At 32.3% G+C, this 1,153,433-nt stretch overlaps 27 protein-coding genes and 2 long non-coding RNA genes across 41 annotated transcripts in view; 15 read left to right on the top strand and 14 right to left on the bottom strand.

Annotated features, from left to right (window-relative positions):
• Nucleotides 1-25,618, top strand: part of LOC115875909 (DNA topoisomerase 2-binding protein 1-A) — a 33,552-nt gene extending 7,934 nt beyond the window's left edge. For all 3 annotated transcript variants that reach the window (XM_030891481.1, XM_030891479.1, XM_030891480.1), the window contains exons 5-24: nt 6,510-6,717; nt 6,780-6,961; nt 7,800-7,962; nt 8,013-8,086; nt 8,151-8,447; nt 8,507-8,627; nt 8,688-8,854; nt 10,978-11,119; nt 11,753-11,879; nt 13,223-13,389; nt 13,442-13,594; nt 15,089-15,268; nt 17,375-17,551; nt 17,668-17,855; nt 21,052-21,277; nt 21,334-21,404; nt 22,303-22,551; nt 22,652-22,754; nt 25,220-25,322; nt 25,379-25,618. In XM_030891481.1, the coding sequence (XP_030747341.1) occupies nt 6,510-6,717; nt 6,780-6,961; nt 7,800-7,962; nt 8,013-8,086; nt 8,151-8,447; nt 8,507-8,627; nt 8,688-8,854; nt 10,978-11,119; nt 11,753-11,879; nt 13,223-13,389; nt 13,442-13,594; nt 15,089-15,268; nt 17,375-17,551; nt 17,668-17,855; nt 21,052-21,277; nt 21,334-21,404; nt 22,303-22,551; nt 22,652-22,754; nt 25,220-25,322; nt 25,379-25,589 (3,309 nt within the window). In that variant the 3' untranslated portion in view covers nt 25,590-25,618. The remainder of the gene's footprint in view (nt 1-6,509; nt 6,718-6,779; nt 6,962-7,799; nt 7,963-8,012; nt 8,087-8,150; nt 8,448-8,506; nt 8,628-8,687; nt 8,855-10,977; nt 11,120-11,752; nt 11,880-13,222; nt 13,390-13,441; nt 13,595-15,088; nt 15,269-17,374; nt 17,552-17,667; nt 17,856-21,051; nt 21,278-21,333; nt 21,405-22,302; nt 22,552-22,651; nt 22,755-25,219; nt 25,323-25,378) is intronic.
• Nucleotides 25,619-27,209: 1,591 nt separating this feature from the next.
• Nucleotides 27,210-28,612, top strand: LOC115875908 (splicing factor 3A subunit 2). Its single transcript, XM_030891477.1, has 4 exons — nt 27,210-27,707; nt 27,762-27,942; nt 27,994-28,121; nt 28,176-28,612. Exons 1-4 carry the CDS (start codon nt 27,471-27,473, stop codon nt 28,437-28,439), a joined length of 810 nt encoding a protein of 269 aa, XP_030747337.1. The 5' UTR covers nt 27,210-27,470; the 3' UTR covers nt 28,440-28,612.
• A 278-nt stretch (nt 28,613-28,890) lies between these two features.
• On the top strand, nt 28,891-33,389 carry LOC115875907 (TBC1 domain family member 23). Its single transcript, XM_030891476.1, has 8 exons — nt 28,891-29,002; nt 29,064-29,172; nt 29,342-30,077; nt 30,130-30,238; nt 30,292-30,461; nt 30,518-30,781; nt 31,040-31,233; nt 32,957-33,389. Exons 1-8 carry the CDS (start codon nt 28,971-28,973, stop codon nt 33,350-33,352), a joined length of 2,010 nt encoding a protein of 669 aa, XP_030747336.1. The 5' UTR covers nt 28,891-28,970; the 3' UTR covers nt 33,353-33,389.
• Nucleotides 33,390-36,435: 3,046 nt separating this feature from the next.
• LOC115875906 (60S ribosomal protein L27a) lies at nt 36,436-37,453 on the bottom strand. Its single transcript, XM_030891475.1, has 5 exons — nt 37,385-37,453; nt 37,139-37,202; nt 36,862-36,959; nt 36,647-36,799; nt 36,436-36,588 (listed from the first exon to the last, which is right to left on the bottom strand). Exons 1-5 carry the CDS (start codon nt 37,385-37,387, stop codon nt 36,460-36,462), a joined length of 447 nt encoding a protein of 148 aa, XP_030747335.1. The 5' UTR covers nt 37,388-37,453; the 3' UTR covers nt 36,436-36,459.
• Nucleotides 37,454-39,787: 2,334 nt separating this feature from the next.
• Nucleotides 39,788-43,787, top strand: LOC115875904 (T-complex protein 1 subunit delta). The gene is made up of 10 exons (XM_030891472.1): nt 39,788-40,210; nt 40,273-40,325; nt 40,387-40,476; nt 40,526-40,693; nt 40,753-40,906; nt 40,965-41,272; nt 41,326-41,557; nt 42,996-43,288; nt 43,347-43,526; nt 43,581-43,787. The coding sequence occupies exons 1-10, from the start codon at nt 40,099-40,101 to the stop codon at nt 43,596-43,598; spliced, it is 1,608 nt and encodes a 535-aa protein (XP_030747332.1). The 5' UTR covers nt 39,788-40,098; the 3' UTR covers nt 43,599-43,787.
• On the bottom strand, nt 43,780-45,281 carry LOC115875905 (V-type proton ATPase subunit D). Its single transcript, XM_030891473.1, has 5 exons — nt 45,132-45,281; nt 44,894-45,011; nt 44,690-44,837; nt 44,413-44,628; nt 43,780-44,359 (listed from the first exon to the last, which is right to left on the bottom strand). Exons 1-5 carry the CDS (start codon nt 45,170-45,172, stop codon nt 44,136-44,138), a joined length of 747 nt encoding a protein of 248 aa, XP_030747333.1. The 5' UTR covers nt 45,173-45,281; the 3' UTR covers nt 43,780-44,135.
• A 6,189-nt stretch (nt 45,282-51,470) lies between these two features.
• Nucleotides 51,471-54,117, bottom strand: LOC115876093. 2 transcript variants are annotated; one of them, XM_030891792.1, is made up of 2 exons: nt 53,877-54,117; nt 51,471-51,746 (listed from the first exon to the last, which is right to left on the bottom strand). In XM_030891792.1, the coding sequence occupies exons 1-2, from the start codon at nt 54,026-54,028 to the stop codon at nt 51,473-51,475; spliced, it is 426 nt and encodes a 141-aa protein (XP_030747652.1). In that variant the 5' UTR covers nt 54,029-54,117; the 3' UTR covers nt 51,471-51,472. The 2 variants fall into 2 exon arrangements, with proteins under 2 accessions (XP_030747652.1, XP_030747653.1); XM_030891793.1 differs by having other exon boundaries at nt 51,471-51,743.
• A 3,602-nt stretch (nt 54,118-57,719) lies between these two features.
• On the top strand, nt 57,720-68,458 carry LOC115875771 (transient receptor potential channel pyrexia-like). The gene is made up of 6 exons (XM_030891275.1): nt 57,720-57,856; nt 61,761-62,050; nt 62,105-62,342; nt 63,192-63,253; nt 64,555-64,744; nt 66,777-68,458. The coding sequence occupies exons 1-6, from the start codon at nt 57,720-57,722 to the stop codon at nt 68,362-68,364; spliced, it is 2,505 nt and encodes an 834-aa protein (XP_030747135.1). The 3' UTR covers nt 68,365-68,458.
• Nucleotides 68,459-69,202: 744 nt separating this feature from the next.
• On the top strand, nt 69,203-71,637 carry LOC115875770 (transient receptor potential channel pyrexia-like). The gene is made up of 2 exons (XM_030891274.1): nt 69,203-69,291; nt 69,438-71,637. Exons 1-2 carry the CDS (start codon nt 69,203-69,205, stop codon nt 70,945-70,947), a joined length of 1,599 nt encoding a protein of 532 aa, XP_030747134.1. The 3' UTR covers nt 70,948-71,637.
• Nucleotides 71,638-73,007: 1,370 nt separating this feature from the next.
• LOC115875902 lies at nt 73,008-96,823 on the bottom strand. Of its 4 annotated transcripts, none has more exons than XM_030891468.1 (6): nt 96,697-96,823; nt 87,950-88,265; nt 85,398-85,612; nt 79,076-79,159; nt 77,432-77,682; nt 73,008-73,641 (listed from the first exon to the last, which is right to left on the bottom strand). In XM_030891468.1, the coding sequence occupies exons 2-6, from the start codon at nt 88,260-88,262 to the stop codon at nt 73,512-73,514; spliced, it is 993 nt and encodes a 330-aa protein (XP_030747328.1). In that variant the 5' UTR covers nt 88,263-88,265; nt 96,697-96,823; the 3' UTR covers nt 73,008-73,511. The 4 variants fall into 4 exon arrangements, with proteins under 4 accessions (XP_030747328.1, XP_030747329.1, XP_030747330.1 ...); XM_030891469.1 differs by having other exon boundaries at nt 87,971-88,265; XM_030891470.1 differs by lacking the exon at nt 79,076-79,159 and having other exon boundaries at nt 96,697-96,822.
• Nucleotides 96,824-107,146: 10,323 nt separating this feature from the next.
• Nucleotides 107,147-137,429, bottom strand: LOC115875901 (H2.0-like homeobox protein). Its single transcript, XM_030891467.1, has 5 exons — nt 137,008-137,429; nt 134,872-135,093; nt 130,888-131,024; nt 109,348-109,542; nt 107,147-107,365 (listed from the first exon to the last, which is right to left on the bottom strand). The coding sequence occupies exons 2-5, from the start codon at nt 135,081-135,083 to the stop codon at nt 107,211-107,213; spliced, it is 699 nt and encodes a 232-aa protein (XP_030747327.1). The 5' UTR covers nt 135,084-135,093; nt 137,008-137,429; the 3' UTR covers nt 107,147-107,210.
• A 7,628-nt stretch (nt 137,430-145,057) lies between these two features.
• LOC115875768 lies at nt 145,058-146,215 on the bottom strand. Its single transcript, XM_030891273.1, has one exon. It carries the CDS (start codon nt 146,213-146,215, stop codon nt 145,058-145,060), a length of 1,158 nt encoding a protein of 385 aa, XP_030747133.1.
• A 15,908-nt stretch (nt 146,216-162,123) lies between these two features.
• Nucleotides 162,124-164,257, bottom strand: LOC115875767. Its single transcript, XM_030891272.1, has 2 exons — nt 163,916-164,257; nt 162,124-162,582 (listed from the first exon to the last, which is right to left on the bottom strand). The coding sequence occupies exons 1-2, from the start codon at nt 164,240-164,242 to the stop codon at nt 162,163-162,165; spliced, it is 747 nt and encodes a 248-aa protein (XP_030747132.1). The 5' UTR covers nt 164,243-164,257; the 3' UTR covers nt 162,124-162,162.
• A 1,941-nt stretch (nt 164,258-166,198) lies between these two features.
• On the top strand, nt 166,199-168,376 carry LOC115876092. Its single transcript, XM_030891791.1, has 2 exons — nt 166,199-166,552; nt 167,901-168,376. Exons 1-2 carry the CDS (start codon nt 166,225-166,227, stop codon nt 168,374-168,376), a joined length of 804 nt encoding a protein of 267 aa, XP_030747651.1. The 5' UTR covers nt 166,199-166,224.
• An 11,632-nt stretch (nt 168,377-180,008) lies between these two features.
• Nucleotides 180,009-200,036, top strand: LOC115875900. 2 transcript variants are annotated; one of them, XM_030891465.1, is made up of 7 exons: nt 180,009-180,255; nt 180,323-180,489; nt 182,568-182,739; nt 189,916-190,053; nt 192,520-194,844; nt 199,620-199,794; nt 199,994-200,036. In XM_030891465.1, exons 1-7 carry the CDS (start codon nt 180,143-180,145, stop codon nt 200,009-200,011), a joined length of 3,108 nt encoding a protein of 1,035 aa, XP_030747325.1. In that variant the 5' UTR covers nt 180,009-180,142; the 3' UTR covers nt 200,012-200,036. The 2 variants fall into 2 exon arrangements, with proteins under 2 accessions (XP_030747325.1, XP_030747326.1); XM_030891466.1 differs by having other exon boundaries at nt 180,075-180,200.
• Nucleotides 200,037-202,075: 2,039 nt separating this feature from the next.
• On the bottom strand, nt 202,076-240,074 carry LOC115875899 (sphingomyelin phosphodiesterase-like). The gene is made up of 14 exons (XM_030891464.1): nt 239,796-240,074; nt 233,068-233,201; nt 229,908-230,043; nt 227,289-227,450; nt 225,939-226,063; nt 218,400-218,551; nt 218,033-218,111; nt 215,183-215,355; nt 214,907-215,101; nt 211,007-211,107; nt 210,796-210,948; nt 204,502-204,611; nt 202,849-203,036; nt 202,076-202,234 (listed from the first exon to the last, which is right to left on the bottom strand). The coding sequence occupies exons 1-14, from the start codon at nt 239,842-239,844 to the stop codon at nt 202,108-202,110; spliced, it is 1,884 nt and encodes a 627-aa protein (XP_030747324.1). The 5' UTR covers nt 239,845-240,074; the 3' UTR covers nt 202,076-202,107.
• Nucleotides 240,075-250,549: 10,475 nt separating this feature from the next.
• LOC115875898 (cathepsin L1-like) lies at nt 250,550-259,951 on the top strand. The gene is made up of 6 exons (XM_030891463.1): nt 250,550-250,705; nt 251,560-251,792; nt 253,515-253,617; nt 256,178-256,295; nt 256,511-256,634; nt 259,531-259,951. Exons 1-6 carry the CDS (start codon nt 250,619-250,621, stop codon nt 259,841-259,843), a joined length of 978 nt encoding a protein of 325 aa, XP_030747323.1. The 5' UTR covers nt 250,550-250,618; the 3' UTR covers nt 259,844-259,951.
• A 406-nt stretch (nt 259,952-260,357) lies between these two features.
• On the top strand, nt 260,358-261,002 carry LOC115875766 (craniofacial development protein 2-like). Its single transcript, XM_030891271.1, has one exon. It carries the CDS (start codon nt 260,358-260,360, stop codon nt 261,000-261,002), a length of 645 nt encoding a protein of 214 aa, XP_030747131.1.
• Nucleotides 260,999-261,541, top strand: LOC115875765. Its single transcript, XM_030891270.1, has one exon. The coding sequence runs from the start codon at nt 260,999-261,001 to the stop codon at nt 261,539-261,541; it is 543 nt and encodes a 180-aa protein (XP_030747130.1).
• A 2,300-nt stretch (nt 261,542-263,841) lies between these two features.
• Nucleotides 263,842-265,873, bottom strand: LOC115875764. Its single transcript, XM_030891269.1, has 2 exons — nt 265,726-265,873; nt 263,842-264,569 (listed from the first exon to the last, which is right to left on the bottom strand). Exons 1-2 carry the CDS (start codon nt 265,862-265,864, stop codon nt 263,842-263,844), a joined length of 867 nt encoding a protein of 288 aa, XP_030747129.1. The 5' UTR covers nt 265,865-265,873.
• Nucleotides 265,874-270,543: 4,670 nt separating this feature from the next.
• On the bottom strand, nt 270,544-284,749 carry LOC115875897 (heat shock 70 kDa protein 4). Of its 2 annotated transcripts, none has more exons than XM_030891460.1 (11): nt 284,469-284,749; nt 283,965-284,163; nt 283,720-283,903; nt 283,355-283,646; nt 283,098-283,300; nt 282,828-283,036; nt 282,574-282,754; nt 280,349-280,680; nt 276,354-276,674; nt 273,390-273,532; nt 270,544-271,442 (listed from the first exon to the last, which is right to left on the bottom strand). In XM_030891460.1, the coding sequence occupies exons 1-11, from the start codon at nt 284,582-284,584 to the stop codon at nt 271,100-271,102; spliced, it is 2,523 nt and encodes an 840-aa protein (XP_030747320.1). In that variant the 5' UTR covers nt 284,585-284,749; the 3' UTR covers nt 270,544-271,099. The 2 variants fall into 2 exon arrangements, with proteins under 2 accessions (XP_030747320.1, XP_030747321.1); XM_030891461.1 differs by having other exon boundaries at nt 280,412-280,680.
• A 376-nt stretch (nt 284,750-285,125) lies between these two features.
• Nucleotides 285,126-289,133, top strand: LOC115875893 (nucleic acid dioxygenase ALKBH1). 2 transcript variants are annotated; one of them, XR_004049069.1, is made up of 7 exons: nt 285,127-285,312; nt 285,371-285,464; nt 285,531-285,757; nt 285,809-286,002; nt 286,056-286,208; nt 286,625-286,976; nt 287,411-289,133. XR_004049069.1 is itself a non-coding variant. In XM_030891457.1 (6 exons), exons 1-6 carry the CDS (start codon nt 285,223-285,225, stop codon nt 286,794-286,796), a joined length of 924 nt encoding a protein of 307 aa, XP_030747317.1. In that variant the 5' UTR covers nt 285,126-285,222; the 3' UTR covers nt 286,797-286,800. The 2 variants fall into 2 exon arrangements, 1 of the variants encoding a protein (XP_030747317.1); XM_030891457.1 differs by lacking the exon at nt 287,411-289,133 and having other exon boundaries at nt 285,126-285,312; nt 285,371-285,458; nt 286,625-286,800.
• Nucleotides 289,134-296,178: 7,045 nt separating this feature from the next.
• On the bottom strand, nt 296,179-296,489 carry LOC115875896. The gene is made up of 2 exons (XR_004049070.1): nt 296,339-296,489; nt 296,179-296,277 (listed from the first exon to the last, which is right to left on the bottom strand). It is a non-coding gene; the product is annotated as an uncharacterized LOC115875896 (long non-coding RNA).
• Nucleotides 296,490-303,090: 6,601 nt separating this feature from the next.
• On the top strand, nt 303,091-311,013 carry LOC115875894. 2 transcript variants are annotated; one of them, XM_030891458.1, is made up of 3 exons: nt 303,091-303,734; nt 306,295-306,413; nt 310,510-311,013. In XM_030891458.1, the coding sequence occupies exons 1-3, from the start codon at nt 303,707-303,709 to the stop codon at nt 310,753-310,755; spliced, it is 393 nt and encodes a 130-aa protein (XP_030747318.1). In that variant the 5' UTR covers nt 303,091-303,706; the 3' UTR covers nt 310,756-311,013. The 2 variants fall into 2 exon arrangements, with proteins under 2 accessions (XP_030747318.1, XP_030747319.1); XM_030891459.1 differs by lacking the exon at nt 303,091-303,734 and adding an exon at nt 305,978-306,233.
• A 3,825-nt stretch (nt 311,014-314,838) lies between these two features.
• On the bottom strand, nt 314,839-642,517 carry LOC115875891 (leucine-rich repeat-containing G-protein coupled receptor 5A-like). The gene is made up of 21 exons (XM_030891455.1): nt 642,314-642,517; nt 623,518-623,722; nt 394,555-394,626; nt 381,226-381,297; nt 363,206-363,277; nt 360,022-360,165; nt 347,359-347,430; nt 341,774-341,845; nt 341,496-341,564; nt 338,709-338,852; nt 333,520-333,660; nt 331,256-331,321; nt 331,053-331,196; nt 329,723-329,794; nt 328,330-328,613; nt 325,516-325,671; nt 324,631-324,861; nt 322,177-322,957; nt 321,475-321,753; nt 317,944-318,235; nt 314,839-315,798 (listed from the first exon to the last, which is right to left on the bottom strand). The coding sequence occupies exons 1-21, from the start codon at nt 642,438-642,440 to the stop codon at nt 315,439-315,441; spliced, it is 3,855 nt and encodes a 1,284-aa protein (XP_030747315.1). The 5' UTR covers nt 642,441-642,517; the 3' UTR covers nt 314,839-315,438.
• On the top strand, nt 517,211-518,384 carry LOC115875892. Its single transcript, XR_004049068.1, has 2 exons — nt 517,211-517,574; nt 517,690-518,384. It is a non-coding gene; the product is annotated as an uncharacterized LOC115875892 (long non-coding RNA).
• Nucleotides 642,518-656,345: 13,828 nt separating the features above from the next.
• Nucleotides 656,346-1,125,944, bottom strand: LOC115875890 (fasciclin-2). 2 transcript variants are annotated; one of them, XM_030891453.1, is made up of 13 exons: nt 1,125,708-1,125,944; nt 763,019-763,215; nt 751,196-751,328; nt 749,717-749,979; nt 745,027-745,207; nt 743,932-744,234; nt 740,561-740,918; nt 736,388-736,641; nt 710,029-710,318; nt 703,606-703,789; nt 663,745-663,943; nt 662,223-662,300; nt 656,346-657,429 (listed from the first exon to the last, which is right to left on the bottom strand). In XM_030891453.1, the coding sequence occupies exons 1-13, from the start codon at nt 1,125,772-1,125,774 to the stop codon at nt 657,315-657,317; spliced, it is 2,622 nt and encodes an 873-aa protein (XP_030747313.1). In that variant the 5' UTR covers nt 1,125,775-1,125,944; the 3' UTR covers nt 656,346-657,314. The 2 variants fall into 2 exon arrangements, with proteins under 2 accessions (XP_030747313.1, XP_030747314.1); XM_030891454.1 differs by lacking the exon at nt 662,223-662,300.
• An 8,565-nt stretch (nt 1,125,945-1,134,509) lies between these two features.
• On the bottom strand, nt 1,134,510-1,151,837 carry LOC115875888 (protein angel homolog 2). The gene is made up of 10 exons (XM_030891450.1): nt 1,151,780-1,151,837; nt 1,151,659-1,151,696; nt 1,148,059-1,148,267; nt 1,147,754-1,147,939; nt 1,147,289-1,147,500; nt 1,145,459-1,145,525; nt 1,145,080-1,145,389; nt 1,142,148-1,142,326; nt 1,140,215-1,140,485; nt 1,134,510-1,134,955 (listed from the first exon to the last, which is right to left on the bottom strand). Exons 3-10 carry the CDS (start codon nt 1,148,264-1,148,266, stop codon nt 1,134,796-1,134,798), a joined length of 1,593 nt encoding a protein of 530 aa, XP_030747310.1. The 5' UTR covers nt 1,148,267; nt 1,151,659-1,151,696; nt 1,151,780-1,151,837; the 3' UTR covers nt 1,134,510-1,134,795.
• LOC115875889 (calcineurin subunit B type 2) lies at nt 1,148,738-1,151,665 on the top strand. Of its 2 annotated transcripts, none has more exons than XM_030891451.1 (5): nt 1,148,738-1,148,887; nt 1,149,067-1,149,106; nt 1,149,304-1,149,480; nt 1,149,552-1,149,673; nt 1,149,951-1,151,665. In XM_030891451.1, the coding sequence occupies exons 1-5, from the start codon at nt 1,148,885-1,148,887 to the stop codon at nt 1,150,119-1,150,121; spliced, it is 513 nt and encodes a 170-aa protein (XP_030747311.1). In that variant the 5' UTR covers nt 1,148,738-1,148,884; the 3' UTR covers nt 1,150,122-1,151,665. The 2 variants fall into 2 exon arrangements, with proteins under 2 accessions (XP_030747311.1, XP_030747312.1); XM_030891452.1 differs by having other exon boundaries at nt 1,148,755-1,148,887; nt 1,148,989-1,149,106.
• Nucleotides 1,151,838-1,153,433: the final 1,596 nt, after the last annotated feature.

The following is a 1,153,433-nucleotide window of genomic DNA, read 5'->3' as shown; positions in this document are numbered from 1 at the left end:
GCCGATTTTTTTCGATGATACGGTATAATTCTTACGTAAAATGTAAATAACATTAGACCAATTAAAACAAAGAAATATGAATTTCTTAGTATTTTTAGAACACATTTATTCTTAAAACTTAATTTTGTATTATGCAAATATACCAATTTTATTGTTATTTTATTCATATTGTATTCAGCCATCACTTAAATATTTGATATTAATTTGGTATTATAAATAATCAATACTATTCATTAAAAATTATTGAACAAATATATGTTATGCTTAACATACATTATATATTATCAAACAAAAACACATTCTTCTTTTAAACTGTATCAGTCTTGTCTTTACAAAAATCTTTTTTAAAATTTGAACTCAAAATAATAATCTTTTTCATGATCTCTAATACACATATTCTTTATTTTTCCTAGATCATAATACCTACTTTACGTGTTTGAATCTATCAAGCTGAACCAGCAACACTTGGAGTGGAGATTCCACAATATGAATAAAATAAACATAATTGTCCAGTTTTCATTAATACCATCATGGGAGAATATTATTTTTAAATTTATTAAAGATATTTTCAATAAAATTCTCTTGATTTATAACTCGTACCCACTTTTTCTTGCTCTTCCAGGACACTTTAGGCTGCCTAGTATAATAACTATCCTTAGTAACTATCCTTTCCACCAGGAACACAACAAAGATGAGGCATAGCACCAAAAACACACTCCACTTAAGCTTTATTGATGAATTGTTAGAGTCTTAAAAAACACACACAAAAATCACGATAAGTAAAAAAATGTATGGGCACTTTTAGGTTAAATCACTTACACAACCTGTAATTTTAAAATTTCTATTTTTTTTATGCGAAACCGAGAGTGACCATATATCTGGTAGTAGTTTATGTCACTTCAACACCAAAATAATTAGTTTTTTGCACTACAATAATAAATAATACCAAAAATCAAAGAGTTAAAACCAAAAATCAACCGACAAAATATGAAACGGAATCTAACCCAATATCTAAGTATGTACAGCTGATGAAGTAAACAAAAGTCCGCCCGTAGGCTGATCTTTTAATAGAAGGCACTGATTGAATTATTCAAATTATTTAAATAAGAATAAAGGTATTTTACCGCAGATCTCAAGAGATTTTATTTAAAGGTATTTTATAAACTTTCCCAGTGAGAATATTAATGGTGGGTTCATACAGCCAAATAAAATAAAATAAGAATAAAATAAAATAAAATAAGAAAGTTGGTTATATGGGATACCGTACATGCGTTCATACAGCCAAATAAAATAACAAATAAAATAAGAAGTCTTTATCTTTTAACTTCTTGTTTTATTTTATGTGAAAACGGCTTTGCGCACGCTTAATTCTAACCTACAAATATTTTCAGTTTGGATTTAATTTATTTTATAATTTCACGTAAGTAAAATGTATAATATAGTAGGCAACAAATAAATAAATATACTATAAATAGTAAAATTACTATAAACAATCGTAAAAGTTAACTTTTATCCAGCCTCATCGTACTGCGCATGAGCAAATATATATTTCTTATTTTATTTTATTTGACTGTATGAACGCACACAAATAAGAATTCCTTATTTCTTATTTTATTTTATTCTTATTTTATTTTATTTGGCTGTATGAACCCACCATAACTCCATTTTTTCTTATATATCAGTTAAAGGGACGTAAGAACTATAGAAAGTGAATTTTTGTTTTCATGTTTTAACGAGAGGATGATGGGTTTCATTGTTATAGAATTGTTAGATCGCCTAATTTCTCTTAATTTGTTTATATTTCATTACAGTTAATCAGAAACTGAATCAATTCAAAAGTGTACAAAAACAGCTACATATTTTATTAAAACTCTTATTTAAATAGTTCTTTTATATACTGTTAAACTGTACAAGTCTTTAGCAAAAAAGTTATATATATATATATATAAGGTAATACATTATGTATAACTTATGAAAGTTTCTATATAAACTTTGATTCTTAGACTTACGATTGTTTAACTCTACGGTACAGATGTATAGACTCTACAGATCTAATATACAATATGAAACTTCTATTACTTGTTTTTAATCTAACTTATATTCCAAAATTATTTATATATTTTATATAATAAACTATATTTATAATACAGTTTAATATTATTTATATTAAACTATATTAATTTTATTTCTTAAGCTAAATATCTCATAGCTACTCATTTCACTCATAATAAGGAAAAAAAGAAATGCTTAAAAACTCATTAAATATGCTTTATTTAAAATATCAACATACAAAAATAGTCATCCATAATCCATGCAAACTGCAAGAATGAATATAAAGTAATATTTACAACTGTAAGTTAGAGTGCAGCCCAACTAATACAGATTTATTGTCATGCCATTCATGTTTATTATCATAATTTAATTTTTATTAATAATATACCTATTTTGGTGTCACTAAGTTATTTATAAACCCAATACTTATAAAATAAAAATTAATACTTACCACTAACTGACCAGATTAAGCCCAATGTCACTCTTATCAGAAAAGCCAAAAAATGTTTTTAATATTCACTTATTTTAAATTGCCAGAAAAACATTAGAAAGTAACTTAAAACTAGGTTTGGAATCAGAAATGACTTGTACACCTAATAAAAATGCATATGCATCAACTAGAGAAGTATAAAGAATTTGGTTAAGTATAGAGCGTACTATAATACGTAATTTTGCTTATAAAATAATTTTCCTTTCAAACGAGCAGTACCTGTAAAACAAATAAATAATAATTTTTGAATCAATAGGTTACTTCAACACATTCAAGACAATTTAGATAAATAATTAGTATATGCATGTATATATTTTATTTACAATGTGAAGTACTGCTTTAAGATAATGTGTTAGAACATCAACTCTTTCAGAAGACAATTCATTAGCAAAGAACTACAGGGGTAATAGATGATCTGGCAACATCAACCACTCCATTCAAAAATTCTAAGTGAATTAATAAATCAAATGTTACATATAAAAACTAACACTGCTCTACAAGCTTGGCAATAAATAACGTTTTTTAATTATGGGAACTACCAGACACTATCCAAATACTTGTTATTTGTTGGTATTTTGAGAGATAGACGTAATATATATATATATATATATATATATATATATATATATATATATATATATATATATATATATATATATATATATGTATATATGCTTCCGTGAATAGTCTTATAAAAGTTTTTGACCTCGGTTTGATTAAAATATTGGGTCAAATCTTTTTGATTTTCTTTTTTTCACTGAGGAATATCTAAACGTTTATTATAGAAAGAATTAAATTCAAATTCTTTGGGCATAGGTACCACGTTTATCTCTTATAAGGCATTTTTTCCGGTTACCTATATAAGTCTGTCTTACCAAAACAACCCCAGGTTCACCGCTGGATGAGCAGACTTGAGGAAAAATTCCGATAATTTCAATAATAAGAGCAGATAGTTTTCCGTAGAAACAACATAAGTCATTGACATCTGTGTTTTTTCGCGAAAACGTACCTTGATATATGGGATTTATGCATAATCAGCGATATTTTTGTCGCTTAAATCTTGGACTACTATCTTGGACTCGTTTTTGCGGAATTATTTCACGCAAGGGATGTAGATAAACACTCCATCAATTTATACATGACGTAAGTACAGGGTGGTCGAAATTGGTCTGTTTTAACAGAGAAAACCTATTTCCTGACTAGATAGAGCAAAATCGACATAGATGTCATGGGCTCGATTTCTGAGACACGTTTAATGGCGTATACCGCCTGTTGATATTTTCACTGCGAACTGAGATACGGGGTCTTTTTGAATTTTTTACCATTTGGAAAATTGCCCATAATTTTTGCAGCTGTTTGAATTTTGTACAAATCTCATTGGTCCTCTTGACGTGTCGCTGGCGACAGTCGCTGTTCTGAGAACGGGGCTTAAGAACGGAGCTTCATTTTTTTAACCACAATCCAGTGGCGTAGTCAATTTTTTTCTATATATGCTCTTTTTGTCAGAAATAATAAAAAATATAATTTTTTAGATGGAAATCATAGTTGGCTATGAACTTAAAAAAATGCTGGCGTTTAACCCTTTCCAACCATATAAACGTATGTGTATTTATTTCTAAGAATGAGAGAAATATTAGATTTTTTAACTTTGTATCGAAGCGGGCCTTGATTTTGTGTTGACCTAGTTGCCTAATTATTTTTTATCACAATTTAATATTCTATATAATTATTTATCTGCATAACTAAAAACTTTTGAAAAGGTAAATCAACATTCTATGTTAATATTACCAACTACAATTAAAACGCTAGGGTTACAACTGAACTATTAAATGGAGAATTTAGAGAGAATTGGGTTGGAACAGGGGGCCCATATCTTGGCCTCCTAGGTCCTGTGATTTAACTTCTTTCGACTTTTTTATGGGGGAAATTAAAAGACCTTATATATGTATAAGCGAAGAACTATTTGGACAAGAGAAAGAATTGCAGAAGGCTACTAGGTAAGCTTTTGGACTTATTAAACCAGTTCGCCTAATAAATCGTTGTAACTCTATGCGCAAAAGATGTTTATTGTGTCTTCAACAAGGAGGTGCTCAATTTGAACATATTTGATTTTTTTAGAAAACTATATTCGTCACCCAAAAAAACGTTTTTTAGTTTTGTTCTTTGTTTATTATATCGATTTCAGTTGTAATTAGTAATACTAATAATTACTATTACTAATAATAATAGAATGTTCATTTATCTTTTCAAAAGTCTTTAATTATGCAGATAAATAATAATATAGAATATTAAATTGTGATAAAAAAAATAATTAAGCAAATAGGTCAACTCAAAATCAAAGCCCGCTTCGATATAAAGATAAAAACCCTCATATTTCTCTCATTCTTAGAAATAGATACCCATAACTTTATATCGTTGGAAAGGGTTAAACGCCAGCATTTTTTTAAGTTCACAGCCAACTACGATTTCCATTTAAAAAATTATATTATTTCTGACAAAAAGAGCATATATAGAAAAAAATTGACTACGCCACTGGATTGTGCTTAAAAAAGTGCCTTAAGAACGTTTTTACAGAATTTTATTATTCCGCGAATAAAAAAGTTATGGGCAATTTTCAAAATGGTAAAAAATTCAAAAAGACCCCGTATCTCTGTTGGCAGTGAAAATATCAACAAGCGGTTTACGCCATTAAACGTATCTCAGAAATCGAGCCCATGACATCTATGTCGGTTTTGCTCTGTCTAGTGAGGAGATAGGTTTTCTGTGTTAAAACAGACTAATTTCGACCACCCTGTACATTTTTGAAAAAAATTGACAAATGGGGTTTTTGCAAAAAACGCCTCAATTTTATTAGTCCTTTAATTTTTTAAGTAATATAGACGTTGAATTTAAAATAACAAAGATTTTAGCAGTTTTATAACAAACGGAAATAAATAATATTTTTGCTCTCCCTGTGTAATATCCAATCGGTTTATTTAGACATTACAGTTGGGGGTTGAAACCTTTGGTGTTACACAGCAAAATAAAACACTAAATCACCACAACACACCTAAACACTTTTACATTTACACTGGACGCGCGTTTCGCGTCCAGACCATGTTAACATCATCAGCAGATGATTAAAACTAGTTTTAATGATTAAAAATTTTTAATGATTAAAACTAGTTTTAATCATCTGCTGATGATGTTAACATGGTCTGGACGCGAAACGCGCGTCCAGTGTAAATGTAAAAGTGTTTTGGTGTATTGTGGTGATTTAGTGTTTTATTTTGTTGTTTAGACAGATCGAATGTATCGACTTTCGTTAACTTATAACTCAAATTTCAACTTAAAAATTTTTAATTCATGATTTTGCCAATTTTTATTCATGATCATGTTTTTGTCCATTTTACTCTTTGATTTTACTCATGTTTTATTTTTTAACTCAAAAACTATTAGATATAAATCTAGGTTAGTTTAATGCAAAAATTATGAAACATGAAAGTAGTTTCCAAAAATGTAATAATATGCTGGGTGTTCCATTTAAAATAAGAAAGATGCTACCACTTTTCAAATGATGTGGCAACACTGTAAGGCTGAAAATTGCTATTTAGAAATACAGAGATTGGTATAATAAGTCAGGCAACGCTCTCGAAAAATCGGCATATGTCCGGCAACGCTCATAAGTTTGGCAGCGCTATCGAAAAAGATTGCCACTAAGCATGTTCGTGCGTCAGACAGTTGTGTCTGTGTCATAATATGTAAGATAACACTTGCTCGTCGAATAGACGCGTTTTCAGAATGAATAACCTGATGAATGGTTGCCTGACTTATGCCGACCCCTGTATGAAGCAGGTGCTGTTATGTAAAAATCAAAATTTTCAAAAAAATTCTATGACCGCTTCTCCATAAACGTCTAACGTGCCATCGCCGTGAATCACCCTATATATGATGAGGGTAGTAACATATAACATATGATATATTTTAGATAGCAACTGAAAGAAATGTAAAAATAATGTTACCTGGATGGATTAACTACTTATGGACAGAAAGCCAAAGAAAAAATATTGATGCGAATAACTCCGACATATTAAATAAATATAAATGTCCTCCTTTTCATAAACTTATCATTTGCACCACAGGAATATCGAGCAGCAAGGAAAAGTTAAAATTGCAGACACTTATTTCTACAAATGGTATTTAAAGATTGACTTTTATTTATCTTTATTTCTAATTTGCTATTTATTGCTATTTTTAGGGGGAGAAATGGTGGGTAAATTAAATTTAAATCAGACTGATGTCCTAATTTGTCATGGTGCAGAAGGAACGAGTAGTGAGAAGTTTAAAGCTGCCAAAGGAAAATGTTTGCCTTGCGTTACCATTGATTGGGTCTATGATAGTATAAATAAAGGATTTTCGCTGTCATACAAATTATATGAAGTATGTTATTTTGGTTTTATTATATATTTTGGATGTAGTGGTTATAAAAATACAAATTAAATTCGTTTTTGAAGTGAAACTTCTTCATGCGCGATGGGAGTAAAAATTGAAGGCCGTGACACACGAGACGCTAGAGGAAAAGTTGTAACGATCTTGGAGCGTCGTAACTCGGACTCTATAGGTCTGTTCTCAGAAGAATCCCTGACTAGTCAGCGTGTTTCTTATTGGTTGAAATGTGTAGAAACCAGACCAACAATCAGGTTTCTACTCATTTTAACCAATGAGAAACGTGCTGACTAGTCAGGGATTCTTCAGAGAACAGACCTTATGTGAGTCATGGGGCTGAAACTCGGAATGTAGATGGGGCTGATATCAAATATATCAAATAAAACAATCATCCGATTTAAATGAAATTTGGTATGTCGATAGAATGGACCAAGGCCAACTTGACCGTGTACGACACCTGTCACTGTGACAGTTTTGACGTAAGAAACGTCAAAAGTTGATGTCCGATCGCGAGCAAATTTGGTTGGTAGGCTATGTGAGCGACGGAGTACACAGTTGCACCCTGGAAAGTTGGATGCTACACAAAAATATTTCGACATAATTGGGGACGGGCTGCAGGATGACGCCCTCGATGTTTCAAGCCGATGCCTCTAAATGGACGAAATCATGACGATTTTTCTTAATTATGGGTCGATTAGAACCAAACTCGGCACGTGGATAGAGGTACCCGAATGGAGTCCTCAGACGGACAGACAGAAGTAAGAAGAAGTTTCACTTCAAATATGCGCATAGTGCACACACACTTTTTTATTACAATCTTACATAACATTAGGTAAAAGCTACTACTACCTCTACACCAACAAAAGACAGTGAAGACATTAATCCAAACTTTTCGTGTATTAGTTCCATTGGAATTCCTTCGAATATTCAAAGATCACAGATTAATGAAACTATGAATTCTACTGGAATAATGACTGATAGTAAAAAAAGAAAAGGTTTGTTGATTACTTTTTGTTAATGAGTTTAAAGTATATTATTTTTTTAGCTTCAGATGATTTGGTAGAAAAATTAGATCTGAAGAAAGTTAAGAGTGCTGGTACATTTTTGGATGGTTGCTCAGTATGTTTTAGAACTTTATATATGCTAATGAACATAATCTTATTAACATGATTTACTAATTTAGATTTTTCTTGCTGGTTTCTCTTTGGATCAGCGCGATAAGCTTATTAAAGCCATAAATTTAAGTGGAGCCACTAGATATGACAGCCTGTCTGAAAGAGTCACTCATGTGATTATCGGTAATCCGTGCTGCCCTGAAGTGGAGGAAGTGAGAACCAAGAAGCTGTCCTGCACTGTAATTCCAATTCAATGGTTTTTGGATTCTATTAAACAGAAACAGCCAGCTAAGGAAGATGATTATGTTCTAGGCAAAGAGGACGAGACGTTGAAATCCAGACTGGGTTCGCCAGTCAGCAAAAAAGTAAGTATATAAAGACTTTTTTAGTTGTGGTCTGAACTTTGTGATTTAATTGATTTAAGGCCATTAATATTTTAAAACAAAATAAATTGAATCTGGAAGAAAATGAATCTGTTCCTGTAGCAATTAGAGATGAAAGTGATGATACATTAACTCAGCAATATCTCAGCAAAGATAATATTGGTATGAGAGTATTATTTTTAATGAATAATGGAATCTTAATCTTAATATTATTTTTTACAGGGACCCGTAAAGATGATACTTTAAGCATGCTTTTAAGAAATGCTAATCTACCAGATGTTGCGTCACGAACGGAAAGCGAATTAAATACAAAAACAAAAGTTTCGTTAGAAAAATCCGTGGTTCCGCCCATTGAAAATGAAGTTACTGCAGATTGTGTTTCTTCACAGGTTGGTAGAATTTGTATCTTTACCTGCTGATATAATCCATACCTTATAACAGTGACGTGCAGTGCTTTTTAAGTATATAATTACTATCATCATCATCATCATTTTCAGCTTATTCAACCATTTCCAATTATGAGCTACACCACCCCTCACATACTCTCTTTGTAGCAGTGCCCATTGTTGTGTATTGTTGCCTATGCGTGCCCAAGTTATCCCTGCTAATTTCCTAGTATAATGGTCCCATCTCAGGTTCGATCTTCTAAGTCTGGTAATTCCTCATGGGTACCTGCCATGCTGTAATTTTTGTGGTCCACCTGTTGCCCGTTCTTCTTGCCAGGTGTTCTGCCCATTGCCATTTGAGGGATTTGACTCTGTGGATGACATCTAATACCTGGGTTTTTTGTCATATCCACTCTATTCTTTTACGGTCTCTCTTGGTTATTCACAGCATATTTCATTGAAGATTGTGCGATCTGCAGTTTTCTTATCATGCCCGTTTTAAGGTTGATTCTCACTATACCTTCCATATCAGCTCCCTTCCGTTTCCCTTCCGTTAACGTAAAATATATCATGTATATGAATAGGACAATGCACACTATCCGTTCCGTTTCCCTTCCGTTCCATATCCTTTTCTTCCATACATTTCTTGGCGGACGGACTGAAGCGTATCGGAAACAGCGTTGTCAAGTTCTTACATTTGTACCAGCTCTGTTAAAATTTTGCTGATATTTTATTTATTCTTTCGCCTCTTAATTAAATCTATTACATTTTTCAAAAGATAGAAATTTTTAAAATAAAACTTTCGTAATGATATAAATTGTACAATAAAAAGTATGGAACTGATACGGAACTCAAGCTTACGTATAGCGTCAATACAATAAAAATACGGAACGAATATGGAATGGATATTGAATGGAAACGGAAGGTATAGTGAGAATCAACCTTTAAGTGTCCTTTTCAATACTCTTATAGGGCAATGACAACAACATGCAGAATGTTATAAACAAAAATAAATAGAGGCATACAACAGAGATAAATATATATGTTCATTTGACAGACAAAATAAAGTCATACAGCGTTGCCGGTTTGTCAATGTCTAGGCATTGTTCCTAATGGTGTAGCTTCCCTCACATACTTTCTATACACACATAATCTCTATATCACATACTCCCTGACGTACTCTCTATACATACAGACTCTCTATATCACATACTCCCTATTCAGCGTTGCCGGTTCGTAAGTGTCTAGGCATTGTTCCTAAACGTTTACTTGGTCGGTTTGAAATTTTGTTATTGTATTTCAATATAATGTTATTGTTTAAAAAATAAAAATTTAGTAACATGATACGCTATTAATGACCGCATATCGATTTATGGCAAATATCATGTTTTAATACATCTATAAAAACCCCTAACACTAGTTTAATGCGATATACATCGGCTACGATCGACGGTTCGGAGATTGTCATTATACCTCCCCATTTATATTTCTTGCTTTCCTACGTGAATACGGTTTTCTGTTTCAGAGTTAGCAGAGAAATTTTATTGTGTTATTATGTATTATAAAAATAGAAAACAAATTTCTTGCAGTAGAGGTATATAATAAAATTATATAGGGATTCTTGCCACTTAACTGCTAATATAGAAATTTAATTCTACGCTGTGTTTGTCATAATGCGGATCAACCAACAAGTTAAGTGGCAAGAATCCTTATATAATTTTATTATGTATTATTATACCATCCTGGACACTTCATCTGCGTGGTCTGTATTGTAACGCACGCGACCGAGATATATGACCAGTTGACGGACAGAGAGACAAAATAAAAAGCGGCACACAGTGTTGCCGGTTTTTACCTGTGTAGGAAAATGTGTATAGAAAAAAAATAAACTATTTTAAAAACTACTTGTGCGGTTTGAAATTTTGATGCAAAATACGACAATACCGCATAGAAGAAATGTATCAAATCAATTTTTGTCTCTTTAATACATTTGATTTTCCATTAAGCTGTTTACATCACTATAGTGACAGTCACATATAGTCATGTTACTTATATGGAGATACCTATGTCAGGGCATTTGAATAATTTAGTATTTAACTCGTTTTTATTTTTATAATTTATTATAGGGTACCACTGAAAACTCCATAAATGGTTCGGTATTTTGTTCCTATACTTTTCTGCTAGTTGGCTTTGATGCAGAAACTACTGACGTTTTAGAAGGATATGTAAAAGGGTTAGGTGGAGTTATTGTTGACACAGAATATAAAGGTAAACCAATGATATAAAAAAAGCAAATAAATAGATAGTAAAAAATATGTAGTCTGTATAAATACACTACTCAAAACAATTATCGCTTATTTGAATAAAAGTAATTTTTGCATATTTCTAAATGAAGCATGTTTTTTTCTGCCTTTCTCTTGTGAGTTTTTTTAGAATAATTAGGGTACGCACTGACATGTAATTTTTAGTCGGCCGGCTATTTAGTTGCAAAAGTGAAAACAATACATTCTTATGGAGCCGATCTTCCCAATATTTGATTACATTGCGTAGCCTTAGGCTATGCGCTGACAGGCAAATTTTAAACGGCCGACTATTTAGTTGCATTATTTGTAACCGATATATCCTTATGGAGCCGCGCTCACATGCAGTCAAATAGTCGGCCCATCGACTTCATCAGTAGGTATGTATTGTTTTGACTTTTGCAACTAAATAGTCGGCCGACTAAAAATGCAGGTCAGCGCATAGGCTTATTGTATAGAATTGCCCTTCACAGTATCCATACTATTTAATATCGAATTCAAAGTGTCTTGTTTTTCAAATTAATATTTTTTTTGAAAATATGCGATAATTGTTTTGAGTAGTTTATTATTATACATGGGATATTATTATACTTGTTTGTAGATCCAATTGATTTTCTCGTGGCACCCATTTTGAAAAAACCAGCGAGCACCCCGTTTAACTCTAAAGAAATCGTCAACGAGCTTTTCGTCGTTGAAAGCGTAGAGGAAGAAAAACTGGTAGATATACAGTAAGTAGTGTTGTAATACAGAGAATGTTCCCATTCATGACGAGGGACATTCTTTTATAAAAGCATTATGAGTACAAAGGAGCATGTACAGGCACAAACTAGAATGTTTTCCAAGAACTTTTTTTAAAGTGATGAAATAGCATAAGGTTACACTTAATGTTGCATTTAAATTTTTTGAAAAGTGCGCAATGTTTAGGTTTATTAAATTGTAATATTGCGCCCCCTAGCGTTTACGGTCAAAATTAAAATGATTGTTTACATGGTATAATATATTTTTGTCATAGAGTAAGGAACGCTCTTTTAAACGAACTCTACTTCATTGGGTTCCGATTACCTAGCCGGGGTTATTAACATTTAAATAGAAATCACGTTCCCCACCACGACAATATGATAACCCCGCAGAAATAACTACTTCCGCCACTTTTTCGTCGCCGTAATTATGAGTTCGGGGATTACCCGATATACTATTATACCTCTATTAAACCACCCTGGACACTTTAATGCATGCGACAGAGATAAATATAAATGACCGGTTGACAGACAGAGAGACAAAAAAAGGGCATACAGTGTTGCCGGTTTTTACGTGTGTAGGAAAATTTGGATAGAAAAAAATTAAAAACACGTTAAAATCCAACCCAGGCTTTTACGATGACCCGATCGGTATAGATTTAGCTTCCGAATTGCCGTTTTAATTTGCAAATGGCAGTATGTAGTGTTGATAGTTTTTCTGCAATATAAATATCTCCAGAAAGAAGGGCAACGTGTTCTGAATACTTATTGTACTCAATTTTTTTCGTCTTTTTGTTCTAAATGTTCTCAAAATTCTCATTTTTCTAGAGAATAAAAAAGTAAAGTAAAGATTCAGCTAACGTCTCCTTTATGCTGCCAGAGCTAATCTGGACGGGGCCTACTTTGTTTACGCGGAATCCAAACCGCGGTCCTCAGCCATATCATGGTCATTGGCCTACCGACTTGGCAAGTGTCTAAATCGACTCTTACTCACGAGATATCCGATCTCATCCGGCCTCGAACCGGCGCGAATGAGCTATGTGTGTCAGTAGATTTTACACTTGTGTCTTTTTTTTTGGACAACAGCACGATACAGAGTTTCGAACCGGTCACCCGTCCATCCACTAGCATCGCATGATTGATTATTCAATCTATTTTCTTTGATTTTATGTATTATATATTTATATATTCTCGACATCTGCTCGCTTTTGCTCGTTAATTCTCGTTCGTTCTCGGGAAACGTTCTCCAATAATGAATTCTCGAGCATTTTTCAACTATAACTGTAAGGAACAGAGCTATTACTTTTTAATCTCTTAAACCTGTTTTATTTCAGATACTATCATAGACCACTTAAACTTCCAACCACCAGACCATTACAGGATTGTGTTATTACAATAAGTGTATATACGAGTCAGGAGAGACACTTCCTCAAAACATTAATCGAGGGACTAGGCGGTGTTTTTCAGGAGCAGTTTTGTAGAAAAAACATCCCTTCCAAAAGTAAGTCTGGAATAGTCTCGAAATAAACTTTTCCACTTTATTAGTTTTATAGGTGTGTTGGCATCCACGCATTTGGTTACGCCCGAGGCCAGCGGCAAGAAATACGAGGCTGCTGTCAAATGGCAACTGCCGGCCGTCACTAGAGATTGGCTTCGAAAATGTGTTGAGATCGGCGATAAAGCAGATTTGAATCCGTTTCTAGTAGGTGAGTTCTCTGATCTTTTTTTAAGTATTAGACTAGAACTAAAAAACTGGCCCTTTTTATCTTTATTTTCTATTAACAAATGACATATAGTTCATACCAATTAAACTTTTAGTCACGTAATTAAGCTTGACCGGCATAGCTTTGCCCACTTTTACATATTTTCTTTTAATCAAAATATGTTAGGAAACAAAAATAAATTAATTATAAATATATAAACAGTTATTACGTCCACAAAACTCACCTCCTTAACAGCACTTAAGGGCCATTCCCGTTTAAAATATTCTAATAAGGTTGCGATGAGTTTTTGCATTGGCTATTGAGCTAATCTTGTACCACTTCGCACTAAAAGAGGTTCTAAGAAGTACAATGTTTGACTGCAAGATCTGCTAGTAAAACTTTTTAAGCTTAAAGTATCACAACCATAGATAAAGGAAATAAATTTAGATTGGAAGGCCCGTCAAAATATTTAATTGTTTTGGGTCGCGACCGTTGTACGCGATCTGGTGCTGCTATAGCGGTTGCTAAGAACAACCGCCAAACAATAACAGAAATAATTTTCTCTTGTCAAAGTCAGAATCTTCAAAAATTATAAAATCTTTTAAAATTTAAACCGCCCTCATTGAAAAAAATACCGAAAAGTGTTTAAGCGTCCATTCTCAAAGTAATTATTTCTATCTTGTTAGTTTAACTTAAATTTTACTTACTCAGACCCGTGATAATTGTGAAAAAGTGGCATTAAAAGCTAAAAAACTGTGTTGTGGACTTGTGAACTGCAAAAACCATCGTGGATCGTGGCATAATGTCGGTTTCAAATGATTCATAGGTATTTCACATACATGTCTTTATATAAAATAAAGTTTCTTGTATGCAATTGTATTTTATTTATAAAATTAAAAGAAAATAATAAATTTGATTTAAATAATATTTGGCGACATAATTCCGGAAAAAGCCGAACCGATCCGAAATTATCAAAAACTTTGGGTCGCGACCGTTGCAAGAATAGCATCAAATAGTGTTTACATTGTCCTTATAGGCACTTTCCAATCTAAACTTGTTTAATTTATCTATGATCACAGCACAAATTATTTAAAACAAAAACTCGTAAAACAAAACTAAAATGTCAAAACGAATGACGTTGTCAGGAAATAAATATATAAATGTGGCAACTTGACATTTTTTACAGCAGAGCTGCCACCTGAATCGCCAGCGGGAATTTAAATTTCAGTCAGTCAGCCCGGCGCCGAATATGTCCATCGTTGGCAACAATGAATTTAAAAATTGCGCCCCCGATTACGTAACTAAAAATTTAATTGGTATCGCTTGTAGATATTTTAAAATCATCCTTGATAGTCATCACTGCAGTCACTCTCAGAATCTCATATTTTAGACGGTCTTTTTCGAGACCACGTTTTGAATGTGCAGTCACGACTATAAGTACATATTAATTCTATTTTCCTGAAAAATTTAGAAATGTTCTTGTTTAAAAATTTATAGGAGTAGCTGAAACGTTTTCAGAATCGTCAGTTACAAACGCCAACAGCAGCAGTTCGGTTTCAGAAAGCAGCAGCAAGCCAAGCTTACTAGAAACACCTGCCAAACCTGAAGAATCGGTAGTTCCTATACATCGTCAGCTAGCAAACGTTAACACGCCTCCTGTAGCACGAAAAAGTTCTGGTATGTAGTGATCTTAAGCACCGCTGTAGCGATAAATAAAAATGAGCTTATTTTTTGTAAAAACCGAGAATATACTGGATTCAGAGTTCCGTAGCCGTAAGACGTAAGCCGTATCGATAATCGTAAGACTTAAGACGCAAGGAAAGGGATTCATAGTTGCCGTAAAAGACGTCACGATAAGATCGTAAGCATGCGCATTACCGTTTTCAGCAGGTTATGTCGTTGTTTTGAAAGTATAATATTCCTTATAACTTATAACAACTATAATATTTCTTATTTATTTTGTTACTTAATTAAGATAACACAAACGATAAAAAAAACGAGATTTCGTATTTTAGTATATGACATAAATTAGGATTGATTGACGTGTTCAATTGTTTTTGGTCACTTCTTGTTTCACTGGAAATTACTACAACTTTTGATTTTTAAATGGCATCCTCGGAATTGTTTTACTTTATTCGATAGAAAATGACACTCCGAATAGAATGTCATATGATTTGTCAACTTTTGACATTCTCGCTTAATAAAAAATCGTATTTTAAAATTCAATCTAGAGTGTCATGGCTATGTTAAAAACCTTAATTCTTAATCAAGGAGCCTTGGAAAAATAAATTTGATCGTCTAATGTTTTTAGTGTCTTCTCCTGGGGCGCTATTCTGTACAATCGTCGGTATCGGCAAGTTACCGACAGCTATCGGTACGTACGGCCAATGAGCGTCGTGTTGATTGTTGTTGTCATAGTTACCGATCGGCCCTATGACAGATATCTCAAATTTGTACCGACGACTCTCGGTATCTCTACCGTGAGGTTGACAAGGGCACGGTAGAGATACCGATTTTCGTCGGTACAAATTTGCGATATCTGCCATAGGACCGATCGGTAACTATGGCAACAACAATTAACACATTTTTACTATATACAAATACGTATCGAGAGCTGTCGTAACTTACCGATACCGACGATTTTACAGAATAGCGCCCCTGGCCAGTTAGAAAATGCTTGAATCGTATTTTTAATCATACCTCATTTTTTTCAAATGGAACGAGGGTGGCTCATTAGCATATTTGGAAAAAGCATTTTTTTAAGAATAATTTGAAACCACACACTTGGTATTTCGAGTCATATTTTCGTTACGAACCGCAAGTTATAATTTCAAATAAACCATATGCAAAAATGTCAAAAGTTGACATATGATATGTCATTCTATTCAGAGTGTTATTTTCTATCGAATAAAGTAAAAAAATACCGAGGGTGCCATTTAAAAATCAAAAGTTGTAGTCATTTCCGGTGAAACAGGAAGTGACCGAAAACAATTGAATATGTAAATCAATCCTAATTTATGTCATATACTAACATACCAAATCTCGTTTTTTTAACTAAAAAAATATAAAAGTTATAGGGGTGAGCCACTTTTGAGACGCACCCGGTATAATAGAATTTTAGAAAGCTCATAACCCCAAGACAAATAAAATAAAATAAATAATATATAGGGTGTGCCATTTAAAAAAAACATAAGTTTGATTGATATATCGAAAATGACAGCTTCCAGCGAAAAATGAGTTACGTCACGGGATTCTACGTGAAAAACTCTATGGGACTCAGTTTTTACCTTCTCTATAAGTTTTAGGATAACCGAGATACGAGGGTAGTCGAAAAATGTATAATTTTTAAATTTGTCCTGCATTTGATGAACTAAGAGGGCTAGGACATTTCTGTGTATAGAATCTTTAGTTTCATAAAAAAGTAGCAGTGATGTGAAAACCGCATCTTTGTATCTTTACTAAACCCGGTAAAACACACGAAAATGGGACAATAGTGCAATTTATATATACCCTGTACATAGTTCAATTTATTATTTAAGATTTAATATGTTCTTATTGGAAAAATATGAATACAGTTGTTCTTCTGATATACTTAATTTAAATAATACTGGAGGGAATCCAGAATTAATGCTTTAAAATCATGAAAATAGAAAATACAGAAAAAAAAAGTGACACAAAGCTGGAGTTTACCCATTGTTGGACTTAGATCAATGAAAAAAAATCTAAATTAGACAAACTTATATGTCAAAATCGCATCTAACGCCGTTTTTTTTTTAATTTTAGTTAACACACCGCTAAACCAAATATACAACAACATCGCAATAAAAACACCTGATACGTGCAGTCAAGTGACTCCTATCAACAAAATACTGCAGGATGCAAGAGACAAGAAGATTCTACCTACGCCGAGTCCCAAAACTTATTATCCTTGGGCCCCCAAAACACCTGATACGCCATTGGGTAAACCCTTTTAAACATTTTAATACATTTGTAACTTTCTTTGAACTTTTTAAACCATTAATATTTGATTGACTTACAATTTAATAAAACTTCAGTTATATAAAAAGTGTTTTTAGGAGCGTTTATCCGGGACAATCCCTCTCCAGCCTTAAGAAAGGAAATGCAAGCTTATGTAAATGAATTTCCCGACTTTGTGCCTCCTCCCAAAAGGCGATTAAGTACTCCCCTTTCAGAACTCAGGAGGAGATTGCGCAATAAAGTACTCTATGGAGAAGAATATCCTACCCATACCCAGGAAAGCCAGGTAGGATACTCAAATTTAAATATTTTAGATTTAATCAGAAATAAAGATCAACCACAAAAGACAAATAAAATCGCCTCAACCCTATAAATTAATTTAACAAGAAAGTATTAGTTACAATAAATGAGTTTTAGTTACTTAAATTACAATTTCAGTGTTTGGTAGTGAATGTGCTGATGATAGATAATTTTAAAAATTTATATTAGGTCTATCTTTTACTTTGTCAACAACTTAATAAAATAATAATTACTTTAGTAATTAATAACTGTTTTAGTAATGACCTTTAGTAGAATGTAGAATGTTTAGGAGGGGAGTTAATCACCGCGACCTTATAGATCTATTGTGTGTTCCCCTTTCTTGAGTTATAACGAGTTATAACTCATCATACAGTCTCAGGGCTTTAAGAAAAGCCAGTATCTGAGACGGCTCCACAGAGGCCAGCTCTCCATCCTCGACATCAGACGTACCAAGGTTCATGGCACGAATGGTCGTCGTCTCGGCGCACTCAGTGATAAGGTGTTCTGGTGTTTCCCCATTTTCCCCACAAAATCTGCATTCGCCGTTGTTTCTCAGTTTCAGCCTACTGACGTGTTCGTTGAGGAGGCAGTGTCCTGTTAGAAACCCCGTGACAATCCGAAGATTGTTTTTACTTAAATCAAGGAAAACCTTTGATTTTTCTCGGTCATAAGTTCTAAGGAACTTTTTCGAGTATTTTAGACCGTTCGAGGACACCCATTCCAAGTTACGGATGGAGTCTTCCAGATTCTTCAGTTCCGCTTTCAGTTGGTTCCCGTTTGGAAAACAGAACGGTTCTGGTCCAGTTAGTGGAGTGTTCGCTCCTTTTCTAGCTAGATCATTTGCTTTTTCATTGCCTTCTATCCCTTGGTGAACAGGCACCCAGAGTAGGAGGACTTTATTTTCTTTGCCTAATTTGTTGAGCTTCTCTAGGCATTCTTTGACCAACTTCGAATTGATGGTTACTGAGTTGATCGCGTTAAGTGCTGCTTGACTATCGGATAGGATGGCAATTTCCTGTTTTCGATAGTTCCTATCTAAGATAAATTGTGCGCATCTTTCGATAGCGCAAATTTCTGCCTGAAGGATACTGGGGTAGGTGCCCATTGGTTCGGAGTATTCAGTTTTCGGCCCAAATACTTCTATCCCTGTCCCTGCTTTGGTTTTGGAAGCATCCGTATACCACATGATGGTATGGTCTTTTATATGCTGAGTAAGCGTCTCTTTCTTCCAATCCTTTTTATTACTCAAAACTACAGTGGTAGTATTGATGGTATGTCATCCACTGGGAGTTGGAGAGGTGGAATTTTCTTTTTGAGGGTGTTCCAAGCCCCTGACCTGAAACTTCTCCCAGTACTGTTTCCGTCAGTAACCATTCTAATCATTGTCGCATTGGCATAACTACCGACGACAATGTGCACTGGTGTTAGGTCTAGAATGACCTCCATTGCTGCTGTTGGACATGTTCTCATGGCACCTGTGATGCAGATACATGCCAGTCTCTGTACTTTGCACAGGTTTTGCCTTGCTGTACGTTGCTCTAGTTTTGTATACCAAGCAACTGCTCCATAAGTAATCATGGGTCTTACTATCATGGTATACATCCAGCGCAAAATGTTAGGGGCGCAGCCCCATCTATTTCCCGCCAGTCTTCTGCATATCATGAGAGCCTTTGTGGCTTTGCTGGTAATGTTCTTAATATGCCTGTTCCAGAGAAGTTTACTATCCAGGGTTATTCCCAGATATTTCACTTCCTGTATGACCTTTAGTACCATATGATCGAAAAAAACGGCGTCAAAGATTGCCGGGAAATGACAATCGATGATAATTTTGGCTATATTTTTTTGCGGTTCCTGCCAATTGGCCTGAACAAGGTTGTAATTTATTTTTATATTTAGTAAAAATGATTTTTAAATGTAATTTAAAGTTCGGAGGAAAAAATTCTGGAAATGAATTTGTGCGTCTGGAAACCTTCTATCCTTTTTTAATCTTTTTTTTTGTTTGTCCCCGGACAAGATGGAGCACTTTTTTATCATTGACATTTTGAGGAAAATGCGTTCTTTGTAAAAAAATTTGCTTGTTTAAAATGGTTAATCCTGTTTATACTTCTCGAAATTTTCATACCGTTTTAGAGAAAATTAAAAAAAAACAAGGGGTGGCGCACCTCATTCGCCTCGGTTGATTATGACTGGAGCCAGATAGGTATGGGAAACCCTAATATAGTTTGAAAGAACATTTAAATCTGCTTCGACTTATTTAAAAAATACATAGTGTTGTATTTGAAAAAAACCAAGTTTTTATGTAAAATAAGTATTTAAAATAGCCCAGCAATTTTTGATACCCCTGCATACATTTAAGGAAGCAATATTTTTTTAGTAAAGTTTATTTCTCTAGCTTGAAGTCAGCACAAGAATTAACTTTGAAAAGTAATGTACAGGGCGTTGACAAACTTTTTTTAATAGCATGCATATTTAAATATCTTTAAATATCTCAAAAACCAAAACATTTAAACGTATTAAACCCTTATAATAAATGCCTTATTTTATGCCCAAGAATCCAAAAATGAAATAAAATACCGGGTGTTCCATAAGAAAAAATATAACTTTGATATGGTTTGTCTTAGTTCTGACACATTGTGTACATTTGAAAATGATTTTAAATTATGCACATTGCCTCTCTACATATACCCATAAAAATTTTGTTTCTATATCTTTTAGTTTTTGTATAATCAAACGAGGCGAATGAGGTGCGCCATCCTGTATATAGTTGAATGTCCTAAAAATCAAAACACGTATGGTAATATAATTTAATTTTCATTCCTTGATAGAATTTTAATTAACTTTATATTTTTTGCTGTTTTAAAATGTTAAAGGAGCACAACATTTATTTAATTCAATGCTACAGAAAGGGTGATAATAGTTAAAGAATGAAATCTAAATTATGTTACCACTGAATTAATTTTAAAACAAGCAAAAATTTTTTGAAGCTTTTTTCAACATCTCTCTAATAAAAAAAGTTGCCCTCTTGTAAAGACAATCCGATGACATGTCAATTTGCAGTAAATGACGTTTAGTTATTATTTGTCATTCCCAGCGATCTTTGACACCTTTGTTTTTTTTTAACAACCTTAACCATTGCTGTCAGAATATTTATACATATATTTAAATAAATTAACGTTTTTTAGAGACCTACTCATGGAGTAGAGCAAGAACTCGAAAAAGAGGAACAGAACGATGTTACCGATATACCTGATAATACGGAAGAGTCCGAGATGACCCCGGAAAAAGAAGAGGCGAATCAAAAATTTCAACAGCTTAAAGAGATGGTGATGGCGAGCGGCAGTGGAACGGCCAATAGAAAACCTAGGCGCTTATTTGAAGCAGTGAAGAGTCGCGAAGGATCACTTGACGGTATTCTAAGTGATTATTAAAGAGAATCGACGATGTAACACGAATGTATTTTGCAGCTCCGTCCCGACGAAACAACGAGCCCCAATCGCAAGTGTGCACCATTGATTGGGACTATGGATGTGAAACGGTATATTTTTTATATCATCTTAGTATCATAAAGTTTTATTAATAATAATCAAAGATGCGACTTACTTTAAATACAAGAATTGGAAATACAGATAGAAGACTCGAAATACGTATATATTTTTTTAATTTCATCTTATTTTTTTAGTATTTCATAGATGCTTAGTTTGCTAAAATACTTTTACTAATTATTACCTGTGCATATTCTTCACGACATTCAGTCAAAATATGGACCAAAATATCAATATTAGGTGTGATGAAATAACCATAGATGAATAAAAAAAATATTTATTATTTAACATTTTTTATTAACATTAAACCTAAAATAGAACAAAATAGACATTGTGTCTTATGAATAAAAGTTAAGCAAATGCTTTTACTTAAATTTCTTGAAATAGACTTATACAATTTGTAAACAACCAACAAAGATAGTTCTATAGAAAAAGCAATTGGTTCTCTTTATTCATCAGGCCCATTCTAAAAATGACAACATTTTTATTCTTCAATATCTATCTAGTATTAAAGAATGGATTAAAGAAAAGCACCCATTTCATTCTTTAAAATGAAATGGATGCCAAAATAACTTGAACATATCAAAGATCTTGTCCTTGCTGAAACACATAAAATTAATCGTTATGAAATACAAAAATTGGACACATTAAACAACAACGAAAATAAAATATGTAAAAAAGAAAAACAAAAGACAAATCTAATTACATGTTTTTGGTGGACTCTAATTCCTCTGTTGCAAGTAGCAACAATATGGTTTACTGACAGCACCGCGGCGTTAAGGCTTCAACTTAGCCATTACATTCTAAACAAAGCTCTCAATAGCTAAAAGCTGAATATGGATAACGATAACGTGTTTTGATATTCTTTAATTAATAATTTTCCGTTTGCAGGAAAGTCAAGCTCAGAAAATGTTTCTTCTTTCTGGAATCGAGCTCTCCCAAAGGCAGCGGCTGTCTGACAGCATAAAAGCATTGGGCGGCATTGTGTCGGAAATGGCGACATATGACGAATCCTGCACTCACCTGATTTGTCCCAAACCGCTGAGAAACGAGAAAACGTTGGCTTGCATGGCGGCTGGCAAATGGATCCTGCATACATCCTATATAGAGAAAAGCTCAGCGGCAGGTTCATTTCTTAATGTAAGTAGAATGTTCTGTGGGTCCTGTGATATAATTTACATATATTCGTTTGTTCTTTATTATTCTTTTATAATTTAATTTATCCTTATCGTTTTACTAGGAACATTTATTTGAGTTCGGTAACATGCAGTCCAAAGAAAATATTCCTTACGACGAGAAAGACGCGTGTATAAATTACTGGAGAAAGGAAATAAAAAGAAGGGGTAAGTTAGGAATATACACCAAAAAATACGATTATATAAGCGATACCAATTAAACTTTTAGTTACATAATCGAGAGCGCGATTTTTAAATTCATATTGTTGCCAACCATGGACATATTCGGCGCCGGGCTGACTAACTGGAATTTAAATTTTCCGCTGGGGATAATAATAATTTCGAATTGTCAAAATACCGCATGGCGTCTTTTCTACAGCTGCTTTTGCGAATTTCAAGTTCCAGAGCTTTATGCCCTGGGCTACTCGAGAACGGTTGTTGGTCGAGAACTATTGATTTTTTGGAAAAATATCAAGAGACATAATTAAAAAAAAAAAGAAAATTTCCTATCGATTGGTGTATACAAAGTTCATAATCACTTGATTAATAATCGGAAAAAAACGGTAATAAAATTAGGATAAAAATAAAAAATGTGAAGAGCTAGACTAATATTGCCCATATTAATAAAAATAGAAGAATATTTTGAACGTTTCCAGTTATTTTTAAAACTAATTTCGTCCTTTCTATGACTTTGCAACGCTGCTATAAATTTTCAGCCGCACCGCAGTGCAGTACTCAATCATTACCGAACGCAATAAGTTGAATGACCGGAGTAGACGGTGACCAAAATCCGACATTTTAAGCTGTATATTGAGTCACACAGAAAACTCAGATATAGCTGAAACAGCAGAAATCGGTATCCCTCAATACTTGTGGTGGTTTGATACATCTTTTAAATCCCACTTCCGACACGATCTCTTTCGAAGACTATGTCAACAGATGTTTCTTGACATACATATTATCAAAATTCAAAAACACGCCTCAGTTGCACATAACGTGGGATAGCCAAAATTATCCTACATATAATGCATGCTCTAAAGACAGGATCAAAAACAGTTCTCGTGAAAAGCGTAGACTCCGATATAATTGTTATCCTAATATACCATTTCGAATGTTTCCAACAGCTTAGTCCCGATTGTTCAATATATTTATATTATATGGAACGGGAAAAAACAGAAGAAAATTAGATATCGGAAACCTATACCACGCTTTGGGATCGAAACTTAGCCGCGCTTTGGACAGGATGTGAAAACAGGATGTGATTCCACATCATGTATAAGAGGAAGATCAAAAAAGACCGCATTCCTTGCAATGCAAAGAAGAGGAGAGTTTTTAATACCTGCAATGTGTGAGCATTTGACTAAACCATTTACAAGTATTGAAAGACTCTCCCTTGTTCAGTGAACAAGAATCATTTTTTGTTTAAATTTACGGTGGGGAAACAAAAAGTCTGAACCAGCTCAGAAAGGAGATATTTTGCCACCGGAACCACAACCCAGAGACCATACCTCCAACGCAGGATGTTCTACTGCTACATTGCAAAAGGGCTGTGTATCAAGCAAGCCTATGAGTTTCTGCGAAAAATCCTCTAATTCATGCTCCAGACCCTTCTGATTTTGGCTGGGTGAAATCTCCTGAGGCCAAACTTAGCCCGAAATGGATATCAATCCCACAAGTTAGTAAAGCCTGCGAGGAGCTTATCAAATGTAACTGTAAGAAGGGCTGTCTTAAAACATGCAGTTGTAAAAAAAAGAATCTTCCTTGTACTTTATTATGCAAATGCGTATGCTCAAAATCTTGATTTCATTATTATATCTATACGGTATATTTTTGTTTATTTTGTGTTGTTTTTTGTATATTTTGTGTTTTAAGGTTGCCTTTTCTGATATTTCTTATATTCAAAATATGTACCTGTTCAAAATTGAATAAAGTGGAGAAAATTATGCAAGCAAAGTATTTTTGCAATATTTTTAGGGTTAGTTTAGAATTTATTTTTTGTTGAAAATAGACATGTTATATACCAATCGATAGGAAATTTTATTTTATTTAAATTAGGTCTCTTGACATTTTCCCGAAAAAATAATAGTTTCTGAGAAAATTGAGAACAACTAAAAAAATGTACCTTTGGGGCTGGTTTTGGGGTAGTTTTTCAAAAGGGATCCGCGGGCCTTCATCCTATTTTTATTTCTAGTCCCCCAATAAAGACTTTTTGGGTAAAGGCCAAACTTTAACACGCACAGTAACTCACACTATAGGATTCATACCTACTACCTGATTTGTAGCTAGTTTTTTTTTATTTTAAACAAATTTAATTCTATACTAATCTGGTCCAGGGGAAAACTTGATAAGCTCTAATTTCTTAATTTTGGGGAGTTTACAATATTATAATAGGTCTAACTGGTCCCTACTAAATGTATAAACTCTGTAGAGCAATATGTTGTTAAATCCTATGATATATGCCTAGTAAAAATATATAATACATGGAAAGAACCTGATAACCGTCAGCCGTTCAGTGCTCTCCTGTAAAATTAGTAAAATGGCGTTAATTATCATGTTTTTTTCCCTGGACCCTTCAATCAATTTTTAATAACGTTGTATTTTACACTTTAAGTAAACCAGTGTATAATTTGCAGGCTATGGGGCGTTTAAGGATATGCGTGCCCTAGTCATAGCCGAAAGGCGGGATCCATTGGTTAAAGTTATTGAGGCCGGTCAAGGAGTCGTCTTAAATATTTCGTAAGTTTGTTTTTATTATCGAAGCAAATCCTCGGTAACAAATGATTTTATTGCAGACCGCCTTTTGACGAGCCTATACATGCCACCCATTGTTTACTTGAAGCCAAAGTGGTTAAGGATTTCTCACAATATACTCCTTTAGCATTGCAAGGCATTAAATGCGTTAATACAATTTATATTCACGAATTCCTAAGGAAATGTGGAAAAGAAGATACAAATTATATATTGCCTTATTTTACATCTTACTATAATTTAAAAGATAATTAGAATAATTAGCTGTTCCATTTTATATTTATATTTTTTTTGTAATAAATCTATTTTAATATATGTCTTTGTCATCACTGGAAAGAAAACTTTCAAAACAAATATTAGATTAAGTCGTAGATTAATTAAATTAATTTAATTAGGAATTAAATTAATTTATGTCAAAGCACACAGGCAAAATCATAGAAAGCGAATATTCGTCATCAGTTATCAGTATTCTGTCAGTATGGAACTATTATGGAACATTATTATTATCTTTGTACCATGGTATGGAACCATTATGGAACAAACTGACGCAAAGCGGAACAAGAAATTTAGTGAAATTTCGCTTTTTTAGCTGAGTAAGGAATAAATTAGTAAATTATATACCGGGTAGTGCATCGTCGTTGGAAACAAGAAATCCCATGCAGATTTTTAACTGTTTAAATATTGGTTCCCCAGTTGATTTTACAGCGAACAGATGTAAATATATTTTTTAAAGGTTTATGTATGGTAAATACACATGCCAAATTTAAACAATTTTGGACCAGCCGATTTTGAGTAATTTAAAAAAGATTGCATCTATTTTTATCTTTGATTTTTATCATAAAACCGAACAGGTAACAATCAAACACTGGTCAAAAACTGATATACCTTAGGTTTACAAATTATGATTTTGTCATTGTCAACAGTAATTTAATTTTAATAAAATTTTAATATTGGGGAAATTCACCGAAACATGTCAGGTACACTGTGTAAGCAATTTAGCTTAGTACCATGTACCATTTTATCATGCTTACTTTTTTTTTACGTGTATAACAATAAATTATTACTACCTAGTAGTGAATATTCATATTGTATTAAAATTAAGTTGTTTGAACAACTTAATTTTAAATGTTGACAACTTAAGGCATGTCGGTTTTTGACTGGTTTGATTGTTACTATCATCAGTTTTAATATAAAAATAGATGCAGTTTTTCTCAATTTACTCAAAATCGGTTTGTCCAAAATGGTTCAAATTTAGCATGTTTGTTTACCAAATGTAGACTTTTAAAATGTCTATTTAAGACTTCGCTTTAAAATCAATATGAGAGCCAATATTTGAACAGTTCAAAATTTGCATCGGATTTCCTATGTTTCCAACGACGATGCACCACCCGGTATAGGAATAAGTTAGTAATATTTTAAATATAGGTAATAGGAATATTCTAACTCTTGCTTTAAATATTTTCAAGTTTAGAGCGTTACAGTTTTTTTGGCTCTCCTGGAATTTAGCTAATACCACAATCTGGCAACATTGCTTTGCCTGAAACGGAATCAGGTCGGAATGAAAATAGGTTTCCTATCTGCGGGCCGTAGAGCGCTGGCAATTTTAAGGCCGTAAACGAAATAGAAGAAGATAAGTGGAAAGTCTGTCGGTGACGTAAGCGTTTGTACTAGAACCAGAAGAACAGTAACCAGGAAAACGGTCTCTAACCCAACCCTGCTGGAGGTATCCTCTGTGGTTCAAAGACTACTTTGAATAAAAATATATATAAAATCATATATAAAAAAGATCATATATACGGATTCAAATCAAAAAAGGTTTCTGTGGTTATGGTATGGCATCTTTAATCTTTAGCCTTGTCCTCTGACAAGTAATCTATGGTCATTGGCGTTATATGTTTATATGTGGTATTTGTGGCTTGGATTTGTGGATCGTGGAATGATCGTGGAATCCGTGAAAGTTTAGGATATTTTTAGTGTGTTCTGTGATTTAATTTACTGAATGTGTACGGGATGTTTATTATGTAAGCTGGAGCTAGAAGTTTTTGCAGTTTAGTTTGCTGTTGGTATTTTGGAGTTTGTCCTTCGCTTACATTTGGGCATATGTAGTAGAAAATCGTTACCAAATTACTACAAGCCATGGATTTTCAAAATAGACCTGGTGGAAAGACTGGCGGAGGAGGTGTCGCATCATGGTCGGAATCCAATCGAGACAGACGCGAAAGATTGAGGCAATTGGCTTTAGAAACAATAGATTTACAAAAAGATCCTTATTTTATGAAAAACCATTTAGGCTCTTATGAATGTAAACTATGTTTAACTTTACATAATAATGAAGGAAGTTATTTAGCCCACACTCAGGGTAAAAAGCATCAGGTAATCTAATTGTGCTATTAAATATAAATGTATAATCTTTGTTTAAATTATTAGGCCAATTTGGCAAGGAGGGCAGCGAAGGAAGCTAAGGATGCTCCCTCATTACTTCAGCCAGAGAAGCCTAGAGTAGAACCTAAGAAATTTGTAAAAATTGGTCGTCCAGGTTACAGGGTGACTAAACAAAGAGATCCAGAAACAGGACAACAAAGTTTACTATTTCAAATTGATTATCCAGGTTGGTTGTGTATGTAATAGAGAATATTTTTTTCTATTTTTAACTTTTTAGAGATTAGTGACCATGTTTTACCAAGGCATAGGTTTATGTCTGCGTACGAGCAGAAAATTGAACCACCAGATCGTAAATGGCAGTATCTGCTTTTTGCTGCAGAACCCTATGAAACTATTGCATTTAAGGTAATCTGTTAATATCTAATTTTAGCAGTAACATGACATGCTCTGTTTTACTAGGTGCCTAGCAGAGAAGTGGAGAAAACTGATAATAAATTCTGGACTCATTGGAACAGGGATACAAAACAGTTCTTTTTGCAGTTTGCTTTCAAAACTGAAAATAAGAAGCAGCCAACTATTATTAATAGACAAACAATGATCACTGGAGTACCACCGCCTCCAATGCTACCAGTACCACCACCACCAAGACCTCCTATGTTCAATCCCATGCCACCACCACCTCCTATGATGAGAGCAGTGATGCCTGTTCCTCCACCGCATTAAACTTTAAATAAACATTAACTGCACCATTCAATTAAAAATAACCAGTTGCTGTATTTTTATGGTTTTGATTACTGTAATCAATTTGTTTTATGTATGAAATAAAAATTAACTGATATTATGTTCTATTCCATTCTATATTCTTCTATACAATAAACTGATATTCAACTCAAACTGTTTTTTTTTAAATAAGGAATAAAATAGAATTGTACTATTTTGTGTATTATAGTCCTATGTCCCATAGATAGGTATACATAGATTATAAGCCGCTGAGGGTTCCATTGCGTTTTTTATAAAAGAAGAAATTTTATATCTTTATATTTAATGAAAATTAACAATCTAATAAAAATTAAAAATAAATTGCGAAAGTCTACGACAAGCAAATTTAAAAACATGAAAACATTATGTTTATCACATTCATCAATAGATGGTGCCAAAACCCACATCCTTGCTGTCAAAAACATATGTAAATTGTTATCAATTTTATAATATTTGACAATTAGGTCAATTAATTTAAAAGAAAAATATGCAATAATGGCTAGTAGCTTAGACGAAGACAATCATTGGTAACGTAACAAAATTTTATGTAATTATGTGCTAACGTTAGTAAGTACTAAATCATTTTAGGGTCACAGATTTGGAAAATGCTTTGTTGGAAGAGTGTTCAGCTACAGATATTTATTGCATTTGTAAAGGCAAACCTTTACCTGATCATTTAAGGGCAGAAGTTTGGCAGGTATGATATATAGAATAAATTAAGTAGCTAGTAAAATACTCCCCATTATATTTTTATTAATTAGATTATTACAATTATTACACCATCACAGAATTTGTCAAGGATTACTCACCATATTTATTACAGTTAATCAAGTGTAAACACAGTTAATTAATGTTATTTGTTTTAGATATGTTTAGATGTGCGAGATAAAGGTAATCAATTAGATCATTTCAATGAAGTTTTTGATTTGCCAAATCAAACAGCCTTAAGGGAGGATTGTACAAATTTCGTTTCCAAACTAGGAAATGAGGACGAAGATAAAATACAAGTTACTTCCGACCTCGAATCAATTATTACCTTTTACTGTAAAAGCAGAAATGTACCGTATTCAAAAAACAATGGATGGATAGAAATGCTGTTACCCATTTTAACATTAAAAGTACCAAAGTCTACAATTTACAACCTTTTTGAGGCCATACATGATACTTTTATTCCTCAAAGTAGCTCGAAGGATGGAAATGCATTTCACATTTTAAGGCTGTTGCTACTCTACCATGATCCAGAATTATGTTCATTTTTGGACACACGCAAAATAACACCCAGTTCTTATTGCTTAAAATGGTTTCATTCACTGTTTGCGTCCACTTGTACTTTAGAAGTTGTAATAAATATGTGGGATTATTATTTTCAACAGTCTGACCCATTTTTTATTTTCTTTTTATCTCTTATTATGATTATAAATGCTAGAGATCAGATAGTTTCTATGAAGAATGAAAATGTAGATAAAATAATAAACAGTCTTTCAAATATGCCGTTTGGACTAGAAGCTGATGATGTTTCTGACTTTTGTTCCTTGGCACAGTATTATGCCCTGAAGACACCCACATCTTTTAAGAATGAACTCATGCAGACAATTTACAATGGTCCGTATAAATATATTTGTTTTTAACTAATTCATTTATTTTTCTTATTTAGGTCGCAGTGAATCTTTAATTTCTGTATCTCAAGCTTTATGCTTGCCAGTCTCTGTTCACGAACTAGTTGAAAATATAGCAAGAGATTCTACTAATATTGATGCAGTAAGGTAATGCTCATTTTTATTATGAAAAACAGCACTTTTTTAATTCTTCTTTGTAGATTTTTTTTGGTGGATTGTCGCCCAGTAGACCATTACAATGCTGGACACTTACCCACGGCTTTTCACTTGGACTGCAACTTGATGTTGCAAGAACCCACTGCATTTGCTACAGCGGTTCAAGGATTACTCAGTGCCCAAAAACAAGCTCTAGCACATAATTCGAAAGCAGGTGATTATTGTTAGCTACTGGTATTTATTAATTCTCTTATTCTGAAATACTTTTAGGCGGAGAACATTTATGTTTTCTGGGATCTGGTCGCAATGAAGAAGACCAATACACTCACATGGTTGTGGCGTCTTTTTTACAAAAACACACGCAATACGTTTCATTGTTAACTGGAGGATATATTGCGTTGCATGATTATTTTTCAGATAATTTGAATTATTTCCAAGAACACAACCCAAAGAACTGCATTGTGTGCGCTCCAAATTATGAAAAAGGTCAAGATCAAACCAGCGCGAAGTCGGGACATTCTACTGATTTATTAGGTACCAAATAGAACAATTTGTTTTTCTTAAGCCTTATCTACACCTAACGTTTTACCTGTTCAGTTAAAATGGACTGTTTTACTTGAACTAAATTAAGATTGTCGAGAGAACTGATCGAATCATTCAAAAAATTGATGACCTATAATATTTATTATAATGCTGGTTCTTTTATGTATGCTTCTGTCTTAACTGATAGGTAAAACGTGAAACGTAGAGGGGGCGTTAAGGTAAGTAATTCACTAATTTGAATATTTTCAGGAAAAATATCGGCCGCCATGAAACTGAAATCGGCCGAAGTGACTGGCAAATTAATCGATTATATCGTCAATCCTAATAATAGTCCTGTGCAAGAAAGGCATGTTTCCAGCAGTGATAGATTAGGGAAGCGTTATAGAGATGTCGCCCCCGTTTTTAGCATAGATGACGATAACGAGAATATCGCAGCAATAAAGGTACTTATTTATCGTCAGTTATAAATCATTTAAATCTTTGTGCACGTTCATATTGGCACCTTTTGAGCGGCGAGCTTTACATGTCGAGTAGCGCATTCAAGCTGAGGGCGTACTGAATTGACTCTAGCCAGTTCACACAGTAAATAGCTAACGGCAGTTTTCACTTCACATAGAAAAATAAGTTTAATAGTTTTTTTTCAAACGTCACAAAAGTATTAATTTTTGCGACGTGACTGACAATCTAAAAAAGCAATTTTAACGCCTAGGTATAAAAGTAAAGCACTTTTACGCCTAAGTATTAAAGTACGAAAATATATTATGTATTATGAAAGTGACATAAAGAGTCAAATTCAACGAGCGCAACCATAGTTTCTCGATATATAATTACTTACAAGTTTACCGATTGAAAGAATTGGGAAGATACGCAACCTAATGGGCGAATTAGTGACAAAGTGACAAGGATTTAATTTCACCTACATCTCAAGTGCTGTACGGTGGAGACACCAATCGTTCTGCGCATAAAACACCTATTTTCTCTAATTCGGCCAGCGAAGGCATATCGAAGACGGTGTGGAACTGAAAGCGACAGTGTTGCCATATTAAAATGTGTAATATCTGTAATACGTTTGACGAACATATTTTTGGATGAAAAATCCGCGTTTATGTATGGAAAATGTATTCGTGTCAAACATAAAATAAACAACAACAATATTTTTTTTAGCTACTGAATATGTCGTATGATCGAAAAAAGTCGTTTAGTCGGCTTGGAAATGACGATTATTGACATTTACCATATAATTTTACATATTCTTTGTTTAATCATATTATATTAAATTAATGATAGATACATATGTCACTGTAAATGTCCGAAATGCGGTAAAACCTAGGTTTTACCTCATTTCGAGTTGGTTAGCGTGGTTATTTGGAGGGTGTTAATTCATTGGTAAATCCTAGGTTTAGCGCGCTTATCCTAGGTTTTACTGCATTTCGGACATTTACAGTAACACATACATAGTTTAATGATAGAAAATCCGTATTATTAACGTACTGTACCGAAAATCCGTAAATCCAACCAAACCAAACCAAAATCCGTAAATCTACGGATTAATCAGAAGTTCTAGCAACACTGTCTCTGGCAACCACTCACTCTGTCGATTGAAAGCTGAACTACGGTACAGTATTCTTTATCCGCTGCGCTGTAAACTTTGGCTGTAAAAAAGGCTTAAACGACTATCAGTGCGCAGCGGCGTAGAGCTAAACGAGATATTGTACAGGCTGACGGTAACGCCAGCTACATCTCGGACAGGTTTTGTGCTACGAAATCGCCCATAAGATTGCGCATCTTCTTATTTTTTCAGTCAACGATATTACTTTTAAATCTTTTTATATTATTTGTCACGTTTGAAAAAAAAACATGATCTGTTCAGAGTCAAACTTCCAAAAAAATCCTTTATGGGTATTTCGCCACTGCACTGCAAGAAAATCTACAAAATAAAAAAAAAACAAAAAAAAACAAACGTACAGCCTCGCCACAAAAAGTATAATTTTTACTTGTACTCCTATAAAATAATATACTATTTTCCTCTTGTAAAGGCAATCCGGGGACATACTGTATGTGTATTGTCGAGTGTATTTTGCAACTATGTATTGCTGTAGTCATTTCATAGGGGGGCTGAAGGTTGAATTTACTTCCATTTCTTTAACAGTTTACATATTTTTGCAGCAAATCGAAGACGAAGATCAGCACGAGGTTGTCCAATTAAACGCCTACTTGAACAGTCCCGAAGTAATCCAACACTTTGCCTGTCAAGAAGTGAATCTTAACGGATTTATGTACAAAAGTCATCTGTTAGTAACCGATTCGCAACTGATAGTGTTGCGAGAGATGTCAAATAAGAAAGGTTCAGCGGAATTGATAGTCAAACGTCCACTATCGGCCATCGTTAAGATTACGGCAAGGAAAAGGCATCCGGAACTGATTACGTTCAAATACGGACTTCTAGACGGGGAACATTTGAAAATTTCGGATATGGACAGATTCCTAATACCGAACGCGGAACTAGCAACCAAAGTTATATCGGATCAGATTTTAAAGCAGTTGAAACCTAGTGATGGTTAACTTTTATTCCTTAACCAGTCATTTCTGTAAACGACAGTACAATACCGTGTGTTTCATCGGCGACCTGAACATAGGAAATCCCATGTAAATTTTAAAAATGAATAAGTTTTCCCCAGTTTATTTTACAGAAAATGTATTTGAAACTTTTTAAAGAACTCCTTAAAATGAAGCAAATTCTATATGTTGCATAATTTATACGAATTTAAAGTTATGCGAGATACAAAAAAACTAAATTCGGGAAAAATTTAAAATAATCCAGTCCTGATCAAACAAACATGACAATTAAAAGTTATGTCACAATATGACAAATAATGGACAAATCTATTATTATTTTCTTCTACAAATCTGTCAAAAATATCCTTGTTTTCCATCTACACAATTTTCATTTATTACATACTACACACTTTCATTTATTATTTTTCGATGATCCTTATCAATATTATTCTTTTTTTTTACAGTCTTTAATAACTCTTCCTGTTAGAATTATTATAACATTTATAGTCTTGAATAACTGTTCTGGCCTATTGGGAAAATATACAGAAAATAAATTCTTTACAGCCTGGAATTAGTAAAAGCAATAGGTCTGTTCACTAAAAAAAAATTTGCACTAAAAGTGGTAAAAAATTAATGTTTTAGTATTATAATACCAATTAAATAACTTTTTTTTTCAAAAAAATAAATTCCTTTGACAAGAGAGGCATGCTGCTCCGCGTGCAACGGCAGGACCGTGATTCAGTTTGACTGTGACACTCCCTATACAAGGAAGTGAAGTATCGTCGACATTTTCAGCAGTTACATTATTATTTTTGTTGTTGAATACCGTAAAAGAAGTTGTTTTTGTTGCTAAATATGGAGGAGGGTTTCCAGAAAGGAGATTCACATAATTTACCGCAAGTAGATGTCAATATGGTATTCGACTTTCTCGCGATAAATTCTGATTGTAACCAAGTTGAATCCAGTGGTGTTAAAGCTAAAACTACAGCCTCACCGCAAAAAGTATCATTTTTACTCCTAGCAAAACAATATACTATTTTATGCCGCAACACAAGTCTACACAAACTTCAAACGTCTTTAATATCTCGTCCGACTGCCGCGCCGCGAACCATTTTTTTCTTTTTGTTATTTCCTTTGGAACGCTTACAAATACTTTAGTTGGAGTCTTAATCTTTGTGCTTACGCATCCAGGCAAAAAACACCATTTTCTAGCCACCATCTTAAGATTTACATTTTTAAGCCACCATCTTAAGATTTACAGTTTTAAACTTAAGTTTAAAACTCAGTACGCACTCACAACTGACCTAATAAAAATTGCTAAACACACTAAACAGATCAAATATTAACATATCAGGAAGTATCAGTATTACCGTCCGACAAGCTCTAGTAGACCTCTAATGTCAATGTTGAGGATCAAAATTGTCGCTTTGCTTATGTTGATTGTTTTTTCACACACTTTATTGTTCTTAATTAAATACTTTATTTAATATATAAGGAAAACTTAAACAATTAGTTTTAAAAGTAAAATTTGATATAAAAATTGCCGACTCTGAACTGTCTGGAACTTAGAGAGGTAAAAAGTAAGTGCGTGTTGAAAAGTAGAGTAAAAATCGACATCTTGGAACTGGATTGAATTAAAAAGTGTGATTAAGTGTTAAAACTGTACCTATGCTATAAACACTTTTCGGAATTTCTTTAATGAGAGCGGTTTAGATTTTGAAAGATTATTATGATTTTTGAAGATTCTGACTTTGACAAGAGAAAATTATTTCAGTTTTTGTTTGCTGTTGTTCTTAGCGACCGCTATAGCAGCGCCAGATCGCGTATAACGGTCGCGACCCAAAATAATTTCGCGACCTAAAATTTTTACGGGCTTTCCAATCTAAACTTGTTGCATTTATCTATGACTACATCTATGTAACTAATCTAATTAAATCTAGACAGGGATATACAAGAAAACGACGCAACGGATCCGTCTGTTATGTCTCTGGTAAAGCGCTACGCGCGATTAGCGAGCATGTGACGTCACACCCATGATAGCTCTCCTGGCAGCGTTTTCCCGCCTCGACGCAATGATCCAAATTGAATTACGAATAACTCGAAAAGTATATGAGTATTTGTTTTCAAACTTTGTACGGTCTTTCAATATGCACAAATTTATAATTTGCAGTAGAAAACTAAATTTTGTTGACCTACCTGTTCAATGTGAACAAAATGCTTCATTTTAAGGAGTTCTTTAAAAAGTTTCAAATACATTTTTTTATAAAATATAAAATGGGAAAAACTTTTACTCATCATTTTTAAAATTCACTATAAGATTTCCTATGTTCAGATCGGCGATGCAAGACTACTTAATCACGGTTTTATAACTAAATAAGGTTTGGATGAAATAAAATTAATATATTAAACCTTTTTAATTGCAAAGCATTGATTATATGGTTGATGTACTATACAAATTTAAGATTTTATTGCAATGAAGTTTAGAATAAGAGTGAATTAGTGTATGTAATATAAATAGAAACTTGATTATTTTTTGTTTATTTATTTATAATAAAATGTGTTAAAACTTAACCTTGGTTTTTTTAAACAAAAATCTCTTATTTTACTGATCCAGTGGTCTATAAATTTTGCCAGTTAAAATTAAGAGCACACGGGAAAAATGATGAAAGTCAATTTTTTGCTAATTTGATTTTAATGCATACTTTTCGTTTTGCAACAACTTTTGATACCTAAATAAAGGGGAATATCAATAACGGTCACATAAAAACAGGCATTTAAAAATAAGAAAAACAAAAGTTTGTGTAATTTGAATTAAGAAAGACTTATCTTCCGTGTGCTCTTCAATTGTAATGTAACTTCACATAAACAGAGCAGAATTGAATCATACTTATTATTAAAGGGATTTTTCTTCCAAAAAATACAGTATGATTGAGGAAAAAAAAAACCGCGTCATCAACAGCTATGAAATGAAGATTGTTATTTTAAATGTAAAATTACATGGGGAATGTCTGTCATCAATCATTTCCCAGCTAACTGGACACTGGTTTTTAGATCATACAGTATATGAACATGTAATAAAAATATTGTAATTACTTTAAAAAATTTATTTAAACCTATGCAGACAAAACACAAGCACCTCCTACAGCTTTAATTTTATCTTCTGCAGATTTGGAGAAGAATTTAGCTTTAACAATAACTGGTTGTTGAGGAAGTCGCCCTTTGCCCAAAAGTTTATAATATCCCTAAAAATATTATATAAATTTACATTTGTCAATAAATTTTACAGCTAAAGACACTTACAGCTTTGACAATGTCTATTACTGGAGCTTTTCCGTCAGGGTGGTTCTTATACCTCTCTCTTGTCTGTTCACTGACAAGTGTCCATAGTTTATCTAGATTTATAGCTGGTGACCATTTGCTATTTCTTCGGACATGATAATTTCTCATACCCAACTAAAATGGAAAAATATTTGTAAATGCTATATTTTCCGAGAACAACAGATTGTCGTAATTACCTTACCAAAATAACCTGGATGGTATTTGTCAAAGTTTATTCGGTGATGGTGCATGCCACCAGCATTTCCTCTACCACCAGGATGCTTGCGATGTTTTCCTAAAATATACATCACCGTGTTAATTCTCGTTGGTATAACTGGGCATGATAAGTAAATGTGAACTTGAAGATAATCAGTGTAAGAACATTAATCAGTTTAATCATACCGCCCGTTCTAATAATCATCATTTAAAAACTTTCTAACTTTTAACATAATATTAACTAATAAATATACTTACCAATACGACCATGTCCGTGGGATACGTGCCCTCTCAGCTTCCTAGTCTTCTTCCTGTGAGTGGACTAAATGACAACAAAACATCGTTATTAAATTTGCGGAAATACTTAATTATCTGAGAAAAATTAATATTTGAGGCTTTAAAGGTGAGTTAAGATTATATAAAACAAATTTCTAAAAGTGACTACACTTAAAGATGTTCTAGATATTTTAAAAAATGTTTGAGAGACGTCGAAAACCAACCTACCATCTTTGCAAATTGACGTGAAGAGAAATGTCACTGGTCACTGTTGACTGTTAATGTCAAATGTCAACTGAATAATACGCAGGGTTGTTCCTTGAAAATTTTTCATTGTGCATTTGGCAACCACAAAATTGTGCATATTCTGTTAAAAATATGCATCTGTGGTAATTTCACTTGTCGTATACGAACAAAACCCCATGGCTTAATGATTATATATGGAAAGCTATATGATTATGATACCACCCGAAGCCAGGTTGAGAAAGCCAAACAAATAGAAATATTTTATAATTTTAAAAAAATATTTAAATTGTGCATATATTGGTAAAGGTGTGGATCCGGTGGCTGACCTTGAAGCCCATATTTGCTGCTTTTGATCATCGATACTACGCAAGCGCACATCGTCGATGTTGCTAAATTGCAGTTTATTTTCGAATTATTTCCAGTTGAAATTTTTTTTTGCGTGTTAATCAATAATAATACAAATTCTATAATTTCAGATTTATCTTGATATCCAAAATTAAGGTAAGAAGGATAATGAAGATTGTGAAATGAAAGTATTATAATATATAAAATTGTAATAATAATAACATTTATTTATATGTTTACATTAGAATAAAATTTATCATTTACGGATTTTTCTTAATGGTTTTAAACTTATTAGAATTATTTTATTTCTTTCAAGTTATTTAATTTCTAGTTATTTACAGGCAACAATATTTTTGATTATATGCATGTATTGATGTTTTGAAGTACTACCATGACGGGTCTTATTATAGAACAATAAACGTCAATCGGAGATAGAGGTAACATTTTACCTATTATATAATGTTACTAATATAATATACCGTATGATCGAAAAAAAACGGCGTCCAGTTGACTGGGAAATGACGATCGCTGACATTTCCCATATAATTTTACATATAAAATGACAGCGATCTTCATTTCATAGCCATCGCTGACGCCGTTTTTATTCGATCATACGGTACATTGATTATAATTAATGTTTGTATCATGTTTGTATCATAATTTCTTAAAAATATCAAGCATAGATATCAAGTTAGTGGATTTTATCGAAGAGTGTGTTGATAAGACTAAAATAAGCTTTATGTTTTATCTTTTTCTCTTTAGAAGGGAGATGGTTTGTATCGTAAAATACATTACAGTATTTAATATCGTGTACTTTGTTATTCTTTTCTTAATTTACTGTAATTTCTTGTTTCCTATAATGCCAAATCTTGACAATATGGTGAAGGTTGAGTTTTGATCTTATTAGTTTTTTAAGAATAATAATAATAATAGAAATACAAGACTAAATTAAGACTTAGTTTGTGATTTATATTAAGATCTTTCTTATAATATTTGTTATGTCTTCATCTTAATACTATATTATGCTTGGTCTGGAAAATAAATGTTAAAATATCTTAATTTTGCATATCCTATTCATCCTTCCATTAGGAAAAATATGGTTTATAAATCATATATGCTAAGAAAATCACATAAATTAGGTGTAAGAATAGAGAAATCTTAATGTAGCAGAAAAATTAATGCAATATATGTATAGACAGAATTAAACAAGGTAACTGTTAATGTTGCTGAAGCTGATTCTACAATTTTAATTACGGAGGCTAAAAGGCCTTTTAAGGCCTCCGTAGTTTTGATGGAATGTTAAAAAAAATCTATTATGAACATAACATGGAGCTACAGCATTTAAAAATTAAAAAAAAAAAAAATTTGGACACATCCCTTTTAATTTCCCGAATTTTTAATAAAGCACTTTTTAAACGTAGCATAATAATCTAGATAGGAATCTAGAGTTTTATTTCTATATAATTTTATTGACTGAAAATACATAATAAGCGTTCACGTGTTGTGCGAAATATTAAAATAATATACCGCGTACTATGATTGAAAAAAAAATAGCGTCAGCAATGACTATGAAATGAAGATCGCTGTCATTTTATGGAAATGTCCTCAATCGTCATTTCCCAGACAACTGGACGCCGTTTTTTCGACCATACGGTATATATTGACAAAAAAACACTGAAAAGCACATATTTGTTTTCTACTGAAAATAATTCCAAAATAATTCACAATCTGGCAACATCGAAGATGTGCGCATGCGTAGTGTCTGTGACTATATGCAGCAAAAACTCGTTTCAAGGTCAGCCACCGGATCCACACCATTACCCATATATTTCCTATGTGTATGATATTTCGTGGATATTTCTAATGTAGAGGCCATAGTCTATAGTAGAGGCACGGTACAACCCTGAATATATGTCATTTGAAAAAAGTGATTGCCAATGCTACCAACAGCAAGAATGCAAGAATTTAAAATTGAAAATACTAAATACTAAATACTAGATACTAAATACTAAAAATACTAAATACCCTACATTGTTTATTGATGGTTTATTGGTGGCAATATTGGTGGTGTTAAAAAATAAAGTTTTATCAATAATAAATGAACAGTGGGGCTGCTTTCTACATTTTGTTACGTATTTTTCAAAATATTTTTATGTAAAATTTGATATCCAAACAAACTGTTACTGTTTATTCTCTAAAAAAAGGTTTTATTAGTCAGCTGTTCAAACGTCATTTCCCGAGATTTTGGGGCGGTCGCAGTTTTGAAGTTTGCTAAATTTTGAGAAAAGTTCATCCACGTTCATCTGAAATATTCCGCAAAGATTTTTAAAATAAACCACAAAAACTCCACCATGACAGCCCCCAAGGCGTCAGGAGATGCAAATCGTAATAATAGAAATGCCGCATACAAGGATAAAAGCAAACCTACCGATGTAAGAACTAGCAATATAAATGCTGCAAAAGGTAATAAATATTCATAACACTTATAACAGAGAACTTAAAACCTAAAATTTCAATATTTATAGCCGTTTGTGATGCGATTCGAACAAGTTTGGGACCCAGGGGAATGGATAAAATGGTATAATATGCAGATTAGATACTGATTTTTTGAATTATATTTTACCAAAGTATTTTTACAGATCCAAGCCAGTAATGGGGAAGTAACAATTACAAATGATGGAGCTACCATTTTAAAGCAAATGAATGTAATTCATCCGGCTGCAAAAATGGTAAGATTTAAGAATGCTTTGGCCATATCTATAAGAGATAATATTCTAGCTGGTAGAATTGTCAAGGGCTCAAGATGTTGAAGCCGGCGATGGTACTACTTCAGTTGTTGTTATTGCTGGAGCATTATTAGATACTGCTGAAAAACTATTGAACAGAGGCATTCATCCAACGGCAATATCAGAGTCTTTTCAAAAGGCTGCTTCTCATGCTGTAGAGGTTAGTTTCTTTTGTATTAAAATTAGCTGGTATCATTGTTTATATACTGATATTTTTAGATCTTAAACAACATTGCTACTCCAGTTGAATTAAATAATAGAGAACAGTTAATTAAGAGTGCATCTACTTCGCTTAATTCAAAAGTTGTCTCACAGCAATCAACTCAGTTGGCACCTTTAGCTGTTGATGCAGTATTAAAAGTACTTGAACCAGGTTAAAAAACAGGACACATTGTTAAACTTTTATATTAATATATTTTTTTAAATTTCAGGTCGAGAAAGCGCATGTAATTTGACAGATATTAAAGTTTTAAAGCAATTAGGCGGTACAGTGGAGGACACTGAACTAATTAATGGTCTTGTGTTTCCAAGAACTCTGGCAAATGTTGTTGGCCCTAAACGATTAGAAAAAGTGAAAATTGGTCTTATCCAGTTCTGCATTTCTCCACCAAAAACTGACATGGATCATAATGTTATCGTTTCTGACTATGCCGCTATGGATAGAGTTTTGAAAGAAGAACGAGCATATATTTTAAACATTGTTAAGCAAGTGAAGAAAGCTGGCTGTAATGTGTTACTTGTAAGTACAGATTTTGTTGTGTTAATTTCATAAACATTTATCAATGTTTATAGGTACAAAAATCTATCTTAAGAGATGCCATCTCTGACTTGGCTTTACACTTTTTGGATAAAATTAAATGTATGGTGGTTAAGGATATTGAGAGGGAAGATATAGAGTTTGTTTGCAAAACTTTAGGCTGCAGGCCTATTGCATCTTTGGATCATTTTGTAGCTGAGAATTTAGTGTCGGCAGATTTAGCCGAAGAAGTTGGATTTGGAGCAAACAGAATGGTCAAAATATCAGGTAAGTTTTTTTTATTGAAATGAAACTTATTCACGCGCGATGCGAGTCAAAATTCATTCTTGACACATGAGGTAGCTAGAAAAAGAGTGGTAATGATCGCGCAATCACCAAAAAACATTTGATTTAAAGCTCAGAAAATCACAATAAACTTGATACTGTATGTGTATCAATATCCTCTGGTTGTGTGTTAGGAAGTAAATTTTACAGTTGAGGGTTGGAACCTTTGGTGTTACACAGCAAAATAAAAACACTAAATCACCACAATACACCAAAACACTTTTACTTTTACACTGGACGCGCGTTTCGCTAACCATGTTAGCATCATCAGCAGATGATTATAAACTGAAAAACTGAGTAAATTTTCACACGTATTTTCATTGATAAGTTTGTAGCTTCTGTATAACGGTCTAGGTACAGCATCTAGCTCATTTGCTAGGTCAGAATTAGAATTATTTGAGTAAAGCAACTCGCATTTTCATTGGAGCACATTGTCATATTTATTTCAAACCAATAATCAAAGAGAATATTCGTATAATTTAATAAAATTACTGTAAACCCCTATAAATTATAACGATGTACTTAAACAGCCGTTAAACGGTAGCCTACTAAAATGCCGTTAATAGATATTGTGACGTCGTTCATGTCGGCGGAAAGTAATGCCTAGCTATAAGCATTTTGCACGAGCATCTGTGGCTCCGTGGCTGAGGCTGTCGCTTCGTGAGCGAATGGTCTGTGGTTCAAATCTCACGCCGACCAAGACTTTTTTATATATTTTTTGCTTATAGCGTGATCTTATTACATTGGTTTCACTCTTTTTGGTTGAATTGGTTTAGTTATTTGGCGGGTTGGTTAGCGTGGTTATTTGGAGGGTGTTAATTCATTGGTTAGTTGGTTATTTGGTGGGGTTGGTTGGTTTTTACTAATTTATATTTGTTTTTTATATTTTTTTATCAGTGTCGAGGTTAGTTGCGTTGGTTCAGTTGGTTATTTGGTGGGGTGGATAGCGTTGGTTAGTCCTTATAAAATTCCTATTCATAAAGCCGTCAAGTGCGTCACATCAACGACGTCCAACGACGTCAGATCTATTAACGGCATTTTAGTAAGCTACCGTTTAACGGCAGTTTAAGTAGGTTCAAAATTTTTTCTCTTAAATAAATTTAAGCGTTAACATTACAAGGCATCTGCATAAAAGTTTGTATTTTGGGTGGTATTCCACAAAATTTGAAGACTATTGAGGAAACAGAAAATGTACAGATTGCAGAAATAATATTTATATTAAAATAGCATTATATGTCACTTTTTCAAACACGTCCTTCAAATCCTTCAATTTAATAGCTGTTTAGTAAGAAGTATCACTTATGGAATTACTTGAAATATGCTTCACAAGTGTACACACTGTTTTTTATTAGTGGTAATTTTTAAAAATGCTGTTTTTTAGGGATTCAGAATCCTGGACGTACCATCACCCTCTTGGTGCGGGGTTCAAACAAGCTGGTCCTTGAAGAAGCAGAGCGATCTTTGCATGACGCCTTATGTGTAGTTAGATGTCTTGTTCGTAAAAGAGCGGTAATAGCAGGGGGCGGGGCCCCCGAAACTGAACTGGCTCTGCGATTGGCTGCTCTTGCAGATAAAATGGAAGGAGTCGACGCTATCTGCCTTAGGGCATATGCTGGAGCCCTGGAGATTATTCCATTTACTTTGGCAGAAAATGCTGGTTTGAACCCAATTCAGGTTAGCGATAGTGTATGGAATGTTTTTAAATTGAAGTTTATTTTTCGTTATATTTTAGACTGTAACTGAATTAAGAAATAGGCACGCAAAGGGAGAGATTTCTGCAGGAATCAACGTACGCAAAGGTTGTATTTCTGATATATTAGAAGAGAATGTAATTCAACCATTGCTGGTGACCACATCTGCTTTGTCTTTTGCTACAGAAACAGTGAGATCAATCTTAAAAATTGATGATATTGTATGTTATCCATTTTTTCTTCTAAACAAATTTTATAGATTTGTTATTTTGCAGGTGAACACAATGACATGATTTGGTGAATTATTCTGCGCCAAGTTTTCAACTGTTGTTTTAATGGCTATTAACAAGAGAATTTGTAAACCAGCTTATAAATCTCCCTTAATTAGTATTAAAAAGGTGTTTAATCCTTTACTGAACTTAAAATCATTAATATTTATACATTTGTAACAGAAAATTAGTAATACAAACTTTTAACAAACACATTAGTTTTTTATTACGCCTTTTAAAATTTACAGCAATTTATATAAACAATTACAATAAGCCAAAACAAAAAAAAATATTCCTTAAATGGAATGTATACATATATTTTTAATATAATAATAATAGTATTTACACTGCCACAGGTTTTCTAAAATGTTCTAAAGTTACATCTTAAAATTACAATATTAAAAACAAGTGTTTTTGAGAAAAATAAAATACTCAATTGAATTTAAAATTAAATATTTCCATAAAATACTGTATTTTTATTGAAAAAAAACGTTTTAGTTAATTTACATATAGGCTGCAAAAAGAGCAGATTTAAATACATTTTTTTTAGAACAGGAGAAACTAAAACAGAATATCTTCATCTCCCTCATCTAGAATGTTTGCCGGCTGATTTGATTCCTTCAATAAACCAGCAGCTTTAAGTTCAGCTTTGGCCTTTTCCACCTTAGCCTTGTTAATCTTCTTTTTATCTTGAATTTTCTTTAAGCGGTAAAATTCTTCTCTTTCTATTTCATCCAGTTCAGAAATAATATAGGCCAAAGTATTCTCAATTTTTGGAATAATGACTGAAATAAAATCAAATTAACAATTTAAAATGTGTAAATGCACATATAATTACCGTGCTCAATAGCATTTACTCTCCTGTTTGTAATTTTGATTACTTCATCGAGAGTTACAAAAGATGTCTGTAGTGAGGCCAACTCTACCAATAGTTTTATAGCACTCTGATAATTTTTCTTCAACTTGGCCAATTGTTGACCACCTCGAGCTAAACCGGCTAATTCATAATTGTCTGTCCCATCTTGATACCATTCAAACACTGGCAATGTAACACCTACCAGAAAAACACAGTTTTATAGTCAAATCTATATTATTTTCCAATTATTTTCACTTACCTGCTACATTATCTTTCTTGGTTCGTATTTTCAACTGAGCCTTAGTAACATTTTGTAAAACGACCTGGTTGAAATCTCCAGTAGTAAACTTAGCTTCGGCCAACGAAAAAGCTGCTTCCTTCATTACATCCCCCATTAAAGTTTTGGTCTACAATATAAGAATTAATTGATGTTAAACTAGTTATCATTCGGTCATTTACGAACCTCAATAATTTTGCTCAAAATCATACGGAATCGCATTTGTAAAGCATCTGCCTTCTTTTTCAATAAACTGTGTCCCTTCTGAGCACCCTTTAGACGAGCCTTCATTAACATTTGAGCCCTACAATTCAATAAGAAAATTTAATTGGTCACTCCCTTTTTATGTTATGGTTTTAACTATATTTTAATAGAAATTAATAAAACAAACATTGTCATTGAAAGACAATTGAAAATTACTCACCCTCTGGAAGGGAAAATTGGAAGCCTATCTTTTGAAGACATTTTTCGCACTTGTAAAAATTAGGGAAAAATATTCTCAAATAAATTTTCACGGGACAAGTCAGCTGACCCGTGTGGATAAACGTCAATACGTCATAATACGTTCTTAGGAATGAAATGACAGATCGATAATTTATATCGATATAATTTTTTAAAAATATGGATAAATGATAAGCTTTCAGATTGATCTTACCCTTTTTACCCTTGATTTTACTGTTTTTTTAAACATCATATTGTTACGGATTCCGTGGGTCCACTAATTTAAACTCACGATAAAATACTTAACGAATTTATTTTCTCACTTTATACACAATTACTAACTTATAACACACAACAAACTAACTATTCCTTCACCAAATTGTCCGATTTTCAATTTTCACGCAGTATATTCAAATTTCAAAAACTGTCTCAGTTGTCGATGGCTCCGGCTTATATACTCTATTGACTGCTTCTCGAAACTTCTCCAATTCTCGGAAAGCGTACTTCTTCATACCAGACAATTCTATTGTCTGATTCCCTTACTTCTCGACTTGACTAAAAGATGGCGCCTGAAAAAGTCTTTTAATTTCTGGCGGATACGTTGCGGTTGTGCAGGCAACCAGTAATACATTTTTATTTCTGGCGGATGCGCCATTTTTCTTGACATTGCCCCTTTCTCAAATTTGATCGTCCCGATCAAGGTTTCCTGTCTGGTATCTCTCAATCGATCCAGATGAACTACTTTCATCTTACTTCTAGGGCTGCGTTGAATCCGGTACACAACATCATTTATCCTCTTGATGACTGTATAAGGACCTTCCCATGCTGGAGTTAACTTTGGGGACCTCCCTTTCTTGCGCTGTGGGTTATATAACCATACCATATCGTCCTGTTGAAATCCCGTAGAATTAGCTCTGAGGTCGTAACGAGCTTTCATCCGGTCACTGGCTAGCGTAATCTTACTTCTCACGGCCTTATGAATTCCCAATAACCTTTCCTTCAGTTCATCCGCGTAGTCCTCTACGTTCGTGGTGCTGTCGTCTGGTGATCCGAACACCAAGTCACAAGGCAACCGTAATTCTCGACCAAATAAAATCTTCGATGGTGAAAGTCCGGTGGTGTTGTGAACTGCACTTCTATATGCCATTAGGAATAGTGGTATATGCTGATCCCAATCTCTTTGATGTTCATCCACCATTTTCGAGAGATGTTCTTCAATGGTCTTATTGAATCTCTCGACCATCCCATCAGACTGCGGATGTAAAGCTGTTGTCCTAGTCTTGTGAATACCAAGCAGATCACACATCTTCTGGAACAGTCTTGACTCGAAGTTCCTTCCTTGGTCAGTGTGAAGCTCTAAAGGAATTCCAAATCTACTGAAGACATTATTGACTAATACTTCAGCTACAGTCGATGCTTCTTGGTTTGGAATGGCAAAAACTTCTGGCCATTTACTGAAATAATCCATCGCCACTAAAACGTACTTGTTGCCCTTGTGCGTTTCAGGGAATGGGCCTGCAATGTCAACAGCGATTCTTTCGAATGGCAGTCCAACGTTATATTGTTTCATTTTTCCCCTAGATCGAGTGCTTGGTCCTTGGCTGGCTGCACAAATTTACATTGTCGACACCATTTCTTGACATCTTCGCAATAATCCACCCAGTAAAAACGATCTCTCAGCTTGCTCAAGGTCTTGTTTACCCCAAGATGGGCTCCAGTTTTACCACCGTGAATTTCTTCCAATACCTGGGTAACTTTCTTCCTTGGTACCAGTAACTGAGTTGTTACTGTCCTGCCATCCGCACTTTCCCACATGCGCTTTAACAATCCATTCTCAATAACCAGTGAATTCCACTGAGCCCAGAGAGCTTTGAAAACTAGCCCTCTGTCCGAATATCCTGCCACGGTGGTCTCTCGCCGTTACCTTCCTTGAGCCGTAGTATTGCTCCGATGTCTGGATCTTCCATTTGATCTTTCCTCAATTGTGTCGTCGTCCACTGTTCATCGGTTCCAAGTTTAAAACTCCTTATCATGACAGTGCCTTCACGTTGTTCCGTTTTACAGCAGTGCTTACAATCGGTTTGACAGGGTCTTCTGGATAAACCGTCTGCGTTACCATGCATTTTTCCAGCACGATGTTGGATGGTAAAGTGATACTGTTGGAGCTTCTCGAGCCATCGTGCTATTTGACCTTCAGGTTGTTTCATCTCCATAAGCCACTTGAGAGCCGCATGATCTGTCCTAATTAAAAATTCTTGGCCGTACAGATATTTATGAAAATGATCAACTGCCTTCACAATTGCTAGCAGCTCCTTCCGGGTAACGCAGTAATTCCTTTCTGGTTTGGATAGAACTCGACTGTAATATTCTATCACTCGTTCTTCGCCATCTTGCACTTGTGATAGCACTGCACCTATGCCGATATTGCTGGCGTCGGTATCCAGGATATACCTCCCTTGTTGTTGCGGGTAGGCTAGAATAGGACTTGAACATAAAGCCGCCTTAAGTCTTCCAAAGGCTACATCACAATCGGTGTTCCATTCGTAGCCGACTTCATCACCTGTAAGTCTATGTAAGGGTGCAGCTATATTGGCAAATCCCTTGACAAATCTTCTGTAATAGGTGCATAAACCCAGAAAACTTCTAAGTTCATGTTTGTCGCGAGGTTTAGGCCAATCCTTGATTGCAGCGATTTTCTTCTGGTCGGTGTAAATTCCGTCTGCTGAGACTACATGGCCCAAAAATTCCACTTGTCGCTGGAATAAGCTACACTTCTTCGGGTTCAAGTACAGGTGAGCATTCCGTATGCGGCCGAAGACTTCTTCTAAATTTCGCAAATGCTCCTCAAAAGTTCTTCCCATAACCAATACATCGTCGAGGTAAACCAAGCACGTTTTCCAAGTTAATCCTCTTAACACCACCTCCATGAGACGTTCGAAAGTGGCTGGAGCATTGCATAATCCAAACGGCATGACCTTGAATTGGTATAGTCCGTTTCCTGTAGAAAAAGCCGTCTTTTCTTTATCGTCCTCGTCCAGACCAACTTGCCAGTATCCACTCTTTAAGTCGAGAGTGGAGAACCAGCACGAACCTGCCAGAGTTGTTAATGTATCATCTATACGTGGCAGTGGGTAGCTATCTTTCTTAGTGACGTCATTGAGCTTCCTATAGTCCACGCAGAATCGTGTACTACCATCTTTCTTCGTCACCAAAACAACGGGAGATGACCATGGACTTGATGATTCTTCGATTACTCCATCTTCTAACATCTTATCTACCATTGTCTCCATTTCTTGTTGTTTGGAAAGGAGCACCCTTCTAGGACGTTGTCGAATCGGCTGAGCATGACCAGTATTAATCCGGTGCTTCACAAAATCCGTTCTTCCACTGTTGTTCTTCTCAAAAATACTGCCATGCTTTAGCAGGAACTGCTTGGCCTTCTGTTTCTCCTCAGGTGTTAGGTGATCCCATGGCTGTTCTAGATGTTTTAGTGTTTCTTGGGATGCCTTTTGTGTAACAGCTGACGACACTTCATCACATCGGGTGACACTTCTTACAGGTTCGCAGATGGCTATCTTGTCACCTTTTTCGATCTTGACACAATTCGGGAAAACATTCGCAATTCTGATCGGTATATTCTTGTCGGTGTTCACCAATGATTTTCCTACTAAGTACCTATCTTCTTTGTTGTCGTTACTTTGTACCAGTCCAACACAGCACCCAGCGATTTTCTCCACTTTACCGAATACGATCTTCTCGGTATTACCAGGTATCACCACAGTTTCCGCTGATCTTACATCCATTCTTCCTGGTCCCTCGTCTGGAGATAACATAAACTCTTCATTTCCGATATTCAGGATATTTCTCTGGTGATCGAACGAAAATCCATGTTGACGAATCACATCCATGCCCAAGATGAAGTCATCTTCAATATCTGCCACTAAGACGCTATGCTGAAACTTCAAATTTCCTAACTTCAGTTCGACGATAGCCTCTCCCCGTACAACGGCCATTTCCCCCGTAACTGTACGTAAACACACTCTTCTTCCCAGAGGCATCAGCTTCAATCCTTGCACTGAGTTAGCCCGCACCAACGATACCATAGCGCCAGTGTCCACTGTCATTCGGATTCTCCTACCATTGACCTTCCCGTCGATCACTAAACTGTCAGCGGTTCTTCCTAGACTTCTAATGGAAAAAATCCTGGGGGCTCTGTTCTCCCCAGTCAATACTCGCCCCTTAGTATTGACTGATTTTAGTTTTCCTGGTGCCTACGTTCTCTGGATGGTGAACGGATCGCATTTGAACGCGGCAATCCCGTTTAATGTGGCCATTCCTGCCACATCTAAAGCACCTTATGTCCTGGGATCTTCTATGGTTCTCTGTCTGGGTGTTGTTGCTACTCTTGTTCACTAGTAACTCACATAGTTTACTAAACATCTCCTCCAAACGTATGTGAGAACTTCCGGGCTGTTCCTCGACCGTTACCGATCTTATCTTTGGTCTAGGGATGGCGCTAAAGGCAGCTTCAATTTCCAGCGCCCTGACCAGTGCTTCGCTGCTGGTAGAAAATCGGGATATTTGCAGCGCCCTCTGCAATTCGTTGTCCTTCAGTCCGCTGATAAAGCACTGAGCAGCGAGTTCCTCCCTAAATCCTTCCGGTGCTTCTGGATATGCCAGGTGTACCAGCCGACGTAAGTCTGCTTCAAATTCCTGCAGACTCTCTCCGGACCTCTGCAGGCGTGTCTTGATCTGGGCCTGGTAAAGTTGGCGTCGATGTTGGTCGCCATATCTTCTGTCCAGTGCAGCGACCAAAGTTTGGTATTCCTGCTGTTGGGCTGCAGGAATAGTTTGCAACAGTTCCAGGGCAGGGCCACGCAGCGCGATGACAAGTGCCGCTGCTTTCTCCTGGTCGGTCCATCCGTTGGCAGCGGCGGCTGCTTCAAACTGGCGGTGGTACATAGTCCAGGTGGTTTGTCCATCGTAGGTTGGGGCCTTGAGGTTCGCAGTTCCATGAACGCCAGGTGTCCTTACTTGTACCTTGGTCTTCTGTAGGTCCATCTCCAATTTTTCCATTTTCTGCTGAAGGCGTTCCTCCAGATCTTCTACAACTTCTTGGAAATGGTTCTCCTGTCGTTTTTCCAGGTCTTCAAAATTCTTCTGTAGTCGAAATTCCTGATTTTCCAAAGTTTTCTTAAGACGGTCCTGATCTTCAAATTTTTCTTTCTGGCGACGCACTTCTAAATCTTCAACAATTTTCTCCAACCGTTCTTGTCTAATTCCTTGATTTTCTAAAATTTTCTGAATACGGTCCTGTTCTTCTTGTCTTTCTTTTTGACGTCGCTCCTCCAAACGAATTTCCAAATTACCCAGTATTTTCTCAAGCCGGTCCTGTTCTTCTTGTTTCTCTTGTTGTCGTTGAACTTTCAAATCTTCGAAAATTTTCTCAAGCCGGTCCTGTTCTTGTTGACGTCGTAGTTTTTCCTCTTCCTTTTCTCTTTCTAATCGGGCTCGCTCTTCTTCTCGTTCTTTACGGAGTCTTTCTTGTTCTTCTGCTTTCTCTTTTTAGTCGGGCTCGCTCTTCTTCTCGTTCTTTACGGAGTCTTTCTTGATCTTCTGCTTTTTTCTTTTCGCAGCCTCTCTTGTTCTTCTGCCTTTTCTCTTCTCATATTCTCCATAAAATCGCCTAATAGTTTGCTTACTTCCTCCATTTTCTTCGCTTGTTCCCTTGTAGCAACCATAAAAATACTCTAATCCGGTCTAAAAAATCCTCCAATCCACTTAATTTCTTCTTAAAATCCTCTTGAATCGCACTTCCGACACCAATTGTTACGGATTCCGTGGGTCCACTAATTTAAACTCACGATAAAATACTTAACGAATTTATTTTCTCACTTTATACACAATTACTAACTTATAACACACAACAAACTAACTATTCCTTCACCAAATTGTCCGATTTTCAATTTTCACGCAGTATATTCAAATTTCAAAAACTGTCTCAGTTGTCGATGGCTCCGGCTTATATACTCTATTGACTGCTTCTCGAAACTTCTCCAATTCTCGGAAAGCGTACTTCTTCATACCAGACAATTCTATTGTCTGATTCCCTTACTTCTCGACTTGACTAAAAGATGGCGCCTGAAAAAGTCTTTTAATTTCTGGCGGATACGTTGCGGTTGTGCAGGCAACCAGTAATACATTTTTAATTTCTGGCGGATGCGCCATTTTTCTTGACAATATTGTTATATTAAAACAAATAAAACAAAATTGTCTGTTAAATATATATATTTTATTAATTAAATATTATTTATTGGCCAGATTTTATTTTTTTCTTATATGTAAATGCTTCATATTTTCAACAAAATTCTGATTTTCTTGTAGAACCTTCTTTTGAGGATTCTCCTTTGTCTTAACTTCCGATACTTTTGCTTCATCTGCTAGCCGCGACTGCATAATAACTACTTGCGGATTCATCATTTCAGTATGTTCTTGAATACAACTTTGTAACATGTGGAGGAAGAAAAGAAATGACAGCAGTGTTAAAGCCGTTAAGGCCATATTTTTCTTTCCGCTACCTTTACGATGAGTAGAGCTGCTAAAAAAAATCCAGTCAGAAAAGTAAAGGCGGAGATTTAGACGGAGAGCTGGCTACATAAAAAACCTTATCATCGTTACATGGCCAATTTTTCTTGTGAAATATCTTTTTGTGTAGCCGTAGTGGCCGTAGCCATTATGAAATAGTCATGTTTGCCAGCGCGATCCCGGGGCTTAAGCAGGCTTAAGGCGGGGGCGGCCAATATGCGGCCAATCGAAAGGGTGAAATTTTGACATTAAAAATATTATAAAGTACACGAGTTATAATATGGTTATAATTGCCAAATAGCTTTTATTTATTATCCTTGTATTATTAAGAAACGTGTATGCCGGCACACAACGCGAAAGCTGTGGCGAAAGAGGCATGGAATTTTGACAAAAAAAATCATCGCATACATGCATGTCGATTGGTGGAATTTGGGTGGAATGTCATGTCTCTGGTCATGTTTATTGTTTATTTATTTAAAAAGCCGTATGCAAAAGGACAGACAAAAAAATCGTGGCTCAATCAGCGGTAGACAGTTATCAAAAGCGCGATATTATTCTACAGGGTGAATCTCGAATAAGAGCAAATATTTTCAGAGCTAGTAGTAGATCTCAATAAAAGAAACATATTTTCTTTTTACCGTTTTTAAAAAGAAATTGATTTATTTTTAGCCACCTATTTTTTTCTGTATTTGTATCAATTCTTTTAGTGTGTAGCCATAGACTAAAGCCGTGCATGGTAGCTTAAGAAATAATAATTATACCTTCGGTAAATTTGAGGTAAATAAACATTTCTAAAAAGTTTTATAAATTATGGAAGAAAATTTAAACAAAAATGCACGATTTTTTACATCTTTTTTTGCGAAAAAAAATCATAGACGTATTCCTGGGGTCGAAACATATCACCCTTAAAAGTATTTGCACCTATTTAAGACTTACACTGTATAAGCGTTTTTGGAAACGCTCGCCGCGTTATTAATTGAAACATAATACATGTAAGTCTACAAAAATTTTACGGTGCAGATATCGACTAAGAGGAAGACTCGTTTACGAGAGCGAGGATCTGCAGTACGATGAGTCAGATACAAATAGTGAGACAGAATAGTAAATATATGATATCTGTTATTGAAATAATAAAAAAATATATTTATAATATAATCGTATACATGATTTACCTTTTTATCTATACTTAAACGGATGAGGCGGCGAGCGTTCCCTGAAAGCGCTAGAGTAATATCGCGCTGTTGATAACTGTCTGCAGGTGATAGGTATAACCACGATCTTTTTGTCTGCCCTTTTGCATACGGCTTTTACAATAAATAAATATGACATTCCACCAATCGGCATGCATGTATGTCAGTTTTTTTTTCATTCTTCAAATTTCATTTTTTAATAATTTTTAAAATTTCATGCTTCTTTCGCGTTGTCTGTCGGCATTTTAGCGACTAGAAAAATGTCTGCCAATAATTTTCCATGTTTCTTAATAATAAATAAAAGCTATTTTCCCAATTATAACTCTTGTAACATATAATATTTTTAGTGTCAAAATTTCACCCTTTCGATTGGCCGCCCCCGCTTTAAGCCCCGGGATCGCGGTGGCAGACATGACTATTTCATAATGGCTACACAAAAAGATACTTTACACAAAAAATTAGCCATGTAACGATAATAAGTTTTTTTATGTAGCCAGCTCTTAGACTAATAATTGGACTCGAGCCGAGCGCTGTAATTCTGTAATGTAGGTATCTTTTGTAATGTAAAATGTTTTAACCGAAAAAAATGGCGATTTGTAAAGTAGAAAAGATATGAAGGTAATTAAATTAGAGAAAAGTTGCGCCTTGCTGATCCTTTGATTTAATTTTTTTGATTTTTTTACTCTATTTGAAGATTTTAGAGAAAGATTAGATTTAAGACAAATTTACCATTACCTATTATTTTTCTAGCTCTAGCTCTACAAAGTGAATATTATTAGATTTTCACAAACTTTTAATCTAACTTTTCACATCCATAATAAACTTTATTTTTTAAAATACGGTAGCTTAATCATTCGTTGCATTATTTCTGATTTACAAGATCCCTGTAGTGTGCATTCTTATATGGGATATCCTGTATCTGTGTCCTGTATAGAAAGCAAAAATTAGCTTACCTGTAATTATTAATGGTCTCTGAAGGATGATAATAATGTAGGCGTTGATTAAAAGTAGGAATTTTCGGTGTAAAAATTTCTTCATGAAGTTGCACGTTGTTTGCATCAGCAAGACCATTTACTTCCATTGCGATGGATGAAGATGGTTTCATTTAAAAAACTATTGCTTTTTCTTTATTGTCGGACCTTTTAAGACATAAGACTCTTTTGCATAAGCCTATAAAAGATACTAGAACGATGCATTTTTTTATTGTTATAAATTTACGACCCGAGCGGAATAGATAACTGTTTCTATAGGTAATTTAGTTATAGCGGAAATGATCGCATGTTAAATTACTTCAGTTTTTAATTATATCGCTCGTGAAACAATTAAAAGAATATACTGTTATATTTGTAAACACATCAAGAATAAAAAATATATTTTATTCTAATATACAGTACGAGTCTGCGTCAATACAAGAGGATGTAACAAGTAATTGCAATTAACATTTTACTAACACAATAACGTTTTTTTCTTTTTTTTTAATAAAGCCTTTAATTATTTTGAAATTACAAAAATAAAAAAAATATACAAAAAATGTGACAGGTATTATTTATTAACCAAACCAAACCAAACCAATTTAAAAAAAGGAATTAAATTAGGGAAAAAAAAATCAAAGCTGTAAACGTATCCGCAGATAAAATGGTAGACAAGACCCAAGGACAAGACCAACAAAAAGTTTGTTGTGTGCTTTACAACCAATGTGCGTGCCATAACAAATGTTCACTTTTATAAACATTTTCACTAAAATGACGAATACGCGATTTTAATTTCGTATTAATATTCAAAATATGCGTTGGATTATTTATATTTTTCTAAATACGTCATAGAACATAGAACTGAAGGATGATTGCAAAATTATTTCTATTTTACAGCCGCACTTAGACAGGTCATCGTGACGCGCGACGATATTTGGGATATTTGATAAAAAATATTGGGATACTATTGGGATATTTGATAAGAACCTGGTATAATAATTAATGTTGGTAATTGCTGTCCTCCATTCGCGAACTCCAAGTTCCAATGCTTTACGCCCTGGGCTACTCGAGAATGGTTCTGGAAGGAGCTGTGCCTTCATATGGCGCGGAAGAGTTCTGAACTTTATGACTCAATTTACTGTCTTCCATTTACGCAGTTGTGCAGCTCTGAACTGTTCAAGAACGCGATACTCTCACTCCATTCAATTGGGTCATAAAGTTCAGAACTGTTCCGCGCCATATGGAGGCACCAGGCTGTCCACAGTCTATCACGCACAGCTCCTTTCAGAACCGTTCTGAGTAGTCCAGGGCGTAAAGCTCTGGAATTTGAAATTCGCGAATGGAGGACACAATCGAATGGAGTGAGAGTATCGCGTTCTTGAACAGTTCAGAGCTGCACAACTGCGTGAATGGAGGACAGCAATTGATAGGCACTGATAAACTGATGGAATTTAAGTCGGCCATTTTTGGTTTGCATTACTGAGACTCCAGAGACTTTGGTCTCCATTGCTCCCCCCAAAAGACCTTAGCCCCCCTTAAAGTCCCCGTTGTCTAGTTGCGCCAGTGACTGACATATTATATAATTTGATAACAGTCAAAAACCCATCTCTCTACAGCACATTGGCTTTTATGGGAATATTCTTTATTATACATTTTGGGGGGTAAGTGCGTACTACATCATTGTCTAGTATGTATAACGAGGGGATACTTATCAGCGAGAGTTGTTTTCTGTCGTTTTTATTCACAGACAAATTGCATTTTCTGTCATATTTAGAATGTCATCTGTCAAAATCTTCCTTGATTCGCTGGACAGACTACATACTTTATTTGATGGATCATAAACTTTTGAAAACGAAATGGAAATTCCTAGACTTAAAAGATTAGATTATAAGTTATTCTATTTATTGCTTTTGGTTGAGCTTTTGCGAGCTAAGATATTCACCTATGCACGGTAGAAAAATGTTAGTACACTCAACAAGGTCCTTATTCTCACAGTGAACCACAAACATTAGCATGAATAACATCGGACAGTAAACGGTTGTATTTAGATTACTTTTAAACTGAAATTATTCACAACATAATCGGTTCCATTAAATACATACACAATACATATATGTTATATCATATAATTCTCAGATGAAATAAATAAGTAAAATATTTACCTATTACTAATTAGCACTAGTTAAATAATGAAAAGATTTACTTTACCTTTAATAACATTCTTTGTCTCACAACTTTAGAACCAAAAATCACATCAATGCGTCTCGAATGGTAGTCTAAAAGTTATTATTTAACAACTATCCATAACGCTATGTTTTCCCTCCTTAATAAAGTTTACTCCAGCCTAAATAACCATCATTCTACAGCAACAATTTTCTGTGATTTTTCTAAGACGTTCGACTGTGTAAATCATAAGATTCTAATTAATAAACTGCAACACTATGGGTTCAGGGGAACTTCTCTCGAATGGTTTAAGTCGTATCTGAGCAACAGAAGTCAACTTGTGAGGGTGGATACCACGTTGTCTTCTAGCAAGCCAATAGAATGTGGAGTACCACAAGGCTTAGAGAAAATAAAATTGAATCTGGTATCTCGAAAATGAAACGCCAGATGCTATAACTTACTTCTAATTTAATAATCTTTGTATCTCTTCTGGTTTACGCTACAGGGCGTTCATTCTTATATTGAGCACTATACCGGGTGTTTCCTCCCCAAAAGTGACTCACCTCTATAATATATCACCTCTATATCTTTTTTAATTTTTGAGATAAAAATAAATAAAATTTGCTATGTTAGTACATGACATGAATCGGGAGTGATTGACGTATTCAATTAGTTTCGTACACTTAATAATACCGAATAAATACGAATAAAAACGGCGTCAGCGATGGCTATGAAATGAAGATCGCTGTCATTTTATATGTAAAATGATATGGGAAATGTCATAGATCGTCATTTCATGGCCATCGCTGACGCCGTTTTTATTCGATCATACGGTACTACAGTACCGTAAGTACTCTATATACTATATTATTATACCGTATAACCGAAAAAAAAACGGCGTTCAGTTGGCTGGGAAATGACGATCGATCACTTTTCCCATATAAAATGACAACGATCTTCATTTCATAGCATAATACAGTACTAAAAGTAGTTTAGGAACTTTTAACATATTGTTAATTATATTTGAGATTTCTGGTATAATACGCTTGAAAACTTTTGAAAAACCATACATTTTTTTAAGTGTCAAAATATGCCAATATAAAAGAAAGTAAATAAATACTTAAATTGGCACCTACTTAAGATTTTTTTATTAAAAAACTGAGATGAAAGCTTGGCTGTCGTTAAATAAATATCACAGTTATTTCAATCTATATTTGTGGGACTTTGAATGCGAACCACATGCTGTATTTTTATGTTTTTGCATTATTTGAACGTCAAATAAATTTAGTTAAAGTGAAGCGCTAAACTAGAGAATAGTTGAGCTGATAAAAGCAAAAGAAAATGACAGGAGTTTTTCAAAAAACAAATAAAAAATCGAAAAATAGAAGAAATACGTTCGGTACCATTTTCTCGTGTATAATAAAGTTTTTTCTAACCTTATGTCGATCGTTATCAAGTTTGAAAAATACAGTATCTACAGAAGACCTAGAGTCGGTAGAATACGATCTTTCTGGTCACACTTTCGAAAACAAATGTTTCAAAAACAGTTCAACGACAGAAAATATCAATCCTTTAACTGTTACGTTTATCAAAAATAGTATTTTGAAAAATGCAAGAAAATACAACGACAGAGAGTATTTGTTGCGCGAACTGAGCGAAAACATGATATCCAGAGAAAACCTAGTTTTCAAATTGGGCGGCTCAACAAAGAGTGAATTGAATCACGCGTTGTTATGGAGTGCTGTGGAAGGAAAATGGGATTTGTTTGAAGGTCTGTTAATTTTGGGAGCAGATATCGAGTAAGTGACAAAATTTAAGTATGCTTATAAGAGAGTTCCTCGTTTTACGCGGAAGTTCCTTTAACACAACGTAAATCGAAACCGCGTACCGTAAACTGGGGTAACTTAGGCCTGCGTAGGTGACTATGGCCAATTTGGGAAAGATGTTTAAAAATTCTGGAACATCAAAAGTATGATTCCTAAAATTATTGTATAAGCCGTTTTTGGAAGAAAACATCATAGAAAATATATTAGTAATAGTTAGAATTAGGTGTTATTATTTAAAATTTCGTTTTTTTTTGGGTCTGAAAACTTTGACTCTAACATTTTTGCTGTTGCACTTACTACGGCTTACTGTTGCCGGACCATACTCAAGGTTAAATAAGGGTCGTTAATGGTCTGTATAGAGTGCCTAAGGCTGTTTTTTATTTAAAAATAAGAGTTTTTGAGATAGGGGGAAGCCATAGTCACCTCTTACTTTTCGGGCCTTAGAGGGGTCAGTATGGCCACCGGATATCCTTGAAAAAGATCGTTAATATTGACAGCGACATTACGCGTATAGGCCGGAATTCAACTGATTTGTTGTTTGTCGGCATTAATGAAGTTATTAGCGTCAAAAAAATGAAACTCAAGTCTCTACTATGACTGAGTCTGGACCAAAAGCTTGGAAATGGCCTAAGCGAGAAGATATCCTATGGTATAAAAATATCGAGATAATGGAAAAGATCCAAAAACCAGAGCGCAATACATCTAGAGCTAGTTTTGTGGTGCCGGAGATGCTCAAATACAAAAATTTTGTTTATTAGTTTAAGTAGATATCTAACCTTACCTACTTTATTGGTTTGTTTGTTCTTATATTACCTACCTACTTTTCAGAGATACTTTGTTGATTTTTATACAGTTAAGTTTATAACAGTTTATACTAAGTTCCAAAAAAATGTTTTTTTTTAACTTTATTTACCTATATAATATATAGCTATATACATAGGTCTTTTTAAAACATTTATAGGGACCAGAGTCATCTATTTTCCGTCTTTAAATTGGCCTATCACGATATTTTTACAAGAGGCATCTACACCCCAAAGTTCGGGGTGAAAGAGGCCACCATGCTTTTTTTAAAATATATATTCGAAATTAAAAATACAATTTTATGAATAAAAATTGACCGTAAAAGTAGAGACCCCCTTCAAGTTTTTACTACGATTACGAAGGCAAAAACGCGTAATTTGCGCAAGTTATGACTATTTAAAGTTGAAAAGTGGATCAAAGTCACACCAGTTTACGGTATCTTAAAAGAAATTTTTATTTCATAAAATATAGAGAATAAGTCTATGAAATCATATCATAATTTTCAGATTATTTGACCATCTCCAATTATGGTGTAGCCTTCCTTACGTATTTAGATACTCTATAGTTGGGCCCATTGGTTTTCTATTGTTGGCTATGCGAGGCCAATTTATCCCTGCCGGTTTTCTAATATCATGGTCCTATCTCAGGTTTGGTCTTCTTCAAGGTCTCTTAATTGGTACCATGCTGTAAGGTTCGTGGCCATCTGTTGTCCGTTCTTCTTGCCAGTGGTCCTGCTCATTGCCACTTGAGGGATTTGATTCTGTAGATGACATCTATTTCCTGTTTTTTTGTCGTATCCACTCTATTTTTTACGCTCTTTCTTGGTTATTCCCAGCATATGTCGGGCCAATGAGCGTTGTGCTACTTGCAGTTTCCTCATAATGTCCGTTTTAAGTGTTTAGGTTTCGCAAGCATTAGTCATGACTGGTTGGTAGCGCTTCGCAACTGGTAGTACACTTTGGTCGAATGTTTTCTTCTTTAGATAGAGTGGCATTCTAGATTTGAATATGATTGAGTTTATTCCATCAGTACTCCATGCTAGTTTAATTCTTCTGTTGATTTCTGGTAGTAGAGAGTCTATGAAGTATGTGCAAATATTTTCAGGGAGCTATATAGGTATTTCGACCTCAGAAATGCGTGTATGAGTTTTTTCGCGAGAAAAGATTTGTAAAATTTTGTATTTTGGGAAACATTTTAAATTTTCAATTTCAAAAAGCATAACGTCTTGATAAAATGGCAATACCGGGTGTTATTCAAATCAAGCGAGTTTCAAAATCTTTATAACTCTTTTATTTTTTAAGATAAAAAACCATATTTCTTATATACGGTCTCTGTTATGTATGGAAACGGTCCATTATTAGGTAAAATATACAAGGTTTCGCAAAAAGTTAAATACAAAAACTATAGAGTTTTTTAAATAAATTTATATATCGTGGCACATCAAAGTTTAATTTTTTTAAATCGAACCCCCTGTATATTATTGCATATTTCAATTCTTCCTTCAATTCTAAGCAAAAATCGAAATACACACAATGTACCTCAAACCAACCGTTTCCGAGTTATTGACTTTTGAACATATCACTTAAACAATTTGATTTAATTTATTTCGCTATGTTCAGTTTCATTTAATGATGATATTCTGCCGAAACTGTGATACTGTTGTAATGTTTTTTAAATGCCTATTAGCTACCTTTTAGCTACTAGTAAATTTAAGTATACAGGGTCGGTCATAAAGTTGTGGCACATCAAAATTTATATTTTTTAAATGAAACCCCCTGTATATTATTGCATATTTCAATTCTTCCTTCAATTTTAAGCAATAATCGTAATACACAATGTACATAAATTGAAGAATTGAAATGTTAAACGAAAATTTTGTAATTTCCAGACTTGATATAATCTCATTTTATACATCTACGGGTGCTTCTCAAAAGTGGCTCACCCCTATAACTTCTTTATTTTTTCAGATACAAAAACAAGATTTGGTATGTTAGTACAGTTCGTCTGCTGGATCTGTGTCTATGAAAGGAATGCGGACAAAAAACATTTAAATAAACAGCAATATATTTTATACGTCGACTTGACGAGTACGTCACCGCAAATCGCTCCGCCCACTCAGTTTATTGGCTACTTGCAAATTTGTCGAATTTTTATTGATGGGACGCGTCGTCTAATTTTTTACGAAAAACATCGAGAGAATATCGTTTCCCCTCTCACGGATACCCCGTAGCTACAAAACGGACTGACGTACTGTATATGACATAAATTAGGATTGATTGACGTATTCAATTGTTTTTGGTCACTTCTTGTTTCACCGGAAATGACTACAACTTTTCATTTTTAAATGGCACCCTCGGCATTTTTTTTTACTTTATTCGATAGAAAATGACATTCTGAATAGAATGAAATACCATATGTCAACTTTTGACATTCTCGCTTAATAAAAAATCGTAATTTAAAATTCAATCTAGAGTGCCATGGCTATGTGAAAAACACTAATTCTTAATCAAGGAGCCTTGAAAAAATAGATTTGATCGTCTAATGTTTTTAGTGTCTTGTCCCGACCAGTCAGAAAATGCACAAATCGCATTTTTAATCATATCTCTATTTTTTCAAATGGAACGAGGATGGCTCGTTAGGGTATTTCGAAAAAGCATCTTTTTACGAATAATTTGATACCACACACTTGGTATCTCGAGTCAAATTTTCGTTATGAACACGGCCATGACAATGTATGTTGAAGATTAAAATAAAACTTTTTAAGCGAATATTTCAAAAGTTGACATATGAGATGTCATTCTATCCAGAACGTCATTTTGTAGCAAATAAACTAAAAACATATCAAGGGTACCATTTAAAAATCAAAAGTTGTAGTAATTTCCAGTGAAACAGGAAGTGGCGCAAAAGAATTGAATACGCCAATCAATCCTAATTTATGTCATACACTAACATACCAAATTTCATTTTTTATCAAAAAAAAATAAAAAAACATATAGGGGTGAATTTTGAGATGCACCCGTTATTGTTTGTATTAATTATTGTGTAAAGTTGTAGTGGATTTTGTAATCTTTTTTAGTTATTTTGACCCAAACTACGGATTGTCTGCTTTACATCTGTCTGCCTTCATTGGTTCCGTTGAAGCTACACATTTCTTGATAAAACGTGTGAACAACATTAACGTAGTAAACAAATGGTACAACCCGTTACATTGTGCTACCACCGCAGGACAAGTAGAAACCGCTAAACTTTTGCTAGATAATGGAGCTAAATTGAACTCATTAGCTAACGGACCCAGCTATGAAACTCCTCTATACATTGCTGTCGAAAAGAACGCTATAAACTGCGTAGAACTTTTTGTTGATAGAGGTTCGTAAGTTTAAGATTTTTTGAAGTATTATAATAAATTGGGAGTGGTTTTAGGTGCTGAAATTTATCAGGAGGGCAAGCTAGCAGACATGTCTCCATTTTTTCGAGCTGCTCAATTAGGGCATTGGGAATGTCTGGAAATTATGCTAAAATCTAAGACGGTTAATTGTCGAGAAATTCGAAAAATCGAAAACGGAAATTTTGCCTTGCATATATCAGCCGAATGCGGACATCCAGAATGTGTAGAAGTGTTGTTAAATGCCGGGGTAAACCCAAATTTAACCAATCTCAGGTAGATTATATTATTATGTATACAGGGTGTTTCAAAACAAATGCGAAAAACTTCAGGGGGTGATTCCTTGTTCAAAATAAAGGGTAGTTTGCTTCATAAACGTTGGGTCAAAAGTCAACCACTAGGGAGATATCGCGATACAAAGATGGCGGAAAAATAATGTTTTTATATTTTATCTTGAAAACGAAAAGAAATAGACTAATGAAATTTTATGGAAGCATTACTGTTATGAAAACACACTTTCTGGTAATTTTTTCACTTTTTTAAAATGAGTGGAAAAAAAAACAGGCTAACAGATTCTTTATCTAAAAATGTTTTTTCTCCTGACATGTAATGCTTTACATTTTATTTTTTAATTTCAAATCCGTGAGTTTTATCAAAAAAACACAAGAGATAAAAAAGTTTCTAAACAAACTAAATTAGTATCCAAATTAATTTTTTTGCATGTGTTTGATAAGATTTTTCTTTAAATTTCGTTAACAAGAATGATAGGGGTAGTTTATTTCAACCCCTTCCACTTATTTTAAAAAAGTGGGAAAATTACCAGAAAGTGTGTTTTTATAACAGTAATGCTTTAACATAAAATTTCATTAGTCTATCGCTTTTCGTTTTCAAGATAAAAAATAAAAACATTATCTTTTTCGCCATCTTTGCACCGCCTATCTCCCTAATGGTTGACTTTTGAACCAACGTTTATAAAGCAAACTACCCTCTATTTTGAACAAGGATTCATCCCCTGAAGTTTTTCGCATGTGTTTTGAAACACCCTGTATAACAACTATATTTTATTTGTATTTTTTAAAATTAATTATTGATCACGGGGAAAATAAACCTATTGAAATGTTATAGCCACAAAGACTTTTTTTGTGTAGACTGTGTTATTTGCGTGCAAACAGTAGTTTTAACTAACAGTAAGTTGTCATTTTAATAGCGATGTTATCGATGTGATACCTAACTAACCGGAAAGTAGACTTGAGTTTATCCTTTACAAGTGCTTATAAGTACAGAGATGCAAGCTCACAGAGAACTTTAGTAGTTAGTCTTTTTTTGATTTAAATCATTTTCATGACTTAAGTTATTTAATTTTAAATCATTTTTCGAATGGTGAAAATTGAAATAATTTTCAAAACGACTTGTGATTTAAATCTTTCCGAAATAGAAAAAGAATTAAGTCTTAAAAAATGGAAATTAATAATAATAATGTCATTTTATCAGAACGCCAACGATTTTTATAGACGTAACTGTTGAAAAAAACTAAATACATATAAAGTACTGCAAAATCCGTTAAACTTTATAAAAAAAACATATTTTTGTGTTTGTAGTTGCTCTGAAAATTAACTGTTTTATTTTACGTGGTTTTAGTCTCATCTGTATCTACAATAAATTCATAATATGATACTTAGTAAGTAAATCGCCTAATTGGTAATACAAGAAAATTAATATTAACATTAAAAAAAGGTACTTCAATTGAATTCTGGTTGTCTTGACTTGAAGGTAATTATATTGATTTATCATTTTGCCGACTTAACTCGCAGAACAACATGATTTAAATAAAATATATACGAGTAGACTTAAGTTATAAAATCGACTTAAATTACCTTATATTGCTTGAGATTTTACGAAAATTATTTGACTTGAAAGAAAATGACTTAAGTCACAGACAAGCCTCATTCAGAACCTCGCAATTAGTGGAATAAATTAGTGGTTTAAATTAGCGTAGAAGTTTGTTCCTCTTATTTCAATGTAAGCATTCAGAACGTTATAATTAGTAGTACCCATTTTCAATTAGTAGCAAAAGTTAACAAACATTTGACTTTTCCACTAATTATACTTCACAATTTGCGAAAAGAACGTCATTTTGGTCTTTATCATCCGTCAAGAAAAATTGTGGTTAGAAATCAAAAGTTGATCGTTTTATAAGCTAAATATTAGGCTTTTTCTATGGATTCAACTAACTAACGCAAGCTGTTGTTCGGATATTCTATTAATTTTAATTGTGTTTTTTAGACATTGTGATTGATCGAAAACTAAAAAGTATAAAGTGTAATTGAAACCACTAATTGCGAAGTTCTGAACGAGGCTTTAATATTTAAATCATTTAATTTTAATGTTGAAATTTACTTAAGATTTATATCATTTTGATTTTGGAAATTACCTACTTAAGACTTTAGATTTAAGTCTTTTTGAAACTGACTTTGTAGCTCTGTATAAGTAATATATTTTAGATTTCAAACGGCTTTGCATTTGGCTGTGAAAACAAATTCGTATTCGTGCGTAGAACTACTGCTTAATAAGGGAAATGTTGATCCAAATTTGAAGGATATCAATGAGAAAACACCGTTGCATAGTGCTGTTGAATTAGTGGCTGATAGCAGAAGAGATATCGTCAATATTTTGTTAAGGTAAATATAGGATAACTTCTTGTTCCAAGAGAGCTATATATTAGGTTTTCTTTTAATTTTTAATTTTTTTTATTTTCTATTTTTGCAAAAATATCCACAGAAACCACAAGTTGAAATTTATTTTGTATGATGACCTACCTGTAACAGTAGTGATTATTTCATAATTTATCTAAATTAGTTAGGTAATAATTAGGGACGCAATATTTCATCAAATATATAAAGAAAAATCTTCATATTATAAATGTAAACGCTATTTTATTTACTGACTATATAGGGTGTTTCAAAAAACATATACCATTTCTGGTGGGGACATTCCTCACGTAAAAATACGATTTATTTTTATATCAACATAGGTCCGATTCTGCTTTGTTTTGTAGCTACAAGAGGTTAAAGGTTTAGTTTTTCTTTATTTATTATAATTTTCTTTCAAATGCTTTTAGCGATTCGAATGAAATTTTGAAGATAAAAGTTGCTAGTTTTCTTGTAACTAATACTGTTGTAAGAAATTGTCGATACATTCACATTTAAAAAACAGGTTCTTTGTAATTATCTTAAATATATTTTTTTTAATTTTGTGAAGGTAAGAAGGTAAGCACGGAACGCCAGTGAAAGAAATGTAAGGGTCAAAAAGTTTTTTGGTGAAGCGGTCAACTCAAAATTAAAAATAAAAATCATAAAACAAATTTAAAAGGCGTAAATGTTGTATAATAAAATACAACTAATAATATAAAATAAAAACAATACTAATAGATGGTACGTTACTAATGGTAGTAGCCAACTTTGTTGTATAACAACAAAAGTCTTGTATGACCTGGCTACCGAGGTAACCTACCTGCAATTAAAGAGAAAAATGGCTTGAGCAACAATGTTACCAGTTATTATTAAAATGAGGTGAATTTAAAATTAAACAGGTACTTGAATAGTTTCTTAATATTCCAACATAAAAGATACATGTTTAAAAATAATAATAATATGCCACAAAGGCATGTAGTCACACAAACTTCTCACACAGAGAATACGCCCAAAAGACAGGTAGTCACACAGACTGTTCTCACACAGAGAATATGCCACACAGGCTAGTCACAAAGACTGTTCTCACACAGAGAATATGCCACACAGGCTAGTCACAAAGACTGTTCTCACACAGAGAATATGCCACACAGGCTAGTCGCAAAGACTGTTTTCACACAGAGAATATGCCACACAGGCTAGTCACAAAGACTGTTCTCGCACAGAGAATACGCCACACAGGCAAAATACGCCACACAGGCTAAATATAATGCAAAAGTTAATAGGCCAAACTACTCTTCAAGGCTAACTACGCTACGGGACTAACTACTTCTCAAGACTAACTACGCTACACAGGGTAACTGCGCCACACAGGCTAACTTTGTCACACAGGCAAATGCACCACAAAGGCTAACTGCAGAAAGTAATATAGCTAAACATAATACATACAGAAATTTCAATAAAATTTAATAATAAATTAGATTAAATAAATCATTCATTAATTTTATTCTTATTTTAATTAATTGTTAATTGCGATTACCAAAAATTGTGTTTATCTCATCAGGGTGATCGAAATCGACAAAATATTAAGATACAACTTCTAATCGGCATTAAATTGCTTATACAATTTTCCTAGTAGTAAGAGAAAAAGTCAGTGGCGCACATGTTTTTTTTTCTGCGCCACATTAAAATGTGTAGCACTTATAATAACTTTTACCCTCAAAATTTCATTCAAATCACTACAAGCACTTGGAAGAAAATTATAATAAATCGGAAAAAAAGAAGAATATAACCTTCTGTAGCTACAAAACAAAGCGAAACCGGACCTATGTTTATATGAAAAATAAACCTAATTTTTACGTGGAGAATCCCTCACGAGAGCTGACACATGTTTTTTGAAACACCCCGTATTTGTAATTCTGTTATGAATTCTGTTATGATTCTGTTTGTTATGTAGTCCTTAAATAGTTTGCATAAAAATATGAATTATGTTATATATTTATTTTTATTTATCGAATTTCAGATACGGTGCAGATGTCAATGCCACCGATCAGCACGGTTTTACACCTCTACATACAGCCGCACTTAACGAACTTTCCCAAACTGTTTCAATCCTGATCAGTCACGGTGCCGACATCTCACTCAAGTCCAAATCGGGCATCAGCGCATTCGGTTTAGTAGCCAGAAAGACACCTTCTGCATTCTCAGCTCTCAGAGACAAGTTAGCTCAACACGTCACATTGTCTCACGATCCTGAGTCCCTTAACGACGTTGAGATTCAGTTCGATTTCAAGTCTGGACTTCTGCATCCCAGGGAATACGCTTTATTAAACACTTTCATCGATGAAGGACATAAGGAAATGCTACTACACCCATTCTGTTCAGCGTTTTTGTATGTCACCTGGTGCAGAATCGGCAGATGTTATTACGGCATGATCTACGTCTCGTTGATCTTTAGTTTATGCTTGCTCTTCTACCTGTTAACAGCGCTTGCTTACGATTGCGTCGAAAAAGAGTCAGAATCTTGCAGAAATGACTCGTTTTTAAACAGGTTTCTTGTAGAAAGTCCTTACACGCTTGAAATTCAGTGGTATGTTCTCTTATTCTCGTCACTCGGATTGGCTTACAGGAAAATCTATGGGTTTCGAGGATATCCTTCGGTAAAAGACTACCTAAACAACATAGGAAATGTTTTCGAATGGATCGGCATTATCAGTGTATTTCCTCTTAGTTTTCTTTATACCGGAAAAGTGGAACAATGGCAAATACATTTAGGTCCGTTTGCTTTGATGTTTGCCTGGACGAATGTAATGTTTTTAATAGGTCAATTACCGATATTTGGACCATATGTCGAAATGTTTCATAAAGTTCTTAACGAGTTTTTTAAATTACTGTTGGTCTTTACATCACTCCTCGTAGGTTATACTGTTAGTTTCTGTATATATTTTCCTAATTCTGCAGCTTTCTCTAATCCAATCACCGGTTTCATCACAGTCCTCGTTATGATGACGGGCGATATGAATATAAGTCTTTTGCTGGACTACGACAAAGAACAAAATTCTTCATTTTTTTCTCAATTGGGCGCTAGAGTTATGTACACATTTTTCTTAGTATTCGTAACGATAGTCTTGATGAATCTTTTGGTGGGTATTGCAGTCCATGACATCCAGGGCTTACAAAAGAACGCTGATCTTTCCAGATTAGTAAGACAAGCCCAACTGTCCTCTTATATTGAGATGTCGCATTACGAACGAAGTGAAATAGCAAAATGTGTGATGACGATGCTAAGGGTCGTTCCCAAGCCCTATATCGGTATTTTGAAAGTAAAACCTCTCGATCCTACTGAAAATAGATTGCCCAAAGTGATATTGCAAGGTGCTTATGAACTGATAAAAAAGAGACAAAAGATGGAGGTTTTCAGTCGAAGTTTGAGTGATGGAGCCGCGTGGAAAAAAGCCTTTAGGAAAACTGATCAGAATTTGAAATCGCGATCATCGTTGAATAAAATATGTAGTAAATTGGAAAATCATTTCGGTCGTGTGGATAAGTTGCAAAAAGACATGGACGATCTTAGGAATCTACTTAAATCTATATATTTAGATAAGAAATGAAACTAAAGGTTTGTCAAACAACTCAGTGATGATTTCGACTGTATCAAAAATGACAGAAAATACAATTTATCTGCGAATTAAAATAACTGACGGAACTGTGACTGTCATGGATGCTCTCGCTGGGGGGCAGACAGTTTATTTTTGATATTATCTTTTACCATCTGTTATTTCAAGTGTTTGTTTTGTATTTTTAGTCTAGCATAACAAAAATAAATAGACGTCAATTAGTCTTAAAGTAGTTTATGTGTAAAAAGACTAACCTAGGTTTAACATTAGAGATTAAGAAATGAAATCAGCTAATGTTTCATGGGGTTTATTTTCTACTGTGCGTTTTCAAAATTAAATGAATATAAATTAAAAAAATCTGTATAAACATTTAATAAGGTGCCCAGTGGCGTAGAGGTAGAGGCTCTCGTCTACCAATCTCTAGGTAGTGGGTTCGAATCCCACACCCGGCATTTCATCAGCCGACTATTTTTATTAAAATAAAAATAGTTTGGGTACCTAGGTTGACTCAGACTTAAATGAGTACTTGGGATTCATAATCCTGAGGTAATAATAGGCGGTTGAAGAGTAGTGCTAGCCACCCACATTACCTTCCTTGTATACCGAACGGCTCTAGTATGGCAAGCTGTACCTTGCTACTCCCAAGGCGTTAAACGCTATATACGAGAGCTATTATTATATTATATTATAAACATTTAATTACTCTTTAGACAGTCCCTTTTACAAAATAAACACGTTTATTTGTAGAAACGAAACATCTTTACATTTAGCTGTCCGATCAAACTCATGTCTATGCGTAAAATACCTGTTGAATCATAAGGCGGATTCGAACATGAGTGATTGCCAGAAAAGAACTCCTTTACATGAAGCTGTTCAATCAATATCAAGCGCCAGGAAGCATATAGTCAAAATGTTACTAGAGTAAGAAAATTTGTTTTGATATAATCAATTCCTTCTATAGAAGAATACATACCGTTTAGTAAATGTTTAACCTTTCTTTTTTACGATAAAATGAATAAATTCTATTATCATAAGCAGGGAGTAAAAGCTCTTTAATTTATCTCTAGCAATGGAACTGATGTAAATGCTTTGGACGAAGATGGATTCAGCCCTCTTCATTTAGCTGCCTTAAACGAAATTCCCCAATACGCCAATCTATTGGTAGATCAAGGCGCCAACCTGACAGCAAGTGGTAACTCCAAAATCAGTCCTTTTGGTTTGTTGGCTAAGAAAACCCCCGCAGTTCTGGATGCTGTGAAAAATCGACTGGACCAATCCATTACTCTAATACCTGATCCAGATGAACTTTTTCGAACTGAGATCGAGTTTAACTTCGATAAAGGCCTACCCCATCCGGATGAGTATAAAATACTGAAAACTTTTATCGAAGAAGGGCAACCGGAAATGTTACTGCACCCTATATGCAGGGCATTTCTTTTTATGACTTGGAAAAGATTGAAGATTTGTTACTATGGAATGATTTACTCATGGTTTCGCTTGTGTTTTTGCCTTTTATTCTTTGTTCTAACTGGCATGTCCTATCGCTGTAACCTTGTCGAAGAAGAAGTACTTTATTGTAAAAATAGTTACGCTATGAACAAAACACTGTTCGAGAGTAGATTTAACCTGAAAATGCAATGGTATTTGATGATCTACATCACTGTTTCAATCTTGTACTCTAAAGCGTACGATTTTCATAGACACCCTTCGATTAAAAATTATTTTTTGAATATAAGTAATCAACTAGAGTGGGTCAGTCTTTTTGGTGTGGTGGCTATTTGTCCACTCTACTCTGGAACTATGGAAAAATGGCAATTGGAAGTTGGCGCATGGATTCTGTTAACTTCTTGGACGAACTTAATGTTTCTGGTAGGTCAGTTGCCGTGTTTTGGTCCTTACGTCGATATGTACCAAAAAATCCAACGAGAATTCTACAAGCTATTTTTTGTATTCTCCTTTTTCCTGGTCGGATACGTCGGTTCTTTCTACATATTTATCCCACAATCAAGCGCTTTCAAAGATCTTTTCATCGGAGCCATCACTGTTTTGATTTTAATGACAGGAGATTTAAATTACGATTATTTGGTTAAGTATGAATACGCCAATACTGTTTCTAGAATAGGAACGCACGCTGTCTGTGTGATATTTGTGTTATACGTCACTATTATTCTGATGAATCTTTTTGTGGGAATTGCAGTAGACGATATTGAGACCTTAGAAAAAAACGCAGGCTTATCTAAATTGGTGAGACAAGTTAAATTATGTTCGTATATAGAAAAATCGTACTGCAATCGCATTTTTCTCAATTTTTTTCTTAAGATAATCGGGAAAATTCCAAAAAAGTATACAAGTCGTTTGAAAGTAAAACCCCTTGATCCAACTGAAAATAAGATGCCTAAAAATATTATGCACCAAGCGTACAACATTGTTAAAAATCGAAATATTGATAAAGAACCTATTTTTGAACAGGATGAAGTACTGAGTGATATAGAACACGGAATAGAAGACCGTAACAAACAAATCAATATGTTACATCGTTATGTTATAAAATGCAAAGAATCCTTAACAAAATATTGAGGATAGTACCTATTTGAAAGACATAAACAGGTACATTTAAGATAGACCTTTTGTAATGTAGAAAAACTTTTTAGGCCTTACTTTGTAATTTACGCATATACTTTTTGAATATAAGTAATCAACTAGAGTTGGTCAGTCTTTCTGGTGATGTAGCTATTTGTCCAGTCTACTCTGGAACTATCCAAAAATGGCAATTGGAGTTGGCGCATGGATTCTGTTAATTTCTTAGACGAACTTAATGTTCCTGGTAGGTGGTAGGTCAGTTGCCGTGTTTTGGCCCTTATGTCGACATGTACCAAAAATACAACGAGAATTCTACAAGCTATTTTTTGTATTCTCTTTTTTCCTGGTTGGATACGTCGGTTCTTTTTACATATTTGTCCCACAATCAAGCACTTTCAAAGATCTTTTCATCGGAGCCATCACTGTCCTGATTCTAATGACAGGAGATTTAAATTACGATTATTTTGTTAAGTATGAATACGCCAATACTGTTTCTAGAATAGGAACGCACGCTGTATGTGTGATATTTGTGTTATACGTTACTATTATTCTGATGAATCTTTTTGTGGGAATTGCAGTGGACGATATTGACCTTAGAAAAAAACGCAGGCTTATCTAAATTGGTGAGACAAGTTAAATTATGTTCGTATATAGAAAAATCGTACTGCAATCACATTTTTCTCAAATATTTTCTTAAGTTAATCGGGAAAATTCCAAAAAAGTATACAAGTCGTTTGAAAGTAAAACCCCTTGATCCAACTGAAAATAAGCTGCCTAAACATATTATGCACCAAGCGTACAACAATGCCAAAAAACGAAATATTTATAAAGAACCTAGTTTTGAACAGGATGAAGTACTGAGTGATATAGAACACGGAATAGAAGACCGTAACAAACAGATCAATATGTTACATCGTTATGTTATAAAATGCAAAGAATCTTTAGAAAATAGGAACGTTTTAAATAGACCTTTTGTAATGTAAATACTTTTTAGGTCTCATTTTTAATGGTATCTTTAAAAATTTATTTTCAAGATTTTTTATATTTTTGGAGAATAACAAACTTGTAATTTTTTAACTAATAAACTATTAATTGATTTAATTTGTCCTTTCATTTATAAGTTTAAAGTTAACGTCTTCTTTTAGCTGTTAAGGCTAATTTGGACGGGACCTACTTTGTTTACGCGGAATCCGGCCCGTGGACCTCGGCTTGTCAATGGCCTTTTGACTTGGCCAGAGTCTATAAATCGATTCTTACTCACGAGATATATACGATCTCAGGTCTCATCCGGCATGCAATCGGTGCAGAGCGGCGTTAATAGCTCCTCATGCATCAGAAATTTGGCCTGCGAATTTGGTGTGCGGACTTAGCCTGCGGGTTTAGTCCGTTTACTTGGCTTGTCACGCACCACAACTCTGGTATTTGTGGTCTGAGGACTTGGCCCGCCGGCTTAGATCTTTGCCCGATTAAATATGGAAAATTTGAAGGGGATAAGCGTGCAGAATCAGTAGGAGAATGCAGCTCACAATAGAGCGCAATGGAGAAGAATTGTAAACTCAGTTAACCACAACCAAAAAGTAGAGGCAACAGAGTAATGAGATTTTTGAATATTCGGAGCGCGGAAACACAGATAAGGTCATGAAAGGAATCGCCCTGTGTAACCATTTTCTGATGCGTGTCAAATACTCGTCAGCAAGTAATGGCAATGGAGTAGTAGTGGTAGTAGTCAATAATTTTACACTCCTGCCATGGAACAACAGCACGACAGAGTTTCCAGATCTATTCTTTTATAAGGATTTCTAAATCAAAAAAGACTATTTTAAATATATTTATTAAACAATATTCAACTAAGTACTAAGTACATTAAATAAAGATATCTAGGTTTTTGGGCAATCGAAAACACCTTGCATAGTATTATTTAATATTGAAATGAATTTTGGTGTAAGAGTTTCTATTTAAACATCTCCTGTTCCTCTCAATATTAAATAATCTTAAAGGTAACATAAACTCAGTAGTTTTTTTGAAAAACTATCACATTCCACATTCAGTCTCCTACATTCGTGCAAAATACTTTATTACAAATAAATAAATAAATTACATTTCGTTAAAAACACTTAACTATATAGCAATTACAGTCGTTTTTTTTATTTAAGAATGCATGAAATACTTTTATATCGGTCAAACTTTAAATAATTTATTTAAATTACAATGAATAATATTTTAATTATGGTGTTTTTTGTATCATCACGAACATTATGTATTTAAACTAATGAATCACAGATCCGTTAAAATTAAATTTTAACGCTTTTAATTTTGAATAATATTCAAAAATTGCATGTTCAATTTTAGAGTTTTATTTTAAATGCCCTTTTTTCAGTTGTGTGAGTGTTAATAATGACTCTAAATCAATTAATTAAGGTCTAACGGATAGGTGATTCGCCTCATGAAATTGAAGAACGTACATAATGGATGTGAGGTCGATCCTATCGATTCCGTTCTTCGATCATTTGAAATTCTAAAACGTGTATTAAATTATTAAGTCTGTAAATATCGGAATCGCGTTAAACTTCGTTGCACTCCAGATACGCTTGTTGGCAATTATCTCCTGATCTGCCTCGCCTGCTTGCTTCGTACAGTATGTCGAAGGCTTTCGATGACGACGATCTATCTAGAATGAAGCTGGCGGTGTAGCTGAAATAAAGAATAAAGCACCGTTAGTAATAATGAAAAAAAAAAACCACCGGCACGAAAAAACACCTTAAAATTTTGATGTATTTTAAGGTTTTTATATATTTTTTTTAGTCTTTTAGCGGAATTTGAAGCTAAATTATTTTAATTTTTAGTATCTCTTTCTAAATTAAAAATAAAAGTTTCCATCTGTCAATAATACAAGAGAGAACAAAATGTTGATATTTATGTAATATTTATGTTGATGTAAGTTCTGAAACACCTGTGGAACACGTTAACAAAGCAAGAAATTTAAAAATCGTTTTGTCATCTAGGTGCATTTTTTCTCGATAGCTTGTTTTTTGGTTTATCTCAATGGCTTTATTTCTTGAAGAAGACAATAACATTGCTTTTGAAGAAGACAATAACATTTTCCGTAATTTTTACATTAAAACAATGTTTTTGCTTTTGGTACTAGTCAACAAACCTATAAAATAGTGTTTATGGTTTATGTAACGTCACTGTGATTGCAAAATCATATAATTTTTTTCTGTTGTGCAGTTACTCTAGCAGAGATGGTTTTAAGTCCAGAGGTTAATCTCTACAATGATCAATTAAAGTAGCAATAGCCCCTACTTCTGAACTTAAAACCATTTCTATTAGAGTAAAGCTCAATAAATAATAACAAAATGATTTTCCAATGACAGTGACATTGCAAAAACATTAAACACTAAATTGCTGAAAGTGAATATTTCTAATAAAAATCAAGCTGTTGAGATGAATCAAAAAACAAAGTATCGAGAAAAGATATACCTAGACGGTAAAATTATTTTTAAAATCTTTGCTTTTTTAACATATTCCATTTAACATATTCCACAGGGTATTTCAAACTTTCACCAAAATATCATCATTTTGTTTTCCCTTGTTTTCCCATAAAAGGAGGTATCTCATAAAATTTTGGTACGGGTCCTATGCCCAGCTTTATACCGGGAGCGTCTCAAAAGTGGCTAACCCCTATAACCTTTTTATTTTTCCAGATAAAAAACGAGATTTGGTATGTTAGTATATGACATAAATTAGGATTGATTGTTTTCGGTCACTTCCTATTTCACCGGAAATGACTACAACTTTTTATTTTTAAATAACACCCTCGGTATTTTATTACTTTATTTGATAGAAAATGACACTTTGAATCGAATGACATATCATATGTCAACTTTTGACATATTCGCTTAAAAACAAATTGTATTTGAAATTTTAATCTAGAGTGCCATGGCTATGTTAAAAACACTATTTTTTAAGCAAGGAGCCTTGCAGTGGCGGATCTAGTGTAAAATACGTCGTGGGTAAAGACAAAATTTGGCGCCCCCACAATTCAAAAATGTGTAGACACCCCCCCCCCCGCTGAAAAAAACAAAAGTGCGATTTTCCCTTGAACACTACACAACAGGTACTCTATTAGTTTTTTTTTAAATTAAATCAGAACCGTAAAAATTAAACAACCCTTTTCGGCGCATAATAACATCAATATTATTGTTTTAATATTATTGATGCACTCTACGTACGGAGCGACATCTTTCCGGTATCGCTGCAAGCAATGGTAAATACATCGGATAATCGGAAAATTATTGGCACATCATAGATGTTTCCAGCGCATTCACCGAAAATTCGCTGATGAGCGAAGTGCCTGCCGCACGCTCTAGGTAGCGTCTTCTATCTAAATTTTACTATTTTATTGTATAATGTTTGTATGGTGATTAGAGTTTTTACTACTGGTTTCGGACATACTTATTTTGCCGCCCCTGTGCCGAAATTTTACTTGTAGGCATGATGTTTGCAGAAACTACTAACATACATTATGTGTGCATGCGTGATTAGAGCTTTTACCTATTGATTCTGGACACATTTTGGCGCCTCTGCGGCGCGCCTGGCGCCTGGCGTCGTGGGCAGGTGCCCACCTTGCCCACGCCTAGATCCGCCACTGAGCCTTAGAAAAATAAATTTGATCGTCTAATATTTTAGCATCTTTGGAAAAAGCATTTTTTTACGAATAATTTCATACCACACCGTTGGTATTTCGAGTCAAATTGTCGTTATGAAACGCATGTTACAATTTCAAATAAACCTTATGTGAAAATGTCAAAAGTTGACATATATATGATATGTCATTCTATTCGGAGTGTCATTTTCTACCGAATAAAGTAAAAAAAAAATCCGAGGGTGCCATTTAAAAACCAAAAGTGGTAGTCAAGGGGGTGACAGTGAAATAGGAAAATTGGAAACAGTCATTAGTGTCATTCCTGTCATTCTCCTCACGACAAGCATGGCCGCCTAGACAAGGACAGCATTGTTTTTGTCTAACTATTGTCTAACTTCACAGTTTAGAATTGACAGATTTCAGTTTCAGAGACAACTTCAGATTTGTTCTAGAACAAATTAGAAAATATTCGACGCCATTTTAATTCATTCCGTTTCAGGGGCGGATACAGAAATTTATTTTAGGGGGGGCCCAAAATAAAAAGCAATGTAGAATATGCTTTTTAGGGCGCCATTTTTAACCCATAAGCATAATATTTTACACAATTTACAGATTTTATGCTGGGGCCCGGGCCCCATGGGCCCCCCCTCCGTATCCGCCACTGTTGCGTTTAGTTTCGTTTTGGAAGTTCAATTAATATTTCGGCTGAAATTTATAAATATAAAGGTAATAAAGTATATAAAAGATATATTACATGAAGAATCCTGGAGAAAATGACGTTTCTGCAGTAGTAGGTATGTCCCATGTATATGAAAAATAGATAGTAAATAAACACTGTTTTTACATTTTTTAGATGCAAGAAAATGGTGTTATAATCTCTTTGATCGGCGATTTTTTTGAAAATGGAAACAATTTACAGCAAGGTAAGATCATTTTTAACTATAGCCAACATTAGTTATCTCCAGTATGTGCGATTTATTGCCAATAATGCAATAAATCGGACTGATAATCTGATTATGTTATCCGACTAAAAGTCTCTTTTTGCTTCTTTTTGATTTATAAGCCAGGTCTCTTTGGGAATAATGGACGCTTTTTTTAAACAGTATATTTATATTTTATACCTATTGATATTTTTCCATTGTTAATTTTAGTATAAAAAAATTGTTTTTCTGTTTTCAGGTTTTTGTATAAGACTCCCGTTTTCATGTTCCTGTGTCCGTTTTCTGCCCTTGAATAACTAATTGGTATGCTTAACTGACTAATAACTAACTGCCATTAACTAATTGGTATTGAAACAATACATTCCTCTATATTTTTATATTTATTTAGTCACCTTGTTTCATATTTCAAATAAATATATGTGAATAAATTATTTTTGGTTTTATTTATGAAAAGAAAAAATTCATAATACATTTGACCTGAAAGAGGGCCCGCCATTGAATAAGCGGAAACGGAAATGAAAATTAAGCCATCATGTCCTTATCATGTCAACCTGTCAATTGGAAAATTAGTTCTCCAGACGACAACGAAGGCTTTCGGTGGCGTATCGTGTTTCCACGATTTAACACAGATTTGACACTTCTTTCCAGTTAATTATTTTATGGTAGTAGTCATTTTCGGTGAAACCTTGGTGAAAAAAAATCTTTGCTTTGTTAACATATCCCACGAGGTATTTCAAACTTTCACCAAAATATCATCAATTTGTTTTCCCTTGTTTTCCCATAACACGTAAATGTTGGTGCGGGTCCTATGCTCAGAACCACAAATATATTTACATCAATTTTCAACCAGCCCCCGCAGTTTTTGTTGTAAATTGTAAGGCATTTTGTCACTTACCTTCCGATATGACAGAACAGTGACGTCGGTCCGACATCTGAAGAACATTCCTGGTTAGCTTGGCACATGTACTTGGCCATACAACTGCTCTGGCCAGTGCTCAAGGACCTTACGTAGCCCTTCATCATGGAAATACCGGCAATGGCGGCTTCACTGACTGAATCTTTGCGTCCTGTGCTGTGAGCCGAGAAGGAACGGTGGGAAAAGGATGTCTTTAGAGCGTCCAGAAGGTTCACGACGATGTTAATAAACTGGAAGTGCAATAAAATGGACGAGTTAACATAGATAATATTTCCTTATAGTCTTCTTTTTTTTTAATATCTATTATTAATATTAATATAAGCATTGTTTTGGGTATTGCCCGATTATGATAATAATTCCACTATTAAAAGAAACTACTACACCTTTCAAATGTTAAAAGCCATGCTGTGATTTCATATATTTTTGTGACTTTTTTTGTGCTATTATTTTTCTTATTAAATAACTATGAATATACCGAGTGTTTCTCAAAATGTGGCTCACCCAATAAAAAAATGAGATTTGGCATTTTAGTATGTGACATAAATTAAGATTGATTGACGTATTCAATTGTTTTTCAGTTACTTCCGGTTTCAACGGAAATGACTACAACTTTTGATTTTTAAATGGCACTCTCAGTATTTTTTTACATTATTCGATAGAAAATGACTCTCTGAATCGAATGACATCATATGTCCACTCTTGTTATATTCGCTCAAAAACAAATTGTCTTTTAAACTTCAATCAAGAGTACCATGGTTGTGTTAAAAACACTAATTTTTAATCAAGGAGTCTTCGAAAAATAGATTTGATCGTCTAATGTTTTCAGTGTCTTGTCCTGGCCGGTTAAAAGATGCCCAAATCGCATTTTTAATCATATCTCAATTTTTTCAAATGGAATGAGGGTGGCTCATTAGCATATATTTGAAAAAAGTATTTTTTACGAATAATTTGATACCACACATTTGGTATTTCGAGTCAAATTGTCGTTATAACCGCAGGTTACAATTTCAAACAAACCATATGCGAAAATGTCAAAAGTTGATACATGATATCTTATTCTGTTCAGAGTGTCATTTTCTATCGAATAAAGTAAAAAAATACTGAAGGTGCCATTTAAAAATCAAAAATTCTAGTCATTTCCGGTGAAACCGGAAGCGACCGAAAACAATTAAATATGTCAATCAATCGTAATTTATGTCATATACTAATATACCAAATCTAGTTATTTTATCTAAAAAATAAAAAAGTTATAGAGGTGAGCCACTTTTGAGACGCACCCGGTATTAGACTTTGATTATTGAAGCTCGCTTGTTCAATATAATCGAAAAAAAAACGGCGATGAAATGAAAATCGCTGTCATTTTATGTATGAAAAATGTCACTATAAGTCGTCATTTCTAAGCCAACTGGACAACGTTTTTTTTCGATCATACGGTATATCAAACAATATACTTGAATTTTAACTTTTAAATTGCAATATTTGCCAAAGGTGTTAATGTTACCATGGTGTTAATATTTCAGGTAGTTTTAAAGCATAAAATTATAGAATAATCGGTGATAATAATCGTCATATAAAATTTAATAAGTAAAAAAGCTTTCTGCAAATTTGGCATTATTTACATACCTCCCCGGCCTGTTTTGCCAACATATTCACTTGCTGCGGATCTCTGCTCCCCACCACTGTAGATAAGACCGCCGCCAGCACACCCTGTATAATTTACAAGCAACTAACTACTGGTTCAAGAACTAAATATATATACAATGTATCTATTTTTCGTATTAGTAAAGCACTCGGTATTTTTTTAGCTATTACAAAGAAGAGTAATTTACAGAGAAAAGATAAGTATAAAGAATATAAGAAAAAAACTTTAAAAAAAATATTGATATCATTTTACTAGAGCAAAATAAAACACTAAATCACCACAATAAATTAAAATTTTGTATTTAATCATTTGCTGATGATGCTAACAAGTAAAAGAGAAAAAGAAGTTTTTTATGTCAGTAAATATTTTATACCGGGTGTTTTTAAAAAGTGACTCACCTCCTATAAGTTGGTTATGTTATTTATTCAAATAATAAAACTAGATTTGGTATGTTAGTATTTGTATTATGACATAAATTAGGATTGATTGACGTATTCAATTGTTTTTGGTCACTTCCTGTTTCACAGGAAATGACTACAACTTTTGATTTTTAATTGATACCCTCTCCATATTTTTTTACTTTAAATGATAGAAAATTACATTCTGAATGGAATGACGTATCATATGTTAACTTTTGACTTTTTCAATCTAAAAAATAGCATTTTAAATGTTAACCTAAAATGGTATGGCCGAGGGTTGTCTCACTTGGGTAAAATGTACATATGCTACCAAAATATCATTTTACTGCCAATGACTGTGAAAAAGGCTGCCTATGTCTGCCATTTAATTATAGTGGACTGATTCCAATGACTGCCAGCGATTGTCAAGAAAATGTACATGTAATTCCAACAGTGAGACACTCCTCGGGTATGGCATACAATCTATGGCCGTTAGACAGTTAATTTTTAATGAAAGAGCTTTGGAAAACGTCATATTTTTTGTTGTTTTAAAATGTTAAAGACGCAAAAAAATTATTTAGTTCAGGGCTACGGGAAGGGTGATACTTTAACAGCAGCAAAGAATATGACGTTAATCAAAATTAATAATAACCATCTATCAAAGAATGAAATCGAATTGATATTACCGTAGAAATGCCTTTTGATTTTTAGGAGTTAGAAAAAATTCAACCATATTTTCAAGTTTTTCTTAATTTTCTCTAAAACAGTATGGAAATTTGGAAAGGTATAAACGGGATTAACGATTTTAGAACAAGCAACATTTTTTATGAAGAATGTATTTTTCTCAAATATAGAAATAGATAGAAAATAATAATAGAAAAGTTTTTCCTCTTGTAAAGACAGTTCGGGGACATACTGTAGATTGAAATTTAAAATGGTTTAAAGAAATTATTTGAGAATGTCCAAAAATTGATATATGATATGTCATTCCATTCAGAATGTCATTTTCTATCATGAGGTAGGTACCGAGTGTAGTACCGAAAGCACCATTAAAAAAAAACAATAGTTGTGGTCATTTCCGGTGAACTGGTTTATGTCTTAATTTTACATAGAAATAATCTCTATACTTTTTTTGCTCAGATCAAAATTAACCTGAAGAAACATTTAAAAAAGTTTCTGAAAAATTCATATATTTAACATTTTTATTTAATTTGTTTGGAAAATTATAAATTTCAATTAAGATTTTTTTAAATTCATTGTGGAAAATATAAATAAAATGTTTTTTCCAAATTTCGGAGAAACGGTAAGGACTTTGAAACAAAAATGTTTCAATAAAAGCTGTTCCCTAGCTTCTAGCCACCCTATTTAAGTTAATCTTGATTTGAGCAAAAAAGTACAGATACCATTTTTATGTAAAATTGGACGCTCCCCAACTTTATTTGAACTTTTTTTTCGTAGTCCTTACCGTTTATCCGAAATTTCGAAAAATTAATTTTATTTATTTATTTCACCCCTTCTCCGGGGGTGAATTTAAAAAAAAAGATCTTTCAAAGTAACTTATATCAAAAATTTTACCACAACTTCATATTTGAAGGCCTATTTTCTTGGACTGTTTTAGGCTTTCTCTATACCGGGTGCGTCTCAAAAGTGGCTCACCCCTATAACTCTTTTAGTTTTTCAGATCAACTTCTGACATTTCTGCTTAAAACAAAATTGCATTTTAAATTTCAATCTAGAGTGTCATGGCTGTGCTAAAAACGCTCATTTTTAATGAAGAAGCCTTGGAAAAATAGATTTGATCGTCTAATGTTTTAAGTGTCTTGTCCTAAAGATGCCTAAGTCGTATTTTTAATTATATCTCAATTTTTTCCAATGGGACGAGGGTGGCTCATTAGCATATTTGGAAAAAGCATTTTTTACGAATAATTTGGTACCACACACTTGGTATTTTGAGTCAAATTGTCGTGATGAATCGCATGTTGCAATTTCAAATAAACCATATTCGAAATATATATGTCATTCTATTCAGAGTGTCATTTTCCATCAAATAAAGTAACAAAATACCGAAGGTGCCATTTAGAAATCAAAAGTTGTAGTCATTTCCGGTAAAACAGGAAGTGGCCAAAAACAATAATTGAATACATCAATTAATCCTAATTTATGTCATATACTAACATACCAAATCTCGTTTTTTATCTGAAAAAATAAAAAAGTTATAGGGGTGAGCCACTTTTGAGACGCACCCGGTAGATCTAACTGACTACTAAACTAAGACTACCTCAACCTGTTGCTAGGATATTCTATTAATTTTAATTGTATTTTTTTGACATTGTGAATGATCTTAAATTTTTAAGTATAAAGAGTAATTTAATGCTCTAATTACGAGGGGTTCTGAATGAGGCTAGATAGTATATACAATAAGGATAAGAAACGTTAGTAGGTAGTTACATACATATTTCCAAAAACAATGTCCGTAATTATAATTGAGTGCCCCTCATTGTTTTCATGCAGAATTGTTTATACAAAAATGGCAACATTTCAAAAGATATAGGAGACGTACACATATCCTATCTAGGTTAATCGTTTTAGATTTCGAACTTAACTAGCCGTACGTAATTTTCTTTGTCTGTAGAAGGAAATAAAAGTGAAAAGAAGGCTTTTTTTAAACGCCTCTCGATTTTACAGCGAAGAGATATCGCGGAATGAAAGGGAGGTGCAATTATTAAATTATAGAAAACATCTGGATGTCAAACGAGAAATCACACTTAAGTCAGTAGGTATAAACGATTTGGGATTATATGTTATTGTATTTTTGAAAATTACACTAGAGAATTTTAAATTGTTGAAGCTCTCCTGTACATACAGAGCCAATGATAGAGCAAAGTCCATTATATCATTTGTTTGGAGGTTTATAAAAAATGATAAACATTAAACTTAAAGGGAACACTTTAAGATATAGTAAACGCTACGAATGTTTGGGAGTGATTCATCCCTTGACGAAGTTAGAATCGACACGCGCGCTATGATTTTTACATTAAAAACGTAAATTTTTACCGCAGACGTAGGTTTTTAAAAGCCCGGTCTAATCATCTGTCTGCGCTCCTCCTACTTATTCTAAAATGTTAGCGTGATTGACAAAGACGATACTATATCGCGTTTCTTTGATTGGTTTGTTTTTGTGCGTCAGTCCATTGGTGTGCCGGCAGTGCGACCAATGGGGCATTCCAGTTTATATTTATAACCAAATATATTATGTTTTGACAAGACTTTGACAGTTAAAACAACAAATTAAAACAGATTATATATTGATTATTATATGACTTGAAACACCACGGCACTGGAATTAAGTTTTATGTGACCTTGAACAGATTAGGTCACATGGTAGCGACCGATGAATCACTCCCATTCGTGGCGTTTACTATACATATTTTAAAACGATTGGAGAGTATACAAGATGTTTCAAAAAAGTGTGGTGGATAAATATAGCATATGATTTTTTAAATGCCAACGCCCTATTTTTTATTTTATTTTTGGATTCTACACAAAATTGTATAACTTTTTATATATAATTTTATATAACTAAAATTATAAATTTTTGTAATATTTCAATTTGTTTAAACAAATGTTAGATTTCAGTGTTGTAAAAAATTGTCAGTGATGCCATTGTTTCTGGAGTTGGACTACTAAAATTTGGTAGAAGAATTTTATAGAGAGAAAAAAAGAGTAAAAATTAAAAAATTCAGATTAAGTCGCGAACTATTAAAAATAGGTATATGATATACCAGTTAAAGTGGGCCAGTTAAACAATTTGACATTTTTTAATTTTAAGCAGTTACAATTCATAAATATATAACATAAAGTATGTAGCATCTAACTAAAATATCTTGACATATATCTTTTTCTTCATCTCCATAACATTCTCTAATAAAAAGGGAGAAAAAGTCCCGCAAGACTAAGATCAAGACAGGACCCTGCAAGATCAAGACCAAGACCAAGACCAAAAGGGTCTTAGTCTTAGTAGTCTTAGTCACTAATTCTCATTCCAAACATAAATGCATCATAAAAGGAAGCCTTCGAGGGGAGGATTTTGTACATTTTGTATATACAACGTTCAATTATCTACACAACGAAAATCACCGTCAATTTTTGATGGACAAATTCCTTTTGATGTTTAGTAGTTAATAAATAGAACATATTTTATTAATCTGACTTTAAATCAACATAACTTATTTTTTCTAGAATATATGTAGAATTTAATTCAGTAGGCAAATAAATAAAAAATTAAAAACGCTAATTTAAAGTAACATAACATCAGAAATATAACGTAATCCAAACTCGTTAATTATTATTACTATAGTCTGTCAAATCATAAAGATCCGTGATAGTGACAGTTGTGACAGTGACAATTTAATTGACAGTTAAGTTGTATTTTCAGTAATTTTTTGGATGTCGTCTCTCGTCTGTTGAAATCTTCCCTGAGTTTTTGGACAGACTATAGCTACTTATTTTATAAAATCGAAAATTAACTAGTCTGTCCAAACGAGAGGATATATGACAGAAATAAACTCACCGGCAAAAAAAACAGGCCACTAAAAACTAGTCCAAATTTCAAAGTTGGATTTCTCGCGAACCACTCATTAGATTTTGATTGATGATTTTTTTTTAAATTGTAAATTAATTTCTTTTTAACGGATGCTACGTCAGAAATTTTTATTTCGAATTTATTTTAAGTATATACAGGGCATAACAATAAGACGAAGTTTTTTGCCCGAACTTTGTAACACCCTGTAGGGTGCAGCAGCTGTAGTAGCTATTGCTAAATCAAATCACATGGTAGCCTCATCTTTTGTGAGCATTTTGTTTTTTTATCACGACATTATCTCTGTTTGCATTGGAGATACGCTGCTTTAAAACGAACGTCTCGGAAAAATGCTTCGCAGGCAGAAGGTTTTGTGTATAAATAATCAAGGCGACATCATTGTCAAATTAAAAAATGCCATTATCTGTGATGGATGTTGCTCGTATTGTGGCTGGAATTGAGGATGGCCGAAGTCAACGTTATGTGTCCGATATCCTGGGTATACCACGAACAACAGTCCAGGATGACTGGAATCGATATATGGAAACGGGAAATTTCACCAGACGAGTGGGTTCCGGAAGAAAACGGAAGACAAATGCAATTTTCGACCGCTCAGTGAGAGAACAATCCGACGAAGATTAAAAGAAAACAGCTTGTCTGTAAGGAGGCCTGCCACAGGACCCCAGCTACTTCCAAGACATCGCCGAGCACGTCTTCAGTTTGCGAGTTTACATGTGAATTGGGAATGAACTAAAGTCCTTTTCACGGATGAATTGCCTTCGCGGTTTTGCCTGCGAAGCATTTTTCCGAGACGTTCGTTTTAAAGCAGCCTATCTCCAATACAAACAAACAGAGATAATGTCGTGATTAAAAAAAAAAACAAAATGCTCACAAAAGATGAGGCTACAATGTGATTTGATTTAGCAATAGCTACTATAGCTGCTGCACCCTACAGGGTGTTACAAAGTTCGGGCAAAAAACTTCGTCTTATTGTTGTGCCCTGTATATGCTCAAAATAAATTCGGAATAAAAATTTCTGACGTAGCATCCGTTAAGAAGGAATTTATTTACAATTAAAAAAAAATCATCAAAATCTAATGAGTGGTTCGCGAGAAATCCAACTTTGAAAGTGGGACTAGTTTTTAGTGGCCGGTTTTTTTTGTCGGTGAGTGTAGTTCTGTTGTAGTCTGTCATTGTAATCGACAGATAAATTGTATTTTGTGTCTTTGTAGTAAATTTTCTCATTTTTTTTAACAAATCCATCAATGAGTCGACAAGTTTTACCATAAACTATTTATAAGGCTTATGAAATTAATTTCTACCAACCTGTAAAGGCGATCCTCCGTTATCTACTTTATCAATACCGTCACCTTGGGGTTGGCCAGCACCCCCTAAGAAAGCTGAGAGGATTTTCAATCCTACAGCCAATAACTGGGTCCAAGGAGAAGCTGGCACAACTGGACCCTCATCTAAGCCCTCGGATTTGCTGGGATTGGTGGCCGCTGCTCCACCAGGATTGAAGATCATCTGCATTACCATGCCTAAAATTCAAGGAACACATCTAACAAAGTGGATTTAACATTTGTTGCATCATCGATCTGAACATAGGAAATCTCCTATGAATTTTAAAAATGATGAATAAGTTTTTCCCATTTTATTTTACAGATAAATAAATGTATTTGAAACTTTTTAAAGACCTCCTTAAAATTAAGCAAATTACTCATTTTGAATAATTTATCGAACCGAACTCGTTTTTGAGTTATGGGAGATACAACCATAAACAAAGAAGGATACAACAATACTAAATTAGATTTAACATTAAAAAATTAAATTTGAAGGTGGCAAGTTTCTAATTCCAATCAGGACAGGATATATTTTTCAATTAATTTGGTAATTTTTATCATTCATAACTTTAACTTTAATTAATAAAGTTTTAAATAGGTACATTTTTTTCTGTAAAATAACTTGGGGAAAACTTATTTTTCCTTTTTAAAATTTACATGGAATTTCCTGTGTTCGGATTGATGATGCAACAGACTGAAGTTTAGTAACTTTTGTACTTTGATGATTTTTTTCCTACAGTTCATGCCAAGTCTGTTAGTACAATGATGGTATTCAGTCACTTGCTATTAGATTTAATATTCGTAAAAATTAAAGAAAATAAATAAAAAAAATCAATAATAGTTAACTTTCGTAAATTCTTTATGTTTACCATCAATAACTAATGAACAATTTTCCGTTATTTGGAAACAATAAATATTAAAGAGATGAATAGTCCAGACGGAGGAAATTTCTAAAAACGACGTCTCGGATACGACTCAGGTGAAAGCGAGGTCATATAAATTATTTCGTTTGTTTACGATGACAATAATGACAATAACTGTTCTGAAAGCTTTTTTTTTAAATTATTGTCTAATTTTTGGAAATCAGGTTTGTACAGGGTGGCGCCTCTCAGACGCCGCGGAAGCTCCAAGGAGGACGGTAGTTTATATCGAAATGAAATTTTGGCAGCATATGTAGGTTAACTGAAAGCATTTTATAACAATATATAGAATTATACAGGGTGTCCCTAAAAAAAGTTACACATCAAAGTTGTATTTTCTCTAATGGAACACCCTATATATTAATTGATTTTCGGATTCTAGGATAAAATTGAGGCCAGTTTTATTAAAGAAGCATATACGTAAAATCTGAGGATTTTGACATATATTTCACATTTCGTAAAAATGAAGAGTAAATTTTAAATTTCGATAACAGCTACCTAAATTTTAGTTGACCTTGTATAGCCTGATATTTAATTACAGTAACCATTGTATGTTAAACGAAAAGTTACTCCTTTATTTTAAATGGAACACCCAGCATATTATTCCGGTGTTCAATGGGGAATTTATATATCTTCAAAATATTACTATTGTTGTCTACCCCTCAGACAAAGATTTTCCTAGATATTTTAATTTTTATGATTTTGCGTCAGTAGATATTTATTATTTGAAAAAATCTAGGGTGGCTATGATATACCTTTTGTTAATTTCCTGTTAACTGCATAAAATGATTGTCTTTTCAAAAGGATCCTTTCATTTTAAAAGGCATGTGGAGTTCTATCTCGAAAAGCAGCTACAATAATTTATCTCATGTTGTCGACAATAGTTGGTCGAGTTTTGTAAACACTGTCTTTAACATATCCCCATAAAAAATCCAGACTAGATAAAATCAGGAGCATTTATGTATTCTACTAATTGGTGAATGCACACTGCATTCACTAACTAATAGAATTATGTCAATTCTGTCTGATGTAGGATAAGTTTGCATTTTCGGCAAATTTCTGAGAAATTTTGGGACTGCGTGAAATATTTTATCACCGGTATTTCTAATTTCTGCCGTTCGAACGCTACGGTCGGAATTTTTAAAATCAACTGAAATGCTCAACTGCACCAAGCATATAGGTATAGAATTTAATTTAATCAGATTCGAATGTGAATATAAATAATTTTCTTACGGATAATTTTGAAATGTCTAGTTTACGTAGCATTTCTTGGAACATAAAGTTATTTATTAAAAAAAAACAATGAAGATTAATCATCGATATCAGCGGATATTGTTGAAATGTAGCCCAAAATATTGTACACGCCACTGTGTTGCATGGAATTTATGGGTGACCCTCAACCCTTGTCTTCTAAGGGAAAGTTGGACCATATGTTTTTTACTGTTTCTTTTATGGTCTTTTAGTTATAAGATGTTTTTTGAAAGTAAAGTTAGTCTGTGTTGAGAATCCAACGAATTAGTTTTATTTCGGGACGGCTCCTTTTTTAACAGATATCCTATTTTGCAGAACTAAGAGCTGGTGACTGGCTACCATTTGCGACTTTCTCTACACTTACCGGTAATCGAAGGTATCGTACCTAGTAAATTCGACCAGGAGAATCCCCCACCTTCCGCCACTGATGTCGATTCGGATATTTCGTTTGTTTGAACGTCGTCCAAGTCGTCCAGGGCGACCTTTTTGATGGCATTGGGCTTGGCAGCCAGTTTTCGTTCGATTCTTGGTTGGCTTGCGACTTGTTGCTGTTGGCTCACTTCCCTGTTTTGTCTGTAGACTGGGTGAGGGTGGGCGTTAGGGTACGCCACTGTCGTCATCACCAAATTGCTGAAAAGCAGGGCCAATAGGCCCCAGCCTATTGATTTTCTATACATTCTCTGTAAAAAAGAAAAGATAGTAATAGTTATTAAGTCATATTACTAATGATAACAATAAAAGAAATGAATTTAATTTTTATCAGATTCTTTGAGTAACCTATATTATATAGGGTGGTTAAAAAAAAGTCATATCAACATAGAGTCAAAAATGGTTGCATGGTTTTAAAATTAAAGGGTTTTGAAATTTTCAAAAAAGATTTATTATTTATACAGTATGCGAACTTCTGGAGTATATTTAATCCAGTTTTGTTATACATGGTGTTTCAAAAAACATGTGCTATCTCTCGTGGGGAGATTTCTCACTTAAAAATAAGATTACTATTACTTTTAATATCAACATACGTCCGAATCTGCTTTATTTCCCAGCTACTGGAGGTTGCACTTTATTTTGTAGGCATAGATCAAATTCTTCTGTTTTTTTCTCGATTGTAAATTGTAAGCGAGGACAATAAAATAGAACTTCAAAAAATATCATCACCTCTTCCTATCCTATTTCACACTTGCGGGAAAGAAGTGTGAAAACCAAATTAAAACAAACCATAGCCAAAACTTGTTTACTGACACAAGTACAAACATAATCAAAAGTATAACTACCTATATAATTACCAAAATAACAACAATGAAGGTCAATAAATTAGATATAAACAAATGAAGATAAATTGAAAAATGTGATAGAATAATATTAAGCACAAGTATGTATTTCTTACTTTGTAAACTATATAACATTTTTCCGGAACAACTTGGCGGATTTTCCTGGAAATCCTGGACCTCTGGCCACTCTGGATTAATCCCAGAATCAACATTAATATTAAAAAAAAAACGAATAGCCTCCAAAAATTTGATATTTTCCCTATGTATATTTTTTAAAAAATCAATAAACTAATAAAATTGCTTTTCTCCAACGATATACCATATTCTATACCTAAACCTTCCGGTTTGGTAATTAGAGCTATTTAAAAAATTAATAATTCCATTACTATAGTTTCATTACAAGAATTTCGTTACCACGGTAATTTTAGAAATTTACCAGGTAAAATTTAACTGATCCATATAAAGTTTGAATATTTGTCATGGTAACCATTCTCTTTAAATGAAACAACTACATATAGAATTAGAATTATTATCTTTTAAATAATTTTAATGAACTAACCAGAAGTTTTAGGTATGGGAATATTTATATATCATTGAAAAGGAATTACTTATGTTTCAATTTTTTAAATAATATACAGGGTGTCCGGAAAGTCAACGATAATACTGAAAGGGGGCGATGGACCAACTCATAAGCATCCAGAAAAAACATAATATGACCTTAGTAAAAAATCGATGGTTTTCGAGATATTGTCACTTTAATAAAATTTGTTAAAATCGTCACCTTGGAACAGATTTTCGGGTGTTGAAAAAAAATAAATAAAAAAATGAAAAATTGTAAATGGGGGTGTAAAATTTTAACAAATGTTATTAAATTGGCAAAAAAAAAAATAAATATTTTTTAATATTGTTTTATATTCAATGGGTTGATTTAGACAGATTGAATATGTCGATTTTCCTTAACTTAAAAACAAAATTTTAGCTTTCAATATGGAAATTTTAGCTTTCAATAGAGGAAATTTATGATTCAACCAAAGCTTATCCAAGACCATGTTTTCCTGGCAAGGCTTGCGTTTGGGTCTCGATTTCCGTATATAAGAAGAGTACAATGCATTTAGAATGTATTGAACAAAGAGAGAAAAGCAAAAACGTTGCCAAACGTATTAAATAAACCGAGGACCTGTGCACATTGTTAAGAAACGTGGAACTGTGACCGCGACAAAGCTGCCATATCCCCGGCAGCTTTGTCGCGGTCGACACGGAAAAATCATTAGATTTTAATCCAGTATCTACTAGAATTATAGGGAAGGTGCTATTAGATCCTGTACATCATGCATTCAGATTCACTATGTAGGTAATTACGTCTCATTATACTTTATTTGTTTATTTATTAACGAATCGTGGTTGTAATTTTTCTTATAGCTTGTAAATTATTAAATACAAGTTAGAAATTAAACAACGACTCTAAAATGTACTTTTGGTAAAAATAAGTGGAATTGAGTTGGTGCTAGATAGTGGTCGCGCTATTAGAATTCAAAAATCGATATCTTGAAATTTATTAGAAATACTTTTTTGCGTTTTTTTTTTAATTTCTTAATGTTTCTGCTATTATTTCTTCGCAAACAGTATGTGAAAATTATATAAACAAAAAAGTTACAGAAATTCAGGAATTAAGAAATAAGCGTCTTTCGACCGCGATTTTACTTCAATAGATAGGGAAACGCACACCTGTATTTTTCTTTAAATGTGGCAACTCTGCAACAGCACACCGTCGCATTTTTCTCTTATGCCCAAGCCTATTCCTATTTTATAGCGGAATCCTATACCTATTTTGTGGCTTGTTGATTCCTATTTTGTGCCGAAGCCACACATGTAATTACCGACCCAAAAGCAAGACTTGCCAGCGCGGTATGTTTTGTTAATAGTTTTGCTAATAAAAAGTGGACCAACGTGTACGGAACTCGATAATTTAGAAACTGGATTTTATTTTCATTTTTCATTCGATACCACAAAAATATTACTAATCGTATCATTCTATCGGTATGTCAGATATGGTACATTAACACATCTTAAAATCTGTTCGTCTAAAGTCTAGATCTGCTCGAAGATGTAAATAAGGCGAGAAAGCGCTACTTTCTATGCAGCAACGTTCTTTCTTTTTTCTCTAATCGTTTCCTTTCCGTCTCATTTTATTTCTTTCGCGTTATCTCTCCGTTGACATTTCCAATACTATCATTATTCGCTGCTAAACGAAACGGCGCTAACAAATCGTAAATTTGTGTACCGGGGATCCGGCTTAAAGACACCGTTAGCGGCGACCAAATCGGAAAAGAATGCCGAGAACTTGCCGTTTCTTCTTCGCTGGTTCGGTACTGCCGTGACCCACAACCGACCACGAACTCCGCTGAGTACCAACGCAGTGACCTACATTTTAAACGCTGTTATTATGATGTATTTATGGGAGAAACATAATTTTTCCATAATAAATAATCGTCATAATAAAATGTCTTGCTGCGAAGTCAAAATTTTGACTTTACTAGATAGTTACTATAAAAAAAATTATCTAAAAAAAAATTAGTAAAATTAAACTACAAAAAATTGATATTTTATATTCATTTTAATTGTTATTTTAATACCGGGTGCGTCTCAAAAGTACCTCACCCCTATAACTTTTTATTTTTTCAAATAAAAAATTGAGATTTGGTATTTGATTGACGTATTCGATTATTTTCTGTCACTTCCTGTTTGGCCGGAAATGACTACAACTTTTGATTTTTAAATGTTACCCTCGGTTTTTTGTTGCTTTATTCGATGGAAAATGATACTCTGAATAGAATGACATATCATATGTCAACTTTGACATTTTCGAATATGGTTTATTAGAAATTGCAAAATGCGATTCATAACGACAATTTGACTCGAAATACCAAGTGTGTGGTACCAAATTATTCGTAAAAAAATGCTTTTTCCAAATATGATAATGAGCCACCCTCGTTCCATTTGAGAAAAAAATGAGATATGATTAAAAATACGATTTGGGCATTTTTTAACCAGCCAGGACAAGACACGAATAACATTAGACGATCAAATCTATTTTTCTAAGGCTCCTTGATTAAAAATTAGTGTTTTTAACACAGCCTTGGCACTCTAGATTGAAATTAAAATTCAATTTTGTTTTAAGCAAAAATGTCAAAAGTTGACATATGATGTGTCATTCTATTCAGAATGTCATTTTCTATTGAATGAAGTAAAAAAATATCGAGGGAGCCATTTAAAAATCAAAAGTTGTAGTCATTTCTGGTTAAACCGGAAGTGACAGAAAGCAATTGAAAACGTCAATCAATCCTAATTCATGTCATATACTAACATACCAAATCTCGTTTTTTTATCTGAAAAAAAAGTTATAGGGGTGAGCCACTTTTGAGACGCACCCGGTATATTAAAAATGTTACTGAATCTACTGGAGTAACCTGTAATGTAGGTACTGAAGTACTGATAATATTCAGTTTCTTACTACCGTATAATCTAAAAAAACGGCGTCAGAGAGTCAGAGACGACTGAGGAACGACAATCGATAATAATTTTGGCGAGGTCAATCCCTAGACGTCATTTACTAAGAATTGACATCAAACTTGTCAAAAATTAACACTTATTATAGAAAGATTAAAAATGCATAGAACGTTTCCAGACACACAATCTATATCCAAAAAATGATCTTATTAACATTTAAAATTTATTTTTATTCAATAAAATATAAGTTACAACCTTTTTAAGGGCAATAATTGGTAGTAAGCGCCATTAAAAAAAAAGAAGAGTACAGGCTAGGTAAATTATGCCTAGAGCTTGACCTCGCTAAAATTAATATCGATTGTCCTCCACCGGCGGTCTTTGACACCGTTTTTTTTTCGATCGTATGGTAATATATCGCACCCTCAGAACGAAAGTGGCAACTCCAAATTTCCTGATTTTTGCTTTTTGTGATAAAACGACGTATGTGTAATTTAACGTCCTCAATCTATTGCAACTTAAAACAATATGATAATATAATCATAATAAAGTAATAATTTAATTATATTATTATATCGGGTGGTGCATCGACCTTGGAAACATATGAAATCCCATCACAGATAACATACAGGCTGTTAATTTTACTCGCGGCAAGAGCTTTATGGTTAAAATATGGCAACCTCGGCCCGCTCGTCGCTTTGGAATGTAGGCAGAGTTGCCATTCTGTTCCCCAATAAGTAACCGTCCAGGTAACAATCTGTATAATCATCCCATGCAAATTTTGAATTGTTCAGCTCCCTTCTTAATTTTACAGCGAAGTCCTACATAGATTTTTTAAATGTCTACTAAAGCCAGGCAAATGCAAGTTACCTTAAGTTGCCAACCTTTGACCGAATGCAATTTGTTGTGCTGTCTACATTACTATGCCATAGTACCTACGGTTAGTGCGCCCGATATGCATTTTTATAATTCAAAACTTGTTTAAACTAAACAAAAGCCTAAGGTTTAGGAAATACAACTTGACATTGACAAAATTATAAATTGACAACTTAAGGCATGTTTCCTGATATAATTAGGGGTGTATTATACCAGGTGCGTCTCAAAAGTAACTCACCCCTATAACTTTTTTATTTTTTCAGTTAAAAAAACGAGTTTTGGTATGTTAGATTTGGTTTGGAAAATACGATTTGAGCATCATTCATGGCCAGGACAAGACGCTAAAAACATTAGACGATCAAATCTATTTTTCCAAGGCTCCTTAATTAAGAATTAGTGTTTTTAACATAGCCATGGCATTCTAGATTGAATTTTAAAATACGATTTGTTCTTAAGTGAAAATGTCAAAAGTTGACATAATATGATATGTCATTCTATTCAGAATGTCATTTTCTATCGAATAAAGTAAAAAAATGCCGAGGGTGCCATTTAAAAATCAAAAGTTGTAGCCGTTTCCGGTGAAACAGGAAGTGACCAAAAACAATTGAATACGTCAATCAATCCTAATTTATGTCATATACTAACATACCAAATCTCGTTTTTTATCTGAAAAAATAAAAAAGTTATAGGGGTGAGCCTCTTTTGAGACGCACCCGGTATTATTATATATATACCTTAAGTTGTCAATTTATAATTTTGTCAATGTCAAATTATATTTCCTAAACCTTAGGCTTTTGTTTAGTTTAAACAACTTTTAAATTATAAAAATGCATATCGGACACACTAACCGTAGGTAGGTACATACTATGGCATAGTAATGTAGACAGCACAACAAATTGCATCATAGGTTGACAACTTAAGGTATGTTGACATTTGCCTGGTTTTGCATTGGTACCTGTTCAGTTTTAATTTAAATATAAATGCAGATTTTCTTAAATTAGTTAAAAACGACTTATACAAAATTGTTCAAATTTGATATGCGTAATTAGCATACGCAGACTTTTAAAGTACCTATTTACGCCTGCGCTGTAAACTTAACAGAGGACAGAGGAGCCAATATTTGGACAGTTCAAAATTTGCATGGGATTTCTATGTTTCCAACACCGCGCCGATGCACCACCCGGTATATTATGTCATACTTCTACAATTATATATTTCTGAATGCTATAGTCTAAGTAACATAAATAATAGTAACACATCATTATAGGAACTTTAGATGACTATTGTATTTCTCTCCAATGTCTCATAGCGATTTTAGAAACACTAGATTCTTCAATGTTTTATCTCATTCCAATAACAAATATCACTAAAAACTTAGAATAGATATATTTCTTTTGAAAATAGTTCTCATTTTAACAATAAATATCATTTGCACTGATTGATTACCTACAACGACTAAAACAAGGGATAGAAATGTTTTTGCTTCACCGTTGTAAAGCAATAATCTAATTCCAAAACACTAAAGCACTTCATATAGTGTTGTTCACTACCGCTTTTTGCGATGTTAATAGACATGTCTAACATAAAAGCTTTGTTAGCTATTTACCGTTAAAACCGCAGAAATTAGGTGTTAAACCCGAAACCCGCAGATCATCAGGGCGAAACCTCTCTAGTAAAGTTTACAGAATAAAATATTATTCTGTGACTTTGCTCTCAAGGATAAATAATTTTTTCATAGATTGTGCACAATGACAGTTAGGTACATTTCAAACGCTACATTGTCACAAATTACCTGGTGATTTGTGACATTGTTAAATGCATGGGACCTAAAAGCTAATTTTAATGGTAATTGTAACTACGTACTTATAACCAACGCAAACGCAAACAGAGAACAAATAAAGTCACCGACTTCCACTAATCAAATCTGGTCGTACCGTTACTCACCTACTTACCTACATGTAAGCTTTTGCAGAATGAAAAATTAATAACGCTTTACAGTAAGCATCTTCGTAATAAAATATAAATATGATGTTTAATAAATCGATAAAAAAATCGTTTTAAACCTACGATGATAACATAAACGTATTAATTATAAGATAAGTAATATTTATATTGATGGCATGGTGAAATTAATATCAAAAAATATCTACACTTTTTTTAAGAAGTCTGTCAATTTTAACTATTCCCAATTCAATATTTTTGATATATAGATTTCAACTTCAAGAAGCATTAAAAATTGATTCAAAGATGTTTTAACATTTTTTTGGAAACTATTTTTGTTCAACACTAAAAATTAAATATTTTTACATTTGTTTAAGAAATCTGGCGTTACCTATTTTAAATTCAATATTTTTGATGCCTACTCGTGTTTAAAATTATTCGTAACAAAGATTTTTCACAAAACTCAATAATATTTATCTAAATATTTTGTCATTATTAAAATTTAGAGTTTTTTTATGAAGTACAAATCAAAATTCAATTGTTCAATTATTGTGAATTTTTGAGAAGTTATTAAATGTTTAAAAAAATAACTCAACCAGATATAATATTTCAACTTCGAGAAGCATGAAAACATGTTTTGACAACTACTGACTGAAAGTTTACTACTAATTAAGTATTGTTAAATGTGGTTCTATTTAGCTATTTTTGGCAAATTAAGTATACATGACATTCGAAAGGAACAGTCTACTAAATGACTAATCAATTTTAGTGGCATTATAGTTGGAGATATCAATCATAAAATGGATTAGAAATATCTTTTTTTTTTGAACAGGGTGAGTTTAAAATAAGTAGAAATATTTTCAGGGTTGGTAGATTTCGATAAAAGAAACATATTTTCTCTTTACCGTTTTTCAAATTAATCCAAAATAACCAAGTTATTTTACTACAAAAATTTAAAAAAAAAATACATTTTTTGCTTAAATTTTGTAAGTCGCTGATGGATTTTAACTGGTTTTTCTTTTTTGTAAATTTAATCTACCACCTATGTTGCCATATTATCGAGATATTATGTTTTTAACTTAAAATTAAAAAAAAACAAAAAAATTTTCAAAAAATATCAAATATTGCAAAAAAATGTTCGCGAAAAAATGTGTTTTTGGGGTTGAAATATACTACCCCTAAAAATATTTGTGCTTATTTTAATACCTTGCGCCCTGTTTAACACTACAAAATGTAAATGAATATTAAATGCCGCGTTTAAAAAAAAAAGTTAATTGAAAAATACTGTTTTATATTTTTCGCCAATAATGATTTTGGAAGTAAACTTGAAAATAATTTATTTTTAATTCGGCCCAACTTAGATAAAAATGTTTTACCGAAAATAGAGAACATGGAATTATTTGTAAAAAAACGATTTTCGTGCATTTATTATTTGCAATCTCGGTACTTAAAAAATAAACTATTTTTTTGATGAATTTAGGAGTGATGAAAGACGTTTCTATTTTTCCGCGTTACTCACCAAAACTCTAACGACTGCTTTTGTCACTACAAAGTAAATCACTAGTCATATGGGTGTAAGGCGTCGCGGAACTGACTTGCGGCGTCAAAGATAAGAAGCGCAAATGGTTCTTCGGGTACCTTGAACTTGGGTTTATATAGCGTGACCCAGTTAAGACCATCCGATCGGACGGTTCCACGGCTCCACCAACGGAGAATAATCTAGTCCGATGGCGTTGCCGTTTACGTTTGCGGCCTCTTTTTCGAAAGGTGTAAATCAAAAATATTTAGTTGCATGTTTTCAGTTTGGTTTGGATGGCACTAATGCTACAATTGTAAATAAATATGTACAGCAAAGTTCTTAAAACTTTTTTCATATTCTTCATCGTTTAAATTACAAACTGCATTGATTTTGGGTGGTACTTCCTTGTGAACTGATCTGGCTATTGCAGTTTGAGGGATTTCAATCTGTACACCACGTTCGTTACTCTTGTTGATCTTTCTCTAGGAGATGCAAGACCTTGTTGTTCGCGGGGAAGCTCCTAGTGAGGTGGTAAGGGGAACTCCATCTGGAACTTTGGCTGGGTCTAAGGAGCATCTTACTTTTTCATACGTCTTCTCCTTGGCTGTAGTGTCGTGGTCATGGAATGACCAAGACGTATAACGATTCCGGATGGGACTATCATGTCCGTCATACCAGGCACCCTCTACTGTCTGTGGTGATGTGTTACGGGTAGAGGGTGTGGGGGTATTAGTTTATTAACCAAGAGGAGACAATTTCACCAAAAACCTAATTTTTACGATGATGGCGGGGTTAGGTCAAAGGGACGCGTGGATCTACTGGTCTAAAACTTGGGACACCCCGTTGTTTTTACTCCTTACTTCTACATGCGGAGCTCTGTAGAAGTAGACTGACTAACCCTAGCGACTCGTGTCAACACTATGAGATCAAGTAAAAAAAAACCACCGGTGAAGCTGTGGGGAAACACCCTGGCAACACTGGGAACCTTTATAACTGCAAGTTCCAAGGGACCAATTCCAAAGGGAACCACAACACAGGCGGCTGACACTTATGCGAGATCAGCCTCTAACAAGCTACCACTTTCTTTAGTAAAGGTCAGGAGCCTATATCTCTAGACCCAATAAGCGACACAAGTTAACGTTTCGTCTACCCGGCCTGGGTCAATCAGGCGAGTAGACGATCCACTGCCTGAGAGTAGCCTGAGACTGCTCCACGAGGGACTACGAGAATAAAAGAAGTAAAAGCGAAAACACTCTTAAAAAAGGGAAGAGTAAAGGAACCAAGCCTGGCGCATCTCTACCAAAGGGTACGAGAACCTCTCATCTCTACAAAAGCAGTTGCAAGAATGACCATAAACCAAAACCATAAACTAAAGTGGGCGACCAATAAATCTTTAGAATGGTGAGAGACAAATGTTACTAATAAATCTTTAGAATGGTTTATGGCAAACCTGAAAATCAAAGGAAAGAAGACTGTTAAAGATGTAGTGGGCCTTCTAACCCAAAGAAAGCTGTGTGCTTTCTAACCCAAAGATCGCTTTCATTTTATTATCATGATCATCTTCATCATTTTCAGCTTATTCAACCATTTTCAATTATGGTGTAGCCTCTCTTACATACTCTCTTTGTAGTTGGGCCCATTGTTGTCTATTGTTGGCTATGCGGACTCAAGTTATCTTTGCTAATTTTCTAATATCGCATGGTCCCATCTCAAGTTCGGTCTTCTTCTAGGTCTCGTGGGTATCATGCTGTAATTTTTGTGGTCCGTCTGTTGTCCAGGTGTCCTGCCCATTGCCATTTGAGGGATTTGACTCTGTGGATGACATTTATTACCTGTTTTTTTGTCGTATCCACTCTATTCTTTTACGGTGTCTGTTGGTTATTCCCAGCATATTTCTTGAATATTATTAAGCGTTGTGCAACCTGCAATTTCCTTATGATGCCCGTTTGTATGCCCTTATGATGTCCAGGTTGTAGTCGCATGCATAGGTCATGACTGGTAGTACACATTGGTCGAATGTTTTCTTCTTTAGATAGAGTGGCATTCTAGATTTGAATATGAATGATTTTCTTTCGTAAGTACTCCATGCTAACTTAATACTTCTGTTGATTTCTGGTAGTAGAGATCCTGAGCTGGGTGTATTAGTTGTCCCAAATATATATTCTTCTTCTACTATTTCCAGTGTTATGTTATTTATTAGATGTCGTTTCTTTCCACTAGTTCGTTATACATTATCTACTTTAGTTTTTGCTAAATTCATTTTAAGACCCGTTGTAATTTTAAATTGTAAGTTTTTATGAGAAATGTCATTGATCGTAATTTCCCAGGCAACTGGACGTCGTTTTTTACTCGATTATATGGTAGTATATGAATTTAGAAATTATTTACTAGGTATTATTAACTCTTAGTAATTAAGAACTCAAAGTACCAAATAAAAAATGCACAAACGTGCTTAAAAACGATATTCGTAATACTAGAAAATGCAATTAAACCGACTCAATGACCTTTCTTACATTTTACGAATGTTGATTTTGTTTTTCTTATAATTTGTTGATCCCGGACATTGCACTACGTATGTAGAACCATTTTATTTTGTGTGAATCAACTTAGGTCGCTTTCTAAATAATAATACCACACATTTTTAAACATTGACGTCTTGTACAATGAATATAGTAAACTTTCGTTTTCAAAATCGAATATATTGAGTAATTTTTGACGTAATACAAATTGTAATAATTTATATTTGTGTGGGATTGCATTACTGCGTGATTTTTGAAAAAGACTTCCCAAAAATCACATAGACGATAATATATTATATAGTGTGATTCAAGCAAACGTCATTTTGACTGGCTTTCTACACATCTCAAATAAACATAATACGTTTTAAAATCAATCTTGTAGAATGTAGAATGAGTAAGAGGGGGGGGGGGTTATCACTGCGACCTTAAAGACCTACTGTGCTCCCCTTCCTTGAGTCATCACACAGTCTATATGTTGTAGAGGGGACAGGGTATATCCCATCCTCCTCTGACAACAGTTCTTCCTCGGAGGGTACACACCCTTCCACGATTGGAGTTTGGCCCTCCGTGCCGCCCTTCACAGTCGAGGAGCTTGCCTCCGGCTAAGGAACCCGTAAGGTGGAGGCTGGAGGATCTGTCTCCATTTTCTCCACCTCTTTAACTTGGTCTCTCCTTAGACCTGATACAGGTGTTGTCCCGTATCTATAATAGTCCTCCGAGGATATGTCCCTCTTTCTCTATTGCCTGCTTGGATTTGAGGTTAATTCCTATTGTGAGGACCTGACCATGACCCTCCTCCCTCGAGTTGATGACTCGCCAACTCGATGTCCTTACATTGAAGTTCTGACCCTGGATAAGGCTCAGCAGGTAGGTGCTGTCTTTCCTCTTGCTCCTCGGCAGAAAGACCGTGATGGCCGCCCCTTTAGAGATGTTTTCGCCCACCCTTTGAGATACACAATCTATGAGGATCATGCCCACCCGAAAGAGTATCCCCGCAAAATGCAGCTGACCCACATTTTGTAGATCGTTGTGTTGCGATTCGATCGCGACTACTTCGTACAGTATAGCCTCTTCTAGAGACGTTTGCAGGTCGGTGGTCAAAGCAACCTCTGGGAAATCCTTTGGCAGCACCGCCATTTTCATTTGTCCAGCAATAGCGGCAAAGCTGGTGATACGTCCCTGCTTGCCTCCCGGTGTTGGACAGTTTTCCATCCTGGCTTTTTTCTCTTCCTGCCGGAGAAGAGGTGAGAGGTTCTCGCTCCCTCTCCTGCCCTTTGATGGAGATGAGTCAGGTTGTTTCTTGGTTTCTTTACTCTCCCCTTTTCGGAGGCGTGTTTTCGCTTTTGCTTCCTCTGAAGCAAGTCCTTAGTGGAGCAGTCGGAGGTATCTCCGTGCCTCTGCTCCGCTAAGACCTACTCTCAGAGGATCGTCTAGCCCGCCTGGTTGACCCAGGTCGGGTAGACGAAACGGTAGCTTGTGTCGCTTATTGGATCTAGAGGTAGGCTCCCGACCCTTGCTGGAGAAGGTGGTAGCTTGTGTGCCACTTGTGGAGGATGATCCCAAGCAAGTGTCAGCCGCCCCTCTTGTAGTTTCCTTTGGATTTGGTCCCTTGGAACTTCCATTTGTAATGTTTCCAGTGTCGCTAGGGGGCTTCCCCACAGCTTCACCGTTGGTGTTTTTAATGCTAGATCTCATAGTGTTCCCACGAGTCGCTAGGGTTAGTCGGTCTACTTCTACAGAGCCCCGCATGTAGAAGTAAGGGGTAAATACAATGGGATGCCTCCTGATGTCCGAAGGTTGAGGCCAGTAATGGCTAGTCCACGCTATCTAGCCACGCATCCATTTGACCTGGTCCCGCCGTCGTAGCATTTAGGTTTTTGGTGAGGTTGTCTCATCTTGGTCCAGGCGGTTAAGCCAAGACCACCCATACCCTCTACCCGCGAGATATGACCACAGTCAGTAGACGGTGCCTGGTATGACGGACAGGGGTAGCCTCGTCCGGCATTGTTATATGTCTTGGTGCAATTCCCTGGCCACGACACTACAGTCAGGGACAAGACGATGAGTGAGATGCTTGTTAGACCCGCGCTAGGGGGATTCCCCCCAGCACCTGACCAGGAACTTCCCCACCAACGACAAGGTCTTGCATCTCCTAGAGGAAGAAAGAAAATCAGTCTTTCTGGAAGTACGATATTATAATATCACCTATTTTGAGTCTCGCTTTTGAATCCCCTGTATAGTTCTCCAAATTGACTGAGGGTTAACCTCAGATCACGTTTAAGATTGGATATTTATCGTTTATGTTAGCGTATTGACGAGATTCGAAAGAATTACGTTATATCAATACAGTTAGAGAGAAGAGAATCTTCAGCAACCGTTAGGTCTAAATGTAAATTGGAAAGCGGTGTTTGTATGTGTTTGTCGATTTTATCTTTCCTTCTATTTGGCATACGCATATATTACTTTCAGCTAAACAACACAAATTACTTAATTAAACTGCTATCGATTGATACGAGGGTCGATGTAATGTAAATTTAATACCGGGCTTTTCTCACAATTTGCTTATTTATTTATAGTTAATAATATTTGTATAGTTTACATCAAATAAACTTTTAGTCACGTGATTAAGCTTGCCTGGCACATCGTTGCCCACTTTCACATATTCTCTTTTAATTAAAATATTTTAGGAAACAAAAATAAATTAATTATAAATATATAAACAGTTATTATTTACATCAACAAAACTCACCTTCTTATCAGCACTTAGGGGCATAAAGGGCCATTATTACCGCTTTCCCGTTCAAAATATTCTAATAAAGCTGCAATGGGTTTTTACGGCTATTAAGCTTCTTGTACAGGGTGTCCCATTTTCGTGTGTTTTACAGGGTATCTCGCGCTTACGGGAAGAGATACAAAGATGCGGTTCTCACATCACTATGGTACTTTTTTATGAAACTAAAAATGCTACACACAGATTTGTCCTAGCTCTCTTATTTCCTGAAATACAGGTCGAAATTGAAAATGTTGCATTTTTTGACCCCCTTCATTATCTCGGTTATCTTATAACTAATCGAAAAGGTGAAAACTGAGCCTAGTGGATATTCTCACGTAGAATCCAGTGGCGTAACTAGTTTTTCGTTGGGAGCTGTCATTCTCGAAATATAACCTAAACTTTTTTTTTGAAATGGGACACCCTGTATATTATTTTTTTATTTAATTTGCTTTGTCTTGGGCTTTCTAAAAATATAAATACCATAGACTTATTTTCATAAATAAGATAAAAAATATTTTTTTTTAACTTTTTAATATAGGTAGCCGGTTTATAATAATAGATAGTCATAACAATTGAATGATTTATTCAATGTCAAATTTTTTGGCTATTGTCTTTTCCATGTTTTGGCTTCAGTTGACACCACACCATAGACGTCTTGTAGATACATAGTGGAAGATGTGGGTGTATCTAAAACCAAATTGCAAAAAATTTTAAAACAATTTAATTTCAAACCTTATAAATATAAACTTGTACGTCATCTTTACCATGGGCATCCTGCGCGTAGAGTCGAGTTTTGCAACTATTACATCGACATGTGTGGTAATTTTACCTGTACGGATATCCAAAATAGGCAGATTTTTATTTATTCTCTATTTTTATTTTGGAAGTTGGCAATCAAATCTAAAAGCTGCATAAGCTCATTTTCAGTGCAGTTTATGAAAAAAATGACGGAAAGCAAAATTACCTGGTTAAATAAAATAAAATAAAGAATGCCCTTGTTTATATATTAAGGGTAATACCACAGAACAGATACGATTTGTATCTGTTCTGTGGTAATACTCTTTTAAACTAGATTGGTTTATGTTAAAAAGTTAAAAAATGTATTTTTTTACCTCATTTAAGAAAATAAGTCTAGGGTATATTATATTTATTGAAAGCTCATGAAAATGCAAATTTAATACAAAATAATATACAGGGTGTCCCATTAAAAAAAAACATGTTTAGGTTATATTTTGAGAATGACAGCTCCCAATGAAAAACTAGTTATTCTCTGTTATTCTCTGTTATTCTCTGTATAAATCTCTACTGGGCTCAGTTTTCACCTTTTCGATAAGTTATAAGACAACCGAGATATGAAGGGGGTCGAAAAATGCAACATTTTCAATTTCGCCCTGTATTTCAAGAACTAAGAGGGCTAGGACAAATCCGTGTGTACCATCTTCAGTTTCATAAAAACGTAGCAGTGATGGGAAAACCGCATCTTTGTATCTCTGTACCCAATTCGCACTAAAAGAGGTTCTAAAAAGAACAATGTTCGATTGCAAGGTCTGTTAGTAAACGTTTTTAAGCTAAAGTATCACAACGCTATTTATTTAAACCAAAAACCCGTAATACAAAACTAAAGTGTTAAAACGAATGACAATGTCAGGAAATAGATAAATAAATGTAAATAAATAAACCAAATCACGTGACTAAAAATTTATTTGACACGAACTATATAATATAGAGCTTTTTTGGTTTGATACTATTATACAGGATGAGTCTTAAATAAGTGCAAATATTTTCGAGGTTTGTTAGATCTCGATAAAAGAAACATATTCTCTCTTTCCGGTTTTTCAAATAAGTTCAAAATATTCGAGATATTTTAATTTGAAAATTTAAAAAAAATGTTTTTTTTTCGCTTAAATTTTGAGAACCACGCGATCTTTTCTAGTTTTTTTTCGTGTAATTTTAATCCTATGTTGACTATGTTATCCTAACCTATGTTGCCATATTATGAAGACCTTATGTTTTTTAACTAAAAATAAAAAAAAATCCAAATTATTTTTTTTTGCGAAAAAAAGCTCATAGACGTGTTTCTGGGGTCGAAATATACTACCCCTAAAATATTTGCATTTATTTAAGACTCTGGTTAGGTTAAAATTAACTCTTTAGACTTTTTATGATATTATTTTATCATATTCAATTACGAACTAATCAACGAAAATAAAGTAGCCATCGATAATTTTAAGCATAAATTAAAAATTAATTGCATCTAGAAACTTCACGAATGTTGTTGAAAATTGAAAGTAATTCAAATTTCACTCGCCATTAATTCGATTAGAATCTATATTTAGCGTCTTCAGAATTAATGATTTTGTCAATTATTAACCAAAAAAATAATCGATTAAATTTCTGAAAGTGATAGAAGATATCTACATAGGTATATAAAATGCTAATGTTTATCTGTGTCGTCTCTACTGAAGTAACGACTTGCTCTAGAAAGTTGCTTTTTTTACTAAAAGATAGCTAATTGACTCTAAAAACTGTAGTCGCCGGATTTTTTTGTTTTTCATTTAATTAAAAAAAATCAAAAGTATTTTTTTTCCTGATGTCGTGGCGGATGCGCCAGGCTTCAACTAGTATGAAAATAAAAATGGTTATAATCAGAGGTGGGTAACTATTCCAAATGAAATTATTTAAAATAGCTATATAAAATACAAAATGGCCATTTTCTATTTTAAATACATTTGAAAAAGTATATTAAAATATTTTATTTTTTTAAATAATTTATAAAAGAGTAAAAATTGAAAAATCTAAATATATAAAATGCTAATATTTATCTGTGTCGTCTCTACTGAAGTAACGACTTGCTCTAGAAAGTTGCTTTTTTAGTAAAAGATAGCTAATTGGATATCTAAAAACTGTCGTCGCCGGATTTTTTGTTTTTCATCTAATTAAACAAAAAACAAAAAGTATTTTTTTTCCTGATGTCGTGGCGCATGCACCAGGCTTCAACTAGTTCAGAATATGTCGCAAACTATTAAAAATAGGTATATGACATACTTAATAAAAGTTGAAGAGCAAAAAAAGTTGTTTGTAAAATCTATTATAAAAAATGAAAATATATAGGGTGTGCCATTTAAAAAAATCGAGATTTTTTAGTCTTAAATAGTTGAAATTCATAAATATATTTTGAATAAACATCCTTTAGCATCTAACTAAAATAGCTTACATATATCTAATTCTTCATCTTTATAAAACTCTCCTACCAAATTTTAGTATTCCAACTTCAGAAACAATGGCATTACTGAAAATTTTTTACCACACAGAAATCTAACAATTGTTTAAACAAATTGGAATATTACAGAAACTACTAATTTTAGGTATATAATACTATACATAAAAAATTTATAGAATTTTGCGCAGAATCTAAAAATAAAATAAAAAGTAGGGTGTTGCATTAAAAAAACATATTTTATAAGCGCCACACTTTTTTGAAGCATGCTATATACTGTATATCCTATAATAATTTTAAAATGTGTATGTTAACCTGTCATATAACTTTTATATTTAACATTTTTTTGTAAACCTCGAAATAAATGAGATAATGGACTTTATCGTTGACTCACGCTGTACTATACATATAATCGAAAAAAAAACGGCGTCAACGATGGCTATAAAACGAAGATTGCTGTTATTTTATATGTAAAATGATATGGTGAATGTCAAATGTCATTGGATGCATTGGAACGTTATTAACAAGCCATCTGGACGCCGTTTTTTTCAATCACACGGTATTTAATGTATAGGTACCAATATGTCATTAAAATGAAAGAAAGTATTTTCATTTTGTATAAATCCCTTATTTTGTATTTTCATTTTAAATACATTTCAAAAAAAAATCATTTTACCCACCTCTGGTTATAATACTTTTAGTTTTTTAGCTTTTTACATTTTACTTTCCGAGATACAGCCGAGAGCTATTCTTAGTGGGACACCCGGTACAACATTAGTCGGTATCTTCGCTAATTATCAACATCAATATGCAGTTCATCCTGCGTAGAATCTGCGGCATTTTCTCCGTTTTTTGTGGTTTCTTTCGAATGTCTCCACTTCATCCGACGATTCTGAAACCACACTTTAACTTGAGCATCTGTTAATCCTAGAAAAAATCAAAAACTTTTTATTATTGTAACTGAAATTTTATTGAGTTTTTCATAAAAGTATCTCTTTAAATTTCCATGGTTAATTGAAATTTAATTCTCTATAAAAACCGTCTCTTTAGTTTCTTCGAAAAAACTTCCTAAAAACGGAGATATTTGAAAACAACGCAAAAATCCAAGATGGCGGCCGTTTTCTTTCAAACTTCCCCCACTGGGACCGAATGGGACTTTTGAGGGGTTAAATAGGAGATACTTTTTTATACATTCCCGCTGAGATTGGCTGGTTACTAATTTTTTCCACCTCAACTTTCAAATTGACTGGGCTAAATCTTATTTAAGCAAGATCTACAACGATACATCAAAAACCCGGCTCATTCGCCATTTTATCAAATATTATTTCGGATTAAAAATAAAACTTAAGCTTGTTTGCTAAAAAAAACGATGTTTTTATAATTTCATTTCATAAAAAGGTGAAATTAGGTGTGAGTTTGTATTAAACCCTAATCGCTTGGTTTAGAACCATAAAAGTTAGCACAACCTTTATTTTAACTGTCATTAGTTAGCAAACAATTAGATTTTAGAAACTTCAGCCTTTTAGGGAGGAAAAAGAGGATAAGGAAATTTGTATGAAAGTTGATTAGGTCCAGAAATATAAAATTTTGCGAGTTCCTGGAGTGACATCAGTAAGAAGCACCAAATAATATTTAAAAAAATCATCCCTTAGAGGGATAAAAAATAAAGACAAATTGTATGAAAATAAGTTACATTTTGCTAAAACTCTTCGTTTCGGAGATACAGAGGGTGTAGAAATTTAATTTGTATTTCGGTTTTTCCAAATAAATTCTGTACTATGTCGATATTTGGATTAAAATTGGTTTCTGGGAGTTTTTTGACATGAGAAATTTGATTTCGATAAAACACAATAGAGAAGGTTTTACAATAATACATTCACAGTCAGTGAATCCCGAGTTAAAAGTCTCTAGGCACTCCACTAATAAGTATAAACAGAAAACTAGTGTGTTTTATTGTTTTATTCTAAAAATAAATTATACTATTACAACAAAATGCACAACAACATTAATCGGTATCTTCGCTAATAGTATCAACATCAATATGCAGTTCATCCTGAGTAGAATCTGCGGCATTTTCTCCGTTTTTTGTGGTTTCTTTCGAATGTCTCCACTTCATTCGACGATTTTGAAACCACACTTTGACTTGAGCATCTGTTAATCCTAGAAAAAAATCAAAAACTGTTTATTATTGTAACTGAAATTTTATGTTATTCATAAAATTTCAATTCATAAAAGTATCTCTTTAAATGTCCATGGTTAATTGAAATTTAATTATCTATGTTAAACCGTCTCTTTAGTTTCTTCGAAAAAACTTACAAAAACGGAGATATTTGAAAACAACGCAAAAATCCAAGATGGTGGCCGTTTTTTTTCAAACTTCCCCCACTGGGACCGAATGGGACTTTTGAGGGTTTAAATAGGAGATCATTTTTTACACTTTCCCGCTGAGATTGGCTGGTTACTAATTTTTTCCACCTCAACTTTCAAATTAACTGGGCCAAATCTTATTTAAGCAAGATCTACAAAGATACATCAAAGACCCGGCTCATTCGCCATTTTATCAAATATTATTTCGGATTAAAAATAAAACTTAAAGCTTGTTTGGTAAAAAAAGCGATGTTTTTATAATTTTATTTCATAAAAAGGTGAAATTAGGTGTGAGTTTGTATTAAACCCTAATCGCTTGGTTTAGAACCTTAAAAGTTAGCACAACCTTTATTTTAAATGTCATTAGTTAGCAAACAATTTGATTTTAGAAACTTCAGCCTTTTAGGGAAGGAAAAAGGGGATGAGAAAATTTTTGTGAAAATTGATTAGGTCCAGAAATATAAAATTTTGCGAGTTCTTGAAGTGATATCAGTAAGAAGCACCAAATAATATTTTAAAAAATCATCCCTCAGAGGGAAAAGTAAAGACAAATTATATGAAAATAAGTTACATTTTGCTAAAACGCTTCGTTTCGGAGATACAGAGGCTGTAGAAATTTCATTTTTATTTCGGGTTTTCCAAATAAATTCTATATTATGTCGATATTTGGATTAAAATTGGTGTCTGGTAGGTTTTTTGACATGAGAAATTTGATTTCGTTGTCAATGTGACTCCTACTCAGTGGCGCATCTAGAGAGTTTAGTCTGGGGACCCTGGGAGAGGAAGTGGCAATATTTAAGTCAAATACTAGATTTAAACTAATTACGCTGGAAGGTATTGCGACTGTGGAACAAAATAAGATTAGATTGGTCTGGATTTTCTATATTGATTAGTTGTATAAATTTCTTTTATGACAATTTTATTTTAAGCCACACATTTTATCTTATTTTTAAAATATTTTCTGGGAGGGGTAATTACCCTTATTACCCTTCCCTGCTACTTGTAGGGGGCACAACCTACACATTTTTTAACTGGTTTTAAGACTTTTCTTCCGTACCTGTATACAACTACTGTGATAAAAATATTCCGCCACTTTTTACTTAAAAAGGCTTTTGAATCTAAAAATCGAATATTTGGAATGTAAATTATGAATACAGGTCAGAAAATCATTGACAAAAAAGCATATCGACTAGATAGTTGCTTTACTGAAATGAAAAATATTTCATATTTTTTTTCTAAAAAATGAAACAATTTCTGTTGAACCTGGACAGGTATTGAAATGACATGTATTTTTTATACCAAATATCTCGGAGAACATTACTTCTAGCAATTTTTACCAAAAGACCTTTTTTTACGTAAAAAACGGCGGAAATGCATATTTTTTCACTCAGTAGTTGTATATAGGTACGGCCCTTGTATATATATTTTAAACAAGAGTAAGGCCGAAGTTCTTATTCTTCAAATTAGTAAAAAATGTGTAGAGCGCGCCCCCCAAGAACAGTTTTGGCCGCCCCCTACGAGTAGGAGACATATTGACATCAAAATCAAATTTCTCATGTCAAAAAACATCCCAGACACGAATTTCCATCCAAATATCGACGTTATTTCAGTAATTATTAGGAAAAAATCGAAATAAAAATGAAACTTCTACATCCTATATCTTCGAAACGAAGCATTTTAGGGAATACATTTATACGAACTTGTTTACTAACTAAAGTCATGGTTTGTGTCATGGTGAAGAGCTAGTTAAATATAATAAATATATTTAAATCTACCTAATGTAGCTGCCAGTTGTCTTCTGTCTGGTTTGGTAATGTATTTTTGTAATTGGAATCTCCTTTCCAGACCTTTCCTCTGTAGATTGCTGAAAACTGCTCTGGACCAAGATCTTTTTCTTTTGCTGTTCCCAGTACTATTCTGCATAGAAGATGTGGGTGATGGTGGGCCATGAGGTATAGCTATTCTTACAGCTAAAACAAATAAAAAATAAAAATAACTTAAAGTCAGTGAGATATAGCTATTTTTACAGATAAAATAAAAAAAAAATGTTTTACACGGTTATTTCACATACACTTGGTTTTTAGCTAAAAAAAATCAAACAGTCTTGATAATATGGCAACATAGGTAGATCCAGTAGTTCTCAAAATTTAGTCGAAAAAGTTATTTTTTGTAAATTTTCAAAGTAAAATATCTTGGTTACTTTGGACTTAATTGAAAAACGGTAAAGAGAAAATATGTTTCTTTTATCGAGATCTGCCATCCCTTAAGATCTGTACTTATTTCTGGGACACTCTGTATATTATAGTACCTACAGTTAGTGTCCCCGAAATAAATTTTGTAATTAAAAACTTGTTCGAATTAGGCAAGAGCCTAATTTATAGAAAATAGAAAGTATAATTTGACATTTAAAAATCATAGATTGGCAACTTAAGGTATGCTAACATTTGCCTGGTTTTGCATTGTTACCTGTTCAGTTTCAATTTTTAAAACAGATGCAGTTTTTTTTAAACTACGGAAAATCTTTTTGACACAGACCTTTGAAAAACCTATTTATGATTTTGCTGTAAAATCAACACGGGAGCCAATATTTGGACAGTTCAAAATTTGCATGAGATTTCCTATATTTCCAACCACGGTGCACCTCCTTATAATAGATTAACAGAAATAGGGAACGATAGTAACCAATAAGAGCAATAAAAATGTTTACACTGTGCCGTATTGTACGATGGTTCGGGCCAGCCACCACACTTCAGCGGAAGTGTCTATCCAGATTGTGTCAGTATTCGAATACTTTAATTAGCCCGAGGCTCATAAAACTTAAAACAGACTATAATGGTTTATAAATATACACGTTAAAAACCGTTGATGGGTACCAAATTTCCAAGCGAAACGTATAAACAGATCCCGCTCTATTACCATTATCGAGTAAACACTTCTTACGTTTACGATTCCTGCTTTAACAATCCCGCTTGTGTATACACATGGGCGAGGAGTGTTTAGATGAATCGACTTGTAAAAGCGAGGTTTAATCGGGCTCGGGCTCGAAAGACGGTGTGTTTTTGGTGTAATAACATCGACTTTTATAGGCGGTAATTGGGCTAACGGTCCGCAACATTTCCAATGAGAAATTGTGGCTTTGAATGATTGTTTATTTAGAGAATTTTCGAGATTTATCCAATAATGAGATTGTGAAATAAAACAAGATATATGCTAATGTTTTATACAGGGTGAGTTTCCTACGATGTTCTCTAAGGGTATCTCGAAAACTACTGGAGATAGAGAGTCGGTTAAATGGGGAAAGAATTGCAGTTTTGTGGGGTCATAAATATGCGCCTTTCAGATTTTTGAAAAAGTTCATGGCTTACAAGATATTTAAAAAAAACAAATTTTGGCTATTTTAAAAATTGTTCCTAATTCCATTATAATCCATTTTAGACAAAAAGTTTTCAGATAAAAGTTGTAGGTAACCAGATCCGTAATGATCGAGGTTGCGTTCTTCGATTTTTTCTAAAGCCTGACATTTTTGACATATGACACAAACATATGTTTTTTTAAATGGAAACCATAGTTGGCCATCACTTCATAAAAAACGCCATTTTTTAAGCTTTTCAGTGATATAAGCTATGATATGGTTTTCAAAAAATTACTGAGTTGTAGCCAATTTTTATCTTTCTTGACTAATTTCACTTAGTTGGCATGGTGTTCTTATTTTGTTATGATTTATAACTTATAAAAAGACAAGATATATTATTAAACGACTTTTTACAATTTACAGTACACAAACTAAAACTTAAAAAAATAATATCACTACATACACTTTTTAAGTTATTTTAGAAAATGTTAAAAAAATTCGCCATTGTTTGGAGTACATAAATGCATCTTTTTAAAACTGAATTTCTAGATTTCTAGCTATTCTCACACAACGACCGGTCGGCTTAATCAAACTTCTCCTGTACCGCTTCTTCGACTGCCTCTGTTAATTCATAAGTTCTTTTGTAAACCTTGTTGTTAACCATACCGCATAAAAAAATCTAAAATGGATAAGTCAGGTGATCGAGGAGGCACATGCAATTGGTTCACCTCTTTCTATCCCTCAGTCTACATAATTATGGTATAAATAAGTTTTAACATATCCTTCATTGTGGGGGTGGGGGTGGTGTGTCATAATGAAAGTCATGTTGGAACCACTCTATTAATGCGCGAATATCTGAATTTAACTTTTCTAACATGTCTTGAAAACCGTTCTCTAAAAAACGTAAGTAACGTTCACCGGTCAGCCTATCCTCGAAACTGTATGGCCAAGAAAAGTTGAACTAATAATCCTACACGCTTTTCTTCATTTGAAAAATTCATATTTACAATTTTTGTGATGTGATTATCTACAACTTTTATCTGAAAACTTTTTGTCTAAAATAGATTATAATGGAATTAGGGACAATTTTTAAAATAGCCAAAATTTGTTTTTTTTTTAAATATTAGTAAGCCATGAACCTTTTCTAAAATCTGAAAGGCGCATGTTTATGACTCCACAAAACTGCAATTCTTTCCCCATTTAACTGACTCTTTATCTCCAGTAGTTTTTGAGATATGTTGTCTCTGTACCCATAGAGAACATCGTAGGAAACTCACCCTGTAGATAGGTAAATTTTTTTTTTCGTTAGGATAATTAGATATACCTACTAAAGATTCATTCAGAATCTTGAAATTAGTGGAATAAGTTAGTAAGTTGGTTCCAATTAGCGTAGAGAAGTGTGTTTCTCTAATTTTAATGTAAGCGTTCAGAACGTTTTTTTTCTCACCCTGTATGTACTGAAAAAAATAAAGGTGTAAACAAAAATAAGATGTTTCTTCTCGGAAACGGTAAGTGGCTAAACGACGGATAGAGCTAGGGTTGCCACCTGTCCTTTTTTGAAAAGGACGGTCCTGTTTTCCAGCAAATTTTCCTTGTGATTTTTTTTAACCTAAAAAGTCCTATTACTCAGACTTCGCTGTCCGTTCGTCCGTCCGTCTGTCACAAAGGTCTATCTTATGAACCGTTAGAGCTAGACAGTTGAACTTTTCACAGATAATGTATCTATGTTGCCGCTGTAAGAACAAATACTAAAAACAGAATTAAATTAATGTTTATAAATAAAAAAGTACTTTCACTAAACATTATCTTTTAAGTAAGAATTTTACATAGAATCGTTCAAGTCCTCGGTGGCAGCGTGATTTAAAGCGTTAGGACTTTACGCTGCTATGACGTTGGAGCCGTAGTAAGGCAGGTTCGAATCCTAGTCAAGGCGACTTTTTTTAATCGTTATTTTTTTAATTTTTACATATTTTTACATATTTATTTTTACTTTTTACATATTTATTATTGATTAATACAATTTTTAGTAGATCAAGGATGTGCACGGCAACATAGTAACACACAAACAGGAAATCCTACACTCTATTAAACTTTTCTATCAAGAACTTTACACATCAAAACAGCAGGGGATCAGAACCGACATCTGAAAGGTAATAAATCAGGGGTCGGAAGAAATTCCAGAAATAACCGAGGAAGAAATTATCAGTGCCTCTAGAGATATGAAACACAATAGAGCTGCCGGCGACGATGGACTGGTAATAGAGTCAATCCAAGAAGGAGGACCAGAAATCATCAAAGCTTTAAATGTCCTATTTAATAAATGCATTGAAGAAGAAATAACCCCATCACAGTGGAACAACGCAACCATCATTATTGTACACAAGAAAGGTGACGTTACAGACCTTAAAAACTATAGGCCCATCAGCCTTCTTAGCCACGTATACAAATTATTTACTAAAATACTCACCAAGCGTTTGACAAATAAAATAGACTTTTTCTTTTCGAGCGAACAAGCAGGTTTCCGATCAGGTTACGGAACAAATGACCATCTTCTAACAGTCAAGGTCCTTATCGAGAAATGCATTGAGTATAATAGACCACTAATGCTTGTCTTCGTGGATTTCGAGAAGGCCTTCGATTCGGTAGACCAGCGGAAGCTTCTAGAGACACTAAGTGAGAGTCGCATCGATCATCGATACTCCTCAATCATAAGACATATATATGATAATGCCACGGCAAACGTCAGAATATCGACAAATCAATGCACAGATAAATTCAATATCGATCGAGGGGTAAGATAAGGCGACACACTGTCCCCTAAACTATTCGTTGCTGTGCTAGAAAGTATGTTAAAAATGATAAACTGGGATTCAACAGGAATTAACATCGATGGCAAATTGATAAATCATCTCTGTTTTGCAGATGACATTATTTTAATAACAGACAACATACAGGAGGCACAGAATATGCTGGATATGCTAAATGATGCTTCGGAAAAAGTCGGTTTGAAAATTAACTTGTCAAAGACACAATACATGACAAACCTAGTACTAAGTGGAAATTTAAACATTAATAACATACCTTTGGAACAAGTGCATATATATATATATATAAATACTTAGGGCATGAGATCGGTATTAGAAGGGATAATCAGACCCACGAAATTCTACGAAGAATAGGTTTGTCGTGGGCGGCATTTGGCAAACTAAGGCATATACTGAGATCTGATATTCCCATATGTTTAAGAAGAAAGATCTTTAACAAGGGTGTCTGTCCTCACGTATGGATCTGAAACGCTTACTTTGACAAAAAAGAACATACATAGAATACAGGTCATGCAACGGAAAATGGAAAGGTCTATGTTGGGAGTTACACTCAGAGATAAAATACCCAATCATACAATACGAAATCGAACAGGAGTAAGAGATGCGGTGATATCTGTCTTACATCTTAAATGGAATTGGGCAGGACATGTGGCTAGGATGACAGATGGACGGTGGACAAAGAGACTTGTGGAATGGAGACCGAGACACGAGGCCTATAGAAGCAGAGGACGACCTCCTAGTCGATGGACAGATGACATTAAGAGGGTGGCTGGAAACTGGATTCAAGTGGCACAAAATAGAAGGAAATGGCTAGAGTTAAGGGAGGCTTTTGTTCAGCAGTGGACGGTATAAGCTAAATGATGATGATGATGGTGACTAAAAAGTCAAATAAATTAGCTACAAATTACTTAAAAAATCAAAATTTAAAGGTCCCGTTTTTCGTGCCGGTCGGTGAGTGTATTATAGAAAAAAATATATTTTTACATTTTTATTTATTATGACTAGAACAAAATTTAAAACAACCGTTGATGTTGATATCACAAGGTGTTTTAAAACGATATACATACCTATTAATTAACTAATCTAACTAAACATTATTTTACAAATTTTCTTAGTAACTCGCTGACGTTCCAGAATGACTCACAAATAAAAGAAATGTTGATTTTCGTCAGTTTACACACTGTATATACATCGAAAAACCTTGCTTTTTTTCTCACCAACTCATTTATTACCGCTATCAACTAAATTTAAAACTGCCGTTAATTTCAAAAAGTGTTTAAAAACACCAATTAACAAATTAATTAATTAATCGATCGAAATAAAACGTATAACAGCTTGAAACTAAAAAATGGCGCAAAGTAAATCGACCGGAGATATGTTTATATTTCTACCATTTCTCTCTGTAATCCTCTGGCTATTAGCTCTCATCACACTTCACTATTTCAAAATATTAGATTTTTATTGGAAAATTAATTAGGAAAATTGGGCAACGGAACGGTTCGTTTATTTGGAATAGAATGTTTACTTTCGATTGTGATTTGTTGAAATCTGTGGAAAACGAAATGTTCGAGGGGGGTATAGATATATTAAATGAACAACTATGCAGTGTGCAGTGTTGTAGAACTACTATAAAATGTACTACCACAACCAGCACAGGTATTATATTCTGTGTAGTATCACTTATACAGTATTATACAGGTTGTTAATTTGTTTATTACTTGCGGCAAGAACTTTATGGTTGAAATATGGCAACTTCGGCTCAGCGACAGGACGAGTCGGCGAAAAACCCATGGAAAACCCTATAAGCAGAGAAGAACAATCGTAGAGAAGCGACAAAAACCGTCGGCACTATTGAAGTAGGGGGATCAGGTTTTGTGACCTTCAAATTGACGTACGTGACAGATAGCATGTTTATAGTAGTTTATGTTTATAGCTACACTGAGAGAAATTCAATGAAGGCAAAAGAAATAAGAAAGGCTGTATACTGAAAAAACATGTGCTCAGTAAAAAGTATATTAGAAATATTTAGGAATCATATTGAATAGTAACTATCTTTTAAGATTTAACGGGTTTCCGCGATTTGTGACCGCGATTTCTAACCTATTCCTTTTAGAGAGACATTTTCAAATCATATCTGATAATATTGTTTGCTTCGAAATTAATATTTGAAAGTGTGTTTTAAAACAATTTTAAGAAAAATTCTAATATTTATCAGCTGTTTATAATTATAATATTAAAGCTGTTTCATTAATATTTATCACTGGGGTGTTACAACAGCAAAATAAAACACTAATTCACCACAATACACCAAAACACTTTACTTCTACAGTGCATCAGCAGATTATTAAAAAACATAATATTATCTTATAATATGAGAACATAGGCGGTAGATTAAATTTACAAGAAAGAAAACCCAGAAAAGATTCAGCGGTTCTAAAAATGTAAGCAAAAATTTTTTTATTTTCAAAGTATCTCGGTTATTCTGGACTTGTTTGAAAAACGATAAAGACAAAATATGCTTCATTTATCGAGGTTTACCAGCCCTGAAAATATTTGCACTTATTTAAGACTCACCCTATATATTAAAAAATCATATTTTACATAAAAAACCATATTACATTTAAAGATAACAAATTAGCGCCGCTATTAAATTATATATGCGATAAAATATTTAATTTTCTAATAGTTTTCTTATCTTAAATATAGTTTAATTAATTCAAAAAAGATTATTTACACAAATAAAAATAATAGTAAGATTTCAGGACTTTATCATTAACAATGGCAACGCTGGCCGTATTCCGAAAACACGTTGAGATGACAGTTAGCATGTTTACCTCCCACTCCAAATTTTTAGGCGGTATTCGTTTTGTCGCTTCTCAATCACAGAATATACTAACGAAAAAGAAGCCCAAGTTCCTTGTAATAAATCGGTTCCATTTTCGTAACGCCATCTCTCGACAAAGCTGACATTTACAGGTTAGCCAAAAGGGTGCGGGGCTGGGGGGAATTGTAAAATACACTTTTTTATTTTAATTCGCTATTTGCAATTTTATTTTTAAAACATATTATGTGAAACAATCACATAATATGTCTTAACAATAAAATTACAAACGGAAACAAAAGGAATTAAATAATCTGAAAATCTACAAAGTTTATTGATAAAAATGTTAGGCTATGCAAATCTGTGATGCAAATTGATATATTAAGTATAACCTCTTTGGTATAACATTGTTAAACAAACATTAACAAATCATAACATATCAGATCATAGAACTAAAAAAAGTACTATTACATAAAAACAGGTGATACAATACTTCAAAATTAATTTTAACATAATTTCAAAACCGAAAAATCAAACTGCAAACACAACCACACTTATCACAACAGAAATTAACACAACACTTCCGCGGCAAATGTCCAAGAAAGACTGATCATTCTGATTGGTCCTGGTCCGGTCGTAGCTCACGTCGTATTGTCGGTAAGCAAAATCCCTGTACAAAAATTTTGACGATCAGCGCCATCACCCGTCATAATTGGGAAATTTTTGCTGGAACCATTTTTAATATTTCACTTACATGGCCCTGTTCTCAACGATGTATGTATAAGCTACTATGCTCTGCTATAAGTGCATGCGTTCTCAATAGGCAGTGTTGCCATTCTGTTCCCCTATAAGTAACTGTCCAGTTAACAACCTGTATACACTCACCTGCACGAAAAACGGGCACCTTAAAATTTTGATGTAATTTAAGTTTAATAGATTTTGTTCTAGTGGGCCAACTTTGATGATTTTTTAAGTAATATGTAGATAAATTATTTAACTTTTTAGTATATCTTTCTAAATTAAAAATAAAAGTTTCCATCTGTTAATTATACGAGGGTACACAAAATGTTGTTATCTTGGTAAAAGTTTGAAACACCCTGTGGAATATGTTAAGACAGTAAGGAGTTTAAAAATTATTTTATCATCTAGATACATCTTTTCTCGATAGATTGTTTTTTGGTTCATTTCAATAGCTTTATTTTTGTGTCAGATATTCGCTTTTGAAGAAGACACTAACATTTTTTCGTAATTTTTACATTAAAACCATGCCTTTGCCTTGAGTCCCAGTCAACAGTCCTATAAAATAATGTTTATGATTTATGTAATTTATGTACTGTTATTGAAAAATCATATTATTATTGTCTGATAGCTGTTGGGTAGTTACTCTAGTAGAGATGGTTTCTAAGTCCAGAAGTTGTATCCGATTTAGATGCTTCAAATTGAAGATGATAGAGATTAAAATTATGTCGCCAACAGATTTAGATGTGCACGAAGACAGTGCAGTCGCTTCCTCGAGGCAAGTTCATATGCTAGACGTCCAGGAACCTCCGTATGAAAATTTTGAATCGAGACGATCGACTTATTGTAAGTTTATCGCTAAGAAACCGCCATTTGCTAGTTTTTCAAATTTTTTAATGAATTGTACCTAAGGAACGTACATGTAAGTGAAAAGACTGTAAGAAGAAGATTAAACAAAGCATATAATATATCAAGAAGGCCTACTTCGGGAACACAATTTACTGTATAGGTTTGTTGACAGATCCAAAAGCAAAGGCATAGTTTAATGTAAAATTACGTAAAAAGGTTAGTTCTTCAAAACCGAATATCTTCAACAAAAATACAGCTATTGAGATAAACCAAAAAACAAACTATCGAGAAAGAATGTATCTAAATGATAAAATAAGTTTTAAATTCCTCGCTGTCTTAACATATTCCACAGGGTGTTTCAAACTTTCACCAATATGATGGCAACTTTCATTTTTAATTTAGAAAGAGATAATAAGTCAAATAATTTACCTACGTATTACTTAAAACATCATCAAAATCGGCCTACTAAAACAAAATATATTCAACTTTAAAATACATCAAAATTTTAAGGTGCCCGTTTTTCGTGGTGGTGAGAACAGCCAAATGGTTACCAAGTGCTACCATAATGCCTCCATTAAGTTTTTGTTACTTTATATTTTTATTTTTTTTAGTTACGGGGTAGTCGCGGCCACGACACCTAGTTACTTCTAATTTATAGTAGCATTGAAAGTAGCAAAATGGTTAGTGCTACCTTCCTAGGTCACTATAAAGTAGCCGTCGCTCATCCATTGCCACTAAAAAGTCACGGTGGTTAAAAACGGCTACTTTATAGTGACGGTAACTTAATATACCCTAATAAATGTAATTGTCTCAGATTGCATCGTGTGCTGCTCTGTTTTAGTGTTTTCTTTTACTTGCTTTTAAGCTTTATTAAAATTTTGTAAAATCCCTAAGGTGAATAAAAAGAAATTTAGATATTCTAGTACTTTCTACCGAAGAATTAAACAAAAGGAATCACTGCGAGCCGATGCATCAACATCAAAACAAAAACTACATCATAAATCAGGTAGTGACTGAGACATTTTTGAAGCTGTTTCTGTAGATGCGTGTAGTGTTAGTTCATCTGAAACCGTCCTAATTTGAGAACCAACAACAATATAAAACAAGAGCTAAAAGAGTGGGCGTTAAAATACTCGATAGCTCATGTATCTCTGAATAATATAGAAACACTAATAATAGAAAATGCACAATAAGTAAAAAATAACTTCAAAGGACAAGGCGGAACGTTATAGTGGCACCAATGGAATGTATAGTCGCCACCGCCGTGATCGGTGTAGCATAACGCTCCAATTAAGTTGCAATTTAGTGGCGCAGGGAACTTTCTTCGAAAATTCACTTTATGGTTCCAAAGAATCGTTGACCATGTAGTTCCAAAAAAGTTATTGTTTCTATAAAGTCGCCTTTGGATAGCTACAATTGTCACTTTATCAATCCGAAGATTTTAAAGGTCCAAACGGGTAGGGTTGGCCTAATATGTTATTGTTCCCCGTACTTTGTGGAAGCATATGGAACTATAAAGTATTTTTCGGATTAAACGGCCATATTTTTTTCATGAATTTTTAGACGAACAGCCAAATGGCTCAAACATTATGCGTTTTTAAGCTCAATATACCTAGATTAAAGCTTTTTTCCTTAGTTATTTTGTTATTTCTGACGGTGGACTAATATCTTAAAGTTTGACCCCGGTTTCAAGCAAATTATTACTATTTTTTAATTACAAACATGAGTTTCTACTGCACATAATATAATAACTTGAAATATTTTGAGAGGCGCTCGAAAATTTTGTTATATAACCACTATTTTATTCAGTAAAGTTGATGAGTGAGTTTTATTCAGTTGCGTTCTGGAATTTGCCTAAAAAAGGCGTTAAAATCGCACGGTAAATAACAAATAACGAAAAAATAATAATGGCTTCCATAATTATTTTCCATCATGACATTTATCTTTATGAAATGTGAAATTGCATGAAGAGGTCGCTGCGAATAAAGTTCAACCGTTTAACGAAAGTTCCACATGTCGGTGGCTTAAACTTGGCTGCCACGAACCCGCGACTAGCAGCTTCGTAACGGATAAGTCGCATTCACCAGTAGGCTACTTTATAGTAACACATCATATTAACTCTTTTAGTGGCAAAAACTACCCAAGACACTACCCGGCTACTTAAAATATTTCCCCATTTTGGTCGCAGTTACTTAGCAGCTACGAATATACGACGTAGCCGCCGATGGTCATCGCCCACTTTGTAGTGGCTTTGATAGTAGCAGTTACGTATCTGCCAATATAAATACTAGTTGGGCCGCCAACTACAAAGAGAGTATTTGAGGGAAACTACACTACAATTGAAATCATCGCTAGTTTTATTTCTACGATAGTATCATTCTACGATAGTATGACTCTACATGAATCTGGATCCCAACGAGTCGCCTCTGACTCAACGGAATGCAAAAAACGCCTCAAATAGCCGTTTCAATCGGAAAAGCTCTAATAATGTTTTCAGCGCGATATTCTTCTCCGAGCGCTAAATTCGATAAACAAACGATAAAAATCGGTGCGAAGAGGTTGAAGATGTTTGTATATGCCGTTGGTTTGCGACTGACATTTAGCAGAGGGCCCGACCGAGGCCCCTATAAACATACCAATTCCCGCGCACTCGAGGCGCTACTGTTTATTGCTCTTGCTCGATGGGAGAGACGATGAAAATACGGGCTCTAGTGGGATTCAGTTTACGAGGGAAAGTCGAAAAAAACTACGATTTAATCAAACAGTGTCACAGATAAATCCGCATCATATTGGACCTTTTTATTTATTACCTTAAATAAAATTTTATATTTATTGTTTTGAATTGGATTAAAAATGATAAGTAAATTTAATATGTTGTTTTCGAGCAGGTTCGGATTGGGTCAGAGAGGCCCGGGTGGTATTGCCACTTTAAGGAATTTCCTCAAGCCTATGGTAATGGTAAATGGGAAACTATGGCTTAATAATAATATAAATTAATAATTAACAATTATTTATATTAGAAGATAAACACAGGGTGTCAAAAAAATAATGTATGTAACTTTGGTCGGCGATTCTACAAATAAAAATAAAACAAAACGTCCCTATGAACATATGCCTTAAAATGCTTCCCGAAGAAGTTACAGCCCTCGAAAGGTTAAATAAAAATAATATATTTTGTTTATCTTTAAGAACATTGGTAAAAAAAATCGTTAAATGCCGTAACAGGCCTGAAAGGGTACTTTCCATTAGGGTAGAGAGTACTACTGGTGGTACTCCTTTTATCTTTAAAGGTACTTCTTATAGTAGAGATACAGTAATTTTTACAAATAGTATAACAAGTAAAAAGCTAGAACTTTTTTACGTAAAACGAAGGAAATATATATATAATATTTCAGAAATCTGCCTAAGGCTAAGCCCTATCCTGTCGTGTTAAGTCACATCCAAAAATTGCAAACACACGTGTTTTGATTAAGGCTTGATTAAGGTTTGCAGAGCGTAATCACTGAGATCACTGTAATCACAAGACTTCAATCTATTTCCGTATTGTAACGGAATTTTAAATTGTCTTTATTTTCGAGAAAATTTAGTTCAAACATAAGGAATATTTTGTTGATGTTTGACCATCAAAATCTTAAAAATAAAGTTGTCTAAAAATGTGCTACAATACGGATATAGTATAATTAGAGTTTCACGAGATTCTCGAAATTCGAAATTTCTTCGAGACGAGACTGAGAATGTTTTTTCGAGACGAGATCGAGAAAATGACTTCGATATTTTTCGAGATCGAGATGCTGCAATAACTCAACAGCTCATAAAAGGCTATTAGGAAAATGGAAATAAAAAAACTATGTTGGGAAATATTTTCTCGTACAATGCTAATTTACATTTCTTTATTTACAATTATTACAAACTAGCGTGTACCAGCGACTTTGTTTGCGTCGAATTAATCATTTGTAATGGTGATGATAAAGCAAAGCAATAATTTCCATTAACATGCAAACTGGATAAAATTTTCTCACATTTATGTCAGCATGAGAAAAAACAATATGGCGATATCATTATATAACTTGATAATATTTGAGGGGTAGTTTCATCTCGTTGGAATTTGACTTTCGAAAAATCCGTTTGCCAAAAATAAGTTTTTTACGTCAAGCAGTTTAAGAGAAATCGCGGTTAAGAAATTACCCAACATTTTGGAACACCCTGTATGATTTTTTAAAAAATTTCAAAATATGTAAAAAAACCAAATAAATTATGCTTGTCCAAGCGTTTTCCCGAAAGACTAACCGTTTTTAAATAACAAATATTGTAATATTTGAGGGGCGTTTTCACCCTCTTGGAACTTGAGATTCGAGAAACCCCTCCTTATCGAACCTCTACACCCCACAGTCAATCCGTTTACCAAAAATCAGCTTTAAACGTCAAGCAGTTTAAGCAGAATCGTGATTACTCAATGGTCATATTATATGAAACACCCTGTATAAATTTATAAAAAATCTTAAAATATGTAAAACAACAAAATAAAATACACGTGTTTAAGAGTTTTTCCGAAAAACTCACCGGTTTTTAAATAAAAATATTTTAATATTTGAGGGATAGTTTCACCCCTTAGAATTCGAGTTTCGAAAATCCCTTCTTATCGAACCTCTACACCCTAAAGTCAATCTGTTTTTCAAAAATCAGCTTTTTACGTCAAGCACTTCAGGATCGTGATTAATCAATGATCAGATTTTTCGAAACACCCTGTATACATTTTTAAAAAATCTTAAAATATGTAAAAAACAAAATAAAATATACGTGTTTAAGCGTTTTTTCGGAAACTTGACCGTTTTTTAAATAAAAAATATTGTAATATTTGAGGGGTGGTTTCACCCTCTTGGGACTGGAATTTCGAAAAATCCCTTCTTATCGAACCTCTACACGCTAGAATCAACCTGTATGCCAAAATTGAGCTTCTTACGTTGAGTGGTTTGAGCAGGATCGTGATTAATCAGTATGTCAGTCACTTAAGGATTTTATATATTAGTATAGATAATCAAAAGATAACTTCCCCAAAACTGTTCGATCAGTCGGTCTTTTCAGAATAAAGAAATGCCGTAAATATAATATATTCTTGTTCTTATGGCACCATTTTTGTATAAATTTCACTATTAACTCCTATTGAGTTAAACGAATTTAAGTAATGTCGAAAAAAAAAGTTTTTCAATAAAAGACTGTTTCCAGTAAACAAAAATCAGTTTGTTGCACAACGAAGTAAAAATTTTAAACTTTCGTAGGCAGCTAGGTAAATTTTAAACCCAAATAGATAAAAGACTAAATTAAAAAATAAAGGAATTGTTTTGATTTTCGCTTTTTAAAACAATATATATTTATTTTTGGGATTTTGGGCCAAAGTCTGAGTTTTTTTTTGTTACACATGGCTTTAGTTCATACCATACCTATAATAGCTCTGTATTTTATAACGTAATTTTTTAACAGAAAAAAATTACCCTATCTTTTGGTGCAGACTTTAAACATGATATTTTTTAATAATAATAAATCAGTTATTTATTGTCGAGACTCTAGAATTTTCGAGAATCTCGAATCGAAATCGAGAAATTGACTTCGAGAAAAACATCGAGACGAGAGTTTGTTAATATCTCGTCTCGATGATCGACGATCGAGACGAGAAATTGCCTTCGAGACGAGATTTCTCGTCTCGATGAAACCCTAAGTATAATCCTTTATCTTTAATTTCCTTCTTCATTTGTGTAAAAAACCTAGCCAGTTTGACATAAAACGTTAAATGCCGAACTCTTATTTTGCTACTTTTTCGGACTAGTGAAATGGACTCTTAAGGCAAATTAATGAAATTGCGATTATATCATCTAGGAAACCGAAATCTACAAAATATCATAAGACAACTATTAATCGGCATTAAACGGTCCATACAATTTTGCTAAGAAAAGAACAAAAGTTAGCCAAGCACAGGTTTTTTATATAAAACAATAATATTCCAGTTAAAACCTATATACCCTAGTGAATGAATATGTCGACACTATTTTAGCATTAAAATATGTAACACTTTATCTTCAAAATGTCATTCGAATCACTAAAAGCACTTGGAAGAAAATTATAATAAATCGAAAAAGAAGTAGACCAGCGGCGTGCGGTGACAGTTATAGGCGGGGAAGCGAATCGGTAAAAAAAACCATTTCGAGACATTACTTTTACATTTTCTTAAAAAACTTACCTTGTTTTTTTGGCCCGTTCATTATGCAGTTTGCTACTAATTTTTAATTGATTATCTAATTGTTCCAAAAGTTTTTTCTTTTATAGTAGCAGTTAATTGTCCTTTACTATTGACATCCATTTTTACACTTTTGTGAAAATTATTTAAATCTGTAATCCCGGCTACGTTCCATATAGTTTTCTCATTTATATTAAAAAGTAAACAGGGCCAACAAAATAATTTGGATAATTTTTGCAGCTGGTTAACCACTTATATTTGTCGTAAAACCCAACATGAAAATGTCTAGTGATTTTTTTACCGACTTCTCCACTCTGGTCTCTAAATTGATAGGAACCGTTGGCCTACCAGACTTAATAATGTCACTTTTTTCTTGGAAGTTCCGACTAGAAAATCCCTTTTTTAATAACACACATAGAACACAAACACAGTCTAAATTATTGTCCACACTAGCAGAAGCAGAAGATTGTCCTTCTTGACCCTCCATTTCAAACGAAACAGTAAACACTAAGTTAAATCCGAAAAAAATACAATATCACCTATAAAATCGCAAGCAAACCCGTCCCGATAAATTAAAAGTCGCGGAAGGCGGCCGAAAGATCGCTGCCGTGGCTAGCAACTGTGCGCGATTTTCCGGCTTAAATTTGCCGTTTGCGTTCGAAGTCAATAAATAACACCTACATGAAGGAGGGCTAGGCGACCGGCGGCGTTTTCCAGACGCGCATCGATGCTGTAAAAGGCTAATTAAATTTACTAGGTTTATGTAAGGTTTCAAATAAATAATTTTAACAAATTAAATTAATCTTTTGTTATAAAATAACAGTATTATTAACGTTTAACTATTTATTTTTTTATCTTTAAAAAGTTTAGGGAAGCGGTGCTTCCCCCGCTACCATGGACCGCACGCCGCTGAAGTAGACTTTAGCCCCCGTATGTTGTTATAAAAAAATATTTATTTCACATTATTTCAAAAGCAAGGTATTTTACTAGGTTTTTCTTTGAAACAACCCTCGTATCTAATATCATCCAACCGATCCCTCCCTAATTTTACAGCCTGTCTTGTTTAATATACCCGTTTCCTGGAGATTTTTGGTAACGTAAACACGGCCCCTCGCTTCTATTGAAAATATACATAACATACTTTATTTAAGGATAAATCACCACAAACAAATGATTAAGGAAACAGATGCACTTATTACATATTGTATATAATTTTAACAATTATTAGACTCCTTAGTTTATGTTGACGATGATACATAAGAATTTTATGGTTTTCCTTATGTATACAAATATACCTAATGACTTTAAGTATGTATTTTGTTAGTTTATGAAACCGTGTATAAGCTTAATAATGTAAATTTACAAGAACATAAGAATTTGATTATTTAATTTTACTTTTTTTAAATATTTCACGCTATGCAAATAAGTTTATTATAAACCTTAGAAAATAGTAAATATAGAGACGCTCTAACATATATTTGATATCATTTAAACTTTTAGTTATGCAATCAAGAACGATTTTTAAATTCATTGTTGCCAACCGTAGATATTCGGCGCCGGGCTGACTAACTGAAATTTTAATTTTCCACTGGGGATTCAGGTGGTAGCTCTGCTACAAAAATTGTCAAGTTGCCACATTTATTTATTTATTTCCTCACATTGTCATTTGTTTAGACATTTTAGTTTCGTATTACGAGTTTTTGGTTTAAATGAATTATGTTGTGATACTTTAAGCTTAAACATTTTTACTAGCTTGCAGTTGACCTTACAGTCGAACCAGGGCCTATTTTTCATCTGGTCGGGCCCTAAAGCCCAAGCAAAAATTCGGGCCCTCTTTCGATAAAATTCAAAAATTATGAATATTTTACAACCTTTAACGGGCCCCGCAGACAACCGGGCCCAAGGCCCGGGCCTGATGGGCCTTATGGTAAAATAGGCCCTGCATGTAATGATTTCTTTCGAAAATCGACAACTATGAAACTATGAACTCTTCCTGGACACAAACGGTACATTGTGAGACCGAAAATTGTAGAGAGAAACAAGCCCTATAACATAGGATACAACATTTTAATAAACAGTGCTTTCCATAAAATCAATAAAATGAAAAATATACGAAATAATATGCCTGTACTGATTTCTTTCGAAAATCGACAACTATGAAACTATGATCTTATCCTGGACACAAAGGGTACATTGTGAGACAGAAAATTGTAGAGAGACACAAGCCCTATAACATAGGATACAACATTTTAATGAACAGTGCTTTCCATAAAATCAATAAAATGAAAAATATACGAAATAATATATGCATGTACTGATTTCTTTCGAAAATCGACAACTATGAAACTATGAACTCATCCTGGACACAAACGGTACATTGTGAGATAGAAAATTGTAGAGAGAAACAAGCCCTATAACATAGGATACAACATTTTAATGAACAGTGCTTTCCATAAAATCAATAAAATGAAAAATATACGAAATAATATGCATGTACTGATTTCTTTCGAAAATCGACAACTATGAAACTATGAACTCATCCTGGACACAAACGGTACATTGTGAGACAAAAAATTGTAGAGAGAAACAAGCCCTATAACATAGGATACAACATTTTAATGAACAGTGCTTTCCATAAAATCAATAAAATGAAAAATATACGAAATAATATGCATGTACTGATTTCTTTCGAAAATCGACAACTATGAAACTATGAACTCTTCCTGGACACAAATGGTACATTGTGAGACCGGAAATTGTAGAGAGAAACAAGCCCTATAACATAGGATACAACATTTTAATGAACAGTGCTTTCTATAAAATCAATAAAATGAAAAATATACGAAATAATATGCATGTACTGATTTCTTTCGAAAATCGACAACTATGAAACTATGAACTCTTCCTGGACACAAACGGTACATTGTGAGACAGAAAATTGTAGAGAGAAACAAGCCCTATAACATAGGATACAACATTTTAATGAACAGTGCTTTCCATAAAATCAATAAAATGAAAAATATACGAAATAATATGTATGTACTGATTTCTTTCGAAAATCGACAACTATGAAACTATGAACTCTTCCTGGACACAAACAGTACATTGTGAGACAGAAAATTGTAGAGAGAAACAAGCCCTATAACATAGGATACAACATTTTAATGAACAGTGCTTTCCATAAAATCAATAAAATGAAAAATATACGAAATAATATGAACATTTTAATGAACTCTTCCTGGACACAAACGGTACATTGTGAGACAGAAAATTGTAGAGAGAAACAAGCCCTATAACATAGGATACAACATTTTAATGAACAGTGCATTCCATAAAATCAATAAAATGAAAAATATACGAAATAATATGCATGTACTGTCGAACATTGTTCTTTTTAGAACCTCTTTTAGTGTGAAGTGTATAAGATAGCTCAATAACCGTAAAAACTCCTAATCGCAACTTTATTAGAATATTTTGAACGGAATTATAATTAATTCATTTTTGATTCCTAAAATATTTTGATTAAAAGAAAATATGTAAAATTTGGCAACGCTGTGCCGGTCAAGCTTAAACACGTGAATAAAAGTTTATTTGATATGAACTATAGGTACCGTATGATCGAGAAAAAATGGCGTCCAGTTGGCTGGGAACTGACGATCGATGACATTTTCCATATAAATTTACATATAAAATGACAGCGATCTTCATTTCCCAGCCAACTGGATGCCGTTTTTTCTCGATCATACGGTATAAATAACATTGCTTTTTATTCATTTGCAATATGATTAAATTAAAGCAAAATAATTAATTTAGATATAATGTTTTAATATCTTAACCATAAATAGTTTTTATTTTTTATATAGTGTTTAAATCAAAATAATTTAAAAATGTTATTACATTAATTAATTTGCATAAAAAATATTTATAGAAAAATGGTATCAATGTTACAAAGACATGACAATCAGGTTGAGAAAAATTATGATTTTTAGGTAATACGGGACACTTCGGGCAGCATATCCTGCATATAAAAATATGTAAAAAAGTTCGTATATTATATCTTAAAATGCTTAGTTTCGGAGATACAGGATGTAGAAATTTCATTTTTATTTTGATTTTACCCAAATAATTTCTGAACTAACGTCGATATTTAGATGAAAATTGGTGTCTGGGAGTTTTTAGACATGAGAAATTTAATTTTGATATCAATATGACCCCTACTAGTAGGGCAATATGACCCCTAATATTAGAAGGCGCTACCTACATATTTTCAACTAGATTGATGCGAAACAACTTTCAGGCCGTACTTGTATAAAACTACTGAGTAAAAAAATATATATTTCCGCCATTATTTACGTCATTCGCTTTCCGCCGTATTTCGTTATTATTTACGTAAAAAGGGTTTATGGGTAAATATCGCTAGGTTGCTCGTATAGCGTTTCTTGAAACATCTACCGTATGATCGAAAAAAAAACGGCGTCCAGTTGGCTTGGAAATGACGAAAGCTGACATTTCCCATATAATTTTACATATAAAATGACAGCGATCTTCATTTCATAGCCATCGTTGACGCCTTTTTTATTCGATCATATACGGTAATATCACTGTAATAAAATATAATATCGATGTCATAGTACGAGCATAGTAGAAGGAAAAGAGTAGTTGCACTCTTGCAAATATTTTCTGCCCTGTTTTTACAATCTGTCGAATATCAGCAGATTGCAGAGCGTTTCAGTTGAGTGCCATCCGTCGACCTGCGAGTTTCGAGCGTTGCGTTCCCAGCACAGAGACGGATTGGCAAAAAATGATAACAAAAATATTTTTTGTTACATGCGAAAGTCCACTGATACTTTCTAGCGATCAAAATCAAACTCTTCTAAATAAGAAGCGATCTCTTATTGATCTTGCTTCTGAAGTTCCTATAATGTTTATTAGCAATTACTAAAGTTTAAAAATGGTAATTATAATCACCAAACGTACTTGATGTTTAGAAGAAGCTTATTTCAGATCTGGAAATTTTATTCCCACATCCTGTATGAAAACAATTCTGTAGAAATATCTGCTTTCTATAGTAATGTTTTTTTATGTAAAAATATGAGCAACTTAATAATTCACGTGTCCAACCGGAATAATTTAATCGTTTAATTTTTGTATTTAATATATACCAACATTGCAAGATGTATAAAGAAATAAATCGTTCCAAGTTTTTATGCCCAGCGAAGTGGCCATTTTTATCATGTAGTTTAGTATAATGTTGCTCAATGTATTAGTTATATTTTATGTTATGTTTTTATAGGCATTTGCATTTTTAATTCAAAATGTAAGGCTTGTTTTCAAATTTAGTTAAGTTGGTTCATGTTTGGTGTAAATTTTAAGTTACCTATGTTTTTTTCATTTCTTTTCTTCATTTGTGATCATGTTTGTGTTCAGGTTAATGTTCTCATGACTGATTACTACTTAATAATTTGATATTATTTTCATTTAAACCTCAATTTTTTATCGATTTTACTTTTGACAACCATCCTTTGCTTGCTGTATTACGAACTGCACCATATCATTAAACAAAAATTTGCTATTACCGAAAAAAAACTGGAAATCCCGGGTCCTTAGAGGCATGGTACCGAAATTACCGGTTTCGCAAAACAGCTCCGGTTGCGGAAACGCTATAACGTACCATACCCGTGAATCACCCTACACAGGGTGAGTCTTAAATAAGTGCAAATATTTTTAGGGGTAGTCTATTTTGGCCCTAGAAATATGAGGATTTTTCTGCGCAATTTTTTTTTGAAAACAATCTGGAATTTTTTTTAGTTTTTAGTTAAAAAACATAATTGCTTAAAAATATGGTAAGTAGGGTTCAGAATCGGACTCGAAATTGTTAATTCCCAGTTCTTTCGGTACCTTCGGGACTCGGTAACAACAGAGATCAAGTTGTAGAAAATCTCGGAAATAGATAATAATAAAAAAATATGTCATTATATATTTTTTCAGCATTTCTTACCATCAGAAGATTTTCAGATACAATAGAATGTTACTTACACGAAATGTCAAAATATTCTGTTTTCAAGCAAATTTTTACTCGATGATCAATTTTTTTTATTTTATTTTATTGTGAACTAATTAAATATTTTCCTAAATACATCTGTGTGAAACTATGGCGAGTGCCACGACTATAGTTTGCCTAGTTATAGACCACGACTATACAACTACGACAGTGATCATGGGAGGCGAGAACAAGGTCATATAAAGTGGCAGAAAAAGAACAAAGGATTTGACAAAGAGTAAAGCTACTAGTTTCCTTATACTATGGTACGAGTACGTAACAATATCTAAATTTAAAAAAATAATCTTAAAATTATTAATTTTTACAATTTCGTTTAATTCGGTGATTAAATTGCGACAATTTTTATAAGATCAATTAATTGATACACATTACCATTGTGTATGCATTAATTTAGTCTCAATTGAGTAGAAATTTATTAATTACATGTATGTTTTACTCACTTGGTCTTGTAGCAAACGGTCGTATAGGTTGTCCTGAATAAATTCCATCATTAGTTGCACTAGTATAAATATGGCCAGTTAGAATTTTGGACATCCCAGGTAACATATCGTTTTGGCACCCTCCAGATGGACTTAACCTTATATCAGATTCAAAAATAGATTATTTTAATAAATGTAACGCGTATGTAAGTTTAATGTAATATTCCTCAAAGAGATAAGTAAATATAGAGAAACTATTAAAATATTACCCTTATATTAACAAATATTTTAGAATCTCTATCTTAGTTTACTTATTTTCCTGAGTTTGATTTACAAATATGTAAATTGCTGACTTTAATTAGAATTTAAATTCAGATAAAAGATATACAGGGTCGCTGAAATGTATGGGAACGGTCGATTATTAGGTAAATTATACGAGGTACCGCAAAAAAGTTATAGGGTTTTTAAATGTCTATTAGGGAGTAATAAATTTAAGTATACAGGGTCGGATATATACAAGTCGTTGCACATCAAAGTTTATTTTTTTAATGGAATTTTTTAATATGTATATTATTGCATATTTCAATTCTTCCTTCAATTCTAAGCAAAAATCGATATCACAAAATGTACCTCAAACCAACCGTTTCCGAGTTATTGACTTTTGAAAATATCACTTAAACAATATGCAATTTAATTAATTTCGATGTGTTCGGTTTCATTTAACGATGCCATTCTGCGGAAACTTTAATACTTATATATAATAATATTTAATATTATTATTTATAATACTTATATATAATAATATTTGATATTCGTTTTCAAGTTAGTATTTATAAATGTATAAAATGAGATTATATTATAATATATACAGTGTGAGTTTTAAATAAGTGCAAATATTTTCAGGGCTGTTAGATCTCGACAAAAGAAACATATTTTCTCTTTACTATTTTTCAGATAAGTCCAAAATAACCGAGTTATTTAAGTTTGAAAATTTAAAAAAAAATGATTTTTTTTGATAAAATTTTGAGAGCCACCGGATTTTTTCTGTATTTGCATCCTAACTATGGTAATATCTGAGATTAAGAAATTATACCGTGGGAAAATTTGCGGTGAACATGCAGTTCTAAAAAGTTTTCGAAAAATATACAGGGAAATTTTAAAAAAATGCACGATTTTCAACATCTTTTTTTAGCGAAAAAAAACTCATAGACGTGTTCCTGGGGTCGAAATATAACACCCCTGAAAATATTTACACTTATTTAAGACTGTATATTAAGTATGAAAATTACAAAAATTTCGTTTAACATATTTCATAATGAAAACTTTATAATTCGGAAATGGTTGAATTTAGATACATTGTGTGTATTACGATTATTGCTTAAAAATGAAGGAAGAATTGAAATATGCAATAATATACAGGGGGTTGCATTAAAAAAAGTTTGATGTGCCACAACTTATGACCGACCTTGTATACTTAAATTTACTACTAGCTACTCGACATTTAAAAACCTTATAACTTTTGTATTTAACTTTTTGCGGTACCTTGTATATTTTACTTAATATCTTATGGAACTGTTCCCATATACAGGGTGCTACAAATTTGAGGTACGAGCATTGGTATCTCGGAAACCATAATAGATACGAAGATGGTTAAATTGGGACAAAGTTGCCACCTTGAGATGTTTACCAAGATGCCATCAAAAAAGTTTTAACAATTTCAAGGACTGCTGAGTTTTTTGGAAAAAACGGATTTTTTGGTAAATTAATTTTATTTTTTCCTGACGTTACTTTTTAAAAAATCAAAAAACTAATTACATACTCTCATAGCCACTTTATTAGGGCTATCTGATAGTACTATTAGATTTTCAAATTAGCTGATCATTTGTGAGATACAGAGGCCAACTTATTTTTTTTAAATACGGACCTGCATTTTTTATTTCAGGTTTTGAAAGAACTTGGTCTTCTGAGTATAATGATATTGCCACACTTGATACTTATTTTTTTGTTTCGAGTACCTTAACAACAACAAAACTATTTAAATATTATTTAAAATAATTTCAAGTACGACTCTGGTTTTTTAAAATTATATAATGTGATTATATTCATGGCAACAATATTGATCAGCGCTAATTAACGTTGAATAAAGAAAATTGAGCCAATTCAAAGATTCAAATAAATAATATCCAGGTCAGCAATTTAAAGATATTATTTTTAACTTTTTTTTTATTGTGAATTTGGAATCTCAGTGTACGATCTATAAATATTCATAATATTAATCGTAGTTATTATAAATAAATCAACTTCTATAAACTAGTTTCTAATGCTCTACATGTTCGAAAGGGTTACCACCCTCCCTCTAATGCACACATTTATTTTTGTTCAATCTTATTTATAGCTCTTTGAACATAACTTCTTGTTATAGTTCCGAATGCATTTTGTACTCTTTATTGTAAATGACGCCAAGTAATGCCCGTTTAGTTATTGCATTTGATTTTCCGTATTCAATGTTCTACCCCACGTCATTGTTAAGTTTGAAAGCTTATCAATATTGTAACCATGAATAGTTTAAATCTTAAAAAAAACAGAGCCGGACTTCAAATTAGTTTAAATAAATTATGTTCAGATGCCCGGAACAAACAAAAATATTAAACGTGGCATATCATTGTACTCAGGAGACCGAGTTCTTTCAAAATCCGAAATAAAAAATGCAGGTTCGTATTTAAAAAAAATTAAGTTGGCAACTGTATCTCAAAAACTATCAGCTAATTTGAAAATCTAAAAGTACTGTCAGATAATAAAGTGGCAATGAGAATGTGCAATTAGTTTTTTGATTTCCTAAAAAGTAACGCCAGGAAAAAATAAAAATGATTTTCAAAAAAATCCGTTTTTTCCAAAAAACTCAGCAATCCTTGAAATTTTTAAAACTTTTTTGATGGCATCTTGGTGAACATCCCAAAGCGCAACTTTGCCCCAATTTAACCATGTTCGTATCTATTACGGTTACCGAGATACCAATGCTCGTACCTCGAATTTGTAGCACCCTGTATATTAGTGACACTGTATGTCTAAGGTTAAGGCTTTAATATGAACCTTTGAATAAGAAGACTAAGGAAGGAGCATATTAAAAATCTTAGGTATACCGCGATGGGCCTCAAATATGGCCGACTTAAATTCCGGTTTATCAGTGTCGTTCTAATTTTATTTAAAAAATGTAAAATTATGATGTAGGGTAGACATGGGGTAGACTCAATAATTTGTTGTTTTATTTTACGTTGTGAATAAATGTTGGTAGTTATTAAAATTGTTATAAAAATATATAATTCTAATAAAAATAGATAAGTTATAATAAGTATTTATTAACACAAACATCCGATACGCTACTGAAGCAGCTAAGTCAAATTAACGTATCTAAATTCTTTGACATCTAATCTTTGACAAGTAATAAATAAAAGCTAAAATGCAAGAAAAATATATAATTTAGTTAATTTAAGTGAATTTCATAAATGATCGGTTTACTACACGTATGTATATTATATAGTCACTTACTAGCCAAAAGTTGTTCCATTATTTCACTCAATTTTTGCCGAGATCTACCGCACGCTACACAACCAATTATTTTAGAGTCTTTTTCGATAAATCGCGATAGTGTCACTGTTAATTTAAGTTCTGCCACAATTTCCATCTAGATTTACTACCTTTATACAACTATCAGTAGTAGAATAAGTAATAAATAACATAAAATAAGCTCCGTAAAGACTGACAAATCCACAAAATTTCAAATCAAATTCTAATGTGTCAAATGAATCGTCAAACAGAACTGTCAAGGATCCCCACCCTAGAGTGCTTTTATGGTGCTTTTTCCGCCCACCATGCATGAATACATGGATAGCATTATGCTCCTTCCTTCGTCTTCTTATTCAAAGATATGAACTATATATATATGTATATATGAAGATTTAACTATAATCGAAGCCTTTAAAGTTTAGATAAAAGAAAAACAATTACCTGCAACATCGAAATATAGATGTTACACAATCGGAACATGGGACCGCTATGTGGGGCATAGGTTTTGTCACTGATGGTGTCTTTTGAACATGGTTGTTGGCCTCTGGTGAATGTCTTTCTTTATCCTCCGAAAGAAGCCTGTCAATTCCAAACTTAAGTTTCTCTTGTTTCTTTTCTGAAACTATCATGTTTTGGACAGTTCTGGTCTCCATTGCTTTCGATCTGGAATGAAAAATCCAAATTACACTATTAATTAATTATACTTTTTGTGCCTCGCCTGTAGCAATTTTAAATAAAAATGACATTCCGCGCAAATTTTGAAGTATAATTAGTGGAAAAGTTAAAATTTTGATAACTTTTTCCACTAATTGAAAATGACCACCACTAATTTTGACGTTCTGAGTGCTTACATTGAAATTAAAGGAACAAATTTCTACGTTAATTGAAGTCACTAATTTATTACACTAATTGGAATCGCAAAACACACACAAACAAGGAAACAAACTTTTATTCCACACGTGGAATAAATTAGTTGCTTAAATTACATTTTATACTTTTCAGTTAACGATCATTCACTATGTTTAAAAAACACAACTAAAATTAATATAATATCCTAGCAACAGCTTGCGGTAGTCAGTTGTATCCATAGGGAGAGCCTAATATTTAGCTTATAAAACAATAAACTTTTGATTTCTAACCACAATTTCTCATGATGGATGATTTGGATTCCTCGTAAATTTTGCAGTATAATTAGTGGAAAAGTCAAAAATTCGTTAACTTTTTCTACTAATTCAAAAAAACTACGATTAATTTTGGCGTTCTGCATGCTTACTTTCCATACTAAATATCTTATAGATAATGTCGATATTTGCAAGAAAATATGATGATATTTCATAGCTCTTTGGATAACGAATAAAATGGTATATAGAATTCAATTTTCAAAAATGTGTGACTTGTCGGGTTTTGCATTTAGACGCCTGATTTGTTAGATACTATAATTCTCCCAGCGTCTCAAAATTTGTTATTAGGCAAGTAGATGATGAATAACAAATTATAGAGATGAATAGAGATCCAGATGGATACGAATCCACGGACCTCTCTCCGGTGCCGGTACTGATGGATGTAGATCCTACTGAATATCGACCCCTATCCGCGGATGCAGCGAAATAAATCAGTATTGGAGAGATGGACAGTACTGGAATAAAGAGGGAATTGCATTTGCTGTTTTTTAGTTTACTTTCGCGCAACCGTAACTGTATTCGAAATAATTTTGTATTATTTGAAATTTGTGTCTATTGTTACTTTATTAGGAAATCAAGAAATTATGGAATATGTTAATAATAGCACTACGTTTACATAAATTGTAATTTTAGATTTCTTTTGTAAAAAAAGATGCCATCTTATTTCTTAAATATATTTTCTGTTAAATGCCGATCCTCTTGCTTCTAGCGTGAAGCAATACTTCTGGAGCAATTTTGATGGAAGGCTGTAATTGAAGGGGTGGTTGCAATAACCAGGCAGCTCCATTTTAATAAATTTGTGGGAAATCGAAAAAGAGCTGCTCGGTTCTTGCTGCAAACCCAGAGCAAGGCAGCTCCAACTAACGTCGCCATTTATGTGCTGTTATATTGAGAAAACTGATTGTTGCAGGAAACGATCGGCAAATTTTTTTAAATGGTAATTCATTAAAAATCTCATTTTCGAAAAAAAGTTGAGCTGCCTTGTTATTGCAGCCACCCCTTCAATTGTGTCTCGACTATCTTTTATTAGTTAGAGTTAAAGTATTACGAAATTCTTTGCCTCGTAGCCATACATTTGAATCTTAAAGTACCTCTACCAAATAAATAGAACAGCTATAAGCTCAGGTGATAAGGATTTGGCAAAACTCAAACATCAGATTTCCTTCACGGACTACAAAACTTTTGAACGCGGATTGCTCCGTGCAAAACAAAATTTAGTTAATTTAAAATTAAAGGTTAGAATGATATAGATCGGCAGAACTGGAACATGAATGTAGGTCCATAAAGCTTTAAGACTCATTTAAAATACCGGATCTACCCATCTCTAATATATAATGATATGGAACATATTACAGGTACTACAAAAATTAAATTCTGATACTTTGAAGGCTCTTACCTTTCTGTACACTCTATTTACAAACAACAACTAGTTAATCAAACACCTAACATTCTCTATAGTTCACATCCAAGCACACGTTCCAAAAAGAAAACCACTCCGAGGTGCCCCTCACACGCGCTCAAAGATATCCCGGTAGTACCTCCGTTCTCGCACCGAAAGGTACTAATTGGCGACTAATCGATCCCTAATAGGTGGTCCAGAGGAGGATGCTGGGTACGCTCGAATCTGGGAGGAGCCCGCATCGCCGATTGGTCGAAATCTCAGTTGCGGTCGAGGCGTTAACTTAAGTACCGGTGTCGAGTGACGCGATGGGGGATAATGCCACAGAGGAGCTGTTAAAAAGATCGTTTTTTTAAGCGTTAATCGGATGGGAATTTATTTTTTTCGCGTGCGCTAGTACTCGGATACTACGGCACGCCATAATTAGCATCGTCGGGATGAATAATGCGCTGAGTTTCGAGATTGTACGCACTCGCTAAGAGGTGGTACTTCAACAAGTTACCGTTTTTTTTTCGATTTGTTTGTGTGCGTAAATGGGAGATTTAAAGAATTATAAATTTAATTAACACAGTATTTTTAATTTTGAATTTTATACAGGGTTGTTCACCACATACGACACGGAGTAAAAACGATTAGAAAAAGCATAGCTAAATGATGAGATTTTTACAAATTGCAAGTTTCGGGTTCGTTGAAGGACTATTAGAGCTACCATTTAAAAACAATTTTACAAGATACAGAGTGTCCCAAATGAATAAAAAAATATCAAAGTTGTATTTTTTAAAATGGAACACCCTGTATATTATTACATTTTTAGTTTCTACGATTAAAATAAAGGTAAATTTGATTAGGTTTATCATACTTACACCTTACCGTTTTATTATCTGATAGTCAAGCAGCATTAAAGGCGATCAACTCAGTATCAATCAATTCGAAATTGGTCAAAGAATGCATAGAGAAGCTGAATAAATTAGGCAAAGAAAACAAAGTCCTCCTACACTGGGTGCCTGCTCAACAAGGGATAGAAGGCAAGTGGTAACCAACTCAAGGCGGAACTCAAGAACTTGGAAGATTCCATCTGCAACCTGGAATGGAAATCTTGCAATGGTCTAGGACACTCGAAGAAGTTTCTGAGGGCTTATGATCAAGAAAAATCACAGATCTTCCTGGGTCTGAGTAAGAACAATCTTCGGATTGTCACGGGTTTTTAACAGGACACTGTCTCCTCAATGAACACCTCAGTAGATTGAAACTAAGAAGAAACGGCGAATGCAGATTCTTCTGGGGAAGATGGTGAAACACCAGTACACCTCAACACTGAGTGCGCCGAGACGACAACCATTCGTGCCATGAATTTTGGTACGACTGATATTGGAGATGGAGAACTACCCTCTATAAAACCGTCCCAGATACTGGCTTTTGTCAAAGCCCTGGGACTGTATGATGAGTTATGATTCAAGAAAGGGGGACACAATGGATCTGTAAGGTCGAAGTGATTAACTCCCCTCCCACTCATTCTAATTCTCTAATTCTAACCTTACCGTTTTTGAAATATTTTCAATTTTGTGAAACTGCAGTAAAAATTTTAAACCTTCATTTCTCCAAGGGTATCAAAGTTTTTAATACTAAATATTTACCGAAGTTTGTTTATTGATCAGTTTTTATGTTGCAATAATAAAAATAATACTATCTCACACAGAGTGTCTAAAAATTTATTTAAAATAATTTCTAGCTGTAAACGGCAATAACTTGTTTAATTTAAATGGAACACCTTATTTAGAAGAATCAGATGCACAATTTGATTGTATATCAAATTGTATTATACCATTCTTTACCTATCCCTTCAAGTTTTCGTAGAAAATGCATTTTCTTATAATTTAGACCTCATTTATCAATATACCTATGGAATATTGACATCTTAGATTGTTATTTTGTTTTGTGATGTATATAAATTACCTTTTTTAAGCTGTTTATCAAGTAAAATATATACAGGGTGGCGCCTCTCATACGACGCGGAGGCTCCAAGGAAAACGGTAGTTTACTAGGGTTGCCTTTTATATTTTGCGTATAGAAACATAGTAGGCGCCTGCCAACATATATCAAATGTCAAAATTTACTGTCATTTTTAGTTAACTGAATACCAAAGTTTTAGACCGCTTTGTTTAAAGCTGTACCTTAACTCAATTTTTGAATTTGACAAGTCAGTGGGAAAATGGAATTATTCCAAGAAAATTTTCGCGCAATTTTTTACAATTTTCGAAGAAAATGCTTTGCCGAGTTGGTTTCTGTTTTCGGCAATGAAGCACTACTATAGTCGACAATTTCTCGTTGGTATGGAGAATTTAATAACGTGGACGGATTAGTCTTAACGACGATCCAAGAACAGGTCCACCAACAACGGTAGTCACCCAGGAAAACGTCGATGCGATATGTAAGTTGATCCAAGAAGATCGACATAATATATCAGATATCGTGAAATTGAATCATTGGGCATTTCAAAAAACCTAATTAAAAAATTGTTTCGTTGGATACCGCATCTGTTGATGAAAGAACAGAAAGCAATTAGAATCGATGGTGTCAAAAAACTCTACATCGGTTTAACGCAGGAAACTCAAAAAAATATACAGTATTATCAGTGGTGGTGAATCCTGGATTTACTGCTATGAATCCAAAAATAAACGTCAATCGGCTGTTTGGGTGTTCCGAGATAAACCAAAACCAATAAAAGTTATCAGTTTTTGAAGTGTTCCTACAAAGATGGTGGCGACATTTGTTCCAAAAGCGGGCCACGTAGCAATAAGTACTCTGCAAAATAAAAAAAATGTTACTGCTGATTGGTACAGATTTATTTGCCGAAAGTACCGAATTGCTAATTTTCGAAAAACCAAACGTCAATGACGAATGATATTCCACTAAGATAAAGCAAGTTATCACATACTTCGAATCGTTGGACCATCCTCCATACAGTCCCAACCTAAGTCCTAACGACTTTTTACTTTTTCTAAAATTAAGAATGAACTGCGTGGTCAAAAGGTTTCAGTTTCCAGAGGTTACTGTCAGCGCCTTCAGAAACGCAATTTTGAAGGTACCAGCAAGCGAGTGGAATAGCTGGTTTCAGAATTGGTTCCAACGGATACAAAAATGCATTTCTCTTCGTGTAGAATATTTCGAAATACAATAGTGTTTAAATGTTATACTGTTTTTTTTTCTACCTTTATATGCAAAATATAAAAGACAAGCCTCATATAACAACAGGACTCAAATAACAGAAATCGCAAACACGAACATCCTATATATTAATAGATTTTCGGATTCTAGGAAAAAAAAAACAAAGTTGAGTTTTATTAAAAAGGTATATGACTGAAATCTAAGGCTTTTGACATTTTTCATATTTTGTGAAAATGAAGAATAAATTTAAAAAACAGCTATTACTAAATTCTAATTTACCCTATATAGTCTGATGTTTAGTTAAAATATCCATTCTATGTTACACCAAATTAAAATTTGACCCAAAATGGTATACAGAGTGAGACAAATTAATATTGGTCGCTTTCAAAAGCAAGTTACTCTTTTATTTTAAATAGAAATATTCTATATTATTCCGATATTCAATGGAGAATTCATATCTCCTCAATATAGAATATATTAAGATTGCCTAATGATAAAGATTTTCCTTTTTATGATTTAGCATCATCAGTAGATCTTTATTATTTGATAAAATCTAGGTGGCTGTGAATCCCATCGAGGAATCAGCGCATAGTGAGTTAGGATTTTAGTCTTCGGCTTGAGTATGTCTTCCATTTGTTGGTATAAGCCTTGGTTATGAAGACCTAACGATAGTCTTGGTATTGGTCTTGGTCTTGCAGATAATGTTTATTTGTTTTGATGTTTATTGCTGTTTATTTGTTTGGAACAGGCATTGTTTTATTTTTCGTCTCGTATTAGTTTTAGAGTTTTACTGATTATTATTTTACTACTAAAGTCAAATCCCTCAAATGACAATGGACAGGACACCTGGTAAGAAGAACGGACAACAGATGAACCACAAAAATTACAGCATGGTATCCACAAGAAATTAAGAGACCTATAGAAGAACACCGAAGATCTGAGATGGGACCATCATATTAGGAAATTAGGAGGGATAACTTGTGCCCGCATAGCCAGGGGCGGATACAGAAATTTATTTTAGGGGGGGTCCAAAATAAAAAGTAATGTGGAATATGCTTTTTAAGGCGCCATTTTTAACCCAAAAGCCTAATATTTAACACAATTTACAGGTTTTATGGGGGGCCCGGGCCCCATGCCCTCCCCCCTCTGTGTCCGCCACTGCGCATAGCGAACAATGGGCCCAACTACAAAGAGAGTATGTGAGCGAGACTACACTATAATTGGAAATGGTTGAATAAGCTGAAAATGATGATGATGATTAGTCTTAGAGTACCTATCTTTTATTTCAAATAAAAAAAATGGTTTACTAACAAACACGTGAAGAAATTGAATTTCAAACTATTCATTATTTATGTATAATAAGAGCCACGGCTGAGCGTTTTGTTTTGTGTGTGTGGTCGTTCTGAGCGCTAATAACCATCCATCAACCCAACCACACGGCTCGGACCTTCTCCTCCGAGGGCATGTTTATACCTTAAGCCCCTGCTAACTTATTTAATGCCTTTTTAACTCGTGTCAAATCAGCACGATATCGACGTGCACACCAAATACGAGAACTGGCGGAGACGATGCGCATCTCATTTGCATTTTTATGGGAGTAACAGCTAATAAATCGCGCGCCCGGCATTAATATAATACCCGAAAAATATTCGATCCCTACCGATAGAGGACCCGTCATAAATTAACAGGAGATATGGCATAGAAGAGGCGGGTTTGCGGACAGGCTGATCACCGGATTTTGTAATAAAATCCCTGGTAGGCAATGTGAAACGATGTTATAATTATTTCTTATACTTACCTATAGGCTTGGTTCATTTCAGTTGATTTTAAAAATTCCGAGGGCAGCGCTCGGTACGGCAGAAATTAGAAGTGCCCGACTAAGTATTTTACGCAGTCCCGTTACCATTCATGTCGATCGGATTGACATAATATTAAAATGGTGATATTGTCATTAGGGTTCAGGACCGGGAAATCCCGGTAACCGGGAATTCCCAATTCTTTTAAGGCATCAACGAATCGGGACTTGAAATTATTAATTCCCGGTGCTTTCGATACTTTCGAGACTCGGTAATAATAACTAAAAACATATTTTTTGTTAGGTGTGAGAGACTTTTGATACTTTCTAGCGGTCGAAATCAAACTCTTCTTAATAAGTAGTGATGCTATCTCTTACCAGTGGCGGACTAAGGGGGGGGGGGGCGGTAGGGGCGGCCCTCCCCAGGCCCCGTCTTTTAGGGGGCCTCCGAATCTTAATAAGTAATTTTTTATTCAACTGGCAAACAAGGCCAATATGTGTTCAGTAGTTATAAAGCAGTTTGTAGGTGGAGTATGCAAACCACACGTATACGCCAACTATAAACAGTATAAATGGAAGCAGATATTTACTTAATTATCAATTATCAGGCCCCAGTAATTGTCAATGTCATTTTTTATTTAGGAAATTAAATCAAGGGGTAATTTTCTTTGTTTAAAATATCGAATAATTATTATTTTTTATATTATTTTCAGACTGAATTTATTTATTTTAATATTTAAGTTATTTTTCAATAGTTTCAATATATATTTTTACTGAATAAACATTTTAAATTACAACCAATGCATAGCATAACTTGTATTCTATCTTCATTGCTGATGAGCAGTGAAAGAAGTATTTAGTATAACGGGGGCCACGGGTCTGAGACAGCGAAGGGGCCCCTCCAGGGGCTCCTCGGATCTTGGAGGACTTACAAAATGGCAATATTTTGTCGCGGTATTTCCCTGGAAGCATTTTTAAGCAAAAATTATTTAAAATTTTTGGACGAAAAAAACTATCTGTCAAAAAAATTTGTACAGCTTAAAAGTCAAATTTAGTGATTATCACAGCCCCTGTGACATAAAGAAAAGACATGTGGCTATCTATTTCAAAAATTAAATTGTTCAAATGTCATATAATAATGGCGGTAGCTGTCATGGAATTGAGCGATTAAAAAATTATCATAAATATTTTTTTTTCAAATGGAAACCCACTTTTTTTAATTCACTAGTGAAAGGGTTTTCCAATTCGTTACGTTTTAACTAGACATATTCCTATACCTAAAATAAATCGTTTTTAAGTTATTTAAGATTTAGTTTGAAAACGTATATTTTTCTTGATTTTATCTAGCTTCCTTTGACATTAAGTGTCAAACAGTCAGACAATTTATTTCCATCTGTCAGAAAATGAATTATTTGAATTTCCTATATTATAACTATACATCTGCTTAAAACTTTTTTGAAGAGATGAATCCGCCAAACACGTATAGACATTTTTTAAAAACTTACTTATTAAATATATCGTTACATTTTAAAGATCGTTGCAGTGTAAAAAAGAAACCACTTATTGCTTTTGTAAAAAGATGTTTTAAAACCTAATTAGATAATGAACGGCGTGTTTGTTTGTCTGAATTTTATTGAATATGGTTGTTGTGACCCCTTTTGGCAGTTAACTGCTCGTAAAACATATATTGTCGTAAACATTGCCGTCGATATATAGACACACGACGGACGGTTATTTTGTCGATGATGATTTAGAATTGCTCCTTTTGAAGCTTTTATTACAGTTATAAATTATTTAGAATATATGTATATATAAATGATATATGTATGTGTTATTACAAATTTCCTATAAATAATTAAACAGTTTTATGTTCTGAAGGATGTATACAATTACTAAGAATTCAGAGATAATACAATCTTTCACTATTGAGAATTAATGAATGTATTAAGATTTTTTCCTTTTTAATGAATATTTCCTTATTAGAGGAGAATTGCTGCTTAAAAGAATAAAATAAATTTATTTTTGCTTGTAGTGTTAAACGTAAAAGTATTATAATAAATACTTATAACAAGAGCTAATAGAACAAGAAGCTTATAACAAATTTATATTCTTTCCAAATTTGATTAACGTAAGTACAATAAAGGTAATCTATTATTTAAAATAACTAATAAAAAAAACTAAAGAGACCTAAAGTAGGGAAGAATTTAGACATAACCTCAAGAGTTATGTCCAATGACTAAAGAATACAAGGACATATTATAACACCCCAGACGAAATTGTTACCATAGCTCCAAACAGTGCCGTGGCCACATGACTATTTAATACATCTTTCTACTATTAAACACTACTTTATTAAAATACAGTTTTAATATCTCAATATATGTGTATAACAACAAAAAAAATATTAATAATATTTTAGACGTGACAACATAGGCTGGAGGCGAAAGACTCAGACGGCCGAGGTCAGCTGCACCCAGGAGTAAACATGTTTAAAAAATTAATATTGGACCGCGCTTAAATGTAAATAGTGTAGTCTATATTTTATTCTAAGTCTATGATACTACCCAAATAGCAAAAGCAATCAACCTCCTCAAGCTTTTTGCCCGACACGAGCAACTCGGTTTGCGGTAGCTTGCCAGAAAGTGTTGATATTATTTTGGTTTTCTTAATGTTTATTTTTAGGCCCATTGCCTCATACGCCCATATATACATGTCCAGTATTTGTTGTAGAGTTTCAGGGTCATTAGCTATTAGTGCACAATCGTCTGCATACATTAATTCTGTGACATACCTGACTCGGGTTTTGGTTTTCGCCTTTAGACGTGATAAATTGAATAGTCCTCCATCTGTTCGATATCGGACAGCCAGGCCTCTTTCCTGTAACCTTCTGTCTACTATCATCATTAGGGCTGTTATAAAGATATTGAAAAGTACAGGTGCCAGGACACATCCCTCTCTTACACCGCTGATTGTTTCAAATTGGTCTGTTAGGTTACTATTGAATGATACCTCGGCTCTGTTGTTCATATGCAGATTTTTACAAAGGTTAACCAACTTTTGCGGTATGCCAAATTTTGACATAATTGATCAGAGTGCATCCCTATTGACCGTATCCAATGCCTTAGTTATGTCGATAAAAGCAAAATGTACGTTTTGCTGTTGTTCGATAGTTTTCTCTTGAATCTGACGAAGGCAGAAGACCATATTTACAGTAGATCTTCTCGGTCGAAAGCCACTCTGAAAGTCAGGTATCAGTTTGTCTACATAGGGCATCATTCTATTTATTATTATTTTTTCTAAGATTTTTCCTGCAACAGCCAATAGAGAGATTCCTCTGTAATTTCCGCATTCGGTTTTATCTCCCTTATTTTTATAGAGGCTAATGATTATTGAGTCCCTAAAATCCTGGGGTACTGATTCTCGCTCCCAGATAACGGTAAATAGATTTTCAAGATGGGGCATTAATTCCGGTGTCAGCGCCTTGTAAATTTCAGCAGGTATTGAGTCCTTTCCGGTTGCTTTGTTGTTTTTTAAAGATGCGATTGCATCAGCGATTTCTTTTCGTGTGAGTGGGACGGATAAGAAGTTTGCAGCGTCGTATTGAGGCAATAAGTAATAAATTTCCTGGTCAATATTTGAGTTTTGATTCAGGACTAGCCAAAAATGTTCCTTCCACCTGTGACGAATTTCAGTGTCATCTTTCAGTAGTTGGCCGTTTACGTCCCTTATTAAAGAAAAGCTATTTACGGGGCCGTATACTTCCCTCAGAGCTTGGAAAAAACGTCTACTATCATTGTTGTCAGCGTAAGCCTGAATTTCATTAACTTTACTTTTCCACCAAGAATTTTTGGCTGCCCTGATTGTTTTTTGAGCTTCGTGTTTAGCAGTTGCAAAATGCTTCTGGGCTTGTCTGCACTCTGGGTTATTCACGAGGCCGGCGTGTGCTTTTCTTTTGAGCTGAAGGGCGGATTCTATTTCCTCATCTTTATCCCTGAACCAGTCCTTATTGCATCTTACTGTTTCTCCTAGACTCTTTTCACATTCAGATTGTATGGCGTCCCGAATGTTTATCCAAATATGTTCAGGGTCATCGCTTTCTGTGTCTGTAGCCCTTGTAAGAGTTTCGGAGATCCTAAGGCCTAGCTCTGATCTTATGTTTGGATCTGCCAATTTGGCAGTGTTTATAACTTTTCTTTTAGAGGGCTTTTTTATGCATGAGTATTTTGGTCGGACAGTTATCGCCATTTTCGACATAAGTATTCTGTGGTCTGTCCAGCACTCTACGTCCACCCGGGCCTTAGTATCGAGGACTTCTTTAAGGTCTCTTTGCCTCACGATGATGTGGTCAAGTTGATGTCAGTGCTTAGATCTTGGATGTTGCCTTTAAATTTGTCATTGTGCATAAATAAGGTGTTTGTTATCGTAAGGCCATGCTCGGAACACTTGGTTAGTAAAAGCTCTCCATTAGCGTTTATATTGCCTATTCCATGTTTCCCGATTACTTTCTCCCAGATGTTATGTTCACGGCCTACTCGGGCGTTAAAATAGCCCATCAGGACCAATCGATCTTGTCCAGGTGTTACCGTAACAAATTTATTGTGCCCTATTGGATATCGTAGACTCACTCATAAGCCTCTCAGAGATTGCTTGCGGTGCCTGTTGCAATTTGGTAACTAAATTATTTTTTATTGCAAAGCCAACTCCGTGCAGTTTTTTATTCTGATCTTCTGGGTACCCTTTCCAATAGAATGTATATTCGTTCTCAACAAGACATCCTTCCCCAGGCAGTCTTGTTTCCGAAATGGCCGCAATATCCACATTGAGTCGATACAGCTCTTTGGAGACAATGACAGTTCTTCTTTCAGGATGTTTCGATTGGCGGGAGTCACAAAGACTCCTAACGTTCCACGCTGCAAAGGTAAACAGTTTGCGTCTCTTTGTAGTTCCTAATTGATAATTCTCCCGCGTAAGCACCTTCCCCCGGAGATCCGATCGGGAAGGTATTTTACCTCCGGAATATTTTGTCTCGCGCAGAGGATTCATCTTGAGTTTGATTGGAGATGTTCGGCTGTGTAATATAATTAGAAAACCAAGACGGTTACACCGCCGCTTGGTTGCGGCAGAGGACAGAAAGTTGACTCCAATGGCACAGACTAGCCGCGACGACTGGCCTTTCGGTCCTCTTGACAAAGCTGCTTGAGATGCCATTTCCTGCGACTCACTACGTGGCTCTGTTGGACGGTACCACGGCATATTAGGGTTATACCGCCCCGACACGGTCGTCAGAGCCTCGTCTGTTAAAACAGGGTATACCGCGAGAAGGTGAGGTTGACAATTGTGTAGAGTAAGCTTTAAGTTATACCGTATACCCCAATAGTATAATAGTATCAGATAGTATCAATTATTTCGACTCCGCGTCGACCTCCAGACGACCCATTCGTGGACCTACTAGTCTCTGGACCTACTATTATTTACGTAGAAAGTAGAGAGAAGGGAGATTCTCTCCAAGTGCGAGACACTTTCGCTTCGAGTTTGAGACGACCCGTGTTTGTGTTAAAATTTAACAGCTGTTTGAATTTTGTATAAATCTCTGACACAACGTAGTTCTAAGATCGAGACTGCTTCATGCAGAATCTCGCAATTAGTGGAATAAATTAGTAGTTTTAATTAGCGTAGAAGTTTATTCCTTTAATTTCAATGTAAGCATTTAGAATGTCAAAATTAGTGGTAGACATTTTCAATTAGTAGAAAAAGTTATCAAACTTTTAACTTTTCCACTAATTAAACTTTAAAATTTGCGTAAAATGTCATTTTGGCCTTTGATTATCTCCCGTCAAGGGAAATTGTGGTTAGAAATCATAAGTTGATTATACTCTGGTTTTATAAGCTAAATATTAGGCTTTCTCTCTGGATACAACTGACAAGCTGTTGCTGAGATACCCTATTAATTTTAATTGTGTTTTTTAAATTTGTGAATGATCGTAAACTAGAAAGTATAAAATCATAGATAAAAGAAATAAATTTAGATTGGAAAGCCCGTCTCTAAAATATATAATTGTTTTGGGCAGGGGCGGGTACAGGAATTTATTTTAGGGGGGGGGCCAAAATAAAAAGTAATATAGAATATGCTTTTAGGACGCCATTTTTAACATAAAAGCCTAATATTTAACATAACTTACAGATTTTAGGGGGGGGGGGCCGGGCCCCATGGGCCCCCCCTCTGTATCCGCCACTGGTTTTGGGTCCCGACCGTTGTACGCGATCTGGCGCTGCTATGGAGGTTGCTAAGAACAACCGAAAACAATAACAAAAATAGTCAAAGTCAGAGTCTTCAAAAATTATAAAATCTTTCAAAATTTAAACGTGATTTAAACCGCCCTCATTGGAAAAATACCGAAAAGTGTTTAAAGCGTTCATTTTCAAAGTAATTATTGCTATCTTGTGAGTTTAATTTAAATTTTACTTACTCAAACTCGTGATAATTGTGAAAAAGTGGCATTAAAAACTAAAAAACTGTGTTATAAACTGTGAACTGCAAAAACTATCGTGGATCGTGGCATAACATGTTTCATATGTATTTCACATACATGTTCTTATATAAAATAAAGTTTTTTCTATGCAACACACTGTATTTTATTTATAAAATTAAAAGAAAATAATAATAAATTTGAATAAATAATATTTGGCGACATAATTCCGGAAAAAGCCGAACCGATCCGAAATTATCAAAAGCTTTGGGTCGCGACCGTTGCAAGAATAGCGCCAAATATATATATTGTTTCATTTATCTATGTATAAAGTGTAATTAAAACCACTAATTTATTACACTAATTGTGAGGTTCTGAATGAAACTTTAAAACAGATTAACTTTCAGATGTGACGCTTACAGATGTAACATTTCATTTTGCTGATAAACGCCGCCGTGATCTCAGACCTTTAATAGGGCTATGGCGTTGTCAGACTTCGTTTTTTTTTCTCGAATGCATTGTTGCCTTTTGCAAAAAATGTATTCCCAATTAAAATAATACTTAATCTGTGGCACATTTTTGTTTGTAGCGATTCATCATACGCATGCGCTTTGTATTCGGTCCCTTTAAATAGGATATTAAAAGAGCCCAAATGCTTCTTTGGTGGCTTAATACACTAAAGAAGCATTATTATTACTTTTCTTTGTGCGAATGTTGATTTCAATAATTATATTTTACAAATTCTATAACTTATTAGAGGTAATTTGCAGTACAGTACCGATCGGTGGTACAGTGAAAGGTAGCAGCGACGGCGTGCTCATCTGCCGCCGCCCCCCGCCTGATTAATGGCCGCCCCACGGTCGCACGCTAATGCCTCTATGTTATTAGTATGTAATAAAGTATATAGTTATTCATTCGGGCAGTAATTCTCGCTGCGGGCGACCGGGGGCCGCCCGCTGCTTAACCTCACCTTTAATGGAAATATTTATGCCGCGTCCGCCGGGCTCCACGACCATATTTCGTTGTCTCCACTCGTTGGTACCGAAGAGAGAGTACTCCGGAGACCACTCGCCACGATGAAAACATTCGTTGCAGTTTTCTTTTTAGCGCGAAAATGACGACGACGCAAACCGTTTGCCGATTTATGGTCTTTATTCGTATTCAGTACCGGTGGAAATAGAAAAAGAGTTGAAGTACTCAGAGTACTCTACTATAAGAACAAATTTTGGATTTTTTTAACATTAAATTTGTAAAAAAAAATAAAATTATAAAGTACATCCAGATGCAAAATAAACGCAAGAGAAAATTTTTTGGTCTAGTTTATTTCTTTTTATTTTTAGTCCTATTTTCTTGACCGTTTTGGCAAACTGTACAGGGTGTCCCACTAAAAATTGCTGGAAATTATTTTCAAGTTTGTAGAACGGTCGCTAAAGAGAATAAAGAAAAGACGCCTCAGAAGAAGTGAATTCACGGCAGGCTCTACGCAAAGAGGTTGTTGTCTAGGTGGTATTGGTTGTAGCTATTATTTATAGTACCCCTTTTCTAGGCAAAATTTCGTAAAACCTTAAAAAAAATTTCGTCATCTTCTTAAATATTAGCACGTCATTAAGGAACACCCTGTATATCAACTTTTATTCGTAAACTCTGTTTATTATAAACTTTTGTATTTGACTTACTATACAGGGTTATTTTTACCTTACCTTTAACACCTTGTGCAATAATTTTGTCAGCAAATTTTTTTACCTTACCTATAACACCCTGTGAAATAATTTCGTGAGCAAATTTTCATAAAACATTATTTTTTGGTCAGAACCATATCACATGAATATTTTATTTTGTGACTCATGTCCACATATACCTTGGTTAATTTTTAAGAGCAAAATGAACTTGTCACAAACATTTTGCAATTTTTTCAATTATCGTTACTTTTTGATGATATTCTTCATATTGACAATAGGTGGCTTTCATTGGTGATTATTGCTGTGTACGATTGAATATAGTTCTTAGTGTCGAAGATTGTGCAAAAGTCATTGATCTTGTTGAAGACTGTCGAAATTATGAATATTTTCTTGATTTCTTGGTCCTTGAAGAAGAATGGGAAACCAATGAAACCATAACACAATATATTTGCAGCTTCATTATCAGATAAACCGACGTCTACAGACAGTTATAACAGCCGGGGGAGGCAATACAAAGTATTAGAGTATTTTTTACAAGCCTTTTGTTTGTTTGTACCGTTGATTGAAGGAAATAATCAATCAACGTTTGTACTCTTAGTTATTACAGTTATTTTTTTTTTAATATCCTTAGTTCTGTAAATGTTACTAATATTTATTAAAACCAGGCCTGTTTTGATATTTTTAACGTTTTTTTAAAGGCTCTACTTAAACTGCCGTTAAACGGTAGCTTACTAAAATGCCGTTAATAGGTATGACGTCGTTGATGTGACCCACTTGACCGCTTTATGAAATATAGGAATTTTATAAGGACTAACCAACGGTATCCATCCCACCAAATAACCAACTTAACCAACGCAACTAACCTCGACATTGATAAAAAATATAAAAAACAAATATAAATTAGTAAAAATCAACCAACCCCACCAAATAATCAACTAACCAATGAATTAACACCCTCCAAATAACCACGCTAACCAACCCGTCAAATAACTAAACCAATCCAACCAAAAAGTGTGAAACCAATGCAATAAGATCACGCTATAAGCAAAAAAGATATAAACAAGTCCTCCCTGGTCGGCGTGAGATTTGAACCACAGACCATCCGCTTACGAAGCGATAGCCTCAGCCACTGACCCACAGGTGCTCTTGCAAAAAGCTTATAGCTAGGCATTACTTTCCGCCGACATGAACGACGTCACAATATCTATTAACGGCATTTTAGTAGGCTACCGTTTAACGGCTGTTTAAGTACATTGTTTTTTTAAATTTGAATATAAAATCCTAATCAGTGGCGGTATGAGACAATAATCACCAAAGCCACCGGGTCATATTAAAAAATATCATCATAATGATAGTTGAAAAAATTGCAAATTGTTGGTGGCAAGTTAATTTGGCTCTTAAAAATTAACCAAGGTACGTTTTGACATGAGTCGAAAAAGAAAATTCTCATGAGACATGGTTTTGAACGCTGTGAAAAATAATGTTTTAGGAAAAGTTACTCACAAAATTATTGCACAGGGTGTTTTAAAGTTAAGGTAGAAAACAACCTTTCAATTAATCCTGTATCATAAGCCAAATACTAAAGTTTATAAAAAACTGAGTTTATGAATTAAAGTTGATAAATTTATATACAGTTTGCTAAAAAATTCATGAAAGTAGGGCTAAAAGTATAAAAAAATATACATTATACATATACTTCATATACAGGGTGGTCCGAACTGTATTCCGGAAATTTCAGCAGCATATTCTGCAGATAAAAATAAGTTCTTATAAATGTATGTCCTAAAATGCTTAGTTTCGGAGATACAGGGTGTAGAAGTTTTATTTTTATTTCGATTTTTTCCAAATAATTTCTGAAGTAACATCAGTATTTGGATGGAATTTGGTGTCTGGGAGTTTTTTGATATGAGAAATTCGATTTTGATGTCAATATGGCTCCTACTTGTAGAGGGCGCCACCTATATATTTTTAACTGGTTTGAAGAGTAATAACTTTTCGTCCGTACCTGTATAAAACTACTAAGTCAAAAAATATACATTTAGGACGTTTTTAACGTAAAAAAGATCTCTTAATAAAAATCGCTACGAGTAATAGTTCTCGAGATATTTGAAATCGAAATTATCAATACCTGTCATCATTGACATAAATTAAACAGGTTGACTAAATAGTTAATAGACGGAAATCATCAATTTGAAATGTTTTTGTGCCAAATCATTATCAATCATCATTTTTTCGAAGAAAATTTTATGATTAATTTAACAAAATAACAATTTTCCAAATTTATCTTTTTAGTCAAATAACTATCTACTCAACATGTTTATTTTTTCTAAATAATGACATGTATTGACTATTCCTATTCTAAATATCTCGAGAACGGTTGCTTGTAACGATTTTTACTAAGAGACATTTTTTACGTAAAAAAATACGAAAATGTATATTTTTTCAATCAGCAGTTCTATACAAGTACGGACAAAAAGTTATTACTCTTCAAAACAGTTAAAACACATGTAGGTGGCGCCCTCTACAAATAGGAGTCATAATGACATCAAAATCAAATTTCTCATGTCAAAAATCAGACACCAATTTTCATCCAAATATTGACGTTACTTCAGAAATTATTTGGAACAATTCGAAATAAAAATGAAACTTGTACACCCTGTATCTCCGAAACTAAGCATTTTAGGACATACATTTATAAGAAGTTTTTTACTTCCTTTCATCTGCAGAATATGCTCCCGAAGTTTCCGGAATACAGTTCGGACCACCCTGTATAACACTTTAAACTTCTCCGTTGCGTTTTTTTGCATCTGAGTGTATATAAAGGCCAATGATTTATCTCCATTAGCTTTTGAAGAATTAACTGTGGGTCTTAGTTATTTTAAGCTTTAAAAGTTCATTAAGGCTGGAACCCACTAAATTAGATTACAAATTTCAGGTGTCGCCATATTGAAAATATTTTGAGTCGATAGATCTCGTTGCGCACAAGATGTGCAAAACATTTCCTATCAAGATGTTGCGTTGTTCTCTAGAAACTTCTAATGCACTCTCAATCTGGGACACCCTGTATAGATAGACAATTTTTAAAGAAACTGCATTGAAATATAGTGTTGGTAAATACATATGAGGGTAGGTATCTTGTATTAAGTGTGTGAACAGCCAAATTTCTGGCGACGAAAAAATATCTCCCGATGATTTATTTCGTTTTGCGAAACGTGGTTACTTGGATGATTTACGGCGCACGCCTGGTGTGCGGACGGTCCTGCATTAAGCCTCTTTTTGACCGCTCCGGAAAATTATTGCTTTTATATTTATTCGAAAAATTTCGCTAATCGACGACGTGCAGTTGCGACCGAAAAATACCTGGAGACGAAGAAAACATTCTTTAATTTCTCAACTACTATGCTTATACAGGGTCGGCAAGGTCTATGTTTGGGTGAAGATTTTCGTGTGTACAAAGAGTGTACCAACACCATCAATACGCTTCAGTCCAGGGTATCCCATTTTCGAGTTTTATGGGGTTTCTCGTTTATGAGTAGAGATATAAAGATACCGTTTTCACATCACTCTGCTACTCTTTTATAGGGGTCGTCATTTTCTTGACAACTTCTTGATCTTGTCTTGATTTCAAGCCAAGATCAAGACAAGAAATGATTTTTGATTTTCAAGACAAGACAAGAAATTACTTCTCAAGATCAAGATTTCTGGACAAGAAATCAAGAAAATCTTGAAATTTCTTGAAAATATAAAATAAAAAAGAAATACTCACTTACTTAGGTATTTGTATATTATATGAATATCCATTAAATTGATGGATAAAAAAATTATTAAGCAAAAAATTGTCCAATGTCCAAAGTTGACATAAGTACGTCCAAAGTCGGATGTCCAAAGTTGGAATACTGTGGGCTAAACTAAATTGGAATCTTATTAATGCCTAATAAATTTTTAAATTTTAAATGTTTTTTTTTATAATTTTTTGGATATGCAATGCCTACGATATTAGAATAAAAAAAACTTTGCAAAGCGGGTCTACTTCAGTGGCATACAGACTTTTTGAATTAATGTAAAAATTTTAAAATAAAAAAAATAATACATTTTAATATACGCCACTGAAGTAGAGTAGCTTTTATCATTGTTGTTTTGACTGTTTTTATCTGTAGTAGTATTATCACCGTCACTACTGTCAAAGTCCCTAATTAAACTTCTACGTCCAGGTGTCTGAGGTGGTAGGTATTCTGAACCAGATTCAATTACGAATGGCTCAGATTTGCTGCTCAACGAACCATCACAGTCACTCATTTTAATGTTAGATAATAATAATAATAATTAACAAAATTATGTAAATCTGATGATTTTGACTATTGTAGTATAATGGGCCTAAAGTTTTTGAATTTTTTGAAAATTAGATGCCTGACCCTCGATTTTACGCATAAAGCATAAACATCACATTAACCAATCTCACCGCGACTTTTAAACAGGGGGTTCCCCTTTAATAAACGAATTTTAAACGGGAGTTCCCTTTTTGTCAAGATATCAAGAAATTTCAAGATTTCTTGAATCAAGACAAGAAATCAACTCTCAAGGAATGGTCAAGACAAGATTTTTTTTAATTCTTGAAAGTATTTCAAGACAAGACAAGAAATTGCCTGTCAAGACAAGATTTCTTGTTTTGCCGATCCCTACTTTTTTAAGAAACTAAAGATGCTATACACAGATTTGTCCTAGCCCCCTTGGTTTCTGATATACAGGACGAATTTAAAAATGTTGCATTTTTTTACTGTCTTCGTATCTTGGATATCTTATAACTAAAGACATTATAAAGATAGACCGAACATCTCATTCATAAATACTCGTTGGAAGTATATCAAACATTCCAATGTGTCAAACAAGGACAGAAGAGACAGAGAAGTCTAAAATTTCCGACCCCGGCAACTAGGCGCATTTGGATTGTTCTAATGGCCAGTAGCGTATCGTTTTTTGGAAGGAATTTAATTAGTAAAGTAAAAGTAAAGTAATTAGTAAAATTTTTACTCCATATTAATATACTACATTAACACTTTTTCGTCAGATGAGTTTTGTTATAAGGTCTAATATAATAATATAATTAATATCCCATATATACTTATGTTGAAACGTTAGTAGGTAGTTTTCGAAAATCGCTCCAACGTCAATTTTCAATTTAAACTTTCTCAGTTACTTCTATATAAACTTTCAGTTACTTTTGAATATTTACAGGGTGACTCAAGTTTCTGAAACAGTTCTATATTAGGTTTGTGGTTGGTGACTTTTCTTTCAATTTTTTTTTCAGAATATGGAGGCAATGGTAAAGCACATTTTGGACATTTTTGTAAACATAGGTGGCCGGAACATATTTTCAAACTAAAGTTGTAGATTTGCCATTAAATTTCCACTCCAGAAATACCTAGGGTTGCCACCTGTCCTTTTTTGAAAAGGACAGTCCTTTTTTGGAATAACTTGTCCTTTTGACTTTTTTTGACTTAAAAAGTCATTTTTATTCACGTATTTTCCCTGAGAAAATTACCTACAGCAAACGGAAATATTCTTTTCGTCCAAATTTAATTAGAGATGTTATAAAACTTATAAATAATCGTTTATGTATATTGAAAATATCAGTGGTGCCAAACAGCTACCCTGCTGTGCACCGCTAGTTGCTATAAAGGGACACGATCTGTGACCATTATATTCAACATATTGCTTGCGTTGATGTACATATGAGGAAAAGAACTTTATTAATTTATTATCAAATCCCATTTGTGACAATTTCTCTGCCATAATCCCATGGTTCATCTTATCAAAGGCCTTCGAGAAGTCTGTGTAAACAGCATCAACCTGATAACCTTCATCGATAGAGTTATATGTATATTCAAGAAAGCATGTTAACTTTGTCACAGTTGATCGCCCTGGAAAAAAGCCATGTTGAGATGGTGTTATCAAATTTTTAATTTTGAAAAATAGTTTATTATGTATACACATCTCGAAGGCCTTTGCAATGTTGGATAGAATTGAGACCGGACGATAATTCTCAATGATATCTCTGTTGCCCGTTTTAAAAATTGGACAAATCTTGGCTTGCTTCCAAACACTAGGAAATGTTTGTGTTGAGATAGAAAGGTTAAAAAGTCTAGTTAATGGTTCAGCCAGAACAAAAGCGCAATCCCTTATAAGAAAGGAAGGTATTTTATCTGGGCCAGCCGTTTTTCTATTTTTAGTGAACTTTAAGGCCTTCAGCACATCTTCGGTGTCAAATGTCTCCAAAGAAATACTATTACCACATTCATACGAGACATTGCTAGGGCTTGAAACAATATAAACACCTTGGAAAAAATTGGCAAAAGAATTTACAATGTCAGTGGGATTGTCAAGAGGAGTATTATCACTGTTTCTAAGAGTGCCAGGAATACGAGTGCCAGGAATCGATATTCTGTTTCTGCTGAATATATTTCCAGAATTCTCTGGGTTCAGCTCGTAGTGAGTCCTGAGCAGCGATTATATACGTTTTATAAGCACTATCAAGTTGTTGCTTAATCACTGCTCTAAGAGTTTTAAAAGCCCCATGGGATTCCGGAGATCGATTGATTTTCCATCTCTTAAAGATTCTAGATTTCTCCTTAATGTTACTGATGATTTTGGATGTATACCATGATGGGTAGGAACACTTTTTGTTATTTTTATACTGTTTGTAGAGTGGGATGGATTGGTCAAAGAGTTCATACAGTTTATTATAGAAAGCCTCGACTGCTGCGTTAACGTCTTCCATGCCTTCTAAAAAGTCCCAGTTAGTGGTAAGGATAAGATTATAAAGATGCAGGTAGTTGGCTTTACTGAAGTTATAGTTTTTTGCCTGAACAGTAGAGGGAAAGTTTGAATGGGGTTTCCTCGGCAAATCAGGAATTATTAGTAGTGTTGGATGATAACCATCTTCCTTGACAAATGGAAAAGTGGTGACTTCTGAAGGCAAGTTAGTAATAACTAGGTCAAGAATATTTTTGTTTTGATTTTGAATTCTATTACATTGCTTAAAATCAAAAAAAGCGAGAAAATCGTTTAAAAGCTGAAGTTTTGGACAAGTCTCAGCAGGTGAATCTGAAAAATGAATATTGAAATCGCCTAATAAGATTATGTCGCGTCCTTAGAGAAATGTTAAGGACTCAAAAACATCAAAAAATACATGAAAATGCTCAACTGAAGTGTTAGGCTGAAAGTAAACTGCAAACACATACAGAACACCCCCATCACCCGCAACACTCACCCCAACAATGTCGAAAGCCGGCAGCGCATCTTCAAAAATGTACAGGTCCAATACGGTCGAATTGAGATAACTTCGGACTGCCTATTGTGAAAGACAAAGATTACCATACCAGAAAAAAAACATACCATAACGTGGTATACTGATGCTTCCAAAACCAAAGCAGGGACAGGGATAGGAGTGTTTGGGCCGAAAACTAAATACTCCGAATCGATGGGCACCTACCCCAGTATCCTTCAGGCAGAAATTTACGCTATCGAAAGATGCGTACAATTTATCTTAGATAGGAACTATCGAAAACAGGAGATTGTCATCCTATCCTATAGTCAAGCAGCACTTAACGCGATCAACTCAGTAACAAAAAATCAAAGGTTTTCCTTGATTTAAGTAAAAACAATCTTTGGATTGTCCACGGGGTTTCTAACAGGACACTGTCTCCTCAACGAACACCTCAGTAGGCTGAAGCTGGGAAACAACGGCGAATGCAGATTCTGTGGGGAAAATGGGGAAACACCAGAACTGTAGTGTATCACCATATCACTGAGTGCGCCGAGACGACGACCATTCGTGCCATGAACTTTGGTACGGCTGATGTCAAGTCACTCTGTGGAGCCGTCTCAGATACTGGCTGCTACTGTATGATGAGTTATAACTCGTTATAACTCAAGAAAGGGGAGAACACAATAGATCTATAAGGGCGCGGTGATTAGCTCCCCTCCTAAACATTCTACATTCTACATGGAACGCTTCCGTGGCGTTTATATCACAAATACTACGACAGAAAGAGCTTGATCAACGAAGGGCTGAAGAATGACCGATGTCTATTAATATAGCATCTGCGCCGAAGTAATGCGTGAGCAGTTCCAGTGCAGTTTGTCAAGGGACCAGGCGTCTATGAAGATTTTTTTTACCATCCTCACAAAAAAAGAGACTTAGCTAAAGTACTAGAGGGGATTCCCCTTAGCACCTGGCTCGGACCTAGGACTTTCCCCACCAACGACAAGGTCTCGCGTCTCCTAGAGGAAGGAGAAACGAATTCTTTGTATGCTTATTGTAATAAAGAAATAAATTATCACGCCTATTAAAATAATAATAGACCCTGTCGTGGAAAATGCGAACAAAACAAACTAAAGAAAAAAGCGATTGCAGTTGCACCAAGACCAGAAGTCCACACCATCGTAAAAATTAATCTCGATACTATAAAACATGCACACACTCGCGCACGGCCACGTTTCTAATAAAGTGTAATCATAATATTATTAATAACGTCCATAAAAGCCGTAATAAAGTGTAAAATGATATTTTCAAGTATTTACGATGCATCTGGCTGCTGGTACGAACGACTCGACTACTTGGTACGACCGTGGAGAAGGAAGCAGAAACACGAAGGAATATTATAGGGAGTGCGATTAACGACATTTGTAATTAATACGATCGAATCGCGCTCTTTGTTCGAGGAATCCAAGAAAGTGGTTTTAATTTTATTCGTTTTGCATACATTTTTGGTCTCAAAATATATTTTCCATATATAAATAAATTTAAAAAAAAGTATCGTTTTCAAGATGAAATGACCAAAAAAGGCTTGGATGAACTTTTTTTAAGCTGAAATCACTTATAAAACAAACAACAAAACATACAGTATACGGTCTGGCAATAGTGCGTCGGGCATCTGTAAAAAACTCATAAGATAAAAAACTTTCTGGAATTTTGTTTAAGTGCAAATCTAAAGTATGTAATAGGATGCATTTAAGGAAAATATTTTAACTTCTATAGGGTGGTTCAAAAAAGTCGTGAGAAAAAAGAGTGGATCGGGATTATTTTTTTTAATGGAACACCCTGTATATTATTACTTTTTTGAGATCACCTTACATAATCTTAAGATATGACGTTTCAGAGATATTAATAAATAAATAAAAAATATATACATATTTTTCAGCCTTTCTTATAAAAATTATTAAAAATACAAGAATTGTCCTGAAGTCGAAACTATATTAGGTATTTTCTTTAGATAGTCTGTACTTAATGCTATATACTAAGGGCTGGCAAAGGTTAGTCTTGGGTCGAGATTTCCGTATGTAAGAAGAGTACAATGCGTTTATAATGTACTGAACAAAGAGAGGACAGTAAACACGTTGCCAAACGTATGAAATAAACCGAGAAACTGTGCACATCGCCAAGAGACGTAGAAGGGGGTTATAGCAGATTTGTCGCAGTTGACCGGTCGACCCAATCAATGCCTCTGTCAGTAGTCAGTACTTAAAGTTCTAGGGAAAGGTGTACGTCATGCGTTCAGCTTCACGATTTAATTACGTCTCGTGATACTTAATTTGTTTATTTATTAACGAGTCGTTGTAATTTTCCCTATAGCTTGAATTTTTTTAAGTGCAAGCTAGAAACACTTGCATTTTTGGTAAAAATAAGTGGAATTGAGTGGGTGTTCGATAGTGGTCGCCCTATTAGAACTCTGAATTCAAAACTCGATATCTCGAAATCTATTAGAAATAATAGATTGTAGTTTTTTCAGGAACTTTGTTAATATTTCTGCTGTATTTTCTTTGTAGACAGTATGTGAAAATCTTTATCAATAAAAAAATTACACGATTGCTGAAAATTGCTATGCTCTAAAAATAAATGGATGGATTGTTTACAAATTTTGAATGGAAAAAACAACCTTATCGAATTTTTCTTATGTAAATATATGGTAAAATATCCGACATTGAAAATAAAAAAATGTTTTAATATCTAAAGTGGTTCTTGAGTTATGGCCTGTTATGTGTTAAAAAGTTCAGTTTTTAAATTATTGCGATTACTGACGTTTTCTCGTTATAAAAAAATGACACCTTAACGATATCCTTATAATTCCATTTCAGATGTTCAGAAACATGTCTAATGATTTTATCTAGTTATCTCTTGAAAAAAAAGTCTTTTAAATATAAGCGGTTTGCGATCGTGATTTTACTTTACTTGATAGGGAAAGGCGTATCGGCAACGCCGCGCGCACCAACAGGTGGCAACAGCACACCATCGCGCGGCGCGTCGGTCGGTCGCATTTCTCTCACTCCGACTTAATAAGATCCCTATGCGATTTACTTCCACACATGTAAATGCCGACCCAAAAGTAACAGTTGCTAGCACGGTATATGCTATGCTTATATACTAACTTTGCTATAAATATGGTAGTTGTAAATCATACAGAATGATCAAAATTCTACGCCAAACTGACCAAAATATAAAATAATGTTTCTTTGTTTTTTTTATGGAACACCGTATATACTATTAATTCAATAGTTGGAACATTGAAAAATAAACATTTTTTGTATTTAGAGTATTTAATTTTTTTTAACGGTTTCGCAAATATTCGCTGTTTTATATTTCATAGGTATACCATTCTCCACAGTAAATTTTTATCAAAGCCACCCAATAATTTTTCTCTCGTATTTTACCGTTGAAAGAGCCATATGAAATAATACTGCGTGTATATGCAAAATCATTAAAAATTTTGAAATACTTTAAATACAAAAAATGTTTATTTTCTGGCTAACCATTTAATAAAAAAATAATATACAGGGTGTTCTATTAAAAAAATATATATTGTATATTTTAGAAAATTTGGCGTAGAATTCAAATGCCTTGTATGATTTTAGATTACGATATTTATAGCAAAAGTATAAAAGTAAATACCTAACATATAGTTTTGATATCAGGACAGTTCTTGTATTTGTAATATTTTTTTAAGGAAGCTTGAAAAATATATATTTTTTATTTATTTATTAATATCTCTGAAATTATCAAAATATATTTACTTATATCTTAGAATTATGTAAAGTGATCTGAAAGGAAGCCAAAAATGCAATAATATATTGGGGGTTTCATTTAAAAAAAATCATCCCGATCCATTCACACTTTTTTGAGCCACCCTAAAAAGTTAAAATATTTTCCTGAAATAAAGCCTAAAATATATTCTCGTACATACTTTTTTCTACGACTAGCCTAGAAATGCAGTTTGACACAAGGAAAAGTCGATCTGAAATTGGCGTTTTGCAAACTGTCGTGTGCTAAGGATTTAGCGCACGACACAGTGGCGGATACAGAGGGGGGGCCCATGAGGCCCGCCCCCCCCTAAAATCTGGAAATTGTGTAAAATATTAGGTTTTTGGGTAAAAATGGTACCCTAAAAAGCATATTCTACATTGCTTTTTATTTTGGCCCCCCCTAAAAAAAATTTCTGTATCCGACCCTGGCACGACATGTGTCTTAGTGCACACGACATGTGTCAATTTTAACATTTTTAACCTTCAATGTTTAGCTGAAACGCCAAACGCAACGCAGCCGTCAGAAAAGTGTCATCATACATCGCAAATTATTTCATAAAACTGACAAAAACTGAGTGAGTCTGCTGCATAGTAGATTATTTTCTTTTATCTATGGTCTGCTGCTAATTTGTAGTCATGGAAAAAATAGCGTAAAAAACTCGTTCGAAAACTTCTTTGTACACTCGTTCGATTTGTGGTAAAAAACTCGTTCGAAAACTTCTTTGTACACTCGTTCGATTTGTGGCTCTTGCCTGCGGCTCGAGCCAACAAACTGTCGAACTCGTGTGCAAAACGTCGTTTTCAAAACTCGTTGTTTAATATCTTTGTTTAATATACTATTAAAAGTCGGTAGTTGTCTTTAAATTATTTGCAAATTTTAAACCTGTCAACTTCGGTATGATAAAAAAAATTAAAATTGAAATTAAAAATATCATTTTTTTTAATATTTAATTCGCTTTACTTTAAATTATCACAAATCATCATAAAAACAAAAATGATATTTATCTTCACATTCCCAGCTATGCTTTAACATTTCATCCACTTTCGGAAAATATTCGGAAAAAACAAATTTCTGGACAGTTGCATTTTGGTCTTTATGTAGATAGTTCTCCGTAAAATTCAGAGCTTTTTGCATTCCGCGAATAATGGGTGATACTTTGCATATTAACATTTGGACACAGCCAGTTTCTTCATCCATTGATCGTTCTTTAATATATTTGATAATTTCTTCTGGCAATTTAGGATTGAGGGCTTCATTTATTATATTACGAACTTCGGGTTTCTCCATGATCCAAGAAAATGGATCTCCATTTTTTGCATTTCTTAATTCTTCCTGGTTGGGAGATGTTGATTTCGATACTGATGCTTTGTTCAGTAGTGTTTTGGAAAGCTAGAAAAACGAATATAAATATACCAGATCAATAAAAACCGTGATATTAAAGAAGAAGAAAAAAATCAAAATGAATATAAACAGAAATGTGATAAGATTCAGTTTGGAAATGGAAATGATTTTGTGAACATTATCAGAACTGTCTGATTGACGTTACATTTTGTCATCGAATAACAGTGTTTTGGAAAAGAAAATGTTTAGGTTAATGAAATATTAGGTGTGACCAGTGGCGCATCTAGAAATTGAGTCTGGGAGGGGTAGTGGCAATATTTAAATAAAGTACTCAATTCAAATTATACCGTGCTAGCAACTGTTATTTTTGGGTCGGTATTTCCATGTGTGGAAGTAAATCGCATAGGGATCTTATTAAGTCGGAGTGAGAGAAATGCGGCGGTGTGCTCTTGCGTTGTTGCCGGTACGCCTTTCCCTATATCAAGTAAAGTAAAACCATGATCGCAAACCGCTTATTTTTAACACTTTTTTTCGAAAAAGTAACTAGATAAAATCATTAGATATATTTCTGAGCATCTGAAATGGAATTATAAGGATATCGTTAGAGTGTCTATTTTTTATAATGATAAAACGTCAGTAATCGCGATAATTTAAAAACTCAACTTTTTAACACATAACATGCCATAACTTAAGAACCACTTTAGATATGGAAACTTTTTTTATTTTGAAGATCGGATCTTTGACAATGTGTTTAAATAAGAAAAACTCGATAAGGTTGTTTTTTTCCATTCAAAAATTTTAAACTTTTTACTTTTAGTGCATAGCAATTTTCAGCAATCGTGTAACTTTTTTATTAATAAATATTTTCACATACTGTCTGCGAAGAAAATATAGCAGAAATGTTAAGAAAGTTTTGAAAAAACTACAATCAATTGTTTTTAATAGATTTTGAGATATCGATTCATACTGAATTCAGAGTTCTAATAGCGCGACTACTGACGTGAACACCAACTCAATTCCACTTATTTTTACCAAAAATGCAAGTGTTTCTAACTTGCACTTAAACATTTTCAAGCTATAGGGAAAATTACAGTGACTCATTTTTAAAGACTTGTCAAAATTTGGACACGCGCTAAATGGATTTGATTTTCTTATGTCTCAAAGTCTGTGGACTTTTCTGTATGTCACTTTTTCAAACATGTCCTTCAAATCCTCCAATTTAATAGTTGTAAGTATAGTTTCACTTCAAATATTTTTATTTTGAATTTAAAACATATTATTCCTTAAACTGTTATATATACGAGTATTAAAAATAATCGTGGTGTACTCAAAATTTCTCTGGCCATATTTAAGTTTATGAATCAAAAACCTCTCCACTTACCAGCTGTGCAATAAATATTATTACGTTCACTGTAATAACTCCGATTTTCTTGCTATTGATTCCCAGAACTTTTAAAAACCTAACTAAAATATTAGGCTCTTTCAAACCATCTTCAGACTCTTCTTCTTGTCGTACTGAATCAGTTTTAACACCGCTTCCAAACGCTTGACTCACCAAGTCAGCAACTCGAGCAGCTTTATCGATATTTTGAAACTTGCCAAATCCGAGCCTGATTCTATCGAACAAACTATCAAAGAAAGTGTTTTGATTTTTGCTGTCTATCGTGCTCAGGCACGAAACAATCAATATAAAAATGAATTTGTTCATTGTCGTTCACTCTGAGGTAGAGAAAAATGCAGTTTTACATTTGTTTAAGTGGAAATGCATTTCATTGCGGTATAGGACATTATAGCGGTCCCGTGGTGTTTTTTCGGTCGGGTAAGTGTAGAGTTTACGGTATTTAGCTCTGTAAGTATTGTAATAGCTTGATTATAAGATGAAAAGGATTGCACCAACAGAAAAAAATCACACAAGAGTCTTTAAGTTTATAATCAAAGGCGACTTCCCGACTATTTTATTTTGTAGATTTTAAATAATCGAATTTATTTTAACATTAACTGGACTTAATTAAATAAATTCGTGGATATAAAAAATGGCGTCTATATACAAGGTGTCAAAAAATAGTGTATCTAACTTCGGTGGGTGACTGATTTTACAGATAAAAATAAAACAAAAAGTTTCTATGAACTTTGGGGCATATCAAAATGCTCCCCAAAGAAGTTACAGCCTCTAGAAAAGGTAAATAAAAATAATATATACTCACCGGCAAAAAATAAACAGCCACTAAAAACTAGTCCCAATTTCAAAGCTGGATTCCTCGCGAACCACTAATTAGATTTTGATGATTTTTTTAATTGTATATTAATTCATTTTTAACGGATGCTACGGCAGACATTTTTATTTCGAATTTATTTTGAGCATATGCAGGGCACAACAATAAGGCGAAGTTTTTTGCCCGAACTTTGTAACACCCTGTAGAGTGCAGCAGCTGTAGTAGCTATTGCTAAATCAAATCACATTGTAGCCTCATCTTAAATTGAAGACCGCGTTTCGCTAGCTACTGTAATTTTGGAGTTACGATTTTTTTACGAAAAAAAAATAGTCTGTCTGTCTGTCTGTCTGTTTTTTTTTTCGTAAAAAAATCGTTTTCCTCCAAAAAACTCCAAAATTACAGTAGCTAGCGAAACGCGGTCTTCAATTTAAGATTAGGAATAATATTTGCAACATAATTTGTAATACCTAACATCAAAATCACTCAAAGTTGCAGTTTTTGAGATATTCCGTGTTTCCGTAGTCCGTTTTTGAGAAAATCCGTGTGGAGAACTCCAAACTCCCATCGGACGCGACCCCAGGTGGCGGAGAGGGAAAATAACCGAACTAAAAGAACTGCCTACCAACTTTTTATTAACAACTGAACTATTTACAAGGTACATTGACGCCTCCCGGCGCCAATTTTTACTATTAAAACTACTAAAAATTTATATACAAGGATATTCAAGTTCAGCAATTGCACTCTTCTGTCTATAATAGTGTAGTTCATCTTCTGAGAAGCTTTGAAAAATTAATTTTATCAGTCAGATCTGTTTCACTTTTTAGTAGCATAGGATGATTAATTTATCATTACTAAATCTATATATAGATAAATAATTTTAGAACTTCTATATTAGGGTGGGTCAAAAAAATCGACTATTTCTTTTTCACTATATACATATACTCTGAACTCTGAAAAAAAAGGTTGGTAGACACCTCAAAAATAGCAGAAACCGAGATATGCATTTTTCTTTCTAATAATAAGGGAAAATAGAAAACATAAAGGCGGAAGACCTTCCTATTAGAATTAAGAGCTCATATTTAGAGAGCATTTTTTGAGGTGCCTACTAACATTTTTTTCAGAGTACAAGGTGAAAAAATAGTCGTTTCATTTGTATTGTTACGTTTTTCGTCGGTTCCGTGTGGATAGAAAGTCACAATTTATTTAAACACTATTTATTTAACACTAATTAATAAAACTAATAACGATAAACGACTTATAGAACTATTTACAAACGATTTATAACTAAGAATTTATTTTGAATTTTAGCGCGCCAACTGTATATTTATAACTGCCCCCTGTAGGCCACGGCCGCCGGCTTTTATACCGGCAGGTAAAGTTATCTTATTGTTAAATATTATTTAAGTCTTTATAATAAATATCAAGTAAAATAATATTAAAAGAATATTTTTTAGAAAAAAAAATAACGCCAAAAACTATGGGTGCTGTTAACGTAAACCCATCTAATGTTATTTTTTACATATCAGTTCACCATATAATTAATATAATCTTATACTTTGATACTGATGACCATTTTTTTTCTTATTTATTGTACGACATGTTGAGCATACTTGTTTATAACTATATATTTGTTCTTGTAATTTACGAAACGAATTGTCAAGATTTCTCTTCGCTAGTTGATGTCGAATCTTTGAGTGAATTGCCATTGGATTCTTTGTTAAGTTTAAAGAAAAATTTGAGAGTTTTTGAAGATAATGATAAACCAAAAAACAGTAGCAATGATCGAACAGATTCAGCACTAGAAGGTATGCACATACAGGTTGACCCTAGCTGAACTTGAATAAGAAGATACTATTTTTTTTTATTGAAGTAATTATAAGTTGTATTAATTTTTAAGAAATCTTAAACAGCCAATTTTAATCGTAAGGGATCAGTAGCTCCTATAATAAAAAAGTTAGTAAATTAACTTTAAGCACAGACCTAAAGTTTGTATTTGGTTGTATTTCAGGAAAATCTTTTAACTTCTACCATGTTGCTCAAAAAAGTGTGAGTGGATTTTTCGCTTCCTTTCTGACCACTTTACATAATCCCAAAGTATTATTAAATATGTTTTAATAGTTTCAGAGATATTAATAAAATAAGTAAATAAAAAATATATTTTTAAGCCTTTTTCAAAACATTTATTAAAATTACAAGAAATGTCCTGAAATCAAAGCTATACTAGGTATTTACTATAGTTGGTCTATACTTACTTTCCTATAAATTTCGTAATCTTAAACCATACAGGGTATTCAAAATTCTATGCCAAACTTTCTAAAATATAAAAGTTTTTCTTCATTTTTTTTTAAATGGAACACACTCTATATCATTTCTATGTTAGATTGAGAATTAAAAAATGTACATTTTTGGTATTTAAAGTATTTCAACATTTTTAACGGTTTTGCGGATATTCGTAATATTACATTACATATGGGGTTTTCAACAGTAATTTTTTATCAAAGCCACCTAATGATTTTGGTCTCGTATTTTACCGTTGAAAGAGCCATATGTAATAAAAACGCAAATATTTGCAAAACCGCTAAAAATTTAAAATAGTTTAAATACAAAAAATGTTCTCCATCTAACCAAAGTCTATATCTAACCCTATCTAACAAAGATATAATAAAAAAACAAGAAACATTGTTTTATATTTTAGAATGTTTGGCTAGAGTTTTGAACACCCTGTGTGGTTTAAGATTCCGATATTTATAGCAAAGTAAATACAGATCAACTATATTAAATATACCAAGTTTTGATTTCAGGACATTTCTGGTTTTTCAATAATTTAAAAAAAAACTGATTTTTTTTAAATTTATTTATTAATATTTCTGAAACTGTGGAAACATATTTAATAATATGTTAGGATTATGTAAAGTGATCAGAAAGGAAGCCAAAAATACAATAACATACAGGGTGTTCCATTCCACACTTCTTTGAGCCGCCCTGTTAAAAAGATGTTAAATATTTTTCTGAAATACATCCTAATAAATACACTACAAAAATCTTAACAAATCAATACATCCTAATAAATATACTACAAAATCCTCAAGTTTTTTTGTAGGAGCTACAGACGCCCGACGCATTATTGACGGACGTTGTATATCAATTTTGTAGGGGTTCCTGAGCCTTTAGCCCTTCACTACTCTCCAAATACTCGTAGAACAGGACTATACCATTCATACGACTACGAAGATGGCAAGAAAGACTACCACAAAAAAGACATATCGACGATATTTCAATTCTCTGTAACCACATTAGCCTTTTTAGCATTTGGCGGTTATTTGCTCTATTTGGTAGTCATGGCAATCAAAGCCAAAAACTACAACTATCCTTATGACCCCAATACAACTCAAATAATGTCGGCTATGATTAACGCGCAGCTTCACAAGAAGAAAAAGAAGAAAAAACGTCCTATAAGGGTGAATAGTAATATAGGAAGTTTTGGTTATAGACAACCCTTTGATAGTATCAGTAGAAGCAGAAGAAATGCGGAATACGATACAGAAGATTTGTATTATACTTTGTTGAATTTGTGTAAGGGATACAGCATGTTTTTCTCGAAAGATCAGTCAAATACAACAATTTATTAATAAAAGGTTTATTATAATAAAATAGTTTCTTTTTTTGTATAATAGTTTTAGACTAACTTTAAAAAAATATTTCGAATTCTACTTAAACAAAATTTAAAAAAAAGCTTGCAAGATTCAATTTTTCCTGATATACAACAAAGAGATTAAAAAAAATTACATTAGTTTTTTAAGAATGGTTTAAACTTTAGATTATATTACCTTCAAACCATTAATAAAGGGATCTCTTTTGTTTAATATACACTCGGATGAAAAAAAAACGCAAGGGAGAATTTTTTCGTCAAGTTTAAAGTGTTTTATTTTTTTACTTTTAGCCCCATTTTCATTAATTTTTTATCAAACTGTGTATAAATCTATCAACTTTAATTCATAAACTCAGCTTTTTGTAAACTTTAGCAGTTATTATTATTATTTATTATAGTTAATTGAAAGATTGTTTTTTACCTTAACTTTAAAACCACCTGGCGATAATTTCGTGAGTAACTTTTCTTAAAACATTATTTTTCGTTCAGAACCATGATGTCTCTTGAGCATTTTCTTTTTTGACACATGTCAACACATGCCTAGGTTAATTTTTAAAAGTGAGATTAATTGGAAATGAACTTGCCACTAACAATTTCCAAATTTCATCATTTTTTCATCAAATCATTACTTTATGATATATTTTTTTAATATCTCTAGGTGACTTTGGTGACTTCGTAATGTCATATAGACACTGATTAGAACTCTATATTAAAACTTAAAAAACGTTAGAAAGTAACGATACAGGCTTTAGTCTAAGAGCTAGCAACGTTTTCGAGAAAGTATTTTAAGACATCTGGCCCTCTTTGATATATCTTTTACTGTGCTCTCTGGAACAGCATGCGGCCCGTCTGTCTGCCGATACCCATTGCGTTCACTACTGCGAATCGGAAGAAGATCCTATATTTTTTATTAATTTAGACGTCTGGCTCTTTGATATATCTTTTATATCAAAGAGCCAGACGTCTTAAAATACTTGTTTTTTCGACGTTGCTAGCTCTCGTACTACTTTGTTTTAATAAATATTAGTACAATTCAACAAGATCAGTGACATTTGCGTAATATTCGAAGAACCATATTCAATCATACACAACAATCACCAAAGCCACCTCGTCACTATGAAGAATAACATCCAAAAGTAACAATAATTGAAAAAATTGCAAAATGTTTGTGGCACAGGGTGTTTTAAAGATAGGTTATTAAAAAACAACTCTTCGATTAACCCTTATAATAAGTCAAATACTAAAGTTTATAATAAACTGAGGTCATGTATTAAAGTTGATATATTTATATACAGTTAGCTAAGAAAATCAAGAAAATAGGGCTAAAAATAAAAAAATATAACATTTTAAACTTAACCAAAAATTTTTCCGTTGTGTTTTTTGCACTTGAGTGTATATTAATTAAAAAAAAAAGTTAACTCTTTAGATTAGTGTTTACAACATTAATTACTTTATAACATTTATCAAAATTAATACAAATTAGTGTGATAAGTGAAACTAATATAACCCAATAATTATTAATTAAGAAGCAATAATATTATTCTTAGTCAATGATTAAGTCCAATCTTTTTTGTTTGCATTGCCCTGGTACTTATCTATATCCAGAACAAACTATAAATAGTGAGTGAGTATATTTATTCTTTGATAAAACACTAAAAAAGGGGAAAACTTATCGATATATTTCTTTGTAAGTTAAATATTAAGAAATTCCAATTTAATAATAATATTGCATTTCCAATAATTACTGAAAGACTAGAAATGACTTATTTTACATACTTTTAGGAAAGCTAATAATATATTATTAGGAAATGGTCTTTTAAAATGTTACTTGGATAAATTTTGAAAAAAGGATATAATATCTTTCTTAAAAATTATACAAAAAATACTCGAGATAATCATTCGAAAGTCTTCGATTCTCACTTCACAGCCATATCAATATCATTTTCTTTTGAGCTATATTTCCTTTTTATAACTTGGAGTCCTCAAATTCGTCCCCGGAAAAGAATCTAAACTCCCCCACGGGACTGTAGACGACCGTGTCATCATTTTCACTGATTATTCTGGCTTCGGAGGTGTCTTTTTTGTAACAAAGGTAGATGCTCAGAGCCGAGATCACCAAAAAGGAAGCTGTGATGATAAACCAACTTGGGTGAGTCTTGACTTCGTCGAAAATTTGTTGAAACATTTCCATATCTGAAAAATAAATCATAAGAAACATTTCAAATTTCAATTCTGGGAATTTCCATTATACTGCATCAGAAAAGATACAGTTTAATGAAGGAATACAGGTTGATTCTCACTATACCTTCCGTTTCCATTCCATATCCGTTCCGTATTTTTGATTGTGTTGACTTTTTGATTTTTGATTTATTTTAAAAATTTGTATCTTTTGAAAAAGGTAATAGATTTAATTAAGAGGTGAAAGAATAAATAAATATCAGCAAAATGTTAGCAGAGCTGGTACAAATGTAAGAACTTGACAACGCTGTTTCCGACACGCTTCAGACCGTCCGCCAAAAAAAATGTATGAAAGGAAAGGATATGGAACATGGAACGTAAGGGAAACGGAACGGATAGCGTGTGTTGTCCTTTTCATTTACTTGATATAATATTTTATATTAGCGTGTACCAGCGACTTCGTTCGCGTCGTCGAATTAATCATTTCTAATGGTCAAAGTAATGGTGATGATAAAGCAAAGCAAGAATTTCCATTAACATACAAACTGGATAAAACTTTCTCACATTTATGTCAGCATGAGAAAAAACAATATGGCGATATTATTATATAACTTGGTAATATTTGAGAGGTAGTTTCATCTCGTTGGAATTTGACTTTCGAAAAATCCGTTTGCCAAAAATAAGCTTTTTACGTCAAGCAGTTTAAGCAGAATCGTGGTTAAGAAATTACCCAACTTTTTGGAACAACTTGTATGATTTTTTAAAAAAATTCAAAATATGTAAAAAAACCAAATAAATTATGCTTGTCCAAGCGTTTTTCCGAAAGACTAACCGTTTTTTAAATAACAAATATTGTAATACTTGAGGGGCGTTTTCACCCTATTGGAATTTGAGATTCGAGAAGCCCCTCCTTATCGAACCTCTACACCCCACAGTCAATCCGTTTGCTAAAAATCAGCTTTAAACGTCAAGCAGTTTAATCAGAATCGTATAAATATATAAAAAAATCTTAAAATATGTAAAACAACAAAATAAAATATACGTGCTTAAGAGTTTTTCCGAAAAACTCACCGGTTTTTAAATAAAAAATATTTTAATATTTGAGGGATAGTTTCACCCCCTTAGAATTCGAGTTTCAAAAAATCCCTTCTTATCGAACCTCTACACCCTAAAGTGAATCTGTTTTCCAAAAATCAGCTTTTTACGTCAAACGCTTTAAGCAGGATCGTGATTAATCAATGACTAGATTTTTCGAAACACCTTGTATACATTTTTAAAAAATCGTAAAATATGTAAAAAAAACAAAATAAAATATACGTGTTTAAGCGTATTTTAATTTAAACTTGACCGTTTTTTAAATAAAATATATTGTAATATTTGAGGGGTGGTTTCACCCTCTTGGAACTGGAATTTCGAAAAATCCCTTCTTATCGAACCTCTACACCCTAGAATCAACCGTATAACTGTATGCCAAAATTGAGCTTCTTTGAGTGGTTTGAGTAGGATCGTGATTAAGCAGTATGTCAGTCACTTAGGATTTTATATATTAGTATAGATAAACGGAAGGGAAACGGAAGGAAGCTGATATGGAAGGTATAGTGAGAATCAACCTTAAAGAATAAAATCTTTTCCTTCAGTGAAGGCCTATGCCTATTGTAAAATTTACTTAGATTATTTCAGATATTTGTTTAATGTGCTGGTAATACTACTGTACTTTTTAAAAATATTTTTATTTTGTTCAAGAAGACGCAAAAATATTTTTACAATAAATTGTAGTTTTATAAATATTTATAGAATAATTAGAACGTTTCCAGACACACTTTTGCAAATAATTATTTTTACTCAATATAAAAATAATTTATAACCTTATTAAGCGTCATTAAAAGTAAAGAATAATACGGACCAAGTAAATGCCGTGTCTAGGGCTTGACCTCCCCAAAAATTATGATCGATTCTCATTCCCCAGCCGTCTTTGACGTTATTTTTCTTCAATTCGTATGGTACATAAACATATTAAGTACTACTTACTTTTTATAAGTAAGTATTTCATATTTAATTTTAATATTAAATATTCATTTTTGTTTATACAGTTTAATTTTTTTCTTTTGGAATATGCAGTTATTTTTTTAATGATATTATTTCAATATATTTTGTTGTTTTTTTGTATTGTACAATAAGGAAATAAATAAAGCATTATCTATCTATCTATCAAAGATCTATCTATACCAGGTGCGTCACAAAAGTGGCTCACCCCTAGTTAGGACTGATTGACATATTCCATTTTTTTCTGTCATTTCCTGTTTCACCGGAAATGACTACAATTTTTGATTTTTAAATAGCGCGCTCGGTATTTTTTTACTTTATTCGATAGAAAATGACTCTAAATAGAATGACATATCATATGTGAACTTTTGACATCTTTGCTTACAAAATAATCGTACTTTAAATTTCAATCCAGAGTGTTAAAAACACTAGTTTTTAATCTAGGCGCCTTGGAAAAATAGATTAATTAATTTTCTAATGTTTTTAGTGTCTTGTCCTGGCCAGTTAAAAGATGCCCAAATCGTATTTTTAGTCATAACTTATTTTTTTCAAATGGAACGAGGGTGGCTTATTAGCATATTTGGAAAAAGCACTTTTTACGAATAATTTGGTACCACACACTTGGTGTTTCGAGTCAAATTATCGTTATGAACCGCATGTTACAATTTCAAATAAACCATATGCAAAAATGTCAAAAGTTGATATATGATATATCATTTTATTCAGAGTGTTATTTTCTATCGAATAAAGTGAAAAAGTACGGAGGGTGCCATTTAAAAATCAAAAGTTGTAGTCATTTCCGGTTAAACAAGAAGTGATTAAAAACAATTGAATACGTCAATCAATCCCAATTTATGTCATATACCAAATCTCGTTTTTTATCAGAAAAAATAAATAAGTCATAGGGGCGAGCCACTTTTGAGACGCACCCGGTATAGATACTTGAAATTTATACTTGAAGGAATATTTCATAGAAGAAAATTCCGTAAAAAACGGCATCTAGTCTTAGCTAGTTGCCTTGAAAATGATACGATCGATGACATCCCCTATATAGTTTTAAAAACAAAGGACAGCGATCTTCATTTCCAAGCCATCTCTGACGACGTTTTTTTACGATCGTTTATTACTTACATAGGTGTCTATTTTAAAATTATAGATTTATTATGTCTAGTTGTTATTTAATATAGGTATTTTTAAAACAAATTGCATGTTCATTTTGTATGTTAAATAGATAGAATACGAGTAAATTAAAGAATAATAAAAATTAGAAAATAATTTATTTGTATACCATTAAGATAATACAACCATTTATGAGCAATAAAATTATCATCTTACAGTATGAAATATTAGAAATATAATCAAAATATTACTTGCCTGTTTAACAACAATAACAAATAATTCCATTCAACTATCAACAAACCAAAACCAATCCAAAATCACAGCACGTGTGTATGTATGTATCAGTACTCCCAAGTACTACTTGTTAAAAATAAATCGTATTATCAGAAACTCCTCTTAAACAGGCAACTGAATAGATAAAAATATTGTATCGGTGTGCGCCTTAACGTAGATCATGGATGTACGATTTTAATCAAATAAAATTTAGTTATTCAAAACAAAGTTTTGCGAACAAATACGAATAGTACTGTGCCCGGAAATAAGGCATATGATAAGTGTATTGATAAGTGAACATGATTTCCAATAAGTAATTATGTGCGTCATTATTTAGTCTGAATTTAAATTGCATTTTTGGTTCAAAGAATTGAATTAATTGAATTAATAATCTCCACCTCCAAAGACTTAATTTTGTATCGATATTAGACAACCAGTAATACAGCCCCCTCTTTTACTTCTTCGTGGTATGGAGTAAAGAGGAAGAAGCTTAGACAAGGAAAGAGAGGGGACAGGTAACATGGCAGCTGAAAGTGAGGCAAGTTGTCACCAGTCGAAATTCTCCAATGGCGTAGCATCAGAAATTAGCTTGTACCTAGACGGTACAAAATATTTATTAAAACGTAAACTAATATATCGTTCATTTTTGAGTAATGCATATACAATTTTGTATTTTATAGTCTCACCTTTATAATATTAGAATATCTAAGTCGATAATGCAAAATTTATTTAACAGTCAGAGTGGACTGATTATCAAGACAATTATTTATTTATTAACGTGTGTATAATGTATAATTAAATAAAAAATAATGTAATAACATATATTTTAAACGTGTATACTGTATGATCGAAAAAACGGCGCCTTGTTTGTTTGGAAATGACAATTTCACAAATGAATATTAAAAATTACATTATTCATTGAATCCGTAAGCAAGTGTGAAGGGAATTGGCTAGATTCATTATTATACCGTATAATCGAAAAAAAACGACGCCCAGTTGGCTTGTAAATTACGATCGATGACATTCCCCATATAATTCTACATATAAAATGACATAAAGACTATACAAAATGACATCGAAAAAAGACGGCGTCAGCGATGGCTATGAAATGAAGATCGCTGTCATTTATATGTAAAATTATATGGGGAATATCGTCGATCGTCATTTCCAAGCCAACTGGACGTCGTTTTTTTTCTCGACCATACGGTATAATAATGAATCTAGCCATTATCCTTCACACTTGCGTACGGATTCAATGAATAATGTAATTTTTAATATTTGTTACCTTCAATCACAAGAATATCCTATTTTTAAGAATATCCGAAAATTCGAATTTATCCACCAAAAAAATTAAAACAATTCTAGAAGCTTTGTGTTATTTTATTTATTTTTAAATTTTTATTAATTGCTCACTGAAACTATTATTATACACTTAAATTAGCAAATTTTTTGAAAGAATATTTAAAAAAATATATGTATGTAGTAACAAGAAGTAAGAAGTAGCCCACCACAAGTTTGTCCACCCCCAATAAATCTTGGAAGGTAAATTTAAGTTTTTTTATAACAACTACACATATAGATTTTTTATCACAAGAATTTTTCATTTTTTTACATGTAAAATATATAAAAATATGTTTATTGAAGAAATTGTATTTCTCTGATTATAATTCCCTACATCACTGGTGAAATCCGGTCTGAGTAGCAATATTTATAGTTTCAAACATTAACTATAATACAGGATATTGAAAATACTACTTGGAATTATTAAAAATAGTTTGGTTTGGATGTGGTACAAGACATATTAAAAGCATTTTACATATTTTTACTGCTATAATGAAAAAAATGTACATTTTATGACCACATAACAAAAGTTGTGTATCGATTTTTATCTGTGAAATGTAATTCCAGCCACTTTTTTCCCGCTTCGGCCTTTGCAGCCATACGTTGAACATCTCACCATACTAAACAACATAGTTTATAAATTTAAAACAAAACAGTTGTCACAAAAAACATAAAAATTCGCTCGGTGTCACGGTGTCACCTCGAAATCTTGTCACCAAAGTATGGCCGCCGATCGAATTTTGGCCTCACTAATCCATCACGGGAGAATATGCGTGTTAAGCGTCGATTACACGGAGCGAGTTTACACGCCGCTAGTGCGCTATTTTACTATCCGCTAATAAACTAGCTCTGTGTAATCGAGGCAGCGTGTAAACTAGCCGGATAGTTTACTCGCTAAAATGCGGGCTAGTAAAGTTGAAGACCGGTCAACTTTACTAGCTACTGGCTGGCTTATTTACTATCCGGATAGTAAAAAAGTAGCGTGTAATTATATCAGAGAGTAAACTATCCATAAAAAAATCAGAAAGTTGGTGACCAGTATTAAATTTGTGATGAAGCGTATTCATTTTCGATTTCGAAAATGCCTAAAATGTCTAAAGAAATACTTCGTGGATGTGCTTCGCGGATATGTAAAAAAAATGTTTATTGCAGAAATTGTATTTCTCTAATTATAATTGCCTACGCCACTGGAGAAATCCATGGTGAGTAGCATTATTTATAGTTTCAAACATTAATTATAATACAGGATATTGAAAATATTAATTGGAATTATTAAAAATAGTTTTGTTAGGATGTGGTACAAGACATATTAAAAGCATTTTACATATTTTTACTGCTATAATGAAAAAAATGTACATTTTATGACCACATAACAAAAGTTGTGTATCGATTTTTACCTGTGAAATGTAATTCCAGCCACTTTTTTCTCACTTCGACCTTTGCAGCCATACGCTGAACATTTCACCATACGAAACAACACAGTTTATAAATTTAAAACCAAACAGTATTCACAAAAAGCATAAAAATTCGCTTGGCGTCACCTCGAAATCTTGTCACCAAAGTATGGCCGCCGATCAAATTTTGGCATCAAAAATTTTTCACTGAAGAATATGCGTGTTAGCTGTCCCCTCTCTTTCCTTGTCTAAGCATTGGACCAAAATTTTGAATAAGAAGACTAAGGAAGGAGCATAATGCTATCCATGTATTCATGCATGGTGGGCGGAAAAGCCACCATAAAAGCTCTCTAGGGTGGGGATCCTTGACAGTTCTGTTTGACGATTCATTTGACACATTTGAATTTGATTTGAAATTTTGTGAATTTGTCAGTCTTTACGGAGCTTATTTTATGTTATTTATTATTTATTCTACTACTGATAGTTGTATAAAGGTAGTAAATCTAGATGGAAATTGTGGCAGAACTTAAATTAACAGTGACACTATCGCGATTTATCGAAAAAGACTCTAAAATAGTTGGTTGTGTAGCGTGCGGTAGATCTCGGCAAAAATCGAGTGAAATAATGGAACAACTTTTCGCTAGTAAGTGACTATATTGCATTTTTAGCTTTTATTTATTACTTGTCAAAGATTAGATGTCAAAGAATTTAGATACGTTAATTTGACTTACCTGCTTCAGTAGCGTATCGGATGTTTGTGTTAATAAATACTTATTATAACTTACCTATTTTTATTAGAATTATATATTTTTATAACAATTTTAATAACTACCAACATTTATTCACAACGTAAAATAAAAAAACAAATTATTGAGTCTACCCCGCGTCTACCCTACATCATAGTTTTACATTTTTTAAATAAAATTAGAACGACACTGATAGACCGGAATTTAAGTCAGCCATATTTGAGGCCCATCGCGGTGTACCTAAGATTTTTGATATGCTCCTTCCTTAGGGTGCAGCCACACTATCCTAAAAACGGCGTATCGGCGTAACGGCGTAATGACCTTGAATAGATTTCCAGTAATTCTATTGGCTGAAACATTCATCTGTCAGAAATTTTATCTGTCAAATTCATCTGTCAAAAATTTCAGCAAATAGAATTACTGGAAATCGATTCAAGATCGAAATTTTAATTGTCAAAGCTGATAAAGTAAATAATCGCCCTCATAGACAAATCGCCCTTTATCGGTCTTCAACAAATGAAAATAGGCGGCAAATCTTCTAAAATATAACCTCCATTATAACCTCCTCCAATATAACTAATGACAGTAATGACAATTGACGCAGATTGACATGTAATATTGCAATATGGCAACATCGATGGAATCTCTTCTGTTTTGAGATGCTTGTTTTCCACCCACCATGCATGAATACATGGATAGCATTATGCTCCTTCCTTAGTCTTCTTATTCAAAGTTTTGGTCCAATGCTTAGACAAGGAAAGAGAGGGGACAGCTAACACGCATATTCTTCAGTGAAAAATTTTTGAAGCCAAAATTTGATCGGCGGCCATACTTTGGTGACAAGATTTCGAGGTGACGCCAAGCGAATTTTTATGCTTTTTGTGAATACTGTTTGGTTTTAAATTTATAAACTGTGTTGTTTCGTATGGTGAAATGTTCAGCGTATGGCTGCAAAGGTCGAAGTGAGAAAAAAGTGGCTGGAATTACATTTCACAGGTAAAAATCGATACACAACTTTTGTTATGTGGTCATAAAATGTACATTTTTTTCATTATAGCAGTAAAAATATGTAAAATGCTTTTAATATGTCTTGTACCACATCCTAACAAAACTATTTTTAATAATTCCAAGTAGTATTTTCAATATCCTGTATCATAATTTATGTTTGAAACTATAAATAATGCTACTCAGCATGGATTTCTCCAGTGGCGTAGGGAATTATAATTAGAGAAATACAATTTCTGCAATAAACATTTTTTTACATATTTTACATGTAAAAAAATGTATAAAGTATTGTTATCAAATAGTAAAATAATTGTAAACTATAAAAAAAATTAAAAATTCTGGTGATAAAAAATCTATATGTATAGTTGTTATATAAAACTTAAATTTACCTGCCAAGATTTGCTGGGGGTGGACAAACTTGTGGTGGGCTACTTGTTACTATATTTTTTTAAATATTCTTTCAAAAAAATTTGCTAATTTAGGTGTATAATAACAGTTTCAGTAAGTAATTAATAAAAATAAATAAAATAACACAAAGCTTCTAGAATTGTTTATTTTTTTGTGGAAAATTAGAATATGCTTATGATTGAAGGTAACAAATATTAAAAATTACATTATTCATTGAATCCGTACGCAAGTGTGATGGGGATTGGCTAGATTCATTATTATACCGTATGATCGAAAAAAAACCGACGTCCAGTTGGCTTGTAAATGACGATCGACGACATTCCCCATATAATTTTACATATAAAATGACAGCGATCTTCATTTCATAGCCATCGCTGACGCCGTCTTTTTTCGATGTCGTTTTGTATAGTTTTTATGTCATTTTATATGTAGAATTATATGGGGAATGTTATTGATCGTAATTTACAAGCCAACTGGCCGTCGTTTTTTTTTCGATCATACGGTATAATAATGAATTTAGCCAATTCCCTTCACACTTGCTTACGGATTCAATGAATAATGTAATTTTTAATATTAATTTGTAAAATTGTCATTTCCAAACAAACAAGACGCCGGTTTTTTTCGATCATACGATAATATGTATATACACATTTAAAACATATATATTTACATTATTTTTTATTTAATAATGCATTATACACTCGTTAATAAATAAATAATTGTCTTGATAATCAGTCCACTGTGACTGTTAAATAAATTTTGCATTATCGACTTAGATATTCTAATATTATGAAGGTGAGACTATAAAATACAAAATTGTATATGAATTACTCAAAAATGAACGATATATTAGTTTACGTTTTAATAAATATTTTGTATCGTCTGGGTACAAGCTAATTTCTGATGCTACGCCATTGTAGAATTTCGATTGGTGACAAGTGGCCTCACTTTCAGCTGCCGTGTTACCTGTCCCCTCTCTTTCCCTGTCTAAGATCCAATGTTTTTTGACACCATTTTTTTGGATGAGCGGATGTCTTGCTCTATCTTTAATCTATATCTCTGGGTTGGACGCATTAACACAAATCTCACAAATCTGTAGCTTTTGATGGCTTTTGCCAATGGCTTTGGCATTATTTCGCTTCTAACCTATCTTTTTAGGAGTTTCTAAAGTTTGTTTACTTTGTTTAACAACAAAACATTCATAAAACATTTACTGAAATAATATAAACAATTTATAAGATGCCCCCAGTCCCTACAGTCCCAGTTCCAACACAGTGTTGCGTTCACCGTTGTCTCAGTACGTCAGATATAAAGGGCAAACAATTTTTTTATCTTCCTCAACCAGCTAAAAAGTACTATATAAATAATTTCTCATATAATTATGTTATTATAACACTTTAGAAATTTCTTTTATTTTAGAAGGAAGCAATGGTTAGAACTCATAGGGAGACCGGATCTTATACCTCTCTCAGCTTCTTTTGTAAGGCTGCATTATACAATATGTGAAGACCATTTTCCCGATTATATGTATTCTTGTCCTGGCAAGCTTTTTTTGAAGGACACAGCCCTTCCAATATTGTTGCCCGGTAATTTGATGAAATTTTTTAAAATAACTGTGCATTAGATTTTGAATATAAAAATTAAGATAAAATATTCTGGCCAACAATAAGTTGTTGGTTTTGTTATGTGGCTATGAAATGAAGATAGCTGTCATTTTATGTAAAATTATATGGGGACTGTATTATATTTTATATTAAATTATTTATATTTTATGTAAAATTGTATGGGGACTGTCATTGGTCCTCATTTCCAAGCCAGCATTTTCAGGCGTTAGTTAGTAGATATCCTCACAACTCGCACATTATCAAAGTCTATAACTTTGTCATTAACTCGACACTGTTTTTTCAGTCATACTGTATAACATTAGATAAGTTCAGAAATGCCCATTAAATCTGCAAAATTTTTAAATCAAACTCAAATTTGTTATTTGAAATGTCAACAGAACTCAGAAAAATGAGACTTCTTCCTTCTTAGTTTTTTTATTTAAATGAAAATTGCATTTGAATTTTTTAACTGTGAATGTCTTGATCATAAAATTTTTGCTTACATGTCATTCATAACTAATTGTACTAAAATAAAATGGATATGTCAGTGTTAAAGAGTGAAACTTGTCATTCCCTGAAATGCCTAGGAAATTGACGTATTGCTGGCAAATAGTGCAACTGTTCAATTGGTGCTTCATTTGACTGTGGATCTTCGTCGTTCCCTGTAATGATAGAATATTTCAGTGAAACACCTAATTAAACAAATTATTTTAAGTTACCCTGTTTTCCGGTTTTAGTCGATTATTATTAAACTTAAGACAGCATTGCCTTTAACATATCAAAGTAAGGTATTTTTTGCAACTACGATATTGAAAATAAAAAATACATTGAAAAATTTTAAGTTATCAGCATTTTGTTATGGAAAATTGGGTATTTTGCAATTACAAGCAATACTTTTTAATGTATATTTTTTTGTTTGCAATACGGGAAACGACTAGGCATTTCAGGGAATGACGGATTTCAGTATATGACACCGACATATACATGTTGTGTTAAAACCAGATTTGACCTCTTTGCTATTTTAAACGGAACTTATTGTATTTTATATTAAAAAATACCTATGGCCTTTAATTTAAAAAACAAGATTAGTGTAAAAATATATTTGACTTGTTAATCTATGAAAAATATTTTTTAAAAGTAAGTTGCTGTGGCTATTGCCTGAATATACCGGGTGCGTCTTAAAAGTGGCTCACCCCTATAACTTTTTAATTTTTTTTCAGAGAAAAAAACGAGATTTGGTATGTTATTATGTGACTAAATTAGGATTGATAGACGTACTCAATTGTTTTCGGTCACTTTCTGTTTCACCGGAAATGACAACAATTTTTAATATTAAATGGCAACCTCGGTATGTTTTTACTTTGTTCAATAGAAAATGACACTCTCTGAATAGAATGACATATCATGTGTCAGCTTTTGATATTTTCTCATATGGTTTATTTCGAAATTGTAACATGCGGATCATAACGACAATTTTACTCGAAATACCAAGTGTGTGGTATCAAATTATTTTTGGGCATTTTTTAACTGGCCAGGATAAGACTCAAAAAACATTAGACGATCAAATCTATTTTTCTAAGGCTCCATGATTAAAAATTAGTGTTTTTAATACAGCCATGGCATTCTAGACTGAAATTTAAAATACGATTTTTTTAGAGCGAAAATGTCAAAAGTTGAAATATGACTTGCCATTCTATTTAAAGTGTCATTTTCTATAGAATAAAGTAGAAAAATACCGAGGGTGCCATTTAAAAATATATATCGTCTACAACAAACGTTGTAGTCATTTCCGGTGAAACAGGAAGTAACCAAAAACAATTGAATACGTCAATCAATCCTAATTTATACCATATACTAACAAACCAAATCTCGTTTTTTAATAAAAAATAAAAAAGTTATGGGGGTGAACGACTTTTGAGACGCACCCGGTATATTTTAATAGAAATCTGAATGAGAGAGCCTATTATAGGGCTTTTAGAGAAAAAGCCTGGATTACCCTGTACAGATCTGAGACATATCTGATATCTAAAACATATTATTTGTTACATGGGAAAAATTAGAAGCGCCACCTGGCGAACCTTCAACTCCGCCTGATGAACCTTCAACTCCACCTGATGAACCTTCAACTCCACCTGATGAACCTTCAACTCCTGCAATAGTAGAAGTGTTTTCGGCATATAATGATAATTCTGCTAGAAGTACCAAACGCAAATCTCCAGTTATTCTCGAATAGTAAGTAAAGTAAATTAGTTAGTAGAATTAACTACACAAATAATATAAAATTATTATTAAATTTGGTTTGACAAAAGAGATTAATAAGATACTGGAAACTTCTATACTCGTATCAATACATCTCTTGAGTTTTTAGGGCTATCTGAGAAATGAGTAAACATAGAGTCCAAGCAGGACTTTCAAAAATATTAATATATTGAAATATCGATAGTTAATCCCTATCCCTATATTTTTATTTCTGATATATGTATCCATATTAAAATTTAATATTGGAAGTTGGAAGTAATCTTTTGATCATTTAAAAAAAACACTTTTTCACGTGCATTTGATTTTTTGGAATATTTGGATTTTTATACAAAGGCACCTGCTCTATCTATCTAGAATATTATCAGCGTTACAGTGTTGCGGGATCATTTGAAAAATGGTGGCATTTTTGTTATTTTAAATGGAACATCCAGTATATTATTTCAATTTTGGAAATTACTTTTATATCTCATAATTTTTCTATTATACTAACCTATGCCTGTCTCTTATAGTTTTCCAGATAAAAAATGAAATAGTACCTTTCAAATTGGCAAAAACATGATCTTGATTAAGCATTGATAAAATTATGAAGTGAATATTTTTAAAGTTGAAATTTGGGTTATAAGTTAACGGAAAGTCGATATGTATATTTGATCTGTCTAAATCAACAACATTTTACAATATTCCACAGGAAGAGCAAAATAAATATTTTTTTTTAAATTGGCCAAATCTTTATTATTTTAAATTCAACCCTATGTATATTTTTTTAAATATCAAAAGTTTACTAAAATTGCTTTTCAACATATCAGTGGCGGCGCGTGACTCGTGTGACTGGGAAGGCGACAAAATTTTAGTTGCGTCTATTTGCCCCCCCCCCCCCTCCTAAATTTACATAATACCCTAACCTAGTTCGTAAATATATGTTATCTCTGGGTTAAAAACATAGCTGAAGAATACTTAGGACAAAACTAAAGCAAAAGTGACAGCATTCAACGTAATGACATAATGATTGACATAATGTACAAGTATATGTTTGTTTATCTATTACTATGGAGTTACTATGGAGTACATCATAGAATTTTATTTTATTTATTTACGAAAACTTAAAAAATTGGTAGTATTGAGCAGTGGCGGACTAAGCCTGTCGGGGGCCCGGGGCGGCAAAGCTAAATGTGGCCCCCGGTCTGCACGTTTTGTAAAGATTGAATGACGTATGAATAATGGTTGACAAATTTCAAGTATTTATATACTGTAATAATTGTAATAAAAAAAAATATATATATATATATATATATATATATATATATATATATATATATATATATATATATATATATATATATATATATATATATATATATATATATATATATATATATATATATATATATATATATATATATATATATATATATATATATATATATATATATACAGGGGTCACAGAAATAAGTGCAAGTATTTTAAGGGATGGTAGATGAAAGAAACATATTTTTTCTTTATCGTTTTTCAAATAAGTACAAAATAACGAAGTTATTTTACTGCCAAAATTTGCTAAAATTTTGAGAACCACTGGATCTTTTCTAGATTTTCTTTCTTGTAAATTTAATCTAATACCTATGTTGTCATATTAACAAGAAATTATGTTTTTTAACTAAAAACTAAAAAAATTCCCAAAAAATTTTTCAAAAATTTTTTTGCCAAGTTTTCATTTTTTTTTCGCGAAAAAAACCTCATATGCGTGTTTCTGGGGTTGAATTATACTACCAGTGAAAATACTAGCACTTATTTCTGTGACACCCAGAGGAAAAGACAGATACAGATTACAAGAGGAAAAACTTTTTAATTATTGACTTTAAAAAAAAAATTCGTTCTTCATAAGAATTTTTGCTTGTTGTAAAATGGCGTTTATAATTTTCTAAATATCCATACCGTTTGAGAGAGAAAAAAACCCATAAAAATGTAGTTTTTTAATGTAATTTTTCCCCCAAAAAAAATCCTAAAAAAACTAAAAGTCCCAAAAACTAAAAGGCTATGGTAATATAATTTCGATTTCATTTTTTGATAAATCGTTATAATTAATTTTGATTAACGTCATATTTTTTGATGTTAAAGTGTCACATTTTTTCCGATAGCTATTATCACCCTTTCCGTAGCATTGAACTAAATAAATTTTGTGCTTCTTTAACATTTTAAAACAGCAAAAAATATAACTTTAATTAAAATTCTGTCAATAATAATCTATCAAAAAATGAGAACGATATTATATTACCATAGAAAGGCGTTTTATTTTTACTAGTTCAACAATTCAACTATATTTTCATGTTTTTTTTTTATTTTTCTCTTAAACTCAAAGTCTAAAACGGTATGGAAATTTGAAAAAGTATAAACAGGAATTACCATTTTAGAACAAGCAAAAATGTTTATGAAGACAATCCGCGAACATACTGTAGATATTGTTACGTTTTAAACAATATAAATATATGTTATTCATCGGCAGTGCCATTTTTATGTAGGGACCCGACGAGCCCCGACCAGAGGATTAAGGGCCCCAGCTCCAAAAAGGCCTCAAAACGATAACATCAATTTTTTTAAAGCTTATAATAATACATTTAAATTGAAAAACGAATGCAATTTGACGTAATAAAACAATCCCCGAGCGAATGTTTGCATATATTTAATGGCAATTTATGATGACAAAGTGATGGGAATACCGGTTCCACATATAAGCCGCGTTAGTTTCGCGACCATTCCAGGTAAATACCGCGGTCCCTTGCAAAATCGCGGTATACTCCTATATAGGTCCAAGAATAAATAATAATTATTCGAATATAAAAAATAATAATTATTCGATATTCTAAACAAAGAAAATTACCCCTTGATTTAATTTCGTAAATAGAAAAATGCCATTGACAATTACTGGGGCCTAATAATTGATAATTAAGTAAATATCTGCTTCCATTTATACTGTGTTTAGTTTGCGTATACTTATGGTTTGCATACTCTAACTACAAATTTCTATTACAATTGAGGGTTGGAACCTTTGGTGTTACACAGGAAAATAAAAACACTAAATCACCACAATACACCAAAACACTTTTACTTTTACACTGGACGCGCGTTTCGCTAACCATGTTAGCATCATCAGCAGATGATTATAAACTAAAGTACAATCTACAAGTTGAGCGTTTATATACTCGCTCAGTGGGTACCGAGTGGGCGTGGTAAAATCTAGCCAAACTAGATTTAAAGAACATTTAGCTCAGATAAGACCACAAATATTAAAATAATATTGATTATTATAACACACTTAAATTCTGCCAAAATTTTAGGGTAGGCGCCGCCTACCTTGCCTACCCTGACGAGCCGCCCCTGAACGATATATAATGTTCCTATACCTAAACCTTCCAGTTTATTAAGTAGAGTTATTTAAAAATTAATAATTCTATTATCATAGTCTCATTTCAAGAATTTTGTTTTCAACAATTGGTTGGTTTAGATAGATCGAATATCTCGACTTTCCTTAACCTATAAACCAAATTTTAGCTTTCAGTATACCGAATTTATGATTTAACCATTGCTTTCGTTTTTTTGTCAATTTTACACGTTTTATTTTTTATCTCAAAAACTGTTACTGTTAGTAAGGAGTAAAAATTAAACTTTTTTTGACGAGGTTGTATGTTTGACAGACTAGCGTAAAGCTAGTCCGACGTTACAGGGAGGCATACAAAGTACATTTTTACTCCGGGTAGAACATACTATTTTTTTTCAAATATTACAATAACTTTTTAATCAATTTCAAACGTTGCAAATCATGTAAAAAGTAGTATCTTGTAAGAAATCGAGCAACAATTTGTACACTTGTTAAAATTGGCACTTAATATCAGGTAAATCATATATTTTTGTGCTTAGGCGGAAAAGTGCTTTACTTTTATGCCTAGGCGTTGAAATGACAAAAATTAATACTCTTGTGACATTTGAAAAAAAATCCTTTTGATCGGAAGCGAGCGACTTTTTTGCGGAATATATTATATTTGGTGACCGACGTGGAAAAATGACACGCGCCGTAGAATTGTTAATATTATCAGTATGGAGCAGAGTTATGAAGATTTAGCCATTTAGGATAGGACTTTAATTGGAATTAAGTCATAATTATTTGGAAATCCGATTTAAATAATGTTTTCTATTAAAATCAAAAAAATCTGATTTAAATAAAAAAATCAGATTTTTCTAAAAAAATCATGATTTTCAAAATCACTGAAAAACTGCGTCCCAACTGCGTACTTGGGATTGAACCTCTCATTGGCAGGACGTCTCACCCACCTAATACCATCCCAACCAAATAGATTGTACTTGGTTTCGTCCGACTAGAGTATATTTTTCCACTGCTTGTAGGTCCAATTTGCATGTTCCAATGCAAATTGTAGTCGGGTCTGCCTATTTTTCTTAGAAATAAACGGCTTTCGGGCAGGTCTTCTGGCATTTAGTTGTGCCTGTTTCAGATGCCGTCTAATGGACTTAACAGATATTGAAATAAAGGGATATTCGTGCCTTATATCCTCGGCAGTGCAAAATGGATTTCTAAGCGAACAGCTTATTATTTTATCTGTCGCCAAAGTTGTTTTTTTGGGTCTTCCGTGCTGGGGTATTCTGGCAGTTGTCCCATGACTTCTATACAAATTAATCTGTTTGCACAAAAAACTTTTATGTAAATTTAAGTGTCTAGCAATATCAATTTGTTTAATTCCCGAATGATACTTCTCAATTATGATTTTTTTTATTTGATCTGACAAATTTATCCCGCGCGGCATATTTTTAACGCTCTGTGAACCCAATACCACGATCTAGACGCTTTAACAAGAGAATATCTCACAGAATGTTAAGAAGAAGATAAGGTTTCTCCACCTATGTCCGCTGGAATTTGTAAATAATTTTTTGCCTGCAAATTTATTCACGAAGTAAACATTAGGCATGCACTACGAGGTAATAATAATATTAAAAAGCGTGAGCCCGCAGAAGGCGGATTTTTTTCGGTACTGGGTCCAATTTTCGCCTAGAAATCGTTTAAAATCGTTAAAAATAGCCCTGTCTATGAAAATATGATTTATTTAAAACTAGCGTGTACTCGCGACTTTGTTCGCGTCGAATTAATCATTTGTAATGGTGATGATAAAGCAATGCAAGAATTTCCATTAACATACAAACTGGATAAAGTTTTCTTACATTTATGTCAGCATGAGAAAAAACAATATGGCGATATTATTATATTTTGGCAGTTACTAAATTACCCAACTTTTTGGAACACCCTGTATGATTTTTTAAAAAATTTCAAAATATGTAAAAAACAAAATAAATTATGCTTGTCCAAGCGTTTTCCCGAAAGACTAACCGTTTTTTAAATAACAAATATTGTAATATTTGAGGGACGTTTTCACCCTCTTGGAATTTGAGATTCGAGAAACTCCTCCTTATCGAACCTTTACACCCCACAGTCAATCCGTTTGCTAAAAATCACCTTTAAACGTCAAGCAGTTTAAGCAGAATCGTGATTACTCAATAGTCATATTTTATGAAACACCCTGTATAAATTTTTAAAAAATATTAAAATATAGAAAACAACAAAATAAAATATACGTGTTTAAGAGTTTCTCCGAAAAACTCACCGGTTTTAAAAACATATTCTAATATTTGAGGGGTAGTTTCACCCCCTTAGAATTAGAGTTTCGAAAAATCCCTTCTTATCGAACTTCTACACCCTAAAGTCAATCCGTTTTCCAAAAATCAGCTTTTTACGTCAAGCGCTTTAAGCAGGATGATTAATCAATAACCAGATTTTTCGAAACACCCTGTATACATTTTTAAAAAATCTTAAAATATGTAAAAAAACAAAATAAAATATACGTGTTTAAGCGTTTTTTTCGGAAACTTTACCGTTTTTTAAATAAAAAATATTGTAATATTTGAGGGGTGGTTTCACCCCCTTGGAATTGGAATTTCGAAAAATCCCTTCTTATCGAACCTCTACACCCTAGAATCAACCTGTATGCCAAAATTGAGCTTCTTACGTTGAGTAGTTTGAACAGGATCGTGATTAATCAGTGAGTCAGTCACAAGGATTTTATATATTAGTATAGATTAAACTCCATTCTTCTAGTTTTTTCACAAAAAATCCATAAAACTATTCAGAAGTCCAAAACTCGAAACTCGAAATAAAATCAACACTATTCGTCAGCGAAACAGAGACGCCAAAAACTTTCCCGATCTGCAAACTGCGACTAAGGGTGCGTTTATGTTGGAGCGGCGATAAACGATAAGAGCAGCGATAGTAGCGAAGCAAAGAATATTATTATATTAATTTATATGTAGGTGTTTATATTGGAGCAACGTGTCGAGACACGGTTGGCAGTTGAGCAACGACCGTTACGACAGAGATCTATTACAGAGATCCTATCTATTGCTCGTGTCGCACTCGTTATAACCTAAAACAATAACACAACAATAACAAGACAGTGTCTGACCGCATGTTTCAGCTATTTATGAATGAGATGCTCAGTCTATATTTTATTTTAAGTCTATGTGCCGAATCGATGTGTGGGTCAGGGACCTCGACGCGCTTAGTATACGCGTATCTGTTGTGATTGAATGCACATAATAATCATGCATGCAGTAATTTAAAATTAAGTATTTCCGTATTTTGATACCGATTATGGGATTATGTGACACAGTATATTATTTACCTATATGAATAGAAAATATTGATAATAAATAGTAGATTTTTAAAGTATTCTTAGGCATTCAAGGTGGATTCTTAGTATTACTTAGGCATTCAAGGAGGATTCTTAGATATTCTTAGCATTCAAGGAGGATTCGCGCCTGGTTTTTATATGGCTATAAAAAGCAGATTAAATGTGAAACAAAGAGTGTGAAACTTGATATCCTATTCTGCGGAGAGTAAACTGTATTTTGACATAGTAAAAATATTAAAAGTTTCTCCACTTTTGGCCGGTACTGTATATCTATGTTTACTTATTTCCGTAAGATTTCGAATATTTAAGATTTCTCGTTAATTCAATATTTCAATAACAAATAATATATTTATTTGTTATTGAAATGTATTTGTTTATATTGAATTAATATTTCTATTTCATGTAGTGGTTCTTCTAAGAAAGTAGTGTTAGAAAGTGCTTATGCAGAGGATGAAACTTTAATGCACTTATCTTCCAATGAATATTTGCCCGAGGTTCAGTCCACGGATTTAGCTAATAAAATAAAACTTTCATCAAAAAACAGGTAAATATTCGTGATTCTATTCTAAGTGTTATAATTATCATGACTTTAAATAATTACAATTACAATTAATTCCACAACTATTTTTTTTGTTTTGTTGTTTAGATATTTTATTAATAGATTAGTAACATTAAGTTAACAGAGTTAGAACTAATAGTATAGTCTGTGAAATGAATAACTTTGAATTTGACAGTTCCCGCGGGCTTTTTTAGTGTTTATTTTATTAGGTTAGCAACTTGCGGCCATACTGACGCAATGCTGTCTCTAATAGAACAGCCTCGGAGCGAGATTTATGGCGTCACGTAGTTAGATACTACGGATTAATAAATATGTTGTAGAATACATGGAAAACATAACTATTCCTCGTATTTTTGGTTTGTATTTTAAAATCAAAGTTTGTTTTTCAAATACAAACCAAAAATACGAGGAATAACTATGTTTTCCATGTATTCTACAACATATTTATTAATCCGTAGTATCTAACTAGCGTGACGTCATAAATCTCGCTCAGAGACTGTTCTATTAGAGACGGCATTGGTCTGATATTTAGAAATGTCAAAAGCTGATGACATTTTACTTTTGACAATTATGACATTTCGAGTTGATTTTTAGAAGAAGAGGAAGAACTGCCACTTGTTTTATTATTTTCCTTTTCTATTTCACGAAAGTAAAAAGAGTTACCTATCTGATTCGTTCAGGCACTCAATTTAAAGAATATCAGTAACTTTTTTGATAGAGGGATTTTATATTTGCCGGGTTGGTAAGAAATAACGGTCAACATTCAAAGTTATTCATTTTATAGACTATACAACACATAACAAATTCTACACTCAGATGCAAATAAAACGCAACGGAGAAAATTTTGGTCAAATTTAAAGTGTTATATTTTTGTTATTTTTAGTCCTATTTCCATGCATTTTTTAGCAAGCTGTTTATAATTATATCACCTTTTATTTGTAAACTCAGATTTTTATAAACTTTAGTATTTGGCATATTATACAGGGTTAATCGAGAGGTTGTTTTTTTGCCCTAACTTAAAAACACCCTTGGAATAATTTCGTGTATAAATTTTCCTAAAATATAATTTTACGGTCAGAACCATGTATTCTGAACTTTTTGTTTTTTGGATCATGTCAATACATCCCTTGTTTAAGAGCGAAATGAGCTTGCCACCAACAATTTTCAATTTTTTCAATTATCATTTCTTTTTTGAAGTTTTTTTCAATGTCGCACTGCGGCTTTAGTGATTATTGTGAACTATATACTACTATGAAGTGCCCATCATGTTCGACGTGTTACGTTTTTCGTCGGTTCCGTGTGGATAGAAAGTCACAATTTATTTAAACACAATTTATTTAACACTAATTAACAAAAACAATAAAGATTAAAAGACTTAAAGAACTATTTATAACTTATTTACAATTTATCTAATTATTTATCTAACAGAAATTTATTTTGAATTACCGCGGCGATTGTAACTGTACGCGTCGATCGGTTATTTATCTCTGTCTCCTTCAGGTTTCGGGCATCGGCTTATATATGAGAGAAACAGACAGTCCAGACATATCTCGAAAATTCTTAGCGGCGTTCTTCGAACGTCGGTGGGCGTATGAGTCATAGCCGAGTGACCAAGCCTAAGGCCGAGTTCACACGGTATGGGTCCGCAACAGACGTTTGACAAATGCTGGGCAGGAGGGTTAGAGGTCGCGACGTAGTACCAGCTTCATTAAATGAGCTTCGCTTGGTCCTTAAAGAAGAATGGGAAAGCATAACGCAGTATGCTTTCCCATTCATATATGTATGCAGCTTCAATGACAGTATGGACGGACGTATACGGGCAATTATAGCAGCCAATGGCGGCAATACAAAGTATTAGGTTATTTTTTACAAATTTTTTTCTGTTTGTATACTTTAGTATTACAGATATTTTCTTTAATATCGTTAGTTCTGTTATCGTTTTAATGTCAATAGTCACCAAAACCACCTCGTCATATTAAAAAATTACATCAAAAAGAAATGATAATTAAAAAAGTTGCAAATTGTTCGTTATCAGCTCATTTCGCTCTTAAAAATTAACCAAAGCATGTATTGACATGAATCAAAAAACAAAATGCTCAGGAGTCATGGTTATGATCGTAAAATTATATTTTAGGAAAATTTACAAATGAAATTATTGCACAGGGTGTTTTAAAGTTAGTGTAAAATGTTAGGGAAAAAACAACCCCTCGATTAACCCTGTATAATATGCCAAATACTAAAGTTTATAAAAAGCTGAGTTTACAAATTATAGTTGATATAATTATATACATCTTGCTAAAAATTCATGAAAACTGGGCTAAAAGTAACAAAAATATAACACTTTAAATTTGACCAAAAAATTAACTGTTGCGTTTTTTTTTTTCATGAGTGTAGTTAGAATAGGTTAATTCATGTAAATATCATTTATTTTAAATTCAAATTATATTTTAGCGACTATTTAACAGAATTTGAGGCTTTTGTCATAAAAAATACTAATTCTTTTGGTGCACAAATAAAACCAAAAGGTCCCAAGGTGAATCAGGCACCTCAAGATGTGGGAAACAATGCAGATGTTGACCCATTATCATCCAATAGTTCGACCAGCTCTACAAATACGAATCTACCTAAAATTAATATTATTTATACCAAGCCAGTATTGGAAAATGCAGAAACTATACCTCAGAATATTATCAGAAAAATGAATAATAAAAGAGGTTCTTATACATCATATCCTCCCCCACACACCAAAAATTCTCCCCCAGTTGTTACAACGGAATCCAGTGGCCCGGTCAACAAAATCCAAGTTGTTGATGTTCGATCGCTCTCGGATCCTGAGCCTACGCCTCTCAATTTATTTGCGCCACAGACTGGGATGACTCTTCCGTTTAACACTGTACCAGAGTCAAGTTATATTAATATGGCTACCGGTAGCATTTATAACTATCCAAACGTTCAACCATTTGCGTATAATTACGGACTAATGCAACCATACGAGACTACTTTGAATCAGAATATTGCATTGTCACAACAAGGAAATTTTAGTGTGGGTCTACTGAATAGCGTGGGACTACAGAACTGCGCGTTAGCACCAGATGGCGTAGTACAACCAAATGCCGTGGGGTTACAGACTAACGTTCCCTTTGTGTCGATTGTGTCGATTAAAGATCATAGTTCAATCTCTGACACAGTATTACCTGAACAAGGAAATTGTAGTGTGGGAATGCCATATAACGAGGGACAATCACAGGGCGCAGGAGTCCAAACGAATGTTTCTTTACCCAGTATTCTGTCGGTTGTAAGCGTGAACGATCAAATTTCAACATCGAAATCTGTAAATATGAATTCTATTCCATATTTACCTGTACCAAGAAATTTTACCGTGGGGCTACCAAATGACGCGGGATTACCAAAAGGTGTAGAACATCAAACGAACGATTCTCTAGCTAGTATTGTGTCGGTAAATCAAGAAGATTGTAATTCAATATCGAAGTCCGTAGAAGAGATTGCTGACCTATATTTCCCTGTACTAAGAAATTATGACGTGAAACAGCCACGTGGACCGGGACGACCGCGCGGTTCCGGACGAGCACGTGGACCGGGACGTGCACGTGGCCCGGGACGAACACGTGGTGCCGGACGAGGACGTGTTGCGAGACTACTAGAAGACGTGGAACTCCAATTAAACGAGCCTCTAGCTAGTATTGTGCCAGTTGTAAATACGAAAGACAGTAATTCAGCGTTGAATTCTGTAAAAAAGATTCCTGAGACATTATTGTCTAAACAAGGATATTTTAGCGCGGAATTACCAAATAGTTTAGGCCACCAACCGAACGCTCCTTTACCAAGTATTGTGTCGGTTGGAAGCGTTTTTGCGGATGATACGACATTACCAGAACAAACTGATTATACTGTGGGACTACCGAAAGGCGTAGGACTACCAGACGGTGTACAGCTACCAAAAGTGGCGGGACTCCAAGTAAACGCTACTTACCCTGATATTGTGTCAGTTGTAAGCGTTAAAGATCACAATGCGAAGACGAAGTCGGTGACAATATCTGCTTCCCCGTTACAAACGTACAGTAAACGGCAGAATTCAAATATGAAAATCATTAATTCTGAACTAAGTCCAAATTCGAACACTTTTGATGTCGATCCATTGGAGTTTACTTCAGATATGGTTGACTTAACATCACTCACAGAAGACCAGAATTCTACAAGTGTTTCTTCTGATTCTCTCCCAGAGCATTCAGCTAACGTAGCACAAGAAGCTGATCCATTAGAGTCAAATTCGAATGAATTTTTAGTTTTGGAACTTTCATCAGTTATTGATTTGACGTCAAAGGATGATGAACAGGACAGTAGTGATGTTCCTGCACCAACTCTTTTGAGTTCAAACCAAAAAGAACCTTGGAATTTACAGAATTCCAATGTGCAAATTGTTGATTTGACTTCAAGGGATGAAGAAATCCCTGAAAGTGTGGGTTCTGTGCCAAATGCCGATCCTCTGCGATTGGATATTATTGAAAACCAATCTTTGGATTCAAATAGCGGTAGCAGTAGCGAAACGAACGTTGTAGACTCGACAGTAAACGAAACAGAATTGACCAATCAACTAAGGCTGGCGATTGCAACTACACCTAATACTGAAATGAGAGTAACTTCGAGTTCTGAGAAGCGTCGAAAAAGCGACGAATATCACAGTACTTCTTGTAGCACACCTATAGAAATAATAGAAGATTCTGATCCCGAAGGCGATACAGGAGAGGACTCTAACAGGTGAGGGACTTCTGTCTTGTATATAGGATATACGGCAATAGTGCGTTGGGCATCTGTAGCTCTTAGAATAAAAAAAAACTTGGAAATTTTGTTTAAGTACTAACCTAAAGTATGTACTATGATGTATTTCAGGAAAATATTTTAACTTATTATACTTCTATAGGGTGGCTCAAAAAGTATGTCCCCTCAGGCTCACCCTGTATATTATTACATTTTTGGCTTCTTTTCAGATCACTTCACATAATCCTAAGATATGAGTAGATATATTTCGATAATTTCAGAGATATTAATAAATAAATAAAAAAAATATATTTTCTAGCCTTTATTAAAAAAAAATATTAAAAATACAAGAACTGTTCTGAAATCAAAACTATATTATGTATTTACGTTAGATGGTCTGTACTTTTTGTCTTTGCTATGAATATCGTAATCTTAAATAATACAGGATGTTCAAAATTCAACGCCACTTGCTAAAATATAAAGTAAATTTTCTTTGTTTTTTTAAATGGAACACCCTATATATTATTTTTTTAGTAAATGGAGAATTAGAAAATGAACATTTTGTGTATTTCCAAATTTTTAACGGTTTCGCAGATATTCTCGATTTTATATTTCATATGACATTTTCCATAGTAAACTTTTATCAAAGCCACCCAATCCACCCATTGATTTTTCTTTCGTATTTTACCGTTGAAAGAGCCATCTGAAATAATACCGCAAGTAATCTGCGAAGCCCTTAAACATTTTGAAATACCCTAAATACAAAAAATGTTCATTACTTAATTTTCCATCTATTAAAAGAATAATATACAGGGTGTTCCCTTTAAAATAGCTATGAAAAATTATTTTATATTTTAGAAAGTTTGGCGTAGAATTTTGATCACTCTGTATTATTTAAGATTACGATATTTATAACAAAGTAAGTACCGACTATCTAAAGTATACCCTAGTTATAACCTGATATAGTCTTGATTTCAGGACAGTTCTTTTATTTTTAATAATTTTTCTAAAAAAGGCTGAAAAAAATATATTTTTTTATTTATTTATTGATATCTCTGAAACTATCAAAACTTATTAAAAAATATTTTAAAATGATGTAAAGTGATCAGAAAGGAAGCCAAAAATGAAATAATATACAGGGTGTTCCATTTAAAAAAATTATCCTGATTATCCTGATCCACTCACACTTTTTTGAGTCACCCTGTAGACGTTAAATTATTTTCCTGAAATACATCCTAATACATACCTTAGGTTTGCACTTAAGCAAAATTGCTAAGTTTTTTATTTTAGGAGCTACAGATGCCCGACATATTACTGTCGGACCCTGTCTAAATATTTATCATTATACACTATAAAAATGTTTATTTTTAAAGCCTCATTCAAAACCTCCAAATTAGTGGAATAAATATTACTGGTATGGGCCATTCACAATGTTTAAAAAAATACAATTAAAACTAAAGCTTCATTCAGAACCTCGAAATCAGTGGAAATCAGTGGTAAATTAGTAGTTTTAATTAGCTGTAGAAGTTTGTTCACCTAATTTTAATGTAAGCATTCATAACGTCAATTAGTGGAAAAAGTTAACAAACTTTTAACTTTTCCACTATAATTACACTTCAAATTTCCGAGTAATGTCATTTTGGCCTTTGATTATCACCCGCCAAGAAAAATTTTGGTTAGAAATCAAAAGTTTATTGTTTTATAAGCTTGTGAATGATTGTAAACTAAAAAGTATAAAGTGTAATTGAAACCACTAATTTATTCCACTAATTGCGAGGTTCTGAATGAAGCTCAATTGAATATCCTGCAACAGCTTGCGGTAGTCAGTTGTATCCACAGAGGAAGCCTAAAAGGAGCTATTTGATCTGCATGCCAAATCGCACAGTTCTGATCTTAAGACCAAATCGATAGTATTCTTTTTACACTACACGTTCAGATTTTATGAAAGATAATTTCGTCAGTCTAGAACAGTTACCGCCAAGTCTGTGGTCTGTGTAGTTAAACATATTCAGCATGTTGAAAGATTGCGGATCTCTTCGATGACATCTTTATCGAAGCCTTCCCTACACGTTAAGATTTGGACTGAATGGAAGGATTCAGGTATTAATCTAAACTAATCTCTCAGATGTTGCGTGTAGGGCCCTTTTTATAATTAGCTTATAAAACAATACACTTTTCATTTCTTAATAAAAATTCTCTTCACGGATGATAAATCAAAGGTCAAAATGACATTAATTTCAAATTGTGAAGTATAATTAGTGGTAAAAGTGCAAAGTTTGTTAACTTTTTCCACTAACTGAAAAATACTACCACTAATTTTTGACATTCTCAATGCTTAAGGTTCATTCAGAACCTAGTAATTTGAAGAATAAATTAGTGGTAGACATTTTCAATTAGTAGAAAATGTTATCATATTTTTAACGTTTCTACTAATTATTAGCGATGGGAACTATCGAATGAATTAGACTATCGAATGGTTACTGAATGAATGATTTCAACTATCGAATGGTTTTATTCGAATAAAATCATTCATTCATTTGTATACTAAAGCATATGTGACAACCTCGCCGTGCGACTAAATGGTTATCGTTGAGCCACGACTATCGAATGCTTTTGATAAATGAAATTTAGTATTCGTTTGATTTTTGTGTGCGTGAGTGCATTATTAGTTCTTCCAAATTTTTATAACTTCGCCTTATAAATACTGTGCTATTTTTGCGTTTATTAAAATATTTAAAATACTAAAATAGTAGTTTTTTTTTAATTGACGATTGTGTGCGTGTGCAGGTGGTCAAAATTTTTCCGAAAATTTATGTGATTTTTCGTAGCCCGATGTTTGAATTATTTTATTTTATATGGTATATGGTCTATTTTTTAATGGGAAATTTTGAGAAGAAGCAATTTTTAAGAGAGATGAGATGAACTTAGAATTAATTTTAAAAATACATATTTGTATTTTAGATGTTTTAATAATATGAATTAGTTGAACTTAATAATCATATTTAAGTAATGTGGTTAAGGAAATGTTATCGAACTCAAAATATGGGATGAGAAAATTAAATTGAAAGTTTTACACGTGCCAATTTAAAAAAAAGTTAACGATGTTGGTATTTTGTTTATGCTAATTCTCTTACATGTAGTTTTTTGCGAAGAAATATTTCATTTATTTTTTAAAGTAAATGCCAGTAAAAGTAAATATTATTTTTAAATAGTAATATAAAGTACCTAATGTAAATAATTTTGATTTCTAATTTTTATTATATTTTTCCTTCCATTACACTGCATGCTTAGAAAATTAATAAATGTTTATATTTCATGATTTTAAAGTTTGTTGTTAATATAACAAATTAGTTCTGTAATTATTATTATTTAATAAACCAACGTTGCCAAAAAATTTAAAGACTATATATATTATTTTTAAATAGGATCTAATATAAATAATTTTGACATCTAATTTGTTGTTTATATTTTGCTACTACGTAAAAAAAATATATTAAATTATTTTAAATTTTGTTGTTAATAGGTATAACAAATCATTACTGTAATTATTTTTTATTAAACCAGTCTATGCTTAAAAACATTAAAAATCATTTTCCTACATCCAAAATAACAAGTATTATTGCAGTGTAACAACACAATATTAATAAAAAAAATGCAAAATATATAGACATACTATCCCTAACTAACTAAAGCCAAACTAATATTCTTTGCTAATATCAACTAATACCAATATATGGCAACAGCGCCCTTCATAATGTATTTTCTGTGTAAATACTAGCACCTAAATAAAAAAAATAATGTGTCCTTATCTTTACTCCGCAAAAAATCAAAGATGCCGGCTTCTTTCATAGCATTGCCACCGATCGCTGTCCGATTTCTCGGAAAGAAACCTACGTCGCCGGGCGACAACTAAAATCCAGTTAATATTTTATTATAATCGATCCTGACGAATAAATGAATTTCATAAATGAATGAATTTTATAAATGAATGGTTTTTGGTGCCGAATTACTAGAATACAATATTTCAAGGCAGATGACGCATCTATTCGATAATTTTTATTCGAACAGTTTTCAACGAATGTTTTCTTACTAGCTATCGAATTATTCGAATGAATTGCAACTATCGAATGTTTCGATAGTATTCATTCGATAGTTCCCACTACTACTAATTATACTTAAATTTGCGAGAAATGTCATTTTGGCCTTTGATTATCTTCCGTCAAGAGAAATTGTGGTTAGAAATCAAAAGTTTTATAAGTTAAATCAGGCTTTCTCTATGGATACAACTGACTAACGCAAGCTGTTGCTAGGATATTCTGTTAATTTTAACTGTTTTTTAATTATTGTGAATGATCGTAAACTAAAAAGTATCAAGTGTAATTGAAACCACTAATTAATTCCACTAATTGCGAGGTTCCTAATGAAGCTTTACCATGAAATTAAAGGAACAAAGTTTTACGCTAATTGAAACCACTAATTTATTCCACTAATTTCGAGGTTCTGTATGAAGTTTTAGGTGCCTTAACTTCATGTTTTGATAATAACGTGACATCATAAAGAGATTAACAAAACCTAATTCTTAGTTATTACTATTAAGCAAAAATTTATTGCAGAAGTCGTCACCTTTATAAGAAAAACTCGCTAAATTTATTCATGCTTTATCTAAGCTGACAGGATCCATATTTTCGATCATACTGTTTGTCGAAATTATATTTGCTATCAAACGGTTACTAAAAAAATGTTATAATCTAAATGAGATTAATATTGTCTTTTAGTGTATCAGGTGCAGAGAATATGGAGTACAAAGAGGCCCAAGAAGTAATTCTGAATAATAAAAAGAAGATACGAAGTATGCAATTGAAAGTGAGAAGATTTCGTAAGGATATAAGGCAGTTAGAAATCAGTATTCAAAGTCTGCGTAAAGAGTATGATATTTCAGACGACGAAAGTGTGAGTAGTTTGTTTGCTTAATTTTTTGTTCTCTTGGAATCTTGTATTCCGTTTTGTTTGAGTAAAATACTTAATTCAATGTAATTATTTTGACAGTGGTGGTGACAGTAAAGTTTTATTAATATCATTGATCTGAATAAAGAATTAAAATTATTTATATATTTTTCTATTAATACTGACTATTATTTTTTAATTTTAGATTGAACTAAAAACTTAACAGCCTTAACAGATAGAGGAGGAGGAAATTGGTACAACATTCGAGTTATGATTTGAAAAAAAAATGTGCAATGACAAAAGAGTGTTTACAGTGAAGTGCGCTAAAATTTATACAAATGAAAAGAAATAATATTGTATTGGTGATTGTTAAATCAGTTTTTAATATGATGTTCAAACAGGTCCTAGTTTGATCCAAATATGTAAATATTTAAGAATTGTCAAAATTGGAAGTGTTAATGTATTAAAATGTATATGTAAATTTTGTATATGAGTATTTTTTGCCACAGCAAATGTATAAAACGTGATTTAATAAAAAAGAAAAGTATATACATATCTTCTTTTTTTATTGTTCTATATTTTATATTTTCCCATATTTTTTGACTATACAGGGTGGTCCGAACTGTATTCCGGAAACTTCGGTAGTATATTCTGCAGATAAAAATATATAAAAAGTTCGTATAAATGTATGTCCTAAAATGATTAGTTTCGGAGATACAGGGTATAGAAGTTTCATTTTTTATTTCGATTTTTTCTAAATAATCTAAATACTCTAACTAACGTCAATATTTGGATGACAATTGGTGACTGGGAATTTTTTGACATTAGAAATTTGATTTTGATGTCAATATGACTCCTATTTGTATGGGGCGCCATCTACATGTGTTTTAACTGTTTGGAAGATTAAGAACTTTTCGTCCATACCTGTATAAAATTACTGAGTAAAAAAATATAATTTCCGTAACTTTTTACTTAAAAAATGTCTCTTGATAAAAATCGCTACGAGCAACCGTTTTCAAGATATTTAGAATGGAAATAGTCAACACCAGAAGAGATCAATATAATATATTGATATATTATGTCATTATTGACAAAAAATAAACAGGTTGAGTGGATAGTTATTTGACTGAAATGGTAAATTTGGGAAATTTTTATTTTTTTAAACGAATCATAAATTTTTCTGCGCAAAATGATGCTATAACAGTTGCTGTTAAACTTTTGACAAAAAAACATTTCAAATTTATGATTTCAGTCTAATAACTATTCAGTCAACATGTTTAATTTATGTCAATGATATATGTATTGATAATTTCGGTTTCAAATATACTCGTAGCGATTTTCACCAAGAGACCTTTTTTACGCAAAAAACGTAAATGTATATTTTTTACTCTGTAGTTGTATACAGGTACGGACGAAAAGTTATTATTCTTCAAACCAGTTAAAAATATGTAGGTGGCGCCCTCTACAAGTAGGAGTTATATTGACATTAAAATCAAATTTCTCATGTCAAAAAGCTCCTAGATACCAATTTTTATCCAAATATTGACGTTAATTCATAAATTATTTGGATAAAATAGAAATAAAAAAATTAAATTTTTACACCCTATATTTCCGAAACTAAGCATTATAGGACATAGATTTATACGAACTTTTTTGCTTATTTTTATCTGCAGAATATGCCGCTGAAGTTTCCGGAATACAGTTTGGACCACCCTGTATACATAACTATTTATTATATAAAAAAATTAAGAGTAGAATAGGTACTATTCTCAAAAAATTCAAATTAAAATAAAATTTCAGGGTATACAATTATTTAGTTTTCCAAGCCAATACTTTTTGTTCTTATTAAACTATTTTAGATTGGAATGGAAATTGTTGTTAATATCTTAGTGGATGAACAAAATCAGGCAATCATAACATTAAAGGAATTTATTATACAGAACTGAACAAACTTGGGATAAACAATTAAACCATCTATAAAGTGAAGACGGCCATTATTTCTACAACTTCGTCTCATGCATTCTTAACCACTGGATCTGGATAATATGTTACCTAATTATATTTTTGATATAGAAAATAGTGTTGCCACAGATTAGACAGGTTTGTAGATGTGTATTGGGCTAACCTCTGTAAAACCATCTAAGATACAGGCTTTGGTCAAAGCTCTGATACTGTTTGGTGAGTTATAACTCAAGAAAGGGGGACACAATAGACCTATAAGGTCGCGGTGATTAACTTCCCCTCCCAAATCTACAATTTTATATTGGAGCATTAATAAAACTAAAAGTTATTTTTTAAAACTAAATTTATTAACTATTGTTATCGGCTGATTTGTTCACAAAGTTCATGTCTACTTTGAGACTTGGCACATTTTAAATCACAAATTATCTTGTGTTTGCATTCAGCATCACACCATGGCGTTGTTGGCGACTGCCTATAATAATTCCTGGAAAGAAATTAAAATATATTTATAAAGTGTGTATCAAAATATACATAATAATTTTGCATTTTTTTTGGAAAATTAAACAATTGACGTTTAAAAGGGGGTTAAATACAAAATGGTACCAGACAGCAACAATACAATGAAAAATACATAAAACAACAATACAAATGAAGGAATACGAGGATGAATAACCGTAAACGATACGAGGATGAATAACCGTAATATCGGTACAATATATAAATAACCAAATATATAGAATGTTCAGTCATCGTTCAACGTCACGTCATATATTTTGTCGAACTCTCTCAGTCACTTGATAACCAGGTGAAAGAGATTGGTGACGTCATTACGGCATTTTGTAAATTACTGCATATATTTGTTTTAGTAATTGTCATTGTCATTTGATCTGGGGTTATAATTTTATTGAAGGACATCGATTAATGTCAAAATTAAAAATTGAGTATTGCTGTCAAAGAAAATTCAATTTTTTTATTGCAAAAATGTCTCAAAGATTTAACCAAATTGAACAAGAGCTTATTGGCAAGCTTATCAATTATTTTTGACGTAACGTTGAACGATGGTTGAACAGTCTTTAGTAAAAATTTGACTATACAGACCTGTAGAACTGCTGAAACAGATTCGAATTCTGTTCCATATCTTTGATCAGTTTGTCCCAATATTTAGGTCGTAGATTGGGCATCTCGTAGGCCTCTTTGGCAGAGTACAATCTGAACCAATTCGGAGGATTTTCGTTTTCATTAGCATCGGCCAAATCCATAGTCCATGTTTCGTGATCCAAAATTTCCTATTTTTTGGGGGAAAATAGAAAAAGGTCCTTTTAAAATTTTATGTCAATATTCATGTAAAGTCATAAGTTTGTCAATAGTTTTAATTTACAAAGATAACTTTTAAACGAAAAAGAAACGGTGTCAGAGTATCCTCTGAAACTACATACTGAAGTTTGTCGAGCCGAACCTCTTTTTAATTGATATAAAGATTTATCAAATATTCATACTAAAGCTTGATTTTCATGCGTCCGTTATCCGTTGATACGATGGTCCGACGGCGCTCTGATTGGTCATAGCGTTTTTGCGCCACTTTTCATCCGTAAATTTTTTACTGCAGTCCGTCAACGGAGAGAGATCGTATGATAACGGACGTTTTGACACTTTTTTGACAAATTTGATCTAACCTTAATAAAAATATAATAGTAGGTACAAGCGCTAGCACAGTCGGGAAAACGAGAATTTTCGTTTTAATCTCGTTAATTTCTTTAATATATCTTTTGCTATGCTCTCCTGAAGAGAGTTCGGACCGTTTGGCTGCCGGTAGACTACTACGCATCACATCTGTACAGGGTATCCCATTTTTGTGCGTTTTATTCGTTTATGAGTTTATGAGATACAATGATACGATTTTCACAGTACTTTGCTACTTCTTTATGAAACTAAATATGTTACACATAGATTTGTCCTAGTGTCCTTAGTTCTTGAAATACAGGGCGAATTTATGATGCGCAGTAGTGAACAGATGTTTAATACAGATATGATGCGCAGTAGTGAACGCAGCTTCTGCCGGTAGCCAGACGGTCCGCACTCTATTCAGGAGAGCATAGCAAAAGATATATTAAAGAACTTTCTTAAAATTCTCTCTCGAAAACGTTGCTAGCTCTCAGACTATATGTAAAACAGCAAAATCGTTATGGAAATGAAAATATAAAATGATACCAGTCACAAACAAATCGTATATCCGATGAACGGAGGCATAAAAATGCAATAAATTTTAAACCTGCGTAATTTTCTAACCAACCGAAGTCTTTAAATTCAACCAATAAAATTAATAACGTATCATCGTGTCGTCGGACAACGGATGCATGAAATTCAAGCTTTAACCGGACAGTTTTAATCATCCGCTGATGATGCTAACAGGTTTAGCGAAAGGCTCGCCCTGTGCAAAATTAAGTGTTTTGGTGTAGTGTGGTGAATTAGTGTTTTATTCCTCGAAAAAAGGTAAAATGTTTTTAGACGACAGACCAATCATCCACAGACAAAAAAATATTTTTTGTTATTTTATTTACAGGAATTATTAATTTTTGACAAGTTCTTATATTAAGAAGTTAATTATTTTAAACAATTATAATTTAGATGGCTATTATGATGCTGTATTTTCCGATCTTTTATTAAAAAGTAAGTAATTTTTAAAATTTAAAAACAAATTCTTTTTATTAAAAATGAAGTTTTTGTAACATATATTTTTTATTCTTAATTTACCCTGGTTGTTTCGTTATGATCGCCATCAACGTAATAGATTCGATAAGCTGGATTGTAGTTAGTGAAACTTGTTACAGAGGGGCCCAAATACGCCACTGCAGTAGGCCTACCTAATTAGAAAATAAATCAAATTAGATGATAACAACAAAGTTTGAAACAAAATAATTTAAGACGATCCACGCTTATATACAGGGTGGCCCATTAGTGCAAGGAAGTCCAATATCGTCGTTGTTGTCGAAGATATGAAGAAAAGTTGTATATAGATGTTGCATGGTTAATAATGGTGTATATACAGGGTGCTACAAATTCCAGATACGAGCATTGGTATCTCGGTAACTGTAATAGATACGAACATGGTTAAATCGGGGCAAAGTTGCGCTTTGGGATGTTCCTGTCCTTACTTTTAAGAGAATCAAAAAACTAATTGCACATTATCATAGCCGCTTTAATAGGGCTATCAGAGAGTATTTTTAGATTTTCAAATTAGCTAATAATTTGTAAGATACAGAGGCCAACTTATTTTTTTTAAATACGGACCTGTATTTTTTATTTCCCGTTTTGAAAGAACTCGGTCTCCTGAGTACAATGATATGCCACACTTTATACATTTTTTTTGTTTTGGGTACCTTAACAACAAAAAACCTATTTAATTATTATTTAAACTAATTTCAAGTCCGACTCTGGTTTTTTAATTATTTAATCTGATCATATTCATCGCAACAATATTGATCAGCGTTAATTAACATTGAATAAGGAAAATCGAGCCAATTGGAAGATTCAAATAAATTATATCCAGGTCAGCAATTTTTTTTAAGTTTCACCAATTAGCAATTAATTTATTTAAATTAATTTTAGGTCAGATATTATTTTTAACTTTTTTTATTGTGAATTTTAAATCTCAATGTGCGATCTAATAATATGCGTAATATTCATCGTAGTTATTATAAATAAATCAACTTCTACAAACTAGTTTCTAATGCTTTACATGTAGAAAGTGTGAAATGTGCTCAACATGTTCGAAATGGTTACCACCCTCCCTATTGCACAATTTATTTTTCGTTCAATTTTATTTATAGCTCTTTGAACTTTCTTCTTATACTTCCGAAAGCATTTTGTACTCTTTGTAAATGTTGAGATGTATTGATTTCACTTTTACAAATGACGTGAAGTACAAGTATAGCTAGAGACGTGAGAAATATAAAATAACACGTGACCGGTGCCAGTGGTGGACTAAGCTTGTCGGGGACCCGGGGCGGCGAAGCTAAATGTGGCCCCCGGTCTGTTCAGATAATGATATACTTCTAATGCACATTTTGTAAAAATTGAGTGACGTATGTATAATGGTTGACAAAATTCAAGTATTTATACAGGGTGTCCCAGGCTGAGCCTGCATTAGAAGTTTCTAGAGAATTACAATATCTAAATCCGAGATTTTGTGCATATCATTGTTTCACAACGAGACCTATCGATTAAAAATATTTTCAATATGGCGGCACTTTCGGAAGTACCAGAAGTTGACAGCAACTTTCTTATTTTAAATGGGTGACCTCATTTTTTATTACATACTTAAATTCTCTGTAAAATTTTACGAATAAATTTACCGTTTTTGAAGAAAAAAAAATATTTATAATTTTTCGAGGAAAAAAACTGCCTGTCAAAAATATTGTTGCGAGCCGGTGTGGACTCGACCTAACCTCACAATATGGCCCGCCCTCGGATGACCTTAACATCGCATAGACACCGCAATGATTCATTCGTTCGAGAAGAATCGAGACCCACTAGAATGGACTAGTACATACGAGAACATTCGAAAACCTTTTCTATGCGCCTAACGATCTATGGACTATTCTAGATTTCTTTTGCTGTAGGTATAAAAGCTGGCGGCAGTGGCCTAGAGAGGGCAGTTATAAATATACAGTTGACGCGCTAAAATTCAAAATAAATTCTTAGTTATAAATCGTTTGTAAATAGTTCTATAAGTCGTTTATCGTTATTAGTTTTGTTAATTAGTGTTAAATAAATAGTGTTTAAATAAATTGTGACTTTCTATCCACACGGAACCGACGAAAAACGTAACAATTGGTGTCAAGTGTGGCGTGTGTGATAGACTAGAAGAATAAAAGACTGACCATGGCTCTGAAAAAATTGTTGAAAGACTTGAAAGTGTCCGAACTGAAATGCATATTGGAAGAGAGAGAGTGCGAGATAGATGGAAAGAAAAGTATTTTGCAAGCTAGACTGAGAGACGTTTTGGTGGAGGAAGGTGAGGATCCTGACACATTTTACTTCGAGCTGGAAGGTGACCTTGACTCGTCATTGAAAAATTTACAAGACAATTTAAACGACAATTTGAATAGTAAAATAGCGTTAGAGTTTGAAGCCGACGTAGCCCGCCTCGTTCGCCTTGCGTACCCTGCTATGCCCGAAAATGTTATGGAGCGCTTAACAGTACAGGCTTTTATTGATGGTTTACGTGACAACGAGACAAGGCAAACACTTCTTTTAGCTCATCCAACGCATTTGGGAGATGCCCTAGCACGTGCCCTGGAATTTGAGGCCGCGAAAGAATGCTCTAGGTCTCTAGGATTTGTACGGGCTGTTGAGGAGAGTTCCGACAATTCCAAAGTGGAAAGGATTGTGCGGAAAGTACTGGATCAGTATATGAGCAAGAAGGGGGGACCGATTCGCTGTTGGAATTGTGGACAGATGGGAAATCGTTGCAAAGGAGAGAAAGAAGTGAAAGTCTTAAGGACGACTGTGGTTGGTGATAGTTGGCAAACCGAAGATCTTGCAAATGACCAAATCAGTAATCCAGAGTTGGGCTTGGTGATTAACTGGAAAAACGCGGACCAGAGACCAACGTGGGAGGAAGTTTGCAGATATTCGCCGAACGTGAAGTCGTACTGGTCCCAGTGGAATTCATTGGTAATAGATAACGGATTACTTCGCCGTGTGATTGAGAGACCAGAGGGACAAGAAGAGAGAAGGCAGATCGTCATTCCAAAGGAGAGGGTCCCGGAAGTCTTGGCGGAAGTTCACAATGGAACCAGCGGTGGACATCTTGGTGTTACCAAGACACTTGGCAAGCTGCGTGAACGGTTCTACTGGGTGAACTGCAAAGAAGATGTGAGGGCCTGGTGTAAGAAATGTGACATTTGCGCAGCCATTAATGGGCCACAAAAGCGTGGTAAAGCCCCTATGCGCCAGTACAATGTTGGTAGTCCCTTCGAACGAATAGCGATCGACGTGGCTGGTCCTTTCCCGGAGACGAACGATGGCAACAAATACATTGTGGTAGTAATGGATTACTTCAGCAAATGGGTCGAGGCCTACGCGTTGCCAAATCAAGAAGCGTCCACGATTGCTGATGCCCTTGTTAAAGAATGGATCTGCAGGTTTGGTGTTCCCATGGAGCTTCATTCAGATCAGGGAAGAAACTTTGAGTCCAATCTGTTCCAAGGCGTCTGTGAAGTCCTGAACATCCGCAAGACCAGGACGACTGCTCTACATCCACAATCCGATGGGATGGTTGAACGCATGAACAGAACTATCAACCGTTATCTGGCCAAAGTAGTCTCTGACCACCAAAGAGACTGGGACAAATTTCTTCACCTGTTCCTGTTGGCCTACCGTTCATCCGTCCAAGAATCTACAGGGCAAACTCCAGCCAGCATCGTTATGGGACGGGAAGTGCGCCTACCCTGTGATCTGAAATTTGGTTGCCGACCGGGAGAAGAAGTCGCCGGAGAAGATTATGTCCACACACTACGTCAAAGGATGGACGACATTCATCAGAGAGTCCGCCTAAATATTCAAAGTGCTAGTGACCGAATGAAGGAACACTACGACATTCAAGCTGAGCATGGAGGATACCAACCAGGGAAGTTGGTGTGGCTATATAACCCGCAGAGACGTCGTGGGTTATCTCCGAAGCTACAATCCTCGTGGGAAGGGCCATACGAAGTCATGGATAGAATTAATGACGTCGTATACCGTATCAGAAAATTGCCAAAAGGAAAACCGAGGGTAGTCCATTTCAACCGTTTGAGCCCCTACCAAGGCGAAATAGAAGATCGTGCTGGGACCGTGAGAACCTGCAGCTTTGATCCCCCTGATTCGGAGATGTCCTTTGACGATTTCATGGCCCGATACAACAGCAGTGAGAAGGCTCGCTATGGTGTAACCAAAGAAGATCAACGAGACCTCTTTTCCGTGCCTCCTGATTATTCGCTCGCTCATTGTGTGGCTCGAGATTTGCGGATGTCCAGAGGAATCGCTGCGACGTTCAATGAGAAGTTTGGGCGTGTCGGAGAACTACGCCGACAGGATCCAGAGGTTGGAAGCGTCTTGAGGCTAACCGACAATGCACATGGTCAAGCAAGGCACATCTTCTACCTGGTCACCAAGGAATGGTCCCCGAGTAAGCCGACTTATCTCAATCTATGGAAGACCCTGATTGAACTGAGAGAAGCCCTGCTAAACAACAACATTGCACGATTAGCCATTCCGAAGCTGGCGTGTGGACTCGATGGTTTGAGTTGGCGTACAATCCGGAACATGATTGAAGTCTTGTTCAGATTTACGGGAATCGAGATCCTCGTTTGCTGCTACAACCCAAAGCTGAGATCGGGAGAGAAAACTGTAGACTGCTATTTCTACCAGACTTCGCAATGTACCAGGGGCCAGCTTTGTAAATACCTTCATTCCGTGTACATCTCGGGACGAGCATGTGCCTAAGAAGGGGGCAGTGTTGCGAGCCGGTGTGGACTCGACCTAACCTCACAATATGGCCCGCCCTCGGATGACCTTAACATCGCATAGACACCGCAATGATTCATTCGTTCGAGAAGAATCGAGACCCACTAGAATGGACTAGTACATACGAGAACATTCGAAAACCTTCTCTATGCGCCTAACGATCTACGGACTATTCTAGATTTCTTTTGCTGTAGGTAAAAAAGCCGGCGGCAGTGGCCTAGAGAGGGCAGTTATAAATATACAGTTGACGCGCTAAAATTCAAAATAAATTCTTAGTTATAAATCGTTTGTAAATAGTTCTATAAGTCGTTTATCGTTATTAGTTTTGTTAATTAGTGTTAAATAAATAGTGTTTAAATAAATTGTGACTTTCTATCCACACGGAACCGACGAAAAACGTAACAATATGTATATAGCCTAAACGTCAAACTTAGTGATTGTGGCTGTGGACTGTGCCATAAAGAGAAGACATGTGGCTAATAGCCACTGGCTATCTATGTCAAAAATTAAATTGTCCGAATGTCATATAATAATGGCCGCAGCTGTCATGGAAGTCTCTTCCTATATTTGTACAACTGTAATGTATTCATTTGTATATAATTTTTTTTATTATTTTATTGCATTTGATTTTTAATATTCAATGTTTTACCCCACGTCATTGTTAAGTTTGAAAGCTTACCAATATTGTAACGATGAATAGATTAAATATTTAAAAAAACAGAGCCGGACTTGAAATTAGTTTAAATAAATTGTGTTCAAATGTCCGAAACAAAAAAAATATTAAATGTGGCAAGTAAGCAATTAAGCATACTCAGGAGACCGAGTTCTTTCAAAATTTGAAATAAAAAATGCAGGTCCGTATTTAAAAAAATTAAGTTGGGCTCTGTATCTCACAAATTATCAGCTAATTTGAAAATCTCAAAATACAGCCAGATAGCCCTTATAAAGTGGCTATGAGAATGTGCAATTAGTTGTTTGATTTTCTTAAAAGTAACGACAGGAAAAAATAAAATTCATTTTCAAAAAAATCCGTTTTTCCCAAAAAACTCAGCAATCCTTGAATTTTTTAAAACTTTTTTGGTTTGGTTTGGTTTGGCTTGGACATCTTGGTGAACATCCCAAAGCGCAACTTTGTCCCAATTTAACCATGTCCGTATTTATTACGGTTACCGAGATACCAATGCTCGTACCTCGAATTTGTAGCACCCTGTATATCAATAATAGCCAACAAATATTTAATATTATGATAAAGTTTTAAGTTTATTTTAAATTTGGGGTACAAAGAAAAATGTGGGGTCCAATTTAAAAAAAAACTTAAAAAACTTTATCATAACTTTTTTTGGTACACCGTATACAAGAAAATATTTATAGGATATGCACCTTTTTAAATCATGCTGTATAACACTTTATTTTATTTTTGACAACAACGACGATATTGGCTTCCTCGCACTAAATAGGCCACCTTGTATACTTATCTTTCAATGATTCTTAAGAAAATGAAGAATCATTGGAATATAATAATAATAATTTCCTTACTGCGATTTTTTTTGTCGTAAAACACTTCGAACTCGTCTGCATGACTGTGACCATAGAACAGTCCGGTGATAGTACTCTCGTACCGATTAACGATATCGTGGAAGTTTCTGGACCAAGCCTTCAAACAATCTTCACTTCCAGGTGCAACATGCCCTAGAAATCGTCTTATTTTTACGAACTAACCACTTACAAAATATCATAATTTAAGTACCTATGATGTGCACTTTCTCATTGTTATTTTCGGCTAGTTGAAGTTCGTTTACCAACCATTTTAGTTCACTGGCTGGATCAGTACCATTGACAAATAACCACCTACAAGAATAATAAAAAAAATATTTAAAAATACTTGTGGGTCCGGCGGTGAACTCCCCAGGACTCCAGGCACACGATTTTTGCATTTTTCTTATTTGATCAAAATGTAACTTTTTTTGAATAAAAAAATATGTGTGCACTATGTGCGCATACTTATTTAAAGTGAAACTTCTACAGTTATTAAACAGCTATTAAATTGAAGGATTTGAAGGACATGTTTGAATAAGTGTAGTTTGAGGTGTTGAAAAAGTAACAAACTAAAAAATATTTTTTTATGTGTAACAAATAGTTTTTTACGTGTAACAGATAATTTTTTACGCGTAAAAATAGTTTTTTTTTTCTTGTAACAAACCATTTAATACGTGTAACAAATAGTTTTAGATGCGAGAAAAAAATAAACAATTAAAATATGAATATTTTTGACGTGGACTGCTCACAATAATTACACGGCGCGCGTCGCGTCACTACGTATATCTTAGCCGTAGACTGCCCTTACCACTTTTCATCTCGCGCTTGTGTGTCATGCCCGTCTCGTTAGCTTATATATCACGGCCTTGAATTTTTACTCCCAGCGCGCGTAATGAAGTTTCTCTTAAATAATGCATAATTATCAGGGCCGGCGGAAGGGAAATATTGAGACCGGGCGAATACCCTACCTGCCCCCCCCCCCATAGTTACCATAACAACTAAGCATATTTTTTGGCTTTTTGTACAGTAAAGCGTTGTTTGTTATGTTACTTTAACAATAAAATTTCACTTAAAGGTACTTCAAAATTCTTCTCTTCGTTCAATCTTAGTCCGCGGTTGTTTTTTCTATACCGGGTGCATCTTGGAAGTTTTATTTTTTTAAATAAAAATCGAAATTTGGTATGTTAGTATGTGACATAAATTAGGATTGATTGACGTATTAATTTTTTGGTCACTTCCTGTTTGAACGAAAAACTATTGATTTTTAAATGGCACCGTCGGCATATTTCTGGTTTATTCGATAGAAAATGACACTCTAAGTAGAATGACATATCATATGTCAACTTTTGACATTTTTGCTCAAAAAATCATATTTTAAATGGAACAAGTGGCTCATTTGCATATTTGGAAAAATAATTTTTTTCGAATAATTTTGTCCACACACTTGATATTTCGAGTCAAATTGTCGTTATGAACCGTATGTTACAATTTCAAATAATCCATATGCGAAAATGTCAAAAGTTGACACATTATGATATGTCATTCTATTCAGATTATCATTTTCTATCGCCTAAAGTAGAAATATACCGAGGTTGCCGTTTAAAAATCAAAAGTTTTATTAATTTCCGGTGAAAGAGGAAGTGATCAAAAACAATTGAATACGTCAATTAATCCTAATTTATGTCGTATACTAACATACCAAATCTCGTTTTTTCATCTGAAAAAATAGGAGGGAGCCAGTTTTGAGACGCACCCTGTATATAAATGATAAGTATAAGTGATCTTTGAAAACATTACTATTTAGTTGCAAGCAATTGCATTATTTTTCTATAAGAATTTAAGAAAAAATTCTTATCTTTTTCACAATCAATTATTTCGTGCAGAATCAGTATAGGTATGGTCAGATACAGTTTTGTCGGCTTCAAAATGAGGATCAGCCAGTGTTTGAGATTTGAGATGCATTCATTTGCCTTGCTTTAATGAAAAATTTCTACGATTCTGCTACCATTTATCATGTATTACTACATATTCAATCCAGAACAATCAAAATCACCAAAAGATTGATATTTTTCCCACTACTGTTAATAAATTAATGAGGCAAACTTACAAGCTCTTTTTTGATAATAAGGATATCGGGATCCTATTTAGCTTCTTGCGAATGAATATTTGTCTCATATAATTTTAGGGCAGATCAGCCATTAACAAATAAAGGGTGTGGGTAGTAGACAAAGTGCAATTTTGAGCAACAAGCAGTCTAAAACTGTCAATTTTTCTGGCTCTTGACCCAAAACAGTTTGTTTAGAGAAAATTTATTAAAACAAGAATTATAGAAAGAGAAGGGTTATTTACAAAAAGTTGATAGCTTTTCAGTTATAAGTAAAATACCACGAACAATTTTTATAAAATATTTTAGTTGCTGGCGTGGCGCCCCTCACATTAGGCGCCCCGGGCGACCGCCGGCCCTGATAATTATGCACCGAATTTCACAATATTTTAATTTAATTTTGGTACTATTTGGGGGAGGGGGCTCATATTTGACGTTACGTTAAACATAACACCATAGATAAATGAAACAAGTTTAGATTGGAAAGTGCCCATAAGGACAATGTAAACACTATTTGGCGCTATTCTTGCAACGGTCGCGACCCAAAACTTTTAAAAATTTCGGAGCGGTTCGGCTTTTTCCGGAATTATATCGCCAAATATTGTTTATTCAAATTTATTATTATTTTCGTTTAATTTTATAAATAAAATACAGTGTATTGCATACAAGAAACTTTATTTTATACATATAAGGACGCATGTATGAAATACCTATGAAACATTGGAAACCGACGTTATGCCACGATCCACGTTGGTTTTTGCAGTTCACAGTTCACAGCACAGCTTTTTAAGTTTTTAATGCCACTTTTTCACAATTATCACCGGTTGGAGTAAATAAAACTTGAATTAAACTCACAAGATAGCAATAATTACTTTGAAAATGGACGTTATAAACACTTTTCGGAATTTCTTTAATGAGAGCGGTTTAGATTTTGAAAGATTATTATGATTTTTGAAGATTCTGACTTTGACAAGAGAAAATTATTTCTGTTTTTGTTTGCCGTTGTTCTTAGCGACCGCTATAGCAGCGCCAGATCGCGTATAACGGTCGCGACCCAAAATAATTTCGCGATCCAAAATTTTTACGGGCTTTCCAATCTAAACTTGTTGCATTTATCTATGCATAACACATAGATAAATGAAACAAGTTTAGATTGGAAAGTGCCCATAAGAACGATGTAAACACTATTTGGCGCTATTCTTGCAACGGTCGGGAGCCAAAGCTTTTGAAAATTTCGGAGCGGTTCGGCTTTTTCCGGAATTATATCGCCAAATATTATTTATTCAACTTTATTATTATTTTCTTTTAATTTTATAAGTAAAATACAGTGTGTTGCATACAAGAAACTTTATTTTATATAAGGACATGTATGAAATACCTATGAAACATTGGAAACCGACCGACGTTATGCCACGATCCACGATGGTTTTTGCAGTTCACAGTTCACAGTACAGCTTTTTTAGTTTTTAATGTCACTTTTTCACAATTATTACGGGTTTGAGTAAATAAAACTTAAATTAAACTCACAAGATAGAAATAATTACTTTAAAAATGTACGCTTTAAACACATTTCGGATTTTTTTAATGAGAGCGGTTTAGATTTTGAAAGATTTTATAATTTTTGAAGATTCTGACTTTGACAAGAGATATGGACAAGAGAATATTGTATATGCATTATTTCTGTTTTTGTTTGCGGTTGTTCTTAGCAACCGCTATAGCAGCGCCAGATCGCGTACCACGTTCGCGACCCAAAATTTTGACGGGCATTCCAATCTAAATTTATTTCCTTTATCTATGCGTTAACACATAATTTGACATAACATAGGCAGAAGAAAAGACAATTACACTATTGCCATTTATACTAAATTTTCTGTGATGCACATTAATCAAACAGACAAAAACGAAAAAAAAGAGTGAAACCAAAGCAATCAAAACTTGTGTGTAACTGGTGCAGTAAAAAATAACTTGTGTATTAAATAATTAATTAAACTATAAAACTCAACTCACCAACTAAGTGAATAACAATAGTTTGTGTTCAGAGAAATCAGTCTAAAACCTGGTCTTAAAAGAACTGAATAAAATGCCCCGTGTTGCAGGGTATTTCCAGTACTGGATGGCAGCCATTTTAGCCAGTGATTGGCCAGTTCTTCATACAACCAGGATATAGAATGGGACTCGTCTTGCATCCAAGGTGGTGGAAAACTAAAAAGAAAAACATACAATAATTAAATGAGAGATAAAATTGTCATTAATAATTTTTTGAATGACAAAACTTATGCTTACTTGCCAGCTGGAGCTGATTCGTGATTACCAATTGCAGGGAAGACAGGTTTGTCCGGAAACATTTTAAAAATCATCTCCACGCTGTCTTTTATGACGTCCAGATTGGACTGTTTGGTTTGTTTCCAAACATCGTGCGGTGGTAGATCGCCAGTCCAAATAATATAGTCCACATCCTAGCAAATAAGAGAAAGAATCAGAAATTTCGTAAAAAACGTAAAACAGTGGTTAGTGTTTAATAAAAAATAAAAATAAATTATAAAATAAAACACTACGTTTAAGTTTTAGAGTTACTTCCTGGAATGTATTATTGATTATTGGGTTCATTATTGATTTTTTTATTTGGACACAAACATAATTAAAATATTGACCACAAATAAAAGTGAAGTGAAACTTCTTTGCGCGCGATGGTAGTAGAAACTCAAGGCCGTGACACAAGAGCTAGGATCACGAAAAGTGGTAATGATCGAAAAAGTGCTAAGCCAATGAAGTTGAGATGGGTCTTAAGAAGGAGCGTCGTAACTCGGGCCCTATGTGAGCTAGGGGGTTGAAATTCGGAATGTAGATCAGTTTTTCATATTTTGATGACGTTTCGTGCACTGCAAAGTTAGATACTACGACGTTCCGTTTACATCTTTATCAGGGTGGGACTAAGGGTTTGATATTGAAGAAAAATGTGGGTCGATTTCGGCATAATTGGGGACGGGCTACAGGATGACGTCTTCGACGTTTCGAACCGATGCACAGTGTGAAATTTTGACGTTCTAGGTGGAATTAATTCGATTTACCAACTTTATTCCAGGTCCTAAGTTATTATAAAATTTATTCAAGGAATGCCCATTCATCAATAAAAAAAATATGTTTATTTTTAAAATCAAGCTTATCATAATGCTCATTACTTTATCTTTCGGACAAATCGATAAAATCATCTAAAATATCTAGCCCATTTAAGCTTGATTTTCATGCAACCGTTATCCGACGATACGATGACACGATATTAATTTTATTGGTTGAATTTAAAGACTTCGATTGGTTAGAAACGGTTAACCAACCGAAGCCTTTAATTTCAACCAATAAAATTAATATCGTATCAACGTATCGTCGGACAACGGATGCATGAAAATCAAACTTTAGTCAAATTTTGCAGGCGTTTTAGTGAGAAGTGTTTCCTTTCACGGAATAACTACATCGATATTATTTTTATATTAGGCCTATACATATACATGGTAAGCTATCATTTGTTAAAAATATTTCTGCTACATATAGTTTGACTGAAAAGAAATGTTAAAGTACCTGCAGTTAACTATGAAAAATTGTAATTTAGCTACTTTAAATATGTTTCTGTTACATAATACCACAACTTTGTCATTTCTTGAAAGCCCACTTATTATAGCATACGACATAAAAACATTAGCTGCGTTTAGGTGCGCTTTAGCTATACATATATATTTTTTAAGATGGCTGCGCGCTTCACTTGTACAGTACGTCTGCTGGATCTGTGTCTATGAAAGGAATGCGGACAAAAAACATTTAAATAAACAGCAATATATTTTATACGTCGACTTGACGAGTACGTCACCGCAAATCGCTCCGCCCACTCATTTTATTGGCTACTTGCAAATTTGTCAAATTTTTATTGATGGGACGCGTCGTCTATTTTTTTACGAAAAACATCGAGAGAATATCGTTTCCTTTCTCACGGATACCCCATAGCTACAGAACGGACAGACGTACTGTATATGAGGTTTGGATTTCTAACACTCCAAAGAAGCTGCGAAGCGCTGTGGTGAATTTTATATTGGAACGCTTTGATTCTAGTAATCTTTCAAGAGCTGTCAAAGAAAATATAAGAGTTTCGGCCAGGATGTTTTGTCAGAAAATCGAGAACAAATGGAAAAAGGCAAATAGGCATAAACATATCTTCTTATCTAAAAATTCTGATTGGTTAAGGGGAGATTTTCGATTATCTGTATTAGCAAGAGTACCAAAATGAAAGAAAAACCTCAAATACAGTCTCTTTGTGCGGTGCGGTTTGTCGAGAAATCAACAATTGATTATTTTATTTTCTTTGATTGTATGATTTTCTCATAGTTTGTTTTTCCAAATCGGTTTGACCCACAAAAATTTATAGTGTATTTTGCTTGTATATAGTTCTTTCTTATTTGCCTTTCTTATAGATTATGTATTTTGGTTCAGCAACGCCACATTTTGTAGAATTTTAGACACTCCGTATATTAAACTCCGTAGTTACTCACCTCAAAACTATTTTTTAATCAACAAAATTTTTTATTAAAAATAACATTTTATGAATCACTGATAATATAGTAAAAAAGTTTCCCATATGTACCAAACATTATGAGAGATCCTGTATATGCACTACTACGATTATTTGGGTGTATGATCTACCTTGCCTCGATAAAATTTGTATAAAAACTTATATAAAAACGAAAAAGACTAATATTTCATTAAAAGAGTCGCTGAAATATTTTTTTCCAGATACACCCCGTAAATTTCACACTGTGCGATGCCTCTAAATGGACGAAATCATCAGGATTTTTCTTAATTATGTGTCGATTGGAACCGAACTCGGCACGTGGATAGAGATACTGAATGTAGTTCTCAGACGGACAGATAGAAGTAAGATGAATTTTCACTTCAAATATGCGAAATAGTGCATTTTATGTTAAAAAAACTATGTCGATATGATCGAAAAAAAAACGGTTTCCATATGGGCATTAAAATAACTCATAAAAATAATCTTTTGTTACTAAAGCTTTACATACTGTTCTAATTGATGTATAGTTGTAAAAATATAAAACTATAGAAATAAGTTTCAAAAAATAAATTATTTACCGGATGTTCTAAGGCTATGTGGTTAAGCATATTCTCCAAAAGGCTTCTGGGAGCATCGCATTTTTGATATGAACCCCATCTGAAAGAGAAATAGATCAAACTTGGATGTAGTCTTTGCTTGGATCAAACTTATATTTTACTTTATACCACAGAATAGTTTATACCATGTTTATACATATTTTAATCTTTATAGACAATAGTCGACGTAGAAAATAGTAAATGGAAATGATATCGATGACAGTCCCCATATAATTTTACATATAAAATGACAGCGATCTTTATTTCAAAGCCATCACTGGCAACTGGGTTTAGTTAGAAAATATGTGATTTGTGATATGTTAAATATTAAGGTATGTTGCGTACCTACCTCCCTGCAGAAATTCTTTCTTCGTCCTCCTTAGGGGTACTGTGTGACCGACAGCAGAGTGGTTCTTGGCAATTCACCACGGATCCAACAACATAATCTGGATCGTAATGAGTGTCCGATAATTGTAAAACTTTGAACACTGGCTTTCCAGCCTAAAAATAGAATAGGTATTCATTCAAATAAAAATTCAATTTTCTGGAAACAAAATATTAATTTTTGATTTTATAAAAGTTGCGTTGGGGGTACGTATATGCATAAAAATAGAAAATATTATTATTGTTTTGCTTTATATATCTTTTGTTTTTTATACAAAACGTTTCTGGTAAGCTCTAAGGGCCCTAAGTTAATTCACTAAGATTTGGTGTGGGTCGTATGCCTAGAACTAGAGATATAGTACAGGGTGTCCCATTTTCATGTGTTTATGGGGTTTCTCGTTTATGAGTAGAAAGACAAAGATGCGGTTTTTACATTATTATGCTACTTTTTCATGCAACTACACATATTTGTTCTAGCTTCCTTGGTTCCTGAAATACAGGGCGAATTTAAAAATGTTGATTTTTTCGATTATTATGCCGCGGAATTCTACGTGAAAAAATCTATGAGACTCAGTTTTCACCTTTTCGATAAGTTATAAGATAACAGAGATACGAAGGGGGTCGGAAAATGCAACATTTTCAATTTCGCCCTGTGTTTCACGAACTAAGTTGGCTAGGATGTGAAAACCGCATCTTTGTATTCAGTGTCGATTACTGGTATTATATTTGCATTTTGCATCCTATTCATAAACGAGATCCCCATAAAACGCAACCCGTACAGTTTGTCCCATTTTGGTTGAAATCATAGGGTATCTATGTTATTAGTGAAGATAGAAGGGTGCGGTTTGCACAACTTGTGTCCCACTTTTTTTGATGGAAAGATGCTGCAAACGGAAGATGCTGCAAACAAAATTTTCATAGCCCTCTTCGTTTCTGAGCTACACTGTCTTTTCGAAAGTTTTGCAATTTGGGACACCCCCTGTATCTCTGGTATAAAGGTATCGAGAAGGCGAAAACTGCTTATTATAGAACTTTTTACGTAGAATACAGTGGCGTAGTCTGTTTGGTTTGGTTTGGTTTAAACTTTTAGAAATGTTCTTACTCTTAATAATTTAGCATTGCAGTAAATAGTGAAAATAAATATAGAGTGATATATATATATATATATATATATATATATATATATATATATATATATATATATATATATATATATATATATATATATATATATATATATATATATATATATTTCTGAGAAGCTTATGGCAAGACAGATCATATGATTTATAAATATATAGGGTGTTCCATTTAAAAAAAACATAACTTTAGTTCATATTTTCAAAAATATTTTCTGGTAAAAAACAGACTACGCGAAGGTATTCTACGTAAAAAGTTCTAGTTTTAATCTTCTCGATAGCTTTAACAATAACAGAGATACAGGGGGTGTTCCTAATTGCAAAATTTTCAAAAAGACCCTGTAGCTCGGAAACGAAGAGGGCTATGAAAATTTTGTTTACGGCATCTTCCGTTTGACAAAAAAGTGGGACAGGTTTGTGCAATTAGAATTTTTAGAATTTAGAATGAGTGGTAGGGGGGTTAATCACTTCGACCTTACAGATCCATTGTGTCCCCCTTTCTTGAATCATAACTCATCATACAGTCCCAGGGCTTTGACAAAACCCAGTATCTGGGACGGTTTTATAGAGGGTAGTTCTCCATCTCCAATATCAGTCGTACCAAAATTCATGGCACGAATGGTTGTCGTCTCGGCGCACTCAGTGATGAGGTGTACTGGTGTTTCACCATCTTCCCCACAGAATCTGCATTCGCCGTTTCTTCTTAGTTTCAATCTACTGAGGTGTTCATTGATGAGACAGTGTCCTGTTAAAACCCCGTGACAATCCGAAGATTGTTCTTACTCAGACCCAGGAAGATCTGTGATTTTTCTTGATCATAAGCCCTCAGAAACTTCTTCGAGTGTCTTAGACCATTGCAAGATTTCCATTCCAGGTTGCGGATGGAATCTTCCAAGTTCTTGAGTTCCGCCTTGAGTTGGTTACCACTTGGAAAGCAGAACGGTTCTGGTCCAGTTAGTGGAGTGTTGGCTCCTTTCCTACCTAGATTATTTGCTTTCCTTTTTGAGGGTGTTCCAAGCCCCTGATCTGACAATTCTCCCAGTACTAATTCCGTTAGTGAACATTCTAATCATTGTCACATTGGCATATCTACCAATGACAATGTGCAGTGGTGTTAGATCTAGAATGACCTCCATTGCTGCTGTTGGACAGGTTCTCATGGCTCCTGTGATGCAAACACATGCTAGTCTCTGGACTTTGCATAGGTTTAGCCTTGCCGTCCGTTGCTCTAGTTTTAGGTTTGTGCAAACCGCACCCTTCTATCTTCACTAATAATGGAGATACCGTATGATTTCAACCAAAATGGGACACCCTGTACATAGAAATCTTATTACCAGCCGGTGCGGTAGCGCAAATGAATTTCTCCCGGTAGGAAATCGAAGAAGACACCAATAAAGGTACTTTTGAATTACTGCCTAATAAGTCAAACCAATAGCACGAGTTTTTAAACGATGTTTTTATCAATGTTAAAAAAACTTACTACTAAAAGAAAACCAACAAATTATTGAGTATTGAGTTGGGTTGGTTATGTTACATAAAAACATGTATTAAGGTAAGTGTACCAGTAATCGGCACTGTATCAGTGTTCGCCACTTTCTTTGTCACATCACAGTTTTAGTTCATCACAGTTAGGAATTTTTATATATTTATAAATTAATTAAATATTTAATTTTTATATATTTCACAGATTAGAAATTATTTAGTCGATTTCGCAACATGTGCATTTTATAATAATGACAGCTATTACAAAATGCACATGTTGTAATTCGCTTCTGCATTACTTTTTGGTACGTGATTGGGAGTATGTTGGTTCTATGCAAGATGCAAGTTATAATAGATTAGATGCAATATAATAGATTAGAAGTATACAAAATAAAGTTTAATTATGCACGTTTTATATTAAATAACTTGTATTGATATTAAAATTGCTGTCTTTAGGCGATTATAGAAGATTTAAAGAATATTTTTAGTTTATTTTCGTGTGCCTATTACTAGGCCTAATAAAAGCACATATGTATGAAGGTTACTGGTGCATGGAAGTAAAAATTCTAATTGCGTATAGATTAATTAGTTTTGATAGTATGTCTTAGACCTTATCTTTAATGGTGCTATTTTAAGCAGTAAGAATATACGTACCAGTCTCCGCCATACCAATTTGTTTCGGGATTTTAAAGAAAATATATGTTAGAGATAACGAATACCGGGACATGGTGGTGAAGATTTCTGGTATTATTAGATAATATGGTAAGAAAACTTAAATATTCCGCAGATAACACGCGTAAAACGATTGAAGCTGTTAATAATGGTTGATCCATTAAGAACAACTTTGTGAAATAAGGTTATTGTACAGACCCTATCGCGATAAAAATGGGACCACAATCCGTTTTAAGCCTACAACAGGAAAACATCTTAATTGATAATATATGGATAATAGATAAATTTCATGCCTCTCATTATATCTTTCAGGAACTTAAATATTATCGAAACCTTCGAAAAAGGAGATTCAGAAGAAAAACTAATATTTAACTTAAAACAAAACTGCAAAGCAAAATAAAATTTCGATAGAACAAACAACTTTAACAATCAGAAAGAAAACAAGTATTAAAAAACAAAACAAACCTTCAAGAATATTCTCAAGTGGGCATGATCCAGTGCATGAAATGTAAGAGCTGGGTGCACGAAAAATGTACTGGAATAAAAAAGTCTTGAAAACAACAATTGTTCATATTAAGTAAATATTAATTCCATATTTACTATAAATACAGTATGTCATTTAAATATGACGATTACTCGGACACGATAATGACAATAACTGGGACAATTGCATTTAAGGGGTAACGAATACTGAGACAATGTGTACTTAAGAAAAAAAAAGATATATAGCGATAATTGGGGCTACAGAAACTTAAAAATATGACCTAGAATAATGACTGCTCACAAATTAAATTATTACCATAAGCAATACCATATAATTTGGATATATCACCATACGTATTATAGGGTATTATGAACTTTTCTTAATGTGACGAGCACTGGTACATTTACCTTAAGTCGTTTTAAGTAAAATAAGAACGGCATTAATAAACCGGAATTAATCCTTCCTTAATATTTTTATTCAAAGCTTGAAAATGATCCTTTTACTGACGTTTGTAGAAAAAAAAGTATTTTACCGTCATCATTTCAGATTCTATTAAATAACCTTTGTAACATTTTCCGCTGTGATTCAGAATATGTAATTAACTTTGTCGATTGTTGCTCTCTCTGACTGCAAATTACCCGTTTGATGAATTAATCTCATATTATTTCGATTGTTGTAAACAAATTATTAAATTATAATATTGGTAATTTACAAACGGGTAGCCTCTACGCATATTTAAATTGTTACAATCGTCTATTCTGTTCTTTATTGTATTGTTCTCGCATTTCCCACCGTTTACCAGTTATCCATCATCTTTTGTTGGCTATAGGTCGTTTAAAAATGTTTGATCACAAAAGTTCTGTTTTAGGATTCTAAAATTCTAAAAAGTAGGGTTAATATTTTATGTAAGAAGTAATCATCTATAAGTAATACAGGCGTTTTGAATAAGCATTCAAATAATAAAACATTAATAAATCGCAATACTATGGATTCAGGGGAGCGCCGCTCAAATGGCTTAAGTCATATCTTGACAACAGAAGGCAGCTTGTGAGGATTGATATGTCTATGCCTTCTTGTAAGCCTATAGAATGTGGTGTCCTTCAGAGTTCAGTACTTGGCCCTATTTTGTTTCTGATGTTTATCAACGACATTGCAAATCTAGACATCAGCGGTAAAATTTGCCTCTTTGCGGACGATACTAGTTTCACTTGGAGCGGCCCAGATGTTACGGCACTATATAATACTATATCCAGTGACTTACGCACCATTAAATCTTGGTGCGATTCTAATATCTTATGCCTCAACCTATCAAAAACTAAAGTTTTGTCATATAAAAGTACTATACAACCTTTTGTACTTAATAACACCACTATTGACGTCGTGGACTCTGTGAAATTCTTAGGACTTGTTGTAGACAACTCGTTAAAATGGGACTTGCACATCGAAGCTTTATCAAAGAAACTAAGCGCTGCCTGTTTTGCGATAAGATCAGTTTCTAAGGAACTTAACTTATCAACCTCTAGAATAGTCTATTATGCCCTTTTTGAGTCGCATCTGCGTTATGCTCTTCCATTCTGGCTGGAGTACTTGCTGCACGACAAAATTTGATCGTATTTTCAAACTTCAAAAGAGAGCAGTTCGATATTTATTGGGACTGAACAGTAGAACTCACTGCCAGAATTTCTTTAAAAATTTCAAAATACTGACTCTTCCTTCTTTATTCATTTTTGAATCCGTTTGCTTAATCCGCACGCACATATATGCTATTCCCGAAGGCAACTTCACAACTATCCACTTAGGAATGCCTGAGCACGATCTTTATCTGCCAACCCCCAGCTCAGAACTAGTTAAAGGCTCAATACGGGGTCTTATGTCATATATATATATATATATATATATATATATATATATATATATATATATATATATATATATATATATATATATATATATATATATATATATATATATATATATATATATATATATATATAAATGTAGGGCTATTCTATAAATATTTTTTAAAGCAGGTTCTATACGGCTAGTGGACCACTCTGTACAGGGTGGGTCAAATTCGACGTTTTTAAATGGAAACACCCTTTTCTATAGGAGATAGACGAAAACTAATATCGGTGTCTGGAGCTCAATTTTCATCAAAAACATGTTGGTGAAAACCGCACATCAATATCTGTTACCGTTTCGGAGTTACGGGGTGTTTTTCAAAAATGTGCATTTTTAACAAATCGCTGTAACTTTTTTGCGATGGAAAATTTTGTATTTCTATGAAAACATTACCAAAGCACCTTTTTACATAGAATTTAATGGTTTAAGTATAATTTTTTTAAAATTAATGTTTTAAGAGTTATCAACAGAAAAATTAATTTTTTATTTGGGACACCCTCTATATTTTTAATTAACTGAAAAGAATTTAAAATTACCTTCCCAAAAATATAGCACACTTGATATTTTATTATAATCCCCTTCGAAATACAGAATTTTTAAAAGTTCGCCACTTTTAACTAGTAGGCTTCGTACCCCATATTGATGATATGCCCTTAATGGAACTCGAAAACATATTTTTCCAGCAACGCTGAAGTTATCAGCAAATTTTTGCAGCCAATTTCAAGAATAATAATTGTATAGCTAACCAAGATCCCAGCCGTTGGCCGTTGAAGCCGCCTGACTTAGTGTCCATGGATCTAATCCTATGGATATATTTGCGGAAGAATAAAGATTCCTTATTCTTACGTATAATCTAGACAATAATTATAAATACTTAGCAGTTATGAAAGGGTATCTTTCACCCCCACTGTGTTAATGAATTCCGCGATGAATGTTCAAAAACGGTCCCGTCTGTCCATAACAGAAGACAGTCGATATGTCGAACACCTGTAGCAAAATCTCATGTCTTGGTATGCTATTTATTTTTATTGTTATTAGATATAGTTTAAATGTGTTGATGTTGGTTAAATATATTTTGTTTATAATTGTTATAAAATTCTGCATCTCTCATAGCCAATATTATTTTCGTTTTAATTGATGCTCACAGCTAGAATTTTTTGCATTACAGCCGGTGCCGTTCAAAGCCTACTTATTTAAAGCGGGCGAATTTTTATATATTCCATATCTCGAAGAGGAATCGAGCAACATATCAAGTGTGTTATATTTTTGGAAAGGTAATTTTAAATTATTTTCAATAAATTCAAAATATACAGGGTGTTCCATATAAAAAATCAAATTTTCTGTTGATAATTCTTAAATTATCAATTTTTAAAAAATTATACTTAAACCATTAAATTGTACGTAAAAAGATGATTTGGAAATGTTTTCATAAAAATAAAAAATTTTCCATAGCAAAAAAGTTACAGCGATTTGTTAAAAATGCATATTTTTGAAAAACACCCCGTAACTCCGAAACGGTAACAGATATCGATATGCGGTTTTCACCATCATGTTTTTGACAAAAATTGAGCTGCAGACACCGATATTAGTTTTTGTCTATTTTCTATAGAAAAGGGTCCTATATTTAAAAGCGTCGAATTTGACCCACCCTGTACATTTTACCTGTTCTTATGTAGTTTCAAGAATTTCAGCATCGACTATAGAAAAATTTACGTTCAAAAAAAAGCGCAAAATTCGTATAGTTTTTGACTAAAATTATCAGTTAAGTTTTTGATTACAAACATCAATGATTATTTTGTAGTATATTATGTACTTATTAGGTTACCTTTGGTAATTGAGGCTCTTTGATTTCTGGTTTATTATCTGGAAGTTCTACAGTCCATTCGTGATTGGGAGTTTCAGAGTTTTCACAACTTTCTCCTAGTAAAAGCTTACAAGCATCCCTTGCATCTGAAAGAATATATAAGATGAGCGTTAAATAAGTGCAAATATTTTCAGGGCTGGTAGATCTCGATAAAAGAAACATATTTTCTCTTTGCCGATTTTCAAATAAGTCTAAAATAACCGAGAGATATTTTACTTTGAAAATTAAAAAAAGATGATTTTTCGCTTAAATTTTGAGAGCCACTGTATCTTTTCTGGGTTTTCTTTCTTGTAAATTTAATATATTACCTACCGGGTGTTGCATTGACGGACGGGACATAGGAAATCCTATGTAAATTTTAATGGGGTCAATTATTGGCTTCCCTAATTATTTTAGAGAATAATTCTATTTAGGTTTATTGAAGAGCACTAAAACCCACATTCAAAAGAATAACTTTAGATATTTTTGATTAGCTCGTTTACGAGTTAACGCCGATTTCTTTTTAAATATTTTATCTTATTATGGCCCTGTATTTACTTATGAGCACCAGTCAAGGTAAAAGATAACTGTCAAATGAAGTTGTCATTTCAGAAATTTACCTATTTAGTGCTTTATTATTATTGAAAACTCATTGGAATTGGAAACTACATCGGAAATCTTAAAAATGTATTTATAAATACAAATTAATATGAATTAAAGTAAAATAAAGTAATCAATTATAAGGTTAATTATAGTATTATTACAATATTCAATAACTTATTAATTTAGGTACTATTAAATGACAACTTCATTTGACAGTTATCTTTTACCTTGACTGGTGCTCATAAGTAAATACAGGGCCATAAGAAAGGAGAAATATTTAAAAAGAAATCGGCGATAACTCGTAAACGGGCTAATCAAAAATATCTAAAGTTATTCTTTTGAATGTGGGTTTTAGTGCTCTTCAATAAACCTAAATAGAATTATTCTCTAAAATAATTAGGGAAGCCAATATAATTGACCCCATTAAAATTTACATGGGATTTCCTATGTCCCGCTCAACGATGTAACACCCGGTATATGTTGCCGTATTATGAAGATATTATGTTTTAACTAAAAATTTCAAAAATATCCAAAATTTTTTTCAAAAAATTCCAAAAAAAGTTATAGGGGTGAGCCACTTCTGAACGACACCTGGTATTAACTTTATGTATTGTTACGAACATTAAACCATCAAATGGGACAATAAATAAGCAGAAAACCTAATCGGTTACACTAAATTAACTCCGTGATGAGAAATTATTCGTAATGATTGAAAATTCGATGAAATACCTGAGATAATCGCCAGTACTGGCAACAATTCCGGTCCATAGGAGTCGAACAGCCCGGAACAAACCTCCATGTCGGTGAATCCGGCACAAATCAAGACAAAGTACTGCTTGATCATGTCGAATGGTACGCCAGCCGTCAGTTGGTTCTTCAAAAATTGAGCAGCTGGAAGAAGAGTTCTTTTTTTATAACGTATATCTTATTAGTACCCCCTTTTTTTTTAAATGTAGAATGTCTAGATTTAATCAGGGGGGTTAATCATTAGGGGTTAATCATGGGGTTATGCGACTTTACAGATCTATTGTGTGTTCCCCTTTCTTGAGTTATAACGAGTTGTAACTATAACTGTTTATATATTAATATTATATAAAAGGATCTGGCGCAGGAATTTACTGCAGCAGTCCAAAGACTGAAATCTACCACAGTCTTGGAAAACACACCACAGTTTTCCAAGTTGAGCTATATGCTATTGAAACATGTGCGCAACTGCTTGTAGAACAGCAATACACCGGGAAAACAATATGCATATTTTCGTATAGCCAAGCTGCGTTGAATGCACTTGAGGCAACGAAAAGTACGTCTATGACGATTCTTCATTGTAAGAAAATACTCAATACATTAGGAGACAGGAACAAAGCGTCGCTAATATGGATACCGGGACATGTCGGTCTAGAGGGAAATGAACGTGCTGATTCTCTCGCCAAAATTGGAGCAGGCTCGCCATTCGTGGGCCCACGAACCAACACTTAGCATTCCAAAAAATCTTGCAAGAGACAGGCTCTGTGAATGGGTTAGGGGTGCGACGTTCCGGGACTAGAATTACATAACGGAATGACATAACGGCCTATGTTAAAAGGCTGGGTCTTGAGGGTGAACTTTAACGCTCTTTTTAAATTATAGAGCTTGTAGAAACTGAGCCACAATAGGCCCTCGCGGCCGCAGTGGAGGGTCCCATGAGACCCACTCTTAGTCAATACAATACAATATAATATAAACAGTTATAATTTACATCAACAAAACTCACCTTCTTAACAGCACTTAAGAGCCCTTACTACCGCTTTTTCGTTTAAAATATTCTAATAAAGTTGCGATGACTTTTTTACGGCTATTAAGCTATCTTGTACCACTTCGCACTAAAAGAAGTTCTAGAAAGAACAATGTTCGACTGCAAAGTCTGCTAGTAAAACTAAAGTGTCAACGCGAATGACAATGTCAGGAAATTAAATAAATGTGGCAACTTGACATTTTTTTACAGCAGAGCTACTACCTGAATTCCCCAGCGAGTAATTTGAATTCCAGTTAGTCAGGCCGACACCGAATATGTCCATGCTTGGCAAGAATGAATTTAAAAATTGCGCTCTCGATTACGTAACTAAAAGTAATTGGTCTGGAATATACAGGGTGGTCCGAACTGTATTCCGGAAACTTCAGCAGCATATTCTGCAGATAAAAACAAGTAAAAAAGTTCTTATAAATGTATGTCCTAAAATGCTTAGTTTCGGAGATACAGGGTGTAGAAGTTTTATTTTTATTTCGATTTTTCCAAATAATTTCTGAAGTAAAATCAGTATTAGAATGAAATTTGGTGTCTGGGAGTTTTTTGATATGAGAAATTCGAATTTGATGTTAATATGGCCCCTACTTATAAAGGGCGCCACCTACATATTTTTAACTGGTTTGAAGAGTAATAACTTTTTGTCCGCACCTGTATAAAACTACTAAGTCAAAAAATATACATTTACGACGTTTTTAACGTAAAAAGATCTCTTACTAAAAATCGCTACGAGTAATAGTTCTCGAGATATTTGAAATCGAAATTATCAATACCTGTCATCATTGACATAAATTATAAACATGTTGACTAAATAGTTAATAGACGGAAATCATAAATATGAAATGTTTTTGTGCCAAATCATCATCAATCATCTGTTTTTCGAAGAAAATTTTATGATTAATTTAACAAAATAAAAATTTTCCAAATTTATCTTTTTAGTCAGATAACTATCTACTCAACATGTTTATTTTTTGTCAATAATGACATGTATTGACTATTCCCATTCTAAATACCTCGAGAACGGTTGCTCGTAACGATTTTTACTAAGGGACATTTTTCACATAAAAAAATACGAAAATGTATATTTTTTCACTTAGTAGTTTTATACAGGTACGGACAAAAAGTTATTACTCTTCAAAACAGTTAAAACACATGTAGGTGGCGCCCTCTACAAATAGGAGTCATAATGACATAATCAAAATCAAATTTCTCATGTCAAAAAACTAGCAGACACCAATTTTCATCCAAATATTGACGTTATTTCAGGAATTATTTTGAAAAAATCGAAATAAAAATGAAACTTCTATACACCCTGTATCTCCGAAACTAAGCATTTTAGGACATACATTTATAAGAAGTTTTTTACTTCTTTTTATCTGCAGAATATGCTCCCAAAGTTTCCGGAATACAGTTCGGGCCACCCTGTATACAATTTGTATAGGTAAACTCAGTTTTTTACACAACCTGTGTACCCAGTTTTTCTTAAAAAACGGTTAACATAATAAAAAATAACTTCTGCGTTTTTCTTTATCTCAATTAAAAATAGTTTATGGGAATTACTACCTTACCTGTTTCACATACAGGACAAGTGACATTCAAGCCAATAATGTCCCTACTATCCGATCCAAATGCTATGATTTTTCTGAATTCAGTAGCCTTAGAATTACGATCATCATTGTCGTTGAGGCCTTCAACCTTAAGGTCCTATATAAATATAAAACTTTTTTATTTATATAGCTACTACAATTGACTACAATAAGTATGTTTTAATTTTAAAAATGATTAATCTATTTATACAGTGTGTCCCAATACTCCGAGTACATAGAACTATTACGTATTTTTGGAATAAAAATAAGTTCATTGGACACAATTCACCTCTATACAAAAGTAGAAGTAAGAAAAAGTATGGGAAGGGTAAAAACTACCCCCACCCCTACATAAATTTTAGTATAAATATCTTCCAACTCAACCGACGGACGACCGATTTTTCTTTTCGTAAAATGGTCATTCTAGTATTTACTACATTTTTTGTCTCTTGTAAAAAAAACGCCACATCGCATAATTTTTGAGAAAAAAATTTTTTGCAGCATTTATTTTACCAAAACAGACCTTCAAAATATAGAGGGAGTTGCAAAATTCCGCGGACATAGAACAACTACGTATTTTTTTAATCAAAATAAGTTAATTCCACATAATTTACTACTAAACAAAAGTGCTTCGTTTGTCCGTTAGAGGGCATCAATCAAAAATAAACCTGAATGTTAATTCATTTAAAAATTATTATTTTTTAAGCTTTTTATGAAGTTTATTGTCAAATATTATTTGTGATAATAACATAAAATGCCATATTTTTGCCAACTAGATTATTAGAGCATAATAGATTTATGCGCCTTCATAGCTTGATGTGACAAAAAACATTTTTTGGAAGTCAGCTTTGGAAAAATATCTTTTTTCCTCACAATATTTACGCGGTGGCATTTTTTTAACAAGAGGCAAAAAATGTAGTAAATGGTAGGGACCATTTTACGAAAAAAAATCGATCGTCGCGTCGGTTGAGTTGGAAAATATTTATACTAAAGTTTATATAGGGGTGGGGGTAGGGTTCGGAAAACTACATGTCACTTTTAAAAACTACATAAACTACATTACATGTAGTTAATGTAGTTTATGTAGAGGGTGTAGTTTATGTAACCTATGTATGTAACTATCAAATGTCAAAGGTTTGAGGTGAGGTTATAATAAGTTGAAGCTTTAAAAACAAATAATGTATTTAAGAAAACAGAAGAAATATCATATTATCTCTATTACACCTCATACAAAGGAAATTTATTCATAATATCAATACATAGTTTATTAACGCAGTTTTCATGTAGTTAATGAACGAGAAAAGACGTAGTTTTTGAAGAAAAACTACACGTAGTTGATCAGGTAAATTACGTCTTAATTAACTACTTCCGAACCCTGGGTGGGGGTAGTTTTCACCCTTCCCGTACTTTTTCTTGATTTTTGTGAAAGCCAAAAACACTTAGCAAAATATATACAGCCAAAATCTCATTCAAATCGGAATAACGTTTCTTAAAATATCTGAAAAAATCTGTTTATTTTTTTAATGTTTGATGCCCTCTAGCGGACAAACGAAGCACTTTTGTATAGAAGTAAATTGTGTCCAATAAATATATTTTGATTCCATAAATACGTAGTAATTTTATGTTCACGGAATATTGGGACACCGTGTATATTTCTTTTAAATTTAAGGTAATTTAAAATACGTTGATAAGGTTGTTATTATTACAATAAAATTGTTAATATTTTAAACAAACATTTATTTGTTGTTTTGCATAGTGCATAACGATTGTTGCACAATTTTTGATAATTATCACATTCTCGCTCAGATTTGAATTGCTTTAAATGCCAACAAAATCTTTTAGATAGCTTGACTGTAATAAAATGCAAAAAGACATTAAATTTATAAATTAAAAAAGCCATAAAATATTGGACAGGTACTTACGGCGTGGCATCTAGATACTATGTAGTAAAAGATATGAGGATAAAAGAGTCACAAAATCCGTCGTATGATTTAAAAAAAGTCATAGTCAGAGTAGTCTTTGAAATAACAATGGATGATAATTTCTGTAGGACTGACCCCTACCCCGCTGGCAAGCTAACCTTTAGGTCGGCGTTTACATGTATAGAAGTGAGTCGTTATGGCAATCTAGTAAGTCGGAGTGAGCAAAAATATGAAGTATTTATTACATAACTACTTAATCTGACGCTAGATTCCATGCGCTTGGGAAAATACTCGCCTTCTGTCTTTATTCAGTACATCTTATTTTACTAAGCGTATTGACCGTACTCTTCGTACACATGGAAACCAAGTGGAAACCAGAACCCAAGACCAGAAAAGCCGACCCTTAGTATACTGCCTTGTTCTTAAAAAAAATAAAATATCTATTTTTCAACTAAAGGCGAACCAAAAACACGGTAAAACACAGCTTATCTTGCTTTATTTGTTTTATAATGATAGACAATAGATAGCTCTCAAGTGTAAATCTGATTCTTAAATAAAGTTCAAAATTCCCTATATACAGGGTGAGTCTTAAGTGCAGTAATTTTCAGGGCTTGTAGATCTCGATAAAAGAAACATATTTTCTCTCTACCGTTTTTCAAATAAGTCCGAAATAACCCAGTTATTTAAGTCTGAAAATTAAAAAAAAAATATTAATTTAAAAAAAAAATGAGAGCTACCGGATTCTTTCGGATTGTAATATTATCACTATTATCAGAGGTTAAGAAATTATACGGTGGGAAAATTTGCGGTAAACCAGACAGTTCTAAAAAGTTTTCTAAATGTAGATAAATATTTAAAAGAAAATGCACGATTTTCAACATCTTTTTTGGGAAGAATTCCTGTTCCTGTGTGTGTTCCTGGGGTTGAAATAAACATATTCGCTAAATATTAAAACGAGTATTAAAATGTTTTGTTTAAGACTTACCCTGTATAAATATTAACAATTTTTTTTAACTTATTTTTATTTTTTTTAACTTCATCGACAACTTTAAATATTAACATTTTTTTTTTAACTTATCAAGACAACTTCCATCAAACATTACTTTAACGTTCATAGCATCAGATAAGGATTTTTCATTAACGGGGCAGTATAATATGTCAATTAGTATTTTTTCTTTTAGTTTGTGAGTTGTATCAATGTTAATATAAGGGCCTCTTACCTTTCCATACGTATAATGGGGTTTCAAAAAATGTTTTTCAGACCCCTTCAGTAAAGGCGATGTATGTGGTGGTAATTTATAGTTCCAACCATCATCGAATTCAAAGGGAGGTGTTTCTTGCAAAGGAGCTTGTTCTGAAAACAATAGAATGATAGCCTTTGAAATGTATACCAGGTGTTTTTCAAAAGTAAATATCCATAACTATTTAATTCTTTCAAAAAAAATCATATCAAAAATTAGGTCTGATTCACGTATTCAATTGAAGGAATGGCTGCAATAACCAGAAGGCAGAAATTTTGCTAGCCAAAGTAGGCAGCTTCAAGCTGCACGGTTCTTGCTACAACCGAAAGCAAGGCAGCTTCAACTAACGTTGCCATTTATGTACTGTTAAATGCAGATATGTGATTGTTGAAGGCAACGATCGGACTATTTTTTAAAGGGCAAAATGAAGCTACCTGGCTATTGCAGCCACCTCTTCAATTATTCACTTCCTGCTTCACCGGAAATTACTACAAATTTTGATTTTAAAATTGTATCCTCATCCTCGATATTTTTTACTATATTCGATAGAAAATGGTATTCTGAACAACTTAAATTTCAATGTTCTTGCGCTCATAACGAAAATTTGACTGCAAATAGCAAGTATATGGTACCAAATTATTCGTAAAAAAAAAGCTTTTTCCAAGTATGTTAATGAGTGACCATTCACTTCATTTGAAAAAATTGGGTTATGATTAAAAATGCGATTTAGGTAGCTTTTAACCGGCTATCAGAAAAAATAACGAAAAACACTAGACAGTCAAGTCTATTTTTCTATGCCTCCTTGATTAAAAATTAATAGTACATACACATGACACTATTTTCAAGCGCAATTGTCAAAAGTTGACATATGAGATGTAAATTTATTCAGAATGTCAAAAGTTGTAGTAATTTCCGGTGAAACAGGAAGTGATCGAAACTAGTTGAATACGTTATTCAGCTCTGATTTATATCAAATACATACAAGACTGGAGAAACAGACAGCGGTACCATAGGCCTTTATCCGAGAACCTAATTCTAAAACCACAAAGGAACTGCTAATGCTTAGCAGGAATAAAGTGCGGATTACAACAGGTTTCTTAACAGGACAAATGGCTTTCAAGGGTTACCTGAACAAGCTCAACCCGTATCAAGCAAGTTTTTGCTGCAGACTGGAATAAAGATCCTGAAACAGCAGAGCACATAATACTCGTATGCCACTGCGAGGCTCTGGATCGCAAACTACACTTTTTATTTGGGAAGCAAAGGCTAGAACCGGAGGAACTATGCTCCCATCCTATCAAAGACCTACACAAATTGGTGCACAATACAGGGATAGGAGAATAGGTATAGACACATAGAAAGGGAAACTAGGGAAAGGCTTCACAGGTCACAGTGTTTCCGGCATAGGACGGCCCCTTATTAAAAAAACATACAAAATCACGTATTGTTATCTGAAAAAATGATAAAGTTATAGGGGTGGGATGAGTAGCTTTTGAAGAAGACCCTATATATAAAACAATAATGTATAGTAAATTTTCAAAAAAGTCACCCAGTCTGGAGATTTATGGGAATAAACCATAGAGTTTAGAGACATCTATAATAGCAAGTCAATAATAGCACATCATTTTTGCAAAGATATTTAAATTTGAGTTTAAATATCTTTGAATTTTTGTCATGTGTTCAAATGTAAATAGCTCTTATTTGATTTAAATAGTATGTATAGGTAAGTATATAAGTAAATTAAACAAGAATTCAACTTTTGCAATATCGACATTTCTATGCTATGTTTAAAATAAACAGCATTACGAAATCCACTAATTTAAGGTGAATGCATTTTGCCTACTTGCTTCTTGTATGATTTAATAAATAAATTATTGTAGAGAAGGTTCACGAAAATGTAAAATTAAGATACGATCATAGTTAATTGTTTCTTTTTATACAAATTGTAGGATTAAATAACTAAATAAAATTACACTTCCAAGGTGTTAAATGTAATAAGAAAAAAAAATAACACGAAAAGTCTTTTTTTATTGCAATTGCTGTGTTTATGACACGCAAATATGCAAATTTCAAAGTACATACATAATAAGTGTGTGTTTCGGAAATTTGACCAACGTTGATGTCATCCTTGAGTTGTTTTATAACGAACTTTATACCATCAATTACTAAAGACAGGTTTGTTGTCGCTAATAATCGTAAAAATAAATAAATTATGGATATTTGCAAAGTATTATTTGAAAAAAAAATGTTTAGTAGTGATGAGTGTCTCTAAAATACAAAAAAATCTACGGTTCCTTTTTTTAATTCTTTGTTGAATTTACTAAAATAAATAAATTAAAACTGAGATTAATTAATAGGTACCTATCTTAATTATGTCCTTTATTATGCAGTATGGCCCCGGCTCGTCATTACAAGAAGAAACACTTTTTTATTATTAACATTTTGAGAAAAATGCATTATTTATAAAAAAAAAAACTTTGCTTGTTATGAAATGGTTAATGCCATTAATAATTTTTCAAACTTCAAAGTACATACGTACGTACAAACTTCCATACTGTTTTAGAAAAAATAAAAATAGAATTGGTTGTAACAAAATTAAAGAGGCCCACATTTTATCTAGTTCAATGTTACGGATAGGGTGATACTAGTTATCGGAAGGGGTGATGTTAACAACAGCAAAAATATGACGTTAATTAAAATTAATAATAACCAACTATCAAAAAATGAAAACGAAATGATATTACCATAAAAATACGTTTTGATTTTTAGGACTTCTAATGAAACATAATATTTTCATTTTTTTATCTTTTTCTAAAAGAGTATGTATGTAAATTTGGTAAAGTGTAAACAAAATTAACCATTCTACAGGGTCCGGCAATAGTGCGTCGGGCATCTGTAGCTCCTAAAATATAAAACTTCAGAATTTTGTTTAAGTGCAGACCTAAAGTATGTACCAGGATGTATTTCAGGAAAATATTTTAACTTCTATAGGGTGGCTCAAAAAAGTGTGAGTGGACCTGGATGATTTTTTTAAATGGAACACCCTGTATATTATTGCATTTTTGGCTTCCTTTCAGATCACTTTACATAACCCTAAGATATGAATAAATATATTTCGATAGTTTCAGAGATAATTAAAAAATAAATCAATAATATATATTTTTTAGCCCTTTTTAAAAAAATTATTAAAAATACAAGAACTGTTCTGAAATCAAAACTATGTTAGGTATTTACTTTAGATGGTCCGTCCTTACTTTACTATAAATTTGGTAATCGTAAATCATACAGGATGTTCAATATTCTACGCCAAACTTTCTAAAATATAAAATATTTTTCTTTGTTTTTTTAAATGGAACACCCTGTATATTATTTTTTCATTAGATGGAGGGTTAAAAAATGAACATTTTTTGTATTTAGAGTATTTCAAAATTTTTTACGGTTTCGCAGATACACGCAGTATTATTTCATATGGCGCTTTCAGTGGTAAAATTCTAGAGAAAAATCATTGGGTATCTTTGATAAAAATTTACTGTGGAAAATGCCATATGAAATATAAAACCGCAAATATCTGCGAAACCGTTACAAATTTTGAAATACTCTAAATACAAAAAATGTTCATTTTTTAATTCTCGGTCTATTGAAAAAATAATATACAGGGTGTTCCATTTAAAAAAACGAAGAAAAATTATTTTATATTTTAGAAACTTTGGCGTAGAATTTTGAACATCCTGTATGATTTACGATTTTCATAATTATAGCAAAGTAAGTACAGGCCATCTAAAGTAAATACCTAATATAGTTTTGATTTCAGAACAGTTCTTGTATTTTTAATTTTTTTTTAAATAGGACTGAAAAATATATATTTTTGATTTATTTTTTAGTATCTCTGAAACTATCGAAGTATATTTATTCATATCTTAGGGTTATGTAAAGTGATCTGAAAGGAAACCAAAAATGCAATAATATACAGAGTGTTCCATTTAAAAATATAATCCAGGTCCACTCACACTTTTTTGAGCCACCCTATAGAAGTTAAAATATTTTCCTGAAATAAATCCTGGTACATACTTTAGATTTGCACTTAAATAAAATTCTCAAGTTTTTTAATCTAGGAGCTACAGATGCCCGATGTACTATTGCCGGACCCTGTAGAACAAGATTTGTTTTTTAAAATAATGCACTATACCTATTTCCTCTTGGACAGATGATGCGGGCTCAGATAGGTCCTGTAAACTTTACTTGCGACGTAACAAATTTTCACTAATAATAAATTTTATACTCAATTTCAGCTTTAAAGGGATGAAAGTTTTTAGTGCTCCAGAAAGTCGTAATATAATATATTATGACTTAATTATTATTTTTCAATAATAGATGTTTATTATTAATTTTGATTAACGTCATACAGACATACATTCTGCTTTAATAATTACCTTTTTCGTCGAATTGAACTAAATAAATTTTGTGCTTCTTTAAGATATATTAAAAGAGCAAAAAATATGACATTAACTAAAATTAATAATGACCATTTACCAAAGAAATGAATGATTATTAAAATGATGTTATCTACTGTAGAAACGCGTTTCGATCTATGGGAGTTAATACTAGGTATATTTTTTTATTTTTCTCTAAAACGGTGTAAAATTTGGAAAATAATAAACGGGATAAATTATAGAAAAGCAAATATTTTTATAAAGGATGCATTCTTCTCAAAATGTTAAAATAATAAAAAAGTTTTTCTTCTTGTAAAGACAATCCGGTGACATTTTGTAGAATTTTTGTAAAAGATAGTGTTAATAGACAACAAATGTAATAAAATACATCACATGGTTCAAATATCGTATGATCGAATAAAAACGGCGTCAGCAATGGCTATGAAATGAGGATCGATGACATTTCCCATATAATTTTACATATAAAATCATTTTACATATATATAATCATACGGTATAAGGACTTTAAAAATACCAACAAGTTTATAGTTATTAGTAATGTTTCAGAGGCTTCATTAGTAAAATAGTGTGACAATAACAACTAACTGCAGCATTCTCTTTTAGGACGATCTTAAAGCCTTAATTAAATCAAGAGATTATTTTATATTCTATAATATGTCCCAGGTTGTCTTTACACGAGGTTTTTTATATTAATGACATTTTGAGAAAAATGCATTCTTCATAATAAAATCTGCTTGTTTTAAAATGGTTAATAACGTTTAAACTTTTCTAATTATTCATACCATTTTCGGGAAAATTATAGAAAACATGAAAATATAATTGAATTTTATGAAGTCCTATAAATCAAAAGGCGTTTCTATGGTAACATAATCTCGTTTGATTATAGACTTTGAATAAGAAGACTAAGGAAGGAGCATATCAAAAATCTTAGGTACACCGCGATGGGCCTCAAATATGGCTGACTTAAATTCCGGTCTATCAGTGTCGTTCTAATTTTATTTAAAAAATGTAAAACTATGATGTAGGGTAGACGCGGGGTAGACTCAATAATTTGTTGTTTTATTTTACGTTGTGAATAAATGTTGGTAGTTATTAAAATTGTTATAAAAATATATAATTCTAATAAAAATAGATAAGTTATAATAAGTATTTATTAACACAAACATCCGATACGCTACTGAAGCAGGTAAGTCAAATTAACGTATCTAAATTCTTTGACATCTCATCTTTGACAAGTAATAAATAAAAACTAAAATGCAAGAAAAATATATGATTTAGTTAATTTAAGTGAATTTCATAAATGATCGGTTTACTACACGTATGTATATTATATAGTCACTTACTAGCGAAAACTTGTTCCATTATTTCACTCAATTTTTGCCGAGATCTACCGCACGCTCCACAACCAACTATTTTAGAGTCTTTTTCGATAAATCGCGATAGTGTCACTGTTAATTTAAGTGCTGCCACAATTTCCATCTAGATTTACTACCTTTATACAACTATCAGTAGTAGAATAAATAATAAATAACATAAAATAATCTCCGTAAAGACTGACAAATCCACAAAATTTCAAATCAAATTCAAATGTGTCAAATGAATCGTCAAACAGAACTGTCAAGGATACCCACCCTAGAGAGCTTTTTCCGCCCACCATGCATGAATACATGGATAGCATTATGCTCCTTCCTTAGTCTTCTTATTCAAAGATTATAGAAGCACAAATTTTATTTAGTTCAATAATATGGAAAAGGTGATAATAGTTATCAGAACATATGATACTTTAAAAACAGCAAAAAATTTGACTTTAGTCAAAATTAATAATAACCATCTATCAAAGGATGAAATCAAAGACTATACCAAGGATGAAAATGAAATTATATTACCATAGAAACGTTTTCTGATTTTTAGGATTTCAAAAAAATTCAATCATATTTTCATGTTTATTTTTTAATTTTCTCTCAAACGCCATAGAAATTTGGAAAATTATAAACGGGATTAACCATTTTAAACAAGCAAAAAAAATTATAAAGAAGGCATTTTCTCAAGATGTTTTTTATATTACATTAATATTAAAAGTTTTTCCTCTTGTAAAGACAATCCGGGGACATACTGTATAGGAGGCTTTTCCAGGAGGACAGAGAGATGATGATTCCCCCAAACTAGTTAACTTTCTTTTACACAAGAAGTCTAATTTTTTTCTTATGTGATTAGAAATTATCGAAGAGAGTGTATAAAATTAATGAAAAATCTTACCGGCATTTTTAAAAACACAAAAAGCAATCAAAACAAAAATAATATCCATCACTCGGTTTTGCGACACTATAAACTAAAAAAAATACGCAGAATTTTTTTAGAAATCGCTCATTTTAAATTTTGTGATTCCTTGTTTTGCGAATTTTCAGAGATGCTACCGACTATTAATTCGATTTTTTTTTCTCTTGTAGTAGTAACTCAAGGTTGTCCACGACCGCACCACAACGCAAAATGCAACAGAATGGTTCTGAGGTAAACAATTTTGCACTGTTTGTCGGTAGTTTCTTCCCCTCTTCAATATTTATATGTGTACGATCTTTGGAGAAGTACTGTTGATTTTTTTTTGTTCGATAAATACATCTAAAAAGAGAATAAAACCATATGCATAATATATTCAACTGGTTGATCTTGAATGTTGATGGTCAATAAATTTGGAACATACAGAGTGTTTCAGATAGGTTTGCCTTGACTTGAGATGGTCAAATGTGAGAGAAAACAAATATCGGGTTAGTAAAATTAAACTTGTGTTGTACCTATACTATTAATATTAGAAAAGAAGTACATAAATCTAAGAGGATTTCTAAAACATTTGATTTACCGGGTGTTTTTAAGTAAACTAAAAAAATTTAGGGCATTATTCCTCGTATGTTTTAAATTAAATAAAAATCAAATTTCTTGCAATATGTCGGAAAGTACATTAGATATTTTCTTCAATTTTGGTATGCAGTGTACAGGTATAAAAGGAGATTTTTGTAGAAGAATGCAGAACGAGCGGGAGCAGGGGGGTTAATCACCGTCGGGGCCGGCGGAAGGGAAATATTGAGACGGGGCCACTACACTATCTGGCGCCCCCCCATCCCTAATAGTTATTATAATTCTCTCTTTCCTTCAATACTATACTTTAGCTACACCTAAGCATATTTATGCTATTTTAACAATAAAGTTTCACTTAAAGATCTTTCAAAATTCTTCTCTTCGTTCAATCTTAGTCTAAGGTTGTTGTTTTTTGTTTTTTTCTATACCGGGTATGTCTCGAAAGCGACACTCACCCCTATAAGTTTTTTTATTTTTTTTTAAATAAAAAACGAAATTTGGTATAAACGTAATAATAAACGTAATATTTGGTATGTTAGTATATGACACAAATTAGGATTGATTGACGTATTCAATTGTTTTTGGTCACTTCCTGTTTTACCGGAAATTACTACAACTTTTGATTTTTAAATGGCTTCCTCGATATATTTCTACTACGATAGAAAATGACACTCTGAGTAGAATGACATATCATAGGTCAAATCGTATTTTAAATTTCAATCTCGAGTGCCATGGCTGTGTTAAAACCACTAATTTTTAAACAAGGAGCCTTGGAAAAATAGATTTGATCGTCTAATGTTTTTCGTGTCTTGTCCTGACCGGTTAATAGATGTCCAAATCGTATTTTTAATCAAATGTCAATTTTTTCAAATGGAAGAAGGGTGGCTCAGTAGCATATTTGGAAAAAAAACATTTTTTACGAATAATTCTGTACCACACACTTGGTATTTCGAGACAAATTGTTGTTATAATATCCAATATAAACCCTTAATAAACCATATGCGAAAATGTCAAAAGTTGACATATATGTCATTCTATTCAGAGTGTTATTTTCTGTCGTAGTAGAAATATACCGAGGATGCCATTAAAAAATCAAAAGTTGTAGTAAAATTCTGATAAAACAGGAAGTGACCAAAAACAATTGAATACGTCAATTAATCCTAATTTATATCGTATACTAACATACCAAATATCGTTTTTTCATATGAAAAAATAACCAAGTTACAGGGGTGAGCTACTTTTGATCAATTATTTCTTGCAGAATCAGTATACTCTGTTTTTTTTCTCAGGTAAGATTTCGACAGACGATGACAGAAGAAAAGCAGATGACGTCCCATACCAATCTATTTATTTTACTAAAAAAAGTTTCTAATAATTTTTAAGTTATCTATGGATGGGTTTAAATATAAATCCGTCATGCGTCGTGTCTTGTTGTTTTTAACCAGTTTTATTGGTTTATTTAAGAAATAACAGATCGTATTTCAATTTTATTGGTTCGACGGAACGATGAACCACAAACGGACGCCGATGCGTATGAACTCGCCTTTAGATTTTTGTCATTTTTGATGCTTGTCAAAGTCTTGCCAAATTATAGGTTATAATTTTGTGTCAACTTTTGTTAAATACCCTGCGTTTTGGAAGATGATGCATTTTGATTCGTATTATTACGTGTGTTTTGTGTCTTTTGAAGTCAATTGGAGGAAAAATCGAGTGAAAATTAACTGTAGACCCAGAGCACAGTTTATGGTTAATACTCGCTGCCCAGGCAGAAAGTCTTATACACCAATGAAGTTGCCATCGATAAAGTTTGTACACCATTTCGTCGTAGATAAGTGCATCTCGTATATGGTAGAAGGATCAAACTAAACACATACTAAAAACTGGAGTAGCTGTAAAATATCGACATCACACGATAGGTAAATAATGGATTTTAGTACTGCAGAAAAATAATGTCAAAAGGTACTGGTTTAAAAAAATTATGATTAAAGTTAATTAATCAACCTTTAAGGTATAAAATTTGGTAGGTGTTATTATTAATAAAATAGTTTGTTTTATTTACCTATGTTGTTTTATTTATTCCTGTGAAATATTACAAATTTGTATTTGTACATAAGTTATATTGATAAATATAATCATAAATGCGGGTAGTTTCATAAAGCTTGAAAGTAAATAATAGTTCTTTTTTATATTTTTTTGGTATGTAGTGTCTTGTTCTTGTTTGTTTTGTATTAACATATACCGTTTTTATTAAATAAAATAACTCGATTACATTTTTTCAGTTTTTACAGTTTTTTTCACAATATTTTGAAGTAATCACTTGTCATCTTGTCAATCAAATTTTAAATATATCCTGCTATGCGTTCCAGTTATACCAACTTATTTCTTTGTAAAATAAAATAAACTACTTTGAAATTAAAATGACAGACACATCTATCACTGTCAAGGATCTTCTCGTTGGACAGACTATATATGATCAGATACAGTTTTGTCGGCTTCAAAATGAGGATCAGCCAATATTTGAGATGTATATCCCTTTGTCTTGTTCTAATGAGAAAATTCTACGATTCTGCTACCATTTTTCATGTATTACTACATATTTAATCTGGAATAATCAAAATCACCAAAAGATTGATATATTTTCCCACTCCTGTTAATAAATTAATTAAATGAATGAAATGAATAGTCCATAAGCTTTTCTTTGATGATAAGAATATCGGGATCCTCTTCAGCTTCTTGCGAATGTATATTTGCCTCATATAATTTTGAGGGTATATCAGCCATTAATAACAAATAAAGGGTGTGAATAGTAGACAAAGTGCGATTTTGAACGGTCAGTCTAAAACTGCCAACTCAAAACAGTTTGTTTAGAGAAAATTTGTAAAAACAAGAATTATAGAAAGAAGGGTTGTTTACAAAAAGTTGATATCTTTTGAGTTATAAGTAAAACACCACGAACAAATATTTTTTTAAATATTTTAGATGCTGTCGTGGCGCCCCATGATACGGCGCCCCGGGTAGCCGCCCGGGTCGCCCGGCCCTTCCGCTGGCCCTCATCACCGTGACTTTAAAGATTTATTGTGTCCACCTTTCTTGAGTTATAACTCATCGTACAGTCAATAGCTCATCATACATAGTGATTTTCCTATTGTAGGGAGGACAGGGTATTTATCATCCTCCTTTGACAACAGATGTTCTTTCTCCAAGAAGTGGACATCTATCTTCTCCGAGGGTATAAACACGGTTGGGGTTTGGCCTTCCATGTCTTTCACAGTCGAGGAATTTGTCTCCGGTTGAGGTATCTGTGAGGTGTTGACTGGAGGATCTATCCTCATTTTCTCCATCTCTCTAACTTGGGCTCTCCTTAGATCTGATACTGATGTTGTCCAGAATTTATCCAGATATCTTTCTCTATTGCCTCCTTGGATTTGAGATCAATTTCTATTGTGTTGATGACCAATCCTTGTCAACTCGATGTCCTTACATTGGAGTTCTGGTAAAGCTGGTGATACGTTCCTGCTGGCCTCTCGGCGTGGGATGGCTTTCCATCCTGGCATTTTTTTCTCCTTGTCAGAGCAGAGGTGGGGTTCTCGTTTCCTCTCTTGCCTTTTAGCGGAGACGCACCAGTCTGTTTCTTGGTTCCTTTAGACTCCCCTATTTTGAGGAGTGTTTTCGCTTTCTTTCATCTGGCCCGTACTAGAGGAGATGGTAGCTTGTGTGCAGCTTGTGAAGGCTGGCCTCGCGCAAGTGTCAGCTGCCTCTCCTGTAGTTTCCTTTGGGATTGGTCTCTTGTAACTTGCACCCCGTTAAAGTTTCCATTGTTGCTAAGAGGGTTCTCTCCAGCTTCACTGCAAAGGTTAGTCGGTCCATTTCTACAGAATCCCCCGCATGTAGAAGTAAGGGGTAAATACAATGAGGTGTCCCTTGGTGTCCCAAGGTTGAGACCAGAAAAGGCTAGTCTTCTAACATCCCTTTGAGCTGTACCGTCATCCTAGGATTTAGGTTTTTGGTGAGGTTGTCTCTTCTTGGTCCGGGCGGTTACCCTAAGAAATTATGACTTTATTGTGCCACTAAAAACTTTTATCCTTACTTACTTTTTATTTTTCAAGACAGAATAAAAAATTAGAAAGATTTAAATATAAAAATCAATAACAGCTTAATAGCTGTTATTGATATCTTAATAGCTTAATAGCTGTTATTGGATATCTTAATAGAAGCTTTAGAACCACATAACTCTTCTTCTCTACGGTTTTTATTAAAACACCCTGTAAATGTGCACATGCTCCGATAAGAAATATACCTTAAATGAAATATAAAGGTTTTTCTTTATTTTTGTTAATGAAATATTCATTTCGGTATGTGCTAAAGGTTTTATTTACATAAACGTGAACGTTTTTTGTAAGTTTTTATCATTTTAATTCGACTATTGTTGAAAATTCATAGGTTCGAAAAAAAAAACGCTACACGCTGATCTTTGAAATGAGAATTGTCTATAATTTCTGTGAGGATAACCTTTATAATCTGTCATTTATTAAAAAAATAGATTAAAAATGTATCATAAATCTCTCTAAAAAAATCTTTGATATTTAAATGAATAAAAATATACATTTTCTATCATTGTCATTTATTCACCCACAATTTTAATCAGTAAAAAATATTTAAAAAAAAGTTGATTTTCCTGATTTTTTTTTCTAAATTAAATAACAATTTTTTCTAATACGATCGAAATTACCATCAACCGTCGTTTGCAAGGTTACTACGATGCCATTTTTTTCATTATTCGGTATTGGATGCCTTGTTCTTAAAGAAATGAGGAAATGGTAAAACATTTCGTGAGAAGAATTGAAATGTATCTAATTACGTTAAGCTATTAATTTTTTATACCGTATGATCGAAAAAAACTGCGACAAGCTGGCTTGGAAATGACGATCGATGAAATTCCCCATATAATTTTACATATAAAATGACAGCGATCTTCATTTCATAGCTATCGCTGACGCCGTTTTTTTTTCTCGATCATATTGTATTTTTGTGTTTGTTATAATTGATATTTTAGGTTTTATATACAAACTAGCTGACCCAGTAAACCTTGTTTTGCCATATAATTTTTTTATGGGACAACAGTCAATTTTATTCACGGGTTTGAAAATTCTTGAATTACTAATATCGCTATTAAAAACTAGGTGTTGATGGTAGAAGGGTGAAAATTTAAGGTTGTATGTATTTTTTAATGCCACATGAAAAACGAAAATAAAAATTTTATTTAAAAAATAAAAAAAAAATTGGGGTGGACCAACCTTATAACTTGTAAAAAATACATAACAACCTATTTTCAGACCTACTGAATATATACCGGGCGCGTCTCAAAAGTGGCTCACCCCTATAACTTTTTTATTTTTTTTTCAGATAAAAAACGAGATATGGTATGTTAGTATAATATGACATAAATTAGGATTGATTGACGTATTCAATATTGTTTTCGGTCACTTTCTGTTTTACCGGAAATGACTACAACTTTTTATTTTTAAATGGCACCCTTGGTACTTTAATCGATAGAAAATGACACACTGAGGCTGTATTCCTTTGCAAAACCAGGCGAACCAGACCGGTAAACTACGGTAAAGAGCGGTTCCTGAAAAACATCGGTTTGATACGGAACGGTTTAGTAAAATATTGGAAACGTCAAAAATGTTGACGTTTTCTAAATTTCAATACATCTATTATAAAATTTATCTTTTATGCATTTTTAATGTACCTATTCTCTGCTTTTTCGTTTGCTTCTTCTTTTCAATGGAGTTTAATATTGAAAAGTGCTTTATTAATAAACTGTTAAACTCGTTAGACAGCTCAACTGAAGACTTGCAGGTCCAATATTAAAACAGATCAATAATAAATAAACAAATCTAATCAATATTTATATTTTTATAGCTATAGAACATTCACGATTACTTGTTGTCTTGTTTTTCATGTTCTCTTTAATGTTTCTGACTTTAAGAAACAATGGCTGCATGATAAGTTTAAATGGTCCTAAAAAGTAATTCTAGTTAGTTAATGAAATTTATTTACCTTTACTGCCTACCTCCATCGCTTTTGGATGTAAATACAAGATATTACTACAAATTTTAGAAATTAAATGAGAATTTCACTCGAACTTCCAATATTTGCTTGATTTATGTCACATAAATGACATTGATTGACAAATAAAACCAGCCTTATCGCGCTGGTGAGTTTGGTGACAGCAGCATATGTCAACTTTTAACTTTTGACATAATCAATTAACAAAAAGGGCATTTTAAATTTCAATTTAGAGTGCCCCGGACATAAATGTAACGACAATTTGACTAGAAATATCAAATGTGTGGTACCAAATTATTCGTAAAAAAATGCTTTTTCCAAATAATGAGCCATCCTCGTTCCATTTGAAAAAATGAGATATATAAAAAATACGATTTGGGCATCTTTTAACCGCCCAAGACGAGACACGAAAAAAATTAGAAAATCAAATCTATTTTTCCAAGGCCCATTGATTAAAAATTAGTGTTTTTAACACAGCCATGTCACTTTAGATTGCCATTTAAAATACGATTTTTTTAAGCGAGAATGTCAAAAGTTGTAGTCCTAATTTATGTCTATATACTAACATACCAAATCTCGATTTTTTTATTTAAGAAATTAAAAAAGTTATAGTGGTGAGCCGCTTTTGAGATGCACCCGGTCAAGCTGTTTCGGAGGAGTTTGGTAACTAAAACTCTGACACGAGAATTTTATATAGGTATTAGATATTTCTATACTTTATATACAGATACAACATAAAAAAATACTTTGATCTATATTTCTCATGGGCGTCGCCATAAAGGGGCAGTTGCCCTACCCTCCGTGGCTATCTGAGGCTATCTGATGCATAATTAATTTAATAGTTCAAGTATATACTGAAATGAACCAAAAATTTTAATACTAAAAGATAATAATTTTTATATATTATATCAATAGCAATCAAAAACGTTAATCTTGAGTGGAATTTAGCACATTGTCATTGATATTAAAAATAATACTTGACATGCTAAGAATGATAGACATAAAAAATGAAATTAAATGCATATTGTACTCAGGAACTTTTTTTAACCCATTGGTAGCAGCAAAAAACAACTATAAAAAAATAAGGTGAAAAGACAGATTTTGGTACCTACTTTGACATTTTTTACCTAACCCTAAACCAAAACCTAGCTACGCTTATGGTATTTCCAGTGATGTACAAGATACCTCCATAAAAAGTATCTGAAATACATACCTTGAATACATGTTACAAAATACTTCTAAAAGTATTTGAGATATCAGTTACAAAATAACTGAGCAAAATACTTTTGAAAAAGGTATTTGAAATACTATCTACATATATAAAATGCTAATATTTATCTGTGTCGTCTCTACTGAAGTAACGACTTGCTCTAGAAAGTTGCTTTTTTTACTAAAAGATAGCTAATTGGCTCTTCTAAAAACTGTCGTCGCCGGATTGCTTGTTTTTCATTTAATTTAAAAAAATATAGAAAGTATTTTTTTTCCTGATGTCGTGGCGCATGCGCCCGCAGATGCGCCAGGCTCTGGCCAGGCTTCAACTAGTAATATATAAAATACGTATTTTCTAAATACTATTAAAATGAAATACTTTTTGAAAGAAAACATTTTTAAGGCAACTATTTTTTAATTTTTAAAGTTATTTAGCTTTTTACATTAATAATAATTATGAACAAGAATCATGTAAATCTGAGAATATGTCTTCATTACTTAAATATCCCAGTGTTTCTAAAGCTGCCAGTAGACCCCATGTTGTCGCTACTGGTAACAGAGGAATCAGTCTTCTTAAAACATGCACCTAATAAGATTGGTCTTTTGTCTTTCATTTTACGTATTCTCCATTGTTGTTTAAAGTGTCTAATTTTTCTTTTTCATACCGATTAATAATACGCGTTTCAGTCAAAACAAGATCTTTGACATGTTCTTTAAATGACTTTGGCACTTTTTGGCATTTTTTGCTTTTCTTTAATCCATTCATTAATACCAGATAGATACAGAAGAACAAAAATGTGTTATGTTATTTATAAATATTATAATTTGTTCTATTTTAGGTTGAAATGTTAATAATAAATGATAATAAATACGGATATTTCATCACACCTAATAAGGATAGTATATTTGGTCCATATTATGACTGAATATCGAAAAGTAAAAAAAAATGTACAGGGTATCCCATTTTAGTTCAAATCATATCTCCGTTATTAGTAAAGATAGGAGGATGCGGTTTGCACAGACCTGTGCAACTTTTTTGTCAAACGGAAGATGCTGCCAACAAAATTTTCATAGCCCTCTTCGTTTCTGAGCTACAGGGTCATTTCGAAAATTTTGCAATTTGGGACAGCCCCCGTATCTCCGTTATTATGGATGATATTGAGAAGGTGAAAACGGATCTTGTAGAACTTTTTACGTAGAATACAGTGGCGTAGTCTGTTTATCTACGAAATAAATATTTTTGAAAATATATGTTTTTTCAAATGGAACACCCTGTATATTTATAAATTATATGATCCGCCTTGCTATGAGCAAATCAAATATATATATATATATATATATATATATATATATATATATATATATATATATATATATATATATATATATATATATATATATATATATATATATATCAATCATTCTATATTTATTTTTACTATTTACTGCAATATTTGAAATATATCATTTTCTTATTATAGGTAGGCCGTGAAAAATAACAAAAAATCAAAATGGTTTTTACTAAAATAGTCATATATTACATTACACATATTAAAATTTTATTTGGAATTGATATATTTTACTTTTCCACTGTTGCCACTGAATCTCTTAATATATTTTTCTTTTTTTTTATAACGGAATTTATTATAACGGGATGGATTTGCAAATATCTAAAAGCTTGCATTATTAAAGCATTTTTCAGGTGTTTGACATTGTGTTAGTTGCCACGATATATTTCATATTTCAAAAATCCCCAAAATCAGAAATCAAGAACGGACAAATCCGGGAATCAGGGAGGCCATCATATGGTTCCAATTCATTGATTTGAGAAATAATAATTTAACAAAATTCTAATATTTTCGTTGTAAGTTAAGTTGTGAGGGGAAGCCTTATCTTGCTGAAAGTTTATTTCACGTAAATTAGCTAAATGAATATTTAAAAGTTCCGATACGATAGCTTCGAAGATTTACAAATACCGGTAGAGAGTTAAGTCTCCCTAATATAAAAGAATTTATTAGTGGCTCTCAAAATAAAACAAGCGACAGATAGCAGTATACTTTTAATAATTCTTTAGTTTCTTTTATTATTAATCATAGCCTACTAATAAATATGATCTTTTAATATTTTTTTTTAAATATTGCAGTAAATAGTGAAAATAAATATAGATGAGTGATATATATTTTTGAGAAGCGTATGGCAAACCAGATCAGATAATTTATAAATATACAGGGTGTTCCATTTAAGAAAACACAACTTTATTTTATAATACTTTAGTTCATATCTTTAAAAATATTCTTTTCGTAGAATAACACACTACGCCACTGTATTCTACGTAAAAAGTTCTACAATAAACAGTTTTCGCCTTCTCGATACATTTAACAATAACATAGATACAGGGGGTGTCCCAAATTGCAAAATTTTTAAAAAGGCCCTGTCGATCAGAAACGAAGAGGGCTATGAACATTTTGTTTACGGCATCTTCCGTTTGACAAAAATGTGGCATAAGTATGTGCAAAGCGCACCCTTCTATCTTCACGAATAACGGAGATACCGTATGATTTTAACTAAAATGGGACACCCTGTATAGGTAATTATAATCATTAGTAGTAAAAGTATTTTAGGAAACTAAGTATTTATAAAATGCTAAGATACTAAAAAAATGTATTTAAAAACAAGATACCAGATGAAATTAAAAAAATATTTCAAATGTAAGATGAAAATACGTATTTTGTATCGTAATATCTGTATTTCCAATACTTATATCTGAATTAAGTCACATCTCTGGGTATTTCTGGTCTTATCAACATTTATAATTTTTTTAAATCGTACTAAAAAGTACTCAAGACACACATTTTTGATTGATATCTTTGTTTTAAAGGATATAAATATGATGGGAAAACACATTTCTAGATGATTCAGGTGAAATAATTCGTGTTCTAGTTTTGAAAATGAAGTTAACTGCTTTCGTTTTGTTGGCTCTGGCAGTGTCTGCTTTTGCAGAGATTCAGAGTGATGCAGTTTGGAGCAGTTTTAAGGTAAATAACTTGTTATTTCGTTTTATCTTTTTAACTAGTTTACGTTTGAGAATTTTAAGAAATTATAGGTAATTAGTTTCTACGTACTACACTGCAATTTTTTGATAAATAAAAATAAACATTGATTTAATTTTTATGTAGATATATTACTCAGTTTGGCCCAGTACTCTATAGTGAAGAGATTATTAAAATACAAATACGAGTAGGTAATCAAAGTACCGTATGATCGAAAAAAAAAAACGACTTCCAGTTGGCTGGCAAATGACGATCAATGACATTTCCCATATAAATTTACATTTAAAATGACAGCGATTTTTATTTCATAGCCATCGCCGACGCCGTTTTTTTCGATCATACGGGATTTGGCTCTAGCGTGCAATCCGCAAGTTTGAATTGCATGTCGTAGAGAGAGAAACTAATATACAGGGCGATTCAAAATAAGTGCAAATATTTTTAGAAGTAGTATATTTCGAACCCAGGATGGAAAGGATGAAAAATACTTTTTCAGGGCTGTTACGGAATTTTACATTATCGCCATTATAAGATTACCAACTACCAAATTTTAAGAAAAACGGATTACCACTGTTCTTAAAAATACAGAATGTATTATTTTTATTTACCTTTTTAGGGCTGTAACTCCATCGGAAAGCATTTTAGGGCGTATATTTATAATTACTTTTTGTTTTGTTTTTATCGAAATCAGATAAACTATTTTTTTGAGACCCTGTGTTGAGAAGAAACCATGTTGATTATTCTAAGAAAAAATAAACTGTTCGTTTAGCATATTTTATAAAATAAATTAAATGATTCTGTATAGAATCAATTTCTCACTCACGTTATTTTCTTGTATTTAGAGTCTTCATGGCAAAACCTATCAAAACCAAGTTGAAGAAACCAAACGTTATGCGATTTTCAAAGACAATCTTCGTCAGATTGAGGAACATAACGCCAAATTCGAACAAGGTTTGACAACTTACAAGCAAGGGATTAACAAATTCACTGACATGACAAAAGATGAGTTTGTTGCAATGCTTAATAGCCAACTTAGTTCTAAACCGATTAAGAGTGGTAACAGGACTCTATTTAAGTAAGTCACTCATTTAACTGTCTCTACTTTCTGTGTTTTATAAATCGCCAGTTATTGCCTGCAGTTTATCATCATAAAACAATGTTCCAAGTGCTGAATAATGTAATAAATTAATATTTCATCTTTCTAGGCTCAGATGTATCAAATTTTTATACAGTTTTTTATTCACAATTTTACTTTTTTTTATTATTATAATTAAGTCAGTTAACTGAATATATGTAAGGACTGCTCAGCAATCGTTCATCGGTACGTCATCACTATTTGTCAAATATGAGTTTTAGGGTGTGTCTGAGATCAGTTCATATTGTTTAGAAAATTTTAAGTACGTTTCTATATTATTGATTGAGAATTAAGGGTTCTGATTTTTTCGGCATTTATTCATTTTTTCTTTATTTCTTCATCAGTTCCGATCCCATTAATTCCAATCCTTTAGACTATTGAAATTCTTAATTCTATATTAATTCTATCAGCAACTCGCTATATTATTTAAAAATGCTATCAATTTCTATTTTACATAAGAATATTAGACCTTTGCATTGTACTTACTTCATATACGGTGTCCACGGGCAAGAGTGTTCTAGCAGCGTCTCTTTGTCGAGAAAAATAATTTATAAGCTTAGCAATGAGCTCTTGTTCATTTTGATTAAATCTTTGAGGCATTTTTGCAATAAAAAAATTTGAATTTTGTTTTGCAGCAACAATCAAATTTTAATTTTGACATTGATCGTTGTCCATCACATTAGCGTACCTAGCAATTCATTCTGGGGGGGCTGGGGCTGAGCCCAAGGGGGACCTTGGTCTTTTGTTTTTTAAACAATGAAGAATAATTTAAGAAACACATTTTTTGAATAAAACTTTTATTTGAATTTCTCTATCAATAAATTTCATAGGCTTGTTTATCAAACCGTGTTCCCGTAGATTACTTAAATACTTACACCTACCTAAATTTTCTAAAAAAAATAAAAATTAACACATTTTTTGAACACAACAAAATAATATTAACTAAACAAAACTAGAAAACGTCATTTTTACTACATCACAAGCAAATAAAAATTAATACGTAGCCAAGAGTCATAATTCAAGATTTCTCTGGGGGGTGCCAGTAATAGTCCTTGGGGGGGCGGCACCACGGGCACCCCTGTAGTTACGCCAATGGCCCGTCAATAAATTTATAATCCCAAATCAAATGACAATGATAATTACAAAAAGAACGTTTTGACATTGGTCGATGTCCGTCAATAAAATTATAACCCCAAATCAAATAACCATGACAATTACTAAAAAGAATATGCAGTAATTTACAAAATGTCGTAATGACATCACCAATCTCCTTCAAGTGGTTGGCAAGTGATTGAGAAAGTTTGACAATATACGACGTAACGTTGAACGATGTCTGAACATTCTATAGAATGGGCGATTGGCTTCTGAGAATATACCACAACAAAACTATCATACCTAGTTAAATTATGCACATATTTTATAAATCTGCAGGAAGACAGGAAGACATTTTCAAATGTGAATGATATACCGTATGATCAAAAAAATGGTGCCAAGTTGGCTTGGACATGAACATTGATGACATTCCCCATATAATTTTACATAATATAAAATGACAGCGATCTTCATTTGATAGCCATCGCTGACGCTGTTCTTTTGCGATAATATTGTATAAATCAGTTTACTTACTCTTATTTTATGGTAAAAAAATAATATTTATTTAAGGTCATCCGTTAAGGCACCGGAATCCATTGATTGGAGGGATAGCAACGTGGTTACACCTGTTAAGGATCAAGGTACTTGCGGATCATGCTGGGCTTTTTCTGCTGTAAGTAGACTAAATAAGAATATATACTGAGCCCAATCAAATTCAGCAAATCGGTGAAAAAAAATTTTTAAACGCTTTGTCTACACTTGGGTAGACATATATCAAAAGTCTCCGAGGGTAGGGGGTGAGCTCGAGGAGGGGGTGGGGTTAAAGGTACAATATTTCAGTTTTTCGCTTAAATCTCGAAAACGATATTCATAATTTATCAGAATTAAAGGTAACAAAATTTTCTACAAAAATGATCGTATTCACTTTTGTCGTAGGACTAATTGTAAGCGAGTTACAGGGTGGACAAAATAAACATGATTTAAAATAAATCTGCTTTATTTGCATTTAAAACCGTAGGACAATACATTACAAAAAAATATACTAGAAGCGGATGTATTTTAGGTGATAAGTTGGAGAGAGACGTAAGTTGAAGATGTTAGACCACCGGTAGTATAGTCAAACTTTTGTGTAGTCCTTAATATTAAACTTAAAAATCGGTAGTAGTTGTAGAATTTAAGTGAGCTCCCTCAATATAGTTTAATACTCTATATGCCAATTTTGTAAAAGTAAATCAATATAATAGTTAATGTATTTTCGGTGTTTCATTAACTTAGAATGAGTGTGGTGCCAGCCCATCACCGTAGGCAGTTGGTAGCTAAAGTTTAAAGAAATTTACGTGATAAGTCCCAGATATAAAAAACTAAAAGATGATTAAATATAGATTAATTAAATAAAACTTACAATAAATGAAGTATTTGTCCAACAGTTTATTAAAGGGTGTCAAGGGGATCTATCGAGTCATCCTGATCATCCTCATATGCTGAATTGTCATCTTCAACTCGAAAGCCGTTAGTGCACGCGCCCTCACAGTTACCATATATTGACGAGCATAGGATACCTGTTAAAGATTCAAGTTTTAAGTTAAATTATTTTCCTGTTGAATTTTACTTATACCATCAGTTAACATCAGAAAAAAAACTGATTTGCGGCACCCACAACGAGCCCCACAGCCTTTGGTGTAGCTGCAGAATATTGTTGAAAGAATGGCAGGTGGGGGTAGGTGGATTTAAAGTTGTCAAGGGTTGTAGATTTCCATCTGCTCCTTTTATCCAACCCCAATCAGTATAGGTTCCAGTTTGTTACCCAGCCATTCCTGAACTTATAATTAACCTAAATTATAAACTCAGTGTGAATGTTGCAGTGCAGAGCTTTTAGTTGGTGGTAGAGAGGGGAGGTCTGGCTTTACCCTTGTGGTGGATTTTAGGAATGCTGTATACCGCTGTTTGTCCAAGTCTGTAACTCTGCCTTTGTACATTTTTAGGAACATTTGTTCCCCGGCATTTGCCACTTCCTCAGGTGTTGAAGTCTTTACGTAAAATACGTTGGCGATTGAATGACATACACTGCAGAAACTCGACCTGATACAGCGAAAACTAAACAACTACTACGCAGAATAGCTGGAAAACCCTTCTGGACAGAGAGAGAAATGAAAGCATAAGAAGAGCGTGCAAGGTGGAAAAAATAAATGAGTGTGTACTTAGCAGAAAGGAAGAATGGAACGACCATATCAGCAGAATGGACAACAGAAGGATAGTGAGAGTTGCACGCGACAAATCACCACTAGGTCGCAGAAGCTTAGGACGTCCACGAAAACGATGGAGCGACAACTTGTCAGTCTAACCGGTAGAGGCGACGAAATCAAACAGGCGATTCGCCTAGTATGAAGAAGGAAGAAGAAGAAGAACGCGTTGGCGATTAATTGTAGTGTAATCCCTCATAAATAATTTAGCAATTGTTGACTTGTCCTTTCTTTGCAAAGTCAAGTTCCTGCAATTTCTTGGAGGAATAAGTTTTACTTTCCTCATTTCCCTTCCCAGCTTTAAAAAACTTTATCTCTCGTTCCTTTGGAGCTAAAGCGATCAGCAACACCAAAAGATCCACATCCTCGCCGATGACAACCGTTGAACAGCTACATTTTGCTTTTTCCATTACGACCCGTATAATTGTTGTATCTGCATCAGCATTAGCTTGTCTAACTTCTATCCCGTCTGCAGTCATTTTCAGAGATAACATTTATTTTTCAATTTTTATTACAAAAGCCCGTAGCTTGCTTACGGTTAGTTCTACGACAAAAGTGCATAGGATCATTTTTGTAGAAAATTTTGTTAGCTTTAATAGTTATAAATCATGAATATCGATAGGAGTGATCGTTTTCGCGATTTAAGCGGAAAACTGAAAAATTGTACCTTTAACCCCCACCCCCTCCTCGAGCTCACCCCCTACCCTCGGGGAGTTTTGATATATGTCTACCGAAGTGTAGAGAAAGCGTTTAAAAAAATCCAACTCTCTAGGAATTTTTTCCACCAATTGCCCTAATTTTGCATTATTTGACTGGGGTACTGCTCAGCCAACGAATATATGACAGTGACATTTGTTGTCTCTTGTTTTCATAAGAATTGCGTTGTCGAAATCATATATTCTCTCGTGGGAAAGGCTATATGCGAGGCTATATGTATAAGTATATCTTTTAGTTTTTTATACTAACATTCTGCAAAATAACTTTGTTTGTTAGACTGGAGCAACTGAAGCAGCGTATGCTTTGAAAAATGGAACCTTGGTATCTTTCTCAGAACAACAAATCGTCGACTGTACTAAAGTGAAACCCTATAAACAATTAGGTTGTTATGGAGGTGAGTTAACAACTCAAGATATTTACTATTCCTTTATGAATTTAAACACAGGATTCCCATAAATTTTCTATAACTTCATTATTCATTCCTTGTATTATTAGGTAATTGATGTTACTATTATATAAAATACTTCTAAAAATAAAAAGTTATATAATTTCATTGTAAGATAATAATGAATTATTTATTGCAGCAAACTAATATATTTATTTTTGAAGGATTAATGGAGGCAGCCTTTGATTACATAAAAGATTCTGGTATCCAGAGTGAAGAATCCTATCCATATGAAGGGGTTGATAATGATTGTCGCGCCACTGGAGAATACGTCACTAAAGTTACTGGGTATGTATAAAATGTGACGGTCGTATCAGCGGCAAATATGTCTGCTTGTTACCCAGTGAGCGTTTTATTACTTTAAGGGGAATGTGTTCTAGGTGACGTCGTTGTTACGTTACCAAATCCTTTTTGTGCCTTATAAATATCCTTTTCCTTATAAAATCCTTTTGTGCCATAAAACGCAGATACGTAACTGTTCCCTAATGTTCCCTAAATGTGACACAAATTTGCTCACTTTTGGTTGCCCTGGTACTTGTTAAGAACTCATGATACATAATCACAAGAATGGTCTATACAGGGTGTCCCATTTTCGTGTGTTTAACAGCTCTTCCGCTTATCTATGAGTAGAGATACAAAGATGCAGTTTTTACATTCCTGTATTACTTTTTTATTTATAAAATTAAAGATGGTACCCCTATAGCCCAATTTTATATTGGTACTAGTAGTACTTAGCTTTTGCGACTCTTCTCGTATCTCGGTTATGTAATAAAGCTTGATTTTCATGCATCCGTTATACGTTGATACGTTGGTCCGATGGTGCTCTGATTGGTCATTTTGCGCCACTTTTCACCCGTAAATATTTTACTTGAGCCCGTCAACGGACCCGTTCATACGACAACGGACGTTTTGACATTTTTTTAACAAATTTAATCTAATATTAATAAAAATATAAGTAAAATAGCAAAATCGTTATGGAAACGAAAATATAAAATGACACCAATGTATATCCGATAAACTTGACATGAAAATGCAATAAATTTAAAAACTGCGTTATTTTCTAACCAATCAAAGTCTTTAAATTCTACCAATAAAATTAATATCATATCAACGTATCGTCGGACAACGGATGCATGAAAATCAAGCTTTACACAAGTTTACAAATTTGGGTCAACTTTTGGACCCGAGCATATGAGAACGATTCTTAACGTTATTTGATGGGGGCGCTGAACTCAGATTATTCAGATCTTCAATCCGTTTGTCAAGATTGGCTCTAGTTTTCGAGTTCGCGCATGGCAGTAGCACTGCGCTCTAATAACGGCCCGGGTAGTTGACGCACGGTCAGTTGACGACGTTGATACCACTTGTAAACTCACAGGAAGTTTTACTGCCATCTCTTCACATTAAACTTGGCCTTATTAAGAACTTTGTCAAAGCGCTAAATCGCGAAGGATCGGCTTTCCAGTACTTAATCAAGTTGTTTCCAAACTGCCATACGCAAAAATCAAAGAAGGAATATTTGTCGGACGCTTGATGAGGCAGCAGCATGGGCATCGTTTCAAAGTGTTGTTCACAACTTTCGCGGTAATCATAAATCACCGGATTACAAGCAAGTAATCGAAAATTTGTTGCAAAATCACCACAAGATTGGAGCTCGAATGTCTCTCAAGATACATTTTCTGCATTCACATCTTGATTTTTTTCCACAAAACTTGGGCGACATGAGCGACGAGTAAGGAGAGCGGCTACACCAAGATATAGCGAAAATCGAAAGGCGATACCAAGGATTTTGGGAGGAAGGCATGATAGCGATTACTGTTGGGCCCTAATCCGTGAAAAAGATCCCAAGCAGTATAAAAGACTCAGTTCAACCTATGTTCATTTCTGATTTATATTGTTTAATTCAATAAATGACCGTTAACGGTCAAAAATAGTAAAATAATGAATTTATTAAATATTTTGAAAACTAGAACCAATCTTAAAAAATGGACTGCTGATTTGGACTCTGATTAAAAAATGGACTGCTGATTGGAAATTATCTTAGAAATTGCTTTTAGTTGCTCAGGTCCAAAACCGTGTATACTTGTGTAACTTATCGAAACGGTAAAAACAGAATTTTCACGCCGAGTTCGGTGTAACTAGCTAACTATACATATAGTTATTAACTAACTGCAGATAAAAATAAGTAAAAATCTTTGTATAAATGTATGTCCTAAAATGCTTACTTTCGGAAATACAGGGTTAAATTACAGTTTTATATTTATTGAAATTTTTTCCAAATAATTTCTGAAGTAATGTCAATAATTGGCTGAAAATGGGTGTTTGGGAGTTGTTTGACATGAGAAATTTGATTTTGTTGTCAATATGACTCCTATTTGTAGGGGGCGCCACCTACATGTGTTTTAACCTTTGTTTTAACTGTTTTGATGAGTAATAATTTTTTTTTTTCGTCCATACCTATATAAAACTACCGAAAGAAAAAATATACATTTCCGTGATTTTTTACGTAAAAAAATGTCTCTTGTTAAGAATTGCTACCATCAACCGTTCTCAAGATAATTAGAATGGAAATAGTTATCACATATTGACAAAAAATAAACATGTTGAGTAGATAGTTACTTCACTGAAATTATACATTTGGGTACTTTTTGCTTTTTTTTAAATTAAAACAATGACAAACAAGTTTCTGTTGAACTTTTGGCACGCAAACATTTCAAATTTATTATGATTTCAGTCTAATAACTATATTATGATCGGAAAAAAACGGCGTCATCGGCAGTAGTTTTATACAGATATGGATGAAAAGTTATTATTCTCCAAAACAGTTAAAACTCATGTAGGTGCCGCCCCCTACAAATAGGAGTCATATTGACATCAAATTCAAATTTCTCATTTCAAAAAACTCCCAAACACCAATTTTCATCCATATATTGAGGTTACTTCATAAATTATTTGGACAAAATCGAAATAAAAATGAAATTTCTACACCCTGTATCTCCGAAACTAAGCATTTTAGGACATACATTATTTATACGAACTTTTTTACTTATTTTTATCTGCAAAATATGCTGCCGAAGTTTTCGGAATACAGTTCGGACCACCCTGTATACTGGATGTTTTGTTGTTGTTTTATAAGTGATTTCGAGTAAAAACAACTTCACCCCATATTTTTACTCTTTTTTAGATACGTAGATGTTGCAGAATTCGAAGAAGGCGATCTCGTCACCGCTGTAGGCACAATTGGACCTATTTCTGTAGCAATCGATGCCTCGAACCTTTCCCCTTACGCTAGTGGCATCTACGATGGATCTTGCTCACCGTACACACTAGACCATGGCGTTTTAGCTGTGGGTTACGCCACAACTGAAGATGGACAAGACTATTGGTTGGTGAAGAATTCGTGGGGTTCTTCTTGGGGCGAAGAAGGATATTTCAAGTTGAAGAGGGGCGAAAATCACTGTGGCATCGCTGTTGAACCAAGCTATCCCACACTTTGATTCATTTTTCTAGATAATTATATTTAGATAGCAATAATATTATTCATTAGTTGTTTTATTTTAATTATTATCTAGATCCCAGAGAAATATATGTGACTACATTTTCTAGTTTTAACCATTATTTAGTATTACCAATAAGGTATTACCCTTGTTTATAATCAAGGGTAATTACTAATTTCTATACAAGGTGTTTTTATAAAAGTGCATACAGGGGGTCTCCTAAGAAGAGTCTAATAAAATTAGTGTAATTCTTCGTTTTTAACATGGGGTCTAAAGTAATTCCTTTCCGACTGCAGGGTGTTAAAAATTTAAAAAAACTGAACTGGTGAAAATAAATGGCACGCAACTGAATTTTTTTCGAAAAAAACACGATTTCCGATACTTTTTTAACCAAATTGATGTTTTTAGTTTTTCTTGTACATCAAATGGTTTTCAGTGGCAGTCGGTGCTGCCACCATCGGAGAATATTGTAAACAATCGTCATATAACAAATACACGGGATTAAATACAGGGTATGCGGAAAATCTGCCTCGAGGATTCTGGGGGAGGCAAAAATTCGCTTGCACCAACAACAAAAATAACGAGAAGCTGCCAAAGACCACACTCACTATATATTGCAACATACAATGCCAGAACACTGTCATCGGACGAAAAACTTCTAGAACTGGAGGAAGAACTTAAGAATATAAAATGGGACATACTGGGTATAAGTGAAGCCCGCAGAATAGGAGAGGGACAGGTTATTTTGAAGTCCGGAAATACATTATGCTACTCAGGTGAAGAAACTGCCATAAGAGGCGTTGGAATCCTAGTCCACAAAAAATACAAAGATATGATTGTAGATGTCAAAAACATAAGCCCACGAGTCATATGTTTAACAATCAAATTAAATAAAAAATACTCTGTAAAGGTTATTCAGGCATATGCACCAACTACCGAAAGTACAGATGACGAATTGGAGAACTTTTACGAAGATGTATCCACTGCTCTACAAAATGGAAAAACACACTATACAATGTTAATTGGAGATTTTAATGCCAAAGTTGGTAGCAAACAAGATGAAGCGGAAACTTCAGTCAGCTATCATGGATTGGGAAGCCGAAACGAAAGAGGTGATACACTGATAGATTTCGCACACCACAACAAATTATATACATGAACACCTTCTTCAAGAAAAGAAACAGCAAAAAGTGGACATGGACCAGTCCAGATAGCAAAACCAAAAATGCAATAGATTTCATAATCAGCGATAGAAAAGATGTAATCAAAGACGTAAGTGTATTAAACAGATTTTCGATAGGAAGCGATCACCGCATTGTAAGAGCCGAGATAAAAATGAATATAAAGAAGGAAAGAACTAACATGATACTCAAGAAAAACCACAAGAAATGGGTAGCCCCTGAAAGTAAAGATTCTTATAAGGAATGTATAGCCTCAAATCTAAATTATGAAAATACTACTACGATAGACGAAATATACGAAAACATCAAAGGGGCCACTCAAACGGCTATCGAAAAATGTTGTCCCAAAAAAGTAAAAGAACAAAAACTGAATCAAAGCACAAAACTTTTAATGAAACAGAGAAGAGATATGGAGGACAAGAGTACACAAGAATATAGAACTTTAAACAGAGATATATCCAAAGAAATCAGAAGCATAGGAGGCAACAGAATACGGAAAAAATTAGGAAAGTCATAGAGAAGAATCAAAGTTTGAAGATATTGAGAAATAGTACAATGGGAAGAAAAGAAATACAAAAGATCAAGGATATGCACGGCAACATAGTAACACACAAACAGGAAATCCTACACTCTATTAAACTTTTCTATCAAGAACTTTACACATCAAAACAGCAGGGGATCAGAACCGACATCCGAAAGGTAATAAATCAGGGGTCGGAAGAAATTCCAGAAATAACCGAGGAAGAAATTATCAGTGCCCTTAGAGATATGAAAAACAATAGAGCTGCCGGCGACGATGGACTGGTAATAGAGTCAATCCAAGAAGGAGGACCAGAAATCATCAAAGCTTTAAATGTCCTATTTAATAAATGCATTGAAGAAGAAATAACCCCATCACAGTGGAACAACGCAACCATCATTATTGTACACAAGAAAGGTGACGTTACAGACCTTAAAAACTATAGGCCCATCAGCCTTCTTAGCCACGTATACAAATTATTTACTAAAATACTCACCAAGCGTTTGACAAATAAAATAGACTTTTTTCTTTCGAGCGAACAAGCAGGTTTCCGATCAGGTTACGGAACAAATGACCATCTTCTAACAGTCAAGGTCCTTATCGAGAAATGCATTGAGTATAATAGACCACTAATGCTTGTCTTCGTGGATTTCGAGAAGGCCTTCGATTCGGTAGACCAGCGGAAGCTTCTAGAGACACTAAGTGAGAGTCGCATCGATCATCGATACTCCTCAATCATAAGACATATATATGATAATGCCACGGCAAACGTCAGAATATCGACAAATCAATGCACAGATAAATTCAATATCGATCGAGGGGTAAGACAAGGCGACACACTGTCCCCTAAACTATTCGTTGCTGTGCTAGAAAGTATGCTAAAAATGATAAACTGGGATTCAACAGGAATTAACATCGATGGCAAATTGATAAATCATCTCTGTTTTGCAGATGACATTATTTTAATAACAGACAACATACAGGAGGCACAGAATATGCTGGATATGCTGAATGATGCTTCGGAAAAAGTCGGTTTGAAAATTAACTTGTCAAAGACACAATACATGACAAACCTAGTACTAAGTGGAAATTTAAACATTAATAACATACCTTTGGAACAAGTGCATATATATAAATACTTAGGGCATGAGATCGGTATTAGAAGGGATAATCAGACCCACGAAATTCTACGAAGAATAGGTTTGTCGTGGGCGGCATTTGGCAAACTAAGGCATATACTGAGATCTGATATTCCCATATGTTTAAGAAGAAAGATCTTTAACCAGTGTGTCTTGCTTGTCCTCATAGAATACAGGTCATGCAACGGAAAATGGAAAGGTCTATGTTGGGAGTTACACTCAGAGATAAAATACCCAATCATACAATACGAAATCGAACAGGAGTAAGAGATGCGGTGATATTTGTCTTACATCTTAAATGGAATTGGGCAGGACATGTGGCTAGGATGACAGATGGACGGTGGACAAAGAGACTTGTGGAATGGAGACCGAGACACGAGGCCTATAGAAGCAGAGGACGACCTCCTAGTCGATGGACAGATGACATTAAGAGGGTGGCTGGAAACTGGATTCAAGTGGCACAAAATAGAAGGAAATGGCTAGAGGGCTTTGGCACACAGAACGCGATCTGTCGCGGCGGGCAACTTTCGCGCGATCTTCGCTGCGGTAAAGCGATCTATAACGCCACACAGGATGCGATATTTTTCTGCAGTCGGACGTGCCTGTCATAGAAAATAACCTAACGTGCCTGTGTTTGCAATGTCTAGCTCTGACGAGGAAGAAATTCTTCTTCTCTTTGCTCTACTAAAAAAGAAAAAGAAAAAACGTTACTGGGTACATCCCATCAATAAAAAGAGGGCCCAATTTGGCGAATACCACCGCCTCTGTATTGAACTACAGTCTCATGAAGACAAGTTTTTTCAATATTTCCGCATGTCGAGATTGTGTTTTGAAGAATTGCATGACCTTTTAAAGGCAAATATTGCTAAGTGCACCACGAACTGGAGAAAACCAATTCATACAAGAGAAAGATTAGCTATTTGTTTGAGGTAATTAAAAGTCATAGACACTTTATGTGAAATTTACAAATAAACTATAATTAATATATTAATATACAAACATTTATAGTGTTTAAACTTGACCAAAATGGCGTAGAAACGTCAAAATCAACATTGAAATTCAAATGTTTAAAATAATAACATTTAGAGTAAATTTATTTATATCTAGGTTACATTAAGGTAAATATCTCTGGAATTTTCAATCATGTCGCTTGCTTCTTCATAAACATCTTTTGTTGAAAAAAAGATTTGATTGGCATGACGATCTTTCGCTATATATTTGTGTTTGAGTATTGGGGTCCAAATGTTGCGATGTCCCGCAATAGTTGTGGTCCAAATAATGTAAAGAATTGACCGAAGAAGCTCGAGAATGTGATGCTGATGCCTCTATCGCTGGTGGTGATTGGGCTTCTAGCTCTTTAATTTCAGTTTCTGCAAATAATTTGGCAAGCTCTACCTTCAACTTGGCCTGAGTCAATGGACTGAATTTTTTGAAGGTCGCAGCATAACTCAAAAATAAATGATCAACATCATCGATGCCCTGTTTGCTTCTTTTGTTTGACAAGAAGTCAATGACTTTATCGACGTCATCTGAGCCGTTTTCTATTGATGGGTGACTACGGGACTTATTTTTTTTTTCTTTTGGTCGGGCTGGTGTTCGTAAAGGTGTTGAAGATCGTTCGCGAGATGCATTTGTTTCTTGGGTATCATCAGACATCAACAAATTCTCTGCTTCAGAGAACTGACTATCTTCAGTTTCTGATAAGATTTCTGTTGGTACATTGCTACTATGCAAACGTGGTTTAAGAGTATAATCCAAAAATTTCATATGGATACTCCAAGGCCACTTATGGTATTTCTTGGCCTGACCAGTTTTACCCGTTGTAAACTTCTTGTATCTCACGTAGGAATCACGTAAATTCTTCCATTTTTGTTTTGCTGATTCAGCTGAAACAGAAATAAATCAATTAGATAAAGTACTTAGACCTCTTTAAAATATTCTAAATCACTTTAAATTATTGTATTTTATTTAAATTTTGCATTTGAAACAGTAGAAGTTAATTAACATCAATGTTTAAAAAAAAACATTCACTTCATACATTAACATCAATGAAATAATTACATCATGATGTTAAAGATATGTATTTTTCTTTTTCAGATATTTGGCGACCGGCGACAGCCATCAGACTATAGCTTTTTCTTATCGGGTAGGACGATCAACTGTTTCCAAAATTGTGAGAAATGTCTGTCAAGAAATTTGGAAAACTCTACAGCCAAAGTATTTGCCATCACCCAACAGAAAAATGTGGTTACAATCTGTTGAGGATTTCTTGGTACTTTGGGGCTTCCCGAACTGTCTTGGAAGTATAGACGGAAAACATATTAAGCTAAAATGTCCTCGTCGTAGTGGCTCAGCTTATTTTTGTTACAAAAATTATTTCTCCATAGTACTCCTTGCTATCGTAGACCCACATTACAAGTTTATGGTAGTGGACATTGGCAATTATGGGCGTCATAGCGATAGCGCTATCTTTGAAAATTCAGCTTTCTATCAACAATATATTGATAATAAAACTATTTTACCTCCAAGACCACTTCCAGGAAGAGACGACCCAGTACCACATGTATTTGTAGGTGACGAAGGATTTGCCCTGCAAACTTATTTGATGAGACCATACCCAAAAACTGGAATCATTAATGACACAAGAAGAAAAAAATTTAATTCACAGCTCAGCCGAGCACGTCGTGTAGTCGAAAATGCATTCGGCATATTGGCTATGAAGTGGCGAGTTTTCTTAAGAGCCATAGAAACAGATGCTGCAACGGCTGACTGGATTGTAAAAGCAGCATGCTGCCTACACAACTATATTATTACAAAAAACAATACTAAAGAATATGTAGATATGGAAACAGAGGAACAAGATGAACCAATACGAGCGCTACTAAACACAAGACCGACCAACAGAAGATCGAATACTGCTGCGTTTGAAGTACGAGAAAAATTCGCCGATTACTTCAGCAGTTTATAAACCATGTATCTTTATTTATTTTATTTTAATATTATCATATTGTATTTTTTAATTTATAAATAAAATGTACTCACCAGTCATGTTGAGAGTTTTTGCTATTTCGTTCCATGCTTCACTTTTCTTCAACATATTCTTATAATGTTCATGTGTAGTGTCATACAAAAACACATAGCTTCTCACAGTTTCTATAAATATTTCATTATTTTCCGACATTTTTAATTTCATTGATGGATGTAAACATAGAAAATAACCAAGATGTAAATATAATATATATCGCGCGATAATTTGTAAATTTGTACAAGTGTATCGCTTGTCGTCGCGATCTAACCTTGCCCGCCGCGGTAGACCGCTTTCAGTGTGCCCATCCTCGTACATTTTTGTGTAATACAAAATTGCTGCGGTCAAATATCGCTGCCCGCCGCGACAGATCGCGTTCTGTGTGCCAAAGCCTTAAGAGGCTTTTGTTCAGCAGTGGACGGTATAAGCTAAATGATGATGATGATGATGATACGGAAAGAAGTTGATATAATTATTCCAAGTGTTAGGAAGTATATTTTGTGAAAATTCTAAAAAAAATAAAAAGAAATATTTTAGTATATCTTCAGAAAGTCTAACTTGTATTATAGTCAATAAAACTTTTTAGACGAGTTCAGCTACGGTAGGTAGCATAGTTTTAGGCATCGGTTTTGCTAGTAGGGACATAATTTGGGCTATAACATTTTTTGAAGGTAGGTACATAATTAGAATTTTAGAAGATATGTATTCATAAAAAATTTAAGCGCTAGTTGAATGTCTATTTATTTTTTTGATTCTGTAATGGGAACTTTGTTTCCTCAGTGTGAGAACCTATAAAATGTTTCGGGAGAGTTGAATATCCGGAAAATTGAGTTATTGAATATTATAGCACCCAAAAACCATGTGATTACCCCCTCCTGTACGCGTTAACATTTTTTCGGCAATTTGATTACCATTTGAAATTGTCGAAGATGTCACAAGTTTTCAATGAATTAATATCTTGTGATATCACTTTTGTTTTACTAATTTTAAATTAGATAAAAATCAATAAAACATCAGCAAAAACTTTTAAGTATTTTTCGAGGGGAAAACCGCTGACCTAAATTTTGTACACCAACTTCCCTTTTATGCAAAAACTTCCTCATACATCCCTGATACTTCCTTTACATCCTTGTTACTTCCTCCTACCCCTTTTAATACTTTCTACATCGTCAATACTTCTTCATATTTCCTCATACATCCTCAATATATATCCCCGTACATCCTTAATACTTCCCCGTACTTCCTTAATACTTCCCCGTTAAACCAAGGTATGTAATTCAAAATATATCTCTATTAATCCACTTTAGAATCGGCTACCAAAAACAGCCAGAGTTATAAAAAAGCCGTAATAAATGATAGCGGAAATTTAATTGTTTACAGGCGTTGAAATAATATAACGAATAATATACAGGGTGGTCCAAATTGTATTCCGGAAACTTTGACAGCATATTCCGCAGAAAAAAATTAGTAAAAAAGTTCGTATAAATGTATGCCCCAAAATGTTTAGTTAGTGTTTAATAATAATAAAACGAATATATTGAATCAAATTCAAAAACATAAAACAAAAATAAACTCGAATAAAAATATGTAATCCAATATGCCCCCAAATCGTTGTTTGCATATTTCTGTAAAAACTGTAATTTGTACTTTTTATTTCACTAGATTATCAGTTATCCTACCTATACAGGGTCCGGCAATAGTGCGTCGAGCATCTGTAGCTCCAATAATAAAAAAAGTTAGGAATTTTGTTTAAGGACAAACTTAAACTAGGTATTAGGATGTATTACAGGAATATTTTAACTTCTACAGGGTGGCTCAAAAAAGTGATGAGTAAGTCAAGATGACTCTTTTTAAGAGGAACACCCTGTATATTATTGCATTTTTTGGCTTCCTTTTTAATCACTTTATATGCAGTCTAGTAAAATGATCAGAAAGGGAGTTAAAATTCAATAATATACAGGGTGTTGCATTAAAAAAAACACCCCAATCCCGATTAATATTTAAAATTTGATCCACCCACATCAGCTCGAAATTTATTACAGAAGTCGTTTCGACATCATTTTCGTCAACTGACTCGTCGAAAATAAGGTTTCAAAAGTCGCGTATCGCCATCTGAAGAGATACCTAATATTTTTATTCCATATCAATTAGCTCCCTGCTCTAAATATTTCCATCTTTGTAAAACGTCTCTGTATGTAAAAGTATTATCCATACAATATACTGGCAAACAATAAGCTGGCGCTTTGTGAGATTCCTAAAATACTCACTTTCAAAACAAAAATATCGAAGACAAACGCGAGAGAATTGCTGCCTAGTATAGCGTAGACAAAAAAATGTATTATTTAAATACCAACTTAAAGCAGTTCTAAGCTCAAGTAGGCATCAGATTCTATGATCAACTATATTCTATATAAGGAAATCCTTCTGTTTTTCTTTTTAATTTCTAATAATTCTCTTGAACTTTACCGGACTTCCTTCATACTTCCTCAATACTTCCCCGATATTTCCTCGTACTTCCTAACCTTCCTCTATACTTCCCCTACTTCTTCCATACTTCCTCGCATACTTCCCCCTTTTTGTACACCAACTTCCTCAGCGGTTTCCCCCTCGGTATTTTTATTAAACACAATTACAAAATATAAGTAGAATAACCGGAAGTGTTATTACTTCTATTTTCTGCATATTGGATATAGTCCATATTCTTGCTCAATTTCAATAAGTTCATCCTCGACGCCCAACAGTTAAAATACAAAAGAATTACTTCGTTTTTTTTTGCATTATTTTATTAAGGTGTGAGTGAAGCCAAACTCATTAATAAAAACTAGGTAACTCAATTATATTAAACTTTTGTATATATATCATGGGCGCCGGAAGAATGAAATTTAGGGGGGGGGCAAGGTAAAAATGAATAAAAAATTGACATTTTTGGTAATTATTGGGAAAACTGGAAATCGTCCGATTTTCACCAAAATTGGTATACACCCTATTTTGAAGTCGTAGATTACGTATCTGAACTTTTTTCTTGGCGGTCTCTTACCGTTTTTCAGAAAAACGGAAAATAATTTCAATATCGAATTTTTCTTAATTTCTCATATTTTTAAGGTTTTCTAGCACATATTTTATTAGGTATTCAATAATCAATAATGTTTTTGCTATTTTCTGTTACTTTTTTAACCAATTCTATGCATAATAGAGGAAAATTTGCTAAAATAAATTTGTAAACAATCTGAAAATGTTAGATTATAGCTTTTTTCGGGTTCTTGTTATTACCGATTCTGAACCGTCCAAGAACTCTGCAGCGCATGCGCAAATGAAATAATGTCTTCGTATTTCCTTCTGGGCGTACGCATCACAGTTCTAGGACGGTTCAGAATCGGTAAAAAGAAACCCCGGAAGTAAGTTTATGTTTCTGGCATTTAAAGCAACGTTGTCAATGCTAAACCTAAATTTAGCGTGTTTTTCGCTCATTCTGGAATTACGAAGGCGGTCGCCAGAAGAACGGCTCCTTCCCATAACTGCTATTTTACCAACGAGATCTGACTATTTATACCCACGAAGTTGCACGAAAGAGTTTTGATTGCATTGGTTACAACTTCCATGCAGAGGGTGTTAATCTTTTGTTGTTATATTATTAGATTAACTAAAAAAGATTAACCCCCTCCGCAAAGAAGTTAAAACCAATGCAATCAAAACTCTTCCGCGTAATTTTGTGGATATAAGTGTATATTTAATTATTGTCGATCTCATAATAGGTAATTTATTTAAAATCCCTAATCACCCGAAAAAATAGAAGATATGGCAACGTTGTAAATTTTCAAATTTCTAGATTTGGTCTAGAATATATTTGTCTCTCTTATTACATAGGAGAGAGAAAGAAGGATATATCAAATGTCAAACTTCCATCTGGTCTCAATTTTCTTTGCTATTTTGTTAAGAAAAGTGTTTTTCAGTAAAATGTTGGACACTTTTCTATCCCCAATCAGGTGTGGCTTTTAGATAAACTATAATATAATGAAAATATAGTGAAATTATTACTTTATAGGGCCGAAATAAAGAAAAATTCAATGTTGAAATAATTTTCCGTTTTTCTGAAAAACGATAAGAGACCGACAAGAAAACAATAGATTCGTAATCTACGACCTCAAAATAGTGTGTATACCAATTTTGGTGAAAATCGGACGATTTCCAGTTTTTCCAAAAATTACCACATTTTTTATTATTTGACAGGAAACACCTAACAATTTCATAATAATGATTATTTTTTTTACAGATGGATGTAAGAAGATAGCTTTTATTTTTATTGTTTCAATGATCCAGGGGGGGGGCAAATGCCCCCTCTTGCCCCCCCTGTCCGGCGCCCATGATATATATGTATAAACTGAAGCTTTTAAAACTTCAAGACATGTAGATTAATTTTTTGTTGAATTTCACACTACACCGTTTTTTCGTAGGCACAGACCCAGGGAAAGATAAAACAAAATACCGTATGATCGAATAAAAACGGCGTCAGCGTTGGCTATGGAATGAAGATCGCTGTCATTTTATATGTAAAATTATATGGGCAATGTCATCGATCGTCATTTCCAAGCCAACTGGACGCCGTTTTTTTTCGATCATACGGTACTTGACTGACTGACTGAGAAACTAATTATTAAAATCGTGGGTTTTTTGTCATTTAACGATCATTTTTTTAAGCGGAGTTTGTTGTAAATATACATATAAATTAATACCTTGTGCTATCCCTTTTGTTTCCTATTTTCAAGCATTTTTGGACGTACTATTCACCTATTTTACTACTTTTAAATTGGAGAAAAAATCAATAAAACTTCAGGAAAAACTTTTAAGTATTTTTATTAAACACAATTACAAAATATAAGTAGAATAACCGGAAGTGTTATTACTTCTATTTTCTGCATAAACATGTTTTCTGTCTTTCTTTCAAAATAATAATGAGCGAAAACTAGTGCTAATAAATTACAAAAAAGCGAAAAAAAAATTAGAAAAAAATGGTCCATATTCTTGCTCAATTCCAATAAGTCCATCCTCTACGCCCAACAGTTAAAATGCAAAAGAATTACTTCGTTTTTTTTGTATTATTTTATTAAGGTGTGAGTGAAGCCAAACTCATTAATAATAAAAACTAACTCAATTATATTAAACTTTTGTATATATAAACTGAAGCTTTTAAAACTTCAAGACATGTAGATTAATTTTTTGTTGAATTTCACATTACACCTTTTTTTCCTACGCACAGACCCAGAAAAAGATAAAACAAAATACTTGACTGACTGACTGAGAAACTAACTATTAAAATCGTGGGTTTTGTGTCATTTAAAGATCAGTTTTTTAAAGTGGTTTTAAATATACATATAAATTAATTTAAAGTTTAGTTTAAAAATGGTCGTCTGACCATTCCATGTTCTCCTGCGAATTCTGTTTGTTCTGTTGCTGTTCCTTCTGTTCTGAACTGTTCTCATCGCCGGCCTGTTTCTTATCGTCTTTAGGGGGCGACGGGGCCTTCGGCGGAGGCCTGCTCAAGATGGAATTCGCCGCGTTTTCGAAGTTGGACTTTTCCTGTCGTATTTGGGCTACAGTAATTGGGACAGGGAGGTGTTTGGGCGTGTTGTGCAGGTTGGCTCTCGCCTGTTCCAGCCATTTGAAAGCGTCCTGATACGCGTGGTTCACTTTGTTTACGTCTTCGTCGGTGAGGTGGGCGTATTTGGGATCATTATTTCTAGAAAAAAAGTTAATTTTTACAAGATTTGGCAAATTTTTACTGTAAGACTCCAGGGACGCCAGACATTACTTATTTTCTCACAAATAAAATATATGAGATAAAGTAGTATTTGTACAGGGTGGCGCCTCTTATACGCCGAACTCCAAGGAGAACGGTAGTTTATATCGAAATGAAATTTTGGCAGCATATGTAAGTTAACTGAAAGCATTTTATAAAAATACATAGAATTATAGAGGGCGTCCCCAAAAAAAGTTACACATCAAAGTTGTGTTTTTTCTAATGGAACACCCTATATATTAATTGATTTTCGGATTCTAGGAAAAAAAATAAGGTGAGTTTTATTAAAGAAGCATATACCTAAAATCAGGATTTTGGCAAATTTCACATTTTGTGAAAATGAAGAGTAATTTTAAATTTCGATAACAGCTACCGAAATTTTAGTTGACCTTGTATAGCTTGATATTTAATTACAGTAACCATTGTAGGTTTAACTAAATTGAAATTGGACCAGAAAAGTTATATAGGGTGAGACAAAATTAATATGGAACATTAGTCACTTTTAAAAACAAGTTACTCCTTTATTTTAAATGGAACACCCAGTATATTTTTCGGTGTTCAATGGAGAATGTATATATCTTCAAAATATTATTAAGGTTGCCTACCCCTCAGACAAAGATTTTCCTAGATATTTTAAATTTTATGATTTTGCGTCAGTAGATCTTTATTATTTGAAAAAATACCTATTATTATTGTAAAATACTCAACGGTAATAAAAAGATACACGTTTAAAACATATTTTAATTATTACAGAATTAAAACTCGATATAAACCTATAATTATGCGACAAAAATTAGCAAGATGAAATCAAATGTTCAAAGTGCTTCCTTTTCTGTTAACTGCATAAAATGATTGTCTTTTTAAAAGGATCTTTTCATTTTAAAAGGCATATGTGGAGTTCTACCTCAAAAAGCAGCTACAATAATTTCTGTCATGTTGTCGACAATAGTTGGTAATTCTCCCTGTGAGTTCAACTATGGTAGCGAGCATAGTTCGGTCACCGGTTTTGCTAGTGGGGCATAACAAAACTCACTTTTATTTTTTTCCGAGAATCCAAAAATCAATTAATATATAGGGCGTTTCATTACAAAAAACACAACTTTGATATGTAACTTTTTTTGGGGACACCCTGTAGAACTCCTATTTTTTTAAAAAAGTGCTCTGAATTAACCTGAGCATATGTGCTCACAAAATTTCATTTCAATACAAAATGTCATTCTCCTCGGAGCCTCCGCGGCGTATGAGAGGCGTCACCCTGTATATGCATTGAGTGTAAGCATATCTATAAAAAAGCGATACCAATTAAACTTTAAGTGACGTAATCAGGACGCGATTTTTAAATTCATTGTTGCCAACCATCCAAAAACATTCAGCGCCGGGCTGACTAACTGGAATTTAAATTTCCCGCTGCGGATTCAGGTGGTAGCGTTCACCGCTTCGGATTCAAGTTGCCACATTTATTTATTTACTTCCTGACATTGTCATTCATTTTGACACTTTAGTTTTGTATTACAAGTTTTTGGTTGAAATAAATTGTGTTGTGATACAAATTTTTACTAGCAGACCTGGCAGTCGAACGCCGTTCTTTTTAGAACCTCTTTTAGTGCAAAGTGTACAAGTTCGCTTAATAGCCGTTGCAAAAAACTCATCGCAACTTTATTAGAATATTTTGAACGGGAAAGCGGTAGTAATGGACCTTTATGCCCCTTAAATGCTGTTACAGAGGTGAGTTTTGTTGATATACATTTCCTAAAATATTTTGATTAAAAGAAAATATGTAAAAGTGGACAACTCTGTGCCGGTCAAGCTTAATCGTTGACTAAAGTTTATTTGGTATGAACTATATAAGATTTTGTGATTACTCGGGATAATCTTTGAAGTACTTACTTAATAAGTTCTAAAGCTTTGGAGCACAGCTGCAAAGACCTTGAAAAGTTTTCTAGTACGCTCGGCCTAACTTCGAATTCGATTTTTCGTTGTTGGACAGGTTCGCCTCTTGATTTTAATTCAGATAATTTATCAATGTAAACCTGTAAGAAAAAAATGTCATGCCTAATAAAATAAGTCACAAATAAATAGTATATAATAGTTTTATTAGAAGTAAAAATGATACTTTTTGTGACGAGGCTGTACGTTTGACACAACAGGCGAGGAACATAGAGGTAAACTCTGCGCAATTAACTTATTTTGATTAAAAAAACACGCATAGAATGTTCAGCCATCGTTCAACGTCACGTCATATATTGTCTAACTCTCTCAGTCACTTGCCAACCAGATGAAAAAGATTGGTGACGGCATTACGGCATTTCGTAAATTTTTATACTCTTTTTTTTTCTCAGGTAAAATTTCGACAGACGGTGACAGAAGAAAAGCAGATGACGTCCCATACAAATCTATTTATTTTAGTAAAAAATGTTTCTAATATTTTTTAAGTTAACTATGGATGGGTTTGACTATGGACGTTGTTTTTAAGTTTTATTGGTTTATTCCAAAAATGACAGATCATGTTTCAATTTTATTGGTTTGACGGAACGATAAACGACAAACGGACACCGATGCGTATGAACACGGCTTTAGATTTATGATGCTTGTCAAAGTCTTGCCAAATTATAGGTTATAATTTTGTGTCAACTTATGTCAAATATCTGCGTTTTGGAAGATGATGCATTTTGATTCGTGTTATTATGTGTGTTTTGTGTCTTTTGAAGTCAAGTGGAGGAAAAATCGAGGGAAAATTAACTGTAGACCCAGAGCACAGTTTATAGTTAATACTTGCTGCCCAGGCAGAAAGTCTTATACACCAATAAAGTTACCATCAATAAAGTGTGTATACCATCTAGTCATAGACAAGTGCATTTCGTATATGGTACAAGGATCGTACTAAACATATATTACTGGAGTAGCTGTAAAATATCGACATCACACGATAGGTAACTAATGGATTTTAGTACTGCAGAAAAATAACGTCAAAAGGACTCGTTTGTTTATTCCTGTGGAATATTACAAATTTTTATTTGTACATAAGTTATATTGATAACTATAATAATAAATGCGGAAAGTCTCTTGAAGCTTGACAGTAAGAAATAGTTCTTTTTTGTGTTTTTTTTTGGTATGTGGTGTTTTGTTCTTGTTTGTTTTGTATTAACACATACCGTTTTTTTTAATAAAATAACTCCATTACATTTTTTCAGTTTTATACAGTTTTTTTCACAATATTTTGAAGTAATCACTTATCAGTCAAATTTTAAATATTAATTTCCATGCGTTCCAGTTATACCAACTTATTTCTTTGTAAAATAAAATAAACTACTTTGAAATTAAAATGACAGACACATCTATCACTGTCAAGGATCTTGTCGTTGGACAGACTATACTGCATATTGTTTTTAGTAATTGTCATTGTCATTTGGTTTGGGGTTATAGTTTTACTGACGGACATTCATAAACGTCAAAATTAAAAATCGATTCTTGCTGTCAAACAAAATTCAATTTTTTTATTGCAAAATACCTCAAAGATTTAACCAAAATGAACAAGAGCTTATTGCTAAGCTTATCAATTATTTTTGTCGAGAAAGAGACGCTGGTAAAACACTCTTGCCCGTGGACGCCGTATATGAAGTAAGTACAATGCAGAGGTGTAATATTCCTATGTAAAATACAAATTGATGGCGTTTTAAAATAATATAGCGATTTGCTGATGCTTTAGAAATAGGAATTTCAACAGTCTAAAGGATTGGAATTAAAGGGATCGTAACAAATGAAGAGTTCAATAAAAAAACGAATAAATGCAGAAGAAAACAGAACTTGCTCAATCAATAATATAGGCTTGGTGCATTTCAGTTGATTTCAACAAATTCCGACTGCAGCGCACTCTACGGCAAAAATCAGAAATTACCAATTAATAGTTCACGCCGCCGCGTCATGTCGATCGCATTAAAATAATATTGAAATCGGGCTTTTGTCGTAATATTTAAGTATTTTAGTTTTTTGCTAGTGCAGTTATTGAGACTAACTAATTAACACTCAGGTACGAGGTTTGTGTGATGTAATGCTGTTTCGGGTAGTAAAAATAAGTGAAAAAGAATTCGAACTAGGCTTCTTATTGTGTTGTGACAATTTCAAATGTTAATAAAATTGACCAAAAAATGTTAACGCGTAAAGGAAAGCGTAATTAAGGTGTTGTTGGGTGCAATAACATTCAATAACTCAACTTTCCAGGATGTTCAACTCTCCCGAAACAACATTTTATAGCTTCATAGTTTCTCACACCGATTTGATCAAAAGCAAAAACGGATTCAAGCAGTTCAACGAAACAAGTGAGTAAACAAAGTGCTCGTTACATAATCAAAAAATTAAATAGATAGATAGAATTTCCACAAATTATACTTTCTAATACTTTTAGAATAATTATACACTAATTTTTTCGTTTACTCGCCATTTAAACCCGTTTATTTGTATGTGTTCGTTATTTACGATATTGTCGGAGGGTGGCAGCACCGGCGGAGAATGCACCAAGCCTATAGGAACGTACTTTAAATTTGCTAAATATGAACTGACCTCAGAGACACCAAGAAACTTATATTTCATAAATAATGATGACATATCGGTAAACAATGGCTGAACAGTCTTTAGTTGTTCTATGTTCACGGAATATTGAAACTCCCTGTATATTATGTAGGCCCGCGCTTGAAAAAAAAAAATATCAAAAGGTATTTTTCTCAAAAACTATGCGACGTAATGTTTTTTTTACAAGATACAAAAAATTGTAGTAAATATTAGAAGAATTATTTTACAAAAAAAATTGATAAAAAAATTGAATGGTTATATATTAAAAAAATATAAAAATCATACCTGTTTGTTACAATCCTCTCCGTCTTCGTACAACCAATTCTCCATATCGTCCAACAACCTAACAAGTTGCTCCCTGTCAGCCTCCAACAAATACTGACCCAATTCCTCTTCCGAGGAGACTTTGTTCCTTAAATCGTAGACATACTCCTCCAAAGCGTTCCTTGAATCCGCACGTTCCTTTTCCTGCTTGTCCGAGGCGATCATTTTAAATTCCTGCTCGGTGAATTTGTTGATTTCTACGTTGGAGAAACCGGAAGTGAGAGCTTCGATCGGTAAATCCACGCTCTTGACTAGTTTTTTCTTTTTCTCTTTGTCTCCCTCCTGTCAATGAAGGATAATAATGCAATAATTTACTTAAAATATTACAAACAGAAACTTTTACCGAGTATGAACATTAAAATATTTTGTTTATCACTCTGAAGAGATGTTTAACTTAATAAGATAGATAACCTTAGCAGCTGGTAAATTACAAAAAAAAATATATATTTCATATCAATTAAACTTCTAGTTACGTAATCTAGGGCGCGATTTTTAAATTCATTGTTGCCAACCATGGATATATTCGGCGCCGTACTGACTAACTGGAATTTAAATTTCGCGATGGAGATTCAGGTGGTAGCTCTGCTGTAAAAAATGTCAAGTTGCCACATTTTTTTGTCAAGTTGCCACAGTTTTGACACTTTAGTTTTGTATACCGAGTTTTTGGTTTAAATAAATAGTGTTGTGGTACTTTAAGCTTAAAAATGTTTGCTAGCAGACCTTGCATACATTGTTCTTTTTAGAACCTCTTTTAGCGCGAAGTGTACAAGATAGCTTATAATAGCCGTAAAAAACTCATCACAACTTTATTAGAATATTTTGAACGGGAAAGCGGTAGTAGGTAGATGGCCCTTTATGTCCCTTAAGTGTTGTTAAGAAGGCGAGTTTTGTTACTGTAAATTATAACTGTTTATATATTTATATTAATTTATTTTTGTTTCCTAAAATATTTTGGTTAAAAGAAAATATGTAAAAATAGGCAACGCTGTTTCGGTCAAGCTTAATCACGTGACTAAAAGTTTATTTGATAATATGAAGTATAGATTTTTAATGTTAAATTTTTTCTGTAATTCTTGTTCAGAGTGACAAAGTAATTTTGGGATAGAGTGGTAACACTATCTTTATATACCGGGTGTTTTTTAACGAAAAACGAAATTTGGTATGTTAGGATATGATATAAATCGGTATTGATTAATGGTATCCAATGACTTTGGGTTACTTCCTGTTTCACCGGAAATGACTACAACTTTTGAATTTTATATAATACCCTCAGCATCTTTCTTTACTTTATATGATAGAAAGTAACATTATGAGTAGAATAACTTATTATATCAACTTTTGACATTTTCAATTAAAAAAAAATAGCATACTAAATTTCAATCCAGAGTGACAGGGTTCTGTTAAAACCATAAATTTTTAATCAAGGAGTTTTGGATTTTTTCGCGTCTTTTCGTGGTCAGTTAAAGATGCCCAAATTGTATTTTTAATCTTAACTATAACTTAACTCAATTTTAACTTAATGTTAACTGTAATCTTAACTCAATTTTTTGAAATGTATCGAGCGAGGGTGACTCATTAGCATATTTGGAAAAAGCATTTTTTATGAATAATTGTCGTTGCATTAATGGCCATGGCCCTCTAGATTGAAATTTAACCCTAATATCCTAATATTAGAAACGCGAAAGTTTGTATGTACGGATGTTTGTTACTCTTTCACGCAAAAATTAATGAATGGATTTTAATGAAAGGAAACACATAGGCTATAATTTATAAAAATATTGTGTTAATTGTCCAAAATATAACGATAAGTGTCTAGTAAGTAGGAAAAATTCTGCCATTTGCAAGCTATTCTGCCGTGCGCTGCAAAAACCAATGGACAAAAACCATCATTTGTAAAAAGTAAATATTTTAAAAGTTATGACGATGACAAACCGAATACTATGGTGGAGGAAGAAGTCGGTCATAAACTGGGTTTATCTAGTATGCATTTTCAAGTTCAAAATACGGGAGGTACCATTTAAAAATCAAAAGTTAAAGTCATTTCCAGTGAAACAGAAAGTGAACGACTAATTGAATACGCCAAATAATTCTCATTTATGTCATACTAACATACAAAATTTCTTTTTATTATTTAAAAAAATAAAAAAGTTATAGAGATGACCTACTTTTGAAAAACATCCGGTATTGTGTCTGTAGTAAATTTTAATCATCCCATTATATACGGGGTGTAAATGAATAAGTATGGACTAATTCACAAAGTTAATACTTAATTAAATTTAGGTTGATGTTATACATCAGAAAAATATTCAATTTTTTTTTATTTTATACTCTGGACGCACATTTCGCTAGCAATATTAACATCGCACTTTATTCTTTACACCCTGTATATTCTTGGAAAAAAGTCTCTCTAAGTATTTAAAATATTGGTGGATGAAAATCATAAAATAAAATATTTTTAAAAGTATACTATTTTTTAAAACAGAGTATCTGTACAAAATATTAATCTTAATGGGTGATATAACGGTGATATGATGATAATTATAATAATTTTTAATATTTAGTAATATATTTTTCAATAAACACATTTCTATATTTTTCAGAATGTCTTTAACAAAGAATAAGTTTTGATATCAGTCTTCGCAATTTTTCAAATGATTTAGGTAAATATATTTAAAGACTATATGCCTAGTCATGAACAGAAATTGAAGCTACATTTTTTGAGATAGAGCTATACAAAATCCACAAAAGTCGGTCCTTTTCATTCAACAATTTTGAACTACGCAAGCGTGAAATGTGTTTCGCGATTAGTTGATTTATTTTCATACTAACCAATACCAGTAGTTTTCAGAGTGTCTTTCTACTACGTAAATTAATTTAGCGTCTTACTGTTCGCGCCTTTACTTATAGATTTAAATTTAATCTCTGAAATATTTAAACAAAAACAAGCAATGGATAGATATAGCTATATTTCAAGAATATCTAAAAAAAAACCGGTTGAAATAATATCGTTACGAAATAAAATTCTATATTAGAGTTTAAAACAGTGCACGGTCAGGTGACAACGTTCAGCGAGACGAATCGCTGTACGTAGTAAAAATTGTGTTGAACCAAAAGGATAGACTTATGCAAGATTGATATTTCCATTTCATTTGTTTTGCTTCACTTTCTACTCATTGTGTAAATGGGCTATTAACCATATATTCTTATAAATATATGGATTTAGGTATCAGATTTTTACATAGTTTTGTTTAATTGTATAAAAAATATTTTATTTAAGTTATGAAATCTATATAACTCCATTTTCTAAAAATAATTTCGTCGAACTAATGCTATATAACAATTAATATATTTAATATGAAAATAATCTGAAATGGAAATAAGATCAGGAAAACTAATTTTGTATTAGTTTTGTTGATAATAACAAATTAGAAGAATAATCAATTGAAAAAGACTGGCCAGGATATTACGACCGTTTGCACAAATTTAACTTAAAATATTAAAAAACGCACGTCCCATTTAACATTTGCCAAATGGTTTAAAAAATGTATCAAATTCTACAGGGTCCAGCAATAGTGCGTTGGGCATCTGTAGTTCTTATAATAAAAAACTTAGGAATTTTGTGAGTGCAAAGCTAAAGAATGTACATATTAGAATTATTTGAGGAAAATATCTTCTGAATAACTTCTACAGGATGGCTCAAAAAAGTGTGAGTGGAAACAACGATCAAAAAGAAAACAAATGAGAACTAACCACATTTAAACAAAAATAGATGATATGGGACTGATGAACAAAAACAACACAAAATGAACAACAGGACAAAACAAAACAAAACGATGAAGAAAACGAAAAACAAAATGAAAATTAGAGCCGGGCCAGCGAGTATTTCTTATATATTCTCTTTAACTGGCTTTGTATGATGGTCTTTTTTTCACATCGATGCGAAAGAGAATGCGTACCCCGCTGAACCAGGCCGATATTTTCTTCGCCCAACCTTTGCCGGTGGATTGTGGGTGGCCTACCTCTGCGGTCTGCGCCGGCGCAGACGACGTTTCGGACTCGTCCTGCTGTTGTTGGTCGCCGTTGCTCTGCTGCTGTTGTTGTTGATCGGCGGGCGTTTCTTGGGCTTCTTGCGTGTCCTGTGGGGTCTCCGGTTCGGTGGATTCTTTGGCCTCGATCAGGGAGGCGCTGGACACGGTCATGATGCCGTGGAGATTGATCCTCACCTTGACCTTCACTTTTTGGGGTTTACCGTCGGAGGCGGGTCTGATATCTTTGACGACCCAAGTGCCTGCAATAAGAAAACATGTTAGATTGTAACAAGTTTTACTAAAATTGTACCAATCACTGTGAATTCTCTGTATTTATAGTTTTTCTCTTAGATTAATTCAGAGTTTAACAAAAAGTTAGAAATAAAGCGCAAATGTATTTACTATGGAATTAAAACATTGTGTAAAACATTAAAAATTACATTTTTAAAGATACCACAAAGGAACGACTTGTTCCAATGGTTCCAGAAAAGATTTTGTCACCTAAACCCATACAGCTGTTAAACCCAAATGACACAATCACTTTTTTTTGTTATTAATCACATTAAAGAAACTGCTTATAAACTTTTTTGACTATTCCAACAATAAAAATTTTCACATTTGTTGCGAATTCTTGCCACATTCTGTATACCGGGTGCGTCTGAAAAGTGGCTCACCCCTATAACTTTTTTATTTATTCAGATAAAAAAAAATTGACTTGGTATGTTAGTATATGACATAAATTAATTGTTTTCGGTCACTTCCTGTTTCCGGTATTTTTTTATTTTATTCGATAGAAAATGACATTGTGAATAGAATGACATATCGTATGACAGCTTTTGACATTTTCGCATATGGTTTATTTAAAATAATTGTAATAGGCGGTTCATAAATTATAACATGCGTTTGACTCGAAATACGGTAGTAATGGCCCTTTATGACCCAAATGTGTGGTACCAAATTATTCGTAATAAAATTATTTTTCCAAATATGAGCCACCCTCTTTCTATTTGGAAAAATTGAGATATGATTAAAAATACGATTTAGGCATCTTTTAACCGGCCAGGACAAGACACAATGATCAACAATCATATGAGGATTATTAAAATCAAAACATTAGACGAACAAATCTATTTTTTCAAGGATCCTTGATTAAAAATTAATGTTTTTAACACAGCCATGGCACTCTACATTGAAATTTAAAATACGATCTTTTTTAAGCAAAAATGTCAAAAGTTAACATATGATATATCATTCTATTCAAATTGTCATTTTCTCTGAAATAAAGTAAAAAAATACCAATAGTGCCATTTAAAAATCAAAAGTTGGAGTAATTTCCGGTGAAACATGAAGTGATCAAAAACAATTGAGTACGTTAATCAATCCTAATTTATGTTATATAATAACATACATAATCTCGTTTTTTTATCTGAAAAAATAAAAGTTTTAGGGGTGAGTCACTTTTCAGACGCACCCTGTATAAGGATCCAATAATAACCTAATATTACAAATTTCGAATTGTTGCGAACTTTTGTCATACCCAATGTATTAGATTCAAATAACAACCCAATAACAAAAATTTCACATTTAATGCAAACTTCTGTCATACCCTGTATATAAAGTTCCAATAATTGAAATAAAATTTTACATTAAATAATTTAAATTTAGTCTCGCTTTGTTTTTTACCTACTTGAATTTTATTATAAATTTGGAAAAGTACTAATTTTGATTGTTTTAGTCTGAGCGTGATCTGTCATATTAAGACCTAATATTAATAACAATTAATTTTTTTATTCAGGGATCACAAAGTCATTTTTATTCAATTGGACATGATAAAAGTTAAAAAAAAAATATTAGTTCTTATCACTTATATAAGTATATAGACTAAGCCGATACTGCCTTATCTGTTATTTAAATTAAAAATTGTTAGAAAATATTTCCTAACCATTCAAACAACTGATTATACAAAACCTCAGATGTTTTACCACACTATGAGATTACAGTAAATAAATCCTATTCGCCATAATAAAAATCATGAATTAACCAAATAATTTTCAGCAGATTATGTATATATTTGATATTAAGAATTTTTAATTATTTCATTATTTCAAATATCAATAAGATAACCAAAAATTAATTATTTTAAATAGAATTACCTATATTTGAGTCTGGATATGGAATGTTACCAATGTAAAACGCTTTTACTGAGAATGGTTCAGTTCTATAAAACGTCAACATCCTGGAAAATGGAGTGGCATGATTCAGAGGAAACACCTCCAGTTCTCCCGCCGATTCACCTCCTGGACTGGCCTCCCAAGATAAATGTACAGGATAGTTCTAATAACACGTATAATAATATAATGTTTGCTAAAAATATATTTTTGTAAAAAAAAATAAACATCAAACTGACCTGAACATCTGTAACACTAAATTCTCTAACCCTGACTGCAGGCGATAACATGGCGCATTGAAGGGCGCAGCCCCTCGATACAGCCTCGTCTTGGTTCAAAGTAGTACTAGGTTGCTTCTGGAACACTTTCTCAATCAGCTGTTTGATGGCCGGAACCCTGGAGGAACCACCAACAATCTCCACAGCATATATATCACCAAGTTGCAATCCTAAAATATTTAAATAAAATATAATTTGAAAATTTCGATTTAAAAACTCCTAATTTCATACCTGACTGGTTCAAACATTGTCTTAGGGTGTCTTCGACCCTTTGAAACAGTGAGGCACAAATAACTTCCATATCGGCTCTCTTCATTTCACTTTTAACATCTTTGTCATTCATAAAACACTCTATACCTAAAGGCAGAGTGGTTGAGTTAGCTGACATTTGTTTTTTTAATTTCTCTACTTCAGCCAACAACCTCACATAAGCCCTACAAAAAAAAAATATAACCTTAAAACAGAATTAAAAAATCTAATTAATGTACCTAGCATTAGATTTAGCATCTACATGGTATTTTTTCTGAAATTCAGCAGCAAAATGATCTGCCAGAAGCCTATCAATATCTCTGCCACCCAAATAGGGATCTGCTGCCGTAGTTATCATTTTCAATTTCCCTTTGTTAAATGCGCAGGCGAACACTTGAAGTGAAGCATAACCACAATCAACAAAAACAACATTTCGGGGCTTCTCTTCAGGGGCAGGCAAGTCCTGCTTGTAGATGCCGTAAGATAGAGCTGTGGCAGTGGTCTCATTGAATAATCGGAGTACATTAAGACCTAGAAAAATTTATAACAACTCAGAAAAATGGTACTTTTGTATTTTAAGAAATTGTATTGTTTAGAAACTTACCTGAGATTGCAGCAGAATCAAGTAATGCTTTTCTTTCATTATTTGTAAAATACGATGGTACAGAAATAACACAATCATTAATGGGTGTTTGCAAAGCAGTACTTGCTGTGTCTTTCAGTTTGGTTAGTAACATAGCCAGACATTGCTCAGGAGAAAAGGTATGTTCTTCATTTAAATAATTTACCTAGAATTATGTAATTTTTATAAACCAACATATAATAAACTTGTTTATAGGAAGCCCTCACTTTAATTCCTATAGTGCCATTCCTCTCTTCAACTACATTAAATGGTAACCACTGCAGTTCTCTTTGAACGTGTGGATCCCTAAATTTTCTACCTATAAGCCTTTTCAAGCCGTAAACAGTATTTTTCATATTAGTTACTTGCTGATTTTTGGCAGCAACACCTAGGATACGGTTCTTTCCAGAAAATGCAATGTAAGAACTGAAAGATATTGATACATATCAAAGGTGAACATAAAAAAGTAGTTGTGTACAAAAAATAAGGTGGAACTTCAAATGACAATACATATTTGCATAATACTGGTCAACAGTTCGTTAAAATAAGCGATCAATTTATAAATAATATGTGAAATTATACACATTTTTAATTACAGGTGTGATTTAGAATCAGTCACCTTGGAACGTGAATTAAATGTAAATCGAGCGTGACTCGAAGTGTTAAAGAACGAGACATGTAAAGCCAGATATCATGAGTCTTCTGTGATTATTTTTAAATCGAATACTCACGGTGTCGATCGTAAACTATAGTCGTTTGCTATAGTTTCAATCCCTCCTGCCTTCGCAACAGCGATATAGCAAGACTCGTTTCCTAAATCTATTCCAATGACTGACATCGCCGCCATCCTGTCTTATTTTCTGTTGCCTCGCGAATTACCACCAACCAATATCACAGAAATCGTCCTGGAATGAACTAAAATGCTTTTAAAATCGCTCTTCTAGAACGCACCGGTCGAACGAACGATGAACGATCAAAAATGGAGGCTCGAATGACAGATCGCAGATCCCGGTTTGTCTTTTTCCATTCAACGGTACCACCTTTCTAGAAAATTCCAGTATATCTTGCTCTCTGTTTTGTACGACTAAAATCAAACTGGTAGAGAGAGACAAACAATACAGCTAAGTTCTGGAAAGATCTGAAAAACCCTAGATTTTAAAAATCGATTTTTTAGATTAATTCTATCCGGTTTGAAAAAAGTATTAAAATCAATATTATAAAAAATGTCTCCTTAATTTTAACTTTTATTTACATTTCCACAAGTTAAAAACCTGAACATAACATATTTCTATGTTGATATTTACATGTGTAAAAAAAATATTCTTTGTTGGTACTCATGTATCCATAGCTACCAATAGCTACCATGATGAAAAAAATTAAATCTGACGTTTGACGTTTTCTTCTAACCCAAGCAAGATTTTTAAAATAATGTTTGTTGATTTTTGTCTGTGATTTTAAGTTTATTGTTGTTCTTTTTGTTTAAAGATGTTTAAAGATAGTTTTAAATATTACAAGTCCAGAAGTCAAATAGTAGATTTCTCACAAGTTTTGGATCTAAATAAAGATACTCCTAATGTGAGATTTTCTATTAGAATTAGGAAGAAAAATACTTTAGATCTATGTTCTTTTTCAGTTGAAGAAGATTGATATTAAATCTGAAACATATTTTGGCTTTCATCCAACACATACGTGGGAAGTTTTTGAGGTAGTTGCAAGACCAGGCATGTGTAAAATATTTGAATTAATTTTGACTGGATAGTAATAGGTACTTTCTTGCTTATATATCTTATCAGGTCTTATCATTATAAAAAACCCTTTCACAAATGTTGGACAAAGGTATTGGGCCGTAAGATGTTTACAGGATTACTCCAAAAGGCCATATAAACGTAATATTGACTCAGTTAAATCAACTGCTGATATTGACGATTGGTGGCAAGTATGTAATGTTACTGGTGATGTAGAGTTGTTAAAGAAATTGAGGTGGAGTACCTTAGGATATCATCATAATTGGGATACAAAAGTATGATTTATTTAAATTAATATTTTTAGAGTTTACTTAATGCTTTTTTAGTATTATTCTGAAGAACATAAAACTGAGTTTCCAGAAGACCTTCAAAATGTAACAAAATTTCTATCAAGTGTGTTAAATTTTGGAAATTACTCAGCTGAAGCTGCTATTATTAATTATTATCATATGGATTCAACTTTATCTGGTCATACAGATCATTCTGAACCAAATTTAAATGCTCCATTATTTTCATTTAGGTAAATTTACCTGTAATTTTTTTTAAAAGTTACATTTTGTCTTTAACTATTAGTTTTGGTCAAACCGCAGTATTTTTGATTGGCGGTAAACTTAAAGAAGATTCTGCCATATCTATGTTCTTGAGAAGTGGCGATATTCTAGTGATGTCTGGAGATTCAAGATTATGCTATCATGGAGTGCCAAGAATAATAAATGCCGATTCAAGGTATGCATAATGTCAATTTTAAATTAATTCAAAGATGCAGAAGTTAATAGATAGATAGATAAATCTTTATTATTTCCAAGTAATACAATTACATAAATTGACCAAGATGGGTGTGGAACATGTTAATAAAAAACACAAGATACTAAAACACTCATAAATTTATTCTAATATAAACATGATTCCTAAAATACTTTTCTGAAGAGTCTATGTACTGTATTACATAAGCTAACCTAACCAAACCAAAACAATATTAAATGCTATATTAACAGCTTACCCTTATCTGCATAGAATTTAACTAGCTGTTTAATAAATAATTTTTTAGGGTTATCAGTAATCTTGGTCTAGGTAAATCAGCGTAATACAATACATCTTTCAATTGTAGTGAAACATAATTAATAGTTTTGTTATTTTTTTAGACCATGGGAGTCAATTATGCATATAAAAGATGACATGCCAAAAGGATATGAACATATTCTAAAAATATGTAAAGATGAAAAATTATGGACTTGTTTTGGAGATTATTTAACTCATTCTAGAATTAATATGAATGTTAGACAAGTTTTAAATAAAGATCAGGAGAGTTTATGAAATATTTTTTGTGTTTTTTATAGAATAATTTAAAGTTGGTTATTATTTCAGGTTCAGAATAATAAACAAGCCTAGAAAGATAGTAAATTACTTTATACAACTTTATCAATTCGTATTTGTTTACAATCTGCAGAAATTTAAATTTTTTATATGAAAATATGCAAAACTTGGAGAGAAAAGGTACATTAACTGTTAAGTTAGGCAACTAGTTAATATTTTGGATGGCTTGTTATAAATGAATATGTTCCAATAAGGAGGAGGCGAATCGAACGCAAAAATTATGGGCCCAGTTTTTGAGATCTAAATGAAGTTCGAAAATCGCCGTTAGGGGCGCTTGTGATGATTGGGATACTAGAAATACACAGCTTCTTATGGCAAGAATAACTATTTTGTTATAAATTATAGAGCCAAGTTAATATTTGGGCATATTTTTACCAGAGTTAGCTTTTAGAAACGTGGTTTTTCTAATTGAGCAATGTGCGTGGCTAAAATTGTGAATACAAAACCTTAAATTTGAGTTTGAAAAGTTAGTTAGGTTATATTAGATGCCGGTTTAATATATCCTTTTCCTAAGTTGATATTATAAAAATGTTTTATTATGTGGTTCTTTTTAGTGCATACACGACCGAAGAAACATATAAGCTGCTAAAATAAATCTTCCCTAGAACTGTTGTACAAAAAAGATAGAAGTTCCAGCAACAAATTTATCACCAGTTCAACCTTTGATTTGATGTAAACAGTAATTGTTTCTTGATGAGAAATGCGAATGAAATAGTTTATGGTGTGATTGTGTTAGTGTTTTATTAATAGTTTTGTTGATGCAGTTTAAAGGTTCATAGTTTTTCATTAAAACATTTGAAATTGACATGTTTACATGCAGTTTAGTGTGATACCATTTTAATAAACATTAAAATCTTTCGAACTAGTAGTGGTTTTATGGCGATTGACAGATTGAATAACGAAAATTAAGAGTATTTTATCAGGAATAACTTAATCATAAATGGAAACTGAAGACGAACGTTACCATTGCACCCTTTGATCGGTGTTATCTATTCCATAACTTTTTATAGCTGAAACTAGAGAGTAGGTATATTGAGCTGAAACGTTTCCTGTGTTCAATAGCGTTTTTTCTAGCGTTGAATTGTAAGTTTTAATGTCATTAGCAAAGTTTTGCAAATTGTCACTGTTTCGTAGACAATTAAATTCAAGATATATTATATTCAATGTCACCTAATAATTGTAAAGGTTTTTCTATTGATATTCACTTTATTAATATAAGGTAGGTTTGTAAATAAAATATTAATGAATAAATAATGTACTCAGTTTATTTCAAAAGCACAAAAATACAGAGTTGTGAATATGTATATACGCTGACTTATTTCATCATATAAATATTTATTTAGCAATATTAATACATTACAACTTTTGTTTCTATTAACTAATTCCACTAAATTTAATAAATAAAATATACAATATATAAATTTAATATACAATTTAGCACTTAGATATTAAATATCTATATGTACTATGCCAAAAAATAAAACAGGAACATCATATTATATCAAGAACACAAAAAATTACAATTTAAAAAAAATGCATTCTAAAAAAATACCTAGCTACAATATACCTACATATTAATTTAAAGAGCTTATTCATATTCATAAAAACTATTCTAAATGGTTTATATACACAATCAAAAGTATCAACCACAATACAATAATTTTCAAATTATTTCTTATTATTCCTCAATGAAAAAGCGTCTTGCGACGGCTAGTCAAAAATCTAAATAATTTTTATAATAAATTTACAATCTGACATATGCAAATATGTCAGTAGTAATACGTAATTTTACTTTATGAAATTACTACATCTAGAACCGATTTTAAAAAATTGTACAAATTTTCACCCCTAATATAACCCTTTTAAGAGATAAATTTTCAAAAATCGACGTTCTTAGTAGATTCCTAGGACAGATTTTAAAAAGCTTTTACAGAAAATTTCGCCCCCTCAAGCGATAAATTTCTGCTCGTTCACCCCTCATTTCGCCCCCTTTTGGTGCGAATTTCCAGAAAACGTTACATAATATTCAATTAAGTCACCAAAGAAACCTCTGTGCAAAATTTCATACTTTTAAAAGAGCGATTATAACAAGTTTTTCCAAGTTTTACCCTCTTAGGGTAAACATTTCCAAAAATTGCTTATGTATCTCATTATGAATATTCACTTTCATCCCTTAAGGGATATCTGTGCAAAATTTCATACACCTAGGACAGATTAAATTTTTTTCTTATACAAAATTTACTCCTCAATGCATCCCCTTAGGGGACAAATTTCATCTCCTAAAACATATTTTAACAAATTTTTATGCAACCTTTCAGAATTTCAAAAATCCCTTCTTGGCATCCCTAACATCGGATAACGAACGCATGAAAATCAAGCTTTACACTGTAAGACAATGCAACACTCAAGGGAGTAATATCGAGGAGTAATAATAACGTTCAATACAACACTGCAAGGTTTAGATACACCGTAGGAGAAATTTCAAGGTGCGATCACATCGGGCGGCTGTGCCGCTCCGCGCCGCGGCGTACAAAACATTTTTTTAACATGTACTTTTGAAGTGTATTTTTTTTAGCGCGCACAAAAGTATATGCTAAAAAAATGATTTGCGCGGCGCGGAGCGGCGCAATCGGTGTCAACGCACCTTCAGGTGAATAAACAAATGGCACCAAAAAGTTTTTTAAAATTTCCCTGAAAATGTCAAAAAGAATTTTAAATTTTCAACAATTCTTTTTTGTCAAAAAACCTCGTAGGCGTGTTTCTAGGGTCGAACTATACTACCAGTTAAAATACTTGCACTTATTTCTGGGACACCCTGTATATATATAGATATAGCTAACAAATTGGTTTTTGTTCTATCAACGTCGTGGTGTTTACAAAAAATAACTATTTTATTTTGTAGATTTTCTTACAGCGCTTTCAGATGGAGCGGACCGTCCACGACTTCGAGCAAGTACCATGAGTTTATATGAACAACATCCGGACGGAGCATAACGCGACCCATGTGAAATTGTTCATATAAACTCATGGTACTTGCTCGAAGTCGCGGACGGTCCGTTCCATCTGAAAGCGCTGTTACAGTGCAAATGGCGAATTACCCAGAAGTTTTTTCAAGAAAGTAATATTTGTTACACGTTATGTAATAAATGAGAGTCGTCATTTATTACATAACATGTTTATAGTTGGTTTTGATAATATTCTCCCATCTATAGTGTATCTGGGATAGAGAGGTACAGTTTGCTATACTATAACTATAATGCTATGAGAAAATTCTCGTATTGTTAGTTTTTACTAGTTGTAGTCCTCTGTATTATTAGTCTTTACTACTTGTGTATCCTCTCATAGTATATGTCTATTTAATTTTTTGATTATGTAACGAGCACTTTGTTTACTCATTTGTCGAACTGCTTGAATCCATTTTTGCTTTTGATCAAATCGGTGTGAGAAACTATGAAGCTATAAAATGTTGTTTGGGGAGATTTGAACATCCGGGAAAGTTAAATTATTGAATGTTATTGCACCCAACAACGCCCAAATTACGCGTTAACATTTTTTCGGCAATTTTATTAACATTTGAAATTGTCACAAGACAGTGCCTAGTTCGAATTCTTTTTCACTTATTTTTTACTACCCGAAACAGTGTTACATCACACAAACCTCGTACCTGAGTGTTTTAGTCTCAATAACTGCACTAGCAAAAAACTAAAACACTTAAATATTATGAGAAAACCACGATTTCAATATTATTTTAATGCGATCAACATGAAGGCGGCGCGAAATATGTAGGTACTTATAATTTCTGATTTTTGCCTTTCGGCGCTGCGGTCGGAATTTGTTGAAATCAACTGAAATGCACCAAGCCTATACAAAACCCTAGATCATATATACTTACGTGGATAAGTAAATCACTATAGAAACTGTCACAAACATATCAATGACTTCCATTTATCTTCTTTTTTTGTTGCACACGCGGTGCTTCTACTCTATCTATCTTTGTCGAGGACTTATCGTCCGCGCCCCAAGTTTGAACATTAATTTTAAAAATTTAATTTGTAAAATGCTTATATTTCAACAATAAATTGAATTATATAAACTGTCACGAAAATTAAATTATATAAAAAATACATTTAGCCACTCTGTACGAATATCAATATTCTTAGGAAATCTAACCAGAAAGTATGCAAGTGGCTTAATATAAATAAAAAAACAACTAAATACTTTACTTGCCTATGAAAAGATAATTTGGACACCTTTATATTAGAACTTTTACACACTAAACACAGTATATATGATCTAGGTACAAAACAAACTAGCGGAGAATGTTGTGCCAAGCCTATACCTCTACCACTACAATTTAGATTGTTTTCTTAACCACCTTGTTTTTTCTTTTTTATTTTGGTCAGTTCTATTCGCCTGTTTGCAAATGAAGTGCATTCTACTGATAATGTAGAATCTGATTATTGAGGTGGTAAACTGTTCTTTGTGTTCATCACACCCAACAAAAGATATACATTTATCTTCCAATTTTGATAATATATCAAACAATGTCTCTTGATGTACCTGATTGGTTGATAACACTTCAAGGACTGTTGATTCTATTGTTAATATTAGAGACCGGAGAGCAACTGATGGAAATATTAAAAATCCTCTACTTAATATTTCTATCAGTTGATCTCCGTTCTGAGGTTCTACACTTTGTATATGTTGCAGGCACTTCTCACATTTCGAAAATCTACTTGCTTTTCGGGCAACATAACCAGAAACATACGACAAAACAAAATTTGAGGTTCTCATAGCATTATAGTTATGTTCCTCTACATTATCATTATCACTATTATTAAACCAAATTCCACTTTCCATCAAACTGTCAAGACTATTTCGAAGCCTTATTGCGTTTTCTTCTGACTTAACGATCTCCTCAACATTCAATAGGCTTCTCAATAAGTCCGAACCCTCGATATTACTACCTTTAGGTGGTTTGACCAGTGAATAGGTGCTTATTAAGCGAAACATTTGGATGAAAAGCCTTGAGTCTGGGTGATCGTTAGAACCACAAGCGCTTCTCATCATTCCAAAAAAACGCTGAAAAGAATAAACATACTCTTAGTAACAATCAGGTATTACAAACTGTATTTAACTTACTTCAAGAGCATCTTGGTTCAATTTTGCAGTCATTAAATATTCATATCCATAATTGTCACACAGAAAATTCATGACACCAAGTGTGGCTTTTAATGTGACAATTAGACCATGATAAGTATTTTCAGATAAAAAAAAATAATTATTGGCCTTAGCCTCATTCCCCCAGTCATGTAAATACGCCAAAAATTCTTTAATAAACTATAAAGAAAGTAAATTTAAAAATAATACTAAACACAAAATTTATCAACTGTAACAACCTGTTCCTCCCTAGATCCTGGTCTCAAAGTTTTATCACATGGTGTTCTTGAGCTCATAATTTTGATGAGTGTTGACATATGGTTAATCAATTTTATGCTTGGCTCACAGGTTGCCAAGTTGGAATTTTTGTCTTTATATATTTCCATAGCAGCTGCAGTCTTCTCACTAAAAAACTGTCACATACATTAATCAATTTAACTTAATGTAATTTATTAAGAACATACTCGATAAGCTCTACCAACATTCATCTTCTGATAAAGTTTTGGATGGATGTCATCTTTAGACAGTTTTGGACAAATCTTCAACGCAAAACTGTTGGGCTGCTCCATTTCTACAACTGTATCCCAGTGTATTAATTTTACAACTCCATCAGGTGTCTGTAACATTAACATAAATCAATTTTTTGTATTAAATAAGTAATATGTTCCTAAAATTGCTCACCCATGTCTCGGATCTTTTAATAATAAAATTTCTAAAGTTTTTTATTAAGTGCGGAAAGTCCGAAGAAAACCACAGGCGTCGGGTGGAATCACAGATATGTTGACAAGAGACATGTTCCTCTGAGATGTTGAACCTTTTCCACATGGCTCTGTTCCATGATGCACCATCAGTTGTTACAATATCAATGGAAAGACCTGTTTTCTCCAGAAGGAGAATACATTCAACTATGAGGTGATGTAAAACTGTCGAAGAAGCACATCCCTTGCTTAAAAAGCATGCTAAAGCCTGTACCCATGCACCTCGAAAGGGCTGGAACATCATAACTAATGCGTGGTCTCCCTTTTCATTTCGTTGGTGTAAAGGGGTATATTTCCCCAAGTCCGTGAAACCGCAAATTTCTAATGACTTGCTATTAAAGGCGAGCGTTTCACTCAACTTCATCTCATCTATAAGAAGAGTGCCTTAAAAAAATAGATTACTTAAATTAATTTTTGTTTTACATTATACATGCAACCACAACAGTTAATTTAAAAATAAAGGTGATGTTATATACATCCGTAATGCGTCTCCGTCGTTCTGTTATTCCAATCTTATTCAAGTATGAGATGTCATTTTTGAAATATACCAATAAAATTGCATAAAAAGAACGGACGACGCATTACGGATGCTTGTAAATCCACATTAAACTATACTTTTTACCTCTTCGTTCCTCTGGTTTCATAAATGCAGTTTTTTTCTTCAGCAGTTCAAAGGTTGACTTTTGAAAACCATAGCAACCATTCATCTTATTAATATATTTGTTTAGGGTTTCTGTGAAATTAAAAAGGTTATATTATGGTTATATTAGTTCCATAAGTTCAATGTCAAAGGTATCTTCTTTATATGTATATTATAAATAAGAATGAAATAGTGAGGGAAATATATAAAAAAGAAGGAAAAGATTAAACAGCCTAGCCCTCAACAACTCGTTTTGTATATGGTTGCGAGTTGTTGAGGGCTAGGCCGTTTAATCTTTTCCTTCTTATGTATATTATACATATCTATGTATATAAAAATTACCTATACAAGGGAGTGGGAGTAATTTGTGTTTCCGTAAATGCTCATAAACTGCTCTTCCTTTAATTCTAATTAACAAACATTCATATATCCATGCAAGGGTGTAACGTCTATTTTTAGCATTGGATACTCGAGCCGCAGCAAAACACATTCTTACTGCTTCTTGCTGGGTACTTGGTAAAGTGGCTATAATTTCTTCGAGAGCTTCACTCGAAATAGCAGCACATTTTTTCTTGGAGTCCTCAACATCCTTTATAAGTTTAGTAATCTGTAGAAGATAAAATTGAAAAAAAATATATGCAAGCAAATATGTGACATTACCTTTAATTTTAATCTCATGTTCTTGCGAGAAACACAACGCACCACTCCTTTTAATTTTTTATGGCGCCTTACTAACAATGACTTAACCATTTTCTTTTTTTTATTTTTATTATCCAATTGACAAGAGGTGCAATTCTTTGAAATTGCCCCCTTCTGTCCAGGCCTTCTGAGGGGAATCACACCAGTGCATGAATCAGAAGCGCTACAATACAAATAAGAATTAAAAACTTAATATTAATTATAATTTTATAACTTTTCCCAAAATGTTAAAACCACAAACAACACCATAATTAACAGAAAATAATTTGTAATGAACGATTGATTAGACACAACTGATGTAGATTGACCATGCAAAATGAAACATGCAGAATCATGAAATATTATAATCCATGACCACAAACACCATAAAATTAATCACATAACACATAGATAATGCAACAAATCGAAAAATACTCAAGATTGTAAATAAGCAAAGCCATTTCCCTTTGATGATATTTTTGTTGTTGACAGATTAGACTGATAGTCAAAAACAAAAAATCAATAATATTATGATAGTTGAAACCATTTTTTTTTCAATTTGTTGCAATTAGATTTATTAGTAGAGGTAAAAATCAAGTGTAACTTTTCATACACAGCTGCTGTGTGCATCTGCCATTTGTTTAATTCCATTCCAGTCAATGGTCTTCCATTTAAATCGCTTCAATCTGCAAACCTAAAAATTTATTTGTTTTTGAATGCGTAATTTGAGACAGTGGATAAATAATTAAGACGTAAATAGTTTGAGCCACATGGTTGCTTTATTTTCAGCAAGTCTTTACCTACAGCATACTTCAACTCCTTCGTATGCTAACCATAAGAAAATAAAAAATGTATATATTACTAGTCTAAATATTGAGAATTAGGTATACTGAGAATTATTATATCTAATAAGTAAATAAAAACAACTAATAATATTACCATAGCTTAATTTCAGAACAGACTCCCATTCTATTGACAGATATTAATATGTTTTCAAGTTCTTCAAAACTAGATATTTCTGAACTTTTCTCTTCAAAAGTAATTTCTGTTTTCCCAAATAAAACCTTAAATAAGTAAATTAAAAACACAACTTTATACCAACAAAAATAAATACTTAATATCTACCTTATAAGACATATCCTTGCAAATTATAATTTTTTTTTTTGGCAAGTAAGTATCATCCCACTCAGCAAAGACTATTTCATTTGAACCTGAAATAAATGTACCTGCCCATCGCTTGTTTGGTGTGCCAACTGCAGCCAAACTATTTTTCAAATTTGTGAACATAGTAACTCTACTGTCTGTAACATCAACTGGCACATTAGTAATATCACGAAGAATTTCATTCTCATTCTCAAAGTTAGGTTCTGAAGTTTGATTTTCAACATGATTAATAGGCAGACCTTTTACTTTTTTTGAATTAGAAACTTTTTCAGTTGCTTCACTCCTTACACATGGTGGTTTCCTCTTCTTTTATTACTAGAGAAATATGAAGGCAGGTTAGGAAAAATTCTTGGAATTGAACCCTCCTTTAATAATGGTCTACCCCGCTCAATTCTACTGATAGTTCCGTCAGTTAATTTGATCTCATAATGAGTCAAAATATCTTCATCTAGAAAATGTAGTTCACAAACAGCATCTTTGCTGCTAAGTGTCTTGTCTGATCTGGGTATCGCCTTTGCCACTGCTGTAGCAAGCTAGGATCCTAATAAAAGATATATAATTGTTAAATAAAATAAAAAAACATTTTTCACTATTAAAGCTGTTATTTTGAGAATACGATCTTGAAGTATAAATATTTAATATTCACTTTCAATAGCACTGTTCAAACTGTGGTTAATATAGGTACATGTCAACAGGTAATTTTAGCACCTAGTAAGTATTAAATTATTTTAATTTTATAACAAGGCCTCCTAGGTTATGTTATACACATGTTGATTTTAGGCTATATTTCCTATTAATTTGGTTTATAATTTAATCTGTACACTGACAGTATATAATTTTAATGTTTTTTCTTAACATCTATCCATAATTTTTATAAATAAATAGTCATACTACTTACATTAGGAGCTTTGAAAGGCTTGGGTTTCTTTCACCCCGTTCTTTATTTGCCTTGTTTTTATTGGGATTCCCACTTGTACAGCCAGGTACAAAGCAATTTCTACCACGACTCATTGTTGTACTGCTAAAAATTCAGTAAATTAACTATAAATTTTATTAAAAACACAATTAAATCGTATACTAACAATGAAAATGTAGTATCCCAGTCGATCGCAGTGCCTCTGCTGTCAAACCGAGGAAGCTGCTTAAAAGTGGGGACAGAAATTTCAAATTTGCCCATTGCCGATAAATCTCCTTTTTTAAGCCCTCCATAGTTCCAATGAAAAGGCTCAAAAATGACAGGCTTTAGGGAGAAGACATCATTAAGGATGTGATTATCTACAACTTTTATCTGAAATTTTTTTTGTCTAAAATGGACTATAATGGAATTAGGGAACATTTTTAAAATAGCCGAAATTTGTTTTTTTTTCGAAATATCTAAAATATTAGATAAACTTAATGTACTATCAAGATGAGCGATTTAAAGCCCCATCTTCGCCACCTCACTTCGTTCCTTCGCTTCATCCATTCCATTTGATGCGACTATTTGTTCCTTCGTCCCTCGCTCCTTCGCTGTTCGTCCGTTTACTTCGTCAAAATGGTCCTTCGCCGTACTGTCGGTTTTTGGGCGAAGTAGCAAAGGAATTATCACGGACACAAAAAGTATAAAAATATATAAATCGATCTTGGAGCTCATTCGTAGTTGATTTCAGTTGATTTCTTGATTTGGCAGTACGTCTGTACAGGATGTCCCATTTTCGTGTTTTGCAGGGTTTCTCGCTTATGGGTCGAGGTACGGAGATGCGGTTTTCATATTACGACGTTACTTTTTTATGAAACTAAAGATGCTACATACAGATACCTATGTCCTAGCTCTCTTACTTCCTAAAATAGAGGGCGAATCTAAAATTATTGCATTTTTCGATCCATTTCCATAAACTTTTTCAAAAATTCAAAAGGCGCATATTTATGACTCTACAAAACTGTAATTCTTTCCCCATTAAATCGACTCTCTATCTTCAGCAGTTTGTGAGATACCCATAGAGAACGTTGTAGAAAACTCACACTGTATAGTCTAGTTCAGTTGCCGCCAAATCTGTGGTCTGCACCACAGATCTGCACTAAAATATATTCGGCATGTTGAAAGTTGAAAGATCGCAGATCTTATCTCTTCGATGAGATTCTTTATCGAAACCGCCACTATCTCGTACACGTCAAGTTTAGAACTGAATGGAAGGACTGTACAGGGTGGGTCAAATTCGACGCTGTTAAAGGGAAACACCCTTTTCTATATGAAATAGATGAACAATAATATCGGTGTCTGGGAGCTCAATTTTTATCAAAAACATGATAGTGAAAACCGCACATCTATATCTGTTACCGTTTATGAGTTATTATGAGGGGTGTTTTTCAAAAATATACATTTTTAACAAACCGCTGTAACTTTTGTTCTATGGAAAATTATGTATTTTTATGAAAACTATTCCAAAGTCCCTTTTTACGTAGAATTTAATGGTTTAAGTATACTTTTTTTAAAATTAATAATTTAAGAATTATCAACAGAAAATTTGATTTTTTATATGGAACCCTGAATATTTTATTCATTGAAAAGAATTTAAAACTATCTTTCCAAAAATATAGCATACTTGATGTTTTGCTTGATTGTTCTTCTAGATATTTAGTTTTTTTTGCCCACTTTGAATAAGTAGGCCTTGAACAGCGCCGGCTGTAATGCAAAAAAAATACTAGCCTGTGAGCAGCAATTAAAACGAAAATAATATGCAATGAGAGATGCAGAATTTTATAGCAATTTAAACTATATTTAACAACTTCAACACGTTTAAACTATATCATAACCTAACAATCACATGAGATTTTGCTACAGATGTTCGACATGTCGACCGTCTTCTGTTTTGGACAGACGGGACCGTTTTTGAACATTTCTCGCGGAATTCATTAACTCAGTGTAACCGCTAAGTACAAGTACTTCTAATTCGTGTCTAGATTATACGGGAAATTTAAAAATAAGGACCTTTATTCTTCCGCAAAGATAAAAATCCATAGGCACTCGAAAAGTCCGGCGGCCTCGGCGTCCTCGATGGCCAACGGCTGGGATTTTGGTTAGCTATTCAATTATTCTCGAAATTGGCTGCAAAAATTTGCTGATAACTTCAGCGTTCTGAGGCGGTGCTTTGTCTTGCTGGAAAAATATGTTTTCGAGTTCTATTAGGGGCATTGTGTACCAAAAACGAACAATTTAAGCGCAACAATCATTGTAACTATGATTTTATAGGATAGTTGTATTAAAAATATGGATAAAAATAGAAAAAATTGGAATAAATCGCAAACTATTAAAAATAGGTATATGACATACTTAATAAAAGTTGAAGGGTTTTGTAAAATCTATCAGAAAAATAATAATATATAGGGTGTCCCATTTGAAAAATTTGAGATTTTTTAATTTTAAGTAGTTGAAATTCATATATATATATTTTGAACACCCTGTATCATCAAAAATATGGATAAAAATAGAAAAAATTGGAATAAATCGCAAACGATTAAAAATAGGTATATGACATACTTAATAAAAGTTGAAGGGTTTTGTAAAATCTATCAGAAAAATAATAATATATAGGGTGTCCCATTTGAAAAATTTGAGATTTTTTAATTTTAAGTAGTTGAAATTCATATATATATATATATATTTTGAACACCCTGTATCATTTAACTAAAATATCTTTATATATATCTTTTTTTTTCATCTCTATAAAACTCCCCTACCAAATTTTAGTACTCCAACTTCAGAAACAATGGCACCACTGACAATTTTTTACCACACTGCAATTTAACATTTGTTTAAACAAATTTAAATATTACAAAAACTTTTAATTTTAGGTATATAACATTATATACAAAAAAGTTATGGAATTTTACGCAGAATCTAAAAATAAAATAAAAAATAGGGTGTTGCATTTAAAAAAACATATGTTATATCCGTCATACTTTTTTGAAGCACCTTGTATACTCTATAATAATTTTAAAATGTGTATCTTAACCTTCCCTACAACTTTTATATTTAAACTTTTTTTGTAAGCCTCGAAACAAATGAGATAATGGACTTTACTCTATCGTTGATTCACCCTGTACAAGGCAAATATACTTAAGGTGGTTTGCCATTGCCTTCCTTGAGGTGGCGGCTCGTTGGTCGCTCTATTTAGATAAATATTTTTTTTTTATTTAAATAAATAAAACGACCGTACTGGCTGGGGATCGAACCCAGTACCTTCCGCTCCGCAGATCGATACACTAACGCTGGAGCTACGGCCGGCCAACAAGAGCCAACAAAAGCCAATTAAAAAGATAAAAGCGTTTCTGGGTGAAAGATTGATTGTTACAATGTGATGCAATTATTATCTCATATGAAGTGCGAAAATTAAGAACTAGTGCAACAGATGACCTTAAAAACTACCTCAAAATGGATGACACATGTTTTAATAAGCTTTTAAAGATGGTTAAGCCGTTAATATCAAAGAAAAATACAAAAAATGTTCACTTGACCTCTGATTTTCGCGCTTTTTAAGTTCCTTTCTGAGAGAAATTGTTTATTTTTTCTTTACACAATCAATAGTAGCATTTATATCAACAGAACAGTTGATCAGTTTTATAAAATTCTAGCAATTTTGTATAAGCTTTAATTTTCTCCTCTCTGTTTGAATATGGTTTGAATAATCTTTACTTTTAATTTTCCAAAGACAGGCGAGCAACTGCCTATACAAATTAATAAAATCGGTTAAAAAAGTCGTGTTATTACTTAAATCGCTCATCTTGATAGTACAAAACTTTCAACTTGTCAAAAGATGGGAACGTACGTTTAGAACTTGATTTTTCGAGAAGTGTCTAGCCCTACTAGCAGTCGACTATTAAGTTTGACCAATCAGGTTGGTTAGCGTGGTTATTTGAAGGGTGTTAATTCATTTGTGTTTGTCAAAAACTCTAACGTGATTCGTCGGGCTTTATAGTTGCCTGCTAGGGCTAGACACAAGTGATTTTTTGCCACACACTTCAGTCGGCCGTGAGATTTAAGTAATCTGCAGATTCAGACCAACCTGTCGACGGCCTGTACAGAGTGGCGCACCTCATTCGCCTCGGTTGATTATACGAAAACGGAAATATGTAGAAACAAATTTTTTTATGGGTATATGTAGAGAGGTAATGTGCATAATTAAAAAATACTTTCAAATGTACAGGGTGTGTCAGAACTAAGATCCATACCAAAGTTATATTTTTTCTTATGGAACACACACCTGGTATTTTATTTCATTTTTGGATTCTTGGGCATCAAATAGGGCATTTATTATAAGGGTTTAATATGTTTAAATGGTTTGGTTTTTGAGATATTTAAAGATATTAAAATATGCATGCTATAATAAAAAAGATTGCCAACACCCTGTTCATTCCTTTTCAGAATGAATGCTTGTACTGACTTTGAAGCCAGAGAAATAAACTTTATTAAAAAATTTGATTGCTTCTTAAATGTATAGAGGGGTATCAAAAATTGCTGGTCCATTTTAAATATTTATTTTACATAAAAACTTCGTTATTTCAAATACAACACTATGTATTTTTTAAAATAAGTCGAAGCAGATTTAAATGCTCTTTCAAACTATATTAGGGTTTCCTATACCTATCTGGCTCAGATTTTGAATAAAAAGCAATTTTTCAATAAAATGGTAATCAAGACAGCTGGTATCGCCATGGCAATTTGCTAGTGACTGTTAGTAACTATTTTTAAAATCGATATTAGTTTATGGACTTTATTTAGATTTTATAACAGTTTAGTTTTATTTAATTTACTACAATAGTTTAATAAGTATTTATTATTTTCTCAAGAAAACTAAAGAAGTAGTTCTTTTATTTATATTACAGTACGTCTGTCCATTCTGTAGCTACGGGGTATCCGTGAGAGGGGAAACGATATTCTCTCGATGTTTTTCCAAAAAAAAATAGACGACGCGTCCCATCAATAAAAAATCAACAAATTTGCAAGTAGCCAATAAAATGAGTGGGCGGAGCGATTTGCGGTGACGCACTCGTCAAATCGACGTATAAAATATATTGCTGTTTATTTAAATGTTTTTGTCCGCATTTCTTTCATAGACACAGATCCAGCAGATGTACTGTACGATGACTTGTAGACTTATTAGATTTTTGGACATTAGTTTATGGACTTTATTTAAATTTTATAACAGTTTACTTTTATTTAATTTACCTTCAATAGTTTAATAAGTATTTATTATTTTCTCAAGAAAACTAAAGAAGTAGTTCTTTTATTTATATTACGATGACTTGTAGACTTATTAGATTTTCTATAAAAGAACGAAAAATTAAGGAAAAATCCCATTTTCTTCACTTCCAACAACAGTTTTCTGCCTAATAGGTTTTTCTGCGAAATAGGAAAAGTTGTTTTTTAAACGAACACTTGTCAAGGAATTTCCTGACGTAAAAATATCTTCGAGCATAAACCCTTCAGGCCAGCAAGCAATTGTCCTCACAAAATAAAATCACTAGTAACATATCCATTCCTTCCGTCAGCAGATACTGCTTCATTTTGCTTGATAAAATAATAAATACTTACTTATTAACCTTATTGTAGGTAAATTAAATAAAAATAACCTGTTATAAATTTAAATAAAGTCCGTAAATTAATGTCGATTTTGAAAATAGCTACTAATTGTCAGTAGAAAATTTCCATATTTACACCAGCCATCTTGATTACAATTTTTTTGAAAAATCGCTTTTTATTCAAAATCTGAGTCAGATAGGTAGGAAACCTATAGGAAACCTCAATATAGTTTTAAAGAGCATTTAAATATTCTTCGACTTATTTAAAAAATTACGTAGTGTTGCATTTGAAATAACCAAGTTTTTATGTAAAATAAATATTTAAAATATGTTATATAAAATAGACTAACAATTTTTGATACCCCTGTATACATTCAAGGAAGCAATCAATTTTTTTAGTAAAGTTTATTTCTCTAGCTTGAAAGTCAGTACAAGAATTAATTCTGAAAAGTAATCTACAAGGTGTTGACAGACTCTTTTATTATAGCATGCATATTTAAATATCTTTAAATATCTCAAAAACCAAAGCTTTTAAACATATTATACCTTTATAATAAATGCCTTATTTTATGTTCAAGAATCCAAAAATGAAATAAAATACTGGGTGTGTGTTCCATAAGAAAAAATATAACTTTGGTATGGATCTTAGTTCTGACACACCCTGTACATTTGAAAATAATTTTAAATTATGCACATTGCAACTCTACATATACCCATAAACAATTTTGTTTCTACATCTTTTCGTTTTCGTATAATCCAACCGAGGCGAATGAGGTGCGCCACCCTGTATATTACCTACAGGCAATATACAGGGTGGCGCACCTCATTCGCGTATGGAGAAATTTTCGGCGTCACAACCTTAAGGCAGGGTTCGGAAAACTACATGTTACTTTTAAAAACTACATAAACTACATTACATGTAGTTAATGTAGTTTATATAGAGGGTGTAGTTTATGTAACCTATGTATGTAACTTTCAAATATCGAAGGTTTGAGGTGAGTTTATAATAAGTTGAAGCTTTAAAAACACAATGTATTTAAGAAAACAGAAGAAATATGGCTTTAAATATAATATTTACATCATATTATCTCTATTACACCTCATACAAAGGAAAATTATTCATAATATCAATACATAGTTTATTAACGTAGTTTTCATGTAGTTAATGAACGGAAAAAGACGTAGTTTTTGAGGAAAAACTACGCGTAGTTAATCAGGTAAATTACGTCTTAATTAACTACTTCCGAACCCTGCCTTAAGGTCCTTTTTAGTCAAAAACATAATTTTTTTTCCAACTGTTTACTTTTTATTCTAGACCAGCCGGGTATAGTTGGTTTCATTTATTATTTGTTGTTTTGATAATTAAGCGCAATCTAGTAACTAACAATTAACCATTTCATTTAATTTATCTGATCTATCAGTCAATTTGTAATAAAGCAAATTTAACAATCACATCGTGTTTTATTAAACATTTTCCAGATACTTGCGAAATTCTGATCGAGAATTCTCGTGGCTCGAGAAATAAAATTGGCTAAGAAATCAAAAACCCTAGCGTTGTTGAAAGGATAATTCACAGGGCTTTCAGCTTTCGAAAACGTAATTTTTCGCCGAAATCTCTGGATAGCGATCTGGACCTGGTCACTCTGCCTGAACTCTCTCAACTATTTCCACATCATCCAGAGCGTGTTTCGTGTATCCAGTCGAACGGACCCGATCTTAAAATTAGAAATGGTTTTGACGGTATTTCGGCAAATCTGTTTATTAGAAAAAATCCAGCCCGACAAACAATATTCGCTACGTTCCGCGGCTACGCAGCGTGTGTGTCAAAAAATCTATTCTTTTTTTTATTTCAGCCTAGTGAAAGCAGAAAAAAATATATCCAGAAAAGAAAAATGCCTGCATCAGGATCGCCAATGTCCAGTAAGTTGATTGTATATTTCTCTTTTTTTTTGTTGTATTAGAGTGTTGCTTGGAAAACAACTGTATCCAGTTCGTTTTTAAGGTTAAATTTAAAAATAAAGTGGGACAGCTGCGAAAATCCTGTGTCACGTTTATACAGGTTGTTTCATAAGTGTTAATTTTTTGATTGACCACGTTTTGGATAGTTTTATCCCTTATCAGGTAGACACAAAAACTAACTAACTGACATAAATTAGGATTGATTGACGTATTCAATTCTTTTCGGCCACTTCCTGTTTCACCGGAAATGACTACAACTTTTGATTTTTAAATGGTACCCTCGGTATTTTTTTACTTTATTGGATAGAAAATATCATTCTGAATAGAATGATATGTTATATGTCACCTTTTGACATTTTTCCTTAAAACAAAATTTTATTTTAAATTTCAATCTGTGTTAAAAACACTAATTTTTAATCAAGGAGCCGTGGAAAAATATATTTGATCGTCTAATGTTTTTAGTGTCTTGTCCTGGCCGGTTAAAAGATGTCCAAATCGTATTTTTAATCATATCTCAATTTTTTCAAATGGAACGAGGGTGGATCATTAGCAAATTTGGAAAAGGCATTTTTTTACGAATAATTTGATACCATGCACATACTTGTTACTTCGAGTCAACTTATCCTTATGAACCGCATGTTACAATTTCAAATAAACCATATGCAAAAATGTCAAAAGTTGACATATCATATGTCATTCTATTCAGAGTGTCATTTTCTATCAAATAAAGTAAAAATATATCGAGGCTGTCATTTATAAATCAAAAGTTGTAGTCATTTCCGGTGAAACAGTTACCAAAAAGTTATTGAATACGTCAATCAATCCTAATTTATGTCATATACTAACATACCAAATCTCGTTTTTTTTATCTGAATAAATAAAAAAGTTATAGGGGTGAGCCACTTTTGAGACGCACCCGTTATATTCAGATGAATACAACAAATGTCATATGAATGTGGAAAATTTTAAATTGGAGAAAAAGAAAACACTAAATATTATATTTAAAGAACATTATTCCAACACAATAAATGTTGAAAATCAGGAATTGCATATCTGCATGTTTGGTTCAATCAATAGCCCCCCATACTCCAGAAGATTTCAACTCTGTGTGGCCTTGGCCCGCGGATTTAGTCCGCGGACTTGGCTTTTCGCGTACTAAAACTGTCGAATTTTGGCCTGCGGATTTGGCCTACCTATTATATCTTTGTCCGATTAAATATTCTCGCTTGGGACAGCACAGCAGTTCTTAAAAACTACCGCGTAGGAAGAAGGAGAGTTACAGGTCATTAAAGTTTATTATCTTCCACACATTCAAACAAATTCTATTAATATACATATGTAATTAACATACTCTTACAACAATATCGAAATAATATGAACAAGAAGATGCATTTAATGATTTTTTACAGGATATACCGGGTGCGTCCTAAAGGGACTCACCTTTATAATATTTTATTCTTTCAGATAGACGAGACAGAAAAAACGAGATTTGGTATGTTAGTATATATGAAATAAATTAGGATTGATAGACGTATATTCAATTGTTTTCGGTCACTTCCTGCTTCACCGGAAATGACTTGATTTTTAAATGGCACCTCCTTTATTTTTTACTTTATTCAATAGAAAATGACACTCTGAATAGAATGACATATCATATGTCAACTCTTGAAATTTTCGCTTAAAAAAACGTATTTAAAATTTTAATCTAGAGTGCCATGGCTGTGTTAAAAACACTAATTTTTAATCAAGGAGCCTTAGAAAAATAGATTTGATCGTCTAATGTTTTTGGTGTCTTTTCCTGGCCGGTTGAAAGATGCCCAAATCGTATTTTTAATCCTATTTCAATTTTTTAAAATGGAACGAGGGAGGCTCATTAGCATATTTGGAAAAATATTTTTTTTACGATTAATTTGGTACCACACACATGGTATTTCGAGTGAAATTGTCGTTATGAACCGCATGTTACAATTTTAAATAAACCATACGCGAAAATGTCAAAAGTTGACATATGTCATTCTTTATTCTATTCAGAGTGTCATTTTCTATGAAATAAAGTAAAAAATACCGAGGGTGCCATTTAAACATCATTCTGATCATTTCCGGCGAAACAAGAAAACAAATGAATACGTAAATCAATACTAATTTATGTCAAATACTAAAATACCAAATCTCGTTTTCTTATTTCAAACATTTTATTAATGATTATATTAACTACTTTTGATAAAATAATTTCAAGAAATTCATGGAAATGAGATTTCTTTATTAAACTTAGGGAACACCTTGTATAAAATCGAAAATAAATTATTAAACGGGCTTCTGGAAAAACAAGCAGCGTAAATATTTTTACCGTATAATTCTGGGAAATGAGTTTAATGTACTAACTTTAAACGATTTTTTTCTTTGTGCGTGTTAAAAATCTTAGAAGCAAGCTCATTTTGGTCGGTAGGATAATGCTGCTGTGTACGTTTTCATCTTTTTTTTGTGAAATGGAAAAATAATAAGGAAATTGTTGCTTTTTTAGGTACGGATACTGTTTACCCTGAACCTTTGTCGAGGTTGCATCGAAGAGTGGTACCTAAGAAGAGAAAGGGTGGTTCATTTCGGTACAGGACTCAACCTGTGACATTTTCAGAAATTCAGGCAAGTTATACGAGGAAAGCTTGATTTCGAACAATTCTAACCAAGTTTTTGTTTATTTTTGGAGTGTTCTATTTAAAGGAAATTGTTATGTTAAACTTACATTGTCTCTATTCTCTGATTTACACAACTACAACGTTTCGGATAGTTATCAAGTAGAAATGAAACTTAAACATCTTAAGATACACAATTTATAAACAAGTTGGAGTTATTTCAGCGTGAAAAAAATTATTGACCCGGGCGTTCGTACCAAGACTCTTGCCTGCTTTCTTTAGAAAACTTTTCGAATACTTATTGTTACTTGAATGCTGGTTCTGAATAAAATCACTTAAATTTAAATTTTTTAATTCTGGAATTTCTATAAGTTATAGTACATATTATTAGCTCCCTACACACTAGATTATTTGGCCTGCAGTTTAATTCTGCTATTTAGTCCGCGGACCAGTGGTGGCTTGTGACCCGTGTGACTGTTAAATAGTTGCGTCTATTTGCCCCCCCCCCCTAAATTTTCATAATACCTTAACACAGTTCGTAAATATATGTTATATCTGGGTTAAAAACATAGCTCAAGAATATTTAGGACAAAACTAAAGCAAAAATGACAGCATTCAACGTAATGACATAATGATTGACATAATGTACAAGTATATCTGAAGTATATGTTTTGTTTTATCTATTACTATGGAGTACATCATAGAATTTTATTTTATTTTTATTTATTTACGAACTTAATAAATTGGTAGTATTGAGAGAAAGAATAATTATGTTTTAAATATTAAATTAATGAGCCAGTCACTTAATAAAGAAAAGTTATTTATTATTTTATCAGTAAAATCATCAGATTGTTGGAGGGCTGTGAAAAGATCTTTTTAAATTGAAAGTAAGGCAAGTGGCAATAAACGTTTATTTTTCATGGAACGTCTACTATAAGTTTTAATTCATTTTAAACATGAAAAATGTCTCTCAACCCAAGTACTTGTAAATGGTGTAGTAACAATCAAAACAAATAATTTGAAAACCTTTGGAAATATATTTCCAGAATAATTATTCTCCTTAAATTATTTTATAATCGAAATTATCATATCTATTATTAATATCTGCAATTTATTCATTAATTTATGTTGGTCAATAACATTTTTTGTTTGTTAAATCAATATTAAATGCGTTGGAAATGTATCAATATAACAAGTTTGTTAAATCAGACATTAAATGTAATAATTCTTTAAATTTGGGATCCACAAAAGATAAATAAAAATAATTGAAACATACGAGTACCTATCTGCAAACCCTATTTCTAAATGTATAACAATGTTATCTAATATTTCATAAAATAAAATTTGCAAAGAAGATATTTGACTTAGCCGCTTTAATTAACTTATCGAATTGTCATTAGCACACTGAGACTTTCCTGTAATATCTGTTGTACCGTCTTGCACCAAATAAAATAACGCGCTCTTTTATTTCGGATTCATTTCTGTGGTGCGTTCTGAAATACAACCGATTATAACATTTTGAATAGGCTCGGACAAGCCCGAAAAATGTTTCTAATTTGCTTTAAACATTTTTTGAATTTTAATATAAAAGTTTTAAATGCTACGTATAATGAATCATATGAAATATCCCCTTATGAAATATCGGGAATATCCCCTTAACTTCTAAGTCTACCGAGCCTCCACAACTTCATGCGAAGGCGACCGGCGATTTCGCCTAAGCCCCGCCTTGATACAACTACATACAACTCCGACTTACGTCACGTCGTTTCCGCACGATAAGTTAGACAGAGACACAAGACTGCCGTATGTCGTGCATCGACTCTGATAGTAGGCGATGTAGAAATCGCCGAGCAAAGGCGTTTGCAGTACTCCAACGGTCAAAATTATTTTGTTTTCTAACGCAGCGGCACAGTCGGCGTACGCCAGGGGTAATGAATATTTTCATATACAAGACCACAAATATTAAAATAATATTGATTATTACAACACACTTCCGTATATTAACAGTATTTTTATATATTTGCAATATTAATAGTAAATAATGTAATGTAATAGACCGCTTAAATTCTTGTGTGTAACAAAAGTACAGTGTAACGAAAACTAAAATAGTGGGACATTGGCATTTTTCTTCAGTTATCACTATTCTTGCTGAAATTTTTTGACAGAAATTAAATAATACGACTAGGAATTTTTGCTACAGGGCGAAAAGAGTAAAAAAAGGCGTAATGGAAGGTTAAAAAAAGTTTTATAAAATGACTTTACAGGAATATTTTTTTATTTACGAAGAGTTTATAGCTCTTATGGGCCAAAAGCGTTATCAAATTACTGTCGAACAATCATTTATCTCCCGCTAATATGTCAAAACTCAATCAACATTCCTAAATATTCAAATAATCGGGGATAAATTAGATAAGACTGCAAAACTCAAAGAGAACGACAACAAGTGGCAAATATATTTTAACAGTATTAAATAATATGATAATATGCGAAAAAAACGTAGTCAACTTCAACAAAGGAAACCATAATACACACCTCACAAAAAATTTCGCTACGCTTATATTTTTCGTAGTATTTATTCTTGAAACGCTTCAAACATTTTTATGTGAAAAACTTAAATCTAAGGTCTGCCTGAGTTATAATATACTTTCCATTCCTTAACAAGTTGCTATTAATGCAAATAACTTTTGAGATTATTGTTAACCAAGAGAATTTAAGAATACTCTACAGTTTTCCAAATTAATAAGTGATGCGATAATTTATGTGGGGTGTATATTATCCCAAAATAACATAATATGTAAGGCACTTACATAAAACATGCTTAAAAATCATTCTCAATTTCTTCTCCATCTATATACAAGAGCCCTTTCGCTTCCGGAAACAAGTCTACTTTTTTTTTTTAGAGTAGTTTGGTCGCAGATTTGAAAGTAGAGGATCTGAATATATTAATAAGTTGTGCAATATATCTTCAATAGTTTCCTTACGACCACTCTTCCTGGAAAAATTTTGGCGGGACGATTAAAATTCTTTGTTTCTTGATTCAGATGCTTCTTCGGACATTTTGCCGATGGGTATAAATTGAAAACGTTCACAGATATTTGCACCATGAATCAAAAGCATATGAATGCTTGAAGGCATATAATACCAACCGTAAAGGGAAACAAATAATTCTGCTGTTTCTTTCATGTCACCAAACTACGGTCGAATCAATGAAAAACGTAATTATTTCCGAAGAAATTTATTTTTTTCTTCCAGGTTCGGATCTAGGTGGATGAAATTTATATGTAACAGTATACTAGAAGGTTTACTCTATGTATATATAACCTTGCACGAATATAAGCGTTTTTTTGAAAGCCATAATAAACATGTAGAAACTAGAAAAAAATTGGGACATTTTGTTGGTAAAAGACTTCTCTTTACGGAAAAAATTGTTGGAATTGAACAACACAAGGAAACTTCTGAAAATATTAAATTTCATTGTATGAAATTTTTGTACAGATTTGGTAAATTAAGGAAACCATAACTTTAACCCGCCATAACTCCCCGACTAAGAGGTCAACTCAAGAAATATCTTACACGGTGGAGCTCTGGGATATCCTTTATCCATCTATATAAAAAAAACTTGATGAATCAATTTTTTTGTTTTTTGGGCTAATGTCCCGCATTTCCCGATTTCGTTACACTGTGCGTCGCCTACCTTGCCTACCCTAACGAGTCGCCACTGTTTCATTCTAGGATCGCTTGCGTTCGTCGCTCGTTCATAATCAAGCGATGTCGGTTATTTCAATAATCCAGTACTCGAGCGAATTTTCGCTCGAGTTATCCCATCACTACAAAAGATGCGCGGACAGAAGACTTTTAAAACCATGTGGATTTTTTTTTCAGAATTGGTTTGAGCGTATGCAAAAATGTATAGACCTTAAGAGCGAATATTTCGAAAAGCAATAAAACACTTTGTTCGTTTCTGTTTCACTTTTTGTAAAAACTTAAAATAAATACTGAAATAATGCATTCAAAACAATACTTTTATTGACGATTACAGAAAAACATGCTTAAAACTCAATATTTTCTTCATGCACAATATTTTTCAACTCATTTTTTTTCTGTAGGAAGTAGACGAGGATAATGTCACTGAAGAATCATTAGCAGCCACAAACCTGGCTACGTCTTCTCAAGAACTTCACATTTTGAATCAGCGCTTCGAAAGGTTTCGAAGATCCAGCGATTTGTTCTTCGATAAAACCGAAGAGAACAACAACAGTGACTCTTCATTGTCCAACAGCAGTATTATTACACCCTGTATATCAGTCTCAAAGTCTTTGGGAAAAATTTCACCATCGCGGACATCCTTATAAAAGAATAACACTTTTTTATTAGATAATAGAAATAAATACTGTCTATTGTATGAATGTATAAAATTTTTATTTTATTTTTATATATTATTTTTTGTCTTTTAGTATTTTTTTTTTGATTAAAATATAACTTTTTCATTGGGTAATGTTTATTATGTGTTCTTGATAATAGTTAATGTCTAATATGTGCCTCTTAGATGAAAAAAATAACTAAATTTTTTGTACATATATAAATTTCTTAAATAAATAGCGACTAAAGTATTTCTTTTATTAAATTTCTAGAGAACCCACAGACGCTGAGTTCTTTAGTACAGACTTATTGTACAGGCTAGTTTGCGTAGGATATACTGATGTATTACTGCCTGTCGCGCACACTCGTAGATTTATGGCACAGTTTTGTCTACAGTGTCAGAGTGATGTACCCTTTAATATTTTCAGAACCACATTTTTACAGTAAAAATATCTTCCCTAGATATTTTTATATATTTATCCCTTGCATTCTGCTCTCTTATACAACGAAGAAAAACTTTTTACTTGTGTCACTGTAATTATTACTTTTTATTTTCAATAAATATGATAAGACTTTTTATAATTCGTTAATTAACATAAAAACTGTTCTAAGGACTATGGAATCAACAAAAAAGACCTGAAGCTGCACACACACGCTCAGTCTTCGAGGTTTACACAGGTTAAGCAAGGTCTGATTTCGCTCAGGTCAGGCTAACAGCCTGCACAGTCGGCAGTTCCCCCACACACGTGCCTACATTCCTGTACAGGGTGTCCCATTTTAGTTGAAATCATACGGTATCTCTGTTATTAGTAAAGATATGAAAATGCGGTTTGCACAAACCTGTGCCACTTTTTTGTCAAACGGAAGATACTATAAACAAAATTTTCATAGCCTTCTTCGTTAGTCATACACATATTAAAATTTTATTTGGGATTCATACATTTTACTTTTGAACTGTTAAATATTCCAGTAAATAGATATAGAGTAATATGTATTTTTGAGAAGCTTATGGCAAGCCAGATCATATAATTTATAAATATACAGGGTGTTCTATTTAAAAAAAATAACTTTAGTTCATATGTTTAAAAATATTCTTTTCGTAGAATAACAGACTACGCCACTGTCTTCTACGCAAAAAGTTCTACAATAAATAGTTCTTACCTTCTAGATACCTTTAACAATAACAGAGATACAGGGGGTGTCCCAAATTGCAAAATTTTGAAAAAGACCCTGTAGCTCAGGAACGAAAAGGGCTATGAAAATTTTGTTCACTGCATCTTCCGTTTGACAAAAAAGTGGGTACAGGTTTGTGCAGACCGCACGTTTCTATCTTCAAGAATAACGGAGATACTGTATGATTTCAATTAAAATTGGACACCCTGTACAAACTTGGTTTATATATATCCTATAAACAAATCAGGTTTGTACAGGTGGCCTGTACGAAAAAACTGAGCATCTGTGTGGATCTTTAGAATATTTTTTTTAGAATAGCAAAGAAATATTATTGATTTTTGAAATAGAAATTAACATTGGAATAGCAAATCTTAATAGATTATCTTCAAAAATTACTTGCTGTATTTAGATGTAAGACAATGCAAAAAAGTAAACAAAAATAGACATTTTTTGTCTTTGTCAGTGGGACAAAAGTTTCTAACTGGGAGTAAAAAAAAGTCAATATAAACTTTCGAAAATTATATATTTTAAGTCTTTCAAAATGGACTAAGAGGTAGTTTATATAATAAATAAAGAATAACCTAGAGATTTTTTCATACTGTGTCACAAACTAAGTTATTTTATTTCATTTAATGATGATCAACAAAAAAAATTACTGTGATGACATTGTGTTTTAGAGATACATTGGAATATAAAAGTAGAAAAAGGAAAAAAAAGTTACAGTGTGATTGAAAAAAACAAAAATATGAGATCTTGTTTGTGACGCAATATATACAGGGTGATGACAACTTTTAAGCAAACACACAAGAACCTCCCAAACTTTTAAAATGAAATGTTTAAAGAATTTGTATTTTTTTTTATAAAAAAGCTCATATATTACTCTTTATTTTTGACCTCACACCCTGTATATCGTGAACAAATAACTTCCAAATTAACTATGAAATTCGATATATTTCTTATTTATTGAATGAACTTTCAAAACTTTTTTGAAGTTATGTTTTTTAATATTTCCTTTTAATAATACTAATATATATTTTCATCATTTTATCTACCTATTTATTTTCTGTAAATAACGCTTGTACATATATATTATTCAAGTACATATACATATATAAACATGTTTAATTATTTATAAATATATTATCACCGTAAGTCTTATTACTTTATTTTATTTTTAGAACATCTTGACTGTATAAGAATAGTACTCTAAACAGTGGCGTATCTAGGGGAGAAAAACTCTTTAGGGACCCAAATATAATTAATTATTTTATTATTATCCCCTGAAATCGCACCTACATAAGTATAAATTAATTAAATATCAGAATTTATTTATGTACAGACTGAATCAAAGATAAAGCAAATCTCATTGTCTCAAATAGGAAACTTTAAAAGTAAAATTATGATAAAAACATTTTTTGAGTATACATATAGGGTGCCTGGAAAAGGATGAACTTTTTATCTCCTTAAAACAATTAAAATATTATTTTATTAAATTTGCTTTACAATTGATTCACTCTATAACTAATAAAAAATAATTTATTACAATTAAAATAAAATTTAAATAAAAAATTCTTTAATAAAAATATATTTAATATAGAATTATTATATTGTCTATTAGGAAAATATGAAATAAATACGAAAAGTAAAATGGACTTTAGGGAACTATAATTTATTTTATAAAACAGTTCAAAAATACCAAACTTACTTTTATTATGAATATAGTGTAGCAATGCACCGTCTATAAGTTTTTAGTTAACTCTTCTTCAAATTGTCATTTTTGACTATAAAGTCTCGTTGAAACTAAGTTTTACACATTATTTTGAACATATTTTGTATATATCGTTTAAACGCAAACGAAAATCTTTGAAGACATTTTGGAACAATTTTTTGACCAACATTTTTTGCCTTATAAATATCTAAAGCGACTGTTTTAGTATTTTTTGCTGAAGAGTTAACTATAGTCTAGTGGCTATAAACTGAGATATAGTATAAAAATCATAACATCTATGGCAGCATATCACGTTATTGTATTTATTTTTTTACTCTCTCTTATAACTAGCTATATACTTAATCACATAAGGTATTGTAGTAGACCAAAATATGCATTTTTATAATTAAAAACAATATTATTAAAACTTATATTGGGAATTTAAAAGTAAATAGTCTCCCTAGTAGTAAATGGTTCCTCTAGTTAGTAGTAAATACTAGAGGAACTATTTTACGAGAAGAAAATCTGTCGTTGGTGGAGTTGTAGTAAATATTTACACTAAAATTTATGTAGGGGTGGGGGTGGTTTTCACGACACTTCCCGTACTTTTTCTTGATTTTTATGAGAGTCAAATGTTAAAGCACTTAGCAAAACATAAACACCCAAAATCTCATTCAAATCGGAATAACGGTTCTTAAAATATCTGAAAAAATGTGTTTATTATTTTGTTAAAGTTTGATTCCCTCTAACGGACAAACGAAGCATTCAACTTGCATAGGGGTAGATTGTGTCAAACTTATTTTGATTCCAAAAATACGCAGTTGTTCTATTTTCACGGAATATTGGGACACCCTGTATAACTAGAAACTATGGTTAAACTCATGGTACAAAGAAAACAAGGTATGATCGATAACGTCTCCAATTTCGTTAAGTTTGCGCATACCACCTGTGACGTCATACGCCATACAAAAAAAATATACATATTGTTCAATTGCCACTAATAAAAAAAGACCTAAAATAGGGAAGAATTAGGACATAACCCCAAAAGTTCAAATAATTTTTCAAATGTCAAGCTCCATGATTTGACATAACTTTTGGGGTTATGTCCAATTCTTCCCAATTTTATCTCTTTTTTTTTATTAGTGGCAATTGAACAATATGGATATTTTTTTGTTTGGCATATGACGTCACAGGTGGTATGCGCAAACTTAACGAAATTGGAGCCGCTCTCGATCATACCTTGTTTTCTTTGTACCATGGGTTAACTAGTTGAATTTGACATTTTATGCCAGTTTAATAGGCAATATATTTTCGTACTTTTGTGCTTAGGCGTAAAAGTGCTTTATGCCTAGGCGCTAAAATTACTTTTTTATATTGTTAATCACGTCACAAAAATAATTAATACTTTTGTTACGTTTGAAAAAACATATTTTTTATCACTTTTATGATTTCCAGTGGATGAATTTAGACATGAAGATATATCGTTTGTATATTCAATATCATGTTTTGCGAATATCGTACATATTTTAGTTTTGATCTCTAAAACTACTAGAGAGATATGGAAAAAGATAATATGAGGAAATAAAATAGTATATCGAAAATGTTATAATATTCTGGTTGTCACATTAGTTACATTTAAAATCCCAAAGGTGCCGGTAAATTTGAAATGAAGCGACACTAGAGATATTTGGTCTCCTACAATTCCCTTAATAAATAAATAAAATAAAAAATATACATATTCTACATCCCCACTCTTCTTTTTTTCATTCATCAGCCTTCAAAAATTCCTCTACTGTCATCTGGATGGACCTGCTTCACATTTGACTTGAACCTCCTCCACATTCTGACTAGTATATGAACACCCTGCAGCCAAACTACTATTAATACTACTACTAAGCCCGTTGCTATTACTACTAATATTGACGTTATTAACATCAGTGTTGTTATTGTTATTACTGATGACGTCAGATGTTGGATGGAGTGTGATGATGGACTGACGTCTCACAGGCGTGCCCGGAGGAAGCGTGGTGTGTAAGATGGCGAACACCGGACCTTCCGGTTCTTTGACTGGGCTGACAGCATTGTTGGAGGGTTGTTCCTCTTCTAGCTGCATGCTGTTTTCTGCTGCGGACGGGATGGTTGTCAGGAACCTTACCTGAACATATTAAAATTGTTAATAGGTGATTTTAAATACAATACAGGGTCCGGCAATAGTGCGTCGGGCATCTGTAGCTCCTTAAATAAAAAACTTGGGAATTTTGTTTAAGTGCAAACCTAAAGTATGTACTAGGATGTATTTCAGGAAAATATTTTAACTTCTATAGGGTGGCTCGTGTCAGTGGATCGATCAAGAACAGTTAATCTAATAGGACTGCTCATTCAGCCAAAAGTGTCTGCTAGGTACATGCGAAAACTCCTCACTTTGTGACGTCATTGGCATGGTTATTAGTTCGTATCCGGCAACCAATAATACACACACGTGCATTATCGGTTGCCGGATACAAAACGTTCATTATTTAGTTTATTTATTTAAACACCTTATATGTATGCAGTATAGAAAATTAACTGTATAAATCGTATTAAATACTCGGATAATGCATTTTTAAGAACAGCAATTCTCAGCATCACCTTTTGCAGGCCTTCTTTTTAGAGTACTTCGATATTTTGCTTTAAAATAATTAATAAACAATATCTTAGGCACTTAGTAAGCACTTTGTCACAATCCACAACACAAAATGAACGTATTTATACACTCTATAGCTCTAAAAACTTTAAAAACACCTTTTTCACATTTAAAATTGACAAAATAATTAATTCAAGTTTCTCAGCTGTTATTTTTATAAGTTTACCATAGGCAACTAATAATACACACTATCATGACAAGGACTACAATGACGTCACAACTGTCAGCTGAAGCGCGGGAAGAGGCGAACGTACGTCTTATGAGGATGAGCAATCCTATTAGTATACCGTCCTTGGATCGGGATAATCCTTTTTAAATGGAACACCGTGTATATTATTCCATTTTTGGCTTCCTTTTAGATCACTTTACATAATCCTAAGACATGAGTAAATATATTTCGATAATTTCACAGATATTAATAAACAAATAAAAATTATATATTTTCAGCCTTTTTTAAAAAATTATTAATTATATCAATAAATAAAAAATAAATTGCATTTTGGGCTTTCTTTCAGATAACTTTACATAATTCTAAGATATGAGTAAATATATTTCGATAGTGTCAGAGATATTAATAAATATTTAAAAAAAAATATATTTTTCAGTCTTTAAAAAAAAATATTAAAAATACAAGAACTGTCCTGAAATCAAAACTATATTAGATATTTACTTTAGATGGTCTGCACTTACTTTGCTATAAATATGGTAATCGTAAATCATACAGGATGCTCAAAATTCTACGCCAAACTTTCTAAAATATAAAATAATTTTTCTTCGTTTTTTCAAACGGAACACCCTGTATATTATTTTTTCAATAGATGGAGAATTAAAAAATGAACATTTTTTGTATTTAGAGTATTTCAAAATTTTTAACGGTTTTGTAGATATTCAAGGTTTTATATTTCATATGGCATTTTCTAGAGTAAATTTTTATCAAAGCCACCCAATGATTTTTATCTCGTATTTTACCATTGAGAGAGCTATATGAAATAATACTGCGTGTATCTGCGAAACCATTAAAAATTTTGAAATACTTTCAATACAAAAAATGTTCATTTTTTAATTCTACATCTAATAAAAAATAATATACAGGGTTCATTGTTCCATTTGAAAAAACAAAGAAAACTTATTTCATATTTTAGAAAGTTTGGCGTAGAATTTTGAACATCCTGTATGATTTAAGATTACTATATTTATAGCAAAGTGAGTATGTATAGACTATATAAAGTAAATATCTAATATAGTTTTGATTTCACAATTTCACAAAAGTTTTTGTATTTTTATTATTTTTTTTTAAAAAAGACGTTAAGAATATTTTTCTTATTTATTTATTATTATCTCTGAAACTATGAAAACTTATTTAAAAATATTTTAGGATTATGTAAAATAATCTGATAGAAAGCCAAAAATGTAATAATATACAGGGTGTTCCATTTAAAAAAAATCATCCCGATCCACTTACACTTTCTTGAGCCACCCTATAGAAGTTAAAATATTTTCCTGAAATACATCCTCATACATACTTTAGGTTTACACTTAAATGCATTTCCCAATTGTTTTATTCTACGAGCTACAGATGCCCGACGCACTATTTTGAATGAATTGAATTCATATTACCGTCAGTCTTCCAGGAGACCCAGGCGGATCGATATCATCCTGGAACGCGTACTGCCTGATCAGCCTCGGCTTGACTCTGATCCTGGGCGGCTCGCTGGACCCGCTCGACCTGGACATCCTCCACGTGCTGGTGCTGGCCGTGGTGGCCGAGCCGGAGGAGTCGTTCCTCGAATTGGATAGGTTAGAGTCCTGCGAGGTCTTCCTGGTCACGATCCAGGAGGAGGCTCGGCGTTTCGGGTCGAGCAGACGCAGGGGGATGCCGCAGTGGTGGTTGTGACGCCAGGAATCAGATCTGATGGTAAACGATTTATTCGTAAAGTTTATAATCGTATATAGTGTAATAAGAGCGCTTGCACAAATTCCAGCAAAACTGATGATCGATTTGAGCTCCGGTACCGGCACCGATTTTGCCGGCGTGTGTGAAAGCTCGCTAAGAGCTAGTAACGTTTTCGAGGAAGTATTTTAAGACATCTGGCTCTTTGATATATCTTTTACTATTCTCTCTGGAACAGCATGCGGCCCATCTGGCTGCCGATACCCGTTGCGTTCACTACTGCGCATCGGAAGAAGATCCTATATATATTTTTTAATTTAGTCCTATAAATTCTAGTATTGAATATAAATCAAACATGTCTCCATAGCGCAGTGCGTAGAGTTTCCGACTACGAACCGATGATTCAGAGTTCGAATTCGGGTCAGGGCGAAGACTTTTTTTATTTTATTTTCGTTTATATTCTGATAGTAAAGTATTAAAAAATTCTGGTGATTAAAAAAAAAACAAATGTTTAATACTTTACTATCAGAATATAAACGAAAATAAAATAAAAAAGTTTTGCCTTGACCCGGATTCGAACTCTGATCCTCGGTTCATAGTCGGAAACTCTACGCACTGCGCTATGGAGATATGCACATGTTCGATTTATATTCAATACTAGAATTTATAGGATTAAATTAAAAAAAATATATAGGATCTTCTTCCGATGCGCAGTAGTGAACGCAACGGGTATCGGCAGCCAGACTGCATGCTGATCCAGAGAGCATAAGTAAAAGATATATCAAAGGGCCAGACGTCTTAAAGACTTGTTTTTCCGACGTTGCTAGCTCTCGTACTAATAGAAGGTTTATAAAGATATCAAGGCGATGGCAGGTTAGACTTTAATAGCTTTTAATACCATACTTGTTGGTATGGTCGGCTAAAAACATATATAGGATGTCCCAGAAATAAGTGCAAGTATTTTAAGGGGTGGTAGATCTCGATAAAAGAAACATATTTTCTCTGTATCGTTTTTCAAGTAAGTCCAAAACAACGGAGTTATTATTCTTTGAAAATTAAAAAAAAAATGTTTTTTGCTAAACTTTTGAGAACCACTGGATCTTATCTGGATTTTCTTTCTTGTAAATTTAATCTAATACCTATGTTGCTATATTATCAAGACATTATGTTTTTTAATAAAAAACTAAAAAATAAAATCCAAATTTTTTTTGTAAAAATTTCGAATTTTCCAAAAAAATAGGCGTGTTTCTGGGGTTGAACTATACTATCAGTTAAAATCCTTGCACTCATTTCTGGGACACCCTGTATAAACCGTTCTCCATGATCGTCTAACCTACCATCTCCTGTTAATCAACCTGTATAAATGTTAAAACAAACACTAACCAACGAAACTGTCAAAAAAACCGAAAAAATTCTGATAAAATAAAAATTATCATTTTTAAAAGAAAAACATTTAAAGAAGTGGCTCTCACACCAACAAGAATTATGAAAATGCTATTAATAGCTGTGTTAATAGTTAACTTTTAAATAAAATAAATAATGACCACAGTAAGATTTGTTTTTAATTAATAGTATATTCCTTAAAATATACTTCGAAGAAAAAAAATCACAAAACAAGAAAATTTATTAATTCTTAAAAGTAATAAATTAAATAAGTGTGCCTCACACCAGCAAGAATTATGAAAACGTTTTTTTTAAACGTCACAAACGCATTCTTTTTCGTGACGCGATTGACAATATAAAAAGGTCATTTTAACGCCTCGGCATAACAGTACAGCACTTACTACGCACGCCTAAGCACCAAAATGCGTTATTAAAATAATAATAAATGTTAAATAGTTTCTCGATATATAATTACATACAAGGTATTACTTTTAAATATTTTTATATTATTTGAAACGCTTGAAATTGTTTAAAAAATTATTTCTGGCGTTTGAAAAAAATAGCATTTTCTATTCGGAGTAAAACGACTATTTGTGCCTCGCCTGTATGTCTTCAAACATACAGCCTCGGCACAAAAAAGTATCATTTTTACTCCTAATAAAACAATATGCTGTTAATAAATAATATATTTTTCAGATAAATTAAAACTAAGCCGATAAGAACTGTGAAATGACTTGTTTCTTTATTTTACCATTAGTATTTTTAGTTATAAAATAAGATGATTCTGAAAGTTTAAAATTAAGGTAGATTGATGTAGATTGTTTTTTTATATAAATTACACATTTTTTATATAAAAATATGTAAAATACTGGAAAATGTTTTTCTTTGATTTATTAATATTTTTAGATTCATAAACAAGATGTATATTATTATTATTATTAAAATAAAAGAGGATTCGTGTAAAAAATAATTATTGTTAAAATAAGTTTAGTAAAAAGTTGATTAATTGTAATACCAAACCATTACAATAAGTCTATGTTAACTAAAATTGTATGCAAGTCGTTTCCATTTCTTTGTTCTTTGCCCGATGTAATTTACATTTTATATATTTTTTCGACGTTGATATTGCAAAATATTCGAATAAATTTTGCGAATATGAATGTAAAAACTCATACTATTTGTTTTCAACTTGATTTTGAAATTAAACCTCCGATATATTTATTGTAATTTTTATACAGGATGTGTTTTAAAAATGCATAAATATTGGTATTGATGAAGTGATATTCTGTTTAAAATTACAGGTATTAATTTTTATGTTTAAAGCTTCATTCAGAACCTCCTAATTAGTGGAATAAATTAGTGGTTTCAATTACAAAAAAAATAAAACACTAAATCACCACAATACACCAAAACACTTTTACTTTTACATTGATGCTGCAGTTTCAATTACACTGAATACTTTTTAGTTTACGATTATTCACAATGTCTAGAAAACACAATTAAAATTAATAAAATATCCTAGCAAGAACTTGCGGTAGTCTGTTGTATCCATAGAGAAATTCTAATATTTAGCTTATAAAACAATAAACTTTTGATTTCTAACCTAAATTTTTCTTGACGAGTGATAATCAAAGGTCAAAATGAAAATCTTCGCAAATTTTGAAGTATAATTAGTAGAAAAGTCAAAATGTTGTTAACTTTTTCCAATAATTGAAAAGTACTACCACTAATTATGACGTTCTGAATGCTTATATTAAAATTAGGTGAACAAACTTCTACGGCTAATTGAAACTACTAAATTATTCCGCTGATTTCGAGGTTCGGAATGAAGCTTTAGTTTCATAAAATGCTTAATTATTGACCTTTAAATTTACCTAGAAGAACTGAAGTTCTCGCTGGATGACACTGAAGAAGCCCTCTTGTGCTGCTTCTGTTGAATCTCCGCTATCTGATACGTATAAGTATCATTTGGTGCTCTCCTATGCCTTTGCGGCCTTCTAACACACAACCACCTTGCCTTACTGGCGATCCATTCTTTTACTCTGTTGTTCCTTTCTGGTCTTGGCTGAGACTTGCTCGCCAATGGATCGCTGAGCAATTTGACATTGCACGTGCATGTGGGTACGTGGTGGTTCTGATTTTCTCTTGAAGATCTTAAAAAATACAGAGATTTAGCGATTATGATTTGATGATAATATTATAGGATGAACTAATTGAATAAAAAGGTTAAAGAAGGAGTATATCAACAAAACTGGCAAGACCATGAAAGTGTTTCAATATGATTTACTTGATTTCTAGTCGATTAGTGGTTTGCTAATTTTTTTAACGTGAAAAAATGTAGTACGAGTAGTATTAGTGCGTAGTGTACAGTACAGGTTGTCCCATTTTAGTTGAAAAATAAAAGCATTTCGGACTTTCATTGTTTTTATTTATTTTGATTAACACAACGTTTAGATTTCAACAGTCAAGCATTCACTCTTGAAAATGATTTCAGCTAAAATGGGACACCCTGTACATTCACTTATTTTACTTCCTTCATAGTCTTTTAATTAAATGGCCTCCTTTAATTATCTTACCTGTCTGCTAGACTATTTGTATTTGCTGGAGTCTGCCTGTTGCTGAAATTCGAACTATGTCTGCATCTCCCAATACCTCTAGTCACTCTACTCTCCTCAATAGCCTTACATATCATTACACAATCTTTTTTAAACTGCTTAGTAAGGATGGCATACAAAAACGGATTACAACATGAATTCAGAGGCAATACGAACACAGTAAAAACTTTTGCTTGTTCTAAACTGATTAACTGCAGCCCGAAAGCTGCGGTCAGCGCAAAGAAGGCTATTGGAGACCAACAAAGGAAATCTGTGAAGACTAACAGCGCCATTCTCTTAGCTATGCGCGAGTCATTTGAGTTCCAAGCCTGAGATCCGCGGATAGCGCAGTACATTTTTAAGTAGCATCCCATCAAAATTAGAAACGCTACTCCATTGATAAGCATGAGAAAAACAACGTAAGTCAGGCTTATCGCATCTTTTACTTCAAATGGAAGACAAACGGCAAATTTTCTATAGTCAGAGACGCTAAATAAAGGCAGTAGGGCCATGAGTATGGCAAAGCTCCAGCCACAAATCATGATGTAACCGGCGTGTTTTAAAGAAAGTCGTTTGTTGAGGTGCATGGCGTGAGTTATGGCGTAATTTCGCTCCAGGGTGATGACAGCTAGGGTGTAGACTGACAGTTCTGAACTGAGCACGCCTAGGAAGCCCGCTAGTTGACAGCCGGGTGACATTTGCCATGGTATGGCGTACATGCGGAATTCGCCGAGGGTTGAGGCATCTACCACAGCTAGGAAACCTGAAATTTAGATAGGGAGAGATATACAGGGTGACCTAGTGTTTCAAAAAGTTCAGTATCAGATTTTCTTTTTGTGATTTTCACAAGTTTTCGTTAATATGATGGCAATCGTAACAAAATTTTAGAAATTTTTTTATAGGTACAGATAATCATTTAAATAATATACTTATACGATATTTACACTTAATTTGGAGTTATACTGGGTGCGTTGGCTCACCGCTATAACTTTTTTATTTTTTCAAATAAAAAAAAACGAGATTTGGTATGTTAGTATATGTTGTAAATAAGGATTTATTGACGTATTCAATTGTTTTCGGTTACTTCCTGTTTCAACGGAAATGACTACACTTTTGATTTATAAACGACGCCCTCGGGATTTTTTACGTTATTTGATAGAAAATGACATTCAGAATAGAATGACATATTATATGTCAACTTTTGACATTTTCGCATATGCTTTATTTGAAATAATTGTAACATGCAGTGCATAACGACAATTTGACTCAAAATACCAAGTGTGTGGTACCAAATTATTCGTAAAAAAATGCTTTTTCGAAATGTTCTAATGAGCCACCCTTGTTCCATTTGAAAAAATTGAGATATGATTAAAAATAAGATTTGGGCATCTTTTAACGAGCCAGGACAAGACACTAAAAACATTAGACGATCAAATATATTTTTCCAAAGCTGTTTTTAAAAGCTGTCTTTCCAAGCAAATTTTTCTTGATTAAAAATTAGTGTTTTTAATACAGCCATGGCATTCTAGATTAACATGTAAAATATGATGTTTTTTTAAGCGAATACATATATCAAATGTTGACATATGATATGTCACTCACACATTTTCTGTCGAATAAAGTAAAAAAATATGTGTGCCATTTAAAAATCAAAAGTTGTAGTAATTTCCGGTGAAACAGATGAAGTGACCCAAAAGAATTGAATACGTTAATCAATCCTAATTTATGTCGTATACTAACATACCAAATCTCGTTTTTTTTATCTGAAAAAATAAAAAAGTTATAGGAGTGAGCCACTTTTGAGGCGCATCCGGTATACCGGGTAAATCAACAAAACTTAATTTTGTATTTTTTTCCTCTAATCAAATGAAACATCCTGTATTTTACGACATAACTGAACGTAGCTTTTATCCAATATTAAGCTTTGATAAACTATGTTTATATTCAATATTGATGTTTGTGTACGTCAATCTGTTCTTTAGCTACGGGGACATCCGTAAGGGGTGAAACAAAATTTTCTGTTAGCAAGCAATGCATGGCGTGTTATAATATTTTAAATAATATTACTTAGGTAAAAATTTCGAACATACCAAATCAGTTTTATTTTTTTCAACGTTTTCCACGTAAATGAAACATAAAATTTATATAAATTAGGAAATTAAGAAAAAAAAACAATAAAAAATTAATATAATCACGCAACTATTTTACTGATAACGACTGCATTGTTCCCCAAGCTCGGTTTACTAACGTTTTAATCAATCTTTCTCGTAAAAAAATTGTAAAAATGTATTTTTTAAATATTGTTTGTAACATTTTAATTAAAATATAAAATAATGGCATTCAAATCTCAAATAAAATACCTGATATATTTTTTTTGAAACAGTTGGTTACTATTATACAAAAATAATGCATTAATCGATCATTTTTATTACTTACCTAAATAGATACCCATAAAAAAGTCCGCAGCTGCCAGATTACAAACCAGAAACCTGGGCACGTCCATTTTACCTCTGGAGAAGATTAGAACAAACACTACAGTGCCATTGCCAAGTAATGCACATAAGAACACTATCCAAACACCGCATCTCAATGTCCACCAATCGAATAGATCCTGACATGGCAGGAAAGGGCCTGGCAGTGGCAGGCATTGGATCTTTCCAGGAGATCCTTAAAGAGTATAATATTGAAATATATTGAACTGTTAAAAATAGTAGATATAAGTAGTATTTCAAAATTATTTTAACTGTTTAGATTGTCAAAACTCTGTAAATCCAAAATTTTCTAATAAGATATTTTCGAAGTTATTTCAAAGCATTTTTTAATATACAGGGACTTCTAGGCTGAGCGCGCATTAATAATTTCTAGAGAACTACAATATCTAGATCGGAAATGCACATCATTGTTTCACAACGAGGTCTATCAATTAAAAATATTTTCAATATGGCGGTACTTCCGGAAATACTGGAAGTTGACAGCAACTTTGTTATTTTATACCCATTTAAAATAACAAAGTTCCATTCATCACACCCCCATTTTTTATTATATACTTAAATTCTATGTAACTGGACCACCTCAGCCTCAGCCTGGACCACTCTGTATATTTTTATTTGTTTTTGTGTTTCTTACATTTCGTAAGGTAAGACTTTTTTTAGATAACCATTTTTTATTCTGCAAATAAATATAAAAAAGGTACTCTAATTTTTTTAGAGTGTATTTTTATTAGAATCGCAATTTTCTTCTGGAGAAAACCAAGACAAGAGAAAAAGGTCGTCTCTATGTAAATGCGAGCATCCTCTACGTAGCAGTTATTTAGTTATTTACCAGTGAGGACACTGTCGCCTGGATACCGTACTGGAATATCCTCCTCGGACAAATACTCCTCCATGTAAGACGGGAAATTTCCAGGATAAGTAAAATCGGACCTGATGTTCTCCCAGATAGCCTCGAATTTACTGCCGAAGCTCTTGGTTATGTTCTCTGAAATGAACGGATTTGTTTTAAGAATATACATATATTATACGTATCTATAACCAAATAAAGAAAATTTGTTTATCTACATACTGTATTAAATTTTACCTTATATTGTATAAAGATTCAAAAAAAAGGATGATAAAAATACGCCTACATTCTTGTATTGAATGAGTTATGAATGAAATTATTTACTATTTCTACATACAGGGTGACGCACCTCATTCGCCTCGGTTAATTATACAAAAACGGGAAGTCGGGAAGAGAAGGTAATGTGCATAATTGAAAATTCTTTTGACATGTACAGGGTGGGTCAAATTGGACGCTTTTAAAGGAAAACATCCTTTTCTATGAGAGATAGACGAAAACTTTTTGGGAGGTCTGTTACCTTTGAGATACATTACAGAATCGAAAAACTAATATCGGTGTCTGAAGCTCAATTTACATCAAAAACATGATGGTGAAAACCGCACATCGATATCTGTTAAAAACTAATAAAAAACGTAACTCCGAAACGGGGTGTTTTTCAAAAATGCATTTTTAACAAATCGCTGTAACTTTTTTGCTATGAAAAATTTTATAATTCTATGAAAACATTTCCAAAGCACCTTTTTACGTAGAATTTAATGGTTTAAATAACCTTTTAAAATTATTAATTTAAGAGTTATCGGTAGAAAAATTGATTTTTTATTTGGGACACCCTGTTTATTTTTAATTAACTAAAAAGAACTTAAAATTACCTTCCCAAAAATATAGCACACTTGATATTTTGTTATAATCCCCTTCGAACTATAGAATTTTTAAAAGTTCGCCACTTTTAACTAGCAGGCTTTGAACCCATTATTGACGATATACTCCTAATGGAACTCAAAAATATATTTTTCCAGCAAGACGATGCATCGTCTCAGAACGCTGAACAAATTTTTGCAGCCAATTTCAAGAATAATTGAATAGCTAACCAACATCCCAGCCGTTGGCCGTCGAGGCCGTGGAACTTAGTGCCTATGGATCTAATCCTATGGATATCTTTGCGGAAGAATAAAGGTTCTTTTTTTAAATTGTCCCTATAATCTAGGCAAGAATTAGAAATACTTAGCGGTTATGAGAGGATATCTTTCACTCATCACTCACGGATTCATATCTGTAATGTTCAAAAACTCGAACACCTGTAGCAAAATCTCATGTGTTGGTTTGCTATTTATTTTTATTGTTATTAGATATAGTTTATATATGTTGATGTTAGTTAAATATAGTTTAAATTGTTATAAAATTCCGTATCTCATCTCAAATATTATTTTCGTTTTAATTGAAGCTCACAGCTAGAATCTTCTTGCCATTACAGCATTACAGCCGGCGCCGCGCCGCGCCGGCGCAGTTCAAAGCCTATTTATTTAAAGTGGGCGAATTTTTATAAACTCTATATCTCGAAGATGTATCGAGCAAAATATCAAGTGTGCCATATTTCTGGAAATGTAATTTTAAATTATTTTCATTACATTAAAAATATACAGGGTGTCCCGTATAAAAAATCAAATTTTCTGTTGATAATTCTTAAATTATTAATTAAAAAAAAATATATACTTAAACCATAAAATTCTACGTAAAAAGGTGATTTGGAAATGTTTTCATAAAAATACAAAACTTCCCATAGCAAAAAAGTTACAGTGATTTGTGAAAAATGCACATTTTTGAAAAACAACCAGTAAATCCGAAACGGTAACAAATATCGATATGCGGTTTTCACCATCATGTTTTTGACAAAAATTGAGCTCCAGACATTAATATCAGTTTTCGTTTATCTCCTATAGAAAAGGTTGTTTCCCTTTAAAAGCGTCCACCCTGTACAAGATGTTTCAGAATTAAGATCCATACCAAAGTTATATTTTTTATTATGGAACACCCGGTATTTTAGTCCATTTTTGGATCCTTCAAAATAAAATAAGGCATTTATTATAATGGTGCGTTTAGACTTGAGCACGCACGAGCTGGGCGTGCGCGCACGGCATTCGTTCGCGTTCTCGGCTCCGTTCAAATTAAAAACTTATTTTTCGACCAATGAAGTGATCCATTTGTGCGCGCATAAACAATTTCCATAAACAAGCTCTGTGAAATAGGACAATCAGTTTTTCAAAGGAAAGCTTATCAAGAGGATTCCTATTTGGATATCTTTGAGCATAAACCTATCAAGTAATTTTTCTCACAAAATAAAATTACTAGTAACATATCCAATCCTAGGTGCCCGGTTGCGTAGAGGTACAGCTCTCGCTACCAATTTAAAGGTGTGGGTTCGAATCCCGCAGCCGCCATTTCATCAGCCGACTATTTTTATTAAAATAAAAATAGTTTGGGTACCTAGGTCCACTCAGCCTTAAATGAGTACTTGGGATTCACAATCCTGAGGTAATAATAGGCGGTTGAAGCGTAGTGGTAGCCACATTACCTTCCTTGCATACCGAACGGCTCTAGCATGGCAAGTTGTACCTTCCTACTCCCAAGGCGTTAAATGACGGGATTAATACGGGAGCTATTATTACTTCCGCCAGCAGATGCTGTTCAAAAGAACTGCTTCGTTTTTCTTGATAAAATAATAAATACTTATTTATTATTTTATCAACAGACACCACAGAAAAACTGAACCATCCTGTAAACATTTAAATTAAAACTTACGTTGCGAAGGCCACAAATCAACCGAATTATTCCATATGTTCAGATCGATGTCCTCAATATCTGGAAACACAATCAGATCCTTTGCCTTTGGTGGAGGATTTGAGGGAACCAAAGGTAAAAATGCGCAACAGTGATAGGCGTAGGCCAAAACTAGACTCTGGATGCGAGGGAAGTCTTCTGGAGGTGGAAACTCTCTTAGATTGGGGTTGTTGAAGGTTTTCAAGTGGAGCAGGCGTTCCAGGCCTGCTGATGGCAGATGTGGGAATACGTTGTTTCCAAGATTACTGAAAATAATACTGCATGTGAATATGTATTAGTAGTAGTATAAAAGGTGGTCCAAATTCTATTCGGAAAACTTTCGCAGCATATTCTGCAGATCCAAATAAGTCAAACAGTTTGTATAAATGTATGTGCTAAAATGCGTCGCTTTGGAGATACAAAAACGAACTAAGGAAAGCAATGAATCAATTCTCACGATTCTTTTAACGAACTAGCCGTAGAAGCCGTAGATACAATTCTTATGGATCCTTGCTGCCCACAATTCAACTGAACGAACTGTATTGTAAGTAATAAATCAATTCTCACGATTCTTTGAACAAACAAGTCGTATTCTGATCCGATTCAATTCCTACGACTCTTTTTTACGACTTGTTCGTCAAATTTTATGGATCCGTGCTGACCACGATTTAATTGAACGAACCGTATTGTAAGCAATAAATAAATTTTCACGATTCTTTGAACAAACGAGTCGTATTGTGATCCGATTCAATTTCTACGACTCGTTTATTCAAAATTTATGGATCCGTGCTGGCCACGATTCAATTGAACGAACCGTACAGTAAGCAATAAATCAATTCTCACGATTCTTTTAATGAACGAGTCGTATTGTAATCCGATTCAATTTCTACGACTCTTTTTTACGACTCGTTCGTTCAAATTTTATAAATCCGTGCTGGTCACAATTCAATTGAACGAACTGTATTGTAAACAATGAATCGAATATCTCGACTCATTTTTAATACTCGTTCAGATGAACGAATCGTTCAATCTTTGCCCACCTCTAATTTGAAACGTTTTCCATTTGTTACAAATCTTTTGGCGATCATTCTAGTTTTAAAAGTGTCTAAAAATTTTTCAAAACTAAATGTTTTCCGAGGGGTGTCTCACTTGGGTAAAAAATGTACATGTACTGCCAACATATCGTTTTACTGCCAAGCGACTGCCAGTAACTGCAAAGAAGACTGCCTATGACTGCCATGTAATTATTATAGGCGACTGCCGTAAGACTGCCAATGACTGCCAGCGACTGCCAAGAAAATGTACAGGTAATTTCAGTGGTGAGACACCCCTCGATGTTTTCTATAAAAATATTATTATTTTAAAGAACACTTACAGATCTTCTATTCTTGAGATGGATAGAAATGCATCCGGGTGTATGAATGATATCTCATTACTTTCTAAGTCCCTGTAAAAGATAATATAATTTAATTTAATATACTTACTCAAAAATAGGACTACGTATACAGAGTGGTCCGAATTGTATTTCGAAAACTTCGGCAGAATATTCTGCAGATAAAAATAAGTAAAAAAGTTCGTATAAATGTATGTCCTAAAATGCTTACTGTCAGAGATACAAGGTGTAGAAGTTTCATTTTTATTTCGATTTTTTCTAAATAATTTCTGAAGTAACATCAATATTTGGATGAAAATTGGTGTGGGAGTTTTTTGACATGAGAAAGTTGGGATTTTGGTATCAATATGACTCCTACTAGTAGAGGGCGCCACCTTACACATTATTTTAACTGTTTTGAAGCATACTAACTTTTTGTTCGTACCTGTATAACACTACCAAGCGAAAAAATATACATCTATGTGACTTTTTACGTAAAAATATCTCTTTGTAAGAATCGTTACGAGCAACCGTTTTTAAGATATTTAGAATGGAAATAGACAATACATGTCATTATTGACGAAAAATAAACACGTTGGGTAGATAGTTATTTCACTGAAATAATAAATTTGGGAAATTTTTATTTTTTTAAACTAATCATATATTTTTCTACAAAAAATGACGATAAAACAGTTTCTGTTGAACTTTTGGCACAAAAAACTTTTCAAATTTATGATTTCAGTCTAATAACTATTTAGCCAACATATTTAATTTATGTCAATGATGACAGGTATTGATAATTTCGATTCCAAATATCTCGAAAACCATTACTCGTAGCTATTTTTATCAAGAGACCTTCTTCACGTAAAAAACGTCGTAAATGTATATTTTTTTACTCAGTAGTTTTATACAGGTACGGACGAAAAGTTATTACTCTTCAAACCAGTTAAAAATATGTAGGTGGCGCTCTCTACTAGTAGGTGTCATATTGACATCAAAATCAAATTTCTCATGTCAAAAAACTCTCAGACACCAATTTTCATCCAAATATTGATGATACTTACGAAAAAATTGAAATAAAAATGAAACTTCTACACCCTGTATCTCCGACACTAAGCATTTTAGGACATACATTTTTATACGAACTTTTTTACTTATTTTTATCTGCAGAATATGCTGCCAAAGTTTCCGGAATACACTTCGGACCACCCTGTATATAAAAATAGTAGAAATGTAGCATGCATTTAAAAAAAACTTTTTAAATATCTTTAGTATTGTCAATAGCTTTCATTCCAGTATGAAATTAAAAAAACTAATTGAAATAAAAACTTACAAGACTTGTAGTTTCGACAAGTTATAAAAAGCATCGTAGGGAATGTACTGAATCCTGTTGTGAGCCAGAAGAAGATCATGCATCTGATACATACCCCGAAAGGGCTTGTTCTCTATGGATCCGATCGAATTGCTTGCTAAATCTCTAGAGACAATAAAGTTTTTAGTTATTTTAGCAATTTTTTATGGACAAAAAGTACTTACAATACCCTCATTTCACGGCAGTTGTTGATATCAGGTACAGCCGTCAGTTTATTCGATTTCACGTCTCTGAAAATTTAAAACAAGATTTATAAACATTAAAAAGCTTATTTTTTTAAAGAACTGTAAATATAGTAAATATAATTAGTGCAAATATATTCAGGGCTTGTAGATCTCGATAAAAGAAACATATTTTCTCTTTACCGTTTTTCAAATAAAAAAAATCCAAAATAACGGAATTATAAAAGTTTAAAAATTAAAAAGAAAATTGAGGGCCACCGATTTTTTTCTCTATTCGTATCCTTTTTAGTGCCGTACCCATTTTAATATAACAGATTAATAAATTATAACGGGGGGAAATTTGCGGTGAACAGGCAGCTCTAAAAAGTTTTTTAAAATATACAGAAACATTTTAAAAAATGCACGTTTTTCAACATTTTTGAATATTAGCTTTAAAGCGTATATTTTTCTTAATCTTTTTTCTAGCTTCCTTTGACATTAAGTATCAAACCATCAGACAATTTATTTCTTTCTGTCAAAAAACTAATTATTTGAATTCACAATTTGAATTTTGTATAAGGTACATATTATAAATACTGCCACTAAAACATTATAAAGTTTTCTTATAAAAATATATCTCGTATTTTAGTGATATCAATTGGCAATATAACATGGCCACCAGATTGGGCAGATATAGTTTTTCACATGGCTTGACGTTTAAAGTTGTAAGCTTGGTTAAAAACCAGTCACATATACGCTTTAAAACTAAATCTTAAATAACTTAAAAACGATTTATTTAGGTATAGGAAGATGCATAATCAAAAAGTAACGAATTAAAAAACCTTTTCACTAGTGAAATAAAAAAAGTAGGTTTCCATTTGGAAAAAATGATTTACGATAATTTTTTAATCTCTCAATTCTATGACAGCTACGACCAATATTATATGACATGCAAACAATATAATTTTTGAACTAGATAGCCACATGTCTTCTCTTTATGCCACAGTGGCTGTGGTAATCACGAAATTTGATGTTTAGGCCAAACAATTTTTTTTGACAGGTAGTTTTTTCCTTCAAAAATTTTAAATATTTTTTTTCTCGAAAAACGCTCAATGTTGGTTAGGTTAGGTATAATGAGTGTTTGATATAAAAATTCATAAAATTTTATAGAGAATTTAAATATATTATACAAAAAGAAGGTACCTATTTAAAATATGAAAGTAAAAAATTTAAAATAATAAAAGCTGTAAACTTTGGGTATTTCCGAAACTGCCGCCATACTGATAATATTTTGATAGATATAATTATTGATAGATCTCATTGTGAAACAATGATGTGCAAAAATATCCGATCTAGATATCGTCGTTCTCTAGAAATTTCTAATGCACGTTCAGCCTGGGACACCCTGTATATCGATACTTCCAAAACAAATTACCCGTTGCATATACAGCATGAGGTGGAATCTGTCCAATGAGTCAGAGAATAATTCGACAAATTACATTCAAAAAATGAAAAAAAAATACTATTTACTTGGGAATTAAAACGATAGGAAGAATTGTCAATTTTAACGATTAAAATATTCAACAAAGTTGTTTTTACGGTTATATTTTCCCGGAATTTTTTCAAATTTATCCGAACACCTAACACCTTAACATCCCACAAATGTCCGGGCAAATTAGGGTTACCAACTTTCAAATTAAAAAATAGAGGACGAGAGGGTAAAAAAGAGGCACAGGTGAAACATTTTTTGAAACCTCTAGAATTTACCAAAAAGTTATGTCAATGGTATGCGATTGATGGTCTATTTCCTTAACAATATTTATACTCAAAACTTGTTAAAATAAAACAAACCATTTTCAACAAAACTTTTTTTCAAAACATGAGTACATGATAAGTAAACAGATAAGTAAACATAAAATAGTTAAATTTCTTTATAGCTTCCACAAATACTTCTTCGACTTCTTTTCTGTACAAACGAGTGGGAGTAGCGAACGACACAGATTAACAATTTTTTAAAGCATTGTGGCGATACCATAGGGCGATACACAAACGTTTTTTAGATTTTGAGTTTGATATGTAAAAAAGAGGACTTTTTTAATACGCGAGAGAAAAGAGGACAACGAGATCAAAAAGAGGACTGTCCCCTGGAATAGAGGACGGTTGGCAACCCTAGTGTAAATCCGGATGTATGGAAACCCTACTTTAGAATCATTCTTGGCTGCGCCTGCATACAAATAAACTTACTTATCTTGTTCTTTGATACTTACAAGCTCTTCAATTTGGGGCAGAACGTACATAGGGAGGACGGAACAGCCCTGAGTCCCGCCCTGTCTAGTCTGAGCACTTCCAACGCCCCGGTGCCGTTGAGGTTAGGAAACGTGGACAGTTCCCTGGCGTCCGACAATATCCTGTGATAGAGCAACAAACGGAATAAAGATGCAAATTTGTGCAGAGAGAAGGGAATTCGAGGCAAAAGTTCCTCAGTTACAGAAAGGAGCATCTTAAAATCGCATCCCCTTGTGTTTTAAAACGTTAGACCATCAATATAACTAGAAACGCTCTTACTCGTGTTTCTTGTAAATTTTATGAGTGTCATGTTAGACACAGTGTTTTAAAAACAGTAAACGTTTCTTGACATATTATTAACAGAAAAAAAAACAGAACCATGTCTCCTGAGCATTTTCTTTTTTGACTCATGTCAACACATGCCTTGGTTAATTTTTACGAGCGAAATGAACCACCAACAATTTGCAATTTTTTCAACTATTATTACTTTATTTTTATGTTATTTTTTAATATCACGAAGTGGCTTTGGTGACTATTGTCGTAATGTCATATCGACACTGGTTAGAACTCAATATTAAAATTTAAAAAACGTTAAAAATTAACGATACAGGCTTGGTGTTAATAAATATTAGTAACACTAATACAAGGATACAAAACAGAAAAGAACTAAGGATATTAAAATAACAGTAATAACTAAGAGTACAAACAAGCAAAAAATTTGTCAAAAATATTCTAATGCTTTGTATTGCCTCCCCCGGCTGCTATAACTGTCTGTAGACGTTCGATCATACTGTTAATCAGGCTGTAAATATATTGTGTTTTCCCATCCTTCTTCAAGGGCTAAGCAAATATTCATAATTTTGGCCATCTTCAACAATATCAATTACTTTTGCACAATCTTCGACACTAAGAACATATTCAATTGTACAAAACAATAATCACTAAAGCCACCTCGCCATTATGAAGAATAATATCAAATATAACGATAAATGAAACAATTTCAAAATATTTGTGGCAAATTCATTTTGCTCTTAAAAATTAACCAAGGCATGTTTTGACATGAGTCAAAAAACAAAATATTTAGAAAACATGATTCTGACCGAAAAATAATGTTTTAGGAAAATTTGTTTACGAAATTATTGCACAGAGTGTTTTAAAGATAGGGTAAAAAAACAACTCTTCGATTAACCCTGTATAATCAGTCAAATACTAAAGTTTATAACAAACTAAGTTTACGAATTAAAGTTGATATATTTATATACAGTTTGCTAAAAAAATCCAAGAAATAAAGCTAAAAATAAAAAAAATATAACATTTTAAACTTAACCAAAAATTTTTCCGTTGTTTTTTTGCATCTCAGTGTATTTTCTTTCTTTTTAGTTTTCTTTAAATTAAATTACTAAAAATACTAATCATTAAAATATTTTCTAAGTAAAATGTACATGTAGTAAAAAATTATTAAGAAAAAGCAAGGGATCTTATTATATGAAAGACCAACATCAAGGGAGTCTTGGCCTTGGTTTTGCATTTGCTCATCACTAGTTAATGGTTAAATGTTTATAAATATCTATTATAAAATTATATAAGAATTCTTGCCATTTAACTGCTGATATAGAAATTTAAATCCATGCTGTGGAATTATATAATAATAATTGATTCCGCAATATTTTGTGGAATCGACCCAAGCTCACCTGATGATGGAGTGATGGCTCCGAAACCGGTAGTGAGAGCAGGTTGATATACATTATGAATTAAAACAAAGCGTGGAATTAAATTTCCATATTAGCAGTTAAATGGCAAGAATTTTTTGTATAATTTTATTATATACCTATACTGCAAGAAATTTGTTTTTCATTTTATAATATCTATTATTTGATATAGAAATGACTAATGTCAATTTCCAACCAAACAAGTGACCGTTTTTTGTTTCTATTCGAAAGAATATCACAGGTATATTTTAGTTTCAAATGCCAAAACCACAAAAACTTCTGTATTTTTTTAAATATGTAGTATCTTATTAATGATGGTATATTATTATTAATTCAGGCTACAGAATCCAATAAAAAAATATGTATCTAGGTATTCGATAGTTCAAAATTCTGTAAAGTCTAAAAAAATAAATTGATATTTTTTACTTTTAGTGGCGCAACACATTAACATGATAAAAAATTCTACACAATGTAAATAAGTCTATCTCGTATGTATTTCTGAATGGCTTTAAGTCAGTATTTATGTTAGCTACAGAAAATCCGATCAAAATTGATGTCTAGGTAGTCGATGATCTAAGTTTTCGTCTCTTTTCCAAGCACCAACGGTGGCAAATGTAATCGAAAGAAAGAAAATGCTTAATTAAAATTTGATTTGTTGCTGTGAGAGTTCAAGTTGTAGATGATTTATCTTATTTTTTAATAAGCAAAACAAGTTAATTTCGCTATTTTTATTTCGTTTTAAAGTAGAGGAAAACGTCTAACTTAATTTTAGCGGAAATATGTTTGAAAGTTTCCTTGAAAATTGTCTACAAGAATCTACAAAATTTGTAAAAAACTCATCGTAACCTTATTAGAATATTTTCTCTAATCTAATATGCCCCTTAAGTGCTTTTAAGAAGGTGAGATTTGTTGATGTAAATAATAACTGTTTATATATTTATAATTTATTTATTTTTGTTTCCTAAAATGTTTCAATTAAATGAAAATATGTAAAAGTGGGCAACGCTGTGCCGACCAAGCTTAATCACGCAACTAAAAGTTTATTTTGTATCAAACTTTAAAATTAATATTCAATTTTTTTAGCATAATATATTTTTTTCATAATATAATGTGTTATGACTTACATATATTTCCATTTCATGAATCATCTTGAAAAATTATGAATCATCAAAAAAACCGCGTCCAGTTGGTTTGAAAATGACGATCGATAATTCCCATATAATTTTATATATGAAATGACAGCGATCTTCATTTCATAGCCATTGCTGACGCTGCTTTTTTCGATCATATTGTACTTACAGTCGATGATAAAAGCAATTTAACATAGACTTGTATTATATTTTGCACTCTAATCTGTTAATGTTGTTGTAGGTTTCTACTAATGGATCACCCGGTATGTTGTCAATTCAAGGGGTGTTATGACAATGTATTTTTTCCAGGGTTGGAAAAAATCATGAAAATCAGATTTTTTTTTATTTAAATCCAATTTTTTTTATTTTAATTCAAAACAATATTTAAATCGGATTTCCAAATATCTAGGAGTTATTTCCAATTAAAGACCTTTCCTAAAGGGCTAAATCTTTATAACTTTGCCCGATACCGATAACATTAACAAATCTATGGCGCGTTGTCATTTTTCCACATCGGTCACCAATATATTCCGCAATAAAATTCGTTCGCTTCAGGTCAAAAAGGATTTTTTTTAAACGTCTTAAAAGTATTAATTTTTGTCATTTGAACGTCTAGGCATAAGAGAAAAGCACTGTTACGCCTAAGTACAAAAATATATTATTATACTGATATTAAGTGTCAAATTCAACTTTTTTAGAGCAATTTACAGAGCGTCTAATTTATTTCTGTATTGTTTCTTACTCAGGGTAATAGGTAATCATATTACAGCACTAACATAAATATAAATGAAATGGATTTGTAATCGATTGCGATATAATTATTATATTCAAGTGAGATGATAAAACCAAGATTGTCAGAGAGAAGATGTATGATTAGATTGATTTTTTCCTTTTATTTATTTACATAATATTATAAAGCAAAAAAAAATCATCTAGGGTTACTTATTTTTCTGAGGAAGTCAGAAAAGATAACATAATAAAATGATTAAAAACTATATCGATGTATTAAGCTTGATTTTCATGTGTCCGTTACCCATTGATACGATGGTCTGACCCCGCGGCGCGGCATCGGCACTCTGATTTGATATATTTATCTGATATATTTGGTTTTTCTAGTTTTATTTTCGTTTCTTATGTAATATAGTTGCCAATAGGTGCCCGGTGGCGTAGAGGTACAGGCTCTCGTCTACCAATCTCAAGGTAGGGTTCGAATCCCACACCCGGCATTTCATCAGCCGACAATTTTTATTAAAATAAAAATGGTTTGGGTACCTAGGTCGACTCAGCCTTAAATGAGTACTTGGGATTCACAATCCTGAGGTAATAATAGGCGGTTGAAGCGTAGTGCTAGCCACATTACCTTCCTTTGTATACCGAACGGCTCTAGTATGGCAAGCTGTACCTTGCTACTCCCAAGGCGTCAAACGCTATATACGGGAGCTATTATTATTATTATGTAATATAATCTGTTTTAGTAGTTTTATTTTTGTTGTTCAATAAAAGTTTCTTTCTGTTTCCTAGAGATCCTATTAGGTATGTATATATGTGATTAATTATTTTAACATATTTTAGTTGTGAAAAAAAAAAACAGTAGTATACATATTAGGACATTCAGCTAAATAGTCTAAATAATCTAATTAAAAATCTTAACAAACTTTAATATTAGTAAGATTTAATGTTAAATATTTAGTAAAATAAAATTTAATGTTGTATCTAGAATCTAGACATTAAAAATTAAATTTGATGAAGATATAGTCTCTATATTAGAAGAACCTAGTTCTGCACTAGAGTTTGCACTAGAGAATGGTATGTTAGAAATAGTTCTGTACTAGAGAATGCTATGTATTGGAACAGCAAAATTTTGTCACTTATACATACATTTTAAAATAAATCCGCTTATAGCGGTCTAATGGATTCACAGGAAATTACTTCAAAAATCGGTCCAACATTCAAATTGATGAATACATATATTTTTATATATAGTTTTATAACATTTACAATTATTTTTCGATTTATTAACTGTCATATCTATTATAGAAATATTTTTGTTTTCTAGGACACATTCTTATAACTTTCACAGTTATTTTTTGATTTATTATAATGTTTCAATAAATATTTTTTTTTTGATTTAAATCACATGAATAAAATTAAAAAAATCACTTGATTTAAATCACGATTTAAATCATTTCATGATTCATTTTTTCGAATAATATTAATGTTATTAATACCGTATATTATATCCTACAATGAACTTAAATGATGTTAGCTAGGGGTTAAGTGTATAGAAGCCTGGCGTGTAAAATAAAAATAAAAACGGAATATAATACTTGCAGCTTTCGTAGACGGGGCAGATGAGAGAAAGCATGCGAATCCACGGCTACTAGAGGGTTTCCCTTCAGTTCCAGAAGAGCTAGGGCGGGGGTTTGTTGCAGCAGCCCTCCTGTGATGTACTTAATGCGGTTCCCTGATATAGACCTACAAAGAAAATATTGAATAATAAATAGTTAAAAAAGTCAAATAAAAACTAAACCAACTAAGAAATTTTTAACTTATTTATTTTGATTAATAAATAATTATTATAAATTACATTTATAAAAATATAACATAAATATAATTTTATATACAGGGTGGTACGAACTGTAGTATGAAAACTTCGCCAGAATATTCTGCAGATAAAAATAAGTAAAAATGTTCGTATAAATAAGTAAATATGTCCTAAATAAGTAATATAAGTAAAAATGTCCTAAAATGCTTAGCTTCGTAGATACAGGGTGTAGAAATTTCATTTTTATTTCGATTGTTTTCAAATAACGTCCGAAAAAAGGTCGATATTTAAATGAAAATTTGTGTATGGGAGTTTTTTGACATGAGAAATTTTATTTTGATGTCAATATGACTCCTATTTGTAGGGGGCGCCACCTACATTTGTTTAAATGTTTTGAAAAGTGATACTTTTCGTCCGTACCTCTATAAAACTACCTACTGAGTGAAAAATCTACATTTCCGTGATTTTCTACGTAAAAAATGTCTCTTGGTAAAAATTGCTATAGTCTGTCCAACGACAAGATCCTTGACAGTGATAGATGTGTCTGTCATTTTAATTTCAAAGTAATTTATTTTATTTTACAAAGAAATAAGTTGGTATCACTGGAACGCATAGCAGGAAATTAATATATTTAAAATTTGACTGAAAAGTAATTACTTCAAAATATTGTGAAAAAAAACTGCATAAAATTGAAAATATGTAATCGAGTTATTTTATTTAAAAAAACGGTATTTGTTAATACAAAACAAACAAGAACAAAACACCACATACCAAAAAAAAATATAAAAAAGAACTATTTCTTGCTTTCAAGCTTCAAGAAACTTTCCGCATTTATTATTACATTTATCAATATAACTTATATACAAATACAAATTTATAATATTCCACAGGAATAAATACAACAACATAAATAAAACAAACTATTTTATTAATAATAACACTTACCAAATTGTATACCTTAAAGTTTGATTAATTAACTTTAATCTTAATTTTTTTAAACCAGTACCTTTTGACATTATTTTCTGCAGTACTAACATTCATTATTTACCTATCGTGTGATGTCGATATTTTACAGCTACTCCAGTAGTATATGTTTAGTACGATCCTTGTACCATATACGAGATGCACTTATCTACGACGAGATGGTATATAAACTTTATTGATGATAACTTTACTGGTGTATAAGACTTTCTGCCTGGGCAACGAGTATTAACTATAAACTGTGCTCTGGGTCTACAGTTAATTTTTTCTCGATTTTTCCTCCAGTTGACTTCAAAAGACACAAAACACACGTAATAACACGAATCAAAATGCATCATCTTTCAAAAACGCAGATATTTGATATAAGTTGACGCAAAATTATAACCTATAATTTGACAAGACTTTGACAAGCCTCAAAAATCTAAAGGCCAGTTCATACGCATCGGTGTCCGATGGGTGTCCGTTTGTCGTTCATCGTTCCGTCAAACCAATTAAATTGAAATCTGATCTGTCATTTTTTGAAATAAACCAACAAACAGCATGACGGATTTACATTTAAACCCATCTATAGTTAACTTAAAAAATATTAGAAACTTTGTTTAGTAAAATTAATAGATTGGTATGGGACGTCATCTGCTTTTCTTCTGTCATCGTCTGTCGTAATCTTACCTGAGAAAAAAACAGAGTATACGAGCAACCGTTTTTATATTTAGAATGGAAATAGTCAATACATGTCATTATTGACAAAAAATAAACATGTTAAAGTAGATAGTTATTTGACTGAAATGATAAATTTGGGAACTTTTTATTTTTTTTAATTAATAATAAATTGAAATAATAGAAATAACAATAAAACAGTTTCTGTTAAACTTTTGGTACAATAACAGTTCAAATTTATGATTTCAGTCTAATAATTATTTAGTCAACATGTTTAATTTATGCCAATGATGACAGGTACTGATAATTTAGATTCCAAATATCTCGAGAACCAATACTCGTAGCGATTTTTTATCAAGAGACTTTTTTGCTTAAAAAACCTCGTAAATGTATATTTTTTTAACTCAATAGTTTTATATAGATACGGATAAAAAGTTATTACTTTTCAAAACAGTTAAAAAATACGTAGGTTGTTATATTGACATCAAAATCAAATTTCTCATGTCATAAAATTCCCAGACACCAATTTTCATCCAAATATTGACGCTACTTCATAAATTATTTGAAAAAAATAGAAATAAAAATGAAACTTCAACACCCTGTATCTCCGAAACTAAGAATTTGAGGACATACATTTATACGAACTTTTTTACTTATTTTAATCTGCAGAATATGATTTCCGGTTAACGAAGTTTACAGTTCGGACCACCCTGTATAAATAAAGTTTTTATCAAAATCGCAAATATACATATTACCATAACAAACTTTTTAATATCGAAAGTTAATAATTACTATAGATCCAAACATCCAAACCAACTTTGTGATCTACTGAACTTAGACAAAAAATAACTATTTTGTTTGTTCGCTCTAGTTTTTAATTATCTCTAACTAGAGAAGCTATAAAGGAAATGACTGAAGATATCATAAAAACTTACAATTCTTGTAGATCTGGAAGTTTGGTAATGGCCAAAGGAATTTGTGTCAGGAAGTTGTTATCTAACTCTCTGAAAACAACGAAGAATTATGTAAGCATCAATTCTGGAAATCTACAAATCTTCGAATAGAAAATATTCGTAAACTTATTTATATTTTCTTAAATGATCATAAAAGACCTAAATAATAAAACATCCAAATAAGATTGAGAGAAACATATTTTTCTATTCTGTTCAAGTGATGCTATTTCTATTTATTGGTTATTTATCTACCTACTTACAAAATTCTCAATGACGTCAGATTGACGAAAGCCAGATCATCTATATCCACAATCTTGTTTCTCTTCAATAATCTGCAAAATAGTACCGTATGAAACAAATAAAATTAAAGTTGCGAGTAAAGTATGAAAAATTGTGTTTTATATATTTTTTTCCTAACATGGCAGATGTTTGATTTTCTACACAAAAAATGTTTTTTATCTTTAATAAAAATTGTCTTACTACGTGAAGACGTTTTATCACAGTTTTCTTATATTTATGATCTGAGGTTTTTATAGCCCTTAAATGTAGTTACTTTGATGAACCACAGTTTATCTTGTCTTCTTTTTTCTATGAATTTAATTGAAATGAAATACGCACAAGAAAATCAACAGTAAATGAACATCATCTACAGGGTGTCCTAGTGTTCTGATAAAAGTTCATTTCATGTTTTTATCTGAAATTTCTACTTCAATATTTCTGTTGATATACAGCATTCCATTTTAAATACTACAAATTTATGGTAAAATACAGGGCGGCGCACAGTGGGGTATTAGCATGAAAAAGGTGATCGAAATTCGAAAAAGCAAATGTGTTTAAGAATTCCCAAAAAAAGATAAATGATAAGTTAAATCATGTCTGCAATGAATGGCTTTGCTATGGGTCTGTTTAGTTGCATTCATTTGTTTCAACGAAACGTCAAAGTTGTTACTTCTCACAGATAAGAGGTAAATGGCTAAATTTTATGTCTAAAATTATAAATGTTTTTTGTTCTTGTGCTCTTTTTACATTTATATTATTGTTTTGATTGAAAATGGCTCAGCAAGCTGCAGGTATGTATTCTACAAAAACGTATTATTTATTTTGATATTCTCTATACTAACTATTTTTTTTGCAACTAAAAGTTAGGCGTTCAGAAAATTTGATTAAATTTGTGACATTTTTATTATACTTAGAGATTTAGTTGCGCATTTCGAAGAATTCAGCATATTGTCTATATACGTTTTACTTAGTAAACATTGGGCTTTCATACAGTAAAATAAAATACTGCGACTTTTTGCGACTTTGCTGATAAAATGAGAAAAATATTCTTGGTTTCCTCTAATTTGCCAATCAGTGATATACTAATGCGAGGTGTAAACTGCGATGAAATTGTTGTGTACAAAGCGATCGCATTAGTGCCATTAGCAGTATAACACAATTTGGCATTAGTAGCGACTTTAGTGGTATGGGCATTGCTCGCGGATCAGTCGCAGCATTAGTAGTATTAGTTGCGATATTACTACTGGAATTAGTGGCATTGTCCATGGAAACACTGGAACAGTGATTTTTCTTTTTCTTTTTAGAATCGACGAATTATCCTTTATTTTGTTCATATTATTTCCTCTTTAATTGAAATTAGCAATAATTTATATAAGGTCTACATAAAAAAATTTCGATCAACTATCTGTGTCAAATACCCCACTGTGCGGCGCCTCTCATACACCGCGGAGGCTCCAAGGAGAACGACAGTTTGTATATTGAAATAAAATTATGTGAGCATGTAGGTTAATTCCAAAGATATTTAAACTAACCTAACCTAATCGAGTTTAAATATCTTTGGTTAATTCAGAGCACTTTTTGTCACAGAGTGTCCCCAAAAAAATTTACATATCAAAGTTGTGTTTTTTGTAATGGAACACCCTATATCTTAATTGATTTTTGGATTCTGGGAGAAAAATAAAGGTGAGTTTTATAAGAGAAGTAAAAGACTAAAATGTAAGGTTTTTGACATATTTAACATTTTCTAGAAATAAAGAACAATTTTTTAAATTACAATAAAAGCTACCTAAATTGGAATTTACCTGTTATAACCTAATATGTAGTTAAACTAACTATTGCACTTTAAATTAAATTAAAACTTGATCCAAAAAGTTATACAGGGTGACACAAAATTAATATTGAACATTGGTTACCTTCAAAAGTATATTACTCTTTTATTTCAAATGCAACACCCAGTATATTATTCCGATATTCAATGTAGAATCCATGTCTCTTCAAAATACTGTTAAGGTTGTCTACCCCTCAAACAAAGATTTTCCTAGATATTTTTATTTATATGATTTGATCTAAGTAGATTTTTATTATTTGATAAACTCTAGGTGGCTGTGATATGTCTGACGTTACTTCAACATAGCTGTCTAATTACTCTAACTTTAACAACTAGTTATCATTTTGTGTCAGTTAGAACAAAAAAATATCTCTCTAGAGTTAGTATAGAGTACCCGATGCAGCGTAATATGACGTTACGACAATAGTCATCAAAACGATCTCGTCTTATTAAAAAATTACATCAAAAGTAATGATAACAGAAAAAATTGCAAATTGATCGTGATCAATAATTCATTTCGCTCTTAAAAATTAACCAAAGCATCTATTGACATGATCCAAAAAACAAAATGCTCAGGAGACATGGTTCTTACCGTAAAATTATATTTTAGGAAAATTTACACACGAAATTATTGGACTATTGAATTTATTGTAAAAAACGAAGTTTTGATTTGGTATAAACCCACCGAACCGAAATATACAGGGTCCGGCAATAGTGCGTCGGGCATCTGTAGCTCCTAGAATAAAAAACTTAAGAATTTTTTTGAAGTGCAAACCTAAAGTATGTACCAGGATGTATTTCTGGAAAATATTTTAACTTGTATAGGGTGGCCCAAAAAAGTGTTAGTGGATCTGGATAATTTTTTTTAAATGGAACACCCTGTATATTATTGCATTTTTGGCTTACTTTCAGATCCCTTTACACAATCCTAAGATATGAGTAAATATATTTCGATAGTTTCAGAGATATTAAAAAATAAATAAAAAATATATATTTTTCATCCCTTTTTAAAAAAAAATATTAAAAATACAGGAACTGTTCTGAAATCAAAACTATATTAGATATTTACTTTAGATGGTCTGTTCTTACTTTGCTATAAATATGGTAATCGTAAATCATACAGGATGTTTAATATTTTAAGCCAAACTTTCAAAAATATAAAATAATTTTTCTTCGTTTTTTTTAAATGGAACACTTTGTATATTATTTTTTTATTAGATGGAGAATTAAAAAATGAACATTTTTTGTACTTAAAGTATTTCAAAATTTTTAATAGTTTTCCGGATACACGCAGTATTATTTCATATGGCGCTTTCAATGGTAAAATACGAGAGAATAATCATTGGGTGGCTTTGATGAAAATTTACTGTGGAAAATGCCGTATTAAATACAAAACCGAGAAAATCTGCGAAATACTCTAAATACAAAAAATGTTCATTTTTTAATTCTCCATTTAATGAAAAAATAATATACAGGGTGTTCCATTTAAAAAAAACAAAGAAAAAATATTTTATATTTTAGAAAGTTTGGCGTAGAATTTTGAACATCCTGTATGATTTACGATTACCATATTTATAGCAAAGTAAGAACAGACCATCTAAAGTAAATATCAAATATAGTTTTGATTTCAGGACAGTTCTTGTATTATTAATATTTTTTTAAGAAATTCTGAAAAATATATAATTTTATTTATTTATTAATATCTCTGAAATTATCGAAATATATTTACTTATATCTTAGGATTATGTAAAGCGATCTGAAAAGGAGCTAAAAATGCAATAATATACAGAGTGTTCCATTTAAAAAAAAATCCCGATCCACTCACACTTTTTTGAGCCACCCTATAGAAGTTAAAATATTTTCCTGGAATACATCCTAGAACATACTTTAGATTTGCACTTAAACAAAATTCTTATGTTTTTAGTTCTAGGAGCTACAGATGCCTGACGCACTATTGCCGGACCCTGTATAAGCCACTAAAATAATAAAAAATAATGCCAACAAATTTATCTACAAACTAATACCATAATCATAAAAATCGGATTACAAATTCAAAAGTTATGAAACATCAAAATTTTAGAGTGGCGGAATGTTGTGCCGGGGAGTTATATATTATATATATAGGTATATTTGATTCATCTTGTATGATTTTAATAATATTTTAAAAACTATTTTAAATGATCTTTTATGGAATATTTGACCCCCTGTAAATCTTCAAACTTTTAATGTGTGTTTTTTATTATATACAGGAAAATATAGTATATACTAAAGGAAAAATCTTTATTTATTCTAAAAGAAATGAAATAATTCCTAGTATTCGATAAACACATAATATATTGCTTTTCCATGTTTGTCGAATTTCTTTTTAGGGGAAATTTTTGGAGAATATCACGTTTCCCATTTAACGCTGAGTGTTAGAAAGCAAGTCCTGCCCTTTTTGAAGTAGACCGAACAAACACTTAACAGGAGAACCAACAAGTATGTATATACAAGATGTTAGGGTTTTCTTCAGATGTATTTCTGTGTTTATAAACTAAAAATATTATATGTAGTAATACAAAAAAAAAAGAAAATAATTCTGGATAAAAATAAGCTCTCATAATAATATAATCAGAAAAATATTATCTAATTTAGAAATTCGAAAAAATAAAGATATTATAGTTATTATTAGGGAATGCAATCCCGCAAATGCTGGATCCCGCAAATGCGGGATCCCTCTGAGATTCCGCGGGATCGAAGTTGCGGGATTTATCGTGCGGGATCCGCGGGATTGACACATTACTACTGGGTAACAGAATCGATCTCGATCAAGGTCAAACCCCTTCATTCCGGGCCGATGAGTCGACACTTGGAACCCCGGGGGACCCGTTTAACTAGAACTTGTGGACAATTTCGTCAAATAAAGTGCCGGACATAATTTTAGGGTAAATTTAAAGTTGAATATCTCTTGAACTAAAAAAGATTTTGGGATGCGGTTTGAACCAGGTTTTAGATGCATCTATTGTGATTAAGATGCTATGTGGTTTTCGAAAATATATTTAGCGAATTCTCGTATACAGGGTGTTTTATAAGAGAGTGAAAATTTGGTCAAGAATCTTTTTTACCGCAAATTTACGAGTTTTAAAAAATCGAAATTTTGACCAAGTACGACAAATCTGTATTGAAATTAGAAAAAACAATTTGATCGGTTTTTTAATTTTTTTTTGTTTTAAGGAAAATTGACTTTTTTTCGAAAAATATGCATTTTTAGTCATATGTATGAAGTGGTACAAAAAGCTTTGTACATTCTGCATATGCCAAAAAATTATTGATATAGACTGTATCTAAAAGCAGATAACTAACACAAGTTAAAAAAAACTTCAACATAAGAATAATATTTTTATTTATAAAATAAGTTTTTTTATAAAATTATTTATAAATTATAATAAAATTTAAGTTTATTTAATATTAAATATATTTTTTGAACACCCTGTATAAATCGGTCCAAATTTATGTACAGCTAGTTTAAGATACACGCTATATCAATATATTGTGTGCCTATGCAAAATGTACAATGCCTTTTGTACCATTTAGGATCAAATGTATGACTATTGTTAGAGTCCCGCAATTTTGCGGATCCGCGGGATTGATTGCTTTAATCCCGCGGGTTTGCGGGATTGAGATTTTGGTGCGGGATTGCATTCCCTAGTTATTATTAAATACATTTCTTATTAGAAGTTTTAAACGATATATACTTACAAAACTAGTAGGCTGTTCAATGAAGGAAATGCTCCAATGGTTATCCTAGGTATTTGGTTATTACCTAAATTTCTGTAACATAATAAAAATGTGTAACTAAAGTGTCAAAAAATAAGTTTTTTTATCAACCCAGAAATATTATAATAAAATAATTATGATTTTTCCACTTGTTGTAGCTTTCATTACCAAATCCTGTATTTTTAAACCACTTATACAATATATCTACCTATATACAGGGTACACCACAAAACTGCATTAAAAAATAATATAAGCAAACATGCTATCATTTTTCCAACGACATCTACTTAAAAATAAATAGCTGTCAAATACTATAAAACTAAATCATGCCCATATCATGTCTAAAAAAGAAAATGTTTATAATCTGTAAGAGAATTTTGGGAGTTAAACAAGATAAGTTATAAGATTAATGCTATCCTTATTTCACTGATAAAAAAGGTAGACTTGAACTAACGTCGTCATCGTTCTTGAAAAAAAAAAATTAGTGGCAAGAGAATTTATTTTAACGTAAAAAAAAATATTTTGCCTGAAGAAAAACTCTCTTAACTCAAGAAAACTTGTTCTCTTGAAAAATTCGAAAATTTCTCTTGAATCTATTTTCATTCAACCAAATGCAAGTTGCTTTGTTTTAAGATAATAACAAAAATACGCTAGGAAGTACTTCATTCAAGAAACATGGCCATTTTTCCAATAGCTAAATACTCTTTTGATGAAAAATAATAACGACACGGTGAACAAGACGATGACGAAGGACGGTATATACTATATACAATCAGTCGGCAGTCCGATCAGTCGCAAGTCACATTTCATAGGTCGCACGTCGCAATCGTCGCACATCATAGTACGGATTTTTTTGCTTGGAATTTTCCACTTGGAATTTTGCATAATTTGCTTTTTAAACGCATATCGTATAACAAATTAGTAATCGTTATTAACATGCATTTGTCATTTTTTATGGACACATTTTAGGATATATGGATTCTTTAAAGGAGTTTCTGAAAAAATGGAAGTTGAAGCATTTATTTGCTATATTTGAAGGTAAGAGACACTTACTTAATGCACCTGTTTAGATAATACATGCGTGACTATAGATAGAATAAGAATATAGGTATCGATTGTTTTTATGCAAATAATTACAAAAATTTTAGAATTTCAAGTCGTCGTATTAAAAAATTTAAAATATGACCAAAGCTTATAATTTTAATAATGTCTTTGCTTTACTTTGATTTATCGTGATGTAACATTTTTTTGTAATTTGTAGAGTGATGAACCACCCCAAAAAATACCAAGGAGTGAAGAAGCAGAAATAACTACTACCGAGGAAAATAATATGACTTTACTTACTACAGACCAGGAAAACCTAAATTTATCAGAAAATAATATACCTAGTAATATGCCTGTATATGCCTGTATATGATGTATAGACTTCTCTTAGATCAAAATAAATTTTAGTTGAGTCAATGGTATTCGCTATTGGTTTAAGAAAATTGTCTCTTTAATCAAGAAATGTCCCTTTTCAATCAAGAATTTTTGCATGAATCAAAGAGACTATTGTTCTTGTAGCAAGAACTTCTTTGCATATTAATTTTGGGTCAAGAGTGAAATACTTTGGACAGATAGATTCTTCTATTCTCTAAAGTAATTTTTTAAAGCTTATGAATAGATAGTTAATACTTTGGGTAAAGAAACGTCGTTCTTGTCCCTATTGAAAAGCGCCAATCTTTTGGGTCAAAGTCATATTCATTTCGACTGAAAGATCCTTTTTTTCAGTGTTCTTACCTAATAATAAGAAATAAAAACTACATTTATTTAAAACGAAACTGAAAAATAAGTATTTATAGCAGATTGAAGACTAGCTGGTAAACTATACAATAATGCGAAAATTTTGGTATGAATTCAAAACTATCTTCATTATCCTGTTCAGGGATATTGGAACAAACTTATTAAATTATTGTACTGTCGTCGTCGCTCCCTGATAGGTGTGCAGAGTGTTATTTTAAAATAATGGCTAAAAGTGGGTGAATATACAGGGTGTCCCAGGAATAAGTGCAAGTATTTTAAGTGATAGCATAGTTCAACTCCAGAAACACGCCAAGGTTTTTCTTGCGAAAAAAAATGTTAAACATTTTATATTTTTCTTCACATTTTCAGCAAAATATTGAAAAACTTTTGAGTGCCGCTTGTTAAGTTTCCGGAAATTTGTTTATAGTGCTTCGAGAGAATGCAATGTTGCCACTTCCTACTTTATCCACATTTTGTATCTTTATAAATTATAAGTTCGCATTTTTAAATTTTTACAAAAAAAATATTGTTCTGGTAATTGCTTGGTATTTGCGGCTGTTTCGCGATTGCTGCCAGCGGCTCTCAAAATCTTGCCATTATTTTGTTTATCAAAAAACCAAAATGATTCAAACTGAGATTTAAGCATCTGCTTTAACTTTCTCAAATTTGGCTAGTACACCCATTTGTAATGAATCTTTTGTTTGAGTTTATATGCATCCGTAACATATTTAAAAGCAAAAACTAACGCCAAAATTAAATTTTACCTAAACCGGTCAAAAAAAAATCCACATGATGCGCATATTACTTGTGATAATATAGACACATATCGGTAAAGCTTTTTATTTTTTCGATACTAAACAAAGACGAAACCATCTTTAGTGGAATCTTGGCATTTAAAAGGGGCGAGTTAAGACGCCATTTTTATTCCTTAACTAACAATTTCTCTTAAACGAGGCAGAAAATGCAGCGTCATCATCTCGGCTCCGCTACATTTCTTTTAATGAACCGGAAGATCCACAGACCAAGCAAAAGTAAAAAGAAAAAGTCTTTTTTATCTTTGTCGTTATTTTATTCGACTTATTAAAGGTTAAATTTAAATTAAAACCTGCAGTTTAAATAAAAGTAGATTGCTTCGTTAATTAAATAAAATGGTAATAAATTAGTAATGTCATTATAATGCTTGAGAACTTGAAGGTATTTTTATATATTATCCATTTATTTATTAGTATATTCTATATCAGCCATTAATAAATAAATTGAAGTATGTTTGAACAAACGGTTGGACGCATTGATTTTTATTTTTAGTTGCAATTTTGGCAATTTTATTTCAACTTAAATTAACATTTCATACAGAGTGTGTCATCTAATAAGGCCCAGTATCAATTTTATTATTATAATTGTAACACAGCCAAAATTTGTTTTATTTGGAAATATCTAGTAAGCCATGAACTTTTTCAAAAATTTGAAACGCGCATATTTATGACCCCACTTTGTGCCTTCTTGGACATTGCAGGGGCGTTTGACAATATACCTCACAAGGTGGTCAAGCGATCTCTTGAAACAAGAGGGGTGAACAGTACGATAATTCTCTGGTTTTGGGAAATGCTCTCAACACGAACAGCAGAGGCTGAGATAGGTACCAAAACTGTAGTTGTTAAAACAACGCAAGGAACTCTACAAGGTGGAGTGACCTCCCCCCTACTGTGGAGCTTGGTAGTGGATGAACTACTGGAAGAATTAACTCTACCGGGAATACACTGCATAGGGTACGCAGATGACATAGTCATCATTGCACGGGGGAAACATAAAGGCACCCTGTGTGATATTATCCAAAGAGGATTCCGCATCGCTGAGAAATGGTGCAGGACTGTCGGGCTGAGTATTAACTCAGATAAAACCGCAGTAGTGCCATTCACCAGAAAGCGAAGTTTGAAAAACTTGAAAAGAATCCATCTAGATGGAAAGGAAATACTGCCATCACAGGAAGTGAAATATCTGGGAATAACCCTGGATAGTAAACTTCTCTGGAACAGGCATATTAAAAACATTACCAGCAAACCACAAAGGCTCTCATGATATGCAGAAGACTGGCGGGAAATAGGTGGGGCTGCGCCCCTAACATTTTGCGCTGGATGTATACTATGATAGTAAGACCCATGATTACTTATGGAGCAGTTGCTTGGTATACAAAACTAGAGCAACGTACAGCAAGGCAAAACCTGTGCAAAGTAAAGAGACTGGCATGTGTCTGCATCACAGGTGCCATGAGAACATGTCCAACAGCAGCAATGGAGGTCATTCTAGACCTAACACCACTGCACATTGTCGTCGGTAGTTATGCCAATGCGACAATGATTAGAATGGTTACTGACGGAAACAGTACTGGGAGAATTTTCAGGTCAGGGGATTGGAACACCCTCAAAAAGAAAATTCCACTTCTCCAACTCCCAGTGGATGACATACCAAGAATTTACAACTTTGAGAAACACCTCACTGTAGTATTGAGTAATAAAAAGGATTGGAAGAAAGAGACGCTTACTCAGCATATAAAAGACCATACCATCATGTGGTATACGGATGCTTCCAAAACCAAAGCAGGGACAGGGATAGGAGTATTTTGACCGAAAACTGAATACTCCGAAACAATGGGGTTTCTAACAGGACACTGTCTCCTCAACGAACACCTCAGTAGGCTGAAACTGAGAAACAACGGCGAATGCAGATTTTGTGAGGAAAATGGGGAAACACCAGAACACCTTATCACTGAGTGCGCCGAGACGACGACCATTCGTGCCATGAACCTTGGTACGTCTGATGTCGAGGATGGAGAGCTGACCTCTGTGGAGCCGTCTCAGATACTGGCTTTTCTTAAAGCCCTGAGACTAAATGTATGTATGATGAGCTATAACTCGTTATAACTCAAGAAAGGGGAACACAGAATAGATCTATAAGGTCGCGGTGATTAACTCCCCTCCTAAACATTCTACATTCTACATGATCCCACAAAACTGCAATTCTTTTCTCATTTAACCGACCCTCTATCTCCAGTAGCTTCCGAGATACCCATAGAGAACATCGTAGGAAACTCACCTTGTATACCGGGTGCCTCTCAAAAGTGGCTCACCACTATAACGTTTTTATTTTTTCAGATAAGAAAACGGGATTTGGGTTGTATACGACATAAATTGGGATTGATTTATTCAATTGGTCACTTCCTGTTTCACCGGAAATGACTACAACTTTTGATTTTTATATGGCACCCTCGGTATATTTTTACTTCATTGGATATAAAATGACACTCTGAATAGAATAACATATCATACGTCAACTTTTGACATTTTCGGTTAAAAACAAATTAAAAATATTATCTGAGAAAATAAAAAAGTTATAGGGGTAAGCTTTTGGGACGCACTCGGTATACAACCGGTAGAGAGTCTACGTGCCCTTGACGAGTATGTCACCGCAAAACAGTGGCTACAGCAGTTAGCAGTATATAAGGTAGGATTATTATCGCATACAGCAGTATATAAGAGGGATAATGGAGGTGATTAACGGGATTACCCCCCCCCCTCCTGAAAGAAATTTATAAATAAGATACAATAGGCTTAAAATATCTTGCATACGTAAAACAAAATTGCTTTCAAAAGAAAGAATCTTTACGAAAAATTGTTTTTCTTCAACATTATATTTTCGAGGAACCGAAAAAAAATGTGACACAATAACTGGGCTGTAGTCTGCAAAAAAAACTCGAAGCAATATAACGGTTAGGCTGGTGAGTGGATGCGCGCATTTGGCAAATTTACGAATATTAGCGGAAATTTGTGCGCGTTCTTGCCTGCTTTTTCCGCTCGTAGATCATATCCGCCGAATAAATCGCCCATATATCATCCGAGTGTCGTATATCTTTGCCGAGTTATTATCGGGGGATTCCCCGTACCCCCCGCGCTCCTGGGCGGTTCCTTTGCCTCATTTTTATCGGGGTTAATACCGGAATGCGATCGGGAACGAGACCAAAAAAAAAAAAACGAAAAGACGAGACCAAAAAACAAGCTTGTGGATTTTTTGACGATTTATGTGGTTTTATTAATACGATTGGTTAAGATAATATAGTTAGGTTTTAAATATACTATAAAATTATAGAACGTATCAAGAAGAAATCAAATAAGTTTTTCAGATTTTTATTCCCTTAAACCATTTTTAAAACTTGTCAATATTTAGAAAATAAAGAAGGACAACAATGTTTGTTGTTTTTATTTATTACAGTCCCCACGATACCATTTTTAGTTTATGTGGAAAATACACAGAAAAAAAAGTATTTTCGACAATAGTCATATTATTGAGAGCATATAAATTACTTATTCATACAAAACGAAGTGTAGTTTGCAGAACTATTATTATCATTTTAGTTACAATATAGGGTTGGTGCATTTTAAAGAATTTTTAAAATTCCGACAGCAGCGCTCGATACGGCACAAATCAGAACTGTCCGACTGTGTTAATTTGTTACAGTCCTGTTTGAAACAGCATACCGAGTGGTGCATCGTCGTTTGAAACATTGGAAATCCCATGCATAATTTGAATTGTCCAGATATTGGCTCCCCTGTTAATTTTACAGCAAAGTTGTAAATAGTTTTTTTAAAGGTCTGCGTATGCTGAATACACATGTCAAATTTAAACAATTTTGGACAAGCCGATTTTAAGTAATCTAAGAGAAACTTTTTAAATTAACACCGAACAAGTAAATTGTTACCTAATACATTGGCAAAACCAGGCAAACGCCAACGTACCTTAAGTTGTCATCCTATAATTTTAACAACGTCAAATTGTATTTTCTAAACGTTAGGCTTTGCGTTAGGCTTTTGCCTCATTCGAACCAGTTTTAAATTACAAAAATACACTTTGGGGACACTAAGCGTAGGTACTATAATGTAGAGCACAACAAATTGCATCTGACAATAATAAAATCATTTGACAACTTATTAAGGTATATTAACATTTGATTGGTTTTGCACTGTTACATGTTTTTTTTTCACAATAAGGGGCCGTCCCGTGTCGGAAACACTGCGAGATTTATTTTAATATCTCTGTATCTATCCAAATATATGTATTTAATCATATCTTAGGATTATGTAAAGTGACCTGAAAGGAAAATCATCCCAATCCATTTACTCTTTTTTGAGCGACCCTATAGAACTTAAAATATTTTTCTGAAATATATCCTCCTACATACTTTAGATTTACACTTAAACAAAATTCCCAAGTTTTTTTATTCTAGGAGCTACAGATGCCCGACGCACTATTGCCGGACCTTGTATATTCTGAAAAATTTCAATTACATCGAATCTTGAAAGGTTTAGAATGATACCAAAAAAGGTAAAATAAAGAAAAGAGCAAAACATATAGGTTGTCGTACTTAATTAACAGAATTCATTAGACAAACAAGAAAAAATGTTTTTAATTAAATAAACTTGTTTATAACAACCTAATACATTTATTAATTCCACGTATATATCAAATCAAATTAAATTCACAAATATTTTTAGATATATATACAGGGTGGTCCGAATTGTATTTCACAAACTTCGACAATAAATTTTGAACTAAACGTCAGTATTTGGATGCAAATTGATGTATGGGTGTTTTTTACATTAGAAATTGGATTTAGTTGTTAGTATGACTTCTACCTGCACGGGGCGCCACCTATATGCTATACGATTTTCAATTGTTTTGAAGAGTGATAACTTTTCGTCTCGACCTGTATTACACTCCCCCCATTGAAAGAAAAAATGCACATTTCCGCCGTAAGAAATGTTTTCTCAAGATATATGGAATCGAAATAATCAATACATGTCATCATTGACAAACATCAACATGTTGATTAGTGTTAAGGATATGACATATATAAGAAGTGGCAACTGCGCGAGGAAGTGGCAACGCGGGTGACCTTGTGTCGGTTGACAGAAGAAAAAGACAGACTGAAATAAGACATTGCAATGGGCTCTTTCACAAAAAATAAAATACCCAATTCAAGGACAAAATATGAAATAGAAGACTATTTTCAGTATATTTATCCAAAAAAAAAATAGTTCCATAACATTGAATAATTTTTCGAAATTAAATTAAAAATTCACTTTAATTCGAAATAATTTTAAAATGCCAATTGATGACGTATGAAAAATACGCCCAATCACATTGCAGAACCGTGCTTGTGCGCCAGCCAACAACTGGCAACATTGCGATTTGATTTGAGCAGCACCACCTCAACTCAAGGCCAATCAACATGATATGGGCAAGGCAAATATGGCGGCGAAGGCAGCGCATTATTAAATTGTTTACCTTTAACCTGAAAAGCCGGTAGTGGTTTCTCGTTCCGATTGCATACCAGAAATAATTAATTATCTCTAGTTTGTTGTGCTTCTGCAACATGTTTGTTTAATTCTTAGTGTTCAGTGCATGGTGTGATCAGAAAATTGTGATAAAATAACAGTGTAATAAAAATCCAAACCAAACATTCTACATAGGGAACTCAAACTTTTGTGCTTGTCGTACTCTTCTATTATTAATTATTTTAAGGTAAGAACTAGAAGTATTTATCAATATATTACACCTAAATGAGTAAAAAGCCTTCGCCGCCAGTCTGCATAGTACTTTATAATAGTTACTTACAATAATCAAAAGATAGGTATTAAAGGGTAGGTATTAACATTTTATTGTAGCATGCCTTTTACATGCTCTGTTCCAAATTGTCACGGGAATAGAGGGGGTGCCAAGGTTTCTGCTTTTATATTCCCCAAAAATGACGAGCTGCGTAAAAAATGGTTGACAGCTATTAAAATAGATAATTTCACTCCTACTAGTAGTTCTCGGGTAAGAAATGCATTAAATATGCCTCAAAAAGGCCAAAGGCCAAAGCCTCTGTTACCCTAGTGAGGATGTAGTTATGGCTACTGCTTACACTTACCTCACTATAAGTAAAATATTGGAAGAAGAATCAAGCTTTTTACATCAAAAAGATCACAGAAAGATATTGACAACATTGACATATGAAAATATAAATGGCCTGGATGTAAGTCTTTTTTTAGGTCACAATTGCCCCTCACATACGTCAGAATTTATTATTAAATCCATCTTGTTCAGAATATCCAATATTTTATTGAAGAACTATGCAAAAAAAAGGAGTTACGTCTTTACCACAAAGACAATGCTTTATGTAAATAGAAAGAGTAAAGAAAACTAAGCTAAGCGTAAGTACTTACGAACCCCCAAAAAGGTATTTAGTTTTTTTTTCTATACATATAAAATCTTGAAACACATATTATATTTTTTATTTATCCTCACCTATTACTTACACCTATTGTAAAACAGAAAAAATATTCCATATTTTTTGACCCAAGCCAGTGTAGTTTATAATTCCAAGAGCATTTACCAAGGCTTTTACTAAGACAAGTAACTTCCTATACTGTCCATAATAGTATATATTTATTAAACGTTTAGTAAATTCTAAACTATGGTAGGTAAGTGTTTGCAATTGAATATTTAGTTTATATTGCTATTTTCTGTTATATATTTCTGGTTATTTCTTTTTCCGATGATTTTGAACACCCTATATATGCTACCCCAAGTTTGAATATTTTAACACTACCTATTTACTACTACTATATACCTAAGAAAGCAGACTTTTTTATAAAAAGTAACTAACTGATGTTTTCATAAAAGTAATAATACAAAAAATTCCATACTTATGTGGAGAACTTTAGACTCCCTGTATATTAAAAAATTAGTGAAATATTACGTAATCTAACCCGACAGTTGTGTGAAAAATGTCTATATGGAAATAAAACAGGTTTTAAAATACGCGTCAAATAAAGCACTTCTATCTCCGCCATATTGGAAAAGGTTAAATGGCTTTGTGTGGAGGTGGTGGTGGGTCAGCATGGTGGCCCGGCCGCGGCCGTGTTGCCGTTTTTCAACATGCCAGGTGTGAGGTATTGAAAATAAAGTGCGGATTTTTATTCTGGGCTTTTTTGTTTTTATTTATTTTCTTAAGAACGACTTCAAATTTTTTGAAAGTGAGATAACAGAAAATTCTAGAATTAATTGCTTTATTCAATTATGCTAATTCCAAAATATAGTGAAAGAGCCCATTATTATAATTACATAATCACGTTTCCATTTTTATAATTTTGTGTCAATACAGTAATTGAAAATTTAATGTGTCAATGTTATTCAACCTAGCCGCCGCTAGTAAGGGCAAGTAACACTCGGAACCAGAGCTATCGAAGGCGCTAACAATTAGATAGATATTTGACTGAAATTATAAATTCGGAAACAGTCTAATAACTATCTAGTTAACCTGTTTATTTTGTCAATGATATGATGACATGTATTTTTTGGATTCTAATTATCTTGGGAACGGTTGCTTGTAGCGATTTTGCCTAGAGATATTTTTTCTCTCAGTAGTGTAATACAGGTACGTACGAAAAGTTATTACTCTCAAAAATAGTTAAAAACATGTGGCGCGCAAATTTATTTAAAAAAAACTAAATAAAAATGAAACTTCTACACCCTGTATCTCCGAAATAAAGCATTTTGAACATTTTTTTATTCAATTTATACAAACTTTTTTACTTATTTTTATTTGCAGAATCATTGCTGAAGTTTCCCGAATACAATTTGGACCATCCTGTATATTCCAATTTGTAATTTTCATTGCTTTCAAACCAAATAATATATTACTAATTTACAATAAGTTTGTTAGCAATGGACAATATAAAATATAAGATAAAGTTTGTGCTTGCAGAAGTTTAGTTAGAATTTGTTCTTAATTAAATTATAAAGCCAATTTTGAATTACAAACAGACACATTTTGTCGGACCCTGTATATCAACAATCATTTTTTTTTGCTAGGTACAAGATTTATCTGAGTCGGCGGCTTTTGTTATTGGTATACAGGGTATACAGTGTGCGTCGGACGTCTATACAGTATTTCTAAGTTATTTATGATAGGAACTACGCCGCACTATGGTCGGACTCTGTATGTCCATAAAAATATTTGCCAAGTACACGAATCGTCGGAGTCCGCATTTATATAATTTTAGCACATTTTAAATTAAAAAAAATAGAAACACAAAAAATAACAATAAAAATTATAATAAAAATAAAACCATTTATTTCTGAATATTTGGCGGTCACTGCATAATAAAAATATATTATGTTAATAAATTTTGACCCAGTCTTTTTAGTTTAATATCTTTTCTGAAACCTTTTATATGCGTTTATCTAAATAAAATTCATTCTCATAAATTTTTATGGTTCATTATAAGAAACCCGTCATATTTCTTTGTTGAAATTAAATGCAAGATGGGGATCTCTTTACGTTCACCAGGCATTATTTTGAAAAATAATATTTAATCGTCTAATAAAACGAAAGATTTCCTCCCGTTAAAACTAAAAATAAAATTCGAAAATATATATGAATTAGGTCATTGTCATATTTTTATTTCTTTCTCATCATATTCAATAATAAAATTTGATATAAATAAAATTCAGGTAAAATAAGGCATTAACGGTGAAACCATTTATTCAGAGTGATTTAGTTTTATAAAAGAAATATTACATATCAAAGATTCTTTGTATCTGTGCTCTGATATTTCGATGATTTATGGTAAGTGATTTTGAGGGAATGTAATCGGAGAATGATGTGTATATTAAATATATACCTATCATATACATATAATAATAAACTATAAATTGATTAAAAAACGATCATTTTGTGTATTTAAAATATTTCAAAATTATGAATGAATTTTGAAATAATCTATAAAGTCGTTCCATGGTTGTTCCTATTTGCTGTCCTCCATTCGCGAATTTCAAGTTCCAGAGCTTTACGCCCTGGGCTACTCAGAACGGTTCTGAAAGGAGCTGTGCGCGATAGCCTGGTGCCTCCATATGGTGCGGAACAGTTCTGAACTTTATGACTCAATTGAATGGAGTGAGAGTATCGCGTTCTTGAATAGTTCAGAGCTACACAACTGTGTGAATGGAGGACAGTAATTACTGTTAGAACCGTGGCAACCTCCTATTGGCGGCAACTTTTTGATTGGCACCCTGTTAGATGTGTATTCCTCCATTCATAAATATATGTAAAAATTAGATTTTGATTGACTACATGATGAAAGTATTAATCCTACAGCCGGATTGGGTACTATAAATTCTTTTGATTTCCTTTTCAGTGGCTGAATAACCTGCAATCCTTTTTTTCAGAAATAAATACGTCACAAAAATATAGTCATTTAAAAAATAGTAACTCACAATTTACTTCCTAAATATCCACACAAATACTAATAAAAAATTCTACCTTCAAGTTATTAAAATTTTATAAAAAGGCACAGAAAAAACTACAATTAAAATACCAGCAAAAATATGATTTTGTCTTGACATTGTCAAATTCGATGTCACATTTTGTTTACATGAATTTGTGTAGTTTGAATAGGTTGGTTGTTTTAATATATCTAAGTAATCATGCAGATCAAATCAACTCATCAAAAGGCAAATACAAAACCCTCATGCTCCAGATGAAGTAACTAGATAAAACAAATACTAAACTACAATACTAGTAATCAAGCGATTTCTGCAAAAAAAAAACACTTGAAACTTGTATCTCGTATTACCCAAATAAGGAAATAAATAACATGCCTGAAATAAAAAACGACAACCTAATCTAGCATGCAACGCATTTGGCTATTTGTTGTCTGTCAGCTAACCAAAATACTTCTCATTACGTAGCAAACTGTAAAAAAACGCCAAGCAATCATGCCAGCCATCTAGTTATGTCCCTCCCAAGCCGGAGAAACGGGTACTCACAGGACTTCCAAGTGCGGCAACGTCGCTAAAGCCTTAGTAGGCACTCTGCGCAGTTCGTTGCCGTCCAATCTCAGGCTGCGCAGATTGGGCGTAGCCAAGAACGTGTCCTCCGCCACGTCTGTGATAGCGTTGTTGCCAACTTGTCTGCGATATCATGGAAATGAAGGTGAAATCATGAAGAAAATGTACAGAAACGTGTTAGTAGTGAATAAAGAGTGGAATGAACATGTGAATGTGGTGCATATAATGTTATTTGAATTTATAAACTAATATATAAATGAAATCAAACACGTAAAGAGTCATAATTGTTGTAGATTAATATACCGTATGATCGAAAAAAAAACGGCGTCAGCGATGGCTATGAAATGAAGGTTGCTGTCATTTTATATGTAAATTTATATGGGAAATGTCACCGATCGTCATTTCCCAGCCAACTGGACGCCGTTTTTTTTCGATCATACGGTATTTTTCTTAAATTATAAATTAAGTTTAAAACTAACTATAAATATACAGAATGCACACAAAATATTTCATTTAGTATTAGTAAGTATGGCTTAAATTCTTTTTAATTGTTATTTTATAATTTTGTATCTAACTTTAATGATATTTATGTTAGGACGCTACTAAGTTTATTTATTTCTCTGAGGAAAACAGGGTAAATAAAACATTCAAAGTTGAAATTGTTTTTTAAAGAAGAGAGAATTGAGTCTGGGATGACTTTGAATATTTAATAAAGTCAAAATTTCATAAACATGTTCTTTTTTTTTCGATATAAAATGATGATTGAAACTCAACATCACAAAATCCCATAAATATTTTTATATCTCTAAAATACGCCGCCTTTTTTGCCCAAACTTTTATGATATCCAGGATATAAAATTTACGGGAATAATAATAAAAAATGCTATTATCAGTTGGTTAAATTTTATTAGATAGAATGATTAATTTTCATTTTTAACGGTCCATTAATTTGTGATAGAATAGAGATTTTCGCTTGACTTTGCTCTAGTAAATTTTAGTTGTCAAAATGGATATATGTTAGCCGAAATTCGACCAATTTTACCAATTATTCTTCATATATTACAGTCTAAAATGGAGAATTAAACGTTTTAAATGATTTAGGTCATTTTATCCATTAAAGACGTTAAAAAAGATAATCGCTTATAATAGTAAAAATTAACAATTGCTAACATATGTAATTTAGTTTGAGTGTTTTTTTAATTTTACAAGGGACATTGCTGTCGAAAATTGTTCTTTTAGCCTATAGTGCGAAGTGTACAAGATGTCAAAGCAGCTTAACAGCCGTTGTAAAAAACGCATCCTAACCTTATTAGAATATTTTGAACGGAAAATCAGTAATAATGGCCCTTTATGTCCCTCAAGTGCTGTTAAGGAGGTGAGTTTTGCTGAGTAAATTATAACTATTTATACAGGGTAGTTTGAATTGTATTCTGGAAACTTCGGCAGCATATTCCGCAAATAAAAGTAAGTAAAAAAGTTCGTATAAATGTATGTCCTAAAATGCTTAGTTTCGGAGATACAGGGTGTAGAAGTTTCATTTTTATTTCGATTTTTTCCTAATAATTTCTGAAGTAACGGCAATATTTGGATGAAAATTGGGTATGGGAGTTTTTTGACATGAGAAATTTGGAATTTGATGTCAATATGACTCCTACTTGTAGAGGTCGCCACCTATATATTTTCTAACTGGTTCGAAAAGTAATTACTGTTCATCCCTATCTGTATAAAACTACTGAGTAAAAAAATATAAGACTTTTTCTACGTAAAAAATGTAAGTAATGGTTCCCGAGATATTTGTAGTCGAAATTATCAATACCTATTATCATTGATATAAATTAAACATTTTGACTAAAAAGTTATTAGACTGAAATCATAAATTTGAAATGTTTTTGTGTCAAAAGTTCAACAGAAATTGTTTTATCATAATTTTTTCAAAAAAAAATTATGATTAATTTAAAAATATAAAAAGTTCCCAATTTTATCATTGCAATCAACTAATTATCTACTCAACATGTTTATTTTTTGTCAAAAGTGACATGTATTGACTATTTCCGTTCTAAATATCTTGAGAACGGTTGCTCGGAGCGATTTTTGCCAAGAGATACTTTTTACGTAAATAGTCACGGAAATGTATATTTTTTCACTCAGTAGTTTTATACAGGTACGGACGAAAAGTTATTACGCTTCAGATGAGTTAAATCATATGTAGATGACGCCCTCTACAAATGGGAGTCATATTGACATCAAATTCAAATTTCTCATGTCAAAAATCTCTCAGACACCAATTTTCATCCAAATATTGCCGTTACTTCAGAAATTATTAGAAAAAAATCGAAATAAAAATGAAACTTCTACACCCTGTATCTCCGAAACCAACAAGTTTAGGACATACATTTATACGAACTTTTTTATTTATTTTTTCCTGCAGATTATGCTGCCGAAGTTTCCGGAATACAGTTCGGACCACCTTGTATATTTATAATCAATTCATTTTTGTCTTCTAAAATATTTTGAATAAAAGAAAATATGTAAAAGTTGACAACGCTGCGCCTGTCAAACTTAATCATGTGACTAGAAGTTGATTTGGTATGATCATAAGTATATTTATATGGTAGCATCCGGTTGACTTGGTCCAAGTACATTAGGACCGTGTCATCAGGCTTGATATTTTAAAATTACTCCATATTTTAGACATTTTTTCCCTAGAATTGGCAATATTTCCTTCTTTTTTTTTTTAAATTAAATTAGTCGAGATTTTCCGAGATATTTTACGCAGAGTAGCGTTCCCAAATCAAACGAAAATCCGACCAAAAGATAGATAGAGTGGTCTAGCTCTGGTCTTTGTGTGTGGTAAAGGACAAAAGGGCAGTAAATTTATCATTCCTACGGTCCGGTCGGTCTTTGTTAAGAAAGATCTATGTTTGGGGTGCGTCTTACTACAAATTCGCTGATTTACTACCACTATTAGTCAATTTGTCCTAATTCTTGTCGTTTTTTCAGAATATGTAACTGTTTGATTAGAAATTTCTTCTAACCAGCATTTCTTCTATTAAATATTTAACTTGGGAATCTTTTGTTTATTAATTTTTATTTATTTTTGTAGTAATACCATAGTATAACAAATAAATATTAGAAATACTTAACTGTTTTTTCTTATACTTACAGAGTTTGTAATTTGACTAGAGGTTTGAGGGCTTCAGACGGAATTTGTTTCAAACCACAATTCTGCAAAATCCTGAAAGAAAAAAATATGCTTAAATAAAAATATGATATGGCGAAATAAAAAAGTTTTTGATAAAAATTATATATTTTTATGGTCATTCAGGCATTTATAATATACACTTTTGTAGATAATGAATTGCTCACTAAGACAAAAAGTTAGGAGTTTAACAGGGCCATATTATTGTTTTTTATTCAATACTAGTTGAAGCCTGGCGCATCCGCCACGACATCAAGAAAAAAATATTTTTTATTTTTTTTAATTAAATGAAAAAAAAAAAAAATCCGGCGACGACAGTTTTTAGAAGAGCTAATTAGCTATCTTTTAGTAAAAAAAGCAACTTTCTAGAGCAAGTCGTTACTTCAGTAGAGACGACACAGATAAACATTAGCATTTTATATATACAGGGTGGCGCACCTCATTCGCCTCGGTTGATTATACGAAAACGGAAAGATGTAGAAACAAAATATTTTATGGGTATATGTGGGGAGTCAATGTGCACAATTTAAAATTATTTTGAAATATACAGGGCGTCTCAGAACTAAGATCTATACGAAAGTTATATTTTTTCTTATGGAACCCCCAGTATTTTATTTCATTTATGGATTCTTGGGCACAAAAAAAAGACATTTATTATAAGGGTTAAATATGTTTAAAATAATTGGTTTTTGAGATATTTACAGATATTTAAATATGCATGCTACAAGAAAATTGATTATCAATACCGTGTACATTACTTTTCAGAATTAATTCTTGTGCTGAGTTTAAAGGCAAAGAAATAAACTTTACTGAAAAATGTTATTGCTTCCTTAAATTTATACAGGGGTACCAAAAATTAGTTATTTATTTTAAGGATTTATTTTACATAAAAACTTTGTTATTTCAAATGCAACATGCTGTATTTTTTTAAATAAATCGAAGAAGATTCAAATGCTCTTTCAAACTATATTAGGGTTTCCTATACCTATCTATCTCAGATTTTGAATAAAAAGCGATTTTTAAATAAAATGGAAATCAAGATGGCTGGTATCGCCATGGCAATTTTCTAGTGACAGTAACTATTTTCAAAATCGACATTAGTTTATAGACTTTATTTAAATCTATACCAGTTTACTTTTATTTAATTAACCTACAATAGTTTAATAAATAATATTTACTAGTATATATTTATTATTCTACAAAGAAAAAGTAGGAAGTAGTTCTTTGTTTTATTTTACGATAACTTGTAGATATATGAATTTTTTACAAAAGAGCCAATTACGGCAAATTCAATTTCTTCACTTCCAACGACAGGTTTCTGCCTAATAGGTTTTTTATAAACTACACTACTAATTCTGCGAAATAGGAAATAGGACAAGTGGTTTTTCAAAGGAACGCTTATCAGGAAGATTCCTATCTTTGAGCATTAGCTCTTGAGGCCAAAAAATAATTTTCCTCACAAAACAAAATCACTAGTAACATATCCATTCGTTTCACTAGCAGATATGGCTTTATTTTTCTTCATAAAATAAAGAATACTTACTTATTAAACTATTGTGGGTAAATTTTAGTAAACTGTTTAAATAATAATGTCCATACGCTAATGTCGATTTTGAAAATAGTTAATAACTGTCACTAGACAATTGCCATGGCGATACCAGCCATCTTGATTGCCATTTTATTTAAAAATCGCTTTTTATTCAAAATCTGAGATATATAGGTATAGGAAACCCTAATATAGTTTGAAAGAGCATTTGAATGTGCGTATAAATGATCATTGAACGTTATGAACATAATGTCGTTTCTAAAATCAATTATTATTATTATTAATTAAACATATTGGCACCAACTTTTTGATTGGTACCCTGTTAAAGTGTATTCTCCTATTCACAAAAGTTATAATAAATGAAAATCGACTTCCAGTTGGAATTAATTAACTTTATTAACTTTAACAAAACTAACAAGGCGAAAAACAATAAGAGTTACAAAAAGCTGTGTACATTACGGCCGACGGTGAAGATGAATCTACCTATATTAGGGTTTAGATGGGACCTCGCAGGATCGCTCTTAAGAAAAATACTTAAAGCTGTCATTCATATATAGTCCAGGCCTATAACGGACCGTATTCCGGGAACCACTCATCGATGCATCAGCACTCGACACTGAATCAGATGGGGACACATACATAACATAAATATACGTAAAAATTGGGTTTTGATTAACAACATGATGACCATAATAATCCTGCAGCGGATCCTGTACTAGTACTGTTCCTCATATACTCGTAGATGTTTTCACTTTTCACCCTGTATACTTTTCTTAGGCATTTCTTGGTTAGCTTTCATCGCCTTATAAGCCATTTATTAAACAAGGTACGCGACAAATGACAGCAATAAATTCTAATAAAAATGCTAAAGCTACCTAGCACCATATTTATTACCCTGGTTAGTACCGTGTTATTACTTTGAATGTAACATTATTAAATTTAATAGCTGCTATTTATTAAACAAGAGTACGAACGGAGTTAATACGGTTTAAAAGCATTAGAGATATCATTCATCAATTTAAATTATTATTATTTAGTTGATAATATATTTTCACATGGTTTTATTTATATTGTAATATTTCTATATAGCTTGTGCGTTTCAAAATTTACAACTCCTTCTATTAAACCGATTTTTATAAAGCATTCATATATGATAATTTTTATAAAACAATATTATGATAATTTCAACCATGCACTACCCCTTTTCTCTCGCCTTTTCTGGTATAAAATTATAATTTATTTTGTAACTACAATTAACAAGCGAGGAGTATATATATATATAATAATCACGGCTTGTGAGATCTTAAGGAAGGTGGTCACAGCGGCCATAAATTTCTAATACTTATCTACATATTTTACTTACATAAAATATCTCTTTCTATAGATCATACCAAATAAACTTTTAGTCACGTCATTAAGCTTGGCCGGCACAACGTTGCCCACTTTTACATCATATTTTCTTTTAATCAAAATATTTTAGGAAACAAAAAGAAATTAATTATAAATATATAAACAGTTATTATTTACATCAACAAAACTCACCTCCTTAACAGCACTTAAGGGGCATAAAGGGCCATTACTACCGCTTTTCCGTTCAAAATATTCTAATAAAGTTGCGATTAGTTCTTGCAGCTATTAAGCTATCTTGTACAGGGTGTCCCATTTTGGTTGAAATCATACAGTATCTCCGTTATTAATGAAGATAGACGGATGCGGTTTGCACAAACCTGTCCCACTTTTTTGTCAAACGAAAGACGCTGTAAACAAAATTTTCATAGCCCTCTTTGTTTCTGAGCTACAGGGTCTTTTTAAAAAATCTCTGTTATTGCGAAAGGTATCGAGAAGGTGAAAACTGTTTATTGTAGAACTTTTTATGGAGAATAAAGTGGCGTAGTCTGTTATTCTACGAAAATAATATTTTCGAAGATATGAACTAAAGTTATGTTTTTTTAAATGGAACACCCTGTATATGTATATTTATAAATGATCACTCTATATTTGTTTTCACTATTACTGCAATATTTAAAAGTTTTTATTAAAAGATCATATTTATTAGTAGGCCATGATTGATAATAAAAGAAAATAAAGAATTATTAAAAGTATACTGCTATCTGTCTTTTGTTTTATTTTAAGGACCAGTAATAATTTTTTTATACATTAGGAAAACTTAACTCTCTACCGCTATTTGTAAATCTTACAAGTTATCGTACCGGAGCTTTTAGATATTCCTTTAGCTAATTTACGTGAAATATACTTTCAGCAAGATGGGGTTTCCCTAACAACTTTGAAAATATTAGAATTTTGTTAAATTATTATTTCTCAAATTAATGAATTGGAACCAATGGACCCATATGATGGCTTCCCTGATGATTCCCGGTTCTCGATTTCTGATTTTGGGGATTTTTAAAATATGAAATTATTGTGGCAACTACAACAATGTCGAACACCAGGAAAATTCTTTAATAATGCAAGCTTTTAGATATTTGTAAACCCATTCCTTTATAATAAATTCCGTTATAAAGAAAGAAAAATATATTCAGAGATTCCGTGATAACAGTTCAAAGTAAAATATGTCAATCCCAAATAAAATTTTAATGTGTGTATGACTATTTTTAGTAAATACCATTTTGATTTTTATGTTATTTATCATGGCCTACTAATAAAAAAATGATATATTTTAAATATTGAAGTAAAAATTGAAAATAAATATAAAGTGATATATATTTTTAAGAAGCTCATGGCAAGACGGATCATATGATTTATAAATATACAGGGTGTTCCATTTAAAAAAAAACATAACTTTAGTTCATATTTTCAAAAATATTTTTTCCGTAGAGAAACAGACTACGCCACTGTATTCTACATAAAAAGCTCTTCAGAGAAGGTGAAAACTGATTCTTGTAGAAATCTTTTTTTAACAATTTGTCTAAGTATACAGGGTGTTTCAAAAAACATGTGCCATATCTCGTGGGGAGATTCCTCAACTAAAAATAAGACTTATTTTTCATATCAACATAAGTCCGATTCCGCTTTGTTTCGTAGCTACAGCGTGTTAAAGTCTTAAGATTTTTTCGATTTATTATAATTTTCTTCCAAGTACTTTCAGTGATTTGAATGAAATTTTGGGGGTAAAAGTTACTATAAGTGTTACATAATTTAATGCTAAAAAAGGGCCAATAAATTCATCAGGGACGTGCATATGGGTTATTACTGGAATACTTTTCAAGAAAAAAACATGAGCGTCACTGACTTTTTTCTTTTGATATCAAAATTGTGTAGGCCGTTTATTGCCAATTAAAAGTTATCTCTTGAACCCAATTCCAGTTCGGCCCCCTTGATGAGATAAAAGCAATTTTATTAATCACAATTAATAAAATTAAAATAAAAATAAAATAATAAATTGTATATTTTACCTAATTTATTATTAAATATTATTAGTATTAGTTATTTTTACTATTAGTCCAACATACAGCAATTTCAAATAAAAAATAATGGTATTTAAGATAATTACAAAAAACTTAATTTTAAAAAGTTTTAACATCCTGTAACTATAAAACTATGCATTTCCATACCCATGTTTATAGGAACTTTTTTTCATATATTTTGATGAGGAATCAATGAGTACCTATTTAAAACTTTCGCAAAGTTAATGATTTTAAAATTATTTAAAGGTTGCTATGAGACTTACATCAAGGCAAATTAATAAAATTGCGTTTATCTCAGCGGCGTGCGGTGACAATTATAGGCGGGGAAGCGAATCGTAAAAAAAACTATTTCGAGACATTACTTTTACATTTTCTTAAAAAACTTACCTTTGAAAATTCCGAGGCCAATTCCATAGTTCGATTAAAATTCTCTTGAAAATTGTTAAACAAACAAAAACACATAAAGTTATAATAGTTAAAATACGATATTTTAAATTAATTTTCCGAAGCACTTGACGCGCGATAGGCACCTATTTGTATTTGAGGTCTATTCGTCTATCAGTCATTGCAAATTCGTCTATAACATCATCATAAAATTTTGGATTTTCCTGTTTCTCTATTGATAATTGGATTTTCCTGTTTCTCTATTGATAATACGGCTAAATTTGAAAGTCTGTCTTTGCTTGTTGAATTTCTCATGAAATTTTTATACGTTTTAGTACTGCAGAAGATTGTCCTTCTTGACCGTCCATTACAAACGAAACAGTAAACACTAAGTTAAATCCGAAAAAAATACAATATTACCTATAAAATCGCAAGCGAACCCGTCCCGATAAATTAAAAGTCTCGGAAGGCGGCCGAAAGATCGCTGTCGTAGCTAGCAACTGTGCGCGATTTTCCGGTTTAAATTTGTCGTTTGCGTTCGAGGTCAATAACACCTACATGAAGGAGGGATAGGCGACCGGCGGCGATTTCCAGGCGTGCATCCATGCATTCAGTAAAAGGCTAATTAAATTTACTACGTTTATTTAAGGCTTCAAATAAATAATTTTAACAAATTAAATTAATCTTTTGTTATAAAATAACAGTATTATTAACGTTTAACTATTTATTTATTTTTATCTTTAAAAAGTTTAGGGAAGCTGTGCTTCCCCCGCTTCCCGCACGCCGCTGGTTTATCTCATCAAGGAGGCCGAAATCGACAAAATATCAAGAAACAACTTTTAATCAGCATTAAACTGATTATACTATTTTGCTAACAAGAGAAAAAGAAGTCAGTGGCGTACATGCTTTTTTTAGAAAATATTCCAGTGATAACCCATATGCACGTCCCTGGTAAATATGTCGACACTTTTTTAGCTTTAAGATATGACGCATTTATAGCCCGATTTATAGTTACCTTTACCATCAAAATTTCATTCAAAATGCTAAAGTAAAAATTAAGACTTTAACACCCTGTAGCTACGAAACAAAGCAGAATCGAACCTATATTGATAATAAATCTTATTTTTACGTGAGGATTCTCCCCACGAGAGATGGCACATGTTTTTTGAAACAACCAGTATATAATAACAGTTTTCCCTCTATAATATAACCAGCAAATTTCTTGTTCTTCTATTTTGTTATTTTGGCTTATTGAAAGTGAGCTCTTGTGTTTGTTTTGAGTCAAAATATTTCTAGAAATATTAATAAAACATCGCTTATCCATTTGAGTTTGGCATTGTTTTCATTAAATATTTTGTCATATTTTATTTTTAGGACGATTTATTATTTCTTTAATATTTGAGTAGGTGTATCGGAAAACATTTACTATTGAAAAAACTGTGTATATTGCCACTGAAATAGATGAAAATAAATGTTAAAAATTCACAGATTTTGCAACATGCGCAACCATCATAGGCGTATTGAAAATACCAGACACAAAAGTCGGCGGTGGTCAGCTGTTTTTTACATTTTATATTAACTTGTGGCGTCATTTGGAAGAGCTCAATAGAAATAAAAAAGAACTAAAGATTGTTTGGAAAGCAATTTGACATTTGTGACGTCAGCACTCCGGCAGTCTAACGTATCGCTAATTGCCATTCGCAAATATATTCCAGATATATATATATATATATATATATATATATATATATATATATATATATATATATATATATATATATATATATATATATATATATATAATCCATAATAAAACTGTGGGGAATATCCATAATGAAACTGTGGGTTCGAGGTGCTACTGCAAATTAATGCCATATAAAAAATATATAATATATATAATATATATAATATATATAATATATATAAGACCCCATAAAAAAATATATAATATATATAATATATATATATATATATATATTATATATATTGGGGAATATCCATAATGAAACTGTGGGTTCGAGGTGCTACTGCAAATTAATGCCATATAAAAAATATATAATATATATAATATATATAATATATATAATATATATAAGGCCATATAAAAAATATATAATATATATAATATATATATATATATATATATTATATATATTATATATATAATGAAACTAAAAAAAATATATTATATAATGAAACTGTGGGTTCGAGGTGCTACTGCAAATTAATGCCATATAAAAAATATCTATCTATCTATAATATATATAAATTTATATATATATATATATATAGCCATATATATATATATATATATATATATATATATATATATATATATATATATATATATATATATATATATATATATATATATATATATATATATATATATATATATATATATATATTATATATATTATATATTTTTATATGGCATTAATATATGCAGTAGCACTCGAACCCATATTCATATATATAATATATATTTTTTAGTTTCATTATATATATAATATATATATATATATATATATATATATATATATATATATATATATATATATATATATATATATATATATATATATATATATATATATATATTATATATATTATATATTTTTTATATGGCATTAATTTGCAGTAGCACCTCGAACCCACAGTTTCATTATGGAGCCAAATTAAACCAATCAGAATGAGTATTATGTTACCGTAAAAGCCCGAATATTGGTTAAACGTAGGGTTACCCACATAGGTGCCCGAAATATGCAAAAAGGTCACTTTAGGTTAAGTTTAGATTAGGCCTATATTTTTATTAATGCAAAACCAACTAAAACCTAATTCTAATCTAACCTAAACTCACTCCCTCTTTTGCATATTTCGGGCTATTACCAGGTTTAACCAATATTCGAACTTACGGTGTAAATTTATGGACGGTCCATTATCGATTGCAGCAACTATACCTAGTTTACATTCAGTATGTCCAATTAATATAGAACATTATACCTATGCATGATTTTAAAAATTTGCTACCATTATATTTTGATAGTTGAGTTTTTGAAATTATTTGTTAGCTTCTTAAACAAAACAGACCCATAATAATTCAAATCTTTATCATCCAAGACTTCCAAGAATTATAAAGTAATCTCACGTCAAAATTTTAAAAAATTATTGCATGCCTTAAATGTTTGCAAAGTTAACAAAAATATGTCTTTGATTACCTTCAATTAATATATTTGGTCCAATTTATCAGTTCTGCATCATATCCGAAATTCAGATTGTGTGTGACACAACGAAGAGTCAACATGCAACGTGAACGACAAGAAAATGGCAAGTAAAAAAAATTGTAAAGTCTTAATTACTAATTACACAGTCGTTCTCTTCAGTTCTCCTGCCTAAAATCTATATTGGGTCTTGTGAATAAAAGTTAAGCAAATGCTTTTACTTAAATTTCTTGAAATAGCCGTCTTGTCTCTATTATATTATTTTAATTTGTAAACAACAAACAAAGATAGTTCTATAGAAAAAGCAATTGCTTCTCTTTATTCGTCAGGCCCATTGCCTTCCCTAAGATTTTAAATATAAATGATTGAAACTCATACAAGTTTACCACAATTTAAACTTAAGATAATTATTTAATTATTAAATCCATAATTATATTAAAATATAACACTTACGAAGTTACTAAATATTAACTATTTCTACTTAATCATTTAATAATTCTGATAAAAACACGCTTGATTATTTATTTTAGAAATCATACGGGCTATAATCATTAATATGACTATATTAACAATACTTAAATCAAAATTTATTTGAAGGAATGCTACTGTATTACAATAATTGTAAAACAAGTATGTAATAATAACTCGGAATAATTATTAAAAACTGCTCATCTTGTTATAGATGTCGGCGTCTTGTCTCTATTATTTTATTAGCCGTTAATCTATAGTTTGATTTCAGATAATGCAGATTTTAATGTGCCATTTTTTTTATTGGAATTATTATTTTTAGCATATTTGGTATACTCTATGAAGTTATTTTCCATTCCATCCAAAAATAAGTCCATTTTTCAATTATTAAAGTGCCTTTAGATACAATTAAAATTAATTAATTGGTGTATAGTATTTGTATTATGGGTTTGTTTATTTTTTATGAAATGATTTTTTTTCCTGTTAAAATAAACATAGCTTACTAAATCACTAGCTAGCCATTTTTAAATACAGGATGTTAATTAAGTATCTGGCCAAACTTCAAGAGGTGATTCTTTGAGTGTTTTTAAGGTTAAAAATTCATATAAACATGTGTCCGGAAATGTATAATTTTAAAGATACAGGGGTGTCAAGGTGTTTTCTAATAGACCTTTTTTATTAATATCTCAAAGATCCGTTAGCCGAAATTTCGCCGTGTTGTGAAATTTAATAAGTTAGCACTAATTAAATGATAATTATTATTTACAACAATATTTAAACGATAAAAACTTATCCCAATAAATATTTAGCACCGCCTTGAATTCATTTGTTTTACGTTGGCGGTGGAAACCATGCAAGCTTTTTCTTTGTCCTAAGTTGTTAATTAAAAAAATAATTATCATATAAAAAAAATATAGGTCCTAATAGCCTAAATTTTATCAAAATATATCAGCAGATCCGATGAGACCCCAATTATTATATGTTTTGGAACTTAATGATTTAATTAATTATTCCCTTTAATGCATCGATTGTGCGCATTATCCTAGGCGCCAAGAAAAAATATTGCATTAGTCTAAATTTATTATTTATGTTATTCCGCTCTTTCACGTATAATTTGCCCCCTGCTTCTCATACGGAAAGAGATAGATTAAAATAGCCCAACTGTACCTAACAACCCATGCCTTGACGCATACTCTTTTTTATAATAATATCGGCTTTCCCAGACTAAACATCCATATCCATAAAATAGTTGGCCCACACTAATAAGACCTCATTTCGGCCCTCTGACGACCTTGCTCTATTCAGCTATCGACTTACGTGTTGACAAGTTGATTAGGCAGGTTAGTGAACTCCATGTCGCCTCTAGCATGTTGTTTTTTCAAAGATGGGTCCCATATAAACGCGGCCAGAAGTATTTTCAATACTAAAAAATATAGTTTATTTTATAAAATGACAGTGGGCGAAGAGAACACTTTTGTTCTTTTTACAGGCACGTCTGAAGTTCTCTGGCTTTTGTATTTTGCTTCAACAGTTTATTGTTTTTTGTCTATTTTTAAATTAGGGAAATAAAAATACAGCAAAATAAAACCATTAATTTAGCACAATACACCAAAACACTTTACTTTTGCTAACACCAAAGCTAACACTTATAGTATAATGATTATTAAGGTTAATTTTTCTGTAGTGGTATTTTTATTTTATTATTCCAGTTAGGGGTTGGAACCTTTGATGTTGCAACAGCAAAATAAAACACTAATTCACCACAATACACCAAAACACTTTACTTCGGCTGATGATGCTAACATGGTTCCAAATTTTTGCAAAATTTAAGCAAAAATATTTTTTTTTTAAATTTTTAAAGTTTGAAAAACAGCAAAGAGAAAATATGTTTATTTTATTGAGATCTACCAGTCCTGAAAATATTTGTACTTATTTAAGACTCACTCTGTGTAAGTAATTGATGACAGATGACAGACAGTGATATAAGTATTTAAAACCTCGTAAGCAAATAAAGGCTATGGAAGTTCAACATTACATTTTTTTATTCAAATGAAACATTGTCAATGAATTTCAAGCAAATCTTAAAAATTCTATGGAACGAAAATAATATTCAATGAAATTGTAAACCAAACTGCTTCCACCATGTATAATAGTAAACTGTTTGGTTTCTTTTGTATTTATATATTTGTGTTTATATACAGGGTGATTCCTCTAAGTTGGTCATGCTTTCGGGGAATGATGGGAAACGTCGAAATATTAATTTTGATATAGCACACTATGGGTCGGAAATGCCTCTTACGCAAGATACAGGGTGTTAAAAGTTAGTTTTTGAAAAATTAAAGATATTCTTTAATAGTTTTTTAACAGTTAACAGAAGGTATCGTTATAAAATTTTATTATAGAAGTCTACCTAACACTTTAAATGTAAAAAGAAGAGGTTTTAGTTTCAACCAGTGGCGTAGATGTGATACGCATCGAGTAATTTTTTTATAAAAATAAAAATTTTAGAGTTTTTTTTATATACTTGGTTTATTTCCAGGAAAAAATGTCTCTTGCAACTTTCTCCTATCTAACACCATTTTTTCACAATTTAAAAATAAATAATTTTTTTAATGAAAACCATAAATATGCGAATTATTATAACTACCTTAAAACTAAGAATTTTATTATTAACAATAAAAAAAATTCTAGTGTAAATTTATAATTTTTTAAAAAATTATTTAAGGAGCTAAACCTTGCCCATTCACATGTAAGTGATGAAGGAAGCTTACGATGAACATCTGTTTCTGCCCTCTATATAGTTATAATAATTCGCTCGTATTTAAGATTCTCATTAAAAAATGTATTTATTTTTAAAATGTGACAAAATGGTGTTAGGAGAAAGTTGCAAGAGACATTTTTGCTTGGAAATAAACCGAGTAAATAAAAAAAATATTTTTTATCAGTGGCGTACTATTTTTTTGCAAAAATTACCCGATGCGTATTACATCTACGCCACTGGTTGAAACTAAAACCTCTTCTTTTTACATTTAAAGTGTCTCTGTCAAGTAGACTTCTATAATAAAATGTTATAACGATACCTTCTGTTAACTGTTAAAAAACTATTAAAGAATATCTTTAATTTTTCAAAAACTTTAGCCCCCTGTATCTTGCGTAAGTGTACGAACACAGTGCAAGCAGGTTTGCCGCTTACTGGTAGTCAGCGCCAATCTGGGCACCTATTCTTGACATCGTTCGCAACTTTGCGTATACGCATCACGTGTATTGTTATAAACAGGGTATCCCAGAAATAAGTGCAAGTATTTTAAAGGGTGGTAGATCTCGATAAAAGAAACATATTTTCTCTTTATCGTTTTTCAAATAAGTCCAAAATAATGGAGTTATTTTACTTTGAAAATTTCCAAAAAAAAATATTTTTTGCTAAAATTTTGAGAACCTTCTTCTTCATGTGCCTTCTCCTCATCGGAGGTTGACGACCATTTGGCGACCATCAATTGGAATTCCTCCCTGTCTTGAGCTAAACGTATAATTGCACTGGCCTCTCCTATATTAAACCACTGGCGCAAATTCCGCAACCAGGAAAACAGTTTACGCCCGATGCCTCGTCGTCCTTCAATCTTTCCCTCAAGGATCAGCTGTAGGAAACTATATTTGTTATTTCGAAAAATATGTTTTATTGTAGTCAATAGTTCTTAGTCCTTACACATTCTTTCCAATACTTCGAGATTTGTTTGAGAACCACTGGATCTTTTCTGGATTTTCTTTCTTGTAAATTTAATCTACTACCTATGTTGCCATATTATCAAGAAACTATTTTTTTTAAATAAAAACTAAAAAAAATTGCAAAAAAATTCCAAAAATATTTTCAAAAAATTCCGAATTTTCAAAAAAAATTATTTAGAAAAAAACCTCATAGGCATGTTTCTGGGGTTGAACTATACTACCAGTTAAGTTAAAATACTTGCACTTATTTCTGGGACACCCTGTATATGGTTACATAGTAGCGCCGCGCCGCGCCGCCTCGCGTTTATAACCTTGAAAAATTAAAGCGTGTTATCAAATCGGCTAGTTCACAGTGAGAGCAGGCAGGCACCGTCAACCAGCGTTCATCGGCGTTCTCGCTTTTACCGGAACGAAAATTTATTTATTTCTGCTTTTGCACGCGCCGACGGCGCACAGGGGGTATTAAGAACTAAAAGTTGGCCAAAATTATGTTTTATGATTTTTTTGCTTTTTTGCTAGTAATATTTATTATTAATTAGAGGAGAGGTTGCTAATATGGTACCCCATTTTGTTTTTCCTACACAATATTTTTTCCTCTACTCTAAAACCCTTTCCACCGATCAAATAGGGCCATTCTGTGCAAAACCAAGCAATTGGATGAGGATGCTAGAACAAGAAAGTAATTTGTATATTATAGACGATATTTGAGCGAGGATGGGTGTTAATAGGGTAAAGACTATTTCCCTTTAAGAATCTATTTAAATCAATGTTTTTTGGCAGTGGCAAATATTGGCAAGATTTTTGTGCATATTCCAATGCTGGAGACTTTAAGCATTGAACGGATATTAATTTCCATGCGGAATATTGCCGAATAGTCTTACACCTTATAAAATGCCACTGATTTTTTAAATATAAAACATTATAAAAAATAGAATAGAAGGACACGTTTCAAAAAAAAAAAATATGGCATAAAACAGGACTTGCCAGCTGGCTCTGTATCCATCATGACAGTTATTATAAACAATTTGCAAAAAGCACTACAAACAATTCCACTATTTTATAATCTTAGAAATATTCAGAATACACTCAAGATAATTCATACTTATAATTGAAATATATTACTTATTTGATAGTCAACTTACGACTTAAAAAAGCTAATAAACGTGCTTACATTTAGTATTTATGGATTTGGATTCAGTTAAGATAAAAAATGAAAATAAAAAATATCACTTTTGGCTAGGTTTATAGACCAAATACCCCTATGTGCGGCCCCGGCGCGGCGGGCGCGGCGTTTCAATATGGTTAGGTTAGGTTAGGTTAGTTAATCAGGTAAATTTCCTCTTAATTAGCTACTTCCGAACCCTGCTCGCATCTCCGAAAAAGCCATATAACAATACACGTGATGCATATACGCAAAGTTACTGGCTGCCGGAAAGCAGAAACCTGCCTCCACTATGTTCGTACCCTAAGAGGCATTTCCGACCCATAGTGTGCTATATCAAAATTAATATTTCGACGTCCTCTATCATTCCCAGAAAGCATGACCGACTTACAGGAATCACCCTGTATAATAGTAAACAATTAAATATTGAAAATTCTAAGGAAAATTCTATGAAACGAAAATAATATTCAATGAAATTGTAAACCAAACTGCTTCCACCATGTATAAATAGTAAACTGTTTGTGTTTTGTTCGATCTACAAAACTACTGTTACATTGCTATTTACGACGGCTATTCTCCTATTCCTGTCGTAACATAAACCACGTACTTTTCTCCTTATACGTTTGATTTCCCTTCGGTTTTTCTCTTCTATCGTTTTCCAAGAGATAAAAAGAATTTATTTAAAGAGAGGCCGACTGAGACCAATGAAATGTCAATAAACTGTTAAGCAAACTGCTTTTTTGAGCTACATTTATCACAATAGGTTAGGTTTTTAAAGAAATTCGTTATTTTTCTATACAGAGTGTAGGTAAAAAGTATATCCAATAATAGCAGAACGTCGCGTTGACTGTGACTCATAATGTTCAAAACCAATCAACCTAAAATGAAATATCAGGATACTGGATACCTTACGCCATTTTGTAGATGGAAAAAACAAAAATAGCAAAGTTATTATTGTCTTCTATTGTTCCAATCCAAACATTTTAGAGAGACGTCTCTTAGCAAACAAGTGAGCAATCAAAACCAAAGAATGGTATAACTCATAGTCTAAAGAGATTGGCACCAAACATATCAACTATTGCCTCAGTAGCCTCCCGAATCCAGGGGCCTCAGTACTTGCAAGTGGGGCCCTGATAACTAACAAAACCTCTTCAGTTATGACTGTTGTAACTGAATGTTGACCAAAAACAATTGAATACATCAATTAATCCTAATTTATGTCCTATATACTAACATACGAAATCTCGTTTTTTTATCTGAAAAAATAAAATAGTTATTATAGGGGTGAGCCACTTTTGAGACGCACCCGGTATTTTTGTATTTTTCTCTTGAGAGCGTTATGAGAAATTGGAAAATTATAAACGGAATTAACCATTTTAAAACAAGCGAAAACTTTTATAAAAATTGAATTTTTATCAAAAAATAAATAATTAATAATAAAAAAGCGTTTCCTCTTGTGAAGACATACCGGGGACATACTGTAGATGTTTTGCTTTGCTCTTTTGCTTTTTTTCCAACGACTTCGATCTCGATGGTTAGTTGTGACCAAAAAAGGAGGATAGATATCTTTTTCGACGTATCTGTAAAACGGATCGTAAACTCCGAGACATATTTATGTCGCGTAGCAGGATACCAAGCAGAACCGATAGACAAAAATAGAGAAAAGTCTAGGAAACTGCACAATAAGACAACATTTTTACTAGAACAACATTTTGGCTACATAATTCCTCATTATCAATACATTCGATTTGAAAAAAACTCAAAACACGAGCCACCAGATTTTTTTCTGTATTTGCATCCTTTTTAGTGCCGTAACCTTTGTCGTAACCATTGTAATATCGAAGAATAACAAATATACCGTGGGAAAATTTACGGTGAACAGGCAGTTCTAAAAAGTTTTCTAAAATATACAGGAACATTTTCAGTCGGTATTTATTACCACTTGTCAAAATTAATTAGGTTAAATTAATGAATCTTTTTTAGTTGCCAATTTTTTTTTCTACATTTCGTAATTTAAAGAAAACACAGAACTATTAATGCAAAAAAAAACCATGGGATTACTAAAGCTCTGATATAAATTACGATCCAAATAAAAGAAATGTGAGAAGTTAAGTGGTTAGTCGTCTTCTATTTGCAATATATCACGAAAGTAGACTTTTTTGTAATAATCTGATGCCAAATTACTTTTTGAGACAATAAAAGAAACAGCACTTAAACTTATCTGTTTCAGAAATTACTAGTAGTATCTAGAATTGCCTCGTAGAAATCTATGTTTTCTATAATTTCTTATCCTTATCTGACGATCCTTAATTCTTATACTATTTTGTATATACAGACCAGGCTACTAGTAACATAGCAAGTTGCCGGACGACTTTACGTTTACCCGTTTTGCGTTCGTATTCGAGATTCACTGCCGGCTAGTCGGCTGGTCAGGCAGTACGCAGTTGCAGTTTTGCTTGGACGGGTCGGTCGTGACAGACTAGGAATATGACGCGAGGAGTGCCGAGTATTTATTATTTTCATTTTAAGTGTTTACCTTCACTTAAGGTTTGGTTTTTAAAATGAAAATACTTAAATATTTATTATTTGAGAGTGTTTACAAGCCAAAACTAAAAATAAATAAATTCTCTAAACCCAAAAAAGACTAAAATATTACTCTAAATAAAAAAAAGTTATAACAAGTGTTCAAAAAGACCATCTTCTTGTGCTAGACAGAAGCCTAGGCGGTCGTAAAATCCCCGTCTGACATTGGCTAACATATTAGGGCTAATAGTTTGGAAAGCCTCTCGTATTTTTACTTGAAGCTCATCCAGATTATTAGCCCTATTATGACCATACACTTTGGATTTTACATAACCTCGCAAAAAATAAATCACTGGGAGAAAGAGCTGGTGATCTAGCGGGCCACAAAATAGTTCCATATCCACTAATTAAACGGTTGGGAAAAGTATTGTTCAAATATTCTTGAACAATACGGGCATTGTGGGCAGGACAACCACCTCAGCAATTTGATTACTTGAAAATGTGGGATTTTGATCCGCGGTAGCACAAATGAACCCTTGCTTTGACTCCTGTTCTTCATTAATCAACACATCAGGCTTTTTGTGTTTTTGTGGGAACACGCACCCATGTGTTTCAAAATTATTAATAACTCTTAATACAGTAGGTAAAGATGGAATTGGCCTGTTTACAAAAGTTTGTAGAAAAATTGTTTGTATATCCCGATAAGACCTATTTTGGAAATACCATTTTACAATTTGAATTTTCTCACGAACTTCGTAAACATCCATTATTTTACTTAAAAAATAAACTTTACACGAGAACTGTCGCGAGAATCTATGTATTCGTTTTGGCTATTAAAACACGAATAAATACAAATTCTGAAACATTCTTATCAGATATCTACAGTACTGTCTGTCCATTCTGTAGCTACGTGGTATCCGTGGGAGGGGAAACGATATTCTCTCGATGTTTTTCGTAAAAAATTAGACAACGCGTCCCATAAATAAAAATTCGACAAATTTGCCAATAAAATGAGTGGGCGGAGTATAAAATATATTGCTGTTTATTTAAATGTTTTTTGTTCGCATTCCTTTCATAGACACAGATCCAGCAGACGTACATTACCTATTTTTATTTTATCGCATTTTTTCGCCTGCTTTTTATCCGGCGGACGGGTATACGCTAATTCGTCCGGTTCTGCCTATGTTACTACTACGGTGGTCCGGTCTGTATAGGGTTTTCCCACACAAGTTTTTCAAAATCTAAAATTTTGATACAAATTTGGTATGATATAACCTATGTCAATCTGAATCCGTTTCTGACAGATTAAAATTTTTAAAATTTTTCCTCATTGACATAAAAATAAAAGCAAAATTAAACACTAATTCACCACAATTTACTTTTATACAGTGGGCGCGTATTTCGCTAACCATTATCAGCAGATGATTAAAAATGGCCAAAGTGAATAAGGGTTGAATAAGCCAAGCCAAACTACAAAAAGTGTAAAATAATTAATTACCTACTTATTTTCTTATTTTGAGTAAAATACTTACAGTCTTTTCAGTTGAATATTTTTGGCAAAAGATTTGGAATGAATTTTCTCCAGCTTGTTATCTGTTAAAGTCCTGAAATAAATGAAAAATCATATTTAGTATATTCCGAAAAATCGTCATGTTGATTTATGTTTGATTGTTAAAATTCAGCAATTAAGGCTAATTTGTTTAGGTTAGGTTAGGTTCCGTGTTATGAACGGAAATTATGTCTATAATTTTTGCTAGAAAGTGCCAGAGTGGTGCGACCCCTAAAACAAAATAAAATAAATTAAATTATAAAAATAAACAGAGATTAGATTAAAAAAAGTGAAAATATATTTTTATCAGGGATGAGCGGAGATCAGCAGAGAGGCATAACGAAACAGTGTAAAATCCGGAATAGCAACCAATGACGGGCATATGAGAAGAACAAGAACCTCACAAATTAGTCAAAGAAATTATAATTTTTATGAATTTAGTAAATGATTTTTGATTTGTTTTTTATAATTTGTAAAGAATTGAAATTTAAAATTATTAGAAATATTATTTCACAAATGTGGCGCTATGAAACTGAAAGATTTTTGGAAGTTAGCTGTTCGTTGTTGAGGAATTTTAAAATAATGCACTTGCCTAGTCGAATGAGCATGGTCAACGCAACGTAGTGAAATAATGAGAACAATTAGGGAGGCTGCTCTGTAGTTAAAATTCGATAAATAAATGTCATTAAATGAAATTGTCGTCTGTTAGTCATGGATAAAATAGATAAATTTTTAAGATGTGGCGTTATATGATCTCTAAAAAGAATGTTAAAAGAAAATCGTAGATTCAGATTCAGAATCCGCGTAAACAAAATAGGCTCTATCCTGAGGTTCTATCCAGATTATCTCTGACAGCAAAATACCGGGAGTTTCTCAAAAGTGTCTCACGCCTCTAACTTTTTCATTTTTTCAGATAAAAAAAAAACGAGATTTGGTATGTTAGTATCTGAAATATATTAGGATTGATTGACGTTTTCAAATGTTTTCGGTTACTTTCGGTGAAACAGAAAGTGACTACAACTTTCAATATCTAAATGACACTCTCGGTATTTTTTTAATTTATTCGATAGAAAATGACACTCTGAATAGAATGATATATTATATTATGTTGTAACTTTTGACATTTTCAATTAAAAAAAATAGCATTTTAAATTTCAATCTAGAGTTCAACAACAGTTTCACTCGAAATACCAAGTATGTGGTAAAAAATGGTTCGTAAAATATGCTTATATTGAAAAAATTGAGATATGATTAAAAATACGATTTGGGCATCTTTTAACCGGCCAGGAAAAGACAATAAAAACAATAGACGATCAAACCTATTTTTTTAAGGCTCTTTGATTAAAAATTAGTGTTGTTAATCAAATTAGTGTTTTGGCACTCTAGACTGAAATTTAATATACGAATTTTTTCAAGCGAGAATGTCAAAAGTTTATATATGATATGTCATTCTATTCAGATTGTCATTTTCTATCGAATGAAGTGAAAAAATACTGATGGTGCCATTTAAAAATCAAAAGTTGTAGTAATTTCCGCTGAAACAGGGAGTGACCGAAAACAATAATTATTGAATACGTCAAATAATCCTTGTACAGGGTGTCCCAGAAATAAGTGCAAATATTTTAACTGGTAGCATAGTTCAACCCCAGAAACACGCCTATGAGATCTTCTTCGCGAAAATAAATCTTTGAAAAGTTTTTTGGAAATTTTTTAGTTTTTAGTTAAAAACACAATTTCTTGATAATATGGCAACATAGGCATTAGTTTAAATTTACAAGAAAGAAAATCCAGAAGAGATCCAGTGGTTCTCAAAATTTTAGCAAAAAATAATTTTTTTTTGAAAATTTTCAAAGTAAATTAACTCCGTTATTTTGGACTTATTCGAAAGACGATAAAGAGGAAATATGTTTCTTTTATCGAGATCTACCACACCTTAAAATACTTGCACTTATTTCTGGGACACCCTGTATATGTCATAACGTACCAAATCTTGTTTTTTTTATCTGGAAAAATAAGAAAGGTATAGGAATGGGCCATTTTTGAGAAACACCCGGTATAGAAATAACCCAAAATGTATCAAAATTTAAATTAAGTTTTATTGAATGTAATTAATTTGAAAATATTTATTTAATAATTTAATTAGTTAGACTCTTAACTGATTTACGAGGTCGACGGTAGTAAACAGGACAAAAACAGGAGCGGAAATAAAAAACAGGATAAATAAGTTAATTTGAGTGTCTGGATGCGCTGGTTTATTGGGATTATTTCAGAAATGACCGGCTAAACGGGATCATTCCAGGAAAGTGCATTCGTCCATTTAGTATTGGGTTTGAACAGGGCCAAAATAAACACACTTCGAAAGATACACAAAGTTTTAGTTTTAATTATGTTTGTTTTGAACTTTAGTTAAGCTATAGGTATATCGAATTTTAGTAAAATTAAAGTAAAGATGGTGATCAGTATACAGGGTGATTCACGGTCATGGCACGTTAGATACTTATGGAGAACCGGTGATAGGATATTTTTGAAAATTTGGATATTTGCATAAAGGCACCTGCTTCATCCTGTCTAAATTATTTTCAGCATTACAGTGTTGCCGCTTAATACTAAAAGTAGTAGCATCTTTGTTATTTTAAATGGAACATCTGGTTAATTATTATATTTTTTGAAACTACTGCCATATCTCAAAACTTTTCTATTATACTAACCTACATCAATCTTTAATAGTTCTCGAGATAAAAAATAAAATATGTGTAAAATTTATAAGCATTGGTTCAACTATAAATTTGGCATTTTGAAAGCTAAAATTTGGTTTATAGGTTACGGAAAGTCGACATATTCGATCTATCTATAGTTTACGTACAAAGTCTTGTACCTTTCTGAGGTAGGAAACTTTTAAAGCTACCATCGTATATCTGTAAATCTTTTACAAAAATTTATTCTACTTCTGTAATTAGTTTCTAGCTTAAAGCTAGTTTTAAAAATACTTTGTTATCGGCCATCTAGTAAATTATTGCGCACGATTTTCTTATCTCAACTTCTGTCAGTGTAATTATTTACGTTTAAATAGAATTATCTAGACTCTTAAAAGGTTCTTTGCGTGATTTCAGCTAGCTAGTAGTCGTGTTAATTGAATTAGCATTTTTAATTTCGCTATAAAAATTCACAATAAAATTTATTTTCTCTCTAAATCAGTATATCTTATTTTATTTCTCTCTGGAACAAGAAAGCAAGAAATAAGTATCCGTTTCTCAGGGTAAGAAGAAAGTTGGGTTCGTGGGTAAGAGTTCTAGCATTCTCTGATTCTATAATGATATTTCCGCGAAATTGCCGAGAATGATAGTGGAAGCAGGTGACTTTCGGTTGTCTTGTTCAATTTGGTCTCATCTTGAGCAACTTCCATTCGTGTCGGTTTTTGAGCCCGAGTCAAAAGACTTTTTTTCGTTAAGCTTAGAGAAATAAGTGAACTTAGACGTTTCTAAAGGTGCGTCCACATTGTTCGCGAGCAGGCCGAACGAACACATGAAACACGAAAAACAGTCGGAGCGAGATTTGCGGAACTTGCGACGCTCGCGGTGCTCTCGCAGCTAGCTTTTTCGAGGACTGATACGCTTGAGACATTGTGGTACCATTTTATTCTTAACAGTTGTCTAAGGTGGCTCTGTTGCAATGTGTTTAATGCGTTCATGTGCCGGCGGTACAGCACCCATGTTTCGCTTCCATATAATATGGTGGGGATTATTATTAGCTCGGTACACTGCATGTTTCGGTTTTGTGCTTAAGTCATGATTGTAGAAAACCCTGCTTTTAATCTCCAGAATGCTCTTGAGGCGCTGCTAATTCTGTGCTGAATTTCAGACACGATGTTGGCCTTTTCCGAAATCAAACTTCCGACATAATTTCTATAACACGCATTTAAAATAAGTATAACAGACATTTAAAAATGAGACTTTTCAATTGCTATGTGTGGGAACATAATTAATACAATATTTATTATTATTATATTTTAACTATAAAGGTCGATTTATAAACTGAAAACGTTGTGGTTCGGCGCCCGACGTTACGGTCGGTAAATAGTTTCTTCATACGCAGAATGTTTTGTTGATTATAAATTTTTCGGTTGTTGTTGCGGTTGACGTTTTACGTCAAAAATTAACCAATTTTTAACTTCGACAGGAACGTTGACCTTGAAACGTTAGTAATAGCCAATAGAAATAATCGCAACCGCAACGTCGAACCGCACCGTTTTCAGTTTATAAATCCACCTTAATGGAAAATTTATATTTACTCAGATGCAAAAAACGTAACGGAGAAAATTATGGTCAAATTTAAAGTGTTATATTTTTGTTATTTTTAGCCCTATTTTAATGAGTTTTTTAGCAAACTATATATATTATTATATCAACTTTAATTTGTAAACTAAGTTTTTTTTAAAAACTTTAGTATTTGGCATATTATACAGGGTTAATCGGGGATTGTTTTTTTTACCTTAACTTTAAAACACCCTGTGCAATATTTTTGTGTGTAAATTTTCCTAAAATATAATTTTGCGGCCAGAACCATGACTCTTGAGTATTTTGTTTTTTGATTCATGTCAATACATGCTTTGGTTAATTTTTAAGAGCGAAATGAACTGATCACGATCAATTTGCAATTTTTTCAATTATCATTATGTTTTTATGTAATTTTTTAATATGACGAGATGGCTTTGGTGACTATTGTCGTAATGTCGTATTACGCTGCATTGGATACTCTATACTAAATTAAAAAAAAATGTTAAAGACCAACGATACTGTCCTGGTTTTAATAAACATTAATAACGATAACAGAACTAACGATATTAAAGAAAACATCTGTAATACACAAGTAAGTATACAAACAGAAAAAAAAATTGTAAAAAATACCCTAATATTTTGAATTGCCTCTCTTGGTTGATATAATTGCCTGTATACGTCCGATCATACTGTCATTCAGGCTGTATATACCATATTGCGTTATGCTTTGTCATTCTTCTTTAAGAACCTAGCGAAGTTCATTTAATGAAGCTGGTACCGCTTTGCGACCCCTAATCCTCCTGCCAAACATTTCCCAAATGTCGAACATGATGGGCAGTTCATAGTAGATAGTAGTATAAAGTTCACAATAATCACCAAAGCGGCCTTGTCATATTGTAAAATTACTTCAAAAAGAAATGATCATTGAAAAATTTGGAAATTGTTGGTGGCAAGTTCATTCCGCTCTTAAAAATTAACCAAGGCATGTATTGACATGATCCAAAAAACAAAATGCTCAGGAGACATGATTCTGACCGTAAAATTATATTTTAGAAAAATTTACACACGAAATTATTGCATAGGGTGTTTTAAAGTTAGGGTAAAAAAGCAACCCCTCAGTTAACCCTGTATAATATGCCAAATACTAGAGTTTATAAAAAAACTTAGTTTACGAATTAAAGTTGAAATAATTATATACAGTTTGCTAAAAAGAATCATAAAAATAGGGCTAAGAATAACAAAAATATATCACTTTAAAATTGACGAAAAATATCTCCGTTGCGTTTTTTTTGCATCTGAGTGTACATATAAAATTGTTTAGCCAGATGGATCAAATTAGAATGCATTACATTATTTTCAGATTATTTCTTCTAAATTTGTCTTGTTATAAATTAAGACAAACAAAGAAGACATTCTTACTACACTTGTTGTATCCTTTTGGTTTTATTAACATTGTCAAATACTGGCTAAAGAAAGGGATGTAAAATAGATCGTAAGTCAATGTAGCCTTTTGTTACGACAGTGTTTAACAGGGTTGTGAACTATTATACTTTTGTACTATTTCAAGATTCAAACAAAATATTGTCGTATGTAGTGTCGCCTTAACGTCATATTTGGGCATGGGTAATTCAATTTTAACTGTAGTTATGATTTCTGTACGATTTGTTCTCATTGGTCGTTTATTATAAATCCATTAAATTGTATCAACACAATTTTCAAAAACATCTTTCATCACTTCTTCTGTATAATATGAATTGGATTTTAAAGAAAATTCGCAATATCTCACTTAAATTCCGGTATATACCATTTTAAGTTCATTTTTAAGGCTTGCACTTATATTTTAGTTATTTTTGTTATGAGTAGAAGTACAAATTTATTATTTTATTTATTGATATCAATAACTCTGATTGACAACGTGTTAACTGTTGCCCTGTTAGCTGCGCAAGTTCATTTTACGCCACATACCGTGCTGGCAACTGTTACTTTTGGGTCGACATTTACATGTGTGGAAGTAAATCGCATAGGGATCTTATTAAGTCGGAGTGGGAGAAATGCGACCGACCGACCGACGCGACGCGTGACGGTGTGCTGTTGCGGCGTTGCCGGTACGCCTTTCCCTATCAAGTAAAGTAAAATCACGATCGCAAACCGCTTATTTTTAAAAGACTTGTTTTTCAAGAGATAACTAGATAAAATCATTAGACATGTTTCTGAGCATCTGAAATGGAATTATAAGGATATTGTTAAGGTGTCATTTTTTATAGATAGATACGAGAAAACGTCAGTAATCGCGATAATTTAAAAACTTAACTTTTTAACACATAACAGGCCATAACTCAAGAACCATGCACTTTAGATATTGAAACTTTTTTTTTATTTTCATGATCGGATATTTTACAATATGCTTACATAAGAAAAATTCGATAAGGTTGTTTTTTCTATTCAAAAATTGTAAACAATCCATCCATTTACTTTTAGAGCATAGCAATTTTCAGCAATCGTGTAATTTTTTTATTGATAAAGATTTTCACATACTGTCTACAAAGAAAATACAGCAGAAATATTAACAAAGTTCTTGAAAAAAACTACAATCTATTATTTCTAATAGATTTCGAGATATCGATTTTTGAATTCAGAGTTCTAATAGCGCGACCACTATCGCGAACCCACTCAATTCCACTTATTTTTACCAAAAATGCAAGTGTTTCTAGCTTGCATTTAAAAAAATTCAAGCTATAGGGAAAATTACAACGATTCGTTAATAAATGAACAAATTAAGTATCACGAGACTTAATTAAATCGTGAAGCTGAACGCATGACGTACACCTTTCCCTGGAACTTTAAGTACTGACAGAGGTATTGATTGGGTCGACCGGTCAATTGCGACAAATCTGCTATATCCCCTTCAGAAGTGTCTAGCCCTAGCAGTCAACTATTAAGCTTGACCAATCAGGTTGGTTAGCGTGGTTATTTGAAGGGTGTTAATTCATTTGTGTTTGTCAAAAACTCTAACGTGATTGGTCGGGCTTAATAGTTGCCTGCTAGGGCTAGACACAAGTATCCCCTTCCACGTCTCTTAGCGATGTGCACAGTTTCTCGGTTTATTTCATATGTTTGGCAACGCGTCTACTGTCCTCTCTTTGTTCAGTACATTATAAACGCATTGTACTCTTCTTACATACGGAAATCTCGACCTTATACTAACCTTTACGCCAGTGTATTCTACCTGAAAAACTCTACGATGAGATGATCCGCCTATTTTAAAATATTTCTTTAAATTTAAAACATTCACAATTTAAGACACTATGTATACGTAAATCATTATTGATTTTTAAAATATTTATATGTAAACTAGAGAGAGGGAAATCGGACAATGAACAGGAGATGATAGATGATAGGTGTTAGGTAATAATTGGCTTACTACCAGTCGAGACGCATCAATGTTATTTTGATTTTTATGTTTTGGTTATTGTGAAAAATGTTATTAAAGGTAAAGTAAATGTTTTCTTATTATTTATTTAGTGTTTTCCTATTACAATATTCTGTGTTAAAGCTTTTCCTGATTTATTTGATATGACAAAGGTACCTATTATAGAGATTCGACGTATACTGTGAATAATTTCAGTTTAAAATTGATCTAAATGCAAACTATCTATCGTGACGATGATTTTAGTTTAGTATAACTAACAAAAAACACTTCACTTTTGAATGTAATAAATGTTTTGAATAAACTAAAAACCATAGTAAGTGAGGATAGTATTTATTTATATTATTATTAAGTTCAGAACAGCATAGCTCGATTCTTTCGAATAATAGTAATCAAGGTTTTCTCTGCTGCTTGTCGGCAATAGTGCGTCGGGCATCTGTAGCTTCTAGAATAAAAAAAACTTGGTAATATTGTTTAAGTGTTGTTCAAGTGGAATATTGTTAAACCTAGAGTATGTAGTGGGGATATTTTTTAGGAAAATATTTTAACTTCTATATGGTGGCTCAAAAAAGTGTCAGTGGATCGGGATTATTTTTTTTTAATGGAACGGCCTGTATATCACTGCATTTTTGACTTTTGAAGATCACTTTACATAATCCTAAGATATGAGTAAATATACTTTGATAGTTTCAGAGATATTAATAAATCAATAAAAATATACATTTTTCAGCCTTTCTTTAAAAAAATTATTAAAAATGAACTGAGCTGAAACTAAAAATGACCTGGAATCAAAACTATATTAGGTATTTACTTTAGATGGTCTGTACTTATTTTGCTATAAATATGGTAATCGTAAATCATACAGAATGTTCAAAATTCTACGCCAAACTTACTAAAATATAAAATAATTTTTCTTGATTTTTATAAATAGAAACCTGTATACACCCTGTGTATTATTTTTTCAATAGATAGATTTTTTTGTATTTAGAGTATTTCAACATTTTTAACGGTTTTGGAGATATTCGCGATTTTATATTTCATATTTTTTATTTATTTATTAGTATCTCTGAAATTATCGAAATATATTTACTCATATCTTAGGATTGTGTAAAGTGATCTGAAAGGAAGCCAAAAACGCAATAATATACAGGGTCGTCCATTTAAAAAAAATCATCCATATCCACTCACACTTTTTGAACCACTCTATAGAAGTTTAAATATTTTCCTGAAATACATCCTCGTACATACTTTAGGCACGGCATATAAATCACACGGCAGGCCGATTCGCTTTGGCGGGAACGCTACGCGCATATCCTCGCGCACCCCGCAATTTGCGTTTCCATCAACAGAAAGTAACCAGTGTCGTAGTTTTTTTCAGCGACAACACACAGTTACGGCAGATTCGGGTCAGTAGCGTGCGACTTAATTTATTTTGATTTTTTCTTGAGTGATATATTTTGTTTTTGTTGTTTTATTTTTGTTTATTATGTGATATATTTGGGTTTTCTAGTTTTATTTTCGTTTCTTATGTATTATAATTGCTAAAAGGTGCCCGGTGGCGTAGAGGTACAGGCTCTCGTCTACCAATCTCAAGGTAGTGGGTTCGAATCCCACATCCGGCATTTCATCAGCCGACAATTTTTATTAAAATAAAAATAGTTTGGGTACCTAGGTCGACTCAGCCTTAAATGAGTACTTGGGATTCACAATCCTGAGGTAACGCGAAATTTCGAGAAATAATAGGCGGTTGAAGCGTAGTACTAGCCACATTACCTTCCTTTGTATACCGAATGGCTCTAGTATGGCAAGCTGTACCTTGCTACTCCCAAGGCGTCAAACGCTATATACGGGAGCTATTATTATTATAATGTAATATAATTTGTTTTAGTAGTTTTATTTTTGTTGGTCAATAAAAGTTTCTTTCTGTTTCCTAGAGATCCTATTAGGTATGTATATATGTAATTAATTATTTTAACATATTTTAGTTGTGAAAAAAAAACAGTAGTATACATATTAGGTCATTCAGCTAAATAGGAAGATCTAATTAAAAATCTTAACAAACTTTAATATTAGTAAGATTTAATGTTAAATATTTAGTAAAATTTAATGTTGTATCTAGACATTAAAAATTAAATTTAAAAATCATTATACTATTAATTTAAATATAATTATAAAAGTAAATAAAATGAGTATATCTAAAATAAGTTAACAATATATTTTGAAGATATAAATAAGGCCCACAAAAGGTACAAGTTGCGTTCTGTTCATTTTGAATTTAAAATGTTTACCAATTCACTTTGTAACTGTATAAAATACAATGTACCTACTTTGTTTCCTGCCATGAAAAAATAGAAGTTTCTCAAAAATTTGTGGATTTATTAATTTGTGAAATTTGAATATTAATAAAATTTGCTACGCCCATTGATGGGCATAATTTGTACGTAGCCTCTTTATATTGTTCAATAAATATTTTATTGGTATTTCTTTAATTCTTGTTTGTAACTCCTGGCATGTTTTTGTTAGTTGCATGTTTTTTAATTTTAATTGTCTATTCTCTACAGTGAAATATTTAATTGATTTTTTCATTTTTACTTGTCGAGAAGTATGCGCGGTTAAGGATTCATTTGTTTGGACAAAAGTATTGTGTAAATAAAATTCAGTTTCAGTCAATTACAGTATTTTTTTAATACGACCCTGTCGTATTTTCTGAGAAATTTTTTGATACGTTTTAATCCGGCCCTGACTAGGAAACGATAATGTCTCCGTCAAGGTCAAATTTTATAGAAATTTTAAACAAAGGAATCTGAGCAGAGTTGGCGTGCCGATTGTTTTGTGTGCCGTGCTTTAGGTTTGCACTTAAGAGTCTATTACCACAGATTAGGTATCCTATAAATATACAGATAAAAATCTTGTCCCTAATTCGTGGTACGAAAATTGTTTTTTATGACGATGTGCAAACGAGTCAAATTTCCTGAGCGCAAAAATAAACTCGCGTAAAATAACAATAAACAGCGTAATAGAGAGATATCGCTAAACCGAATAGCGTGCATGGACGTTAATAAGGCCAGGTGTTATTTCCTTTACGTGAGGTGGTATTAACTCTCTTCATTTATAGTTATCGGATCGGAAAGAATTCTGTTCGCGTCGCGTCCGCTATTTAAACTTAACCTAACTTTGAATTTAAAACTTTGACATTGTTTTGTTTACTAGGTATTTTAAAACTAAAGGGCTAAAGTGCTTATTTCCAGTGCTTTATTGTTCAATGTCTGCCAGTGGGTTTAGGGCAACAAGCAACAAACAACAAATTCTCTTAGAAGGGCTAAGTCGTCATCTGCTGTAAAACTAAGACTCTTTAGTATTGGAAGAGGTGGAATCCATATTTTGGGCCATATTTATTTAATTAAAACTAATCCCAGCTACTTAAATATCAAATTACCTAATAAAACTAAAGCAATAATTCAAAACAATTCAAACATAACCTAAAATAAAAGATCTCGCCGGCCGGCTCCGGTTGTCAAATACCCGCACATGCCCATTTAAGCAATTTTTAAACGTTATCAGAGGTTATTTAGAAAGAGCGCTTGGTGTAATTGATCCGCAAATTACGTCAGGCGGTAACGTTATTAGCGGGTGTTGCGTTAAAAATTGACTCGCGCATATCGTAACCATGATAAGGTACGCGTAAATACTGGATGACGCTATTCGGTTTTGCGATATCTCTCTAATAACTGTGCCGGTCAGGCGCTGTGCACAATTTTAGAGGCCATAAGTGGGCGTGCTATGTGCGCAAACTAGTCACCTAACTAGTGCCCGATTCCGAAAATTGGAACCACAAAAAACAATAAAGAAAAAACAAAGATTATAATCTGTATAATCTGTGCTATTACGCTGTACTTTCTGGTCGCCCTCTGGGGTCGGGTAAAGGGGGGGGGGTGGTCGAAGGAAATATACATTATATTTCAGAAATCTACCTAAGGCTTAGCCCGATCCTGTCGTGTTAAGCCACATCCATAATACAATTATATACAATAACAATTCCAAACATACGTGCTTTGATTAAGGCTTGATTAAGGGTTGCAGAGCTTCAGCATTTGCGATAAAATAGTGAGCAATTTGTTACAAAACCATATCAATTATATATCACTGTAATCACAAAACTTCAATCTACTTCTGTATTGTAAGGGAGTTTTAAATTATTTCTTTATTTTCGAGAAAATTTAGTCCAAACAAAGAATATTTTGTTGATGTTTGACCATCAAAATTCTAGAAATAAGGAAGTTGTCTAAAAATGTGCTACAATACGGATATAGTATAATCCTTTATCTTTAATTTCCTTCTTTATTTATGTAAAAATATCAGCCAGTTTTATATAAAATTTATGTTGTTAAATGCCGAATGCTTATTTTGCTACTTTTTGGACTAAAATATGGACTCTTAAACAAAATTCTCAAGTTTTTTAATCTAGGAGCTACAGATGCCCGACGCACTATTGCCGAACCGTGTCTATCTTATAGTTAACAAAATATTGTATTAAATTATAAAAAAATAAAGGACCAAAAAGAAAAAAAGAAAAGGAGGTCCAAAGTATATTTTTTATTATGTACGATTTTAGGTACAAACAGAATCTCATATGGTAACAGAACCCTGCATGCTTACCCATCCCAGAACGCTGTTATTTTTTACGATGTATCCTAGGCGAGTCATTTGACGACATGTCTCCCGCAGGATCGTAAACCGATCGGGATAGGGAAAGGAGGAACCGAAAAGGGATATGAAGTACGTAATGGGTCTGTGTCTTGTCGATGTCATTGCAGCATAAATCTCTCTGTTGGGAAAGGTGAGTAGCCTTTTTGGTCGTCGTTGAATACAGATAGGATTAACTCTACTCCATGGAGTTAGAAGTAATACGGAAAGTTTGATATGTTTACAAAAACCAATGCAACGAGGTGAATTTAAGCTTTAATTCTAATTCTTAATTCAACAAACATAAACAGAAAAATATATTTGATACCAATTAAACTTTTAGTTACGTAATCGAAGGCGCAATTTTTAAATTCATTGTTGCCAACTATGGAATATTCGGCGCCGGGCTGACTAAATGGAATTTAAATTTACCGCTGAGGATTCTCTGCTGTAAAAAATGTGAAGTTGTCATATTTATTTATTTATTTCCTGACATTGTCATTCGTTTTGACACTTTAATTTTGTATTACGTGTTTCTGGTTTAAATAAATAATGTTGTGATACTTTAAGGTAAAAAATGTTTACTAGCATACCTGGCAGTCAAACATTGTTCTTTTTAGAACCCCTTTTAATGCGAAGTGTACAAGATAGCTTAATAGCCGTAAAAACTCATTGCAACGTTATTAGAATACTTTGACAGGGAAAGCGGTAGTAATGGTTCTTTATGCCCTTTAAGTGCTGTTAAGGAGGTGAATTTTGTTCATGAAAATAATAACTGTTTATACATATATTTATAATTAATTTATTTTTGTTTTCTAAAATATTTTGATGAAAAGAAAATATGTAAAATTGGGCAATGCTGTGCCGGTCAAGCGTAATCACGTGACTAAAAGTTTATTTGATATGAACTATTATGTACTATACTTACAATTCATCAAGACTAAGGAAATGGAACAAAGATGTTTCATTTAACGAAGTGATGTTGTTGCTGGTTAAATCCCTGAAACAAACAGAAACACATCATTAATCAAAAAGCAAAAATATAAATATAAAAAGATTTATATTCCTAAGCTTTATTCAGAACCTCGCAATTAGTGGAACCGCTAATTTACGGTTTCAGATACACTTTATACTATTTAGTTTACGATCACATTCACAATGTTTAAAAAACACAATTAAAATAAATAGAATATCCTAGTAACAGCTTCCGTAGTCAGTTGTATCCATAGAGAAAGCCTAATATTTAGTATTTAGCTTATAAAACAATCAACTTTTGATTTCTAACGCCAATTTCTCTAAACGGAAGATAATCAAAGGCCAAAATGACATTGCAAATTTTGAAGTATAATTAATTGAAAAGTTAAACGTTTGATAACTTTTTCTACTAATTGAAACTGTCTAGCACTAATTTTGACGTTCTGAATACTTATATTGAAATTAAACAAACAAAATTCAAGTTCTACGCTAATTGAAACCACTAATTTTAGTGGCGTGCGGTGAAATTTATACAAGGGGAAGCGACTTGATAAATTTAATAAAAAAAAGTTGAAAAATATGTTTAACAGATCACATATAAACCACTACCTAGATTCATATTATAAAATATAAACTTTTTTTCCGATTTAGCTGAAATTTTGAATGCGCGTATAAGTAATTTAATAAAAAATGGAGAAAAACATTACTAAAAATTGTATTAATGAATAATAAATATGTAATAAATAAAAATAAATATGTAAAAATTAAAAAAAAAACGATTAAAAAAAAGTCGCCTTGACTAGGATTCGAACCTGCCTAGCTACGGCTCCAACGTCATAGCAGCGTAAAGTTCTAACGCTTTAACCACGCGGCCACCGAGGACTTGAAAGATTCTATGTAAAATTCTCACTTAAACGATAATGTTTAGTGAAAGTACTTTTTTATTTATAAACATTTATTTAATTCTGTTTTTAGTATTTGTTCTTATAGCGGCAACATAGATACATTATCTGTGAAAATTTCAACTGTCTAGCTCTAACGGTTCATAAGATAGACCTTAGTACAGACGGACGGACGAACGGATAGCGAAGTCTTAGTAATAGGGTTCCCGTTTTTACTCTTTGGGTACAGAACCCTAAAAATGGAAAAAAATCAAGTCTGCAAGACCAACATCAATCTTGCTCATCACCACGGGGGTGTCACTTGTATGGGAAAACAGGCAACAGTCAAATTTAAACGTGCCAGGACCAACGACAAAGAAAGCAACATCTGCCAGGCATTGGCTTTCTTTGTCACTCACATTGCTTAAATCATGATACCGCGGCCATTTTGCCAACAAAGAAGCTGACCGGGCTGTCCTGGCAAGTGATTTAAAACAATTTTGCTTTTACAATATTAAATTACCATTTGGATGTATTTAATGCGATTATTCAATTAACTGGTAAGTCAGAAATTACACACAAATACTTTATTCGTAAATACAACTAAGATGTAAACGTAGTTTTGTATTTTTAGATTTCAACTTTTGCAAAGACCCGCCGATAGAACTTGCCTGGCAGCGTACCTGTTTAACTAAACGTATTATTTCCTGATAATAATATCAAAACACGTAAGTACCTCTATAATTTATGATGACAAATGATTTTGATTATGTTTTATGTTATTTAAATACTTTCTAACCTCAAATAATAGTAAGATCCTTGTTTATATCGCACAGCCCGTTCAAAACTGTATTGTCTTCAAAAAATGTTTACAAAACAAACAATTATTACAAAAACAATGTCCTTTTAATCTGATTTATACCTCAGAAGGATGCCAGTAAAATTTTATTAAATCAACATTATATTATTTGGCCATTAATATGCAAAAAGGAGCATATTGCCTTAACTTAAATTTTCTTTTACTTCTCCTGACAATGTTCTCTATATTCTCTATTTTGAGTTAGTAAACTTTTGAACGGGATGTGCGATATATAAAATACATAATATATCCAAGGGTATGATCTGATAAAAGTATTTTTTGATGCATTTTTTGGTTGTTTATGCACATTGGCACAGAATATCTAGCTACGCAACAGAAGCCTCGTTACATGTATAAAACTGTAGGTAGCAAAAGGAGACAGGCTTTAAAAGTCTGTCTCCAAATCAGATATTTTGATTTGGTAGTTTCGCTACTACATAATAGAGGGCAATAAATTTAAAAGAAAACAGTTTTCTACAAACAAAATTAAAAAAGAATTTTGTGCAGTGTTGCCATTGTGTAATTCATATCGTAATACTTCCTGATAAAGCCTACCTTCAAATTTGCTACATCATTTAAACATATTAAAATAGATCTTATGAGCTAAATTACAATCACTTCCTGACGTTTGATTGTATAATTGAATCCTGAATTTTCATTGTAATTCGGCGACAATATAATAAGTATTGTTAATTGTTGTATAATAAGTATATAATAAGTATTGTTCTACCACTTCCTGACGTTCGATTGTATTCATACCAAGTTCATATTGTATAATCGGGAAAAAACGGCGTTAGCGATAGCTATGAAATGAATATCACTGTCATTTTATATGTAAATTTATATGGGAAATGTCAGCGATCGTTCTTTTCCAGCCAACTGGGCGCCGTTTTTTTCAGAAGCATATCAAGTGATACCATAATATAGTACTATATTACGATACATGGCGTTCGATTGGGCTTAAACTTGGGATACTACGTATCTTCGGTTACATTGTAATATGATGGTACTATGATGCATATAAAGTGGTACCTTAATATAGTACCATATTTCAATACCATTTCCTGGCGTTCGATTGAGCTCATATTTGATATATACTTGCGTATTTTTGATGACATTGCATTATTATGGTACCATGAAGCATATCAACTGGTACCATAATATAGTACTATATTACGTACATGGCGTTCGATTGGGCTTAAACTTGGGATACTACGTATTTTCGGTGACATTGTAATATGATGGTACTATGATGCATATAAAGTGGTACCTTAATATAGTACCATATTACGATACCATTTCCTGGCGTTCGATTGGGCTCAAACTTGGTATACTACGTATCTTCGGTTACATTGTAATATGATTGAACTATGATGTATATAAAGTGGTACCTTAATATAGTACCATATTACGATACCATTTCATGGCGTTCGATTGTTCTTAAATTCGGTATTCTACGGATCTCCGGTGACATTGCAATATTATGGTACCTTAAAGTATATCGAGTGGTACCATAATATAGTACACTATTATGATATCATTTCCTGGAGTTCGATTCGGCCCAAATTTGGTAAACTTGCGTTTCTTTATAAAGATTTGTTTAATTAATAATTTTAATTTATTTTACGGATTTTAATTTATTGTTCGATGTCGTGACAGCAACTTTTATGCCGAACTAATATATTATTAATTGCACCTGTGTCACTTTTTAAAATCTACCTAGGTCTATATAAATAACGTGGCAAACGGAAGAAATTTGTTATTATAGTATTTTTTAGTCAGTAAACATTTTTTGTACTGCATTTTAATAAATTATTTCCATTATTATTAAACTTATATTTCATTACTAACGTTCCAGCATTAATAAATATCACTATCAATCGCCCTGTATATTATTAATTTTAAAGGTAATTAAAGGTATTTTCTTAGTTAACATTATAAGGTATAGTGTATATTAAAAATGTATATGTTTTGTCATAATATACTTAAAACTATTTTAATAGCCAAAGGAATAATTAATATAAGTGTATTTGACAAGAAAAGAAGAATAGAAAGAAACACATACTGCATTATACACAATAAATGAATGGGATGCCAATTCACGTCTTTTTGAATCTGGCAACTGTGCATATTTAGCCGAGCTATAAGGCCGTCGACGAGCCGTCGATCCAAAACCGAAAGTTCAAAATTTCTAATTATATTCTGATTATGATATTGTCGCGCCATCTAGTATTCTATTTGTGCAATTTTAGCTCTTTCATTTCGAGTATTTTTCTGTTGCGTAGCTAGATATTCTGTGACATTGGCTTGGTTTATGTTTTATTCAGCTTATATTTATTTGGTATAACAGTTTTTTTGCCTTTGGAATGGCATGCATTGAGGCTAGATAGTGTTTCATTAGATCATTAAAGGAATTTAAATTAGCATATATTTTTTGTGATTGTGTGTTATCATGATACAGGTAGTTGTATCATAGTGCCTTATGCATGTTATTTACCTATTATATACTTATGTATTATCAGTAAATAGATGATAACGTAGTACTAAAATGTCTTTTTAATAGTATGTTTATCTTTCCAATTCACTAGTTATTTGCAAAATGTATTTTGAACTAATTTAAGTCATTAATTGATCATCTCTTTCTTTTCAGGTTCCGGGATATTCTTTTTTCATTGTTAAAAAAATATATATATTTCAATATTATTGTAATATAAATCGCAGCTCTAAAAAATAAATGATATTGTTTACTAATGTGTAATTTATTTACTATGAATTTTCTCTGAAAATAATAAGTCTTTAATAATATCATTGATTTGCTGTGTAAAGTTAATAGACATATTTTTAATACATTAAATTATATTAAAGTAATAAAAAATATGTTTATTAACTTTAAACAGTAAGTCAGTGAGACTTATAAAAATATTTTTTTTTAAATTTCCCCTCTTTTAAGCCCCGCCCCTCCAATTCCGCTCAATTTAGCTAGTACTGCCAGGCGACACCAGGTGGCGTCTGTTTCCATTTTTTAACATGAAGTTAGCATTTCTTTAATGTACCTATTCCCTGCTCATCACTATAACTGACAAGCTGGTTTTTGTTTGAATTCTAATGGTGTGAATTTTATAAGTTTTTATTTTTAGATCTGTATGTTCTAGTGGTAAAATACTCGTATTCTAGAAATAATAATAAAAGAGTTCTGCTAAACAACACAATTATTTTAACGATAGACGGTTAGAGACAAGAACAATAAAATAAAACTATTTAGAAAAGAAATTGGGTTTTATGTAGAAAGAGAAACTGGAGCTTTTTAATTATTTCCTCTTTTATAACTTAAACATAGGGATAAAAGACTAAAAGACGCGAAGAGGCAGCAGCAAAGTTAACTAATTATGTCTCATAAAACACTGGGGCGAATCAATGTTAACATCTTAATAGGTTTACTCTATCTCGACATCCGAACTTGTCAAGTTAAATAGGCCTCGGTCCATGGTTATTTACGAGTTTCGCCAGACCAGAGGAAAATCTAGAGAGAGAGCAAGACAAAGGGGATGGGGGTAGGGTCTTCAACCCTTTTTGAAGCTCTCGGGAAAAGTTGTAAAACGTATAGAAATAACTTAAAGGAAAAAGGAGGTTTAATTTCATTAGTGGATGGATAGTTTGTTACTTAAAATAATTTAATTAACCTTTGGTTCGTGTGTTTATATTTAGAGTACTGATTAAAAAATAAAAATTAATAGTAAATGGTCATAAAGCTCTTTAACAATCATTCATGAAACTCTTTATGTTACATTAGGCAAAGATAATAAAGTCCTCCTATTCTGGGTGGTGAAACTAAACCCCTCATTTTAATATTTGTCGACTACGAAAAGGCATTCGACTCTATCGATCAACACAAATTATTCAAGGCCCTAGCCGAATGTCGTATAGACACCCGTTATACTAACCTTTTAAAATATATATACGACCATGCAACAGCATCTGTATCGCTACATGAAAACACAAATAAATTTCGTTTTAAAAGAGGAGTACGGCAAGGCGATACAATTTCCCCCAAATTGTTCATAGCACTATTAGAATATATGTTCAAAAGACTAAACTGGGAGGAAATGGGCATTAATGTTAACGGGGAAATTCTCAATAACCTGCGTTTTGCTGATGTCTTGGTGCTGAATACAGACAAAATACACGGAGCACAAAATATGCTAGAAACACTTAAACGGGCATCAGATCAAATTGGACTACGCATAAATTATTCAAAAACAAAACTAATGACCAATCTTGTTATTAGTGGAAATGTCTCGGTGGACGGAGCAAATATAGAACAAGTATATTCATATAAATATCTGGGGCACGAAATAACACAATTGGTCACGATAACCAGACACACGAGATACACAGAAGAATAGGACTAACATGGGCGGCATTCGGCAAACTAAGATATGTGTTAAAATCAGATCTACCAATGTGCTTAAAGAGGAAGGTGTTCCATCAGTGTGTTATGCCAGTACTTATATATGGCGCAGAGACAGTTACACTGACGAAAAAGCCCATAGAAAAAATCCGTGTAGCCCAACGAACTATGGAAAGAGCAATGCTTGGTGTATCTCTAAGAGACAATATACCCAATACAGTTATAAAACAGCGTACACGAATAACAGATGCTATACATCTGCTTAAAAAACTCAAATGGAACTGGGCTGGGCATATTGCTAGAAGAACGGACGATAGATGAACCAAGCTAATACTAGAATGGCGGCCAAGACAGGATACTCTCAGAAACAGAGGCAGACCTCCGACAAGATGGTCAGATGACTTAAAGAGACTTAGGAGAAACTGGATCCAAGTGACACAGAACCGAGAAGAGTGAAAATATTTAAGGGAGGCCTATGTCCAGCAGTGGACACTGGGTACAAGCTCATCACTAACTGGACCAGAGCCGTTCTGCTTCCCAAGTAGAAAGAAACTTAAAAAGGAACTCAAGAACCTCTAAGACACCATCCGTAACTTAGAATGGAAATCCCCCAACCTGTCTTAGACACTCAAATAAATTTCTCAGAACACGGAAAATATTTTCCTTGATTTAACTATGAATAATCTTCGGATTATCACGGTTTTTTTACAGGACACTGTATCTTCAACGAACACCTCAGTAGAATGAAGCTAAGAAACAACGACGGATGCAGATTCTGTGGGGAAAATGGAGAAGCACCAGAATACCTTATCAGTGAGTGCGCCGAGACGACAACCATTCGTGCCATGAACTTTGGTACGAGTGGTAGCGGTGGGAAACTAACCTCTGTAAAACCGTCTCAAATACTGGATTTTGTAAAAATCCTGAGATTATATGATGAGTTATAACTTAAGAAAGGGGGACACTGATTAGATAGATCTGTAATGTCGCGGTGATTAACCCCCCTCCGATACATTTTACTTATTTTTTCTTCTACAACTCTATGTTATAAAGCCAAACTAAAGTTTTTATTTTTTTTGTGGTGTATATGTTGGAGGCAGATGCCAAGTTTAATATGGACAAATCGCCATATGTCTAATTATTTCGGACATAGGCCGAATTCGGCATCTGCCTCCAACATATACGCTGTTATTGAAATATGACCTAATGTGTTAACTATAATATTCTTTGCCTAAACTAACGATTTTTTAAATGAGAGACCCTGCATATTATTTGACTATTTTATTTGCTTTGTTACCAGCTTTCTAAAAAGTGTAATATTATCGATACTTACTATTATAAACAAAGATAAAAAATGAATTTAGTAGTTTATTTTAATATTAGTTATACTTTGTTACTATATTTGATACCAATTAAACTTTTAGTTACGTAATCGGGGGCGCGATTTTTAAATTTATTGTTGCCAATCATATTCGGCGCCGGGCTGACTAAGTGGAATTTAAATTTCCCGCTGGCGATTTAGGTGGTAGCTCTGCTTTAAAAAAAGTCAAGTTGCCACATCTATTTATTTATTTCCTGACATATGTATGCCATTCATTTTGACACTTTTTTAGTCTATATACTAGCACAGTTTTGTATTACGTGTTTTTGGTTTAAATGAATTGTGTTGAGATGTTTTAAGCTTAAAAATTCTTAGTAGCAGACCTTGCTGTCGAACATTGTTCTTTTTAGAACTTCTTTTAGTGCGAAGTGTACAGGGTGAGTCATCCTGATAGAGTAAAGTCCATTATCTCATTTGTTTTGAGATTTACAAAAAAAAATTAAATATAAAAGTTGTATGGTAGATTAAGATACACATTTTAAAATTATTATAGAGTATACAAGGTGCTTCAAGAAAGTATGGCGGATATAACAATGTTTTTTTTAAATGCAACACCCTATCTTTCATTTTATTTTTAAATTCTGCGTAAAATTTTTATATAATTTTTTTATAATCTTTTTTATATATAATGTTATATACCTCAAATTAATAGTTTTTGTAATATTTCAATTTCTTTAAACAATTGTTAAATAGCAGTGTGGTAAAAAATTGTCAGTGGTGCCATTGTTTCTGAAGTTGGAGTAGCAAAATTTGGTAGGAAAGTTTTATAGAGATGAAAAGAAAGATATATATGTATAAAGATATTTTAGTTAAATGATACAGGGTGTTCAAAATATATTTATGAATTTCAACTATTTAAAATTAAAAAATCTCAAATTTTTTAAACGGGACACTCTATATATTATCATTTTTTCTGATAGATTTTACAAAACTCTTCAACTTTTATTAAGTATGTCATATACCTATTTTTAATAGTTTGCGATTTATTCCAATTTTTTCTATTTTTATCCATATTTTTAATACAATTACCCTATAAAATCATAGTTACCATGACAAAACAAACTATTTATTACTTATCTTTAACAAGTAGCTTAATAATTAGTTACAATTGCTAGTATTAGTTAAAATTAATTAATTTTACTCGAATAAACTAAAATCGCAGTCGTGAATTTCTTGGTGTATTTCTATATTATAAAAGAGGACACTTCGAAAGAGGATTTACCGTCGCGCGTCGGCGCGAATAGCCACAGATTAAGGTAATACTAGATTACCTAATTGTTGAAGACTACTGATATATGAATTTTCTTCGATACACAGTAAAGTTTTTTTCTCGTAGTAATTCTGGTTTATAATTCATTTGGTTTACCAAATCCAATGGTTTGCCAATATTACTACTGCCTCGAAACCGTCCCATCACACACTGAAGAGGTTTTCTAGATAATCTACATATATTCTTATATTACTTATCAAAGTACTCTATAATATATAGTACTGAACCAAAAAATATATTTTTCTTGGCTTGTTCGTGTATATCAGTCACATTGACTAATTCATTTCACAAAAATCTGTAAATATTATCTCTACAATTTATACTTATTACAACAAATTAAACTAAAATTCAAATTTTGTTCTTAACTTGCTTAACATACAAGAAATTTTGATAATTAGTACATTTTGTCATAGCAACTATGAATTGTATTAAAAATATGGGTAAAAATAGAAAAAAAAATGGAATAAATCGCAAACTAGTAAAGATAGGTATATGACATACTCAATAAAAGTTGAAGAGTTTTATAAAATCTATCAGAAAAAATTAAACCTAATATATAGAGTGTACCATTTAAAAAAATTGAATTTTTTTTAATTTTAAGTAGTTGAAAATCATAAATATATTTTAAACACCCTGTAGCATCTAACTAAAATATCTTTACATAGATCTCTTTCTATATCTCAATAAAATTCTCCTACCGAATTTTAGTTCCGCAATTTCAGAAACAATGCCATCACTCACAATTTTTTATCATACTGCAATCTAACATTTGTTTGAACAAATTTAAATATTACAAAAACTATTAATTTTAGGTATATAACATTATATATAAAAAAGTTATAGAATTTTACGCAGAATCTAAAAATAGAATAAAAAATAGGGTGTTGCATTTAAAAAAATATATGTTATATCCACCACACTTTATTGATGCACCTTGTATACTCTATGATAATTTTAAAATGTGTATCTTAACCGTCCCTATAACTTTTATATTTAATATATTTTTGTAAACCTCGAAACAAATGAGATAATGGACTTTACTCTATCGTTGACTCACCCTGTACAAGATTACTTAATAGCCGTAAAAACTCATCGCATTAGAATATTTTGAACGGGAAAGCGGTAGTAATGGCCCGGTATGTCCCTTAAGGGATGTTAAGAAGGTGAGTTTTGTTGATGTAAATAATAACTGTTTATATATTTATAATTAATTTATTTTTGTTTCCTGAAATATTTTGATTAAAAGAAAATATGTAAAATTAGTCGACGGTGTGATATGAACTATAATTAATGAATTTCTACGATATTTTCTATGAATTTGTAAGAAAATTCAAAAATATAAATGATTTACAAAAGCATATTCAATAAGGAATAAATAATTATTTATTAGTAAAAGTTTTCTTAATGAGTCACCCTTGTTCCATTTGAAAAAATTGACATATGTATGATTAAAAATACGATTTGTACATCTTTTAACTGGCCTAGACAAGACACGAAACCCATTAGACGATCAAAACTATTTTTCCAAGGCTCCTTGATTAAAACTTAGTGTTTTTAACAACACCATGGCACCCTGGATTGAAATTTAAAATAGGATTTGTTTATAAGCGACAATGTCAAAAGTTTACATATGATATGTCATTCTATTCAGAGTGTCATTTTTTATCGAATAAAGTAGCAATATACCGAGGGTGCCTTTAAAAATCAAAAGATGTAATCATTTCGGTGAAACAAGAAGAGACCAAAAACAATTGAATACGTCAATAAATCCTAATTTATGTCATATACCTACTAACATACAAATCTGTTTTTTTTTATCTGAAAAAATAAAGAAGTAATAGGGGTGAGCCACTTTTGATACGACCCGGTATATTAAAAAATATTGTTTCATAATGTAATATCATTTTAAAATTCTTGTATGTTATTTTATATTCTGAAGATAATTTTAGAATAAACCGGAATATATTTTTAATAAAAACATTATTAATTATTAACAGGGTTATAATTATGATTTTGTTACAAGATTTTACATTTTACTAAACTATTATCTAAATAAGCGCCTTTCTACAACAACGCCACTTCGACCATATATCACTTAATGTAACAACAGAAAGAAACTTTAGCCGACTTTAACTTTTTGCCAGTAGCTTTGTATTGTTCTATTAACATGTGTACACTAAAAATTTTAAACGTTGATGATTATAATTAAATATCATATACAGGGTGTCCCAATATTCCGTGGACATAGATCTACTACGTATTTATGGAATCAAAATACGTTCATTGGACACAATTTACCTCTATAAAAAAGTGCTTCGGTTGTCCGCTAAAGGGTATCAAACTTTAAAAAAATAAACATATTTCTTCAGATCATAGAAAAACCGTTAATCCGATTTGAATGAGATTTTGGGTGTCTATGTTTTGCTAAGTGCTTTAACATTTTTTGGCTCTCACAAAAATCAAAAAAATGTACGGAAAGGTAAAAACTACCCCCACCTCTACATAAATTTTAGTGTAAATATTTTCCAACTGCATCGACGACAGGTTTTCTGTTCGTAAAATGGCCCCACTAGTATTTACTACATTTTTGTCTCTTGTAAAAAAACGCCATATTAAAATAAGTTAATTGCAATTGCACATAATTTATCTTTATTAAAAAGTGACAAAAAACGTTTTTTGTAAGTCAGCTTAGGAAAAATATTTTTTTCCTCAAAAAGTATGCGCGGTGGCGTTTTTCTACAAAATACAAAAAATGTAGTAAAATACCAGAAGGACCATTATGCAAAAAAAATTGGTCGTCGGTTGAGTTGGAAAATATCTATACTAAAATTTATGTAGGGGTGGGGGTAGTTTTCATCCTTCCCGTACGTTTTTCTGATTTTTGTAAAAGTCAAATGTTAGAACACTTAGCAAAACATAGACACCCAAAATTTCATTCAAATCGGAATAACGGTTCTTAAAATATCTGAAAAAATGTGTTTATTTTGGTTGCTTAGTTAAGTTTGAAGCCCTCTAACGGACAAACGAATCACTTTTGTATAGAAGTAAATTGCGTCCATGGTAAATGTATCCATGGAATATTGGGACACCCTGTATGAAAACCGCAATTTTAATGTTATATTAAATATACTAAATATAATAAAACTAAGAACAATTCAAAGTATGGAAGGTCCAGTTTTATGTGCCTGTTTCATGGCCTGATATCGCCCGAATTTTATTGTCATGTGAGTATCCGTAGATCGCCATTTTACGGAGCATGTTGGTCGTAAAATGGAATAAACGTTTGAGATTTTTGCGATCCTCACATAAAATCCTTCTATAAATAAGGCGATAATATTACTGCACTTGCACTAAACTGCAACAAGACGGTTCACAAAAGAAAATTCATAAAATATCGGATTAGGCTATACCGGGCGACGACTAAATTGTTGCACAGACCTCACTTTATTTAATTCTATCGAATGAATTTTAATCTTGCGTCCAAAATTTATAAGGTTTATCAAAACTCACATTTTCTAAAAAATCATTCTTATATTTCTGAGACGAGTCTAGACAGTAGCAGGAAATTTCTTAATATCCACCCTGTATATATTTTGCATATTTAGATTTAGACCTCAAACTTTTTATTGTAATGATGTTTTAATAACCAAGTCAAACCACTCACTAAAATACGGCTCAAATTTGCCAGGTATTTCAGGAAGTAAGAGGGCTAGGACAAATCTGTGTGTAGAATTTTTAGTTTCATAAATGTTCTTCTATGCAAGCTATAAATTATCGAAAAGGTGAAATCTAAGTTCCGTGCAGCTTTTCACGTCGCTGAGATCTATCATTTTCGAAATATGACTCATACTTATGTATTTTTAAGTGGGACATTTCACACACAATGGGACAAATTTCAAATATTCAAACTCTTATAACTTTTGTCATGAGAGTGTGCAAAATTCGAAAATAGCTGTGCAAAATTAGCCGATTCGTTTGATATACACAAAATTCAATTTCGTGACAGAAGGGGGGGAAATTGCAAATTTTCAAACCTTCATAACTTTAATCAGGATGGTGTGCAAAATTCAAAAAGAGGTGTGCAAAATTGTGCAAAATTAGCGGATTCGTCTGATATACACAAAATTCAATTTCATGACAGATGGGGGGAAATTGCAAATTTTCAAACCTTCATAACTTTAATCAGGATGGTGTGCAAAATTCAAAAACAGGTGTGCAAAATTGTGCAAAATTAGCCGATTCGTCTGATATACACAAAATTCAATTTCGTGATAGATGGGGGGGGGGGAAATTGCAAATTTTCAAACCTTCATAACTTTAATCAGGATGGTGTGCAAAATTCAAAAACAGGTGTGCAAAATTGTGCAAAATTAGCCGATTCGTCTGATATACACAAAATTCAATTTCATGACAGATGGGGGGAAATTGCAAATTTTCAAACCCTCATAACTTTATTCAGGATGGTGTGCAAAATTCAAAAACAGGTGTGCAAAATTGTGCAAAATTAGCCGATTCGTCTGATATACACAAAATTCAATTTCGTGATAGATGGGGGGGGGGGAAATTGCAAATTTTCAAACCTTCATAACTTTAATCAGGATGGTGTGCAAAATTCAAAAACAGGTATGCAAAATTGTGCAAAATTAGCCGATTCGTTTGATATAAACAAAATTCAATTTAGTCACAGATGGGGGGGGGGGAATTTCAAATTTTTAACCGCTTATAACTTTCGTCAGAAGGGTGTGCAAAATTCAAAAACAGATGTGCAAAATTGTGCAAATTTAGCCGATTCGTTTGATATACACAAAATTCAATTTCGTGACAGATGGGGGGGAAATTGCAAATTTTCAAACCTTCATAACTTTAATCAGGATGGTGTCCAAAATTCAAAAACAGGTGTGCAAAATTGTGCAAAATTAGCCGATTCGTTTGATATAAACAAAATTCAATTTAGTCACAGATGGGGGGGAAATTTTAAATTTTCAACCGCTTATAACTTTCGTCAGAAGGGTGTGCAAAATTCAAAAACAGGTGTGCAAAATTAGCCGAATCGATGTACATAGAAATAAATCAATTTCTTAACAAATGGGGAGGAACGGTCAAGTTTGCCCCCCGTTTAAAAAACGGCCCTGGTTTCTCTTAGGTAAGTGTGCAAAATATCATTTATGGTGTGCAAAATTGTGCAAAAGTGTGCAAAATAGTGGTATATTAATTTTTGAACTTCCTCTAATACGGGGGGGGCAAACTTGACTGACCTCTAAAATACGGCTCAAATAAGTGTAAATATTTTCAGAGCTAGTAGATCTTGATAAAAGAAACATATTTTCTCTATACCGTCCAAATAAATAATAGGGGAAAACCGCTATGAAGTGGACATATTATTAAAAGGAGTTATATTAATTATTAATCGATAATGAAATGAATTAAAAACTACATAGGTTGAAAGCTTCATCAATATGCTTTTAAAATATATTACTAAATTTATTTTGGAAATATTGCAATTGGGAGTAATATCTAAGTTTGAAGAAAGTTGCTTTTGTCCATTTCAAAACATCGATGTATTGGATTGGACAGTAGTGGTTATGAAAAGGACATTTATGTTAAAAGACATTAATTGCTTCAAAAATAACTTTAATTTAAACAAACTATATCTTAAGAGCAGTTATTACAATAAAAATTTCGAATACCCTGAATACCACATGTTTCATGTGCCCAAGAAGAACATAAGAAACACTTTAACTAGTCTGCTTTGGTACATTGATACGCTTTCTTGCAACAGACACAATTATCTTTATTTATTACGTTATTGTTTTCGTGAGGTTGAGTGTTGGGTTCTCTGTTTTCTCTTGGTATAAATTGGCATAGAGGAACTTTTTTACTTGACTGTTCACTATCATTAAGTTTCTACCGGTGGAAGTAATTCACATCCAAAAATCCTTCTTCCGTCATTCAACCACTTGGATTGGAAATTCCTTTTGCGACACTAGGCCCTTCTTTCAGCATAATTTCCTTAAAATGCACTCTGGGAAATATAAAACGGGAGGAATTGTTCCTCCAGAGGCATTAATAAATCCAAGCATCGTAACTAAATTACCTCTTTCGACTGAAGTCACTTGCCCGACCTGTTTTGAACCTCTAGTTGCTAAAACTTTTGGAGGATTTGTAACCGTGAGACAGCCGGTTTCGTCTAAATTATTCCAAATCATATGGGGCTTAAATTTATGTTTTTCCAGAGCTCGCTCCAAATTGCTATAAAAATTACTGACATTCGTTGGATTGAATGAAGTCGCTCTAGAGAGAGAAGTGTTTTCTGGGTTTTCTTAAATTTAATGTTAAATTTCTTTTCATAAAACCAAGTAGCCAGTCTTTTGATGTCATCTTCTTTTCTTTCCAAGGTTTCGGTAAAATTCCCTGAGCCTTTGCATACTGGTAGGCAAGTTCCTTGACTTGCACGGTTGTGAGACCGTAACACATCTTTTGATGATGTTTTCAGATAATCAACCAATAATTTTTCCTGTTCAAGGAGAAAATACGTTTATTAACTATGTTAGGTCGATGACGATAATCTTCCTTCTGAGTTCTAGCTCTTTTTTACAAATTGAAGCTACCGACCGGATAGATTGATTTTTATCAAAAACTTCTCTTACGGCGGTTTCGATTACATCACTGGCTGGTCGTAACCTTTTCTTTCGTGTAGAAATATTGATCTGAAAAATAAACAACTAATTTTAATGAAAAGTTTAAAATTATCTACTATTCCTTAACAAACTTGTCACAAAGCCTTGAAAGGACATGTAGTATTGAAACGGACACGTCCATTTCAATACGGCGTCTTGTGTCCATTTCAAGACAACACCCACTTAACCACTAAATGACAATATAAAGTGTAAATAGAGAAATATTTTATACGGTCTAAACCTTCATTTGTGTACTATAATAACTTAGTTTTAAACTTATTAATCTGAATTTGACAAAATTTCAATAGCTTACCTGTGACATAGTTCGATATTTTCACAAAGAAAATTAGTTTTTTAACACCTAATATTAAAATTCTTGCCGCCGAGAAACGATCAGCCAGTTCAGCCCGCAATTTTGGTGGTAATGGAAGCGGCGCGCGGGGTTGCCAAATGTAATCGTAAAAGTTTCGGCTATTCAATCAAATAGGACTTAAGACAAATGTCCGTTTCAACACCCGTCCGTTTCATAGCGGTTTTCCCCTAATATAAAGGAAATAATCTGTTACAATCGAGTTATTTCACTTTGAAATTTAAAAAAAGAATATTTTTTGCTTAAATTTTGAAAACTACTGGATATTTTTCTTGTTAATTTAATCTAGTTACCTAGTAGATATTAGGAAGATATTATTATGTAAGAAAACTCGTTTTTGAAGACGTACTACTCCTAAAAATATTTGCACTTATTTCAGACTCATCCTGTATATGACATTATTGTATTAATATCATAAGATGTTTTATATTTTTATTTATACTTTTATATCTCCAGATTTAGATTAACAAATACCAATAAATATAATATACAGTATGTCCCCGGATTGTGTTTACAAGAGGAAAAACTTTTATTATTGATATTTTGAGAAAAATACATTCTTCATAAAAATTTTTGCTTGTTCTAAAATGGTTAATCCTGTTTAAACATTTCTAAATTTCCATACAGTTTTAGAGAAAATTAAAAAAAGCATGAAAAAATGGTTGATTTTTTTCCTATATAGTAAGTTCTTACCTTCCTTAGTCCTAAAAATCAAAACGCGTTTCTATGGTAATATAGTTTTGATTTCATTCTTTGATAGATTGTTAATGATAGAATTTTAATTAACGTCATATTTTTTGCTGTTTTAAAATGTTAAGGACGACATTTCTCGCAAACTTTGAAGTATAATTAGTGGAAAAGTTAAAAGTTTGATAACTTTTTCCACTAATTGAAAATGTCTACCACTAATTTTGACGTTCTGAATACTTACTTTGAAATTAAAGGAACAAACTTTTACGCTAATTGAAACTAATTTATTCCACTAATTGCGAGGTTCTGAATGAAGCTTTAGGACTTGAACCATATTTTCATGCAAAAAATTCAATTTTCATCCAAAAAATCAACCATATTTTCATGCTTTTTTTAATTTTCTCCAAAACGGTATAGAAATTTGGAAAAGTATAAACGGGATCAACCCTTTTAGAACAAGCTTAGAAAAACTTTAATGAAGAATTAATTTTCCTCAAAACGTCAATAATAAAAAAGTTTTTCCTCTTGTAAAGAGAATCCGGGGACATACTGTAGGTAAATATTAAAAAGTTATTTTTTATATTTTGTATTAATTAAATACAAATTACAATTATTGGTTTAGCATAATTTTACTTGAATAATTTTTTAATGCTAAAACAACGTTCTAAAAGTTTATAGGTGTATTATAAAAGTTATCTACATAAAAAAGCCGAAATTTCTTGAGTGATGTAATTTTAATAATCGCTAGCCACGCAAGTTCGTGAATAAAATCAATAAAATATAACGAACTTCGAAAAAATACTGTATAATCGCCAAAAAACTCGTCATAAAATTATAAGAGGTGTAATACAGAACAGTTAATCAAAATGCAAAGTGCTCAAAATTGGCGAACCATTATTTTTGATAACTACCGAAGACCAGGTTTTAAATTAAAGCAAAAAATTCAATTTGGTATATGATAGTGCCTACATGCTTATTAAAAAAATGAGCATTAATTGTTTACATAAGGAGCTTTAAAAAATACAAGAATTTTAAGTGAAAATGTGTTATCGACGCCTATGATCCTTATGATAGGCAGTCATTTTCACGCCGTGCCTGCACCCCGTGTCTGCTGATGTTGGCGAGTAGCGGAGTAGTAGGCTTTGGAAACAGTTGAATATCGGAGATTGTTGATTTTCGGTCCAGAGAAGACATTGTTTGTCAAGCTAGTTAGAATTATATTTTAAAATATCAATTTCTGTTAAATATATTAATCTCCCGATTACATCAGAAGTGGCGATGAGTTTAATCCAGCGTTCTTAGGCCGTAACGGCGTATTTCTGACTTACTGACGACTATTGACTTGACATTGACCTTCGACACTATCGTTTCATAAATGCGTCGGTTTCGAGGATCGATTCGGTCATCGGTTGTCTCAGATACGGGTACCCGTCGGCGTCGAATTTCGGATACCGTCGTCGGATCGGCGAAGCGCGAAAAGAAAACCGGAGGGATCATTCTGCTAGCTCTAGTGCTCGAAAATATTAGCGGAAAAAAATGCAGTGCTGGAAAGAAGCGTCATATCACCCCTGCAAATTACAGACTCCGGAAAATAACAGGAAAAGGTTGTGAGCCAACACATTATCTGAACAAATCTCTTCTGAAAGGTATTTTAAAAATGACTAGAAAAAAAATCGAGATAAATTCTAAGGTAATTAAAATTCTAAGGTAGTATTTTTATACATTAAAAATTGTTGCCATGGAGACAGATTTGAGTTTAAAGTAATTGTTCGGATTTTTTGATTTCGGATTTCGGTGATATGAATCGCCTCGTGGTTCAAGAGGTCTCGAAGAGAGGGCGCTACCGTAGTCGGTTGATAAGGGTCGATTTCGCTTGCGAAAGAAGATGGCTGCGAACCTCAGCGAAAACAGACAGTTTTTCACGTAAAAAATAAAATTTTATTGTTAAAATTAAAAGTTAAATAAATATCTATCTATGGTCCTCTTGAGGAATAAAATTTCTAGAGTTATGCGTTATTTAGTATATTAGTTATGTTGAGTATGTGTTATTTTATTCTCATTAAACTTCTTGATCAAGCCGAAACGTGGAACAGTGGTTTTCAAACATGATTTTTATTTTTGTGCGTTGAAATATTTTGTTGAGCTTTTTAATTAAAAATATTAAACAAAAGTCGAACAGTAATTTAATAACTTCATTGTTTATTATGTAATAAAAAATATATCAGGTGTATACAGGTATATTCAAGACATTTTATGTGGAAAGGTAAAAAAAGACTTCAAAAGTTTTTCAGTTTTTCAGAAGTACCTACTATCGATTGTTTCATAAATATATAATTTATATTTTTCATATATACATTTTTTTAATTACACCCCATTTTACTTATTACTTATTTTATTACTTTAAGTTTAGTTATAGATATTATTAATATTTCAGCTATATTTTTAATTTTTTCTTACATTTTACTGAAACTTTCAACTTTAGGTAGTCTAGTATTGCTATATCAGAAATATACTAGGTGTTACATGAATGTACTTGGTAATTATCTTTAGTGATTAGAAATACAAGAGAGAAATAGTAGATATGTAAAATTTAAAGTTGAACATTTATGAAATCAAACGTTTATTAAGGAATATTAATTTATTATTAGACACCTCATAATCCTCCTAGTATACACGCATTTTCGATCTAATATTTGAAAATTCATTTTAAGATGCTGTTTTTAACGTAGTCTTTAAGAAAGTTATTTTGTTTTCTTCATATTTATGTAGTTGAATAAATACATGGTTGTAGAAAAGTTAAATAGGTTCCGAACTTCAGGCTTTAAAAATTCACTTGAGAATTATATCAAAATTTCACATAATTTATAAGTACCTATTACATTAGTTTTTCAATTATTATAATATAATTTTAACCACCTCATTATATTTCAGAGTTTTTCAGTTTAATTCAGGTATTTCGCCAGTATTTCAAGAACTTTATCTTTGTATACGCCATATCCTTGTTTATATGCCATATTTAATAGCAAATAACCCTTCGAATAGTGTTGTAATAAATTGACACATTGTGAGTGTTAAAATAGTTGTGTAAAATTTTGTAGAAGATGAGAACGAAGCGTTTATTAAAGTACACAGGGCTACTTTTTAATAAAAGCGTAATTTCTTTTAATTAGAAATAAAAGTAAATGTCCAGATGGGTCAAATTCTAGGCGCCAGAGTACTATTATATAGTAGATTTCACAACACGCTGTAGATATCTCGAAAACAAACTACTAAAGCACGACATAAAATAAATATTCTCGGAAATAAAATATTGTTTCGGTAAGAACATGTTTAAATAGTTTTTAACAAAAATGTCTAATAGTTGATATACAACTAGCAAATCCGATTATCTTTATCTTATATAAAATGCATACACTTTTCATATTATGCGTAAACAAACATAAATAAAGTGGTACTATATTATTTTAATTTAAAATACATAAACTAAGCTACCTAGGTATGTACTTAAATCTTTATGCGACGATTAATATATGAGTTTTACAACCCTGAATAAAGTAATCATTTAGGAATACCCTTTTACCTAAAAAAAAAACGAATACTTTCACTATAAACTAGCCATATATCTCACTACCTGAATACTGTCTGACATCCACGTGGAATGGGACAAGTAGAGAGGCATAATCTCTGTAATGTGTAACGACTTGCATGACGATATCTAGGTTGAAAATGTTTCAAACATTCAGTTTGGATTGTGTGAAATCTAAGCACTAGGAGCAAAATGAGCGTATCTGGACAAGTTGAGTTTATCCCTCCGGGCGTAAATGATAAAGTCGGCGTTAGCGATTTTCGGCGTAAATTAGTAGCGAATTATGCGAAATATCAAGCGGAATAAAAGAAAAATTGGATGCGTAGCGAACTATATTCAGCGTTAGATCTACTAAGGATCTGCTAAGGATCACTTCGACACAGCTAATAGGATCCAATCAATCTCCAAGGTAGACAGGTTCATTTAAACTTCTAAGCAGCTGAGGATTGGTTGATATGAAATTAGAAACATCCTAGGATGGTATGCACGGTCAAAGAACAAGTACCGTGGAATAGCTAGATCTGGCAAGCTATGGATTTGGTTATGGTAGATTCAAACGTGTATTAGGATAGGAAAAAGGAGTAGGGTTAGTTCTACCCGGTACTCTCTTTTTCAAGGTATACGTTAGTATGATAGCTGGAAAAGGCGTGTGGTGGTTGCTAAGGTATGAGTTTACCACCTGGGCGCTTTGTGAGTAGGGCGGACATGACTTGCGAATAGGGATGAGTCCCGGTATTCGGTCTGGTTAGTTCGACCCGGATTGCTCTCTCTTCCAGTGGCTGGAATAGGCGTGGGCCCATAGTTAGATTTAGAATTTAGGTTTAAGATTTTAGAGTTGAAATTTAACTTTATTTTGTTGCACGCAAGCTGCAGATTGCGTGTAACACCAATATATAATAAGTAATTCGTTTATTTTACCTTTTGAAATTGTTTTTTGTCCCTGAATAATTTATTTGTCCATCATGAGTTTTTGAGTATTGTTTCTGAGTGAGTTACGATATTTTATTTTTATTTCAGCTTTTAAAAATGTCCTTTAAACGATTCTGATTATGTTTCTCCTTTTAGAGTGATGTAACAATGGTAACAATTGGCTGATAAGATTTTGTCAATTGGTTTTGTATCAATTGTCTAGTATCAGCAGCAAACAATCTAACATAATATATTTTTATTTCAGCATTTAAAAATGTCCTTTAAACGATTCTGATAATGTTTCTCCTTTTAGTGTGTTGAGATAATGGTAACAATTAGCTGATAAGGTTTAGTCAATTGGTTTTGTATCAATTGTCTAGTATCAGCAGCAAACAATCTAACATATATTTTTATTTCAGCATTTTAAAATGTCCTTTAAACGATTCTGATTATTTTTGTCCTTTTAGTGTGATGTAAGAATGGTAGCAATTAGCTGATAAGGTTTTGTCAATTGGTTTTGTATCAATTGTCCAGTATCAGCAGGAAACAAGCTAATAAATATTTTTATTTCAGCTTTTAAAAATGCAATTTAAAAGGTTCTGATTATTTTTGCCCTTTTTAGTGTGATTCAGAGGAGTGAGGACACTCATAAGTCAGGAATGGCCGAATGTTATCGACGCCTATGATCCTTATGATAGGCAGTCATTTTCACGCCGTGCCTGCACCCCGTGTCCGCTGATGTTGGCGAGTAGCGGAGTAGTAGGCTTTGGAAACAGTTGAATATCGGAGATTGTTGATTTTCGGTCCAGAGAAGACATTGTTTGTCAAGCTAGTTAGAATTATATTTTAAAATATCAATTTCTGTTAAATATATTAATCTCCCGATTACAAATGTTTATTTAAATTTTGATTTTGGTAATATTAAAATCTTGTATATACAAAGTAACTCTTAGTAAGTATTTTAAATTTAAAGACATTTTTTATACGAATTTCTGTATTTTTTTATGACATCACTTTTATAAACGGTACTATATATCTTCAATACTACGATTACAGTTGAGGGTTGGAACCTTTGGTGTTACACAGCAAAATAAAAACACCAGATCACCACAATACACCAAAACACTTTTACTTTTACACTGGACGCGCGTTTCGCTAACCATGTTAGCATCATCAGCAGATGATTATAAACTGAGTGTGATGATTATAAACTGAATTGTGGTGATTTAGTGTTTTTATTTTGTTCAATACTACGGATACTTTATTAGAGTTTTATTATTTAATTATCAATTTTATATAGATCAGTAAATGTTTGTTTTGATATTTTAATGTATTACAACGAGTCTATGCCAGTGACAAACTAAATGGATATTTGAGGTTAATTTAATATTTAATAATTTGTGAGACCTGGTTGGGTAAGCTCCAAAAATATTTAACACCAACATTTACCATTGATTGAAGATGCGCAACCTTATGGGCGATTTCGTGACACAAAATATGTCCGAGACGTAGCTGGCGTTACCGTTACATGTCCGAGATTTAGTTTAGCTCTGCGCCGCTGCGCGCTGATAGTCGTTTACATCGCAGCGGATAAAGAATACTGTACACTGTACCGTAGTTCTGCTTTCAGTCGACAGAGTGGGTGATTGCCGGAGACAGTGTTGCCAGAACTACGGATTAATCCGTAGATTTACGGATTTTGAGGACACTGCGTTAATAATACGGATTTTCTGTCATTAAACAATTTAATATAATGTTATATGATTAAACTAAGAACGGCGCCAGATTTGGTTCGGAAATGAATATCGAAATTGAAATCGCTGTTATTTCATAATACACTGATAAGAAAGATAGACTTGAACTAGTCGTCATCGTTCACGAAAAAAAAATTAGTGGCAAGAGAATTTATTTTAGCGTAAAAGAAATATTTTGCCTGAAGAAAAACTCTCTTAACTCAAGAAAACTGGTTCTCTTGAAAAATTCGAAAATTTCTCTTGAATCTATTTTCATTCAGCCAAGTACAAGTTACTTTGTTTTAAGATAATAAGAAAAATACGCTAGGAAGTACTTCATTCAAGAAACATGGCCGTTTTTCCAATAGCTAAATACTCTTTTGATGAAAAATAATAACGACACGCAATACGCAAAGACGATGACGAAGGACGGTATAAATACATGGTATATACAATCAGTCGACAGTCCGATCAGTCGTACGTCGCATTTCCTAGGCCGCACATCATAGTACGCACGGATTTTGTTGCTTGGACTTGTGCATAATTTGCTTTTTAAACGCATATCGTATAACAAATTAGTGATCGTTACTAATATAACATTGCCATTTTTTATGGACAAATTTTAGGATATATGAATTCTTTAAAGGAGTTTCTGAAAAAATGGAAATTAGAGCATTTATTTGCTATATTTGAAAGTAAGAGACATTTACCTAATGCACCTGTTTAGATAATGCATGCATAACTATAGATAGAATAAAAATATAGGTATCGATTTTTTTATGCAAATAATTACAAAAATTTTAGAATTTCAAGTCGTCGTATTCAAAATGAGACCAAAGCTTATAATTTTAATAATTTATTTGTTTTCCCTTTATTAATCGTGATGTAACATTTTTTTTTTAATTTGTAGAGTGATGAACCACCCCAAAAAATACCAAGCAGTGAAGAAGCAGAAATAACTACTATCGAGGAAAATAACATCACTTTACTTACTACAGACCAGGAACACCTAAAGTTATCAGAAAATAATATACCTCGTAATATGCCTGTATATGATGTATAGACTTCTCTTAGATCAAAATAAATTTTAGTTGAGTCAATAGTATTCGCTATTGGTTTAAGAAAAGTGTCTCTTTAATCAAGAAATGTCCCTTTTCAATCAAGAATTTTTGCATAAATCAAAGAGACTATTGTTCTTGTAGCAAGAACTTCTTTGCATATTCATTTTGGGTCAAGAGTGAAATACTTTGGACAGATAGATTCTTCTATTCTCTAAAGTAATTTTTTAAAGCTTATGAATAGATAGTTAATGCTTTGGGCAAAGAAACGTCGTTCTTGGCCCTATTGAAAAGCGCCAATCTTTTGGGTCAAAGTCATATTCATTTCGACTGAGAGATCCTTTTTTTCAGTGTATGTAAAATATTATAGTAAATGTCAATAGTCGTAATTTCCAAGCCAACTAAACGACTTTTTTCGATCATACGAAATATTTAGTACCTATAAAAGAAAAGATATTTTCGTCAAATGTATTGCAGATATTACACATTTTAATATGGCAACATTGTCGCTTTCAGTTCCACACCGTTTTCGATGTGCCTTTCCTAGCCGAAATACAGAAAATGAGTAATTTATGCGTTGACTGCAGAACTAGTAGAGGCCTCACCGTACAGCACGTGAGACGTAAGGGGAAAACAAATCAGCCTTGTCACGAATTCGCCCATTAGATTGCGATTCGTTTCCAATTCTTTCAATCAACGCTTTTACACAAGCATGGTAATTCTGACCGAAACATTCATAACTTTTTTTACTGCGAAGACACCCTCTATCTAATTTTAAACGTTGCAGTGACCTAAATTTATTAAGTCAATAACCATAGTACGTTAAAATTAAAAGAACAAAATTAACGAACAATATAAGAGAATGAAAGTGACAACAAAGCATGGGGACCTAAAAAGATTATTAATAGCGGCACTATGCTAACTAAAACACCCAAATCGACCGCTAACGATACAAAAACACTGAAAGAAGTCCGATTATCCATCTGGAACGGACAAAAAGAGACCAACAAACATCCATCACTAACAAAACATCGTCAGCCTCAGCCTATTCCACTTCGTCTCATTCTTCGGCGATATTACTGCTAGTGCGTCTCCTCAGAGTACTCTGCCTAAGGTTAACGAACTTCGACAGCTAAGGGACCGTCCTTGACAGGGCCGGGCTTACGCACAAAGGGCCCCCAACGCGTGGGGCCCCGCAACCACTTCCGTCGGGTGACAGAGGGCTTGAGCTTCTGGATGATGGATTGCCAGCTGTCAACCCCGGAGCTGCTGTTTCGGGAGGGCGAAGGGATGCTCCTTTCTTGGGGGTGTTTTGAGTGAAAAAAGTGGGAGTTTTTTAAAGGAATTTTTTTAGGATTATTAAATTAAACCTTAAGGATTGCATGAAGAGTACGTTAAATCAAATAATGGTATATTGTTTTATTAGGAGTAAAAATGACACAAAAGTAATTTTTACTCCGAATAGAACATGCTATATTTTTTCAAACGCCACAAATAATTTTTAAAAAATTTCAAACCTTCCCAAATAATATAAAAATATTTAAACGTAATACTTCTTTGAATTATATATCGAGAAACTGTGGTTACGCTCGTTAAATTTGACAGTTTATGTAAGTTTATAATAATATATTTTCGTATTTTTATGCTTAGGCGTAAAAGTGCTTTACTTTTATGCCAATAGGCGTTACAATAACTTTTTTATATTCAAATTTTGTGTTTTATATGTGCGTTTTTTTATATTTTTATAAGTGGCGTCCCCTACAAATAGCAGTCATATTGACAACAAACTCAAATTTATCATGTCAAAAAACTCCCAGGCACCAATTTTCATCCAAATATTGACGTTACTTTAGAAATTATTTGGAAAAAATTGAAATAAAAATGAATATCTGCATCCTGTTTCTCCGAAACTAAGTATTTTAGGACATACATTTATACGAACTTTTTACTTATTTTTATCTGCATAATATGCTGCCGAAATTTGCGGAATACAGTTCAGACCACCCTGTGAAGCAGATCGTAAAATGAAACATCCCAAGATATAAGCGATACCAAATAAACTATTAGTTACGTCATCAAGAGCATGATTATTAAATTCATTGTTGCCAACTATGGACATATTCGGTGCCAGGCTGACTAACTGAAATTTAAATTTCCCGTTGGCGATTCAGGTGGTAGCTCTACTGTAAAAAATGTCAAGCTGCTACATTTATTTATTTATTTTCATTTTGATTCGTTTGACACATTAGTATTGTATTACGGGTTTTTCGTATAAGTGAATTTTGTTTTGATAGCTTAAAAAATTGTTTACTAGCATTTTTTTTCTTTTTGGGACCGCTTGTAGTGCAAAGTGTACAAGATGACGAAGCAGCTTAACAGCCGTTGCAAAAAGCTTGCTGTTAAGAAGGTGAGTTTTGGTGATGATGTAAATAATAACAGTTCAGGTATATATTTATAATTAAAACATTTTTGTTAGAATACCTCGCCTGTAACTGCAAACCTACAGCCTCACCAGAAAAGTATCTTATTACTCCTAACGAAGCAATAAACTATTAATTTCTTGCAAATAGTGTATTCACGACTTTTGCATTTTTTTTAAACCAATGCTAATTCAATAAAAAAGTCGAGGGGTGTCTCACTGTTGGCATTACATGTACTTTGTCTTGGCAGCCGTTGGCATCCAAAAAATCCTCTTCGCAGTCGCTTGGCAGTCGCACATGATATTTTGTGAGACACACACAAGTGAAAGATTGAAGTGAGACATTCCTCGAAAAAAAATTATTGAAAAATAGAAACTTTCAACAAATATTGTTTCTTTCTTCAAAAAGATTCATTTGCTTAAATTAACACACTTTTGACTAAAAAACTAAACTGTTTTCATGTGATGCCTTAATGCAGATTAAATGGTGTAATGCACACTGATCAGTCGCGAAGTTTAAAACAGGTTAAGGCTTATTTAGTCACAGTCAAACTGATCGACGCGACGTCGATCGTTTTTCTATGTTAAAACTTTTTAGTCGAGAGCTATTGTGCATCTGCTGCTGTGCATTTTTAATTGCAAATAAAACAGTTTGCTTCAATTCAAAACATAATGTTTTATATGAGACAAAAACGTTTTAACCAGAGGCAAAAATGTTTTGACTAAAACAGTTTTGCTTTTTCTATGTGCGTCCAGCGTTATTATTACACAATACTGATTGAAGCAACGCAGAACAGTAAATAAAACAAGATAAAATATTCTGATTATACTGAAAAATTTATCGAGCAGCAAAAAGTTGGTGGCTCTACTATGTCAGGAGAAAGAAAAGATATATTATTGCATCTAACAAAAAAAGAAAAACAGCATCCAATTTTACGTACAGAAACTGTATCTATTCTTCCTGGGGTTCCGCCTAGCCTAGGAAAAATAGATGATCTTTATAGACTCGGAAAGTTATCCCGCCGAATCTTAAAGTAGATTTATTAGTTGAGTCGTTCTTCGCTTTATACTAACCCCATTAATAGCAGTACAGATACCATCTTTCTTATGTATCTGCCATATTCTTAGATGTTTATATAATTTACTATACTAGGTATTTTTCAAAATCAGCTCACCCCTATAATAACTTATTTATTTTTTCAGATGAACAAACGAGATTTGGTATTTTAGTATATGAGATAAATCAGGATTGATTGACGCATTCAATTAGTTTCGTTCACTTTCTGTTTCATAGAAAGTGATTACAACTTTTGATTTTTAAATATGGTAAGTACTCTCGCTATTTTTTTAAATATATTTGATAAAAAATGACATTCTGCTTCTAGAGTGCTGCGGCCATAAATGTAATGGCAATTTGACTCGAAATACCAAGTGTGTGGTAGTAAATCTTTTTCCAATATGCTAATGAGCCACCCTCTGTATTTGAAAAATTTGAGTTATGATTAAAAATACGATTTGGGCTTCTTTTAACCGGCCAGGAAAAGACACGAAAAACATTAGACGATCAAACCTATTTTTCCAAAACACCTTGATTAAAAATTAATAGTTTTAACCTTGTTTTAATACAGCTGTGGCACTCTAGATTGAAATTTAAAATGTTATTTCATTTTAATTGTAAATGTCAAAAATTTACATATGATATATAACTGTATTCAGAAACCACTTTTGAAAAACACCTGGTATAAACAAAATAATATATTAATTTTGTCTTTTTTGACTTTTCTAGAAGCTAAAAAGATATAGAGAGACTTAAACACTATAAACATTTCTTTACCTTAAAAACGATTTTATTGGAGCAAATGCTTTATGATAAAAAATGGCGTCTAGTAGTTGGTTTGGAAATGATCATTGATACATTTTATTACATATAAAACTAGCGTGTACCAGCGACTTCGTTCGCGTCGAATTAATCATTTGTAATGGTGATGATAAAGCAAAGCAAGAATTTCCATTAACATACAAACTGGATAAAATTTTCTCACATTTATGTCAGCATGAGAAAAAACAATATGGCGATATTATTATATATCTTGGTAATATTTGAGGGGTAGTTTCATCTCGTTGGAATTTGACTTTCGAAAAATCCGTTTGCCAAAAATAAGCTTTTTACGTTAAGCAGTTTAAGCAGAATTGTGGTTAAGAAATTACCCAACATTTTGGAACACTCTGTATGATTTTTTAAAAAATTTCAAAATATGTAAAAAAACCAAATAAATTATGCTTGTCCAAGCTTTTTCCCGAAACACTAACTGTTTTTTAAATAACAAATATTGTAATATTTGAGGGGCGTTTTCACCCTCTTGGAATTTGAGATTTCAGAAACCCCTCCTTATCGAACCTCTTCACCCCACAGTCAATCCGTTTGCCAAAAATCAGCTTTAAACATCAAGTAAATGTATCTTAAACATCATATAAAAATCTTAAAATATGTAAAACAACAAAATAAAATATACGTGTTTAAGAGTTTTTCCAAAAACTCACCGGTTTTTAAATAAAAAATATTTTAATATTTGAGGGATAGTTTCACCACCTTAGAATTCGAGTTTCGAAAAATCCCTTTTTATCGAACCTCTACACCCTAAAGTCAATTTGTTTTCCAAAAATCAGCTTTTTACGTCAAGCGCTTTAAGCAGGATCGTGATTAATCAATGACCAGATTTTTCGAAACACCCTGTATACATTTTTAAAAAATCTTAAAATATGTAAAAAAACAAAATAAAATATACGTGTTTAAGCGTTTTTTCGGAAACTTGACCGTTTTTTAAATAAAAAATGCAAACTTATCCTACATCAAAAAGAATTGATATGATTCTATTAGTTGGTGAATGCAGCATGCATTAACCAATTAATAGAATACTTAAGATCGTGTGACATTAATAATATACAAACTTTATTTGTATATTGCAAACGTTAAATCAATATTCATTAAACCAAACATTCTTCCTATACACTGTCAATCTTATATCGATTGGATCATTAAAGCTACAAGATCTCTCAAAGAAAACATCATAGTGAAACAGAAAAACCGACTCATTCCAAATACGTTCCCAATTATCTATGATTTATCGACTGTCCAACGTATATGTCATAATACCTATAACATTCGATATTTTTATAAGGCAAAACTCAGAGCGGCAGCAGCAGCAGATGTTTCCATCTCGATATAATAGTGGTTTGTTTGAGCTGTTGTCGAAGTACGAACATGGTACCTTGCGACATCCTAGCTAATTTAGTACCTTATTGAATCAAACAAACAAGATCTATGATGTTGTTACCGCTGCGGCCGAATATGGCCGTTGTTTTTTAATATTGCATTTTATCGTTTGGAAAAATTTATCAAAGGAACATTAGGTTTAAGAATGTCGGAAAAAATAAAGCTCCTTTTGATGTGTGTATTTGTTTCAAACGAGATAGGTACTTTAAAGATATTAAAAATATTTCATTGAAAGGTATAGAACTAACGAGGTCTTGCATAAAATAGGGAGAAATCAACAATGGGATTGATGTAGTTCACCATTCTGATTTTGCTCGTTAGGTTGGAAAAACATTCAAGAAATTCAAATATTTGTCGGTTTTTATCACTAACGTCAAAACTAGGGTTTCCGTAAACGGAACTGTTCTCGGTACTAGCTAATTTTTATTCAGCTATGGTGCAGTTGTTCGTCAATCAGCAAGCAAGGCATGGTTACCAAAAGTAAAAGATAAAAAATTGAGCTTATTAATGAAAATAACATCAAATTTTATTAAGTAATCAGTCATGAGAAAATTAACATGAACACTAACGGGCAAGCGAAGAAAAAATATAGGTATCTTAAAGTTAAGGTCAAACAACATAAACCAACTTAACTAAATCTCAAAAAAGCCTTACATTTTTCAATCAAAAATGCAAATGCCTATAAAGAAAATGGCAAAATGTACTTTTATATCAGCTTGTAAGAGACCACCTAGCGCCCGTAGAACAAAAAGAAAATACGAGAATATCGATAATAAATTTTCAAGAAAATAAAGAAAAGTCAACAAAATTGACATAATTTGACCTAGTTTTTCGATAGCTAATTGGTTTTAGTATCGGTATCAATTTTTGATCCTTCTTGACAGTGATAGATGTGTCTGTCATTTTAATTTCAAAATATTTTATTTTATTTTACAAATAAATAAGATGGTACAATTGGAAATAGAGATATTGTATTTCAAAATAGACATTTACGATGTGTCTTAATACAAAACAAACAGGGGTGTATTTTAATTAAAACACTACATACAAAAATATATAAAAACAAATTTTTTCTTACTTTCAAACATCAAGAATCTTCCTGCGTTTATTATTATACCCATTAGCGTAACTAGCAATTTATCCTGGGGTGGGCCTGGGGGGTAGGGCTGGGGTTGCGCCCAGGGGGGCCTAGGGCTTTTATTTTTTTAAAAATGAAAAATAATTTTAAAAAACACATTTTTTTAATAAAACGTTTACATGAATTTTTCTATCAATAAATTTCATAGACTTGGTTATCAAACCGTGTTCCCGTAGATTACTTAAATACCTACAAAGTTTCTAAAAAAATAAAAATTAACACATTTTTTGAATACAACAAAATAATATTAACTAAACAAAAGTTGAAAACGTCATCTTTACTGCATCACAAGCAAATAAAAATTAATACGTAGCCAAGAGTCATAATTCAGGATTTCTCTGGGGGTGCCCAGCAGTACCTGGGGGGGGGGCGGGACCCCGGGCACCCCTGTAGTTACGCCAATGATTATACCGTATGATCGAAAAAGACGGTGTCCTGTAGGCTTGCAAAATTCAAAGCAAATGACGATAGATGACACTTCATATAATTTTACATATAAATTGACAGCGATCTTTATTTCACAGTCATCACTGACGCCGTTTTTTTCGATCATATTGTACTTACAGCCGTCGATAAAAGCAATTTAACATAAACAATATCATTTAACATAGATCATATTGTATTTATCAATATATAACTTATGTACATACAAATAAAAAAGTTTTAATATTGTAAAGGAATAAAGAAAACACAACATAAATAAAACAAAATATTTTATTAATAATAATGTCAATAATTTACAAACACGTACTGAATTGAACCTTAAAAGTTAGTTAATTAACTTTAATCTTTAATATTTTTAAACCAGTATCTTTTTTTCAAACCTTATCTCTCGACAGTAGTAAAATTTATTACTATCATAGTATAAGCAAGTATAAGGAAACTAGTAGCTTTACTCCTTGTCAAATCCTTTGTTCTTTTTCTGCCACTTTATATGACCTTGTTCTCGCCTCCCGTGACCACTGACGTAGCTGTATAGTCGTGGTCTATTAACTAGGTAAAGTATATTCGTGGCACTCGCCATAGTTTCACAGATATGTATTTAGGAAAATATGAGTTCACAATAAAATAAAATAAAAAAATTATCATCGAGTAAAAACTGGCTTGAAAACAGAATATTTTCACATTTCGTGTAGGTAACAATTCTTCTGTATCTGAAAATCTTCTGATGGGAAGAAATGTGAAAAAAATATATAATGACGTATTTTTATTTTATTATCTATTTCAGAGATTTTCTTTTAAAATCTATTTCAGAGATTTTTGATTTAAAACAAGTTTAATTTTCTGTAGATAACTGGATTCGGCATAAAAAATTTTCAACCTGTATATCTAAAAAACTATTTTTAAAATCTGCCCACATGCTAAAAAAAATAATAACATTTAATTAATTACATAATATCTCAGCTTCTAAAATAAACAAATATAATTATATGATTATTGATAATTACTATCAGCTTGACGATTTACATCCGATGGAAATCTAAAAAAACTCAAAGAACAATTTTTTGAATTATTACTACAATTAATAGCAGCACACAGTAAGGCACTCATTTTTTGTCAATCCGTCTCTGTGCGGGGACGCAACGCTCGAACCTCGCAGCTCGACGGACGGAATTCAACTGAAACCCTTTGCAATCTGCCGATATTCGACAGATTGCAAAAACTGGCAGAAAATATTTGCGAGAGTGCAACTACTCTTTTCCTTAAACTATGTTACTATTTACCTATCGTGTGACGTCTTTACTTTACAGCTACTTACAGCTTTTACTCCAGTTTTTAGTACCATATACGAGATGGTATACAAACTTTATTCGTGGCTAATACCAGCTCACAATTCTCTTTGCACCGAATATAAACTGTGCTCTGGGTCTACTCTTAATTTTCCCTCGCTTAACTTTGAAAACACAAAACACATAACTTATAATTTAATAAGAGCTTGACAAGTATCAAAATTATTAAATTGAGTTCATACGCATCTGATTCCGTGCGTTGTTCATCGTTCCGTCACTCCAATCATGTTGAAATATGATCTGCCATTTTTTAATAAATTGTATAAACCAATAAATAAGAAATTAAACCAATAAAATAATAAGAGAATACGAAGTTAACTTAAAAAGTATTAGAATCTTTTTTTAATGAATTTAAATGATTGGTATGGATGTCATCTGCCTTTTCGAGGCGTAACACAGAGTATACAGAGTGCTACAAATTCGTCGGTAACCATAATAGATACGAACATGGTTAAATTGGGGCAAAGTTGCGCTTTAGGATGTTCACCAAGATGCCATCAAAAAAGTTTTGAAAATTTCAACGATTGCTGAGTTTTTTGGAAAAAAACGGATTTTTTTGAAAATAAATTTTATTTTTTCCTGCCGTTATTTTTTAGAAAATCAAAAAACTAATTGCACGTTCTCTTAGCCACTCTATTAGGGCTATCTGATGGTATTTTTAGATTTTCAAATTAGCTTATAATTTGTGAGATACAGAGGCCAACTTAATTTTTTTAAATACGGACCTGTATTTTTTATATCAGGTTTTGAAAGACCTCGGTCTCCTGAGTACAATGATATGCCACACTTGATACTTTTTTTTTGTTTTGGGTAAAACAATTAAAAAAAATAATTGTAATTTAAAATAATTTTAAATCCGACTCTGGTTTTTTAATTTATTTAATCTAATTATATTCAGCACAACAATATTGATCTGCGCTAATTAACATTGAATACAGAAAATCAATAAAAATTGTTTTGGATATTTTAAATCAATACATTTCAACATTAAGAGTACAAAAACAATTAACGAGTAATAAAAAACAATTAAAAGAGTACAAAATGCATTCGGAAGCATAAGTCTGCATGTTCGAATGCAGAGCATTAGAAACTAGTTTGTAGAAGTTGATTTATTTATAATAACTACGATTATTATTATGCATATTATTAGATCGTCCACTGGGATTTCAAATTCACAATAAAAAAAGTTAAAATTAATAAATATCTTTAAATTGCTGACCTGGATATTAATTATTTGAATCTTTCAATTGACGTGATTTTCCTTATTCAATGTTAATTAGAGCTGATCAATATTGTTGTGCTGAATATAATCAGATTAAATAAATTAAAAAAACAGAGTCGGGCTTGAAATTATTTTAAATAACAATTAAATAGTTTTTTATTGTTAAGGTATCCAAAACAAAAAAAAAAGTATTAAGTGTGGCATATCATTGTACTCAGGAGACCGAAGTCTTTCAAAACTTCTAATAAAAAATACAGGTTCGTATTTAAAAAAATTAAGTTGGCCTCCGTATCTCGCAAATTATCAGCTAATTTCAAAATCTAAAAATACTCTCAGATAGCCCTAATAAAGTTGTTATGAGAATATGCAATTAGTTTTTTAATTTTCTAAAAAGAAACGACAGGAAAAATAAAATTGATTTTCAAAAAAATCCGTTTTTCCCTAAAAACTCAGCAATCCTTGAAATTTTTAAAACTTTTTTCATGGCATATTGGTGAACATGCCAAGGAACAAGTTTGCCCCAATTTAACCATCTTCGTATCTATTACGGTTTCCGAGATACCAATGCTCGTACCTCGAATTTGTAGCACTCTGTATTGCCAACTATTTCACTGATAGTTGAGACAAAGACCAAAGGTTGAGAGCTTTGTACTAAATGTGCGAGGTGTAGTCTTTGGTGCGAGTCTGAACTTTTTTCATCGTTTATTCAGGAATTTTAATAATGATCCTGTGAACGAACATACGCGTTCGTTTGTATGTGTTTAATATAATGTATACACCCACGTAACAGTTCGTACTGATTTGGTTATTAATTGAGTTCGCCCACCACAGATTAACAGCTCAAAGTTTAATTTAACAAAGATAAACGATTTGATTTATGCTAGAAAAATACAAAAAGTGAAAGGATGGAGAGGTTCCATTATATCAAACAATTACATCTACAATATTTATGTAGCGTACACACATTTTATTTGGTCTCATTCTTTATAGGCTTTATTATTTTTTAAGCCTAGTATTATCAATAAGGAAATAAATTATAATATGTAATACTTAATAAATAAATTATAATCTGTTAATACTATTTTTGTAATACTTATTAAAATTTGAGTATTTAATGAATGTTGTAGCTCCAAGTTAGAACTTTAGACATTATAGACATATAAATTCTTATTAAAATATTGACTCTTTCAGTTTCCCTAGAGGATTTATATTCTTTACATTACTCTACAATGGTATTATTTCAATCAAAACTGTAAAAAACGTTAAGATACTAGGAAATAAGTAATTTACATATACCAGTCTCTCGCTTTAATTGTATTAGGTGATGTAAATTGTGAATTGTGACGCAAATTTAAACTTAACATCCATAAAGCAAAAAGAATCTAGAACAGGTACAAGGCGTAAGGCCTATTTTGCAATAAAAACAACTGTCGGGCTAGTTTAGAACTGCTAAAATAACTTTTTCAGACAACGGTCAAGTATAAGCGCTATTTAACAAGAATTCTTGTGTACAAAAATTGTGCCATTTATATGGTTTTTGCATAGAAATATTGAAATTTTGGCATTTATTAAGGCTAATGTTCTATTTCATCAGTTCACATTTTTCTTGCAAAATTCCTGGGCATTTCCCCACAGAAACAAAAATTTAAAAAAACGTTTCTAAACACCACTGTGATAAAACAAAGAGAAACCAAGTTGTCAATCATTTGTTCTTCTTCTTCTTCTGATGCAAATTCACTAATGGATGTTTGCGATCACCTTAGTCCACTCTTCTTTATTTCGGATTGTATGGAGTCTATCTTCCATTGTCCTCAGTCCCGTCCACTGTCTGATGTTGTAAAGCCATGAAATCCTCTTCCTGCCGAGTCCTTTCTTTCCCTCAATCTTTCCTTCAATGATCAACTGAAGGAATTGGTATCTATGGTTATGTATTACGTAACCCAGATATGCTGCTTTTCGGCGTTTAGGTGAGTATTCACTTGCAACAAAACACTCCGAACGAACCAAACGCGCCGCGCGCGCTGTAACGAGTTTGGGTAGTCAGTACGTTGTGCCGAACCGAACCGAACGCGCCAAACATTTTCCGAAGCTTGTCGGTAAATGGGATTTGCTCAAAAGAATTTATTCGTTGGCCGGTCTTCAGTGGATACGGCAGTTTTGAACGTTCGTTGTGTTTGGGGTGTTTTTAAACTGTACCTAGCTATGGAGTGGAACAGAGAAAAGTGTTTAGAGTTAATTGATGAGTTTGAAAGGCGGCCTATTTTATTAAATTAGTAATTAATTATTAAATTAATTAAATTCTTCTTATGCATATAATCTAGGTCACTAAGTAAGGCCATATTATATTGACGGCGCAAAAACAGGCGTCTTGCCCACATTTTTCGTCCTTTCCTTTTTTTCTCTTTTTTGTTACCCACTAATGCCTCTATAATTAAAAAAGCACCAGCGGCTATGGTAATATCAGATGCATCCTTATCGACAAACACACTAACACTGATTCACACACTGATTACTGGTGGGAACGCAGCGAACACCGCAAACAGGCGGAACGCTCCGCGCAAAATGTTTTGTTGCAGGTCGTTCAGAGCGCTCCCGGAAAATGTGTGCTAGAGGACGCAAATGCTATAAAAATAATAAAAAGTAGTTTTTACACAATTTTGCCTAGATAACGGGTGTAGTATAAATAATAGCTTCATAATCTTCAGTAAATTTTGAATATTTTTTGTTAAAACCATTTTCCCCTATTTATCACAATAAAGTGGTGGGGGAAGGTTAGATCTGTTTTTATTTAAATGTTAATAACTCCGGACTGGATGATCAGAATTCAACAAGCGAGGACTCGTTTCAAAGAGCGTTCCTTACTCTATATTATACCATATAAACAATAATAATAAGCTTTTAAACGTAGACGATAGGGGGCGCTGTCTTACAATTTAACAAGCATTGTCCGTTTTTTCAAAAAAATTAAATGCGATGGTATATATGTAATTTTAGCTGATAGTAAAGAGTAATAAAAGCTTAAAAAGTCACTGAAAACCGCATCCAGTCCGGAGTTATTAATATTTAAATAAAAACAGATCTAACCTTCCCCCACCACTTTATTTTAGCAGATAGGGGAAAATGGTTCTAACAAAATATATTCGGAATTTATAGTTTATAGTACCCTTATCTAGACAAAATTGTGTAAAAACTCCATTTTCTTATTTTTTATAGCAGTTGCGCCCTCTAGCGGCCATTCTACAAACTTCAAAATAATTTACAGCAATTTTTCATGGCCTCTTTAGTTATGAATATTTTTTTCCGCAGGCCCAGCGGCTAATACCACAGTTTAAAGAATATAAATATATTTATATTCTTTAAACTGTGCTAATACTTTCCGAGATATAGCCGAGAGCTATTCTTAGTGGGGTCCTTCTATTAACTTCTATAGCGTAACTCAAAAAAGTGTGTATGGATCGGGATGCTTTTTTTAAATGGGACACCCTGTATATTATTGCATTTTTGGCTTCTTCTCAGATAAGTTTACATAATTCTAAGATATGAGTAAATATATTTCAATAATTTCAGAGATATTAATAAATAAATAAAAAAATATATTTTTTATCCTTTTAAAATTATTTAAATTTATTAATTATTAAATTATTAAGTACAAGAACTCTCCTGAAATCAAAACAATATTAGATATTTACTTTAGATGGTCTATACTTACTTTGCTATAAATATCGTCATCTTAAAAAAATATACGCCAATCTTTCTAAAATATAAAATATATTTTATAAATACACTATTTTTTAGTCGATGGAGGGGGGAATTAAGAAATGATAATTTTTTTTGTATTTAATGTATTTCAAAATTTTTAATGGTTTTGCAGATACACGCAGTATTATTTCATATGGCTCTTTCAATGGTAAAAATACAAGAGAAAAATCATTGCGTGGCTTTGTTAAAAATTTACTGTGGAAAATGCCATATGAAATATAAAACCGCGAATATCTGCGAAACCGTTACACATTTGGAATACTCTAAATACAAAAAATGTTTTTTTTTAATTCTCCATCTATTGAAAAAATAATATACAAGGTGTTCCATCTAAAAAAAAAACGAAAAAAGAAATATATTTCAGAAAGTTTGGCGTAGAATTTTGAAAGTCCTGTATGATTTACGATTACCATATTTATAGCAAAATAAGTACTGACCATCTAAAGTAAATATCTAATATAGTTTTGAATTCAACACAGTTCTTATATTTTTAATATTTTTTTTTAGAAAGGCTGAAAAATATATATTTTTTATTTATTTATTAATATCTCTGAAACTATCGAAATATATTTACTCATGTTAGGATTATGTATAGTGATCTAAAAGGAAGCCAAATATGCAATAATACCGTGCTGGCAACTGTTACTTTTGGGTCGGCATTTACATGTGTGAAAGTAAATCGCATAGGGTTCTTATTAAGTCGGAGTGAGAGAAATGCAACCGACCGACGCGACGCGCGACTGTGTGCTGTTGCGGCGTTGCCGATACGCCTTTCCCTATCAAGTAAAGTAAAATCACGATCGCAAACCGCTTATTTTTAAAAGATTTTTTTTTCAAGAGATAACTAGATAAAATCATTAGACATGTTTCTGAGCATCTGAAATTATAAGGATATCGTTAGGGTGTCATTTTTTTATAACGAGAAAACGTCAGTAATCGCGATAATTTAAAAACTCAACTTCTTAACACATAACAGGCCATAACTCAAGAACCACTTTAGATATTGAAACTTTTATTTGTTTTCAAGATCGGATATTTTACAATATGTTTACATAAGAAAAATTCGATAAGGTTGTTTTATTTACACCATTTACTTTTAGAGCATAGCAATTTTCAGCAATCGTGTAATTTTTTTATTGATAAAGATTTTCACATACTGTATACAAAGAAAATACAGCAGAAATATTAACAAAGTTCTTGAAAAAACTACAATCTATTATTTCTAATAGATTTCGAGATATCGATTTTTGAATTCAGAGTTCTAATAGCGCGACCACTATCGAATACCCACTCAATTCCACTTATTTTTACCAAAAATGCAAGTGTTTCTAGCTTGCAGTTAAAAAAATTCAAGCTATAGGGAAAAATACAACGACTCGTTAATGAATAAACAAATTAAGTATCACGAGACGTAATTAAATCATGAAGCTGAACGCATGACGTACACCTTTCCCTAGAACTTTAAGTACTGACATAGGTATTGATTGGGTCAACCGGTCAACTGCGACAAATCTGCTATATCCCCTTCCATGTCTCTTAGCGATGTGCACAGTTTCTCGGTTTATTTCATACGTTTGGCAACGTGTTTACTGTCCTCTCTTTGTTCAGTACATCATAAACGCATTGTACTCTTCTTACATACGAAAATCTCGACCCAAGACTAACCTTTGCCAGCCCTTAGTATACAGGGTGTTCCATTACAAAAAAGCATCCTGATTCATTCACTTTTCTTTTAATCATCCTTTTTGCACTTAAACATTCCCAAGTGTTTTATTCTAGAAGCCACAGATCCCCGACGCGCTATTGCTGGACCCTGTATTTATTTGTGTCAAAAATTACCAGTAATTATTGAAATAAATCATTATAAATAAGCGAAAATTTGAAGGACACCACCCTAATTTCGTTTAGAGCGTTTTTTTTTCATAAAAGGATCGAAGGGAGTGAGATATTGCAAAAAAGAGCGCGATATACTGATGGCGGTTTGAAATTGATTCGCGAGGCAATTGTTAGCGAAAGTACAGAGCACTTGATTTATCGACATCGTTCTTCAACGTTGGCCTTTTTTAAAATTACAACCTCGCTTTTTCAAACTCCGGAAAATTATTATTAAACTGCGTGTGCTTTGTCGCCGTGACAAACGCGAATTACGTTGAAATGTGTCGACGCAAAATAAGAAAATACATAATATAATATATTGGTCTTGACTCTTGACAAAAAGCAAGAGAAACAAATTTAATACAAATCTAACACTTAAAATTCGTGTTATACTGTGTTCATGTTATACTGTGTTGTATATTCAACGAATTAACCAGTATAACGTGAATTCAACATAACATAATAAAAATTTTATGGGTGTAATAATACTATACAGGGTGCTACAAATTCGAGGTACGAACATTAGTATCTCGGAAACCGTAATAGATACGAAGATGGTTAAATTGGGGCAAAGTTGCGCCTTGGGATGTTCACCCAAGACGCTATCAAAAATTCTTTTAAAATTTCAATGATTACTGAGTTTTTTTGGAAAAAAACGGAGTATTTTTTTTATTTTTAGTAATTTTAGATTTTCAAATTAGCTGATCATTTGTGAGATACGAGGTCCAACTTAATTTTTTTAAATACAGACCTACATTTTTTATTTCAAGTTTTGAAACAACTCCGTCCCCCGAGTACAATGATATGCCACACTTGATACTTTTTTTTGTTTTGGGTACTTTAATAATAACAAATCTTTTTAATTATTATTTAAAATAATTTCAAGTCCGACTCTGTTTTTTTAAATTATTTAATCTGATTATATGCATCGCAACAATATTGATAAGCGCTAATTAACATTGAATAAGAAAAATCGAACCAATTGAAAGATTCAAATAAATAATATACAGGTCAGCAATTTAAAGATATTATTTTTAACTTTTTTTATTGTGAATTTGAAATTCTCAGTGTATGATCGAATAATATTCATAATATTAATCGTAGTTATTATAAATAAATCAACTTCTACAAACTAGTTTCTAATCCTCTACATGTTCGAAAGGGTTACCACCATCCCTAATGCACAAATTTATTTTTTGTTTAATCTTATTTATAGCTCTTTGAACATAAGTTATTCTATACTACCGAATGCATTTTGTACTCGTTATTGTAAATGTTGAAATATATTGATTTCACTTTTACAAATGACGCCAAGTAATGCCCCCTTAGTTATTGCATTTGATTTTCCGTATTCAATGTTTTACCCCACGTCATTGTTGAGTTTGAAAGCTCATCAATATTGTAACGATGAATAGATTAAAGATTTAAATAAACAGAGCCGGACTGGAAATTAGTTTATTAAATTATATTCAAATGTCCGAAACAAAAAAAATATTAAGTGTGGCATATCATTTTACCCAAGCCAAGTTCTTTCAAAACCTGAAATAAAAAGTGCAGGTCTGTATTTAAAAAAATTAAGTTGTCCTCTGTATCTTACCATTACATTTCCTAATATCATGGTCCCATCTCAGGTTCGGTCTTCCTCTAGGTCTCTTAATTCCCCGTGGTTTTCTCCATTCTTTTACGGTCTCTCTTGCTTATTCCCAGCATATTTCGTTCAATTGAGCGTTGTGCGACCTGCAGTTTCCTTATGATATCCGTTTTAAGTGTCCAGGTTTCGAATGCATAGGTTATGACTGGTAGTACACATTGGTCGAATGTTTTCTACTTTGGAGATCCCGAGCTGTGTATTAGTAGTCCCAGCATATTCTTCTACTATTTCCAGTGTTGTGCTATTTATTAGAATGTCTTTTCTTTCCACTAGTTCATTGTACATTACTTTAGTTTTTGCTAAATTCATTTTGAGACCGATTTTATTGCTGTATTTAGTTCATTAATTTATGCTTGTATATCAGTAACAAGTACCCTAAGTCGATTATACGGACGATTAATTAGGAGATTTAATAGAACAGGAATACCAACAACAAGAAGAGGAGGAACAATCTGGTTTTCGGACTGGGAGAACCTGTACCGATAATATTTTCTGTCTGAAACAACTAATAGGGAAAAAAAGTAGTATTGATCAGGAGACACACCATGTTTATTGACCTTCACAAAGCATATGATACCGTTCCAGTTAACAGAGTATTCAAGGTACTACAGGACACCAACATTAACTACACCTTAATTAGAGCTCTGAAAAACCTGTGCGAAGAATCGACATCACAAATCAAAATAGGCAACACATTATCTGAAAAATTCTTTGTCAATAAAGGTCTACGACAAGGATGCTGTGTTTCTCCCACATTATTTAAAATATATGTAGCAAAGACGACCTTGAGGCAATGGAAGGGGAAATGTAATGGAATGAGCATTAATCTGGGAGATGCCAGTCTATATACCCTGCAGTTCGCAGATGATCAAGTTCTTATGGCCAGCGATAAAGATGATTTAGAGTACATGATAAGAAAACTACAAGAGGAATATCAACAATGGGGTTTGGAAATAAACACAGGGAAAACTAAATATCTACCTATTGGTGCAGAATTATCTAGCGTCCATCTAGACAATGAAGAGATAGAAGCCTGCAATGACTACACCTATCTATAGGAGTGATATCTGATACAACAGCTAAAGATGACAAAGAAATTAAGAAACGAATATCACAAGCTAGGAGAACAATTGGCTGTCTGAATGGAATATTTTGGAGTAACGAAATAGGAAAAAACGGAAGATCAATATATACGAGACCCTGATAAAGAGCAGTCTACACTATGGTGCAGAGACTTGGCGAATAACGGAAGCCAATCGAAAAAAACTGAAAGCGGTAGAAATGGATGCCTATAGAAGAGCCTTAGGAATTTCCCGAAGAGATAGAGTTCGAAACGAGGAAATCCGACAGAGGATAGGAATAGAGGGATCTTTGGCAACCGACATCGAACGCCAACAACTTATGCGTGGTACGGACATGTCCAGAGGATGGATGACACCCGACTTCCAAAACAAATTATTCAATGGATACCCCAACATCGAAGAAAACGTGGAAGACCTAAGAAGACTTGGAAGGAGGGTGTCACAAGAGCAATGAGTACCAGAAATCTAAGCGAGGGACAATGGAACGATCGGAAGACGTGGAAGTTAGGCATCGAACAACGTCGCAAGATGTTCTAAACCGATATGTATACGTAGTCCTTCAGGACTATTGGCAGTTGGGGTTATGTCATCAGCATGGTTAAGATATTCTTCATCTATTTTTAATCCTTTGTTGATCCAGTCCAGTTGACGGAAAATTTTTTCTGTTGTTCAAAATGTTGCTGTAAACATTTTTGGGGATATCGCGTCTCCCTGTCGTACTCATTTGCCAGTTGGGACACGATAATAACAAACTTTCTATATTTTTTTACTTTTTAAAATGGAAGGGGGTTGAAATTCTTTAAAAAATCATTACAAATATTTACTACTACTATAAAAATTAATCTTTAGATGAAAAACTACGAAAATCTATTTATTTTAGACTAGTAATAATTTCCCAGAAAGCAGCACTATTTTTCTAAAACAATTCATTATCCCAATTTCAGAAACTTCAGCTCTAGCTAACCCATTCATCATTTTCGAAAAAGCAAAAAGAAAACATCTTCACTTTCTATCTTTTCTAAGTTCTCCGTTCCTTGCCAACAGCCAACAGCTGTTTTACTTTAAAAACTATATAAATTCGAGTCAAACAGTCTTGTTAGAACAAGACAGATATTAACATATCAGTATTTAGTGGTTGACGATTTTTTATTTTGTTGTTTCCGCTCACTATTTTCTATATAAATGCGATAAATTATCGGCTGGTTGGCATAGAGCCACGAAATTCGTGTAATATTTGATGCTAGACGAATCTTTATGGGGCTAGACGCATATATCATCAGGTATAGAATTAAGGTTAATAATCTTATTGTCAAGTGACTCAGCAATATACAGGGTGATCCAACTCAGTAGAAATTGATTTATAAAGTGTATATAGAATACTTAACAAATTAAAAATATACAGAAACTTTCTGATGCAGGACTATACTTTAAACAGTAAACGAAATTATTGACATATTTGAACTTTTTCTCGCAGAGACGCATACTTCCAAACTTTGAATACAAAAAAGGAAGGAGCATGTCAAGATACTTCCGCTGAGCGCGATGGGAGATTATATGGCTGACTTAGATTTTATTTAAAACGTGTAAAAATATAATGTAGTTTAGACTCAATAGTTTCTTGGATTTTTTTATGTTGTCAATAAATGTTATTAGCTATTAAACTTGTTTAAAAATATATTTATTTCTTATAAAAGATAGTTATAGAATGTTCAGCAATCGTTCAATGCCATGTCATATATTGCCGAACTCTCTCAGTCATTTGCCAACCAAATGAAAGAGGTTGGTGACGTCATTATGGCATTTCGTAAATTACTGCATATTATTTTTAGTATCTAATTGTCATTGTCATTTGATATGGGGTTATCATTTTATTGACGGACGTCGATCAATGTCAAAATTAAAAATCGATTGTTGCTGTCCAACAAAATACCATTTTTTTTATTGCAAGAAAGCCTCAAAGATTTAACCAAATTAAACAAGAGTTCATTGCTAAGCTTATAAATTATTTTTCTCGAGAAAGAGACGCTGGTAGAACACTCTCGCCCGTAGACGCCGTATATGAAGTACATACAAATCAGTTTATAATCTTCTTCGCCGTCTTCTGATTTCCAGTCTTCATTGGTCGCTGTCTGTTCAGAGGTTTTCGTCTATTCCTTTTATTCTCATGTCCCCGTCTATTCCTTCTCTCCAAGTCCATCTAGGTCTCCCTCTCTTTCTTTTACCTTGCGGTGTCCAATTGAATATTTTCTTTGGGATTCTGCTCTCTTCCATTCTTTGTACGTGCCCGTACCACCTGAGTTGGTTAATTTTGATGTCTTCTGTTATTCTGTGCTTAACTCCCATGATGTTCTGAATTCTTTCATTTCTTACTCATCCAGATTCGATTTCCCGGCCGCGTGCAGTCCATTCCTGTAGTTTCGAGTCAGTTAAAGGTTTTTTTCTTTCAAAGGCCATACTTCATTACCATAACTAATGATGCTTTTAACTATGCTGTTATAAATGTTGTGTTTGTTTTGTTTTGATACTGCCTTATCCCATAAAATACTGTTGAGTGGTCTAATTGCTTGTCTTACGTGGTTGTTTCTTCACTTAATTTTCTCATCAAGGCTACCATCGTTGATAGTGTGCATGCCAAGATATTTATATTTTTGGCAGTGTTTTATCTATCGCTGTTGCTGTTTTAGGATTAAGTTCTGTTGTTCGCCACCGATACACATATATTCCGTCTTCTTAAGGTTTACCTCCAGCCCCCACTTCTTATACTCTTCAATTAGTTTGCGGGTCATATATTCCAGGTCCTCGTAGTTTTGAGCCAGTATTATTTGATCATCAGAGAAACGAAGAGTGTAAAGTATCGAGTCGTTTAACATATCGTCCCAACCAAAGGTGTCATATTCCTATGTAAAATACAAATTGATAGCGGTTTTAAATAATATAGCGAGTTGCTGATGCTTTAGAAATAGTAATTTAAACAGTCTAAAGCATTGAAATGAAAAGGATCGTAACTGATGAAGAGTTCAAGAAAAAATGAATAAATGTCAAAAAAAAAACAATCAATAATATAGAAACGTACAGACACACCCTGAAATACATATTTGACAAATAATGATGACATAACGATGAACTATGGCTGAACTAACGGCTGAACAATCTTTACTTATTTACCATTGAGAAGTTATTTCCTTATTTGACATATCTTTCAATTCGCAACAATCATAGATAAATGAAACAAGTTTAGATTGGAAAGTGCCCATAAGGAAAATGTACACACTATTTGGCGCTATTCTTGCAATGGTCGCGACCTAAAGCTTTTGATAATTTCGGATCGGTTCGGCTTTTTCCGGAATTATGTCGCGAAATATTATTAATTCAAATTTATTATTATTTTCTTATAGTTTTATAAATAAAATACAGTGTGTTGCATACAAAATCAATTATTTTATATAAGGACATTTATGTGAAATATCTATGAAACATTGGAAACCGATGTTATGCCACGGTCCACGATGGTTTTTGCAGTTCACAGTTCACAACACAGTTTTTTAGTTTTTAATGCCACTTTTTAACAATCACGGGTAAAATATAAATTAAACTCACAAGATAGCAATAATTACTTTGAGAATGGACTCTTTAAACACGTTTCGGTATTTTTTCAATGAGGGCAGTTTAAATTTTGAAGAATTTGATGTTTTGAAGATTCTGACTTTGACAAGAGAAAATGATTTCTGTTATTGTTTGCGGTTGTTCTTAGCAACCTCTATAGCAGCGCTAGATGCCCAACCTCTATACCAGCGGCTCAGATACTCAAATGAGGAGATAATTTCTCCAGAAGAAGAAGGTCTCGGTTGCGACCAAGCTGCAACCGCTTGGTCGTGGACGGTTGTGCGCGTTGTATCATTTGGTTTAATGGTATTACTTTTCCTTAAACTATGGTATTACTGGTCGCAACGACCTGTCAGTTGGCTGGTCACTGCGACCTGGTGGTCAGTGCATTTCAACTCTTACTTTCACACAAAAGATAAATTGGATGGTCGATATAAATAGTTTACTCTTTCATAAACATTCTTTATCTGTACTAACAAGGGTTTAAACAATTTATGTGTAAAGTCCAAGGTTTAAAATGGATCGATTGTCGTGTACAATCGTGCAATGTCGTTACGATAAATCGGAGATTAATGAGGAGGGATGGGGGTGACGAAGTGAGGAGGGCAAACAACGTCACTGCGATCGCGTTTCAATTAATTAACGGCTTGGCTCATTACCAGATGACCCCATTATTATTAATCGCCCAGCAGTAGCGTTATTGTCCAGCGAACGCGTGTCACTTTTGATGTATGAACATAGAAATGCGGGAGATGTGTGAAAATTACTAATCTATTGATATTTTACACCATATCTTTGTATTTATTTTCTAATTTGTAATGAAGGAAATTTTATAAAATATATTCACCTGTGAATTCCCTATGTAGCTTTTTTTAAAAAAGCATATAAAGCTAAAGTTGAATGAAAATAGCTCCTTAAATCTTTTGTATATTGATTCTAAAGTTGAATTTCTTCTTGATAGTTGCTTCAATTAAATCTGTGAGATACCCACAGTATCTTAAATACTATAACTAACCATTAGGGTTCAGAATCAGGATACTACCTATACTTAATTTATTATCTACTTAATTAGCATCTTACGAATTGCTTAATTAGCTGCCATCGCAACATTGAAAAATATTTTTAGCAAAATTTACACTTTTTCTGTAAATTTACAGATTTTCTGTAAATTTACACTTTTCCTGTAAATTTACAGATTTTCTGTAAATTTACACTTTTTCTGTTAATTTATGCGTTAGTGGCAACAGTGGTGCGTTATTCTACGAGTAGTTCCCATCGAATCTGTTCTACGCCAGTTTATTCACAAAAGTCTTTACTAGTAAAGACAGAATTAGGGAACCACTGCGGCAATTAATTGAAGGATTGAAGACATGCGGACTATATGAAAAGATTAAGCAATATCCCAGTATATTCAAAGATATATTTTGTTCTGAAACCACACTCTCTTCAAAAATACTTGAAGAATTATTCCTCATCGTCTATACTGAACCTGGGTCTAACATAGTACAGAAAATCGGGTGATCTCTTATTTTAGGGATTATGTATTAAATTTCGAATGTGTGTGATATAATAGTATGGCATTTTTTTGTTTAATATGTTTTCTAATATGCTTTTAATCGACCCGGAAAGTATTTTCACCCTTTCCGATGCATTACTGTTTGCAAGAGGATCTGATGGCCTCCACCTCTGGGATGACGTAAACTGTCGTCTGCAAATGATGTAAACTTAGGGCATAACCATCCTCTAGCAGACATGTCAAAATTTCTTTGGGACTTAATCCGATATGAAAGTAGGTTTTAATGTATTCGTCCATAATCTCTGATGAATATCTGTACTACTTAGGCACAATAGCAACTTAATCAGCGGAGAACAATGCTCACTTGTAACGTGAGTAACGAGCAGGTCGCTGCCGAGACGTCATTCTGCTGGGTAGTAAATTTCGCATGCAATTTACAGAAAAAGTGTAAATTTACAGAAAAAGTGTAAATTTACAGAAAATCTGTAAATTTACAGAAAAAGTGTAAATTTACAGAAAAAGTGTAAATTTACAGAAAATCTGTAAATTTACAGAAAATGTGTAAATTTACAGAAAAAGTTTAAATTTAACACATACAGAAAAAGTGTAAATTTACAGAAAATCTGTAAATTTACAGAAAAAGTGTAAATTTTGCTAAAATTATATTTCATTGTTGGGATGGCAGCTCTACGCTTTCGTAGCATCTAATTTTCTTATTAATAATATTTTTAGAGAATGCTTCTTATACAGTTATATATATACATGCGGGTGTTATTACGACTAGTGTCGTTTCCCGCTCCTTGACTTCCATAAATTCCGGTTCCACAAGTCGTCATTTCTCAGTTGTCTTTCAAGCATTGCTTCCTGTACATCATTCTGCCATGTTCTTGCTGGTCTTCCACGTTTTCTTTTCTCTACTGGGATCCAGTCCCATACTCTCTTGGGTATTCTTAAATCATCCATTCTTTGGAGGTGACCAAACCATAGCAATCGCTTGGATTCTATGGTATCCAAGATAGTGCCATTTACTTGCATTTCCTCTCTTATACAAACATTTCTACAAGATCTAGGCGAGATGTTCTGTTACTACGCCTCCAATAGTCCATTTCAAGTGCAAGTAATCTATCCTTGTTTCTCCTTGTGAGTTCCCACGTCTCCGATCCGTAGGTACAAACAGATTCAAAGATAGAGTTGTACATCTGTTTCGTTCTACTTGAAATTCTATCGCTCCAAAGAAGAGAGTTCAGTTCCCTAATTATATTTCTTCCCTGTCCAATTTTATTAGATATATCCTCATTGCTTTTGCCATCTGAGGAAAGAGTTACTCCAAGGTATTTAAATTTGGAGAAGTGTTTTGTTGTTTAGTCCATATCAATATCCAAATCACTATGATCGTCGTTTCCTACAGACATGTATTCGGTCTTTTTCATATTTACAATCAATCCATATTGTTCCAACTCTTTTTCAAGCTCTCCCTCAGCATCATCTCGATCTCCTGTTATCAAAACTTGGTCATCGGCGAAGAGAAGAACATAGAGCATAGAGTCCCCGATTGGTAGACCCATTCCACCACATCTTCTTTTCCATTTTTTCAGAGCCTCTTCGACATATATCTTAAAGAGTAGAGTAGAGTGTATAAAATCTCTTAGATCCAATAATGCTGATAAAGGTGGTATAAGTATAATCAGCATGCCCCAATGGGTACAGCACTATAAGAACCTCCTCACTGAAGACAGACCACAATATGCCAAAACTAATACAGAATGCACCATAGACAATTCCAGTGATGTATCAAATATAACGATAAAAGAAGTGTTAGATGCGGTAGAACAAGTCAAAAATGGCAAAGCACCCGGACCTGGAGGTATCAATATTGAACTTATTAAGGCAAGTCCTTCAATTCTCATTGAATTGATGCTAACAATGATATTTGATAAATGCCTCCAGGGTGCTGACCCTCCGTCAGAATGGAAAAAGGCGGCAATTTTATCCATTTCCAATAAAGGGGACCGTAGAGACTGCAATAACTACAGGGGCATTAGTGTTTTGAGCACAGTAGCTAGAGTATATGGGCGAATATTGAAACTTCGAATGGAAAGAGAATTTGACGAGTCGGAGGAGCAGAATGGGTTTAGAGTCGGCAGATCCTGCACAGATGGAATTTTTACACTAAAAATTTGATCCAAAAAAGAGTCTAGCGAGAGCGAGAAGTACATTTAATATTTATTGACTTGCAAAAGGCCTATGATGCCGTGTCATTGCACAAGCTATGGCCCAGCAATGGAAAAAATCGTATCAATGAAGTTTATATTAACGCAGTCAAAAAACTTTATTGTGGAAGTAAAAGCTACATTAAAATGGGCGGAAACTCTTCTGAGGAATTTATTGTTTCCAAGGGACTCAGACAAGGATGTTCCTTAGCCCCTCTATACCTCTTCTTATCCAGTTCATATCAAATAAACTTATAGTCACGTTATTAAGCTTGACCGGCACAGCGTTGCCCACTTTTACATATTTTCTTTTAATCAAAATATTTTAGGAAACAAAAATAAATTAATTATAAATATATAAACAGTTATTATTTACATCAACAAAACTCACCTCATTAACAGCACTTAAGGGATATAAAGGGCCATTACTACCGCTTTCCCGTGGAAAATATTCTAATAAAGTTGCAATGAATGTTTACGGCTATTAAGCTATCTTGTACATTTTGCACTAAAAGAGGTTCTAAAAAGAACAATGTTCGATTGCAAGGTCTGCTAGTAAACCTTTTCAAACTTAAAGTATCACAATACTGTTTATTTAAACCAAAAACTCGTAATACAAAACTAAAGTATCCAAACGAATGGCAATGTCAGGAAATAAATAGATAAATGCGGCAACTTGACATTTTCTACAGCAGAGCTACCACTTGAATTCCTAGCGCGAAATTTAAATTCCCGTTAGTCAGCACGGCGCCGAATATGTCCATGGTTGGCAACAATGAATTTAAAAATCGCGCCCTCGATTACGTAATTAAAAGTTTAATTGATATAAAATATACTTAATTGTTCTTAAGCTTCATTCAGAACCTCCCAATTAGTGGTTTCAATTACACTTCATACTTATTAGTTTACGATCATTCACAATGTCTAAAAAATACAATTAAAATGAATAAAATATTCTAGCAACAGCTTGCGGTAGTCTGTTGTATCCATAGAGAAAGCATATTTAGCTTCTAAAACTTTGAATAAGAAGACTAAGGAAGGAGCATAATGCTATCCATGTATTCATGCATGGTGGGCGGAAAAAGGATTCTAGGGTGGGGATCCTTGACAGTTCTGTTTGACAATTCATTTGACACATTTGAATTTGATTTGAAATTTTGTGGATTTGTCAGTCTTTACGGAGCTTATTTTATGTTATTTATTATTTATTCTACTACTGATAGTTACTACTGTAGTTGTATAAGGTAGTAAATCTAGATGGAAATTGTGGTAGAACTTAAATTAACAGTGACACTATCGCCATTAATCGAAAAAGACTCTAAAATAGTTGGTTGTCTAGCGTGCGGTAGATCTCGGCAAAAATCGAGTGAAATAATGGAACAACTTTTCGCTAGTAAGTGACTATATAATATACATACGTGTAGTAAACCATCATTTATGAAATTCACTTAAATTAACTAATTATATATTTTTTTTTGCATTTTTGCTTTTATTTACTACTTGTCAAAGATTAGATGTCAAAGAATTTACATACGTCAATTTGACTTACCTGCTTCAGTAGCGTATCGGATGTTTGTGTTAATAAATAATTATTAAAACTTATCTATTTTTATTATAATAATATGTTTTTATAACAATTTTAATAACTACCAACATTTATTCACAACGTAAAATAAAAAAAAAATTATTGAGTCCCCACGTCTACCCTACATTACATCATAGTTTTACATTTTTTAAATAAAATTAGAACGGCACTGATAAACCGGAATTTAAGTCGGCCATATTTGAGTCCCATCGCGGTGGACCTAAGATTTTTGATATGCTCCTTCCTTAGTCTTCTTATTTAAAGTTATAAAACAATAAACTTTTGATTTCTAACCAAAATTTTTCTTGACGGGTGATAGTCAAAGGTCAAAAAGACATTCCTCGCAAATTTTGAAGTACCTATAATTAGTGGAAAAGTCAAAAGTTTGTTAACTTTTTCCACTAATTGAAAATCACTACCTACCCCTAATTATGACGTTCTGAATGCTTACATTAAAATTAGGTGAACAAACTTCTACGACTAATTGAAACTACTAATTTATTCCATTGATTTCGAGGTTCTGAATGAAGCTTTACTATCTTGTAATTTACTTATTAATAATATTTTTAAAAACGCTTTTTTATATTTATTTTACTTTATTTGAACTATACAGATATTTATTATTAAATTTTTTTAAAAAATAAGATATTAAAAAAGTAAATTTTTAGTATTCAGGAAGGAGGATAGAATATTTATGCCCCTATTTCAGCTAAATTTACTTATCCTCTTTCTGAAGTATATCGATCGGTCAAGTTTAGAAAGAAAGTTTGAACATGGGACATGTTGTGCATAATTGAGTAGGTTTTATGTATTTTCTGTGTGTTTAGGAAAAACGTTATATGGTATAAAGAAAACAGAAGAAAATGTCAAACAGTTCTATAGTATACGAGTATATTGTTATAAATAAAATACGCTATTACACTATAAAATTGTTCTGCTCTTTGTCAAAGATCTTTTATAAAAGATATTAATTTGATGAAAAGTTAGACATTGTAATATACAATATTTTATAACATATTGCATATTACACTGTTAAATTCTTCATAAAATATCTTATAGATCTGACAAATAAATTTTATATTCTATAAGACCAAAGACCACTATACAGGGTGGTCCGAACTGTATTAAGGAGACTTTGGCAGCATATTCTGCAGATAAAAATAAGCAAAAAAGTTTGTATAAATGTATGTTCTATTAAATGTATTATATATTCTATGTAAATGCTTACTTTCGGAGATACAGGGTGTAGAAGTTTCATTTTTATTTCGATTTTTTCCAAATAATTTACGACAATATTCGCACTAAAAGAGGTTCTAAAAAGAACAATGTTCGATTGCAAGGTCTGCTAGTAAACATTTTCAAACTTAAAGTCAATACACAATAAAATAATAAATAAATCACAATACTGTTTATTTAAACCAAAAACTCGTAATACAAAACTACAAATATATAACACAAATAATTTACGACAATATTTGTATGGAAATTGGTATCTGGGAGTTTTTTGCCATGAGAAATTCGAGTTTAATGTCTATATGACTCTTACTTAAAACACTAAATCACCACAATACACCAAAACACTTTTACTTTTACACTGGACGCGCGTTTCGCTAACCATGTTAGCATCATCAGCAGATGATTATAAACTAAAGTACAATCTACAAGTTGAGCGTTTATATACTCGCTCAGTGGGCAACGAGTGAGCTTGGCAAAATCTAGCCAACCGAGTCAGAGCCCACGGAGCGTAACAGTTAGATTTCCGCCACTAGAGTAGTAGGAACAAAGAACTTGAAGGAATTGGACCGTTGTCTCTGTTCACACTATCTTTACATTTATTAATTCAGATGCTTTCATATGCATCTAATTGCCTGTAATTTGAGACTTGTTTAATTAATTTTAAATTATTAAGATCTATGCAATGTTCTTTATCAACAATATGTTCGGTATAGATCTTAATAATGGATCTTAATAGTGGCGCCTTACAAGTAGGGAGTCATATTGACACATTAAAATCGAATATCTCATGTCAAAAAACTCTCAGATACCTACTAATGTTCATCCAAATATTGACGTTACTTTAATTATTTGGAAAAAATCAAAATAAAAATGAAACGTCTACACCCTATCTCTGAAATTAAGCATTTTAGGACGTACATTTAGACTCGTACGAATTTTTTACTTATTTTTATGTGCACAATATGCGGCCGAAGTTTCCAGAATACAGTTCGGACCACCCTGTATATTACAGTTTGAAACTTCTTTATCAAAGATCTTTTACTGGCCTACGCTACTCTGTTATAGTACCTACGATTAGGATGCCCTATATGTATTTTTGTAATTGAAAACTTGTCCAAATTAGACAAAAATTATAAGTGGACAAATTAAGGTATATGTTACTTAGGTATGTAAATACCAGGTTTTGCATTGTTACGTGTTCACTTTTAATTTAAAAATAGATGCAGTTCTTCTTAAATTAGTTGAAAACGGCTTGCCCAAAATTGGTCAAATTTGGCACGTGTTTTTAGTATACCCAGACCTTTAAAAAACCTATTTACGACACTGCTAAATCAATAATGGAACCAATATTTGGACAGTTCAAAATTTGCATGGGATTTCCTATGTTTCCAACGCCGGTTATGCACCACCCGGTATACATTATTTAGAAATACCTTTGTATAAATTTCCGTTAGCAACTAAATGGTATCAATTAAAATCCAATCTACGCAGGTGGTTTCTAATTCGTCAACTCTATTTATTCAATTTTCTCTTTTAAATTATCTGATTCGTATGTAAAGGCAATTTTGCCACGCCCACCTGCTAAACCAAACAATTTTAATAGGTTTCGCTGTGGTAAAAGGTTTATTGACCAGTGGCGCTCATATTCATGATGGAGGTGTTATATGCATGTTTTAAGTTTTTGTATCATTAATGGATATTGACGACATAAAAGGAAATTACATTTGAAGCTAATAAAACTTTTTAGATGAGTTTGACACCGGTAGCGAGCATAGTTTTACGCACCGGTTTTTCTAGTGGGGACATAACTTGGGCTATTTCCGCTATAACGAAACTTTTTGAAGGAACATAATTATAATTTTAATAAGAATAAGATGTTCATAAAAAGTTGCACTAGTTGATTAAAACAAGTATACCATTAATATGGCAAATTATAGTTTAGTCTATCATAGCATATGCCTATTTAATTTTTTGAATATTTAGTGAGCACTTTGTTTACACACTTGTTTCGTCGAGCTGCTTGAATCCATTTTTGCTTTTAATCATATCGGTGTGAAAAGTTGTGAAGCCATAAAATGTTGTTTCGGGATAGTTGAATATCCGGGAAAATTGAGTTTTTGAATGCTATTTCACCCAACAACCACGTAATGACGCTCTCCTTTATGTGTTTTTTTTTCGAGCACAGCGATGCCGACGCCCAGTTCGGATTCTTTTTTACTTAATTTTTACTACCCGAAACAGCGTTACATCACACAAATTTCATAACTGAGTGTTTTATAGTTTCAATAACTGCACTGTTAAAAACTAGAATACTTAAATATTATGACAAAGCCGCGAACGATGGGACGCGTCGTCTAATTTTTTACGAAAAACATGGAGAGAATATCGTTTCCCCTCTCACGGATACCACGTAGCTACAGAACGGTCAGACGTACTGTAAATACCGGGTTTTGCGCGATTTTAATATTATTTCAATGCGATCAACATCGGAACTGCGTGAAATACAAAGGCGAGAAGTTCTGATTTCTGCCGTATCGAGCCCTGAGGTCGGAATTTTTAAAATCAACTGAAATGCACCAAGCTTATAAATAGTAACATTATTTACATGTGATCTCCCAACTTTACCATTCATCTATATCAGACTTGGGTAGTATTCGAATACTCGGTATTCTGAATCCTATTCAGAATACTTTTGACTGGTATTCGCATACTATTCGAATACATTTGTGTATTTGGTATTTGATATTCGACTGAATACTTTTTTGGTCAGTAATCAGTATTCTGGATTCTGAATACCGTTTTTGAATCCCAGTATTCAAATCCTGTATTTGAATCCCGGTATTCGAATGCTGTTTGATTTTGTTTATGAATATTGCGTTACGCTTTACGCAACTTAAGCTTGTTAAAACACGGTCGCGGGGGTTGCGGACGGTTCTCAATTCGCGATGCCGACAATCGGGTTAAATTTAATCATCGCCAAATCGTGAGACGAGACAGGTCGCTTAAGGATCACGATTAGATATTACGTGTGCACTTGTGCAGTATCGCCATTCTAGGTATTTTATTATAAATTTTAATACCTGTTATAATTTGTGTGTGATACCAGACAAAGTACCGTGTGGCCAACTAAGAATGGACGCCGGCTGTATCTCAGAAACTACTTATCGTATAACTTTGGGAAAAAAATTCTAATAAGTAAATCGACCAAGAGAAATCGCTGGAAATTATCTTCAAGTTCGAAAAATATCCGCTAGGGGGCGTTTCTCTGATAGCCAATCAGAAAACAGTGTTTTTCTCAAAAATATGCAGGTGAACAGGTATTTTAAATATTACTACTGTAATCATCAAGAAATTTGTAATTTTTATGATATTTATCATATAACTCATCATATATTTTATATGATGAGTGTTTTGCTCTATCTCATAAAATAAAGTGGTGGGGGAAGGTTAAACTAGCTTTTATTAAAATAAGGATAACTCTGGTTTAGGTTAACCGATTTAAATAAACTAGAGTTCGTTTAAAAGAGCTTTTCTTCCTTAATGATATTCAGTATAAATTTTGTTTCCATAATTTTTTTCGTGGTAGCTAGAGGGCGCTGTTTGACATCGTAACAGTTTTTGCGCTTTTCCATAAGAAATTTAAATAGGAGACTATATTTCTCTTTACATAGTTAAATAGAGCACAAAATTTTCAAAATATCAGCGCAAACCGCAACTTTCTATCTTGTCTCTAATCGGAGATATTAAGAGAAAAAATATCATGTTAGGCTGCCGCTTAGGATTATATGGTCTAAAAATTCGAGTAGTAGGCTAGGAAACAAAAAGAGGTAAATTGTTTATGTCAAAATATCAATTTTTTTTCCAATTGTTACCTTATTGTGTTCCATATTTTTATAACTTAAGCACATAAATAAAAATCAAGTTTAAAGTAAGGATATGTTTTTTTTTGTTGGAATATTCAAAAAATATTCATATTTAAATGAATCCAGGTATTCAAATACAGCGGTATTCGAATTTTTTTTTCTTTATATTCGAATCTTGAGTATTCGAATACAATTTAGAATACAGTATTCAGGATTCATATTCGAATACCGGATTTCAATATTCGACCCAAGTCTGAATCTATATTTATTTCTACATAGAATGTGTAGTCTCAGGGTGCAGCCACACTATCCTAAAAACGGCGTATCGGCGTAGCGGCGTAATGACCTTGAATATATTTCCAGTAATTCTATTGGCTGAAACATTCATCTGTCAGAAATTTTATCTGTCAAATTCATCTGTCAAAAATTTCAGCCAAGAGCATTACTGGAAATCGATTCAAGGACCTTACGCCGATACGCCGTTTTTAGGATAGTGTGGCTGCACCCTTACATGGATTATATAGGACGGAGATATCGTTTTAGTAAGTTGAGTGGTAATATAATAGAATTCCTACATAATTTGGATTCAACTAAGGAGAAATAGCCGCCACTGGTACTGAATTATAGCAATTCAAAGAGTGTCCTATGTTTATGTTTACATCGTGAGTTGTTTTACGTGACGAATCACTTCAAACAACTGTATCGAACGATTGGGTAAGACGCAACCTGATTAAATAATTACTTTGACATAGTGACGACTGCGGTTGTTCTAAAAATGGCAATAACATCTTTTTTAACAGTTGTTTAATTACGCTGTGGTTACAGTCAGATAATAATGTTACTTTCGGTATTGTTTAATATCGTTTTGAATTTGTCCGTTTACCTTCTTCAATCCTGTTATAACGTATGTTTTAAAATATACAGAGTCAGGACCGCTTTCTACGAGTACGACTAGACTTTAACCAAAATCACAATATTATCGACTTTCGATAGACACGATAGACAGAATTTCTTATTTGAGTATGGTCATAAATAGGGGGGAGGGTGTAATTACTCCTATTATCACTCCCGTATATGTGTACCGGGTGTCCCACTAAGAATAGCTCTCGGCTGTATCTCGGAAAGTATTAGCCGTAGGGTTTACGGAAAAAAATATTTATAACTAAAGAGGCTATGGGAAATCGCTGGAAATTATTTTCAAGTTTGTAGAATGACCGCTAGGGGGCGCAACTGCAACAAAAAATAAGAAAATGGAGTTTTTACACAATTTTGCCTAGATAAGATGTACTATAAGTACTAGCTTCATAATTTTCAGTAAATTTTGAATCTTTTTTGTTAAAGCCATTTTCCCCTATCTACAAAAATAAAGTGGTGGGGGAAGGTTAGATTTAAATATTAAGGGGGAAGGTTTTATTTAAATATTAATAACTCTGGACTGGATGATCGGAATCCAACAAGCGAGGGCTCGTTTAAATGAGCGTTTCTTACTCTATATTGTACCATATAAACAATAATAATAAGCTTTTGAACATAGACGCTAGGGGGCGTTGTCTTACAACTTAACAAACATTGCGCGTTTTTTCAAAAAAATTAAATGCAATATATAATGCCTTTATTATTTGAAATAGTTGAAGTTGTTGGCATTTTGAAAAAGCAATCAAAAGATAAAGAAACGCTGATAAGACTATCAAAATGTTTATCTAATAACAATTTGACGTTTATACTATTACGTTAAAAGCAACTTTCTTCCAAAGCCTACCATGACTTCACTGAATCATCGTTTCTTGTTCACTCTTATTAATATGTTAATTATTAGATATTAATACCTCTGGTATTATGGTATTCTGGTATTTTGTCGATTTTAAAATAAACTAACTGTTTCTATCTTATTTTTTTGTTAGAATGGGCATAATTAAGAGGGCTACTGATACCGTGTTGGAAAAATAAGGTAATTAAGGGCTTATTTTTTGATATTTATTATAATTTTGCTAATATCTTCGGTTTGAAAGAATATATCAAAATGCGGTTTTCGCTTTTGCGACTCTTTACTATCAGCTAAAATTACATATACTATTGCATTTAATTTTTTTGAAAAAACGGGCAATGTTTGTTAAGTTGTAAGACAACGCCCACTAGCGTCTATGTTCAAAAGCTTATTATTATTGTTTATACGGTACAATATAGAGTAAGAAACGCTCTTTTAAACGAGCCCTCGCTTGTTGGATTCCGATCATCCAGTCCAGAGTTATTAATATTTAAATAAAAACAGATCTAACCTTCCCCCACCACTTTATTTTGGTAGATAGAGGAAAATGGTTTTAACAAAAAATATTGAAAATTTACTGAAGATTATGAAGATATTACTTATAGTACACCTTATCGAGACAAAATTGTGTAAAAACTCCATTTTCTTATTTTTTATTGCAGTTGCGCCCCCTAGCGGTCATTCTACAAACTTGAAAATAATTTCCAGCAATTTCCCATAGCCTCTTTAGTTATAAATATTTTTTCCGCAGCCCCTATGGCTAATAATTTCCGAGATACAGCCGAGAGCTATTCTTAGTGGGACACTCTGTATTCAGGGTGTCCCAATATTCCGTGGACATAGAACTACTCCGTATTTTTGGAATTAAAAAAAGGTCAATGAGCACAATTTACCTCTATACAAAAGTGCTCCGTTTGTCCTCTGGAGGGCAACAAACTTAAAAAAATAAACATATTTCTTCAGATGAGAATGAGATTCTGGGTGTCTATGTTTTGCTAAATGCTTTAATATTTGACTTTCTCAAAAATGAAGAAAAAGTATGGAAAGGGTAAAAACTACACCCACCCCTACATAAATTTTAGTATAAGTATTTTCCAATTCCACCGACGACATATTTTCTTTTCGTATAATGATTCCTTTAGTATTTACTACATTTTTTGTCTGTTGTAAAAAAAACTCCACATGGTATAGTTTTTTGAGAGAAAAAAAAACACTTTTTTAACAGAGAACCCCAACCAATAATAAATAAATTAAGTTATTAAAAATTAATCTTACTACAGCCATTTTTTTCAAATATCTCAAAAGCTTAGGTATATACGTCAACATGATGTGCTTCGTCTCTCTGCGCCTAAAATGGTTGTAAATACCAAATCAAAACGTGCCTAACATTAGAAATATCGATAAAATCCAAACATTAACAGCTGTTAAATGTCCTTAATGAGACTTATTAAATATAAATGTCTTGTTTAATGAAAACCTGTATGGAGCAGCTACATAAAATGAGCAATCGTTAACGTTTGATTCAATTACGCAGCGGTATCTATATAACATTTTAAATATTCGTATTGCTTCATCGATATTTCACTCATATGAAGGTAAAATCTAATTTTATTTTATTTAATACAGGGTGAGTTTCCTACGATGTTCTTTATGGGTATCTCGGAAACTACTGGAGATAGAGAGTCGGTTAAATGGGAAAAGAATTGCAATTTTTGTGGGGTCAGAAATATTCGCCTTTCGGATTTTTGAAAAAGTTCATGGCTTATTAGATATTTCGAAAAAAAAAAACAAATTTCGGCTATTTTAAAAATTATCTCTAATTCCATTATAAGCTATTTAAGACAAAAAGTTTTCAGATAAAAGTTGTAGATAATCACATCCTTAATGAGACCGTGTCCTCCGTTTCTTTCTAAAGCCTGTCATTTTTGATATATGACACAAACGTATGTTTTTTTAAATAGAAACCATAGTTGGCCATGACTTCATAAAAAGCGCCATTTTTTAAGCTTTTTCGCGATATAAGCTATAATATGTTTTCTTCGAAAAATTACTGAGTTATAGCCAATTCTTATCATTTTTAAACAATTTTACTTAGTTAGCCATGGAAACAAGTTTAATCGTCTTTGCTCTCATAAATGTGAAGCTGTCACATCCAATCTTTGTAAATTAAAATTAATAAAGCCTTTTTAAATATGAATTTTTCAAATGAAGAAAAGCGTGTAGGATTATCGGTTCAACCTTTCTTGGCCATACATTTTCGAGGATACGTTGACCGGTGAATGTTACGTTTTTTAGAGAACGGTTTTCAAGACATGTTAGAAAAGTTAAATTTAGTTATAGCCAATTCTTATCTTTCTTGACTAATTTCACTTAGATTGCATGGTATTCTTATTCTGTTATGATTTATAACATAAAAAGTCAGAAAATATTACTAAACGGTTCTTTACAATTTACATTACACAAACTAAAACTTAAAAAAATAATATCACTACATACACTTTAAGTTATTTTAGAAAATGTTCAAAAAATCCGCCATTGTTTTGAGTTGCATCTTTTTAAAACTGAATTACTACTTATTCTCACAGAAGAACCGGTCGACTTAATTAAACTTTTCTCGTACCGCCACTTCGAGTGCCTCTCTTAATTCATAAGTTCTTTTGTAAACCCTTATTGTTAACTATACCGCATAAAAAAAAATCTAAAATGGATAGGTCTGGTGATCGATGAGGCCCATGGAATTAGTCCACCTCTTCCTATCCCTGCGTTTGTATAATTATGATATAAATAATTTTTAAGGGTGGGGGGTGGTGTGTCATACTGAAAGTCGTGTTGGAACCACTCTATTGATGCGCGAGTATCTACACGCTTTTCTTCATTTGAAAAATTCATATTTACAATTTTTGTTTATTATAATTTACAAAGTCTGGATGTGACAGCTTAACATTTCTGAGAGCAACGGCGATTGAACTTGTTTCCATGGCTAACTAAGTGAAATTGTTTAAAAATGATAAGAATTGGCTATAACTCAGTATTTTTTCGAAGAAAATATATTATAGCTTATATCACTAAAAAGCTTAAAAAATGGCGCTTTTTATGAAATCATGGCCAACTATGGTTTCCACTTAAAAAAAAACATATGTTTGTGTCATATATCAAAAATGACAGGCTTTAGAAAAAACAAACGGAGGACACGGTCTCATTAAGAATGTGATTATCTACAACTTTTATCTGAAAACTTTTTGTCTAAAATAGCTTATAATGGAATTAGAGACAATTTTTAAAATAGCCGAAATTTGTTTTTTTCGAAAATCTAGTAAGCTATGAACTTTTTCAAAAATCTGAAAGGCGAATATTTATGACCCCATAAAACTGCAATTCTTTCCCCATTTAACCGACTCTCTATCTCCAGTAGTTTCCGAAATACTCATAGAGAACATCGTAGTAAACTCACCCTGTGTATATAATAATGTATAAATAAAAAATGCATTAACATTTTAAAATTGTATAACAGAACAAATAATTGACTGAGTGAATTAGCAAAAACAACATCCTGTGCACAAAAGACATGCCCAATTCATCTTGATGCTAGTTTTTAGGCCTTTTTGTGTAGAGGATGTTGTTTTTGCTAATTGACTCAGTCGTAAGTTGTTTTTTCTGTTATACAATTTTAAAATAATAATGCCTTTTTTATTTATACATTTTAGAAATTGTCCTGATGATGGGAATAAAATTCTCGAAAGCTTGACAAATTTGAAAAGGTAGTTTTATTAGCCTGTGTGGTGATTGTTGACTGCAGCCTCACTTAAATTTTCAGTTTTCTTTTTATAAACTTAATTGTATTATTTATTTAGAATTTAAAAAGATATTTAATAAAACAAACGACGAATATAAAAAGACAAAAATTAAAAGAGCAAAGTTCTTCAAGAATTGTTGCCACGCCATCAAGCATGTAACGCGTCAGCAAAAAACTTTTCCCACAAACAAAGCTCGACAAAACTCAAAAGGCCAACAATAATTCCCAGATAATACTAGTAGTTTCTCTCACCAGATGGCGTCTTCCGAAATGTCTATTTCCTCGTTCTTTTGTTTTTCTTTTATCGAAGTGGGGCGAGGGGGAGAAGTTGCAGACTGAAAGACAATCAAAACTGAATCAAGGAAAGGCGATATATTTCGACTTTTGTCGGTGTTGCTTTTTATTGGCAGCACACAGAAACGAAGTATTTAATGGTTCGAGGAAGTGGCAGACGAGAGAAAAAGTAAATTAAATAGTTCGCGTAGTAAGAGGATTTTTTTTACAAATCATTTTAACATACATTCATGTCGCTGGTTGGTACTTACATGAAGAGAAACTCTTTTATTATTAACTTTTTGAGAAAAATAATCATCAGCTTTCGTTTAGCTACAATCAGTTTTGTAAAAGATATTTGTTTATTTAGTATATTTGGAAGCCTTTTTGAGTAGTAGATATGTCACAACATTTTTTCTGCCGAAATGCATATTTTCAGTTTTTCAACTTTATAGGCGGAGAGTAGACTACATAATAGTCATGTCTGCCAGCGCCAGCGCGATCCCGGGGTGAAATTTTGACACTAAAAATATTATAAGGTACACGAGTTATAATTGTCAAATAGCTTTTATTTATTATTAAGAAACGTGTAAAATTGTTGACAGACATTTTTCTCGTGGTTAAAATGCCGGCAGACAACGCGAAAGAGCATGGAATTTTGACAAAAAAAAATAATCGCATAGGTACATGCATGTTGATTGGTGGAATATCATGTTTATTTATTTAAAAAGCCGTATGCAAAAGGGCAGACAAAATAATCGTGGCTCAATCAGTAGTAGACAGTTATAAAAAGCGCGATATTAATCTACAGGGTAAATATTGAATAATTGCAAAGATTTTCAGAGCTGGTAGATCTCGATAAAAGAAACATATTTTCTTTTTACCGTTTTCCAAATAAGTTCAAAATAACCGAGTTATTCAAGTTTGAAAATTTAAAAAGAAATTGATTTATTTTTAAATAATTTTTTGAGCCACCTGTTTTTTTTCTGAATTTGCATCCATTCTCTTAGTGTCGTAGCCATAGAGTAAAGCCGTAAGCATGGTATGTTAAGAAATAATTATACCGTGGGTAAATTTGCGGTGAACAGGCAGTTCTAAAAAGTTTTCTAAAATATACAGGAAAATTTAAAAAAAGTCCGATTTTCTATATCTTTTTTTGTGAAAAAATAACTCATAGACGTGTTCCGGGGGTCGAATTATATCACCCTCAAAAGTATTTTCACTTATTTGACACTCACCCTGTATAAGCTTTTCAGGAAACGCTTGCCGCGTTATCAATACATAATACATGTAAGTCTACAAAAATTTTACGGTAAAATCGACTCAGAGGAAGACTCATTTGTGAGAGCGGGGATCTCCAGTACGATGAGTCAGTTTCAAATAGTGAGACAGAATAGTAAATATATGATATCTGTTTTGAAATAATAAAGAAATATATTTATAATATAATCGTATGCATGATTTATCTATACTTAAATGGATGAGGCAACGAGCGTTCCCTGAAAGCGCTAGAGTAATATCGCGCTTTTGATAACTATCTGCAGCTGATTTAGCCACGATCTTTATCTCTGCCCTTTTGCATACGGCTTTTAAAATAAATAAATATGACATTCCACCAATCGGCATGCCATATTTTTTTTCTTTCTTCAAATTTCATTTTTTAATAATTTTTAAAATTTCATGCCTCTTTCGCGTTGTCTGTCGGCATTTTAGCGACTAGAAAAATGTCTGCCAACAATTTTCCACGTTTCTTAATAATAAATAAAAGCTATTTTCGGAATTATAACTCAAGTACCTTATAACTTATAATATTTTTAGTATCAAAATTTCACCCTTTCGATTGCTTGAATCAAGACTACTTTTGTTTAACCGAAATCAATTTTGTAAGAAATATTTGTTTATTTAGTATTTCGAATTTAGAAGCCTTTTTGAATTGAAAGTCACGAAAATTTTTCTGCGGAAATGCATAATTTTTAGTTGTTCAAATTTTAGAATTGCTGAAAATTACATGAAAAATTTCTCTAAACATAGACAAGTAAAAAACTTCTTGCGGAACTAAAAGCTCTTGCCTAACCTAATGAGACCCCGTCATAGGCGGACGTTATATTTAATAATACAATAAAAATAAATTAAATAGTATGCATTTTTTTTCATTTTAGGGTATTATCTAAAAATATTTTTATAAAGAACATCTACTGTTTAGGTAGATTCTATTAAATTCAAAAATTTGAAGGAAATGTTTGAAAAAGTGTAGTTTGAAATGTTGAAAAAGTAATAAATTAAAGAAATATTTTCTTACGCGTAAAATATTGTTTTTTTATGCGTAAAAAGTGTTTTTTTCTGCGTGAAAAAGTTTTTTAACAGAAACAAATAGTTTTTGACGCGTAAAAAATAGTTTTTTACGTGTAACAAATAGTTTTTTTACACGTAAAAAATATTTTTTTTAGGCAAAGTTTTTTTACCAGAAACAATAAGTTTTTGACGCTTAAAAATTAGTTTTTTACGCGTAACAAATAGTTTTTTACACGTAAAAAATATTTTTTTTGTGTAAGAAAGGTTTTTTTTCTACCAGAAACAATAAGTTTTTGACGCGTAAAAGAATAGATTTTTAAGTGTAACAAATATATTTTTACACGTAACAAATATTTTTTTTACTAGAAACAATAAGTTTTTGACGCGTAAAAAAATAATTTTTTACGTATAACAAATAGTTTTTTACAGGTAAAAAATATATTTTTTTTTGGGTAAAAAAGTTTTTTACCAGAATCAATAAGTTTTTGACGCGTAAAAATTAGTTTTTTACCTGTAACAAATAGTTCTTTACACGTAAAAAAATTTTTTTTTGCCTAACAAAAGGTTTTTTACTAGAAACAATAAGTTTTTGACGCGTAAAAAAATAGTTTTTTACGTGTAACAAATATATTTTTACACGTAACAAATAGTTTTATACACGTAAAAAATAGGTTTCTACCAGTAACAAATAGTTTTCTACCAGTAACAAATAGTTTTATACGCGTAAAAATAGTTTTTTACGTGTAACAGTTTCATTCGCGTAAAATAATAAAAATAGTTTTTTACGTGTAACAAATATTTTTTTTACACGTAGGTAATAATTTGATTCACTTTTACAAAATTTGTATTAAAATATAAATATTTTTGACAAACACGTGGACTGCTCACAAATACACGTCGCCTCACTACGTATTTCTAAGCCGTTAACACGTTTCGTTACAACGAGCTCGTGTGTCAGGGCCGTCTCACTAGGTCGCCTATCACGGCCTTCAATTTTTACTCCCAGCGCGCGTAAAGAAGTTTCATTCCAAAATGTTTCATAAATCATGTCCTAAAATTGCATTAGCAACTAGAAATATTTACTATTCTATTATATAATTATAACTATTTATTATATTATATTATATTATAATTATAACAAGTACTAATCACAACACTACAACATAAAAAACTATACACATACATATAAACTAAAATTCGTAAAATAAGTGGTAAATATGTAATAATTATTATTTTTACACACACCACTGGCACTAGCAGTAGATTGGTGTTTGTCTCCGAATATATGCCCCGGCCCGTCCACAATTCAATCCCCGATCTTTTATCTTTGTCTCTTCAATGCTAACGGCGCCGATCTCGCCTATCTCTTTCTCACAGGATTGATTGTTGGACGGGCCGGGAATCCACGAGCTTGTGACGTTACTAATTGACATCTTGATAGAAACTGCAGACCTGCCGCGTCTTTTGCGTGTTTTTAATGGACACAAATCGAAAAAAGCGCTTAAAACGGTAAAATCGCAAAAAGCGCTTGACACGCAAAAAACGCAAAACGCTAAAAACGCTTTCTGTGTGGCCGTGGGCTAAATCCCTAATATAGTTTTGATTTAAGGACAGTTCGGGTATTTTTAATAACCTTTTAAAAAAGGCTGAAAAATATATATTTTTAGCCGACCATACCGACAGGTATGGTAGGTTATTAAGATCGGCAAAAAAAAAAGTTTTTTTAATTTCACTCAAAATGAGTTATTTGGGTCATAACTGACCTAAATACAAAATATTTTCATAGTGTCTGTCTGTCTGTCTGTCCGTCTGTCTGTCCGTCTGTAACACGATAACTCAAAAACCGCTAAACCGATTTTAACAAAATTTGGCACAAAGATACTGTGGCACCCGAGAATCTGGCCATTAGTTTTTGGTGGGGGTGGGGGGTTGATAAGGGAGTATGGGAGGGGGTTAAAAATTTTAAAAAATCGTAACTCCAAAATTACCTACAGTAGCTAGCGAAACGCGGCTTTTTAATTTAAGATTAGGGATCATATTTGCAACAAAATTTGTAATAAAAAAATCATCTCCATCCAGTCACACTTTTTTGAGCCATTCTATAGAAGTTAAAATATTTTCCTGAAATACATTTTCCTACATACTTTAAGTTTACACGTAAACAAAATTCGCAAGTTTTTTTTTATTCTAGGAGCTACAGATGCTTGATGCACTATATGCCGGACCCTGTATACTATGAGAGGGTAAAATATAATTTGATCAGTATTAATGGTATATTTTTTTCTTAATAAGTGGTTTGTGCTGTTTGCACAAGGTGGTACTAAATTGCCACAATATGGCAACAGTTTATAGAACCGAGCAAGGCTGCCGTCCTTAGTGGACAATCTAACTAAAGCTTATATTAAACATTTTCTTCATTATGGCTAGTTTAATAGTTAGGTACTCTATAATTAAAAAAAATCATTTTAAAGTAATATTGTTAACATTATATTCAAAATAATATAATCAAAACCGATAAAATCTTCAAATCCATAAAAATAAACATTTTCCAAAATGAAAGAGGAAAACGAGCAATCGAATAATTTTAGTTATTTGTTATTAGTGAATGTGATTAAAACTGTGCCAATTTATTATAAACATACATTTTTAATTTCTATTTCCGATGATTTTCTTCATAGAAAAAATGGGTTATTTACTTTATTTAAGTCTTCAGTAAATAAGCTTTGATCTTGGGAAAATCAATTATATAAATACTTAGATACTTATAAATTTTATAGATATTTATCTCTCAAGTTTGTGTAAAAATCTTTTCTTATAGACTGATAAAAAATTGTGGAAAGTTTCATTTTCCTTGGTTAAACTGAATAAATATTAAGCTTCAGAAAAATAAGTAAACTTTCTTCTTCTTAGAGTGCTTTCCGATTATCCTGGCGAATAATTATTTTGCTGGTGTCAATTCGGAAAAGCTGAGTGGACGTCTTTCCGAACAAGGATCTAAGGTTCGCGAGCCAGGAGATTCTCCTGCGTCCTGGACGTCGTTTTTCCTGTATCTTGCCTTGGAGGATGCGCTGGAGCAGCTCATATCTCCGAGGTTGTTTCCATTCGCCTTAGGACTTCGATGTTGACATGACCTTGTCCGTCCACGGTGTAAGTAAACCTAGGGGAGTTTAAAACCAAAAAATACTGTATAACCTGTATAGTTTCAAAAACTTTACGTCTTTTTATAGTGTGTAAAAACAATATCAACAGTTTCCAATTATTCTCACAACTGAAACATGATAAAGCACACTTTATTCAGATTACTATTAACAAACTAGAAAATATTTTCCTCTGCCTGGGATTATTTTGCTTTGTTGGAATAACTTGTCTTTGCTAGACGGAGTGACAGATTTGGGTCAAACTAACGTTGCAATCAAATGTATGCAGAGGCTGCATTTGATAGGATTGGGGCAACTACCCTTAGCCAGTCCGGTCATTTTAAAATGCGATTAATTTTAAGCCGTTTCTGGGAAAAGTTCGTTAAAAGGTTATATTTCTATAACTCTATTTAAAACAAATGATTATAAAATTGTTTAGGGCATATAACACCAAGTATACAGGGTGTTTCCAAAAATATATGCCATCTCTCGTCGGGAGATTCCTCATGTAACAATAAGATTTATATATTATATCATCATAGGTTCTATTCTGGTTTGTTTCGTATCACCAGGGGGTTAAAGTGGGGCTGCCATTTTTCATAATAAAAAATATTGGACGAGAGGAAAAAATAGAGGGACAGGCGAAATATTTTTTGAAACCTTGCCCAAATGTCTAGAATTTACCAAAAAGATATGTAAACGTTATGCCATTGATGGTCTTTCTTACTTTTTTAAAAATAGTTATACTTAAAACTTCTTAGAATAAAACAAACCAAACCAAACAAAACTTTTTTTTCAAAACATAAGCTAACAGTAAGTAAACATAAAATAGTTAAATATGTTTATCGCTTCCACAAATATTTCTTGTACATAAATATTTCTTCATTTTCTTTTCTGTACAAGCGAGTAGGAGTAGCCAAAGATACATATTAAATAATTTTTTAAAGCATTGTGGCGATAGACGAATATTTTTTAGATTTTGATTTTGGTATGTAAAAAAGAGGACTTTTTCAATACGTGAGAGAAAAGAAGACAGTGAGATCAAAAAGAGGACTGGCCTCTGGAATAGAGGACGGTTGGCAACCCTAGGTTAAAATCTTATAATTTGTTTTTCCATTTATTATGATTTTCTTCCAAGTGCTTTTAGCGATTCAAATGAAACCCCGTGAGGGTAAAAGTTACCATGAGTGCGACATATTTTAATGCCAAAAAAGTATCAACAGAATTACCAGGGACGTGCATATGGGATATCACTATAATATTTTTCTAAAGAAAAACATGTATGCCACTGACTTTTTTTCTCCCAATAACAAGAACCAACCTTAAGTAGAATCAACCTTTAATTGGAAAATCCAGTCTATCCTACTCTATAAGTGTCATTTAGGTTCACCATTACAGTTTGTTGTTGGTTTTTCATTTCATTTTAATATGTGTTGTTTCAACTGACTACAAACATATCCTTTTTATTTTTAGGGGTAACCATAAGTTATCCAAGAGTCATCCAAGAAGTTCCAAAAGATATACCTTGTATTTACTCAAGAACTTGGTTTATTAGAAGCTTTTTTTAGATTTATACAAATTTTATTTGGACAAGCTTAATGTTTATTTGATCTCTACAGGGTCCGGCAATAGTGCGTCGGGCATCTGTAGCTCCTAGAATAAAAAACTTGGGAATTTTGTCTAGGATGTATTTCAGGAAACTATTTTAACTTCTATAGGGTGGCTCAAAAAAGTGTGAGTGGATCGGGATGATTTTTTTTAAATGGAACACCCTGTATATTATTGCATTTTTGGCTTCCTTTCGGATCACTTTACATAATCCTAAGATATGAATAAATATATTTAGATAGTTTCAGAGATATTAATAAATAAATAAAAAATATATATTTTTCAAGCTTCATTAAAAAAATCTATTACAAATACAAGAACTGCCTTGAAATCAAAACTATATTAGGTATTTACTTTAGATGGTCTATACTTAACTTTGGTATAAATATCGTAATCTTAAATCAGACAGGGTGTTTAAAATTCTACGCCAAACTTTCTAAAATATAAATATATTTTTTCTTTGTTTTTTTTTAAATGGAACACCCTGTATATTATTTTTTATTAGATGGAGAATTAAAAAATGAACATTTTTTGTATTTAAAGTATTTCAAAATTTTTAATGGTTTCGCAGATACACGCAGTATTATTTTCATATGGCTCTCTCAACGGTAAAATCATTGGGTGGCTGATAAAAATTTACTATGGAAAATGCCATATGAAATATAAAACCGCGAATATCTGCAAAACCGTTAAAAATTTTGAAATGCTCTAAATACAAAAAATGTTCATTTTTTAATTCTCCATCTACTAAAAAAATAATATACAGGGTGTTCCATTTAAAAAAACGAAGAAAAATTATTTTATATTTTAGAAAGTTTGGCGTAAAATTTTGAACATCCTGTATGATATTTCGATTACCATATTTATAGCAAAGTAAGTACAGACCACCTAAAGTAAATATCTAATATAGTTTTGATTTCAGGACAGTTCTTGTATTTTTAATAACTTTTTTTAAGAAAGGCTGAAAAATATATATTTTTTATTTATTTATTAATATCTCTGAAACTATAGAAATATATTTACTCATATCTTAGGATTATATAAAGTCATCTGAGAAAAGCCAAAAATGCAATAATATACAGGGTGTTCCATTTAAAAAAAATAATCCCGATCCACTCACACTTTTTTGAGTCACCCTATAGAAGTTAAAATATTTTCCTGGAATACATCCTAGAACATACTTTAGATTTGCACTTAAACAAAATTCTAAAGTTTTTTTATTCTAGGAGCTACAGATGCCCGACGCACTACTGCCGGACCCTGTATAACCAACCAAAAATATAGCTTTCCACAATTTTTTCTCGATCTATATATTAAACGATTTTTACACAAACTTCACTTATATAAACACTTGTTCGAAGTATTTTATATATTTTTCAAACATCAAAATTGATTTAAGGACGACTTGAATAAAGTAAGTAAACCATTTTTTCTATCAAGAAAAACTATCGGAAATAGAATCTAAAAATGTATGTTTATAATAAATTGGCACAGCTTTAATCACTTTTATTAATAACAAATAATAAAAATCAGTCGATGGATTCGTTTTTCTTTCAGTGGAAAATGTTTAGTTTTATCGAAAATTTCACACCTCTACTTTTCAACCAATAACATGCTTTAATGTTGACTAGTTACCATGGCAACTGAAAAAATTTCCGGAAATTTTTTCGAGGCGCCACGAAACTTTAGTGGAAATTTTTTGACAGTTGAAAAGGTAAACATAAGATCTACAATCATAATGTGAATGAACTACAATGTCTATATATTGAAATATTACCCATTTGAGTTTTAGCATTTGATGTAACTAAGGTTGGTAATATTTTTTATTTAAGGAAATATGTTAGATATACCTACATATGAATTTCTTCGAAATTGCCATGTTCTAAAAAAATATAGTTCTGCCGCCTTTATTTAACTAAAGCTGGTATTTTTCGGGTGTTATCTGGTTTTATATTTTCAATTTCTTCTTTAATGACTTGTTGGTTTACTTTTCCAAATCGCGACATTTCGCTATACACTTCTTACTCTACGTACAGACGTTTTAAAACTAGTAATAGCTTAATGACAGAATCGCAAACAAAAATGACAAAACACAATATGTCAAAAACATCAATACCTTGGCCAATTTAACAAATTGAAATTATTTTAAAATGTCATGTTGGATTAATATTTTTTTTTTCAAATTTAGGTGTGAAATTTTCTTACCGAATACCACGCAAGCTTAAATTATTCCTGGAAATTTTCTTTCGGGCACGAATATTTTAGGAAAATTATCCCTCGTCTTCGACACGGGATAATTTTCAAAATATTCGTGCCCTCAAAAAAATTTCCGAAAATAATTTAAGCTCTTGTGATATTATAAGTGAAAATTTTCTCGGTTCTGATTATAATGTTAACAACATTTATTTAAACTTGTACAAGTTTAAATAAAGAAGACATTTCTAACATCCAACCTTGCTGCTACTTATTATAATGAGTCTTAAAATATACTCTTGAAAAGTTTGCAAATTCTGTTACAGTAAAATAACTATTATATACCGGGTGCGCCTCAAAAGTGGTTCACCCCTTTGGTGTGTTAGTATATGACATAAATTAGGATTGACTGACGTATTCAATTGTTTTTGGTTACTTCCTGTTTTACCGAAAATGGCTACAACTTTTCATTTTTAAATTACACCCTCGGTATATTTTTACTTTATTCCATAGAAAATGACACTCTGAATAGAATGGCATATCATATGTCTACTTATGACATTTTCGCATATAGTTTATTTGAAATTGTAACATGCGACAATTTGACTCGAAATACCAAGTGTATGGTACCAAATTATTCTTAAAAAAATGCTTTTTATAAATATGCTAATGAGCCACCCTGGTCCCATTTGAAAAAATTGAGATATGATTAAAAATACGATTTGAGCATCTTTTAACTGTAAAAAATGTCTATACCTATGTGGTGTGGCGGATTCATCTTTCCAAAAAAATCCTTTATGGGTATTTCGCCACTGCACTGCAAGAAAATCTACAAAATAAAATAATTATTTTTCACACTTCTGCGCTAAACCTAAACGGACGCTGCTTGTCAGAAGTTATGTTTACAGTAATACAAATTTGCCTAACAAAGAAAAAAAATGCTTAACGTTTCGGAAAGTTATCTCTTTCCGTCGTCGGAAGCAAAAAAATTCAAAGAATAAAGAAAAAAAAATATTTAAAATATTTAAATTCAACTATTCGAGAACACTTTACTTTTTTAAAACAGATACGTCCAAAGATACGTCTACAAGAAACCGTTGACGTTCTGTTAAAATGACATTTTTAACTTGATATTTAAACTTCAAAATTAACAATTACTACCTGATAACAATTACTTAATAAGGTAAAACCAAAAAGCCACAAACTTTCTGTATGATTATTTTTAAATTTTACGTATGTTATGTTTATTTATCTTGTTGTATCTATTGTTCTTTAAAATCAAAGAAGCGATTGCCATACATTACTAATATCTACAGATGCGTGAGCAATACATTTATTTTTATTAGATTGAATTAAAAAAGCCTCTTCTTTTAGAGGCTATCGCTTCTTTCATTATGATTTTGGCGTTATTAAAATTTATTCTGTGCCGTGTCCCAAGAATGCTGACAAATCTTAGATTTGTGGAAATCTCCCTTTCTTAAATAATCTTTATGTTCTTTAATTCTAACATTTAAGGGTCTAGATGTTTCACCAATGTAAAATTTATCGCATTCACAGGGTATTTGGTATATTACATTTTTTGTTTGTTATTCTGTATTCATTGGTTTAGTATATGATAAAATGGATCTAAATGTATTTTGTGTTTTGAAAGATGTTCGTATGTTATATTGTTTTCCTACCCTTCTTATTTTTTCCGAAACGCCTCGTATGTACGGAATTGTAAGTTGTATATATTGTGTATTGTTATTAGTTATCATTGTGTCTATGATTTGGGGTTTGTTTTTCGTTTAATGTTTTGTCAATAAAATATGGTGGATAGTCATTTTTTATTAATGTATTTTTTATATGGTTCATATCTCTATTTAGTGAAATGTCTTCTGAACATATTGTTTTTGCCCTATCATATAAACTTTTTATAATACCTTTTTTTACACTTATACTGTGATTAGATGTGAAATTTAAGTATCTATCTGTGTTTGTGGGTTTTCTGTAAAAATCTAAAATTAGTTTATTTTGAAATTCTGACACTAAAACATCAAGGAATGGCAAACGATTACCTCTCTTTACTTCTAAAGGAAATTTTATGGTAGGTTCTCGAGAATTTATATAATCCAAAAAAAATGTCTATTTCAGAACCGTTATGTTGCCATATTGCAAAAATATCATCAACGTAACGCAGCCATAGTACAGGCTTTTTTGAAAAACTATTTATTGTATTATTTTCAAAATTTTTCATAAAAATATTACTTAACAAAGGAGAGAGAGGTGATCCCATTGCCATACCGAAATCTTGTTGAAAAAATTCATTATTTAATTGGAAATAAGTAGTTTTAACACAAAGTGTCAACAATTCCAAAATACTATCTATGTTTAATTTTGTTCTATCTATTAAATGTGTTCTATCTTTTAACTGGCCAGGACAAGACACGAAAAACATTAGACGATCGAATTTATTTTTCCAAGGCTCCTTGAATAAAAATTAATGTTTTTAACACAGTCATGGCACTCTAGATTGTAATTTAAAATACAATTTTTTTTAAGTGAAAATATCAAAAGTTGTTATATAATATGTCATTTCTTCCTTCAATTTTATTCAATAATCGTAATACACATAATGTAGCAAAGTAAAACACTAAATCACCACAATACACCAAAACACTTTTACTTTTTTACACTGGACGCACGTTTCGCTGACCATGTTAGCAGTTAGCATCATCAGCAGGTGATTAAAACTGACAGTTGTTTACAACAGTATGATTAAAACTGTCAGTTTTAATCATCTGCTGATGATGCTAACATGGTTAGCGAAACGCGCGCCCAGTGTAAAAAAGTAAAAGTGTTTTGGTGTATTGTGGTGATTTCGTGATTTATTTTGCTGTTTAACACCAAAGGTGCCCATTCCCAACTGTAATCACACATAATTTACCTAAATTCAACAATCTCCGAATTATGAAGTTTTGATTTTGAAATGTTAAACGAAAATTTTGTAATTTCCAGACTGGATATGTCAAATATTATTAAGTAACAGTTTCCGCAGAATGGCATCGTCAAATGAAACCAAACACGTCGAAATTAATTAAGGGTGGCTGCAACGACGTCCCGTTATCCTGCTGTTAAAACAAAACAATTGGTTTTATATATAAAAATCAGCTGTTATGTTTTAACAGCAGGATTACGGGACGTCGTTACAGCCACCCTTAATCGAATTGGTTAAGTTACATTTTCAAAAGTCAACAACTCGGAAACGGTTAGTTTGAGGTAGTTTGCCCCGATCGTCACCTTACCCCACCTTACCCTACATTGTGTATATCTCGATTTTTGCTTAGAATTGACGTAAGAACCGAAATATGCAATAATATACAGGAAGTTCCATTTAAAAAAATAAAAATTTGGTGTGCGACGACTTTATGACCGATCCTGTATACTTAAATTTATTACCCGCTAATAGATATTTAAAAACACTATACCTTTTATATTTAACCTTTTCTGGTACCTTTTATATTTTACCGAATAATGAACCGTTCCCATAAATATCAGCGACTCTGTATAAACCCATCCATAGTTAGTTCCAAAATATTAGAAACTTTTTTTAATAAAATAAATAGATTGGTATAGATATCATCTGCCTTTTTTCTGTCATCGTCTGTCGAAGTCTTCCCAGAGTCGTGAAACAGAGTAATTATTGCATTTTTGGCATTTTTTTTCATTGAACAATCTTTGAATGATACAAAACCAACCTATCTTTTCCCCACAATTTGACACAAAACCGAGACAAAAATAATACCCGTATATACTTTCAAATTTAAAGCCTGAAAAAGAACTTTATACGATAATTTCCCTCATACGACCATTTGCTTGGCTGGAATTGCCAGTTTCGACTCTTTTTTCGCACTTTTTCCTTCAACTTCAGCCACGAGTGTCGTTTTAACTGAACTAACGAGTCTAAAGAGACGCATATAGCGTTTCTCCACCCTGATTTCTCGGCTAAAGTCATTCAGGGAGTGTTTTAAGGTCCTGCCATAACTATAGAGCTGAATGTTAAGTTTTCTTTTCGGAAAAAATGAAGGAAAAAAGGAACCAGAAAAGCGACTTTTGAAGTAATTCCGAACTTTTGAATTTTGAAATAAGTTTTTTACTTTGATAAATGGCGTGCTTCCATTAGGTTTATATTTCAGGTAGTGTCGTTCAGGTGGCGGATACCTTAAAAATAATTTAAGTTTTTAAACTTGTGTCAATGTATTTTGTTTATATTTTTTGGTAATTTTCACTAGTAATACCACTAGAAAATGTCCGGATTTAATTTGACCTCGTGTGGTATTCGGTAAGAAAATTCCACATCAAATTCTGTTTGAAAATCAAATAATTAAAATGTATTTTTCGATTTTTGGTCGAATTGATTATTTAGTTACTATGACAACTAAGTGACACCCATGGGCGCCGGACAGGGGGGGCAAGAGGGGGCATTTGCCCCCCCCCCCTGGATCACTAAAACAATAAAAATAAAAGCTATCTTCTTACATCCATCTGTAAAAAAACAATCATTATTATGAAATTTTTAGGTGTTACCTGTGAAATAATAAAAAATGTGGTAATTATTGGAAAAACTGGAAATCGTCCGATTGTCATCAAAATTGGTATACACACTATTTTGAGGTCGTAGATTACGAATCTACTTTTTTCTTGGCGGTCTCTTACCGTTTTTTTTACCGAAAAACGGAAAATTATTTCAACATTGAATTTTTCTTTATTTCGGCCCTATAAAGTAATAATTTCACTATATTTTTATTATATTATAGTTTATCTAAAAGACACACTTGATTGGGGATACAAAAATGTCCAACATTTTACTGAAAAACAATTTTCTTAACAAAATAACAAATAAAATTGAGACCAGATGGAAGTTTGACATTTGATATATCCTTCTTTCTCTCACCTATGCATTGAGAGAGAGACAAATATATTCTAGAGCTAATCTAGAAATTTGAAAATTTACAATGTTGCCATATCTTCTATTTTTCGGGTGATTAGGGATTTTAAATAAATTACCTATTATAAGATCGACAATAATTAAATATACACCTATATCCACAAAGTTACGCGAAAGAGTTTTGATTGCATTGGTTTTAACTTCTTTGCGGAGGAGGTTAATCTTTTTTTTTGATATAATATAACAACAAAGATTAACACCCTCCACATGGAGATGTAACCAATGCAATCAAACTCTTTCGTGCAACTCATGGTTATAAATAGTCAGATCTCGTTGGTAAAATAACAGTTATAGTAAGAAGCCGTTCTTCTGGCGACCGCCTTTCGTAATTCCAGAATGAGCGAACAAAACACGCTAAATTTAGGTTTAGCATTGGCAACGTTGCTTTAAATGCTAGAAACACATAAGCTTATTACCGATTCTGAACCGTCCTAGAACTGTGATGCGTATGCGCAGTAGGAAATATGAAGACATTAGTTCATTTGCGCATGCGCTGCAGAGTTCTAGGACGGTTTAGAATCGGTAATAACAAGAACCCGAACAAAGCTATAACCTAACATTTTCAGATTGTTTACAAATTTATTTTAGCAAATTTTCCTCTATTATGCATAGAATTGGTTAAAAAAGTAACAGAAAATAGCAAAAACATCATTGATTATTGAATACCTAACAAAATATGTGCCAGAAAACCTTAAAAATGTGAGAAATTAAGAAAAATTCGATATAGAAATTATTTTCCGTTTTTCTGAAAAACGGTAAGAGACCACCAAGAAAAAAGTTCAGATTCGTAATCTACGACTTCAAAATAGGGTGTATACCAATTTTGGTGAAAATCGGACGATTTCCAGTTTCCCCAATAATTACCAAAAATGTGTTTCAATTTTTTATTCATTTTTACCTTGCCCCCACCTAAATTTTATTCTTCCGGCGCCCATGGTGACAGAAAAAAACTTGAAAACTATTTCAGTTTTGAAGCTGTCAAGCGGCACGGCTTAAAAAAAATGTTTCGTTTCGGTCATGAAAGCAAAGAAAATATTACATAATAACATAAACGCACCCTGATAATTTATTAATTCAATGAAAGTAGAACTGGTAGATCCCTTTAAATCAATTATTCTTTAGAGATTGGACATGAAACAGTTATGTTTTGATAAAACAGAACTACAAAACTAAAATTATAAAACAGAACTGGCGTGTTATAGTGTTATAATATATAACTTGAGAAAATTAGCCCAATAATATGTAAGATAACACACTATGGTACCATATAAATAACTATTATGCGCCTCCATAGTTTGATGTGACAAAAACATTTTTTGGAAGTAAGCTACGATTACAGTTTAGGGTTGGAACCTTTAGTGTTACACAGCAAAATAAAAACACTAAATCACCACAATACACCAAAACACTTTTACTTTTACACTGGACGCGCGTTTCGCTAACCAGGTTAGCATCATCAGCAGATGATTATAAACTAAAGTACAATCTACAAGTTGAGCGTTTATATACTCGTTCAGTGGGCACCGAGTGGGCGTGGCAAAATCTAGCCAACCGAGTCAGAGCCCACTGAGCGTAACAGTTAGATTTCCGCCACTAGAGTAGTACGAACAAAAAACTTGAAGGAATTGGACCGTTGTCTCTGTTCATACTATCTTTACATTTATTAATTCTGATGTTTTCATATGCATCTAATTGCCTGTAATTTGAGACTTGTTAAATTAATTTTAAATTATTAAGATCTATACAATGTTCATTATCAACAATATGTTCGGCAACGCAAGATTTATCCGGTCTACCATATCTTATCTGAGCTAAATGTTCTTTAAATCTAGTTAATATTGTTCTTCTAGTTTGTCCAGCATATTTCTGATTACAATCTTTACAAGAAATTTCATAAATACCCGACCTTTCCAGTGGAGGCGTTTTATCCTTTGGATTACCTAATAATTGTTACAACAATTCAACGGGCTCTGACTCGGTTGGCTAGATTTTGCCACGCCCACTCGGTGCCCACTGAGCGAGTATATAAACGCTCAACTTGTAGATTGCACTTTAGTTTATAATCATCTGCTGATGATGCTAACATGGTTAGCGAAACGCGCGTCCAGTGTAAAAGTAAAAGTGTTTTGGTGTATTGTGGTGATTTAGTGTTTTTATTAAGTAAGCTACGGAATATTTTTTTTCCTCAAAAAGTATGCGCGGTGACGTTTTTTACAAGGGTCAGAAAATGTAATAAATACTAGAGGGACCATTTTACGAAAAGAAAATTAGTCGTCGGTGGAGTTGGAAAATATATATACTAAAATTTATTTAGGGGTGGAGGCAGTTTTCACCCTTTCCGTACTTTTTCTTGAATTTTGTGAAAGTAAAATGTTAGAGCACTTATCAAAACATAGACACCCAAAATCTTATTTAAATCGGAATAACGGTTCTTAAAATAATCTGAAAAAATTTGGTATGTATAAATATTGGTATGGTCGGCTAAAAATGTGTTGTATAGAGGTAAATTGTGTCTAATCAACTTATTAATATTAGATGGAATATTGGGACACCCTGTATAAAAATCTACTAAGTTTTTTACGAATTATTAGAAAGTTTGGTTTTCCTTAGAATTCCCCAAATTTCTATGCAAATAAGGTATCAATTTTAATAGAAGTTTTGACAGGCCTATTTAAATTTAGTTATTTTTTAAATAAAACTTTCGTAACAAACTTAATAATAATAAACTTAAACCTAAACACTCGCCACCCGTTTATTTGCATTTATATTTATTCTGAATTTTCCTACGGTCCGCTTATTTATTTAATTGGGCGCGACGACCTCAAAGATAACTTCAGATAAGTTTAGATTAATATTTGTAATGCGCCCTCAAAAAGCACAGATTGACTTGGAAATGTCGGTTGGATGGAATGAGAGGGTAAACGAAGAGTTTCCGATACGAATTACAAATTTAACATCCAGTAAAACTGTTGTTTGAATAATATTTCTTTTTGTATATTCAATAAATGAGTTCTTCGACTTACAAGACAGTGAAACGTATACCGTTCATAGCACCTATTTTCCTCCCAACAAAACATTCCTAATATCCCTTTATCCACTTTTTCCGACACACTGCCCCCTCCATTTCAGTTAATATGGAACTTTGTAAATTAAAAAAATCTGAAACATCCAGATATCTTGACAAATAGTCTGATACAAATTTTAGACGAAAAATATCGTGACTATATTTGTTTTTACACAGATGGCTCGAAATCTGACTAAGGTGTTGGGTGTGCTTTTTACAGCCCGGTTGCTAATAAAAAAATCAGATTACCTAATTTCTCTGGCATTTTAACAGCCGAACTCACAGCTATTTATCAGGCTCTTATCCAAATTCGGAGCATGCCACCAATTGAAGCATTAATACTATCTGATTCACTTAGTTCCCTCAACAGTATTCCTTCTTTAAACCCCAAAAACTCTCTAACCTGCAGCATTCGAGATCTAGTATATAAACTTACTGAAAGAAACTACAATGTTAACTTTATGTGGATTCCTGGACACTCTGACATTGCTGGTAACGACCGAGCAGACAAACTGGCTAACGAGGCAACGCTCTTACAGCATATTGAAGGAACTCCATCCGTTGTCGATTTCAGAAATTTCCACAAAAAAGTGTTCTTCAGTATCCTTCAAAATGAATGGGACATCTTCGAGGGAACTAATAAACTTAGATCACATATGCCACTTCTTCATATGTATTAAAATATATATTCTCTTGAACGCGGATCTTTCTGTAAAGTTGTTAGAACCACATTTCGAAGATTAATAAAGTTATGGAATTCTTAGACAACATCAACATAACGAATAAAACTTCAATTTCTTCTTATTCCGAGGTGATTAAAGTTTCCAGGGTGGTCCGAACTGTATTCCGGATACTTCGGCAGCATATTCTGAAGATAAAAATAAGTATAAAAGTTACTTTCGGAGATACAGGGTGTAGAAGTTTTGTTTATATTTCAATTTTTTACAAATAATGTGTAGCATTTTATTTAAATTACACATAATTTATATAAATGTACAGAATTATTTTATTTAAATAAATCAAGGTTAAGTCCTCGCACCGAGATGGCATTCTAAGTACTGCTATTGTCTTTTATTTTTTTTTTCCAAGTTTATTTCTGGCGAAATATTTCAATCCGGTCGAAGTTTGTTGGTCACTTTATATCTGACGGCTGACGGTGTATATTCGCACTTCGTGCCTACCTTCCCTCGCCATATTGGTGATAAAGGCTCAAATCCCATAGAGCTATCGGCGGTTGTTGGCATTTTGCCAGTTTGTTTGAGAAAACCCTCTGAGCAGAGGTAAGACTTTTATTTTTAACGTAACGTTTCCTAATACTTCTTTTTTTGACAGGGTTTTATTTTATGGTACGCATTTGGTTTAATGGTAGCATTTTCTGGTGCTATTTTGTTTTTTGTACCTGACATTTTGGCCACGTTTTGTCCCTACAATTCACACCGGGAATAACGGAGGAATCTCCTGATTCCACAGCAGTTTAGGATCCTGTCTGTGTAGAGACGTTTTTATCACAATCCAGTTCCAGTAGCAGTTCACCACAACCAGCTTGTGACCAGAACGGATAAAAAAGGCCAGATCATTTCTTTTTATACAATTTAAACTCACTTGAATGCATTAAGCCCTTCAGGCATATTATATATTTGATTACTTTAGATTTTTTTTATTCATGTTATGCATCTTTCTGATATCTACATAGTACGGTTTTTTTAATATAAAGAGTCCCTATATTTTGGTACCAAGATCGCCAGACTTTATGCGGAATAATTAATAAAATATTAATATTCAGAAGCGTGCAGATTTAACTACCATTTTGAGTGATCTATTTTGATACATACAATTTACCAACAAATATTTTCAAACATCAAATTTCTCATAGTATTATTTTATTCTACTTAACCTTTAATTATTAATTATACTTAATTATTAGTTTATCTCAGCGTTTCATTTGTGTAATTCCTAAAATAAGTAATACCTATATTCTGAGTTGATTTCTCAGTTCTCAACTTAGAAGTTTTCGAAAGTAAATGGAAAACTGAGTGGCGCCCAGTATATTATAAAGACGTAAGTATCACAATTTAATTTTCACTAGCTTACGACCCATTGCTCACCGGCGAACAGCTCCGTCGCATAGTATTAGTTGTTTTAATATTTTTTCCAAAAGAAAATTCTTATAAAAAACATTCCATCTTTTTTTATAACTTCTAATACTACAAATGTCTTAAGTAACGTCAATATTTGGATGAAAATTGGTGTCTGGGAGTTTCTTGACATGAGAAATTTGATTTTGATGTCAATATGACTTCTGTTTGTAGGGGGTATGTAGACACTTACAATGTGCTTTAATTGTTTTGAAGAGTAATAACTTTTCGTCCATACCTGTATAAAACTACTGACTGAAAATATTACATTTCCGTGATTTTTTACGTAAAAAATATTCCTTGGTAAAAATCGTTCAGCAAACCGTTCTCCAGATATATAGAATGGAAATAATCAATACACGTCATTATTGACAAAAATAAACACGTTGAGTAGATAGTTTTATTTGACTGAAATGATAAATTTGGGAACTTTTTATTTTTCTTTAAATTAATCATAAAGTTTTCTTCTAAAAACTGATGATAAAATAGTTTCTGTATATATATATATATATATATATATATATATATATATATATATATATATATATATATATATATATATATATATATATATATATATATATATATATATATATATATATATATATATATATATATATATATTGTTTACGCAGTAGTTTTATACAGGTACGGACGGAAAGTTATTACTCTTCAAACCAGTTAAAAAATATGTAGGTGGCGCCCTCTACAAGTACAAGTCATATTGATATCCAAATTAAATTTCTCATGTCAAAAAACTCCCAGATACCAATTTTCACACAAATACTAACATTACTTCAGAAATTATTTGGAAAAATCTCTTCGCGATTAGTTGACTTATTTTCATACTAACCAATACAAGAAGTACTTTCAAATTTTAAGGGTGGTATTTTGATCAGCATCAAATTGCGAAACTTTGCATCCATTTAAACCATAATGTATCCTAATAATGGGGTCAAATTTGGGACACCCTGTGCATCTAATTACTATTTTCGCTTCTTAATCGACCCTCGCAAACTTGGCAAATGCAAGTTCAAGTTTATTCAGTTAAAACCACCGAGACGCTTCTGGACTCCTCCTGTATCCTTAAAGGGCGCTTCTAAAGAGCTCTATTTTTAGAGAAGAGGGTTAATCCTACCAGCCTGGTGCCCTTTGATTCAGGGGATAAGGGCTCTTTAATTTTGGGCAAGTTAAGGATTAAGGAGTGAGCTTCATCCTTGACAAAGATTAAACACTCTATTATAAGGAAAGGGATGAGTAAGCGTTTGGAATAGGATAATGCGTAAATGTTTATAAAGGTTTTAGAACATACACTAATAAATAATAACAACACGAGATTTTTGTAATATAGTAGTACCGTATGATCGAAAAAAAGGCACCAGCGATGGCTATGAAATGAAGATCGCTGTCATTTTATTTGCAAAATTATATGAGAAATGCCATCGATATTCATTTCCAAGCCAACTGGATGCTGTTTTTACTTCATATTACTTTTCATGTGACTGTGTTTGATGTATCTTGGCGTTAAATAATACATAGTAAATTGTTATAATTTAACAAGCGTTTCTAACAGTGCTTTATTTGACATTTTGAGTGAATTTGAAACAACATAACGATTATTAATTTACAGTTATTGGTTGAAATCTTGTTGGTGAACAACAAAATAAATCACTAATTATCCAACACACCAAAGCACTTTACTTTTGAATTGGACGCGAACTGATTTAGTTTTGAATAGCATCCTTGGTATTTTTACTTTATTATTCGATAGAAAATGACTCTCTGAATACAAGGACATATCACTTGTCAACTTTTAACAAGTTCGCTTAAAAAAATCTTATCTTAAATTTCAATCTAGAGTATTAATTAATAAATAATACTAATACTAAATTTCAATCTAGAGAAAAACACTAACACTAATTTTTAATCAAAGATCCTTGGAAAATTAGATTTGATCCTCTAATGTTTTTCGCGTCTTGTCCAGGCCGGTTAAAAGTGTCCTCAAGTCGTATTTTTAATCATATCTCAATTTTTTCAAATGGAACGAGGGTGGCTGAACGAGGATATGCGAAACTGTCAAAAGTTGACACCTAGTGTTTCATTTTATTCAGAGTATCATTTTCTATCGAATAACGTAAAAAAATATCGAGGGTGTCATTTCAAAATCAAAAGCTGTAGTCATTTTCGGTTAAACAGGAAATGACCGAAAGCTATTCATTCAAAATTATTAGTACGTCAGTTAATCTCCTCCCCCCCCTAATATATGTTAAATACTAAAGTACCAAATCTGTTTTTTTATCTAAAAAAAAATAAAAAGTTATAGAGGTGAGCCTCTTTTGAGAAACGCCCGGTATATACATTTTTAATATATTTATGTCATTCCATAATATTAGATAGTTCAGTTTAGGCACTTACACCCTGTATTTAAATACAATTTTCTAGATTTTTTCGCCCTAGTTTTGGCGTTTGTATTTTAAAGAAAAGCAAAAAGGATGAAAACAGCAACGAGTTTAGCGGATATCGTAAATCATTCAGAAATATATTTTGGGGGACCCAAGCTACTTAAATAAATTTTCTGGACTTTGGACTTTTCGAGTTAAGTAGCGTGTTCGTGCTAAAGAGGATTTCACTTTGGACAAATTAGTTTTTCCGCATGTCCTTACGTCATTGAATGCAAAAAACTTCAATTCAATTCGAAGGCATCTGTGTGATGAGACGTATAAAAGATATCGGGTTTCCGATATCCCGATAGATTACCGAAGTTAAACGACAATGTCAATAATAGATGGACGGGTAAAAGTTTAGAAACTGTCATGCTGTTGTTCCAAGGCAAGAGTGTAAAATCTATTACACACTGTTCATTTGTACCTATTCGAGGCCGTATTAGATCGGATATCTCGTGAGTAAGAGTCGATTTGGACACTCGCTAAGTCGGTAGGCCATTGACAATGATATGGCCGTGGACTGCGGTTCGGATTCCGCGTAAACAAAGTAGACCACTATTACAGTTGAGGTTTGGAACCTTTGGTGTTACACAGCAAAATAAAACACTAAATCACCACAATACACCAAAACACTTTTACTTTTACACTGGACGCGCGTTTCGCTAACCATGTTAGCATCATCAGCAGATGATTATAAACTAACTTGAATTTATATTAGTATTTTAATAAAGCACGCTTTTAGATGTTTCAAAAAACTTTTAATAAGAGTAACTTTAACTCTACATATATGTTTCGGCTTGTTAGGCCTTTTTCAAGAGTTTTTTTAAGAACTAATCGTCTAACTACACTGTAACTATATATATATTTGCTATGGGGGTGGGTTCAGAGAGTTTACAATAGGGGTAATAAAAAATGTGTTTAGAAATCCTTGTTGGTCGTTAACATTATTTTCGTTTTTAACAGATTTTAGTATTTCTAACTGTTCAATGTAATTTAAGCGTCTACCTTTTGTTTCTCTGTGTAGTAACTTAATTGAGTTTTCATTAATTTTGTGATTATTTACTATACAATGAGTTGCAAGACCAGAACTTTGCTGGAGATTATTAATAGACTTTACATGTTCTTTAATCCTTATATCTAAATTTCTACCTGTTTGGCCTATGTACACGGCATCACAATCATTGCAATCCACTCTATATACACCCGACTTATTTTTGACATTAGTTTTGTCTTTATTATTTAATAAAATTTGACCTAAATTTCTTTTATTTACGTTAATAATTTTACATCCTATTTTATTGAGATTATTTAATATTTTGTTAGTTAAATTAGGAATGTAGTTTAAAAGTCGATAATTGTTATTGTCTTTAGAATTAGCGGAATAAAATTTTTTCATTAATATTTTCTTTTGTTTTTTCTTTAGCATATTATCAATAAGGGAACACTTATATCCTTTGTTGATGGCGATTTGTTTAATAATATTTAACTCTTTTTTAAAATTCTCTGGGCTCAGTGGAAACATTACCAATCTATGAATTAAACTATGAAAGGGTGACATTTTGATTTGCCAGGATTGGTGTGATTGACTATGTATTACAGTGTCTGTGGTAGTGGGTTTTTCTGTAAATATCAAATTGTAATCTATTAGACTGTTTTATAATTGTAACATCAAGAAAATTGATGGTATTAATACCTTTTCAATAGTAAATTGTATTCTCAGGTTAATTGAATTTAATAATGTTAAAAAACTGTTTAAATTTCTCTCTCGGTGCCTGACCAAATACAAAAATGTCATCTACATATCTTGCCCAATAATTTATTTTTGATATTAAACTACTCTTGTTTTTAAATAGCTTCTTTTCAAAATCTGCCATAAATATTTGTGCGAATAACGGTGAAATTGGGGAACCCATCGGTAACCCATCTTTCTGTTTAAATATTTCATTGTTATACTGAAAATAGTTTTGTTCTAAACAAGTTTCAATTATTGTTATTAAATCTGATTTTACTATTATATTAAGATTAGATTTATCAATTAGCTCATAAATAATAGAGGACAATTCATGGGTTGGGATAGAAGTGAACAGGCTGTTGACATCGAAAGAAACGAGTGTTGCATTATGTGGAACTTCAATATTTTTCAAATTATCTAGCAACTCAAAAGAATTTTTTATGGCAAATTTTGATTGAAAATTGATCATGGAAGGAAGTGTTTTAGCTAGTATTTGACATAATTTATAAGAGGGAGCATTTATGTACGAGACGACTGGTCTAACTGGATTATTGTCTTTATGTAATTTTAGTAAACCATAGAGTAATGGGGGTGAAGGATTCATTATTTTGGCATAGTATTCATTGTTATTAGGTAATATAGATTTGTTATTTTTTTAAATAGAAAGAATTTGTTTTTGAAAATTACATGTTGGATCAGTTGAATTTATAATCATCTGCTGATGATGCTAATATGCTTAGCAAAACGCGCATCCAGTGTAAAAGTAAAAGTGTTTTGGTGTATTGTGGTGATTTAGTGTTTTATTTTGCAAAGTAGACCACGTCCAGATTTATCTTAAGATTAAAAAAGAGACGTTAAACCCTACTTTTGACTAAACATAATAGTGCTTTATTTTGACCAACCTAACTTAATTCAAGCAGAGAGTTTAATTAGCACACTGCTTTAAAAAATAAACAGAGACTCAATACAATTAGGCAGCTGTTTGCCTCTCATAACATAAAACTTGTTAACACTCAAGAGAGACACAGGTCATAAAATAGACTTAATAATGCCAAAATAATGAAAATGAAACTGATAACCGTTAGATGAAAATAAAACTGCTAACCGTTTTTTGTAACCTTGTAAGTTTGTTTTTGATAATCGAAAAGAACATATAGATATTTTTAAACACTTTTTAATAAAAAGTAAGCTTGTAAAGGATAAATATCTCCATTTTATAATGACAAACACATACCGACTTTAATTTTAAAACACCGCGAAATATTGTCGACTCTGACAAAAATACGACATTCAGAAACGGTTTATGAACTTTTAACTCATCTCTGAAATCCATAAAGACTAACGATTTTATGCTGAATATTACTTCGGCTGTCGTATAAATCATCTAGCGACTTCTTACACGCTCGTTATCTATGTTAAATAATAATAAATTTACCGGCAGACTGGAAGTTTATTTTGATTTAGCACGTTGCTGCGCCAACCTTTGAGAACATAATATTTCGCAGGATCTTCATAAATTTTGAAAAAGCTTAAGAGATTAAGACGTTTTGGTATTTAATAATTTGTTGATGACATTACAGGCGTTTCATATTTGATAACTGTAATAATTTTAGTAGGCACCAAAAATATGGAAATGCATATAATAAGTAAAAACACTGAGAGCTTATGGCAATTTCTAATTTAAATTTTATTATACGCTTGTTCCAATGTGGGTCTTTTTTATGTAACTTTATTTTATGTTGTTTGGATGATATATGGTTTGCAATAACTGACTTCATTTTTTCACCTCCTTGCATATGATTTTTTATTCTCGTTAACTCTAACTGTATTTATTTTTTTTATTGTCAAAGAGTAGATAAGACAAGAGACGACAGTGAACAAAGAAGTCGAATTTCGCGAGAGAGACGCAGATATATTAAATTTAAAGGTCCCAACAAGTCCCATTTTGTCTGTTGCCAAGTATATTTCTTTGAAAAATAAACAAGATTTTCTGAAAATAAATTAATAATTATTAATATATTATAATATAAGAAGGATATAAGTAACGTATGTTAATACGGAAATGTAAATTTTTAGTTTAGGTTGGTTTAGGTTCTTTGTTCGCAATGTACTGATAATATCAAAGAAACAGAATGACTAAGTTGATCGATTTCAAAGATAAACAGATAAAATCTGAAAATCTGACAACGGCGTATTTTATTAATTCTAACATATGATTTTAGGACGCTAACCAGCTGTGCTAATCAGGCTTAAACATAAACAAATCTGATTAGTTGTTTTCTTGCATTTTTGCCTTTTTAAAGTGTGTTTTCAGAGTTTTTCGATATATTATCGTTTTGAGAGTTTTTAAGGTTTAATTTTAGTATCGTTTTTGTTGCATACTAATTTGTAATTATTGTTAAATATGAATACTGAACAGGACACGAGTAGCAGGAAAAGACGAGATGGTGGATGGTGGCAATGTGTGTGCTTATAAAGACTGCAAAAAATAGGTCTTATTCTTCGACAAACATAATATTTCACTCTTTTCCAAAGGATCCTGAAAAGTATTTTTATAGAAATATACTATATAATTATGTTATTAAACTAAATGTAATCCATAGATCTAAGACATGGTTAGGAGCTTTTAATATATTTTTACAAAAAAAATTGAGCAACTATTTTTTTGTACATAAACTCCACATTGTGATATTACACTTGTTCAAGTCCATATGTAAAAAAATACACGTAAATAAAACATTTCTTACAAATCGACTTGGTCACTTTATCTTGTTTACCAACGATATACAAAATATTGCTTTTATTATCTTTATTCCCCGAAAAATATGTTTCTAATTATAATTTATTTTATATAATATTTAGAAAACTCTTTTTTTTTCGTTTCTATTTATTTCTTTACCCATACGGCCATACAGTAACTATTTATAAGCTATACAGGCAAGTTGTAATAATAGGCTATTTCAAATTTCCCGCGAAAAAATTACGAAAATTTAAAGAGACAAGCGAGACGAGGTCACTCTCCCCACCACTCAAACATGAAAGGTACCGCGCGAACTGTCGTCTCTTTTGGTAAAGTTAAAAATAGTAATAAGCAGGGGCGGATACAGAAATTTATTTTCGGGGGGCCCAAATAAAAAATAATGCCAAATATGCCTTTTAGGGCGCCATTTTTAACCCAAAAGCCTAATATTTAACCTAATTTACAGATTTTAGGGGGGGCCCGGGCCTCATGCCCCCCCCCCTGTATCCGCCACTGGTAATAAGTTAAAGTATCTAAAAAACAAAAAAAAGCGGTGTGTGCATATTTGAGTGAAACTTCTTACTAACAGCTATTAAATTGAAGGATTTGAAGGACTTGTTTGAAAAAACGACATATAAATATTATTTTCAATTTATTTCTGCAACCTGTACATTTTCTGTTTCCTCAGTAGCCTGCAAATTTTGTTGAATACCACCCAAAATACACACTTTTATGCACATGCCAAATAATGTTAACGCCCCTTAAAATGAATTTAAGAGGAGAAATTTTGAACCTAACCAACAATTCGTTTGGTTTGTTTTTGTTAAAAATAGTTTGTTCATTATTTATAGTGGTTTATAATAATCTTGTTAAATTATACGAATATTCTCGTTGATTATTGGTTTGAAATAAATATGAAAATGTCTTCCATAAAAAATACGAGTTGCTTGACTCTAATAATTCTAATGAGCTAGCAAGTGAGCTAGATGTTTTACCTAGGCAGTTATTCAGAAGCTACAAACCTATCAAAGAAAATATGCATGAAAATTTACTTCCTATCACACAACCAGAGGGTATTCGTACACAAGTTTATAATGATTATTTTCTTAGTTTTAAATCAAATGTTTTTTGGTGTTTGCGTGATCCTTACCACTTTTTTTTTCGCTAGCTCGTGAGTCAAGGCATGGTCAAGGTCATGTCGTGTCAAGGCCGTGGTATGTCACGGCCTTGAATTTTTACTCCCATCGCGTAACGAAGTTTCACTTCAAAAATATATTTTTTTTCTAATAATTTTAAATAATCGCCCAAGACATGTTTTGTTTTCTTTATTTTAGCTGTAAAAACAGCTATATCTCGCTGACATTAATTTATTTTTATTTGTTTTAGCATAGCAATACTGCATGGGCTATTAAAGATCTTGGTCCCGAGTTCCGAACAGTTTTCACCAACCTGCAAAAGAAAGGTCTCGAAAGGAGATTCCAATTGCAAAAATACATTACCAAACTTGACAGAAAACACCTGGCAGTTACATTAGGTACAATTAATAGCTATTTATGTAACTAGTACCTAAAATGATGTTTTTTAGGACGAATCATTACTGTTTGCGGACGAGGCGTTAGCCGAGTCCGAAATAGTAGATGAGTCCTAAAAAACATAATTTAGGTACGTGTTACATACACTATTTTTTGTCATACGCTTTTTACAGTTTTTTAGAACGCATATTTGCAAATTTTCCATATTTGAAATTATAATGTTTGAAAAAGTTGGCTTATAAATTCATATCTTAGTAACGAGTTTGTTTATTTCATCGCATTTTGACATGTCATTCGAAATTTGTCACAAAATCACACAAATTCATCAACAATTTTAAAATGTTCCAAAATCCCGAACATATTGCTAATAAGGCCAAAGAAATCGTGTTGGATTTACTTCCTGTGAAGTCTCGTGCCATTTACCAGAAAGAATATGATGTTTTTAATGAATGGAAAGACAAAAATGGCGTATTCGTTGTAAATGAAGATGTATTGCTAAATTATTTCCACGAAAAAGTAAGTACCTAGGTACCTATTTAAAAGAGGCTTTTAAATTAAAATATTCTTAAATTACAGTCACAAACATTCAAACCATCGTCAATTTGGTCGAAATATTCCATGCTGAGAGCAGTGTTAAGTGTTAAAGAAGATATTTATATTGACAAATTTCCAAAACTTATTGCTTTTGAAGAGGAATTCGGTTGGTTACGAGCCTAAAAAGTCTAAGGTTTTGTCCATAAAAGAGATCGGTGATTTTTGGCCACGGCTAGTGATGAAACTTATTTACTTACTAAGGTAAGTTTGCGATAATGATTTTTAAAATATATAGATGGTTTCTTATTCCATTGTATTTGATTTTTAGGTAGCTCTTGTCATTGGCCTTTGTGGAGCATGTAGAAGAGAAGAATTGTACTCTCTACGAGTGCAAGACATCATAGAAAAAGACAACAGCTGCCTTTTAGTTACCCTTGCGGATACAAAAACTAATATCAAAAGAGTGTTTCCGGTGGTGAACGAAGGGAACGTTGTCAATCCAGTTGAGTTGTATAGAAAATATGCTTGTCTTAGGCCAAAAAATGTACCACATGATTATGTCTTCATCTCTTATCGTAAAGGAAAATGCACCGTGCAACGAGTCGGCATTCATTCATTTGGGAAGATGCCATCGATTGTAGCAGCATTTTTAAAGTTGTCGAACCCAAACGAATATACAGGTCATTGTTTCCGACGTAGTTCTGCTACTCTTGCTGCAGATGCAGATGTGGATTTTACATCGCTGAAACGCCTAGGAGGTTGGAGGTAAAAATTTTAATATTTTCCGATCTTGTTCTAAACAACAATAATTATTTAGGTCGTCCACAGTGGCCGAAGGTTACATAGAAGAATCTATTGAGAAAAAGAAGAAAGTTTGCAAACTGCTAATGGGGGAAAAGAAAATCGCGACCACTTCCACGGATGTATTACCAAGTACATCATCGTTCGCATTTACTCCACCTCATCAGAAAGTAAATTTACCTGCCAATGGAGGAGTCGTTTCGATTGCAGATGCAAGTTTTCAAAATGCACAAAATTGTTCATTTCATTTTTATTTTTCCAAATAACTTAGCTTTTGATATTGTTAGTATTTAATAATTTAAAAATCAAATACAATGGAATAAGAAACCATCTATATATTTTAAAAATCATTATCGCAAACTTACCTTAGTAAGTAAATAAGTTTCATCACTAGCCGTGGCCAAAAAATCACCGATCTCTTTTATGGACAAAACCTTAGACTTTTTAGGCTCGTAACCAACCGAATTCCTCTTCAAAAAAAAGCAATAAGTTTTGGAAATTTGTCAATATAAATATCTTCTTTAACACTTAACACTGCTCTCAGCATGGAATATTTCGACCAAATTGACGATGGTTTGAATGTTTGTGACTGTAATTTAAGAATATTTTAATTTAAAAGCCTCTTTTAAATAGGTACCTAGGTACTTACTTTAAACAAATAACTTAGCTTTTGATATTGTTAGTATTTAATAATTTAATTATAAATATATGTATAATTTTATGTGATTTTGTGACAAATTTCGAATGACAAAATAAAACAACCAAATAACGAATTTAGACATTTTAGTCCATAAAGGTTGCCATGACGACCTTTACGGCCTAGGCCGAAAAAGAAACATTTTACGGACTGAAATGAGTCCGTAAAATAGCTGTTTTTGGGAGCGTATGACAAAAATATATTTATTACATTTAACTAACTTTTATCCTGAACTTTGTATTCGTAAAACTAAGTTTAAGAAAGCACATTTGACTCAACATGTTGGTGAATGGGGTTGTCAAAAAGTTTCCTAGTGTATGTGTTAGTTGGTCAACAAGTTAATCTGAAAAAATGCTTGGACATTGCTTATAATATTTGTTCGATGACATAATGTTTTAAGTATTCTTATTTTCGTTGCTTAAGAATGGTTCGACTGGGAACTTAAATATTGTTCAGTGTGTGTTTTTCAGTTTTCTATATACAGAGGATTACTACTGGATCTTACGTTTTTATGAAATGAGGTTCTATTGCAGATTATGAAGGCATCATGAACATATTGATTTAATAAACATAAAAAGCACAGAGAGGTGAAACAATGAATCCAAGCATCCGACCACGTGTGGTCTAAACAGCACAACATAAATTCGTCGGAAGCTCCGGTGGCCCATAAAGAACCCACTTGGAAAAAGCGTAAATTTAAACAAGCCCTTTTTTTATCAGACAACAATAACTTCTTCGAGTGTCTAAGACCGTTGCAGGATTCCCATTCCATTGTTACGGAAGGAGTCTTCCAGGTTCTTGAGTTCCGTTTTGCCTTGGTTTCCACTTGGGAAGCAGACCGGTTCTGGTCCACTTAGTGGAGTGTTCGCTTCTTTTCTATCTAGATCGTTTGCTTTTTCATTACCTTCTATCCCTGGTGGGGTGGTACACATAGTAGGAGAACTTTATTTTCTTTGCCTAATTTGTACAGTTTTTCTAGGCGTTCTTTGAACAACTTCAAATTGATTGATACTGAGTTGATTCCTTTTAACGCTGCTGAACTATCAGATTCTTATTTGATACTATATATATTTCTTATTTCCGATAGTTCTTATCTAAGATAAGTTGTACGCATCTTTCAATAACGTAGATTTCTGCCTGTAGGATGCTGCACGATAGGTGCCCATTCGTTCCGAGTATTTAGTTTTTGGGCCCAAATACTAGGAATTCTGTTGAAATTGTTTGTCTCTTTACACAAAGACGTGGCAGTTTCGATGCGCAATAGTGCTTTCCAGAGTATTTCATAGTACAGGTATTATATTTCAAGGGTATCATGACTTCCTAAGACTTTTATGTTAAAATAAACAAGGTGGCTAGTTAGGTTAGGTTTGTATTCCAACCAAACTGTATTCCGGAAACTTCAGCAGCGTATTCTGCAGATAAAAATAAGTAAAAAAGTTTGTATAAGTATAAATGTATGTCCTAAAATGTTTAGTTTTAGGGTGTAGAAGTTTCATTTCTATTTCAATTTTTTCCAAATAATTTCTGAAGTAACGTCAATATTTAGATGAAAATTGGTATCTGGAAGTTTTTTCGCATGAACAATTTGATTTTGATGTCAATATCACTCCTATTTGTAGGGGGCGTCACATTAAGATATTCTTTGGTCACATACATGTGTTTTAACTGTTTTGAAGAATTATAACTTTTCGTCCGTACCTGTATAAAACTAATGGGTGAAAAAATATACATTTCTGTGATTTTTTACGTAAAAAATGTCTCTTGGTAAAGATCACTACGAGCAATCGTTCTCAAGATATTTAGAATGGAAATACTCAATTCATGTAATTATTGACAAAAAATAAACATGTCGACTACATAGTTATTTGACTGAAATGATAAATTTTGCAACTTTAAAAATTAATCATAAATTTTTCTTCGAAAAAAAAGTTTCTGTTGAACTTTTGACACAAAAACATTTCAAATTTATGATTTCAGACTAATAACTATTTAGTCAACATGTTTAATTTATTTCAAAGACGACAGGTATTGACAATTTCGATTCCAAATATCTTGAGAACCATTACTCGTAGCGATTTTTAACAGGAGACTTTTTCTATGTAAAAAACGTCGTAAATGTATATTTTTTTTCAGTCATTTAATACAGGTACGGACGAAAAGTTATCAAAAAAAGTTCTTCAACCCAGTTAAGAAATGTGTAGGTGGCGCCCTCTACAAGTAAGGGTCATATTGAAATCAAAATCAAATTTTTAATGTCAAGAAACTCTCAGACACCAATTTTCATCCAAATATTGATGTTACTTCAGAAATTATTTGGAAAAAAATCGAAATAAAAATGGATCTTCTACACCCTGTATCTTAGAAACTAAGCATTTTAGGACATACATTTATACGAACTTTTTTGCTTACTTTTATCTGCAGAATATGCTGCCGAAGTTTCCGGAATACAGTTCGGACCATCCTGTATATAAAAGCATAATAATATCTATGTTTGAAACTGATAGAAAATGATGAATCCCGAAATAATATATCTTCTTTGACTAACATTGTCTTGTCACTAACCTTTATTGAGTGTGATCCAGTGATGGGTATTACGATTCTTTTTAGTGAATCGAATCACGCTATTCAATTTGTCATAGTAAATCGACTCTTACAATTCGTTCATTTGAATAAACTACAAACATATTTTGCGTGTCACATAGATATAAATAGATAGTAGTAGTGTAAATAGATAACAATATTTTTTACATTACAACAGGAATCTTTTCACTGAATATCAATTTTCTTAAAAAAAAACTTTTTTAATCTTTTAACCAAAGAATACCAATAGTTCGAAATTTTGCAGACGTTATTTTAAATATCCAGTAGTTTCCTAAACATGGAATCCGAAAACAGAATTTATTGAACGAAAACTAAAGCCAAATTATCACAATACCGTAAAGGAAAACTATCTACTTGACGTTGTATCGCCCATAAACAACATCAAAACAAAACAGCGAAGGATCGCAAGCTTAAAATAATAATATCTCCCCAAAACATAACCAAAATATCATATATTTCACCTTGAGGTTAAGCTTCTGGATAATTACTAAGCTTTGTTTAGATTCATTTATACCGCCCAGAACCCTTGAGAGTTTAATTAAATGAAGATGAAGTTATATTCATTTCCTCGGCATATATTTCCGCTCGTTGTTTGAGTATCGTTTTGGGGTTAAATGGATTTATGATTAGGAGAAGTAGTAGAGTCTAAGCATCATCCAGTCTGTATTATCTGTGGAAAAATAACACACTTTAATTATACTACACCAAAAGCATGTTTGAAAAATAGAAACCGATTTGCTTTTTGTGAATTACTTCGTATAAATATCATATATACCTATGTAGATATTATAAAGAAAAAATTCAGCAAATGTAAGTATAAAGAAATAAGGAAAAAACAAATAATTATTTACAAAACTGAAAAAACGTTAGGTTATTCAAAGTTCTTTGATCTTTTTGTTGTTTTTCGATCGTATACGTCATAAAATTCTTCCTTCTCCCCCTGATTCTCCTATACGTCAAACTTTTTATTAGGACAGACTTTTCCGATTTTTTTCCATTAAATAGTCAATTTTCCCCTTTTCAGACGCCTTTATTCTTTTATTTCGCTTTCAATATGTTTAAAATTCTTTCATTCAATTAAGATTTTATAAGACTTTATATAAAAAAAATGAAACTTAAAATTAAAAAAGAATCAGTCAAGAAAATCGTTTCAATACTAAATAATGTCTATACCGTTATACTTATAATAATGATTAAAAAGTTAGTGTTGAAATTTCCCAAAAAAGATAGATAGTATGTATCCATACTATAGTATATAATATGGCTTATTCGCAATTTATAGGCACTTTAATTTCTTTTTGTTCCGCAGATAAGTACAGCTGGATTTATAGATATTAAGAGATTTGAATGAGCTCAATACAAAGCCCTTGAGGAAAATAATGAAAATTATAACGCGGTTCTTTGTGCCAACAAGTTTTATTTTCTGAAGTTTACGACTACATTTCCTGTTACTTATTTACGACTACATTTCACTTACGAAGTTACGACTACATTTTCTGAAGAAACATAGAATGTGCAGGTCAAAACTTCATGCTTCCTAAATGTACTTCAATAACATAGTATTGATGCATCAAAATCGGGCTAGGGTACTTATTGTAAATATTTAAACGCTAGAGCATTTTGAGACCAAGAATATCATATACTGATAGAATGGGAAGTGTAAAACCTTCATTTTTTTGCACCTTAATTTTATCACTACTAAAATATTGGGAATGGTTTTCCAGGAAAGAGACCTAGGCCCAACTGCAACCTAAACAAACCATTGCCAGATTTCTCTGGGCACAATCAAACAGTATAATATAACATATAAAAAATGGTGGGTCTTTTGTCAGTTAAGCATGATTTTCCAACTCAAGACACTTTAAAATGTTTAAGTCAAGATATCAAAATAATTTAAAATATAACACCCTTAACGCTCACCAACCTTGCACTGGAACAAAAATCGAATGAATAAAAAAGTTATTTCAGGTAAAATGCAATTTTGCTAAAATCCAAATGGAAACTAGCGAGTGGCTTTTTACTTCACACGTCGTGAAAGAAACAAACGAGGAAAAAAAAAAGAAAAAAAAAAAAAAAAAAAAAAAAAAAAAAAAAAAAAAGAAAAAAAAAGAGGAAAAAAAGAATAAATAGAAAATGATGTAAAAAACTCTGTGTATCTTAACTGACGGAAATACTACACTAAATAGAAACCAAATCTTGTAACAAAAAGTATTTTTATAACTGACAATTTCAGACACACACTTTAACACTATTTTATACTGGTGTTTCTTTAATAGACCAATAAACTACTGCAACACACTTAGAGTTCTATACTATACCTTTGATCTCTTCCTTCTATTAACAAAACTATGCAATTAACTAAAATCCACCTAATCTCTTCTTTAAATTTAAACGCCTAAACGTACTTATGCAGTCTCTTTGAACTATTTATACCTGTCCGTTTCAACACAGAAATAACTTGGTAAATCAAGGCAGTAAATAGAGTAAGCTTATTTGTGTTTTGATTATTTATTTTTCTCGAAGTAGGTGTGAGAAATATATTGGAGTGAAGATAGTTTGCCATATCTATGTTTTTGCTTATTGCAGATGTTCTATATATGACCCAATAAAAAATATTGTTTGACAGTAGTAGACCATGTTGAATTTTGAAAACCTAACCATTCTATAATTTTGAAACTTTACACAAACGTTTCAATCAAATTGAGGAAGTCTGTTAGCGTTGTGAATTAATCTAATAACTCCTAAAACTACTGAGCTTATACATTAGAGCAATGAAATCACTTATAACAGATTTGGATGCAGTCAAGCCTCAGGCTGTCCACTAAGAGCCCTACCATTGGTATCTTTTGTAAGTGCCAGATTGTAGGAATGTTCACACTTAACTTGCTAAAGATTTTCCTTGATTTAGGTAAGAACAGTCTTTGGATTGTCACGGGGTTTTTAACAGGACACTGTCTCCTCAATGAACACTTCAGTAGCCTGAAGCTAAGAAACAATGGCGAATGCAGTAATTCTATAAGGAAAATGGGGAAATATCAGAACACCCCATCACTGAGTGCGCCGAGACAACCACTCCTGCCATAAACTTTGGTACGACTGTTATCGGAGATGGAGAACTACCCTCTGTAAAAGCTACTCAGATACTGACTTTTGTCAAAGCACTGGGACTGTATCATGAGTTATAATACAGAAAAAAATAACTTGGCGTAATTAGATAAGATTTATTATCTGATGAGTAATTTATTGAATTACATGTGTATTTTTTTGGATTCAGATAAAGCAGTAGTCAAATTTACAAGATACATTATGCACAAGAATAATTTTTTTAAAATTTTAAACACAATATTTTCTCGTTCAAATTAAATTTTATTTGAATTAGATAATACAACTTACTAATTATTAAAAACACATAAATCGTTTGTTTATGTTTATTAATTTTAATAGTGTAGTTTAACGAAATAGGACCTATTTACTTTTAAAACAAGTGCTGTTTAGTACTTTTAAAACAAGTGCTGTGTATTGTCTTTTTTATGTAGACCTAACAGAAAACTTTTTTTTTATTTGACTCAAATTTATTTTATACCGTTTGTGTTTCAACACAATGTTTTATTAAAGTAAGACATTATTTTGTTTAAAACAATCAAAAAACTTGTAGACGAGCGTTTGTGAAATTATTTAACTTAAATAAGTTTTAAAGTACGCTAGCAATCTAAAAAACATAACTTATGTGTCCGAAAAAATAATTTGTTATATTAACAAATTATTAATGTTTAAATTAGACAAGGTTCTTAGCTACCCCAGATAGTGATAAGGAATAATGAAGACTATTTATTTTTTCGCTTAACAAAAAATATAATTAAAACAGATCGTAACTTCTTTCAGCCCTTTCGTCAAGATTTTAGGCACTGCGTCATTTATTTCCATCTAACCATCGCCACAAACCATCGCATCGCAGCGTTTGCATCGTCTTAAACGTTTAGTTAATATTGAAAGAAAATCGCGCGATTGTTTTACCAAAGTCTATATATTACAATATATAGAAACAACCAGTCAAGTATATAGACTTTGATTTTACTGTGTCAAATCTGTAATTAGGTAATAATGGAAGAAAAGCAAGAGTATTGATTGAGTGAGACCTCGAAGAAATCATGAAAGATTTTGTGGGTAAGTAATTTCCAATTTTATTCAGATAATTATTATAATTTTAAGACTAATGCAACATAAAACGATAAATGCAAAATTCATGAATTATATCTTTTGGTAAATTTAAAGGCAGGTTTATACAACATATCAATGGTTCTAATCATAAGAACATTTATAAACATAAGAGTTAAATCAATCATTTATTTATTTATACACCAATCATAATATTATCAATAGCAGAAATTTTCATGTTTTTTAGATAAAATCATCCCTGAAATTACTCAAATAAAATTTTCAGATAACTTTGTATAATAATATATGTATAATAGTAAATTATTTCCAGGTGGAAAATTATTTATTTTATCGGAATTTATTCAAATAGAATATGCAAGTCTTTTTGTCTTTTTGCAAGTGTTTAACTTTTCTAAAAAAAACATCATAAAATAAATAACATCACGTATTGGGCTTTTCAGTCACAGAAAAGCTCATGAAAGAAAACGTCTTGCGTGACCATCTTCTGATGCGTGTCAAATACTCGTCAGCGAGTAATGGCGGTATGTATGTATGTAACTTTTCTAAAGACAACGCAATAAGGAAACTAAACGCTAAAAACTAAACGAGTTGACAGATGATATTTCTTCAGGTAATATTATCTATAAAGTAACAAAAGTATCCGAGATTTAATAATTTTGTATTTAATTTTTTAGGCGCTAGAGTTAACATTGTAATGCAATTACTGGCTTATATTTTGCCAACAATAAGTATACGAAAGGAAAAACCAGCAGGACGGTGGAAGCTCCCTTGCTTAGAAGTTGCTGAAGGATAACCATAAACCCTGAATCTACATAAGAATTTTCTCTAAGTACGCATGTGTGCTTATCTACCCTAGCAAATTCCCTTTGTTGGTTTAGTAAAATAACTTTTCTAATGTAGGTGCATGGTACATTAGTTCCCTCACGCCAAGGTATTATATACACCAGCACGTCTATTTTGTATTTGATAAAATAAAAGTATTTACTACAACATGCGATTTTTCTAAATTAGTACTTCTTCCTATGTACCTTAGTGAATTACCTCCTCATTTTTTGATAAAACGTTTGTTTATCTTATACAACTATATTTTTCATCTGTTTTCAACTACTAAATTTTCTTTTGTAGAGTACATAATATTTTATTTGAAAAAACTAACTACTTTATTTCAAACACAAAAATGGTTATTAATTCTTAATAATTAATATTTTATAAATTACATAATAGTGTTATTTATATTAGGAGAGAAATTCTAGTCAAAATATTGAGATACGGAAAATGAGGTTTTGTCTGTCCCTATAGTGCTTAAGTATTTTATCTAATCTAGATAAGTTTTTTTTTTCTGTGAACGGTTATAACTAAAAAAAAAGGGGACACTATAGATTTGTAAGATCGTGGTGAATAACACCCCCTCTCATTCTACATTCTATCCCTGAAATGTAATACTTGCATTATGAAATACTCTGAAACCCACTATTGTATATCGGAAACTGTCACCTCTCTGTGTAAACCCCGCAGGGACAAACAAAAATAAAGGAGAGGGGTTCAAATAGCTCCAGTAAAAGGTTTAAAAGGTTTTCGGCGGCGATTCCGGCCTCCAGTTAAAAGATTTAACCTAATGCCCGTGGAACAACAGAAGGCTGGAAAACGGAACCTCAGGATGAGATAATGGGCGAGATGGGAGAGAGAGATATTTCGGAGAAGGACAAAATTGGAGTAAGGGGAGATGTAGAGGGGACGATAAGAGGAGGCTTATTGTGCTGTTGGGGATTTTTCAGATTTGCACATTTTAGAGAATTGTTTCTTATAATCTTACCATAACAATTCGAAATCAAAAATGGGGTGATATTAGGTACAACATCCAAAATAAGATAATAGTTTTAAATCTATTATCTAATTTTAGATCGCGCATTAAAATAATATTAAAATTTTTTTTTGGGCTTTATCATAATATTTAAGTATTTTAATTTTTTTAAAACTCAGGTACGAGGTTTGTGCGAATTAACGTTGTTTCGGGTAGTAAAAATTAAGTTTAAAAGAACCCGAACTGCACGGAAAAAAAGCTAAACTGGCTTAAAGATCTTAACCAACGATATGCTAGTTTCCCCATTCCGCAAATCTAGTTATACTTCTTTTCAAGAAAATCTTATCCTTAGAAGCTAAGAAAATTTATCTTTTATTTAAGACTTACCTAGTATTGAAATTAAGATTATAACTACACTCCAGACAAAAGATAAAATCTTGTTTCGAGTACTACTTATACTTATTTGTAAATCAGCAAATTATAGCGGGTTTTGTATAAAAAATATTAGCGGTTAGTATAAAAATAAAAGCGGGTTTTGTATCATAAATAAAAACAGATAAACAATTTTTATGTAAAACGACCTTTAAAATTAACATTATAAACATTATGTAACTGTTAAGTGGCATCGTTTTTATGATTCTAATTGTGCAACACTTTAAGGGGTGTGAAATAAATTACTTATCTATAATAATACTGAATTTATGCGGGGTGGTATAACTAGTGTTATAACGGTTGTAGCTATAGTATTACGGGCAACCAACGGTCCAGCTACGTCGAAACACCGGTTCCCATTAGAACACCGAAGTTAAGCGACGTAAGGCGATACTAGTGGATAGACGGGTGACCAGTTCGAAACTCTGTATCGTGCTGTTGTCCAATAAAGGCAAAAGTGTAAAATATTTTGACACACACTGCTCATTCACGCCGGTTCAAGGCCGGATGTTCGGATTCCGCGTAAACAAAGTAGGCCCCGTCCAAATTAGCCCTGGCAGCAAAAAGGAGATGTTAACTTCAAATCTTTTACTTTACTTTATAGTATTTCATTATAACATTATCATGTCATAATATTATGAAATAATATTTCCTACTACCAATTTTTTTAATATTGGTACAGCAAACTTATCAGTATAAAGTTTTACTTATCTTTATCCTTTTTATTGCTATTTATAATTCTGAATACGAGGTTAAGAAATTTTAGTTTTCAGTACGCCTATGACCGAAAGCGAACGTCTACCTCCCGCTTCATCAGCGGTCATAATTGGATGGAATCAGGGATGAGTAAATATAAAGGACCATAAAATTAATAAATTTTGCTGGTCTGCTGCAACACGTAAGAAATATTTATTGATGGATCAGTATGACAGAGAAGTAATAAAAAGGCCGTTTTTATGAATAACAAAATGGTATTTGAACATCATAATATAATCATATTGAATTGACAATAGATTAATTTATCAGCTATCCGCAGAAAATTGACAATAATAATAAAAACATGACACATGGCAATTAATATAATTCCAAATTAAAAATGGATAAGAGTTTTCATTCATAATAGTAATACAGATATATTTCAAAGAACTTTGCTTAAAATTAAGTTTTTTAATTTTGTACTAGTTTATAGCACTTGGTGGTATAACTTGACAAAATAATATCAATCATTAAATAAAGCATTAACGAACCAATAAATAAACAAAAAGGTTAATTTATTTAATAAAACGTACAACGTACGGCTTTGTATGCCGATTGTCGTGTGTATGAAGAATAAAGTCAACGTTTGTTCAGTACAATACGATATACTGAAAGAGAAAAGACCATAAAATACGGGAGAAAAATGAGAAGTTTATTACCTATCCACTTAATCCGGATCGGTCGACAATAGAATTTGTGATATTTACAACATTATGTAATTAATTGATTATCGGTCCTATTATGTAACTGACGATGTACGTAACTAAGTAATAGAGCATATTTTTTGATTAGTTTATTTAATGAAGCGTACACACGGCTTTGGTTGCTGATTCTCGTGTGTCAACGTGTTCAGTACAATACGATATATTGAGAGAGATGCTGATGCACTATTACGTAGACACGTACATCCTTAGTTGCATAATAAGACAGATAATCTATTAATTCCAAAACGTACTAAAAGCGCAAATTCTGTTGTTGAACAATGTAATCAGTATGATTACAGATTAAATAATTATGGAGGTGCATATGAAACATTAAACGATTCATCATTGTGTTAAGTTATACCACGTAATTTAACAAAAGATCAATCATTTAATGTCTCACTTCACACTGGCTCACTCCATTATTATTTAATACTGATTAGAAGGTCGACAATAGAATTTGCACTATTTACTACGTAATACAGTATATTTTTTGGTTAGTTTATTTAATGATATAACCGATAATGTACACACGGCTTTGGGTGCCGATTGTCGTGCACAGAGTCTATAGACTCTGTGTTTGTATAAATGAACAAAGAGAAAAGAGCAAGAATTTTCCCCAGCGTATGAAGTTGAGCTCCGGATTAAGTGGATAGGTAATAATTTTCTCTCCCCGACTTACAAGATTGTCATAGCGATTCACTTCTAGATATGTAGGTAAATGATGACTAAAATAAACGACCCAAGATTTTCTCTTGCCGACCAGTATATTATCGTAGTCTTAAAGAAATTAGAATAAAATAAACTATGTTAAAAATGTTCATGTATACTACTGAAATGAAGATAATATATTTAAGCTAAATGTAATCTATTACAGTTGTAGTAAAATGAGTAACTAATTGTTGAAAATCCAGATCCAACCCTAGATGCCACATTTTTTTTGAAACGTCTACTTATGCGGTTTGAAATTTTGATGCAAAATCTGGCAATACCGCTCAGAAGAAATGTTCCCACCCATACCCACCCAACTTTTTTCTCTTTTTAATACATTTGATTTGCCATTAAGCTGCCTACATCACTGTCTTACACGTTAAAATCCTATACACAGAGTTGACCTGTCCCGATGTGTACCTATAGTATAGAAATTCTTTGTGTACATGTAATAATTACTTTATTCTGAAATAAAGCCTCTTCTTACTCTTAGGTTAGTTACTATCGTTACAAGAGTTAATGTCTAATGATTAGTTTATAAAGTTTTTTTGTTATTGTTTGTGCTTGTGATATGTGAAAATGGAGGACCTTCTTCAGGCATGGTAGATGACGGATTTGATCCCAAAATTTCAAGGTAAGTTTAGCAATAATCCTACATTATTTGATAAGATTTGTTGGAGGTTAGGGGGACCATTTTAATATGCACTATTTCGGAACCGAACAAACCCGATTTTAGAATAAACTAGTTTTTCCTAGGCCGAATATTAAGCGGGTTCGAAAAACTATATAGTTTTCATAAAATTCGGTAACGTGTTCCCTATGCTTTCGGTGGTTTGGGTTCGATCATGTTAGAAACTCTTGTTTTGGTAAAATATTTTCCTTATCTAAAGTCTTTAAGCGCGGCATAATAGTTTTTCAATCCCGCGTCTCTTTGGATACCCTGATTTGGCCTAGGAAAAATTAGTTTATCCTAAAATCGGGTTTGTCCGGTAACATACATGAATATAATAGAGTTGGTACATGCTAAAAATTTTAATTTCCATTTACAGTACGTATGGAATATTGAAATATCACCAGAATAACCCCGAATATGGTTAATACTTTTTAAATTAGATTAGCCAAACATCATCTACCAAATTAAATGCTTTTCGTAATAATAAAATACAATAAAACTGTGTAATTTCCCAATATAGGTAGATATTGAACAGCGGCATCGCTAATTAAAAACGAGAAACGAGAGTAAAAATTGTTAAAACATAATTGAATCATTCCAAACGCGTATATACCTAGTTTACCACTGGTGTATAAGAAATAATGCATATTAAATTGGAGTCCCCCTAACCTCCAACCAATGTCATCAAATAATGTAGGATTATTGCTAAACTTACCGTGAAATTTTGGGATCAAACCCGTCATGTTCCATGCCTGAATAAGGTACTCCATGAAACAGAAATCCAATGAAATGAAGGTAGGAATCAGGAATACACGTTGCGTTGTTGCTGTTGGGGATGGTCACTTAATATAAGAATAGTAACTTTTGGAAATGGGGTGTTATTCTCGCGCCGAGAATAATATGCTTATTTAAAGTATATACCGATTTCAAGTAAAAGTTTTTAAAAAGTTAAGAATACTTATTATATAAAAGTATTTATACTTCATTTAATAATAGTTTCTTCTTTGCTAAATGATTTTTATTCACTTGATTTTAATATAAGTTTTTCTTAAATATGTCATTTTATTCTTTTTTTTAGATTCAAAATTACTTAAAGTGATTATAACTATATTTAAAAAGCAAGTGTAAAAGTAAAATAGATCCAAATATTTGTTGTACTCATGGAAAGAATACTATCCTTAAAGAAAGTGTAAAATTTTAAGTGTATATGATTGTTCTTGAATATAGAAATGATTTTTTTTCGTGTGGGCGTCGCGCGTCGCTTTGTGTTGTAGCAATTTTAAATATGAATAAAATTGTCGAAAAAATATTAACACGTAAAGGAGGGTGTAATTATGTGGTTGTTGGGGACAGTAACACTGATTTGATCAAAAGCAAAAAGGATTCAAGTAAATCGACGAAACGAGTGAGTAAATAAAGTGCCGATTACATAATCAAAAAATTAGATGAGAGGATAAATTATAATTTGCATTACTAATGGTATACTTGTTTTAATCAACTAGTGCTTGAATTTTTTATGAACATCTAAAATTATAATTAAGTACCTTTAAAAATTTCGTTGTAACCGAAATAGGTAGCTCCAGTATGTCTCCGCTAGCAAAATCGGTGTTTAAAAAACCGGTAAACCTATGTTAGCTACAACGTCCTGTTTCCGAACAGGGACGAGTGGGATAAGCCGGGAAACGGCTTATTACATGCGGAAATGTGTTGGTACACGGACGGATCCAAAAACGAAAAAGGATCTGGGGCAGGAATTTACTGCAGCAGTCCAAAGACTGAGATCTACCACAGTCTTGGAAAACACACCACGATCTTCCAAGCTGAGCTATATGCTATTGAAACCTGTGTGCAACTGCTGGTAGAACAGCAATACACCGGGAAAACAATATGCATATTTTCGGATAGTCAAGCTGCGCTGAAAGCACTTGAGGCAACGAAAAGCACGTCTATGACGATTCTTCATTGTAAGAAACTACTCAATATACTGGGAGATAGGAACAAAGTGTCGCTAATATAGATACCGGGACATGTCGGCCTAGAGGGAAATGAACGTGCTGATTCCCTCGCCAAAATTGGTGCTCGCCATTCGTGGGCCCAGAACCAACACTTAGCGTTCCTAAAAATCTCGCAAGAGACAGGCTCTGTGAATGGGTTAGGGGTGAGACGTTCCGAGACTGGAATGACAGTCCCGGAATAGAACATGCCAAGAAAATCCTAGCAGGGCCATCCAAACATAGAACAGGAGAACTCCTAAAGGCCGGTAGGAATGGAACGCGTGTGCTCACTGCAGTGTACACGGGCCACTGCCGACTGGTGGAAGACGCCGAATGCCGACTCTGTATGGAAGATGATGAAACAATGAAGCACGTTATGTGTACCTGCCCCGCTGGGAGCAGGACCAGGTTTGAGATGTTTGGCAAACCCATGCTAGACCTAGGAGACATATCGCCTTCAGACATAACGGCCTATATTAAGAGGCTGGGTCTTGAGGATGAACTTTGACGCTCTTGTAAATTAGAGCTTGTAGAAACTGAGCCACAATAGGCCCTCGCGGCCTCAGTGGAGGATCCCCTATGGGACCCACTCTTAGTCAAATACAAATGTTAGCTACTGTAGTTGATCTGTACTGTAGTTCATCTAAAAAGTTTTATTAGCTTGAATAATAAATTATAATACAAGTTAGACCATAGACCTAAAATAAAATATAGACTGAGCATCTCATTCATAAATAGCTGGAACATGCGGTCAGACACTGTCTTGTTATTGTTTTAGGTTATAACGAGTGCGACACGAGCGATAGATAGGTTGTCTCTGTCGTAACGGTCGTTCCCTGACGACTCTGCCGAGAAACACAACACTGTCTTTCGTTTCTCAAGTACACCTGAACTCTCCGTATCATAGCCGGGTAATTTTTTATTTTAATGAAGCTATAATTAAATCAAAAATATATCGTATTTAAACTTTTTATATTTTATTAAGATTTAGGACAGGTTTTTAAATAAAAGTTTAGAAAAAACAATTTAGAGTCAAAAAGGATAAAAATAATAAAATACACGTTATAGAAGAAATTTTATAATCGAAATTAGGTAATTTTTGAAATTAATAATAAATTATTAATTTTAGTCAAACATTTACAACCCCTAATATTAATCAAAACAGGATCTATTCCACAGATATAATAGAATCGGCGACAGGGAGAGAAAAAAAAAATATGATTGTTGTAATTTTTTTTCTGGTTAAGTGATGTCTTATTATGTAAATTAGAAAAAACATAAATCTGTTCCATTAAAGCAAGGAAGGTGATAGGAAGTGGATAAAATAAAAACTACATTTATTTAACTCGGTACTGTCTTTATTATACCGTGTGCGTCTCAAAAGTGGCTCATCCCCCATAATTTTTTTATATTTTCAAATAAAAAAACAAGATTTAGTATGTTAGTATATGAAATAAATTTGGATTGATTGACGCATTCAATTGTTTTTGGTCACTTCCTGTTTCACCGGAAATGACTATAACTTTTAATTTTTAAACGGCACCCTCGGTATATTTCTACTTTATTCGATAGAAAATGACACTCTGAATAGAATGACATATCATATGTCAACTTTTGACATTTTCGCATATGGTTTAATTGTAATTGTAACACGCGGTTCATAACGACAATTTGACTCGAAATACCAAGTGTGTGGTATCAATATATTCATAAAAAATGCTTTTTCCAAATATGCTAATGAGTCACCCTTGTTCAATTTGAAAAAATTGACATATGTATGATTAAAAATACGATTTGTACATCTTTTAACCGGCCTAGACAAGACACGAAACCTATTAGACGATCAAAACTATATTTCCAAGGCTCCTTGATTAAAACTTAGTGGATTGAAAAAAACTGGATTGAAATTTAAAATAGGATATGTTTTTAAGCCACAATGTCAAAAGTTGACATATGATATGTCATTCTATTCAGAGTGTCATTTTTTATCGAATAAAGTAGCAATATACCGAGGGTGCCTTTAAAAATCAAAAGATGTAATCATTTCGGTAAAACAGGAAGAGACCAAAAACAATTGCATATGTCAATAAATCCTAATTTATGTCATATACCTACTAACATACAAATCTGTTTTTTTATCTGAAAAAATAAAAAAAGTTATAGGGTTGAGCCACTTTTGAGACGACCCGGTATATTAAAAAATATTGTTTCATAATGTAATATCATTTTAAAATTCTTGTATGTTATTTTAGATTCTGAAGATAATTTTAGAATAAACCGGAATATATTTTTAATAAAAACATTATTTATTATTAACAGGGTTATAATTATGATTTTGTTACAATGTAAGTAAGTAAATAATGTAATGTAAGAGAAAAAAATCAGATTTTACATTTTACTAAAATATTATCTAAATAAGCGCCTTTCTACAACAACGCCACTGACTCCCAATGGGTAAATTGAGAGTTGCCTACCGGTCAAAAGTCGTTTCAAGACTTAAATGGATTATTAAAGTCAAATTTCTTGCAAATTTGGCACTGGCGAACCATATTTTATAGTTTTTGAACAGAAAAAGTCAATAAAATAAACAATTAAGGACTACAAGCTAAGAAAATGCGTTAATACAGCCGCGGAGATAGCGGCAACAAAGCTTTACCGCACACGTGCGACACGTACTACAAGGTAATAAATGAATGAATAGGCTCCCTCGCCTCTAATCGGTGTTGTCATATTGTAAAGAACTTATCCTTATTAAACAGTATCCGACTTATAATTTAGTAGAATAAGGACTATTTAATACATCTATGGAATATTAAAACCTACTTATTAAACTGTAGTATTAATATCTCAATATATGTGTATAACAAGAAAAAAAATATTGATAATATTAAAGACGTGACAACATAGGCTGGATGAGGAAGGCTCGGTCGACTGTACCCAGAAGTAAATATGTGTACAAAAAAGGTTGTTTGTCCGCGTTGAGATGTAAATAGTGTAGTCTATATTTTATTTTAAGTCTATGAGTTAGACCTTCTGAAGATATAAATATTTACCTTCTTATTATTTTTTTCGAGTTTTGACAAATAATACTTCTTACCATTACAATAATTGAGGAGTAGACTTACTAAATGCATTTATTCCATTTTTTTAAAGATTTTCAATTAAAGGTGGCATTGCAAACTACATATACATATAGAGTTACAATACTATGTCAGAAACGTTCAATTCTTTTATCCCATTCGAATTTCACGTGGTAGTAGAAAAATAAAGAGAACTTTTACATCTAAAGAACAGTCAACAGTTTTTTCAATTTTTTCTGATATCATGAAAACTAGATTTTTCACATGTAGGTGTACTATTTTTATGATTTTTTTATCCATTTTTTAAGTATACTGATTTTTCGGAAAGTTTCTTGCAAAAAGCGTAGCAGTTTTTCTTTGTTTGCCAAAATTCGAAAAAATGGACAAAATGCGTATAGAAAGTCTTCTCCTCAATTATATTAATAATTTTTTCGTATATCTACTCGTTATTTAAACCCGTATATTTGTATATGCCGGTTGCTTACGATATTGTCCGATGGTGGCAGCAAGGTGAAGAATGCATTAAGCCTACAAAACAGCGATAGAAAGTATAAAAACCATAGTAAAGTGAGACCTATACAGGGTGAGTCTTAAATCAATGCAAATATTTTTATGGGTAAGTAGTGTATTTCGTATATTTAGTTTAATATTTTTATGGGTGGAATATATCGTCGGGTTTATGACGAAAAGGCTGATCTCGATTTTTGCAACTTTTGAGGGGAGTAATTTAAAAAATTTAAATATTTACTTATTCTAGTTTTTAGCATGGAGCAATTTTTTAAGTGAATATAAAATGAATAAGGTATAATATTGAGATAAGCCAATTTTCCATGCTAAAAAATGACCAATTGGGAATGTCATGAAGTTGATATCTCGAAATTACCAAAAAATATTTATAGCCTTTTCGCTGTAAATATGTATATTAAAAAAATTTCGAAAATTTGGAATTTTTTGAAAAAAATTTTGTAGTTTTTTTAGTTCTTAGTTAAAAAACATAATTTTTTGATAATATGACAACATAAATAGCAGATTAAATTTATAAGAAAGAAAATCCAGAAAAGATCAGTGGTTCTCAAAATTTAAGCAGAAAATCATTTTTTTTTTCAAATTTTCAAAGTAAAATATTTCGGTTATTTTAGATTTATTTGAAAAATGGTAAAGAGAAAATATGTTTCGTTTATCGAGACCTAGCAGCTCTGAAAATATTTGCACTTATTTAAGACTCACCCTGTATAAGAAAATATAAACAGTGGCAGCTCGATATAAATTGTTATAAATTTATGTCATTAGTAGCTGCTTCTAAAACACGCTAAAGTTTAAGCCTAATTTTAGGCTAAAATGACGAGAACAAAATCAAATAAATATACCCAAAAATAAAGAAATAATTGATACAGATATGCTTTTAACTGTAAAACTGTATACTACATCCGTCCCAAATACATCTTCGACACAGCCGTTAAAACGAAAATCAGATTTCGATATAAATTTAAAATAAATTAAGGCATTCGGTCGATATAAATCAAAGAATATTCATTTCCTGTTTTCTATTTTTTTCTCACTGTTTTTATTACTAATGAACCAGCGCAGATATTTATATCTCCGATGCCTTTTTTCTAATGGCGGTCGTGATTGAAAATGTCGTTCGATTCGAATTGACAGGTCATATTTTAATTCAGCTGTGGCTAAACGGCGGGACATTTAACATATTTAATGTCGTAGAAAATTGCTGTTGCGAGAGATGAATTGAATGTAATCCACGAGCATTACTTCGGCATAGAATATGTCGTTTTATATAGATAGGATAATCTTTAAAAGCGCGTATTAAATGCAGTATATCGTGTGTTTCAAATATTTGGACAGTAGAAAATAGTAGTAATTGTTATTACAGTATTTTTTAACCACTGTATTTAATTTCTCTCTGTGTTATAACTCGGGGAAGATTTCGACAGAAGATGACAGAAAAAAACAGATGACATCCATACCAATCCATTTATTTCATTAAAAAAGTTTCTAATATTTTTTAAGTTAACTATGGATGGATGAACCAGATTTATATATTAATAAATCTGGCATGCGTTGTCTCTTGTTTCTAATCAATCTTATTGGTTTATTTCAAAAATTACAGACCAAATTTCAATATGATTGGAGTAACGGAACGATAAAAGACACATGGACGCAGATACGTAAACATTCCACTTAAGTTTTTTGAAACTTGTCAAACTCTTCAAATTAAAGGTTATTATTTGTGTCAAATTATGTACATTAACCAGCTTTTTTATTACCAGCCACCCACAGCTGTGATACGATATGGCCTTGACCATGTCTTGACGCACGAGCTAGCGAGAAAAAAAGTGGTGAGGATCGCGCAAACACAAAAAAACATATGATTTAAAGCTAAGAAAAGCATTATAATAAACTTGATATTGTATCTGGGTACCAATATCCCCTGGTTGTGTGCTAGGAAGTAAATTTTCATGTATATTTTCATTGATAGGTTTGTAGCTTCTGAATAACGGTCTAGGTAAAGCATTTAGCTCATTTATTAGCTCAGATTTAGATAATTATTAGACTTAGGCAACTTGTATTTTCATTGGAGGACATCGTCATATTTATTTCAAACCGAGTTTCAAACCAATAATCAACGAGAATATTCGAATAATTTAACAAAATTACTGTAAACCACTATAAATACGAATTGTTGGTTAGGTTCAAAATTTTTTCTCTTCTTGGATAAATTTAAGCGTTAACATTATTAGGCATTTGCATAAAAGTGTGTATTTTGGGTGGTATTCCACAAAATTTGCAGGCTGTTGAGGAAACATAAAATGTACAAATTACAGAAATAAATTGAAAATAACATTTATATTAAAGCAGCATTATATGTCACTCTGTTTCAAACAAGTCCTTCAAAACTTCCAATTCATACATACATACATACTGCCATTACTCGCTGACGAGTATTCGACACGCATCAAAAGATGGTCACGCGAGGTGTTTTCTTTCATAAGCTTTTCTGTGATTGAAAAGCCCGATACGAGATGTTACCTGCCTACCGCACTCCGGACATTCAAAAATCTCATTGCTTTGTTGCCTCTTTACTTTTTGGTTGTCGCTGTTAACTGAGTTTACAATTCTTCTCCATTGAGTTCTATTGTGAACTGCTTCTTCCCAATGATTCTGCATGTTAATCCCCTTTAAGTTTTCGTGGAAAATGTCCTTGTACCTTTTGAGTTGTCCACCCGGCCTCCTCTTACCGTCTATAAGCTCACCGTAAAGCAGAGATTTTGGTATGCGGTTTTCTTGCATTCTGCATACGTGACCAGCCCATCTTAAGAGGGATGTTGTAACCATGACTTCAAGACTCTCGCAGTTAGCTTTTTCAAGGACCGAAACGTTTGAGACATGATGGAACCACCGGATTCTTAAGAGTTGTCTAATGTGTCTCTGTTGCAACTTGTTTAATGCGTTCATATGTCGGCGGTACGGCACCCAGGTTTCGCTCCCATATAACATGGTGGGGATTATAATTGCTCGGTACACTGCAAGTTTCGTTTTTGTACTCAAGCCATCATTGTAGCCCTGTTTTTTAATTTCCAGAATGCTCTTGAGGCGCTGCTAATCCTGTGCTGAATTTCAGAGTCGATATTGGCCTTTTCCGAAATCAAACTGCCGAGGTAATTAAATTCCGCTACATATTCCAATAGTTCTTCTCTGATTTTTATAGCATTGTTATGATCTTCCGGTGGAGTGCACATGATTTTAGTTTTGTCGATGTTGAGCTTAAGACCCAAAGGCTCGTGTGCCCAGGTGTATGTGTTCAACATTTCTTGTAATTGTTGTAACGTGTTTGCAACTAGAGCGCAGTCATCAGCGTATTGAAGTTCTGTGATGAATTTTGTACGTGTTTTTGCCCTCAGTCTTTTTATGTTGAACAGACCGCCGTCATATCTGTATCTAATGTCCAATCCTCTCTCCTGCAGTTTGCTGTCCACTATAATGGATAGCGCTGCTATGAATATGTTGAATAGGAGAGGTGCTAAGACACATCCCTGCCTAACTTCTGTATTTGTCAGTGGTCCATGATGTGACACTCTTGACTGGTTGTTGTTATGGAGGCTTTTATACACACTGTAAGAAATTTGTTGGGTACTCCGAACTTTTTCATAATTGCCCAAAGTGCATCTCTGTTCACAGAGTCGAAGGCTTTTGTTAGATCGATGAATGCAACATAAAGTTTAGACTGCTGCTCTTTTACTTTTTCCTGTAGTTGGCGGATGGAAAATATGGAATCGACGGTGCCACGGTTGGTGCAAAAACTCGTTTGCGATTCTGGAAGGATTTTTTCTATATGTAGGTGAAGGCGATTTGACATAATTTTTGCAAGAATTTTTCCTCCGATAGCCAATAGTGAAATTCCCCGGTAATTTCCGCAGTCTGATGCACTTCCTTTGTTCTTAAATATATTCACTATATTCGCGTTGCAAAAGTCCTGAGGTACCTCTCCGCTTTCCCATATAACATCGAAGAGAGCCTTAAGATGACCAATAAGTTCTTTACTTGCACACTTATAGATTTCCGCCGGGATCGCGTCACAGCCAGCTGATTTGTTGTTTTTAAGCTGTTTTATGGATGCCATTATTTCCTGTTCTGTTATTGGGGTATCTAATACATCGAGGCTGTTATACTGTGGTATTGTGTTTAGTGCTTCAATATTGGGGTTGTTTTTTTGGTTAAGGATATGGCTGTAATGCTCTTTCCAGCGGTTTCTAATTTCCTCTAATCCAATAGCTGTTAGTAAGAAGTTTCACTTCGAATTAACTCTCTGGGTCTAGAATAGTCTATTATGTCCTTTTTGAGTCGCATCTTCGTTATGCCCTTCCATTCTGGGGTATTTGCTGTGCAACAAAATTTGATCGTATTTTCAGACTTCATAAGAGAGCAGTTCAATATTTATTGGGACTGTACAGTAGAACTCACTGCCAGAATTTCTTTAAAAATTTCAAAATACTGACTCTTCCTTTTTTATTCATTTTTGAATCCGTTTGCTTAATCCGCAAGCACATATCTGCTATTCCCGAAAGGCCATCTTATAACTATCCACTTAGGAATGCGGGTCACGATCTTTACCTGCCAACTCCGAGCCCAGAACCATTAGCGTAACTAGCAATTTATCCTGGGATGGGCCTGGGGTTGAGCCCAGGGGGGGCCTAGGGCTTTTGTTTTTGAAAAATGAAAAATAATTTAAAAAAACACATTTTTTGAATAAAAGTTTACATGAATTTCTCTTCAATAAAAAAAAAAAAATTTCATAGACTTGGTTATCAAACCGTGTTCCCGTAGATTACTTAAATACCTACAAATTCTCTAAAAAAATAAAAATTAACTCATTTTTTGGACAGGACAAAATAATATTAACTAAACACAACTAGAAAACGTTATTTTTACTGCATCACAAGCAAATAAAAATTAATACGTAGCCAAGAGTCATAATTCAGGATTTCTCTGGGGAGTGCCCAGCAGTACCTGGGGGGGGGGGCGGCACCACCGGGGCCCCCTGTAGTTACGCCAATGCCCAGAACTAGTTAAAGGTTCAATACTGTACAATGCCAAAAAATGTACAATCATCTGCCTTTGAATATCAAGTCGCTTTCATTCTTTCCCGCATTTCGCAAAGCTCTGAAATCATACTTACTGGAGAGAGCCCTATATGCGGTAAACGACTTTTTTGTTGATGTTTAATCATGAACAATTTTGAATTTTAAAATTCTGACCATCTCACACACTGGCCGAAGGTCAAGTATTTAGGATTTTATAACTCTTAAAATTATATCTATTTACTGCTTACTGTTTCTGCATTTTAATGACTTAAATTTTTTTGAATTGTATGATTTGTATTGTGTATTTTTTGTTGTTTATATATTTTTTTTGTGCCGTTGTTTGTTTTGTGAGTGCTTTGTCGATGAAGCTGTTTTTGCTTTTTGCACAATAAAGCGTTATTTATTATTTATTATTATTAAATATAGGCACATATAGTGCCTACACAATTTTTTTTTATATTACTCTAATATACTATACAGGATGAGTCTTAAATAAGTGCAAATATTTTGAGGGCTGGTAGATTTCCATAAAAGAAACATATTTTTTCTTTACTGTTTTTCAAATAAATCCAAAATAACCGAGAGTTTTAGTTTTTTTCGGTTACATTTATATACCGAATATTTTTGAGAAATACTGGGTCTTTTCTGGGTTTTCTTTCTTATAAATTTAATCTACTATCTATGTTGTCATTTTATGAATATATTATGTTTTTTAACTAAAATTTTTAAAAAAGCCTAAGTTTTCTTTCAAAAAATTCCGAATTTTAATTTTTTTTAAGAAAACCTTATAGTCGTGTTTCTGGAGCCGAAATATACTACTCCTGAAATATTATAATTAGAGTTATTTATAATATAATTCACCCTGTATGTTCTATAATATATATTGAAAACAATACAGAAACTAATAAAATGTTGTACACAAACAAGATTTTAGACAAATATACACATCGTCCCATTTCCACCAACTTTCCTATGTGAATCTGCCGCTTGTTACTGCTGTATCTGCAACACAATAACCTGAAAAAGTCTTTACTCTGTTATTCGAAACGTATTTTACATACTCCCCACTGATTCCAGTTCAGCTCGAATATATCTAGGATGAAATCCTAGCAAATCTACTTTAAATCCATTTTTATTTGAACAAAACATACGGACTAGTTGTGTATCTTCCTGGTTTAGTGCATATTCACGTCAAATGATTTGATATATGCCCGAAAGATAAAAGACGTTATTTGCGTTTAAGTCGGGTTATGTTTTTATTATGGACTTTTAAAACAATATCTGGTTCCCTGTAACAATAAAAGTTTGTTTTATGAGGGCTATTAAACGGAAGAATATATGGGATTGATATAAGGAAGCGATATTATTTTTATATTCACTATTTATGATGAATAAAATATTATTTTTATTAAAAATCAGCAGAATAATGGGTTGGTTTATTTTGGTTATATTGACCTGTAAAAGAAGCATTGTAAATATTAAAATCATCAATCAAAAAGGCTTTTACATTTGTCACTTTGGATGTACAACTTGGATGAATCATCCAAAGTGATAAGTATAAATTGCCTTTCATCACTGTTTCATCCAAAGTGTATGTACACTAAAATTGAACGATGAAACAAGTTGACGGTCTATTACTTTTGTTGAAAGAAGCGCTCAACGAACCGTTGATTCATCCAGATTGAACGGCAAGTGAAAAATGTGAACAAGTGACGCGACGCCGACCCGTGCGGCCAACCTCGATATAGAAAACACTGGCAGAGGTGGCAGCCTGCGGAAGATGAAACAGTGAACTGCTGCAAACTGGATGAAAATATGTAAACAAGGATGTTCAATTTGGATGAACTCAATCTGAGTGATTCATTTTGGCTGTACATCCAAAGTGACACAGTGTATACTCTGATTCAACCAATCATGGTTCCATCTCAGGTTTGGTTTTCCTCTAGGTCGCTTAATTTCTCGTGGGTACCATGCTGTAATTTTTGTGGTCCATCTGTTGCCCGTCCTTATTGTCAGGGGTCCTGCCCATTGCCACTTGGGGGATTTGATTCTATTGATTTAATTGATATCTATTACCTGGGTATTTTGTATTTTGTCGTATCCAGTCTATTCTTTTATTTTTTTTCTTGGTTATTCTTGGGGATATCATGCAATACAAAATAAATGAATTTCTATAATGATCTATATATCTTAAACTTCCATACTGACACTTTTGATTTTTCACAATTAATTACACCAACAATTAATTATAACACAAATAAGAAAATAAATGCAAGCGCCAGGAATAAATAAATGTGGTTTAAACAATGCCTGGCTTTCCACGGCCTCTACGAAAAATTTCGATAAGCTGGGTGGCATAGATAACTCTGGTTTGATGGATAATTAAATAAACTAAATTTGATGGATTAATAATTCAATAATATGGCACCAGAACATATTTACAACATTTGATAAATTCCTTTTTTGATAAAAGATCTTGGCCCCGCACAGTTTTCACCAATTTAAAAAGGAGAGCTCTGAAAGGAGATTCCAATTGCAAAAATACATTACCGAACCTGACAGAAGACAGCTGGAAGTTACATTAGGTAGAATTGTGGTAGAATTATAGTTATTAATGATACAAGTTCGATACGAACATCATAATGAAACGCGTGTAACGTTAAGCCACTCGGCTAACGTCTCGTGGCTTAGTTACACAAGTTTCATTAAAAAGTTCGTATTGAACGTGTATCATTCAAAATTTAATCTACGACGCGACACGAGGGACGATCCAAAGAGATTTGATATAATTTAAAATATCAGAGATATCCACATAAAAATTAAAATTCAAAATTATCAGGTGCCCATATTAGTCGTGGTAACCGTGCTTGTTATTTGTTTCTATTTTGACTTTGACAACTCAATTATTGATGTTCAATTTTGTGTTAAACGTTCAGTTTTAGCAAAAAGCAAAAAATAATATTAATATGGGCGATTCTGATTCTGAAAGTGTCCCTTCGGATATTGAAGGCATTGCGCAAAACGTTGTCTTCGATTCCCTACTTCCCGAAAAATCAAGACAAACGGACGAGCATGCCTATGTAAAACTTGAAGATTGGTGTAAAGGGAAAGGAATCAAAAATAGTAGTAACGAAAAGGTTCTCCTGGCATATTTTGAACATCTTTCAAAACATAGGAAGGCTTCATCACTTTGGGTATATTATTCCATGCTACTTTTAGTTATATCAGCGAAGAAAAATACAGATATTAGTAAGTACGTCCATTTAATTGCATTTCTAAAAAGAAAATCGGAAGGATTTCGGTCAAAAAAATCGAGAATTTTAAGAAAAGAAGACATAACTCGTTTTTTGTTGGCCGATGATAAAACTTATTTCCTGACAAAAGTTTCATTGATAGTGGGACTTGCGGGAGCCTGCCGGCGTATCGAGTTGACAAATCTGCAGCTGCAAAATGTTAAAGATGAAGGACAATACATTCATGTCATTACTCCACTTCCGAAAACAAAGATATCACGAGATTTTTTTATAACGAAAGAGAATGTTGAAGGAATAAATATGGTGGAAATGGTTCGAAGATATATAGCTATGCGGCCAAGCAACACAGAGCATACTCGATTTTTTGTGGGGTACACAAATGGAAAATGTATTAAGCAACCCGTTGACATTAATACTTTAGGGAAAATGCCGTATAAAATAGCATTGTTCCTAAGTCTTCCATATCCACAACAATACACTGGACATTGTTTCCGTAGATCGTCTGCGTCGTTGCTTGCAGATTCAGGAGTGGATTTATTAACTGTTAAAAGACATGGTGGTTGGCGCTCTAACACAGTGGCAGAGACACAGCTTACAGAATAATATAGCTTGGACACTCGCCAATTTTTTCCACGCTCGAATTTAAAACGCCCCACTCCGGCGATGCTTAACTGAATTAAGCGAGCGACAGTCAGCCTTATTCAGTCGATGCATAACCTCCACCGGTGATGAGTAGGGCCGTATTACGGAAGATTTTAATTCGATTTTTTCTTATATTTAACCATAGGTATTTGTGCTTTTATTTCAATTTTATTTTTATTGTTGGAATGGGAAAAGGTTTTCCGGGATGTCCGGCTGCTGGTGACACAAATAATTATGGAAATAATTAGTCTGTTTAATTTTCAATTCAATTCAAAATTAATGTTCAATTCAAAAGTATTCACACTTTAGAGCTTTTCAAAACGATAAAGACCACTTATTTGGAGGCTTGCTAGTGCCAAGTGACCATTTTTTTATTTAGTGTCCTCATTAGAGGCTATTTTTATAAGCTTTGTATGTACCTATCTATGTATGTATGTATGTTTTTGCGGGGCAAATCTTGTAAGCTAAATTAGAACCACTTCCTTTTATTGTAGGAGATTGAAATTTTGCATGAAGGTTCAGACCCGATGACAATACATTTTTTGCAAGGCATAACCCGAATTTTTGACAGCTGTTAAAATGGCGGCATTTTTGAGGTTTTTGATTTTGTAAAATTCTATTTATGAATGGATCGGGCTAAAATTATATATATAGGTATATTATGGGTATATACATATGAAAAAAATATATGGACGGCCATCTTGAAAAAATGACAGTTTAATGACATGTCAAAATTTCAAAGTCAACCGATTTTCATAAAAATTGATATATAGGATGGCCATGGGCTAAAATGAAAGAAAAAAATGTTGAGCTGTCAAATTTGACAGCTGTCAAAAAAATTTCGAAGTTGTCCGATTTTGATAAAAATTGATATATAGGACGGCCATGGGCGAAAATGAAAGAAAAAAATGTTGAGCTGTCAAATTTGACAGCTGTCAAAAAAATTTCAAAGTTGTCCGATTTGAAAGTTGTCGATATACATATTATTAGGATGCCCATAGAAAGATATTTAAGAAAAAAATTGAGTTTAAATGTGTGGCACTGAGAAACCAGCATAACTAAAAAGTAGAAAATAAATTTTACAAAAAAAACTTTTCTTAAAAACAAGCTTTTATTTAAATTTAAATACACTAAAAAGAATAAAATAAACTTTTTCTTTAAAACTTTTATTATGAACTTATAACGCCATTACACAATTTTAATATTATATAAAAGCTTGTCGAGAGATTTCTCTACATCGATAAACAAGTATATTAACTAAAACCTGTGTCTACCCTGTCTCATTTTCAAAGTTTGTGTTATGATAGACCACTAGACCAGGAATTACAAGATAAAGTTGTCGTACCAGATTTTTATGAGTGCAACTGTACACTCAAATCTCGCGGCAAGCTTTTATATATTAATATTAAAATTGTGTAATGACGTTATAAGTTCATAATAAAAGTTTCAAAGAAAAAGTTTATTTTATTCTTTTTAGTGTATTTAAATAAAAACTTGTTTTTAAAAAAGTTTTTTTATAAAATTTATCAGAATAATTTTTAAGAACTTTCCTTAAATGAAAATATATTATGTAAATTCGTTAAATTATTTCAGACAACTAAATTCAACCATCCTTGTCAAAATTTTCCTATAATGTATTTTTTGTTAAAATTATATGCAAAAGTTAATTTATTAATACCTTAAAGAATATTAATAAGAACTTAAATGTAGCAAACAAAAACCGAAAGCTCCTAATTTGGAAATATTCGTAAATAACTATAAGTAATCAATGTACCTATTTCATTTTGCTGTTATTTCTAGAAGTAAATTAATTAATTTGTTTTTTAAATGTTTTTCTTTGAGAATGCATATTTATTTAAAGTCAACAATTTAAAAAACGTGTATCTAAATTATGTTCTAGCACCAGTCGAATAATTTTTTACGTCACGTGTAAAATTTTTTTTAATACATCTCTGGGCTGACTGCCGCTTACGGGGCTATTGGGTGTGGCGAGAGAGCTCGCCGCTCTAGTGTTCTCCCTCTTTCGAATCGCAAATCCGAGCGTAAAAAGATCAAAGCGGCACGCTACACGGTCCGAGCTGTTTTTTACTTAAGCTGTGGCAGAGAGCTATATAGAAAATTCCAAAGAAAATAAGAAAAAAGTGTCATGTAATATTTTGGGTAACATTTCTGGCAATGATGGGTCTTCAACAAGTTCAAGCACTCATGAAATAAATTTACTTTCTAAAAATTCAACTCACTTGTCATCGTCTGGAATTAATTTAACCAATTGTACTGATATTATCATTAATGTTTACAATAAATAAACGTATTTAGGTACCTTTTTTTGCTTGTTTTTTATTTTAAAATTTGCGTGTTATTATAAATTTATAATAGCACATAATGACATCCAAATGACAATGTTAAATGTGTCATAATAACAACGTTGTAGATTAAATATATTTACTACATTTAAGATGCATTTAAGTCTAAGACCGTTGCAGGATTCCTATTCCATGTTACGGGTGGAGTCTTCCAGGTTCTTGAGTTCATCTTTGAGTTGGTTTCCACTTGGATTGCAGAACGATTCTGGTCCAGTTAGTGGAGTGTTCGCTCCTTTTCTAGCTAGATCATTTGCTTTCTCATTATTCCTCACACCTTCCTCATTATCTTGTCACAGAGAAGTGACAGTTTCCGATGCGCAATAGTAGTTTCCAAAGTATTTCATAGTACAGGTATTACATTTCAAGGGTATCATGAGTTTCTAAGATATGCTTTATATTAAAAAAAAACATTGATTGATTGATTGATTATTGAAGCTGAAGAAGAGGAAGATGTAGAATATAGATTGTTCTGGTGTTTCCCCATTTTTCCCACAAAATCTGAACTCACCGTTGTTTCTTAGCTTCAACCTATTAAGTTGTTCATTGAGAAGCTAGTATTCTAAAAACCCCGTAACCTAAATCCGAAGATTGTTCTAACTTAAATCAAGAAAAATCTTTGATTTTTGTCTGTCCTTGGTCGTGATAATTTTTTTCGAGTGTCTTAGACTGTTGAAGGAAATAAAAAATAAATGCCATTATTGTCAAAAAAATTGTCAATTTGTGTAGACAAAGGTAAACTAAACAGACAAAGTAAACAAACAAGGTACACAAACAAACAAACAAAAGATAATACAAAATATTATACAAATAATATTGTCAGTCTTATTGTTTAAAATAAACATTTATAATTGTTTACAATGTCAAAGAATAAAAAAAAAATAAAATAATATTCAAAAATATTTAGTTAGTATATAGTAAATATCAATGACCTCTAAATAAATTTATTTCGATGTCATTAGTAAATATAGCAATAGCCAACATTAGACCAGTGTTTACAAGATCAAATTCGATTATCAAAATATAAGTCATTTACGGCGTAGAAAGTCTTGTCTAGTAAATAAGAGTTCAATGCTTTGCGAAATGAAGAAAATGATGTTATGGATTTGATTTCAAATGGCAGGTGATTGTGCATTTTTTTCGAGTTGTATAATATTGAACTTTTAACTAACTCTGAGCGTGGGGTAGGTAGATAAAGATCTTGCTCCGCGTTCCTGAGTGGATAAGTGTGAGATGGCCTTTCTTGAGAAACTGATACATGCCTACGTATTAGGCAAACGGATTCAAACATAAATAAGGAAGGAAGAGTTAATATTTTTAATTTTTTAAAAAAGTCCTGGCAGTGGGTTCTGCTGTTTACTCCCAGTGAATATCGAACAGCTCTCTTCTGGAGCTTGAAAATGCGGTCAAATTGAGTCGCACAACACGTACCCCAGAATGGAAGGGCATACCTGAGGTTCGACTCAAAAAGTGAAAAATAAACAGTTCTAGCCACTGACAAGTTAAGCTCCTTAGAAACAGATCTTAATGCAAAACAGGCAGAGCTTAATTTTTTCGAGAAAGCTTTGATATGCATGTCCCATTTCAGAGAATTCTTCTTGTCTACAACAAGCCCTAAGAATTTTACAGATTTTACGACGTCAGTGGTGGTATTGTTAAGTACAAAAGGCTGCAGCGAGTTTTTATACTAACAAGCTTTAGTTTTAGAAATGTTGAGACTCAGGAGGTTCGAATCGCACCAAGATTTAATGGTGATTAAGTCATTTGATATAATCCTATGAAGTGCCGTGACGTCCTTGTTGCTCCAACTGAAGCTAGTGAAAGGGGGATTCCCATTCTAGGTTACGATGGACATAGTATAACCCTTGATTATAGATGATATAGATAGACAATGATCGGATGCTTTGGGGCTCTGTTCACCAGGTGGCGAGGGCTCCTGAGAAGTTTTCGTATTCCCCTACGCTACAATCTCGAATTTTTAGGAAAAGTGGGATTTCTCACTCTTAATTGGTCGATTACTAGAGTTTCCTTATTAGGAATGATTTTACTTGCCGTTAGTTAGGGTCGTTAGGGTCATGTTAGAGTCTTTCTTAAAAACAATGAGTATCTAAAAAAAAATCTGGGCTGAATATTTAAATCAGATTAATGACAAAATTCCCAACATTCCATTTATTACCAAAAAGAATAATTCGACTGCATAATTAAGAAAATAGAGACGATAAACAATCGAACAAATTTTGAACGAAAAAGGAGCGCGCGCAAACTGTTGTTGATGAAAGATGAAACCTAACCTCACGCGATACTTCAAAACAATCAAAATCTGAAAATAAAAGGGAAATTCAGAAATTCCTAGGCCAATATTGATTTTCCAGGCATATATTGCTTTCAGAACTATTGTGGAACTACTGAAAATAATAGGACTGGTAAGTACTGTAATCTACTGTAGCAAAAATTATAACATTTCTTCGATATAAATCTATGTAGGTATGTTTTTAATCGTATTTATCGTCTTTTAATATCAATTACGTTCTGTTTTAGGGTTAACACGATTGCCATTGTCATAGAATAAGTGACCTAACAGTTAAATTAGTGCATATAATATCAAAATATATTGCTAGAAGCAGCAAACTAGAAAATATACCAATCAGTCAACTATGAATGATTTCAAGCTGGACATGCTGATTGAATCCACTAGATGCCCCAAAAATTAGGACCACAAACCCGGATGTTTCTAAAAAGTTGCTAGTATTATGCATACAAGTGTATTAAAAGAGGATGGGGTTACGTGATACGTAACAATAGATACCAATTCCTTCAGTTGATCATCGAAGGAAAGATTAAGGGATAGAGAGGATGTCATGGCTTGGTAACATCAGAGAGTGGATGGGACTCAAGACAATGGAAGATCTACTCCATGCAATATTAAATAAAAAAGTGGACTAATGTGCTCATGCACATCCATTAGTGGATTTGCAGCCGAAGTCTTAAGAGACTGACAGCTAACATTAAATAGTGATTTGACAGTGGTTATCAGTGCAAAAAATGTGATATGTAATTGTTTTCTAGTGATAAATTAATGATTAACTAGAAACTTGGTTTGTGTTGGAACAAAGGAAGCCTTATTTTTTATTATGATAAGTTAAAGAAGCGGGTTTTTGTTCTACAAAGATATAAGGTATGCTTGATATACACAATTGGTTAGGAAAAAAAAATAAAATTAAATAATAAAACTACATACCTAGTCTTATTGAAAATGTTTTCTTTGTAAGTTTAAACTCATTCTAAATCCAAGAGAAGATACCGATATCTAAATTCGACTAAATTTTACTTGATTTAAACACATAAATATAATACCTACGTACGTACTAATACTTACTACAACAAGTTTATGAACCAAATTGATGGAGTGATTTTAGTATTTCAATTTGTTCAATTTTTTCTGTTTGTCTTAGTCTCTTGAAAAAATATTTTTAATGAAAAATAATTTCACAATGAACATCACAAAGAAAAAATATACATACATACATATATCGCAACCCTAGTGAATAAAAAGAATTTTAAACCTCCTAAAGTTTTATAAAAAAAAAATACAGTGTATCTACACAAGAAATTACCATTTTTTATAAGAGTATTAAGAACAGAAGATAAATATTAGCAATTTTGGCGGCTTATTCTTAATTGTAAACTTCAGAATAAATCTTTATTAATTAATAAATGTGTTTAAAATATATTATAAATTCTTACAAACAAACAACTTACGGGTTCATACACTAACACTAACATTATGATCTTTAGTTCATACAAAATCCCATAGAAAAAAGTACTTGCAGTTTATCCCCAATTTTCCAGTCATTCTTCCTTTCCCTATAAACCTTATTGAATAACATATATAAACATTATCGAAGTATCTAATATACAGTATATCCCTGGATTGTCTTTACAGAAGCAGTTTTTTATTAACATTTAAAAAAATGCATTTTTCATAAAAAGATTTTGCTTGTCTAAATGGTTAATCCTGTTTATTCTTTGTCAAATTTCCACACTGTTTTAGAGAAAACTTGGGGACATACTGTAGGCAAATTTTCCAAATTGTTTTCTTTTGTTTATATAGATAAATATGGTCTTTTGTTCATATTTACAATAAAAATACCATTCAAAATTAAGAAAAAATATTTTTTCCTTGATTACACTTATTAAAATATGTAGAAAAAATTCTTCAGGAAAACTAAAACTATTTTCAATGCGTATAATTAAATAATTCTTATATTTTATATTTCTAATACAGATCTAATTCAATTAATACCTTGTATCCTTGTCTTGTATTCATATACAGGGATTAATAGATATAAAATAATCTTCAATATTGAAAAAAAAAAATTCTGTACAATTTAATTTCATTTTATTGAAAACATTCTTTCTTGTGCATCTGTTTGGAAGTTAGCTCAAAATTTTATTTAAAGATATAATAATATTAAAATAAAAATTTATCTGTCAAAAATTGCTTCTTTATATATTTTTTGCATGGAAATAAAATTTGTGCCCGACCAAGGTTAAATCAAGGTTAAAAACTCGGAACTCGGATTCAGAAAAGAAAGTTAAAAATATACTGAAATATACTATTAAACCTAGATCCGCCCATCTCCCACCATTTTAATTGAGGGGTAAAATTCTTGGCGATTTTCATTCATGTTTAAGGTTCAAAAAAAGGCCGCATGGTGGCAGCATCTCACAATACCCCTCATTGTCAGACTATATTATATATAGACAAGGGTATAACCCAGAAATAATGTTTAAATAAGATTTCGTACTTCCAATTATTTCTGTTGTTATAGGTCTAATAACAGTAGAATCATTCTGGGGGATTTGATCTGATCTGATGTTAAATTGCGATTTTTTCCACGAAAGAAAATACTAAAAATGCAAAGTATAGTCGACTTTATTATAAAAAGAGCGCAGGAAGGTTATAAACCAAGTCCCAGTTTGAATTATTTTTACTGTTATTTATGCCGCACGGGCATCGGTCCCACTACCAACTGTTTGGCCACGATTTATTTTCGCCAGTAAAAATGTCCGAAAAAAAAACGAATAAAAAAAGGAAACGTATAAATTTCAGATATATCTCGGTGTGTTTTTCCTTGTGACATTTTTTATGCCGAGTATTATAAAATCTCCGCTTTATAGTAGGTGCATACAGGGTGTAACAGCGAAATGAGTAAATTCGTGTTCCCCTTTCTTGAGTTATAACGAGTTAGAGTCTCAGGGCTTTGACAAAACCCAGTATCTGAGACGACTCCACAGAGGCCAGCCCTCCATCTCCGACATCAGCCATACAAAAATAAAGTCAAAAGTAATTTTACAAAAAAAAATTGAGACATTAGAGTGTTTTTAATAAGAAACTTTTAAAAATAAGATATTTTTGCATAGTGTCACAAAAAATGTAATTTTGCAAATCAGTTTATTAATATTATATGATTATTACTACTAAACGATATTATTTTCACAATGAATTTTGTGAGTTTAAAAATTAAATTTAAATCAGAAATACACTCTTCTAGTAGAATTGCATGTCTTTAGACATATTCACAAAACCTTGTGTGAATTTACCATAATATATTTAGCAAAAAATGACGCCACATCACGTGACTTCTTGTGAGGCTGATAGCGCCTTCAGATGGAGCGGACCGTCCGCGCGGATGTTCTTTCAAGATAGCTCATCCGGACGGAGTATACGCGACTCAAGTGAAATTGTTCAGATAAACTCATGGTACTTGCCCGCAGTCGCGGACGCTCCGCTCTATCTGAAAGCGCAGTGAGGCGTATTAAGTATTCGACGTAGAGGAAACAACGAACAAGCAGTTTTTTGAACAGGCGGGAGTCTCAGTGCGTTGGTGATTAGTGCTTTTATAATTTAAGGGTAAGTATATTATATTAATTATGGTTTATATGTAGTTTTTGTAAATATAAAGGCAGCTCTTTTAGAAAACACAATCTCCATTTATTATAATTATAAAATATAATTGTGCCATGTGTGATTTCTCTATATCAATATATCTCTAAGTACTATTATTTATTCTCTCAGACTGTGTTTCGGAGGATAAATTTAAAAGAGGACTGGAGTAGAGCACTCTATATATCCATAGCCTTTCCATAGTCTTTAAGTTGGTAAGTTGACTGTTTGATTAGATATATTTTTCTTGCAAGTTCTTTTTAATTTTGTATCTAATGGCAATTTTGTTCTATTTTGGTTAGGCGCAGAATTCCAATAAGGTTCTTCAAGACAAGAAGATATGCAATGAGATTATTTTGTTAAATTTATTAATATTTACTAACGCTTTGTGAATTTACAAAAGTAATTATAAATTTACTATAATAAAATGTTTTAATTTGTTGATACTCTATAGTAAATTTTAAAAGATAAATTTACACGGAATAAATAAATTTACTATGAAATACACAATTTTTAAATAAATTCACTAACAATATTGGTGAATATAAAATTATATTATAACATATTTACATACATGCCACAAATTAGTCATACCGCGATTTTACAAACGAGTTTTAAAACTAAAGAACGGATGGTAAATTTACTATAATAATCAGTGGCAAGAACAACCTTCAATATTGCTATTAAATTCACAAATTAATTTTTTCAGTGTTTCTGCGCACTCAGTGATGAGGTGTTCTGGTGTTTTCCCATTTTCCCCACAGAATCTGCATTCGCCGTTGTTTCTCAGCTTCAATCTACTGAGGTGTTCGTTGAGGAGACAGTGTCCTTTTAGAAACCCCATAACAATCCGAAGATTGTTCTTACTCAAATCAAGGAAAATTTGTGATTTTTCTTGGTCGTAAGTTCTGAGAATTTTTTTCGAGTGTTTTAGACCGTTGGAGGATTCCCATTCCAGGAGCTTGAGTTCCACTTTAAGTAGATCCACTTGGAAAGCAGAACGGTTCTGGTCCAGTTAGTGGAGTGTTCCCTCCATAGATTTAGGAAGAACAGATATCACATTATGCATTTTAACCCGATCAAACATTCGGAGGTTGACTACGTACTGTAAAAAGCAACTGAGATAGAGAAGGCGACATTGCCACATATCAAATTTGCGCCTATCTACTTAGTCTGATTTGCAGAAAAGGTGACTTTAAAACCTTCACCGGATATCAGTAAATCTCAATTTCTTAATTAAATGAATAGTTTATTTTTAAAGAAGCATGCGTAATAATATGTTATTAAACAGAGGATATATGCGTTACTATTAAAGGACATGTTTACTGTTTAATGTGCTGAAACGTCTAGAACTATTGGCAACGTCGCTGCTAGTCTTCCAGAATGAAATGAGCCGTCCGTCCCACCACCCCTCGCGACGGCCCATGGTCCGTTATAGCGTACTACGTTTACCTTACGGTGTGTTTGAAGTCGGAATCAAGTCCGAAGTGAACTTTTCAGTGTTTTTCAGTAGTTCTTGTTTTTGCTTAATGTACTTTTGAATCTGCGAATTTTCAATATGGTACGACAGTGTCAAATGTGTGGACAAATAAGCTCAAATTTCCCGAATTTGTCTATTCACAGGTAGGTATTGTTTCCGCCGCGCCGTAATCGTACATAGGCGTCCCACAAGGGAGCCTCTCACAATTAAAATAATTTCTAATTATATTTGTTGAATTTTGATCTATTAAAACAAGAACGTAGTAGCCGGTAATTGAATTATAATTCGTCTCAATTACTACCTAACTGTTGTAGATCATAACAAATTTGAATATAAACGGTACATTTGAAACTTTATTATAAGCCAGACATTTTTTTCTTAAAATTGCATCCTATTTTGGTCATTAATACGATATTCTAAAGGAATTTTGCTCAATAAATAAACAAAGATGTTTACCCGACCTTTTTTACATTTTATTGCTTTATTATATTTGCCCCTTCGGCCTTGTTTAGACAATGTTTTACCACCGTACAAATACATCTTCCTAGAGTTATTTGTACGGTGTGTTTAACTTTTTTTAGAATGGGACGAACTGTAGATAATTCTTAGGCTACTAGTTTTATACATACCTATATAGAGAGTGACCCAGGCCTCCAAAAAAGCTTTTTACCTATTACGTTTTTGGTTTGTGATTTTTATTTCAATTTTTTACATAAGATGGGGACTATTGTAACGCACATTTTCAAAATATTTTTGTCAACATACAGGGTGATTCAAACCGCAATACATATGCTTAATACAGTTCATGAAGATTAGGACATTTAACTAAAATTTGATTATCTGATGAAGCTACCTTTAAAAGTAATGGATTTGTAAATAAACGTAATAGGTATTCATTATTATGCGACAGAAATCCCATACTGTAGCACACAGATTTTATACTTTTAATGATAAATGCCTTCTATTGCGAGACTAAAAGGCAATTGTCTCGTATCAGAGCCATCATAATACAAGAAGAAGACCGAAAGTCATATCTTGTCTTATATTTAAAAAAAAAACACAATTTTCTCATTAAATATTGATTTAGATTGATGTCGAAGTTATTAATAATACAAGATTAAACAACTATTACACAGTACTTCACAGGAAGCTATCGATTGCGAACTAACTAAATCGTTACTAATTAAGTACTAATTTTGAAAAGTTTTTTTTTAAGATAAAAAAAGGTAAAACTAAAACCTAAACTATCATTTGAGATTAAACGGGAAGTTCTAAATAATGTTGCCTATTTTAATCAAGAAAAATGTATTTATAAGTTAAGTTTTATAACATTCCTAATTAAATTTGGGCGAAAAGAATATTTCTGTTTGCTGTAGGTAATTTTCTCAGGGAAAATACGTAAATAAAAATGATTTTTTAAGCCAAAAAAAGTCAAAAGGACAAGCTATTCCAAAAAAGGACTGTCCTTTTCAAAAAAGGACAAGTGGCAACCCTAGGTATTTCTGGAATGGAAATTTAATGGCAAATCTACAACTTTGGTTTGAAAATATGTTCCGGCCTACCTATGTTTACAAAAATGTCTAAAATGTGCCTAAATGCCTCCATATTCTGAAAAAAAAATTGAAAGAAAAGTCACCAACCACAAACCTAATATAGAACAGTTTCGGAAGCCTGAGTCACCCTGTAAATATTCAAAAGTAACTGAAAGTTTATATAGAAGTAACTGAAAGTTTAAATTGAAAATCGACGTTGGAGTGATTTTCGAAAACTACTAACGTTTCAACATAAGTATATGTGGGATATTAATTGTATTATTATATTAGACCTTACAACAAAACTCATCTGACCAAAAAAATGTTAATGTAGTTATTAATATGGAGTAAAAATTTTACTAATTACTTTACTTTTACTTTACTAATTAAATTCGTTCCAAAAAACGATACGCCACTGGCCATTAGAACAATCCAAATGCGCCTAGTTGCCGGGGTCGGAAATTTTAGACTTCTCTGTCTCTTCTGTCCTTGTTTGACACATTGGAATGTTTGATACACTACCAACGAGTATTTATGAATGAGATGTTCGGTCTATCTTTATAATGTCTTTGGTTCCCTCCTTTACTAGCTAAATCATTTGCTTTATCATTGCCTTCTATTTCTTGGTGAGCGGGCTCCTAGAGTAAGAGGACTTTATTTTCTTTGCCTAATTTGTTAGGCTTGTGTCTAATTTGAAAAAGTTTTAAATTACAAAAATACACATCGGGACACTAACCGTAGGTACTCAACATAGTAGCGTAGACAACACATTGCATTCTATCATAGGTTGACAACTTAAGGTATGTTGACATTTGCCTGCTTTTGCATTGTTATACCTGTTCAGATGCACTTTTTCTTAAATTCAAAACGACTTCTCGAAAATTCTTCAAATTTCACATGTATATTCAGTACACGCAAACCTTTAATAAACCTATTTACGACTTGGGGGTAAAATTACCAAGCGAGCCAATATTTGGACAGTTTAAAATTTGCATGGGATTTCCTGTGTTTCTAACGTCGAAGCACCACCCCGTATAACGTAATAGAAATAATAAGTAATATAGGTTTTGTAAAGAGTCAACATTTAGAAAACATATCCCTTATTAATTATTCAGTTTTTAAAAGTCTTAATTAATTGTAAAACAACCAATATACATTTTTTAGTAATTTAGTAATTAAATTAGTAGTAAATTGAAAATACCACCAGCGCGCAGCGTTGTTAGAATCTGTTATAATAATTAATTACGTACATATTTCTGGAATAAAATCACTTTTATAATGAATTTACAATCATTTAACGTACGGCCAAAATTAATAAAAAGGAATTATAGAACGTTTTTACACCACCATTAATATTCGTTATTGCTATAGTCTTTTTCAAATTAAAGTAAAATTTATTAACCAGCTTTAATTATGACTCGGAATGAAATTAGTATTTTTTAGGGAAATAAAGTTTCGTTTTTTAAATAAATATATTTTTTATCATTTATTAACAATCTTTAATTTTAATGCTTTGATGAAACCAGGGACGGGTCGTATGATAGTGGAGATAGTGGATAACACTACCTTAGTTTTCCACAAAAACTCACGATGTCTTTTTTTTTATAAATATTTGAACTGACGGGTTCAAATTGGTACAGTATTAAACAGTTACTGTCTGATCGAGCTTAAAACTACAATGAAGCAATTTTCTTTTTTGAATAATTTGTTAAAAAAAGATTAGTTAGATGTACAGGGTGTCCCATTTTGGTTGAAATCATGTGGTATCTCCGTTATTAGTAAAGATACGAGGATGAGGCTTGCACAAACCTGTACCACGGGCAAATCCGGGGATCAGGAGGCCATGGTATGGGTCCATTGGTCTCAATTTATTGATTTGGGAGGTAGCCAAATAACAAAATTCTAATATTTTCAAAGTTGTGAGGGGAAACCTCATTCTTGCTGAAAGTATACTTCATAGAAATTATTATATAAAGGAATATCTAAAGGTTCCGGTACGATAGCTTCCAAGATTTACAAATAGTGGTAGAGAGTTAAGTTTCTCTGATATACCTATAAAGAATGTATTGGTGGCTCCCAAAAGAAAACAAAAGACAGATAGCAGTATACTTTTAATAATTCTTCACTTTCTTATTCATTATCTTCTTTTATCATTATCTATCATGGCCTACTAATAAAAATGATCTTTTAATGAAAACTTTAATGAAAACTTTTAAATATAGTAAATTGGTGTAATTCATATCTTTAAAAATATTCGTAGAATAATAGACTACGCCACTGTATTCTACGTAATTTTTTTTACAATAAACAGTTTTCACTTTCTCGATATCATTCACAATAACAGAGATACGGGGATGTATTAAATTGTAAAATTTTCAAAAAGACCCTGTAGCTCAGACACGAAGAGGGCTTCAAAAATTTTGTCTACAGCATCTTTCGTTTGACAAAAAAAGGGACAGGTTGGTGCAAACCGCATCCTTCTATCTTCACTAATAACAGTCCCATTTTGGGACACCCTGTACATATTAATAAAGTTAAATTCTACTTTCAATCACTTTTCGGATCTACATACTGTTTTCAACCAAAGTTTCAGGAAATATGAAATAGAATGGTGCTGGTGTGGAAATAAACAGAGCATACTATATGCTGAATCCAAATCTGTACATCAAATTGGGGGGGGGGGGGTGCAATTGAAAAATAAAACATCATAACGTTTTTTGGGGACACCCTGTATACACAAAATATTATGTAACACCTGTATGCAACATTGTTTGATATTTTCGACAACGGCGACGATATTGGACTTCGTCGCACTAATGGATCCCTGTATATTAATACAATTCAGGTTAAGGTTAAACATTTGATGTTTTGATCCATGTCGAACAGCCTGACTGTGACTAAATGAGCTTCAACCTGTTTTAAATATCGCGACTGATCAGTGTGCTTTATGCTTTAGCCCATTTAATTTGCTTTGGGGCATCGAAAACAGTTTTAGTTAAAATGGTTTTTGACTAAAACAGTTTTGGTCTTTCTGTGTGCGCCCAGACTAATGTTTTTTATTACGATAAGAACAACTAAAATGCTTCTTAAAACGTGTAAAATATTCATAATTCCTACTAAAAGGATTTTTAACGAAAGGCTGTAAATGTGGACCATTCCAAGCTAATTAAAACGATCTGGAATTTTTAATGGAATGCAGCTGAAAAAATGTGTGTAATTAACATGTCAAATTGAGCGCCGGTATCGCTTACTTTTTGGCAATGCCGCCAGACAGGCTCGTGTTTTTCGAAAAATATAAATGGGCTTCAGCTTGGGACACAATAAATAATCAGATGCATCGAAGATATCTCCTTAGGAATTTTTGCTTAAATTATACATATAAAAACGGGAATATATTAATATCGTTTATTTTTCTTTAAAATACGTTCTCTATATCAAGAAGTGGTCAATTTGCAACCAAAATCATTTCTTCAGTTTTATACAATGGGGGCTCGTCTCAGTTTAGAGAGGTAGTGCCAGTATGAGAGTCAACATTTTAAATCGATAAAATGTTGGCTCAATAAAAATGGCAACACCGCATAGAACTTCAAATAAAAATAGTTCTCTATATGCAGAATTTTATACTGAATCCAATTATCTACAGAAAAATGGGTGTGCAATTAAAAAAAACTTTATCATAACTTTTTTGGAACACTCTGTATTCATCAAAATATTATTAGGATATCAACCATATTTTAAACCATGCAACATCTGTATAATTTTTTTTCATATCTTAGTGATCAACTATGAAATATTAGTGGAGTGCTTTAAGCCCTTATGGGATACAAACCTCGGAATTCATTTATTGCGAACGAATTTTTATAAAACTTTTAGCATTGTATTGTTAATAAAATATATATTACAAAGTTTACCTATTTAAATTTGTTCCTTTCACTTTAGTATTTAAATAAACATACATACACAAATGAATACATACTATGGCTCCCGGGATTCCTATATGAGATTTCCACTCCAAACCTTTTAAAAAATATGCATTTAATGGTAGTTCACATTTCAAAAATATTTTTATAGATATACAGGGCGAGTCAAATATATTTTTACACTTAAGTTTTGGTATTTCAAATGAAATGCTCTATATTTGTTTAGTTAAGTGAATTTGCTATAAAATTCCGTTTCCAAAAATACTTAATGCCATAGAGTATACTGAGTGGTTTTTGAATTATGGCCACGTCCATGAGGACATCAATCTAGATATCCAGGAACCTTCGTATCAGAGCTTCTAATCGAGACGATCGACTTATTCTAAGTTTATTGCTAAGAAACCGCCGCGCCGCACGGTGGGGTATTAGCATGAAAAAGGTAATCGAAATTCGAGAAAGCAAATGTGTTTAAGATTTCCCAAATAAAGATAAATGATAAGTTAAATCATCTCTGCCGCATGAATGGCGTTGCTATGGGTGTGTTTAGTTGCATTCATTTGTTTCAACGAAACGTCAAAGTTGTTACTTCTCACAGATAAGAGGTAAATGGCTAAATTTTATGTTTAAAATTATAAATTGTTGTTGTTCTTGTGCTCTTTTTACGTTGATATTATTGTTTTGATTGAAAATGGCTCAGCAAGCTGCAGGTATGTATTCTACAAAAACGGATTATTTATTTTGATATTCTTTATACTAACGATTTTTTTTGCAACTAAAAGTTAGGCGTTCAGAAAATTTGATTAAATTTGTGACATTTTTATTATACTTAGAGATTTAGTTGCGCATTTCGAAGAATTCAGCATATTGTCTATATGCGTTTTACTTAGTAAACATTGGGCTTTCATACAGTAAAATAAAATACTGTGACTTTTTGCGATTTTGCTGATAAAATGAGAAAAACATTCTTGGTTTCCTCTAATTTGCCAATCAGTGATATACTAATGCGAGGTGTAAACCGCGATGGCATTGTTGTGTACAAAGCGATCGCATTAGTGCCATTAGCAGTATAGCACAATTTGGCATTAGTAGCGACTTTAGTGGTATGGGCATTGTTCGCGGATCAGTCGTAGCATTAGTAGTAGTAGTTGCGATATTACTACTGGCACTGACCGTGGAAACACTGGAACAGTGATTTTTCTTTCTTTTTTTAGAATCGACGAATTATTCTTTATTTTGTTCATATTATGTCCTCTTTAATTGAAAATAGCAATAATTTATATAAGGTCTAAATAAAAAAAATTCGATCAACTATCAGTGTCAAATACCCCACTGTGCGCCGTTTGCCAGTTTTTCAAATTTATAATGATATACACCTAAGGAACGTACATATATTAACTAACAGACTATAAGAAGAAGACTAAATGAAGCAAATCTTATGTCAAGAAGGCCTGCTTCCGGACCAGAAGTTACTAGATCTGTTGGCTAGGACCAAAAGCAAAGGCATAGTCTTAATGTAAAAATTACGAAAACATGTTAGTCTTCCTATTCTTAAAGCGAATATCTAAAAAAAAAATAAAGCTAATGAGGTGAACGAAAAAACAAACTATCGAGAAAGGATGTATCTAGATGATAAAATGCTTTTTAACTGTAGTTTATAGTGTATTTAGAAAAAATATTGGGGGAAATATAGCTTCATTTTTCTATCATCGATATATTTATTTAAACAAAAGATGTTATCGTGGGGACTATAATAAAAAAGAAGAATGAGAGAAATTATTGGGCAAACCTACAGTAAGATTAGCCATGAACTATGGCTAAAATACGACTACCCGTAGATACTTAGTGTTTCTGCGTTCCGGCTTCATCAATGCGGGAGGAATCAGCAACGATGAACTAGCGATCTTTTGTTTATTGTTTTCTCTGGGCCAAGGTGATAGCGGCGAGGTATGTTGAAGTACCTCCGCAGCGGTTTTTTGGTAGTAACGCTTGCGAATTGTGAGCTACTGCTTAACCAGGCTGCAAATGGTGCCTAGTGCCTCGTTTGCTTCCCCTTTTCTTTTTGCAGGATCGCTAGTTCATCGTTGCTGATTCCTCCCGTATTGATGAAGCCGGAAGGCAGAAACACTAAGTGTCTACGGGTAGTCGTATTTTAGCCATGTTTCATGGCTAATCTTACTGTAGGTTTGCCCAATAATTTCATTCTTCTATATTTATTTATATATTCTTTTGTAAGAAGTGGTAATTTTGGGATATTACAAAATGGCACGTTGTGTAGGTATATAAAATACAATTATTTTGAGACATATATAAATATGTATATTTAAAAAAAAAATATGATTCCTTTCTTAGCTTATTACTTACCAACAGGTTTAATAAGTAAGTAGTATGAGTTGTACTCACCTGAAACAAAAAGAATAAATTACATATAATAACTATAATACAGAGTCCGCCAAATATAAAATGACCAGATTTTAAGTCATCCTAGGAGTAAGTTTTATAAAATACCATTATTTTTCTCTGTAGATTCCTTTGTATACTGTCTAAATTTGCGGAAAAACACTTTTTTTCAAGTTAGGACTTTTTCTTTCTTTGGACTTCCGCCCTAACTTTGACAAGGGTCCGAGAATAAAATTTAAAGAAAAAGGCAACAAACTTTGTGGTCCTTTTTATGTATATGTAATATAATAGTTAAGATACTGGCTTAAGTTTACGGAGAAATAGGAAATAAATTTTATATAGTTATAGCTCAAAAATAAGATTAAACAACGGCTGTATAGTTTATATTAACCAAGAAGTAATTGTTATAAAGAGTTTTAACCTGGTAACAATATTTTTTGTTTTTAATTTGTTATTCAAAATACTTTCTAACTCACTTCACACCATTTGGATTGTAAAAAAATTTACAAAATAAAATAGTTGTTATTTTTTGTAAACATTGATGCGTTAATTCAACGGAGACCAACTTGTCAGCAATAATTTAGTAATAAACAAATTTGCCTAACGGACAAAAAAATCCTTAACGTTTCGGTAACTATAGGTATCTCTTCCCGTCGCCGGAAGCAAAAAAAAACACAGAGAATAAAGAAAAAACTATTTAAAATATCTAAATACAACTAGTCAAGAACACTTTAGTTCTTTTTTTTTCAACAGATACGTCTATAAAAACCGTTGACGTTCCGTTAAAAACGACATTTTATATCAAGCTAAAATTCAAAATTAACAATTACCTACTACCGTATGATAAAAAAACGGCGTCCAATAGGCTTGGAAATGCGACGAAATTCCCCATATAATTTTACATATAAAATTACAGCGATCTTCATTTCATAGCCACCGCTGACGCCATTTTTTTCGATCATACGGTACCTGATAACAATTACTTAATGAGGTAAGACCAAAAAGCCTCACACTTTCTGTATGATTGGGAGGAAGTGTGTGTATCCTCATATGAAGAACATCTGTGGTCAGAGGAGGATGGGAAATACCCTGCCCCCCCCCCCTGCAACAGGAAAATGTATGATGGGTTATAGGATTATGTTATAACTCAAGTAAGGGGACATAATAGATCTTTAAGGTCGCAGTGATTAACGCCCCCCCCCTCTCATTCATTCTACATTCTGTATGATTATTTTTTAATTTGTTTTTAATTTTCACTTATGTTTATTTATGTTATGTTCATGAAAAATGAACGAAAGAAGCGATAGTCATACATTAGGTATTAACCTCATTTTAACAGAACGTAATAACGTAATAAATTAATTTTTTTTAGAATTTTTAGAATTTAGAATGAGTGGGAGGGGGGTTAATCACTTCGACCTTACAGATCCATTGTGTCCCCCTTTCTTGAATCATAACTCATCATACAGTCTCAGGGCTTTGACAAAAGCCAGTATCTGGGACGGTTTTATAGAGGGTAGTTCTCCATCTCCAATATCAGTCGTACCAAAATTCATGGCACGAATGGTTGTCGTCTCGGCGCACTCAGTGATGAGGTGTACTGGTGTTTCACCATCTTCCCCACAGAATCTGCATTCGCCGTTTCTTCTTAGTTTCAATCTACTGAGGTGTTCATTGAGGAGACAGTGTCCTGTTAAAAACCCCGTGACAATCCGAAGATTGTTCTTACTCAGACCCAGGAAGATCTGTGATTTTTCTTCATCATAAGCCCTCAGAAACTTCTTCGAGTGTCTTAGACCATTGGAAAATTTCCATTCCAGGTTGCGGATGGAATCTTCCAAGTTCTTGAGTTCCGCCTTGAGTTGGTTACCACTTGGAAAGCAGAACGGTTCTGGTTCAGTTAGTGGAGTGTTCGCTGCTTTCCTAGCTAGATTATTTGCTTTTTCATTGCCTTCTATCCCTTGGTGAGCAGGCACCCAGTGTAGGAGGACTTTGTTTTCTTTGCCTAATTTATTCAGCTTCTCTATGCATTCTTTGACCAATTTCGAATTGATTGATACTGAGTTGATCGCCTTTAACGCTGCTTGACTATCGATAAGATGGCTATTTCTCGTTTCCGATAGTTCCTATCTAAGATAAGTTGTACGCATCTCTCGATAGCGTAGATTTCTGCCTGTAGGATACTAGGGTAAGTGCCCATTGGTTCGGAGTAATTAGCTCTCGGCCCAAACACTCCGATCCCTGTTCCCGTATTGGTTTTGGAAGCATCAGTATACCAAGTTATGGTATGGTCTTTTAACTGCTGGGCAAGCGTTTCGCTCTTCCAATCCTTCTTATTGAATAAATTAATAATAAAGAACATAAAATAAGCTCAGTAAAGAAAAACAAATCCACAAAATTTCAATTCAAAATCAAATGAAATGTCAAACAGATCTGTCAAGAATCCCAAGCTTAGGTGCCTACCCCCTGTTCTAGCGGGAACCCGAGCATTTTCCACTCTAAATTTTATTTCTGTAATTTGATCCTTGTATTTTAATATCAACTTGATTATCTTTGAAGTTTGATAGTTAATTAGGAAACAGAATAATATGAGTAGTTTAATTTTAAATGTATATATTTAATATTTCTGTTATTAATTTATCCAAAGGTTATGTATGGCAATAAACGGTTTTAGATTGTTTAAAACAACAATTTTGTCCTGCATTCGCTTAAACTCAATAATTACAAACAACTTGCAAAATGTTTATTATTCTTGCAGTTCGCATTGATAATTTCAACGATAATTATCTCGCTTAACAATTAAATAAAAATTCTTCTTTATGAATTGTTATTATATCCATAAACAATATTAATAAATAATTGGAAGATTGTTCGCTTTGATAACGACCAAAGTGGGATAATAAATTGAATTATTGTTGTAAAGTGAACAGGACTGGGTTTTGTGGTGGATTAGTATTAATCTTTAATACTAATTATACTAAATAAATATTTTTATCCGAAGTTAAAAAGTCTAGTTTGAATTTTGTATCGTGTTGCAGTAAATTGTACCGGGTGTCCCACTAAAAATAGCTCTCGGCTGTATCTCGGAAAGTATTAGTCGTAGAGCTTGCGGGAAAAAATGCTTTTGACGTAATAGTATAAACGTCAAGGAGTTATTAAATCAACATTTTGATAGTCTTAGCAGTGTTTTTTTTTCTTTTGAAGAAAGGCATTTTTAGGAAAGCAATCAAAAGATAAAAAACGCTGCTGAGACTATCAAATTGTTGATATAAGAATATTTTGAGTTTAAACTATCTCTTTAAAAGCAAATTTTTTTCAAAGCCTACCATGAATTCACTGAGGCGTCGCGTCGTTTCTTAGTCATTTTCGTTGATATCTTTATTATTAGATATTAATACACCTAGTATTATGGTATTCTGATACATTGTCGATTTCTTGAATGAAATAATCTTTTACCGTGTTAGAAAGATAAGGTAACTAAAGGCTTATTTTTTCGTATTTATTATAATTTTGCTAATAACTTTGATTTGAAAAAAGATATTAAGATGCGGTTTTCGCTGAATTTTTAAACTTTTATTACTCTTTAGTATCAGCTAAAATTGCATATACTATCGCATTTAACTTTTTCGAAAAAACGCGTAATGTTTGTTAAATTGTAAGACAGGGCCCCCTAGTGTATACGGTCAAAAGCTTATGTTTGTTTATATGGTATAATATCAAGTAAGAAACGCTCTTTTAAACGAGCCCTTATTTGTTGAATTCCGATCGATCAGTCCGGAGCTATTAACATTTAAATAAAAAAAGATCTAACCTTCCCCCACTACTTTATTTTAGCAGACATGGGAAAATGGTTCTATCAAAAAATATGCAAAAATTACTGAAGATTATGAATCTATTATTTATAGTATCTGTTATCTAGGCAAAATTGTGTAAAAACTCCTTTTTCTTATTTTTAATAGCAGTTGCGCCCTCTAGCGGCCGCTCTACAAACTTGAAAATAATTTCCAGCAATTTCTCATGCTCTCTTTAGTTATAAATATTTTTTCCGCAAACTCTACGACTAATACTTTCCGAGATACAGCCGAGAGCTATTCTTAGTGGGACACCCTGTACAGTATCGATAAAACTACGTCGCGCTGGTCTTTGAAATGGCAGTCGATGATCATTTTCATCGCCACCATGTGATTTTAGTATATTTTGTGCTTTTGAAACTGAAATAATTGTATTTACGTTTTTATTAGATTGTTCCAGATTTTGAATAAGTCTATTTTGTTATTCAATTTCGCATTGAGCAACGCTCAAATCAGTGGATTTATAGATAAAGGATATATTTCGGCATACCTTTTGCCCCGCAGATACCGAATCGTGGAAAACATCTTCATCTTGATTATTCTCTTCCAAAAACTTTAAATTGTCGGAAACAAGAAATACCCATCTTATCCGATAGTCAAGCAGCCTTAAGAGCGATCAACTCAAACCATCAATTCGTTCGAAGTTGATTAAAAAATGCCTAGAGAAACTGAACAAATTAGAAAAAAAAGTCCTTCTACTCTGGCTTCCAGTCCACCAAGGGATAGAAGTTGATGAAACAGCAAACGATCTAGCTAGAAACGAAGCGAACAGTCCACTAACTTTATCAGAACCGTTCTGCTTCCCAGCGCTTTAAGTGAAAACCAACTTAAAGCGGAACTCAAGGACCTGGAAAACCCCACCCCTAAGGGTACCTACCCATTCACATACAGTTCGCCGGCAGTCCAGCTTCCGGCTGTCGATTTGCATATCGTCAGTTAAAATTTCTCCATACACAATAATACCCATACAGGCCGTCGACAGGTCTGAATCTGCAGATTACTTAAGTCTTACTTCCTACTGATATTTTCCCTTGCACTTTGCCCTCTATTATGAAGTGCAGTATTTCGTATCTATCACCTCTTATCACATGACCCAGATATTGCATTTTTCTTTCCTTGATGGCGTTCAGTATCTCTTTTTGTTTCTGCATGCGCTGGAGTACTTCATCGTTGGTCATCCTTTGTACGCATGAGATTCGCAGCATCCGTCTGTAACATACATCTCGAACGCTTCTATTCTCTTTTCGGTCTGTGAATTTAGTGTTCAGCTCTCAAATCCATAAAGTAACACAGAGAAGACGTAGCATCTGGCCATTCGAGTTCTGAGTTCTGCACTGAGGTTGAGGTTCCCATCTTTTGAAAAGTTGGAAAGTTTGTACTATCAAGATGATCGATGTAAGTAATAATACGACCATTTTAACCGATTTTATTGATTTGTCTAGGCAATTGCCCTGTGTGTAGAAAATTAAAAGTATAGTTTATTCAAACAGAAAACAGACAGAAGAGAACTAAAGCTTATGAAAAATTGCTGGAGTTTTATAGAATTGGTAAAATCAAAGCGTAAAGGTGAACATTTTTTGTATTTTTCTTTGATATTAAGGGCTTAACAATCTTTAAAAGTTCATTAAAATATGTGTCATCCATTCTGAAGTAGTTTTTAAGGTCATCTGTTGCATTAGTTCTTAATTTTCGCACTTCATATGAGATAATAAAATTGTATCACGTTGTAATAACCAATCTTTTACCCAGAAACGCTTTTTTGTCTTTGTAATTGGCTCTTGCAATAACAAAAGCACAAAAAGTGTATTTTTTGTATTTAAAAACATTTTTCACTTCAAGATCATTTGATTAAAATTGATGATATGTTTGTGTGTGTGTGGTGAAAGCACAGTTTTCCTTCAGTTCAAAAACTGACAATCCCAAAACTGAAGATCGCATCGTTCGACGTAACTGCATTGTGTGTGGCCTGACAAAATTTAGATCTTCAGTTCAAATCATACAGTTCTATATAAAACTTCCGGCGAACTGTATGTGAATGGGCACCTTAACCTGAAATGGGAACCCTTCAACGGTCTAAGACTCTAGGAGAAATTTATCAGGACTTACGACTGAGAAAAATCAAATATTTCCTTGATTTAAGTAAGAACTCTCGTTGGATTGTCACGGGATTTTTAACAGAACACTCAATGAAACCTCATTGAAACTAAGAAACAACGGCGAATGCAGATTCTGTGTGGAAAATGGGGAAATACAAGAATACTTCATCACTGAGTGCGCTGAGACGGCAACCATTCGTGCCATGAACTTTGGTACGACTGATACCGGAGCTGGAGAACTAACATCTGTAAAACCGTCTCAGATGCTGGGTTTTGCCAAAGCGCTGAGACTGCGTGCCATGAACTTTGGTACGACTGATACCGAAGCTGGAGAACTAACATCTGTAAAACCGTCTCAGATGCTGGGTTTTGCCAAAGCGCTGAGACTTCGTGCCATGAACTTTGGTACGACTGATACCGGAGCTGGAAAACTAACATCTGTAAAACCGTCTCAGATGCTGGGTTTTGCCAAAGCGCTGAGACTGTATGATGAGTTATAACTCCAGAAAACAGGACACATTAGATCAATAACGGTGATTAACTGGCAACACCGCAGACACGATTTTTGAGTACTCGATGATTATACTCGTCCAAAGTTTCAAAAATATCACATTACCGATGTCTGAGATATTTTAGCCGGGTCCAAACTTTTTCCTAACCCGGTATATAAACTTGAAGCGTTAAATAATATTCCTAAAACCTACTTGTCATAATCCACGTCATTTTCTAATGACGTCACATCGTGGTATTTTACCGTTATGCGTCTAGACTTTTCCAGTTTTCCATTTCGTTCTTACCTCGCTTCTCTCGCCATTTTCACACTTTTCCCACATTTAGTTTCTAGTTCGAAAGATGACGATGCCACAAAGTGGATGTTAAAATAGATGTCCACTATGCTCGCCAAGATTTTGCAATTTGTACGAAGTGTTTGAGACACTCGTTTTAAATATTAAAGAACTCTGTAAACAATTTTAGGAAAGCGGAAAGATATTGTACCGGAACAAAACAAAGTATAATATACAGGGTGAGTCTTAAACAAGTGCAAATATTTTTAGGGGTTGTATATTTCGGCCCCCCTCGAAAAAAGAATTTTTAAAATTGGGAATTTTTTGAAAAATTTTTTGGATTTTTTTAAAATTAAAAAATATAATTTCTTTACAATATAGTAACATTAGGTAGTAGATTAAATTTACAAGAAAGAGAATCCAGAAAAGATCTAGTGGTTATCAAAATTTTAGCAAAAAATATTTTTTTTGGAAATTATTACGTTTATTTTGGATTTATTTGAAAAAAGATAAACAGAAAATATGTTTCTTTTATCGAGATCCAGCAGCCCTGAAAATATTTGCACTTATTTAACTTATCCTGTATAATGAAATGAAGTGGCGTTATATAATATACATATATACCAGATAAACTTTTAGTTGCGTCATCGAGGGCGCAAATATTAAATTAATTGTTGCCAACCGTGGACATATTCGGCGCCGGGCTGCCTAACTGGAATTTAAATTTCCTGCTGGAGATTCAGGTGATAGCTCTGCCGTAAAAAATGACGTTTTGACATTTTTTTATTAGAATCGCTTGCAGAGCAAAGTGTACAAGATACCGAAGCACTTTAACAGCCGTTCCAAAAAAATCATCGCAACATTTTAAGAATGGGAAAGCGGTAATAGTTTGAATGGGAAAGCGGTAATAATTGCCCTTTATGTAGCTAAAGTGCTGTTAAGGAGGTAAGTTTTGATTTATAAATAATAACTGTTTATATTTATTGGGTAAAATAATTATTAACCTATTTTTGTTTCCGAAATTATTTTGATAAGATTATATTTCGACACAGGAACTGTTTTTCGGAACCCGGAATTTGGATAACACGCCTTTAAGGAACTGGTTCCCGGGTTTCTGGGTACTTTGGTACTAGCTAATTTTTGTTCAATAATGGTGCAGTTTGTCAATCAGCAAGAAAGAGATGGTTTTCAAAAGTAAAAACGATAAAAACTGAGTTTTTTAATGAAAATAATATCAAATTATTAAATAATCAGTCATGATAAAATTGAAAAAAAAACATAAATATAACAGCGAAGAAAAAAAAGCATGTAACATTATTATAATTCGCATCAAACCACATTAACAACAACCACATCAAACCACAACTTAACGAAATTTGGAAAAAAACCTTACATTTTTGAATTGAAAATGCAAATGCCTATAAAAACAAAACATAAAATATAACTAATACATTGAATAACATTATACTAAATAAAAAATAGATGTCAACGTAATAGATGTCATCTACAGAATCAAATCCCCCAAGTGGCAATGGACAGGACACTTGACAAGAAGGACGGACAACAGATAGACAACAAAAATTACAGCATGATACCCACGAGGAATTAAGAAACATAGAACAAGACAAAACCTGAGATGGGACCATGATATTAGGAAATTAGCAGGAATAACTGGGGCTTGCATAGTCAACAATAGACAACAATGCGCCCAACTACAAAGAGAGTATCTAAACATATGAGGGAGGAGGGAGGCTACACCATGATTGGAAATGGTTGAATAAGTTGAAAATGATGATGATGATGAAATAAAAAAAAATAACATATTTGAACTTCAATAATTGGTAATAATCATTATACAAAAATTTAAAAAAATCGAATTTTTCATGTCGACTTACAAATGAAAAGTTATGTAGTTTTATCATAAAAACTAAACATCATGAAATTTTAAATTGTGTCACTTCATTCTGAGGGTTCGACCTGTAAAATATTAACTTTATCGCGCAGCAATAATAATCAATTGATCACTGATAATCTCAAAACCCTGTCATTGAAAGATTTTGCCATAGGTCGCAATAACGATACTTAGTAGAAGTTAAACTGTCAAAGAGCATTTATTAAAGAGCTGTTGAATTATAAATTAACCTTCGAACACCAAACTAGTCGATACTTCCAAGATCTTAACTGCAAGTTTAACAAAGAAAATTAGTTCTGAAACTTTGCTCGACGCCAAGAGTAGTGAATCATATCCTGTATCCATAGTTCTGGATGGCGGATATCGGAAAGTTTTACTTCCAAATTAGATTTAGTGTGGGTGGTTGTTATACGCTAGCGTTTCCAAGGAAAACTTATGGCGAGTTTGATGAAAAGTTTACTAAAATGGACGAGATAACGTAACTTATTGTTAGGGGCTGCCTTTGCGAAATGTATCATAAATGATACAGGGAGGGATAAACTAAACTAAAGTTTATAAAAAAATTGTGGCTGCACTATGTGCGCATATTTGATATGAAACTTCTTATTAACATCTATTAAATTGAACGATGTGAAGTACATGTTTGAAAAAGTAATAAATTAAAAATTAATAAATAATTTGATACACTTTCAAAAAAATTTGTATTAAAATGAACATCTGTTCGTCTGGGGACCCCATTCGGGTACCTCTATCAACGTGTCGAGTGTGGTTCCAATCGACCAATAATTAACAAAAATCCTGATGATTACGTCCATTTAGAGGCATCGCCAGCGGTTCGAAACCTAACCCGTCCATAATTATGCCAAAATCGACCCACATTTTTCTTCAATATCAAATCCTTAGTCTCACCCTGATGACGATGTAAAAGAAACGTCGTATCCAACTTTGCAGGGTGGGACCGTATGCACCGTCGCCGGTCATATAGCCTAGCCACCAAATTTGGCCGCGATTGGACGGCATTAAATTTTGACGTTTTTTATGTCAAAATTAACTGTCACAGTGACACGTGTCGTACATTATCAAGTTGGCTTTGATCCAATTTATCGACTTACCAAATTTCATTTAAATCGGACGATTTGTTCTCCATTGATGATGGAATTTTATAGTGCACGTCTTCAAAACGTCGTCAAAATATCATGAAAAATGGGGCTCGAAGAGCTCCATCTACTTTACGAGTTTCAGCCCCCCTGAAAAAAAAAGCCAGGATGGAAAGCTGTCCAACACCGCGAGGCAAGCAAGGACGTATCACCAGCTTTGCCGCTATAGCTGGACAAGTGAAAATGGCGGTGCTGCCAAAGGATTTCCCAGAGTTCTGCCCACCGACCAGCAAACATCTCTAGAAGAGGCTATACTGGACGAAGTAGTGGCGATCGGATCGCAATACAGCGATCTACAAAATGTGAGTCAGCTGCGTCTTGGGGTGTCAGTCACTTTCGGGCGGGCATGATCCTCATAGATTGTGTATCTCAAGAATTGGTTGGTGGAAATAGCACCTAAGCTTAAAAATTAGCAAGAGCCGGAACTGGTTGCAGTGAAGGGAGAAAACACCCCTAAAGGGGTGTCACAGTCTTTCTGCTGAAGAGCAAGGGAAAAGACACCACCTACCTGTTGAGCCTTATCCAGGGTCAGAACTTCAATGTAAGGACATCGAGTTGGTGAGTCATCAACTCGAGTGAGGAGGGTCATGGTCAGGTCCTCACAATAGGAATTAACCTCAGATCCAAGGAGACAATAGAGAAAGAGGGACATATCTTCTATTTTAGATACGGGACAACACCGGTATCAGATCTAAGGAGAGACCAAGTTAAAGAGGTGGAGAAAATGGAGACAGATCCTCCAGCCTACACCTCACGGGTACCTAAGTCGAGGCAAGCTCCTCGACTGTGAAGGGCACGGAGGGCCAAACTCCAACTGTGGAAGGGTGTGTACCCTCGGAGAAAGAACATCTGTTGTCAGAGGTGGATGGGAAATACCCTGTCCCCTCTACAACAGAGGTATGATTGGTTATAGACTGTGTGATGACTCAAGGAAGGGGGCAGAATAGATCTTTAAGGTCGCAGTGATTAACCCCCCCCCCCTCTCACTCATTCTACATTCTACATTCAGCCTCCTTGCTCATATAAGGCCCGAGTTACGACGCATATAAGACACATCTCAACTTCCTCATTGGCTTACCACTTTTTCGATCGTTACAGTTTTCCGTCTCGCGTGTCATCACGCTGGCTCTTGTGTCACGACTGTCACGACCTTGAATTTTTACTCCCAGCGTACGTAAAAATGTTTAACTTAAAAAATTTGATTGAAAAGATCTATCATGAAGCAACCACTTTTTTCTTTACTTATCAATTTCTTCCTCATTTATTCATTCCCACTCTGTATAAAGCTTATCTGTTGATTACTTTCTCAAAAACATCAGATAAACCCAATTAAGAACTATAAATTTATTCTCGGACTAATGTAAACAGTTTTTCCTTATATTTTATTAGTTTCATATTTCCAATATCCATTTGTCAGAATTCTGGTTCTCTATAACAACCAGTCAGCAATGATTAAGTGTTATTCGAGTCTGATTCCTTTTTTCCAACATCCGATAAAATCATTGATATATGTAAGACGGTTTATATCCTAATCTGCCCGGAGAAACAATCTCTAAGCATAGAGCGATATCTATTCCTCTTTGGTAAATAATTTTGGCAATTTGGAGACGAGAAAGAGATATTTTTGTACGCTTGCCAAAATCATTAATCATATCTATCGGTTGAAGAACTTCTAGAATAACCTAAAATTACTAAAACAAATATACAGAATGTTGCTATTTTACTGGTTTTGTTAAATTTATTTGTTGCTCTTATAATTTAACAAACATAGATGCGCTTGGATATATAATGAATATTGGTTTCATAACTACTATTTTTTTTGAATTTTATTGCGGCCTAACAAATCAGCGTGTTGTATACATCAAAACATATTCTTGTAGGAAATTGAACGATCTTCAAAAAAGGTCTAATATGATTCTTCATTTAATCGACTCGTTTGAAAGTTATTGAAGGTTGTAGATTTAGTTAATGAAGTATCATTAAAAAGCTATAAGTACATAGTACATATTGTGTCCAGAGATGCAAACTCACAGAAAAGTCTTTCTTTGATTTAAATCATTTTAATGACTTAAGTCATTTCATTTTTCGAAAGCTGACTCAAAAAGACTTAAAATTTAAATATTTTTCAAACTGACTTGTGATTTAAATCTTTATTCCGAAATAAAAAAAGATTTTAGACTTTTTAGAAAAGACTTATTAAGTCACTAAGAAGATTTAAGTCTTTTGATTTGGTACTATCAGCCCTCTATAAGTAGGAGTCATATTGACGTCAAAATCGAATTTCTCATGTCAAAAACTCCCAGACACCAATTTTCATCCAAATATTGACGTTACTTCAGAAATTATTTGGAAAAAAATCGAAATAAAAATAAAAAACTTCAACACCCGGTATCTCCAAAACTAAGCATTTTATAACATACATTTATACGAACTTGTTTATTCATTATTATCTGCAGAACTTGATGCCGAAATTTCCGGAACACAGTTCGGACCACCCTGTATACAGTTCATACCAAATAAACTTTTACTCATGTGATTAAGCTTGACCGGCACAGCAATTAATCAGCACGGCGCCGAATATGTCCATGGTTGGCAACAATGAATTTAAATATCGCGCCCTCGATTAGGTAACTAACAGCATAGTAGAAGGAAAAGAGTAGTTGCAGTCTTCCAAATATTTTCAGCCAGTTTTGACAATCTATCGAATATCGGCAGATTGCAGAGATTGTAGTAATGATTCAAAAAAGTGTACTTTGAGTTTTTTTTGAGAGTCATTTGTGATCATGTTTGTGTTCAGGTTAATTTTCTCATTGACTAGGTACTTATTAATTTAATATTATTTTCATTTAAACCTCAATTTTTTATGGATTTTACTTTTGACAACCATCCCTTGCTTGCTGTTTAACGAACTTTTTAATTCCCGGTTCTTTCGGTATCTTCGGGACTCGGTAACAATAACTAAAAAGTTATTCTTTTATTACGTGAGAAAGTAGTGATGCTACCGTATGATCGAAAAAAAACGGCGTCTAGTTGGCTTGGAAATGAACATCAATGACATTTCCCATTTAATTTTACATATAAAATGACAGCGATCTTCATTTCATAGCCATCGCTGACGCCGTTTTTATTCGATCATACGGTATTTCTCATTGTTCTTGCTTCTTTTCTCTTTTGACATTTCTGTAATGTTTATGAGCAATTATTGAAGTTTAAATATGTTATTTTATTATTTAGTACAATCTGTTGTTCTATGAATTAGTTATCCAATGAAAATCACCTAACCAATATATTACTACAAAACAAACACATTAATGTTAAAATTAAACTTGTTTTAAATTAAAAAAAAGGGTGTAGAAAATCTGTGCAATAGATAATAATATAAAAATATGTCATATGAAAAATTGTTACTTACACGAAATGTGAAAATATTCTGTTTTCAAGCAAATGTTTACTCGATGATCATTTTTTTATTTTATTTTATTGTGAACTAATTAAATATTTTCCTAAATACATCTCTGTGAAACTATGGCGAGTGACACGACTATCCTTTGTCTAGTTATAGACCACGACTATACAGCTAAGTCAGTGGTCACGAGAACAAGGTCACATAAAGTGGCAGAAAAAGAACGAAGGAGTAAAGCTACTAGTTTCCTTATACTATGCTAACAGTTTAATCGATATCAAATATATTTATAATTTCTCAAATAATGTGTAAGTCTACCTTTGTGGCGAATTCATCTCATTTTCTTTTATTAGTAAAAACCTACACTGGTTTCCGTTGTTTTACAAAAAATTAAGGATTTCTAAATAAAACTGAAGCTGCAACAAGAAACAAATTTAATATATACCGATATTGTGGTGTAAAAGTTATGAAAAAGGCTTCTTTTATAAATACAACATACGTTTTTTTGGAAAAGACATCCCCTTCGAGGCTGATCCGAGACAGCCATTAAAAATAGTGAACCCTTGGCCCTTTATTGTTACAGAAACTGTCCGTCCTCCCTCAAAGAATTGATCCCCGGAAAGGAAACTTATCCAGGCGTGATGTTCCTTAGGCCCAGCCATTTCTTATCGATGATAAGAGACGAAAAACATTTATAAGGGAATAATTAAATTTTTCAGCTTTAAAATGGTTTCAAAGAAGTTTTTTTTTCTTCTGATTAATTAAAATAATTGTAAAGATGTGAAGAAGAAGAAGATATTTCGAAGAAGTTTCTCAGGACTTCAGAGAAAAATCAGATTTTGCTTGATTTAAGTAAGAACAATCTTCGAATTGCCACGTTGCTGCTTTTTAAGAGGACACTGTATGTGACGTCTCCTCAATGAACACAACAGTAGTTTAAAGTTAAGAAACAACGCTGACTGTAGATTATCTCTTATCAATTAATTGCCAACTTGCCTACCTAGTTATTTTGTTCAAGCCACTCTTCCTGAAAGAACACTTACCGCAAGAAACCTACAAAATCTTCTTACGATCGCCAGAGGAACTCGAATTTCAACTCAGACTATAAAAAATAAGCTGCATGAAGTTAACATTCGGTCAAGGCGAGCAGTTGTTGTGCCGCATTTAACTGCTAATCATTGTAGGGCACGAAGAATATTTGCTCAAGAACATTTTCGCTAGGGCGTGGATCAGTGGAGGCACAGTTTTCGAGTAAGTCATAATGATACCCGGCGGAGAGTTTACAGAAGTTTCGCTATCACTAATCAACGACAACTAATCACAACAGTCAGAGAAGCGATTCATTTTGGTGGAGATTCCGTCATGGTATGGAGAGGTATAAGTTTAAATGGGCGTATGGGCTTAAATGGACTTGCATGTGCTTCTAGACGGTACAATTAATCCTGAACGATACAGAGATGAGATTCTTGAAACATATGTTATTCCATTTGCTGCCCAGCATGGTCCAGAATTCATCTTACAACAGGATAATGCCAGGTCTCATACTGCAAGATGGACTGGCTTGCTAATAGCCCTGATCTCAATCCTATTTGGGATCTACTAAAGAGAAGACTACAAGGTCATCTACAAGCATCAGATCTTCAAACTTTGGGAGAAAATCTTCGAGAGGAGTCTTGTCATTCAGTCTATGACAAATCGGTGTGCAGAAGTGCGTAGAAACCGCGGCGGACACACACATTAATAGGAAAAAAATATTTCCGTTGACAATTAAGATAAAAATTGTTTAGCATTGTTTTCGATACATATTGTAGTCATTCATAACGTAATAAAAATACAATTTCAGCAGTTTGACAACCTTTTTTGTCCTGAACACCAAGGTGCATACACTACATTCAAACTTAATTAATAATGAACATATTGCTAACTTTATATGTTTAAATAAATATATTTTCTTTGTTTAAACGCAATTTATCGAAGTGGCAGTCATTGGCGTCAGTCGACTATAATTATGTGGCAGACATATAGGCAGCAACATTTTTAAGGATTTTTAAAATCTTAAAATCAATTCCAATTCGTCCAAAGTACAAATTATTCCCTTTTTAATACAAGCGAATCTTTAAAGTATTAGGTAAATAAAAATTCCCAAATTGCAAATTGCAAGCGATCCCTCCGTCTAAAATCACGCACGTTGTCGCCGAAATTAAATTTAAAACGCCCGAAACGTGGGCGGCTCCATCGTCAAGCCGTAATTTACAGCTCGATAAAGTGGACCCGTTCGCCACGAGGGAAAAAAGCGATCGCGTGGATATTTTTATTATTACTATTTTCGATTTATTCGGGTTTTAAAGCTGTGGTTGAGGAGGGGGTCGACTGAGGTCAAGAAACATCGTTGAGTAATAACGGATGAGGTAGATGAACAGGAATGAAAAAAAAATACAATTGGGGGTTGGAACCTTTGGTGTTACTGCAAAATAAAATACTAATTCACCATAATATAGTGTATGGGTGCGTCTCAAAAGTGGCTCACCCCCTATAACTTTTTTATTTTTTCAGATAAAAAAAACGAAATTTATATGTACAGGGTGTCCCACAAAGAATAGCTCTCGGCTGTATCTCGGAAAGTATTAGCCGTAGGGGCTGCGGAAAAAAAATATTTATAACTAAAGAGGCTATGGGAAATTGCTGGAAATTGTTTTCAAGTTTGTAGAACGACCGCTAGGGGGCGCAACTGCAATAAAAAATAAGAAAATGGAGTTTTTACACAATTTTGCCTAGATAAGGTGTACTATAAGTAATAGCTTCATAATCTTCAGTAAATTTTGAATATTTTTAAATGCCAACAACTTCAACTATTTCAAATAATAAAGGCATTTTGAAAAAGCAATTAAAAGATAAAAACGCTAATAAAATGTTGATCTAATAACAATTTGACGTTTATACTATTACGTCAAAAGCAACTTTTTTCCAAAGCCTACCATGACTTCAATGAATAATCGTTTCTTGTTCACTGTTATTAATATCTTAATTATTAGATATTAATACCTCTGGTATTATGGTATTCTGGTATTTCGTCGATTTTAAAATAAACTAACTGTTTCTATCGTATTTTTTTGTTAGAATGGGCTATTTTCTATCGAATAAAGTAAAAAAATACCGAGGGTGCCATTTGAAAATCAAAAGTTGTATTAATTTCCGGTGAAACAGAAAGTGACCGAAAACAATTGAATACGTCAATCAATCCTAATTTATGTCATATACTAACATACCAAATCACGTTTATTTGTCTGAAAAATTTAAAAAGTTACAGGGGTGAGCCACTTTTGAGACGCACCCGGTGAGCCACTTGACGACAGGCACACCTGTATAATTTCCGATTGTCATATTTATAGCAAAGTTAAGTACAGACCATCTAAAGTAAATACCTAATATAGTTTTGATTTCAGGACAGTTCTTGTATTTTTAATAAATATTGAAAAATATATATTTTTTATTTTTTTTTATTAATCTATCTTAAAATATCGAAATATATTTACATATATCTTAGGAATATGTAAAGTGATCTAAAAGGAAGACAAAAATGCAATAATATACAAGGTGTCCCTTTTAAAAAATAATTCCGATCCACTCACACTTTTTTGAGCCACCCTCTAGGATTTAAAATATTTTCCTGAAATACATCCTTGTACATACTTTAGACTTGCAGTTAAACAAAATTCCCAAGTCTTTTATTCTAGGAGCTACAGATGCCCGACGCACTTTTGCTGGACCCTGTATAGAGTGTTCCATTATAAAAATGTATATTCTTTGGGGATACCCTGTAGAACTCTATACAAAAAATGCTCTTAAACTCCTAACTAACTCCTAACCTAACAGCCAACAAGAAAATTAATATTTTTAACGTATTTTTTTAAATATCCTTAAAAAGTGTCTTACAACGGACGTCATATTTTAGTCCCGCATTTTAAAAACACACTTTCCAGCAAAGCTCAACAACATTTTCCGTGTTTTCCCTCTGGTTACGTATCTAATCCTGCGGATTTGGTTCAAACATCAACGACATTAGCATTAAAGTAATGAGCCGATTAAGATAGAAAACTCCAACATTTAGGTCAACGAGTTCGTAGATTACCTCCCTCCCTCCAGTCGTAATTTCTCGTTTTTTTTTTATTTCCACTAAAAGTTTTAAGTGGAAAAGATCCCGGAAAATGACGATGACGTAAGAACTCCGGAAGTTTTTGTCCTGTCTTTATATGGCTCTTTGAATGAGTAGTTTTACAAGTTATAGTTTAAATAATTCATTTTTTAACATGCTTTTGTTAGCCTCACCTATGTATGTAACTAAATCAGCGAACGCCATTTTCACCTACTTTAAAAAGTCAGATTAAATTTAAACTTTGAATATTTATCAAAAACCGATGATAATACAGTAATACCGGGTGTCTCAAAAGTTTCTCACCCTTATAACTTTTTTTTATTTTTTCAGATAAATAAACGAGATTTGGTACGTTAGTGTATGACATAAATCTGAATTGATTGATGTATTCAATTGTTTTCATTTTTTTTTTTTATTTTTAAATGGCACCCTGGGTGTTTTTTACATTACTGATTCAATAGAAAATGACACACTGAATAGAATGAAGTCAACTTTTAACATTCTTGCTTAAAAAATTGTATTTTAAATTTCAATCTACAATATGTCTCCAGACTGTCGTTACGAGAAGAAAAACTTTTTTTAAAAATTCACATTTTGAGAAAAATGCACATTTCTTAAAAAAATTCCTTGTTCTAAAATTGTTAATCCCATTTATACTTTTCTAAATGTCCATACCATTTTAGAGAAAATTAAAGAAACACGAAAATGTAGTTGAATTTTTTGAAGTCCTAAAAATTAAAAGGCGTTTCGATTTTTTGATGTTGTTAAAGTATCATATTTTCCAATAACTATTATCACCCTTTCCGTAACATTGTATTAATAAATTTCGTGCTTATTTAACATTTTAAAAGAGCAAAAAATATGACATTAATTAAAATTTATGTTAAAATTCTGTCAATAATAATATATCAAAGAATGAAAACGAAATAATATTGGTTTTTAGAATTTTTAAGAAAATTTAACTACATTTTGATTTTTTTTTACTTTTCTCAAAAACGGTATGGATATTTGGAAAAGTATAAACGGGGTTAATAATTTTAGAACAAGCAAAAATTTTTATGAAGAACGCATTTTTCTCAAAATGTCAATAATAAAAAAGTTTTCCCCTTGTAAAGACAGTTCGGGAACATACTGTAGTGCCGTGGCTGTGTTAAAGATACTAATTTTTAATCAAGGAGCCTTGGGAAAATAGATTTGATCGTCTAATGATTTTACTGTCTGGTCCTGGAAAGAACTGATTCTTTTTAATCATTAAATATGGATGTTAATTATGTTTTGTCTATTTTAATAAAGCTCTTTTCTCATTTTCTTTTTGATATTTGTAACTGCATATTTATTAAGTATTTATATAAGTATTACATTTCTCATCCTAATTATCCCGGGATCGCGGGATTATAGGATCTAATCCCGGGATTTCAAAACGATTTCATCCCGATCCCGAAAATTGGAAACCCCGCTAATAAATAAGATAATCCTTATTATACTAACTTAACTTTTCTTAATAGCTACTAACAAAATGTCTATATCAGTTTGTATTGAGCAATCTATCAAAGTTGTTAGGTTTTTCTTCTGTTAGTAAGCACAACGTCTTATAGTAGAAACAACGGTTCGAAATTCCATAATACCAACCTGTCAAAGTGATAAATTAATCTAGAAATTTTATTGATATTTGACATTAGCTTTGTGCCCTGTCTTGTTATTTCGAGGCTAATAACTTTTTGCCCCTGTTTTTGGCCAAAACAAGGCAAACAGTCATTAAAGGCTGTTTTGTCTTCATTCTCGAAATTATTGTTGAGATCTTTTTTGCTAATATCTAGACACGATTTATTATTATACTGAAGTAAATTTCTTAAATTTATTTAGCATGTCTTTTTATTTTTATTTTGTTTCTAGTTATTGACACCTCATTGGACTAAACTACAGTTAAGGTTGAAATTTTTGGCTTGACAACAACAAAATAAATCATTAACACTCCACAATAAAGTGTTTGGTTTGGTTTGGCTTAATATACATTATTTTATTAAATTATTTAAGACGTTGACATATTTTTCTTTCATATTTAGCCAAAAATAACTTGTCACAAATAATATATTTTCTCTAACGTCCATATTTCTTCTTCAAATAAGAAAAAACTCTATTTGCGATGTCTGTGTACGTAGCCCGTTGGCTGTTTATACCAAAACCCCATTAAATCCAGCGTTGAGTAGCGTTGTGGAGCTCGAAAAATATTTCGTCAATAGATTTATCGATTGTCTGCCACTGTTTTGGTTCGAAATTGGTCCTCGAGGGCATCTTGGGATTAGTTTCAGAGGTCAGAAGCCTCATGATCTCAATGTTAATGGCTACTTATTACTTTAACCTAACTTTTTTGTAAAATAATAAAATGCGGCGTAAATATCTGTTAAATCTTAAAATTTAACAGATATGGCGCTTTTTTTCAAAAAAAATTAAATGCGATAGTATATGTAATTTTAGCTGATAGTAAAGAGTGATAAAAGCTTAAAAAGTGAACGAAAACCGCATCTTGATACCTTCCCTCAAACCGAAGATATTAGGAAAATTATAATAAATACGAAAAAATAAGCCCTTAATTACCTTAATTTTATAACACGGTATCAGTAGCCCTCTTGATTATACCCATTCTAATAAAAAAATAAGATAGAAACGATTAGTTTATTTTAAAATCTACATTATACCATAATACTACTTATATTAATATCTAAAAATTAAGATGTTAATAACAGTGAACAAGAAACGATGCCTCAGTGGTGTCATGGTAGTCACGTTAGTTAGAGCTTTCTTGCTCTGGGTTTGCAGCAAGAACCGAGCAGCTTTTCTTCGATTTCCCTCAAAACTTAAAATGGAGCTGCCTGGTTATTGCAACCACCGCTTCAATTGTCAGGGACTTGGGTATTGTATTTATAATAATATATTGTTATAAATTACTTGTTTTGCGCGGCGGTGGCAGTGATAGGCATTTTGAAAAATTAACCAAAAGATAAAAAACGCTGCTGAGACTATTAAAATTTTGATCTAATAACAATTTGACGTTTATATTATTACGTCAAAAGCAACTTTCTTCCAAAGCCTACCATCACTTCACTGAGGCATCGTTTCTTATTCATTAACTTATGCTATTAACATCTTAATTATTAGATATTACTACATCTGGTATTATGGTGTTCTGGTATATTGTCGAGTTAAACTAAACTACTCGTTTCTATCTTATTTTTTTACTAGATGGGCATCAAGAGGGCTGCTGATATCGCGTTATACAAATATATGGTAATTAAGGGCTTATTTTTTCGCATTTATTTTAATTTTGCTAATATCATCGGTTTAAAAGAAGATACAGTTTTCGCTGACTTTTTAAGCTTTTATTACTCTATACTATCGCCTAAAATTACATATACTATCGCAATTAATTTTTTCTTGAAAAAACGCGCAATATTTGTTCAATTGTAAGACAGGACCCCCTAGCGTCTACGTTCGAAAGCTTATTATTATTATTTTTTTGTATAATATATAATAAGGAACGCTCTTTTAAACAAGCCCTGGTTTGTTGGATTCTGATCATCCATTCCGGAGTTATTAACATTTAAATAAAGGACAACTTAAATCTAACCTTTGCCCACCACTTTATCTTAGCAGATAGTGGAAAATGGTTCTAACAAAAAAAAAATCAAAATTTACTGAAAATTATGAAACTATTATTTATAGGACCCTTTATCTAGGCAAAATTTCGTAAAAATTCCATTTTCTTATCTTCCATAGTAGTTGTGTCCACAAGCGGCCGTTATACAAACTTGAAAACAATTTCCAGCAATTTCTCATAGTCTCTTTAGTTATATTTTTTTTTCGTAGGCTCTACGATTTAATACTTTCGGAGATACAGATTAACAAATGCGTCAAATCCTCATCAGTGAGGTCCATATCCTCAGTATCACTGTCCTCTTCGTCACTCATTAGATATATTGAGTACAAAAATAGTTCTGCTTTTAGGCTGTTATTGAAATCACTGTTTCGAATATGGTTCACAAACGAATTGATTTTTTTTTTGCTAAACGTTGCAAAAACGTTTTGCTCTCGTTGATAGACGCATTTTCTCCATTACGCATACCACCAGTAGAACAGTTCTCAGTCTCTGCTATGTTGGAACAAACCTATAGTGTTTTCCTATCCCTCTTATCTTTTGTGGAACGTTCCTTTCAGTGGCGAAATAACTCAGCTTTTTTCAAGAGACCTTTTGTTTGTGTCATCAAAAGTATTTCAAAACCATCTTGATTTACTTATTTTACCGAGGTTAAGTGTTATTGAAAAGGACGTATGATTCACGCTTAAAAAGATTGTACTTCGGTTTTAAAGTAAATAAACCCAACAATTTTAATTAATAATGGAGTGTGTTTCTTCCTTGAACGATCAAAATAAAATGAATGAAAACCAGACAATTATTCCAATTATTCTTCCTTCAACCTTTATGAACAATTCAATGCGATCATTGTACTGGTCTGCTCTTGACAATGAGTTAAAAATACGTTTAAATAAACACGTAGAATAAATAGTGATTGGAATGTTAAGAGTAAAACAATTATTTGACAATGAAAAAAATTAAAAAGTAATAGAGGAACAAAAAATAATTAACGAATATTCAACGTTTTATAAATACAGGGTGTTTAAGAAATAAGCGGAAGTTTTTAGCTGGTAGTATATTTGACCTCAGAAACACGCACATGATTTTTTTTTTGTGAAAAAAATTTGCTGAAAATTTTATATTTTTCTTTTGACATTTTCCGGGAAATTTTAAAAAACTTTTTTAGTGCCACTTGTTTATTCGTCTGAGATTTATCTATGGTGTATCTAAACCTTGCAGTGTTGCCACCCTCTATATTATCCATATTTAACATATTTGCATTGACTGGAATTTTAAATTTCTACACAAAAAATTACGACTATTAATAATTTTAATCATGTCAGAGTGTTGTCTATTACCAATAATTCTATAAACAAGTCGTGTGCGTTTTTCGATGTGTTTCGAGCTTCATAAGGATAATTTGTTTTAAATGGAGACTGTTACCATAGTAGAAGGAAAAGAGTAGTTGGCATTCTCCCAAATATTTTCTGCTAGTTTTTACAATCTGTCGAACATTGACAGATTGCAGAGCGTTTCAGTTGAGTTCCGTCCGTCGACCTGTGAGGTTTGATTTGAGACGGATTGACAAAAAATGAGTGCCTTACTGTGTGCTGTTTTTGGTTGTAGTAATAATTCAAAAAATTATGCTTTGAGTTTTTTTTTGAGAGTCATTTGTGATCATGTTTGTGTTGAGGTTAATTTTCTCATGAATAATTCACTTAATAATTTGATATTATTTTCAATTAAACCACAATTTTTTATCGATTTTACTTTTGACAACCATCCCTTGATTGCTGTTTAACGAACTGCACCATCATTAAACAAAATTTTACTAGTACCGGAAGTACCGAAAAAAACCCGGAAATCCCGGTATGAGAGGCGCCACCCTGTACAGGGCGAGTCTTAAATAAGTGCAAATATTTTTAGGGGTAGTATATTTGGCCCTAGAAATATGAGGATTTTTCTGCGCATTTTTTTTTTAAAAAACATCTGGAAATTTTCTAGGGTTCAGAACCGGAAATTCCCGGTTCTTTTGAGATATCAAAGAACCGGAACTCGAAATTATTTATTCCCAGTGTTTCGGTGCCTTTGGGACTCGGTAACAATGACTAAAAAATTATTCTTTTTTTACGTAAGAAAGTAATGATGCTATTTCTCATTGTTCTTGCTTCTTTTCTCTTTTAAAGTTTCTGTAATGTTTATTAGCAATTATTGAAGTTTAAATATGTTATTTTATTATTTAGTACAATGTGTTGTTCAATTTATTAGTTATCCAATGAAAATCACCTAACCAATATATTACTACAAAACAAACTAATGTTAAAAATAAACTTGTTTAAATAAAAAAAAAAAGTTGCAGAAAATCTTTAAAATAGATAATAATATAAAAATGTCATTATATATTTTTTCCGCATTTCTTCCCATTCAGATACAGAGGAATTGTTACTTACATGAAATGTGAAAAATATTCTGTTTTCAAGCAAATTTTTACTCGATGATCAATTTTTTTATTTTATTTTATTGTGAACTCATATTTTCCTAAATACATCTCTTTAAAACTATGGCGAGTACCGCTACTATACTGTGCCTAGTTATCGACCACCACTATACAGCTACGTCAGTGGTCACGCGGCGCGAGGACAAGGTCATATAAAATGGCAGAAAAAATGGCAAAAAACAACAAAGAATTTGACAAGGAGTAAAGCTACTAGTTTTCTTTACTTTAGCAATTATTATAACATGCAGTCAAGCACTGTAATGAAATGAAGTGTATGTGTTTAATTTGGTGTAATATTGCGATAAAACGAAAAAACAATTATTGTCATCCTTATTATCTTTTTTATGTTGTGTGTAAGTTATGTGATAATTAACACAACTTTAAAAAAAGTAACGTATCTCAGCAAAGACCTTGGGACGCGGTTATGTTAGGTGTGAAGTTTTGCGATTTGGTTTTGCATATACTCCTTTGACCATCTGGGAAGACTGGGACGCCTAAAAAGCTGAAAAGTGCTTAAATAGGTGGTTATCGCCGACGGTTCTCAAAATGTAGCATTCTTTTTTTACTTCTGAGACACGCCTTGACGCAGCCAGGACAGTGCTTCAAGGCATTCCATCACAGTTTTAGTTCTCACTGATTGCATGGTGATACTGGGATGCTTCTTAAAGCGCCCAAGCTGTCAGAGTATATCACGATATCCCCTATTATTGGTCTATCAGCAATTTATTCAGCAAGCTATTTCTCTCGTATATACAACTAGCCGCTTCCTTTATGGCGTAAACCTCTGCTTGTAGAATATTACAGTCATCAGATAGCCTTAAAGATCGTCGGATGTCTAGTTCCTCTGAGAAGATGCCTATACCTGTGCATCTGTGTAGACTGCTATCTCTTGAGTGTTCATTACTCGGTTGCTTTCCCATTCTTCTCTTGTCGGGATGCGAATCCTTATCTTTTCTCCAAAATCATGTTTGGTGAGCATCCGTTTACCTAGCAGATCCATGGTCTAGCAGATGTGGACTCGTGTTCACCTTGATTTTCCCTATCACTGGCAATATCCTCGAGTGACCGTAGTTGACACCCTTAGCGGCCAGATCCAAGCTAGTCGATTGATTGCAAGTCTAGAATTGCTTCTAGCGCAGCTTGCGCTGTGTTATTTCTTGCTCCAGTTGTACCTACAGCTGCTAATCGCTGTATTTTTGTGAGGCTTTTTCTATTAGTCTCTTTAAGTACCGCTTCCCACCATACTAGTGCTCCATAAGTGATGACTGGTCTAACTATAGCGGTGTACATCCAGTGTATATTGTACGGTTGCAGACCCCATCTCCTTCCAAATAGTTTTTTACATGCATAGAATGCATCATTTATTCCCTTTATCATCCTTTCCTCCGTGCTTCTTTTCCAGGAAAGCTTCGAGTCCAGAATGACATACATACTCGTATATTAAAAATTACAATAAAAAATTGTGAAATGTAATATATATGTAATGTAATAAGATGGTAATAACATATAATTTAATATTGATATACCTATTTTGTCACGATAAAAAATGTTTATATTTATACCCGATCGAAAGTTTATAAAAATAAAACAATTATTAATGTTTACATGCCTATAAATTGAAAAAAAAACGTACAAAACAATTCGAATTTCTCTGAGGATTTGGAAAGAAAAAAACTGCCATTTTTGTTTTAATTAGGAACGCTACAGTTCTTCTTCGCATGTTTGCGTTTTCGGTCGAAAAAAGTCAGTGCAATTAAATAAGATAAATGTACTTGGTGAAATAAGCACAAATACACCAGTAATTAATGAGGAAATTGCCAAAATCACACACCGAATATTCTCAAAATACAACGAAATCAAAATATTGACATATTTAAAAAACAAATTAATATTTGTTAATTTTTAATGACTAGCAGCGCCGCTAGTGTTTGTTCGCACAGTATAGCTTTTACTGCCAGTCATTGCCATTACAAAAAAATGTTCTAAAGGAGGATGTTTTGTGAGGGGGACACAATAGATATTTAAGGTGGCGGTAATTACCCCCTCTTTCAATCATTCTACATATCTACCACTTTGAAACAAAATAAATATTATTTTATGCACATATCAGTTAAAAAATCCCTATTGTGTCTAGTATTCAGCACGTTTTATACAATTTTCCTTCCAAGTTCACAACTTTTTGGTGCGCTTAGATTATATCAATCAATTTTAATCCTCAACTAAATCAATTTAGACCGTTTTATTTACAACCCAATAAAATAATAACGACCAAACTCCACAAAGTTGTGAATATCTCTCAAAATAATAGTTTCCTTGATGTTTCATTCATTTTATTATAATGCTCGACGTACACAGCGTACCAAACAAACAACAATAAACTTTAAAATCGAAAACTTTCCTTCGATACTATAAAACTCTTAAGTTGGAGAAAATGGAAATGAGTGCGTTCCTTTATATCAAATCGCCGAAGCATTGCAACTGGGAATGGTATGGTTCTTAGCTTCTTTTTATACCGGTATTATTGGAATAGTAATATAAGGGAATTGAGGGGAAATTCCTGACATTGTTGTGCATTCGAAACGCTTGGCGATGGAATTAGAAAGGATTGTAGTGGAGTCGATGAGGATTTTTACTTTCCTTCGTAGTCGTAAAATGGCAATTTCAAACGTTAATGTTTGTTTTTCTAGAATTTATATGATCGTCTATATGATTATTGTCGAGTGTCATTTATTGGTACGGAGAGAAATACTTTTGATTTTCATGTTAGTTTAACCGCAGTCTACATTTGACTTTTCTTTTATTAATATTTGTGACTGCTACTTTTTTATTTGAAAATACTTACTACTGTTTTATATTATAACTAGCGTGTACCAGCGACTTGGTTCGCGTCGAATTAATCATTTGTAATGGTGATGATAAAGCAAAGCAAGAATTTCCATTAACATACAAACTGGATAAAATTTTCTCACATTTATGTCAGCATGAGGAAATACAATATGGCGATATTATTATATAACTTGGTAATATTTGAGGTGTAGTTTCATCTCGTTGGAATTTGACTTTCGAAAAATCCGTTTGCCAAAAATTACGTCAAGCAATTTAAGCAGAATCGTGGTTAAGAAATTACCCAACTTTTTGGAACACCCTGTATGATTTTTTAAAAAATTTCAAAGTATGTAAAAAACCAAATAAATTATGCTTGTCCAAGCGTTTTCCCAAAAGACTAACCGTTTTTTAAATAACATATATTGTAATATTTGAGGGGCGTTTTCACTCTCTTGGAATTTGAGATTCGAGAAACCCCTCCTTATCGAACCTCTATACCCCACAGTCAATCCGTTTGCCAAAAATCAGCTTAAAACGTCAAGCAGTTTAAGCAGAATCGTGATTACTCAATGGTCATATTTTATGAAACACCCTGTGTAAATTTATAAAAAATCTTAAAATATGTAAAACAACAAAATAAAATATACGTGTTTAAGAGTTTTTCCGAAAAACTCACCGGTTTTTAAATAAAAAATATTTTAATATTTGAGTTTCACCCCCTTAGAATTCGAGTTTCGAAAAATCCCTTCTTATCGAACCTCTACATCCTAAAGTCAATCTGTTTTCCAAAAATCAGCTCTTTAAGCAGGATCGTGATTAATCAATGACCAGATTTTTCGAAACACCCTGTATACATTTTTAAAAAATCTTAAAATATGTAGGAAAACAAAATAAAATATACGTGTTTAAGCGTTTTTTCGGAAACTTGACCGTTTTTTAAATAAAAAATATTGTAATATTTGAGGGGTGGTTTCACCCTCTTGGAACTGGAATTTCGAAAAATCCCTTCTTATCGAACCTCTACACCCTAGAATCAACCTGTATGCCAAAATTGAGCTTCTTACATTGAGTGGTTTGAGCAGGATCGTGATTAATCAGTATGTCAGTCACTTAAGGATTTTATATATTAGTATATAGATACTAATAATATATAATTCGAGGGGTGTCTCACTTGGGTGAAAAATGTACATGTACTGCCAAAATATCATGTTACTGCCAAGCGACTGCCAATGGTTGCGCAGAAGACTGCCTATGACTGCCATGTAATACAGGGTTGTTCACCACATACGACACGGAGTATTGTGGCTAAACGATGATATTTTTACAAATTGTAAGTTTGGGGTTCGTTGAAGGACTATTATAGCTACAATTTAAAAATATTTTCTAAAGGTACAGAGTGTCCCAAATAATGGCAACAAATAATTTATTAAAGCAACAAATGTACAAAATGTACAGACTAGTAATATTATCGTTTTTAGCAAAACGATAATATTACTAGCCCATTTGTATGCAAAAAGAAAACTATTTAAATCTTTATAAAAAAATATACCATTAATTAAATATAACACCATTATTTCCGCCCATATACTAATTAATTACATACTTAATTGTGTTCGTTAATAAATTATTATAAATAAATGTGGATTTGAGTCAGAAATCAATATAATAATAAGTTATCAAATTAAAGTCTCTGTTGTTATAAATAAGCATTAATTAAAAAATTAAATATCATTTTTAAGGTGTTACTTTTTATCACACTGTCTAATGCCCATACAAAATTCATTTTTTAGTATTTGGAGCAATTATTATTAATCAACGCAAACAGTCAGTTAATGTAGTTTGAATACTGGAATCATATTAATTGATCCTCTTTAACAAATATTTAAACAGTTTTTTTATTTTTTAATGAAATAAACGAATTATCGACAATATTAGTATCTGTACTCTTTAAAAATTTGGTACATCTTTAAAAATAATGTAAAATGTTAATAGTCCATGGGTATATTGATAAATAAGTTCTAAATTACAAGAAAATACATTTTCTACGGAAACTTAAAGAGATAGGTAAAAAATGGTATAATATAATTTGATAGACAATTAAATTGTGCATCTGATTCTCGTAAAATATAGAGGGTGTTCCATTTAAATTAAACAAGTTATTGCCGTTTGAAGCTAGTAATTATTTAAAATAAATTTTTAGACACTCTGTATAAGGTAGTATTATTTTTATTATTGCAACACAATAACTGATCAGTAAATAAACTTCAGTAAATATTTACTATTAAAAACTTTGATACCCTTGGAGAAATGAAGCCTTAAAATTTTTACTGCAATTTCACAAAATTGAAAATATTTCAAAAACGGTAAGGTTTAAGTATAATAAACCTTAATCAAATTTACCTTTATTTTAATCGTAGAAACTAAAAATGTAATAATATACAGGGTGTTCCATTTAAAAAAATACAACTTTGATATTTTTTACTTATTTGGGACACTCTGTATCTTGTAAAATTATTTTTAAATTGTACCTCTAATAGTCCTTCATCGAACCCAAAACTTACAATTTGTAAAAATCTCATCGTTTAGCTACAATACTCCGTGTCGTATGTGGTGAACAACCCTGTATAGGTGACTGCCGTAAGACTGCCAATGACTGCCAGCGACTGCCAAGAAAATGTACATGTAATTCCAATAGTGAGACACCCCTCGATATAATTGGACCATTTATTTTAAAAGTGGTGCACGTCCATTTTCTTTTGTTTCGAGAAAATTAAATGTTAGCAGATCTGACAACTGAAAAATAGAGGTTAATTATGTGAAGTTTGAATACGTTTGTATTGATTTATCAATATGTAATTTCATTATACCGGGTGATGCATCGTCTTTGGAAACAGGAAATTCCAAAAGAAATCCTATGGAAATTTTGAACTGTCTAAATATTGGTTCTCCTATTGATTTTACAGCAAAGTCGTAAATATGTTTTTTAAAGGTCTACGCGTATGTTACACATGCCAAATTTGAACAATCTTGGACAAACCAATTTTAACTAATTTAAGAAAAACTGCATCTATTTTTAAATTAAAAATGGACAGATAACAATGCAAAACCAGGCAAATGCCAACATATCTTAAGTTGTCAAGCTATAATTTGGTGAATGTCAAATTTTATTTTCCATAATATAGACTTTTGCCTACTTCGAACAAGTTTTAAATTACAAAATTCATGTCGGAGACACTAACCGTAGGTACTAAAATACAGGGTGTCCCAGAAATAAGTGCAAGTATTTTAAATGGTAGTATAGTTCAACCACAGACGAACGCCTATGAGTTATTTTTCGCGAAAAAAAAAATTTGAAAATTCGAAATTTTATGAAAATTTTTTTGGATTTTTTTTAGTTTTTAGTTAAAAAACATAATTTCTTGATAATATGGCAACATAGGTACCTATTAGATTAAATTTACAAGAAAGAAAATCCAGAAAAGATCCAGTGGTTCTCAAAATTTTAGCAAAAAATTATTTTTTTGGTAATTTTCAAAGTAAAATAACTCCGCAAAATAAAAACACTAAATCACCACAATACACCAAAACACTTTTACTTTTACACTGGACGCGCGTTTCGCTAACCATGTTAGCATCATCAGCAGATGATTATAAACTGAGTTTATCTGCCGATGATGCTAACATGGTTAGCGAAACGCGCGTCCAGTGTAAAAGTAAAAGCGTTTTGGTGTATTGTGGTGATTTAGTGTTTTTATTTTGCTGTGTAACACCAAAGATTCCAACCCTCAACTGTAATATAATAACTCCGTTATTTTGGACTTATTTGTAAAACGATAAAGAGAAAATAAGTTTCTTTTATCGAGATCTACCACCCCTTAAAATACTTGCACTTATTTCTCTGACACCCTGTATAGTAGTGTAGACAGCACAACAAATTACATTTGACAATGATGAAATCATAGGTTCACAACTTCAGGTATGAAGTATGACATTTGTCTAGTTTTGCATTACTACCCGCTCAGTTTTAATTTTTCTTAAATTAGTTAAAAATCGGATAGGCTTCTCACAAATTGTTCAAATTTGGTTTGGGTCTTCAGTATACGCAGACCTTTAAAAAGCTATTTGCAACTTCACTGTAAAGCCAATATGGCAGCCAATATTTGGACAGTCCAAGATTTGCCTGTGATTTTCTGTTTCCAACCACACTGTATATATTTAGTGTAAGCGAATTTAACTAAAATAAGATATGTTTCCAGACTGCAAAGGGACTTACACCACTTTCATAATTAGTCAACTGTAAATATATCATTTAAGTTCAATTTTGAAATAACAAATATTAGTTCAGTCATTAGGGATTTTTGCTTGGAAAAATTTTGGGGTCCCTAACTAAAATCCATAAAATGCACACTTTCAGACTTGTCGCCGGCGCTGCCATCTTGCCAAGATGACGTCCAAAATCGGTATTTTGTGAATATCTTGAAAACTATGCGTTTTTCGCGAAACTTTGAGGACAGCAGAATTATAGAGAATAAAATTTTCTATAAAAAAGGTTTTATAAAAATTTTCGCTAAAGTCAACCGTTTAGGCACAAAATCCCTGGAAATTTTACAATTTTGCGTAAAATATGATATATTATGCAAGAGGTAAAGTATATGGCGCGTTTATTTTAACGTGGTTTCCCCGAAGTCCTACTCCACTAGATAAATTAAAAACTTTAACTGAAATGCACAAGACCGACGAATCTGGCTCATTGATGTCAAAGTCGATCGTGTCTGCTGTGCTGGGCTCATCGGGGTGGTCTCTCAATACGTCCAACTCTTCATCTTCAGCCGCCAGAGGGATATCTACAGGCAAGTCCAACTCCTTTTCATCGGATTTGTCGAGTGACACTTCAGTGACGTCGTCACAGTATTTCCCATTGCAGTATGCACAAATCATTGAACATTTTAATCCTGCTTTTCTGCATCCGCAGGCTTTACCATATTTGTTGGTTTTGCATTTACAGGATAAAAATGCCAATAGAGATTTTGGAGCTGGATCTTTCAACGTTCTGACTGGAGTAATGCTTGTTTTTGTTTTCTTCCAACCCCATTCTTCGGTATCTATGGTACCTACAAACAGACCAATGCTGAACTTGGTGGTAAGTTGGTAATGAATGCTGTCCAGCACGGCAATTAATTATTCATAAATTAATGAGCGAATTAATGATACGTCACTGTTTCATGACAAAATTGAAGAAACTGAACTAAAACTAGTTTTAGTGAACACTAATCGACATTTGCTTTCGGAAAATCGACTATATGTATATCATACTTTACGCAAAATTGTAAAATTTCCAGGGATTTTGTGCCTAAACTGTTGACTTTAGCGAAAATTTTTATATAACCTTTTTTATAGAAAATTTTATTATCTTTAATTTTTCTCTCTTCAAATTTTTGCGAAAAACGCAGAGTTTTCGAGATATTTACAAAATACCGATTTTGAGCGCCATCTTGGCAAGATGGCGGCGCCGACGACAAGTCTGGAAATGTGCATTTTATGGATTTTAGTTAGGAACCCCAAAACCTATAAACCTGCAAAGTTTCAAAACTTCCGGACTTTTTTCCAAGCAGGCCCCTTTTTTGATCCCCAATGACTGAACTATATCACTTAAAATATATTTCATATTAATCCACACACACAATCTTGTTTATAAATATTAATAACAAATAAAATGAAATTGTTATTTTTTATTTTGAACGTCAATTATATTTATACAGGGTAATTCAAATCCAAACCCTACGATTGGGATCTCAAAAACTGTAGGAGATACGAGGACAGTTAAATTAGGACAAACTTGTCTTCCAAGTGGAATTATCTTCATCCTCCGATTCTAAGAATATTTTTTTGTTTATATTTACGGGTCTTATTTCTGTGTAAACAAGGTATCCATCACCGATCCACCACGATCATCATTTTAGGTCCATCGTATAAAAAGAAATATTTGTTTCTAGGAATAGAATGAAAAAAGCTGCTTTAATGGATAAATCAGCGATGGCAGAAAGAAAATAATATAAACAGCAAATAAGGGTAGATCTAAAGGTCAATCTTATTGTGTTTGATTTTAATAAAATTTATTGATAAAATAAAATTGATATTCTTCTAACCTTCTCTTATTTACATAATGAATAAACCCCCCACGTATACTGTAGATTCCGTCTACCATGCTGATGACATATGAACATATGGATAGCATTTATACTCATTGCTAATATTTTATGTAAAGCTACTGACATTTGAGTGAGATATTGCAAGTTTTCGTTCGAATACATCTAATTTTACACATAAAATGTGATTAATTATGTTCGTGAGGTTTGCATAAGTATAACAATTCAAATTGCCTAGACTAATTGATAAGGTACGACTAGAGAGAGCAAACAGTAGTAGAGTGGACATAAAAAATTTCAGTTACTATGGAATCACCCGTTTAGACATTGACTGATTGAACTAATAAAAACAAAATAAATTGGATAAATGTTTGGCCATGTTTTATCGGGAAGTTTTGTCGTATTTTAATATCGAACCTCGTGTACATATTCCCGTCTGTAAAGGCCAATTTTGCTGAAAACTTTTACACGGGCGACGTACAGACACATTGTCTGTTGTTTCAACTTTTTGCGAATATTGAGGTCGCTAGTGTTGTAGCAATTTTTAAAAGGTGGAATTTCTATTTAGGGAATAAGGGCAGTAAGCCCTTTAGAAAATAAAGCATAAATTTGAGAAAAAATTATGTATACAGGGCGAGTCAACGATAGAGTAAAGTCCATTATCTCATTTGCTTCGAGGTTTACAATAAAATTTTAAATATAAAAGTTGTAGGGAAGGTTAAGATGCACATTTTAAAATTGTTATAGAGTATACAAGGTGCTTCAAAAAAGTGTGGCGGATATAACATATGTTTTTTTAAATGCAACACCCTATTTTTTATTTTATTTTTAGATTCTGCGTAAAATTCCATACCTTTTTTATATATAATGTTATATACGTAAAATTAATAGTTTTTGTAATATTTCAATTTGTTTAAACAAATGTTAAATTGCAGTGTGCTAAAAAATTGTCAGTGGTGCCATTGTTTCTCAAGTTGGAGTACCAAAATTTGGTAGGAGAGTTTTATAGAGATGAAAAAAAAAAGATATATATATATATATATATATATATATATATATATATATATATATATATATATATATATATATATATATATATATATATATATATATATATATATATATATATATATATATATATATATATATATATATATATATATATATATATATATATATATATATATATATATATATATATATATATATATAATCATATATATATATAATCAATATAATATATATATATATATATATATATATATATATATATATATATATATATATATATATATATATATATATATATAGATTTATTCAACCGCTTATACGAGCCCAAAAACTACGTTGCTTCATTGGGCTCGATTTCGACATTCAGGCCCGGGGCCGGGTCTGAGTACGATTTCAGTGGTTATCATCTAGAACGGTTTCCCCACTTCCCCTGACCAAATTTCAGCTGGGCCTGAAAAAATGGTTTTACGTTTTTTATATACGATTGGGGTACACCGGTATTGTCACGGGCGGCGCCACCTTCGACATTAGTATAAGTGTATAAGCCGATTTACGTTGAATCGATGTATTCAGACCCAAGAACCGGCAACACGGTAAAGCAAACTATTAAAGGGGAAACGAAGATATAGCCGTGTTATATTTGGTAGAAAACAAAATGCTCATACTTTAATTAGAATATTAAGAAATTCAGACAAAAAATCCGGTCGTTCGGCTAATAAATATTAGAAACAAAATTATTTCGATCGGCGGGTCAAAAATTGTACGAGTACCTAAAAATTTATTTCGATGCTATGATTTCGTTGTAGAAGTAACTAATTTTTTTTTCATGTAAATCGATCAGCGCGTCGTGTCAAAGAATTGTAGGAGTAACTACAAATTTATTTCGATGCTGTGATTTCGCTGTAGAAGTACCTAAAATTTTTTCGTCTAATTCGATCGTCGTTTTAAAAAAATTGTACGATTACCTAGAAATTTTTGGTATGTTTTTGTTATTAAAATGATAACATAAATTAGGATTGATTGACGTATTCAATTGTTTTTGGTCACTTCCTGTTTCACCGGAAATGACTGCAACTTTTGATTTTTAAATGACACCCCCGGTATGTTTTTACATTATTCGATAGAAAATCACACTCTGAATAGAATGGCATATCATAATATGTCAATTTTTGACATTTTCACATATGACTTATTTGTAACATGCGGTTCATAATTACAATATGACTCGAGTACCAAATTGTGGTACCAAATTATTCGTAGAAAAAATGCTTTTTCCAAATATGCTAACGAGCCACCTTTGTTCCGTTTGAAAAAATTGAGATATGATTAAAAATTCGATTTTGATATCTTATAACGGGCCCGGACAAGACACGAAAATCATTAGACTATCAAATCTATTTTTCCAAGGCTCCTTGATTAAAAATTAGTGTTTTAACACATCCATGGCACTCTATAATAGATAGAAATTAAAAATAAGATTTTTTAAGCAAAAATGTCAAAAGTTGACATATTATGATATATTATTCTATTCAGAGTGTCATTTTCTATCGAATAATGTAAAAACATACCGGGGGTGTCATTTAATAATCAAAAGTTGTAGTCGTTTCCGGTGAAACTGGAAGTGACCAAAAACAATTGAATACGTCAATCAGTTCCAATTTATGTCATATACTAACATACCAAATCTCGTTTTTTTTATCCAAAAAAAATAAATAAAAAAGTTATAGCGGTGGACCACTTTTGAGACGCACCCTGTATAAAATGACAGCAACCTTCATTTCATAGCCATCGCTGACGCTGATTTTTTTTTTTCGATTATACGGTAGCTAATCAGTACAATAATTAATTTTATTAGATTACTACGTTCACTAAGATCTAAAATAGTAATTTTAGTGTTACAAAAATGTTGATTGCTACAAGTAATAACGTTGTATATTCAGTTTACAGCTGGATGCTATCTACCAACACCATATAAATATGACAAACACGTTCTATGGTTGCATCTCTATAATATGAAAGTTATTATTACTCTAATTTCCAGTAATTCTATGGGCTGAAATTTTTGACAGATGAATTTGACAGATAAAATTTCTGATAGATGAATTTTTCAGCCAATAGAATTACTGGAAATCTATTCAAGGTCGTTACGCCGTTACGCCTATACGCCGTTTGTAGGATAGTGTGGATACCTAAATCTATCGAGGCGACGCGACGCGACGCGAAGGGCCAAAAATTGTACGAGTAAAAAACTTTAGGTACTTCTCTATATGTATAACCATATGCGAAAATGTCAAAAAATTGACATATTATATGTCATTCTATTGAGGGTGCATCCACACTATCCTAAAAACGGCGTATCGGCGAACGGTGTAACGACGGATCGATTTCCAGTAATTCTATTGGCTGAAATTTTGACAGATCAATTTGATAGATAAAATTTCTGACAGATGAATTTTTCAGCCAATAGAATTACTGGAAATCTATTCAAAGGTCGTTACGTCGGATACGCCGTTTTTAGGATAGTGTGGATGCACTCAATAGAATGACATCATAATATGTCAATATTTTGACATTTTCTCGGCTACGGTTTATTTGAAATTGTAACATGCGGTTCATAATGACAATTTGACTCGAAATACCATGTGTGTGGTACCAAATTATTAGTAAAAATGCTTTTTCCAAATATGCTAACGAGCCTCCCTTGTTCCGTTTGGAAAAATTGAGATATGATTAAAAAATACGATTTGGGCATCTTATAACAACGGGCCCGGACAAGACACGAAAATCATTAGATTATCAAATCTATTTTTCCAAGGCTTCTTGATTAAAAATTAGTGTTTTTAATACAGCCATGGCACTCTAGATTGAAATTTAAAAAACAATTTGTTTAAAGCGAGAATGTCAAAAGTTGACATATGATATGCCATTCGATTCAGAGTGTCATTTTCTATCAAATAATGTAAAAATATACCGGGGGTGTCATTTAAAATCAAAAGTTGTAGTCATTTTCGGTGAAACAGGAAGTGACCAAAAACAATTGAATACGTCAATAATTCCTAATTTATGTCATATACTTACATACCAAATCTCGTTTTTTTATCTAAAAAAAAATTAAAAAGTTATAGCGGTGAGCCACTTTTGAGACGCACCCGGTATAAAATGACAGCAATCTTCGTTTCATGCCACCGCTGACGCCGTTTTTTTTTCGATTATATGGTAGTTAATCAGTACAATAATTAATTTTGTTACATTACTACGTTCACTAAGATCTAAAATAGTAATTTTAGTGTAACAAAAATGTTGATTGCTACAGTAATACGTTGTATATTCAGTTTACGGTTGGATGCTATCTACCAACACCATATAAATATAACAAACACGTTCTATGGTTGCAGGTTGCATCTCTATAATATGTTCTATCTTCTATCTATGTTTACTTACTATGTATTCGAAAACTTAATTTGAGTAATATATGGTAGTATAATATTATTAATATTAATATTCATTAATCGCAATATGAATGAGAATAGTGCTTTCCTTTAATCACAATTCTAATAAATTGAACTTGAAAGTATGTTTCCCAGAAAAGTAGGTGGTTCCCAGACTATATACAAATAGGGAATTCCCAAAAGATCATGCTTTTAAACCTACACTTTTTTTACTACTTTACTGCTATATGAATTTTATTTAAATTTAAATGATACATTACACTTTTAAACATTTTGTTTACAGTTTCATCCAAACTCAACTCGCCAGATTAGACTTTAAATTATTTATATTTTGTGACGGGGATTCGTTACAATTATTTTGTTGGATGTCGAACCATAAACTTTATGATAAAACTCGAAGAATTTCAACAAAACACTTTTATTAAACTTTAAGTTTCCGTGACAAATCAAATCATATGTTTTTTCTACCTACTGTCCCTCGATCTTTTTTATATGGACTCGTCCAAGCGGTCCGAGAGGGGCCCTATAATAATAATAGTTCTCTGTTACAATTTTTAAATAAAACTTGTAGAAACAATCTTAAAGAATACTTTCTACCTATTTTGATTTTTTTCGTCTGAATTAATCTCTTAATATTCTAAATGAATACACTTTACTTATTAGATAAGTATACACATGGCATACATATGATTCCAAAAAACGGCGTCAAATTACCTTTGAAATGACAATCGTCAGAATCGATCGTCGTTGTACGAGTAAAAAAATTGTACGAGTATCTAAAGTGTTTTTTATCTAAATCGATCACCGTGTCAAAAAATTGTACGAGTTCCTAAAAATTTATTTTGATGCTATGACTTTGTTGTAAAAGTACCTAAAGATGTTTTTCATCTAAATCGATCGAGGCGACGCGAAGGGTCAAAAATTGTACGAGTAAAAAACTTTAGGTACTTCTCTATATGTATAACCATATGCGAAAATGTCAAAAAATTGACATATTATATGTCATTCTATTGAGGGTGCATCCACACTATCCTAAAAACGGCGTATCGGCGTAACGGCGTAACGACCTTGAATCGATTTCCAGTAATTCTATTGGCTGAAATTTTTGACAGCTCAATTTGATAGATAAAATTTGTGACAGATGAATTTTTCAGCCAATAGAATTACTGGAAATCTATTCAAGGTCGTTAGCTGTTACGCCGATACGCCTTCAAGGATAGTGTGGATGCCCACCAATAGAATGTATATTAATATAATATGTCAATTTTTTTGACGACCCTCATATGGTTATACATATAGAGAAGTACCTAAAGTTTTTTTCATCTAAATCGATCATCGTGTCGAAAAATTGTACGAGTACCTAAAAATTTATTTCGGTACTATGATTTCATTGTAGTAGTACCTAAATTTTTTTTTCGTCTAAATCTATCGTCGTTTCAAAGAATTGTACGAGTACCTAAAAATTTATTTCGTGCTATGATTACGTTATAGAAGTGCCTAAAGATTTTTTTCATCTAAATCGATCGACGGGTCAAAGAATTGTACGAGTACCTAAAGATTTATTTCGGTGGTATGATTTCATTGTCGAAGTAATTACATCAAAGTAATTACGATCATCGTATATATGATAGTGACTGTACGATAAGGCCGTTTTGTATGATATTTCTCCCCACAGGAAAAAGTTTACACAAAAAGGTACCGTATGATCGAAAAAAAGCGGCGTCCAGTTGGCTTGGAAATGACGATCGATGACATTCCCCATATAATTTTACATATAAAATGACAGCAATTTTCATTTCATTGCCATCGCTGACGCCGTTTTTTTTTCGATCATAAATATGATAGTATTCAGTTATTTCACAATAATTAATTTTATTGCATTATTTCGTTCAGTGAGATCTAAAATAGTAATTTCAGTGAAACAAAAATTTTGACGGCTACACGTATTCTTTAAACTGTGGCTACACACTACAGTAATACGTATATTCAGTTTACTTTTAACTTTTTTTCTTTTAAAGTATAAAGATAATAAACGGGGTTCCATCATCACTTAGTAAACACTTACAAAATCTACTAAATGAAATTGATAATGCATTGTAACTTGATTATGCTTATTACAAAGAAATTTCAGATAAAAACACTTTCGTACAGATGCATTTATTAGACAGAATATATCTAATACTAACAATAAGTACAATAATATTCACTATAGCAGAAATGCACCGTTTTTACTTCTGTACTGTGATCAATTACCGCGTCAAAAGGTCCGTTCGTCTAATTCTAATATAAATATTTGAGAATTAAAAGCGGCAACGTCGTGGGTCTGGCGAAAACGAATAAACCTCTATTTTTTATATAAATGGGACAAATTAAACGGTCCAGCATCAGGGCCTGAAGGCATCGCTTGAACATTTTTCGTCCGATATACCCCGGGTCTGACGGCCTATCTTCAACGTACCGGGTCTGACTCCGTCGATTAATAAATATATATATATATATATATATATATATATATATATATATATATATATATATATATATATATATATATATATATATATATATATATATATATATATATATATATATATATATATATATATATATAATATTTTCTTGCCTTTAGCTGTGTATTTTTTCTAATTTAGAAAAATCGAAAGTAAAGAAAAAATTTAAAAAAAATAAAAAGTAAAAAGAAAATTGTTTTGCTTGTCGTAAAGGGGGGAACCAAGCTCCACTCCCACAACCGGTTTCTGGGCCTACCCTTCATCAGGTGGGCTGTCCAGGGGCTGGTTCTCACCGATACGGCAAGCAAAACTTCTTCTATATCAACAGACGATGTCGTAAACTGTCGGTGAGATATTAATGCATCTCCCGTCAAAAGATGGCAAAGAGCGTTTTTCGGCCCGCTTAAATATATGAAATGAACAAAATTCTTACAGCTTTAGTGTATATTAATAAATAATATTTTCTTGCCTTTAGCTGTGTATTTTTTCTAATTTCGAAAAATCGAAAGTAGAGAAAAAATTTAAAAAAAATAAAAAGTAAAAAGAAAATTGTTTTGCTTGTCGTAAAGGGGGGAACCAAGCTCCACTCCCACAACCGGTTTCTGGGCCTACCCTTCATCAGGTGGGCTGTCCAGGGGCTGGTTCTCACCGATACGGCAAGCAAAACTTCTTCTATATCAACAGACGATGTCGTAAACTGTCGGTGAGATATTAATGCATCTCCCGTCAAAAGATGGCAAAGAGCGTTTTTCGGCCCGCTTAAATATATGAAATGAACAAAATTCTTACAGCTTTAGTGTATATTAATAAATAATATTTTCTTGCCTTTAGCTGTGTATTTTTTCTAATTTCGAAAAATCGAAAGTAGAGAAAAAATTTAAAAAAAATAAAAAGTAAAAAGAAAATTGTTTTGCTTGTCGTAAAGGGGGGAACCAAGCTCCACTCCCACAACCGGTTTCTGGGCCTACCCTTCATCAGGTGGGCTGTCCAGGGGCTGGTTCTCACCGATACGGCAAGCAAAACTTCTTCTATATCAACAGACGATGTCGTAAAGTGTCGGTGAGATATTAGTGCATCTCCCGTCAAAAGATGGTAAAGAGCGTTTTTCGGCCCGCTCAAATATATGAAATGAACAAAATTCTTACAGCTTTAGTGTATATTAATAAATAATATTTTGCTTGCCGTATCGGTGAGAACCAGCCCCTGGACAGCCCACCTGATGAAGGGTAGGCCCAGAAACCGGTTGTGGGAGTGGAGCTTGGTTCCCCCCTTTACGACAAGAAAAACAATTTTCTTTTTTTACTTTTTTTTTTAATTTTTTCTCTACTTTCGATTTTTCGAAATTAGAAAAATATACAGCTAAAGGCAAGAAAATATTATTTATTAATATACACTAAAGCTGTTCATTTGTTCATATATATATATATATATATATATATATATATATATATATATATATATATATATATATATATATATATATATATATATATATATATATATATATATATATATATATATATGTATGTATATATATATATATATATATATATATATATATATATATATATATATATATATATATATATATATATATATACATATATATATATATATATATATATATATATATATATATGTGCTATATATATATATATATATATATATATATATATATATATATATATATATATATATATATATATATATATATATTTAAAGATATTTAGTTAAATATATATGTTAGATCACAAATAATGCGATTCACTTTTTAAAAAAAACATTTATTTGCTTATTATTATACATCGATAACAGTAAATAAATCTTTGTAAAAGAGTATTCCCTAATTATGAATGTGCATTCGTCAAAAAATGAAATAAAAGCTGTCTAATACAAATACAAAATTTAGTTTTTTAGTATTTCAAGCAATTATTAATCAACGCAAACAGTCAATTAATGTAGTTCGAATATTGGAATCATATTAATTGGTCCCCTTTTATAAATATTTAAATATTTTTCATATTTTAATAAAATAGGCCAACTATATCGACAATAGTACCTGTACTACACACAACCAAAGTTATATGGAATCATCTATTATTTTTCATAATTTTTGGGATGTATGAAAATTTTGTGTTTATGAATAAAACTCGGTTTCGGGTCGAAGTTCCCAAAATAAACAAAATGGTATTTTTTTGGTTTCTGAAACGAAATTAAGATTTAAATTTTTAATGGCCAAAAAGCATAAACAAAAAGAAAATTGACAATTTTAATACTCCTTGTTGCCACGTCTAGCCCTTACGCAAGCTTCTATCCGGCCTGGCATGCTTCTTATTAAATTATCCACGTTGTTTTGGGGCATGTTTTCCCATTCTGCTAATGCTGCATTAATAAGCTGTGCGAGATTTCCTGGATTGTTTCGACGAGCTCTAACCCTTCTTTTGAGCTAGTCCCACAAGTGTTTGATAGGGTTTAGATCTGGTAAATAGGCAGGCCAGTCCAAAACTATGACACCTTCCGTGTCAAGACATTCTCTAGTCACTCTGCTGGTATGGGGAGGTGTACTCTCGTGCATGAAGTTAAAATTATCCCCAATTGCAGCTTTCCAAAGACTAACGATTGATTCTAGCACCAAATCAACATATCTCCGACCCGTTAAAATTTGTTGAAGTGGTAACAGTGGAGCTTTTGCTCCCAGTATAATACCTCCCCAGAACATTACAGTTCCTCGTTTATATCTTGGTACAGATTTGACAGCCTGAAGTTTCGCTCGTCTTCCTGGAGCTTTGAGAACCCGAATTCGATGGTTATCTGATCTTACATTTATCTGATTTTTAACATTTTGCCAATTCTCAGTTGTCCAGTTTTGATGTTGAAGTTCTGACTCTTTGACGACTTTGTCTGGGCCTATCCTTGTGTGTTCCTAATTCCAAGTATCTTCCATATGTTTTAGATATAACACCCTGGGTAACGCCTACTATCTCTGCTACGTCTTTCTGGAGCATTCCTTGTTCGGTGAGAGGAATAATTCATCTCCTCTGAACATCTGTTAATCCAACATTAGGCATTTTTTAATTTTTTTGGATTGAATGAAAATTACCGGACAATCGTGATTTTACTACTGAACACAAAATTCAAAAGAAAATAAATTGCAGCAGCCGTTTATTCTTTATTATCATGTCTATTTACAACAAAAAGCCTTATCTTACAGTTGTATACCAATTTTTACCCTTGCAAGAAATTTAGTCAGAAATAAAGAATGAATCCATATAAGTTTGGTTGTGTGTATTTGCATATGGCGTGGCGCATATAGATATTAAGTTTGGCAGGGGTAGTGGTTAATATTAAAATAAAGTACTTTAACTTACTGAACATTAAATTTTTGTTGAAAGATATTGTGATTGCGGAAATAGATAAACTTGGATTGAGCTGGCTTTTCTATTTTGATTAATCTCTTTTGTGATAATTTTATTATATACCACCTTTTGTCTTATTTATAAATTTCTCTCTGGCAAGGGTAATTACCCCCATTACCTCTCCCGAATATGCGCCCTGACTATTTAAAAATTTGTTATATCTTTAAAAATAATCTAAAATGTCAATATCCCATGAGTTAATATAAATGAGATATAAATGATAAGAAAATGCATTTTCTATGAAAACTTGAAGAGCTAGGTGGGTAAAAAACAGGGTGATATAAGGGGATGGGGGATTACGCTACATTCCATATAAGAGCACAGAAGTATAGCACTAGACCATATACGCTACAATTAATTCCAATTATCACCTGCATAACATTAAAAAAAAGAATTTTTAATTTTTACAAAGTAATTTCTCGTTTAATTATTTACCAATGGGGTCCTTGCACATGTCGGGTATAATTAAAATATTTATGATTTCTAATACATTTCTACCTAAAACATATATATGTATATGCAAAATCAGTTTGTACAAATTCCATCTGGAAAGTACTTAAGTTAATGATTGAAATTTGCTTGGCGCGAAAACGAGGCACGACGTCATAAATGTTAAAATTGTCTGCTCACAGCGGACGCATTCCATTCAAATAAGGTGTTTCAGTTTGTTAGAATTATGACAGAACCAGTGTTGCCAGAATTGCAGGATTTCCTTCAATACGAACAATACATTTATCCAAAAAGAAGACAACATGAAGTTCTCTGGCAGCTTTGCACAATGAAAATTGTTAAAATATGTAGTAGTAGTATTTATTGTTTTTCCTACATCTATTTTTTACTTTAAGGGTGTTTAATTAAGGATGAAGTTAAAAGTCCTTTTAAAGTTGAAAGGCAATTCAAAAAGTCCACAATTCGAAAGATTCTAACATTTAACAAAAAATTAATAGATACATTTTTATCTTTCAACACGTCTTATTACACACATAACATAACTAAACCAAAGTTCTTGACATTGAAAAGAAATAAATAGGTAAACGGAAAACATAAATATCTAATAAGTCAGCTGATCATGGCGTCTTGACGATTAATTATTTTCGAATGAAACAGTTATTGTAAGAAATGTACTTTCCGTAGATTGTCTGGGCTTTATTATAATCCGGTTCTGTCATAATTCTTAACAAACTGAAACACCCAGTGATATCTAAATAAATTAGGAAAACATCTAAATAAATTAGAAATTATTTAGATGTCAAATGTCGTTGGGAAAAACACCTTATTTAAAATTTAAATGGAATGCGTTCGCTGTGAGCCGAAAATTTTAACATTTTTGACGTCAGGCCGCGTTTTCACGCCAAGCGAATTTCAATGAATTTCAATCATTAATTATATTTCAGCGTCCATTCCTCTATATCACTTTACCACGTAGTACGCCCCTGTCGTGCTTATGTTCACTATATTGAAAGTTTTTATCTCGTATCCCGGTTCCCTGGACTTGTTGCTGTAACTATTTCTCATTCGCCTTTTAGTGCTTTCCGCTTAAACACCGGATCAAATTTCATCGAAATTATCGATACGGCGCGGGAATCAAACCGCTGATTCAAGACTTTTATCCAAGTAAACGGTGTGTGTGTATGTGATTATAAGGTGTGTATTTTCTTATTTGGATTAATATTTGGATTCAAGAAATGTAAGTACAAAACCTACAATTATATTTTTTTTTTGGCTTTTTTAGCACATTTCAGTAAAAATGGTCTCCGAATCTAGTGATTCGGGTAATGAAATCTCTAATAAGGAGCTACTCAAAAAAATTAAGAAACTAGAACGGAAAATACACAAAAAGAAACGCAGGCACAGACAGCGTTCATGGTCAGATGATCGCAGATCATGGAACAGTGGTCGTAGATCAAGAACCAGATCAAGGTCCAGATCAAACAGCTTAAGGATACGACAATCCCAAAACCTTCAAAGAGATAATCGCAGCCCGAGAGGCTCGATATCTCGACAAAACAGTGAAGATCGAATCTCTCAAGGTTCGGCGAATCACGTACTCGAATTGGATGATCACAATCTGCGAGATGTGGCTTCCATTGAACACCCTATAAATGAGGAACCTAATACAGCAGCGTCGCCAGTATTCCAAATTCATAACGATGTGGACATATCAGAGGACCTTATAAAGATTCTAGGGAAGGATCCAGAGCAAAACCCTGGGGAAAATGCTGTCCTCCATCCAGCCTTAACTTCTAGATGGAACCATCTCTTAATAAACGGTCTAGAAAGGGAGGAAAAACTTTCATTGTTAAATAAATATGTGCTTCCCTCTAACTGTCAAGCCATGGCTCCACCAGAAGTAAACCCAGAAATCTTAAGCATTTTGTCTCCTCCTAACTCAAACAGAGATAAAAATTTGCAAGGCCAACAAACCCAATTAGCCAAAGGTCTAGTTGCTCTTTCAAAGGGAATGGAGGTTTTATTAACTAATAAAAGGATTCCAAAGGAAATAAAAGAAAACCTACTAGAATACTTAAGTGACTCGGGGCGCATTCTGACAGATTTGCAATACAATATAACAATGGTTAGACGAAATCTGATATCCCCAAGCTTGAGTAAATCGGTGAAAGAGGCTGTGGAAAAAACTAAACCAATAAATTTCCTGTTTGGCACAGACCTAACTGAAAAAGTTAAAGAGGCAAAAACCCTAGAAAGGACAAGTAAAGACCTAAGATCCGCACCCTCAACATCCCAAACCAAAGTGCAATATACACCTATGGCCTATAATAAATACCCCAAGAAAAGGGGGGGGGTCAACACCAGCCGTAATACTAACAATCCTTTAAACAGGGCTCGCCCGTCCTATCGACGACGAGAGCCGATGGGATCACAGAAGGGCCACTTCTCGAACCCAGATCACCGACAATACAGGAAGAGGAAATAAACGTAAGTACCACAGTTTTGGCAGGCCGTTTGAGATATTACAGACAAGAGTGGCAAAGCATTACATCAAGCAAATTATTATTAGCTTGGCTAAATGGTTATTCCATTCCTCTTAGGCAAATGCCTTATCAAAGAAAAGTCCCTATGCAAAAATTTGGTCAACAAGACCAGCATTTTATAAAGCTAGCCATAGGAAAATTACTAGACATAGGGGCCATTAAAAAATGCATTAATACAAGAAATCAATTTATCTCTCCAATTTTTCTCAGAGACAAGCCAAATGGAGAAAAAAGGTTTATTTTAAATCTTCGCGAATTCAATTCATTTGTACAGGCATCACATTTTAAAATGGAGGATTTTAGAACAGCCATGAAATTACTGCAAAACGGTTGCTTTATGACAACTATAGATTTAAAAGATGCCTATTTTTTGCTTCCCGTTAACAAAAATCATAGAAAATATTTAAGGTTTTCATATAAAAATCAACTATATGAATTTACTTGCCTACCATTTGGCCTGTCTTCTGCACCCTATTGCTTTACAAAATTACTTAAACCTGTTGTAAGGACTATTAGGAAACAACATATATGTTGTGTAATTTATCTCGATGATTTTTTAATTTATGGAAATACATATGAGGAATGCCAAAGCAATACCATGTACACAATAAAGATTCTAGAAAAATTAGGATTTCTCATAAATTACAAGAAAAGTAGAATAACACCAAAAACTAAACAAACTTTTCTTGGATTTATTTATAATAGTGAAAAAATGTTGCTTGAATTACCAGAAGAAAAACGACTCAAAATTAGAAATTACATCCAACAATTTCAAAAAATCAATAAGGTTCATAAAATACGCGATGTCGCAAGGCTTTGTGGTATTTTAATATCTGTTTGCCCAGCCATAAAATATGGCTGGTTATATACTAAGGCACTTGAAAGGGACAAATACATCGCTCTCGAGGTACATAACAAAAATTATAATGCCACTATGAAATTGGGTGCAGAGGCACTTAAAGATCTTCTTTGGTGGTTTAATAGCATCTTAGGGGCCAAAAATAATGTAAAATTTGATTTCTTTGATATGGTTATTTTTACGGACTCGTCTTTAACAGGCTGGGGCGCATGTTCAAGTAACCACACAGCCAAAGGCTGGTGGGATGAAACACATAGAAATAAACACATAAACGAATTAGAGTTATTAGCAATTTTTTATGGCATAAAATGTTTTGCTAAAAATACGAATAACATATCAATTTTAATACGAACTGACAATACAACGGCTTTATCGTATATAAACAAAATGGGTGGCATTAAATATAAAAATCTGGCACATCTTGCAAAAGAAATCTGGCAATGGTGCGAAAAGCGCAATATCTGGCTGTTCGCATCATACATTGCATCATCAGAAAACTACGAGGCTGACAAAGCGTCTAGAACACAAGCGTCATTAGATACCGAATGGTCCTTATCTCAATCATTTTTTAAACAAATAATATCAGAATTCGGACACCCAGACATTGACCTTTTCGCTTCAAGTTTTAACCACAAATGTAAAAAATACGTGTCTTGGAAACCAGACCCTGATTCTTTAGCAGTAGATGCATTTACGCTACAGTGGAATAAATTTACGTGTTTTTATGCATTTCCACCTTTTTCTCTAATTCTTAGAACACTCAACAAAGTTATAGCAGATAAAGCCGAAGGAATACTAGTAGTGCCATGGTGGCCTAGCCAACCTTGGTACCCTCTTTTTGAGAAACTCAAACAAAAAGAAATTTACTTGGGGCCAAATGATAATCTTCTTTTTTCTCCTTTCAGAGACCAACATCCTCTTGCAAAAAGCCTTATCCTGGTGGCTGCAAAATTATCGCCGAGGGCTTTAAGCAAAAACAAATACCCGAATGTGCGATCAATACAATGTTAAAATCAATAACCCCGTCGACAATCAAACAATACGAGTCAACGTATAAACTTTGGTGGGAATTCTGCCATGTAAACGGAATATCGTTATATAATCCTACCATCTCACACGTTATACAATTTCTCCAAAACATTTTAGAAACAAAAAACTACAGATACGGTACAATGAACTCACATAAATCTGCTTTAAGCTTGATCCTGCAAAATCATATTGAAACCGACTCAAGAGTATCGCGTTTCATGAAGGCAATTTCAAAAATAAACCCGTCGGCACCTAAATACAATAACACTTGGGACCCTGCACAGGTCATAAACTATTTTAAAGATTTGGGCCCAAACGAAAATCTAACACTCAAACAGTTAACGTTTAAATTAGTCACACTTTTATCACTCGTAACAGGTCACAGAGTGCAAACAATATCTTTAATCCGAATATCAAATATTTTAGAGAATTCAGCAGGTTTGCAAATTTTTATAACAGACACAATTAAAACTTCCGGCTTAAATAAAATTCAACCTTGTTTAAAAATACCGTTTTTCCCGGATAACCCTGTTCTTTGTGTGGCATCTACATTAATAATCTATAAAGAAAAAACTATGAGCTATCGAAAATCAGATCAGGACTTTTTGTTTTTAACATACAAAAGTCCACATGGGGTTGCCACAAAACAATCTCTTAGCCGCTGGATCAAGGGTTCTCTAAAAGAAGCGGGAATAGATATTAATAAATTTAAACCGCACTCGGTTAGACACGCTTCTACATCGAGTGCACATAGGCAGGGACTTTCTGTTCAGTGCATCATGCAAACAGCAGGATGGACTGAACAAACCACATTTACGCAATTTTATAACAAGCCGATATGCGATAACACCCAGTTTGCAAAAATAATTATAGCATCGGCACAGACATAAGAATTAGTGTTTTCGTTCATTACTTTATTTTTGTTAAACAATTAGGTTACTTTATTTTTTGTTAAACAAACAAAATAGGTTTAGGCTATAAGTTTAATAACATATAGTTAATTGTATTAGTTATAAGAATTTTTGTTTCTATGGTTAATGTTCTACTTATACATGAATAGTTTAATAAAAAATTTGGCTAAATAAGCTTTTATTGGATAAAATATTCACACACCCTAACACATAATATCGAATATCGATAATCGCAACCAACACTCTAAACAACTACGTGGTAAAGTGATATAGAGGAATGGACGCTGAAATATAATTAATAATCAAACGAACTTACCTGAAGTGAAGTTCGATGTTAATTATATGAAGCGTCCATTCCGAATGTATCACTTCCCGCCCGCCCTTTTCTTTTTCCCCAATTTGGTTTTTGCGATTATCATTAAAATCTAAATAAATGAGAAATAGTTACAGCAACAAGTCCAGGGAACCGGGATACGAGATAAAAACTTTCAATATAGTGAACATAAGCACGACAGGGGCGTACTACGTGGTAAAGTGATACATTCGGAATGGACGCTTCATATAATTAACATCGAACTTCACTTCAGGTAAGTTCGTTTGATTATTAATTTAAGTACTATCCAGATGAAATTTGTACAAACTGACTTTACATATATATGTTTTAGGTAAAAATGTGTTAGAAATCATAAATATTTAAATTATACTCGACACGTGCAAGGACCCCATTATAACAGTTACTTCTGTTCTTCTCTGTATGAGACATATAAAGTAATTTAAGAAATTATTGCCAGTTCGGGTATTAGAAGGAAAATTAACAATAATTTTATACCTAAAAAGTAATCCCAAAACAAAAACCCTTTTATAAATCATAATGAAAATATCAGAGGTGGTGTAATATAACACGGGTCGGGATTTCAAAAGGTTTCATTTATCTTTGGAGAGCAATCGCTATATAGGGCTCTAAATAATATTTAGACACTTCCGTGGCTTTTAGAGAGACTTTAGAGGAACAATAGAGGCAATTCGTGTTGATTTTGCTCTTATTTGAGTTGTAACCTCTACCCTGTTTAATATTTCGTAATTTATTTGCTTTGGTTTTTAAGTTTAGTCCCAGTTTTAGTGTTTTATTTATTTTATTAATTTGTTTTACTTATATGTATATCTTAGATACGAAGAGAAAATATTGATTGTTAACGTTTTTGGAAAACTCATTAAAATTTTTTCTTGTTCTAAAATGATTAATCCCGTTTATACTTTTCTAAATATCCATACCGAGTTAGAGAAAAATAAAAAATATACGAGAGTCTTAAATAAGTGCAAATATTCTCAGGTCTGGCAGATCTCGATAAAAGAAACATATTTCCTCATCGTCGTTTTTAAAATAAGTCCAAAAAAGTCGAGTTATTTTACTTTGAAAATTTAAAAAAATTCCACCGTTATCAAAAACACGTGGACGTATGGCGTATGCACTATTAATATCTGAAATACCCAAGTATTACTTTGTGACTCTTTCTTGCATTTTTACAAACCCCTCCCCCTTTTAAAAGGACATATATTTTTTTCTCTTTAGTAAAAGTAAAGATTTCAGTTAACGTCTCCTTTTTGCTGCCAGGGCTAATCTGGACGGGGTCTACTTTGTTTAGGCGGAATCCGAACCGCGGTCCTCGGTCATATCATGGTCACTGGCCTACCGACTTGGCAAGTGTCTAAATCAACTCTTACTCACGAGATATCCGATCTCATCCGGCCTCGAACCGGCGTGAATGAGTCAATAGATTCTAACTTCATTGATTCCAATTCAATCCAACTTTTGCTTTTATTGGACAACAGCACGATTCAGAGTTTCGAACCGGTCACCCGTCTATCCACTAGTGTCGCCTTACGTCGCTTAACTTCGGTGTTCTAATGGGAATCGGTGTTTCGACGTAGCTGGGCCGTATGTAATTTTCACAATCCAATACTCCCTACGACGAGTAAATCCCCACAGGGCCTTCTTCTTATCACGCCCTCTCCTACCGAAGGTTGGCGATCCAAATGGCTATTGTGGTTCTGGAAACTGCAGCCCGGAAGATTTCCGCAGACGAGTGTTCAAACCCTCCACTTAAATCTTTTAGCCATAAGTTCTGGCGTCTTCCTACTGGTCTTTTCTCTTGAACTTTGCCCTCTATTATGAGGCGGAGTATTTCGTATTTATCACCTCTTATCACATGAATCAGGTATTGCATTTTTCTTTGCTTGATGGTGTTCAGTATCTCTTTTTATTTCTGCATGCACTGGAGTACTTCATCGTTGGTGATCCTTTGTACCCTTGAGATTCGCAGCATCCGTCTGTACACATCTATTTCGAAGGCTTCTATTCTCTTTTCGGTCTGTGAATCCAGTGTCCAGCTCTCACATCCATAGATTAATACAGAGACATCCGGATATCAGGCTCTAGACACTAAGTAATAATTTTTTAGAAAAAAACAAATTTTAATTTCTTCCACATCGCCAGACGGCACAAAAGACATTACAATTACACGTTTCTAATTTATGGATAAAACCAATGACTAAAGAATATAAGGACATGTAACGCCCATATACGGGTCGCAGCAAAATTTGTGACATTAGACGCCATTTTTTTGATGGCGACGAATGAGTCATCAGCGACAATTTTAGCGATTTTTAATAGTTTGTGTATAGTGAACTTCGTAGAAACGTTATTACAATGGCGATTAATTGCTCAGCTTTCAAGTGTAAAAGCTGCAGCGACAAGAAATATCCAGGAGTTACGTTTAATAGGTAAATAAACAGTCCGCTCCACCCGAGGGGTAATTCGCTATGGAATTTGGTGTACACGGAGTTGGAATTTTTCCGAATTTTTTGGATTTTTTTGGAATTTTTGAAATTTTTTGAAATTTTTTGAATTTTTTTTAATTTTTTGGAATTATTTGGAATTTTTTGGTATTTTTTGGTATTTTTTGGTATTTTTTGGAATTATTTGGAATTTTTTGTGAAAAAGTTCCATTTGGTGTACACGATTCGCAGCGGTTTACCACTCGGCCCCACCTTTTTAGCGTTTTCTTAGTTTTCTTATTGAATTCGATAATTATTTTTCTGATATTATATGTACTTGATGTGTGCTATACGTCGATACTAGTTTTGTACCTTTTGTTAACATTTTAATACGTTTTTTTTCCTAATTAATTAGTATAATACCACCGTATACACCATAGGAGTAGTCAAAACAATTATCAAAAAATATAAATATCTCTTCAAACAGCTAAGTTAAGAAAAATATTTGTTGTATATACAGGGTGCTACAAATTCGAGGTACGAGCATTGGTATCTCGGTAACCGTAATAGATACGAACATGGTTAAATTGGGGCAAAGTTGCGTATTGGGGTGTTCACCAAGATGCCATCAAAAAAGATTTAAAAATTTCAAGGATTGCTGAGTTTTTTGGACAAAATTGATTTTTTTGAAAATCAATTTTATTTTTTCCTGTCGTTAGTTTATAGAAAATCAAAAAACTGTAGCGTTTTTTAAACAACTACCACTGCGAACGGCAGCTTTTCATCGGAGAGCAGTCGTGGATAAGGTATTTCACTAGAGAGAAAATTAATCAATAGTAATAAACAAAAGATATATAGATATTGGGCGTCAGGCATGTACAGAGAAAGAAAACACAGTTGTATAATACTTAAAACTAATGACTATATTTATTCGTGATGAATTCTGATGGTAAATAGCATTGTACAATTAATATAATTATTATAGTGGTTACTTGTTGAGTAAAACTATATATGTAAATAATATTAAATACGTTCTATGAAAAGACTATAAAGAAAATACAATGCGTGTAACGTTATAGAAAATATAGGAAAAGTAGCATTACTTTATTTAAATTGTTAAATTTATACGGTGTTAAATCAGATGTGTTGCAACCTGTAGATTCTAGAATCTATCTCGTTATTCATCTGTTAGTATAGCGTAATAATAATGTCTATAGAAAGTAATACTATTACAATGCGTGATATTATGAAATCTAAAATCTAAATCACACTTTTACTACTGCATCGACATAAATATCCTTAATAATCTAACCACTAAATATAGTCTGTACGCTATTGTTTAAAATGTACGTTACTGTTTAAGACTGAAAACATTTTAGATGTTAAATGCAAAACTAGAACTTAAATATACACTTAGCTGTTCTTTTATGTAACCCTGCTTCAAACAGTAGCAGCGCGAGGAGGTCTAGCATCTCTGTACTGTCTGTCGGCGATCCAGGCTTAGAAATGGGGGTGAAGCAGCACGGGGCTCAAGCCACATCCACGCTGGGGCACTCTATGTGTAAGACAAATCAATCCTACTGGGGACACTTGTCCATGGGACATCCGTCCATAAGATAGTGGCACAAGAGAACACTACTAGGACCTTGAAAAATAGTCCATACCTTGGACACTTGTCCGTAAGACAATGTCCGTCCGTAAGACCCTAAGAACACGAAACTCTTGTTTAAAATCAAACACCGTCTAATAAACAAAATGAACCTACCTCGAAATACTTCCGAGGGCTCAATAAATAATAAACAATCTGTCCTTTCTTCCAAATGACATTCTGGAGGACAAAAGCAAAGGGAAGCCAACGTGCCAGCCAAATACAAATACAAGTTGGGACATCCGTAACCCTACCCTAAAAATATTCACTAATAATATCGAATCTAAAAGGAAAATAACTCAGCTTTACCTGTAGCTTCGAAATGGCAGCTGATTCAGATAATACAGCCAGATTTAAATGACCACCATTTCTCAACACTGGGACTAATGGCGTCTAAGAGGCCAAACGGTCCAACCAAAAGTGAAGTTAGATCACAGAGAATTGACAGAAGCGATGTTGACAGCGCGCGCTCCCACAGAGCGATACCAGGGTTGTGTCAAACAATAACAGGGTTGTGCCAAACAATAACAGTGTTGTGCCAAACAATAACAGGGTTGTGCCCAGACATCATATGTCATAATCAAAGACATGTAACGAACTAAAAACGTTACACTGCCCTCCTCCGAAAAGAAAAGAAATGGACCTGTAAGGTACACTTTCTTTTTCACAAATCTGGGAATAGTAAAAAAGTCAAAAGAAGAGAACTACTTCGTAAATTTCAGAATACACGAAACCCATTTGAAAATTGATCAGGTTCTCAAAAAGGAAGCGGTAAACCAAAATAAAAACGAAAAGTACCAGTAAAGAATATATGATGCAGGAGATAAAAAAACTAAAGGTTTAAAATTACTAAAGTCAGTTTATGACAGTCACTGGATATGCCGTAAAGTACAGAGATACTCGACCACTGTTCACTAAAATAAAATAATATGGAGGTACATCAGCTAGTAAGGTACGCAAGATTAATAAATACTGCTATAGTTAGGTGTTTTATAATGATATAGGTGTAAATTATCGATAACTCAGGCTAGAAAAGTGCAGACTCAAAATTACGCAATGTTCTAAAACAACGCGACTCAAAAATAATTAAAGAGAACTTCGATCGATTCATGGTATCGATACGTCTCGGTTTATAACCTTGGTGATAGTTTCTGAAACCAACATTCTAGTTCATGTCAGATCAACTACGCCAGAGAAGGAACACTACAATACTAGAGCAGATAGAGGTATATAACGGCCGGTAACCTAAAACCAAAACAACCAAACAAATTTACTGTGCAAGTACAAACCTTCTCTCGGACGGAATGAACAATACTAACAACGCCAGACAAGGAATTATATGGAACTAGAGCAGTTAAAGGTTGACGACGGTCGGTACTACAAGACCAAGACAACCAGACAAATATACTGTTCCAGCTCAAACGTTCTCTCAAACGGAATGTATCATACTAACAACGTCAGACAAGGAATTACAGACTAGAGCAACAGAGGCTGAAGAAGGCTAACAGAGCCTAAACACCTCAACAAAATTTGCACTAGCTCAACCCTTCTCTCCAACGCAGGGACTGGAACCAACAACAACAAGAACCAGAGATAATCACCAAGAGACAGAACTGCAAAGAAAGATCAAAATGAAATGAATATGGAAAAATAATACCCTACATCTGTCAGCATGAGGGGATGCACTGTAGTGTACATCAACTAAAATGGGATAAATAGAGCATACCTATAACGATACCCCAAAATGACTCTATAAAAAAAATACAACTAAAAACCTTCTGAGCCTTAGCTCAGAAAGAAAGAAAAAACAAAATACGCATCGCCTAGGGTAGTTGACGGAAGGTCAACGCCCTGTCAAGCAAATGGCGACGGAACCCTAACCAGGTATGTCGATCGAATCAATTTAAAAAATGAATAAATATAGGTTTTACTTACTAAAGTAAAACCTATTAAATAGGTATTACGATGAAGTAATGTTGTACAGGTAATACCACATATGTAGTACTATTCACGTAGTACCACATACGCAACATCACCCACACAACACCACACACGCAATACCATATACGTAGTATGTGGATAAGGGTATGGAACGAATTTCCAACATTCTCGATGTTCTGAGACTCACATACTACGGTGGCATATGACGGACTCTTACCGTCACGAGGAACCCGTACATGGCTATTCTTTACTGTTGAGTATGCAACTAACCAGTAGCACACTCAACTCGCCCACCATGTAGAGCGGTAATTGCACATTCTCATCCCATGTAATTGCACATTCTCATACCCCCTTTATTAGGGCTATCTGATAGTATTTTTAGATTTTCAAATTAGCTGACAATTTGTGAGATACAGAGGCCAACTTAATTTTTTTAAATACGGACCTGCATTTTTTATTTCAGGTTTTGAAAGAACTCGGTCTCCTGAATACAATGATATGCCACACTTTATACTTTTTTTGTTTTGGATACCTTAACAGCAACAAAACTATTTAATTATTATTTAAAATAATTTCAAGTCCGACTTTGATTTCTTAAATTATTTAATCTGATTATATTCATCGCAACAATATTGATCAGCGCTAATTAACGTTGAATAAGGAAAATTGAGCCAATTGGAAGATTCAAATAAATAATATCCAGCAGGTCAGAAATTTAAAGATATTATTTTTAATTTTTTTTATTGTGAATTTCTAATAATATGCATAATATTAATCGTAGTTATTATAAATAAATCAACTTCTACAAACTTGTTTCTAATGTTCTACATATTCGAAAGCTCCCTATTGCACAAATTTATTTTTCGCTCAATTATGTTTATAGCTCTTTGAACTTTTTTCTTATACTTCCAAATGCATTTTGTACTCTTTATTGTAAATGTTGAGATGAATTGATTTCACTTTTACAAATGACGTCAAATTAATAATTTAGCCCCTTGGCGATAGGTCCAGGAACCTCGTTGGACATTTTACTGCTCTACCATTTCCAATACAACTTCCGGGAAAATGATTTGATTGTTTATATTACATTATTATATTTATATTAATTATTTTATATTATTTTATTGCATTTGATTTTCCGCATTCAATGTTTTATCCCACGTCATTGTTAAGTTTGAAAGCTTATCAATATTGTAACGATGAATAAATTAAATATTAAAAAAAACAGAGCCGGACTTGAAATTAGTTTAAATAAATTGTGTTCAAGTGTTAAAACAAAAAAAATTAAGTGTGGCATATCATTGTACTCAGGAGACCGAGTTCTTTCAAAATCTGAAATAAAAAAAGCAGGTCCGTATTTAAAAAAATCTAAAAAAATCAGATAGCCCTAATAATGTGGCTATGAGAATAATGTGCAATTAGTTTTTTGATTTTCTAAAAAGTAACGAGAGGAAAAAATAAATTTGTTTTTCAAAAAAATCAGTTTTTCCCAAAAAACTCAGCAATTCTTGAAATTTTTAAAACTTTTTTGATGGCATCTTAGTGAACATCCCAAATTTGCCCCGATTTAACCATGTTCGTATCTATTATGGTTATCGAGATACCAATGCTCGTACCTCGAATTTGTAGCACCCTGTATAGGTACCTACTTGTATTATTTGTCCTTGAATTCTTTAGTCATTGTATAAAACTGACATGAAATGGAGTTTAATAATTTTAAATCATAATTTAAATATTTATTAACTCAGATTTTTCTGTTTTTTTTTATATTATACATGGTGGTCCGAATTATATTCCGGAAACTTCAGCAGCATATTCTGCAGATAAAAATAAGTAGAAAAATTCGTATAAATGTATGTCCAAAAATGCTCAGTTTCGGAGATACAGGGTGTAGAAATTTCATTTTTATTTCGATTTTTTCCAAATAATTTCTGAAGTAAGGTCATTATTGGGATGAAAATTGGTGTCTGGGAGTGTTTTGACATGACAAATTTGATTTTGATATCGATGTGACTCCTACTTGCAGGGGGCGCTACCCGAGGGGTAAACACATAGGGCAAAAAGTGTACACCTACATCCTCTATCCTTAGTACATCCCCTACATCCTCCAGTACATCCTCGGTACATCCCCTACATCCTCGGTACATCCCCTACATCCTCGTACATCCCCTAGTACATCCCCTACATCCTCGGTACATCCACTACATCCTCGGTACATCCCCTACATCCTCTAGTACATCCTCGGTACATCTCCTGGAAATCCTCTCATGTGTACGCCATACATTTAGAATAATTTTCGTGATGAACCGTTTTACGTATCTAAAATACTTTTCGAGATACACTTATCTTGGACACACTGTATATATTTTTTTAAAATTTTATTTGAATGGTAAAAAGAAAGTTAAAATTTTGAACGCTATTATCTCCGAAACTATTAAATATATAAAAAAAAGATGAAGCACCATTTCGACTTACATTTACTAGAGGGATTTAAAAATTTACAGGGTTTTTTTTATTTAAAATAACAAAATTAAGGTTACTGTACTTACGACGAAACCGGAATTGTTATTTATGTTAGAGCGATCTCCCACTTTATTACGAGCTTTATTATATGTATAACTACACAAAATTTCTCAAACCTCTACAATTTATTGGCTAGTAATATAGTTGACACCTAATATTTTTGTTGAATTCAAAAGGATAAAAAAAATCAAAACCATTTAAAAAAATTATATGGAATTGATTTTTTTTAATTTTGATAGCCACCTGATTTTTTTCTGTATTTGCATCCCTTTTAGTGCCGTAACCATAGAGTAAAGCTGTAACTATGGTAATATCAGAGATTAAGAATTTATAACGTGGGAAAATTAGCGGTGAACAGGCAGTTCTAAAAAGTTTTCGAAAAATATACAGGGAAATTTAAAAGAAAATGCACGATTTTTAACATATTTTATTTGCAAAAAAACATCATAGACGTGTTCCTGGGGTCAAAATATACCACCCCTGAAAATATTTGCACTTATTTAAGACTTACCCTGTATAACAGCAGTTTATGCCTCGGTTTATGCAGTTTATGTCGGCGGAAAAAATAACTTAGTCATGCGTAAAGCCCTATATTATGTGCAAAGTTATCAATCTCGTGTTTTGAACCCCAAATAAAAATGAGATCTAGTAGCTACCGAGGATCTACTTTATAAAACAGACCTAAAAATAGGCAACGCTAAAGGCATTCGCATTTATGAACTTCGTTTTTGACGTATAGAGGGTACAATAATAATTATTTACACACACTTCCCTTTAATTCATAACGCTTACGGCACTATGCAATAAGATATGAACACACATGCCAAACACATTTTTGCATAAACTTATACCAGAGATATGGATTAAAGTCTATATATCTGACTTATACATACATTTTGCGAGATATTTTGAGGTTATGAGTAGGGCCACAAAACCTTGAGTATCGATATTTTTATCGATATATCAAATAAAGGTCCATTTTCACTCCCATGAAATTTGTGCAAATCGGCTTGTGCAAACTTTATTTAATAAATTCATTAAGAAAAACGGATGTGCACAAGCTAATTCACATACGTGAAAACCAAGTAACGATATATTCGTCCACAAATATCGATATACATAGCTATCGATATAACAGATACCGCTATATCTCTTTATGAATACTTCATATCGGAAATATCTATATCTATCTATATTCTCAATATCGATATTCGATCCTATTTGATTTCGTACAGGGTGGTTGTAAAATACTGAATAAATATCAACATCTCGAGAACCACAATTTTTTTGGAAATCGCTCGGCCACATCAATTATTTTAATTTTTCCGGGGCAGATTATGCAAAAAATGAATATTATACAGGGTGTCTCAAAAATGCTTTGTCCAAAACAATTTCTTTTAATGGCAACCCTCGTGGCAACATAATTATTATTTTTCTGCATTTTTGAATTGCCCCTAAAATTCTGAGTATTTTCCATGTTAGTGCTATACCCAAATCCAAGCTTTTTGGAGTTATTCTCATTTAAAAATTAAAAAGTGAAAAAAAATATTAGAAAAAAATCTTTTTTAAGGGGATACCGAAGAGGATACCTTATGGAAAATGTATTCTAAAGACAACCCACAAATTTGGATGACTTGAAACATCGCATTCGGCAAATTACGCCCCAAATAATTCGAAATACATCCCCGGTAAATCCTCGGTATATCCCCTACATCCTCTAGTACATCCTCGGTACATCCCCTACATCCTCTAGTACATCCTCGGTACATCCACTACATCCTCGGTACATCCACTACATCCTCGGTACATCCACTACATCCTCGGTACATCCCCTGGAAATCCTCTCATGTGTACACCATAAATCCCCTAAGTGTTCACCCCTCGGCGCTACCTACATGTGTTTTAACTGCTTTAAAGAGTAATAATTTTTCGTCCGTACCTGTCTAAAACTACTGAGTAAAAAAATATACATTTGCGACTTTTTTTACTTATAAAAGGTATCTTGGTAAAAATCGCTACGAGTAATGGTTCTCGAGATATTTGGAATCGAAATTATCAATACTTTTCGCCATTGACATAAATTAAACAGGTTGACTAAATAGTTATTAGACAGAAATCATAAATTCGAAATGTTTTATTGCTAAAAGTTCAACAGAAACTGTTTTATCATCAATTTTTCCAAGAAAATTTTATGATTAATTTAAAAAAATAAAAAGTTCCCAAATTTATCATTTTAGTCAAATGTCAATAATGGTCAATAATGACACGTATTGACTATTTCCATTCTAAATATCTTGAGAACGGTTGCTCGTAGCGATTTTTACCAAGAGACAGTTTTTACGTAAAAAATCACTGAAATGTATATTTTTTCACCCGGTAGTTTGCAGTTAAAACACGTGTAGGTGGCGCCACCTACAAATAGGAGTCATATTGATGTCAAAATAAAATTTATCATGTCAAAAAACTCCAAGACACCAATTTTAATGCAAATAGTGACGTTACTTCAGAAATTATTTGGAAAAAATCGAAATAAAAATGAAATTTCTACACCCTGTATTTCCGAAACTAAGCATTTTAGGAAATACATTTATACGAACTTTTTTACTTATTTTTATCTGCAGAATATGCTGCCGAAGTTTCCGGAATACAGTTCGGATCACCCTGTGTAGTTCGTATTTTATTAGTGAAAATTGAAAAAAAATTCAAATTGTTGGTGAGAAGTTCATTTCGCTCTTAAAACATGACATGTACTGATATGAGCCAAAAAACAAAATGGTCAGGAGTCCTAGTTCGAACCGAAAAATAATGTTTTAGAAAAATTTACTAACGAAATTAATGCACAGGCTGTTTTAAAGGTAAGGTAAAAATTAATCCTGTATAATAAGCCAAATATTTTTAAAAAATCTGAGTTTACCAATTAAAATAGACATATTTTTATACAGTGTACTAAAAATTTCATAAAAATAGCAATAAAAATTAAAAAAAAATATATTATTTTAAATTTTACGTAACTTGGCGTTTTTTTCGCAGCTGAGTGTATAAAGAAAGGCGATAGAAAAGCTGTTAGCAACTATCGTAACATTATTTTGCTAATTCTACGGTTAGAGAACACACATACACTCCTTGAAAAATCCAATGACCCGCCAAGATCGTTAAGGCGATTCTTCGAAATGGCTGTACCGGTACCTTTTTTGGACATGCAGGCCGAATAATTAAGATTCCGTCTATTATACACAGGTGAATCGTTTAATTTAAAACATCCTCTCCAAGCCATTTATCAATCCGGCAAGGTTTTAGTAAACATGTCGAACTCATTTTCGATGTTGAGCAATAATTCATTCGCGCAATCGTTTGCATAGATGAAAGAATAACGGTGTTAACCTTACATCTTAATAATTACTTTTATTAAAATTTACAATATGCTACATAAAAACCATAACACCCACTAATATTTATTTTTTCTACAAGACGATAAAATACCATTGTCGACCGAAAAGATTAATTCACCAGGGGGTGAATTAATTTCGGGAGACGATAATGCAATTTTATCGTCGTGTATAAAACAATATTTTTTCCATAGCGAGTTATGTTTTAAAAAATATTCAGAAATTACTATTTCAAGGAATTTATTTAGTAGAAAAAATATTGTGTTGGGTTGGCGTTGGTTTCTATGTAATTTGACAAATAAATAAAGCTGTCTCTGAAGAGACAGCTTTATTTAAGAAGTTGTCAGTTTTGAGTCAATATCACAAAACATCCTCCTTTAGAATTTCGTCTATCATGTTAAGAAATGAAAGTAAATAATAAAGCGCCTCTCGTGTTTGTTGGCACTCAAAAAATTTCCATTAATGCCCGTATATATTTTTAATATATTATTTAAATTTACATTTTTTTAATTGTAAAGTAATATATTACATTTAAATGGAATATATTACATAACAATTATGTCAATTACAGGATTACAAGCTTGTTTTCTAACATTTTTTAAATAAAACGAATTATAAAATTTCAATATATGTATATTTGTCGTAGGTATGAAAAAAGTAAAATATAAAACGGACAAACGCTTACTTACATTACAATAAAACTTCCACTTTAAGTTTTGCAATCCAAACGCAATATTTCTATTTCACAAATAAAAATATCCGACATCACTGAAACTTCCGCGGTTGACAACGAAAACTGAAAAATATAACGGCACTTTTTGTTTTGGACCTGCATATCAACATTACGCTGTACTATTATGTGTTTGTTGTTGAAATAATATAAAATATCTAATTATATCTTGTAAATTTTAATATTTTAACATGATTTTCACTACTTTTGACAATAACTAACTTTTTGTTATCAAGATGACATTTTAGACGGCAACTGACATATATGTCATAATATTTGAATCTTAAATATGTATGTAATATAATATGAATATAATATAAATTACTATAATCACAGAATATCTAGCTACGCAACAGAAAAATACTCGAAATGAAAGAGCTAAAATTGCACAAATAAAATACTAGATAGCGCGACAATATCATAATCAGAATATAATTGGAAATTTCCAATTTTCGGTTTTGGATCGACGGCACGTCGACGGCCTTGAAGCTCGGCTAAATATGCACAGTTGCCAGATTCAAAAAGACTTGAATTGGCATCCCATTCTTTTTATTATGTATAATGCAGTATGTGTTTCTTTCTATTCTTCTTTTCTTGTCAGATACACTTATATTAATTATTCCTTTGGCTATTAAAATAGTTTTAAGTATATTATTACAAAACATATACATTTTTTATATACACTATCTTATAATGTTAACTAAGAAAATACCTTTAATTACCTTTAAAATTAATAATATACAGGGCGATTGATAGTGATATTTATTAATGCTGGAACGTTAGTAATGAAATATAAGTTTAATAATAATGGAAATAATTTATTAAAATGCAGTACAAAAAATGTTAACTGACTAAAAAATACTATAATAACAAATTTCTTCCGTTTGCTACGTTATTTATATAGACCTAGGTAAATTTTAAAAAGTGACACAGGTACAATTAATAATATATTAGTTCGGCATAAAAGTTGCTGTCACGACATCGAACAATAAATTAAAATTCGTAAAATAAACTAAAATTATTAATTAAACAAATCTTTATAAAGAAACGCAAGTATACCAAATTTGGGCCCAATCGAACTCCTAACTAACTCCTAAGGAAATAATATCATAATAGTGTACTATATTATGGTACCACTCGATATGCTTTAAGGTACCATAATATTGCAATGTCACCGAAGATCCGTAGTATACCAAATTTAAGAACAATCGAACGGCCATGAAATGGTATCGTAATATGGTACTATATTAAGGTACCACTTTATATACATCATAGTTCAATCCTATTACAATGTAACCGAAGATACGTAGTATACCAAGTTTGAGCCCAATCGAACGCCAGGAAATGGTATCGTAATATGGTACTATATTAAGGTACCACTTTATATGCATCATAGTACCATCATATTACAATGTCACCGAAAATACGTAGTATTCCAAGTTTAAGCCCAATCGAACGCCATGTACGTAATATAGTACTATATTATGGTACCAGTTGATAAGCTTCATGGTACCATAATAATGCAATGTCATCAAAAATACGCAAGTATATATCAAATATGAGCTCAATCGAACGCCAGGAAATGGTATTGAAATATGGTACTATATTAAGGTACCACTTTATATGCATCATAGTACCATCATATTACAATGTAATCGAAGATACGTAGTTTAACAAGTTAAAGCCCAATCGAACGCCAGGCAATGGTATCGTAATATGGTACTATATTATGGTACCTCTTATTATGCTCCATGGTACCATAATATTACAATATCACCGAAGATACGTAGTATCCCAAATTTAAGCCCAATCGAACGCCATGTACATAATACGGTACTATATTATGGTACCAGATGATATGCATCATAGTACCATCATATTACAATGTCACCGAAAATACGTAGTATACCAAGTTTAAGCCCTATTGCCGCCATGTACCTAATATTGCTATGTCATCAAATATGGTACTATAGAAGGTACCACTTTATATGCTCCATGGTACCATGATATTACAATGTCACTGAAGATATAGTATACCAAGTTTAAGCCCAATCGAACGCCATGTATCGTAATATAGTACTATATTATGGTATCACTTGATATGCTTCTGAAAAAAACGGCGTCCAGTGGCTGGAAAAGAACGATCGATGACATTTCCCATATAAATTTACATATAAAATGACAGCGATATTCATTTCATAGCTATCGCTAACGCCGTTTTTTCCCGATTATACGATATGAACTTAGTATGAACACAATCGAACGTCAAGAAGTGGTATCATAATAGTAGAACAATACTTATTATATTGTCGCCGAATTACAATGAAAATTCAGGATTCAATTATACAATCAAACGTCAAGAAGTGATTGTAATTTAGCTCATAAGATTTAATTCCAACTAACATGGCAAACTGAAAAAAACAGCTCTGATCTATTTTAATATGTTTAAATGATGTAGCAAATTTGAAGGTAGGCTTTATCAGGAAGTATTACGATATGAATTACACAATGGCAACACTGCACAAAATTCTTTTAAATTTTGTTTGTAGAAAACTGTTTTCTTTTAAATTTATTTCCCTCTATTATGTAGTAGCGAAACTACCACATCAAAATATTTGATTTGGAGACAGGCTTTTAAAGCCTGTCTCCTTTTGCTACCTACAATTTTATACATGTAACGAGGCTTCTGTTGCGTAGCTAGATATTCTGTGCTATAATGCAACTTTATACTAAGAAAACATTTATACATTAACAAAATACAACAAAGTCTAATAATATAGTTTGAAAACAATGAATATTGAATTAAAATTGAAAAAGTTAAGCGCGACCCCTTGTGTCAAAATTAGATTATTAAATTTTCGCAATTTTTACACCATTTGATGACCGGTGGCGCCTCTAGTGTTTGTTCGGGCGGTTGGGCTTTTACTCCCGTTTATATGGCCATTAAAGAAAAAGTTCTAAAGGGGGATGTTTTGTGGTCAATATTTTTTAATTCTCTTTCGTGTCGATTGCTGATTGAATTGAAGCCAGAAATGGCTCAAAACGAAATAAGTAAATTACCAACAGATACTCAGGCTGAGGCGACAAACGCCATATCCAAACTACTTCCATTTATCTCGAATAACATGAAAATGAATACAAACATTTTCAAAAATGGAAGCAATTAAAAAACTTGCGAGAAGAAATAAAGTTATTAACCTTTCCTCGCTGTTAAAGTATCGTTTAATCTACCCTTGCGGTTAAAGTACTATTTTATCTACTATTTTTGATAGATATAGGCAATTTTAACAGTTGCTATGGAAAAAAAGATTTTTATTTGTAATTATTGTTATATGAATGTCTATAATTTTATGAATGAGAAATGTTTAAAACAGCTATATTTTACATTACTCGCGAAATGCTTCCAGAAGTTTTCTTTCAAAAAGACTCAGTGCTTTTCTTATATGTTAGGGAGACTAAATATTACAATTAATATGTATAGGGTGTCCCAATATTCCATGAACTGATTTTTACTCCAAAAATACCCAGTAGATTTTTGGAGTAAAAATCAGTTCATTGGATACAATTTACCTCTATACAATATCTATATCGCGAATTAGATTATAAGCTTATACAGGGTGTTTCAAAAAACATGTGCCATCTCTCGTGTGGAGATTCCTCACGTAAAAATAAGATTTATTTTTCCTATCAACATAGGCCCGATTTTGCATATGCACGTTCCTGATGAATTTATCGACACTTTTTTAGCATTAAAATATGTAGTAACTCTTACCTTCAAAATTTCATTCGAATCGCTAAAAGTACTTGAAAGAAAATTGTAATACATCGAAATATGATTAAGACTTTAACACCCTGTAGCTACGAAACTAAGCAGAATCGGACCTATGTTGATATGAAAAAGAAATCTTATTTTTACGTGAGGAATCTCCCCACGAGAGATGGCACATGTTTTTTGACACACCATGTAGATTTTATACGCCTACGTACCTGGAAGAAACATTTTTCAATAGGAAGTCACAGTCAGAATTTTTTTTTTCTGAAAAATTATGCGCTGTGGCCTACGTGGAAGAAACATTTTTCAATAGGAAGTCACAGTCAGAATTTTTTTTTTCTGAAAAACTATGCGCTGTGGCATTTCTAAAAGAGACAAAATATCTAGTAAATATTAGAAGAACCGTGTTACGAAAAAAAATTGGTAAAGTTGAAAAATATTTATACTACAATTTATGTAGGGGTGGAGGTAGTTTTTACCCTTCTCGTATGTCTTCTTGATATTTGTGAAAGTCAAATGTTAAAGCAATAACCAAAAAAAAGGTACCCCATCTCAAAATATAATTCAAATTGGAATAACGGTTCTTAAAATATCTTAAAGAATGTGTTTATATTTTTAAGTTTGATGCCCTCTAACGGACAAACGAAGCACTTTTGTAAAGAGGTAAGTCCAGTGAATCTATTTCGATTCCAAAAATACTACTACGTATTTTTATGTCTACAGAATTTTGGGATACTCTGTATATAACTTGAAAATTATCTCACGACTAGCGTGTACCCGCGACTTCCTTCGCGTTGAATTAATCATTTGTAATGGTGATGATAAAGCAAGGCCAGAATTTCCATTAACATACAAACTGGATAAAATTTTCTCACATTTATGTCAGCATGAGAAAAAAACAATATGACTATATTATTATATAACTTGGTAATATTTGAGGGGTAGTTTTATCTCGTTGGAATTTGACTTTCGAAAAATCCGTTTGCCAAAAATAAGCTTTTTACGTCAAGCAGTTTAAGCAGAATCGTGGTTAATCAACTTTTTGGAACCAACCAAGTTTTTTGCAACCCAACTTTTTGGAACACCCTGTATGATTTTAAAAAAAAAATCAAAATATGTAAAAAACAAAATAAATTATGGGTGTCCAAGCGTTTTCACGAAAGACTAACCGTTTTTTAAATAACAAATACTGTAATATTTGAGGGGCGTTTTCACCCTCTTGGAATTTGAAATTCGAGAAACCCCTCCTTATCGAACCTCTACACCCCACAGTCAATTCGTTTGCCAAAAATCAGCTTTAAACGTAAAGCAGTTTAAGCAGAATCGTGATTACTCAATGGTCATATTTTATGAAACATCCTGTATAAATTTTTAAAAAATCTTAAAATATGTAAAACAACAAAATAAAATATACATGTTTGAGAGTTTTTCCGAAAAACTCAACTGTATTTATTATTGAGGGGTGGTTTCACCCCCTGAGAATTCGAGTTTCGAAAAATCCATTCTTATCGAACCTCTACACCCTAAAGTCAATCCGTCTTCCAAAAATCAGCTTTTTACGTCAAGCGCTTTAAGCAGGATCGTGATTAATCAATGATCAGATTTTTCGAAACACCACGTGCTTAAGTGTTTTTTTGGAAATTTGACCGTTTTTTAAATAAAAAATATTCTGATATTTGAGTGGTGGTTTCACCTCCTTGGAACTGGAATTTCGAAAAATCTCTTCTTATCGAACCTCTACACCCTAGAATCAACCTGTATGCCAAAATTGAGCTTCTTACGTTGAGTGGTTTGAGCAGGATCGTGATTAATCAGTGTGTCAGTCACTTAAGGATTTTATATATTAGTATAGATGATAATTTAAGACTAATTTTATCAAATATTTAAACCTTTTCCATTTTTTTCTAAATTTCTTATAATTGAAATTATACCAAATAAACAGTTCGATTATAGGCAATTGAAACTTACTATTATTTTTATTGGTCCACTTACGAGCATAATATAGTAGAAAATTCAGCGAATATTATCCGTAAATTTCAGAAAGAACCGCTTTGGGTTGAGAAGGATAAACCTTCGATCAGTCCTTTCATTCTTAACAGATTTCTTTAATGCCGTTCCACCCTAACGCCCTTTGAAAGATGGCTTTACCAAAGTGAAAATTGATGGTTTTGAATATAGCCAATCGATTAAAATTTGCTTCTTTGGCTTTATTTGTTACGGCTTTAGAAATTTCTAATTTCCATACACACCGGCAAAATAAGAAGAGCAGGCAAAATTATCGCTAATTTTAAAATCAATTTCCTGAATTGAATCCAATAATCAATTTTGAACTTTTTTCAAAGCTTTATTTTTCACGTAACACACAGGGTAGCGCCTCTCATACGCTGCGGAGGCTCCAAGGAGAACGAGAGTTTGTATTGAAATGAAATTTTGTGAGCATATCTAGGTTAATTCAGAGCACTTTTTAAAAATATAGAGAGTTCTACAGGGTGCCCCCAAAAAAAGTTACATATCAAAGTTGTGTTTTTTGTAATGGAACACTCTATATATTAATTGATTTTTGGATTCTGGGAGAAACATAAAGGTGAGTTTTATAAGAGAAGTATATGACTAAAATGTAAGGTTTTTGACATATTTAACATTTTCTAGAAATAAAGAACAATTTTTGAATTACAATAAAAGCCACCTAAATTGGAATTTACCCGGTATAGCCTGATATGTAGTTAGATTAACTATTGTTTTTTAAATCAAAATATTAAAAATTGATCCAAAAAGTTATACAGGGTGAGACAAAATTAATTTGACCAAACATGATTGAATGACCAAACATTGGTCACCTTTAAAAGCATGTTAATCTTTTATTTTAAATGGGACACCCAGTATATTATTCCGATATTCAATGGAGAATTCATGTCTCTTCAAAATATTATTAAGGTTGCTTACCCCTCAAACAAAGATTTCCCTAGATATTTTCATTTACATGAGTAGATCTTTATTATTTGTTAAAATCTAGGTGGCTGTGATATGCCTGACGCACAGTGCTTCGTCCCATGGACAAAAATCGAAAAAAAAGTTAAAATTTACTAATATCTGAATATGTCATTTTATACTTATAGCAATGTTCAACCATCCTGTATATTATTTTTCATAAACAGCGTTTTTTGTTAGCAAATATTTTCACTAAAAATAAATTTTGCGATCATTATCTTATATCAGTGAAAAGAATAACATTCATAGTAGTTCTGTATATGAAACGGTACGTACTTAATTGAAAGCCACTATGGATATGATTGATATGATTCTATTAGTTGGTTGGTTTGGTTAATTAATAGAATACTTAAATGCTCCTGATTTTATCTAGTCTGGATTTTTTATGGGGATATGTTAAAGACAGTGTTTAAAAAACTCCACCAACTATTGTCGACAATATGAGAGAAATTATTGTAGCTGCTTTTCGAGGTAGGTGTAAAATAAGCCTTTTAAAATAAAAAAAAACCTGTACAGGGTGGCATGGCGCCTCTTATACGCCACGGAAGCTCCAAAGAGAACGGTAGTTTATATCGAAATGAAATTTTGGCAGCATAATATGTAGGTTAACTGAAAGCATTTTATAAAAATATACAGAATTATACAGGGTGTCTCCCAAAAAAGTTACACATAAAAGTTGTGTTTTTTCTAATGGAAAACCCTATATATTAATTGATTTTCGGATTCTAGGAAAAAAATAAAGGTGAGTTTTATTAAAGAAGCATATACCTAAAATCTAAGGATTTTGACATATATTTCACATTTTGTGCGAACGAAGAGTCAATTTTAATAACAGCTACCTAAATTTTAGTTGACCTTATATAGTATAGCCTGATATTAAATTACAGTATCCATTGTATGGTAAAACCAAATTGAAATTTGACCCGAAAAGTTATACAGGGTGAGACAAAATTAATATGGAACAAAAGTCACATTTAAAAGCAAGTTACTCCTTTATTTTAAATAGAACACCCAGTATATTTTTCCGGTATTCAATGGGGAATTTATATATGTTCAAAATATTATTAAGGTTGCCTAACCCTCAGACAAAGATTTTCTCAGGTATTTTAATTTTTATGATTTTTCGTCAGTAAATCTTTATTATTTGAAAAAATCTAGATGGCTGTGTGATATACCTTTTTGAATTTGAAGTGTTGAAGTAACTTCAGACATATCACAACCACCTAGATTTTATCAAATAATAAAGATCTACTCAAATCAAATCATGTAAATGAAAATATCTAGGAAAATCTTTGTTTGAGAGGTAGGCAATCTTAATAGTATTTTGAAGAGACATGAATTCTCCATTGACTATCGGAATAATATGCTGGGTGTTCCATTTAAAATAAGAGAGTAACATGCTTTTAACTGTGACCAATGTTCAATGTTAATTTTGTCTCACCCTGTATAACTTTTTGGATTAAGTTTTTATTTGGTTTAAAGTACAAAGTTAATTAAACTACATATTAGGCTATACCGGGTAAATTCCAATTTAGGTAGCTTTTATTGTAATTTAAAAATTGTTCCTTATTTCTAGAAAATGTTAAATATGTCAAAAACCTTACGTTTTAATCATATACTTCTCTGATAAAACTCACCTTTATTTTTCTCCCAGAATCCGAAAAACAATTAATATATAGGGTGTTCCATTACAAAAAACACAACTTTGATATGTAACTTTTTTTGGGCACACCCTGTAGAACTTTCTATATTTTTAAAAAGTGCTCTGAATACATATGCTCACAGAATATCATTTCAATACAAACTAAAAAACAATTAATATATAGGGTGTTCCATTACAAAAAACACAACTTTGATATGTAACTTTTTTTGGGTACACCCTGTAGAACTTTCTATATTTTTAAAAAGTGCTCTGAATACATATGCTCACAGAATATCATTTCAATACAAACTGTCGTTCTCCTTAGAGCCTCCGAGGCGTATGAGAGGCGCCACTCTGTATAATATGACTATATTATATTCATATACAGAGATGGAAAAGAAGTAAGGAATTTGCAGTGTTTTTGAGAGATTCTATCAAATAAACCGAGAATTGAAAACATTTTGTGATATCAAGTTTTATTTTTTATCCCCTATTATTTACGTTATTACGGCAAGAACGACCGTGGTTTATTTATACAGGGTGAGTCTGAAACAAGTGCCAATATTTTCATGGCTGGTAGGTCTCGATAAAAGATACATATTTTCTCTTTACAGTGGTTTAAATAAGTCGGGGATTAACCATTTTAGAACAAGCAAAATTTTTTATGAAATATGAATGCCTTCTTCTCAAAATGTCAATAATAAAAAAGTGTTTCCTCTCGTACAGACAATCCGGGGACATACTAGTATGTATACAGAATAAATGGATTTATTTTGTGTATTTGTTCCTATTTTTTCTTAATTTGTTATTTTAAGTAATTTACATTTATAAGCACTGTATTTTTTTTCGATAGCTTTCCTCATTAGTATTCTACACTCATTTCCGTACGCCGCCGCCACTATCTTCATTTTTGCGATAACGAATACGTTTAAAAAATGACTCGTGACGCCTTGTCTACGACATGCATAATGCATAACTCGTGCACTATTTCAAGGCCCTTTTTGACCTTGCATAGGTCGAATGTGTGTCAGATATTACGCTTCGAGTGAGAATGTTCGTGGAAAATGGCCTATATGACATACTGCGATACTAGGAAGCGAGTGGTTTATGGGAAATTCAATGTTGTAGAAAGTTATAATTTGGGGACAAAAGAACTATCACTGCGTCACCTTCCACACAAAGTGTCGTAACTAAGATTTTGAAAATTTTACAGTACAGGGTGGCGCCTCTCATACGCCGCGGAGGCTCCAAGAAGAACGTTTGTATTGAAATGAAATTTTGTGAGCATAATATGTAGGTTAATTCAGAGCACTCTTTAAAAATATAGAGAGTTCTACAGGGTGTCCCCCAAAAAAGTTACATATTAAAGTTGTGTTTTTTTGTATGGAACACACTATATATTAATTGATTTTCGGATTCTGGGAGAACAACAAAGGTGAGTTTTATAAGAAAAGTATATGACTAAAATGTTTTTGACATATTTAACATTTTCTAGAAATAAAAAACAATTTTTAAATTACAAACTATCTAAACTGGAATTTACTCGGTATAGCCTAATATGTAGTTAAATTAACGATTGTACTTTAAATCAAATTAAAATTTGATCCAAAAAGTTATACAGGGTGAGGCAAAATTAATATTGAACATTGGTCACCTTTAAAAGCACGTTACTCTTTTATTTTTAATGGAACGCCCAGTATATTATTCCGATATTCAATAGAAAATTCATGTCTCTTCAAAATACTATTAAGGTTGCCCAGCCCTCAAACAAAGATTTTTCTAGATATTTTCATTTACATGATTTGATCTGAGTCGATCTTTATTATTTTGATAAAATCTAGGTGGCTGTGATATGTCTGACGTTACTTCAACATAGCTGTCTAATTAGTCCAACTTTAACAACTATGTAGTTATCATTTTGTGTCAGTTAAAACAAAAAAAAAAATTCTCAGAAATTTGCAGAAAATGCAAACTTATCCTACATCAGAGAGAATTGATATGATTTTTTCAAATAATAAAGATTAACTGACGAGAAATCATAAAAATTATACCTGAGAAAATCTTTGTCTGAGGGGTAGGCAATTGAATACCGGAAAAAATATACTGGGTGTTCCATTTAAAATAAAGGAGTAACTTGCTTTTAAAAGTGACTTTTGTTCCATATTAATTTTGTCTCACCCTGTATAACTTTTCGGGTCAAATTTCAATATGGTTTTACCATACAATGGATACTGTAATTAAATATCAGGCTATACAAGGTCAAGTAAAATTTAGGTAGCTGTTATCGAAATTTAAAATTGACTCTTTATTTTCACAAAATGTGAAATATGTCAAAATCCTTAGTTTTTAGGTATATGTATGCTTCTTTAATAAAAGTCACTTATTTTTTTCCTAGAATCCGAAAATCGATTAATATATAGGGTTTTCCATTAGAAAAAACACAACTTTGATGTGTAACTTTTTTGGGGGACACCCTGTATAATTCTATATATTTTTATAAAATGCTTTCAGTTAACCTACATATGCAGCCAAAATTTCATTTCGATATAAACTACCGTTCTTCTTGGAGCTTCCGCCGCGTATGAGAGGCGCCACCCTGTACAGGGTGAGTCAACGATAGAGTAAAGTCCATTATCTCATTTGTTTCGAGGTTTACAAAAAAAGTTTAAATATAAAGGTTGTAGAGAAGGTACACATTTTAAAATTATTATAAGGTACACATTTTAAAATTATTATAGAGTATTCAAGGTGCTTCAAAAAAGTGTGGCGTATATAACATATGTTTTTTTAAATGTAACACCCTATTTTTTATTTTATTTTTAGATTCTGCGTAAAATTCCATAACTTTTTTATATATAATGTTATATACCTAAAATTAATAGTTTTTGTAATATTTTAATTTGTTTAAACAAATGTTAAATTGCAGTGTAGTAAAAAATTGTCAGTGGTGCCGTTGTTTCTGAAGTTGGAGTACCAAAATTTGGTAGGAGAGTTTTATAGAGATGAAAAAAAAGATATATATAAAGATATTTTAGTTAAATGATACAGGGTGTTCAAAATATATTTATGAATTTCAACTATTTAAAATTAAAAAATCTCAAATTTTTTAAATGGGACACCCTATATATTATCATTTTTTCTGATAGATTTTACAAAACTCTTCAACTTTTATTAAGTATGCCATATACCTATTTTTAATAGTTTGCGATTTATTCCCATTTTTTCTATTTTTACCCAAATTTTTAATACAATTACCCTATAAAATAATAGTTACCATGACAAAACAAACTATTTATTACTTAACAAGTTTATTTATTTTTTAACAAGTAGCTTAATAATTAGTTACAATTGCCGGTATTAGTTAAAATTAATTATCTTTACTCCAATAAACTAAAATCGCAGTCGTGAATTTCTTGGTGTATTTCTATATTATGAAAGATGACACTTGGATTGTCCGTCAGGGCGAATATCCCCAGATTAGGGTAATACTAGATTACCTAATTGTTGAAGACTACTGTTATAGAAATTTTCTTCGGCATACAGTAAAGTTTTTTTTCTCGTAGTAATTCTGGTTTATATTTCATTTGGTAAAGCCAATATTACTCCTGCCGCGAAACCGCCCCATTACACACTGAAGATGTTTTCTAGATAATCTACATCTATTCTTATATTACTTTGCAAAGTACTATATAATATATAGTACTGAACCAAAAAATATATTTTTTTGACTTGTTCGTGTGTATATCAGTCACATTGACTAATTAATTTCAGGGAAATCTGTAACTATTATCTCTACAAATTTATACTTATTACAACAAATTAAACTAAAATTCAAATTTTGTTCTTAACTTGCTTAATAGACACGAACTTTTGATAATTATTACTTTTTGTCATGGTAACTATGATGTTATAGTTAGTGATGTTAGTGATGTTACCCGGGCGGCCGCCCGGGGCGCCGGAAACGAGGGGCGCCACGACAGCAACTAAAATACTTAAAAACACTAATCTAAACAAATAGTAACGAATATCCAGTTCAATAATTAATCGGTACTGTCAATTTCCACATGAACACATTAGCTATTACCACACCACATAGGGAAGAATATCTGACAAAACATTATAAACACTATACTATATCTTAGATGTATCCTATTATAGTTTACTGAAATTATGCTCAAAAAAATCCTTAGCACGAAAGCTTTGGGAGAGTTTTGATTTCTTCAATTCTAAAAGTTTTTTGAGTGCTCTATCCGAAACTGGGATTTGCGAATTCATTTTCATGGAGGAATATTAAACAAAATTAAATAAAAAAATATAAATCGGATTTGTTCGTGGCATTTTTATAACTCAAAAGCTAACAACTTTTTGTAAATAATCCTTCTTTCTATAATTTTCGTTTTTATAAATTTCTAAACAAACTGTTTTGGGTCAAGAGTCAGCAAAATTAACAGTTTTAGACTGACCGCTTAAAATTGCACTTTTTCTACTATCCACACCCTTTATTTGTTATCAATGGCTGATATGCCCTAAAGTTATATGCGGCAAATATTCATTCGGAAGAAGCTGAAGAGGATCCTGATTATTATCAGTTTTATTATCAAAAAAAAAACTTTTGTTGCGGTTGCTAAAAATGTTTGCCTCATTAATTAAATTAATTTATTAATAGTAGTGGGAAAGATATCAATCTCTTGGTGGTTTTGATTGTTCCGGATTGAATATGTAGTAATACACTGAAAATGATAGCAAAATCGTAGAATTTTCTCATTAGAGCCATCACACAAAAAACAATTTATCACAAATAAATGTATCTCAAACATTGACTGAACCTCATTTTGCGGCCGACAAAACCGTCTGATCATAATACTGATTCTGCACTAAATATGTAATTGTTTGTGAAAAAGAAAGGAAAATTTTCTTAAATTCTTAATAATAAAATATAATAAAAAAATAATGCAACTGCTTGCAATTAAATACTGTTTTCGAAGATCACTTATATCAGAACGAGATTGCCGAAGTTGGAATTCTATTTCTTATGCTCTATATACCGAGTGCGTCTCAGAAGTTTCTCCCCCTCTAATTTGTTTAATTTTAACACAGCCCTGGCACTATAGATTAAAATTTAAAATACGATTTTTTAAGCGAAAATGTCAAAAGTTGACATATGATATGCTATTCTACTCAGAATGGTTTGGTTTGGTTGAAGAATGTCATTTTATTTTGGAATAAAGTAGAAATATACCGAGGGTGCATTTAAAAATCAAAAGTTTTAGTCATTTCCGGTCAAACAGGAAGTGACTAAAAACCATTGAATACGTCAATCAAACCTAATATATGTCATATACTAACATACAAAACTCGTTTTTTTTATCTAAAAAAATATAAAAATTATAGGAGTGAGTCACTTTCGAGACCGGTGTAGAAGAAACAACAATCGCAGACTAAGATTGAACGAAGAGAAGAATTTTGAAGTAAGTGAAAATTTATTGTTAAAGTAGCATAAATATGCTTAGTTTGTAGTTAAAGTATAGGACTGAAGGAAAAAGAGAGTATAATAACTGTTAAGGAGGGGGGGCGCGCCAGATAGGGTACTCGTCCGGTTTCAATATTTTCTTTCCGCCGTCCCTGGAAACGTAGCTGCGACTAGTAATAACATTGAATCAGATGCTGGTCGCTGCGACCTGTTCGTGAGTGCGTTTGAGCCCTTAACTACCACTCATTTTTATTATAAATGATCAAAAAGTTGAAAAAACCACATTTATATAATAATTTTTAACATTTTATGTTAATTAATAGCAATAAATATATTGAATAAGTATTTTTTTTACAAAATTAAATTAGGTTATTCAATAGTTAGAATTTAAAAGTTTCTAGAAAATTGTTCACAACCTTTTTCTTCGAATAATATAATTCCGAAAAAACATAAAATCCAAGACACTTCCATATCAAATATATGGGCACATATGGGCTTAACTTAAAGATACAAGAAAATTGAATTTAACAAAAAAAAAACTGTCCCCCTTTGATGTGATCTTATGTAAGACAAACCGCACTATCACTCTCAGACGTTTTTTCGTCTACTACCACAAATCCTAGGCCCAAAAATAAACCTACGCCTTCAATATTCCAATCTATCGAAAAAGAAGTGAGGAAAAAACTGGGATCTTTTTAGATATATCTTGTTTAATTTATGTACCCAATATGTCAAGCTCGACTGGAAACGAGATAGATAGGAAGCAAGTGTGTCTCTGACGATTTCATTAAGAAACTGAGGATTTTTCGATTTTTTATTCCTTTTCTTGCTTTTTAGTATAGTATTATGGAAAAAAAGTGGAATTAAAATACCAATTATGTAGAAGATTGATGACAAATGTAAAGAATAAAAATTTCAGATAATTTCAAAAATTGAGATACCAATTAAATGTAAAACTGTACAGGGTGGTCGAAATTGGTCTGTTTTAACAGAGAAAACCTATTTCCTGACTAGATAGAGCAAAACCGATTCAGATGTCATGGGCTCGATTTCTGAGACACGATTAATGGCGTAAACTGCCTGTTGATATTTTCACGGCCAACTCAGATACGGGGTATTTTTAATTTTTTTACCGTTTTGAAAATTGCTCATAACTTTTTTATTTTGAGGAATAATAAAATTCTGTAAAAACATAATTAAGGCACTTTTTTAAGCACAATCCAGTGGCGTAGTCAGTTTTTTTCTATGCTTGCTCCTTTTGTCACAAATAATAAAAAATATAATTTTTTAAATGGAAATCATAGTTGGCTATGAACTTAAAACAATGCTGTCGTTTAACCCTTTTCAACGATATAAAGTTAGGGGTATCTATTTCTAAGAATGAGAGAAATATTAGATTTTTTAGCTTTATATCGAAGCGGGCCTTGATTTTGTGTTGACCTATGTGTCTAATTATTTTTTATCACAATTTAATATTCAATATTATTATTTAACTGCATAATTAAAGACTTTTGGAAAGGTAAATTAATATACTATATTAGTATTCGTAATTACAATTGAACTCAATACAATAAACAAAGAACAAGACTAAAAAAACGTATTTTTTGTGTGGCGAATATAGTTTTCTAAAGAAAATCATCAAAGATGTTCAAACTGAGCACCTCCTTGTTGAATACACAATAAACAACTTTTTTGCTCAAAGAGTTACAACAATTTATTAGGCGAACTAGAGTAATAAGTCCAAAAGCTTTCCTAGTTGCCTTCTGCAATTCTTCTCTCGTCCCAATGGTTCTTCCCATATAGATAAGGTCTTTTAATTTCCCCCATAAAAAAGTTGAAAGGAGTTAAATTACAGGACCTAGCAGGCCTAGATATGGGGGCCAAGATATGAGGCTGTTTGTTCCAATCCAATTCTCTCTAAATTCTCCATTTAATAGTGCAGTTGTAACCCTGGCCTTTTAATTGTAAATGATAATATACTAATATAGAATGTTGATTTACCTTTTCAAAAGTCTTTAATTATGCAGATAAATAATAATATACAATATTAAATTGTGATAAAAATAATTAGATTCATTAGATCAACACAAAATCAAGGCCCGCTTCGACACAAAGATATAAAACGTAATATTTCTCTCATTTTTAGAAATAAATACACATAACTTTATATCGTTAAAAAGGGTTAAACGCCAGCATTTTTTTAAGTTTATAGCCAACTATGATTTCCATTTAAAAAAATATATTTTTTATTATTTCTGACAAAAAAAGCAAGTATAGCAAAAACTGACAACGCCACTGGATTGTGCTTAAAAAGTGCCTTGGGAACGTTTTTACAGAATTTTATTATTCCGCGAAATACAAAAGTTATGGGTAAATTTCCAAATGGTAAAAAATTAAAAAAGATCCCGTATCTCAGTTGGCAGTGAAAATATCAACAGACGCCATTAAACGTTTCTCAGAAATCGGGCCCTTGACTATGTCGGTTTTGTTCTATCTAGTCAGGAAATAGGTTTTCTCTGTTAAAACAGACCAATTTCGACCACCCTGTACAGTAGATTTTTTTTTCAAGATTGGAAAGATATAACAATTTTTAAAATGATTGTTTGAACTCGTTTTGAAAACGATTTACTTAAAAATTGATAAGATAAATAATGTCGATAGAAAATGGTAAAATCACAACAACGAAGTGTATATGAAATGATTTCATCCCAACTGTATAGTTTATTTATTGCTTTGTCTTTTATATCTAACAAGTTCTGTTGTTTAAAAAACAGAAAACTAGACAACCAAATAAAATCAACCAGGCAAGAGAACTAACAAGAGACTAGGTACTCTGAGGTGAAGCTGTGTAACTAAACAGCGATCAGTAGCGATGAACCTAACCTAACCATTTAGTTTCTACGAACAAATCTACAAAATTTAAACAGTTGCTATGGCTTTACCAGCTTTAAGGAGTGCATTAAGCAAATCAAATTTTGAAAATATATACCTTTTTTTCTTCTATAAACCTTTTTTTGTAAATTTCCACCAACATTGTTAATGGATCCACCGTTTCTAATCCAGGAACAACAGCAGTCCGAAGTTTTTCAGTTCAACTGCTTATTGGCTGCATTCCTTGATATTGTCCAACAATTCGTTCAAAGGGACGTTAGTATATAGATTTTCTATGTCATCATCATCATTCATCATTTTCAGCTTATTCAACGATTTGCAGTTATGGTGTATTGTATGCTGTTATAACTCAAGAAAGGGGAATACACAATAAAAATCTGTAAGGTTGCAGTGATTAACCCACCTCCTAAACATTCTACGTTCGGTAGTAAAATATAATCTTAATTTTACAAAGTTAAATGAATTATTGATATTTACATTTACCGCTTGCCTCTCATCACCTCAACAACGCTCCACCCCGTATATAATTAATTAAAATCGCCCGAGGAATCGAATTGTTCGACGATCAACTATAAATAGCTTGTGCAAGACGAAATAAATCAAGTCCATGTTACACATAAGTCAACTTTCGAGATTTTTTCGTTTGCGCAATGCCATCCTTCGTAATAAATTAAACTAGGTTTCAGCGAGAGCTGATGAAAATTGAAGCATGTGTGAGTGTGTGTGTATATTATATCTTTTATTTTGATGGTAACGGTATCAAGCCAAATTATGATTTTTAACTTGAATATTTATAATTTATTTTAATGTGGTAAACACACAAAAATTGGTGATACTATGCTAACTGTGATTTTCTGTCTTGTACTATTTGCTATCACTGTTCGAACCATATCAATATACGGTATGTCCCCGGATTCTATTTACAAGCGACAATTGAAAATTTGAGCATTTTTGGAATATTTTGATTTGAAAAAAAAATGTTTTACAATTTTTTTATAAATTCATGTAAGAAATTAAAATGTAAATAGCTTGAAAAGGCCACATATTATCTCTCCAGATGATTTTATGCAAAAATTGTGTTAGACTTTTTTGAAGAGGCTTTAAAGTTGTACCATATAGTATAAGGAAACTAGTAGCTCTACTCCTTGTCAAATCCTTTGTTCTTTTTCTGCCACTTTATATGACCTTGTTATCGCGTCCCGTGACCACTGACGTAGCTGTATAGTCGTGGTCTATAACTAGGCAAAGTATAGCAGTGGCACTCGCCATAGTTTCACAGAGGTGTATTTAGGAAAATATTAGTTCACAATAAAATAAAATAAAAAAATTGATCATCGAGTAAACATTCGCTTGAAAACAGAATGTTTTCACATTTCGTGTAAGTAACAATTTGACAACTGTATCTGAATATCTTCTGATAGGAAAAAATGCGGAAAAAATATATAATGACATATTTTTATATTATTATCTCTTTCACAAATTTTCTACAATCTTTTTTTTTGAATTTTGACAATAACACGATCACATTTTTGCTGGTATTTTAGTTGTAACTTTCTCTGGGCCGTATTATAAATTTTACTAATTTGAAGGTAGATTTTTGCAAATAAAAAAGTTACTTTTGCAATTTGCATTTTTAGTCATTTAAAAGAAATGATTATTCCAAATGAAACGAAATTCTAGACAAAAGTACAACTTTAACGCCTCTTCAAAAAAGTTGAATACAACTTTTGTATAAAATTATCTTTGGAGATAATATTTGACCTTTTCAAAATTTACATGGGATTTCCTATGTCTCGTGTTCTGATGCACCACACGGTATATTAGATTATGTTATCATTCCGGCGGTAATTTATGTTTAAATTAGAATATGCTTTTGGACGCCTTTTTTTTCTGCCAGCCTAAGTGCATGCCGCCGTCAGCGACAAACTAATTCAATTTCCTACCGGCGCAGCGCGGCATATAGAAATATCATGCCGCCGGATGGGACGCATTTTTTTGTATACGCCTTAGATCATATATATACTTACGTGGATAAATCAACGCCATAAGTTTAGCATTCAAAAATATGTCTCCAACATCACGACATGCTATTTTCAAACCTTCTTTATTGTTCTTATGAAACGTTCAGTGGGTTTGCCTTTCTCGAGGACCTTACTTTGCGCATGCGCATTAAAAGTTGCACGTATTTCATATTTTTTTTTAACTTTTTATTGTCATCATATTGTCATAATTATATGTCATAATCTTATTATGATTTCTATTGTGAAACGACGGTTAGGTGGTTCGGACGACGGTTTTTTGCATTTTTTATTTTAAAAATTGTATTAATTACTCTTTTATCGACCGCTTTTATATAGTCAAGGATGCATGTGTTCCGCAAATACGTTTAAATTTCCTATAACGCGGCCTCCCCATAAGAGCAATGAGAGAATTTATGTCCCAGTATTGAAGGAGGACAGAAAATCGAGTCGAATGGTTTCAAGACATAGGTTCATCCTTGTTTAGTCAAACCTCCTACAACACAAGGATAGACTTATGTAGGAAATGCATTGAAATTCTATAGCCATCCTTTAACATCGGGACAGGAATTTAAGCGGTACCCTCCGTATAGGTAATTTAAACGTATTTGGTGTTCCGTGAGAAGTTAATTTTAAGTTTGTGCAACTATATTTCTATTATTTTCTCATTGGACTTTCTAAATACTCGTAAAAATGACTAGAAAGTGTTTAGTGTATGAAAGTTCTAATATAAAGGTTCCCGAATTATCTTTTCATAGGCAAGTAAAGTATTAGGCAGCTTGTGAGGATTGATACGTCTATGTCTTCTTGTAAGCCTATAGAATGTGGTGTCCCTCAGGGTTCAGTACTTGACCCTATTTTGTTCTAAAGTGTTTATTAACGACATTGCAAATCTAGACATTAGCGGTAAAATCTGCCTCTTTGCGGACGATAATAGTTTCACTTGGAGCGGTCCAGATGTTACGGCACTATATAATACTATATCTAGTGACTTACGCACCATTAAATCTTGGTGCGATTCTAATCTCCTATGCCTCAACCTATCAAAAACTAAAGTTTTGTCATATAAAAGTACTATACAACCTTTTGTACTTAATAACACCACTATTGACGTCGTGGACTATGTGAAATTCTTGGAACTTGTTGTAGACAACTCGTTAAAATGGGACTTTGACATCGAAGCTCTATCAAAGAAACTAAGCGCTGCCGGTTTTGCGCTAAGATCAGTTTCTAAGGAACTTAACTTAACAACCTCTAGAATAGCCTATTATGCCCTTTTTTAGTCATACCTTCGTTATACCCTTCCATTCTGGGGTACTTGCTGCGCAACAAAATTTGATCGTATTTTCAAACTTCAAAAGAGAGTGTTCGATATTTATTGGGACTGAACAGCAGAACTCACTACCAGAATTTCTTTAAAAATTTTAAAATACTGACTCTTCCCTCTTTATTTATTTTTGAATCCATTTGCTTAATCCGCAAGCACATATCTGCTATTCCCTAAAGGCCATCTCATAACTATTAGTAGTGGGAACTATCGAATGAATACTATCGAAACATTCGATAGTTGCAATTCATTCGAATAATTCGATAGCTAGTAAGAAAACATTCGTTGAAAACTATTCGAATAAAAATTATCGAATAGATGCGTCATCTGCCTTGAAATATTGTATTCTAGTAATTCGGCAGCAAAAACCATTCATTTATAAAATTCATTCATTTATGAAATTCATTTATTCGTCAGGATCGATTATAATAAAATATTAACTGGATTTTAGTTGTCGCCCGGCGATTTCTTTCCGAGAAACCCGACAGCGGTCGGTGACAATGCTATGAAAGAAGCCGGCATCTTTGATTTTTTGCGGAGTCATAGAAAGATAAGGACACATCATTTTTTTTATTGGGGTGCTAGTATTTACACAGAAAATACATTATGAAGGGCGCTGTTGCCATATATTGGTATTAGTTGATATTAGCAAAGAATATTATTGTTTGGCTTTAGTTAGTTAGGGATAGTATGTCTATATATTTTGCATTTTTTTTATTAATATTCTGTTGTTACACTGCAATAATACTTGTTATTTTGGATGTAGGAAAATTATTTTTAATGTTTTTAAGCAAAGACTGGTTTAATAAAAATAATAATAACAGTAATAATTTGCTATACCCATTAACAACAAAATTTAAAATAATTTAATATAAACATTTTTTTTACGTAGTAGCAAAATATAAACAACAAATTAGATGTTAAAATTATTTATATTAGATCCCATTTTAAAAATAATATAGTCTTTAAATTTTTTGGCAACGTTGGTTTATTAAATAATAATAATTACAGAACTAATTTGTTATATTAACAACAAACTTTAAAATCATGAAATATAAACATTTATTAATTTTCTAATGTAAATGCAGTGCAACGTAAGGAAACTTTATATTACTATTTAAAAATAATATTTACTTTTACTGGCATTTACTTTAAAAAATAAATGAAATATTTCTTCGCAAAAAACTACATGTAAGAGAATTAGCATAAACAAAATACAAACATCGTTAACTTTTTTTTTAAATTGGCACGTGTAAAACTTTCAATTTAATTTTCTCACCCCATAGTTTGAGTTCGATAACCCCGTTTACTTAACCACATTACTTAAATATGATTATTAAGTTCAACCAATTCATATTATTAAAACATCTAAAATACAAATATGTATTTTTAAAATTTGTTTACTAAGTTCATCTCATCTCTCTTAAAAATTGCTACTTCTCAAAATTTCCCATTAAAAAATAGACCATATACCATATAAAATAAAATAATTGAAAGATCGGGCTACGGAAAATCACACAAATTTTCGGAAAAATTTTGACACCTGCACACGCACACAATCGTCAATTAAAAAAAACTACTATTTTAGTATTTTAAATATTTTAATAAACGCAAAAATAGCACAGTATTTATAAGGTGAAGTTATAAAAATTTGGAAGAACTAATAATGCACTGACGCACACAAAAATCAAACGAATACTAAATTTCATTTATCAAAAGCATTCGATAGTCGCGGCTCAACGATAACCATTTAGTCACACGGCGAGGTTGTCACATATGCTTTAGTATACAAATGAATGAATGATTTTATTCGAATAAAACCATTCGATAGTTGAAATCATTCATTCATTAACCATTCGATAGTCTAATTCATTCGATAGTTCCCATCGCTAATAACTATCCACTTAGGAATGCGAGCGCGATCACGATCTTTATCTGCCAACCCCGAGCTCAGAACTAGTTAAAGGTTCAATACTGTACAGTACCAAAAAAATATACAATCCAGCGTTGTTTGTTGTTGTTAGGTTAGGTTAGGTTAGGTTTACTATACTTTCATTTAGATATACTTTCTGGTTAGGTGTACTTTCTGGTTAGATATACTTTCTGGTTAGATTTCCTAAGAATATTGATCTTCGTACGGAGTGGCTAAATATATTTTTTATATAATTTAATTTTTGTTACAGTAAACATTCAATTTATTGTTCAAATATAACCATTTTACAAATTAAATTTTTAAAATTAATGTTCAAACTTGGCGGACGATAGGTTCTCGACAGGGATAGATAAAGTAGAAGCACTGCGTGTGCAACAAAAAAAGAAGTTAAACGGAACTCGATATGTTTGCGACAGTTTCCATAGTGATATACTTATCCACGTAAGTATATGATCTAGGGTATACGCTAACATACTGCAGGCACCGGCGCGGCGGGTATTTAGCCAGTGCTTTTAGAATATATTTGGCAATCAATTTCATGAAACGTACATTTTGGAAACAAAACGCACAGAAGCAATTTTGACTGACAGACACAAAAGTGGTCTTGTAATGACTTCTCTCTACCTATAAGGCACATAACCCTAAAAATACTGTAAAATACATTTCGTTTGACCTTAATTCACTCTAGTAACCACCATTGTATTCCAATCATTCCTTTTTTCGAAGCCCGATATATAATATCGCATTGTTATTATCGCAATAAGCATTAACAAGCCGCTAATTGTAAGGAAATGAGGTTGTTTCGAATACGACCGTCATCAGAGCAAAAAGGAAAGACTGAGGACTTGAGACTTGATTGTTTTTGCCAAAAATCGCTCTCGAGGCAGATTATAACCAGTGTAAATGGTGAACTGGTTCCGAACAGGTTTGGTATTCGGCTGGGTCGAAGAAAGTGAAGTGACGTAATCTAGATAGGGTCATTGTAATCAAATAAGAGAGGCGCTTTTAAGATATATTTTTTAAAGTACGTGGAAGTGTGTTGACCCTGATTCTCATTCGTTCCAGAGCACAGACGTTGTTGTTTATATTTTGCGATATTGTTTAATCATACGTACAGACTGATTCTATTAATATCTTTATTCCATAAAAATATAGTTTTCTGTAAATATATTTATCAAAAATGTATTTTAATAGGGAAATATTAATCATGTATATTTGATACCAATTAAACTTTTAGTTAGGTAATCGAGGGCGCGATTTTTAAATTCAATGTTGCCAACCATGGACATATTCGGAGCCGGGCTGACTAACGGGATTTTAAATTTCCCAAGGATTCAGGTGGTAGCTTTGCTGTAAAAAATGTCAAGCTGTCACACTTACTTATTTATTTTCTGACATTGTCATTCGTTTTGACACTTTAGTTTTGTATTACGAGTTTTTGGTTTAAATAAAGTGTTCTGATACTTTACGCTTAAAAATGTTTACTAACAGATCTGGCAGTCGAACATTGTTCTTTTTAGAACCTCTTTCCGTGCGAAGTGTACAACATAGCTTAATAGCCGTACAAAAACTCATGGCAATCTTATTAGAATATTTTGAAATGGAGAACGGAAAGCTGTAATAATGTTCCTTAAGTGCTGTTAAGGAAGTGAGTTTTGTTGATGTAAATAATAACTGTTTATGGAATTAATTTATTTTTATTTACTATAATATTTTGATTAGAAGAAAATATGTAAAAATGGACAACGCTGTGCCGCTCAAGCTTATTAATCATGTGATTAAAAGTTTATTTGATATGAACTATACTATACATTCAAAATGGAGAATCTATTAATCTACTGCACCAACAGGCACGAAACACGGGCACTTTAAAATTTTATCCACCCTATAACTTTTTTAGTTGCTAGAATGTAAAATGTTTAGGACGGGAGTAAATCACCGCGACCTTATAGATCTATTGTGTGTTCCCCTTTCTTGAGTTATAACGAGTTATAACTCATCATACAGTCTCAGGGCTTTAACAAAAGCCAGTATCTGAGACGGCTCCACAGAGGCCAGATCTCCATCCTCGACATCAGACGTACCAAGGTTCATGGCACGAATGGTCGTCGTCTCGGTGCACTCAGTGATAAGGTGTTCTGGTGTTTCCCCATTTTCCCCACAAAATCTGCATTCGCCGTTGTTTCTCAGTTTCAGCCTACTGAGGTGTTCGTTGAGGAGACAGTGTCCTGTTAGAAACCTCGTAACAATCCGAAGATTGTTTTTACTTAAATCAAGGAAAACCTTTGATTTTTCTCGGTCGTAAGTTCTGAGGAACTTTTTCGAGTGTCTTAGACCGTTGGAGGAGTGTTCCAGATACTTCAGTTCTGCTTTCAGTTGGTTCACGTTTGGAAAACAGAACGGTTCTGGTCCAGTTAGTGGAGTGTTCGCTCCTTTTCTAGCTAGATCATTTGCTTTTTCATTGCCTTCTATCCCTTGGTGAGCAGGCACCCAGAGTAGGAGGACTTTATTTTCTTTGCCTTATTTGTTGAGCTTCTCTAGGCATTCTTTGACCAACTTCGAATTGATGGTTACTGAGTTGATCGCGTTAAGTGCTGCTTGACTATCGGAAACTTTTTTAGTTTTTCAAATATAAAACGAGATCTGGTATGTTAGTATTTATACACGGTCCGGCAATAGTGCGTCAAGCATTTGTAGCTCCTAGAAAGAGACTTGGGAATTTTGTTTAAGTGCAAACCTAAAGTATGTACCTAGTAGGATGTATTTCAGGAACTTCTACAGGGTGGCTCAAAAAAATGTGGCTGGATGGGGGTGATTTTTTTTTAAATGGGACAACCCGTATATTAGTGCATTTTTGGCTTTCTTTCAGATCACTTTACATAATCCTAAGATATGAGTAAATATATTTCGATAGTTTCAGAAATATTAATTAGTAAATAAAACATATATTTTTTCGGCCTTTCTTAAAATAATTATTAAAAATACAAGAACTGTCCTGAAGTCAAAACTATATTAGGTATGTACTTTTTTATAAATATCGTAATCTTAAATTATACAGAATGTTCAAAATTATACGCCAATCTTTCTAAAATAGAAAATAATTTCTCTTCGTTTTTTTAATTTGGAACACCCTGTATATTATTTTTTTAATAGATGGAGAACTAAAAATTGAACATTTTTTGCATTTAGAGTATTTCGAAATTTTTAACGGTTTTGCTGATATTCGCGGTTTTAGAGGAGAGAACTTGGATGAAAAAATGGCTCAAATGATCAAAAAATCAGTTTTCGCAAATATCTGCCAAAATATGGAATAGGTATACAATTTTTTTCTTGGAAAAGAAACTAAACTTAGGTAATTACCTACAAAAATGGTCCTTATCATTTTTTACGTTTTTACGTTTTTAAATTTCCCGTTGTGGATTCAGGTGCTAGCTCTGCGGTAAAAAATGTCAAGTTGCCACAATTATATATTTAATTCCTGACATTGTCATTAGTTTTGACACTTTAGTTTTGTATTACGAGTTTTTGGTTAAAAAAAATTGTGTTGTGATAATTTAAACTTAAAAATGTTTATTAGCAGACCTTGCAGTCCAACATTGTTCTTCACTTTTAGTGCGAAGTGTACAAGATAGCTTAATAGCCGTAAAAAAACTCATCGCGACTTTATTAGAATATTTTGAACGGGAATCCGGTATACATTACTATAGTAATGGTCCTTTATGTCCCATAAGTGATGTTAAGAAGGTGAGTTTTGTTGTTATAAAAAATAACTGCATATAATATGTATATATTTTTTATAATTAATTTATTTTTGTTTTTTAAAATTTTTGATTAAAAGAAAATATGTACAAGTGGGTCACGTGGTGTCGGTCAAGCTTAATCACGTGACTAGAAGTTTATTTGATATAAACTTTATATATGTTATTAGCTCCAAGAAAAAAATTCAATTCTTGATTGAAATCGGCCCCAAATACATAAAACCCAAATTCGTCCTCCTGCAACAAACGACTTAGTCCATCGCCAGCTGCATAAAGCAAAGAAGAAGCTTCTGCGAGGAGTGACAGCCCGGCATTATGTTTGAAATTCCTAGGGGATCCTTCAAAACGAGTGGGAGGATGACCCAGATTTCCCGTTTTTTATTTTTCCACTTAAAACGAACGTCCACACACACAGAGACTCTTTATCGAAATTGATCGGGAAAGGATAAATCTATTCGGGAAAGTTTCAGAAGAAGAACATGGCCGGAACAAAGGAAACAGTTTGTTGGAAGTCGTTTCCTTGTTTGCCGAGTTGATTTATGTATTTCAGTCAAATTAGGTTTAAGATGGAAGTTGTAATTAACTTGGAAATTAAAAGAATAATTTTTGCCATATAGTGAAGTGCCCAGAGACTTTTACCCCGGAATTGAATTACTGTGAATGTATTAATATGAAACCTTCTGTATTGTGTTTTATAGATAAAATACTAAAATGTTTACCCATTTTTTTTTCGTTGCTTTTAATTTTTTATTTTAGTAATTTTAGTAAATTTTTAATTATTTCTTTCTTAATTTTTTGATTTTTTGAATTATTTTTCTAAGTAAATTTATTAAAGTAAATAAATCTAATGCATAAGCTATAGCTATTCTGCTTATATTCTAATCATTGAAATTTTGATTAAAATCGAATTATACAGGGTGGCGCGACATATACGACGCGGTTTTTGCAAGGAGAACAAAAGTTTTTATTGAAGTGAAATTTTGTGAACTTATGTAAGTCAATTTAAAGCATTTTCTAAAATTATGTAGGGTTCTACAGGATGTCCCCAAAATAAATTACCCATCAAAGTTATGTTTTTTGTAATGGCACACCCTATATATTAATTAATTGTTGGATTCTAGTAAAAAATAAAGGTTTGTTTCATTAGAAAAGTATATGACTAAAATGTAGAATTTTTGAAATACATTCACCGGCACGAAAAATGGACACCTTAAAACTTTGATGTATTTTAAAGGTTAATATATTTTGTTTTAATGGGCCGATTTTGATGATTTTTTAAGCAGTTTGTAGGCAAATTATTTGACTTTTTAGTATCTTTTTTAAATTAAAAATGAAACTCCCCATCTGTTAATTATACGAGGGAAAACAAAATGTTGATATTTTGACAATTAAATTAAGTAAAATTTTGAACCTAAAATGCAAACGGTGGGACATTTTTTGTACCTCTTCTTAAATTTATGATGTTTATCAAAATAATTACTTTTTAGACACATTTACCAAAACCTATATTTTTCGAACTTGTAGCCACCTTAAATAATAATTTATTTAAGATCTACATTTCTGAAGTCCCAAAATCCATTATAAAGTGTTTTCAACAATACCATTATAAAATAACAACACACCGATTTTTTAGTAAGAGTTCAATCACAATTTTCCCATATAGCACGTCCAAATGAAATTACGTTTCTACAAGGGAGACACATGAGAAACAAAATATGTTAAAGTGAACCTAAGTGTCCATCTAGTTCTAACATATACATATGAGATACACGCAGGATTATATTGATAGAATTGTGTGATATAGTGTTTACTAGTTGTATACCGTATGCACTCAAGATTCTAAAAAGTTTTTTGTAACGTAACAAATAATTATTAAAATGATGAAATCTGACGTCGGTATATGAGTACTTCGTATCATAGTTGTGCCTATAGTACACACCTTGTCAAAACGTGACGTATACACATAATATAAATATCTATATAGACACTTTGTAATAGTGTACTGTTGTGTCTACATTCTAGCATGAAATGAAGGTGTGCGCACGCGCGGATAGCCTCTGCGTAGATACACCGACCAAGTGTATCTTATGTGTCCTCTCTCCTTTCTCCTTTCTAGGAGTGGTATGTGTTAGCAGCCATTATTGTTTTATCATTCGGAAGCTCTATATAAATGTTCTGTTTGTGTGTAGTTTAAAAGAGATTTTAAGGTAAGTACAAGTTTTTAATTATCTTGTTACACCTTCCTAAGAGTATTATTAATATTATAGCAGCGACTCTTCCTTTACTCGATACCCAATTTACCAAATTTTGACTCCAGTGAATGAAAACTCTAAATATTCTCGTATAATGATAAAGAGGTTAGCTGAGTTAGCTCTGCAATATAATTTTTTTTAATTTGGAAATAATACAAATCTAAATGGACCAGAGAAAGAAAGATTTAAACACTTCAAAGAACTTCTTACACTGATATTCGGTAAGTTATTGATGGATCAATATACAGATATGTTTAATATTCAATAATCAGTTCATATAAAATTTAAGGGTGAGATTGTTAATGTGAAAATAAAATACAACTAAGTCCAACAGAGTGCTCGATGAATGAGTATGCTAATAAACCAACTGCTTGGAGGGAAAAGAGGAGAAAAAATGACTAAACGAGGTCCACCAAATCGTGGCGATATACCAGTGTTTACTATTTTAGTATGTTGTTATTCTAGGTACTTATATTTTTAATACATTTTGATACAAATTCTGTTCTTTTACAGTGTTTTCTTTCTTCTGGTGTCTGCAGTGTAAATAATTATTATTATTGTGTTATTTGCGCTATTGCGTTCCATGATATAAAGAAATATAAGAATTTTATTTTTTAAATACTTAATCCATTTTATGGAAGAAAAATGGTACATTTAATACAAAACAAAAATGGAACAATTTTAAGGCTACTTCTCTTGAACTTACGATCGAGATACTTTTGGAAAGTACAAAGTTTTGCCTTCCTAATTTTCGTTCTAAAAAGATATAATTGGTACCATTGAATAAATATTTCTTAAAAAGAACGAAAACTTAGGCATCAAAACTTGTATTATTTCCTAAATTCGTTCATAAGAAGTAGTTTTATCTAGCACAAGATGTATATACGAAGCAAAATACATACGTATACACGCGGTAGTCACAACTGCAATGTGTAAACATAGTTTAAACGTAATACACAAGCACTGTGTATCCTAGGGCACACTGTGTATCCCTTACTTTGTGTATACGTAAATGCTATACTGTGGCTACATTGTGAGGCGGACGTTTAACCTTTGTGCATACGTGTTGAACTACAATGTGTAAACGTAGCGTATTTACATCGGGGGAATTGTGTCACCCTGTGTCTACATCTAATAATGTAAACACATCGTAAATGTGATTTGATGTGCTGTATGGGTTCATATGTTTGAAATAATATGGAGAAAAGTCCATCTTTTCAAACAGCACTATAACTTGCACTATCATAAATAAAATTATTCCTTTTTCAAATTCGGATATACTGGCTAATGAAAAATACTTTTGGGATCAGCAGAAATTTGTTTTTGTCGTCCTACGGGATATAAATAACCGTATGCCGAGATCGACCCACATTTTTCTTCAAGTTCTTTTGTTGAGGGCTTGCTGATTAATTTTTTCCTTCTGTTTTTATATATTCCCCTAACTATTTCAATTTTTATTTTGATTTAAGCTAAATATAATTCCACTAACATTTACCCAACATCAGCCGTTTCATAAATTTATGTCACACAACCAAAAATTAATCAAAAAGTCTGTATTAACCAATTTATTGATAAAAATAAACTCTGTGAAGACATACTTCAAAAGAAACGAGTCTTGCAATTGGAAATAAAAAATAAAAATAAATTAATTGATTTAAGTCCGCACGTGCCAAGCATTGGCGAAAATTCTACCAAATTTCGGTTCAAATGAGTTCGTCTCAATTTATACTTCTATGGTGGAATCTCAAAATAAATTCGTATTAGATTCTGCAAAATTTATGACCGGTTTTTAATTGGAATTTCAGAAAATGCGCGTTAAAAAAGTTAATTAAATGGTAAATAAATTACCTTTTAAAAAGTTATTTCGTTTTTTTACGTAATTTTGTTTGTATGCTCTATACTCTGATTTTGGAGGAAACTGTTCAATTATACCGGGGTAGTTCAGATAGTTTCCAGGTATGTGACAGGACTTGTGTGATATGTGCTAATGTTAATAATGATTTTGATGGTGGTAATTTTAAAACAATGTCATTTTTTAAAACATTATTTTTATCGCATTAACTATAGTTTCTTTATAATATATAGAGCGTATTGATTTATCAATATGAAAAGCTTTGGTTGCATAATATATTAAAGTTACATCTCCGTCACTGACTAAATTTGTATCATTTAAAAAAAATGTGTATACCGGGTGCGTCTCAAAACTGACTCACCCCTATAACTTTTTTATTTCTTCAGTTAAAAAAACGAGATTTGGTATGTTAGTATATGTTTTCGGTCACTTCCTGTTTCACCGGAAATGACTCCAACATTTGATTTTTAAATGACACCCTCGGTATTTTTTTACTTTATTCGATAAAAATAACAGAATAGAATGACATAATATCATATGTCAACTTTTGACATTTTTGCATATGGTTTATTTAAAATTATAACTTGGTCCGTAAGGAAAATTTGACTCGAAATAAAAAGTATGTGGTATCAAATTATTCGTAAAAAAATGATTTTTCAAAATATGCTAATGAGTCACCTTCGTTCCGTTTGAAAAAATTGAGATATGATTAAAAATACGATTTAGGCATTTTTATCGGCCAGGACAAGACATTAGACGATCAAATCTATTTTCCAAAGCTCCTTGATTAAAAATTAATGTTTTTAACACAGGGGCCATGGCACTCTAGATTGAAATTTAAAATACGATTTTTTATTAAGCAAGAATGTCGAAAGTTGACATACGATATGTCATTCTATTCAGAATGTCATTTTCTATCGAATAAAGTAAAAAAAATACCAAGGGTGCTATTTAAAAATCAAAAGTTGTAGTCATTTCCGGTGAAACAGGAAGTTACCAAAAACCATCGAATACGTCAATCAATCCTAATTTATGTCACATACTAACATACCAAAAATCTATTTTTTATCTGAAAAAATAAAACAGTTTATAATAATAAAAAAAGAGCCACTTTTGAGACGCACCCGGTATTTGTTTGGTTTATTTACATTTTTGAAGTGAAACTTCTTTACGCGCGATCGGAGTAAAAATTCAAGGCCGCGACACACGAGTTAGCGTCACGCGACGATAGGAGCCGAACGCTTTCTGGCAGTCAGTTTAAAAAAATTTAAACCTCAAAACGAGACCACGGATTTGTCATTTCTATTTTTCCATGATTCATCACACAAAAATTAAACAAATTATGAAGATGATCTATTAACAATTGTTAAATGTTTCGAAGAAGAAAACTGACTGAATATAAGTTTTTAGTAGTTTAATTTAAATGTCTCATTTTTTACCTATATAGGGCGTGTCTCATTTTTACACCACTTGACCCAATTTGTCTAAAATTTTACATCCTAATTTTTTTATACATACAGTTTATACTTAAAAGCTTGTCAAATTACTTACAGTTTAGTAATGGAGTATGGCAAATCTGGAATGGTAGTGAACCCGGCTCCTCTGCATTGAAACTCGTGCAAATCTGGAGTGCAACGACATCTATCTTCTCCAAACACCGGACAAGGAGACAGAGATTCCTGAGCGCCTGCTATGGCACCACCGCATTCGCCGGTAAGCAGAAAAAACACGAACAGTGGCAACGCTGCCTTTATATCTGGAAAACAAACAATTACTTTTTTTTACTAAAGCCTGGTTGCCAGAAAGGGTTATTCAATATAATACTATATTGAGAAATAATAATTTTCATCAGATAAATATGCAAATATCTAATTCTCTATAAGTTTTATTTGCATTAAATTACTAGAAATACTATTTATTTAAAGATTTTCTAGTAGAAAGTGTCTCTAGTAAAGATGTATTAAAAATTCAAAACTTGCAGGAGTGTTGGTCTTGGTCTTCCTGCAGACCAAGACCAAGGAAGTCAAGGTCTTGCATTTGCCCATCATTAGTATGTAATAAACTATTATCACTTAACATACACACATGGCCAAAATTATTGCATATAACGTTATTTTTATTTTATTTTGACTTAATATGATTGACTTTTGACCTAATATGATTCTTTTTATATTTTTGGACATATTGGCTTACTACACGACTAACTAACATAAAATTAAAAATCTAAGTGCAACTAGGCTGTTATTATATTTTTATTTCATAATGATTGAAAATCAACAAAAACAAATTTCATTTTAAACAGAACATATTGAAAACAATTTTAATTATTTCTCACAACTAATAGTCTGTATTGCCTCCTCGATCCTCAATGCAAGCTGTGAGACGACGCGACGTGGCATGCTCTCAATTAAGTTGTCCAGAAGATGTTGAGGAATGGCTTCCCATGTTTGGCGCGCAGCAATTTTCAATTTTCAGTTTAGTCTTAACAGTCGTTCGGTACAGTCGTTCTCTCGAGCATTTTTTTTAACGTTTTTATTATTTTCTGATCGCCTGGAAGTTTTTACTCGTCCACATATCGAAGTCTTTTTTTCGAGTGCCGCACGTTGGAATTTCATGTGCGCTTTTTTTTCTCACAGCAAAAACTTCGTCTAAACCGCACGCAGATATTTGCTTGGTATTACCAGGGAGATTTAAAAGGTATCTATGGCTCCAGTTGATCGATGTAATGTTTGTGAGGAAATTATCAGAACGAATTCGCCAGCAATTAAATGCAGTCACTGTCAAAAGTGGACCCACAGGAAGTGTACCGATTTATCTTCTGAAGAATTTTCAAAGTTAGCAAGCAGTACAAAAAACGGAACCATAGTGGGTCTGTTCTATTTGCCTTAAAAATGATGTCAGTATTATACTAGATGAACAGGAAGTCAGTGCAAATGGAACGGAAATCAAGGATCCGGAAGTAAATCGAATGGAATTGCTCTTTCAAAAATACTTTTTGCCCTTTAAAAACGAGATGGAGAGGAAACTTGAGGTTATAGTGAATAGCTTAGAGTTGATAAAACATGAGAATAGCCAACTTAGAGCAGAAAATAAATCACTTAATGATAAAATTTCTGAATTGAACAAGCAGTACCTTGAGAACCCACCACTCACCGAAGAAATAATCCAGGAACTACATGAGAGACAGCGAAGAGAACACAACGTAATAGCCTTTAAATTACCCGAGTCTAACAAAGCAAGTAAAGAGGATAAAGACCGAGAAGATCGTGATAGAATTATTACAGCTATATCTCAACACGTAGAGCTTAATACAGATGATATCAAAACTTTTCGCTTAGGAAGATTCAATAAAGAAAAGATAAGACCAGTAAAAGTTATAATGAACTCTTCCATGGATGCACTGAGACTTGTTCGTAGCAAACCATTATTAGAAAATTATTCTGGTCCAAGTTTCAAGTCTGATTTGACGAGGATGCAGCAGGAACATTTGAGAAAGGTGAGAGAGGATTTAAGAAAATTGCAAGAAGAAGGATGTTCAACCAAAACAATCAAATATGTGAATGGCAGTCCTAGGATAGTTGAGAAGACAAATTTTTGAATGGCGGAGGTGGCAATAAAGAATCAATTTCAGTTTGTTATCAAAACGTTCGCGGCCTTCGCACCAAGTGCAGGGACTTTTTGTTATCAGTTGCAATTTCGGATTATGATATTATTTGTGTGAGTGAAAGTGGTTTGAACGAAAATTTTAACGATGGTGAATTGGTGGACTCTTCATATTCCGTATTCAGGAAAGATAGGAGCAGCACTACAAGCTCTAAAAATCGCGGAGGGGGAGTCCTAATAGCATGTAAGAACACTTTTAATGCTGTGGAAACATCTTCCACAAACAATAATGTTGAACAAGTTTTTATTCATTTTACATATAACCGTTGTCAATACATAGTTGGTTGTACTTATATACCACCAAACTCTCCTTTAGAAAGTTACACAAATCATATGTCAGACGTCAGTCATATTATGAGTAAATATACTAACTGTAAAACTTGTATCTTCGGAGATTATAATCTACCGAATTTACAGTGGGATCCTCTTGACGAATGTGCAAAAAATGCCACTTCTTTAAAAGAAATTGCCTTTTGTGATGAGTTGTCAATTTTAGGATTATTTCAATTAAATTATATTAGAAACACTTTTGGTGTCATACTTGATCTCTGTCTAACTAACATTCAAACAACAGTTAATAAATGTACTCCCCTCGTAAATGAAGATTTTTATCACCCGGCAATAGGACTAACTATAGAAACAACATCAAGAGTGTGTCCTGATAAAGAACAATATTTCTATAATTTTAAAAAAGCGAATTATGGACAATTGAATAATATGTTATTAGATATAAATTGGACAGTGATTTATAATTTAAAAAATATTGACGAAATTATGTCGGTTTTCTACGAAATTGTATATGATGTAATTGAGAAGTGTATCCCTAAATACTGTTTAAAAAAAAGTACCTTTCCATCATGGTTTAATAAAGACTTAATTAATACCATCAAAAAGAAAAAGACCATGCATAAGCTATATAAGGAAACATTAGATGAACATTATTACTATGAATTCTCATCTTTGCGCGAAATTTGTAAATTTAAAAGTAAGACTTGTTATAACAATTTCGTAAAAGGAGCTGAACAGAGTATTAAGTCTGACTCATCGCAATTCTGGAATTTCATTAAAAATAAAAACAACTATTGTCAGGAGCTACCTTACAAAATGACCTGGGACGATAAAGTTGCATATGATAAGTTGGAAATTAGCAATCTGTTTGCGGATTACTTTGGAAATGTCTATAAGTCAAGTCAAAATTCAAATATGCAAAATACATTTACCTCTGAAATCGATGTTAACCTATCTAATATTGAAATTAAATATGATGATCTGCTCAGTACTATGTTAAGTTTAAAAATCAACAAAGGACCTGGACCTGATGGTCTTCCCAATCTGTTTTTAAGAGAATGTGCAGTAAGCCTTTGTGAACCTCTATGTTTTATTTTTAATCGCTGTGTGTCTACTGGGGCATTTCCAATTGACTGGAAACATTCCTTTGTCACTCCAGTTTTCAAATCCGGCAACAAATCATCCATCAGTAACTATCGTCCAATATGCATTCAGTCTGCCATTCCAAAATTACTTGAAAAAATGTTAATTCCAACATTAACTAATTGTTTTAAAAATATTATTGTAACTAATCAGCATGGTTTCTTTGGAGGCAGATCTACGGCTTCGAACATGTTTCCATACGTAAATTTTGTTCTGCAATCTATGAACGATAAAACCGAAGTCCATTCAATATACACTGATTTTTGTAAAGCCTTTGATTTAGTGGATCACGAAATTCTAATAGTAAAATTACATGCCTATGGTATTCGTAGTCCCTTATGTGATTTTTTAAATCGTACATTACAGGCAGAACCCAGCAAGTGAAAGTAAAGGGGAGTTTGTCCAATCATTATGCAGTTTTCTCTGAGTACCGCAAGGTTCCCATCTTGCACCAATTTTATTTAGTATCTTTATAAACGATATAGGAAATAATTTTACTAGCGATACTTATTATTTGCAGACGACTTAAAGATTTACCGGGACATAAAAACTATTTCAGACTCTATGGAACTGCAGAGTGATATTGATCTACTCAATGACTGGTGTGTGGACAATAAACTCAAACTAAACATTAATAAGTGCTCTTTTATTATTTTTATTAGGGGCGAAAGTAAGTTTGATGTAACGTATACTATTAATAACACCAACTTAATCAGAGTGTACACTGTTAAGGATCTTGGAATATCGCTTGACTACAAATTAAATTTTAACAACCATTATGACAATTTAATATCGAAGGCAAACAGGAATTTGGGGTTTATTTTTAGAAATACCAAAGATTTTTTAGACCCGTCCTCAGTAATAACATTATATAACAGCCTAGTAAGATCATCACTAGAGTACTCTTCCATAATCTGGATGCCACATTATGAAACACATAAAAGTAGATTTTTCCAAATTGAGAAAAAGTTTTTAAAATATATGAATTTCTTCCTTAGTAAGAATAACATTCTGTTGAATATGATTGAGACTTCAGAGTATCTAAACTTCCAAAAGTTGGAGCTTAGATGGGATTATCTGGCTGTATGTTTTTTCTACAAACTAATATCGAATCGTATCGATTCACCAGATTGTTTGGCAAATTTCGACTTTCACATTGCTCCAAGACATCTGAGGTCACAATCGTTGCTGCACTTAAGAACATATTCAACTTTTTATGCACAAAATTGCCCTGCAAATAGAATTTCCAGAAGTGTGAATGGGTACGACTTGGATTATTTTAGTAATTCCTTAAGTATATTTAAAAACCGTGCTAGAAATGTAATTGTTTTCAAGAATGAATTGTAGACTAGGCTTGGCCTTTGTTATTTTTTTCTCATTATTATTTTGTTAGTATATGGAATCTATTATTTCTGTATTTTGTATAATTTTTGTATTATCTATTATCTATTCAAATTGTATTTTTTGTTGAATGCCTCTGGCGTTTATGAAATAAATAAATAAATAAATTCATTTAAGGTACGGGGGGACTTTAAGGTACGGGGTATTCCTTTTGGCAATATGGCGTTTTAGCATGTGCCAAGCATGCTCGATCACATTCATATTTGGAGACATCGGTGGCCACCACAGTTTTCTTATACCCTCTTCCTCACAAAATTCGCGAACCGCTAAAGTGCGATGGGGAGGAGCATTTTCGTCCATGTAAACTGGCTCACATAATAGGCTCTAAAACGTCTCTAAGACATGAGGCATCTGTCATTGTGCCATCAATAAAAACAAGAGGAGTTCGAGCTTCGTGCATTATACCTGCCTATACCATAATGCTTCCCCCTTGAAACGGGACACAGGGTTGAGCTGCATTTAAGCGTGCTCATCTTCCAGATGCTTTCCAGACCGAAGTTCGTCGCGAGTCTGACACTAGGCCCATTCTTGTTTCATCACTAAACATGACCAAATTTCAATTAAGTCCATTTGCTCTCATCTCCTCAGCCCATTGTAGTCGCGTAATTTTGTGCTGTAAATTAAGCTTCAGAACACGTGGAAACCTCCTTAAATGTAATCCTCTCTCATGGAGTCTTCTTGCGATGGTCTTTCTTGAAACATTTACTCCTTCAAGGCGAGCTAACTCATTTTTAATAGCAGTACTAGCTAGCAGGGGCTTGCCTCGTGCAATTAAGGATATTTGACGGTCTTGCACAGCAGTAGTAACTCTCTTTCTACCTCTTCCAGGCCGGTCTGTAACCTCGTTTGTCTCCCTGAATTTTTATAATATTCCCGAAACATCGCTTTGGTTAACTCCTACAAATTCAGCTAGTGCAACTTGCCGGTAGCCCTATTGAGACAGTGTTACTATTCTGACTCTATTAAATTGTGAAATAATGTTTCTAGGCATTTTAAGGCCAAAACAATGGTCAAATTTCTTTTAAAACCCCAGAGACCACAAATCGAAATGTGCAAGAATTTGTAATAATATTGGGTCTGAACGATAAACATTGTTTACCATATCCATTTTAACAAAAAATGTTTATTACAGGTTATCAAAGCAATGTATAAAAAAAGATTCTTTAACTTCCTTTCTGTATATTTTTAAACGATATATGCAATAATTTTGGTCATGTGTGTAAATATATTTTTTTCAGAAATTCACTTCAATAATACATAAGGACAAACCGATTGTATGTTATCTTGATATTTTTTTGCAATGTGATTAAATTCAATTGTTTCATTCTACAAAACAATTGTTAAACCGAAGTTCTGTTTTAAATCCGACATGGAGAAAGTTATCTTGTTATCTTAAAGATCCTTTTCAGATACGATTAAAACCCTGAGCTGATCCGCTGGTTCTTATTGACCAATGGAATTCTGCGAAGAAGGTATTTGATAATTTAACTTGATAAAAGATATTATTTTGCAAAATCGAAATTATAATTTTCTGTAACAGGAAAAGGGTATAATTACTTTCTATATTAATTATTCTCCACGTCGTATTTCCCTTTATTTTAATCAGGTTTAAATCTAAATATCTATCTGAAAATAATTCAAAAGAAAGGATACAGTTATTAAATTATATGTGTGAAAAATTTATGTTTAATGTTCAACCTTTTTTCGAAAAAAAAAAACACTTCTAGAAAATATTTTACTACATTACTAATTTCCTAACTTACTCTTAAAATATAATATACAAGGTGTCCCAATATTCCGCGGACATATTGGACTATTTCTTGGATAGTGGACTACTACGTATTTTTTGAATCAAAATACGTTCATTGGATACCTAACCTCTATACGAAAGTGCTTCGTTTATCCGCTAGAGGGCATCAAACTTTAACAATTAAGAACCATTATTCCGATTTGAACGAGATTTTTAGTGTCTTTGTTTTGCTAAGTGCTTTAACATTTGGCTTTCACAAAAATTAAGATAAAGTACGGGAAGAGTGAACAACAACCTAACCTAACCTAACTATCCCCACCCCTACATAAATTTTAGCATAAATATTTTCTAACTCAACCGTAGACAGATTTTCTTTTCGTAAAATGGTCCCCCTAGCATTTACTACATTTAATGTCTCTTTAAAAAAAAACCTCTACGTCGCATAGGTGCTTAGTAGTAGTTTTTGTTAAAAAAAAATTCCAGAATTAATTTTTCCGAAGTAGGTCTACAAAATATACAGGGAGTTTCAATATTTCGTGCATAGTAGAAGAACTACATATTTTTTGGATGAAAATAAGTTAATTGAACATAATTTACCTTTATACAAAAGTGCATCGTTTGTCCGTTAGAGGGCATCAGACAAAAATAAACTCGAACGATAATTAATTTAAAAATTATTATTTTTTTAAGCTTTTTATGAAGTTATTGTCGAATATAATTTCTGATACTAACAGAAAATTTCATGTTTTCGCTAACTCGATTATTAGAACATAATAGATTTTATGCGCCAGTTATATGTATAAATAAGTGTTATTTCATTGTAATTAAATACTGAATGCCTATTTTACATTATGTCACATATAAAAGTGAACTGCACGGTTCGAAGCAGACTTTTCACTCTCTGTACTCTGTCGAGAACGTTTGTAACAATAAAATCGTTTTTTAAAAACAACTCTGTTAATTCAGAACCCAAAACTGGCGCAGTCGGTAGGATTTCGTGTATTCCCTTTCGAGTGTCACATGCAGTGGTAAATCGGGAAGTGCGGTTTCAACCCTTTAACGCGAAATTCGAACAAAAACTTTGTGAAGTGACGGACAGGATAGTGCAATCGATCCGGATTAGCTGTCTAAACCTGAACGAGCAAAGAAAGTTGTCGCAAACCACCCCGACGAAGACAGCAGAGAGCGGAGTCCAGGAAAAGGACAGGAAAGACTTCAAAAAGAAGTAAGTGCCTTCCTTTTTGCCCCTTTTGGTATACCTCTGTTTAAGGAAATCAGTAGGGATAGTTATAGGAGCAGTCTATCGAAGACATTAGATTAAGAAAAACAAAAACCAAAAAGTAAAAAATTCTTAGAAGTAAAGTAACAAAGAAAAAGTTACCTAGTATTACATTTTTATTAAGTAAAAATAATAAAAAATAAATATAAAAATAAAATAAAATTTACGCTCATAGATCGTAAATGAAAAACTAGCACGTTAATGAGTGTAGACGAGTTAGCGGACAGACTATCAAATTTAACAGTAAAACTTAATACAGAAATAAATAAAATGAATGCGAGAACAAGTGCTTCAGAAAATGAAAATATGCGAACTGTAAATTGGAATATTTTTAAGTCAAAAGTACAAAATATTAAGCCCTTTGACGGAAACAGTAATACATTAAATACTTTTATATTTAAATGCGAATCACTTTTACTAAAATATGCGACCGTACCAGACGAGGATTTTAAACAGCATGTTTTTGAGTGTGTACAGTCTAAATTAGTAGGAAAAGCCGAGATAATGGTGGGAAACAGATTAGAATTAGATAATTGGTCGAAATTAAAAGCCGCTTTAATACAATGTTTCTCAGATAGACGTGATTTAGATTGCCAATCCAAGAATTGACGAGAACGCGACCGTTTAAAAACGAACATCTCTTAAGTTTTGGCAGCAGATTACAACTCTTAAAAAGTAACGTAATTCAAAGAATCAGTAACGATACGTGCCTAGCGCCTCTAGAGAAAACGTGTCAGATAAACCACTATGATAAGACCGCGTTAAATACATTTATTGCGGGTTGCAGCGGAGCTTTAAGAAACAATCTTTACATAAAAAAACCGACATCCTTAGAAGATGCAATGGCGTGCGTAAATGAATTTGAAAATTTTGAAATGCTCTATGGCAGTTCTAACGAACAAAACAAGGTGTACAAAACACAAAATTTCCATCAAAAGTCAGCACAACAAAATTTCCAAAATCAAAATAATTTTTCTAACGCAACAAATTTTCCACACAACAATTCTAACTATCAAAATAATAATAGACAACAATTTAATAATCAAAATCAATTTAATCACCCAAATCAATACATCAATGTTAAGAAACCAACTTAATAAACATTCCATCCGAATGCCAAGTGACCATCGATTCAAGAACATATAGAAACGATGTTCAACTAAGAAAAGGAAAACCTTTAATCCTGCCTGAGGTACAACTAGAAAATCTTGAAAAACCAGAATCCAAATTCGAATATATTGCTCCGAAGCTATCGAAAATCAACTTCGACGATATATACGAGATAAAAGAAAAATTCAACGAACTATCACCGATCAAAGAAGACGAAGAAAGAACCTATCAACCAGTCATCTTCGATATTGCGATTATTTTCATTTGTCTAATAATTGCAATATACCTAGTGTTCAGAAAATACCCACAACTCAAGAAGTACTTTCCATGTTTAAAGAAGAAAGAAGAACAGCATGTTCCAGTCCCACAGAAGAGGACCCCCGAAAATAACTCCGTTATTTTCTTGTCTTAACAGGGGAGGAGTTATATGATAAATAAGTGTTATTTCATTGTAATTAAATACTGAATGCCTATTTTACATTATGTCACATATAAAAGCGAACTGCACGGTTCGAAGCAGACTTTTCACTCTCTGTACTCTGTCGAGAACGTTTGTAACAATAAAATCGTTTTTTAAAAACAACTCTGTTAATTCAGAACCCAAAACTCGCCTCCATAGCTTGATGTGACACATAACATTTTTTGGTCAACATTTTTTAAGTCAGCTTGGCGTTTTTTTACAATAGACAAAAAATGTGGCAAATATTATAAGAACCATTTTACAAAAAAAAATGGCGCCGGGGGGCACGTATAGCGCCTATACCTCGGCCCATACTAAAATATGTTAATAAAAAGTTGGTAGGCAGTTCTTTTAGTTTCGTAGTAAAGGAATTTTTCGAACTTTTTTTATTTCAAAAACTGCGACTTTGACTGATTTTGATGTTATTACAAATTTTGTTGCAAATATTATTCCTAATCTTAAATTGAAAACCGCGTTTCGCTAGCTACTGTAATTTTGGAGTTACGATTTTTTTAAAAATTTAACCCTCTCCCATACCCCCTTACCAACCCCCCACCCCTACCAAAAACTAATGGCCAGATTCTCGGGTGCCACAGTATTTTTGTGCTAAATTTGGTTAAAATCGGTTTAGCGGTTTTTGAGTTATCGTGTTACAGACAGACGGACAGACAGACAGACAGACACCATGAAAATATTTTGTATTTAGGTCATTTATGATCCCGATCTTAATAGCCTAACATACCTGTTGGTATGGTCGGCTAAAAAATCGGTCGTTGGTTTGAGTTGGAAAATATTTATACTAAAATTTATGTAGGAGTGGGCTTAGTTTTCACCCTCCCCGTACTATTTTTTGATTTCTGTAAAAGTGGAATGTTAGAGCACTTGGAAAAACATAGACAGTCAAAATCTTTCAAATCGGAATAACAGTTCTTAAAATATCTTTTTTTATAATTTTTTTTTATAAAGTTTGATGCCGTCTAGCGGAAAAACGAAGCACTTTTGTATAGAGGTAAATTATGTCCAATGAATTTATTTTGATTTCAAAAATACGTAGTAATTCTATGTCCATGGAATATTGGGACACCTTGTATACAGCCATTATTTGGACAGTTCAAAATTTGCATGGGATTTTCTAAGTTTCCATCGACTATACACCTTCGGTATATTAATTTTGTTAATACAAATTAGTTAAATATAATCGGTCCAATTTCTGTTCAACATAATATATTATGCTTGACACAGCACTTTTTTGAAGAAGATTTTGTTAGAAAAATTGCCTGGGAACCTTCATTTCGGTATTTAAATTAAAAATTAAATTCGCCATTACTCTCAGCCACGTAAATCCGTCCCTGGAAAGGTTATAAACATATAATTTATTGAATTAATTTGCTGTAGTCTTTATATTCGCAACTGAGGCAATTTGCAGACCCTGTGGAAGGTTTTGAGTAAATTACGTTTGGTTTTATTTTACTTTGCACTCCTTACGAAAGAAAATCTTTCAAAAAAACTTTTTGTTTCTTCACGAAAACCATTTAGATGAACACTTGAAAAAAAGGAATAGCAATCTGGATACGTCTGGTAAAAAACTAAAGAACGTGTATAACTCTGTTTTTTTTTATTCAGGTAAGATTTCGACAGATTAGAGATAAAGAAAACGATAGTATAAAAGTCTTTGGTACAGATTGGAATGCTCGGCTTGCCGCGAAAACTTATATAATTGTTTTGGGGTGCATGCGTTGTACAGGGTGGGTCAAATTCGACGCTTTTAAATGGAAACACCCTTTTCTATAGGAGATAGACGAAAACTAATATCGGTGTCTGGAACTTAATTTGTATCAAAAATATGATGGTGAAAACCGAATATCTGTTACCGTTTCGGAGTTACGGGGTGTTTTTCAAAAATGTGCATTTTTAACAAATCGCTGTAACTTTTTTGCTATGGAAAATTTTGTATTTCCATGAAAACATTTCTAAAGCACCTTTTTACGTAGAATTTAATGATTTAGGTATAATTTTTTTAAAATTAATAATTTAAGAGTTATCAACAGAAAAATTTATTTTTTATTCGGGACACCCTCTATATTTTTAATTAACTGAAAAGAATTTAAAATTACCTTTCCAAAAATATAGCACACTTGATATTTTGTTATAATCCCGTTCGAAATACAGAATTTTGAAAAGTTCGCCACTTTTAACTAGTAGGCTTTGGACCCCTTATTGATGATATGCCCTTAATGGAACTCGAAAACATATTTTCCAGCAAAACGACGCGCCGCCTCTGAACGCTGAAGTCATCAGCAAATTTCAAAAATAATTGAATAGCTAACCAAGATTCCAACTGTTGGCCGTCGAGGCCGCCTGACTTAGTGCCCAAGGATCTAATCCTATGGATATATTTGCGGAAGAATAAAGGTTCCTTATTCTTCCGTATAATCTAGACAAGAATTAGAAATACTTAGCAGTTATGAGAGAGTATCTTTCACCCCTACTGAGTTAATGAATTCCGCGAGAAATGTTCAAAAACTGCACCGTCTGTCCATAACAGAATACGGTTGATATGTCGAACACCTGTAGCAAAATCTCATGTCTTGGTTTGCTATTTATTTTTATTGTTATTAGATATAAGTAGTTTAAATGTGTTGATGTTGGTTAAATATATTTTAAATTGTTATAAAATTCTGCATCTCTCATAGCAAATATTATTTTCGTTTTAATTGATGCTAACAGCTAGAATTTTTCTGCATTACAGCCGGTACCGTTAAAAGCCTACTATATAAAGCGAGTGAATTTTTATATACTCTATATCTCGAACAGGAATCGAACAAAATATCAAGTGTGTTACATTTTTGGAAAGGTAATTTTAAATTCTTTTCAATAAATTGAAAATATACAGGGTGTCCCCTATAAAAAATCAAATTTTCTGTTGATAATTCTTAAATTATTAATTTTAAAAAAATTATACCTAAACCATTAAATTCTACGTAAAAAGATGCTTTGAAAATGTTTTCATAAAAATACAAAATTTTCCATAGCAAAAAAGTTACAGCGATTTGTTAAAAATGCATATTTTTGAAAAACACTCCGTAATTCCGAAACGGTAAAAGATATCGATATGCGGTTTTCACCATTATGATTTTGACAAAAATTGAGCTCCAGACACCGATATTAGTTTTTGTCTATCTCCTATAGAAAAGGGTGTTTCCATTTAAAAGCGCCGAATTTGACCCACCCTGTACAGTACAGGATCTGGCGCTGTTATCTAGGCGGTTGATCTAGGCGCAGGATCTAGGCGCAGGATCTAGGCGCAGGATCTAAGCGCAGGATCTAGGCGCAGGATCTAAGCGCAGGATCTAGGCGCAGGATCTAGACGCAGGATCTAGGCGGTTGCTAAGAACAACCGTAAACAAGAACAGAAATAATTTTCTCTTGTCAAAGTCAAATTATAAAATATTTCAAAGACAGATCATGACAGATCATGACTAAAAAAGCATATGACATCCACATCGATCCATTTATTTCATTAAAAAAAAGTTTCTAATATTTTTAAGTTAACTATGGATGAATTTATATGGTATATAAATCCGTCATAGCGTCGTCTCTTTTTGTTTTTTGAAGCAGTTTTATTGGTTTATTTCAAAAATGACAGACCATATTTCAGTATTATTGGAGTGACGGAACTATGAACGATGCACGCAGGCAGATGCGTATGAACTCGACTTAAGATTTTTGAGGCTTGCCAAACTCTTGCCGAATTATTATAGGTTATAATTCGTGTCAAATAATTTCAAATACCTATTTGCGAATTGATTTTGCCTTTTAGTTCGTGTTATTAGTTGTGTTTTGTGTTTTTTGAAGTTAAGCGGAGGAAAAATCGAGAGAAAATTAACTGTAAAGCCAGTGTACGGTTTATAGTACACCAAACCAAACCAATAACGTTTGTATACCATCTCGTATATGGTACCTAAAAACTGGTGTAGCTGTAAAATAACGACGACGATAGGTAAATAATGGATTTTACTACTGCAGAGGGATAATGTCAAAGGGTAATGGTTTAAAAAAATTAAGATTAAAGTTAATTAATCAACTTTTAAGGTATAAAATTCAGTATTCAGGGTTTTATTTATTCCTGTTCAATATTAAAAAATATATATTTGTACATAAGTTATATTGATAAATATAATAATAATTGCAGGAAGTGTCTTGAAGTTTGAAAGTAAGAAATAATTCTTTTTAATATTCGTTTTTTGGTATGTGGTGTTTTGTTTAAAATACAGGTCTTATTTGTTTTGTATTAACACAGACCCCAATTAAAAAAAATTACTCGATTATATCTTTTCAGTTTTATACAGTTTTTTTTACAATATTTTGAAGAAATCACTTGTCACTCAAATTTAAAATATATTGTACCAACTTAATTCTTGGTAAAATGAAATAAACTTCTTTGAAATTAAAATGAGACACATTTATCACTGTCAATAACTTTGCCGTGGGATAGACCAAATAGACTGTGTATATTATTATTGTGTATATGTTACGGTTAAACTCCGATGTCCGGTTAATGTCGACATTAACATGTTAATGTTTGGGTTAGGTTATGTTTTTAGTTGTTTTGTTGTTTGTTATTCTCGAGATTAACCGGGTAATGTCGACATTAACCGGACATCGGACCTTAACCGTAACATATATATTACTATTCTCAGAAAAATAAATATACCTAGAGGAGTTTAATAATAAAATATTTGTAGATGACTGTATTATTGCCGTAAATGTTTGAGAGCTTTATTTATACGTTTATATTATTTGTAAGCCTGGAAATATTGGAAAATGCTTAAATTCTGCTTTCCTAGACTTCATTTTGAATTGGTTTTCTAAATGCCTACTTGAGAAAACTATTAAAACGCCATCTATTATACTTTACGACCTTTTAAGTTACTGTCGCAAGCAGAATTGTCAAGTGTTATCGATGGATCATCTTTTATTGAAGATCTCGATATCTAAAATTCAATTTCAAAGATTTTATACTATAGCTCGCAAAATTAGAGAGATACACTGTGCTTTTGCCAAGAATGTTTTATTTAGAGATGCCAGGTTATATTATTTTAATAGCAATTTACTGAAAAAGATACTAAATCATTCTTATTATTGATTGATCCATTATTGTCAATAAATTTTAATGTAATGTCAATCAATCGATGCACTATGGTATGTTTTGATAATTTTTCTGATTATATTTTGTTAAATTGAATATTTGCTAAATTAATATAATATGTTTTATAAATTCTTATACAGGGGTCTTACAAAAAGTACAAATATTTTCAGGGTTGGTAGATTTCGAGAAAAGAATATGTTTCTTTTCTCTCTATCGTTTTTTAAATAAGTTCAAGATAACCGAGTTATTTTACTTTGAAAATTTGAAAAAATAATATTTTTTATTGTTTTATATATTTTTTATTACCATATCGAAAAAATATATTTTTTAACTAAAAGAAATCCAAATTTTCAATCTTTTTTTCACGAAAAAAACTCGTACGCGGGTTCTTGAGATCGAAATATCCACTCTTAAAAATATTTGCAGTTACTTAAGACTCGCCCTGTACAGTTGTTGTACAGATACATATTTTAGATACCAATTATTAAACTTTTAATTCAAACTTCACAAATATTTTTTTTTTCAAAAATTAAACGTTCCAAATAATATAAAAAGATTAAAAAGTAATACCTTGTAAGTAATTATATATCAAGAAACTATGGTTACGCTCGTGGAATTTGACACTTTTCGTCAGCTAAATAATATATTTTCGTACTTTTATGCTTAAATGTAAAAGTGCTTTACTTTAATGCCTAGGCTTTAAAATGATTTTTTTATATTGACAATTCAACATGTCGTAAAAATTTATATTTTCCTGGCGTTTGACAATTTTTTTGTAAAACTGTCAAAAACAGTGACTTTTCGTATGAGACATCATTTAATGGCGAACGTATATTACTTTTAATGTCTACACTAATTAAATTATTATCACAAAAACACAATGATAATAAAAGTGTCTCTTTGTATAAATGGGAATTTTTTCCCGAATTAGAACACTAGAACAATGCGTCAGACACAAAATATGAATGAGGGTGTGTGTAATTTTAACTACTGCCGTATATTATATCTTGACGTTATTACGGTTGCCTATTTATATTGCTTTAATCGTCGACTATCTTGTTGCGAACATTAGCAACAATTTATTGGGCCATTTATTTAATTGGTCGCCTCGTAAAATCATTAGATGTTGCCAAAAAGACTAAGTGTTCTGAAACGAGAGCCGTTTTTTATCTATGCTAGACCAACTTAATTCTCGTTCTGGTTGTCGTTGGGTTAATAATGATGCCTTTAAGATTATTTAGGCAGTAAAGTATTCTTCGGAAATAGAGAAACTACATTAAACGATAAAGCTTCTAATGCGAAACTAAAAACTATACTCACCGGCATGAGAAATAGGCACACATTAAAATTTTCATGTATTTGAAAGTTTTATACCGGGTGCGTCTCAAAAGTGGCTCACCCTATAACTTTTTATTTTTTCAGATAAAACAACGAAATTTGGTATGTTAGTATATGACATAAATTAGGATTGATTGACGTATTCAATTGTTTTCGGTCACTTCCGGTGTCACCGGAAATGACTACAACTTTTGATTTTTACATGGCACCTTCGGTATTTTTCCACTTTATTCCATAGAAAATGATATTCTGAATAGAATGAATGACATATTATATGTCAACTTTTGACATATTCGCTCAAAAACAAGTATAGTATTTTAAATTTTAATCTAGAGTGCCATGGCTGTGTTAAAAACACTAATTTTTAATCATGGAGCCTTGGAAAAATAGATTTGATCGTGTAATGTTTTTAATCAAGAACGATAAACTAATAGGATTGCTCATCCTCATAAGACGTACGTTCGCCTCTTCCCGCGCTTTAGCTGACAATTGTGACGTCATTGTAGTCCTTGTCATGATAGTGTGTTTTATTGGTTGCCTATGGTAAACTCATAAAAATAACAGCTGAGAAATTTTGAGTTAGTTATTTTGACGATTTTAAATGTAAAACAGGTGTTTTTGAAGTTTTTAGAGCTATAGAATTTATAAATACGTTCATTTTAAATGTAAAACAGATGTTTTTGAAGTTTTTAGAGCTATAGAATTTATAAATACGTTTATTTTGTTTTGTGGATTGTGACTAATTGGTTACTAAGTGCCTACGATATTGTTTATTAATTATTTTACAGCAAAATATGGAAGTACTCTAAAAAGAATGCCTGCAAAAGGTGATGCTGGGTACTGGTGTTCTAAAAATTGCATTATGCGAATATTTAATACGATTTATGCAGTTAATTTTCTATACTGCATACATATGAGGTGTTTAAATAAATAAACTAAATAATGAATGTTTTTAAATACACACACTAAGGACAAGGACTACACTGACGTCACAAAGCAAAGGGTTTTCGCATGCACCTGGCAGACACTTTCGGCTGAATGGGCAGTCCTATTAGGTTAGGTTAGGTTAGGTTAGGTTAGGTTAGGTTAGGTTAAAAAAATACCGAGGGTGCCTTGTAAAAATCAAAAGTTGTAGTCATTTCCGGTGAAACCGGAAGTGACCGAAAACAATTGAATACGTCAATCAATCCTAATTTATGTCATATACTAACATACCAAATTTCGTTGTTTTATCTGAAAAAATAAAAAGTTATAGGGGCGAGCCAGTATATTGTGTTCTAGTGGACCGATTTAGATGATTTTTTAAGCAGTTTATAGCTAATTTATGTGACTTTTTAGCATATTATCTTTCTAAATTAAAAATGAAAGTTGCCATCTGTTAATTATACAAGGAAAAAAAATGTTGATATTTTTGTGAAAGTTTGGAACACCCTGTGGAGTACGCTAACGAAGCAAGGAATTTAAAAATAACGTTATCATCTAGATGTATATTTTCTGGATAGTTTGCTTTTTGATTCATCTTAATAGCTTTTTTTTTGGATATATTCTTTTTGAAGAAGACAACAATATTTTTTCGATGAATCTCAATAGCTTTATTCTCAATTTTATCATCGTACCTAGATGATAAAATGATTTTTAAAACCCTTGCTTTGTTAACATTTTATACAGGGTGTGTCAAACTTTCACCAAAAATCAACATTTTGTTTTCCTCCGTATAATAGACAGATGAAAACTATCACTTTTAATTTACATAGCCGTAAAATAGAGACACGAAAAAGTAAAATAATTTTGCTATAAATTGCTTAAAAATCATGAAAATCGGCCCACTGGAACAAAATATATTAACCTTTAAAATACATCAAAATTCTAAGGTGCCCGTTTTTCTTGCCGGTGAATATAAAAATATGGTGTAAATATAATTGTAGTTTTTTAGTAATTAAGAATTGTTTTGTTAACAAAATGATTGTTGTCTCAGAAAGTAGATAATTCTAATAAATTAAGGCCCTATACTACTTGAAAAAATAAACTATTCAAATTATTATAACAAACTAGAGAAAAACAACAGCTTACAGCTTACTTTTGGAGCGATTTCATATGCTCCTTATAGTAGGTTTCACCTATTTTTTTCCTTTAATCAAGAAAAAATATGTGTAGAATTAAAAGAAAAATTAATATGTGTCCAAATATCTAAATAAGGCGCTGTGTAATAAACAAACAACGGTCAGAAAAAGTGGAAGAATAAAAATTTATTCAGACTCTCGCAATTAGTGGAATAAATTAGTGGTTTCAATTAGCGTAGAAGTTTGTTCCTTTAATTTCAATGTAAGCATTCAGAACGTCAACATTAATGGTTCACATAATATTCAATTAGTTGAAAAAGTTATCAAACTTTTAACTTTTCCACTAATTATACTTCAAAATTTGCGGGAAATGTCATTTTGGCCTTTGATTATCTTCTCTCAAGAGAAATTGTGGTTGGGAAAAAAGCAAAAGTTGATTATTTTATAAGCTAAATATTAGGCTTTCTCTATGGATGCAACTGACTACCGCAATTTGTTCTACCGCAAGATATTCTATTAATTTTAACTGTATTTTTTAAACATTGTGAATGATCGTAAACTAAAAAGTATAAAGTGTAATTGAAACCACTAATTTATTTCACGTATTGGGAGGTTGTGAATGAAGCTTAAAAAAAACTTTTATTCCACTTCGAAGTTTTTTTAAGCATATAAACTTATTTTTTTCTAACAAGATGCATCTACATACATTTTTTGAAATCCAATTTAAATCTCCGGTATTTCCCACACCTTATCTCTACGTTTTCGAGTCCAAAACACTGATGATGCGAGCGATGAAAAGCTCGAAACCGGTAAATTGCCGCACGACGCCGCATATTTCGCGGCGTCGTTTTTCAGAGCGCGACACGCGACGACGGTTACACGGCAGGCGTCCCGACGCGTCTCTTCAGCGTCGCTGCCGTCGAACGACTGAGCCAAAGAGCTCTTTTCGCTTTTTACGCGCTGAGGAGGCGAGTCAATTCGCGGCGGTCACTTATTTCTTTCTTCTTAGCCATCGGTCATCGTGCAGTTCATTTCTTTTCGGAATATTTATTTTGAATCGATAAAGAATCTATAATTAACTGCCCTTATTGCAACTAGAAAATACAGGTATTACAAGTAAGAATTTCACGTTTGATTGAAACTTGTAGCCAAATAATGTGAATTATGAAATAACACTTTTTTTAAATAAAGTCTTACAGGGTGTCCCAATATTTCGTAGACATAAAACTACTACGTGTTTTTGGAATCAAAATAAGTTCATTGGGCACAATAGTGATGGGCATCACGATTCTTTTTAGTGAATCGAATCACAATTTCTCATAGTGAATCGACTCTTACGATTCGTTCATTTGAATGAACCACATGCGCAATTTACGTTTCATAAAAACAAGATCGTAACTGGCACTACCGGCGATAATTTGGTATAGGTCAATTACTTAAGGGACTTGAAAAAGAAATATTCAGTTCTTTCATTTGTTTTTCAACACTTTTTGACACTGGCGTAATTGGATTGATTATTTTACCAATAATATTACATTATCGATCCAATTCATATATAAAGACTTCTCAATATCAATTTAATATTTTTAGAGCCAATTCCGATTTAATAATCATAATAAATAGTATATAATATCCCATGATCGAAAAAAAATGGCGTCCAGTTGGTTTGGAAATGAACATCGATGATATTCCCCATATAATTTTACATATAAAATGACAGCGAATTTTAGAACCATCGCTGACGCCGTTTTTTTATCACATTAAGCAGAGACCAACAATATTTATTTGGAATTTCATAAAAACACGATTTCGTCTTTTAGTCCGACATTTAATAGTCGGTACCTAATATTATTTTAACTAAAATATTAACGTGAAAATTAAATACCTTACAAATGCTCCCGTACTAAGCAAAGTATAAATAAGTTTTTATCTTGTAAATAACTTTCATTTTATGCCCATGATGTTTGTTTGGGGCTTTTGTTCAAGTGTAAATGTGCACAAGTGTAAATGTGTGGCTGCGTTTATGCCTATATCACCGTCGGTGCCTCGCCGTAGAAACCAACGATCGCATTGTGATCCGATTCAATTCCCACGATTCATTTTTACGGCTCATCGTTCAAATCTTATGGATCCGTGCTGGCAACGATTCATTGTGATTTGATTCAATTCTCACGATTCTTTTTTACGGCTCATCGTTCAAATCTTATGGATCCGTGCTCGCCACGATTCAATTGAACGCACCGTATTGTAAGCAATGAATCAATTTTCACAACTCTTTGAACGCACGATCGCATTGTCATCCGATTCAATTCTCACTATTCTTTTTTACGGCTCATCGTTCAAATCTTATGGATCGGTGCTGGCAACGATTCATTGTGATTTGATTCAATTCTCACGATTCTTTTTTACGGCTTATCGTTCAAATCTTATGGATCCGTGCTCGCCACGATTCAATTGAACGCACCGTATTGTAAGCAATGAATCAATTTTCACAACTCTTTGAATGCACGATCGCATTGTGATCCGATTCAATTCTCACTATTCTTTTTTACGGCTCATCGTTCAAATTTTATGGATCGGTGCTGGCAACGATTCATTGTGATTTGATTCAATTTTCAAGATTCTTTTTTACGGCTCATCGTTCAAATCTTATGGATCCGTGCTGGCAACGATTCATTGTGATTTGAGTCAATTCTCACGATTCTTTTTTACGGCTCATGGTTCAAATCTTATGGATCCGTGCTCGCCACGATTCAATTGAACGCACCGTATTGTAAGCAATGGATCAATTTTCACAACTCTTTGAACGCACGATCGCATTGTGATCCGATTCAATTCTATTCTTTTTTACGGCTCATCGTTCAAATCTTATGGATCGGTGCTGGCAACGATTCATTGTGATTTGATTCAATTCTCACGATTCTTTTTTACGGCTCATGGTTCAAATCTTATGGATCCGTGCTCGCCACGATTCAATTGAACGCACCGTATTGTAAGCAATGGATCAATTTTCACAACTCTTTGAACGCACGATCGCATTGTGATCCGATTCAATTCTATTCTTTTTTACGGCTCATCGTTCAAATCTTATGGATCGGTGCTGGCAACGATTCATTGTGATTTGATTCAATTCTCACGATTCTTTTTTACGGCTCATCGCTCAAATCTTATGGATCCGTGCTCGCCACGATTCAATTGATCGCACCGTATTGTAAGCAATGAATCAATTCTCACAACTCTTTGAACGCACGATCGCATTGTGATCCGATTCATTTCTCACGATTCTTTTTTACGGCTGTTAAAATGTTATGGATCCGTGCTGGCCACGATTCAATTGAACGAACTGGATTGCAAGCAATGAATCGAATGTCACGATTCATTTTTATTACGTTTATCGTTCAATCTTTCCACCTCTAAAGCACAATTTACCTCTATATAAAATTGTTTCGTTTCTCCGCTAGAGGGCATCAAACTTTAAAAAAATAAACACATTTTTTCAGATATTTTAAGAACCGTTATTCCGATTTCAATAAGATTTTGGATGTCTATGTTTTGCTAAGTGTAAAAAGTACGGGAAGGGTGAAAACTACCCCCACCCCTACATAAGTTTTAGTATAAATATTTTCCAACTCCACCGACGACAGATTTTCTTTTAGTAAAATGGTCCCTCTAGTATTTACTACATTTTTTGTATCTAACAATGTAAAAAAACGCCACATCGCATAGTTTTTGAAAAAAAACATTTGGAAGACATGAAAAAATAATATGATCATAATTTTTAAACGAAAAGCCGATTTTTAGTGGAGGAAAGAAAATTTAAATCTTTATTTTTTTAACCTTTGTGAAATATGTCACTCACTAAAAATCGTCAGAAAATGTCTTTTATACTTCTTTACACTCAGGAATTTTTTAGAATTTTTTGAAGTGGTGGAACAATATGAAAAAATTAAAAACTCATTTTTTTTAAATCTTCTGTTTTAACCTCGGTTTTAACTAACTTATATTTGTGTTTAGTTTAAAAAAGTGAGTAGAAAATATTTTTTTATTAAAAATACATCCTTGCCAGAAATAAACATTATTATAAAAAAATGAGTCCGAGAAGATTTTAGAAAAAAAATGAGTTTTTAATTTTTTTCATATTGCTCCACCACTTCAAAAAATGCTAAAAAATTCGGAGTAGTATAAAAGACATTTTCTGACGATTTTTAGTGAGTGACATATTTCACAAAGGTTAAAAAAATTAAGATCTTAATTTTCTTTCCTCGCCTAAAAATCGGCTTTTCGTTTAAAAATCATGATCATATTATTTTTTCATGTCTTCCAAATATTTTTTGTCAAAAACTATGCGATGTGGCGTTTTTTTACATTGTTAGATACAAAAAATGTAGTAAATACTAGAGGGACCATTTTACTAAAAGAAAATCTGTCGTCGGTGGAGTTGGAAAATATTTATACTAAAACTTATGTAGGGGTGGGGGTAGTTTTCACCCTTTCCGTGCTTTTTAACTTAGCAAAACATAGACATCCAAAATCTTATTGAAATCGGAATAACGATTCTTAAAATATCTGAAAAAATGTGTTTATTTTTTTAAAGTTTGATGCCCTCTAGCGGAGAAACAAAGCAATTTTATAGTGAGATAAATTGTGCCCTAGAGGTGGGCAAAGATTGAACGATAAACGTAATAAAAATGAATCGTGACATTCGATTCATTGCTTGCAATCCAGTTCGTTCAATTGAATCGTGGCCAGCACGGATCAATAACATTTTAACAGCCGTAAAAAAGAATCGTGAGAATTGAATCGGATCACAATGCGATCGTGCGTTCAAAGAATTGTGAGAATTGATTCATTGCTTACAATACGGTGCGATCAATTGAATCGTGGCGAGCACGGATCCATAAGATTTGAACGATGAGCCGTAAAAAAGAATCGTGAGAATTGAATCATGATCATATTATTTTTTCATGTCTTAGACTTCTACTAAGAATTAGAAAAAAATCATCATTACTTAATTTTTAATTTACTATAAAAATAAAAATAAAATTGAAAAAACAGGTTTTTTGAAAATCTCAGAAACCGTTTGAGTTAAAGAGCTAAAAATTTAGGTGAATTATTTTGATTCGATACCAAATCGATCCCCTCGGGGAGATCGGCAAAAAAGCCGGCAGATTTCCTATATTATCAGGCTATTACCCTTTATTTTTCCAAAGCAGACCTACAACAAAGCAGTCCTACAAAATATACAGGGAGTTGCAATATTTCGCGGCCATAAAACAAAATGCGTATTTTTTGAATCAGACTAAGTCAATTGCCCCATAATTTACCTTTATACAAAAGTGCTTCGTTTTTCCGTTAGAGGGCCTGAATCAAAAACAAATCCGAACGTTGATTAATTTAAAATTTATTAATTTTTTAAGCTTCCATATTATTTTCGCCAACTAGATTATAACAGCATAATAGATTTTATGCGCCTCCATAGGCTTAATGTGACAAAAACATTTTTTGGAAGTCAGCTATATATGCGCAAGGGCAAATAAAAAGTGTAGTAAATACTAGAAGGAACATTTTACAAAAAAAAATCAGTCGTCGGTTGAGCTGGAAAATATTTATAGTAAAATGTGTGTTTGGGTGGAGGTAGTTTTCACCCTTCCTGTACTTTATTTTTGTGACAGTCAAATGTTACAGCGCTTAGCAAAATAGAGATACGCAAAATCCCATTCAAATCGGAATAACTGTTCTTAAAATATCTTAAAAAATGTCTCTTTTTTAAAGTTTGATGCCCTCTAACGGACAAATGAAGCACTTTTGTACAGAGGTAAATTCAGTAAATTGTGTCCAATGAACTTATTTTTACACCAAAAATACGCAGTAGTCAATGTCTACGGAATATTGGGACACCCTGTGGTATATATATTCCAAGGTTTTTTCGACCCATCCACTACGTGTCTGCTGCTTCACAAATTTTGAAGATTCTTCTTTTAATAAAAAAAGTATATATTTGCACATTGTTTATGGGGCATTTTTATATTAAAATATACTTGAGAAACACCTACAATATACAACACAATAATACCTTCAGAAATCAATTATTTGCAAAATTATTTGTCATTATCATTGCAGTGTCATAATGTTCTAATCTCTCAATTCTATGACAGCTATGGCCAATATGCTGCCAATATTATATGACATTAAACAATTTAATTTCTGAAATAGATAGCCACATGTCTTTTCTTTATGTCACAGTGGTTGTGATAATTACAAAATTTAACGTTTAGGCTATACTATTTTTTTGGCAGGCAGATTTTTTCTTCCAAGAATTTTAAATATTTTTTTTCCAAAAAAGAATTTAAATATGTAATAAAAAATGGGGTTACCCATTTAAAATATGAAAGTTGTCGTCAACTTCCGGTATTTCCGGAAGTGCCGCCATATGCAAAATACTTTTAATCGATAGATCTCGTTGAAACAATGATATGCAAATAATCTCCGATCTAGATTTTGCAGTTCTCTAAAAATTTCTAATGCATGCTCAGCCTGGGACACCCTGTATATACACCACCACAAAGTACATTAACATTTAACAAAAAAATGAAATAACCTTTTTACTTACTGTTTCTTCTGACTTTCAAAACAACGCTCTTTATCAAGGCATTTCCATTTTTATTTTGGTTTCATCCTTTCAGCTTTTACTTTTCAAATCTCATAAGACCCGCCGATGAAGGAAAATTCAGGGAAATTCGGAAATGTTTATCGGGGAAAACTCAGGGGTATTTTTTCTCCGATAAATGTTTTCGTTTAATATTTTAAGAGGTTTTTATGAAATTCCATATTTTGTGACCAGAATTTAACTTAAAAGGTTACTTTTGTAGGATGGATATTATAATATACAAGGTGTTTTTTATATATATTAAATAATATTTATAGTCCAAATTGTATTATATTTTTTATATAATTTGTTGAAGAATGGAGAATGTTGAGTAGGAGATAGGTTTATACATATTCTCTTGTATTTACCGAAAAGACTTCCTTTTTTAGAAGTCTTAAATAGAATATAATATTTTTTCGACACACTGACAGTGCAGATTCTTGGAGTCAGCCCGTGTCGGTACTTAGTTTTCAGTTAGTATTGTATTTTGAAAATATATACCGGGTGCGTCTCAATAGTGGGGCGCACCCCCTATAACTTTTTTATTTTTTCAGATAAAAAAAACGAGATTTGGTAGGTTAGTACATGACATAAATTAGGATTGATTAACATACCCAATTTTTTTTAGCAGGGTTGGAAAAAATCATGATTTTTTTTTAAAAATCAAAAAAATCTGATTTTTTTTATTTAAATCAGGTTTTTTTGATTTTTTCGATTTTAATAGAAAACATTATTTAAATCGGATTTCCAAATAATTAGGACTTAATTCCAATTAAATACCCATCCTAAATGGCTAAATTTTCATAACTTTGTCCAATACTGACAACATTAACAATTCTACGGCGCGTGTCATTTTTCCAGACATCGGTGACCAATATATCATACAAAGAAAGTCGCTCGCTTCAGATCAAAAGGTTTTTTTTTTTGAAATGCCACAAGTCTATTAATTTTTGTAATTTCAACGCCTAGGCATACAAGTAAAGCACTTTTACGCCTAAGCACAAAAGTACAAAAATATATTATTAAACTGATATTAAGCGTCAATTTCAACGAGTGTACAAATTGTTACTCGATTACTTACAAGGCATTACTTTTATATAATTTGCAACGTTTGGAATTGATTAAAAAATTATTTGTAATGTTTAATTTGTAAAAATATAATATATTCTACTCGGAGTAAAAATGTACTTTTGTGTCTCCCTGTTTACGCTAATCCGTCAAACGTACAATCTCGTCAAAATAAGTATAATTTTTACTCCTTACACAATACACTATTGTTCGGAAATAGTCTTAAGTCGAGAATGAAATTAGTATATTATCTATTCTGTCAAAGTGTAAAATAAAAAGATATAAAACAGCATATTTTCTGACAACGATTTGAAGATATAGTCTATCATCAAAAGAACCTTTTTCTGCACTAGAGGTTGCGAATGAAATGTATTCAAACAGCATTTTTTGTCAGTTGTACATAAATTTCAAAATAAATCCCTGCCCTTTAGAAGTCTAATGGATTCTCACGAAATTACTTCAAAAATCGGTCCAACATTTTATTTGATGAATAGATATGTAGTAGGTATATGTGTTATATAGAAATCATTTTTTATATAGTTTTATAACATTTACAATTTTTCGATTTATTGAACGTATTTAAATATACGTTACAATAGCAAGTGTAACATTTTATTTAACGAATAGATATAGGGTATACTAAGGGCTGGCAAAGGTTAGTCTTGGGTCGAGATTTCCGTATGTAAGAAGAGTGCAATGCGTTTATAATGTACTGAACAAAGAGAGGACAGAAAACACGTTGCCAAACGTATGAAATAAACCGAGAAACTGAACATTGCTAGGAGACGTGGAAGGGGATATAGCAAATTTGTCGCAGTTGTCCGGTCGACCCAATCAATACCTCTGTCAGTACTTAAAGTTCTAGGGAAAGGTGTACGTCATGCGTTCAGTTTCACGATTTAATTACGTCTCGTGATACTTGATTTGTTTATTTATTAACGAGTCGTTGTAATTTTCCCTATAGCTTGAATTTTTTTAAGTGCAAGCTAGAAACACTTGCATTTTTGGTAAAAATAAGTAGAATTGAGTGGGTGTTCGATAGTGGTCGCGCTATTAGAACTCTGAATTCAAAAATCGATATCTCGAAATCTATCAGAAATAATAGATTATAGTTTTTTCAAGAACTTTGTTAATATTTCTGTTGTATTTTCTTTGTAGACAGTATGTGAAAATCTTGCTGAAAATTTTTATGCTCTAAAAGTAAATGGATGGATTGTTTACAATTTTTGAATGGAAAAAACAACCTTATCGAATTTTTCTTATGTAAGCATGTTGTAAAATATCCGATCTTGAAAATAAAAAAGAGTTTCAATATCTAAAGTGGTTCTTGAGTTATGGCCTGTTATGTGTTAAAAAGTTGAGTTTTTAAATTATCGCGATTACTGACGTTTTCTCGTTATAAAAAAATGACACCCTAACGATATCCTTATAATTCCATTTCAGATGCTCAGAAACATGTCTAATTTTTTTATCTAGTTATCTCTTGAAAAAAAAAGTCTTTTAAAAATAAGCGGTTTGTGATCGTTATTTTACTTTACTTGATAGGGAAAGGCGCAACGGCAACGCCGCGCGCCGCAACAGCACACCGTCGCATTTCTCTCACTCCGACTTAATAAGATCACTATGCGATTTACTTCCACACATGTAAATGCCGACCCAAAAGTAACAGTTGCCAGCACGGTATATGTTATAGAAATATTTTTTATAGTTTTCTAGGTCACATTTTTATAACTTTTATAGATATTTTTCTATTTATTGTAAAGTTTTAAAAAAGTTGATTTTTTGATTTAAATCACATGATTAAAATTTAAAAAATCACATGCTTTAAATCACGATTTAAATCATGATTTAAATCATGCCAACCCTGGTTTTTAGTCACTTCCTGTTTCACCGGAAATAACTACAACTTTTGATTTTTAAACGGCACCCTCGGTTTTTTACTTGGTTCGTTACAAAATGATGCTCTGAATAGAGTGACATATTTTTTTTCCATAACAAGGGGCCGTCCTCTGCCGGAAACACTGCGACCTGTGAGGCCTATTGTGTTTGTCCCCCTTCTATATCTGCACCCATTCTCCTATGCCCTGCACTAGCTTATGCAGGTCCTTGATAGGATGGGAGCATAGTTCCTCCGGTTCTAGCCTAGCTTTCTCAAATAAAGAGTGTCGCTTGCGATCCAGAGCTTCGCAATGACATATTATGTGCTCCGCTGTTTCAGGATCTTTATCGCAGAGTCTGCAGCAAAGACTTCCTTGATACAGGTTGAGCTTGTTCAGATAACACTTGACAGCCATGTGTCCTGTCAAGAGGCCTGTTGTAATCCGCACTTTATTCCTGCTAAGCATTAGCAGTTCTTTTGCGGTTTTAGAGCTAGGTCCTTGGATAAAAGCCTTGCTGTGCCTGTGCCCCTGTCTGTTTCTCCAGTGGACAGTGTGCTTGATCCAGAGTTTTAGTGCACTACGGGCCATACATTTGGGTATTCCCAGTACTGGCTCTGGACCAAGATAGGATGCCGATGATCCCTGCCTAGCTAGCTCATCGGCTTTTTCGTTGCCTTGGATGCCGCTGTAGCTCGGCACCCGAATGACATATCATATGTAAACTTTTGACACTTTCTCTTATGGTTTGTTTGAAATTGTAACATGCGGTTTATAGTGACAATTTGACTCGAAATACCAAGTGTGTGGTACGAAATTCAGTCGATTCAGAGTGTCATTTTCTATCGAATGATATAAAAAAATACCGAGAGTGCCATTTAAAAAATCAAAAGTTGTAATCACTTCTGGTGAAACAAGAAGTGACCAAAAACAATTGTATACGTCAATCAATCCTAATTTATGTCATATACTAACATACCATATCTCGTTTTTTTATCTGAAAAAATAAAAAAGTTATAGGAGTGAACCACCTTTGAGATCCGCACCCGGCATACTGTATAATCAACTATCTAATAAGGTTTCCAATACAATGCTTTTTTTTCATAAATGAGTCTATGTAATTTTAATTAAAATTAAAACTTCCACACAATAAGACTCATAATATATTTTACTTTACTTGTTTATACAGGGTCCGGCAATAGCACGTCGGGCATATGTAGCTCCTAGAATAAAAAAAATTTAGAATTTTGTTTAAGTGCACACCTAAAGTATGTACGAGGATGCATTTCAGGAAAATATTTTAACTTCTATAGGGTGGCTCAAAAAATTAAGTGGATCGGGATGATATTTTTATGGAACACCCTGTATAATATTGCATTTTTGGATTCTGTTCAGATCGCTTTACATAATCCTTTAATTTGCTTTGTTTTTTTTTTTAATTGGAACACCTTATATACATATTATTTTTTTTATTAGATGAAGAGTTAGAAAATGAAGATTTTTTGTATTTAAAGTATTCCAAAAACTTGGAACTTTAATGGTTTCGCAGATACACGCGCAGTATTATTTCATATGGCTCTTTGAATGGTAAAATTCGAGAGAAAAATCATTGGGTGGCTTTGATAAAAATTTAATGTGTAAAATGCAGGGTTGGCATGATTTAAATCAAATGATTTATCATGATTTAAATCGTGATTTAAATCAAGTGATTTTTTTTATTTTAACAATGTGATTTAAATAAAAAAAAAATTATTGAAACTTTATTATAAATCAAAAGATAACTGTAAAAGTTACAAAAATGTGTCCTAGACAACTATAAAACATATTTCTATAACCAGGTATAACAGATAATAAATCGAAAAATAATTGTAAATGTTATTAAACTATAGAAAAATATCTATTCGACAATTTAATTCTTTGACCGATTTTTTAAGTAATTTCGTGTGAATCCATTAGACCGCTAAACGCAGGGATTTATTTTCAAATTTATGTATAAGTGACAAAATTCGCTGTTCGAATACATATCATTCGCAAAGTCTAGTGCAGAACTAGTTCCTCTAATATAGAGACTATATCTTCATTCCCGAGAATCTATAATCGTTGTCAGAAAATATGTTGTTTTATGCTTTAGTAATAAAAAGTATTATATTAAGTATGCTTCCAAATTCATACCGACATTTTGATCTGCAGTAAGTACTTTACACTTTGACATTAGATATAATACATACTAATTTCATTCTCTACTTAAGAATATTTCGGAACAATAGTGTATTAACCTAACCTTTGAAGGACCATCGTAAAGCTATTCCGACGTTACAGTGAGGCACAAAAAGTAAATTTTTACTCCGAATAGAACATAACATTTTTTGTAAACATTACAAATAATTTTTTAATCAATTTCAAACATTACAAATAATATAAACAGTAATCGAGCAACAATTTGTACACTCCTTGAATTTTACACTTAATATCAGTTTAATAATATATTTTTGTACTTTTATGCCTAGGCGTTAAAATGACAAAAATTAATACTTTTCAGACGTTTGAAAAAAAAAATTCTTTTGATCTGAAGCGAACGACTTTTTTTGCGGAATATCTTGGTTAGATTAGGACCGATGTGGAAAAATCACAACTCCCCGTAGAATTGTTAATGTTATCGGTACGGGGTATCCATTTAAGTAACGGATTTATCCATTTAAGATAGGACTTTAATTGGAAATAAGTCCTAGTCATTCGGAAATCCGTTCGGAAAAAATATTGTTTTGAATTAAAATCAAAAAAATCTGATTTAAATCAAAAAAATCTGATTTAAATAAAAAAAATCAGATTTTTTTGATTTTTTTTTAAAAATCATCATTTTTTTCAACCCTGGTAAAATGCCATATGAAATAGGTATTTTACCAACAATCCGCGAATATCTGCGATACCATTAAAAATTTTGAAATACTCTAAATACAAAAAAAAAATATTTTTTAATTCTCCATCTATTGAAAATATAATGTACAGGGTGTATTTTTGTGTTTACCGTTGAGAGAGCCCTATGAAATAATACTGCGTGTATCTGCGAAACCATTAAAATTTTTGAAATACTTTAAATACAAAAAATTTTCATTTTTTAATTCTCCATCTAATAAAAAAATAGTATACAGGGTATTCCATTTAAATAAAACGGAGAAAAATTATTTTGTTTTAGAAAGTTTGGCATAGAATTTTGAACATCCTGTATGATTTACGATTACCATATTTATAGCAAAGTAAGTACAGACTATCTAAAATAAACACCTAATAAAGTTTTGATTTCAGGACTGTTTTTGTATTTTTAATATTTTTTTAAGGAAGACTAAAACATATTTACGAGGGGTGTCTCACTATTGGAATTACCTGTACATTTTCTTGGCAGTCGCTGGCAGTCATTGGCAGTCTTATGGCAGTCGCCTATAATAATTACATGGCAGTCATAGGCAGTCTTCTTCATAGTCATTGGTAGTAGCTTAGTAGTGGAAGTGTATTTTGGCAGTACGTGTACATTTTTTACCCGAGTGAGACACCCCTCGCATATTTATTTCTTATTTAAATATTAATATATCTGAAACTATCGAAAAATATTTACTCATATCCATTTAAAACAATCATCCCAATCCACTCACAGTTTTTTGAGCCACCCTATAGAAGTTAATGACCACCCTGAGGCACTATTGCCGAACCCTGTAAAACAAATTACCTCAAAGCCTACATTTTGGTTTATCAAGTCAGATAAGAAAAATGTATTATTAAAAGAACAAATAACATATGCTAAATACTTAGGTGTGGTTAAAAGTATAGTATCGAATGAGAGAGATTATTAGGGGCGCCAAAATATGAATTCGCCCGGTCTCAATATTTTCCTTCCGCTGGCCCTGAGCAGCTACAGAATAGCTATTATAATAGCTATTCTACCGATTGATAAAAAAAACGGCGTCAGCGATGGCTATGAAATAAAAATCGCTGTTATTTTGTATGTAAAAGTACATGGGGAATGTCATCGACGTTCATTTCTAAGCCAACTAGACGCCAGTTGTTTTCGATCGTATGGTATACAGGGTGTCGCAGAAATAAGTGCAAGTATTTTAACTGGTAGTATAGTTCAACCCTAGAAACACGTCTATGAGGTTATTTTCGCGAAAAAAAATTTTTGAAAATTCGAAATTTTTTGAAAACATTTTTGGATTTTTTTTAGTTTTTAGTTAAAAAAACATAATTTCTTGATAATATGGCAACATAGGTATTAGATTAAATTTACAAAAAAGAAAATCCAGAAAAGATCCAGTGGTTCTCAAAATTTTAGCAAAAAATCATTTTTTTGAAAATTTTCAAAGTAAAATAACTCCGTTATTTTGGACTTATTTAAAAAACGATGAAGAGAAAATATGTTTCTTTTGTCGAGATCTACCACCCCTTAAAATACTTGCACTTCTTTCTGGGACATCCTGTATTACTCATTTTTTTTATGTCTGGTAGTGACATCTTTATTTGATACAGTGCAAATAGTTCTAAATTTCTGTATAGTTCTCTTTAATGTTTTCAATGTGCGTCGCAAGAGGTCTCCAAATCTTGTAATTGGGTATGCAACTAGAGAATCAAATGCCATATTATTAGGTGAATCTCTGGTTGCATAACAATTTTTATTTTAAGTTTTGGAAATATAAAAGAGTTATATTTTATTCAACAAAATGTATCAATAACTAATTATGTGATTTCTTGTTTGCCGTTCATAAAAAAATCCTATTATTTTAGGACTGGAAGAAATAAAACAACCTTCTGATTTTTTTTTTATTTTTGATGAAATATCAAAAGCTACATCGACCGTTTCCAAACGATTTCAAGCTTAAATAATTAAAAAACAAAATAATATCTTTGAATTATTAAATACTAACACTTTGGTACAATAAATAGCTATAATATAAACATACAAAGAGTCTAACTACTTATATTTTAACTAAATTTATATAAAAGTAAAAATACGAATTCTCGGGTACTATATCCGAAAGTTTAATAAAATAATCCATAAAATTGCATTTTTCATAGGTTTGTCATGATTTTTTGGCAAATCAGAGATGAATCAGAAATATAGTCCAAATTGGCATAGAAAAATATTTCGTCTAGTATACTTTAAGCCTCATTTTTCTACTGAGCGATCAAATATTTATTTGTTTTTCTTTTAATACAAGCTAGGCACAGTTATTATTACTCAGGTGACTATACAGAGTGTGCCATATTTAATTTTAGTTTCAGTCTGCTATACTATTATATATGGTTCACCCTCTGTATTAATCTAAACAGGAATGTGTATGGGGGTTTACAACAATATGATTATACAAAGTCTATGAGAATTCAAATAAATACAATTCAGTCAATATGTTTCTTTGTTTTTAAGTACTAAATAGAGTTTTGAGAACTGTGTTTTAAATAAAATACATTTTTATAATATATACATAATAAAAAAAAAATTAAGTAGTAAAATCCAGTAAAATTAGATTCACAAATTTAATAAAGTAAATCAACCTTTATAATACTATATGTTACATTTAAGACACTAACATGTATTGAGAGAGTTTTTTCTAAACAAAATAAAAACACTTTGGTTAGGTGTATTTTAGATTCAGAACTTGAGTACCAACAATATACAGTGTGATCTAATAAAAACACATTACAATATGTCGGAAGTGGGTATGAGTTTACTTAAATTTGTAAAAAAATAAGTACAAAGTATTATAATTAGATGATGTTTTTTTACTTAAGTACAACTTTTTTAATTAAATAATAGAACATTTATAATACTGATTAAAGACATTTAAGTATTTTAATACAGCTTTTCAAACATTTAAGCTCTTACACTTAAATACATTGATTTTTGGCAATAATACTTAGTTTAGTAACCTCTATTTAAAACATACAAATAGATTGTGTTTTTGTACACCAAGATACAATATTTTTTGAAAAAGCAACAATATTTTCATTAATCTTTTGTCATTAAATAGGCGTATGCATTTTTTTGGCACATAATAATAGTAATAGCATAACACTGGTACGCATAAAGTCTTATAATAGTTTTTTTTTTAATTTATACAATTATTACACTAAACTGCTGAGTGTTTCCCTATGATTTCTCCTCTTTTAGTGTGCACCTGTCTTCCATCAAACTCAACACTTGAGGGTTTCTCATCATGTTGCCTCAGCGGTTCCTTTTCTTCACTGGAAAAAAAATTGTATGTTAATATTTTGTAAAAATAAAATAATGTGGCATTGCAAAAAAAGTACACAACTAAAGTTTTTTCAATGTCATGCTAAGAAAAATTTTACTTGTAATGGGAAGCCGAAATTAAAATGAATATAGGTAAAAAAGTTTTTGATACTTTCTGTTAAATAGTAAAACCGATTTTTTTGGGAAAAATCTGGGTTTGGACGTTGGAAGAATATTTTTTTATCAAAATAAGACGAAAATTATGTGCGATAAAATGTATAAAGTGCATGATTTGTGGAATTTGCAACAAAAATGAAAACATAACTTTTCATAAGTTAGAATTTTGCACAGTAGTGTCCAATATAGCTCCAGTCCTTGGATATATTATGTTTGGATTATAAACAGATAAATGTGATTTCACAGGGTCAGTCTTAAATAAGTGCAAATATTTACCTACGCTTTAAAATACTTGCACTTATTTCTGGGACATTCTGTATAGACTAAGATTTATGTTAACATCGGAAGCATGAACCAGTCATAACAAGGTTTTCTACTTTTATGATATATCCTGAAACTACACAAATAACGTCAAATCTTTAAAAATGTATTATATTTTTTTAACTCTGTGGTCAAATCAAATTAAAAACAAACACACGGTTTGTTTAATTTTTGTTTGTATTTGTTGGGATCAAATCACTGTATACTGTGATTCTGTTTTTCATGTAAATATAATCCTGCGAGTTATATATTTTCGTATACAGGGTAGCCCGAACTATATTACGGAAACTTCAGCAGCATATTCTGCAGAGAAAAATAAGTAAAAAATTTCGTATATAAACGTATGTAACGTCAATATTTGGATGAAAATTGGTGTCTAGGAGTTTTTTTGACATGAAAAATTTGATTTTTATGTCAATATGACTCCTATTGTCACTCCTATGCCACCTACATGTGTTTTAACTGTTTTTAAGAGTAATAACTTTTCGTCCGTACCTGTATAAAACTCATGAGTGAAAAAATATACATTTCCGTGATCTTTCACGTGAAAAATTGATCTTGGTAAAAATCGCTACAAGTAACCGTTCTCAAGATATTTGGAATGGAAATAGTCATACATTATTAACAAATAATAATCATGTTGAACTTTTTATTTTTTAAATTAATCATAAATTTTTCTTCGAAAAAATGATGAGGAAACAGTTTCTGTTGAACTTTTGGCACAAAAACATTTAAAATTTATAATTTCAGTCTAATAACTATTTAGTCAATATGTTTAATTTATGTCAATAATGACATGTATTGATTCTTTCCATTCCAAATATCTCGAGACCCATTACTCTTAGTGACTTTTACCGAGAGACCCTTTTTACGTAAAAAAACGCCGTAAATATATATTTTTTACTCGGTAGTTTTACACAGGTACATTATTATTATTTATTTTTTTTGTACGGCCGAAAAGTTATTACTTTTCACACCAGTTTAAAAATATGTAGGTAGCGCCCTCTACAAGTTGGAGTCATATTGACATAAAAATAAAATTTCTCATGTCAAAAAACTCCCAGACACCAATTTCCATCCAAATAATGATGTTACTTCAGAAATTATTAGGAAAAAATCGAAATAAAATAAAATTTCTACACCCTGTATCACCCAAAACTAAGCATTTTAGGACATACATTTATAGGAACTTTTTAACTTATTTTTATCTGCAAAATATGCTGCCGAAGTTTCCGGAATACAGTTCGGACTACCCTGTATTTCTGAAGTTTCGGCTTTAAGAAAATTAAATAAAAGAAATACTAATAAGCAGTAAAAGATACTACATTGTACCATGCTCTTCATATTATATTTCATATATGTACTATAAATACCAAGCATGCAAACTTATGAAAAGGATGGTAAAGCAGGTAAAGCATTCTAAATTTCAGCAAATAAAATACAAAATACTTGTCTTAAGATACTATTATAAGCTGCAATTATCAAATATTATACTATCAGACTTGCAACGGATAAGTGAAATATTTAACGTTGTTTTTTTTGCAACAAAATGTATCCTTCAGTAAAGAAAGTTTAACAAAAATGTCCCAAAATCGAATTGATGTTATACAGATTGTTAATTGGACGGTTACTTATTGGGGAACAGAATGGCAACACTGCCTACATTCCAAATAAATACTAAGCTAAGCTGCCGACTCGTCCCGTCGCGTCGTCTCTCGACGAGAGGGCCGAGGTTGTCATATTTCAACCATAAAGCTCTTGCCGCGAGTAATAAACAAATGAACAACCTGTATATTTAAGCGAAAAGGCAGAGATTGAAATGAACCAAGCGTTGTAATGTAACGGTTTGTAACACAAGCATTCGCTAGTAGTGATGGGAATACCGGTTCCACATTAGTCGCGTTACACTAGCGACCGTTCCAGACAAATATCGCGATTTTTTAACCGAGGCTCCGGCTTCCAAAGTGTCGCTGTTCCCACCTATGCGGTATTTCTGGGCACTGTATCTACCTACTCATCTCCCTGCCGTTATCTCTGTGTCCGCGCGAATTCATAAACAAGAACAATTCATAAACACCCCAAATTTGTAAACAATAAGCAACATGGTTAAAAAAATTTTGTTATGTTAGCTTTTAATTTTGAAAATAAAACTATTAAATAAAATAATATAACTTATTAGTATTCAATACTTTTTATTCGCCATCTTTTCTTCAGACTGAAGAAGAGCTTTTTATATTAAGTTTTATATTTTTGCCAATATTATTTAGATTTATATTCTTCTGATACACGTTACAACTGTTAGAATTTAAATTATAATACATACATTTGTAAGATAATTATATTTTTCTATCTTTTTTCTTAAAATCTGTTTACTTTTTTTAGATTAGCTTAAACAATAAAAAGTAACATAATTTGAACCATTATTCGAGATACCTACGCCATATGTTAAGTTTCTTTATCAACGTGTATGTTTTCATCTACTATATATACAGTTCGTGTGCTGGATAAAAAACATTTAAATAAACAGCAATATATTTTATACGTCGACTTGACGAGTACGTCACCGCAAATCGCTCCGCCCACTCATTTTATTGGCTACTTGCAAATTTGTCCAATTTTTATTGATGGGACGCGTCGTCTAATTTTTTACGAAAAACATCGAGAGAATATCGTTTCCCCTCTCACGGATACCCCGTAGCCACAGAACGGACAGACGTACTGTACTTATTGGTGAAAAGTTAGAAGTAAAATGGTCAAATATTCAAAATAAAATCAGTCTTACTTTATTCCCGTATGTTAGTAAAATGTAATTCCCTTTCTTTGCAGACTATATACTATATAACGCAAATTGGGATTATATTTTTATTATTATATTATTTAAAAGTAAGGTGCCCGATGGCGTAGAGGTACAGGCTCTCGTCTACCAATCTCAAGGTAGTGGGTTCTACAGTGTGCTTACACCCGGCGTTTCATCAGCCGACTATTTTTATCAAAATAAAAATAGTTTGAGTACCTAGGTCGACTCAGCCTTAAATGAGTACTTGGGATTCACAATCCTGAGGTAATAATAGGCGGTTGAAGCGTAGTGTTAGCCACATTACCTTCCTTGTATACCGAACGGCTCTAGCATGGCAAGCTGTACCTTGCTACTCCCAAGACGTTAAACGATATTATTTGAAAGTAGCTTTACAAATTTCCTTTTTTTTCGGCCATATTTCTTCTTTGTTTTTTTTATTTTTGAAAAAGTGTTTATTTGTAACTATCTAATGTACCTAACATGTATTTATTATCAATCAAAAATGCCTAGCACCTAGACCTACTCAAAAAATCACGATCTCGAAAGTAACGGGAGCATTAACGCCAATAGCGACCGATCAAAGCACGACACTACGTGCTTACCAGTTCCAGTTGCTACTGTTCGCAACCGAAGAAAACTCGACCCTACGAGCGCTCCAACAGTCGCGCGACCACTAGTACTGGAGCGAAATACATCGCGGTATAGATCGTTACTAGTTACATCCCTTCGCGACAGACGAAGCGGTCGAGATCGCGCGATGCTACGTACTTAACAGTTCCAGTTATTACTGTTCGGGACCGACGAAATCGCGACCCTAGGAGCGTGACGGCTGGAGCGAAACACGGCGCTATGCGGTTACTGCGGCTCGACCTTCCTCCAAGAGCGATTATAAATAATTTATTTGCAAATAAATTATTTATATACAAAAAATAGTTTTGTCGTTATAGATCGCCGTTCTTCAGTAACAGGTTCCTGATTCGTTGTGGAGCGCGTATGACGTTTCGCTAGTCGATTGCCGCGAAATAATTGGCGAACCAAGCGATTCGCGAACAACAACGGGGCTCCACACGACTGTCGGCTTTTTTTCAGCGAATTTCTTTCATTGTTACATTACAAGTCAGTACAGGTTCGGCGAATGTCCATATTCTAATCAGATATCTAGTAGATATAGTGTCTTCTTTAATTGTGTTTGCGTTAATTGGCAGGGTAAAAAAAATAAATAGCTAAAAAGTTTGAACAAACGTAGCACTCCCAATTTTTAGATCCGATATTTTAAAGGCTAGAAAAATATTGGAGCACAGCGAGCCGAGCATTCTGGCAAAACGACATTTTATTTCCAACGAAACGCTCGTCGCGAGCAGCGAATAAACGTTACATTACAGCGCTCGGCTCAAGTCAATTTACGTATTAAAAAAGAAGTCTGATAGTGTAATATTCAAATTATATGGGCGGGGCAAAGGATATGTGTTTTATAAAGTGGGAGGAGCGTGGGGGCGTGCTCTATCTTACGTAGTGGTGGGCGTTCCGGCGAGTTTGATCGGCTGCGGCAGGTTGAGGCTGTTGGGGTGCGCAGGCGCTGCCTTGTAACTGCAATAAGGCAGCGGAAAACGCCAACTGTATAGACTAGAATTGGGCAACGGTGATGGTTTTTGTAGTTGTTTTTGGCGGCGAGAGTTTCTTGTAGGCGTGGTTGGGGGCGTGTGTGGGTGATAGGGGGAGGAGTTTAGGCGCTAGGGCGTGTGTTAGTAGCCGGTGAAGTGTTATGTGACGTATAATAAGGTGGTAAATTACTAGAGAGGCATCGCTTTACAAAAACAGCACTATTTCCTCTCAAATTAAGTAGATATATTATTACTAATATAAATTTAGATTTATTAGATATATTATTTTACAGGGTGAGTCCTAAATAAGAATATATATTTTCAGGGTTGATAGATCTCAATAAAAGAAACAGATTTACTCTTTACTGTTTTTCAAAATAACCAAGTTATTCAAGTTATAAAAATAAAAAAAATATTTATTTCTAAAAAATTTTGAGAGCCACTGATTTTTTTTTGTATTTACATCCTGTGTCATAACCATGATAATATTAGGGATTAAGAATTTATACCGTGGAAAAAAACAGGCAGTTCCAAAAATTTTTCTAAAACTTACAGGAAAATTTAAAAGAGAATGCACGATTTTCAACATCTTTTTTTGTAAAATAACCTCAGAGACGTGTTCCTGAGACCGAAATATACCACCCCTAAAAATATTGCATTTATTTAAAACTTACCCTGTATAAATTAGATATTTTTATACATATACATTATTAATACCTAATGATCGAAAAAAAACGCCATGAAAGACGGCTGGGGAATGACAATCGATAATAATTTTAGCGAGGTCAATCTCTAGACGTCACTGCTAAAAATTGACACAAAAAATTGTCAAAAATTAGCACGTACAAATTATTGAAATATTAAAAAAGGATAGAATGTTTCCACAAAATTATTTCCAAAAAATATTTTTTTCCCGAATTTTAAACTCTTATTAAAAAAAATAAATAAAATATTAATTAAAACCTTCTTAAGGCCAACTGGCAGTAAGCTCCATTAAAAAATAAAGAAGAGTACGAGCCAAGTAAATAATGTGTAGAGTTTGACCTTTCCAAAATAATCATTGTTGTCATTCCCAGCCCTCTTTGACGCTGTTTTTTTTATCGAATGGTATAAGATTATAACTGAGAGATGGTACTGTTATTGTTAAGATATGCTAATTTTTTAAACTCATTTAAAATAAAAACACTAATTCGGATAATTTAGTCTCTTGTTATATAAATAAAATTTAACTAAATAATATATATCATATTTTGGCATTTATTTAATTTTTGGCAAAATAAAAAAACTGTTCTTTCAATTTTTAAAAAAAATTCTTAGTGTTTCTATTGAATTTATTGATGTTATCCAAAAAAAAAATACTAAAATTGATCCACTAACTGAAGTATACTTAGATTAACAAATAATTTTACCAAAACTGTATGTTTTGTTACCTTCCAAGTTTCGTGTCTTCCTCATCTGCCTTCTTTCTTCTAGCCTTTTCGAAGCACAGAGCTATGAGCCCGGTTCTGTTCACCAAACAGCACGTCACATCAACAATGAGCAAAATTATGATCACCGCCAACACCACGAGACCAATGATCATTGCACTCGACATTCTGGTGCCTCCAGCTGGCAACACTGGACCCACACCTAGAAAAATACACATGTAAAACACATAAACGTCTTATTGTGTCATATTAGTAATGGTAACCAAAGCCATCGAGCTAAAAAAAGTACATAGTAAGATAGAAGTGCACGTCTGAGAGAAATAAGTAAAAATAGAGTTGTGATACGAACAATTTTAGAACTTCTCTATGAGTACTTATTTTTCTGAAATATGTTTAGTTGTATAAAATAACTTTTAATAATTTTTATTACCGATATTAAAGCATGGAGTTTCATGTTATTTTATTCGACTATGTCGTGCCTGTAATTAGTGTGTAGGTATTAATAGAGAAAATAAAAACAAATCAAGGCTGAGAACTATGAAATTAAAGAAAAAAACAACGGTAAAGTGCGGTACAATAATGATATTCTCATGCCTACGCGAATTATTGTAAAACGGTATGTGAAAATGCGTCATTTGTTAATTTTAAATATGTATTGATATTTTATTTTTGTTGGTAAACAGATATAATACACGGTCGATGGTAGGTTGAAAGTTTATGGAGAACCGGTGATATTTTTGGATATTTGAGATCTTGAGATAAATATTAGGAGTATGTATCTTAAAAAAAAAATAATAATCATAAATAATCTTAATTAAATATTTTGAACGGGAAAGCGGTAATAATGGTCCTTTATGTTCCTTGAGTGTTTGTAATGTAATAACTGTTTATATATTTATAATTAATTCATTTTTATTTCCTAAAATATTTTTATTAAAAGAAAGTATGTAAAAGTGGGCAACGCTGTGCTAGTCAAGCTTAATCATGTGACTAAAAGTTTAATTGGTATGAACTATAGGTATTCGACCTGTGCAAAGTACCTGATTGAATGTTATAGAGGGAGGTTAAAAATAATATTAATTTCAGTTTCTTCAAAAATTGGTTGTCAACAATATAATGTCAATATACCGGGTGCGTCTCAAAAGTGGCTCACCCCTATAACTTTTTTATTTTTACAGTTAAAAAAACGAGATTTGGGATGTTGGTATATGACATAAATTAGGATTGATTGATGTATGCAATTGTTTTCGGTCACTTCCTGTTTCACCGGAAATGACTACAACTTTTGATTTTTAAATGGCACCTCGGTACTTTTTTACTTTATTTGGCAGAAAATAACACTCTGAATAGAATGACATATCATATGTCAACTTTTGACATTTTCTCATATAGTTTATTTGAAATTATAACTTGCAGTTCGTAACGAAAATTTGCCTCGAAATACCAAGTGTGTAGTACCAAATTATTCGTAAAAAAAAGCTTTTTCAAAATATGCTAATGAGCCACCCTCGTTCTATTTGAAAAAACTGAGATATGATTAAAAATACGATTTGAGCATTTTCTAACCGGCCAGGACAAGACACTAAAAACGTTAGACAATCAAATCTATTTTTCCAAGGCTCCTTGATTAAGGATTAGTGTTTTTAACATAACCAGGGCACTCTAGATTGAATTTTAAAATTTAATTTTGTTTTAAGCGAGAATGTCAGAAGTTGGCATATGATATGTCATTCTATTCAGAATGTCATTTTCTATCGAATAAAGTAAAAAAATATCGAGGGTGCCATTTAAAAATCAAAAGTCGTAGTTATTTCCGGTGAAACAGGAAGTGACCAAAAATAATTGAATACGTCAATCAATCCTAATTTATGTCATATACTAACATACCAAATCTCGTTTTTTTATCTGAAAAAATAAAAAAGTTATAGGGGTGAGCCACTTTTGAGGCGCACCCGGTATAATCTCTCGAATTTTTAATAGTGTTCACGCTATTCTACACGAATTATTGTAACCAAATGATTAGATTTTTGGAAATTGTGAGTGACGGTATCGTTGGAGGACTACTAAAACTACAATTTAAATAGAGTGTGTTCGATTTAAATTAAAAGAGTTATAACTGTTTAAAGCTAGTAATTCACACTCTGTATAAGGTAGTATTATTTTTATTATTGCAACACTAAATTTACTAAATAGAAAAACTTCAGTACAATATTTGGTTTTGAAAATTTAAATACATACGCCTGCGCCTAGAGACATAAAAGCATTAAAATTTTTCTGCATTTTCACACAATCGTAAATATTTCAGAAACGGTAAGATTAAAGTATGGTAAGCCTTAATCAAATTTACCTTTATTTTAACCGTGGAAACTAAAAATGTAATAATAAACAGCGTGTTCTATTTAAAAAAAATATAACTTTGACATTTTTTTATTTATTTGGGTCAGTTTCAAAAGGTACAAAAGGTACCTTTTGAGAATAATTTTAAATTGTGACTTTAGTAGTCTCATCACATATAATTTGGCTCCAATACTCCGTGTCGAATAGCGACAACAACTATATTATAGCCTAACCAAAGAAATAATAATGTGACAATGACATTTATTGTCTGTCATATTTTCGATGTAGTCTGTGGAAATCTTCCATGCCTCGTTGGACAGACTAGTTTCATTTTAAGAAAATCGTTACAGTGAAAATTATCAAACTTTATATTATAAAGTATAAACAAAAAGCATCTACATATCTATCAGTTAGAATTGTCAAATCTCTAAAACCGATCATTGTAATAAAAATATTAAAAGAAATCTCTCATATACCTACAATACATAATTATAATTTTATTATTAAAAGATCAATCTATTCATATAATATTAAAAAAAAAATGTTTTTATAACCTTCCAAAACAACCAATTATTAGTATTATATTTGAAAATATTCAATGAATTATTACCTGAATGATAATAATAATCATAATCCATATTGTTTTAATTATGTTAAATCAACAAATGACCAGATGACAATATCATTACTGCACTCATCACGATAAAGACGTTAATACTAATATTTTTTGTTAATATTTTTTAACAACATATACATAGCACCAATGCGGTATTTCATACAAACAGTAGCAAACCAGTTGAACATGTAGTAATATAATCGGTAAATAGTGTATGTATGAGTCATATTGAAGGTGATCGCCGCTAGTTACCAGGACTGCTTAATTATATACACACAAAAAATTGCTTTTACTAGGGATGTTCATAATTAAAAAAATATCGATATAACTAGTATTGATATTTTAAAGAAATATCAATATCGATATCAAATTTAGTAAATAGGCCTTTTTAAGGTTGATTCTCACTATACCTTCTGTTTTCGTTCCATATCCGTTTCGTATACCTTCCATATAATTTGACTGTATTGACACTACAGTATGTCCCCGGATTGTCTTAACAAGAGGAAAAACTTTTTTATTATTGACATTTTGAGAAAAATGCATTCTTCGTAAAAATGTTTGCTTGTTCTAAAATGGTTAATTCCGTTTAAACTTTTCGAAATTTCCATACCGTTTTAGAGAAAATTAAAGAAGATTTGTGAAGTGAAGTCCTAAAAATTAAAAGGCGTTTCTATGTTAATATAATTTTGATTTTATTCTCTGATAGATCGTTATAATTAATTTTCATTAACGTCATTTTTTTGATGTTCTTAAAGTATCATATTTTCTGATAACTATTATTACCCTTTCCGTAGCACTGAACTAAATAAATTTTGTGCTTCTTTAACATTTTAAAATAGCAAAAAATATGACGTTAATTAAAATTCTGTTAATAATATTCTATCAAAGAATGAAAAAGAAATTATATTACCATCGAAAAGAAACGCGTTTTGATTTATAGGACTTCAACTAGATTTTCAGACAGCGATGAGCTAAACTAAATCTCGGACAGGTTGGCTAGCGGCGACGGTATCGCCAGGTACATCTCGGACAGTTGGTTTGGTTTTGTGTCACGAAATCACCCATAAGGTTGCGCATCTTCTTATTTCTTCAATCAACAACTGTTAAATGTTTCAGAGCTTGAAATAGTAATTGAAATTATTCCAATCTTTATTTACCGCTGAGGTTAAAACGTCTCAAACTAAATACTTTAAAATTCCCAGTTTTTATAACATAATAATCAATCAGCCCTGGTAAAAGTTGCATAGAAATTACTACCGTTGCATTTAATTACTTTGGATTGATATTTGTGACGACAAAATGATTAAAGTCCTAGTAATTTGTTTTAATCTACATAATTCTACCTGCTATCAGCAATGTCAGCTGTCAGCGATTTGACTAAAATTATTATTTTCAACGAATAAATTCTATTAGTTTCTGACGAGTATTTTGATAAATAAATCATAATAATCATATTAAAAATTTATTCATCAAAATGTTTTATGTAAAAATACGTTTAACTGTAGTGAAAAAAATTGTCTGAAAAATCAATAATTTCAAATTACATACTTTCTTGAAAATTATTATTAGAAAAAGACATTTTGTATGTATTTCAATATAATTATTTTACTAAATAAGTAAAAAAAGAACATTGAAAAATAACAAAAATGTTAAGTCCTTATTTCAACATTCTACATAAGATTTGAACAAAAAAAATAAAATCTAGTACAACCTCAACTAATAATACCTATATACCGGGTGCGTCTCAAAAGTGGATCGCCCCTATAACTTTTTTATTTTTTCAGATAAAAACGAGATTTGGTATGTTAGTATATGACATAAATTAGAATTGATTGACGTATTCAATTCTTTTTCCTGTTTCACCGGAAATGACTACAAATTTTGATTTTTAAATGACACCCTCAATATTTTTTTAATTTATTCGATAGAAAATAACACTCTGATTAGAATGACATATCATATGTCAACTTTTGACATTTTTGGATATGGTTTATTTGAAATTGCAACATGGGGTTCATAAAAACAATTTGATTCGAAATACCAAGTGTGTGGTACCAAATTATTCGTAAACAAATGTTTTTTGCAAATTTGCTAATAAGCCACCCTCGTTCTATTTGAAAAAATTGAGATATGATTAAAAATACGATTTGGGCATCTTTTAACCGGCCAGGACAAGACACTAAAAATATTAGACGATCAATTTCTCCAAGGCTCCTTGATTAAAAATTTGGGTTTTTAACACAGCCATGGTCACCCTAGATTGAAATTTAAAATACGATTTTTAAGCAAAAATGATATGGAAGTCATTTAAAAGTCAAAATTTGTATCATTTCTTGTAAAATAAAGAAAGTGGCGGAAAAGAACTGAATACGTCATCAATCCTAATTTATTTCATATACTAACATCTAACATACCAAACCTCTTTTTTTATTTGAAAAATTAAAAAGTTATAGGAGTGAGTCACTTTTCAGACGTACCCAGTATATAAAAAAATGTAATTTAAATTTGTACTAAAGGTTACGAACTTAACATGGTATACATTATTTTTTTTATTTGAAAAATGTGTCATGGTCAAAATTCATTAATTATTTTAAAATTAACTAAAGGAGATTTAAATTTCTAATTTCTATGCAACATCCTTCGGCTAAATATATATGTGTATGGTTTTGAAGTGTTTTAAAGTTGACAGAATGACATTTTTGGCAGATGTATCAAAATGCTTATCGTAATCTTTTGTAATAGCTGTAAGACATATTTTTTCCACCAAAACTGTCATTTTTCTATAATATTTATATACACCTAAAGCTCATACTATAAAAATAAATATCGTATGGTCAAAAAACGGAGTAGGTTCCAAAATGGGGTAGAAATCAACCAATCTATTGTAATTTACTGTTCCTATCTAACGCCAAATAACACTATTATTGTGATATTATTGCATAGTGTATTGTTCTGTTCTTATAATGTATTTATTAACAAGTGTTTCATTACTCAAAGATTTAATATAAATCTCGAGACAGTAATGAAAAATGTCTTCCGTGTTTTGCATACATTTTATATAAGTACAACCACAAAAACTAGGTACAATATTTTATTCTGAAAATTATAAAATTAAGTTTTCAAAACTTGTCAATCATTATTTTTATTTTCAAACTATGGAGGTTAGAGGTAAGGATAAACATCTCTTATGGGACTTTATTTGAAAAAGTGTCATCAAAATGGCAATAATAAGGCCCAGTGAGCAAATTTTGTCACATTTATCGATAATTTAGTGATAACAACTTAGCTGTTATAAATAAAGTGAAATTAGTCAAAAAGAAATGCAACACCCGCCTTCAGAGATTCGTGCTTCTTTTAAACGCAGACTTTTTGCTGCAGCAGCGCCATACTAAGTCTTCCCTCTTTGATGACCCCCCAGTTTTCAATACACGAAGATATTTCTCCTCTACCTCTACCCTCCATATTTCAAACCTTCAAAAAAAGCAAAACATAACGCTCAGACTCGAATTAGAGTTTTTTTGATCATACGGTATTATAAAAAGGTTTATAAATAATTAAAAGAAAATATAAAATTTATAAATCGTCTGTGCTAAATCCGTTTTTATTGTTCTATCCAGAATAGGGTGTATTCAGGATAATAGGCTTTACAGATAATCCCTACAAGGATAAACGTTTGGATAGGGCCCAAAATAATTATCGTATCGTTATACAGAGTGGTCAAAATCAAGCTGAAGTAGTTAATATTGTTTGTTTAAATTAACCAACATCTTATACAAGTTGGTTAAATAAAATTGATCGCATTGAATTCCTGAAAGAATGCAGGTCAGGCAATTATACAATGTGGTCAATAATTTTGGACGCACATAAAGAAAAATTAGTTTCTTATTCATTTTTACATCTGATAAAAGTTTCGAAATTATTAAACTATATTATAGCCAATTAAACTAGTTCTATAAGATGTTTTTATCCTGAAATTATTAAGAACCACCCTGTATATTTTAGGTGATAACGTAATCCGTAACCCTATAATGGACTGTGAAGAATGGAGATTATGTGGGAGTGATTTAATTTTAGGTTCAGTGTGTTCTGTTTAGGTATAATAATGGCTACACAGAAATTATATTAGTGTACTCTAAAGATAAATAAAAAAATAAACATAGAGCAAGCCAGAAAAGGAAACTACTACAGATATAAATTAAACTAAGGTCTAACAGAGAAAACTAACTAACATATACAAAGGAAAGAGGTTATTTTTCAAAAACATCTTTTGATACGATATTAAATTTCGATTTTTTCTAACATTCTTCGGCTAAGTATTTGTATGTATGTATGTATGTATGGTAAATGTTTTAAAGTTAACAGAATGACATTTTTGGCAGATGTATCAAAGTACTTATCGAAATACTCTTTTGTAATAGTTATAAAGCCTAGTTGACACGGTCAAAGTTTACTTGGACCAAGTCAACCAGATGCTGTCATATAAATATACCTGTATAGATGTTGCGGGCGTCTCACTTTTACCGTTAATTGAAAGAATTGGGAAGATATGCAACCCAATGGGCAAATTCGTGACAAGGCTTATTTGATTTCCCCTTACGTCTTAATTACGGTGGAGCCCCAACTTGTTCTGCGGCCAACGCATAAAACTCATTTTCTCTAATTCGGCCAGCGAAGACGGTGTGCAACTGAAAGCGACAGTGTTGCCGTATTTAAATGTGTAATATCTGTAATACGTTTGACGAAAATATCTTTGGATGAAAAATCGGCGTTTGTGTATTAAAAATGTATTCGTGTTAAATATAGAATAAACAACAAAAATAAATATTCTTTTATAGGGACTGAATATTTCGTATGATCGAAAAAAGTCATTTCCAAGCCAACCCTGGCGCCGTTCTCTGTTTAATCATATAATAATATATTAAATTGTTTGTACCCAAAATCTGTAATTCTTAGTTCTGGCAACACTGTCTCTGACAATCACCTAGTCTGTCGACTGAAAGCAGAACTGCAGTACCGTATTTTTTATCTGCTGCGTTGTAAACGACGGATCAGCGCGCAACGGCACAGAGCTAAAAAAATCTCGGACAGGTTGATTAGCGGCGACGGTATCGCCAACTACATCTCGGACAGGTTTTGTCTCACAAAATCGCCCCTAAGGTTGCGCATCTTCTTATTTCCCCAATCAACGCTAATACTAAATTCATTTGCTTATACTCAAAACTAGGGTTTTTAAGAATTTTCGAAATAATATTTGACATGTTGTATTTTTTTAGAAATAATTGATATTTAATCGCATAGAGATGAATGTTATCATTGTGAAAAAATTTACTAGTCACTGTATAGTTTTCGAAATTCTAATATTAAGTTAGGTTAGATCAAAAATTATATTTAAAATTTTTGAAAAATAACCTTTTTTCACCTTTTTAAAGAAACACAAAGCTACGTACATTTTTTTCTTTGCCTCATTTTTCCAAGTCTCGTTGTTTTATAAACAACGTGTCCGATCGCGCACATCACATGATTACAGATGAACAAAAGCACAATAAAAAAAAGCAAAAAACGCCAAAAAAAGTAAATACAAAACACAACATCAGCTTTTGTTTTTTTTATTATTTTCAGTTAAGTAAAATTGACAAACTTCAACGGAAATATATAGTTTTTAAATTTATTGTCAATAATAATAATGGTAATAATAGAAATACTTTTATATAGAAACGAATCTCTTAAAACTAGGTATAGTTATGATGAATGAAATGAGGATTTTTTGGTTTTTATTATTTTGCGAACCCTATCCCAAATTTAATATTTTCTTTGTTAAAATATATAAAAAATTCCATATTTTGTTTTTTTGTTTGGAACACCTCTGTATGAAACATCCTGTATGTATATACGTTCCGTATGTATATTTCCTGTCCCGTTAATTTGACTAAACAGCGAGTTATATGATGCTAGAGAACATGTTAAACTTTTTTTATAGATAAATAGATAATTCAAATATATTTTTGTACTTGAGTTGTAGTATACTGTTTGTATTAAAAAGAATATGGTATATATTTTAACTCAAACGCAGTGGCCGTGTCATATAAGTTTAATGCCTTGTATAGCATAATGTCATAATATACAGTATGTCCCCGGATTGTCTTTACAAGAGGAAAAACTTTTTTATTATTCACTTTTAGAGGAAAATGCATTCTTCATAAAAATTTTTGCTTATTCCAAAATGATTTATCCCGTTTATACTTTTCCAAATCTTCATATCGTTTTATATATTTATGAGGATATTAAAAAAAGGCGAAAATATGGTAGAATTTTTATAAATTCAAAAGGCATTTCTATGGTAATATCATCCTATTACATTTTCCGATAACTATTAACACCCTTTCCATAGCATTGAACTAAATAAATTTTGAAACAGCTAAAAATATGACGTTAATTAAAATTCTATCAATAACAATCTATCAATGAATGAAATCGGAATGATATTAGCATAGAAACAACAAACTTTTGGTTTTTAGGACTTACACTAAAATTCAACTATATTTTCATGTTTTTTTTTAATTATCACGAAAACAGTATGGAAATTTGGAAAAGCATAAAGGAGATTAACCATTTTAGAACAAAATGGCAATAAAAAAGTGTTTCCTCTTGTTAAGACAATCCGGGGACATCCTGTATAATGATTTCCGAAATATAACAACTATATATTTTGGTACTTGGTCACCTAGCATTAAGAATAAAATAATGAAATGAAAATCATATACAACCAAGTTATGATATTATATATAAAAAAATACTATAAAATAAAAAAAAAAACGGTGTCAAAGACGGCTGATGAATGACAATCGATGATAATTTCGGAGAGGTCAATCCCTAGATGTTATTTATTTGGTCCATACTCTTCTTTATTTTTAGTGATGCCTACTGCCAGTTGGCCTTAAAAGGGTTGTAATTATTTTTATATTGGGTAATTTTTTAAAAATTTATAATGGGTAATAAATTATTTTTAAATGGTGTTTAAAAATCGAGAAAAAATATTAATTGTAAATTTAATTTTTAAGATTTGTTTTTCTGGGAACGCTATCATTTTTTAATCTTTAGAATTAGTGAGTTTTATGTCAATTTTAAGTAAATGACGTCTGGACAATTGCCCTTGCCAAAATTATCATCGATTGTCATTTCCCGGCCATCTTTGACGCTTTTCTTTTCGATCGTATGGAATAAACTCTTAAAAAGAGTTAATTCATCATCACATTGCGGCATTTGTAAAAAAATATAGTATATAGTATCCCACTTAATATAACTAAAACTTTCGTTTGAAAATATAGTTGAGCTACCCTGTTTATTTTATAAAATATTCGCCACCATTACTAGTATGTAAGTATTAAATAAAACTGAAACATAAAACTCTATATGGAGCTTTTTCAGAATGTTGATAGAGAGAGTCACCCTGTATATAGGAGATTAGAGACAATGCATTCGTGGTGACATATGGCAAATTTCATCCATATCTAACATCGAGAACGCGATCGAACTAAATTAGAATGGAATTAATATTACGTTAAGTGGTTGTTTTCGATTATCGTCTAATGTCGTACAGGAAACCAGAATTCTGTGCCTAATGTGTAAACGCATTATATGACATCTAGATAATCTAAATGCTAGTGTAATCAGTAGATATGGTGTTAGCATTTCTCGTGGACATGTATAAAAGATGGACTAAACCACATATATCTAAGAACTAAACGAAGAGCACTTTCTTACGTAGAAAAGTATTTTATATCACTTGTTAAAATTACTGTATCTATAAGAATAAAACAACTACCACCAGTAGTAAGTACTCTCTACGGTAATAAAAAGTACCATTTCAAGGCTGTTACGGAATTTTACACTATCGCCGTTCGCTATGGCACTAAAATGTGTGTCAATCTTAGAGTAAAGGTGTTAATCAATCCTAATTTATGTTTCTCGGATGCGTCTCAAAAGTGGCTCACCCCTATAACTTTTTATATTTTCAAATAAAAAAAACAGATTTGGTATGTTCATACATGACATAAATTAGGATTAATTGACGTATCCAATTGTTTTTGGGCACTTCCTGTTTCATCGGAAATGATCACAACTTTAGATTTTGAAATAGCATCCTCCGTATATTTCTACTTTATTCGATAGAAAATGACAATCTTAATAAAATGACATATCATGTCAACTTTTGACATTTTCGCATATGGTTTATTTGAAGTTGTAACATGCTGTTCATAAGGAAAATTTGTGTATGGTTCGTATAATAAGTGTATGGTTCGTAAAAAAATACTTTTTCTAAATATGCTACTGACCAACCCTTGTTCCATATGAAAAAATGAGATATTATTAAAATATGATTTGGGAAACTTTTACCCGGTCAGGACAAGACACTAAAACCATTAGACGATTAAATATATTTTTCCAAGACTCCTTGATTAAAAATTAGTGTTTTTAACACAGCCATGGCACTCTAGATTGAAATTTAAAATACAATTTTTTAAGCTAAAATGTCAAAAGTTGACATATGATATATCATTCAGAGTGTAATTTTCTATCAAATAAAGTAAAAATATAGCGGCGGTGTCATTTAAAAATCAATTTCCGGTGAAACAGGAAGTGATTAAAAATAATAGAATACGCCAATCAAACCTAATTTATGTCATATACTAACATACCAAATTTCATTTTTTTATCTGAAAAAATAAAAAAGTTATGGGGGTGAGCCATTTTTCAAAAACACCCGGTATTTGTACGGTAAGGTTTGTCTATTTATATTAATTATCTGTGGTTCGATTTCATTTGTATACCGCGTGTATCTCAAAAGTGCCACACCCCTATAACTTTTTTATTTTTTCGGATAAAAAATCGAGATTTGGTATGTGGTATGTATTTGACATAAATTATAATTAAATTGACGTATTCAATTGTTTTTGGTCATTTCCTGTTTCACCGGAAATGGCTACAAATTTTGATTTTTAAATGGCACCCTCGGTATATTTCTACTTTATTCGATAAAAAATTACACTCAGAATAGAATGACATAGTATTTTTTTGTATTTTGACATTTTCGCATATGGTTTATTTGAAACTGTAACATGCGGTTCATAATGACAATTTGACTCGAAATACCAAGTGTATGGTACCAAATTATCCGTAAAAAAGTGCTTTTTCTAAATATTCTAATGAGCCACCCTTGTTCCCTTTGAAACAATTGAGATATGATTAAAAATACGATTTGAGCATCTTTTAACCGGCCAAGACAAAACATGAAAAACATTAGACGATCAAATCTATTTTTCCAAAGCTCCTTGATTAAAAATTAGTGTTTTTAATACAGCCATGGCACACTAGATTGAAATTTAAAATACGATTTTTTTATAAATAGAAATGTCAAAAGTTGACATATTATCGAATAAAGTAGAAATATACAAGTGCCATTTAAAAATCAAAAGTTGTAGTCATTTCCGGTGCAACCGAAAGTGACCAAAAACAATTGAATACGTCGATCAATCCTAATTTACATATATGTCATATACTAACATACCAAATATCATTTTTTTATCTGAAAAAATAAAAAAGTTATAGGGGGTGAGCCACTTTCGAGACGCATCCGGTATAAATTAATTCTTATGATTCATTTAACACCTCAAAGTTAGTAGAATAAATTAGTAAAAATGTGAAAAAATCCTAGGAGCAGCTGTATCATTAGAAATTAGCTTATAAAACAATAAACTTTTTTATTTCTAATCGCAACGACAAAATAACTCATTACAGTCGCACACGCGCAATAGCGTAAAATATAAGTTAAAAGTTTGTTAATTTTTTTTACTAATTGAAAAGTATACCACTAATTTTGACGTTCTTAATGCTTACATTGGAATTAGAGGATCAAATAATTACGTTATTTAAAACCACTATAAATTCCTTTCAAATTTTTTCAAAGTTCTCGATGAGTGGCAAAAATTTATTTATAAATTATGTTCTCCATATTTATTCGGTCCATGCTTTCGCAGTTTTGGTTAAAACTTTAAATATTATCAATTTATAATTAAAAATTGTATTATTTAGTGTTTACACCCCTTAAAATTATGAGATATTGTTCGCAAAATAATATCTGACCACATGCATTAACTATATTTCATGCTGTTATATACATACTTCCCCAAATAATTTAAATTAAATTTATGTTTATAAAGTATCGAATGATACCAAATGTACTTTATCCATAATATTGGCAGCACATGAATTAAATATATTCAGTCTTACTTTATATCGTTCTGTATTATAATTAAATATTTATTAAATATTATTTTCTTTTTTGGAAACTTTGGTGGTAATGTTAAAAGTAATGATGCTGCGAATATTGGATTTAACCAATCTATAAAATATGTGACTTACATAACATTGAAATAATGATATAACATTAGTGCACATCAATATTTTCACTTTAACCTTGGAATCACTTATATATTAGTACGATTGGCAGGGGGGGGGGTTGATTTGCTAGTGTTAAACACGCTTTAAAACACAACATTGTTAAACACGATTTCATGCTTACTATCATATCATTCGTTCAAGTTTTGATTCATACATGTTGGACTTACTAGATGGACAAAGAGAAGAGATTTTTTTATAATTTCTGGTTTTGGATGTATTTTTTAATATAATATAATTTTTTAATTGTATATGGTACAGTAAAAGTTGGAAATCAGTGATTGTTAACAATTACTAGTAAAAGCTCACATTCACTGATTTGCCTAATACTACGCCAGTAAAAGATCAACAGCTATCTTTGAAACCAACTTTTACTAGTGAATGCTAGCATTCCTTGGACGATAGCAGTGAGTTTGAAAGATTCAGCAACCTAACCGCACTTGCCTTGTATAATAGAATAACTTCGAGAATAACTTTTACTGTCAACCTTTAGTAAATGTTACTTTCACTAGTGAATGTTAGGAGTTACCAGGAAAAGTCGACAAATCTCTTTAAAATACCACATTCACTGGTCCAATGCGTAATTGCTAGCATTTCCTAGTGAATGTTAACAATCAGTGAATTTCCGACTTTCACTGTAACATATACAGGGTGGGCCATTGAAAACTTACAATGGCTATAATTTTTAAACCAAAAAAGATATCAAAAAAATGAAAAATACCGTTTCTATAATGTCGAGGGGGAATACATATGACGTATTTTTTGAACCACCCCAACCTACCCCTTAGGAGGCACCCCTACTCACTTGAAAATCTTAAATGGCAACATCCCACTTGTGGCGTCTTTTTGGAAAGCTCATGAAAAATGCTAAATGATGATCATAAAGTTTTTAAAGTGAAATTGAAAAATTACCCTTACACGAACAATTAGGTGGACATTAATGAAAAAGGTGATTTTTTCAGCATAAGTTACAAATTGGGACCCAGCTAAATGACGCAAATGAAGTATTTTTCAAACCACCCCAACCCACCCCTAGGTGGCACCCCCTCACTTCTAATCTCAAGATAGCGATAGCCCACTTCTGACACTTTTTTGAAAAGCTAATTGAAATTGCTAAAGGATGGTCATACAGACTTCAACTTAATTACTGGTTAGTGACAAGAAATGTAGGTGTGACAATTTGAAAAAAATTTAAAATGTATAAAAAATAATATTTCGACATGCTTCAGTTCTCCTCTGCCGCAATTCTTGCAACGAACCTGGTTTTGTCTTGTAGACTATGGATTTAGTGTAACCCCACAAGGAAAAGTCTAAAGGAGTGAGATCAGGTGACCTTGGCGGCCACTCGATTAGACCCCATCTGCCAATCCATTGCCTTGGATAATATTTATCCAACCACCGCTTTGTAACAGTAGAATAATGCGAAGGGGTTCTATCTTGCTGGAAGTGTATGAGGTCTTCATTAAGAGTTATAATAAATTTCTTTGTACCAGCTTTTTTTTCTCGCAATCGTTCATGGATACAAATATAATTAATTCTATTGATTTTGACACGTTTTGAGATTTTTGTTTTATTTTTAGGCTCTATTTTTTTCGTTCTTTTTTATGACAGTCGTTCAGCATTTTTTATACGCTTTCCAAAGAGGTGTCACAAGTGAGGTATCGCTATCTTAAGGTTAGAAGTGAGGGGTGGCACCTAGGGGTGGGTCGGGGTAGTTTGAAAAAAACATCATTTAGCTGGGTCCCAATTTGTAACTTGTGCTGAAAAAATCACTTTTCTCATTAATGTCCACCTAATTTTTCGTGTAAGGGGTAGTTTTTCAATTTCACCCTAAAAACTTTATGATCATCGTTTAGCATTTTTCATGGGCTTTCCAAAAAGGCGCCACGAGTGGGGTGTTGCCATTTAAGATTTTCAAGTGAGTAGTGGTGCCGCCTTAGGGGTAGGTCGGTGTGGTTCAAAAAATACGTCATATGTATTCCCCCTCGATATTATAGAAACGGTATTTTTATTTTTTTGATATCTTTTTTGGTTTAAAAATTATAGCCATTGTAAGTTTTCAGTGGCCCACTGTATACCATTTAAACGCCTTGGGAGTAATAAGGTACCGCACTGGAACCTTGGATTTTCCAAACCGGAATACTGAAAATCTCGAAAAATTTAAATGCCTAATCTAAACTGATACGACTTTATACACTTTAATATTTCAAAGACCACATTTTATTTATACTAAGCAGAACGTCAATATCTAAAGGTTAAATTTCCCTGTTTCCTATGTATTATTTTATTTTTCAACAAGAATTGATGTTACTTCGTTTTGTCAGTTTTAATAAATCTCTTTTCTCATTTACTTTTTCATACAGTGTGAGTTTCCTACGATGTTCTCTATGGGTATCTCGGAAACTACTGGAGATAGAGAGTCGGTTAAATAGGGAAAGAATTGCAGTTTTGTGGGGTCATAAATATGCGCCTTTCAGATTTTTGAAAAAGTTTATGGCTTACTAGATATTTCAAAAAAAAGAAATTTCGGCTATTTTAAAAATTGTCCCTAATTCCCTTATAAGCTATTTTAGACAAAAAGTTTTCAGATAAAAGTGGTAGATAATCACAATCTTAATGATGTTCTGTCCTCCGTTTTTTTAAACCTGTCATTTTTGAGATATGACACAAACATATGTTATCATCGCCATTATGAAATAGTCATGTCTGCCAGCGCGATCCCGAGGCTTAAAGAGGGGGCGGTCAATCGAAAGAGTGAAATTTTCACACTAAAAATATTATAAGGTACACGAGTTATAATTGCCAAATAGCTTTTATTTATTATTAAGAAACGTGTAAAATTGTTGACAGACATTTTTCTCGTGGCTAAAATGCCGGCAGACAACGCAAAACAGGCATGTAATTTTGACAAAAAAAATTCTTTTCATCCATTCTTTTAGTGTGTAGCAATAGATTAAAGCCATAGACTAACTTTGCGGGCAACAGGCAGTTATAAAAAGTTTTCTAAAATAAACAGAAAAATTTAAACAAAAATGCACGATTTTCTAAAAATTCTACGGTGCAGATATCGACTCAGAGGAAGACTCTGAGGTTTGCGAGAGCGAGGATCTGCAGTGCGATTGTTTATTGAAATAATAAAAAAAATATTTATAATATATATCATATACATGATTTATCTATACTTAAATGGATGAGGCGGTGAGCGTTCCCTGAAAGCGCTAGAGTAATATGGCGCTTTTGATAACTGTGTGCAGCTGATTTAGCCACGATCTTTTTGTCTGCCCTTTTTATATACGGCTTTTACAATAAATAAATATGACATTCTACCAATCAGCATGCATGTAGGCCAGAATTTTTTTCATTCTTCAAATTTCATTTTTTAATAATTTCATGCCTCTTTCGCGTTGTGTGTCGGCATTTTACTGACTAGAAAAATGTCTGCCAACAATTTTCCACGTTTCTTAATAACAAATAAAAGCTATTTTCGCAATTATAACTCGTGTACCTTAAGATATTTCTAGTGTCAAAATTCTATCTAATTTTTAAGCAATTTCACTTAGCCATGGAAACAAGTTTAATCGTCTTTGCTCTCAGAAATGTGAAGTTGTCACATCCAAACTTTGTAAATTAAAATAAACAAAAATTGTAAATATGAATTTTTCAAATGCTACACAACTCATAATAATTGCAATAAATCATTATAAGTGTTAAATATTAAAATTATATTTAAAATGATACAATCGTTAACAACTTAAGGTAAGTTGACATTCGTCTGCATTCGTTTTGTATTTTTAGCTGCTCAGTTTTAATTTAAAAATAGATGCAGTTTTCAAAAGTTATATCTTCAATTGTTAAAATCTGTTTGGCCAGAATCGTTCAAATTTAGACATGTGTATTCAGCATATGCAGACCTTAAAAAGAACAATTTATGACTTTGCTGTAACATCACCAGGGGAGTCAGTGTCTGAACAGTTCAAAATTTGCATGGGATTTCCTGTGTTTCCAACGACCCGGTAGGTGTGCTCCACCCAAAATTGTACAAACTTTTCACTAGGGTAAAGTCATACACTACTGAGAAATAGGGTATGATATATTGTAAGTATTCCAACTAATGTTTTATTAAAAAATCTACATTTTGAAACCTAACAGACGAGATTAAAAAGCACTCTGTATAAAGAGTTTAAAAATATAAAATCCCTTCTCTTCGTCCATTATCACTAAAATTACGGGACGCGTTAATAAAGAAAACGTCAAACTGTGACATGAAAACAAAAAGAAAAAAAAAATAGAAATTCTGGTGAAAGCCCAATAAAAACGGATTTGCTGTTGCTCTTGCTCCCTTCGTTGCAAAAGAACAAAAAAAGGACAAAGACAGGATGAAAAGCAGGAAAAACTTATAGCATGCTACTGTAACTGCTGCAAGAGAAACATATTTTTTCCTCTCCGATGCTACTGCTGCTGGTGAGACATGCATTTTTAATTAAGCCGTAGTATAAAGTAAGAAGAAAAAATTGTCGCTTTTTTTTGGGAAAGGACTAAAATCCGTTTTGAAACACGTTTGGGTCTCTAAAATTTATAATTGGAAGGGATATAGAATTTCAACGCTGGTTTTAAAAAGTTTTAATGAGACTATGTCTATTTTTTGAAAGTTTTCGATGTATAGTAAACAATTCGTCTGGCCCTGATTTAATTTAACTAGTTTTTAATGTCTATCCAACAGTTAGATATGTCGTAATACCTTGTTACCTGTACCTTGCTACTCCCACCTTTACATGATCTAAAAATTTCATTTCTTCAATATATTTAAGGGTCTTAAAACTAAAATATGTTTTTGAATACAGTATACAGGGTGGTCCGAACTGTATTCCGGAAACTTCGACAGCGTATTCTGCAGATAAAAATAGGTAAAAAGTTCCTATAAATATATGTCCTAGAATGCTTAGTTTCGGAGAGACAGGGTGTACAAGTTTCATACATATTTCGATTTATTTCTAAATAATTTATGAAGTAACGTCAATATATGGATGAAAATTGGTTTCTGGGAGTTTTTTAACATGAGAAATTTGATTTTGATGTCAATATGACTCCTACTTGTAGAGGGCGCCACCTACATATTTTTTAACTGGGTTGAAGGGTGATAACTTTTTGTCCGTACCTGTATAAAATTAGTGAGTAAAAAAATATAAATTTACGACGTTTTTTACCTATAAAATGACTTGGTAAAAATCGCTACAATTAATGGTTCTCGAGATATTTAGAATCGAAATTATCAAGATCTATCATCATTGACATAAATTAAACATGTTGACTAACACTAAATTCGACTGAAATCATAACTTTGTGCCAAAAGTTCAACAGAAACTGTATCTATCATCATTTTTTCGCAGAAAAAATTATGATTAATTTAAAAAAATAAAAAATTTCCAAATTTATTATTTCAGTCAAATAACTATCTACTCAACGTTTTTTTTTGTCAATAATGACATGTATTGACTATTTCCATTTTAAATATCTTGAGAATGGTTGCTCGTAGCGATCTTTACCAAGAGACATTTTTTAGGTAAAAAGTTACGGAAATGTATATTTTTCCACTCAGTAGTTTTATACAGGTACGGACGGAAAGTTATTATTCTTCAAATGAGTTAAAACACATGTACCCAAGTAGCATTTGGGCGTTATCTAACGTCGGGTATACGTCGCGTTCAATAAACCCGACGTCGAGTACCAACGTCGGTTCGACCGCCTGACGACCCTTATTTGCACCTAAATGGGGAATACAGATTCGGGTCGCGTCAACGTCGGTATCTGACCTAATAGGGAATGTAATTCTACCAATTACCAACGTCATATTACGTTGAATTTTAGTCACTTAAAATTCGTCGCTAAGCACTAGCACAATACTTTTAGTTTCATATGCGCTACCAAGAATACATAAAAACCTAACCAAACTACCTAATTACAAATGGATTCATAATCACTCCTCGAATATAAGTACCTACCTAATTTCATATTATAATAATTCTGAATCATTAATCCAGACATCAGTTTTGTCAATGGAAGTCACTTTTTTGAGATATCTGATTAAAATACTCCGGAAAACAACGAGCGCCTTCAAAATTAGGTCGATTTATAAAATAAAAATATTTATAAAAAAGTAACTCACAAAATATTTTTTTTTATTTTCTAGCTGGTTTAATCATAAAACTGTACTGTGGTTCCCCCAAACTCAACCTTATCAATCTTATTCTACTAGAAATCGGAATGTGAATATAAATTTTAAAAACAAAAAACGATTTTAAAATGGCTGACAATCGGATACTTGTTAAGAATGGCGGATTTCTGTGTCCGACTTAATATGAACTACCAATATACAAATTCCAACTGGGTCTCCAACATTAGTCGTCTCACACGACCGAAGTCATCAAACCGGACGACCGGCAATCGTATTATGACGTATATAATTCCAACGTACGCCACGTAACCTCACTTTGCGTATCAGTGATTTGTGGATTTGTGCAACTATATTTTAGTTTTTGTTTTCTCCTTAAAAAAAATGGGCAGCCACTTTTTTAAGATAGTATATATACAAAATTTAAAAGAATTGGAACCAGTACCTCACATGTGGGAGGAGGATGGGGTCTGCTGGTTTCCTAAGCTAAAAAAAGAAATTAAGATGCACCAGTGTAATGCAGCATCTCTTCCGGATAAAAAGCATTCGTGGGTGGAGGCAAGACATCACTACTACTATTATTATTTTGCAAAAGCCTCGACCTCTATCTTTAAAATGTAGATGAATGTCTAAATGCCTTTTTAGTGTTTTTTTAGGCATAATAAAAAAAATTAAGTTTGTTTACAAAAACTTTTTATTAGGTTATGTTCATGATGTTCATTAGGCCGCAAATGCTACTTAATGGGTTGTATTTACGAACGTAAATAGAGATACGTAAATTAGGTTATAAATATGAACATAAAATAGAACAAAATATAATTGGACGTTACTTTAGGGATTATCAGTGAGACGTATCCTATTCGGACAACAGGTAGACGTCGGGCTAGTTCAAGTATATGTACGTCGTGCAAGCCAACGTGGGAACGACGTTGGGAAATTAATAAAAATGGAACGTTGTTATTTTGTACGTTGACAGATCGTTGGATTTACCGACTCGGATCCAACGACGTCGCTTTTAATAGGAAAGCGACGTCACCGGTCGCATCACCAGCACCCGACCTTAATTTGCACAAAGTCTGACGTCGCTTCAGGTCAGATTTAGTTCGAAGTCACATAGATGCTACTTGGGTAGGTGGCGCCCCCTACAAATAGAAGTCATATTGATATCAAAATCAAATTTCTCGTGTCAAAAAACTCCCAGACACCAATTTTCATCCCAATGTTGACGTAACTTCAGAAATTATTAGGAAAAAATCTCTAAATAAAAATGAAATATATCTCCTGTATCACCCTGTATCTCCGAAACTAAGCATTTTAGGACATACATTTATACGAACTTTTTTACTTATTTTTATCTGCAGAATATGCTGCCGAAGTTTCCGGAATATAATTCGGACCACCCAGTTGTCCTAATGTTTCGTAGACATAGAACTATTACGTATTTTTGTAATCAAAATAACTTCATTGAATACAATTTACCTCTATACAAAAGTGCTTCGTTTGCCCCTTAGACGACATCACATTTTAAAAAAATTAAAACATTTTTTCAGATATTTTAAGAACCGTTATTCCGATTTGAGTGAGATTTTGAGTGTCTATGTTTTGCTAAGTTTTAACATTTGACTTTCACCAAAATCAGGAAAAAGTACGGGAGGGGTGAAAATTACCCCACCCCTACTTACCTAAATTTTAGTATAAATATTTTCCAACTCAACCGATGACAGATTTTTTTTTCGTAAATGGTCCTTCTAGTAATTAATACATTTTTTGTCTCTTGTAAAAAAACGCAACCGTGCATGCTTTTTGAGAAACAAAAATATTTTTCCAAAGCTGACTGCCAAAAAATGTTTTTTGTCACATCAAGCTATAGAGACGCATAAAATATATTATACTTTAATAATGTAGTTGGCGAAGATATGGCATTTTATGTTAGTATCATAAATAATACTTGGCAATAAGCTTCATAAAAAGCTGAAAAAATTAATACATTTTAAGTTAATTAACGTCGTGGTTTATTTTTTATAAATCGTCGTGGAATATTGAAAGTCATATATTTTGTAGGTCAGCTTTCGAAAAATAAATTTTCAAAAAAATTCTCAAAAACTATGCGATGTGACGTTTTTGGCAAGAGAGGAAATATAGAGGGACCATTTTACGAAAAGAAAATCTATCGTCGGTAGAGTTGGAAAATATTTGTACGAAAATTTATGTAGTGTTGGGGATAATTTTCACCCTTCCTGTACATTTTCTTGATTTTTGTGAAAGTCAAATGTAAAAGCACTTAGCAAAACAGGACAGCCAAAATCTCATTCAAATTGGAATAACGTTTCTTAAAATATCTGAAAAAATGTGTTTATTTTTTAAAATTTGATGCAAATATTTTCAGGGCTGGTATATATCAATAAGAAGCATATTTTATCTTTAGTGTCTCTCAAATAAGTCCAAAATAACCAAGTTATGTTTGAAAATAATTTTAAAAAATATTTTAAAAATTAAAAAAAATGATTTTTTGCTCAAATTTTGAGAACCAATGGATATTTTCTGGGTTTTCTTGTAAATTTAATATACTACCTATATTGCCAGAATATCATATATGTTTTTTTAACTAAAAATTTAAAAATTCCCAATATTTTTTTTGGCCAAAAAATCTTCATAGACGTGTTTCTGGGGTCGAAATATACTACCCCTAAAAATATTTGCACTTATTTAAAACACCCTGTAAAAAATATGGTAGAGTGAAATCAGAGATTCTGATTACGCTTATTGAAATTTATTTTGAGGTCTTTAGAAAAAAATTATAATTTATCAAAATATAATTCTCAATTTCTTATTTAATACTAATGCGGTTCTGTGTCTTCAGTTTGTAGATTTATTAACTCTTTTCTCTAGATTTTGTAGTTATTAGTTACAAAATTAAATAAAACAAGCATCTCTTGTATCAATCAAATTCAAAAAATGTACTTAAAATAAAAATGATACATTTTTCTACCGTGAACAATAGCTTATTAAATTTCCTTTTCCTGCACAGAACTATTTAATTATAAGAAACAACCGCTCTCTTGCATCTGTATTACTCTGCTAAATTCCTGAACATTAACTCTTCGAAATACAATTCCGAAAGCACTTGTGCATTCTGCATAATCGCTTCAAAGCTTCGTAAATCTACCTCTAATTGCTCTGCGGCTCTAAATTATAAATAAATAAAATTATCACAACGCAACAACTGTGTGCATTTGACGCTAACTCGCCAAGAAAATAATCGAGGCTTGATGCGAATTTAAACGGTCAAATTGGCCTAAATTTGGCAACTACGCAATGGAAATGGTGGTTAAAGCGGTGCCATGTCCAGGCAGATTGTCGCCGCGGCGCATTTTGAATTGTTTTGGAGTAATGTAAATTCATAATTTAATAAAGTACGATAGTAATTTCTTGTTTTACTGTGGTAGAGATATATTTTGTGCGAATGAAGCCGGTAGACAATACGAAAATTAAAATACAATGACTTTTAGTGTAATGAATAGTTTACATACTTGAGAGAATTTAGTTTGAGTTACTAGAAGCCAGTTAGAATAGAATTTCATAACTTAACGAAATATGATGCACGATTTTTTACTTCCGATATATTCAGTGTGTCTGTAGCTAGTAGATGCTGTAAAATAACTAATAAAGTTTAAATTGGACGGTTAAATAATAAGAGTATAGTCCACTAAAATATGTTCACTTTCAGTTGAATTGTGATTTATGTAACTAGACATGACCGATTCACAATTTATCTTGTATACAGAATTCTGGTAGTGTTTATGATTGAATAAAAGATACGGGTTGTTTGTGTGATTCTGGTTTGATTCGTAGCTACAGGGGGTTAAAGTCTTTTTTTTTTCGATTTATTATAATTTTTTTCTAAGTGGTTTAAGCGAATGACATTTTGAGGGTAAACGTTACTATAAGTATTATATATTATAATGCTAAAAAAGTGTTAAGAGATTCACCAGGGACGTGCATATTGGTACAGATAACATAGTATTGAAATATCTGTTATTATTTGAATATTTTTCTAAAACAAGCTGTGCGCCACTGACCTCTTTCCCTTGTCAGCATAGTTGTGTATGATGTTTAATGCCGTTTAAAAGTTATCTCTTGATATTTTGTCTATTTCGGTCTCCGTGACATGAAGGTAATTTTATTAATATGCCCTATCCAAGTCTAATAGCAATCTTTAAAAAAAATATTGTCATAACTGGCTGAAGTGTTTGTTATGTTTCATTGAGTTCTCATAAATAGATATGCTCACTGATTCCTCATAAAATACACTCAGATGCAAAAAAAACGCAACGTAGAAATTTTTGGTTAAATTTAAAGTGTTATATTTATTTTTAGCCCTATTTTCATTAATTTTTTAGCAAGTTGGGAATAATTATATAAACTTTAATTTGAAAACTCAGCGGTGCATTTTGAATTGTTCCGGAGTAATGTAAATTCATAATTTAAGAAAGTACGATGGTTATTTCTTTTAATAAAGTACGGTGGTATTTTGCATATTATACAGGTTTAATCGAGGTGTCGTTTTTTACCCTAACTTTAAAACACCCTGTGCAATAATTTCATCTGTAAATTTTCTTAAAGTATAATTTTACGGTCAGAACCTCCGGGGCATTTTGTTTTTTTATTCATATCAATACATGCTTTGGTTAATTTTTAAGAGCGAAATTAACTGATAACGATCAATTTGCAATTTTTTTAATTATCATTACTTTTTGATGTAATAATAATAATAGCTCCCGTATATAGCGTTTAACGCGTTGGGAGTAGCAAGGCACAGCTTGCCATACTAGAGCCGTTCGGTATACCAGGAAGGTAATGTGGCTAGCACTACGCTTCAACCGCCTATTATTACCTCAGGATTGTGAATCCCAAGTACTCATTTAAGGCTGAGTCGACCTAGGTACCCAAACTATTTTTTATTTTAATGAAAATAGTCGGCTGATGCAATGCCGGTTGTGGGATTATCAAATACTTTTTGATGTAATTTTTTAACATGACGAGATGGTTTTGGTGACTACTGTCGTAACGTCATATTACACTGCATTGGATACTCTATTCTAAATAAAAAAACGTTAACGACTAGAGATACAGTCCGGGTTTTAATAAACATTAGTAAAGGTAACAGAACTAACGATATTAAAGAAAACATCTACAATACTCATGTATACAAACAAAAAAAAATTGCAAAAAATTCTCTAATACTTTGCATTGCCGCCCTTCGCTGCTATAACTGCCTGTATACGTCCGTTTACACTGTCATTGAGACTGCGTATATCATGTTGCGTTATGTTTTTCCATTCTTCTTTAAGGGCCAAGCGAAGTTCATTTAATTAAGCTGGTACTGCCAAGCATTTGCCAAACGTCGAACATGATGGGTAGTTCATAGCAGTATATAGTTCACAGTAATTACCAAAGCCGCCTTGTCACTTTGAAAAATAACTTGAGAAATGATAATTGAAAAAATTGCAAATTGTTGGTGGCTCATTTCGCTCTTAAAAATTAACAAAGGCATGTATTGGCATGATTCAAAAAACAAAATACTGAGAAGACATAGTTCTGACCGTAGAATTATATTTTAGGAAAATGTACACACAAAATTATTTCTCAGGGTGTTTTAAAGTTAAGGTAAAAAACAACCCCTCGATTAACCTTGTATAATATGCCAAATACTAAAGTTTATAAAAAAATGAGTTTACGAATAAAAGGTGATATAATTATATACAGCTTGCTAAAAAATTCATGAAAATAGGGCTAAAAATAACAAAAGTATAACACTTTAAATTTGATAAAAATGTTCTCCGTTGCGTTTTTTTTTGCATTTTTTTGAGTGTATATTATGAAAAGTCCCTGTAAACATGAGTGACTATTGATAGTTCTAAAGATACAGGATGTTAAAAGTTTTAAGAAATACAGGTCGGTTGTAGTTATTTTAAATACATTTTTTTCAACTTGTAGTTTGCACTAAACATCAGTGTTATAAATTTTAATAAACCTCAATAATAAATTAGATTAAATAAGTAATTTAATATTTTTTTTGAAGTGAAACTTCTTTATGCGCGCTGGAAGTAAAAATTCAAGGCTGTGACACACGAGTTAGCGAGATGAAAATAAGGATCGCATGATTGCGCAAACACCAAAAAACATCTGATTTAAAGCTAAGAAAATCCTTATAATAAACTTGATGGTGATATTGGTACACAGGTGTGTACCAATATCTTCTGGTTGTGTGCTAGGAAGTAAATTTCATGCTTGTTTGTAACTTCTGAATAACGGTCTAGGTAAAGCATCTACGAGTAGCTCATTTGCTGCCTCAGAATTAGAATTATAGAGTTAAGAAACTCTGCATTTTCATTGGAGGACATTGTCATATTAATTTCAAACCAATAATCAACGAGAACATTCGTATAATTTAACAAAGTTACTGTAAATTACTATAAATAATGAAAAAAACATGTAAACAAAAACAGACCACACAAATTGTTGGTTAGGTTCAACATTTCTTCCTTTTTTTAAAATTATTTTAAAGGCCTAACTTAAAAATAGGACGATCCGGCCTAATAATAGGGTACTACTCTCGGCGGAGTGTAAATCAATGCTGAAATACGATCTGCCTTAAGCAGGTCCAAGTATAACTCATACCCTGTCTTTTAAGGAGCGTTAACAATATTAGGCTATTGAGGAAACAGAAAATGTCCAGATTACAAAAATGAATTGAAAATAATATTTATATTAAAACAGTCTGTGATATTATGTCACTTTTTCAAACATGTCCTTCAAATAGGCACTTCAATTTAATAGCTGTTAGTAAGAAGTTTCACTTCAAATATGTGCACATAGTGCACACACTGGTTTTTTTTAATTTAAATTTTATTAATTAAGACTAATAAAATTGTGCTAATTTCATCAAGGAGATCGATGAAATCGACAAAATATCGAGATATCTACAACTTTTAATCGGCATTAAACGGCCTATACAATTTTAAAAAATGTCTATACCTATGTGGCGGATTCATCTCTCCAAAAAAAAAAAAATCCTTAATGGGTAGTTAGCCAATGCACTGCAAGAAAATTTACAAAATAAAATAGTTATTTTTTGTAAACACTTCTGCGTTAAACCTAACTGCTTGTCAGAAGTTATGTTTACAGTTATACAAATTTGCCTAACAAAGAAAAAAATGCTTAACATTTCGGAAAGTTTATATCTTTCCGTCGTCGGAAGCAAAAAAATACAAAGAATAAAGAAAAAAACTATTTAAAATATTTAAATTCAACTATTCGAGAACACTTTACTTTTTTTAAAACAGATACGTCTACAAGAAACCGTTGACGTTCTGTTAAAATGACATTATATCAAGTTAAACTTCAAAATTAACAATTACTATCTGATAAAAATTACTTAATAAGGTAAAACCAAAAAGCCCCAAACTTTCTGTACGATTATTTTTAAATTTTAGGTATGTTATGCTTATTTATGTTATGTTCTTTAAAATTAAAGAAGCGATTGCCATACATTACTAACAACTACAGATGCATGAGCAATACATTTATTTTTATTAGATTGAATTTAAAAAAACCTCTTTTATTTTTCTTTTAGAGTCTATCGCTTCTTTAATTATAATTTTTGGTTTCTTGTAGACGTATTTGTTTTAAAAAAGTTAAGTGTTCTCGAATAGTTGAATTTAAATATTTTAAATAGTATTTTTCTTTATTCTTTTTACTTTTTTTTGCTTCCGACGACGGAACGAGATAAGTTTATCTCTTAAAAAAAAGTTTTCCGAAACGTTAAGAATTTTTTTCTTTGTTAGGCAAATTTGTATAACTGTAAACATAACTTCTGACAAGCAGTGTCCGTTTAGGTTTAACACAGAAGTGTTTACAAGAAATAACTATTTTATTTTGTAGATTTTCTTGCAGTGCAGTGGCGAAATACCCATAAAGGATTTCTATACAATTTTTTAACAAGAAAAAAAATGAGTGGCGTACATGTTTTTTTATAAAATTATTCCATTGAAATAGATAATGATAATAAATATATATTATATCCCATATGCACGTCACATGAATCTGTCGACATTTTTGTAGCATTAAATTATGTAATAACTAAAGTAACTTTCACCTTCAAAATGGCATTCGATTCGGTACACGCGATTGGAAGGAAATTATAATAAACCGAAAAAAAGAAGAACATTTTACACCCCTGTCTAGGAAACAAAGCAGAATCGGACATTTCTTGATATAAAAAATAAATCTTACTTTTAAGTGAGGAGTCTCCCTACCAGAGATGGCACTTGTTTTTTGAAACATCCTGTATACAACTAAATAACGTTAAATTGTAATTTGTCTTGGTTAGAGGACCCTTAAAGAAATATATGTGTCTATTTATTATATGATCTAAGAAATATACTTAAGGCTTTACCCAGACTGATTGCCTCTATAATCTAAAGCTTTCCTTAATCATTTTCATACATCTAAGTGAAATAGGGGGTGATTTTTTTTTGTTTTCTTGCTAAAATCCCTTCTATATATCATAGAAATTCTGGAGATTGCGGTAACAAATGGGCAAACGTGCTTCAAAACGAAATACAACCAGTTTCCGTATGTCTTAGCATAAATAAATGGATTTGACTAAGAGATTTGCGAAATTTACATCGTACATCGACACATTTATCAAATATTAATAATATACATCACATTTCGGTTGTTTTTTTACCTTTTTTTTATTTCGTTCAAACTTCTGGGATCGACATAGACTGATTTTTATTTGAATACATTTGTTTTTTCAATTTTCTTAACAAAATTTTGAAAATAAACAGTTTAAAATGAGAATGAAACCAATATCGAAAAGCTCTAAATTAGGTGTACTATTTATGAATGTAAAAAAATATCTTCATGGATATAAGTATGGACTGATTCAAATATACAGGGTGGTTAATGAGGAAATATCAATGCAAAAATAAACATAAATGTCTATATAAATATGTGCCCAGAAGGCCTTCGTTTTCAAAATATAGGGTGCTAAGATTTAAATGAATCTTTCTATTTGTTTAATAAAATCTATGATAATACAAATGTTGGAGTGAAAATAGGCATGGTTCTTACTTGTAGGGGGCGCCACCTACAAGCCAATCTACTCCTTTAAACAAACAATGTTTTTGGTATGGCCATGTGTTAAATTTTTAAAGTTTTTTAAAGCATTAGATTTTATTAAAAAAATTGAAACAATGACAAAAAATTAAAGCTTTAACATCCTCTATCTCAAAAACAAAGGCCTTGCGGACACATTTATATAAACATATATGTTTATTTTGTATCCAGAATACGTATCTGAAGTATTGACATCTGGTCATAAGTCACTCTGTATTTTTTCACTAGTAGTTATACAGGGTGAGTTTTAAATAAGTGCAAATATTTTTAAGGGTGGTATATCTCGATAAAAGAAACATATTTTCTTTTTACCGTTTTTTCAAATAGGTCCAAAATAACCGAGAGATTTTATTACAGTTGAGGGTTGGAACCTTTGGTGTTACACAGCAAAATAAAACACTAAATCACCACAATACACCAAAACACTTTTACTTTTTTACTTTAGGTGCATATGAAAGTATCAGAATTAATAAATGTAAAGATAGTATAAACAGAGACAACGGTCGAATTCCTTCAAGTTCTTTTTTTCTACTACTCTAGTGACGGAAATCTAACTGTTACGCTCGGTGGGTTCTGGCTCGGTTGGCTAGATTTTGCCACGCCCACTCAGTGCCCACTGAGCGAGTATATAAACGCTCCAATTGTAGATTGTATTTTAGTTTATAATCATCTGCTGATGATGCTAACATGGTTAAAAAAAGTGTTTTGGTGTATTGTGGTGATTTATTTTGCCAAGAGATTTTACTTTGAAAATTTAAAAATGATTTTTCGCTTAAATTTTGAGAACCACTGGATATTTTCTACTGGATAAGCTATAGTATAAAAAAAAACAGCTGTAATTTTCCTCCGTTGATTTACCATTAAATCTCTCTTCATGTCTATAGTGGAGTTTCGATTTCAAAAATAGCATAATGACATAATATTATTACCTAGTAGCTTGTAAAATATGACTATTGTTATATTAATATATGTACAGGGTGGACCATTTTGGTTGTTTCTATAGGGTATCTAGGAAACTGTAAGAAATATTCAAATTTTGATACTGCAGTCTCGTGTTTTTTTTTTGAAAAAGTTACAATGGCGCAAACGGATCGTGGCTATCTTGATTAGTATAAAAAAAATAAAAACACAAAGACTACATTAAATGTTCAAATTGCTGCCTATTATTATTTAGACAGAGTTGGCACCGTCTCCGCACGCCGCCGCTAACAGCATTTCGAATATGTATGTTGGTTACACTTTGCAAAGCCACAACAAAACTATCTTGTAACTCTTCTAATGTTCTATTTGCATTTCGATAAATTTCGTTTTTCTGAAAGCCAGGTCAGGTTCAAGGGTGTGATATCAGGTGACCTAGATGGCTAGGATTAAACTATTTTTTAACCTTTCAAATGAAATGTCACGCATCCATCAAAGGTATGTATGTTCCGATCACCATGACAACCGTTTACTTTGTTACTCGGCGTGACCTACTAGTAACTGGATATTTTAAGAAAAATTTGAAATTTTGAGGTTAATAATGAAAATAAATATGGAGTGTTATATATTTTCGAAAAGCCCATGCCAAGCTGAATCAGGAAATTTAAAAATATACATGGGGTTCTATTTAAAAAAACATAAGTATAGAGTAAATTTTGAAATATTTCTTACAAACAAAATTTTCTAGCCACGATCCGTTTGAGCCATTGTATTTTTTTCAAAAAAAGAACCCGAGACTGCAGTATCAAAATTTGAATATTTCTTATGGTTTCCTCGATACCCTATAGAAACAACCAAAATGGTCCACCCTCTACATGCATTTAAAGCTCTCCCAAAATAATTATAAAATATCATATTATTTATATTTTTTAGTTGAAGATATACAGGATGAGTCTTAAATAAGAGCAAATATTTTTAGGGGTAGTATATTTCGACCCCAGAAACACGATTATAAGAGTTTTTTCGCAAAAAAAGTTTAAAAATTTGGAATTTGTTGAAAAAATTTTTGGAAATTTTTTTAGTTTTTAGTTAAAAAATATAATGTGTTTGTGATATGGCAACATAGGTAGAAGATTAAATTTACAAGAAAGACAATCCGGAATAGATCCAATAGTTCTCAAAACTTCAGCAAAAAATCATTTTGAAAGAAAAATATCTTGGTTATTTTAGATTTATTTGAAAAACGGTAAGATCTCGAAAAAAGAAAATATGTTTCTTTTATCCAGATCTACAAGCCCTGAAAATATTTGCACTTCTTTAAGACTCACATGTGTAATCAATGTTCTTTTCAGAACTAGATATGTGAAACTCTACTAAAAACTATATCTAAAATTATACTAATCCATTGCATAATATATAAATACAGGGTGAGATAAAATTTGTATGTGTTTTTCTCCACAGTTTCAAGTGGAACATCTGTTATGACATATGAACGAACTTAGTATGTTTTAACTAAGAACTTTGTCTGTCGATATATTATTTTTATATTCAATATCGATCTAGATACACTAATTTCTTATGCGAAAAACAAATTTTGTGATATACAGGGTGAGCCTTAAATAGGTGCAAATATTTTCAGTGCTGGTAGATCTCGATAAAAGAAATGTTACCGTCTTTTCAAATAAGTCCAAAATAACCGAGTCATTCAAGTTTAAAAATTTTAAAAAATTTTGAGAGCCGCCGGATTTTTGTTCTATGTGCATTCCTTTTAATGCCGTAAACATGGTAATATCCATAGACTTAAAATAAAATATAGACTGAGCATCTCATTCACAAATAGCTGGAACATGCGGTCAGACAATGTCTTGTTATTGTTTTAGGTTATAACGAGTGCGACACGAGCGATAGATAGGTTGTCTCTGTCGTAACGGTCGTTCCCTGACGACTCTGACGAGAAACACAACACTGTCTTTCGTTTCTCAAGTACACCTGAACTCTCCGTATCATAGCCGGGTAATTTTTTATTTTAATGAAGCTATAATTAAATTAAAAATATATCGTATTTAAACTTTTTATATTTTATTAAGATTTAGGACAGGTTTTTTAAAGAAAAGTTTAGAAAAAACGTCTTAGAGTCCAAAAGGATAAAATAATAAAATACACGTTATAGAAGAAATTTTATAATCGAAATTACGTAATTTTGAAATTAATATAATAAATTATTAATTTTAATCAAACATTTACAACCCCTAATATTAATCAAAACAGGATCTATTCCACAGATATAATAGAATCGGCGACAGGGGAGAAAAAAAATATGATTGTTGTAAATTTTTTTCTGATTAAGTGATGTCTTATTATGTAAATTAGAGAAAACATAAATCTGTTCCATTAAAGCAAGGAAGGTGATAGGAAGTGGATAAAATGAAAACTACATTTATTTAACTCGGTACTGTCTTTATTATACCGGGTGCGTCCCAAAAGTGGCTCATCCCCCATATTTTTTTTATATTTTCAAATAAAAAAAACAAGATTTAGTATGTTAGTATATGACATAAATCAGGATAGATTGACGCATTCAATTGTTTTTGGTTACTTCCTGTTTCACCGGAAATGACTATAACTTTTAATTTTTAAACGGCACCCTCGGTATATTTCTACTTTATTCGATAGAAAATGACACTCTGAATAGAATGACATATCATATGTCAACTTTTGACATTTTCGCATATGGTTTAATTGTAATTATGTAATTATAACACGCGGTTCATAACGACAATTTGACTCGAAATACCAAGTGTGTGGTATCAATATATTCATAAAAAAATGCTTTTTCCAAATATGCTAATGAGTCACCCTTGTTCCATGGCCATTTGAAAAAATTGACATATGCATGATTAAAAATACGATTTGTACATCTTTTAACCGGCCTAGACAAGACACGAAACCTATTAGACGATCAAAACTATTTTTCCAAGGCTCCTTGATTAAAACTTAGTTTTTAACAACACCATGGCACCCTGGATTGAAATTTAAAATACGATTTGTTGTTAAGCGACAATGTCAAAAGTTGACATATGATATGTCATTCTATTCAGAGTGTCATTTTTTATCGAATAAAGTAGCAATATACCGAGGGTGCCTTTAAAAATCAAAAGATGTAATCATTTCGGTGAAACAGGAAGGAACCAAAAACAATTGAATACGTCCAATAAATCCTAATTTATGTTATATACCTACTAACATACAAAAGAAAAAAAAAGTAAAAAGTTATAGGGTTGAGCCACTTTTGAGACGACCCGGTATATTAAAAAATATTGTTTCATAATGTAATATCATTTTAAAATTCTTGTATGTTATTTTAGATTCTGAAGATAATTTTAGAATAAACCGGAATATATTTTTAATAAAAACATTATTAATTATTAACAGGGTTATAATTATGATTTTCTTACAATGTAAGTAAGTAAATAATGTAATGTAAGAGAAAAAATTCAGATTTTACATTTTACTAAAATATTATCTAAATAAACGCCTTTCTACAATAACGCCACTGACTCCCAATGGGTAAATTGAGAGTTGCCTACCGGTCGAAAGTCGTTTCAAGACTTAAATGGATTATTTAAGTCAAATTTCTTGCAAATTTGGCACCAACCATATTTTATAGTTCTTGAACAGAAAAAGTCAATAAAATAAACACTTAAGGACTACAAGCTAAGAAAATGCGTTAATACAGCCGGGGACATAGCGGCAACAAAGCTTTACCGCACACGTGCGACGCGTACTACAAGGTAATAAATGAATGAATAGGCTCCCTCGCCTCTAATCGGTGTTGTCATATTGTACAGAACTTATCCTTTTTAAACAGTATCCGACTTATAATTTAGTAGTATAAGGACTATTTAATACATCTATGGAATATTAAAACCTACTTTATTAAAATGTAGTATTAATATCTCAATATATGTGTATAACAAGAAAAAAAATATTGATAATATTAAAGACGTGACAACATAGGCTGGATGAGGAAGGCTCGGTCGACTGTACCCAGAAGTAAACATGTGTACAAAAAAGATTGTTTGACCGCGTTGAGATGTAAATAGTGTAGTCTATATTTTATTTTAAGTCTATGGTAATATCAGAGATCAAGAAATTATAAAGTGGGAAAATTTGCGGTGAACAGGCAGTTCTAAAAAGTTTTCTAAAATATACAGGAAAATTATAAAAACGTAAGATTTTTTTGCGAAAAAACCTCATAGACGTGTTTCTCGGGTCGAAATATACCACAGCAAATAATATTTACACTTATTTAAGACACACCCTGTATATTAGCTAAAAAAAATCAGTAAGTTTAGTAGTTAAAAACTTTGGGTATAGTGAGTTTAATAAAAAATTAGTAATAAAAAACTCTGTTGGTTTATGATACAAAATTCAAATATATTATTGGAAGTGGTGGAGGACATAAATTTAATTTTCTGAATATCGAATCTAGACTGTCGATATCAATAAATCAATCATACTTAAGATATTTTGGCTACATATCCAGGAACACCAATGGCCTAGAAAAACTAATTGTGTGGAGGGAAAAGTGAACGGGAAACGTTCTAGGGGGAGGTCTCCAAACTGTTGGGTGGACCAAATGAAGACGATAATAGGTCATAGTCTGCACGAGGCCAGTACTGCTGCGCAAGACAGAACAACATGGAGAGATACAATAAATGCGATATCATAATGTCACCGCATACTCTTATAGAGTAATAGGAAGGAGGAGGAAGAGGATTATATTGTACTTCCAGTTAAAAAAAATATCAAAACATTTTGGTTATGGAATTTTGAGAGAAATGTAAAGAAGTGACAAATTTAGTTTAGAAATAATAATATTTCAAAAACCTCTCTATATAGAACATGACATTAGAGTATTTTTGAAACGGAAATTTAATGGTAAAAATATAGCATTCTATTTCAAACTATTTAGATTTTAGTTTAAAATAGATGCTTTTAATTAATTCAAAAATTTACAAGTACCCTGTATCTTACAATACAAAAATATATAATAAAAAGAGTAAAAATCTCATATCTACCAAGAACCTGATATAGAGCTTTTTCAGACAATTTGGTCACCTTGTATATTATTTTTATTTTTAATAGTTTGTTTAAATTTCAATCTAATAAACAATGTATTTTAAGATCCCAAAAGTTTTATCAATTATTTAAATTATGCTAAATTCTTATCACCTACGATTAAACACAGGTTAATAGTAATAGTAACGTCGCAAGTGATTTAATAACAAAGCTAGACACAACGCCGTTTGCAGTTCTTTTACAGAAGACGGCTTGGATGACGAGTTCCATGGATGACCCTCTAAACCAACATAAAGCTTTTGTTTTAAAACGACACCATCAAAACCATTCAAAAATACAGGCATTCAATTGACTCAATTAGTGTAATGTCACCGAGAATATTGCAACCATAAATACTATAATGTTAATGAAATAAATTCAATGACAGGTCATTGAATAAATTAAATATTACCTGTAATTATAAAATACCGACAAATTCACAGTGTTTCACAAATGTTAGATTTTGATTAGGTTAGGTTAGGTACACGATATAACCCCATAGTACAAAGAAAACAAGGTACGATGACTAAAGAATATAAGGACATGTAACGTTCATATACGGGCTGCAGCAGAATTTGTGACCTTAGACGCCATTCTTTTGATGGCAAACAATGAGTCATCATCTGGTCACCATCGACAATTTTAGCGATTTTTAATAGTTTGTGTGTAGTGAACTTTGTATAAACTTACAAATGGTGATTAGTTGTTCGGCTTTCAAGTGTAAAAGCAGCAGCGATAAGAAAGAGCCAGGAGTTACGTTCCATAGGTAAATAAACAGTCCGCTCCACCTTTTTAGCGTTTTTTTAGTTTTCTTATTGAATTCGATAATTATTTTTCTGATATTATATGTATTTGACGTGTACTATACGTCGATACTAGTTTTGTACCCTTTGTTAACATTTTAATACGTTTTTTTCGTAATTATTAGTATGATACCACCATAGGCGTAGTATACACCATAGACGTAGTTAAAACATTTATCAAAAAATATAAATATCTCTTCAAACAGCTAGGTTAAGAAAAAGATGTACCACGGCACTGTTTGGTGACATCGTCACAATTTGCTCTCGGGTGTTATTTGTCCTTGGATTCTTTAGTCATTGGTATGATTGATAGCGGCCCCAATTTCGTTCAGTTTGCACATATTACCTATGACGTCATATGCCATAAAAAAAATATCCATATTGTTCAATTGCCACTAATAAACCTGAAAAGACCAAAAATAGGAAAGAATTAGGACATAACCCCAAAAGTTATGTCAAATCATCGAGCTCGACATTTGAAAAATTATTTTCACATTAATTTATTATGTATCATCTGTTTGACAATTTGAAATTGGCCTGCGGAGCTTGCCGACCAATGGTGCCGTTTATCACCTGTGACGTAGTGACCTACCTGCGCAATATCATACCTTGTTTTCTTTGTATCATGATATAACCCTCTTCAGTATTCGACCTTTGCCTACTTTGGCTTACTTCGCGAATATTGTGTAAAGACCGTTTGAGTGAAATTATATTTACAACAAGCAATAAATAGAGAAGAAAGAGTGTCATGAGGATTGAGTTTAATGTCAGTTGCATATCTTGTGACATATTATCACTAATTGGTCTACTTTAATATTATCCTACCAAAAATATAATCTTAGATATTAATTCAAATCACTAATGAATTTGGAAAAAAATACATGACCATGCAAAAGTTTTTGACACTGGTATTAGATACTTTCAAATCTTTTTATATTAAAATCAAATAAAGTTAAAGATGTCAATCTTAGTAATTATTTGATTAAACTTGATTGTTTTGAAGGAGTATTTTTTTAAATAATTAATTTTTGGTAGGACGCAACTATTCACAATCACGAGCAATGAAAAAAAAACAGAAAAAAGCAAACAATGTAACTATTGAAATAACAAAATGAGAAGAAAATTGCATACTTTAGGTAAATATATATTCTTTAAAATCAAAAACAACTTGCAGTTTTATGTTAAAAAGTTTTATTAAAAAAATTATTTATATTATTTCATCATATAAAATGTATATATTTACATTTTTTCTTGTCTTTTTATCTATAAATAAACTTAATTCTAAATGAGAACATAATACTGTATTATGTTGTACTCAAAATTCGTTGATGATATTTTTATTGTCCTTTGTGAGTTTTGAAGCATACTTATCATAATACATTCTTTCGAAAAATATTTTAAAATTTAAAATTCGAGAAATTGTTTACCGAGTGTCACAATACCCTTGTTCCAATGGAATAATTGATTTGTAGATTTAAAGGTTAAAGACATAAAATTCAGAAAGATGACATAATGTTATCTGAAACATGTTAACTTTTAGAGCTCAGCAAAATGTTATCTTTCCGATAACTTTTTGCCGATATCATTTCAAAGCGATCTCAATGATAATTAAATGATGACTTTTCGAGAACTTGTGTAGGTATCTTTATGACATCCAAAAGATAACTTTCAAATATGTTTACCATAACCTTAACTTAACATCAGCTGATTTTTATAACCAATAATCAGATCAAAAAATGAAGCTTCGGTCATTATCTACAAAAGGGTTCTGACACTTTTTTTCGTAGTCCCAGGAAAACGGTTAAAAACGGCCCTAAAGGACCAAACAACGGTTTTTTCGCCAATATTGCCGAAATATGGCATGTAGATGATTTCATGATCGCCAAATGAAACATTGGGTTCTTAGCTAAAAATACGATCATGACACTTTTTTTCGAAAAGTTGTTGGTAAAAAGAAACCAATTCGACTATTCGTCATTATGCAATTTTCTTTTGTTTACGACATTTTCGGAAAATTGGGAGATCTTCGAGGCGGAATATCTCGAAAACTTTTAATACTACTTAAAAAATGATAAGAATCATTATTGTAGGTAATTAGCTAGGCTTTATTTTTTATTTCAAGAAAATTATTGTAAATTGCACATTTTGGCAAATATTTGCGAAAAACTAATTTTTCGGCCACTGGGGGCCATTTTTTCGGCCAAAGCCGACCGAGCACGATGTCACAATTTCCCCCCTAAAAGTACCCCTCAAAAGGTACAAGGTGGTCGAAATTGGTCTGTTTTAACAGAGAAAACCTACTTCCTGACTAAATAGAGCTAAACCGATATAGATGTCATAGGCTCGATTGATATTTTCACTGCCGACTGAGATACGGGGTCTTTATGAATTTTTTATCATTTGGAAAATTGCCCATAACTTTTGTATTTCGCGGAATAATAAAATTCTGTAAAAACGTTCTTAAGGCACTCTTTTAAGCACAATCCAGTGGCGTAGTCAGTTTTTTTCTATGCCTGCCCTTTTTGGTCACAAATAATGAAAAATATAATTTTTTAAAGAGAATCAGAGTTGGCTATGAACTTAAAAAAATGCTGGCGTTTAGCCCTTTTCAACGGCATAAAGTTAGGGGTATCTATTTCTAAGAAGGAGAGAAATATTAGGTTTTTTATCTTTATATCGAAGAGGGCCTCGATTTTGTGTTGACCTATGTGCCTAACTATTTTTTATCACAATTTAATATTCAATATTATTATTCATCTGCATAATTATAGACTTTTGGAAAGGAAAATGAACATTCTATATTAGTATTAGTAATTGCAATTGAAATCGATACAATAAACAAACAACAAGACTAAAAAACGTATTTTTTTGTGGCGAATATAGTTTTCTAAAAAAATCATCAAAGATGTTCAAACTGAGCACCTCTTTGTTGTATTCAACATATAAGATATTTATTGTGTATTCACAATAAACATCTTTTGCGCACAGAGTTACAACGATTTATTGGGCGAACTAGTGTAATAAGTTCAAAAGCTTGCCTAGTAATCTTCTGCAATTCTTCTCTCGTCTCAATGGTTTTTCCCTTATAGATAAAAGGTCTTTTAATTTCCCCCATAAAAAAGTGGAAAGGAGTTAAATTACAGGACCTAGCAGGCCTAGATATGGGGGCTAAGATATGGGGCCCTTCGTTCCAATCCAATTCTCCATTTAATAGTGCAGTTGTAACCCTGGCGTTTTAATTGTAAATAGTAGGTATATTAATATAGAATGTCGATTTACTTTTTGAAAAGTCTTTAATTATGGAGATAAATAATAATATAGAATATTAATTTGTGATAAAAAATAATTAGGCAACTATAGGTCAACACAAAATCAAGGCCCGCTTCGATAGAAAGATAAAAAACGTAATATTTCTCTCATTTTTAGAAATAAATACACATAACTTTATATCATTGGAAAGGGTTAAACGCCAGCATTTTTTTAAGTTCATAGCCAGCTATGATTTCCATTTAAAAAATTATATTTTTTATTATTTTTGACAAAAAAGAAAGTATAGAAAAAACTGACTACGCCACTGGATTGTGCTTAAAAAACTGCCTTTTTTACAACGTTTTTACAGAATTTTATTATTCAGCGAAATACAAAAGTTATTGGCAATTTTCCAAATGGTAAAAAATTAAAAAAGAACCCGTATCTCAGTTGGCAGTGAAAATATCAACAGGCGGTTTACGCCATTAAACGTGTCTCAGAAATCGAGCCCATGACATCTATGTCGGTTTTGCTCTATCTAGTTAGGAAATAGGGTTTCTCTGTTAAAACAGACCAATCTCGAGCACCCTGTACACAATCTGCCTGAAAAGTCCCGGTCGACGAATTCAACCTTTATTTACTGGACTACTACTATTATCGTTTCTCAAGAACGTTTAACCTAGCATCACACGTGAATCCACCTGGGTAAATGAAACATTTCATTGGAACATGGGTACGTACTTAAGATTTATCTCGTATTAAAACTTTTCTTAAGTAGATTTTTATTCTTAAACGAACACTATCAAAGTACGCAATATATCTTGGAAACAAAAATGAATGCACAAAAAAAAACTAAACAGAAACAAAGCATTTGGACGAAAAAACAAAACCAATCGTGATCAAACATAAACAGCGACTAAGAACAATGAGACTTTCACTCATGGTACTCATGGTACTAGCTCTACTCTTCGCATAGTCCGTGTTGTAATTATAATAGTGTGGTCGCTCACCTCGGGCAGTACGGACGTGTAGCTGAGCAGGAGTACTGTAACCCATCGCGTTGTGGGCACGCAACTCTACGCGGTAGAGGGTGTCCGGACTTAGGTATTCTAGTTGGTAAGTGGTGTACTGAACAGACTGGGGCTGGTGTTCGGTGCAGTCTCTTTCGCGGTACTGGCCTTCAGATCTATCCACCTGGAATAAAGATAAAACAAGTTGTAAAAGGTCTTTCAGTAAGTGGCCGCAACTAATATACAGGGTGGTCCGAACTGTATTCCGGAAATTTCAGCAGCATATTCTTATTGGCCAAAACATGGTTAGTTTCGGAGGTACAGGGTGTAAAAATTTTATTTTTATTTCGATTTTTTTTCAAATAATTTCTGAAATAACGGTGTCTGGGAGTTTTTTGACATGAGAAATTTAATTTTGATGTCAATCTGAGTCCTATTTGTAGAGGGTGCCACCTACATGTGTTTTAGCTGTTTTGAAGAGTAATAACTTTTCGTCCGTACCCGTATAACACTACTGGGAGAAAAAATATATATTTCCGTGATTTTTTAGATTATTTAAAATGAAAATAGTCAATATATGTCATTATTGACGAAAAATAAACATGTTGGTAAGTTATTTTATTGAAATGATAAATTTGTTAATGATATATACAAGGACAATCGATAATATTTTTGGCGAGGTTGAGCCCTAGACGTCATTACTTGGTCCGTACTCTTCTTTAGTTATTAATGACGCATATTAATTTTTATATTGATTAAAAATAATTTTTAAATGGTGTAGTTTCAAATTCGAAAAAATATATTTTTTTGGAAATATATTTGTGAGTCTGAAAATATCCTATCCTTTTTTAATCCTTCTATAATTAATTTTGACAAGTTTTACGTCAATGTTTAGTAAATTACGTCTAGAGATGGACCTCGGCAAAATGATTATCGATTGTCATTCCCCAACCGTTTTTGATGCTTTTTTTCGATCATACGGTATTTATCTTTCCAAAAAATCCTATATGAGTTTTTCGCCACTGGAAGAAAATCTACAAAATAAAATAGTTATTTTATGTAAACACTTCTGCGTTAATCTCAAACGGAAACTACTTGTCAGAAGTTAGGTTTATAGATATACAAATTTGCCTAACGAACAAAAAAATGCTTAACGTTTCGGAAAGTTTATCTCTTTCCGTCGTCGGAAGCAAAAAAATACAAAGAATAAAGAAAAAAAACTATTTAAGCTAGAATGGAAATAGTCAATACATGTCATTATTGACGAAAAATAAACATGTAGGTAAGTTATTTTACTGAAATGATAAATTTGGGAATGATATATATATATATATATATATATATATATATATATATATATATATATATATATATATATATATATATATATATATATATATACAAGGACAATCGATAATATTTTTGGCGAGGTTGAGCCCTAGACGTCATTACTTGGTCCGTACTCTTCTTTAGTTATTAATGACGCATATTAATTTTTATATTGATTAAAAATAATTTGTAAATGGTGTAGTTTCAAATTCGAAAAAATATATTTTTTTGGAAAAATATTTGTGCGTCTGAAAATGTCCTATCTTTTTTTTAATCCTTCTATAATTAAGTTTGACAAGTTTTACGTCAATTTTTAGTAAATTACGTCTAGAGATAGACCTCGGCAAAATTATTATCGATTGTCATTCCCCAACCGTTTTTGATGCTTTTTTTCGATCATACGGTATTTATCTCTCGAAAAAATCCTATATGGGTATTTCGCCACTGAAAGAAAATCTACAAAATAAAATAGTTATTTTATGTAAATACTTCTGCGTTAATCTCAAACGGAAACTACTTGTCAGAAGTTAGGTTTATAGATATACAAATTTGCCTAACGAACAAAAAAATGCTTAACGTTTCGGAAAGTTTATCTCTTTCCGTCGTCGGAAGCAAAAAAATACAAAGAATAAAGAAAAAAAACTATTTAAAATATTTAAATTCAACTATTCGAGAACACTTTAGTTTTTTAAAACAGATACGTCTACAAAAACCGTTGACGTTCTGTTAAAATGACATTATATCAAGGTAAACTTCAAAATTAACAATTACTATCTGATAACAATTCGTCACCCTAGAATAAGATTGTTCTATTTCCATTGTACCATTTCGATGAAACTGAGAAAACAAGGTTTAAAGTTTAAACTGGATATCCGTGAACACTATATACCAAAATGATCAAACATATAAATTAAAGGTATCAAACATATGTATTTATTTTACTTTTAGAAGCTTTATTTAAAAGATATTAGTGATTTTAGATTTGGATATAGAACAAATGTGTCTATTAGCTGTGCATTGAGCCGATTTTAGGGATATAGACCAAAATAAGGAGATATAGAATAATATAATACTCATTTTAAGCTGATTTATTTGTATTTCAAAATATTATTTCAACACAAAATAACTGAAGTGGAGACATTAAGACATTAACTAAAAACAACATACAAAAATATAAACCTAAAATACAATAGTAGTAATTATTCGTCTGCATTGTTTATTAAAAACGATCATTTTTTTCCGCCTATTTGTTTGGTATGTATAGTGTTAGAATAACTTAATCAGATTTTAAATCTGATTTTTAACTTTCATTGGATTATTTAAATATTTTTTTAGCTATATCTACTATTGATAGTACCGTATGATCGAATAAAAACTGCGTCAGCGATGGCTATGAAATGACTGTCGATGACATTTCCCATATAATTTTACATATAAAATGACAGCGATCTTCATTTCATAGCCATCGCTGTCGGCGTTTTTATTCGATCATACGGTATTAGAGAACGATTGAGCAGTCAATTGAGTTGAAGCAATTGGTTTCACGAAATTCCAAAGTGTGAAACATTCGAATTTGCTAACAAATCAGACAATCAGTGGTTTTCAAACGAACGATTGAGCAGTCAACTGAGTTGAAGCAGATGGTTTCACGAAATTCCAAAGTGTGAAACATTGGAATTTGCTAACAAATCAGGCAATCAGTGCTTTTCAAACGAACGATTGAGTAGTCAATTGAGTTGAAGCAGCTGGTTTCACGAAATTCCAAAGTGTGAAACATTCGAATTTGCTAACAAATCAGGCAATCAGTGCTTTTCAAACGAACGATTGAGTAGTCAATTGAGTTGAAGCAGCTGGTTTCACGAAATTCCAAAGTGTGAAACATTCGAATTTGCTAACAAATCAGGCAATCAGTGGTTTTCAAACGAACGATTGAGCAGTCAACTGAGTTGAAGCAGATGGTTTCACGAAATTCCAAAGTGTGAAACATTGGAATTTGCTAACAAATCAGGCAATCAGTGCTTTTCAAACGAACGATTGAGCAGTCAATTGAGTTGAAGCAGCTGGTTTCACGAAATTCCAAAGTGTGAAACATTCGAATTTGCTAACAAATCAGGCAATCAGTGGTTTTCAAACGAACGATTGAGCAGTCAACTGAGTTGAAGCAGATGGTTTCACGAAATTCCAAAGTGTGAAACATTCGAATTTGCTAACAAATCAGGCAATCAGTGCTTTTCAAACGAACCGATTTGCCGCCTATTTGACAAACGAACGTTTAGTGGTGCAATTTCAAACCAAACCAAACCAAACCAAAAACAGATACATACATTGTATGTTAGAGAGATACGGTATTTAATATGTAATATTAAAAATTGCAACTTAAATTTGTATTATTAGTATCTTTAAAAAAAATTGATAATTGCCTAAAACTAAGAAAATTTCGTATTTGCTTCAGAGGCAACTAGTTGCAAACTATTTTCAAACATTATCTAAAAAAACATTATTAAGAACTTGTAGAGTAGACCAAGAACATCTTATCAACTAAACTGTACAAAGTTTGTTCCCTTTGATGTTCCTCTTTACTTTAAAATGTAGTAAACTATTTTGCGGAGCGTTTGCGATAAAGTTTGCGTTAAATAACTCGAGCCGGTAATAAATTTCACCACTACAGGAAGTTTGTGTTCGCTTAAGGGAGAGTAGAATATGAAAACATGCGACCTAAACAAGATCTCCCAAGTTTGAGAAAGCAGTTGTTGTTTTTTGTAGACCTTAAGTCGAGTTTTGTCATGGAAAAATAATAGAATTTCATTTTTGTCGTTCAATTTTGATGTCATATTTTATAAGTAATACTGTAAACACAATATGGGCACCTGATTAACCTATCAACTATTATATTGGCTCACGTGGTATATTTTTCTTATATACAGGGTGGCGCCTTTCATACGCCGTGGAAGCTCCAAGGAGAACGGTAATTTATATCGAAATGAAATTTTGGCAGCATATGTAGGTTAACTGAAAGCATTTTATAAAAATATATAGTATTATACAGGGTGTACCCAAAAAAAGTTACACATCAAAGTTGTGTTTTTTCTAATGGAACACCCTATATATTAATTGATTTTCGGATTTTAGTAAAAAAACAAAGGTGAATTTTATTAAAGAAGCATATACCTAAAATCTAAGGATCTTGACATATTTCACATTTTGTGAAAATGAAGAGTAAATTTTAAATTTGGATGACAGGTACCTAAATTTTAATTGACCTTTTATAGCCTGATATTTAATTACAGTATCCACTGTTTGTTAAAACAAATTGACATTTGTCCCGAAAAGTTATACAGGGTGAGACAAAATTAATATGGAACATTAGTCACTTTTAAAAGCAAGTTACTCCTTTATTTTAAATGGAACACCCAGTATATTTTTCCGGTGTTCGATGGGGAATTTATATATCTTCAAAATATTATTAAGGTTGCCCACCCCTCAGACAAAGATTTTCCCACATATTTTAATTTATATGATTTTGCGTCAGTCAATCTTTATTACTTGAAACAATCTAGGTGGCTGTGTGATATTACCTTTTGGTAATTTAACAAAAATTAAAGATTGTAGAGTAAAATACTCAAGGATAATAAAAAGATACACGTTTAAAACATATTTTAATTATTACAGAATTAAAACTAGATATAAACCTATAATTATGTGACAGAAATTAGCTAGATGAAATCAAATGCTCCAAATGCTTCCTTTCCTGGTTACTGCTTAAAACGATTGCCTTTTCAAAAGGATCTTTTCATTTTAAAAGGCATATATGGAGTTCTACCTTGAAAAGCATCTACAATCATTTCTCTCATGTTGTCGACAATATAGTTGGTCGAGTTTTGTATACACTGTCTTTAACATATCCCCATAAAAAAAACAGACTAGATAAAATCAGGAGCATTTAAGTATTCTATTAATTGGTGAATGCACACTGCATTTTGCACTGCATCCACCAACTAATAGGATCATTTGTCAAGTTTGCATTTTCGAGAAATTCAGTTCTGAGAAATTTGTTTGTTTTAACTGACATAAAATGAAACTGCAACTAGTGGTTAAAGTTGGACTAATTAGGCAGCTATATTGAAGTAACGTAAGACATATCACAGCCACCTAGATTTTATGAAATAATAAAGATCTACTCAGATCAAACCATGTAAATGAAAATATCTAAGAAAATCTTTGTTTGAGGGGTAGACAACCTTAATAGTATTTTAAAGAGACATGAATTCTCCATTGAATATCGGAATAATATACTGGGTGTTCCATTTAAAATAAGAGAGTAACATGCTTTTAAGGTGACCAATTTTCAATATTAATTTTGTCTCAGTATTTATTATTATTTTTTTCAATATTGTTTTGTCTCACCTATAACTTTTTGGATCAAGTTTTAATTTGATTTAAAGTACAAAAGTTAATTTAACTACATATTAGGCTATACCGGGTAAATTCCAATTTAGGTAGCTTTTATTGTAATTTACAAATTGTTCTTCATTTTTAGAAAATGTTAAATATGTCAAAAACCTTACATTTTAGTTATATACTTCTCACCTTTATTTTTCTCCCAGAATCTGAAAATCAGTTAATATATAAAGTGTTCCATTACAAAATATACAACTTTGATATGTAACTTTTTTTAGGGACACCCTATAGAACTCTCTATATTTTTAAAAAATGCTCTGAATTAACCTACATAAACTCACAAAATTTCATTTCAATTCAAACTGTTGTTCTCCTTGGAGCCTCCGCGGCGTATGAGAGGCGCCACCCTGTACTGTACAGTATCATAGGCGTAGTGAGTTTTAATTTAGAGTGGGGCTAAAAATATTAAAATAGGTACGAAAATATGTCTTATAACCTTATACGTTGTAGAATGTAGAATGTATGTGAGGGGGTTATTATTAACCACATTTATATGGATATTTGTGGTGTTGGTTGCTGGTTGAATCGATTTTATCTATACTTTATGAGGTTAATTTTACCGCATGGCAGATAATTCTCGTTTATACCTTGTTAAAAATGAAAAAAACATGGTATCTATAATATTATAATACTCACCACACAGTGTCGAATGTCGTAATAGTCTATCGGTTCACCATTATCAGCTGGAACATTCCATCTCAGCTCGAAATGATTCGAATAAGGACTGACTACTTCTTCGTCTATCGGTAACTCGTCACTGACCACTAATGATGGCAGCAAAATTCGCGGTTCCGCCGGTGTAGACCTTCTGGGCATTGTGATGGTCTCTCCGTTAATCCATGGACCTATTCCTACTTCGTTCCTGGCCGCAAATCGGAAATGGTACGTCACTTCCGGTATAAGGTTCTCCAGAATATATGGAGCACCTGGAAGAGATTAAATCAGTATTGGGGGAAATATATGACTGGGCGTAACCAAAGACATCTAAATAAAGGGAGACAAAACAATTTACATTTTATCGCGATCACGAACCGTGTTCCGCAAAAATCGATGATGACAGATTCACACGGTATGTGATAGAATACGGTTCGAGTTCCAAATGTTGTTATTGTTATTAATGGTTTTGGGTACCTATAGAAATGTTAAACTAAATATTTGTATAGGTATATAACTTTAATTAATATACATAGATTGTACCAGGATTATACCTTTAAAATTATTTTTAGTTTTCTGATTAAATTATATTAGGAAAATTACAATGACAACTAGCGGCATCGCTGTGGATTCATCTTTACTACGAAATTGTCGAAATCTGTAGGAATTACGCTGACATTTGACGTTTTCATTTGTTTTCATTCAACTTATATTTGACAGCGCGCCGTTGTGAGTTTTCTTCGGTAGTTTGTATATGTTCTTCGGTAGTTGAAAGTTTTTGTAGCTTTTGAACAACTTTCTAATAATTATTAGTGTTTATTGCAAAGAAAACTATTAATTTAAATTAGTTTTTAACTATCTCCGATGGTTCGCCAGTGCATTGTTTCTTGGATAGATTCTAACCCGGAATTGATATTTCGACGGTAAGTTTCATTACGTTTTTTTTACCTTTAGCCATGCTTACAGTAGCGTATTTAGATAATTTTAACTATAAGATTATTATAAAAATACGTATATTTTCTTATTTGTTGGCGCTTTCGATTGTGAAATTAGAGTTACCCTCAGTTACACCTCAGGCAAAACTAGTTATAATGGAAATTGGTATGAGGCAATCCCAATTAATTTTTGATAAAAAAAAACATCACGCCACCGTCACGCCACTGATAAAGCCAAATGACAGAAAGATAGACGAAACTCAACCGTGTTGTCATATTTATGTACCCATCTCTTTTTAACTCTCATAAAAGTGTCAAACCATGTATGATTCTAAAAAATTGAGTTTCATGAATTGAGTGTTCTGTCTACCCATGGTGCGTATTCATTATCCGCACGAACGAACGAACGAACGAACGAATGTTCACTAGTGGTATGGACGGGGACCGTACTATAGAACCGCACGAGAAGACCGGAGGCATTTGTTGGCGAACGCCTTTGATGTACCGACTCGAAACGGATGGTCGAGCGAACGAACGAACGAACGGCCGCATGCGTTCGGTCCCCGTCTAAATAAACCGCACTTTCATTCGTTCGTTCGTTCGTTCGGATAATGAATACGCACCTTATTAGATATCTTTGGGAGTAACGATACTATATCATTTTAACAAAGTAAGACATACATTTTGTGCGATGAAACATATACCTTATATGATATGAAATTTACAGTAAAAATTAAAAAATATCCTTCTATAACTCCAGACAGTAGCGTTTTGTAGTGCCAGTTCTGTCTACCGGTATAAGTCTGTCCAACGACAAAATCCTTGACAGTGATAGATGTGTCTGTCATTTTAATTTCAAAGTAGTTTATTTTATTTTAGAAAGAAATAAGTTGGTACAATTGGAACGCATAATTAATATATTTAAATTTTGAGTAACAGGTGATTACTTCAAAATATTGTGAAAAAAATCTGTATAAAACTGAAAAATCTAATCTTGGTTAATTAACTTTAATCTTAATTTTTTCTGCTAGTACTAAAATGTATTATTTACCTATCGTGTGATGTTATTTTACAGATACTCCAGTTTTTGGTACCATATAGATACGAGATGATATACAACTTTATTTGTGGCTAATACAACACTCTGGCCATAGTCTCTGACAAACTTTGTTTTTGGCGGTCTCTGGGCACCGAATATTAACTGTAAACTATGGTCTGGGTCAACACTTAATTTTCCCTCGAGTTTTCCTCCACTTAATTTTAAAAAACACGAAACACAAGTAACAACACAGTCCAAAATGCAAAATGCAAAATATTTATCATTTCTATTTGACACAAAATTATAACCTTAATTTGGCAAAAGTTTGACAACTCTCAAAAATCTTAAGTCGAGTTCATACGCATCGGAGTCCGTTTGTCGTTCATCGTTGCGTCAAACCAATGATATTGAAATATGATCTGTCGTTTTTGAAATAAACCATAAAACTGTTTAAAAACAACAAGAGACGACGCATGGCGTATTTACTTATAAACCCATCCATAGTTACCTTAAAAAATATTAGAAACTTTTTTTAGTGAAATAAATGGATTGGTGTGGAAGTCATCTGCTTTTTTTCTGTCATCGTCTGTCGAAATCTTACCTGAGAAAAAAAACAGAGTATATGTTGTATCTGGATCAGATAGTACTCAGTAGGGTGGGCCGAAAAAAGCCCAAAATGTTTTTTTGGAAATCTGAGTTGGCATAGTAAAAAAGTGGTAGGATAGGTAAACGATTAAGGCAAATTTTTTTTGAGAATTTTCAAAAAAAATTTAGCCGCGCCCCAGGAGCACTAAAAAATTTTTTTTTTCAACTTCAATATTTTGACCTGGAATAGTGTAAAAGTGAAACATACTACCTTAGTTATATTGAGGAAAAAAATTGGAAATAATATTTTAATATTACCAGGGGTGCGACTAAATAATAAAATATTTTGACCAACTTTTTTTCCTGTAATGAGGGAGCCTTTATTCATTAGATTTTTGCTATTCAAGAAAGAAAAAAGGCAAAAGTGTAAAATCTATTCACACACACCTCATTCACGCCGCTTCGAGGCCAGACGAGATCGGATATCTCGTGAGTAAGAGTCGATTTAGACACTTGTCAAGTCGGTAGGCCATTGACCATGATATGGCCGAGGACCGCGGTTCGGATTCCGCGTAAACAAAGTAGGCCCAGTCCAGATTAGCTCTGGCAGCAAAAAGGAGACGTTAACTGAAATCTTTACTTTAATCTTTTTCAAACCTAAAAAAAATTCATTTACACCCCCGGGGCGCGGTTAATTTTTTTTTAAAATTCCAAAAAAATTTCACTTCATGTTCTAACCATATTACAACATTCTTTTACTATGCCAGGTTAGATTTCGAAAAATGATTTTTTCTGCCCACCCTAGTACTCAGATACCCTATGTATCCACTGCATTGTTATTTTTTATTTTGGTAAATATGTGAATATTGGCCAAAACTTTTTAGATTTTTCAAAAATGTCTTTATACAGGATGTTTCAAAAAACATGTCCCATCTCCTCGTGAGGAGATTTACTACGTAAAAGTATATAAGATTTATTTTTTTATAGACACAAGTCTGATTCTATTTTGCTTCGTAGCTTCAGGGGTCTCAGTTCTTTATTATAACTTTCTTCTAAGTGCTTTTAGCTATTTGAATGAAATTTTGAGGGTAAAAATTACTGTAAGTGCGATATATTTTAATGCTTTATTTATGACAGATTTACCAGTGACAAACAAACACAAAAAAACTATTTTTAGAAGTTTTAATTAACATCCTGTAACCTTACGCATTTTTTATGTTTATAAGAGCATTTTCTCGTATTTTTTGAAGAGGAATCAATTACTTATTTAACACTTTAACCGGTTAATGACTTTAAAAAAATAAATGTTGCTATTAGACTTGGATTAAGGTAAATTAATAAAATTGCGTTTGTCTCTCTTATTACGGAGACTAAATTCGACAAAATATTAAGAGACAACTTTTAATCGGCATTAAACGGACTACATTCACGTCCCTGTTGCCGACACTTTTTAGCATTATATCTGCCGACACTTTTTAGCATTATATGTAGCAAAACAAATTTGGAAGAAAATTATAATAAATCGAAAAAAAACTTAACCCTCTGTAGCTACGAAACAAAGCAGAATCGGATCTATGTTGATAAAAAAATCTTATTTTCACATGAGGAATCTCCCCACGAGAGATGGTACATGTTTTTTGAAACACCCTATATTGTGATGGACAAGTTATTTATTAAACAGTTATAGAGAAAATTATTATTGTGATTATATTCCTTTGAAACACAATCTTTAATATACAATTAATCAGAAAATCACATAACATATTTTAGTTAAACATTTTCTTTAGAAATTAATTGAAAATATAATATACTGTTCTGGTAGTGCCTGTATAATAATTTAATTATGTTCACAAGACTATGATAAAGCACAAACTTGTTGAATATATCAGTGTACTTGCCCTGAGGTGAACTTCAAAGTTTAGTAAAACTTACCCTTTCATGTTGCTCAACTCTGTAACTATAATCGTTACGTCATAAACAGAAATTCATCTTAAAAAATGTCGAATTTTGTGTATAAAAATAAGATATGTAAATAATGAAACAATTAAGTAATAATATAGTCAATAACATTCAAAAAGTATAGATCATATGAGGAAAAATATGACTGAATCATTGAAAATGAATTACAAACTAAAAACAGTAGTATATTGTTTTATTAGGAGTAAAAATGATACTTTTTGTGGCGAGACTGTACGTGACATTACAGGTGAGGCAAAAAAGTCATTTTTATTCGGAATAGAATATTATGCTATTTTTTTAACATTGAAAATGTTTCTGTTATCCTATGTAAGGGAGCCCAAATCGAATTAAAATGCTACATTTGCCACACCATGACGTCATATATACAAGGGTATAGGAAATCATTACATCGCTAATTGTTTATTGATATATCTTTATTAGTTTAAAAGCAAAAATATGGGGTTTGCTTTGATACCTTGTCAAGACATAAGCGAAACTTTTAAATTGTTTTTTTTTTCATTTAGGCCTTCGTTTTTCGTTAAATGAAAGTTATATTAAAAAAAGTCTATTTTTAAACCAAATTTTCGCATGATTGAAATGAGTTATTCATGTTTAAAGTTTTTTTTGGTCATAAGCGCTAATGGAAATGTTTTTTATTGTAAATAATTATAAAAAATTACTCCCTACAAAGACTTTATTGTGTACTGGATCAAAAAATAAGTATTTGTTTTCTATATACGGTGGAATTAATATATCGATTTTTGATGATAGTGCCCTTTTACCCGGTCTAATTTTGTACTACTTTCGGAATAAGGGTCCCCATATCATGTACTGTACTTCCATTCCTGAAAAATTCAGCTTGTGACACCTAAGTGAGAGGTAAAGTCAAAATAAGCTTTAATCTACCTACATCATAGGTAGGTGTAGGTACTCTAGGTATATTCTACCTAGACAGTAGCTGACAGTAGTAATTAATTTGTTATCCGATAAGTAGTTGTCATTATATGTATAAGTTTAATCATCTTATACCTCCTATAACGGTAGGTTTTGGATTTTTTCCTGATTGGTTTGTTAAACAAAAATATACTGGGCATATAAATGTCTAACACATACATATGTATTGAATGTACTTATTTTAACCAATGCATTGTTTTTTTTAATCTCACAAATAAGAAATGTTTTATAGTTTTTATTATCAAAAACAGTGATTATACAATTTATTTACACCCCTTACACTGTTTTCTGTAACGGGTGTAACCAGGAGTATATTTCGTAAAACTCTTACGATATAAGAGGGCATAAAGTGTTTTATTCCTTAATGCTTAGATTAAAATTTAATAATATATTTGTACATAAAATAAAATAGACTAGAAAGCCAATTAATTAATATTGACGTAATTACTAAATAATTACAAGATTTTTTTTCTAATTATTTTAGTGTATTTTTAGTCACCTAATTATAAAGGAGAGATATCCAACCATTGCATTATTTTACTCACAAATAAATATTTTATGGTTTTTATTATAAAACAAGGATTAAATTATTATACACCCCTTAACCCAAACACTCTAAGGAGATTATTTCGTGACCCTTATTTAAAGTGGACAAGCTTTATTAGTCAATGTTTTAATTACCCAGCGTCTTTAATAAAAATCTAATGTAATTTTTCATAGAAATGATCTGACATAAAAAGCAACTTTTATCAAAAAACTTTTTGATTATCTACAAGGAGTAAACAGCTGGCAAATGTCTGTATACTAATGCCAAAGTAATGCCATAAATACAAATTAAATACCAAAATTTCTCATATAATGCCCCACTAATACCAAGCTGATTCCAATATAATACCACTAATACCACGAATAATATGTAACACATTTGTTTAACGAATTAACCTGTAACAATAGTGGAAGGTACGTGCACAGATTTTTTCCTAGGTATCTTAAAAGTCGTTAAAAAGTCTAATTATATTTAAAGAAGATATAATTCCAACTAATTGCATTATAAGGCCAATAATGCACAAGTAATACCATTAAAATTTTAGCGTTTTTAATTTGTGTAACATATTTCTTTAACGAATTAACCTGTAACAATAGTGGTAGGTTCGCGCACAGATTTTTTCGCCAGGTAACTTATAAGTCGTTAAACAGGCCTATAAAAGCTATAACAACATAGGTAACTAATATTTATAATTTAATTCGAGTTTTAATCTCAAATAATGAATGTTTTTACTGGTGTATTTCTGAAGTGTTCATTATTAAAAGTAGATATTCTTCAAGTTATGCGAAGTAATAAGTATAAAGACTTTTTCTATAGAAAGAGTTTTTTCTATATTTTCCTTTCAAAATAAGACTAATTTCTTCTTATTCTTTTAAATATTACAGTGTTTCTTTTTCCTAAAATGTTATACTTAATTTTCGCTTAAAATTAAAAAATCACAAATGGAGGAAAATATACGTTATTGAATAAAGTTTATACAAATCACTTTACCATAACAAAAAAGAAAAAACATGTCATGGCGGAAGATATTCAGGTGGCATTTCACACATTTTTCTATTAAAATCGAGATTAAAATAATAAACTTGCGTAACATGTTATACACGACAAAGAAAGTTTCAGAATCGATTAATACGCAATACGCTACGCAGTCAACTTATTCCTATGCGCGGATGAGCGTCTTCAAGACTCTTCCTTCAGCCAGGGTCACGACGCCGCCGAAGAGGAATCGGCCTACGTTTGGCTAAACAGGCTGAACACGGTGGAGTACGATATTGGCGAGTCTGAATATTTATAAAAATTTGCAAAGTAAAATATGTTGGAAAAATAATTAATCCATACATATATAAAAACTCAAAGGGTTTTTTTGTTGCATCCATCCCCGGCGAAACCGCTTTACCAATCTTGATGATTCTTTTTTTAAATGAAAGGTATATATGTGTAGATTTGTTATGAAATATTTTTATAGTGCTTAATGGCTATTTCTTTGTGTAAAACGACTAAATACTAAAACATACCTGAAAAACACCTACACACAATACCTCCAGAAATAAATTATTTGTCATTGTCAGTGGTGTGTCAGTTAGATTATATTGTCAAGGTGTATTACTGGTTGCATAACTGCATACTGCTAAAAAAATCGCAACGTGCATTGAGGAACCTGGCGCATTCGCCAGAAAGTAAAGAAAATTATAGAATTCTTTAGAAAAATCTAGAAACAACCGCCAGGGGGTATATAAGGCCCGCGCTTTGACAGTTTGACAAGTTTGAAGTCTGAAGTCTGAAGATAGTCTGAAGTCTGTTTTGGTCAGAAGTACGTTTTAGTGGCGATGGATTATTTCAGTAAATGGCCAAAACTTTTCGCCATTCCAAACCAAGAAGCATCGACTGTAGCTGAAGTATTGGTCAATAATGTCTTCAGTAGATTTGGAATTCCTTTAGAGCTTCACACTGATCAAGGAAGGAACTTCGATCAAGACTGTTCCAGAAGATGTGTGATCTGCTTGGTATTCACAAGACTAGGACAACAGCTTTAAATCCGCAGTCTGATGGGATGGTCGAGAGATTCAATAAGACCATTGAAGAACATCTCTCGAAAATGGTGGATGAACATCAAAGAGATTGGGATCAGCATATACCACTATTCTTAATGGCATATAGAAGTGCAGTTCACAACACCACCGGACTTTCACCATCGAAGATTTTATTTGGTCGAGAATTACGGTTGCCTTGTGACTTGGTGTTCGGATCACCAGACGACAGCACCACGAACGTAGAGGACTACGCGGATGAACTGAAGGAAAGGTTATTGGGAATTCATAAGGCCGTGAGAAGTAAGATTACGCTAGCCAGTGACCGGATGAAAGCTCGTTACGACCTCAGAGCTAATTCTACGGGATTTCAACAGGACGATATGGTATGGTTATATAACCCACAGCGCAAGAAAGGGAGGTCCCCAAAGTTAACTCCAGCATGGGAAGGTCCTTATACAGTCATCAAGAGGATAAATGATGTTGTGTACCGGATTCAACGCAGCCCTAGAAGTAAGATGAAAGTAGTTCATCTGGATCGATTGAAGAGATACCAGACAGGAAACCTTGATCGGGACGATCAAATTTGAGAAGGGGGCAATGCCAAGGTGTATTATTGGTTGCATAACTGCATACTGCTAAAAAATCGCAACGTGCATTGAGGAACCTGGCGCGTCCGCCAGAAAGTAAAGAAAATTATAGAATTCTTTAGAAAAATCTAGAAACAACCGCCAGGGGGTATATAAGGCCCGCGCTTTGACAGTTGGACAAGTTTGAAGTCTGAAGTCTGAAGATAGTCTGAAGTCTGAAGTTTGATAATACCGCGAAATACCGTTAGAGTAATAGTAGTTGCATAACTTGTGTTGAAAATAGTATAAGTTGTGTGTACAGAGTGAGACAAATAAATTCGTTAAGTATTTTATCGTGAGTTTAAATAGTGGACCCACGGAATCCGTAACAATATATTAAGTCTTTAGATATTTTAGGAGTGAGTTCATACCGCCAGCTTTAGCTACATAAATATTAGCACAAAGGTTCGTTTAAACGACATTAGTGAATTAGCTACACAAAGCGATTTTAAGAAATTCATCCTCTTAGAGAGTAAAATTATGTCTGAACAGTGTGTTGTATGAAAATTCCTTACTATTTGGTCTAGAAGAATGAAATCCTACAAAAAGAATTAGAAGAAATTTTTGAAATTCATCAACCAAATGGGTAAAGTTAGTAAAAATTTATATAAAACTTGGTGACCTCTGGATTATACACATAAAAATTGGCACAAAGGTAAAGCGAATTTATGAAATGTATACTCTTAGTGCGATTGCACGCACACCGGCAAAATCGGTACCGGAGCCGACGCTGGCTTTGCACACGTTCCGACAGTTGTATTTAATTCTATTGTATTTGCCGGTCCACGACTATTTAGCCGGATCGGAGATATGTGAAGGAGCTAATTTATTTATATACAATCGATTTCAGTTCCGGCACCGGCACCGATTTTGCCGGTGTATGTGCAAGCGCTCTTAGGGAGTAGAATAGGGAATGAAAGTTTGCTGTACGAAAATGTAATACCATAACATTATAAACCAGACAGTATAAAATTTTATACAAGGGTTTATTTAGTGACATCATAACGAAATATATCTTCCTCAATTATCCTTCAAAGAATAAAAAATAACCTATAAAGAGAGTATTAGTGCTCTTAATAAATAAAAAAAGATGAAAAATAAAAAAACATCTATGCTCACTAGCTCTCTATAAAGAAGTAGAAAATCATTTAAATCAATGCATGAACGATTCGAGGTGTAACGCGAACGTAGAACGTAGTCGCGGGAAAAAGCTAGTAATTTATTAAATTATTTTATGTAACTGATTAATTTTCATTGAAAAGGAATTTTTGTAATTCGCCACTATATTAGTTAAAAACTAAGAAACTCATCAATTTTAAGTTTTGCGATTTTGACTTATACTTTTTACAAAATCTGAACACATTTTATAAGAAAAAAAGCTTTTGATAATATTTGTGTAGATTGACTACAAGTTGTATAACATAAATTTCTCTACCTAGTGGTCTGCAGCATCGCCTTGTGGTGCAAACGTGGGTCTGTTAATCTGTGACGTGACGCACAACAGCCAAGAAAAACAGAAGCGTGGCTAAGAATTTAGTAATTTAAAAAAAAATGTCTTTTAGATATAGTAGTAGGTATTAAAAAGTTTTGTGTTTAAATGGGGTTTGCCTTTAACAGTTAAAAAATTATATCGTAAAGTGAAACTTTCCGTAAGAATTCTTTATCTGTCATCGATCATGATCTGTCATCATGTTAACCAGATGTTTTGTATGTTATTTTGTTTTTTTGCTTATTTGTTTTACGGATAGGTGGCGATCGCATAATTATTATTGATAATGTTTTATTTAATGTTAACATTACTACTTTTTCAGTGAATCTTTAAATCTGTTGTTTTTTGTTAAGTTTGTTATTTAAACATATGTATATAATACACTCATATTAACACTAATCATATTTTTACGTTTTTATTCATCATTTTCAATGCCCCCCGGTTGCATCTTTGTAAAGGACTGTGAATTTTTTTCAAACGTGACAAATCATTTTTTAAACAATTTTAAACGTTCAAAATAATATAAGCAGATTTAAAAGTAATAGCTTGTAAGTAATTATACAGGGTGCTACAAATTCGAGGTACGAGCATTGGTATCTCCGGAAACCGTAATAGATACGAAGATAGTTAAATTGGGGCAAAGTTGCGCCTAGGGCTGTTCACCAAGATGCCATCAAAAAAGTTTTAAAAATTTCAAGGATTGCCGAGTTTTTTGGAAAAAACGGATTTTTTGAAAACTAACTTTATTTTTTCCTGTCTTTACTTTTTAGAAAATCAAAAAACTAATTGCACATTCTCATAACTTTATTAGGGCTATCTGAAAGTATTTTTAGATTTTGAAATTAGCTGATGATTTGTGAGATACAGAGGTAAACTTAATTTTTTTAAATACGGACCTGCATTTTTTATTTCAGATTTTGAAAGAACTTGGTATCCTGAGTACAATGATATTCCACACTTTATACTTTTTTTGTTGTTTTGGGTACAACAAAGCTATTTAATTATTATTTAAAAAAATTTCAAGTCCAACCCTGTTTTTTAAATTATTTAATCTGATTATATTCATCGCAAAAATATTGATCAGTGCTAATCAACATTGAATAAGGAAAATTGAGTCAATTGAAAGATCCAAATAAATAATATCCAGATCAGCAATTTAAAGCTATTATTTTTAACTTTTCTTATTGTGAATTTGAAATTCTTAGTGTATGATCTAATAATTTGCATAATATTAATCGTAGTTATTATGACTAAATTAACTTCTACAAACTAATTTCTAATGCTCTACATAGTCTACATGTTCAAAAGGGTTACCACCCTCCATATTGCACAAATTTATTTTTCGTTCAATTTTATTTATATTTATTATTAACTTTTGAATAGATCTTCTTCTTATACTTTCGAATGCATTTTGTACTCTTTATTGTAACTGCCTAGATGTGTTGATTTCACTTTTTTGTAAAAGTTGGACCTGTCGAATTACTTGACGTCATCAGACGGTCCAGGAACCTCGCTGGCCATTATACTGCTCCAAGAACAGTTAACCTAATAGGACTGCTCATTCAGCCAAAAGTGTCCGCCAAGTGCATGCGAAAACTACTCGCTTTGTGACCTCATTGTAGCCCTTGTCATGGTTATTAGTCCTCATCCGGCAACCAATAATACATACACGTGCATTATTGGTTACCGAATGCAAAACGTTAATTATTTAGTTTATTTATTTAAACACCTTATATGTATGCAGTATAGAAAATTAACTGTATAAATCGTATTAAATACTCGGATAATGTATTTTTAAGAACAGCAGTTCCCAGCATCACCTTTTGCAAGCATTCTTTTTAGAGTACTTCCATATTTTGCTTTAAAATAATTAATAAACAAAATCGTGGGCACTTAGTATACACTTTGTCACAATCCACAACACAAAATGAACGTAATAAAAATAAAAAAATTAATTAGAAAACATATGCTCTCAAAATACATTTTTAATATACACTACTTTATTATGTTAACTAAGAAAATAACTTTAATTACCTTTAAAATTAATAATATACAGGGCGATTGATAGTGATATTTATTAATGCTGAAACGTTAGTAATGAAATATACGTTTAATAATAATGGAAATTATTTATTAAAATGCACTACAAAAAATGTTAATTGATCAAAAAAATACTATAATAACAAATTTTTTCTGTTTGCCATGTTATTTATATAGACCTAGGTAGATTTTAAAAAGTGACACAGGTACAATTAATAATATATTAGTTCGGCATAAAAGTTGCTGTCACGACATCGTACAATAAATTAAAATTCGTAAAATAAATTAAAATTATTAATTAAACAAATCTTTATAAAGAAACACAAGTATATCAAATTTGGGCCCAATCGAACGCCAGGAAATGGTATCGTAATATGGTACTACATTATGGTACCCCTTGATATGCTTCATGGTATCATAATATTGCAATGTCATCAAAAATACGCAAGTATATCAAATATGAGCTCAATCGAAAAGACAGGAAATGGTATCGTAATATGGTACTACATTATGGTACCCCTTGATATGCTTCATGGTATCATAATATTGTAATGTCATCAAAATATACGCAAGTATAGTCAAATATGAGCCCAATCGAACGTCAGGAAGTGGTATCGTAATATGGTACTATATTAAGGTACCACTTTATATGCATCATAGTACCATCATATTAAAATGTCACTGAAGATACTTACTATACCAAGTATAAGTCCAATCGCACGCCAGGAAATGGTATCGTATATGGTACTATTATGGTACCTCTTGATATGCTTCATGGTACCATAATATTACAATGTCACTGAAGATACGTAATATAAATATACCAAGTTTAAGCCCAATCGAACGCCATGTATCGTAATATGGTACTATATTACGGTATCACTTGATATGCTTCATGATACCATAATATTGCAATGTCATGAAAAATACGCAAGTATATATCAAATACAGTATGATACCGAAAAAAACGGCGTCCAGTTGGCTGGGAAAAGACGATCGATGACATTTCCCATATAAATTTACACATAAAATGACAGCGATTTTCATTTCATAGCCATCGCTAACGCCGTTTTTTCCCGATCATACGGTATGAACACAATCGAACGTCAGGAAGTGGTGTCATAATAGTAGTAAGATGTAGCAAATTTGAACGTAGATTTTATCAGGAAGTATTACAATATAAATTACACAATGGCAACACTGCATAAAATTCTTTTAAATTTCGTTTGTAGAAAACTGTTTTCTTTTAAATTTATCGCCCTCTGTTATGTAGTAGTGAAACTACCGCATCAAAATATCTGATTTGGAGACAGGCTTTAAAAGCCTGTCTCCTTTTGAGACCTACGATTTTTTACATGTAACGAGGCTTCTGTTGCGTAGCTAGATATTCTGTGCTATTAGTTTACCGTTCTTGATACTGTGCTCTACCATTTCCAATCCATCTTCCGGGGAAATGATTTGATTGTTTATATTATATTTTATTTAAATTGTTTTTTATTTATTTATTGCATTTGATTTTCCGTATTCAACCCACGTCACTGTTAACTTTGAAAGCTTATCAATACTGTAACGATGAATATATTAAATATTAAAAAAACAGAGCCGGACTTGAAATTAGTTTAAACAAATTGTGTGCAAATTTCCAAAACAAAAAAAAAATATTAAGTGTGGCATATCATTGTACTCAGGAGAGCGAGTTCTTTCAAAATCTGAAATAAAAAATGCAGGTCCGTATTTAAAAGATTTAAGTTGGCCTCTGTATCTCACAAATTATTAGCTAATTTGAAAATCTAAAAATACTATCATATAGCCCTACTAAAGTGGCTATGAGAATGTGCAATTAGTTTTTTGATTTTCTAAAAAGTAACGACAGGAAAAAATAAAATTGATTTTCAAAAATATCCGTTTTTTCCAAAAAACCCAAAAATACTTGAAATTTTTAAAACTTTTTTGATCGCATCTTGGTGGCAACCAAAACATCCCAAAGCGCAACTTTGCCCCAATTTAACCATGTTCGTATCTGTTACGGTTACCGAGTTACCAATGCTCGTACCTCGAATTTGTAGCACCCTGTATATCGAGAAAATATGGTTAATATATAAAAACCAGTTTAATAATATATTTTCGTACTTTTATGCCTAAATGTTAAAATTACTTTTTATATTAAAAAATGTCTATACCTATGTGACGGATTCATCTCTCCAAAAAAATCCTATATGGGTATTTTGGCACTGCAAGAAAATCTACAAAATAAAATAGTTATTTTTTGTAAACACTGCTGCGTTAATCCAATGGAAACTATTTGTCGGCAGTTAGGTTTACAGATAAAAATAAATTTGCCTAACGAACAAAAAAATGCTTAACGTTTCGAAAAGTTTATCTCTTTCCGTCGTCGGAAGCAAATAAATACGAAGAATAATGAAAAAAAAACTATTTATAATATTTAAATGCAACTCTTCGAGAACACTTTAGTTTTTTTTTAAACAGATACGTCTATACAAATCGGTGACGTTCTCTTTTTAAACTGCTGACAAGTAGTTTCCGTTGGATTAACGAAGCAGTGTTTACAAAAAATAACTATTTTATTCTGTAGATTTTCTTGCAGTGGCGAAATACCCATATTAGCTCAGTCATTGGGGATCAAAAAAGGAGCCTGCTTGGAAAAAAGTCGGGAAGTTTTGAAACTTTGCAGGTTTATAGGTTTTGGGGTCCATAATCCATCCATAAAATGCACATTCCCAGACTAGCCGCCGGCGTCGCCATCTTGCCAAGATGGCGCCCAAAATCGGTATTTTGTGAATATCTCGAAAACTATGCGTTTTTAGCAAAAATTTGAGGAGAGGAAAATTAAAGAGAATAAAATTTCCTATAAAATAGGTTTTATGAAAATTTTCGCTAAAGTCAACCGTTTAGGCACAAAATCCCTGGAAATTTTACAATTTTGCGTAAAATATGATATATTATGTATAGTAGATTTTCCGAAATCAAATGTCGATTAGGGTGCACTAAAACTAGTTTTAGTTTAGTTTCTTCAATTTTGTCATGAAACAGTGGCGTATCACTAATTCGCTCATTAATTTATGAATAATTAATTGTCGTGCTGGACAGCATTCATTGCGAACTTACCACCAGGTTCAGCATTGGTCTGGTTCAGTGGCGGATACAGAGGGGGGCCATGGGGCCCGGGCCCCCCTAAAGTCTCTAAATTGTGTCAAATATTAGGCTTTTGGATTAAAAATTGCGCCCTAAAAATCATATTCTACATTACTTTTTATTTGGCCCTCCCCTAAAAAAAATTTCTGTATCCGCCCCTGGTCTGGTTGTACCAAAGATGCCGAAGAATGGGGTTGGAAGAAAACAAAAGCAGGCATTACTCCAATCACAACGTTGAAACATCCAGCTCCAAAATCCCAATTGGCATTTTTATCCTGTAAATGCAAAACCAACAAATATGGTAAAGCCTGCGGATGCAGAAAAGCAGGATTAAAATGTTCAATGATCTGTGCATACTGCAATGGGAAATCCTGTGACAACGTCACTGAAGTGTCACTCGACGAATCCGATGAAGAGGAGTTGGACTTGCCTGTAGATATTTCTTTGACGGCTGAAGATGAAGAGTTGGACGTATTGAGAGACCACCCTGATCGACTTTGACATCAATGAGTCAGGTCCGTCGGGCTTGTGCAGATAAGTTAAAGTTTTTAATTTACCTAGTGGAGTAGGCCTCCGGGGAGACCACGTTAAAATAAACGCGCCATGTACTTTACCTCTTGGGTGGTGTGGAAACAAGTACACATTTTCAGTAATTAAAATTAATTATTCATAAATTAATTAGCGAATTAATGGTACGCCACTGTCTCATGACAAAATTGAAGAAACTAAACTAAAACTAGTTTTAGTGAACACTAACCGACATTTCATTTCGAAAAATCGACTATACATATTATGTATATCATATTTTACCCAAAATTGTAAAATTTCCAGAGATTTTGTGCCTAAACGGTTGACTTTAGCGGAAATTTTCAAAGAACCTTTTTTATAGGAAATTTTATTCTCTTTAATTTTGTTCTCCTCAAATTTTTGCAAAAAACGCATAGTTTTTGAGATATTTACAAAATACCGATTTTGGGCGCCATCTTAGCAAGATGGCGGCGCCGCGCCGGCGGCAAGCGGCAAGTCTGGAAATGTGCATTTTATGGATTTTAGTTAGGGACCCCAAAACCTATAAACCTGCAAAGTTTCAAAACTTCCGGACTTTTTTCCAAGCAAAAATCCCCAATGACTGAACTATATAAGATTTTTTGGAGAAACTTTATATATTTTCATTGTCGCGTACACAAAAATGAATACTTTTGTGACGTTTGAAAAAAAAATGACATCTTACTACTGTCATGGCTGATTTAAATAAAAAAATTAAGAAATAAGTAGTTTTATTTATACAGGGTGAGTCTTAAGTAAGTGCAAATATTTTTTAGGGGTGGTATATTTCAACCCCAGGAACACGTCTATGAGGTTTTTTTTCGCAAAAAAATGTTGAAAACCGTGCATTTTCTTTTAAATTTCACTGTATATTTTTCGAAAACTTTTAGGATTGTCTGTTCACCGCAAATTTTCCCACGGTATAACTTAATCTCTGATATTACCATACTTACAACTTTAATCTATGGTTACGGCAGTAAAAGGGATGCAAATACAGAAAAAATCCGGTGGCACTCAAATTTTTTCCAAAAAAAAAATAACTCGATTATTTTGGACTTATTTGAAAAATGGTAAAGAGAAAATATGTTTCTTTTATCGAGATATACCAGTCCTGAAAATATTTGCACTTATTTAAGACTCACCCTGTATATTCATGCGTTAGATGCGACATCGGCATCACTATATATCATCCTTGACATTTTTGTTTAGTTTTAATTTTGAGCGTTTCAACATATTTGAATTTGATTTGAAAATTCGTGGATTTGTTGGGTTTATTTTATGTCATTTCTTATTTATTCTACAATTGGTTTCGTGCAGAGTTAGTAATTCTAGAAGGATGTTTTATGTCAGAATTTATATTAACAGTGACATTATTGCGAATTCCAGAAAAAGACTGCAAAATGCTAGTTGTGCAGCGTGTGGTAGATTTCTGTCAAAAATCGAGAGAAATAAGAAAATAACTTCACCGGTAAGTAACTATACGTTACGTGTATTAACATTCGGTTCAGTAACGTAGCTCGTATTTTTATTAAATATTTGTTATAATTTTTATTAGAAATATATTTTTTTAACAATTTTAATAACCAATATCATTTATTGACAATGTAAGTTATAAAAATGGTATTTAAACATGTTAAAAGTGGGATTAAATGACAAGATAAAAGTAACTTCGAAAGAAAAAAGTTTTTCGGAGAGGAAAGTCTTTCCAAAAAAAGCAGGAAATCAAAACTCAAAAATTAATCTTTTAACTATTTCTATCAAAATTCCAAACACAGTTTAAACAATAACAAGAAAAAAGTGTAGAATCTATACTAATATATAAAATTCTTAAGTGACTGACATACTGATTAATCACGATCCTGCTCAAACCACTCAACGTAAGAAGCTCAATTTTGGCATACAGGATGATTCTAGGGTGTAGAGGTTCGATAAGAAGGGATTTTTCGAAATTCCAGTTCCAAGAGGGTGAAACTACCCCTCAAATATTACAATATTTTTTATTTAAAAAACAGTCAAGTTTCCAAAAAAACGCTTAAACACGTATATTTTATTTTGTTTTTTTTACATATTTTAAGATTTTTTAAAAATGTATACAGGGTGTTTCGGAAAATCTGGTCATTGATTAATCACGATCCTGCTTAAAGCGCTTGACGTAAAAAGCTGATTTTTGGAAAACAGATTGACTTTAGGGTGTAGAGGTTCGATAAGAAGGAATTTTTTGAAACTCGAATTCTAAGGGGGTGAAATTATCCCTCAAATATTTTATCGGAAAAACTCCTAAACACGTATATTTTATTTTGTTGTTTTACATATTTTAAGATTTTTCATAAATTTATACAGGGTGTTTCATAAAATTTGACCATTAAGTAATCACGATTCTGCTTAAACTGCTTGACGTTTAAAGCTGATTTTTGGCAAACGGGTTGACTGTGGGGTGTAGAGGTTCGATAGGAGGGGTTTCTCGAATCTAAAATTCCAAGAGGGTGAAAACGCCCCTCAAGTATTACAATATTTGTTATTTAAAAAACGGTTAGTCTTTCGGGAAAACGCTTGGACAAGCATAATTTATTTGTTTTTTTACATATTTTGAAATTTTTTAAAAAATCATACAGGGTGTTCCAAAAAGTTGGGTAATTTCTTAACCACGATTCGGCTTAAATTGCTTGACGTAAAAAGCTTATTTTTGGCAAACGGATTTTTCGAAAGTCAAATTCCAACGAGATGAAACTACCCCTCAAATATTACCAAGTTATATAATAATATCGCCATATTGTTTTTTCTCATGCTGAGATAAATGTGAGAAAATTTTATCCAGTTTGTATGTTAATGGAAATTTTTGCTTTGCTTTATCATCACCATTACAAATGATTAATTCGACGCGAACGAAGTCGCTAGTACACGCTAGTATTTTAATAAAATAATAATTAAATAATTCAAACTTTAAAAGACAATTACGGCTGCATTGCAGAGTTTGCTGTATTATCTACATACTATGTAGAATCGATATGGGAAAATAACTACGTAATCGTAAAGCTATCCCCGCTGGCCTGTAATAAAGTTCAGATTTATAGGCGAATCTTCTTACAATTCCTCGACTTTCTGAGATGAAAATAGATGATAAAGACTCCCTTGTTTATATAGGCTGATTGATAGCGGCGTTTCCGATAAAATAGAAATATTTATACCGATATATAAGTGATTTATATATTTATATATTTATCAATAAAACCAGTAATATTTACTTTTTCATATAATCTCGCTGAATTGCACACTAAAACATCTCTGTTCAAATTTATGTTTAAAATATTTTCCATAAACTAACTAATGCAACATTTTTTTGAAAAATGGAAAATTTTTGAAGTATTATATGCGTTTAACTTATAATAATTGCATTCTTTGAATAAAAAAATAAAGAATGGGTATAATACCGTTGATTGAAAGAACTGGAAAGATAGACAACCTAATAAGCGAATTCGTAACAAGGTTGATTTGATTTCCCCTTACGGCTCAAGTGCTGTACGGTGGAGGCACCAATCCTTCTGTAGCCAACGCATAAAACACTTATTTTCTCTATTTCTGCCAGTGAGGGCATATCGAAGACGGTGTGGAACTGAAAACGACAGTGTTGCCATATTAAAATGTTTGACGAAAATATATTTCGATGAAAAATCCGCGTTTATGTATTGAAAATTTATTCGTGTTAAGCATAAAATAAACAAAATAAAAACACTAAATCACCACAATACATCAAAACTAATTGCCTGTAATTTGAGACTTGTTTAATTCATTTTAAATTATTAAGATCTATACAATGTTCATTATCAACAATATGTTCGGCAACGCAAGATTTATCCGGTCTACCATATCTTATCTGAGCTAAATGTTCTTTAAATCTAGTTAATATTGATCTTCTAGTTTGCCCAACATATTTCTGATTACAATCTTTACAAGAAATTTCATAAATACCCGACCTTTCCAGTGGAGGTGTTTTATCTTTGGATTACCTAATAATTGTTGTAATTTATTATTAGCACTATACACAAGTTTATAATGACATTCTTAAAAATTCCTTTTAGACCACGGGATAACTCTCTATCAAACGGTATCGAAAAATATTTAGACGTATCTTTCTCCACTTGAAAAGTCGAATTTTCAGAAATCATTAACCTATACCTACGTTTTCTAATTAATTTATCAACTAGTAAAGGAGAATATCCATTACACTCAGCTACATTCCTAATGTAATCTCTTTCTATTTCATATCTTTCGTTGGAAAGTGGGAAACTAAGTAACCTATGAACTAAGAAATTTAAACTAGCCATTTTATGTTCAACACTATGATGTGATTCATTAGGAATATATCTGCGTGTGGTCGTATTTTTCCTATAGATATCAAATGCCAGGCAATTATTAGTATTTCTAATAACTAATACATCTAGAAATGGTAATCTGTCGTTGTTCTCAATTTCATGCGTAAATTTAATGGAAGGAAAACGATTATTTAACTTAGAAATAAAATTATCTATAGTGTCTGAATGTGTGTCAAAAACAGCAAAAATATCATCCACATACCTAAACCATACTCTTGGAAAATACCCAAACTGATTCTTAGCCTCCACTTCAAACCTGCTCATGAATAAATTAGCCAAAAATGGAGACAATGGATTACCCATTTCTGTACCTTCCCGCTGTTCAAAAAAGTTGTTATTAAATTGAAAACAATTTTGTTTCATACATAACGATGTAAGCTCAATATATTCACTCACAGTTTTGTTGTCGAGACCATTTGCGTTCAGTAATTCCTTTAAGTAGCCTAAAATATGTGGAATTGGAACACTTGGGAACAACGAAGATACATCAAAGTAGACCAAAATTTCACCTTCATGCAATGTTATATCTTTAATTTTGTTAATGAATTCAATATTATTTTTAACTGAGAAAGAAGGTTCATGATCAGGTAAATTTTCGAACTCCCTTGATAATCATTTTGCCAAATTATAAGTCGGAGAACCTACAGCCGAAACAATTGGGCGCATAGACTTGTCCGGTTTATGAATTTTGGCAAAGCATACAATTTTGGTAATGAGGATTGGATACTTGCAATTTCCTCTTTAAAGAAAGATCAATAAGGGTGTTACATTCTTTTAGAGTTTTTTTAACGGCTGCTACCATCTTAGACAAAGGATTCTTTTTCAAATTTATGTAGGGGCCATTATCGATTAAGTTGTTAACCTTATCGTAATAGTCTTTTTTATCTAATATAACAACCTTATTTCCCTTATGAGCTTTTAGATAGAAACAATCTTTGTTACGCAAACTCTTGACAATATTGTGCTCTTTGTTAGATTTTAATGAATTACTTGAAAGGATATTTTTTGATAACTGATTTCTACAAGCCTCTCTTGTAAATACTTTAGAAGCCTCGGGCAAGTGCTGAATAGCAGTTTCAACACTAGTTGATAAATTAATTAGAAAACGTAGGTATAGGTTAATGATTTCTGAAAATTCGACTTTTCAAGTGGAGAAAGATACGTCTAAATATTTTTCGATACCGTTTGATAGAGAGTTATCCCGTGGTCTAAAAGGAATTTTTAAGAATGTCAATTATAAACTTGTGTATAGTGCTCATAATAAATTACAATAATTATTAGGTAATCCAAAAGTTAAAACACCTCCACTGGAAAGGTCGGGTATTTATGAAATTTCTTGTAAAGATTGTAATCAGAAATATGTTGGGCAAACTAGAAGATCAATATTAACTAGATTTAAAGAACATTTAGCTCAGATAAGATATGGTAGAGCGGATAAATCTTGCGTTGCCGAACATATTGTTGATAATGAACATTGTATAGATCTTAATAATTTAAAATTCTCAAATTACAGGCAATTAGATGCATATGAAAGCATCAGAGTTAATAAATGTAAAGATAGTATGAACAGAGTCAACGGTCCAATTCCTTCAAGTTCTTTGTTCCTACTACTCTAGTGGCGGAAATCTAACTGTTACGCTCAGTTGGCTCTGACTCGGTTGGCTAGATTTTGCCACGCCCACTCGGTGCCCACTGAGCGAGTATATAAACGCTCAACTTGTAGATTATACTTTAGTTTATAATCATCTGCTGATGATGCATGGTTAGCGAAACGCGCGTCCAGTGTAAAAGTAAAAGTGTTTTGGTGTATTGTGGTGATTTAGTGTTTTTATTTTGCTGTGTAACACCAAAGGTTCCAACCCTCAACTGTAATAAAATAAACAACAAAAATAAAAAAAACTTAATAAAAATATGTCAAAATGATATGTCAGTATGATCAAAAAAAGTAGTTTAGTTGGCTTGGAAATGACGATTATTTAGAATTTACCATAATATTTTACATATTAGATAACAGCAATCTTCATTTCCAAGCCAACTCTGACGTTGTTCTTTGTTTAATCATATATTATATTAAATTGCTTAATGATAGAAACTATCCATACTATTAACATATTGTACTCAAAATCCGTAAATCTACGGATTTATCAGTAGTTCTGGCAACACCGTATCAGACAACCACTCACTCTGTCGACTAAAAGCCGAACTACGGTACAGTATTCTTTATCCGCTGCGCTGTAAACGATCAGCGCGCAGCGGCGCAGGGCTAATCAAAATATCGGACAGGTTGACAGTAACGCCAGCTGCATCTCGGACAGGTTTTGTGCCACGAAATCGCCCGTAAGGTTGCGCATCTTTTATTACCTCAATCAACAAGAATACTGAACATGAATACAATCCATGTATTCATGAATGGTGGATAGAATTTATATTGTAGGTCCCCATCCTTGGTTGTTGTGTTGGATTTTAAAATTTCTAGATTTGTTTGTCATTACTAAGCTTATTTTATGTTATTTAGTATTTATTCTACAGTTGTTGTTTAGAAGTTTAGAAGTAGTAAATGTAGAAGGAAATTGTGTTAGAACATAATAAAGTGTTGGTCACTGTTAATTTTAACAGTGATACTATTGCGATATATCAAAAAGGCTGTAAAATAGTTGGTTGTGTTGTGCAGCAGACCTACAAAATGATTAAAACGCGAGGGAAATAAGGGTCGCTGATATGTAGGGGAACGGTCGATTATTAGGTAAAATATAAGAGGTACCGCAAAAAGTTAAATATAGGGGTTTTTAAATATTTATTAGCGGGTAATACATTTAAGTATATAGGGTCGGTCATAAAGTCGTGACACATCAAAGTTTTATTTTTTTAAAGGGAACTCCCTGTATAATATTGTATATTTCGGTTTTTCCGTCAATTCTAAGAAAAAATCGAGATACACACAATGTACCTCAAACCAACCGTTTCCGAGTTATTGACTTTTGAAAATATCTCTTAAAACAATTCGATTTAATTAATGTCTTACTTTATTTCTTTCTTCTCTACTTTATACGATAGAAAATCACATTCTGAACAGAATGAAATATCATATGTCAACTTTTGACATTCTCGCTTAATAAAAAATCGTATTTTAAAATTCACACTAGAGTGCCATGGCTATGTTAAAAACATTAATTCTTAATCAACATTGATTTGATCGTCTAATATTTTTAGTGTCATGTCCTGGCCAGTTAGAAAATGCTTAAATCGTATTTTTAATCATATCTCAATTTTTTCAAACGGAACGAGGGTGGCTCATTATCATATTTGTAAAAAGCATTTTTTTACGAATAATTTGATACCACACATTTGGTATTTCGAGTCAAATTTTCGTTACGAACCGCAAGTTATAATTTCAAATAAACCATATGCGAAAATGTCAAAAGTTGACATATCATATGTCATTCAATTCAGAGTGTTATTTTCTATCGATTAAAGTAAAAACTATCGAATGTGCCATTTAAAAATCAAAAGTTGTAGTTATTTCCGGTGAAATAGGAAGTGACCGAAAACAATTGAATACGTCAATCAATCCTAATTTATTTCATATACTAACATACCAAATCTCGTTTTTTTAACTAAAAAAATAAAAAAGTTATAGAGGTGAGCCACTTTTGAGACACACCCAGTATACGTCAGTTTTACTGACGTGCTTTAGTAACGTATCTAACAGTTGTGTTATTAAATAATTATTATAATCTATTTTTATTAGAAATATATTTTTATAATAATAATTTTAATAACCACTAACTTTTACTGACAACGTAAAATAAAACAAAATTATTGAGTCTGCCCTACATTACATTTTTAGATGTTTAGAATAAAATTGGAAAGGCACTGATAAACTAGAATCTAAGTCGACCATTTTGGATCCCCATCGCGCTCAAACTATGTTTTTCATATGCGCCTTTCTTATTTTTTTTATTCAAAGATTGCATTGCTTCCTGAATTCTACATGGAAATATTACTACTTAAATAACGTGTTCTATATTATAAATAAATAAATAAATAAATAAATAAATAAATAAATAGTCGTTTATTTCCTACAGGCCGAAGTCCACTAACAGGAAATTCGAAACAATAGGTAAACAAATAAGATTAAAAAATAATAAATAATTACAATATGTTTTAAAAATACTACACTAAAATACAAAAACACAAAAATAAAATATAAAAATTAATTAACTAAACACAGACTAAACAGGATGGCCAGCAATATCACAGAATGTTTCGAGAATAGTGGGGAGACTGTCATGAAATGCATCTACTGCAGTGGAAATTCTATTAAGATTCTGACACATTCTGTAAATCGGACTCTGCAGCAATATGAAGCACTGTACGTATTTTTGGCCCAACTCATTGGTCCAACTAGTTGGCCAAACGTGTACTGGGGCCTTTAGATCTTGTAAAAGCAAGAAAAAAAAAACAGGTTGCTCTCTAGCGCCTAAACGAGGTACAAGAAATGGCAGTCGCTCGAGCAGAGATGGAGAATCAATTTAAAAATTTGCCAGCTTGTACAGAAAATACATCTGCAAGTCACGACGTGTACTTAACGGCAATTCACCAAATATATCCAAAATATGCGCATGATCTATACCCCGTTGAGGATAGATTCCGTCTTCTCTAAACATGGCGTATTTTAGAAATCGCCGTTGAACAGACTCAACAGATTGTACATGACAATTATAAATAGGGGACCAGATAATCGAGCCATAATCAAGCTTCGACCTCACATAAGAGAAATACAGTATTTTGATGGTTGATAAATTGGAAAAATGCTTACTGTTACGTAATACAAAGCCGAGTGTTCTAGAGGCGTGAACTACCACTTGATCGATGTGAGGAATAAAGGAGAATCTTTCGTCGAAAATAACTCCTAGATCCTTTATGACCGATAGTCTGTTGAATGTTGCATCATTTATAGAATAATTGAATTTAACTGGGCTTTTAGTTCGAGAGTATGTAAAACTTGTGAAAATAAGTTTGTTATAATAATGCTTTTATTTATTCACTATTCTAATAAAAAATATGCTTTCCTTCAGAAACTCTCTATTTATTTATCTAGTAATCCTAAAACACTCTATATGAAAGTCGATTAGAGCAAACAGTATGATTCATTGGCAAGCGATGTAAATATTTGTGATCAGGTAAAATTGTGATGTAAGAGGAGGCTTAGCTTGCACGGGCGAGAAGTGTCTAGTCCTAGCAGTCAACTTTTAAGCTTGACCAATCAGGTTGGTTAGCGTGGTTATTTGAAGGGTGTTAATTCATTTGTGTTTGTCAAAAACTCTAACGTGATTGGTCGGGCTTAATAGTTGCCTGCTAGGGCTAGACACAAGTGCACGGGCGCGCGGCAGGTCAGTCAGTTGTTGATAGGCCGGCCGGCTGTGTAGTGTTGTGTTTTGTCACAGTGCTGACAAATGGAGGTTGCGAGTCTTTTGACTAATATAGTTGCAAGTCATTTGACTGTAAGCCAACGTGGTCGTTTGACCACGATAAGAAAACCTCTTGTGACGTCCAGCCTTCGAGTTGGTCTTGAGAGTTTGAGGTCTCCATAATGTCTTCTCGATTGACGATGCGGCGTTGGGATAGTGAGCTACCCAATAGCCTATTCGATTGGGATGCGAATCTGTTTAGCGGCAGAGTTGCGTCCAGGGGAAGCCCCTATACTATTTCAGGTGACACTAGCTAGTTGTTGAAGATTATTAACCAATAGATCCGAATAATATTTGAATTAGATGGAAGGTATGGAATGTGATATATTGAATAGAATATCAGTGATGTCAGTGGCTAGGGGGCGGAGTACCCCCGGGTGAGTCTTGAGTCGTGAGTACAATGAGAGAGTGCTTGCCAATGACCAACTAAATGGATATTTGAGGTGAATTTGCATTGTGAGACCCGGTTGAGTAAGCCCCTAAAATAGCGATTTTACACAAGTAAGATATTATACCTACTATAAAAGAAACAATACCTAGTAAAAAATCGATACCGTTCGAACAAATATCGATACAATATTCCTACTATTCACTTACCATTACTCCAGGTATGCATCGATGCCCCATCCCAATAAATCTGTCTCTCCGGTTTGTACTGCACAGTATATGACCGTATTGGGAGTCCGTCGTAGTTGCTGGGCGGCATTATCGAGAATTTCACTGTCGTCGCCGTGATACTGTGCGCCCTAACCTGATTTATTGGACCTGGTACGAAAGCTTGCTTCAACTCGACTTTGACCGAGGCCTCGCCCAATTGATTCCTGGCTATACACTCATATTTGGTGTAGAGACTGCAAAATACAGATATATTTTCATTCAATTCTTTCTATTTACAGTGAATTATGTTTATATTAGTCATGTGTAAAAATATCGATATTTTTAAATATCGATATACAGGGGTGGTCCGAACTGTATTCCGGAAACTTCGGCAGCATATTCTGCAGATAAAAATGAGTAAAAAAGTTCGTATAAATGTATGTCCTAAAATGCTTAGTTTCGGATATACAGGGTGTAGAAGTTTCATTTTTATTTCGATTTTTTCCAAATAATTTCTAAAGTAACGTCAATATTTGGATGAAAATTGGTGGATGGGTGTTTTTTGACATGAGAAATTTGATTATGATGTCAATATGACTCCCATTTCTAGGTGGCGCCACCTACATGTGTTTTAACTGTTTTGAAGAGTAATAACTTTTCGTCGGTACCTGTAGTAGGAGTCATATTCTAATTTTTCATCTCAAAAAACTTCCATACACCAATTTTTATCGAAATATTGACGTTACTTCATAAATTATTTGGAAAAAATCAAAATAAAAATGAAACTTCTACACCCTGTATCTCCGAAACTAAAGATTTTAGGACATACATTCATTTATACGAATTTTATACAAAGTTTCCGGAATACAGTTCGGACCACCCTGTATATTGCAAAATTTTGCATAGCGCCGAGTACAGAATTATTAAAGACTTGACCAACAAATAAAGAAAATATAAGTTCAACATAATGATTTATTTTCAATCGAAGTATTGTCTACCGCCTTTAAACAAATAATCGATATTTTATTCCGCTATATCAAAATTAAAATTTATCGATAGATAGTTCCCATCCCTAAGCTTATAGAGAATAGCCTACAGAGAATTTTCGATTAGTGGATGCTGTTTATAAGAGATGTATTTAAGCGTAGTGTGAATTCCTGGCTATGTATAGTATGCACCGGTATTTGCTGTAGAGGTTCCAGAACAGAGACATATATTCATTCACTCCTCTTTACCGTTGCGTGTACCCCTATCCCAGAGAGAATATTCCATTGGTGTTTATGTATAAGAGATGCAATATGCATAGGTAGGCGGCTCGGATATGGAGTTATGGTAATTATGAAATAGGAATGTACCAGTTGGATTATATGCATGCAATGCAGGGAATGTAGAAACAATAGGACTGGACTAAATACTAGTTTTATGGTTTTATCGATATAACATTTAGTTAAAAGCGAATTATCAAAAAATAAATAATTCTAGAAAAAAAATTAATGCAGAGTTTTTAACATTTTCTTCACTAAACATAATAGAATGAGTAAAAGTATGATTTATATTTGTTAAATAATATACTTTATTTCATTACAGCTGATTTAAAACTCATGATAGTCTTCATATCAATCATAATCAACTAGAAAGGTTAATAAATATTATTTGTATGTAGACTTATAGATATGTATACGGTGGCTCGAATTCGACGCTCATCATTGGGATTTCGGAAACCGTAAGAGATACAGGACCGGTAAAATGGAGGCAAAGTTGCGCAATTTGATGCTCAATAAAATGCCGTATTGCGTTTTTATTCTTTATTTTTTTTGCATAAAATATTCTGGTGCTGGAATTTTCTGTACGAAACGTCGGCAAATATCAAAGTGATTATATATACAGGGTGCGTCTCTATATACCGGGTGCGTCTCAAAAGTGGCTCACCCCTATAACTTTTTTATTTTTTCAGATAATAAAACGAGATTTGATATGTTAGTATATGACATTAATTAGGTTTGATTGACGTATTCAACTGTTTTTGGTCACTTCCTGTTTCACCGGAAATGACTACAACTTTTGAATTTTAAATGACACCATGTATTTTCTTACTTTGTTCGATAGAAAATGACATTCTGAATCGAATGACATGAATCAATTTTTGACATATTCGCACAAAAACAAATTGTGTTTTAAGTTGTAATCTAGAGCGCCATAGCTGTGTTAAAACACAAATTTTTAAGCAAGGAGCCTTGGAAAAATAGATTTGATCGTCTAATGTTTTTATTATCTTGTCCTGGAGGGTTAAAAGATGCCCAAGTCGTATTTTCAATCATATCTCAATTTTTTCAAATAGAACGGGGGTGGCCCATTCGCGTATTTGGGAAAAGCATTCTTTTACGAATGATTTGATACCAAACGCTTGGTATTTCGAGTCAAATTGTCGTTATGAACAGCATGTTACAATTCCAAATAAACCATATGCGAAAATGTCAAAAGTTGACATATGATGTCATTCTATTCAGAGTGTCATTTTCTATGGAATAAAGTAAAAAATACCGAGGGTGCCATTTAAAAACCAAAAGTTGTAGTCATTTCCGGTGAAACCTGAAGTGACCGAAAACAATAATTGAATACGTCAATTAATCGTAATTTATCTTATATACTAGTATACCAAATCTCGTTGTTTTATCTAAAAAATAAAAAAGTTATATGGGTGAGCCACTTTTGAGAAGCACCCGTATAGTGTTTTAAGAGTGATGAAAGGATTTAATTAATTTGAAAAAAAATCAGGTCCGAATTCAAAAAAAATTAAGTTGATGTTGACCGCCAGAAGCCGAAACGTCAGAGTCAATATTTAATCACACAGAGTTAAAGAGCAGAAAAAGTGGCCATGAAAATGTGTTTTTCATTTTAAGTTATCTTAACAAATAAAGCCAGGAAACGATAGAAAACAAAATTGAAATTCCGTTTTTTTTCGAATATATTCGGAAGTATTCGGAATTTTTCAAAATGCAATACGGCATTTTATTGAGCATCAAACTGCGCAACTTTGCCTCCATTTAACCGATCCTGTATTTCTTACGGTTTCCGAATTTCCAATGATGAGCGTCGAATTCGAGCCACCCTGTACAATATAATTTTACCAATATAGTATTGTATACATATCTCCATATCCATAGAAATAGAAAAAAAGTGCTGGATGGGTATAGATCTGGTACATAAGAAAGTCTGCTCATTAAATAAGGAATTGTACAACTTTAACCTTGGAGTTTGATATAATAATTACAATTTCTACAAATGGAATCATACAAAATAACAATGTTTTGAGGTACTCTACATCACAACTATTTAATAAACAAATAATGATAAATTTATTAATGAAATGCTTTATACTAAGGGCTTGCAAAGATTAGTCTTGGGTCGAGATTTCCGTATGTAAGAAGAGTACAATGCGTTTATAATGTACCGAACAAAGAGAGGACAGTAAACACGTTGCCAAACATATGAAATAAACCGAGAAACTGTGCACATCGCTAAGAGACGTGGAAGGGGATATAGCAGATTTGTCGCAGTCGACCGGTCGACCCAATCAATAGCTTACTTCGGGTTTCTCTTATTACCGATTCTGAACCGTCCTAGAACTGTGATGCGTATGCGCAGAAGGAAATATGAAGACATTATTTCATTTGCGCATGCGCTGCAGAGTTCTAGGACGGTTCAGAATCGGTGATAACAAGAACCCGAACAAAGCTAATACCTCTGTCAGTACTTAAAGTTCTAGGGAAAGGTGTAAGTCATGCGTTCAGCTTCACGATTTAATTACGTCTCGTGATACTTAATTTGTTCATTTATTAACGAATCGTTGTAATTTTCCCTATAGCTTGAATTTTTTTAAGTGCAAGCTAGAAACACTTGTATTTTTGGTAAAAATAAGTGGAATTGAGTGGGTGTTCGATAGTGGTCGCGCTATTAGAACTCTGAATTCAAAAATCCATATCTCGAAATCTATTAGAAATAATAGATTGTAGTTTTTTCAAGAACTTTGTTAATATTTCTGCATCTCGTCGGTCGGTCGCATTTCTCTCACTCCGACTTAATAAGATCCCTATGCAATTTACTTCCACACATGTAAATGCCGACCCAAAAGTAACCGTTGCCAGCTCGGTATACTTTACATCTATAACTCACCTAGGTTGATTATGTGGTTTGACTATGAGAAAAGATCGCGGGCTGCTACCGATAACTTCAAATATGTTCCTTTGCAGCCTCCCATTGTTAAAATTCTCTTCAGAAATCTCAATTTGGTTCCACCTCCACACCACGGTAGCATTTGGTATGGCTTCTGGTAAACACGATAGGTTTCCAGGTCTATTTTCCCAGCTCCAAACTGGGGGCAAATCTCTGGTCCGATTGAATGTGGGTTTGAACAAAACTGTTATGTGTCCATTTCTGTATGCGGTGCCTGGTGTATTTTCAGCTATGCATTGGTATAAACCATCGTCTGAACGTGTGAGATTAGATATGACCAGAGTACCAAAAGCTTCACCTAGAAACACAAAGAGAGGCTATTCATTTTAAAGATTTAAACATAATATACATATAAAAATTAACATTTTAATGCTTTATTAAGGTAATTTCTGCCTGTCTGTCTTCCAAAATTTTTTTCAGCTGTTGTTTATTATTTTAATAATCATTTTAATAATCCTTTTTTTAACAGTTCAGTTTGTTAAGATAACGATGGAAAACAAAATTATCTGGTTGAATTAAATTAAATAAAATAATAATAATTTTTAAACAAGATTGATTAATGTTAATGTGTAGAAAATGCGCAAATCTAGGGGTAGAATATTTAGTTACATAAAAAACTAGCAAAGTAATGTGAAAAAAAAACGCATCATTGTATCTCCCGAGAAATCCCAGATATCCCAAATCTCAAAAAACGCACGAAAATGAGACAACCTGTACCCATGTGATGCGCAGTAGTGAACGCAACCTACCGGCGCGGCAGCCAGACCATCCTAAACCTATCTAATAATTAATTACCACAATAATCCTTCAAAACAAATGAAAGTATCAAATTCTACTTATATACACTACGGATCATAAACCCATAAACGCTATCCGTTCTAGTGATAAAAAGCAAATATTTAATACTTTACTATCAGAATATAAACGAAAAAAAAAAATAAAAAAGTTGCACCCCCAGCCGGTATCCAACCACTGACCTGCGCTTCATAGGCGAAAGCTCTACGCGCCGAGCTAATGGAGATTTGCTCGATTTTAATTCAATACTAGAATTTAAAGCGCTAAGTAAAAAATAGAGGATCTTCTTTGGATGCGCAGTAGTGAACCCAACGTGTATGGGCAGCCAGACGGCCTGCACGCTGTTCCAGAGAGGATAATAAAAGATATATCAAAGAGCCAGACGTCTTAAAATACTTTCTCGAAAACGTTGCTAGCTCTTAGACTATAAGGAATCTCTAGTTTTTATTGTGAAACTGAGTACCTATCAAATATTTGTCAGGTGACATCAGTATGAAGTAGTAAGGGTTCGACTCCTGTCGTCGCGTGCGTAGATAGGTTACGGTATAGAGTCTAGAAAGGCATGTCCTGTTTGTATGAGAAGCTAGTTTGTTGGAGGGGTAAATTTAAGACACACACAAGGGTAATAATGAGACATAGGTAAGGGTAAATATGAGACAACTTAATACACTCAGATGCAAAAAAAAACGCAACGGAAAAATCCAAATTTAAAGTGTTATATTTTTGTTATTGTTGGCCCTATTTTCATGATTTTTTTTAGCAAGCTGTATATAATTATATCAACTTTAATTCGTAAACTCAGTTTTTTATAAACTTTAGTATCAGGCACATTATACAGGGTTAATTGAGGGGTTGTTTTTTACCCTAACTTTAAAACACCCTGTGCAATAATTTCGTGTGTAAATTTTCCTAAAATAGAATTTTACAGTCAGAACCATGTCTCCTGAGCATTTTGTTTTTTTGGATCATGTCAATACATGCTTTGGTTAATTTTTTGATAAATGAACTTGCCACCAACAATTTGCAATTTTTTCAATTATCATTTCTTTTTGAAGTTATTTTTCAATATGATAAGCCGGCTCTTGGTGATTATTGTGAACTATATACTACTATGAACTGACCATCATGTTTGACGTTTGTGAAATGCTTGGCAGGAGGGTTAGAAGTCATGGAGCTGTATCAGCTTCGGCAGCTTCATTAAAAAATGAACTTTGCTTGGTTCTTAAAGAAGAATGGGAAAGCATAACGCAATATGGTATATGCAGCCTCAACGACCAGTATGTACGTACGTATTCAGGCAGTTATAGCAGCTAAGGGAGGCATCAACAAAGTATTAAGGTATATTTTACATTTTTTTTCTGTTTGTATACTTAAGTATTACAGATGTTTTCTTTAATATCGTTAGCTCTGTTATCGTTAATAATGTTTATTAAAACTAGTATGTGTATCGTTAGTCTTTAATGTTTTTTTTTTAAAATTTAGTACCTATAGTGTATCTAATGCAGCGTAATATGACGTTACGACAATAGTCACGAAAACCATCTCATCATATTAAAAAATGACATCAAAAAATAATGATAATTGAAAAAATTGCAAATTAATCGCGATCAGTTCATTTCGGTATTAAAAATTAACCAAAGCATGTATTGACATGAATCAAAAAACAAAATGCTCAGGAGTTATGGTTCTGACCGTACCATTGTATTTTAGGAAAATTTACAAACGAAATTATTGCACAGGGTGTTTTAAAGTTAGGGTAATAAACCAATCCATGGATTAACCCTGTATAATAAGCCAAATACTAAAGTTTATTAAAAACTTAGTAAAAAAGTTGATAAAATTATATACAGTTTGCTAAATAAACCATGAAATAAGGGCTAAAAATAACAAAAATAACACTTAAAATTTGACCAAACATTTCTCCGTTGCGTTTTTTTTTGCGTCTGAGTGTAGAATGTATATTTTTAAATTTTAGTGAGAACTCAAAAAATAAGAAAAAAGATGTAAAAAACCAAACAAGTATACATATAGAAAAAAGATCTTAAAAAGGCAGCAAAGTTAGCCAGCAGCGGAGATGTAACTGTTGTGACTGTCTCATATCTTACCTTACCTATCTCATGTGTCATCTTGTGGGCTATTTTTTAGGGGTATTTTTGGTGTATTGCAGTAGTTTCGTTACCCCGAATTCGAAGATATAGAGCTGGCCTCTGTGGAGCCGTCTCAGATACTGGCTTCTGTCAAAGCCCTGAGACTGTATGATGAGTTATAACCCGTTATAACTCAAAAAAGGAGAACACACAATAGATCTGTAAGGTCGCGGTGATTAACCCCCCCTCCTAAATATTCTACATTCATTCTACCCCTTCTGTAAAAGGCATTAAAGAAAGAAATACTTTTGTATTTAAATGGCTGTGAGTAAGAAAAAAACTAAATGTTTTGAAAAATGTCTCATTTTTACACCACTTCATGCCCTAGCACTGCTGTGCCCCCAGATATTAAAATCATAGTGATCATACCTTCGGCTTCAAAAAACTGCCTTTCCAATACAATCCTTGGGTCATTATCTTGTGCACCCAGTCTGAAAGGTTGTGGATTACTCAGCTTTCTGAAGGTAATTCTCGGTGGTGGCCTGCCCTTGACTTTGCACACCAATCTGGTTTGGTTACTCACTGCATCTGTTGCGTTGAGCAGTTCGTAGATTCTTGGTTTAACCAAGACGTTGATTTTGACGGTTGTTTCGTCTCTGCCTCCCATGTTTTCTGCTTTGCATTTGTAGTAACCGTCGTCGCCGAATTCAACTCTGTTCATTATCAATTCACCTGTAATAAATGATTATTACTAGAATGTTTAATAAATCAAAGGCTCTGAAGACTTATTATGTTCTTGGCTGAAAACACTAAATTTTCTTAAACTACTGTCATGGATAACCTCATAGAAAAAGGTCTTGCTTTTGAAAGGTTTTAATTTTATCTTTCTTTCGATACAACTTATATCGAGTAATTAGTGCAAAAATTAAATCCCGTATCGCAGCCTGAAGCATTTGAGATTACAGTGATTTCGTTATGGCTCATTTATTTTGAGTTTGAGTCGTAGACATGAGTAGTCGTGATGTTAGTTTAGTTTTTCCTTGTTAACGATTAGTGATATAAGTAAATTTAAAAATTCAAAACCATGTCAGTTCCAGAGGATGTTTGATTTCATTGTTCACCATTGTCTACCTTTACTTAAGTAGTAGCGCTGATTGAAAGAATTGGGAAGATACACAACTTAAAGAGCAAATTCGTGACAGGGCTGATTTACGGATTAATCCGTAGTTCTGGCAACACTGTCTCCGACAACCACCCACTGTGTCGGCTGAAAGCAGAATTACGGTACAATATTCTTTATCCGCTGCGCTCTAAACGACTATCAGTGCGCAGCGGCGCAGAACTAAACTAACGTCAGCCACATCTCGGACATGTTTTGTGCCACGAAATCGCTCATAAGATTGCGCATCTTCTTATTTCTTCAATCAACAGTAGTAGCTATCTACGAATTTAGTAATGCAATTTGAACCCGTTTGTTTCAAAACACACTATATACGGGATAATGATATTATAATCTCGTCTTACCTGTTGTATTCTTAACAAAAAATCTATCGGTCTTGGAAAGATCGTTCCTCAAATCCGATTTAATCCAGGTATAGATAGGCGGTGGTTTTCCAGTTGCTGAGCACATGACAGACGCTGTTTCACCCTCTACAACAGACACCGGCTCCATCGGTTTCACTTTAGGTGCTACAAGAACTTCAACCTGCAAAATCAAATTTTAATTTGTTTACACATTTTTAATTTGAGTTTTTTTTTTCAAAAACATGTATCTGTCCGAGAGTTGCTAAAACTAGTTCTAATGGAGTTTGATGGGTAGAAACCCGTATTTATGATTCTAATCTCTAATTGAGTAAACGCACAACTTAGCATTAAATTGGTAAATTTCAGTATATTATGTAGTAAATTTTCATATTCAGAGTTAAGCTAGCAAATTAGACCATCAAATTATATTCAGATTGTTTCGGAACAACTGCATTATCGTATCGAAAGTCGGAGAGTTTCTGCGTTCGCATAGGCAGCTTAATGAAACCAAATGAAATGTGTCATTGGCAGCTAGGAGAGGGAACCTAGCCAGTCAGACTGGCTCGATTCTCATGGAAATGTGGTTAAAGTTACGAATCGATAATTAGGCTTCGGAAGTACGGGTTTACAACTCGATATAAACATCATTTTGTCTGGCTGCCAATATGGCATAATCAGGATATATAACATCGTTGAAACTAAGAGCAGCGAAAATACTGGATATAAAATGATTTTGCCATATTTGATTGATACAGACTGGTCCCAATAGAAATACGTAGGTAATTTGAAAATATTTTGACCTTACACAGCTACATTCCTGAATAGAATTCGCACAAATTGTTTTCGGTTATCTTGGAAGATATCCACAAAAATTTCAGCCACTCCGAACCTTAGTTGTGGTCTGCCTGTGGATGATCTTAGTTTGTAATGTGTTTATCAAGTCCATCTTCATCTATCAAGTCCGTCATGATTTTACCAATTCTATAATCTTCATTGCCTTAAAAATGAACTCTTCCAATACCTGGGTCTCTTCCGCGTTTGCTTTTTTACACTCAGTTACTTTGGATTATAAAAATCCACATAGAATATTAAATAATATATCAAGGGTAGAAGATATTTTCAAATATTTTCAAAACAAAAACCGCGGTTTCAGTCCATTTGGTGAAATCGAGTTTCGAGCTTATTTAATTTTGTTTTAAAAACATTTTGTGTTTTCGTAAACAAAACTAGTTCTAATTGAGTCTGTCTAACTTTAAGCCTTAATGATTTTAATTTCAATTCAGTAAACGTAGAACTTAGCATTAAATTGTTTAATTTCAGTATATTCTGTAGTAAATTTTCATCAAAATTTCATATTTAGAGCTAAACGAGCAAATTAGACCATCAAATTAATATCAGATTGTTTCGGAATAACTGCATTATCGTATCGAAAGTCGGAGAGTATTTTGCGTCCGAATAGGCAGCATAATGAAGCCAAATGAAATATGTCATTGGCAACTAGGAGAGGGAACCGAGCCAGTCAGCCTGGCTCGATTCTCATGGAAATGTGGTTAAAGTTACGAATCGGTAATTAGGCTTCGGAAGTACGGGCTTACAACTCGATATTAACATCATTTTGTCTGGCTGCCAATGGCTAATCAGGATATATAACATCGTTGAAGGCTAAAAGCAGTGGAAATACTGCATATATAATTATTTTGCCATATTTGATTGATACGGACTGATCTCAATAGAAATACGTAGGTAATTTGAAAATGTTCCGACTTTTACACAGCTACATTTCTGCAACAGAATTCGCACAAATTTTTTGCGGTTCTCTTGAAAGATATCCACGAAAATGTCAGCCGCTCCGATGCTTAGTTGCGGTCTGCTTGTGGATGATCTTAGTTTGTAATTTATTTCTCAAGTCCGACTTCATCTATCAAGTCCATCATGATTTTACCAATTCTATAATCTAATCGTTGCCTTAAAAATGAACTCTTCCAATACCTGGGTCTCTACACTCAGTTACTTTGGATTTTAAAAATCCACATAGAATATTAAATAATATATCAAGAGTAGAATATATTTTCAAACATTTTCAACACAAAAGTCGCGGTTTCAGTCCATTTGGTGAATTCGAGTTTCGAGCTTATTTAATTTTGTTTCAAAAACTTTTTGGGTTTTCGTAAACAAAACTAGTTCTAATTGAGTCTATGTTTAACTTTAAGCCTTAATGATTTTAATTTCTAATTCAGTAAACGTACAGCTTAGCATTAAATTGTTTAATTTCAGTATATTCTGTAGTAAATTTTCATCAAAATTTCATATTTAGAGCTAAACGAGCAAATTAGACCATAGAATTAATATCACATTGTTTCGGAACAATTGCATTATCGTCTCGAAAGTCAGAGAATTTCTGCGTCCGAATAGACAGCCTAACGAAACCAAATGAAATGTGGCAGCATTGGCAGCTAGGAGAGGAAAGCCAGCCAGTCAACCTGGCTCGATTCTCATGGAAATGTGGTTCAATATACGAATCGGTAATTAGGCTACGGAAGTACGGGCTTACAACTGGATATAAACATCATTTTGTCTGGCTACCAATGGCCTAATCAGGATATATAACATCGTTGAAGGCTAAGAGCAGCGAAAATATTGCATATATAATTATTTTGCCATATTTGATTGATAGGGACTGATCCAAATAGAAATACGTAAGTAATTAGTAACATATAGACGTTGATCCACACAGCCAGAGATAGGGAGAAGCCGCTCCAGAGATAGGAAAGACATCCATTAATGGATAAGCAGAGAAAGAAGAAGAAGCAATTTGACAATGTTCCGACTTTACACAGCTACATTCCTGCCAGAGAATTCGCACAAATTGTTTGCGGTTCTCTTGGAAGATACCCACGAAAATTTCAGTCACTCCGATGCTTAGTTGTGGTCTGCCTGTGGATGATCTTAGTTTGTAATGTATTTATCAAGTCCGTCATGATTTTACTAGTTCTATAATCTAATCGTTGCCTTAAAAATGAACTCTTCCAATACCTGGGTCTCTTCCAAGTTTGCTTTTTTACACTCAGTTACTTTGTATTATAAAAATCCACATAAAATATTAAATAATATATCAAGAGTAGAAGATATTTTCATTCGTATTTTCAAACATTTTCAAAACAAAAGCCGCGCTTTCAGTCCATTTGGTGAAATTCGAGTTTCGAGCATATTTACTTTTGTTTCAAAAACATTTTGTGTTTTCGTAAACAAAACTAGTTCTAACTGAGTCTGTTTAACTTTAAGCCTTAATGATTTTAATTTCTAATTCAGTAAAGGTACAACTTTAGCATTAAATCGTTTAATTTCAGTATATTCAGTAGTAAATTTTCATCAAAATTTCTTAATTTTACGAGTAAATTAGACCAACGAGTAAATTAGACCATCAAATTAATATCAGATTGTTTCGAAATAACTGCATTATCGTATCGAAAGTCGGAGAGTTTCTGCGTCCAAATAGGCAGTTTAATGAATCCAAATGAAATGTGCCATCGGCAGCTAGGAGAGGGAACCTCATGGAAATGTGGTTAAATTTACGAATCGGTAATTAGGCTTCGGAAGTACGGGCTTACAACCCTGGATCTCTTCTGCGTTTGCTTTTTTACACTCAATTACTTTGGACTTATAGTTTTAGACATTTACGGTGTCATACACGTCGCTAGGAAATTGTACCTTAAAAGTCTACATAGAATGATGAATAAATTGTCAAATAAAGAAGGCATGATAAAAACTCGTCTAGTTGAAACTACAGGAAACATTTCCAAAACAAAATCCGCGGTTTCAGTCTGTTTGGTGGAATTCGAATTTCGAGTTTGTTTACTTGATTTCAAAAATATGTTTCTATTTTTATAAACAAAACTAGTTCTAATTGAGTCTGAATTATATTGGAAGCAATACACCAATAGAAATTAAGAATCAATGGAATGGGCGTGTGGGGACTCTTTTTAGAAATTTCTGCTGCATAATTGTGAAGAATTCGTTTAGAAACAATGGCTGGGTGTATGTCAGCTAAAATAAATCTAAAAAATAAAAGTTTTCTTTTTTGTAAACACAACTACGTTCAATCCAAATGAAAATCAACTTGTCAGCGTTTTTTTTATTAGTAAAAGATTTGCTTGACCGAGAAAAAATGCTTAACGTTTCAGGAGGTATATTTCTTGTCGCTAGAAACAAAAAAAAATACAAAGAAAAAAGATAAAACTATTTAAAAAATCTAAATACAACTATTTAAGAACATTTTAGTTTTGAGTAGTTACGTCTGTTATAAACCGTTTACGTTCAATCCTTGTTCAATATAATTATTTATATATTATATTTATACATTTTTTTTAATATATTTATTTATTTTAAATGTATGCTAAAAACGAAAATGTTCTTGAATGGTTTCATATAGATATTTTAAATAGTTTTTTCTTTTATCTTTGTGCCTTTCCAAGCCATTTTATTATATTCATTTTCTTTGTGTCTTTCTGCACCTGACTACCTCTTAAAACGTTAAGTATTTTTTGTCGGTTAGTTTGGATTAAACATTTTTATATTTTGTAGATTTCTTTTCCAGTGGAAAAAACCTAGATTTTCTCCAGAAACCTAACTATGTTTAAAAGATAGTGTTCCAAAACCTAATAATATATTTTACTTAAAATTGTTTCTTTACCTTGATATTTCGTTCTTTATATTCCCCAGTCTGAGGCACTGTGGCTGTGCACCTGTACAGTCCATCGTCTTCTTCTGTGACGTTGGTAATATAGAGACCGTCATTCTTCGGCAGGTATCTCGGCGTATTCTCATCTATTATGGTATCACTTTTGTACCACTCGATGATAGGGTACGGGTTACCTTTTACCTTGCATTTGATGATGGAATGGCTCCCTGCTATTGGGTACTGATTTTCAGGGGCTTCTAAAAAACTTATGTCCACTGAAAAAGAAAAAAAAACATACATTGCAACAGCCAACATACGGACAGAGTTACGAAGATGTAACCATTTGGGATAGACTTGGAAGTAAATCGTTAATTATAATGGAAATCTATTTTAAATAACAAAAAATATTGATTATAATCAAGAAAGTCTGATCAAAACCACAAAAATCTGATTTTAAAAAATCTATAATTTTTTGGAAAAAATCTTGATATTTTTGGCACCCTGTCCACCATAATCAAACAGAAGAAACACATATAAATTTGTCTATTAAATCTTTCCCAAAATCAGTTTGTTTAGGGAGTTGATAAAGTTTTCTTGTGGTTATTAAAATTAATGAGAGTCGTGTAACGCCAGGCTCCAGGCAAACTTCCGAAGCAACAACTTCACTAAGAGTCTCTTAAGAAATTTCTAAGCCTTAGGGGAGGTCTTAGAATATCATTATTTAATTCTAAATCGTATTTTCTATAATACAGTTAACACAGTTTTAAGGAAAAGTTTTTAAACTTTCAGCCTAGACTTGATACAAATTCAAAAGTTAAGTTTCTATAAAAGTTATTGAATGAGAATAGATCTTTTTTTGCACGTTAAGTTTTTAATATTCCAAGATAAATCGACTGAGCGTGTTAACCATCTGCCAGAATTGTTCCCTAAATTTAGGGAAATAGTTTAAAATTGGCAACGCTGCAAACTTTTTAAGGCGTCAATCGAAAAACTTTTTCGATATTCCAAGATTAATTGAATTACTTAACGTTTTACCTTCATCGACATATTTCCTCAAATTTAAGGAAAAATCATAAAATTTAGAATATCCATTATTTTATTCTAAATCGTATTTTATATTTTACATAATACAGTTAACACGATTTTGAGCATATTTTTTAAAATTTCCGGTTAGACTCGATACAATTTCTAAAATAAGTTTGTATAAAAGTTATTAATAATTTTTGAATATTACAAGATAAAATCGACTGAATATTTCAACCAACTACTACAACAACTCTTTCCTAAATTTCAGGAAACAGTTTAAAATTGGCAACGCTTCAAACTTTTTATAGGCGTCAATCCCAAAACTTTTTCGATATTCCAAGATAAATCGAATTACTTAACGTTTTACCATCACTAACATATTTCTCCAAATTTAGGGAAAAATCATAAAATTGGCAACTCTGTGCAATCAAAACTTTTTCGATATTCCAAGATAAATCGACTTACCGAACGTGCTGACTTCCACAGATGCGGATAAATGTTCGGTATTGGAGTAAGTGGCGTGACAGCTGTAGGTTCCTGCTTGGTTATCGGTGAGGCTGGTGAAGTGGAGCATCGATCCTGAATCGCTAGCCATCTTCTGGAATATTAAAAAGGTGGCTTAGTTATCGCGATCCATAGATTTAACATTCTTACATGGCTAGACTACAAAATATATTCATTTTCTTGTCAAATAACCTTTTCCATCAAAAAAATCGTATGTTAGGTACTTATATGTATTAAACTTAATAATAATAGCTCCCGTATATAGCGTTTAACGCCTTGGGAATAGCAAGGTACAGCTTGCCATGCTAGAGCCGTTCGGTATACAAGGAAGGTAATGTGGATTATTAACACCCCATTACAGTAAACTACCTCATTTATACGGTTTACCGAAAATACATAAACAGGGTATACCTTTTAGACCTATAGTCAGTAGTATAAATTCTCCATGCCATCCGTTACCAAAATTTTTACTAGACATATAAAATCCGATTGCAAATAACACCGATTCATACATTAAAAACACACCACACTTTATAGAAAAAAAATTCAAAAATTAATATTGTTATATTGTTATTACACAACCTAACAGTTTAATGGTTAGTTTTGACGTTGTTAGTCTTTTCACTAATGTGCCGGTAGATAAATCACTTAAAATAGTTAGGGATAGATTAGAACATGATACACATTTAATAGATAGAACAAAATTAAACATAGATAGTATTTTGGAATTGTTGACACTTTGTGTTAAAAGTACTTATTTTCAATTAAATAATGACATTTTTCAACAAGATTTCGGTATGGAAATGGGATCACCTCTCTCTCCTATGTTAAGTAATATTTTTATGGAAGATTTTGAAAATAATACAATAAATAGTTTTTCAAAAAAGCCTGTAATATGGCTGCGTTATGTTGATGATATTTTTGTAATATGGCAACATAACGTTTCTGAAATAGACATTTTTTTGGATTATATAAATTCTCGCGAACCTACCATAAAATTTACTTTAGAAGTAGAGAGAGGTACCTAATAGCGTTTGCCATTTCTTGATGTTTTTGTGTCAAAGTTTCAAAATAAACTAATTTTAGATGTTTACAGAAAACCCACAAACACAGATAGATACTTAAATATCACATCTAATCACAGTATAAGTGTAAAAAAAGGTGTTATAAAAAGTTTATATGATAGGGCAAAAATAATATGTACAGACGACATTTCACTAAACAGAGATATAAACCACATAAAATACATTAAAAAAAAACGATTATCCACCATATTTTATTGACAAAACATTAAACGAAATACAAACCCCAAATCATAGACACAATGATAACAATACACAATATATACAACTTAGAATTCCATACATACGAGGCGTTTCGGAAAAAATAAGAAGGATAGGAAAACAATATAACATACGAACATCTTTCAAAACACAAAATACACTTAGATCGATTTTATCACATACTAAACCAATGAATACAGAACAACAAACAAAAAATGTAATATACCAAATACCATGAGAATTCGATAAATTTTCCATTGGTGAAACATCTAGACCCTTAAATGTTAGAATTAAAAAACATAAAGATTAATTAAGAAACACAGAATGAATTTTAATAAGAAGAATAAAAGAAGCGATAGCCTCTAAAAGAAAAATAAAAGAGGCTTTTTTAATTCAATCTAATAAAAATAAATGTCTTGCTCATGCATCTGTAGATGTTAGTAACGTATGGCAATCGCTTCTTTGATTTTAAAGAACATAACATAAATAAACATAACATACGTAAAATTTAAAAATAATTATACAGAAAGCTTGGGGCTTTTTGGTTTTACCTTATTAAGTAATTGTTATCAGGTAGTAATTGTTAATTTTGAAGTTTAACTTGATATAATGTCATTTTAACAGAACGTCAACAGTTTCTTGTAGACGTATCTGTTTTAAAAAAGTAAAGTGTTCTCGAATAGTTGAATTTAAATATTTTAAATAGTTTTTTTCTTTATTCTTTGTATTTTTTTTTGCTTCCGATGCGCGACGACAGAAAAAGATAAACTTTCCGAAACGTTAAGCATTTTTTTCTTTGTTAGGCAAATTTGTATAACTGTAAACATAACTTCTGATAAGCAGTGTCCGTTTAGGTTTAACGGAGAAGTGTTTACAAAAAATAACTATTTTATTTTGTAGATTTTCTTGCAGTGCAGTGGCGAAATACCCATAAAGGATTTTTTGGAGAGATGAATCCGCCACATAGGTATAGACATTTTTTTCAAAAAATAATCTTTAATACAAAACTAAAGTGTCAAAACGAATGACAATATCAAGAAATAAATAAATAAATAAATATGGCAACTTCACATTTTTTACAGCAGCGCTATAGTCTATAAAATGAATAACTTTGAATTTTGACCGTTATTTTTTACCAACATGGCAAATATAAAACCCCTTTGTCAAAAAAGTTACTGATATTCTTTAAGTATTCTTTAAATTGAGTGCCTGAACGAATCAGATAGGTAACTCTTTTTACTTACGTGAAATAGAAAAGGAAAATAATAAAACAAGTGACAGTTCTTCCTCTTCTTGCAAAAATCAACACGAAATGGCATAATTGTCAAAAGTAAAATGTCATCAGCTTTTGACATTTCTAAATATCAGACCAATTCCGTCTGTAATAGAACAGCCTCGGAGCGAGATTTATGACGTCACGCTAATTAGATACGGATTAATAAATATGTTGTAGAATACATGGAAAACATAATTATTCCTCGTATTTTTGGTTTGTATTTTAAAAATGATATAGTTTACATGAAATATACATAATATACAGTTAATAAATATAATATATACCTATTTATAGTAATAAATACTTTGGCAAATAAACTATGAACCATACAAATGCAGCAAATGTTTTACAATATACATATAATGAATAGGTACATAAGATAATGTGTAAAATGTAAAATATATTTTAAATTTTGGGGCTTGAAAATCGATCTAATTTAACAAAAAACATTCAATATATACTAATAGTGATGTATTATTATTTGCATTCACAAAATTTATATGTACATATATTTTGCAAGTATCATTAAAAATTATATTTGCAAATAATACAATATCATAGAAAAAATGCGTCAGCGATGGCTATGAAATAAAGATCGCTGTCATTTTATAATGTAAAATTATTCTAAAATTCTTGATTTTCTTGGGATTTAGGTTCGGGAAAAACGCTGATTAAGTTTTCATTTGGTTTTCATTATTTTTTTGGTTTAAAAAAACGTTTCGGCTAACATTATAGCCTTCATCAGTGTTGTGTCATATAAAAAAATAGTGTCGAATATAATCCAAAAATTGCATATAAAATTGTTGCAACTTGCAACTGCGTTAATACGCCTGGCGGTGACCGCCTCATACTCTTTCAGATATTTAGCAGTAAAATAAAGAAACCTGTTATTTTTAAGCTGTTATTTTAAGCTGTTTTTTATAAATAACTATAACAGTTTCAACTGTTATCTAAAAATAACAGTTTTGCCCATCACTAAAATATAAGGAATAATTATGTTAGCGTGACGTCATAAATCTCGCTCCGAGGCTGTTCTATTAGAGACGGCATTGCGTCAGCATGGCCGCAAGTTGCTAACCCCTAATAAAATTAACACTAGAAAAGCCCGCGGGAAGTGTCAAATTCAAAGTTATTCGTTTCACAGACTATACCACCTATTTCGAGCGGGAAATGTAAATTCCCGTGAGTGAGCCCAGCGCCGAATATGACTATAGTTTGCAATGAATTTAAAAATCGCGTCCTGGATTACGTAACTAAAAGTTTAATTGGGTATCAAATATATACGAATATTATGCTACATACTAATTAATGGGAACTCTTAAATTTAAGGAAATTTATAACAATTATGTTCAGTGCAACCTATAGCAAATTAAAAGAAAATAGTGGCATATAAGGTAATTACAAAATACCTATTTTTAAAGTTTTAACATCTTGTATTTTTAGAACTATGCTCCGCGCCCATGTTTATAAAAATATTTTTTCAAACTTTTTTTCATGAGGAATCAATGAATAGGTACCTATTTATTTAATACTTTCGCCAGTTACCAGTTAATCTTAAAAGTGTGGTTTTTAAATGTTGAACTATGGATAATGTTAAGCTCACGAAGCGTTTTCTGTTAATAATTGTTGATTTTCCCGTTTCTAGCGCTTTTCGCAAATGCGCGCAACTCGTTATAATTCCATTTTCTATTTTTTTCCCATTTTCCACCCATAAAACCATGTTAGGAGCGTTATTACGCTTTTTTGAGCGTTTTTAATGCTCTGCACTTTCGCCTGAACAAATAATTAAATATAAAACCTAAAAGCGAACAAAGATTATATTTTTTATGTAAATTCTGTAATAAAGTACAACTCAACCCATAAAAATAAAGAAGTAAAATATATTTTTCTAAAATGATTTTCTCCAAATAAGGGCTTTCTTTTAGAGGTCTATCAGAAACAGAAACAGCCTAAAATATTCTATTTAAAGTTACATACATACATACATACTGCCATTACTCGCTGACGAGTATTTGACACGCATCAGAAGATGGTCACGCAAGGCGTTTTCTTTTATGAGCTTTTCTGTGACTGAAAAGCCCAATACGTGATGTTATTTTTCTACCGCACTCCGGACATTCAAAAATCTCATTGCTTTGTTGCCTCTTAACTTTTTGGTTCTCGCTGTTAACTGAGTTTATAATTCTTCTCCATTGCGTTCTATTGTGAGCTGCTACTTCCCACTCATTCTGCACATTAATCCCCTTTAAGTTTTCGTGGAAAATGTCCTTGTACCTTTTGAGTTGTCCACCTGGCATCCTCTTACCGTCTACAAGCTCACCGTAAAGCAGTGATTTTGGTATGCGGTTTTCTTGCATTCTGCATACGTGACCAACCCATCTTAGTCGGGATTTTGTAACCATGACTTCAATACTCTCGCAGTTAGCATTTTCAAGAACCGATACGTTTGAGACGTGATGGAACCATTTGATTCTTAAGAGTTGTCTAAGGTGTCTCTGTTGCAACTTGTTTAATGCGTTCATGTGTCGGCGGTACGGCACCCAGGTTTCGCTCCCATATATCATGGTGGGGATTGTTATTGCTCGGTACACTGCAAGTTTCGTTTTTGTGCTCAGGTCATGGTTGTAGAAAACCTTGTCTTTTAATTTCCAGAATGCTCTTGAAGCGCTGCTAATCCTGTGCTGAATTTCAGAGTCGATATTGGCCTTTTCCGAAATCAAACTGCCGAGATAATTGAATTCCGCTACATATTCCAGTAGTTCTTCTCCGATTTTTATAGCATTGTTGTGATCTTTCGCGGGATCAGCTAAAACTACATATACTATCGCATTTATTTTTTTAAAAAAACGCGCAATGTTTGTTAAATTGTAAGACAACGCCCCCTAGCGTCTACGTTCAAAAGCTTATTATTATTGTTTATATGGTACAATATAGAGTAAGAAACGCTATTTTAAACGAGCCCTCGCTTGTTGGATTCCGATGATCCAGTCCGGAGTTATTAATATTTAAATAAAAACAGATCTAACCTCCCCCCACCACTTTATTTTAGCAGATAGGGGAAAATGGTTCTAACAAAAAAGATCCAAAATTTACTGAAGATTATGAAGCAATTATTTATAGTACATCGTATCTAGGCAAAATTTTTAAAAAATTCCATTTCGTTATTTTCCATAAACTAAATAATTTCCAGCAATTTCTCATAGTCTCATTAGTTATAAATATTTTTTTCCGCAAGCTCTACGGCTAATACTTTACGATATACAGCCGAGAGCTATTCTTAGTGGGACACCCTGTACATAACATATTCGGCGCGGGGCTGACTAACTGGAATTTAAATTTCCCGCTGGGGATTCAGGTGGTATTATAAAGTATTGCAAAAAATGGTCAAATTGTCAAGATGCCACATCTATTTATTTAATTCCTGACTTTATCGTTCGTTTTGACATTTTAGTTTTGTATTACGAGTTTTTGGTTTAAATGAATTATGTTGTGATCGAGGTTGTGATACTTTAGCTTAATTTTTTTTACTAGCAGACCATTTTTTACCTGCAGTCGAACATTGTTCTTTTTAGAAGCTCTTTTAGTGCAAAAGTGTACAAGATAGCTTAGTAGCCATAAAAATTCATCGCAATTTTATGAGACTATTTGGAACGGGAAAGTACTAGTAATGACCCTTCATGTCCCCTAAGTGCTGTTAAGAAGGTGAGTTTTGTTGATGTAAATAATAACTGTTTATATATTTATAATTAATTTATTTCTGTTAATATATTTTGATTAAAAGAAAATATGTAAAAGTTGCTAACGCTGTGCCGGTCAAGCTTAATCACGCGACTAAAAGTTTAATTGATATGAACTATATTTGTTTTTTTTTTTCGTGATTTCCAAATAAACGCTACCCCTATTTATATTCATTATACGACATGGAGCGGAACAATAAAAAAGGAGCAGACAAAAAACAATTCCCAAAACACTCTATTCTATTTTCCGTAATTGAATTAAATCGGAAAATGCCCTGCAGTCAACGGCAATGTCACTCGTATTTCATTGCGTAACAAAATAGTGCGTTGTACAGGGTGAAACACTTTTCAGAAAAATAAACAGATCAGGTTTCACATTGATTTTCTGGCTTGTCTAAAGCGAGATATAATATGACAATACCAGAGTTGTTTTCTGTCATTTTAATTCGAAAGCAGATTGTAATTTCTGTCATATTTTTGAAGTTGTTCGTTAGTCAAAATCAACATATTTATTGAGTTTGTATTTTTTTAGTTTTTTGAGAAAAATGCATTCTTCATAAAAATTTTTGCTTGTTCTAAAACGGTTAATCCCATTTATACATTTTCAAATTTCCATACCGTTTTGGAGAAAATTAAAAAAAAAACATAAAAATATAGTTTTTTCCATAGCAACAGTTAAAATTGCCTTATATCTATCAAAAATAGTAGATAAAATAGCACTTTAACAGCAAAGGTAGTTTAAATGATACTTTAATAACGAGGATAGGTTACAAACTTTTCTTCTCGCACGTTTTTTAATTGCTTCCATTTTTGAAAATTTTTGTATTCCTTTTCATTATTATTCGGGTTATTTAAATGGAAGTAGTCTGGATATGGCGTTTGTTGCCTCAGCCTGAATATCTGTTGGTAATTTACTTACTTCGTTTTGAGCCATTTCAGGCTCCAATTCAATCAGCGATCGACACAAAAGAGAATTAAAAAAATATTGACTCAAAACTGACAACTAAAGATATAGCTTTATTTATTTGCCAATTTATATAGAAACCAACGCCAACCCAGTCCAATATTTTTTCTAGTCGTAATAAATTCCTTGAAATAATAGTTTCTGAATATTTTTTAAAACGTAACTCGCTATGGAAAAAGATATTGTTTTATACACGACGATAAAATACCATTTTATCGTCTTGAGCCGGGTCCACATATGTAGCACTCTATTGTATCAGGATCATGTATCACGTATCAAGAGCTTGTATCGTAAATATGGACGTTTATTTGGGCTGTGTCGACTGAATATGCATATCGTGCCAAAGTAAGCGTCCATACTTATAAAATTCATACGTACCAGCGTACAAGCGTGCGTATCATTGTATATGGACGGTACAACAAATCACCTTGTATCGTCGTATCATGTTCATCAATTCTTCTCATCGGAGATCGGAGAAAAACCGCCTCAAGACGGGTCACGGCGTATCAAGTCAATTGTATCGTTATACTGTATCAAAACACGTCCAAATGACAGATCGTGATACGTGTATCCGATACGCAGTGTTAAGATACGCGCCAAAATTCGGATTGGCATGTATCAGATACGGTATCATAAAGGTGTACCATATGATCGCGTTAATTCGGCGTCCAAACTAGCGATCATGAAACATGTTGGTGCAACGCGACGGAGATATGATACACGAAGATGCTACATATGTGGACCCAGCTTTGTATGAAAAATAGCTCTTTTTTTCCAAGATTAAAACCTAATAGAAAGAAGTCCTAAAGTTAAAAGGCGTTTCTATGGTAACATAATTTCGATTTCATTATTTGACTATTTGACAGATTGGTAGTGATAGAATTTAAAATAAAATTATATTTTTTGCTATTTTAAAATGTTAAAGATGCACAAAATTTATTTAGTTCAATGCCACGGAAACGGTGATGTGAAAATAGTATTGGATTTGAAGGATATATTATTTTATACATAAATTATATTTATTTATATAATTATACTTTATAATTTTATAATGTTTTTTTTTTAAATTTTTATTAAAAAACAATAATTATATTACCCGGTCGGATAGCCTATTAAACCAAAATACTACTACATCTATATCTCCGACTACTAACTGCTACTAACCAACACTTTTTTTGTGTAGTCTGTGGTCTGTTTTTGTTTAAATGTTTTGTTCATAATTCAGAGTTGAGGATTTATTTTTAAATTAATGTTAATCGTTACGTTAGGCAACCAGTAATTGTCAGTCTAAATTTGACATAACCAAATCGTCACTCTAAATTTTTTTAGACAGATGTCACTTGTCACTTGTCTTGTCATTATTCAATTCATTATTCGAATTTTCAGAATGTTGTTTCAGAAAAGTTTCATCTTAACATAAAATTTTAATCAATTACAATTGTTGATCTCCATCATTTACCGGATTAATAATACAGAAATTATACAGCTCAATTGCAAACAAAAAAGACTAAATTAATTAATTTAAATGTACACAAAATTTATTTAGTTCAATGCCCCGGAAATGGTGGTGATAGTTACAGAAAAATAAGATACTTTAACAACAGCAAAAAATATGACGTTAATCAAAATTAATAATAATCATCTATCAAAGCATGTAAACGAAATTATATTACCATAGAAACGCCTTTTGATTTTGGCGACTTTTAGGAAAATTTAACAATATTTTCAATATAATCGAAAAAAAAAACGGCCTTAGCTTTGGCTATGAAATGAATTTGTACAGAGTGCGTCATGAAACAGTGGTTAATACCAACTCTTTTATTTTAATACAACGCCCTATATATTGCTCAAATTGTCGTCAGAAAATATTCTAGATATATTTCATATAGGTTGCCTTAATACCTATCTTCAACTGTTTCGGAAATATTATGTGGCTTTAGCAAAATGTTGTCTCACTTTAGTACTTCCCAGTATTACAGTCGTTTGAATGTTTTAACTGAATATCAGAAAAATTAAGGATTTAACAGAAATTTACAAGAAACAATTTTTTAAATGCATTAAAATTAATATATTTAATTTACTACCAATTTTATTATTTTAAATATTACAGTACCTATAATTTAAAATAAAAAAGTAGGCATTGACCACTTTTACACCCTGTATAAAAAGTATTTGTCGAAAAAATAATACCGTAACTTAAAATATCAAGGTACGTATCAGTGATAAGCTTTCATTTTTTTATAACCGAATTTTTTCCATTTATCTGATACATACTGTATAATTCATCTTCTTGTCATATATAAATTAATAGGTATGTGATAAATAAACGGAAATCACAAAAAGAAAACTTTTGGTAGCATATTTTACTGAATAGAGTGTCACCCTATATATGTACCCGCCCATATGAATTTCGCTGAAAAAATATCGTACTGACCCTCATATTCAGGCTTTCTGAAAGACCCCATTCTCTAAAAGGCCGTAAATGGAGCTCCGATAGTGCTAAATTTTAATCTGCGAGATGGAAATTAATTATTCCCTAGGATTTTTCAATTTGCAGAAGTGATTTTGTTGCACAACGAAATAGGGAAGTACACAAAGTGAGATTAATAATATGTCAAGCAAGATTATGTTGATGGTGGCAGAATTTTTTTTTTGTATCAATGAGCTATAGGAAAAATAGTTGTTTATAATGTTAATGCTTAATATGAGATGAGAAGGGCAGTTTTATCCAATAAAACAACAAAAAAAATGCTTAGAAGTATACTTTTTTATTTTTTGGTCAAAGATCAAAATTCCCGAAAAAAAAAAATTTTCGCAAATTTCAGCAAAACGGTAAGTTTTATCATAAAATTATCTCAGACAAAAATTATAGATCATAAAATTCTCTACAAAATCTATGTAATACCTGTATAACCTGTTACATTTTGTGTAGGTATATTTTATTTTTGTAACGTAGACTAATGAAAAAAATTGCAGTTACTTATTACATCCCCTTGTATATAAATCCACGATACGCCGCTGGACTCATTGTCTATTAGATTCAAAATTTTATATTCAGCGGATATATTCGATACATTTTTTCTACTATTGCCAGTAAAAATGATATCTTTTTGAAAGTATTTAATTGGTATGAAAAAATACACACAACCAAACTTATATGGAAAATCGTCAATTATCTTTCATAATTTTTAAGATGTATGAAAATTTTGTGTTTATGAATAAAAATCAGTCCTTACCAATGACTTTTAATGAAAAATAAACCATATAGCAATAAAAAAATTAATCTGTTCCCGAAATAAACAAAATGGTATTTTTTTGGTTTCTGAAACGAACTTAAGATTTAAATTTTTAATGGCCAAAAAGCATAAACAAAAAGAAAATTGACAATTTTAATATTCCTTGTTGCCAACTCTAGCCCTTGTGCAAGCTTCTATCCGCGCTGGCATGCTTCTTATTAAATTATCCACGTTGTCTTGGGGTATGTTTTCCCATTCTGCTAATGCTACATCAATAAGCTGTGCGAGATTTCCTGGATTGTTTCAACGAGCTCTAACCCTTCTTTTGAGCTAGTCTCACAAGTGTTCGATAGGGTTTAGATCTGGTAAATAAGCAGGCCAGTCCAAAACTATGAAATCTTCCGTTTCAAAACATTCTCTAGTCACTCTGGTGATATGGGGAGGTGCACTATCGTACATGAAGTTAAAATTATCCCCAATTGCAACTCTCTAAAGACTAAAGATTGGTTCTAGCACCAAATCAACATATCTCCGACCCGTTAAAATTTGTTGAAGTGGTAACAATGGTGTTTTTACTCCCAGTATAATAGCTCCCCAGAACATTACAGTTCCTCCTTTTTATCTTGGTACAGATTTGGCAATCTGAAGTCTCACTCGTCTTCCTGGAGCTCTGGGAACCCGAATTCGATGGTTATCTGATATTAACTCTTGTGCACTAAACCTTTTCCTTATGGTTTCAACTGAAACGTTCACACTTGTAGCTGCCAGAAGTTATCTTTGTAGCTCTGGATAAGAAACATTGGGATTTATTCTAGCAATTTAGTACACAAGGCGGTCTTGTTGTTCAGTTGTGACTCTTTGACGACTTTGTCTGGGTCTGGGCCTATCCTTTGTTTTTCTAATTCCAAGTACCTTGGATATGTTTTCGATACAAAACACCCTGGGTAACGCCTACTATCTCTGAAACATCTCTCTGGAACATCCCTTGTTCAGTGAGAGCAATAATTCTTCCCTTCTATACATCTGTTAAGCCAACATAAGGCAATTTTTAATTTTTTTGGATTGAATGAAAATTACCGGACAATCGTGATTTTACTACTGAACACAAAATTCAAAAAAAAAAAATCGCAGCAGTCATTTATTCTTTATTATCATGTTTATTTACAACAAAAAGCCTTATCTTAAAGTTGTATACCAATTTTTATCCTTGCAAGAAATTTAGCCAAAAATAAAGAGGGATTCCATATAAGTTTAGTTGTGTGTATATGGGGAAATGCAATAATCTTACCTGAACAAAAATAGGGCTAGCCCTGTTAATAACATCGATCCTTCTCCCATTTTTGTCCCTCCATTCAAGATTGGTGACTAATTTGATATCTGGTGCACTGCTAGGTCTACAGGTCAACACAAAGCTACTTCCAATCTCTTTGCGAATTGGTCTCTCTTTTGGTAGAATTTGTAACGATATTCCTGATTCAGCCCCTCCTGTAAAAAAATCATAAAATTAATTATTTTTAATAAAAAATTAGGAAACATTTATTATAATATCTAGAACTATTCTTCGTTCAATAGTTTTATCTTTAAAGAAAAAATATAACTTTAAAATATTTGTTTATGCAACCCTCACGTTATTCATACGCAACATATAGCTGAAATTTAATGGAAAATCTTAAATTTAATTTAAAAATATTAACTGACTGAGTACCATTTTAAATTCATGTATGATAGGCTTCTATACCATTTTGATTGTCTTTCAATATATTATTTTAGAGACATATATCGGATATTTCCAGATAAGTAGTACCTATTTTAAAAAGAATCTTTTCATTGAAAAAACTTGAGATACTATATACATATTTTTATTCTGACTTACCTCGGATGCGCTCGACAGAAGCAATATTAGGGAAATTTCAGGAGAATATGTTATGTAAATCAAACGCTAAATTTGTAAATAGTGCTATTTAATTTATTAAATCAAATCAAAGGAGTGCCGTACTCTGCCTGGAATTCATAAGTAAAAGAGCACTGCAGAGAAAATCTTGATCAAAATTCCAAACAATTCAACTATGTTGTTCTGAACTTTAATAAAAGAGAATAATATTACAAAAACTGTCCTCATACCGAGGTTTGTAGGTTAATACATTCCACATTTATTACATTGAAAGCATAATATTTTTTATTGTTAGTTTAGCAGGTCCACACCCGCAGGCTCGAAGCTAAAGTTGATAGGTTTGCTACAAATATCTTTAGTCTATGAGTTATGCCGGGACCCCATTAGGTCAAACTCCACGTCACACCACGCTATCCCATGTGTGTCCACGTGTTGCGACGTGGGAAAGAGTGTACACATGAAATCTGGGACAAACGAATCTCCCATCAGATGTGTGATAGCGTGGGATGGCGCGGCGTGGGGTGGCGTGAGCCCTAGTGTGTACACAACACTTGTAATTAAACGTAAAAACATATGCACAGACCGTCAAGACGTGGGGTGGAATTGCGCGGCGTGGCGTGTGGCCTAATGGGGTCCCGGCTTTATTCTATTTATTGTTCTTTTTGTTCTTTATTTTAAGATATTGCCCAGTCACGGTCGAAAAATGTTACATTCAATACAAGGCCATTATAGTCACACTGAACCAAAATCACTGGCACGCATGGACAGTAAACGATTGTATTTAGATTACTTTTAAATTGAAATTATTCACAGCATAAATTGATGCCATTAAATACATACACATGTTATAATTTAAGAGCTAGCAAAGTTTTTGAGAAAGTATTTTAAGATGTCTGGCTCTTTGGTATATCTTTTACTATGCTCTCTGGAACAGCATGCGGCCCGTCTGGCTGCCGATACCCGTTGCGTTCACTACTGCGCATCGGAAGAAGATCCTATATTTTTTTATTAATTTAGTCCTATAAATTCTAGTATTGAATATAAATCGAACATGTCTCCATAGCGCAGTGCGTAGAGTTTCCGACCACGAACCGATGATTCAGAGTTCGAAACCCGGTCAGGGCAAAGACTTTTTTATTTTATTTTGGTTTATATTCTGATAGTAAAGTATTAAATAAATCTGGTGATTAAAAAAAAACAAATATTTAATACTTTACTATCAGAATATAAACCAAAATAAAATAAAAAAGTCTTTGGCCTGACCCAGATTCGAACTCTGAATCATCGGTTCGTGGTCGGAAACTCTACGCACTGCGCTATGGAGACATGTTCGATTTATATTCAATACTAGAATTTAAAGGACTAATAAAAATATAGGATCTTCTTTCAACGCGCAGTAGGGAACACAACGTTTACCGGGAGCCAGACGGGCCGCATCACAGTAGTTCCCCTTAATTAGCTGCGCGGTCATAACTGTTAGATATCTAGATATAGCTTGACTGCCCCTTTTTTGATAGAAATTGATAAAAAATGCTAAATAAATGTGTATAAAGAACTTAATGTAATATGTATTAAAAAAATTGGGCCCAGTTCGTGTGATTTGCATTTTAAGTTCTAACTATTCGGAAAGGTATACAGATTATGTTTGCACATATTATGTACATGTTTTTTCCTACTGAAGAGGTCAAATTTATTTTAAATGTTGAAAAAATAAAAGAGACAGTTGTTTCATTTTATAAATACAATTTTATTGTCAATTGATATACAGTGTGTCCACGAAATAAGTTAACACGAAGAGGAAAAAATAAGTTATTTTTATTTTAAGACAAAAAGTCAATCTTTAACCACCCGGTATAAGATCCGGCGGCAATTCGCGGCAGCCAGTGGCAATTAATTTATATGCAATATACTTTAAGCAACAAGTATTTTCATGCGGTTTAAGAGGATTTGAAAGGGAAAGTAGTAAAAAGAAAGAACAGAGAAAAAGAGAAAGAAAGAGAAGAAAGTTTTAAAGGTTGACAAGCAAAAATGTAAAAATACTATTTTTGTTGCCTTCAAATAAATTGCCATAAATTAATATTACTTAGGTTTAATTAAGTGCAAAAAAGAAAAAAAAAACAGTTCTTTATACCTTCTTTTCGAATGTCCATAACAGAAAAGCCAACAGCTTTTATCAATTTTAATAAAATAAGTAATTAATTGGTGTTATCTGAAAACTGTTTATGTCAGCTTGATACCAGTAGCAAAAATGTGACATTTCTAATAAAAAAAGCGCTACACTAGGCTTACTTGATTTTGTTATTTATTATGTATCGTTTACAGGGGAATATAAGAAAAGTATTAGCAACAGTTTCATGCAAACATTTTGAAATTAATATTTCTAAGTAATGACCTATATGGGAACCACTGTGCGCATGCTGTTCTGGAGAGCATAGTAAAAGATATATCAAAGAGCCAGACGTCTTAGAATACTTGTTTTTCCGACGTTGCTAGCTCTCGTGCTATTATATAATCTAATTCTCAGATGAAATAAATAACGAAAAGCTATAACACAGAATATTAGAACAAGAAATGAAAATAATAGGATTTAGTTAACATTAGTTAAATAATGAGGAAACATTTACCTTTAATAATATTCTTTGTCACAATAACTAAGACCTACAAACCAAAGTAACATCAATGCGTCTCGAACGGTAATCTAAAAACTATTACCTAACACCTATCATCTCTGTTCGTTATATGCTTTCTCTCTCCCTAGTTTGCGAATAATATTTTAAAAATCAATAATTATTTATGTATACAGATGTATATTTTTAAATATAAATTTTTTGAACTCAATTTTACCCTATACACATCCGTTTTAAACAATTAACTGTATTCTACACACCCATTTACATAATTTCATTTAAAACTGCATCCCCTCGAGATGTCCGCAATGTGCTCACAACGGCACTCCTGCCCTCTATCGAGCACCCATTCAATTATACGCCTGTCTAGATCCATTCGAGCGGGCTCTCATGTAATTAGAAAATTTCGCTCTGATTTTCCATTTACCGTATCGAGAAGTTTTTGGATTCTATCACGTTTTCAGTCGAAGTTCTTGTCTTTGTTCCACTTTGGTCGAGCGAGAATTTGAAGTTAATTGAACTTAATTGTTCAGTTTGATAAATAAGACTTTTTTTAAACACTAGAACTTTATTAACTTCCTTTATTATTTATTGAAAGAAGCGATAGCTTCTAAACGAAAAATAAGAGGGACTTTTTTAATACAGTCTAATAAAAATAAATGTATTGCTCACAGGCACCTGTATAAGTTAGTAATGTATGGTTAACGCTTCTTTGATTTTAATGAACATAACATAAACAAAACGGTAAAATACCAGACAAAAATCATTCGGTTTTTTGAATGGATTACCCTGTGTAATACACTTTTGTTAGATTTTGTTGGAGAATTAAAAAATTAACATTTTTTGTATTTAAAGCATGTTAAATTTTTAGCGGTTACGCAAATATTCGCGCTTTAATAATTAGATGGCTTTGATAAAAAATTACTGCTGAAATACCAATATGTAATATAATATTACACAACTGTTAAAAATTTTGAAATACTTTAAATATAAAAATGTTTATTTTTTAATTCTCCATATTAAAAATGAATAATATACCGGGTGCGTCTCAAAAGTGGCTCACTCCTATAACTTTTTTATTTTTTCAGATAAAACAACGAGATTTGTTATGTTAAATTGGGATTGATTGACATATTCGATTGTTTTCTGTCACTTCCGGTTTCACCGGAAATGACTACAATTTTTGATTTTTAAATGGCACCCTCGGTATTTTTTTACTTTATTTGATAGAAAATGACACTCTGAATAGAATGACATAAAAAAGTTGACATATGATGTCAACTTTTGACATGTTCGCATATGGTTTATTTGAAATTGTAACATGCGGTTCATAACGACATTTTGACTCGAAATACCAAGTGTGTGGTATCAAATTATTCGTAAAAAATGCTTTTTCAAAATATGCTATTGAGCCACCCTCGTTCCATTTGAAAAAATTGAGATATGTTTAACGATACGATTTGGGCATCTTTTAACCGGCCAGAACAAGATGCTAAAAACATTAGACGATCAAATATATTTTTCCAAGGCTCCTTGATTAAAAGTTAGTGTTTTTAACACAGTCATGGCACTCTAGATTGAAATTTAAAATACAATTTGTTTTTGAGCGAATATGTCAAAAGTTGACGTTGTATAGTTGTATAGTTGGTGATAGTGATATGTCATTCGATTCAGAGTGTCATTTTCAATCGAATATAGTAAAAAAATACCGAGGGTGCCATTTATAAATCAAAAGTTGTAGTCATTTCCGGTGAAACAGGAAGTGACCAAAAACAATTGAATACGTCAATCAATGCCAATTTATGTCATATACTAACATACCAAATCTCGTGCTTTTAACTGAAAAAATAAAAAAGTTATAGGGGTTGAACACTTTTGAGACGCACCCGGTATAGTGTGTCGCATAAAAAAAAACAAGAAAAACTAATTTATATTTTAGAAAGTTTGGAATAGAAGTTTGAACACCCTGTATGATTTAAGATTTCGATATTTGTAGGAAAGTAAGTACAGACCAACTGTAGTAAATAACGTAGGACCGTTTTAATTTCAGGAGATTTCTTGTATTTTTAATAATTTTTAATAAGGCGAAAAAATATTTTTTTATTTATTTATTAATATTTCTCAAACTATCAAAACATATTTAATAATATTTTAGGATTATGTAAAGTGAGCAGAAAGGAAGCAAAAAATTCAATAATATAATACGGGGTGTTCCATTTAAAAAAAAATCATCGTAATCCACTCACACTTTTTGAGCCACCATGTAGAAGTTAAAATATTTTCCTGAAATACATCCTAATACATACTTTGTACCTTTTGTGCAACGAACTAGTGAAAAAAAAAAGAAATTCTAATAAATAACACAATACTGGAAATAGTAGAAGGATATAATATACAGGGTGGTCCGAATTGTATTCCGGAAACTTCGGGAGCATATTCTGCAGATAAAAAGAAGTAAAAAACTTCTTATTTATGATAATAAAACTTCTTATGTATGTCCTAAAATGCTTAATTTCGGAGATACGGGGTGTAGAAGTTTCATTTTTATTTCGATTTTTTCCGTCGTGAAGTAACGTCAATATTTGGATGAAAATTCGTGTCTGTTAGTTTTTTGACATTGAAATTGATTGAAAAACATTGAAATTTGATTTTGATGTCATTATGACCTACATGTGTTTTAACTGTTTTGAAGACTAATAACTTCTTGCCCGTACCTGTATAGAACTGCTGAGTAAACTGCTTGGTAAAAATCGTTACGAGCAACCATTCTCGAGATATTTAGAATGGGAATAGTCAATACATGTCATTATTGAAAAAGGTAAATTTGGAAAAAAATTATTTTTTTAAATTAATAATAAAATTTTCTTCGAAAAAATGATGATTGATGATGGTTTGGCACAAAAACATTTCAGATTTATGATTTCCGTCTATTAACTATTTATTCAACATGTTTATGTCAATGATGCTAGGTATTGATAATTTCGATTTCAAATATCTCGAGAACTATTACTCGTAGCGGTTTTTATTAAGAGATCTTTTTTGCGTTAAAAACGTCGTAAATGTATATTTTTTTACTTAGTAGTTTTATACAGGTACGGACGAAAAGTTATTACTCTTCAAACCAGTTAAAAATATGTAGGTGGCGCCCTCTACAAGTAGGAGTCATTTTGATATCAAAATCGAATTTCTCATATCAAAAAACTCCCAGACACCAAATTTCATACAAATATTGATGTTACTTCAGAAATTATTTGGAAAAAATCGAAATAAAAATCAAACTTCTACATCCTGTATCTCCGAAACTAAGCATTTTAGGACATACATTTATAAGAACTTTTTTACTTATTTTTATCTGCAGAATATGCTGCTGAAGTTTCCGGAATACAGTTCGGATCACCCTGTATATATTTGGGACAACTAACACAGCTCGGGATCTCTATTACCAGTAATCAACAGAAGATTAAAATTAGCATAGAGTACTTATGGAAGAAACTCAATCATATTCAAATCTAGAATGCGACTCTATCTAAAGAAGAAAATATTCGACCAATGTGTACTACCAGTTATGACCTATGCATGCGAAATCTGGACACTTAAAACAGACATCATAAGGAAACTGTAGGTCGCACAACGTTCAATGGAACTGGGAATTCACTGGAGCTGGGACTGAGTCCTGGAACAGGGAACTGGGGGTTCAATATGCTGGGAATGACCAAGAGAAACAGTAAAAGAATAGAGTGGATACGACAAACGTCCCAGGTAATAGATGAAATCCTAGATCATGATCTAGTGATGTCATCCATAGAATCAAATCCCTCAAGTAATAATGGACAGGACACCTGGCAAGAAGGACAAAAGATGAACCCCAAAAATTACAGCATGGTACCCACGAGAAATTAAGAGACCTAGAAGAAGACCGAGCCTGAGATAGGACCATGATATTAGGAAATTATTCAGGGATAACTGGGGCCCGCATAGCTAACAATAGACAACAATGGGCCCAACTACAAAAATACTATATAAGAGAAGTTACATCATAATTGGAAAGGGTTGAATAAGCTGAAAATGATGATGATTATGACATACTTACTGTTTTAAGTGTTTTATTATAGGAACTACTGACGCCCGACGCACTATTGCCGACCGCTGTATATTCATTGTTGAATCATCTAATACAAGGACACCGAAAAGATCGTTTATCTTATTTGATGGATTGTCCAGTCTATTCCTCCATACTTTGTCAAACAATGGCGAACTGTTTGCCTATATAATTTGTTTCTGTGCCATGCACCCTCGTTTTAAAAAAAAGGAACAAAAAAAACGACCCCGTTGTAAAAGATGACACTCGAGTTGTAAAGTGGGGTGAATGAATTCTGAAGTTCCATGTCCCCAGCCGAAAAATTGCACGCAAAGATAACATTTTGTTTCGCTCTTGAATAGAGTTAGTACAAAAGGGTAGGAATATTGCCTCTCCGTGTGAGTATTTATGGAGTTTTGAAGAGATAATAGAGTCATCAATATTAATAGTGTATTGACGGGAACAAATAATAATACAAATCCCGAGTAATGGTGAAGTTTCAGGGAATTGTTACGTAAGCTAATTTCGTATGTCTGAGCAAGTCATTGTTATTTAATATCTTCATGGTATTATCAAGTGTTGCAAAGTTTGAATTAGCCTATATCAGGCCCTAGACATTCAAAGGTAATTTTATAGATCTACAAATTTAGTTTCTTCCACATCGCCAGGCGGCGCAAAAAGCATTAAAATATAGGTTTCTAATTTATATATGAAGATGACATGACAGCCTCTATGTTGACTAACGTCTATATGGTCTAGTTGATAAAATGTTGGTGATCCGTCAAGTTATTTTTTGTAATCATTATTTAAATAATTATTAATTCAGATATTTCTAATTTGTCGGAAAGTTCGGTGAGTTGTGTTTATAGTTTGTGTTTTTATTAGTTTGTGCATTGTGATATTTCAAGTCGATCATCATTTTCGTGTTAGATACTAAACTGTTTTATTAAAGTCATTTTGACATTTTAGAAATGATAAATTTATGAACCGAATAAAAAAAATAATTTAATCATAAATAAGTAAGTACATAGTTGGTAATATATAGTATTTTTAGTAACAGTTAATTAGTAGGTACTCTATAATATTTTTACTATATTATAATTTATTTGTCAAATCAAATAAACAGGCGATATGTGCTCTACCGTTGGTGCTTAAAATGTATGTATTCATAATTTTAATTTTTCTTTGACTATGTTACACTTTTAATGATCTAATAAAACATAAAATGGTAGTAAAAAGTCTATATTTGTTATTTTATATTTTAGAAGGAATACTTTTGCGCTTGAATAACGTTACCGTTTTAGTTATCGTTAATAAGTAACCAAACGCTAAAAATATGTTATGCCAAAACTCTCCATTATATTCTTCCAGATCACCAGGTAGCTCTAAATGACGGACCTATTTGTTTTATATCAATGTCCAATCTATCTCTAGGACATGACATTAGCACAGATTATACAGATTATAAACTTTGTTTTTTCTTTATTGTTTTTCGTGGTTCCAATTTTCGGAATCGGGCACTAGTTAGGTTACTAGTTTGCGCACATAGCACGACCACTTATGGCCTCTAAAATTTTGCAGAGCGCCTGACCGGCACAGTTATTAGAGAGATATCGGAAAACCGAATAGCATCATGCATTATTTACGCGTACCTTATCATGGTTACGATATGCGCGAGTCAATTTTTAACGCAACACCCGCTAATAACGTTACCGCCTGACGTAATTTGCGGATCAATTACACCAAATGCTATTTCTAAATAATGTTTAAAAATTGCTTAAATGGGCATGTGCGGGTTTTTGACAACCGGGGCCGGCCGGCGAGATCTTTTATTTTAGGTTATGTTTCAATTGTTTTAAATTATTACTTTAGTTTTATTAGGTAATTTGATATTTAAATAGCTGGGATTAGTTTTAATTAAATAAATATGGCCCGAAATATCGAATCCTTCAAGTCAATAGCTGTTTTTAAATTGAATCCTTAAGTCAATCGCTGTTAGTAAGAAGTTTCACTAATCTAATCAAATATGCGCACATAGTGCACACACAATTTTTATATACGTAATACCTAATCATTAAATAATAAAATATCCATAATTATCCATAAAAATGACTTTTTTCTGTATTTTTTAGTCAATTCAACTTTGTAGCCTCGTTTGTAGCTAAATCATTTGACATTTTAGTATCTCTTTCTAAATCAAAAATGAAGTTCCCATCTGTCAATTATAGGGGGGAAAACAAAATTTTAATGTTTTTGTGAATGTTTGAAACACCCTGTGGAATATGTTAACAAAGCAAGGAATTTAAAAATCGTTTTATCATCTAGGTGCACCTTTTATTTCTTTGTTCTTTTAGTTTTTGGTTCATCTCAATAGCTTTATTTTTTTTGTTTAAGATTTTGAAGAAGACACTAACATTTTTTCGTAATTTTCACATTAAAATCATGCCTTTGCTTTTGGTCCTAGTCAACAGACCAATGAAATAGTGTTTAAGATTTATGTAATGTCACTGTCGTCGAATAATCATATTATTATTGTTGCGGAGTTACTTAATCAGAGATGGTTTTATGGCAAGAAGTTGAGCTCTACCATGTTCAATCAATGCAAGAATATAGTGGATACACTTCTGGACTTAAAACCACCTCTGCTTGAGCAGATCCCAACAAACAACAATAATGTGACGGTGACATTAGAAAAACAATAAACTCTATTTCATAGGTACGTTGATGAGGACCAAAAGCAAAGGCATGCTTTTAATGCTAATAATGCTGTAAATCGTTACTGTCCTCTTCGAAAGCGAATATCTTTAATAAAAATAAAGCTTTGAGATGAACCAAAAAACAAATTATCGAGGAAAGATGTACATACAGGGTGAGTTTTCTACGATGTTCTCTCTGGGGATCTCGGAAACTGCTGTAAATAGAGAGTCGGTTAAATGGGAAAAGAATTGTAGTTTTGTGGGGTCATAAATATGCACCTTTCAGATTTTTGAAAAAGTTTATGGCTTACTAGATATTTCGAAAAAAACAAATTTTTGCTATTTTAAAAATTGTTCCTAATTCCGTTATAATCTATTTTAGACAAAAAGTTTTCAGATAAAAGTTGTAGATAATCTGATCCCTAATGAGTTTGTGTCCTCCGATTTTTTCTAAAGTCTGCCATTTTTGACATATGACACAAACATATGTTTTTTTAAATGGAAACCATAGTTGGTCATGACTTGAGAAAAATTACTTATACCCAATTCTTATCTTTGTTGGCTAATTTCACTTAACTTATAAAAAGACAAAATATATTTTTAAACGGTTCTTTCCAATTTACATTACACAAACTAAAACTTAAAAAATAATATCACTATTACTACATACACTTTAAGTTATTTTGATAGAGAGATATTTAAAAAAAAACAAATTTCGTCTATTTTAAAAATTGTCCCTAATACCATTATAATCCATTTTAGACAAAGAAGTTTTAGATAATCACATGATCCTCAGTGGGATGGTGTCCTCCGTTTTTTTCTAAAGCCTGTCATTTTTGACGTATGACACAAACAAATGTTTTTTTAAATGGAAACCATAGTTGGCCATGACATTATAAAGAGCACCATTTTTTAAGCTTTTCAGCTATATAAGCTATAATATTTTGTTTAGAAAAATTACCAAGTTATAGCCAATTCTTATAATTTTTAAAAAATTTCACTTAGTTAGCCATGGAAACAAGTACAATCGTCGTTGGTCTCAGAAATATGAAACTGTCACATCCAAACTTTATAAATTAAAATAAACAAAAATTGTAAATATGTATTTTTCAAATGAAGAAAAGCGTGTAGGATTATTGGTTCCACTTTTCTTGGTTGTACATTTTCGAGGATACGTTGACCGGTGAACGTTACTTACGTTTTTTAGAGAACGGTTTTCAAGATATGTTAGAAAAGTTAAGTTTAGGTACTTGCGCATTAATAGAGTGGTTCCAACATGACTTTCATTATGACACTAATGAGAAGACACATCCCTAATGAAAGAAATGTTAAAAATTATTTATATCATAATTATGCAAACTCAAGGATAAAAAGAGGTGGACCAGTGGCATGGGCCTCGATGACCTGACTTATCCAATTTAGATTTTTTATGCGGTATGGTACAAGAACTTACGAATTAAGAGAGGCACTCGAAGAGGCGGTACGGGAGAAGTTTAATCAAGGTCGACCTGGTTGTCAATATTTCGACCGGTTGTTCTGTGAGAATAACTAGTGATTCAGGTTTAAAAACATGCATTTATGTACTCAAAACAATTGCGGATTTTTTGAACTACATACACTTTAAGTTATTTTCCAAAATAACTTAAAGTGTATGTAGTAATAGTGATATTATTTTTTAAGTTTTAGTTTGTGTAATGTAAATTGGAAAGAACCGTTTAATAATATATTTTGTCTTTTTATAAGTTAACTGAAATTAGCCAACAAAGATAAGAATTGGGTATAAGTAATTTTTCTAAAAAAAAACATATAGCTTATATCGCCGAAAACCTTAAAAATGGCGCTTTTTATGAAATCATGGCCAACTATGGTTTCCATTTAAAAAAACATATGTTTGTTTCATATGTCAAAAATGGCAGACTTTAGAAAAAATCGGAGGACACAAACTCATTAGGGATCAGATTATCTACAACTTTTATCTGAAAACTTTTTGTCTAAAATAGATTATAACGGAATTAGGAACAATTTTTAAAATAGCAAAAATTTGTTTTTTTTTCGAAATATCTAGTAAGCCATGAAATTTTTCAAAAATCTGAAAGGCGCATATTTATGACCCTACAAAACTGTAATTCTTTCCCTATTTAACCGACTCTCTATCTCCAGTAGTTTCCGAGATACCTATAGAGAATATCGTAAGAAACTCAACCTGTATATGATAAAATGATCTTTAAATTCTTTGTTTGCTTCGTTAATATATTTCACAGGGTGTTATCAACATTTTGTTTTTCCCTCGTGTAAATGATAGATGGAAATTTTAGTTTCTAATTTAGAAAGAGATACTGAAAAGTCAAATAATCTATGGGGAAATTAAAATATATTTCGTTGCACATCATAACACGACCACCAGCAAACTCCATAAGACGACGCATGGTGTCATTGATGACATGCAACGAAAGTTGTTTTAATTTCCCAAAAAATTTTCAAAATTTAAAGGTGCCCGATTTTCGTACCGTATCAGTTTTGTACGGTAATGTTTAACATCCTGTTTAACTAATTATATCATTTGACTAAGTGTATCAGGAACAATGTTGCGAAGACGGTAATAACACGTTCGTAAAACAATTCAGTTCAGTTCACAAACTAACTCCAGCCACCTGTTTTCTCCGTATCACCCAATAAATAATCTAAATCGTGCATCTTAATGCCTTTGTGGCTGCGCGATATCGTAAACTTGACGTTTCCAATCACGATAAATCACACAGGAAGGAAGCGGTAGACGCACAACGACAAAGAGAAACGACACACACATACCCGAATCGGAAAAATCGTTTTCCAAACGCGAGGGGGTCGAAGATAACTGCCGGAAAATTCTTCTTCTTGCCGCGGCGATTTATTTATATGCGGAGGAAGATAGTAATTGCTTCACGCACCATAAAATGCAGTGGGGAGCGTGAGTTCCCATACTGTTTCTTAGTTGGGCTCGTTGTTTCGTTCCGCGTGGATGTTACTAAACGCGTTATCTCTTTGGCAAATCCATTTTTCGAATTTATACGGCTAATTCGCTTTTACGAGGAGCGGTAGGGGGCGCTACAGGCGTGTGTTACGCTACGTTTTCATCTTTCCTTGAACTCACGCTAGATGCTGTCTACTGTTTTTGTATCTATATCGATATATAGAAAATGTCGTCTATATCGATATATAGAGATATATAAAGAGAATGATTGTCGTCGCGATGCATTCAGTGATGAATACAGGTGTTCTGGTGTCGAGTGTCTGTGAAAAATCAAAGATTTTCCTTGAATTAGTAAGAACAATCTTCGAATTGTCATAGGGCTTTAAACAGGACACTGTTCGATGAACACCTCTGTATATTGAAGCTTAAAACAACGGTAATTGCAGATTATGTGCGGACATGGGGAAAATAGGGAAACACCAGAACACCTGTATTCATCACTGAGTGCATCGCGACGACAATCATTCTCTTTCAAGGGTTGTGGTACTCGGCACAACATCGTTAGTACGAAAGGTTATGTCTTCATAATGAACAGCACGCTTTGTATCTTTGTATAGGACCCGATACAAGGATTACTCCAGAGAAACCTGTAATTGACTATTATGCCTATTATGAGTTTATGCCTATTACATACATACATACTGCCATTACTCGCTGACGAGTATTTGACACGCATCAAAAGATGGTCACGCAAGGTGTTTTCTTTCATGAGCTTTTCTGTGACTGAAAAGCCCGATCGGTACGTGATGTTATATGTCTACCGCACTCCGGACATTCAAAAATCTCATTGATTTGTTGCCTCTTTACTTTTTGGTTGTCGCTGTTAACTGAGTTTACAATTCTTCTCAATTCCGTTCTATTGTGAACTGCTTTTTTCCACTCATTCTGCATGTTAATCGCCTTTAAGTTTTCGTGGAAAATATCCTTGTACCTTTTGAGTTGTCCACCCGGCCTCCTCTTACCGTCTAGAAGCTCACCGTAAAGGAGAGATTTTGATGTGACCAGCCCATCTTAAACGGGATTTTGTAATCATGACTTCAATACTCTCGAAGTTAGCTTCTTCAAGGACCGATGCGTTTGAGATATGATGGAACCATTTGATTCTTAAGAGTTGTCTAAGATGTCTCTGTTGCAACTTGTTTAATGCGTTCATATGTCGGCGGTACGGTACCCAGGTTTCGCTTCCATATCTGAATTATACCTATTATGACTATTATTATGAGTTTCAGGAAGACCCACATACTTCTATATAGTTATCAAGCGACCCTATTGTTAGATTTTAGTCATAGATAATTTTTGAACTATAATTGAAAATATAATACTCTCTACAAAACGATACAAACTAAAGACTAACTACACTACACTACATGAACTTCACTTCAGAGCAAATTTTATATTAACAATTGTTACAGGACACACTCTGTGTACTCTCACAAATTTTATGAGGATTACAGAAAGCCCGGGTTGTGCATAAGGATTTAAAAGGCATAATCTTAGAGAAGACGTTTTCATATTTGACAACAATAACATCTTTAGCTATTGAAGTATGCAATTTCAGAACAAAACGCACCAATGCGGGTATTCTCCGTGGCCATCCTCATGCTTGACTGTTCTCAACTATTTCACGGGTTAATGCTCTGTCATAGGATACCATATCAGTAAGAGACAGTCTTGGCAAAATTTACAGAACCAAAGCAAACCGTTTTTTGATCAGAAGAAATAATGCACCAAAGGAAGAAACAACTACAAAAAATAGTCTTAAAGAACGTTATACCAAAAGAATAAAAGGGAATATTTTAATACCAAAGATCGCAAACCATGCTTGGTGAAATCAATACCAGACTTGCAAAAGAACTGTATTACAAGAAGCGAGAATATAAAGAAGCTTTTTTCAGAATACTGATAATATTTTTAGCCGATTAAGGATTGAATAAAAAGTGAAGGAGAGCTCATAAGCATCCATTGTAAGCTTCTAAGGGGAGTTATTTATCTTTTATTCAAAAAGAAACGGTGAATCCGAACCAAATAAATTATGGAGGCATTACATTTAACCTATTGTTAAAATATCTATAAAAAAGGTTTTGATTGTTCCCCAATTTATTAGATTTCTAATTGCAAAAATATCTATGTATTTTCTGGTAAAATCAACAGAAAAAAAACAGAAGAAATAAAGATATTTCGTATAAAACAAATTGGAGGAACGGGAGTATATAATGTGAATTTCTCTTATATAAGTAATCTCTCTTCTAAAAAATGTGCAACACAGAGTTTTCCTATCGACACGTCTGGGTATTTTTTCTTTAACATTTCGAAACTAATTCAGTTTTGTTAATAGACACGTATATAAACAAACACAAAATTGTAATTTATATATCGCAGAAATAATAAGTAAGATACAATAAAGGGTTGAACCACTATTAAATCTATACAACTGCTAAAATGTCTGATTGATAAATTGAAACCAGGGCAAAAAAGAAAATGACTATACATTTGAGCTGATAATGAAAATACAAAGGCATTCTTTGGCCTCTGGAACCCTTTGTCCAGTTCCTACAGCCGAAAGTTCCTCGTTTTATTTAAATTAATGGTGAAATGGTAGCTTTGTTCTTAGTTTTGACCACGGTCACGAACGACTTTGATGTAGCTCTAAGCCTTTCTGTGCGCAGAAAGCTTCGTCGTCGTGTACTGGATATAAATTAGATATAATTTGTGCGTGTGGGATTTAACTCCAACGCTATGTAAATTCTTATTTAGTAAAATGCCACATGAGGTAATTACATAAGGATTAAAGGGAGGAGGTTGTAGCCTAATGAAAGCGAGAGAACAAAAAAATATAATAAAAGAGAGAATATAGCTAAAATAAAAGAATATATCAAAAATATACCAATGGTTATTCTACAGGCTTCTAATATAGATTATTCTTTATCCTCAATTCTGACTCTAAAAAACTCAACTAAAGTTGAGCAAGTACCATGAGTTTATATGAACAAAAGGTGAATAAGAACCAAATAAATTATGGAGCCATTTAACCTAAAGTTAAAATATCGATAAAAATTATTTTGATTATTTCCTAATTCATTAGACTTTTAAGTGTAAAAATATCTACGTATTTTCTGATAAAATCTTTTTTGCTGATTAAATTATCCGCACTTAACTCGAAAAACACTACGATCCGGAAATAAACGGGACATACTACAACAGTACAATTATTTGAGTAGTCGTTTGAGCGCCTCGACAAGTATAGGCAAGGCTGACCAAGGCTGGCTAAGGCTACACTCTTGGCAAGTGTACGAATAATTGTGGTCCTTTGACTTGGCCTGTTTACCGACAGAGAATGGAAGCGCGACGAGTGACCAAGGAAACTGTTCTCACGACGTGGTGAGTATATTACAATAACAAATGTTTGGCAAGTACACGAGTGGTCAGAATACGCCTTAACGTAATGATAAAATACCTATTAAATAGTTCTTGACTCTTTCTCTATTAAATTTTTAATTATAAAGATATTTTACATATTTCCCAGTTCAGATCGATATAAAAAGGTAAGAGAAATGAGATATAAGTAAGATATTTCGTATAAGACAAGTTGAAGGGATATGAAAAACTAATGTGAGTCCCTAAGGAAACATCTCTATAGAATACCTCATATAAAATATGGTACATCACAGTCAGATAAATTATGCAAAAAATCTGTAAAAATAGTTCTGTTTCTATTTATAAAATTTTTAATCGCAAATAAAGTATTTCCTGGCTATTAATTTTATTATTTCCAATCCTATTTTTAGTAAAGTGGCAGCTTTCTTTCAAACGAGGAAGTTGCCAGATCAAATTTCCCCCGAATTATTGTAGGTTCAAAAGGTACAGACCACACAATAACAACAACAACGAAAAAACCCTTCTTAAAAGCGAACAATGGACCGGCAAGCTTTACAAGCGTTCGATTCTACGACTGGAATATTATTGTGTGCATTCTGTTGAGAAGGCTGCGGTTATTGTATGTCAGAAGTAACGTAAGAGAGATGCACTTTTTCTCTGTAATAAACTGCCTGCGTCCGGCATTGTGAACGAAAATACGGAAATTATTACGGGGAAATAGTTGAAATAATCTGCAGCAAATAGGAGATTGTAAAGAATAATATGGCCTAACGAACATAATATGTTTTTAATGTAGGGTTTTTAAGTTATTACCCAAATAATTATATTTTTAAATATTGTATGGAATACCTACTCAATGAAAGTAGGAAGCTAAAATTTCACTTTACTAAGCAAATAGTAAATAAGCATCTATCCGTAATCTCATACACCCTCTACACTATGCGGAAAACAGTGCGAAGCATGTCAAGGTTGTGCTTTCTCGTCTAACTTTGTTTCTTCTCGGTTTGTCTCCGGTTGTCTCGACTTGTTTCCGTTTGTCTTGATCTACTTCATTTCTTAAAAGCGCCTCGAAACTAACAGTAAAATTTCAGAGAAAAACGTGGGGAATTTTTTGGCGACTTTCGGTTGTGTCCTGTTGTCTCGTTCAATTTCGTTTTGTCTCGAGCCACTTTCACGACGTGTCGGTTTCTACACCCGAGGCAAAGAACTTTTTTTTCATAAATCTCAGTGAAATAAGTAAACCTAGATGTTTTTTTTGTTTACTGTCTTAATTGATTAATATAACAGTAGAATTGCTTGATGAGCTATACTGGTAACATCATTAAAATATTTCGAATTGATTGGGAAAATTATTGATTGACCCGATTTCGAGTATGGTCCCCGGGCATTTGTAAGAACGAATATTCTCTTATTGTTTTTAAGAGAAAACTGTAAACGATACTTTTTTAGCACACAGTTTGATACAAAGTCATTAAAAAATAAAAAATAGACTAAAAAATAGTTAGTTACTTATAAGCCTTCGTCTCTTTGGGCTTTCTATTCAATGATGCGTACTATGACATCTATTAAAATGAACATATATGCTTCATCAGGCATTTACTTGAAAGATTGTTCAAACTGTGTCATTAACATTTATAATAAATAAGTTTTCATGTTTTTATAATTATTATCAATAGAACAGTTTATTTGTATTTAGTAGGTATTTGGTGCAAGATAAATGTTTCACAAAGTGTTTTTTCTCTTTGGTAGTCATCTAAAACAAGGAGTGCGGTAATGAAAATGCGTGAAGTAAGAAGATCTTAACTCACTCAAAATGCGTGAGTTAAGAAATTCTTAACTCACTGGCGTAGATAATAGATATTTACGATACAAGTGAGTTAACAGCATCATTAAGATACGCGTGTGAAAGTTGCACAACGAGTGCGTAGCACGAGTTGTGTAACCACACAAGTATCTTAATGGAGTTACGTCGCGTGTTTGTACAATATTTTATCTACGTCTAACTATAAAAACACACAATGAATTTTAAAAATATTTTTAACTAAAATAAAAAAATAAAAATACATTGTAGGTAATTATATATCGTGTCAAATTCAACAAGCCTAATCGTTTCTCGATATATAATTATATACAATGCATTACTTTTAAATATTTTTATATTATTTGGAACGTTTGAAATTGTTTAAGAAGTTATTTCTGGCGTTTGCAAAAAAATATCATGTTCTATTCGGAGTAAAAATGAATTTTTGTGGCGCGCCTGTATATTTTTTGTAAACACCAATAACGTCTTGATACTTATAACATTGCACCAAGAAAACATATTCTTTATTGTATCCCCTCTTCCTTAGTCCCTTTGTTCGAATTTCGAGGCTGTAACTTTCTCCGATGTCACAGACCCTTTCCCTAAGGAACCGAAGGACCGCAAAGATGATGGATATTCCCCTGTCATCCGGAAAACATCCCTTGAACACATGTCAAGTCGAACAACGACAGAGCCACTTTTGGTGTGCGGGCAACCCCCAAAATGTAAAATCACAATGGATAGTTCTGTTAAAGACATTGCTATCGAAAATTCTTGGGTGAGGCTAGAGATGTAGTAGCTACGATTTTATAACAAAATTTACGTCCATTTTAAGTTTCACTATAAAATATATTAATAATCTACATAAAAAATATAAACAATGGCCATATAGTTAAAAATAACACATATGGCCAAAATTATTGCATATAACGATATTTTTATTTTATTTTAGACCTCATATGATTCTTTTTATATTTTTGGACATATTGGCTTACTACACGACTAAGTAATATAAAATTAAAAATCTAAGTACAACTAGGCTGTTATTATAATTTTATTTCATAATGAGTGAAAATCAACAAAAACAAATTTCATTTTAAACAGAAAATATTGAAAACAATTTTAATTATTTCTTACAACTAATAGTCTGTATTGCCTCCTCGAGCCTCAATGCAAGCTGTGAGACGACGTGGCATGCTCTCAATTAAGTTGTCCAGAAGATGTTGAGGAATGGCTTCTCATGTTTCGCGCGCAGCCATTTTCAATTCATTTAAGATACGGGGAGGGGGTCATTCCTTTTGGCAATATGGCGTTTTAGCATTTCCCAAGCATGCTCGATGACATTCATATCTGGAGACATCGGTGGCCACCACAGTTTTCCTAAACCCTCTTCCTCACAAAATTTGCGAACCGCTAAAGTGCGATGGGCAGGAGCATTATCGTCCATGTAAACAAATTCATCCTCCACTGCCCCTCGAAATGGACGCACAATAGGCTCTAAAACGTCTCTAAGATTTGAGGCACCTGTCATTGTGCCATCGATAAAAACAAGAGGAGTTCGAGCTCCGCGCATTATATCTGCCTATACCTTAATGCTTCCCCCTTGAAACGGGACACAGGGTTGAGTTGCATTCAAGCGTGCTCGTCTTCCGGATGCTCTCCAGATCAAAGTTCGTCGCGAGTATGACACCAGGCTTATTTTGTTTCATCACTAAACATGACGAAATTCCAATTAGATCCATTCGCTCTCATCTCCTCAGCCCATTTTAGTTGCGTAATTTTGTGCTGTATATTAAGCTTCGGAACACCAGGCTTCCTTAAATGCAATCCTCTCTCATGGAGTCTTATAGCAATGGTCTTTCTTGAAACATTTACTCCTTCAAGGCGAGCTAACTCATTTTTTATAGCAGTACTAGAAAGCAGGGGATTGTATCGTGCAATTAGGGATATTTGACGGTCTTGCACAGCAGTAGTAACCTTTCTACCTCTTCCAGGCCGGTCTCTAACCTCGTTAATCTCACTGATTTTTTTTTAATATTCGCGAAACATCCTTTGGTTAGCTCCTACAATTTCAGCTATTGCAACTTGCCGGTGGCCCTGTTGAGACAGTGTTACTATTCTGACTCTACTAAACTGTGAAATAATGTTTCTAGGTATTTTAAGGCCAAAACAATGGTGAAATTTCTTCTGAAACCCAAGAGACCACAAATCGAAATGTGCAAGAATTTGTAATAATATTGGGTCTGAACGATAAACATTGTTTACCATATCCATTTTAACAAAAAAATGTTTCTTACAGATTATCAAAGGTATGTATAAAAAAAAATCTTTAAATTCCTTTCCGTATATTTTTAAACGATATATGCAATAATTTTGGCCATGTGCTTTAAATTCAATACATTCAGTTTTAAGACACTTCGTATACATAAATAAAATTATTGATTTTTCAAATTCGCAAAATCAGAGAGAGAGAAATCAGGCTACAGAGATAAGATGTGTTAAGTAATAGCTAGACCACCGTCCGAGGTGCATTGATGTTTTTTAATGTGTAGGTTTTGTGACAAAGAATGTTATTAAAGGTAAAGTAAGTTTTTTGTTTCCTCTTTATTTAATTACTGTAAGCTAAAGCCTATATTTTATTTTTCTGTTGTAATATTCTGCGCTAAAGGTTTTCCTGATTTATTTCATCTGAGAATTATATTGTATAACATGTGTATGCATTTAATGACGACTTATACTGTGAATAATTTCAGTTTAAAAATAATCTAAGTACAATAATTGTTTAATGTCCATTGGTGCCGATGTTTTTGGTTTAGTGTAACAATAAGGGCCTTGTTGAGTGTATTAATATTTTTCGACCGCTACTGGGCGAATAACTTAACCAATAAATGTGCAATCAAAGTCAAATAATAGAATAACCCATAGTCTAAAGATACTTGCACCAAACCTTAATTTTAGCACAGGTTTTAGGTTCCTTTCCTTGATTCAAACTGCTTTTTATACAGTCAGTCAAAATATTACCTCTTCAACTTTGTTGAACGACATCGGTACTTTCATAGGTCGATATACAACCACATTCCTGCAGGAAAATATTCTTATTCAAATTTGTTTGGAAGGAAACAGAGAGAGTTTTATGCATTTCATTCTTGGAAAAAGTAATTAAATTGAAATTAATCAAAGTAAATGGGTTGGTGGAAGTGATTGCTATTCGGAATTCCTCCCTGGGACTGTTCTTACTTTAATTTTGTTCAGAAGAAGGAAGACAAGAATATATCTAGAGAAAAGTTAAAGAATTATATTAATTTGATTCTCGGAGAAAAGTGATTAAATTAAAATAAAAATAATGGACATAGCAAAATTAAAATAATGTACGAGCGATCAACAATAATTGAAAAAATTAAACAATTGTATGAAATTATATTAGAATTATTGAAATAGTTGGCAACAGTGTATTAGGTTGATCAACAATTTTGGGATTAATGGTTGGTGCTCAGGCTAAAATAAATTTATCGATTGACAAATTTAAGCACATTATGGCATTTTATTATTATTTTTGCGGTATTAAAGTCAACGGCGAAGTCATTAATAACATTAGATTTGCCGATGACACAGTTCTTATTGCCGACTCTGATACTGGTCTCCAGAGTTTAGTGGAACGACTTGAAGGCTCCTGTAAGAAATACGGGATGAAGATCAATTCCTCTAAAATTAAAGTCATGGTATTTGGAAAGAACCAAAATGTACCAATTGCTATTAAAATAGAGGGCAATACCTTAGAACAGCTTCAAATATTTGGGGTCCTGGATAGTTAACATATTGAACAAAGACGTGGAAATAAAAACCAGAACAGAACAAGTGAGAAATGCATTTTTAAAAATGAAGAACGTCTTCCAGAGCCCCAGATTGGACCTTAAGTTGAGAACTAGGCTCGTTAAGTGTTATTTGGCAATCCTATTATACGGAGCAGAAACATGGACACTGAAAGTTCAAGAGATGAATCGCATCGAATCGTTCGAAACATGGATATATCGAAGAATGCTTAAAATTCCATGGACAGCCCATATCACAAATGCCAAAGTCTACAACAGAATAGGCAGAGAAAGAGAATTGCTCCATATAATAAAAATAAGAAAAACATCATACTTAGGGCATATATTGAGAAGAAAAATACCACGTATTACAATTAATAGTTAAGGGTAAAATTGAAGGAAAAAGAGGTCTCGGCAGGAAGAAATTATCTTGGTTGAGAAATATCAGAAACTGGACTCACCTAACTTTTGACGAACTCATAAGGAAAGCCTACAACCGTGAAGATTTTGCCAATGTGTTCACCAACCTCCACGAAAGATAAGGAAAATGAAAAAATTGAAAATTTGCAATTTTATACTTTGTTCAATAGACATATTTTACAAATATAAAAATGCACAAAATTACTATTTTTTAGCACAACTATAGTGGTCAACATGGAAGAGGAATAACATAATCAAGGCATTTTTCCTTCCATGCATTCAAGTAACAAAGACAAAGTAACTTTTAATCAATAAAGAATCGCAATTTTGAGCACCAATTCAATTATTTATTAAATGCCGAAAACGTATAGTTGGACGATTTCAAAATAATGTAAACCAGGAAGTAACAAAGGAAGATGGAACAATATATCAAGCAAAGACATTATAAAGATAGACCGAACATCTCATTCATAAATACTCGTTGGTAGTGTATCAAACATTCCAATGTATCAAACAAGGACAGAAGAGACAGAGAAGTCTAAAATTTCCGACCCCGGCAACTAGGAGCATTTCGATTGTTCTAATGGCCAGTGGCGTATCGTTTTTTGGAAAGCATTTAATTAGTAAAGTAAAAGTAAATTAATTAGTAAAATTTATACTCCATATTGATATACTACATTAACACTTTTTCATCAGATGAGTTTTTTATAAGGTCTAATATAATAATATAATTAATATCCCACATATACCTATGTTGAAACGTTAGTAGGTGGTTTTGGAAAATCGCTCCAACGTCGATTTTCAATTTAAACTTTCAGTTACTTCTATATAAACTTTCAGTTACTTTTGAATATTCACAGGGTGACTCAGGCTTCCGAAACAGTTCTATATGAGGTTTGTGGTTGGTGACATTTCTTTCAATTTTTTTTCAGAATATGGAGGCAATGGTAAAACACATTTTAGACATTTTTGTAAACATAGGTGGCCGGAACATATTTTCAAACTAAAGTTGTAGATTTGCCATTAAATTTTCATTCCAGAAATACCTAGAGTTGCCACTTGTCCTTTTTTGAAAAGTACAGTCCTTTTTTGGAATAACTTGTCCTTTTGACTTTTTTTGGCTTAAAAAGTCATTTTTATTTTCGTATTTTCCCTGAGAAAATTACCTACAGCAAACAGAAATATTCTTTTCGTCCAAATTTAATTAGAGATGTTATAAAACTTTAATAAATTTTTCTTGTTTAGAATAGACAACATTATTTAGAACTTCCCGTTTAATCTGAGATGATAGTTTAGGTTTTAGTTTTACCATTTTTGATCTTAAAAAGAACTTCAAAATTAGTAATTAGTAACGATTTAGTTAGTTCGCAATCGATAGCTTCCTGCCAAGTACTGTGTAATAGTTGTTTAATCTTGTATTATTAATAACTTCCTATACATAAAATCAATATTTAATGAGAAAATGAAAATTGATTCATTAAAAGTATCAAACATGTGTGCTACAGTATGGGATTTCTGTCGCATAATAATGAATTACGTTTGCTTCATCTACGTTACCGTAGATGGAGCTCAAGGCTTGGTAGGGTATGTATAAATAAACAAAATACAAGAAGCAAAAAATTATTAAGGCCTAACCCCTACATATATGCTTATTCTCTGCATTAAGTTCAACAGACTTGTCTAAACAAGGCCGAAGGGGCAGATATAATAAAGCAATAAAATGTAAAAAAGGTCGGGTAACACCTTTGTTTATTTGTTGAGCAAAATTCCTTTAGAATATCGTATATAATGACCAGAAATGACGCAATTTTAAGAAAAAAATGTCACTTTCTGGCTTATAATAAAATTTCAAATGCAACGTTTATATTCAAATTTGTTATGATCTACAACAGTCATTGGGACGAATTATAATTCAATTACTGGCTACTACGTTCTTGTTTTAATAGATTAATTACAAATATAATTAGAAATTATTTTGATTGTAAGAGGCTCCCTTGTGGGACGCCTATGTACAATGACGAAAACAATACCCACCTGTGAAAAGACAAATTCGGGTAATTTGAGCTTATTTTTCCACACACTTGACACTGTCGTACCATACTGATTCAAAAGTACGTTAAACAAAAATAAAAACCACCGAAAAACACTGAAAGTTCACTTTTGTCTTGATTCCGACTTCAAACACACCGCAAGCTAAACGTAGTACGCTATAACGGACCAAGGGCCGTCGCGAGGGGTGGTGGGACGGACGGCTCATTTCATTCTGGACGACTAGCAGCGACGTTGCCAATAGTTTTAGACGTTTCAGCACATTAAACAGTAAACATGTCCTTTAATAGTAACGCATATATCTTCTGGTTAATAACATATTATTACGCATGCTTCTTTAAAAATAAACTATTAATTTAATTAAGGAATTGAGATTTATTGATATCCGGTGAAGGTTTTAAAGTCACCTTTTCTGCAAATCAAACTGAGGAGATTTTGCAAATTTGAGATGCGGCAATGTCGCCTTCTCTATCTCAGTTGATTTTTACAGTACGTAGTCAACCTCCGATTGTTTGATTGGGTTAAAATGTCTAATGTGATATCTGTTCTTACTAAATCTATGATATCAAGCCATATTAGAATGGTACATTTTGCTTGTTAAATTTATAAAAATATGTAGAACTTCTTAGTACTTTTTTTATATATTGTATATACACACACATTTTCAATAAGCTTTTTAATATCAAATTTTATTACGAACACATAACCTTAAAAAACATAGTTTCACGATATTATAGGAAATGAGTGTCATTCCCTAGCTGTCTTTGACGCTGATTTTTTTATAGTGTAGGATTTTTGCCGCATAATGTTTATAGAAACCCAATACGAAATGCAAATTTTCTGAAATGCATTACATTACAAATTCAAATATTTTTTCAAAAGTCTATATGGAAAACCCATGTCTTCGTCACACGTCTCGCTTGACTGGACAGAGTATCTATCCTATTTATCATTCTCTACGATATCTAAAAATAAGAGTTCAAATACTGTCTGACGTATCCGAGTCTCCAGAGGATATTTTTCATTTTTTTATATTCTTATTGACTGGTTGAAAAGTAGTATTTTCTGGAGTGGATTTCTGTTACGGTTTTATATTTCATATGGCATTTTCCATAGTAAACTTTTATCAAAGCCACCCAATGATTTTTCTCTCGTATTTTACCGTTCAAATAGTCATATGAAATAATACCGCGAGTATCTGAGAAGCCGTTAAAATATTATAAAAACTCTAAATAGAAAAAAAATACTTTCGGTCACTTCCTGTTTCACCGGAAATGACTACAACATATTTTAATTTTAAATGGTACCCTGTGTAACCTTTTTTTTTGTGTAACCTTTCATCTATTAAAAGAATAATATACAGGGTATTCTATTTAAAATAACAAAAAAATATTTATTTTTAGTTTTACATTTTAGAAAGTTTGGCGTAGAATTTTGACCACCCTGTATGATTAAGATTACGATATTTATAGCAAAGTAACTACAGACCATCTAAAGTAAACACCTAATATGGTTTTGATTTCAGCACAGTTCTTGTATTTTTAATATTTTTTTTAAAAAAGGCTGAAAAAAATTATTTTTGTATTTATTTATTTATTATCTCTGAAACTATCAAAGCTTATTTAAAAATAACTTAAGATTATGTAAAGCGATTAGAAAGGAAGCCAAAAATGTAATAATATACAGGGTGTTCCATTTAAAAAAATCATCCTGATCCACTCACCCTGTAGAGGTTAAATTATTTTCTGGAAATACATCCAAATACATACTTTAGGTTTGCACTTAAACAAAATTGCTGAGTTTTTTTTATTTTAGGAGCTACAGACGCCCGATGCACTATTGCTGGACCCTGTTTAAATGTATTATATGGTTTATAAAGGGACATATCCTAAAAATATTTTGGTGTATACAGGGTGTTACAAAAAAATTATAAAGTTTTAAGTTTTTTTAAATTACAACCCCCATTTTTCTCTAGATAATTGGATTCACCATAAAATTCTGCATATAGTACACTATTTTTATTTGAAGCACTATGCGGTGTTGCCATTCTATTTCTTATTTTACTACAACTTTGGTTAGAAACGCTATATCTGAAAAGTGGTTAAAAACTGGAGTGAATTTAACTTTATTAACACTTATATTATTATTATATACACTTATACAGGGTGGTCCGAACTGTATTCCAGAAATTTCGGTAGCATATTCTGCAGATAAAAATAAATAAAAAAGTTCGTATAAACGTATAATAATAATAATAATCGTCTTTATTGAATAAAAAGATGTGTAACATTACATATATTACACATCATGCAACAAGGGTGGCAAAATTTAACAAAAAAAGGAATTCTTACATTTACCCACTGGTGTGTAGTATAACCATTAGTATGTAGCTTAGTTTCGGAGATGATGTGGAAGTTTCATTTTTATTTCGATTTTTTCCAAATAATTTTTGAAGTAATGTCAATATTTGAGTGAAAATTGGTATTTGGGAGTTTTTTGACATAAGAAATTTGACTTTGATGTCAATATAACTCTTACTTGTAGAGGACGCCACCTACCTATTTTTTAACTGGTTCTCCAGATATTTAGAATGAAAATAGTCAATACTTGTCATTATTGACAAAAAATATACATATTGAGTAGATAGTTATTTGAGTGAAATTATAAATTTGGGAATATTTTAATTAATCATAGATTTTTCTTCAAATAAATGATGATAAAACATTTCTTGTTGAATTTTAATAAAAAAAAATCAAATTTATGATTTCAGTTTAATAGCTATTTAGTCAACATGTTTAATTTATGTCAATGATGACAGGTAGGTATTGATAATTTTAATTCCAAATATCTCGAGAACCATTACACATAACGATTTTTACCAAGATATCTTTTTAACGTAAAAAAACGTCGTAAATGTATATTTTTTTACTTAGTACAGGTAGGGACAAAAAGTTATTACTCTTCAAACCAGTTAAAAATATGTAGGTGGCGCCCTCTACAAGTAGGAGTCATATTGACATAAAAATCAAATTACTCATGTCAAAAAACTGCTAGATACCAATTTTCATCCAAATATTGACGTTACTTCAGAAATTAATTAGAACAAATCGAAATAAAAATGAAACTTCTACACCCTGTATCTCTAAAACTAAGCATTTTAGGACATACATTTATACGAATTTGTTTACTTATTTTTATCTGTAGAATATTGTGTCGAAGTTTCCGGAATACAGTTCGGACCACCCTGTATATTACTCTATATTTTCTTGAACACAAATTATTACAGAATAAAATCGCCAAGAAAAATTTACATTATCTTATACAGGGTAATTTTTATGATGTCGCCAACATTGCCATATTTAAAATGGTCTATTTCAATTTTTTTAAATAAAACACCCTGTATATTATTTTTTTTCAGATGCAGTATTAAAAAGTAAACATTTCTTATACAGTCTTACAGTGTTACAAATTTTTAACGGTTTCGCAGATATTTGCGGTACTATGTTACATATGGCTCTTCTAACAGTAAATTTTTATCACCGCTAAAAATTTAGGAAAACTTTAAATACAAAAAATCTCCTTGGTATATTCCAGAAATTGTAATTCAAATATTTTTAGAGCTTTTTAAGAAATAGTAGATGCATAATTACCCAAGCTATTTTTTAACCGCCACAATGAAATTTTTCTAAATAAATACAGAGCAAAGTTTATATTTATTTTTTGTATGTTTTCAATAACTTTTTTAATTAAACTCGATATAATAGATTTGGTCTCTTGTTCGATGTTTACAAAAGCTTTATACAAAAAACCGCACATTTTTTCAAATTATTTCAAATAAAATGCTCGATTGATTGTTGAATATTTGATATTTGGCCGATCTAGAATTTAATGTTTAATATTACAATAGAAAATGCGTAAAAATATATGGATAAAATCAATTTTTCATGACGGTTGGTGGCGTTATGTTTGTATTTTTATGTTATAACGGGGAAAATTTTTATGAAACTAGATTATTCAGATTCGAAACATAAAACTGCATTTTATTTCTCATATTTTGTATTATTTTATCTCCCAGCTATCTCTGGATTTGTTCGAACATAACACAGAACCAGACTTGGTACGGTTTAGTGATGGGCAAAACTGTTATTTTTAGATAACACTTGAAACTGTTATAGTTTATTATAAAAAACAGCTTAAAATAACAGCTTAAAAATAACAGGTTTCTTTATTTTATTGCTAAATATCTGAAAGAGTATGAGGCGGTCACCGCCAGGCGTATTAATGCAGTTGCATGATAATACACGTGCTCGGTGACGTATTTACAACAATGACGTAGTAGTATTTCCAGGGTGTCAAAAAATTTCTAAATATTGATTGTAATCTAAAATACTTCTCTAAAAACGGTGATTGTTTACAAATAAGCGCTGTTTATAAATTGTGATTGCGATAAAAAAAGCCAAAATGCCGCCACTCGTCTATACCTACCTATATTCCGATCTACCTACGCCCTGCCCCTCAATCCGTCTGAATTGCGTAGCAGTGTACAGGGTGCATCTCACTCGACAGACGAGAAGGTCTTAGTTATGATTTTACCATTTGCGGTCAAAAAATAGCAATATCAGAAAATGTGTAGTATATTCTTTATAAGTAAACAAACTACACACTAGAGTTCGAATTAATTTTACACTTAAATTTGCAAAGGAGAATTTCTACTTAGGTATTTATTCTGAAAAATTTTCAGAATAAATAAATACCTAAATATTTTTTGAAAATTGGTTCTTGGGGTTATGGTCCGTATATAAATTTGTTTATTTTCTTATTTTGTAGTGAAACACTTTATCAAAGTTTACGTTTCGATCTATATTAGATCTTTATCAAAACATGTTATTATAAACTTAGACGTCATAAAAACAACTTATATATTTACATTTTAACACAGCACCTAATTTTAACACAGCACCCTTCTAGATAATCTAATATAATATTATTGTATTAGTAGGTGCTGTGTTAAAATGTAAATATATAAGTTGTTTTTATGACGTCCAAGTTTATAATAACATGTTTTGATAAAGATCTAATATAGATCGAAACGTAAACTTTGATAATGTGTTTCGAACCTCCATCCACAATGGACCGATGCAGCAGCGTTACTTTCCCACTCCGATTATCTCGACCGCCGCCTGTTATGCTCGTAACAGGTTAAAAAACAACGTATCTAAAATGACTGCTTATTTTCTATACGTTATTCTCCAACCCGTTGCCAGCCTCCATCAACAATCGACTGATGCAGCAGCGTTCCTTTCCCACTCCTGTTATCTCGACCGCCAGGCGTTATGCCCGCAACTGTTTCAAAAGAAGCTGCTTCTTTTATATCCTATTATTTTTAAGCTGTTGCAAGCCCAACACGACCATCGAGCGATGCAGCTACGTTCGCCGCGTCGCGTAGCGCATTCCCCACTCCCTTGTCCGTTGTATCTCGCCGCCTGTATCGATGGTTGTCGAAATAATATGTTTTCCATCCATACTAGTTGTTTTTTAAATTGCTTCGAGCAGCATCGAATTTCGTGGCGGTGCAGAGCGCCGACTTCGTTTCACGAACGGTCGATATCTACGTGTCGTTATTTTATATCTGTTATTTTTTAGAAATAGTAAATGTAATGTTATTTCTAAATAATTGTTATAAAATAACAGATAGTTAAATAACAACCCATCACTAGTACGGTTACGCTTATGCGCAGTAGAGAAAATGCGTTCTATCAGCGAGAGAATAGTTTTTTGGAACGGTGGTTTCGATACCAGCGTTGAATGAAGAAATAAGAAGACGCGCAACCTTATGGGCAATTGCGTGACACAAAACATGTCCGAGATTTGGCTGGCGTTACCGTCAGCGTGTCCGAGTATTAGGAGATTTAGTTTAGCTCTGCGCCGCTGCGCGCTGATCGTTTACAGAGCAGCGGATAAAAAATACTGGACCGTAGTCCTGCTTTCAGTCGACAGAGTGATGGTTGCCGGAGACAGTGTTGCCAGAACTATTAATTTATCCGTAGATTTGCGGATTTTGGGTACAATAAGTTAATAATACGGATTTTCTATCATTAAACAATTTAATATATTATTATATGATTAAACAAAGAACGGCGTCAGAGGTGGCATGGAAATGAAGATCGCTGTTATCTCATATGTAAAATATTATCGTAAATGTTAATAATCGTCATTTCCAAGTCAACTAAACGACTTTTTTCGATCATCGAACATATTCAGTACCTTTTTGTTGTTTATTCTATGTTTAACACGAATAAATTTTCAATACATAAACGCGGATTTTTCATCCAAATATATTTTCGTCAAACGTATTACAGATATTACACATTTTAATATGGCAAGACTGTCGCTTTCAGATTCACATCGTCTTCGATATACCTTCGCTGGCCGAATTAGAGAAAATAAGTGTTTTATGCGTTGGCCGCAGAACGATTGGTGTCTCCACCGTACAGCAATTGAGACGTAAGGGGAAACTGAATCAGCCTTGTCACGAATTTCGCTCATTAGGTGGCGTGTCTTCTCAATTCGTTCAATCAACGATAGCAGCCTAAAAGCAACAATCAAAAGACCTGACCTACGTGTTCAGCTGATCATTATTTTTCTTCTATTTCTTTGGCCATTTTCTGTTTCTTATTTGCTGATTCCTCAAGTTTTATTTAGTATTTATTGTTTGTATACATATTCTAAATAAATATTTTTATATTTTTGTACTAAATGTAATGAGTAACAAAAACAATAGTGATATTGAGTATTATCTACACATTGAAGATGATTTGAAACTTTTTCTAAATAAAAAGGGTGATTTCGTATTAACTAAACAGTAAATAATTTCAATAATTCCGTTTTTTTTCGGCATTTATTCATTATTTTTGAACTTTTCATCAGTTATGATCCCTTTAATTCCAATCCTTAGGACTGTTGAAATTTCTATTTCTAATACATTAGAAATTCGCTATATTATTTAAAAATGCGCTATCAGTTTATATTTACGAACATTACACACCATTGTATTGTACTTACTTCATATACGGTGGCCTCTCTTTCTCGAGAAAATAATTTATAAGCTTAACAATGAGCTCTTGTTTATTTTGATTAAATATTTGAGACATTTTCGCAAAAAAAATGAGTTTCGTTTTACAGCAATAATCAAATTTTAATTTTAACATTGATCAATGTCCGTCAATAAAATTATAAGTTTATATTTACGAACATTACAGACCTTTGTATTGTACTTACGTCATATACGGTGGCCTCTCTTTCTCGAGAAAATAATTTATAAGCTTAACAATGAGCTCTTGTTTATTTTGATTAAATATTTGAGACATTTTCGCAAAAAAAATGAGTTTCGTTTTACAGCAATAATCAAATTTTAATTTTAACATTGATCAATGTCCGTCAATAAAATTATAACCCCAAATTCTCTTTCATCTGGTTGGCAAGCGATTGAAAGAATTTGACAATATATGACGTGACGTTGAACGATGGCTGAACATTCTATACTTTTAATTTATTCATATATAGGGTGGTCCGAACTGTATGCCGGATACTTCGGCAGCATATTTTGCAGATAAAAATAAGTAAAAGAGTTCATTATGGTTCTTACTTGTAGAGGGCGCCACCTACATGTCTTTAACTGGTTTGAAAAGTTATAATTTTTCGTCCGTACCTGTATAAAACTACAGAGTAAAAAAATATACATTTAAGATGTTTTTTTACGTAAAAAAAGTCCCTTGATAAAAATCGCTACAAGTAATAGTTCTCGAGATATTTGGAATCGAAATTATCAATACCTGTCATCATGTTGACTAAGTAGTTATTAGACTGAAATCGTAAATTTGAAATGTTTTTCTGCCAAAAGTTCAACAGATACTATTTTATCATCATTTTTTCGAAAAAAAAATTATAATTAATTTTAAAAAAATAAAAAGTTTTCAAATTTATAATTTTAGTCAAATAACTATCTACTCAACATATGTTTATTTTTCGTCAATAATGACATGTATTGACTGTTCCTATTCTACATATCTTGAGAACGATTGCTCGTACTGATTTTTACCAAGAGACATTTTTTACGTAAAAAATCACCGAAATGTATATTTTTTTACTCAGTGATTTTATACAGATACGGACGAAAAGCTATGATTCTTCAATACAGTTAAAATACATGCAGGTAGCGCCCCCTACAAGCAGGAGTCATATTGACATCAAAATCAAATTCCTCATGTGAAAAATCACCCCGACACAAATTTTCGTCCAAATATTAATGTTACTTTAGAAATTACTTGGAAAAAATCAAAATAAAAATGAAACTTCTACATCCTGTATCTCTGAAACTAAGCATTTTAGGACATACATTTATACGAACTTTTTTACATAATTTTATCTGCAGAATATGCTGTCGAAGTTTCCGGAATACAGTTCGAACCACCCTGTATTATAGGAAAAAATAATATAAATAATATTTTGTTTTAAAAACCAGACTCAATTTAGCTGATTTTCACCTTTTTTCAACAGGAATATAGAAAATGTAGACATATTGCAAAAAAACTTAATTTAGTTGATTTTATCGTTTTATTCTCGACAGAATAGCAGAAAATGACCTGTTCAAGTCATTTCCACAAATTCTCTCTTAAATCTCTGAAATTTTTCGCTGTTTTGCACGAAAAATCGCGGAAAAACTCTAACGAGACCTCTTTATTTCCGAATAAGTGAGAAATAAATTGATTTTTAGGTTGTGCGGTGTATCGTTCCAGGCTGACTATATGCTTTGTGAGCGACAATTTTCCAGAAATTGAATTTAGCTCTCGACGTTGGAAATTTTCCGGAGTAAAATTCAACCGTTTGGATTATTTTTCTGAAAGATTTATATTATCAATCGTACGATTATTTAAAGGAGTTTGATTTAGATAACTATACAAGGTATTTCTTAACAAGTGTCCGATGTTTAAAACGATGATTTTTGCTACTAAGTAGTGTTTTTAAGGTCAATTGTTCATATACAGGGTGGTCCAAACTGTAGTCCGGAAACTTCGACAGCATGTTCTGCTGATAAAAATAAGTTAAAAAGTTCGTATAAATGTATGTCCTAAAATGCTTAGTTTCAGAGATACAGGGTGTACAAATTTCATTTTTATTTTTATTTTTTCTAATTAGTTTCTGAAGTAACGTCAATATTTGGATAAAAATTGGTGTCTGGGACTTTTTTGACATGAGAAAATTGATTTTGATGTCAATATGACTCCTATTTTGTAGGAGGCGCACCTACATGTGTTTTAACGGTTTTGAAGGGTAATAACTTTTCGTCCGTGCCTGTATAAAACTACTAAGTAAAAAAATATACATTTCTGTGATTTTTTACGTAAAAAATGTCTCTTGTAAAAATATTCAATACATGCCATTATTGCCAAAAATTAAACATGTTAAGTAGATATATTGTAGTTATTTGACTGAAATGATAAATTTGGGATTTTTTTATTTTTTTAAATTAATCATAAATTTTTCTTCGAAAAAATGATGATCAATAGAAACTGTTTTTTTTATTGAACTTTTGGTACAAAATCATTTCAAATTTCTGACTTTTTCTAAAAAGTTCTAAGTCAGTCTAATAACTATTTAGTCAACAAGTTTAATTTATGTCAATGATAGCATGTATTGATAATTTCGATTCCAAATATCTCGAGAACCATTACTCGTAACGATTTTTACCAAGAGACTTTTTTTATGTAAAAAACCTCGTAAATGTATATTTTTTTACACACTAGTTTTATACAGGTACAGACGAAAAGTTATTACTCCATAAACTATTTAAAAAATGTGTAGGTGGCGCCCTCTACAAGTAGGAGTTATATTGACATTAAAATCAAATTGCTCATGTTAAAAAACTTCCAGATACCAATTTTCATCCAAATATTGACGTTACTTCAGAAAGTATTTGGAAAAAATCGAAATAAAAACTAAACTTCTATACCCAGTATCTCCGAAACTAACCATTTTAGGACATACATTTATACGAACTTTTTTACTTATTTTTATCTGCAGAATATGTTTCCGGAATACAGGTCGGACCACCCTATATATAAGCATGTGTTATAAAATACTTCGTTTGGTTAACAAAACGCGCGTCCAGTGCAAAAGTAAAGTGTTTTGTGGTGAATTAAGTGTTTTATTTTGCTCTTTTGGTTTATTTTCAAAAATCAGATAAAATTACTAACTAGACATAATTTTTGAGTATGACCTATATCTGCTATCTATGAATATATTGGATCATGTTTAAAAAAAGGCTAAAACATTACTGTTTTTTTTACTTGGAAATATATACGTATGAATCCGGACAGAAGGTAAACTCCAGTGACAACAAACAGTCGCGAAAAACAGCGAAAATTTACGGACTAGGGCATAAATTTTCTAGAAAAAGCCTGCCAAAAGTCGTAAAACATGCACAGGTAGTTTTAAAAATCCTGAAATTTGTCTGGTAGGTATAAAAATATGGTGATGAAGGTTTATACGGGTGTTTGACCCTGGAAAAAAGTTATTTGAGGTAGTTGGTCGAAAATATTCCAGAAACGGTATAGCCGGATTAATATGGGAAATCTACCCCGCAGCTTTTTTGACTCGCACTCAAGAGATCGATTTGGTGTCGAATCAAAATAATTCACCTAAATTTTTAGCTCTTTAACTCAAACCGGTTTTCGAGATTTTCAAAAAACCTGTTTTTCGAGTAGATTATAGGTATGCGAGGCTTATAGAATACATATATAGTAATGCCACCACAACTGTAAAACTTCACGAAACAACAGATAAAACTGAGGTAGGCAGGGGAGTTCGACAAGGGGATACTATTTCGCCTAAACTTTTTACAGCTGTCTTTGAATACGCAATGAAATCACTCTCTTGGGAGAATAGGGACATAAATATCGATGGTGAAAGGTTGACTCATCTCAGATTCGCAGATGACATCGTCCTTGTCTCGGATAACATCGGAGATTCAAAGCAGATGCTCGAAGAATTAGTGCAGGCCTCATTAAAAGTCGGTCTCCGGATAAATACGAGTAAAACGCAAATAATGACAAACTTAGTGCTGACACAGGACATTAGAATAGGTGATGCCGACATAAAAGAAACACATATATACAAATATCTCGGGTACGAAATACAAATCGGAAAGAACAACCAAACACACGAGATACAGCGCCGAATAGGTTTGGGTTGGGCTGCTTTTGGCAAACTGCGAGACCTGACTGAGACCTTTAAAAGTAATATACCCATATGCTTGAAGAGGAAAGTTTATGAACAATGCGTCTTGCCGGTAATTACATATGGAGCGGAAACTCTAACATTAACGAAAAGTCAGCAGAAAATTTAAGAGTAGCCCAGAGAGCCATGGAGAGAGCCATGCTTGGAATAACTAAAAGAGACAAAATTCCTAATAACACTATCAGACAAAAAAAATTAAAATTAAATGACATAACTGGAATGAACGTAACTCGAATGAAATGGAGATGGGCAGGTCATGTGGCGAGAACATCTAAAGACAGGTGGACTAGAAGATTGTTAGAATGGCGACCTCGAGCAGATAAACGTAGCAGAGGCAGACCACCGACACGCTGGACCGATGATGTAAAGAGGATTGCTGGAAATTGGATGATGACGGCCCAAAATCGAGAGACATGGAGAAATATGGAGGAGGCCTACGTTCAGCAGTGGACAACGATGGCTACATGATGATGATGATGATGATGATCTAATGTCAAAGTATAAAGTACTTACTGCTGACCATTTTGGTCCTTGTCCTTTACTACCGACATTTTGTCGGTAGGAATTTGGAAACATACAATAACCGTTTAAAAAAAATAAAACAACATATTTTCTGACGATTATTCTCGGGAATGAAGATATAGTCTCCATATTAGAAGAACCTAGTTCTGCACTAGACTTTGCGAATGATTTTTCATTCGTCAGGACACGTTTTTATAACTTTTATAGTTATTTTTTTATTTATTATAAAGTTCCAATAAAATTATTTTTTTGATTTGAATCACCTGATTAAAATTAAAAAAATCATTTGATTTAAATCATGATTTAAATCCTGGTTTTAACTAACTTATATTTTTATTTACTTCAAAAAAGTGCTTAGAAAATATCTTTTCATTAAAAATACATCCTTGTCAGAAATAAACATAAAGATTATTATAAAAATATGAGTCCTAAGATATTAAAAAAAAAGATTTTGGAAAAAAATTTGTTTTTATTTTTTTCATATTATTCCACCGCAAAAAATTCTAAAAAAATTCTGAGTGTATTTTTAGTCTGTGACATATTTCACAAAGGTTAAAAATGAAGATTTTAATTTTCTTTCCTCCGCTAAAAATCGGCTTTTCGTTTAAGAATCATGATCATGTTATTTTTGCATGTAGACTTCTAAGAATTAGAAAAAAACATCATTAATTAATTTTGAATTTTACTATAAAAATAAAAATAAAATTGGAAAAACAGGTTTTTTGAAAATCTCGAAAACCGTTTGAGTTAAAGAGTTAAAAATTTAGGTGAATTATTATTCGACACCAAATCGATCCCTTGAGTGCGAGTCAAAAAAGCCGCGGGGGCAGATTAACCCGACTATACCCTTTACAAAATAAACATTCGAAAGACAGAATTTTTATAAAAAAGACTACAAAAACAATATTGGTACTTCACAGAACAAAAGGGGTTTTAACAATTATCCTTATACCGAAATACTTCAATACATTTCCTAGTTATTTGTAGAATTCATCTGATTGTTCTGAAAGAACTTAGAGTGGAAAAGCAATTAAACTTTCGCTGATTGTTTCGATACAAAACAGATCGTTTTAGCCGCGTTCGACACTTAGAACTATCCAAACAGATCGGGAATTAACGCGATTTCTCTGTAATTTATCTTTCCTCCGGTGCTAGATCTCGACTTGCTGTCAAAACAAACAGTAAAACTAGAAGCGTTTACTCTAATGTCAATTGCTTCATCGAGAATCAATCAAAAAAAGTATATAACAGAATGTTACCATTCTTTTTTATCACTCTTTTATATATTTATTTCGGTTTCTCATAAAAGGGCAGTAAATATAAATGTAACGTTGTGACACATTAATTTTGTGTTTTTCGTTAACCATAAAACACTATGGTTAATGATGGAATTTAAAACAAACTCTATGTTTTAATTTATTTTGAATAGTTGAAATAGATAAGAATTACGTTCTTTCTAGATTCAAATTCCATAACTAAAAAGAATAAATCAGTTGGTTTAAATCGCGTTTTAAGTTGCAGGTTCCAAGAGAAAAACATGATACCTAAGCGCCATTTTACTAATTTTACAGGAGAGCACTGGACGGCGGGTAGTTATCAGGTTCTATATTTATACTAGGCATATATCATAGGATTTAACAACGTATTCCCTGCAGAGTTTATACAGTTTGTAGGGACCAGTTAGACCTACTATAATATTGTAAAATGCTAAAATTAAGGAATTGGCGCTTATCTCGTTTTTCCCCTGAATCCTTCAATTTGTTTGATGTTGAGATAACCTTCCTACAAATAAACATATTTCTTTAAATTCAATACAGTCAGTTTTAAGACACTCTGTATAGATAAACAAAACTATTGATTTTTAAAATATTATTCGGAAACTAGAGAGAGGGAAATTAGACGACCAACAGAGATTACAGCTGTTAGGTAATAATTTTCAGACTACCGTTCGAGACGCGTTGATGTTTTTTGGTCTATAAGTGTTGTGACAAAGAATGTTATTAAAGGTAAAGTAAATGTTTCCTCATTATTTAACTAATGTTAAATAAAGCATATTATATTTTATTTTCTTGTTGTAATATTCTGAGCTAAAGATTTTCCTCATTTATTTGATCTGACATAGGTAATAAAATACAGGGTGGCGCACTTCATTCGCCTCGGTTGATTATACGAAAACAAAAAGATGTAGAAACGAAATATTTTATGGGTATAGGCAATGTGCACAATGTGGGGAGGCAATGTGCACAATTTAAAATTATTTTGAAATATACAGGGTGTTTCAGAACTAAGATACATATCAAAGTTATATTTTTTCTTATGGAACATCCGGTATTTTATTTCATTTTTGGAATCTTGAGTCCAAAAAAAAGGTATTTATTATAAGGGTTAAATATGTTTAAAATCTTTGGTTTTTGAGATATTTAAAGATATTTAAATTTGCATGCTACAACAGAATAGATTATTAACACCCTGTACATTATTTTTTAGAATTAATTCTTGTGCTGAATTTAAAGGTAGAGAAATAAACTTTACTGAAAAATGGCGTTGCTTCCTTAAATTTATACAGGGGTATCAAAAATTGCTGATCTATTTTAAGGATTTATTTTACATAGAAACTTTGTTATTTCAAATACAGCACCCTGTATTTTTTATAATAAATTGAAGCAGATTCAAATGCTCTTTCAAACTATATTAGGGTTTCCTATACCTATCTAGCTCAGATTTTGAATAAAAAGCTATTTTTAAATAAAATTGCAATCAAGATGGTTGGTGTCGCCATGGCAATTTTCTAGTGATAGTAACTGTTTTCAAAGTCGACAATACTTTATGGACATTATTATTTATGATTTATAACAGTTTACTTAGATTTACCTTCAATAGATTAATAAGTAAGTATTCATTATTTTATCAAGAAAAATATAGCAGTATTATAGGCAGAACGATATGTTTCTAGTGATTTTATTTTGTGGGAAAAATTGCTTCTAAGCCTCAAGAGCTTATGCTTAAAGGTATCCAAAAATAGTAATCGTCCTGATAAGCGTTCCTTTAAAAAACTACTTGTCCTATTTCGCAGAGCTGGTAGTATGGTTTATAAAAAACCTGTTAGGCAGAAACCTGTCGTTGGAAGTGAAGAAAATGAATTTGCCGTAATTGTCCCTTTTATAGAAAGTCCATATATCTACAAGTCATCATAAAATAAATCAAAGAACTACTTCTTCGTTTTTCTTGATAGAATAAAATAAGAATAGAATAATCTATAAGAATAGAATAAATACATATTTACTAAATATTATTTATTAAACTATGGTAGGTAAATTAAATAAAAGTAAACAGGTATAAATTTAAATAAGTCCATAAACTAATTTCTATTTTGAAAATAGCTACTAACTGTCCCTAGGAACTTGCCATGACGACACTACCCGGTTTTTTTGCCATTTTATTGAAAAATTGCTCTTTATTTAAAATCTGAGCTAGATAGGTATAGGAAACCCTATTATAGTTTGAAAGAGGATTTGAACCTGGTTCAATTTATTATAAATTGAACCAGGTTCAAATCCTCAAATTTAAACAGAAAAGTAATGTACAGGGTGTTAATAATCTATTCTTTAGAAGCATGCAAATTTAAATATCTTTAAATATCTCAAAAACCAAAGATTTTAAACATATTTAACCCTTATAATAATTGCCTTTTTTTGGGCCCAGGAATCCAAAACTGAAATAAAATACAGGGTGTTTCATAAGAAAAAATGTAACTTTGGTATGGATCTTAGTTCTGAAACACCCTGTATATTTCAAAATAATTTTAAATTGTGCACATTGCCTCCCCACATATACCCATAAAATATTTTGTTTCTACATGTTTCGGTTTTCGTATAATCAACCGAGGCGAATGAGGTGCGCTACCATATATATTTATATGTATGTATGTGTGTAAACAAATAAGAAATCAAAACAAAAGAATAGAATACTCATAAAATCTAAAGATATTTGCACCAAACCAATAGAAGTCTCGTCTCGCATCAAAATCTGACCTGTCGAAGGGGCCTCGCTTTGGCGAGCGAGGCCCCAACTTCGTGGGGCCTCGCTATTTTGCTCGGAATTGAACGAACAGACGCGCGGCGTTGCCTTGTTTTGTGTGTACTTTCTTGAATAGTTTTAAATTATAGTTGTAAATTTCATCTATTGCTATAATCAGTCTTTCCGCTCTCTCCGCTCTCCGCACTCCTCAGTTTTCATATAATATTATCTATACAGTGCCTTCTATTAAAAGATCAGCCTACGGGCGAGATTTATGACGTCACGCTAGTTAGATATAACGGATTAATAAATATGTTGTAGAATACATGGAAAACATAATTATTCCTCAGATTTTTGGTTTGTATTTTAAAAATGATATAGTTTAAATGAAATACACATAATATACAGTTAATAACTACAACATATATACCTATTTATAGTAATAAATACTTTGGCAAATAAACTATGAACCATACAAATGCAGCAAATGTTTTACAATGTACAAATAATGTATAGGTACATAAGATAATGGGTAAAATGTAAATATATTTTAAATTTTGGGGTTTGAAAATCGATCTAATTTAACAAAAAAACATTTAATATCTACTAATAGTGATGTATTATTATTTGCATTCACTGAAAATTTATATGTATATTTTGCAAGTATCAATGTTCGAAAATTATATTTACAAATAATACAATATTATCTAAAAAAGGCGTCAGCGATGGCTATGAAATGAAGAGCGCTGGCATTTTATATGTTAAATTATTTAAATTTTTGATTTTCTTTAGATTTTAGGTTCGGGAAAACGTTGATTAAGTTTTTCATTTGTTTTTCATTATTTTTATTTCGTTAAAAAAACGTTTCGGCTAACTATTAGCTCTTCTCAGTGTTGTGTCATATGAGAAAAATCAAAATATAATCCAAAAAAATTACATACAATATAATTCACACCTCATAATGTTTACTGCAATTAATAAACTAATATAAACTTATCAAAAGATGACCACATATTTTTTAAAATTATTATTCTTAACACTCAAAATTATCTACATTGACAATGGAGTACGCAGTAAACATTATGTGCGTGGTGTGAATATTTTATATGCAATTTTTTGGATTATATTCGACACTATTTTTTTCATATGACACAACACTGATGGAGGCTATAATGTTAGCCGAACCGTTTTTTTTTAAACCAAATAAAAAATAATGAAAAACCAAATGAAAAATCAATCAGCGTTTTTCCCGAACCTAAATTCCAAGAAAATCAAAAAATTTAGAATATTTAGAATCAAGGTTCAAGAATATCAAATTTTCCAAGATTGTAAAATTTAGTTAATTATTTTATGTGTACAGTTATTTAGGGAATGTCATCGATGTTCATTTCCAAGCCAACTAGACGCCGATTTTTTTCGATGATACGGTATAATTCTTACGTACAATGTAAATAACATTAGACCACTTAAAACAAAGAAATATGAATTTCTTAGTATTTTTAGTAACACCTTTATTCTTAAAACTTAATTTTGTATTGTGCAAATATACCAATTTTATTGTTATTTTATTCATATTATATTCAGCCATCACTTAAATATTTGATATTAGTTTGGTATTATAAATAATCAATACTATTCATTAAAAATTACTGAACAAATATATGTTATGCTTAACATACATTATATATTATCAAACAAAAACACATTCTTCTTTTAAACTGTATCAGTCTTGTCTTTACAAAAAATCTTTTTAAAATTTGAACTCAAAATAATAATCTTTTTTCATGATCTCTAATACATATATTCCTTATTTTTCCCTAGATCATAATACCTACTTACGTGTTTGAATCTATCGAAGCTGAACCAGCAACACTTGGAGTGGAGATTCCACAATATGAATAAAATAAACATAATTGTCCAGTTTTCATTAATACCATCATGGGAGAATATTATTTTTAAATTTATTAAAGATATTTTCAATAAAATTCTTCTTGATTTATAACTCGTACCCACTTTTCTTGCTCTTCCGGACACTTTAGGCTGCCTAGTATAATAACTATCCTTAGTAACTATCCTTTCCACCAGGAACACAACAAAGATGAGGCATAGCACCAATAACACACTCCACTTAAGCTTTATTGATGAATTGTTAGAGTCTTAAAAAACACACACAAAAATCACGATAAGTAAAAATGTATGGGCACTTTTAGGTTAAATCACTTGCACAACGTGTAATTTTTAAAATTTCTATTTTTTATGTGAAACCGAGAGTGACCATATATCTGGTAGTAGTTTATGTCACTTCAACACCAAAATAATTAGTTTTTTGCACTACAATAATAAATAATACCAAAAATCAAAGAGTTAAAACCAAAAATCAACCCACAAAATATGAAACGGAATCTAACCCAATATCTAAGTATGTACAGCTGATGAAGTAAACAAAAGTCCGCCCGTAGGCTGATCTTTTAATAGAAGGCACTGATCTATATAATTCCCGTGTTACAGTTTTGGGTGGTTTTGGTTACCGTACTCCTCCGAAACGGCTTAACCGATTTTGATGAAATTTTATATGTATATTCAGTAGGTCTGAGAATAGGTAGTTATATATTTTTTATACCCTTAAGTGATAAGGGTAGTCCACCCCCATTTTTTTATTTTGTGAAAAAAAAATTATTTTTTTTATTTGGCATTAAAAAATACAAACCACTAAATTTTCACCGTTCTACCTTCATCCCCTATTTTTTAATAGGGGTTGTTTTTTTAATTTTTTGTTACCATCTCCGAAACGGCTTAACCGATTTTGATAAAATTTTATATGTATATTCAGTACGTCTAAGAATAGGTTGTTATCTATTTTTATACCCTTAACTGATAAGGGTAGCCGAGAGGGTTGCCCACCCTCATTTTTTTTAGTTTTTGAAAAGAAAAACATGTTTTTATTTTTTTATTTGGCATTAAGAAATACAAACAACCCTAAATTTACACCGTTCTGCTATCATCCCCTATTTTTAATAGGGGTTGTTTTTATTTTATTTTTTGTTGCCATCTCCGAAACGGCTTAGCCGATTTTGATGAAATTTTATATGTATATTGAGTAGGTCTGAAAATAGGTTGTTATATATTTTTTATACCCTTAAGTGATAAGGGTAGCCCACCCCCATTTTTTTTATTTTTTGGAAAAAAAATATTTTAATTTTTTTTATTTTGGCATTAAAAAATACAAACAATCCTAAATTTTCACCGTTCTACCATCATCCCCTATTTTGTAATAGGGGATGTTTTTTTTTAATTTTTTGTTACCATCTCCGAAACGGCTTGATCGATTTTGATAAAATTTTATATGTATATTCAGTAGGTCTGAGAATACGTTGTTATCTATTTTTATACCCTTAAGTGATAAGGGTAGTCCACCCCCATTTTTTTTATTTTTTGAAAAAAAAATATTTTAATATTTTTTATTTGGCATTAAAAAATACAAACAACCCTAAATTTTCATCGTTCTACCGTCATCCCCTATTTTTTAATAGGGGTTGTTTTTTTAAGTGTTTTGTTACCATCTCCGAAACGGCTTGACCGATTTTGATAAAATTTTATATGTATATTCAGTACGTCTAAGAATAGGTTGTTATATATTCTTATACCCTTAAGTGATAAGGGTAGCCGAGAGGGTAGCCCACTCCCTTTTTTATTTTTGAAAAAAAATATTTTTTTTATTTGGCCTTAAAAATACAAACAACTCTAAATTTTCACCGTTCTACCATCATCCCCTATTTTCTAATAGGGGTTGTTTTTTTGTTACCATCTCCGAAACGGCTTAGCCGATTTTGATGACGTTTTATTATGTATGTTGAGTAGGTCTGAAAATAGTTTGTTATCTATTTTTTATACCCTTAAGTGATAAGGGTAGCCCACCCCCATTTTTTTTATTTTGGCATTAAAAAATACAAACAACCCTAAATTTTCACCGTTCTACCATCATCCCCTATTTTTTAATAGGGGTTGTTTTTTAAGTTTTTTGTTACCATCCCCGAAACGGCTTGAGCGATTTTGATAAAATTATATGTATATTCAGTACGTCTAAGAATAGGTTGTTATCTATTTTTTATACCCTTATGTGGTAAGGGTAGCCGAGAGGGTAGCCCACCCACATTTTTTATTTTTTGAAAAGAAAAAAATGTTTTTATTTTTTAGTTGGCATTAAAAAATACAAATAACCCTAAATTTTCACCGTTCCATCATCATCCCCTATTTTTTAATAGGGGTTGTTTTTTTTTATTTTTTTGTTACCATCTCCGAAACGGCTAGACCGATTTTGATAAAATTTTATATGTATATTCAGTAGGTCTGGTTTGGTTTGGTTTGGTCACAACCTATTCCCAGGTTATCTATTTTTTATACCCCTAAGTGATAAGAGTGGCCCACCCCAACTTTTTTTTTATTTTTTAGACAAATTTTTTTTATTTTAATTGTTTTATAGGGAGTGCTTATTTTTTAGGGGGTGCATGTCCAAAATTTTCTTCTGGGTACTCACTTTCATCACTTAAGGGACCTCTCTACAAAATTGCATATTCCTAGTCCTAGAACGGATTTTACATACAAATTATACAAATGTTTACCCTTAGTTTTATCCCCTTAAGGAATGAATTCCAAAAATCGCTCTAATTATTCAATTACGCTACATAATAAACCTCTGTGCAAATTCTCACATTCCTTAAAAAGAATTTATTGTTCCAGAACGTTCAACCCCTCATTTCACACCCTTAGAGGGCGAATTTCCAAAAATTGCTTCTTAGTGCTAAATTACGTTACATAAGGAACGTCTGCAAAATTCGTACTTCTAAAACCGATTTTAACAAACTTTTGTACAAATTTTCATCCCCTATTTTTTAGGGGATGCATGCCTAAAATTCGCTTCTAGGTACTCACTTTCATCATTTAAGGGACCTCTGAATAGAATTTCATACTCCTAGCCCTAGAACGGATTTTACATAAAAAATTATACAAATTTTCACCCCTAGTTGTACCCCCTTAAGGAATGAATTCCAAAAATCACTCTAATTATTCAATTACGCTACATAAGGAACCTCTGTGCAAATTTTCATATTTCTTCAACAGAATTGTTTCAGAACGTTCACCCCTCATTTCACACCCTTAGAGGGCGAATTTCCAAAAAGTGCTACTTAGTGCTAAATTGCGTTACATAAGGAACGTCTGTGCAGAATTTCATACTTCTAAAACCGATTGTAACAAACTTTTGTACAATTTTTCATCCCTTATTTCTAGGGGATGAATGTCAAAAATTAGCTTCTGGGTACTCACTTTCGTCACTTAAGGAAACTCTGTACAAAATTTCATACTCCTAGAACTAACATTTTTTGTACAAAATTTCATCCCCCAGTTTCACTACCCTTAGGCTATACATTTCCAAATATCGCTTATCAATGTTCAAATGCGCCACATCTGTGCAAAAGTTCATACTCGTAGGTACTAGTAGGTACAGATTTTTTTTGTATAATTACACCCCTTTATCTAATTACACCCCCTTATGGGTTGAATTTTAAAAAATTACTTAGTAGTGCTCATCTTAGAGAACGAATTAATATTCTCCGTATTTACTCCAGTTTCCTAATACTAGCACAGATAACACATAATCATACTAGTTAATTTTTTATTGGAATAGAAGTAATTTTTATTAGAAGGTACAAAAAAATTAAAATCTAAAATTTTATTTTCATAGCTACGTTTTTATAGCCTTAGGATGCCTCATGTACTAACGAATACGAAATATATAATCAATACATATTTCTTTAAATATCGAGAAATAAAATATGTTTTGGCAACACCGTACGAAATATCGCCGCGCGTAGTCCTCAAAATTTAAAATATTAGCATTTTCAGGCTTCGATTATGTTCAAAAGCGCCACCGTGTGACAAATCACTAAAGCTTCCACACGAGAGTTCTTAAAACTATAATATTCTTTGACCAAACCTTCAACACTTTAGCTTCGAGACTCGTAACAAGAGACCATAGTACCTGCGGGTGGGGACCTGCTAAACTTAAAAAACCTCTTCACTTTTGAATGTAATAAATGTGACTTGATGTTTTGAATATACTGAACTACAAACCTTGGTATAAGGACATATAAGTTTTTGTATTATTATTTTTTCTCTTTTATTAAAGTTCAGAACAGTCTAGTTGGATTCATTGGAATAGTGATCAAGGTTTTCTCTGCCGCGCTCTTTTACTTGTGAATTCAAGGCACAGAATACGGCACTTTTTTCATTTCATTTAATAAAATAAGTAGGGCTATTTACAAATTTAACGTTTGATTTGCATAACTTGTTTTCCTCAAACTTTTTCCTCCTTGGTTTCCTAAATTTAATAATATTGCTTCTGTCGAGCGCAACCGAGGTAAGTCACAATAAAAAAAAACATTTTTAACACCATCTAGGTTCCTTTATTTCATTTAAAATGTTTGTTATACAGCTGGCCAAAATATTACCTCTTCAACTTTGTCGCTACACCTCGATGTAGTGAGGTATCTCCATCTTACGCGCTCTTACTCACCGTTTTAAAACAGTGCTTAAAACGTGCGCGTAGGATGCATCGCAATGCGATGCCCCACTATGTTTGTACGCTAACATAGAATACTATTTAATCTAAAAATTTACACAAAAAACATGAAAATAAAATCACCACATTAAATAGGTATACTACAACGACAATTATTTTAAAATACAAAACAAAATTATAAATGTGTAAACACAAAAAAATAAAATCCATTTTAAACTATGTATTATTACATAAATATAAGATAGAAGTTCCCATTTTCCCCATTTCTTGCAGAAGGAATTTTCATCAAATGACATTAGTAAGTGGATAGTTTCAGTATTTATTTATTTATATTTAATAAAAACTCAAAATTTAAGTGAGAATGTAGTCAATAATCACCACACAGGCTAATAAAACTACTTTTTCAAATTTGTCAAGCTTTCGAGAATTTTATTCCCATCATCAGGATAGTTTGACTGAGTCAATTAACAAATTCCTTTACAAAATATTAAAATACATATCCAACGACATTACTTTTTAAAACATTTTTTTTTTTAATTTACTAAGACTAATTTCTACATTGTTGTTTCGATCTCGATCAAACAGTGACTCCTTTTATTCCCATCATCAGGACAGTTTGACTGAGTCAATTAGCAAAAACAACATCCTTTGCACAAAAAAGCCTTAAAACTAGCATCACATGACATTGGAATACAAGGAAATTTCCTTTATAAAATATTAAAATACATATCCAAAGACATTACTTTTTAAAACATTTTTTTTAAAAATTTACTAAGACTAATTTCTACATTGTTGTTTCGAGCTCGATCAAACAGTGACTTCTTTATTTATTGACTGAATCATCACTTAAATTTTAAGTTTTTTTTAACTTAGTCAGTCACGACTAAACTTGCTGTTTTTATATTTAATCAATGTATTTTTTTTTCTTTCACAGTGGACATAAGCTTTGTAGAAGCCCCCTTTGTAGTGCCGAAAAATGACGGACTCGATATTACCAAAGACACAAAAGAAGACGACGGATTGTACAGATGCACAGCTACAGTTCCGCAGACTGAGGAATAAAAAGAGCAAAATATTAAGGTAAAGAAACGATTTTAATTAAAAAATATTATTAGGTTTGGTAACACTATACTTCGTTAAAACAAAAAAAATATACCGGGTGCGTCTCAAAAATGGCTCACACCTTTATTTTTTTAGATAAAAAAAACGATATTTGGTATGTTAGTATATGGCATAAATTAGAATTGATTGACGTATTCAATTGTTTTTGGTCACTTCCTGTTCCACCGGAAATGACCATAACTTTGGATTTTAAAATGGCACTACTTGATTCGACCGAAAATGACACTCTGAATAGAATGACATTTCATATGTCAGCTTTTCACATTTTCGCATATGATTTATTTGAAATCGTAACATGCGGTTCATAACGGCAATTTTACTCAAGATACCAAGTGTTTGGTACGAAATTATTCGTAAAAAAATGATTTTCCCAAATATGCTAACGAGTCACCCTTGTTCCATTTGGAAAAATTGAGATATGAGTAAAATACGATTTGGTCATCTTTTAACCGGCCAGGACAAGACACGAAAAACATTAAACAATCAAATAGTATCAGTGTTAATTTAAGTTCTGACCCAAAAAAATCCTTCTAGATTTAGTACCTCTAAACAACTACCAGTTCTAGAATAAATAATAAATAACATAAAATAAGCTCAGTAAAGACATATAAATCCAATAAAATTTCAAATCAAATTCAAATGTCCCTTACGTATAGCGTCAATACAATAAAAAATACGGAACGGCTATGGAATGCATATGGAATGGAAACTGAAGTTATAGTAAGAACCAACTTTTACCACACCGTTTTAGAGAAAATTGAGAAAAAAAAAACATGAAAATATGATTGAATTTGCGATGAAAGGGCATTGCAATGAAAGGACGGTTCCATGTGTTTTTTCTATTTATTTGGAAAGTATAAACGGTATTAAACATTTCAGAAGAAGCAAATTTTTTAAGAATGCTTTTCTCAAATCGTCAATAATAAAAAAGTTCATCCTTTTATAAAGACAATCCGGGGATATACTGTATATGGTCAGTCAGGCCCTAATTAAAGATGGAACTACAACTTAGAAAACAAACAGATTAATAATTGATTAAGAGAAATGAATAAATAAATAAATGCCTTTATTTGTATTTTACTTTAAAGGTAAATTAAACAAACATACAAACAAACAAAAGAAAATACCTCTCATGATTTAATGAAGAGCAATACAAAGTAAAATTTATTATTTTCTCGACCGTATCTGTATTCTCTATCTCTCCTAGTCACACGACACTAATTCTCGTAAAGTTCACAGTAAATGACACATGTAAGTCCTTCTCGAATTACTGGCGTACATTTGGCAATAGCTATCGTCCAGTAGGTATAGGAAACTTTCCTAAAGTTTAACTTACTCAGACATCTGACAGTGCCGAAGCTAAATCCCGCAATTAGGCACTCTACTTCGAAGAGCATTAAAACTATCAGGAGGTTAAATAAACTTATCTCGTATGATGCTTTAATGGGACCAGTTTGATATCTACGTTGATTAGGTAGTAAGTGGTTAGAAGATTTGGTGTATAAAGTAACGTAAAACTACTCTCACAGATTAGCGGTTAGCGGTATTACATGTTGAAATTATAGCGAATAAGAAGTTAAGATATAAATTTTAAGAAAAACTAAAAAGGGGTTTCAGAAAATTATAACATGAGGAAGATACTTTTTAACTGGAACAATCTTTATTGTACAGGGCCCATCATTCTGAAACAGTTCAATATCTTTTTTAGGGTTCCGTTACCCAAAGGGTAAAAACGGGAACCCTATTACTAAAACTTCGCTGTCCGTCCGTCCGTCCGTCTGTCACAAAGGTCTATCTTAGGAACCGTTATAGCTAAACAGTTGAAATTTTTACAGATAATGTATCTATGTTGGGGGCTATAAGAACAAATACTAAAAAGAGAATTAAATAAATGTTTATAAACAAAAAAGTACTTTCACTAAACATTATCTTTTAAGTAAGAATTTTACATAGAATCTTTCAAGTCCTAGGTGGCCGCGTGGTTAAATCGTTAGGACTTTACGCTGCTATGACGTTGGAGCCGTAGTAAGGTAGGTTCGAATCCTAGTCAAGGCGACTTTTTTTTAATAGTTTTTTTTACTTTTTACATATTTATTATTGATTAATACAATTTTTAGTAATGTGTTTCTTCATTTTTTTTTATATTACTTATACGCGCATTCAAAATTTCAGCTAAATCGGAAAAAAAGTTTTTAATAATATAGGTTTTAATGTTGTATAGATAATGAATGGTACGGAACCCTTCGTGCGCGAGACCGACTCGCACTTGACCAATTTTTTTTATATTAGAGAGGAATGGAAGTGCATATACAGGGTCCGGCAATAGTGCGTCGGGCATATGTAGCTCCTAGAATAAAAAACTTGGGAATTTTGTTGCAAAAGTGCAAACCTAAAGTATGTATTAGGGTGTATTTCAGGAAAACATTTTAACATCTATAGGGTGGCTCAAAAAAGTGTGAGTGGATCGGGATATTTAACATCCTGCGTATTATTGTCTTTTTAGCTTTCTTCTAGAACACTTTACATAATCCAAAGATATTTCGATAGTTTCAGAGATTTTAATAAATAAATTAAAAATATGTATTTTTCAGCCTTTCTTAAAAGAATTATGAAAAATACAAGAACTATCCTAAAATCAAAACTATATTAGGTATTTACTTTAGATGATCTGTACTTACTTTGCTATAAATATGGTAATCGTAAATCTTACAGGATGTTCAAAATTCTACGCCAAACTTTCTAAAACTTAAAATTATTTTTCTTCCTTTTTTTAAATGGAATACCCTGTATATCATTTTTTCAATAGATGGGGAATTCAAAAATGAATATTTTTTATATTTAGCGTATTTCGAAATTTTTAGCGGTTTCGCAGATATTCGCGGTTTTATAGTTCATATGACATTTTCTACAGTAAATTTTTATCAAAACCTAATGATTTTTATCTCGTATTTTAGCGTTGAAAGAGCTATATGGAATAACACTGCGTATCTATAAATATATCCCATTAAAAATTTTGAAATGCTTTAAATACAAAAAAATGTTCAGTTTCTAATTCTCCATCTAATAAAAAAATTATATACAGGGTGTTCCATTAAAAAAACTATTTTATATTTTAGAAAGATTGGCGTAGAATGTTGAACACTCTGTATGATTTAAGATTACGACATTTATAGCAAAGTCAGTATAGACCATCTAAACTGCCTATTAGTTTTGATTTTAGGACAATTCTTGTATTTGTAATAATTTTTTAAGGAAGTCTGAAAAAAATATATCTTTTATTTATTTATTAATATCTCTGAAATTATCAAAATATATTTACTCATATCTAAATTATGTAAAGTGGTTTGAAAGAAAGCCAAAAATGCAATAATATACAGGGTGTTCATTTAAAAAAAATCATACCGATCCAGTCACACTTTTTTGAGCCACCCCATAGAAGTTAAAATAACAAAATTCACATGTTTTTTTGTTTTAGGAGCTAGATGCCCGAAGCACTTTTACCGGACCCTGTATAAAATTTTTAATTTTTTTATCGATGTACTTAAACAGCCGTTAAACGGTAGCCTACTAAAATGCCGTTAATAGATATTGTGACGTCGTTCATGTCGGCGGAAAGTAATGCCTAGCCTTAAGCATTCTGCAAGAGTACCTGTGGGTCAGGGGCTGAGGCTGTCGCTTCGTAAGCGAATGGTCCGTGGTTTAAATCTCACGCCTACCAAGACTTTTTTATATTTTTTTTGCTTATAGCGTGATCTTATTGCATTGGTTTCACTCTTTTTAGTTGGATTGGTTTAGTTATTTGGCGGGTTGGTTAGAGTGGTTATTTGGAGAGTGTTAATTCATTGGTTAGTTGGTTATTTGGTGGGGTTGGTTGATTTTTACTAATTTATATTTGTTTTTTATATTTTTTTATCAGTGTCGAGGTTAGTTGCGTTGGTTAAGTTGGTTATTTGGTGGGGTGGATAGCGTTGGTTAGTCCTTATAAAATTTCTATATTTCATAAAGCCGTCAAGTGCGTCACATCAACGACGTCATACCTATTAACGGCATTTTAGTAAGCTACCGTTTAACGGCAGTTTAAGTACAGCCTTTTTTTATTCATTTTAAAAATATAACAATGCCATATTCTTCACCGTGCGATTTAACTCCTAGTGTTATTATTGGTAAACATATGATTAAGATAAACTTTAATTTTTTTTGAATGTATCACAAAAGCAGCTTAACGAAAAAGGCAGGTTTCCCTTTAAAAATCGGGGTCCTTGTATTGTCGTAGGTACAACATGAAGGACCTTTTGTTATTGTATTAGGATTCTAGGAGCGTCCGGAGCATGCTGGAGATAATGGAAAGTATAAGGAGAGCAACTATTTGCGCATTTTGTGAGCGTGCTCAAGTGACAGCGTTTGAAACAATGGATGCGTTGAAAGGGGTATGATAAGAAAAAAATGACACCCTACTGTACACTTTTGAAGTAGGAATTTCTATAGTATACAGAATGATCAATTTTTTTTTTCGTTACTTAAGACGAATGAGAAAAATCTATCTGAAAAAAGCATGTAGAATCGTTATAATTCAGCTATACAGGGTATCATATTTTCGTTTGTTTTACAAAGTTTCTCCCTTATAATTAGAGATTGGAAACTTAAAACTAAAAAAATTAACTTTTTTATTTCACTAGTGAAAAGATTTTTCAATTCGTCTCTTTTTGATTATGCATATTCCTATACCTAAATTAAATCATTTTTAAGTTATTTAAGATTTAATATTAGCGTATATTTTTCTTGATTTTAAACAGTAGCCTATGACTTTAAACGTCAGGCAATGTAAAACAATATATATAGCAATGTTATATTGTGACGCTTTGGTTTAAAACTAGTATGTCATCGATCGTCATTTCCAAGCCAATTTTGCGCCGTTTTTTTCGATCACACGGTGTATTACTAATAATATCCACTATTAGATATCACTACAGAGCAGGGTTGGCATGATTTAAATCAAATGATTTAAATCATGATTTACATCGCGATTTAAATCAAGTGATTTTCTTTTAATTTTAATCATGTGATTTAAATTAAAAAAAATATTTTATTGAAACTTTATAATAAATCAAAAAATAACTGTAAAAGTTCTAAAAATGTGTCCTAGAAAACTATAAATAATATTTCTATATCAGATATAACAGATAATAAATCGAAAAGTAATTATTGTAAATGTTATAAAACTATATAAAAATATCTATTCATCAATTTAAATGTTGGACCGATTTTTGAAGTAATTTCGTGTGAATCCATTAGACCGCTAAACGCAGGGATTTATTTAAAATTTATGTATAAGTGACAAAAATTCGCTGTTCGAATACATATCATTTGCAAAGTTTAGTGCAGAACTAATATAGAGACTATATCTTCTAATATAGAGACTATATCTTCATTTCCGAGAATCTAGAATCGTTGTCAGAATATATGTTGGTTTATTTTTTTTAAACGGTTGTATTTTTTCCAAATTCCTACCGAAGTTTTGATCTGCAGTAAGTACTTTACACTTTAGCATTAGATAATACATAATTCTCGACTTAAGACTATTTCCTATCAATAGTGTATTGTTTTATTAGGAGTAAAATTTATACTTTTTTTGACGATGAAATGACCATTGAAGGACCATCTACCATCAAGCCTATCTAGCCTCTACCTTTGAAGGACCATCTATTCCGACTAGAGTTAGGCAGAAAAAGTACATTTTTACTGTGAATAGAACATTTTTTTAAACATTACAAATAATTTTTTAATCAATTTCAAACATTGCAAATAATATAAGCAGTAATCGAGCAACAATTATTTGTACTCTCGTTGAATTTGACACTTAATATCAGTTTAATAATATATTTTTGTACTTTTGTGATTAGGCGTAACAGTCCTTTACTTTTATGACTAGGCGTTAAAATGACAAAAATTAATACTTTTGAGACGTTTGAAAAAAAATCCTTTTGATCTGAAGCGAGCGACTTTTTTGCGGAATATATTGGTGACCGATGTGGAAAAATGACACGCACCGTAGAATTGTTAATATTATCAGTATGGAGCAGAGTTATGAAGATTTATCCATTTAGGATAGGACTTTATTTGGAAATAAGTCTTAGTCATTTGGAAATCCGATTTAAATATTGTTTTGAATTAAAATAAAAAGATCTGATTTAAATAAAAAAAAAATTTGTTCAAAAATCATGATTTTTTCCAACCCTGCTAAAGAACGAAAATACGAGGTATATTTTTTATAAACACGCTTTATAAAGTTTTAAGCAGCCAGTACCTATTTATAATATACGAATTTCAAATAATTATTTATTTTTGACAAAGACAATAAATTGTCTTATTGTTTGACAATTAATGTCAAAGGAAGCTAGATAAAATCAAGGAAAATATATGCTTTAAAACAAATCCTAAATAACTTAAAAACGATTTATTTTAGGTATAGGAACATGTATAATCAAAAAGTAACGAATTAAAAAACCTTTTCACTAGTGACATAAAAAAGTAGGTTTCCAATTTGAAAAAAATGATTTATAGGAATTTTTTAATCGCTCAATTCCATGACAGCTACGGCCAATATTATATGACCAGTGCCTTCTATTAAAAGATCAGCCTACGGGCGGACTTTTGTTTACTTCATCAGCTGTACATACTTAGATATTGGGTTAGATTCCGTTTCATATTTTGTCGGTTGATTTTTGGTTTTAACTCTTTGATTTTTGGTATTATTTATTATTGTAGTGCAAAAAACTAATTATTTTGGTGTTGAAGTGACAAAACTACTACCAGATATATGGTCACTCTCGGTTTCGCATAAAAAAAATAGAAAAATTGAAAAATTACACGTTGTGTAAGTGATTTAACCTAAAAGTGCCCATACATTTTTTACTCATCGTGATTTTTGTGTGTGTTTTTTAAGACTCTAACAATTCATCAATAAAGCTTAAGTGGAGTGTGTTTTTGTGCTATGCCTCATCTTTGTTGTGTTCCTGGTGGAAAGGATAGTTATACTAGGCAGCCTAAAGTGTCCGGAAGAGCAAGAAAAATGGGTACGAGTTATAAATCAAGAGAATTCTATTGAAAATATCTTTAATAAATTTAAAAATAATATTCTCCCATGATAGTATTAATGAAAACTGGACAATTATGTTTATTTTATTCATATTGTGGAATCTCCATTCCAAGTGTTGTTGGTGCAGCTTTGATAGATTCAAACACGTAAGATAAACATGTCAGTAGGTATTATGATCTAGGGAAAAATAAAGAATATGTGTATTAAAGATCATGAAAAAGATTATTATTTTGAGTTCAAATTTTAAAAAAGATTTTTCTAAAGACAAGACTGATACAGTTTAAAAGAAGAATGTGTTTTTGTTTGATAATATATAATGTATGTCAAGCATAACATATATTTGTTCAGTAATTTTTAATGAATAGTGTTGATTATTTATAATACCAAATAAATATCAAATATTTTAAGTGATGGCTGAATACAATGTGAATAAAATAACAATAAAATTGGTATATTTGCATAATACAAAATTAAGTTTTAAGTATAAAGGTGTTACTAAAAATACTAAGAAATTCATATTTCTTTGTTTTAATTGGTCTAATGTTATTTACATTTTACGTAAGAATTATACCGTATCATCGAAAAAAATCGGCGTCTAGTTGGCTTGGAAATGAACATTGATGACATTCCCTAAATAACTGTACACATAAAATAATTAACTAGAATTTTACAATCTTGGAAAATTTGATATTCTTGAACCTTGATTCTAAAGATTCTAAATTTTTTGATTTTCTTGGAATTTAGGGGGAAAAACGCTGATTGATTTTTCATTTGGTTTTTCATTATTTTTATTTGGTTTAAAAAAACGGTTCGGCTAACATTATAGCCTCCATCAGTGTTGTGTCATATGAAAAAAATAGTGTCGAATATAATCCAAAAATTGCATATAAAATATTCACACCACGCACATAATGTTTACTGCGTACTCCATAGTCAATGTAGATAATTTTAGTGTTAAGAATAATAATTTTAAAAAATATGTGGTCATCTTTTGATAAGTTTATATTAGTTTATTAATTGCAGTAAACATTATGAGGTGTGAATTATATTGTATATGTAATTTTTGGATTATATTCTGACACTATTTTTCTCATATATGACACAACACTGTGAAGGCTATAGTTAGCCGAAACGTTTTTTTGAACCAAATAAAAATAATGAAAACCCAAATGAAAAACTTAATCAGCGTTTTTCCCGAACCTAAAAATCACAAGAAAATCAAAAAATTTTAGAATAATTTAACATATAAAATGCCAGCGATCTTCATTTCATAGCCATCGCTGACGCCTTTTTAGATAATATTGGATTATTTGTAAATATAATTTTTCGAACATTGATACTTGCAAAATATACATATAAATTTTGTGAATGCAAATAATAATACATCACTATTAGTAGATATTAAATGTTTTTTGTTAAATTAGATCGATTTTCAAACCCCAAAATTTAAAATATATTTACATTTTACCCATTATCTTATGTACCTATACATTATTTGTACATTGTAAAACATTTGCTGCATTTGTATGGTTCATAGTTTATTTGCCAAAGTATTTATTACTATAAATAGGTATATATGTTGTAGTTATTAACTGTATATTATGTATATTTCATTTAAACTATATCATTTTTAAAATACAAACCAAAAATCTGAGGAATAATTATGTTTTCCATGTATTCTACAACATATTTATTAATCCGTTATATCTAACTAGCGTGACGTCATAAATCTCGCCCGTAGGCTGATCTTTTAATAGAAGGCATTGATATGACATTCAAACAATTTAATTTTTGACATAGATAGGCACATGTCTTCTCTTTATGTCATAGTAGCTGTGGTAAACACTAAGTTTGACGTTTAGACTATACAACTCTTTTTGGTAGGCAATTTTTTCCTCCAAAAATTTTAAAAAGTATAGAGTATAGAGTGTTTTTATATTAAAATTCATAAAATTCATAAAAATTTTTGTGAACGATTTCAGATTTTATATGCACGATTTTCAACTGGATAAATCTAAAACTTGCAAACTATTTGTACTTGTCTATTGTTCATTATGTATTTACAAATGTAGTCAAAGCCCAGCCTTAATTTAATTTCAAATAACGTACACTAGTGTTCCTGGCGAGGTGGGATTTACCTCCTTGAACAATTTTATAAGCGAATAAGCTGACAATGCTAATTTCGTCACCGTTGTTGCTTTTCAAACGTATTTTCTATCTCACTCTGCCCTTCTTCTCATCCCCTTTGAGCTGTTTGTAGTTAAATTAGCACGTTTCCCTTACATGGAGACGGATTTAGTATATCAGATTAGGAAATCCGGCTTTTGCCTTTATTAGGTTAGAATATTAAGCGATAGATCGATTTATGCAGAGCGGTTTGCTCTTTTGTGGCAAGATTTTGCATATGGGTATAAGAAATTAATTTTAAAATGCTGAGCGTTAGGTTAGGTTAGTTAGTTTAGGTTAGCTTAGTCTGATCTGATCTTTGAATAAAAATATTAAGGAAACAGCATATTAAAAAGCTTAGATCCAATGCGATGGGACTCTAATACTTGCCGACTTAAATTCCGGTTTATCAGTGCCGTTCTAATTTTATTTAAAAAGTATAAAACTATGATGTAAGGTAGACGTGGGGTAGACAGGGGCGCAACTAGACATATACTTTTAGGGGGGCTCAAGTCTTTTGGGGGGGCTTAGGTCACTATAAAATAAGATTCATGTGAGGTTAAAACCAATTTTATAGGATACACACTGGTCATCTGAGGGGGCTAAGCCCCCCCGGCCCCCTCTAGTTGCGCCGCTGGGGTTAGACTCAATAATATATTATAATATTTTACGCTGTGAATAAATGTTGGTAGTTATTAAAATTGTTATAAAACTATATAGTTCTAATAAAAATAGATAAGTTATAATAATTATTTATTTACACAAACATCCGATACGCTACTGAAGCAGGTAAGTCAAATTGACGTATCTACATTCTTTGACATCTAATCTCATTTTAATCTTTGACAAGTAGTAAATAAAAGCAAAAATGCAAGAAAAAATATATAATTTGTTAATTTAAGTAAATTTCATAAATGATCGGTTTACTACACGTATGGATATTATATAGTCACTTACTAACGAAAATTTATTCCATTATTTCACTATATACTATACATCCTTGTCTCACACCACGTTTCGGACTAAAAGACTTAGAGAAAGCGTTGATGACTTTGACTTTTCCTGAGCTGTCTTTAGATGATATTCTATAAGAAGATAACAATTTCCAAGGATCATCCTGGAATATGGTGGACTCCCTTTAGCATATTAGAAGATCACAAATATGCAGATGACAGTCTCCTGTCTAATAGTCACGCGCAGTCACGCGGAGTCACGCGGATATGGCATCAAAACTACTTGACTTGACAAAGGAAGCTCGAATTGCAGGTCTTTGAATTTCGAAAATTTTCGATGTCGTGCATTTTGAAAATGTCAAATAATACCCCCAGATGATTTTATGCAAAAGTTGTATTACACTTTTTTAAAGAGGCATTAAAGTTGTACGACTTTTATTTTATTCGGAAACAGCATTCAAATGTTATTTGGAAAATCTACCTTTAAATTAGTCAAATTTATAAAATACAGCCCAGATAAAGCTACAATTAAAACACCATCAAAAATATGATGTTGTCATTGTCAAATTCAATGTCACATTTTGTTAGAAGAAGAATGATTAATGCAAACATTAATATATTTCTAAATTGGAATGACCATCTACGCGCACGAAGGGTTCCGTACCATTCATTATCTATACAACATTAGGCACTATATTTTTCTAAACTTTTTTTCCGATTTAGCTGAAATTTTGAATGCGCGTATAAGTAATTTAAAAAAAATGAAGAAACCCATTACTAAAAATTGTATTAATCAATAATAAATATGTAAAAAGTAAAAATAAATATGTAAAAATTAAAAAAAAAACGATTTAAAAAACTTGACTAGGATTCGAACCTGCTTTACTACGGCTCCAACGTCATAGCAGCGTAAAGTCCTAAGGCCTTTAACCACGCGGCCACCGAGGACTTGAAAGATTCTATGTAAAATTCTTACTTAAAAGATAATGTTTAGTGAAAGTAATTTTTTATTTATAAACATTTATTTAATTCTGTTTTTAGTATTTGTTCTTATAGCGGCAACATAGATACATTATCTGTAAAAATTTCAACTGTCTAGCTATAACGGTTCATAAGATAGACCTTTAGACGGACGGACGGACGGACGGATAGCAAAGTCTTAGTAATAGGTTTCCCGTTTTCCCCTTTGGGTACGGAACCCTAAAAATTAGTTGAGTTGAGAATAGAATTCACGGTGTATGATTTGTTTGCTATTCATTACGCTTACTTTTTTACAGCCAAACAATACTCCAAAATGTTGTAAAACTCCCGCTTTACAAAGCTGTAGAAGAGGGAATCTTTCCCATTTCACAGAGATGACCTTTTCAAAATTTAATGGGATTTGTATTGTGGTGAATTAGTGCTTTATTTTGTTGTTAACACCAAAGATTCCAACCCCCAACTGTAATAAAAAAAATTGTTGGATGAATACTTATATTCACTTAAAGAAGATGAAGTTATTAACTATTTATATTTATCTCCTACCAAGGATGCGGTCTACCTTAAGCCCCCGTCTGAAGTTAGCATGAAGTTTTTAAATATTAATGCTTTTTTACCCTCGCAAAAAGACATGTCTTCTTTAGGAAATATGGGTTGTATAAAAAATGAGAGTTGACATGAATGCTAAATGTATTTTTATAGCTGGCGTAGAATTTCTATTTTTTTTTTCAAAAGATATGTAATTTTACAAAATGAAAAGATATACAGGGTGATTTGGTTTGGTTCGATATACAAGCAATTTTATTTATTTCAACCAGTGGCGTCCATAGGGGTTTTATGTTGATAATTTTTGAAGGACAATATAGGACGCCATTAACTTCTCTTGAAATAAACATTATTTTCAAAATATATATGTTAAGGTGCGTTTCGACTAAGCGCGCATAATGTTCGCAAATGTTCGCGAATGGTCAGCAATATTTGCAAACACATTTATTTGTCCGGTGGAGATCTAAGGTGCGTTTCCACCAAAAAACATTGACAAACAAACATTCGCAAATGTTTGTGAATGTTTGAAAACGTTTGCAAATGTTGGTTCGCTTCTATTTTTGTCTTTTTGAACAGGACAAGAATTCGCGAATTAACAGTGAGTTTGTGAACATTTCTCAACGATCCGGAATATTTGCACAAAATGGCTCCGCGAAAAACAGCTATTGTAAATGCCGCTGCTTTTATTATAATGTGTGTTTTGAAAGAAAAGGAGACTATAAAAAAAAGAAAAGAAAACATAGGTTTTGGACGTCATACTTCTTGAAAACGAGAAACTCAGTACAACTGATTCGTGATATAACAACAGATGATAGAAGTGGCCTATTTAGGAATTTCTCTAGAATGTCACAAGAAGACTTTCAATGTTGTGGTATAAATTATGGGTTGATTTCCATATTTCGGGTTTTAATCTATATAAATCAATCAATTTCAAGCACTTTTCATTGTCCCACTCCATTTTTAATTTTTATCGACACAAAATGACACGTTCAAATTCAAATGGTCCTTGTTTAAAAAAAAAATTCGTTTAAATCTGTTTTCACAAAACGCGCACAAACAGCAAATCCCTTTAATGTTCCGACATCGCCCGGAACATCGCCTATCGGTTTGCGACCGTTCGCAAACGTTTGCAAACTTTGTGGAAAGAGGTTTAAACAAAACTTTTTTTTTAAAACAGGGACCATTTGAATTTGAACGTGTCATTTTGTGTCGTTCTTTTAAACTTTCAATGATAGCTTCACACACCTCTGGAATAATTCTTGATATAAGTGACTTCGAAACTCTAAAGAGATACATAAGGCTATTGTATGAATCTCCGGTGGCTAAAAACCGAAGTGTTATAGCTAATCTCAGTTCCACAGGAATACAGTCTCTGTAATTTGTATCTGTTTTACGTAATTTAGGACCGATTAACGATATTTAGTATTGAAAGTCTTCTTGTGACATTCTAGAGAAATTCCTAAATAGGCCACTTCTATCATCTGTTGTTATATCACGAATCAGTTGTACTGAGTTTCTCGTTTTCAAGAAGTATGACGTCCAAAACCTATGTTTTCTTTTTTTTTTCATAGTTTCCTTTTCTTTCAAAACACACATTACATTAAAAGCAGCATTTACAAAAGCTGTTTTTCGCGGAGCCATTTTGTGCGAATATTCCGGATCGTTGACAAATGTTCACAAACTCACTGTTAATTCGCGAATCCTTGTCCTGTTCAAAAAGAGAAAAATAGAAACGAACCAACATATGATAACGTTTTCAAACATTCACAAACAATTGCGAATGTTTGTTTGTCAATGTTTTTTGCTGGAAACGCACCTTTAGATATCAGTCGATATCAGGAAGACATTCATTTCTAAACAATTTGTATCTCTAGATGTTTTCGTCCGATGCAGAAATAACTTTTTTCTATGTAAAGAATTTAATTGTATGCATGCATACCAGAGACGTATCAAATTACATAAAGATATCTATAACATCAGAGTTGTTATGGAAAACCAGTTTTTTCCTAAATTATAATTTTTTTTCTAGATTAGGTTCAAGGATAGTCCATTTAAATATAAGCATGTTATTAAGGTCTAAGTACACCCTATATTTAGCATTACATTATTTAAAAATAAACAATTTCAGTTTGAAAATGTTTGAATCAAATATTGACAAATATATTTTTAAAATTTTCAAATGTTGTCGCCCATATTTTCATAAAAATTATTGGAATAAAATTTCAAACCATAAGCCCAATACTGGGTGCGTCTCAACAGTGGCACACCCCCTATACCTTTTTTATTTTTTCAGATAAAAAACGATATTTGTTATGTTAGTATATGACATAAATTAGAATTGATTGACATATTCAATTAATTGTTTTTGGTCCCTTTCTGTTTCATCGGAAATGACTACAACTTTTGATTTTTTAATGGCACCCTTGCTATATTTCTACTTTATTCGATAGAAAATGACACTCTGAATATAATGACATATCATATGTCAACTATTCGCATTTGGTTTATTTGAAATTGTAATATGCGGTTCATAACGACAATTTGACTCGAAATACCAAGTGTGTGGTACCAAAATGCGAATGAGCCACCCTCGTTCCATATGAAGTAATTGAGATATGGTTAAAAATACGGTTTTGGCATCTGTTAACCGGCCAGGGACACGAAACATACACTCAAAACTATTTTTCCAATGCTTCTTGATTAAAAATTAGTGTTTTAACACAGCCATGGCACTCTAGATTGAAGTTAAAAATACGATTTTTTTAAGCGAAAATGTAAAAGTTTACATATGATATGTCATTCTATGGAGAGAGTTTTTCTATCAAATAAAGTAAAAAATGCGGAAGGTGCCATTTAAAAATCAAAAGTTGTAGTCATTTCCGGTGAAACGGGAAGTGACAGAAATCAATTGAATAAGTCAATCAATTCTAATAATGTCATACCCAATCTCGTTTTTATATCTGAAAAAATAAAAATTTATAGGGGTGAATCATTTTTGAGACGCACCCGGTAAATGGATTTTTTTACTGGGTCACCCAGTATTACTCTCCCAGCATTACGCTTTGTAAATTTACATAAATTTTAATGGAAATCATTCGAATCTATTCAAATATAAAACATACAAGAGTATTTTATGATGTAGATTTTTTCGATCCAGCTGAAAATGTAAATTAAATCCTCCAAAAATCCAAAAAAAGACAGTAATGAAAAAAAAAATTGTAAAAATCAATCAAAGAGTTCTGTATAGATAGATTGTTTTTGAAGCCTTGTTGAAAAATTTCGAACAAATTGTTTTCACATTATTCTTGATGTAACTACAGTAATTAACGGGATTTTTTTACCAAAACGTATATAGTTTTGGATTTTACTCGCAAAATGCATTTCAAACATACTTTTTGCATGTCTGGTCAAAAAAAAATACCAGCTATAATTATTTTAAAAAATATCTTTTATTTGAATGCAATCAGTCTCTATTTATAGGTAACAAATAATTCTAATTGACTATGCCGGCTATTTTCTATAAAAATATTACCGAAATACTATTATAAAAAAAAATAAATTCAATTAAATTTTATTCAACGTGTTCCAAATTTACTATTTACTGTTTAAAACAAACCAGATATACGCAGGGTGAGTCTTAATCAGTGCACATATCTTTAGTGGTAGTATATTTCAATCCCAGAAACACGATTATGAGGTTTTTATCACGAAAAAAAAATTAACTTTAAAATTTTTTGAATTTTTTTTTGTAATATATTGATAATATATATAGGTAGTAGATTAAATTTAAAAGAAAGAAAAGACAGAAAAAATCTAGTGGTTCTCAAAATTTAAGCAAATAAAAGAAATTGGTCAAGTGCTTGTCAGACTCGCGCACGAAGGGTTCCGTACCATTCATTATCTATACAACATTAGACACTATATTATTATAAACTGTTTTTCCGATTTAGCTGAAATTTTGAATGCGCGTATAAGTAATTTAAAAAAAAATGAAGAAACACATTACTAAAAATTGTATTAATTAATAATAAAAATATGTAAAAAGTAAAAATAAATATGTAAAAATGTGTAAAAATTAAAAAAAAAACGATTGAAAAAAGTCGCCTTGACTAGGATTCGAACCTGCCTTACTACGGCTCCAACGTCATAGCAGCGTAAAGTCCTAACGCTTTAACCACGCGACCACCGAAGACTTGAAAGATTCTATGTAAAATTCTTACTTAAAAGATAATGTTTAGTGAAAGTACTTTTTTGTTTATAAACATTTATTTAATTCTGTTTTTAGTATTTGTTCTTATAGCGGCAACATAGATACATTATCTGTAAAAATGTCAACTGTCTAGCTATAACGGTTCATAAGATAGACCTTTGTGACAGACGGACGGACGGACAGGGAAGTCTTAGTAATAGGGTTCCCGTTTTTACCCTTTGGGTACGGAACCCTAAAAACCGCAAGTCTTTCTGGACGTGCTCAATTCAATTTGACAAGGGTTTTTTAAATTTAAATCTTAATAATACGACAAAAATAGAGGTAATGCATTAAATAAGAAAGGCCTGTTAATATTCCGTATTTCTGGAAATGTAAATATGCTAAAAAAACTACTGTTTTATTACTGTAACATACAAATCTACCAACTATGTACATAATAATAAAATAAACTTTATTCTAAAAGTGATGGCCTTAACTTAAGCTAGGAGCGAGTCTCTTAGATGGAATAAATCAAGAAAATTACTCCGAAGTACTATGCTGACGCTTTTTGGGTTTATTGAAATTTGTTGCTCTTTGTAGATCTTTTGGAAATAAAATAATGTAGCTCTTCGGAGCGTATAAAGAATCCCGTATATGATTTTGCTCACAAATATATACTGTGTATTTTAGCCTAAGATTATAGCCAAATAAAAAACACAAATTTGATAAAAAAGAAATTCTTTCGAAAAAAACGCTCAAACACATCCATTAGTTTTTTGGTTGTGTATTTTTTTTCACCCACATCCTTTTTTAAATACTTAATTTATTAACTTTAATATTTTTTTATAACTTTAAGTATTAAACAGCCGTTATAATATCATCCCCGAAATGTTTTATGAAATATTTCTGGAAATATTTCGTAAAACATTTCGCAAAACATTTCTAGACATAGTACGATAAATATAAGCCCGTGTTATAAAAATTAGTTTTTTTCCCACGTTTCCCGAAATAGATCGAGACCCCTCGTGATTGGTTGTTTGTTTTTTATTGTTAACCCAGATTAAGAATAAAGAAAAACAACCAATCACGGCGCGTGTCGATCAATTTCAGGAAACGTGGGAATTAATTGTAGCATTTTCATTTTCCAAATGCTACTTTGTTTTATTATAGAAGGTTTTTTATTATTACGTGAAAATTATTTTACATTTCTACAACACTTAAATTTTGGAACGCTCTCTATCGAAAATATTTAATTGGATCGTACCCTGGTGTATCGACGAGACGGAAAACGTTGAAATCGTCACCACTGTGCCATTTTTCAGAAAAAAATATTTGGCTGGTATTTTTCACTATATGGGAAAAATATTGTAATTTTGTTATCCCATAGATGGATAAAGGCCCCATATATAGCTTTTGATTGTTGAGATTTTAATGGATCTATAGTTTTGGTCAGATTTTCTTTGACATTCCATTCTTTAGAAAAAAACCTTTATATGCCTTTCTTTTAGATTCCAACTTTTTCGATGGCAAGTGTCCAGCCCTTTTTCGAGAAAAAATGTTAAATTATTGATTGTGTGCCTTCACAATGAGATAAATTAATACCTTCGTAAATTTTTCGAGTTTTTTAAATGTAAGGTTAACTTATACCGTGCATTTCTTTTTAGGTTTTTCTTCAAGTATTTCTAGATGTTTTTCTACAGTTTCTTCTACACATTTTTATAGAAGTTCTCCGCCAAGTTTTTCTTATGAGTTTTTCAATCACCGAGGTAATCAGTAGCAGCCTGTTCGGTTAGATTTTAGCCCTGCACCCCTCTGAGAAAAAGTTGGATGCTGTGATGTTTTTTTTATCATTAAGAAGTCCCTTTTTTAGTATAATTTGGTATACTACGGGCTGGCAAAGGTTAGTCTTGGGTCGAGATTTCCGTATGTAAGAAGAGTACAATACGTTTATAATGTACTGAACAAAGAGAGGACAGTAAACACGTTGCCAAACATATGAAATAAACCAAGAAACTGTGCACATCGCTAAGAGACGTGGAAGGGGATATAGCAGATTTGTCGCAGTTGACCGGTCGACCCAATCAATACCTCTGTCAGTACTTAAAGTTCTAGGGAAAGGTGTACGTCATGCGTTCAGCTTCACGATTTAATTACGTCTCGTGATACTTAATTTGTTCATTTATTAACGAATCGTTGTAATTTTCCCTATAGCTTGAATTTTTTTAAGTGCGAGCTAGAAATACTTGCATTTTTGGTAAAAATAAGTGGAATTGAGTGGGTGTTCGATAGTGGTCGCGCTATTAGAACTCATTCTTCTTCGTTCTATTAGAACTCAATTCAAAAATCGATATCCTGAAATCTATTAGAAATAATAGATTGTAGTTTTTTCAAGAATTTTTTAATATTTCTGCTGTATTTTCTTTGTAGACAGTATGTGAAAATCTTTATCAATAAAAAAATTACACGATTGCTGAAAATTGCTATGCTCTAAAAGTAAACGGATGGATTGTTTACAATTTTTGAATAGAAAAAACAATCTTATCGAATTTTCCTTATGTAAACATATTGTAAAATAACCGATCTTGAAAATAAAATAAAGTTTCAATATCTAAAGTGGTTCTTGAGTTATGGCCTGTTATGTGTTAAAAAGTTGAGTTTTTAAATTATCGCGATTACTGACGTTTTCTCGTTATAAAAAAATGACACCGTAACGATATCCTTATAATTCCATTTCAGATGCTCAGAAACATGTTTAATGATTTTATCTAGTTATCTCGCGCGGTTTGCGATCGTGATTTTACTTTACTTGATAGGGAAAGGCGTATCGGCAACGCCGCAACAGAACACCGTCGCGCGTCGCGTCGGTCGGTCGCATTTCTCTCACTCCGACTTAATAAGAACCCTATGCGATTTACTTCCACACATGTAAATGCCGACCCAAAAGTAACCGTTGCCAGCATGGTGGAAGGCCAGTATATTTTTATAGTAAACTAAAATTTTATTAATTTGATTTTAAATAATCATTAGTGTGTTAAGAAATTAACTATTCTTAACATTTTACATTTAACCGGTTAAGTACTTGCCTTCAGCATTACTTTAACCCTTAATTTATAAAATTTTACATTTTGTTCCATTTTATATTTTGTAACACTTTAAGTATTTGCCTTCAGCATTGCTTAAATTTTACTTGTATTTGATTATTAAAATAATCATGTTATATTAATTGATTATTCGGATTTAACATCTATTTGTGTTAACCTTTTATAACATTACAATCTTTGACCTGTAAGGGCAATCTTGGGTACATATTTTAAACTTTTTCCCTTAACTATATAGAAGCAAAAAAAAAGTTCATGAATCTTCGAAATAAGTCAAATAAAATTTAAATATTTATTATTCAGATATAACCAAGACCGTCTCCAAAGTATTTTTTTTTTGTATTATAATTGTTTCAATAATATCTAAAAATAACATAATTTGACAAGTTTTAAGATAGAGTTTCTTAAATATAATTCGTGTATATTAATGTATATAACTGCTATGCCGAATACGTACTGAATAATTTCTAACAGACAATAAATCTTATTTTTGGGCGTTTGAATTGTTTCATTGGTTGATCCAGTTTCTCAAAATATTTAATAGGTATACTAATTTTAGTTTCCACTCAATTAATACACTTGTCCACATTTTCTTATTTCAGTTTGTACTATCCTTTGTAAAGTATCAGCATCTTTTTAAAATAAGTGGCGTCCTTTGATATACAGTGTAAGGTATAGGTGGGTATCATATTTTTAGCCAAGTGCAGAAGCAAAAGCTTGTTCCTACCGCCTCCGATATAAGAGTAGCCGTTTGCAACATTTTGACTTAAATTTTCAATATAAGGAAAGTTTTTGTTACATAATTTTTAAAAGAGTTTTACTTCTATATTTATTTATTTCCCTAGTTTCTAAATTTCTATAACATTATTTAGATAAATATATTATTTAATCACATTGTCGAGTAAAACAAATCTGGACAAGACAATCCCAAGTTCTGTAGAATATATTACATACTATCAAGAGACACGGAAAGCCGAATAAGGAAATTAGAATGAAAAATAGCCCTTTGTCAACTGGTAACTACCCAGAAATGAATTTAAATGGTGTAATTCCGTACGTAACGTTGTTAGGGGTGGGATAATGTAGCATAGTGCAAGTACGTGTAGTATTCCACGTCCAGAATAACTCATTTTTGACGTTTTTGTGGTGAGAAGGGTCAAGTACCTTCATATATTCTTCCGGTGTTACGATAAGACCTGTTTAAAAGCGGCCACATTTGTAAAACAAGATATTATTTTTTTTCCTTTTTTGAGGAAATTGAACTGCACTGCAAGAAAAATCTACACAATAAAATAATTATTTTTTGTAAACACTTCTGCGTTGAACCTAAACGGACACTGCTTGTCAGAAGTTATGTTTACAGTAATAAAAATTTGCCTAACAAAGAAAAAAATGCTTAACGTTTCGGAAAGTCTATCTCTTTCCGTCGTCTAAAGCAAAAAAAATACAAAGAATAAAGAAAAAAACTATTTAAATTCAAACTATTATGAGAACACTTTAGTTTTTGAAAGCAGATAGGTCTACAAGAAACCGTTGACGTTCTGTTAAAATGACATTATATAGTCTATAAAATGAATAACTTTGAATTTTGACCGTTACTTTTACCAACATGGCAAATATAAAATCCCTCTATCAAAAAAGTTACTGATATTCTTTAAATTGAATGACTGAACGAATCAGATAGGTAACTCTTTTTACTTTCGTGAAATAGAAAAGGAAAATAATAAAACAAGTGACACATCTTCCTATTCTTGCAAAAATCAACACGAAATGTCATAATTGTCAAAAGTAAAATGTCATCAATACGTCATCAGCTTTTGACATTTCTAAATATCAGACAACAAAGAAAAATGCATGGCCGCAAGTTGCTAACCTAATAAAATTAACACCAGAAAAGCCCGCGGGAACTGCCAAATTCAAAGTTATTCGGTTCACAGACTATATCCAAGTTAAACTTCAAAATTAACAATTACTACCTGATAACAATTACTTAATAAGGTAAAACCAAAAAGCCCAAAACTTTCTGTATGATTATTTTTAAATTTTACGTATGTTATCTTTATTTATGTTATGTTCTTTAAAATCAAAGAAGCGATTGCCATACATTACTAACATCTACAGATGCATGAGCAATACATTTCTTTTTATTAGATTGAATTAAAAAAGCCTCTTTTATTTTTCTTTTAGAGGCTATCGCTTCTTTCATTATAATTTTGGCGTTATTAAAATTTATTCTGTGCCCTGTGTCCCATGAATGCTGACAAATCTTAGATTTGTGAAAATCTCCCTTTCTTAAATAATCTTTATATGTTCTATAATTCTAATATTTAAGGGTCTAGATGTTTCACAAATTTACCGCATTCGCAAAGTATTTGGTATATTACATTTTTTGTTTCTTGTTCTGTATTCATTGGTTTAGTATGTTTTTTTTGTATTCTACACTCAGATGCAAAAAACGATCGAAAAATTTTTGGTCAAGTTTAAAATGTTATATCTTTTTTATTTTTAGCCCTATTTCGTTGTTTTTTTTAGCAAATTGTATATACATATATCAACTTTAGTTCATACACTTTAGTATTTGACTTATTACCGAAAGATTACGTAATTGTTTTTTATCCTATTTTTAAAACACCCTGAGCAATAATTTCGTGAGCAAATTTTCCTAAAACATTATTTTTCGGTTAGAACCATTTCATCTGAATATTTTCTTTTTTGACTCATGTCAACACATGCCTTGGTTTTAAAAGCAAAATGAACTTGCTACAAACATTTTGCAATTTTTTCAATTATTGTTACTTGTTGATGTTATTCTTCACAATGACGAGGTGGCTTTAGTGATTATTGTTATGTACGTTTAAATATGGTTGTAAGTGTCGAAGGTCGTGCAAAAGTCGTTGATCTTGTTGAAGATGGCTGAAATTATGAACATTTGCTTAGGACCAAGCGAATGAAGCAAATGAAGAAGAATGGGAAAACAGAATACAATATATTTGCAGCCTAGTTAATAGTATGAACCGACATCTACAGACAGTTATAGACAGTCGGGGAAGGCAATAAGAATTATTAAAGTATTTTTTACAAGTTTTTTGTGTGTTTGTACACTTAGTTATTACAGATATTTTTTTAATATGCTTAGTTTTATTAGTGTTAATAATATTTATTAAAACCAAGCCTGTATCGTTACTTTTCAACGTTTTTTAAATTTTAATATACAGTTCTAATCCATGGTACAAAGAATACAAGGTATGATATTGCGCAGGTTGGTTGCTACGTCACAGGTGATAACAGGCGCTATTGGTCAGCACGCCTCGCGCGCCAGTTTAAATCGTCAAGATATTGTTATAAACCTGTTTTTTTGTTTATATACCGTCATTGAATTATCGCTAAGGAAGTTACTGTGGAGCAGTGCATAAGGAGTCGGGCTAGGAAGCGAGAGACCGGAGTTCGAATCTCGGCCGGGACATAACTTTTTATTTATTTTTTTAAATACTGTTGTATTCTATACCTAGTTTATTTTTGTAGTATAAAAAAAAGAACTATTTATTCTGTGATTTTTTAATCTCCGGTATTAATATAAATTGATTGTTGGTACAATACCTCAGTTAATATAAAATAATATTCTACTTTTCGAAATGTATCGGGCCCTAATTGTACCTAAAAGTAAAATATATTTTTAGTGATATACCATATTGTAAACTATTTAATATTTCAGTCACTTAAAAAGTTAATTTGCATTGAATAATTGCCTACCATTAAAGGAAATTTGAGCTATATAATCCTTGATGGGCATCTTCCTCTAAATTTTGGGTTTCATTCAACCGATTTATTCTCAAAACCTGAAACATCTACATATAAAAAGAAGCACAGGTCACTAATTATAATAAACTTCACCCTTGGAATTAATTCTATCACAATTACAATACATTCATCTGCATTGGCATTTTCTACTGTTCGATGGGAAACAATAAACTTTCCAACATTTTTTAAATGATGTAACAATTCCTCTTGTGGTTACTTTTCCATAGATATCCTCATCTCTGTCCTCATGTGAATTCAGAGGCAATGAACATGAAAATTATTTACCATAAACATCGCAAACTAAAAACCTAATAAACAATTTTATACCGAATATAGAAATAAATTTAGTATTCTTACCTATTATCGTCCTAATCCATGTTAATAGATAATTATTATTTTTAAATATATTTTTGGAACTGCTGGTTTTAGTAATTATTAAATTAAACGAACTAAAAAGTCTTAAAAATAAACAATTCTTAACCATAACCAGAGCCATAACCCCAAAAAATACAGATCTCCTGTCAACTTTCTTTATTTTTTATTTATTCATTGTTTTCCTAGTGACGTCACAGGTGGTATGCGCGAACTGAACGAAATTGGAGCCGTTATCGATCATACCTTGTATTCTTTGTACCATGGTTCTAATCAGTGTCGATATGACATTACGACAATAGTCACCAAAGCCACCTCGTGATATTAAAAAATAACATCATAAAGTAATGATTGCAAATTGTTGGTGGCAAATTCATTTCGCTCTTAAAAATTAACCAAGGCATGTGTTGACATGAGTCAAAAACAAAATGCTCAAGCTGATCGAAAAATAAAGTTTTAGGAAGAGTTACACAAGAAATTATTGCCCAGGGTGTTTTAAAGTTAGGGTAAAAAACAACAATTCCATTAACCCTGTATAATAATACAAATACTAAAGTTTATAAAAAACTCAGTTTATGAATTAAAGTTGATAGATTTATATATATACAGTTTGCTAAAAAAATCATGAAAATATAGAGCTAAAAGTAAAAAACATATAACACTTCAAATTTTACGAAAAAAATTTCCGTATGTAACTGTTCTATACCTAAATTAACCTAACTCTTTTTGGATTATTGGCAGTATTCGGTATTGAAATGTTATGCATATTTGTTATTTTTTCAAAGTTTCTTCTAAAAATTACTTAACTTGTTTGTATATGATTTTCTATATTAATGTGTGACGACAATGTGTCGAGTGTTATGGAGACTATTATACAGGATAGTCCGACCTGTATTCCGGAAACTTCGGCAGCATATTCTGCAGATAAAAACAAGTAAAAAAGTTCATATAAATGTATTTCCTAAAATGCTTAGTATCGGAGACACAGGGCGTAGAAATTTTATTTTTATTTCGATTTTTTCCAAATAATTTCTGAAGTAACATGAGAAATTTGATTTTGATGTCAATATGACTCCTACTAGTAGGGCGCACCACCTACATGTGTTTTAACTGTTTTGAAGAGTAATAACTTTTCGGCCGTACCTGTATAAAAGTACTGAGTGAAAAAAATATACATTTCCGTGACTTTTTAGGTAAAAAATATCTCTGGGTAAAAATCGCTAAGAGTAACCTTTCTCAAGATATTTAGAATGGAAATAGTCAATACATGTCATTATTGACAAAAAATAAACACGTTGAGTTGATTTATTTGACTGAAATAATAAATTCGGGAAATTTTTATTTTTTTAAATTAACCATAAATTTTTCTGTGAAAAAACAATTGAAAAAAGTGTGAAAAAACAACATGATAAAACAGTTTATGTTGAACTTTTGGCACAAAAACATTTTAAATTTATGATTTCAGTCTAATAACTATTTAGTCAACATGTTTAATTTATGTCAATGATGACAGGTATTGATAATTTCGATTCTAAATATCTCGAGAAATAGCGAGAGATCGCTGCCATTACTCGGCAGCGATTTTTTTCAAGAGATCTTTTTTACGTAAAAAATGTCGTAAATGAATATTTTTCTCAGTAGTTGTATATAGGTACGAACGAAAAGTTATTACTTTTCAAATCATCAGTTAAAAAATATGTAGGTGGCGCCCTGTACAGGTTCATATTGACATCAAGATCGAATTTCTCATGTCAAAAAACTTCCAGACACCAATTTTCATCCAAATTTTTACGTTACTTCAGAAATTATTTGGAAAAAATCGAAATAAAAATCAAATTTCTACACCCTGTATCTCTGAAACTAGGTATTTTAGGACATGCATTTCTACAAACTTTTTTACTTATTTCTGTCTGCAGAATATGCTACAAAAGTTTCCGGAATACAGTTCGTACCACCTTGTATACCGGGTGCGTCTCAAAAGTGGCTCATAGAGGTGAACTTTTTTATTTTTTCAGATAAAAAAACGAGACTTATGAGTATGTAGATATGGTACGTTAGTATATGACATAAATTACGATTGCTTGACGTATTCAATTGTTTTCGGTCACTGCCTGTTTCACTGGAAATGACTACAACTTTTGATTTTTAAATGGCGCCTTCAGTATTTTTTTACTTTATTCCATAGAAAATGACACTCTGAATCGAATGACATATCATATGTCAACTCTTGACATATCGGCTCAAAAACAAATTGTATATTAAATTTCAATCTAGAGTGCGGCTGACAAAAAACACTAATTTTTAATCAAGGAGCCTTGGAAAAATAGATTTGAACGTCTAATGTTTTTAGTGTCTTGTCCTGGCCGGTTAAAAGATACCGAAATCGTATTTTTAATCATATATCAATTTTTTCAAATGGAACGAGGGTGGCGCTCATTAGCATATTTGGAAAAAGCATTTTTTACGAATAATTTGATACCACACACTTGGTATTTCGAGTCAAATTGTCGTTATGAACCGCATGTTACAATTTCAAATAAGTCATATACGAAAATGTCAAAAGTTGACATATGATATGTCATTCTATTCAGAGTGTCATTTTCTATCAAATATAGTAAAAAAATACCGAGGGTGTCATTTAAAAATCAAAAGTTGTAGTCATTTCCGGTAAAACCGGAAGTGACCGAAACCAATTATTGAATATGTCAATCAATATTAATTTATGACAGATATACTAGCATACCAAATCTCGTTGTTTTATCTGAAAAAATAAAACAGTTATATAGGTGAGCCACTTTTGAGACGCACCCGGTATTATTATGTTTTAACAGACACTAATAAACTGTATTTAAAAACATTTAAACATAACAGTTTTTGAATACATTTAGAGTTATTTTATTCTTGCAAGGATTGTTTTGTAGGATTGTAAAATATCATAATTTTTGTGTATATGGTTATCGTTTTCTCTTCCTATTTCATTGTTTTAAATACTACAAAATAAAATTACAATTAAATGTATTTATTATTTTAATTTGATTAAAATAAGATAAAATAAACCATATTTTTAAAATACATATAAAAATATGTAAAATATATAACATAACATTTAATTTATAAAATATGCAAATAAAAAAATCAATTGTAAGTACAACAAGAAACACAAACAAAAAACAACAGAACTCATTTACTTAACATATCTTAAAACGTTGTGCTCAAAAAGTATAATTGATTATTCAAACCAAAATAAATCTGTCTCTAGTAGGTATATCTTGGTTTACAAAAATATACATTTTAATTAAGAAATTTTAACAATAAAATCAAATTTAAATTCAAAATTCGACGCGTAGTATATCATTATTATTAATAATCTCTCAGTCTGAAATTTCATCCACAATAAATATCAAACCTTTTGACTTTAAAATTGCCATGCTTCAAGAAGGAAAATGTTTTAATACTTTTGATTTAATTCCACTTTAATCGGCTTTGATTTACGAGAATATAAATTACGTTGTAGAATATTCGAAATTTTATATAAAGACTCTCGAATAAAATTAATGTGCCTTTTTATTCAAGATCTTTTTCAATATTGACTCGGAATTGAAACCCAATCTATTCGGATAAGGGATTATCGCACTGAAAATAAGTAATTTTATTTTAATATAATATGTACCTTTTGTTTTATAATTATTTAGTTAACGGACGATATTAGACTATTCTTTAAAAGGAACATTTTTGGTGACTATATTAAAAATACTATTAAAACATCATATTTTTTATGCAGCAGCTTATTCTATAAACAATCATGACATAACATATGAAATCAACATTTAATAATAATAATAACTCCCGCATATAGCATTTAACGCCTTGGGATTTGGTTAGGTTACGTTATGACCGTCCAAACCAAACTAAGCCAAATCAACATTTATAATTTCAAATTATGAATATTAAATAAAATACATGCAGCAACAATATGGAGGATTTAAAATATTCTTAAATTATAATGATTCATATATTTTGTGGTATAATGATTCATATATTATACTTGGTACTGTGCCAGTTCCCATGGACCATAAAAAGAAACTACAGAAAAAACTAGAATATTAGAAATGGAGAACTAGAAGAAATAGCACAATGAATTTCTCTTATTCCAAATGCCCTAGTTTTCTGTAATTTATTGTTACGATGTTAGGAATATTTGTATAATAAAGAAAGTAAATAATATTAATTTTTATATAATAAAAGAATAACAGTAAAACAGTTAGATTTTTAAATGGAACAGATTTAAAAAAAGATATTTTTAGAGCATTTTACAATAATAATAATACAATTTGTCAACTGCTAACTTGTATTATATCATAAAGCTAGAATTACAATAAGGAAAAAAATATGTAGAGAGAATGATAATCAGATACAAACAATGTATGTTATGACAATTTTAGAACAAACATTGAAAAAATACAGCCTTTCTAAATTTTAGAGTCATCTTCATCATCATTTTCAGCTTATTCATCCATTTCCAATTATGGTGTAGCCTCCCTCACATATTTAGATACCTTTTTTCTAGTTGGGCCCATTGTTGTCTATGCGGACCCAAGTTATCCATGGTAATTTCCTGATTTCATGCTCTCATCTCAGGTTTGGTCTTCTGGATTTGATTTTGTAGATGACATCTGTTACCTTAATGTTTTGTCGTATCCACTTTATTCTTCAACATTCTTTCTTGGATATTTCCAGCATATTTCGTTCCATTGAGCATTGTGAGACTTGCAGTTTCCTCTTGAGTGTCCAGGTTTCGCATGCATAGGTCATGACTGGTAGTACACATTTGGAAAAACAAACCAAACCTGCTTATTCTTGTGGTTGTGCTGCGTCATGTTTTGTATTATGTTGTTTATTATTTTTGTGATTATCTTGTATGTTACTGGTAGTAGGCTTATTGGTCTATAGTTTCTGATATCTTTTGCTGCCTTTTTTATCAATTAGAATCATGTTGGTGCTATTCTAGTCTTACGTTATATGTTTTTTTAGACAACTGGTATATATATTTGCAAGGGTTTTCCAAGTTCTCCTATGAGCATACTTAAGTATTCAGCTATTATTTCGTCGTTCCCTGCTGCTTTTCCATTTTTCATATATTGAAGCGCCTTTTCTACTTCTCCCACGAGAACTTCTGAGGAATTTTAGAGTAATAAGCTGTAAACTTCTGGGAAAAGAGGACTCCGCATCGCTGAGAGATGGTGCAGGACTGTCTGGCTGAGTATCAACTCAGATAAAACCGCGGTAGTGCCACTCACCAGAAAGCGAAGTTTGAAAAATTTGAAAAGAATCCATCTAGATGGAAAGAAAATACTGCCATTACAGGAAGTGAAATATCTGGGAATAACCCTGGATAGTAAACTTCTCTGGAACAGGCATATTAAGAACATTATCAGCAAAGCCACAAAGGCTCTCATGATTTGCAGAAGACTAGCGAGAAATAGGTGGGGCTGCGCCACATTTTGCGCTGGATGTATACCATGATAGTAAGACCCTATGGAGCAGTTGCTTGGTATACAAAACTAGAGCAACGTACAGCAAGGCAAAACCTGTGCAAAGTACAGAGACTGGCATGTATCTGCATCACAGGTGCCATGAGAACATGTCCAACAACAGCAGTGGAGGCCATTCTGGACCTAACACCACTGAACATTGTCGTCGGTAGTTATGCGATAATGATTAGAATGGTCATTGAGGGAAACAGTACTGGGAGAATTTTCAGGTCAGGAGCTTCGAACACCCTCAAAAGAAAATTCCACTTCTCCAACTCCCAGTGGATGACATACCAAGAAATTACAACTTTGAGAAACACATCACTGTAGTATTGAGTAATAAAAAGGATTGGGAAGGAAGAAACTAGCGCTTAGAACTCAGCATATTAAAGACCATACCATAACGTGGTATACTGATGCTTCCCAAACCAAGCAGGGACAAGGATAGGAGTATTTGGGCCGAAAACTAAATACTCCGAACCAATGGGCACCTACCCCAGTATCCTTCAGGCAGAAATTTACGCTATCGAAAGATGCGTACAATTTATCTTAGATAGGAACTATCGAAAACAGGAAATTGCCATCCTATCTGATAGTCAAGTAGCACTAAACGCGATCAACTCAGTAACCATCAATTCGAAGTTGGCCAAGGAATGCCTAGAGAAGTTCAACAAATTAGGCAAAGAAAATAAAGTCCTCCTACTATGGGTGCCTGCTCACCAAGGGATAGAAGGCAATGAAAAAGCAAATGATCTAGCTAGGAAAGGAGCAAACACTCCACTAACTGGACCAGAACCGTTCTGTTTTATAAACGGGAACCAACTGAAAGCGGAACTGAAGATTCTGGAAGACTCCATCCGTAACTTGGAATGGGTGTCCTTCAACGGCCTAAGACACTCGAAAAAGTTCCTCGGAACTTACGACCGAGAAAAATCAAAGGTTTTCCTTGATTTAAGTAAAGACAATCTTCAGATTGTCACGGGGTTTCTAACAGGACACTGTCTCCTCAATGAACACCTCAGTAGGCTGAAGCTGAGAAACAAAGGCGAATGCAGATTCTGTGGGGAAAACGGGAAAACACCAGAACACCTTATCACTGAGTGCGCCGAGACGACGACCATTCGTGCCATGAACTTTGGTACGGCTGATGTCGAGGATGGAGAGCTGGCCTCTGTGGAGCCATCTCAGATACTGGCTTTTGTTAAAGCCTTGAGACTGTATGATGAGTTATAACTCGTTATAACTCAAGAAAGGGAAACACACAATAGATCTGTAAGGGTGCGGTGATTAATTTCCCTCCTAAACGTTCAACATTCTACAAACTTCTGGGAAATTTTACAATAACAAGCTTTATATTGATTAATAATTAAGAGAAACCAGTGTAATAAACAAATCACTCAATAATAACTTTAGAAGAAATAAAACAGTATTAAAACACTCGAACTCAAAGCTTAAAACAAAAAGTAACGAAACGCCACGGAAAAGTAAAACCAATAAAACCTCCGAGCTTTTTATTGGCAATCAACTCTCTGCAACCGCATATATCCCTGGCTCGATGCAATGTGGCCGCTCGATGGTTTTATGCGACGTGACGTGCCTGTCACTTTTCTGAAGGGCGGGAGGAGAAAACCCCCTGACGTGCCGCTAATGGCTTTATTTTTATTGGTGCGGCTCATTTGGCGCTTGCCGCTTTGCCTTTCAAAATACCCTCGGGGTTACAAGGAAATCGTATTAAGATTCTTGCATATAGATGGAAATTAGGTTAGAAAAAATCATATTTCCGATAATTGCGGTATGAATAAATAACTTGACTTAAAACATAAATATTGTTGTTATTTAGAAAATTGGTATGTATTCTTTTCATATTTCTTGTACTTGGTTGTATATTAATATCATAACTTGGTTGTGCATGATCTTCATTTCGTTATTTTATTCATAATACTAGCTGACTAGGCTAACTTCGTACCGCCTAACAGTTGTGAGAGTTTTTTAGCAGTCTTGATGAAACGGCTAACTGATTGACCACATGATCTGGAATGATTATAACAAATCGATATGAGAGTTGTTCTCATTTGTTCCCTATATTTTTTTAAGCTTTTTATGAAACTTGTTGTCAAATATTAATTTGTGATACTAACATAAAATTCCGTATTTTGGCCAACTAGATTATTAAGAACATAATAAATTTTATGCGCCTCCTTGATGTGCAAAAAATATTTTTTGGAAATGAGCTCTGGAAAAATAATTTTATTCCAAAGAGTTTTTTACAAGAGACGAAGTGTAGTAAATACTAGAAGGGCCATTTTATAAAAAAAAATGGTCATCGGTTGAGTTGGAAAATATTTATACTAAAATGTATATAGGGTGGGGGTAGGTTTTCGCCTTTCCTGGGCTTTTTCTTGATTTTTGTGAAGTTTAAATGTTAAAGCACTTGGCAAAATGTAGACACCCAAAATCTCATTCAAATCGGAATAACGGTCCTTAAAATATCTGAAAGTGTAACTATTATTTTTTAAGTTTGATGCCCTCTAGCGAACAAACAAAAAAAAAACTTTTGTATAGGGGTAAATTGTGTCCAATAGATTTATTTTGATTCCAAAAATACGTAGTAGTTCTATGTCCACGGAATATTGATACACCCTGTATATTTCAATATTTGCACATGCTGTTTTCCCACTATTTTTCGTTGAGTGAACATTATTACATATAAACTATAAAAATGTGTGACGTAGTGCTGTAAATTTCTAAAGATGAATAGTCAATTTATTTACAAATTATTTTTTTATAAGTTTTTATAGATATTTTAATAGTTATTTTGCTAATCCGAGATCCAAAATCGACCCAGTCGTTCTTGTTAGGTAATTATTAATTGTAAAACTAACCGACTTTAAATAGTGTCTATAGATAATCAATTTTCAATTCAAAACTTAATATAAGTATTAAATTTTCTCTTGTATTTGATTATAATTTTCTTTTTACATTCATTAACCAATTTTTATATGCCTGATATAAAAAGATTTTAACTAGTATATTGAATAAATGAATTCAAAAATAAATATAAATTCCATTTACTAAAATAATTTTAGGAAATCATATTAAGAATCGTGCATATAAAGTAGCTTAGAAAACTTCAAATTTCGTGGGTTTTTGATTAAAATGTATTTTAGAAAATGTTAAAGTGGGTTTGAAATATAAAAGTTAATGATAGGACTTATTTATAAAATTAAATTTTCAAAGAAACTTCTATGCCATAATTCATTTGTACCTGATTATCATTTTCTCTTTTTGTATTAAAGAAAATAAATGCAGTTTTTCTTAAATTAGTTAAAATAAGCTTATCCAGAATTGTTCAAATTTGGCGCTTGTATTCAGCATACGAAGACCTTTAAAAATTTTAATTGGACGGTTCAATATTTGCATATGATTTCCTACTTTTCCATCGCCGATGCACCACCCGGTATAATTGTATTATCTTTTGTTTGTAATCTAAAACAAATTACAATCATAAAAATTCTCATATTTCCTCTCTCAACTTTATACAGCTCTAAACTGAATTAAAAATATCATTCCAGAACAATCCACAAAAGTCTCGCAACCACAGATATATCATTCAGATCTCCACGTATTCTTTTTCCTTATTCACCTCTCTCTCAGTTACGAGCGGAGCAGCCGTGTAATCATGTCCGGCCACGATCGTGACAAGTGACTATAACGATATTGTCCCTACCCCCCACCCCTACACACGTACTATGCCCCCTCTCCCGCCCCTCGAAAACTTCAAAGTGATGAAGTAATTTGGTTTGGGTGATGACGGGAATATGAGGTCGTAAAACTCAATGTAGGACTGAACGAATCAAAATTGGAGAAAGGACAGGGAGTGTACAACGTTGGGGGACTGGGATTGCGCTAGAGTACTAGAGGGTATAATTAATTTAAGCATCGGATTTGTCGGTTAAATCGCTTTTTCGTGGTCAGCACGGGACATAAGTCGAGTTATTGAATTAAAACGCTGTTATATTTTGAATTTTAAAATGCAATTGTATAGTCTGTTCAGCGATCGTACAACGTTACGCCATCATTATTTTTCAAATATATATTATTATATACATTCACCGGCACGAAAAACGGACACCTTAAAATTGTCATATCTTTTAAAATTTAATTATAGTTCGTCTAGAAAGTATCCGGAATTTTGTATTTTTCCTAATTTTAATGTTTTTTTTTCTGTAACACTTTAAGACAACAGTAATCCATCACATAGGTTGTGCCGATAGTAGGCTATGACCAAAATCGCATGGCAACACCATCTGTCAAATATTGTTGATTGTAAACCGGCTTAAGATTTGAGAAATAATGTCACAAGTAAAAAATAGAGAAATGGTGGAATATTTGTATAGAAACGTTAAAAAATTAGTGCAATTGACTAAACTCGGAAAAAGTGCAGTATATGAGACAATAAAGAGGATAAAAAATGGCACAGATATGAAGCATGGACCAGTTTCAGGAAGACCGCGTAAGATTCGCGAACACAGGAAGGCCACAAATCTTTGTTGAGTTGGAAAACAGGGTGGATGTCTCGACACCATGTGATCACGTGCACGTGAATGTAAAAAAATAAAATCATCAAAGCAAGGAAGGAAAACTAGGAATAGTAAAAACCAGAAAGAAATAACCAAAACCTTGTGGAGAATATTTAAATTAATATTTGTAGATTTTAGGTTATGATACCTTACCCCAAAGCGTAACTAACAAGTCATCCAGCTACCATCGACAATTTAATGAACAAAATTAGTGGATCCATTCCAAAATTGTCCAAATATAATGAAAATTATTAAGAATCAGAATTGAAAAGGTAAAGAACGTGAATAAGTGAACTTACCCAATATCTGGCCACATGGCACACAAAAAAAATCTCTACTATTTTGGTTCAGGCAAATCTTGTAAAAATTTATAAAATTATTCAACAGCATCCAAAAATTAAACTGGTAATCCCCATAGGAACCAACAGTACAGGATTTCACCAAAAAAGACGATTTCCTCCCGATCGCCACGCTAATATGGCGATCGGAGAGAAAACAACAATCATCGACCAAAATGAACATCCAAAGATTTGACAATCCAGAAATGACATCAGAAAACGGAAGTTAGCGGCGTTGCCGTACTGACCAAATAAACAGGTATTTTGGGGAAAATATTAGAAAGATAAATTAAAAAGACATATTTAAATATTATAATTAATTAAGAGAAATTTATAAACAAATAATTAAAAAGAGAAAGGGCTATTATCAAAAAAATAGCAAGTTTAAAAAAACATGCTACAAAATAACAATAACATGCATACTTAGCAATCCCAAGTCTGGAATTTCTTCTTTTAATAAATTCCTAAGAATAACATTTATCATAACTGAATTTTTATAATAATGTTTCACAATACTCGTTAATCTGCAAACAACTGTGATTAGAGTAGTCTAGAGTAAAAAGAAAATGACAAAAAATGAGTAAGACAGTCTAGGGCGCCATGTTGCGTAAATTGAGAGTGCATATTGGTCGTGACCGCGATATCACCACATTAGGCTTCTTTCCTTTTGTGTCATCGGGGGGATTGAATGAGAGCTCATTTAAGTTTCAATAGCAGGGATCAGGATGTGGTTCAATGCGGTATATTGGTAATTCGAAGCGCTATTTTATACGTAGGTACATGCAGAGGGAAAATTCTATCAAACTTCGTTAAAGTAGTTAGTTATTCAATTTCTGTTACAGATTATAAAATAATAAAACGGCAATAAAATAATAAAATCTTCTTTATTCTAATGTCACAAAAGTATTAATTCTTGCACAATATAGAAAAGTCATTTTACCGCCTAGACAGAAAATATATTATTAAACTGACATCTGTAAAATTCTGACATGTGTCAAAAGTGTCAAATTCAACAAGCTTAACCATAGTTTTTCTGATATAATGACTTACAAGATATTATTATAGTATTAGATAGTATTAGATTTATTATAAGGGTTTAATATGTTTAAAAGCTTTGGTTTTTGGGATATTTAAAGATATATAAATATGTGTGATATAATAAAAAAGTTTGTCAACACCCTGTACATTACTTTTCAGAGTTAATTCTTGTGCTAACTTTGAAGCCAGAGAAATAAACTTTACTAAAAAAAATATTGCTTCCTTAAATGTATACAGGGGTATCAAAAGTTGCTGGTCTATTTTAAATATTTATTTTACATAACAACTTCTTTATTTCAAATGCAACACTATGTATTTTTTTAAATAAGTCGAAGCAGATTTAAATGCTCTCTCAAACTATATTAGAGTTCCTATACCTATCTGGCTCATATTTTGAATAAAAAGCGATTTTTCAATAAAATGGCAATCAAGATGGTTGGTGTCGCCATGGCAATTTGCTAGTGACAGGTAGTAGCTATTTTCAAAATCGGCATTAGTTTATGGACTTTATTTAAATTTATAACAGTTTACTTTTATTTAATTTACCTACAATAGTTTAATAAGTAAGAAGTATTTATTACTTTATCAAGAAAAATAAAAAAATAGTTCTTTGATTTATATTACGATGACTTGAAGATATATTGGATTTTCTATAAAAGAACCAATTAAGGCAAATTTATTTTCTTCGCTTCCAACGACAGGTTTCTGCCTAATAAATTTTTCACATACCACACATATCAGTTCTGCGAAATAGGAAAAGTAGTACTTCAAAGGGACTCTTGTAAAGAAAAATTCTTATTTGGATATCTTTGAGCATAGACCCTTCAGGCCAACACAAGCAATTGTCCTCACAATTTATTTATTTATTTATCGTATGGCTCATATACATGCAAGAAAACCAGACACTTAAACATAGACATAAAATAAACTACAATGTAAATGAAAACATTACAATGTAAATATAAAAAAAAACAAGTATAATAAAAAAAGACAACCTAAAAAACGTATTTACGAACACTATATATTAACATCTAGATGCCCTATCCATTCCTAAGCTGATGGAGAAGCCTCCAGAAAGTCCCTCCAGTCTTCACCATAAGCGCGTAGGTTGCACTCTCTAGTTATGTGATGGATGGTTTGGTGAGGGGATCCGCAATCACATTCTGGGGAAGGTATTTTTCCCCACTTATAAAGGGAATCCGCACATCTTCCATGGCCAGAGCGTATCCTATTCAAAGTTGACCATGTTTTCCGCTTTAGATCGGTACCCGGTGTCTGGCAATAGTTATGTTTGAACCAGGAATATAGGTGCGCATCGGCCATTTCTCCATAACTGAAGCCACTGTTCTCGAGAGTTGTAGTTACTGCTTTTAGTTGTTCAGCTGTTCGCAAAGGTGGATTCCTCGACTTAAGTCTATTCACCTGTAAAGCAGGAAGTGTTTCATGAACAGGTAGCGTTGGGGTAGCTATTATTTTATCAAATTCTCTAAGAAGAGCCTCGTTTCTGCGTAGATTTGGAGGTAGGATGTTACTCAGAACTGGAAGCCAGTAACTAGGTGTGCATCTGATTGTCCCTGTAATCAGCCGCATGGTGTTGTTCAGCTGTCTGTCTACGAGATTTGTGTGGTGGCTATTCAACCACAGGGGTGCACAATACTCTGCCACACTGAATACCAGACCAAGGGCGGAGATCCGAAGTATTGTTGCTTTTGCACCCCACGAAGTACCACAAAGTTTTTGTATAATGTTGTTTCGTGTTCTGATTTTCCCAGCAACATTTTCTAGGTGTTTTCTTCGAAATGAGAGTGTACGGTCTAGAGTAATCCCCAGATATTTTGGATATTTGTTATTACTCAGAGTGGTGCTACCAAACTGGACGCTTATTTCAGTATTCGCCAGCTTGTTATTAAGATGGAAGGTAGCCACTTCTGTCTTATTTGCATTGGGTTGAAGTCTCCATTTTATAAAATAGGCATTCAAGGATGCGAGATCCTTTGTAAGCGTTTCTTGGGTTTGATATAGCGATTCATATTCCGTTGCTATGGCTATATCGTCTCGTAAAACAAAATTTTCTAGATTGCGTATCTGGTAGGTCAGAGATGTATAAGTTGAATAAGAGAAGGGCGAGAACGGAGCCTTGGGGTAAGCCGTTGTTAAGTTTTTTAGGTTTACTTGTGCTCTCTCCCTGAAATACTTGGATATATCGGTTACTTAGCATGTTGTTGATAACTCGAGCTATAGTTTGACACAAAATAAAATAACTAGTAACACATCCATTTATTCTGACAGCAGATACTGCTTCATTTTTCTTTATAACATAATAAATACTTACTTATTATAACTTTATTGTAGGTAAATTAAATAAAAATAACCTGTTATAAATTTAAATAAAGTCCATAAACTAATGTCGATTTTGAAAATAGCTACTAAGTGTCACTAGAAAATTGCCATAACGACACCAGCCATCTTGATTACAATTTTATTGAAAAATCGCTTTTTATTCAAAATCTGAGCCAGGTAGGTATAGGAAACCCTAATATAGTTTGAGAGAGCATTTAAATCTGCTTCAACTTATTTAAATAATACATAGTGTTGCATTTGAAATAACAAAGTTTTTATGTAAAATAAATATTTAAAATTGACCAGCAATTTTTAATACCCCTGTATACATTTAAAGAAGAAAGCACATTTTTAGTACAGTCTATTTCTCTGGCTTGAAAATCAGCACAAGAATTATATCTGAAAAGTAATGTACAAGGTGTTGACAAACTTTTTTCTTATAGCATGCATATTTAAATATCTTTAAATATCTCAAAAACCAAAGCTTTTAAACACATTAAACCCTTATAATAAATGCCTTATTTTATATCCAAGAATCCAAAAATTAAACAAAATACCGGGTGTGTTCCATAAGAAAAAATATAACTTTTGTATGGATCTTAGTTCTGACACATTCTTCTTAGATCTTAGTTCTTACACGTTCTGTACATTTCAAAATAATTTGAAATTATGCACATTGCCTCCCAACATATACCTAGTGATGTTAATATTTCAAAAATGTTTGATTGTTGCAGGAAATTTCTGAAACTTTCGGAAACTTTCGGAAATTTATGAAATATTAGGAAATGTTACAATTTTACATATTTTTTGTCAATACAATAAAGGAATAAATTAGATAGACATTTGGTACCAACATGTAAGTGGAAAAAAAACAATAAACATAATATTAGTTGTTATATTTTTAATAAACAATACATAACCCATAAAAGTCATAAACATAACCCATAACAAAAATCATTTGGTAACATTTGTATTTTGTGCATAAACCACGAACTATGACTATGAATTAAAAAAAAAGCACGAAATATAAATTTAAAAAACGTAAAACACAAATAACTGAATTATTCTATTCCGGAATATCAGGCGTCGAGCTGGCCCCATCTTCATAGGGTATTATAGTAGTAGTACTGTCTTCGTCAGTTTCTATTTCCAAATCAGTTATATTTGATGTATCATCTGGTTCTGATTCTGAAGGATGGACCTCTACCTCCACGAGTTCTAGTGGTTCTGGAGGAATTTCATGTTGTTGAATATCATGCTCCATATCCACTTTTTGTTTTTGTAGTAATAATGTATTGTTATGAGCTACGAACATTATTTTACGGGCTCTTTGTGCAGTTAAGCGATTCCTTTTTTTAGTATGGATAAAACTGTAAGTACTGAAACTTCTCTCTGTGGCTGCAAATGACGTTGGTAAAGACAGCAGAGCAACAGCTAAATATTTCAACCTCGATTTCAACTGAGTATTTTTACACATTGCTTGCCACCAACTTAGACAGTCTACATTTTTAACTGACATCCAAAGGTAGTCGAGAGCCCATAAACCCGATTTGGCGCAATAATTTGTTACATCTGTAAAAATGGCTATTGACAAACTGAGGATGATTGTTGGTGATATTGTTGATAAATTCCATAGCGGCTATGTGTTCTTCATTGTTAAGATGCTCTCCCAGGAAACAGGGGTCCAAGAGATTCGCGGCAAAATGCATTGGTTCAAGAGCCATAGGTTTTTTATTTTGTAAGGCGGATAAGCATTCTTTTCTTCTGACTTAAGAATCGGCATACTTGATACACTTTCGTTAAATTTTTGCTCAATGTCTTGAATTTTGAAAAGAAATTTCTTGCAAAAGTCGGATTTTTGCGAATATTCGCGATTTTGGGACCGTATATTTCGGAAATTTCTGAAATTTCCTGCAAAATTCGAATGGAAATATTCGCTACCAACATCACTACATATACCCATAAAATATTTTGTTTCTACATCTTTCCGTTTTCGTATAATGAACCGACTCGAATGAGATGTATAACCCTGTATACTGTTCAGTTGGTTAGTTTATATTTTATAAAGTATTAGATATAATATGTATTATGCCTGAACCACACACACACATCTTCTCACTACACCGAAATAGAAATGAGATGTATAACCCTGTATACTGTTCAGTTGGTTAGTTTATATTTTATAAAGTATTAGATATAATATGTATTATGCCTGAACCACACACACATCTTCTCACTACACCGAAATAGAAATTCTAATTTTAATTGAAACCCTACCAATCGCGTCTTTGATACCGCCATATATTTCTCTCTTTGCTTATCTCTGTTTTGGTCGTACATTTCTGTTTGGCTAATAACTGACGGCGGAGGGCGCAATTAACCGCGAGCGTAATTAAACTCGACGCCGCCGCCGGCCATTTAGAGTAATGGCTCCCTATGAATTATGAAGAGCAGTTGGCAGAGACGACGCTCGGGGGAGGGGGGAGGCGTCGGGACGGCGAAGACGCGGCAACGGGTTGTTGTGCGGAAACAATAAGGAAAGCGGCGTCTTGTTGTGCTCAATAAAGGCTGTACCAGCCAAATGGAATAAATACGGTAATAAATAAATGAAAACATGTTCGGAAAATTACATTATTTACATTTTATCGCGATCAAACATCGTTTTCATCAAAAATCGATGATGAAAAATTTATGCGGATTCCGTTAAATCTACGGTTTCGTTTGAAAACGAAGTATGTTAATATTATTTCTTTTTTGCCACAGGTTTTTCATATGGGCTAACCGCTAACCGGGTTTTAAGCAAGGGTATCACATTTCCACATCAAGGTTGATTCTCACTATACCTTCCATATCAGCTATCATGTATATACGTTCTGTTTCGCTTCCGTTCCATATCCATTCCTTTCATACATTTTTTTTGGCGGCCGGACTGAAGCGTATCGGAAACAGTGTTGTCAAGTTCTTTCATTTGTATCAGCTCTGTTAAAATTTGGTTGATATTTATTAATTATTTCGCCTCTTAATTAAATCTATTACCTTTTTCAAAAGATACACATTTTTAAAATAAAACTTTCGTAATGATTGTACAATAAAAAGTATCGAACTGATACGGAACGAAAGCTTACGTATAGCGTCAATACAATAAAAAATACGGAACGGATATGGAATGGAAACGGAAGGTATAGTGAGAATCAACCTTCACCTGACTAGAAACCGTCTCACAATTGCTGTAGTGTCCAGAATTGCTGCTTTTGTAATCGAACAAGGACCGATTTTCGCAATCCCAGACGCCTTAAAATATCAGGTAAGGTTTTATGTATTATTAAACCGTTGACAGTAATAATTATTGGCAACATTTTTACAGTTTTTAGATTCCAAACTTGCTTCAGCTCAGGGCTTAGACCCTCATATATTCGGAATCAACTAAACTTTTAGTTACGTACTCGAGGTCGCGATTTTTAAATTTATTGTTGCTAAACATGGACATATTCGGCGCCGGCCTGACAACTGTAATTTAAATTTCCCGCTGGGGATTCAGGTCCCCAGTAGCATCTATCTGACTTCGAACTGACCTGAAGCGACGTCAGACTTTGTGCCAATTTAGGTCGGGTGCTGGTGATACGACCGGTGACGTCGCTTTCCTATTAAAAGCGACGTCATTGGATCCAAATCGGTAAATCCAACGATCTGTCGACGTACAAAATAACAACGTACCATTTTTATTAATTTCCGAACGTCGTTCCCACGTTGGCTTGCATGACGTACATATACTTGAACTAGCCGGACGTCTACCGTTGTCCGAATAGGATACGTCTCACTGATAATCTCTAAAGTAACATCCAATTATATTTTGTGGTATTTTATGTTCATATTTATAACCTAATTTACGTATCTCTATTTACGTCCGTAAATACAACCCATTAAGTAGCATTTGCCGCCTAATGAACATCATGAACATAACCTAATAAAAAGTTTTTGTAAACAAACTTATTTTTTTATTATGCCTAAAAAAACACTAAAAAGGCATTTAGACATTCATCTACATTTTACAGAAAGAGGTCGAGGCTTTTGCAAAATAATAATAGTAGTAGTGATGTCTTGCCTCCACCCACGAATGCAGAGGAGACGGCACATCAGCCAGAACAGGTAGGTATACAATACTTATGTTTGTGGTATTAAGAAAGTATTCTCCTCGTTCAAGTAGTGGTAAAAACTTAATGGGTAATAATCCGGAGGAGATGCTGCATTACACTGGTGCATCTTAATTTCTTTTTTTAGCTTAAGAAACCAGCAGACCCCATCCTCCTCCCACATGTGAGGTACTGGTTCCAATTCTTTTAAATTTTGTACATATACTATCTTAAAAAAGTGGCTGCCCATTTTTTTAAGGAGAAAACAAAAACTAAAATATAATTGCACAAATCCCCAAATCACTGATACACAAAGTAAGGTTACGCCTACGAAACCGTTGAACCGTCAACCGTCAAACATTTTTTGACAACAAACAATTGACCTATCCTAGACCAATAACAGACAACGTTGGGAATCGTTTACCAGGAATACAAAAAATTATATGCTCTGTGGCCGACGACGGATGTTCCTACGTATGCTGACCGATCGCAAATTTTACGTGGCGTACGTTGGAATTATATACGTCATAATACGATTGCCGGTCGTCCGGTTTGATGACTTCGGTCGTGTGAGACAATTAATGTTGGAGACCGGGTCGGAATTGGTATATAATATTGGTAGTTCATAATTAAGTCGGACACAGAAATCCGCCATTCTTAACAAGTATCCGATTGTCAGCCATTTTAAAATCGTTTTTTGTTTTTAAAATTTATATTCACATTCCGATTTCTAGTAGAATAATATTGATAAGGCTGAATTACAAAAATAAACAGAATTAAAAAAATTAAAATTATATAAAAAAAGTGAAAATATAATTTTATCAGGGATGAATTCATTACCTACTACTACCTAATTTTGAAGGCGCTCGTTGTTTTCCGGAGTATTTTAATCAGATATATCAAAAAAGTGACAACCCCAAACTGATGTCTGGATTAATGATTCAGAATTATTATAATATGAAATTAGGTAGGCACTTTTAGTTATATTCGAGGAGTGATTATGAATCTATTATGTATTCTTGGTAGCGAATTTGAGACCAAACGTAACGTAAGTGCTTAGCGACGAATTTTAAGTCACTGAAATCCATCGTAATATGACGTTGGTAATTGGTAGAATTACATTCCCTATTAGGTCAGATACCAATGTCGAGGCGACCCGAATCTGTACTCCCCATTAGGTGCAAATAAGGGTCGTCAGGCAGACGTCGGGTTTATTGAACGCGACGTATACCCGACGTTAGATAACGTCTAAATGCTACCTAGAGTGGTAGGTCTGCTGTAAAAAAAATCAAGTTTGTCACATTTGTTTCCTGACATTGTCATTCTTTTTGATACTTTAGTTCTCTATTACGAATTTTTGATTTAAATGAATTGCATTGTGATACTTCAAAATTTTTACTAGCAGACTTTGCAGTTGAACATTGTTCTTTTTAAAACATCTTTTAGTGCAAAGTGTACAATATTAGTAATAGCCGTAAAAAACTCATCGCAACTTTATTAGAATAACGAATTTATTAGAAGACCTACAATTTAAAATTATTTTTATAAGATCTTTTATCTCTATACTGACTCCGTCGTATGTGGTGAACAACCCTGTATATATGACACAGTCTGTATAAAGTATGAAACGTTTTAGTTGACGAAAATGCGCAATTAAAAATAACCATTCAAGATGTCTGAACATATTTTTAAACATGCCTTCTTACACAAACATACTATATATTACCTAAGATTAAATATAAATCCAATTAAATTTCTATTAACCAATTACTGGTAAAGCACCAGAGAGACATTTAAATTTACAAGAAAATAGGTTTAGGAATCAATTAATGACGGAATTGAAACACGAAAAAAAGTTATTGGTTTTACGTTTTTTCCTTTTAGTTTTTTCTCCCACATTTTACACCTACCGCTAATTGAAAACCCCACTTTCCCAAAAACCCAGAAAACAAAAAAACGGCCAAAAAAAGAAACACCAAAACCGGTTCCTCCTTTCTAACTAGCTAAATCCATTAGTTAAAAGAACCGTAGGAAAATTGCTTCCATCCTGCTACTTTTCCACTCTCCATGCCGTTACAGTGGAGAAGGAGGAGGGAAAAACGATGGAAATAATGTCCTTAAAACCACCTTAAACGTATCGTTAGCCGAGGGAAGGCCGGAAGTAACTGGAGGGGCTTAACAGATCCCATTCATTATTCAAAACCTTTCTTTTTATTAGCAGACAATGATTAAATACAGTTGGAGTGTTTTTAGACGAAAAAGAATATCTGGGGGATGCTACCACTGTAATGGATTTTTGTTTTTAAAAATATAACTAGCCAACCAAAAACATTAAGAGTATAATAGGATTTAACTCACCCTTAACTACGTAAAGAATGTCCAGCCATCATTCAATGTTACGTCATAATGATCTATCAAATATGAGTTTTAGGGTGTAGTTGTTAGAACCGCTTTTAGTGTAAAGTGTACAAAAATTCCACAGTAGCTTAATAGCAGTTGCAAAAAACTCATCGCAACCTTATTTAGAATATTTTAAACGGAAAACCGGTAGTTAGGCCCTTTATATCTCTTAAATGCTGTTAAGGAGGTGAATTTTGTTTATGTAAATAATAACTATTTATATATTTATAATCAACTTATTTTTGTTTCGTAAAATATTTTGATTAATAGAAAATATGTAAATGTGGGTAACGCCGTGCCGGTCAATGACTTAACCACGTGACTAAAAGTTTATTTGTTAAGATCTATAGCAAAGTTTATCACTTATTTTACACGAGAAAAGAGACAGTGGTAAAACATTTTTGCCCGTCAATGCGGTACATGAAGTAATTACAGTGCAATCGTGTGTAATCTTATGTAAATACAAGTTAACTGCATTTTTTAATAATATAGTTTGTTACTGATGTTTTGACAATAGATATTTCTTATATTTAAGAACCAGGAGGATATTTAGTTATTTTAGGCATCTTGAATTTCTAGAGTACAAAAACTAAAGTGTTCTCGAATAGTAGCATTTAAAAATTTTAAATAGTTTTTTTTCTTTATTCTTTGTATTTTTTTGCTTCCGACGGCGACGACAGAAAGAGATAAACGAGTGCCATTTAAAAATCAGAAGTTGTAGTCATTTCCGGTGAAACAGGAACTGGCCGAAAACAATTGAATACGTCAATCAATCCTAATTTATGTCATATACTAGCATACCAAATCTCGTTTTTTTATCTGAAAAAATAAAAAAGTTAAAGGGGTGAGCCACTTTTGAGACGCACCCGGTATACGCCTAAAATTATTAATTGAAAAACAGTCAAAATGAATCAAGGCCTATAATATTTTTAAACTTATTGATTGTATAAATTTACTTTATCCTTGAAACCCACTCTGTATTTTAAACTAAAAGAAAATCATATATCACAATCATTAATCATAAAATTGGGGGATACGAAAAACCGATAACGTAATGTCTAGGATCATAAATTTAAAAAAGTAGTTTTTAGATAAAACTATAAATTATAAGTTTCAAAGCGAATCTAAACGACCAGAACTAGCCAAATAATAGTTTTTATTGTTCAAACTAATAATAAGATAAGTTTCATACTCATTCTAAACTTCGGGAACTCTTGTATTTTATTTGGTTTTTTGTTCATATTCAAATCCAAAGAAAATGTGTATCGGATGCCTCTGAATTATGCACTCGTGACAAATCGAAATAAATTTCAAATTGAGATTATGCTGTCTGCGTACCGACTATACGTATATTCCAGAAGCATGTCGCATATTCTATACCTGATTTATTGTTTTACATATTGGGTTATATGTACGGAAAATTTTCCAATTGAAATATGTTCGAAACTCTGGCCTGTATTATTAATCGTCCTGCAGATTCATTTTATTTCTATTTGTGAAATACTGCACAGTTAATTACAACGATTATGATTAGCAAAATAAAGAGTTATTAATTATAAATTATGTGAAACGTGAGCTAAATTTTAATATTTACTGTTCATAAAGTATTAATAGGCCAGTCAAATATGATTTATAAAAGGGGTCACTTGGAAAAAAGTGTTGAAAAGCTAATACTTAATTTGATTGGGTCATTTGACCTGAAAGAAAAGTTTCCTAAGTTTTCACTGTTGCTCGAACGCCGCTCGACTCAGGAGGCCCAAAAGATGGTAAAATTCATGGACATTTTCAGATTCATCCTAGCGAATATCTTACTATAATTAAATTCTCTGTCAATTAATTTTACATTGATTCCATTCCGTTCAGTAGTATGGGAAAAACTATTCTATGAGTATGTCTTTTTATGCAGTTTTTTAGACAATCTTTTAGTTGCTTATTCAGCACAGCAAAATTGTTCTTGTTTAATGAATTGTACCAATAAGGGGCCAATAAAGGGCCCATGTTATCTGAGATGTTTACTAGAAAGAATAAAATACTATAAGAAACAAGAGTACCTGCAAAAATTATTATGGATATCTGTGTACATCCAGGTAAACAATACATGTTGACCTTCAATATCATGAAGGTTAATTTTACTAATATTATATTATTTAAATTATTTTATATAGGGTTGGTGCATACTTGTATTATGATTTATATAACACTTTTTATATGAGTCTGCCGATCGCTGCGGTCGGAATTTTTAAAATGAACTGAATTACCAAGCCTATAAAAAAATATCAAAGAATAAATTTTAATAACAGTTAATAAACATATTATTGTAAATTATGGTATTGATAAAAAAATAGAGAAATAAAAGATAATTCTGATTTTGAAATAACTCAAACGGTACTTAAAAAATTAAAAATACTTCTGTTCTTTTTAGACTTCCTACTATTTCCCTTTCTTTAATTAAATGCTTTGGGAAAAGGTTAAGTAAAAGAAAATTCCATTAGAAATCCGGCAAATACTATTTTCTCTTAAAGATGGTCTCTTGATGGTCCCTACAAGTGTGATTAATGACAGTATCGTGGCAGCACCCTCGGAAAAAGATCCGTTGAAACTTTACTAATTAAAATTTAATACCTCGGGTCAGTTTGACATCTGAACAGAAGCGAGGAGGGAGTTTCTAATAAATTGTCACTAGACACCGGGGACTAAGACGGGAGAACATCGTAGACAAAAAGGAGTGTTAGAGAATTTGACAGAATAGGAGATGTTATAATAATAATTATAGAGCTGAAAGGGTCTATACAGTGTGTTTCAAAACTAGAGCAAAAAATTAATTGTTACCGATGTTTATTGTAGGATCACTATTATTAGGGGTATTACAGTACAAAAATGGCGGAAAAATAATGTTTTATTATCTTTCTTACAGACGAACGGCAACATAAGAACAATTCGTACCAAATACACGTTTAGTCACGTGATTAAGCTTGACCGGCACAGCGTTGCCCACTTTTATATATTTTCTTTTAATCAAAATATTTTACGGAACAAAAATAAATTAATTATAAATATATAAACAGTTATTATTTACATCAACAAAACTTACCTTCTTAACAGCACTTAAGGGACATAAAGGGCCATTACTACCGCTTTCCCGTTCAAAATATTCTAATAAAGTTGCGATGAGTTTTTTACGATTCTTAAGCTATCTTGTACACTTCGCACTAAAAGAGGTTCTAAAAAGAAGAATTTTCGACTGCAAGGTCTGCTAGTAAACATTTTTAAGCTTAAACTATAACAACACTATTTATTTAAACAAAAAACTCAAATATACAAAACTAAAATGTCAAAACGAATGACAATGTCAGGACATAAATAAATAAATGCGTTAACTTGACGTTTTTTACAGCAGAGCTACCACCTGAACCCCCAGCGCGAAATTTAAATTCCAGTTAGTCACCTCGGCACCCTCGATTACGTAACTAAAAGTTTAATTGATATCAAATATAAATATCTGCACATTTGCTATTTATTTTAAAATGAGTGGAAAGTGTGGAAATTAACTACCCCTAGAGGTAGTTTATTTCGACTGTATTGTACATGGTAACTAAATTTAAAGAGAAAGTTAAACAACTTGAAAAAAAATAAATTTGGGTAGCCTTGGTTTATTTAGAAACCATCAGCGGCGCACAGTGTGACGAAATGTAGAACAGGTGGACGTTGGCATTTTTTTTGTGGTTTTGCTACTTATCTCAATTATATTCGACAAAAACTACATGATATAGCCATAAATGTGATAAGGGAGAGAAGGGACTCAAAATAGGTATTTTGTATAGAAAAATATACGTTTGAGAAAGTATGTTATATTACAAATAAGGGTAACTTCGCCGCCCGTTTTTAAATATATGATAATTTTAAAGTAAGAAATAAGAAACATTTTTTTGAAACAAATTAGTAAATAAAAAAAATGTTTAAAAATGGCAGCAGTATTTCAATAAAAATAAGTGCACAAAAAATATATTGTAAAAAAATGTACAATAAATCAAACTACTTTACACATCATTATGTGTATCACGTTAACAAATCAAATTTAAGAAAAATAAATCGAAAAAAACTTCTTTTCTGAAGAAATATACATTTTTATATATAAAAAAATATTAATATTTTTTAATATTTAATAGTAGGCAAACAGAAAAATGAAAATATTTTATTTTTAAATTGCTAAAAATCCACAAATGTAAAAAGTTAAATAGGTACTGTAGTGTAACAACCCAAATTCGTCAACAAAGTTGAAGAGGTAATATTTTGGCCAACTGTATAACAAGAAATGTAAATAAAAGAAAGGAACCTACGTGTTAAATAATTTTTTATTGGGATTACCTCGGATGCGCCTCGACAGAAGCAATATTTTGGGAAATTTGAGGAGAATAGGTTATGTAAATAAAACGCTAAATTTGGAAAAAGCCCTACTTATTTTATTAAATGAAATGAAAGGAGTGCCGTACTCTGCCTGGAATTCACATGTAAAAGAGCACGGCAGAGAAAACCATGATCACTATTCCAGAGAATCTAACTATGCTGTCCTGAACTTTAATAAAAGAGAAATAATAAAGAAACTGTTCTCATACCTAGGTTTATAGTTTAATACACTCAAAACATACATTTATATCGTTCAAAACTGAAGAGTTTTTTTTTGTTAGTTTAACGGGTCCCCACCCGTAGGTACGAGATCCCTTGTTGCGGAATCGACGCTAAAGTTGAAGGTTTGGTGCCAATATCTTATAATTTAATAAACTGTAAGTTATTCTATGAATTATTTTATTTATTGTTTTTCTTTGCCCTTTTGCGAGCTAAGATATTCGCCCATGCAAGGTCGAAAATTGTTAGTACACTCAACAAGGCCCTTATTCTCACAAACCACAAACATCGGCACGAAGGAACAGTAAACGATTTTATTTAGATTACTTTTAAACTGAAATTATTTACAGCATAAATAGATTCCATTAAATTCATACACATGTTATATATTATCTTTGTCAGATCAAATGAATAAGGAAAAGCTTTAGAACAGAATTACAACAAGAAAACAAAATCATATGATTTAGTTAACATTAGTTAAATAATGAGAAAACTTTTACTTTACCATTAATAAAATTCTTTGTCACAAAACTCAAGAACCAAAATAATATCAATGCGTCTCGAATGGTAGTCTAGAAGCTAATATCTAAAAACTATTATCTCTGGTCGTCGCCTGATTTCCCTCTCCCTAGTTTGTGAATAATATTTTAAAAATCAATAATTTTGCTTATGTATACAGAGTGTCTTAAAAATGAATGTTTTGAATTTAAATAAATATGTCTATTTTTAAATAGGCGGTTCATCTTAGTACATTCACATACTTATGCAGAGAGGCAGATAAAGATATTCATTATGATATTATAAGCAAAAGACAAACTTAATTTTCAAAATCTTCTGTTTCGATAATATGTAAAAAATTTTTGGCTTCAGGAAGCAAATCCACCATTCCATTTTTTGAATATTATGGGTCGCAAGTTTTTAAAAATGGCAATAAATTTTCTTAAGATTTAGAGATATATAGATAATTCGTAAAAAAAATATTTTCTTCCAGGATAGGATCCAGGTGGATACAAATTAAATGCAGCAGTATACTAGAAGGTTTTTTTTATTTCATATATGAAAGACCCTATCCAACTTGTACTTATATACTTTTTACTTTACGATCATTCACAATGTCTAAAAAACACAATTAAAATTAATAAAATATCCTAGCAACAACTTGCGGTAATCTGTTGTATACATAGAGAATGCATAATATTTAGCTTATAAAATAATAAACTTTTGATTTCCAACCAAAATTTTTCCTGACGGGAGATAATCAAAGGCCAAAATAACATTCCTCGCAAATTTTGAAGTATAGTTAGTGTAAAAGTCAAAAGTTTGTTAACATTTTCCACTAATTAAAAATTACTACCACTAATTATGACGTTCTGAATACTTACATTCAAATTAGGTGAACAAACTTCTACAACTAATTGAAACTACTAATTCATTCCACTGATTTCGAGGTTCTGAATGAAGCTTAAGTGAGACTTAAAAAAAACAATAAACTCTTAAACTTTACCCTTATACCTTAATGCCCAGTTTTGTTCTAAATTTTTTTATTACAACCACCAAACATCAAAAATAAACATTACTATTTCTCCTTCATACTTTCTATTACTACCATTCCCTACTATAACACTAAAACAAAATACCGCAAGAACAAAAGAAAAAAGCGCCTACTTTGAGGGCTGGAAGCTTTTTATCTGTGGCGAAACGACCGTGCGGGGTGCAAAATTCATCGTCAGACCTCGGGAGGGTCGAGTTATTGCTTTAGGGTCGCGAAAACTAATACCCGTAGACGGCCCTTACCCGGCCCAAATTGTTATTTTAGTAGCGACGAAGAGTGCTAGAATGTCCCTCTAGCGGACAACTTTTAATACAATTACCGACAGCGTGGCGATGTCGGTTCGGGGACTAAAGTTATGGGTTAATTTGGTTATGTTGTTGTATCTTAAAATTGTAACTAGCTGGGAAATATAATAAAAGATATATTTGAATTGCTAGGGCTGCATAATTCAAGGGTATACGATAGTTATTTTTTTCCTATATGGTCGGTCTACAAGCAAAAAGTCCAAAAAATAACAATTTTAATGCGGTTTTTTAAAAAACGGCGTCAGCGATATCTATAAAGTGAAGATCGCTGTCATTATATATGAAAAATTATATAGGGAACATCATCGATCATCATTTCCAGGCTAACTGGACGCCGTTTTTTTTTGATCATAAGGTATTAACTTAATGAACAAGACTATAATTTAATAATCCAACTAATTCGTAGAAAACTTTTTGGATTTTTCTGGTATTTGAATCTAATCATATACAGTATGTCCCCAGACTGACTCTACAAGTAAGATTTTTTATATTATTGCTGTTTTAAAATGTTAAAAAAGCGCAAAATTTATTTAGTTCATCAGTTATCCGGAGAATATGATACTCATATGACACTTTAACAACAGCAAAAAATATAACGTTAATGAAAATTAATAATAACCATATATCAAATAATCTGTTTCATATCAATTAGACTTTTAGTTACGTAATCGAGGGCGCGATTTTTAAATTCATTGTTGCCAACCATGGACACATTCGACGCAGGGCCAATTAACGAATTTAAATTTCGAGCTAGAGATTCAGGTGGTAGCTCTGCTATATAAAATAACAAGTTGCAATTTGTTTATTTATTTCCTGACATTATCATTCGTAACAATTAACACTTAACACTGTAGTTTTTTATTATGAGTTTTTGGTTTAAATAAATAGTGTTGTGGTACTTTAAGCTTGAAAATGTTAACTAGCAGACCTTGCAGTCGAACATCGTTAGGCGTTAAAAACTCATCGCAACTTTATTAGAATATTTTGAACGGGAAAGCGGTAGAAATGACCCTTTACTTCCCTTAAGTGCGGTTAAGAAGGTGAGTTTTGTTATTGTAAATAATAACTGTTTATATATTTATAATAAATTTATTTTTGTGTGGGCAAAGTGCGGGCAACGCTGTGCAGATCAACATTAATCACGTGACTAAAAGTTTATTTTGCATAAACTGTAATACCGTAGAAATCCCGTTTTGATTTTTAAGACTTTTGAATTTTAGGAAAAAATCCATCTATATTTTCATGTTTTTTTATTTTTCTCTAAAACGGTATGGCAATCTGAAAAAGTATAAACTGGATTAACCATTTTATAGCAAGCAAACATTTGTATGAAGAATGCATTTTTCTCAAAATGTCAACAATAAAGAAGTTTTTCATCTTTTAAAGACAATCCGGGGACAAACTGTATATAAGTTAAAAATAAAAAATAGAACTAAGTGTGTATTGTTGTAGAGATCTTGTAGACCGATGATATATACGATTTGTTGTGATTCACTGTGAAGGTATGAGATATTTTTGAACATATCCGGTATCACATTTGATGGTACTATGATACTAAAAAATTTAATTTTAACGAAAACTCTAGGTATCAGTCCTAATTTTTTAATTGACACAATTAAGACGTTTTGGATACATTTTTTGCTCTCCCTTATCAAGTGATGAAGTAAATAAGTAAATGCTAAAACTAAATAACATATGGGCTTTACAATTTACACGAATAAACAGTTTTTCAAGTCGTCGTCGATACTGCAATGTTTGATTCACCACAATACATCACAACACCTTATTTTGAACTGGACGCGCAATTCGCTAACCAAGTTAGCATCATCAGCAGATGATTAAAACTGCAGAAATTTGTTTGAAGTTAACCCGAGAGTTTGATTTGGTTTGGTTTGGTTTCAAATTAAAAATTGCTTGGAAGCTGAACAAATTGCAAAGAAAATTAACTCCTCCTAGACTGAGTGCCAGCCCACCAAGAGATAGAAGGTAATGAAAATACAAACGATTTAGCTAGAAAAGTAGCGAACACTCCACCAACTGGACTACAACCGTTCTGTTTGGCAAGTAAAAAGCAACTTAAAGCAGACCTCAAGAATCTGGAAAACTCCATCGATAACCTGGAATGAGAATCCTCAACGGCCTAAGAGGCTCGAAGGAATTTCTCGGGACTACCGACCGAGAACAATCAAAGATTTTCTTTGATTTAAGTAAGAACAATCTTGGGACGGGGTTTTTAACAGGACACTGTCTCCTCAATGAACACCTAAGTAGAATGAAGCTAGGAAACAACGACGAATGCAGATTCTGTAGGAAAAATGGGAAAAGACCAGAACACCTCATCACTGAGTGCGCCGAGACGACAAACATTCGTGCCATAAACTTTGGTATGACTGATATTGGAGATGAAGAACTAACCTCTGTAAAACCGTCCCAGTATTCATACAGTCACAGTATCTGGCTTTTGTCAAAGCTCTGAGAGTGTATGATGAGTTATAACTCAAAAAACGAGGACACAATAGATCTATAAGTTCACGGTAATTAACTTTTTTAAATGGGTCACCTTAAAGATATTTTTACGCTTGCCAAGTCAAATAAAACAACCACTTCGTCTCTATAAGCTCCGCTTTTCCACAACAACAAATTACTGTCATATTTTTTTCTATTTCCGGCACATTCATCTTTTTTGCTTCCATCTTTCTTTTCCTTTCTTTATTACAATACTAGACTTAGAGCCCACCGAACCGGCCAAGCGAGTCTTGAAATAAATTAGGATACATTTTTCCATACCCTGCGCCTGTGTTTGTGTGCCCCGGTAGTTTCCTCGGTCGGTATCGTGTACCTTCTTTTTTTCGTTCTGGCCTCGGTATTTTTACGTAAAACCTACTGAGTAATTTATTAAAACGTCGTAATTTACGGAGCGGTTCGCTAGGAGACCGAACGGAAGAGAAGAAATGAGTTTAAAATGCAAGAAAAATCTAATTAGGTTTTAAAATCGTTGTGATTTATATCTTAGGATCATTAATATTGAGAATTTATTCCAGTATGACTGTCTACTAAAACAATACACTGATATACCTAAATGTATCTAGACCATGCTGGCAACTTTTACTTTTGGGTCGGTATTTACATGAGTGGAAGTATATCGCATAGGGATCTTATTAAGTCGGAGTGAGAGAAATGTGACGGTGTGCTGTTGCGGCGTTGCCACATTTCTCCGATACACTTTTCCCTATCAAGTACGGTAAAATCAAGATCGTAAACCGCTTATTTAAAAAAAAAGTCGAAAAGAAAACTAGATAAAATAATTAGATATATTTCTGAGCATCTAAAATAGGGATTATAAGGATATCGTTAGGGTGTTTATTTTTTTTATAACAAGAAAATGTCAGTAATCGCGGTAATTTAAAATCTCAACTTTTTAACACATAACACGCGATAACTCAAGAACCACTTTTGATATTGAAACTTTTTTCTATTTTGAAGCTCGGATCTTTTACAAGATGTTTAAATAAGAAAAATTCGATAGGCTGTTTTTTTCGATTCAAAAATTTTAAAAAATATATTAAGAAATAATAATATATATTTATGTTACAGTTAAAGTCTGATGTCCGGTTAATGTCGACATTAACAGGTTAATGTTTGGGTTAGGTTATGTTTTTGGTTGTTTTTTTGTGTGTTATTCTCGAGATTAACCGGGTAATGTCAACATTAACCGGACATTTGACCTTAACCGTAACATATATTATTAAGTATATATTAAGATATTATAAATATACAGGGTGGTCCGAACTGTATTCCGGAAACTTCGGCAGCATATTCTGCAGTTAAAAATAAGTAAAAAAGTTTGTATAAATGTATGTGCTAAAGTGCTTAGTTTCCGATATACAGTGTGTAGAAGTTTCATTTTTATTTCGATTTTTTCAAAATAATTTATGAAGTAATGTAAATATTTGGATGAAAGTTGGTGTCTGGGCATTTCTTGACATGAGAAATTTGATTTTGATGTCAATATGACTGCTATTTGTAGGGGGCTTCACCTACATATGTTTTAACAGATTTGAAGTGTAATAACTTTTCGACCGTACCTGTATAAATCTACTGAGTGAAAAAATATACATTTACATGATTTTTTACGTAAAAAATGTCTCTTGGTAAAAATCGCTAAGTACGAGCAACCGTTCTCAAGATATTTAGAATGGAAATAGTCAATACATGTCATTATTGACAAAAAATAAACACGTTGAGTAGATAGTTATTTGACTGAAATTATAAATTTGGGAACTTTTTATTTTTTTAAATTAATCATAAAATTTTCTTCGAAAAAAATGATAATAAACCAGTTTCTGTTGAACTTTTGACACAAAAACCTTTCAAATTTATGATTTCAGTCAATAACAATTTAGTCAACATGTTTAATTTATGTCAATGATCACAAGTATTGACAATTTCGACTCCAAATATCTCGAGAACTATTACCCGTAGCGATCTTTTTTACGTAAAAAATCATGTAAATTTATATTTTGACACTCAGTAGATTTATACAGGTACAGTCGAAAAGTTATTACTCTTCAAAACTGTTAAAACACATGTAGGTGGCGCCCCCTACAAATAGGAGTCATATTGACATCAAAATCAAATTTCTCATGTCAAAAAACTCTCAGACTCCAATTATTGACGATACTTAAAAAGTTATTTGGAAAAAATCGAAATAAATATGAAAATTCTACACCCTGTATCTCCCAAACTAAGCATTTTAGGACTTATTCTTAACAGCAAAATAATATGCTCCCCAAAGTTTCCGAAATACAATTCGGACCACCCTGTATATTAAGAAAGTTTTTGAAATAAACTACAATCAATTATTTCTAATGGATTTCGAGATATCAATTTTTGAATTCAGAGTTCTAATAGCGCGACCACTGTCGAACACCAACTCAATTCCACTGATTTTTACCAAAAGTGCAAGTGTTTCTAACTTAAAAATTTACAAGCGAACCATTTTCAAGCAGTTTTAGCACATTTTTGTTATTTAAAAAATGAAAATAGACAATTTTAATCCTGAAAGTATGTCTCGCTTAGTTCCTTTCAGCTTTTACCCTCTATTCTGTTGCATCCCCGCCAAACAAATAAATGCAGGCGCGATATTAAGGGTTGCTTAATAAAAATAAATTGAGCCGGAACACGGTAAGAAATTGCCTTAATTCCGGCAGCCTGCCGATCCGTTTAATGAGCGCCATTTGTAATAAAATATCTACGAAAATTTCCTCTAATTGGCCGGAATTGAGGGTCGGAAGTTCTTAGCTAAGAGCGGCGCTGTTCCGTAGTAATCAAGGATTTATTCAGCTTAATATCTTGTTTAGCAACTTATTATAGGATTACTTCATATTTTTCTTAATTCTTCGTGAAAATAAATTTTTAAAGAGATGTTTTTATAAAATATTTTTTTTTACTTTAGACTATGGAAGAAACCTAATTAGTAGTACTTTTGTTTTAACGAATTAGAGATGGAATCGACGTCATGGCACACCATTTTAGAACAGTTTTCTTTGGTATTTGTCCTGACACCTTCGAAACTGATTTGAAAGTTTGCTGATTTGTTGGTCTTTTCAAAGTTTAGTTTGTGTTATATTTTGTTTATTTTATAATTGATTTTATAAAAATGTACAAATATGTCAATTAGGGTGATTCAAAAAAATTAAAAAAAAATTGTCCTTGCATATAGGCTGAAAAGTTTCAGTTTGACTTAAAAAGATACCACTTAAAATTTGAGCCCTTAATATTATTATTAAGACTGCCCACATCACATTTTGTATTTTCCGTAAGAATACCATGGAAAAATTTTGTTCTGCACCTTATGAATTTTATTGCTAGCCTGTCGTGTGTCATAATAAAAAAGATCATTTTACTTATTTTTGTAGAGAATTGAACGTTCTACAAAAAAGGTCTCTTATGATTGTTCGAGATACCTAACAGTGTAAGAGTTATTTGAGGCCAAAGTTCAATTCATCGGAAATTTTAAGGTTTTTGGTTTGGTTTGGAACAAATTGTAACAGTCAAATTTCCTCGCAACGACCTCTGTGTGCTAGCTCATAAAATATCGCAAATAACTATTATTTTTGCATCATGTTTACTATAATTTTATTGTTAAATATTATTTTATTTAAATTTTACAATTATGCAACCCGACACAATATACACCGCGCTATAGAGCCACAGAATATTGTCACTGGATGCCGCCCAGCATTAGAATTTTTGTCGACCTCTTTTTATCTTTGGTCATCACTTGTCACTTGTCACTGTCAGATCAAATCAGATGTTTTTGGATTTATTTATCCTGTGTTTTGGTTATTGAAATTTTATAATTATCAGATAAAATTTCGTAGTTAAATTGATTATTTTTGATGTGGATCGCAGTATGCAATTCGTTCATTTAATTGTGGGAATTTGTGAATTAAGTTCGTTCATTGACCGGATATGAAATATGACAATAGAAAATATTCTAGAACATCGTTTTTTATTTATGCCTTTTTGTGAGTTGGACTAGTCAAGATATATAGTTCTCTATCTATATCTTGGAGGGAGATTTCCGGTTGAAATCTGATTTTGTGAAGGAAATCGAATCCTTGCATCACTTCTTGTGTACTACCCGACCGAGAATATCGTCGTGAAGAACTGGCTGCCGTTTCGTGAAGCATTCTCTGTTGGCGAATAGCAGGTCTTCGTAAAGAAGGATTAAGGCTTCCGAAACACCTTTGGTCAGAGACGTGGTTGGATTTTGATGATTTTATGGACCGCCGACCAATTTCCGCAATGGGATTAAAATAGCCTAATTTTCCGACCGATATTCCGATTCCACGTGCCCAAGAAGTCCCCGAACAGTTCCAAGGTATGCTATAATTCTTCTGCCTATTCTAAGTCAATGCTCAACTGATTTTTATTCATATTGTTGTCTGGTTTTCGACTTTTCCACGCCCACGTGGTGTAGAAAGATTAGTTGAGTGTTATCTTTCTTAAATCTTATTTGGTTGTTCGTAATTGTAGAGCAAGAAGACCGATCCAGACCGTAGCACAGAACAGTCCAGAATTCCATCCGTTCCTGTTGCCCGTGTGTAGAGTTACCCGTTGGACATCATAAACCCTCGTTGAGGTAAAGTTCAAATTTGATTAGTCCTTCTTTATTACCTTTATTAACTCCTACACGTTGTGCTAGTCCTTGTTCTATAATTGAGGCTCTTTTCTAAGACAACCAATATGATTTAGGGTTTTTTATGTTCACCATTTGAAATCTCAACACCTACCTTTCATCTGTACCTCTGCTGACATCTGTGGGCTCCAGTGACAGTACCCCGAGCTGCTGTACACCGCCGTAGCAACCCTGTAGCTATACGCCGTAGCTCAGCCGGAGGAAGTTTTCAATATCACATCGAGTAGAGTAAGACTGTACAATTTTAGTTTTTTTTTTAGTTTAGATTAGTATAATATAGATTTCATTTGTGTAAACCACCCTATTTGTATCTAGTATTAAGTTAGATAAGGGGGTTTGACGTCATAGGTTTAGTTATTGCATTTAATTTAAAATTCCATTTTCTTTTCCAACCTTTCGATTTAAATAATTTCTTAACATATTACATTTTACATTTCATTCGTTTTTTTATATATATTTAACTTTTTAATATTTTAATAAATTGCTTAAATATTTTTAGTAGTATTATTTACAGTCTAGTCTCATAGCTAAGTTAGAGTCACTTAAGTTTAAATAATTATAGTAACATTTGAAGTTCATGGTAGTTACACTCAACAGTTCGAGGTTAGTGTTGAAGTCTACTTAATAGTAACATCTTTTATGCCGAGTTCATAGAGTATAATCTCGTGGCGCCCTTTTACTAATATCTTTGAACCCCGACCACCCGGCTGTTAAAATTAAAAAGCTAGTGGCCTCTATGCAACTCATCCTAATTAAGTAAACTTTGTGTTTTATTGAACTTCGAATTAGAAAGGGCGTGGCAAAATTTTACCCAAAAAATTCATATTTATCTTAAATTTAGTTTCTTAGACAATAATTGTTAATAATTTTGTGCAATAATAAGACCAGTGAAACTCTTTGAGATCATTTTTAGTACCAATTGGCTTCGAAATCATAGTTTATCGCGTTTTTGTTTAATCTAAAGACAAAAAATTGGCGCCGGGAGGCACGTATAGCCGTCCATACTAAAATATGTTAATAAAAAATTGGTTGGCAGTTCTTTTAGTTTCAAAGTAAAGGAATTTTACCAATTTTCTTTTATCTCAAAAACTGCGACTTTGACTGATTTTGCTGACATTACAAATTTTGTTGCAAATATAATAAATACATCTTAAATTGAAAACCGCGTTTCGCTAGCTACTGTAATTTTGGAGTTACGATTTTTTTAAATTTTTAACCCCTTCCCATACCCCCTTACCAACCACCCACCCCCACCAAAAACTAATGGCCAGATTCTCGGGTGCCACAGTATTTTTGTGCCAAATTTGGTTAAAATCGGTTTAGCGGTTTTTGAGTTATCGTGTTACAGACGGACAGACAGACAGACACCATGAAAATATTCCCAAATAACTCATTTTGAGTGAAATTAAAAATACTTTTTTTGCCGATCTTAATAGCCTACCATACCTATTGGTATGGTCGGCTAAAAATTTTCTTCAATCATTGGACAGTCTGGATAACGTTGCCGAAGTTCTCGAAGTACTTGTAACAAATACTGTGCTTGCATTTCATCTTTGGTGAGGTAATTGTTATATTCTTCGATTAACGCAACTTCTCGTTCAGCTACTCATTCGTTACTTTTAACGTTTTAAAAAATTCAGCACATTCGATGTAACTATCATTATTAGACAAAATTTTTAAATAATTCCAATGATATTTTTGATACAAAATCATTTAAATCTTTTTGTTAAAATAATTCATGCTCATTATCGAGTACTTGATACCACTGATTTATTGTTGTAGAAGCTTGTCGAGAATCAATTTTCTCAATCATTTTTCTTTTTATATCTACAACATATCTAAACATTGGAATCAAATAGAGATAACAGCTAATTCCTCATTTAAGTACCACAAGTGGTCACTCATATAGTTACAATGACTTTTAAAACATTTACAGACTATTGGATGAACAGAAGAACAATTTAACGTTATTTTTGTTTTCATAAAAAAAATTATAATAAATCTTCAAACTATTCGATTTTTCTTTGGACGACTACCGAAAATTATTAACAATTAGGTATTGTCTAAGAAACTAAATTTAAGATAAACATGAATTTTTTGTGTGATTTGTTCCAATAAAACCATCAAATTTGCTGTAATGTACCAAAAACCTTAAAATTTGCTGTAATGCTAAAAACCTTAAGATTTGCGATAAATTGAACTTTGACCTCAAATAAAGCTTGATTTTCATGCATCCGTTATACGTTAGTACGTTGGTCCGACGGTGCTCTGATTGGTCATGGCGTTTTCGCGCCACTTTTCATCCGTAAATATTTTACATCAGCCCGTCAACGGACCCATTCATACGATAACGGACGTTTTGACACTTTTTTGATAAATTTAATCTAAGCTTACGAAAATATAAAATAACACCTACTTATATCCGATAAACGGAGGCATGAAAATGCAATAAATTAAAAAACTGTGTTATTTTCTAACCAGTCAAAGTCTTTAAATTCTACCAATAAAATTAATATCGTATCAACGTATCGCGGGACAACGGATGCATGAAAATCAAGCTTAACTCTTAAACTATTAGGTTTCTCGAAAAATCATATGAGACCTTTTTGTAGAACATTCAATTCTCTGTAAAAATGATTAAAATTCTCTTTTTTATGACACACTACATGCTAGCAATAAAATTCATAAATTGCAGAACAAAATGTTTCCATGGTATTCTTATGGAAAATAGAAAAACGTAATGTGGGTAGTCTTAATATTAATATCAAGGGGCTCAAATTTCAAGTGGTATCTTTTTACGTCAAATTGAAACTTTTGATCCTGTGTGCAAGAATTTTTTTTTAATCACCCTAATGTCAATACCTGTGATTTTTTTTAAATGTACAGGAGAGTACAGTTGAGGGTTGGAACCTTTGGTGTTACACAGCAAAATAAGAATCTGCTGATGAGCAACATCAGCAGATGATTATAAACTAACTTAGTTTATAATCATCTGCTGATGATGTAGCGTTTTATTTTTCTTTTTATAAAATTCCAAATTTTAATATTGCTGGCGCCATCTATTCGCTAGATGTTAAACTTCATTCAGTACAGGTAGCGGTTCCTTTCCATAAAAACAAATTTCATTCAGTATAGACGATAGAGTTCACTTAATTGCCTTTGGTCATATGACCTGTCAATTGGAAGACTTCCGTTTTGCGAAAAGGAGGAAGGAGGCTTTCCGAGAGATTGAGATTAGAAAAAGACGCGTGGTTCAGCGTCCGACGAATCTCAGAGAAAAAAGGGCTTTCTGAAACACTTTTTCCTAACAGTAAAGGCACGGGTATCCAAAAGTGGAGATTTGAAATCCTGTAGAATATACTGTTCAGAGCCTAGTTCGTGTTTTTTGGCCTTTTCCTGGAATAAGATCACAGTAAGTGTATCTACCATTTTGTATCGCCATGTCTAACTAAATTTTATTTCAGTTATTCCCGTTTTTATTTATTTTGATAATGTTTGATTGTGCATTACTGGTTTGGATCAGCATATAGTTTGGCTATATTTTGGAAGGTGTACAGCTGATTTTCAGACCGTAAGTTATTTTTTTGGTATTCGGTGACTGTTCTGAGAGTTTTTTTTATAGAGTAACTGGCGTATAAGAAATTGACGTATAAGTAATTGGCATATGAGTAACCACTTTTGAGACAGTATTTATGACTCTACATTTATTCTACTGATATCGAAGACTCCTGCTACTATCGAAGAGTCTACATCCACTTCCGTTAGTCTGGAGACTGCCTGCCTATCTGTTCACTACGTCATAAATTAAAAAAAAAATACAGATAAGTTCTAAGTTCAACACACAAGGTATTCCCTAAATTTTTTTTACTTTGAGATAATATTTTGAATATCTCTGTGAATTGTTGTCATTTATTCCATATATTATAGTCAAAATTTACCTTTTAGTTAACATTATAAGTCATGCTTTGTCCTTAACGGTACGTTTTACTTCAGTATGATCTTTTATGTGAGAATCGCTAACACGGATTCATTTTTGAAGGTTATTGTACACGATTTGTTTCGAAACATCATCGTATTGGTACTTACATAAATTTCACCTGTTTATATATTACGTAGTATAGTATACTGAAGAGAACTTTAACTAAATTTGAGTTTACTTAAAGCAACTAACGATTTCATTGGGATAATTGAAACTGGGTTTAAACTGATTGATAATTGTGTTCGTTTTTAAATAAATGTCAACGTAGGATAGTTATATCTGACTTTTATTCTTGATGAACATAATAGACCCTTATTGCTGTTGATTATTTTATTTTAGCTATTTCATGATCAAATTTTCTTACTGGTTTCTTACTTTACCTTTTCATACCCAAAGTAAGTGGCGCCCTTTTTACTGTCTTTGATCATTACTATTTGAATACTTAACATCAATTTTAGAATCTTTGCAGCCTATACATTATTACTTTTATTTCATTATTTAACAACATTATTAAGTCACCACAGGTCACAAGCCTTACCTACGAACCCAGCTCTCCTCTAACCCTGAGCAACGGATACCTTTTTCTTTCTGTTTGAGTGATGACAGAAAAAGTCGTCACAATGATGCTAACATGGTTAGCGAAACGCGCGTCCATTGTAAAAGTAAAAGTATTTTGGTGTATTGTGGTGATTTAGTGTTTTTATTTTGCTGTACAGGAGACATAAAAAACTTAATATTTTTGAAGTGAAACTTCTTTACCCGCGCTGGGGGGTAAAAATTCAAGGTCGTGACATACGAGCTAGTGGCAACGAAAAGTGTTAACGATCGAAAAAGTGGTAATCCAATGAGGAAGTTGAGATGGGTCTTTGGAGCGTCGTAATTCGGGCTCAATGTGAGCTAGGGGGCTTAAACTCGGAATGTAGATGGAGCTCCAAGAGCCCCATCTTTTCATTGTATTTTGACGACGTTTCGTGCATGATGAAACCCCATCATCAATGGCGAAAAAACATGTCACTGTGCACTGTGACAGTTAGTTTTGACGTAAGAAACGTCAAAAGTCGATGTCGTCCGATCGCTATCAAATTTGGCAGGTAGGCTATGTGGGCGATGGTGCACACCATGGTACAAAGAAAACAAGGTATGATCGATAGCGGCTTCAATTTCGTTCAGTTCGCGCATACCACCTGTGACGTCAGTAGGAAAATAAGGAATAAATAAAAAATAAAGAAAGTTGACAGATCTGCATTTTTGTATTTTTTAGGGTTATGGTTAAGAATTGTTTATTTTTTCTGACTTTTTAGTTCATTTAATTTAATAATTACTAAAACCAGCAGTTCCAAAAATATATTTAAAAATAAAAGACAAAAATCCAAAATATTAATTATCTATTAACATGGATTTGGACGACAATAGGTAAGAATACTAAATTTATTTCTATATTCGGTATAAAATTGTTTATTAGGTTTTTAGTTTGCGATGTTTATGGGGACAGAAATGCGGATATCTATGGAAAAGTAACAACAAGAGGAATTGTTACATCATTTAAAAAATGTTGGGAAGTTGATTGTTTCCCATCAAAAAGTAGAAAATGCCAATGAAGATGAATGTATTGTAATTGTAATAGAAGTAATTCCAAGGGTGAAATTTATTATAATTAGTGGAAGAAATTCCAAAAAGGTGAAGTTTATTATAATTAGTGACCTGTGCTTCTTTTTATATGTAGATGTTTCAGGTTTTGAGAATAAATCGGTTGAACGAAACCCAAAATTTAGAGAAAGTACTTGCATACCCAGAATATGCCCACCAAAGGTTATAGCTCAAATTTCCTTTAATGGTAGGCAATTATTCAATACTAATTAACTTTTTAAGTGACTGAAATATTAAATAGTTTACAATATGGTATATCACTGTAAAAATATATTACTTTTAGGTACAATTAGGGCCCGATACATTTCAAAAAGTAGAATATTATTTTATATTAAATGAGGTATTGTACCAACAATCAATTATTATATTTATTAATACCGGAGATTAAAAAATAACAGAATAAATAGTTCTTTTTTTTATACTACAAAAATAAACTATAGAATACAATAGTATTTAAAAAATTAAACAAAAAAGTTATGACCCGGCCGAGATTCGAACTCCGGTCTCTCGCTTCCTAGCCTGACTGTTCACCCACTGCTCCAAAGTAACTTGCTTAGCGACAGTTCAATGATGGGTAGAGGTACCCAAATGGAGTCCTCAGACGGACAGACCTAGACGATCATTTTAATACAAATTTTGTGAAAGTAAATCAAATTATTTATTAATTTTTAATTTATTACTTTTTCGACATTTCAAACTACACTTTTTCAAACATGTCCTTTAAATCATTCAATTTAGTAGCTGTTAGTAAGAAAATTCACTTCAAATATGCGCACATAGTGCACAAACAATTTTTATTCCACAATTGGTTTTTAAAATTACCATGGTCCCAAATTGGCAAAAGTTTACAAAAAAAAGTATTGAAACATTTTATACCTAAGCACGACGGTGCATTATGACGGTGCATCAGTCAACCTTAAGTATAGTATTGACACAATGTGAATCAAAACCAGCAAATAATTGCTTCCATCATAATTTATATCTTAACATATTTTTATTAAAACTAAAACGTCATTGGTAAATTGGAATGTATATGTTAGTTCCTTAGTACTTTTATTCAAAGTTTTAGCATTAGGTATTCGTAGAATATCGAATACGTAAACAAACCTATAACGCCCATGAACATTCTGATCAATATTACATGGCATTGTGATTTATAATCCTTTCCAACAAAATTTTCCGGTAAACAAGTCGTAGCAAAATCTTGGCAACATAAAGCATAGGATGACAGGGATATATCGATTTTTTGGTAATTCCCTGTAGCAATAAAATTTAATAATTTGGTTGCTAACTTTTTGGTATTAAAGTAAAGCATTTTTTAAGTTAACGTCTCCTTTTTGCTATTAAGGCTAATCCTATGGAGCCTATACTTTGTTTACGCGGATTTCTGAACTGCATTGCGGTCCTCGGCCATGTCAATATCGGCCTACCGACTTGACAAGTATCTAAATCGATTCGTACTCACGAGATATCCGATCTCATGTTATTGAACAACCTCACGACAGAGCTTCCAGACTGTCACCCGTCCATCCACTTTCATCATCTAATGTTGGTTAACTTCGGTGACCTATCGGGAATCTGTCGTATTCAAGACGTTTCAAAACAAATGCGACAAGTATACTTATTTTTCCATCTGTAACTCAACTCCCAAAGTACAGTATATTTAGATTTATTTTACCTACTGTAATTTCGTCACAAAACTTAGTTATTACTAGCTGATCCGGCAAATGTTGTTTTGCCATAAAAATTAAATATTTTTTATGGAACAACAGTCATTTTTATTCACGGCGCGGCGTTAAAATTATTGAATTACTAATATCGCTAATAAAAAATAGGGGTTGATAATACACGGGTGAAAATTTAGCGTTCGGTATTTTTAATGCCATATCATAAAAAACAAAAAAAAATTGTCCAAAAAATAAAAAAGGGGTAACAACCTATTCTCAGACCTACTGAATATGCATGTAAAATTTCTCCAAAATCGATTAAGCCGTTTCGGAGGGGTGTGGTAACTAAAACTGTGACACGAGAAGTAGATGTAAGAAAACATTTATTTACATCTAATATATAAAATATAAAGAAATTTATTTTAGAAAAATATCTAGTGGTTGTAGCCACCAAGGAATTACCATATCTAACTCCAAATCAGTAACACCCTGTATAAACGAAAAAAAAACATAAGTAAAAATACTTGCACAAAATTGTTCATAAGATCTTCATAATTTTTAGTAACATGACATATGTTTCTTTGAAAAAAAAAAACAATAAAAATAGTCACAAGAAAGGCCTACAGAAGACTGTTTTTATTTAAAATAATATTATAATTTCGTCAATATAAGAATAAAGTTAAGAGAATTATTCATTATCAGGAATATTTGATGGTATGCTATACAAGGTGAGTTTAAGTTTCATAAGTATATTTTCAGGGCTGGTAGATCTCGATATAAGAAACACGTTTTCTCTTTACCCTTTTTCAAATAAATCTAAAATAACCGAGTTATTAAAAAAATGATTTTTTGCTCAAATTTGGAAATTTTGAGAACCACTGCATCTGTTCTGGGTTTTCTTTCTTGTAAATTTAATCTACTACCCACATTGACATATTATCAAGAAATTATGTAAAACTAAAACAATTTCCAAAAAATATTTCAAATTTCAAAAAAAATGTTTCGCGAAAAAACCTCATAGACGTGTTTCTGGGATCGAAATAATAGACGAAGAGAGCTGGCTACATAAAAAACCTTATCATAGTTACATGGCCAATTTTTTTTGTGAAGTATCCTTTTGTGTTGCCATTATGAAAGTCATGTCTGCCAGCGCGATCCCGGGGCTTAAAGCGGGGGCGGCCAATCGAAAGGATGAAATTTTGACACTAAAAATATTATAAGGTACATGAGTTATAATTACCAAATAGCTTTTATTTATTATTAGGAAACGTGAAAAATTGTTGGCAGACATTTTTCTCGTGGCTAAAATGCCGGCAGCCAACACGAAAGGCATGAAATTTTTTCCAAAGGCCATAATTTTTAAAACAAATTAAGGCATACATGCATGCCAATTGTTGGAATGTCATATTTATTTATTTTAAAAGCCGTATACAAAAGGGCAGACAAAAAGATCGTGGCTAAACCAGCGACGGATAATTATCAAAAGCGCGATATTACTCTAGCGCAGATTCACCCTGTAGAGAGTAATATCGCAATTTTGATAACTGTCTGTCGCTGATTTAGTCACGATCTTTTCGTCTGCCCTTTTGTATACGGCTTTTAAAATAAATAAATATAACATGCCACCAATCGGCATGAATGTATGCCATAATTCTTTATTTAAAAAAATATAGCCTCCGGAAAAAAATTCATGCCTCTTTCGTGTTGTCTGCCGACATTTTAGCCACGAGAAAAATGTCTGCCAACAATTTTTCACGTTTCTTAATAATAAATAAAATCTATTTGGTAATTATAACTCGCGTACCTTATAATATTTTTAGTGTCAAAATTTTACCCTTTCGATTGCCCCCCCCCCCTTTAAACCCCGGGATCGCGCTGGCAGACATGACAATTTCATAACGGCAACACAAAAGGATTCTTCACAACAATAATTATCCATGTAAAGATGATAAGGTTTTTTATGTAGCCAGCTCTTAGACTAATGGATGGACCCCTAAAAATATTTGCACTTATTCAAGGCTCACTCTGTATATTTAAAACAATACCTTTATACCACACAAATACAAATAATCCAATAATTTTCAATATTGTTATTTTCCACAAATGCTGCCAAGAAACTATAGCATTTGTACTTAATCCCGGGATTAGCTAGGTGCACCGTTAAATTATTCCAACGATATTACTCATCTTAATCTGGCTTAAGGAAGCACCTGAGCTCCCTCTATTAGTATAAACTTCAAATTCCTCTTAAGATACAATTAGTAATAGGTTGTTTCTCAACTAATCAATCATCTTATTAAAAGCCTCCATATAATTAACTTCTTAGACGAAATTAATATCTTAGAACAACCTATTACCTTATAAAATAAGTTGTATCCATTGAGTAATCCAAGTGGATTGAAAAAGTTTTGAAAACGTACTTTCGCTTTAATATTTTAAATTTCAATCTAGAGTCCGATGGCTGTATCAAAGACACTAATTTTTAATCAAGGGGCCTTGAAAAAATAGTTTTGATCGTCTAATGTTTTTCGTGTCTTGTCCTGGCCGGTTAAAAAATGCGCAAATCGTATTTTTAATCATATCTCAATTTTTGGTGGTTCATTAGCATATTTAAAAAAAAACATTTTTTTACTAATAATTTGGTACAACACATTTGGTATTTCGAGTCAAGTTGTCGTTATGAACCGATTGTTACAATTTAAAATATACCATGTGCGAAAATGTCAAAAGTTGACATATAATATGTCATTCTATTCAGAGTGTCATTTTCTACCGAATAAAGTAGAAATATACAGAGGGTGCCGTTTAAAAATCAGAAGTTGTAGTCATTTCCGGTGAAACAGGAAGTGACCAAAAATAATTGAATACGTCAATCAATCTTAAATTATGTCATATTATACTAACATACCAAATCTCTCTTTTTTTGTCTGAAAAAAAAATAAAAAAGTTATGAGTCACTTTTGAGACGCACCCGGTATATTATGCAAGGAACGGCGGCGGCGCCGGCGGTCCCAATTTTGTATTCAGTTAACCGTAGGTTTGTTCCAACCCGCCACAGAACCGTCACCGAACGATCACGCTCGTGCGCTGTAATTCAAATGTGTTCCAACCGAGATTTGACATTTATCGGACGATCCTATTTGCGTACGAACCTACCTTGGGATCGTTTAGTTACGATTTTAGAACGGTAATTTCGGTATATGGTCCAAACTGTTTGGGTTGACTTGCGCATTAAAGCATATTGTCAGGGATTATCGATTTTTAACAGCTGATTCATCTCCGGGCGGCGCCGGCGTCCGGCTAATGCTTCTGTCTTGTTTTTTTACGAATTCGAAGAATAAATCGTTCGGAAATTTTAAATTGTACACTTTCATAATTATCTATAGATAATAATTAAGGATGAGTGACGATGATATGACTGATTTCTTTGCCTCCACTTCAGATAGTGACAATTCGGAGTTGCTGCCTAGTGAAAGGGTGAAAAATTAACAATATTTAGGTAAGCTTTAATCGTATTTTCTTGGTTCCTCAAACAAAAACAAAAAACCGATCGATACACGCACGCTTGACACTTTTGACTATCTCGAAAACAATCCACAAAGTGTTCCAACGTTGATAATTTTTGCACCGTCACGAAACTATTCGAAGTCCGCGCATGCTAACAAAGTGCAAGAAAACCGATTCGAGTACGATTTCGAAACGATCCCTAAATGCTGGTTGGAACAAACCTCGTGTCAATTAGGGTATCGTATGAAAGAGTTTCATTGGCACAGGCCTTAAACAGATTTTTCACTATTTTTATGATGTATAGTTTTCGATTTATGACTAAGAATGAAAAAAATCTATTGTACGTTCAACTTGTCCATTTTTTGTGTTATTTATTTTATAAATGCTTTTATGCATAAAAGCACTGCCCTCCTTGTTAAATTATTATCCAGATAGTCATAATAATAAACACCCACTCGCAATAAAAAGCTTTTGCAATTACTGCCTAAACGTGATCGGGATTTGCATAAGTGGCATTCTTCCCCTTTTAAATCCCATTTGTACTTTTTAAGCCCTATCTTTATCTGTTTAAGCAATTGAGTTTTATAGTCATATTAACCCATAATCCCGATGTAATCCCTATGCATTTAGGGATGGGCAGTAGGAATCGATGTTTTTAAACGTAGTCACTGATATTATGTGCCATCATAATATTCTGTAAAATCTACAGAACTGTGGAAGTCGCCACAAAATAAAATAAATATACCAATTAACTACAAAAGAATTTTTCAAAGTTATAGAGTTATTATTTTGTTCTTTTATTTCTTTCGCATTAGTAGAGAAGGTTTTATCAACATTTGCTTTATTCAACCTGTGTCTGTGAATACGGTTACTAGGTTATATTATACAGGGTGTCCCAGAAATAAGTGCAAGTGTTTTAAGGGGTGGTAGATCTCGATAAAAGACCATATTTTTTCTTTATCGTTTTTCAAATAAGTGCAAAATAACATAGTTATTTTACTTTGAAAATTTCTAAAAAATGATTTTTTGTTAAAATTTTGAGAACTACTGGATCTTTTCCGGATTTTCTTTCTTGTAAATTTAATCAAATGCCTATCTATGTTGCCATAGTATCAAGAAATTATTTTTTTTAATTAAAAGCTAAAAAAATTTCCAAAAATTTTTTCCAAAAATTTCGATTTTTTTTATTTTTTTTCGCGAAAAAAACCTCATAGGCGTGTTTCTGGGGTTGAACTATACTAACAGTTAAAATACTTGCACTTATTTCTGGGACACCCTGTATATTACTGAGAACTGTGAACACGGTTATTAGGTTAGTATAGTAGAAAAAGAAAAGAATTTTTTTTTTAATTAAAAGCTAAAAAATTTCCAAAAATTTTTTCCAAAAATTTCGAATTTTTTTATTTTTTTTCGCGAAAAAAACCTCATAAGCGTGTTTCTGGGGTTGAACTATACTAACAGTTAAAATACTTGCACTTATTTCTGGGACACCCTGTATATTACTGGGAACTGTGAACACGGTTATTAGGTTAGTATAGTAGAAAAATTATGAAATATGAAAGTAGTTTCGAAAAATTTAATAATATACCTGGTGTTCCCTTTAAAGTAACAAAGATGCTACCACTTTTACTATAAAACGGCAACAATTTACTGCTGAAAATAATTTAGACAGATGAAGCAGGTGCCTTTAAGCAAAAATCCAAATTTAAAAAAAAATCCTATCACCGGTTCTCCATAAAGGTCTAACTAATGGCCTTGAATCACCATGTATAAATGTCAGCTTTCATGTGTTTTTCATTTTTAATATCATCTGCTAATGGTAGAATCAGAACTACAATTTTAGTACCATCTGGCTACTCTTTTAGTATCATGATGCTAACATGATTAGAAAAATTCGCTTCTAGAATCCAAAGTAAAATATTTTGGTATATTGTGCTGAATTAGTGTTTAATTCTGTTGCTGACACGCCAAAGAATCCATACACAGCTCCATTTTTTATGGATTTGACTAATATTATTGATTCTATCGATACTTCCGTAACAAGTCGATGAAACTGCTCATCTCTAACTGCATCTGGTGTAACAGCATCGCCCTGATAAAGGCGAATATCCGGCGCATATCGCCTTCCCCGCCAGAATTTAATTCTGGTAATGGCGTTTCCTATTTCGGAGCCCGCAGACCGTAACCCTAGAGCCCCTTTTTTAAAAGTCCGTCTTATGTTCCCTCTTCATCCCCCTTCCATTGGGCTTTTAGTTTTAAGGTCATACCCATGTAAACATTTCACTATCTATGCTCAAAGAGTACGGTGTTTTTATAATTATTACTTATACCTAGTAAAAAACGCAATGATTACTTTAAATATATAGATCATACCAATAAACTTTCAGTCACGTGATTAAGCTTAACCGGCACACCGTTGTCCATTTTTACATATTTTCTTTTAATCAAAATATTGTAGGAAACAAAAATAAAGTAATTATAAATATATAAACAGTTATTATTTACACGAACAAAACTCACCTTCTTAACAGCACTTAAGGAATATAAAGGGCCATTACCCGTTCAAAATATTCTAATAAGGTTGCGGTGAGTTTTTTGCAACGGCTATTAAGCTTAAACTTATCTTGTACACTTCGCAGTCTTCGCACTAAAAGATGTTCTAAAAAGAACAATGTTCGACTGCAAGGCCTGCCTTTATTTTTTTAAGCTTAAAGTATCACAACACAATTCATTGAAACCAAAAACTCGTAATACAAAACTAAAGTGTCAAAACAAATGACAATGTCAGGAAATAAATAAATAAATATAGTAACTTGACAGTTTTTACAGCAGAGCTACCACTTGAATCCCCAGCGGGAATTTTAAATTCCAGTTAGTCAGCCCGGCGCCGAAAATGTCCATGGTTAGCAACAATAACTTTAAAAATCGCGCCCTCGATTACGTAACTAAAAGTTTAATTGATATCGTTTATAGGTAAATATGAAAGCTCCCAGTGCTCTACAATATTATAAATTAATGTTTTATGTTTCTTCCTCTATTTATATACAGGGTGGTCCGAACTGTATTCCGGAAACTTCGGCAGCATATTCTGCAGATAAAAATAAGTAAAAAAGTTCATATAAATATATGTCCTAAAATGCTTAGTTTCGGAGATACATAGTGTTGAAGTTTCATTTTTATTTTGATTTTTTTTTCAAATAATTTCTGAAGTAACGTCAATATTTGGATGAAAATTGGTGTCTGGGAGTTTTTTGACATGAGAAATTTGATTTTGATGTCAATATAACTCCTAGTAGTAGAGGGCGCCACCTACATATTTTTTAACTGGTTTGAAGAATAAGAACTTTTCGTCTGTACCTGTATAAAACTACTGAGTAAAAAAATATACATTTTTTTATGTAAAAAAGGTCTCTTGGGAAAAATCGCTACGAGTAATGGTTCTCGAGATATTTGGAATCGAAATTATCCATACCTGTCACAATTGACATAAATTAAACATGTTGACTAAATAGTTATTAGACTGAAATCATAAATTTGAAATGTTTTTGTGCCAAAAGTTCAACAGAAACTGTTTTACCATCATTTTTTGCAGAAAAATTTATGATTAATTAAAAAAAAAATTTCACAAATTTATTATTTCAGTGAAATAACTATCTACTTAACGTGTTGATTTTTCGTCAATAATGACATGTATTGACTGTTTCCATTCTAAATATCTTAAGAACGGTTGTTCGTAGCGATTTTTATAAAGATATATTTTTTAAGTAAAAAGTCACAGAGATGTATATTCTTTCACTTGGTAGTTTTATACAGGTACGGACAAAAAGTTATTACGCTTCAAAACAGTTAAAACACATGTAGGTGGCGCCCTCTACTAGTAGGAGTCATATTGACATCAAAATCAAATTTCTCATGTCAAAAAACTCCCAAACCCCAATTTTCCTCCAAATACTGACGTTATTTCAGAAATGATTTAGAAAAAATCGAAATAAAAATGAAACTTCTACACCCTGTATCTCCGAAACTAAGCATTTTAGGACATACATTTATAAAAACTTTTTTACTTAGTTTTATCTGCAGAATATGCTGCCGAAGTTTCCGGAATACAATTCGGACCACCCTGTATTATAATTTTTGTTATCTTTAACCTACCTTTTATTGGTTGGAAGACTCATTTCAACATGATCAGTGTATACCAAACTAGTACTATATGATAAAAAAAAAAACGACGTAAAAGACAGCTGGGGAATGAAAATCGATGATAATTTTGGCGATGTCAAGCCCTACACGTCATTACTTCGCCCGTACTCTTCTTCATTATTTAATGTCGTTTACTTCCAGTTGGATTTAATAAGGTTCTAATTTATTTTTATGTCGAGTAAAAATGATTTTTAATGGCGTACTTTAAAATTCGAGAAAAAAAATAATAAAAAAGAAATAAAATTTTTGGTAAGTGATGTCTAGAGATTGACCTCGCGAAAATTAATATCGACTGTCGATCCCCAGCGGTCTTTGAAGCCGTTTTTTTTTCGATCATACCAGGTAATCGGAATCCAACGAACTAGGATTTGTTTAAAAGAGTATTACTTACTATATAGTATACCCTATAAACAATAATAACAGCATTCATTTGACAGTAGATACTAGGAGACGGTGTCTGTAACAAATATTGTGCGTTTTTTTTCAAAAATTTAAATGCAATAGTATGTGTAATTTTAGCGGATAGTAAAGAAGAATGAAAGCTTAAAAAGTCTAGTCTCCTCCTTGCGTCTACTGTTAAACGCTTATTATTGTTATTTATACAGGGTGGCCCATCGAAAACGTTCCGCCAGGCATAACGGCCAGAGTATTTTTTTATTCAAAAAATCCAAAAACACGTCAATTTTGTTTGTGGGGGGGGGGACAACTTTTGCCCCAAAAATGATTGCAAAATCTTCAACCCTCTAAGCGGGGGTGTCATCCCCCAACTTTTTTCAAATGGGAAGGGGGTCAAGTGGCGCCGCAATGAAAAGAGCTTCCTATTCTCTATATTTCCCCGCTTCGTTTTTGAAAATCGGTCAAGTCATTGAGAAAATATGAAGGATTGAAATTTGAAAAGTTTATTTAAACATTTAAAAGAATAAATGATACGAATAAGTTCCTTCGACCAATTTGCTGTTTTTCTTATTATTTCTAGATGCTTACGCATTTTTTCACTTGCCACAAGGTTAAACAGTCAGGTGCGGTAGTTGCTAGATAGCTGTTCTGTGACTTGTGCGTTGAAGTTCTTCTCAATGTCGTTAAACTGACCCACAATAGAATTTCCAAAAATACCAGCCCACACGTTCAATTTCTGAGGGTATAGTGTGTGCACCTCGTGAAAAACCCTGGGGTTGTCCTCAGCCCAGTACCGACGGTTGTGCCGATTAACTACACCGTTCAAAAAGAAACTCATCCGGAAAACACACATTAAATAGGAAATTATTATCATTCGCCACTCGTTCACTCATAGTTTCACAAAATTGCAAGCGACGATCAAAATCGTCTTCGTTAAGTTCTTATACCAACTGAATTTTGTACGGGTGGAACTTGTGTTTTTTTAATATCCTTTGGACACTTGTACGATTCACGCCGGTCTCATTGGCTAATTTTCTTGTACTCAGCGTACTATCCATGGCAACTTGGCTCAGTAAGGATACCTCCATACCTCCATTTACTACAGGATTTTCCCTTTTTGCCTCTTTTTATTCATAACGGAACCAGTTTCGCGAAATTTTGCTACTAATTCGCGAACAATTTTGCCATAAAAGTGTTTGTCAGGATAGCATTCATTGAATATGTGCGCAACCCAATACATTCATTATTTTTAAAATAAAGTTCAATTATTTCCACTTTTTCTGCAAGTGAGTACACCATAATTGTTAAAAAGTTTAACGATTAACGATATTGAGAAGAACTTCAACGCACAAGTCACAGAACAGCTATGTAGCAACTACCGCACCTGACTGTTCAACCTTGTGGCAAGTGAAAAAATGCGTAAATATCTAGAAATAATAAGAAAAAACAAGAAATTGGTCGAAGGAACTTATCTTTATCATTTACTCTGATAAATGTTTAAATAAACTTTTCAAATTTCAATCCTTCATATTTTCTCAATGACTCGACCGATTTTCAAAAACAAAGCGGGGAAATATAGAGAATAGAAAGCTCTTTTCATTACAGCGCCATTTGATCCCCTTCCCATTTGAAAAAAGGTGGGGGATGACACCCCCGCTTAGAGGGTTGAAGATTTTGCAATCATTTTTGGGGCAAAAGTTGTCCCCCTCACAAACAAAATTAACGTCTTTTTGAATTTTCTGAAAAAAAAATTAGTGTGGCCGTTATGCCTTGCGGAACGATTTCGATGGGCCACCCTGTATAGTGTAACGCACAGTAAGGAACGCTCCTTTAAATAAGCTCCAGCTTGCTAGATTTCGATTAGCCAGTCAGGAGTTATTAACATTAATAATAAAATAAAAAAAAATAGATCTATAAACTTTCCCCACCTCTACACACCGGTACATACAATTCTAATCGTGTGAAATTCTACATATGTTACACAGATAACGGTGTAGTGTACTTACAGTTCATTTTAAAGAAGAAGATTTAGATTATCTGCAATTTCCCTGTATTACCATACCTGAAACAAATAAAAAGTCCTGTATTATTAAAAGAAAACCACTTCAAAAGGTTTTATTATCTGATTCACACAATAAATTCTTGGAAACAAATCAAAATCTTCCACATTGTATTTTACACGACAACTAACCATTTTTCTACGTTCCATTTAATCCGAGATTTCTAGTTTCCTCTACCTGGAAAATAGACTTTGAAATATGCATTTCTGGCCTGCTCTAGTCGATTTAAATAAATTTTTGCGGCGGGTAACAAAGAGTAAAGATAAATGTATACACGCCACTAGGCCACAGCGGTTATTATAAATCGTTTTAATATTCAGAAACAGAGAAAATGTATTTTTATCTTTCTAGATTAATTACACAGAGAAATAACAAATATGTTTATGACTCCACGGTAAGGTGAGAATTATAATATATGTTAATAATCAACTTATTTATATAAAAAATTTAACAAAAAGTCTAGAAAAATTGTACAAAAATATGTTTTTCTTCAAAAAATGCATGCATTTTCATTGCAATTTTGCATCAAAATACAAAAATGCAATGAACGTCAAAAGTCGATATCATCCTATTGCGACCAAATTTGCAGGGTAACGAATGTGAGCGACGCTGCACACGGTCCAACCCTACCATAGATAAAAGACTTATACTATTAAATAGATAGACAACTTATAATACATTTCAATTTTATTATACAAGGGCGCCTCTGGTAGACGGAGGAAGAAATACTAATGGAAGAGAGGGGTGCGGGGAAGGGGGGTTGTTTTAGTTAATTTAAAATAAATTTAGACATACATGTAAGAACACTTTGTGTGCTTTTAATTAGGTCGAACATATTATAAACGATAAATCAACTGAATTAAAATCATACAAAGTGTTCTTATATGTCGGATATTAATTAAAAAATATATTAAAAATACTAGAAATAGTATATATTAAGTTGTTACAGTTATAAATTAATCTTTGGCGGTTTTCAGCAAATAGCAGGCAGTTTTACATAATTTTCCTATCTTTGAAGTGAATTGGAAACGGCTAGATATATAATTTTGGTGTAGGCAAGATTCCCAGTTTGTTTCCGTTTGGGACCTGAAATAATAAAAACAAATTAAATCAGATGTAATCATCTGCTGATCATGCTGATATAAAACGCGCGTCCTTAATTCCTTACATGCACCGTAAAAAAATTAAATAACTGCTCTGCAAGTAGCATTTATTAGCAGTACTAATTTAAAAAATCTATAACTGTAAGTAGATATGTTTAATTTACTTACCATTGTATCCTTCGGAAACCAGGTGTACAACATTTAAACTCCACGATAAAAAATAATTAAGAGTTATTACAAAACACAAATTGTCCCACCATTTTTAAAAAACATTGTCTAAAACAGAATACTGGCAAAAAATCTGAAGGAATTTAATTTTACAATAATTCGACAAATCAAAACGAAATCAAACCGTAAAATCACAACAAAAGCGTCTCTGAGTGACAGTTAAAAATCAAATTTTATTATTGTCAGATATTGACATTTGCATTGTTGATATTGACAGTTTTAATATTTTGCGCCTCAGCATCTTGGAGGAAAAACTATTTTTAATGAACTGTCATTTCCATTTAAGTTTCCCAGCCATTAACCCTACAAAATTGGATACGACGTTTCGTTTACATCTTCATCAAGGTGGGACTAACAATTTGATATTGAAGAAAAACGGGACGATTTTGGCATAATTGGGGAGGAGCTACAGGATGACGCATTCGACGTTTCGAACCGATGGCGATGCCTCTAAATGGACGAAATCATTAGGATTTTTTTTAATTATGGGTCTATTGGAACCACGTGGATAGAGTCCCGAATGGAGTCCTCAGACGGACAGAAAGACAAGCAGATGTAATCAAGAAGAAGTTTCACTTAAAATGATGTAATCGAGAATGTTTTACTTAAAATATATGCACATAGTGCCCACCACAGACATCTAAATAAAGGGAGACAACAATTTACATTTTATCGCGATCACGAACCGTGTTCCGCAAAAATCGATGATGATAGATTTACGCAGTATGTGATAGAATACGGTTCGAGTTCCAAATGTTATTATTGTTATTATTGTTTTTGGGGTACCTATAGAAACGTTAAACCCCTTTCAGATTATACCCCTTTCAAATTATTTTTAGTTTTCTAATTAAATTATATTGGGGAAATTACAATGACAACTAGCGGCATCGCTGCGGATTCATCTTTACTACGAAATTGACGAAATTTGTTAGAATTACGCTGACATTTGACGTTTTCATTTGTTTTCATTCAACTTATATTGGACAGCGCGCGGTTGTGAGTTTTCTGCGGTAGTTGAAAATTTTTGTAGCTTTTGAAGAACTTTCTAATAATTATTAGTGTTTATTGTAAAGCAAACTATTTAAAATAGTTTTTAACTATCTACGATGGTTCGCCAGTGCATAGTTTGTAAAAAGGTGGACTATTCTAACCCGGGAATTGATATTTCGTCGGTAAGTGGCATTACGTTTTTTTTACTTTTAGCCATGCTTACAGTAGCGTATTTAGATACTTTTAGTTATAAGTAGAATTATATAGTAATAGGTATAAATTACGAAAATACGTATATTTTCTTATTTGTTGGCGCTTTCGAATTTGATCGAAATACCGGTTCCCATTAGAACACCCAAGTTAAGCGACGGTAAGGCGATACTAGTGGATGGACGCACTGAAAAAGATATTGTTCATAATATTAATGAACATTGATTATTAACTGTTGTTTCATTGGGACAATTATTTTTTTCATTAATATAATGATTTGTTAATCATAGATCGATGTCCGATTTATTAATACTATGAATCTAATTTCATCAATATACTGAAAATCTGGTTATTAAATTAATGTAAGATTTTCATTAATATAATAAACGCGTTCATTGTCCCAATGAACGCGTTCTTTATTTTAGTGCTGAAACTTTAATAAACACATAATATTCATTATATTAATATACTAAATGATTGATTAATGAGTTGTACATTGTGACAATGAACAATGTTATTAATACAACGAACACACTACATTATATTAATGTACGCGGTTATTAATATCATGAATAAAATATTAGGGCTTAAATGTCCGCCATGTTGATCGGTTACTTTGGCACTTTAATAACGTCTGTGTGGTTGAGTTATTCAGTGAGGCTTTAGTTTCATTAGAGCGGTAACTGTTCTCTTCAATATTTTAAATATTTTTAATAAAAGTCCTATCGTATTGTAGTTAATTTGTTGTGTTGTCAAATCAAATTCCGCTGTGTGAGATCTCTCGTGTGGGTATTCGTTAAAACAGCGGTTTCCAAATATGTTTCAGAAGATAAAAAACAAAAAGAAGAAAAACATAGTAACAAGTCGAGACATGGAACTGATTATGGTAAATTCGAATGTTCTTTTAATATTTGGCATTTTAATTATTTTGATATACGTCTTTTAGAACCGGAAGAAGATGTTGAGACCTGCCTTCAAGCCCTCAAATTCGACAATTTAACATCGGACCCACTTGATGCGACTTGGAAAGCCTGTTGCAAATTCGTCTAGACGTTAACAAGTCTAACGATACAGCTAATATAATGAAGAAATGGTCTTTTTATAGAAATCCTTCAGGATATCGACTGGTAAATTAATTTGCTTATTATAATTTACCCTAAAATTAATAATAACATTACTATTCTCTTCGTCGATTCGATTTTTTTTTAATTTTTAATTAAGTTTAGTAAATAAGTAATTGAGTTTAATAAATTATTATTAGATTATTGCACTTATTTTTTATTAATAATCCCCAATGGAAAAATTTACTGTGCTCGTAAGTAAGTCGGCACTATTAGTAATTTTGTTACCTTTGTAGCTAAGGGCTTGTTCAAATGGAAATCTATTTATAGTAGAATTATTTCAGGTAGTTGGCTGGGAAATGACTATCAATGACATTTCATATCAATGACAGCAATCTTCATCATCGATTATACGGTGTAACAAGAGTTACTAATAGTGTCGACTTTTAAATGTATAACTAAATAGGTTATGAAATTATTACATTGTATTAATGATAACGGTTCATTAATATAAGGAGTTAGGTACATTATATTAATGAAATCTGTTCACTGTACCAATGAATGTGTTCTTCAAATTAATGAACACTGTTCATTGATTTAATGAACTGAAAGTTTATAGAGTTAATGAATTACTTTTCATTGTGCCAATGAAATCGTTCAGCGGCTCAAAATTAATGATTTAATTCATTATATTAATGAACTTTTTCATTATATTTATGTCGACTTTTGGTTCAGTGCGGGTGACCGGTTCGAAACTCTGTATCGTGCTGTTGTCCAAAAAGAGGCAAAAGTGTAAAATCTATTGACACACACTGCTCATTCACGCCAGTTCGAGGCCGGATGAGATCGGATATCTCGTGAGTAAGAGTCGATTTAGACACTTGTCAAGTCGGTAGGCCATTGACCATGATATGACCGAGGACCGCGGTTCGGGTTCCGCGTATACAAAGTAGGCCCCGGCCAGATTAGCCCTGGCAGCAAAAAGGAGACGATAACTGAAAACTTTACTTTTCAACCTTGTTGTCATATTTATGTACCCATATCTTTTTAACTCTCATAAAAGTGTCAAACCATGTATAATTCTAAAAAACTGAGTTTTATGAATGGAGTGTTCTGTCTACCCATTTAGGTGTCTTTGGTACACACCCAACTTTTTTTTCAAGAAATGAACCCGTCACGAAGGTACAAACATTATTTATTATTTAAATTTTAGTATTTCTCCATTATATTTTTCTGGATACTTTTTCCATTACTAATTTTATTTATTACTATTACCATAATTTTCTAATATCATTTATTCCATCTGAACTGATTTAATACATTGCCCATTAGACAGAACCCCACGCCACTCTTATCTCTTATCGGCACCCCCCATCGACCCTTTTACGAAAAATAATGGAATTGTCACGTACAAGAAACTATATATGAACAAAACCAATCAAATCTCTGACACTAATAAAACTTTCCCCTCATCGATGGCATCCATTGCGAGCAGCCGTCCAAGTGGAGCGGAAGAAAAAGCGGGGTGGGCTGAAGAAATCAGTGGCGGATATTGATGTTTTTCTTAGATTTTTTTGTTTTGTTAAAAATCCCGAATCTGTGCTGTTACCAATAAATTGACAGCGTCAGATTTGGCTTGAAAAATCTCTTCTATTTTTAGCTCATCAATTGTATAAAAGATGTTTTTGATAGAGCGTCATTACTTTTGTCAGATTAAAAATAAAATAGAAAATTTTACCAGCAGCAAAACTAAATTGATATAATATTAAGTAAGAACGAAAATAAAGTAAACAAATTTGTTCCCTGATAGTAGAAATGAGTAAGAGAGGGGGGGGTTATCACTGCAAGATCTATTGTATCCCCTTTTTTTGAATAATTAATTATAGCTCATCATACAGTCTATAACTCATCATACATGGGGATCTTCTTGTAGTAGGTGGGACAGGGTATTTCCCATACTTGTCTGACAACAGATGTTCATCCTCTAGAGTGGGTATACACCCTTCCACGGTTGAGGTTAAGCCCTCCGTGCCCTTCACAGCGGAGGAGCTTGTCTCTCAGGCTGAGGTACCCGTGAAGTTGAGGCTGGAAGATCTGTCTCCATTTTCTCCACCTCTTTAACTTGGTCTCTCCTTAGACCTAATACCGGTGTTATCACGAATCTATAATAGAAGATATATCCTTCTTTCTCTATTGACTCCTTGGATTTGAAGCCAATTACACGGCATTCTATTAGGAGGTGGTACACTGTTAATTGGTTGCCACAATGAGAGCAGTTAGGCGGGGGGTCACCTTTTAGAAAGAAAGAATGGGAGAAATAGCAGTGACCCAACCTGAGCCGATTCAAAATGACTTCCTCACTTCTGGAAAGTGACTTGAATCTCCTGTCACTTCCCACTCTGCCTGGATACCACTTTTTATTGTGAACATATGTAGAAATTTAAGTTCAGAGATAGAAAATGCAAGTGGTATAAAATCTCCATCATTTGCCGCAGTCTTAGCAATCTTATCAGCATCTTCATTACCTCTTATATCTACATGGCTAGGAATCCATACTAGATCCACAGTTGAGACTTTAGATATTGAAGAGTCGATATTGATGCAAGTCGTACCGATTTAACGGCTAGAGGATGTTTTAGTGATAATTCGTTTAGGCATTGTAATGCATTTATTGAATCTGAACATATCACCCATTTGGAAGGAGGTAGGTTGGAGATTATTCTTAGTAATTCCTTAATAGCAAACAATTTGTTAGAAAGGATGCCGGTAGTAGGAAGTAAGCGATAGACATATTATATGTAATACGGCGCATCCTGCTGCATGGGATAATTTGGAACCGTCCGTGTATATTATATTATCTAGAGATAGATCTTGAATAATACCGTAAAATGACGCTTTTATTAAAGATGGAGGGGTGCTTTTTTTGTCTAGTTTCATGAGTGTATTATTCATTGATGGGGCAATTAATTCCCAGGGAGAAGTGGTGACATTTCGAAGTGGCATGCATTCAGGAATAGTGATGTTGTGATCTTTGCAAAAATTGGAAAAAATTTCCCCTGGACTATCGGATCTAGAAACAAGTATAATATATATATATATATATATATATATATATATATATATATATATATATATATATATATATATATATATATATATATATATATATATATATATATATATATATATATATATATATATATATATATATATATATATATATATATATATATATATATATATATATATATATATATATATATATATATATATATATATATATATATATATATATATATATATATATATATATATATATATATATATATATATATATATATATATATATATATATATATATATTATACTTGTTTCTAGATCCGATAGTCCAGGGGAAATTTTTTCCAATTTTTGCAAAGATCACAACATCACTATTCCTGAATGCATGCCACTTTTTACTTATGTTAAATTATATATATTTAATTATCTTTGAAATAGCGATATTTATAGCTCCCGAGATATTAATTTTGTTGTTATTGTGCTTCGGCTAATGAAATCAATTCTACTTCACTGCTTCATTCACCCCTTAAAATTCTCTATTATGCCTCCCCATTTTTTCTTATTGAGAGCCGAATAGCGCCATCTGATAGAGATCAATAAATCAATTTATCAGATAAGAAAAATTATGTTTGGATGTAAGAGAATTGGAAAAAGATTCTATCTATATCTTGTAATGCCCTAAAGAAACCTAACGATATACTTTAACTAATTTATTTTATAGGCCCCTTGTACAATCATTAGATTGCGAATATGATTGTTGATAAGATAGTATAATATGTATAATCAGTGAGAGTTGTATCTGTCATTTTAATTAGCAGGCAAATTATATTTCCTGTAATTTTTTGGATGTTATTATTTACATCAACAACATTCACCTCTTTTACAGCACTTAAGGGACATAAAGGGCCATTACTACCGCTTTTCCGTTCAAAATATTCTAATAATGTTGCGATGAGTTTTTTGCAACGGCTATTAAGTTACCTTGTACCACTTCGCACGAGTGAGCAAAGAGATTCTAAAAAGAACAATGTTCGCCTGCAAGGTGCGCTAGTAAAAAAAATAAGCTTAAAGTATCACAATACAATTCATTTAAACAAAAAACTCCTAATACAAAACTAAAGTGTCAAAACGAATAACAACATCAGGAAATAAATAAATAAATGTGGCAACTTGACATTTTTTACAGCAGAGCTACCACCTGAATCCCCAGGGGGAAATTTAAATTCCAGTTAGTCAGTCCGGCGCCGAATATGTTCATGGTTAGCAACAATGAATTTAAAAATCGCGCCTTCGATTACGTAACTAAAAATTTAATTAGTATCTCTTATACAGGGTGAGTCTTAAATAAGTGCAAATATTTTCAGGGCTGGTAGATCTCGATAGAAGGTAAAATAAACATATTTTCTCTTTACCGTTTTTCAAATAAATAAAATTATATACGGATTCTTGCCACTTAACTGCTGATATAGAAATTTAATTCTACGCTGTGTTTGTCATAATATATATATAATCTTCATAATTTTTAGTACTATGATATATGTTTCTTTAAAAAGACAGTAAAAATAAAAGTATTCTCAAGAAAGACTTACAGAAGCCTGTTTTTATTTAAAACAATGTTATAATTTTTGTCATTAAAAGAATAAAGACAAGATTAATTATTAGGAATATTTGGTCGTATGATATACAGAGTGAGTCTTAAATAAGTGGAAATATTTTCAGGGCTGGTAGATCTCTATAGAAGAAACCCACTTTCTCTGATTTTTTGCTAAAATTTTGAGAACCACTGGATCTTTTCTGGATTTTCTTTCTTGTAAATTTAACCTACCACCTAGGATGCCATATTACCAACAAATTATATTTTTAACTGAAAACCAATAAAATTTCCAAAAACATTTACAAAAAATTTCAAATTTTCAATTTTTTTTCGCAAAAAAAAACTCATAATGGTGTTTCTGGGGTCGAAATATACTACCCCTAAAATATTTGCACTTATTTAAGACCCACCCTATATGCTAATATTAACTTTATCCAGCTTTTTGAAGTTAACAAAACTCCCATTATAAAAACTCCTATAGTATAAAAGGGTTTCCCCAAAAGATGCTAATTAAGATGTAGGTTAAAAAGGTGGCTGACAGGAAGACTCCCTAGTCGGAAAACATACATTTTCTTTCGCCAGAGCATTGGGGTGTCCTTTTCCCCTTTTTATTACATTCTAGAACAGTGACCCTCTTATATATGGCGGTCGGTCAAACACCTATTTCTCAGCGTAAGGGTGGATTACGAGCCCGGTAATGCTTAACCTGTGACTGCAGGGGCGAAAAGTTTTTATAGAAATAAATTTAGTTCGATCCTAAAAAACATACCGCAGAATATATACCTGCGGATATATACAGGGTGGTCAAAATTTCGATGCTCAACATTGGCATTTCATTTTTCAGAGGCCAGAAAAAGAAAATGATGCGTTTGTTGTATATGACAATATCTTCGGGACTATTGTATCAATTGCAACGTAAGTTGGTAGTTTTATATTTTTTACCTCGGCCAATTAAATGCCAGTTTGCAATTAAATGCAAAGTTTTTGACGAAAAACTCCTTTACGCGCGATGGGAGTAAAAATTGCCGTGACACACGAGGCGCGAGAAGAAAAGTGGTAACGACCTTGGAGTCGGGTCCTATGTGAGTTAGGGGAATGTAGATGGAGCTTAAAGAACCCCTTAATATCATGAAAAGATCATGATATTTTGATGATGATATGTGCACTACGAAACTCCATCATCAATGGCGAAAAAATTGTCCGATGTAATGGGTCTTTGGAGCGTCGTAACTCGGACTCAAACGAAATCCCGTTAAATCTTTGAGACATTTTTGCAATACAAAATATGAATTTTGTTTTACAGCAACAATCAAATTTTAATTTTGACAATGCCCGTCAATAAAAGTATAACCCCAGATCAAATAACAATGACAATTACTAAAAAGAATATACAGTAATTTACGAAATGCCGTAATGACGTCACCAATCTCTTTCATCTGGTTGACAAGTGATTGAGAGAGTTCAACAATATATGACGTGACGTTGAACATTCTATATATGACACACTCTGTATAAGGAATAGTTACTCTCTTAATATAAACTACTTTCTAACTAAATGTGAATTTTTTCTTGGCATAATAATGTGTTAATAATAGTTATGTTAATAAATAGTTATTAAAAATACCAGAATTTGTAATAAAAATTCATCGTTTCAATAATATTTTTTTAGAAAAAAAGGGAGCTCTAAATGTGTATCAAATCTACACCCCATCAATGATAAAGAAAGCAGACTAGAATTTTGCAATTGCTTTCAGAATCGTTGGACTCATTCAGGAAACCAATTACAAAATTTTAGTCTGCCTTCGTTATCACTGGGATGTAAGTCGTGAAATTTTATATTTTTTACCAAACCAAACTAAAAGAATTTAAGTCTGAAAGATATTTTATTATGACAGCTGCATTCTAGCCTTAAAATAATGGTCATATAGATACACAGTATTTCCCATTAACAGAAATACTAATCAATTAACAGATGAAAACCAAATAAAAACTATTATGTCCTTAAAATCTGTAAAAAAGCTAATCAAATCGGTCTTTCTGCAGTATTTATTACCTCAAAAACAGCGTCTAGACATTTTATTATTCTGCACTGACACTAAGCGACAGAGGTACATAAATTCCGCTTAAGGAAACAAGCGGCAACGTGGCAATATTCCAGCGGGGATCGTTTCAGAAATACTTGAATGTTGTGGCGCCGGCATAGCCGATATTCGATAGGGCATATTGACCGGAAAAACAAAAAGACAAAGTGTTGGGAAAACGTATATGAGTTCGAGTCTAACTTTCCATAATAGTTTTTCTTTCTTGAAAATATGTTACTTTTTATTATTTCTTTCTTTTCTAGATATTTTATAGATATACAAGTGAAAGAAAATATATTAGGAATGTTACCAAAGCGTTATGTAAACGTAGTTCATCATTCTGTTATGCTTTTTGTTTGAGAAGTTTTAGAAGTATTTTATCAAATCAAAATCATAAAATGAAATAAATGCCACGTATCGCAGCATAGTTCTTCCTCTACAAAAAATTGTGATCAGATCAGATCTCATAACCAAGTCAATTATTTCAGTTAGCGTCCATAATGAGCATCTATTTAACAACTTAGTAAATAACCAGGCCTGTTCCAAAAGCCGGTGTTGGGTTGACACCGGATGCCATATTTGATAATGTTGCGGACCCGTGTGGACTCGGCCTAACTTGACTAATATGTCCCGCCCCATATGACCTTAATATGGCATTAAAGAATAGATACTTAATGATTTATCGAACGTTCGAGAACAATCGAATTCCACTGGAATGGAGGCGTACATACGAGAACGTTATAAACCTTCTCTATGCACCTAATCATCTAATGGACTATTCGAGAACTGTTTAACCACGGGTTTAGCTGTGGGTTGTAACCCGAGGCCTGTGCAAAGAAGGGGCAAGAAAACAAATAGACGCGTACAGTTGCAGCGCTAAATTCAAAATAAATTCCTTCTAGATAAATAGTTATAAATAGTTTGTAAATAGTTCTTTAAGTCTTTATTGTTTTGTTACTTAATGTAAAATAAATTGTGTTTAAATAAATTAGACTTTCTATCCACACGAAACCGACGAAAAATGTAACAATAAGATAAAACAATAAGACTCTGGCATATGTATTTTAAGTAAAGTTTTGTGTCTAATAAAATTATCAACTGAAATGCACTATGCGAGGCACTATGCAAGCCTACGACACCTGTTTTGATCTCGACACCGGTGTCGAACACCATTAAATTATTAAGAACAGTACGGGTCAAGGAATAACTGCTAGGGCTTGACCTCGCTAAAATTATTATCGATTGTCATTCTCCAGCCGTCTTTGACGCCGTTTTTTTCAATCGTATGATATAACTAATACCACAGTTTAAGGAATATAAAATATATATTATATATATTTTATATTCTTTAAACTGTGCTAATACATTGAACAACATTATACTAAGTAAAAAATATTATATTTAAGTTTAAATAATAATTGCTAATAAACATTATGGCAACTTCAAAAGAGAAAATAAGTAAGAACAGTAAGAAATAGCATCACTACTGATTTAGAAGAGTTTAATTTCGACCGCTAGAAAGTATACTCCCCGGCACAAAATTCCGCCACCCTAAAAATTTGACTATAAATATGAAACTTCTACACCCTGTATCTCCGAAACTAAGCAATTTCACATACATTTATACGAACTTTTTCACTTATGTTTAATGTTTCATAACTTTTTATTTTGTAATCTAATTTTTAAGATAATGGTTATGGTTAAGGTTATGTGAAGATAAATTTATTGGAACTATTTTTTATTATTTTAATGGCTTATATTCTTCGGTTAGGTGGGTTTATACAGTGGTTTATACAGGGCAAAAAACATTGTTTTTTGCAATAAATTCAAAACACCCTGTGGAAAAAATGAGAGGGGTGTTTTGGATAAAAAACACTTTCGTGTAATTTTAGATGTATTCTTAACATTTGATTTTTTGAATTAATCCATTATCTCTATGCTTTTAATGAACTACACATTTTTAAGTAAAACATTGGTTTCAGATAATTTACAAAAACAATAATCTTAATAGCGTGTATAGTGTATATCCAACTCTCGCAGCAATAACAGCTCGAGGTCTTTGTCTTATCGAATGAATAAGGGTAGTCATTCTTCACAAGAGCTAAGGCTAGCATAAACTAAGCATTCAACTGAGGAATCTTCATTAATTCTAGCCATAGATCTCGTAAAGTTTGTGGTGGAATAGGATGACGACGAACAGCTCTTTTAAGTTCATTGCACAAATGTTTGATTGAATTTAGGTCGGGACTACAAGGAGGCTATTTTAATCTTCGTAGTCCAACCTCATCTACTTACTCGTTACTCCTAACTCGTTAACTACTCGTACTCCTAACTCGTTACCACGTGCTAACGCGGGACTAACAAAACGTGGGACCTGGCATTATTATGCATCAGTATAAACTGATTTCCAATGAAAGGAGCTAATGGAACGACAATAAGCAAGTGTAATAGCAACCTTTAAAAACATTAATATCATTAACTTGAGAAAGATTTAAATAAGTACTCATTAATTCCTCATCAAGAATTATAAAAAAAGTTCCTATAAACATGGGTATCGAAATGCATAGTTTTAGAGTTACAGGACAAACTTTTTAAAATGAGTTTTTTTTTTGTAATTATCTTAAATACCATAATTATATATAAATATATATATAAATAAATAATATTTGAAATTGCTGTTGGACTAATAGTAATAATAACTAATATTAATAATATTTAATAATAAAGGTAAAAAATATAATTTATTAATTTCATTTTAATTTTAATTTTATTAATTGTAATTAATAAAATTGTGTTTATCTCATCAAGGAGGCCAAATTCGACAAAATATGAAGAGATACCTTTTAATTGGCATTAAACGGCTTACACAATTTTCATGTCAAAAGAAAAAAGTCAGTGGCGCACATGTTTTTTTTTGAAAAATATCCCAGTGATAACCCATATGCACGTCCCTGGTAAATTTATCGACACTTTTTTAGCATTAAAATATGTAGCACTTCTAGTAATTTTTACCCTCAAAATTTCATTCAAATCACTAAAAGTACTTGGTAGAAAATTATATAGGTACAATAAATCAAAAAAATATTAAGACTTTAACACCCTGTAGCTACGAAACAAAGCAAAATCGGACCTATGTTGATATGAAAAATATATCTTATTTTCACGTGAGGAATCTCCCCAAGAGAGATGGCACATGTTTTTTGAAACCCCCTGTATAAACCATTAAAATAATAAAAAATAATGGCAATAAATTTGTATCTACAAACTAATACCATAATGAAGAATTTTGGTTTTTCGGGTTATTAGGCCGTCGTCGGTTAGAATTGCTTCCTAACGTTTCGCTAGCACGAGTGGCTAGCATCTTCAGAGGTGTGTTTGCTCCGATTGCTCACACTAGACTGATCAGTCTAGTGTGAGCAATCGGAGCAAACACACCTCTGAAGATGCTAGCAAAAAAAAATATTTTTTAATTATTGTTACTTGAGTCCCGAAAGTACCGAGAATTTTAGTGTGGAGTCTTTTTAAGTTCTGAACTATAACATAGATATATTCTATGCAATTATTTTTGATGGTTTTACTTTGCACTCCACTGGTTTCTACATTAACAACGCTTCAGACAGCCCTGTACAGTTCCATCCCCTTTTTCATCTAAGATCTGCTTGCTCTCCGCAGCTGATAAGGATCAATAGATCAATTATTCCAGACGGGTTTTACTCGAAACAGTGAGTTTTGTCCGAAACTGGCAGAAATTGCTTTGTGTTTATTAAGCTTTCGGTCTGTCCCCGGCTCACGCGCCTTTGTTTACTAACTACGTCACTGTAATTGAGTCAAATAGGGGAGAGGGTGGCGCTAAAATGTAAATATGGGGCGAGAAATTGTAACAGAATACTCTGGCGGGATGGAATTTGTGACTTTACATTTAGTTAATGGCTTCCTTAATCAATGATAGATGAGGAAAGAAAAAAATATATTAATTTATTACAAAATGACATAAACCTAGTTCTATGTCATACATCAAAAAAAGTAGAAAATTTTCAGGTACAAGGGACTCAAGCTACATCCACGCTGTGGCACTTATATGTAAGAAAAAATCGTTCTTACGTCCCCAGTCGTCCACAGGACATCCGTACATAAGATAATGTCCGTACACAAGACACTACCTTGGACAGAGTCCGTACCTTGGACACAGTCCGTACCTTGGAAATAGTCCGTACCTTGGACACAGTCCGTACCTTGGAAATAGTCCGTACCTTGGACACAGTCCGTACCTTGGACACAGTCCGTATCTTGGACCCTAAAAATATGAAACTCTTGTTTAAAACCAAACAAGGTCTAATAAACAAAATAAACCTACCTCGAAATACTTCCGAGGGCTCAATAAATAATAAACAACATGTCGTTTCTTCCATGTGACATTCTGGAGGACAAAAGAAAAGGGACGCCAACGTGCCAGCAAAACACAAATACAAGTTGGGACATCCGTAACTCTACCCTAAAAATATTCAATAATAATATCGAATCTAAAAGGATAATATCTCATATTTACCTGTAGCTTCGAAATAGCAGCTGATTCAGATTACACAGCAAGATTTAAATAATCACCATTTCTCAAAAACTGGGACTAATGGCGTCTGACAGGCCAAAGGTTCAAACCAAAAGTGAAGTTAAATGACAGAGAGTTGACAGAAGCGATGTTGACAGCGCGCGCCTCCACAGAGCGATAACAGGGTTGTGTCAAACGAAAACAGGGTTGTGGACTAGAGAACGTAAAAATTCGTCAAATAAATCATCAGGCCCGAACGATACGGAATCGGGTGACGATATGCCCAGACATCATATATTATATATAAAAAAGACATGTAACGAACTAAAAACGTTACAATACTAAGGGCTGGCAAACGTTAATCTTGGGTCGAGATTTCCGTATGTAAGAAGAGTACAATGCGTTTATAATGTACTGAACAGAGAGAGGACAGTAAACACATTGCCAAACGTATGAAATAAACCGAGAAACTTTGCATATCGCTAAGAGACGTGGAAGGGTATAAGAAGTGTCTAGCCCTAGCATGCAACTATTAAGCTTGACCAATCAGGTTGGTTAGCGTGGTTATTTGGAGTGTGTTAATTCATTGGTTTTTGTCAAAAACTCTAACGTGATTGGTCGGGCTTAATAGTTGCCTGCTAGGGCTAGACACAAGTAAGCGGATATAGCAGATTTGTCGCGGTCGACCCAATCAGTACCTCTGTCAATAACTTAAGTTCTAGGGAAAGGTGTACATCACGCGTTCAGCTTCACGATTTATTTACGTCTCGTGATACTTTATTTGTTTATTTATTTATTAACGAGTCGTTTTAATTTACCCTATAGCTTGAAACATGAAAATTTTTAAGTGCAAGTTAGAAACACTTGCAGTTTCGGTAAAAATAAGTGGAATTGAGCTGGTGTTCGACAGTGGTCGCGCTATTAGAACTCTGAATTCAAACATCGATATCTCGAAATCTATTAAATATAATTTATTGTAGTTTTTTCAAAAACTTTCTTAATATTTCTGCTATATTTTCTTCGCAGACAGTATGTGAAAATCTTTATAAATCAAAAAGTTACACGATGTTAAATGGTATATACAGGATCGCTGATATGTATGGGAACGGTCGATTATTAGATAAAGATACCGCAAAAAGTTAAATAAAAAAGTTATAGGGTTTTTAAATGTCTATTAGCTAGTAGTAAATTTAAGTATAAAGGGTCGGTCATAAAGTTGTGGCACATCAACATTTTTTCTTTCTAATGCAACTCCCTGTATATTATTGCATATTTCAATTCTTCCTTCAATTTTAAGCAATAATCGTAATACACATAATGTACCTATATAAATTCAACCATTTCCGAATTATGAAGTTTTGGTTTTGAAATGTTAAACGAAAATTTTGTAATTTTCAGACCTGATGATATTTTGTTTATATATACAGGTTATTAATTTGTTTATTACTCGCGGCAAGAACTTTATGGTTGAAATATGACAACCTCGGCCCGCTCGTCGATAGACGACGCGACCGACGCACAATGTTGCGATTATATAGCACGGCAGGACAAAAATCATAACTCTGGTTACATCAAGTGGAATTAAAAAAAAATAGTAATAGTTGTTAATAATTATCTGTGGCTTATATTTACCAAGGGCGGTTCTAAGTTTTGGTGCGACGGCTGGAGTATACAGTGTGTCCGTAAAGTAACGCATAATTTTGTTAGGAGTTCAGGTTTTTGTTTCATAAAAAAATGGTTGTGCCCTTCGATTTTTTATTCAATATTAAGGTAGTTTGATATTATAGATAGTTGACAAAAAGTTAATATAAAAATAAACCATTCCCCTCTAAACTAAATTGTATAAATTTAGCAGTTAATCAAATTGATTGATTATTCAGTTGAATTTAGGTATATGATCTACACATGAATTTTAACTTGAACCCAAAAGTATCTAGTATAAGGGTAGGTATAAAAAAATAACTTATGATGGAATGGCTAAATTTTTATCAAATTTATTGAAAAAAAAATAGGAAGTAAGTAACTAACAATATCCTCATTTGTTAAGTGTTTTAATTTATCGAAAAGGAGTTTGGGGAATACAGCCTTTACACAATTAAAAAAGTTGCACAAACGCATTTAAAGTTAAAAGCTGAGAAACTATTCTGAATCGGAACTTGATTCATCAATTAAAGATATATCAGGAAAATAAAAAAAAAGAAGGGTCTACAGTATTATCGGTATTATTGAAAAAAACGATTTTTGTGGCTTGCCACGGCTAGAACCTGGTTGCGACTTTAGATTCACAGCGTTTATTGAAAAGTTTTTCCTCTACAAAAAATTGTGGGGGGAGTCAATTATTTCAGTTAGCATCTATGATGCGTATCTATTTAACAACTTAGTTATAAATTCTCAAAATAGAAACAGTAAATAACCAGGCCGGTTTCAAAAGCCGGTATGGGAAAACCCTAAAGTGCATGCGTTCTCAATAGGCAGTGTTGCCATTCTGTTTCCCTAATTAGTAACTGTCCAGTTAACAACAGTATACCTGATATACATTTTATACGTCTATAAACCGTCGGTGAATTGTGATAAACTGCTGATAAACTCCATTATTCCTAATTTTAGAGGAGAGAAAAGAAACGGCACAAAAAATAAATACACATTTAGCAAGTATATTCATGCTTTAATATGTTAACGAGATAACAATAATATTTGTTGGGGAACAATAAAAATCAATATTTCTTTAAAAATTTTACATAAAAACGATGTATTAAAAGTATTATTCACTTAAAATCAAAAATGGAGTTAGCAGGTTATAACGTTTCACTGACGAAATGCTAACTTGAACACTAATACCAAATATTAAGTAGCAGAATTTCCACAGCATAGGCATCGGTAAATGAAACCGAACACATCGTAATGAATTAAATCGAATTGTTTGAGTGATATTTTCAAAAGTCAATAACTCGTAAACGGTTGATTTGAGGTACATTGTGTCTATCTCGATTTTTGCTTATAATTGAATTGCTTGCAATTGATTGGAAGAATTATTGAAATATGCAATAATATAGAGGAAATTCCATTTAAAAAAATAAACATTGATATGCTACAACTTTATAACCGACCCTGTATACTTAAATTTATTACTCGCTAAAATACATATTTAAAACCCCTATAACTTATATATTTAACTTTTTGTGGTACCTGGTATATTTTACCTAATAATCGACCGTTACCATACATATCAGCGGCAGCGACCCGGTAAATAAGTTAAATGGTATATAAAATATAATAACTACAGAAAAAAAAACTGAACAATGTAGAATACCAAATGTATCTTAGATCATATAAAAAACGCCGTCAAAGATTGCTGGGGAGTGACAATCGATGATAAATTTGGAGACATCATTTACTTAGCCGTACTCTTCTTTATATGTTAATTGCACTTAAACCAGTTGTTAATTTAAAACAATCTATAATTAGTGTTAATTTGTAAGTTTTATGAAAATTTCCAGTAAATAATGTCTAGAGATTGACCTCGCCAAAATTATCATCGATTGTAATTCCCCAGCCATCTTTGACGCAGTTTTTTAGCCGACCATACCAACAGGTATGGTAGGCTCGAGGGTTGTCTCACTTGGGTGAAAAATGTACATGTACTGCCAAAATATCATTTTACTGCCAAGCGACTGCCAATGACTGCGAACAAGACTGCCTATGACTGCCATGTAATTATTATAGGAGACTGCCGTAAGACTGCCAATGACTGCCAGCGACTGCCAAGAAAATGTACAGGTAATTCCAATAGTGAGACACCCCTCGGGTAGGCTATTAAGATCGGCAAAAAAAAGTTTTTTTAATTTCACTCAAAATGAGTTATTTGGGTCATGAATGACCTAAATACAAAATATTTTTATGGTGTCTCAATATTATGGTGTCAATTATGGTGTCTCTCCCAAACCAAACCGCCAAACCGATTTTAACCAAATTTGGCACAAAAATACTGTGGTACCCGAGAATGTGGCCATTAGTTCTTGGTGGGGAGGGGGGGTTGTTAAGGGGGTATGGGAGGGGGTTAAAAATTTTAAAAAATCGTAACTCCAAAATTACAGTACCTAACGAAACGCGGTTTTCAATTTAAGAATAGGAATAATATTTGCAACAAAATTTGTAAAAACATCGCAGTTTTTGAGATATTCCGTGTTTCCGTAGTCCGTTTTTGAGAAAATCCATGTGGAGAACTCCAAACTCCCATCAGACGCGACCCCAGGTGGTGGATAGGGGAAATAACCGCGGACCAAAATTCGAAAAATTCCTTTACTTTGAAACTAAAAGAACTGCCTACCAGATTTTTATTAACATATTTTAGTATGGGCGGCTATACGTGCCTCCGGGCGCTAATTTTTTTCAATCATACAGTATTATCAATATAAATTAGACAAAATATGCCCGTGGTATCAGCGCTACTTACGCTACTGTATAAAATATAAAAAAAAACTTGTGAAAAATTATGTTTTTATGTCATTTTTGTTGTAATTTTTTTAAATTATGCGCTTTATATAAGTACGTTTTATGTGACACAGTTTTTTATCTCACTGCCATAAAAACATAGTCTCACACCGAGTACAGATTTTTTACGTAAAATGATATACATAAAATGAAATTTAAAAATAGGCAAAAACTCCAAGGGCTACACTTTCTCAAGGGAATCAAAATTTATAGGGTATTTTCCGTTGACCTATAACTATGAAGTTTGGAAAGTAATACCGTCCTATAGGTACTACAAGTTTAATGAAAAATCTGAAAACTATACATTTGTAGGGGCAACGGCCCAGCTACGTCGAAACACAGGTTCCCATTAGAACACCGAAGTTAAGCGACATAAGGCGATAGTAGTGGATGGACGGGTGACCGGTTCGAAACTCTGTATCGTGCTGTTGTCCAATAAAGTCCAAAAAGTGTAAAATCCATTGACACACACTGCTCATTCACGCCGGCCAGTTCGAGGACAGATGAGATCGGATATCTCGTGAGTGAGTTGATTTAGACACTTGCCAAGTCAGTAGACCATTGACCATGATATGGCCGAGGACCGCGGTTCGGATTCCGCGTAAACAAAGTAAGCCCCGTCCAGATTAGTCCTGGCAGCAAAAAGGAGACGTTAACTGAAATCTTTAAATCTATACATTTGTAATTAAATTATAAAAAATATAGTCTCTATACGAAATCTCGAGCTTGTCGTTTTTTTTTCTTAGTCGTATAGTACGTGATACGATATAGCCAAAAAAAATACTATCTATTAATACTCTCTCTCTAGACTCTTAAGCACATTAACTAGATATTTTAAGCCTTCAAACTCTCGCTCAGCACCAACATTTTCCTTTTTAAAATATAATCGAACGCAGATTTTCCACGGCAACTGACGAAATATCCGCTTTTGTTTATATCTGGTAAAAGGGAAATCCGGAAAGTTAATTTTCCGCACCCCTAGGCACCCCTGCGAGGGGAGAGAGGGGCACTCCGATTGTTCCTCTCCCTTTCGAAAGTTGTCACTGCAATAGACCTCTAAGGCCTGGTGCACCCCACGCAGAGGCTGAGCTGATCCGTGCTGCGTGACAGACTTTATGATTTGCTCACGATATTTACGCGGATTTAGCTTGCCTAGAGAGATGATGGAATGCTATAGAACCAGGAGTTTTATTATAGTATATTTCTTATAGATACTAATTCAAATACCTCATATGACTTTATAATGTACACACATGACCAAAATTATTGCATATAACGATATTTTTATTTTACTTTGGACCTAACATGATTCTTTTTATATTTTTGGACATATTGGCTTACTACACCACTAACTAATATAAAATTAAAAATCTAAGTGCAACTAGACTGTTATTATTAATTTTATCTACAACCGTTTAGTTATAACGTTTTTACATCACTATTTTTTTAGTATTTCAGTTACGTTATGAGATTCTAATCGTTCACACTCGTTGTAATCATGTTCATAAACACACTTGTACCGTAAATAACTATTATTTCATAATGAGTGAAAATCAACAAAAACAAATTTCATTTTAACAGAAAATATTGAAAACAATTTTAATTATTTCTCACAACTAATAGTCTGTATTGCCTCCTCGCGCCTCAATGCAAGTTGTGAGACGACGTGTCATGCTCTCAATTAAGTTGTCCAGAAGATGTTGAGGAATGGCTTCCCATGTTTCGCGCGCAGCAATTTTCAATTCATTTAAGGTACGGGGAGGATCATTCCTTTTGGCAATATGGCGTTTTAACATGTCCCAAGTATGCTCGATCACATTCATATCTGGAGACATGGGTGCTCACCACAGTTTTCTTATACCTTCTTCCTCACAAAATTCGCGAACCGCTAAAGTGCGATGGGGAGGAGCATTATCGTCCATGTAATCATCCCCCACTGCCCCCTCGAAATGGACGCACAATAGGCTCTAAAACGTCTCTAAGATATGAGGCATCCGTCATTGTGCCATCAATAAAAACAAGAGGAGTTCGAGCTCCGCGCATTATACCTGCCCATACCATAATGCTTCCACCTTGAAACGGGACACGGTGTTGAGCTGCATTCAAGCGTGCTCGTCTTCCGGATGCTCTCCAGACCAAAGTTCGTCGCGAGTCTGACACTAAGCCTATTCTTATTTCATCACTAAACATGACGAAATTCCAATTAGGTCCATTTGCTCTCATCTCCTTAGCCCATTGTAGTCGCGTAATTTTGTGCTGTAAATTAAGCTTCGCAATATGTAGGGGCCTCCTTAAATGTAATCCTTTGTCATGGAGTCTTCTTGCTATGGTCTTTCTTGAAACATTTCTCCATCCTTCAATGCGAGCTAACTCATTTTTACTAGCAGTACTAGAAAGCAGGGGATTGCGTCGTGCAATTAGGGATATTTGACGGTTTTCCTCAGCAGTAGTAACTCTCTTTCTACCTCTTCCAGGCCGGTCTGTAACCTCGTTTGTCTCCCTAATTTTTTTTTAATATTCGCGAAACATCGCTTTGGTTAACTCCACAATTTCAGCTATTGCAACTTGCCGGTAGCTCTGTTGAGACAGTGTTACTATTCTGACTCTATTAAACTGTGAAATAATATTTCTAGGCATTTTAAGGCCAAAACAATGGTCAGATTTCTTCTGAAGCCCAAGAGACCACAAATCGAAATGTGCAAGAATTTGTAATAATATTGGATCTGAACGATAAACATTGTTTACCATATCCATTTTAACAAAAAATATTTATTACTATTACATACATAGTGCATACACAATTTTTTTATTGCTAATGTTTTTCTCATTCTAAATAATCATGATTTGCAATTACATGCGTTTGTTGTTTCATTAGTTCGCTTTTCATTTTCTCATTCTAACTAAATGTCATTTGCAATTCTACTATATCTTTTTTCTCGATCCCTAGGGACTAATAAAATAATAAACAAGACTAAACTTGAACTCCTCCCAAATCGTCAACAAATTACCACGACAAAAACCCAATTACGTTCCTCCATATCTTATTCTTTCTTATTAATTGCTCTTGCCTCGTCCCTAGTCCAAATTTATTCTAATTAAACTTCCCCAACTTTCGCCAAACTTTATCTGGATCGATCTTGACAGCAGGGGTAGCTAGAGAGAGGCTAAGAACATCCGAGTCCACTTTACTCGCACACCCCCTACAATTGCGTCCTGCCTTCGTCTACACTCTTCCTCTCTCGATAACTCGGAGAATCGAATTAAGGAAATGGCGTAGAGGTGAATAAAGGATATCGATATATCAGAGTATCGATATTTGGTAATAAGTGCTCTCCGTGTCTATACTCTGTTTTACGACACAGGGAAGATTTTGACAGACGATGACAGAAACAAAGCTGATGACGTCCATACGAATCCATTTATTTCACTATAAAAGTTTCTAATATTTTTTTCAGATAACTATGAAGAATCGGTGATATTTTTTTTTGAAAATTTGGATTTTTTTATAAAGGCATCTGCTCCATCTTTCTAAAATATTTTCAGCATTACAGTATTGCCGCATCATTTGAAAAGTGGTAGCATCTTTCTGGTTTTAAATGAAACTTCCATTATATTATTACATATTTGAAAACTATTTTCATATCTCATAATTTGTCCATTATACTAACCTATACGTTTACCTACCTCTAATGGTGCAAGTACACACTCGCCGACCGAGGCCGAGACAAGGCGAGTGTGTACTTGGGTCAATAGGTGTCTCTCGTCTTGCTCTCTAGACTTGTCTCTCGTCTTGCCTCGGTGTCTCTCGCCTCGTCTTGGGAGCACTCGGTCTAGAAACGGTCTCCAGCACGAGTCAAAGGAGACGAGAGCCACAGAGAAACTAAATAAAAGTGAGACACAATAGATTCTATATTTCTCTATGGTGAAAGCGTTAAGTAGGAGGTCCCGCGAAAATATACACGGTGCTCTCGGGAGATCTCGGCATTCTTTAGTTCGCCTTCTCAACTGCCGTTTGACTATTTCCGGTATTTAAATTATTAACATATAAATATATAATTAATACAGTGGATAAACTATTTTAGTCAAAGTACCGAAAAATCTGTTAAGAGAACTGTAGAAAAAAAAAGATTCTTTAATGGTCACTTTCCGGGCCGGTTAAGAAAGAAAAAACACGTCTATTACTAATAAGTCTCGGCATAAAAACTATGCACGAGGCTTTCATTCGGTTTGATGAAAATTCTTCAAATTCAAATATACGACTGCCAACAGTACCAACCTAATATAAACATTCATTAGTTTCTATAAGTATCTACGTTTGTTTTAATAATTGAGAAGCGATCAAACAAAACGAATCCATTTTGAGATATTAGCAAAAAACATGTCGTTATTGGTATAAACGTGCCGTTATTGCGCCTTTTAAATAAAGAAAATGAAAGATATTATGATACAGACTTTCTAGACATTGTTTTCGCTTTTTTGTCATCATTAGCATAAGAATTATTACTCTAATTATTGATTCTTTTATCCTCAGTTAAAAATAAAGATTTATTTTTTATAATGTAAAATAGTTTGTTTTTATATTATTAGGTAAAATAGCAAATATAATATAGTTCTTAGACAGTTTCTTAATATTTTATTTTAATTTACTTTAATTTAAATTCCAAGGTCCGAATTTTTTAACAGTATTACTTTAATTTAAATAACTTAAATAATTAAACTACCTTTAAATTAAAATGACAGCCACTTCTATCACTGTCAAGGATTTTGTGTTTTGGTTTGGCCAGACTATATGGCAGTCATCCCTTCCCTATCGATATTTTTTCTTAAGTTAAACAACCCTAAAACGGAGCTGTGTGTTGGTATTGAGGGTTGGTTTGATTTCATGGATAATGCAAAGTTTGTTTTGTGTTTTCGCTTAACAAACTGATTCGTCTTCGATTTAAATGCTGTCGATGCGTTTTCAGGAAGGGTGAAAAGTATAAAAAGCTTTGTTCTGGGTATGCGGAAAGATTTAAGAGCGTAGTGTAGTGTTCCATGATGAAGTAATAATGTTTTTGAGAGGAAAGAACAGAGAGATCCAATTCAATTTGTGGAAATAATTGGATTTAAATTATTAAATATATTTCCTGAACATCAAATCTTTTTCCTTTGGTATATCTAAAATATAAAATTTCCGTGTCACAATTTTAGTAACCATACTCTTCCGAAACGGTTTAACCGATTTTGATAAAATATTGTATGTAAATTCAGTAGGTCTGAGAATAGGTTGTTATCTATTTTTTATCCCTAATTGATAATGGTGGTCCACCCCAATTTTTTTTTACTTTCTGGAGAATTTTTTTTTAATTTTATTTTTTTATGATGTGGCATAAAAAAATACATGCAACCCTAAATTTTCACCCTTTTAACCCCTATTTTTTAACAGGGTTTTTTTAAATTTTTTTATTACAATACTCCTCCGAAACTTGGCTTGACCGATTTTGATAACTTTTTTTTATATACAGTGTCTGGCACTAGTGCGTCGAGCATCTGTAGCTCCTAGAATAAAAAATTTGGAAATGTTGTTTAAATGTAAACCTAAAGTGTGTACGAGGATGTATTTTAGGAAAATATTTTAACTTCTGTAGGGTGGCTCAAAGAATTGTGTGGATATCGAGATGATTTTTTTAAATGGAGCGCCCTGTATATTAATGCATGTTAGCTTGCTTTCAGATCACTTTACATAATCATAAGATATGAGTAAATATTTTTCGACGGTTTCAGAGATTTCAGAGAAAAAAAGTATTTTTCAGCTTTACTTAAAAAATATTAAAAATACAAGAACTGTCCTGAAATCAAAAGTATATTAGGTATTTACTTAAGATGTCTAACATTACTTTACTATAAATATCTTTAACAATACAGAATGTTCAAAATTCTACGCCAAATTTTCTAAAATATAAAATAATTTTTCTTAGTTTTTTTTAATGGAACGCCCTGTATATTTTATATTAGATGGTGAATTAAAAAATGAACTTTTTTTGTATGTAAAGTATTTCAAAAATTTTAATGGTTTCGCAGATACACGCAGTATTATTTCACATGACTATATCACACTTTAAACAATATAAATATATTATTATATTTATATTCTTTAAACTGTGGCTATATCAACGGTAAAATACGAGAGAAAAATTATTGGGTGGCTTTGATAAAAATTTACTATGAAAAACGCCATATGAAATAAATATACCTACAAATCATCGTAATATAAATCAAAAAGAACTACTCCTTTATTTTTCTTGATAAAATAATAAATACTTACTTATTAATCTATTGTAGGTAAATTAAATAAAAAGTAAACTGTTATAAATTTAAATAAAGTCCATAAACTAATGTCGATTTTGAAAATAGCTACTAACTGTCACTAGCAAATTGCCATGGCGACACCAGCCATCTTGATTGCCATTTTATTGATATATAAAAAACCGTAATATAGTTTGAAAGAGCATTTAAATCTGCTTCGACTTATTTTAAAAAATACATAGTGTTGTATTTGAAATAACGAAGTTTTTTATGTAAAATAGATATTTAAAATAGACCAGCAATTTTTGATACCCCTGTATACATTTAAGGAAGCAATTCATTTTTTTAGTAAAGTTTATTTCCCTGGCTTCAAAGTCAGCACAAGAATTAACTCTGAAAAGTAATGTACAGGGTGTTGACAAGCTTTTTTATTATAGCATGCATATTTAAATATCTTTAAATATCTCAAAAACCAAAGCATTTAAACATATTAAACCCTTACTAAATAAAACTACCTAATAAATGCCTTATTTTATGCTCAAGAATCCAAAAATTAAATAAAATACCGGGTGTTCCATAAGAAAAAATATAACTTTCGTATGGACCTTAGTTCTGACACACGCTGTATATTTGAAAAGAATTTTAAATTGTGCACGTTGCCTCTTACATATATCCATAAAAATTGTTGTTTCTAAATCTTTCCGTTTTCGTATAATTAACCGAGGCGAATGAGGTGCGCCACCCTGTATATAATATCTTTTATTTATTTATTTATATATCTTTTTATTTATTGATTATTATCTCTGGAACTATCGAAATATATTTACTCATATCTTAAGATTATGTAAAGTGGTCTGAAAGGAAGCCAAAAATGCAATAATATAAAGGGTGTTCCATTTAAAAAAAATCATCCCGACCCACTCCAACCTTTTTGAGCCACCCTATAGAAGTTAAAATATTTTTCTGAAATACATCCTAGAACATACTTTTTTTTGCACTTAAACAAAATTTCCAAGTTTTTTTTATTCTAGGAGCTACAGATGTCCGACGCACTACTTCCAAACCCTGTATATTCAGTATATCTGAGAAAAGGTTGTTATCTATTTTTTATACCCATAAATAATAATAGTGCTCCACCTCTTAGTCTAAGGTCCAACCCAATTTTATTTTATTTTTTGGACAACATTTTTTATTTTTATTTTAGATGCTGACATTAAAAAATTATTCCATTAACCCCGATTTTTTAATAGCGATATTAGTAATTCAATAATTTTCAAGCTCGTGAATATAAATTATTGTTGACCCATCAAAAACATTTATATGGCCAAACAACGGTTGCCGGGTCAGCTAGTATGACGATAAATTTTTTCTTAGCTCCGATATTTTCAAAATGTATACCGTGTTTTTCAACAAACTCAAAGAATAAGTTAGGTCATTCAAGTCATACCTGATTGGCTCCAGTATCATCTAAGCTTCTCCTAGTTCCAAACTTTCTAACGAAGAAAATTCTGAATCGAATCAGACATAAACCTAACCTAACTTAGTTTCCCCGTATAAATGCATCTATCCTTCCCGCGCACAATATTATCAAACTCAATTTAAAATTTTCTCCAAGTTGCTTATAAATAAATCTCCAAACTTTCCCTGGTCTCCCCCGTTCTCCTGCTACGTTCTTCAGCGATGTCGGATTAAAGGAAAATACGGAGAATTCAATTTACATATTTAAACACGGCACAATGCTGTCCTTTATACCAGCATTTTATACGAAGACAAAGTTTAAACCTTATAAATCCAATGCTGTTCTAATGATACAACGACTGTATTCGTTTTGGGAATTGCTGGAAATGAATAGTCATCGTATTCTTCGGTATACGTTTGGGACCCAGAATTGTTTCTTCGGAGGCTACAGCTCATCCGTTTCCTCAGTACCACCGAATGGTTATAAATACTTAACAATCCAGGCAACGGCCTAGCTACATTGAAACACCGGTTCCCATTAGAACACCGAAGTTAAGCGACGTAAGGCGATACTGGTGGATGGACGGGTGACCGGTTCGAAACTCTGTACCCTGCTGTTGTCGTTGCTGTTGCCGTTGCTAAACGTCAAATTGTTATTAGATCAACATTTTGATAGTCTTTTATCTTTTGATTGCTTTTTCAAAATGCCAAAAACTTCAACTATTTCAAATAATAAAGGCATTTTGACAAAGGAATTAAAATATAAAAACGCTGCTAAGACTATCAAAATGTTGATCTAATAACAATTTGACGTTTATACTGTTACGTCAAAAGCAACTTTTTTCCAAAGCCCAGCATGACTTCACTGAATCATCGTTTCTTTTTCACTGCTATTAATATCTTAATTATTATTTTTTTTAAGTATTTGGTATTCTGGTATTTAGTCGATTTTAAAATGAACTAACTGTTTTTATCTTACTTTTATGTTAGAATGGGCATAATCAAGAGGGCTACTAGTGTTAGAAAGGGAGGGGATATTGGAGGGGATACTGTGTTGGAAAAATAAGGTAATTAAGGGCATATTTTTTGGAATTTATTATAATTTTGCTAATATCTTCGGTTTGAAAGAAGATATCAAGATGCGGTTTTCGCTGATTTTATAAGCTTTTACTACTCTTTACTATCAGCTAAAATTACATATACTATCGTACTTAACTTTTTTGAAAAAACGCTTTATGTTTGTTAAATTATAAGAAAGCGCCCCCTAGCGTCTACGTTCAAAAGCTTATTATTATGATTTTTATGGTGTAATATAGAGTAAGAAACGCTCTTTTAAACGAGCCCTCGTTCATTGGATTCTGATGATCCAGTCCGGAGTTATTAACATTTAAATAAAGATAGATCTAACCTTCCCATACCACTTTATTTTAGCAGATAGGGGAAAATGGTTCTAACAAAAAAATCCAAAATTTACTGAAGATTATGAAGCTATTATTTATAGTACCCATTATCTGGGCAAAATTCTGTAAAAATTCTATTTTCTTATTATTCATAGCAGTTGCGCCCCCTAGCGGCCATTTTACAAACTTGAAAATAATTTCCAGCAATTTATCATAGTCCCTTTAGTTATAAATATTTTTTTCCCTAAGCCCTACGCCTGATACTTTCCGAGATACAGCCGAGAGCTATTCTTAGTGGGACACCCGGTATATATTGACGATATGTAAGGCCTATTCCTTGTTTCGCTAGGGCTTTTATTATTGCCTTAGGATATATTATCAATTTAAAAGCCTTCTGAAGTATATAAAGGCTATGGCTAGTCAATCGTATACATATAAAAATGGTGGTCCGAACTATAGTCCGGAAACTTCAACATCATATTCTGCAGATAAAAATAAATAAAAAAGTTCGTCTAAATGTATCTCCTACAATGCTTAATTATGGAGATACAGGGTGTAGAAGTTTCATTTTTAATTCGATTTTTTCCAAATAATTTCTGAAGTAACGTCAATATTTGGATGAAAATTGGTGTCTGGAAGTTTTTTGACACGAGAAATTTGGGGGGGATTTTGATGTCAATTTGACTCATATTTGTAGGAGGCGTCACCTACATGTGTTTTAACTGTTTTGAATAGTAATAACTTTTCGTCCGTATACCTGTATAAACCTACCGAGTGAAAAAATATATATTTGCGTGATTTTTGCGTAAAAAATGTCTCTTTGTAAAAAAATTGGTTGAGTACATACTTATTTGGCCTGAATTGATAAATTTAGGAACTTTTTATTTTTTTAAACTACTCATAAATTTTTCATCAAAAAAATGAGTTTCTGTTGAACTTTTGGCAAAAAAAAAAATTTAAGTTTATGATTTCGGTCTAATAGCTATAATATTTAGTTAACGCATCGCATGTTTAATTTATGTTAATGATGACAGGTATTGATAATTTCGATTCCAAATATCTCGAGAACCATTACTCGAAGCGATTTTTACCAAGAGACATTTTTTAGGTAAAAATTCACGGAAATATATATTTTTCACTTGGTAGTTTTATACAGGTACGGACGAAAAGTTATTACTTTTCAAAACAATTAAAACACATGTAGGTGGCGCCCCCTACAAATATGAGTCAAATTGACATCAAAACCAAATTTCTCATGTCAAAAAACTCCCAGACACTATTTTTCATCCAAATATTGGCCTTACTACAGAAATTGAAATAAAAATAAAATTTCGACACCCTGTATCCCCGACACTAAGCATTTTAGGACATACATTTATACGAACTTTTTAACTTATTATTATCTGCAGAATACGATGCCGAAGTTTCCGGAATACAGTTCAGACCGCCCTGTATAGTAATGTAATATATATTATAAATAATGTAAATATTAATTTGTAAGTTTCAATATAAATGTTGGAGGCAGATGCCGAATTCGGTCTATGTCCGAAATAATTAGACATAATATGGCGATTATAATTAAATATACCTACCTATATCCACAAAGTTACGCGGAAGAGTTTTGATTGCATTGGTTTCAACTTCTATGCGGAGGGTGTTAATCTTTTGTTGTTATATTATACCAAAAAAAGATTAACCCCCTCCGCAAAGAAGTTATATAAAGACTATTTATAACCACGAAGTTGCACGCATCTGGCAAGTTTATTATGGACAAATCGCCATATGTCTAATTATTTCGGACTTAGGCCGAATTCGGCATCTGCCTCCAACATAAATACCGTATGATCGAATAAAAACGGCGTCCAGTTGCCTTGGAAATGACGATCGATGACATTTCCCATATAAATTTACATATACCTATAAAATGACAGCGATCTTCATTTCATAGCAATCGCTGACGCCGTTTTTATTCGATCATACGGTACCAATAATAAAAATTGCATTTAGGAAAGAAGAAATAAAGCAATAATGGTCAAAGAAAGAAATAAGCAGTATTATTGAAAAACCAACCGACTAGAAATGAATTAAAAACATGAAAACGATTTGTAAAACATATAAATCGTTTCGAATAGAAGTAAGGGCTGGAAGAAATGTTGCAAATCGGATTTAAAAAATAATTTGAATTTATCGAAATGTAAAGTGCAGCAGGGCCTGATTAAATAAATGATATATTACGATATTAGAGGAAAAAGAATTTAATAGGAAATTGAATTTGAAAAATCATCGGAATAAATTCTCGCCCGATTTATATTTATGTTTTATTTTATGTCAATTTGCGCGATCGGTACGTGAGAGCGTTAGATAAAAATATCGCAAAGCGGTATTTAAATTATTGTCTGTAAATTTATATCAAATTTCATTAAAACGGTTCTGTAAATATTAACAAATTTAGTATTTAATTTATACATTGACACAGAATATTATAAATTATCACCTCACGGTCATGAAAAACGGGCACCTTCCCTGTATATTAAAAAATTAGTAAAATATTACGTAATCCAACCCGACATTTGTGTAAAAATATCTATTTGGAAATAAAACAGGTTTTAAAATACGCGCCAAATAAAGCACTTCTATCTCCGCCATATTGGAAAAGGTTGAATGGCCTTGTGTGGAGGGGGTGATGCCTTTACTCCCGGTTATTAAAGAAAAAGTTCTAAAGAGGGATGTTTTGTGCAACAGACGAAATTTTCTGAAGTCATTTTTAATATTATTCAAAGCAGAAACCATCACTGCTGTGAAATTTCACCTAAGTCAATAAATAAAAACAAGTTCCATATGAGGACTTTATCTGTGACAGTGTATACGAGGCAGGCATTTAACAAAACCACAATGATAAATTCTGTCTTTTCGAAAGTAAATTAAGGCAGTCATTTTGATTCCACCTCAGCCTTAATCAACTTACACCTCGTTTGGCACATACTAAATTTGTAAAATCGCTCACTCTGCCAAAAAGCAGCCAATAACGAACACCGACTATTTGAACTTTGCCGGAAATTCGTATTTTCGCTCCGATTGCAGCTTGTTTGATTTCTACCTTGTTTAAACATAATTTTTAGAAGTGGATTTGGACGATATCAAAAAATTGAAAAGCTTTCGAACAATAAACCAGCTCGATTAATATCAGTATTGTACTCAATAAGAATTGATTGAAACGGAAATGATGCCTAAAAAATGAAACGTATAAATCAGTGAAATTAAAGTACAAAATTTGATATTTTAAACCTTAAAATATGACATAAATAACAGTTAATAGCAAATATTACAAATTGAGGAAAGAATTTTATTCAGTATGTATGTATTTAGTTAAAATCAAATGAGTTTATTTTGTTCATTAAAATTACACAAATTACCGGGTGCGTTCCATAAGTGGCACACCCCTATAACATTTTTATTTTTTCAGATAAAAGAACGAAATTTGGTATGTTAGTATATGACATAAATTAGGATTGATTGCCATATTCAGTTGATTTTGATCACTTCCTGGTTCACCGGAAATGAATACAACTTTTGATTTTTAAATGATACCCTCGGTATTTTTTACTTTATTGATAGAAAATAATACTCTGAATAAAATTACATATCTTATGTGAACTTTTGACTTTCCAATTTCACTAACAAAAATAGTATTTTAAATATCAATCTAGGGTGGAATGTTTGTGTTCATAATGATAATTTGACTCAAAATACCAAGTATGTGGTAGCAAATTATTTGTAAAAAATATCTATACCTATGTGGCGGATTCATCTCTCTGCTGACAAATCTTAAAGACCCTTAAATGTTCGAATTAAAGAACATAAAGATTATTTAAGAAATGGAGATTTTCACAAAGCTAAGGGCTCGAACACACTGACGACCAGGTCGCACCGGCCAGGCCGCTGCTACCTCTAAAACCATTAAATCAAATGATACCGCGCACACTAACGTCGTGGCCGTCCGTTGGTCGTTGCGACCAGTCGACTGCACGAAAGTATTATAATTTTCTGCCGCTTGTTACCGGTTTTCTTCCAAATTAATAATTTTTCAGATGAAAATACCTCAAATTCAACGCACAATATTTTATTTTCTATAAGAAGATATAGTGTTTTAGTGTAGTTTTTGCACACGTGTAGAAAATCCAAAAAATCCAAATCTCATACATCTGTAATCTGTAGATGTTAGTAATGTATGGCAATCGCTTCTTTGATTTTAAAGAACATAACATAAATAAACATAACATACATAAAATTAAAAATAATCATACTGAAAGTTTGGGGCTTTTTGGTTTTTACCTTATCAAGTAATTGTTATCAGGTAGTAATTGTTAATATTGGAGTTTAACTTGATATAATGTCATTTTAACAGAACATCAACGGTTTTTGTAGACGTAGCTGTTTTAAAAAACTAAAGTGTTCTCGAATAGTTGAATTTAAATATTTTAAATAGTTTTTTTCTTTATTCTTTGTATTTTTTTGCTTCCGACGACGGAAAGAGATAAACCTTCTGAAACGTTAAGCATATTTTTGTTCGTTAGGCAAATTTGTATATCTGTAAACCTAACTGCTAACAAGTAGTTTCCGTTTGGATTAACGCAGCAGTGTTTACAAAAAATAACTATTTTATTTTGTAGATTTTATTGCAGTAGCGAAGTTTCCATATGAGACATTATTTTTTGTAAAAAATGATTTTACCAAATATGCTAATGAGCAACCCTTATCGCGTTTAAAAACATTGAGTGATGACTTTAGAAGATATATTCCTATTATATGCTAAACATATGTTTTCAAAGCTCCTTGATTAAAGATAAATAGTTTTAACACAGCCATAGCACCCTTTATATAATTTTAAATAATAATTTAAGTTTAGTTTGTGATTAGTTTCATTTTTATTTACAAAACTTTCATCAAAAATTTAGAAAACCAACCAAAATTTGTACTCTATGCTGAAAAAATTCTGTTGTACTGAACGATTTGTAATTTTCACAATTGCTTTGTATTTGATTCTCATCTTGTATAAACAGAATTTTTCCATAAATTAATTAACAAAACTTATTTTCTACGATTTTCTTATGGTAAAAATCGTTTTAAACGTCCACATGGGAATTGTTTTTATATAGGCTAACTGTTTCTTTTTACTGCTCACTATTTACTGCTCACTATATACTGCTCGCACTACCTGAGTTTTAAAGTGTTACCGATTCTCAACCTTCTAGAACTCTGAAGCGCATGCGCTGATGAAAAATTGTTTCATATTTCCTTCTGCGCATGTATATCACTTCTAGGACGGTTCAGAATCGGTAATAAGAAAAATCGTTGGTATCTCAACGTAGCTCAGTCGTTTGACAAAAGTTATTTATGTTTTTCTTAGGTTTTGAATTAAACATAAAAAATACAAATTTGGCATTTATTCTATTTTTTATCATTTAAAATAAAACATTGTTCTTACTTTCTGATTAATAACTTGGTTGCAAATACGTAATTATAATTTTAATTTTAACCTATAGTTCATACCTGTTTGGCTTTTAGTCACGTGATTAAGGTTGACAGGCACAGCGTTGTCCACTTTTACATATTTCCTTTTAATCAAAATATTTTAGGAAACAAAAATATATTAATTATAAATATACAGGGTGTTTCAAAAAACATGTGCCATCTCTCGTGGGGAGATTCCTCACATAAAAATAAGATTTAATTTTCATATTAACCTAGGTCCGATTCTGCTTCTTTAGTAGCTACAGGATGTTAAAATCTTAATAATCTTTCGATTTATTATAACTTTCTTCCAAGTAATTTTAGTGATTCCAATGTAATTTTGTGGGTAAAAGTTACTATAAGTGCTAAATATTTTAATGCTAAAAAAGTGTCGATAATTCATCAGGGACGTGCATATGGATTATCACTGGAATATTTTTCGAAAAAAAAACATGTGCCCCACTGACTTTTTTCTTTTGATATTAAAATTGTATAGGCCGTTTAATGCCAATTAAAAGTTATCTCTTGGCATTTTGTCGAACTTGGCCACCTTGGTGAGATATAAACTATATTTTATTAATCACAATTAATACAGTTAAAATAAAACTAATAAATTATATATTTTAGCTCTAATTTATTATTAAATATTATTACCATTAGTTATTATTACTGTTAGTTCAACCTACAGCAATTTAAAATAATAAAAAATAATGGTATTTAAGATAATAACAGAAAATCTAATTTTAAAATGTTTTAACATCCTGTAACTCTAAAACTACGCGTTTCCATACCCATGTTAATGGCAACATTAGTAGAGGTGGATGGCCGATTCTGCATCAAGCGGTGGCGGTGGAGGTGCACTGCGCATGCGCGTAAATCAGTTAAGAACGGTTAAAATACGCTAATAAACAGGTTTGAACAGCTTTGAACCGCTTTTTAGCTTAAAACAACAGACCTGTTCATTTTTTGTTCATACCCGTTTATTTCTTTTTTAAAGCGGTTGTTTCTTGTTTAAACCTGTTTAATCTTGTCTATTAACGTATTTTAACCGTTCTTACCTGATTTACACGCATGCGCAGTGCGCCTCCACCGCCACTGCTTGATGCAGAATCGGCCATCTACCTCTACTAACTTTTTTTCATATTTTTTTGATGGGGTAATGAGTAGGTACTTATTTAAAACTTTTGCAAGTTAATGATATTAATTTTTTTAAAGGTTATTATTATTAGACCTGGATCAAGGCCAATTAATAAAATTGCGTTTATCTCACCAAGGAGGCCGAAATCGACAAAATATCAAGAGACAACTTCTAGTCGGCATTAAACGGCTTACACTATTTCGCTCACAAGAAAAATAGTCAGAGGCGTACACGCTTTTTTAAGAAAATTATTTCAATAATAACCCATATGCACGTCCCTGGTGAATATATCGACACTTTTTTAGCTTTAAAATATGTCGTATTTATAGTAACTTTCACCCTCAAAATTTCACTCGAAACGCTAAAAGTACTAATAAATCGAAAAAATACTAATACTTTAACACCCTGTAGCTACGAAACAAAGCAGAATCGGACCGATGTTGATATGAAAAATAAATGTTTTTTGAGGAATTGCCCTACGAGAGATGGAACATGTTTTTTGAAACACCCTGTATATACAGTTATTATTTACATCAACAAAACTCACCTTCTTAACAGCACTTAAGCACAAAGTAACTACAACAGATGCGAAAGAACACCGAATTACGCGTTCAAGTTTCTGTGACCTTCAGAAAGAGTTCATAGACAATCCGCATCAATGTATAGTTTGGATTATTATTTGTTTGGGTGAAAATAATCTGCACCAATTTGTTATCGAGGCATATAATCTCACAGTAATTTAATAGATTGCTCGTCATATTATATCAGTTCGTAGGAGATTAGGAAAAAAAAGATATTTATAGTATAAAAAATTAATTTATTTAACAAAATTTAATTAAAGATGTGACAAAATAGTTACTTTTCTATTGGTTCTATCGGACTTTTTTCGACTATATAAATCTTTTTATTTTTGTAAACTTTAATGCATAAAATATTTTCAATCTAATAAATAATTTAATGATGTAAATAAGAGGAAATTTCTCACATGGGTGGTCAAATTCTATAGTTTTCATTATATCAAACAGCCTCTGAATGTTTTCTTCAGTGCAAAACTCATCAAAATTTAATATAAATAATTTTTCCAGCCTGTAAATAAAATGAACAAATTTTTCCACTTTCATGATCAAAGGCTTTTAAATGGGTAAATAATTTCGAGTTATCCAGAGATTCGGATTCTTTTGCAAATTTTAGACAAATATCACATTGATGTATTTGAAGACCCTTTTTAATGATGTAGTCAAACATAATTAAAGGCATTTTGAGTTGAAAACATTTCTCAGAGGCTGTTTGATATAATGAAAACTATAAAATTTGACCACCCATGTGAGAAATTTCCTCTTATTTACATCATTAAATGATTTATTAGATTGAAAATATTTGATGTATTAAAGTTTACAAATAAAGATTTATATAGTCGAAAAAAGTCCGATAGAACCAATAGAAAGGTAACTATTTTGTCACATTTTTAATTAAATTTTGTTAAATAAATTATTTTTTATACTATAAATATCTTTTTTTCCTTATAAATAAATACATTTGTATCCCATTTTAAATAAGATATACAAATTACCAAAACTTAGAAATAACATTTCAAAAGTTCAACAAAAATCCTACACCCGTTTTTAAAAAGAAACATATAACCACGCACTATGTCATTCCAGCAAGCGAATACGACACAGCATAGGTTTCCGGACTAAACGACTGGTGTATTTACACCACTCAATAGGCGTGTGGGGTTTGCCGAGCGGTTTCCGATGCAGTCGCTTTCTTTCGTATCTGTTATAGGTAATTTGTGACTTAAGGGGCATAAAATGATGTTACTACCGTTTTCCCGTTCAAAATATTCTAATAAAGTTGCGATGAGTTTTTTTACGGCTATTAAGCTATCTTTTACCACTTCGCACTAAATGAGATTCTAAAAAGAACAATGTTCGACACCAAGGTCTGCTAGTAAAAAAAATTAACCTTAAAATATCACAACAGAATTCATTTAAACCAAAAACTCGCAATAGGAAACTAAAGTTTGAAAACGAATGACAATGTCAGGAAATAAATAAATAAATGTGACAACTTGACATTTTTTACAGCAGAGCTATCACCTGAATCCCTAGGGGGAAATTTAAATACTAGTTAGTCAGCCCGTCGCATGTCCATGGTTGGCAACTATGAATTTATAAATAGCGCCATCGATTGCGTAACTAAAAGTTTAATTCGTATCGCTTATATTTTATTCCTCTAATTTAAAAAAGCTTTTAGGAACAAACAAGTCGTATTTTTTTTCATCTGATTAATTTGTAATACAGTTTACACAACCATCGTTAGTTCTATCTTTAATTAAATGACCTATCCTATCAGGAATTCGCCTGAATTAACAACAGAATGGATCTGATCGATGAACACAATTAACTTTTACAGCCTTTTTGCCATCGAACAGCTATTAGGTTCTAAATGGTTTTATTGGAAGCTAACTACTTTTTTTGAGCCGATGGAAAAACTGCACAAAATACGAAACGTTTTATTTATTCAAGGTAACTCTTATTTGAAAGATTAAGATGTTCTTTTTTAGGATAAAATATACCTGATTTATCAATTTTGGTGCAAAAATTGCTTAATATTAAAGGGAATAATGGTTTGATATTTATGAAAAAAAGCTGGTATTCCGCCACTGGAAAAGAAAAAAGAATCCAAATAACACTTAGATCCATTTTAACCCACACTAAACCAATGAACACTGGACAAAAAATACAAAATGTAATATACAAAATACCATATGAATGTGATAAATGTTATATTGTTGAAACCCCTAGACCCTTAAATGTTCGAATTAGAGAACATAAAGATTATTTAAGAAAGAGCGATTTTCACAAATCTAAGATTTGTCAGCATTCATGGCACACAGGGCACAGAATAGATTTTAACAACGCAAACATTACTATAAAAGAAGCGATAGCATCTAAACCCTGATCTAAACGGAAAATAATGTTTTTTTTATTACAGTCTAATAAAAAAATAAATGTATTGCTGAGGCCTCTGTAGAGGTTAGTACCGTATGATCGAATAAAAACGGCGTCAGCGATGGCTATGAAATGAAGATCGCTGTCATTTTATATGTAAAATTATATGGGAAATGTCATCGATCGTCATTTCCAAGCCAACTGGACGCCGTTTTTATTCGATCATACGGTATAATGTATGGCAATCGCTTCTTTGATTTTAATGAACATAACATAAATAAACATAATATAAATAAAAATTTAAAAAAATTAAAAAAATAACCATGCAGAAAGTTTGAGGCTTTTTGGTTTTACCTCATTAAGGAATTGTTATGAGATAGTAACTGTTAATTTTGAAGTTTAACTTGATATAATGTCATTTTAGCAGGACGTCAAAGGTTTTTATAGACGTAATTCTTTAAAAAACTAAAGTGTTCTTGAGTAGTTGGGTTTGGGTATTTTAAATAGATTTTTTTTGTTCTTTGTGTTTTTTGCTTTCGACGCGACGACGCACATACGGGTATTTTGATTATTTAGGCGACCAAAAGTATATTTAGTTTAAACACAAACAAAAAAGTGGTTTTATCTGATTTTTTGTGTTGTTTTGCTTTTTGTAGTACACTATAGCAGGGATACAATTTTTTTATTTGTGTTTCTAATAACTTCGTATTGCCGCCTAGTCAGATCAGCCTCAACAAACATTGAAAGTGCGCAAATAGGTGCCAGTTTATTGTCTTTTTCATCCTGTAGGGTTTTAGTGTATGCAGTTTTAGATTTTTTTGTACAATTGGGTGAAATGACCATCTCTTTAAGCATCTGCGAGGCACTTCTTTTTCCCGAGGTTTGAAGTGTTATTTGTGCTGCCTGAAGCAATATTTCCTTACTTGTTCTACTTCGTAGTTCTTCAGTTCGTCTTCGTTGACTTATTTCGCTTAATTCGGCAAATTCCTTTAGTGGACGCCCTGAACGGTGTACTACCAAAGGTTGTTCAAACGTTCCTTCTAACCAGGCATAGTTTTTTTAAGGAAGTTATCAATATTTCGTTGGGCATTAGACCGTCTTTGCTTAAATTGTGACTTGATGTACGAGAATCTGTGCTTTAAATCTTTTATTTGGTCTTCAGAATAATTTTGGTATGCCAAAATATTATTTTCAAGATACTCTAATTTATCGTCAAAAGTAGGCAAATCTTGCTCTTGCATTTTATCAAACAAGTACCTCCGACTTACTACTCGAGCATTTGACGACCCAGAAACAAAGTTAGACACTCTTTGAATCGAAATTGTTCTGGAATTACTAATGTTGCATTTTACACAAAAAAAATTTAAACCTGCATAACAAAATATTGCGCAGCTATTAGCAGCTGAACTAGTGATAATCATTTTCTATATACTCTCAAGTTGACACTGAACTTTATTAAATATGTGGGACGAACTCTGAAGTATAACAAAAACCTTTAGCTATTTGAAAGAATTATTTAAAATGAAAGCAAAACTAATGCAATGATTTTTCGCACTGCTAAAGGTGTTTAAGAATACTTAAAAACTTTTAAATATTAAATATGTAACAACTTACCAGCAATATCAGGATCCATTATTTAGTTTTTCATATATATCTTGGATAATTAATGTACACACTGTTCAAACTAAACGTTGACATGTAAAAGAGGATCAAAGGTGACTTGATATTACTGATCCATTATCATGTTGGCCGTTGAATACAGGGTTGCCTATTATTCTGCCGCTATTCAACTTCCACCAGGTCTACTCTATTTCCATCTGCAATGAGTTCTACGAAATTGACTTTTGGCCGCTTAAATAATCAAAATACCCGTATGTGCGACGGGAAGAGATATACTTCCCGAAACATTATTTTTTTGTCCGTTTAGTCAAATTTGTTTATTAGTAAACTACTGCTGACAAATTAGTCTCCGTTAGATTAACGCGTTTTAATGGTTTACGAAAAATAACGCAAAATACCCATAGGAGTTTTTTGAAGAGATGAATGCGCCACATAGATATACACATTCTTATTATTGAATACAGTAAAATTTCAAAATTCGGCATCATCTGATTCAGAACTAAAGTTTACTAACAATAATTGTTTCGATGGCGAATCAGACATTTTTATGCAGACGTTTTTATACTGTTGCCAGAGACGAGTCACTGAAAAACTGCAATTTGAAGACCTCCACGCAGCGCGTGTGGCACATACGCGTCATGCCGCAAAAGGTGACATGCCGGTTGTGCCAGGTTATGTCACACGCGATATACGCGACTCAATTTGCGCCTAGATTTAGTGTTTTACCTAAAAGCTGTACATTTTCGGTGCTGTTTATTAAGAATACAAGACAAAGCAAAATTATCTGGTTAAATTAAATTAATAGATATTTACGATACAAGTGAGTTAACAGCATCATTAAGATACGCGCGTGAAAGTTGCAAAACGAGTGCGGAGCACGAGTTGTGTAACCACACAAGTATCTTAATGGAGTTAACTCGCGTGTATCGTACAATATTTTATCTACGTCTGACTATAAAAACACACAATGAATTTTAAAAATTATTGTACTTAACTATATAACAATCCTAAAAAACAATTACCTTAATACCTTTGTTCAAATAACACCATGCATGGCAATGTCAATATGACAGTAAATAATATTGATGTCACTAGTTTAAAAAATGAGTGATTCGGAAAGTATTCCCTCTGACATTGAAGAAGAGGCATTCAGAGCCATTTCTGGATTGCTTCAAGCAAGCTCGAAACAGAAGTATAGTCTGTCCAACGAGAAGATCCTTGACAGTGATAGATGTGTCTGTCATTTTAATTTCAAAGTAGTTTATTTTATTTTACAAAGAAATAAGTTGGTACAACTGTAACGCATAGCAGCTTTGAATAAGCATAGCAGCATATATTTAAAATTTGATTGACAAGATGACAAGTGATTACTTCAAAATATTGTGAAAAAAACTATATAAAACTGAAAAAATGTAATCGAGTTATTTTATTTAATAAAAACGGTATGTGTTAATACAAAACAAACAAGAACAAGACTACATACCAAAAAAATATAAAAATGAACTATTATTTACTTTCAAGCTTTATGAAACTACCCGCATTTATGATTATATTTATCAATATAACTTATGTACAAATACAAATTTGTAATATTCCACAGGAATAAATAAAACAACATAGGTAAATAAAACAAACTATTTTATTAATAATAACACCTACCAAATTTTATACCTTAAAGGTTGATTAATTAACTTTAATCTTAATTTTTAAATCAGTACCTTTGACATTCTTTTTCTGCAGTACTAAAATCCATTATTTACCTGTCGTGATGTCAATATTTTACAGCTACTCCAGTTTTTAGTATGTGTTATTTGATCCTTCACCATATATAAGCACGAGATGCACTTTATCTACGACGAAATGGTATAAACTTTATCGATGGCAACTTCATTGGTGTATAAGACTGTCAGCGAGTATTAACCATAAACTGTGCTCTGCTCTGCTGTTAATTTTTACTCGATTTTTTTTCCACTTGACTTCAAAAGACACAAAACACACGTAATAATACGAATCAAAATGCATCATCTTCCAAAACGCAGGGTATTTAACAAAAGTTGACACAAAATTATAACCTATAACTTGGCAAGACTTTGACAAGCGTCAAAAATGACAAAAATCTAAAGGCGAGTTCATACGCATCGGCGTCCGTTTGTCGTTCATCGTTCCATCAAACCAATAAAATTGAAATACGATCTGTCATTTTTTAAATAAACCAATAAAACTGGTTAAAAACAACAAGACACGACGTATTATGACGGATTTATATTTAAACCCATCCATAGATAACTTAAAAAAACTTTTTTTAGTAAAATAAATAGATTGGTATGGGACGTTATCTGCTTTTCTTCTGTCATCGTCTGTCGAAATCTTACCTGAGAAAAAAAAAACAGAGTATATGAATATACATACTCTAAGTATGAAAAATGGTGCACCGAAAAAAAAGTACTATGGAAATGGAAAGGTACTCATAACATATTTTAATAAATAAGTTTCCATGTTTTTATAATTATTATCAGTAGAACAGTTTATTTGTATTTAGGAGGTATTTAGTGCAAAATAAATGTTTTACAAAATATTTTTTTCTCTTTGGTAGTCCTCTAAACAAGGAGTGCGGTAATGAAAATGCGTGAGTTAAGAGTTTTTTAACTCACTGACGTAGATAAATAAAATAATAATACTCATATAGTACTAGGTTAAGATTTATGTTAAAATATTATGTAATGCATTTTTTATCTCATTTATAAAAATAATACGGAGTATACTATATTTTTAGAAAGCTCATAATAAGACAAATAAAATTAAAACAAAATATACAGGGTATCCTATTTAAAAAACGTAGGTTTGAGTCATATTTCGAAAATGACAGCTCTCGGTAAAAAATATAAATACGCCACTGGATTCTATGGTACACGGTTTTCATATTTTTCATAAGTTATAAGAAAACCTAGATATACAAAGAGGGCCAAAAAAAAAGCAAAAAGAGTTTCAAATTCATCCAGTATTTCAATAACTAAGAGGGCTAGGACAAATCTCTCATATAGCATCTATAGTTTCATAAAAAAGTAGCACAGTAATCCAAAATTCTCACCAAACCAAACCCATAAAGTACGCGTATATGGGACACCCTGTACATAACAGTAAAAGTTTCAAGAGTTATTTAAGAATATCAATTTTGCCCACCACTAACTGCAAAAGTAATACAGAGCGTAAGAAAATTACAACTAAAATAGAAATCACCCTTGTATCGATTACAGAATACAAAGAAATTTAATACAGACTCGAATTGATTCCATTCGTCCTGCACCAAACTCCAGAAAAGTGAGTTTTCCCTTTTCTTTAATCGCGGATGCGTCACAGCGCCCCGCTCGGTCCGTGGCGTCGCGACGGCCAGCCGCCGTTTCTACTTCCCCCTTTGCCCCTCACTGCCCTTTTCTCCTCCCCGTCCACCATCCAGACGCCAGACAGTCGACTCTGTGGACTCGTTGCATTAATTAACGTTCTCTTTTTCTAATCGATTCTGTTTATATATGTCAGTCAATGGCAAATGAGATTGTAATTGTTTTTCATCTTAAACGTTTGCTCTTTATTAAAAATGACCAAAACAAATAAAAAAAAAGACTTAGAATGTCATTTTTCATTCGGTTCACGTACAGGTCTATCATATACAGGTTGAGTCTTAAATAAGTGCAAATATTTTTAAGGGTAGTATATTTCTACCCCAAAAAACACGATTATGAGTTTATTTTCGCGAATTTTTTTTTGGAAAATTTGGAATTCTTTGAAATATTTTTGGGGATTTTTTTAGTCATTTTTAGTTATTTTTTATACAGGAAATGTCCTTGTATTCCAATGTCATATGATGCTAGTTTTTAAGGCCTTTATGTGCAGAGGATGTTTTTTTGCTAATTGGCTCAGTCGTAAGCTGTTTTTTTCTGTTATACAATTTTAAAATGTTAAAGTTTTTTTTATTTATACATTTGAGAAACTGTCCTGATGATGGGAATAAAATACTCGAAAGCTTGACAAATTTGAAAAAGTAGTTTTATTAGCCTATGTGGTGATTATTGACTGCATCCTCACTTAAATTTTGAGTTTTTTTGTTATTTTTTAGTATATTAGTAAAATAGGCAGTAGATTAAATTTCCAAGGAAGTAAACCCAGAAAAGATGCAGTGGTTCTCAAAATTTAAGCACAAAATCAATTTATGCGGAAATTTTCAAAGTAAAATAACTCAGTTATTTTGGACTTATTTTTTTAAAAACCACTAAAAGAGAAAATATGTTCCTTTTATCGAGATCTACTAGCTCTGAAAATATTTGCACTTATTTAAGACTCACCCTGTATATACATGGTGGTTCGAACTGTATTCTGGAAACTCTGCCAGCATATTCTGCAGATAAAAATAAGTAAAAAAATTCGAATAAATGTATGTCCTAAAATGCTTAGTTTCGGAGATACAGGGTGTAGAAATTTCATTCATTTCAGACTTTTTCCAAATAATTTATGAAGTAACGTCAATATACACATGAGCAATTTGATTTTGATGTCAATACTTGACTCCTACTTGTAGAGGGCGCCACCTACATACTTTTTAACTGGTTTGAAGAGTCATAACTTTTCGTCCGTACCTACGAGTACCTATATAAAACTACTGAGTAAAAAAATATAAATTTGCGACATTTTTTCCGTAAAAAAGGTCTCTTGGTAAAAATCACTACGAATCATGGTTCTCGAGATACTTCAGACCACCCTGTATACATGGTGGTCCGAACTGTATTCTGGAAGCTTTGGCAGCATATTCTTCAGATAAAAATACGTAAAAAAGTTCATATAAATGTACCTATATCATACAATGCTTAGTTTCGGAGATACAGGGTGTACTTTCATTTTATATTTCAATTTTTTCCAAATAATTTCTGAAGTAACGTCAATATTTGGATGAAAATTGGCATCTGGGAGTTTTTTGATATGAGAAATTTTATTTTGATGTCATTATGACTCCTACTTGTAGCTACCGACATATTTTTTAACTGGTTGGTTTGAAGAGTAATAACTTTTAGTCCGTATCTGTATAAAACTATTGAGTAAAAAAATATACATTTAAGACGTTTATTACGCAAAAAAGATCTTTTGGTAAAAATCACTACGAGCAACCGTTCTAAAGATATTTACAATGAAAATAGTCAGCATGATGAGTATATAGTTATTTGACTGAAATGTTTAATTTGGGAAGTTATTTTTTTTAAATTAATCATAAATTTAAAAAAAAGATGATGAAATTGTTTCTGTTGAAGTTTAAGCACAAAGACATTTAAAATTTATGATTTTAGTGTAATATCAATTTAGTCAACATATTTAATTTACGTCAATGATAATTTAGATTCCAGATATCTCAAGAACCTTTACTCGTCGCGATTTTTTCCAAGAGACCTTTTTTAACTAAAAACGTAGTAAATGTATAATTTTTTACTCAGTAGTTTTATAACAGGTATGAACGAAAAGTTATACTCTTCGAAACAGTTAGGAACATGTAGGTAGCGCCCCCTATTATACAAGTAGGAGATACCATTGACATCGAAATCAAATTTCTCATGTCAAAAAACACTCAGACACAAATTTCCATCCAAATATCGATATTAGTTCAGAAATTATTTAGAAAAAATGGAAATAAAAATGAAACTTCTACACCCTGTATATTCGAAACAACGCATTTTTGGACATAAATTCATACGATTTTTTTTACTTATTTTTATCTGCAGAATTTGCTGCCGAATTTTCCGAATAAAATTCAAAGCATCCTGTATATTTAGTTAGAGACATGATAAGGGTTACCTTAAATTTCCTTTTTTTTTAATTGTTTGGGGTAACTTTGATAACGCATGGATAGTCTTATTTTTTATAAAGCTGCATATTAAATTAAAAAATATATAAAATTGAATCCGCGAGGTAATATATTCAACTGCAGAAACTACCCATCTCTAGTACTGGATATACAGTTGATTAATAATAATTAAGATAACTATTTATATTAAACTACAGTTACCTACCCTAAGAAAAAAAAATATGATCAACAACATTTAAAACATTAAAATATCCAACATACATGTTTTTTCGGATGTTTTTCTTTTGTTGTCCGTGCCTAGAGGAAATCTAACTGTTAATGGGCTACATTAATACTCACCCTCTGTTTTCTTTCCTTTTCTAGGCCCTTTGCCAAGAATTTAGTCCCTATGCGGTAGATGCTTCGGTCTGGCGGTTTGCTAATGGGCCTAACGTACAATTTATTATACCTTGTAGAATCGTAGTGTTTTCTACTAACTTGAGGAATACCCAGAACATTAAAGAGGATTTCTGAGAATGGAACTAGGGAGAGAATACTTATGTGACTTGTCTTTGACACTATCTTTTTAATTATATTAAAAAATAAAAAAGTTAGAAAAAAAACGCTAAATAATAAAGAACATTTTCCAAAACAAGTCCTATCCTAAATGGCTAAATCTTCGTAACTCTGCCAGTTTCGATAATATTAACATTTCTATTTCGCGTGTCGTTTTTCCACATTGGTCACCAATATATTTTATTCTGTAAACTTTACCGATGCCCCTATTTCCGCAAAAAAATCATCCGCTTAGATCAAAGGGATTTTTTTTGAAAATAGTCATGACTGTCTTAAGTCGAGTATAAAATTAATACCTACAATCTAATGTTCAAAGTGCAAAGTACTTATTGCAGAACAAAATGTCGGTTTCAAAAAAAGATATAAAACAGCGTTGACACCAGCATATTTTTTGACATCGATTGTAGTCCTCGGGGATAAAAGTATAACCTGACATCAGAAGAAACTAGTCCTGCACTAGAGTAAATGAAATGTATTCAAATACCGGACTTCGGGCACTTCGCAATTTCAAAATAAATCTCTGCCATTAAGAAGTGTAATGGATTCACCCGAAATAACTTCAAAACTCGGTCCAACATTTTAATAGATGATGGAGATGATTACTAAATGTGTAAATAGCCCTATTTATTTTATTAAATGAAATGAAAGAAGTGCCGTACTCTGCCTGGAATTCGCAAGTAAAAGAGCACGGCAGAGAAAACCTTGATCACTATTCCAAAGGATAGAACCATGCTGTTCTGAACTTTAATAGAAGAGAAATAATAATACAAGAACTGTCCTCATACCAAGGTTTGACGTTCAACACACTTAAAACATTCATAACCTGCAGGTACTGAGGTCCCTGGATTCGGGAGGCTACTCAGCTGGGGTTGATATGGTTGGTGCCAATATCTTTAAACTATGAGTTATACCAATCTTTGGTTTTGACTGCTGATTTGTGTGCTAAGATATTCACCTAGGCACGGGTGGAAAATATTAGTACACTCAACAAGGCCGCTATTGTCACACTAAATCATTCTGAACCAACGAATGAACAGTAAACGATGATAATTTTACACTAGAAAGTATTCACAGCATAAATCGAATCCATTAAATACATACACATATTATATATTATCTTTGTCAGATCAAATAAATAAGGATAAACTTTAGAACAAAATTACAACAGGAAAACAAAATAATATGATTTAGTAACATTAGTCAAATAATGAGGAAACATTTACTATTCCTTTAATAACATTCTTTCTCACAATAACCAAAATCTACAAACCAAAATAAGATCAATGCGTCTCGAATGGTTGTCTAAAAGCTATATCTTGTTTAATGTTTTGGATTTAAAGAAATATGTCTATTTTTAAATAGGCGGTTCATCTTAGTATAAATTATTTTTTAACAAACCAAACTGAAATGTCTCATGCTACGCCTATATCGGGTGTTGCATCGTCGAGCGGGACATAGGAAATCCCATGTAAATTTTAATGGGGTCAATTATTGGCTTCCCTAATTATTTAAGAGAATAATTCTATTTAGGTTTATTGAAGAGCACTAAAACCCACATTCAAAAGAATAACTTTAGATATTTTTGATTAGCCCGTTTACGAGTTATCGCCGATTTCTTTTTAAATATTACTCCTTTCTTATGGCCCTGTATTTACTTATGAGCACCAGTCAAGGTAAAAGATAACTGCCAAATGAAGTTGTCATTTCAGAAATTTATCTATTTAGTGCTTTATTATTATTATTATTAAAAACTCATACCTACTTCGAAAACATTAGCCATGAATTACACTACTGAAGAAAAAGTATTGATGATTAAATGGTATTATCAAGGAAATAGTTATCAAAAGGTGTCGGACATGTTTGCTGCTCTGTATCCGAATAGACCGATACCTGGAAAATCTACAATCGCAAGGAATATCCAGAGATTTGAGACAAGGTACCCTAATAAATAACTGCAGATGTGAAGCAAGGCAGGAACAAAGAGAAGATGCAAGAAATGATACCGACTTGCAAGTTTTATTGTGCGTAGAAGAGAACAATGGAAATATCAGCACAAGGAAACTTGAGGATAAAATAAGATTAGATCACACTACAGCGTTTCGAATTTTGAAACGACATAAATAATATTCCTCCAAATATGAAAAGCACCAAGAGCTACGAGAGAACGAGGAACGAAATACGGCGGCAGGCGTTTTGTTTTGATATGATGGAAAGAGCAAACACGGATAGAGGATTTTTAAACAACATATGTTTCACTTACGAATGCACGTTTACCTTAAATAATGAACCCGATGTTCAAAATTATCGATATTGGAACAAAGAAAACCAACACAGGTTTGTCGAAACAAGGACGCAATACCCACAGAAAGTAAATGTTTGGGCAGGGGTATATTTAGAATGTATATTTGAAACTAATGGAATAATATTTGGAACTACTCGAAAATCATATTTTACCTGCTTTACATGATGCTGCTAAGGAAAATCAGGAAGTTTGGTGCCAAATGGATGGCTGCCCGGCACATAGTACCCTGGCTGTTCGGGAATATTTAGACAATAGTTTTAACGGAAACGTTATTGGCCTAAATCATACAATATTGGCCAGCAAGGTCTCCTGATAGTTCGCAAAATGATTTCTTTCTCTGGGGCCATTTAAAAAACTTTAAAAAACAGGATATACAAGGATAAAAAATACCCAAATCTAGACGAGTTAAAAAATGCTATTTCTGCCGAATGCAATAGAATTTCAGTTTACCAACTAGCGAATGTAAGAAGAGAATTTTATGATCGCCTGGGTTATTGTCTAGCAGTCGATGGAGGAATATTTGAACATCTTCTTAAATCCTAAAGTTCTAACAATTTAATAGTACCTAAATTAATAAGTTATTGAATATTGTAATAATACTATAATTATCCTTGTAATTGATTACATTATTTTACTTTAATTCATATTAATTTGTATTTATAAATACATATTTAAGATTTCCGATGTAGGAATGAGTTTTCAATAATAATAAAGCACTAAATAGGTAAATTTCGGAAATGACAACTTCATTTGACAGTTATCTTTTACCTTGACTGGTGCTCATAAGTAAATACAGGGCCATAAGAAAGGAGAAACATTTAAAAAGAAATCGGCGATAACTCGTAAACGAGTTAATCAAAAATATCTAAAGTTATTCTTTTGAATGTGGGTTTTAGTGCTCTTCAATAAACCTAAATAGAATTATTCTCTAAAATAATTAGGGAAGCCAATAATTACCTTATTATTAAAATTTACCCCATTAAAATTTACATGGGATTTCCTATGTCCCGTCCGACGATGCAACACCCGGTATACTACTGTGACATTGTTTGACAAGTTTGCACAAAAACCTCTGAGTTTTCCATCAAGTTTACACAATTTACTTACGTCTCTATCTACCCACAGCGCTCTAATATGCTCTCGTCTCAAACTGAAAAAACACTTTACGCTACAAATAAAGTAAGCGAACGACAGCCATATCGATGTGGGTTTGAGTAAATTGCACTTGGCGCTCCCTTTTATAAATAACATGTTTTTCAAAGCGTTTTCCACACCCCACCTCACTGTGCAGTTGCTCCCTTGTCATCAACTCGTCCCTTGTGCTATGATTGATGAGAAACGACCGCCATAACGCTTAGATTAAAACCGAATGACTGATCGGGATGTTGTTCGATGTATTTTTCACTATTCGAGCTAAAAGGAGAATTTTATAACGCTAATATACAGTTATGGTAAGGGATGTGCATCAATTTACTATCAATCTACAGGGTCCGGCAATAGTGCGTCGGCCATCTGTATCTCCTAGCATAATAAAATTGGGAATTTTGTTGTGAAGTGTGTACCTAAAGTATGTACCAGAATTTATTTCAGGAAAATAGTTTAACTTCTTTAGGGTGGCTCAAAAAAAGTAAGTGGATCGGGATGATTTTTTTTTAAATAGAAGATTCTGTGTATTATTGCATTTTTGGCTTTCTTTCAGATCACTTTAGATAGTTCAGATCACAAGATATGAGTAGATGTATTTCGATAGTTTCAGAGATATTATTAAATAAATAAAAAATAAATATTTTTCAACCTTCTTAAAAAATTATTAGAAATACAATAACTGTCCTGAAATCAAAATTATATTAGCTATTTACTTTAAATGGTCCATATTTACTTTGCTATAAATATTGTAACCTAAAATAATACAGGGTGTTCAAAATTGTATGCCAAACGTTCTAAAATATAAAATATTTTTTCTTTTTAAATAGAACACCCGGGATATTTTTTTATTATTAGATGGAAATTAATAAATTAACAATTTTTGTATTTAAAGTATTTCAAAAATTTTAATGGTTCCGCAGATACACGCAGTATTATTTCATATGGTTCTCTCAACTATAAAATACGAGAGAAAAATCATTGGGTGGCTTTGATAAAAATTAACTGTAGAACATGCCATATCAAATTTAAAACAGCGAATATCTACGAAACCATTAAACATTTTGAAATACTCTAAATACAAAAGATATTATTTTTTTAATTCTTCATCTATTAAACGAATAATATACCGTGTCCCATTAAAAAAAAACGAAGAAAGATTATTTTATATTTTAAAAAGTTTGGCGTAGAATTTTGAACATCCTGTATGATTTACGATACCATGTCTAGAGCACAGTAAGTACAGATCTTCTAAAGTAAATACTTAATATAGTTTTGATTGCAGGTCAGTTCTTGTATATTTAGTAATCTTTTTAAGAAAGGCTCTAAAATATATTTTTTTTTATTTATTAATATCTCTAAAACTATCGAAATATATTTACTTATCAACTTAGGATTATGTAAAGTGGTCTGAAAAAAAGCCAAAAATGCAATAATATACAGGGTGTTCCTTTAAAAAAATCCACTCACACTTTTTTCAGCCACCCTATAGAAGTTAAAATATTTTTTTGAAATACATCCTAGAGTATACTTTAACGCCGGACATAGGTTCTTATTTTTTAACTGCCCGTATAATCTAGACAAGAATTAGAAGTACTTAGCGGTTATGCGAGGGTATCTTTCACCCACACTAAGTTAATGAATTCCGCGAGAAATGTTCAAAAACGGTCCCGTCTGTCCATAACAGAAGACACGTCGAAGACCTGGAGCAAAATCTCATGTCTTAATTTGTTATTTATTTTTATTGTTATTAGATACATATATTTTAAATGTGCTGATGTTGTTAAATATATTTAGTTTAAATTTTTTAAATTCTGCCTCTTTCATTGCAAATATTATTCTCGTTTTTATTGCTGCCCACAGCTACAATTTTTTTTGCATTACAGCCGGCGCCGTTCACAGCCTACTTATTTAAAATGGCTATATTTTTGGATAGGTATCAAGTATGCTATATTTTTCGAAAGGTACTTTTAAATTATTTTCAATTAATTAAAAATATACAAAGTGTCCGATATAAAAACTCAAATTTTCTGTTGATAATTTTTAAATTATAATTTTTAAAAAAATTATACTTAAACCTTTAAACTCTACGTAAAAGGTGCTTTGGAAAACCTTTTTATAAAAATACAAAATTTCTCATAGCAAAAAAGTTAGAGCAATTTGATAAAAATGCACATTTTTGAAACAACCCGTAACATCGAAACGGTAACAGATATCGATGTGCGGTTTTTATCATTATCATTATCATCATGTCGTTGAAAAAAATTGAGCTCCAGACACCGATATTAATTTTCGTCTATCTCCTATAGAAAAACGTGTTTCCCTTTAAAAGCGTCCAACTTGGTCCACTCTGTACTTAAAATGTTTATAGATTTTCTAAATAATCCACAAAATTAATAGTAAACAGAGTATTGCATTTCAAATAAACGTTGAAACACTGTTAGGCATGACGCACCCTGTAATAGCGTATTAACTGAAAAAACGAGGATAATTAAAAATTTCATCCGACAATATGCACAAAGACTTGTGTCATAACCGTTTAATATACGATTCGCATTTATACTTATGAAACCCAAAACTTATTATTATTAGTTCATTTACATTCATATTTTTTTTCTTCCCCTTGCAATATTCTTATCACCCTTCCAAACAAAAATCATCGCTGCTAGAACTAGAAAGTTGAAATTTACCGCCGGATTACGCAGGCAAAGGCCACAGCGTAAATCCTGCCGTGCATTTTGCACCCTACCCGTCCAAAATACGAAAAAACGAAGGGATCTAATATTTACGTCGGCGCCTTCAGTTATTTATGGCGACTTTTTCCGAATTTCTTTAAGTCGAACGAACTTTAAATTGTCACCGATGATAAACACACGCACCGCCGGCTAGGGGCGCTGTTTTTCAAGCTTCACTGACACTTACGGAATGCTAAAAAAGTTTTTAAAATGCAGGCAATGCCTGTTTTTTATCCCTGTTAGAGTACATGTAATTTTCTTCATTATTATTTTCCTCTCGTATGCGTATCATGAAGGAAATATTTTTTTTAGAAAAATAATGGCTATACATATATATTGATTTAGAAAGATTGGATATATCGACTTTCGTTAACTTATAACTAAAATTGCAACTTTTAAATGTTCAATTCATAATTTTATCAATGCTTATTCAAAATCATATTTTTGTCAATTTTACACATAGTATGTCAAGAAATGTTAGAGATAGACAGTACAGTTTAGTATAATAGAAAAATTAAGATATATAAAAGTAGTTTCCAAAAATGGAATTTAACAGAACTCAGTAAAAGTTAATAATATATGTATAGCTGTCACTTCTTTAATTGCACACTTTATCCAGAACTGAATAAATCCAGTCTAGATCCAAAAAGATTTAAAGGGAATTGTCTGGAAAAGTGGATACAGTGATAGAATATTAAAATGAAATTCGAAACTTTAATTTAGTTTCTTTATTTTAAACTGGCACTTCGAGAGTTTTAATTGGGAACAGAAATCTTTAACGAAGTACGAAGGATTAAAGCAGGCTTAGAGCTTAATATTGCATTCTCTTAATGAAATAGGAGAAATTGTGCTTAAAAATTATTCGACGCAATATAAAACTTTCATAAAAGTTTAATTACAATTTTGTGTCAAATTGAGTTTGTGTGTAATGTTGCATTTATAATAAATTCCGTCTTTGAATAAAAAAAAAACTAAGGAAACCTTTGAATAAAAAGACTAAGAAAGGAGCATATCAAAAATCCTAGATCGACCACGACGGGGTCCTAGAATGGCCGACGTAAACTCTGGGTCATCAGTGCCGTTCTAATTTAAGTCAAAACGTCTAAAATATGATGTAGGGTAGACTCATGTCAATAAATATTGGTAGTTAGTAAAATTGTTCTAAAAATATACAATTCTAGTAAAAATAGATAAGTTATAATAATTATTTATTAACACAAACATTCGATACACTACTGAAGCAAGTAAGTCAAATTGACGTATCTAAATTCTTTGACATCTAAACTTTGACAAGTAATAAATAAAAGCAAAAATGCAAGAAAAAATGTATAATGTAAACTAAGAAGCGTAATGAATGGACCCGCTGTGTGGGCTGTGGATATGGTATATGTTTTCTCTCGCTTTCAACTTAGTGTACTGTCAGCGCTTTGCAGCAACTACAGGGTGTTCTATTAGGAACGGACCAGGAAGTATAATTAGTTCATTTTAAGTGAATTCCATAAATGATCGGTTTACTACACATATTTGTATATTATACAGGGTTGTTCACCACATACGACACGGAGTATTGTAGCTAAACGATGAGATTTTTACAAATTGTAAGTTTTGGGTTCGATGAAGGACTATTAGAGGTACAATTTAAAAATAATTTTACAAGATACAGTACACTCTGTATCTTGTAAAAATATTTTTAAATTGTAGCTCTAATAGTCCTTCAACGAACCCCAAACTTACAATTTGTAAAAATCTCATCGTTTAGCTACAATACTCCGTGTCGTATGTGGTGAACAACCCTGTATAGTCACTTACTAGCGAAAAGTTATTCCATTATTTCACTGGATTTTTGCCCGAGATCTACCGCACGCTATAGAACCAACTATTTTACAGTCTTTTTCGATAAATCGCAATAGTGTCACTGTTTAATCTCAATAGTGTCAAGTTCTGCTACAATTTCCTTCTAGATTCGCTACCTTTAAACAACTATCAGTAGTAGAATAAATACACATATAAACAACATAAACATATAGGTATAAGTTCAGTAAAGACTGACAAATCTACAAAATTTCAATAACATTTGATTAAAGAGAAACAAGGGAATTTTACTGTGAAAAAACTTTTCACAAGTAAGTATACAGGGTGACTCTTAAATAAGTTTAAGCAAATATTTCCGAGGCTGATAGATATCGATTAAAGAATATTATTTAGTCTTTACCGTTTTTCAAATAAAAATCCAAAATAACTGAGTTATTTTACTTTTAAAATTTAAAATTTCTAATTTGAAGTTCAATAAAATACAAGTTTACTTAATCGGTAATGAGTTGCATAGAGGCCACTAGCTTTTTAATTTTAACAGCCGGGTGGTCGGGGTTCACAGATATTAATATCTTTGAACCCCGACCAAAGAAAGGGCACCACGAGGTTATACTCTATGAACTCGGCAATAAAGATGTAACTATTAAGTAGACTTCAACACTAACCTCGAACTGTTGAGTGTAACTACCATGAAATGTAAAGTTAAATGAAATTTAAATCAATAAGTACTAAACCTATGACGTCAAACCCCCTTATCTAACTTAATACTAGATACAAACAGGGTGGTTTACATAAAGCAAATCTAAATCTAAACAGTCTTACTCTAATCGATGTACAATCTTGAAACAACTCGGAAGTTCCTCCGGCTGAGCTACGGTGTATAGCTACAGGGTGGCTACGGCGGTGCACAGCAGCTCGGTGTACTGTCACTGGAGCCCACGGATGTCAGCAGACGTACGGATGCTCCAGATGTAGGACTTCAAAAGGTGAACATAAAAAACCCTCAACGAGGATTTATGATGTCCAACGGGTAACTCTACACACGGGCAACAGGAACGGATGGAATTCTGGACTGTTCTCTGCTGTACGGTCTGGATCGGTCTTCATGCTCTTGGAACTGTTCGGGGACTTCTTGGGCACGTGGAATCGGAATATCGGTCGGAAAATTAGGCTATTTTAATCCCATTATGGAAACTGGTCGGTGGTCCATGTAAATCCCACAAAATACAACCACGTCTCTGACCAAATGTGTTCCGGAAGACTTAATCCTTCACTAGGAAGACCTGCTAATCACCAACAGGGAATGCTTCACGGAACGGCAGCCAGTTCTTCACGACGACACTCTTCAGCCGGGGAGTACACAAGAAGTGATGCAAGGATTCGATTTCCTTCACAAAATCAGATTTCAACCGGAAATCTCCCTCAGGATATAGATAGAGAACTATATATCTTGACTAGTCCAACTCACAAAAGGCATAAATAAAAAATTATGTTTTCTCCTCAGCCATATTCCATATCCGGTCAATGAACGAACTAAACTCAGAAATTCCACAATTAAAAGAACGAATTGCACACTGCGATCCACATCAAAAATAACCAATTTAACTACGAAATTTTATCTGATAATTATAAAATTTCAATAACCAAAACAAAGGATAAATAAATCCAAAAACATCTGATTTGATCTGACAGTGACAAGTGACGGACACAAAGGGATGATCAAAGATATAGAGAGATGGACAAAAAGCCTACTGCTGGTGTGCCTGGTCCAGTGACAGTATTGTGTATCTATAGCTGTATATCGCGGTGTATCTCGGGTTGCATAATTGTAAAATTTAAATAAAATAATATTTAACAATAAAATTATAGTAAACATGATGCAAAAATAATAGTTATTTGCGATAATTTATGAGCTAGCACAAAGAGGTCGTTGAGAGGAAATTTGACTGTTACATAAGTAACCATGGTAATATCAGAGATTAAAAAATTAGACCGTGGGAAAATTTGCGATGAACAGGCACTTCTAAAAAGTTTTCTAAAATATACAGGAAAATTATAAACTAATTGTACGATTTTCCACATATTTTTTTGGGGAAAAAAACATACACGTGTTCTTGGGGTCAAAATATATAACCACCCCTAAAAATAAGTGCAAACATTTTCAGGGCTGGTAGATCTGGATAAAAGAAACATATTTTATCTTTACCGTTTATCAAATAAGTCCAAAATAACCGAGATATTTTAGTTTGAAAATTACATTTTGAGAATCGCTAGATCTTTTCTGGGTTTAATTTCTTGTAAATTTAATATACTATCTATGTTGCCATATTATGAAGATATTATGTTTTTTACTGTGAAAAAAAATCCAATTTTTTTTCGCCAAAAAAACTTCATAAACGCGTTTCTGGGGTCGAAATAGACAACCCAAAAAAATATTTGCACTTATTTAAGACTCACCCTGTATATACGTTAAGTGTAATAAACCAATAAATTATAAAAATCACTAAACTAACCAGATAATTATATAATTCTCCTTGCATTTTCGTTTTTATTTTACTTGGTGGTAACAGCACCGTAACTGGTATTTTTGTTATTAAATAATTATTCTAACATCGATTTTTATTAAAGATATTTTTTTTATAATTTTAATAACCAATTATATTTTTTTATTAAATAATCTGTAAAAGTTTTATTTTGTACATCTCTTTGTTTTTCCAGTCCCAATTTTTACAGAGCAGATTTTTAGCTAAAAAACATATCCTGTCTACCTGGTTTGGTTTGGTTTGGTTGCACCGTAACTGGTATTTTTGTTATTAAATAATTATTCTAACATCGATTTTTATTAAAGATATTTTTTTAATAATTTTAATAACTAATTATATTTTTTTATTAAATAATCTGTAAAAGTTTTATTTTGTACCTCTCTTTGTTTTTCCAGTCTCAATTTTTTACATGGCAGATTTTTAGCCAACAAAACATATCCTGTCTACCTGGTTTAGCAGATCCTTCTGGACCTTTCTTATCCCTTTTTAAGACTACTTCGGGACTACCGTGAAATAGGGAAGAGGCTTGGAGACCTTTCTTGGGCATTAATATTTAATACTTCCTATCTGTAAAACAAACCGTCTTGGGAACAGAGTAAAGGACAAAATTGAGTTGTAAAACGAGTTTTTCCTCGAAACTACGATGGAAAATTTTAGAATGTATGTACATAGTGTATTTAGATATGTCTAGAGGTTTTCTTTGTTTTAAAATGATTTTAATTATTAGCTTCATCTGTATGTATGTAGCTATATCCATAAAGTTTCTTTTTTCTTTTTTAAACCATTCTTAAATAAGTGTTTCATTTCTTGGTATTTGAGGTTTTCTTCTGATATTGAAATAAAATTAGTACATCTTGTTTGACGTTTCGCCTTGCATTTTTAAGTACAATTTGTATAATAACAACAATGATACTGTGATATTCACGCTTTAATGCTACGATCCAGATAATAAGTAATTTTCGAGAAAGCATTAAATTCAAGGCTAAACGTCAAAACAAGATGTACTAATTTTATTTCAATATCAGAAGAAAACTTCAAATACCAAGAAATGAAACACTTATATCTATAAATATATGTAACGGAATTTTTAAACCTTATTTTCTCCATCATCTATACTAAGGTCTATTAGTACTTATACAGGGTGAGTCATAAATAAGTGCAAATATTTTTAGGGGTAGTATATTTGGACCCCAGAAACACGATTATGAGGTCTTTTTTGCAAAAAAAAAAATTTTTGAAAGTTTGGAATTTTTGAAAAAAAAAATTTGGATTTTTTTTTAGTTTTTAGTTAAAAAATATAATGTGTTATTATCAACATAGGTAGTAGATTAAATTTACAAAAAAGAAAATCCAGAAAAGATAACACAGGCACACAAAAAAATAAAAGTGGGGTATGCTTTTTACCAATCATTAAGCACGAATTCGCTATCAGAATCACATCTAATTTTTTTTCTAACCTCAAAAACTTAGTAAAAATTCAAGAAAATGTAGTAGGAAAAAATAATAAAAAAGTTTTCTTATGTAGGTATAACACTATAACCTAATGTAAATGGACCTGATAAACTTAAAACACCCATCAGAATTGAGCTAGCATGTCTCATTTTCTTTTTCTAACCTCAAAAAACCTACAAGTCATGATTTTCGAAAATCGCACGGATCTTAACCAAAACCGGTATAGGTTTTTTTTGGGGTCGCTGATCATTAATCTGACGTCGGATTGGCAGAATTCAAAATGGCAGATCCAATATGGCAGATGCGAATTGCCAAAATCGGATCTTAACCAAAACCGGCGTAGGTTTTTTCTTGGGTCGCTGATCATGAATCTGACGTCGAATTTGCAAAATTCAAGGGGCGGATCAAATATGGTGGACCCAAATTAAAAAAAAAACACGGATCCGAACAAAATTAGTATATGGGAGTTTAGGTAGGCTATTCTTGAGGTCGGCCATATGGGATCCGCCATCTTAAATTTGAGACCCAAAAAACTTCCATATAGGTACTGATTTTGTTCGGATCCGTGTTTTTTTTTAAATTCGCGTCGGTCATATTTGATCCGCCATTTTTAATTCTGCCAACCCAACGTCAGATTCATGATCAGCGACCCCAAAAAAACCCTATAGATACCGATTTGGGTTAAGATCTATGCAATTTTCGAAAATCATGACTTGCGGTAGGTTTTTTGAGGTTAGAAAAAATGCTAGCTCAATAATTCTGATGCGCCTTTTGAGTTTATCAGGCCCATTTACATTAGGTTATAGTAGGTTATAGTAAGGCCCATTTACATTAGGTTATAGTAAGAAAAAAAAGATTTTTTCCTACTACATTTTCCTTAATTTTTGCGAATTTTCACCAAGTTTTTTGAGGTGAGAAAAAAATTAGATTTGATAGCGTAATTCTGATAGCGGATTTGTGCTCAGCGTCGAAAAATATTATAGGATAAGATGGTCTGGTAAGAAGCATACCCCACATTTCTTTTTTTTGTGTGGCTGTGTAATAAGCGAATAAGCACTTTTTTGGGAAAATTTCAAAGTGAAATATCTCGGTTATTTTAGATTTATTTGAAAAACGGCAAAGAGAAAATATGTTTCTTTTAACGAGATCTACCAGCCCTGAAAATATTTGCGCTTATTTAAGACTCACCCTGTATATTCATATATTAGAGACGAATTCGATCATATTCTCCCATTTTTGACAGTTTTGTTTGACCTTTCAATTGACACACTTCGATTTTGCCGTATTCCGTTTCTTACCTTGGTTATGGTTTTATGTTCGGTTTCTATAAGTTTCCTGAAAGTTTTATTATTACGGAACACGGTTCCTGAAAAATATCTATCATAACTGTCACCAAACAAACCAGCGCGGGAAGGCTGGTTTTCTGGTTTTGTTTGTCAATCAATATCATTCATGTGGTAGAAACATGACATAAATATTTATTATTATTATACTACTTTGATTTCTAAATACACATATTTTTGAAGTAAACATATAATATGGTGCCAAATTGAATTTTGAAAATCTAAAACTGACAAATATAATTTTCATTTCTGATTGCAATATCTTTTATTAGCCATCATCCATCTATCTCTGAACTCTTCGACGTGAAGCCATAAAGCCACCAGCTTAAAGCAACTTACGCTTTGAGTTCCAATAGATCATCTCTGCTGCGTCGTTTACCGTTCGAATTTTCCATCCAAACCGCGAATATCTATCCATTTTATCTACCTCGCCGGCTTTTCAGAATTCCAAACTGCCAGTTTTACGAGGGGCTGGATCTATTTCTTTCACATCAGTGTTCAAAAATTTCGAAATTGGATTTGATTTATTTTTCAATAGCTAAATTAATTTTGATCATGAATATTTTTAAATTTTCTAAGGAATTTCATAATACTAGTGCATTGCTACTATATAAAATCAAAAATCTCTTAAGAATCCAAAAAAATACCGTCAACCGGCAGCATGATGATCTCATGACATATCTGTAAATTCCGGTGGAAAATTGAAATAATTTATCATTGACAGCGGTATGCACTTTACTTTGCAGATAAGTGCCGTCAAAAATATCTTAAAAATCCGAAAAAATACCGTCAACCGGCAGCATAATCGCTTGATATATCTGTAAATGCCGGTGGAAAATTGAAATAATTTATCATTGACAGCGGTATGCACTTTACCTTGCAGATAAGTGCCGTCAAAAATATTTTAAAAATCCGAAAAATAACGTCAACCGGCGGCATGATCGCATGACATATCTGTAAATGCCGGTGGAAAATAGAAATAATTTATCATTGACAGCGGTATGTACTTAACCTGGCAGATAAGTGCCGTCAAAAATATCTTAAAAATCCGAAAAAAATACCGACAACCGGGGGCATGATCGCATGACATATCTGTAAATGCCGGTAGAAAATGGAAATCATTTGTCATTGATAGCGGTATGCACTTAACCTTGCAGATAAGTGCAGTCAAAAGTATCTTAAATATCCGAAAAAATACCGTCAACCGGCGGCATGATCGCTTGATATATCTGTAAATGCTGGTGGAAAAGGGAAATAATTTGTCATTGACAGCGGTATGCACTTTACCTGACAGATAAATGCCGTCCAACAGCATCATACTGTATTTTAACATCAAATACCACCGAAATGATAAATTCATATCTTTGTATTTTCATTTTTTTAATTGAAATGAGCTGTCATTGATATTTGATGTTATGATGAGAGAAAAATTGTAAAACATTCAATTTTAAAATCAAAATATTCAAAGCAATCATAAGTGCATTAATCAGACAGAGAAAAAACGAAAAAAAAGTGTGAAACCAAAGCTGTCAGCGTGTTTTGATTGCTAGAGCTATAGCAAGATATTAACTAACTTATTAAAGTATGAGCGGCATTTCTGGTTTAAATAATAACCGCCAACAACCGCCGTACTTGAAAACTTTACCTCGTTGTTCGGCGGTATTCATATTAATAGATATGTAAAACCCTCTAACGGCGATCTTTCTTTCGTCAATTCTCTATATACAAGGTGAGTCTTAAATAAGTGCAAATATTTTCAGGGGTGGTATATTTCGACCCCAGGAACATGTCTATGAGGTTTTTTTCGCAAAAAAAAGATGTTAAAAATCGTGCATTTTCTTTTAAATTTCCCTGTATATTTTTCGAAAACTTTTTAGAACTGCCTGTTCACCGCAAATTTTCCGACCGCGACGGTATAATTTCTTAATCTCTGATATTACCATAGGTACGGCTTTACTCCATGGTTACGGCACTAAAAGGGATGCAAATACAGAAAAAATCCGGTGGCTCTCAAATTTTTTCAAAAAAATTATTTTTTTTTAATTTTCAAACTTAAATAACTCGGTTATTTTGAACTTATCTGAAAAATGGTAAAGAGAAAATATGTTTCTTCTATCCAGATCTACCAGCCCTGAAAATATTTGCACTTATTTAAGACTCACCCTGTATAATACTATATATATGTATAAACAGAAAGTAGTCTCGACTGACTAGTGAGAAAGAAAATCTAGGATTTAGTGGGGTTGCAGTCGGAAGGGTTTGACAAAGAATTAATACACTTTGTTAATTGTCAAGCTTTCGGAATTTATTTATTCCTTCCTCAGGACACTAAAATGGAAATACAAGTTAGACAATTGCTGTTATAAAAGTCAAGAATAAGACTTACTTAACGTGGTACAGAAAATACCTTCATAAAAACTACATTAAACATGGTTTGTGTTGATAACTCCACCGTGAAAGCATCGCTGACCAGTCAACCACAAGGACTCTTATAAGGCGGTTAAGCCGCCAAATATAAGTTAGAACATTAGAATAATTAAGAGATGTTAGAAATTTTTAAATTAAAGAATTTTTTGCGTCTCAATCCGAAGCGTGGAGGCGCAAAACAATTGACAGGCGACAACCGCGACATCCCAACGTCAAAAGTCAATTGTCAGAAGTCAAGTTAGTAAAAGTGATCTATGGATGTCGAACAAGGCTGTGGGCATGTCCATCATTGTATTCATGTAAAAAACCAATGGTGTGGGTGGTCATGTAGAAATCTTCAGTTCGGTGGTCATGTAGAAATCATCAGTTCTTTGTCAAACCCTTCCGACTGCAACCCCACTAAATCCTAGATTTTCTATATGTATAAACATAATTCGAACACTAAGATATATCGATATTCTGGATCATCTCTAATTCAACGTGTGGGAAAAAATTGCTACGTAATCGTGCATTCGAAAAGCAAACTGAAAAAAAGGAAAAAAAAAAGAATAATAAAAACAATGGAGTTTTATAAACAAAGAAGTAACGATCGCCATCTGGCTAAACAAACAGCGAACGGGCGATTCGCGAGAGAATATCAAATTAAAGTAAATAAGCTGGCCATAAACGTTGCTCATAAATCCAGTAAGAGTGGTGTACTTTAAATAAATATTTTCGAATAAGCCGGATGAGATATAATGTATGTACAAAAGTTTCTCATATAATAGCTATTTATGTAACTAGTACCTAAAATGATGTTTTTTAGGACGAATCATTACTGTTTGCGGACGAGGCGTTAGCCGAGTCCGAAATAGTAGATGAGTCCTAAAAAACATAATTTAGGTACGTGTTACATACACTATTTTTTGTCATACGCTTTTTACAGTTTTTAGAACGCATATTTGCAAATTTTCCATATTTGAAATTATAATGTTTGAAAAGTTGGCTTATAAATTCATATCTTAGTAACGAGTTTGTTTATTTCATCGCATTTTGACATGTCATTCGAAATTTGTCACAAAATCACACAAATTCATCAACAATTTTAAAATGTTCCAAAATCCCGAACATATTGCTAATAAGGCCAAAGAAATCGTGTTGGATTTACTTCCTGTGAAGTCTCGTGCCATTTACCAGAAAGAATATGATGTTTTTAATGAATGGAAAGACAAAAATGGCGTATTCGTTGTAAATGAAGATGTATTGCTAAATTATTTCCACGAAAAAGTAAGTACCTAGGTACCTATTTAAAAGAGGCTTTTAAATTAAAATATTCTTAAATTACAGTCACAAACATTCAAACCATCGTCAATTTGGTCGAAATATTCCATGCTGAGAGCAGTGTTAAGTGTTAAAGAAGATATTTATATTGACAAATTTCCAAAACTTATTGCTTTTTGAAGAGGAATTCGGTTGGTTACGAGCCTAAAAAGTCTAAGGTTTTGTCCATAAAAGAGATCGGTGATTTTTGGCCACGGCTAGTGATGAAACTTATTTACTTACTAAGGTAAGTTTGCGATAATGATTTTTAAAATATATAGATGGTTTCTTATTCCATTGTATTTGATTTTTAGGTAGCTCTTGTCATTGGCCTTTGTGGAGCATGTAGAAGAGAAGAATTGTACTCTCTACGAGTGCAAGACATCATAGAAAAAGACAACAGCTGCCTTTTAGTTACCCTTGCGGATACAAAAACTAATATCAAAAGAGTGTTTCCGGTGGTGAACGAAGGGAACGTTGTCAATCCAGTTGAGTTGTATAGAAAATATGCTTGTCTTAGGCCAAAAAATATACCACATGATTATGTCTTGTTTGTGACTGTAATTTAAGAATATTTTAATTTAAAAGCCTCTTTTAAATAGGTACCTAGGTACTTACTTTAAACAAATAACTTAGCTTTTGATATTGTTAGTATTTAATAATTTAATTATAAATATATGTATAATTTTATGTGATTTTGTGACAAATTTCGAATGACAAAATAAAACAACCAAATAACGAATTTAGACATTTTAGTCCATAAAGGTTGCCATGACGACCTTTACGGCCTAGGCCGAAAAAGAAACATTTTACGGACTGAAATGAGTCCGTAAAATAGCTGTTTTTGGGAGCGTATGACAAAAAATAGATTTTAAAGAGCCTGATTGTGAACTGATTATTTCTGCTTATACGAAAAAATATTCACATTCGTATTATTTAACATTACACAGCTCATATTATTTATTATTCTCTGATATTTCAGTTATCATAATATATGAAATACAGTATGATCGAAAAAAAACGGTCTCAGCCTATGAAATGAAGATCGCTACCATTGTATATATCATACAATGTCATCGATGGTCATTTCTAAGTCAACTGGACGCCGTTTTTTTTGCGATCATGCGGTATATTACAGGCGGTATATTTCAGAGAATAATAAATAATTACCATTCTCTGATATTTCATACATTTATTAGCAGTCCGCCTGCTAATAAGGAATATTAAAATAATTTGAGCATAATACATAAGTAAGTTATGGATATAATCAGTGGCGTGTCGTATAGGGGGCCAAAGGGGGCGAATGCCCCCTCCGCCCTTTGCGCTTAGTGCCCCTAGCGCTCTTTAAAAAAAAACAGAAAAACTAAATTTAACGCAAAAACAAACGGTGCCCTACCGTGCCCTTAGCTCTTCGAGATAAAAAAATGACGTATATATTTCTCACATTTTATTTTTGTTTTTTAATGTTCACTTATATTTAATAATTTAAATCTCCGTACGAAAGTTTTCATATGGGTTTGAAACTTGAAACTACGCTACCGCTAGACCATTATCTATAAATAAAAATACAATGGCTAGACATAACGTTGCGCCGGCGCCGCCAAAGAAGAAGAGGAAAGCAGTCGCGATAGAAATAAATTCGGGGAATCACCGACCGAAGTATAATCGATTATAATGAAGTGCTGAATAAAATTATTATATTGTCCAATCACTTGCAAAATGTTAATGTCAACTTATGTACAGCTGATCATATGATTACTGCTGTAACTATAGATCTCAAATCATTAAGAAGTGAAAAATATTTTGAAAATTTAAAAAAACAGGTGACTATTTTGCCAAATAAATGCAATACGTCAACATCATTTTCCACAAAAAGACAAAGAATTAAAAAAATCATGATGAAATCCAGAACGATTACCTACATCAAAATTCTGAAGATAATTTCAAGATATCAGTGTTTTATGGTACTTTAGACATTTTAACTGGTACTCTAGAGAATCGTTTTGAAGACTTCCTATATATGCAAAATTAGAATATATGCCAAAAATTTAATTGTTTATTGGATATGGACCAATATATGGATGGATATGGACGTCAATGATGACAATTTAAAATGTCTTATGGATTGTTATGGATTATTCTTTAGTAGATGAATATAAACATTTTTCCAGTTTATTACAAGATATTAATGCAATGACAACAAATTTGCACCTGACGAATATTTATCATTTTTAATTTCCAATGGCCTAGAGTCTTCATATCCATCTTTGTGTGCATTACTGAGTATTTTTTAAACTATAGCCACCAACAGTGCTGGTGCAGAACGATCTTTCAGTAGATTAGGAAGAATTAATAATTACCAGAGGATTATTTATCACTTCTCAGTATTGAAGCAGACACAGCCCAGGATCTAAATATAGACGAAATAATTGATTCTTCTAAATCGGTTAAAACAAGACGCTTGCATCTTTGAAATAACTGTTTTGTATACTAACTTTTTTAATAAACTTTAAATTTATAATTAAAAAAAAATAAAAGTTTTCATCCAGTCTTATTATTTAAAAAAAGTTTGTAATTTATTTGATCCTTTATTGACCATTGTGCCCCTTAAGGTCTTCGCCCCCTCGGCCCTTTTATCCACGACACGCTACTGGATATAATTACGAGTATAAATAATATAGAGACATTTATAAAAATAGACCAAATACCGGATGTTTTCAAAAGGGCCCTCCTATAACTTTTAGATTTTTTTTTTCAGATAAAAAACGAGATTTGGTATGCTAGCATATGACATAAATCAGGATTGATTGATGTGTTCAATTATTAGTTTCGGCAAGTTTCGCTCAGTTCCTGTTTCATCAGAAATGACTACATCTTTTGATAGTTTTGATTGTTATAGAGCTAGAGCTAGACATTAAAACATAGCATTTGGTATAGAGGTAAATAATTATGTGCAATTAAAGGCAACGGCCCAGCTACGTCGAAACACCGGTTCCCATTAGAACACCGAAGTTAAGCGACGTAAGGCGATACTAGTGGATGGACGGGTAACCGGTTCGAAACTCTGTATCGTGCTGTTCTCCAAGGCAAAAGTGTAAAATCTATTGACACACACTGCTCATTCACGCCGGTTCGAGGCCGGATGAGATCGGATATCTCGTGAGTAAGAGTCGATTTAGACACTTGCCAAGTCGGTAGGCCATTGACCATGATAGGACCGCGGTTCGGATTCCGCGTAAACAAAGTAGGCCCCGTCCAGATTAGCCCTGGCAGCAAAAAGGAGACGTTAACTTCAAATCTTTACTTTACTTTACTTTACTTTATGTGCAATTAAGTTATTTTGATTAAAAAAATCCGTAGTTGTGCTATGTCGACGGAATATTTGAACTCCCTGTATATTTTGTAGGTCTGTTTTGGAAAAAATGCTGCAATTTCTTTCTGAAAAACTATGCAATGTGGCGTTTTTTCCAAGATACAAAAAAAGTAGTAAATGCTAGAAGGACGGAAATTTATTTTATGGATGTTTTACTATAAAAAAATGGGGATGGTTTTCACCCTTCCCGTACTTTTTCTTGTTCTTTTATGAAAGGCTTAAAAAATGTGTTTATTTTTTTATAAAGACACACGGTATAAAAAGACTACGGAGAAAAAGTATACTTTAAAATACTCTAATAATTATACCGCATGATGGCTGGGAAATGACGATCGATGAAATTTCCCATATAAATTTACATATCAAATGACAGCGATTTTCATTTTATAGCCATCGCTGACGCCGTTTTTTTTTTCGATTATACAGTACAAGGTGAATCTTATAAGTGCAAATATTTTCAAGGCTTAATAAAAGAAATATATTTTGAAGTTCAAAATAACCGAATTATTAAAGTTTGAAAATTAAAAAAAATATATTTCTTTTTCACAACCAAACCAAGCCACTGGATTTTTCCTGTATTTGCATACCCTTAGTGCCGTAACTTTGGTAATATCACATTAACAAATTATACCGTAAAAAATTGCAGTGAACAGTGGGCGGTTCTCAAAAGTTTTCTAAAATATATAGGAAAATTTAAAAGACTTTGAAAAGAATTTGTTTGTTAATACTCCGGAATCAAAAATATCTCCAAAACTAAAAGCTACAAAAAGAATATCTTTTTTCGATAGTTATATGAATACTTTTTTCTAATTTTTCCAGATCAAACTTTACATCATTTTGCTCTCTCCTTCTAGCTGTCGCGGTCGTACGTTTCCAAATTCTGGGAATAAATCATTCCATCCACGTATTGGGCCCGAGCAATTTTATGCACCCCTCGCGGTGCCCCTATTCGGGCCGATGCGGGGTCCCTAGGGAATCGCCCCCCTTGCTTCCCCCGTCACTGACATTTCCTGGAAGAGGGAGAAAGTGAAGGAAGCGTTGACGAGCTGCTTTTGTCACTTTGACGCCATGCTGGAACTTCTGGAGGACGGTGAAAAGTTTCGGGAAGAAACGGTGTGCGTAAAAAACTGGGATGAATATAGATTGGACGGAGGTTCCTGTGTGAAGGGTGGATAGGAAACTTATAATAATATACAGGGTGGCCCAATGTTCCAAAAAAGCAACTAAATGAAGATTTTCAGTCCAATATAAAAGAATCAGGCCGAAAACAATGTTCGACTGCAATGTCTGCCAGTAAACAGTTTTAAGACAAAACATTTAAACCAAAAGCTGAATGACAATGTCAGGAAATAAATAAATAAATGTGGCAACTTGACATTTATTACAGCAGAGCTACCACCTGAAACACCAGTGGGAAATTTAAATTCCAGTTATCCTGGCGCCGAATATGTCCATGGTTGGCAACAATGAATTTAAAAATCGCGTCTTCGACTACGTAACTAAAAGTATAATTGGTATCGCTTATAGTAGATTAAAGAGAGAAGATTAAACAAGAAAGAAGTAGATTAAACAAGAAAGAAAACCCAGAAAAGATCCAAAAATGTTTATTTTTTTAATTGTCCAGGTTTAATAAAAAGCCGTTTTTTTAAATTTTAATCAATTTGTCTTGATTTTGATCAGATTTATTTGACTACTCAATTTTTTGTAAATCGGATTTTCAAATAATTAACGACTTATTTCCAGTTTTGTTAAGTCCTCTGTCCTCTACTAAATGGCTAATCCTTCGTAACTCTGTTCGATGTCGATAACGTTAATATTTCTACAGCGCGTGTCGTTTTTCCACATCGGTCACCGACATTTTTTATTCTGTAAACTTTGCCAATGCCGCAGTTCATTGAAAGCAGGAATTATAAAATACGATCCTGCTTGGGCTGCTACAATCCCAACCCAGCCACACCTACCAATTTTGAGCTATAGTTACTTTTATTTTGGTTGCTGACTTCCCAGTTGGCTACAATGAGAAGCAGGATCGCCAAAGCTGGTTCCTGCTTGCGCTGCTATACCCCTGTTGTATCCTGCTCTAAATTTAATCCCATCAACACTTGCTATTTTTAAGATACAGCAAGTTTAAGTCTGATTGGTGACGCCACACATAGCAACACAATAAAAGCAGGATGGCTGAAACAAGTTCCTGCTTTTGCTGCTATAATCCTGTCTCATCCTGCTTCAAACCCTATACCAGCCACTATTGCCGTTTTTGAAATACAGTAAATTTCGTTTTGATTACTGGAAATCGGAAATTGGGGAATTGGAGTTTTCCAATCATGTAACCTGTAGAAGATCAAATGTAAAATTCCTCTAATGATTCAATTCACACCGAGACTGAATACCCATGGGCTCATTGGGTATGTGAACTGGAAAAAAACATTAAACAAATATCTATAAAAAATGAAATTTTTATTAAACAAAAAACTAAACTGAATAGTTATGAAAGTAAGTGCGCGTTTACTACGCAAGAAGCCGATGTATTGCGAAATTCTTTGTCGCAGTCATTACACCACTTCCCACTTCCCATCAATTCTCCTGCAATACGCAATATAATGTCCACTGGCATATATACAGGGGGTGTCCCAAATTGCAAAATTTTCAAAAAGACCCTGTAGCTCAGAAACGAAGGGGGCTATGAAAATTTTGTTTAGGGCATCTTCCGTTTTATAAAACAGTGGGACAGGTTTGTGCAAACCGCACCCTTCTATCTTCACCAATAACGGGGATACCGTATAATTTCAACCAAAATGGGACACCCTGTACATACATTTCAGAATAAATTTCTGCGGTTTAGAAGTTTAACGGATTCATAATAAAATTACTTGAAAAATTAATCCACCATTTTAATTGATGAATGTATATTAAGTAAGTAATACATAAATTATTTTCTATGGAAAACGAGATGTAAATAAAACAATTATTATTAATTTGGAACATAATACAAATTTTTCTTATTTCGTATATTTTTAAAGACGTTAAACTAGCTATAGTATTGGAAGTGTAGATCTACTAAGAAGATCTTTTTAAACTCTTTGTTTTATAAAAGGCGTTTGTTGGAATTTATACAATTTACAAACCTATTTTCTTTCGTTTATGTACACTTGAAGGGCGTTTTATCGTTTGCACTGGCTTGAAGGTAATATTCCCTCTGAGAAAGTTTTACATTTTACAATTACGTCGTCTGGAAAAAGAACAAAATAAATAAAGCGCAAATTGAATAAAGATGGTGCAATTATAAGTCTTAAATAAATCTGTAAATATTCTATTCTGTATATAGTTCTCCTTATTTGAAAATATTAGTTTTTTTTTCATAAAATTATAAAGAAAGTCATGTTGTATTCCATTATGATTATTGTTAGTTCCCAGTAGTTAGTACGAAGAAATCGTGGGTGTTTTGGAAGTCTCGAAAGGAAACAACGTTTTTGCGACGTTTCGCGACTTTAATGTGCCACCCTATAGAAGTTAAAATATTGTCCCAAAATACATCCTGGGACATACCTACTTTAGGTTTCTAATTAAACAAAATTATCAAGTTTTTATTTTTTTCTAATTCCTACTGATGATTTCCACTGAAAATTCTCATGTTCACTATTCCCGCATTCCTTTAACTACGTGAAATAATTTCTTTATAATGCAGAAAAAAAAGTGGATGTTCTGGAAGTCTCGAAAGGAAACAATGTTTTTGCGACGTTTCGCGACTTTAATGTCGCTTCTTCAGACGCCAAAACATACACGGTGGCCCATCGAAAACGTTCCGCAAGGCATAACGGCCAGGGTAATTTTTTTTTTCAGAAAATTCAAAAACACGTCAATTTTGTTTGTGAGGGGGACAACTTTTGCCCCAAAAATGATTGCAAAATCTTCAACCCTCTAAGCGGGGGTGTCATCCCCCAATTTTTTTCTAATGGGAAGGGGGGTCAAGTGGTACCGCAATGGAAAGGGCTTTCTATTCTCTATACTTTCCGGCTTCGTTTTTGAACATCGGTCGAGCCATTGAGAAAATATGAAGGATTGAAATTTGAAAAGTTTATTTAAACATTTATCAGAGTAAATGATAAGGATAAATTCCTTCGACCAATTTGCTGTTTTTTCTTATTATTTCTAGATGTTTACGCATTTTTTCACTTGCCACAAGGTAGAACGATCAGGTGCGGTAGTTGCTAGATAGCTGTTCTGTGACTTATGCATTGAAGTTCTTCAATATCGTTAACATTTTTAACAATTATGGTGTACTCACTTGCAGAAAAAGTGGAAATAATCGAACTTTATTTTAAAAATATTGACTGTGGCAATCGGGTTGCGCAGATATTCAATGAACGCCATCCTGACAAACACCATTATGGCAAAATTGTTCGCGAGTTAGTAGCAAAATTTCGCGAAACTGGTTCCGTTATGAATAAAAAGAGGCAGAGGGAAAATCCTGTAGTAAATGAAGCTATGGAGGTATTCGTATTGGGCCAAGTTGCCATGGATAGTACGCTGAGTACAAGAAACTTAGCCAACGAGACCGACATGAATCGTACAAGTGTCCAAAGGATATTAAAAAAATACAAGTTCCACCCGTACAAAATTCAGTAGGTACAAGAACTCAACGAAGACGATTTTGATAGAAGCCTGCAATTTTGTGAAATTATGAGTGAACAAGTGGCGAATGATAATAATTTCCTATTTAATGTGTGTTTTTCGGATGAGTGTACTTTCATTGTGAACGGTGTAGTTAATCGGCACAACTGTCGGTACTGGGCTGAGGACAACCCCAGGATTTTTTACGAGGTGCACACACAAAACCCTCAGGAATTGGACGTGTGGGCTGGTATTTTTGGAAATTCTGTTGTGGGTCAACGCACAAGTCACAGAACAGCTATCTAGCAACTATCGCACCTGATCGTTCAACCTTGTGGCAAGTGAAAAAATCCGTAAACATCTAGAAATAATAAGAAAAAACAGCAAATTGGTCGAAGGAATTTATCCTTATCATTTACTCTGAAAAATGTTTAAATAAACTTTTCAAATTTCAATCCTTCATATTTTCTCAATGACTCGACCGATCTTCAAAAACGAGGCGGGGAAATATAGAGAATAGAAAGCTCTTTTCATTGCGGCACCACTTGACCCCCCTTCCCATTTGAAAAAAGGTTGGGGGATGACACCCCCGCTTAGAGGGTTGAAGATTTTGCAATCATTTTTGGAGCAAATGTTGTCCCCCTCACAAACAAAATTGACGTGTGTTTGGATTTTTTGAAAAAAAGAATACCCTGGCCGTTATGCCTTGCGGAACGTTTTCGATGGGCTACCCTGTATATTAAACCATATGCCTCCAAACATTCATGGCGATTCCAACCGCCAACATTAAGACACATACCAGAAGAACGAACAGAAACTTAACATATTTTTTGGGGTATTTTTTTGCCCGATGTACATGCACCGATGTCAGTACGACGGCGACGTCGCGAAAACATTGTTTGCTTTCGAGCCTTCCCAAACACCCACTTTTTTTTCTGCATTATAAAGAAATCATTTCGCGTAGTTAAAGGAATGCGGGAATAGTGAACATGAGAATTTTCAGTGGAAATCATCAGTAGGGATTAGAAAAAAATAAAAAGTCCCAGGATGTTATTTTGGGACAATATTTTAATTTCTATAGGGTGGCACAAAAAGTGAGTGGGTCGCAATGATTTTTTTTTAAATGGAACACCCTGTATATTATTGCATTTTTGAGTTCCTTTCAGATCATTATATAATCCTAAGATAAAATATATTCCATTATTTCAGTAAATATATTTGGATAATTTCAGAGAAATAAATAAAAAATATATATTTTTCAACCTTCCTTAAAAAAATTATTACAAATACAAGAACTGTCCAGAAGTTAAATCTATATTAGGTATTTACTTTAGATGGTCAATAGTTACTTTGATATAAATATCGTAATCTTAAACTGGGTGTTCAAAATTCTACGGCAAACTTTCTAAAATATAAAATAATTCTTCTTCGTTTTTTCAAATAGACCAACACCCTGTATATTATTTTTTATTAGATCAAGAGTTAAAAAATAACAATTTTTTTGTATTTTAAGTATTTCAAAACTTTTAGTTTCGCAGATACACCCAGTATTATTTTATATGGCTCTCTCAACGGTAAAATACAAGAGAAAAATCATTTAGTGGCTTTGATAAAAATTTACTGTGGAAAATGCCATAAATATGAAATATAAAACCAAAGTACGAGAAATGTTTATTATATTACGCCTCGTCTTGTAATTAAGACATGTAGTACTCCCTCAGACGTACATACCACACGCTGCGCGGTTCCAAAAATCCAAAATCTTCAACCCTGGAACTACCTGCTGTTTGCCCTATATCCTCATTCTTTCGCAGCGTGTCGTACCATACGCTTGGACCGCGTCCGTTACGTTATCCCCGTTTTAGGGGTCGCTAGGCGTGGTTCGTTGTGCTTAAATTGTGTACCTGTGTTTCAATCCCTAAAAATGCCTAAGAACACTAACATTTTGGAGATTCGTAAACAGGGAGTTTACTATAAATGTCGAATAATCTTCAAAGCAGACCCCCGCCGCGCACCTGCGTCGCGTTGGGACTCTAGGGGGAAACAGAAAGTGCAACCGCCGAATTCATCTACCAGGTAGTAATTAATAATAATTATAATGATAATATTATTATATTGCAACCAAAATGCATGTTAACAAAGGTAGAGCGGAACAAGAAGTTCTTTACATATGTATTTTTGATTCAATCGCATCTCCTAGACAATTTATTTTTTCTGAAAATAATGTACTATGTAAAAGTACTATCTACATATATAAAATGCTAATGTTTATCTGTGTGTGTCGTCTCTATTGAAGTAACGACTTGCTCTAGAAAGTTGTTTCTTATACTAAAAGATAGCTAATTGGCTCTTCTAAAAACTGTCGTCGCCGGATTCTTTGTTTGATTAAACAAAAGATAAAAAGATAAAAAGTATTTTTCTCCTGATGTCGCTTGTCGTGGCGGATGCGCCAGGCTTCAACTAGTAATATAATAAATTTGTATATAAAAGTAATATACTATCAAGAACATTAATATGGGAAAATAAAATAAGCAGTCAGTTAAGCTGCTTACATAGATCAATTTTACATATAAACTTTACACACTTAGGTAAGGCCTGTTCATCAGATCATGATGACTTTGTGGCCGCCGTCCGATCAGGACGATTCTCTGAAGACTGAACGTGGATGGCCTCCTTACAATCAAATTCAAGGCGATCATGATGCCTTGTTTATACCCGATTAGGGTTCTGCTTATCTGTACAGGTTGCAGATAAGCGTTTGCATAGGATGCAAACAAGCGTGTCGACACGAACAAGAGGACTATTCTACAGCGACACCATCCCTTGTTAAGTGATAACAATGGTTGATGAGTTGCTTACACCCGATCAGGGTGCCGCTTATCTGCATATAATGTATACACATGTGTATACTGAACGTCAATGACGTTCTTCATTAAGTGGTAATGGTGCATCAGATGATGATGATTTTCTACACCCGTCGTCCTATCAGGACGATTCCACAGCCATGGCCTCCTTTAGATCAAATCATTATGCCCGTCTGATGCCTGGTTTATACCCGATTAGGGTTCTGCTTATCTGTACAGGTTGCAGATAAGCGTTTGCATATGATGCAAACAAGCGGGGTGACACGAACAAGGACTATTCTACAGCGACACCATCCCTTGTTAAGTAATAACAATGGTTGATGAGTTGCTTACCCCCGATCAGGGTGCCGCTTATCTGCATATGATGTATACAAGTGTGTATACTGAACGTCAATGACGTTCTTCATAGATCAAGATGGTCTTTTGACACCCGTCGTCCTATCAGGACGATTCTACAGCGACACCATCCCTTGTTAAGTAATAACAATGGTTGATGAGTTGCTTACACCCGATCAGGGTGCCGCTTATCTGCAGATGATGGATACAAGTGTGTATACTGAACGTCAATGACGTTCTTCATAGATCAAGATGATCTTTGACACCCGTCGTCCTATCAGGACGATTCTACAGCCATGGCCTCCTTGCATCAAATGATGATGCCTTGATTATGCCCGAGCAGGGTTCTGCTTATCTGCACATGTTGCAGATAAGCGTTTGCATATGATGCAAACAAGCGGGTCGACACGAACAAGAGGACTAACAACAGAGCCGGAGCTGAAAGCCACAAGGACAATGGACTCAAGATCAGCGTTAAATAATCAGGTATGCCAAACTGCCAGCAGACTTCAACACTTTTTACCGAATGGGCTTTAATAGCTCAAGATAAACATGTTTTATCTTGGTCAAAAGATGTTAAAATACCATCTTAGAAAGAAAGGAAACAGAATTCAATATAAATATACTAGAAAGTATATAAATATACTATAAATGGTCTATCTCAGATTAAATAATATTCAAATTTGTATCAGTCAACTTTTAAATCTAGGATATATAAATTTAGTACAGTCCTGTATAGAAAAATTTCTCTCACCAATAATTTTTACACAAAAACTAGACGGGTCGCACAGATTTATCTTAAACCTTAAGAAATCTAAATAAACACATATCGAATTACCACTTCAAAATCTAATAGCATAAGAGGGTACCAAGCCGATATCACCAAAACGTTTTATTTATGGACCTTGGACTTAAAGAACCCCTATTCATGGTATCGGTTCATAAAGTATTTAGGAAATATTTACAGGTTTCAAGGAAAAATTTATGAATTTAAGTACATACATTTTGCATTCAGTTGTGAGCTATATATTTTTACAAGATTAATGAAGCCAGTACTTAAATACTTAAGGAATAAGGGTTTTCTCTTTGGTGCTGTATTTAGACGATTTCATTTTATTGGTAAATGCAGATTTAGAAAAAAAAAAAAGGAACGTAGACAATTAAGTTTTAGTATAAAGTTTAATTATTTTATTAATTTTTGACATTTCTGATAAAAGTTTTCGAGAAGCTTACTCATTTAGCTTGGGTTTATTTATGATTCTCCAAATATTACTATTAGATTACCAAAAAAAAAAAAACTTTTCCTTTAGTAGGTATGCTATGTGAGTTTAATTAGTGGATTAAAAATATTAATAATAATTATTTGAATTACTTACCATCAAAATAAAAAATATTTTCAAATGCATCACAAACTAGTTGGAGAAGTATTGTTAGGGGGAAAGCTCGCAGGGTTTATAGAAAATGCAACAAAACCAAACAAAACATTATATAAGAAAAATAATATTATCGAGATAGACGGAGAGCCCAGAAAATTAAAAATTAGAAAGGAGAGGGAAATAATTGACGATTCCTTTTCAAAGATTGTAGAGACACTTAAAAGATCAGACATTGACCTTTTCATAACTAGAAAAAAACAAGAAATGCAAAAGTTCGTTTCATGGTTAAGAAACCTGGAGAGCCTGGTTGTAGTGCCCCTACTTTCTTTTCGGGGAATGCATTTTCTTCCCTCACATATTTCCTTAACCTACAAGGCCTACATCAAATTAAGAAAGATAGAGCATATAGAGCGTATTTAATCCCTTACTCATTAGCGAACCATTTTAAATCTAATCAGTCTGCTTCTTTCATTCGATAATAAAAAAAAAAATATATATATATATTTTCTGGCTTGATAGAAAGTATTTTTCATTTTCTAACTTTGTGTTTTGTAGGGGGGACATCTTGCGGCCCCTTAATTCATTTAGAACTGATATTGCTCAGATTAGTATAATGGATACAGAGAGTGGTTATAGAATAAGAAGGTTTTTAAAGGAATATCTAATCTACGCCCATGATAGATCCAAATACAGTACCACATGAGACCCAATCGTGATTCTAAAAGACGTTAAGTTGTTTCCAAATATTTTTTCATTAAAAGAGATTACTCTAAATTCGTAGTTCTACTGGCTTTGGCTACTGGACAGAGAGTTCAGATCTTGACAAATTTTTTAAATACTGCAATATTTTAATACACACTCAAAGCTTAGTGCGGAATTCATAACTCTTAAAAAATCTTATAGAAACACCAGGACCACTTTGGCTAGGACGGATTCACCTAGTAGAGGGATTAAAGTTTTTCTTGCTAAAGGTGGACTGGATATATCTATATTTACTGCCCACTGCACTAGACATGTGTCAACTTCTGCTGCTACAGTGAGCGCCGTAAGCATACACGTATTGATATAATCAGATTAGCAGCAGTTTGGGGTGAAAAATCTAAGACTTTTGCCAATTTTTAACAAATGCTGTTGATTAAAAACTTTTTACATTCCCAAGCAGCATTAGGTGCCTTCACTACTCAGTAGGTACCTGTAATTAAGTATTATATGCAAGTAATTAGCTACCTAAACTATCATATATCAATTATTATCAGTTATATTCATATTCCTAGGGGAAAAAAAATATATATGTAAATAAATAAGGGAATAAGAGTTCTTAAGTTATATCATATAGAAATCTTATGAGGGAGAAGAGGAGTACCTAATTTAATAATTCAGTTAGTAATAAAGTTAAATAGGGAAGGGTATCCGTAATAGCTATAACTTTCATATAAAAATTGCTAGAAGATACAAAAAAAAAAAAAAAAAAAAGAAATTGTATTAAATTTAACTATAGATCGCCGACACTCTAATTTTATGTGGATTATTTATTTTAGTTTTTTCCTCTCGCATCCTTTATTATGAATAATTTTATTATTTCAAGAGTAAAATCATTATACATAATTGGTGCATTTTCTTTAAACATCTACATGTCTTAATTACAAGACGAGGCGTAATATAATTAGAAGATCAAACGAACTTACCTTAGGAAGTGAAGTTCGATCTTAATTATATGAAGCCTCGTCGAAGTAATTAAGGTCCCACCCAAATATAAATCTAAATTCCCAAAACCCTAAAATTGCACCAATTACGTATACTAGGCTTTAAAAAGAATGAGGATATAGGGCAAACAGCAGGTAGTTCCAGGGTTGAAGATTTTGGATTTTTGGAACCGCGCAGCGTGTGGTATGTACGTCTGAGGGAGTACTACATGTCTTAATTACTTCGACGAGGCTTCATATAATTAAGATCGAACTTCGCTTCCTAAGGTAAGTTCGTTTGATCTTCTAATTTTATTTCATATTTTAATTCTTCATAAACTAAAGAAATAATATACGGAGTTTAAAAAAACGAAGGAAAATTATTCTATATTTTAGAAAGTTTGGCGTAGAATTTTTGTACATCCTATATGGTTTGCGATTACCAAATGTATAGCAAAGTAAATACAGACTATCTAAAGTAAATACCTAATATAGTTTTGATTTCAAGACAGTTCTTGTATTTTTAATATCTTTTTAAGAAAGGCTGAAAATATATTTTTTATTTATTTATTAATATCTCTGAAACTATCGAAATATATTTACTCATATCTTAGGATTATGTAAAGTAATCTGAAAGGAAAGCAAAAATATAATAATATACAGGGTGTTCTATTTTAAAGCAAATCATCCCGGTCCACTAACACTTTTTTAAACCACCCTATAGAAGTTAAAATATTTTTCTAAAATACATCCTAGTACATACTTTGGGTTTGCACTTAAACAAAATTCACAAGTTTTTTATTCTAGGAGCTGCAGATGCCCGACGCACTATTGCCGGACCCTGTATAGAAGTACCAACTATTATTCTACTGAGCATCCTAAAGTTCAAATATTATTAATTAAACGAAGATATGAATAAAAATTATTTTGATATTACGCTGGAAGAAATAAAAAAGACATAAGTTTTATATACAGCAGGGGTATGATGAAAGTTAAAGTTATAAAAAAAGAAGTAAAATTTATGATGTTTTTTTTATGTTTTCCTTCTTTTTGCGTTTATGGAAGTAATTCCAGAAATGTCTGCTTAGGACAGTAAAAATATATAGAAGAAAATAAAACGAATTACAGAGTGACTATAATGTAATGCATTGAAAAAATAAACGGTTAGATGTAATAACAGTATAAGAAATTTATTAAAAAAAATAAAGGAAAAAAAATAATCATGCAAACAAAAAATTATCCCACAATTAATAGTTAGGTCAATAACATCTCGCTAAGGTTATTTTTTTAAACTAAATGTTATTTTCCTTTACAAACTATATTAATTTAAAATTATATTATTTTAGGAAAAGACTGAAACACCCTGTGAAAAAAAAACACCAGTAATGAATTTTAAAAACCACTTTATCAACAAGGTGCATATGCATATCAATAGTCTGTTTTTTGTTGTTGTTGGAGATAGCTTTTCATTTGAAATTTGAAAAGACAGTACATGGAAAATATAAATTGTAATAAACCCCACAATTGTAGAAAAGACTGCTGCATTTTGTGTCCAAAAAGATACTAGACATCACGTTGTAGCTTATATTTCTATAAATTTGTAGGTCTCCAAAATAGTTAAATATGCTTTATTTTATAAGAAAATAGCAAACAGGTGTGGTGGTAATGAGGAAGATGCATATATTTTATTTTTTGCCAGAAACTGTTCAATTTATTAGAATAAATAAATGCAAAAAAAATAAATTTTTCTTGAAAGCAGTACCACAATTTGATAGAACGGGCCATTAAAATACTATGGATAACGCAAACGACGCCTCGCGAATTGAAACGATATTCTATTGGTCTGACGTCACCCGCCGTTCTGGCCAACGCGCGATGGCCAGCAGCAGCCAGACGTGTTCCGTTTATGTACGTATTTAGGTGGCGTACTAAGACATTTTTGTTGCTTTTAGCGTTGATTGAAGGAGCTTTTTATGCTTTTTTGTGCAGTTATTATTTGTATGTGTTTGTTTGTAGTTGTTGTGTTGTGTGTTCTGAGAATTTTTTGAGTAATGGCAGATTCCGGGTTTGTAAAAGCACAATCAGATAACTTGCCAAAAGTCGATGCTTTTATGTTGGCTGCTTTTATAGATACAAATTCCCAATTTATTGGTGCTGAATTACGAGGAAAAAAACAGAGAGGTATGTAACATTTATTCTTTGTAGTACTGAGGCATATTTAAGTATAAGTAAGTACCTACTGTTACGAACTTTTATATAGTTATAAATTAATGTTATAAACTTATTTTTCAGATCAGGTAGGGAGACGTATGGAGATAATGCTGTAGGTTATGTAGAAGTGAAAAGAGACAAAAATATTTGTTTAGTACGTGGAAAAATAACTCCAGAGCATAGCGTGAAAAAGAAAGTTTTTTTTATATATTGACACCCCCTTACCCTTGTTTAAAGATTTTTTTTTTTACGAAATTATAGGAAATAAATTGTTTATCAGCAATGAAAATATTATACAAGGTGTCCCATAAGCAAACGCCAAAACTAAGTTACTTTTTTAAGTGAAACACCCTATATATTTTTGGATTCTTCGGAAATTTCTAGATATTCTAGATATATTTCATGTATATTATCCTATACCTATCTTCAAATGTTTACGAAATATTGACAGTTGAAAAACGAAAAATACCTACAATTTTCTGGACCACCTTTTTTGAGATACCCTGTATAACTAGAATTAATTTTAAAAGAGAGTATGTGAAAAACCATGCAACTTTTTTATTTAATGTTTTCTTCTAAAACTTGCCGTTAAGGCTGTATGTGGGCTTCATAATATAATGAATAACCCTGTATATTCAAATTTCATATACCTATGTAAGACAATATACATAAATATATGAACTTACATTAAAATGATCTTCACAACAATAAATCGTAAAAATAGAGGATAATTTAACGTTTTTCTTTTCATCTCTTCTTATGGCCTTGGACCATTTTTTTCTGTTTTCGCTCATCCATTACTATTATATATCAATATCACTAATTACTAATTATGTATTAATTAACACAAATAACTAAAATTTTGACTCGGATTCAATAGCGTTTAAAAGCAAACTGTGTTTTAACACAGTTTGCTTTTAAAAAAATACGCGTTTAAACACGCGTCTGGCTCCACTCAACCAGAAGAACGGCGGGTGACGTCACAGCGGCAAGGCGCGGTAGAGAGCGTTTGCCCGGCCATTTAAATTAACAATATTTAATTATTTTATATTAGAGGCATTTCTTCACCGATATCAACGATTTTTTTTTGTTCAATTTGTAATTATATGAACTATTTTTTAAAACCATTATTTAAAAACATGTATTTTCCTCATTCTCACAATTTGTGTCAGACAATATTCAGATATGTTTTTTTTAATGGGACATCCTGTATATTAATTTTTTATTATCTGTCTGTTACGATCTTTCTAAAAATGTATTATACTCTATACTTATTTTCATCAACAAGGAAAAAAAATACATTATTTCACTTTTTAACATCAATCAACTTTTTTTCGTTTTAGAAAAGTATTTTTATTTAATTTAATTTAATTTAACTACGTAATTTTAATTTGAATGTAGTAGACAGCGATTCAGTATTAAAATTAAAAGAATTTCGGACTTCCATTGTCTTTATTTATTTTGCTTACACAACGTTTCGGTCAGAAGTATCACTGACCGTTATCACACTTGATAAGGAATTAAGATTGTCAATATCATTGTAAATCAAGCCTTGACACAATACTATTCCAGATTTAAACACTTAGCATAAAACTAGTTAAAAGATAAACAAGGATTAATACTACAGTACTAATTAATGCAACAGACACGAGAGACAACAGAAAATTAATTGCATTGTGTTTCAAAACTTACAAAAAAATTGTCAAAAACAACGTTAAATCGGTCTTTAAAGGACATAATAGGTATATAAAAATATATGTACATAAAGATATTTAAATTGGACTACTTTCTTGGTTTCTGATTTCAATGCTGGCAATGCATTAACAATAGTATCTAAATGAGCTTTTTAATCATATTTAATGTGTAGTTTCCTGGGTTTGTGTGCCGTGAATCTAACCTAGTTTGTGTTAGCAGTGGGCTAGAAAGTTGCAGATTATAACATGTTAGCGTGAAACTTCCAACTTGATTACCAAACTTAAACAACTTCTTTAAATTAAACTCTCCCTTACACGCAGCGAATCAGAGGAGTTGAAGTGTAGCTCATCTGTCTAATTAAGAAAGTTTTACGCCAAAAAACAAAGAACGTGCTGTCTAAAACTGTAAATAATTGTTTTGACTTATAAACTCGTCAATTTCATTATTATACAGGGTAGCCCGGTGAGTTAGACATGGAAAAATAAGTTTGGTGCTTATGTTCAGCTTTATTCGATCCAGGCTCAATCTAATACCCATCTCTGCCCCACGTTGGGCGCCAAAATGTTCTTGGGGTAGATTTGAGAGTTGAGTTAGAGATGGGAAAATAAGGATTGTTTTTTTTTCGATCCAGGCTCAATCTAAATACCATACATGTTAGTCAATCGCGGTAACTCTGTAAAACACATTTTTTAAGATATTTTAGGATATTTTTTTGGATGAATCTTTCTATTGTCTGTTCTGTGTTTTAGATGTTTTGCCAAGTGTTTTAACATTTCATACTCTTGAAAATCAAGCAAAAGTACGGGAAGGGTGAAAACTACCACCACCCCTACATAAATTTTAGTATAAATATTTTCTAACTACACAGACGACAACTTTTTTCCGTAAAATGGTTCTTCTAGTATTTACTACATTTTTTGTCTCTTGTAAAAAAACGCAACCGCGCATACTTTTTGAGGAAAAAAAATATTTTTTCGAAGCTGACTTGTTTCCAAAAAATGTTTCTTGTCAGTTCAAGCTATGTAGGCGCATAAAGTCTATTATGCGCTAATAGATAATCTAGTTGGCGAAAATATGTTATATATTTTATTTTAATATCAAAAATTATATTGGACAAGCCTCAGAGCTCAGAGTGGTTAGAAAACTGGTAGCTATACAGGAAGCGTCTTAAATAAATACAAATATTTTCAGGGCTGGTAGATCTCAATAAAAGAAACATATTTTCTCTTTACCGTTTTTCAAAAAGTCCAAAATAACCGAGTTATTTTACTTTGAAATTTAAAAAAAATGACTTTTTGCTTAAATTTTGACAACCATTAGATCTTTCGTGGGTTTTCTTTCTTGTAAATTTAAGTTACTATCTATGTTGCCATATTATCAAGAAATTATGTTTTTTAACTAAAAACTAAAAAAATTTCCAAATATTTTTTTTCAAAAAAAATTCCAAATTTTCACGAAATTTATTTTCACGAAAAAATAAATTCTTAATCGTATTTTCTGGAGTCAAAATATACTACCCCTAAAAATATTTGCACTTATTTAAGACTCACCCTGTATATGTGGCGATCTGAAATTCGGAGCATTGAATCATGCGATCCAGATTATACACATTACGCATTGAATCATACGATCCAGGTACCTACATAATATAAGGTTGGAGTCAATCCAAACTAGCACGATGTCCGGATTTTCATTCTTCAGACTATCGAGTGTATATGTACAGGGTGGGTCAAATTGGACGCTTTTAAAGGGAAACACACTTTACTATAGGAGATATCGGATAGGAGAAAACTAATATCGATGTCTGGACCTCAATTTTTATCAAAAACATGATGGTTAAAACCGCACGTCGATATCTGTTACCGTTTATGAGTTACGGGGTGTTTTTCAAAAATGTGCATTTTTAACAAATCGCTGTAACTTCTTTGCTATGAAGAATTTTGAATTTTTATGAAAAGATTTCCAAAGCACCTTTTTACGTAGAATTTAATAGTTTAAGTATATTTTTTTTAAATTAATAATTTAAGAATTATCAACAGAAAATTTGATTTTTTAAATAGGATACCCTCTATATTTTTAATTCATTGAAAAGAATTTAAAATTAACTTTCCAAAAATATAACATACTTAATATTTTGCTTGATTTCTCTTAGAGATATAGAGTTTTTAAAAATTCGCCCACTTTGAGTAAGTAGGCTTTGAACCGCGCCGGCTGTAATGCAAAAAAAATTGAGCAGCAATTAAAACGAAAATAATATTTGGCAATGAGGGATTTAGAATTTTATAACCATTTAAACTATATTTAACAAAATTAACATTAAAGTCATTTATTAAGTTATCTAATAACAATAAAAATTAACAACCGAGACATAAGATTTTGCTAAAGGTGTTCGACATGTCGACCGTCTTCTGTTTAGGACAGACGGGACCGTTTTTGACGATTTCTCGCGGAATTCATTAACTCCATGGGGGTGAAAGATACCCTCGTATAACCGCTAAGTACTTCTAATTCTTGTCTAGATTATGCAGGCACTTTAAAAATAAGAACCTATATTATTTCGCAAAGATAAAAATCCATAGGCACTAAGTCCGGCGGCCTCGACGTCCAACGGCTGGGATCTTAGTTAGCTAATCAATTATTCTCAAAATTGGCTGCAAAAGTTAGCTGATAACTTCAGCGTTCTGAGGCGGTGCTTGTTGGAAAAATATATTTTCGAGCAGGGTGTTTCCCTTTAAAAGCGTCGAATTTGACCCACTCTGTACTGTATAGCTACGAAGTAATTATAAAAATGTGCGATAACTATAATTACCCGAATATTTGGAAAATATGAATGAAAAGACGGTGAGTAAAAGTAGTAAAAAAAAACAAAAGTACCAAACCTATATGAAGCTTTCGCAGAATACTGCGCTACCCTGTATAATGTAACTGCCAAGAATTGCTAGTCGCATTCTAATTAAAACTTCTTTCTAATTAAACTAAAAGCAGATATTTTGTAAAGCTAGTATAATAGTTACAAGCAGTAATTAATTATCGCAATGCAGCAACAAATAATAACGCGTTACTCAATCTGTTTAGGCAAATGTTAACAACATCCCTGAATCTGTCGACTAACGACAGACCGACTGTAATTTAACTAGTGCGAATTCATCAAAGTTTATTTGACTACTACCGCCAGTCAGTCAATCCCTGTCTCTGTAATCTGTGGCGAAATTTACCTTAATTTCCATTATAATTTAATCAGAGAGCCTTTACTACGTAGGCTGCAGATCGATAAATGCGTTTATATGAGGAAAATCTATGAATTTAGTCGAAAACTACAAATTTCAGACATATATATCAAACAAAGTCGTACCTGATAGATGTATTCTTTCTCGTGTTTTGATATTTCCGGTTTTGTTTTTGTTGAGAGTAGTTCCAGACTTAAAGGCAATTTTAAATGATATGGTGTTTGGCTATTCACCTGATGATTTCTGATGTTTCTCTGTTATGGAATTGTCAAGAGAAAGAGACATCTTCCTCAGGTTGACTAGCCAATGATTCTGTTTTGCAGTTTTATACATCAGTCTTGTCGACGGATTTCCCAATTCTGAAGCCATGAGAGAGTTTTAATATTATTTAGTTCAATATTAAGAGATGCCTGCATAATAGGATGTTAGTCGATGACATGTAGATGTAGAATGTATGGGAGGGGATTTAATCACCGCAACCTTACAGATCTATTGTGTTCCCCTTTCTTGAGTTATAACTCATCATATAGTCTCAGGGCCCTGACAAAAGCCAGTATCTGCGACAGTTTTATAGAGGTTAATTCTCCATCTCCGATATCAGTCGTACCAAACTTCATGAACACGAATGGTTGTCGTCTCTGCGCACTCAGTAATAAGATGGCTTGGCGTTTCCCCATTGTCCCCACAGAAACTGCATTCGCCATTAAGGTGTTCGTTGAGGAGACAGTGTTAAAAACTCCGTGACAATCCGAAGAACAGTTGAACAAGATCCGTTGTTGACTATCATCAATGAATCTCTTTGATTTTTCTCGGTCGTAAGTCCTGAGAATTTTCTTCGAATATCTTAGACCGTTGGAGAATTCCCATTCCAGGTTACGGATGCGGTCTTCCAGGTTCTTGAGTTCCGCTTTAAGTTGGGTTCCAGTTGGAAACTAGAACGGTTCTGGTCCAGTTAGTGGAGTGTTGGCTACTTTCTTAGCTAGATCGTTTGCTTTCTATATCCATTGGTGAACTGGCACCCAAGTCTTTGCCTAATTTGTTCAGCTCCTAAAGGCGTTTTTTAACTATCGCTTTTAATGCTGCTTAACTATCGAATAACATGGCTCCTTCTTGTTTCCGATAGTTCCTATCTGAGATAAGTTGTGCGCATCTTTCAATAGCGTAGATTTCTGCCTGCAGAATGCTGGGGTAGGTGCCCAGTGATTCGGAGTATTTAGTTTTCCGCCCAAATACTCCTATATCCCTGTCCCTGCTTTGGTTTTGGAAGTATCAGTATCAGTATGTGATGATATGGTATGATCTTAAATATTTTATGGCATAAGGTGCTAAAATGGGAAATGTATTGACATTTATTTATCATTGTCTTGTTTAAAAAGACATTCGTCTCCTTTTTACAGAGTTCTTTTTGTCTGGACATCTAACTCTTCTTCTAGTCTTATAATTGCGCGCTTGGCACACTATTCACGTCACTGAACTTTTGTTTTCTTTGCCCAAGGCTGCCAATCACTATCATTAGCAGTATTATATAATGCTAGTAGCATGTCCTCATCTTCTACATTACTAAACTCACTAGAATGAAAGCCCAATGTAAAAGTCTCTATTATCAAGTTTGTTGCCTAACAGATACTCCAAATAAAGTTCCTTTTACTTGCATCAATATTTTGAATTCTTATACTACGAATTACTGTACTGCTGGCGACGAATGCTCAGAATTCCCTGGACTGCCCGACGAACCAATGAATCTATAGTCGAAGAACTGACCGTCACAGAACGTCTCTAAACTTCTATACAGTCACGTATGCTTAAATATTTCGGTCATGCTATGAAGAGGAATGCCGATTGTATGGAACGACTCATTATACAGAATATACAGGGCAAGGTTCCAGGAAAAAGACCAAGAGGCCGCTCAACACCCGATCGATGGATAGACCAGTTATCAAAGCTCACCCACAAGCCACTGCATACGCTTGTACATGAAGCACAAGACAAATAAATGTCTTATTATAACCTGAAATATAATGTAGTATTCATATACACGCCTCTTCATAATATGCAGTAAATATTCGCAAAACTTAGATCAGTTTCAAATGAGCGCCTAAATTAAGCAAGTTCCAAGGTTGCCATTTATACAAATAAATATTCGACGACCCTCTCAGGTCAGCAATTCCATTACATGGCTGTCATTGTTACTAAATTTCACGCACATACCCTGAAACTTAACAGCAACTTTAAGCAATCAAAAACTGATTGCATTGGTTTCAATCTTTTTGATTGTTTTATTTCGCGTTTTCCTAAATGGCAACCTTGGAGCTTACTTAATTTAGGCCGTATTTCGGTTTAAATATTCCCGCCCACGAGTTTTTAGATTATGCGAATTCGTAAAATATTAAAACAGCTTCCAACGTAAACTTTCCCACCTCCATATTGTTTTGAAACCAACCAATAACAACAATATTCGCAGTTCGCGTGTTCATCAACTCGATTTATGAAAATACTGATGTTATTAAACCTAACAAACAGTATTGTATTGTCTGTGGTCAAAATGAAAATAAATAACAGTTTGTTTACATTACTTGCTCGTATATGTTGGGTCAAAACAAATCAATGTATAATACTTTCTCTGTTTTTTATATGGTTTATGCATGATATTATTCACTAGATTACTTAAATGTAAGTACTGGTGTGGGGTATTTTAATACCCCAATTCATTTCTGATGGGAAACATGAGAAAAAATAATAATTTAGGTGTCAAAATATGGAATATTTATGTAAAGCATACCCATTTATTTTAATTTTAACTATTGTAAACATTTAAAAACTTGTAAAATGTAACTAAATATTAAAATTAAACGTTCTCCAACCCAGTGTGAGTACATATAAAAGTAAAACCTCTGACGGGGTAGGGGACAAAAAACTCACAATCTTTTAAGATGTTTATTTAAATTTAATTTACTTCAAAAAAAGAAGGAGGGCGGCATGTTTTTATACAGGGCGTCCCAGAAATAAGTGCTAATATTTTAACTGGTAGTATAGTTCAACCCCAGAAACACGCCTATGAAGGTTTTTTCGCGAAAAAAAATTTTGAAAATTCAAAATTTTTTGAAAAATTTTTTGGAAATTTTTTAGTTTTTTGTTAAAAAACATAATTTCTTGATAATATGGCAACATAGGTATTAGATTAAATTTACAAGAAAGAAAATCAAGAAAAGATCCAGTGGTTTTCAAAATTTTAGCAAAAAATCTTTTTTTGGAAATTTTCAAAGTAAAATAACTCTGTCATTTTGGACTTCTTTGAAAAACGATAAAGAGAAAATATGTTTCTTTTATCGAGATCTACCACCCCTTAAAATATTTGCACTTATTTCTGGGACACCCTCTATATTTTGCAATTACAATGAGAGAGATTGTTAGATGAATTTTAACAACCCAACTATTTTAATTCTTCCGAGTGGTGTTACTTATTCCTATATATGTTGACGTTTACTTTTATTTTAAATAACATAAGTATAATTAAATTAAAATTAAAATTCAATTTCTACATATACAAATTAAAATAATTATAATTCTCAACTAACATAACTAAATACATAAAATTTATCCTACAAAATACATTTGACTAATTTAAGTAAATTTCTTTGAATTGTGCATTGAAGTATGATGTGTTCTTTTTCTGTCATTTAAACTAATTACAGGGGATTATACGGCTCCCCTCACCTGGAAAGTTCTTGAAGTTTTTTCGTTTTTTGTTGAACTTAAATTATTGCCCTTTATGATTTTAATTTAGTTGTTTTAATTTTCAAACTGAGTTTGCCATAATGTTATCTGTAATTGAAGAATTGTGATAGAAATAACTTTTTAACTTTTTTAAAAAAAATTTTAACCTTTTAATTTGTTTTATGATTGTATTTTATATTTTTTGACCTCTATATAACTATTGGAATTTGTTTATTATTCTGATTGTAATTATTTTAGCTTTCTGGGCCTGAAGATGGGAATTGTTAAGTCCCGAAACATGTCGCCCCCTTCTTTTTTTGAAGCAAATTAAATTTAAATAAACATCTTAAAAGATTGCGAGTTTTTTGTCCCCTACCCCTCGTCAGAGGTTTTACTTAAATATTAATTGCCTGTATTTTCGGATTCAGAAACTGCTTTGACCTTATTAGGTTAGGGACCAAGCCATTGTTGATGGATTTTAGATTTTACATATCCATTCAGTGTACTTGGGGCATTCGTAAAAGTAACACTTTCGTTTACCAGTTTTGGAACTTTTTGCGCATAATATGTAATGTTTCAATATAATGCACTTTAGTAGATGTTATTAGTTCCCCGATATGCAAAAGAAGTATTTCTTTAATTTTAATAACATAATTGCAATCTGATGCTAGCACATACTACAGTCAAAGAATCGTGTGGTATCTTTATATTACAGCTAGTTCAGTTTTTAGCACCTACCATATACGAGATAGTATACAAACTGTATTAGTGGCTAATACAACTCTCTGGGCACCCAATTTTAACTAAAAACTATGATTCTGGGTCTACACTTAATTTTCCCTCGATTTTTCTTTCACTTAACTTAAAAAAAAACATAAAACACACGGAATAACACGAACCAAAATACAAAAGCAATACGCAAATGTTTATAATTTTCCAGAACGCAGGTTATTTGACATAATTTGACACAAATTATAACCTATAATTTAGCAATAGTTTGACAAGTGTCAAAAATCTTAAGTCGAATTCATACCATTGCCTGGAAACTTATATGGCGAAATTTTGATAAAATAATTTAGTACTCACTAAAAACACGGTATGTCGCTAGTGGTAGGAAAAATATGTTTTAGAGGTTACTAGTTTATATGGTTGCCTGTGATATGCATATACAGGGTGTTTCCTAATTAATCTAAAAAATAAAAATCGCTTAAGGCGGGCTCATAATAAGTATATTTATTTTTTTCTCGACAACCGTTTGATGAACAAGAAAAACTCAAAAGATCAATTTTGTTGAAAAAGGATGGCCAGTCAAGAAAAATATATATTTTCTTTAAAAAAGCAGTAGCGTACCATTTATATTAAGCAAAATATCGATTTTTTTTTAATTTTTAACACCCTGTAGATCATAGAAAGGAAGTACTTTAGACCTAATGGTTATATAAAAATTGTTTTAAGAACACATGAGGAATCACACCACAATTTTTTAGACTAATTAGAAAACACCCTGTATATTGTCAACTTGACAATGATTGTTGATAAATCAAAAAATACCTTTTCTGTAAAAAAAAACCCGATTTTCGCAGGAAAAATTTTGGTTTTTATTGAATTTGGGCTTGCGTCTGCAAATACCGGTATGTTTTTTAATATTCTATCTATCTAAATTTTAAATATCATAGTCAGAAATAGTTTTATTATTTATTAACTGTAAAAATGGTATACTTATAAGTTTTATCAAATATTGTGATTTACTTTCTACCTTGTAGTCAAAATTTATATTTAATAAACTGTAAAATATATATATTCTTATGTTTTATTAAAGTTACTCTGATATACTAATATATCAGTGTAACTTTAAAACTAAATCCTTTTAAATCAAATATAACATAAAATATATTTACAGCAGAAAAGGCTTCGGCAGCATATTCTGCATATAAAAATAAGTAAAAAAGTTCGTATAAACTTATGTCCGAAAATGCTTCGTTTCGGAGATACGGGGTGTAGAAGTTTCATTTTTATTTCGATTTTTTCCGAACTAACGTAGATCTTCGGATGAAAATTGCTGTCTGAGAGTTTTTGACATGATAAATTTGATTTTGATGTGTCAATATGACTCCGACTTGTAGAGGGCGCCACCTACATATTTCTGAAGTGGTTTGTTTGGTTTGGTTTGAAGAGTAATAACTTTTCGTCCGTACTTGTATAAAACTAATGAATAAAAGTATACATTTATGACGTTTTTTACGTAATAAAGATCTTTTGAAAAAAAACCCGCTATGAGTAATGGTTCTCAAGATATTTTGGAATCCAAATTATCAGTACCTGTCATCATTGGCATAAATTAAACATGTTTTTAACCTCAGTTTTTAACTAAATAATTATTAGACTGAAATCATAAATTTGAAATGTTATTGTACCAAAAGTTTATCAGAAACTGTTTAAAAAAAATTGAAATAAATTAATGATTAATTTAAAAAAATAAGTTCCCAAATTTATCATTTAAGTCAAATTGTTACTATAGGTTTGTTCCAGAAAGCATTTCGGGATCGTTTCGAAATCATACTCGAATCGGTTTTCTTGCACTTTGTTAGCATGCGCGGACTTCGAATAGTTTCGTGACCGTGCAAAAATTATCAACGTTGGAACGCTTTGTGGATTGTTTTCGGGACTGTCAAAAGTGTCAAGCGTGCGTGTATCGATCGGTTTTTTGTTTGTGTTTAGAATTTCATAACTATTATCTTTGTTTGCAATTTGCAATAATAATAATTATTATTCTTGAAATGGAGAATCAGAATCCAGTAATTATTGGTAAGTGTTGTGTAAAAAAGCTTACCTAAATATTGTTCATTTTTCACCCTTTTACTAGGCAGCTACTCCAAGTTGTTACTATCTGAAGTGGAGGTAAAGAAATGAATCATACCATCGTCACTCACCCTTAATTATTATCTATAGACAATAATTATGAAAGTGTACAATTTAAAATTTCCGAACGATTTATTCCACACAAACTCACAAGCAAAAGTTTAACGCACACGTATTCGAATTCGTAAAAAATAACGAAGACAGAAGCATTAACCGGACGCCGGACCAGAATGAGCTGTTAAAAATCGATAATCCTTGCCAATTTGCTTTAATGCGCAAATCAACCCAAACAGTCTCAATTTGGACCATGTACCGAAATTCAAACCATTCTGAAATCGTAACTAAACGATCCAAAGTTAGGTTGGTACGCAATTAGGATCGTCCGATAACTGTCAAATCTTGGTTGGAACACATTTGAATTACTGCGCCTGAGCGTGATCGTTCTGTGACGGTTCTGCGGCGGGTTGTAACAAACCTAATGAATGCACTTACTCACATGTGTTGCAAACGCTAAATGCTTGGCCTGTGCAAATTGCTTCTCTGAACTAACCTGAAAAGAAAAACACATCCTTATTAATACATCAAAAATATAAAACAATGTAAAATAAAATCAAGAAAAATACCAAAACATAATAGAATATCCTACGTTTTCCGCCTTATTCACTCCAAATCCTACTCAATAAAACTTATTATCCGTAAAATTATTCCGTAACGTCGTTCCACGTCAAAAACGAAAATAATCCAGGTACATCATAACTCTCGCCCACCGGAAACGCGTGTCCTGTAAATAAACGGGGAAATCGATTTCAATTTTTCCCGGAATCTTCAACAAACACAAACGGATCCGGGGATAAATGCCGGAAGCGTGCTGTGGATGTAGGATTTGAGGAGAGAACGAGACAATTTTTTTTTGGAAGGGATGTATAAAAATGACTCAAAGTTTAAAAGAAGATAAACTTGCTTTTAGGTTGACAAACATGTACCGAGATTTAGTCAAGAAATAAGATAAAAACCGATTGTTTTACCAGTTTTTATTGTCCGGTTAGGTTAAGTTAAACTGGCCTTTCTAAAATATCTATAATCATCCAAATACCGAAAAAATTGACCGGTACAGCGTTGCCGATTTTTTCATATTTTCTCTGAATCAAAATATTTTATAAAACAAAAATGGATTAAATATAAATATATAAACAGCGGCGTAACAATAGTTATTTTTTATAGAAGACGATAAAATGGTATTTTATTGTCGACCGAAAAGGTTGTAGTTGAATTAATTTCGGGAGACGATAATCCAATTTTATCGTCGTGTATAAAACAATATGTTTTTTCCATAGCAAGTTCCGTTTTAAAAAATATTCAGAAATTATAATTTCAAGGAATTTATTAAGAGTAGAAAAAATATTGTGCTGGATTGGCGTTGGTTTCTATGTAATTTGACAAATAAATAAAGCTGTCTCTTTAGTTGTCAGTTTTGAGTCAATATTTTTTAATTCTCGTTCATGTCGATTGCTGATTGAATTGGAGCCAGAAATGGCTCAAAACGAAATAAGCAAATTACCAACAGATATTCAGGCTGAGGCGAGAAACGCCATATCTAAACTACTTCCATTTAAATCCCGAATAAATTATGAAAAGAAATACAAAAATTTTCAAAAATGGAAGCAATTAAGAAACGTGCGAGAAGAAATAAAGTTTTTAACCTATCCTCGCTGTTAAATTATCATTTAATCTACTCTTGCGGTTAAAGTACTATTTTATCTACTATTTTTGATAGATATAAAGCAATTTTAACAGTTGCTATGGAAAAAAGATAATAAATTGACTGATGACACTTAAGCACTTCTCAAGAAAAGAAAGGAAATGAAAACCGAGAGCAACAACATACATATATCAACTACTAGAAATCAACAGAAGAATTAAGTTAGCATGGTGTTCTTATGGAAGAAACTCAATCATATTCAAATCATAGAATGCCACACTATCTAAAAAAAACATTCGACCAATGTGTCACCACTCCCAGTCATGACTTATGCACGCGAAACCTGACCAGAATGGCAATGGGTAGGACACCTGGCAAGAAGGACGATGACAACAGATGGATCAAAAAAATTACAGCGTGATACCCACGAGGAATTAAGAGACCTAGAGGAAGACCAAACCTGAGATGGGACTATGCTATTAGGAAATTAGCAGGAACAACTTGGGCCAACAATAGACAACAATGGACCAAACCAAAGAATATTATAGTTAACACGTAATATTCGTAGTAGAATTATCTTTGGCCAAACTAAAAATAAAGTATCTAAACATGCGAGGGAGGCTACACAATAATTGGAAATTGTTGAACAAGCTGAGAATGATGATGATGAATAGTTGAATGAGATGGAAGATATGGAATGATATGTTGAATAGAGTGTCAATGGCTAGGAGGCGGAGTAAAGGGTGACTTTTAGTATTTAATTATCAATTTTATCCAGATGAGTAAATGTTTATATTATTATTTTCATGCGTAATAAGACTTTTCTTGCTAATTATCATTACAGTTGAGAGTTGGAACCTTTGGTGTTACACAGCAAAATAAAATTACACTAAATCACCACAATACACCAAAACACTTTTACTTTTACACTGGACGCACGTTTCGCTAACCATGTTAGCATCATCAGCAGATGATTATAAACTGAATTGTAGATTATTTCAGTTTATAATTATCTGCTGATGATGCTAACATGGTTAGCGAAACGTGCGTCCAGTGTAAAAGTAAAAGTGTTTTGGTGTATTGTGGTGATTTAGTGTAATTTTATTTTGTTGCTAGTTATCAACCAAATGGATATTTGACGTATTTTCTAATAACGTCAAAACGTCTGCAACCTAACCTAACCTACCGAACCGATTCGCTAATCGGAATAGGTCGTTACAATTAGCTGTTCCAATCAGGGGGGTGACAGTAAACCGGAAAATTGGAATTAGTTCTGGCGTGGTCCTACCCAAACAGAAAGCATGGCCTTCTAGACTGTCCTAGACAAAAATCTGATAATGTCTATATGATTTCTGTTACAGAACATATTTATGCACGTCGGCGTTCTCTTCTTTTGTCTGTGCGTCAGCGAGTGTGTCAGCTTCCCAAGGCCTCTGGCAATTTCGGGCGCCAATTTAATTTTTGCCGTTTAGATGTGATTGGAAGTTTGTTTATGATATTTCGGCTGAAATTTATAAGTACAAAGTGGTTTTTTGATATAAAGTTCCTTGTTAACACTTTAATAAAGTATATATGATATCAATTACATGAAGAAAATAATGAAATCGACATTTCTGCGTGTAGTAGGTATGAGCCATATTATCTGTAAAAATAGGTAATACATTAACTGTTTTTATATTATTTTAGCTTTAGACCCAAGGATCTTGGTATATTCTTTGCCAAGGATTTTTCCGTATCTCTACTTTAAAAACTGATCGGTTTTATCAATAGAATGCAAGTTATACAAGGTAAATTATGATTAGTAAACTATTATTAGCCTACATTAATTATCTACAAGATGAACAAAAATGCGTAATTACATACCACATAGGTACCTACCTATTATGTATTATTTAGTAGCAATATGCAATAAACTGTGTGTAGATTATTTGTAAAATACAAATGAGGTATTAGATATTTTTAGTATTAGTATCATATTTTTTATTCATTTTATTTTCATTCAGGTCCTGTTTGATTTAATTCACAAAAGTCTTATGTACCTATATTTATGTTTTTTTGCATATTTTTTTTTGGTTCCATATTTTGTGTGAGTTCCTGTCTCGGTTCCTGTTGTTTTTTCCCTGGTTCCAGTTTTTAGTTTTACGCCCGTGAAGCTGTGACGATAATCCAATATCCTAACCTAACCTAACCTAACCTAACCTAACCGATTTTAACCAAATTTGGCACAAAAATACTGTAGCACCCGAGAATCTGGCCATTAGCTTTTGGTGGGGGTGGGGGGTTGGTAAGGGGGTATGAGAGAGGGTTAAAAATTTGAAAAAATCGTAACTCCAAAATTACAGTAGCTAGCGAAACGCGGTTTTCAAATTAAGATTAGAAATAATATTTGCAACAAAATTTGTTATAACATCAAAATCAGTCAAAGTCGCAGTTTTTGAGATAAAAAAATTGGAAAAATTCCTTTACTTTGAAACTAAAAGAACTGCCTACCAACTTTTTATTAACATATTTTAGTATGGGCGGCTATACGTGCCTCCCGGCGCCAATTTTTTTTTGGTACTAATTAAGGAGGTTGCACTGTATATAAATTTCAAGTAAATTTTCGATTATTTTTATAATAATGAATAGCATGTATGCTTTTCTTTAGGTTGTGCCCCTCATTCATATATTATCCAGTAATAAACTTAACAAAAGGAACCTAAAACTGAGCCGGCTATCCACAGTAAAACACGAAAACAATAGGTCGGCGTCCTTTCTTTATTGTTCATTAGACCCGTCCGGTATAAATCGTTTGAGCTCTCTTATTTTCCCTTTCCTTTTTTTACTTCTTTATTATCTTCCGGACGGCGCTTTTGTTTCGCTTGTCGAGACTGTAACGCCATCTAGCTATAAAGTAGAAGCGTATATATATATATATATGAAGAAGAATATTTCATACATAATATACCTATAGTTCATATCAAATAAACTTTTAGTCACGTGGTTAAGCTTAACCGGCTCAATGTAGCCCACTTTTACATGTTTTCTTTTAATCAATAATGTTTTAGGAAACAAAAATAAATTAATTATAAATATATAAAAAGTTATTTACACCAACAAAAGTCACCTTCTTAACAGCACTTAAAGGACATAAAGGGTTATTACTACCGATTTCCCGTTCAAAATATTCTAATAAAGTTGCGATGAGTTTCTTACGGCTATTAAGCTATCTTGTACACTCCGCACTAAAAGAGGTTCTAAAAAGTAAAAAAAAAATCTAAAAAGTAAAAACTTTTAAGCTTAAAATTATCACAACACAATTGATTTAAACCAAAAACTCGTAAAACAAAACTAAAGTGTCATAACGAATGACAATGCCAGGAAATCAGTGACTAAGAATACAAAAACAAATAACACCAACTGTTTTACCATTCTTCCAAACAGTGCCTTGGCACATATTCTTCTTAACATAGCCGCTTGAAGCGATATTTATATTTTCGATAAATGTTTTGACTACGCTTATGGTATATGCGGTTGTATCATACTAATTAATTACGAAAAAGCCGTATTAAAATATTAACAAAAGGTGCAAAACTAGTATCGACATATATCACATATTAAGTACATATAAAATCAGAAAAATAATTATTCTGATCATTGCGCCTTTTACACTTGAAAGATGAAGAAATTACCATTGTAATATAGTTTATTCAAAGTTCATTTCACACAACTAACTATTAAAAATCGCTAAATTTTTCGCTGATGACCAGCTGATGACTTTACTTCCAAAAAAATGGCGTCTAACGTCACAAATTCTGCTGCGGCTTTACATGTCCTTGTATTAGTTAGTCAGTGCAGGAAATAAATAAGTAAATGTGGCAACTTGACACTTTTTACAGCAGTGCTACCACATGAATCCCCAGCGGGAAATTTAAATTCGAATTAGTCAATAATAAATTTAAAAATTGCGCCATCGATTACGTAACTAAAAGTTTAATTGGTATGGAGTATAGAAACTTTACTGTACAAAATAAAGGTACCCAAGATATACAAACCGGATATAGACAGAAAAAATCTATGTTAGCATTTATTTTTAAAAATAGTTTCAAAAATTGTGTATGATTATTAAAATACACACTAGCTAAACAACCGCCGTCGCCGCGCGCCGATGTTATTGTTAGTGTAATATTTTATATGTTACAGTAAAAGTTGGAAATCAGTGTTGTTAATAATTAGTAGTAAAAGCTCACATTCACTGGTTTGCTAAGACTTCGCCAGTAAAAGTCCGACAGCTATTTTTGAAACCAAATTTTACTAGTGAATGCTAGCATTCCCTTGGACTATAGCAGATAGCAGTGAGTTTGAAAGAAGTTAGCGCGGTTGCAATGTTGTAAAATATAAAGATAAATAAGAATAAGTTGAATAATAGATAACATTAATTGTTGGCAACGTTGACAGACATCTGGCCTAAATTCGCTTTGTTTTTTGTGGTTATATATAATTGTTTTGTTATCGTTGTAAAAAGTGCTGTGCGGTATTTTCAGTACGAAGGAAATTTTCTATGAAAAATTAAGGTAAATTAGGCAGTCGCAAGAATGAACAGTGCTTGTTTTTCATTTTTGCAATATAATGAAGTCATAGCAAAAGTTAAGCGTGCAAGAGAAAAAGATATTAAGAAACGTCGTGACTATAAACTTGTAAATGTTTTGATATGCTTGAAGTAGCGGGTTTTAAAAAAGGAATAACTCCCTTTGAAGAAAATTCGCCCATACTTTATTTTGTCCACGATGAAGAACTTACAAAAAAACCTTGTAGAAATAAGTAATCTTATGTTTATGAATGTTTTTTTTTATAATAATTGTTTTGTACGCCTTAAAATGTTTACTATGTTTTCCCTTTTAAATTTATAAGGTTATGTCGTTATTTTGTATAATTTTTAATAAACATACTAAAGAAGTGCATTTTAATTTTAAGATATGTGGATCAGCTTGAATACTGCGGTGATCCAATATTCTTAAAAGTTTTATTTGTTCTAACTTCGACCAACATTCTTCCGCGCCACACTCGCTCAGTTCAATAGAATAACTTTTACTGGCAACCTTTACTAAATGTTACTTTCACTATAGTGAATGTTAGAAATTACTAGGAAAAGTCGACAAATCTCTTTAAAATATCATATTCACTGGTCCAATGCGTAACTGGCTAGCATTTCCTAGTGAATGTTAACAATCACTGGATTTCCGACTTTCACTGTAATATTAAAAAAAACAAAGACATCAGGCGGTATGGTATTTCTATATCTGTAAATGCCGGTGCGAAAATTGAATTAATTCTCGATATATTGATAACATCATTTCATGATATTTTGCCGACATTTCGTGTACTATGAAACCCCATCATCAAATCAAATCAAATAAAAAAATCGTCCGATTTAAATGAAATTTGGTATGTCGATAGATTGGACCAAGGCCAACTTGACCGTGTATGACACCTGTCACTGTGACAGTTAGTTTTGTCGTAGGACACGTCAAAAGTTGATGTCCTCCGATCGCGACCAAATTTGGTGGGTATGCTATGTGAGCGACGGTACACATGGTCCCACCCCGCAAAGTTGGATACCACGTTTTGTTTACATCTTCATCACGGTGGGACTAAGGATTTGATATTGAAAATAAAGAAGAAAAATATGGATCGATTTCGGCATAATCGGGGACGGGCTACAGGATGACGCCCTCGACGTTTCGAACAGATGCGCGACGCCTCTGAATGAACGAAATTATCAGGATTTTTCTTAATTATGGGTCGATTAGAACCCAACTCGGCACGTAGATATAGGTTATGTATTTATGTAAGTATTTTTAATACATTATATTTTTATATAAGTTGTTAAAACTTACGAATTTTTTAACCATCCAATTCCATATTTTCCATAAAAATCCGATTACATGTTTTCATGAAGCTATTTGGAAAAATAGGGAAAAATAGGAAAAAGGCGGAAGCCAATTTAAAATCATATTTGATCAATGTTCGCTAAGGCAAATATTGACACGTTTATATATTTATCGAAATAGAAGTTCTAACGAATCTGTGCGTTAAACGGAAATACTAGAACTACATTTGAGATCGACAAACTCAATTTTCAAATATATAAATATGAATAATCAATATGCTATACGTTTATTTATAGTGTTGTAATGGAAATTATGTTCTTTAAAGTTCTTTTTAAACATTTTTAAGGCGGTTCTTTACCGGGTACATCGTCGTTGGAAATATCGCATGCAAATTTTGAACTATCCAGATGTTGGCTCCCCTGTTAATTTACAGCAAAGTTGTAAAGGTTTTTTAAAGGTCTGCGTATACTGAATAAACATGCCAAATTTGAATAATTTTGGACCAGCCGATTTTAAGTAATTTAAGAAAAACTGCACCCATTTTTAAATTAAAACTGAACAAGAGAAAAAACGGCATCAGCGATGGCTATGATATGAAGATCGCTGTCAATTTATATGTAAATTTTATATGGGAAATGCCATCGATCGTCATTTCCCAGCCAACTGGACGCCGTTTTTTTTTATCATACGGTATATTTCTTTTACCAGCCCTGAAAATATTTGCACTTATTTAAGACGCACCCCGTATACATTAAACTACTATTTTTCTCTTTTAATTTGCAAATTGCAGTATACCGGGTGCGTCTCGAAAGTGGTCATCCTTATAACTTTTATTTTTTTAGATAAAAAAACCGATTTGGTATGGTAGTATATGACATAAATTAGGACTGATTGACGGTATTCAATAATTGTTTTTGGTCACTTCCTGTTTCACCGGAAATGACTACAACTTTTAATTTTTAAATATCATCCTCGGTATATTTTTACTTTATTCGATAGAAGATGACACTCTGAATAGAATGACATATCATATGTCAACTCATAACATTTTCGCATATGATTTATTTTAAATTGTAACATGTTGTTCATAACGACAATTTTTCTCGAAATACCAAGTGTGTGGTACCAAATTATTCGTTAAAAAATGCTTTTTCCAAAGTTGTTAATGAGCCACCCTTGTCCCATTTGAAAAAATTTAGACATTATTAAAAATACGATTTTGGTATCTTTTTAACCTACTAGGACAAGACACGAAAAATATTGATTGAAATTTTAAATAGAATTTGTTTTTAAGTGAAAATGTCAAAAGTTGACATATATGATATGTCATTCTATTCAGAGTGTCATTTTCTATCGAATAAAAAAGAAATATACCGAGGGTACCATTTACAAATCAGTAGTTGTAATTATTTCCGGTGAAACAGGAAGTGACCAAAAACAATTAAATACCTCAATCAATCCTAATTTATGTCATATACTAACATACCAAATCTCGCTTATTTATCTGAAAAAATAAAAAAGTTATAGGTGTGAGCCACTTTCGAGGCGCACCCGGTATAGTGTTGATGTTTACTCTGAATACCTATTTTGTTCCCAATCTGTTAATAGTTACTCTGAATACCTATTTTTGTTCTGTTCTAGCTGTTGTTAAAATTCTGATTTTCTTCAGAATAAGAAGAAAAAACGGGAAAGTTCAAAATAAAATTTGAAATAGTACCAGATTGATTTTCCAAGCCCTTTCCTTTGCGATAATTATAAGTTTATTCGAGAAAAACCTTGTCAAACATAAATTCTCGAGTATTTATTTACAACCCTCTAGAATTTATAACAAAGGCAAATTTGGGCAAGAAATGACAAAATAAAATTCAAAGAACTTTTGTAGCAAAAACAAAAAGTCATAAACCAAAATAACGACATAAAAGGGTTGGAAATATATTAAAATTTCATACAGAAACCGTAAAAAACCTCCCTTGCGCTAAGTACAAAACGAAACAGACTTAGCGCGGACGCATTTAAACGGTTGTTTGCAAAATTAATGCTTCTGGGTCTACAGACCGAAGAAAGAAGCGAATAAAATTTCATTAGACCTCGACAGTTATGGCGGTTGGCGCCCCTGTTTGGGGTCGTTCCCACCCCCGTGCTATAACGGAGAACACCTGTACGCTGAGGGCCCAAGGTGGAAATAGAAAATAGAAATAAAGAAAATGCTCATTGGCGTGGAACGGGAAAATTATCTGGAAGAATCGGATAATTGTATCGGTTAGTTAAGAATTATGAGTATTCTTGTTATAATAATAAAAAAATTGAGGGTGAATTAACATACAACCGTTGATTGAAGAAATATGAAGATGCACAAGTAGTGTAGCTGGCGATACCGTCGGCGTCGCCGCTAGTCAACCTGTCCTAGATTTAGTTTAGCCCTGCGCCGCTGCGCCCTGATAGTCGTTTACAGCGCAGATAAACTAATTTTAGATGTTTACACAAAACCCACAAACACAGATAGATACTTAAATTTCACATCTAATCACAGTAGAAGTGTAAAAAAAGGTGTTATAAAAAGTTTATATGATAGGGCAAAAATAATATGTACAGACGACATTTCACTAAACAGAGATATAAACCACATAAAAAATATACTTCTTCTTCTTTTAAAAGGCGTATCGCCTGTTTAGTTCCGGTTTCCTCCTCGTCTAAGCAACTCTTGCGAGGTTGACTGCCAACTGTCTTGCAAACGTTTAGGTGGTCGTCCAGTAGGTCTTCTGCCATGGGGTACGTTGTTGCGAATTATTATAGCCATTCTGTCAGGGCTCATTCTATTGACATGCTGGTTTCATTCTCTTCTTCTCTGCCTTATCCATCTGACAACGTCGTTTGTTTGGCACTTTTCTCTTATGTCTACATTTCTCTGTCTGTCCCTCAATGTGTATCCAGTTATCATTCTTAAGGTCTTCATTTCAGTAGTTCATAGGATTCTCTTTGTTACTGATGTTTCAGCTCTGGTTTCCGCACCATATGTTATCACTGGTCGTATGCAGGTTTTGTATATTCTTGACTTACATTCTGTACTCAAATGTTTATTTTTCCATATGGGATATTTAAGATGTCCTGATATTGCGGCAGCTTTATTGGCTTGTTTCCTTACTTCTTCTTCCAGGAATCCTGAGCTTGTAATTTTGCATCCGAGGTATTCGAATGACATTATCTGATCAATAGTTTTGTCTTTTATTACCAGTTTGCACCGTAGAGGCTCCTTTGTAATGGTCATGCATTTGGTCTTATTTGTGGAAATTTGCATGTTAAGTTTATTATGTTAATTAATGCATAAAAAATACATTAATAAAAAACGACTATCCACCATATTTTATTGACAAAACATTAAACGAAATACAAACCCCAAATCATAGACACAATGATAACAACACACAATATATACAACTTACAATTCCATACATACGAGGCGTTTCGGAAAAGTTCTGGAAGGAACTCTCATAGTTCTTCAATGAACTCAAAACTTATAATTTGTAAAAATATAATTGTTTTGCTTCAATATCCGAATGGAATGAATAATCCTGTATAAATGAACGTGAGTGTTGATCACTTTTTCGTATATATTATACTATAATATTGGCATAAAATTATGCCAAGTATTATAATAGTACGCCTCTTTACCTATATCTCCGTTGTTTTTTCTTCCAAAAATTCGTAAAAATGGGACTATTTGACACAGATTATCTTTCTAAATGAACCATTTGCTCGACTCATCCCGTTGCTCATTAATAAACTTTTATCACACCGGGAAAAAATGCCCTGAAAAGGGACAAGCTGTGTAAAAGGTTTTATTTACACCATTTATCAGGGCAGACCTTTGCGCTGGAGAAATCTTGCTTTAGCATTTTTCGTAACTGGGAAATATAAATGTTGCGCTTTGTCATGTCAGCGGTAAAGGAAAAAGTGTTTTTTCTTTCCTTTTTTCCGTTGAGAAAAAGGGAACCTTAATTTTTGGGAATTTATCACATCATATTGTTTTCGTAACGTTCAGAGGTAACTTAATCTAGTGTAGAGTTGCGTTTCTCTTACGGGCTGTTTAGACTCTCAGATAATTTGCGCAAACTGACTGGCGCAAACTAAACTGCATCAATATTATTCTATCTTAAAAAACTGACCTAACTACACATTCGATATGTAACCAACAAATCGTCAGTAAAAAGTCTTAACCTGCTGACTCCATTTTTGTCTTTAATTAAATAATACGTTTAGTACATAACTTTTACGTTAAATGTTAACGAAATCTTTATTCTTAAATTTTATACAGGATCGCTGATATACAGGGTGGCGCACCTCATTCGCCTCGGTTGATTATACGAAAACGGAAAGATGTAGAAACAAATATTTTATGGGTATATGTGGGAAGGCAATGTGCATAATTTAAAATTATTTTGAAATGTACAGGGTGTGTCAGGACGAAGATCCATACCAAAGTTATATTTTTTCTTATGGAACACCAGGTATCTCATTTCATTTTTGGATTCTTGGGCATAAAATAAGGCATTTATTAAATATGTTTAAATGCTTTGGTTTTTGAGATATTTAAAGATTTTTAAATACGCATGCTACAATAAAAATGTTTGTCAACACCCTGTACATTAATTTTCAGAGTTAATTCTTGTGCTCACTTTGAAGCCAGAGAAATAAACTTTACAAAAAAACGTTATTGCTTTCTAAAATGTATACAGGGGTATCAAAAATTGCTGGTCTATTTTAAATATGTATTTTACATAAAAACTTCGTTATTTCAGATGCAACACTATGTATTTTTTTAAATAAATCGAAGTGCATCGAAACCGAGAGTGCAGTATAAAAATCCAAAGTTGTAGTGACTACAACTATTATTAGCAACTACTATTAGCAGTATTTTTTAAAATGAATCGAAGCAGATTTAAATGCTCTTTCAAACTATATTAGGGTGTCCTATACCTATCTAGCTCAGATTTTGAATATAAAGCGATTTTTCAATAAAATGGCAATCAAGAAGGCTGGTTTCGCCATGGCAATTTGCTAGTGACAGTAGCTATTTTGAAAATCGACATTTGTTTATGGACTTTATTTAAGTTTATAACAGTTTACTTTTATTTAATTTACCTACAATAGTTTAATAAGTAAGTATTTATTATTTTATCAGGAAAAATAAAGAAGTAGTTCTTTTTGATTTATGTATATTACGATGACTTGTAGTTATATGGGATATTCTATAAAAGAACCAATTAAAGCAAATTCATTTTCTTCACTTCCAATGACAGGTTTCTGCCTAATAGGTTTTTCATATACCACATTATCAGATCTGCAAAATAGAAAAAGTAGTTTTTCAAGGAACGCTTGTCAAGAAAATTCCTATTTGTATATCTTTGAGCATAAACCCTTCAGGCCACATAAAATATGTGTCCTCACAAAATGTTTGTGTATTCTCACAAAATAAAATCACTAGTAACATCCATTCCTTCCGCCAGCAGATACAGCTTCATTTTTCTTGATAAAATAATAAATACTTACTTACTAACGTTATTGTAGGTAAATTAAATAAAAATAACCTGTTGTTTGTTTAAAAAACTACTTGTCCTATTTCGCAGAGCTGGTAGTGTGATTTATAAAAAATCTATTAGGCAGAAACCTGTAGCTGGAAGTGAAGAAACTGAATTTGCCGAAATTGGCTTTTTTATAGAAAATTCATATATCCACAAGTCATCATAAAATAAATCACAAAACTACTTCGTTTTTCTTGATAGAATAATAAATACATATTTAATAAATTTTATTTATTAAACTATTATAGGTAAATTAAATAAAAGTAAACTGATATAAATTTAAATAAAGTCCATAAACTAATATTGATTTTGAAAATAGCTACTAAGTGTCACTAGGAGATTGCCGTGGCGACACCAGCCATCTTGATTACAATTTTATTGAAAAATCGCTTTTTATTCAAAATCTGAGCGAGATAGGTATAGGAAACCCTAATAGTTTAAAAGAGCATTTAAATCTCCTTCGACTTATTTAAAAAAAATACATAGTGTTGCATTTGATATAACGAAGTTTTTATGTAAAATAAATACTTAAAATAGACCAGCAATTTTTGATACCCCTGTATACATTTTAGGAAGCAAAACAGTTTTTTAGTAAAGTTTATTTCTCTGACCTGAAACTCAGCACAAGAATTAATTCTGAAAAGTAATGTACAAGGTGTTTGATTATGGCATGCATATTTAAATATCTTTAATTATCTCAAAAAGCAAAGCTTTTAAACATATTAAACCCTTTTAATGCCTTATTTTATGTCCGAGAATCTAAAAATGAAATAAAATACCGAGCGTTCCATAAGAAAAAATTAAAATTTGGTATAGATTCTTATACACCCTGTACACTTCAAAATAATTTTAAATTATGCACATTACCTTCCCACATATCCCCATAAAATATTTTGTTTCTACATCTTTTCGTTTTCGTAGAATCGAGGCGAATGAGGTGCGCCACCCTGTATATGGGAAAGGTCATTATTAGGTAAAATATAAAAGGTACCACAAAAAGTTAAATATAAAAGTTATATGGTTTTTAAATATTCTATTAGCGGGTAATAAATTTAAGTATACAGCGTCGGTCATAAATTCGTGGCACATAAATGTTTCATTTTATTAAATGGAACCTCCTGTATATTATTGTATATTTCGGTTCTTCCTTCAATTCTAAGCAAAAATCCAAATAACACAATGTACCTCAAACGAACCGTTTCCGAATTATTGACTTCTGAAAATATCAGTTAACCAACTCGATTTAATTAATTTCGATGTGTTTGGTTGCATTTAACGATGACATTCTGCGGAAACTGTCATAATTAATAATATTTGACATTAGTTTTCAAGTTAGCATTTATAGATGTATAAAATGAGATTATATCAAGTCTGGAAATTACAAAATTTTCGTTTAACAGTTCAAAATCAAAACTTCGGAAATTGTTGAATTTAGGTACCTACATAATCGTAATACACTAATGTCTTTAGTTAAAGTCGTCATTAATAACGTCAAGATGTTCTTTGCACGATCATAAAAAAACATAATTTGTATAACTAGAACCGCAATACACTTTTATCAGCCGACCATACCAACACCAGGTCATACCAACAGGTATGGTAGGCTATTAATTATTGGTCTGTCTGTCTGTCTGTCTGTCTGTCTGTCTGTCTGTCTGTCTGTCTGTCTGTCTGTCTGTCTGTCTGTCTGTCTGTCTGTCTGTCTGTCTGTCTGTCTGTCTGTCTGTCTGTCTGTCTGTCTGTCTGTCTGTCTGTTCGTCTGTCTTCTTCTGTTGTCTGTCTGTCTGAGTCTGTCTGTCTGTCTGTCTGTCCCTGTTAAAACCCCTGTCTGTCTGTCTGTTGTCTTACTCTGTCTGTCTGTCTGTCTGTCTGTCTGTTCTGTCTGTTCATAAGTCCTGTCTGTCTGTCTTCGTCTGTCTTAGTCTGTCTGTCGATGTCTGTTCCTGTTTGTCTGTCGGTCTTCCAAGTTCTTCTGTCTGTCTGTCTGTCTGTTGTCTGTTGTCTGTCTGTCTGTCACTCTGTCTGTTCGTCTGTCTGTCTGTCGTCTGTCTGTCTGTCTGTCTGTCTGTGTCTGTCTGTCTCGTCTGTCTGTCTGTCTGTCTGTCTGTCTGTCTGTCTGTCTGTCTGTCTGTCTGTCTGTCTGTCTGTCTGTCTGTCTGTCTGTCTGTCTGTCTGTCTGTCTGTCTGTCTGTCTGTCTGTCTGTCTGTCTGTCTGTCTGTCTGTCTGTCTGTCTGTCTGTCTGTCTGTCTGTCTGTCTGTCTGTCTGTCTGTCTGTCTGTCTGTCTGTCTGTCTGTAGCACGATAACTCAAAAACCGCTAAACCGATTTTAACCAAATTTGGCACAAAAATACTGTGGCACCCAAGAATCTGGCCATTAGTTTTTGGTGGGAGTGGGGTTTGGTAAGGGGGTATGAGAGGGGGTAAAATTTTTAAGAAATCGCAACTCCAAATTACAGTAGCTAGCGAAACCCTGTTTTCAATTTAAGATTAGGAATAATATTTGCAACAAAATTTGTAATAACATCAAAAATCAGTCAAAGTCGCAGTTTTTGAGATATTCCGTGTTTCCGTAGTCCGTTTTTGGGAAAATCCGTGTGGAGAACTCCAAACTCCCATCGGACGCGACCCCAGGTGGCGGATAGGGGAAATAACCGCGGACCAAAATTGGAAAAATTCCTTTACTTTGAAACTAAAAGAACTGCCTACCAACTTTTTATTAACATATTTTAGTATGGGCGGCTATACGTGCCTCCCGGCGTCATTTTTTTTTATTTTGATGAAAATCCTCTATGAAAATAGTTTCTTTCGAAATATTTAGTTAACATGTTAATTAATTTCTTAGTTAAGATCTCCTATTAATTCTCGTTTTATTTGGCCAAAAGATCTTTATCCCTCTAAACCGAGTAGAAATTTTGCTGGTAAACATTTTCCAGAATCTAAATATTCCAAAGGGAACATTAACGTTGATGTTCTTGAGGTTTAATATCGACTTAGGCGAACAGAGAAACAATATGCTCGTCTTATTTTATAAATAGCGTGGTTGAAATTAAGTCAACCGAAAGTTGAGAGAAAGCAAAGGCAAAGAGGGCTTTGCTATTAATTAAGTTTAAGTCCTATATATGATGTATGTATATTTGTATACTCTAAAAAGTTAATAGTGTTTATAGAGCTAGTGTACAGGAAAACGTTCCGCAAGGCATAACGGTATTTTTTTTTTCAAAAAATCGAAATACACGTCAATTTTGCTTGTGAGGGCGACAACTTTTGCCCCAAAAATGATTGCAAAATCTTCAACCCTCTAAGCGGGGGTGTCATCCCTAAACTTTTTTCAAATGGGAAGGGGGGTCAAGTGGCACCGCAATGAAAAGAGCTGTCTATTCTCTATATTTCCCCGCCTCGTTTTTGAAAATCAATCGAGTCATTGAGAAAATATGAAGGATTGAAATTTAAAAAGTTTATTTAAACATTTATCAGAGTAAATGATAAGGATAAATGCCTTCGACCAATTTGAGTTTTTTTCTTATTATTTCTAGATGTTTACGCATTTTTTCACTTGTCACAAGGTTGAACGATCAGGTGCGGTACTTGCTAGATAGCTGTTCTGTGACTTGTGTGTTGAAGTTCTTCTCAATATCGTTAGACTGACCCACAATAGAATTTCCAAAAATACCAGCCCACATGTTCAATTTCTGAGGGTTTTGTGTGTGCACCTCGTGAAAAACCCTGGGGTTGTCCTCAGCCCAGTACCGACATTTGTGCCGATTAACTACACCGTTCAAAAAGAAAGTACACTCATCCGAAAAACACACATTAAATAGGAAATTATTATCATTCGCCACTCGTTCACTCATAGTTTCACAAAATTGCCAGCGACGATCAAAATCGTCTTCGTTGAGTTCTTGTACCAACTAAATTTTGTACGAGTGGAACTTGTATTTTTTAATATCCTTTGGACACTTGTATGACTCACACCGGTCTCATTGGCTAATTTTCTTGTACTCAGCGTACTATCCATGGCAATTGGCCCAAAACGAATACCTTCATAGCTTCATTTACTACAGGATTTTCCCTCTGCCTCTTTTTATTCATAACGGAACTAGTTGCGCGAAATTTTGCTACTAACTCGCGAACAATTTTGCTATAAAGGTGTTTGTCAAGATGGCGTTCATTGAATATCTGCGCAACCCGATTGCCACATTCATTATTTTTAAAATAAAGTTCGATTATTTCCACTTTTTCTGTAAGTGACTACACCATAATTGTTAAAAAGGTTAACAATATTGAGAAAAACTTCAACGCATAAGTCACAGAACAGCTATCTGGCAACTACCGCACCCGATCGTTCAACCTTGTGGCAAGTGAAAAAATGCGTAAACATCTACAAATAATAACAAAAACCAGCAAATTGGTCGAAGGAATTTATCCTTATCATTTACTCTGATAAATATTTAAATAAACTTTTCAAATTTCAATTCTTTCCATTTTTTTCAATGACTCGACCGATTTTCAAAAACGAAGCGGGAAAGTATAGAGAATAGAAAACCCTTTTCATTGCGGTACCAATTGACCCCCCTTCCCATTTGAAAAAAATTGGGGGATGACACCCCCGCTTAGAGGGTTGAAGATTTTGCAATCATTTTTGGGGCAAAAGTTGTCTCTCTCACAAACAAAATTGACTGAATTTTTTCTGCAATTTTTTGAATTTTCTGCAAAAAAAATTACCCTGGCCGTTATGCCTTGCGGAACGTTTTCGATGGGCCACCCTGTATATGAAAAACAAAACAACAAAAAAGTCGTTATGTTAGTCATGGGGCACAGCATAAAATAAACATTTGAAAACTTATAAAGCAGAAGCTTCGATTTTTTAATAAAAATTTTATTTGTCATAAACCCCCCAAACAGGCTTTCTTAAAACAAAAATGAAAACAAGGGGAGTTTGGGGAAAAATTACCCAGTTACCTTCCTTTGTAGGGGTCCTTTGTAGGGGTTGGATACCCTTAATGAGGAAAAACGTGGTTCGTTAAGGAAATTTATGGGTTTTACCAGATTTCGACCAGTTTTGGTTATTTATATTTCGCCGGGGGTTGTTTTGCGTGTTGTTTCGTGTAATGGAGTTATATTATACTTGATGGGGTTATAATATATTTTCTTTGCTGGTTGTTAACGATAATTACTTTTTTTTTGGTTTACTCGGTTTTTACTAGCTTGATAAAGACAAGTGACATAAACAAGTCGAAACATCGGGTAAACTTTTATATAGTATGTTCCCGAAGCGTCTTTACAATAGGAAAAAGTTTTTATTATTGACATTTTGAGAAAAATGTTTTCCCTATAAAAATGTTTGCTTGTTCTAAAATCGTTAATCCCGTTTCCGTTTTTACTTTTCCAAATTTCCATACCATTTTAAAGAAAATTAAGAAAATCATGAAAATTTGATTGAATTGTTTTCTTGAAAGTCCTTTAAAAAGTCCTAAAAATCAAAACACGTTTCTATGGTAATATAACTGCGTTTTCATTCTTTGGTAGATTGTTATTCATAGAATTTTATTTAACGTAATGTTTTTTGTTGTTTTAAAAATTTTAGTTAAAGAAGCACAAAATTTATTTATAGTTCAGTGAAGATAGTTATCGGAAAATATAATACCGTATGTTCGAATAAAAACGGCGTCAGCGATGGCTATGAAATGAAGATCGCTGTCATTTTATATGTAAATTTATATGGAAAATGTCATCGATTGTCATTTCATAGCCATCGTTGACGCCGTTTTTATTCTATCATACGGTACTTTAACAACCAAAAATTAATCAAACCGACATTAATCAAAATGAATAATAACCATCTATCAAAGAATGAAATAGAATTGATATTACCATAGAAACGGCTTTTCATTTTTAGGACTAGATACAATTCAACCATATTTTCATGTTTTCCTTAATTTTCTATAAAACGTTATGGAAATTGGGAAAAGTATAAACAGGATTAACCAACTTAGAACAAACAAAATTGTTTATGAACAATGCATTTTCCTGAAAATATCAACAATAAAAAAGTGTTTCCTCTTGTAAAGACAATCCGGGGACGTACTGTATATTAAAGATAATGTTGGCTCAAGCAGATATTTTGTCTAAAGTCTAAAGTAACTATATTTCAACTGAATTGAAGCAATAACAGACATTTTGTGTATTCATGAAGCAACTTTTTAAACAAAAACACAAAGGGACTCTAACAAAGACATCCCTTTATTTCAAAGTCATATCTATCGCCACGTTTGAATACTTTTTCGAGTTTTGTTTTAATGGGGATTGAAGCAGAAATAAAAGTCAGTCTTGTCGAAATAACACTGATTAGAATTCAATATTCGATAGAGGAAAATTTGGATTGTCCTGGAGGATTTTAAAAGTTTTAGTTAGACCTGCAAAGTTTTATTTCATTTTATCGAGCATACCGGGTAGTTAATATGTGTCGGTATTTGAGTAACGCGACTTTGTAGAGGCATTTATATGTTTTGTCGTTTAGCGCTCTACAACGAATCAGGAACAAGTTATTGAAGAACGACGATCATAATAACGACGAAATTATAAATTATTTATAATTTGTAAATAAATTATTTATCGCTCTTAGAGTTTGCTCGAACCGCAGTAACCGCATAGCGACGTATTTGGCTCCGTCCGTCGCGCTCTCACTTTTGGTTTGGCTCGTTTGGCTCCGTCCGTCGCGACTGTCACTTAGTGTTGCACAAGACAAAAACTCTTGTCTTGAAAATCATTTTCTTGTCTTGTCTTGAAATTCAAGACAAGACATTTTCAAAGTCTTGCAGATTGTCTTGCAGATTTCTTGAATGGCAAAGTCTTGTCTTGTCTTGCAAGACTCAAGACAAATAAAAGCTGAATAAGTATCGATTTGTGGGTTTTGGGTTATTATTTCGTACCTAACCTTGTGCGTTCATTTTTTAGTTCTATAGTTGTTAATTCTTATTAGTTTATTATGTTCTATTTTGGTTACCCGTTTGTTACTTTTATTTCTTATGGTATTTATTTTATTTTTTTATTATGGAAGATTGGTTGAAAAAGTTCAGACACAAGGTGTACGGAAAGGTCATTGTAGAGTGTACTATTTGCGCTATTTGATACTACTTTTTGTTCGCGGAGCAATTTCGTGCATGAAAAGTAGTACCAAATAGCGCAAATAGCGTGCTCCACGAACCCACCATTAGTTTCAACTACCGTTAGTTTTTTTTATAATACCATTATACCAATATAATGTTGTGTATAACACCAATTACTAATATACGGTTTGTTCCCTCGACTTTATTTTATTTCATTCTCAACTCTAAAACACTGGCTATGATAGAAAAAAAAAATGAACACTGGTCAATATTAATGCCGGGTTTACAACATTTACATAAGTCGTAATCATAATCACAGGCTTAATCATCGTCATAATCACAACGCAATTTTAATGTGCGTTTATAGAACATTTTCATAATCATAAGTTTTATATCAGTGAATTTGGGTAACATAATTAAAGGCTAAGTTCATGGTAGATGTCAACAGGTTTATAAGAAGATAGTTTGATTTTATGATTATGACTATGATTGTGATTACGAATATGAAAATGTTGTATAAACCCGGCATAACTTGCGCACAAACCTAATTATCACTTAAAAAAATGTATCATTTCTAACTTTCAAGAAATCTTGCAAGACTCTTGAAAAGTCTTGTCTTGTCTTGAAATTCAAGACAAGAAATTTTGATAGTCTTGTCTTGAATTTCTTGCAAGAGTCTTGGTCTTGCAAGACTTTTTCAAGACTCCAAACTTGCCATGATGACACTAGCCCTCTCGGTTGCCATTTTATTGAAAAATTACTATTTATTCAAAATCTAAGCTAGATAGGTCTAGGATACCCTAATATAGTTTGAAAGAGCATTTGAATCTTCTTCGATTAATTTTAAAAAATTAATTTAAAAATTAAAATACTGCTAATAGTAGTTGCTAATAATAGTTGTAGTCACTTCCGGTTTCACCGGAAATGACTACAACTTTGGATTTCTATACTGCACTCTCGGTATTTTTTTTTACTTTATTCGATAAAAATGATACTCTGAATAGAATGACATACATAATATGTATGTCATTATACATATGTGTGACTCGTTTTGCATTGTTTACTATTTTTAATTTAAAAATTGAAGCAGTTTTACTTAAATTGTTTAAAATCTGCTTGTCCAAAATTGTTCAAATTTGGCATGTGTATTCAACATAGGCAGACCTTTAAAAAAAGTATTTACGACCTAGTTGTAAAATTAATAGGGGAGCCAATATTTGGACAGTTGAAAATTTGCACGGGATTTCCTATGTTTCCAACGACGATGCACCACCCGGTAGAATGAAACGAATACATAAAATGCTCTTTGTAAAAAAAAATTCAATTCTTTTTGATTTTTACAGTAATAGATAGTACGCATAGAAATAAAAACTATGAGACTCTCATTATTTGATCTGTCTGTCCGCTTAATTCCGTCTCGAATCCTGGAACACTATACGAGTTATATTCTCTCGGGACCTCGAACGTAATTTCAACAACTCGTCCATCCACTATTCTTCGGGAATTCACAGGGAATCGCTGTGACGCCAGCCGTAGTTCGTTGTTAATTAAAACTGACATTCAGACAAAAGAATTCATTAGATGGCAGGCGGTCTTCGGAATTGTTTTACCCCCACCCTAAAATGGGCGGAGAAGGGGGAGTTTGAAGATAATCGAAAAATAAAAAGGGTTTTTTGGGAAGCGGGATTGAGGGTAAACTTTGGAATTACAATAAGAAAATCCGTTTAATTAGTTCATGGTTGTAAATAGGGAGTGCAATCTTTTTTAACGATTTCCGCCATGCCGAAATTTCTGCATCTCAAAAGTACCTCACCCCTATAACTTCTTTATTTTTTCGGATAAAAAAACGACATTTGGTATGTTAGTATATGACATAAATTAGGATTGATTGACATATTCATGAAATGAATACAACTTTTGATTTTAAATGGCACCCTCGGTATTTTTTTACTTTATTCGATAGAAAATGACACTTCGAATCGAATGACATGTCATATGTCAACTTTTGACATTTTCGCATATGGTTTATTATTTGAAATTATCACATGTTGCATAACGACAATTTGACTCGAAATACCAAGTGTCTGGTATCAAATTATTCGTAAAAAAATTATTTTTCCAAATATGCTAATGAGCCACTCTCGTTCCATTTGAAAAAGTTGAGATATGATTAAAAAAACGATTTGGGCATCTTTGAACCGACCAGGACAAGACACTAAAAACATTAGACGATCATATCACTTTTTCAAAGGCTCCTTGATTAAAAATTAGTGTTTTTAACACAGCCATGGAACTCTAGATAGAAATTTAAAATACAATTTTGTTTTAAGCGAAATTTTCAAAAGTTGACATTCAATTCAGAGTGTCATTTTCTATCGAATAAAGCAAAAAAATACCGAGAGTGCCATTTAAAAATCAAAAGTTATAGTCATTTCGGGTGAAACAGGAAGTGACCGAAAACAAATGAATAAGTCAATCAATCCTAATTTATGTCATATACTAACATACTAAATCTCGTTTTTTTGTCTGAAAAAATAAAAAAGTTATAGGGGTGAACCACTTTTGAGACGCATCCGGTATACAGTGTCTGTTCGAATAATATAACAAAAAAGCTGTATAATTTAAAAAAATATACTTTTTTTGTTACAGTGTGTCGGGTAAAAGTGACCAATCGAAATGAAATGAACAAATTAGGAAAACATAAAAGAGTCCTCCTACTCTAGGTGCCATCCCACCAAGCGATTGAAGGTAATGAAAAAGCAAACGATCTAGCTAGAGAAGAATCGAACATTCCCATTAACTGGACCAGAACCGTTCTGCTTCCCAAGTGAAAACCAACTTAAAGCGGAACTCAAGGACCTGGAAGACTCCATCCGTAACCTGGAATCGGAATTCTCAAACGGTCTAAGACACTCAAGGATTTTTTCACTCATGAAAAACAATGTACCAAAAATCTCTGTCTACGTACATACAGTTGATTTAGAAAACTAGCAATCTTGAATATAACATAACAGCATGACATATGTTTTATATTGAAAAGTTAAAAAAAAACATCCAAAAACAGTATCGAAATATAATTAAAAAAGAAAATTAGGGAGAGCGCCCACCAAAGTGACGTAGCATATGACGTTGCACATATACATGGAAATGATATGGCAATAACGTTTCTTGATTTTTCAGGAAGCGCACATATAAGTGATGTTGCAGTGGCGTAGACATGTCATCCTCAGAGGATGAAGATTTGTTAGCAGTTGTAAACCTAATTAATATGAACCAAAATTATCCAAAACGTAGCTATTGGATACAACCCTTTCGCAAAAAGAGACAAAGGAACAAGGATTTAGTGTTTTTAAGGAATTGATTATCTATCCTGAAAGATTTCAAGCATTTTATAGAATGAAAAAAAAAACCTTTGATGTACTAGTTAGAAAAGTTCCCATACCAAGTCTTGTTTATTCCTGTTGGAATAATCGACACGAGTGTGGTCATAAGTGCATGTATAGTCTCAATCATCGTTTTGTATCACAAACGTATATTGAAGACCGGATCGTCCTTCATTTTTGCCAAATTCAAGTAAGGTGTTAATAGCACGTAGCGAAAAGTAGAACCAGTTCTAGTTTTAAAGCAGTGGCATGGCATACTAACTTTACAAATGACACGTTTCTGACAGTGCTACTTGAGTGTGCGTTGGCACACTTATTTTCGTTTGTTCAACTCGACGTAACTTGCTAGATGCATGATGCATGTTACTTGCCAGATTACGTACCACGTCAGACGCTACGTTACTTTGGTGGGCGCCCTCACTTAGGTAGATTATGTATAGTTGTCGCACATACAGATGTTCCGGCGTCATATCCTGCACAATCACAGAGCACTCATGATTTGCATGTGAGAAACTGAACCCACTGTTCTCCTTTTTGTATCTTCAACTCGCAGAACAAACATAACAATCTCATGGACCTAGCCCTAGCTCTCTATTTAAATCAAATTCTGTAGCGAGTCCTGAGGATTTCAAAATAATTCAGCTTTTATTAGGCTCACTATTTGTTTTTTTCTTCTGATTTTTGCGTATGTTACACTATATCCGACTCCCACAATTAAAACAAATTTAACCGACACTTTATATGTTAAAATTCATCATTTTAAAAGTCCATTTCATTAGTCCGAAAGAGTAGCAAAATAAGCGTTCGTCATATAACATTTTATGCAAAACTGGCTAGGTATTTTTACACAAATCAAGAAGAAAATTAAAGATAAAGGATTATATTATATAGTATTGTAGCACATTTTAACATCTTTATTTTTAAGATTTTGATGGTCAAACATCAATAAAATATTCCTTATGTTTGGACTAAATCTTCTCGAAAATAAAGACATAATTTAAAATTCCGTTACAATACGGAAATAGATTGAAGTTTTGTGATTTGGAGTGATATATAATTTATATGGTTTTGTAACAAATTGCTCGCTATTTTTTGGCAAATGCTGAAGGTCAGCAAACCTTAATCAAGCCTTACCCAAAGCATGTGTGTTTGGAATTTTGGATGTGCCTTAACACTACAGGATCGGGCTAAGCCTCTGAAATATAATAAATATTTCCTTCGGCCACACACCCGCTTTACCCGACCCCTGAGAGCAACCCGAACAGTACAGCGTAATAGACTCTTAAGACCTACTAATCTACTAAACTACCTATCAAAAAAATTAATTTAACAAATTAAAATATGCTCAAGATACTAACTTCAAATTAAAACCATGCTTCCATTAGTAAACAGCGTTTACAATTTTTCTTCTAGACACAATTTTTTCAACTAAATTAAGTAACACCAGCTTTTTTATTTATTGTGAATAAACCAAGCAAAACTATAACCAAACTCTCATTTACACGAAGGCCCAAAGTTAATTTAAGAACAAAACTCAGGGCAATGATTGCCGATTTAATTTCCACTAAAAACGTTTTAGTCACATCACAAATAATTTTTTTTCATATATTTTTGCGCTGCACTATAAATTCTAATAACAACTACAAAATCTGCGCTCCTCTAAATTCAAGCACCTGAACTAGTAGTTTATACCATATTTAACCAGATAGCGCCACGCATAGTATCAATATAAGTCAGTATTCCAAATTACCCTCATTTCCTCTACTAAATATTCGAGATAACCCTCTTTTGGAAGCAAAATGGGGACTCATACACATTTAAATCCTGTATATTAATTAAAAAAGCATTTAGTTTTTTTTATCTATTCCCAACGAAAGATATTTTGTAACCATAACTGATTTTCTGAGTCAAACGCTCGCTACATTTTAAAACTTAATTAGAAGAGAAGTTTATAGAATAAAATTACGTTATATGAATGTTTACGCCATTTCCTCAATTTAACTAAATTAATAACTGTAAAGTAGACGCTTAATTAATTTGTTAATTAAAGTTAAATGGGCTTGCGTCGCCTCATGTTGCTCTGTTTATTCATATTTTTAGTTTTTGGCTCATTAAATGTGGCGTGGTGACGAGTTGTTCTGCCACCAATTAGTTAAAAAAACACTCCGATGAAAATCGAGTATTTATTATCTATGTCGATGAAAATATCGTCCAGATATTTATTAAAAATATCGATTATCTCTGACACAATAACTGTTTATTTGTCTTGTTCGTTTAGTTCAATTTTTGTTAGACGCGAACAATGATTGAAATGTTGAATGGCTGTTCTGATTTTGCTCGATTGGTTGACAATAAATTTAAGAAATTTGAATATTTGTCCGCTGTTACCAATATACAGGGTGATTCACGACCATGGTACATTCAACATTTATGGAGAATCGGTTATAAGATTTTGTTAAAAATTTGTATTTTAGCATAAAGGCACATGCTCCATCTGCCTAAATTATTTTCAGCATTATAGTTCATAAAAAAAGTGGTAGCATCTTCCTTATTTTAAATGGAATACCAGGTATATTATTACATTTTCTGAAATTACTTTCATATTTCATAATTACATTACATGTATGTGTTTCTCTCGACAGTCATTGGCCATCTTACGGCAGTCGCCTATAATAATTACATGGCAGTCATAGGCAGTCTTCTTCGCAGTCATTGGTAGTCGCTTGGCAGTAAGATGATATTTGGCTTGGCTTGATGATGCTTGGCAATATATGTACATTTTTTACCCAAATGAGACACCCCTCGATCTCGCAAAAATGTGTTCTTCATTTTAGGAAAATGTTAAATATGCAAAAACATTATATTTTGGTCATGAATATGTTTATTTAATGTAACTCACCTTTTTTTCTAGAATACAAAAAACAATTGCTATATAGGGTGTCCCGTTAAAACAAGAATTGTGAGGCTTGTTGGTCTAAGGGGTTTATGCTCAAAGATATCCAAATAGGAATTTTCTTCACAAGTATTCCTTTGAAAAACGACTTTTTCTATTTCGCCGAGCTGATAATGTGGTATATGAAAAACCTATTAGGCAGAAACATGTCGTTGAAAGTGAAGAAAATGAATTTGCCTCAATTGTTTTATTATAGAAAATCTAATATATCTAATACAAGTCTACTTTATTTTTCTTGATAAATTAATAAATAGTTACTTAAAATTAAAGTATTGTAGGTAAATTAAATGAAAGTAAACTGTTATAAACTTAAAGTCCATAAACTAATGTCGATTTTGAAAATAGCTACTAACTGTCACTTACAAATTCCCATGGCGATGCCAGCCATCTTGATTGCCATTTCATTGAAAAATCGCTTTTTATTCAAAATCTGAGCCAGATAGGTATAGGAAACCCTAATATGGCTTGAAAGAGCATTTAAATCTGCTTCGACTCATTTTAAAAAATACATAGTGTTGTATTTGAAATAACGACGTTTTTATGTAAAATAATAAAATAGATATATAAAGTAAATTGTAAAATAGACCAGCAATTTTTGATACCTACACATTTAAGGAAGCAATAACTTTGTTTATTAAAGTTTACTTCTTTGGCTTGAAAGTCAGCACAAGAATTAATTCTGAAAAACAATATACAGGGTGTGACAATATTTTTTATTATAGCATGCATATTTAAATATCTTTAAATATCTCAAAAACCAAAGCATTTAAACATATTAAACCCTTATAATAAAGGCCTTATTTTATGCCCAAGAATCCTAAAATGAAATAAAATACCGGGTGTTCCATAAGAAAAAATATAACTTTGGTATGGATCTTAGTTCTGAGACACCCTGTACATTTGCAAATAATTTTAAATTATGCACATTGCCTCTCTACATATACCCATAAAAATGTTTGTTTCTACATCAGGCGAATGAGGTGCGTCACCCTGTATAAGTACGAAAATATATTACATATTAAACTGACATAAAGTGTCAAATTCAACGAGCGGAACCATAGCTTCTCGATATATAATTACAGGCTAAACAATCACTGTCAATATATAATTACATACATCTTTTTATAGTATTTGGAATGTTTGAAATTGTTTAAAAAATTATTTGCGTTTGAAAAAAAAAATAGCATGTTCTATTCGGAGTAAAAATAACTTTTTGTGCCTCGACTGTATGTCAACGTACACCATCGGCATAAAAAATGTCATTTTTACTACTAATAAAACAATATACTATTTTTTAAATGTTTCCACATACCCCAGTCAAAATAGACATTTCAATTAACAATAATTCGCATAGAGCTGAAAATTGGTACAGGTCTTAAATACACTATTATAAATGATATCTGAAAAATCCCCAACCCTCCCACGTCTGCTAAAAAAAATATTCAAGGTCAAAAGTCAAAAATATGTTTTTTTTTGGTAAGCGCTATCGCAAAAGTACCTTAAACAAATGTTGTAGACCATTAAATTTTCTACAATAATGGTTCTTATACTTTTTTCTTAATACAATAATGATTCTTATACGTTTTTCAAAAGTTGAAAAACTCTTTTTTTTCATAATATGCACACATTTCCGCACCATCTGTGAGGTAGTGTATTTGATGCGTTTTTTTAACGTGGTTTCCCCTGTAGGCCTAGTCCACGATCTATTGTGGTTAAGTATTATTACACATTATACTATTAATTTTAAAAAACGGTGCTCTTGATGATTAAAGTCGAACGGATTATTGTTGATTTTGGGAGAATTTTAATCTGAGTGGTAATCTTCAAATGATACTTCAACAGTAATGTCTTCTTCGCTTTCTTCTTTCTCATCTTCTTGCGGAATATCTGGAAATCCATCTATGAGAGATGCATCAGTCGTCTCCTCATCAAAATCCTCATTTGCATTTAAGTCAATTTTGGAGCAAGACTGACCTTGACAATTAGTACATATTGGTGTACAAAACAATCCGACTCTTTTGCAACCACAGTTTGCGCTACAACCCTTTTTGCAACTGCAAAAAAATTGTGTTAAGTAGTTTTTCTGGAGCAGGTGGAAGTAAAGTTTTAATCGGCTCCAAAGTATTATCTATAAATTTCCAACCCCAGTCTTCTGGGTTCACTTGATTACCTAGCCACAATTGAACTTGATAGTACGAGCCCTAACAACTATATGTTGGGACAAGGTCATATTATGGAATTATTGTCCTGGTTTTTCAAAATTACCAAAAAATATATGTTTAATTTTTTAAATATTATATTTTTTGGTAATATAGCCGTTTTGGCATATAGCCGTATATCCTAAACAATTTGACAATATTTTTATGAATTTGTAAATCAATCTATATTTACAGTAGCGGATTTTGTTCATAAAAGGACAAATTTGCTGACAACTAAATGTTGGGACAAGTATTTTTAAATAATTAATATCATCATAGGCGGCTTTGCTATAAACGTCACAAATGTCGCAAACTGTTTACTTCAGCATTGACAGCTTGTAAGTGACTCGATACTTTGAGTAATGAGATTTACTGTAAGACATTTTAATTTTTTTAATTTTCAATTTTGTTAATTTAATCCAAAGTAATGGTCCGTGGAAAAGCTACAAATCAAAAATTACGCGAAATTATCATTCGTCAATACAGTACCACGGTCTTAAAAAATACGGCAAATCTGCCAACGTAGACGTTAGAGGTAAAAGTTCGGGAAGGCCAAAAGTTGTATCTCAGAGAGATTTACGAAATTTAGTAAGAATTTGCAAGTCTGCGAGAAGAAGTACTCTTCGCGAAGTAACAATTAAATGGTATACTGTAACTGGTTTAAATATATCAAGAGAATGTTGCCGAAAATATATCCACAAATGCGGTCTGGGGTTTTACAAGATGAACTTTATTTTGTGTAGATAATCAATTACCTGAAGATTATTGATACAAATTCTTATTTAGGCCAAAGAAAAACCGCTACTGACAGAAATTCAAAAGAAAAATCGCTACAATTGGGCAAAATCTAAATTATCGTGGACACAAAATGATTGGAATAAGGTAATATTTAGCGATGAGCCTAAATTTGATGTTTGCGTTGGAGATCATCGAAAACGAATAATACGAAATAAAGCAGAAGAATTTCATAAAGATTTCTTAAAGAGGGTTGTTAAATTTCCTAAGGGGATTATGGTTTGGGGTTGCATGTCAGCAAGAGGTTTGGGCAAATTAAATTTTATAGATGGCACTGTTAACGCTCAAAAATATCAACATATTCTTGAGACCTCACTTTTACCTAGTGCTCAAGAATTGTTTCCAAACGAAGACTATATTTTCAAGCAAGATGGAGCATCGTGCCATTCAGCAAGATCAACTAAAAATTGGTTCGGTAATAATAATATAAAAGTTCTATCCCATCTTTCAAGTAGTCCGGACCTCAATGTTACAGAAACTGTGTGGCATAAAATGAAGCAATATTTAAGAAACCACCCTCAACGAACAATTTTTGATTTGCTGACAAAACTGCAGGAAATTTGGGATAATGTTTCTCCTCAAATGTGCCAATCTTTGGTAAATAGCATGCCATTAAGAGTTCAGACAATTGTTAAGGCAAAAGGTGATGTAACTCCGTATTAAACAAATTTCTTGTTGTGCTGTCCCAATATATAGTTGTCAGCAAATTTGGCTTGATTTTGTCAAAATAAGCTATTATCAAAACTGATTTGTTTGCAAAGTTATAAAAATATAGCAAAATTGTCTAGATCATATTGTAATGTTTGAATTTAGAATAATAAACAAAATAAATTGAGTCGTTTTAACAAATTACTATTTTTATTGCAAAAAAAGACCTTGTCCCAACATATAGTTGTTAGGGCTCGTATACACCATATAAGTATTGACAGGCAGAAGCAGATGTTGGAGGAAGACAAGAAAGTTGTACCATTTTATTGTTCCGAGTATTTTTAACAAAACTTAAATATCTATACTTGTCTATAGAATCATTTTTTTTTGGAGCACCATATATAGCAAGAAGCAAGCGAATTCCACTTGTGATGATGACTTGTGGAGAGTCAATCTTTTGGAATACGTCTGCGCAATCAATTAAATCATTACGTGTTTCAATTTATTTGGGCGAAACCCGTTACAATATTTTTATTAAATTGAGTCTCATATGATGTACACCGGCCGAGTACGTGTGCATATTAGTATTTTCGATGTTTGAAATCGCCATATCTCAGGAATGGTGGTTCGTAAGAAAAAATATACGAACCATTATTGTAGAAAATTTAATGGTCTACAACATTTGTTTAAGGTAATTTCGCCATATCGCTTACCGTTTAGGAGAAAAAAGGTGGGGACTTTTCAAATATCATTGATAATAAATAGTGTATTTAAGATCTGTACCAATTTTCAGCTCTATGCGAATTATTGTTATTTAACACCCTTTTTTGTTTATTTTGACTGGCGTAACATAGGTTCCGAAAATTTAATTTTAGTTGAAACTGTCGTAAATGGCACCACCCCGTATATTAGAAACAAGGGCATTCACATTTTTCCAGCGCCTAGTATCGAATTTCGTGTAATCTTAGAGGTACCATCTGCATCGTGTCCGCATCTGTTGGCTTTATCATTTAAGTGGTCGCTTCCTTGTGAGTCACAATATTATCGATTCGCTTATTACAGGCTTCTGGCGGGGAGGAAATTTTAATTTAATCGATTTTTTTCTTCTGGGTGAGGGTTGGGACATGGACCCACCCATTCCCTTTCTATTAAAAGCTTTTAATTATCAGTTTAAAGCTAATAAAACAGAAAGGTTGCGTGGGTCATATTGATGTAGGGCATCTAAAAATAAACCGTTTAATTTTATGTATAGGATAGGGTGGATATTTTCTCTTTTGTCAGCAATACCATTTGATACCTGACTCGTTTTTGCTATGCACATACAAAGTGTTCCCATATTCCGTGGACATAGAACTACTACGTATTTTTAGCCGACCATACCAACAGGTATGGTAGGCTATTAAGATCGGCAATTTTTTTTTTTTAATTTCACTCAAAATGAGTTATTTGGGTCATAAATGACCTAAATACAAAATATTTTCATGGTGTCTGTCTGTCTGTCTCTCTGTCCGTCTGTCCGTCTGTCTGTAACACGATAACTCAAAAATCGATAAACCGATTTTAACCAAATTTGGCACAAAAATAATGTGGCACCCGAGAATCTCACCATTAGTTTTTGGTGGGGGGTGTGGGAGGGGGTTAAAAATTTGAAAAAAATCGTAACTCCAAAATTACAGTAGTTAGCGAAACGCGGTTTTCAATTTAAGATTAGGAATAATATTTGCAACAAAATTTGTAATAACATCCAAATCAGTCAAAGTCGCAGTTTTTGAGATAAAAAAAATTGGAAAAATTCCTTTACTTTGAAACTAAAAGAACTGCCTACCAACTTTTTATTAACATATTTTAGTATAGGCGGCTATACCTGCGTCCCGGCGCCAATTTTTTGAATCAAAATAAGTTCATTGGACATAAGTTACCTCTATACAAAAGTGCTTCGTTTGTCCGTTAGAGGGCAACAAACGTTAAAAAATATAAACACATTTTTTCAGATATTTTAAGAATCAATATTCCTATTTATGAAAAACTTCTAAGAAAGTAAAAATTCTAAGATATTAATAAAAAAATATGTTTGGATAGTTTCAGAGATATAAAATAAATTTAAAAAAAGTGATTTCTGCCTTTTTTAAAGCCTTGAAAATATTACAAATACAAGAAATGTTCTGAAATCAAAACTATACCAAATATTTACTATAGTTGGTATGTATGTATTTCCCTAAATTCTGAATCTTAAACTATGCAGGGTGTTGAAAATTATATGCAAAACTTTCTAAAATAAGATTTTTTTTTCGTTTGTTTTTTAATAGAATATTATTCCTTTGTTAGATGGAGAATATTAACAAATAAACATTTTTTTATACAATCGGCCCAAGGCAAACTTTTGAAATTAACTATATATTTTTTAGAATATATTTGTCAGATTAAAAAAAAATCTATACTGTTTGAAAGAGAATTTTATATTCTTTGAAAATAGTTTAGAGATATTAATTTGTATTTCGGTTTCTTTGGATTAAAATTATTAAATTAATGCATGAAACAAATTATCGTTTTTTATTACTAAGATGTATGCCATTATTTATTTATTTATTTATTTACTGACAATTAACTAAAATAAATTTTCAATAATGGGTATGACCCCCGCTTGCTCTTATATCTCTCATATAGTTTGGATGATACATACATACATTTTTGATATTGTTGCTTGCGGTATGTTAAGCCACTCTTCTTATACTGTAACAATGAGCTCTGGGATAGAGGTTGGGGCTCTTTGTCTAGTACGCATCCTTCGTTTTAGCTCATCCCATAAATGTTCTATCGTGTTTAATTCTGGACTGCATGCTGGCCATTACATAACCCGAAAACCGACTTCTGAAATGTACTCGTGTACGATTCTTGATGTGTGTGCTCTCGCATTGTCATGCATAAAAGTGGATTCGCTTCCAGTGTAGTCGACGTAAGGTACCACATGAACTGCTAAAATCTCCTCAATATACCTAGCACCAGTTAAACCTCCTCTCCCGTGCCAACGGTCGTCCCAACGGATAAAAACTGGTTCGGTTCGCGCAGTCATAGAAATTGTACCCCAGATCATGCAGAAACCACCTCCATAAGCAATCCGCTCCTCAATGCAGCATTCTACGAATCGCTCATCTGGCCTCTGGAATACTTTTCTTCTTCGGTCGCTACCATAGAGGTATATCCTGGTCTCATCTGAGAATAAAAAACATTCCCATTGGCCAATTCAGATGTTCCGTGCAAAAGGCAGGCGTGTTTGACGATGAGCTGGGGTAAGTTTTGGATCAATTGCGGGTGTTTTGGGGGTCATGTTACTCAATCTTCGTCTTACTGTCCTCTGACTAACAGTCACTCCTTGTGTTTCACGGAGCTGTTGTTGCACCTGAATAGCATTAAGATGCCGATTTCTTAATATTGTTAATACAATAAAGCGGTCATCACGATCCGTTGTATATCTCTTTCCACCAGGTCGCCTACGAAAGGATCGGGTCTCCTCATATCGTTCACACACTCTTCGAACCGCTCCGCGTGTCATATGCAGTTGCCGAGCTACAGCTCTCTGTTTAAGTCCATTTTCAATTAAAGAGATTACTTTGGCAGCTTTTTTCCGTGATGTATGCATTAAATTGAAACACTAATCAAACAATGAAACACAACAAATCAAACAATGAAAGAGCAATGTGCAAATTTCGATTACAAAGTAACAGTAAAGTAGTAATTGCAATATTTGATAAGTTTTTTATTCTTATTGTCACCACAACACAAATACTTTTCATTTTTTACCTGTTGCTACGCATATAAACGATAAGTTTTTTGGATAAATTTGTAAGTAGAACGTAGTTGCGGCAACTTTTTAATAGGCACGCTGTGAAAAGTGTATTCTGCTATTCATAAATAAATGTAAACATTAGGTTTTCATTAAAAATACAATGAACGTAATAATCATGCTGCCGGATCTTAGACTATTCCGAAAATTTGGCGAATTTTCTACTATGAATTAAATCCCCTGCCCTGTTCTGATGATATGTTTCACCATTTTAGGAACTACTGCTTTCGCAGCACTGTAGAACAGTTAGAGAACTATGAATGACATTGACGAGCCATACCTAGCCAATTTATCTTCCTCTTCGTTGTCCTTAGACCCTCGTGTCCCAGTATCTAGGCTATCCTAACTTAGCTACTTTCCCCCGATGTATTTACGGCACACACACAATCTACACTAGCCTAAAATTCAACTCTATGGAACCGAGTGGCTTATTTAGCACTGGTTGGCGCTTGGCGCTTGGCTATCTGTGAAGTTTGCATATAGATTACTAAGTTTAATTGCTTGGAGTGATCGTATTCCGCCATATTGCCAGATGATAGTTAATAACTATAATTATAATAGTTCTACTCCAGTTAAGATACAAAAGATACTTAAATAGATTACGGTCCATTTTCCAACACAGCTCTAACGTGCATATACCCCGCTGGCAAGCGACAACCTTTGGGTCGGCGTTTACATGTATAAGAGTGAGTCGTTATGGTAATCTAGTAAGTCGGAATGAGCAAAAATACGCAGTATTTATTACATAACTACGTAATCTGACGCTAGATTCCATGCGCTTGGGAAAATACTCGCCTTCTGTCTTTATTCAGTACATCTTATTTTACTAAGCGTGTTGACCGTACTCTTCGTACACATGAAAACCGGCACCGAAGACCAAAAATGCCGACCCTTAGTATACCGCTCTGGTCATCGAAACTGTGTGGTCTGGATTTTAACGTGTAAGACAGTGATGTAGACAACTTAATGGAAAATCAAATGTATTCAAAAAGATAAAAGTTGGGTTGATACATTTTTTCTATGCTGTATTGCCGCATTTTGCATCAAAATTTTAAACCGCACAAGTAGGCGTTTACGAAAAATGTTGCATCTAGGGTTGGAACTTTATTTTTCACAATTAGTTTTTTTTACAACTAATTTTACTAAAGCTGTAATAGAATACATTTAGCTAGATATATTATCTTCATTTCATTAGTATACATGAAAGTTTTTAAAATAGTTTATTTTTTTCTACGCACATTTTCCTACACAAGTTAAAACCGGCAACCTGTATGCCGCGTTTTATTTTGTCTCTGTGCCTGTCAACTGGTCATTTATATTTATCTCTGTTGCATGCATTTACATAGAGAATACGCAGATGAAGTGACCAGATTGATATATATTATACACGTTATACAGGGTGAGTTTTTAATAAATGCAAATATTTTCAGGGCCTGTAGATCTCGATAAAAGGAACATATTACCGTTTTTCAAATTAGTCCAAAATAACCGAGTTATTTTACTTTGAAAAATAATAAAACAGATTTTTTCTTAAATTTTGGAAACCACTGGATCCTTCTCGGTTTTATTGCTTGTAAATTTAATCTACTACCTATGTTGCCAAATTATCGAGAAATTATGTTTTTAGCTTGATAAAAAAAGAATTTTTTTTTCCAAAATTCAAAATTCCAAATTTTGAAAACTTTCTTTTCGCAAAAAACCTCATTGACGTGTTGCTGGGACCGAAATATACTACCCCTAAAATTATTTGCACTTATTTAATACACATCCTGTATATGCTTTATAATATTGTCGATTAAAATATGGACGTCTACTGCTGCGGCGACGTTTTCATATTACCTAAATAACATTGTATGCATTTAGATAAATATATTATTCGAAATTTCGAAACTTCTCAAATACAAATCTAGTTTTCGCAGAGTATAATACACAACAACCAATTATAAACTTTGCAATTTTTCGGTGTGCATATCCTAAAATTAGTTTAAAACTTTGCGCGTTGATCAAAGTTGTGCCCACTATACGGTATTAAATGAAATTGTTATTGGCATATACGTACGTTTAGGTTGCTACTAAAGTTTTAAAGCCCGGAAGGAAATAATGCAGAAATGTTCTTTAGAGAAATATAGATATTATTTGTAGGTATAAGATTATATCAAACATATATTTACTATATAATTATACCGAGTGCGTCTCAAAAGTGGCTCACCCTTATAACTTTTTTATTTTTTTCAAGATAAAAAATACCAGAGATTTGGTATATTCGTATATGACATAAATTAGGATTGATTGACGTATTCAATTCTTTTTGGTTACTTACTGTTTCACCGGAAACGACTACAACTTTTGATTTTTAAATGGCACCCTCGTTATTTTTTTACTTTATTCGATAGAAAATGACATTTTGAATAGAATGACATATCATATGTACCGGTATATCATCACCCGGTATTGTTGAATACTACACTAAACTGAAATAAAAGGGAAATTAAAACAACTTTCGTTGCACGTCATCAATGATACCATGCGTCATCTTATGGAGTTTGCTAGTGGTCGTATTATGATGTGCAACCAAAGTTATTTTAATTTCCCTTATATATTTATTGTTTTACTAGGAGCGACCTTACAGGCGAGACACAAAACTCATTTAGTTGCTCCAAATAGAACATGCTATTTTTTTTCAAACGGTAGAAATAAGTTTTTAAACAATTTAAATAAAAATAAAAATATGTAAAATAAATATATTGTAAGTAATCATATTGGACTGGACCAACAAAGGATTAAAAATAAATGCAGATTATCTTAACCATCTTAAATTCGCTGATGACATAGTCCTAATTGCCAATAGTCATGAAGAACTACAAGCACAAATAATGACCTAAATACAGCCGGCAATAAAGTGGGTCTCAAAATGAATTTAGCAAAAACTAAAGTAATGTACCAGGTGGCCAATTAAGAATGGACGCCGGCTGTATCTCAGAAACTACTTATCGTATAACTTTGGAAAAAAAAATCTAATAATTAAATCGACCAAGAGAAATCGCTGTAAATTATTTTCAAGTTCGAAAAATGTCCGCTAGGGGGCGTTTCGCTGATAGCCAATCAGAAAACGGAGTTTTTCTCAAAAATATGCAGGTGAACAGGTATTTTAAATATTACTATTGTAATCATCGAGAAATTTGTATTTTTTTGATATAAAGTATTTTGCTCTATCTCATAAAATAAAGTGGTGGGGGAAGGTTAAACTTGCTTTTATTAAAATAAGGATAACTCTGGTTTAGGTTAACCGATTTAAACAAACTAGGGCTCGTTTAAAATAGCTTTTCTTCCTTAATGATCTCCAGTGTAAATTTTGTTTCCATCATTTTTTTCGTGGTAGCTAGAGGGCGCTGTTCGACATCATAACAGATATTGCGCTTTTGCATAAAAAAATTAAATAGGAGGCTATATTTCTGTTCACACAGTTAAATAGAGCACAAAATTTCCAAAATATCAGCGCAATCCGCAATTTTCTATCTTGTTTCTAACCGGAGATATTAAGAGAACAAATTATGTTAGGCTGCCGCTCAGGATTATATAGTCTAAAAATTATAGTAGTAGGCTAGGAAACAAAAAGGGGTAAATTAGTTACGTCAAAATATCAAAACGTTTAAGTTCAGTTTTCATGCATCCGAATTTCGGGCGTTTTCTTATTTTTAAGAAAGATGACGTCATAAATTTTTAAACGTGTTTATGTAACATTATCGTCCATCCACATAATTTTTACAAATTTCTTGGTTAATTATAAGTAGGTAGTTCTCAGATTAAAATGTCCGAAAGTCGGACAATCAATAATTTTTTATTAAAATTTCTGGGAATTTTGTGCCGCCATATTGCTTTTAATAGAAAACGGCCAAATTTCGTATAGCCGAAAACTAGGGGTTTATTTCATGTAACGTCATTCAGATATTAATCCAAGTTCATCCTTGATTTCACTTGTTTTCGTGTTTTACCTGTTGTTTGTGCTATTTATTATATATTATAAAGTTTATGTCCTTTGGGGCACTTTTTATATAGCCCCGAAGGTGCGAATGTTAACAATATGCACTACTGGTCCAAATCTACCCTGGATGCAAGTAGTTCAGTACCAAAACCGTTGGCAGGAATTCTAGGATGGCGAATGATTATCTGAATGAAATGAACTATCCATAATTTCTAAGAGATGAATTGCCAATTTTGTTAGGGGATCCATCATGATGAAAATGCATTTGTTGCAATTTCATCAGCATGAATGCAGTTGGTGTAGATAATGCAGTTTGGTGCAGTTGTGTTGCATATTTTGCTATGAATGTGTGGGGCTTCTTGGATACCACTTACTTTAGTAGATAGAGACGCTGGAGCGGCATATATCCATGGCTAGTTATGGGGTCGAATCAAGAACGAACATGGATAAATAACAATTAAATGGTATTAAAATGAAATGAAAATATATGTTTTGATATTTTGACGTAACCCATTTTCCTCTATTTATTTCCTAGCCTACTACTATAATTTTTAAACTATATAATCCTAAGCGGCAGCGTTCTCTTAATATCTCCGGTTAGAGACATGATAGAAAATTGCGGTTTGCGCTGATCTTTTGGAAATTTTGTGCTCTATTTAACTGTGTAAAGAGAAATATAGCCTCCTATTTAATTTTTTTATGCAAACGCGCAATATCTGTTACGATGTCAAACAGCTCCCTCTAGCTACCACGAAAAAAAATGATGGAAACAAAATTTATATTGGGGATCACTAAGGAAGAAAAGCTCTTTTAAACGAGCCCTAGTTTGTTTAAATCGGTTAACCCAAACCAGAGTTATCCTTATTTTAATAAAAGCAAGTTTAACCTTCCCCCACCACTTTATTTTATGAGATAGAGCAAAACACTCTATATCAGAAAAATTACAAATTTCTCGATGATTACAGTAGTAATATTTAAAATACCTGTTCACCTGCATATTTTTGAGAAAAACCCTGTTTTCTGATTGGCATCAGCGAAACGCCCCCTAGCGGACATTTTTCGAACTTGAAGATAATTTCTAGCGATTTCTCTTGGTCGATTTTCTTATTAGAATTTTTTTCCCAAAGCTATACGATAACACAAAATAGAAATCAACCAGAAGGTTGACTCCCAAAATGCGCGCGAAACGGTGGCTAACCTAAAAATTCCATTATGAGCGCGTAACATCTGTCAATGTAGCGGCGTTATAAACGTATTTGGGCGTTATCGGTTTAGTCAGGGCAGGTCAGGATTTAGTTGAATTCTGACTATCGTAGAAGACCTTTCGAAATAACGTATTACGCTCAGTCTGTAATCACATATCAGATAATAAAAATACTTATTCAATATAACTCTGACAACAGTCTGCGAAAGCGTTTTAATCCGGCCCTGAGAGTTACCCGCTGCTAATATGGCGTCGCGATTCGTGAAACGTCATCAAATTCGGCAGAGTCGGCGTTCTGGTTGATTTCTATTTTGTGACGATAAGTAGTTTCTGAGATACAGCCGGCGTCCATTCTTAGTTGGCCACCCGGTACAACAAACTAGTGGAAAGTTTCATTCTAATAAATAGCACATATCATTGGAAATAGTAAAATATACAGATTGTTCCGAACTGTATTCCGTAAACCTCGGCGGCCTATTCTGCAGATAAAAATAAGTAAAAAAGTTCGTATAAATGTATGTCCTAAAATGCTTAGTTTCTGAAATACAGGGTGTAGAAGTTTTATTTTTATTTCGATTTTTTCCAAATAATTTTTGAAGTAAAGTCAATATTTGAATGAAAATTGGTATCTGGGAGTTTTTTGATATGAGAAATTTGATTTTGATGTCAATATGGCTCCTACTAGTAGAGGGCGCAACCTACATATTTTTTAACCGGTTTGAAGAGTAATAACTTTTCGTCCGTACCTGTATAAAACTACTGAGTAAAAAAATGTACATTTACGACATTTTTTACGTAAAAAAGGTCTCTTGGTAAAAATCGCTACGAGTAATGGTTTTCGAGATATTGTCATCATTGACATTAATTAAACATGTTGACTAAATAGTTATTAGACTGAAATCATAAATTTGAAATATTTTTTTTTGCCAAAAGTTCAACAGAAACTGTTTTATCATCATTTTTTGCAGAAAAAAATATGATTAATTTAAAAAAAAATAAAAATTTCCCAAATTTGTTATTTGAATGAAATAACTATTTACTCAACGTGTTTATTTTTCGTCAATAATGACATGTATTGACTATTTCCATTCTAAATATCTTAAGAACGGTTGCTTGTAGCGATTTTTACAAAGATATATTTTTTACGAAAAAAGTCACAGAGATGTATATTTTTTCGTTCGGTAATTTTATACAAGTATGGACAAAAAATTATTACGCTTCAAAACAGTTAAAACACATGTAAGTGGCGCCCTCTACTGGTAGGAGTCATATTGACATCAAAATCAAATTTCTCATGTCAAAAAGCTTCCAGACACCAATTTTCAAGCAAATAATGACGTTACTTCAGAAATTATTTAGAAAAAATCGAAATAAAAATAAAACTTCTACACCCTGTATCTCTGAAACTAAGCATTTTAGGACCTACATTTATACGAACTTTTTTACTTATTTTTATCTGCAGAATATGCTGTCGAAGTTTCTGAAATACAATTCGGACCACCCTGTATATATTTGTAACAACTAATACACAGTTCGGGATCTCTACTACCAGAAATCAAGAGCAGTTTCGTTCGCATTGAGTACTTATGGCAGAAACTTTATCTAAAGAAGAAAACATTCGACCAATACTAGTCACTACATATTCGTACTAGACTACAAGTCACGACATATGCGTACGAAACCTGGATTTTTAAAGGTAGATTCTCACTATGCCTTCCGTTTCCATTCCATATCCGTTCCGTATTTTTTATTGTATTGACGCTATACGTAAGATTCCCCCTTAAAGGTTGATTCTCACTATACCTTCCGTTTCTATTCCATATCCATTCCATATCCGTTCCGTATTTTTATTGCATTGACCCTATACGTAAGCTTCAATTCCGTATCGGTTCCATACTTTTTATTGTACAATTTCTATCATTACAAAAGTTTTGTTTTAAAAATTTGTATCTTTTGAAAAAGATAATAGATTTAATTAAGAGGTGAAAGAATAAATCAATATCAGCACAATGTTAACAGATTGGAACAGAATGTTACAGATTGAAACTGGTACATATGTAAGAACTTGACAACGCTGTTTCCGATACGCTTCAGTCCGTCCGCCAAAAAATGTATGGAAGGAAAGGATACAGAACGGAAGGGAAACGAAACGGATAGTGTGCGTTGTCCTATTCATTTACATGATATAATATTTTATGTAAACGGAAGGGAAACGGAAGGGAGCTGATGGAAGGTATAGTGAGAGTCAACCTTAAAACGGACATATAAGGAAACTACATGTCGAACAACACTCAATGGAACGAAATATTCTGGGAATACCCAGAATAACCATAAAAGAATACGACAAAAGACTCAAATAATAGATGCCATCCACAGAATCAAATGCCTCTAGTGGCAATGGACAGGACACCTGGCAACAAGGACGGACAGCAGATGGACCACAAAAATTACAGCATGGAACCCACGAGGAATTAAGAGACTAGACCTATAAGACTAAACCTGAGATGGGACCATGTTATTAGGAAATTAGCATGGATAACTTCGGCCCGCATAGCCAACAATAGACAACAATGGGCCTAACTACAACGAGAGAAAAAATTCTATTACTACTCATCAGTCTGAAAATTACGACATCTCTACGTCTACTTATTTCACTAAGTTTATTATTCTTATTTCTTGATCTGAACCTGACGATATTCAACAATAATTTTCCAGTCTAGAGATTATTTCCATCAGTCTTTGAGCTTAAAATTTTATCGGAGATAGCAAAATAACCGTTAGATAAACATTCGGATAAGTTATTGCTGACTTTAGCGAGTATGTACCGTTTACTGAAATGACTCCCTTCAAACGGAATTTCTGTGAATGTTTATATTATAACTTCATGTTATACACCGAACTGCAATATTTGCTCTGTCTACGTTATATTGAATAGCTAAGTTCTGTTTTGAATTTGTTGTATATTACAAATATACCGAGTGTTTCAAAAGTTGCTCACACCTTTAACTATTTTATTGTTTCAGATAAAAAAACGAGATTCGGGAACTATGAATAAGCTAAAAAACTGGATTGATTGGCGTATTCAATGATTTTCGGTCACTTCCTGTTTCACCGGAAATAACTAGAACTTCCGGTTTTTAAATGGTACCCCGATATTTTTTTACTTCATTTGATAAAAAATTACATCCTGAATAAAAAGGCATCTCATATGTCAACTTTTGACGTTTTCACTTAAAACAAATAGTAATTTAAATTTCCATCTAGAGAGTCATGGCTGTTTTCATAACGAAAATATTCTACCAAACTGTTCGTAAAAAATACTTTTCAAATATCATAAGGAGCCACCCTCCTTCCATTTGAAAAAAATGATTTATGATTAAAAATACGATATGGGCATATTTTCCAGAAAAGGTCGAGAAATTAGACGATCAAATCTATATTTCCATGGCTCCTTGATTAAAAATTAGTGGTTCTCGTTAATGGCACTCTAGATTGAAATTCAAGATACCTACGTTTTTTTACGCAAAGATGTCAAAAATTGACTTATATATGTCAATTTTTGACATCTTTGCTATAGGTTTGTCATTCTATTCAGAATGTCAAATGAAGTAAAGCTATACAAAAGAAACAGGAAGTGACGAAAACTAATTGAATACGGCGCGGCGGCGTCAATCAATGCTGATTTATGTCATATGCATACATACAAAATCTCTTTAATATGTTTTAAACTACAGGGTGAGTCTAAAATAAGTGCATATATTTTTAGGGGTGGTATATTTCGACCCCAGAAACACGTCTATGAGGTTTTTTTTTCGGAAAAAAAATGAAATTTTGGAATTTTTGAAAAAAAATTGAAAAAACGCTGAAAAAAATTCGTGGGTGTTTGGGAAGGCTCGAAAGGAAACAATTATGTTTTTGCGACGTTTCGCGACTTTATTGTCGCTTCTTCAGACACCAAAACATATATTAATCGAAGTACCTAAAAAAATTCTTGGCGATTTCAAACCGCCAACACTAAGACACATACAGACGAACGAACAGAACTTCGGCTATTTTTTTGCCAGATGCACACCGATGCTAGGTTTATGTCGTACTGAAGAAGCGACAATAAAGTCGCGAAACGTCGCAAAAAACATAATTGTTTCCTTTCGAGCCTTCCCAAAGACCCACGATTTTTTTATACGTAATAACTACTGGGAACTATATAACAATAATCATATTTTTTTTTTAAATGTTTTTAGTTTTTTAATCTAAAAACATAATATCTTCATAATGTGGCAACAGTAGTAGATTAAATTTACAAAAAAGAAAACACAAAAAAGGTTTCCAGCGGTTCTCAAAATGTAAGCGAAAAACCATTTTTTTTTAAATTTCCAGAGTAAAAAATCTCGATTTTTTTTGGACTTATTTAGAAAACGACGAAGAGAAAGTGTGTTTCCTCTATCGAGATCTACCAGCCCTGAAAATATATGCACTTATTTAAGACTCACCCGATATACTTTCGGCATATTTAAAGCTCTCCTGGAATGAAATACTCATACTATATAAAATTCACTACATGATCAACTTTGAACTATTTACCTCAAAAATCACCCAGTTAAATATCGGACACTTATTCAGAAACACCCTGTATAGTATTCCATTTAAAAATATGAATATTTAGATTCAGAATACCTTCAACCACTCTGTATAATGTGATATTTTATACATGATACAGAAGACGATAGAAACCTGATATACCTAGAGCCTTACTGTAACACGGGGCCACCCTGTATGTATCAATACATTTATGACCATTTATACGCACTTTCACTTCATGATGTTTATTTACGATTCAATAAAATTAGGCCAGGAAATAGCCGCAATAAATCGAGAGCCAGGAGAGGCCACCAAGGCCTAGCGCTCGTTATCCACACGCATAACGCGCCATATAAACAAATATGTTGACATTCGTTTGACATATTTACGTCAACGAGCCGGGCGAGACTCGGGACGTCCATCATCGGGCCGTCGTCGTCAGCTTTTTACACTTCATTAATTTAATGGGACACAAAAAAGGTCTTAGTGCCGCTCATGTGCCGCTGTGTGTTGATGAAAAGGAGACTCAGTGCCGGGTCATGGGACTTCAGTAACAGTATCAACCTGTGTTAATAATAACAATAAATTAATGTAGTTAGTTAATAAAAATATATATATTTTTAAAAACTGTTTTAAACCATAATTAAATCAAATGCGTAATTAATGCAAATACGTTTTATTAAAAATAATAGAGATGTTTCAAAAAGGAAACAAGAAATGAGGGAAAATATTTACAGAAAATCGCAATTCAATTTTTTTAAGAATATATAATAAGAGTAAAACAAAAAACTGTTTCAAAAAGAATACTATGACGTCCTTCCATCATTAAAGTAAACATTTTTTTAATGGCACAAAAGTGTAAAATACTCCATGTAACGCCACTGATTAAAACTGGATTCATAAGCGAAATGAGATGGAGAGAGACTCAAATGATAATTAATTAGAGACTAAAATTCCATATAAGAAGTGATATAATCACCCCATAACGGGAGCGCACCCCAATTTTAGAGCGAAATTTTTTGCTTCATACCCACCGAAGTATAATTAATTACCAGATTAATAGCAACGAAACCGAACAATAATTACAAGAGTAAAATAATTACTTCCTAAAAATCTTGATAATTATTTTATACCAATGATGAATATTGTTGTTGATGATGTTCGTTTAAAAGCCTAATTTATGAATGTTTTGCATTAATAAAAATTTAAATTTTGTCAATATTATTATTGTAAAACTTTAAACAATGGGATAATAGCTGGAAACAAAACGCATATTATACCATCTACTATAGGCTTGGTACATTTCAGTTGATTTTAAAAATTCCGACCGCAGCACTTAATACGGCAGAAATCAGAAGTTTTTGCTCTGTATTTCAAGCAGTTCCGATGTTGTCCGCATTGAAATAATATTAAAATCATGTTTTTGTCATAACGTTTTTATTTTAGTTTGCAATAGTACAGTTATTGAAACTATAAAACACTCAGGTATACGAGGTTTGTGTAATGTAACGCTGTTTCGTGTAATAAAAATTAAGTGAAAAAGAACCCGAACTGGGCGTCGCTTTGTGTTATTATTTATTTCAAATGTTAATAAAATTGTCGACAAAATGTTAACACGTATAATAAGAGGGCGTAATTACGTGGTTGCTGGGTGCTATAACATTCAATAACTCAACTTTCCCGGATATTCAACTCTCCCGAAACAACATTTTATAGCTTCATAGTTTCTCACTCCGATTTGATGGTGAATGCACCAAGCCTATATCTACGTCAAAAAGAATGTATTTTCCTATAAGAGAGTATTAAAAGCTGCAATAATTTCAACTTTAAATTCTCCTGTGTATTTTACAAGAATAATACCCTAACACTAATTTATGAACATTTTACGTCTATTGTTATTGCTGTAAAAAGCTAAAAAACAAGTTATCGCTGAAAAGAAAATACATATTAGACCGTCTACCATAGATTTATGGCCGAGCTCAAACAAATTGCCTGAAATATTTTACGAAACAAAGGAATATTATGGACCTGAAATATAGGTAGTTATTTTCTTTTTTATTTTCCTTCCAGACCTTTACAATCTTTTTGTCCATAGATCGAAAATCATTTGTTAGACGATAAATTGAAAATATTTCCGAGTCTATTATTAAAGGGAGTTTATTTTTTCGATTGGAAGTAATTTAAAATTTACCAAAGATGATAAAAGTTTTGATTAAAAGTGTTCTTAGAGTGTTTTATTTGACTCTCTGAAATAATATAAGCTCCATATAGTCTAAGATCAGGCTGCTGGATTATTAGGCTCATCGTATTTTTCATGAAAGCATAACTTTTACAACTTTTTTTAAAACTTGCCGCAACTATGTTTAATAAATAATAATAATAACTGATTTTGGAGGCGACATTACGCTCATAAAATTATTTTGATCATTATTTATATGTCAAATTAAAGCTATTTCTATTCTGTGCATGATGATATAATGGTGCTAATGATATATTATGGTGCCTATCAAAAATATGTGAGTGAAATGTATGTATATGAAAGTGAAATAGGAAAATTGGAAACAGTCATTAGTGTCATCTCCTGACGACAAGTATGGCCGCCTAGACAAGGACAGCATTGTTTCTGTCTACCTATTGTCTAACTTTACAGTTTAGAATTGACAGAGTTGTTCTAGAAATATTCGACGCTATTTTATTCTCTCTGTTTAGTTTCGTTTGGGAAGTTCAATTTAATATTTCGGCTCAAATTTATAAATATAAAGGTAATAAAGTATATAAAATATATATTACATGAAGAATCCTGGAGAAAACGATGTTTCTGCTGTAGTAGGTATGTCCCTTGTATATGAAAAATAGGTAGTAAATTAACACTGTTTCTACATTTTTTAGATGCAAGACAAATTTTTCATATGTCTGTGATCGGCGATTTTTTTGAAAATTGAAACAATTTACAGCAAGGTAAGACCATCTTTAACTATAGCCAATGTTACTTATCTGCAGTATGTGTGACTATATGTATATGTATGAGCAAAAAGTCTCTCTTTGCTTTATAAATCAGGTCTCTTTCGGAATAATGGATGCCTTTTTTAAGGCTTTTTTTGAATAGTATATTTATGTTTTATATTGGCATTTTTACATTGTTAGTTTTAGTTTAAAAAATATATTTTTCTGTTTTCAGGTTTTTGTATAAGGCTCTCGTTTTCATATTCCTGTCCTTGTTTTCTGCCCCTGAAGGCTGTGAATACGTGTATTTATTTACAAATTACTGTAAGTCATGCTTATACCTTACTAATTCATGTTAAAACTATTTTATATCTATATTTATTTAGTCTCGTTATTGTCTCATATTTCAAATAAATATGTTTGAATAAATTATATTTTGTTTTATTTGTGATAAGAAACAGTACAAAATACATTTAAACTAAAAGAGGGCCCGCCATTGAATAACCGGAAACGAAAATAAAAATGAAGCAATCATGTCAACCTTGTCAATTGTAAAATTAGTTCTTCAGACGACAACGAAGGTTTTTGGTGGCGTAACGTGTTTCCATGATTTCACACAGAGTTGACACTTCTTTCTAGTTAATTATTTTATGTCTGTAGATCCGATAATAAAAAACTTAGGAATGTTGTATAAATGCCAACCTAAATTATATATTATGTACTAGCGTGTACCAGCGACTTCGTTCGCGTCGAATTAATCATTTGTAATGGTGATGATAAAGCAAAGCAAGAATTTCCATTAACATACAAACTGGATAAAATTTTCTCACATTTATGTCAACATGAGAAAAAACAATATGGCGATATTATTATATAACTTGGTAATATTTGAGGGGTAGTTTCATCTCGTTGGAATTTGACTTTCGAAAAATCCGTTTGCCAAAAATAAGCTTTTTACGTCAAGCAGTTTAAGCAGAATCGTGGAGAAACTTTTTGGAACACCCTGTAAGATTTTTTAAAAAAATTCAAAATATGTACAAAACCAAATAAATTATGCTTGTCCAAGCGTTTTCCCGAAAGACTAACCGTTTTTTAAATAACAAATTTTGTAATATTTGAGGGGCGTTTTCACCCTCTTGGAATTTGAAATTCGAGAAACCCCTCCTTATCGAACTTTTACACCGCAGTCAATCCGTTTCCCAAAAATCAGCTTTAAACGTCAAGCAGTTTAAGCAGAATCGGGATTACTCAATGGTCATATTTTATGAAACACACTGTATAAATTTATAAAAAATCTTAAAATATGTAAAACAACAAAATAAAATATACGTGTTTAAGAGTTTTTTTCCGAAAAACCTGACCGTTTTTTAAATAAAAAATATTTTAATATTTGAGGGATAGTTTCACCCCCTTAGAATTCGAGTTTCAAAAAATCCTTTCTTATCGAACCTCTACACCCTAAAGTGCCTAAAGTCAATCTGTTTTCCAAAAATCAGCAATTAACGTCAAGTGCTTTAAGCAGGATCGTGATTAATCAATGACCAGATTTTTCGAAACACCCTGTATACATTCTTAAAAAATCTTAAAATATGTAAAAAACAAAATAAAATATACGTGTTTAAGCGTTTTTTCGGAAACTTGACCGTTTTTTAAATAAAAAATATTGTAATATTTGAGGGGTGGTTTCACCCTCTTGGAACTGGAATTTCGAAAAATCTCTTCTTATCGAACCTCTACACCCTAGAACAAACCTGTATGCTAAAATTGAGCTTCTTACGTTAATTGGTTTGAGCAGGATCGTGATTAATCAGTATGTCAGTCACTTAAGGATTTTATATATTACTCCTAGTATAGATTTCAGGAAAATATTTTAACTTTTACTGGATGAGTTTTTTAAATAGAACGCCCTGTAGATTATTGCATTTTTGGTTTTGTTCCTGATCCTAAAGTAATAAATATGTTTCGATAGTTTCAAAAATAAATAATACAACCTTCTGACGATGACAGAGTAAAAGCAGATGACGTCTATACCAATCCATTTATTTTACTAAAAATGTTTTTAATATTTTTTAAGTTAACTATGAAGCTATTGAAGAAGACGACGGCGACGTCTCTTGTTGTTTTTAACCTTTAAGCCTTTCTAATAACGAAACTAATTTAACATCTTGCCCCAGCTTGCCCCCCTCTAAAAATTTCCATTTAATATATTACTAATACATGCTATACTAAAATCAAAAACCTTTTCAATTCGAATAAATTAATTTAAAATTTTTAGAGTCAAATTATCTTTATTTTTTTATAAATTTATTAATATTTAATTATTAATTGGATAAATACAAAATGACGCTAAAATCGAAAACAGATACAGGGTGCTACAAATATATGGAAAACTTATAAACTCTTGGAAAAATAAAGAGGGTTAAAGTGCAGTGTTGAGGTTTTTTGTTTGTAATAAAAATATTCTAGTGTGTTGATTTACTGTTATATTCTTTGCTTATAATAAAGTTATTGTACAGGGTGTCCCACTAAGAATAGCTCTCGGCTATATCTCGGAAAGTATTAGCCGTGAGGCTTGCGGAAAAAAAATATTCATAACTAAAGAGACCATGAGAAAATGCTGGAAATTATTTTCAAATTTGTAGAATGGCCGCTAGAGGGCGCAACTGCTATAAAAAAATAAGAAAATGGAGTTTTTACACAACTTTGCCTATATAAGGGGTACTATAAATAATAGCTTCATAATCTTCAGTAAATTCTGAATATTTTTTGTTAGAACCAGTTTCCCCTATCTACCAAAATAAAGTGGTGGGGGAAGGTTAGATCTGTTTTTATTTAAATATTAATAATTCCGGACTGGATGGACGGAATCCATCTAACGGGGGCTCGTTTAAAAGACCGTTTCTTACTCTATATTATACCATATAAACAATAATAGTAAGCTTTTGAACGTAGATGCTAGGGGGCGCTGTCTTACAAATTAACAAACATTGCGCGTTTTTTCAAAAAAAAAATAAATGCGATGGTATATGTAATTTTAGCTGATAGTAAAGAGAAAATGAAATAGATAGTAAAGAGAAATGAAAGCTTAAAAAGTCAGCGAAAACCGCATCTTCATATCTTCTTTCAAATCGAAGATATTAGCAAAATTATATTAAATAGGAAAATATATGTAAGCCCTTAATTACCATATTTTTATAACACGGTATCAGTGTAGTCTTAGATTTCAGTGGTAAAATCTAAAGCTATTTCTTTTTAAAAGGATCAAAACTAAAACATTCCACGACAGTTTGGCAAAGTTTATAAGCATTTAAAAATTGTAAGATTTTTCCAAAACATACTATATTTTTAGGTCACCCTGTAGATGGTTTGTAATGAGCCAACCACTTTCTTTCATTAAAATTTAAAATTGTTCTGTTTATACATTATTACGGTATATAAAAATAATTTTTTCGTCTTTTGGATTAAAAGTGTTGAGAAGAAAACCTCATGTCCAACCGCTCCCATAAGCTCGTTCCACTGTGCGGCGCCGCACAGTAGTTCACTCCCTTATAAAAATTTGGCCAAAACTCAATATATCGAAAAAAATTATTTTGATCATATATGATCAAATATTTTATAATATATATTTAAAAACATGAAAGGTTTGTTATAAAAATATATTTTGGAAAATCATGCACTAGAGCACTTATGTGATAACATTTTATATGCAATAGTCTAAAAAAGCATATATAACTGTTTTTGTATCGACAATGAATAAATTACTCACTTAGTGTTTTCAAAATAATATTAAATAGTGCATTTTATAATTAGACCATACTGCACGTATACTTTCCTCATATAATATCAGTTTTTGACAGATAAAATGAAAAAAAATAGTACTAACCATTTGAAAATATCAAAATTATATTGTACCTGTGAAATATATTTTATATACATAACTAAATCAAGGATATCGCAGCTGAACTAAGTGATTGTTTTTAACTTAAATGAAACTTCATAATGTCTTTTTGAGAACCATGTCAAATTAGCTGCTAATATCTGCTATTCAGCATAAATTGTCTTGTAAACAAACGTCTTATATAAATGTTGCATGGTTTATAAATGTGCATTTAAAAAATTGAAATAGAGCATTTTAAATATTTCATTGTTAGCCACGCCATAAAAAATGACCGGTATAAGATATGTGAGTTTTTCTTCACAAAATTTATTCTATTTTCTTTGGTGTTAAGAAAATATTGGTTTAAAGTACAGGGTATTAACATAGTATAGCATTAGATATTAACAAATATAAATTAACCTCAGATTTTAACCAATTTTCGGATATACCTACTATTATTAACGAAAATTTTAATAAATAAGAAATAGCATGGCAACACCATATAGTTTTTCAAATAAAAATAGTGTCCTATATGCACAATTTTATGCTGAATCAAATTATGTACAGAAAAAGGGAGTTATGATTTAAAAAAGCCCAGGACTTTATCATTACTTTGGGACACCCTTTATACAACAAAATATTTTTAGTATATGCACCTTAATAAAACATGCAAATACCGTATGATCGAGAAAAAACGGCGTCAACGATGGCTATGAAATGAAGATCGCTGTCATTTTATATGTAAATTTGTATGGGAAATACCATCGATCGTCATTTCCCAGCCAACTGGACGCCGTTTTTTTTCGATCATACTGTATTTATATAATACTTCTTTCATATTTTCGTCTACGCAACGACGATATTAAACTTTCTCACACTTATGGGCCACCCTGTATCTTTATTAGCTTATCAACGATTTACCGCATATCTTCTAACCGTTGTTCATTCTGTTTGTTGTTTTTTAATTTTTCCTAAATATCTTTATAAAGTAATACTTATTAATATTGGTAAATAAATTGCGCTTTTAAATTCTAATGAACCATCGTTACTTTACCTGTATAATTGAAAACGTCTAACGATAAAGAACTTTTTTTATAGGTTTGGCAACTCCAAACGCCTAAATTATTTATAGATTTGCTAAAAAATATTAATTGATACATTAATTTTCCCCGATATAATAATATACGGGTTTTGGCCACGTACGTCCATAAGAGCGAACCAGTGTGCGCCGCGCCGATGCGTATGAACTCGACTTAAGATTTTTGAGAGTTGGTCAAACTTTTGCCCAATTATAGGTTATAATTTTGTGTCAAATTATGTCAAATAGAAATGATAAATATTTTGCATTTGGCGTTTTGGACTGTGTTATTACCTGGTTTTCGTGTTTTTTTAAATTAAGTGGAGGAAAACTTGAAGGAAAATTAAGTGTTGACTCAACCATAGTTCACAGTTAATATTCGGGGACCAGAGACCACCAGAGACAGTTTGCCGGAGACTACGGCCAGAGAGTTCTATTGGCCACAAATAAAATTTGTATACCATCTCGTATATGGTACCAAGAACTGGAGTAGTATCTATAAAATAACATCACACGGTAAATAAGTAATAAATTTTAGATAATACTGCGGACGTTTAAAAAAATTAAGATTAAAGTTAATTAACCAACTTTTAAGGTATAAAATTCAGTAAGTGTTGTTTTATGTATGTTATGTTTTATCTATTCCTTAACGAATATTATTTTTTTATTTGTACATAAGTTATATTGATAAATGTAATAATTAAATGCAGGAAGTTGCTTGAGCTTGAAAGTAAGAAATCTTTTTCATATTTTTTTTGGCATGTGGTTTGGCGTTTTGTTTAAAATATACCCTTGTAAGTAGGCCTTGTATGTTTTGTATTAACACCTACAGTAATTTCTTTTAATAAAATAAGTCCATTATAATTATTTTAATTTCCCTATACATTTTTTCAGTTTTTTTTTCACCCGTACCGTTTTTGAGATTGACACTTTTTGTTCCAGAGAATATTTTGAAGTAATCACTTGTCAGTCAAATTTTAAAAAATATTAATTTTCTGCTATGTCTTCCAATTGTACAAACTTATTTCTTTGTAAAATAAAATAAACTATTTTGAAATTAAAATGACAGACACATTTATCACTGTCAAGAATTTTGTCGTTGAACAGACTATAGTTGTTCATAAATATTCGTAAAAATTAGATTTTGATACGATGAGTGTATGGATATGAATTTGACAAACAACGTTCAAATGAAAATGGAATTTAGCACACTATTTCATTATATTTCAGATCTAAATAGGATTTGTCGGGTTTGCGGTGGTATTAACTATTTTGAATGTCGTTTTTTTTGGTTAAAATGGTCAAAAGGGCATGTAATCATGCTGAAGGGCTTCCAACGTACCGATTTACAGCCCGGGACCGAATAGTTCGGATTGCGATTATATCAGAGTGCGCTAACGACCGACTGAGTACCAATTCAGACCAGAAATTAACCGGATGTCAATTAATATTTCAACGGATTTCGAGGATAGAGTTTCCCGCGGCGGATAACAGAGAGACACATCCATAAATTATTGGACGTCGCTGGCGGGACATATGTATTTAAAGTTTTATCTGCTTTTCCGACATATTTTATCGATAAATCTATCAGTTTTCGGATAAATACATTATAAATTTATAAAATAATAATAAAAGTCTAACTCTAAATCGCATATCCTCGATAATATTTGTTGATTGACATCCTGTAGCTAATATTTTAAAGTCATCTAAAGTGATGCAAAAGTTAGGAAAAAAATCCTAAATTATAGTGAACATTACAACGAAACGAACTGAAAATATATCTACGGGGTGAGTCTTAAATAAGTGCAATTTTGCACACACAGGGCTGATAGATCTCAACAAAAGACACATATATTTTCTCTTTACCATTTTTCAAATAAGTTCGATATAACCGTGTTATTTTACTTTGGAAAGAAAAAAAAACACAGGATTTTTTTCTGGGTTTTCTTTATCGTGTATATTTAATCTACCACCTATCTTGCTATATTATCAAAATGTATTATATAAAAAAAATTGAAAAATTTTTACAAGCAGTTCCAATTTTTCTTGGTCGAAATATACTATCCCTAAAATATTTGCATTTATTTCAGATTCACCCTGTATTAGTGTATACAGGGTGTTCCTTAATGACATGCTAATATGTATGGGGGTGATTCTTGGACATCCTCTATGAAAAAGCTTCATGTGAATGCATCTTCTAAACATCTTAATCTTTTGGTTTGGTTGTGATTTGTAATATTCCACAGGAATAAATAAAACAACATAAATAAAACAAACTATTTTATTAATAATAACACTTACCAAATTTTATACCTTAAAGGTTGTTTGTTAGAGGTTACCTCTTTGTTGCCATTTTATTGAAAAATTGCTCTTTATTCAAAATATGAGTTAGATAGGTATAGGAAACCCTAATATAGTTTGAAAGAGCTTTTGTATCTGCTTCGATTTATTTAAAGAAAGACAGAGTGTTGTATTTGAAATAACAAAGTTTTTATGTAAAATAAATATCTAAAATAGACCAGCAATTTTTGATAGCCGTAAAGATACCCGAAAGTAAAGTTTATTTCTTTGGCTTAAAAGTCAGCACAAGAATTAATTTTGAAAAGCAATGTACAGGGTGTTGACAATATTTTTTATTATAGCATGCAAATTTAAATATCTCTAAATATATCAAAAACCAAAGCTTGTAAACCTATTTGACCCTTATAACAAATACCTTATTTTGTATCGACGGATCCAAATATGAAATAAAATACCGGGTGTTCCATAAGAAAAAATATAACTTTGGTGTGGATCTTAGTTCTGACATACCCTGTACATTTCAAAATAATTTTAAATTATGCACATTGCTTGCCTTCCCACATATACCCATAATATATTTTGTTTCTACATCTTTCCGTTTTCGTATAATCAACCGAGGCGAATGAGGTGCGCCACCAGGGGCGGATACAGGAATTTATTTTAGGGGGGGCCCAGGATATATTTTAGGAGGGCCCAAATAAAAAGTAAGCTAGAATATGCTTATTAGAGCGCCATTTTTAACCCAAAAGCCTAATAATTATATATATATAATATATATAATTATTAGGCTTTTATATATTTTTCAGCCTTTCTTAAAAAAATATTAGGTATTTACTTTAGATGGTCTGTTCTTACTTTGCTATAAATATGGTAATCGTAATTCATACAGGATTTTCAATATTCTACGCCAAACTTTCTAAAATATAAAATATTTTTTCTCTGTTTTTTTAAATGGAACACCCTGTATATTATTTTTTTATTAGATGGAGAGTTTAAAAATGAACATTTTTTGTATTTAGAGTATTTCAAAATTTTTAACAGTTTCGCAGATATACGCAGTATTATTTCATATGGCGCTTTCAATGCTAAAGTACGAGAGAAAAATTATTGGGTGGCTTTGATAAAAATTTACCGTAGAAAATGCCATATGAAACATAAAACCGCAAATATCTGCGAAACCGTTAAAAATTTTGAAATACTCTAAATACAAAAAATGTTCATTTTTTAATTCTCCGTCTATTTAAAAAATATTATACATGGTGTTCCATTTAAAAAAACGAAGAAAAATTATTTTATATTTTAGAAAGTTTGGCGTAGAATTTTGAACATCCTGTATAATTTACGATTTTCATATTTATAGAAAAGTAAGTACAGACCATCTAAAGTAAATACCTAATATAGTTTTGTTTTCAGAACAGTTCTTGTATTTTTAATAATTTTTTAAGAAGGGCTGAAAAAAATATATTTTCGATTTATTTTTTAATATCTCTGAAACTATCAAAATGTATTTATTCATATCTTAGAGTTATGTAAAGTGATCGGAAAGGAAGCCAAAAATGTAATAATATACAGGGTGTTCCATTTAAAAAAAATCATCCAGGGCCACTCACACTTTTTTGAGCCACTGTATAGAAGTTAAAATATTTTCCTGAAATACGTCCTGGTACATACTTCAGGTATACACTTAAACAAAATTCTCAAGTTGTTTATTCTAGGAGCTACAGATGCCCGACGCACTATTGCCGGACCCTGTATGTGTACTTTGCCATTTTAAAAAACAGTTTTATCTCGGTCACTATAAAAACACGATATTATAATAATTTTAAAAAACAAAAATGCAGATGCATGCTACAAAAATATTTTAACTGAGACAAATATGTTATTTTTAAAATATTTATAAATCTTTTATAAAACAGTTTTATAAATATTTTGTAATGTACTCAATATTATTTTGTAAGCGTTAGTTTTTAACGTACTTCTAAATAACTATATTGTTTTATAAACCTGCGCTTTTTTCGTGTTTATAACTATCGTATTAGGGTCTATAAAGCACTTGAAAATAGTACATATTTATAATGAATTGTTATATAACACTCTATAGCACATTTATGATTGGTATGGTCGGCTAAAAATATAGTTTTAGTAGTCCTCGAAAGATCCCATCACTCACAATTTCCAAAAATTTATTCATCTGACTGTACAGGGTGGCTCGAATTCGACACTCATCATTGGGATTTCGGAAACCGTAAGAGATACAGCATCGGTTAAATGGAGGCAAAGTTGCGCAATTTGATGCTCAATAAAATGCCGTAATGCATTTTGCAAAATTCCGAACACTTCCGAATATATTCGAAAAAAAACCGGAATTTTCAATTTTGTTTTCTATTGTTTCCTGGCTCTATTTGTTAAGATAACTTAAAATGAAAAATATATTTTCATGACCACTTTTTCTGCTCTATAACTCTGTGTGATTAAATATTGACTTTGACGTTTCGGCTTCAAGCGACCATCATCAACTTAATTTTTTTAAATACGGACGTGATTTTTTTTAAAATTTAATTAAATCCTTTTATCACTCTTAAAACACTATATACAGTCAGTTTGATATTTCCGACGTTTCGTACAGAAAATTCCATCACCAGAATATTTAATGCAAAAAAAATAAAAAATAAAAATACAATACGGCATTTTATTGAGCATCAAATTGCGCAACTTTGCCTCCATTTAACCGATCCTGTATCTCTTACGGTTTCCGAAATCCCAATGATGAGCGTCGAATTCGCGCCACCCTGTACAATAATCCGTGTCGAATAGCGCGAACAACTATGTATAAAAATAACTGATTAAATTTATCCAACGCGAATAATCACTTGGTGATTACACTGTCAATTTGTTGGATCGTTCTGTTAATGATCATTGATCGCGTTCAGCCACCCACAGAATCGATTTTAACAAGTCATCGGGCATTAAATTCCCCTTTTCCTTCTTCATATACATAAATTAAAGATGCACCCGCATACAGAACGGCTCTGTCGCTTGTAAATCAACCATTAATCAGGCCAAGGGTAATTTTTCAACTTCCAGCAGTAATTGAGATATAAATTTCAATTGGCGAACCATTAGGTATTGAAAACAGTCGTCTCGGTCGAAAAGTGATATTTACGGCAAAAATTCGAAATATTTATTTGGAAACCTTGTTTTTCTTTTGTATGTCAACGGTTACTTGGTTATTATATCTTTAACAGGGGAAAAGTCCATAATATCATCACCACCTCCACACAAGGCCATTCAACCTTTTCCAATATGGCAGAGATAGAAGTGCTTTATTTGGCGCCTATTTTAATCCCTGTTTTATTTCCAAATAGACATTTTTCACACAAATGTCGGGTTAGATTAGTTAGATTACGTAATATTTCACTAATTTTTTAATATACAGGGAGTCTATAGTCCACATAAGTATGGAATTTTTTGTATTATTACTTTTATAAAAACATCAGTTAGTTACTTTTTATAAAAAGGTCTGCTTTCTCAGAAAATAGGTAGTGTTAAAATATTCAAACTTGAGGTAGCATATATAAGGTGTTCAAAATCATCGGAAAAAGAAATAACCAGAAATATATAACAGAAAATAGCAATATAAACTAAATATTCAATTGCAAACACTTACCTACCATAGTTTAGAATTTACTGAACGTTTGATAAACATATACTATTATGGACAGTATAGGAAGTTATTTGTCTTAGTAAAAGCCTTGGTAAATGCTCTTGGAATTATAAATTACTACTACTAAAAAAATATGGAATATTTTTTCTATGTTTTGCAGCATTACACAAATGGGAATAAATTTAAACTATAATATATAGGTGAGGATAACTAAAAAATACAATATGTGTTTCAAGATTTGATATAGAAAAATATACTAAATACCTTTATGGGGGTTCGTAAGTAAAACTTACGCTTAGCTTAGTTTTCTTTACTCTTTCTCTTTACATAGGGCATTGGCTTTGTGGTAAAGACGTCATTCCTTTTTTTTTGCATAGTTCCTCAATAAAATATTGGATATTCTGAACAAGATGGATTTAATAATAAATTCTGACATATGTGAGGGGCAATTGTGACCTAAAAAAAGACTTACATCCAGGCCATTTAGATTTTCAATGTCAATGTAGTCAATATCTTTCTGTGATCTTTTTGATGTAAAAAGCTTGATTCTTCTTCCAATATTTTACTTATAGTGAGGTAAGTGTAAGCAGTAGCCATAATTACATCCTCACTAGGGTAACAGAGGCACTTCTCTCTCTTACCCGAGAACTACTAGTAGGAGTGAAATTATCTCTTTTAATAGCTGTCAACCATTTTTTAAAAAGCTCGTCATTTTTGGGGAATATAAAAGCAGAAACCTTGGGACCCCCTCCATAATTCCCGTGACAATTTAGAACAAAGCATGTAAAAGGCATGCTACAATAAAATGTTAACCCTTTAATACCTATCTTTTGATAATTGTAAGTAAGCATTATAAAGTACTATGCAAACTGGCGGTGAAGGCTTTTTACTCATTTAGGTGTAATATCTTGAAAAATACTTCTAGTTCTTACCTTAAAATAATTAATAACACAAGAGTACGACAAGCATTTGAAGTTCCCTATATGGAATGTCTGGTTTGGATGGTTATTACACTCTTATTTTATATCAATTTTCTGATCACACCATGCACTGAACACTAAGAACTAAACAAAAGTGTTGCAGAAGCACAACAAACTAGAGATAATTAATAATTTCTGATATGCAATGGGAAAGAGAAACCACTACCGGCTTTTCAGGTTAAAGATAAACAATTTAAAAATGCGCTGCCTTCGCCGCCATATTTGCCTTGCCCATATCTTGTTGATTGGCCTTGAATGGAGGTGGTAATGATAATATCCGATATCCGTTTGTTACAAGCCATCGTTCGCCATTATGTCATCATTATTTGTCAAACATGAGTTTTAGAGTGTGTCTGATATCAGTTTATATTGTTTAGAAAATATTAACGTTCCTCTATTATTGTTTGAGCGAGTTCTATTTTTTAGGCATTTATTCATTTTTTCTTGGACTCTTCATCAGTTACGATCCATTTAATTCGAATCCTGTGGACTGTTGATATTCCTATTTCTAAGGCATCAGCAACTCGCTATATTATTTAAAAATGCTATCAATTTGTATTTTACATAGGAATATTACACCTTTATACATAGAAATCTCAGGAAATGGTGATGTAGAAGCGGAGGTGCGAGAACGGACAACGAAGGCAACCAGAATAGCAGGATGACACAATATGGCGAAATAAAAACATTGAGGTGGAAACTAAAGCGAGAATTTACAAGGCAACGGTACGACCAATAATGACATACACTGCAGAAACTCGACCTGATACAGCAAAAACTAAACAACTACTAGAGACAACCGAAATCAGAGTACTACGCAGAATAGCTGGAAAGACGCTTCTGGAAAAGGAGAGAAATGAAAGCATAAGAGGAGCATGCAAGGTGAAAAATGTAAATGAGATGGGTACTCAGCAGAAAGAAAGAATGGAACGAGCATATCAGCAGAATGGACAACAGAAAAATAGTGATGCTTAGGACGCCCACGAAAACGATGGAGCGACAACTTGTCAGTCTCACCGGGAGAGACGACGAAATCAAACAGACGGTTCGCCTACTATGAAGAAGGAAGAAGAAGAAGGCATTGTAATTACTTCGTAGACGGGGTTCAAGGGCAAGAGTGTTCCCCCAGCGTCTCTTTATCGAGAAAAAAATCTTTTGAAGCTTAACAAGAAGCTCTTGATCATTTTGGTTAAATCTTTGAGGTATTATTGCAATAAAAAAATTGAATTTTGTTTTACAGCAACAATCAAATTTTAATTTTGACATTGATCGTTTTTACGATATCAGCGAGTTCAAGCTAGATTGCATAATTATTCCAAGGAGTTTATGACAAATTTCATTGAAATATATCCGATCATTGCCGTGCCCATGGAAGATAAAATCGTAAGATTATTCCGATAGAAACAGAGAAAATGAGGCATTACATTGCCCTGTCGCTCACTTTTAGGCGTAACCAAATGTAGTAACTGGCTATATGCATCTTCATCCATCCTTCAATAATTATGCTAGTCATCTGGATCAATTCTTAACTTTAATTCCTTCATCAAATTTGCATGTGAATATTTTTTTCTATTTAAAATCCAGTTTTTACTCCACTTCGATCTATACCGTTTATTTTTCTGTTTTTAAACGATAAGCAGTAAAAATAATAATTTCGTCACTTAACATTTCCACCAACCAAACCACAAATTCTGAATAAAAAAAATTGGCGCCGGGAGGCACGTATAGCCCATACTAAAATATGTTAATAAAAAATTGGTAGGCAGTTCTTTTAATTTCAAAGTAAAGGAATTTTTCCATCTTTTTTTATCTCAAAAACTGCGACTTTGGCTGATTTTGATGTTATTACAAATTTTGTTTCAAATATTATTCCTAATCTTAAATTGAAAACCGCGTTTCGCTAGCTACTGTAATTTTGGAGTTACGATTTTTTTTAATTTTTAACCCCCTCCCATACACCCTTACCAAGCCTCCACCCACACCAAATACTAATGGCCAGATTCTCGGGTGCCACAGTATTTTTGTGCCAAATTTGGTTAAAATCGGTTTAGCGGACGGACGGACAGACAGACACCATGAAAATATTTTGTATTTGGGTCATTTATGACCCAAATACAAAATTTTTTTTGTCGATCTTAATAGCCTACCATACCTATTTGCTGTTGGTATGTTGGTATGTTGGTATGGTCTAAATAATAATAATAATAATAAAGCTATTGAGATGAACCAAAAAACGAATTATCGAGAAAAGATACCCCTAGATGATAAAAAATTTTGAGGTGATAAAGATAGATGATAAAATTCATTTTTAAATGCATTGCTTTGTTATATTTCACAGGGTGTTTCAGACTTTCATTAAAATATCTATATTTTGTTTTCTCTCATATACTTGATAGATGGCAACTTTTTTAATTTAGCAAGGGATATTAAAAACTCAAATAATTTAGCTACAAATTGCTTAAAAATCATCACAATCGGTACACTGGAACACAATATTGTATAAAACTTCAAAATACATGAAAATTTTAAGGTGTCCGTTTTTCGTGCCGTTGAGATATAGAGATATAAATAAGTCTCTGTTCCTTATTATTCTTAAATTGTATTTCTTATTCTCTTAAAGATACAATAAAAATGTCATCGACTTACTAATTCACCTTGAATACCGCCAAATGAAGCTAAACCGTGCTAGACAAAAGCCATCTTATAAATAAGGTCATCTTATAAGACCATGTGCATCAGACCGCGGCTAGTAAATATTGCAAACTAGTTTGAATTGATGCAGCGGAAAGTACGCACGCGATAAATCGAAACAAAGGGCCCCCTAGGGCACCCGTTTTTCCTCGGAAGGGTCTGAAATATTCAGCGAAGCGGGCACATATGGGGCTCTAACCGAACATACGAAAATTGGGGAATTGTCGACATTCTTCGAGAGAAAATAGTAGAAGAATGAAAGGGCAAGTATTTGGAGAAAGGTCTTTGACTGCTTCAAATTAAGTACTTAATGAAAAATAAATGATTCTATCCCTGCAGTTTTGTTTTCGGGATCCTATAAAGCTGAAAAAATCGATATGACTCTAGTTTTTACCTTTTATTATTAATAAACTATAGGAATTCTAAAGTATTTTAAAACTAAAAGAATTTCGGACTTCCATTGTCTTATTTATTTATTTATTAGTTGGGTTCAGTCAAGCATGAGGTTCTTTACTAAGAATACCTGTCTTGGAGCGTTATATGAGTGGTGGCATGCCATATTGTTGAAATTTCCAAACTTGGATTGCTAAAGATTTTATATATTTTATATTTTATTTATTTTTTCTAATAACGCCAAAATTTTAATTAAAGTAGCGATAGCCTCTAAAAGAAAAATAAAAGGCTTTTTTAATACAATCTAATAAAAATTAAATAAATGTATTGCTCATACATCTGTAGATGTTAGTAATGTATAGCAATCGCTTCTTTGATTTTAAAGAACATAACATAAATAAACATAGCATACGTAAAAATTAAAAATAATCCTACAGAAAGTTTGGGGCTTTTTGGTTTTACCTTATTAAGTAATTGTTATCAGGTAGTAATTGTTAATTTTGAAGTTTAACTTGATATAATGTCATTTTAACAGAACGTCAACGGTTTTTGTAAACGTATCTGTTTTAAAAAAAAAGTGTTCTCGAATAGTTGAATTTAAGTATTTTAAATAGTTTTTTTTTATTCTTTGTATTTTTTTTGCTTCCGACGACGTAAAGAGATAAACTTTCCGAAACATTAAGCATTTTTTTGTTCGTTAGGCAAATTTGTATATCTGTAAAACTAACTTCTGACAAGTAGTTTCCGTTTAGGATTAACGCAGAAGTGTTTACAAAAAACAACTATTTTATTTTGTAGATTTTCTTGCAGTAACGAGATACACATATAGGAGTTTTTGGAGAGATGAATCCGCCACATAGATATAGACATTTTTAAAGATTTTATTATTGTTATAATACGGCTTCTTTTAAATTTGAGTCAGACTTGCAACCAGATATAACATTGTCTAGGGATGTCTATTTTATTATACATTACAGAACAGTTTCGATGGTCAGATCGGTATAAAATGACAGCGATCTTCATTTCATAACCACCGCTGACGCGGTTTTTTTTTCAATCATACAGTACTTAATTTTGAACGATAGTAATAATTTTGTTTTAAACTATAGAATCTATTTATTATTCTACTAGCACTAATAAATAATCATACACTATTATCTATATTTCCCCAAAGCCTCTACATCTGTCATATTTTCTTATATATAGTGATTTTCCCTTCGGTTAAATACTACAAAATCCCAATACACCCCTAGTGGTATTATCCTTAATCTATTTCATTATATTAATGCCTCCGTATTTGCAATAGGCATAATGGTGAGATATAAATGTATGAGGAAATCTTTATTTAGGGGACATAGAATTCAATTATCGTAAGTAAATATGTAACACAACCTTACTTCTAGCCCTGAAGGATCGAAAAGAAACGGCGTCCAATTGGCTGGGAAATGGCGATCTGGGAAATGGCGATATATGAAATTTCCCATATAAATATAATAAAAATTTATGTCATATAGTAACATACCAAATATCGTTTTTTTATCAGAAAAAATAAAAAGTTATAAGGGTGAGCCTCTTTTGAGACGCACCCGGTATATTTGCCTTAAAATTTCAAAATTTTGTACTATATAGCATTAATGGTTTCTGAAGTGTTTATTGGTAATAGCACAATAAAATTCTTTTAAATTCCTTCTCTTGTATAATCATTTCGTCATTTCTAAACGAATGGTTCAATTAAGCTAAAGCCGCTTTAGGATTAAAGCTTAATTGATTTTTAATTTATGATCCCATAAAAATCAATAAGATGTCAGACTATATGAAATAGTCATGTCAAGCCATTTATGAACTGTCTTAATAAGTATTCTATATGTATTTGTGTATAACACTGCATAACATTATGTATGAATGGTTAATTTGGTTAATTGGTTAATGTTTTATATTAAAAAATGGTGTCCAGAAAGTGTTCAAGAGAGCCCACTTATTCTAGAAAAAATATTATGAACGGATGAATCTTTATTTACAAATTCTGGTTAACATTCCTAACTTAACAGAAAAAAAATCACATTATTATGCAAAAGAAAATCCTCATTTAATTAGAAAAACCAGACCACAAATAAGATATTCTTTGAATGTCTGGGCTGGCATTCTTGACACAATCAAATTTTAGGTTCTGTGATGACCCGAATTGAACTCTAATATACAATTTTTCTACGTCTAGTATTATTTTCATTTTTTTGACATAAATCCGAAACTAATCAAGATTCCGGGGTTTTCTTCATAGGTGTGTGTCAAACTTCTAATTAAGTACGCAACTTTTGTCCGATTTTAACAGAATTTGTATCTCTCGTAGTTTGTTAGAAATCAAAAATTTATTGTTTTATAAGCTAAATATTATGATTTCTCTATGGATACAACCTTTGAATAAGAAGACTAAGGAAGGAGCATAATGCTATCCATGTATTCATGCATGGTGGGCGGAAAAGCCACCATAAAAGCTCTCTAGGGTGGAGATCCTTGACAGTTCTGTTTGACGATTCATTTGACACATTTGAATTTGATTTGAAATTTTGTGGATTTGTCAGTCTTTACGGAGCTTATTTTATGTTATTTATTATTTATTCTACTACTGATAGTTGTATAAAGGTAGTAAATCTAGATGGAAATTGTGGCAGAACTTAAATTAACAGTGACACTATCGCGATTTATCGAAAAAGACTCTAAAATAGTTGGTTGTGTAGCGTGCGGTAGATCTCGGCAAAAATTGAGTGAAATAATGGAACAACTTTTCGCTAGTAAGTGACTATATAATATACATACGTGTAGTAAACCGATCATTTATGAAATTCACTTAAATTAACTAAATTATATATTTTTCTTGCATTTTAGCTTTTATTTATTACTTGTCAAAGATTAGATGTCAAAGAATTTAGATACGTTAATTTGACTTACCTGCTTCAGTAGCGTATCGGATGTTTGTGTTAATAAATACTAATTATAACTTATCTATTTTTATTAGAATTATATATTTTTATAACAATTTTAATAACTACCAACATTTATTCACAACGTAAAATAAAACAACAAATTATTGAGTCTACCCCACGTCTACCCTACATCATAGTTTTACATTTTTTAAATAAAATTAGAACGACACTGATAAACCGGAATTTAAGTCGGCCATATTTGAGGCCCATCGCGGTGTACCTAAGATTTTTGATATGCTCCTTCCTTAGTCTTCTTATTCAAAGGATACAACAAACTACCGCAAGCTGTTGCTAGGATATTTAATTAATTTTACTTGTGTTTTTTAGACATTGTGAATGATTCTTCGTCCGCAGTACATTTTACCCAAGTGAAACACCCCTCGCTCTTGCTGAAGTTAGTAGAAAAATGTATTTATCACGATATCTCCAACATGGCCTAATGCATTTTTTATGTATGCGCGAGTTGCATAAAAATTCCCAAACCTTTTCTTATATAACCCCCAATATTATTTCCCGTTCTTTTTAGGCCATTTGGCTAATGTTTTTCCTAGTCATGACAGCTATGATGAAAATATTCACGTCGCGTATATAAGGGTGCAGGCATGAAAATTTAAATCACGTAATACGCACCGCCCTTAACTAGCATCGATGCCTTCGATATGAAATTTGAAAACGTGTGTAATAACAGGATGGGAACTTGGTAGGTTTTTTTTTTATTTTCATTAGAACACTGATGGAAAAAATACACAAATATACCAAAATACAATAAAAAACATCGTTGATACTTTAGAGAATGATGTTAAAATAACGGAAAAAGTAGTTATTATAACATCATTCTCGAAGCAAAGCAAAACCTGTGCAAAGTACAGAGACTGACATACAGTGTGTCCCAGGCTGAGCGTGCATTAGAAGTTTCTAGAGAACCACAATATCTAGACCGGAGATTTCTTGCACATCATTGTTTCACAACTTAATCTATCGATTAAAAATATTTTCAATATATCGGCACTTCCGGAAATAACCGGAAGTTGACGACATCTTTCTTATTTTAAATGGGTGTCCCCATTTTTTATTACATACTTAAATTCTACGTAAAATTCTATGAATTTTGATATCAAACACTCTATACCTAACATTAACCGTTTCTGAGGAAAAAAAATATTTAAATTTTTGGTGGAAAAAACTGCCTGTCAAAAATATGTGTACAGTCTAAACGTCAAATTTAATGATTACCACAGCCACTGTGCCATAAAGAGAAGACATGCGCCTATCTATATCAAAAATTAAATTGTTTGAATGTCATATGATAATGGCTGCAGCTGTCATGGAATTGAGCGATTAAAAAAGTATCATAAATCATTTTTTTCAAATGGAAACTCACCAACCCCCCAAACCCAATATAGTCAGTGAAATAAAAAAAGTGGGTTTCCATTTGAAAAAAATGATTTATGATAACTTTTTAATCGCTCAATTTCATGACAGCTACCGCCATTATCATATGACATTTGAACAATTTAATTTTTGAAATAGATAGCTACATGGCTTCTCTTTATGTCACAGTAGCTGTAGCGATCACTAAATTTGAATTTTAGGCTATACACATTATTTTGACAGGTAATTTTTTTCGTCCAAAAATTTTAAATATTTTTTTTCTCAAAAACGGCTAATGTTAGATATAGAGTGTTTAACATCAATATTCATAGAATTTTACAGATAATTTAAGTATGTAATAAAAAATAGGGGCGGCCATTTAAAATAAGAAAGTTTCCGGTATTTCCGGAAGTGCCACTATATTGAAAATATTTTTAATCGACAGATCTCGTTGTAAAACATTGATATGCAAAAAATGTCCGATCTAGATCTTGTGGTTCTCTAGAAACTTCTAATGCACGCACACCCTGTATATCTGCATTACAGGTGCCATGAGAACATATCCAACAGCAGCAATGGAAGTCATCCTAGACCTAACACCACTGCATATTGTCGTCGGTAGTTATGCCAATGAGAAAATGATTAGAATGGTCATTGATGGAAACAGTACTGGGAGAATTTTCAGGTCAAGTGCTTAGAACATCCTCAAAAAGAAAATTCCACTTTTCCAACTCCCAGTGGATGACATACCAAGAATTTACAACTTAGAGAAACACCTCACTGTAGTATTGAGTAATAAAAAGGATTGGAAGGAAGAAACGTTTGCTCCGCATGTAAAGGCCATGCCATAACGTGGTATACTGCTGCTTCCAAAACCAAAGCAGGGACTGGGATAGGAGTATTTGGGCCCAAAACTAAATACTCCGAATCAATGGGCACCTACCCCAGCATCCTTCAGGCAGAAATTTACGCTATCGAAAGATGCGTACAATTTATATTAGATAGGAACTATCGAAAACAGGAAATAACCATCTTACCCGATAGTCAAGCAGCACTAAACGCGATCAACTCAGTAACCATCAATTCGGAGTTGGTCAAATAATGCCTAGAGAATTAGGCAAAAAAAATATCCTCCTACACTAAAAAGTCCTCCTACTCTAGGTGCCTGCTCACCAAGGAATAGAAGGCAATGAAAAAGCAAATGTTCTAGCTAGAAAAGGAGCAAACACTCCACACTCCACTAACTGGACCAGAACCGTTCTGTTTTCCAAGCGGGAACCAACTGAAAGCAGAACTAAAGAATCTGGAAGACTCCATCCGTAACCTGGAATGGGTGTCCTCCAACGGTCTAAGACACTCGAAAAAGTTCCTCAAAACTTACGGCCTAGAAAGATCAAAGATTTTCTTTGATTTAAGTAAAAACAATCTTCGAATTGTCACGGGTTTTCTAACAGGACACGGTCTCCTCAACGAACACCTCAGTAGGCTGAAGCTGAGAAACAACGGCGAATGCAGATTCTGTGGGGAAACTAGGGAAACACGAGAACACCTGTCACTGAGTGCACCGAGACGACCGTTCGTGCCATGAACTTTGGTAGGACTGATGTCGAGGATGGAGAGCTGGCCTCTGTGGAGCCGTCTCAGATACTGGTTTTTGTTAAAGCCCTGAGACTGTATGATGCGTTATAACTCGTTATAACTCAAGAAAGGGGAACACACAATAGATCTGTAAAGTCGCGCATCAATGTGTTTTATTGTATTGTGGTAAATTTGTGTACTTTTTCATCAGTAATCTCATAATATAACATCATTTTATAATTCGTCGTTCTCATATTATAACATCATTCTCAAAAATTCTAGCAGTAATTGAGGATTTATATACACAAAACCTGACAAAAATAAACAACAACCAAATAATCCTAAGGATTTGCCAGCACAGCCGCAGGCAAATTTCAAAATATATATTTATCCTCCGCCGAAGCACGAAGGGTGGGTTACCTGGGCTTCATTTTTTATCCGAATATATACGTGTTAATTCTCTAAGAAGATTTAGGTTGCCCGGGAGACCACCAACCCGATTATTTATAGCTGCTGGCTACCGATGCAGACGTAACGAATATTTATTAAACCGTTTCTGGACAGGGGTAAGACCAAACAAGGCTCTAGAGAACATATTTTGCATTGTATAGGAAGCAGTCGATGAAACCATCGTTAAAGATTGCGTTCGTAATATAATAGATACAAGGAAATAATATCCCATCAAAAATATAGAATGTAAAAAATGTCTCGCCATACTTATACTACTGTGGTTTGATGTAAAAAAGGTGCAAAGACAATATGTTCTAACAATAATTCACTAAACAAAGATATTACAACACCATCATCATCATTTTCAGCTTATTTAACCATTTTCAATTATGGTATAGCCTCCCTCACATATTTAGATACTCTTTTTGTAGTTGGACCCATTGGTTGTCTATTGTTGGCTATGTGGGCCCAAGTTATCCCTGCTAATTTCTTAATATCATAGTCCCATCTCAAGTTTGGTCTTCCTTTAGGTCTCTTGATTCCTCGTGAGTACCATTCTGTAATTTTTGTGCTCCATCTGTTGTCTGTCCTTCTTGCCAGGTGTCCTGTCCATTGCCACTTGAGGGATTTGATTCTGTGGATGACATCTGGGTCTTCTGTCGTATCCACTCTATTTTTTTACTATTTACTCAATCCATATTCCCCATTTTCACTATTTTCATATAACCAAGTTTAAATACCAGTGACTTTGGAAAACTTCTCTAGTTATACATATTTACTCTCTGTAACTACCAATGTGTATTCTGAATAGACATAACAAGTCTACACAAAATGATAAATAAAAATATCACGTACATTTTACAGTCAGTAAGCACGGGTCTGTATAAAGAAGAATTTTATATTTGAACTATAGAAAATGCTTCGGGATATTTGAACCATCTGAAAATTTACTCTGTACCTCTGTAACCGTTTTCCGATGAACTGAGTATCGAAATTATCCTGGTAATCTGGTATTCAGCTTGCGATGTGGTCGAAATAAGCGATGGTACGTGACAAATTACTATCACAAGACGAAGAATAGAGAAAAAAAATCAGAAAGGCAATAGTCTGTATTCATCTGTCGATTTTCAAATAATATTTTTAGGTAAACTCTAAATGAAGCGTTAAGAAGCATGGGAATTTGTCAATTTGGAATTAATTCTGGAATTAAACGATTTGACATTTTCCGATTTTATACAAATAAAATCGGAAACCAATCCAAACCAAACCAAATCAACGTACCAACAACAATTCAAAGTTTATGAATTATTGCTATAGTACAGTCAATCTGGCGTCAAAAAAACTCTAGACTCCCATCAAATTACCCCCGCTCTCATACTTTGACACTGAAAAAGCTTAAATTCGAAAATTCGTATCCTCCCACCCCACCGTTTTTGGGAAACTCAAAAAAATTTTGGATTCAATTTTCTGGTACAGAAAATGTAAATTTGTTATGTAACAAAAAATGATGAGAATTAAATTCTCTACATTTTCATTTCTAAGTAACAAACCTCTAAAACCTACGACGATAAACTTAGAGGGCGCGAAAGTCACTCAAACGCAGTTGTTTGCATTTTTCCGGTTGAAACTATTTTTTTGCTGTCGCAAAATTTTGAAAAGTAAAGAGCATAAAAAATCTATCAAATTGATGTGTAACTTTTTTTACGTTTTACTGTTTACGAGATATATTGAATTCATTACCACAATGTGTATGCAACTTCTTAAGACGGCAATAATCATTCCTCTGCATAAAAGAGGAGACAAAGATCAAGCTTCTAACTATCGCCTAATTGCACTCCTTCCAACGCTATCTAAGATCATAGAAAGATTGGTTAAAAGAAGGCTGGTATATTTTCTGTTTAAGTACAAAATACTTACTGAACATCAATTTGGATTTCTAAGCAACAAATCCACAAATGACGCTATGTTTTCCCTCCTTAATAATAAACCATCATTCTACAGCAACAATTTTCTTTGATTTTTCTAAGGCGCTCGACTGTGTAAATCATAAGATCCTAATTAATAAAGTGCAGCACTATGGGTTCAGGGGAACATCTCTCGAATGGTTTAAGTCATATCAGAGTAAGAGAAGTCAACTTGTGAGCGTGGATACGTTGATACATTGTCTTCTAGCAAGCCAATAGAATGTGGAGTACCTCAAGAAGTCTCAGTACTAGGCCCTATTTTGTTTCTTCTTTTTATTAATGACATTGCTAACATAAACATCAGTGGTAAAAAAATATGTCTTTTTGCGGACGACACTAGCTTCATTTGGAAAAGTCCAAAAAACTGCGTTTGAGTGATTTTGGCGCCCTCTAACTTTGTACCCGTAGGTTTTAGAGGTTTGTTACTTAGAGATGAAAATGTAGAGAATTTAATTCTCTTCATTCAAGATTCAGTTCTTCATTTCAAGAAAATCGAATCCAATTTTTTTGTGTTTCTCAAAAACGGTGGGGTGGGGGGATACGAAGTTTCCAGTGGACCACTTACGACTGACAAAGTATGAGAGCGGGGGTAATTTGATGGGAGTTATAGTGCCAGTTTCACCGTACTGGTATCTCTGATACATTCCTTATTCAAAACAATTGATTTTTTATTGTTTAATGATGTTTTAGAGTAATTTTTGCTATATTTTCTTATAAAAACCAAGGTATTTAATTTGAAATGTTACTGAAATATATTTCTTCAAGAAAATTTCAGAAAATATCCTTAAAAACAATAAAAAAGAATTATTTGCGGAATTATCATAATAATGAAATTCAAGAATATCGGTTTTTCGACGGTAATATGATAATAGTCAAGGAGATCGAGCTGAATTTGCGCCCTCTGGCGTTAAGGAAACTTTTCAAACTCGCCCGTTTTGAAATATGAACAAACTTTTTTTAAAATTCCTATATTTACGGCTTTAATATTCAAAAGCTGGCGCCGCCCGCTTTAAAACCTTTTCCTCCTTTATTTGACCGTAAAAAATGTATTTAATGGCGAGCAAGAGAATTTACTCGGAAATTTCTGGAAAAAGCCGGTTTTTTTCCTTATTTATAACGGTTTTCTTTCTTTTGTTTCTTTCAAAATGTTCTAGACAAAAAAAACTGATGTGAACGTAAAAAAATATAACAATTCTAGTTCCGTTTTAATATTCTTTTTTTTTCGTACAGGGAAATAGTAAATGATATACAGGGTTGTTCACCACATACGACACGGAGTATTGTAGCTAAATGGTTAGATTTTTACAAATTGTAAGTTTTGCGTTTGTTGGAGGACTATTAGAGCTACAATTTAAAAATATATTTACAAGATACAGAGTGTCCCAAATAAATAAAAAAGTTGTATTTTTTTTAAATGGAACACCCTGTATATTATTACATTTTTAGTTTCTACGATTAAAATAAAGGTAAATTTGATTAACGTTTATTACACTTAAACCTTTCCGTTTTTGAAATATTTTTAATTTTATGAAATTGTAATCAAAATTTTAAGGCTTCATTTCTCCAAGGGTATCAAGGTTTTTAATACTAAATATTTACTGAAGTTTATTTATTGATCCGTTATTGTGTTGCAATAATAAAAATTAGACTTCCTTTTACAGAGTGTCCATTTCATTTTAAATAATTACTAGCTTTAAACGGCAATAACTTGTTTAATTTAAATGGAACGCCCTGTATGTTTTACAGAATCAGATGCATAATTTAATTGTCTCTCAAATTGTATTATACTACTTTTTACCTATCCCTTCAAGTTTTCGTAGAAAATTAATTTTCTTATAATTTAGACCTCATTTATCAATATACCCATGGAATATTGACATTTTAGATTGTTTTTAAAGTAACAAATGTAGAAAATGTACAGGCTAGTAATATTATCGCTTTTAGCAAAAAGATAATGTTACTAGCCCATTTGTATGCAAAAAGAAAACTATTTAAATCTTTATAAAAGAGTATACCATTAATTAAATATACCACCAGTATTTCCGCCCAAATACTAATTAATTACATACTTAATTATGTTCGTTAATAAATTATTCTAAATAAATGTGGATTTTAATCAGAAATCAATATAATAATAAGTTATGAAAATGAAAGTCTCTGTTATTATAAATAAGCATTTGTCAAAAAATGAAATATCATTTTTAAAGTGTTACTTTTTACCATACTGTCTAATACACATACAAAATTCAGTTTTTTTGTATTTGGAGCAATCATTATTAATCAACGCAAACAGTCAATTAATGTAGTTTGAATACTGGAATCATATTAATTGGTCCTCTTTAACAATTCATTAAACAGTTTTTTTTTATTTCTTAATGAAATAAACAAACTATATAAGATTGGACAATATTAGTGTCTGTACTCTTTAAAAATTTTGGTGCACCTTTAAAAAAAAATCTAAAATGTCAGTATTCCATGGGTATATTGATAAATGTGTTCTAAATTACAAGAAAATGCATTTTCTATGGAAACTTGAAGAGATAGGTAAAAAATGGTATAATAAAATTTGATAGACCATCAAATTGTGCATCTGATTCTCATAAAGTATACAGGGTGTTCCACTTAAATTAAACAAGTTATTGCCGTTTAAAGCTAGTAATTATTTAAAATGAAATTTTAGACACTCTGTATAAGGAAGTATAATTTTTATTATTGCAACACAATAACTGATCAATAAATAAAATTCAGTAAATATTTAGTATTAAAAACTTTGATACCCTTGGAGAAATGAATCCATAAAGTTTTGATTGCAATTTCACAAAATTGAAAATATTTCAAAAACGGTAAGGTTTAAGTGTAATAAACCTTTATCAAATTTACCTTTATTTTAATCGTAGAAACTAAAAATGTAATAATATACAGGGTGTTCCATTTAAAAAAATACAACTTAGATATTTTTTATTTATTTGGGACACTCTGTATCTTGTAAAAATATTTTTAAATTGTAGCTCTTAATAGTCGTTCAACGAACCCAAAACTTACAATTTGTAAAAATCTAATCGTTTAGCTACAATACTCCGTGTCGTATGTGGTGAACAACCCCGTATAGTTATTGCACATTTATTGAAGGCTGTTTGCCTTCAATAATAATTCTTTTTTAACAAAATAAAATTGCAATAAATAGAAAGAAATATGCAGACGGAAAATGCAGAACCGTAGACTTTTAAAAATAAAATTTCAAACGAGAATATCGTCGTTCCATTCGTTATAATTTCGTCTACAACCTTCAGTCTGCTTGTGTATAAAATATAAATAAAGTTTCTGAGTTGCAGCAACTTCTAGGTTGCTTTGATCACAATTATTTTATATTCAAATGATGTCGATCGATGTTCGATCGTTTCTTTTTATTTCGGTATTTTCGAGGAGTTTTGGTAAAAACGACGCAAAATTAAACATTTTAACTTCATATTTATGTTTATTCCAAACAATATTCTAATAGCTATTTAGTTGATGTTCCATACCTCATTTAACTCAGAGGCGAAGCTTCCATTGATGCGAGTGATCGCATCTCTTCAAAATATTGTAATACGTTTTTATTTAAAAAAAAGTCAGTGAGATCTCCTATAATAAATTAAAATTCTCAGTAAATTTATTCAAATAATAATTAAATTCAGTTTCGATTATTTAATGTGCGTTTTGTACTTTATATGTAAGCTAAGACTTAAGCTAAACGCTAAAAATAAAAATATCTCGACAGGGCGATGATGCGACTGTCCTCGTTAAGGTGCGTTTCCACCAAGCGCGCAAATGTTTGCAAATGTTCGCGAATGATCAGCAATATTTGCAAACACATTTATTTGTGCGGTGGAGATGTTATTTAGAATGTTTGCAAACGTTCGCGAACGGTCGATTGGCGATGTTCCGGCCGATGTCGGTGCATCAAAGGGATTTGCTGTTTGTGCGTGTTTTGTGGAAACGGGTTTAAACAAAACTTTTTTTTAAACAGGGATCATTTGAATTTGAACGTGTTATTTTGTGCCGTTGTTTTAAACTTTCAATGATAGCTTCACACACCTCTGGAATAATACTTGATATAATTGGCTTCGAAATTCTAAAGAGATACATAAGGCTGTTGTATGAATCTCCGGTGGCTAAAAACCGAAGTGTTATAGCCAATCTCAGTTCCACAGGAATACAGTCTCTGTTATTTGTATCTTTTTTACCTATTTTAGGATCGATTAACGATATTAAGTATTGAAAGTCTTCTTGTGACATTCCAGAGAAATTCCTAAATAGGCCACTTCTATCATCTGTTTTCAAGAAGTATGACGTCCAAAACCTATGTTTTCTTTTCTTTTTTTTTTTTCATAGGCTCCTTTTCTTTCAAAACACACATTATAATAAAAGCAGCGGCATTTACAATAGCTGTTTTTCGCGAAGCCATTTTGTGCAAATATTCCGGATCGTTGAGAAATGTTCACAAACTCACTGTTAATTCGCGAATTCTTGTCCTGTTCAAAAAGAGAAAAATAGAAACGAACCAACATTTACAAACGTTTTCAAACTTTCACAAACAGTTGCGAATGTTTGTTTGTCAATGTTTTTTGGTGGAAACACATCTTGGAGGCCGACGAACACGAGCCGGGGTCAGCGAATTTTCCGGCCGCGATTACGTCTCCCGTTCGCTATTTTAGTCGGTGGGTGATGCGGTTTTTTAAACACATCTCGTTGGCGGTCTAAATAAAAAAAATATCGTCGCGATTCTGAGTGCGGCTGTAAAATAGAAATAATTTTGCAATCATTCTTCAGTTCTATATGGTGTACTCAGAAAAATTAAAAACTATTGAAGAATCGTGTATTCGTTATTTTAATGAAAATTTTTATAAAAGTGTACAGGGTGGGTCAAATTCGGCGCTTTTAAAGGGAAACACTTTTTTCTATAGGAGATAGACCAAAAAACTAATATCGATGTCTGGAGGTCAATTTTCATCAAAAACATGATGGTGAAAACCGCACATCGATATCTGTTACCGTTTCGGAGTTACGGGGTGTTTTTCAAAAATGTGCATTTTTAACAAATCGCTGTAACTTTTTTGCTATGGAAAATTTTCTATTTTTATGAAAACATTTCCTTTTTACGTAGAATTTAATGGTTTAAGTATAATTTTTTTAAAATTAATAATTTAAGATTTATCAACAGAAAAATTGATTTTTTATTTGGGACATCCTGTATACATTTAATAAACTGAAAAGAACATAAAATTACCTTTCCAAAAATATAGCACGCTTGATATTTTGTTATAATCCCCTTCGAAATATACCATTTTTAAAAGTTCGCCACTTTTAACTAGTAGGCTTTTGGCCCCTTACTGATGATATGCCCCTAATGGAACTCGAAAACATATTTTTCCAGCAAGACGAGACACCGCCTCAGAACGCTGAAGTTATCAACAAACTTTTGCAGCCAATTTCAAGAATAATTGAATAATTGTTTAAGTTTAACGCAGAAGTGTTTACAAAAAATAATTGTTTTATTTTGTAGATGTTTGTAGAAAAATAATTGAGTAGATAACCAAGATCCTAGCCGTTGACCATGACTAATTTTACTATGGGCTTGCCCGATAAATTCTTTCTTCTTTTTTATTACAGTACCCACGATAACATCGTTTGTTTAAATTAAAAATATACAGGGTGTCCCATATAAAAAATCAAATTTTCTGTTGATAACTCTTAAATTATTAATTTTAAAAAAATTATACTTAAACCATTAAATTCTACGTAAAAAGGTGCTTTGGAAATGTTTTCATAAAAATTGAAAATTTTCCGTAGCAAAAAAGTAGCGATTTGTTAAAAATGCAAATTTTTGAAAAACACCCCGAAACTCCGAGACGGTAACAGATATGGATGTGCGGTTTTCACCATCATGTTTTTGATAACAATTGGGCTCCAGACATCGATATTAGTTTTCGTTTATAGATCTCCTATAGAAAAGGGTTTTTCCCTTTAAAAGCGTCGAATTTGCCTCACCCTGTACACTGGTTGTTTGGTTGTAAGCACTCAATAAACTTTTTTGTTGGCCTTGTCTACTATTTTATCTAACAGATACATAGGTTTTAAACAGATACGAACACAGCTTTGTTTTTAACCTAAATTTAGTTCTTTTTTTAAATTGGTTTGATTATTTTTTAACCTGTTACATTTTTTAAAATATATGTTATTTTCGTAACTTCAACATTAAAGGCTTTAATAATAAAAAAACGAAAAGAACTTTATTGAGTTGGTAAATTGTTAATGGCAGTTAGTTATTACGTCCCCTTGTATCGACGCCACGCTACGCCGCTGATTTAACTTCATATATTTTAGTATTTTTCATACTCCCGTTATGATATTTTTCTCGTTATTTCGCTTTGGAAATAAATTGTGATTTTCCATTCGACATATAGAAAGAAAATCTTGGAAAATGATGAAAATCCAATTAGCTTGAGCATGAGGGAAAAATATGACAATAATTGCTGATGATTTGGAGAACAAGTGTTCGTTAGTTACGAATTTACTGCTATTACATCGTCTGTAATTCTTATCTTGTTTGTACAAATAATACACAGTATCCCTAATCACTAATTCAATTTAATTCTTGCTAAAACGTACTGTACAAAACCAAAATATACAAACATGACGTAAATAAAAAAACTGTCATTTCTTGAAAAACCCTGTATTTCTTGTAACCCTTGTATGTACCCTGTATATTATTTTTACAATAAATAAAGAATTAAAAAATGAACATTTTTTTTGTATTTAGAGTATTTTAAAATTTTTAACGGTTTCACAGATATTCGCGATTTTCCATAATAATTTTTTGTCAAAGCTATCCAGTGATTTTTCTCTCAAATTTTGCCGCTGAAAGAACCATATGAAATAGTACTGCGTGTAAATTTACAAAACTCTTAAAAATTTTGAAATACTTTAAATACAAAAAATGTTCATTTTTTAACTCTCCATCTAATAAAAAAAAATTGGCGCCGGGAGGCACGCATAGCCGCCCATACTAAAATATGTTAATAAAAAGTTGGTAGGCAGTTCTTTTAGTTTCAAAGTAAAGGAATTTTTCCAATTTTGGTCCGCGGTTATTTCCCTTATCCGCCACCTGGGGTCGCGTCCGATGGGAGTTTGGCGTTTGGATTTTCTCAAAAACGGACTACAGAAAGACGGAATATCTCAAAAAATGCGACTTTGACTGATTTTGATGCTATTACAAATTTTGTTGCAAATATTATTCCTAATCTTAAATTGAAAACCGCGTTTCGCTAGCTACTGTAATTTTGGAATGGAAATTGAAATGGAAATTTTTACCCCCTCCCATACCCCCTTCCCAACCCCCCACCCCCGCCAAAATCTAATGGCCAGATTCTCGGGTGCCACAGTATTTTTGTGCCAAATTTGGTTAAAATCGGTTTAGCGGTTTTTGAGTTATCGTGTTACAGACGGACAGACAGACAGATAGACACCATGAAAATATTTTGTATTTAGGTAATTTATGACCCAAATAACTCATTTTGAGTGAAATTATTTTTTTTTGTCGATCTTAATAGCCTACCATACCTACCTGTTGGTATGGTCGGCTAAAAAGAATATACAGAGATTACGATATTCATAGCAAAGTTAAATATAGACCATCTAAAGTGAACAAATATAGTTTTGATTTCGGGGAAGTTTTTATATTTGTAATAATTTTATAAGAAAGGTTGAAAAATATATCATTTTTTAATCATTTATTAATATCTCCGAAATTATCCTACCTATATAATATATTATACCTCCCAAAATATATTACTTACTATATATCCTAGGATTATGTAAAGTGATGTGAAAGGAAGCCAAAAATGCAATAATATACAATTAAACAAAATTCTGAACTTTTTTATTCTAGGAGCTACAGATGCCCTACGCACTATTACCGGACCCTGTATAATAGATATATTGTAGCATTTTATTTAAAATACACATAATTTATATAAATGTACAGAATTATTTTATTTAAATAAATCAAGTTTAAGTCCTCGCACCGAGATGGCATTCTAAGTACTGCTATTATCTTTTATTTCTTTCTTCAAGTTTATTTCTGGCGAAATATTTGAGTCCGGTCGAAGTTTGTTGGTCACTTTATATCTGACGGTGTATGGTCACACTTCGTGCCTACCTTCCCTCGCCGTATTGGTGGTAAAGGCTCAAACTGATAGAGCTATCGGCGTTTGTTGGCATTTTGCCAATTTGTTTGGAAAAACCCTCTGAGCAGAGGTAAGACTTTTATTTAAAACGTAACGTTTCATAATACCTTTTTTTTTGTACAGGGTTTTATTTTATGGTACGCATTTTGTTTTATGGTAGAATTTTCTGGTGCCATTTGGTTTTTTTTTTTGTACCTGACATTTGGGCCACGTTTTGTCCCTACATTTCACACCGGGAATAACGGAGGAATCTCCTGAATCCACAGAAGTTTTCGATCCTGTCTGTGCAGAGACGTTTTTATCACAATCCACTTCCAGTAGCAGTTCACCACCACAACCAGCTTGTGACCAGAACGGATAAAAAAAAGGCCAGATCATTTCATTTTATATCTATTTAATTTAAGTTCATTTGAATGCATTAAGCCCTTCAGGCATATTATATATTTGATTGCTTTAGAGTCACTTTGAAATATTTTATTCATGTTATGCATATTTCTGATATCTACATAGTACGGTTTTTTTTTTAATATAAAGAGTTCCTACATTTTGGTACCAAGATCGCCAGACTTTTTGAGGAATAATTAATAAAATATTAATATTCAGAAGCGTGCAGATTTAACTACCATTTTGAATGATCTATTTTGATACATACAATTTACCAACAAATATTTTCAAACATCAAATTTTTCATAGTCTTATTTTATTCTAATTAACATTTAATTATTAATTATACTTAGTTATTAGTTTATCTCAGCCTTTCATTTGTGTAATTCCTAAAATAAGTAATACCAAAGAATATCTTAGTAATACCTATATTCTGAGTTGATTTCTCAGTTCTCAACTTAGAAGTTTTCGAAAGTAAATGGAAAACTGAGTGGCGCCCAGTATATTATAAAGACGTAAGTATCACAATTTAATTTTCACTAGCTTACGACCCATTGCTCACCGGCGAACAGCTCCGTGGCATAGTATTAGTTGTTTTAATATTTTTTCCAAAAGAAAATTCTTATAAAAAAACATTCCATCATTTTTTTTATAACTTCTAATGCTACAATATATTTATGTTACGGTTAAGGGCCAATATCCAGTTAATGTCTACATTACCCGGTTAATCTCGAGAATAACACACAACAAAACAACAAAAACAAAACCAAACCGAAACCAGTAACCTGTTAATGTCGACATTAACCGGACATCGGACTTTAACCGTAACATATACATTATAATAGAAGAAGAATATAGAATGTATGAGGGTTAATATCACCGCGACCTTACAGATCTATTGTGTGTCCCCCTTTTGAGTTATAACGAGCTATAACTCCATCATCCAGTCTCTTAGTTTTCCATCTCCGATACCAGTCGTACCAAATTTCATTGTCGTTTCGACTCAGTGATGAGGTGTTCTGATGTTTCTCCAGAGAGAAAAACCAAAAAGAATAACTCATACCAGACTACACTTTAAATGATCTTTAACAAATTTTTGACCTACTTATAAATGTTATTTATATACATTACCTTTTACTTTGAAGCCTATAATTAGATGTCAAAAAAATATTCATCCTTTGTTAAAATACAGTAAATATTTATCAGACCATTCTGAACCAACTCTCTACTTACTATCTACTATCTTTTTTAAAAAGAATTATCCCATCGTACACATTTCATGTACAATTTATGTGCATAGTATATTGTTTATCTGTACTCTTATCTAAGAAATTATACCAATGAAAACGAAGACAGACTTTGAATTTACTTTTTTTATTCAAAAGCATCTCTTAAGTCTCTCTCATAAATTATTTCTAATGTTTGAGGCTAACTGATGGTCTGCAAATATGTACCGGCATAATAAAAAACAATCCTAACATTTATCTGGATTTTTGTTAAAGAGGTTATTTTTCTGGATCACCGGGATATCCTTTGAGCCGTTAGTCTTTCATGTAACCTCAATTTATTTTCGGGAATTGAAATAGCCCGTGTTATTTTGTCTCTGATGGTTTTATAACATCTCTTTGTTAATTTAGATATCAATACTATCTACACTCCTATGTATTTTTTTCTGTCAAAATAGCCATTACTCCTTAAAAATTATTTGCAGTCACAAAACCTTTATAAATTAAATATCTTTCTAGTTGTTCTTTTGGACAATAGCTTACAAATGTCATATGGGAATATTACAGTTGAGGGTTGGAACCTTTGGTGTTACACAGCAAAATAAAATTACACTAAATCACCACAATACACCAAAACACATTTACTTTTACACTGGACGCGCGTTTCGCTAGCCATATTAGCATCATCAGCAGATGATTATAAACTGAAAGTTAGTTGAGTTTATAATCATCTGCTGATGATGCTAACATAGTTAGCGAAACACGCGTCCAGTGTAAAAGTAAAAGTGTTTTGGTGTATTGTGGTGATTTAGTGTAATTTTATTTTGATATGGGAATGGGAATCGTCAGAAAACAGATATACAGGGTGACAATTTGAAAACGAACAGTATTTAATATTACCTCTACCGATGATAGTATGAAACTTTGGCGAAATACGTCAATTTACAAATCAAGGGGGACAATTTTTGAGGCATTTGTTGTTGTGTTACTTTCAACCCTTGGACCCCCAGGGCACCGACCCCTAAAATTTTAAATGGCAATCCATATTTCTTTTACCATTTTTGTGTTCCTTATAAAATTCTCAAAAAAATAATGCAGTTTATGTAGAATTCTATAAGAAACACAAAAATGGTAAAAGAACTCCGCTAAAAAGAATAAAATGCTAAAAAGAAATAAAAGAATTCAGCTTCATTCAGAACCTCTCAATTAGTGGAATAAATTAGTGGTTTCAATTACACTTTATACTTTTTATTTACGATCATTCACAATGTCTAAAAACACAATTAAAATTAATAAAATATCCTAGGTATATAGTCTGTTGTATCCATAAAGAAAGCATAGCATTTAGCTTATAAAACAATAAACTTTTGATTTCTAATCAAAATTTTTCGTGACGGGTGATAATCAAAGGCCAAAATGACATTTTTTGAAGTATAATTAGTGGGAAAATTAAAAGTTTGTTAACTTTTTCCAATAATTGAAAAGTACTACCACTAATTATAACTTTCTGAATGCTTACATTAAAATTAGGTGAACAAACTTCTACGGCTAATGGGCTCTTTCACAAAAAATAAAATACCCAATTCAAGAACAAAATCTGAAATAGAAGACTATTTTCAGTATATTTATCCAAAAAAAATAGTTCCATGACATTAAATAATTTTTTATAGGTCCTCAAAATTGTTTTAATTTGAAATAAATTTAAAGCGCCAATTGATAACGTATGAAAAATACGCCCAATCACATTGCAGAACCGTGCTCGTGCGCCAGCTAACAACTGGCAACATTGCGATTTGATTTGACCAGCACCACCTCAACTCAAGGCCAATCAACATGATATGAGCAAGGCAAATATGGCGGCAAAGGCAGCGCATTATTAAATTGTTTACCTTTAACCTGAAAAGCCGGTAGTGGTTTCTCGTTCCGATTGCAGAAATAATTAATTATCTCTAGTTTGTTGTGCTTCTGCAACACGTTTGTTTAGTTCTTAGTGTTCAGTGCATGGTGTGATCAGAAAATTGTGATGAAATAACAGTGTAATAAAAATCCAAACCAGACATTCCACATAGGGAACTTCAAACATTTGTGGTTTGGTTGTCGTACTCCTCTATTATTAATTATTTAAAGGTAAGAACTAGAAGTATTTACCAAGATATTACACCTAAATGAGTAAAAATCCTTCACCGCCAGTCTGCATAGTACTTTATAATGGTTACTTACAATAATCAAAAGATAGGTATTAACATTGTAGCATACCTTTTACATGCTCTGTTCCAAATTGTCACGAGAATTATAGAGGGGGTCCCAAGGTTTCTGCTTTTATATTCCCCAAAAATGACGAGCTTCGTAAAAAATGGTTAACAGCTATTAAAAGAGATAATTTCACTCCTACTAGTAGTTCTCGGGTAAGAAGTGCTTTAAATATGCTTCAAAAAGGCCAAAGGCCAAAGCCTCTGTTACCCTAGTGAGGATGTAGTTATGGCTACTGCTTACCTCACTTACCTCACTGTAAGTAAAATATTGGAAGAATAATCAAGCTTTTTACATCAAAAAGATCACAGAAAGATATTGACAATATTCACATTTGAAAATATAAATGGCCTGCCTGGATGTAAGTCTTTTTTTAAGTCACAATTGCCCCTCACATACGTCAGAATTTATTATTAAATCCATCTTGTTCAGAATATCCAATATTTTATTGAAGAACTATGCAATAAAAAGGAACGACGTTATAAAAAGGTATTTAGTTTTTTTTTCTATATAAAATCTTGAAACACATTATATTTTTTAGTTATCCTCACCTATTATAGTTTAAATTTATTCCCATTTGTGTAATGCTGCTAAACATAGGAAAAATATTCCATATTTTTTGATCCAAACCAGTGTAGTTTATAATTCCCAGAGCATTTACCAAGGCTTTTACTAAAACAAGTAACTTCCTATACTGTCCATAATAGTATATATTTATCAAACGTGCAGTAAATTCTAAACTATGGTAGGTAAGTGTTTGCAATTGAATATTTAGTTTATATTGCTATTTTCTGTCATATATTTCTGGTTATTTCTTTTTCCGATGATTTTGAACACCCTATATATGCTACCTCAAGTTTGAATATTTACACACTAGTACACTACCTACCTATTTTCTGAGAAAACAGACCTTTTTATAAAAAGTAACTAATTGATGTTTTCATAAAAGTAATAATACAAAAAATTCCATACTTATGTGGAGAGCTTTAGACTCCCTGTATATTAAAAAATTAGTGAAATATTACGTAATCTAACCCGACATTTGTGTGAAAAATGTCAATTTGGAAATAAAACAGGTTTTAAAATACGCACCAAATAAAGCACTTCTATCTCCGCCATATTGGAAAAGGTTGAATGGGATTGTGTGGAGGTGGTGGTGGGTCAGCATGGTGGCCCGGCCGTGTTGCGGCATTTCAACATGCCAAGTGTGACGTATTAAAAATAAAGTGGGGATTTTTATTCTGGGCTTTTTTGTTTTTATTTATTTTCTTAAGAACGACTTCAAATTTTTCGAAAGTGAGATAGCAGAAAATTCTAGAATTGATTGCTGATTTATTCAATTATGCTAATTCCAAAATCTAGTGAAAGAGCCCATTGAAACTACTAATTTATTCCACTTATTTCGAGGTTCTGAATGAAGCTTTCGAACTAATAATTGTCTGTTTGCATTGATTAATAATCGCTCTAAATACTAAAAAAATGGATTTTGTATGTTTGTATTAGACAGAGAGGTAAAAAGTAACACCTTATAAATTTTATTTAATTTTTTGACGAATGCTTATTTATAACAACAGAGACATTTTAGATACTTTAATTGTTTTTAGTTTTTAGTTAAAAAACATAATTTCATGATAATATGGCAACATAGGTAGAGTAAAAAATCATTTTTTTTTGGAAATGTTCAAAGTAAAATAACTCGATTATTTTGGATTAATTTGAAAACCGATGAAGAGAAAATGTGTTTCTTTTGTCAAGATCTACCAGCCCTGAAAATATTTGTACTTATTTAAGACTCACCCTGTATAACTGAAATTATAAATTTATTCATGAGGTAGTAATCTATGCAACGAATCTCATGTCCAGGCAATAAAAACAATAATGTACATAAAGAAATAATATTTGTAAGATATATTTGAAAACTCTAGTTTTACGTATTTCTCTACGTAAGTCCTCGCATTTTGATAAACAGAAAAAAATACAAACTGAGAGGATATTTCCTATAAATCCTCATAAAAATAACTTGTGTGATCGATGGTAGTAAATATGCAGACTAAACATTCGACGAAACTCGATACTACCATCAACAAAAACCGTGATTTTCTAAGTTGTTCTGAGATTGGTTTCCGCTCCATACCAACAAACAAAGAGTCTCATGTTTCATGGTCAGGAACCATTAAAATATTATTGATTTACTGTTGACGTGGCACTGCGAACATATAACAACTAATATAGAGAATATTATTTATTTAGAGGAATGTTTGTTGATTTTAAAACTCCAGTCGTACGAAATTTTGTTTCTAATAACAACGTCCAAACCAAAACTACACCAAGCTTAATAGCCATAACAAAAATGATATTAAAATTTGATATATTAGAATTAGTCTCGGAATTAGTGTTGGCCATATTTATGGGTGTTATAAAAACATACAGGGTGACCCAGACTTCCGAAAAAGCTGCATATTAGGATTTTGGTTGGCGATTTCCATTTTAATTTTTTTAAGTAATGTGGGGGCAATCGTAACGTACATTTTGAAAATATTTTTGTGAGAGTGTGATTCACACATATTTTTAAACCAAACTTGTATATTTTCAGCTGGAATACTATACAGGGTCCGGCAATAGTGCGTCGGGCATCTGTAGCTCCTAGAATTCCCAAGTTTTTTATTTTAGAACCGATGCCCGACGCACTATTGCCGGACCCTGTATTATTTTTACCTCAATGGAATTGCCATTAAATTTTCATTTCAAGAACAGCATAATGTCATATACTCTACCGAGTAGTTTTTGAAATATGACCATTTTTAAACCAAATCTAGTGCTTATTTAGTGCTTTAATCTAGTGCGACTTTGACTGTTTTTGATGTTATTACAAATTTTGTTTGCAAATATTATTCCTAATCTTGGGCGGCTATACGGCGCCATTTTTTAAGTAATTTGTAACTAAATTATTTGACTTGGATTTTTTTCTTTCTTTATTTTCGATGGAGTGGGTCACCCTGTCAATTACCAAAACACTCCATATTTTTGTATAACACTTCTTTTAATCACACTTAATTACCTGATATAAATCAATTGTGACTTGAAAATTTTCATTTTTTGATGAAATTCAGCATTCTATGCCCAATAAAAACGTTCGAAAAGTTAAGGCAAAGTAATCGAACAGCTTCTACAAAAGTCACGAAATTTTTATCGTTAAATCAACAGTTTTATCAGTCTCAAGTCCCAAATTAAGGGTTTCATTTTGTTTCTAACTTCGAAAGGAGTTTAAAAGAAGAATTGAAAAAAGTTACAAGTATAGTTTGACTTTGGTCAAGTGTACCCAAAGCAAAAAAAGGAATTTTTGAAAGTCTGTGGATCTTTAGATTGGGAAAGGAGATTGCTATTGAAGTGATTGATGTTTAAAACATTAAAAAAGTCTGTTGAGATTGTTGAAATGAAACTTTGGTATAAGCCTTAGTATAAGTTAATTGCATACTACAGGGTGGTTCATAATTATTTTGTTAACTTATATACTAAAAGACTTTAATAATATGTTGTTGTCATATACTGAAATTCGTCATACCCTGAAATGCCTCGTTGTTTTAAGTATTTCCAGCAAACAGCGTCTCTTCGAATTAGTATCGTTTGACTGTGGATTTTCGGTATTCTCGGTAATGATATTTCAGTTAGCCCTGGCAGCAAACGGATGGACGGGTGACCGGTTCGAAACTCTATATCGTGCTGTTGTCCAAAAAAAGGCAAAAGTGTAAAATCTATTGACAGACACTGCTCATTCACGCCGGTTCGAAGCCGGATGAGATCGGATATCTCGTGAGTAAGATTCGATTTAGACACTTGCCTTTCGGTAGGCCATTGACCATGATATGGCCGAGGACCGCGGTTCGGATTCCGCGTAAACAAAGTAGGCCCCGTCCAGTTAACCCTGGCAGCAAAAAGGAGACGTTAACTGAAAGCTTTACTTTACTGTTTCTTTTGGTTTCAATTTTTATTATTACGAATATAAACTTAATAGGTCTAAACTAAACATGTATTGAACATGCATACGAATATAAGCACACAGAAACATTAAATTACACTTACTTTAAACTTCAATTTTTAAAGGGGGCATAAAAAATCAAAGTTTATATACAAGCTTCAATCTTGCTATTCTCTCTAAACTTCTAGGCTCTCAAAAAACACCAAAAACTAACTGTGGCTGTTCTTAATCTAACTCGATATTGCTAACCACAGAGAATCTGTTTGATCGTCAGAGGATATGCATCGCATTTGGTCTGTGCGAAAGGGCCCTTTTGTCAGCCCACAGCTCTGTTCAAAATGCATGAGCTCGGGCCGGAATCAATTTCGTATTCTGTATCGAGGCAAAACTAACCAAAACAATTTGATAAATTTCCTTTATTTACTTCCGGTGCCGAACTATACGGCCATAATGGATGGAACAAGGATGGAACGTATCAAAGGATGAGTTAGTTAAAATATATTTTACTAAAATTTCGATTAACAATTAATGTAGTGTCAGAAACTAAAGGAATTTCGGACTCCCATTGTCTTTATTTATTTTGATTAACACAACAATCAGTCAAAAGGATCACTGGCCGACTGACCGTTATCAAATGTAAACTAATCTAATTCTTAAAACTACTGAGCTTTTATACTACAGCCAGGCATTCACTAGTGCAGTCAACCGTGAGTAGAGGTGTGTAGTTCGTGAACGAACTAGTTCGATGAACTATTCCGACCCCGGAATGAAAAGAACTAGTTCCCGGTTTCTCAAAGAACTAGTTCGAGACTGTGACCGATATACATATAATAAAATGCGGCGGCGATGGATCGGTCAGCGCGATCGTAGCTCGATGCTAGGCAAGAGTGAGGAGTGCCAGCCGTATGTTATCGGATTCGGACCTAGAGGAACTAAATAAAAGACTAGTTTACGTACGGATCGGCCAGCGCAATCGTAGCCCGATGCTAGGTGGGAATGGAGAGTACCAGCCGTATGTTACCTGTCCCGGACCGAAAGGACTGAGAGGAACTAATTAAAAGACTAGATCACGGGAATCTATTCAGTTGACAGATTCGAGAAATAATTCAAGGCGACGACGATGGATTTGGCCTTGTCTATCGCCACAGCCGGCCTAATCACCACAGAAAATTGTCGTGGATACTGTTTTTGATTTTCAGTTTGTTCCTTGAATATTTTATGGTTTAACGTTATTTTAATGTTTTATTTTAGGTCCCTAAAATTAAGAAATATCTTATAAAATGAAGTAGATATTCTGAAATTTTCGGAAATTTTAGACAAAAATAAAAAGCTTGAAGTGAGAAAAAATGCAATTTTTCGTAAAATTTTCGTATTATTTGCTAAGTGATTTGTGATATAGATTTTTAAACTCTGATTTGAGTTTATTTTTATTTTTTTTATCTGCAATAAAACTTACCTATATGTGTTTAACATACGCAATTACGCGTCTCGTTATATTTCATACATATAAAAATTATACAGATCATACTGTGAATAGTTCTGACTGACAACGAAACCCATTAGCAAGCAACGGGGGTGTCAATGTTAGTGGGGAATTATTATGAACTAAAGCAATAACTCCTAAAAGACCTTTTCCTATCTTTCTTTTTGGTCCTATCTTTTAGGAGTTATTGACTAAAGGCCTAGTTTAAAGAACTCTTCCTCTGGAGGAACTAGAACTAAGGAACTAGTTCCTCCCAAGGAACTATAATTCCTACCTGTAACCGTGAATTTGCCCACTTAGAGTGCCTGCATTAGTGCGTTTTATCAGTGGTTACCATATCGCAAATATTTCCGCATTAGGATTGCTAAGAAAGATGCACTATTTCTCTTGCTTCAATGATTCCGGCCTTGTTTTTTGTTAGGATACTTCATAAAGTTGATCCAGATTTGTTTTTATTTTACACTTTTTGGCTAGTTTTTTCACTTGTTTTTCAACACTTTATGACACTGGCGTAATTGGATTCATTTTATTTTACCAATAATATTAAATTATCAATACATATATACAATTTATTAAAGACTTTATACCTTTATACCTTTATATTTTATATTAAAGACTGAATACCAATTTATTTTTAGCACCATATTTTAATTCCGATTTAATAATAATTTCGATATTATATATATCCCATCCCAACGGTTGAATAAGCTGAAGTTGATACAATATCACAGATAAAGTCTGCATCATATGAAACTTTTTTTTTATTTATTGGTTTGGAAAGCGTCTGCTGTGATTTAGATTAAAAATGACATAAGAAAATTTACTCTGTTTTTCTCGGGTATTTGTCAAATTTGACATTTAAAGTATAAATGTAATAAATAAAAAAACGAGTTATTCCCAAACCAAATTTAGAAAAACTTTATATGAAAAAGTTGATTTTTTTACGTCACTGTCCCAGAGATGCAGAGACGCAAAAACTGTTTTGGTAAATGTTTGAAGCGTTATTTTACAAAAAAACATGTCCATTAAGTGGAATCATTGTTTTGTACCTAGTTTTTGTAAAAATAAAAATTAATATTTCATTTTTAAACAGAAAAAACACGAAAATAATTCGGATAAGGCGGGTTTTGTTGCAGTATGATGCGTATTGCGGGTTTTGCTGTTGCTACACCAAAATATTGACATCTTAAGGTGCGTATTCATTATCCGAACGAACGAACGAACGAACGAATGAAAGTACGGTATATTTAGACGGGGACCGAACGCATGCGGCCGTTCGTTCGCTCGACCATCCGTTTCGAGTCGGTACATCAAAAGGCGTTCGCCAACAAATGCCTCCGGTCTTCTCGTGCGGTTCTATCGTGCGGTCCCCGTCCATACCACTAGCGAACATTCGTTCGTTCGTTCGTTCGTGCGGATAATGAATACGCACCTTTAAGGTGCGTATTCATTATCCGAACGAACGAACGAACGAGCGAGCGAACGAATGGAATTCGGTATATTTGGACGGTGGACCGAACGCATGCGGTCGTTCGTTTGTTCGTTCGCTCGGCCATCCGTTTCGAGTCGGTACATCAAAGGCGTTCGCAAACGAATGGGTTAAGGTGTTTTCGTTTGGTTCTAAAATCCGGTCCCGTCCATACTACTACCGAACGAACGAATGAACATTCGTTCGTTCGTTCGGATAGTGAATACGCACCTTTAAAGGTTAATTCTTATTATACATTCCGTTTCCATTCCATATCCGTTCCATATGTTTTATTGTATTGATGCTATACATAAGATTCCGTTCCGTATCAGTTCCATACTTTTTAGTGTACAATTTATATCATTACGAAAGTTTTATTTTAAAAATTTGTATCTTTTGAAGAAGGTAATAGATTTAATTAAGAGGTAAAAGAATAAATACATACCAGCACAACATTTTAACAGAGCTGGTACAAATGTAAGAACTTAACAACGCTGTTTCCGATACGCTTCAATCCATCCGCCAAAAAAATATATGGATGGAAAGGATATGGAACGAAAGGGAAACGGAACGGATAGTGCGCATTGTCCTATTCATTTACATGATATAATATTTTATGTAAACGGAAGGGGAAACGACAGGGAGCTGATATGGAAGGTATAGTGAGAATACAGGTTATAGGTTAGTCAGTACTAATATTATACTTTTGTGTAAAAAGCCTATAAAAAATGCGGAGATTCGCAACAATTACAATAAAAAGCAGATAAGACGGATTTTCTGCAGTAATTTGTAGTGAATTTTCTATTATAGGAATAGGCGACTTTTGCTGCAGTTTGGAACTATATTTATGTAGATTTGAGGGTCCACTATTAATATGTATGTCATTACGCCATTTTTAAAAAAATGGTTAAGGCGAGTTTTGCAACTTGACACCTCAAATATTCGCATCAAAAGACCAGTTTTTTATTTTTCAACCTACAACGATAAAGTTGCTTCTATTTACATTTTTAAAAAAGCACTAAAACCATAAAAAACGAGAAACAAGCTAAAGTAATTCTCTTGTTTGGTCTATTTTAAAAGGTTCCTGTAAAACAAAGCGCAATAAAACGCGACGCATCGCAAGTTTTAAGTAACTTTAGATGCAAATGTCGAAAATAATAAAAAAATAAACTTTTTTAACGCTGCTTTAGGCGTAGCCTGTTTTATTTCCCCTTTTTTCTGAGAATGTAGGGAAATAGTTTTGTACTTTATTCGCTTTAGTCGATTTAAAGCTTAGTCAGTGAGATATATGTATGTGAATGGATTTGTAAGTAAAGTTTATTCTGTACTGCTTGAATAAACGGTTTTGGTTTCAGCAAATTAAGTAATCATAGACAGGGGCGCCGACATTTATGAAACCTCGTGGGTGCTCATCAAATATGAGTAAAGGTAACAAATTTCCAGATTGTTACATTTGTTGTATTTATTACACTTTTTTACATATGTAACATACATAACAATATTAGAAAAATACCATATCAATTTATAATTTTCACAATTTTATTGAGTATAATTTGAGTTATGCAGAAATATTTTTTTAGTACAGATACAGGTTTTTTTAGTTTATTTCTTATAACAGTTCTTAAATATTATATATTTATAGTTTCTTTTTTGCGACCTCCAGATTTTGTCCGGATTGCAGAGTTAAAAAATAAAATTAATATATTAATAACCTTGTTAATTTAAAATTGTGTAACTCTAACAAAAATTATAGGTATGCGCTCTAGTAATAATTTTAATTTATACTTTCAACAAATGGTATCTACAACTATTACGAAGAGCAACGGCTCAGCTACGTCGAAACACCGGTTCCCAATAGATAACCGCAGGTAAGCGACGTTAGACGACGCGAGTGGATGGACAGGTGTCCGTCTGGAAACTCTGTCATGCTGTTGTTCCATAGAAGAGTGTAAAATCTATTGACACACACTGCTCATGCACGCTGATTCCAGGCTAGATGAGATTGGATATTTCGTACAGGCAGTAGTACATTTCGATATTTCAGTAGGCCATTGACAATGATACAGCCGAGGATCGCGGTTTGGAATCCGCGTAAACAAAATAGACCCCGTCCGTATTAGACTTAGTAGCAAGAAGGCGACGTTAACTTAAAATACTTTACCTTGTACTATTACTAAACCAAACCAAGTATAATTGGGTATCATCAACATCATCATTTTCAGTTTATTCAATCATTTCCAATTATGGTGTGTAAAGGGCCAATTTTGTTTTTCAAGCGGTCAACTCAAAAATAAAAATAAAAACTATAAAACTAATTTAAATAGCGTGAATGTTGTATAATAAAATACAACTATTAATATAAAATAAAAATAATACTAATAGATGGTACCTTACTAATAGCAATAGCCAACTTTGATCTGGGCGCTGCAAATGAACAAATGTTGTAGAGCAACATTAGTCTGGTATGACCTGACTACCGAGATGACCTACCTGCAATTAAAGAAAAAACATGGTGTGAGCAACAATGTTACCAGTTATTAAAATAAAGTGAATTTAAAATTAAACAGGTACTTGAATAATTTATTAATAGTCCGACAAGTTTAAATAAAATAATAAAATAATAAAATGCCACACAGGCTAAAAAAACATGCCACACAGGCTATCAAAATGCCACACAGGCTATCAAAATGCCACAAAGGCTAAAAAACATGTAACACAGGCTGCCAAAGTGCACAACGCACAAAGTGCAAAGGTATTCTTCTGGTTTTTTTCCTCGCAGGCACCATGCTTTAATTTTAGTAGTCCATCTGTTGTCCGTCCCTCTTGCTAGGTGTCCTCCCCATTGCCACTTGAAGAATTTGATTCTGTGGATGACATCTATTACCAGGGACTTTTGTTGTATCCACTCTATTCTTTTACACGGTCTTTCTTTGCTATACCTAGCATATTTCGTCCCATTGAGCGTTGTGCGGCCTGCAGTTTTCTTATAATATTGGATTATTTAATACCCTGTCTACGATTTTGACTTTTCACTTTAGACGTTTCATTTTAAAACAGTTTCCGGAAAATGTATCAGGCAAATAGAAATAGCTCGTTCTAAAACACGGGAAAGTAAACTGTCTCGAACAGGTTATGTAGAAATCCCCGAGGCCTTTACATACACAACTTAATATTTAATTTAAAAAGAGAGTTGTTTAAGTGTAAGTTCTAACGTTGTGAGCAGTGGCGCGTGTAAAAAAACGCCAGAAAAAGGAGTTGAAAATTTAATGAAAGCATCTTGTAATATAGTGGGGTAGTTTGAAACGTCTCCGACTTCATCGTGTATACGGTAACATCCATTCAACAAAATGTGTGCAATTGTTTGCACAGCTCTTAAAAGACATTCATCAAAATTTGAGCCGTTCTCGATGTTCTGTTGTTTGTTCTTTGACAATTGCCTTAAATGGATGCTACGCCAAACTTTCTAAAATATAAAATAATTTTTCTTCGTTATTTTAAATGGAACACCCTGTATATTGTTTCTTTAATAGATGGAGAATTAGAAAATGACCATTTTTTATATTTAGGGTATTTCAAAATTTTTAACGGTACATATATTTCATATTTTCCACAGTAAATTTATATGAAAGCCACCCATTGATGTTTTTCTTGTATTTTGCCGTTGAATTAGAATTAGAATTTAGAATAAGTGGGAGGGGGGTTAATCTCTGAGACCTTAGAGATCTATTGTGTCCCCCTTTCTTGAGTTATAACTCATCATACAGTCCCAGGACTTCCTACGGAGACCCGTGTCCTTCACAGTCGAGGAGCTACGACCCAGGCCGGGTAGACGAAACGGTAGCTTGTGTCGCATGTTGGGTTTAGAGGTAGGAGGTAGGCTCCCGACCCTTGGAGGAGGTGGTAACTTGTATGCCACTTGCGGAGGATGGTGTCACGCAAGTGTCAGCCACCTCTCCTGTGGTTCTCTTTGGGTTTGGCCCCTTGGAACTCTCATTGTTACTGTTCCCAGTGTTGCTAGGGGGTTTCCCCACAGCTTCACCCGGTGATGTTTTTATTACTATTATTACCAGATCTCATAGTGTTCCCATGAGTCGCTAGGGACAGTCGGTCCACTTCTACTGAGCCCCGCATGTAGAAGTAAGGGGTAAAATACAATGGGGTGCCCCAAGGTTGAGGCTGTCCGTAGCCCCGCCCGGTATCGTTATATGTCTTGGTGCAATTCCCTGGCCACGACACTACGGTAACTAGGTGGAGGGGGGATTCCCCCCAGCACCTGACCAGGAGCTTCCCCACCAACGACAAGGTCTTGTATCTCCTAAGGGAAGTTTTGCCGTTGAAAGAGCTATATGAAATTATACTGCGTGTATCTGCGAAACCATTAACAATTTTGAAATACTTTAAATACAAAAAATGTCCATTTTTTAACTGTCCATCTAATAAAAAACAATATACAGGGTGTTATATGAAAAAAAAAAGAAAAATTATTTTATATTTTTGAAAATTAGACGTCGAATTCTGAACACCCTGCATGATTTTTTTAATATAGTTTTGATTTCAGGACCATTCTTGTATTTGTAATAATTTCTTTAAGGAAAGTTGAAATCTCATATCTTAGGATTATGTAAAGTGATCTGAAAGGAAGCCAAAAATGCAATAATAAAAAATCCAGTCACACTTCTTTGAGCCACCCTATAGAAGTTAAAATATTTTCCTGAAATACATGTAATACATACAGTGTAATACATCCTCGTACATACTTTAGGTTTACACTTCAACAAAATTCTCAAGTTTTTTTTTATTCTAGGAGCTACAGATGCCCGACGTACTATTGCCGGACCCTGCATATCGAGAAACTATGTTTTATGCTCAATGACTAAAGGATATAAGGACATGTAATGCCCATATACGGACTGCAGCAGAATTTGTGACCTTAGACGCCATTCTTTTGATGGCAAACAATGAGTCATCAACTGGTCACCAGCGACAATTTTAGCGATTTTTAATAGTTTGTGTGTAGTGAACGTTGTATAAACTTTATTACAATGGTGATTAGTTGTTCAGCTTTCAAGTGTAAAGCAGCAGCGATAATAAAGAGCCAGAAGTTACGTTTCATAGGTAAATAAACAGTCCGCTCCACCTTTTTAGCGTTTTCTTATCGAATTCGATAATTATTTTTCTGATATTATATTATGTACTTGATATGTACTACACGTCGATACTAGTTTTGTACCTTTTGTTAACATTTTAATACGTTTTTTCCGTAATTAATTAGTATGATACCACCGTATACACCGTAGGCGTAGTCAAAACATTTATTAAAATATATAAATATCTCTTCAAACAGCTAGGTTAAGAAAAATATGTGCCACGGCACTGTTTGATGACATCGTCACAATTTGCTCTCGGGTGTTATTTGTTCTTGGATTCTTTAGTCATTGGTTACGCTCGTTGAATTTGACACTTTATGTCAGTTTAATAATATATTTTCGTACTTTTGTGCTTTGGCGTAAAAGTGCTTTACTTTTACACCTGGGCGTTAAAATTACTTTTTATGTCGTCAATCACGTCCTAACCTAACAAAATTAATACTTTTGTGACGTTTGAAAAAAAAATGTAGAAATAGATTTGTTTGTCTGGAAACGTTCTATCCTTTTTTAATCTTTCTATAATTAGTGTTAATTATTGACATTAGTGTCACAATTTATATCAATTTTTAGCAAATGACGTCTAGAGATTAACCTTCATAAAATGATCATCGATTGTCATTCCCAGCCGTCTTTGACGCCGTTTTTTTCGATCATACGGTAGCAGTAAATCAACAGCTCCAAAAAAATTGCTTGATAAAAGCCCGGACCCCATTAGCCAACACGCTACGCCACGCGATGCCATGCTACCCCACGTCATGAAGATCAGTGCGTATGTTTTTCCATTTAATTACATGTATTGAGTACAGACTAGGCAACACGCGACGCCATCCGACGCTATAACACGCTATGACACGTGTGATGGTCGATTCGTCGGTCCCAGATCTCAGCGACGTGTGTTACGGCGTGTTGTTCTCCGCTTGCCTCTCTAGTCCCGCAGCTATTTTCTAACGGTTATTTTCGAATGCAATAGAAAACAAAAATGTTTTTTTGAGTGTTCAATCAGTAAGAATACAAATTCTATTATTAATTTTAAAATTTAATAATCAAAAATTAAGGAAAGAAGGTTAATGGAGATTGTGAAGTTAAGGTATTATGATTATAATCTAATATCGGTATGGGTTTGGTTTGGTTTGGTATCCCTACTGACAACATTTTTAACTCTAATAAAAATTTCAGGCGTGTTAACATGTATTAACTAATGTGCACACCCATTCCCACGTCGCAACACGTGGGATAGCGTGGCATCGTATGGCATCACGTCGGGTGTTGGCTAATGGGGTCCCGGCTTAAGAGCTCAAAAAAAAAGACACTAAAATAAATTTAATTAAAAATTATTTTAATAATTAATAAATTGAACAAATACATTTGGTATTATAATTTACTATTTTTCCGGAATAGAAAACAAATAATTATAAATTACATTTTAAATGAACGGCACAAACAGAGACGGACAGTTTTTAAATAATTACCAGTTCATTAACTGCTACATTATTCATTAACGGCCCCGCAACAGCGCCATTTAAAGCGAAATGTATGCGTGCGTATACATTTCCAGGGAAAAATTAATGCATTTCGCTAATTCTAATTTATTTACGTTTGAAAAATACACCCCGCCCCACCACCCCCCACATGTACGTTTTTACTAATGTACGGACCCGTTAAAAGTTCATTTAAATGCCCAGCTTGGCAATACACGAATTCACGCTTAATTTACACAAAATGTATTTTCGGCGGATTATTTATTATAACAATAACCCGAACATGAAAGCGCCGAGCTTATTTCTAATTGTACGGAGCATATGTATAAAAGTAATGAAAATAAATTTGAAACTGGAATTTAATATGAAACATATTTTGTAATAGATAGCTCCCAGGAAGTAAAAACTTTTAGGAGTAAATATGATTATAGATGATGGGACTGGAACACCAGCCCACATCTACTAGCCCAGAAAACGAACTACATGCTCACCAAACATAATTTTTGAGAAAAGATAAGGATTCGAATCCCGACAAGAAAGGAATGGGAAAGCAACCTAGCAATGAATACACATCAGGAGGCTCGTCGTCACTATAACAGCGCGAGGACTGCTCTACAGCTCGAAAACTGTGGCCACTAGTGGATAGCAAAAAGAAAAAAACAAATACTAGAGCACAAAAGGAATCTAGTATGCATAATTGTAGGTGTGGTCACTGGAAACTGACTACTGCAGCGAATGCGGAGAGGAAGAAGAAACCATGGAGCACCTTGCGGCGACTTTTTAAAAGGTTAAAAAAAATATGTAAAAAGGATGCTAAAAATTATTAAGAAAACCGCAGCGTACGGCTGCGCTTTGTCTGGTGAATAATAGGTGTAGGTTCAATTAATTGTTTTTGCAGTTTATTTGCACCACTTAATTTAAGCTAAGTTAATGTTATATTTAAAAAATTTAAAAATTTACCAGAGGCTAAAGATGTTCTGTAATGATATATCTCAAATTAAAACACCAAAATTTAATTAAAAAGTATGTATATTTATTAATAATTAAATAGGTTGAAATTCCAGTTTGAAAATGAATAAGAAAGGTAGTTACGGAAAAAATTATACAATAAAGTAATGTTGTTTTAAAATTTAAACTTATATTAAATATTATCGATTATAAATCACTAAACGTAATCGTTGTGTAAGTTTCATTAAAAGGTTTCAATAAAAAGGTCGTATATAGCCTTCGGTTTCTTATAGGTCGTCCAAACCAAACCAAACCAAAACAATAATAAATGAGTACTAGCTTTTGCTTTGAAACTGTAGTCAATTAGTGTTGGTTTTCTATTGTACTTGGGCCCATATCCATTACGTAACTGCTCCAAACCATCAGAAAACTTCGAAATTTGCGGAAAAGGGGAAACTCGCCAGTTCACACCAGCCTCCAACAGGGAACCTTCGCGGAACCATTCAAAAAAACAAAAACTGCTCAAAAAACTTCTGCTTAAAGAAACTACTGCTGTACTCAAAACTTAAGATGGTAAGGGACACAATCTATAATAAATGATGTTTTCTCTAAGTATACGAAAGAAAGTAAAAGAAGAAAAACTATAACTTACAAGCAGGGCTATTCTCTGTCACATACGATGTACAAAATCTTTTCTAAGAAGATGAAAACCACCCTGGGACTTCATCGTGGTTGAAATGGAAGTGTCGAAAAATCCGAGTAAATCTATAAAATTCTGCCAGAGATTATCTTCTGAAGACAAAAAATAAACACACACCAAACTGTGCTCGAAATAAGCAAAATTCCGGGAAAGTTATCAATAACATTTAAAGAATAATTTAAACTAATAATATAAATGACAACTCTGCGCCACCACATCGAACGGCATTCTCGGTACTACCAAAATTGCAGCGATACAAACTAGGGACGGGCATTATTTGCTTAAATTCTGCTAGCGATGTAGCGCGAAAATAAGAAATTATTTTAGGCTGCTACAACCTGCTGTATCACTGTCCGGCACTGAAAACCCGCCACTTTAAAATTTAAAGGCGCGGTTTTTTGGAGGGACTAGAGGAAGCAGCAGAAACCAACATCATATCCAAGAGCTGGAAGCGCTTTAACGCAAAGAAAGAATGAGAAGGTTTGGTATACAATAATACAGGGTATCGCAATGGAGTGAAGCATCAAACAAGATCCCAAACCCCAGCAACTTAACCTAACCTAACTGATGGAACTAGATAAGACTAGAAAACTATTAGAAAATAAGCAGGTACAAAATTGCAACAAACATGAAAAAAAAATAACAAATGAACAAAAAATATAGCTGTTTAGTCAACTTAATGACACCCGGTATATTTCACAAAACACGCAAAAATGTTTAGGTTAATCACGCAAATGCATAAAGATGTAGAAAAAAATATTAATATGTAAGTTTCCTGTAAGATATGTATGTATTGCTATTAAAGTAAAAGAAATTTATTCTTTATTGTGTTCATTACTCGCATAAATATGTGAGAAAGTTAACTGTTTGAAAAAATAATAATATATAGATTTTTATCACTTATTGCAATGGCCTAGATACTTAGAAATGGGCTAATGGCTAGAACAATTCTCTTTGTTAATATAAAGGAAAATAAAATATTTAAAACTGATATCAGAAGTGATAGAAATGTTTCTATATAATGTAAATTATAATTTAATAACTATTATTATACCAGGTACTTTTTCTAATTGAATACCTCATTTTCACATAAACTTAAGTTTTAATTTCTCAAGATAGGAAACATTTTTAAGCGACGCGGCTGACGTAACAGTATTTAAAGGTACGAACACAGGTACGAAAATATATCAACTGACATTTAAATCCGTGGCCAAAAAGGGATTTGTCTAGTATAAATGTCCAAACTCAACATCCTTCAAATTAATACTGATAGAAGCCGACAAGCACATGACCTGGCATTGGCTACTGCAAGAGAGATTAAAGCGTCTGTACTTTTAATCAGCGAACCTAACAAAAAAGTTTTTGTTGGTAAGGACTGGGTCCAAGATACCGTATGATCGAAAAAAAAACGGCGTCCAGTTGGCTGGGAAATGACGATCGATGACATTTCCCATATAAATTTACATATAAAATGACAGCGATCTTCATTTCATAGCCAACGCTGACGCCGTTTTTTCTCGATCATACGGTATTAATACTGATGCCGGTATTATAATTGTAGACAACAACATTGCAGTAGAAAAGCAAAGACATGGACCAGGTTATGCATTTGTTATAATTCAGAACCTTACTATTTTTAGCTGTTACTCATCAGGCAACAAAGATATAGAAGAGCTAGAAGACATGCTAAGTAGTATCGAACTTCAAATAAGAACAAATAACACAAAGGCCATAATAACTGGAGATTTTAATGGTAAGTCCCCCCAATGGGGAATGACCTTTAGCGATACACGGGGTGAAAAGATAACAGATTTTTTAGCTGCAAATGACCTAATGATAGCCCACATAGGTAACAATCCCACTTTCCAGAGTGGAAGCTATGGTTCCATATTAGATCTCACTATTATGACAAAAGGAATAAATGTAACTGACTGGGAAGTGAGCAATAAAGAATCCCTTAGTCCTCATAATTATATAATTTATACGATTGAAAACATAGAGTTCACGCCTAACAACAAGCAAAATGAGTCAGGCTGGCAAGTAGCCAAACTCAATAAGATGAATGAATGCATATTGATTGATATTGTTAACACCTCGCTGACTGAGAACGTGCAAATGGCTGCTTAGCAGAAACTTGAGGTTGGCCCCGCAGAAGTCCGAAGCCGTTCTTTTAACTACAAAAAGAAAGCTGTCCCCTATAATGTTTCAGATAACAGACACTATAGTTATGCCAAAGCGAGCTATTAAGTACCTTGGCGTGTGGCTAGACACAAAAAGAACCTTCGCTGAGCATATAAATAAAACTATAGAAAAGGTCGAGAACACCACACGTTTATTAACTCGACTTTTACCAAATATTGGAGGACCAAGATCATCTAGAAGGCGAGTTCTCATGGGTGTGATGCACTCACAAATTCTATATGCGGCTCCAGCGTGGCACAAGGTGACGGAAAGCAAAAGACTGGTACAAAAGCTAGGTAGAATTCAGAGAACTGCATGCATCCGAGTTGCATGTGCGTATCGTTCAATATCTAGAGAAGCCGTAAATGTAATATCGAAAATTCCCCCCATAGAACTACAAATAACAGAAAGGCTTGAAGTTTATGAGGGTATTGCAAAAGAAGAAGCCCGAAAGAAGCAAATGAGACGCTGGCAGCAAAAATGGGACAACGGAAAATACGGACCCTGGACGCACAAGCTGATCCCAGATATTGAGACCTGGATGAACTCAAAGGGTGAAGTGTAGACTACTTTTTGACTCAAGCACTTTCAGGACACGGGTGTTTTAGACAGTATCTCTTTCAACGGAAAAGGTCCAATACTGATCTTTGCAAATACTGCGGCGCAGTAGATGACGTTGAACATACCCTGTACGACTGTTCCCGGTGGAGCCAACAAAGATATCGATTCCAAATACTTACAGGACTTACATTTAATAGCTGTAATATGATGGAAAGTTTAACAAAGGGCATAGAATCATGGGAAAGTGCATATAGGATGGTCAGAGACATAATTGAGACTAAAGAAAAAAAACATCTTCTTTAGACAGCCTAATGCACTGAAGAAAAGCGAGAGCGGTTACCGGTGCATTGAAGGCAAAACGAGGGGAGGAGGGTTTTTTTTAGTCGGTAAGAATCCGACACTACCCAGCTATGGGTGTCTTATGAAAGATTTTTTCCCTCCTCATCGAAAAAAAAAAAATTAACTGACATTAAGTGTCAAATTCAACGAGCTTAACCATAGTTTCTCCATATACAGGGTGGCGCACCTCATTCGCCTCGGTTGATTATACGAAAACGGAAAGATGTAGAAACAAAATATTTTATGGATATATGTGGGAAGACAATGTGCACAATTTAAAATTATTTCGAACATACAGGGTGTTTCAGAACTAAGATCCATACTAAAGTTATATTTTTTCAGATTTTGAACAAAAAGCGATTTTTAAATAAAATTCCAATCAAGATGGCTTGTGTCGCCATGGCAATTTTCTAGTGACAGTAACTATTTTCAAAGTTGACATTAGATTATGGACATTATTACTTATAATTTAAAACAGTTTACTTAAATGTACCTACAATAGTTTAATAAGTAAGTAGGTATTCCTTATTTTATCAAGAAAAATAAAGCAATATCTACTGACGGAACGAATAGATATGTTACTAGTGATTTTATTTTGTGAGAAAAATTGCTTCTTGGCCTCAAGGGCTTATGCTCAAAGATATCCAAATAGGAATCTTCCTGATAAGCATTCCTTTGAAAAACTACTTGTCCTATTTCATAGAGCTGGTAGTGTGATTTATAAAAAAAACTATTAGGTAGAAACCTGTCGTTGGAAGTGAAGAAAATTAATTTGCCGTAATTTGCTCTTTTATAGAAAATCCATATATCTACAAGTCATCGTAAAATAAATCAAATAACTACTTTTTCGTTTTTCTTGATGAATAATAAATACATATTTAATAAACATTATTTATTAAATATAAAAAAATTTATAAATTAAATAAAAGTAAATAGGTATAAATTTAAATAAACCCATAAACTAATTTCGATTTTGAAAATAGCTACTAACTGTCACTGAAAACTTGCCATGACGACCCTAGCCCTCTTGGTTGCCATTTTATTAAAAAATTTCTCTTTTTCAAAATCTGAGCCAGATAGGTATAGGAAACCCTAATATAGTTTGAAAGAGCATTTGAATCTACTTCGATTTATTTTAAAAATACAAGGTGTTGTATTTGAAATAACGAAGTTTTTATATAAAATAAATTATTAAAATAGATCAGCAATTTTTGATACCTCTGAATAACATTAAGGAAGCTATAACATTTTTCTGTAAAGTTTATTTCTCTACCCTTAAAATCAGCATAATTAATTCTAAAAAGTAATGTACAGGGTGTTAATAACCTATTCTAGTGTAGCAAATTTAAATATCTTTAAATATCTCAAAAACCAAAGATTTTAAACATATTTAACCCTTATAATAAATGCCTTTTTTTGGGCCCAAGAATCGAAAAATGAAATAAAATACAGGGTGTTCCATAAGAAAAAATATAACTTTGGTATGGATCTAAATTCTGAAACACCCTGTATATTTCAAAATAATTTTAAATTATGCCCACGTTGCCTCCCCACATATACCCATAAAATATTTTGTTTCTACATCTTTCCGTTTTCGTATAATCAACCGAGGCGAATGAGGTGCGCCACCCTGTATAATTACCTACAAGGTATTACTTTTAAACCGCGTCAGCTACCGACAGGTCTCAATAAACTATCTTTTTTACTTTTATAGATATGTCTTTTTGTCGGACTCATTCAAAATCTTTATTCGCGTCTGGCAAGTATTAAAAACCGTTGAATTCGTCTGGCGATTAACGCATATTTTTTATGCGAAATATTATCTAATATACACCCTATAAAAAGTTTAGACCTCCAAAGCATATTTTGAATATTAATACTAAATTAAAATCGGTGTATTCGTCATTTTAGTAAAAATGTTTTTAAAAGTGAACATTGGTCATGTGGTTGTAAGGCACTCAATAAACTTTTTTGTTGGCCTTGTAACAGATACGTTCACAGCTTTGCTTTTTACCGAAATTTAGTTCTTTTCTTTAATTGATTTGATTATTTTTTTAACCTTTTACATTTTTTGTATATTTTATTTTTGTAACTTTAAAACTAAAGACTTTAATAATAAAAAAAAGAAAAAAACTTTATTGTATTGGTAAAATGTTAATTGTAGTTACTTATTATATCCCCTTGTATAGAGGCCTACGCCGCTGGTGTTAGACCCTTATTATTTATTATTGAATTTATTCCATTTAGATGATACATACACAGGGTCCGTTACAGTAGCCCCCCCCGGTTCTCCAAACTCTTTAATATTTTAGCACTGTATTGCACCCACCTAGCACTACCTAGCACCCTATTTACAGAGCTAGCACCACAACCCCTAGCGAGTTACAGGACATTTTTACCGGGGGGGGGCTAATGTAACGCTAGCCCCCCCCGGTTGAATATTTCCCTTAAAACTTTAGCACTGTATTGCACCCACCTAGCACTACCTAGCACCCAATTTACAGAGCTAGCACCACAACCCCTAGCGAGTTACAGGACATTTTTACCGGGGGGGGCTAATGTAACGCTAGCCCCCCCCCGGTTGAATATTTTCCTTAAAACTTTAGCACTGTATTGCACCCACCTAGCACTACCTAGCACCCAATTTACAGAGCTAGGACTACACTCCCAGAAGAGTTATAGCATATTTTCACCTGGCGGACAGTGGGGCGGATGGCAATTCTAGTGGGACAAAACATCGGGTCCGTTACAGTAGCCCCCCCCGGTTCTCCAAACCCTCTAATATTTTAGCACTGTATTGCACCCACCTAGCACTACCTAGCACCCAATTTACAGAGCTAGCACCACAACCCCTAGTGAGTTACAGGACATTTTTACCGGGGGGGCTAATGTAACGCTAGCCCCCCCCCGGTTGAATTTTTCCCTTAAAACTTTAGCACTCTATTGCACTCACCTAGCACTACCTAGCACCCAATTTACAGAGCTAGCACTACACTCCCAGAAGAGTTATAGCATATTTTCACCTGGCGGACAGTGGGGCGGATGGCAATTCTAGTGGGACAAAACATCGGGTCCGTTACAGTAGCCCCCCCCGGTTCTCCAAACCCTTTAATATTTTAGCACTGTATTGCACCCACCTAGCACTACCTAGCACCCAATTTACAGAGCTAGCACCACAACCCCTAGTGAGTTACAGGACATTTTTACCGGGGGGCTAATGTAACGCTAGCCCCCCCGGTTGAATTTTTTCCCTTAAAACTTTAGCACTCTATTGCACTCACCTAGCACTACCTAGCACCCAATTTACAGAGCTAGCACTACACTCCCAGAAGAGTTATAGCATATTTTCACCTGGCGGACAGTGGGGCGGATGGCAATTCTAGTGGGACAAAACATCGGGTCCGTTACAGTAGCCCCCCCCGGTTCTCCAAACCCTTTAATATTTTAGCACTGTATTGCACCCACCTAGCACTACCTAGCACCCAATTTACAGAGCTAGCACCACAACCCCTAGTGAGTTACAGGACATTTTTACCGGGGGGGCTAATGTAACGCTAGCCCCCCCCCCGGTTGAATTTTTCCCTTAAAACTTTAGCACTCTATTGCACTCACCTAGCACTACCTAGCACCCAATTTACAGAGCTAGCACTACACTCCCAGAAAAGTTATAGCATATTTTCACCTGGCGCACAGTGGGGCGGATGGCAATTCTAGTGGGCAAAACGTCAGCGATCTTTGGGACCTTATTATCTCGTAATACGAGATAGTAAGGCATACTATACAATAGGCATAAAACTGTTATAATATACATGACACAAAAACCGTACTGTAAACTATTGCCAAATAAATAAAATTATGATACCAGGTGAAACACTTACAAAAAACTCTATTTAACAGTTATTTCTTAATTACTTTCTAATCTTGTTACACCCTGTATATTTTATTTTAAAAAATACTATTTTATTAAAAAATAAATAAAATAGATGTTTAATTTTAATTTATATAGTATATATAGTAAGAATCTAAGACAATATTTTAAACTTTTATTAAAACTAATAAATCATTTAATTTTATTAGAAGTTATAAGAAATTTAAAAAAGGCTTTTGCATATCATCATGTTTTATTTATCTAGAACATCATGTGGATGTTTTTGTCTTGAGGAAAATTGCCGAACTGACTATTGGTGTCATTCATTGATTTTTTGAACTCAGTGCCTTTCGATAAAGTTTCAGAGTTTTCAACAATTATTACAGCAGCATCCCTACTCCCACTAGACCTAAAGCTCACAGTACTTGCAAAACCCAATCTTCTTTTGAAATGTCTTCTATTAACCCTTTAACGAGTCTTTGTTTCGTGTTTATACTAGCTGATTGAAATTAAACTTTTAAGCGTCCACCAGTTCAGCTTGAATTCCCTGTCACTAATAAAATGCCTTCTAGACAGGATTTATTCTATTTGCGAAAATTGTTTAAGGAAAAGCAACTTTTTTTCTATTTTCGATATAAAACAATGGAAAATGATTGCAAATGGGTCTTTTCAACACCTTTCGTTTTATTGTCACTAAGAAAGTTGGGATCCAAAAATTGCATCACGACATCCCACAAAACGGTCAATCTGGTCTTAGATGTTGATTTTTTTCTCGAGGGCTTCAAAAAATTCTTGGCAGCTGACTTCAACCTAACCTAACCGGTGAATCGGTGAGAAACTCCTAAAAATTATGTTTTTTTTTCTACAATTTGGCAACGCCCGGTACAAATAAATATGGGCATGGAAACTACAAATATTCTAGCATCAAAATTGCTTTCTACTTTTTGGTAACTATTGGTAACTCAAAAGATCTACATCATTCAATATATCGATATTTGATAAAAAAAAGTGAAAGTTTGATATCTGCAGAACAAAAGCACGAAATATTTTAACGAATAATATACGTGTAGTATAAAAGTAAATAACATAATTTGGTTTTGGAATAGAATGTATAAGCACTTGTAAATATTTTGTTTTCGTATAACTTCTGCCTTGCTGAGCAAAACGACCTTTAGTTGATAAAAATGTGTCGAAATACATACAAAGAATATATATAACCAAAAAATAATTGATGCATTTTTATATCTATTGGAATGCATACAATTAATTCATCAGTACACATTTTTTGGCTTATTTCTAACAAAACGGTTTTGTCCCGCTAGAATTACCGTCCGCCACACTGTGCGCAAGGTGAAAATATGCTATAACCACAGACTTAACTATGGCCACCGTCTAAAAATATTCAAATTAAAAATTTTTAGACGGTGCATTGGCTATAACCACCTATAACTCTTCTGGGGGTGTGGTGCTAGCTCTGTAAATAGGGTGCTAGATAGTGCTAGGTGGGTGCAATACAGTGCTAAAGTTTTAAGGGAAATATTCAACCGGGGGAGGGCTAGCGTTACATTAGCCCCTCCCGGTAAAAATGTCCTGTAACTCTCTAGGGGTTGTGGTGCTAGCTCTGTAAATATGGTGCTAGGTAGTGCTAGGTGGGTGCAATACAGTGCTAAAATATTAAAGAGATTGGAGAACCGGGGGGGGCTACTGTAACGGACCCGATGTTTTGTCCCACTAGAATTTCCATCCGCCCCACTGTGCGCCAGCTGAAAATATGCTATAACTCTTCTGGGAGTGTAGTGCTAGCTCTGTAAATTGGGTGCTAGGTAGTGCTAGGTGGGTGCAATAGAGTGCTAAAGTTATAAGGGAAAAATTCAACCGGGGGGGGCTAGCGTTACATTAGCCCCCCGGTAAAAATGTCCTGTAACTCGCTAGGGGTTGTGGTGCTAGCTCTGTAAATTGGGTGCTAGGTAGTGCTAGGTGGGTGCAATACAGTGCTAAAGTTTTAAGGAAATATTCAACCGGGGGGGGCTAGCGTTACATTAGCCCCCCCCGGTAAAAATGTCCTGTAACTCGCTAGGGGTTGTGGTGCTAGCTCTGTAAATAGGGTGCTAGGTAGTGCTAGCTGGGTGCAATACAGTGCTAAAATATTAAAGAGTTTGGAGAACCGGGGGGGGCTACTGTAACGGACCCACATACACACAGTATATCCGACCCTTTTGAATATCTATCAATCAGTCACCCTGTAACTCTATCCCTCACCACAGAACAGCAGAAACAAAAAGAATTCATTCTTGGGACATGAAAGACTGCCGAATATATGAAATCTTTTTCCTGTATCATATTTCTTTCATTTCTTTTTCTTCCCTGTGTGTTTTTTCCTCCGATCCCACACAAACTTTACCTTAGATTTTATTTGATCTAAATGGGATTTCTTTACAGAGCTGTAGGTTATTATTGAAGGGGAAGGTTATTTCATTGAAAAAAATGGAGGGTGTGTTTTTCTGGCCACAAAGAATGTTTACCGCATTTTTTTAGAAAGGTTAGAATTAAAACTTTTGGTTTACTTAACTAAAAAATCAAAAGATTTAAATTGATGCACAGAAAAAGATAATTTAATATAAAACCTAATTTTTGGTTATAATTACTATTCTACCAGTTGTCTATGTATAGAAGATACATACTATACATATACACGGTGTCACAGAAACAAAGGCAAGTATTTTAAGGGGTGTTAGATCTGGCCAAAAGAGACATGTTTTCTCTTTACTGTTTTTAAAATAAATTGATAATAAACGAGTTATTTAACTTTGAAAATTTATGAAGAAAATTGCAACATTTTGAGAGCCACCAGTAATCGATAAAATCAGCCGAAAATACCAAGCCATTACCAGAATCTCGGCTTGTTCGACGCCCATGTTGACACATCCCCTAGAAAAATGTAAAAACGACTTGGAAAACTCACATTAAAAGTAAAAAAACTTACCTAACATTAGAAAACGGGATTCCGATAGATGGCAGATCGATGTAATTAGGTTGCAGAACCGCAACTCTACACTTAACAACATTTCATTTCACTACGATTCTCGGCAACACTACATTTAAATACCCACCTGTATTTGGCACAAAATACATTCATACCCAAGCAGCATTTGGACGTCGGGACAACGTTGTGTCACGCGACCAAACGTCGGGGCGCAACGTCGGCACAGCCTCGTGCCAACCCTAGTCTGCACTAGTTTGGAGAATAATTTTTGGGTCGAAACGACGTTGGATACCTACGTTGGCTAGCAGCCTAATTTAGTACAAACTGCAACGTTGTTTAAAATCCTAATTCACAGAAATACAAAACTATAATAATATGGCGTCTAAGTCGCGTTTTATCCTAAATTGGGATAATTATAGTAAAAATATTATTTTTATGATTTAGTTAGAGACATATGCCAGATGGCAGTAAAGGAAAACAAAACAAAAGTATTTAAATGTGGAGAATGTTTGAAGATCATAATTATTGAAACACTTTAACCAACTCTGTAACTCGTTACCCAAGGCAAAAAAGTTAAACGCAAACAACTTTACTGATAAATGTATTGTTTCTACTTTGAAAAATACTAATGGGCCTTAAAATCAAAGAAGTTTTAAAAAATTTCTTTAATTTTCTTTAATTTTTTTTAGTCAAATGAGAATAATTTATTCGCAGTCGAAAAAAAAATTGTTTCCGCTTGTTTTTTAGGGTCAAATATTTCAAGTTAATGTATTCAAAAAGTAGGAATTGCTATTTTAGGAACGAAACATTTTCTTATTCGACAACATGGCGGCTTTCATTTTGTTGTTTTGGAGATTAAGATGGAGTAGTTCGAATAGTCGCATACCTGGACTAATAAAGTCGCAGTTCAGCCTTAACAGGTAGTATACTAGTCGCAGGATTGCCTAATTTCGTCATCCTAGAGTCTAGCTTGTGCCGCCCTCTATATTCTAAATAAACGAGGGAGTGGATAAAGTATCGGTAATATGTCGATGTATATTTAAATTTAGTTTTATATGTGCCTTTCTTACGTCCCATTTAAATTAAGTTTTTTTTTATAAAAACAAAAACAGCACTGAACTGTCTGACTGATGAACAGAACAATGAAGTGAAAATTTAAGATTTAAGGTTATGGTTCATTACAGTTGCAAAAAGGTAGTGGCTTGACGTCCTACCAACGTAAGAATAAGGAAATCTAAACAACGTTGGAATTAGTAACAGACGACGTTTGCATAACGTTGGAATAGGTCCTGAAAGTGACGTCGGAAAACTCTTTATTGCCCAACATTGTAACTACGTTGTCCGAATCACCTAAAGATCACTTAAGCAAAAAAGGTTACAAGACAACGTTTATTCAACGTCGCAGAAGCTTTTACTTTGTTGTAGTACTAGTTCAACGTCGGCACAACGTTACAACAACGTTTACATTTATTTTAATACACAAGGTACGGAGCTAACTATTTTTTGTAACTAATCCAACGTTGTGTTTAGTAAACATCTTTGTCGCAAGTCGTGAAAATGCTACTTGGGTATTCCATCTGAATTATCTCGGATTATTCTAGAATTTAAATTCCTCTGTTTTTTATCTCACAGTCTTGTTTTTGTGAAAAAACACCAAAATAATTGTTATTTCTATTTGAATAATCAAAGTATTTTTACAGGCTTACCTTGCCTTTGCCTATCTTTTTTTCAGATTTGTCAGAGGTTTACTGTTTTGAGTAAAATCTCAAATGAATTGGATAAACTAAAATTCGTCAGTTAAACAGATCGGCCTATTAATGCCATTACTATTATTAGAGCGAGAGATGAGCAAGAAATCGCAAACTATTTTTCGCAACGATTTTAAAATCGCAATCGCAACTTTTCGAGTTTCAATTTAGGCAACCAGTATTACTATAGCTACGATTTGCGACTTTTTTGCTATTTGCGATTTTGCTGCGATTGTGATTTTGAAACTGGGACCATGATTTCTATCTGCGAGTTTGAATTTTTATTAGCTGCGATTTGCGATATTGTTGCGAATTGTGGTCTATTGAAGCATTTTATAGTAAACTGCAATTTAATTTTCTCTCTGATATTATTTATTTATAGAGAAGGTATTATTTTTCTAGGGCCACGATTATAATATACCGGGTGTTTCTCAAGAGTGGTTCACCCCTATAACTTTTTTATATTTTCTGATAAAAAACGAGATTTGGTATGTTAGTATATATGAAATAAATTAGGATTGATTGACGTATTCAATTGTTTTTAGTCATTTCCTGTTTCATCGGAAATAACTACAACTTTTGATTTTTAAATGTCACTCTTGGTATTTGGTATTTGTTAGTTTATTCGATAGAAAATGACACTCTGAATAGAACGGGTTATTATATGACAACTTTCGACATTTTCGCTTAAAAAAATCGTATTTTCAATTTCAATCTAGAATGTCATGGCTGTGTTAAAAACATTTTAATCAAGATGCCTTGGAGAAATAGATTTGATCGTCTAATGTTTTTCGTGTCTTGTTGGCGCCACTTAAAAGATGCCCAAATCGTATTTTTAATCATATCTCAATTTTTCCCAATGGAACGAGTGTGGCTCATTGGCATATTTAGAAAAAGATGAATTAAAAAAGATTTTATTATTTTTATGAATAATTTGGTTTGGTAAATATTAAAATCGCAATCGCAGGTTACAGAATCGCAGTTTTGCTCTTCTCTAATTATTAGCAATAGATATAACGCTTCTGATAACACTAAAACCTACCTTCTAATACTCTAGCTCGTCCAAAACGTATATCTTATATTTTTACTGGTATTTCGAGTGTGGCCCATTTGCCTTTGGAAGTTGCTAGGCGCACCGAAGTTCTAATGCTTTGGATCTTTCCAGACTATTAGAAACTGTTTACTTCGCTTATAGAGTTCGGTTGCATCCGGTTCGCTCACCTGGACCAAAGTGCATTATAGGCAAATGGAGCGCTTAATGTTACTATGCATCAATTCAAGAAGTTCGTTCGATGCTGCAAGTTGTTGTGAGGTAATGCATTTATTTATTCATTGCTTTCATGGTAACTACACCATCATGTAGTATTTCATCGATAAACAGAATATTATTAGTTAAAGTGATGTAAATATGCTTTGAAAAATAGCAAAATGAAAAAGGACTCTGGTTAGTTAGTTTCAGACAGATGTAGTCCCGAGTAAAAGCTAAGTAGTTTATACAGGGTAAATTTGAGTGCCATCGGAATTTTTCAGTAATTGCATCCCTTTTAGTGCCTTAACCATAGAATAAAGCCGTAACTATGGTAATATCGGAGATTAAGAAATTATACCGTGGGAAAATTTGCGGTGAACAGGCAGTTCTAAAAAGTTTTCGAAAAATATACAGGGAAGCTTAAAAGAAAATGTACGATTTTCAACATCTTTTTTTTGCGAAAGAAAACCTCATAGACGTGTTTCTGGGGTCGAAATATACCACCCCGAAACATATTTGCACTTATTTAAGACTCACCCTGTATCTGTATATTTAATTATAATAAAGGAAAACTTTCTTTTTAGAAAAATTTACCGCTCTATATCTGTATAACAAGAAGGTAATATAGATCATACCAAATAAACGTCCTAACGTGATTACTAACGACGTGACGTGATATTAAGCTTGAACATGTTTTCTTGTAATCAAAATATTTTAGGAAACAAAAATGAATTAATTATAAATATATAAACTGTTATTACTTACATCAACAAAACTCACCTCCTTAACAGCACTTAAGAGACATAAAGGGCAATCACTGCCGCTTTCCCGTTCAAAATATTCTAATAAGGTTAATTGTGATTAGTTTTTTGCAACGGCTGTTAAGCTGTTTTGGCCTCTTGTACACTTCGCATACTACAAGCGGTTCTAAAAGAATAATTTTCGACTGCAATGTCTGCTAGTTTGCTAGTAAGTAGTCCGCTGCAAATTTTAACGTTAAAGTTAAACTCGTAATACAAAACTAAGTCAAAATTAATCAAAATGTCAGGAAATAAATAAATAAATGTGGCAACTTGACATTTTTATAGCAGAGCTACTAGTTCCTACCAGAGCTACCAGTATCGCCAGTGGAAAATTTAAATTCCGGTTAGTGAGCTCGGCACTGAATATGTCCATGGCTGGCAACAATGAATTTAATACCTAATCGCGCCCTCAGTGACGTAGCTAAAAGTTTAATTGATTTCAAGAGTAAAATCTTTTCGTCTTTACCTGTATTACACTACTGAGTAATAACTGAGTAACTTTTCACTCGGTAGTAAACTACTGCGTGAAATAATTAAGAAAAATATTAAATTAATAAATTAAGAAAAAAATTGAACTTAATAAATTTAAGAAAAAAAACTATAATTATTCTCTTATTTCTAACAAGGTTTATTAATTAAACAGAACTGAAGTCCGTTAATGAATAAACTAGCCTTTCTAGCTTATATGCTCTTGTTAAGGCAGAGGCTTTTGCTGCGGATTACCCGAGTATAATGATAAGTCAAAGGTCTGTATAAAACAGTTCTTTGTCTGTAAATCAGTAGCGTAAGCCCCCCGACTGCTGCTAATAATAATATTAATCCAGACGAAGAACAGATGCATCCAGATAAAGCTAATTAAACTGGAGGAATGCAATTAAGTGACCGTAGAGGTCACTAGTTCCGCTTGTTTTACAGCGAAATAGAGCTTATTAGTTACAACGGGCAAGCGTACAGTTTAACTGTACAGGGTGTTCCACTAAGAATAGCTCTCGACTGTATCTCGGAAAGTATTAGCCGTAGAATCTACCGATTTTTTTTATCACTAATGAGAAATTGCTGGAAAGTATAATCACAGTTTAAAGAATATAAATATATCAGTGACCCACTCTTCGCCCGTATCAAAATTCCTCCCGCCGCTCCCCGCCTGTCTTGTAGACTTGGGTCAGTCTACATCCGTTGCTCGACGTGTATACAGCGTTCCAAGTTTATTTTAGTTTTATTTTCGGTCCGACGCATAGGGTGAACCAAAAATAATGTTTTAGTTGTTTTGTTCGAATTGTGAATAAAATGTCTACTAGAAATATTTGTGCAGTGGATGGTTGTGAAAGTAGAATGACAGACAATATATCGTTCTTTAGGTGCCCAAAAGATGAAGGAAGGTATGTGTTTATATAGTATAGGATATTAATCTTATCCTATACTATTTACTTATTATAATAATTAAAGTATTAGACATATTAAATATATTATTATAATTATGGAAACCTAACTATGAATAAATTGTTTTAAAAATATACATATAAATTAAGAAAAGATTTTACTCGAAATATGCACAAAATATTTATTTTTAACAATTAGTTTATTATTTTAGTAGATATTTTAGAGTAGTTGTAGATACTTTAATATTATGTTTTGGAATTTGGAGTATTTACCGGTTTGCAAAGTGCATATTAAATTATTTTTTAAGATATTTACATTTTTTTAAATAGCATGTTTTACTTTTTAGATGTTTGTATTTAACTTTAACTACCTACCTGGAAAGTCCAAATTTTATCGTCAGGTAATCAAAATACGTGCATACAACTTTGTCTGCTATTGACAAGTTTTTTAGAGTTTTTACTAAATTTTATGTAACAGTAAATTTAACAATTGACGAGCACATGGGAAAAACGATGAGTATCCAGAAATGATAAATGTTCAGGTTGTTAATGTTCGCAACCAAACCGTTTTTTTTTTAATTCAAATTACGCATAGACTTTTATACCCGAGTTTATATCGTTTCTCCCATTTTTAAATGCCTGTTTCTATGTGGCCGTTATCGATATTCCCGTTTATTTACGTACCAAAAGGTGTAGCCTCCCCCCAATCTTTGGTACTTTCATTATTTTTCCCGTGTGCTCTTCAATTAGTAGTAAATACTGTAATAAATTATATTTGCATATTCCTTAAGTTATAGCATGTTTTGGTTTTTAGCTGTTTGCATTTAACTTGCATTATCTACCTTTTTATCAAAAGGTAATAAAAAGTACTTGGATACCACTTGTCTTGCCATTGTCAATTTTTTTCAGTTTTTACTAAATTTTATCGAACAGTAAAATTTGTTACACAATTAACTACTAACAGTCATAATTACTGTTCATGATAATCATAAAATTTAGAAAAAATTCCAAAAAAATTGACAATAGCAAAACAAGTTGTATGCAAAGGTACTTTTATTACCTTACGATAAAATTTGGGCTTTCCGGGTAGGTAATTAAAGTAAAATGCAAACATTTATAAAGCAAAACATGCTATAATTTGCAAAGATATGCAAATTATTATTATATATATATTAAAAAAATTAACTTATTATATTTATTTAGTATACATTTTTCATATGGGGTTTCGATAATAATTATTAATAATAATTACCCTATTGACAATTCCATATTCCAAAGAATTAGGATAGAATAATATATCTAATATTTTAATATTAATGTATTCACCATAATATGTTTAAGTAGAGTCTGATAAGGAAAATAACTTGTAGATGTGGAGCCTGGAAAAGTGCCTTAGGATTTATAGGATCCCACAGATATGCAAATTATACACCAGAACAATATCATAATCGTATTAGAATTTGTGGTTTCCATTTTGATGAAGATATTTTTGAAAATTCTTCGAGAAGCCGTATACATTCATATGCTATTTCCTTAGTATTTTTAGTTGATCCCTCGTATACGGCCAGCGTTCTGACTGATAAATAGCACTTCCGCTGCACCCGGTAAACGTACAAATTTTTTGTCACCTCGAAGGGTCACGGGCCGCCTTTGAAGTCAAAATACCAATAGAATTCCTTAGAGTGGGCCAACTGGTATGTATTCTTTAATCTGTGGTATAATCAAGTTTGTGGAAGGGCTGCTAGAGGGCGCAACTGCTATGGCAAATAAGAAAATGGAATGTTTACCAAAATCTTCCTAGAAAAAGGGTAATAATGGCGTCATAATATTCACCAAATTTCAGATTCTTGAAGTGAAACTTCTTTACGTGCGCTAGGAGTAAAAAATGAAGGCCGCGACACCCGAGCTACCGTCACGACATGCGAGACGACACGTCACACGACACACGTTACGAAAAGCGGTAAAACTATTGGAGAACACTTTTTTTTAAACAGATACGTTTACAAAAACTGTTGACGTTCTGTTAAAAAATTATTTCGTGTTTAAAATTTATTTATTTATTTTTATTATCTGTAAACCCAATGACTAAAGAATCCAAGGACAAATAACACCCGAGAGTAAAATGTGCCGATGTCACCAAACAGTGCCGTGGCACATATTTTTGTAATAAAGTTCTCCATTGAATTCTCCATTGTAATAAAGTTTATACAAAGTTCACTACACACAAACCATAGATAAATACTATAAAATAAAAGAGTTGTCATTTCTATAGTCAAAAGTAGGCAACACGTTTAACGAGGATCGATTGTAGCGCACCCTTGAGCCCTAACTGAACTAATGAAAATATGACAGACGTAATCGGTAAAATAGGTATCTGCACTACCTACCACAAAATAGGCGGGCAGTTTAAATGTGAATATAAAATTTTACGTATTTTTAAAAATATTACGAAATCAAAACTCCAAAGAATATAATGAATATTTATTTTTAAAAACGGAATTTTTAAAAAGTATAAACTATTGTACACTTTTCAAATGCTTACAGTTAAATGCTAAATTAAATTTGATAATATAAAACATAATATATGCTGAATTAACCTCAAGGGGTAAATCGCTGGTGAATTATTGTACACTAATGCCAAAGTAATGCCAAATAATTTAGTACTAATACCAATAATACCACGAAAATGCCACAAATGCCAACATCTCCTATACCAAAATACAGCGGTTTACCCCTCGATTAACCTATAGTATTATAAAACGTATTTAACAACGCCACTAACAAAGCATATAAGATCGCAGGGTTTGCAATCTATGCTATTATAACAGATTAAGATTTAAATAAGACATCATCAAAAATTAATTCACTTTTAAGTTGGATTTATAATCTCAGCTGTTGAAGTTCAGTTGAGGTAGCAATGTTCAACCCTGTGAAATAAAGGGGCGAATTTATAGTCAGTTCGTTTTACGTTCACGGAGTTCAGAGATAGGCAATGTCTTTACATATCGAACTTGCTTTGCATGATACCCTTTCCTGGATCGTGTTCAAATCATATCATCAGCTGAACAAAATATTACATGATGTCGGCAAAACTCATAGCACAAAACATAAAGCTCAAATCATAGAGAAATATAAGGTCTCTGGCTCCTCGGGAAATAAAACTTCCTCCATAATTTCTGTACGCACAAACACCAAAATAGACAAACAAACAAAGTATATGCTACACAAAATAATAATAAAATCCCAAAATTCAAAACAAAATTGTAAACAATTGCAAAATACAAATAATTTGCTGTCATGTCACTGTCAATCTTGTCATGATACTTGACAGGTAGCAGGTGGCGACGCTTTGGAGCCCTAACTGAACTATGCAACATTATGGCCAAGTTAGACAACCTTTCAAACACTCTTTTACTTTAGTTACTTTATGACACAAACTATTAAAAATTGCTAAAATTGTCGTTTACTGTGTCGCTGGTGACCAAATGATGAGTCATTGTTTGCCATCAAAAGAATGGCCTCTAAGGTCACAAATTGTGCTGCAGCCCGTATATGGGCGTTGCATGTCCATAGTTTTTAGTCATTGTCTAAACCTTGTGTAAACCTAACTGCTGACAAGTAGTTTCCGTTGAATTGGCAGCAGTGTTTACAAAAAATAACTATTTCATTTTGTAGATTTTCTTGCAGTGGCGAAATACCCATATGGCATTTTTTTGGAGATATTTTTTAATGTTTATGTTTACCGTACCTATGTTTATGTTTTCTTTTTGATTTAGATTATTTTTTTTGCTACTAAAAGAATCGTTTTATTATTACATTTTGTTACTGTTTATGTTTCCCGAATTCACAATTACCTCTGTTTCACCCATATTTATGTTTTTTAAGTTATTTTTGGTCCTCTGAATTGAATGAGAGGGTCCAGTTTCTTGGTTTTGTGTTATTTTTGAAATAAAGAGTTTTCAATGAAATATTATTTTTTTTCATAATTAATAAGGAAAATATTTCAAGGTAACTCTTTTTTTTATAAATCCCCGGGATCCTGGTATCAAAAGAAACATAATATCGAAATCCCGGAATTGGAAATTTTATCCCAGGTTGAATGCCCTATCCGGTACGCTTGCCAGTCGAAAATTTGCCACATAAAGATTTTCTTAATAAAGATTAAATTCCCTTTTTTACAGTAGCCCATAACCATAATCCAAGACATTACGCTTCAAACTTGAATTAAAATAAAACTTATATTGCTCTTTTATGGTCTTCACTCTGCTGGAAAGTAATTTCGTCACAAATTACAGAAATTTTGACAATTAAACCTGAGATCCTTCTGTCTCTGTTTCGTTTTATTTCTTGGCTCTACCATAGGAAACACACGATTTAGTTTGTTTGGTGTTTCGCTGCAGCTTTTGCAAAGAAAGTTTCTTGTTGTTCGCCAGAGAAGTCCGATAGAAGCTGTTATAGTTTAGTTACTTGCTGCATTGATAGAACGGGAGATGAGAGTTGTTTTTAAACTAAATAACTTAAGTTGTTCGTGTAGTTCGGCATTTGTTCCATTTGATGTATTTGAAACGCAGCGGAAATAATCAGAAAGCAGAAATATTTTGGAGATTATTATTTACAATTCGTTATTGAATAGATTTTTAGTGACAAGCTCGGAGAAGTAGTACCTACCTATTATTATTACACGTACTACAGAAGGTCCGGCAGTAGTGCGTCGGGCATCTGTAGCTCCTAGAATAAAAAACTTGAGAATTTTGTTTAAGTGCAAACCTAAATTATGTACTGGGATGTATTTTATGAAAATATTTTAACATCTATAGGGTGGCTCAAAAAAGTGTGAGTGGATCGAGATTATTTTTTTTAAATTGAACACTCTGTATATTATTGCATTTTTGGCTTCCTTTCAGATCACTTTACATAATTCTAAGACATGAGCTTTCGATAATTGCAGAGATATTAATAAATAAATAAAAATTATATATTTTTCAGCCTTTCTTAAAAAAATTATTAATAATACAAGAACTGTCCTGAAATCAAAACTATATTAGATATTTACTTTAGATGGTCTGTACTAACTTTGCTATAAATATGAAAATCGTAAACAATACAGGTTGTTCAAAATTCTACGCCAAACTTTCTAAAATATAAAATAATGTTTCTTGGTTTTTTTAAATGGAACACCTTGTATATTATTCTTTCAATAGATGGAGAATTAAAAAATGAACATTTTTTATATTTAGAGTATTTCAAAATTTTTAACGGTTTTGCAGATATTCCCGGTTTTGAATTTCATATGGCATTTTCCACAGTAAATTTTCATCAAAGCCCCCCAATGATTTTTCTCCCGTATTTGACCATTGAAAGCGCCATATGAAATAATACTGCGTGTATCCGGAAAACTATTAAAAATTTTGAAATACTTTAAATACAAAAAATGTTCATTTTTTAATTCTCCGTCTAATACAAAAATAATATACAGGGTGTTCCATTTAAAAAAACCAAGAAAAATTATTTTATATTTTTGAAAATTTAGCGTAAAGTATTGACCATTCTGTATGATTAACGATCACCATATTTATAGCAAAGTAAGAACAGACCATCTAAAGTAAATGTCTAATATAGTTTTGATTTCAGAACAGTTCTTGTATTTTTAATATTTTTTTTTTAAGAAGAGGTCAAAAATATATACAGGGTGTTTCAAAACAAATGCGAAAAACTTCAGGGGGTGATTCCTTGTTCAAAATAAAGGGTAGTTTGCTTCATAAACGTTGGGTCAAAAGTCAACCATTAGGGAGATATCGCGGTACAAAGATGGCGGAAAAATACTGTTCTTATTTTTTATCTTGAAAACGAAAAGAGATAGACTAATGAAATTTTATGGAAGCATTGCTGTTATGAAAACACACTTTCTGGTAATTTTTTCACTTTTTTTAAATGAGTGGAAGGGGTTGAAATAAACTACCCCTATCATTCTTGTTAACGAAATTTAAAGAAAAATCTTATCAAACACATGCAAAAAAAATAATTTGGATAGTTTAGTTTGTTTAGAAACTTTTTTATCTCTTGTATTTTTTTTATAAAACTCACCGATTTGAAATTAAAAAATAAAATGTAAAGCATTACATGTCAGGACTAAAAATATTTTTAGATTAAGAATCTAGTTATAATAATGATAATAATAATAATCTAGATAATAACGTATTGCAGTAGGGTAATGTCAAATAAAACAATATTAGAAACATCCTAAAAAGTGACAGCGGCCGACTAGATTTTTTCCTAAAAAAATTACAGCTGCCCACTACATTCTTTATCTAAAAATGTTTTTTCCTGACATGTAATGCTTTTTTATGTTGTTATTTTTTAATTTCAAATCGGTGAGTTTTATCAAAAAAACACGAGAGATAAAAAAGTTTCTAAATAAACTAAACTATCAAAATTATTGTTTTTTGCATGTGTTTGATAAGATTTTTCTTTAAATTTCATTAACAAGAATGATAGGGGTAGTTTATTTCAACCCTTCCACTCATTTTAAAAAAGTGAAAAAATTACCAGAAAGTGTGTTTTCATAACAGTAATGCTTCCGCAAAATTTCATTAGTCTATCTCTTTTCGTTTTCAAGATAAAAAATAAAAACATTATTTTTCCGCCATCTTTGTACCGCGATATCTCCCTAATGGTTGACTTTTGACTCAACGTTTATAAAGCAAACTACCCTTTATTTTGAACAAGGAATCACCCCCTGAAGTTTTTCGCATTTGTTTTGAAACACCCTGTATATATATTTGATTTATTTTTTAATATCTATGAAACTATCGAAATAGATTTACTCGTATCTTAGGATTATATAAAGTGATCTGAAAGGAAGCCAAAAATACAATAATATACAGAGTGTTCCATTTAAAAAAAATCATCCAGATTCACTCACACTTCTTTGAGCTACCCTATAGAAGTTAAACTATTTCCCGGAAATAGATCCTCTTACATACTTTATGTTTGCACTTAAACAAAATTCTCAAGTTTTTTATTCTAGGAGCTACAGATGCCCGACGCACTATTGCCGGACCCTGTATATTAAAAGGTCCCTAAATAATAAGCTTTGTTAAACATGACTATAATATTACACTTTTCAGATAGAATTAAATACCGGGTGCGTCTCAAAAGTGGCCGACCCCATAAATGACATAAATTAGGATTGATGACGTATTCAATTGTTTTTGGTTCTTCTTGGTTGTTTGGTTGGTTTTTGAACTTCCTGTTCCACCGGAAATGACTACAACTTTTGATTTTTAAATGGCACCTATATTTTTACTTTATTCGATAGAATATGTCACTCTGAATAGAATGACATATTATATGCCAATATTTGACATTTTCGCTTACAAAAAAATCGTATTTTAAATTTTAATCTAGAGTGCCATGGCTGTGTTAAAAACACTGATTTTTAATCAATGGGCCTTGCCAATCATGGGAAAAATAGATTTGATCATATAGTGTTTTTTGTGTCTTTTCCTGGCCGGTTAAAAGATACCCTAATCGTTTCTTTAATCAGATCTCAATTATGATAGTTAGTTAAGTTGATATATGATATGTCATTCTATTTAGAGTGTCATTTTCTATCGAACAAAGTAAAAAAGGGGGTGTCATTTAAAAACCAAAAGTTGTAGTTATTTCCGATGAAATACGAAGTGACTAAAAACAACTGACATTCAAAAAACATACTAACATACCAAATCTCGTTTCTTATCTAAAAAAAATAATAAAATATAGAGGTGAGCCACTTTTGAGACGCACCCGGTATATTATGACATGATAGTTATTTTAGAATGTGAGTTTTATTTTTTGATAAATTATCAATGATCGATCAAGCACTGATGTGGGATGAACACAAAACAATATAAAGGGTTAATCCATCTTTTATGTCTAGATGTTTGTGGTTAAATTACAGTGATGAAGTAAAACATCATTTACAACCTATACAAGACAGGCCTTTTGTAGTTTTATATGTAAACTCTTTACAAAATAGGTACGCGTATGGTATTACAGCTATTATCAATATTTTAAACTGAAAAAGGAATAGACACTGAAGCAGCAACAAATACCTCTTTATTGTTTCTTTTTAACTAATGATGGATCCTTTAAAAATGTTTGATCATTAATTAATCGATTTCTGTTTTGTTCTACTCTAGAATGATTATACTCTTTATGATACTTATTGCACAAACGTTAGCATAGTTAACTCAATTTTCTTTTGATTTTTCATTATTTTTTGATAAAGTGAATTGCGACTGCAGTAAGTTCTAGAGATGTTCTATTTTAAAAGAGTCGAGTCCAGAGTTACATCAAGCTTCATGGAACTACATCCAGGTTCCAGTTCTGCCGGATCTATATCATTCTAATCTCATCGTACTTTTAATCTAGATCTAATTTTTAAGTATATTTATGTATAGGAGAATACAGGGTACCTATCAAAAAAATGCCGCAACTAGGGGTTGCCACGTTTCAAAGTTTTTCCTACCAGCCCGGCAACAGTGCGTCGGGCATCTGTAGCTCCTATAAGAAAAAACTTAAGAATTTTGTACAAGTGCCAAACTGGTTTCACCCGGAAAAATGCAAAAAACTGCGTTTGAGTGACTTGGTACAAAAAATTGTAACACCGTGCTTTGGGCGAAAAAATGGCCCCCAATGGCCGAAAAAGCTGTTTTGGCAAATATCTGCCAAAATACGCAATTTACAAATATATGACAAGGCTCGTTATACAGACCGGACCACCGTAGTAGTAACATAGGAAAAACCGGACGAATTAGCGTATACCCGTCCGCCGGATAAAAAGCAGGCGAAAAAATGCGATAAAATAAAAATAGGTAGATATTATGTGATAAGAATATTTCAGAATTTGTATTTATTCGTGTTTTAATACCCAAAACGAATACATAGATTCTCGAGACTGTTCTCGTTTATTTTTTAAGTAAAATAATGGATGTTTACGAAGTTCGTGAGAAAATTCAAATTCTAAAATGGTATTTCCAAAATAGGTTTTATCGGGATATACAAACAATTTTTCCACAAACTTTTGTAAACAGGCCAATTCCATCTTTACCTACTATATCAGGAGTTATCTTATTAATAATTTTAAAACACATGGGTGCGTGTCCCCACAAAAACACAAAAAGCCTGATGTGTTGATTAATGAAGAACAGGAGTTAAAGCAAGTGTTCATTTGTGCTACCGCGGATCAAAATCCCACGTTTGCAAGTAATCAAATTGTCGAGGTGGTTGCCCTGCCCGCAATGCGCATATTGTTCAAGAATATTTGAACAATACTTTTCCCAGCCGTTTAATTAGTGGATATGGAACTATTTTGTGGCCCGCTAGATCACCAGATCTTTCTCCCAATGATTTCTTTTTGTGGGGTTATGTAAAATCCAAAGTGTATGGTCCATAATAGGGCTAATAATCTGGATAAGCTTCAAGTAAAAATACGAGAGGCTTTCCAAACTATTAGCCCTAATATGTTAGCCAATGTCAGACGGGGATTTTACGACCGCCTAGGCTTCTGTCTAGCACAAGAAGGTGGTCTTTTTGAACACTTGTTATAACTTTTTTTTATTTAGGGTAATTAGTTTTTTTTTGGGTTTAGAGAATTTATTTATTTTTGGTTTTCGCTTGCAAACACACTCAAATAATAAATATTTAAGAATTTTTATTTTAAATGTTACCTTAAGTGAAGGTAAACACTTAAAATGAAAATAATAAATACTCGGCACTCCTCGCGTCGTATTCCTAGTCTGTCACGACCGACCCGTCCACAAGCACGTACTGCCTGACCAGCCGACTATAGCCGGCAGTGAATCTCGAGAACGAACGCAAATCGGGTAAACGTAAATTCGTCCGGCAACTTGCTATGTTACTAGTAGCCTGGTCTTCTCTGTATGTGTATTATACACAAAAAAATGACAAATAAACTATTATAAGTGAAAATATGAATAAGCTTGTAAAAATCTGAACATTTTTGGGTCAAGGAATGTGTGCCCGATTTATATATCATATAATATGACAAAATTCAAACAAGTTCCAAAATGTAATAGCTGTTGATTCTACCTTTTAAATGAACTTTGAATCATCAAAAAATATTAAATCTTATCCGAGTTATTAAACAATTTGCCCTATCAATAATTAATGATACCCTTATGACATCTATCTCCTGAGCGTTAAGACTTGGAGAGAAAATTCCGGGGTCTTCAAGGCGGAATATCTCGAAAACTACTAATTCTACGTAAAAAATTATGAGGACAGTTTTTATAGGTAATCACCTAAGCTTCATTTTTAATTCTAAAAAAAATTTTGCAAATTGCATATTTTGGTAGATATTTGCAAAAAAAATGATTTTTCGGCCAATTGGGGTCATTTTTTCGTCCAAAGCTGGCCAAACACGGTGTAACAATTTTTCCCATAGAACTACTCCCCAAAAGATACACAATCCGCCTAAAAAGTCAAGGTCCACGCATTACGCCGAAACTTGGGTCTTCTCGTGTCCTCATTTACTAGACTAATGGTATATAGGGTAGTGACAATTTCGATGCTCAACATTGGCATCTCAGAACAAAGGAAACAAAAACCTGACTGTTGTTGTGCGAAATCTAGAAGGCTTAAAAATTTGCTGAAAACGGCATTTAATTGGCCGATGTCAAAAATATAAAACTACCAACTTACGTTCCAATATATACAATAGTTCTGAAGATATTGTCATTTAATATAAACATATTATTTTCATTTTTTTGACATAAATCCGAAACTAATCAAGATACCGGGGTTTTCTTCATAAGTGTTTGTCAAACATCTAATTACGCAACTTTTGTCCTATTTAACCGAATTCGATTCTCTCGTAGTTTCTGAGATGCCAGTGTTGAGCATCGAAATTGTCACCACCCTGTATATCTACAAAAAAAAAACTTTTAAATTTTTTTTTGGTTTCTCTTTCAGTAGCAAAATTCACAGGCTTTTTCCATCAAAATAAACTTTTCCAGCATCGACATTCATTACCAAAAACACTAACCAAACTACACATCCAATACCTTTTTTCTACTTCTCCCTCGAATTAAACCACTTTACTACGGAGCCACAACGTTTCTTAAGACCGAAACCGTCCCATTAACTATTTACCATCCTCGGGGTTCTTTCTCTCTTCTTTTAAAGGCATCACGTTTTTCGCCGAACTCGGAGTACTTTACGTCTAACGGCCACCTGTTTCGACGAATTTACCGGCGCCCGCCATCAGGGTCGCTCGCTCTTATTCCCCGACTCGGACGTGAGAAAATTAACTTTTTAAAGTTAACAAAAATGTACGGACGTGTTCGACACGGCGTAGAGGAGTTTAGTGCCTTCTAAAATTCGTTTAATTTAATTTACTAGTACTAGTGTGTTACTTATCTTTCCTTTCAGATTTAGACGATTCTAAAAATAAGCATTTTTAATTTTTTTATGCAGCACTCTCTCGTTTTAACAGAGATTTATACGCATTTGTTTTTTTGGCACCAGTGGCTAATTTTACGCTGTAACTTATTATACGCGGTTTTATTATTTGCATATCGGTAGGTACCCTAGAAGCAAACTAAGTTAAATCCGAAATTGGCATATTTGAATCACTCAGAAACATACACAGAATATAGAGATAATATTTTTAAACCAAGAATATATATTTTTTTTGAAAATACACAGGGTGTCCCAGGCTGAGCGTGCATTAGAAGTTTGTAGAGAACTACAACATCTAGCTCGGACATTTTTTGCACATCATAGTTTCACAACGAGATCTATTGATGAAAAATATTTTCAATATGGCGGCACTTCCGGAAATACCGGAAGTTGATAGCAACTTTCTTATTTTAAATGGGAGCCTCCATTTTTTATTTTGTGCTTAAATTCTCTGTAAAATTTTATAAATTTTGATATTAAACACTCTATATCTAACATTAACCGTCTTTGAGAAAAAAAAATATTTAAAATTTTTGAACGAAAAATACTGCCTGTCAAAAATATGTGTATAGCCTTAACGTCAAATTTAGTGATTACCACAGCCACTGTGCCATAAAGAGAAAACATGTGGCTATCTATTTCAAAAATTAAATTGTTCGAATGTCATATAATAATGGCAGCAGCTGTCATAGAATTAAGCGATTAAAAAATTATCATAAATTATTTTTTTAAAATGGAAACCCAGTTTTTTTTTATTGCACTAGTGAAAAGGCTTTTCAATTCTTTACTTTTTAACTATACATATTCCTAAAATAAATCGTTTTTGAGTTATTTAAGATTTAGTTTAAAAGCGTATATTTTTCTTGATTTTAACCAGTAGCCTATGACTTTAAACGTCAAGTGATGTAAAACAATAAATCTGGCCATGTCATGTTGTGACGCTTTGTTCAAAAAGCAGCATCATTTTCGAGCCAACTTTGCGCTGTTTTTTTTTTCGATCATACAGAATATTATTAATAATATCAACTATTAGATACCTATCACTAAAGAGCGAAAATACGAGATATATTTTTATAAATACACTTTTTAAACCCTTAAGGGGGGGGGGGCAGGCAGTATTTATACTATAGAAAATTCAAGTAATTCGTTTTCTGACAGATGGAAATAAATTGCCTGACGTTTGACACTTAATGTCAAAGGAAGCTAGATAAAATCAAGAAAAATACAAGTTTTCAAACACAATCTTAAATAACTTAAAAACGATTTATTTTAGGTATAGGAACATGTATTGTTAAAAAGTAACGAATTGAAAAACCATTTTATTAGTGAAATAAAAAAAGTGGGTTTCCATTTGAAAAAAATGATTTATGATAATTTGTTAATCACTCAATTCCATGACAGCTACCGCCATTATTATATGACATTTGAACAATTTAATTTTTGAAATAGATAGCCACATGTCTTCTCTTTACGTCACAGTGGCTGTGGTAATCACTAAATTTGACTTTTAGGCTATACAAATTTTTTTGACAGGTAGTTTTTTTCGTCCAAAAATTTTAAATAATTTTTTTCTCAAAAACGGTTAATGTTAGATATAGAGTGTTTAACATTAATATTTATGGAATTTTACAGAGAATTTAAGTATGTAATAAAAAATGGGGGCACCCATTTAAAATAAGAAAGTTGCTGTCAACTTCCGGTATTTCCGGAAGTGCCGCCATATTGAAAATATTTTTAGTCGATAGATCTCATTGTAAAACAATGATTTGCAAAAAATCTCGGATCTAGATATTGTGGTTCTCTAGAAACTTCTAATGCACGCTCAGCCTGGGACACCCTGTATACTTCCATTAAGAATATTTTCCTCTACTTAAGATATTATTCTTCAAATAAGAATTTCAGTTATTTTAATGACCGAAAATAGTATATTACACACCGAGGTGGAAAGTGTTTCATTACTGTCGAGAGATTTGATAGTTTAATACATTTGATAGTAAACTAAATCTCGAGACAGAAATGAAAATTTACACCGAGGTTTGTATACTATTTTATTTACAACCACATCATTAATTAAAAAATAGGGACGACAGTATTTTATTTTGGAAAAAAAATAAATATGCGAAAATTTGTCGTTTTCTGTTTTTTGGCAATTCCATATCTATAGTTACCGTGGTTGTTATGGCGCAAAAGTAACAGTTTTGAATTTCTCGTTCGTTTTTTCGAATTTATATAACATAGAAAGCCAGAATGTTGTCGGAATGTTCTGATAATGAAGACTACTTTAATATTGGTACTCCACCAGAACTTACAGAAGCTGCAACCAACAAGGTGGTATATCCCTAAGTGTCAAAGCATATAATAATTCGAATGTAACAATTAATTTGAATAAATACCTAGTTATTTGTTGTTTTAAACTTTTTATTTTACTTAATACTTTTAATACAAAATGTACCTAATAGGACATTGTAGCACCGATTGTAGTTTGCTTAAAAGAATTTTCTATAAAAAAAGTTTCAATTAAAGCAGCATTTTATCAAAATAAAATCTTTAAAAAAATTTTTTCTTCCTAATTTAAAAATCTGTATTTACTTCCCGCCCACGGTAAGGAAGCAAACTTTCCACCCGTGGCGTGGGTGGGAAGTAAAAGTTAGAAAACTGACATTTTCCAACCTTCAAAAAGTCGGAAATGTCATTAACATTACTTGTATGGGTGTAAATAAATATATTTTTAAGATTTACTTCTTTTAAAAATATATGATTTTAATGAAGAATTCTGTTTTTCTTCGTTAATTGTTTTTTCTTGATTTAAATACAGATTGTTTCAAAAAACATGTGCTTTCTACCGTGGGGAGATTCCTCGCGTAAAAATAAAATTTATTTTTCATATCAACATAGGTCCGATTCTGCTTTGTTTCGTAGCTACACGGTATTGAAGTCTTAATAATCTTTCGATTTATTATAATTTTCTTCCAAGTACCTACTTTTAATGATTCTATTAAAATTTTGAGGGTAAAAGTTACTAAAAATACCTATTTTAATGCTAAAAAGGTGTCCATAAATTCATCAGGGACGTGCATATGGGTTATCACTGAAATATTTTTCAAAAAAAACATGTGCGCCACTGACATTTTGATACCATTTAAAAGTTATCTCTTGATATTTTGTCGAATTCGGCCTCCTTGATGAGATAAACGCAATTTTATTAACTACAATTAATAAAATTAATAAATTATATATTTTAACTAATCTATTATTACTATTGGTTATTATATTACTATTAGTCCAACATACAGCAATTTCAAATAAAAAATTACGGTATTTAAGATAATTACAAAAAAACTAATTTTAGAAAGTTTTAACATCCTGTAACTATAAAACTATGCATTTCCATACCCATGTTTATAGGAACTTTTTTTCATATTTGTTCAAAATCGACATCGAAATCGACAAAATATCATGAGATAACTTTTAATCGGCATTAAATTGCTTACACTATTTCGCTAACAAGAGAAAAGAAATCAGGGGCATACATGCTTTTTTTAGAAAAAATATTCCAGTGATAACCTACATGCACGTCCCTGGTGAATATGTGGACACTTTTTTAGCTTTAAAATATGGCGCATTTATAGTAACTTTTACCCTCAAAATTTCATTCGAAACGCTAAAAGTACTTGGAAGAAAATTATAATAAATATACAGGGTGAGTTTCCTACGATGTTTTCTATGGGTATCTCGGAAACTACTGGAGTCGCTTAAATGGGGAAAGAATTGCAGTCTTGTGGGGTCATAAATATGTGCCTTTCAGATTTTTGAAAAAGTTCATGGCTAAAAACCTTAAAAAATGGCGCTTTTTACGAAATCATGGCCAACTATGGTTTCCATTTAAAAAAACATATGTTTGTATCATATGTCAAAAATGACAGGCATTAGAAGAAAACGGAGGGCACAGTCTCATTAAGGATGTGATTATCTACAACTTTTATCTGAAAACTTTTTGTCTAAAATAGCTTATAATGGAATTAGGGACAATTTTTAAAATAGCCGAAATTTGTTTTTTTCGAAATATCTAGTAAGCCATGAACTTTTTCAATAATCTGAAAGGTACATATTTATGACCCTACAAAACTGTAATTCTTTCTCCATTTAACCGACTCTCTATCTCCAGTAGTTTCCGAGATACCCATAGAGAACATCGTAGGAAACTTACCCGTATAGAAAAAATATTAAGACTTAGCCCAACACCCTCTGTACATACGAAACAAAGCAGAATCGGACCTATGTTGATATGAAAAATACATTTTAATTAAGTGAGGAATCTCCCCACGAGAGATGGCACATGTTTTTTGAAACACAATATATTCTAATTTTCAAACAATAATAAAGTAATAATAAATCTTACGTAGTTTTACGCCCCAATACCTCCCAAAATAAATGCAAATAAACATACACTAAGCTATCGGATAAAACTATCGAATCCTCTCAAATACGTCGATAAAATTTTAAAAAAAGGATCGAATTCTGTATAGCGTCCAGATCCGACATGAAGATCCGATTTTATAAGGATTCCGTAGTCGGAAGCTCACGTAGATATTGGAAATATCGGATTGCTATCGTTGAGGAACAGATACAACCCCAATAAAAACACCGTTCTATTTCTAGATCGTTTGAAATAATAGTTTTAGGTGTAAAGATACCTTACAAATAATATGTTAAAATAGTCTAATTCAGAATATGTATATAAATTCTGTGAAAAGTTTTGAGATAGAAAAAAATCTAAAACAAATAAATTAATATTATTTTTTAGTAAAAAAAATTTTTGTACATGGTGAGTTCCCTACGATGTTCTCTATGGGTATCTCAGAAACTACTGGAGATAGAGAGTCGGTTAAATGGGGAAAGAATTGTAGTTTTGTCAGATTTTTGAAAAAGTTCATGGCTTTCTAGAAATTTGAAAAAAAAACAAATTTCGGCTATTTCAAAAATTGTCCCTAATTCTCGAGCTAATTCCATTATAATATATTTTAGACACAAAGGTTTCAGATAAAAGTTGTAGATAATCACATCCTTAATGAGATTGCGTCCTCCGTTTTTTTCTAAAGCCTGTCATTTTTGAGATATGACACAAACATATGTTTTTTTAAATGGAAACCATAGTTGGCCATAACTTATAAAAAGCGCTATTTTTAAGCTTTTCAGTGATATAAGCAATAATATGTTTTTTTCGAAAAATGTTTCGAGTTATAGCCAATTCTTATCATTTTTAAACAATTTCCCTTAGTTAGCCATGGGAACAAGTTCAATCGTCATTGCTCTCAGTAATGTGAAACTGTCACATCCAAACTTTATAAATTAAAATAAACATCGCTTATCTGACCTATCCATTTTAGATCTTTTTTATGCGGTATGGTTAACAACAAGGTTTACAAAAGAACTTATAAATTAGGAGGAGCACTCAAAAATCTCAAAAAGGCAAGAAGTTTATTAAGTTTTAGTTTGGTGTAATGGTAAATTGTAAAGAACTGTTTAATAACATATTCTGTCTTTTTATAAGTTATAAATCATAGCAGAATGAGAATACCATACCAACTAAGTGAAATTAGCCAAGAAAGGTAAGAATTGGCTATAACTCAGTCATTTTTCGAAAAAAACATATTATAGCTTATATCGCTGAAAAGCTTAAAAAATGGCGCTTTTTATGAAGTCAACTATGGTTTCCATTTAAAAAAAATATATGTTTGTGTCATATGCCAAAAATGACAGGCTTTAGAAAAAATCGGAGAACACAAACTCATTAGGGATATGATTATCTACAACTTTTATCTGAAAACTTTTTGTCTAAAATAGATTATAATGGAATTAGGGACAACTTTTAAAATAGCCGAAATGTTTTTTTTTTTCGAAATATCTAATAAGCCATGAACTTTTTCAAAAATCTGAAAGGCGCATATTTATGACACCACAAAACTGCAATTCTTTTCCCATTTAACCGACTCTCTATGTCCAGTAGTCTCCGAGATACCCATAGAGAACATCGTAGGAAACTCACCCTGTATGTAAAAATACAAAAATCTAGCTTTTTTTAAAAATCTATTATTTTTTAACAAACAAATCAAATAAAAACCAACACAATATTTTATAAATATTTATATGTACTCCTGATTTAACTTAAAGTCTATTAACAAAACAATAAAAAATGCAGCACGGCATTCAGTGTAAGAAAGCTTAATTTATATGTTTCTTCAGTTACGGCATGAGTTAAAGCTGTGCACGTAACCTGCAGTACGCTACAATTAAACTAATGACATTCCTAGAAGAATGCTAATTAAATTTGTTTAAAAACCATTTAACGTACAAAAGGCAAATAAAAAGGTACCTAGTAGAAAAAAAAACAGAAAAACTAATTAAAAAAACAAATCTTAAATAAAATTAAAATAAAAAGATTTAAATGTTGCCAATGCCGTCAATTTCGATGGTCAGAGTGTAAATAGGCGCAGACCAGGTGTGTCTCAAAAGTGGCACACCCCTATAACATTTTTATTTTTTCAGAAAAAAAACATCCTATTTCACCGGAAATGGTTACAATTTTTGATTTTTAAATGATACCCTCTGTATTTTTTACTTTATTTGATTGAAAATTACATTTTGATTAGAATGGCATATCACAAGTCATCTTTTGACATTTTCTCTTTTAAAAAAATAATATCTTAAATTTCAATCTACAAAATTGTCTCATAATCTCATAACTCAATGGAACGAGGAGGGCTTTTTACGAATAATTTGATAGCAAAATATAATTTAGGTATGTTGTAAGCCGCCAGGAAAACTTATTGAAAAGGTTAGCCAATCAAGTCTATTTTTCCAAGGCTCCTTGATTAAAAATCTGTAATTTTAACACAGCCATGGCATTCTAGATTAAGATTTAAAATGCTATTTTTTTAAGAGCAAATGTCCAAAGTTGACATATGTTGTAGTCATATTATGTATGTATGTACCTATGCTGAAACAGGAACTGATCGAAACTAATTTGAATAGTCAATCAATCCTGATTTATGTAATATACTAACATGTATACCATATAAAAAAGTTGGGCGTGCTATATTTTTAAAAAAACACCTGGTATACAGGTTTGTGTTTTTGTAGTAGAAACCTTGGATAGACATTGAAATTTTCAAGAAAATATTGATAGGATATAATTTAATGAAATTTGGAAATATCACCGTGATAGTGATGATATCGCAGGCCAAATTTAACCAACATCGGAGTTGTAGAATTTCATTTCTTTCTATATAATAAACTATTGCCCATATTTTTTTCAGACATAATATTTTAAATAAAAAGATTTTTAAATTTCCTTTTTCAGTAAGAAGCCTTTTTGATCTCTCTGTATACAATCCAACCATTGGAACAAGTAAAAATCTCGACATATTTAGAGTTAGAGCACTCTAAATTCTTTGTACTTTAAAGAGTTTTATTGCCTTTCTGGTTTACTCTCTGAGTACTTCCCCTGATTAAACTGAGTGAAGGGGTATCTGATGGAGATGGGCAATGTTATCGATATACTGAATCGATTGAAAAAAAGACAGCTTTATTATAGAGAAAACGTGATTAACAACAATGATATATTGATATACCGGATGCGTCTCAAAAGTGACTCACCCCTATAACTTTTTATTATTTTAGAAAAAAAACGAGATTTGGTATGTTAGTACTCGTATATGACATAAATTAGGATTGATTGACGTACTCAACTGTTTTTTGTCACTTCCTTTTTCACCTGAAATGACTACAACTTTTGTTTTATAAATGACACCATCAATATTTTTTACTTTATTCGATAGAACCTGACACTCTGAATAGAATGACATATCATATGTCAACTTTTGACATTTTCGCATATGGTTTATTTGAAATTGTAACTAGCGGTTCATAACGACAATTTGACTCGAAATACCAAGTGTGTGGTACCAAATTATTTGTAAAAAATACCTTTTCCAAATATGCTAATGGGTCACCCTTGCTCCATTTGAAAAAATTGAGATATAATTAAAATACGATTAGGACATAATTTAACCGGCCTAGACAAGGCACGAAAAACATTAGATGATCAAATATATTTTTCCAAGGCTCCTTCATTTTTAGAAAGTGTTTTTAACACTCTATAGATTGAAATTTAAAATACGATTTTTTTAAGCGAAAATGTCAAAATTTGACATATGATATGTCATTCTATTCAGGGTGTCATTTTCCATCAAATAAAGTAAAAATATACCGAGGGTGCCATTTAAAAATGAAAAGTTGTAGTAATTTCCGGTGAAACAGGAAGTGACCAATTTAATACGTCAATCAATCCTAATTTATGTCATATACTAACATACCAAATCTCGTTTTTTTTTATCTACAAACATAAAAAAGTTATAGGGATGAGCCACGTTTGAGACGCACCGGTGTACTGATACCATTTATAATATTTATTCATCAAGACATCACATGATTGGTAATAATAGCTTGTATAGTACTGTAGAGAGAAGGTCAAAAGGTACTGGTTTAAAAATTAAGATTGCAATTAATTAACCAAGGTATAAATTTTAGTAAGTGTAAATTAATGAAATTATTATTAATAAAATATTTTGTTTTATTTATATTGTGTTTTATTTATTCCTGTGCAATATTAAAACTTCATTTATTTGTACAAGGAACCCAAGGAAAAACATAACAATACTATAAAATATCGATATGTGCAAATATAGATATGTACTATCGATATATTTTTTAAATCGATATTATGAAACATGCTTAATACGAAAACCATAGATAAAGTTTGAGCACCGCTCTTTTTTTCTCTCTAGAGCAATTTGCTATCGGCCGACTTTTTCTCTTCTATTTTGGATCGGGGGTGGAAAAGGAGAGAATTATTGATAGGAATTGGACGTTTTTCTAAATGAAAGAGGCCAAACTCGTTTAGCTGGGAGATATGTTTTAAATTGCTAATGGTTTCCGCTTTAATTTGAGCAATTTGTTCGGAAAACGCGACCAGTTTAATCTAAAAAGCATCGATTTCTTCTCGAGCGTGTTTAGTTTAAACGAATATGCATATAGTTAGAGATTCATAATATCCCTTAATGTTTTATGCTAGAAAATGATCTACAGAATAATATAGTAAGAAAAATGAATACAATACAGTGTCCCAATATTCAATCTCTAAATTCAACCTACCGGGTGCGTCTCAAAAGTGGCCCTATAGCTTTTTTTATTATACAAACCCCTATAACTTTTTTATTTTTTTAGTTAAAAAAAACGAGATTTGGTATGTTAGTGTATGACATAAATTACGATTGATTGATGTATTAAATTGTTTTTAGTCACTTCCGGTTTCACCGGAAATGACTACAACTTTTGATTTTTAAATGGCACTCCGGGATTTTTTTACTTTATTCGATAGAAAATGTCACTCTGAATAGAATGACATATCATATATCAACTTTTGACATTTTCGCATATGGTTTATTTGAAATTATAACTTGCGGTTTGTAACGAAAATTTGACTTGAAATACCAAGTGTGTGGTATCAAACTATTCGTAAAAAAATGCTTTTTCCAAATAGGCTAATGAGCCACCCTCGTTCCATTTGAAAAAATTGAGATATGATTAAAAATACGATTTGAGCATTTTCTAACTGGCCAGTAGAAGACACAAAACATTAGACCATCAAATCTATTTTTCCAATGCTCCTTGATGAAGAATTAGTGTTTTTAACATAGCCATGACACTCTAGATTGAATTTTAAAATACATTTTTTTATTAAGCGAGAATGTCAAAAGTTGACATAATATGATAAATAAATAAATAAATAATAGTTTATTGTCTAACAGGAAATCCCAAATTAAAGACAATTGTGAACACTAAAAAAATCAGAATAAATGAAGCTAACATAAGCACAAATCAACAATAAAAGTACAATGCAAAATATAACAAATCTATATGTAATCTTAAAAAAAATAACACCTAGTATAAATTTAAAAGTGAAAGTAAAACTCTAATTCTAACGAACTACAAAAAAATATCATAAAATGCTAGGATTCTTCATTTGCCGGACCAAAACATTCCTGAATTGACGCAGCGAGTCGCCAAATATATCAACAGATGCCAGGCTCTCAATATCATTGAAATCAGTACAGACCCGGTAGAGGGGTACCTTACCGGGCCTGTATATATATGACATTCTATTCAGAATGTCATTTTCTATCAAATAAGGTAAGAAAATACCGGGGGTGCTATTTAAAAATCAATAGTTGTAGTCATTTCCGGTGAAACAAGAAGTGACCAAAAACAATCGAATACACCAATCAATCCTAATTTATGTCATATACTAACATACCAAATCCCGTTTTTTATCTGAAAAAATAAAAAAGTTATAGGGGGGTGAGACACCTTTGAGACGCATCCGGTATACCTCGACCTATACCAATCTCTAATAGTTTTCGAGATAAAAATTCAAACATATTATGTAAAATTGACAAAAAAAAATTGGCGCCGGAAGGCACGTATAGCCGCCCATACTAAAATATGTTAATAAAAAGTTGGTAGGCAGTTCTTTTAGTTTCAATTATCTCAAAAACTGCGACTTTGACGACTGATTTTGATGTTATTACAAATTTTGTTGCAAATATTATTCCTAATCTTAAATTGAAAACCGCGTTTCGCTAGCTACTGTAAATTTGGAGTTATGATTTTTTTAAATTTTTAACGCCCTCCCATACCCCTTACACTAATACCACACCCTTACACCCCCCACCCCCACCAAAAACTAATGGCCAGATTCTCGAGTGCCACAGTATTTTTGTGCCAAATTTGGTTAAAATCGGTTTAGCGGTTTTTGAGTTATCGTGTTACAGACAGACGGACAGACAGACAGACAGACAGACAGACACCATGAAAGAGACTCTCATTTTGAGTAAAATTTAAAAAAAACTACGATCTTAATAGCCTACCATACCTATTAGTATGGTCGGCTAACAAGGTCTTGAATAAGCGTTAGTTAAATTATAAATTTGGTATATTGAAAGCTGAAATTTGGTTTATAGGTTAGGGAAAGTCGACATATCCAATATGTCTATAAGGGGCCCACAGACGATACTGTCGGTTGTACAACTGATCGTACGATAGGTTGGACGAAAAATCGTTCAGACAAACCGTAGATACTTTTGGCCACAAACGTAACGACATTTTAAAGCGACTTGTAGTACGATTAGTTAAATGTTTTAAATGAATTAGTTCAGTGACTCAGTGTATGTTTGACTATGCCACAAACCATGTCAAAAAACCGTAGTTGCTTTAGTAGTCGCTTTTTTTCGGATGGCAATAGTAATAAAGTGCAAAAGAAGAAAAGGCGCGTATGGTGTAAAAAATGGCTGTTACAAACAAATATTCATTCGCACATGAATCTACTTAATGAACTGCGAACCACAGATCCACTGGACTTCAAGAATTATTCACGAATGGACGAAGATTCGTACAATAAATTATTACAAAACTGCCTATTTTCCTCCATGATGAAACACCACAATCTCACTACACGATGTATTTCTGTATTAACATAGTAGCAACAAGTCGGTGAAAAAGCCACAGACGTTCAAAGTTGTCGTTGATCCAACCAAGTTGTACGACAGATTTTTAGACATGCTGAACTACCAAACGATCCAACCGCGTCTTAACGATAAGTTGGACGACAAGCCCACAGACGTTACGATTATCGTCCAAACAGTTGGATCACACCAAATCGTCCAACTTGTTGTACAACAGATTGGATCATCTGTGGGCCGTTTAAATCAACTGATTGGATATCAAACAAAGAAATAAAAAAAAATTATTTCCGTTTGTTATAAAATCGTTCACATTATTCTTATTTTAAATTCAAGCCTATGTATATTATTTAAAGTTTCCTTCTGGTTTCTTCAGTAAAGTCCAAGAACAGTTAACCTAATAGGACTGCTCATTCAGCCAAAAGTGTCCGCCAGGTGCATGCGAAAACTACTCGCTTTGTGACGTCATTGTAGTCCTTGTCATGGTTATTAGTCCTTATCCGAATGCAAAACGTTCATTATTTAGTTTATTTATTTAAACACCTTATATGTATGCAGTATAGAAAATTAACTGTATAAATCGTGTTAAATACTCGGATAATGCATTTTTAAGAACAGCAGTTCCCAGCATCACCTTTTGCAAGCATTCTTTTTAGAGTACTTCCATATTTTGCTTTAAAATAATTAATAAACAAAATCGTGGGCACTTAGTATGCACTTTGTCACAATCCACAACACAAAATGAACGTATTTATACACTCTATAGCTCTAAAAACTTTAAAGACACCTTTTTCACATTTAAAATTGACAAAATAATTAACTCAAAATTTCTCAGCTGTTATTTTTATAAGTTTACCATAGGCAACTAATAATACACACTATCATGACAAGGCCACGAAGGCTTTGACAAGGACTACAATGACGTCACAACTGTCAGCTGAAGCGCGGGAAGAGACGAACGTACGTCATGAGGATGAGCAATCCTATTAGTTTACCGTTTTTGGATGAGTAAAGTCAGTAAAATCATTTAAAAGATAATAATTCTATTATAATTATTGTTTCGTCAAGTTTCCGAAAAAACGCTTAAATATATTTACGCGTATATTTCATTTTGTTTTTTTACATATTTTAAGATTTTTTAAAAATGTATACAGGGTGTTTCAAAAAATCTGGTCATTGATTAATCACGATCCTGCTTAAGGCGCTTGACGTAAAAAGCTGATTTTTGGAAAACGGATTGACTTTAGGGTGTAGAGGTTCGATAAGAAGGGATTTTTCCAAACTCGAATTCTAAGGGGGTAAAACGACCCCTCAAATATTAGAATATTTTTTTTAAAAAACCGCTGAGTTTTTCGGAGAAACTCTTAAACACATATATTTTATTTTGTTGTTTTACATAATTTAAGATTTTTTAAAAATTTATACAGGGTGTTTTGTAGTAATCACGATTCTGCTTAAACTGCTTGACGTTTAAAGGTGATTTTTGGCAAACGGATTGACTGTGGGGTGTAGAGGTTCGATAAGGAGGGGTTTCTCGAATCTCAAATTCCAAGAGGGTGAAAACGTCCCTCAAATATTACAATATTTGTTATTTAAAAAACGGTTAGTCTTTCGGGAAAACGCTTGGACACGAATAATTTATTTTGTTTTTTTACATATTTTGAAATTTTTAAAAAAATCATACAGGGTGTTCCAAAAAGTTGGGTAATTTAGTAACTGCCAAAATATAATAATATCGCCATATTGCTTTTTCTCATGCTGACATAAATGTGAGAAAATTTTATCCAGTTTGTATGTTAATGGAAATTCTTGTATTGCTTTATCATCACCATTACAAATGATTAATTCGACGCGAACAAAGTCGCGAGTACATGCTAGTTTTAAATAAATCATATTTTCATAGAGAGGGCTGTTTTTTAACGATTTTAAACGATTTCTAGGAGAAAATTGGACCCAGTACCGAAAAAAATCCGCCTTCTTTCTCTTAATATTATTATTACCTCGTAGTGCATGCCTAAAGCAAAAATTCACGCAACGCCACTGACAAACCTGTAGGTAGCCTCATTAGTTCCATAAAAAGTAGTACAGTGATGTGAAAAGCGCATCTTTGAATCTCTACTTATAAACGAGAAACCCCAGAAAACAGACGAAAATGGGACACCCTGTACACAAAAATATCGAGCAATTTTAATTAAAGCTCTAATTTTCCTAAACAGTCTCACAATAATATTTCCGTCTTTTTTTTCAAAACGAAAGAATTTTTCCTCAGGTCGCTTAGGTTTAATATCCAAGAAAACGAAACAAACAAAACTACTACGCCGAAACGTCAAATTAAATAACATTAATATCGTAATCTGGAGCAATTTAAAAACCGGGGCCAGGCAGTCGCGAGTTTTCATTAAGATTTTCGTTCTTTTCCTTCGTTTTTCTTACGTATTCCGCTTGTGTTCGTCGTTCCTTTTATATGCTAAAAAATTTTTAAATAAATTTAATAAGAATTTCTCCGGGGAAGAGATTAAATCAATTCAAATAGTTATGTTAAAATTTAAAAAGAGAAATAAGAAAACGTGGAACAACCTGAATATACAGGGTGTTTTAAAAAGGGTTTGAAGGATATCATGTGATTGTATATCACGATATTAGGTATACGGGTGGGTCTTAAATAAGTGCAGTAATATTTTCAGGGCGGCTCTCGATAAAAGAAACAGATGTTCTTTACCATTTTTCAAATAAGTCTAAAATAACCGATTTATTCAAGTTTGAAAATTTAAAAAATATATATTATACAGGCTGGCCCGAATTGTATTCCGGAAACTTCGGCAGCATATTCTACAGATAAAAATAGGTAAAAAAGTTCGTATAAATGTATGCCCTAAAATGCTTAGTTTCGGAGATACAGGTTGTATCTAGAAATATATATATAGAAATTTCATTTTTATTTCAATTTTTTCCAAATAATTTCTGAAATAACGTTAATATTTAGATGAACATTGGTGTTTGGGAGTTTTTTGACATGAGAAATTTGATTTTGATGTCAATATGACCTCTACTGGTAGAGGGCGCCCCTTACATGTATTTTAACTGTTTTGAAGCGTAATAACTTTTTGTCCGTACCTGTATAAAACGACCAAGGGAAAAATATACATCTCTGTGATTTTTTATGTAAAAAATATCTCTTTGTAAAAATCGCTACGAGCAACCGTTCTCAAGATATTTAGAATGGAAATAGTCAATACATGCCATTATTAACGAAAAATAAACACGTTGACTAGATAGTTATTTCACTAAAATAATAAATTTGGGAAATTTTTATTTTTTTTAAATTAATCATATAAATTATGATAAAACAGTTTTTGTTGAACTTTTGGTACAAAAACATTTCAAATTTATGATCTCAGTCTCTATTTAGTCAACGTGTTTAATTTATGTCAGTTATGACAGGTATTGATAATTTCGATTCCAAATATCTCGAAAACTATTACTCGTAGCGATTTTTACTAAGAGACGTTTTTTACGTAAAAGGCGTCGTAAATGTATATTTTTTTACTCAGTAGTTTTATACAGGTACGAGCGAAAAGTTATTACTCTTCAAACCAGTTAAAAATATGTAGGTGGCGCCCTCTATTAGTATACAATAAGAGTCATATTGACATCAAAATCAAATTTCTCATGTCAAAAAACTCCCAGACACCAATTTTAATCCAAATATTGACGTTACTGCAGAAATTTTTTGGAAAAAATCGAAATAAAAATGAAACTTCTACACCCTGTATCTCCGGAACTAAGCATTTTTGGACATACATCTATACGAACATTTTTACTTATTTTTATCTGCAGAATATGCTGCCGAAGTTTCCGGAATACAGTTCGGACCACCCCGTATATTTATCTTTAAAATATTTTGAGAGCTACTGGATTTTTTTTATATATTTGCATCCGTTTTACTACCGTAACCATTGAGTAAAGCCGTAACTTTGGCCGTAACCATGGTATATCAGAGATTAAGAAAATATACCGTGGGAAAATCTGTGGTGAACAGGCAGTTCTAAAAAGTTTTCTAAAGTATACAAGAAAATTTAAAAGAAAATGCACGATTTTCAAGATCTTTTTTTGCGCAAACAACCCCATAGACGGGTCCGACTCTGGGGCCGACTCCTAAAATATTTGCACTTATTTAAAACTCACCATGTATATCTGATATTTATAGCTTGATATACAGGGTAGTGCAACAGTACATCGGGTATCTGTAGCTCCTATAATAAAAAACTTGTTTAAGGGTAAACCTAAGGTAGTATGTCGTAGGATGTATTTCAGGAAAATATTTTAACTTCTACATAGTGGCTTAAAAAAGCGTGAGAGTATCAGAATTTTTTTTTTAATAGAACTATATTATTGAATTTTTGGCTTCTTTCTGATAACTTTAAATAACCCTAAAATATGCTTTTAAATATACTTTTATAGTTTTAGTCATATTAATAAATAAATAAAAAGTATATTTTTTCGGCCTTTAAAAAAATATTAAAAATACTAGAAATGTCTTGAAATCAAAACTATACTAGGTGCTTACTATAGTACTTCTGATACTCTCACGCTTTTTTAAGCCACTATGTAGAAGTTAAAATATTTTCCTGAAATACATCATACTACCTTAGGTTTACCCTTAAACAAGTTTTTTATTATAGGAGCTACAGATACCCGATGCACTGTTGCAGTACCCTGTATATCAAACTATATTTCAGGAATACAGGGTGGCCCGAACTGTATTCCGGAAACTTCGGCAGCATATTCTGCAGATAAAAATAGGTAAAAAAGTTCCTATAAATGTATCTCCGAAAATGGTTAGTTTCAGAGATACAGGGTATAGAAATTTCATTTTTATTTCGATTTTTTCCAAATAATTTCTGAAGTAACGTCAATATTTGGATGAAAATTGCTGTCTAGGAGTTTTTTGACATGAGAAATTTGATTTTGATATCAACATGACTCCTACTGGTAGAGGGCGCCACATACGTGTGTTTTAACTGTTTTGAAGCGTAATAACTTTTTGTCCTTACCTGTATAAAACTAACGAGGAAAAAAATATACATCTCTGTGACTTTTTACATAAAAAATATCTCTTTGTAAAAATCGCTACACACAACCGTTCTCAACATATTTAGAATGGAAATAGTCAATACATGTCATTATTGACGAAAAATAAACACGTTGTGTAGATACTGATTTCACTGAAATAATAAATTTGGGAAATTTTTATTTTTTTAAATTAATCATAAATTTTAAATTTATCATAAACAGTTTCTGTTGAACTTTTGGCACAAAAACTTTCAAATTTATGCTCTCAGTCTAATAACTATTTAGTCAACATGTTTAATTTATGTCAATGATGACAGGTATTGATAATTTCGATTCCAAATATCTCGAAAACCAATACTAGCAGCGATTTTTACCAAGAGACATTTTTACGTAAAAAACGTCGTAAATGTATATTTTTTTAAGGACAAAAAGTTATTACGCTTCAAAACAGTTAAAACACATGTATGTGTCGCCCTCTACTAGTAGGAGTCATATTGACATCAAAATCAAATTTCTCATATCAAAAAACTCCAAGATACAAATTTTCATCTAAATATCGAGGTTACTTCAGAAATTATTTGGAAAAAATCGAAATAAAAATAAAACTTCTACACCCTGTATCTCCGAAACTAAGCATTTTCGGAAATATATTTATACGAACTTTTTTACTTATTTTTGTCTACAGAATATGCTGCCGAAGTTTCCGGAATACAATTCGGACCACCCTGTATATAAGTTGAATGAAAATAAGTGCAAATATTTTCAGGGCTGGTGGATCTCGATAAAAAAAAAACACTAGATCTTTTCTGGATTTGCTTTCTGGCAAATTTAATCTACAACCTCTATTGACATGTTATCAACAAATTATGTTTTTGAACTAAAAACTAAAAAAACTTCGAAAATTTTTTTAAAAAAATTCCAAAGTTTCCAAGAAAATTTTTCGCGAAAAAACCTCATGATCGTGTTTCTGGGGTCAAAATATACCACCAATATAAATATTTACACTTATTTAAGACTCACCCTGTATATTTAGTTAAATGAAAAAAAAGTTTCTTTTTAGAAAATTGTAAAGCTCTGTATCTCAAAAATTAAAATCTTTAGAACGGAAATTCACATGAAGTTTTTTTCTTAGAATAGATTAATCGCCCCCTTAAATATTAGCATGTTATTAAGGAACACCCTGTATTTATCAAATTGAAGTGTTAGTGTCTATTAAAAGCATCTAATTATTTAATTGGCACAATTAACTGTTGGTTTTATTAATATTACTCAACCTGTCGAAAGTTTATTGCCCCTATAGTAATAAATGAATCAATTCAAATAATTGTTTGTTAATTTGTATAATCTGAAAGAATTAATTATCTACTAGGAATATGAAAAAAAAATAATTATGAAAAATTTTACTTTAAAAAAATACTAAAATCTAGGTTTATTCTTTATCGGTGAGCTTTTCACACTAGTGTATATATACAGAGTGGTCCAGTAATAGAATTGGGACACCGTATATACGTCGGATTGGCAAATTGTAATTTCCCTGTAATTTCTGAAGAAAATGGAAAATGACAATGATAAAGTGAAAATTATTTTCACATATTACAATTAACACTAAAATTAAAAAATAAAAAACTATTTTTTTGTGGGTTGTCTTATCAAATCCTCCAGGTTTACTTATTTCTCTGAACGCATACGTCAATCCTCAATTTTATGTAGTGTCCAAAGAAAATAAAAACAAGACACAGGTGCGTGCTGAAGAAAACACACGTTCTAAATCCAAATTTAGAACTAGGAAGAAATCTTAAATCTATAAATAAAGCCAAGGAAACGTTTTAAAATATCGTTCTTCAACCCGTCTCTATTCTTTGAGTCGCTACAAACTATTTAAGTGGTCCCAAACACTTATAAACAGAGCAATATGTTATTCAGGGCTTCCTCTCTTTTTTATTTTCTTTTAGAGCTATTTTTAAACGCTATTGTTTCTTTACTTGCTCTGTTTTTAAGTTTAATACATAAATATTTCATTTTTGTAGGAAATATATATTTTTTTTCAAACGTCACAAAAGTGAAAAAAAATGTCCAACTGATTTGGGTTTTGTAACGTAGGTACTAGGTGTCCCATTTTAGTTGAAATCATACGATATCTGTGTTACTCGTTTTACTACCTTTTTGTCAAACGGAAGATGCCGTAAACAAAATTTTCATAGCCCTCTTCGTTTCTGAGCTACAGGGTCTTTTTGAAAATTTTGCATTTTGGGACACTCCCTGTATCTCTGTTATTGTTAAATGTATCGCAGTAATACAGTGGCGTAGTCTGTTATTCTACGAAAAGAATATTTTTAAAGATATGAACTAAAATTATGTTTTCTTAAATGGAACACCCTGTATATTTACAAATTATATGATCTGGCTTGCCATAAGCTTCTAAAAAATATATATTACTTTATATTTACTTTAACTGTTTAGTTCAATATTTTAAAAACATTACTAAAAGATCATATTTATTAATATGCCATGATTGATAATAAAAGAAATTAAAGAATTATTAAAAATATATTGCTATCGGTCTCTTTTTTAAACCCTTAAAATAATCCTACGATTAAATTATTAAAACGACAATTTTATTGACATCTTCCATCAAGGCTACTAATGTTAGTCATGATCTATTAATTGTTCATATAATTTGAGCAATTTAAAAATGTTGTACTTTTTTACCCTGTATAGTAATATTCAAACACTATTAAAATTTAAGTAGAATAAAATGTTTTGAAAGCACTAAGCAACACATTGTTAATTGACAAAAATATATAATTTACTAGAGTTCTGAAAAATTATATCACAAACATGCTTAATTTTAATGAATTAAAATTGTTTTGTGAAAACCCTGTATATATTCCATCCAAACTATTGGAATTTTAACTAACTGTACAAACATCTAAAGTTTTAACGAGTTTTGTGTATTTATCGAAATCCCATGTTTTATCGAAATGTATATTAAAATTCCAAAACAAAATCGATATGAATCATCGAGTTGATCGTACAATATATAATTTTGTTATACACGGTTTAAATTGGTTTTGTCCGATACTCTATGTATATTAAAGCTATTTACATGTTGTCAAAACAGTATATTTTTTTATAAAATATACAGGATCTGGCAATAGTGCGTCGGGCACATAGATTTAGGAAGAACAGATATCACATTTTGCATTTTAACCCGATCAAACAATCGGAGGTTGACTACGTACTATAAAAACCAACTGAGATAGAGAAGGCGACATTGCCACATCTCAAATTTGCGCCTATCTACTTAGTTTGATTTGCAGAAAAGGTGACTTTAAAACCTTCACCGGATATCAATAAATCTCAATTTCTTAATTAAATTAATAGTTTATTTTTAAAGAAGCATGCGTAATAATATGGTTATTAACCAGAGGATATATGCGTTACTATTAAAGGACATGTTTACTGTTTAATGTGCTGAAACGTCTAGAACTATTGGCAACGTCGCTGCTAGTCTTCCAGAATGAAAGGAGCCGTCCGTCCCACCAGCCCTCGCGACGGCCCTTGGTCCGTTATAGCGTACTACGTTTAGCTTACGGTGTGTTTGAAGTCGGAATCAAGTCCGAAGTGAACTTTTCAGTGTTTTTCAGTAGTTTTTGCTTTTGTTTAACGTACTTTTGAATCTGCGAATTTTCAATATGGTACGACAGTATCAAATGTGTGGAAAAATAAGCTCAAATTACCTGAATTTGTCTTTTCACAGGTAGGTATTGTTTCCGCCGCGCCGTAATCGCCGTACATAGGCGTCCCACAGGGGAGCCTCTCACAATTAAAATTATTTCTAATTATATTTGTTGAATTTTGAGCTATTAAAACAAGAACGTAGTAGCCAGTAATTGAATTATAATTCGTCTCAATTACTACTTAACTGCTGTAGATCATAACAAATTTGAATATAAACGTTGCATTTGAAACTTTATTATAAGCCAGAAAGTGACATTTTTTTTCTTAAAATTGCGTCATATTTTGGTCATTATATACGATATTCTAAAGGAATTTTGCTCAACAAATAAACAAAGGTGTTTACCCGCCCGTTTTCACATTTTATTGCATTATTATATCTGCCCCTTCGGCCTCGTTTAAACAATTTTTTACCACCGTACAAATACCTCTTCCTAGAGTTATTTGTACGGTGTGTTTACCTTTTTTTAGAATGGGACGAACTGTAAATAATTCTTAGACTACTAGTTTTATACATACCTATATACAGAGTGACCCAGGCCTCCAAAAAAGCTTTTTACCTATTACGTTTTTGTTTTGTAATTTTTATTTCAATTTTTTACATAAGATGGGGGCCATTGTAACGCACATTTTCAAAATATTTTTGTCAACATACAGGGTGATTCTCGGGGTGATTCAAACCGCTATACATATGCTTAATAGAGTTCATGAAGATTGGGACATTTAACTAAAATTTGATTGTCTGATGAAGCTACCTTTAAAAGTAATGGATTTGTAAATAAACGTAATATTCATTATTATGCGACAGAAATCCCATACTGTAGCACACAGATTTGAGACTTTTAATGATAAATGCCTTCTATTGAGAGATTAAAAGGCAATTGCCTCGTCTCAGAGCCATCATAATACAAGAAGAAGACCGAAAGTCAAATCTTGTCTTATATTTTCAAAAAATACAATTTTCTCATTAAATATTGATTTTAGGTATAGGAAGTTATTAATAATACAAGATTAAACAACTATTACACAGTACTTTACAGGAAGCTATCGATTGAGAACTAACTAAATCGTTACTAATTACTAATTTTAAAAAGTTCTTTTTAAGATCAAAAAAGGTAAAACTAAAACCTAAATTATCATTTGAGATTAAACGGGAAGTTCTAAATAATGTTGCCTATTCTAAACAAGAAAAATTTATTTATAAGTTTTATAACATCTCTAATTAAATTTGGACGAAAATAATATTTCTGTTTGCTGTAGGTAATTTTCTCAGGGAAAATACGTAAATAAAAATGACTTTTAAGTAAAAAAGTCAAAAGGACAAGTTATTCCAAAAAAGGACTGTCCTTTTCAAAAAAGGACAGGTGGCAACCCTAGATATTTCTGGAATGGAAATTTAATGGCAAATCTACAACTTTAGTTTGAAAATATGTTCCGGCCACCTACGTTTACAAAAATGTCTAAAATGTGCTTTATCATTGCCTCCATATTCTGAAAAAAAAAATGAAAGAAAAGTCACCAACCACAAACCTAATATAGAACTGTTTCGGAAGCCAGAGTCACCCTGTAAATATTCAAAAGTAACTGAAAGTTTATATAGAATTAACTGAAAGTTTAAATTGAAAATCGACGTTGGAGCGATTTTCGAAAACTACCTACTAACGTTTCAACATAAGTATATGTGGGATATTAATTATATTATTATATTAGACCTTATAACAAAACTCATCTGACGAAAAAGTGTTAATGTAGTATATTAATATGGAGTAAACATTTTATTAATTACTTTACTTTTACTTTACTAATTAAATTCGTTCCAAAAAACGATACGCCACTGGCCATTAGAACAATCCAATTGCGCCTAGTTGCCGGGGTCGGAAATTTTAGACTTCTCTGTCTCTTCCGTCCTTGTCTGACACATTGGAATGTTTGATACACTACTAACGAGTATTTATGAATGAGATGTTCGGTCTATATTTATAATGTCTTTGGTCGGGCATCTGTAACTCCTGCTAATAAAAAGCTAATAAAAAGCTTGAGAATTTTGTTTAAGTGTAAACCTAAATTATGTACTAGGATGTATTTCAGGAAAATATTTTAACTTCTATAGGGTGGCTCAAAAAAGTGTGAGTGGATCGGGATGATTTTTTTTAAATGGAACACCCTGTATATTATTGCATTTTTGACTTCCTTTCACATCACTTTACATAATCCTAAGATATGAGTAAATCTATTTCGATAGTTTCAGAGATATTAAAAAATAAATCAGAAATATATATTTTTCAACTCTTCTTAGAAAAAAATATTAAAAATACAAGAACTGTTCTGAAATCAAAACTATATTAGATATTTACTTTAGATAGTCTGTTCTTACTTTGCTATAAATATGGTAATCGTAAATCATACAGGATGTTCAATATTTTACGTCAAACTTTCTAAAATATAAAATAATTTTTCTTGGTTTTTTTAAATGGAACACCCTGTATATTATTTTTTCAATAAATGGAGAATTAAAAAATGAACAATTTTTGTATTTAGTGTATTTCAAAATTTTTAACGGTTTCGCAGATATTCCCGGTTTTGTATTTCATATGGCATTTTCCACAGTAAATTTTCATCAAAGCCGCCCAATGATTTTTCTCTCGTATTTTACCATTCAACGCGCCATATGAAATAATACACGTATCCGGAAAACTATTAAAAATTTTGAAATACTTTAAATACAAAAAATGTTCATTTTTTAATTATCCATCTAATAAAAAAATAATATACAGGGTGTTTCATTTAATAAAACGAAGAAAAATTATTTTATATTTTTGAAAGTTTGGCGTAAAATATTGAACATCCTGTATGATTTACGATTACCATATTTATAGCAAAGTAAGAACAGACTATCTAAAGTAAATATCTAATATAGTTTTGATTTCAGAACAGTTCTTGTATTTTTAATATTTTTTTCTAAGAAGAGTTGAAAAATATATATTTCTGATTTATTTTTTAATATCTCTGAAACTATCGAAATAGATTTACTCATATCTTAGGATTATGTAAAGTTATCTAAAAGGAAGCCAAAAATGCAATAATATACCTACAGGGTGTTTCATTTAAAAAAAATCATCCAGATCCACTCACACTTTTTTGAGCCACCCTATAGAAGTTAAAATATTTTCCGGAAATACATCCTGGTACATACTTTAGGTTTGCACTTAAACAAAATTCTCAAGTTTTTTATTCTAGGAGCTACAGATGCCCGACGCATTATTGCCGGACCCTATATAGTAAGTTAAGTACTAACAATTTCATATATCGGGTGCGTCTCAAAAGTAACTCACCCCTATAACTTTTTAATTTTTTGAAACAGAAAAACGAGATTAATGAGCCACCCCCATTCCATTTGAAAAAATTGAAATATTATTAAAAATACGATTTGGGCATCTTTTAACCGGTCAGGGCAAGACAGTAAAAACATTAGACTATCAAACCTATTTTTCCAAGGCGCCTTGATTAAAAATTAGTGTTTTTAACATAACCATGGCACTCTCTAGATTGAAATTTAAAATATGCGATTTTTTTAAAGGGAAAATGTCAAAAGTTGACATAAATATTATACCTAATAAATAAAAATTAACAAGGCGAGTCTTAAATAAGTGCAAATATTTTTACGGGTGGTATATTCCGACCCCAGAAACACGTATACGGGGAAAAAACTATATTTTTTTATTTTTCAAAAAAAAATGATTTTTATTAATTTTTAGTTAAAAATATAATATCTCGATAATATGGCATCCTCGATAGTAGATTTAGAGGAAAAACGAGTGGTTCTCAAAATTTAAGCAAAAAATCATTTTTTTTTGTTTGTTTCATTTATCGAGATCTGCCAGCCCTGAAATTATTTTCACTTAAAACTGTCACCCTGTATATTCCAATAATATAATAAATAATAATCCATATAGAATATTGTATAAATTTAAAAAAAACTCATTGTATAATTAAATTTATGTTGTTACTTATAAGTATTAATTGCAAAACATTTAAAAATTAAAAAAAAATACAATTTTTTAATTTTCATTTTTCATTTATACCTATTATTTTGACTATAATAAATTTAATAACAAAATATTCGTAATATAGAAAATATTTATGTTATTCATCGTAAAAAAATATTACCAAAAATTTAAAACAAGAAAAAAGAATAGATTATTTATATTTTCATTTTCCGCCTAAGTTTCTAATACATTTTTATCTATTTATCATTACACTATCTTATCAAAAACCTAACAATAATTATTAACAAACCTGCTTATTTATTGACATCAAAAAAAATTAATCATCATTTACCAAGAATAGGTATATAATTAAATTAATTATTTTGAATTAAAAGAAAAACATAAATTAACACAATAAGCGCGCTTATACGGTACTACAAAAAGTTAGGTTAAGTCCGGCCACGGAAAACAATGAACACCGACTTAACAGGTAGGTACGACTTGTTTACGTATAACTCACCTGTAAAAGTAACAGCTAACAAACTGACCAAAACGACTCGCAACCAAACCATATTTTCGTCCAACATCACACAAATAATTTAGTTCAGAGTCCCAGCGCAAATTATCCTTCGAAAAATAGCGGAAAAAGACGGGGAAAAAGTTTGAAAAGTTCACGCAAAAGCTCGCACCGCGGACATTTTACACACCCAATGTTTGTATCGTGCCGACGAACGGTAAGCGACTGAGCGACGCTCGCGAATGCCGCAGGAGCGCGCCGCTTGGGTGGAGAAACGACCCGCTTTCGCGATGTAGGTGGGTTTTTGGGAGTCGATGCATGGCGCAAGTGGTTGGCGCTCAGCTTTTTGGTCTTTTTGCAAGGGATAAAGGGATAAGATAAAGGATTGGTATGTTTTTACATACAGGAGGAGATCCTAAGGAGATTTCTCAGGTTAAATAAGATTTATTTTTGTGTATTTTTGCATTTTTTCGGGTTAAAAAGTGCGACATATTTTAATGCTAAAAAAAGTGTCGACAGATTCCAGTGTATATGGGTTATCACTGGAATAGGTTAAAAAAACTGGGCGCCACTGACTTTTTTCTCTTTTAGTACAGTTCTGCCACAGGTTCTGGGTCCAAATTCTGTAAATTAGAAAACGCTTTTCGACGGTCAGTGTATATGACGTTCATTTTCGCTTAGCGCGCACTTAACTACCGATTTGGGTACTCTCACCTGACCCGCTTGGCGTCTTTACTGATTGCGCTAAGCGCTTTGAAAACGGTTGCCTTAAAGGATCGTTTTGCTAATCGAACTGTCAGTGAAAATCGAAAAAAATGTGATTTTGTGCGTTATCTTGCTCTTTAATGAAAATCACTACTTCTTCTATAAACTCCTCAATAAGTAATTGATAGTTTACAACTTGGCAGCTATAGATATTGTTCAAAACATCGAAAATGCTGAGGAGCGTTTTCACCATTTCCCTTCCCTCGTATAATAAGAATAATGACATATCCATAGAAAAATAGGTTGACATAACTCAACAATAGGTTATGAAATTCACGTAATATTGACATTTTTCATTGTTTTATTCACATTTGACTATTAGATACCTGCGAAATTGCGATGCTGTCAATATGTGCTCATCGCGTATCCAGAAAACGATTCGCAAAATCGCAAAAGAATACCAAAATCGACTGCTTGGCGTTCCGCTAATCGCATACTTTCGCTCACCGCTGTGAAATTGTAACGTTTTTATGTCAAAGTTACAGAATACGGGCCCTGGGTCCGAATTCTGTAAATTAGAAAACGCTTAGCGCTTTTAGACGCTCAGTGTATATATGACGTTAATTTTCGCTTAGCGCGCACTTAACTATCGATTTGGGTATTCTCATCTGACGCGCTTGGCGTCTTTACTAATTGCGCTAAGCGCTTTGAAAACGGTTGCCTTAAAGGATCGTTTAGCTTGTCGAACTGTCAGTGAAAATCGAAAAAAATTGTGATCTTGTGCGTTATCTTGCTCTTTGATGAAAATTGCTACTTCTTCTATACATTTCTCAATAAATAATTGAAAATTTACGACTTGGCAGCTATAAATATTGTTCAAAACATCGAAAATGCTGAGAAGTGTCTTCAACCCTTGTATAATAAGAATAATGACATATCCATAGAAATGGCATATGTTGACATAACTCAACAATAGGTTATGAAATTCACGTAACATTGACATTTTTCATTGTTTTATTCACATTTGACTACTAGATACCTGCGAAATTGCGATGCTGTCAATATGTGCTCATCGCGTATCCAGAAAACGATTCGCAAAATCGCAAAAGAATACCAAAATCGACTGCTTGGCGTTCCGCTAATCGCATACTTTCGCTCGCCGCTTTGAAATTATAACGTTTTTATGTCAAAGTTACAGAATACGGGCCCTGGGTTCGAATTCTGAAAATTAGAAAATGCTAAGCGCTTTTAGACGCTCAGCGTATATGACGTTAATTTTCGCTCAGCGCGCACTTAACTATAACGGATTTTGGTATTCTCATCTGACGCGTTTGGAGTCTTTATTGATTGCGCTGAGCGATTCGAAAACGATTACCATAAAGGATCGTTTTGCTTGTCGAACTGTCAGTAAAAATAGAAAAAATTGTGATTTTGCGCGTTCTCTTGCTCTTTAGTGAAAACTACTTCTTCTATAAATTCCTCAATAAGTAATTGATAATTTACGACATGGCAGCTATAAATATTGTTCAAAACATCAAAAATGCTGAGAAGCGTTTTCAACATAAATTCACGTAACATTCACATTTTTTATTGTTTTATTCACATTTGACTATTAAGCCGGGTTGTCACTGCGCGAAACTGTTTCGCGAAACTAGCCTCCCTTCGTGTATACTTCGTACTCACCCCGAAACTCGTTTCGTGAATATTTTTCGAAGTGAGCTAACGTCAGTCGGTTTTCGTTCGCGCATCAAAAGAGCTTCGTCTTCCGTGTTGCTCAAAGTGTAAACGTGCATCGTGGGTTTCGAGCCAGAAATGGACCAAGAATCATTGTCTCGCGCAAACTGACGGCTCACCATTTGTTTCCGCTTGGAGCACGAAACGTATGTTCGTTGTCCGAAACACATTCGCGAAACATTTTTTCGTGAAACAGTTTTGCGCAGTGACAACCCGGCTTTAGATACCTGCGAAATTGCGATGCTGTCAATATGTGCTCAACACGTATCTAGAAAACGATTAGCAACGAGAATACCAAAATCGACTGCTTGGCGTTCCGCTAATCGCATACTTTCGATCCCCGCTTTGAAAGCGTAACGTTTTTAGGTCAAAGTTACAGAATTCAAGCCCTGGATTCGAATTCTGAAAATTAGAAAATGCTAAGCGCTTTTAGACGCTCAGCGTATATGACGTTAATTTTCGCTCAGCGCGCACTTAACTATAACGGATTTTGGTATTCTCATCTGACGCGTTTGGAGTCTTTATTGATTGCGCTGAGCGATTCGAAAACGATTACCATAAAGGATCGTTTTGCTTGTCGAACTGTCAGTAAAAATAGAAAAAATTGTGATTTTGCGCGTTCTCTTGCTCTTTAGTGAAAACTATTTCTTCTATAAATTCCTCAATAAGTAATTGATAATTTACGACTTGGCAGCTATAAATATTGTTCAAAACATCGAAAATGCTGGGAAGCGTTTTCAACATAAATTCACGTAACATTCACATTTTTCATTGTTTTATTCACATTTGACTATTAAGCCGGGTTGTCACTGCGCGAAACTGTTTCGCGAAACTAGCCTCGCTTCGTGTATACTTTAACTCGTTTCGTGAATATTTTTCGAAGTGAGCTAGCGTCAGTCGGTTTGCGTTCGCGCATCAAAAGAGCTTCGTCTTCTGTGTTGCTCAGAGTGTGAACGTGCATCGTGTGTTTCGCGCCAGAAATGGACCAAGAATTATTGCCTCGCACAAACTGGCGGCTCACCACTTGTTTCCGCTTGGAGCACGAAACGTATGTATGTTCGTTGTCCGAAACACACTCGCGAAACATTTTTTCGTGAAACACTTTCGGGCAGTGACAACCCGGCTTTAGATACCTGCGAAATTGCGATGCTGTCAATATGTGCTCAACGCGTATCCAGAAAACGATTCGCATAGCAACGGGAATACCAAAATCGACTGCTTTATTACCATAAAGGATCGTTTTTCTTGTCGAAATGTCAGTAAAAATAGAAAAAATGTGATTTGTGCGTTCTCTTGCTCTTTAGTGAAAACTACTTCTTCTTCTATAAATTCCTCAATAATAATTGATAATTTACGACTTTGTAGCTATAAATATTGTTCAAATAAGAGCGAAAATGAACATTGATATTTTTCATTGTTTTATCCTTAGGTTTTATCCACATTTGACTATTAAATACCTGAGAAATTGCGATGCTGCCAATATGTGTTCAACGCTTATCCAGAAAACGATTCGCTCGGCAACGAGAATACCAAAATCGAGTGCATGGCGTTCCGCTAATCGAATACCCTATGCGAACACCTTCGCTTACCGCTTTGTAAAGCGCGTTTTCATGTCGAAGTTCGAGAATTCGGGCCCTGTACTTAGGATCTGTAGGTCGTTTAATGCCGATTAAAAGTTATCTTTTCATATTTTGTCGATTTCTGTCTCCTTGCCGATGACCTTTAAAAAAATGCAAAATTTTTTGAAAATTTTAATAAATGTCATTTACTAATCAAAGTGTTGACTGCCGCATTCAATCTCATTTCAATCTCATCAAAAAATATGCAAAAATTCCTATAAACATGGACGCGGAATGCATAGTTTTAATGTTACTCTATGTTAGAACTTAAAATACATAAAAAATGTCTATATACCAATGTGGCAGATTCGTCTCTCCAAAAAATCCCATATGGATATTTCGCCCACTGCAAGAAAATCTACAAAATAAAATAGTTATTTATTGTAAACACTTCTGCGTTAATCCAAACGGAAACTACTTGTCAGAAGTTAGGTTTACAGATATACAAATTTGCCTAACGAACAAAAAAAATGCTTAACGCTTCGGAAAGTTTATCTCTTTCCGTCGTCGCAAGCAAAAAAATACAAAGAATAAAAACTATTTAAAATATTTAAATTCAACTATTCGAGAACACTTTACAGCGCTTTCAGATGGAGCGGAGCGTCCACGACTTCGAGCAAGTACCATGAGTTTATATGAACAATTTCACATGGGCGCGTATGCTCCGTCCGACGGCTATCTTGAAAAAACATTACGGACGGTCCGTCGCGGACGGTCAGCTCCATCTGAAAGCGCTGTTTTTTAAAACAGATACGTCTACAAAAACCACTGACGTTTTAAAAATATATCTATCTATGTGTCTATATATTTTTTTGGAAAGTAGCACTGAAAATTAGTGTTATAAATTTTGATAAAATTTAATGATAAATTAGATTCAATAAATAATTTACAAATTTTATTTTGATTTTAATTTTATTAATTGGACATTAAAATAATTGCGTTTATCTCATCAAGGAGATCGAAATCAACAAATTATAACAAAACATTTTTAATCGGCATAAACAATTTTGCTAACAAGAGAAAGTCAGTGGCGCGCATGTTCTTTCTTGGAAAATTATTTCACTGATAGCCATATGCACGTCCCTGTAAATTTGTGGACACTTTTTAGCATCAAAATATGTAGGACTTATCGTAACTTATTTACCATCAAAATTTAATTCGAATCGCTAAAATCACTTAAAAGACAATTATAAATAAACGAAAATTATAATAAAAGAAAGCATAACCACACCAATGTTGATATAAAAAAATAAATCTTATTTTTACGTGAGGAATCTCTTTACGAAACCCTGTATATTTAGAAGTTTTAAATGGCAAGAGACGTCTCCCTAGAATGAAAATAGGTACTACTATAAAATACTGCACTTCAAAAATTGAGCCTGCTAAAATTTGCCATGATTTTTCATATACAGGGTGGCGCACCTCATTCGCCTCAGTTGATTATACGAAAACTGAAAGATGTAGAAACGAAATATTTTATGGGTATATGTGAGGAGGCAATGTGCACAACTTAAAATTATTTTGAAATATACAGGGTGTTTCAGAACTAAGATCCATACCAAAGTTATATTTTTTCTTATGGAACAACCGGTATTTTATTTCATTTTTGGATTCGTGGGCCCAAAAAAAGGCATTTATTATAAGGGTTAAATATGTTTAAAATTCTTGGTTTTTGAGATATTTTATAGATTATTAACACCCTGTACATTACTTTTCAGAATTAATTCTTGTGCTGAGTTTACAGGTAAAGAAATAAACTTTACTGAAAAATAGTATTGCTTCCTTAAATTTTATACAAGGGTACCAAAAATTACTGATCTATTTTAAGGATTTATTTTACATAAAAATTTCAAATAGAACACCATGTATTTTTTATAATAAATCGAAGCAGATTCAAATGCTCTTTCAAACTATATTAGGGTTCTCTCGAGGGTTCTCTATACCTATCTAGCTCAGATTTTGGTTTGGTTTGGTTTGGTTTATAATAATTAATAATTTATAATTAATAAAGAGCAATTTTTCTAATGACAGTTAGTAGCTATTTTCAAAATCCAAATTAATTTATGGTTAAATTTATACCAGTTTACTTTTATTTAATTTACCTACAATAGTATAATAAATAATATTTATTAAACATGTATTTATTATTCTATCAAGAAAAATGAAGAAATAGTTCTTTGATTTATTTTACGATGACTTGTTGGAATGAATAGATTTTCTATAAAAGAGCCAATTACGGCAAATTCATTTTCTTCATTTCCAACGACAGGTTTCTGCCTGATAGTTTCTTTATAAAACACACTACCAGATCTGCGAAATAGGACAAGTAATTTTGCAAAGGAACACCTATCAGGAAAATTCCTATTTCGATATCTTTAAGCTCTTGAGGCCAAGAAGCAATTTTCCTAATAAAATAAAATCACTGGTAACATATCCATTCGTTCCGCCAGCAGATACTGCTTTATTTTTCTTGGTAAAATAATAATGAATCTATTATCTAAAATAATAAACTATTGTAGGTAAATCTATGTAAACTGTTATAAATTATAATTATTATTATAATTAAAATAATGTCCATAAACTAATGTCGACTTTGAAAATAGTTACTAACTGTCAATAGAAAATTGTCGTGCGGCGACACCAGCCATCCTGATTGCAATTTTAGTTAAAAATCGCTTTTTATTCAAAAACTGAGCTAGATCGGTGTAGGAAACCCTAATATAGTTTGAACGAACATTTAAATCTACTTTAGTTTATTTTAAAAAATACAGGGTGTTGCATTTGAAATAACGAAGTTTATGTATAAAATAAATCCTTAAAATAGATTAGCAATTTTTGATACCCCTGTATAAATTTAAGGAAGCAATACTATTTTTCAGTAAAGTTTATTTCTTTGCCTTTAAAGTCAGCACAAGAATTAATTCTGAAAAGTAATGTACATGGTGTTAATCATCTATTCTATTTTAACATAGTATAAGGAAACTAGTAGCTTTACTCCTTGTCAAATTCTTTGTTCTTTTTCTGCCACTTTATATGACCTTGTTCTCGCCTCCCGTGACCACTGACGTAGCTGTATAGTCGTGGTCTATTAACTAGGCAAAGTATAGTCGTGGCACTCGCCATAGTTTCACAGATATGTATTATTTGCAACACCTTGTATATTATTTTTCTTTCAGATGTAGAATTAAAAGATGAACATTTTTTGTTTTTAAAGTGTTCTTAAATTTTTAGCCGTTTTGCAAATATTTTCTGTATTTCATTACATATGGGATTTTCAACGATAAAATATTAGACAAAGATCATATTAGGTGGTTTTGATAAAAATTTACTGTTGAAAGGGCCATATCACAGATAACACATATTATCTGTGGCCATATGTAATATAATATTGCGAATATCTGCGAAACCGTTAAAAATTTAGAAACACTTTAAATAAAAAATGTTCACTTTTTAATTCTGCATCTGACAGAAAAATAATATACAGAATGTTGCATTTAAAAAAATTGAGATATACCATTTTAAATATTCCGATTTTAGTGACGCCATAAAAAATACCCTATATAGAATGACGTAAAATAAATAAATAAATAAAACTAACTTTACCATAACTTTTTTTGTGACACCCTGTATATAACAAAGTATTTTAGGATACACCCCTTTATAAACCTTATGAATAAAACTTTTTTCACATCTGTACAATATTTTGATGTACAAAATATTTACTCTAAAATTGTTTCAAAAACCAATCTATATAAATTATCTCGTAAATTATTATTGGAATGAAAATTTTATGGCAAATCCCCTGACCAAAAAATATTTTCATGAGCATATTTGAGACAACCTGTATATCTAAAAAACTATTTTTAAAATCTGCCCACATGCTAAAAAAATAATAACATTTAATTCATTACATAATATCTCAGCTTCTAAAATAAACAAATATAATTAAATGTTTATTGATAATTACTATCAGCTTACATCCGATGGAAATCTAAAAAAACTCAAAGAACAATTTTTTGAATTATTACTACAATTAATAGCAGCACACAGTAAGGCCATCCCTGTATACTACAGGGCGAGTCAAAATTAAAAAACCCATCTTTGGCTCTTTTAATAAACAACTTGTTTTTCATTAAAAATGCAGTTGGAACTGAAGACAGAAAATTAGTGTAAAAACGATGTTGGACTTGTGTATGCGCTTTTAGATGTTTAACGTTACAGTAAAAAAATAACAGAAACCTGTTATTTTCACTTGTTATACAGGGTGGTCCGAACTATATTACGGAAACTTCGGCAGCATATTCTGCAAAAAAAAATAAGTAAAAAAGTTCGTATACACACGTTTCGAAGACACAGGGTGTAGAAGTTTCATTTTTATTTCGATTCAAAAATTATTTCTGTAACGTCAATATTTGGATGAAAATTGGTACCTGGGAGCTTTTTGGATCTGGAACTATCTTCGTCGATCAATATCTTCGTCAAAATCTCAACTGCTGCTCTGACTCTCAAGAGTTGGCGCCTGGCGCGCAGGTCAAGCGGGAGTACGCGAAGATTAGCAGAGTTGGCTAGCTGGCTAGTGAGTAAGCTGTGATAAAATGCTCGCTATAAGATAAAATAACAGATGTAAAGGTTATTTGTGAAATCTTCTATGAATTTTCAATATCTCAGATAAGTACAAGGAGGCCCAAAGAGTATTAAAGTATACTTTTCTTTGGTATAGGGAGAAACGTAAGAAAAAATACACTGCTTATAATTAAATAATCTTTTATTGACGATTTAGTACATTTAAAGACATTTTAATACATTGTACACAGTATTTTCTTAAACGGTAATATATTTAGTCCAGTGATAATATAAGGCCCAGTTCAGAAATATTTTCAAAAATCTGATTATTTTCCTCTGTTCTTAAAACTGTATTGAAAAATAAAGTTCCTTAAAACATCAAAAATAGTTGTTTCCTATATAATAATCAGAAATTCGGTATTTTTTCTAAAATTTGTTGTCTATTATAATTGGACTACTTTTTTCGAGTCTCAAAAGTTGAGTTTAAAATTGGCAACCAGACATAAATGATCAGAACCCAAAATTTTGTTGGGTATTTTCATGGATCCAAGTTCACTCTTACGAGGTAATCGGTATCTAGATAGCAGTTCTAATCTATGGTCTTTGATTTCTCTACCTTCACGTTTACCACTGAAAAATAATAATAATAATAAAGTGTGATTATCCAACTTAAGCAAATTCAAGATTAAATAAATTCAGCAAACCCGCGATACATATTTGTTTTTCTTTCGGAAATATGCCCGGACATAGATTAATATTTTAAATTGCGCTCTTTGTGACGTAAGAACATTTTATACAGCGTGTCTCAAATTTGAGATATGTCATCAATACTTTTTAATGCCAACCCTAAGGCTTAATGTTCATGTCCATTATCCGTTGATACGACGGTCCGACACGACGGCGGCGGCGCTCTGATTGATTTTCATCCGTAATTTTTTTACTCCAGCCGCAGCCCGTCAATGGAGAAAGATCGTACGATAACGGACATTTTGACGCTTTTTTGACAAATTTAATCTAACCTTAATAAAAATATAATAGTACAAGAGTCTAGTAACGTCGGGAAAACGAGAATTTTAAGGAAGCTGGTTCTTTAATATATCTTTTGCTACGCTCTGCTGTGCTCACCTGGCCAAACTGCGGGCCGTCTGGCCGCTGGTAGACTACTGCGGTTCACTACTATTGCGTATCACATCTGTACAGGGTACCCCATTTTCGTGTATTTTATGGGATTTCTCGTTTATCAGGAGAGATACAATGATGCGATTTTCACATTACTTTGTTACTTTTTTATGAAACTAAATATGCTACACACAGGTTTGTCCCAGCCTCCTTAGTTCCTGAAATACAGGGCGAATTTGTGATCCTCAGTAGTGAACAGATGTTGAATACAGATATGATACGAGTAGTGAACGCAACGTCTACCGGCCCCTAGACGGTCCGCACTCGGTTCAAGAGAGCATAGCAAAAGATATATTAAAGAACCAGCTTTCTTAGAATACTCTCTCGAAAACGTTGCTAACTCTTAGACTATAAGCGAAGCTATAAATAAAACAGCGAAGTTGGAAATGAAAATATAAAATGACACCAATCGCAAGTACCAATCGCACCAACAAATCGTATATCCGATGAACGGAGACACGAAAATGCAATAAATTTAAAAACTGCGTAATTTTCTAACCAATCGAAGTTTTTAAATTCAACCAATAAAATTAATGTATCATCGTATCGTCGGATAACGCATGCATGAAAATCAAGCTTAAGTGTTTATGGCTAATCCTAAACGATACATCAACTTATACAGGGTGTTTCACAAAACATATGTCATCTCTCGTGAGGATATTCCTCATGTAAAAATAAGATTTATTTCTTATATCAACATAGGTTAAATTTTGCTTTGTGTCAGTAGCTACAGGGGGTTAAAGTTCATTCTTCATTTATTTTTTTCGATTTATTATAATTTTCATCTAAGTGAAATTCAAATGAAATTGTTTATCAAGTGAAAAAAAGACAGTGGCTTACATGTTTTTTAGAATAATATTCCAGTGGCAACCGATACGCACGTCCTTGGTAAATATGTCGACAATTTTTTAGAATTAAAATAAGTCGCATCTTCTGGAACTTTTACCCTCAAAGTTTCATTCGAATTACTAAAGGCATTTGAAAGAAAATTATAATAAATCGAAAAAAACAAAAACAAGACTAACTCCCTGTAAATAAAAACAAACAAAGCAGAATCGGACTTGTACTGATATAAAAAATAAATCTTATTTTGACGTAAGGAATTTCCCCACCAGATACGGCACATATTTTTTAAAACATCCTGTATAAATAATTAATGAATATAAAAGATCTTTATATTTTAGTGATTTAGAATAAGATAGTTTTATAATCGAACTAATATACACTAAACATACCAGAAGATCATAATCGGATCATAGATTTCGATTTATCTCATATGTAATTCTAACGATAAAAAGAATACTGTTTTTATTCGAAAAACATCGAAAAACTAATTTTTTTAAGTTTCTGTATAAACATAAACCATTTTTTGAAGTGAAACTTCTTTACTCGCAATAGGAGTAAAAAAGCAAGATCGTGACACACCACGGCCTTGACACGACATGCGACATGGCCTTGACCATGCATTGACGCATGAGCTAGCGAGAAAAAGTGATAAGGATCGCGCAAACTCCAAAAAACATTTGATTTGATTGAGACATTATTTGACCAATATCCTCTGGTTGTAAAAAGTAAATTTTCATGCATATTTTTATCGACAGGTTTGTAGGTTCTGAATAACGGTCTAAGTAAAGCATTTAGCTCATTTGATAGCTCAGAATTAGAATTATTAGAATTAAGCAACTCGCATTTTCATTGGAGGACATTGTCATCTTTATTTCAAACCAACAATCAACGAGAATATTCGTTTAATTTAACAAAATTACTGTAAACCACTATAATTACAAATTATTGGTTAGGTTCAAAATTTTTTCTCTTAAATAAATTTAAGCATTAACATTATTAAGCATTTGCTTAAAAATGTGTATTTTGAATGGTATTCCACAAAATTTGCAGGCTATTGAGGAAACAGAAAATGTACAGGGTGAGTCAACGATAGAGTAAAGTCCATTTTCTCATTTGTTTCGAGGTTTACAAAAAAATCTTAAATATAAAAGTTATAGGGAAGGTTAAGATACACATTTTAAAATTATTATAGAGTATACAGGGTGCTTTAAAAAAGTGTGGCGGATATAACATATGTTTTTTTAAATGTAACACCCTATTTTTTATTTTATTTTTAGATTCTGCGTAAAATTTCATAACTTTCTTATATATAATGTTATATACCTAAAATTAATAGCTTTTGTAATATTTAAATTTGTTTAAACAAATGTTAAATTGCAGTGTGGTAAAAAATTGTCAGTGGTGCCATTGTTTCTGAAGTTGGAATACCAAAATTTGGAATGAGAGTTTTACAGAGATGAAAAAAAAAGATATATGAAAAGATATTTTAGTTAAATGCTACAGGGTGTTCAAAATATATTTATGAATTTCAACTACTTAAAATTAAAAAATCTCAATTTTTTTAAATGATACACCCTATATATTTACATTTTTTCTGATAGATTTTGCAAAGCTCTTCAACTTTTATTAAGTATGTCAAATACCTATTTTTAATAGTTTGCGATTTATTTCAATTTCATCTATTTTTACCCATCTTTAATACAATTACGTTATAATATCATAACTGTCACGACAAAAAATAACAACTTTAAAAATTTCATATGTCTGTTAAGCAAGTTAAGAACAAACGTGAATTTATAGTTTAATTTGTTGTAATAAGTATAAATGGTAGAGGTAGAGATAATAGTTACAGATTTTCCTGAAAATAAATTAGTCAATGTGACTGATATACACGAACAAGCCAAGATAAACATATTTTTTGGTTCAGTACTGTATATAATGTGTTTTTTTTTTAAATTGGATTAGGATCGAAAGAAATCAACAGAAGTCTTTTGTTTTAAATTTGTCGACGTTTCGCAAAATTTATTTGCATCTTCAGGACGCTACAAAGTTAAGAGAGCAAAATACAATCAAAAAAAAAATTTTTAAAAATTTAACAAACAACTTAAAACACATATCAGTGGAATTCCACACATATACAATTGGTAAAACTACCCTAATGTTAACAATTAAATAAAATATATGTATATGTTACTCACATTTAAATCTGGACTTTCTTAGTCATATCCATTAATACACGGATATTATATACAGTAAATCTAATTTTTATTAGATTTACTGTATATAATATCATACTTTGCTAAGTACTATAAGTATAGATGTGTAGATTATCTAGAAAACATTTTAATATTATATTATTTTCAGTGTATAATGGGACGGTTTCGCGGCAGTAGTAATTTTGGCTTTACAAAATGAATTATAAACCATCAGAATTACTACGAGAAAAAAAAACTTTACTATATGTCGAAGAAAATTCGTATATCAGTAGTCATCAACAATTAGGTAATCTAATTAGTATTACCCTAATCTGTGGCTATTCTCCGTGACGGAAAATCCAAGAAATTCACGACTACAATTTGAGTTTATTTGAGTAAAGTTAATTAGTTTTAAATAATAATAACAATTGTAACTAATTATTAAACTACTTGTTAAAAATAAATAAAAAATATTTTTGTTTTGTCACGGTAACTATAATGTTATAGCGTAATTGTATTAAAAATTAAGGTAAAAATAGAAAAAATTGGAATAAATCGCAAACTATTAAAAATAAGTATATGACACACATTATAAAAGTTGAAGAGCTTTGCAAAATCTATCAGAAAAAATGAAAATATATAGGGTGTACCATTTAAAAAATTCGAGCTTTTTTAATTTTAAATAGTTGAAATTCATAAATATATTTTAAACACCCTGTAGCATTTAACTAAAATATCTTTACATATATCATTTTCCTCATCTCTTTAAAACTCTCACACCAAAGTTTGGTATTACAACTTCAGAAACAATGGTACCACTGACAATATTTTTACCACACTGCAATTTAACATTTGTTTAAACAAATTTAAATATTACAAAAACTATTAATTTTAGGTATATAACACTATATATAAAAAAGTTATGAAATTTTACGCAGAATCTAAAACTAAAATAAAAAATAGGGTGTTGCATTTAAAAAAGCATATGTTATATCCGCCACACTTTTTTGAAGCACCCTGTATACTCTATAATAATTTTGAAATGTGTATCTTAACTTTCCCTATAACTTTTATATTTAACATTTTTTTGTAAACCTCGAAACAAATGAGATAATGGACTTTACTCTATCGTTGACTCACCCTGTACAACAAATTAGAGGAATAAATTGAAAATAATATTCATATTAAAACAGCATTATACATATCATCCCATTGCTGCCAAAAGTCACTAACTTACTTTTTGTTACTTCCGAGAAAAATGCGTCTAAAGATGAATTGCATTGCATAAAGATGTGATAGTAACTATTCGGTATTAAAATAAAACATAAATAGCCAGAAATCGTAGTTAATGACTTTTGCAATCGATTCTCCGCTTCAAAACATAGTTAGTGATTGAATTTGGTTGTTCGGAAAAATGTTAGTTAGTGACTTTTGGCAACAACAGGACGATATGTCACTTTTTCAAACATGCCCTTCAAATCCTCCAATTGAATAGCTGTTAGTAAGAAGTTTCACTTCAAATATATTTGTTTGTAATTATGTATGCTATAGAATTTCCGCATCTTTTAATCGCTAGTAAAAAAATCATCCTCGCTTGTTTGGTTAGGTTGTGAATGAACTTTCTGGCAAACTCTGTATATTACAAATCTAAGTAAAGAACTGTAAGTACCTGTAAAAAATATAATCCACCGATATCCATTCGTCGTGATAAGTTGATCCTTCAGAGTTTTCGTGATGGCCATGATCATATACCGATCTTAAGGCAAATAAATGAGATATGGTGCCTGAACAGAAGAGTTCCGAATTCTTCACAACTTCCTCAGTGGTTTTTTGAACGGTTTTTTCAGAATTGTGCAGCTTGATGAGAGCGGATTCTTCCGTTCTGGAGATGGTTTCCTTGTCATCGCGTTTCTTTACAAGAATCGCATGTTGACTGTTGTCTGTAGGCAGACAAATAATATAAATAGACAAACTTTATTATATATTTTATTTCAAATAATAAACAGAGGTTCTAATAGTTTTTACGTTGATTATTGACGAGTTTATAGAAATATAAATCCGTCATGCGTCGTCTGGCTGTTTTTAGCCAGTCTTATTGGTTTATTTAATAAATGACAGATCATATCTCAATAATGATTCGAAGAACGACGCACTGACGCAGATGAGTATGAACTCGACTTAAGATTTTTGAGACTTGTCAAACTTCTGCCAAATTATAGGTTATTATTTGTGTCAAAGAACCAACGTTCTGGAAAATGATAAATATTCGCAAAATAGTTTTGAATTTGGGTTTGTGGTATTATACGTTTTTTGTTTATTAAAGTTAAGTGAAGAAAAAATGTTTGAAGTTAATTAAGGAAATATTTAATTATTATAAATTATAGGGATATGTTAAAGACAGTGTTCAAATCTCGATCAACTATTGTCAATAACACAAGAGAAATGACTGTAACAGAAAATAATTTAATGCAGTGTACAGGAAAGAAAGCATTTTGAGCCATTTGATTTTATCTAGCCAATTTTTGTCACATAATTATATGTTCATATTTAGTTTTAATTCTGTAATAATTAAAATACGTTTTACTCTACATTGTTAGTATTTTGAAGATACATAAATTCTTCATTAAATATTGGAAAAATATCCTGGACGCTTTTAAAAGTGACCAGTGTTTGATATTAATTTTGCCTCACCCCGTATATCTTTTCGGGTCAAATCTTAAATTGGTTTAACATATAATAGATATTTTAACTAAATATTATAGGCTACACGGAATAAATTACAATTTAAGAAACTGATATTGTAATTTAAAATCTATTCTTCGTTTTCATAAAATGTGAAATATGTTAAAAACTAGTGATGGGATAACTCGAGCGAAAATTCGCTTGAGTACTCGATTATTGAAAAAACCGACATCGCTCGATTATGAACGAGCGATGCAACTGACGAGTTCCAAGCGACGAACGAAAGCGATCCTAGAACGAAATAAATTGAAATTTTAATAAAATTTTAATGTGACATACTCGATAAAAAGCCGAACGAATTTTCTACATACATTGCAGGTAGCAAATTTATACGACGCCGTATATATATTTATCCGTTGCGTATGAGGGACAAAATTTTACGCCTTATATCGACAATGCTTTAAAAAAAACTAAATCAAGCGATCAAGCGAATCGCTCGCCGCTTGCTACTTGCCATTCATTACCGAAAGAATATGTGCCCTGCGCACGCAACACCCTGCTTGGCGCTTAGCGTTAACGAGTACTTACAAGATGCGACGGGTGAAAAACCGTATTTTTAAATACGAGTGATATTTCGCTAGAGCGATCACTCGGTTATTGCAATCGCTTGAAACTCGAGTACTCGATTATTGAAATTAATCGGTTTTTCCCATCGCTATTAAAAGCCTTATATTTTAAACTTTAAAGCGTAACATTTTTTGGAGACACCCTGTAGAACTTTATATATTTTTGTAAAACGCATTTCATTTCAATATAAACTACCGTTCTTCTTTGAGCCTCTGCGTCGGATAAGAGGCGCCACCGTGTGTATATGGGTAGTTATCTTTTACACATGCATGTATATATTTCTATGAATTTACCTGTAATTTCCAATTCTTTAGGTACTAAAACTTTTCCGTGTCTTGTGGTATTAGAATGGTCCAAACATCTCTCCCCTAAGTGTTTATAGGTCAGAACACCCCTAGTAATATATTCGTACACAGCAGAATCTGGTTTAGTATTAAAATCACCAGTTATTATTATTGGCAGATATTGATCACTGAAAATAAAGAATATACAATAATTCATAAATATGTCTTAGGAAAATAATAGTCTTTCTAATGACAGAAATAATGATTTCATCAACAGACGACATTTTGATTTATTTTGACACTTCGGTCACAAATTAACTACAACAGATGCGAAAGAACACCGAATTACGCGTTCAGGTTTCTGCGACCTTCAGAAAGAGTTCATAGACAATCCGCATCAATGTATAGTTTGGGTTATTATTTGTTTGGGTGAAAATAATCTGCACCAATATGTTATCGAGGCATTTATTCTCACAGTAATTTAATAGATTGCTCGTCATATTATATCAGTTCGTAGGAGATTAGGGAAAAAAATATTTATAGTATAAAAAATTAATTTATTTAACAAAATTTAATTAAAGATGTGACAAAAATAGTTACTTTTCTATTGGTTCTATCGGACTTTTTTCAACTATATAAATCTTTATTTTTTGTAAACTTTAATGCATAAAATATTTTCAATCTAATAAATAATTTAATGATGTAAATAAGAGGAAATTTCTCACATCGGTGGTCAAATTCTATAGTTTTCATTATATCAAACAGCCTCTGAATGTTTTCTTCAGTGCAAAACTCATCAAAATTTAATATAAATAATTTTTCCATTTCCAGTATATAAAATGAACAAATTTTTCCACTTTCATGATCAAAGGCTTTTAAATGGGTAAATAATTTCGAGTTATCCAGAGATTCGGATTCTTTTGCAAATTTTAGACAAATATCACATTGATGTATTTGAAGACCCTTTTAATTGATGTAGTCAAACATAATTAAAGGCATTTTGAGTTGAAAACATTTCTCAGAGGCTGTTTGATATAATGAAAACTATAGAATTTGACCACCCGTGTGAGAAATTTCCTCTTATTTACATCATTAAATGATTTATTAGATTGAAAATATTTGATGTATTAAAGTTTACAAATAAAGATTTATATAGTCGAAAAAAGTCCGATAGAACCAATGGAAAGGTACTATTTTGTCACATTTTTAATTAAATTTTGTTAAATAAATTAATTTTTTATACTATAAATATCTTTTTTTTTTCCTTATAAATAAACACATTGTATCCCATTTTAAATAAGATATACAAATTACTAAAACTTAGAAATAACAGTTCAAAAGTTCAACAAAAATCCTACACCCGTTTTTAAAAAGAAACATATAACCACGCACTATGTCATTCCAGCAAGCGAATACGACACAGCATAGGTTTCCGGACTAAACGACTGGTGTATTTACACCACTCAATAGGCGTGTGGGGTTTGCCGAGCGGTTTCCGATGCAGTCGCTTTCTTTCGCATCTGTTATAGGTAATTTGTGCTTCGGTTTTGTATTACGAGTTTTTGATTTAAGTGAATTGTGTTGCGACTTTGTTGTGATACTTTAAGCTTAATTTTTTTTTACTAGCTAGCAGATCTCGCAGCCGAAAACTGTCCTCTTTAGAATTGCTTGTAGTGAGAAGCCTACAAGATGCCGAAGCAGCTTAACAGCCGTTGCTAAAAACTTATCGCAACCTTATATCCTTTAACTGCTGTTAAGGAGGTAACATTTTTTAATGTAAATAATAACTGTTTATATATTTATAATTAATTTATTTTTATTGCCTAAAATATTTTGATTAAAAGAAAATATGTAAAAGTGGACAACGCTGTGCCGGTTGAGCTTAATCACGTGACTAAAAGTTTATTTGGTATTATTATTATTTATAGCTAATCATTATATCATAAGATTGAAAAAAAAACGGCATCAAGGTTGGCTCGGAAGTGATTTGGTTTGGTTTGGTTTGGTTTGGTTTCGCTGTCATTTCATACCTTTGAATAAGAAGACTAAGGAAGGAGCATAATAATATCCGTGTATTCATGCATGGTGGGCGGAAAAAGGACCCTAGGGTGGGGATCCTTGGCAGCTCTGTTTGACGATTCATTTGACACATTTGAATTTGATTTGAAATTTTGTGGATTTGTCAGTCTTTACGGAGCTTATTTTATGTTATTTATTATTTATTCTACTACCGATAGTTGTATAAAGGTAGTAAATCTAGATAGAAATTGTGGCAGAACTTAAATCAACAGTGACACTATCGCAATTTATCGAAAAAGACTCTAAAATAGTTGGTTGTGTAGCGTGCGGTAGATCTCGGCAAAAATCGAGTGAAATAATGGAACAACTTTTCGCTAGTAAGTGACTATATAATATACATACGTGTAGTAAACTGATCATTTATGAAATTCGATTAAATTAACTAATTATATATTTTTCTTGCATTTTTGCTTTTATTTACTGCTTGTCAAAGATTAGATGTCAAAGAATTTAGATACGTCAATTTGATTTACCTGCTTCAGTAGCGTATCGGATGTTTGTGTTAATAAATAATTATTATAACTTATCTATTTTTATTAGAATTATATATTTTTGTAACAATTTTAATAACTACCAACATTTATTCACAACGTAAAATAAAACAACATATTATTGAGTCTACCCCACGTCTACCCTACATCATAGTTTTACATTTTTTAAATAAAATTAGAACGGCACTGGTAAACCGGAATTTAAGTCGGCCATATTTGAGGCCCATCGCGGTGGACCTAAGATTTTTGATATGCTCCTTCCGTAGTCTTCTTATTCAAAGTTTCATACTCATAATTAAATGATGAATGTCAGTGATCGGCATTTCCAAGTTAACTTGATGACGTTTTCTTCGATCATGCGGTAATCTTACCTTTTCTGTGATCTTGAGAAACTTAACCTCTCAATTTCGGCCACCAACAGCTGAGTTTGAGCCAATCTCACATCAGTTCTTTTAGGATTATACAACAAATGCGTGGTAGCAACTATAAATTCGTTTTCCGGCTGATTTTTTGGACTAAATTTCGCTATGATCGCTACATTATCCCTGTTCAGCACACCAACATAGGGCTGGAAGAATTCGACTGTCTCATACTCAACCAGGTTGACTTTGTCAGCTTGATAAAAAATGGCACAGCCGTCCGTGGTCATACCTGTCCGTTTTTTATACAACCCTTTGTATCCTTGTTACAATAAAAAAGTTCGAGTATAATAATAAGAACATTCTAAAATTTTGTTTATTGTTTCCTTACCTAAAAACTCAAACTTATTATAATAGTCTGTTAAATGGGACTCTTGTACTTCTTGCAAACACATAATCTATAAGAAAAAATAAGATAATTTTGAGTTTAAAACTCACGAAAAATAATTAAACATAGAACAGTAACATTATACAGGATATCTTTTAAGATAAGTACAATAATAGAGTAAAATTAAATTTTCATTTGTTTTGAGAATTATGAAAAAATGTTAAATAGAAAAGTTTTATAGAAGGTTTGCTTTAGTAATACAAATTTAATATGATTTTTGAAACTACTAAAAATAGGTATTTCTGTGCGTCTCCAAGTGGCTCACCCCCAAGAACAGTTAACCTAATAGGACTGCTCATTCAGCCAAAAGTGTCCGCCAGGTGCATGCGAAAACTACTCGCTTTGTGACGTCATTGTAGCCCTTGTCATGGTTATTAGCCCTTATCCGGCAACCAATAATACACACACGTGCATTATTGGTTACCGAATGCAAAACGTTCATTATTTAGTTTATTTATTTAAACACCTTATATGTATGCAGTATAGAAAATTAACTGCATAAATCGTATTAAATACTCGGATAATGCATTTTTAAGAACAGCAGTTCCCAGCATCACCTTTTGCAAGCATTCTTTTTAGAGTACTTCCATATTTTGCTTTAAAATAATTAATAAACAAAATCGTGGGCACTTAGTATGCACTTTGTCACATATAGCTAGTAGCTCTAAAAACTTTAAAGACACCTTTTTCACATTTAAAATTGACAAAATAATTAACTCAAAATTTCTCAGCTGTTATTTTTATAAGTTTACCATAGGCAACTAATAATACACACTATCATGACAAGGCCACGAAGTCTTTGACAAGGGCTACAATGACGTCACAACTGTCAGCTGAAGCGCGGGAAGAGGCGAACGTACGTCTTATGAGGATGAGCAATCCTATTAGTTTACCGTTCTTGGCTCACCCCTATAAAACTTTTTTAATTTTTCAGATAAAAAACGAAATTTGGTATGTTAGTATATGACATAAATTAGGATTGATTGACGTATTCATTGTTTTTGGTCATTTCCTCGAATTCCAACAATTCTATTGGCTGAAAAATTCATCTGTCAAAGATTTTAGCCAATAGAATTACTGGAAATCTATTCAAGGCCGTTACGCCGATAAGCCGTTCTGCTTTTTCTAGGATGGTATGGATGCACCCTCATTCTATTCAGTGTCATTTTTTATCCAATAAAGTAGAAATATACTTAGGGTGCCATTTAAAAATCAAAAGTTGTAGTAATTTCCGGTGAAACAGGAAGTAAATTTCACACATCATAAAGTTCTATGTAAAAATGAAAAACCATTAAAAAAATTTCGAAAGTTTTTAAGTAAAGTACTCTGCTAAGTATAACTTTCTTGTCAATGTTCTAACTGACTTTCCTTAACTGTCAAAGTTAAAAATAACGCCTATTATTTATTTTAAAAATAAGGAAAATGCTTGCACTTATTTAATAGACAACCAATATAATAAAAAATCTACCAAAGCCAAAAAAATGATAAATACTGCTTGTTCTAAAAATATAATATTACTTATAAACCGAAGATGTTGTCACGTTGATTATAATCATTATATTTACTTATATTTATAAAAAGTTGCCATAAAGAAATATCATGAACCGTTCATGAACCTCTTCTAAGTTTACTAATTTCACTAAGATCTGACATTTGAACTACTTTTGTCTAAAACATTAGGCAACCAATTATACATTGCGAATTACGCAATTTTCCAAAGCAAAGTGCAAAAATGTTAAAAATAAGTATTTTCGTATCAAAACATTTACATACATCTGGTAAAATTTTACTTATTTCTTCATACAGATTCCTCCATCGAATTTTCCATTCTAATGTTTTCTGGTTATGATATTTATACAAATATAGATGTTGTTCGATCAAATCCTGAGCCAACACATTATACGACATAAGTTTAAACTGAAATCCTGGCTTTTCATCATATTTATTCACTTGTTCCCAGTATCTCTTTGATAAAATTTTTAAATCTGGAAAAATATATACTAGATAATATTAATAATCATTAAAAAACAAATTAAATACAAACTGAGAATATTTCCCATTTTTGTTACAAAATTTACCTCAATAATTTAAAAACATTATGAAGCAAAAAGAAATGTTCTAATTTTTAGATAAGATAAAAGAAGTTTCAAGAAAAATATTATTTAAACAAATTATCATAGTTAATTCGGTATTGTTTAAAATAAGCTTTCTAAAGAACATTCATTACATTTACTTTACCTCGTTCATTGGGTTGTGACTTTCTGAATATACTATCATCACTCCTACTTCTTGTCATGTAATTTCTTGAAATATGTAAATTATTAATACCCTGCATTTGTTGAAACATAGTGGAAGAAAGGGTACCATATATAAAAGGATATGCTGATGAATATACTGCGTTTCCATAATAATACAATGGATAACCTTTTAATAGAAATAAGTAAAATAAGTATTTGCACTTGACATTACAATAAACTGATAATTTTAGATTCTTTTATTTGTAAACAATGTCTGACACATTTCTGATAAGTTTGAATACTCACAATTCATATATTGAGACTCCATTGTGTTATTTTGATAATCATTTTCTGTACTGACTTGGGGACACTGCATAACAAATGGCCTAAATTGAAATATGTTCTCTGCGCTTGTTGATCTTCGTATAGTTCTATCTCCATCTAAGAGACTAGTAACAGCCCATGAACTTGTTGCACCAGTGTTCGATAATATATTACTGGGAATATTAGACATACTGGAAGGAGCAAAAGAAATATTGTCTAACAATTTGAAATACCAGTTGTTAAATACTACTGAAAAGTTAAAACGAATCCGCGAAGTGTTTTTAAACATGTAGTCATATTTATAAAATAATTTTGTAAACACGGATGTTTGTTTATGCTGAGACTTTAGAAATACATAACTATTTTGCTAAATTAAAAAGTTAACCTAAATGTTAAATAACGTCAGAAAAAAAATTGCAATAAAAAATTGACATTTTGAAAGGTAAGTAGGTAAGTTCCGCATTAAGATAAAAGCAATAAAGATACTCTAGATTTTCGGTTTTTGGCGTCCAAGAATAAAAGAATCAAATAACAAAGGAAGAAAACTCTGACATCATAATTATTTACCTCAATTAATTGATTATTGACTTCAGGTTTTCAGTTTTAAAATTAAATTTAATTTTCGGAACGTTCTTATCTGATCCCCCTATAATCGATAACAAAGCGCTCTACTTTTTGACAGAACGGACCTTGATAACTTTCGATTGTCTGCCAGCGAGTTTTTTGATAAAATTTGACATTTAATTGAAGTTGAGTGAGGCTGGTCAAATTATATTGTCAATAAAAACAAGTTTAAAAGGCTCCAGCCATGGTAAGAATATTTTAAAAATGCACTATAACTTACAGTAATTATCATAAATATCAATTTACTATTCAGAATGTAGTTAAATACTTGGATTTCTATTACTGTAGGGCAAGCCCATATCTTGGCCCAAGACATTAAATGAACTAGTTCAAAGGGATATTATAATTAAACATGCTATTTTTTAGGGTAACGAAAGTTCCCTGCCCATGGAGCTATGCTCTAACTGTAAGTATAAGATTTTATTAGTTATATTTAGACATCAGTTTGATCCAAGCTAATTTATAAGTCTAGGTTCAAAAACATTTCCAATTTTTTATTGTTTTCTTTTAGAGATAACAATCATTCATGCAATTTCTTAATATTTTAGTTGTATATAATTGTTTAGTTAAAATATGGTACAAGCTTTCTTTTTACTCATGTAGTTGATGCTGATGAAATCCGTCGACTTGGAAAAAGGTTCCGGAAGCTAGACTTGGACAATTCGGGTGCTCTGAGCATTGATGAGTTCATGTCTCTTCCAGAATTACAGCAAAATCCACTGGTTCAACGTGTAATTGATATATTCGATGCTGATGGAAATGGGGAGGTTGATTTTAAAGGTATGTCTTTAATTTTAATAGTCATATTTTTGTTCCGTATTTAATATGCTTGCTTTTATTGTTATTTGTAGAGTTTATACAAGGAGTGTCCCAATTTAGTGTTAAAGGGGATAAATTATCCAAATTGAGATTTGCTTTCCGTATCTATGATATGGATAATGATGGGTACATTTCTAATGGAGAATTGTTCCAGGTATGTAACATTTTAATGAACATTTTTAATTTTTTTGACAGTATTTACATACAGTACAGTATTTGAATAAATTACCATTTTTTCATATAATTGAGTGGTAAACAATCATTGTTAAACCCAATGTCATAAGCCCAGTTATATGTGGCAACAATGCAAAACAATAAGAGATCTCCTAACTTTGGCTTACTTCTTTGATTGTAAATTGAAAATATTCTTATGATATTCTTTGCTGTATAATTTTACTGATTTTTGTTATTTACTTTCTAAACGAAAACAGGTATTAAAAATGATGGTGGGCAACAATTTGAAAGACACCCAACTTCAGCAGATTGTGGACAAAACCATTCTCTTTGCTGACAAAGATGAAGACGGCAAAATCTCTTTCGAGGAATTTTGCAATGTGGTTGGCAACACTGACATCCACAAAAAGATGGTTGTAGATGTTTAAACATTCTTTGTTTAAACTCCTCTCTCATAAACCCATCTTTAATTCTTCTTTTCCAATGCATAAGTTTTAAAAAATCACTTAAAAATAGTATCTCTATACATATATTTAAAGAAAACTTAAACTTCAAAAGAGGTTGGTGTATTGAGTAGTCCCATCACGGCTTGTTTCCTTCCACATTATATGTATTTTGTGATTTTAGGGGTATAGTTGTCAAAATAAACCGTCCTGTCAGATTGAAGGTATTTAGAAATGGAGATTATGATCTCTTAATCTAAAGTTTATCAACTGAAACCCTGTATATTTGTGCTTTATTGATTTCAAAGTAAATTAAATTCAATATGCACTTATAACACATGGTTTAGATCATGTTTTCTACAGATATATACATGGTGTTTTAAAAAATATGAATTACTGTAACTTTTTTACCAGTTATAGGAAAAAATCCACTCTCTCTATTCTTGTAGTTTTTTTTCGAGTATCTTTGTTACATCTTTACTAAAAAGCTGCAAGAATACTCCTAATGATAAGGTGGTGCTATAATTAAGGGTTTTTATTTTTGAAGCACTTCATATAAATCTTCGGCGGTATTTTTTAAATCACCCTGTATATTATTCTTCTAAACTGCCAGACGGTTTTCTCTTTAAAGTTTGTAATTTTGACGGCTATTTCACCCATAAAGACAAAGTTAGTTTTTAAGGTATAAAATTAAATCTTTGTAATCTTAGATTGACTTAATCGAAAGAATATAAAAATCTCACAAAGCTAAGTTGTAAAAACGTTTAAATCGTTGCAATGTAAAGCTTAAAGTCATTTATCTCTCCCATTTAACACTAAAAACACTAAAAATAAAAAAAGCTTTTAAAGAATATAATAACAAAACTACAAAAAAAATTAAATAAGGTTGTTCTTTATAATTCTAGGTGTTGTGTGTATTTTATAGCTTTAAGGAATTTGCAATTTACTCTATGCTATAGTTGCTTGATTTCTCGAAAAAAAATTGGGATTCTGTAGGTTAATTTTTGTTGTTGATTTTTTTTATGTATACTAACCTATAAGATAAGATAAAAATATTAATTGGGAAAAAGATCTATGTAGACTTCTATTAAGTTCTATGCGGTGAGTCAGAGCGTAATACTAAGTCTACAAGGTTAATAGAAAAAGCACCAAAAAAAGAATATTGAAGAAATGTACGAAAGTTTTTAGGCATATACGATGGAACCAAAAATTATGAAACCAAGAGACAAAAAACTAAATGGCTTTAATCCTTTTTTGTCTTTTTCTTTCTATATATTTAGAAGAATTTTCATGTATTTCTTCCTATATTAATTATTTTTTTATTGGTGCAGTTGGATTAATATCCACTCTTAGTCGTTTTATTGTACATTTTATGTGAATTAAGATTAAAACAAGAGTTGTAACAAAATATATTTGCTTGTAGTTGGAGAGTTATTTATTCCAATGTAATGTTAATAAAAAATATTGAAGAAATGCGTGATTATATGTTTATGTTTATGTTGTTCAATAAAAAAATATTTACCTCTCTGTATGATGGTTTCTGTGATTTTCTTCCTTGTCCTTTGTCGAATTTTTAACGGATCGTGAGTAGGTATCAAAATATTTTTTCTTTAATATTTTATATCCTTAAGGCCGGTTTTTACCCTTTTAATATAAAATATTGAAGAAATAATATCTGATTCTATGCTTAGATCAATGATAGCGAACTTATGACACGCGTGTCAGTGCTGACAGGCGAGCTCATTTTTGTGACACGCATCCTTCAAAGATAAAAAAACACAATTCAAGTATTTGTCTATCATGACGCACAGAGTTATTTAATAATATTATTACTTACGTTAATAATTAATCATTTTACTCAGAAACGAGACGTACAAGACATCTGTGTCGGAAAATATCTTCGGTTGATTTTAAAATCAGAAGTTTTCGGCTCTGTATTCTGCCTGTGATTCTGCTGTTTCGCTCTGTTTTTGTTCACGCAGTTCCGATGTTGATCGCATTAACATAATACTAAAATCGTGGCTTTGTCATAATATTTAAGTATTTGAGTTTTTAATAGTGCAGTTATTGAAACTACAAAACACTCAGGTACGAGGTTGGTGCGATGTAACACTGTTTCGGGTAGTAAAAATTAAGTGAAAAAGAATCCGAACTAGGCGTCGTGTTGTGTTGTGACAATTTCAAATATTAGTAAAATTGCCGAAAAAATCTTAACGCATAACGGAGAGCGGATTTAGGGCGTTGTTGTGTGCAATAACATTCAGTAACTCAACTTTCCCGGATATTCAACTCTCCCGAAACAATATTTTATAGCTTCATAGTTTCTCACACCGATTTGATCAAAAGCGTAAATGGATTCAAGCTGTTCGGCGAGACAAGTGAGTAAACATAAGTGCTCGTTACATAATCAAAAAAATAAATAGACGTATATGAGAGGATAAAATATAATTTACAATATTAATGGTATACTTTTTTTCATGCAGAATGAGTGGGAAGAAGCAGCTCACAACAGAACTCAATGAAGAAGAATTGTAAACTCAGTTAACAGCTAACAGCGACAACCAAAAAGTAAAGAGGCAAAAAAGCAATGAGATTTTTGAATGTCCGGAGTGCGGTAGGCAGATAACATCACGTATCGGGCTTTTCAGTCACAGAAAAGCTCATGAAAGAAAACGCCTTGCGTGACCATCTTCTGATGCGTGTCCACTACTCATCAGCGAGTAATGGCAGTATGTATGTATACATTTTTTTAATCAACTAGTGACTATATGCTTTATTAATGTTATATCTAAAATTTTATAATTACGTGTACCTTTAAAACATTTCGTTATAGCCTAAATAGCCCCAATTATGACCCCACTAGCAAAACCGGTGCGTAAAACTATGCTCGCTACCGTAGTTGAACCCATTTAAAAAGTTTTGTTTAGCAGGAAAATTATAATACAAGTTATATCAAAATATTTTTTCATTTTTATTTTTAGAATTTTCACAAATAATTATACTTCCTAACACTTTTAGAATAATTATATAATAAATTTTTCGTATACCGCGATTTAAACCCGTGTATTTGTATACACTAGTTGTTTACGATATTCTCCGATAGTGGCAGCACCGGCGCGGCGGATAATATATGCGGATAATGCACCAAGCCTATTATACATTAATACATTATATCTACGAATGTCAACAAGAACTATGTGTTAAAATATTAGCATATACAGTACGTCTGTCCGTTCTGTAGCTACGGGGTATCCGTGAGAGGGGAAACGATATTCTCTCGATGTTTTTCGTAAAAAA

This window comes from Sitophilus oryzae, unplaced genomic scaffold (assembly GCF_002938485.1).
Source record: "Sitophilus oryzae breed Bouriz unplaced genomic scaffold, Soryzae_2.0 scaffold_1396_pilon_pilon, whole genome shotgun sequence".
NCBI lineage: Eukaryota > Metazoa > Arthropoda > Insecta > Coleoptera > Curculionidae > Sitophilus > Sitophilus oryzae.
Note: the sequence above shows the minus strand (reverse complement) of the source record. Positions and strands in the feature narration are given on the sequence as shown.

What these genes read in the sequence shown, in the direction of transcription:
- LOC115875908 (XM_030891477.1), top strand. Translation starts at nt 27,471, where the DNA reads ATGGATTTTCAAAATAGACCTGGTGGAAAGACTGGCGGAGGAGGTGTC. An exon ending in CTCAGGGTAAAAAGCATCAG is followed by an intron (nt 27,708 to 27,761) that starts GTAATCTAATTG and finishes TTAAATTATTAG; the next exon opens with GCCAATTTGGCAAGGAGGGC. An exon ending in ATGAAACTATTGCATTTAAG is followed by an intron (nt 28,122 to 28,175) that starts GTAATCTGTTAA and finishes CTGTTTTACTAG; the next exon opens with GTGCCTAGCAGAGAAGTGGA.
- LOC115875907 (XM_030891476.1), top strand. Translation starts at nt 28,971, where the DNA reads ATGGCTAGTAGCTTAGACGAAGACAATCATTG. An exon ending in CATGCAGACAATTTACAATG is followed by an intron (nt 30,078 to 30,129) that starts GTCCGTATAAAT and finishes TTTCTTATTTAG; the next exon opens with GTCGCAGTGAATCTTTAATT. An exon ending in ACATTCTACTGATTTATTAG is followed by an intron (nt 30,782 to 31,039) that starts GTACCAAATAGA and finishes GAATATTTTCAG; the next exon opens with GAAAAATATCGGCCGCCATG.
- LOC115875906 (XM_030891475.1), bottom strand. An exon ending in CCACGGACATGGTCGTATTG is followed by an intron (nt 36,960 to 37,138) that starts GTAAGTATATTT and finishes TGTATATTTTAG; the next exon opens with GAAAACATCGCAAGCATCCT. An exon ending in TAATAGACATTGTCAAAGCT is followed by an intron (nt 36,589 to 36,646) that starts GTAAGTGTCTTT and finishes TAATATTTTTAG; the next exon opens with GGATATTATAAACTTTTGGG.
- LOC115875904 (XM_030891472.1), top strand. Translation starts at nt 40,099, where the DNA reads ATGACAGCCCCCAAGGCGTCAGGAGATGCAAATCGTAATAATAGAAAT. An exon ending in ATTAAAAGTACTTGAACCAG is followed by an intron (nt 40,907 to 40,964) that starts GTTAAAAAACAG and finishes TTTAAATTTCAG; the next exon opens with GTCGAGAAAGCGCATGTAAT. An exon ending in CTGGCTGTAATGTGTTACTT is followed by an intron (nt 41,273 to 41,325) that starts GTAAGTACAGAT and finishes CAATGTTTATAG; the next exon opens with GTACAAAAATCTATCTTAAG.
- LOC115875905 (XM_030891473.1), bottom strand. Translation starts at nt 45,172, where the DNA reads ATGTCTTCAAAAGATAGGCTTCCAATTTTCCCTTCCAGAGG. An exon ending in CCAATTTTCCCTTCCAGAGG is followed by an intron (nt 45,012 to 45,131) that starts GTGAGTAATTTT and finishes ATTGAATTGTAG; the next exon opens with GGCTCAAATGTTAATGAAGG. An exon ending in CAAGAAAGATAATGTAGCAG is followed by an intron (nt 44,629 to 44,689) that starts GTAAGTGAAAAT and finishes TTTTTCTGGTAG; the next exon opens with GTGTTACATTGCCAGTGTTT.
- LOC115876093 (XM_030891792.1), bottom strand. Translation starts at nt 54,028, where the DNA reads ATGAAACCATCTTCATCCATCGCAATGGAAGTAAATGGTCTTGCTGAT. An exon ending in GAGACCATTAATAATTACAG is followed by an intron (nt 51,747 to 53,876) that starts GTAAGCTAATTT and finishes GATTTTTTTTAG; the next exon opens with CAGCTCTACTCATCGTAAAG.
- LOC115875771 (XM_030891275.1), top strand. Translation starts at nt 57,720, where the DNA reads ATGATATCCAGAGAAAACCTAGTTTTCAAATTGGGCGGCTCAACAAAG. An exon ending in ATTTTGGGAGCAGATATCGA is followed by an intron (nt 57,857 to 61,760) that starts GTAAGTGACAAA and finishes AATCTTTTTTAG; the next exon opens with TTATTTTGACCCAAACTACG. An exon ending in ATCGTCAATATTTTGTTAAG is followed by an intron (nt 64,745 to 66,776) that starts GTAAATATAGGA and finishes ATCGAATTTCAG; the next exon opens with ATACGGTGCAGATGTCAATG.
- LOC115875770 (XM_030891274.1), top strand. Translation starts at nt 69,203, where the DNA reads ATGAGTGATTGCCAGAAAAGAACTCCTTTACATGAAGCTGTTCAATCA. An exon ending in ATAGTCAAAATGTTACTAGA is followed by an intron (nt 69,292 to 69,437) that starts GTAAGAAAATTT and finishes ATTTATCTCTAG; the next exon opens with CAATGGAACTGATGTAAATG.
- LOC115875902 (XM_030891468.1), bottom strand. Translation starts at nt 88,262, where the DNA reads ATGTATAGAAAATCAATAGGCTGGGGCCTATTGGCCCTGCTTTTCAGC. An exon ending in TACGATACCTTCGATTACCG is followed by an intron (nt 85,613 to 87,949) that starts GTAAGTGTAGAG and finishes CTTGAATTTTAG; the next exon opens with GCATGGTAATGCAGATGATC. An exon ending in CTGTTCTGTCATATCGGAAG is followed by an intron (nt 73,642 to 77,431) that starts GTAAGTGACAAA and finishes TCTTTATTTCAG; the next exon opens with CTACACCGCCAGCTTCATTC.
- LOC115875901 (XM_030891467.1), bottom strand. Translation starts at nt 135,083, where the DNA reads ATGGAGACCAGAACTGTCCAAAACATGATAGTTTCAGAAAAGAAACAA. An exon ending in ACCGTTTGCTACAAGACCAA is followed by an intron (nt 109,543 to 130,887) that starts GTGAGTAAAACA and finishes TATTTGTTTTAG; the next exon opens with CTGTAAGAATAGCTATACCT. An exon ending in ACAACTGGCAGCTACATTAG is followed by an intron (nt 107,366 to 109,347) that starts GTAGATTTAAAT and finishes ATTTTTTTCTAG; the next exon opens with GATTAACAGATGCTCAAGTC.
- LOC115875768 (XM_030891273.1), bottom strand. Translation starts at nt 146,215, where the DNA reads ATGGCGATAACTGTCCGACCAAAATACTCATGCATAAAAAAGCCCTCT.
- LOC115875767 (XM_030891272.1), bottom strand. Translation starts at nt 164,242, where the DNA reads ATGAACAAATTCATTTTTATATTGATTGTTTCGTGCCTGAGCACGATA. An exon ending in TAATATTTATTGCACAGCTG is followed by an intron (nt 162,583 to 163,915) that starts GTAAGTGGAGAG and finishes TCGTTTTTCTAG; the next exon opens with CTTTCCAAAACACTACTGAA.
- LOC115876092 (XM_030891791.1), top strand. Translation starts at nt 166,225, where the DNA reads ATGGGTGCTGTTAACGTAAACCCATCTAATGTTATTTTTTACATATCA. An exon ending in AACAGATTCAGCACTAGAAG is followed by an intron (nt 166,553 to 167,900) that starts GTATGCACATAC and finishes TCAATTTTGTAG; the next exon opens with GGGTTCCTGAGCCTTTAGCC.
- LOC115875900 (XM_030891465.1), top strand. Translation starts at nt 180,143, where the DNA reads ATGCCCCCAGTCCCTACAGTCCCAGTTCCAACACAGTGTTGCGTTCAC. An exon ending in AAACTTTCATCAAAAAACAG is followed by an intron (nt 190,054 to 192,519) that starts GTAAATATTCGT and finishes ATTATATTTTAG; the next exon opens with CGACTATTTAACAGAATTTG. An exon ending in ACAGGAGAGGACTCTAACAG is followed by an intron (nt 194,845 to 199,619) that starts GTGAGGGACTTC and finishes ATTGTCTTTTAG; the next exon opens with TGTATCAGGTGCAGAGAATA.
- LOC115875899 (XM_030891464.1), bottom strand. Translation starts at nt 239,844, where the DNA reads ATGGATATTATTTTTGTTTTGATTGCTTTTTGTGTTTTTAAAAATGCC. An exon ending in AAGAGCCTCAATTACCAAAG is followed by an intron (nt 218,552 to 225,938) that starts GTAACCTAATAA and finishes TTCTATTTTTAG; the next exon opens with GCTGGAAAGCCAGTGTTCAA. An exon ending in CTGTTTCAGCAGTTCTACAG is followed by an intron (nt 202,235 to 202,848) that starts GTCTGTATAGTC and finishes ATTTCTTTCCAG; the next exon opens with GAATTATTATAGGCAGTCGC.
- LOC115875898 (XM_030891463.1), top strand. Translation starts at nt 250,619, where the DNA reads ATGAAGTTAACTGCTTTCGTTTTGTTGGCTCTGGCAGTGTCTGCTTTT. An exon ending in GGTAACAGGACTCTATTTAA is followed by an intron (nt 251,793 to 253,514) that starts GTAAGTCACTCA and finishes TATTTATTTAAG; the next exon opens with GTCATCCGTTAAGGCACCGG. An exon ending in CATGCTGGGCTTTTTCTGCT is followed by an intron (nt 253,618 to 256,177) that starts GTAAGTAGACTA and finishes TTTGTTTGTTAG; the next exon opens with ACTGGAGCAACTGAAGCAGC.
- LOC115875766 (XM_030891271.1), top strand. Translation starts at nt 260,358, where the DNA reads ATGCGGAAAATCTGCCTCGAGGATTCTGGGGGAGGCAAAAATTCGCTT.
- LOC115875765 (XM_030891270.1), top strand. Translation starts at nt 260,999, where the DNA reads ATGAACACCTTCTTCAAGAAAAGAAACAGCAAAAAGTGGACATGGACC.
- LOC115875764 (XM_030891269.1), bottom strand. Translation starts at nt 265,864, where the DNA reads ATGTCGGAAAATAATGAAATATTTATAGAAACTGTGAGAAGCTATGTG. An exon ending in AAAAACTCTCAACATGACTG is followed by an intron (nt 264,570 to 265,725) that starts GTGAGTACATTT and finishes TTTCTGTTTCAG; the next exon opens with CTGAATCAGCAAAACAAAAA.
- LOC115875897 (XM_030891460.1), bottom strand. Translation starts at nt 284,584, where the DNA reads ATGGCGGCGATGTCAGTCATTGGAATAGATTTAGGAAACGAGTCTTGC. An exon ending in ATGGCACTATAGGAATTAAA is followed by an intron (nt 283,904 to 283,964) that starts GTGAGGGCTTCC and finishes ACATAATTCTAG; the next exon opens with GTAAATTATTTAAATGAAGA. An exon ending in AAAGCTTTAGAACTTATTAA is followed by an intron (nt 271,443 to 273,389) that starts GTAAGTACTTCA and finishes CTTTTTTTCTAG; the next exon opens with AAATAATGATCCCAAATACG.
- LOC115875893 (XM_030891457.1), top strand. Translation starts at nt 285,223, where the DNA reads ATGTTTAAAGATAGTTTTAAATATTACAAGTCCAGAAGTCAAATAGTA. An exon ending in ATCATAATTGGGATACAAAA is followed by an intron (nt 285,758 to 285,808) that starts GTATGATTTATT and finishes ATGCTTTTTTAG; the next exon opens with TATTATTCTGAAGAACATAA. An exon ending in ATAATAAATGCCGATTCAAG is followed by an intron (nt 286,209 to 286,624) that starts GTATGCATAATG and finishes TTATTTTTTTAG; the next exon opens with ACCATGGGAGTCAATTATGC.
- LOC115875894 (XM_030891458.1), top strand. Translation starts at nt 303,707, where the DNA reads ATGCCTGCATCAGGATCGCCAATGTCCA. An exon ending in ATCAGGATCGCCAATGTCCA is followed by an intron (nt 303,735 to 306,294) that starts GTAAGTTGATTG and finishes TTGCTTTTTTAG; the next exon opens with GTACGGATACTGTTTACCCT. An exon ending in TGACATTTTCAGAAATTCAG is followed by an intron (nt 306,414 to 310,509) that starts GCAAGTTATACG and finishes TTTTTTCTGTAG; the next exon opens with GAAGTAGACGAGGATAATGT.
- LOC115875891 (XM_030891455.1), bottom strand. Translation starts at nt 642,440, where the DNA reads ATGCGGCGTCGTGCGGCAATTTACCGGTTTCGAGCTTTTCATCGCTCG. An exon ending in CTGACGTCATTGAGAATTTT is followed by an intron (nt 341,565 to 341,773) that starts GTAAGTAGGTAG and finishes CGTTGTTTTCAG; the next exon opens with AGAGTTAGATAACAACTTCC. An exon ending in AGGCGACAGTGTCCTCACTG is followed by an intron (nt 324,862 to 325,515) that starts GTAAATAACTAA and finishes ATACTCTTTAAG; the next exon opens with GATCTCCTGGAAAGATCCAA.
- LOC115875890 (XM_030891453.1), bottom strand. Translation starts at nt 1,125,774, where the DNA reads ATGTTGGACGAAAATATGGTTTGGTTGCGAGTCGTTTTGGTCAGTTTG. An exon ending in ACACGTCCGTACTGCCCGAG is followed by an intron (nt 663,944 to 703,605) that starts GTGAGCGACCAC and finishes GTATTTTTCTAG; the next exon opens with GTGTGGGTCCAGTGTTGCCA. An exon ending in GAAGACACGAAACTTGGAAG is followed by an intron (nt 662,301 to 663,744) that starts GTAACAAAACAT and finishes GCCTTATTGCAG; the next exon opens with TTACAAGGCAGCGCCTGCGC.
- LOC115875888 (XM_030891450.1), bottom strand. Translation starts at nt 1,148,266, where the DNA reads ATGTCTAATATTCCCAGTAATATATTATCGAACACTGGTGCAACAAGT. An exon ending in GTCACAACCCAATGAACGAG is followed by an intron (nt 1,147,501 to 1,147,753) that starts GTAAAGTAAATG and finishes ATATTTTTCCAG; the next exon opens with ATTTAAAAATTTTATCAAAG. An exon ending in TAAAGAATTGGAAATTACAG is followed by an intron (nt 1,140,486 to 1,142,147) that starts GTAAATTCATAG and finishes GTCTGCCTACAG; the next exon opens with ACAACAGTCAACATGCGATT.
- LOC115875889 (XM_030891451.1), top strand. An exon ending in CATGGAGCTATGCTCTAACT is followed by an intron (nt 1,149,107 to 1,149,303) that starts GTAAGTATAAGA and finishes TTACTCATGTAG; the next exon opens with TTGATGCTGATGAAATCCGT. An exon ending in TGGGGAGGTTGATTTTAAAG is followed by an intron (nt 1,149,481 to 1,149,551) that starts GTATGTCTTTAA and finishes TGTTATTTGTAG; the next exon opens with AGTTTATACAAGGAGTGTCC.